Raw genomic sequence first — 1,096,441 nt, forward strand, 5'->3', positions numbered from 1 at the left:
TCCACATTACTGGACTAAGTTTTAATTTATATATTTTTTTAAAATGTTGCTATATCTGTATTGTCCCTGTTAAAACTAATTGCAAACTCAAATGTATCCCTTTCATGTTTTATGACTTCCTTGACTTCCCAGATTGAGATTGAATCCTGACAAGACAGAAGTACTGTTTTTGGGGGACAGGAGGTGGGCAGGTGTGGAGGATTCCCTGGTCCTGAATGGGGTAACTGTGCCCCTGAAGGACCAGGTGCTCAGCCTGAGAGTCATTTTGGACTCACAGCTGTCCATGGAGGCACAGGTCAAATCCGTGTCCAGGGCAGCTGTTTATCAGCTCCATCTGGTACGCAGGCTAAGACCCTATCTGCCTGCGGACTGTCTCGCCAGAGTGGTGCATGCTCTGGTTATCTCCCGCTTGGACTACTGCAATGCGCTCTATGTGGGGCTACCTTTGAAGGTGACCCGGAAACTACAACTAATCCAGAACGCGGCAGCCAAACTGGTGACTGGGAGCAGCCACCGAGACCATATAGCACCGGTCTTGAAAGACCTACATTGGCTCCCAGTATGTTTCCGAGCACAATTCAAAGTGTTGGTGCTGACCTTTAAAGCCCTGAACGGCCTCGGTCCAGTATATCTGAAGGAGCATCTCCACCCCCATCGTTCTGCCCAGACTCTGAGGTCCAGCGCCGAGGGCCTTCTGGCGGTTCCCTCACTGCGAGAAGCCAAGTTACAGGGAACCAGGCAGAGGGCCTTCTCAGTAGTGGCGCCCTCTCTGTGGAACGCCCTCCCACCAGATGTCAAAGAGAACAACAACTACCAGACTTTTAGAAGACATCTGAAGGCAGCCTTGTTTAGGGAAGCTTTTAGTGTTTGATGTATTACAGTATTTCAATTTTTTTTTTTTTTTGAAGCCGCCCAGAGTGGCTGGGGAAGCCCAGCCAGATGGGTGGGGTATAAATAATAAATTATTATTATTATTATATTGATATTGTATGTGGGCTGGAACTGGTCTATGACTGAAATAATAAAATTCACTAATCCACATTACTGGGAAGTAACCTGGGGCTTTCTCAATGCGATGAATGCAAGCTGCTGGTGAGTAATGGCATTTCACCTCTTTTCACATACCTGAGTGGAGGAACCGATCAACAGTCTTCAGATAGGATGATGACAACACGAAAGTGCTGAACAATATTGTGTGCTGGAAATACAGGTACCGGGAGGACATGCAGACAAATCCTTGTGCACCTCAAGTCCAAGAGGGGTGAGAAATTGTCTTGTTTTTATAGCTCACTGCAAGATGTAGAAGTGCCTGTCCACCTTTCATCGAAGCTTTAGTTGCCAGCTTCTTATCACAAGAAGAAAATGTTATTTTTTGGTCATCAAGATAATTTTCTGTGAACTTAAGAGGAGGAAACTATTCTTGTGTAAGACTCCATATTCTAAGATATAATATTCAGATGAGCAGCTACGCATTGGGTGAGAAAAAGGAAGTCAACTGGACCAATCATTTTGTGATTAGATACACAGATAGGCTTCTCTTTCTCAAAACAGTTACAAATATCTATAAAAGATTATTTGAAGCATCACACACACACACACACACACACACACACACACACACACTCCTCTCGGCTCTATTTCCTCTCAGCTCTATTTCTTAACCATTTCTTGAATAAAAGAGAGCCTCTCCTTTTATTTTATGGCTGCTGATCAAACACTGAGATACTTTGTCTCTTCTTCTCTCCAACTCCTTGACAGCCCCAGGTTGTTCTGGGAAGCCCAACCTGGTTCCTCCCAATTTAACCAGGTACACTTCAGGATTTCGGCTTCAGCCAAATCCAGTGCACAGCCCTAATGAATGTGCATTGAAAGGTGAAAACAAAATCCTGTGCTTCAGAGCTCAGATTTCAAGACGTACATTATTGCAAGACAATAGCTTGGAGGCTATTGCATTTATGAAGGGCAAAATTTCTCCTGATAATGCATGAGAGGAAAGTTCTTCTGCACTTAAGGGGATACTGAAGCACCTTTCTAGAATACCAAGAAACCTACCCATGGCTAATGGGGTGCCACTTATAGAATGATAAATTTCATCCTGAGGTCGTGTTTGTGCCCCACCCTTGATGTCTGAAACATGTCTGAAACATTCTCTTTCCAGATTGGGGAGCTCAGAGCTGGATAACGTCTTTTTCATCCAGATAAGAGATTGCAGCCATGATCCAGTTGCAAATGTCTGGATTGGAAGAAGGAAGGGCATACTCTGTCACAATATTTTAAAAGTGTAATTCTCCTGATTTGTGATGCTCTCTTTCCTCCTGCTTAGGCAATCTTTTGTTTCCAAGACATAACGTTTCCATAAAGGCAACATGTTTCCTGCTTAGACATCGTAGCTCCAGTGAAGCTGATAGTTGTATGCTCGTTATTCAAATATATTAGAACAACCAGCTTTTGCTTTAGGGTCTACAGGGTTACTCCATAGCTAGGAGGGTGCAGGGGTGATGACTCAATCGTCTTGAACAGGTCCACCCCACCCATGAGGTGAGGTGTGGTAAGGTAGTAGCCTCACAGGGAGGCAGGCTTTGGTCAGCCAGGAGAGGCGGCAGATCTGGCTTCCACGGAGAATGCCACTTTCTGCCTCCTGCACTCTTCAACGAACTCCTCCTCCTAAACTCCATGCCCACCATCCACCTGTCTATTGACACATCTTTGTTGCCACACCCACTCATTGCTGCCAGGCTTGCAGAGGAGGAGGAGGGAGACAGGGGGTGGTGGTTCTGTAGCTTTAAGATGTGTTGTGCTGTTTTTCACCACAGATGCTTCAATAATCCATATTTAAATGAGAAAAAGAAGAGAGTCCAAGCGTCCTGTTTAGCAGAGGGTTGAATATAATTGTTTAATTCACACTGAAAAGAAGAATGCCTGTGTGTATTGCTGAAGGCTTTAACATGGGGATTTTCCATGGGGATATATTAAGTTCTCTGAGCTTCTAGATGGGTTGATAATTAGCTCTTTTACTTTTTTGTGATACACATTTTTCAATATACAAGATTTGAAGAAAATAGCATTTTTTTGTTGTTTTTTAAAAAGTGTGTTATGCCCAACCAGAAGAGTGCCTCACCCATGGAAGAAGAAGGTGGTGGAAATCATGACCAAACACATGGGGGGGGGGAACTCACTACAGCCATTCAAAGACAATCGGCCACACCCTAGGCCACCCCAACCTCTCTCACCACCAGTGGTGGAGCAAGCCGATCGGGTGCCTCGGGCGGTATGCGTGCCCTGTGCCCAGTGGCAGGATACTTCGCTTGGCCTCCGGGGAGTCTACCTGCCTCCTCTCACTCAGCCGCCCTATAGCTGAGGGGGAGGCAGCAGGTGGACCATTTGAGGGAGCATGGAGCCTGTGGGTGCCCAAGCCACCATGTCACTCCCAGGAGAGACACATGGCTCAGGTGTGCTGCAGGCCCCACGGTGAGTAATGCCCACCATTTTGTCACTCCCCTCAGTAGTGACACCTGGGGCGGTCCGTCCCTGCTCGCCACCAAGGAAATATAACAATCGAATGGAAAGAGAACCCACACAAGTGATGCTGACACAAAACTCCACACACACATACACTAAGTAGAAAAATAGAAGCATTGCCACACCACCCTTCTTTTCCCCCCAACCTAATACTGCATGCAACACTAATGTCTCGAAACAAATGTAACTGATCTGTAGAAAACACCAGTTGAAAAAAGAGACAATGCACACATTTTTGTAAACTAAGAAATCTTTAATAAACATTATTAAAAACAACAACAACACCTACCCACACTATGGACTTCAGTGCATCAGCTGGGTAGCATGCACTGGAAAAAATCAGAATTAAATTGAAGCAAGGGTAGTCTGCCACTTGGGTGGGGATAACATCATGTGGACAATGCAAATAATATGAACAACTGTACTGTACTGTACTGTGTACTGTACTGTATTGTATACACATCCATCCATAGTCTAGCAACAGCTAGTATTCTCCCAGGACACACTTCATAGGGGCTAGACTTTTCATTCAGTTCTTTTCCTTTATTTTTTAAATTTTCTTAATACCCTTCATACAACATCAATCATACACATAACTCTACCAGCTGGAACAGCAGACCTAACAAGAAATTTGGTAGATAAGGAACTTTTTGAACATTTCAGCCTCCTGTAGATGGAGGCAGAAAATGGGAGGGAAGAAGATTTTTGATTTTGTTTTTCCCCATGATTGGTTATTTTGGCAAGGACCTACTATTTTCTTTGAGATTTTTCTTCTGCAGCTTTATATGGTTAATATTTTAAATTTGCAATAAACTGTCCTCATTATTCCTCAAATCCATTAAATCCATCTCAATATTAGGAGAAAATAAACATTATACATATCATGCATTCTCTTTAAAATCTTATGTAACTTTTCCTCTGTTGTTTAACATACTGCATAGATGACTTTACAATGTAGTAAAGCAGTCTTCATGCTTTTGATCAGAAGATACATGTACGAACTGCAGAGAAGGTATTAGAAAGACAGTTGCTTTCTTCTATGTCAGGTTTCATCTATGATTTTTTTTTGTTGATTTATTGAAGCAATAGATGCAAATGGTCTTACGTTTCTTTCTTCAGCCTTCCTAGTAGCTCTGTTGTAAATGCTCATCTATTATACTGCAATCCTTTTCATGCCATTTACTATTTTGTATCATACTTTTGAATACTTACATTTTTTCAGTTCTTTTTACTAAACTTTTGCTTAACTTTGTGAGGTGGATCTGGATTTTTGGTCAATATCTATACGCTCACAGTATCAAACAGACTGAGAACTCTCACTAACTTTCTTAAGAAATGCCTTTATTATTGTTTCTAAGTCATGCCCACTGTAGTCTTGGATGGCAATTATAACAAAGTCCCATATGCACACGACTTTGTATTTGTGGTCAAACTCAGGGAGAAGACGTCACTCATTATCTCTTAGCCTGCCAGGAGCTTTCCATACTTATGGAAGCATCACAACTGTTCTTGAACTGGAAGTTCCAGTTCCTCTCTACAGACCTCTTCTTCCTTAAAAACATTTTGGAGAATGACCTTTATGCTCTCTCTACATAGATCTACCTTCTGTTTCCCAACCTGGAAATAAATCAGTGGCTTAACACTGCCGTAGATGGAGGCAGAAAATAAACGCAACTCCATATGATGGGCATGTGGAACAGGGAAATAAGTGACGTATAAGGCATTCAGTGGCAAATCAAAGAAGAGAGAGAAAAGGAGGATAAATAAGATGGCTGTCAAAAGTTTCCGTGGCTCTTGCTGCTGTGATTTCAGGTAGACTTTGTTGAAGAGGCTGAGAGCAGAGATAATCGTGACCGGGGTGCAAACCAAGACACTCACAATAAACTGGTAGTACATTTGGGGATAAAATTCAGTATGGAGAGTAAAGACAATTCCACAAATCAGGAAGGAGAAGATCCATATTACACCACACACACCAGTGGACCACTGTAGGGGGCGGTGACAATGATGCCAAGTTGGGTAATAGACTGACACACACCCGTCAATGCTGACGGCCATCATTAGAAGCTGACTGACACTGTACATCAACAGGAAAAGCTCTAGAGCTATTGGGAAAATAACTGAAAGAACGAAGGTGCCTTCATTAAAAAATCCTACAGCAAGAAATGTGATAAGGCATACCAGGACCCCAAAGTCAGCAGCAGCCACGTTCAGGATGTAGGTGCTGAAAGGATTCTTTGCAATGCGGAAGCTAAGAAACCAAAAGACAGTTCCATTGCCCAGAAGTCCAAAAATGCAGACTAAAAAGATGAAGACAGAAAAAACAATCCTTCCTAAATTGTCATAGATGATCCCCTCTGTCCTATTATCAGAGGGGTTCTTGGCAGGAATTGCAGTGGTATATATTCCATAATAACCCAGTTCCACATCCATTGGGAACATGAGCACATGGCTGATATTGGTTACCATGTTCAATATCTGCTTCAATTGTTTCCCCCACTTCTGAGACAAGTACTGGTTCTAAGGTAAAAGAAGAGAGAGAAGAATTAATTTCCTGGCATGGTGCTTAATCAGCAATGATGTGGCTAAAATGTCCAGCCTGGTATAAGTGACCTGATGCACTGAGACCATTCGAAAAATGCATTATTAAAATGCATTATTAATGCATTTTACTTAAGATGAAATGTTTGATTGGAGGGTGTGTGTTTTTTTAACCCTATATGCTCACCTCATTTCCTTCCCCCTCCAACCATGCTGCAGAGAGCAGGAGTTGTTCAATGTTGCTTTGCCAGCACATACCCTATGAAGGACAAGCTAGAAAGTGTTACCCTATACCCAACAGTGCCACACTGCTTGCAAGAGGGCTTTCAAACAGCCCTATACTGCCCTTTGGCTGTGTGTGCCTGTTTGCAGCAAGAGAACCCATGTGCATAGTCAAACTGAGGAACATTGAACATTCTGTTCACCACTTGCAATCTCAGTATTTTTGTTTGTTCCTTAGAATCTCTGAGCAGCACTGGGTGCCTTTGGGGGTCATCAGTTCAGTGCGTATTTTAGAGGTGGAGTGTGCAGATTTTTCATTTCTCTTCTAGGGCTTGCCAATTGGAAGGTCAGCGGTTTGAATCCCCGTAATGGGGTGAGCTCCCATTGTTCGGTCCCAGCTCCTGCCCACCTAGCAATTCAAAAGCACGTCGAGTGGAAGTAGATAAATAGGTGCCGCTCTGGTGGGAAGGTAAACGGCGTTTCCATGTGCTGCTCTGGTTCACCAGAAGAGGCTTAATCACGATGGCCACATGACCTGGAAGCTGTTTGCGGACAAACACCGGCTCCCTAGCCTATAGAGCGAGATGAGTGTGCAACCCCAGAGTCGCCCGCAACTGGACCTAACGGTCAGGAGTACCTTTACCTTTACTCCTGAAAAATGCTACTTGCCACTCCTGATGGCTGTTTGCCTGTGCAATGTCGCAACCAGCTCTTTATTTCCCTTTCCAAACTGTCTATAATTTAAAACCCCAGAGTTTGTCTGCCTGTGCAGGTGACTCTTGCTATATATCCCCTCCCAATGCCTCTGGATAGTGCTAGCATAGTGATGGGCATCACAGTACATCATGGGTGGGGAACTGGTGGCCCTACAGATGTTGTTGGTCAGCAGTCAGCGATGATGGGCGTTCTCCAACTGAAGCACCACAGGTTACCCACCTCTCCTGCCTATGGAGCTTTTTAGAGTAGGATAAGAAAAAGAGATCATTTCCTGTCCCAAGGAAGACACAGTGTAACTATTAAAAGTGGGTAGTAGAAGAAAAGGAATGGAAGAGGAGAGACTAGAGTAACAAACAACAAAACAGTAAGCAATAACATCAAACATATAACTTTGGAAATAGCTGAGCTTCATTACGGTTAAGATGATTTCAAGCTAAAGGCCCCTCAGGATTTACGCCAGGAGTAGTCAACAATATACCCTCAAGTTGCTGCTTGACTACAACTCCCATAATCCCTGACAATTGGTGATGCTGGCTGGAGCTGCTATGAATTGAGGTCCATAACATCTGGAGGGCAGCACATTGGTTAGCCTATACTGAAGGAGCAGTGGGAGGAGGAGGAGGAAGAGAGATATGGCACCACAGCAGTGAAGACATCCCAATAAAATATTTAATTTCCTACCTTCTACTTATACAAACTTTTCAAAACAGGGAGAAAACAGGTCTGAGACGCACTCCACAATTTCATTGTCCCAGTATCCAAGATGTCTCTGGCTTCAAAATGCTTTCTCCTCAATCAGCATTGAGCACCTCTCTGAAGAAAATCAGCATGGCATCTGGTTCAGCCAGGGTGGAGCACAGAACACACATCATAGTGCAATTACCAAGCAAAGCATTAGTGGATGCTCCATTAGCAATGGGCAGAGTTCTTTCACTCTTCCTGGATGATTTGGCAACCTTCTAAGCGTGGGGCAAATTGTCTCCTGAAATGTAGGTCTCAAGAGAAATTTGCACTTTGGACCTGAGAAAATTGCGCGTGCTTCCAAGGCATGATAAAACACTTACGCGAAGCTTTAAGTGGGAGCTCTGATGACTTCTAGGTTGTTCCTCATACTCCGAGAAGAACATTTCCCTGAATATTTCTTTAGCAAATATGCTAACTAGCAATGTGTGAAAGGACAATGTGTTTTGGTAAAAATAAATAAATAAATAAATAAATAAATAAATAAATATGCAGCAGTTTAAAGCCTCTCTCTACTTTTCAATGATTTTGGCAAGCTTTCTACAAACACAACTCAAATTGTTGTTGTTTTTTTAGCGAAAGTTTGTATCCAGCTTAGTTCAGGTGTAATAGAAGGAAGGTGAAGGAAAAGGGAAATTCTAAGCAGATCAAGAGATTCCTCTTTGGTGAAGGAATCTGAGGCATTTCGAGAGAAAACAGAATATGGTGAGGGTGGAATGTCAGGAAATGTTTTGCATATTTGCAAGTGCATCAAAGAGAAGAGTAATGAGTAGGGAATTGATGAATCTAGAGGTACACTCTCATCACCTATCAGCTGATTGGCAGAAGGAGCGCAACTTGCTCTGGGAGAGAGAAGCGGTTTCAGTTGAATGGAACCTGCTTCCCATTCCCAGAGCTGCTCCTTGTACCTCTGAAAATTTGAGGTTCAAAGTGCAGGACAGGGATGTTTTCATCCGCCCAACTGCCAAATGTGACCTGGCATTGGTGGTAGAGAAGCATCTGACCTGCCAGCCAGAAAAGGTTTCCTCCCTTGATGTTGAGACAATCTTGCTATAAGAAACAAGGCAGATGTGGCTTCAGTTCCTGCAAGGAGATCCTTTAGACACAATGTTCAACCTCTAGTACAAGGGTGTCTAACTTTTGACCCTTCAGTTATCAGATTCCAGCTCCCATCATCCCTGATTGTTACCTACAACCACTGGGGGAGGAAGGTGGGAGCAGGAGAGTGGGTTGCTCTGGGTACCATCCCAGGTGGGGTGCCATCATGGCCGCCACCCCTGACATGCACCGTGTGCCACCTTGACGTGCACCGCTCAGCCCCCGCAACGGGTGCCACGTGGGCGGCTCACCACACCCCTGGGATGCACACCAGACATGCCCCCACCTGTTCTCTACGGTGCTCCTGCACTGCCTATAACCTACCCTGAGGGTGTCAAGTGCCTTCAGAATTCTGATCTGTTTCTTCTCTATCAGAAAGAACTGATAAGCCTCTTATGGTATTGAGTTCATACTTTGGTAACATATCTAAATGCTCCATCTAATATCAAGGTTTCAGCCATACAGTTTCTTTCTAAGATCCAGGGGCCGCCTGTCCCAACATGTGCCTCTGTCTCTTTGACCCAACACTCAGAAAATGGCCCTATATAGCTCCCCTTTGCCCTTAACCTCCTAGGCAGAACTTGCCAGCAGTTATTTCCCCAAACTCCCTAGTAGATCGCAGTTTCTATTCTGCAACCCCTCAACCATTTCCCTGAGCAGCATGTACAGAAACCACATTTTGACCATTGGACCTACTGTTGGTTTTGTACACTCAATCTGCTAGAGCCTGGCTTTGCAGGGCAAAGGAAGTCCCAATTCACCGAGGGTTTGAAACCCATTGGCTATCCTCACCTGGTTTAGCCAGACAGTTGAAGCCATTTCCCAGGGTGTGGCTGTTTTCACATGCTGGCAGCTTCTAGGTGCCACAGGTGAGAGCTGACTGCAGGGTGAGGACCAAAGGTGGCCAAACTACCACAAAAGGAGCATGACTTGTCCCCCAACAGAGATACTACCCCACCCCCAACATCCTATATCACATCCCATACAATTTGCCACTGTAAAATCACACATTCTTCAAGCTGTAACATTTGGAGTTTCTTACACACTTGTATGCAAGTTCTACTCAGCAGTATAGACCAGCAATCTTCCCAAAAAACAAATAAAAGTGAATTTCGAATACAGTGGTACCTCTAGTTATGAACTTAATATTTTCCGGAGGTCCGTTCTTAACCTGAAATTGTTCTTAACTAGAGGCGTGCTTTCACTAATGGGGCATATTGCTGCCACTGCACCGCCGGCACATGATTTTTGTTCTCATCCTAGGGCAAAGTTCTCAACTCGAAGTAACTCTTCCAGGTTAGCGGAGTTAACATTTGTAACCTGAGTCATTTGTAACTCGAGGTACCACTGTATCCCTAGTTGGAATGGCAGATGATGGCAAGATTTATAGAGAAGCATTTGCACTTATTACTCCTGATATCTCATGAAAGGAGCTGAAAGATATACGTTATGCTTTATGTCTTGGCTTAATCAGTTGGCCAACAACATGTGACAAGAAGACATCCTTTTACTGGCTGTCAAGATAACCATCAATGAGTTTAGGAGGAGATTCTAGCCATGAAAGTCTTTGTGTTCTCTAACATTTAATTTCCACAACCTAGCACCCTTACTAGCTGGAATAGAATCTAATAATTCAGTGCTATACTTCTCTTGGAACAAACACTTCATATAGCAGAGTTCAGCTGCTGGAATTATGTTTAGTGCTACATAAAATGCAGTATTTAAAATCACATTATGTTTGAGTTGTAAAAATAATGATATATTTTTCTGTGATGTATTTCCACACAAGGGTGGGGCAAGCTAGGTCTTGTGACTTAGATCACGTGTTAGGGCTGTAACGAGTTTTATACCAAAGTTTGCATATGCTAATAGGGTTTGTCTCAGAGGAAAGATGAGCAGAAACAGCACACAGGCAATGTCTTTCCCTGGGCATCGGCTGAAGCACAGAGGTGAACAAGAGGGAGAGAATACTTTGGTTTCTAGCTGGATAGCTTTATTTTCTTCTGTAAATATGTTTAGAATAATCACACTAGGACCAGTGTAGATAGAGTTTGTAAGACTGGAACAATTACAAAAGATTTATTTACAGATAGGTAGCCGTGTTGGTCTGCCATAGTCAAGACAAAATAAAAAAATTCCTTCCAGCAGCACCTTAAAGACCAACTAAGTTATTTCTAGGTATGAGCTTTCGTGTGCATGCACACTTCTTCAGATACCTATCAAAAGATTTATTGTTTTTGTAACATTGGAACCAAGTTTCAGCAAGGAAAACTTGAAAACTTATTTTTCTTGTGTTGAAGAATTTATTCTGCACAAGAGTCAGATTAGAGAGAAATATTCTGCTCACAATATATTTCTGGCAACAACCAAAAAGTTAAAAATTCATAATAGTCATGCAAATCTTTGGCAGAGCAACCAATGTGACTTTGCAGAGGAGCCTACATTTCATCCATGGAAAAGTCAATGATTTCTGCATACACCTCTTTTCATGCCATATTGAGATAAGCAAGCTATATCATCGCAGCATAAAGAAATATTACAGTCAGACAACAGCATTATTATGTAAGGATCATAAGTGGATTTGAAATGGGACGGTCCATTTCCTGTCCGTTGTCTTCCTCCACATTCAAAGCCCTCTGGAGAATGACCTGCAGGCTCTCCTTGGATCGACCTCGATTCTTCCTCCCAACCAGAAAATAGATCAAGGGGTTAGCACTGCTGTTTAGGGTGGCACACAGAAAGGCATAATGGTGTAGATCAGGAATGTCAAAAGCTAGAAAATGATTAAGGGCAATAAGGGCATCAAGTGGAAAAGCAAGTACGAGGAAGAAGAGAAGAGTAAGTAAAATAACCATTAAAAGCCTTCCCCGCTTTCGCTGGCGTGATTTAAAGCAGACTTTGATGAATAAGATCACCGTTGAAATTGTCATCAGTGCAAGGCAAAGCAGGGCAGACAAGAGTAATTGGAGGCTTGCTGTGAAGTAATAGCTAAATATGCTAAATAACTGGAGAATGTAGAGAATTATGGTGAACAGAAAGCAGAGGACCCATATGAGGGAACACACAGTGGTGGACAGATGTGTCGGCCGGTGGCACCGATGCCAAATAGGGAAGAGCACAGACAAACATCTGTCAATGCTGATGGCTGTTAGGAGAAGTAGATCAGTGTTGTACGTGAACATTAAGAGATGGAGAGTTATTAAAGAAGCATCTTTGCCTAGACGAGTCAAAGCAATACAATGATATATCTCTACAGTCATGAGGAAGGCAAAGTCAGCAACAGCCAAGTTCAGGATGTAGGTGGTGAACTGGTTCTTCTTAGTGCAGAAGCTAAGAAGCCAGATGGTGGTTCCATTTCCCAAAAATCCAGCACAACAGATAACCAAACTGAACATAAAGAAAATAGCTTCTTTCAATGGATTATACCAGTCATTTTCTTGGCCAGTATATGAGCTATTATCATGCTCATAACCTGTCCAAGCCTCCATATCGGAACTGGAGGTCCAGCTGCTATTTACCATCATGCTCACTTGCTCCTTGTGGGATCCTTATCTCTTCTTCTGGAGTATGAGTGTCCACTAAGAGAAATAAAATGTTACAGAGAACATTTCAAGTGGAACAGTTCAAGTGGAATTCCATACATGACCCAGAATGATGTGTTCTTCTCAGTTTGGCTTTGCTCAGAGACTTGAGGGTGGTGCTATTGCAAAGGAATCAGAAAAGGTCATTGTAGTCCATGCTGTCTTACTTCGATCAAAATCCACTCCCACCAGTAGACACTCTAGCAGATCCCTTTCAATATCCTTCCAGAATAGATGCTGTATAGGGGCATTTCCCTCCAATAACCTATAAGAATAAGATTGGTGGAACATTTTGATTGCCAATGGACACAATGACCCATCATCAATCCTCTGGGAGACAAATGTCAAAGTAGGTGCGGCTGAACCCAACCAGTTCATTTCCATTTGCCTCATTAAATACATCATCATCTCTTTACAAGGTATTCATTATTTATTCCCCTTTTATTCATGTCCACCCCTTTTGAGATACCATATTGATTTCCACCCCATCCACCTACATCTGCTTTCCCTCTTTTTCTTCCACCCATATGAGAAGGTCTAAAGTTCATGGAGAACATGTCTGCTTTGTATTCAAACGGTACAAAAACTGACCCCTAGCATTTCCAGGTAGATATGGGAATGTCCTACCTGAATCACTGAGATCCATTACCAGTCAGGGAAGATAATAATAGTTATTCAGTATCATGCTCCCACCTAGAGCATGAGACTAGTCAGGCATGAGACTCTTAATCTCAGGGTTGTGAGTTTGAGCCTCACTTTGGTTGAAAGATTCCTGCATTGCAGGGACTTGGAGCAGATGATGCTCGTATTCCTTTCCAACTCTACAAATTTTGTGATTTTATGATGTATTCTACAATACCTGCAAAAACACACAATGTGCTTATTGACTCTGGATCCCATGTTCTCTCTCTCCCCTAAGAATCTGCCTTATTAGTGCTTATTGTCTCTGATCCCAGATGGAGACTAAAATGGAGACATTCCATATGCAAAGCACTGAGCTACTTGGCTATTTCTTCCTACGTCTTTTCCCATGCATGCTTCTAATTTGCTCTGTCACTAAGCTTCACCCAACCACCCAGAGGGTAGTTATTTTACAACTTGCTGACAAAGTATGGATTGGGAGACTTCAGATATGGTGATCAGAAGACAACAGGGACAAAGAATCGTGCAACAAAATGGTAGGTACTAAGGTCTTAGCAAGGAAATGGGAAAGAAAAATGGAAATTCTTACCAATCTCATGCCGATCCTACCCATTCTTTGTCTTGGCTTAATCTGTTTGCCTGCCTCATGTAGCAAGATCATGTTCTTTAAGTGGTAGTGAGGCTAAATGCCATCTGGCCTAGGAGGAGGAGACTCTAGTCATTTAAAGATCTATGTCCCCAATTGCCAGTTTGTAATGAGTACTGAAGGGGAAACTGAACACACGTCTCATGTGCTTCTTTATCTGTAATGGTCAAATAAAACATCTCAGGACCTGTTATGATAACAGATACAACCATCCTTGCCCTTTAACGGCAAAAAACATTTGCCCAATATGCACATTTTGTAGGGCGGGGGTGAGCCCAAAAGGGAAAATAAGATTTTCCGAAATGTTTTGCTGTTTCTTCCCTGTGTAAAACCATAGGTGAGAAGTGGAGTGGGATGCAAGAGCAGTTGGTTCTTAAGGATGTTAAAATGAGTTTTTTAAATTGTAAAACAGAAAATTTAATAAAAATTATAAAAAGACACCTGTAGACTGGTGACTGGGAGCGGCCGCCGAGACCATATAGCACCGGTCTTGAAAGACCTACACTGGCTCCCAGGACATTTCTGAGCACAATTCAAAGTGTTGGTGCTGACCTTTAAAGCCCTATATGGCCTCGGTCCTGTATACCCGAAGGGGCGTCTCCACCTCCATCGTTCTGCCCGGACACTAAGGTCCAGCGCTGAGGGCCTTCTGGTGGTTCCCTTGCTGCGAGAAGCCAAGTTACAGGGAACCAGGCAGAGGGCCTTCTCGGTAGTGGCACCTGCCCTGTGGAACGCCCTCCCACCAGATGTCAAAGAGGAAAAACAACTACCAAATTTTAGAAGACATCTGAAGGCAGGCCTGTTTAGGGAAGATTTTAATGTTTAATAGGTTATTGTATTTTAGTGTTCTGTTGAAAGCCCACCACCGTGGCAGGGGAAACCCAGCCAGATGGGCGGGGTATAAATAATAATTTATTATGATGATGATGATGATGATTATTTCTTTCTACAGATGAATGGGCAATGAGAGTGCCAGTTCTTTTCTAGCTACATGTCACTGCAGCCCACCTTAACTCAAGCCGGCTGTCCTCCTTAACAGCGGATTGGGTAAGGCAGACACCCAAGATATATGCCAATACCATGTGTTCTTTTTAAAACTGAAATTTTATTAAGAAATTTTGTAATACAATGAAAAACAAACTGCATACAATAGGTGGGTGGGGCACAGAAGAAAAATTGAGATAACAAAAGAAATGACTCCTCCCTTTGTAAAGTATTTCAGCTATACAAACCTTAAAATTTTGGACAAAACTTAACCCTTTTGCTGGTGAGCAATAGTCATCAATTCAGTCCAAGGACACATTACAGCCAGACCAAAGAATTCTTATGAAAGGTTCCTAAGTGGGTTTGAACAAGGAGGGTCCATTTCCTTTTTTTTTTAATATTTATTAAGAGTTTTTATAAAAGAAAAGCATAAATAACAAACAACATTGCTTATATCATACACAAAATTTCATAACTTGTTTGGACTTCCTCACGTCTCCTGCTCCCACTTACATTGTTAAAAAGTTTTTTTCAAGCAAATTATCATCTTGTTTGCAATCTTATATCCACTCGTTTAAATATAATCTGATAGTTCTCCCAAAGGATTTGTCTTTTCCTTAATCTCACTTATCATCTAATTTCAATCTAGTTTAGTGGTGGCCAATTATTTATGATCAAGCATCCTTCTTAACATTCAATCAAATTACAATATTTTTGTAAATAAGTTTTAAATTTCTTCCAGTCTTCTTCCATCCTTTCTTCTCCCAGGTCTCGGATTCTGCCGGTCATCTCTGCCAGTTGCATATAGTCTATCAGCTGCATCTGCCATTCTTCCAGTGTGGGTAGATCTTGAGTCTTCCAATTCTTGGCAATGAGTATCCTTGCTGCTGTTGTTGCATACATAAAAAATGTTCGGTCCTTCTTTAACACCCTCTGGCCGACAATACCCAAGAGGAAGGCCTCTGGTTTCTTGGTGAAGGTATACTTAAATACCTTTTTCAGCTCATTATATATCATTTCCCAGAAGGCCTTCACTTTAGGGCAGGTCCACCAGAGGTGAAAGAATGTTCCTTCATTTTCCTTACATTTCCAACATTTATTATCAGACGAATGGTATATTTTGGCAAGTTTAACTGGGGTCATGTACCATCTATATATCATTTTCATTACATTTTCCTTCAAAGCATTACATGCAGTGAAGTTCAGCCCAGTGGTCCACAACCTTTCCCAGTCCTCAAACATGATGTTATGCCCAATATCCTGTGCCCATTTTATAATAGCAGATTTAACCAGTTCGTCTTGTGTATTCCATTTTAACAGCAAGTTATACATTCTTGATAGTACCTTAGTCTTTGGTTCTAACAGTTCTCTCTCCAACTTCAATTTCTCCACCTGGAACCCTAGTTTTTTGTCATTTTTAAAAACTTCTTTAATCTGGGCGTAATGTAACCAGTCTCGCACTTTACCCTCCATTTTCTCCAAACTCTGCAATTTCCAATTGTCACCGTCTTTTTCTAATATTTCCCAATATTTTGGCCATTTGGCCTCCATATTGGGTCTTTTTCGGGCCTTGGCTTCCAGAGGGGACAGAAGGAGGGTCCATTTCTTGTCTGTCATTCTCCTCCTCATTCAAAATCCGCTGGAGGATGGCCAGTAGGCTCTCCCTAGACTGACCTGCCTTCCTCCTCCCAACCAGAAAATAGAGGAAGGGGTTCACGCAGCTGTTGAGGGAGGCACACAAATAGGCATAATGGAATAGATCATGAATATTCCAGCCCACGATGGATAAAGCAAGAAGAAGGGCATTGAGTGGGAAAGCAAGCACAAGGAAGAAGAGGAGTGTAAGTAAAATAACCGTGAAAAGCCTTCCCCGCTTTCGTGGGTGTGATTTAAAACAGACTTTGATGAAAAGGATCACAGTTGAAATTGTCATAAGTGGGAGGCAAAGCAGTCCAGTCAAGACATATTGGCCAGTTTCTGATAACCAATATGGAAAGGTGTAATAGTTTTCAAGAATGTAGAGGATTATGCAGAGCAGACAGGAGAGGACCCATATGAGGGCACACACAGTGGTGGACAAATGGGTCGGCCGGACACACCAATGCCAAATAGGGAAGAGGACAGACACACATCTGTCAATGCTGATGGCTGTCAGAAGAAGATGGCCAGTGTTGTATGTGAAGGATAAGAGACAAAAAGCAATACTATGAAGAACATAATCAGGAAACCTAGTAAAAACATAGATCTCTAAGCTCAGGAGGAATGCAAAGTCAACAATAGCCAAATTAAGGATGTAGGTGGTGAATGGTTTCCTCCTAATGTGGAAAACAAGAAGCCAGATGACAGTTCCATTCCCCAAAAATCCCACACAGCAGATAACTAAAATAAAGCCATGTATTATAGATTCTTCATATTCCTCATATTGGAAATTTCCTTGGTCATTATATGAGCTATTATAAGTGCCACTGTACTCCTTATATATCACAGCATCCACAGCAGATTGCAAAGTCCCATTGGTATTTATTTCCATGTTGAATGACGGCGTGTGGAATCCTTGTCACCTCTTCTGGAGCACACGTTTCCTCTAGGAAAATATCACAAAGATGTTGGACTCAGCTGGAATTCTGTGCAAAACTCAGAATTGTGAGAGCGAGGAGCCCATTGAACAACATATAGACCCACAACATCTGTCTATTAAGCCAAATGTCATATATGTGCAATTCTCTGCAATATAACTGAATCCCCCACATGGGCCACACCCCTCTGGATTTTTTCTCATTGAGGTTTTTTGGACTTTAGTGAGTTAGTTTACCTGGAAACTTGGTTTGATTGGTAACAAGAGAAGAAGTCAGCACAGCATTCTCTGATCTTCTGGCATTACTGTCGGATACGTAATGTCTCTCCAAAACTGAGGTACAGTCATATTTCTTTTGCTATGGCCAAGCTCATCATTCCTGCTTAGGAAGAGATATCAGTAAGGATGATGGAGATGGACTGAGACAGAATGAGAAAGATGCCACCTTGTTTTAGGGAAAGATTGATATAAAGTTTTATAGCAGTGAATTTCACTTACCTACTGAACATTCATCCAGGTGGGTGGGACTATCTTCCAATGCAATAAGAGCAGGCTAGGAATGAATGAGGGTGTGGAGGAGGTTCTGAAAGAGAGGTCAGGCAGTAGTGTCACATTGTTTCTTATTACATATAACTCAGTTTTCTTTTTGTTATTCAGTTCCTAGGCTTCTCCCTAAAATAGAGCAAGCAAAGAAGGAAAATTGAGAGAAGAAAAGATGTGAGTCCTGCACATTGTATCTCTTCGTTGTCCTCTTGTGTTTTTCACCCAACGTTACAACCCTTGACCTGACCCAGTTTATTCTGCTACATCTGCTAACACTCAAAGGACTCAATGATTCTGGATCTAATGTTCTCTCCCGCCCTCTGTCCCTATGAACAAAACAATTGCCCTATACTTATGAGAGCAGAGTTTTTTTTGGCCCAAACGTTTCTCCAATTATTATTATTATTATTATTATTATTATTATTATTATTATTAGTATTAGTATTATTATTAGTATTATTATTAAAGTCCTGATTGGTTCTCCAATTGGCCAATCACGTGTGGGCAAGGGAATGGCCCTTCAGGACATAGCACTCCTCCTTTTCACAACATGTGTTATCATCACACAACCTCAGGGCTGCTCTGCAAGGTCTGGGGCCTTGCATCCCAGCGCCAAGAGGAGCGGTGCCACTTGATGCTGCCGCTTCCTCCTCCTTCGCCCATGTTGCTGCCAGGTGGTGGTTTCACTTGGCACTGTATCACAGATGAAACTGCTGCTGCTCTGGAGTCCCTTTCCCACCTGCCCCTGTTAAACTGCATTACTTCCAGCACTGAGAGATATACTTGCAGCCAGATCAGAAACTTTTTGCGTAGACAGGTGGAGTCCCCAGATCCTGAGTGGTCCCCCCCCCTCCGCCATGTGGAATAACGACTCAAGACAACATGCTATGGGATTAAATTGGCCAAAACTTTATTAAATTTCAAATGTGTGTAGACCTTGGCTCAGGCATTGGGCGTTCTCCCTCCCCAGTCCCCAGCCGGGGACCTAGGGAGCATCAGGGTTATCCAATGTGGGGGGGGGGGCTGGGCCGGCTCTGGAGAACATATGTTCAAGCAGAGATAGCCGCCCCTGTTATGCCGCTGCCGCAGGGGAGAGCAATGACGACCTTCAGAAACCCCTTTAATGGGGAACCCTGGTATCGCCACTGCAAAGAGGAAGATGGACTAAAGGATTCCGCCCAAGGCCTGATACCGCCAAAGTTGTGACGTTTTGCTACAAGAAAGGCAAAATCTGCTAATGCAAGGAAATTCCTTTCCGGCCCTTTAACAGCGACCTTAATGTAGCAGCACCCACATACCTGTGAAGAAAAGTTAACCTGCAAAACCTGTGAAGAAAAGTTAACCTGCAAAATAAGGCATTAACTGAGGGTGGGTAGGGTGGGAGAAGCTCTGGAGCCAAGTGAGGATTCCCAGGTAAGTTCCACCCTCTATTGTGTGGGCAGGTAATCCCTCCCCTACCTGGCCTGGTCTCCTTGGCAATGCTTCCCCCACATGGGACTGGACAACTGACTGGGGTAGGCGGAGACCTCCAGGTATCCCACCTGAGGGAAGGCAAAGCCAAGCCTATGCTGATGGAGCCGTTCCAGATCCAGGGGCTGCGTGCGTCCACGCAAAGGGTGCCCCCCGTTTTATGTGGGGAGCGGTCATTATCCAAAAAGAGCCTTGCAGAAGAAACAAAAGGAAAGCCAAACCCAGCAGGGTATTTGAGGACAGGGAAAACCCTCTCTCTATCCTACTTTCCAGAGATATGACGACACTCTCTTGAAAAAACGATACCAACTGCCAAGAATGTTGTTTTTGTTTCAGACATTACAAATTATTGATAAAATGGACTGTTTCGAGAAGTGGCAAAAAGAAATTTCTAGATTTGTCTGGCAGGGCAAAAAGCCCAGAATAAAATATAAAATTCTTACTGATGCAAAGAAAAGAGGGGGGTTTGCCCTGCCGGACCTTAAGTTATACTATGAAGCAGCAGCTTTCTGCTGGTTGAAGGATTGGCTACTTCTTGAAAACACGGACATTCTAGATTTGGAAGGATATGATAATGTTTTTGGGTGGCATGCATACCTGTGGTACGGTAAGGCTAAAGTATATAAAGCATTTAAAAACCATATTGTCAGGAAAGCATTGTTTAATGTCTGGATGAAGTATAAAGATTTTTTGGAAAACAAAACCCCAAGGTGGCTTTCACCTATGGAAGCAAAGGCCTTGAAAAAACTTAAGATGGAATCTAATTGGCCTAAATATTGGGAAATTTTGGAGCAGGAGGGAGACAAATTGAAATTGCAGAGCTATGAGAAACTTAAAGATAAGGTGCGAGACTAGTTACACTATTTTCAAGTAAGAGAGGCCTATAATTTGGATAGGAAAAATGGTTTCCAGGTGGAAAAATCAAAGTTGGAAACAGAACTGCTAGAACCCAATACTAAGGTATTGTCGAGAATGTATAATCTGCTGTTGAAATGGAACATTGAGGATGAAACGGTAAAATCTGTTATGATAAAATGGGCACAAGATGTTGGTCATAATATTATGTTTGCTGACTGGGAACAGTTGTGGACCACCATGTAATGCCTTAAGAGAGAATATTATGAAAATGATATATAGGTGGTACATGACCCCAGTCAAGCTTGCAAAAATCTATCATTTGCCCGATAATAAATGTTAGAAATGTAAAGAAACTGAAGGAACATTCTTTCACCTTTGGTGGACGTGCCCAAGGATTAAGGCGTACTGGGAAATGTTTTATAATGAACTGAAAAAGGTATTTAAGTATACCTTCTTGAAGAAACCAGAGGCCTTTCTCCTGGGTATGGTCGGCCAATTGGTGTCAAAGAAGGACAGAACTTTTTTTATGTATGCTACAGCAGCAGCTAGAATACTCATCACAAAGCACTGGAAGACGCAAGATTTACCCACCCTGGAAGATTGGCAGATGCAAGTAATAGACTATATGGAATTGGCAGAAATGACCGGCAGAATCCGAGATCAAGGAGAAGAGCAGGTGGAAGAGGACTGGAAGAAGTTTAAAGTCTACCTACAAAAACATTGTAAAATATATGAATGCTGAGGACATTGAAAATGAAACGAAGGGGTTCTAGTGATTAAGATAAATAAGAGTACAAAGGGAGGGATAAAGGATGGAAATGAATAACGAATGATCTTGCTGAATTAATTTTTAAGTGGAATACAAGAAAGGGAGGCGGGTGGAAGTAAGGAAAATAAGGTTTTGAAGGTTATAAATCTGAAAGAGAGTTTTTTATGCTAAATTTGCTTTTTTATGTGTTTTTCTTTTTTTTTGTTTTTCTTTGTGATATCTGGATTTTTATGTTGGTTTGTCAACTTTTTTTCTTTGTAAAACTTAATAAAATATTATATATATATAAAAACGATGCCAACTGAGTTAGGAAATGAAAGACGGGGACAAATGTAATAGTTCAAACTCCAGAAATTCCACGGTAACCGGTAACAGCAGCAACCGAGACAGAGCGATGTGACCCCATTGCTCTCAGAGTGAGGCTAATTTTGGAAGGCAAATGGGAAGGGAAGTGAGGTGAGGAGGCGCTTTCTTTGGGAAGGGTCTGCAGCGGGAATGAAGGGTGTGCATGAAAGGATCTAGAGTGGTAGCTGGAAGGGACCTTGTGGGTAAGGAAGAAAGCCTGAAGAGAAGAGGGCACTTGGAGGGACCTCGGGGATTGTCGCAAATTCTAGACAACCCTAAACACCCTTTCTAAGAAGAGAGTGAGTCTATTGAGTGCAGACTTCCTTTGCAATGAAAAAGAGATTTGCACAGAGAGAGATCCCAGGACAGGTAGAATATCAGAAAGGAGAGTGGTGAGGATTTGTCACTGGAAATGGAATGGGGAAGGAACAAGCAGGTGAGGAAGAAAGAGAAAGGGAGAGAGTTTTTTATTTCATTTCATTTTAATTTTTTTTTTAAGTTGAGGTAATTTAATTTATAAATTTATTTTATTAATTTTTCTTTTCTCTCATTACAAATATACTTATAACATACAAGTTACATAAAACTCTCTCCCTCCCCCCTTTTGGACTTCCCTCGGCTTCTATTTCTGATTTATTTACCTCTTTATATATTCTGCTATCTTCTACAAATACCATACATTTTCCTTTTATTACATTACCTATTCCCTATCCATAACATTGTGAATGCTTATTTAAATCCTACCATCAGATCAATGTTCTTCCTTTGTTTCTGCAAATATAATATAAAAGGTACCCACTCTTTTTCAAAATCCCTATTGTCCTTTTCCCAAAGTCTGTGTGTCAGCTTCACCATCTTCACATAACTCATCAGTTTTTCTTGCCATTGTTCTTTTGTTGAAATTTTTCTAGTCTTCCAGTTCTGTGCCAGCAGTATTCTCGCCACTGCCATTGCATACATAAATAGTGTCCTTTTCTCTTTTGGCAGGTCTTGCCCTAAAATACCCAACAGGATGGCTTCTGGTTGTTTTACAAATGCCATTTTAAGCATTTTTTCAATTCATTGTAAATCATTTCCCAGTATACCTTAACCTTTTTACAAACGCATCACATATTATAAAAAGTCCCCTCAACCTCTTTACACCTCCAACATTTACTCTGTTCATTTTATATATTTTGGGTAGTTTCACAGGTGAGATATACATCATCTTCATATAATTTTCCTTTAACAATATGCAGTCTGTGAATTCCTAATTTACTTTCCAAAGTTTTGTCCAACCTTCAAATTGTATGTTGTGCCCTATGTCTTGTGCGCACTTAATCGTTACTGATTTCACTTCCTCATCTTTCATTTCCCATTCCAAAAGGATGTTATACATTTTCTTTAATAAGTTTGTGTTCTCTTCTATTACTTACTTTTGGAATGTTTAAACCATATATGAAAAGCCTTTCTTATTATCCTCTTTGAAAATATCTTTTAACTGCCTATGATGTAACCAACTTTGTAGATGTTCCTTCCTAAGTTCATTCCTAAGATGTTTCTTCCTAAGTATTTTCCCATGCATGCTTCTAATTTGCTCTGTCACTAAGCTTCACCCAACCCTCCAGAGGGTACTTATTTTACAACTTGCTGACAAAGCATGGATTGGGAGTCTTCAGATATGGTGATCAGAAGACAACAGGGACAAAGTATCTTGAAACAGAATGGTAGGTACTGAGGTCTTAGCAAGGCAATGGGGCACCAATCATTCCTCAAAGAAAAAATGGAAAATCTTACCAATCTCATGCCAATCCCACCCGTTCTTTGTCTTGCCTTAATCCGTTTCCCTTCCTCATGTAGCAAGATCATGTTCTTTTAGTAGTTGTGAGGATAAATGCCATCTGGCCTAGGAGGAGGAGAATCCTGTCATTTAAAGAACTATGTCCCCCAATGCCAGTTTGCAATGAGTACTGAAGGGGAAACTGAACACACGTCTCATGTGCTTCTTTATCTGTAACGGCCAAATAAAACATCTCAGGACCTGTCATGATAACAGATCCTTGCCCTTTAACGGCAAAAAACATTTGCCCAATATGCACATTTTGTAGGGAGGGGCTGAGCACAGAAGGGAAAATAAGATCTTCCGAAATGTTTTGCTGTTTCTTCCCTGTGTAAATCCATAGGTGAGAAGTGGAGTGGGATGCAAGAGCAGTTGGTTCTTAAGGTTGTTAAAATGACGCGGCAGCTAAAAAAGCCAATGCAATTCTGGGCTGCATCAATAGGAGTATAGCATCTAGATCAAGGGAAGTAATAGTGCCACTGTATTCTGCTCTGGTCAGACCTCACCTGGAGTACTGTGTCCAGTTCTGGGCACCACAGTTCAAGAAGGACACTGACAAACTGGAACGTGTCCAGAGGAGGGCAACCAAAATGGTCAAAGGCCTGGAAACGATGCCTTATGAGGAACGGCTAAGGGAGCTGGGCATGTTTAGCCTGGAGAAGAGGAGGTTAAGGGGTGATATGATAGCCATGTTCAACTATATAAAAGGATGTCATATAGAGGAGGGAGAAAGGTTGTTTTCTGCTGCTCCAGAGAAGCGGACACGGAGCAATGGATCCAAACTACAAGAAAGAAGATTCCACCTAAACATGAGGAAGAACTTCCTGACAGTAAGAGCTGTTTGACAGTGGAATTTGCTGCCAAGGAGTGTGGTGGAGTCTCCTTCTTTGGAGGTCTTTAAGCAGAGGCTTGACAACCATGTGTCAGGAGTGCTCTGATGGTGTTTCCTGCTTGGCAGGAGGTTGGACTTGATGGCCCTTGTGGTCTCTTCCAACTCTATGATTCTATGATTCTATGAGTTGTTTTTTTAAAATTGTAAAACATAAAATTTAATAAAAATTATAAAAAGACTCCTTTATTTTTTTCTACAGGTGAACGGCCAATGAGAGTGACAGTTCTTTGCTAGCTACATGTCACTGAAGCCCACCTTAATTTAAGACAGTGTGGTGTAGTGGTTAAGAGCGGTAAACTCGTAATCTGGTGAACCGGGTTCGCTTCCCCGCTCCTCCACATGCACCTGCTGGGTGACATTGGGCTAGTCACACTATTCTGAAGTCTCTCACCCCACTCACCTCACAGAGTGTTTGTTGTGGGGGAGGAAGGGAAAGGAGAATGTTAGCCGCTTTGAGACTCCTTCAGGTAGTGATAAAGCGGGGTATCAAATCCAAACTCTTCATCTTCTTCTTCCTCCTCCTTAAAAGGAGATTGGGTAAGGCAGACACCCAGGATATATGCCAATACCATGTGTTCTTTCTAAAATGAAATTTTACTAAGAAATTTCATAATACAATAAAAAACAAACTATAATAATGAAAAAGAGAAGAAACAAAGAAAGAGAAAGGGATAGTACCATGCAAAGCCCTGTCTCACAAATATATCTTAACTTTTATACCAGACAGAAAAAGGTGTGCTCCCGCCCCCGCCCGCAGCTTTTACATAGGGAGTTTCTCTAACCCTGGGAGATCTCCCCTTCCTTGCTTTTCACCCAGGGTCCTTCACTAGCTGTCCATCACCCTCATCTGCATGCAATTATTTCCTTAACCCAGGACTCAGACATGCAGTTACAAATAAAACGTTTTAAGTGAGTTTTAAGTGCAAAATACAAAGTGACAATAGATGGTGATGGAGAGGCTTATGGAAAATTCGATGTATTTTTAAAAACACATTTAAAAAAGCATTTTCAGAGTGGTTTTTATTTATGTGTAGAGTACAGGACAACAACAAGAGAAAGCAGATCTAAACAGACACAAATGCAGGGAAAAAAAGAAAATACCATGCATCATAATGCATATGTCAGCAGTTAATACAAGTCCTTGCCTCAATATGGTATCATTCTTTGCTTGTTTATTGAACACAAATATAGACTGATTTACACGACGCCAACTCTTCAGATAGCATTGTACAAGTACAAAATGACAACCATCAAAAATACAAAACAGGTGGGTTTTTTATATTAAAAAATAGGCATCCAAAATTCCTACTAGTCATTAAATATATATATATCTAAAAAGTGATAGATGAGGCTGAACACACTATGAAGTGTGTGTGTGTGTGTGTGTGTGTGTGTGTGTGGTCTTCAGGAAAGGCTTAAATCTCTAAAAGAATGGAACTTGCCTGTTATTGCAGAGAATGGAATTCAGGAACTCCTGGAATCATACACTCAAAGAAATGTGGAGTTGGAAGGGGTATCCAGGGGCATCTCGTCCAACCACGAGGTTGTTTAATCATACATGGAATTAAATTCTGCAAATGTGGCCTATTTGTATAATAATAATAATAATAATAATAATAATAATAATAATAATAATAATAATAATTTATTTATATCCCGCCCATCTGGCTGGGCTTCCCCAGCCACTCTGGGTGGCATCCCAAAAAATATTAAAATACTGCAATGCACCAAACATTAAAAGCTTCCCTAAACAGGGCTGCCTTCAGATGTCTTCTAAAAGTCTGGTAGTTGTTGTTCTCTTTGACATCTGGTTTGAGTGCATTCCACAGGGAGGGAGCCACTACCTAGAAGGCCCTCTGCCTGGTTCTGCCTATGATTGCTGACAGGCACCTAAGTAGAGTCTGTGAAGTAAATCATACGGTGCGGGTAGTCTCACAGGAGTGACGGCAGTCCTTGAAATACACAAGTTTCAAATTGGCAAGGTTTAAAGGTCACCATCAGAACTTCCAAGAAGACTTTGTTTTCCTATAGAAAGTGGTGCAGCTGGTACAGTACAACTAAATTGAGTGAAGCCTCTTTCAGCCAAAGGGCTTCATATCTTCGTAGTCAACATTTCAGGGGCTGTATACAATAGGTGAGTGGGACACAGAAGAAAGATTGAGATAACAAAAGACATGACTCCTCCCTTTGTAAAGCAGGATACATTTCAGCTATACAAACCTCAATATTTTCAACAAAACCCCAGCCTCTTTTTCTGGTGAGCAATAGTCATCAATGCAGTCCAAGGACATATTAAAGCCAGACCAAAGAACTCTTATGAAAGGTTCCTAAGTGGGTTTGAACAAGGAGGGTCCATTTCCTGTCTGTCATTCTGCTCCTCATTCAAAACCCGCTGGAGGATGGCCAGTAGACTCCCCCTAGACTGACCTCCCTTCCTCCTCCACCCAACCAGAAAATAGAGGAAGGGGTTCACGCAGCTGTTGAGGGAGGCACAGAAAATGGCATAATGGAATAGACCAGGAATATTCAAGCTCACGATGGATACAGCAAGAAGAAGGGCATTGAGTGGGAAAGCAAGCACGAGGAAGAAGAGGAGTGTAAGTAAAATAACCGTTAAAAGCCTTCCCCGCTTTCGTGGGTGTGATTTAAAACAGACTTTGATGAAAAGGATCACAGTTGAAATTGTCATAAGAGGGAGGCAAAGCAGTCCAGTCAAGACATATTGGCCTGTTTCTGATAACCAATATGGAAAGGTGTAATATTTTTCAAGAATGTACAGCATTACCCAGAGCAGACAGGAGAGGACCCATATGAGGGCACACACAGTGGTGGACAAATGGGTCGGCCGGACACACCGATGCCAAATAGGGAAGAGGACAGACACACATCTGTCAATGCTGATGGCTGTCAGAAGAAGTTGGCCAGTGTTGTATGTGAAGGATAAGAGAAATACACTGATAATATAAACAACAAAATCAGGTAACATAGCATAAGCGTAGATCTCTAAGCTCAGGAGGAATGCAAAGTCAGCAACAGCCAAATTAAGGATGTAGGTGGTGAATGGTTGCCTCCTAATGTGGAAAACTAGAAGCCAGATGACAGTTCCATTCCCCAAAAATCCCACACAGCAGATAACTAAAATGAAGGCATTTAGTATAAATACTACAAATGGGTTGTAATGGGAATCTCCTTGGCCATTAGTTGAGCTATTGTAAGTGTCATTATACTCTTTATATGTCACAGTAGCTGCAGCAGATTGCAAAGTCCCATTGGTATTTCTTTCCATGTTGAATGACGCCGTGTGGAATCCTTGTTACCTCTTCTGGAGCACAAGTTTCCTCTAGGAAAATATCACAAAGATGTTTGACTCAGCTGGAATTCTGTGTAAAACTCAGAATTGTGAGAGCGAGGAACCCATTGAACAACATATAGACCCACAACATCTGTCTATCAAGCCAAATGTCATATATGTGCAATTCTCTGCAATATAACTGAATCCCCCACATGGGCCACACCCCTCTGGATTTTTTCTCATTGAGGTTTTTTGGACTTTATTGAGTTAGTTTACCTGGAAACTTGGTTTGATTGGTAACAAGAGAAGAAGTCAGCACAGCATTCTCTGATCTTCTGGCACTACTGTCTGATACGTAATGTCTCCCCAAAACTGAGCTTCAGACATATTTCTTTTGCTATGGCCAAGCTCATCATTCCTGCTTAGGAAGAGATATCAGTAAGGATGATGGAGATGGACTGAGACAGAATGAGAAAGATGCCACCTTGTTTTAGGGAAAGATTGATATAAAGTTTTATAGCAGTGAATTTCACTTACCTACTGCACATTCATCCAGGTGGGTGGGACTATCTTCTAGTGCAGTAAGAGCAGGCTAGGAATGAATGAGGGTGTGGAGGAGGTTCTGAAAGAGAGGTCAGGCAGTAGTGTCACATTGTTTCTTATTACATATAACTCAGTTTTCTTTTTGTTGTTCAGTTCCTAGGCTTCTCCCTAAAATAGAGCAAGCATAGAGGAAAAATTGGGATTAGAAAAGATGTGAGTCCTGCACATTGTATCTCTTCTTTGTCCTCTTGTGTTTTTCACCCAACGTTACAACCCTTGACCTGACCCAGTTTATTCTGCTACATCTACTAACACTCAAAGGACTTGATGATTCTGGATCTAATGTTCGCCCCCCTCCCTCTGTCCCTCTGAACAAAACAATTGCCCTATACTTGCAAGAGCAGAGTTTTTTTGGCCCGAACGTTTCTCCAATTATTATTATTATTATTATTAAAACAAAAAATTCCTTCCAGTAGCACCTTAGAGACCAACTAAGTTAGTTCTAGGTATGAGCTTTCGTGTGCATGCACACTTCTTCAGATACACAGTGTATCTGTGTGTATCTGAAGAAGTGTGCATGCACACGAAAGCTCATACCTAGAACTAACTTAGTTGGTCTCTAAGGTGCTACTGGAAGGAATTTTTTGTTTTGACTATGGCAGACCAACACGGCTACCTATCTGTAACTGGAACTATTATTATTAAAGTCCTGATTGGTTCTCCAATTGGCCAATCACGTGTAGGCAAGGGAATGGCCCTTCAGGGATGGGCATTCCTCCTTTTCACAACGTGTGTCATCATCACACAACCTCAGGGTTGCTCTGCAAGGTCTGGGGCCTTGCATCCCAGCGCCAAGAGGAGCGGTGACACTTGATGCTGCCGCTTCCTTCTCCTTCGCCCATGTTGCTGCCAGGTGGTGGTTTCACTTGGCACTGTATCACAGATGAAACTGCTGCTGCTCTGGAGTCCCTTTGCCACCTGCCCCTGTTAAACTGCATTACTTCCAGCACTGAGAGATATACTTGCAGCCAGATCAGAAACTTGTTGCGTAGACAGGTGGAGTCCCCAGATCCCGAGTGGTCCCCCCCGTCATGTGGAATAACGATTCAAGACAACATGCTATGGGATTAAATTGGCCAAAACTTTTTTAAATTTCAAATGTGTGTAGACCTTGGCTCAGGCGTTGGGCGTTCTCCCTCCCTAGTCACCAGCCGGGGACCTAGGGAGCATCAGGGTTATCCAGTGTTGGGGGGGGGGGGCTGGGCCGGCTCTGCAGAACATATGTTCAAGCAGAGATAGCCGCCCCCATTATGCCGTTGCCGCAGGGGAGAGCAATGACGACCATCAGAAACCCCTTTAACGGGGAACCCTGGTATCGCCACTGCAAAGAGGAAGATGGACTAAAGGATTCCGCCCAAGGCCTGATACCACCAAAGTTGTGACATTTTGCTACGGGAAAGGTGAAATCTGCTAATGCAGGGAAATTCCTTTCTGGCCCTTTAACAGCGACCTTAATGTAGCAGCACCCGCATACCTGTGAAGAAAAGTTAACCTGCAAAATAAGACATTAACTGAGGGTGGGTAGGGTGGGAGAAGCTCTGGAGCCAAGTGAGGATTCCCAGGTAAGATCCTCCCTCTATTGTGTGGGCAGGTAATCCCTCCCCTACTTGGCCTGGTCTTCTTGGCAACGCTTCCCCCACATGGGATTGGACAACTGACTGGGGTAGGCGGAGACCTCCAGGTATCCCACCTGAGGGAAGGCAATGCCAAGCCTATGCTGATGGAGCCGCTCCAGATCTAGGGGCTGCATGCGTCCACGCAAAGGGCGCCCCCCGTTTTAGGTGGGGAGCGGTCATTCCTCCTCTCTCCCACCTTTCCTGCAATTTCATGACTGGGCATTTGGGGGTTCAGATCAGGGCTGGACTAGGGACACTCCAAAATGCAGGACCAGAGACACAATTGAACAGTTATACTTCCTGTTAAAACAAAGATAAAGCCTATTTGGTATTAATTTCCAAGATATAGCCTTCTGCAGAATCATGCATTCAAGACACCCATTAACTTTCCAAGTATAAGCCAACCCTTGGAAAAATCTTTGGAAATAAATTTCCTTAAAACTTAATGATGTTGCTGAAGCAGTCAGGAAAAAAGCAGAAGAAACAAAAGGAAAGCCAAACCCAGCAGGGTATTTGAGTACGAGGAAAACCCTCTCTCTATCCTACTTTCCAGAGATATGAAGACGCTCTCTTGAAAAAACGATACCAACTGAGTTAGGAAATGAAAGACGGGGACAAATGTAATAGTTCAAACTCCAGAAATTCCACGGTAACTGGTGACAGCAGCGATGCGATCCCATTGCTCTCAGAGTGAGGCTAATTTTAGAAGGCAAATGGGAAGGGAAGTGAGGTGAGGAGGCGCTTGCTTTGGGAAGGGTCTGCAGCGGGAATGAAGGGTGTGCATGAAAGGATCTAGAGTGGAAGCTGGAAGGGACCTTGTGGGTAAGGAAGAAAGCCTGAAGAGAAGAGGGCGCTTGGAGGGACCTCGGGGACTGTTGCAAATTCTAGACAACCCTAAACGCCCTTTCTAAGAAGTGAGTGAGTCTATTGAGTGCAGACTTCCTTTGCAATGAAGAAGTCATAGGGTTGCACAGAGAGAGATCCCAGGACAGGTAGAATATCAGAAAGGAGAGTGGTGAGGATTTGTCACTGGAAATGGAATGGGGAAGGAACAAGCAGGTGAGGAAGAAAGAGAAAGGGAGAGAGTTTTTTATTTCATTTTATTTCAAAAAAAATTTAAAGTTGAGGTAATCTAATTTTTAAATTTATTTTATTAATTTTTTGATGGGACGTTTTGCTTCTGCACATGACTCTGGCATAAACCATTTTAGGCTGAGACATTCCTTCATCACCCTAGAATGTTCAGTTCACATTGAGTTCATGAAAACATTACATCTTGACCTGTTCTTAGTGCTTGGTTGACCACATCTACGGATGAATGCTATATATTAATCACTAGTAAATAGTTTAAGTCTTGCATTATCAATCACTAGTAATTCTTTAAGTCTTGTTATATTAATCACTAGTTATAATTTAATAAGGAGGCTTTCACACCAGTCCAATTCTGTATTCCCTTTCCCAACCTTTAATCTATTGGTGATTAATTTGTTGTTGTTGTTTAGTCGTTTAGTCGTGTCCGACTCTTCGTGACCCCATGGACCAGAGAACGCCAGGCACCTCTGTCCTCCACTGCCTCCCGCAGTTTGCTCAAACTCATGCTGGTAACCTCGAAAACACTATCCAACCATCTCGTCCTCTGCCGTCCCCTTCTCCTTGTGCCCTCCATCTTTCCCAACATCAGGGTCTTCTCCAGGGAGTCTTCTCTTCTCATGAGGTGGCCAAAGTACTGGAGCCTCAGCTTCACAATCTGTCCTTCCAGTGAGCACTCAGGGTTGATTTCCTTCAGTATGGAGAGGTTTGATCTTCTTGCAGTCCATGGGACTCTCAAGAGTCTCCTCCAGCACCATAATTCAAAAGCATCAATTCTTCGGCGATCAGCCTTCTTTATGGTCCAGCTCTCACTTCCATACATCACTACTGGGAAAACCATAGCTTTAACTATACGAACCTTTGTTGGCAAGGTGATGTCTCTACTTCTCAAGATGCTGTCTAGGCCTGTCATTGCCCTTCTCCCAAGAAGCAGGCGTCTTTTAATTTCGTGGCTGCTGTCACCATCTGCAGTGATCATTGAGCCCAAGAAAGTAAAATCTCTCACTACCTCCATTTCTTCCCCTTCTATTTGCCAGGAGGTGATGGGACCAGTGGCCATGATCTTCGTTTTTTTGATGTTGAGCTTCAGGCCATATTTTGCGCTCTCCTCTTTCACCCTCATTAAAAGGTTCTTTAATTCCTCCTCACTTTCTGCCATCAAGGTTGTGTCATCTGCATATCTGAGGTTGTTGAAATTTCTTCCGGCAATCTTAATTCCGGCTAGGGATTCATCCAGCCCAGCCTTTCGCATGATGAATTCTGCATATAAGTTAAATAAGCAGGGAGACAAAATACAGCCTTGTCGTACTCCTTTCCCAATTTTGAACCAATCAGTTGTTCCATATCCAGTTCTAACTGTAGCTTCTTGTCCCACATAGAGATTTCTCAGGAGACAGATGAGGTGATCTGGCACTCCCATTTCTTTAAGAACTTGCCATAGTTTGCCGTGGTCGACACAGTCAAAAGCTTTTGCATAGTCAATGAAGCAGAAGTAGATGTCTTTCTGGAACTCTCTAGCTTTCTCCATAATCCAGCGCATGTTTGCAATTTGGTCTCTGGTTCCTCTGCCTCTTCTAAATCCAGCTTGCACTTCTGGGAGTTCTCGGTCCACATACTGCTTGAGCCTTCCTTGTAGAATTTTAAGCATAACCTTGCTAGCGTGTGAAATGAGTGCAATTGTGCGGTAGTTGGAGCATTCTTTGGCACTGCCCTTCTTTGGGATTGGGATGTAGACTGATCTTCTCCAATCCTCTGGCCACTGCTGAGTTTTCCAATTGGTGATTAATGCTTATATGCAAACTTTGCTATGTACTTGTGTTAACCAATCAGCAACAAGCACATATGTGGCAATGCTGTAATATATAAGGGACTCCCCGAGACATGCTCGGGAGATGCCTCCCATATGACACTTGCCATTCGTCTGTCGTTTATTTCAACCCAACATTTTTTTTATTTTTTCTCATTACAAATATACTTATAACATACAAGTTACATAAACCTCTCTTTCTCCTCCCTTTTGGACTTCCCTCAGCTTCCGTTTCTGATTTATTTACCTCTTTATATATTCTGCTATCTTCTACAAATACCATACATTTTCCTTTTATTACATTACCTATTCCCTATCCATAAAATTGTGAATGCTTATTTAAATCCTACCATCAGAGCAGTGTTCTTCCTTTGCTTCTGCAAATATAATATAAAAGGTTCCCACTCTTTTTCAAAATTCCTATTGTCTTTTTCCCAAAGTCTGTGTGTCAGCTTCGCCATCTCCACATAACCCATCAGTTTTTCTTGCCATTGTTCTTTTGCTGGAATTTCTCCAGTCTTGCAATTCTGTGCTAGCAGTATTCTCGCCACTGCCATTGCATACATAAATAGTGTCCTTTTCTCTTTTGGCAGGTCTTGCACTAAAATACCCAACAGGATAGCTTCTGGTTGTTTAACAAATGCTATTTTAAACATTTTTTTTTTAAATTCATTGTAAATCATTTCCCAGTATACCTTAACCTTTTTACAATCCCACCACATATGATAAAAAGTCCCTTCAACCTCTTTACACCTCCAACATTTCCTCTGTTCATTTTTATATATTTTGGCTAGTTTCACGGGTGAGATATACCATCTATACATCATCTTCATATAATTTTCCTTTAACAATATGCAGTCTGTGAATTTCAAATTTACTTTCCAAAGTTTTGTCCAATCTTCAAATTGGATGTTGTGGCCTATGTCTTGTGCCCATTTAATCATTACTGATTTCACTTCCTCATCTTTGATTTCCCATTCCAAAAGGATGTTATACATTTTCTTTAATAAGTTTGTGCTCTCTTCTATTACTTACTTTTGGAATGTTTAAACCGTGTATGAAAAGCCTTTCTTATTATCCTCTTTGAAAATATCTTTTAACTGCCTATGATGTAACCAACTTTGTAGATGTTCCTTGCTAACATTTCTTCCTAAGTATTTTCCCATGCATACTTCTAATTTGCTCTGTCACTAAGCTTCACCCAACCACCCAGAGGGTACTTATTTTACAACTTGCTGACAAAGCATGGATTGGGAGTCTTCAGATATGGTGATCAGAAGACAACAGGGACAAAGTATCTTGCAACAGAATGGTAGGTACTGAGGTCTTAGCAAGGCAATGGGGCACCAATCATTCCTCAAAGAAAAAATGGAAAATCTTACCAATCTCATGCCAATCCCACCCATTCTTTGTCTTGGCTTAATCCGTTTTCCTGCCTCATGTAGCAAGATCATGTTCTTTTAGTGGTTGTGAGGATAAATGCCATCTGGCCTAGGAGGAGGAGACTCTTGTCATTTAAAGATCTATGTCCCCAAATGCCAGTTTGCAATGAGTACTGAAGGGGAAACTGAACACATGTCTCATGTGCTTTTTTATCTGTAACGGCCAAATAAAACATCTCAGGACCTGTCATGATAACAGATAAAAGCATCCTTGCCCTTTAACGGCAAAAAACATTTGCCCAATATGCACGTTTTGTACGGAGGGGGTGAACACAGAAGGGAAAATAAGATTTTCCGAAATGTTTTGCTGTTTCTTTCCTGTGTAAATCCATAGGTGAGAAGTGTGGCGGGATGCAAGAGCAGTTGGTTCCTAAGGATGTTAAAATGAGTTTATTATTATTATTTTTTAATAAAATTTTTATTATATTTTCAGTTTACAGAAAAGAAAGAAAAGGATAGAAAAGAAAAAAGAAAAATAATCCAACTTTCAGAATACATTTTTAAGTTGTTAACTGAACTTCCCCACATCTCCCTCACCCTGCGTTCTTTACAATAAAACATATCAGCAAATTATTACCTTGTTTCATGTCTTATTTATATCTTTCAAAATATTTTACTTCTAAATTTAATGTACCTTTTGTCAAATATTTATACCTTAAAATAATACATATAATAGCTTTAAATTTCAACTTTTTCTTACTTATAACTTAATTTTCTGTTTTCTCAATCTAGTTGCAGGAGCTAAATTTTCCAAGTCATGCAGATTCTTAACATTCATACAACTTATAATGTTTTTGTAAATAGTCCTTAAATTTTTCCAGTCTTCTTCCATTGTCTCTTCTCCCAAATCTCGGATTCTGCCAGCCATTTCAGCCAGTTCCATATAGTCCATCAACTGCGTCTGCCACTCTTCCAGTGTGGGAAGATCTTGTGTCTTCCAATATTTTGCAATAAGTATTCTTGCTGCTGTAGTTGCATACATAAAAAGTGTTCTATCCTTCTTTAACACCCTTTAGTCCACAATGCCCAGGAAGAAGGCCTCTGGTTTCTTGGGAAAGGTGTACCTAAACACCTTTTTTAACTCATTGTAGATCATTTCCCAGAAGGTCTTCACTTTTGGACAAGTCCACCAAAGGTGAAAGAATGTCCCTTCAGCCTCCTTACATTTCCAACATTTATTATCAGACCGATGGTAAATTTTTGCAAGTTTGACTGGGGTCATGTACCACCTATATATCATTTTCATAATATTCTCTTTCAGGGCATTACATGCCGTAAATTTCATTCCGGTGGTCCATAACCTTTCCCAGTCTTCGAACATAATGTTGTACCCAATGTCCTGAGCCCATTTTATCATGGCTGATTTAACTATCTCATCCTGGGTATTCCATTTAAGCAGCAAGTTATACATTCTCGAGAGTACATTGGTCTTAGGTTCTAACAATTCTGTCTCTAATTTCGATTTTTCCACCTGGAATCCTATTTTTTTGTCCAACTTAAAAACCTCTTGAATTTGAGCATAATGAAGCCAGTCTTGCACCCTATTCTTTAATTTTTCAAAGCTCTGCAGCCTCCAATTATCTCCAGTTTTTTCTATTATTTCCCAATATTTTGGCCATCCGACCTCCATATTGAGTCTTTTTCTGGCCTTGGCCTCCACTGGTGATAACCACCTCGGAGTCTTACCTTCTAATAAGTCTTTGTATTTTGTCCAGACCATAAATATAGCTTTTTTGAACATTTTATGAACCTTTACCTTGTCATACCACAAATATGCATGCCATCCAAAAGCATTATCGTACCCTTCCAGATCTAGGACATCAGTGTTCTCAAGAAGTAACCAATCTTTCATCCAGCAGAAAGCCGCAGCTTCATAATATAACCTTAAATCTGGCAGGGCAAACCCCCCTCTCTCTTTGGCATCAGTTAATATTTTAAATTTTATTTGGGGCTTTTTGCCCTGCCAGACAAACCTAGAGATATCTTTCTGCCACTTCCCAAAACACTCCACTCTGTCTACGATCTGTAGGGTCTGAAACAAAAATAACATCTTCGGCAATACATTCATCTTTATAGCTGCAATTCGGCCCATCAAGGAAAGTTTCAATCTTGACCAAATCTCTAAATCTTTCTTAATTTCTGACCAGTATTTTTCATAATTGTCTTTAAATAGATTCAAATTTTTGGCAGACAAGTTTACCCCTAGGTATTTTACCTTTTTAACAACATTTAATTCTGTCTCTTTCTGAAACCCATCTATTTCCAAAGGTGTCAAGTTTTTCTCCAGGACCTTGGTTTTTTGCTTGTTCAATTTAAACCCCGCTACCCGACCAAATTCATAAATTAGTTCTAACACTCTCTTCGTATTAGATTCTGGCTCCTGTAATGTTAAAACCAAATCATCTGCAAAAGCTTTCAATTTAAATTGTTTCACTCCGACCTGTATTCCTTGTACCAACCGGTCTTCCCTAATCATGTTCAAAAGCACCTCCAGAACAGAGATAAATAACAGAGGGGATAGGGGGCATCCTTGTCGTGTCAAAATGAGTTTTTTAAATTGTAAAACAGAAAATTTAATAAAAATTATAAAAAGAATCCTTTATTTTTTTCTACAAGTGAATGTGCAATGAGAGTGACAGTTCTTTGCTAGCTACTTGTCACTGAAGACCACCTTAACATAAGCCAGTTTGGTGTAGAGGTTAAGAGCGGTAAACTCGTAATCTGGTGAACCGAGTTCGCTTCCCCGCTCCTCCACCTGCAGCTGATGGGTGACCTTGGGCTACTCACACTACTCTGAAGTCTCTCACCCCACTCACCTCACAGAGTGTTTGTTGTGGGGGAGGAAGGGAAAGGAGAATGTTAGCCGCTTTGAGACTCCTTCAGGTAGTGATAAAGTGGGATATCAAATCCAAACTCTTCTTCTTTCTCCTCCTCCATAAAAGGAGATTGGGTAAGGCAGACACCCATGATATATGCGAATACCATGTGTTCTTTTTTTAAAATGAAATTTTATTGAGAAATTTCATAATACAATAAAAAGCAAACTATTCTAATCAAAAAGAAAAGAAACAAGGAGAGAGAAAGGGATAATACCATGCAAAGCCCTGTCTCACAAATATATCTTAACTTTTACACCAGACAGAAATAGGTGTGCCCCCCCCCCCAGCTTTTACATAGGGAGTTTCTCTAACCCTGGGAGATCTCCCCTTCCCTGCTTTTCACCCAGGGTCCTTCACTAGCTGTCCATCACCCTCATCTGCATGCAATTATTTCCTTAAGCCAGGACTCAGCCATGCAGTTACAAATAAAACGTTTTAAGTGAGTTTTAAGAGTGCAAAATACAAAGCGACAATAGATGGCGATGGAGAGGCTCATGGAAAATTCAATGTATTTTTAAAAACACTTTTAAAAAAACATTTTCAGAATGGTTTTGATTTATGTGTAAAGTACAGGACAACAACAAGAGAAAGCAAATCTAAACAGACACAATAATGTAATGTAATGTAATGTATATGTCAGCAGTTAATACAAGTCCTTGCCTCAATATGGTATCATTCTTTGCTTGTTTATTAAACACAAATATAGACTGATTTACAGGAAGCCAACTCTTCAGATAGCATTGTACAAGTACAAAATGACAACCATCAAAAATAAAAAACAGGTGGGGTTTTTATATTAAAAGATAGGCATCCGAAATTCCTACTAGTCATTAAAAATATATATCTAAAGAGGGATAGATGAAGCTGAACACACTATGAAGTGTGTGTGTGTGTGTGTGTGTGTGTGTGTGTGTGGTCTTCAGAACATGCTTAAATTTCCAAAAGAATGGAACTTTCCTGTTCTTGCAGAGAACTGAATTCAGGAACTCCTGGAATAATACACTCAAAGAATTGTGGAGTTGGAAGGGGCATCCTTCCAAGAGCTGTTTGACAGTGGAATTTGCTGCCAAGGAGTGTGGTGGAGTCTCCTTCTTTGGAGGTCTTTAAGCAGAGGCTTGACAACCATATGTCAGGAGTGCTCTGATGGTGTTTCCTGCTTGGCAGGGGGTTGGACTCGATGGCCCTTGTGGTCTCTTCCAACTCTACGATTCTACGATTCTACGATTCTACGATTCTACGATTCTACGATTCTATGATTCTATGATCCAGGGGCATCTCATCCAACCACGAGGTTGTTTAATCATACATGGAATTAAATTCTGCAAATGTGGCCTATTTGTATAGTAGTAGTAGTAGTAGTAGTAGTAATAATAATAATAATAATAATAATTTTTTATTCATACCCCACCCATCTGGCTTGGCTTCCCCAGCCACTCTGGGCGGCTTCCAAAAAAATATTAAAATACTGTAATACATCAAACATTAAAAGCTTCTCTAAACAGGGCTGCCTTCAGATGTCTTCTAATGGTCTGGTAGTTGTTGTTCTCTTTGACATCTGGTGGGAGTGCATTCCACAGGGAGGGAGCCACTACCAAGAAGGCCCTCTGCCTGGTTCTGCCTATGTTTGCTGACAGGCACCTAAGTAGAGTCTCTGAATTAAATCATACGGTGCGGGTAGTCTCACAGGAGTGATGGCAGTCCTTGAAATACCCAAGTTCCAAATCGGCAAGGTTTAAAGGTCACCATCAGAACTTCCAAGTAGACTTTGGTTTGCTGGAGAAAGTGGTGCAGCTTATACAGTACAACTAAATTGAGTGAAGCCTCTTTCAGCCAAAGGGCTTCATATCTTCATAGTCAACATTTCAGGGGATGTATGCAATAGGTGAGTGGGGCACAGAAGAAAGATTGAGATAACAAAAGACATGACTCCTCATTTGTAAAGCAGGATACATTTCAGCTATACAAACCTCAAAATTTTCAACAAAACCCCAGCCTCTTTTTCTGGTGAACAATAGTCATCAATGCAGTCCAAGGACATATTAAAGCCAGACCAAAGAACTCTTATGAAAGGTTCCTAAGTGGGTTTGAATAAGGAGGGTCCACTTCCTGTTTGTCATTCTCCTCGTCATTCAAAACTCGCTGGAGGATGGCCAGTAGACTCCCCCTATACTGACCTCCCTTCCTCCTCCCAACCAGAAAATAGAGGAAGGGGTTCACGCAGCTGTTGAGGGAGGCACACAAATAGGCATAATGGAATAGATCATGAATATTCCAGCCCATGATGGATAAAGCAAGAAGAAGGGCATTGAGTGGGAAAGCAAGCACGAGGAAGAAGAGGAGTGTAAGTAAAATAACCGTGAAAAGCCTTCCCCGCTTTCGTGGGTGTGATTTAAAACAGACTTTGATGAAAAGGATCACAGTTGAAATTGTCATAAGTGGGAGGCAAAGCAGTCCAGTCAAGAGAAATTGAAAACATATTGTGAGGAAACAAAGATTGGGGTTATCTGATATAAGGGGAGATATTTCTGTGATAATGTAGAGGACTATGGAGAACAGACAGGAGAGGACCCATATGAGGGCACACACAGTGGTGGACAAATGGGTCGGCCGGACACACCGATGCCAAATAGGGAAGAGGACAGACACACATCTGTCAATGCTGATGGCTGTCAGAAGAAGTTGGCCAGTGTTGTATGTGAAGGATAAGAGACATTCATCAATACTATCAAGAACTTCATCAGGAAACCTAATAAAATTATGGAACTGTAGGCTCAGGAGGAATGCAAAGTCAGCAACAGCCAAATTAAGGATGTAGGTGGTGAACGGTTTCCTCCTAATGCGGAAACCAAGAAGCCAGATGACAGTTCCATTCCCCAAAAATCCCACACAGCAGGTAACTAAAATGAAGACATTTAGTATAAATACTTTAAATTGTTTAGATTGGAAATGTCCTTGGTCGTTAGATGAGCTATTGTAAGTGTCATGATACTCTTTATATGTCACAGCAACCACAGCAGATTGCAAAGTCCCATTGGTATTTATTTCCATGTTGAATGATGGCATGTGGAAATCTTGCCTCCTCTTCTGGAGCAGAAGTTTCCTCTAGGAAATGGAAAATATCACAAAGATGTTTGACTCAGCTGGAATTCCGTGCAGAACCCAGAACTGTGAGATCCAGGAACCCATTGAACAACACATAAACCCACAACATCTGTCTATCAAGCCAAAGGTCATATATGTGCACTTCTCTGCAATATAAATGGATCCCCCGCATGGGCCACACCCCTCTGGCTTTTTTCTATTTGAGTTTTGATTGTTGCCAAGAGAAGAAGTCAGTACAGCATTCCCTGGTCTTCTGGCATTATTGTCTGATATGTAATTCAACCAAAACTGAGGTTCAGTCATACTTCTTTTGCTATGGCCAGGCTCATCATTCCTGCTTAGTAAGAGATATCAGTAAGGATGAAGGAGATGAACTGAGACAGAATGAGAAAGACACCACCTTGTTTATGGAAAGATTTATATAAAGTTTAATAGCAATGAATTTCACTTACCTACTGAACATTCATCCAGGTGGGTGGGGCTGTCTTTCAATGAAATGAGAGCAGGCTAGGAATGAATGAGGGTGTGCCGGAGGTTCTGAAAGAGAGGTCAAGGAGAAATGTTACATGTTTTCTTATTACGTGTAACTCAGTGTTCTGTTCAGTTCCTAGGATTCTCCCCAAAATAGAGCAAGCTTTCTGATATGACTGTATTGTCTACCCCCTAAGTAAGGAGGCTGTTTTTGATGGATGAGAAGCAAACAGGTAGGGTGGGGGCAAGTGTTTACCCAAGTAGTAGTGGCACCTTTAAGAAGCAATCGTACTTGTCTGATAAAGAAATGAACAGATTCCCTTGGTGGTGGTGGAGATGGAAAATTTCCCCTCCAAATGTGTCTGCCATTTTCTTACTGCAAGGCAACTGAGCATTAGCACTTGTGGCTGTTGCTTTAGCTGCAATTGAGAGCTGGTGGCATCACACCTTCCTGGCTTCCAGCCTGGGCCTAATCCAGGCAGCTGTTTACATCTACATCCCCTTCCTCCACAGTAGCCTCATACACAACATGCTGGAAAGACTTAGCAGTCCTCCTTGCCTACCAGATTCTCCTCTCCTGTAGTTCTGGGGTGATGGGGAAATTTCCAAGAACTAGCAAGAATCGAAAGTAACTAGTTGACTCAATGAGTGACTTATAGAAAGGGGAGAAATGAACTCTTCAGTGGGATAACTATTGTTCTGCAACTTCACCCTAAGGGTTTAGTCACTCACAGAACATAGAAAGGAATTCAAGAAATAAAGACAATGTATATGTTTATATATTAAGCGGAATCCCATCATTGTTTTTGCTACTTGGAACATAGATAGCTGCTCCCTTCGTATTGTCTTAATAAGATCAACTTTCCCAAGACTTCACGGATCAATCACAAGTGAAGTCCCTGCACTGGACTTGGATCACTTGAAATGACCCAGTCTATTCTGCGTACCTGTTAAAATACATTAATCTCATTGTGTCTGGATACAATGTTTGTTCTCTTCTTTGGCAAAACCTCAGGAAATCACCTTATACTGAGTTTGACTATTGTTCTGTCAAGATTAAGACTTGTCAAACAGACTCCCAGTGCCACTCTGTAGCATTTTAAGAAGTCCTCTTTTCAACCCTACCTGGAGGTGCCGGGAATCAACCTTCTGCAAGCATCACAGCTCTGGCCTGTCCTGTAAATGTCTCACCCAACCTTGTGACTAACTGCAGATCAGCAGTCTTCAGAGATGGTGAGTGCAAGAGAACAAGGATGCAACATCTTGCACTGGAATGGCAGGTCCTAAGGACATAAGAGAAAGAAAATATGGCCCCACTCTTGCCCCAGGGGAAAATGATAAATCTTACCAGTCTCACTCAAAGATGCAAAACGGTCCCTCCTGTTCTTCGTCTGGGTTTAATTTGATTCTCTGCCTCATAGGACAAGAGGATACTCTTTAATTGGATATGAAGGTAATTATCAGTTCACCAAGGAGGAAGAGACTATTGTCATTTATGTCCCAGAAGGCTACAGTCATGAAGACTAGGATTGTAATTGGTTCTGGAGGAAGCAGCTCATGTCTCACATACTTTTTTATCTGTACCAGACAAATGGAATAAATCAAGACCTCATCCCCAGATTTCTAATCAAGGCCGTCTAAGCAAGATAGCAACTTCCTGGCCTTTTAACGGCCAAAAGCATTTGTCCCTGTGTGCCTTTTATTGGGTGGGGGAGTTGACTATTGGTGGGGAGACATGACTACCTAGGGTGGGAGGGAAGGTTGCTCTGGAGTAGGCCAGCTAGGTGGAGGGGGGCAAGTAAGTCAGAGCCATTTGCTGTGACCCATGGAAGGGACCTGATCCACCAGGTCATCCGTCATGCCCACCTTCATTAGCAGGCAATTTCATGGTAACCAATGTAATGTTTATTTCTTTTCACTTATTTCTTAAAATTTATACACTGCTTGCTTGGGAAAAAAAAAAATCCCAAAGCAGCTTACAAAAGAATGAACAGAAAAATCACTAGAAATCACAACCATACTTTAAAACATGCAAAAGTTAAAATACTGAAGCAGATTGAATAGATGCTAAGCTTTGCTATGATATATTGTGCTTACGGTAATATTATTTGAACTCCAATTAACATTAATATCTACGGTAGTACCTCGGGTTAAGAACATAATTTGTTCCGGAGGCCCTTTTTAACCTGAAACTGTTCTTAACCTGAGGTACCACTTTAGCTAATGGGGCCTCCTGCTGCCACCGCCATGCGATTTCTGTTCCTATTCTGAAGCAAAGTTCTTAACCTGAGGTACTATTTCTGGATTACTGGAGTCTGAAGTGTCTGAAGTGTCTGTAACCTGAAGTTTCTTTAACCCGAAGTACCACTGCATTTAACATATATATGAAGCCATTGGATGTGGTCATTATGAGTTTTGGAGCAAGGTGTCAGCACTATGATGATGTTGATACATAGCTCTACTTTCCCATAACATATGAATTGGGAAAGACTCTGAAAAATTTGAACCAGTGTCTTGATGCAGTAGTGGTCTGGATGAGGGCTGATCAACTGTGTTTGAATTCAAGGACAATGAGGGCTCTTTGGGTGGGGAGGGGTTCCCCATGTTTTGGAAATTGGCAAGTTCCCTGTTCCGAGTGGGATTGCTATCCCCTTTGAAGGAGCCAGTGTGAAGTTTGGGGGTAGTTCTGGATTCATCTGTGTGACTAGATGCGCAGGTGTCCCCTGTCTCCTCCATTCAGAATGCTGGGTTGTATTTTAGTTGACACTTGCACCAGGACATTTGCAAGTGATGAGACGTGAAAGCAAAGTTTGGATTTAAAATGTGTCAGGCTTATTTAACACAGTTAAAGTTCTACAAATGGGTAAAGTTACTATATAAAGGAATTCCCAACAGCATGAGCTCCTATACATCTGAGCAAGCTCCAGAGTACTTTATTCCCTGCTCATAGTCATTTCTTGGAGGTACATTTACAGTACAATCCTAACCCAAAAACTGCCGGGATTAATGAGTTTAAAATTTCTTTCCATTCATTTTGTCCCCCCCCCCCCATTTTCACACACAAAAACCCATGCCCAAAATGTTTTACAAAAAAAGAAAGAAACAGGGATACAGTAAAACACACACACACAGAGACTACAAAAAAGCATTTGTCCCGCATGTGTCTTCTATTGGGTGGGGAAAGTGACTATTGGTGGGGAGACATGATTGCCTGCGGTCAAGTGGGGGGTTGCTCTTGAGTACCCCAGTATGTGGAGGGGGACAAGGAGTCAGGGCCATTTGCTGTGACATGTGGATGCGAGCTGATCCACCTGGTCACCCATCTCTCCACTTTAATGATTAATAATAATAATAATAATAATAATAATAATAATAATAATAATGTCAGGGGCTCAGGAGCAGAGGCACAGGAGGGGGAGGAAATGGAGAGCAAGGGGGAGGAATCCGAGGGGAGCGTAGGAGGTGACAGTGGCCCAAGGGATTCCATGAGCCTCTCCAGCGAATCGGAAGATTCACAGTAGGGGGCGCCAGTGGCCAGGGGTAGGGGGTTCCCAAGGGGAACGCCTCAGGAGCAAGGGGGCAGCAGGGACTCCCAGAGCAGTAGTTGGAAATCAGGACCAGCTTCCCCACCAGTGCAGAGTGGGGGGGAAGAGTCCCAAGTATCAGGGCCAGTGCATTCCCCACCAGGGAGAGAAGACGAGGCAGAGCTGACCACGCCTCCATCGGAGAGTCGGACAACGGAGGGGAGGTCAGATCCGGCCAGTATTCCGGAAGAGGGAAGCAGTGACAGAAATAGTGTAACGGTTAGGAGAAAGGTCACTGGGTTGGCGTGAGAGGCAAGTTCAAATGTACAGGAGCGCGGGACAGCAGAGAATGAGGATTGGGAACCGGGTCCCAAAGCCCACCGGAGGCAGGGGGAGGAGCTAAGCGACTCAGCGTCGGAAGAGTCCAGAAAGGGCAATGCCCCAGTGGGCAGGAGGACCCAGAGGAGGAGAGAGCAGCGGAAAAGGTGGAGCAGGGCTAGGATCTTAAACTGGTGTCAGAGGGGAGGAGACTCAGACGGGACTTCGCCGATCTAGGGTTTAAGACGTAGGGCTGCACGCTGCGGCTTTGAAATGGAAACTGAACTTCAATAAAGACTTTTGTACATTACAACAGCCTAGCGTTGGTCCTCTGTGAGCTGGGACCTAGAGGCAGCTCTGACAGTAAGTCCCGTCTCCATAAAACCTCGCAACGTGAGTGGGCGCAGCGAGGGGCGAAGATTGGTGCTTCGCGAGCTCACGAAAGCAGGACAGGATGACTACCGAAGAACAAATGGCAGCCCTGCAAGACGCAGTGACAAGGCTTAACATGGAAATATTGGCATCAAGAAAGAGGGAAGACGAAGCAGCCGCTGCCTGCCGGGATCTGCAAACCAGGTTGGAAATGTTGACTAAACAGGGGCTACCGGGTGCCAGACCAGAGGGGATTGGTCTTGGAAAGAGGGGAGGCAGCCTCGTGTCTCATTTCGATGGGAGCCTGCAGCAGTATCCTAACTTCAGAGCAGACGTGGTTTTTGCACTTAAGTTGCTGGAGAAGGACTTTAGAGATGATGAGGAGAAAGTAGGCTTCATACTAACTCATCTCCATGGAGAAGCTAAAGCTTGGCTGCGCAATTTGTGGCGAGATAATGACCCAGCCCTCCGAAATGCGGATGCCTTCATTAAGGCGATGGACGCTTGTTTTTTATCAGCGGTAGATGTAGATGTCACCAGAAAGGAGATACATGGATTGAAACAAGGCAGAGCCACTGTAAGGCAATATCACTCCCGCTTTTTTGCATTGGTCAACGCGCTGGGATGGGAAAAAGACTCAGCTGCCGTCCGGGACCTGTTCTGGGAGGGGTTGAACGGGGCTGTGAAAGACGAAATTGCAAGGGGGAGAGACCCCAGAGCACTAAAGAAGTGGTCCAGAAAGCGCTGGCGATTGGAGTGAGGCTGGAAGAACCTCCTTGGAGCAAAGACGAAGGGCCTTGGGGACGCACGCCAGCTAGAGCACCTCCTTTCTTTCCCAGGGACACAGCGCGCGCTCAATCCACGCCTCCACTGGGAGGGGGAGAGGAGCCGATGGAGATAGGTGGTGCCAGGGCTCAGTCAGCAGCCAGAGCCCTGACACCGGGAGCAGTCAAAACGAAGGCTCCTAGAGGGAACAGGAAGTGTTACGTCTGTGACAGTGCTCAGCACATGGCGAAAGAGTGTCCCCAGAGGCTCCACAAGCACACTGCAGCCTCAGCAACAGTAAAGGGAACAGTTCAGCAGGAGGAACCACTGCAGGGAAACGACGGAGTCTGGCTGGAGGCAGAGGCACTGGGGCCCAGCCAGACGAGTCAGTGAAGCAGTCCCCAGGAATCTTACAGCCCACAGACCCCCTCCCACCCAAACCAGTGGTGCAGCTCACTGCCTCCCTCCAACTTCCCAATGGGCTCTCCATGGAAGTCCCTATTACCATTGACTCTGGCAGCAATGCAGACTTTATAGGAGTGGATTTCATCCAGCAGCATGGCATAGCGCTCCTGCCGGCCACGATGCCCCTAAAAGTAGTCACAGTCGATGGAAGGGAATTGCTGGGGGGACAGGTGGTACAGCAAACGCCGCCAATGGTGATGCAAATTGGAAATCACCGGGAAGTCATCAGCTTCAATGTTACCCACCTGTCAGACATGCCCATAGTGTTGGGCATGAGTTGGCTGGACAGGCACAGTCTGACACTAGCATGGTACCAGCGCCAATTGACCTTCAGCTCCTCCTACTGCGCAGCAAACTGCATACTGCCTACCCAGGAAGATGAGGGGCAGGAAGATGGACAGCAGTTACACTTGGGCATGCTGCAAGCGGTACCCGACAAGTACAGAGGGTTTTTGGAGGTCTTCTGCGAGAAGGAGGCGGACAAACTACCCCCCCACAGACCATACGACTGCAAGATTGACCTCCTGCCAGGGGCGACGCTGCTGACTGGAAAACTGTATTCCATGTCCGAAGACGAACTGCAAGAGCTCAGGGAGTTCATAGATCACAACTTGAAGCGAGGATTCATCCGGGAGTCCAAAGCAGTGGGCGGCAGTCCTGTGTTCTTCGTGAAGAAAAAGGACACGCCCCAAAAGAGGCTGGTAGTTGATTTCAGAATTTTAAATTCGAAAACCAAGCCCACGGCGTTCCCGATGCCCAAAATCGACGACTTGCTCGCGACGGTGAGGAAGGGACGCATCTTCACCAAGTTGGATCTACGCGGGGCATACAATCTTATACGCATGCGGGAGGGCGACGAGTGGAAGACGGCCATGTTTACGCCCTTGGGCACCTATGAATATAGGGTTATGCCGTTTGGTTTGCAAAATGGCTCCCACTGCTTCCAAGCCTTCATGCATCACGTGTTAGCGGGGCTCCTCTACAAGAAGTGCGTCTGCTTCCTGGACGACATTCTGATCTTCTCGGAATCGCAGGAGGCTCACGAGAGAGATGTCAAGGAAGTCCTGCAGAGACTACGGGAGCACAGACTTTACGCCAAACTGGAGAAGTGCCAGTTCGACGTGACGGAGGTGGATTTCCTGGGCTACAAGCTGTCCGACAAGGGACTCGCCATGGACAGCGCCAAGGTCCGCTCGGTACTGGACTGGAAGAGCCCGCGCAATCGGAAGGAGGTCCAGAAGTTTGTCGGCTTTGCCAACTTTTATCGCAAGTTTATCAAGGGTTTTGCTATGCAAACGGCGGCCATCACGGACACCCTCAGCTCCAAGAAGAAGAAGTTCATCTGGACGGAGCAGGCGGAGCAGTCCTTTCAGAAACTCAAGCGTCTCTTCGCATCCGAAGACCAACTGCTGCATGTGAACCCCAACAAACCCATGAGGGTTGAAACGGATGCCTCCGACAGAGCCGTGGGGGCAGTCCTGTTGTAGCAAGATCCGCAAGGGGACTGGAGGCCGTGCGCTTTCTACTCCAGGAAACTCAGCAAGTCGGAGCAGAACTACACCATCTGGGACAGAGAGTTGCTGGCCATTCATGCAGCCTTCAAGGCGTGGAGGCACTTCCTCATCGGAGCCAAACACACAGTGCAAGTTCGCACGGACCATAAGAACCTGGAGTACTGGCGCACGGCGAGGTTCCTGAACCAGAGACACATCCGCTGGGCGGAGTTCTTTGCGGATTTCGACTTCAGGATAGAATATATCCCAGGAGACAACAACATCATGGCTGATGCGCTATCCAGGAAACTGCAGTATCTCGAGGAAGCGGCACCGGTGGCGGCCAAACACATTTTCGCACCTAAAGCGTGGGCATGCGCTTCGGCCACCGTGGACCTGGAAGCAATACGTCGCGTGCTGCGAACGGATTCCTTCGCACGATCCAAGATGGAGGAAGTGCGCAGTGGCACAGTGAAGGACGACGAGTTCCAGATACGTGACGGACTGCTCATCCGCAAAGGGGCCATCTACATGCCGGGAGACGACCTCCGCGCGAGAGTACTGCAACAGTTACACGACGCGCCCAGCGCCGGACATTTCGGCAAGGACAAGATGGTGGAATTAGTAGCCAGAGACTTTTGGTGGCCCAAGATGAGGGGAGAAGTCGCGGATTACGTCACTAGGTGCGACACATGCCAGAGGGCCAAGCCGGTACACAGACCGCCAGCGGGACTGTTGGAACCGCTACAGACCCCGCTCGAACCGTGGGAGAGGGTGGCCCTGGACTTTGTCACTGATCTGCCCAGCTCGAGGGGCAAAACAGCAGTACTTGTGGTAGTAGACTTGTTCACCAAGATGGCCCACTTCATTCCTTGCGCGAAGGTGGCCACAGTGGAACAGACAGCCAAGCTGTTCATAGACCACGTGTTCAAGGTGCACGGCCTACCACGATCTATCCTGTCCGACCGGGGGCGCCAGTTCATCTCGAGTTTCTGGCAAAAGCTGATGGGCATCCTGAACGTCAAGGTCAACCTAGCGTTGGCAAGACACCCGCAGACCAACGGACAAGCGGAGAGGGTCAACGCCATCATGCAGCAGTACCTGAGATGCTACGCGAACCAACAGCCCTCGACCTGGGTGGACTACCTACCACTGGCCGAGTTTGCCTACAAAAACACGAAACACGTGTCAACAGGGGTGACACCGTTTTTCGCCAACAATGGGCAGCATCCCAGAACCTCCCCGGGTTTAGAGAAAGTGGGGGAGGGGGAGCCGCAGGGAGCAGAGGCCTTAGCAGCGGAGTTACAGGAAGTCCACGAGCAACTCCGGAGGCAGTTAGAACTAGCAAAACACGCATACAAAATGCAGGCAGACAGACACAGGAGGAGAGTTGGGGAAGACATACAGGTGGGAGACTGGGTCTGGTTAGCGGCCCAGGCAGTACCGGCCAGATCGTTAGCAAAGAAAAAGCTCAGACACAAGCAGCTAGGGCCTTACCAAGTCGAGGCACAGATCAATCCAGTGGCCTTCCGGTTGACACTCCCGGAGGGATCCAGAATGCACCCGGTCTTTCATAGATCAGTGCTCACACCCTACAAGGCACCTCACAGGTTTCAGGTGCCAGAGACAGCACCAGACCCGCTCAGGGAAGCGCCCACGAAGGGGGGGTCGCCGAGGGTGGAGCCACTCAACGAGGCCACAGCGATTTTGGACTCGAGATGGGGGGAGGAAGGGATTGAATATCTACTTGCCAGGGAGGACACCCCGGCCAGCACCAACAGGTGGGTACCGTACTATGCGGTGGAGGAGCACTACCTCAAAGACGAGTTCCACGCACTTTTCCCACACAGGCCCATGCTGGCAGATTATTTCAACGAATATCTTTTCACACCCACACTCTCAGCCAGCATGTTCCAGGGTTTCTCTTCAGCTGAGGAGACGACGCCGGAGACTAGCTCCCCAGAGGGATCCCTCTCAGGGTTTGGCACAGGCGGCTCTTATTGGTCTGAAGATCAACCTGAGGTGGGGTGGCGCAGAGAACTGCCGAGCGGGCCCTCGCACGCAGCGTCACCCCAGGCGACAGGGGGAGAGGGGGTCATGGTCGCGTTGGGGGAGGATCCAGGGTTCGAACACACCTCCAGAGAGATGGGAGCTGAGGAGATCGACGTCGACGAGCCCATTGAGGACTGTCCGGATCTAACCAGCTGGCTGCACACCACGGGGGAAGAACTGTATCCTGCACTCACCCCCACAACACTGGAGCACCCAGAACCCACACCAGAAGAGGGGGAGGGGGGAAGGGGGGGCTTCGAGGGGGGGATGGATGTCAGGGGCTCAGGAGCAGAGGCACAGGAGGGGGAGGAAATGGAGAGCGAGGGGGAGGAATCCGAGGGGAGCGTAGGAGGTGACAGTGGCCCGAGGGATTCCATGAGCCTCTCCAGCGAATCGGAAGATTCACAGAAGGGGGCGCCAGTGGCCAGGGGTAGGGGGTTCCCAAGGGGAACGCCTCAGGAGCAAGGGGGCAGCAGGGACTCCCAGAGCAGTAGTTGGAAATCAGGACCAACTTCCCCACCAGAGCAGAGTGGGGGGGAAGAGTCCCAAGTATCAGGGCCAGTGCATTCCCCATCAGGGAGAGAAGACGAGGCAGAGCTTACCACGCCTCCATCGGAGAGTCGGACAACGGAGGGGAGGTCAGATCCAGCCAGTATTCCGGAAGAGGGAAGCAGTGACAGAAGTATTGTAACGGTTAGGAGAAAGGTCACTGGGTTGGCGCGAGAGGCAAGTTCAAATGTACAGGAGCGCGGGACAGCAGAGAATGAGGATTGGGAACCGGGTCCCAAAGCCCGCCGGAGGCAGGGGGAGGAGCTAAGCGACTCAGCGTCGGAAGAGTCCAGAAAGGGCAATGCCCCAGTGGGCAGGAGGACCCAGAGGAGGAGAGAGCAGCGGAAAAGGTGGAGCAGGGCTAGGATCTTAAACTGGTGTCAGAGGGGAGGAGACTCAGACGGGACTTCACCGATCTAGGGTTTAAGATGTAGGGCTGCACGCTGCAGCTTTGAAATGGAAACTGAACTTCAATAAATACTTTTGTACATTACGACAGCCTAGCGTTGGTCCTCTGTGAGCTGGGACCTAGAGGCAGCTCTGACAAACAATAATAATACCGCAGCCACTCTGGGTGGCACCCAATAGAATACTACTACTAATAAAAATAATTATAATAAAATGTCAAGCTATCAAACATTAAAAACTTCCCTGAACAGGGCTGCCTTCAGTTGTCTTCTAACAGTCAGGTACTCGTATATTTACTTGACACATGATCGGAGGGCATTCCACAGGGCAGGCGCCACTACACAGAAGGCCCTCTGCCTGGTTCCCTGTAACCTCACTTCTGGCAGTGAGGGAATTGCCAGAAGGCCCTCGGAGTAGGGCCTCATTGTCTGGGCTGAACAATGGGGATGGAGATGATCTTTCAGGTAATTAGCAGTGGTTAAAATACTGAAGCAGATCAAATATATGCTAAGCTTCTTTACATAATATGTTGTGCTTACGATCATATTATTTGAACTCCAGTTTAAATTAATATCTATATGAAGCCATTGGATGAGGTCATTAGGAGTTTTGGAGCAAGGTATCCACAGTGTGATATGATGTTAACACACAACTCTCCTTTTCCATAACATATGAATCGGAAGAGACTGTGAAAGCTTTGAACCAGTGTATAGATGCAGTAGTGGTCTAGATGAGGGTTGATCGTGTTTGAATTCTAGGAAGATGGAGCTCTTTGGGTGGGTGGTCCCCATGTTTTGGAAATTGGCACGTTCCCTTTTCTGAGTGTTGTTGCACTCCCTTTGAAGGAGCGAGTGTAAAGTTTGGTAGTACTTTGGGTACATCTCTGTCACTAGATGACTTTTCAGATGTCCTCTGTGTCCACTATTCACAACTCTGGATCATATTTTGGTTGACGCTTGTGCCAGGACATTTGCAAGTGATGAAACTTGAAAACAATGCTCGTACTTAAAATGAGAAGTGTTTATTTAACACAGCTACTGTAAAGGTCTGCAAATGGGTAACAGTTACTATATAAAGAAATTTCCAATGGCATGAGTGCCATCCATCTGAGGCATAATGTTCTTGTACCTATCACTTCAAAGTGTTGGGCAAGCTCCATTGACTCAGGGACGCAGATTAGTTAATTCCCTGCCTGTAGTCATTTCTTGCAGGTACATTAACAATGCAATCCAAACCCAAGATTTGCCGAGATTACAGAGTCTAAAATTTCATTTCATTCATTTTATTCCCCCCCCCCCCATATTCCCATATGAATACCCATGCCCAAAGTGGCTTACAACAACAAAACAGGGATGAATTTCAAACAAACCATACAAAAGCAATTTCATAATAACAAAACAACAACAACATAGTGATAATATCATGATAACATGGGAAAACAAATATATAATAACATAAAATAAAGCACATGTCAATACTATAACAAGGTCACCTAAACAGCATGTAGCCTCCAACATCAAAAATAACAAGGGACCTTCCCAATAACTCTCTCATTCAAGGGTATTTGTTTTACTACCTTGAGACTAAGAGTGGATAAGCAATCTTCAGATTTCTTGATCACAAGACAAGAGCAGCCTGCTGGGATGGCAGGTGCTAAGGACTTGTGGGGGGGGGGGGATGTGATACCAGTTGTGTTCAAAGGAGAATGTCTAATTTTTTCTATTCTCATTCCAAGTGTTACAGATGATTCCACCCGATCTTTGTCTTGTCTATTTCAACTTGTGTCATATAGGTGTACAGTGTGGAGCATTTTGAGCTATAGGGCATTATATCTCCATAGCCAACATTTCAGGGGCCGTATACCATGGTTGGGGGGGGGGGTCGGACACAGAAGAAAAATTGGGAGAAGAAGAAACATGACTCCTGCCTTTGTAGAGTGGGATACATTTCAACTGCACAAGCCTCAAAATTGTCAACAAAACCCAATCCTCTTTTTCTGGTGTGAAAGAGTCATCAGTGCAGTCCAAGGACATAATACAGCCAAAGAACTCTTATGAAAGGTTCCTAAGTGGGATGGAACAAGGAGGGTCCATTTCCTGTCTGTCATTCTCCTCCTCATTCAAAACCCGCTGGAGGATGACCAGTAGACCCTCCCTCGATTGACCTCCCTTCTTCCTCCCAACCAGAAAATAAAGCAAGGGGTTCACACTGCTGTTGAGGGAGGCACACAAAATGGCATAAAGGTATGGAATGGGAATATTCAGGCGTGCAATAAATATATCGAGATAAATGGCATTGAGTGGAAAAGCAAGCATGAGGAAGAAGAGGAGTGTAAGTAAAATAACAATTAAAAGCTTTCCCCGCTTCCGTGGGTGTGATTTAAAACAGACTTTGATGAAAAGAATTACAGTTGAAATTGTCATAAGTGGGAGGCAAAGCAGTCCAGTCAAGAGAAATTGAAAATATATTGTTAGGAAATAATGATAGATGTTATCTGATATAAGGGGAGATGTTTCTGTGATAATGTAGAGGACTATGGAGAGCAGACAGGAGAGGACCCATATGAGGGCACACACAGTGGTGGACAGATGGGTCGGCCGAACACACCGATGCCAAATAGGGAAGAGGACAGACACACATCTGTCAATGCTAATGGCTGTCAGAAGAAGTTGGCCAGTGTTGTATGTGATGGTTAAGAGACGATTAGCAATAATATAAAGAACATGATAAAAGTGAGTAAACCTAATAAAAGCATGGAACTCTAGGCTCAGGAGCAATGCAAAGTCAGCAACAGCCAAATTAAGGATGTAGGTGGTGAACGGTTTCCTCCTAATGCGGAAACCAAGAAGCCAGATGACAGTTCCATTCCCCAAAAATCCCACACAGCAGATAACTAAAATAAAGCCATATATTATAGATTCTTCATATTCCTTATATTTGAAATTTCCTTGGTCATTATATGAGCTATTATAAGTGCCATTGTACTCCTTATATGTTACAGCATCCACAGCAGATTGCAAAGTCCCATTAATTTGTCTTTCCATGCTGAATGACTGCATGTGGAAATGTTGTCTCCTCTTCTGGGGCAGAGGTTTCCTCTAGGAAATGAAAAATTTCACAATGATGTATGACTCAGCTGGAATTCTGTGCAAAACCCAGAACTGTGAGAACCAGAAGCCCATTGAACAACATATAAACCTACATCTGTCTATCAAGCAAAAAGTCATATATGTGCAATTCTCTGCAATATAACTGAATCTCCCACATGGGACACCCCTCTGGATTTTTTCTCATTGAGTTTTGATTGATGCCAAGAGACGAAGTCACTACAGCATTCCCTGGCATTATTGTCTGGTATGTAATGTCTCTCCAAAATTGGGGTCCAGTCATATTTCTTTTGCTATGGCCAAGCTCATCATGCCTGCTTAGGAAGAGATATCAGTAAGGATGAAGGAGATGGACTGAGACAGAGTGAGAAAGACACCACCTTGTTTAGGGAAAGATTGATATCAAGTTTTATAGCAGTGAATTTCACTTACCTACTGCACATTTATCCAGGTGGGTGAGGCTGTCTTTCAATGCAATGAGAGCAGGCTAGGAATGAATGAGGGTGTGCCGGAGGTTCTGAAAGAGAGGTCAAGGAGAAATGTTACATGTTTTCTTATTACGTGTAACTCAGTGTTCTGTTCAGTTCCTAGGATTCTCCCCAAAATAGAGCAAGCTTTCTGATATGACTGTATTGTCTACCCCCTAAGTAAGGAGGCTGTTTTTGATGGATGAGAAGCAAACAGGTAGGGTGGGGGCAAGTGTTTACCCAAGTAGTAGTGGCACCTTTAAAAGGAAAGATTGATATCAAGTTTTAGGAAGTGCTTAGGAAGAGATATCAGTAAGGATGAAGGAGATGGACTGAGACAGAGTGAGAAAGACACCACCTTGTGTAGGGAAAGATTGATATCAAGTTTTATAGCAGTGAATTTCACTTACCTACTGCACATTTATCCAGGTGGGTGAGGCTATCTTCCAATGGAATAAGAGCAGGCTAGGAATGAATGAGGGTGTGGAGGAGGTTCTGAAAGAGAGGTCAGGCAGTAATGTCACATTTTTTCTTATTACGTATAACTCTTTTTGTTTTCTTTTTGTTGTTCAGTTCCTAGGATTCTACCCAAAATAGCTTTCTGATATGTCTATATTGGCTCCCCTCTAACCAAGGAGGCTGGTTTTGATGGATGGGAACTAAACACAGATACCCCTGGTGGTGGTGATTCAGAAGATTTATAATACTCTCCCCTCCAAATGCCCCAGCCATTTTCCTAGTGCAAGGCAACTGAGCATTAGCATTTGGGCTGTTGCGTTAGCTGCAATTGACAGATGGTGGCATCATACCTTCCTGGCTTTGAGCCTGGCCTTAATCCAGGCAGCTGTTTACATCTACATCCCCTTCCTCCACAGTAGCCTCATACACAACATGCTGGGAAGACTTAGCAGTCCTCCTTGCCTACCAGGTTCTCTTCTTCTGTAGTCCTGAGGCTGATGGGGAAATTTCCAAGAGTTGGCAAAACACAAGTGGCTAATGTGCAGACCTCTGGTGATGGGGTAGGGATGTAACTTACCTTCACTTGTAAGGACCAAGAGTAAGGAAAGTGCTCTACTGGGATTCTGAGTGTTGACTCAAAGAGTGTCTTATAGAAAGGGGAGGAATGAACTCTTCAGTGCGATAATTATTGTTTTGTAGCTTCACGCTAAGGGTTTAGTCACTCACAGAACAGAGAAAGGAATTCAAGAATTCAAGAGAGTGTATATGTTTATATATTAAGTAGAATCCCATCATTGTGTTTGCTTCTAGGAACATGGATATCTGCTCCCTTCATATTGCTTTAATAAGACCAACTTTCCCAAGAATTCACTGATCAATCAGAGGTGAATTGACTGCGCTGGACTTGGATCACTTGAAATGACCCAGTCTATTCTGTGTACTTGTTAAAATACATTACAGTACAGATTAAGTACTTAATTTGTTCCCGAGGTCCGTTCTTAAACTGAAACTGTTCTTAACCTGAAACACCACTTTAGCTAATGGGGCCCCCTGCTGCTGCCGCCCCACCGGAGCACGATTTCTGTTCTCATCCTGAAGCAAAGTTCTTAAGCCAAGGTACTATTTCTGGGTTAGCAGAGTCTGTAACCTAAAGAATATGTAACCTGAAGCGTATGTAACCCGAGGTACCACTGTAATCTCATTGTGTCTGGATATCATGTTTGTTCTCTCCCTTGGCAAAACCTCAGGAAGTCACCTTATACTGAGTCAGACTATTGGTCTATCAAGATCAGGACTTGTTAAACAGACTCTCAGTGCCACTCTGTAGCATTTTTAAAAGTGGTCTTTTCAACCCTACCTGGAGTTGCCGGGAATCAACCTTCTGCAAGCACCGCAGCTATGGCCTTTCCTGTGAATGTTTCACCCAACCTTCTGACTAACCGCAGATCAGCAGTCTTCAGAGATGGTGAGTGCAAGAGAACAAGGACGCAACATCTTGCACTGGAATGGCAGGTCCTAAGGACATAAGAGAAAGAAAATATGGTCCCACTCATGCCCCAGGGGTAAATGATAAATCTTACCAGTTTCACTCAAAGGTGCAAAACGGTCCCTCCTGTTCTTCGACTGGGTTTAATTTGATTCTCTGCCTCATAGGGAAAGAAGATGCTCTTTAATTGGATATGAGATCATTATCAGTTCACCAAGGAGGAGGAGACTATTGTCATATATGTCCCAAAAGGCTAGAGTCATGAAGACTAGGTTTGTAATTGGTTCTGGACGAAGCAGCTCATGTCTCACGTACTTCTTTATCTGTACCAGACAAATGGAACAAATCAAGACCTCATCCCCAGATTTCTAATCAAGGCAAGATAACAACTTCCTGGCTTTTTAAAGGCCAAAAGCATTTGTCCCTATGTGCCTTTTATTGGGTGGGGGAGGTGTCTATTGGTGGGGAGACATGATTACCTAGGGTGGGAGGGAAGGTTGCTCTGGAGTAGGCCAACTAGGTGGAGCCAGAGCCATTTGCCCATGGAAGGGAGCTGATCCACCAGGTCATCTGTCATGCCCACCTTCATTAGCAGGCAATTCCATAGTAACCAATGTAATGTTTATTTCTTTTCACTTATTTCATAAAATTTCAATTAAAAAAAAACAACACACACCAAAGCAGCTTACAAAAGAATGAACAGAAAAATCAAGAAAAATAACAACCATACTTTAAAACATACAAAAGTTAAAATACTGAAGCAGATTGAATAGATGCTAAGCTTTGCTATGATATATTGTGCTTACGGTAATATTATTTGAACTCCAATTAACATTAATATCTACAGTAGAACCTCGGGTTAAGCACTTAATTCGTTCCAGAGGGCCATTCTTAACCTGAAATTGTTCTTAACCTGAGGTACCACTTTAGCTAATGGGGCCTCCTGCTGCCGCCGCCATGTGATTTCTGTTCTCATCCTGAAGCAAAGTTCTTAATTGAGGTTCTATTTCTGGGTTACTGGAGTCAGTAACCTGAAGTGTCTGTAACCTGAAGCTTCTTTAACCGGAGGTACCACTGCATTTAACATATATATGAAGCCATTGGATGTGGTCATTATGAGTTTTGGAGCAAGGTGTCAGCACTATGATGATGTTGACACACAGCTCTCCTTTCCCATAACCTATGAATTGGGAAAGACTGTGAAAACTTTGAACCAGTGTCTTGATGCAGTAGTGGTCTGGATGAGGGCTGATCAACTGTGTTTGAATTGGAGGACAATGGGGGCTCTTTGGGTGGGGAGGGGTTCCCCATGTTTTGGAAACTGGCACGTTCCATGTTCCGAGTGGGATTGCTATCCCCTTTGAAGGAGCCAGTGTGAAGTTTGGGGGTAGTTCTGGATTCATCTGTGTCACTAGATGCTCAAGTGTCCTCTGTGTCCCCCATTCACAACCCCGGGTCATATTTTGCTTGACACTTGCACCAGGACATTTGCAAATGATGAGATGTGAAAGCAATGTTTGGATTTAAAATGTACCATGCTTATTTAACACAGTTAAAGTTCTGCAAATGGGTAACAGTTACTATATAAAGGAATTCCCAACAGCATGAGCTCCTATACATCTGAGGAATAATGTTGTTGTACCTGTCACTTCAAAGTGTTGGGCAAGCTCCAGAGTAGTTTATTCCCTGCTCATAGTCATTCCTTGGAGGTATATTAACAGTGCAATCCAAACCCAAGATCTGCCAGGATTAATGAGTTTATAATTTCTTTCCATTCATTTTGTTCTTTCCCATTTTCACACACAAAAACCCATGCCCAAAATGTCTTACAAAAAAAGAAAGAAGCAGGGATACAGTAAAACACACACACACACACACACACACACACACACACACACACACACTACAAGAAAGCATTTTTCCCGCATGTGTCTTTTATTGGGTGGGGAAAGTGACTATTGGTGGGGAGACATGATTGCCTGCGGTAGAGTGGGGGGTTGCTCTTGAGTACCCCAGTATGTGGAGGGGGACAAGGAGTCAGAGCTATTTGCTGTGAATGGTGGAAGGGAGCTGATCCACCAGGTCACCCATCTCTCCTCTTTAATGATGTTGTTGTTGATGATGAAGTTAAAATCTTCCCTGAACAGGGCTGCCTTCAGATGTCTTCTAAAAGTCAGATACTCGTATATTTCCTTGACACATGATCGGAGGGCATTCCACGGGGAGGGTGCCACTACACAGAAGGCCCTCTGCCTGGTTCCCTGTAACCTCACTTCTTGCAGTGAGGGAATTCCCAGATGGCCCTTGGAGTTGGACCTCAATGTCTGGGCTGAATGATGGGGATGGAGACGCTTATTCAGGTAATTAGCAACGGTTAAAATACTGAAGCAGATCAAATATATGCTAAGCTTCTTTACATGATATATTGTCCTTATGATAATATGATTTGAACTCCAGTTAACATTATTTTCTATTTAATATCTATATGAAGCCATTGGATGCGGTCATTAGGAGTTTTGGAGCAAGGTATCCACAGTGTGATATGATGTTAACACACAATTCTCCTTTTCCATGACATATGAATTGGGAGAAGCTGGGAAAGCTTTGAACCAGTGTATAGATGCAGCAGTGGTCTGGATGAGGGTTGATCAACTATGTTTGAATTCTAGGAAAATGGGGCTCTTTGGGTGGGTGGTCCCCATGTTTTAGAAATTGGCAAGTTCCCTTTTCTGAGTGGGGTTACACTCCCTTTGAAGAGGCGAGTGTAAAGTTTGGGGGTACTTTGGGTACATCTCTGTCACTAGATGTTCAGCCTCCGAATAGACCCAGTCTATTCAGCATAACTATTAAAATACATTAATCTCATTGTGTCTGGATACAATGTTTGTTCTCTCCCTTGGCAACACCTCAGGAAGCCACCTTATACTGAGTCAGACTATTGGTCTATCAAGATCTGGACTTGTCAAACAGACTCTCAGTGCCACTCTGTAGCATTTTAAGAAGTCCTCTTTTCAACCCTACCTGGAGGTAATGGGAATCAACCTTCTGCAAGCACTGCAGCTACGACCTTTCCTGTAAATGTTTTACCCAACCTTATGACCAACTGCAGATCAGCAGTCTTCAGAGATGGTGAGTACAAGAGAATAAGGACACAGTGTCTTGCACTGGAATGGCAAGTCCTAAGGACTTAAGAGAAAAAAAATGTGGCCCCACTCATACCCCATGGAGAAAATGATAAATCTTACCAGTCTCACTCAAAGATGCAAAACGGTCCCTCCTGTTCTTCGTCTGGGTTTAATTTAATTCTCTGCCTCATAGGGCAAGAGGATGCTCTTTAATTGGATATGAAGATTATTATCAGTTCACCAAGGAGGAGGAGACTGTTGTCATATATGTCCCAAAAGGCTACAGTCCTGAAGACTAGGTTTGTAATTGGTTCTGGATGAAGCAGCTCATGTCTCACATACTTCTTTATCTGAACCAGACAAATGGAATAAATCAAGAACTCATCCACACATTTCTAATCAAGACTGTCTAAGCAAGATAGCAATTTCCTGGCCTTTTAACGGCCAAAAGCATTTGTCCCTATGTGCCTTTTATTGGGTGGGAGAAGTGTCTATTGATTGGGAGACATGATTACCAAGGGCGGTAGGTTACACAAACTAGGTAGAGGGGGCAAGCATTCAGAGTGACATTTGCTGTGACTTGTGGAAGGGACCTGATGCACAAGGTCATCCGCCATGCCCCCCCTTCATTAGCAGGCAATTCCATGTAACCAATGTAATGTTTATTTCTTTTCACTTATTTCATAAAATTTATACACTGCTTGATTGGAAAAAAGGGGGAGAAAACACCCCAAAGCATCTTACAAAAGAACAGAAAAATCAAGAAAAATCACAACCATACTTTAAAACATGCAAAAGTTAAAATACTGAAGCAGATTGAATAGAAGCTAAGCTTTGCTATGATATATTGTGCTTACGGTAATATTTATTTGTACTCCAAGTAATATTAATAAAATATATTTGAACTCCAAGTAATATTAATATCTACAGGAGGGATGCATTTCAAACAAACCATACAAAAACAATTTCATAATAACAAAAAGCAACAATGTAGTTATAATATCATGATAAAATGGGAAAACAAAGATATAATAACATAAAATAAACCACATGTCAATACTATAACAAGGTCACCTAAACAACATAAAAAATAACAAGGGAGATTCCCAGTAACACTCTCAACCAAGGGTATATTTTTTTTACAAACTTGAGACTATCGTTGGATGAGCAATTTTCAGATTTCTTGAGCCCAAGACGAGAGCAGCCTGCTGCGATGGTAGGTGCTAAAGACTTGTGTAAAGAAATGTGGCACCAGTTGTGTCCCAAAGAAGAATGCACAATTTTTTCTCTTTTCAGTCCAAGTGTTACAGATGATTCCAGCTGATCTTTTTCTTGTCTATTTCAGCTTGTGCAATATAGGTGCACAGTGTGGAGCATTTTGAGCTGTAGGGCTTTATATCTCCATGACCAACATTTCAGGTGCTGTATACCATGTGTGGGGAGGACACAGAAGAAAAATTGGGAGAAGAAAAAGCATGACTCCTGCCTTTGTAGAGTAGGATACATTTCAACTATACAAACCTCAAAATTGTCTGCAAAACCCAATCCTCTTTTTCTGGTGAGCAGGAGTCATCAATGCAGTCCAAGGATATAAAACAGCCAAAGAACTCTTATGAAAGGTTCCTAAGTGGGATTGAACAAGGGGGGTCCATTTCCTGTCTGCTATTCTCCTCCTCATTCAAAACCCGCTGGAGGATGGCCAGTAGACTCTCCCTAGGTTGACCTCCTGTCTTCCTCCCAACCAGAAAATAAAACAAAGGGTTCACACTGCTGTTGAGGGAGGCACACAAAAAGCCATAAAGGAGTTGAATGGGAATTATCAGGTGTAAAATTAATGTACAGTAAAGAATGGCATTGAGTGGAAAAGCAAGCATGAGGAAGAAAATGAGTATAAGTAAAATAACCATTAAAAGCCTTCCCTGCTTTCGTGGGTGCGATTTAAAACAGACTTTGATGAAAAGGATCGCAGTTGAAATTGTCATGAGTGGGAGGCAAGGCAGTCCAGTCAAGAGAAATTGAAAATATATTGGGAGGAAATAAAGATAGATGTTATCTGATATAAGGGGAGATGCTACTGTGATAATGTAGAGGACTATGGAGAGCAGACAGGAGAGGACCCATATGAGGGCACACACAGTGGTGGACAAATGGGTCGGCCGGACACACCGATGCCAAATTGGGAAGAGGACAGACACACATCTGTCAATGCTGATGGCTGTCAGAAGAAGTTGGCCAGTGTTGTATGTGAAGGAGAAGAGACAAAAAGCAATACTATCAAGAACTTCATCAGGAAAGCTAATAAAAGTACAGAACTGTAGGCTCAGGAGGAATGCAAAGTCAGCAACTGCCAAATTAAGGATGTAGGTGGTGAACGGTTTCCTCCTAATGTGGAAACCAAGAAGCCAGATGACAGTTCCATTCCCCAAAAATCCCACACAGCAGATAACTAAAATAAAGCCATATATTATAGATGCTTCATATTCCTTATATTGGAAATTTCCTTGGTCATTATATGAGCTATTATAAGTGCCATTGTACTCTTTATATGTCACAGCATCCGCAGTAGATTGCAAAGTCCCATTAATTTGTCTTTCCATGCTGAATGACTGCATGTGGAAATGTTGTCTCCTCTTCTGGAGCAGAAGTTTCCTCTAGGAAATGGAAAGTACCACAAATAAGATTGACTCAGGTGGAATTCTGTGCAAACCCCAGAAATGTGAGACCCAGGAACCCATTGAACAACATATAAACCCACAACATTTGTCTATCAAGTCAAAAGTCATATATGTGCAATTCTCTGCAATATAACTGAATCCCCCACATGGGCCACACCCCTCTGGATTTTTTCTCATTGAGGTTTTTTTTTTTTGGACTTTAGTGAGTTAGTTTACCTGGAAACGTGGTTTGATTGGTGAGAAGAAGTCAGCACAGCATTTCCTGGTCTTCTGGCATTATTGTCTGATATGTAAAGTCTCTCCAAAATTGGGGTTCAGTCATATTTCTTTTGCTATGGCCAAGCTCATCATTCCTGCTTAGAAAGAGATATCAGTAAGGATGAAGGAGATGGACTGAGACAGAATGAGAAAGACGCCACCATATTTAGGGGAAGATTGATATAAAGTTTTATAGCAGTGAATTTCACTTACCTACTGAACATTCATCCAGCTGGGTGGGACTATCTTCCAATGCAATAAGACCAGGCTAGGAATGAATGAGTGTGTGCAGGAGGTTCTCAAAGAGAAGTCAGGCAGTAATGTCACATTTTTTCTTATTACGTATAACTCAATTTTCTTTTTGTTGTTCAGTTCCTAAGATTCTCCCAAAAAGAGAGCAAGCTTTCTGATATGTCTATATTGGCTCCCCCCTAACCAAGGAGGCTGGTTTTGATGGATGGGAACCAAACACAGATACCCCTGGTGGTGGTGATTCAGAAGATTTATAATACTCTCCCCTCCAAATGCCCCAGCCATTTTCCTAGTGCAAGGCAACTGAGCATTAGCATTTGGGCTGTTGCGTTAGCTGCAATTGACAGATGGTGGCATCATACCTTCCTGGCTTTGAGCCTGGCCCTAATCCAGGCAGCTGTTTACATCTACATCCCCTTCCTCCACAGTAGCCTCATACACAACATGCTGGGAAGACTTAGCAGGTTCTCTTCTTCTGTAGTCCTGAGGCTGATGGGGAAATTTCCAAGAACTGGTAAGAAACCCAAATACAAATAGAGCCCCGAATACAAATAGAGCCGAATTTTTTGAGAAATTAGAACAAATTTTGTTAGAGCTGGAAGATCACAAACTAATCCTGCTCGGAGATATGAATGGTCTTCCTGCACCTGGTTTGGATAGAAGTGTAAAGAAGGGGAAATTAAGTCAGGGGAAGCTTCCGAAATCATTTAACAATCTTGAGGAGAATTTAGATTTAATTGATATATGGAGGCATAAAAACCCTCTAACAAAGCAGTTCACTTACTTCTCGGAACCCCACCAGAGTTGGGGCAGAACTGACCAGATTTGGGTGTCAAGGGTATTATCGTCAAGAGTAACGAGATGTGAAATTCAACCCAGGACCCTCTCTGACCACTGCCCTCTAGTTTTGGAAATAAAAAAATGAAACAATGGGTCAGTACAGGTGGAGGAAGAATGAACACCTACTCGAAATTGAAGAGGTGATAGAAAAAGCCAAAAGTACCCTGAAAAATTATTTTGATTTAAATTTGAATAGAGATACCCCCATAGATATAGTCTGGGACGCCGGGAAGGCGGTCCTAAGGGGTTTCTTAATACAACAAAATAACTATAGAAGGAAATTAAGGGAACAAAAGAAAGAGGATATTCTTACTCAGTTAAAGGATTGTGAGAGAAAATTGACTATAAACCCTGGAGACGAAAGGATCAAACAAACCTCTAAAGTGCTGCAGGCACAATACTCAGCTTTATTAAACCAAGACGTAGAATGGAGAATTAAATTCATGAAGCAGAAATATTTTGAGTCGGCGAATAAAACGGGGAGGCTACTGGCGTGGCAGTTAAGAAAAACAAAAAAACAAAATGTGATTAACAAATTAATAATGGAGGATAAGACAATAGAAGATCCAGATGAAATAGAAAAAAGGTTTATTCAATTATTTGAAAAGCTGTATGAAAAAGGAGAAGACAGTGTAGAAATAGGAAAGTACTTGGATAAATGTGGAGGGCAATATTTAACAGAAGAGGATAGAGCACAATTAAACAAGAACATTACCGTGGACGAGATCAAGGAGGCTATTAAGAAGATGAAGCCCGGAAAGGTCCCTGGGCCGGATGGACTGTCCTCTAAATATTATAAAACGTTAGGGGAATACCTAGCTCCGGTGCTTGCGGACGTTATTAATAATATTTTCCAAGGAGGGAGGATCCCCGACTCCTGGAAAGAGGCACATATTACTTTAATACCAAAAACGGAAATCGAAAAAACAGACATAAGAAACTATAGGCCAATTTCTTTGCTTAATAGTGATTATAAAATCTTCGCAGACATTTTGGCAAATAGACTTAAGAAGTATTTAAAGCGATCTATTCATAAAGACCAAGCGGGATTCCTCCCTAACAGGCAACAGAAAGACAACGTCCGGCACATATTAAATATTATTGAGTATTTAGACATGAGGATAGACATTCCGGCAGCCCTGATCTTCATTGACGCCGAAAAGGCCTTCGATAATGTTTCTTGGAATTTTTTATTATAATGCATGAAAACTGCAGGAATGGAAGGTCCTTATATGGAGGGTATAAAGGCAATATACTCAGGGCAAAGGGCCAAGCTGATTATTAATAATAATCTCTCCAAGTCTTTCACGATTACGAAAGGTACAAGACAGGGTTGCCCACTGTCCCCCCCTTTTATTTATCATGGTTCTGGAAGTAATTGCAAATAAAATAAGGGAGACATCAAATGTACGGTGGGTTAAGAATTGGAGAAAAAGAATATAAATTAAAGGCTTACGCCGATGATCTGGTATTATCTTTAGAAGATCCAGTGGATAGTGCCTGTAACGTAATAGAACTTTTAGAGGAATTTGGTAAACTGTCGGGATTTAAATTAAACAAGAAAAAAACTAAAATCTTAATAAAGAATCTGGATGATCATGTAAAAAATCAGCTGGAGCAAAAAATAGGTATTAAGGTGGTGAAAAGGGTAAAATACCTGGGAATTTGGATATCCCTGAAAAACATAAATTTAGTAGAAGATAATTATGACAAGGCTTGGAAAGAAATTAAGAAAGACTTAGATACTTGGCATAGGCTGAAATTATCCTGGACAGGAAGGATGGCAGCGATTAAGATGTGTATTCTCCCAAGATTGCTATTTTTATTTCAGAATATTCCAGTAATTAGAGGTACAACATGTTTTAAGAATTGGCAAAAAGCCTTAGCTAAATTTATATGGCAGGGGAAAAGGGCTAGAATTAAGTTCAAACTTCTCACGGATCTAAGAGAGAGGGGGGGCTTTGCAGTCCCGAACATAAGGCTTTATTATGAGGCAGCTTGCCTTTGTTGGATAAAGGACTGGGCCACTCTAAAGAATACAGACTTATTAGACCTAGAGGGCTTCAATATCAGGTTTGGTTGGCATGCCTACTTATGGCAGGAGAAAGGCAAGGTCCACAGAGGCTTCTCTAACCATATTATTAGAGGCTCGTTACTCGAAGTCTGGAACAGGAACAAAAATTTGATTGAAAAAGGCACGCCCTGGTGGCTCTCCCCAATTGATATTATAAAAATAAAAAAACTAAATATGACAGGTGAAAGATGGACATATGAAGATCTCCTAGTTAAAACAGAAGAGGGGTGGAAAGTCAGGCCATATGGGGAGGTGAAGGATAAGCTAAAGGGATGGTTTCAATTCCACCAAATTAATGCACTGTGGTGTGAACATAAAAAATCAGGGATGAGCGAAAAAAAGTCGAAATATCAGGTGGAAATTCTAGAAAGTAATACTAAACTTCTCTCCAAAATGTATAAACAATTACTGGACTGGGACACTAGAGATGAAGAAGTGAAAGGAGTGATGGTTAAATGGGGTAGAGATCTTGGTTATAATTTGGAATATGACAGATGGTTAACACTCTGGAAGAAGGGTATGAAGTTCACAGCATGTGCTGTTCTCCGAGAAAATCTAGAAAAAATGATGTACCGTTGGTACCTCACCCCGGCAAGGCTGGGGAAGATGTACAAAACCGGAGACAACACACCTGCTGGAGGTGTAAAACCAAGGTAGGAAACTTCTTTCACATCTGGTGGACCTGTGACGTGGTGAAAAAATTTTGGGGACAGATATACGAGGAATTGAAGAAAATATTGAAATATAATTTCCTCAAAACACCTGAGGCGTTCCTCTTAGGCATGATCGGGGAGGAGATCAGGAGTGAAGACCAAACATTTTTCCAGTATGCCACGGTGGCGGCTAGGATCTTAATAGCGCAAAACTGGAAAACTCCCGACATGCCTACGATCAGAGATTGGCAAGTGAGACTGTTTCAATACATAGAGCTAGCGAGATTGACACAAAGAATTAAGCATCATAATAATGCAAAATTAAAAAACGAATGGAATAAATTTATATGTTACATTGAAGTTAATCTGGGAATTATTAACATAACAGCAGACGGTACGTAACACCTGCGATGTACAGAATTATTATAATGATAACTGCAGAAAGATTATAGGATTACTTAATCCTAAACCGAGTTGGACGGAGGTCCTTTGTTTGTAAACTTGTTAGATTCTGATGTTGATTTTTTCCGCTTTCTTCATTTTTTTATCTTTTTTTTTCTTTTATCTTTTTTTCTCTTTTGTCTCTTTTTTCTCTTTTACTCCTGTATGTAGCTGTTTTTTTTCTTGTTCTCATTTTTTATTTGATATTTATCTGTCAAAGTGTGTGTTGTCCATGATATATTTTAAAATTGTTCAATAAAGATATTTTTTTAAAAAAGAAAAGAAACCCAAGCAGCTAATGTGAAGACCTCTGGTGATGGGGTGGGGATGTGATTAGCCTTCACTTGTAAGGACCAAGAGTAAGGAAAGTGCTCTACTGGCATTCTGAGTGTTGACTCAAAGAGTGACTTATGGAAAGGGGAGAAACAAACTCTTCAGTGGGATAATTATTGTTTTGTAGCTTCACGCTAAGGGTTTAGTCACTCACAGAACAGAGAAAGAAATTCAAGAGAGTGTATATGTTTATATATTAAGCGGAATCCCATCATTGTGTTTGCTTCTAGGAACATTGATATCTGCTCCCTTCGTATTGCCTTAATAAGACCAACTTTCCCAAGACTTCACTGATCAATCAGATGTAAATTTCCTGCACTGGACTTGGATCACTTGAAATGACCCAGCCTATTCTACGTACCCGTTAAAATACATTATTCTTCTTGTGTCTGGATACAATGTTTGTTCTCTCCCTTGGCAAAACCTCAGGTAGTGACCTTATACTGAGTCAGACTATTGGTCTATCAAGATCAGGACTTGTCAAACAGACTCTCAGTGCCACTCTGTAGCATTTTAAAAAGTGGTCTTTCCACCCCTACCTTGAGGTTCTTTGAATCAACCTTCTGCAAGCACTGCAGCTACGGCCTTTCCTGTGAATGTTTCACCCAACCTTGCGATTAACTGCAGATCAGCAGTCTTCAGAGATGGTGAGTGCAAGAGAACAAGACACAGCAACTTGCTCTGGAATGGTAGGTCCTAAGGACTTAAGAGACAGAAAATGTGGCCACACTCATGCTCCAGGAGAAAATGTAAAATCTTACCAATCTCACACAAAGATGAAAAACGGTCCCTTCTGTTCTGCCTCTGGGTTTAATTTGATTCTCTGCCTCATAAGACAAGAGGATGCTCTTTAATAGGATATGAAGATAATTATCACTTCTCCATGGAGGAGGAGACTATTGTCATTTATGTCCCAGAAGGCTACAGTCATGAAGACTAGGTTCGTAATTGGTTCTGGAGGAAGCAGCTCATATCTCACGTACTTCTTTATCTGTACCAGACAAATGGAATAAATCAAGACCGCATCCCCAGATTTCTAATCAAGGCTGTCTAAGCAAGATAACAACTTCCTGGCCTTTTAACGGCCAAAAGCATTTGTCCCTGTTTGCCTTTTATTGGGGGGGGGGAGGTGTCTATTGGTGGGGAGACATGATTACCAAGGGCGGTAGGTTACGCAAACTAGGTGGAGGGGGCAAGCATTCAGAATCATTTCCTGTGACTCGTGGAAAGGTGCAGATCCACCAGTGTCATCCTCCTCCTCCCCACCTTCATTAGCAGGCAATTCCATGGTAACCCCCTGACTCTCACTCTAACTGTCACAACCACCGTGTTCGACTTTTTCTGCCTCTCTCTGACCCTCACTTCCTCTATGGTAAACCCCTGGGCTGAGCCTCAAAACCAGGTAGGTTCTGCCTCTGAGCTTTCTCATTGGTCAATCGACATTAACCATTTCCATCCCCCTATACAAACATAACCACAAGGAATGGTCAAATGCCACATCAGCGTCCCATTTATTCTTTTCATTTATTTCATAAAATTTATACACTGCTTGATTGCAAAAAAGAAAGAAAATACACTCCAAAGCAGCTTACAAATGAATAAACAGAAAAATCAAGAACAATCACAACCATACTTTAAAACATGCAAAAGTTAAAATACAGTACTGAAGCAGATTGAATAGAAGCTAAGCTTCTTTCCATGTTATATTGTACTTGCAGTATTATCATTTGAACTCCAATTAACTTTAATATCTATTTAATATCAATATGAAGCCATTGGATGTGGCCTTTAGGAGTTTTGGAACAAGGTATCAGCAGTGTGATGATGTTGACACGCAGCTTTCCCTTTCCATAACATAGGAATTGGGAGAGGCTGTGAAAGCTTTGAACCTGTGTCTGGATGCAGTAGGTCTGGATGAGGGCTGAATTCTATGAAGATGGGGGCTCTTTGTGTGGGTGGTTCCCATGTTTTGGAAATTGGCAAGTTCCCTGTTCTGAGTGGGGTTGCACTCTCTTTGAAGGAGCAAGTGTGAAGTTTGGTGGTACTTCTGGATACATCTTTGTCACTAGATGCTCAGGTGTCCTCTGTGACTAGGAGCGCCTTTTCCAGCTATGGCAATTCCTGGACAGGGATAGCCTGACCACTGCAAGAGCATATATTGGTAACCTCATGGCTAGATTACTGTGATGTGCTTGATGTGGGGCTGCTCTTGGGTCTGGTTTGGAAGTTCCAGCAGATGCAGTATGCTGCTGCCAGATTGCTGATGGGAGCTTCTCATTGAGAACATGTGAAGCCATTATTAAAACAGCTGTTCTGGCTGCTCCTGAGCTGGGTTCAAGATTCTTGTATTGATTTACACAGCCCTGAACAACTTGGCTCTAGGATACCTCAGGGATCACCTGAATGCTTATATTCCAGCTTGAGGAATTAGACAATTTGCATGAGCATCTTTGGTCTTTCTCTCTGCTGTTGAGGTTCATTTGACAACAAAAAGAATTTAAGCCTGGTCTTGTGGAACACACTGCTGATAGAAATTTGGTAGCCACTTTCTCTGTCAACTTTTAAGTTCTTGCTGATAACTTTTCTGTTCCACCAGGCCTATACGAGCAATTAAAGTACTTCCTCCACAATGGTCTATTGATATTTGTTGTTGTTGTTTAAAAATGCTTTTTAATATCCATACGGTCAGGAGGTCCTACACATGAGTAGGAGTCTGGCAGAGACACATGCCTGACTGGCATGTTCTCTCCCTCCTGGCTGTTCCTTTGGGAGATTCAAAAGCTTTCTCCAGTCTGAACACCACAGCAACTGATACCAAGATGCATCAGCAGCATAAAGGCCATCAGTGTTCAGACTCAGTAGTGCAGCCATTTGGCTAAACTACTTTTATTTACATATATATACTCGGAGCATTGTAACTCAGCTCCTTCCTCTTCAGCATCAGACTGCAAAGAAAGAGAACAAGGGACAAAAATCCTACATCATGGAAACACATTAATAAAAACACCCTGTCTCCGTCACTTCCCACAATGTGGAATGAAACATACACCGCCATGTGATAAAAACAATCCCATGACTACAACACAGGGAGTGAATCCTAACAAATACTGCTATTGGCATGTTCTATTACCTCTTTATTATTATTTTTAATATTGTTACAGTGGTACCTCAGGTTAATTCATTCTGGAGGTCGTTCTTAACCTGAAACTGTTCTTAACTTGAGGTACCACTTTACTTAAAGGGGCCTCATGCTGCCGCCGCACCACCACCGCCACCACTGTATTTTTTAGTTATTTTATTTTTAGTAGTTATATTTTTATTATTTTTATAATGTTGGAGTATTTTCAAAGCAGTTATCTGATGTATTTTCAAAAGTTTGGGACCTATATGTGTGTGTGTGTGAATATATATATATTGTTTGTTGTTGTTGTTTAGTCGTTTAGTCGTGTCCGACTCTTCGTGACCCCATGGACCAGAGAACGCCAGGCACCTCTGTCCTCCACTGCCTCCCGCAGTTTGGTCAAACTCATGCTGGTAACCTCAAAAACACTATCCAACCATCTTGTCTTCTGTCGTCCCCTTCTCCTTGTGCCCTCCATCTTTCCCAACATCAGGGTCTTTTCCAGGGAGTCTTCTCTTCTCATGAGGTGGCCAAAGTACTGGAGTCTCAGCTTCACAATCTGTCCTTCCAGTGAGCACTCCGGGTTGATTTCGTTCAATATGGAGAGGTTTGATCTTCTTGCAGTCCATGGGACTCTCAAGAGTCTCCTCCAGCACCATAATTCAAAAGCATCAATTCTTCAGCGATCAGCCTTCTTTATGGTCCAGCTCTCACTTCCATACATCACCACTGGGAAAACCATAGCTTTAACTATACGAACCTTTGTTGGCAAGGTGATGTCTCTACTTCTCAAGATGCTGTCTAGGCTTGTTATTGCCCTTCTCCCAAGAAGCAGGCGTCTTTTAATTTCGTGGCTGCTGTCACCATCTGCAGTGATCATTGAGCCCAAGAAAGTAAAATCTCTCACTACCTCCATTTCTTCCCCTTCTATTTGCCAGGAGGTGATGGGACCAGTGGCCATGATCTTCGTTTTTTTGATGTTGAGCTTCAGACCATATTTTGCGCTCTCCTCTTTCACCCTCATTAAAAGGTTCTTTAATTCCTCCTCACTTTCTGCCATCAAGGTTGTGTCATCTGCATATCTGAGGTTGTTGATATTTCTTCCGGCAATCTTAATTCCGGCTAGGGATCCAGCCCAGCCTTTCGCATGATGAATTCTGCATATAAGTTAAATAAGCAGGGAGACAAAATACAGTCTTGTCGTACTCCTTTCCCAATTTTGAACCATTCAGTTGTTCCATATCCAGTTCTAACTGTAGCTTCTTGTCCCACATAGAGATTTCTCAGGAGACAGATGAGGTGATCTGGCACTCCCATTTCTTTAAGAACTTGCCATAGTTTGCCGTGGTTTACACAGTCAAAGGCTTTTGCATAGTCAATGAAGCAGAAGTAGATGTCTTTCTGGAACTCTCTAGCTTTCTCCATAATCCAGCGCATGTTTGCAATTTGGTCTCTGGTTCCTCTGCCTCTTCTAAATCCAGCTTGCACTTCTGGGAGTTCTCGGTCCACATACTGCTTGAGCCTTCCTTGTAGAATTTTAAGCATAACCTTGCTAGCGTGTGAAATGAGTGCAATTGTGCGGTAGTTGGAGCATTCTTTGGCACTGCCCTTCTTTGGGATTGGGATGTAGACTGATCTTCTCCAATCTTCTGGCCACTGCTGAGTTTTCCAAACTTGCTGGCATATTGAGTGTAGCACCTTAACAGCATCATCTTTTAAAATTTTAAATAATTCAGCTGGAATACCATCACTTCCACTGGCCTTGTTATTTGCAGTGCTTTCTAAGGCCCATTTGACTTCACTTTCCAGGATGTCTGGCTCAAGGTCAGCCACCACGCTACCTGGGGTATACGAGACATCCATTTCTTTCTGGTATAATTCCTCTGTGTATTCTTGCCACCTCTTCTTGATGTCTTCTGCTTCTGTTAGGTCCTTTCCACTTTTGTCCTTTATTGTGGAAATCTTTGTACGAAATGTTCCTTTCATATCTCCAATTTTCTTGAACAGATCTCTGGTTCTTCCCATTCTGTTGCTTTCCTCTATTTCTTTGCATTGCTCGTTTAAGAAGGTCTTCTTGTCTCTCCTTGCTATTCTTTGGAAATCTGCATTCAATTTCCTGTATCTTTCACCATCTCCCTCGCATTTTGCTTGCCTTCTCTCCCCCGCTATTTGTAAGGCCTCATTGGACAGCCACTTTGCTTTCTTGCATTTCCTTTTCATTGGGATGGTTTTCGTTGCTGCCTCCTGTATAATGTTACGAGCCTCCATCCATAGTTCTTCAGGCATTCTGTCCACCAAATCTAAATCCTTAAACCTGTTCCTCACTTCCACTGTGTATTCATAAGGGATTTGACTTAGATTGTATCTTACCGGCCCAGTGGTTTTTCCTACTTTCTTCAGTTTAAGCTTGAATTTTGCTATAAGAAGCTGATGATCTGAGCCACAGTCAGCTCCAGGTCTTGTTTTTGCTGACTGTATAGAGCTTCTCCATCTTTGGCTGCAGAGAATATAATCAATCTGATTTCGATGCTGCCCATCTGGTGATGTCCATGTGTAGAGTCGTCTCTTGTGTTGTTGGAAAAGCGTGTTTGTGATGACCAGCTTGTTCTCTTGACAGAACTCTATTAGCCTTTGCCCTGCTTCGTTTTGATCTCCAAGGCCAAACTTGCCAGTTGTTCCTTTTATCTCTTGACTCCCTACTTTAGCATTCCAATCCCCTATAATGAGAAGAACATCCTTCTTTGGTGTCACTTCTATAAGGTCTTGTAAGTCTTCATAGAATTGGTCAATTTCAGTTTCTTCAGCACAAGTAGTTGGTGCATAAACTTGGATTACTGTGATGTTAAAAGGTCTGCCTTGGATTCGTATCGAGATCATTCTATCATTTTTGAGATTGCATCCCAGTACAGCTTTTGCCACTCTTTTGTTGACTATGAGGGCCACTCCATTTCTTTTACGGGTTTCTTGCCCACAGTAGTAGATATGATGGTCATCCGAACTGAATTCACCTATTCCCGTCCATTTTAGTTCACTGATGCCCAGGATGTCAATATTTATTCTTGCCATCTCATTTTTGACCACCTCCAACTTACCCAGGTTCATGGTTCTTACATTCCAGGTTCCTATGCAATATTTTTCTTTACAGCATTGGACTTTCCTTTCGCTTCCAGGCATATCCGCAACTGAGCGTCCTTTTGGCTTTGGCCCAGCCGCTTCATCAGCTCTGGATCTACTTGTACTTGCCCTCTGCTCTTCCCCAGTAGCATGTTGGACGCCTTCCGACCTGAGGGGCTCATCTTCCAGCGTCATATCTTTTATATGCCTGTTGTCTTTGTCCATGGAGTTTTCTTGGCAGGGATACTGGAGTGGCTTGCCGGTTCCTCCTCCAGGTGGATCACGTTTGGTCAAAACTCTCCACTATGACCTGTTCATCTTGGGTGCCCTGCTCGGCATAGTTCATAGCTTCTCTGAGTTCTTCAAGTCCCTTCGCCACGGCAAGGCAGTGATCCATGAAGGGGAATATATATATATACATACATATTGTGTGTGTGTGTGTGTGTGTGTGTGTGTGTGTATATATATATACACACGTCCACTATGCAAAGAACCTATTTTCTACATATTTTAGAATCTCCTTACAGACGATTGAAGTGGCATGATTTTCTCCCCTATTACATCTCTTACGGAAATATTTTAAGTTGATTTCTTTTTTTTAATGCCCTTCAGTCCAGTAGACTTTTACTATACCCCTGAAATGACACCAAAAAAAATAGCCACAGGAAATCACTTCAAAATAAGCAAAGAGCAATCAGAAAGTGAAGCAAACACCAAGTACTAAAAGCATCACATATCAGCAGTTGAAGAAATGAGATGAGGGTTCATCTCTGTTCCTCCCCAGGCATATACCATCAACAGTGAAAAGCAGCAGGTTTACCAAAAAAAAAAGAGGGCTAAAGGGAACATAGATTGTCATAGCCAGAGGTGTAATTGTGGAGCTCTCTGATTATTTTGAACGTATCACACCTGGGTCTGGATTGGGACATTATTGGCCTCCTCTCTGCAGCCTTCCTCCTCCTTGAAAAGCCTCTGGAGTATGACTTTCATGCTCTCCCTAGATTGACCGCTCTTTCTCTTCCCAACCAGGAAATAAATTAGTGGCTTAATGCTACTGTTTAGGCAGCAGCATAAGGCCCCAATGTGTAGGGCATTACGAAATGTAAGATGGGGGAAAGAAAATATTAAATAAAGGAAAGTAAATGGAAAAGCAAACAAGAGGGAAAAGAGGAGCACCATCAGGATGGCTATTAAAACATTTCCTTGCTGCCTCTGCTGTGATCTCAAGCAAAGTTTGATGAAGAGGATCAGAGTGGAGACAGTGATCAGCGGGAGGCAAAACACAGCACTCACCAGCAACTCGTACCAACGTAAAGCTACTCCAAGGTCTACAATGTCATCAAGGATGTTCACGAGAGTGAGCAGGAAAGCAAGGCTCCATATGATGGCGCACACAATGATGGACAGGTTGGGTTGCCGGCGACATCGATGCCAAATGGGGAAGATGACAGAAACACAGCTGTCGATGCTGATGGCTGTCAGCAGAAATTGACCGATGAGGTTCATGGAGAAAAAGCAATGGGCACTTATGATCACTAAATAGTAAACATTGAAATTGACAAGATGCGAATGAGAATTATCGAGGAAGACAATTATCCTCCAAGGAACTGAACCTAGGAGGACCCCAAGGTCAGCAACAGCCAAATTCAGGATATAGGTTGCGAAAGCAGTCCTTTTCATGCAAAATCCTAGAATCCAGATGACAGTCCCATTCCCTAAAAGTCCAAGGACGCTAATGAGGAAAATGCAGACAAGGATAATAATAACCGTTACATCATATGATGGTATTCCGTCAAAATAATCAGTATAGTCTGGGAGCTCGGTTGCATTGTGTACTCTATTATATTCCTCTTCAGCACCCAAAGGGATTGGAGAGTGCAGGCCATTATTGGCCATGATGTTCAATCTCTTCTCTTTCAGCTACTTCTTGCAGAGTCACCCACTGGGAAAAATAGAGAAAAAAGGGAAGTTTGTTTATGTTATAAAGCTGAGAAATATTGCACTGCTTCCTGCAGTTGGTTATAAATCTCTCTTTTTTGTTCTCATTGTCAATTGAAAGGGGAGAGATCACTGTGGAGTGCTGAGATCTCGCTTCAGTGACGTTACTTTCTTAGGGAGCAACTCTTTGGACTAGAAGCAGTCATAAATCAAGCAGGTTTAAATTCAGCTGGCATAAAGTTACGTCAGATTCAAACCCTGTTCATCAGCTGTGCTGCTTCTACCCTCTCTAAGCCTGGCAGAAGGAAAACAAGCCTTTAAGAACATATTCTATGCTGAGTTACCCAGTTACATGACTGAGCTGAATGGGCTTGAGATCCAGCCTAAATCCCCACTCTTTGGCCCCATCCTGAGAACAACCCCAGAGCATGCCTTTTCTAGGACTTCCATAGGATTCAGTCCAAGAAGCCTCAGCTGGCTGAGTGCCACATGAGCGAGAGAGATCATACAGCGAGATAAAACATTGTATCTCTTCTTTGTCCTCTTTTGGTTCTCACCCAATGTTACAAACCTTGACGTGACCCAGTTTATTCTGCAACATCTGCTAACACTCAAAGGACTCAATGATTCTGGATCTAATATTCTCTCCCTCCATCTGTCCCTCTGAACAAAACAATGGCCCTATACTGCGCCGGAGCAGAGCTTTTTCGGGCCAGAACTTTTCTCCAATTATTATTATTATTATTATTATTATTATTATTATTATTATTATTATTAAAAATACAGTGGTACCTCAGGTTAAGTACTTAATTCATTCTGGAGGTCCGTACTGAACCTGAAACGGTTCTTAACCTGAAGCAGCACTTTAGCTAATGGGGCCTCCTGCTGCTGCACCGCCACCGGACCCCGATTTCTGTTCTCATCCTGAAGCAAAGTTCTTAACCTGAAGCACTATTTCTGGGTTAGCGGAGTCTGTAACCTGAAGTGTATGTAACCTGAAGCGTATGTAACCTGAGGTACCACTGTACTGAGTGTTTCTCCGCTTGGCCAATCATGAGTGGGCAAGGGAGCGGCCCATCAGGACCCAGCACTCCTCCTTTTCGCCACGTGCTTCATCGTCACCCAAGCTCAGGGCTCCTCTGCAAAGTCTGGGGGCTTGCATCGCAGCGCCAACGGAGTGGGGCCATTTGATGCTGCCGCTCCCTCCTCCTTCGTCCATGTTGCTCCCAGGTGGCAGTTTCACTTGGAGGTGTACCACAGGTGAAACTGCTGCCACTCCTGAGTCCCTCTGCCACCTGGAAGCTGCCCTGTTTGTCCTTGCCAGCTGGAGAGGCAGGGCAGCTCCGTGGACTGGCAGAACTGACGGGGGGACTCTTTGGGCTCTGGGGTGGGTCATTTCAGGGTGCTCCCCATTATACGTGATTTTGCGCATGTGCAGGGGCTTGTAATGGTACTCCCGTGTAAATGGGGAGCCATCTGTACTACAATGGGGCTCACTCCAGATTAAATTGTGTTAGGATTACATCCTTAGACAAGGAGGCAGGCTTTATGTTTGGAGGTGCCAGAACAAAGTTATCTGGAATACAATTAGTCATGTAGGGTTTTTTTTAAGTAATTACTTGATGGGGGGGGGGGAAGCTGCTCCCTACACCTCCCTGGCGACACCCATGCATAGACATGAATAGAAACTTCCTTCTAGCATCTCAAAACTTGTGGTTCTAATGTTTTAGTTTTCAAAGTACTGTACCATCAAGTCCCACATTCGGTACTTCCTTCACGTCCACGAAGGATAGTGATCGTGTCTTATTTCTTCCCCCTGAGGAGTCAAAAGATAGAAGGAGACTCCATCAAGCACGTATCAGTTGTCTTCTGGTGGTTCCAGAAAGTTTCACTTCCGTAGAGAAGAAGAAGAGTTTGGATGTGATATCCCGCCTTTCACTCCCTTTAAGGAGTCTCAAAGCGGCTAACAATCTCCTTTCCCTTCCTCCCCCACAACAAACACTCTGTGAGGTGAGTGGGGCTGAGAGACTTCAGAGAAGTGTGACTAGCCCAAGGTCACCCAGCAGCTGCATGTGGAGGAGCGGAGACGTGAACCCAGTTCCCCAGATTACGAGACTAACGCTCTTAAGCACTGCACCACACTGCACCACCACGTAACGACAATCATTCGTCTTACCTGTAGGAGAAAAAGCAGCGAAGATCCTTCAGTCCCGGTTGAACTACGTTACTTCCAGCACTGAGCGACACACTTGCAGCCAGATCAGAAACTTGTTATCCAAAAGGAGCCTTGGGGAGCAAGCAAAATGAAAGCCAAACCCAGCAGGCTATTTGAGGATATGAAGACGCTCTCTTGAAAACCTGATACCGACTGAGTTAGGAAATGAAAGACGGGGCAAATGAAATAGTTCAAACTCCGCAAATTTCACAGTAGTAACAGCAGCAACCGGGACAGAGCGATGCGACCCCATTGCTCTCAGAGTGAGGCTAATTTTGGAAGGAAGATACTAAGTTTGGCAGGCAAATGGGAAGGGAAGTGAGGAGGCGGTGCCTCTGGGAAGGGTCTGCAGCGTGAATGAAGGGTGTGTGTGAAACGATTTAGAGTGGAAGCTGGAAGGGACCTTGTGGGTAAGGAAGAAAGCCTAAAGAGAAGAGGGCACTTGGAGGGACCTCAGGGATTGTCGCAAATTCTAGACAACCCTAAATGCCCTTTCTAAGAACTGAATCTATTGAGCGCAGACTTCCTTTGCAGTGAACAAGTCATAGGGTTGCTCAGAGAGAGATCCCAGGACAGGTCGAATATCCCAAAGGAGAGTGGTGAGGATTTGTCACTGGAAATGGAACAGGGAAGGAACTAGCAGGTGAGGAAGAAAGAGAAAAGGAGAGAGTTTTTTAATAAAATAAAATAAATATAAATTCTGATTTATTGTGGGAATAGTCAATTTCTATGCAGTCCGCAGCAAAGCAGTTCAGGGACATTGTCTGTAACCTTTTCACTGCAAAGAGTCTAGCTTCTAAACGTGAAGGATTTAGCTTTGCTACCTTTGCTCTGAGCACATTCTTGGCTGTAGGAAGCAAAGGAGGAACCAGATCTCCGTTTGCATGGAGAAGGTCCCAGGTGTCATTCTTGGCATCTGCAGGTAGGGCTAGGAAAATCCCTGCCTGAAATGGTGGACAGGGGCTGCCAGCCATTGCCGACCAGCATCTCCCACCTGGCATTCTCCAGATGATTTGGACTACAATTCTCATCATCCCTGACCATTAGTCATGCTGCCTGTGGATAGTGGGAGTTGGAGTTTGCAGGGTATCAGGTGGGTGAAAAGGTGTGCTAGGCATGGGGAGCCTCCAGCCAGCAGGCCAAACAACGAGACCTAATTTTGCTGGTAAGGCTGTTTCTCCCAAACCTCACCTGCCTGTCACACACATGATATCATATGTGATATCAACTCTGGGGCATGTCAAGAATACATGACTAGAAAGGAACTATCAGGAGGTAGGTTTGGCATGTGGAGCTCACTGTCAGCTGTTTGGTACAGACAGCGAGCCCCTTTAAAGCTGTCTCTTTGCTGGAAGGATTTGGCTGCAAACTCTGCCTTCAAATGTATGGGTTCCCACCCCCTTTTGCACACTTGCCAACCTCTCTGCAAATAAGAAGAAGGGTTTGGATTTGATATCCCGCTTTATCACTACCCTAAGGAGTCTCAAAGAGGCTAACATTCTCCTTTCCCTTCCTTTCCCACAACAAACACTCTGTGAGGTGAGTGGGGCTGAGAGACTTCAGGGATGTGTGACTGGCCCAAGGTCACCCAGCAGCTGCATGTGGAGGAACGGAGACGCGAACCCGGTTCACCAGATTACAGGCCTACTGCTCTTAACCACTACACCACACTGGCTCTCATAGAATCATAGAATTGTAGAGTTGGAAAGCTCCATCTAGTGCAACCCTCTGCAATGCAAGAATCTTTTGCCCAGCGTGGGGCTCAAACCCACGACCCTGAGATCAAGTTCCGTGCTCTGCTCGGTCTAAAAGGAAGGGGGAAGAAATCCTGTTTGCAGTGCAGTTCGGATCCAAATCAGTATACAGTGGTGCCCCGCAAGACGAATGCCTCGCAAGATGGAAAACCCGCTAGATGAAAGGGTTTTCCGTTTTGGAGGCGCTTCACAAAACAAATTTCCCTATGGGCATGCTTCGCAAGATGAAAATGTCTTGTGAGTTCCTGTGGGGTTTTTTTCCTCCCCCCCCCTTTTCCTAAGCCCTAAGCCGCTTATCAGCTGATCCACTAAAAGCTGCTAAACCGCTAATAGCGCTAATCCGCTAAGCTGTCAATGGTCTTGCTTCTCAAGACGAAAAGACCGCTATACGAAGAGCCTCACGGAACGGATTAATTTCGTCTTGCAAGGCACCACTGTAATTGTATATGATATAAAGGAGATTCCTGTATCCTAATTTATTAGCTACTTGCAGGAAACAAAATTACTGCTTCAGAAGCTGTAAGTGGCTGCCCCAGAGAAAGTGGAGGCTGTTCTGTTAGGACAAATGAGGCAATAACCCACCAACCTCTTTCTGTCTGCCTTTCAACTTCTTTCTCCTTAGTTGACCCTTGTAGAACTCAACAGGGAGGAGGATGGAACAGAAACCCAAAAATTGTTGACTCGGGCTGTCATTGGTTCTGGCTCCACGAATTATTGGGCTCGATACCATCCACCTCAATGGTTCTGATGCATGTCAGCCACTCCTGCCCAGAGGTATCCTCTTCTCACTGCATGGATAACAGAACCTAGTAACAGAGATGATATTGTGGATCTTCTTGCCCTATCTGAATATTGGTTGGCTGGTTGTATTTATATCCCATCCTTTTGTTCTTTCTTTTTATACTGCCCTCTCAATGTAAAACACACACACACAAACACACCCAAAATCCCCAATTACAGTCCCTAGCAAAAACCAAGTGTAAACACTGTAAATTCAGATATAGAAAATGTAAATACAAATAAAGTGACAAGGGATCACTTTTAAGTAAGTTCCATTTTTTCACCAAGTGTGTGTAATATTTGAAGGGAGGGGGATAACCTTGTATAGTAAGTGTTCAATGGATTGAAACTGGCTGTTAAAACATTTCCCATTTATTCCTAAGTATTATTTGAAAGAAATTAGAAAGAGGAGGAGGAAGAGACCAGCAGGCGGATGAAAAGAGAAGGGAAGATGAAGGAATAAAAGGCACAAGTTTCTCTATTAGAGGAGGTGAAGGAGAAAAACCGAGACTGAGAGCTCCCAGGTCAATTTTAGCCCCACTTGGCCAAGTACGCTTGTCTTTTTATAGCTGCTTCTGAAATAACATACTGTGCAGGGGAGAGGGAGGGGTGTTGAATGGAGAGAAAGAAGACCCTAGATTGCGTGTGCTGCCCACGAGGTCCAAGTGGAATGCAATGCTATATTATGGGGGGTCCAGTAGATGGCAGCATTTGCCTGTTGAAATGGTCCTTGTCACCCACTCCCCTCCCCCCCCATTTTGGCCAGCTCCTAAGCAGATGCAGGTCACTGAACTTCCAAGATTTAAGTTTATACGGAACATGATTTTTGAACTTTGAGACAATGCCTTTCCCATAGAACTATTGGTTCTCTACCCATCCTTTGTGATTGTGTTGCATTTTTTCCTATGACATACTTTTTGCACTTAATTGGCACCTTCTACACAAATTAAGCTGCAATCCATTACCCATTTAGGCTGGAGTAAGCCCCATTGAACTTAGTGAGACTTATACCTGAGCGGACATTTGCAAGGCTGCACTGCAATGCCCATTCTATTAGGAAACCTAATTGTGCCAATCAGCTCTGCAGTTCATCAGTTGACATTTTGCTAGATCAATCAATCAGGTTTATTGCAAGCCTGAAGGCATAGTAAAAACAACAACAACAGATAATAAATGCATCAGCAAATCAGTATCAATGTTCATCATAACAGTTACGGTAAGTACATTGTTGGCAGAATATAATCCTATCTTGCCATAGCAATTTACTTTTAATAAAATTTATCCTCAAAGACATTCCTAGCAACTCTTTCTATAGCTGTGGGGAACTTCCTTCTCTTAGACACTAACCAATTCCAATACAGGCCATCTTCTGGTACGGCCACAAGGTTTTCCAAACAATGTTATTGCTGGCTAGTTTTGAATTGTTGTTGTTGTTGTTGTTTTCCCACCTTTCTCCCAAGTTGGGATTCAAGACAGCTAGCAACTTTTAGAAACACATTATAAAATACAAAGCAGTAAAAACAAACTAGTTAAAAACAATAGTTGAAATACATTAAAAGATTTAAAACCAGCAATTTAGATTCAAGGATGCTTACACACCTTAGGATGTTGAAGACCAAACCATAGGCAGTTGCTTGAAATCAGCCATATAACATTAAAAACCAGGAAAGGGATTAGGAGAAAGCACCATAGATCAGTGAGAGAACAACTGCCTTGCATGCAGAAGGCTCCAGGTTCAATCCTTGGCCTCTGCCTCCATTAGCCATTGACGGATTGCAAGGCCAGCCCTACCATTTGACAGGGTGAGGTGACAGCTGCAGGTGGTGGGTGCTAGGGAGTGGGGTAGGATGTTTGAAGACATGTCATATGACATGCCTGTCATATGACATGCCTGTGCCCCTTCTGAGATCAACTGCAGTGGGAGACAACATCCCACCACCAAATTTCTAACACATGGAATGAAAAGTGGATGTTATCTTGTCCTTTTCCTCTGGCAGCAACATGTCTTTGCCCTGCTCTGCCAGGTTCTGCTGGTTTTTTTTTCCTGGCTGCTTCAGCAACATCATTACGTTTTAAGGAAATTTATTTCCAAATATTTTTCCAAGGGATGGTATATACTTGGAAAGTTAATGGGAGTCCTGAATGCATGATTCTACAGAAGGCTATATCTTGGAAATTAATACCAAGTAGGTTTTATCTTTGTTTTAACAGGGAGTATAACTGTTCAATTGTGTCTCTGATCCTGCATTTTGGAGTGGCCCTAGTCCAACCCAGATCTGAACCCCCAAATGCCCAGTCATGAAATTGCAGGAAGGGTGGGAGTGAGGAGGAATATCTCCTCTCTCCCACACATATGCTTACTTTGAACTAACACACCTGTTGCAAGAACTTTGGAGCTCCTCGTCATTCCTCCAGCCCCATTCTTTGCTTCCAAGCTGCTATAACATATTTCAGAAAGGGTACTCTTTAAATTGGGGAGAAAAGGGATAATCAAAGGACTAAGACAAGCATCATGTTGCTGTAGTCTTGCTGCTACCATCCATCTGTCCCAGGAACCAATGGAAGATTTCACTTTTGTAGGTGAAGTCAAACTGTTGGAGAGTCACAGCGCCTGCTGTGGCTGTAGAGACCAATACAGGAGAGACATGTTTTGTTGCAGTTGGGGCAGATGAAGGTATCCAGTTATGCTGCTGCAGATGTGATTCTTCTCTTTGTGTTCCTCCAAGTGGTCATTCTTCCTCTGGTCACTGCTGTGGATGCACAACCTGGCTATTTGTCTCCAAGCACTGAGGTCATCTGCAGAGATTCCCACATGGCGGGTTTGACATTGCCAGCCTTTGCGTTCTGTTTGCAGACATCTTTGTAATGAAGAGTTGGTCTGTCAATGGGCCAGGTGTCTGAAGCCAGTTCCCAATAGAACACATCATTGTGGATCATGCAATACATTGGGGGGGGGTGTTGTCAAGTGAATGCCTAATAGCTAAAGTTGGGATTCCCCTAATGCTTTTGAGTAAGGAAGGTGCTATGGAAAAGTCCTTTCTATCTTCACAAGGAAACCAGCAGCCCAGAGCAAAGGATGAGAGTGAAAGGAAAAGTAACTGAATTAAAACTTGGCGATGGGGAGGGGGAAAGTGAGGCAAATCACTGGATTCTCCAGCAGACCCCACAAGGCCAATCACATTGTCACTCACCTTGTCATGGACATGGGGGGGGCATGTGGGTGGGGCTGTGGTCTAAACCACTGAGCCTCTTGGGTTTGCTGATTGGAAGGTCAGCGGTTCGAATCCCCGTGACAGGGTGAGCTCCCGTTGCTTTGTCCCAGCTCCTGCCAACCTAGCAGCTCGAAAGCACACCAGTGCAAGTAGATAAATAGGTAGCGCTGCAGCAGGAAGGTAAACAGTGTTTCCATGCACTCTGGCTTCCATCACAGTGTTCCGTTGCACCAGAAGCGATTTAGTCAAGCTGGCCACATGACCTGCAGACAAACGCCGGCTTCCTTGGCCTGAAAGTGAGATGAGCACTACAACCCCATAGTTGCCTTTGACTGGACTTAACTGCCCAAAGGTCCTTTACCTAATTTTTTAAGCTTTAGTCATTGGGAATCACCAGTAGGTCTGCCATCCTCCCTCTGTACCCCACCAAATCTTACACCTAGGGTTCTTCTTAGGTTGTGGCCTTAGGTTGCGGTTGATGGTACCCTATATGGTCGCCACCTCTGGCCTCTTGTTGAGGGGCATTGGGGGGATGGGTTTACCAGCAGCATGGAACTGCCTCCTCCCTTGTTAGGGATGGGGGTGCCCAGTCTCCACACCACACCCGACAGAGGGCCAGATCCACATTCAGGGTAAGGGGGCTGCATAAAGCTTGTCACCATTTAATCATGTATATGTCAATTGGTCAGCATTATATTTGATCAGTACCTCACCCAGCCTTGACTGGATGATCCAGGTGATCATTTTTATGCACCAGTGTTTTCTCTGATTATGTTTCTTACTTGTTTATTAATTCTCAGATAATTATAAACTGGAGTTATCACTGGGAAACATTTTTTTTTCCCATTTTCTGTTGCATGAGAGTTTTCAACTGTTGTTATATGTTCTTTCAATGCTGAATTCAAATCTGGAATTGATTTTCGTGTACATGCTATAGTTATCTTTCAATTTCTGACTTTTGCCGATTTATCATATTTACACTGGGGATAAGTGGACACTGAAACGTTGATCTATCCTAACCACATGGTAATTATTGTTCTGCAAACTTAGTTTTTTTTTATTTTTATAGTTTTGTAACCTAAATATTTGTATTTTTCAGATTGGACCATGGCTTCTTCAAGTAGACAAAAATGTGTAATGTGTATACTGTGTATTCCAAGGGAATGCATTTTTTTGCATACTTTCAACTGTACATAGATATACACGTCATTTTCAATGCTATACATGTCATGTTCAATGCTATATAAGTCACTTACATTTATACTCATATTGTACTACTTTGGCTATGTGTTTAATAAAATATTGGATTCTTGCATTGTGAATAACAAAGATTAGGTTGAAAAGTGAAAAACATGAACTACAAAAAAAAAATAGAGCTTACAGAACAAAACCAACTTCAGATATGAAATCAGCACATCGAAATTAGGTTAGAACAACTGCAGGTGTCAATGCAACAAAATTTTTGTTCCCCAGTGAAAGCATTCACACCATGGGGATTTTCCTGATTGAAGCTTCCTCTGATTTCTGAGTTCTCCACCACATGCTTTGTTAAATCCATATATTTAAGGAGATTATGCTCCCTTCAGATCTTGAACCTACCACCTTTTCTTCTCTCTGTATCATTTAATACTGATCATAGGCTGCATGCACACCACACATTTAAAGCACACAATTTCTCTCAAAGAATCCTCCCAACTGTAGTTGTTGGAGGGTGCTGGGAACTGTGGCTCTGGGAGGGATAACTTACAGTTTCCTGAATTGTTTGGGAGAAGGCATGTGCTTGAATTGTGCATCAAATGTATGGTGGGTAGGCATCCCTAGTGGTGAGCCCTTTGGACTTAAAAGCCTTTTGCAAAGATGCACATAATTTATAAATATTACATATACAGTGGTAGCTCTGGTTGTGAAAGGGATCCGTTCTAGAGGCCCGTTCGCAACATGAAAAGAACACAACCTATAGCGTCATGTCTGCACACGCGTGGGTTGTGATTTGCCACTTCTGCACATGCGTGTGATGTCATTTTGTGCGTCTGTGCATGGGCATGCACAAGCAGCGAAACCCGGAAGTAACCCTTTCTGGTCACCACGGGACGTAACCTGAAAGAACGTAACATGAAGCAGACGTAACATGAGGTATGACTGTATACAGTGTGGAGAGAGAGAGAGAGAGAAAGCATGGCCAATGGCCAGGGATGATGGGAATTGTAGTTCAGCACCGTATCTTAAGGACTGTCACATGGAAGACAGAGCAAGCTTGCCTGCTCCTGCTACAGAGCATAGGACTCGAACCAATGGCTTTAAGTTACAAGAAAGAAAAAGAAAGTCTCAAGAAAATAGATCAACCCTGAATTATAAAATAACACAACAAGAGATTGAAGATGCCATTCAGAATATGCAATTGGGCAAATCTCCAGGGCCAGATGGGCTTACCTCCAAATATTATAAGACATTGAAAGACTATTTGATACATCCATTAATGGAGGTTTGCAATGAGATTATGGAGGGGAAGAAAGCACCGGAATCGTGGAAAGAAGCTTTCATCACATTGATACCTAAATCAGAAACTGAAAAGACACAACTTAAGAACTACCGTCCCATCTCCCTTCTAAATGTGGATTACAAAATTTTTGCAGACATTTTAGCCAGTAGATTTAAAAAAGTTCTAAATGAAGTGATTCATAAAGATCAGGCAGGCTTTCTCCCAGGTAGACATTTGTTTGCCAACACAAGGGACATTATTGATATTTTGGAACTTTTGCAAACAAACATTAATACAAGAGCAGTGTTAATATTTATAGATGCGGAGAAGGCCTTTGACAACATTTCATGGAAGTTCATGAAGAAAAACCTGGAAGGGATGGGAGTGGGACGGGGATTTGAAAATGGGATAGATGCAATCTATTCAGAACAAAAGGCTAAATTGATAGTTAACAATGTGGTGACGGAAGAGTTTAAAATTGAAAAAGGAACACGACAAGGTTGCCCTATTTCCCCTTTGCTATTCATTTCGGTCCTGGAGGTGCTCTTGAATATGATTAGAGGGGACCGGTTGGTTGAAGGAATCCAGGTCGGAGCGAAACAGTATAAACTCAAGGCTTTTGCAGATGACCTAGTTTTGACCTTACAGGAGCCAGAATCTAGTACGAAAAGGGTATTACAATTGATTCATGAGTTTGGTCGGGTGGCGGGATTTAAGCTAAACAAACAAAAAACTAAGGTATTGGAAAAAAACTTGACATCTTCAGAGTCAGAAAGGTTTCAGAAAGAGACAGAGTTAAATGTGGTTAAAAAAGTAAAATACCTAGGGGTAAACATAACAGCAAAGAATCTGAGTTTATTTAAGGATAATTATGAAAAGTGTTGGTCAGAAATTAAAAGGGACTTTGAAAGTTGGTCAAGATTGAAACTTTCCTTGCTGGGCCGAATTGCTTCTATAAAGATGAATGTATTGCCAAAGATGCTGTTTCTCTTTCAGACTTTACAGATTGTGGATAAAATGGAGTGTTTCGGGAGGTGGCAAAGAGATATCTCCAAATTTGTTTGGCAGGGCAAAAAGCCCAGAATTAAGTTTAAAATATTAACTGATGCTAAAGAAAGAGGGGGGTTTGCCCTGCCAGACTTAAGGTTGTACTATGAATCAGCAGCTTTTTGCTGGCTGAAAGATTGGCTGCTTCTTGAAAACACTAATGTTTTAGATTAGGAAGGCTTTAACAATGCTTTCGGATGGCATGCATATCTGTGGTATGACAAGGTCAAAATTCATAAGACTTTTAAGAACCATATTGTTAGGAAAGCAGTGTTTAATGTCTGGACAAAATACAAAGACTTATTAGAAAATAAGACCCCAAGGTGGCTGTCACCTATGGAAGCTAAGGCTCTGAAAAGAACCAATATGGAGGTCAAATGGCCGAAGTATTGGGAAATACTAGAAAAAGATGGAGATAATTGGAGGCTGCAGAGTTTGGAGAAACTAAAAGATAAAGTGCGAGATTGGCTACATTATGCTCAGATTAAAGAGGTTTTTAAATTGGATAAAAAGTTAGGTTTCCAGGTGGAAAAATCGAAGTTGGAAACAGAACTGTTAGAACCTAAGACTAAGGTACTCTCAAGAATGTACAACTTGCTGTTAAAATGGAACACACAGGATGAAACGGTTAAATCAGCTATGATAAAATGGGCACAGGATATTGGGTATAATATCATGTTTGCTGATTGGGAAAGGTTATGGACCAGCGGTATGAAGTTTACGGCATGTAATGCCTTGAAAGAAAATATTATGAAAATGATATATAGGTGGTACATGACCCCAGTCAAGCTTGCAAAAATATATCACCTGTCTGATAATAAGTGTTGGAAATGTAAGGAAACTGAAGGAACGTTCTTTCACCTCTGGTGGACTTGCCCTAGGGTTAAGGCTTTCTGGGAAATGATATATAATGAGCTGAAAAAGGTATTTAAGTATACCTTCCCTAAGAAACCAGAGGCCTTCCTTTTGGGCATTGTTGGCCAGAGGGTGTTAAAGAAGGACCGAACATTTTTCATGTATGCTACAACAGCAGCAAGGATACTTGTCGCCAAATACTGGAAAACTCAAGATTTGCCCACGCTGGAAGAATGGCAGATGCAACTGATGGACTACATGGAACTAGCAGAAATGACCGGCAGATTCCGAGACCTGGGAGAGGAAGCAGTGGAAGAGGATTGGAAGAAATTTAAGGACTATTTACAAAAACATTGTAAATTATATGAGTGCTAAGAAGGATGCGAGATTGAAAATAACACGGCAGCATTAAGCTAGTTGAAAAGAATATGAGAATGAGCGAATTTTAAGAGAAAAATAAATTTTGAATAATTATTATGTTTAAATTAGGTATTTAAGATTTAGATAAAAGTATTCAAAGTTAGGGACACAATATTGGAAATTTATAGAATAAGAATGGAAACAAGGTGATAAATTGCTGGTTTAAAGTTGTATAATTTTGGAACGCAGGAGCCAGAGATGTGAGAAAGTCCAAAAAGCAAAGAAAATATGGCTATTATAAGATGTTAATTGTATTTCTGTGTCTTTTTCTGTTTTGTTTTCTGTTTATTCTGGTTTCTTTTTTATTGTACTAATAAAATCTCTAATATTTTTTTTTTTTAAGTTACAAGAAAGAAAATTCCAACTAAGCATCAGGAATAACTTTCTGACATTAAGAACTGTTTGACAGTGGGACGGACTCCCTTGGGAGGTTCTGGACTCTCCATCACTAGGAGTTTTAAAGGAGAGGTGTGTGGGGGTGGTCTCTCTCATGGATGCTTTAAGCTGAGATGCCTTCTTTGCAGGGGGTTGGACAAGATTAAGGTTACCAGATTTTTTTCAGTGAATCCAGAGACACTTTTCAACTTCCTATTAAATAGATGGATTTTGTCAGGGGACTGATTTGTAAATCCGGGGACTGTCCCTGGGAAACAGGGACGTTTGGTAACCTTAGACTAGATGACTTTAAAAAGGTAAAGGTAAAGGACCCCTGACAGTTAAGTCCAGTCGTGAACGACTCTGAGGTTGCAGTGCTCATCTCACTTTACTGGCCAAGGGAGCCAACGTTTGTCCGCAGACAGTTTTTCCGGGTTATGTTGCCAGCATGACTAAGCCGCTTCTGGTGAAACCAGAGCAGCCGACAGAAATGCCTTTTACCTTTCCCGCTGGAGTGGTACCTATTTATCCACTTGCACTTTGACTTGTTTTCAAACTGCTAGGTTGGCAGGAGCTGGAATGAGGAACGGGAGCTCACCCCATCACGGAGGTTCGAACGCCAACCTTCTGATCGGTAAATCCTAGGCTCATGGTTTACACCACAGCACCACCCATGTCCCTTAGATGACTTGGGGGGGGGGTCTATTAGTCTATGATTCTATGGAGGGTCAAAGGTTCCTCACTCACTAAATTTCAATCAGAGTAGATCGACTGAAATTAATAGATCCAAGTCAGTTGTGACCATTAATTTCAATAGGTCTACTCTGGGTAAAGGTTAATAGACTACTGCTCCAAGTAACCACACACACCAATCTGGATGGCAAAATCTTGATTGAAAGAAGCATGTTGAGTGAGCATGAATGATTTTGTATCAATTTAAAATGCTTTTTTGTGTGTGCTATAAACAGGGAAGCCAAACTTGCATCAGGGAAAAAACTATTCAGAATCTTCTGGAAGGCAAAGGATATTATATAGGACCATAAAGTATCGTTAATCCTTGCTTTCTGCTTGCAGAAACATATGAGACAAAACTAGGGGGCACCAGCTGATATCTCTCTGCACCTCACAACAGATGCCTCTGATCAAAGCTGCCCCCAAAATAAGAACCTGGGAATTTTCTACAAGGGTGGAGTGGCGGCTCCAGCCATCAAGCCACGGCTGAGCCACCTCCCAAAATATTCCTGCCATGGGCCTTTTAATTTAGACCACAAGCTAGAAAGCAATTTGGTAAGAATCTTCTCATCTCAAAATAACATTCCCCCCTCCCTCTCCAAATCTGATAAGATGCATAGCCTGCCTCCCCATTGTTTTTCCTCTCTTCAGCTTAAACCTCAGCTCAAAATACCTGAATCTGTATTTTCAAAGGGGGAGGAGGATTTTTTTACAGAGCTAGAGTCATATTTCTATCCATCCAACACCCCTCCTTCTCCCCTGCACAGTAAGTTATTTCAGAAGCAGCTATAAAAAGACCAAAATACTTGGCCAAGTGGGGCTAAAATTGGCATGGGAGCTCTCAGTCTCGGTTTTTCTCCTTCACCTCCTCTAATAGAGAAACTTGTGCCTTTTATTCCTTCATCTTCCCTTCTCTTTTCATCCGCCTGCTGGTCTCTTCCTCCTCCTCTTTCTAATTTCTTTTGATTCAAACTGACACCAATGAATTCTATCTCTCTCAGTTCCTTCTCACCTGGTTGATAGGTGAGACATCTGCTGGGAAAGGTGGTATCAAAGGCGGTGATCAACTCTGGATTGAGTTATGCTCCTCTTTAAGATCAAGGTTGGACTCAGGGTTGTTGATGAACTCTTGGGGTCCTCCTAGATAGTTGATTGAGGATTAGGTGATTGCAGTGGCTTGGTGGGTCTTCCACCTGTTCAGCTGGGATTCCAGGTATGGACCGCTCTTGGGCACAAGTAGCCTAGCCATTATGATTTATGCTGTAGTTAGACTACTGCTATGCCAGGCCTCGCCAAACTTGGCCCTCCACCTGTTTTGGGACTACAATTCCCATCATCCCTGACCACTGGTCCTGTTAGCTAGGGATGATGGGAGTTGTAGTCCCAAAACAGATGGAGGGCCAAGTTTGAGGATGCCTGTGTTATGCATTTAATATAGAAGACTGGCCAGCTTAAAATACAGCTACTAGCCACTGCTTTGTGGGCAGTGGCGAAGCTGCATGCTCCACTACTGGGGGCGGAGAGCAGGAGGGGGTGTGGCTGGCACTCCCAGGGGCGTGGCATGCCCCCACGAGGGCGTGTCAGGCATTCTGGGGGCGTGGCGTGCCACCTGTGGGGGCATGGCACCCGGGCTACGGGGGTGTGTGCAGCGCGTGTCCAGGGTGGTGGCGCTGTGATGGCACCCTACCGGAATAGTGGTGCCAGGGGTGGTCCGCTCCCTCTGCACTCCCGTTCTTCTGCCTGTGTTTGTGGGACCAGTCATTGTGAACCTATCTCACCATGGTATAAACAGATTCACTGGTCCTTGAGCCATTTCATATCACAATCCAAAGTGTTGATGCTGACCTTTTGAAGCCGGATATAGGCTTGGTGATTAAATAAGCACAAATACTTCCATGTCATCCACCTGTGCACTCAGGTCTACACCAGAGACCTGGGTGTCCTACCATTAATGGTGATACCTGGGCGAAGGAAGGATCTTCTTTGTGGTGGCACCCAATGTATTGAAAGTGCTCCCCAGAGACGTTCAGAAAGTGGCTCATCTCAGAACCGCGCAAAGACAATTTTAATTTTTTTCACTTTGAAAAATTGTAGATGTGATTATTTTACCCCTCTGTGCTCATTGTATTTAAGTTTTGCAATCTGGTTGCTTTTATTGTTGTAACAATGGAAGCAACATAACAACAACAACAACCTTGTACCCAGCCCATCTGGCTGGTTTCCCTAGCCACTCAGGGTGGATTCCTACAGAGACTAAAAATACATTAAAACGTCAGTCATTAAAAACTTCCCTATACATGGGACATCTTTTATTTTGGGACATTTGCTTTTATTCTGCTGTTTCTCTTTTATTTAATGTGGTACTCAGATCAAACTTTAAAATAATACTTATGACTAATTTGGGAGTGTTCTTACAACTTTAAAGGGGCTTGCTGTCTGTAAGTGAGCTCCACATGCCAAACCTTCCTGATAGTTCCTTTCTAGTCATGTATTCTTTACATGCCCCACAGTTGATATGATATCATGTGTGTGACAGGTGCATGAGGTTTGGGAGAAACAGGTATACCATCAGAATTACCAGTAGATCTCATTTGGCCAGCTGGCTGGAGGCTCCCCATTCCTAGCACACCTTTTTCCCTACCTGAAACCCTGCAAACTCCAACTCCCACTATCCAAAGCCAGCATGACTAATGGTTAGGGGTGATGAGAATTGTAGTCCAAATCATCTGGAGAATGCCAGGTGGGAGATGCTGGTTGGCACTGGCTGGCAGCACCTGTCCACAGTCGCAGGCAGGGATTTTCCCAGTCCTACCTGCATATACCAAGAATGACATCTGGGACCTTCTCCATGCAAACCGAGATCTGCTTCCTGCTTTTCTTCCTCCAACTAAGAAGGCACCCAGTACAAAATGCAAGAAAACTAAATCCTCTACCTCTTGGACTCTTGGCAGCCAAAATGTTACAGTCCAGTGTCTTGTCCCAGAACTGCTTGACTTGGGACCCTGCGTAGAAGATAATGATTCCCACCCGAATTCAAACTCTCTCCTTTTACAGTGGTACCTCGGGTTAAGTACTTAATTCGTTCAGGAGGTCCGTTCTTAACCTGAAACTGTTCTTAACCTGAAGCACCACTTTAGCTAATGGGGCCTCCTGCTGCTGCCGCACCGCCAGAGCACGATTTCTGTTCTCATGCTGAAGCAAAGTTCTTAACCTGAGGTACTATTTCTGGGTTAGCGGAGTCTGTAACCTGAAGCGTATGTAACCCGAGGTGCCACTGTATCTTTCTTCCTCAGCTACTAGTTCCCTTCCCGCTCCATTCCCAGAGACAAATCCTCACCGCTTCCCTTTCTGTTCCGCATACCTGTCCTGCGATCTCTTTCAGGGCATACCTAGTCAAAACAAAATAAAAAAATTCCTTCCAGTAGCACCTTAAAGACCAACTAAGTTAATAGGGCATACCTAGGACTTGCAAAATGCAAGTGAAGTCTGCATCCATTAGGCTCACTCCCTAGAAAAGGGCGTTTAGGGTTGCCTAGGATTTGAGACAATCCCCGATGTCCCTCCAAGTTCCCTCTTCTCTTAAGGCTTCCTTCCTCGCTTGCAAGGTCCCTTCCAGCTTCCACTCTGCATCGGTTCGCACACACCCTTCATTCCCGCTACAGACCCCTCCCAAAAACACCACCTCCTCACTTCCCTGGCCCCCTCGCCTTCCCATCCTTCCAAACTTAGCCTCACTCTGAGCAACAAGGGCGCAGCGCTCCGTCCCGGGTGCCGCTGCTGCTACTGTGGAAATTCTGGAGTTTTAACTACTTCATTTGTTCCCGTCTTTCGTTTCTCTCCCTCTCCCTCTCTCTCTTAACTCAGTATCCGTTTTGCAAGAGAGCGTCTTCAAGTCTCTGGAAAGTAGGATGGAGAGAGATTTGCCCCCTCCTCCCTTTTCATGTTAAAGTTCCCCCACAACACCCTGCTGGGTTTGGCTTGCCTTGCGTTTATTCCCCAAGCCTCCTTTAGGAGAGCAAGTTTCTGACCAGGCTGCAAGTGCATCATCGCTCGGTCCTGGAAGTAACTCAGTTCAACGGGGGCTGGAGGATCTCCGCAGCCTTTTCTCCTGCAGGTAAGAGGAACGATTGTAATTACAGAAGTGAAACTCTCTGGAACAACCAGAAGACAACTGATAGCTGGTGCTATCCTTTGTCTTGGGACAAGGTGGTGGTGGTGGAATAAAACAGAACCTCTACCCTTCGTGGATGTGAATGTGTGTCTTGATGATAAAAATAGGAACCACAAATTTTTAGATACTGGAAGGAAGGTTTTTGGTTTTTGGTTTTAAAGTCTAAGGATGTAATCCAAACCCAATTTGCACAGGAGTGCGCCCCGTTGAAATCAATATCCCATGAATTCTGAGGAGACATGAGTGGAACCCTAATCCCACTTACTCGGGAGTAAGTTCCATTGAATTAAATAGCACTAACTTCAGAGTAGATGTGGATGTATACCTGCTAGTCTATGTCTAGCCCTGCTTACTCAGAAGCCCCATTGAATTCAATAGGACTAACTTCAGAGTAGATGTGGTAAGGGTAGCAGCCTAGGAGTGGAAACAGAAGGTAGCCAAGCTAATGTTAATCTGGAAAAGTCTAGTGACTTTTATTGAACCAATGAGGAGAAATATCCTAGTTTATTTTTTCCCCCAACAAAAATGTTTCTGGTATAAGAACACGCAGGAGATGTCTAAGAATAGTGTTTTTCAGTGGATGCTTTTTGCATAATACAGATTTCCCTCCCATCCAAACAACTGCTGCTAAGTCACTAACTGATATGTGACCATTATAACCAATGGAATAAAAACATAAGACTATATTAAGCTATGCATGGGTTACAATTTCCGCCTTGGGTAATGCCACCGCTTCAGCAAAGTTCCACAGTAAAGCAGGCAAAATATAGATTATTAAAGGTTCAAAAGTGGTTTTCACTTGCACTTATAACTAATTACAGTGGTACCTCGGGTTACAGACGCTTCAGGTTACAGACTCCACTAACCCAGAAATACAGTGGTGCACCGCAAGACGAATGCCTCGCTAAACGAAAAACCCGCAAGACGAAAGGGTTTTCCGATTTTTTAGCGGCTTCGCAAGACGAATTTCCCTATGGGCTTGCTTCGCAAGACGAAAGCCCATAGGGAAATCTCCGGGGACAGTGGGGAAGCGCAGCGCGCCTTCTCCTCTGTTCCCGGACCTGTCCTAAGGCTTGCGGTGGGAGGTCCGGGAACAGATGGGAAGGCGCGCAGCGCTTCTCCTCTGTTCCCGGGGCTTGCGGTGGGAGGAGGGTTTTTCCTCCCCACCGCCAACATTCAGAACAGCATTCTGAATGTTGGCGGTGGGGAGGAAAGCCCTCCTCCCACTGCAAGCCTTCAGGACAGGTCCGGGAACAGAGGGGAAGGTGCGCAGTGCTTCTCCTCTGTTCCCGGGGCTTGCGGTGGGAGGAGGGTTTTTCCTCCCCACCGCCACATTCAGAACAGCATTCTGAATGTTGGCGGTGGGGTGGAAAGCCCTCCTCCCACCGCAAGCCTTCAGGACAGGTCCAGGAACAGAGGGGAAGGTGCGCAGCCTGCTGCCCCGCGCGAGGGGCGCTCTTAAGCAGAGCGCCCCTCGCGCGGGCCGACATTCGCCGCTTGGAGAGCCCTGCGGGGAAGTCCTGCAGGGTTCCCCAAGCGGCGAATGTCTGCGCCGCGCGAGGGGCGCTCTTCTTAAGAGCGCCCCTCGCGCGGGGCAGCAGGCTGCTATCCGCAGCTTGGAGAGCCCTGCGGGGAAGTCCTGCAGGGTTCCCCAAGCTGCGAATGTCTGCGCCGCGCGAGGGGCGCTCTTCTTAAGAGCGCCCCTCGCGCGGGGCAGCAGGCTGCTATCCGCAGCTTGGAGAGCCCTGCGGGGAAGTCCTGCAGGGTTCCCCAAGCTGCGAATGTCTGCGCCGCGCGAGGGGCGCTCTGCTGAAGAGCGCCCCTCGCGCGGGGCAGCAGGCTGCTATCCGCAGCTTGGAGAGCCCTGCGGGGAAGTCCTGCAGGGCTCCCCAAGCTGCGAATGTCTGCCCCTCGCGCGGGGCAGCAGGCTGCTATCCGCAGCTTGGAGAGCCCTCTGGACCTCTTCTGAAGGCGGGTGGGGGGCAAAAGTCTTTGTCCCCCCTGCCTGCCTTCCCGGGGGATTTTAAAATGCTGGCGGGCGGCAGCGCTGCCGCCCGCCAGCATTTTAAGATCGCCCCGACAGCGGAGAAGTCTCCGCTGTCCCGGGAAGGGGGGGGGGAAGCAAAGACTTTCCCCCCATCGGCCTTCAGAAGAGGTCGGGGGACAGACTGTCCCCAAACCTGGTCTGAAGGCGGTTTCCATAGGAACGCATTGATTGATTTTCAATGCATTCCTATGGGAAACCGTGCTTCGCAAGACGAAAAACTCGCAAGACGAAAAGACTTGCGGAACGAATTAATTTCGTCTTGCGAGGCACCACTGTAGTACCTCGGGCTAAGAACTTTGCTTCAGGATGAGAACAGTAATTGCATGGCAGCAGCAGGAGGCCCCATTAGCTAAAGCGGTACCTCAGGTTAAGAACAGTTTCAGGTTAAGAACAGACCTCCAGAATGAATTAAGTTCTTAACCCGAGGTACCACTGTATATGAAGCCTTCTTTCGTTTCAACGTGAATGTAAGAACAGTCTGCCAAATAGGAAAAACTCAGCTCTCTTTTAGAGACAGCAAATGTGAGTGCTGTTCCCACTGTCATTGGTGAAAGGGTAGCCAACATTGTGGACTATAACTCCCATCATCCCTGACCATTGGCCTTGCTAATCGAGGCTGATAGGAATTGTAGTCCGGCAATACCTGGCAAGGGTCACATTGTTCTAGGGATATCTTGCATGGGGTGAGTTCCCGTTGCTCAGTCGCAGCTCCTGCCAACCTAGCAGTTCAAAAGCACATCAAAGTGCAAGTAGATAAATAGGTACTGCTCCAGCCAGAAGGTAAACAATGTTTCCGTGTGCTGCTCTGGTTTCGCCAGAAGCAGCTTAGTCATGTTCGCCACATGACCCAGAAAAACTGTCTGTGGATAAATGTCGGCTCCCTTGGCCAGTAAAGTGAGATGAGCACCGCAACCCCAGAGTCGTTCGCAACTGGACTCAACTGTCAGGGGTCCTTTATCTTTACCTTTAGAGTTGGACATCTTTACTTTTAGAGTTGGACATCTTTACCTTTAGAGAGGCCATCAAATCAAATCCTTCTTAACTTTTCATCCCCAGAACACGACACGGTACCCAGTTGGGGTCTGACCAAGACAGACTAGAGTGGGACTATGACTTCCCTTGAACTGGACACTATACTTCTGTTGACACAGCCTAGAATAGCACTAGCCTCCCCCCCCCCCCGACACATCACACTGTTGACTCATGTTAAGCTTGTGGTCTACCAAGACCCCTAGATCCTTTTCACATATACTGCTAGTAAGCCAGGTGTCTCCCATCCTATATGGTTCTTCCTGCATAAGTACAGAACCTATTGGGTTATGTCAACAATGACAGTGGGCACCACAATGACATGCATGGCAGCATGCATGAGAAAAGGTGTCTGATCTGCATGATGATTGTCCATTGTCAGAGGTGGTATGCCTTTGTATACTAGTTGATGGGAATTGCAAGAGGAAAGAGCACTGTGTTGCACTCGGTTTCTGATTGCAGGATTCTGGTTGGCCTCTGCAAGAATAGAGAACATGAGTCTTTAGCCTTATCCCACAGCGCATCTATGTATGTTCTGAACTGGTAATTTTTGAACTATGTATGTGTGTTTTTGTGTATGTGTGGGTTAATAATACTTTATAAGCAAATTCCTTTGTGACTCCTGTTGCTAATACTGATAGTTTCAGGGCAAACATTTCTGTGCTGCATGTCAGAGCAACATTTGATGCGTGAAAGATGTAGATATTTTGAAGATAACTTGTGGCTTTATGCTGGGAACTCCTCCATAGCTATTTATTGTGGAATGTTTTGTAGGCAAGTCCCCCTGGGTGTGTGTGTATGTTTTTTAAAAGTCTCATAGTCATATTTTGCCTTGAGGCATATGTTTTAATCACGTTTTAAATCACTCTCAGATCTTCCCTCACATACTTCCCTGCTAAGGAAAACATGCCTGAAAGTACCTTTTTTCAGGATGGGAAAACCCCTTCTTCCATCTCAGAGCTGACAGGGTAAATCAATGTTGTAATTTCCTGCCACTCTTGTTATCTGCAATATGTCCTCTATCACTCTTTTTAAGCCTCCAAACACAGTGCCCAGAAGGGTCTGTCAAAAGGTTCTGCTCAACATATCAGCCAAATTTGGCATTTGCCTTCAATCCTGACTCTGACTTCACAGCCTACCGTTGCCTTTTGTCTGTCTATTAAGATTGTATCCTACCTTTCCTTTAAAAACAAAAACAAAAAACAGGACAATATGCACAGGAACTATTCCACTTTTTAAATTGGCAACAGCCCTGTGGGGTAGGCTGATAGGAGTCTAGGGTAACTCGGTGATCATTGTGGCTAGTCAGACTCAGGTCTCTGAATCATAATCTCCCTGTTTCAAGGTGGATAATCTTACCAAACCATCTCTCCCCACATTGCCCACCAGATGCTGGCCCACCATAATGAGATTTATAGTTCAAAACTTCTGCAAAGCACCAGGGTGGTTAAGGCTGTTCTGACCACTAGACTAGATTGGGTATCACGTTGGGTATGCTCAGGCATCTGAGAGGCCTATTCTTGTGATGCTACCCTCTGCGCCTCCCTCAGCGAGAGCGTAAGAAGAAGGACCTCAGAAAAGGCCAGCTTGTCTATGAGGTGGACTGAGGCATGTGGGAATGTTAAGGGTGGCAGGAGAGGATATATTGTTTATTAATATCCTTCTTAACTTGCACTAGCAAGCTCCTTTATTAGCAGAGTTTACATTCCCCTTTTTACATCCACAGCAGGTATCTGGTTGCAGGCTTGTGGAAGCCTCTCACTATTATACAATTCAGTTTGTTTCAGACTGAATTGTACATTCATGGTAAGTTCCTTTGGATCCCTCTTAAAAGAATAAAGACGCCACAATCTTATTCAAAGTCAATTAAAAGAAGTTTACTTACATCAGACAGAGCACAGTGTGATCCCTGAAGGCAGACTTAGTTACAAATCTGTAACATGTGGATCTACCCCATATGGAGGAATGATCCCAGCTTCTGCTGGCTAGCAGAACAGCCCTACCTAGAAGCTGATCAAATGTAGAAGGAAGTGAAAAAGAGAGAGGTGTGCTTCATGACTCGTCCTTTTGTTACTTGGATAGGTTAGGTCACACCCACCTTCTATCACATGCAAAAGGAAGGATGCTCCAGCCAGGAGGAACAAGGAAGTTTCGACTGGCTGGACCAAACATCTCCTTGTATGTCCACTCTAGGAAAACAAGGAATGTTGTATTTGACTGCTCCCTGTGGATTACATCCCACAAGCCAGTCACCTTGGGCAGTGGAATCCCAGGGACAGTGCCCTGCCTGGCCCACGCCTGCTGCCCAAGAAAGGAGAAGAAGCAGTTGCAGCGTTCGAGGATATCTCAGCGGCCTCACATGAGACATCACTGGAACCCAGAAGCCACCCCATTAATTAATTCTCTTTTTTAAAATTTTTTTTATTAAGAGTTTTTTTAATACAATAGGGAGAAAAAACAGCATAAGCAAAAAACAAACAAAAAAGAAAAACAAACATAAAATTTGGCATCGTGTAATAACCAATTTTTCTTCATTTTTGGACTTCCTCACGTCTCTCACTCCTACTTTCCAAATTTATAAAACTTTAACCAGCAATTTATCACCTTATTTCCATTCTTATTGTACACATTTCCAATATTTTGTCCCTAACTTTGAATATTTTTATCTAGGTCTTAAATATCTAATTTTACCATAGTATTTATTCAAAATTTATTTTTCTCATAAAATTCACTCATTCTCATAATCTTTTCACCAAGCTTTATGGTGCCCTGTTATTTTCAAATCCCTCATCCTTCTTAGCACTCGTATAATTTACAGTGTTTTTGTAGGTAGTCCTTGAATTTCTTCCAATCCTCTTCCACTGCTTCCTCTCCCAGGTCTCGGATTCTGCCAGTCATTTCTGCTAGCTCCATGTAGTCCATCAGTTGCATCTGCCATTCTTCCAGCGTGGGCAAATCTTGAGTTTTCCAATATTTAGCGACAAGTATTCTTGCTGCTGTTGTTGCATACATAAAAAACCCATTAATTAATTCTCAAGGATAGCTGCTCTCTCTCTCTCTCTCTCTCTCTCTCTCTCTCTCTCTCTCTCTCTCTCAGAACTTCAGATACAGCTCATTCTACTCTAGCTCAAAGTGTGGGATGCTCCCAGGAGTGTATCAGAGGAGAGCTGACGCAGAAGAACTTGGATAATTTTCCGTATAACCAAACAGACATGCAAAAAGTGACATTCTTGGCTTCGTCTTCTTTGAGGTGAAGAAAATAAATTGTCACCATAAACCAAGTTAATGAAGAAATTCTAGGATGTGTATCTCCATCTGGACAGCCCTTCATTCAGATGGAATGAGGACACTTGTTACAGTTGGCTCTCATGTTTCATAACTTGCCTAATGCTTCGCTTAGTAATTTTCCTCCTGGGCCTGCTTTAATTACACGGTCCCCTGCAGTGTAATTTGGAGAGCTGTTTTTTATGTCTTTTTCTGCAGACTTTTCCCAGTTTGTATGGGTAAGCACTTTTTGTGTCCAGTTCCTGAAATTAAAAACTGCATCATTTGGGCTTGAAATTCATTCCCCTTCAACCCGGGCAGGCTGCAATCTTAAACATGTCTACTCCCATTGAAGTCAATGGGGCTTGCTGCATATCAAGACCCCATGACCACCTTCTTCACTGAGGTGCAAATAACTAGACAACACACAGCATATTGATTTTGGGGATCAAATAAGGCCACAAATTTATTGGTTACAGACGTGAGGTTTGGCCATAGGCATTGTGGTAAGCAATGGCACATGTCACTCCCACTTGTATGCTGGGAGTGATTCTAAGTGTTAGGATGGCAAGGGGGGTGCCCTATGTCCTATGTCAAATCGGGGAGTGCCCCAAGAGGTCCCCGTTGGAGGGGTGGCTTGGCCCTAGCCCCCATCTGGGCATTGGACAGGAGCCACTCCTCCTGGATGCTTTTAACAGAATACCCTAACCCATGGAAGGGCAGGCAGAGGCCACAATCTTCCCTCCAACCAAGGCTAGGCTTACTTAATGCCTATCCGCCTTACAAAGTTGTGATGATTGCTATGAGGTAGGCGGAAACCCAGGGACCCAGGTGGAGCTGTGGGTTAAACCACAGAGCCTAGGACTTGCCAATCAGAAGGTCAGCGGTTCGAATGCCCGTGATGGGGTGAGCTCCCATTGCTCAGTCCCTGCTCCTGCCAACCTAGCAGTTCGAAAGCACGTCAAAGTGCATGTAGATAAATAGGTACTGCTCAGGCGGGAAGGTAAACAGCGTTTCCATGTGCTGCTCTAGTTTGCCAGAAGCAGCTTAGTCATGCTGGCCACATGACCCGGAAGCTGTACGCCGGCTCCCTTGGCCAATAAAGCGAGATGAGCACCGCAACCCCAGAGTCAGTCACGACTGGACCTAATGGTCAGGGGTCCCTTTACCTAGGCGGAAACCCAAATGGTTGTGCCAATTAGTTGGAAAATTCCAGCCCTGCCCCTGAAATGTAAGTGACTGACATTGTCCATTACAAGGTCGTACCATCCAGGAAGAAACCCTAATCTGAGGGACGGTGGGTGGTGGAACAGGTGCGGCAAGAGAGTGATTAAAAGGCCCCACAGGCCAGGCATTTAAACTTCCCCTGGGCATGGTGCCAAGGACCGCAATTGGTCGTTTGGTCCCACACCCCATAGAATGCCCCCTAACTCCTGCCGCTATTGGTCCATTTGGTGGCAGGAAGACAATCTGGCCTGTGATAGGCTGATTTACTAGGGAGGTCTGGGGCCTGCCTGCAAAGCTGTTCGTCTGATAAGGGGGCGAACAGTCTTCCCAGAGCAGGGTTGGCCTGTAAGCTTGTACAAGGGAAGAAGGCCCATTTTTAATCACTCATTGTGTTTGATTTTTCTCTAGCCCGCTTTCTGTTCTATTTTCATTTTTAATCACCTTGATGCCCCTTGGTTTTCTATTACCTTATTTTTCATTAGCAAGATTTTCATGTGATTTCCAAATCTACAGAAGGCTTTCAGGCTTCCTTATTTTAAGATGAAATCATAGCCCATGTCCTATGAGCTGCCCAAAGGAGGAGGCTGGCAGTGGTGGCTACAATGAGGCCATGGAGAAACAACAGGATTATCCATCGCAGCCACAGCTGCCACTCAGGTCAAGCGCCAGCTCATCCTCTTCCATGAGCATGGTGGCAGCAGCACAGATAGAGGAAATAGTGATGTTCCAGGATCAAATCGGTAGCTGAGATGGCTTTTGTAATTCCAGGGCTGTCCCCGGAAAACTGGGACACTTAAAGGGTATGGCCTCCCCCTTACCACTATTTTGCAAGGCTAAACTTGGGTGGAGGGGATTCTGGGTAAAATCACACTTTCACCTTGGTTGTTTTTTTTTGAGATCCTTCTTGCAAAAGGCTCTGAAAGGCTTCTCTGCAAAAGCTCCATAACATTCATTCCAAAGAAGCCAAGGAGAACTCTACCACAACCAAGAAAGAGCCAGCCTGACCCACTATGTAATTCCAAGATCTGCTGTGCTCCCTCAGTTTGCACTATGTTTTTGCTCTGCCTGCTAGTCATCCCCTCTTCTTCCAGTATTACATCTTGGGGAGACTGGATTTTGTCAGTATTCAGTCTGGTGGTAACAATAGCAGTGTACGTGATTCTTCCTTATGGATCATTTTCATGGCTTTCCAAAGATGATGGTTGATTGTCGTTTTGGCCCAGAATTCTATTTCTGAAAGTGGGCAGCACCTGAAGCTCTTAAGCAAGTGTACATCCAGCACAATATAATGACAGAGTTTTGAACTTCCTGCTTTCCCCTCCCAGCTTTGGGCAAACTTAGCAACTGCATTACAGACCACATAATCACAGAGAACAGGCCGCTTAATGGCAGATGTTAGAGAAAAGAACACTATACCAAAATAGACTTATGTGAATTGAATTATTTCTAGGTGAAATGAAATATCTGGGGGTAGCCTCCAAGCTCTGGAGAAAGATCTTCATAGTGTGAGATATTATAGTTGTACCTCTACTTACGTATCCCTCCGGATACGTAAATTTCGGGTTGTGAACACAGCAAACCCGGAAGTGTATATGGACTTTTCAGATTGTGGACAGACCCCTGGAAAGAATTAAGTTCGTATCTGGAGGGTCTATTGTACAGTCATATGTCAGGTTACAGACACTTTGGGTTGTGCAATTTTGGGTTGCAAACAGTGCTGAACCTGGAAGTACCGGAATGGGTTACTTCTGGGTTTCGGCGCTTGCACATGCACAGAAGTGCTAAATCACGCTTTGTGCATGCACAGAGGTGCTGAATCGCAACCCGCGCGTGCACAGACGCGGCAGTGTGGGTTGCGGATGCTGCGGGTTGCAAACGTGTTTCCCGCACTGATCATGTTCACAACCGGAGCGTCCACAGTATTGACCAAATGGCCTGCAGATTTCATGTGTCCCATGAATGCCCTGTTTAGAATCTTTTGCCATGCAGGATGGGCAAATCCATTGATGCTAATTGCTCTGTTTCTCATTTTCCCATTCTTTGTTTATCCAACCTTAAGTTTAGTCCTCCACATTCTGTGACAGTTCATGAAGTGGTTTTTTTTTTATAAGTCCTTGCGAAAATCCATCAGAATTGTTTGGCAGCTTACATACCGTATTTTTCCTTCTATAACACACAGATTTTTTCTTCTAAAAAGGAAGGGGAAATGTCTGTGCGTGTTATAGAGCGAATGTGTGGTCCCTGGAGCCGAAAAATCATGCAAAAATCAAATCGCGGCGCTGCACGCTGCACAGAGAAGCGAAACCTGAAAAGAGGAAGCGGCTGCTTTCCTGCATTCTGCCTCAGGGTCTTACTGCCCACCCTCCTCTGTTTCGTTGCTGTGTTTGCTGAAACGGAACAAAGAGCAGGGAAAGCCCCTCCCCTCCAGGCAAGCTCCGGTGCTGCTGGGGGAGAGGGAGAGAGAGGGGGGAAGGGAGAGAGAGAGGGGGGAGGGGGAGGGAGAGAGAGAGGAGAGAGAGAGAGAGAGAGAGAGAGAGAGAGAGAGAGAGAGAGAGATGGCTGGCTGGCTTGGGTGGGGGGAAACTTTTGCCTTTCTTTCCTCCCTCCCGTTAAATCCCTCTCCTGCATTCTTAGCCAGCTGCTTCTCTGCACACCCCTCTAATGTCCCTTCTTTGTTTTTCCTTCGCTCCCCACTTAAAATGTGGTTACAAAGCATGGATCCTCAGGATTTTGGCATTGGGTCACCCCAAATTCACCATCAGATCACATAGCATGTCCATGGCTACAGCCCGCCCCCCCCCCCATCACATACCCACTGTTGCCTGGGGCTGCAATGGTGCAAAAACGTGGTTACAAACCATGGATCCACATGGATCCTCAGGATCTTTGCATTGGGTCAGCCCAAATTCACCATCAGAGCACATAGCATGTCCATGGCTACAGCCTGCCCCCCCAAAATCACGCACCCACTGTTGCCTGGGGCTGCAATGGTGCAAAAATGTGGTTAAAAAGCATGGATCCACAGGAATTATCAGGATTTTGGCATTGGGTCACCCCAAATTCACCATCAGATCACATAGCATGTCCATGGCTACAGCCTGCCCCCCCCAAATCACATACCCACTGTTGCCTGGGGCTGCAATGGTGCAAAAACGTGGTTACAAACCATGGATGCACAGGGATTCTCAGGATTTTTGCATTGGGTCAGCCCAAATTCACCATCAGATCACATGTCTGTGGCCACAGCATGAAGCACAAAAATGATACATCCACTGTTTCATTCAGAATGTTTTTTCCCTTGTTTTCCTCCTCTAAAAACGATGTGCGTGTTATGGTCAGGTGCGTGTTATAGAGCGAAAAATACGGTACATTTTTGCAAGCACTTTCCCCAAATATAATCACAGAATCATAGAACTGTAGAATTGGAAGGGATCCTAAGGATCATCCAGTCTGACCCTCTGGAATGCAGCAATATGCAGCTGTCCCATATGGGGATCACACCTGCAACCTCAGTGTTATTAGCACCACACTCTAACTAACTGAGCCATCCTGCACTGTGCATGTTATTGTCTCTAGTTTGTGAGTACTTTTGCACACTTCCCATTAACATGCACATTTTATTTGCAAATACTATGGCTAAAGAACTGCATTGCAAAATTCAGAGAATTGCAAATTTCAAAGGAAAATTGTCTTTCAGTTCAAATTTTGCTTTGAGATGTATAAATTAGGGAGGTCTGCATTAAACTGCAAGTCAATCTGAATGTTTCCCCCTGTGTCCCTCACATTCATTTCTCACCCCTCCTATTCTCTTGCAGTGCAAGAGCTAAACTTGGGACAGTTCCAATTGCAAGTTTGAATTGACACCTCTACATAGTTTTGGGGAAACCACACGCAGGTGTGAGGCAGGGCTGCGTAGGATGAAAACTGAGGACTGGTGGTTTGGGGCATGTGGTGGAAATGGCACAACATGTGTTTGAGGAGAAATGCATGGGTGTATACAATATATATTTAAAACCCTGTTTTAAACAGGGTGTGGTTTACATTTTAATTACACACGGCCACACCACTGTTACTGAACATTTCCTGCATCCAAATTGGCCCTTCTGCAATTTCATCCTGGATTGCACTGTGCTGAGCAACGTGGCTAAAACTGGCAGGATTGCATCTTTCCCTATTAGAAGAAATCATTACTGTACAGAGAGCAACCGTGAGGCAACTATAACAAAGAGTCTCTGAAAACCAACAAATTTATCTCGCTGTTTACAGTATTACTGTCTTCAGCCTTCTGTCTGAACTCAGTGTGAAAAGGGAGGTCTAAATATTCTGGGAAAAGATCTCTCAAAGCACCTATTGTAGAAGTTTGAGAACTGATTGAGAGTTTTGGTTTCAAATCTGGTGCTTTTTTTCCCCCAGGGTGGGTGGGGGAAAAGGAGGCAAGATTCCAGGCAGGAATTTTGGGCGTTGCCCCAGTAACCCGACTGCAGCACACGCCAGGAAGAAATGTGTCACCATCAGTTGAATGGGGACGTCAAGCGTATCCCCAGAAGCGGGGATAAATGCCTTTACAAAGATTGTTTGTAGAGATCCTTAAACAAAGCAGGCAGGGTTAAGTTGCTGTGGTGATCAGTGGAGTGTGGTGAGAGACCATTTGCTTACTTCAAAGAAGCACACTTTGCATTAGTTAATAAGTTAGCAGCTTTTCTCAACTGGAGAGCCCTCATTACTTTGTGACTGGAGGCTGTTGAGACAGTATGAGCAAAATGACAGCAGTGTTCAAAGTCTCCTGGTGGGTGGGATAGCATGAGAGGATACACAAATCCCCCCCCCCCCATTTTCTCTGATATCTCTGTTTTGCTTGAAAACTGACTTTAGTTGTTTTGGATCATTTGCTTACATAGGAGAACAACTCAGGTTTGCAAGGACAATGTTTTCAGTTATAGATGCAGTTCTATTAGAGTTGAATAAGTTTTGCTATGCTTCCAGGTTTGGCCTCAACAGCAGCTGTGTTAGACGCAAACTGCCCTACTTTGATACTATCACGAGATTAAGAAAATAAACCATAAGACTCCATTTACACAGTGGACTTCCAGAGATATTGACGATAAAATAATAACTGGTGTTCAGCTGAAAGTCTTGTTGGTGGCAAGGAAAGAATAAAATCGAGAAAGGCGAATTCCTGGATGCCAAGTATTCTTGGGGCAAGTATGGGGTTTGGGGCAAGTACTCTTTGGTGAACCATCAGAGATTTAAAGTCATGAAATATGCAGCAGAGTAAAACCTGCTCCCTAATCCATGGATTCAGAGTTCACATGCTTGGAGATGTACGTGAAGACAACTTCTATCCCCAAAATTTGCTTTTGCTGCATAATGGCAAATGGGGAGAATCAATTTCCTCTCTCGTGGGCTTGCTGTGAAGCTGTCAGAGTTATGAATGGTAAAGCTCAGCCATTATATAAAAATTATCTCTTTTAATTTGTGAAGCTGCAGTAGCAAATTCTGCAGTAAACTCTGAACGTGGGGTGGTTTTGGTGCTTGGAAACTGGTGCTGTTCATCTTCAGTCTTCAGGCATGGGTAGGCAAACTAAAGGCTGGATCTGGCCCAATCGCCTTCTAAATCTGTCCCATGGATGGTCTGAAAATCAGTGTTTTTACATGAGTAGAATGTGTGTTTTTATTTAAAATGCATCTCTGGGTTATTTGGGGGGCATAGGAATTTGTTCATTTTTTCCCTTCAAAATATAGTCTGACAAAGTCTGAGGGACAGTGGATCAGCCCCCTGCTGAAAAAGTTTGCTGACCCCTGCTCTAAGGTGATACAGACTCCAGAATTTCCTGGCTGGTTACAATGCCTTGTAATTTTCCTGCAAGGGAAGTATATCCTAAAAATCCACATTAAGCTTATCCGCCTCCTCCCGTTGTTTTAATTGACCCTTCTGTTCATCACAAACAGGAACTGTTTAACCATGCCCTGTGTTGCTGAGATGTTCAAAGCCTATAAAAGTGATGCTGTTTCTTCTGAGCTTCGCTTAAAAAACCCTGAAAGCCCATTTCAGATTGCTTGGTTGTTTTAATGTGCTGCCTTCTGCACTGATAAATCAAAAATTCAACATGATCCCAGTTAATGATCATATGTATGTGTTTGTGTGGAGCTAGAGAAACAGAGTCTGTTGATCATATTCTATGGAATTGTAACTTGTATTCTAAGAATTATCCCAGGAAAAGCTCTTCTGTAGATTTGGAATTGTTTTACTCAAGGGATGTCTCTTCCCATATCACTGAGAGGACTGAAAAAAAGCAAAAGAAAACTGACTTCAAGGAAGATTAGGAGGAATGTTTAATAATAAGAAGTTTATTTGTTTTTAATTGTTTTAACCAGTTGTACAATTTTAATTGTGTGTTTTGTTGTATTGGCCTGTGACCGTAATAAATCATTCAATCAGAAGTAAAAGAGTGGACAAGAGGAGAGAGGGAGGGAAATAGAAAATGGAACCATATAGCAAGATGGTTAGAATTCCTTCCAGCGAATGTCAGGACTATTGACCGGTCTTTGCGTCAACACCTGCCAGAGACAGGGGGTGGGGGCAAGACATGGCCAAGAGCCTGTTCAGAGAATGAGTTGTGGTGACCCTCCTTTCGGCTCCTGTGCCAGAGGGGTCAGGCCTCTGCAAAGCTACCAGCATGACAGACTCTTCCATGAATGCTGTTTGTGCAGCAACAAGGGCCCTGAAATCTCAGTGTGGGCTCTTAGAAGAACTTTGTTTTCAGGGAGTCCTTTCCCTGTTCGTAACACACTTTGCCATAGAAGCTTTCCTTCCTGCTTCCTTCATCTCATTCTCCCCTCTATCTCCTCTCTAAATTCCAGACTATGAGAGAAACCCAACCGTCTCCTGTTTAATCAAGTGAGGTAACCAGAGGAATTCATGGAGATAAACATGGAAGGTTTTTTCTTCTTCTTCCCCAGATTGGTGCCCCATTCAAAAGTATTGTTTCCCCTCTCTTTCTCTTTGCTGCCTGTTCCCAGACTTTTAAAAAGACTCTTTTGTCTGACTATTCCCCTTTAGAGCTTCTGAGAGCCACGGCACAAGAAACAGTCCGACATATTTGCAATGTACAGAATTATAGAACTCCGTAATTCCACAAAGCCATTGTTATGAAGTATGTGTTAATTTAACTGGAAACTTTTTGGGTGTTTGGGTGGGAGTTCTTTTGTTTTTGCAGATGTTTTCTCTGATCAGGACCATCAAAATAGCTTCAGTATTTGCTTTGCTTTAGGTGAGATTTGGCAGCCATGCTACCTCTCTCCCTGTCTCCATGATATTTATAGTTGCCAGGCCAGAGACATTTTGGTGGCTGGAAGCTTGAACAGTTATGGGAGCTCCTTTGGTGCTGACCTTTAAAGCCCTAAATGGCCTCAGCCCAGTATACCTGAAGGAGCGTCACCACCCCCATCTCTCTGCCCGCACACTGAGGTCCAGCTCTGAGGGCCTTCTGGCGATTCCCTTACTGTGAGAAGCGAGGTTACAGGGAATCATGGAAAGAGGGCCTTCTTGGTGGTGGTGCCTGCCCTGTGGAACGCCCTCCCATCAGTTGTCAAGGAAATCAACAACTATCTGACTTTTAGAAAACATCTGAAGGCAGCCCTGTTTAAGGGAAGTTTTTAATGTCTAATGTCCATCATGATTGTGTTGAATTTTTTTCTGTGACATTACTTTTTGCACTTAATTGACACCTACACGAGTTAAGCTGCAATCCATTATCCATTTAGGCTGGAGTAAGCCCCATTGAACTTAGTGAAACTATCTGTCTTTCTATCTGATTATCTGACAACTATCTGACTTTTAGAACACATCTGAAGGCAGCCCTGTTTAGAGAAGTTTTTAATGTTTTATTTTTATCGGTTTTTTCAATATTCTGTTGGGAGCCACCCAGAGTGGCTGGGAAAACCCAGCCAGATGGGTGGGGTATAAATAATAAATTGTTGTTGTTGTACTTACTATTATTATTTTATTATTATTATAGAAGTCAGGTCTGGGTAATGATTGTTATCTTCCTCAATGGGCTTGGTTACAAAACTTTTACAACATCTATGCTACTAACTCTCAAACTTTGAAATATAGACAACAACAACAAAGAATCAATTTGAATTGTGTGACACAAATCGGGTATGCTAGACTCTTAAAAAAAAAAAAGTGATGTGGCCCAAAGTTGTGTCTGGGACCCCTCCAGGGTTAGGGCCCCTGAAGCTTAAGCTTTAGTTTTATAATAGGTTTGTCCCTGATAGCGCAGTGATAATTATCACCACCACTAAGAGCTGCTGCAGCTGTATTATCCAAAGAGCTTGCTGAGCTGAGAAGCAGGTCACATGCGATAGAGTCAGATTAGTATATATCTGGTCTGTGTCAATCTCACACGTGTTTATTCATAAATCCATTCTGTCCTGATTCCATATTAATCTGCATTTAGAAACAAAGCAAACACACCCACAACTGCATGTAGCTCACAATTCAAGAGCTGTGACCCAATTTCATCAGGGTGTAACTCTCAGCTTGTGTGACTCTCAGAGGCATTTGCTGGGCACTAGGTGAAGAGTGATTATCCAGAATTTGCTGTCGTGGTATAGTGTGAGACAACAGTTGATGGGGATGCAATTGTTGTTGTTGTTTGCAGGCTGACAGCCACTGAGCCACAAATGTAGCACCTAGGTCAGCAGCCAAGAAGCCAATGTTGCATCAAGTGATGATTTGAATGAAATATTTTTTATTTATTTTTAAATCTCCATGTCAGGCTTATTTTCACAAGTCCCCCACATTCCCATCTTGGTCTTGATCTTGACAAAAAGCAAGTATTTCCCCTCCCTATTTCTGCTAAAAATACAAACAATTGTTGTATATCATATGATGATGATGATGATGATGATGATTAGTATCATTATTAGTATTAGTATTATACACTCCCGGTTTCCTAAAGCAACCAGCACATAAGCACATAAATACGGCAATATGCTTAACTGTGAAGACAGAAGTGCCTGGCATGCTCTGGTCCATGGGGTCACGAAGAGTCAGACATGACTAAACGACTAAACAACAACAAATTCTTAACTGTATAAATATGCTTCATACTTATAAAATTATATGGTAGAAATATAGTATAGCATGAAGCTTGTGCGTTTGTATGCATTATACATATAATATGTGCATTGTATGTATTATATTTGCACATATCACATGTGACTTTAATCAGTTTAAGACCATTTTTAATATGGAATTTTAAATTGTTGCAACATTCCCTGGGGCCTGATGTTGAAGGGTGCCTGATAGCTTGAAATAATAAAGCTAATGATAATTTTGTCTATAATTTCAAGCACACTTTATTTATTTATCACATGCATATCACACCTTTTTCCGGGGGGGGGGGGTGTACATGGTTGTCTCCCATCCTCATTTAATTCCCACTACAGCCTTGTGAGGTAGGTTAGGCTGAGAGAGGGTGACTGGCCCAAGGTCAAAATCTTCATGGCTGAGCGGGCAATTTGAACCCTGTTGTCCCAGGTCCCAGTGGGGCACTCTCTATATATAATTTTTTTATATTAGTTTTTCTTAACATATCATTTTCAACAATAATTAAACATACTTTTACATCTTATTCAAATTTTTGACTTCCATCAATCCTGTCTGAAAATTTTCCAATCTAATCTCTCAGTATGCATTTCTTACCTTCCCTATTACATTTCAAACTCATAACCAATATCTCTATCTTTCTCTACGTTGTAACACTTTGTATATTTCTCCTTGTAGTCCTGCTAGTGTAATTTGTTGGTTACAGTTGCTCTTCAAATAATTCATATACTTCTTCCAATGTTCTGTAAATCTCTGGTCCCACAGGTTTTGAATCCTTCCTGTCATTTTGTCCAATTCTGCATAGTCCATTAATTTCGTCTGCCATTCTTCTTTCGTCGGAATTTCTTCTTGTTTCCATTTCTGGGCTAACAATACTCTTGCCACAGTTGTTGCATATAAAAACAATTTAACATCTTGCCTATTAATGTCCTGACCTATAATACCAAGTAAAAATGCTTCTGGTTTTTTTTTAAAAATGTATATTTCAACATCTTTTTCATCTCATTATCTATCATTTCCCAGAAGTTCTTTACTTTTTTACATTCCCACCCAGTGGGGCACTCGAACCACAACACTACACTGGCTTTTATAGAAGAAGAAGAAGAAGAAGAAGAAGAAGAGGAGGAGGAGGAGGAGGAGTAGTAGTAGTAGTAGTAGTTTGGATTTGATATCCCACCTTTCACTCCCCTTCAGGAGTCTCAAAGCGGCTAACATTCTCCTTTCCCTTCCTCCCCCACAACAAACACTCTGTGAGGTGAGTGGGGCTGAGAGTGTGACTGGCCCAAGGTCACCCAGCAGCTGCATGTGGAGGAGCGGAGATGCGAACCCAGTTCACCAGATTACGAGTCTACCGCTCTTAACCACTACACCACACTGGCTCACAAATCAAAAACCTTTGGCAATGCATGGGTGGCTCTGACCAGAGCCGGCTCAAGTTATTTTGCTGCCTGAGGCAAAGAACAAGATGGCCAGATTTAGGTCTGATAAGGCCCTAATCTACTGAAGGTAATGGGGCCTTTTATATGTCCAGCTGTCCTTTGTCAACAACAAATTGTTACTGCTTTTTGTGTTGAATATATGCTATATGGTTATCTAAGGACCTAATAGGTATCTCAAGCCATCTGCCCATGTTGCTATGCAACCAGTCCATGCAGAATGTAGGCACCCTATATACAGAAATGAGCAAACCAGTGATATTTTAGGGAGCAGGCTAACAGGTGGGGCCCATTACTTACATCATAGGAGCCTACACAACATAAAACACTGTTGCTGTATGTAGGTTTTATTTTTATTTTTTATCTTATATTTTGGAAATGTATATCCAGGTCTTTTTTTTCCTTTTAATTTTTTTGGGGGCCCCCAAGAGAGTGGGGCCCTAAGCTATAGCTTGTTTAGCTTATACATAAATTCGGCACTGCCTGAGGTAAAGGACAAGATGGCGCCCTTCCCCAAAGCATATGCAGAGAGACCACTTGTCCCTACAGTATCTGCTGCCTGAGGCAACTGCTTCACTCTGCCTCTTCATAGGGCTGTCCCTGGTCATAACAGTCCACTGTTGGAAAGTTTGTTCAGGTCAGAACAACCACATTCCCAATAGATAGATAGATAGATAGATAGATAGATAGATAGATAGATGATAGATAGATAGATGATAGATAGAGAGATAGATAGATAGATAGATAGATAGATAGATAGATGATAGATAGATAGATAGATAGATAGATAGATAGATAGATGATAGATAGATAACAGATGATATATAGATAGATGATAGATAGATGATAGATAGATAGATAGATAGATAGATAGATAGATAGATAGATAGATAGATGATATAGATAGATAGATGATAGATAGATAGATAGATAGATGGATAGATAGATAGATAGATATAGATAGATAGATGATAGATAGATATAGATAGATAGATAGATAGATAGATGATAGATAGATAGATAGATAGATAGATAGATAGATAGATAGATGATAGATAGATAGATGATAGATATAGATAGATAGATAGATAGATAGATGATAGATAGATAGATAGATAGATAGATAGATAGATGATAGATAGATAGATGATGATAGATAGATGATAGATAGATGATAGATAGATAGATGATAGATAGATAGATAGATAGATAGATAGATAGATAGATGATAGATATTAGTGTATTGCCCATAGGTGAGGTGCCCCCAAGCATCTCCTCATATTTTGCCTTTTATAGGGGAAACAAGTATTCCACCCCCCAACCAGATTTAGGCCTGTTGCTCCATCACTCTTCAATTCCTATAAAAAGGCATGACACACTGGCTCTTTCATTAACACAATCCTGTGCTGCGCTAAAAAAGAAAAGGTTAGATTTCATCCATGGAGCCAGAATAACTTCCACGCAGATATAAAAAGCATGAAGCGATTGGCTTGTGTGAAATCTGTTTCTTTTTAAAAGCCCCTGGCTTGGAGTTTCAGGATCTACTGCGAGACAGGAACAAAGGGTGGGGAAGCCCCCCCCCCCGAAGAATTTAGTTTGTTCTTTTGAAAGTTTTTTTTTTTGCATCCCTTAACATTCCTGAGATATGTAATATTATATAATATAAAGAAATCAGCTCAAAATTGCCTCTGAATTTCACCTAAAAAGAACTATGAGATTGCTTGCAATAATAATAATAATAATAATAATAATAATTATTATTATTATTATTATTATTATTTACTGCCCACCCATCTGGTTGGGTTTCCCCAGCCACTCTGGGTGGCTCCCAGTAGAACACTAAAAACAGAATAAAACTTCAAACATTAAAAACTTCCCTAAACAGGGCTGCCTTCAGATGTCTTATAAAAGTCAGATAGGTGTTTATTTCCTTGGCATCTGAAGGGAGGGCATTCCACACGACGGGCACCACTACCAGGATGGCCCTTTGCCTGGTTCCCTGCAACCTCACTTCTCACAGTGAGGGAACAGCCAGAAGGCCCTTGGAGCTGGACCTCAGTGTCCGGGCAGAATGATGGGGTTGGAGACGCTCCTTCAGGTATACTGAAGTTAAGAAAAATGTGTTCTAAAATCCTGGTGAATTTTCAAGAGGGTTTTTTATTCAAAATGTAAATGTGGCAAATATTGGAGATTGGAGAATTTCAGGTTGAATTTGAGACTGGAGAAAATGAGAAATGGCGAGAAACTGATTTTGGGACCTTTCCCACATAAATCAAAATATCACCTATCTACCTTGTCAATAAATACTATAGACAGTGAACAGAACACTGGAGAGTTTCCCGTATTAAATGGTTTGGAACAACATTTTTTTTTTTTTAATGGACAGGTGAATGGTAATAGTTACATTCAGGTGTGAACATATTTGAACACTGGTAGTGGTTTGGGAACTGGTTTTGGTTGCAAGTTGGGGATATACTAGTGCTTTTCTAGCTCCCCAGTTAACTACTTGTGATCACGGAGATGTTAATATATATGGAGAATGAAAAGGTTGAGCTATTTCCTTTCCCTGGGGACACAAAAGCTGGGCTGAGCGCACTCCAGGGCATTTAATGTTTAGCCTTCAGACTCCATGAGTCTGTCTGCTGCAGGCAAAAATATACCTCCAAAGTCTCAGCTGGTCCTTGCTCTGGAATTTCAGGGCTGCTACTCTGTCAGGGGAGCATTTATAGCTTCTCTGAAAGCCACCACATCTACGCAGGAGATCAATGTGTGTGAATTGCAACCTGAGCATAGTGCAGGGAGCAAGAAATTGATATAGGTTTTCTGGAAGGGCCAGGCTGTGGGATGTGGTCCACGGGTAGCAGTCAAGTACAACATTCCTTGTAATGCTGGGGTGGACATGCAAGGTAATGTTTGGTCCAGCCAGTCGAAACTTCCTGTTCCTCCTGGCGGCACTTGGAATGTCCCCAATCATATGGGGTAAATCCACATGTTGCTATTTGTAATTTTAAGTCTTTAAGCCTGCCTTCAGGTTTGATACGGTGTACTGTGTGAACATGAGTCAACTTACTTTTTGTTGACTGTGAATAGGATTGGGTTGTCTTTATTCTTTTAAGAGAGATTTAAGGGAAATTACCAGGAATGTGGGGACACGGGTGGCGCTGTGGGTTAAATCACAGAGCCTAGGACTTGCCGATCCGAAGGTCGGCGGTTTGAATCCCCGTGACGGGGTGGGCTCCCGTTGCTCGGTCCCTGCTCCTGCGGACCTAGCAGTTCGAAAGCACGTCAATGTGCAAGTAGATAAATAGGTACCGCTCTGGCGGGAAGGTAATCGGCATTTCCGTGCGCTGCTCTGGTTCGCCATAAGCGGCTTAGTCATGCTGGCCACATGACCCGGAAGCTGTCTGTGGACAAACGCCGGCTCCCTCAGCAAGTAAAGCGAGATGAGCGTCGCAACCCCACAATTGGTCATGACTGGACCTAATGGTCAGGGGTCCATTTACCTTTACTTTACCAGGAACATACAATTCAGTTTGAGACAGATTGAATGGCACAACACCTCCCATGGCCCCTTTGCATCAGGAGGTGGGGAATCTGTCAAGAGCTGCATTTCCTTGGCAAGATGGTGGGATCTTTTGAGGACTGCATGCTGACAGTGGGTGGGGGTGCAAATTGAAAGTGGGAAGAGTTTGCAACATTGCGGAACTGCATAGCTCTCTCTCCTCCTTTCTCTGTGCCACCTCAGTGTACGTTCCATCTCTCTCTCTCTCAATTCAGGGGCGTCTTACTCATAGGGGCTAGTGGTGCGGGGTGCCAGGGCGCCAAGTTCTGGAGGGCGCCAGGGAAGAAGCGGAGGGTGGACGCAGCACCTCCCAGCATCAGCTCACCACCCTCGCCCACCTCCGACATGCCGCGCCAAAGCAGCGCTGTGCCCGGAGCCTCCATCTGTCATGGCCACTGCAACATGAAGCGCCCAGCTGAGCTGGAAGGTACCGCGTCCAGTCTCCACCTCTTCCCCACTGGAGAAGCCCCCCTCCAGCCACTGCCCGCCTCCTCCAGCCCCACCGGCAGCGCCGTCCTCCCTCAAAAACTCTGGGAAATGGGGGGGGCGGAGGGAGCTTTGCACCACGGTGCCAGAAATGCTTAAGACGCCCCCCCCTCTCTTGCTCTTCTTCTACAGTGGTACCTCGGGTTAAGAACTTCATTTGTTCTGGAGGTCCGTTCTTAACCTGAAACTGTTATTAACCTGAGGTACCACTTCAGCTAATGGGGCTGCTGCGCCACGCCACACAATTTCTGTTCTCACTCTGAAGCAAAGTTCTTAACCCGAGGTACTATTTCTGGGTTAGCTGAGTGTGTAACCTGAAGCATCTGTAACCCCTCTCCCACTATTTTAATCAGGTGCATTATCATTATTTTACTCCCAAGAGCATCGGAACAAGCTTGACACTGCCCCATCTTACAAAGCCGTCTGAGTTTATACTCTCATTCTGGTTTCCATCAGACTTTTCCTGTATCCAGTAGCAGAGGAAATATCCTGTCTGCTATGACGGGTAGTAGATCTTCTCAGTGGCTTTGCTATGAAAACGAGCATGACATAGAAGCCAACCTTGTGATGTTTTTATTTGAGCCAGGATTAGGGTTTTCCAGAATATTAAACACCAGGAATTGTTCTCATGGATTATGGTGCTGCAACTCTGTTTCAGTGAGTTAGGCAGCTTGCGACTAGAAAAAAGAGTTTCAGATCTCATGATGCTGTTTGGACACCTTGTGGTGAATTGCTGGACTACACCCAGTTTGAGTTCCTATCTGCTAACATCCATTTAGAATGCAACTATACCATGACTAAGGACTGGGAACAAAATTGACTCCATTTGCATTTAGAGGTGAACTTATCTAATTTTCACTTTCTGAAACAAAGCCATCTTTCTGAATTGACACTTCTTTGAATTTTGCAGTTCTCAAGTAATATGTATAAAATCAATATACTAGGGGAAATGTGCATAAAATGAATATATTAGGGGAGCCAGTCACCTTGATCATTTTGGTTTCCATTTTCTGAACCTTTTCAGACTCTACAATATCTTTTTAGATGTGAGGTGATCAGTGAATCTTTCATTCCACTGCCTCTTTTACCACCTCTGTTTTTCTCTGCTACATCCTGGGCCTTTCCAGACTCTCAGACCTCAGATTATGGCTACACAGTGCACTTATTACAAGGTCTCTGGGCTCTGGTGTCGGGTTTATACACTGAGTGAAATGGAGTAACAGCTTCTAGAAGTACTGGGATGGGTTGCTCAAGTTCAGATGGGGAAATTACATTAAAACAAACAAGCAAACAGAAAACAGATTCAGATAGGAGGGGTACAGGGCACGTGGAGAAGCAATCAGCCATGTGCTCTACTTGTAGCTGGGCTATGTACAGTCTAATTACATGCCCTCCAACATCCTGGGAACAAAATTTGGGATGCTCCTTTTTACAGTCGTACCTTGGTTTATGAAAGCCTTTCCTCCTCCCAGGAGGGGAGGGGTTGTGATCGGGAGATGATTCCAGCGTCATGCAGGGGGCGCTTCGCCCCCTGCTTCAACTCCAGGGCTAGCGCCACGCCCCTCCCCAGTTGGGCACCCAATAGGGAAGCTCGACGGGGCTGTGGCTTGCTGCTCAAACGCAGCCGCGCCAGTGATCCCCACCATTGCACACACATTTTCTTTGAGTCACCCACCCTCCACTTTAGATTAGCTGTTCCTGAGACTTTGCTATGGACCTCTGGTTTGTCGCCCTGTTTAACCAGGGGGCCTGGTAGGAGTTTTTTCCAATTGGCTAAATTGGCCCGGCCTCTTGGTTTTTTTCGCCTACCTCGTAGCAACCGTCACAACTTTCGTGGTATTTGGCGGTTAGGCATTGGAATGTGTTGTTGGTGTTTCGGGTGGCAAGGTGTGGCCATCGCCTTCCCTGACAATTTTGGGTATTCCGCTAAAGGAATCCGGCTGTCGTGGATCCTGTCCGATGCCCGTGTGGTGGGGGGCCATGGCACGACCCTCGGTGACATCAGGAAGAGAGCCTATAGTTGGATTAGCATCAACAGGCTTCTTCTACTGGTGGATAACCCCTCCTCAGACTCACCCCTCTACGAGTTGGTGGAGTCTAATGTTCTGTGGTCCAATGCCTAAGCCAATACCTTCTCACATGCTGTAATCAATAAAGTTGTGGCCTTTACCTTACCCATTAACCTTACATTCTGTGTCCACATGTCTTTATTCCCCAAGCGGGGATCGGGTCCTCGAATCACAACAGCCTAGTTCTCGAAAATTTTGCCTCCCAAACGGTTGAAACCTGGAAGTGACTGTTCCGCTTTTCAAACATTCTTTTGGAAACTGAAGAGCCGACAGGGTTCTGTGGCTTATTGGCTACAGGAGCTTCCTGCAGCTAATCAGCTTTGGTTTTCGAACACTTTGGAAGTCGAACAGACTTCCGGAATAAGAATAAAATCCACTATTTGACTATTGATTTAAAACCTCAAAATCTATTTTATACAATTGACTTTTTATTTCTATTCTTTGTATATTGTATTGTTGTTTCATTGCTATGGCCGATGGCTGGTGCAAATAACGATTCATTCATTCATTCTGGAACAGATTCCGTTTGACTTCTAAGGTACAACTGTATATCCTGAGTTTTTGCACTTGCATGGGAGTGTGAGACCAAAAACACTCATTTTTTGGGTCTTGCAAGACCAAAGAGTGAGAGGCTTTCATTCCGACATGACCCAGTTGACTCATGCCAGAATGATCATCTGGTACAAGCTCTGGACCAAAAAATGGGACATTCTGGGATCCATCCAGAAGCTTGTTGGCTTCTGTAATTCCAGGACGTCCTGCTTAAAAATGGGGTGGTTGAGCGGTATGTATTTGTCCACCATGTTCTGCTACACATGTAGACCCAGCATGAGCCTTCAAGCCTGACTTTCATATGTCTCCGACTACCAGTCACTGAGAATCACAAGTTGGACTTACTGTAGCTCCTGCTTGCGTCTTGTTGGCCACTGGAAGAACAGGATGCTGAATTATATAGGTCTTTGGCCTAAGTCCTTGTTATGTTCTTCATCAGCTCCTATTCTGCCTCTTCCACTTCCCTACATCACCTCCTATTTACAGCCATGTTTCTTAGAAGAAACTGTTTTTATTTTGCAGGAGGCACAAAGATTTACACAGGGAGGTTAAACATATACAGCAGCAGCCAGGAATACTGCTGTGGGTATAATCTAACAATGTTCAATCAGCTCTGTTCAGAGGTAAATAAACATCCCAGGGAGGCACAAGTCTAACATGGAGGGGCCCAGCCCTGGGGATAATTTCCGGTCTGTTGCCCTGAGTGTACTGTCAAAGATGGACTCGCGTCAACCTAAATAATGTGCTAATCTTCTCCCTTCAGATAACTGGGCTTGTGTGCTTGTAACAAAGACATTTTAAGCTGCTTTTTTGCACACTGGTGAACTCTGCACTGTTGCTTTTGTCTGTGTACAGTTTGCAGCGTCTCGAGGAAAACCAGGAGAGGAAGCAGCTTCCCAATGAAAAGATGTACAGTTGGAAAACCATTTCTTATTTTCTCCTCCTCTAATATTTTCCCTTTCTCCTCCTGCCCTTGCGGGTTGGTGATTCCTTCACATAATAATTACATTTTGCTCTAATTTTTCTTGTGACTTTTTCTCTCCCCGCTCCTAGATATGGATATGTAGAATAACTACCATTGTGGAAGGAAAAAAGAGAATACTATACTGGAGAAGAAGAAGGGAGTCATGTCCTTTGCAGGAAGATACTCGATACCTTCCACCTTGATACTGCTTTTGCTCCTTTGGGGTGGAGAGAACGTTCAGGCACAGAGAGCAGGTAAGCAGGGGCACTCTTTGTAATTGAATTATAGATAAAGGGATTATTTTGGATTTTGTTTTTTTCACATGTTGTCGCGGATAAACCTATAGAGCAGAATGACAGCAGATCAAAAGTCTGAAATAGATGATACATGGTTTTTTTAAAAAAGTATTTCATATATAAAGCCTCAGTAATCCAGACAACAATCCTACAAGGTAGATCAACATTATTTATTACCTCTGTATTCTGGTGACTGGGGCAGAGTCCTAGTGGCTTACCCACGATCACTTGGCTAGTTCTTGGCCAAGGTGACTGGTGAACCAAGGATTTCTCAATTGGTAGGTCAGGTTGCAATCCCATGTACATTTACTTAGAAGTGAGTTCTGTTGAACCCAATGGGAATTGCCTTTAAAGAAAAATGCATAGCCACTACTCCATTGTAGTTCTTGTAGGCCGAATGTAGGACTCTTCTAAACTTCTGGAAGAAAGAGGGGAATGCACTGTTTTGAAAGGGATATGTGTTTTTCATTAGATCAATTGTCAAATGATCTGATAAATGCTTGTGATCTTAGTCATAGATATAACTGCCGAAGATTGAGACAACCTGGCAGTAGGAATGAAATGTATGACAAAAAATGATTTGTGGTTAGGAATGCCTGTGTTTGTTGCAGAGGTCCCTTGATTCTGGTATGGAATCCCTGCAAGTTGCAACAGATTCTGGGGCCTATTCCATACTGCACTGTCAGTTCACACAGAAGACTGTCCTGGCCTCCTAAATCTTCCTGTTGCCCTCATGACTACTGAGATCGTATCCTAGAACATGCTTCTTTGGAGCTATGCATTGCAAAAGTGTGTTTATTTATTTGTTGATTTATTTAATCATTTATAGCTTAAGATCAGTTAACCATAAAATTAGAAAAGCTTCCTTAAAATACCCAGCTGGAATAATAAAAAGGAAGTCTTCACTGATGATCAACAGGGAGGGAATCTGTCTGATCAAAGCTGGGAGGAAGTTCCATAGAATTGGACCCGTAGTGATGAGATCCTGGTGGATATAAGATATGCAGAAGACCTCAGAGATTGGGTCGGGATTAAAAAAATCAGATGAGCCTTAAGGTATCAAGTTGCTAAGGGCCTTGAAAATTCACAAAACTTGAACTTGGCCTAGTAGCATATCAGCAGCCAGTGCAAGTTTAATTTAGTCCAGCGAGTCCTTCAAGGACATTATGTTCACTGAGCCTTTCTGAAGAATCTCTGATAAACCTCCGAAGAAGCTCTTTGGAACATAGTTTGAAAGTCATTGGTCTAAAACTGCATTCATTCAGTGCATGAAAGCACTGACTTGGTCAAAGTTAAAAGCTTTATTCAGGGATAATCATGTATGCTTTGAAATATGAGGTCAAGATGCCCTATTGCTCTCTCAAAATGGTGTCCTGGGTTTGATCCTTGACTCACTCTTCACTGGCATGTAGCAACACTTCCTTAGCAATTGAATTCTTCGGTTGTCAAAAAACTCAATCTCCAGTCCAGTGATTCACCCCCTTGTCAACACTTAGGTTTTGTTATTTGTATATATATAACAAATCTTGTAAAACTTCTCACCACTGTAAAAGAAAGCATTTCTCCAGGCTGACAATAAATAAAATATAATGGTGCTTTTAAATGAGAACATGGAATGCCAACTGTTTGCTATTACTGTCTGTAAAGGCAGGTTTGAAGGCAGGCAACACTTGATCTGCCAAAAAGTTCTTAAGCATGTTGAGTTAAAGGGGAATGGAAGGAGGGGGAACAGAGAGCAGTCTGTTAAGATTTCAAAAGAAAATAGTTGCCTCATAGACATGCAGACAGAGTAGGCGAAAGCACAGCAGCCACAACAGAGAGAGAAAAGAGAGAAAGTTTGCATAACAAAGCAAAATCTGTTTTCAGATCTGCTTTGGGCCTTACTAAACTCTAAGGACAGACTCGGTAATGGTTCTCCAAGGTGGAACATGTTCTGTGGAAGGCTGACCACACATTCCCCCAAGCAGAAATTGCTATGATGAGCAGAAATGTCCCCAGATGTTCTGATGTTGGTGGCTGGCTTCCTCTACCATGTCTCAGGAGATACTCAATTTTCCCTTGCAGGTTGCAAGAATGTCCACTATGACCTCGTCTTCATCTTGGACACCTCCTCCAGTGTGGGGAAAGAAGACTTTGAGAAGGTCCGCCAGTGGGTGGCTAATCTGGTAGACACGTTTGAGATCGGACCAGACAAAACCCGGGTTGGTGTTGTCCGCTATAGCGACAGACCAACTACTGAATTTGAGCTTGGGAAATATCGGACTCGGGAGGAGATCAAAGAAGCTGCAAGGAATATCAAATACTACGGGGGCAATACAAATACTGGTGATGCCCTACGGTACATCAACACATACAGCTTTTCCATGGAGGCTGGTGGAAGGCCAAGCGACCGCACCATCAAAAAAGTGGCTATTCTTCTGACAGATGGCCGGAGCCAGGATTATGTCTTGGATCCGGCCACTGCAGCTCATAAAGCAGGCATAAGGATCTTTGCTGTAGGGGTTGGTGAGGCCCTCAAAGAAGAGCTGGATGAAATTGCTTCAGAGCCCAAGTCTGCCCATGTGTTCCATGTCTCAGATTACAATGCTATTGACAAGATACGTGGGAAACTGAGGAGAAGGCTTTGTGAAAGTAAGTAAGAAAGTCATTTCTTTGGCACAAAGGTTTTCACAGCCAATCTTCTATGGGCTTGGAGAGCTATGGCTTCATTAGATGTGGTAAAATGAAGGTACTCTGAAGTCCCATCACATGTCAGGTTTAGATTAAGAATGAATAATTTTATGTAGAATGTTTTAACGTGTACTCTTTCTGTCTTAGCATTCTACTTGAATTTAAGTCAATGGATGTGGCCTTGGACCCATGCTCTCATGGGTACCTGATGGAATTATAATTAGCAATGTACATAGCATGTGACTCTTTCATATATGACGATGCCATCACACATCAGCTTTTCTTCACTCAATGGTTATGTGACTTGTAAGGTTGAAAGAGAGACAATTTGTTCACTTAAAGGCACCTAGGGGAGTTAGGGGATAGTAGCCTGATATCTAGAGATCTCTGTTGGGCAGAAGGCCTACAGCATGGGTAGGCAAACTAAGGCCCGGGGGCCAGATCCAGCCCAATCGCTTTCTAAATCTGGCCTGCAGACGGTCTGGGAATCAGTGTGTTTTTACATGAGTAGAATGTGTCCTTTTATATAAAATGCATCTCTGGGTTATTTGTGGGGCATAGGAATTCATTCATTTCCCCCCCAAAATATAGTCCAGCTCCCCACAAGATCTGAGGCACAGTGGACTGGCCCCTTCTGAAAAAGTTTGCCGACCCCTGGCCTACAGTTTAGTGGTTGAACATCTGCACTGCATGCAGAAGGTCTCGGGTTCAATCTGTGGTATCCCTGTCCCTGGTAGGACAGGGAAAAACTTTTGTTAGAAGCTCTGGAAAGCTTCTGCCAGTCAGTATTGGTAATACTGAGCTAAATGGATGAATGATCTGACTTGATAAAAAGCAGACTGCACATCATGAAAAGGCCATTATGGAGACAGCCTCCAATATATCATAGAAAGCATAGAAACATAGAATCATAGAATCATAAAGTTGGAAGAGACCACAAGGGCCATCGAGTACAACCCCCTGCCAAGCAGGAAACACCATCAGAGCACTCCTGACATATGGTTGTCAAGCCTCTGCTTAAAGACCTCCAAAGAAGGAGACTCCACCACACTCCTTGGCAGCAAATTCCACTGTCAAACAGCTCTTACTGTCAGGAAGTTCTTCCTAATGTTTGGGTGGAATCTTTTTTCTTGTAGTTTGGAACCATTGCTCCGTGTCCGCTTCTCTGGAGCAGCAGAAAACAACCTTTCTCCCTCCTCTATGTGACATCCTTTGATATATTTGAACATGGCTATCATATCACCCCTTAACCTCCTCTTCTCCAGGGTAAACATGCCCAGCTCCCTTAGCCGTTCCTCATAAGGCATCGTTTCCAGGCCTTTGACCATTTTGGTTGCCCTCCTCTGGACACGTTCCAGTTTGTCAGTGTCCTTCTTGAACTGTGGTGCCCAGAACTGGACACAGTACTCCAGGTGAGGTCTGACCAGAGCAGAATACAGTGGCACTATTACTTCCCTTGATCTAGATGCTATGCTCCTATTGATGCAGCCCAGAATTGCATTGGCTTTTTTAGCTGCCGCATCACACTGTTGGCTCATGTCAAGTTTGTGGTCAACCAAGACTTCTAGATCCTTTTCACATGTACACACCCACACCCACACCCACACACCCACACACCATTAAATAGACTACAGGAAGCTCCCAAATGCTTTGGGTTTTGCATCTGAGGGCTTGTCCCCAGAGCAGTCTTTGGCCTTGCACATATTGTTAGAGTCCAATTCCCATCAGCCCCAGCCAGCATGGCCAATGGTCAGGGATGATGGGAGCTGCAGTCCAGCAATGTCTGGAGGGCTAAATATTTCCATTCCTGATGTACAGCTGTCTTCTATTGAGTTAGAACATTGGTCCATCAAGTTGAGTATTGTCTACCCTAACTGGCAGTGGTTTTCCAGAGTTTGAGATCTCCAGTCCTTCCTTCAGATGTCAGGGATTGAACCTAGGACGATCTGCATGCCAACCAGATGCTCTATCACTGAACTACTCCCCTTCTCTGTGTGTGAGGTGTCCCTGCCGATTTAGACCTTTTCGTGTGCTCTTTTAGAAGTTTCAGAAATATGCTCCTTGGAGGTCTTCATACAGACTAATCAGACAAGGTCTTGTCGTAGGATTCAGCAGACTTGCGGTCTTGGGCAGTTGTCAGTTCTCAGAGAGCTGAGAGGCTAGAAGATGTTTAAGACAGACATAGGAAACAAACGTGGCTGAGGTTCAATTTACACATTGGGCAAAATCTTACCATTCTTTCCTCTGCATTCCTGTATTCTGAGCTGCCTGGGCAGGCTGAGAATCTGACTAGAGGAAGTGTGACAGAGAGAAGTTGTTAATAGCTCTTCCCCTTTTAAACCTTCCCAGCAAAATCCCCCTCACTAAGCTGATGGGGAGAAGATACAGGGACTCCATCTCAACAATGCAGAAATCTGGCTAAGCCTTTGGAATGCCATGCAGCAATGCATTCTAAAATAGCTGGATATCGAAACCTCGTTTTGATTTACATGTGCTTAACACAGAGACGTTGTCATTAAAGTAGCTCAGATTATGCTGGCTGGCTAAGAATATTCCTTTCTCCTCTTGGTGGTGCAGCACACTGCTTGTTTTGGAACCAGCCGGTTATTTATTCTAGCTGAAATTGCAGGGTTAGTGTCCCAAACTCCACTGACATCATGAAGTTACACTCAAAAGGACGGATTTCCTGCTTTCAGCCTACAGTATGATCTCCTCCAGGTTTTAATGTTGAAATGTCCTCTGGTGCAGTCGGGTTGATGCGTCCAATCAGGGGCATACAAAGGGAGGGCACCGCTCGCATGGTGTCTGTACGGGCTGTCGCATGTGCACAGTCTGTACGGGATGCCATGCATGTGCCACCGGGCAGTTTGCCCCGCCCCTCCAGCGTCCCGCCCCAGGTGCCAGAGAGTGTTCCTCCACCACTGCATCCAATTGATGGTGGGTTCATCACAGTTCCATGGGCACCACAAGTTACTTTTCTTTGATAAACATTCATTTTGTCACTCCCGGTCTGTGCTTGGGAATTCATACCTTGGAAGGAACAGCTGAGATTTGACTTCTTGAGAAACCCTGCCCTGTACGTCAAGAGAAGACCATTTCCTTCCTTTGCACGGTCACTTGCAAACAAGTTGTTTATTGAGCATTCATCCTGAATTGTTTGCTGGGAGGTTGTATGCCATTGCATCAAGCAAGAATTATCCCACACTTTCCAGGGCAGGTTTCTTTCCCTTTCCTTCTTGCAAAGTCCACTTTTTCTGTGTGAGAATATCTGTAACTAGAATATGTTTCTGTGTGAGAGCTGCAAGTCAACTTTAATTGTGAAACCTCAGTGTACCTGTTTGTGACTGAATCCCACTGAAAACAGTGGCAGTTTAGAAGCACACTGTGAACTATAGTGAAAACTATGGCTTTGCGCAAAGAATCCTGGGAACTGTAGTTCATTGAGAGGGCTGAGGGTTGTTGACAACTACAATTCCCAGCACCTTGAACCAACTACAGTTTCAATGTTTCTATGGGGGAAGTCATGAATTTTAAAGTGGTATAAGGGTGCTTTAGATGATATAATGTGGATATGAACAAGGAATGATAGTTTATGGGTTAGTGAAACCTTCTGCGCCATTTATTCATGACACCCTTCCAGAGAATGATGTCTCTTTTGGGCTGACTGGCTTCCTTCTCTTTCCATAGCTCCGCTCCCAGTTTTAGAGTTCTTGCAATGTCACAAATTGTGATTCCCCACCCCACCCCCAGCTCTGCATACTTTTCAGCCCCCTCAGTGTCACTCATGAAGCCATAAAATCCCACACAAAACCAGAATGGTCCAAAATCTTTGTCTGTCTCGTGGGTCCCAAAATGGCTTTTCCTTGACCGTATCTCGTTTCAACCCTCCAGGAACTTTGCAGTTTTATGAATGCTTTCTCATTTTAGCTGAATTCCTGAGGGCTCAACAGGAATCTGGAGAGTGAATTGAGGCTCTACAGTTTCACTCTCCCAGATGTGTTCATGTACCACAGGCGATGTGGCAGAGTGAAACATGTTCTTTAGTTTGTCCTGTTCAGCTGGAATGGGACTCAGTTCAGCTGACCATGCGGCCCAATTCTCATGTTCATTTCTGGTCATCAAGCCAATGCAGTCTCTGTGATTGTTGGGAACCGATTGACATGCTGTTCACTGCTTTCAATGGTCTGTTGGCCAAAAGGCAATATATAAATAAGCCATAGCATAATATGCAATGCCAGGATCATAGTGGCAGCGATAGCTAGAAGCAAGCTTAGTGGTGCTCCTACCAGTGGGCCAACAAAATGACAACATTTTATTCTGAGCATGGGGTTGTTCCTAGAATTGTTCCTCTGATGCTAACTTGAAGAAGGAACTAAAATCGCTGATTCTCCCGATTTTGGCTTTACGTGGCATTCTTAAAGTGTGTGCTTACTTGAAAGTACCAAACCAACAACTGATCCCAGGATACACCAGGTTCTTGTGAGTTTTGTTTGCTCATTGCCAGAGGGCTAGTTTGCTTCCCTTTTTATAGCTCCAATGAGAGGAGGATTTATTTTTGTGTGTGTGCAAAATGGGATTTGTCCTTCCACAAAATGCAAACATAACCTAGGAACTGGGGTCACGTTGGTTACCAACCCTGCTATTCATGATGGGTGGGTCAGTGAGCTACTGAGTCAAGAATTTGTCCCCATCTCAGGATGTATTACTGCAGATGTTCAGCATTTTTCTGTTAGGGAAGGGAAACAGAAGACAGCATTTGTTCTTCCCATCTCATGGGAGTGGTGCCATCATCTAAGTATGTAGCTTCCAATGGAATTTTGTAAAAGCTGTACTCCAAAATGTAGCTTCCTATTAATGGGCAGAACTGGTCAACTCGTATTTGGGATGCCCTGAGCCTGTAGGCTTTTTGGGAAGAGGAAACCTAATGTCACCTTGTATATTGCCATCAGCTCCTTAGGGAGATAAAAACCAAATGAAACCATTATTTTCTGGTTGTAAAGCTTTTTGTGTCTTTCTATAGGATCATGCAAATGCAGCTCCCCCCCCCCCAAAAAAAAAAACACCAGCTAACACAGCAATTGAAATAGTACAATACTCACTACCTCTGCATCCCCATTTCATTCTGCTGCATCCATAAATACACCCCAACACAGGAGCCAACTCCTAGGGGGTCAAGGTCTCTTTGGTCCCCCCAATAAATTATTTGAGGAGGTTAGCCCCCCTCCAAGGTTTATGGGCATAGCCATTCAATTTTGTGAATGTGCTGCATCATGTGATTGATTGTGTGGGGCTGGGCTGGCTTAGCCCCCAATATTTTAGTCAAGTTGGCACCACTGCACTCCAATACCAATTGAGCATCCTCCCAGATCCAAAATGGCAGTATGTGGCTACTGGATTGCATCAAGCTGGATGAGTCACAAAGTGCAGGAGATATGCAGAAGAATATGATCCAGGTCACATTTAAATGAAAACTTACTTAGTTTGCACTTTCCAAAACAAAATGTGAACTGAAACATCACTATCCTTCAGAATTTTCACTTCTGAGAATTTTGCAATGCAGTTTCCCAGCCAAATCATGTGTCCAAAAAGCATGTACTAGGGTAAAGGGTCTAGGGGTGCGGGTGGCGCTGTGGGTTAAACCACTGAGCCTAGGATTTGCCAACCTGAAGGTTGGTGGTTCGAAACCCCGCGAAGGGGTGAGCTCCCATTGCTCGGTCCCTGCTCCTGCCCACCTACCAGTTCGAAAGCATGTCAAAGTGCAAGTAGATAAATAGGTACCACTCTGGTGGGAAGGTAAACGGCGTTTCTGTACTCTGCTCTGGTTCGCCAGAAGCGGTTTAGTCATGCAGGCCACATGACCCGGAAGCTGTATGCCGGCTCTCTTGGCCAATAAAGTGAGATGAGCGCTGCAACCCCAGAGTCGGTCACGACTGGACCTAATGGTCATGGGTCCCTTTACCTTTACCTTTACCTAGGGTAAAGGGTCTGCATGAAGGAACATAGCAATGTCAATAACATGCAAAAGTGCATTGTATTAGGTAAAATCATTGTGCACAAATGTGTATATTAGGGGAAATTGCATGCAAAAATGTGTATATTAGGATTCGCCTTAGAAAGCTGATGAATCCTCAGAAGGATTTCAAAAAAAATAGTATTTTTTTTTTTTTTTTTTGAATTTATATACCGCCCAGTACTCCCTGGTCTCAGGGTGTTTCACATGATAAAAGGAAAAAGAATTTTGCAAACTGATGTAAAGAACCAAACTTAAGATTTGGGGATGAAAAGTTAAACTGAGAGAAATCCAAATTGACAGATTTGTCTATCCCTAGTCACAAAGCAGAACTTGGCTGGCATCTGTCTGTCTCAGGAGCCAATGGAAGACTGCCCCTTTGGAGGTGAAAAAAACATTAGCTGATGTCATTCTGCTTTTGATGAAGCCCAGCTTCCCTTTGGACTGCAGCTTTCTAATGGAACTTTCCAATTCTACATTCTTTTAACCAAACATCTAACGGATGTCACTTCCCCTGAAATTTTGATTCTCACAGCTGACTTCCCTTCCCACCTTCCAGACTCTTGGTGAGGGGAGGAAGAGTACTGCTCAAGTCTAGACATGTAACTCTGTCTCTGATTACTTAAGCAGCTGTAGCGAATCGATGCCTCCCAGGAACAAAGGTTATAGTGGAGTTGGTGGAAGAGTGGGAACCCTAAACTTCCACTGCTGATTAGAAGGCAAGGCATGGAGCCATGGAGATGACTGGCAACAAGCTGAAAACTTTGCTTGCGCATAAGGCTGCAGAGGGGCAATGTGGTTTGAGAATCTGCCAAGTTGTGTTTTGTAGCAATATGTGCAGGGGAATATGTGCTGAGACAGAGCAAGGGTTTTGCATATCACTCCTGGCTTCTCCAAGGGCTGAATTCAAAGATGCTTCACTAATGTAAATCCCCTGTTTCATTATTACTATTATTACTATTATTATTATTATTATTATTTAAGATCCTGCCTTTGGAAAGCTCCTTGGGATTTTCAAAGCGTAGTGCAGTCTGTTAATGAAAAGAATGCCAGCAATAGCAGGAACAATCCTGAGCAGACAAAACCAAGAGGTGATATGATAGGTAAAGGTAAAGGGACCCCTGACCGTTAGGTCCAGTCGTGGCTGACTCTGGGGTTGTGGTGCTCATCTCACATGGAAACGCCGTTTACCTTTCCACCGGAGTGGTACCTATTTATCTACTTGCACTTTGACGTGCTTTCGAACTGCTAGGTTGGCAGGAGCAGGGACCGAGCAACGGGAGCTCACCCCGTCATGGGGATTCGAACTGCCAAACTTCTGATCAGCAAGCCCTAGGCTCTGTGGTTTAACCCATAGTGCCACCCACGTCCCTTACAAGTGATATAATTGCCTTTAAATATCTAAAGGACTGTCACATGGGAGGTGTGTAAACTTCTTTTCTGCTGCTCCAGAGGGTAGGATCCAAACCAATGGATTCAAATTGCAAGAAAGGAGATTCTGACTAAGAATTAGGAAGGACTTTCTGACAGCAAGGGCTGCTTAGCTGTGGAATGGACTCCCTTGGAAGGTTGTGGACTCTTAGGACCCAGGGAAGCTGGCTATGGAGGAAGAAGAAGAACATCTTCTGCAGAAGGTGCCCAGTTTAATCCTTGGGATCTCCAGATAGGACTGGAAGACACCTCTGTCTGAAACCCTGGAGAACCACTGCCAGTCACTGTATACAGTACTGATTGGACAAATGATTTGACACAGTATGAGGCAGCATCCGGTTTTCCTCTTGAAGAGAATCCTAGAGTTGGAGACAGCCTCTAGTTGGAGTCAAGCCCTCTGATGTAAGCAGAGTTAGAGGTTCCCAAAACAGATGGTTGTCCCCCTGGGGTCCCGAGTAGGGATAACCCCCTGTAGGTGAGCATACCCCCCAACATTTCTCCAATGTAAATAGGGATGTCCCATTCCATAATGATAATTTTACTATTTATACCTCACACATCTTACCTGGTTGCCCCACCCAGTCTGGGCAGCTTCCAACATACCGTATATAAAAACATAATAAAATATTAAACATAAAAAACACACCACTTCCCTATACAGGATTGCCTTCAGACGGCTTAGGGGTTGGATAACTCCATACCCTCCAACATTTGTTCATTGAAAATAGGGACGTCCCACCATACCCTCCAACATTTCTCCTATGAAAATAGGGACATCCTAAGGAAAAGTAGATCACTACAGATGGTGACAGCAGTCTTGAAATTAAAAGACGCCTGCTTCTTGGAGGAAAAGCAATGATAAACCTAGACAGCATCTTAAAAAGCAGAGACATCACCTTGCCAACAAAGGTCCGTATAGTTAAAGCTATGGTTTTCCCAGTGGCGTAGCGTGGGGGGTGTGCAGGGGGGGCCGGCCGCACCAGGCCCAACATCTGGGGGTTAGGGTTAGGGGGTGCAAATCCACGGGTTAGGGGGCGCAAATTACTTGCCTTGCCCCGGGTGCTGACAACCCACGCTACGCCACTGGGTTTTCCAGGTAGTGATGTATAGCAGTGAGAGCTGGACCATAAAGAAGGCTGATCGCCACAGAATTGATGCTTTTGAATTATGGTGCTGGAGGAGACTCTTGAGAGTCCCATAGACTGCAAGAAGATCAAACCTATCCATTCTTAAGGAAATCAGCCCTGAGTGCTCACTGGAAGGACAGATCCTGAAGCTGAGGCTCCAATACTTCGGCCACCTCAGGAGAAGAGAAGACTCCCTGGAAAAGACCCTGATGTTGGGAAAGATTAAGGGCACAAGGAGAAGGGGACGGCAGAGGACAAGATAACCAGTGTTCTTGAAGCTACCAGCATGAGTTTGACCAAACTGCGGGAGGCAGTAGAAGACAGGAGTGCCTGGAGTGCTCTGATCCATGGGGTCACAAAGAAATTGGACACGACTAAATGACTAAACAACAACAAAGGAAAAGTGGGACATTCCAAGATCAAATCAGAAACCAGAACGGCTTCTCTAAATCAGGGGTGTCCCTGGAAAATAAGGGCACTTGGAGGGTCTGGGTGAGTAGCTTAGACATCTGATGGGAACTGTTCTGAGACTAGACGGAAACTAGGTGTGCTGGGATCGTGGGAATGGACAAATGTGCCTCCTCCCCACCTAATAAGCAGTTTGTTGGCACCTATCCTAGTTGTTGTTTTTGCTTTACATGACCGCAATAACTCAAGGACTGCCTCTTTCCATATGAACCAACCTGGACCTTGTGATCATCTCCTGAAGCCCTTCTTTGTGTGCCTCCTCCGCTAGAGATCCAGAGGGTGGCAACACAAGGATGAGCCTTATCTGTGGTGGCTCCCTTCTCTGGGAGCGCTCTCCCCAGGGAGGCTTGCCTGGCGCCTTCATTGCATATAATTTGTGTCAGGCAAAAACGTTAATCTTCAATCTGGCCTTGGACTGATTAAACCTTCTATGAACTTTGAAATGTGATTGCGGGAGGGGGCGGTTATTGGCTTGTATTTGTATATGTTTATTATGTATTTTGTGTCCTCATTTTCTTTTTTTATGTTGTGAACTGACCAATGATCTTCAGGTGAAGGGTGATATGCAAGTTTATTTAATAATATTAATAATAATAATTAATGGGGTATCTCCTTCCTGTAAAATGTTACCAAACTGACAAGTAGCTGGGTACCCTATTACAGGTCACTAGGGCAGACTGACAGTCTCAACAACCTGGAATACAAATGTGCATGGTTTTTTTTGATGTGGTTGGTTGTAGGGAATCAGAGATACAGCGGTACCTTGGTTCTCGAGCTAAATCCATTCAAGGAGTCCGTTTGACTTCTGAAATGGTTCGAAAACCAAGGCACAGCTTCTGATTGGCTGCAGGAGCTTACTGCAGCCAATTGGAAGCTGCAGAATCGGTGTCGGACGTTCAGCTTCTGAAAAACTTTCACAAACCGGAACACTCACTTCCAGGGTTGCGCTGTTCGGGAGCCGATTGTTCAGGAGCCAAGATGTTCGGGAACCAAGGTACTATTGTCATGAATTTGGTATGCTGTGCCACATGGGTGCATTTTCAAAAGGGTGTCCCATATATTGAGGCTGGATGGGTTGGAGAGAAATCAAGCAAATAATTCCCATATAACTGAACAGCTGATGTTATGATGGGAAACACACAGTTCATCAAATGGGTGCTAGTCCCCTCACACCCTAGAAAATATGTTTAACGTATAAGTAGCATGGTTGAAAAGGGACGCGGGTGGCACTGTGAGTTAAACCACAGAGCCTAGGACTTGCCAATCAGAAGGTCAGCGGTTTGAATCCCCGCGATGGGGTGAGCTCCCGTTGCTCAGACCCAGCTCCTGCCCACCTAGCAGTTCAAAAGCACGTCAAAGTGCAAGTAGCTAAATAGGTACTGCTCCGGCGGGAAGGTAAACGCCGTTTCTGTGCGCTGCTCTGGTTCGCCAGAAGCGGCTTAGTCATGCTGGCCACATGACCTGGAAGCTGTACGCTGGCTCCCTCGGCCAATAAAGTGAGATGAGCGCCGCAACCCCAGAGTCAACCACGACTGGACCTAATGGTCAGGGGTCCCTTTACCTTTACCTTTAGCATGGTTGAAAAGACACTACTTACCCCTCTTATATTTATTCGTTTCTCTCTCTCTCTCTCTCTCTCTCTCTCTCTCTCTCTCTCTCTCTCTGTCTCAATGTGAAACAACCCTAAGCAAGGATCTGATACAAATATGGAATCTGAGAAATTGCATTAGTGAGCTGCAGTGACATCTGCTGGATGTTTTTTTAAAAAATTAAAAAATAAATCAGGATTCTTCCTGAGCAAATTCCAGTAAACAACCATGCAATGCTGCACGACAAATCAGAAGGCATTTTCAATAAATCATTTTGATTACTTTTAATCAAGGAAGTGTATGTGCAGCCCAACTGACTGTAAAAGTCTCTCTTCTATACCAGAACAGCTGTGCAATACTGGGCTTTGAGGCACTCAGCCTTTTAAGACGGTAACAGGGTTTGACTGAATTTTTAAAAATGAGTTGAAAACAATTATGTGACAAATTTGCATGGCTTTCAGCACCCTTTGAGCAAGACATACATTTGGATGCGAAGGACCCAAGTAAATCAGGCATCCTATTTGAAACTAGAACCAGTGAATCAACTACCCTTTGAAAAAGGTCATCGTTCCTATCTATTCTCACCACACTAAAAGCCAAATGGCCAATTTCAGAAAGTGGACTAAAAAATAACAATTTCTACCCAGCTCAAGTGTCTGGCATGCAGTTCATCTCTTACCATTTGCCAGAACAAAGATCAATGGGTTTAAAGTACCCCAGGGCTCTGCCTGTCCCTTCACAGACTCGCCAGGCTTTCAAGGCTGGCCCAATGCCCCATCGCTTCCACCCTGGACTGGGTGCAAAGCCAATTCTAACCCCCAGCCCATCAGCACACAGCACAGATCAGGCCAAGGGATAGTGCAGTCCCCATCTATCCTGCAGATAATCAGCTGACCACCATTCTCTGCATGATTTTCCAGGCTTGTTTGCAGAAGTGCTTTTATATAGTGGCTGGTTTGGGCCATGATACAGCCTTGCCCCTTAAATTTGTTATTTGCCCTTCCTTTTGCTGCAGCCAGCCACTGTGCCAGCCAGATCAGGGCTAAATATCCACATTTTCTTAAGTGCTTTCCAAGGGTATTTATTTCCTTCAAAATATTTACTCAAATCCTTCTGGTGGCATTTGCTTTTTATGTGGGTAGGGATAAAAACACCCTTCCTTAAAAACCATCTGTCTATGTAGCCTTAACAAAGAGAGAAGAACAATTGCCCTTTCATGGGATTTTTGAGCAGAGACCAAGGAAGAGGAGGAGGAGGAGGAGGAGGAGGAGGAAAGAGAGTTTCTACCTAGACAAATGTTGGCATCTGGCAAATGTGACAGAGTTCAGCTTGTTGCCTGGCTGTGATTTACAACCTGAGGCCATAATCGTCCCACGCAGGCGGGAGGCCATTAGGTTTAATCCTGCCATCCTTGTCCGGAGAGAGGCACAATAAAGAAGGTGATGTCTTTTATTGGACAGTTCTCGCTATGCCCACTTTGTCTTTTTCATCCTTCGGGGCCAACGGGTGACTTCAAAGCAGCCCTCTTGCTAAACAGTTCTTAACTTTGACAAAGTACGGTGAAGCGTGGCAGGTGTCTGAAACCCTCGTGGCCTTTATATGCGGTACCCAGGATTACTTCTTTAAATGTGGCGTTGGGATAGTAGAAAATTGTGCTCCTGCTATCCTGCATTAGCCTGTTCCAGATCCCAGAACCTAAATTCTGAACTTTAGAATCCAGATCCTGAGGACCAGGAAATTAACTTTCCCCAATCACTACATTTCCAGGGCAGGAAAGGTTTGTCCTGCAGATATTGATATGAGAAGGAGCGCAGCTTGGAACATCCTAGTGACATGTATGAAGATTCAGGTGTAACCAGGGATGCTTGAGCTCCATTTTTTTTCCAGCTTTTGATATGAACTAACCAGAACTGCACTTCTCAAATGAATGTACAGATTGGAATATTCATTTTGATTTTGCACTGTTCTCAGCTTAACAAAGGGTCCAAAATGTATATTTGGGGGAGGGGAATACATTTCCAAATGCATTTTGGGAGAGACATCGTCTCTTTGATCCTTACCAACAGTCACAGGTTCTTCTTCTTCTTTGGCAATCACTCATCACTGAGTAAGATTGTCTTCCATGAACACAGTTTCAACAGTGAGCCCATAAGTGACAGTGGAGGCCAATTCTGGATCCACATGTCCTTCCACAGTGGGGACATAGGTTTCCAGGTGGGAGTTGATTACAGTGAGGGTTTGCCAAATGTGCCTTCCTCTTAGCATGCTTCTCCTTTCCGTCCTGAGTTCAAATGTCTTCCAACCCTTTGGTAAAGGCTGTTCTCCAATTGGAGTGCTCACAGGCCAGTGTTTCCCAGTTGTCGGTGTTTATACTACATTTCTTTTAGATTTGCCTTGAGAGAGTTTTTTTTGTTGGCCACCAATATTACGCTTTCCATTTTTAAGTTCGGAATAGAGTAGTTGCTTTGGAAGACAATAATAATCAAGAATCCGCAAAACATGGCCAGTCCAACGAAGCTGATGTTGAAGAATCATTGCTTTGACACTGGTGATCTTTGCTTCTTCCAGTACACTGGCATTAGTTTGCCTGTCTTCCCAAGTGATGTGTACAAATTTTCGGAGACAACGTTGATGAAATCTTTCAAAAGATTCCAACAGGTTCTGCACAGGGTTTCTGGCATCCATCTGTTTCAAGAGACAATGGATTGTGCTTCTGGGGGGTGAAGTGAAACTGCTGCGTTTGCAACAAATGACCTCCCCGGGGCACAAGCCTGGGTAGTGTGAATGGAAGTTCTGCGCTCCCCGATGAGAAGACCCTCCTCTCAGTCTTTGCTTGCTGGTCCAAAGAAAAGCAGAGCAGAACAAGAATTAGAACAATATGATAACATAGTATTACATACAAACAGCAGAATTTATCATTTGATGTAGTAAACCAGAAATGGAAGCTGAGGGAAGTCAACAGTGAGGGGGGAAATTGGAAAAGGAATGTTTTGTAATGGTACTGGATATTTGTTATGAGAAAAGAAAAGTCAATAAAAACTATTTTAAAAAGAAAAAAAGAAAAGAGAGCAATGTGTTTGGCATCAACTCGGCTACAGGAGTTGCCAGAAGGAAGCATGCAAGGCACCATCCAACTCTCTTAAGGACTCCATTCTGAATTTGTGAAGAGTTGACTCCTTAGTCACATCTTCTCCTGAAGATATCCTGCAAGGCAGCAGAGGTTTAGGGTATGAGTTTTCATTCTCCTGGAGAGACTACCTTTCCAGGTTGATGAGCAGTTGATGAGCAGTATCTGACCCTCACTTCCCTTTACAGAGCTTGCAGAAACTGCCTTCTTGACCACTGGACCTATTATTGATCTCATCTGCTCAATCCAATGGTGACTGTTGTCACTTGCGGGGGAAACACTTCTGCCTGTATTACAAGAGTTTCTGTCTGTGAAGAAATCCTCCTAGAATGGACCCTGTGCAATATTGTAAAGTGATGACTACATTTGTGTGGAATCATCTGGGATGAGTGCCTTCAATCTTCACCCTCTGATTTTGCTCCTACAACATTTTCCCCATTTCCATAGAAAGAAAATAAAGGCTGGGTATCAGAAGAAAAGGGCTCCTGAAATAGATGAAATTTTCCCCAAACCTCAAATTGTCCCACAAACAACAACAACAAAGACAACTTCTTGTAGCCTACCTCTGGTAAAAACCCCAGTTTCAAAGTTAATTCACAGAGGGCATTGGGGAACTCAACAATCTCTACCTAGGATGTAATTGTGCAAGGAAGCCCAAATATGCTGATTGATTTTTTTTAATGTATGTTTTTTGGGACCACAAAGGGTGCAGCAGCAACCACAACACTTGGGATACTCATTGAATTTGCTTCTGCCAGACTCTTCTCCTTGATTTTGAGGAGCTGCTTTTTCCAGATACATTTTCTGGAATGGGATTTAAAATGTCAGGATCAGCTACACTTCAGGATGCAGAGTTCTAGAATTTTGCAAGTGAGATGAAGGAGCTTGGGGAGTTTCTTGACACAGCCCAGATAACAGCTTTGTCCCTTGATTCTGTTGAGCATGTGGCATAGGTCCTGGGCTTTCAGAGGAGTCAGTGGTGACAGGCTTTCCTTGGCTGATTGCAAAAAGCACAGCACTTGTGAGTAGGCCTCCTTCCTTCCAGCATAGAGCCGAAGTGTTAATGTGCCGGGCATGCTGGCTCCAGAATCCTCCTCTGAGGGCCTTCCCTTGAACATACACTTCCCCCCTCTGTGGACACATCATCGTCAACTTCTCCTCACACCATTGACCTGTCAAGATTCTTGCTGGGTGAACAACACAGGGTTTCAATCTGGCCGTGACCCCCAGGAACTGGCAGCTGCAGAAGTCTGACCTGCTCATACATCCCTCCGGGGTTGGCGTGCTACTGGGCTTCAGAAAGGCGATTTGTCTTTGTTTCATTTAGGGATCTGACAGAGCTTCACCGACTGCAAGGTTTCGTTGCCAAGCCAGACGAGGTCAAGCTGTGCAGAAGCAGAAGCAGCCTTGGGACTCTATACTAGGGACAGCTGTGTTCAGGGCCCATATTGGACAGAAAGAGCTCTGCTGTGTGAGGTGCTGATTTAGTGCAGTGTGTTCTGTGACCATCTGACAATTAAACTGCTTAATGTGTGGTTGACTAATATTATGTCCTTGTTGTTGTTTTTTAAAAAAATGACATACTTTTGGGGGGGGGGTTTCTACTCTGAAAATTCAGCTAAATTCAAGATGTTAGCTTGTTTTTGTATACCACAACCGCAGCTAGAATTTTGTTAGCTAAGAATTGGAAAACACAAAAAGTCCCAACAGTGGAGGAATGGCAGATGAAGATGATGGATTTTTTGGAGCTAGCCGACCTGACTGGAAGAGTCCGTGACCAGAAGGAGGAGGATTACCAGAAGGAATGGATGAAATTGAAAGACTATTTAGTTAAATATGTTAAGATAACTTAATTGGAAAAATTTGCAAATACCAGATAGGCTTAGGATTTAAATATGTAATGTTAGAGAATAAAATGTTTAAAGTTAAAATAAAAAGAAAGAACGATGTTGAATGATTAAGTTAATTTTATGAGAAATCTGGTTTTGGAAAACTGTTACAAAGATATATACTGAAACACAGCCAGAGGGATTAGCAGAAGTCACCTAACAATGTTATGAAGATTGGATTAAGTACAGTTAAGATTTATGTTTGTTTTTTTGTTTAATTATTTTTGGGAAATCAATAAAAAAATTGGAAGAAAAAGAAAAGAAAAATCAGCTAAATTCAGGATATCAGAAAGCAAAGCCAGAGTTTTATTTAGTTCATTGCAGGGGCCAGATGTGAATGTGAAGCTTCTTGGCTATGGTTATCAGTCTTTGTCATTAAGACACTCTTTGAATTGTAGTTCTGTGTGGGGAAAAGGGGTCTCATCACAGCTCTCAGAAACCTTTACAAACTACAGCTCCCAAGATTCTTCGGGGGAAATCATTACTGTTAAATGTGGCATAATACTATACCCTCCAACATTTCTCTGATGAAAATAGGGATGCCCTATTCTATACTACTACTACTACTACTAATAATAATAATATTAATTATTATTAATATTATTAAAACCCATCTGACTGGGTTGCCCAGCCACTGTGGGTGGCTTCCCCATGTTATATAAAAACATAAATATTGAAAAAACTTCCCTATGCAGGGCTGCCTTAAGATGCTTTCTAAAGGTCATATAGTTACTGATCTCCTTGATTCAGGTTGCATAACTCCATACCCTCCAACATTTCTCTGATGAAAATAGGGACACTTTGGAGTATCTGTGATATTGCATTAAATGTACAGTGCGGTCAGAAGCAGGGTCACACCACACAACCAAATAAGAATGAAAGAAATGCAATGCTAACAGAAACCTGCTAAACTCAGAGAGAGGTGTTGCTTTATTATTTGACAATATAATACGCTTCCCTATGATCCACAGCTGTATAGCTATTGAACAAGTTTGTTTAGTGTGGAGGAAGGAGGAGCAATGGGACTGAACTGGAATATGATATTCCTAATTTCCCTGGCCAGTATTTTTCCCCAAAGGACAACTCTGTGTGTATGAAAAGTGTCAGGACGTCTGGAAAACCTGCTTGGCACTTCCTGGTCCCACTTGTTTGGTTATTTCCCAATAACGGAGCTGACAGCTGTGCTGCTAAATTTTGCCATCATCAGGGGAAATGTGGGGAGCCTGGGCCAAGGAAGTGAATATAATTTCCATAAGATTACCAACTTTGCTCTCTAAATTGCTGCCTTATTCATCATGGGCAAAAGGGTGGTTATTTATATCTCTGTAGCTGTGGTGTAATGGATGGAGCATCAAACAAGGACTAGTGGGATGGAGATACAAATCAGCCCTTTGCCCTGATGCTCACTAGATGATATTAGACCAGTCATTCTTTTTTACTTCCCTTACTTTGCATGGTGGTTGTGAGGATACAATGAGAAGAGGTTAACCACATACATCTTAGTGGGGAGGTGGAACCTTACCTCCCTACCATCATAGGCCAACTTTGGCAGGTGGGTGGGGCTGTCCACCTGTCAATCACCTGACACCAGTTGATTGGCAGTGCCTGAAGACCCAGCATGAGCTGTGCCTTTACCTGCCCTACATCTGATGTCATATATAATGTTAGTCGTTCTGCTGGTGGGAGTGCCTTGCCTGAAATGGCCTGTTGGGCCAAATGGGCCTGATTAGAAGGAAGGAAGGAAGGAAGGAAGGAAGGAAGGAAGGAATACTTTGGGCTTCCATAGTGGATTTATAATGGTGCTATTGAAATAATAATAATAATAATAATAATAATAATAATAATAATAATAATATTTTATTATACCCTGCCCATCTGGCTGGGTTTTCCCAGCCACTCTGGGCGGCTTCCAACAGAATATTAAAATACAATAACCTGTTAAACATTAAAAGCTTCCCTAAACTTGTCAAGTTTAATAGACTTTTAATATTTAATAGAAGTAGACAGTAGAGGCATGTGGGACTCAAACCACCTCCTGTTTTTTTCTCATAGATGGCAAAAGTTTTGTTCTTTCTTTTGTTCTGCAGAACAGATTTCTGCAAGGCACATTGGTTGCTAAGGAAAATCAAAGTTAACGTACAATATTATGCTGCTCATAAATGACAGTTTCCTTGTTGAGAATAAACAGCCTTGCTTGACAAACCTTTGTGGCTCTAATATCCAGCCTAACAAAGTTAACACAGCAGCCCTTCATTTCTTATTGACAGAAGCATTAAAGGAATCTTACTTTTTGAAAAGTGAGTTTCTGAATCTGGAGTTTGGAACTAAACAGGAAGGAGACAGTTCTTGAGTGGGTGGACAACGCCTCCCCCATTAGAAGTATGTTTTAAGTCTATAGCTGCTACCAAATTTTAGACATTCTTCCTTAAGTAAAACATCTGAGGAATTTTGAGTGAAGCCAAGAGTTCCAATAAGAGCCTAACTCCAAAGCAGCTTAACTCATTAAGGATGTGTCAGGAGTGTTACGGAACTGCTATTAGCACCATCCTTGCATTGAGTCCTGATTTGTAATATGTTATCCTATGTCCTCACATCATTATATCATCTCAAGTCCCCACCCTTGCTAGTTACAGCCAATTAATGTGCCACACACACACATATAGTGTGGTGACATCAAGACCCAGGATGAGCTTAATTACTTTTTTCAGAAGACGAGAACTCACCCCAAGTTTGCTTATTTTTAGGGTGGATCAGCGTGTTCTCTGTAAGTTCTGCTGTAAGACTTCTCCCATAGACATCTGGTTGTCCCTTGTGAGAACACAATGCTAGTGCAGGTGGACCTCTGGCCTGATCCATCACTGCTGTCCTTCGGTTCTCTTAATGTAAGGTTTCTCATTTGAGTTCTTTAACAGCTATCCTGTCTATCTATGTTAGCTAGACTTCCACAACAAATTGATCACTGTAGACTGAATTTGACCATGTTCACATGGGGATTTTTTCCAGCCTTTCATTTGTTTCACTTCTCCTGATCAGATAAGCTCCTTACCAATAGTTGGATCCTATTCATATCCAGTAACATCTGTTGGGAAAAGTGCAAGGTTCCATCCCCTACCAAGGTTTGGGGCTGCACATTCCTTCTAGTAAGGAATTTGCTAACATTAGAATAGATTTTAAAAATATTACTGGCTAGAAGTGGGGGAAGTGTCTGTATTCTGGAAATAAGGTCGTTCTGAGTGGGGATGATACTGTAATTAACCGATGAATAATTTGTGGTCCTCTAGTTGTTGCTGCAATTCAGTTCCCATCAGCCTCAGCTAGAGAAGAGAAGCTATTTTTTGTTCACATCCTAATGCATAGGAACTGAAACACAGTTATCTTGTTAAAATTGTACTTTTGTCAAGTGGTTCTTCAACCAAATGATGTGTACAAAAATGAGCATATATTGGTGAAGATAAAATACAGAAATACATTGTGTTGGAGGTGCTGGTTTTCTGTGCTGGTTTTCCGTGAACTCTTAAAAAAAGAAAGAAAGAAAAGGAACTGAACTAAAGACTAGACAGTGGACAAACTCCGTGAAACTGAAATTGATAGATTTCCCCATCCCTAGCCCAAACCAGTGCAGCCAATGGTCAGGATGGTGGGAATCGTATTGCGTGGACAGGGGTGGGAATCGTATTGCATGGACAGAGTCCCCAGATCCCGCGCGGTCCCCCCCGTCATGTGGAATAACGATTCAAGACAACGTGCTATGGGATTAAATTGGCCACAACTTTATTAAATTTCAAATGTGGGTAGACCTTGGCTCAGGCATGGGGCGTTCTCCCTCCCCAGTACCCAGCCGGGGACCTAGGGAGCATCAGGGTTATCCAGTGTGTGTGGGGGGGGGGTTGGGCCGGCTCTGGAGAACATATGTTCAAGCAGAGATAGCTGCCCCCGTTACGCCGCCGCCGCAGGGGAGAGCAATGACGACCTTTTGGCGTACAGTCAAAGCCTCCCTTCAGAAACCCCTTTAACGGAGAACCCTGGTATCGCCGCAAAGAGGAAGATGGACTAAAGGATTCCCGCCCAAGGCCTGATACCGCCAAAGTTGTGACATTTTGCTACGGGAAAGGCGAAACCTGCCAATGCAGGGAAATTCCTTTCCGGCCCTTTAACAGCGACCTTAACGTAGCAGCGCCCGCATACCTGTGAAGAAAAGTTAACCTGCAAAACCTGTGAAGAAAAGTTAACCTGCAAAATAAGACATTAACTGAGGGTGGGTAGGGTGGGAGAAGCTCTGGAGCCAAGTGAGGATTCCCAGGTAAGATCCTCCCTCTATTGTGTGGGCAGGTAATCCCTACCCCAACCTGGCCTGGTCTCCTTGGCAACGCTTCACCCAGGTGGGATTGGACAACTGACTGAGGTAGGCGGAGACCTCCAGGTATCCCACCTGAGGGAAGACAAAGCCAAGCCTATGCTGTTGGAGCCGCTCCAGATCTAGGGGCTGCACGCGTCCACGCAAAGGGCGCCCCCCGTTTTAGGCGGGGAACGGTCACTCCAGAAACTTCAGGAGAACTATAGAGTCTCCTCCCCTTCTATGGTTTCCAGCTAAAATTATAGCTCTGATTGTTACTGCAAGTTTGCTTTTTGAGCTGATGCATTATGAATTCCCTTGAAGAGTATGTGTTTGCAGAAGAACGGGGGGGGGGGGAGGCAAATGCCCATTAGCAATATATCCATTACCCCAAGCTTCTTATATTTCTCTTGTAATCTCCTTTGGTTTATTCTGGTAAAACCTGACAGCTACACATGTCTGACATTCATTGCAGTCCAGTTCCCGAAGGAGGTTTTCTCTCCCCCCCCCCTTTTTTTTGACAGATGAAGGCTTACTGTTGAAAGGAAACAAAAAACAAAGCAAATCTGCAAAGAAAGTCCTAGTTAATACAGGAGAAGGGCACTGGGTTTTGTTTGTTATAGTAAAGATTATAGGTTTAGAGATAAAAACATTTCATACTGCAACAGGAGGAGGGAAAATATTCAGACTTTTACAGATGAAAATAGGGACCTTTGTGTACTTCTAACGCCCTAGTTTTTCACATAACTGATTCCTCTATGGGATCATCCATTTCACACTGTGGAATAATATTCTTAGTCTTCTCTATTCATCAGCTGAATAGTAATAATTTAGAGGTAGACAATGCATTGCCCCCTAACCATCGTTTCTGACCATTGACCGTGATGACTGACACTGATGGCTGAGTCTAACTGATGGGATTTGGCATTCTTTCACAATTTTGATGGTTTTAGAATAGGATTATACAAATTTATAGAGAATAAGGCTTTCAAGGGCTACATAGTAAAATTACTATTACAGTGGTACCTCGGGTTACATACGCTTCAGGTTACAGACTCCGCTAACCCAGAAATATTACCTCGGGTTAAGAACTTTGCTTCAGGATGAGAACAGAAATTGTGCTCCGGTGGCACGGCGGTAGCAGGAGGCCCCATTAGCCAAAGTGGTGCTTCAGGTTAAGAACAGTTTCAGGTTAAGAACTGACCTCTGAACGAATTAAGTACTTAATCTGAGGTACCACTGTATTATTTTGGAATAGGATGTGCCTATTTTCTTTGGAGGAATGTTGGAAGGTATGCATCAGTGTTTCAGGGGGAAATGGCCTCTATATTATGGGAGGGGGCAAGTTTTGTGTGGAAAAACAATGATGTGGTTTGGAAGATACGAAGAGAGAGATGATGTGTTATTAGAATCATAGAATTGCAGAATTGTAGACCCCAAGGTTCATCTAGAAGGAAACTCAATTAAAGCATCCATGACAGATGGATCCATGTTGATTAAGGGCAACTGAATGGGACAAGGCTTTTCTTTTTGGGGGCTCTGATGTGGTAGGGGTAGTGGATTTGCTTATTTGTAGGAATGCCTGGTGTTTCTTATGATATCCTCACAATATTGACCTTATTGACAAACATATAGTTAGAGCATAAGCAGAAGAAAGCAGCAGATAATAACAATAATGCAGTAAGAGAATTTTGGGGAGCGAAGAAAGGTCATATTAATTTCACTCAAGCCTGCAAAACCCATTTGATTCCAGCTGCCAAGTCTGACTGGAGGGACCAGAAAAGGCCTTTAGATGCTCATAATCAGTGGAGCATTCTACTGATCTGGTCTTCTGCTGAACCACTGCAACATTCTGGGCCTTTTTGTTTTGCTGCTCAATTTTTGCCTGTGTTCTGTGCTGAAGGCAGAAGCCAAATGAGAATAGCAGATGCTGGCCTGCCTCGCCTTTAATTTTGCCTCTGGAAATAGCACTTAGACTGGAGCTCCAGCTGGCACTGATTGATGTGCTGCCCGATTGGCACTCGTTCCGTACAGGCACAAGTGGCTGAGCTGTGAAACTTACAGGCTTAGATTTTATAGGAAGGCACTCAGTCACTGTAATTGTTTGTCTGTTCCCTATAATTTACAGCAGACGAAGCGGTGATAAAACACTAGCTGGTTTTAGGTGAGCATGAGTGGTTTCATACCATCTTCTGATTTCTGTTAACGTGACCTTAGCTATTCAGCTAAAACTTACTGAAAGTTGCTTTTCTTTTCTTCCTGCTTTTGTGAGTGCAAGTGATGTTTTTCTGCAGTAAATAATCAGGTGTATAATTTACACTCTTGGTGCCATGCAAGACATGCAACAATGTTTGGAAGAACAGGAACATTGCTGCCTGAGGACAGCACACTTAAGATCTTGGAACAAGAGGTTTTATCAATATTAGCACAGAGTCACCACTTAAATTGGCAAACCAAATTCATAGTTCCTTCTGACTGTGGATGCTGCATTTTTACCTTGTATGTTCTAATAATACATATACAAAATGGCATGAAAGTTGAAGGTTGTATCCAACACAGTCAGCACAAGGATTCACAATTGTGCAATGAACCATTCTCTGCTTATTCTCCAAATCTGTTCTAGGGGTTCCCTCAACCCTCCAGAACAAATTTGGGGAGGGTATGAGGGGGAATGAGAAGTCCTGTTAAACAAAGAGAAATCCTTGTGCTGATGGGACAAGGTAGTTGAATACCACCCTAAATACACAATAAGAATAATAAAATGTACTGTATCTAAGAACCCCATCATGGTGACAACAACCTGTATAGGTGTAAAATATCAATGCACAGCTGTTTTCAAGGTATTGGACTGTGAGCTTCCAGGGGGCTGCAGTATGGGGAAGAAAGTGGAGGAATCAGACAATGGCAGTGCCAATTCCCTCTTAAACATTTTGTCAAGGAGCCAAAGGTAATTCAACCATAATGTCACAAAATAGCAAACAAGCTTTCAAGTCCTGAGAAATCTTCATTAGGCTGGATGTTACTCCTGTAGTGTGTTTTTAGCCTGTAGACTACAGTGATACCTCGGGTTAAGTATGTAATTTGTTCCGGAGGTCTGTTCTTAACCTGAAACTGTTCTTAACCTGAAGCACCACTTCAGCTAATGGGGCCTCCCCCTGCTGCCATGCCACCTGAGCACGATATCTGTTCTCATCCTGAAGCAAAGTTCTTAACCCAAGGTACTATTTCTGGGTTAGCGGAGTCCGTAACCTGAAGCATCTGTAACCTGAAGCGTATGTAACCCGAGGTACCACTGCAATGAAGAATTCTGGGAAATTCAAAGCTTGCATACTATTTTGTGGCATCTTGCTTGATCAGGTATTGCCCTAATGCATATTTTATACAGTCGTACCTTGGTTCTGGAATGCCTTGTGACCTGAATGTTTTGGCTCCTGAACACCGCAAACCCAGAAGAGGGTGTTCCGGTTTGCAAACGTTTTTTGGAAGCCGAATGTCCTACATGGCTTCCACGGCTTCTGATTGAGTGCAGGAAGCTCCTGCAGCCAATTGGAAGCCACACCTTGGTTTTCAAACGTTTTCTGAAGTCAGACCGACTTCTGGAACAGATTCATTCGAGAACCAACATATGACCATACTTATACTAATGTCATAACCTTCCAATATTTCTCCCAAGAAAATAGGGATGTCCTATTCCACAAGGATACTTTTACTATTTATATTGCACACATCTTACTGGGTTGTCCCAGCCACCCTGGTCAGCTTCCAACATATATAAAAACATAATAAAATATGAAACATTAAAAAACAGCTTCCCTATACAGGATTGCCTTCAAACAGCTTGGGGGTTGGATAACTCCATACCCGCCAACATTTTTCCAATGAAAATAGGGACACCCTAAGGAAAAGTGGGACGTTCTGGGATCAAATCAAAAACTGCAATGGCTTCTCTAAATCAGGGACGTCCCTGGAAAATAGGGACACTTGGAGGATCTGTAATGTTGTCAAAAAGGGCCCCAGGGCATGATTTAGGTTTGATGAGGCCCTAAGCTACTGAAGGTAATGGGGCCCTTTATATGTGATATTTTAGGTTGCAGACTAGCAGGTGATGCCCATTACTTACATAATAGAACACAACATAAAACACTGTTGCTGTATGTAGGTTTTATTTTATTTGTTTTTTATCTTATATTTTGGAAATGTACATCCAGGTTTTTTTTCCTTTAATTTTTTTTTGGGGGCCCCAAGAGAGTGGGCCCATAAGCTATAGCTTTTTATCTTATATGTAAATCCGGCAATGGCAGGGCCCCCTTGTTGTGTGTGTGTGTGTGTGTTTGTGTGTGTGTGTGTGAGTGAGAGAGAGACAGAGAGAGAGAGAGAGAGCCTTGGTTTGGAGGAGAATCATAGCATTATGTAGAAGAGAATAAAGGTAAAGGGACCCCTGACCATTAGGTCCAGTCGTGACCGACTCTGGGGTTGCGGCGCTCATCTCGCTTTATTGGCCGAGAGAGCCGGTGTACAGCTTCCGGGTCATGTGGCCAGCATGACTAAGCCGCTTCTGGCGAACCAGAGCAGCGCATGGAAATGCCGTTTACCTTCCCGCTGGAGTGGTACCTATTTATCTACTTGCACTTTGACGTGCTTTCGAACTGCTAGGTTGGCAGGAGCAGGGACCAAGCGACGGGAGCTCACCCCGTTGCGGGGATTCAAACCGCCAACCTTCTGATCAGCAAGTCCTAGGCTCTGTGGTTTAACCCACAGCGCCACATTGTCTCAAATTTAGCTTGTAAGTCATTTAGGGAAACACATTGCTAGCTTTAAATGGCCGAGTTTCCTGAAGCTGCATTTTTGCTTCACTCTACAAAAGCATTTTTATTAGAATAAGTCACCAGTGAGAAACAAAGAGGAAACTGTCACTTTGCGTTGTCACATTCTCTATAGAAATGGATTGTATGAAGTCAGTAAATTCAGACACCTGCTAAGAGGTATGCAGTGACCTGTCAGAGCACAGAGTTGAAATGGCTAGTGCATTGGAAAAGGTATGAATGGATGTAGCTGCCTAATCCTCTGTCAGACCAGTGGGCTGCCTAGATCAATACTGAGTATTCTGACTGGTAGTTGCTCTTCAGGGTTCCAGGGAGAAATAGTTCCTAATACACGATGTCTGAGATTTTTCTTTAAACTGAGATGCTGAAGAATGTGGATGTAGTCTACCACTGATCTACAGCCTCTCCCTCCAAGTAGCACCCCTTGCACCCCAGATGCATGACCAAAGCTGGGATCTGGAAGGAAACAATGGGCTCATTATTCCTGCCCCTGATCTATGGTGAATACCAGACAACCCAAAGCACAAAATTCCCCAGTATCGATTGGTCTCACCTAATAACCCAACCGAGCTCGCTGTCAATCCTTCTAGTTAATTAAAGGCCACAAGACCTTGAGCTGAATCTTGTAAGCTTCAGTGCGTGCTGCCTCAGAGGCCCATACGTCTCCATAGCAATGACCTCACCTCTGCCTCTATCGGTGTCTGGCCTCCTGTTTCTCGTCACCCTTCATTTCCTCACATCAATTCCAGTTCCCGCTCCTTCGATGGCCACCTGGTAGGGACAAAGAACTTGTGCGCCTTAGATCAGTGCTTGTTAGTGAGGGAGGAGGCTTGCTTCTCTTGGCGCTGGCTACTTGAGCTTGCGTTGGAGGGGAGGAAACTGTCTCACGTTGAGGTGGAATGTTTGAGAGACTGAATTTTTGTCCCCCATGTCTCAGGTGATAATGGGGAACGGGTCTGTTTTGGTTTCCTGTTCAGTTTGATCCTTTCTGGTCTGAACGTTCCACCCCAAAATATAGAGTGGTTACAGATGCTTCAGGTAAACAGACTCCGCTAATGCAGAAATAGTACCTCGGGTTAAGAATTTTGCTTCAGGATGAGAACAGAAATCGCATGGTGGCAGCGCCGCGGCAGCAGGAGGCCCCATTAGCTAAAGTGGTACCTCAGGTTAAGAACAGTTTCAGGTTAAGAATGGACCTCCAGAACGAATGAAGTTCTTAACCTGAGGTACCACTGTACAAACTGAAACATATCTGTTCTTTGAAACTCACAGTTCTCCAAATTTTATGGTGTGGTTCTCTAACCAGAAACTATGTCCAAAGATGAGTAGATTAGGGGAAAGTATATATATATATATATATATGCAGGTTTTGGTGTCCTCGGGTGTCTTCCCGTGTAAAAGTTGGGGTGTCTAGGCGACGTTTCGACGAGGTCTCACTCGTCATCTTCAGGCTGGTGCTTTCGGCTTCTTGTTCCAGTAACAAGAAGCCGAAAGCACCAGCCTGAAGATGACGAGTGAGACCTCGTCGAAACGTCGCCTAGACACCCCAACTTTTACACGGGAAGACACCCGAGGACACCAAAACCTGCATTCCTGTACCCGTGAAAATCTACGAAAGCAAATATATATATATATATATATATATATATATATATATATATATATATATATGCAGGTTTTGGTGTCCTCGGGTGTCTTCCCGTGTAAAAGTTGGGGTGTCTAGGCGACGTTTCGACGAGGTCTCACTCGTCATCTTCAGGCTGGTGCTTTCGGCTTCTTGTTACTGGAACAGAGCGGGATCTCAATGTTTGAGTTCCTATAAATACTGTAGAGGGGGTGTGGTGTCTAGCCTCCAATGTTCTGGGCAGAGAGGAAGTTCCCAGGCTAGTGTGCCTTTTCTTCTTTTGTTCCTTAATTACTTGAGAGATACCTTGAGTGAAGAAAAGGCACACTAGCCTGGGAACTTCCTCTCTGCCCAGAACATTGGAGGCTAGACACCACACCCCCTCTACAGTATTTATAGGAACTCAAACATTGAGATCCCGCTCTGTTCCAGTAACAAGAAGCCGAAAGCACCAGCCTGAAGATGACGAGTGAGACCTCGTCGAAACGTCGCCTAGACACCCCAACTTTTACACGGGAAGACACCCGAGGACACCAAAACCTGCATTCCTGTACCCGTGAAAATCTACGAAAGCAAATATATATATATATATATATATCAGTATATATCAGTGGAAGTATATATATTAGTGAAATGAACCTTCCAACATCACACTGAGGTCCAGCGCCGAGGGCCTTCTGGCGGTTCCCTCACTGTGAGATGTGAAAACAAAAAAAAAAATTCCTTCCAGTAGCACCTTAAAGACCAACTAAGTCAGTTCTTGGTATGAGCTTTCGTGTGCATGCACACTTCTTCAGATACACAGATGTGAGGTTACAGGGAACCAGGCAGAGGGCCTTCTCGGTAGTGGCACCCACCCTGTGGAACTCCCTCCCATCAGATGTCAGGGAAATAAACAACTATCTGAATTTTAGAAGGCATCTGAAGGCAGCCCTGTTTAAGGAAGTTTTTAATGTTTGATAAACTGATGCAGAAATGCCGAGGACTCAGTTTAACATTGGCAAAATAGAAACTGAACTAGGTTTATCCACCCCGAGTCTCAGGGGGACTGTATATAGGCATGTCACTGGATGACACATCTGCACACCCATTAAAATGTGGCACAGGAAACTGGAGTTGTCATATGGTCCGTGCTTGTAAGGCAGAATGATGGCATCTGCAGAAAGAGCTATTCTTGAACACTTACATGTGGTAAGGGCAGGGAAAGAAGGGTCAGGCTGGGGAGCCAGTCTCCACCATTCCTCCTCTGACAGCATCAATCTTGGGGGGAAGGTTGTGTAAATGAAGCAAGCATTCCACCTTCCATCGAATACCCATTGGACTTGTAAGGCTGAAACTTAACCCCAGCTTTGTATGGTACATGGGAACACTAATTGCTCAGTGCACCTCTAATAAAGAAAACTCTTTTTTCCCCAATCACTCTCTTTTTAAAGTTTTTTTTAATCAAAATTGTAAAAAGACATATTATCCAAAAACATATCATCCTCGTTCCCCCCCCCCATTTTTCCTCCCTCCCCCCCCCCCACATAACCCACCCCCCGACTTCCCTCAGTTCCAGTCTTTGGTTTCTCTGAGACTGCTGTTTTCTGCATGTTACAAAGTTGTATAGATCCTCAAACTATTTAGCTGATTATTATCAATAAAAAGTTTGTGAATGTTTATTCAAAACATGCCAAGGTGTCCAGTTCACTTTGTTGTGTCTTCAGATACTTTGTAAAGGGTTCCCATTCATCTTTAAAGTCACAGTTATCCTTGTCGCATAGCTTATATGTCAGCTTTGCCAGTTCTGCGTAGTCCATCAATTTTTCTTGCCATGATTCTTTAGTTGGGGTTTCTTCAGTCTTCCATCCTTGTGCTACCAGAACTCTCGCGGCCATTGTCGCATACATGAAGATGTTTTCCAGCTTTTTTGGCAGGTCTTTCCCTACAATCCCCAGCAAAAATGCCTCGGGTTTTTTAACAAATGTTAAATGGAACTTTTTTTCAATTCATTGCATATAATTCCCCCCCCCCCAAAAAAAAATTAATTACATTACAATCCCACTACATATGATAAAATGTCCCTTCCTTTTCCTTACAACATATATTTTAACTAGTTTTGTACATTTTTCCTAACTGCACTGGTGTTGTGTACCATCTAAGAAAACTCTTTTTTCAATGAGGAAAAGACTGGAAGGAAAAACTATGCTGGAAATAAGTGTGTTTGTGTGTGGAAAGCCTGTGCTCAGCTGGTGTTCCATTTGGGGTGTTTTATGATGCTTTCTGGCTATTTGCAATTGATATGTCGCCGCCTGTTGCTGTGCCTTCTTCCTGCCCGGGTGAGTCATCAGCCAAGCATGTTGTCTGCTTTGGTGATTGATCCCATTCTTAAGGATTGCCTTGCAGCCAAAGGAGGTCAGTGGACAGGGCTGTAAACAGTCCTATAAAATACATGGAAATTCTGAGAGTGACCTCATCTAGACGTCCAAAAGGCACTTGGAAATAAGTGAAGAAGTGACCTGCCACCCTATAGAGGCAGGTCTTTCTCGTCTTCTTCCACCAGCTTCCTGACTGCTAATGCATATTGATAATAATAATAATAATAATAAATTTTATTTATATCCCGCCCTCCCCAGCCGAAGCTGGGCTCAGGGCGGCTAACAACAATCAAAATAATCCAACGATTCTAAAAACATTTCATTATAAAAAAATAATTAAAATCAAATTTATGGCAACCAATAAGCAAAATTCTGTGCAGATTGCCAGAGGAGGGGGGTCAGGGTGCGCCCTGACCAAAGGCCTGGTGGAACAGCTCTGTCTTGCAGGCCCTGCGGAAAGATGTCAAGTCCCGCAGGGCCCTGGTCTCTTGTGACAGAGCGTTCCACCAGATTGGAGCCGCGGCCGAAAAGGCCCTGGCTCTAGTTGAGGCCAGCCTAACCTCTCTGTGGCCTGGGATCTTCAAGATGTTTTTATTTGCAGACCGTAAGTTCCTCTGTGGGACATACCAGGAGAGGCGGTCCCATAGGTACGAGGGTCCTAGGCCGTATAGGACTTTAAAGGTTAAAACCAGCACCTTAAACCTGATCCTGTACTCCACCGGGAGCCAGTGCAGCTGGTATAGTACCGGATGAATGTGATCTCGCAGCGAAGACCCCATAAGGAGTCTCGCTGCGGCATTCTGCACCCACTGGAGTTTCTGGGTCAGTCTCAAGGGTAGCCCCACGTCGAGCGAGTTACAATAATCCAGTCTGGAGGTGACCGTCGCGTGGATCACAGTGGCGACTGATAAAGGACTCTTCTCCCTTGGAGGTTTTTAAGCAGAGGTTAGATGGATGCTTTAGCTGAGATAACTGCATTTCAGGATTAGATGACCCTCGGGTTCCTTCCCAACTCTGATTCCATGTTTCTATGACTTCATGAGTTCAGGCATAGAATCATAGAATTGTAGAGTTGGAAGGGACCCTGTGAATCTTCGTCCAACTCCCTGCAATGCAGGAATATGCAGCTGTTGCATACAGGGATGGTTATCAGCACCATGCTCTAACCGACTGAGCTATCCAGGTCATGTGCAAGACATCACTACTATAGTGGTACCTTCATTTACAACTTAATCTGTTCCGGAAGTCCATTCTTAAACCAAAGCATTCTTAAACCAAGGTGTGCTTTCCCATAGCAGCGGGGGACTCAATTTACAAACGGAACACACTCAACAGGAAGCGAAACATGTTCTGCTTCCAAGGCAAAATTCACAAACCAAAACACCTACTTCCAGGTTTGCAGCGTTCTTAATCAAAGTTGTGTATAAACTAAGTTGTTCTTAAACCAAGGTCCCACTGTACTCATGCTTCAAGGCAGAACTCAACTCGGAGACAGGCATAGCTGCCAGATACTCAGGTTGGCAGTAACAGGGTTGTGATGGCCTGAGCTTGCCTTCCATCCCCTAGCATTTTCCATACATGCTGAGCAGGTGCAGGCCATTTATTTGTTTGTTTAAAACATCGTCTTCTTTTTTTTAACTTTGCTCTCAGCCAGAGCAGGCTGTGAAACCTCCTTCGTGCTTGTGCTTATGCAAAGAGAAAATGAGTCAGACTGAACCGTGACCAAAGGCCTGGTGGAACAGCTCTGTCTTGCAGGCCCTGCGGAAGGATGTCAAATCTCACAGGGCCCTGGTCTCTTGTGAGAGAGTGTTCCACCAGGCTGGGGCCATGGTTGAAAAGGCCCTGGCTCTGGTTGGAAGCAGTTGGTCCTGGCGAGTATTAACCGCTTTCAATTTTAACCTGAGGGTTGTCATTTGTCCAGTTTTAACTTTAACTTATTTGAATTAATTTTGGGATGCATTTTAATCGATTGATTGCTTGTTTTATGCATATTGCATTATTTATATGATGTTAGCTGCTCTGAGCCCGGCTCCGGCCAGGGAGGGTGGGGTACAAATAAAAAAATATTATTATTATTGCCTTCTCTGTGTCAACTTTTTGATCATAAGTTCCTGAGGGTAGGGGCCTTCCTTCCTTCCTGTCTTAACTCTGTAAAGAGCAACCCACATTCAGGGTATTCCTGAATTATCCTGAAATTTGAAGAGCTATTTGACGGTGTCCTCTATATGACGGTGTCCTCTATTTCAGGAGTGGGGAGCCCTTGTTGTTGCACTGTAAGTCCCATCATCTCTCACCATAGGAGCCAACTACCTAGGGGCCGTGGGGGGTTTGCCCCCTCCCACAATAAAATATTTGAGGGGGCCAGAGACCCCCCTCCCAAAGTTGATGGGCATTCTCAATCAAATTGTGTGTGCATGCTGCATCATATGATTATTATGTGGGGTAGGGCTTACCTGGGCCCCCACTATATTTTATTCAAGTTGGCACCCCTGCCCCGGACCATTAGCCGTACTGGTTAGGGTTGATGAAAACTGGAGTCTCTCCACCCTAAGGTGTTTGAAGGCCAATCCAGTCTATGTTCTGTTGAAAGTACCAGAAGACTGGAGAAGAGAGACCTTGAGTTTGTCTATCAACAGCAGCTGGACAGCAGATTGATCCAGTGCACGTCACAGTTGCCCCCCCCCATAATGAGATGTATTATATTCCTATCATATTCCTTATTTCTAAATTTTCATCTATACATATAAATCAGCATATTCCATGCAGATTTTGTCATCATTTCGGGGGGATGAATTTCCTCTTTTCTCTCAATGTGTAATTGGCCAGTCTACTAATAATCAACATCATCAATGATAGCCTTCACCCCATCGGGAAAAGCAGGTGAATGGGTGAATGTCAGATCCCACTAAGCAGACGTTCTAATAAATATAGCTCTATGTTCTGGACATTTCTTGACAATGTGGCAAAAGTGCCATTTCACCGCTCACATTTGCGGAAATGCGGTTAAGATCAGCCTGCTGTGCAGCCTCGAGCTGGATTCATCCACCCACGGTAACTTGGTGCAGTTGGTTGATGTTTCCCATATGCTAACAAAATGCCTACAGCTGTTGGGATAATAGAAGTGATTTATCAGCAGCAGCTTCCAAAGCATCCGGCTGGCCCATTTAATAATGACTTTCCTGGTCTAAGAGATACCTGTAGCCAGCAAATCTGTCTTGGTGCCAGGGTTATTTAAAAAAAAAATTAAAAAATATTGGGATAACTTTTGTGTTGAGCAAAGGCTCTTTGCAAAGACAGAGAAAAAGGAGAGGAAGAAAGATGGACCCTATTGACAAAGAGCACATAGGGATTATGGGAAAATGATAGTGTCACAATGGCAAGATAGGGATAGTCAATTCATAGAATCATCTAACCTGTTTCTTACATGGCTACTCATTAAAACCTCAGGAAATAAATTGGGATCCCTGGAAATAGATGGTGTTGTTGGTTCACAACTTCCACTGTGGAGGCTGATTTTTTTAGGGAAACCGGGGGAATGCCACACCGATCACTGTGGTCCACTTTCCTTCCTTCCTTCCTTCTTCTTTGAAACCTGTTCAGGAGGTAGCACTGCCTGTCAGCTTTCTGCTTCTTAGTCTCCGTGATTTTCATTGGTTTTCCATTGTTCATTAAATAACTCTGCTTGGTCCATTTTCACCGTTATTCAGAAATTAGCCTTTGCTCTAGGGAAAAACAGCTTAATGTTTTCATACGTGCTTAGCTGGGAGGAAGCAGAAAGAGCAATCAGGAGACACAATTCCAAAACGTAAAAAAAGTTGCAGCTGTTGAAAGGATATAACAGTATTAAAATCAGATCAGAGTCTCTGTCGCACGTTCTCTAGCAATTAGCAACCAGGCAGAATGCACCTAAATTCTCTGACATCCATAGTAGAGGTACTCTTATTTCAAATGTAGATGGTTCCTGGCCACTACAAACAAGCTTGCTATGTGTAGGGTAACATATACAGTATGCTAGTAGTGGCAATGTTATGGACAATGGTATAGATTACTTTTTGGAACCCCATACAGTTCTGACTGCCAGGACTCAGCTATACAGCTGCAAATAAAATGTCTTAAGTATGTTTTAAGGGCAATAGCAGTTCGAAAGCACCCCCAGGTGCAAGTAGATAAATAGGGACCGCTTACCAGCGGGAAGGTAAACGGCGTTTCCGTGTGCGGCTCTGGCTCGCCAGAGCAGCGATGTCACGCTGGCCACGTGACCCGGAAGTGTCTCCGGACAGCGCTGGCCCCTGGCCTCTTAAGTGAGATGGGCGCACAACCCCAGAGTCTGTCAAGACTGGCCCGTACGGGCAGGGGTACCTTTACCTTTAAGGGCAATATACAATGTGAAACTAGATGGTGATAGTGAGCCTTTTGGAAAATTCAATGTATTTTTTTAAAACACTTCTTTAAAAAGTTCGTTTTCAAAGCAGTTTTATGTTTCTAGCTTGCACCCCAATGAGATTTCATTTTTAAAATGATTTGGGAAAATTTTTCAGTTTTAAATTCTGAAAAATTGTGGTTCTAGAGATTGTTATGTTTTTAATTATTCTTGGGTTGTCTTGGGGTTTTTTTTGCAGTTTGTATTTTAATATGCCTTTGTTGCAAAGTTTAAAATTCTGACTGCAAGAAGGCAAATGAGTGTTAACATACAACAATTCAGCTCCCGCAGATAGTATGCTCTGAAAACCTCCAGAATGAACCTTTGTCTCCAGAATGGGCCCCAATAGATGATTACCACTAATCTGCTGCTAATATTAGAGGCAACAGGTTTATGAATTTTGATTGCTGGGAATCACAAGCAGTGGAGAGCACTTTTTGGACTCCCAGCCTTGTGAGCTTCCTAAAGGCATCTGATTGGCCACTGTGAGAATACGATACTTGACTAGTTTCCATTTAGAGGCCTGAGTAATTACTTTATTTTTAATGTAAATCTGTTGTTCCCCTTTTTCTTCTCAGATGTGCTGTGTCCCAGTGTCCACGTAGAAGGAGACAGGTTCAAGCACACCAATGGAGAGACTGATGATATTCCAGGTAATGGGATGCTATCTGCAATTTGTTTGGGGTTGGGAATCTTAGTTTCCATCTTCAGTTGGCCATTGAGAAGTAACCAAATACACTATAGAGCCAGTTAAGGGAGACCAGATCCTCAGGTGGAACATTTGAAGAATTTCAAGAGAAGCTAAAAGCGTTTCAACAGGAGAAGTAACATAGTGGAAGAAGTTAGTCTGTGAATAACAAGTACACAGAAAATAGAGTCTTCTGGGCCACATTACACTTGGGGCATAGGTGGCGCTGTGGTCTAACTTCTTGGGCTTGCCAATCAGAAGGTCGGGAGTTTGAATCCCTGTGATGGAGTGAGCTCCCATTGCTCTGTCCCAGCTCCTGCCAACCTAGCAGTTTGAAAGCATGCCAGTGCAAGTAGATAAATAGGTACCACTGCAGTGGGAAGGTAAATGGCGTTTCCATGAGCTCTGGTTTCTGTCATGGTGTTCGGTTGCACCAGAAGCGGTTTAGTCATGCTGGTCACATGACCTGGAAAGCTGTCTGTGGATAAATGCTGACGCCTTCAGCCTGAAAGTGAGATGAGCGCTGCAACCCCATAGTCATCTTTGACGGGATTTAACCATTCAGGGGTCCTTTACCTTTTTACACTTGGCCATGACTGCATGGTTCTGTCCTTGAGGACAGGGTCTCCCAACCCAAATTACTAACATGGGACCCTATTTTGGAGCTTTATCCCTTTGTCTCTCAATCTAGATTGGGGACCATGAATTTACATCTGCATTGCGATTTATTTATTTTTTTAATAAATCCACTTGATACCCCTAGGTCCTTTTTTCAAATGCAAATTTCAGATGTGGGCTTCCTATTCCAGAACATAACCATGGTTGGAACTAATATTTAAAGACCCCTCTCCCCATGCAGTTTGTCAGATGTATGAATCCTTAGTTGTCAGATGATTCAATGCACATAGTTATGCATCAGTTATGGGGAACCCGTGTGTCTCCAGACTATATTTCCCATCATCCTTGGCAATTGGCCATGAGGCTGATGAGAGTTTGAGTTCAACAACATATGGAAGTCCATAGGTTCCCTATCTCTGCTGTACAGGGGGAAAATACATTTAAAGGTCACAAAACAAAACAAAAAACACAAACTTATTCAAAAGGATGCCAAGTGAGGGGGGTTGAACTGTAGGGCTGTGCATTTGACCCCACACCTGATAGCATGTGGCTCCCATTGGCCTTATTCTTACTATCAAATAATTAGCAAGGATACATCAAAGACAAGGAACATGATGCACACAGATATCCTTGGAACATGGAACTCCTCATCTCTTAAGAGTTCCAGGTTCAATGGGCACCTAAACATGTAGCCTTTCTTGCCTCACACACCCATGTGTGGATAATGAAGAAGACATTTATAATCCAGATCAGGCTCAGAGGAATGGTCCTGTGCCCTTTTACTCATCTGCATGCAGAAGGTGTGCAGGGGCTATTTTCTGCCAAGAAATGTTCACAAGGACCATAAGGACCATAACTCAGTGATGGAGCAACTACTTTGCATGAGAAGGTCCAAAGTTCAATTCTCTATCTCTAACACCCTGTGAGCCAGTGTGGACAACCCTGAGCTAGGTGGAACAATGCCCTGCTTGGTATAAAATGTCTTTGTATACTCCTGTCCTGTGTGTAGGGATTATTTGTGCTAGCTATTCACACAACCATGCTAGTTTTGCTATGTTAGTGTAGCATCCGTAGTCGGTTTTCTCAGAGGGTTTTCTTTTCTGACATATAGTGTTACCTTGGGTTACAGACACTTCAGGTTACAGACTCCGCTAACCCAGAAATAGTAACTCGGGTTAAAAACTTTGCTTCAGGATGAGAACAGAACTACCCCCAAACTTCACACTGGCTCCTTCAAAGGGGATCACAATCCCACTCAGAACAGGGAACTTGCCCATTTCCAAAACATGGGGAACCCCTCCTCACCCAAAGAGCCCCCATTGTCCTCCAATTCTAACACAGTTGATCAGCCCTCATCCAGACCACTACTGCATCAAGACACTGGTTCAAAGTTTTCACAGTCTTTCCCAATTCATATCTTATGGGAAAGGAGAGTTGTGTCAACATCATCACAGTGCTGACAACTTGCTTCAAAACTCCTAATGACCACATCCAATGGCTTCATATAGATATTAAATACAGTGGTACCATGGGTTACAGGCGCTTCAGGTTACCGACTCCACTAACTCAAAAATAGTACCTCATGTTAAGAACTTTGCTTCAGGATGAGAACAGAAATTGCGCAGCAGCGAGGCAGCGGCAGCGGGAGGCCCCATTAGCTAAAGTGGTGCTTCAGGTTAAGAACAGTTTCAGGTTAAGAATGGATCTCTGGAACAAATTAAGTTCTTAACCTGAGTTCCCACTGTATTTGGTAAAAGCATTGATAGATTTTAGCCTACAATTAAAACTGAGGATTCATTTTGCTCTGGAGAAATTAGAGGGATTTCTCAAGAGAGGTTGCACTTCTGTGCTTCAAAGTATTTTTAAAAAGAAGAAATGGTGTATGTGTGTGTTTCACCAAGAGTCTAGTGGGCAGACAATGATTGGTTTACCAATATTTGGCTTTGGCTTAGTCTCAAAGGGCAGTCCTGTAGAGAGCAGTTGCAATTTTGGGGATGGTGGTTGCGCAGCAAAGTAAATAAGTTTGTGATTTTTACTGGAGCAGGAGGTTCTGACCTCTCCTCTCACCGCCTGCTTTTTCTGCAAAGCAGAGGAAGAATAATGAAGTTAAAGTGGAGGCAAATGGAGACACATTGTTCTCTGAAGTTTCTTTTATTAGTATTTTTTATTGCAGCCACATAACTACAGGAGCCCAGAGAGAGAGAGAGAGAGAGAGAGAGAGAGAGAGAGAGAGAGAGACCGGAACAAGGAGTCTGAGTCAGTGTTAATGACAAAGCATTATGCAGCAACCCCCAGGCAAATTTAACACACTCCTCATGTCTCTGATCCGATGCACAGAAACACCACTAGGGATTTAACAAGCATAGTAATAGCGAGTCGTGACTCAGGCTGAAATCCTGGCTGCAGGTCAATGCCGGGACTGGGGGAAATGGGATGGAAAATAGCTCCCGTGCATTGGTGGGTTTTGCTGCTTCGTCTTGTTATTTTCCATGCAGCATTTATTACTGATGCTCATTTTAAGCAGAAACTCCCATAGAATGGCAGAGGCTACAGAGAGAGGAGTGCTTGGGGGGTGGGATTGCATAGGGATTGTCTTTTACCCAAGTTCTGGTGTGACTCACTCAATAGGGTTAGAATTTTTGTTTTATTTTATTTCTTAAATGAAACTTGTTTTGGAAAATCTGTGGGGGGTTCCCCCCTCTTTCTCTGATATATCAGAAGCAGGCATGTGCAGAAGCCCTCTGGGAAATCTTACTCTACTCAACAGCTATAATTTTGCCTCCCTTGAAATTTGTAAGATAGGACCAAGGCTGTCTTAAGCATATGCGGTGCTGGGATGCAAAGATCTGCCTGGTGTCCCACCCCGGTTGCCCAGTCCCAGGCGCAGAGGAGGGCACAGCTGGCCAGCTGCCTCAGCATCTCACTGGCTTGGTCACTCCCAAACTCGCGGCACAGAGCTGCCCACAGCAGAAGAGCCCACCATAGCACTCCAACCAACAGGCAGGCTCTTCCCAGGACTTAACTCTATGGCCCCGGGCTCTCAACTTGGCGCCCATGAGAGACCGGCGCCCAGGTGCCCCGCACCCCTAGCACCTATGGGTAAGATGGCCCTGGATAGGGCATCTCAGGAGGAACACCCCAATATTTCACTGGTAAGCTACATACACCCCACTCATTCACACAGGGATTGCCTGAGGAATGGAGCCTATGAGTGGAATCTAAGAGTTAGTCCACTGATTTCAGTATGGCGTATTCAGGTACCAGCCTATGTTTATAATCAAAACTGCTTAATCCATCTGGAATTTGCTCTCTTAGGTCTCTGTAGGAGAAGCCATTCCTCCATACATAGAATGCTGGGGCCAGTAGAGTAGCTGTTAGACATCTATGGGAGGGCCAATGGACCTAACAACTGTTGTTTAAACTGGCTTTAAGGTTTGGCATACCCTCCAACATTTCTCCAATGAAAATAGGATGCCTTATTATTATTATTATTATTGTTATTATTATTATTATTATTATTCCCCTGCCACTCTAGGCAGCTGGCAATATATATAAAAACATAATAAAACATCAAATATTAAAAATGTCCCTATACAGGGCTGCCTTTAGATGTCTTCTAAAGTTTGGATCATTACTTAGCTTCTTGCCTTGGGGGCCGCATAACTCCATATATTCTCTGATGAAAACAGGGGTGTCCTAAGGAAAAGCAGGGCATTACAGGATCAAATCAGAAACTGGGACAGGTTCTACAAATCTAGGACTCTCCCTGGAAAATAGGGACACTTGGTGGGTCTGGCACTATAGGACTATACAGTGCAGGGCTGGAGATGAATATGGTTTGGGGAGAGAACCAGGCTAGGAAGAATTCCATGGGGCATACAGAAAGGTCCAGAGGGCTGCATTTGTCTCACATTTGTCTCCCACCCCTGAGATATGCTGTCCCCAGATCTTCAGCTTAAAGTAGTGTAGGTCTGCTTTGAAGACTGAGGGCTTTCTTTCCCACCCGACAGATGAACAAGAAAACAATCCATCTGCCTGGGCCTCTGTGCTTATTTATAGCTTGTTGTGGGATGGCCAGGGGCCTTGCACCCAATGCTGCAGGGCCAGTGTGTAAAACCTAATAGCCTACAATTATAGCCAGGGATGGCTGCGATTGCTTGTTGGTGCCTCTTTCTGCTGGCCTGTGGTCAGCAGAGGAGCAGATTGGATTCCTAAGATGCCAGTGACTCACCAGCTAATTATAACATTCTCCAAGGGGCTGTATGTGTTTTACGCTGGCAGAGAGGAGCCAGTGGCCCGCTGATTCTCAAAGGAGAGAGGCACATTAAACCAGCACCGTGCTGCAGCAGACATCAGCTGCCCTGATGGTTGTTCACCCGCCTCGGAACAACACTAATTCTGCCCTTCCTTTGCACTCTCTGCACTGGGAAGCCCTCAATATTGAAGTCTCCTTAGCTAATCTCCCTTGCAAGGCTGATAATCTGCTCATGCATAGCTGCAGGCCTTTGGAATGGATCCTTGGCTGCAAAGAACACATGTTCAGGAAGAGATATTTCCTGTGAAGCTGAACACATGAAAAAAAGGATGACATCCCCGGCCGGTTAACCTGTGTGCAAGGCCCTTTGTTAATCGATAGTTTGAGATCCCCTCCAGCCAGCCCAATTATACATTGTTTGATGCGTACTCTCTCTCTCTCTCTCTCTCTCTCTCTCTCTCTCTCTCTCTCTCTCTCTCTCTGTGTGTGTGTTTTGTTAGAGAGAGGGTCTTAGGGATGCTTGAATAGCTTCCTGACTCAGAACTCAAAATGGCTAGGGTACTTCTCCAGCAGCTTAAATTTGGTACACATAAATACTACACCCACTGTTTGTTGCATTGCATTTTGGATTGCCTTTATTGCATTTATATCCTCCCCCCACCCCCAGGGAGCTAAAGGTGCCCTGCATGGTTCTCCTCCATCTCATTTTAGCACTATAATGACCCTGTGAAGTAGTTTATAGGCCAAGAGACAGTGATTGGCCAAAGCTTACTCTGTGAGTTTCATGGCTGAGTGGGGATTTGAAGCATGGTTTTGCAGGCCAGGGCATATCGTGGTGGGGCAATGGTCCCAGGCACATTTTTCTGGGCGGTGCTCCTTTGCAAGGCTGGGATGATCCCAGCTCCGCAAAGGTGGCTTGAAGCTGGTTGTGCTGGGCCCGGGGGTTAACCTGAGCCACGTGGTCCAGGTCCGGTCCCGAATCCAAGGATTCCACGAGGAGTCAGTCCAACAGGGCCAAGGCAGGAAACCAGGCTAGGTCAGGCACAGGGTCTCAGGCAGGTTCCAGCAAGCAACAATGTTGCTCCCACAAACTGGGGTGGGGTCCGACAGCCTTTTATCTCTGATGAGGTAATGGCTGGTCCTGATCCCCCAGTGACTTATCTCCCTGTCTCACCCAAAGGACAGCACTCCTCCTGCGAGTACTCAGGTCTCTTCTTCTCTCAGACCAGCAGCTCAGGAGATGTTGGTGGGTTACTAGACCCAGAGGTCACCTGAGCTTCTCCTGACCCAACTGGTAGTAGAGCAGCTGCACGTGATTGCCCAGCAGAGGGCAACAAGGTTATCCCCACATCTGGAGCCAGGGCAGGCTCAGGCCCCTGACTCGGCTCAGCTGGTGCTTGTTGCAGGGGAACCTGTGCAGACTGGGGCTCTTCAGAATCAGGCCCCAGACTCGGTTCAGATGCCGCCTGTGGCAGAAGATCCGGTGCGAACTGAGACACCTCCGGTTCTGAGTCTGAGCCCAAGTCCCAGGCCATCACACTGGCGTCACATAAGCAGCAAGAGCTGGGCTGATGCAACAGGCTTCCATTCTTCCACTCACTCTTGTCTCTGGCCTGGCCAACTTTTGCCTCTGGCCCTGCATACCTTTGGCATGTAGCTGCTGGATGGTTGCCCATACTAGGATGTGGTCCTCAGGATGAAAATGACACACACACACACACACACACACACACACACACTTTACCCAATCAGTACTACTTCTTTTTTTGCAAGCTGAGAAACTTTTAATCCAATCACCCTTTATCATTTTCTCATGAAATCCTCCATCTTTCCTTCTACAACTGGAGGAGCGAGAACGCGTAAATACAACCTGTTGATATACGCTCTCATAGAGTTTCTACAGCGAAGCCAAGCTATTATTTTATATTAGGGCCAGTTGGGAGCTCTTAGAGTCAGGGTAAGTAATATATTGGCTGCACTTTATTAGAGCAGTTGGGGGCCAGTAGCAATATGTCAGAGAATTCTCCCATTAAAGTTGTTCCCTGGGTCTTTCAAGGGGTGAGGCTGTAGGGCAAGGGATGGTAATAAATGCCTTATTTCATCTGCTGATTGAAAATGGAGCAAAGCACCAAGAAGAAGAAGAAAAAAAGCTGCCAGAAACAAAGAAAATACCTGCAGGGCAATTACCGTAACCTGTAATATAAATGCAATTACAAGCTTGGCGAACGGCCAGAACGCACCTTCCCACTGTGGCAAACACGGTATTGATTTTGGTTCTCTACGAAGTAGTGGCCTTAGAAGGGAGCTTAAAGTTTAGTATCGGGTGCAGCATCTGTGTCAGATATAGACCTGTTTACATGCGCAGTTATCCTAGGATAACAACCTCAGAACTCACTTTGATGGACTCCAACAGTTCAAGGAGAGAAGCAATAGATAAGAAAACAACCCCTGGTGAGATCAGGGGTACTTTGCTCACCTCCATTTTATGCTGCTGTAAGTTATTATGTAAGGCTGTTGGCTCTGGTGCGGTAAGTTCACTGTTCCTCTGTAGTTCAGTACTGTCAGGACTGCCGCTAGGTCCCAGCTCACAGAGGACCAACGCCCAGTGGATGTTATATACAAAAGTCTTTATTAAAGTTTAGTTTCCATTTCCAAGCTCTGGGCGCGCAGACCCACGTCTCGACGCTAGACCGGCTAAGTCCCCTCTGACTCACTGCTCCACCCACACCAGTTTAAGATTCTAGCCCGGCTCCACCTCCTACGCTGCTCTTTCCTTCACTGGGTCTTTCTGCCCTCTGGGGTTCCCTCCTTCCTGGACTCCTCTGACGCTGAGCCTCCTGAGTCTTGCCCCTCCCTGCAGCGGGCTTTAGGACCTGGCTCCCTTTCTGGGCTCCCTGCTGTGCCGCGCTCCTGTACATTTGAACTTGGCGCGCGCGCCCAGCCGGTGACTTTCCTTCTGACCGTTTCCCTGCTTCCTGATGTGGGCGTTGCCAAACCTGACTCCTCTCCTCCCTCTGGTGGTGAGGACACTGGTCCCGACTCCTGGGACTCCCCCTCCCCACTGCGCTCTGGTGGAGAAGCTGGTCCTGATTTCCAGCTGCTGCTCAGGGACTCCCCGCTAGCCCCTTCCTCCTGGGGCTTCCCCCCTGGAGCCCCCTTCGCTCTGGCCACCGGCGCTCCCTTCTGTGAGTCCTCCGATTCGCTAGAGAGGCTTGTGGAATAACTCTGGCCACTGTCACTGCCTGCGCCTCCCTCGTACTCCTCCTCCTCACTCTCCATTTGCTCCCCCTCCTGTGTCTCTCCTTCTGAACCCCTGACAAGTACCATTGAAAGCGAGTGTTCCCTCACCTACAGATAATTTTTTTATCTGCATCAATAGCATCATTACCATTATTCTGTGTTTGTGTGTGCACTTAAAAAACAAACAACAAAACGACTGAATCAGGAAATAAATGGAAATGCTCACAATTATAAAGTTCTTATTGTTGTTCTCACACAGCCCTCTTATAGAAACAGGGCTTAAGGTTTTGTGAGGCTCTCCTTCCACAAAGACACACGATGAAATTCAGAATAGTGTCCCCTGTGTATCACCTTTAGGAAGTGGAGAAAAACTATCTGACTTGCTTGTCTTCACCTCAGCTTGTCCCCACCTGTTTCCCATCTTTGTATCTTTCCTTTTTGACAGGTTTTGACCTGATGGGATTATTCAGTGTGAGGGAGATATTTGGAATGAAGGACAACGGAATCCACAGCTCTTATGTTCGGCTCGGCAGCTTCCCCATTGTCCAGAAAACAGAGTAAGATCTTTTCCTCAGTAAATAGAAGTCTAGACCAAAAGTTGTGGACAAACCAGAGCACAAACCTGAACACCCACATAATCCAAGGAGACAATAAGGAATCTTTAAAGCATTTGCTACAAACAGCTGGGCCAACAGTAAATCTATAAGCAAAATCATAAATTAATATATTTGTAGGAAAGGGGGAATCTTGTTTGAAATTTGGATTGAGTACGAGTCCTTTGATTTTGGAAGCCAACAGAAACAGTGGCTCGTTCCTTACAGCTGTGAACAGACTCTCCTTGCCAGAGGTTCTTTGCAGCCACTTTCATTTCCTATTTGCACAAGGCACATCCATTTAAGCTTCACCCTTTCCAGGCCAGGCTGCCAACCACCATTATAAAAGTAAGATGCCAAAGCAGGGTATTTCTGAACACCCGGTCATTGATCTGTGCCCAGCACCAGAGGAGGTCCCAAGGTTTGGCATCCAGTGTGGCAGTCTGCAAGCATCCAAGATTTGCAGGGTTTCTATCAAGTCCTTCCACAATGTGTAAATTGAGAAGGTGCCTTCATAGACAGGAGTATTGGGAACTGTGCAGTTCTGATGGGTCATATAACCTGGTGTTCCTGGCTGCCAAATAGAATGCTCTTAAATGAGCCAAAGATTCTCAGATCAACTTTTGGCTCATTTTTGGTGTGGGTGTGGGTCTAGATTTACTTCAAAGTGGGAGAAGGCTCAGGAAAACCCCAAGCCATTTTATAGATGAAATTGTTTGTGTGCTTATTTGTGTGGATTTAAAAAATAATAATATTGAATTGTTGTTATTGTTTATGTTTTTTATTATTAAAACTGTCAGAGCCACCCGAGGTCCCAGCTCACAAGAGACCAAAATCCAGTCCAAGTTATATACAAAAGGTTTTATTGAAGAACATTGTTGTCGTTACATCCAAGCTCCGTGGCTCAGCATCTGTTACCCTTAGATGTTAGAAGTCCCCTCTGAGTCAGTCCCGCCCCTGCACCAGCTTAAGAGGCTTGTACTGCTCCACCTTTTCCTCTCCTTCCTTTTCCTCAGGGTCTTCCTGCCCCCCTGTGCTCCCTCCCTCCGGGACTCCCCCGAGGCTGAGTCTTCTGACGCCTGCTCCCCCCTCCTTCGTGCTTTGGGACCAGGCTCCTCCTCAGGGCTCTCCTCATTTCCGCGCGCCTCCACATTTGAACTTGGCGCGCGTACGTTGCCTCTGACCTTCCTTTCGACCGTTACGCTACTCTCGGTACTACACTCCTCCCCTTCCGGCAGGACGTTTTGCTCCGAACTCCTTCCCCTCTCTGCTTCCTGTTCTGCTCTTTCTGACACACTGGCAACTCCACCCCCTTCACTCCGTTCCGACGGAGAGGCCGGTCCCGATCTCCAACCCCCACTGGGGATTCCCTCTTCGTTCCCCTGCTTCTGACTGCTTCCCTCTCTACTGCCCCTTGGCCTGACCAGGGGGGCTCCCTTTTGGGAATCCTCGGATTCACTTGACGGACTCACTGACAACCTCGGGTCGTCGTCGTCCTCTTCCTCGTCGCCCTGGGACCCCTCCCCCTCGCTCTCTGTCCCTGAAACCCTGACAAAAACTCTTCGAGATTTTTTTATGGGAAGCAATGTATAAATGGAATAGACTCGAATAAATAAAACAAGCAAGCAAGCAAGCAAAAAAACCAATCCAGTGTGTAAGTTCAGTTGGCTATGGATGTAGATTGATTCCTTGGAATAAAAAAGGGAAGTCCTGGATGGAAGGCATGTGTGTAATCGAATATCCTTGAAGGGGTAAGGCCAACTGGCTGGCACCTTTGGGCAGAGGAAATTAGTCATCTTTCCTATCTGGTAAGGAGTGACTGGGAAAAACTCTGAAAAGGCACCATTCACACTGATGAATCTTCAACTAATCCAAATTTTGCAATCTGCCAGTTGGTTGGCAAATTGGATAGGATGAGGGAAATCAATACCAGCTACTGCATTCTGCAGCTCTTGTTAAACTTATTGAAGGCTGTGTATGGGATATTTTTTTTTCCAGAGGTATAAAGGTGTGATAGAGCTGCTGTTTTCCATTATACGTGCATCCCTTATTAACTGATGTGATCAATTAACTAGTTATTTACTGACTTGCAGTTCTACCATGACATTTTGTGGTCAGATTGGTAGAGTTCCAAGGCAATCAGAATCAGAGACCATAAAGGAAAAAGAACGAGTGGAATAAGGAAAAATATTATGATTATATCAGAAACAATGGATTTATTGTGCCACCACAGATCTTTGAACACCTTCTTGCCCAGATGTACACAGCTCAAATGCTTCTGGAGTATAGCATCTAGATCAAGGGAAGTAATAGTGCCACTGTATTCTGCTCTGGTCAGACCTCACCTGTTCGAATATATAAAAGGATGTCGCATAGAGGAGGGAGAAAGGTTGTTTTCTGCTGCTCCAGAGAAGCGGACACGGAGCAATGGTTCCAAACTACAAGAAAGAAGATTCCACCTAAACATTAGGAAGAACTTCCTGACAGTAAGAGCTGTTTGACAGTGGAATTTGCTGCCAAGGAGTGTGGTGGACTCTCCTTCTTTGGAGGTCTTTAAGCAGAGGCTTGACAACCATATGTCAGGAGTGCTCTGATGGTGTTTCCTGCTTGGCAGGGGGTTGGACTCGATGGCCCTTCTGTTCTCTTCCAACTCTATGATTCTATGATTCTATGATTCTCATTTCTTTCTCTTGCCCTCCCCCAGAGATGTCTTCCCACAAGGCCTTCCTGATGAATATGCCTTTGTCACCACTTTCAAGTTCCGCAAGGCTTCCAGGCGAGAAGACTGGTATATCTGGCAAATTATTGACAAATACGGCATACCTCAGGTAGGAGGTGTAACTCTTTCCGGTTTGTGGAACATGTTTTCTCCATTCACCTCCTGCTGCCCTTTTCATTTTGTTGTTGTTGTTGCTGCTGCTTTTATATTATTACTATTACTACTGCAGTCATACCTCATGTTACGTCCGTTTCATGTTATGCTCTTTCAGGTTACGTCCTGCAGCGACCTGGAAGTACCGGAAAGGGTTACTTCCTGGTTTCGCTGCTCACGCATGTGCAGAAGTGCAAAATGATGTGGCACGCATGCGCAGAAGTGGCAAATTGCAACCCGCGCATGCGCAGATGCGCCACTGTTGCGCTCTTTTCAGGTTGCGAACGGGCCTCTGGAAAAGATCCCGTTCGCAACCAGAGGTACCACTGTACTACTAATAATAGCAATAATATTTGAAACAAGGGTGACCTGTCAGGAAGGCAGATCATGACTCACTCTTCCATGAGGCAGTGTGGACAGGTGCTTGGGGAGGGGGCAAACAATGTGCTTGGCATTCCACCTTTAGAGACAGGAGGATGAAGTAGGTGGTGCTCAGGGCAGTCTTTACCTCGGGTGTACAAGGGGTGTGGGGCACGCGAGCGTTGAATTCGGGGAGGGGGGCAGATGCCCGCCACTGAAGCTGCCTGAGTGTATTGTATTGAGCTGCTTTGTGGCAGTGGGGTCAGTGGTACCTTTGACACAACTGATCACTCGTCATCCACCTGCTAATGCTGCTGCAGGGAGAGCTCTCTGGAAAGTCTCGCTCACCAAAGCTGGGAGGTGGGGGAGTGACAGGAAAGAGGGAGAGACAGACAGAAAGAGAACGCGCCTATTTAGTGATGGGAGCGCGCACAGGCTCGGGGAGAAGCTCTCGTATATGTGCGCTTGCAAGGGCCCTCCCAGCTCCTCTAGAAATAAGGTTGCTCCTACAATGAAAGGCTGCACAAGATGGTTCTCCCACGCATGCACACAATGCCCGCCCGTCTCATCTTTCAGACACCTCCCTATGACTGTAAGCGCAAGCATGGAGTCTCTACACTTACTCCCAATGTGTTCTTTGTCTTCTTTAGAAGAGCTAGTTTTAAACAAAACACACACACACACAAAAAAAAACTCCTTTGGGAGCTGTGCAGGCATGAGCGCTATTTATCAAATGATAATAGTGACATAAAAAGGTAAAGGGACCCCTGACCATTAGGTCCAGTCATGGCCGACTCTGGGGTTGTGGCACTCATCTCACTTCATTGCCTGAGGGAGCCGGCGTAGAGCTTCTGGGTCATGTGGCCAGCATGACTAAGCCGCTTCTGGAGAACCAGAGCAGTGCACGGAAATGCCATTTACCTTCCTGCCGGAAGGTATTTATCTACTTGCACTTTGATGTGCTTTCGAACTGCTATGTTGGCAGGAGCAGGGACCGAGCAACGAGAGCTCACCCCGTCATGCGGGTTCGAGCCGCCGACCTTCTGATCGGCAAGTCCTAGGTTCTGTGGTTTAACCCACAGTGCCACCTGTGACATAAGGCATAATAAAAGTTAATTTGGGAGCTAAACTATATTTGGGGGCTCTGGACGGATCTTTGCACCCCAGCGGTGCATATGCTAAAGATGGCCCTGTGGTACTTTTGATCTGATCAAAATCATAGCTCTTTTTATGTTCTTACAATGACCCACATCTGCCAGCCTGACATCCGTCCTCCAGACAATCTTACATTTTTACCATCCGTTTGTGTCTTGCTGTCCCCCCCCCCCCCCAGGTGTCTATCAGACTGGATGGTGAAAACAAAGCCTTGGAGTACAATGCTATTGGACTCACCAAGGACGCTGTGAGAGTGGTCTTTCGACATGGCCGCGTCAGTGACCTCTTTGATCGCAACTGGCATAAGATAGCCCTGAGCATCCAGTCCGACAGCGTTTCCTTGTACATCGACTGCAGGCTGGTCCAGACGCTGCCTATTGAAGACAGGGAAAATATTGACATCCAAGGGAAGACCGTGATTGGCAAGCGCCTCTACGACAGCGTGCCCATTGACGTAGGTTACAAATATGCAGGTTTTTCAGTTAGGAAAAGGGATTGAGAGGGATCCAAAAGATCTGCCTGGTGGGCCATTCTACTGTGATGTTGTGATGGCAAAATCTGTTTCTTCTTTGACATCGCTGATTTCTAGAGATGTCAGTCCATTAAATATATTTGTAGGGATCTGCCATTTGGGCTCCTTCCCCCCTGGTCACATTAAATTGATCATTCAGTTGCATGTAAGCAGAGGTACATTTTGCAGAAAACCAGTGATCGCTCTTTCTAAAGATGCTGCTTTTAACTGTCAGATACCTTGCCATTCGGTAAACAAACCAATTGCTCTTTAAAAGGAAAGGCAGTCCTTTTTATCTTTTCTGTCTGAGAATGTGAAATTTCAAATTTAGAAAGACGATATTCCAGAAAAAGTCAACGCACCAAAAGCATAGTGGTTAAAATAATAATAGTCAAGGGGAAGCTTATCAGTATGTTGAAGTTTATTTGTTCTAAATATTTTGGCATGGATTTCAAAGGATTCCTGTCACAGAGGGCAGGGACGGCCATTTTGAGATTCTGAACACTGGATAATGAGAATGCCGGCCCTGCTATTTTCTCCAAATTACTTTTGCACAATATACATGCCCATTCCCAGCTTCCACATCCAGTGCATTGCCAACATCCTTCACACTGATTCCAATTATCCACATACTTTCTACAGTCCCCCTACATGTGTTGGACTTCCCAGCATATCTGGACAGCATAGACATTTGTACTTCTGTTCCCACTTTCTTTGTTTTTGTGGGGATGTTGTATATGTCCTATATGAAGTTGTTCTCTGTTGCACATCACTCAGGTGATTGTGTGCCACAAACACAAATCAAAAGGGAGCAAAGGCTGCTAGCCTGCTTCCTCGAGTGCTGACTTTTGTGATTTCCTTTTTCCATAGTTTGACCTTCAGCGGATGGTTATTTACTGTGATTCACGTCATGCTGAACTGGAAACTTGCTGTGACATTCCCTCTGGGCCTGTAAGTTTAGATCTATTACATGTGTCTTGGTGTGTGTGTGTGTGTTTAAAATAGTGTGCACATTCATTGAAATCTGCTATCTAAAATGGAGCTATATTCTGGAACCGTACATTAAGAAAAATAATGAGGAGTAGTTTTTATAGCAGGCATAGGCAAACTCAACCCTCCAGATGTTTTGGGACTACAACTCCCATCATCCTTAGCTAACAGGACCAGTGGTCAGGGATGATGGGAGTTGTAGTCCCAAAACATCTGGAGGGCCGAGTTTGCCTATGCCTGTGTGAAAAAAGGGAGATAGCAAATAGGTAGAATATTATGTTGGGGTTATGTCATTCAGTATGCTTCATTATGGTCAATGGGTTTTCAGAAGAGTTTAGAAGACTGCTGACAAGTCTTCATTTTTTGATTTGCAGGTAAAAGAGTAAGTTCTGCAGGTTGAACCTTTTCTGCAGATTGTGTGAACCTTTTTCTTTAAAAACTAGCACTATCCTGTTGGGTGCTATTGATTCCTCTGATTTGATTCCTCTGATTTTCTCTGCTTTGGTACCATTTCCCCCCCATTCTTTATCCATGTGTATTCATTGGTCATATGGGTGATTCCAGCCAATAAGAGAACATGCCATAAGCATGAGGATGCCCAATGACACATGATCGACCAGATTTAGCTAATGGTGATGTCATTGGGAAAATTGAAAACCATTTAAATGGAAGGACAATATAAACGAACAAGTGAACATCTCTGTAATGCATCCTGTGAGAGGGGACAGCAGAAGGGAAGTGTTTATTTTGCAGGGTGGAGATCAAGAAAATGTGGGTAGGTTTCAGCTCAGCTGCAGTTAAACTGCAAATAATTTAACAAGAAACATGTTCCTGATATGTGCTATTCCTGACCTGTTCTGGCTACAGTGCCAAGTGACGGTTGTTACAGATGCTCCTCCTCTTGAAATAGCAACCACTGTTGGAAGCGAACAGGTTGGTCATATCAAGACAGTCAACTGCTCCTGTCCACCTGGAGAAAAGGTATGTATTTGAATTGGAAGTTTCCCCCTCCAAGTAAGACTTTTATTGTAGTAATCGAGATAAATATAATATTATGGCTTTAATCAACACTATTAACTCTGTGCATGAGATTCTTTGCATGTGGATTCTTCTATCAAAGGCCACCTTCCCATACTCTGGAGACAGTTTTTAGATGTGAGTTGTATATTAACATTGTGTTTTGTGAGGTCGATACCTTATGACTACTGCCCTAAATATTCTCTCCTGGAAGGAAGTTGGGCATAACAAGGACAGCAAATTTTCTGAGAATTCAAACAGAAAGAAAGAGAGAGAGAGAGAGAGAGAGAGAGAGAGAGAGAGAGAAAGAAAGAAAGAAAGAAAGAAAGAAAGAAAGAAAGAAAGAAAGAAAGAAAGAATTAGTAGAATTAATAGTCTTTATTTTGCAAACTCATCCTGGTCATCCTATATTAATTTATTCTCATGGTGCTCATGTTGGCTAGGCAGGTGGTCATATTAGGGGATCCCAGGTTGAGGTCTAGTATATTATCTAAGATAATAAAGGGGTAGTCAACTTTTTTATACCTAACGCCCACTAATGCATCTTTCTTGATGGTAAAATTTCCTTACCGCCCACCAGTGCTCGATGGAAGGAGGAATCAGCTTGTGCCGTAGAACCCCCTACCGCCCACCTAGAATCCTGAAACACCCATAGTGTGTGGTAGGAACCAGGTTGACAACCCCTGATCTAAGGCAATGTACTTATGCATTGCATGATTGCTAACATGAGCAATTAAGGCTATATTAATGTGATGGAAGCAATGAGAAATTATGTTGATAAATAATATTTCTCTCTCATTTCAGGGTGAAAGAGGTCTACCTGGGTTTGAAGGTCTCAGAGGCCAGAAGGTTAGTTTTGCCTGAGGGACCAACAAGACTTTTATTTTATTTTATTTTATTTTATTTTTTAAAAAAAACTTGATCAATTCAAGTTAAGTAGCTTCTGAATCCAAAACGGAATATGGGCTCTAATTGGGCTGCAATTTTATTGTGGGAAGGAAGCAGACATGTAGCTGCCTTGCTGCCATGAGTTCCTGTTTTCACAACAGTTTCCTCTTAGCTTATAAAATGCTAGGGCCCTGGAAATTCTCATGCATACACACTTCCATCACACTCACACTGCATGATGGGTTCCATGGGCCATTAGATTTTAAGCATATTGTGCTACCCGTTGCCTGATTAATTGGCTTCCATCATACAACAAACCTCAGTAGCAGAATTCCACAATATACTCAAGATAATTTTTGGGCATGTATAATATCCAGGCCCTGGAAGCTTTCATGCATATTGTTCTTGGCATCCATTGTCTTGAGAGACAATGGAGTGTGCCCCTGGTGATGAGATAAAACAGCTGCAATCCTGGGCAGTGTGTATGGAAATCCAAGACTGCCCATACAAGAACACCCTGCTCTCTCAGCCTCGGAGTCCTGTAGTGATTTCATGTTCTTTATTGCAGCTTGTAAAACAGTGATTGAATTGCCCCCCAAGCTCAGGCTTTTATATACATTAATTACACAATGAGTTCCGTCTGATTGGCTGATTCTGCTTCCCTCCTGGAGCCTGATTGGTCTTTTCCTGCAAGCCAATCACTTGCTGCATTCTACGATCCTACCAGCCTAATAGGCTGATTAACTTCCTCCTGGAACCTGACTGGTCTTCTCCTGCCAGCCAATCAGTTGTTGCATTCTAGGATCCTACTTGCCTATTGTTCTAGGATCCAAGCTTAGTACATAACACTGATGTAGTCCAAAGGAAAGCAGAGCAATATGTTTGGCACCAGCTTGGCTGTAGGAATTGCCAGAAGGAGATGTACAAGGCATCATCCAAACCTCTTAGGGACTCCACTCCAGATTTGTGTAGGGTTTACCTTTTAGCCTTTTCTTCTCCTGGAGATATACTGCAATGCAGTGGAGGTTTAGGATCCAAGTTTTCCTTCTCCTAGATGGGCTACCTTCCCAGGTTGTCAAGCCCCATCTGTCCTCCACTTCCTTCTATAGCATGTGCAGAAACAGATTTCTTGGCCGTTGGACTAAGTATTGGTGCTGTCCGCTCAGTCCGCCAGAGACTGTCTTTGCATGCAGTGGAAGTCCCTAAGTCACCAAGAACTTGAGATCCATTGGCTTCCCTCACCTTGTTTGCTGGCCAGTCGGAGAGAGAGCTGAGTACAAGGTGGGGACCAATGGTGGATGAAATACCCCAGGAGGAGCATGATGCGTCCCCCACCAGAGGTATTAGAGCCAGTGTGGTATAGTGGATTAAGAGCGGTAGACTCGTAATCTGGGGACCCGGGTTCGCTTCCCCGCTCCTCCACATGCAGCTGCTGGGTGACCTTGGGCTAGTCACACTTCTCTGAAGTCTCTCAGCCCCACTCACCTCACAGAGTGTTTGTTGTGGGGGAGGAAGGGAAAGGAGAATTTTAGCTGCTTTGAGACTCCTTCGGGTAGTGATAAAGCGGGATATCAAATCCAAACTCTTCTCCTCCTCCTCCTCCTCCTCCTCCTCCTCCTCCTCCTCCTCCTCCTCCTCCTCCTCCTCCTCCTCCTCTTCTTCTTCTTCTTCTTCTTCTTCTTCTTCTTCTTCTTCTTCTTCTTCTTCTTCTTCTTCTTCTTCTTCTTCTCTAACACCCCATACATCTCACTGTATGTCACAGAATGATAGAGAGAAAATGAAGGCTTGCTTTTCTTATAACATGAAATGCTTCTCCAGCTAAAGAGTTAAGCATCCTCTTTTTGCTGGTTGGCAAAAGAAGAGGGAGAATGCACTTTTTAGAAGCAAGGTTATCCATTGGTTTAAAGCGATATAGAGCTGTAGCTTTGTTTCCACCATCCCCATTTCCATTTAAAGCAAAAAAAAATTCCTTCCAGTAGCACCTTAAAGACCAACTAAGTCAGTTCTTGGTATGAGCTTTCGTGTGCATGCACACTTCTTCAGATACACTCAAAGTACACTTCTTCAGATACACTTCTTCAGATACACTCAAAGATGCACACGAAAGCTCATACCAAAAACTGACTTAGTTGGTCTTTAAGGTGCTACTGGAAGGATTTTTTTGTTTGTTTTGACTATGGCAGACCAACACGGCTACCTATCTGTAACTGATCCATTTAAAGCAGCCACTGGACTGGGCCTTGCATTTCTCCAGCTCTATAAATAGAAGCTTCCCATTTTAATCAGTGACAGTTTAACCGATGAGAATCCCTTTGCACAATGACATGAGAAATTACAGTAAGAGCCGAACCAGGGGCTGGCAGCAATAGAGCAGGGTGCATTTTAAATGGCTGCCATTTCCCCAAGGTTATGGATCTAGCGATGGCCTCTAGAAATGCTAATGTATCAGTTTAATATAAGTGAAATGGAATTCTTTATCGGGGAGCCTGGGATGGAAGCGAGCCTTTTAGAAGCTGATTATATTTAGGATGCCCCATCTCTCCTCTAAAATGGTCCAAGAGATGAATGCTGATTCCTGCTTAGCACACAGAGTGGATTATCCGCCTACATCTCTGTTTAGCAGCATTGAGTGGTTCCTCTTGACACTGATGTAAAAAGCCTTCTTTTAAAAATTGGGGGAAAAAGAGACCTTCTGACATTACTTTTTCTTTTCTATGAGCAGCCTGGAAAAAATAATAATAATAGAGAGACTTGCTGTGGGTGATCGGCTTTTTTGCAAACAGTTTTGCAGGTTGCAAATAGAACAGGAAGCAGAGAAATGCACTTTTATTTTCCTATTGCATCACATGCTTTCTTTGTTACATTGTTAAAGGGCCCACTTCAGAACCAATAATTTTATGCACGCATGCCCACACTTTTGAGTATTGCACACAACATGTTGAGGAACTGCAGCTCAGTGGTAGAGCACATGTTTTCATGCATAAAATCCAGGTTCTCTTCCTGACATCTGCAGTTTCAAAGACTGGATAGTAGCTCTGTGAAATATCACCATTTGAGACTCTAGAAAGCTTCTGCTAGTCAGAGTAGACAGGATTGGGTTGATATACAGACTGATACTGCTCTAAGGCAGCTTCTGTCTGACATCATAAGAACATAAGAAGATGCAAAAAAGCCCAGCCAAAGGCCCACTTGTTCCAGCATCATGTTCTCACAGTGGGGAGGATGAATGTACAAATGATATACTGACAAAAATAATGGCAGCAAATTGCAGACTGAAAAAGGATGGCAGGCAATACAGACCATATTTACCTATCCGATTTCCATTCCTGTTTGCAGATGGAGACACAAGCTGACACAATTTCTGAGACTTTTCCCCATTCTGATGAAATACTCAGATGTCCCTACTAATCGGTCTAATAAAAGTCAGGGGTGGGGATCCTTGCATCTTGTACTCATGGGCTAACACTTGTTCTTTTTTTTGTCAAGGGAGAAATTGGACCAACTGGACTTCCTGGCCCAAAGGGAGAAAGAGGAGAACCAGTAAGAACATTTATCAGAGCTCGGACATTCTGGGTTGTTTCCTTCCCACTTCTAAGATTACCATGTGCTAATAACAATAGGCATGTAATACTAAACTAAAGATCACAAATAACACCTGGTTGACTTACTAGATTCTGGATCCAGGACTCAAAGTTTTATCTGTGAATTATAGATGCAGGACTCTGAAGAGCTAACCAACAATAAAAAGGGGGGGGGGAACAAAGTACACAAGGTTTGAAAATGATTGCATGTACTTGAAATAATTGTTCTGCAGTTCAACCACTGCTATGCAGCAGTAACTTTGCTTTCAATTCCCATCTACTGGATTCTTAATTTATACCTCCAGTAAAAGAAATTCCATGCAGTGACTTCTAGAATCACTTAGCTACTGAATCCCATCATGTTCCATGAAGGACTACCTCTTCTGTACCTTCCTTTTCTATTGGGCTACTCGTGTTTGAGATCAACTGACATTATCACTGGTTTTCTCTTAGCTGTCTCAGAATGTCTTAGAATATCCATTGGTAGTGATAGCTCACTGTGAGATTTGTGAGAATTCTTGTGCTTTAGTTATTGTGTTAAATGTAGATTTATTCTCTCCATTTAGGGTGGAGGAGGAGCTGGCTGGGCACAGAAAGGAGAAAAGGTATGGTCATACTCAAAGCTGGGTAAACTCTAAAAATATTAACTATGCAATTATTATTATTATTATTATTATTATTATTATTATTATTAATCATCCTCTTTCACCAAGGAGCATCCATGGTGCTCCTAGTCTCATTTTCTCTCCACAACAATCTTATGAGCACCAGAATTTTTGACAGTAAATATGATTTTATGTTAGATTTCTCCCATGTGTATATGAAGTTTTACCTAATTCACACATTTTTGCAAATGATTTCCCCTAATGCAATGCATTGTTATTTGTCATTTTCATGAATAGGCATTTGTATGTCCACATTCCCTTAATATATATATACTTTTGTCCTTCTCTCTCTCTCTCTCTCTCTCTCTCTCTCTCTCTCTGTGTGTGTGTGTGTGTGTGTGTGTGTGTGTGGTTGGAGAACTGTGTCACAAAATTCAGAGAAGCATGAATTTTGACTGATAGCTGGCATTCAAGCTTGTGTCTTGCTTACTGGGTAACTTCATTTCAAAAGCAAACAAAACAGAATTTCTACCCCATCCCTAATTGGGTCCCTTCATATTGCAATTAACCAGGATCGAACTCTTGAGGATTGCCTACCATGGATCTAGGTGTTTTAGAGGAAGTCTGGGTAGCAGAACCAGAGTTTATTGGGCATCTGTTGGGGTCAGCTGGAAGGTTTGAAAGTTCTGTGCATGGGCGGAGTTCCATTCGTTATCCCAATAGTTTAAACACACACAGTATTTTAAAACCTGACTAAGTATGAGGTTTTGTCTGCTGCATCTGTACAAAATATCATTGAATGGGCACCAAAGAGGGTGAAGGCAACAATTGATCTGAATTACGAGCATCCAGATGTGTCATTTTAGTCCTTTTGTGTCTAGAAAGTTCCTGGGAGAGCTCTCCAGCACCCAAGGAGGCACTTCAGAAGATACGCAGCTGCTGGTCACATCTTGCCAACATCTGTCTGACAGGTTTGGCAGCATCACACATGTGTGCTTGTGCCAAGCACAGCTACTGTTTTCTTTTTGCTTAGATAAAAAACTGAGCGCCTCTTCAAAATGCAAAAGGGATTTTGGATCTGTGGAGCGTTCAGCTGCAGCTGTATTACAGACTTGCTCTCACGCTCTCTCTGGCTGAATTGCCACCTAATGCTATTGACCTGTTCTTTGGTTCTCACATCAGGTGTGGGTGTGTTTTTTTATTTATTGCTTTGGGGAAAAAAGGCTTTCTTTGACATTCTAGAGATACACAAAAGGCCCCAAGAAAAGTTGCTGGTGTTGAAGGAACACTCTGTTCTTCCCTTGAAATTCCTTTGAAGTTTTTTTGAAGTAGCAGCTAAGGTTGCTGAGAAAATGAACCAGCCCACCAAAACCCTAGCTAGCAGTTGCAGCAAAAGATGTTTCCTGAACTTTGGACTTCAGTGATCTGCTGTTTGTTCCCTTCTAAGTACAGAGGACAGATAGCTTCTTCCTCTCAATAGCACCCCTTCTTTGTCAGCTCTGACAACTGTGGGGAATAAGGTTCTGGATTATAGGACTTCTTTCTGAACCTAGACCCAAAAGGAGCTGCACCATCCATGCTTCTTCTTAGCCTGACGGCAGCATGAGGATGCGCAGAACATTTCAACCTTTGAAAATAAACTATAATGCATCTATCAGAATTTGCAGCATAATTTAAAACATAGTTCTTGGCTCTTTTTTTTTTTTAAAAAAAAGAAATGTATCTAAAATGGTGTCTTTGGAGAAAAAAATGGAAAGATATATTTTAAGAGACAATACATTCAACACTGTGCATTGAAGTATATATTTAAATGGATAGTAGTTGTTGTTGTTTAGTCATTTAGTCGTGACACCATGAACCAGAGCACGCCAGGCACTCCTGTCTTCCACTGCCTCCCACAGTTTGGTCAAACTCATGCTGGTAGCTTTGAGAACACTGTCCAACCATCTCATCCTCTGTCGTTCCCTTCTCCTTGTGCCCTCCATCTTTCCCAACATCAGGGTCTTTTCCAGGGAGTCTTCTCTTCTCATGAGGTGGCCAAAGTATTGGAGCCTCAGCTTCAGGATCTGTCCTTCCAGTGTACACTCAGGGTTGATTTCCTTAAGAATGGATAGGTTTGATCTTTTTGCAGTCCATGGGACTCTCAAGAGTCTCCCCCAGCACCATAATTCAAAATAAATGTATATTCCATGTATATATTTACAGAGTCATGTGAACATGCAATGGGGTAGGTTTATGATTAATGTCAGGAAGTTTTGGGGCATCACGTGGCAGGACAGAGTCTCAAACAAAGCTCTGCTCTCCCAAGCCCACATTCCCAGCATATTCAAACTCCTGTCTCAGTGACAAGTATGCTGGTTGGTCATGTCCACAGAATGGAAGATGGCAGGATCCCCAAGGATGTGCTCTATGGGGGGGGGGGCTGGCTTCAGGCTCAGGCCCATTGGCAGACCGACTCTGGGGTTGCGGCGCTCATATCGCTTTATTGGCTGAGGGAGCCGGCATACAGCTTCCGAGTCATGTTGCCAGCATAACTAAGCCACTTCTGGCGAACCAGAGCAGCGCACGGAAACACTGTTTACCTTCCCACTGCACTGTTTACCTTCTTGCACTTGATGTCCTTTCGAACTGCTAGGTTGGCAGGAGCAGGGACTGAGCAACGGGAGCTCACCCTGTTGCGGGGATTTGAACCGCTGACCTTCTGATCGGCAAGTCCTAGGCTCTGTGGTTTAACCCACAGCGCCACCCGCGTCATGTCCTCAAATGTGACATAGAGGCTGGCAACATCAACCTCCCCCCATGTGGGAATTGCTTGCAGATGACCGCAGTGCTTGGAGACAGGCAGTCAAGTTGTGCAGCCACAGCAGTGACCAGAGAAGGAATGGCTGTGGTGAAGAGCACAGAGTGAAACAATACCATGGTGCATTTTCAGCAGCACAACCAGATGCCTCCATCTGCCCCAGCTGCAACAAAACATGTCTCTCTATAGCCACAGCGGATGTTGCAGTCTTCCAAGAGTTTGACTTCACTCCCGAAAGGCACACTCCTCTATTGTCTCTTGAGACAGGTGGATGCCTGCAAAGATCTGTTCATTGCTTGGTGTGGTAGCACTTGTAGCATAACAACAGAGAAGGTTCTCACCTTGGAAATAGTTCTGAAAGTAGCATTGCCCTCTGAAACCTTCTTCCACCTTTGGCATTTGGGTAGCTACTACCATCAGCCTGGTAGCAAAGGGGACCCAGGAAGCTGTGATGGCTGATGTTTGAAAAGGAAACACTTTGCTTCTCTGCCATCACTGTTTACACTAGGAGTGGACAACCTGGAACCCTCCAGATGTTGATGGATCCCTGACCAATAACATCTGGAGGAGAACCACCTTGGCTAACCCTGGCTTAAAATGACAGCAGCAATAACTTTATTGTTTGAGAAGAGGGGAAGCGAGGTCCCATCTCTCTGTGCCGTCTTTATGAATGATTATCATAGGCTTCCCCATGAATATATGACAGCGAATTTCTGGAATTTGTTGAATATTGACTTGTTAGAGACAAATGTGTGGGTGTCCGGTTATATCCCCTTCTGCTGGTCCCCTATCCCCTCATCCAGCAAATTAAAACAGTGGGGGCACACATATTTCAGTTCTGTTGCATTTTATCTGTTTTAGCCATAGGCCATAACAAAGTTCGAGATACAAATTAGGGCCATCAATTTCAAGCATGGCAAGAATTAACATGTCAGAAATCACGGAGCTACAACAATAGTAAAACATCAGAAATCCAATTTGCAGTCTACGACGTGCACGTCATAAAATATCTTGGGCTGCCGTAGAAAAATTAGCTACATTATCCGTTATTACTATTGGCAAGTAAGTTGTCATTTCATCTTTGCAATACGCTTTTGCCTAGCATCTTCAGAAATGGGGCAGTGAGATGTATAATGAGGATTTTCTTCTATTGTTTCTATTGTATCCTCTTTTTATATATACCGTAGTACCTCAGGTTACATACGCTTCAGGTTACAGACTCCGCTAACCCAGAAATAGTGCTTCAGGTTAAGAACTTTGCTTCAGGATGAGAACAGAAATCGTGCTCCGGCGGCACAGCAGCAGCAGAAGGCCCCATTAGCTAAAGTGGTGCTTCAGGTTAAGAACAGTTTCAGGTTAAGTACAGACCTCCAGAATGAATTAAGTACTTAACCTGAGGTACCACTGTATACAGATAGAGCATATTGTGATAGCATATATTAAGGTAATGAATCTGTGGTATTCTAAACCAGGTGGGGGCTTTCACTGGAGGAAAAATGTGGAAATAATGGATAAATATGTTTTGAACCCGGGATTAAATTAGGACCAGTCTCCTTTCATTATATTTCAGGGACCTGCCCAAATTTGGAGGGCTTTTTGAGGCAATCGTTCTCCTCAACACATCATCAAGGGAAGCAACAGACTTTAGGGCCCTTCAGATCAGAATGGCTCATGAGAACATGGGAAGAACTCTGTTTGGCCAGGCCCAAGGTCCATTTCATCCAATATTCATATACCATCACAGAGCTGCAGGCCCCAGAATTCCCTCTTAAGAGGGACTGTTTGGTATATTACTCTGGGAATGATAGATCTGCGAGTGGAATTGGGAAGTCTTCTAACAACCCTCAGTGCCCTTAACAAACTACAGCTCCCAGCATTCTTTGAGGGAAGCCATGACAATTTAAAGTGGTGTTGTAGTACTAACGGATGGTGCGAATGTGGCCCAAGGCATGTGTCACAATGGCCAGGTTGGATGTATTTGACAGTATCTGCATTTCATCTTTTTCTGAGCCAATCATTGATCTCTATCTCCCACAGCTTCCATCTTTAGACCAGGGAGTTGTGTACAGGTGAATTCCTGTGTCACGACATTGCAATAAGAAAACTCTGCCCTCTCTAGCAAGTCTTCAAGTTTTCAGAAGAACTCCACATACTCAGAAGTCACAGTTTCATACTTAGATAAAAGAAATGAGCTTTAGTTGATTTAAAAAATAAAATAAAAAATTGCTGTAATTACAGGGTTTTAGTTTTAGTTTTATTCACTGGCTTCTGTGACCCAGAATAATGAGCACATAATTGTTTCAAGACCGCATAATTGTGCATCTCAGCAGCCGAACTCTCAGCACCGCAGGAATCGCAGGGCTTGCTTGCCTGCAGTTTTATTTTGCTTTGCATCACTTTGGAGAACGGCACAGCTGTCTCTATTTCTGCTTTACTGCTTCGCCAGTAAGGATGAAAATCCTTTCTGGGACTGCACTGACACCTGCTGGCTGCTTTGGCTCTGTGAAAATCCTTTGTGTATGGACCTTTCAAGCGATTATCTGGGTGGTTTGAAATTTTGCCTAAAGTTCAGGTACATGAATCAATTTGGGGAGACCTTTCTTTTCTTTTAAGGAACTGAACCTAATCTGGAGCGAGGATCTGGCCATGAATCTCCAATATTACTAAAGAGGGGGGAAAGTGAGGGTAATAAATTTATATTCAGCATTGTTCCTCCCCTATCGAGCAGCTGGACAGGGAAGGATGATTTCTAACTCAGAAGTGAGCTTTTTTCTTTTTTCTCTTTTCTGGTCTTCTTCCTTCTATCCTCCAGGGTTTGGTGTGAGGATTTGGAAAGGGAGATAGTAAATATCATCAAGTGAAAAGGGATTCTAAATGTAAATTTGCAGCAGTTCACAGCTCCTGTTGATGCTCAGGGTCCATTGGAAGTCCTAGTTTTTTGGACACAGAATTCATAGCACAGAGAAAAAGAGTGTGCTCTGGGAAGCACATAGAAAGAGAAACATATATTCCATGAGGACCTTTTCTTTAAAAAATCACAAACCGAAGTGGAAACGTGGAGAACTGGACTGAAGACTGGGGAAATGAGAAACTGAGAGAAACAAAAAAGGACAGATGCTTCTTTATCCCCCCCCCCCATCACAGTTCCTCAGAGTCCTTGTTGTTCATCAGGACTCATTCCAGAATATCCCCAGGCTTCCAAAGGACAATCTTGGGCAGCAAAGGGAGTGATCTGGGATGGATGACAACCCAGGAATATCTAAAAAGCAATGGAAAAGGAATGCAGATAAAAGCTGCCTGAACTGTGAGAAGCTGGAAAATAATTTTGATGGCAACAAGCATACGACTCTTGTTGAGCGAGGAGCACTTTGAGAAGCAATGAGGCAGGCGACAAAGACAGGAGGGTTTATCAGATCCTCAGAAGGCCCCTATTGAAATTGGAGGAATTGGAGAGAGAGGTTTTCTTCCCGTCTTTTCATACTAGAACCCAGAACCCAAAAAAGTCAAAGGATGAGAGATTCAGGAGAGACAAAAATAAAGCTATGGAATTACAGTGGTACCTCGGGTTACATACGCTTCAGGTTACAGACTCTGCTAACCCAGAAACAGTGCTTCAGGTTAAGAACTTTGCTTCAGGATTAGAACAGAAATTGTGCTCCCGCGGCGCGGCAGCAGCAGGAGTCCCCATTAGCTAAAGTAGTGCTTCAGGTTAAGAACAGTTTCAGGTTAAGTACGGACCTCGGGAATGAATTAAGTACTTAACCCGAGGTACCACTGTATTTCCTTCAAGATGGCCAGTGCCTTGGGGATATAAATGGAGGATAAAGCTATTGATTACTGCTAGCAATGAATGCCATGTACTGTATTTTAATATTTTGTTGGAAGCCACCCAGAGTGGCTGGGGAAGCCCAGCCAGATGGGCGGGGTATAAATAATAAATTACTGTATTGTTGTTGTTGTTGTTGTTATTATTATTATTATTATTATTATTATTATTATTATTATTGTGTCAGATCAATGGTCCATCTGACTGACAGTGGCTGTCCTGAGTAGGGCTTTCCCCTGCCCTACTCAGAGAGGCCCAGAATTAAATTTGGGACCTTTTGCAAACAAAGCAGATGTTTCACTACAGAGCTACAGCTCTTCAGCTACAGCTCAGAGGGCTGCCTTCTAGTTCTCTTTTAAAATGTTAAAAAGGTGAGCCCCTGCCAGCTGCAGGTGACTCAGTTGCTTAGGTTTTTGAAAACATAACTGAGAATGCTCTTGGGAGAAGGACGGTGGCTCTTCTCATGGGCAGCCATTTCAGTGCTTCGTGCACTGGACCACAGAGGGAGAAAATACATGGAAGCACTGGCAGAAGAGAACAAGAAAATGGTAGCTGTGCTATGCATTGGGACCCTGACTGCATAACGATCTGAAAAAAGCACATGCCATCCTAATAGATAACACTTTATTTTTTAGTTGTTGTTGTTTAGTCGTGTCCGACTCTTCATGACCCCATGGACCAGAGCATGCCAGGCACTCCTGTCTTCCAATGCCTCCCACAGTTTAGTCAAACTCATGTTTGTAGATTTGAGAACACTGTCCAACCATCTCGTCCTCTGCCGTCCCCTTCTCCTTGTGCCCTCCATCTTCCCCAACGTCAGGGTCTTTTCCAGGGAGTCTTCTCTTCTCCTGAGGTGGCCAAAGTCTTGGAGCCTCAGCTTCAGGGCTGATTTCCTTAAGAATGGATACATTTGATCTTCTTGCAGTCCATGGGACTCTCAAACTTGTTTATTAGTAATGAGCATTAATAGTTTCATTTTGCATTTTTTTGTAACATATATTTTCATTTTCTGTATTTCCCTTGAGTTTCCTGTATACCGCCTGCTATCTTCCATTCTATGGACATAACTAACCAGCATATTTATATTCAGCGGTGTAGAAATAGCCTAAATAAAAATAAATAGTTACATTCCCAGTTGCAACAATTTTTAAATGCAACATTGAAAACAGTTTGAAACTTGCAATAAAAAAATGGACCATTGCAAAATCGTTGTTGAGACAGTGGTACACATTATCTAACCAAATCCAATACTCTCCCCTTCTCCAGGTATTAAACTCAAACTCAACATTCATAATCAGTATTTTGAGAATCTGTGTTTCAGCATTCCATAAGTGGGAAAATAGAATTTCAAATCAATTTGATATAATGTTCAGTTACTGCAAGCAAATGTATGTTAGAAAAAATGATTAAGAATACATATACACACTACAAGTATTAATACTCTGTAAACTTATGTATCAGCATGAATCCCAGGGTCATAAGAATTGTTCTTCTCCTTAATAATCTCTGTTTTCTATTTATCTCATTTTCTTCTACTGATTGGCCTTGCATGGAAACTTGTATGGCATCAGTATTGCCTAATTGTTTAAATTAGAATGAAGTGCAGTTGGTAAGCTGGACTCTCCTCCTCCCATATTTTTTACAAATGTTCCAAGGCCAACAATTTGTTGTGAAGAATCACTTCACCCCTGGTAGAAAGTCAACTCCCTCTTTGGCGCTGCCTTTGCCAAGATACTAATAGCATTTTAATCGAATTAACCTAATAGGTTTCTGCACCTGGGTTTTCAAGAGGGCAATGATTTGTGCAGCTCCCGTGTAGCAGCTTTGAACATTCATCATAACTGTTTATTGCAGCGGTATCAACAAATTGTTGTTGAGTGCATAGTGCTATTGCAAACAGGAATGCAATTAATATAGGAGAGAGAGATGAATTGGCTCTTTCATGAACTTGAAATCTGCAGGAAACTTTGGGATCAGTTATAAGTTAAAATGACTCTAATGGGTGCCAATGTTTTACTATGAAATATTTGGCCTAATCCATAAATAGTAACCAATGGACCTGATCTGTATTTACTAGGAGAAGGTGAATAACTTTATGCATACCTTCCAATAATTCTCAGATAAAAATAAAGAGTCGTGTCATGTTAATGAAATTAATGCTATGTCCGACTCTTTGTATCCCCATGGACCAGAGCACGCCAGGCACTCCTGTCTTCCACTGCCTCCCGCAGTTTAGTCAAACTCATGCTGGTAGCTTCGAGAACACTATCCAAGCATCTCGTCCTCTGTCATCCCCTTCTCCTTGTGCCCTCCATCTTTACCAACATCAGGGTCTTTTCCAGGAATTCTTCTCTTCTCATGAGGTGGCCAAAGTATTGGAGTCTGAGCTTCAGGATCTGTCCTTCCAGTGAGCACCCAGGGCTGATTTCCTTAAGAATGGAAAGGTTTGATCTTCTTGCAGCCCATGGGACTCTCAAGAGTCTCCTCCAGCACCATAATTCAGCCTTCTTTATGGTTCAGCTCTCAATTCCATACATCACTACTGGGAAAACCATAGCTTTAACTATACGGAACTTTGTTGGCAAGGTGATGTCTCTGCTGAAGTACCTTGCTGAAGTAGATGCCTTTGAATATTGGTTGCTGTAAATCACGTGGGGAGAGTGATCAGATTCAGCTTGTGGGCTTCCCACTGGCATCTCTTTGGCCACATTGAGAATCGGATGCTGCAGTAGCTGGGCCCCTGATCTGATCAAGCAGAGTTCTACCTATGATTTCAGGATGGCTGGTGTATTGCCACACAGTAGAGACCTATGGAGTGAACTTTTCCTCCTCGTGTGAACAGGAGGGTAGCTTAGGTCATCAGGTGATGCTGTGCAGAGGGAAGAATGCGAATGATTCAGGTTAGAGTGCAACATATTCTGTCCTCCTAGGTCAAACAGATAATTTAGTAGAATGCCTCTTCAAATGCTCTGCCATCTCTGCCAATGAAAATGGGGTAGGCTACAATTTTCTTCTCAGCCAGGGGACAAAGTGAAGAGCAGCTACTCCAGAAGTGAATGGTTTCAAGCAACAGTTGATGTGGGAGAAAGCTACTGATGTTTTGCAAAAGGATAGGTCTTGCACCTTGATTTCAAGTGGAGAGACAGTATTGAAGGGAGAAGATTAACAGGTGCAATGACTCCTTCTATCATGCTGCTCGGAGCCCCTGCCAAAACTCTCACTTTGGCTCAGCTCTGAAAGGCCCAAGAGACTTTCCCTGATGCTGAAGCTGGCAACCATAAGCGAGAGCAATTACCTTCCTGTAGCCTTTAATGGCCTCAATAACAAAGCTGTGTTATCTGAGACTCCAGGGAGGTCTCCTTTGCCAGAGTGCTCTGTCACTCAGTAACTGACTCTTCCTTCATTCCCAAGACATCCTGTGCTTTTCATGCTTCTCTTAAAGGATGAAATCATATATGTGGCCCAAATAATGGGTTTGTTACAGAGTGGTAGACTTGACACTATTTATGTAATTAGCAGTTGTGAGAATGAGTTTCTTTTTAAAGTAAATAGTGTGAAGGTCTTTGTGCAAATTGGGATCTTGGTGGTCAGGATAGGTTCATCAGAAAGGGATGTAAGAGAAATGTTCTTGGTCTGAATGCTCTTGGTTCCCTGTTTCCTCTTTGGTTCATAAGTGCAAAATTCGGTATACAGCATAAAATTCACCAGCCTGAGGTTTGCAGCTTTCCTTCCACAATGCTATCCCGATTTGTAGATTCCAAGCTTTAGAACAGTCCACTCCAAACACTGCTTGTGGGTTTCAACTAGCTCATCCCTTCAGTGAATTTTAGGATAGTGTTTTATTTCGTATGAAACCTTTTTAACGCATTGTGTTTTATCATTCTAGGGTGAAAGAGGAGCCCAAGGATTACCTGGGCTGATGGGCGAAAGAGGAGAAAAGGTAACAATCTATTCAAAACAGGGAGAGAATGAAATATCTGCCAGGAATTTCCAGCTACACAAGTGGTGGACTGATACATGTGAACTAATAAAAGTTGGACTTTGTAAAGGACTTTTCCTAAAGATCTTCTGCTGTTCAGCTTAAGGGTCAGCCACACAGATTTTAGCAGCACAACAATTCCTAAAACACCACAAATAACACAGCACAAAGCACAAAGCAAAACAACAACAGTGAAACCTAGTACACATCATCAACCTGGCATCTATCGCTTGAACCTCCAGGAGACCTTTCTAGACTTTCTGCACCTGGGCAATGAATCTGGCCCCTACAAATGTAATGGAACTTAAGCCCTGAATCTTATCATTCTTATTGACTCCCCTGACCTAAGTTAAACAGCTTTCCAAGCAGTTTCTTCCTTGGCAAATTACAGATGGTACAATGCAATGCACAGTGACAAAAGAACTTAAGTTCCAGCCATGCCCCCATAAATAGGTTTTGCAGTAATTATCCCCTTTTGCATTGCCCTTCTGCAAATTCAGAGGAGGTAGTTTGAAGCTTCTAGCACTGAGCATGTCATAAAGAAAAATGAACTTTCCACTCCACTCAAACATATCATCCCCAGCCTCATCCAATATTGCAATAACTGGTGGAAGATGATTGTTATTTTTTTGTAATGTGAATTATATGCTATGGATACAGCATTTCTAAATATGCTTTCAAACGTAAGCAGCTAATATAACCACATAGTCCAAATTGAAAGTTCTTAATGAGGCATCACATGGACACAGCCAATTATGGTGCATATCACCACTGCCCATGCATCTTATTTTTTCCAAATAGCTATTTAATAGAACAGCTTTGTTGCCAGAAGTTTCTCTTCTGAGGCTGTAGGCAGAAGGGCTTTAGCTCAGCTTCCTTCCAACATGTCCTAAATATCGTAGTTGTTTGTAGAATTTATTGCTGGTTTATTTCAGCTTGCTCATCAGGCAAACCTGCAGTAAACTAGCAATATAGTTTATTGCAAAGCCAGTTAGATGAGAATAATTTGGAGAGGAGAAATAGCGGTTTGTGGGTCTCATGTCCTCTTGTTCAGGAATGAAGAGTGGCGTTCTCATACCCCTCTGCAATTCAATTTGCCACCTGGAATCTAGAGTGCAACAGTCCAGTATGCTGTGGTTTTGTCTAGACTTGGCTGTGGATGAGACAGAAAGGGGAGGGTGTCTCTTGTCTATCCAGGCCACTGGGACAGCACCCCCTTGTCACTTTGGCAGACACTTAGCTGTTAATAAATACAGTGCTTAATACCAGAAATTTGGTTTGGGGGTTGGGGTTGGGCAACGAGTCCCCTCTGAGACCTCACATTCATTTCACTTGTGGTGAAAATGATTAGACCTGCCAATGTACATTATTCATGTGCTTCTGCTTTCAGCTGGTGCTAATTTGATGCTGATGATGCTTGCCCATTAATGCATTTATGTTAATTCTTATTATTTCAGGGCTCCCTCGGCGCACCTGGCATCCCAGGGAGAGATGGTGCCAAAGGAGAGTCTGTAAGCTTTTCTCTCCCTCTCTTGTAATCTCCTTTTCTTTATATCATAAGCCAGATGCTACAAATCAATGTGCATTGAGTGGAGCATGTCTTGGGGATTAGTGTTGCCATTTTGAATGCATCCGAAACAAATGACAGCAGGTTAATAACCTCAGCAGGCCTCTCTTTGAGCCAAGGCAGCAGACGTCATATGGATTAACTGCTCTTGGATGCTCCAAGGAAGAATGTGTGTTGATGTTCATTAGAGGGTTGTTGGAAATACTGGAGACTTAACAAAGTGTATTGTGGGAGGTGGAGGAATCAACTATGGAAAGCTCAGGTGTTTATTTCACTCCAGGCACAAGTTTGGCAACCAACAATTTGAGGAACTTAAGCTCAGATGGCATCTACGTATGTTGTAACTGGAGCAACAAATGTGATTTTTACTTTTGAATGGTAGGCTAGTCTCTCTCTCTCTCTTTCTCTACACACACACACACACAGAGAGAGAGAGAGAGAGAGAGAGAGAGAGAGAGAGAGAGAGAGACTTTATCATCATCCAGGCAAGCAAGCAATAGATCAGTGCTTCCCAAACTTGGACCTCCAGCTGTTTTTGGACTACAATTCCCAACACCCAGGACCACTGGTCCTGCTCACTAGGAATGATGGAAGTTGTAGTCCAAAAACAGCTAGAGACCCAAGTTTGAGAAACAGAGCAATAGATCAAGGTCACATCTAAGCTAGGCAAAAAGATTAAAGGAGGGGGCAATGGGAGGGCAGTGGGGGGAATGTAGTCTGGCCATATGAAGAGGCTCAGAGGGGTGCGTTTGGCTCTATGCTTGAGGTTCCTTATCACTCAGTCAAAGGATCTTGTCACATCAAGGATTGGAAACATAGCTCAGATCATTGGAGAGCTTGCAAGTCAGAGGCAGGAGACCTAAGTAGATGAACCATAATCCAGTTTCAGTAAATATTAGATTCTCATGCTTCATAGATGCAGTAGGCTTTGCTTTCAGCATTCAACAATTTATAAAATGTGTAGTTTTTGCAACAAACATGCTATGCTTTCTCTTTTGAGGGAGAACCTGGACTTCCTGGAGCAGTTGGCCTCCCCGGACCACCAGGATTGAAGGTGAGCAGAGGGATCAAGGAGGATCATGAATGAAATTAAGGGCACCTTTACGAATGGTTGATTGAATGATTCAATATGAGAGCCCACCCTTATACTTAGGGTGCCTTCCAACTTCTGCAAAAGAACAAGTACCACACTTACCGTTGGGCTTCTCTCACCCACGCTCACTATTGTCTCTTCCTTTCCTAATTTCCATTATGTATACAGACTTTTAATTAGGGGTGTGTGGGGGGGAGAGATCTTACCTGCATACAAAACTCAAATGCAATTCCTTATATCATCCCTTTCCTTAACCTAACTTTCTAACCCTCCCCAAGCTCACCCCTTACCCAGCACTCTATGTGTGGGTACATAAAGCATTTTTCTTGTCCCATCAGATGTCAAGGAGATGAGTAACTATATAACCTTTAGAAGACATCTGAAGGCAGCCCTGTATAGGAAAGCTCTTTAAGATGTACTGTTTTATGTTTTTATGTATGTTGGAAGCCACCCAGAGTGTCTGGGGCAACCCGGTCAGATGGTTGGGGTACAAAGAAAGTTGCTGTTGTGGTTATTGTTGTTGTTGCTACTGTTGTTACTGTTTGCTCTTCCTGTTCAGTTCCTGTTTGCACTAGCTTGGTCTCACCTTAAGCATGTCCACATTTCATTGGATGCCAGGAACACCCACCCTCCTGAACAGAGGAAATGTGCAAAGGGTTTCTCTCCACGAATGAGTGTGGCTGTTGTTTAGTCGTTTAGTCGTGTCCGACTCTTCGTGACCCCATGGACCAGAGCACGCCAGGCACTTCTGTCTTCCACTGCCTCCCGCAGTTTGGTCAGACTCATGTTTGTAGCTTCGAAGACACTATCCAACCATCTCGTCCTCTGTCGTCCCCTTCTCCTTGTGCCCTCCATCTTTCCCAACATCAGGGTCTTTTCCAGGGAGTCTTCTTTTCTCATGAGGTGGCCAAAGTATTGGAGCCTCAGCTTCACGATCTTTCCTTCCAGTGAGCACTCAGGGCCGATTTCCTTAAGAATGGATTGGTTTGTCTCCTCCAGCACCATAATTCAAAAGCATCAATTCTTCGGCGATCTGCCTTCTTTATGGTCCAGCTCTCACTTCCATACATCACTACTGGGAAAACCATAGCTTTTACTATATGGACCTTTGTTGGCAAGGTGATGTCCCTACTTTTTAAGACGCTGTCTAGGTTTGTCATTGCTTTCCTCCCAAGAAGCAGGCGTCTCTTAATTTCGTGGCTGCTGTCATCATCTGCAGTGATCATGGAGCCCAAGAAAGTAAAATCTCTCACTGCCTCCATTTCTTCCCCTTCTATTTGCCAGGAGGTGATGGGACCAGTGGCCATGATCTTCGTTTTTTTGATGTTGAGCTTCAGACCATATTTTGCGCTCTCCTCTTTCACCCTCAATAAAAGGTTCTTTAATTCCTCCTCACTTTCTGCCATCAAGGTTGTGTCATCTGCATATCTGAGGTTGTTGATATTTCTTCCGGCAATCTTAATTCCGGCTTCGGATTCATCCAGCCCAGCCTTTCGCATGATGAATTCTGCATATAAGTTAAATAAGCAGGGAGACAATATACAGCCTTGTCGTACTCCTTTCCCAATTTTGAACCAATCAGTTGTTCCATATCCAGTTCTAACTGTAGCTTCTTGTCCCACATAGAAATTTCTCAGGAGACAGATGAGGTGATCAGGCACTCCCATTTCTTTAAGAGCTTGCCATAGTTTGCTGTGGTCGACACAGTCAAAGGCTTTTGCATAGTCAATGAAGCAGAAGTAGATGTCTTTCTGGAACTCTCTAGCTTTCTCCATAATCCAGCGCATGTTTGCAATTTGGTCTCTGGTTCCTCTGCCTCTTCTAAATCCAGCTTGCACTTCTGGAAGTTCTCGGTCCACATACTGCTTAAGCCTTCCTTGTAGAATTTTAAGCATAACCTTGCTAGCGTGTGAAATGAGTGAAATTGTGCAGTAGTTGGAGCATTCTTTGGCACTGCCCTTCTTTGGGATTGGGATGTAGACTGATCTTCTCCAATCCTCTGGCCACTGCTGAGTTTTCCAAAATTGCTGGCATATTGAGTGTAGCACCTTAACAGCACCATCTTTTAAAATTTTAAATAGTTCAGCTGGAATACCATCACTTCCACTGGCCTTGTTATTTGCAGTGCTTTCTAAGGCCCATTTGACTTCACTCTCCAGGATGTCTGGCTCAAGGTCAGCAACCCCACTACCTGGGGTTTGCGAGACATCCATATCTTTCTGGTATAATTCCTCTGTGTATTCTTGCCACCTCTTCTTGATGTCTTCTGTTCTGTTAGGTCCTTACCACTTTTGTCCTTTATTATGGTAATCTTTGAATGAAATGTTCCTTTCATATCTCCAATTTTCTTGAACAGATCTCTGGTTCTTCCCATTCTGTTGTTTTCCTCTATTTCTTTGCATTGCTCGTTTAAGAAGGTCTTCTTATCTCTCCTTGCTATTTTTTGGAAATCTGCATTCAATTTCCTGTATCTTTCTCTATCTCCCTCACATTTTGCTTGCCTTCTCTCCCCCGCTATTTGTAAGGCCTCATTGGACAGCCACTTTGCTTTCTTGCATTTCCTTTTCATTGGGATGGTTTTCGTTGCTGCCTCCTGTATAACGTTGTGAGCCTCCATCCATAGTTCTTCAGGCACTCTGTCCAGCAAATCTAAATCCTTAAACCTGTTCCTCACTTCCACTGTGTATTCATAAGGGGTTTGATTTAGATTGTATCTTACCGGCCCAGTGGTTTTTCCTACTTTCTTCAGTTTAAGCTTGAATTCTGCTATAAGAAGCTGATGATCTGAGCCACAGTCAGCTCCAGGTCTTGTTTTTGCTGACTGTATCGAGCTTCTCCATCTTTGGCTGCAGAGAATATAATCAATCTGATTTTGATGCTGCGCATCTGGTGATGTCCACGTGTAGAGTCGTCTCTTGTGTTGTTGGAAAAGAGTGTTTGTGATGACCAGCTTGTTCTCTTGACAGAACTCTATTAGCCTTTGCCCTGCTTCATGTTGCTCTCCAAGGCCAAACTTGCCAGTTGTTCCTTTTATCTCTTGGTTCCCTACTTTAGCATTCCAATCCCCTATAATGAGAAGAACATCCTTCTTTTGTGTCACTTCTATAAGGTGTTGTAAGTCTTCATAGAATTGGTCAATTTCAGTTTCTTCCGCACCAGTAGTTGGTGCATAAACTTGGATTACTGTTGTGTTAAAAGGTCTGCCTTGGATTTGTATCGAGATCATTCTATCATTTTTGAGATTGCATCCCAGTACTGCTTTCGCAACTCTTTTGTTGACTATGAGGGCCACTCCATTTCTTTTGCGGGTTTCTTGCCCACAGTAGTAGATATGATGGTCATCCAAACTGAATTCGCCCATTCCCGTCCATTTTAGTTCACTGATGCCCAGGATGTCAATATTTATTCTTGCCATCTCATTTTTGACCACCTCCAACTTACCCAGGTTCATGGTTCTTACATTCCAGGTTCCTATGCAATATTTTTCTTTAAGGCATTGGACTTTCCTTTCGCTTCCAGGCATATCTGCAACTGAACGTCCTTTCGGCTTTAGCCCAGCTGCTTCATCAGCTCTGGATCTACTTGTACTTGTCCTCTGCTCTTCCCCAGTAGCATGTTGGACGCCTTCCGACCTGAGGGGCTCATCTTCCAGCGTCATAACTTTTATATGCCTGCTGTCTTTGCCCATGGAGTTTTCTTGGCAGGGATACTGGAGTGGCTTGCTGGTTCCTCCTCCAGGTGGATCACATTTGGTCAAAACTCTCCACTATGACCTGTTCATCTTGGGTACCCTGCTCGGCATAGTTCATAGCTTCTCTGAGTTCTTCAAGCCCCTTCGCCACGCCAAGGCAGTGATCCATGAAGGGGATGAGTGTGGTAGTGATTGATGTTTGTGCCTTCTCCTCACCTCATTAATGACAGACATACCCATCCCATTTTGTGTTTTTGTCTCTTTTTCTACTCACTGCCCCCCAATGACAACCATTCTGTGCTATGTCTGTTGATGGGCCTCAACCATAACTCTTGCTACCAGCTGCCAAATCATTGAATTCCAGGACAACGAACAGGAACAGAACTTGCTGACGAGTAACTTGATTTTTAGTTAGTTAGTTTTATTATATACATCAGAGTAAAGCACAGTTTTGTACAAGTTACTATATACACAGACGAGATTCAAACCCCTATTCCAAACTCAACACTCCAACAACAAACTGCTGTGTCATACTGCTTATAAGGAAGAACTTAGCCAATCACCACCTGTTGCTAGGCTTCCCTGTCTCCAAGCAGACTTACTCACATACTCTGTTTAACTTGGCTTGTTGCCAACCCACTAATTGTCTACTCCAAAAGCTGCACGAACTCAAAGTCTCAACAATGTCAGGTCCCCATGGCAGGTTATGCCATGCCCCCACAAAATGCATTTTGCGATATACCCCACAGCAGCCATTTTTTGACTGGTGCCCATGACACATTCTCAGTATGTCTGCTGGCCCAGAAGGCTGGCGTACCCTGCTCAGTGTGTGGTTTTACCTGTGTAAATGGCTATTTCAAGCTTAAAATTTGGACATGTGTGACAGTCCTGATCTTTGTTTTTTTCTATATATTTCTTGTCAGGGGTCAGATGGTCAGCCTGGACCCCCAGGACGCCAAGGATATGTCGGAGCACCAGTAAGTTGTGATTTTATTATTTTTATTATTTAATACTTAACCTGCCCAATGTTCCATATGTAAGCCAACATCCTATGAGTGTTCTGTGTGATTTGTAAAATCCATTCATGTGGTAAATGGTTGCCTGATACTCAAATGTGGCCTTGCCAGCACATAAGGACAGTTGTCAACATTTTTGAACATAGATAGTTCTTCTTCAGCAAGGCTTAGTTATACACTTGGTTATTTTATCTTTAACAATACTTTCCACCAGTTAAAAGTTCACCATTCACTTGTTGAATGCTTCTCTTGCTTTCCTTCAGTTACAGATGCACATTTCACTGGAGAAGGTCATTCAGTTTTCCCCGTCCTCATTATCTTGGTTATAAAGACTTCGCAATCATTCCTTTTAGGTCTCGGAACAGCTCAACAATCCCAATGGATGGCTGATCAGCTCATTGAGTACTCCAAGTCCAAGGCCAATTAGCATATGCAAAGGCGGTTTGTGGGATAACATTATTGGTATATTATAGACAACTGCTTAGTAGGCAGAGCACTAAATCAGCATTTCCCTGGCACAGGAGCTGCAGCCCATAATGAGTCACTGGGTACAAATTGCTAGCACATTGGTGACTCATCCAAGTTTCACTCTGGGTAATGGAGGGAACGATGCAAAATCTTTTTTCTTCCCCACTTTTTCAGGGCCTGCAGGGAGAAAGAGGCGAGAAGGGACCCCGGGGAGACAAGGTATGGATCGTGTGCGTCAGATAACTTGTCAACAATAGTGGCGGTGCTGAACATTTTTTCCTCAAAACATGAATGCAAGAAGGAACTGGGAAATTGAGGGTAAATGTATGCATACTTTAGGGCCTCAGATTATAAGGGGCCTCTAAATGCAAAAAAAGGTTACTCGTTAGATTGCTAGATCTGAGGGAGCAATCCAGACCTTCCTAGTGTCCCTATCATCTAGGGATGTCCCTGATTTAGAGAAGCCATCTCAGTTTCCGATTTGATCCCGGAACGCCCCACTTTTCCTTAGGGTGTCCCTATTTTCACTGGAGAAATGTTGGAGGGCATGGAGTTATCCGAACCCCAAGCTGTCTGGAGGCAATCCAGTATAGGGAAGGTTTTTATATATTAAATGTGTAATATTTTATAATGTTTTTGTATATGTTAGAAGTTGCCCAGAGTGGCTGGGGCAACCCAGTAAAATATGTGGGGTGTAAATGGTAAAATTACCATTATGGAATGGAACGTCCCTATTTTCATTGGATAAATGTTGAAGGGTATGTCAATCCTGTGCACAAAAAGAGGGCATAAAGCAAGCCAGTGTAAATTGAGCCACCGTAAAGTTATACCAGATCAAAATGTAATTCAGCAGTGGAAGAAATATTGCTACTCTGTTTAATCTTGAAAAAGGGAAACCAAGCCTTTCAACTAGTGTTCTACACTGGTTTGCTAGGCCATGTGACCAAGCTGAATTGGCTTGGGTTCCCACCCCTACCATTCCCTCAGAAAAGTGATGGTGAGTCCCCTTTTGCCACCTCCTGCACTGCCCACCCTGTTGCTACCGCTGGAGAAGCACTGCTGGCATTGGTGTTGATTATTGGTGAGATCTCGCTGATCTCCAGCTAGATCTCTCATGCTGTGTGAGAGATCTTGCCAGAAATCAGCACCACATCTCTGCCAGTGGTGAGGTATTGGGCATCTGGAGGGAGACCACCTCAAGATCTTCACCCCACCTCATGGTTGGGCCAACCCAAGTTATATCTTTGGCTGAGTATGGGTAGGGGACTTATCACAGACTGGTCCAAGCTGGTCCAGGCATCAGTCAGCAGAGTTGGAGATCTGCTGCATCCAAAGCTCTCATCATGACCAGGTTGTTGGCTCCGAGGGCCTTCTGGTGGTTCCCTCACTGCGAGAAATGAGGTTACAGGGAACCAGACAGAGTGCCTTCTTGGTAGTGGTGCCCACCCTGTGGAATGCCCTCCCATCAGATGTCAAAGAAATAAACAACTATCTGACCTTTAGAAGATATCTGAAGGCAGCCCTGTTTAGGGAAGTTTTTAATGTTTGATGTTTTATCGCTTTATTGTTATTATTATTAATATTATGTTGGGAGCTGCCCAAAGTGGCTGGTGAGACCCAGCCAGATGGGCAGGGTATAAATAACAACAACAACAACCAGGATGGATAGATGAGAACCAAAGAGGGAGGGATATAGTCAAAGACAGGCCAGAGTTCAGGTGAGGCTGCAGGAATCTGCTGTCACTATTCATAAAGGCATGTTGTACAGACTGAGAAATGCAATTTATATGGAACCAAGCAGGTTAGTATTGGTTTCTCAAGCCACATAAACCTGACTGGGCTAAAGATTTGTGGTTCTAGCTCTGACGCTGCAGCACAGCCAAGATCCAGGGTGGAAATGCTCTCAGGTTCAGAGCTGATGTGATGGCCCAGAATGTATGTCCAACGTTCGAATCTTCATTCCTATTTCTTTGCTTAGGGAGAACCAGGTCTCGATGGTTTCCCCGGAAAGCCTGGTGTGGATGGGAAGCAGGTATGTGGACAATTCAAAGTGGTACGAAACCATTTTCTAGAATTAGTTGTGAATTTAGGGAAGAACTTGCATCTTGAAATCATCTGCTCACCCCCCAAAATATAGCCCCCCTACTCTATTTTCTGTGTGCATCACAGTGCAATCCTGTAAGTGTTAACTCAGGGGAACTTATCCCATCTAAATAAATAACAGACCAGATATCTGTTTCTAGATATGTATTTGAAAACCCTCCACCCTTTTTTTCTATTTTGTGCACCTATTTTTTCACATCTCCATAGATATCCTCCCCCCACCTCAATTTAAGTTTGTTTCATGTATCTCTATTTGTTAGGTCTTCTTCATTGCAGGTTAGCCTCAATTATACGATGGAGTAGTCCCTTATTTTTACAAAATATTTGAAAGTATATGCCACCATAATTATATGCTGTATCCTTCTGTGTAACCTCTTCGTCACCTTTTGGACTCGGCTATACAGCTGCAAATATAACGTTTTAAATGTGTTTTATGTACAGTATGCAAATGTGATACTAGATGGCGATGGTGAGCTTATGGCAAATTCAATATGTATTTTTTTCCAAAACTTTTTTTTATAAACAAACAAAAAACAACAACACATTTTTACAGCGTTTTTCTATATGCACCTAGAGTCTATGTTTGTGTCAGAACTGGATCCTGTCCATTTCTAACCATAACTAATAATTCTCTCCAGGAGCAGCTGGCATGGGGGGTTGGTGGCAAAAAGTACCCTCCCAACAGTGGCTTGTTGCTGATTACCTGGATTGTGTGGGGATAGCTGTCAGCAAGGTCAGAGCATACTGTTACCATAAAGCACCAATGCAGCAGCAAGCAAAGGCTCTAGCAGCTAAGTCAGCTGCAGGTGGCTGCAAAGCCAAACAGGATGTTTGTGACTGTTGCCATGGGAACATAGGGGCAGTCCATTCTGTACTGAGCACCGGATGTTAGCTCAGTGTGTGTGTCATATGACCCGTACTGGAAGTACATGAGTGGAGTTTGATTCTTACTGCTGTTGAGTGCAGACATGTTTCTCTGTACTGATGTAAGAGACAGAAATAAAGGATGTAAATAGTTTTCTGTCTGCTTCTTTCCCCTCCCTGGGGATACCAAAGGGGAGAGAGAAGGAACGGTGTGTTCTTCTCACACATCTGGGAAGAATCGCCGAGACCTCGCCTGCTTATCTGCCGGGAGTAGCAGTGGGGAGGTCGACAAGGAATATCTGCCGGTGCCTACGTTGTGGCACATTCCTCTGACCCAGGCAGAATTCCAACACATACTTGGCTGTGTCTATCTGACACCTGGCATTGCTGCACCATCACACTTTCCAGGCAAATGGCAGTGATTGAAATTGAATTGAAATACTTTATTGTCACTTGTACAACTTGTATACAGTGAGATTACACGGGCACCCCCCATTCAACTCTCTTAGTCTTAATTCCCCTTGTTTACTGACGCACACCCACCAAACCCAAAAGTCAGTTGCCCTGTTGTTATCTTTTCATTCAGCAGCCTAACAGCCCACGGATAGAAGCTGTTCCTTACCCTGTTGGTGAGGCTAATCGTGCTTCTGTATCTTCTGCCTGAGGGCAGGAGATCAAGAAAGTGCCGGCCAGGGTGTGAATCATCCCTGAGAATTTTCCTCACACTTCTTTGATACTGCCTTTGGAAGGATGGCTCTCCGACCCCTGCTCAACATTCCAGCTCAGGGGTCAGCAAACTTTTTCAGCAGGGGACCGGTCCACTGTCCCTCAAACCTTGTAGGGGGCCGGACTATGTATTTTTTTGGGGGGGGCGGAGAACGAATTCTTATGCCCCACAAAGAACCCCGAGATGCATTTTAAGTAAAAGCTCACATTCTACTCATGTAAAAACATGCTGATTTCTGGACTGTCCATGGGCCAGATTTAGAAGGCTATTGGGCCAGATCCGGCCCCCGGGCTTTAGTTTGCCTACCCATGTGCCAGCTGCTCCATGATTTCTGTTTATTTTCCTTCTCCTTCAACTCCCTTGATGCATCTTTCTCCAGCACTGTATTTCAAGTCCTTTCCTCCTTCTTTTTTTCATATCCCTCATACGTTGCATCCATACAGAGCTATGCTTGCCGTCTGTGTGTGTGTGTGTGTGTGTGTGTGTGTGTGTGTGTTGTAAATTAGGTTCATTTTCCAATGGTAAACTGTCAACTTGTGTTTCATACCCTTTCCCCTCTTTATATCTGCCCTAGGTCTTTCATGACACATCATATTGCTCTCCAAATATTTAAAATGTGTATACTTACTCCCTTTGATCAATACTTTTATATTACAGTAGAGCTGCTGCCCTCTAAATAGTTACCTGGGACGAAGTCCCATTATATTTGCTGGGACTTACTTCTGCATGGACATGTGTATTATTGGGTCTGTGGGTTAGCTTAAAGTGATTCATGGTTCAGTGGATCCCAAATTCAATCCCTGGAATCACAAGTTCACTAAAAACTTTGGCTTGGAACACATGCCAGTGTGGTGTAGTGGTTAAGAGCCGTAGACTCGTAATCTGGTGAACCGGGTTCGCTTCCCCGCTCCTCCACATGCAGCTGCTGGGTGACCTTGGGCTAGTCACATTTCTCTGAAGTCTCTCAGCCCCACTCACCTCACAGAGTGTTTGTTGTGGGGGAGGAAGGGAAAGGAGAATGTTAGCCGCTTTGAGACTCCTTCGGGTAGTGATAAAGCGGGATATCAAATCCAAACTCTTCTTCTTCATGCATCCGAATACCTTTTGAGTGTTGTTTCATTCAATTTCAGGGCATCCAAGGGAGTCCAGGCCAGCCTGGTCTCATGGGACCCAGAGGAGAGAAGGTGAGGTGTTGTCTGTGTAAATCTTTCCTCTGAGATGTGCTTGCTTGCTTACATACCACATATATCACATCACATTCCTGTGACACAATGTAGGGAAAACTCAGAACCCCTGTCCCAAGATGGATTTCACTATATTCCCAATGTTATAATCCTGATGCAGCCTTGGCCATACCCAATTCCTACTCACTTTCCCTGCCCCATGTAAATCAGTTGGCCAGGTCGTACGAGGCTCTTCTGAATACATGCCAACTTACGTTATGCCCTAGAAATGTCAGGAACTGGCGTGGCAGCCTCACAGGCTGCAGAATGTCACATCAGAATTTTGATGATATCTCAGATGCTTCCCCTCCCCATTTGCATATCCATCAGAAAGAAAAAAGAAAGGAAAAGGTAACAATAATAGTAATAATAAGAATAATATTATTTATTTATTTATCGAATTTATATACCCGGGGGGGGGGGGTCCTCAGGGCAGTTCACAGAATAAAATCAAGATATAAAACCACAAAATAGGGGACGTCTTATACATATGGTAATATGAAAAATACGGTAATTAATGCATAATAGGAGGATGTATAAACCGTCCTACAATCAAATCAGAGCAAATGCTCAATAAAGATCAAACAAAGCTTTGCCAGCGTCTTAACTTTGTAAACTTAACAGGATTGTTTTTTCCCCTCTCATTTGTTTTCTCATCTAGGGTGAAATAGGACCTCCAGGGAAGCCTGGCTCAGTGGTAAGAGCTGCTAACATTTGGTCTGTGTTTTGTAGTGGTTGACAAAACAAGTTTTCTTGAATGGGTGCTCAGGATCTCAAAAAATGCTAATACATGTTGGGTGTTAATGCCTGAGCAGATCTTTGAAATGCTTTCTCATAGAATAGTTGGTGAACGATTTTCTTGAAGTTGAAATGTGAAGGACATGCCATTCTGAATTTTGTGGAAAGAGGCATGAAATCCTTGCCTGCTGTGAAATTTTCAGATTGGAAGGTGGAAGGAAATACAGAGAGCCCTTGGGGAGTGAGGTAATTTTTGCAGTACTCTGTTGACTTACATTCCAGTGATCTTACTGCAGCAGAGTTTTTACACTTTTTGTTGCCTGCTTGGCTGCATAACTCCAACCAGCTGGATCTCAGGGGGAATGCAGAGCTCAGCTAAGTTTCCCCCTCTATGGGATAGAGAGCAGGGCAGAAACCCAGACTCATCTCCCTTGTGCTACATATTTATCTTCTTCTGTTTCAGGTGCAGATGGAAGGTCTGAAAGGAGAGCAGGTAAGGTCTTTCTAAATATTTTTGCACTGTCAATAAAATAATAATAACCAGAAATCCCAATTTTCAAGAATGATCGTTCTGACTAAGTCAGTATGATAAAATCAACCCAAACCGCAGAACTAATAAATCTGGGCTGCGTGGTTCAGAACCCTTTCCACTCTGAATAAACTTTCTTTTGAATCAAAGGCGATACCGGCAAGTTGTTTATCTTCCCTCTAATAGCTTTTATCCAAGGGTTGCAGTCATCCAGCCCACACAGTTGTTGCAAGTTCATGAGAACTCCGAAATGAAATTGCTTTGTCTGTTTTCATTACCTGAGGAGAGCAGAGAGTGGAGGAGGAGACACTCTTCAGTGATGTTTGCTGTCGCTGCACTATCTGGAGCCGGTTTCAATTGTTGCTCCAAAGTTTATATTCTTCCATCCCCTCTTTTAAACCTACAGCAGTTCAGAACTAGCAAAGCAAATAAAGGTGTACTCTGAAAAATAGTATAGTGGGTGAAATCTTTGGCAGGTTTACCTGGAAGTAAGACCCTTCTAAGGGAGGCGGGTGGCACTGTGGTCTAAACCACAGAGCATCTTGGGCTTGCCAATCAGAAGGTCGGCAGTTCGAATCCCCATGACGGGGTGAGCTCCCGTTGCTCGGTCCCTGCTCCTGCCAACCTAGCAGTTCGAAAGCACGTCAATGTGCAAGTAGATAAATAGGTACTGCTCCGGCGGGAAGGTAAACAGTGCACTGCTCTGGTTTCATGAGAAGCGGCTTAGTCATGCTGGCCACATGACGTCGGCTCCCTCGGCCAGTAAAGCAAGATGAGCACTGCAACCCGAGTCATTTGCAACTGGACTTAACTGTCAGGGGTCCTTTACCTTTACCTTTAAGACCCTTCTAGGATCAGATTGTATGTTATGATAATAAATAACAACAACAACAACAATAATTTATTTATACCCCACCCATCTCTGGGCAGCTTTAAACAAAATATTAAAATACAGTAACACATCATACATTAAAAGCTTCCCTAAACACCTTCAGATGTGAGAGAAACAAATGCTGGTCCACCATTCCTTAGCAGTTTTTCAGAAACGTGACCAATTTAAATTATAGAGAGTCACCCCTTTGTTTAAACAAACAACTACTTTCCAGCATACAAATCTCTTAGTACGGCTTTAGCACAGGGATGAGGAAACTGTGGTCCTCCACTTGTGGTCAGGCTCCAATTCTCATCAGCCCCAGTCACCACAGCCAATGGTCAGGGATGATGGAGCTGCCATTCAGAGGTAGGGTTGAGCCACTATGCTAGCTTCCTGTGGCAAGTGGGTCACTGCTGCTTTCCAGGAGGGAGAGGGAAAGGATGAGGTGTCTGGAAGGTTGGCACAGGGTAAATGCACCACCAGCAGTGCCATATTGGCTCTGTCAGTGTGTTTGCACCACAACAACCTCCCCACCGCTTAGTCCCTCCCCTTCTCCTTCATGGTAAGCAACTGCCACCTACCTGTCAGGAAGGCAGCACAACAGCTCTGCCCCATCTGGTGAACCAGTTATTCCATGCACCATCACAAGCAGCTGAGATGGAAGGAACAGAAAGTCTTCATGTTTGCTCAGCCTCGGGTTTTGGCGAATCTCCAAAGGCAGATAATCTGTTCCTATGGAACAGCCTCCAAAACACTGAAATGCATGTTTGCATCAAGTAGACTTCACATGTAGATTTAAACTCATAAATTGATAAGAGGATTGATAAAGGAAAAGGAGTACAGGAGAGGATGCAAAGGGGGGCGGGGAGATACATCTTGTACATATCTATCTGTATCCAGAGTGGTGTAGTGGATAAGAGCGGTAGAATAGTAATCTGGTGAACCAGGTTTGATTCCCTGCTCCTCCACATGCAGCTGCTGGGTGACTTTGGGCTTGTCACATTTTTTTGAAGTCTCTCAGCCCATTCACCTCACAGAGTGTTTGTTGTGGGGGAGGAAGGGAAAGGAGACTGTTAGCTGCTTCGAGGCTCCTTCGGGTATTGATAAAGCGGGATATCAAATCCAAACTCCTCCTCCTCCTCCTCCTCCTCCTCCTCCTCCTCCTCCTCCTCTTCTTCTTCAGGTAGGTATCCGTGTTGGTCTGACGCAGTTGAAATATATATAAAAATTTAAAAATAATGTCCAGTAGCACCTTAGAGACAAACTAAGTATGTTCTTCTTCTTCTTCTTCTTCTTCTTGTTGTTGTTGTTATTATTATTATTATTATTATTATTATTATTATTATTATTATTATTATTATTTTATAGCTATCTGTAGTTTGGCATCTTTATAACTTTTTGCAATAAGTTTTTAAATGTAGGCAGCTGTCCACAGTTGAGCTTCCTCAATTCCCTTGCTCAGATCAATACGATACACTGCTGAAGGAATTCATTTTAGATGCAACATAAAGTAATTTTTTAACCGTCTAATTTTGATTTGTTTACAGGGAGCTCCTGGCCCACGAGGTTCAATAGGCCCTCCTGGAACTCCAGGTATCCCAGTAAGTAATTTGCAACCTTCCCACTCTGAGTTGCTCATTTGTTCGTATTTTTAAATGTCTTGTGCAGTGATGGATTATGCAGAGTCCTGAATATGCTCAGGTCTGGCTTGTTGGTTTGATTCTCAACCTAGGGTGTGAGAGCTCTTTGGTCCAAACCATGGGCAAGCCCTGGATAAGATGGCGATATCGTTAATGTGAGATGTTTGTTGACACTGAAGCATGGTTCTTGCTTCAAATGCAAAGATCTGAAGTTCCAGACAAGCCCATGCAACTGAGACAAAAGACTCCAGTAGCATGGAAATTGTACTTAAATTTCAAAGGAAGATATGCTCCTTTGACTTTCAGCCAACTTGGAGTACATGCTTCAGAAGTCTAACCTGAGATTCAGCGCAGGGAAAATCTCTGCATCTGCACAGAGGCAGTTTCCCTTGCCTTCAGAGACAGAGGACAACAGACAAAGCTAAATATATGATCTAGAAGAACCAAGCCGTGTTCCAAAATTATGACACCAGTTCCTGAGATATCTTGCAGATCACTAACATAGCAGTAAACACTAACACCAGTAAAAGGAGGTGGAAGAGAAGCACAATGAACTGTTGAGCACACGTTGAATGTGGAAACTGGTCATTTGCTGATGCATTTTTTCCCCCTCTTCAATTTGATCACTTTGTTTAAATATCTTGTTTTGTTGTTTGTAGGGCCCTCCAGGACCAGAAGGCAAACCAGGACCTGCTGGCTTACAAGGTCAAAGGGTGGGCAATGTTTCTACTTATGCATGTCCCAACTTATTAGCAGGGGGGAAATGCCTAAATTGTTTGATAGTGTTTAATAGACTACTGTCAATAATTCTCACTGCCCTCCCTATTTGCCCAAAAGGGAAAAAGGGGGGGGGGTAATCAGTTATACACATGTTGTTATGTAGACTGTTGTAATCAAAAGTCCAATCTTGACGGAGAGCAAAGTCTCATTTTGAACATTAAAGCCTTTGTTTCTATCTGTGCAGAGAAGGTGACCAGGATGAACAAGCGTTCCTTATAAGGAATAGTTGAGGGAGTTGAGCCTATATGAAGGGCTCCCTGTGTTATTAAATTAATGATTCCTGTTACTTAGGTTTTTCTCCACCTCAACACACACACACACACACACACACACACACACACACACACACACAGTTAGTTTGCCGTTGATTCAATTTAAAGCAGGCCATCACTGAAAACCCAATTTATAAATGTCTTTATTAGGGAAATGTAAAATTTTGGGAATGTCTCAGTGGACTTGGATGCAATTGACAGGAGCCACCCTAATGAAACGGAACATGGGGGAACAGCCTGAAATGAGTGGAGGGAAGGATCTTGCAAAAGAGAAAGCTTTGCTGATCTAAGATGTGGGCTTGAAAAGGAAATGTCTGCATCCATAAAGGGAATGGGTTTTCCCTTGATTCTCTTCTTTTATTGCCAGCTCTTAGGAAGCAGATCTTACCGCATTCAACAAATGAGCACACAGCCCTGTGATTTAGATGTCATTCCTATTAATGGCAGCTCCTCTCACAAGATTTGCAGTCTTGAGTCATTAAAAGGCAGCATTCCATCAATGGGCCTCTGACATAACAGAATTCACTTGTCTTAAGAGCCCCCTATGACTGATTTTGCCATTAAGTGTAATGTCTTCTGATCTGTGTATTATCCAACACACTGTCAGAAGAGGAGTTTCCATTGAAAGATGAGACATGGGTGAGCCAGCTTCTGTTTTAAATGTCATCAACTGTGAACAATGCTCAGCAATGCTCAGCATTTTTGTAACCAGGTACATCAGTGGTACCTGCATCTAGACCTAGTTGCTTGAGCACACTGGGCTTGCTGCTGGGGACTCATCACAGCCCATCACTGATGCCTATCCTGGGCCCTTACAAAACCAAATGTTTCCCAAACCTCATTCCTATTGGGAAGCTGGGTTTGAGAGGCACCCTTTACCATCCCCAGAATGCCCCTGATATAATGCTGCCCCTGGGCATTGTGGGGAATATAAATGGTGTTCCACCCAAATGGTCCTTTCACTAAGTCCTATCACTTTCATTTCCAACTGGGAACCTCACTGAAGCTGCCACTTTAATTGCCCACAGTTCTCAAGGGTGATGCTGTGTCAGGGCATTGTGGGAAGTTTCAATAGTGGATTGTTGCTGCCCACTACTGTTTAGTAATCCCATTAGGAAGGCAGAGTTACCACCACAGAGCTCTTTCCTGATGGCCCCCTCAAACCTACAGCTGGCCTTCCTTGAGTGAGAAGCTGGAAGAGGTGAAAGCTACAATCTGGAGTGCAGCGGAGATAAAATCATTGCTATATTTACCACCCAAATAGAGAAGACACCTTCTCTAGGTGAGCCACCTGCAATTATGGAAGTCTCCTTTGTATTGGAAAATCTGAGCTTCTACATGGCAGAGACTGTCATGGTTGGAGGCAGCAATGGGTGGCCACTTTGAGAACCAGGATGCTGCACTGATCCAACAGGCTCTTCTTGCATTCTTATGAATAGAATCATTATCCCCACTTCACACAATTGTCCTCTGACGCATGGAGAGCAAGAATTTCAACAAGGGTAGCAGAGCTGGCAGGCTAATTCCCATCTCCCCAGCGTAATTATTCCAATGCACATCAGAACACCTAATTGGGGCTCTGGAGAATATAGCACTTGCACTGATTTTTTTTTACATGGAAATTTTCATTTCTTGTAGCAATTATCAGGGCCTGGTATAATGTTGGTTCTTTCCAAAAATTCATTCCTAGTATAATGGAAGTTTGTCAGCACTCTCATCTGTCAGATATTAGGGGGAGTCATCTACCTGTTGCATCAACCCTGAGCTTTGCACTTTGGGAATAAAACTTGGCAGAGCAGTCCATCTGGTCCTGGCTGTCAATCTTCAGTATTTTCTTCATGAGGCATTCACTCTCAGAGACCTGGACATTCAAGGATGGCAATTTTCCCATTTAAATGGGAGGAATTGACCTGTTTACAGAATGGCCCTTTGTTAGGGATTATCAGATTCAGAACCCAGCTCTCCTTGCTCCTTACTCAACCACAATAGCAAAATAGGAAGCTTATCCATTTAGCATAATATTGTCAACAGCGACCAGCAGCTCTCCAGTTCTTGAGACGGGTCTCTTCCAGTCCTAAATGGAGATGCTGAGGATCAAACCTGAGAACTTTTGCAGGCAAAGCATATGCTGTGGATCTGAAACACAGCCTTCCCCATTATAGTTTGCTAACTTACAGTATTCTGCGGTCAATGGACTAGGCTAGACCCACAAATGTTCCCCTGGGACCTTCCCAAAGCCCGGGAAGCTTCTGCCTGGCTAAAGGAGGGAGGCACAATGCTCACACATGACATCAGGACATCAGAAATCATATGCATGATGTCGGCCCCACACACCAATCACCCTCGCAGGCTGGTGCTTCTGGCCCTAACTGTTCCCCTACAGAAAATTTCACCATGCGTCACTGCTAACCTTCTGCATCTAAAGTAGATGGATTTAGACACACATGCAGACATGGCCTTAGGGCCTAGACATGTGTCCAAAATCAGCCACATACAGTCTTACCCAGAAGTCACTTTTCTCTGTTTTTACAGTGAGGGCACAAGTGAGCACATATCAAGATGGTGACCCTGATAATGGATGACTTTAGGGGACTTACTCCAGATTCTTAGAACTGTCAAAACACTATCCGATTCAGTCCACGTTTCTGCCATCTGGTTAAGAGTTTTCCCATGTAGAATTCATCTTTGGGAGAATGCAACAGTTTGGGCCTCTCCTATATTCATAGCGTCACATAATTTATACATACCAAGCTGGACCAATTTTTTAAATTAGTGTTCCTAACTCTCTGGGATCTAAATGTAAATTCACTTTTCTCCTGGCACGATTCCATCCTGCTTTAATAATGGGAATTGTACCAGGTTACCAAGAAGGAAATAATTTAATGAACCCCAAGATGAGATGAGACCATCCCTCATAGATTTTAAATCTATACCTGAATGATAAAGTGATTTATTTATTTTATCCCCTTTGCTGCTTCACTCTTCCAAAGAAAAAGGATAGCAGGTAAAATGGCTTGCCAAGAGAGCGGTGCAAAATTCCTTTTCGGAAGGAATATATAATTATTTCCCAAGTTGACGCTGCTCATTTGGAAAGGTAAGCTGTACAAAATTGCCTCAGACACAAATCCAGCAAAAGAGCACAGATGGGGACGCTCCATGGGCTTGCCAGAAAGTTATTTTCTGATCATCTAATTCCCCCAAACTGGCAATTAGATTTTGCGATGGCTGAAACATAAATCTTGAGGAATGAGCCGCTGTGAATGCACTCCCTCAGTGAGCTTTCATTAGCTGCCTTGTTCCATTAGCCGCAAGAGAACACAGAAGAACATCTCTTGGACCCAGGGCTGGATTAACTGCTAAAGGCAGAAAATTCTGAGGTGCACTGCTGGTTTAGTGTATCCAAGGCTCCATGCATGTTGTTTTGCTATCGCAGCAGGACTTCTGTTTCCTCTTCTTCACCCACATGCTTCCCAAATAATGGTAGTAGTAGTAGGAATAATAATAATAATAATAATTTATTTATACCCCACCCATCTGGCTGGGTTTCCCCAGCCACTCTGGGCTGTTTCCAACAGAAATACAACAGTCTATTAAACATTAAAAGCTTCCCTAAACAGGGCTGCCTTCAGATGTCTTCTAAAAGTCTGGTAGTTGTTTTGACATCTGGTGGGAGGACATTCCACAGGGCGGGTGCCACTACCGAGAAGGCCCTCTGTCTGGTTCCCTGTAACCTCACTTCTCGCAATGAGGGAACCGCCAGAAGGCCCTTGGCACTGGACTTCAGTGTCTGGGCAGAACGATGGGGGTGGAGACGCTCCTTCAGGTATACTGGACCAAGGCTGTTTAGGGCTTTAAAGGTCAGCACCAACACTTTGAATTGTGCTTGGAAATGTGCTCTGGAGGGTTCCCCATCTTGAGGATGCATGGGGGGGGCTGGATAAGGCAGGGACAGGAAAAGAAGCTTCCTTGTGCGCACAGAAGTCAGTTGTATCAGTCGCACTGCAGCATTCTTCTCTTTCCATCCCCACGTATCCTCATCCCCTTCATCCTTCCCATGATGTCTACTGACTTTTGGCAGGGAGCAGGTTGCGTGGCAAGTTCCCTCCTCCATAGAAATGAAGACACAAGACACGTTATTTAAGGTTAATGGGCGTAAATGGCCACAACTTTATTGATTACAGAATTGAAGGTATTGGCCTTAGGCATTGGCTCCTATCAACTACCCGGCATGGTGACCGGGAAGGGTTGAACACTAACCATGGGGGTCCTGTTGAAGTACGCCAACTAGGACCCCACGGGTGTTACTAGGTCTCGGACAAGGCAACGCCCCCGGAGTCCTCTACCGGACTACCCTTTTCTTGGGGGAAGGTGATGGCATTTCCTCCCCCCCCCCGTCCATTTGCATAACAATTGACCCCTGCCAATGCCCATCCCCACGTATCCTCATCCCCTTCATCCTTCTCATGATGTCTACTGACTTTTGGCAGGGAGCAGGTACTTAAAATTTTTCCTAACCTGCCAAGGGTAGAAAATTCATTAAACAATTCAACAGTCTAATGAGAGAGAGAGAAACAAAAACCCCGGAACCACTAAAACAGAGTAAGCAACAGCAAAATCGGCAACTAATCGACTTTTGGATGAACTGTCTTAATACCCCCATATGAAAGTAAACATAGGTAATTATGGGATGTCTTTGAAAACTTTGTGGCAACAGTCGTAAAGGGCCTGCTGATGTTTTTGTGTTATGAATGAGGAAATTTTGTTAGATTCACATTTTGATGTGAGAATTTTGTGAAAGTAGTCTCAGTTGTGATTCTTGAACTGGTCTTTGACCGTAATAATAAATTTGTTGTTGTTGTTTAGTTGTTTAGTCATGTCTGGCTCTTCGTGACCCCATGGACCAGAGCACGCCAGGCACTCCTGTCTTCCACTGCCTCCCGAAGTTTGGTCAAACTCATGTTGGTAGCTGCTAGAACACTGTCCAACCACCTCGTCCTCTGTCGTCCCCTTCTCCTTGTGCCCTACATCTTTCCCAGCAGCAGGGTCTTTTCCAGGGAGTCTTCTCTTCTCAGGAGGTGGCCAAAGTCTTGGAGCCTCAGCTTTAGGAACTGTCCTTCCAGTGAGCACTCAGGGCTCATTTCCTTAAGAATGGAGAGGTTTAATCTTCTTGCAGTCCATGGGACTCTCAAGAGTCTCCTCCAGCACCAGAATTCAAAAGCATCAATTCTTCAGCAATCAGCCTTCTTTATGGTCCAGCTCTCACTTCCATACATATTATTGATGTTAGCATACCTGATTCAAACTTCCTGAACTGAATGTACGGAAACAGCTATCCTTCATAATTCAGACGTGTCCAAATTTTGCAATGTAGTTCGGTATGTGGTTGGCCGGTGTGAGAACAGGATGTTGGTCTAGATGGGACATCAGCTCAATTTCGGTAGGCTCCTTTTGCGTTCTGTAAATGTCTGGTTGATGGTCTGAGTTTAACAAAGAGTAAAACTATAATTGCCAGGAATGGTAAATTGTATTTGTTTCAAAAACAACATATATTTCTGACTGTCAGGTTGGCTCCGGTTTATTCAAAGGGTACATTCACAAGCTCTGAGTAGCACGACATAATTGCCAGCTTTGTCTATCTTGCTCTCAGGCAGGATATCGTTTTGTACTGTGTTACATCTACAGGTATAATTTTTCCTGGGGAGTCTCTTCAGTTGCATTCTAGAAAGAGATCGTTTATATAATCTGGCAGATCTATGTATCTTTATTATTATTTGTTAAGCTCTCCCCAGGATTGGGATTTGTGATAGAGAGCTATTGTTGCTGCCTGCTTTTCGAGGGTAATCAGATGTTCTGTGCAGGGCATTCTCTTGTTCTTCCCAAAAATGCACAGAAGGTTAAGAAATTTAAAACATAAAAAGAGCCTCCTGAATCAGGCCAATTGGCCCATCTAGCTCAGCATAGAATCATAGAGTTGGAAGGGACCCTGAGGAACATTGAGTTCAACCCCCTGTAATGCAAGAATATGCAGCTGTCCCAAACAGGGAATTGAACTTGCAACTTTGGCATTATCAGCACCATGCCCAAAACCCAGTGGTTCTCAACGTGTGGGTCCCCAGATGTTGTTGGACTACAACTCCCATCATCCCTGAGCCCTGGCCTTGCTAGCTAGGGGTGATGGGAGTTGTAGTTGAACAACATCTGGGGACCCACAGGTTGAGAAAGGCTGCCCTAATCAAATGAGCTAGCATCATCCTGTTCTCACATCGGCCAACCACATTCCTTTAGGAAGCCCGCAAGCAGGAAATGAGCTCAACAGCCATCTTGCCCGCTGTGATTCCCAGCAACTGGAAGTCCCAGAATACCGGCTCTGACTGTGGAAGTAGAACATAGCTATAGTAGCTGCTGATAGCCTTGTCCTCCATGAAAAGAGAAAGGTTCAGCAAGAAGAAGGTGTAGACTGGTGACAATCAAAGTCTGCTCCAGAGGGTCCTCTTAGTCTTCTGTTTTGCTTATGGGACAGAAATTCACTACCCTTTCCCCCCTTGTGGCCCACAACATGGAAATTCAAAATAATGCTCCGGTGCAGATTTTGAGAGTCCATGAGAAAAGGAACGGGAAGTCCCATAGCGTTAGGAGGACTGCCTGTTAAAAATGCTTGCAGTTTAAAACACAAGTATTTTGTGCGTGGACCTTTGGTGCATTTTTTCACAAGTCCTGCAAAACCTGGACAGAAATGGCCTTTGACTGAGCACCAACGAGGCTGAAACAGGATGGAAATAGCTGCTTGGCCTGTCTCTGTCTTATTGATGATGTGTGTGTTCAGTGCCCGATTTTGTAGTCGTTTTAACATTGCCATTTTTGAAGTTGGTGTAATTTTTGTGTGAATCACCTCGGGGACCATCATGGGGGAAAATGGGCTCTGTCAGAGTGGCATACTATCTATGGTATCTGTCTGTCTGTCTGTCTGTCTCATGAACTTCAGGAACACAAGATGTCTTAGTACCATAGAAACTGAAGACGGAACAAGTTCATGCTTCCCCCGCCCCCGAGACAGAGTAATCAAACCAAGAACTGGGCTTGTGTGTCATCTTTTGATGTTGTTAGTAACTTTTTAAAAATTCTGTTTCATTTTCAGGGCAAGAAGGGTGATGTTGGTGTTCCAGGAGTTGATGGATTGCCTGGACCTCCGGTAACTAAATGGCATAAATTATACACTTATTTTCAAAAGACCTGACTTTTCATTTAGTGTTCAAGGAGAGCCAGCAAACCCATGCTCTCAGGAGTTACATTTATAATATATATCTTATAGCTAGCCTTGCTATACTAGTTATTGGGGCAGAAAATGCTGATAAAGCATTCAATTTAGCATTCACCCATTCTAGCTTGCAATTTGCTGTTAATTCAGAGTGCACAGAACTCAAAGCCAAGGTATGGTAACTGGAAAGCTCCTTTGTTTTCCTCCTTCCAGGCCAGCATTGGAGTATAAAAGGAATATTGACCTTTTCCTACCCCATACTTACCCTAATTTATGCACATCTCCCTTTCCCCAAAACATTCAAAGAAATTTCAATGGAAGCCAAACCATGTAGTAATAATAATAATAATAATAATAATAATAATAATAATAATAATAATTTTATCATTTATACCCCGCCCATCTGGCTGGGTCCCCCCAGACACTCTGGGCGGCCTCCAACAACACACTAAAATACAATAACCTATTAAACATTAAAAGCTTCCCTAAACAGGGCTGCCTTTAGATGTATTCTAAAAGTTTGGTAGTTATTTTTCTCTTTGACATCTGGTGGGAGGGCATTCCACAGGGCGGGTGCCACTACTGAGAAGGCCCTCTGCCTGGTTCCCTGTAACTTGGCTTCTTGCAGCGAGGGAACCGCCAGAAGGCCCTCGGCGCTGGACCTCAGGGCTGAACGACAGGGGTGGAGATGCTCCTTCAGATATACTGGACTGAGGCCGTTTAGGGTTTTCAAGGTCAGCACCAACACTTTGAATTGTGCTCGGAAACATACTGAGAGCCAGTGTAGGTCTTTCAAGACCGGTGTTATATGGTCTCGGCGGCTGCTCCCAGTCACCAGTCTAGCTGCCACATTCTGGATTAAACGTGAAAATGAAATAAATTTGTGGTTGGAAAGACAAGCATCACCGAGGTCCATTAATAAGCAATTTGACCTGGTGCTGCCTCTCAAATGTACTTTCCTCTTCAAGCTTGCTCGTACCTGCCATGTAATATTATGTAGAAGCACCATAAAGACAAGTTCCCACTTAGTGGTGATGTTAGTATTTTGCCATAGCAACAACTAAGTATCCTCTGGCAGCTTAAAGATGAAGGCTGGACTCATAAGAGTACTTAACTGGAAGGAAGGCCCATGAACTGTGATTCCTGCAGGAGGTTGGACCAGAGGAAAATTTGGGTCTCTCTACAATTCTATGCTTCTACAATGTTTTGAACTCAGTGGGTCTTACTTCTGAGTAGCCACCCAGAAGATTGTACTTCAGCAAGTAGATGGTGCCAAAAGGTTTCATAAGCCAGAGAATGTGATGAAGTGAACTTTCTGGACCATAAGAGTTTATACCGCCATAAAAGCATAATCTTCAAGGTTCTACAAGACTCTTTACTGTTTCTTCCTAAAAGGAGATTTCATCAAAATAAGAACAAAAAAACAAAAGGAGTGGGGAAAGCTTACAATTCATGATGTAGAAAAATGCTTGAACATTGTGCATGTTGTTTGTGTTTAAATATGTATATATGATGATGATTTGATTCAGGTCACAGCACTGGAAAGCAAAATGAAAATAAAAGCTTTTCAGCATGAGGTGAAGAAATCACAAACTTCTACCCTTCCATTAAGTTACAAATTTAAACAAATGGCTCCTTGCCTTTTTGCCGAAAACTTGCTCAGCTCTCCAGAGGGAACTGCTATGTAGAAATACAGTCATGTTCCACATACTGATAGCCTCTGGGCACTTCTGGGTACTCTTGTTTTGTTTTTTGTTTAGTAGAGAAAGCTATTTATTTTCTGAAATAATGTTGGCCCACGGCTCATGAGGCCACCTCGCTTAATAATCTGGGACTTGGCTCAGTTGTGGTATTATGAAGCAAACACTTAAGATGATTAAAAAGGCAAAGGAGTCAGCTGCACTGGGCTGTTGCTGTGTAATGGCCGAGTATTTAGCATTTTGCTGTAATTTTCCAGCTATTATATTAGTGTCCAAGGCCAGTTTTGAGCAGACAATAGCTATTGTGCTTGTCGTGGTTTCCCATTAGCATAAACATCCAAGGACCTCACGAACTTAGCACTGTTGCTGCAGTTCAAATTCCCTTTTGAGTGTCTGTGTGTGTGTGTGTGTGTGTGTGTAAAGGAAGATTTGCATTTTAGGCCAACATGCTTTATGGGGCTTAAAGGGACCTTTAAAAAAAAGAAGTTTGCTGCTGATTTACCTTCTGGTCCTATGTATGTTTACTTAGAAGTAAGCTTCTGAAGTCTTCAGTTCTTTTTCTTCCTCTCCTTCTCCTCTTCCTATTATTAATATTAGCCTACCAAGCTGAGGTCCCACGGCAAGTTGCAACAACTAAAATACAATATTTAAAAGAGTTTTAAACAACTTCCAATCCCAGAAATGAGGTGTGTCCTAAAAATACACATCTCAAGTGTCAAAAGCGAGAGTCAAGAGGTTAATGGGGGGAAAGCCCCATCTGAGTGAGTAAGACTTTCTTCTGGGTGTGTATGGTTGCGCTGTAAGATTATTTTGGGACCTAATGGGACTTCCTGTCCTGTTTCCTTTTCCTTTCCCTCTATTATTCCTAGTCAAAGGTTTTGTGTAAATGGGTGACTCCTCCATAAGTGTAGCACAAATGCCTTTTGACATTTACAGCGTGCCAACGTTCTGCAGGTGCAATTTAACATATTTGCTTGAGCCTCCATGGAATTGTGTGCCATCTGTCCTATTATTTATTATAATTTTCCATCAAGTCGTTCTCTTTGTCCTTTGCCTACTCTTTTCCAATGTATAACCCCATATTCCATCTAGAGTTTCTTTACTGTTTAATACAACAGTCAGCAGACTGTTTAATACAATATGTGTTCATTTTATCAACCCTACCTATTTTGGAAACCATTCCTTTCTTCGCCTGTGTTGACAATTCTTAAAATCCAACTTCTTTCCTTAATCTGTTTCCAGTTAGCATGCTTCCTATGCAGACCCACAGCTGAAACTATCTTATATGACCGATTTTCTTAACCAACTCCTGTTATGAACAAATACAATCACTTTAGAACCAGGGTTATATCCAGCAGAGTTCTACTCAGACGAGATGTACTGAAATGAATTGTATATTAATCCCCATTGGCTTTCCTGGCAAAACACAATAGCTAGGGAGGAATTCAATACCACCCTAATTTAGAGTTGTTCAGTGGTGCACTAGTTTTGCACTGGTGGGATGGTTTGCACAAGGCAAGGCAGCAAAAAGCTAGCATGGTTCTTGTGGCTGGTTGCACACAACATATTTTTGCAGTCCTATTACTTCCTGCTGTACAAGCTGTTTCTCAAGAAATTTCCACTAGCACCTCTGTTGCACGGGATCTCATAATTCCATCCTTACACTAGCACAACAGCTGGGACCCAGGGAACATAGGATCTGGGACTTTACATCCTAAGAGGACAGGAATTTCCCCTGTTCGGTGCATATTTGTTTCAATAAGGTTTGCTCAGAAAATTCAAATATAATGGCTTATTCCAGATTCCAATTATTGCTTATTGTTCTGTGAAAATAATTGCAAATGTTATGGTCTTTCCAACAGTTGGCTTAACAAATGCATAATTGCTGCTCTGGTTAAGAGGAGTGGACTCGTAATCTGGTGAACTGAGTTCGATTCTCCGCTCCTCCACATGCAGCTGCTGGGTGACCTTGGGCTAATCACACTTCTCTGGAGTCTCTCAGCCTCACTCACCTCACAGAGTGTTTGTTGTGGGGGAGGAAGGGAAAGGAGATTGTTAGCCGCTTTGAGACTCCTTTGGGTAAAGATAAAGTGGAATATCAAATCCAAACTCTTCTTCTTCGAGAGGATCCTGTCTGAAACCTTGGATCCTCAGGGGAAATAATGAACTAGCCTGGACCAATGGTCTGGCTCAGGTTAAGGACCTTCCCCCCTATGTTCTAACAAATTGATTAAATCAGCACAAATTTAATTTACATAAGACTACTAGCCCCTCCTGCATGAAAGTGAATGTTCCTGCGTCTCATATTACTGGCATGCCATCAGCAGTTTTTAAAAATAACTATAAGATGAAAAAATATTGTTAAAGTATTGCCTGATTAACTGGAAATGCTAAAGTTTTTAGCTGATTAAAAAAAGATTTACATTTATCACTGCAGCAATGTATTAATCATGCATTGCAGCCCTAATTGAAGCTCTTTTGGCTTCCCTTGAAATTCATTGAATGTTTCTCCTTACACAGGAGCCTCCCAGTTTCGTTGGGTTTTTCTTTTTCTTTCAGTGGGAAGTGTAGTTCTAAGACGCATCAAGTCTTCGCCACCCTCAGATCCCAAACAGGGCATTCGGCTCTAGGGGGAAACAGGTGACACCATCAGTACAGTCAATGAGCAAATAGAATCCGTGCTTCCTACAGCTGCCATGGAAGTCTCTAAACCCCAACTTCCAGAAACCTTATTAGATAACTAAGTTCTCATTGCCTCCATGCAAGGATCCTCAAAATGCAATTTCAGATTTTAAATTCATCACATTTCACGGCAGTTCTAATGCTGACATCCTATTCCTAGCAAGTGCTTCGGTCTTAAGAAAGTGTATTCTTTCTTTGGCAATCACTCGTAGCCGATTAAAATTGTCTTCCATCAACACGGTTTTAATAATGAGTCTGTAAGTGACTGTGGAGGCCAATTCTGAATCCACACAGCCTTCCACAGTGGGGACATTGGTTTCCGGGTGGCAGTTGATCACGGTGTGGATTTGCCAAGCGTGCCTTCCTCTTAGCATGTTTCTCCCTTGTGTCCTGAGTTTGAGTGTCTTCAAAGCCCATGATACCTTTGGTAAAGGCTATTCTCCAATTGGAGCGCTCACAGGCAAGTTTTTCCCAGTTCTTGGTGTTTATACTACATTTAAAAAAAAAAAATGCCTTGAGACAGTCTTTAAAACTCTTTTGTTGACCACCAGAATTATGCTTTCTATTTTTAAGTTCGGAATAGAGCAGTTGCTTTGGAAGACGATAATCAGGCATCCACACAACATGACTAGTCCAATGAAGTTGATGCTAAAGAATCATTGCTTCAACACTGGGGATCTATACTTCTTCCAGTACACTGACATTAGTTCGCCTGTCTTCCCAAGTGATGTGTAAAAATGTATTACACTGAGTCAGACAATTGGTCCAATCGAGTTCATTATTATCTACATCAGTGTTTCCCAAACTTGGGTTTCCAGCTGTATTTGGACTACAGTTCTCATCATCCCTGACCAGTCGTCCTGCTAGATAGGGATGATGGGAGTTGTAGTCCACAAACAGCTGGCGACCCACGTTTGGGGAACCCTGGTCTACATTGACTGGCAGTGCCTTTCCATGGCTTCAGGCAGAAATTTCTACCATCTAGCTCAGTATTGTATACAATGACTAGTAGTTACTCTCTGGAATGTCATCAAAAGACTTTCCCAACTCTACTTGGAGAAGCCAGGAACTGAACCTGGGATCTTCTGCATGCTCTGCCGCTGAGCTACAGCCCTCTTAGGCATATCACATATTTTCAGCACTCAAAACTATCACACTATTTTCATCACTGGATAACTTTCCCTCCTCCATTGTGTGTCTCTCTGTGTGCGCTTGTTTCAGTTTTGTTTCCATTCCTGGTCCCTTTGCCCCCTCTAGTGACAAGATGCTCTAAAGCAACATTTGCAATTTTCAAGTCTGTGTGAATGATACTTTCCCAAAATAGTTTGCACATCTTCTCAGTCTTCGGAGTCAGCTCCTAGTATTCCACCCTTCCTTGTCCTGTCCCCATTTTATTTTATTCTGTCTAATTCAGACCCTGGAGGGCCAAATTTGGCAGGTGGTCAAGACCCTCGACACACACATTCACAAACCCAACAGGCAATGCTGTACTTTGAAGTTCCAACTATTGGGACTTCAAATCACAGTGCAGCGCTCTTCAAAAGTCCTTTTACTGGTGAGTGGAGGTTACATCCTGATGTTTGGGCTGTGCACACCATTTCCCTCTCAGCTGATATCAACCCCCTCCATCATCTGTCTGGTAGGTGGCCATGGTTTCTTCTTCCTCTTTTTAATGACCTCATAAGCAAGATTTGACAAACACCCCCAGTGCAAAAATTGTCCTCTGGGGTGGAGAACCTGGGATTTGAGGCACATTCAAACCTTCTTTTTCACTTAGACCAAGGGTGCAGAACCTCCACCCTTGGTGTAATTTCAAAAGGGGAAGGTTTGAATGTGCCCCAAACCTTGAGCCACTCACTGCTCCATCACCTGTTAGTTTTACGGAAATTATTCAGCATGAACAGACTAGGTTGCTAGCACGCTACCGCAATCAAGTTAGAAAACACAAGGTGAAAATGGAATGCAATATTTTTTAAGGTGTAGGCATATAAAACCAACTGAACAAATATTTATGCCTGTATATTTCAAAGTATTATGTTGTGTTTGACTCTTTTGTAATCTAAGATACCTTGATAGAGTTTGCTCTACTAGATGGCTATAAGTCCTTTAAACAGGAACCATTCAAGGGAGAAATTAAAGAGGTGGGACTTTTTCTACCAAAGAGCTGTAGTGATGTTGAAAACAGTATTCCTTGAATTTCCCTCCGGATATATGGCTGCTTAAGGATTTTGATGTATATATTTTTTTCCTCACAGGGTCCTCCAGGATCACCTGGAGTCGCTGGTCCTCCGGGGATTGCCGGCCCCCCAGTAAGAAATTTTCGTTCATAAAAATTAGATCTCATAAGGACATCCTTCTGCTGCTTTAGATTCAAAAGCATCCCTCATATGAAGCTGTCTTGAGTGGCAGATATTGGGTGTGATTATGGGTGTCATGGTAAAGAGCGAGAGATCAGCCTTTTTCAATCTTCATTATATGTCCATTCCTACAGAGGTGTTTTTTTCCCAAAGTCCCAAAACTTTGCATTTAAATTGCATGCTTTCCCCCTAAATATATGCATTTTTACCTGCACTTTCACATAAAGCACAATTTTTAATGCACTTCTGCCCTAAAATATGTGTTACCCCCATAAGATACACATGTTAAAATGCACATGTTGGGGGTAGACAGACTTCAGTCCATAGCTGTCAACTTTTCACTTTTCTTGCAAGGAATCCTATTTAGAATAAGGGAATTTCCCTTTAAAAAAGGGAAACGTTGACAGCTATGCTTCAGTCTTGTAGGGCCTGCTTAGTTACCCCCTCCCACAAAAAAAAAAAAAACACAAAACCTTGAGATCCACTAATTAGAACCTGGTGCAAAAGATTTATGGTTGGAATTCAATAATTCTGGATTCAGAAATAATTTGTGATTACCATATATGGACAATCCTTCTTTGCAAAAATCCACCCCTGGTTACCCCCAAGCTTCCTTCATTGCCATAATTTTGGTGGCAGAGGGAATCGTTTTGTTACCACTATTGTTACAGAGTTGCGAGCCAGAAACTTTTGCCAACCTTTTGCCAGCGCATGCAAAATTCTTTCCACCCAGCACAACTTACGCTAGCTATTTCTGCATGGGTGGTTGGTACTGGGTGGCAAAAAAAGATGGCACTACAACTAATTCTTATCTTTCTTTTTGCTGTGACTGTCCTAGGGGCTGCCAGGAGAAATGGGGAGAAATGGACTGCCTGGACCATCTGTAAGTACTTGTGGGTTGTTGTTTTTCTACAGGATACGTTCTAGAAAACATGCATGCATTCAGAGTTAGATATATTGTAATTCTGGTTCTGGATGCTGTATCTTTTGAGTTTAGGGAAAGAAATGTGTGTGTTTCTGTGTGTGTGTTCAGGGAGGGGTAAAATAACCCCCCCCCACTCACTTTCCCCCCTTTGCTAATAGCCTTAGAACTCACTTCTGCCTGCAAATTTCATCCAGTTCTGTCAAGAGATTTAGAAGCTTATTGGCATTGCCTTCAAATTTATTTCCAATAACCAAATAAATAAATAAAACTCAAAACTATTAAAGCACCTAAGAAAGAGAGGGGAAACCCTGTAACTATTTGTTGTTTTGGCAGGCTTTGTATACCTAAAAAGGTGTAGCATACCATCAAATTTCATGGGATTCTCTTGCAAGTTTAAAAACCACAAGCAATTGGTTTGTTTCCCCTTCAAATCACCAGAGAAAACCTTGGATTTTTTTAAATGTGAGGTTCCAAATCAGACCCTAGATGGAGTAGATAATGCCATTGAATAAACTAGCTTTTTGAACTGCCAGAGTGAGGTTCAAAAAGAATATTTTCTTAGGTGTACTTTCCTACACCAACTTAATATAATGCAAACCTTCATGAAAGTTTTGCTTTGTATATGTGTGTGTGTGTGTGCGCGCGCACACACACACACTTTGTTTTACTTGTACCTTTGGCATGGCTGACATCTAGTGGTCTTTCCTGAGATTACTCTGTTAAAGCTACATCACTGATGCAATATGTGACCCTCCTAAACATGTTCAATTGTAGCTCTTTGAAAGGAGTAGGGAGTGCTTTATAATGTATGGCATGAATGTGTGACCTTAGTCTAGTCTATGGTGGTGTTTCCATGTCTTACAAGAAACACCTGCATTTCTCCATTTCTTTTATTTTGGATTTGTGGATTTACTCCTGTTTCTCCTGGCTATGCTGCATTTATCTAAGTTTTGTTCCCTCCCTCTTTTTAGGGTTTACCTGGGAAGCCTGGCCTGGATGGCTTACCTGGGCTGCCTGGCTCAAAAGTAAGTGAAGCTGGTGTAAAGTTGCTTTGCCTAACCCTGGCAGAGGGAAAACAAGCCTCTGGTGTGATGGTTAGAGTGTTAGACTATGACCTTGGGAGACCAGAGTTCAAATTCCCACTCCACCATGAAGTTCACTGGGGCACGCCACCATCTCTTAGCCTAACCTACCTCAGAGGGTTGATGTGAGGATTAAATGAGGAGAACCATGTAGACCACCTTGAGCTCCTTGGTAGATAGAGGTGGAATATAAATATAATTAAATAAATAAAGAGATAAAATAGCATTCTTTGCTAGATTTCCAGGCCGCATGACTAAGATGAATGGGCTTAGGATTCAGTTTAAATGTAAATCATTAGGGTCCAGTCGTGGCCGACTCTGGGGTTGTAGCGCTCATCTTGTTTTACTGGCCGAGGGAGCCGGTGTACAGCTTCCGGGTCATGTGGCCAGCATGACTGAGCTGCTTCTGGCAAACCAGAGCAGAGCACAGAAACGCCACTTACCTTCCTGCCTATTTATCTACTTGCACTTTGATGTGCTTTCGAACTGCTAGGTTGGCAGGAGCAGGGACTGAGCAACGGGAGCTCACCCCATCGCGCGGATTCGAACCGCCGACCTTCTGATCGGCAAGTCCTAGGCTCAGTGGTTTAACCCGCAGCACTACCCATGTCCCAGGATTCAGTTTAGGGGCCTACATTTTGCTTGCACCTCCAGAACACCCATTTTGGGGACTTATAGTAGCCATAACTGAACCAACTGCCCTATCTCGGAGCCAGGATAAGCAAATTGCTCTGGTGTGTCCTTGGCTTAACATCACTGAGAATCAGCTGTGAATAAGCCAGCTGAACCGTAGATCTAAAAGGTAAACGTAAAGGACCCCTAGAAGGTTAAGTCCAGTCAAAGGTGACTATAGGGTTGCAGTGTTCATCTCACTTTTTAGGCCGAGGGAGCCAGCGTTAGTCCACAGACAGTTTTCCGGGTCATGTGGCCAGCAGGACTAAACCGCTTCTGGTGCAACGGGACTCTGTGATGGAAACCAGAGCGCACGGAAATGCTGTTTGCCTTTCTGCCGCAGTGGTACCTATTTATCTACTTGAACTGGCATGCTTTCAAACTGCTAGGTTGGCAGGAGCTGGGACAGAGTTACGGGAGCTCACTCTGTCACAGGGATTCGAACCGCCAACCTTCTGATCAGCAAGCCCAAGAGGCTCAGTGGTTTAGGCCACAGTGCCAACCACATCCCTCATGGTTGCCTTTGACTGGATTTAAACATCCAGGGGTCCTTTACCTTTACTTTTACATTTTTACCATAGTTCTGCTGCATCCTGACCTTCATATTCTTTTGGATCCTGCCATAGGATTACCTCTTTATTACACCACTCGTTATTTTTTTGTTGGAATGGGTGATGGATGACTCCTCCTACCCACCCACTCCAATAAACCTTCCCCACTCCCACAAGAAACACTGGGGGCACAGAACTCCCAGTTCTTTCATCAGTCAATAATTTTTATTCCATAGCAATGTTGGTGAGCTCTTACGATGGATGTTTATTCAAACACATCCGTTTACTTTGCTGACTTTTGCTTGCATTGTCTACAGGGAGAACGTGGAGAAAGGGGAGAAGAAGGATTTCCTGGGAAAATTGGTTTGAAGGTAAACAACAACAAAACACACCATTTCTTGCAGCTGATATCAGCTGCATTTATCATCATCTGCTCTGCTCTCATGATCCAGATAGAAGTAACTAACTCCAGGGTTGGGTTGAATGAAACACCCCCCTGTTCACTGGTCCCACCCCCAAAGGCATTTTTTTTTTGGGGGGGGGGACTTACATTTGCCTTGGCTCAGCAAGTTGACCTGGGATGAGCAACTTATGTTGGCATATAGTTGGCTGAGACATCCCAAATTATTATTATTATTATTATTATTATTATTATTATTATTATTATTATTATGCAGCCTTAAAATTACTGCAGTGTCTCTCTTGTTGTTGTGGTCTCTTCTGAGACAAAGAATGGAACCAAGAACAACTCATCGTTCTTATCATTCTGCAAGCTTTTGTTTAAAAGTGAAATGGAATTTTAAGAAATGGGAGAAATTGGCTTCCCTGGGTAGTCCACAGTAAACCTGTTTATTTGATTTCACTTTTCCCCCTAGGGTGAAACAGGAGAGCCTGGACGTCCTGGACTAGTGGGAGAGAGGGTAAGTAGAAAAAAATCCCTCCAAGCCATGGGAACAACAAAGCCAGATTAGAGCAACTTTGTTCTAGAGCTGCAACCATTGGAGACAGTGCCCTCTGGAAATTTGTTTCTGTTACTGAAGCAAAGGCCCCTTCAAACCGTTTTACACAATCCATAGTGATTTCAACAACATTTTTAACTGGAGTCCCCATAGAATTTGTCCAGAAGCTCAGCATGTGGATGTCTGAAAATAGAGTGATGTCAGATCCTGCAAGGTGGGGTTTAGCAGAAGCAATCTCTCGTGAGCTGGGTTCCAACACTCTTTTTTCATCCATCATAGGGTGAAGCTGGTCTCCCAGGCTCACCTGGTTTACCAGGACAGAGAGGAGAGAAAGGAGATCAGGTATGTCGTGTGTGTGTGTGTGATTTTTATTACATTTTCTCTTTTACAATTTAGAATATTCATTTAAACAACCATAAAATATCAATGACTTCCCTTCTTCTCTTTCCATGGTTCATTTTGCATAACATAAACCCCTTTATATTTTTCATAAACTCAACCATTCAGTATTCCATTATCACATCCATAAAAACTTATTTACACTGTTGAATATATCTTAATGCTGCCAACATTTTCAAGTGAACAAAATCCCCCCCCCCCAGATATTCAATAAATATTTTTCCAATCTTCTTTAAACGTATGCTCTTCTTATTCTCTTATTCTATATGTTAGGTCCACAAGCTGTGCATATTCCATCAGTTTAAGTTGCCATTCTTCTTTAGCTGGGACCTCGCTCTTTTTCCATTTGGGGCCTAATGAAACACAAGCTGCAGTAGTGGCACAGGAATAGCCTTTCTAGACACCTGGGAATTTTCATCTGAATTATCCCCAACAAAAAGCACTCTGGGATTATTATTTTTTGGAAAAGTGCTTTTCAACATTTTTTTCAATTCATTATGAATTGTTTCCCAATACTCTTTTACCCTTTTGCAGGTCCACCACATACGAAAGAACACTCTTTCATAGCTATGCCATTTTGAGGTGTTTAGTCTGGCTTGGACCTTGCAGAAAAGGAGATCTCCATATTAAATTTATTTGGGCTATCCTTACTCTCTTTTTTTTAAATAATATTTTAATAAATTTTCCAAAAAAGTTTAACATAACGACAAAAATCAAAATAATCACAATAAACAACAAACATCAAAATACAAAACAGAAAAACAAAGAAAAAACATAAAAAGGAAATTTAACATAAAAAAGAACTCTCTCTCAAGTTAATATCCTTCAAAAACCTTATTTTCCTTACTTCCACCCGCCTTCCTTTCTTGTATTCTACTTTAAAAATTAGTTTAGCAAGATCATTCATTATTCAATTTTATCCTTATCTCTCCCTTCATATTCTTATTTGTCTTAATCACTAGAACCCCTTCATTTCATTTTCAATGTCCTCAGCATTCAAAAATTTTACAATGTTTTTGTTGGTAAATTTTAAACTTCTTCCAATCCTCTTCCACCTACTCTTCTCCTTGATCTCGAATTCTGCCAGTCATTTCTGCCATTACTCTTACTCTCTCCCATAACCTAGAATGCTGCTTCTCAGCAGTAGAAGCCAAGAAGATGGTGGCTTTTTAATGTTTGCTCTCTTCCTCTCGATTGACTGCCGGTGCTGCATTGAAGTCTGAATGTTCGATTTACTGCCACCAGTTGGCCATTTATATTGTGGTAGCAAATATATAGCGACTTTTGTTTTTGTTTACTCTGACAGAAAAGGTCTTTGCTACTCAACACAATAAAAAATAGCGATAAAAACAACAACAACAGCAACAACTGCACTTTCTTCTGTTCCTTTGCAGGGCGAAAAGGGAAGATCTGGACTCCCTGGTTTCAAAGGTGAAAGAGGTGACAAGGTGAGTTTCAACATTCGAGGGATTTTATGTGTATGAAATATTTGTAATGTGACGCTGGCCAACAATAAGGAGAAGGGTAAGATCTTGGATGAAGGAACTTGCTAGAGTATAACTGAGTAAGCTCAGTAGAGGGATAAGGAGGATCTGGTCTTCAAACCATTGTTTGCATTCTTTGTGTTAATTCTTGTACTATTTAGTTATTTATTTATAAATGTACTTATGTAACACCCCCCAAAACAACAACAACAACACATCAGTGTGGTGTCCAATGCAATAAAAACACTTTAAAGCAAAAACATTTTAAAATGTCTGGCTACTCAGGGGACATTTTGAACAATTTCATAGAGTTGCTGGGGTGGAACAGAATGGGAAACACCCCAGCCCCCTTCCATCCATCAGTTTTATCCAAAACACATACCCCAAAGATTGGTCCAGTCTTCCATACCCTCCAACATTTCTTGAATTAATAGAAAAAGTGGGACATTCCGGGATCAAATCAGAAACCGGGACAGCTTCTCTAAATCAGGGATGTCCCTGGAAAATAGGGACACTAGGATGGTCTGGTCTGTTGGGAATCTGAATACATGCAGCAACTCACACAGAGTCATTTAGGGTTTGGCAGACAGCCAAGGCAATGTGGAGGAGTAAGTCTGCCTGGTGATACAGAGGCATGGAGACAGCTCCATGATTGGTCAAGCTCTCTCATGGGAATAATGATTAATGGCCTACTAACTGGAATGTGTGTCAGTACGAGTTTGATTGTAGGAGTTGTGAGTCGTGTATCAAAGAGCTAGCTAAAGATCCATGTTCTGTTCTGTTCCTGTAAACAGTCCACTGTATATAATAAACACCTAACTACAAGTTCCTGGTTCCTGCTTCGTCCATCCTGTCTGCAGCCAAGTTGCCAATTGCTATCTGCTAGGTCTGGCTAAGGTCCTGCAACTAGTCATAAAGTTGTGAAACACCAATAGGTTTTGCCAATATGGTCTTCAAAGGACATTAACCCAACACCCTCACACAAAAAAAGACTTAAAAGCATTGGGTAAAATTATAAGATATTAGCCCAGCATTACAAAAACAAAGCTGAGCTCAGGAATAATATAATAAAGGGGCAGAAATAAACATTTACTCCGCCTTCTTAAAGATATTCCATGTTTGGGCCCTGAGATCCTCCTTGGAGCTGGAGAATTCTTTAAGATGAAGGTACATGAGCTTTCAGTCTTGGCCCCAGTGTGGTCCTAATCCAAACTGGAGGAGGCACATGCTCTTTGCTCCAGGGGGAAAAAAACTTCAATTTTCACTACCTATTGTTTTTCAAAATCATGCAATGATTTGATTAACACCATGTCTAGTTTGGCCCTAAACTGAACAAATGTCCTCTCTGATGAGCTGGACTGGAGTGGTTGTATCCCACAGAAATGGATTTTGAGTTGTGCGTCAGTGTGACTGTTCTCTTTTGAAAGAAAACTATATGAAAAGGATGTATAGATGGTATATAACACCAGTACAGATAGCAAAAATGTACAAAACTGGGTCAAACATATGTTGGAAATGTAAAGAAATGGAAGGGACCTTTTATCATATGTGGTGGGAATGTAGAGAAGTTTAAAACAATTGGGAAATGATATATAATGAATTGAAGAAAATGTTTAAAATGACATTTGTAAAAAACAACAAAAAACAACAACGAAGCATTTCTGTTAGGGATTGTAGGACAAGACCTGCCAAGGAAAACAAAGAATTTATTTATGTATGCTACAACAGCGGCAAGAGTCTTGTTTTGCAGAATTGGCTCAATTGGCATACAAACTGCGAGATAAGGACAACTGAGTCTTTAAAGAAGAATGGGAACTTTTCACAAATTGCTTAAAAAGACAACAAAATGAATTGGACCCCTTGGCAGGCTTTGAATAAACATACACACATTTATCCACAGGAATGGATTTTGAGCTGTGTGTCAGTTTCCTACTTTTACACCCCAAACCTCTGCTTACTTTTCTAGGGAGATGTCGGTCCTGTTGGTCCCCCAGGCTTACCAGGGACAGTAAGTAGCATTTATTTATTTTTTAAAAGCCCAGCAATGGCAATGAAGTGGGCTGTAAAAGGAATTAGTCTAATGCCACTTTTGGCAGTTTGGAGAGGGACTGCTACCTTGTAAGAGACATACAGTGTTTTTTTGTGCTCCAATCTCCGGAAGCTGAGGGACTGCCTAAGCGCTTATTATCTCAACTCGATCACTGAGATAACTGCAGGAGTTGTCGATGGTTGTCCTCCGAGTTGGCGAGGCACATTTGACATCAAAAAGGAACAAAGCTTCTGATGTAGAATATTCTGCCAGCAGACACCTTCCGGTTTCAACCTTTAAATGCTTGCTGATTTTTTTTCTATTCCACCAGGTATATGCAGGCAATTTAGAATATATATTTCCATGGTGATTAGTTGGTAATCTGCGATTTTAAAAATGTATGTGTTTTTGTTATACAGTGGTACCTCGGTTTACGAACTTAATCCGTTCCGGAAGTCCGTTCTTAAACCGAAACCGTTCTTAAGCCGAGGTGAGCTTTCCCTAATGAGGCCTCCTGCCGCCAGTGCCCTTCCACCATTCAGATTCTGTTCTTAGACCGAGGTAAAGTTCGCAAACCGGGACACTACTTCTGGTTTTGCAGAGTTTGTAAACTGAATCGTTCTTAAACAGGGCTGTTCTTAAACCAAGGTACCAAGGTATATAGGAATTGTTGTAATCCACTTTGATGGTTTTAATGATTACGGAATTTTAAATAATAGTACAGTGGTACCTTGGGTTAAGAACTTAATTTGTTCTGGAGGCCCATTCTTAACCTGAAACTGTTCTTAGCCTGAAGCACCACTTTAGCTAATGGGGCCTCCCACTGCCGCTGCGCCGCCGGAGCACAAATTCCGTTCTCATCCTGAAGCAAAGTTCTTAACCCGAGGTATTATTTCTGGTTTAGCGGAGTCTCTAACCTGAAGCGTCTGTAACCTGAAGTGTATGTAACCCGAAGTACCACTGTAATATCAAAGGTGCATGCTGATGCACAAAAACCTTACTTTGTGCTGTTTTCTTGAACCATAGAATGATTTCCAAAGTTAGCAGAGATCACGAATCATTATCCATTTGTTACCATCAAAATGTAAGCATTGTTACACACACATATATATTTTCTTTTTATTGAAATCTCATTTTGTTTTCTTTGTTCTCTTTCTAGACTTCCCTGTTTACTCCGCATCCCAGTCGCCCTGTAAGTGTCACGCCTGATTCTTCTGCCTTGTCACTCTGATAAATTAAAGCCGTTGTGCTGTTAAGGACAGGCTGCTACCCAAAACATCAAACATGTGGTTTAATACCACTTGCAAATAGCATCTGCTGAAGGGTGGATGGGTAGTTGGGACCAGGACTGCAGCAGGAAAGGAGGGGGATTTAACTCTTTCCATCCCTGCCACAGTACTGGCAGAAATTGCACAGACACAGCTCACATTTCCCCTGAAAAGAACCTGCAGTTGGTGTCAGTCGGAGCTTTCTTTTTCAGTGCAGTTAGCAGCTGAAGATCTTTGTTGAGATTGCAAAAGGGATGGCGGGTGAAAAATCTCAGGCCAGAGTGTGCAAATATGGCTCTATAGAATTCTTTGCCCACCCTCCGGACTCAATCCAGGCCATGATCCAGGACGCGGGTGGCTCTGTGGTCTAAACCATGGGGCCTTTTGGGCCTGCCAATCGGAAGGTGAGCAGTTCGAATCCCCACAACAGAGTGAGCTTTCGTTGCTCTGTCCCAGCTCCTGCCAATCTAGCAGTTTGAAAGCATGCCAGTGCAAGTAGATAAATAGGTACCAATGTGGCGGGAAGGTAAATGGTGTTTCCGTGCACTACGGTTTCCGTCACGGTGTTCTGTTGTACTAGAGGTGCTTTAGTCATGCTAGCCACATGACCCAGAAAGCTGTCTGTGGACAAATGGTGGCTCTCTCGGCCACTACATTGTCGCCTTTGATTGGACTTAACCGTCCAGGAGTCCTTTACCTTTACCTTACCAGGCCAAGACTTCCACACAGGCCAGATCCCTCACTACCCGCCCCTTGATGACCCTTGGTCATCTGGTCGCCCTCCTCTGCACACATTCCAGCTTGTCAACATCCTTCTTAAATTGTGGTGCCCAAAATTCTATGTGTGGTCTGACCATTGCAGAATAAAGGTAAAGGGGCCCCTGCCCATTGGGTCCAGTCATGGCTGACTCTGGGGTTGCGGTGCTCATCTCGCTTTATTGGCCGAGGGAGCCAGCATACAGTCATGTGGCCAGCATGACTAAGCCGCTTCTGGCGAACCAGAGCAGCGCATGGAAATGCCGTTTACCGTTCCACCAGAGTGGTACCTATTTATCTACTTGACTTTGATGTGCTATCAAACTGCTAGGTTGGCAGGAGCAGGGACCGAGCAATGGGAGCTCACCCCGTCACGGGGATTCGAACTGCCGACCTTCTGATCGGCAAGTCCTAGGCTCTATGGTTTAATCCACAGTGCCACCCGCATCCCCCCTCTACCTTCATTTTAAAGAATTTTTCTATTACTTTCATTGATCTGGACGCTATACTTCTGTTGTTGCACTCAAACAGCCAGAGGGAACCAGGTTCGCAAAGGTTTCTATGCAGTGTATGGCAGGAAGGTTTGGCCTCGTACTGCGCCTGGCAAGCCTGCTTATTTCCGGTGTTTGGTTCTTTGTTTCTTTTTTAGCAAACTGAAGCTGTGTCTTTTCCGCAGCTCTTTTCAACCCACCTGAAAACACAGATCAAACTGTGCAATCAAACAACTAAAAGGAGAGAATATCAAACAAGCTTCCGGAGATTAATTGGCAGCCTGCGTTTCTATGGCGACAGTGGCTTGCATTTGCAGTTATTAAATAATACCCTTCCCTTTAATTTAATTAACCCTCAGCGTTGCACTTGGAGCAATTTGGTTGTTTAAGATGGGGTTGCAAGCTTGAAATGACTTTATTAATATTTTCCCAAATGAGCAATTTGAATCAGTAAACTGAGGAGAGAAGTTCATTATCATAGTCGCTTGTACTGCACTGTCATCTTTCTTTCATCCACTAGGAGGCAGCAGAGAGTTTTCATGCAGAACTGATGCTCTTCAAATCTAATGCTCATATCTGCCTTAAGCTTCAGTCCTATTAATCAGCATAGGAATATAGAAAACTGCCCTGTTCTGAGTCAGACCATTGGTCCTCCAGATCTTCAGACCACAGACATTCCCTTCCTGCCTATAGATAACAGGGTTGGAACTGGGAACCTTCTGAATGCGAAGCAGAGATGTGATTACAACTGAACTATGGCTAGCGATGGGAGAAAGATTCAATTCATTTGACATTTAAATACAAACTTGCTTCAGTTGCAGCTCTGAAACAATACGAGAACCAAAACAAAGCAATTGCTCAGAATTTGAACTTATCTGAATTTTGCAATTTAGACCTCCAACCAAGTACCATGTCCAAGAATACACATATTATGTTAAAGGTTGCATGGGACAGAAGCAGAAATAAATAAAAAACATAAAATTATACTGCATTACAGTGCAATTGGACTCTGTCTAAACCACAGAGCCTAGGGCTTGCTGATCAGAAGGTTGGCGGTTCGAATCCCCACGATGGGGTGAGCTCCCGTTGCTCAGTCCCTGCTCCTGCCCACCTAGCAGTTCGAAAGCATGTCAGAGTGCAAGTAGATAAATAGGTAATGCTGCAGCGGGAAGGTAAACGGCGTTTCCATGCACTGTTCTGGTTTCACCAGAAGTGGCTTAGTCATGCTGGCCACATGTCCCGGAAGCTGTCTGCGGACAAACGCCGGCTCCCTCAGCCTGAAAGTGAGATGAGCGTGCAACGCTAGAGTCATCTGCGACTGGACTTAATGGTCAGGGGTCCCTTTACCTGTACAGTGAAGTTGCTTTGCAAAAAGAAAAGATGCATATTGGGAGAAAATAAAAGCACTAAGATGAATTTTCATGAGCACTTGCCACACAAAAGTTGCATCGCTGTGCTGAACATGGAAGGTGGATCACTGCGCACAAAGGGAATGGCACCCACCGCTCTCTATATGTGGGCCTCACAAACTTGTTCATACTTTTTGTTCCCAGGGAGAACAAGGGCTACCAGGTGAAAAAGGTGACCGTGGAGAAAGAGGTGAACCCGTAAGCACATTGTAATCTTCTCGCTTTGCTTGCTATAAGTACATCGAAAGGGTGAAGAGACCTATTTCTGTTGTGGGGCATGCTACAAATGTTTGTTCAGTGGAGGGAAAACCCAGATGTCACCTGAACAGAAGAACTGATAGGATATGACTTTTGTAGGCATCTCCCTCCCTCCTTCTGACTCATTATGCAAGATGTCTATTTGAAATTATTCCTGTGATTATGGGAGGTGTGTATCTGTATGTCTACTAAAAGTTGCAAAATGTGTGCAGGTGCATATTGCTTATCGCATCAACTTTAAATTTGTATATGAAGTTTCTAGACTTCATGAGGTCTGTATACAACATCAGGTAGTTGGGAGAAAGAGACAGCTTCACAGGCAGGTTTTCCATCTCCCATTTATTATTATTATTATTTATTTCCTGCCCCTCATTGTTCCTTGATAACTAGCCTCTATTATCTCCTCTTTTTTTTCTATGTTCTTCTTCCCAGTCTGAGCTAAGAAATGACTGATTAATTCACGCTATGGATGGAGGAGGCATTGGTTTGCTTTCCTTTTTTCGAAACAAACCTCCAAAACACTCCTGAAGGTGCACACAGACAGGAACACGTCCCAGACATATTATGCACTTTTCTGGATTATGTAATCAAGTTTCTCTGTGCACAAAAATATGTATCTTACTTAAAATCTGTGTTCATGGTGCATATTTTGCAGTTGAATGCACTGAAAAACCTTGTGCATATTTTACAAAAAAATGGGCTTCTGTGCTTACAAAAATGCATGCAAACTGTTTGCAATTTCAGGGACTTTTTGGGCAGACCTACAGCCGAGCGCCAGGACAAAATTAGGCTGCTCAGTCCATCCCTGTGTGCAACTCGATATGTTAGAATCCTAATGAATTACTGAGTTTTTATAGGCAATTGGGAAGAATGAAGCCTTTACGTTTTATCTAACTTGATTTGTGGCATTTAAAAAAGAGGAGGCTACTGCTTGATCTCTGTCTGGTTTCCATGGGCCTAACATGATACTTAATTTCCCTTGAGAAAAATCACATATATAACGAGGAACATTTATGGTTTTTTACCTTTCTCCTTTCCTTCCAACAGGGAGAACGTGGCGTTCCTGGTAAAGCAGGGCTTCAGGGACCCGCAGGGCCACCGGTAAGCCAGAAACACTGGATCTGATTAATAAGTAGCAAAGCAGCTCATGTGTGAAGGTCGTCATTCTGCTTCTTTCGATTTTTTTGGTTAGAGCAGTGCCGGTTTCAGGCTATTTTGCATTTTCGGCAAGGCTAACCGGTTGTGCCCACCCCCATTTTATTTTTATTTATTTTTTTGCTAATTTCAGTTTTCAAAAACAGGTGTCTTCTATATTAAAAAGAAAGAAAGCACAACACTTGAAACTGCAAGAAAATGCAGGGATAAGTAACACGGCTATTTTTGATAACCTTTCTCAACTGCAGCAGAAAACGTTTTAGCACACAAATCATTTTGAATAACCTTGTGAATTTTGATGTTAAAACTTAAACCTCTTGAAAGTTTTCATTTCAGGCACATCAAAATCTCACTTTGCATGCCATTTCCTTCGCAATTGCCCCCAATTCCTTCAGGTCAAGTGCTGGTGCTTGGGCATAATCAGTTGATACAGTTGCCAAGCCAACAAAGTCTCTTTTGCAGGGTGGTTGAGTGTATGTAAGTTTTTATAAGTTTGAGCTTTGACAAACTGTGTTCATCTGTTGCCACTGACACTGAAAGTGTGGGGAACATCCTTAGAGCAATAAAAAACATTAGCTACATTATCCGGGGGGTTTTGTTCTAGTATGAAGAGAAGTAATCCTTGTGGCAGGGACACGGGTGGCACTGTGGGTTAAACCACAGAGCCTAGGGCTTGCCGATCAGAAGGTCGGCGGTTCGAATCCCCATGACGGGGTGAACTCCTGTTGCTCAATCTCAGCTTCTGCCAACCTAGCAGTTCAAAAGCACCTCAAAGTGCAAGTAGATAAATAGGTACCGCTCTGGCGGGAAGGTAAACGGCGTTTCCGTGCACTGCTCTGGTTCGCCAGAAGCTGCTTAGTCATGCTGGCCACATGACTCGGAAGCTGTACGCCGGCTCCCTCTGCCAATAAAGCGAGATGAGCGCCGCAACCCCAGAGTCGGCCACAACTGAACCTAACAGTCAGGGGTCCCTTTACCTTTACTACTTGTGGCAACACACATTTTGTAAGTCTTTATGCCTTTGCTGTATGTTCACAGCCCAGATCTTCAGCATCAATATCTTTGCTTCCATTGTGCGCCAATGATTTTTTTGAATTCTTGCAGCCTTAAGCATGTCTTCTGTAGATTTTTGGGTTGATACCATATATATTACACAGAAAGCCAAATGGGGAATTGCAGTATCTTGTTGTAGCTGCTGGAATCTCTCTCTAGCAGATTGTAGGACTATGTCTAAGACAGTACAGTACTTTGATTTTCTGCTTTGAATCTTGTGGTGCTTCTTCTTGGGCCTGAAAAATTCCATTCCTTTCTCAAAGTTTGGTAGCGTTTCCAGCTCATTTACGCTCTCAGTAGCACATATCGAAACTTGTTTTCAACTCTCACCACACCTGCAGCCCACAAGGTAGTTATTGGTCACTTGCAATTGGCTTGCGGCTGAATTTAAATCAGCTATCTTGTTTTGATATGGTGAGCTTCCCCATTCATGGAGAAAGGAAGAAGGGAGACACGGTTGACACAGAATTGGGTGAGCCAATTCTGTTATTGACAGTCAGTAAAAGCTCCTTGTTGAATATGGCACCCATAGAGGGGGAACTTATTTCTCGGGCTCCGATGATGAGACCTTAATCAGCTGCCTTGTGCAGCTCAGTTAGATGATCAGGGTTTATTATCTTTTCCGTGAATGGATATGGAAAGTATGTCCTTTGTTAGGGGAGCAGGTTTAGCAGCTGTCTTAGCGCCTGCTTTCTGAGCTGGCTGCTTTTGTTTTGCCTGGCTCTCCGAACATCCAGCAATTTGGTCCCTTCTCCCATCAGACTAAACCCTTGTTTTCTTTATCTGTAGGGTATGAAGGGGCAGGAAGGGGCACCAGGGGGCCCTGGAGCACCAGGAGAGACTGTAAGTATTTGCTCTGCTTTAGAAACTCTTTTTCCTAGATAGTCGGATGAGCGTTAGAAATTCATCTGTTACATATGAGCAACTTCCCTTGAGACACTCTGCTGGGGGAGAGGAGGTGTTGAGTCATCCAAACAGTAGGAGTCCCCTTGCTCCAAATTCAAAACATGCATCCCCACTCAAATGAAATTCGGTTCTCAGGCAGTTCAAGTAAGTGTTTCCATGCAGAAAGGTTGATGGGCCCATTCTAATGGGGACGTCCTGCCCAAATCCCCACTGAAATAAGCAGGATCTGGGTCCAGCTCCCATTCATTTCAGGAGGGCTTATCAGAGGGAAGTGTATGCTGGATTACCAGGGGTCAGCAACCTTTTTCAGCAGGGGGCCGGTTTACTGTCCCTCAGACCTTGTTGGGGGCTGGATTATATTTTGAAGAAGAAAAATGAACAAATTTCTATGCCCCACAAATAACCCAGAGATGCATTTTAAATAAAAGGACACATTCTACTCATGTAAAAATACGCTGATTCCCAGACCCTCCACGGGCCGGATTTAGAAGGTGATTGGGCCAGATTCAGCCCCCGGGCCTTAGTTTGCCTACCCATGGATTAGATGATGGGCCAATTCGTATCATTTTGACATGGTGAAATCTCATCAAGTCGACTTTCTCTCAGGCTGAAGCAGTGTGCTATTGCACATGATATCTAAATGGCTTGGAATCTGGGTACCTTAAGGACTTCTTTCTTCCATATATTCCTTCTTTCATGCTCCATTCAATGTATAAAGCCTTCCTCGGCCTTAATGAAGTATGCCGGGATACTGCTTGAAGCAGGGTCTTCTATGTGGTGGCCCCTATCCCATGGAATGCTTTGCGTGGTGAGATGCAGCATGGCCTGACACTATGGTTTTTGTTTTTATTAAAGCATGCCTGTTTTAGAAAGTCATTTGGTTGAATGTTTCTCTGGCCATTGTTTTAACACTGTTCTCTTTGCAGTTGTGTTTTAAGGTACATTGTTTGGCATTTGCTGGGGTGGGGGGCTAAATAGAAATGTGATTATTTTTAGTTTATAGCAGACACTTTGGAAGTGTCTGGTGGCTATAATGTTTTGAACTTGTATGCCATTGTTTCTTTGAATTGTTTCTTTCTATACAGTCGTACCTTGGTTGTGGAACATAATCCATTCCGTTCAACTCCCAAAAAAGTTCAAAAACCAAGGCACAGATTGTGATTGGCTACAGGAGCTTCCTGCACTCAATTGGAAGCTGCAGAAACCATGTCAGACGTTCAGCTTCCAGAAAACATTCACAAACCGGAACGCTAACTTCTGGGTTTGTGGCGTTCTTGAGGCAAAATGTCTGAGTACCAACATGTTCAACAACAAAGCAACGACTGTAATGGCAAATGCTTTCCCTCTATGTCCCCCCCCCCCCAGACTAGAGCTGATCCGAAAGGCTCTCCCTCATTTAAGATGAACAATTTTTATCCCAGTCTACATTTTCAGTGTGTTTTCAATGCATTCTCTATCTGTAGAAAATTCATTTCAAATAGCAAGTGCACTTTATATTAAACCTGGCAATAGGACTCATTTTATACCAAATTTGGATTATAAACATTTCTTTTTCTTATTTCTAAAGGGTGCTCCAGGACCTGCAGGCCCCCCAGGGCCACGAGGCTTGCCTGGAAATGTGGTATGTATTAGGCATAACCATCAGCTCTGGGTATATCCTGAATAGCAAGGTGATTTGGATCGTGATTAGGGAAGAGGGGAAGATTCAGTTCATAGAATCATAGAATTGTGGAGTTGGAAGGGAACCCAGGGGTCATGTAGTCCAACCCCCTGCAATAGAGGAAACAATGTGTGAACCGAAACACAGCCATCCTTCAAAATCTGCATTTCTTCAGATTTTGCAATACTCCAGCCAAGTAATGTGTATAAGAATGTGCATACTCAGTCAAAATGTTGAAAATATAAAAGTAAAATAAAATAAAATATATTTATATGCTGCCCATCTGACTTGGTTACCCCAGCCACTCTGGGCGGCTTTCAACAAATTTAAACACAGTAAGACATCAAACATTAAAAACTTCCCTATATATTACTGAAGATAGCATATAATATGTGGTCTATTAGGGGTAATTGCTTTGCAAAAAGATGTGTATTAGGAGAAATTCATATTAAATTGGTAAGGAATTTTATGAGGACTTTAAAAAAAAATCTAACTTAGGTAGAACCAAATTTAAAATGATAAAAATGCAAGAAATGAGAGAAAGCAAGATCGCATTCACACCATATAGTTAAAACAATATCATACTACATGAATTCTCTCAGTGATTTCCCATATATCTTCCTACCACAGAAGGTTAACTGATTCATTTTATTTTTCTCTACAGGGTGTACCTGGAGATCCTGGCCGACCTGGAAATGATGGCCCCAAAGGAGAAAAGGTACAAAACTGCTTTCTTGAAAATATGCCTGTCTAAAGCATCTCTCTTTCTCTTGTATAGAAAAAGACCAAATGTTTGGTTTACTCACAAATTCTTCAAATGCCAGATTCATGTGTTATTCCATACAGCATTTAGAAAATGCTGCACAGACAGTAAAACTTAGTTTCATTCCAAAGCGGTGAAAGTTCCTATATTATTGGTAAAGGAACTCAAGAAAGGCTAGTGAAAGCCATGCGGTCTGAGCTTGGAGCAACCAGCTGAGATTTCTTTACATGCTGAGCTTCTCAGGTAGACTGAAAGCAGAACAAAGGCTTGATTGCCTAGTCCCTTCCCAAGGTGAGCTAAGCCTGGCAGGACAGCTTACTCTGTGATTTTAACCCCTTTGTGCATTAATTATACTTAAGCATGTTGGTTATATGAGGCTGGTTATCCCACAGTCAAATATTTTGCAGGGAGATCCTGGAAAAGAAGGGAAGCCAGGAGCACCGGGGCCTACAGGTGAGCCAGGAGGTGTTGGAGAACCTGGATTACCCGGCAAGGGTCGAGATGGCGATAGAGTAAGTCTCACTTGTAAACTACATGCGCAACCAAGTAGTTAACAATTTAGGACTGAGTGAATGCCTCTTGCTCCATTTCTTTTTGTTCTGTCAATCATCATCCTGTTCTTCTGCTTAGTATTCTATGCCTTGCCTTTAGGATGAACTGGGAAAGTTTCAAAAATCAATTTGGAAATAGATACACGTATAGTTTTCTGCAATTTTCAGTCCGCATCTCTCTCTCTTCGAAAGGACGTTATGAAACAGTACAAAAAAATAAACATTGTTGATAAGTATTGTGCAATGGCATCAACATTCCTGTTTCCACAGTGACTTAATCAGTGCACATATATGCTTGTGCACACTGCTAACCTCTGAGGTAGGGGGCTGGGAAGCCTGTGGGTGTGCAGATGTTGTTGGACAGCAATTCCCCTCAGCCCCATTCCGGTTGTTCAGGAATGGTAGGAGCTGTAGTCTAACATTTTCTTTTTCTTTGGTGTGTGTGATCCCATAAGGAAAGCAGAAATGAGCTGCATGAACTGCAGTCTAGAAGAAGTCCAAACTTAAATATGGGAAAATGGCAGATTGCCAACTAAGTACTTTATGCAAAATAAGGTAATTCATGATGGAATCATATGGATGCTGACTCAGCAGTGAGATCAACTGCATTCAATGGGGCAAGGTATGTGTGCATAGGATTGCAGCCTTTAAAAACCAGTCTAAAATTTGGAAGGAGAGGATTTATTGTCTCTAACCTCAGAACTGTGGACCTTTATAGTAGGATAATCAAAGGAAGCAGAGAAAGGCTACATGTTCACAATTGCTAAAAGGAGCCTTGAGCAGTTGAGGGACCAGAAACCTTGGATGTGCAACTCAACAAACTTTCTGCCTCCTTTCCCAAAGAGGTCAGGCAATTCCTTCCTTGGTGCAGTAATGCGCACTTGAATAATTCATGGCTTTTACAGGCCATTGCCTGTTGTGTCCTCAAAATAACAAATAAAGTCAAGTGGCAGGAAAAAGAGTTCATTAGCAAGTCCTGCTTGGTTTCGAACAGTGATTGAGCAAAATGTCCCCTTTTATTGCAACCTTCTCCAACTTGGGGCCCCTTGATCTCCCATCATCCCTGACCATTGGTCATCCTGTCTGGGTCTGATGGGAATCACAATTGGAAACATCTGGAGCACCAGGTTGGAAAGTCCAGTATATAGTCTCTGTCAAGCAATTTTGCGTCTTAATTTGCAGCTACCTGCAAGTGACAGAGCTAAAACAGTGCCCTGGGTGAAGACCTCCACACCTGAAAATTCTGTTTCTTTAATAATATACAGCACATCTGATATTCTGAATTGCTTCCCCTAAGCAATATCAGGCTTTTTTTAAATACTAATTCTCCATCTTTCTCACCCGCTAGTCCTTTCAAATTTTTGCTCATATATGAATCTTGTGATCCTCACGCACTTGAGTAATAACATTTTAGGGCAATCGTAGTCTGCTGTTGGAATGTACTTCTGCATCCAGTTTAAATAGTCCCCCCCCCATACACTTTGGGTTCTGGGTACAGAATAATTATTATATAATCACCAGGGAACATAACTGAGTTTTGCTATCTCTACGAAGAACAATGTGATAGTTGTAGGCGCCATTTTCCTTTTCTGAAGACTGGTTTCTTAGACATTTCCATCTTTCTCAGTTGGTGACATTTACTTTATAGCTCCATCTATTTCTAGGGAGAAAGAGGACCACCGGGTTTGCCTGGACCCTTTGGGCAGAAGGTGGGTGCTTTATCTTGTCGTTCTGTTGCATTTGATCATTACAATAGTGTTAGATCTTCTCAAATGGACATTCTTGAGGCCTAAGTCTTATATTTTCACTCTCATAGGGAGATCGAGGGGCTCCTGGAGTTCCAGGTCAGCCAGGAGACAGGGGGATACCAGGCATCGGACTTTCTGGACCACCAGTAAGTACCAAGCACGCTGCTCTCTGGCCTATGATACAACACGAGCATTTGTCAATGGCTCCTTGGGCTTGTATGATCTGAGCCACCTGCCAGATGTGGTTTTAAGGTGTTGCAGCCAGTGTGGCGGGACTGGGCACTGCACTGCAGATGGTGTGGGAATTTTCAGGGAGGCAGGAGAGGATATATTGTTTGATGATATCCTTCCTAACTTGTGTTAGCAAGTTCTAGATCTTAGCAGAGTTTAAACATTCCCCTTTAAACGCACAGCGTTTTGATTGTTGCAGGCTCGTCGGAGCCTCTCCATATAAGATTCCTGGTAAGATCCCTTCTTGTCCCTCTTAAAAAGAATAGACACAGCAATCTTATTAAAGTCTATATAAAAGTAATTTACTCACATTTATTCAGTTCACAGTTGGATCCCTGAAGGCAGACTTAGGTTACAAAAGTATATCTATACATGTGGAACTATCCCATAAGGGAGTTAGTCCCAAGTGACTGCCGACAGTCACTTCTGCTAAGACGTAGAAAAACAAAGTGGAGAAGAGAGAGCAAAAGAAGGAGGTGTGCTCCTCTACCCAGATTAGGCCACACCCACATCTAGTCACATGCAGAGAAAGTTTGTCCCAGCTCAGGAGGAAACAGGAAGTTTTCTCCTGGCTGGTACAAAGCACCCCCTAGTACAGGCATAGGCAAACTTGGCCTTCCAGATGTTTGGGGGCTACAATTTCCATCATCCCTGACCACTGGCCCTGTTAGCTAGGGATCATGGGAGTTAGAGTCCCAAACATCTGGAGGGCCGAGTTTGCCTATACCTGCCCTAGCATGTCCATTCCAGGGACGTTGTCCTTGACTGCTATGTGTTTCACATCCCACAGAGGGCACCACAACAGTGCTGCAGAATGGAGCAGGGGAGCTGAGGGCACCGAATTTGACTGTCACACTGCTGACATAAGAGAGCCTAAAGTCTGCCTCTGCACCGGCAGCTGGCAGCAGCACCTAGCGTTGCTGGACAGCTGTTGGCATCCCAAAAGCTTGGTTCTCCCCATCTCTATTTTGCCACTACAGTGGTACCTCGGGTTACATATGCTTCAGGTTACAGACGCTTCAGGTTACAGACTCCGCTAACCCAGAAATATTACCTCGGGTTAAGAACTTTGCTTCAGGATGAGAACAGAAATCGTGTGGCGGCAGCGGGAGGCCCCATTAGCTAAAGTGGTGCTTCAGGTTAAGAACAGTTTCAGGTTAAGAACAGACCTCCGGAACGAATTAAGTACTTAACTTGAGGTACCACTGTACAACATCCCTGCACAGTGCATTAGGCTGAGAGTTTGTGACTGGTCGAAAGGTCACTCAATCAGTTTCATGACTGAGTGGAGATTTGAACTCTGGCGATCGAGGCCTTAACCCAACACTGCTACATTGCACTGTCTCCACTGGGAGGGATTAAGGAAAACGGGTTTTCTTAACATAAGGATATGACAAAAATAAAAGGAAATGATAGTGGCAGCTTTTGTTTCTAAACCTCAATTTGTTCTTTTAAAAGACTCGAGGAACTATATCAGGAGGTAATCTGGTCATGTGTTTGCAGGTGTGGTCTTAAAAGGGAACACCATCTGCTAAATAATAGTGTAGGAAAATCTGGATGGTTAATATTATGTTCAAGTTAACCAAATTAATTCTTACTATTTTTTTTTAAAAAAATAATAATAATGTTATGCTCATTTTTATCCTATACCTTCAGTGCATTCAGAACCTCAGGATGATTTGCAAAAAAACAAGCAAACATAAACAAGTGCAAGATTAAAGATTAACAGAATAAAATACACTTTTACAGAATAAAAGAGTCGGAATTCACATAAGTTGAGTAGGCTGAGATTGGTTAAGATCAGTCCTCCTGTGACTAATTTTCTGAGTGACTGGGAGTGTGTGTGTGTGGGAAATAGCTCCCATTTTTGAATGACAACTAATGTGATCAAAACTCATAGTGCCTTCCTTCCTTCCTTCCTTCCTTCCTTCCTTCCTTCCTTCCTTCCTTCCTTCCTTTCTTTCTTTCTTTCTTTCTTTCTTTCTTTCTTTCTTTCTTTCTTTCTTGTGTGTTTTTCAGGGCCCCTCAGGACCACCTGGAGATAAAGGCCCATCGGTACAGTATGTCTTTCTAAGTATGCACAGGTTGTGGTGTTGATAGGAAGGAAAGAAGTTGGTGTCATAGAACCACAGAACTGTAGAGTTGGAAGGGACCATGAGGGTCATCTAGTCCAACCCCCTGCAATGCAGGAATCTCAGCTAAAGCATCCATGACAGATGGCCATCCAACCTCTGCTTGAAAACCTCCAAGGAAGGAGAGTCCGCAATCTCCCTGCATTGAGCAGGCCATTCGATGAGATAACATCCAGGATCCCTTCCAACTCTGAACTTCTATTGGTGGAATTCATCGTCATGCTTTCTGCAACCATTGTCTGTGTGCAAGCATTACAGTTTGGTGGATATAATGGTGCCCTCTCTCCCCTCCCTGTAGTCTGGGGGCTTTCCAGGGCCAGTTTCAGGGGGTGGGGTGGGGATAAAGGTAAAGGTAAAGGTACCCCTGCCCGTACGGGCCAGTTTTGACAGACTCTGGGGTTGTGCGCCCATCTCACTCAAGAGGCCAGGGGCCAGCGCTGTCTGGAGACACTTCCGGGTCACGTGGCCAGCGTGACATCGCTGCTCTGGCGAGCCAGAGCCGCACACGGAAATGCCGTTTACCTTCCCGCTGGTAAGCGGTCCCTATTTATCTACTTGCACCCGGAGGTGCTTTCGAACTGCTAGGTTGGCAGGCGCTGGGACCGAGCAGCGGGAGCGCACCCCGCCGCAGGGATTCGAACCGCCGACCTTTCGATTGGCAAGTCCTAGGCGCTGAGGCTTTAACCCACAGCGCCACCTGCGTCCTGGGGGTGGAGATAATAATAATAATAATAATAATAATTATACCCCACCCATCTGGCTGGGCTTCCCCAGCCACTCTGGGTGGCTTTCAATGAATATTAAAATACAATAGTCTATTAAACATTAAAAGCTTCCCTAAACAGGGCTGCCTTCAGATGTCTTCTAAAAGTCTGGTAGTTGTTTTCCTCTTTGACATCTGGTGGGAGGGTGTTCCACAGGGCAGGTGCCACTACTGAGAAGGCCCTCTGCTTGGTTCCCTGTAACTTGGCTTCTCGCAGAGAGGGAACCACCAGTAGGCCCTAGGGGGTGGACCTCAGTGTCCGGGCAGAACAATGGGGATGGAGATGCTCTTTCAGGGATACAGGACCGATGCCGTTTAGGTCTTTAAAGGTCAGCACCAACACTTTGAATTGTGCTTGGAAATGTACTGAGAAAAAATGGCATCTGTGCAGGTAGAAGTCCTCTTTTTAGGCAAACCTCCCAATTCCATGGTATCAGCAGAAGAGAGAAAATGAATTATATCATGTCAAGCACACACTGAAGATGAAGAGCTAATGTCACTTGAGGACATGGTGCAGATTATAATCAGGAAATTAGCTTGCAGCTGCCAGCTTGATCAAATTGCAATAACAAGTCCGAGTCGTCCTGCAGCAACAAAGCAATGACAACCTCACTCATTCTGAGCCCAGTTATATGATTTGTACAGCTTCACAGTGAAGGAATAACTTTTGGCTCAGATTTGGGAAGGAGATAATCTCAAGGCACCCAAGGTGGAGGCGACTTTATGTTCCAGGAATACTTCACACACAAAAAATTGTCATTTGACATGACATGGTGAGGTAGTCATTCCCTCTTTTTAAGAAAGAGACGCGGGTGGCGCTGTGGTCTAAACCACTGAACCTCTTGGGCTTTCCAATCAGAAGGTCGGCGGTTCGAATCCCCACGACGGGGTGAGCTCCCATTGCTCTGCCCCAGCTCCTGCAGTTCAAAAGCACGCCAGTGCAGGTAGATAAATAGGTACCACTGTGGTGGGAACATAAATGGCATTTCTGTGTGTTCTGGTTTCCTTCATGGTGTTCCGTTGTACCAGGAGCGGTTTAGTCATGCCGGCCACATGACCTGGAAAGCTGTCTGTGGATAAACGCTGGCTCCATCAGCCTTAAAAGTGAGATGAGTGCTGCACCCCATAGTCACCTTTGACTGGACTTAACAATCCAAGGGTCCTTTACCTTTTCTTTTTTTTAAAAAAAATCCTCTTTTCAAATAAGTATTTTTGTGTCCCAACCAGCATATTTCTGGAAATCCTGAAGACAGAACTAATGTCACCCTACAAAAAAATGGTGCCTGCTAGGGGCAGCCACCATCTCCCCAAACTCACACCTTAGAATGCCCTGAAATATTGCTATATCCAGGTCATCCATAGGCGGGATGTTTGTCATCAGCCATAAGCAACCAATAGCAGTTTCAGATCCTAAAATAATAGGGCAGGACTGGGGGGAAAGAATCACTGCACAATTGCAGCCACAAATCCACGTATAGTATGTGCTGTCATGCAAGCAGTTCCCCAGCAGTGGGGAATCTGTATCCAGGGCAGCTGTGTACCAGCTCCATCTGGTACGTAGGCTGAGACCCTATCTGCCTGCAGACTGTCTCGCCAGAGTGGTACATGCTCTGGTTATCTCCCGCTTGGACTACTGCAATGCGCTCTACGTGGGGCTACCTTTGAAGGTGACCCGGAAACTACAACTAATCCAGAATGCGGCAGCTAGACTGGTGACTGGGAGCAGCCGCCGAGACCATATAACACCAGTCTTGAAAGACCTACATTGGCTCCCAGTACGTTTCCGAGCACAATTCAAAGTGTTGGTGCTGACCTTTAAAGCCCTAAACGCCTCGGTCCAGTATATCTGAAGGAGCGTCTCCTCCCCCATCGTTCTGCCCGGACACTGAGGTCCAGCTCCGAGGGCCTTCTGGCGGTTCCCTCACTGCGAGAGGCCAAGTTACAGGGAACCAGGCAGAGGGCCTTCTCGGTAGTGGCGCCCGCCCTGTGGAACACCCTCCCATCAGATGTCAAAGCGATAAACATCTACCTGACATTCAGAAGACATCTGAAGGCAGCCCTGTTCAGGGAAGTTTTTAATATGTGACATTTCAGTGTATCTTTTATCTTTGTTGGAAGCCGCCCAGAGTGGCTGGGAAAACCCAACCAGATGGGCGGGGTACAAATAATAAATTATTATTATTATTATAACTAGGCTACGGGCAGGTTAGTCTGTTATTTATGGGCAAATTGACCATCGGTTATCTTGTGATAACTGTTCCTGAAATTAAATTTGTGACTCACTCTATAAATGTATGTAGGAAATAAACAATTGGGTGGCAGTGTCTCTGTGTGTGTGTGTTTGTGTAGGATATTGTATTTTATATTTTCTTTAAAAAGTTTGTTGGTGTGTTTGCATTATTTTGATGTTCTCTTTTGTAAAGCTATTAAAAACTCTTACTCTTTTGGGGAAAAGAATAAAATAGAATATTTGGAATTATTAATTTTATCCCCCTTTTTTCTAGGGTCCCCGAGGTTTGCCAGGCATCCAAGGTCAACCAGGCCCATCTGGTCAGGATGTAAGTAAACATATCAGTGTTTGGTATGCCTATGAGAAGGGCAGTAGCTCAGTGATAGATCACGTTTGCACGCAGAAGGGCCCCGATCCAATCTCTGGCATCTCCAGATATGGCTGAAAGAGACTGCCCCTGCCCTGCTTGAAACCTTGGATCGTTGCTGCCAAATCAGTGTGTGGGAATATTCAGGGATGCAGGAGAGGATATTTTGTCTGATTATATCCTTATCCAACTTGTGTTAACAAGTTCCACAATTTCAGCAGAGTAACATTCCCCTTAATTTTAAGTTTTGCAACGGATGCGTTTGCTCAGGCTCGCTAAAGCCTCTATAATAACTGTTCTGGTATGTTCCCCTTATTCCCTCATAAAATATAAGAGGCGACACAGTCTTTTACAAAAGTATAAAAAGAGTTTACTCACATTCTGTTCACAATCAGATCCCAGAAGGCAGACTTAGCTTAATGAAGTAACATACACTTAGAATCTATCTCATAAGAAGACAGTCCTTTTATCCTCTCTTGGCTGGAAGCCAAGAGGACATCTTTGGCTTAGTAGATGTGTCTTCGATGCATGTGGTGAAAAAGAGAGAGAGATGGCTGCCCTGCCCTGTGCTTTTGTCATTACCTGCACAGGTGAGGCCACACCCACCTCCAGTCACATGCAGAGGAAGTCTGTCCCAGCCCAGAAGGAAACAGGAAGTTTACCTGCTGGCTGGATAAACATTCCTCCCCATGTACAAACATGTTCACTCTAGGAATGTTGTACTTGACTGCTCTTTCCAGTAGCACCTTAAAGACCAACTAAGTCAGTTCTTGGTATGAGCTTTCGTGTGCATGCACACTTCTTCAGATGCATCTGAAGAAGTGTGCATGCACACGAAAGCTCATACCAAGAACTGACTTAGTTGGTCTTTAAGGTGCTACTGGAAGGAATTTTTTTTTTGTTTGTTTTGACTATGGCAGAGCAACACGGCTACCTATCTGTAACTTGACTGCTCTTGTGTTTCACATCCCACACAGTGCACACGGCACTGAGCTGGGTGAAGCAATGGTCTGATTCAGTATAAGGCAGCTTCTTGCGTTCATATGCTCCCTCGAAACATCCGCAGGGCAATTTGGAGTAGAGAAATGGTGAGCAGGAAAGGATTAAGCATTGCCTCCCCTTGCTGCTGTTTTACTTATTCCATAGGTTGTTTCATTTTGTGTTCTGTACTCCCATCCTACACACACACACACACACACACACACACACACACAGGTATTTGTGAAGGTGAAGGTCAGGTTATAAATGGTTAAGATTTTTAAAACAATACTCAAGATTTTCCCCTCCCCTGTGGATGACAAGCTGTTTTTCTTTTTAAAAAGTGGAAGAACAGGGCAAGCTTGTCTGTTTCTGATCTCCATCTCTTCCAAATGCTCACCTGTAAATCTGTCTTGCCCCCTTTCTGTAGTAATCTTTGCAGAATAATTTTTATTAATTTTTAGTAAACATACATACATTCATATATTACATATATAAGTTACATATTTAAACTAGGCTCTGACGAGCCTCAGACTTCCCTCCATTCCTTTGGTAAGTATCAAATAAATTCTAGAATCTCGTATTTTACATATCATATTTATCTACTGAAAGATAAATAACGCTGAAAGAGTTATTCCAACCCTACCAGTGTCTTCAAAGATTTACGATTGTTTCTTATATACATCAAATATTTCTGTAGTAATCTTTGAGCCAAAAGAAACCTGCATACCAGATGTTATGTACTGAGTTGAATAGGGTCCAGAATGCAGCAGTCTGATTGGTCCACAGGAGCCACCCAATCCAGCTCCAGGTAGAAGTGAATCCACAACCTGATTGGCCCACAGGTGAATCCCAGAATTAGCCAATCACATGTGGCCCATTGTGTAAATAATGTATATAAAGCAGACATTCTGGGGGAACTTCCATTCCTCCTCACCACTATGAGCTGAATAAAGAGCATGAAATCCACTCTCAACTCCGAGTATATTTCACCAGAAAAAAGTGGGGGGCAAGAGGAAACCACAGCTTCCCCCCTTCCTGAAATGGTATTTCTATCAAACCATTAATTTCATACACATTTTGGTTGAACGGAAAACTTTGTAGGAAAGTTCAAGAAGTGTGGAAAAGCTAGTGGACAGATCAGTTCCCATGTGCGCACGAATCCAGGAGATTTGGATCAGGACAATTTGTATCCGAATATGCAGATATTGAATTCATCAAGCATGTTTGCGCGGTGTGTTGTTAGCCCCCCATGATAAATGACCCTCTTCTTTCTCCCCTCTCAAATTGTTTCTGACGAGGCTCTGGCTGCTTTGTGCTGCCTGGGAATTGCTCCTTCTTGTTTCAAGAAAGTGTCAAGGACATTTTCAAGGGACATATCTCATCCATACCTCATTTCCTCAGTGCTCTCAATCAGCAGAGTCGCAGCTTTCTGGAAACTCATATGTATTCCCTGGTGAGGCTTCATTATCTGAGTTTTCTGTTGAGAAAGGAGAGGGGACACTAGGTGGGCACACAGCCCATAGCAGGGAAGAATCAATGGTCTTGCCTCTTGCCCCCCACCCAGATCCTCCACTGCGATGGTACTCGGCTATCTTCCAAGGAGGTGTGGCTAGAGTAGTCAGCTAGTATCGTGGTGTGTATTGTGCAGAATAAGAATGCAAGAACCTCATACTCCTTTTGTTCCTCACCTGTAGGGCATGCCAGGAAATCCAGGTGAACGAGGTCCTCCAGGAAAACCGGTATGTCCCCAACCTCTCTAGCCCTCCCTCTTAATATTGGCACATTTTCATATCTATTTCGGGCCCAGAATCCTTTTTCTTCCCTGATAATAATAATAATAATAATGATAATGATAATAATAATAATAATAATAATAATAATAATAATAATAATAATAATAATTTATTTATTTATACCCCACCAATCTGGGCGGCTTTCAACAAAATATTAAAATACAGTAATACATCAAACATTAAAAGCTTCCTTAAACAGGGCTGCCTTCAAATGTCTTCTAAAAGTCTGGTAGTTGTTCTTCTCTTTGACATCTGGTGAGAGGGCGTTCCACAGGGCGGGTGCCACTACTGAGAAGGCCCTCTGCCTGGTTCCCTGTAACTTGGCTTCTTGCAGTAGGGAACTTCCAGAAGGCCCTCGGCACTGGACCTCAGTGTCCAGGCTGGATGATGGGGGTGGAGACGCTCCTTCAGGTACACTGGGCCAAGGCCGTTTAAGGCTTTAAAGGTCAAAACCAACACTTTGAATTGTGCTCGAAAACGTACTGGGAGCCGTATTGGAAGACACAAGATTTGCCCACCTTGGAAGAATGGCAGATGCAAGTGATGGACTATATGGAGTTGGCAGAAATGACTGGCAGAAACCGAGACCTGGGAGAAGAATCAGTGGAAGAGGACTGGAAGAAGTTTAAAGACTATCTGCAGATACACTGCAAAGTTTATGAATGTTAAAATAATGTTGGACTTGGAAATAATAAGGCATTAGTGACATAGCTAAAAAGTATGCAAAATGTAATAGAAAAGGAGGAAAGATTAAAGTGATATTATGTCGAAAGTAAATAATATTATAAAGGTGATTAAGTATGAGGAGAAAAGATTGGTGACATAATAGAATGAACTTAATAATTAGAAATGAGATCTGAAAGAGGGTAAGGATTTGCTGTATCTGATTGGGTAAAGAGGAACACAAAAAAGGGAGGCGTGAGGAAGTCAAGAAAGGAAGTTAATTAAGTATGATCGAAAAAGTTGGAGTTTTTATGTTTTTGTACTTGGTTGGGTGGATTTTTTTCTTTACTGTATTTTATATTTTTGTGTTTTGATCTGTTCTATGTGTTACTTTTGATTATGCTTTATTTCTTTTTACATTTTTTCTACTTCTGTGGTGGTTATGTACTTTTATTTTTTGTAAAAACCTAATAAATATTTTTTTTTTTTTTTTTTAAAGAAAACGTACTGGGAGCCAATGTAGGTCTTTCAAGACCATTGTTATGTGGTCTCAGCAGTAGTTAATATACTAATTGATCAAAGAAATACATCAACGGCACTGAGCAGACACTTGGACTTAGTCTTCTATACAGTCCTTTCTTAGGTTGCATCAGTGCTATTGAAACGACTTTCCCTGCGTGAGAGGTGATTCAGCAATGTTGTCCCTCAAATGATGCGTATAATCAATTGAACTCTTGGCCCTGTGAGGCTAATCCTTTTCATCCGCCAAGGGATACTTTGATTTCAGCTTCTCTGAAATGGCTCTTCAAGGATAGCATGAAATGACAGGCGTTCTTTTTCTCTTCCCTTCAGGGTGCCTCTCCTCTCCTATCTCCTGGTGACATCAGTCTCTTAGTTAAGGTAAGGCTCCCCCCCCACCCCGGGATGCTCCAGGATCTTGTGTTCAAAGAAAATCTCATCAAACCATTCAAAAAAAATTGCAGTGTGTGTGTGTGATTCTTAAAAGTGGATACACGAACATCTTCATTTTGGATTTTCATTTTCCCCTAGTCATCATTGCCGTCATCACCATCATTAAATTGGTTGGTCAACTTTTTAAAAAATATACGTGATTAAGAAAGCAGTGGTTTTATTTATGTGGCAAAACATCTCAGCTTCTATCTTCATCAGTTGCTCTGATTTGCATACTTGTGCACATCAGGGCACAACTCCAGCATGAAATTCTGGCGAGCTGATGCCAGTCAACCTACTGAGCAACATGGACCAATGTTCTTTCTTTGTATAAGAGGCAGATTCCAGTGCTGTTAGATACCAGCCAGAAAGAGGCCATCTGCCACAACTGTGAAGTGTTAATTCTCCTTTTTCCTCCCCCTTATTTAAGGATGTTTGCAGTGACTGCCCTCCCGGACCACCTGGACTTCCAGGAATGCCAGGATTCAAGGGCGATAGAGGCCTTCCAGGTCCACTTGGCCATGAAGGCCCAGTTGGGAAAACGGTATGAAAGATAATAATAATAATAATAATAATAATAATAATAATAATAATAATAATTTATTATTTATACCCCACCCATCTGGTTGGACCTTCCCAGCCACTCTGGGTGGCTTCCAAAAAAACATTAAAATACTGCAATACATCAAACATTAAAAGCTTCCCTAAACAGGGCTGCCTTCAAATGTCTTCTAAAAGTCTGGTAGTTGTTGTTCTCTTTGACATCTGGTGGGAGGGAATTTGTAGGGTGGGCGCCACTACCGAGAAGACCCTCTGCCTGGTTCCCTGTAACTTTGCTTCTCACAGTGAGGGAACTGCCAGAAGGCCCTCGGTGCTGGACCTCAGTGTCCGGGTAGAACGATGGGGGTGGAGACGCTCCTTTAGATATACAGGACGGAGGCCATTTAGGGCTTTAAAGGTCAGCACTAACACTTTGAATTGTGCTCGGAAACGTACTGGGTAGCTGAACACTAGACACTGTTACATGTCAATGCACTGATCAACAGTGTGGGGAAAAGATTAGACCAGGAGTAGCTAAGCTGTGGTCTTCTAGTTGCTGTTGGACTCCCATCCGCCCCAGAATGGCCAATGGTCATGGTGATGGGGGTTGCGGTCCAGTTACATCTGGAGGGCTAAAGGTTAGTCAGCCCAGGATAATCTCCCCTGATCCCAACTGGGGAGTGGGGGTGATGGCTATCTTAAAAAAACCAAAAACGTAATGAGTGAATTGCAACCATGCACTTCATGCTAACTTTCACACCAACATTCCAAGATAGATATGGTACAGGGAAAAAGCAGCTGCTGAAACTGTGCCACTGATTGATTTTTTAAAAAATGGAAGGAAAATTTGGCATTCTGGATCATATATATGTGATTTCCCCATCCACTGTATATGTGGGGTCTTCCACTAGGGGAGAATGGTTATGTAAGCTTTCAGAATATTTAGAATTAGCCAAATTGGCAGATATAATAAGACAAAAACCCAAAAGTGAAGTGAAAAAGGAATGGGAGTTTCTAAATGAATACCTTAAAAGTCAAGGTTCAAGGACAGAAATCTGGCTGAGTCTGGAATAACCTTGTGAAGTGAAATGGTACGAAAGAGGTTTTATATCTAGATGCTGGGATAGAGATGATAAGGGAAACAGGGAAACAGGAAGATACAATGAGAGGTAAAGGAGGTGTTGTGCGATTGGCGGAAGTCAATGTTTGTTTTTCTTTTTAGTGTTTATATTATTGACTTGTAAGATATGGATTTGTGGGGGTTTTGGTATGTTGGGTTTTGTGTATTGTTATTTTTTGATATTTTTTGTGTTGTTGTTGTTGTGTGGAAAATACTAATAAAATTTAAAATAAAAAAAGAATATGTGGGGTCTTCTGCTACCTTCCAAAGAGAGGAAGTCCATCTGATCTTTCTTTGTTTTTCAGGGGGAGGCGGGACCCAGAGGTCACCCCGGACCACCAGGTGTAGAAGGTCCCAAGGTCAGTTTTGTCTCCTCTTTTGAGATGTCAGGGGTTTTGTTGGAAAGAAACAGGATAGCAGGATGAAATCTCTGCCATTCTTGGGAAAGAGGGTTTCTTTGGGGTAGGGGGTACAATTAAAAATATAGAGAGAGATAGAGAAAACAAACCAGACTACCAGAATTGCTGAAGTTCTAACCTAAATAATGTCCTCCCATTTATTAAAATATCTGGCAGACTTTTGAAATGGCTTTTAGTCCACTTCTGAGAATATGGACCACGTGTCATAAAAAGGCAAGTCCTCAAATCTTGAGCCCATTGACCTTTGCTTGGAGAAACTCAAGGAAATGCCAACGAGGCAAAGAAAAATGAGATTGTGGCTGATTTTCCCCTCCGGACATTTCTATAACTCCTTCGCTGGGACTGAGTGAAAATGTTTTGATCTTATGCCCACTGTTGACTTACTGGTCCTAAGGTTGTGTGGGGTCTATTTAGTTGTCAGTATTTATTAATTTATTAAAATCATATCCTGCCCTTCATCTCAAGGGCAGCAAACATATATGTGATAAAACAATACAATTAAAAAATAGCATTAAACCAGTTACAAGCATTTAAAAAGACTCTAGAAGCTATTACATGTAAATATGTCTTACTTGACTTACTTCAAAATGGGGTAAGCTGTCCCCAATGCATTTGGGGCTAATTCTGCTCATACTGGCATCCCCACCTGTTGCTGTTGCCACCTGTCTATCTCAAGAGACAATGGAGTCTGCCTCTGGGGGTGAGGTCAAACCACTGGAGAATCACAGTGCCTGATGTGGTTGCAGAGACCGGTAACTTGTAACTGCTGCCTCCCGTGTTGCTTTTGCTGTGTTGGCACCAAAGTGACCTCTTTGGGGTGCAAGCCTGCGCAGTGTGTATTGAGGCCCTTGGCTGCCCAGATGAGAAGACCCCCGCCTCTTTGCCTCACTAATGTGTGGTCCAAAGGAAAGTAGAGCAATACATTTGATACCAGCTTGGTTACAGGAGTTGCTGGAAGGAGGCATACAAGTAGCCTTAGGGACTCCACTCCAGATTTGTGTAGGATTTAAAGGTAAAGGTACCCCTAACCATTAAGTCCAATTGCAGACGACTCTGGCAATCATCTTGCTCTATAGGCCAAGGGAGCCGGTATCTGTCTACAGACAGCTTCCAGGTCATGTGGTCAGCATGACTAAGCTGCTTCTGGCGAAACCAGAACAGCACACGGAAACGCCGTTTACCATCCCACCGGTGCGGTACCTATTTATCTACTTACACTTTGATGTGCTTTCAAACTGCTAGGTGGGCAGGAGCTGGGACCAAGCAATGGAAGGTCACCCCATCGTGGGGATTTGAACCGCTGACCTTCTGATCGGCAAGCCCTAGGCTCAGTGGTTTAGACCACAGCGCCACCCGTTTACTCTTTCGCTTTTTCTTCTCCCGAAGATATCCTTCAACACACTGGAGATGGGTTTTTCCTCAGGGTTTACTCCCAAGGCCTTTCTCATGAATGAGTGTGGCCACAAAGCAACAGAGGTTTAGAATCAGAGCTTTCCTTCTCCTAGATGGGATACGTTCCCATGTTGATGAGCCCCATCTGCCACTCATTTTCACCTTCTTGACTGTTGGACCCACTATTGGTCTTGTCTGCTCAATCTACTGGAGACTTGTCTTTTATACAGGGGAAAGTCTCTAACTCACTGAGCTTCTGAGACCCATCAGCTACCCTCCCCTGGACTAGTACCCCAAAGAATTGCTAAGTGGCTGAATCAAGCCACTGTTTAAATTTTCCACAATGCCTTGGAGCAATGCTGCATTCTTGATTGTGAAAAATCAAAATGGTTGCTAGACCTAGCTGCCTGCAGTTAATAATCCCACTAGGGATTACCCCAGCCACTCTGGGCGGCTTCCAACAAAGTATTAAAACACAGTAGTCTGTTAAACATTAAAAGCTTCCCTAAACAGTGAGAGGAGGTTAAGTTCCTGCTATTTGAGAAAACTTTTCACTGACAACTGAAACACTGAAATGTGTGTGCCTCCATGTTTCTTTGTTGGGAAAGCAGTGCACTATGCTTAAAATGTAATTGAGGTTTGTGATTTGAATTCCTCTGTCTTTTGTTAGGGTGCCAAAGGAGACCGTGGGACGCCTGGAGAGGCTGGACTGAAGGGTGAACAGGTAAAATAAAAAGAGGCAGAAAGATGCTTCTTGGAACAGTACAGTAAGCAACATGTCTAGATCACCAAACAGGACCTTTGACCTGCTCTTTAGCCACCACATCAGAACACCGCTGATCAATATATCACACACGGACCAGTCTGACTTGAGGGAAGACTGTCAGTGGCAGTGGCGTAGCATGGGGGTGCAGGGGGGGCCGGGCGCACCAGGCGCAACATCAGGGGTTTAGGGTTAGGGGGCGCAAATCCACGGGTTAGGGGGCGCAAATTACTTGCCTTGCCCCGGGTGCTGACAACCCACGCTTCGCCACTGGTCAGTGGTCACCCTAAACTGCAAAGTGCATAAGGCACGGGTTGCCCAAGAGAGAACAGGCCCATACATAGAATCATGGAATTTGCAACCTAGTCGGATGGGCAGGGCATAAATAACAAAATTATTGCTATTAGTGTGGAATCATGGAATTGCATGATTGGAAGGGACTCCAAGGGCCCACTGGTCCCAACCTGCTGTAATGCAGGAATCTTTTGCCTAACATGGATCTTGAACCCACAACCCTGAGATTAAGAACCTCGTATTCTGCCAACTGAACTACAGTCATACCTTGGGTTACAGATGCTTTGGGGTGCGCAATTTCGGGTTGTGCACCGTGCCGAACCCGGAAGTACCGGAACGGGTTGCTTCCGGGTTTCGGTGCTTGCGCATGCACAGAAGTGCTAAATCAAGCTTTGCGCATGCGCAGAAGTGCCGAATCGCGACCCGCATGTGTGCAGACGCACGGGTCACGGGTTGTGAATGCTGCGGGTTGCGAACGTGCCTCCTGCATGGATCACATTCACAATCCGAGAGTCCACTGTACAGTGAAATATCAAATTTGTACAATTAGTAGAACTTACAGGAGGGAAATTTAGAATTAAAGAGGAAAGAGTTTTCCTTCCAAGGCACTGTGTTACCCAGCAGGCTCTGTGGATGATTATTCCTTAACACATCCTTTACTAATGGGGTCCATTGGATGCTTCCTGTTTGTGTTTGCTCAAGGGAAGGGTTAAATACCCCTTCCGCCTTCCTGCTCAAACTTCCCCTCCACCAGCTGTCTTATTTTTAAAAAAATCACCAACCACACTGATATTCACTACTGTGTTACATGTGCTTGACACAAACATGTGCTTAACCACTGAACCAGACATTCAACATGCAAGGGGAATGTTTGTTTATTCAATGTTTGCAGTGATCTGAGGAAATGGCATGCTGAATTATGTTAAATTGATTCTGTTCCCATAGCAAAGACCTGGCACAGCTGTGGATGGGGGTGGTTGGGGTGCGCAGTTTCTTGCTGCACGCACGACAAGTTGTTAGCCTCTTGCACCCAGCCAACCCTGTAATGTTTCCTGACAACTTCTCCGTTCCCAGAAGCTTATGTGTATTAAAAGCAGTTTGTTGAAACATGCAAGTTCACGCTCTGGAAACCTATGCATGGAATTGTGATGCCAAGTTAGCTTATGTTTTGGGCGTCTCGCTCTCCTGGTCGCTTGGTTGCTAGCAAGCTTTTGATGAGATTCCAGAGGTTCTTTGGGGACGTGGTTTGCAAATGAAGATGCTAAGTGAATGTGAAATGCTGTTGTTGTCTTCTGCAGGGACATCCTGGGATACCTGGCTTCATGGGCCCTCCTGGAAATCCAGGTCCACCTGTAAGATGCTATCTATCTATCATCTATCTATCATCTATCTATCATCTATCTATCATCTATCTATCTATCTATCTATCATCTATCTATCTATTATCTATCTATCATCTATCTAATCTATCTATCTATCTATCTATCTATCTATCTATCTATCTATCATCTATCTATCTAATCTATATCTATCATCTATATCTATCATCTATCTATCATCTATCTATCTATATCTATCTATCTATCTATCTATCTATCATCTATCTATCATCTATCATCTATCTATCATCTATCTATCTATCTATATCTATCTATCTATCTATCTATCTATCTATCTATCTATCTATCTCTCTCTCTCTCTCTCTATCTATCTATCTATCTATCTATCTATCATCTATCTATCTATATCTATCTATCTATCTATCTATCATCTATCTATCTATCTATCTATATCTATCTATATCTATCTATCTATCTATATCTATCTATCTATCATCTATCTATCTATCTATCTATCTATCTATCTATCTATCTATCTATCTATCTATCTATCTATCATCTATCTATCTATATCTATCTATCTATCTATCTATCTATCTATCTATCTATCTATCTATCTATCTATCTATATCTATCTATCTATCTATCTATCTATCTATATCTATCTATCTATCTATCTATCTATATCTATCTATCTATCAATCATCTATCCATCTATCTATCTATCATCTATCTATCTATCTATCATCTATCTATCTATCTATCTATCTATCTATCTATCTATATCTATCTATCTATCTATCTATCTATCTATCATCTATCTATCTATCTATATCTATCTATCATCTATCTATCTATCTATCTATCTATCTATCTATCTATCTATCTATCTATATCTATCTATCTATCATCTATCTATCTATATCTATATCTATCATCTATCTATCTATCTATCATCTATCTATCTATCTATCTATCTATCTATCTATCTATCTATCTATATCTATCTATCTATCTATCTATCATCTATCTATCTATCTATCTATCTATCATCTATCTATCTATCTATCTATCTATCTATCTATCATCTATCTATCTATCATCATCTATCTATCTATCTATCTATCTATCTATCTATCTATCTAATCTATCTATCATCTATCTATCATCTATCTATATCTATCTATCTCCATCCCTTTTTCTTTTGCACTGCACCCATCCATCTGGTTATAGACCCAGAAGAAGCCCACAGCAATTCACTGGTCCTCTCTTGTATGTGTGGAAATGTTAAGGATAATAGATGATATATTAATTAAATATTATTCTTCCTTCACTCACGCTAGTGAGTCATGTAGCAGAGCAGAATCCCCTCAATACAGCAGGAAGCTAGTTTGCAGATTTGTTTGAATCTCTTTAGTTAAGCAATCCAATCCGGCTTGCCCAGATGGATTATTCTTGGTGTCCCCTTTTATCCCTCTTAAAAGAAAAAAAGACACAAGAGTCTTTCCTTCAAACTTACAAGAAGTTTACTCACATTCAGTTCACAGTGTGATCCCTGAAGGCAGGCTCTAGCTAGTAGTTACATAACAAAGTGTGAGTTTATCCCATATGGGGATTGAGCTCATGTGCTGCTGGCTGAGAGCCAGCAGACAGCAAAATGCATTAAGAAAACAGTATCAAGAGAACAAAATGGCCGCAGGAGAGCAGCATGGCATCAAGAGGGAGATGGCTGTGTGACTCGGCTCTTTTATAGAGTCAGCGAGGGTCACATCCATCTGCCTGGTCACATGCAGGGGGAGGATGCTTCGGACCAGTGGGCCAGGAAGTTATACTGGCTGGAGTAACATCCCCTTGCCTGTGTCCACGCTAGGGAAACAAGGAATGTTGTATTTGACTGCTTCAATGGATTACATCCCACAGTATGTTGGATTTTGGGGGGCATTATGCTGATCTTGAATGCATAGCAAAGTTTATGTCCCACCATTTTGGGCTGGTTGTCTTCATTTAAAGAAAGTCCAAAGGCTTGTAAGAGTTGCCTCCATGTTGTTTGAGGAGACTATTTCTGATTCAGAAGCAAGCTGCCATTTTTAATGGCCAGAAATGTTATTTTTTCATTTTATTTAGGGGTCTGAGGGCCCCCCAGGACCTGCAGGACCACTGGGAAACCCTGGAGAAATAGTAAGTCACTATTCAATCTGTCATATCCCTGCCTCCCCCCAATGGAAGCCAACATTTGCCTAAGTGGTCCCATAGTGGATTCTTGGAAAAATAAGTAGATGTGGAAAGCATTCCGTGAATCTGTAAGGTTTGAAAGCCACTGAGATACTCAGATGAAGGCTAGTGGATTATAAACTCTCAGCCAAATTCTCCATTAATTTAGAAAGATGAATAAATTCAAAATGTGTCATTAGTGTGGTGGAACAGGAGGAGTGCAGTCGCAACGCCAGAAAATAAATAAATTGTGGTGGGACACACAGAGGGGTCAAAGTATATTTCTAGGTGGCCGAGTGGTGTCCCACATGTTAAGATCTCTAAAAGACAAATAACAATGTATGTTAATGACAAGAGTCCCGCAAGTGGGAGGTGAGTGCCATATTGGGGTGTGTATATGTGCTTGACCCACTTCCTGCTCTGGCATCAACTATGGGCACTTATCTGACCTCCTGGTAGCAGAGTCATTGCTGCTAATCCGGAGGGAGAGTGGGAGGGGCAAAGTGGAAGAGAGGACAAGAGCCCAATTGGCACTCTTCCAGGTTTATCCGTGCAGTGCTGACCTCCCCTCCTCCTTGCCCCTTCCAGTCTCCCTCCCAGTAAGCTGCAGTGATTTCATTGCCAGGAGGTCATTTAAGTTCTGCTCTCTTCTACACCCACTCTCTTCCCCCCATCCCAAAGGTCTAAGCAATATTGAGCATAAATTCAGAAGGCCTTGCTAACAGATTGTTCTTCTGGGGATGTCTCTGCCTGGAAAGCTTATGTGAACATCTCCACGTCTGTGTCTCTTTGGCAGGGTAAAGAAGGCCCATCAGGACCTCAAGGGCCACCAGGATTGCCTGGACTTCTGGTGAGTTATCCCTGCATTTGTAAACATTGACGCATCTCATATGCCGGGGATTGTAGTGTTCTTGAATCCCTGGCATATCTCAACAGTAAAAAGATTGTGTGGCATACTTGCATATGTTCCTGGCGATTGTGACATCACGAATGTCAGGCCCCACCCTATGGAGCACCCTCCCAGCAGATGTCAAACAGATAAACAGCTGTGGGACATCTGAAGGGAAGTTTTTAATGTGCAATGTTGTATTTTTTTTAAAAAATGTTTTTGTTAAGAGCCACCCAGAGTGGCTGGAGCAACCCAGTCAGAGGGGCAGCATATAAATAATACATCATCATCATCATCATCATCATGCACGTCTTTTGAGGCATTGCCCGCCCACCCCCCATAAGCGGCAATACTGAGATGTTGTGTGTGCATTCTATGCTTGACTTCTCGAGAGATCTTTTGATCTGAATTGGCATGCATTAAAAAAAAAAAAACAATGAAATTTCTCCCAGCTAAAACTTTGTGGCACAATTTGTAATGAGAGAAAGGGAATATAGGGGAGAAAACATCAGAGGAGGGGAGGCAGGGAATAAGCCACAAGACAGAGAAAAACCCATTTTGGAAACAAGGTACAGCTGGCGGTTAGTGGTAGAACCCATGCTTTGCAGGAAGAATTGTTGTTGTTGTTGTTGTTTAGTCGTGTCCAACTCTTTGTGATCCCATGGACCAGAGCACGCCAGGCACTCCTGTCTTCCACTGCCTCCCGCAGTTTGGTCAAACTCATGCTGGTAGCTTCGAGAACACTGTCCAACCATCTCGTCCTCTGCTGTCCCCTTCTCCTTGTGCCCTCCATCTTTCCCAACATTAGAGTCTTTTCCAGGGAGTCTTCTCTTCCCCTCAGGTGGCCAAATTATTAGAGCCTCAGCTTCAGGATCTGTCCTTCCAGTGAGCACTCAGGGCTGATTTCCTTCAGAATGGATAGGTTTGATCTTCTTGCAGTCCATGGGACTCTCAAGAGTCTCATCTAGCACCATAAGTCAAAAGCATCAATTCTTTGGCGATCAGCCTTCTTTATGGTCCAGCTCTCACTTCCATACATCACTACTGGGAAAATCATAGCTTTAACTATATGGACCTTTGTCAGCAAGGTGATGTCTCTGCTTTTTAAGATGCTGTCTAGGTTTGTCATTGCTTTTCTCCCAAGAAGCAGGTGTCTTTTAATTTCGTGACTGCTGTCACCATCTGCAGTGATCATGGAGCCCAAAAAAGTAAAATCTCTCACTGCCTCCATTTCTTCCCCTTCTATTTGCCAGAGGTGATGGGACCAGGGGCCATGATCTTCGGTTTTTTTGATGTTGAGCTTCAGACCATATTTTGCGCTCTCCTCTTTCACCCTCATTAAAAGGTTATTTAATTCCTCCTCACTTTGTGCCATCAAGGTTGTGTCATCTGCATATCTGAGGTTGTTGACATTTCTTCCAGCGATCTTAATTCCGGCTTGGAATTCATCCAGTCCAGCCTTTCGCATGATGAATTCTGCATATAAGTTAAATAAGCAGGGAGACAATATACAGCCTTGTCGTACTCCTTTCCCAATTTTGAACCAATGAGTTGCTCCATATCCAGATCTAACTGTAGCTTCTTGTCCCACATAGAGATTTCTCAGGAGACAGATGAGGTGATCAGGCACTCTCATTTCTTTAAGAACTTGCCATAGTTTGCTGTGGTCAACACAGTCAAATGCTTTTGCGTAGTCAATGAAGCAGGAGTAGATGTTTTTCTGGAACTCTCTAGCCAGGGCTAATCCCCAGTAGAGGCGGTTGCCATTGTGGCACCTCCAGGTGTGCACAGAATTCTTCACTGGGGCCACGTTGGTCGCTTTCCCTCCCAACCTGCTGAAATTAGGCTTGAATGAAGCATTCTGTTGCAGCCTATATGCTAGGTTGCTGTGTTGACTTGCTTGCAGAGTGTTTATGTCTGTGTGTTGTGCCCATGACAGGTTCTCTGGTTTGCTTAGGTCCCCGTGGACCTATTTACGACCCCTGGCTTGAGACGTTCTGCAATGTGACTTTGCTTGTTGTTTCACATTGAAGCTAATGAAACATTGGCTGTCTGACTTGTTCTTTTCCTGGGTATCGTTCCGTGGAGTTTCCAGCTCAGCCAGCTGACAAGCTTGCATATTGTACCTCGTGCTGATGTGCTATTTTTAATGGTGCTGTTTTTAATGGTGCACGTTATTTTTCTACTGCTTGCATATGTTGCTTTACAGTGCCCTGATATTTATTGAGATGATGGTCTATAAATTCCATTTATCAACGTGTTAGGAAACTGACTTGCAGTATTTGGGGTGCTTATCCACAATTATGAATCTACTGTACAATATTTGCTCCTAAGGAAACAAACATTGTATACATTCCTTGCATCTGTAATCTTGACTACTTACTGTTGCTTCCTTCTTAGGGTATTTCTGGAAAGGATGGCAAAGATGGAAAGCCAGGACCTCCTGGAGAACCAGTAAGGAGATGAACTTTACATATTTTCCAATTTGGTATTATCTTTGCAAGACAGCAAGTGTGCTGTAGTGGTCAGAGTGTTGGGTTAGGACCTGGGAGCCATGAGGCCACTATTGGCTGAGATGCTGTGATGTCATAGAATGTGTTGCATACTTCTGAGTGAAGAAAGATTCTTATATAAAATGAAGTCAAACTGCATTTTAGAAAATATATGGGTGGGGGTTGATATTAAAGACCCTTTGCTCCCCCCACCCAGGGTCTAACTCTGGATCAGACCCATATATATGTTATTTAAATAGCATTTACTTTTAAATGACAATTCACATAGATTTGTGAATGTTATCACATCGAGCTTGATCCTGAGGCACCCACACGTTAGAGATCATTCTCTCTTGTCAGGCTATAAATGTGCTTTGTTTCTTGTAGGGCAAACAAGGGGAGCCCGGGCTGCCAGGACCAGAGGGAGCAAGAGGATTGCCAGTAAGTCCAGCTGAAGGCGACCATGGTCCATTAAATATGTCCTTTTCCACCAGGAATCTTTGGAGGAGGGGGCAGGTGCATATTTCTCCATTAGCTAGCATGGAATACACTACCTGAGAAGCTTGGTCTTCCTGCAGCAAGAATGATGCAAATGTTCATTGAAGGCTAAATTCTATTTATGGAGAAAATGAAGGTATGTTCTTGTAGAGGAGGGGTCTGTGCACATGAGCATACTAGGAAACATAGGTATGCGTGAGATAATCATGCCTCAAAAGTAATTTATTAAGAACATCGTGTTTCATATAGTGCACAGGTAGAAGAGTCTAAAAAGCCCTGGGCCACAAATTTTCACGGCACTCTAGTGGCTATGGTGGTTCATTTCCCAGCAGTAATGTGCCGTATTTAGCATTAACTCTGGAGGCGTATACAGTCATACTTCTGAAGTCGCACGCCTTGCGAGTTGAACATTTTGGCTCCCGAATGCCACAAACCCAGAAGTGAGTGTTCCGGTTTGCGAATGTTCTTTGGAACCCGAATGTCCATGACTTCCATGGCTTCCAATTGGCCGCAGGAGCTTCCTGCAGCCAATCAGAAGCCACGCCTTGGTTCCTGAACGTTTTGGAAGTCGAACATCCGCCGTGACTTCCATGGCTTCCAATTGGCTGCAGGAGTTTCCTGCAGCCAATCAGAGGACAAGCCCTGGTTCCTGAACGTTTTGGAAGTCGAACGGCCTTCTGGAATGGATTCCGTTCAACTTCCAAGGTACGACTATACTTGATTCTGACCCAACTAAGCTTCCTGATCTATATCGTGCTCTAGGAGGCTTAGTTTGGTCAGAATTGAGTAGACACATCCAGAGTTAATGCTGGGGGGGCGTTAAAATTTGTGGTCCAGGCTTTTTAAGACTCTGTCTGAAAACAAAGAGGCGTATTGGTTGCCAGATGTGAAATATTATCTTCAGCTCTCCTCCCCCTTTGCCTTGAGTTCCATTGTGGAAGAAAGCTGTAACTTAGAAGGTCCTTTAAAATGCATATAAATAATAACTTTTTACGTATCTCTCCATTTCACCTTTCAGGGTTTTAAGGGACCGAGAGGAGATGCAGGACCACCTGGCTCAAGGGTGAGCAATGCACTGGACCTTCAGTTTGACTCAAACAGTGGTTGGGATGGGCAGAGTTGCCCACAAGAAGACCTCTCCTATCACCAGTGTTGAATAGGTCAGGCTTCATAGTTAACATTGATGGCTGAACCTGCATTGTTACCAGGATTGGAGTCAAGTCCTGTCAATGACCCTATCAATGCCTGCTCATAGATTGAGTCCAGTTTTGGGACAGCCATCTGTGGAAGTTCAAATCACATATCTGGGTCTTTAGGAATTTTTATGGAACTTCCATATTGTTCTAACCTCTAATTTTCTCCCTCCCGCCCTTGTCTGTTGCAGGGAGAACCAGGTCCATCAGGACCACCCGGCCGCGAGGGACAACCTGGAAAAGATGTAAGTGTGTCACCTTGGCTTCAATAAGAGCTCTTACGATTCTGCAAATGGTGGAGTGAGTGTTATCAGGGTCGGGGCTGAAAGGAAACACTGGCACAGCTCTGAAACACCTGACTTCAATAATTTCAAAACCTGAAATTTCAAGAAGTACATGGAAGTGGTAAATGAGAATGGGTTGGGCCCACACTTGGAACCATTTTAAAGGGGCGTTCACAGAAGGTATGTGTGCCCTCTGTTAGGGAGCGCTGAACATTTTATTCTTTGGCATCTCCGGCACAAAACATAGCCGACAATGCTGCCATGAGAACTTGCTTGATATAATAGGGATGAATTTCCTCTGAGAATGAGGCCATCCCTGTTTTGTGTTTGTTTTGTTTTGGTTCTATTACCATCTTGCTCCTTGATTTTAATAAGATTCTAGCTTTTTTGTTATTATCTTGGTCGCCTTTCAGGGAAAAATGAGTCAGTCCTCGCTCACAAGTTGGACAGTATATCCAGCTTGCAACTGACTTCCTTTCTCATCTGTAAATATGTTAAAGTACACCTCATCTAGACAGGCGAGCCACTCATTGACTGTTCTGATTATAGGGACACTGTTGGTGCTGTGGTCCAAACCACTTATCCTCTTGGGCTTGCTGATCGGAAGGTCGGCAGTTCGAATCCCCGTGACAGGGTGAGCTCCCGTTGCTCTGTCCCAGCTTCTGCCAACCTAACAGTTTGAAAGCACACCAGTGCAAGTAGATAAATAGGTACCGCTATGGCAGGAAGGTAAATGGTGTTTCTGTGCGCTCTGGTTTCCATCAGTGTTCCATTGCACCAGAAGCTGTATAGTCATGCTGGCCACATGACCTGGAAAGCTGTCTGTGGACAAACACCGGGTCCCTTGGCCTGAAAGCTAGATGAGTGCTACACCCCATAGTCACCTTTGACTGGACTTAACCGTCCAGGGGTCCTTTACCTTTATTCTGATTATAGTGTTTTGATGATCGTAATGAAGCAGTGTTTTCTTTCCTTTTATTGGTGTTTTTTTTTACTTGCACATCGCTTTGATATTCCATGTGATTAGCAATTTAGAAATGACTCTTTCTCACCCCAGCCTCTTTTACTCTTGTGTTGCAGGGGGATCCAGGCCCTGCAGGACCCCAGGGCCCACGTGGGCTCAGAGGAATCGCAGTGAGTTGTTTCTCCCTATGGCTTTTGGGTAACATGTGTGACACATCCCACTGGGTCCCAAGTGGTACAAGGGACTCTGGAGGGATGAGGGGACGGGGAAGAAATGGATCTGGCATTTCTGAACATAAAAAATGAAATTTACTGTTTGCGCCTCTTAAGGAAAACAATCCAATGTGTGCACGACTTTGTGCACAAACCAGAATTGCACTCATTGTGCAAATGTATGCATAATCCAGTGTGGAAATGTTTCCAATTGTAGGTCTTTTGTCTCTTCTTCCCAAGTTTCATTTTCTTTTCTTTTCTTCCATTTCACTTTTAATTTGTATACCGCCTTCCTATGCTACTATACCCAAGGAAGTTTCCAGCAACAAAATATACAAGAACACACTTCTTAGAGCAATCCGGCCCAGTACAGCAAGTCGTAATAAAACATAACTTAAAAATGGAACAACTTATATCAAATAAAGTAACATTCAATAATCTAGTAGAATATAATAGCACACAATAAAATCCACTCTCAAAACATCAGCAAATAATAATTAAACAGATTCACTCGAAACAATTACAATGAATAATTACTAAACTACGATCAATAAAAATAACTGCAAGTTACAATGCATAAAATACCACAATGCTTACAAGAGTCGGTGGAGGAAGATTGGAATAAATTTAAAGACTATTTACAGAGACACTGTAAAATTAAGGAATGTTAGAAGGATGCTGGAATGAAGTTATGTGGTTTTAGCAGTAATGTTACAAAGGGGTATGTAAAAATGGATTGTTAACAGGTCAGAATGTAAAGTTACAATATATTAAGATAAATTAGTAAGATAAAAACAAGGATGGAAAGGATTTGCTGAAATAACCAATTGAACTAGAATACAAAAAAGGGAGGTGTGAGGAGGTCAAGGAAACAGGTAAATGAGAGATAAGACATGGAAAGATGGATTTGTTTTTAATTAATTTTTTTTTCTGTATTTTGTATTTTTTGTTTCTCTCTTACTTTTCTTCACTTTTGTAATTTTTTGAAAATTTAATAAACATTATTTTTTAAAAAAATACCACAATGCTTACAAAACCATGTAATTGAGAAACAATCTGAGAAACAAAGACACAAAACTTGTAAAATTATTTTTTAAAGTTCTTTTTTTAAAAAAAATATTTTTATTAATTTTAAGAAATACAGAAAAAAGAATAAAGGATAATTATAAGAAAATAGAATAGAAGAATAACAAATTTCCATGTTCTTTTTCCATCCAATCTAAAGGACTTCCCCACATCCTCCAAACCCTGCGTTCTCTGTCATATAAAACATCAGCAATTTGTTAACTTATTTCAAAACTTATTGTATCTTCCATTTTATCATGTTCCCTGATTTCAATTTTACTATAACCCAATTCTTGTATGCTTTGTATTAAACACAATAAAGTTATTTCATTATTTTACCTCTAAATTCTTGTGTCTTAATTTTCATTTCATTAACTTACATTTGCTGAAGCTAGAGTTTCCTGAAAGGTGCATTTTTTTAACATTCATACAGCTTATAGTGTTTTTTCAAATAGTCCTTAAACTTTTTCCAGTCCTCCTCAATTGTTTCTTCTCCCAAGTCTCGGATTCTGCCAGTCATTTCAGCCAATTCCATATAGTCCATCAACTGTGATTGCCATTCCTCCAGCATGGGTAAATCTTGTGTCTTCCAATATTTTGCAATCAGGATCCTTGCTGCTGTGGTAGCGTACATGAAAAAGGTTCTGTCCTTCTTAAGCACTCTCTGGTCTACCATGCCCAGAAGGAAGGCCTCTGGTTTCTTAGGTAAGGTAAATCTCAGTACCTTTTTTAGTTCATTATGGATCATTTCCCAGAAGGCCTTCACTTTCGGGCAGGTCCACCAGAGATGAAAGAATGTCCCTTCCGCCTCTCCACATTTCCAACATTTATTGTCAGACAGATGGTATATCTTAGCTACCTTGACTGGGGTCATGTACCACCGGTATACCATTTTCATAATATTTTCCTTCAAGGCAGTGCATGCCGTAAATTTCAAACTGGTGTTCCATAACCTTTCCCAGTCTACAAACATAATGTTGTGCCCCACGTCCTGCGCCCATTTTATCATAGCGGATTTGACTGTCTCATCCTGTGTATTCCACTTAAGCAGCAAATTATACATTCTCGAAAGTAGTTTACTTTTTGGCTCTAACAATTCAGTCTCTAGTTTCGATTTTTCCACCTGGAATCCAACCTTTTTATCTATTTTAAAGACCTCCTGAATTTGCGCATAGTGCAGCCAGTCTCGCACCTTAGTTTTCAGTTTTTCCAAGCTCAGCAACCTCCAATTGTCTCCAATTTTTTCAATTATTTCCTATTTTTTAAAGTTCTTAAAAAGACTACTTGCTGGTTTTTTTCCCCTTCCGCCAGGGCAAGAGTGGACCACCAGGCCCCCCAGGAGAAGCAGGCTCTCCAGGTAACCCTGTAAGTACTACATTTGTTGTCCCTGCCTCATTACAAGCAGTGTGGTGTAGTGGTTAGAGTATTGGACTAGGAGCTGGGAGACCAAGGTTCACTTGGCCATCTTACTCCCTCTCAGTGCAACTTACATCATGGGGTTGTCATGGGGATTATATGAGGAGGGGGAGAACTATGTATGCCATCTTAGAGAAAAAAGGTGAGATACAAATGAAATGAATGAATGAATGAAGCAGGATGAGCGGTTGTTACATGCTGTGATTTATTGCCAAATGGAGAAGAAAGAATGGTATGCTTTATCCATGGGATATATTGAAATCAGACCAAGCTGGCAGCCTCTTAGAGGAGAAATGTGCAAGTGGCTGAGAGCACCAAATGCTTGGAATGGAGTCCAGTATGGATGTGGCAGACTTCCATTTCAGGAAGTTGGAGGGCAAGCATTAGCACAACTGAAATGTGGGGTTCTGGGAAATGACAAGTCATATCCAGGTGACTGAATCTGACAAGCCCCTTTTGGAATCAAGTAGTCCTTTGGCAAGGTTTCAAGAAAGGTGAACCGTATGAAGGTGTGCAGAGAAACCTGTTTGTCATTCTCTCATCACTTTATTTGAGCCATCTGCAAACCCATCAGTTTCTTATCAGTAGAAGGGGCTGCATCTGAATGACCAATAAACAAGATCTTCTTCTTTGGCGATCACCCATAGCCGAGTAAGATTGTCTTCCATCAACACGGTTTTAACAATGAGTCCGTAAGTGACTGTGGAGGCCAATTCTATATCCACACATTCTTCCACAGTGGGGACATTGGTTTCTGGGTGTGAGTTGATCACAGTGTGGATTTGCCAAGCATGTATTCGTCTTAGCACGATTCTCCCTTGCGTCCTGAGTTCGAATGTCTTCAAAGCTCATGACACCTTTGGTAAAGGCTGTTCTCCAATTGGAGCGCTCACAGGCAAGTGTTGGTGTTTATACTACTCTTTTTTTTTTAGATTTGCCTTGAGACAGCCTATAAACCTCTTTTGTTGACCACCAGTATTACACTTTCCATTTTTAAGTTGGGAATAGAGTAGGTGCTTTGGAAGACGATCATCAGGCATCCGCACAACACGACCAGTCCAACGAAGTTGATGTTGAAGAATCATTGCTTCAACACTGGGGATCTTTGCTTCTTCCATTACAGTAGTATTAGTTCGCCTGTCTTCCCAAGTGATAGAGTGGAATAGTCATCCCTTGATTGTGACTAGCCATCATGCAATCTGTGATTTGTCTGTAGTGTTACGATAATGAAGCAATGCAGCTGCAAAGTCCTAGCTTGAAGTGTAAACATGATTGGAATGTTGGGACTGCTGTGGGAACAGAGGGGCAGTCATTTCACAGTGCGCAGCACCGGAATTACCTCAGAGTGTAATGTGAGCTGTACAGAATGTACAGGCAGTTTTAGTTTCAACACTGCTGGAATTTGGAGAGAGCAGTCATGTTTTCTGTAACGCTGCAAAGACAAAAATAAAAGCATGTAAATACGTTTCTGTCTATCTCTTTCCCCTCCCTGGGTGGGGGAGCAGGAAAGAGGGGTGTGTTCTTCTCACGTTTGAGAAGAATCGCCGATCAAGACCTTGCCTGCGTCTGCTGGGGAATGCAGCCAGGGAGGTCAACAGGAAATCAAGCCAGGTGCCTGGACTGCTGCCAGCTTCTCGTGAGAAGGGCTAGAACTTCCAACATGTAGGTCCTCCCACATCTTTAATGACACTGATCAGAATATCAACCAGCATTCTTTATTCTTTTTTCTTCTTCTTCGTATCCCCAGGGTCCCAAAGGAAGCAAAGGAGAAACCGGCAGTGCAGGACTCCCAGGATTCATCGGGCCGCGAGGACCTCCTGTAAGCAGCAAACCAATTTTGGTCACACACTGCAGACAGAACTAATAATAGGATCTCATTTGTCTGTAATTGCTCAGTGTCACCTGCTAGAACTCTGTGAAGGAGGCTTCAGGAGCCCAAAGCCCAAAGGGAATTTCACCAAGTGTAGCTGGGTTATCAGAAGTAGCTTCTGACTGTGTGGCTCTTAACCTTTTTGTGCTTTCTATTTCACAGGGAGAACCAGGTGAAAAGGGCATCCCAGGGAAAGAGGTGTGTTTTGACGTCTTTGTTAAATGACATGAAACAAGAGCACAACTCCCTTTTGTTGTTCTTCCTTAATTCTCAATGTGCATTTTACCCAGGTGCAAAACTTCTTTAAATCTCTCCAAATTGCTTTTCCTTGTGCTTCTGGATTCTTCTGCTCTTGGTTTTGGATGGGTGGGAGGTTCTATTACAACAGGGGAAGGGTCCTGGGGTTCAAATTTGGCCCTGTGGGCCTCTCTATGTGGCCTTGTGACTCTCCCCTTCCCCAACCACACCCTTACAAACCCTACTTCTCCCCATAAAAATGCTAGTCCATATGACACGCACACTCTCCAATTTAATCTGAATTTGTTTTTGGAGGGTGGGAAGAAATTTGATAAGTTAAAAATAAATAAATACCAGTGATCTGTTTGCAGTATCGCAATGATCCACTTGCAAATTAAGTCCCTTCTGGAAGCACCAAAAGTAGCAACATTATATTTTATTCTTTTTTTTTTTTAATTGGCATTTCTTATTTCAGACCTCTTTATTTCCTTGCAGGGCACTCCAGGGAAGCCAGGTGGTGTTGGAGACAAAGGTGACAGGGTAAGTTGGAGAGCTTCACGAATGTTGATGTTGAACAACATTGGGGAAGTGCCCAGGGCAGTCTGGGTGATGCTGCCAGAAATCATTTCCTTAATCCATGAGAGATGGGCAAGACACCTGTGGCTTACATCAGGCTTGCTCAGAAATAAGTGGAGCTATATCCCCTATAATTGAAGGTTAAAATTTGGCATATCTCTGAGCCAACTCAGATTCAACCAGCTTGACAGCTTGCAAATATCTCAGGTCCCTGGCCACCCAAATGTCAACTTCTTTCTTGGTCCTGGGAAGCATTTGAGGTATGCTAGCTGCCTGGACAAAAAAACACTTATGGATAAAAGCCTACTGGGACAAGATGGTCCTCTGAAGGATAGTCTTCCCTCCCATGAACATTTCTTTTTTTCAGGATAGCCTGTTTCAATCTCTCCATTTCAGTCTAATGGAGCAATATCACAACCTTGTCCACAGCCCATCCATCTGGCATGCTATGCAAAGCTCTTTGCTGAAGGCTCCATTCTTTTCTTCCAACTCTACAGTTCTCTGATTCTATTCTAGTTGAGATTCTTGCATTTCCAGGGGTTGGACGATCCTGTCGATCCCTTCCAACTCTACCATTCTTTGATTCTATGCTGTTTTTATCCGACAGGGGGATCCTGGCACTAAAGGTGAAAAAGGCACAGCTGGAGAGAAAGGCCCACCTGGTGATCCTGGGATTCCTGGGCGCAAGGGACACACTGGATTAATGGGTCAACCAGGACCACCAGGGGACACAGGGCAGTCTGGACCCCCTGGTCCTCCAGGACAACCTGGATTTCCTGGGCCTAGGGTGAGTCGTGTGAAAACTGGATTTTAGGAGAAGGTTTAAGACAACATTTTAGTTTTCTGTCAATTATGTCAATCGTGTTTTATAAAAAAGAGAAAGAGGCATTTACACACACATATTCAAAGAAGAACAAGAGGGGCCACAGATTTGCATATGTTAATGCATATGGATGCAACTTTAGAAATGCATACTATAATATAAATTGGAAGTATACTGCAACAGTGGGGGGACTACCTTTGAAGGTGAATCGGAAGCTACAACTAATCCATATTGTGTCGGCTAGACTGGTGACTGGAAGAGGCTGCTGGGACCATATAACACCAGTCCTGAAAGACCTGCATTGGATCCCAGTACGCTTCCAAGCACAATTCAAAGTGTTGGTGCTGACCTTTAAAGTCCTAAATGGCATTGGCCTGATATACCCAAAGGAGCGTCTCCACCTCCATTGCTCAGCCATTGCTCTGAAGTCCAGCTCCAAGGGCCTTCTGGCAGTTCCCTCACTGCAGGAAGTGTGGTTACAGGGAACCAGGCAGAGGGCCTTCTCAGCAGTGGCACCCCTCCCATGGAATCCCCTCCCACTATATGTCAAGGAGATAAGTAACTATGCAACCTGTAATGGTTCTAGGGGTTGCTCGTGCGTAAATTGGCACCACACCTGGCTGGGTTGCCTGAGTGAACCCTTTCTGTCCGGACAGCCACTCGCCCGTGGCTGTCTCAATCGCTGGCAGAATCCGTCAGTGGGCGTTTCTTGAACTTCTTCCAGCAAAGAAGCTCTTTGACGCCTAGTCTCCGCCTACTCTCCCTGTGCGGAAGCCTTCTGCACAGGGAGGGTGTGGGCAGCGGAGGACCCGTGCTCTCCCCGCTGGTCCCCAGCGAGGAGTCATGGAGCCACCTCACCGATTCCCCCATGTGCCCTCCTTCTCCACTGGTGCTACGCTGATTTCCTTCCCCAGAAGATGGGCTGCTTCTCTCCCTCCTGGGACACTCTCCGGAATCCCTCTGGAGCCCTTCCTCTCCCTCTGGCTCCGATGGCAGTTCCCTGACACAACCTTTCATAGAAATCTGAAGACAGCACTGTATATGCAAGTTTTCAATGTTTGATGTTTTATTATACTTTTATATTTGTTGGAAGCCACCCACAGTGGCTAGGACAACCCAGTCAGATGGGTGGGGTACAAATAATAAAATTGTTGCTGTTATTATAAGTACAGTGCATCTTAACATAGTGGGAAAGACTGGGGCCAGGGAACCAATGTGCTTGTCTAGCCTATTCCCATGGTGTTTCTAATTGTTCACCGGCAACTTTGAGACCCCTACTGCTCTCTTGCAACTGGATTGAAACTGGGCAGCCCTTAAGCTAGAGGAATGTCCTCTATAAAGAAGGACACATGAGCATCCTAAAAGGGAGTTGCATCCATGTATTGTCAAGAGTCCCTCTGCCCTTAACAGATTGCTGGTAACAGTGATGGTGACCTTAATAATAAGAAAAGAACATTTTCTGTTGACATTGACTCATGACTACTGGCATGACTACAAAAAACAACCAAAACAAAAAACAAAAAACCCTTCTAGAATTAATTTTTCAGGAGCATACATGGGGAAAAATATTAAGTTGCACCAGTGATTGTGAGGTTGTTTTTTATTTTAAAAAAAGTAACAGAGAGAGTATTTTTGGAGATCCGTGCGATTGCCGTTTTTCTGCTAATTGGAAAATAAGGACATCTATTACCTTGAAAAGTTCCCGAGGCTTTCTTCAAGTTGAAAATGCAATATATGGAGATAATTTCCACACATGTTCAGTCCTAGTCCTAATATAACAGGACTTGCATTAAGCACTGAACAGCTGGGAAGGGGAGTAGAAGAATGAAAAACTCATCTATCCAAATCTGCACAGAAAAGATTACAGGCAGTTAGCATGTTATTACTTGAGATGCAATTTCAAGAGGAAAATGGAGGTGTGTTCCAGGTCAGCTTCACACTGGAATTTGCAGAAAACAAATTCCTCAAGTCTCCCTATCACATAAGCCACAAATATTGTTGAACATTGAACCCTTCCTTCCTTCCTTCCTTCCTTCCTTCCTTCCCTAGGGGGACACTCCATCAGTGGAAACTCTGCGAAGGCTCATCCAAGAAGAGCTAGGAAAACAACTTGATGGTGAGAATGATTACAAAGTGACTGAGATACCCCCTACATGTATAATATGGTTGCAAGAGACCTAGATGTGGATCAGACAGTTAAGGAGAAACTAAAATTGTGTGTGTGTGTGTGTATGGGTAGCAACTAGACCTGGACTGAGGTGGTTCAGCCAAGATTGGGGTCAAGTTTTCAGCGTGTGGGTTTGTGAAATGGACCAAAAACTTCTTGCTTAAAAAAGTATTCATCTTACTACCACTTGTGCTCCAAGACCCCCCCCCCTTCCCTGTCCTCCACCATACCCCATTCACCCTCAAAATCTTCTCAAGGGAATTGGGGCAGCCTCCAGGGAAGGCTATAAGGCAGGAAGAGAGAAAGTCAAATTCCTGTTCCCTGAAGCTGCATGTTCACTTTGATTCCATACAGAGTTCAACATCCTGAGAATTATATAAAAAAAATGTTGTTAAAAGACTAAACAACAACAACAACTAAGTTTGGACAGGTTTTCCAGTAGTTTTAGGTGAGGCTTTAGTACCTTTCATATTACTAACCTCTTGACATGGCCATCAAAATCAAACTAAATACAGTGGTACCTCAGGTTACATACATTTCAGGTTACATACACTTTAGGTTACAGACTCTGTTAACCCAGTAATAGTACCTCGGGTTAAGAACGTTGCTTCAGGATGAGAACAGAAATTGTGCTCCAGTGGCGCGGCAGCAGCGGGAGGCCCCATTAACTAAAGTGGTGCTTCAGGTTAAGAACAGTTTCAGGTTAAGAACAGACCTCCGGAACGAATTAAGTACTTAACCCGAGGTACCACTGTAATGAATAACAGGGGAACTATTGCAAATATCCACAGGTCACTGAATCAAGCTTTCCTGGTGCACAATTTTGAAAATAAAACACAATATTAAACTGAGTAGCAAGAGCCCAATTTATAGTGCATCCTAAAAGGACTAAGGACAATAATGGAGAATGAGGTTTTGACCAGGAGCCCCAAGGATTTCTAAGCTAAGCATTCGGGGAACAGCTGATAGGGGTAAGGAAGGCTTGTGGGAAGTTATTTCTCTGGTCATTGGCTCCAACATTTCCCCTCCTTTTTCCAGACCCCCACACATAATAACCTTCTCTATGTTTTCCTGCAGCCAGACTGCCCTACCTCATAAGCCAGATGCAGCCAGCCCACGTCAAAGCACCTCAGGGTAGACCAGGCCCTCCAGGAGAACCTGGTAAGGAAGGCCCTCCAGGCAGAGGAGGTCCTCCAGGAGAACCTGGCAGGCCTGGACAGCCTGGTTCAGAAGGACCAGCAGGACCGATGGGCCCCAAAGGTGAGTGAGCCTTAAGTACGGTGAGCAGTGACTGGGCTGAGATGGAGAACTCAGAATTAATATTTGCAAACAGTTGGAACAACAAGAGAGTTTCTGCAACAGGAAATGATGCACAATGACATTCTAAAGCTAGGTCAATCTTGGAAAAACAAGGTGTTGTTGGCACCTGAGAGACTCCAGGAGTGAAGTCAAACCACTGGAGAATCAGAGCGCCTGCTGTGGCTGCAGGGACCAGTAATTTGTAACTGCTGCTTCCTGCATTCTTAGCAGCACCAAAGTGACCTTCCTGGGGCACAAGCCTGGGCAGCGTGTATGGAGGTCCTGGGCTGCCCACACTCCAAAACCCCCTCTCAGCCTTGCTGATGTGGTCAAGAGGAAAGCAGAGCAATATTGAAATATACTTGGAGTCGAGCGTGGATTTCATGCTCTTTATTCAGCTCATAGTGGTGAGGAGGAATGGAAGTCCCCCCAGAATGTCTGCTTTATATACCGTATTTTTCGCCCTATATGACGCACTTTTCCCCCTCCACAAATGAAGGAGAAATGTGTGAGCGTCCTATGGGGTGAATGCAGGCTTTCGCTGAAGCCTGGAGAGCGAGAGGGGTCAGTGCCCACCGACCCCTCTCGCTCTCCAGGCTTCAGGAAGCTATCCGCAAGCCTTGCGAGCCCGGCGGGAGTTGTCGCCGGGCTTGCAAGGCTTGCGGATAGCAGCCTGTTCTAGGGGCTGGCGTCGGGGGAAGCTCAGGCTTCCCCCGCCCCAGCCCCTTGGCTGGGGGGGAAAATTTTTTTTTTTATTCATTTCCTCCCAAAAAAACGAGGTGCATCCTATGGGCCAGTGCACCCTATAGGGCGAAAAATACAGTACATTATTTACACAATGGGCCCCACGTGATTGCCTAATTCTGGGATTCATCTGTAGGCCAATCAGGTTGCAGATTCACTTCCACCTGGAGCTGGATTGGGTGGCTCCTGTGGACCAATCAGACTGCTGCATTCTGAATCCTATTGTTGTAGGACCAATCAGACTGCTGCCTTTTGGATCCTATTCAACTCAGTACATAACAAATATGTTTGGCACCCGCTTGGCTGCAGTTGTTGCCATCATCATCATCATAATCATAATTTTATTTGTATACTGCCTTTCCACACTTAAAACAGTGCTAAAGGCAGCTTACAATATGAAAAGATTTATAGTTACAAACATAGCAAAGTATTCCTAAAAATAAATAAAACACCATCAAAAACTACACAACCAAACTGATCAATTTCCACATAAGTATAAAGATACAAAAAAAAGAAAGCAATAATAGCAAAAACTCCTGACAAAACTTTCCCCAAAATACCCCAGTCCTTGCTGGGCAGCAGCAGTTCTTATGAAGGCCTGGGCCAGGTGGAGAGAGGCAGGAACAGTGCCCTCTGGTTCCCAGCAGGTCAGACTTCCAGAAGGAGGCATGGAAGATGCCATCCAACTGTCTTAGGGACCTCAGTCCAGATTTGTGTAGAGTTTACTCCTTAGCCTTTTCTCCTGAAGATGCCCAGTCGGGCATTATTTCCTTGCTAGGTAAAGGTAAAGGGACCTCTGACCATTAGGTCCAGTCGTGGCCAACTCTGGGGTTGCGGCGCTCATCTTGCTTTATCGGCCAAGGCGTACAGCTTCCGGGTCATGTGGCCAGCATGACTAAGCTGCTTCTGGCGAACCAGAGCAGCGCACAGAAATGCCGTTTACCTTCCCGCCAGAGCAGTACCTATTTATATACTTGCACTTTGATGTGCTTTCGAACTGCTAGGTTGGCAGGAGCAGGGACTGAGCAACGGGAGCTCACCCCGTTGCGGGGATTCGAACCACCGACCTTCTGATTGGCAAGTCCTAGGCTCTGTGGTTTAACCCACAGCGCCACCCACGTCCCTATTTCCTTGCTATGCCATGGCATTTTCACACCCTAAAATGTATGCAGTACATGGACGTAAGTGCAATCAAGCTCAGTGGGGCTTACTGTATAGGATTACTCTCTTATTGCCCATTTTTAACAACAGGAAAGTATAAACCTCATAAAGACAAGTATTTGTTTCTTTTTAAGTCCAAAAGTTTTAGCTCATTATAGAACAGAGTGGTGAATGTTAACATGCTGGAGAGTGGAATAAGAATAAAATGGGTCCTAGTCAGGTTCCTCTTCCATTATATCTTCTGAACTCTACTGCTCAAATTTTGTTTTGTTCTCCCCACCAGGGGAGAGAGGAGACAAAGGAGAGAAAGGAGATGCTGGTGTTGGCCAGAGGGGAGAAATTGGTCCTCCAGGAATTCCAGGTGAGTGAAGGGATGAGCAGATTTGACTTGGCATGATAGAATGCAGCATTGTCAGGGACTGGCAGGACTCCAAAGAGTGTGGGGCAGAGGCAGGCAACCAGGAGAGGGGACTAGTAATTTATACCTGAAGGAGCGTCTCCACCCCCATCATTCTGCCCAGACACTGAGGTCCAGTGCCGAGGGCCTTCTGGCAGTTCTCTTGCTGAGAGAAGCCAAGTTACAGGGAACCAGGAAGAGGGCCTTCTCAGTAGTGGCACCCATCCTGTGGAACGCCCTCCCACCAGATGTCAAAGAGAACAGCAACTACCAGACTTTTAGAAGACAGCTGAAGGCAGCCCTGTTTAGGGAAGCTTTTAATGTTTAATAGATTATTGTATTTTAATATTCTGTTGGAAGCCGCCCAGAGTGGCTGGGGTAACCCAGCCAGATGGGCAGAGTATAAATAATAAATGATTATTCTTATTATGGAGCTTGACGCTGCCTGCAACGCAAGAGCCAGGGCAAGGGAACAGGGTTAGGGCAGTCTGAGACAGAGGAAGGCACAGTCAACAGATGGGTCAGTAGACTCCACATCTTCCCCTGCCCCCACTGTCTCCTATAACCAGGAGGGACTTGAAGTAGGAAGAGCAGCAGTGACTGCTAAGCAGGAGAAGTCTCAGGTTGCAGGAGCACAACCTGTCAAGGGAGGGTATATAAGCCAGCAGAGGGGTTGAGCCTGTTGCTGCAGTTGCTCTGCAAGGCCAAGACTTGTGGACAGCTGCCTAGAGGCTAGAGGTGTGTCTCTGTGTTTGTCCAGAGCACTGTAGAAGCTGTTAGAATTCCTGCTCCATGATTGCAGTCATGGGATTTTTGTCTATAACATGATGGTGTGTGTTTTGACTCCACAAAGTGGGAAGTGACAGAGACAGAATGTTATCCTTTGTTCTTTCTCTTTGCTGTCTGATGCTAGAGAGAGAGAGGGAGCCATGTTGCAGTGTGTGTTTATATGTAAATAAAGTAGATTAGCCAAAATGCTGAGTTGCTGAGGTCTGTTACGCAAGCTGCACTAACTCCACGGATCCCTAAGTGCGCCAATGTCTGTTGGCATCGGTCGCTGGGATGTTCGGGCTGAAGAAAGCTTTTGAAGCTCCCGAACGATCGACCAGGAGGGGGGAGGGCATGCCAGTTGGGCATGTGTCTCTGCCAGGGTCCTACTCGAGTGTAGGACGAGCTCCTGACAGAAGCTGCAGTGGGTGTTTCTCTTGTTGGTGAAAAAATTTACTATCACACATGTGCCCTCCTTATCTGGGACGGGCCATGAGATGAACATGCCAATCTTCACTGTGAAGATGCTACCATGTCTGGCTTTGGTCCAGCTTTGTTTTCAAGCACCTTTAGACAACAGCTCATTTTGCAGGTGAAGCTGCCTTTTTTTCTGAGCCTGGCCATCCAAACACCAGCGCTATTTGGTCAGACTGGCAGCAACGTGGCAGTGATGCTTACCCACAATGCATTGTTCCCTAGGTGTCCCGGGTGAACCTGGCTATGGCAAAGATGGGATGCCAGGATCGCCAGGCCCCCAGGGTGAAGCGGGCATTCCTGGACTGATGGGTCCCCAGGGGCCACCAGGAGCCAATGGACAATGTGACCCCTCTCAGTGTGCTTACTATGCAAGCCTGGCTGCTAGGCCCAGCAACGTCAAGGGGCCTTAGAAGGCAAGGCCCCAAAGCCCACGGACCTCCTATGGACCTACGTCTGAAACTTGAAGGAAGCAAGGAAGTTGCGAGGTCTCGCCTGTTTTCCCTGCTTCTCTTTTCAAGAGGCCTTGTAGACTATTAAAACCATCCAATGCTGCCGGTCGGTCAAGTTTATCATAAATAAGAAGTTATAAATTGCTATTCTTTTATGAGGTGAAAAGTGTTCTTTGTTTTGCTTTTGTTTTCTCTAATATCAGGGCAAATTCAAAGTTGTTTTTAAAAGAAGGTTTTTTAAATATATATATAAATATTGTCAATGAAGTATAGAAAGAATCCCTGTTAGAGCTGAAAAGGAAGACATTTTGGCTGTTGATTTTTTTAAAAAAAATCTTATTATTATCATCTCTGAAGGCCAAGTTAGGAGTGCAGTAGAGACCTGGAACTGAACAATGTGACAGAAAGAGGTCGCATTCTGGCTGGATAAGTCATAAGTGGCAGCGGGAGATTAGGAGCAACGATGTAAATTTGTACACCCATTACAATCAGTTTCTGGAACAGGATATTTACTTAGCTGGAGGTACCTCCTGTCTGTCTAAAGATCATAGATGTAATTATTCAGGGCTTTGTTTAGCCCAAGTTGTAAGGCGGAAGGACTTGCTAATATTAAATGGTATGATAGAGATCAGCCCAGGGAATATACCCACTTTACAAAGCATGGAGGCAGTGTGATAGATTATATTGCGATCTTACAATTTGCATATGAGTTTGTCATTAGGAGCCTCAGATTCTCCTTAGTCCATCTAGACAGCATTTCTTGCTCTGTCAGGGAGCAGCTCTCCAGCATTTCCATCAAGCATCTGTCCCAGCACAATCTGGGACTGAACCTGCTTCCTGCAATGCAAAACAGTTGCTCTGTCACCGAGCCCTTCCTCTAAAAATAAAATAAGACTCTAATCTTCATGGATTTGAATATGGGATTTAATTAAATGTGGATATAGGAATCTGCCTTCTGTCAAGTCTCGCCATTGGTCCATCTTGCTTAGAATTGTCTACGGTGGCTGGTAGCAGGTCACCATTTCAGACAGGGAGCCTGTCCCAGGAGATGTCATCACCTCAGACCTTCAACATGCAGTGCAAATGTTCTACCATCTGATCTACAGCCCTCCCCTTACAGACCTTTGGCTTGTCACCTGCCCATTCACCTTCCCATACATTCCTCCCTGGCCACCTGCTTTTCTCAGCCACGTCTGAAGGTTTCAGCTGGGGGCGGGGGATGTCTAGGGTGAAGGGAAAGTGGCTGGCAGGAGAAGGGGGAGTAAAGTACCACTTTTCCCTGTGCGCTTCTTCTGTACCTCTTCCATTTTCCAATGATTAAGCAATGGCCCATGAATCAAAGAATCAGGTCTGTAACTGAAAATCTGTCCTTGTCCTCATCATCTCCTAAATATTTCTTGCTTTATTTTCACCCGTGTGTCCCCAATATACCTGCATCCAGTCATTATTAAACAAAATGACAAAAAGTCTTTTTTTTAACTGCCCTGAGACCTCTGGGTATATAAATTCAATAAATAACAAAATAAATAATACATAAAAGTGAGGGAATATATGTAACAAATATTTGCTTCTTCAGCAAAATGTATCAGTCCAAACCCAATTTTTTGACTTCTAGTTCCTTGATTTGGCTCAATTCTCCAAAGCTCAGGGTGACTGGGTAACACTGTAAATTGGTTATTTTGTGAGTTGAAAAGCAAACAAACATTTTAATAGTGCAATCCTTGACCTGTTTGCTCAGAAGTCAGCCCCCCTGCAGTCCTACCTGTGATCCTCGAAGAATGAACTTGGATGTTAGGACTGTGTCTTTAATATCACATACCACAGTATACTGGAACATTTTCCAGAAGCAGTGAAGTTGTTGGCACCCATTTGTCTTGGGAGACAATGGAGGAGTCAAGCTGTTGGAAGGTTGCAGAGCCTGCTGTGGCTGTTGAGATCGATACAGGAGAGACATGCTTTGTTGCAGCTGGGGAAGATGAAGGTGTTGGGTTGTGCTGCTGTAGATACACCATGGCTTCTTCTCTCTGCACCCCTCCCAGTGGTCATTCCTCCTCTGGTCACTTCTATGGATGTCTTCTGTGAGGGATTCCCACATGGTGGGGTTGAAATTGCCAGCCTTCATGTTATGTTTGCAGACATCTTTTTAATGCAGAGTTGGTCTGCCAAAGGGCCTGGTGTCTGAATCCAGGTCCTTATGGAGCAGGCATAGGCAAACTCAGCCCTCCAGATGTTTTGGAACTGCAACTCCCATCATCCCTAGCTAACAGGACCAGTGGTCAGGGATGATGGGAACTGTAGTCTCAAAACATCTGGAGGGCCGAGTTTGCCTATGCCTGTTATACAGCATGTAAAACATTGAAGTAGCTGGCATTAATTTTGCTGGTGGGTGATTGTGGTTGGTAGAGGGAACCATTCCCAGGGACAAAGTTGAATTCCAATGCTGGAATCAACCTAAGAACTGCCTGGGTGGGATTAGAGCATCCCTATGCTGGGGCACTGCAATCAGGATTGCATCCCGGATTGTGAGAGAAGCTATAGTCAATGGGAAATCTGCCAGGTCAATTCCACAGCTCTAGGAAGATGCAATGCTACTTGATTCTGAGACGGGCCCTTGATCCATTAAATTCTGACTGTCAGCTTACCAGAGCCCCACTGCAGGCAGATAATCATTCCCAGTTTGGGTACCTGAGATCCTTTCTGAAAAAATAAATAAACTGGAAATACTGAATCTGAAACCTCATGCATGCAAAACAGTTGTTCTATGATGGAACTTTGAGCTCACATGGCTATGCCATGGCACAAATCTCACAAATACCATTTGGCACCCATTGCCTACTTGTTTACAAATTTTTCTTTGCCAATATTAGCCAAGGGGCAGCCATGTGGTTGGGCTTTTGTTTTCCCCTTTGTTAAGTGAGCTGGATTTTTTAACCTGAAGCAGCCAAGTACAATAGATACAATAGTAGTCGTGGAGGAGCAGGCAACAAACCCATGCAATAAGTTCATCATTTCAACGGAAGAAGCTCTTAGACTGTGCTGTTGATTTAGTGTTAAAGACAAATGTTATTTATATATATTTTAAAGGTGCTATTTTTATGTGGGTTTTATGGCATCAGTGCTTTCATTTTTTTTGAAAAAATGAAACAGTATAATCTGTGGAGTGTCTAAATTATTGTGATTGTAGCAAGCAGGCTCTATTCCAGATAATTATGATGCCTGTGTTGTCTCTGAAGGAGAAATCTCAGAAGTATTTTGCTGGCAAATAAATATCTTAGCCAAAATGTTTTAAGGGAGTTTGATTTGCAGCTTTGTCTCTTTCTTGTTGGACTAAATATTGGGGATGGGGGTCATTTTGCTGGTGATGAGTTTTAGTTTCCTGTCCTTTGTAAGTGGTCCCTTTTGCAACACTGCCTCATGGCCCTATTTGACTAAGGCAGTGGCTGCTGTTTTCAGTGGGATTATTAAACCCTTCCCCACCCACGTGCCCACTGCACTTGTGTGCTGTGCTCAATTTCTGGCACAAAAGATTGCAGGCATCTGAAACCCTTTCCTCTCAGAATAATTTCAGGCTATAATGTATATACATGTTATTTTGCATTATTTAATAAAATTAAATATTCAAAAAGCACCATTTATCTTTATGGGTAGGTTACCAGAGGCATGCATACAAAAATGCTTATTTATTTTCATGCATACTTTTTTAAAGAAAAAAAATTCACAAATGGATATGTCACTGGGCCCAATGGAACATAAGGTTTGAAAAATCAGAAGCCGATATGGATTATTTGTCCATCCTTGCTAATAAAAGACCAGCCTTCGTAACTTGCTAAGTGAAATATTTCATATATTGTTAAATACACATTTGGTGACACAGACATCTCTCCACCTAAGTCCCAAGTTTTAATTGCTATGTTTTCAAGGAATGACTTTTATTGCATTTTTAAATTATTATTATGAATGTTTCTGTTTTAATGTATTGAGAGGATTATATTGTAGAGGTTTATATTCTAATGGTTGTGTAACTGTCCTTTGTCCTTGTAAACTTCTTAGAAGCCTATTTTGACATTCAGCATTATATAGTAAGCATATTATTGCATTGCTCTCAGCATGGGGCTTCCCTTGAAGATGACTCGAAAACCTCAATTGTTTCAAAATCCAGTGGCCAGATTATGTTCCACTCTCACATAAACTCTGTTTCAAAACAGCTGTATTGGTTACCAGTTCATTTCTGGGCCTATTTGAAGGAGCTCACACCTCCTTCACTACAGACCCCCCTTTGGTGTTAAAATAGGCAGAGGGAAGTCCTCTTAGTTGTTCCACCACCTTCAGAAGCTCTGGTGGTGGCAACCTAGGAAAGGGCATCTTTATCATGCAGCTTTTGGCAAATGCTGAAAACACACCTATTTTCCAGTGTGGTGTAGTGGTTAAGAGCGGTGGACCCGTAATCTGGTGAACCGGGTTCGCTTCCCCGCTCCTCCACATGCAGCTGCTGGGTGACCTTGGGCTAGTCACACTTCTCTGAAGTCTCTCAGCCCCACTCACCTCACAGAGTGTTTGTTGTGGGAAAGGAGAATGTTAGCCGCTTTGAGACTCCTTAGGGTAGTGATAAAGTGGGATATCAAATCCAAACTCTTCATCTTCTTCTTCCTTGGCATTTGCAGCTGAGATGTATACTTTTAAGTCCCACCTTAAAAATATGTGCTTCTATGATTCAAAGTCATTTCAAACTGTTTTTAACATTTTGATTATCACAATCCACCGTAGGAACTTAGGGTTAATGGAACATAGGGTTAAATAACAACAACAGCAACAAAAAAGGATGATGTCATATCCGCCAACATTTCTCTGATGAAAATAGGGAAGTCCTAAGGAAAAGCGGGACATTTCAGATTCAAATAAAAAACTGGGACCGCTTCTGCAGATCCAGGACTGTCCCTGGAAAATAGGAGTACATGGTGGGTCTGTGATGTAGAGACCAATGGAGGAAAAAGACAGCCATCTTGCATCACCGGCATTCCCAATGATATCAATGCCTTTTGAATTGGGTGAAAGCAACTGCAAAGTGTCAGACTGCAAAAGAAAAGAAAAACAGGTTGTAACAGGTGAGGACTGACAGATGGTGAAGGTAATCAATAGTAGTTTTAGTTTACATTGAAATGGAAGTTGGCTTTGCTTAAGTAAAGAAAACAGTGTGGGCTGGGCTGTGTACTTTCTGTCAGGAGCCGCACAAAAGATGAGGAAGTTTTTGCTCTCCAGAGACACAAGTGTTTACCTACCAGATGTAGCTGAGCAACCTGAAAGCTCTCTGTATGTTTACAACGAGGAGGAATTCAGGTGGACTGAGAGCCAGGCTGAGGGAAGTCTCAAAAGCAGCTGACAGTGGACCATGACCCCTTTCCTCCTGTTTCACCAAGAAGGAGGATGAAACTAGCCGGCAATCTCCCTCTGCCCCTACTCTACAGCAATGGAAATGGCAACAGAACATGATCCTCAGTACAAAGGTGGGAAAAAGCTCAAACTGGAAGGCAAAGAGTTGATGTCAGTGCCTCGCCAGATCTTTGCATTGCAAGGATTGCGAGTTCTGGAGATGACTCCGGAACGAGAGAGCTGCCTGAGGTACAGGATGGATCTTGTCCCTCGTGAGATCGGCCATTTGCAAAACCTGGCCTTGCTCTACCTGGACTCCAACAACCTGAAAGAGGTCCCTGCTGAGATAGGCTCCTTAGGCAAGCTGGAGAGACTGACCCTCAGCAACAACAGCATAGCCTCTCTGCCTGAGGAAATAGGAGGCCTCCAGAAGCTTCATAGTCTCCATTTGGCAAACAACAGCCTGGCAGAGCTCCCTGCACCTGTTTGTCAGCTGAGGAACCTGGTCTTCTTAGATGCTACTGATAACCACATCAGCACCATCCCTGATGCCATTCAGCAGCTGCAGAAACTGGAAACATTGCTGCTGCTTTTCAATTCTCTCAGGCATCTGCCAAGGGGAGTCTGTTCCTTAAAGGCCTTGAAGACTCTCTGGCTAGGACAGAACAACCTCAAGGCTCTCCCATCCAACTTTGGTCAGCTGGTAAACTTGGACTGGGGTTCAAATTACTGTTCCTGCAGCTTTGAAGGGAATCCATTGGTGCAACCACCTCCTGAAGTGTGCAGTGGAGGACCTGTTGTGATCAGAGAGTATTTTGCCTCTTTAAGGGGATAGAAATCTATGTGTAGGGTAAGTAGAGCTGAGAGAGAAGCTAACATTTACAGGGAAGCATATCTAATTTGCACTTCCTGTAACAACACTTGGCAGCCATCATTTGGAATTCACACTTCTCCAAATAATGCATATGAAATATAAATATATTATGGATTTGAGTATGCATAGAAATGCACGCATTCATGAAAATGACATTCAAAAATGCATTATTTGAGAAAATGCATTATGCTGGGCGAAATTGCTTTGCAAAAAAATGTGCATATTGGGGAAAATTGCATACAAATGTGTACTTTAGAAGAAATGAGTATTAAAATGCTGATGAGTTTTCATGTTGAAGTTCCTAAATCCACCTTTTGATGATCTCATATCATCCAGATTGTGGAGGGTAGGATCTATGCTCGGCAATCAGGCTATGATGCCACCAGGATCCTGTCTCCGCTGGATAGATGTTTCTCATTTTCATGTGGTTCATTGCAATGTGTCCTATGCATTGTCTCTGAATTTGCATTGCATATGTTCTAATTATGGACGTATTTTTTAAAATTTTAATTAGATTGTTTTATTGTGTGTTTTAATTATGGATGTTTATATCTTGAGGCTTGTATAACTGGTTTTTATTGTTGCAAATGACCTAAGGAGCAACCCCCTAGCAAGATCCACCAGGAGGACAGGTTAGGATCCAGATGATCTCTTGCTGAGCTGAGAGGTCCATGGTGCAGCTGGGCTATGCTGGCTTAAATCCTGCATCCTTGCACCCATACAGCATGCAGCTGGCTGAGCCAAATCTGGCTGATCTGAAACTGGTGTAAGCCCTGAGAAGAGGGTATTCTGTTTGGGTTGCCATGTGCCCTCTTTTTCCAGGACACATCCTCTTTTCCAGGGGTAAAATTTCTGTTTGGGTGGATTTTTTAAATTTGACAAAATGTCTCTGGCTATACTTTCTGTATGAAAACATAGACATAACTGCTGGCTGAAGATTTGCTTTCCTCTGACCTTACCTTCTCCTGCCTCCCCCCCCCCCCCAGCAACATATCACAGCCTCTACAGCCTACATATAGTATAGGGGGATTTAAAATGAGAAGTCGTCATAGCGTCCTCTTTTTTGCTCTTCAAAATATGGCAACCCAATTCTGCCGACATAAGACTCAGGTTGGGGGGCAGGACTTAGGCTGAGCATGTGACCTGGCACCCCAGTGTATACTAGGCCAGCAAAATGGATGGTGTAACTCTAATACTATTTTAAAGGGTTGTTTTCCTTTTGCCAGGCTTCCCTTTGCCTCCGTCAGCAGTAGCGCCACTTCTCTGGTGCAACTTTACACCAGATTGATTTACACTAGCTTCTTGTAAAAAGGGTTGCTCTCTTAGTAGTAAGCCATGCATTTTTATTTTTCTGTAGATTATAATTCTGTATATCTATATCCCAATGCTTCTTGTAGTTGGTTTTATACTTACAATTCTGTTTCGGCATTAAGTGGTATTTAAATTGTGGTAATTAAATTGTTGCTGATGATGATGATGATGAAGAGGAAGATGTAATTGTTTATTACGCATTGTAAGTATAAATGTTTATAATTTAATGCTTGTTTAATTGATTTTTATTCTTGCAAATCACATAGAAATAAATTTTGCCATGAAGCGGTAAATATATATAATATTAAACAACAACAACAACAACTGTGCAATACAGCCATGTTTGGGCCAAAAAGCTCTGCAGAGGGTGATAGAGACTTTCTAATCGCAACATGCTTAACCCTTACTATTAGGAAGTAGGAGGCAAGTAGCCTGTGTCTGAATCTGTGGGGCAGAACGAGGTTGCAGCATCTCTATTTAGGTCACCCACGTAGGCAATGTCAGCAACTGTCCTCTGTCCCAGCAGGTTACGGCTCATGAATTTTAAAACCAAGTTTTGATCCAGCATGCTGAGCAGTGCCCAGGCAGTTAGGTCTACCTGCTATTTTAATTCCCCACCATGATCGAGACGGATGCTATACGGGGCACATTGTAAGCAGTTTAAATGTTGGCTGGGCACAGCTATTCCATTCTCTTTTTTATTTTTTTTTATTAGTTTTCCAAGTTTATAACAAACATATCCACAAACATAAAAGGAAAACATCAAAAAACAAACAAACAGACAGACAGACAGACAGACAGACATATATCCTAACTATCTTATTTCCACTTTTGTTATCATTGTTGGGTGACTTCCTCAAATCCCCCTGGCTGAGTTTCCATATAAATCATTATAGCAGTTTTCCAAAACTATTTTCACATAATATTTACTTGGTCCATTAACATCTTTCTTTCTTTTCATTTTGACTTTTATCCATAGTATTCTACAACATCACATATTTAAATCCTAGCCCAATCTGATATTCGCACGTAATTCTATTTAAGTTATCTTAACATATTTAACTAAATAGTCTTTGAATTTCTTCCATTCCTCTTGGTACTCCTCCTCTTTCTCGCCGTGGACTCCTGGTCAGGTTGGCTAGCTCCAAAAAAATCCATCATCTTCATCTGCCATTCCTCCACTGTTAGACAGCTATTCCATTCTCTTTGCACCGCTGGTGTTGCCTGCTGCCATGTAAGTTCAGAGGGGACCACCAGTGGAGAATAGGGAGAGGGCAGAATGAGACCTTTTTGTCTACAGTCAGGAATTAACGTTGCTTTGTACTGAAGTAGAACTCTCTGGGCAGTCAAGGACACTGATAAAGTTGGCTTCCCAGTCGCCTAAAGTGTCCTACTTGCACTCAAGGAAGTTGTCAATAGAAGCCCCCTGTAGGCCTTCCCTGTAGAGCATTGGGAAGAGTAGCGGGTAGGGGGCACAGGATGGAGCATGTGACAAATGTCTGGGATGGGAATTGCTTGCACAATCCTGCCCCTCTCCACAGAAACAGCATTTGAGTGTTCAGGCAGAAACCTAAATGTGCCCAATATCTAGATCAGTGCTTCCCAATTGGGGGCTCTGTGGACCACACCCAAGGGATCCATGACACGTACCTGCCAGCTGTCTGTGACACTCCACTTTGGGGGCCCGTACCTTTGCAGGGGATGGTGGCATCATTCACATAATAAAGACTACCACGGAGATACCAACATTTTCAAAAGTAGGGGGTCAGCAGCTTGGAATTTGATAAACAGGGGTCCAGAGTATTGAGCTAATTGGGAGCCACTGACATAGATAGATACACATATAAACAGATATGGATTTGGGCTGCCATCCCTGCTTGCATTGCTCCCCTCATAGCTCCTTTGACTTCCCCATCCCAGACTACCAGCCAAACCCTGCACCTTGTGGCCAATCCACCCTTCTCACTGTTCACCCCAAAGTCCCCTCTTCTCCACAGTTCATCCCCAACTCCCTCCTCCAACCACAGCTCACCCTAATCCTAAGAGCTGCCTGTTGCTGCTGCCACTGGTGATGGGGAGGGGAATGAAGTCTCCTCCCCCCACTTCACACTCATCCCCACACCACCGCTGCCAGAAGGAAGCATAAGGTACAGGTCTAGCACAAACAATGAAACATTTGGCTGTCCTTCCCAGGCTGACCATTAAGCATGCTTCTTTCCACTGTTCTCCCTCCCTCCTTCCATCCTGAATGTTTGCAGAGTCCTTTTGCCTCAGGCCTACAAGCCCTGGATGCTGAAAGATGAGAACATAACCATGCCTTATATATCTTAATGGCACCATTACGCAGAGCGAACATTAACTTGAGGTGCTGCCACAACATTAAAATCTAATCTTCTCTCAGTTATCTTGTGCTTGAACTGTAGTGTTTGTTCCCTCTTGTTTATTTCAACTTTTGGTCCACACTGGTGAAAAGTCTCAACCTGCAGCCCACTGACAATTTGAGTGAGTTGCACAGAGCTTCCTGTAACTACTCTGGAGCGATTTACGCTGCGGGTTGCCACTTAAAGTGTCAGGCTCCCAAATCACGGAGCAGGGGTTTTAGCTCACTCCTTCGTTTATTTATTCACTCGTTCTTTCTGGCAGGGCTAATGGGCCTTTTAATGGTTATATGACAGCAAAATATCAAGGAACACACAGACCTTCCGTTATTGAGCCACTGCCTATTTCAGAAAGTGGCGGACTTTGGGCTTTAAAATTTCAGTGGCGTCCTATACAATGCCAAAATTTGGCACCACCACCTCCTGTGGCTTGGCAAACTGAGTTGTGCTCCCGAACCGGTTGTGCTCCCCTAAATCCATCTCTGTTACTGGACTCTTAAAGGCATGGGGACATGAAGAGGAATGGGGGACCTGCTGAAAGGATTCTTCTTGATAAAGCTTTGGACAATATGTTTGTGTATCCAAAACAAGAAGTTGTGTGATGAGAGTACATTGATTATTTGGCATTCATCTCACATCCAGTGAGGTTTGCTTTGATGCCTCAGCCAACATATGGGAAGATGGCCAGGAAAAACCCTTTTTTCTTTGCCCTCCGATGTCCCGAATTTCACTGGCAGTGATTGTTTCTGAGTCCAGCTGTGCTGATTGGCTTAGAAACCCACAAAAGCTACTTCCTGTGTCTAAATGGCTTCATCATTCATGTTGTGATGGTAGACCAATGTATTTTGATACAAGATATCAAACCAAACAGCTATAGAAGTAAGGAAGGAAAGAAACGTCAGGCTTAGTGTTTCGCTAAAGGTGCTTTCCTAGCTGACTCCCTGCAATACTTTCAGACTGTTGCTATTTTGGAGGGTGGGATTCAGTCGCATGCTGACAAATAAGGTCGCACACCTATAGTGGATCAGAAGGTCTTGCACAGCAAGCCCACTTTCCCCAAGGATCATATGATTTGTAGTAATGAAGCTGGTGAGAAAACACACTGGAACGTGTGCAACAGCACTCGCTTGATGCAATCTCATAAAACGTCCCTGCAATATATATTGGTGAATGCTCAATTAGCAGGACATCTGGAAATAGGGTTGCCAGACCCTACAGGGCTGACCTGAAGTCTCCAGGTGGCTGGGGGGGAAGGGGAGGGAGGAGGGACTTGAATCTCCAGGTGAGTGAGAACACACAAAAAACAAGCTTGCAAGCTTCAGTCCAGCAGGAGCCAGCTGCAAATTATTATTGCATTGACTCTCTGGGATGTGTATGACCGCCTCCCCTTCCTCTCCCTCCCAATTAACCTTTGTCTGTGCAAATTATTGCACAACCTCTTTGGGGCCCGTGACATCATCAGGGACTGACCCTAGGTCTTAGGTTTGGGCCCAACATCTCAGAGTCTGGCATGTTACTGACCTTGCAACCCTATCTGGAAATGACCTCAGTAGTAATGCATGGATTCCTTACACCTCTCATCATTGGCCAAACTTCTTGACTGGCCTCTACTTGATAGGACTGCAACTGACCTGGTTTTTGTTGAGTTATTCCCCCTACCCCATCCCAGTGTCCCAGATTTACTCTCTTTTCTCTCAGGTCCCTTCCAAACTTAGCCTCAAAGAGCCATCATGCCATTTCCGCTGTTCCTTTTCACACAAGAATTATAGATATAAAAAATCTCATCAGCATTTCATTCTTTTCCTTTCCTTTTCAGGTTCAACATACATTGCATTCCAGAAGTCCCCCCCCCCCACTGCCACTCAGCTCCTTCCATCATCTCTTTGACACCCTTTTCTTCCTCCCTTGCTATTTTAAAGCGTCAATGGCTCCCTTTCCTCCCCTTGAAGTGAGCCAGGAGCAAAACGATGAGATGCTCAGAAACTATCAGCGTGATGAAACGAGAGTGCCTTCTGCACAAAGAGCACTTAAGAGTAGGAGCTCTTCAGCTCATCCTGTTCCACAGTGGGGGGATGCTTTGAATACCATCAGGAAAGATGAATAACCTAATAGCGTCACATTCACAGAGATGCACGCTATATTACCATCATTTGCAGGCCAAAGGAAGAGAAATGTTCATTAGGATCTCATCCCAAAGACCAGTCTTTCTCAACCTATGGGTCCCCAGATGTTGTTGGACTACAACTCCCATCACCCCTAGCTAGCAAAGCCAGAGCTCAGGGATGATGGGAGTTGTAGTCCAACAACATATGGGGACCCACAGGTTGAGAACCACTGCCATAGACCAACAGCACACTCATTTTCCAAGTATGGCCCAAAATGGCACCATCCCACACAAAAGGAGAGAGATCAAGCCAATCACCTCCTCCAATGATTGACTCATTGCAGAGGAAAGATAGGAAGCAAAGGGATAAAAAGATACTTTCACTCCTGTCTTCCCTCTGCAGTTCCGTGTGCAGATTGGATTGCTTTTTAACACTGCCCCAGATATTAAATTTACATAGCTCACCTAGTACAAAGTCAGGGTATCACACAGCCAACTGCTGTTATGGGTCATGGACCTATCAAATGTGCACCATGTTCCCCACAGTGGCCAATGAGAGTTCAGTCTGGGATTTCAATTTCCAGGGCATTGAGCTCCAAGAAGCTGGTATTCAGAGGAATACTGTCTTTTGTAACAGGAGAGTCATTATAGTCATTGTGATGAACAGGTCTTCATAGGCTTGTCCACTTAGGAGACCATAAGCTTGACATGAGTCAACAGTGTGATGCAGTAGCAAAAAAAGCTAATGCATCTAGGTATGAACTCTGCTGAACTCATAAAAGTCAGGACGTTAGAGTAATCTCTAATGAATATATCCTCTCCTAGCATCTATGCACATCCCTACACCTTTAATGATGGAGAGATTTGGGAACACATTTCAGCATTTCATTTGTGCCCTGTTCAGAGTTCAGCTTTCCTTATTTTTCTATTATCCTTGTATCTCCAGTGGATACTTATTTGCTGAAGGAGGATGCTCCACTGTTTCCTTAATTAAGAACTTTTCAGCTTTCATAAAAGTTCACATTATGAATAAGGCTTGTTTAATCCCAGCACGGCTTGTTTACTCTGGAGGTTATTTCCCTCTGCCATGCTTCCTTAATCAATTCTCTGCAGCTTTACATTGTCTGCGGTTCCTCTCTGCTCCACTTGGTTGTTGTTCCCATCCTCACTTACAGTAAATGAAATCAACATTGGTTTGCATCTCAGTGCAGCCCCCATTGTGTCAGGGATAGCCTGCAATGTTTTTCTCCGATAATAGTGGCATTTGCGTCGGGACTGCACTGCTACAAAAGTCCTCACGTGAGCTGTTTTTCAACATCACTTTGCCAGCACACCAGGGAAAAAGACTCAGAAAGCAGAGTCATGGTGGAAAGGCCTTATTTAATTAAATATAATATTAGAAGACCTCCCAAGCAATCATCAAGTTATGTAAACACAGGAAGGTGGGCTTGCACTGACATACATGGCTGTCTAGCATTCACCAAGCAATACATCCTACCAGATGTCAAAGAGAACAACAACTACCAGACTTTTAGAAAACATCTGAAGGCAGCCCTGTTTAGGGAAGTTTTTAATGTTTTATGCATTACTGTATTTTAATATTTGGTTGGAAGCTGCCTGCCCAGAGTGGCTGGGAAGCCTAGCCAGATAGGCGGGGTATAAATTATTATTATTATTATTGTTGTTGTTATTATTATTATTATTATTATTATTATTATTATTATTATTATCCCCAAGTACCGTCCCAAGCCAAAAGGCTCTGTAAGCTGACTCAAGAATGCCCTTAAACCCTCACAATGTCTCAAGGTTCCTGTCAATTAAGTTATTACCTTTCTGAACTGAGTGCCAAACAAATACTAGTATCAAGAGAAAATCAAATAACCTTTCAGTATGGAGTAGGGAAAAAAGAGGAAGAGGAAGAGGAAGAGGAAGAAGGAAGTCCCAAGAGCCAATCAAGGGCTTCCCCCAAAATTCCCAATCAGCCCCCAGAAAGGGTGACTAGCAAAAAAGAGGGTGGGGATGTTCATCCAATTTGCAGATGGCACCAAACTGGGAGGGGTGGCCAATTCTGCAGAAACCAGAATCAGAATTGAAGATGGCCTTAATAGATTGGAGAACTGGGCCAAAACTAAGAAAATGAATTTCAGTAAGGTTAAATGTAATGTTTTGCACTTACAGTAGGCAGGGATGATCAGCTCCACTAATATAAGATGGGGGCCATATCTCACATGGTTGTTGGAGCAAGCTTGTTTTCTTTCCTGCTCTGGAGGGTAGGACCCAAACCAATGGATTCAAGTTACAAGAAATGAGATTCCAATTAAACCTCAGGAGGAACTTTCTGAAGGTAAGAGCTGTTTGACAGTGGAACAGACTCCCATGGGAGGTGGTGGACTCTCCTTCCTTGGGGCTTTTAAAGCAGAGGTTGGGTGATCATCTGTCAAGGGTGCTTTAGCTGAGATTCATGCATTGCAGGGGGTTGGACTAGATGACCCTTGAGCAGAGACTTACATAGGTTCACTTGCATCAGTGACCCTGCAAGGGGAGAGGAGGAGCAGCCCAGGGGACATGTGGACAGGCATACGGTCTCCTAGCCACTTCAAGCCAGAGTGGAGAGGCACTGTTTTTCTGCCCCCCTCTGGGCTTGCTCCCTTGCATCCCTTCCAACATTTCTCTGATGAAAATAGGGATGTCCTATTCCATACTCTCCAACATCTCTCCAATGAAAATAGGGACATTTTATGGAAAAGTGGGAAATTGCAGGATCAAATCAAATCTGCATTAAAAAAATAATGCATATTAAGATAATGCAAAGACACAAATAATGCCATGTCTAGTTTGGTCCTCAGTTATTCGACAGCAGCAAGAGAAACAACAGTTAAGAAGTGTTCAACACCACGCTGAGACATTAGGGGGGTGCTAAAGTATTCTAGTCCTTCCTAAGGCAGAGGATGGTCACGTTCTATTTTAATTACATGGTTGCAACTTCTCCCTTTCCCAAGGGGAAAGGAATTTGTATGACGTTTGAGATTTGGTCCATGGGATAAATGTGTTGGTAAAGGTAAAGGTAAAGGTACCCCTGCCCATACGGGCCAGTCTTGACAGACTCTGGGGTTGTGCGCCCATCTCACTTAAGAGGCCGGGGGCCAGCGCTGTCCGGAGACACTTCCGGGTCACGTGGCCAGCGTGACATCGCTGCTCTGGCGAGCCAGAGCCGCACACGGAAACGCCGTTTACCTTCCCGCTGGTAAGCGGTCCCTATTTATCTACTTGCACCCGAGAGTGCTTTCGAACTGCTAGGTTGGCAGGCGCTGGGACCGAGCAGTGGGAGCGCACCCCGCCGCAGGGATTCAAACCGCCGACCTTTCGATCGGCAAGTCCTAGGCGCTGATGCTTTAACCCACAGCGCCACCTGCGTCCCTCAAATGTGTTGGAGGGACTCCTAAATGACACCTTTAATCCAACCCATGCAATGATGCAATGAGCCACTTCCCCCATAGCACCTCAGTTGACTTCTTCTCAGGGGACTCCTTGACAAGAGGGCAGGAAGGGCAAGGGACCTGGTATGCATGTGCATATTTAGCCCCGAGTTGTTTTATTTTTTTTAAAAAAGTGGTTGGGTGATTAGGAACATAGGAAGCTACCCCTCACTTCCTTCTATAGCATGTGCAGAAATCACCTTCTTGGCTGTTGGACCCACTATTGATCTCTTCTGCTCAATCCACCAGAGCCTGTCTTCACTTGCAAAGGAAGTCCCAACTCACTGAGGGCTTGAGACCCATCTAGTTCAGCCAGCCAGTCAAAGGTGTTCCCAGAAATAATAGGGGGTAGGTGCAGTGTGGAGCAGGAAGATGCCATTTGTCCGTTACCTCAGAAGTCATTGGTGGTGGAAGGGCTTTTCTGCCCACCCCCACATTAACCAAGGTACAGCCTTTTGTCCCTAGGGGAGAGAACTGTCTTGAATAAGGGACGGGGTGGTGGAAATATAGCATAAATCTCTAGAAAAGACTGGGGTGAGGAAAATGCCACCCAACAGCATGGACTGTGTTACCCCAACGAATGTGTGCTTGTTTATCCTATGATGATGTACATCAATAAATTCCATGGTGGAGCTATAAAACACCTAAAACTCTTGTAGTTAGGCATTTATTTATTTAAGAAATTTTATATACCACTTGATTGTAATAAAAGCTCTAATCAGTTGTTACTTGTGGTCCTGTAAAGAGTAGCAATTTTTTTTTAATCCTTTAGGTTATTCCCTCTCCTCATCCTTGTTCTAGAACAAAAACTAGTTTCCAACAACCAGTCATCCCAATGTCCATTTCCGTGTTTATGTGACTCATTTCTGAACATGTTTTAGTATCCCTTATTTTCCACAATATCCTTCAGTGTTCAAATGGAAGCCCCTCTTTTTACCGCTAACCAATCCCACTCTGCAGAAGAGCATCTTCTCCCAGTTGCTCTCCAAGGTGCTGAAAGCTCTTTGACCATCTCTGCACAAGTCCCTTTGAAGCTCCTTTGTGTGGCCACAAATTCCTTTTTGCTGATAATTGCATCCCATGGAATATGTGATGTGGGGAAACTGGATAGGGGAATTAGATGGAAAGGAACTTTTTCGCCCTCTCACAAAATACCAGATACTAGAAATATTAGACCCTTTAAATAAGCTGAGTGATACTGAATAGTTTTATTTGTTATAAAATGCCCAATAGATTTTAATGGCAACACTAAGTTGCCAAAGTAAAGTCAACTCCCCCGAATCACAGCAACCAGAGTGTCTTCTCTTAGTTCGCTCCCTCCTGATGCCACGACTTAATCCCTTCCCACTTCTCCCCTACTACCATGAAGAAATAAGCCTTTTATCCTCCTCCTCCCTCCTCTTCCCCTTCACTGCCTTAGACGAGAACACAAAGGAGTCTGATAAGTTTCTATTGTTGTTTGGAAAAGATCCTTCTCCATTCAGTCCCTCAAAATTTGCCCTAAATTCTAGCTGATGTAAGGATGACTCAATCTCATCCCCTGCTAAAGCTGTTTACTGCACAGGACACTTGCTCTCAGTTATGTATTCCAGCCTCCCCCAACCTAGTGACTTGTTTTGAGTTCCAGTTTCCATCAGCCCCACCCAGGATAGCCAGTGGTCAAGGGTGATGGGAACTGTAGTGCAGGAAAATCTGGAAAGTGGCAGGTTTGTGGGTAGATGGGGCTCACTTAAAACTTGGGGCTGATGTAGAAGGTGGTTCATCTTTCCATCACCATCACTGGCAGCTTAAGCTAGGCTGCCATTTTTATAAGATATAGACTACATCTACTGACCTGTTTAATGTTATTAGGATGATATTAGATATATTGTTCTAAAATGTCACAGGGCATAGTTGCAAATTAACCTGGGTTTTTTTTGTGTTTTTACCTTGGTTTCTTTCTGCCTCCCTGCTTCCGGTTGCTGGTTCTTCTCCAACGCCCTCTGATGTCATATTTTAATAATGCATTAAGAACATTGAAAGAAGGACCAATCCATAAGCCTTCTTTAATGTTATAACTATGGGTGTAGATCTGCCCATAGTTGGGAATTCATTCCGTTGAAATCCATGGCAGGACTGTGGATGGTTTCTGCTACCTAAGCTGGGCCTGTTCAGTCTTACCTTCACTCAGACTGGCCCAGGAGACACCTGGACAGGATCTAACCCTGAATCAATTTGAGGATGGGTGAGACTAGTGTCTAATAAGGGTTTTTAAAACATGTGGCTCAACCATAATGGTTGAGAGGGAGTGGAGGCATGAGTTGTTGTGTCTCTCGCCTCCTTCTGACTGCACTGTGAGCAGGGGGGGGGGGTTCAATCCTGCTGGGTGCTGCTTCACAAGGGGCTGCCTATCTCTCTTCTCCACTAGACACCCTTGACAGCCTGCGGTTACTCCATAAGCCCAAGATCCTGAGATGTCGACTTGGGCAAACTATGGATCCAACCTGAATCAGCCTGATTTGGCTCGGGATTCAGTTGGATCTGGTCCACAGCCCTCCTCAGCAGCATTTACTCCTTAGAAAACATACAATGGATTGTGCTGTCAATCAGTGTTTGGTACAATATAATGGCCTCCTAATTTAGGTCTGGTGAGATAACAGTCAGTTTGTGTCATGTCTTTTAATACATATACGCCTATAGGCTGGGAGTATCTTGTCAATTCTATTTGCAAGCTGCTCCTGCAGCCTTTTTCAGGTGGGCTGATGAGTGGAATACAAATTCTTGAAATACACATAATAAATAAATGGCATTTACAGCCCAGCTGTGTCCAGCCCAAATGGACCATCTACATGCTCCTTAAAGCCCAAGGTCCTGGCTTGGTGCAAGGTCCTGTTCTTGACACAACATCTCTTTCTCCTGATGTTCTATCATCTCCAAGATAGCCTGCTTTCCTTCCTTCCTTTTTCATTCTTTAAAGCAGAGCTGCAATTCTCCCTGCAGACAAGCACGGTAGGAGTGGGGGATGGGGGGAGTGCTAGTTTTGTGAGCAGATTTGGTCCTTGTTGCCATCTGCCTCTGGGTTGTTGGCTGGGAAACGTGGGGCTGGCACAGTGTGACTCCTTGTATAATGCGGTGCAGCCTGCTGAGTTGAAGATGGGCATCAAAGCTGCCAGTGTCAGCAGTTCCTTTGCCATCCTGCATATTGGAGATGCGGGAACAAAAGCACAACAAAGCCAAGAGAGAAAGTAGGGGGAAGGGACATTAGCAGATGCTCCGCTTGAGTTTCAGCATTTCTGCACTGAGTTCATCTTTACCTCCTCCACCTTTGCCCTTTCCAAAATGTAATTGCCCCTTCTCCCCCATTATTGCATTATCGGGCGAGGCATTCATAATGAACTCATTTGGGAATCCTTAATGTGTCGATTAGAATCTCTGTCCATTTAGATTCAACTTAATTGCATTTTCAATCTCGGCACTTTATTGCAAAGTGCTTTCCTAGTTAGCTTTCCTCGTAGGGCATGTTCAGTGTCTGTTTAAGAATGACAAGAATCCCCGGGGCAATATTTTCCCCCACAGATCCTTTTAGGACCAATTCTGGGGGGCAATGTCCAGAATGCCAGGAGGTGGCCTAACACTGCAAGGCTGGAGGCAGTGGGCCCAATAACTGGGCACCCATGACTTGACATCCCATTGCCTTGTGCCATTTTTAGCCCCGGTCACCTCCCAAATCTCTCTTTGCTGCATACAGCACAGTATCATCTTTGTGTCCTTTTCTTACATGCATGGGCAAAACCACCAACCTAGAAAGCAGGAAAAGGTGGTGTTCTTTGCATTCTTCTCAATCGTCAGTTCCCAGTGTGGTTTAACAGTAAAATCCTCTTCCCATGGAACTCTGGGAAGTGTAGCTCACTGAAGGGAATAGGGGTCTCCTCACAACACTCAAGACATGGGTGGCACTGTGGTGTAAACCACTGAGCCTTGGGCTTGCCAATCAGAAGGTTGGCGGTTCGAATCCCCATGACAGGGTGAGCTCCCAATGCTCGATCCCAGCTCCTGCCAACTTACCAGTTCAAAAGCATGCCAAAAATGCAAGTAGATAAATAGGTACCACTGCAGCAGGAAAGTAAACAGCATTTCCATGTGCTGCTCTGGTTCGCCAGAAGCAGCTTGGTCATGCTGGCCACATGACCCGGAAGCTGTATGCCGGCTCCCGTGGCCAGTAAAGCGAGATGAGCACCACAACCCCAGAGTCATTAACTGTCAGGTGTCCTTTACCTTTACCTTTTAAACAACTCTTAGCACCCTTAACAAACTACATCTCCCAGAATTCTTTGGTGGAAGCTATGACTGTTTAAAGAGGTATCATAGTGCTTTATATGAATGTGTGAATGTGGTCCGTGTGATAGTTTACTGGGCTACTGCAAATTGTGTGAGCAAGCGTGGATCTCCAGGCCACAAAAGGGGCAAGTGATACAATTCAGGTTTCTTAAATACTGGTGGGGAGTGCCCAGAGCTGCCCAGGAATTTTTAGAAACTGGAAAACATTGTGATGTGACCTTTCAGTCCACCATCTTGATTCAAAATGACAGCCAGCATCCAAATGGCAATGAAGTCTGCCATTCCCCATCTCAGGAACCTTCCAGCCGAGTCTGGCGACCAATATCTCAAGAGGCAGCCAAACCTTTAGAGAACAAGGGGCAGATGTACAGACAGGCAAAGCACTTTCCATGCAGCAGTTCAAAACAAATGCTCACAAAGCTACCAATGCAAAACGATCGTGCATATTAGTAAACAAATATATATTAATTACCTGCATTGTTAGCTTTCTGTACCTGATGAACAACCATTCAAGAAATGAAGCATAATAAAATAATAAGACATCATGCTCAATTTTAATATATCAAAGAGAAACAGTAGTTTCCTCAAAGCACCTGACAAACCTAGAAGGTGCACAGGGATAATAATAATAATAATAATAATAATAATAATAATAATAATATACCACCCTATACTCACAGGTCTCAGGGGTAGAGTTTTACAGGCCTAATGAAGCACAGAGAGGCACTGTGATATAGTGGTTAGACTTCTGGGCTAGGACTCATGAGAGCTGGGTTCAAATTCTCACTCGGTCATAAAACGCATTGGGTGACTTTGGGCCATTCACTGCCTCTCAACCCAACCTACCTCACAGGGTTGTTTTGAGGACAAAGCTTGAGAAGGGGGGAAGCAATGCATGCCGCTTTGAGTTCTTTGGAGGAAAAACTGGGATAAAAACAGAATAGTAGAATTTAAAAATAAAATAAATAAATAAATAAAACCCAGTACACGCTTACTCAGAAATAAGTTCCACATTCTGCAGTGGGGCTTGCACCCAGGTATGTCTGCACAGGATTTTAGCCTCAGGCCAAGCAGTGGCCAGAGGCCATGTCTGGCTCCCAAATTTAGTTTATCAGATTTTTTAGTGAAAACTTTTTTAGAGCAGAGCACCATCATTCTCCTTTCCCTCCTTGCTTGGATGGTTTTCAATAGTACTGAAAACAAACACCACCATATTTTACTTACCTGGTCTGTTTGGGTATGAAACTGATGGATTTTACCATCAGTGATGCCACAGACACAAATTAGAACAGGCCAGAGGCACAACTAGAGTTCTTGGTCTCAGCACGACGATGGCTGCAGCGAGAGCTGTGATTTATGAGCCCAGAGAACAATACAGCCTGTGGGCTACGCTTGTGCTGCCTTCTGGATTCTTAATCACAGCAGCAGCCATGCATAGCTGTCTCTACTAACACAGATTTCTCATCCCCTCTCCTTGACCTTGGAATGGAACAGCAACAAAATAACCAGCAAAAGGAAGGATTCATATACCGTAAATGGACCGGTTACAGTAACCAAAATTACCAGAGTTATTTTTTTGTTTGTTAAGTCGTTTAGTCATGTCCGACTCTTCATGACCCCATGGACCAGAGCACGCCAGGCACTCCTGTCTTCCACTGCCTCCCACAGTTTGGTCAGACTCATGTTGGTACCTTTGAGAGCACTGTCCAACCATCTCATCCAGCGTCATAACTTTTATATGCCTGTTGTCTTTGTCAATGGAGTTTTCTTGGCAGGGATACTGGAGTGGCTTGCCGGTTCCTGCTCCAGGTGGATCACGTTTGGTCAAAACTCTCCACCCATCTTGGGTGGCCCTGCACGGCATAGCTTCTCTGAGTTATTCAAGCCCCTTCACCACAACAAGGCAGTGATCCATGAAGGAGACCAGAGTTATATATAGAAAATAGCTAGTGTTGCACTTGGGCTGGATGCAGATAGGTAGCCGTGTTGGTCTGCCATAGTCAAAACAAAAAAAATTCCTTCCAGTAGCACCTTAAAGACCAACTAAGTTAGTTCTTGGTATGAGCTTTTGTGTGCATGCACACTTCTTCAGATACACTGAAACAGAAGTCACCAGACCCTTCTATATAGTGAGAAGGTGGGGAGGGGTATTACTCAGAAGGGTGGTGGGAATGGGTGATTGGCAGATAGCTGTGATGAGCCTGTTGACGACTCTTAACGACTGCAATAGGTCTTACAGGAAAAAGCAAGGGGTGAGAAGGTGAAAAGTGGCTTTGTCATGTATAATGAGATAAGAATCCAATGTCTTTGTTCAGACCAGGTCTCTCCATGGTTTTAAGTTTGGTGATAAGTTGCAATTCAGCAGCTTCTCTTTCCAGTCTATTTCTGAAATTCCTTTGTAGTAAAACAGCTACTTTGAGATCTTGTATAGAATGTCCTGGGAGATTGAAGTGTTCTCCTACTGGTTTCTCTGTCTTGTGATTCCTGATGTCCGATTTATGTCCGTTTATTCTTTGGCGTAAGGTCTGGCCTGTTTGTCCAATATAGAGAGCTGAAGGACACTGTTGGCATTTGATGGCATACACAATGTTAGACGATGAGCAATTAAATAGTCCCGAGATGGTATGTGTGATGTTGTTGGGGCCAGTAATGGTGTTGTCCGGGTGTATGTGGCAGCAAAGTTGGCATCTGGGTTTATTGCAGGCTCTGGTGCCAGTGTCCGTGTTAGGTCTGGTTGTAGTATTATTGTGGGTTAGGAGTTGTTTAAGACTGGGTGGCTGTCTGTAGGCAATGAAAGGTCTTCCTCCCAGAGCTTGAGAAAGAGAACTGTCATTGTCCAGGAGAGATTGTAGATCTCTGATGATGCGTTGTACTGTTTTAACTTGGGAGTTGTATGTGATGACTAGAGGTGTTCTGTTATTTTCTTTTTTGGGTCTGTCTTGCAGCAAGTTCTCTCTGGGTATCAGTCTGGCTCTGTTGATCTGTTGTCTAACTTCATCTGCTGGGTATTTTAGTTCTAAAAAGGTTTGCTGTAGATCTGTTAGGTGAGAGTCTCTGTCTGTAGAATCGGAACAGATGTGGCTGTAACGTAGTGCCTGGCTATATACAATGGACTGTTTGGTATGTTTGGGATGGTAGCTAGAGGCATGTAGATATGTTTGTCGGTCAGTTGGTTTACGGTATAAGGTGGTGTCTATGCGCCCATCCTGTATTTTTATAGTAGTGTCCAAAAAATGTATTTCTTGCATAGATTGATTCATTGTTAGGTTGATTGTGGGGTGAAAATCATTGAATTGAATCATTGAAAATCAATTGGGCTGGATGTTCATCAGTATGCAGATGACACCCAGATCGACCTCTCCTTTAAATCAGAACCAGTGAAGGCGATGAAGGTACTGTGTGAGTGCCTGGAGGCGGTTGGAGGATGGATGGCGGCTAACAGATTGAGGTTGAATCCTGACAAGACAGAAGTACTGTTTTGGGGGGACGGGGGGTGGGCGGGGGCAGGGGATTCTCTGGTCCTGAATGGAGTAACTGTGCCCCTGAAGGACCAAGTGCGCAGCCTGGGAGTCATTTTGGACTCACAGTTGTCCATGGAGGCGCAGGTTAATTCTGTGTCCAGGGCAGCTGTCTACCAGCTCCACCTGGTATGCAGGCTGAGACCTTACCTGCCACTGGACTACTGTAACGCACTCTACGTGGGGCTACCTTTGAAGGTGAGCCGGAAACTGCAATTAATCCAGAATGCAGCAGCTAGACTGGTGACTGGGAGTGGCCGCTGGGACCACATAATACTGGTTCTAAGAGATCTGCATTGGCTCCCGTACATTTCCAAGCACAATTCAAAGTGTTGGTGCTGACCTTTAAAGCCCTAAACGGCCTCGGTCCTGTATACCTGAAGGAGCGTCTCCACCCCCATCGTTCAGCCCGGACACTGAGATCCAGCGCTGAGGGCCTTCTGGTGGTTCCCTCATTGTGAGAAGTGAGGTTACAGGGAACCAGACAGAGGGCCTTCTCAGTAGTGGCGCCCACCCTGTGGAACACCCTCCCTTCAGATGTGAAGGAAATAAGCAGCTATCCTATCTTTAAAAGACATCTGAATGCAGCCCTATTCAGGGAAGTTTTTAATATTTAATGCTGTACTGTTTTTAACACTTGATTGGGATCTGCCCAGAGTGGCTGGGGAAACTCAGCCAGATGGGCGGGGTATTATTATTATTAGCCCAAGGGTGGCCATTGTGTTCCTTTCAGATGTCAATGGACAGCAATTCCCACCATAACTGGTCTTTCACCATTCTAGCGGGGGCTGATGAAAATTGTTCTCCAAAAGCAGCTGGAGGAAACTATGTTGTCCACCCTTGTGTTCACCTCTCCCTCTCTTAACCCATTGTTCTTGTCTTTATTATGCATTTTGTCGGGGTTTTTTTATTGTATTTTTATGCTGTGAACCAGCCTGATATCTACAGATGAAGAAATTTCTTAAATGTCACATACTGGCTGGACTCAAAGGCATAGCTGGAGGAACCTGCTGGGGAACCACCAAGGGAAGAAGTCTCAGAGCCCAGGGAGTGATGGTGGGACAGCAATGCGTGGTCACAGGGAGAAGAGGGAGAAGCCTGGGAAGAGGAGGTGTTGGAAGCTGAAGGGGTTAAAGGGCTTAGTGAGTTGGGAGAGTCTATGGCAAAGAGGAGTCCAAAATCAGAGGCAGAATCTGAAACAGATGAGTGGGATGAGGAAAGCCAAGAGGCAGAGATGAGTCAGGCTGGTGAAGAGTTATGAGTGTCTCCCCTCCTGCTGCAATAGGCTCCTCTCCCTCCTTGTCCCCCAGAACCAGGAGAGGTATGAAACAGGAGGAGCAAAGGCAGGTGGCATGCAGACACAGTCTCTGATTGCTTGGAAGAAGACCAGGAGAAGAAAAGATATAGGCAGCTGTAGGGAGGTGGGGATTTTAGTCTGGTTCATAGAGTAAGACCTGTAGGGCTTGAGCAGCTGTGCTCACTAGGCCTGAAACTCAGCCAAGCTTGTGAAGATCATATGTTGGCTCCAGCTTTGAACTGTGTGATTGACTGGCTTACTCTGTGACTAATAATAATAATAATAATAATAATAATAATAATAATAATAATAGGTAAAGGTAAAGGACCCCTGGATGGTTAAGTCCAGTTAAGGGTGACTATGGGGTTGTGGCACTCGTCTCACTTTCAGGCCGAAGGAGCCGACGTTTGTCCACAGACAGCTTTCTGGGTCATGTGGCCAGCAGGAGTCAACCACTTCTGGCGCAACGGAATACCATGACGAAAGCCAGAGCGCACAGAAACACCATTTACCTTCCTGCCACAGCAGTACCTATTTGTCTACTTGCACTGGCATGCTTTTGAACAGCTAGGTTGGCAGGAGCTGGGACAGAGCAATGGGAGCTCAGCCCCTCACATGGATTCGAACCGCCGACCTTCTGATTGGCAAGCCCCAAAGGCTCAGTGGTCTAGACCACAGTGCCACCTGCATCTCAGATAATAAAAATAAAAATAACCCATGCACACATCCTGAAAAAAGCCCCATTGATTGCAATTTGTTGAACAGATACCTTTCATTCATTCTGCATGAGCCCACAAGTACCCAGGGAAGTGCCTTCTTTTCCTTTATGATGCCAGCTAAGTATGTAAACAGAGATCTGTTGCATCATACCCAGGGCTCATTTTGGCCTGTCTTGAAAAGCAGATGCTTCCGTAAATCACAGAAGCAGGAAATGAAGACAAACATACGTTTGAAAGCCTCAGGAGTCAATGCCATTTCATACAACAGCCAACATATATCATGATGTTCTCACCTTTGTGTCTAATTTATAACCAGACTCGCAGTCCTAAGAGACTTCCGGGAGCTGGCATTCCTCAAATGAAGCATCACTCCAAAAGTCAAGTCAGGTATCCCATACTTGTGCATCTGATTATTCCTGCCTAAGTGTAGAAAACCTTATATTTGAGAGTACCCAAATTCATCTTGTTGACATGGCCCACTTTTCCAATCTGTAACAGTCATTTTGAATCCTGATTCTATATCCTGAGATATTACATACCCCTCCCAGTTTGGTGTCATCGGAAAATTATTATTATTATTTATTTCATTTCTATACTTCTTTACATTTTTCAGGGGGACACACACCTCAAAACGGTTTACAACCTACCTTAAAACATCAAATAAAAGAATCCAGAATAAAACATTACTAAAGAATGTATATATACTATAATGTGATATATAATGTATACATTTAAAGCAACATAGTTAACAGGAAACTAAAATATTAACTAAAATATTTCAAAATAAAGCATTACTAAAGGAGGTCAAATATAAAACAGCATAATTAGCAAGAGAATATACCCTCCAACATTTCTCTGATGAAAATAAGGTCATCCCATTCCATAATGAAAATTTATGCCCCATACATCTTATGGGGTTGCCCCAGCCACTCTGAGCAGCTTCCAACATATATAAAAACACAATAAAACATTAAACATTAAAAAAACACACTTGCCTTCAGACAGCTCAGGGGTCAGATAACTCCATACCCTCCAAAACTTTTCCATTGGAAATAGGGACATCCTAAGGAAAAGTCAGACATTATGGAATCAAATCAGAAACTGGGACAGCTTCTCTAAATCAGGGACACTTGGAGGTTCTGAGAGAATAATATATTATCATAAGCATAGAAAAGATGCTGAACAACACTGGGCCCAGGACGTAACCCTACAGCATCCCACTTTCCACTTTTTCCCCAGGAGGGCAAAGGAACCCTTGGCGAGCATTCTGGTTTGTTTAGTAAAAGCGCTACAAATCCACATAACAGTAGCATTCTCTAGCCTACATTTGGCCAGCTTCTCTGCCAAAATATCATGGGGGACTTTGTCAAAAGCTTCACTGAATTCAAGTTACAGCCACAGTTCCTGCTTTCCGCTCAAATACAGCGTCTTTTCCTAGCCCTAAGGCAAAGAGCAATTCGCACGGGTCCCCAAGATGTTTCCACCAGCACTGATGCATGTTAACCCAGTGCCCTGAAGCAACAGCTCACGGTGGGTGCCTCCGAAATGCCATCTGAGTTACATACCATGCAAAGCGACAACGCTTGGACCCTTGTTACACTGTAGAGATCTTTCGCTTTATTAGTCCAGCTGTTATCCTCCCTACCTCCCCTTTTGGCACCGAGTGTGTTGCTGTGGTTATTTCTCGACCCCTGACACCGTAACATTTGACTGGGTCAAGTGTGCCAGTTCTGCAGCTCGCTCCGACTGCAGTGCTCGTCTGTTGACAGCTAGCAAAATGCTAGCAAGTCTTTGGAGCTTTTAAAAAGGAAATGGAAATGTTTGATTCTGCTGATGAAGCAGAACAACAACGCTCCTGGCTTTGCGAGAGGGAAGGCTGTTTTTCTTTTTCTTTTTTAAGTCAGTCCTTGAAACATGTGAGGCTCAGAGAACTTTAGGCTGTAGTAATAGAACCTCAGGCATCTTCAGATTGTTGCTATTTGCAGGTGGAATTCTTTTTTGTTGTTTAAATTAACAATAACAATTTTATTTAACAAGGAGGTTTGAGACACGAGTGGATAAAACTTAGGATACTCATTTCACTTCAAGGTTTTCTCAGTTGTTTCACACTTAATACTTTGCTTCTTAACTTAATGCTTTGGTTCTTAACAAGGTGGTACTTTCTGTCAGTGACACACCCCTTAGACAATCCTACTCTTGCGGTACTCCAAGTAATGTACCCAAGGTTTCACTGCTTCTCTTATTAGAAGAATTTCTTGTGGGAATGTTCAGGGATGCAGGAGAGGATATATTGTCTGATTATATCCTTATCCAACTTGTGTTAACAAGTTCCACAATTTCAGCAGAGTAACATTCCCCTTATTTTAAACTTTGCAACGGATGCGTTTGCTCAGGCTCGCTAAAGCCTCTATAATAACTGTTCTGGTATTTCCCCCTTATTCCCTCATAAAATATATGAGACGACACAGTCTTTTAAAAAAGTATAAAAAGAGTTTACTCACATTCTGTTCACAGTCAGATCCCAGAAGGCAGACTTAGCTTAATGAAGTAACATACACTTGGAATCTATCTCATAAGAAGACAGTCCCTTTGTCCTCTCTTGGCTGGAAGCCAGGAGGGCATCTTTGGCTTAGTAGATGTTTCTTCAATGCATGTGGTGAAAGAGAGAGAGATGGCTGCCCTGCCCTGTGCTTTTGTCATTACCTGCACAGGTGAGGCCACGCCCACCTCCAGTCACATGCAGAGGAAGTCTGTCCCAACCCAGAAGGAAACAGGAAGTTTACCTGCTGGCTGGACAAACATTCCTCCCCATGTGCAAACATGTTCACTCTAGCAATGTTGTACTTGACTGCTCTTGTGTTTCACATCCTACATCTCTCCCCTCCTGACTGGAATGAGACCTAAGTAGACTATCTCTTTACAGCTTCTACTTCTCCTGTCTCAGCCTCAGCCTCCCAGTTAATTCCTGGCCTAATTACTCTTACACACTGTCCTTCACACCAAGCTCAGAGACTCCTTGTGATATTTGTTGGAATTCTAGCCCTAGCAGAGGTATGTGCCTATCTGTTCAGGCACCGGCTGAATTCCTTTGACCTCCCTCCGGCGACTCCCGGCAGGAACAACACGAGGTCCGTTCCGGTGATTTTCCTCAGGCTGTGAGAAAAACACACCAACTGCTTCTCCTCCTCCCTGCTCCCTGCATATCCCCAGGGAGGGGAATCAGACACAGACAGAAATGTAACTACATGCTTTTATTCCTGTCTTTAGCAGCCATACAGTAAAAGATGTCTGCTCTCTTCAACAAACAGAGAGAAACTCCAAAATCCACCCACGTACATCCTGTACAGGTCATATGACACACACTGAGCTCACATCCTGTGCTCAATAAGGAGAATGGACTGCCCCTTTGTTTCCATGGCAACAGTCACATACTTCCTGTTTGGCTTTCCAGCCACAAGCAGCAGACTGAGCTGCTAGAGCCTTTGCTTGCTGCAGCATTGCTGCTTTAGAATAACAGAGTGGATGTTTCTACTCAGAACCAACTCTCACTCCCTATCTTCTTACCTATCCTCCCAACATCAACCCCAACCCACTCCAAAACCTTCTCCCAACACTCCCTCCAAAACTCCAAATTTGCAGGTGGAATTCAATCACATACTGGCAAATCCATGTTGCACTTTTATAGTTGATTGCGCAACAAGCCCTCTTCCTCTAATTCAGGCTTTTTGTGATCAGGTAAATAATGGGGAAATGCAGGATGACACTTGCTTGGATGCTACATCATCCAACCTGCTTGCCAACAAGTCAAAACAAATGCTAACTAAATAGCCAACGTTGTCTACTCTCCCTGAAAACAAATCAGGATGAATCCTCAACAAACAGGTTGTATGGAAGTGCAGATAGATTCCAAATCACCAGAAGTAATAACTGCACAAGATTCTGCACTGGGCGGCCCTCATTCAGAGTCCTGTTGTGAATGCCATGTATCAACAAACCACAGTTTTATTCTAAGATAACTAGTATGGGTCTAAGCTAACTAGTGAGGGACGTGGGTGGCGCTGTGGGTTAAACCACAGAGCCTAGGGCTTGCCGATCAGAAGGTTGGGCAGTTCGAATCCCCGCGACGGGGTGAGCTCCCGTTGCTCGGTCCCTGCTCCTGCCAACCTAGCAGTTCGAAAGCACGTCAAAGTGCAAGTAGATAAATAGGTACCGCTCTGGCGGGAAGGTAAACAGCGTTTCCGTGCGCTGCTCTGGTTCGCCAGAAGCGGATTAGTCATGCTGGCCACATGACTCAGAAGCTGTACACCAGCTCCCTCAGCCAATAAAGCAAGATGAGCGCACAACCCCAGAGTCAGCCACGACTGGACCTAATGGTCAGAGGTCCCTTTACCTTTACTTTAACTAGTGTGGAGTGGTTGAGGGAAGGGGCAAAAAACTTCAGCAATCACACAGAAGTTTTTTTTCTGTCCAGTTTTGCCCACTGGTGCAGACGGCAACTGTGGAACAGAAATAAATATGGCGGCTGGAAAAAATGGGTGTGTGCAGACTCTTATGTGCTAATCACCTACACAGGCAATTCAGATCTGAACAACCCATTTGTGACATACTGTCCCAGTCTGAATGCAGGCAAAGAGGAAGATTGGCCCTGGATTACCAGGTGAGCTTTATGGTTGTGAGTTGGAATTTGAACCCTGGTCTCCCTGTTCCTGGTTTGATGGTTTGCATGTGACTACAGGTATATGTATGGTTTGGTGGTTAATAAAGAAATGTGCAGACTTACTCTATTATTATCAATTTCAAACAGCAGTGATTAAAGTTTCATTTTTAAATTTTTGTTTAGTCTCTTTCCCCCGCTCCCTTTTCCACTTCAAAACTTATTTGTGTTCATTAAGGCTTCTGTCACTTTGCAAAAGTCCCCTGTGGCATAATTTCTATTTTGATGTTCCAATTCTCACCTTTCAGGGTATATATATATATATATATATATATATATATATATATGCTGGTGTCAAAGCCTCAAGCAGAGACATTTGTTTCCGTTAATTATCTTTCCCCGTTGGGCTTTTGCCTTGCCGCATGATGAAAATATATTTCCTCTTTTCTTGGTTCATTCCAAAGGCAATTTCAAATTCCCTTTTCCCCTCCTGCCCCTCACACTTTTAACCACATAGACAAAGTCTGAGTGATGGTTGTCCTGGCTAACTATACAGACCCATTGGCAGAGTGAACATATGTCCCCATACGTTGTTGAACAACAACAGGTGTGGAGAACTGGATCTAGTCAGCAGGCCATATCTTTATCTCCCTTACCTCTGATAGGCCAAATGTGACAGGTGGGTGGAACAGCCGACTTGTCAATCATCTCAATTCACAATGGCAAAACACCTACACACCCACCTACCCAGTGAATAAAACATTGATCTGAAATTTAAGATTATTCAAGATTATTCAAGATCTGAAAATTCCTAGATGTGCGAAGTTTGATTCCAAGTGCAAATTACAAAATTGTACAGTGGGAAGGGACCCAAAGGGTCATTCAGTCTAATGCCCCTCCAATGCAGGAAGAACTTACAATATTAAACCAGAGACTTTCCACGATCAAAATGTGCTACATTTGAAGGTCTTTGATAATAGACTTCATTTCTGTTTCCTGCTGGTCTTCAGAACCATGATTTTTGTTCTTAGGGTGGCCTAATATATTACCCAGTGGCACATCTTTCTTTCAGAAGAGTCCAGGATTTATGGTTGCTATTTTGAGTAGAACATTCACTCACTTCATGCTAGACATTTAGGATTAATGTTTTGCACACTCTGAATTACAAAATGAAAGTAACCCTACTCTAACTAAATGTGAAATGCAAAAATAATTCTGTAACATTAAAGTAAAGGAATTTTCCATAACTTCTACTGGTTTGAAATCATGTATTTTCTTTTGTTGTCCATGAGGAGTATTAAGATGATATTCAAAGCACTAAATTTCACACTAATCCCTGAAATTCTGCTCAGACCGCCTTCCTGAAGTCTCTCCAGACACTCCCTGCATGCAGTCAAATTTCCTTGTGCATTCATGAGGCTAAAGGCCTGTCTGACTTAAAAACAAATGAAATATGAAACACTCAGGATGCCAAATTCTTTGCAAGATCTCCTGTTCAACACTTTTGTGCTGCAATCATGGGCGGGCATAATAGATATCTGCATGTATATCTTTTAATCGCCAACTCAGTCAAGGTTTTACATTCCTCCAAATTGCCTGTGTCTGCATGTATGAATTGCCCAGCTCTCATTATGACTGCTTGCCTCTATAATTAATATTTCCATCAGTTATATTTCTCATGAAGTGCAACATCAAGTTTATAATTGTGAAGCAAAGCAGAGCTTGACTGACCTCCAGGCATATGGCTGCATCAAAGCGTGGCTTTTAATTGAGTTCCATGCAGACGTATGGCCAGGGATAAGACTTGATCTTAAAGGCTTGTTAATGTCATCCTTACCTCTTGTTGGTTTTGCCTGGAAGTTAAGTGCATTCTCATTGATCCTGCTCATTATTGACTGCCTGTACATAAATGCTTCTGAATGAAAGTTCAAATCAACATAGAAAACACAGTTCACTTAACAAGCCCTATTGGCAATTGGGGGTGAACTTTCAGCGGGAAGCATATGCATCCTTTCTGGTTAGAACTGAAAGGCAGAATGCCACCCACTGTTGTATAATTAAAGGTCTTTTACCTCTGGTTCCCCCTCCTTTAGATGGGGATCCTGTGGCCAGCAATTTGTATTTTTCTGCTTTTGTATAGCACCTAATGCATTATACGGAAGTGATGCTCATGGTGATGAAGGCTTAGTAAAAGATAGAAGAAGAAGAAGAGGAGGAGAAGGAGGAGTTTGGATTTGATAACCCGCTTTATCACTACCCTAAGGAGTCTCAAAGCAGCTAACATTCTCCTTTCCCTTCCTCCCCCACAACAAACACTCTGTGAGGTGAGTGGGGCTGAGAGACTTCAAAGAAGTGTGACTAGCCCAAGGTCACCCAGCAGTTGCATGTGGAGAAGTGGGGAAGCGAACCCGGTTCACCAGATTACGAGTCTACCACTCTTAACCACTACACCACACTGGCTCATATAGTGAAGTCTTCCTCAACCTGATGCCCTCCAGGTGTTAAGAACGTAAGAAGAACCTGCTGGTTCAGGTCAATGGTTCACCTAATCCAGCATTCTCTTCTCACAGTGGCCAAACTGATATGTGAGGGAAACTTGCAAGCAGGACTTTCTGACAGTAAGCATAGAACAGTAGAACAGACTCCCTTGGAAGGTTGTGGACTCTCCTTCCTTAGACGTTTTTAAGCAGAGTGTGGTGATTACACAGGGTCCCCGGACATTTAACGGTCTATTGATCCCTGTGCCACCACTGTGCTTGCTTCTCCGCTGCCACCAACCCTTTACTCTCAGGTAAAACTCTGAGTCCAGATAGTTGTTAAAAGTGAACCAAATAAACAAACTTATTTTACAAACATTAACAAGTTTATGGTTTGACAGATAATATTCCTGACAGTATCTTAACTTTAGTTTCTTTACTGGCTTATACCTTCCTAATACCTTCTGACTGATTATCTCAACTGTTTGACTCCTCTTAACAAATTTTCTCACTCTCTCACATCAGACTAGCCCAAACCACAGACTTATCTCCTCCCTCTCTCTCTCTCTCTCTCTCTCTCTCTCTCTCTCTCTCTCTTCTAACTCCAGACTGTCTTTTCAACAACTCTAACTCTAACTCCAAACTCCTCCCCTTGGGTTCCCATTGGTGAGTCATTTTACAATTAGTTAACCCTTTCCTTATGAACCCAGTATGATGTCACACACCTAGGAGGGCAAACTCCACACAGAGGTAGGGTGGCCATTTGTCATGGATGCCTTAGTTGAGATTCCTGCATTGCAGTGGGTTGGATGACCTTTGGGGATGACTTTTTCCTCCGTCTGTAGTTTCAGCAAAACCTTGGTTTAACTTTAAAATGTCAGCCTTTTGGGCTCTAATTCAAAATCTCAGGTTAGTGTTACATGGCCCGAACCAGCAGCCAGCCTATTCTTATGTTCTTGATGTGAATAATTTGTGAAGCGGTTGAATTCTTTCAGTTAATCATGTGTTCTTTGAAGTACTTTCTCTTGTCTCTGCTGAATCTACCACTAATTAATTCCATTGAGTGACTCTATCCTAGTATTAGGCAAGTGGAAGAAAAAGTCATTGTCGTCCACATTCTCCATATTCTTTGTATTTTAACAAGCCTCTTATCATGTCTCTTCTTAATCATTTCTCTTCCGAATTACAAAGCCCTGTACTGCACATTCTGCAAAGTTATCATGTGCAGACATGTTTCTAACGCTCTCCACAACACTTGAGTTTCCCTTAGAGGTTTCTCTCCCATTTCACTCATTTTCAGGTCAGTTCACAGCACAGTGAAGATTGTTGTCCTTGTATTCCTGCAAGCCCTTCACTTGTGTTCTATGTTGTTCACTTAATTTTTAATACCAAACATGAATGTCCATGGTAGACTGTCAGTTTCCATTGCCTTCTTTATTATTTTACAGCCACTACATTAAATAAACTTGTGTTTCAGTGCAAACCTGACGGGGAATGTGCATTGTCATATATCCTTCTTGCTTTCGTTATTTAGTTAAAGAAGGAGTAGCCAACACGGTGACCTCCAGATATTTTTGGACCACAGCTCCCAACATCCTTGAGCAATGGTCATCCTGAATGATGCTAATGAGAAGTGTAATTCATAACATTTGCAGGACATCATATCAGATGGTTGTTGTTGTTGTTGTTTAGTCGTTTAGTCGTGTCCGACTCTTCGTGACCCCATGGACCAGAGCAAGCCAGGCATTCCTGTCTTCCACTGACTCCCGCAGTTTGGTCAGACTCATGTTTGTGGCTTCGAGAACACTGTCCAACCAAAGCGTCCTTTGTCGTCCCCTTCTCCTTGTGCCCTCAATCTTTCCCAACATCAGGGTCTTTTCCAGGGAGTCTTCTCTTCTCATGAGGTGGCCAAAGTATTGGAGCCTCAGCTTCAGGATCTGTCCTTCCAGTGAGCACTCAGGGCTGATTTCCTTAAGAATGGATGCGTTTGATCTTCTTGCAGTCCATGGGACTCTCAAGAGTCTCCTCCAGCACCATAATTCAAAAGCATCAATTCTTTGACGATCAGCCTTCTTTATGGTCCAGCTCTCACTTCCATACATCACTACTGGTGATGGTACATCACTATCTAGTTTCAGATGGTACATGGGTAAAAAAAAAAAAAGGTAAAGGACTCCTGACAGTTAAGTCTAGTTGTGGACAACTCTGGGGTTGCGGCGCTCATCTGCTTTACAGGCCGAGGGAGCCAACGTTTGTCCACAGACAGTTTTTCCAGGTCATGTGGCCAGCATGACTTAAGCCGCTTCTGGTGCAATGAACACCAAAACCAGAGCAGTGCATGGAAATGCCATTTACCTTCCCGATGAAGTGGTACCTATTTATCTACTTGTACTTTTTTTTGGGGGGGGGTGATTTCGAACTGCTAGGTTGGAAGGAACTGGGACTGAGCAATGGGAGCTCACCCCGTCACGGGGATTCAAATCGCCAACCTTCTGATCAGACCACAGTGCCACCCGTGTCCCAGTACATGGGTAGACAAGTCTAAAAAGCCCAGGGCACAATTTTTCACAGCCCTCTAGCAGCTATAGTGGCTCATTTACAAGGAGTAATGTGTTAAGTGTAAACTCGCAATTCTGACCAAAGTTAAGTCTCAATTCTGACCAAACTAAGCCCCCTAGAGCACAATAAACAACAGGTGCTGGGGACCAATGAGAGGGATGTCACCCTCATGCCCTGCTCATGTGATTCTCAGAAGCATCTGGTTTGCCATAGCTGGAAAAAAATACTTGACCAAGACAGTAGGAGAAGCCTTCCTTTCCTATCATGAGTTCTTATTCAGATGAGGCCAAGTATCTGCAATGACCCCACAAAGACTGCTCTAAAACACAGCTGCCAATGCTGGCAGGACAAAATCCTCATTGAGATTGAAAATATTGCTCTTGATGTAAACATAGCCCCATATTGCTAGCCAAGGGAGTAACTCAATTGAAATCGACCTTGAGTGTCTGCCAAGGCAATGCACAAGTCAGTTCACTGGGGCTGTCCACAAAGGCCGATGCTGACTAATGATTTATCCACCCCCCTCAAAAAAAAAAACCAAAAAAAAACCCACCACAGTGACTGAAAGAGTCTCCTCTCTGTCTGGCACAAATTTGGCTTTCGCAAGACCATATTTTGTACCTGTGATGCATTGGGTTCTTTAACAATGAGATCACATATTTCTTCAGAGCATTATCATATTGCAAATTGCAAATGGTTCAGACAATGCTCTCCCTCCCTTAATTTTTAACCTGTGCACAATGCAGGTGGTAGTGGTGGTGAGATTAACTCTACCGAGAGTAACTGTTGCACTTCTAATGCCCTTGGACATCCATAGATGAACATCATGTTTGAGCAACAACAACAACAATATATGCCATGCATCTGATTGGGTTGCCCCTGCCACTCTGGGTGGCTTCCAACAAATTAAACACAGTAAAACATCAAACATTAAAAACTTCCCTATACAGGACTCCTTTCAGGTGCCTTCTAAAAGTCAGATAGTTGTTTCTTTCCTTGACCGAGAAAGCTCTCTGCCTGGTTTCCTGTAGCTTCACATCTTACACTGAGAGAACCACCAGTAGACCCTCAGAGCTGGATCTCAGTGTCTACACTGAATGATGCAGGTGGAGACTCTCCTTCAGGTATTTAGGGCTTTAAAGGTCAACACCACCCCATTGAATTGTGCTTGGAAACATACTGGGAGCCAAAGCAGCCAAAGCAGGTCTTTCAAGACCAGTGCTCTATGGTCCTGGCAGCCACTCCCAGTCACTAGTCTAGCTGCCGCATTTTGGATTAGTTGTAGTCTCCAAGTCACTTTCAAAAATAGGCCCACATAGGGTGCATTGTCACTTAGACAGCATTGAAATCAATGGGGTGCAAGTCAGGGGGTTACCCAACTGTTTGCATTGAATTCCATGGGGATTCAGGTGCAACTAACTCAGGCTGAAATCGTATATACACTCACCTGGAAGGAAGTCCCACTGAACTTCACGGGATATGACTTTTGAATGACTGGAATGTAGCCCAATGTACAGAGGTCTAAGTCACATCTATGTCATCACCCATCTTAGTCTCTGGGAATTTTCACCAATTGGCATGTGGCTCCCAGAAGATTGCCCACAAGGAAATGCATCCATTGGATTGAGAAAGGTTCCCAACTCTTGGTATACCCAGACCACCGGTTCTGACACAGCCTGCATTAATCCTGACCTCAAGGTCCCCACAATTTAAAATAATATCTACAGAGCGGTGGAAATGCCAGCTCCTAAGTATTTGCATTAAAAAGCATTAAGCAAAAGAAAAAGGCAAAAGCCAGCATAAATGAAAACAGTGGAGCCAGCATAAGAAGTGCATAACTCAGTTAAAATCAAATACCATTAAATGTCTAGGCAAAGCAACGGTGACACATTTTACCTGGCTCCTAATAAATATCAATAAAGCTGGGCCTTCTTGCTCTTAATAGGAGCTGAAGTCACATGACCTTGAATGGCCAAGTGCAAATTGATCAGAACTCCTGCACCCTTGGAGCGTCTCCACCCCCATCGTTCAGCCCGGACACTGAGATCCAGCGCCGAGGGCCTTCTGGCGGTTCCCTCATTGCGAGAAGTGAGGCTACAGGGAACCAGACAGAGGGCCTTCTTGGTAGTGGCGCCCGCCCTGTGGAACGCCCTCCCATCAGATGTCAAAGAGATAAAGAATTACCTGACGTTCAGAAGACATCTTAAGGCAGCCCTGTTCAGGGAAGTTTTTAATATGTAATGCTGTACTGTTTTTAACACTGATTGGGAGCCGCCCAGAGTGGCTGGGGAAACTCAGCCAGATGGGCGGGGTATAAATAATAAATTATTATTATTATTATTATTATTATTATTATTATTATTATTAAGCAGGGGAGCTGACTTGGGCCCCAGGTTATGGGTGCCCAGTGTATATGATGTCATAACGTCACATGCACGTCCCCCCAGGCCTCAGAACCTGACTTCCAGTGGCACCTTGGAGATCTCGCGAGACCTTGGACGTGACTTCCAGTGCTTCTCGAGGCACCAGAAGTTGAGTTGGGGGCCCTGTGGTGTGGGTGCTGGGCACCCACAACATTTTTTGTGGGTTCTCAGGCACCCAGAGCCCCCTACCGTTAGCACCCTAGAAGTGAGAATTAGCTTAATGGTAGAGCATCAGCCTCGTATGCAGAAGATCCAAAGTTCAATACCCAGAATCTCCAGGAAGGACTGAGAAAATCCCATGTCTGAAGAGAGTCACTCCCAGTCCGCATAAATAATACTGAGCTAGATGAACCAATGGGTCTCATTCAGCATAAGGCAGCTTTCTATGTCCTCACCTTCAGTTGCTATAGCCTGCCACCCCTTGTATCAAGGGATGTAACCATCCCCGTTTCAAACTTCAAAAGATGGGTGCATTTCAGTTTGCACATTCTTTCTGAAAGTGCAAATTAGGAAGGTTTGCCTTTCACAAGAATTTGAGAAGAGTCTATTGCAGTGTTTTCCAAACTTGGGTCTCCAGCTGTTTTTGGACTACAGTTCCCATCATCCCTGACCACTGGTCCTGCTAGCTAGGGTTGATGGGATCTGTAGTTCAAAAAACAGCTGGAGACTCAAGCTTGGGAAACACTGCTCTACTGCCTCTAGCCAATGGCCCACCTAGTCCAGCATCCCGTTCTCACAGTGACCAATCATTATGGTAATATGACCTGAATCAAATTGATCCCCTATTCATATCCTAGACCAGGGAGGAAGCCAAACATTCCATACAACTAACTAACCAACCAGCCAGCCAGCCAGCCACCCATCCCTAAAAGAGCAGAATTTCACAAATAAATAAATAAATAAATAAATAAATAAATAAATAAATATTTTTTTTTTAAAAAAAATGTGGTCAGCAGATTGTGATGGGCACAGTTATCAAAACAGTTAAAGGTAAAGGTAAAGGTACCCCTGACCATTAGGTCCAGTCGTGACTGACTCTGGGGTTGTGGCACTGATCTCGCTTTATTGGCCAAGGTAGCCGGCGTACAGCTTCCAGGTCATGTGGCCAGCATGACCAAACCACTTTTGGCGAATCAGAGCAGCGCACGGAAACGGCGTTTACCTTCCCACTGGAAGTGTCTACTTGCACTTTGACATGCTTTTGAACTGTTAGGTTGGCAGGAGCAGGGACCGAGCAACGGGAACTCACCCCGTCACGGGGATTTGAACCGCCGACCTTCTGATCGGCAAGTCCTAGGCTCAGTGGTTTAACCCACAGCGCCACCCGTGTCTTCCAAAGTTACCACTTAATTTCCTTTGTATCCCCCCACAGGCCAACAAAGTGGAAGAGAGCAGTTCACCCAGATGGACATGTCCCTTGTATTCCATTTCAGGCTTTGCACAGTGGCTTGTCTTTCTGGGTGGGTGTATTTGTTTAAGTGATTGGTGGCTAAATTAAATTCTGTTTGCAGGGCGAAGTTATCCCTTTCATCAGCTCGACCTACACATGCTGTGCTGATGAGCTAGATAAGGTTGCCACTGTCTTCACTTCATTTATTAGAGAGATAGCACCAACAGGGTGTAAGGGGGGACAAGGAGAGAGAAAGAGGTCTACTTATGTTTTCTTCCAAGCTGTTTAGCCTATCTTACGCCGAAAGCTGTTGGGTCAACAATCGCAGGCCTTTCAAAATGTGAAACATTGCAAAATCCACACAGGGTTCTTTGTGCGGGGCTTTTGGGTGGGTAGTAGACAGGCAAATTACACATATCAAAGCAATTCCTTTGGAGAATTGAGACTGCCATAGCTTTTACACCTTCAGTCTACATGGAGGGCATCCAGATTAAGTTTACAGCATGGTCATCTGAAGAGAGACTTGTCTCCCACAGCAGTGCAGTCAACCTTCAGCCATCCTGCTCAAGATGGATCCCAGTCTTCCTTCTCCCTTCTTCCCACAACACCCTGCTAAAAACTCTCTTTTCCTGTCGTCTCACACCCACTTACCCTGGCAACCTTCCAGATCCCCAATCTCTGCACCTTTCTTCACGTCCTAAATAATCAGAATCCTACCATTTATTAATTTATAAGGTTTAGCCCACCACCCCAAAATCTATAACAATATTATCTAACAGACTTGGGAGGGTGCTTATCGGTTATCAGGATTATAGCACATAGGATGCAAAGGCTTAAACCTTCCGTTCACATGTGCAATCTCTGTCAAATCTGATGCCCTCCATTAGCAGAAGTTCTGGTCTTGACCTTCCAATTCCTTGTGTTGTTGTTGTTTAGTCGTTTAGTCGTGTCCGACTCTTTGTGACCCCATGGACCAGAGCATGCCAGGCACTCCTGTCTTCCACTGCCTCCTGCAGTTTGGTCAAACGCATGCTGGTAGCTTTGAGAACACTGTCCAACCATCTCATCCTCTGTCGTCCCCTTCTCCTTGTGCCCTCCATCTTTCCCAACATCAGGGTCTTTTCCAGGGAGTCTTCTCTTCTCATGAGGTGGCCAAAGTATTGGAGTCTCAGCTTCAGGATCTGTCCTTCCAGTGAGCACTCAGGGCTGATTTCCTTCAGAATGGATAGGTTTGATCTTCTTGCAGTCCATGGGACTCTCAAGAGTCTCCTCCAGCATCATAACTCAAAAGCATCAATTCTTCGGCGATCAGCCTTCTTTATGGTCTAGCTCTCACTTCCATACATCGCTTTGTTGCGTCTTCAGATACTTTGTTAAAGGTTCCCATTCATCCTTAATGTCACAGTTATCCTTGTCCCATAACTTATATGTCAATTTTGCCAGTTCTGCATAGTCCATCAATTTTTCTTGCCATGATTCTTTAGTTGGGGTTTCTTCAGTCTTCCATCCTTGTGTTTGTCATCTTGACATGTTTCTTTGCATGCCACCTCAGAGGCAGGTCCAGAGCGTGGCTACAAGAGAACAGGCTTACTCTGCCCAAAACAGACAGTGAAAGCATTTTTGGTTTTCCCAGGGATTTAGGCAGTTCAATGATACTGTATTATATTGTTAGATCTGTCTTAAAAGTATCTTTATTATTGTGTTCTTTACAGTCATACCTCAGGTTACAGACACTTCGGGTTTGTGCAATTTTGGGTTGCACACAGCGCCGAACCCGGAAGTACCGGAATGGGTTACTTCTGGGTTTCGGTGCTTGCACATGCAAGAAGAGTTAAATCGTGCTTTGCACCTGCGCAGAAGCACCGAATTGCGACCCGCACATGCGCAGACGTGGTGCTGCGGGTAGTGAATGTGCTTTATGCACGGATCACATTCGCAACCCGAGTGTCCACTATACTTGTAAATCGCTTTAGGACTTTGTTTTACCAATTTAATAAACTTAAACCTAACGCAAAGCATTCTGCATTCTGTTGAACTGATACAGACAGATATAAAATTATGCATTGTTTAGAACTTAACCAGGCAACACTATCAGCTGAATTTCAGTAAGGATGAAGAGAATCAAACACAGATAACTCCAAGCCACAGTTAATTATGCGCCTGTTAAAAAAATATTAATTGTTCAATTATATATGTATGAAAAGGTTGAGGAGTACAGACTGGCAATTACGGTGGATGGATGGATAGATGAATGGATATAAAGCTATCTATTGTTTAGTTTTTCAGCAAGTAATAACGTCAACGAGCAAACACAAATAACACAAGCTGTTAATTGCTTGGCACAGTTAGTTACTGTTGCTAGACCAGTTACACTTGCTTCCATAGCTCCTAGAGTCTGCGATTGCTGGCTTCTGTTGCTGACGTTCAGTCTTCCCCAGTGGAAGGGGATCGTTCTCCCCGCCTCTTCCTCCCTCCCTCTCTCTCCACACTCGACTCTGATTCTCCATTGCACCCACTCACCTTTCTGCTTAGCTGCTTGCCTCCATGCCTTGTCCTTGTCCATCGCTCCTGTCTCCTCTGCCTACTGTCCCCAGCTAAATCCCATCCCCACCCTCACATAATGGAACATCTCTCCCCTTTTGTAGGAAAAGGCTTTTACGTCAGGACAGAGAAAAACACAGCAGGGACCTCAGAAAAGGTAAGGCAAAAGAAAAGTTTATCCCCTTTGACTCTCCTCCCTTGAAAAAGTTGCAGCAATTTTTTTTGGCTCGATCAGAATTGAGTGGTACCTCGGGTTACATACACTTCAGGTTACATACACTTCAGGTTACAGACTCCACCAACCCAGAAATAGTACCTCGTGTTAAGAACTTTGCTTCAGGATGAGAACAGAAGTCGTGCTCCGGTGGCGCGGTGGCACCAGGAGGCCCCATTAGTTAAAGTGGTGCTTCAGGTTAAGAACAGTTTCAGGTTAACAACGGACCTCTGGAACGAATTAAGTACTTAACCCGAGGTACCACTGTAATTACTTTGCAGTGCCTCTGTGTTAAAGAAGCTTGGGGTTGTTGCTATTTTCCTCATCTGTCAAGGAAACAGTGGTGTGCTGGTTAAGAGTGTTGGACTAGGACCTGGGAGACCAGGGTTCAAATCCTCATGAGGATGACCTGGGGCCAACCTCTCAGCCTAACCTACCTCACAGGGTTGTTGTGAGTAAAAGGTATTGGGGAAAGGAACCATGCCCACCACCTAGAACTCCTTGGAAGAAAGATTGAATATAAATGATATAATAATAACCACAACAAATGTTGATGATACCTCATGATTACACCTTTTTAACTCAGAGAGTCCAAACAAGCTAGAATCCAGTATACAATTTAAAGCATGGGTAGGCAAACTAAGCGCCAGGGGCTGGATCCGGCCCAATCGCCTTCTAAATCCGGACCGCGGACGGTCCGGGAATCAGCGTGTTTTTACATGAGTAGAATGTGTCCTTTATTTAAAATGCATCTCTGGGTTATTTGTTGGGCATAGGAATTCATTCATTTTTATTTTTATTTTCAAAATATAGTCCGGCCCCCCACAAAGTCTGAGGGACAGTGGACTGGCCCCCTGCTGAAAAAGTTTGCTGGTTCCTGATTAAAGGCTAATGACCAAGGCTGCCAATAGGCTTTTCAGAGCCCAATCCATTGTATGTTTACCATTCCCTCTGCCCTACTCACAAATGAGGATATACATTTGCATAAATTTGTGTAATATGCAAATTCCCAACCTCTTTTTACAGCACTGGGGTGAGAAGAGAATCTGCAGCAGAAATTAACTATTCCCAGCTCTTGGAGAATCAAAGGAAACCTCTACTCATCCTTCCAGAGGAGCAATTATTATATAATTGCTAAATGGTACCATAATTTAGCAGCTAGGGAGAACTGTGGTCTCTGGAGACACCATTCCAACAACGTTTTTCTGTTGGCATTACATCCAGATCACATGTTTCATTCAAACAGGTTTCTCCTTTGCAGTATCTCTATCTCTCTGTCTTGTTTTCAGTTTATGCTACTTTTGAAAGAGATAAATTGTGATGGTGGTTTTTCAATCCCATGTCTGAACAATGATGCCAAGTTGTCTTGTATTATGCATATTCATTCTTTACCATTTCCTGAGGAAGAAATAAAAATACTATGCCTATACTCCCAGTTTGGGAGAAACTACATCCCTCATGCGGAAAGACCAGAAACTATGCCCCCCCCTTTGCCAGTTGGTGTTTGACACCTGCACATCTCTTAAGGATTATGTTTAAAGGATGTGCTATGAGGCTAGGTAGATAGATGACTATTATATGTGTGAAAATGAAAGATAACCTCCATATTCAGAGATGTTAGCTGCATTCGAACACTTTAACACTTTCCTGATATTTGCTTATTGGATAAATTTGGCATTTTATGTATATTTCATATGATGTAAAGGCCACTTCTAGAAACCTAGCAGAATCTAGTGAAAGTTTAGTGCTCATTTCTGCGTTTTTTTGCTTTGAGAAAAAATCCATTCACTACTCCATTAACCCAGAAAGTTATTGGATGCAGTATGCTGGCATACAGAGCTCTTGTGGTGTAGTGGTTAGAGTGCTGGACTAGAACCTGGGAGACCAGGGTTCAATGCATAGCTGTCAACTTTTCTCTTTTCTTGTGAGAAATCCTATTCGGAATAAGGGAATTTCCCTTAAAAAAAGGGAAATGTTGACAGCTATGGTTCAATGCCACACTCAGCCATGAAGCTCAATGTGTGATTTTGGGTCCTGAGCATATTCAATCTGCAGTGGGCTGCTTTTTTTTTTTTAATTAAGAGTTGTTTCTTTGCACTTTCACTCATTACAAAAATGATTTTGTGTGGCCAGGCGGCGACAGCCCCAGCCCCCAGGGATCATAAGGAAGGAATAAAGACTCTGACAACGTTATATGGAATTAAAATTAGGTCACAACTTTATTAAACTTCTGAATGTAGGAAGACCTTGGCTTAGGCCTTCGGTGTGTATCCCCCCCCAGCCCCCCAGCCGGGGGGGAACTGGGGCTCATCAGGGTAAATGGGATATGGGGGTGCTCTGCGAGACGTAAGTGTAGCAGGCAGCCCAGCCCATATGCCCACACGCAGGGTAGTTCACTGACAACCTTTCAGTGTATATATAATCCCTTTAAGAGGGGACCCTGGAATTGCCGCCGCAAGGGGGTGAGTCACCACTTCTCTCTCTCTCTCTCTCTCTCTCTCTCTCTCTCTCTCTCACACACACACACACACACACACACACACACAGAGGAAAGAAAAGACTAAAGGATTCCACCCAAGGCCATAACCATCAAAGTTGTGACAAATTCCTACGGGGAAGACAAAACTTGTCAAGGCAGGAAAATCTCTTCCCGGCCCTTCAACAGCAACCAGCCAAAGACCGCAGCAGCAAAACAGGAAGAAAAAGTTAACCTGTAAACAAGAAACATTAAACAAAGGGAGGGTGAATCTCCAGAGCTGACTGCCTGGCTATTATCAGCTCCACCCCCTATATATAAATGGGGCTGGCCCCACCTCCCAGCAAGAAACTTGATTACTGAGGCTGGGCATGGACCTCCAAAAATTAACACTGAGAGGCAAGCCAGCCCGTTTGCCAGTAAGTTCCCTGGGAACTGTAGCACCACGCGTGAACCCACAAAGGGCACCCACAATGTAATGTGTGAGTGCTCATTTTTGTACTTCTACAAACCTCAGGGTCCTTTTCATTTTATCAATACCCCCCATGCCACCATCATTTCTCAATAGTGCCCTGATAGGACCCTGAAATATACTTGGAGTCAAGAGTGGATTTCATGATCTTTATTCAGCTCATAGTGGTCAGGAGGAATGGAAGTTCCCCCAGAATGTCTGCTTTATATACATTATTTACACAATGGGCCCCACGTGATTGGCTAATTCTGGGATTCACCTGTAGGCCAATCGGGTTGCGGATTCACTTCCACCTGGAGCTGGATTGGGTGGCTCCTGTGGACCAATCAGACTGCATTCTGGACCCTATTGTTCTAGGACCAATCAGACTGCTGCATTCTGAATCCTATTGTTCTAGGACCAATCAGACTGCTGCATTTTGGATCCTATTCAACTCAGTACATACCAAATCACAACCTGTTGAACTGCAGTTATTGTTCCTTACTATGTGATGGGTATGTAGAACCAGGGGGGTGGGAAATTAGGGATGCAAATTGCTTTGCTTTGACTGCAAACTTCCATGGGTGGGAAGAACAATATAATTATACAGCACCAACTGGTACTTTTGCATTGTCAACTCTAAAAGCAGTTAAAAACCACCAGGGAAAACAAACCCTTAAACAAACAGCCCCATCTGTCTGCTGAGCCAATTTATATGTATATTTCCTACTGCTTGGCAAATAAATAATAATTTAGAAAAGGCAGAAGAGCATGTTTCCCTGTAGGACTATAAGTCAGAAGGCTAAAGAATGCTTTTAAGTGCCCACTGTAGTTACATAAAAGAATCAGCAATACAAACACACATACACCTCCCCCAACTAGGCTGCTGGTTCAGACCAAAGGCCTGTCTTGTGCAGCCTATGATCCAACCCTTAGCAGCCAAACAATTTATTCTGCAAAGCTCAGAAGATGGGTGATTCCATCAGTTTCGTTTTCTCATTTCCACTCCATCCGCTGCCCCCAGGCTTAAGCTCATCTTTAAAAAAGATGCTCACAAATATGCACAAGTTTTGAAATAATATTTCCGTAATATAATGCATTTTTATACGTTATTTTTATTAATGTGGGTTTTTTTTTGTACATGGCTGGTGAACTGCACTGCAAAATTAGGAGAAATGCAAACTTCTTTTTTAAATGTATTTTGTATTAAAGATCCCTCGGTTTACAAAGGTGTGTGCAATGTCTCTTTTCTTTCAAGTGACATTTTCTACAGGTCAGTTTCATTTGTTGAGACATTAGTGTTTAATTAGGAAGAGGGGGAGGGGGAATGGTGAGTGCGGGTGGGGTCGGGTGGTGAAGTTTCTACTTTCCCAGTAGTGATGTATGGAAGTGAGAGCTGGACCATAAAGAAGGCTGATCGCCAAAGAATTGATGCTTTTGAATTATGGTGCTGGAGGAGACTCTTGAGAGTCCCATGGACTGCAAGAACATCAAACACATCCGTTCTTAAGGAAATCAGCCCTGAGTGCTCACTGGAAGGACAGATCCTGAAGCTGAGGCTCCAATACTTTGTCCACCTCATGAGAAGGGAAGACTCCCTGGAAAAGACTCTGATGTTGGGAAAGATGGAGGGCACAAGGAGAAGAGGACGACAGGGGACAAGATGGTTGGATAGTGTTCTCGAAGCTACCAGCATGAGTTTGACCAAACTTCGGGAGGCAGTGGAAGACAGGAGTGCCTGGCGTGCTCTGGTCCATGGGTTCTCTTTGCTATTCGCTTGTGTTCCTTTGGTGGTGAGAGAAGTTGGGGTTGGCCTAGGGTGTGGATGCTTGTTTGTGGTTGGCTGTGGTGAACTTTGTTTTCATGTGTCAGTGGGGTGGGTGTTTGTGAATCAGGATAGCCATATTGATTTGTATGTTGTTGGTGGATTCTTGTCGTTGTTTTGTTGGGCTGTGTATGTGATAAAGGGGAACGATACCAGGGTGAAGGCATCAAGAAATGCAATCTTCAAAGGATGGACATGCTTAGGTTCGTGTTTTAGAGTGCAGTTTAGGAAAGCTCACTTTTAAATGCAAACTTTCTTTCGCATCCATATTTCCAAGTGACCAGTTTTTAGGAGGACACTAACTCTGTCTCTGGGATTCGGGTGGTGCTGTGGGTTAAACCACAGACCCTAGGGCTTGCCGATCAGAAGGTTGGTGGTTTGAATCCCCACGACTGGGTGAGCTCCTGTTGCTCAGTCCCTGCTCCTGCCAACCTAGCAGTTTGAAAGCACATCAAAATGCAAGTAGATAAATAGGTACCGCTCCAGCGGGAAGGTAAATGGTGTATCCGTGCGCTGCTCTGGTTCGTCAGAAGTGGCTTAGTCATGCTGGCCACATGACCCGGAAGCTGTATGCCAGCTCCCTCAGCCAACAAAGTGAGATGAGCGCTGCAACCCCAGAGTTGTCCACGACTGGACCTAATGGTCAGGGGTCCCTTTACCTAACTGTGTCTCTGCAGGAAGAATTCAGCCATCATAAGTAGCAGTTATTCCACCAATCCCTTTCTGGATTTAGCTCTGCAAAATTAAATCTGAGTCCACTGAACCCTTGCTTTCCTGTCTAAACATGAATTTGTAGCTTCATGTACAAGTAGTACTGTGATATTCCATGCAAATCCAAAATCTTCCCCATTTTCAAAATTTCAGCAGAAAGCCTGTGTTGAAAAAAAGAAATAGTTTCATTGTAGCCTAATCATCCCAGTTATTTTCCCTGTGTAGCTATTAGATTCCAATGTGCTTTTTGAATGGCACATTTTTTAAAGGTACATTTCTATAGGCAAAGATTTGCGGAATGGGACAGAATTTACCCAGCTGAATCCTTGGGAAAGCTATCAAGTTCTTATTTTCTGAGACCAGCTCAGCAACAACTGTCTATACCAAACTTCTTTTTTTCCACTATGGTCATCACAATGTTCTATGAAATCCAGCCAAACTACTTTCCTGCTGAGATAAATGGTTAGAAAAGTAATAAAGGAGTAAAGCTTTTGCACTTTGTGAATAATAATATCCCACAATTATGGGCTTTTTGGCAGATCTTCAGGTTCATATTTGGCCTGTTGAGACCTACAGTTCTTCCACTCTTATCTCCTTAATTAGTTTCCAGAATGAATTATCAGGAGAACCTGTGGACACTCCATCATAGGAGAATATAAGAAACTGTCTGCCATGACACCATATCAAATTAAGTGGGTTTTTGTTTTGTCCAAACAGCTCGTGCCTACTGTAACTGGCAGCAGCTAATCAGTCTCACGCAGAAACATTTCCCAGCTTATTTCATTATTTTTAATTGAAAAGCTCAGGTGCCAAACCCAGAGGCTTCATACAGACAAAACAATGGTTGTCCACTGAGCCATGACTGTTTCAAACTAGAAGGAAAAAACAAACAATTCAAGAGATAGGTTACAGAGTTTTCTTAGGTGGCGGACCAGTTTTCACATGCATTTGCATTGTCATTACTGGAACACTGTCTACAGCAAGGAATTGCACGTGATAACTGTCATGGACTGGCTAGAGGCAGAGGAGTGGTGGATGGCACCAACTGGGAAACCCCCCAAGGAATGAAGGCCCAGAACCCAGAGATTGGTGGTAGGGTGACAATCAGTGGTTAGAGAGAGAAGCAGGAGAAGATTGGGAGGAGGAGATGTTGGAAGCTGAAGAGGTAACAGGTTTTAGTGAGCAGGGGGAGTCTGTGACAGAGAGAAATCCAGAACCAGAAGTGGAAGCTGAAGCAGGAGAGGATAGAGGCCAAGAGGCATAGATGAGTCAGGTTGGTGCAGAAGCCAGGGTTTCTCCCACCCCTACTGTGACCAGCTCCCTCTCCCACTCCTCCTGTCTCCCAGAACCAGAAAAGAAGAGGAAGGAACAGAGACAGGCTTGCCAGCAGAGTCTCAGATTGCTTAGGAAGGACCCAGGAGAGGAAGAGGCTTAGGCAGCTGTGGGAAGGTGGGGACTGATTCAGAAATGTAGAGAATGGATCTTAAGATTGGAGAAAGGAGAGAAACCTAAATTGACAGATCTATCCATCCCTAGAAAACATATCTGGAACATTTGTATTGCACAGTGTTTGAGTGGAGCTGGTTCACACATTCAGCTGCCAATCAAGGGTACAATAATAAAGTGTAGATAAACTGAGTGACGTGCATGCATGCGTTAAATGGCCCAGTCGGCATCCTCTAAAATCTGGAAGTACAGCACCAGTGCTGTGTGAAGAAGACTCAAGGGCTGCTATTACTGATACCACTTCTGACACCATGAAGGTGAAAACAGCACAGCAGTAGTCTTGCCTGTGGCACTGCATGGTTAGTTGCAAAGACAGATGTTAAAATGGTCCTCCGATTTTGCATGACCTTAGATTTAAGTGATGTGTTTTGCTCATAACAAAATAGAGGCATATCCGTAAGACAAAAAGGTGGATGTGCTTTTTTTTAAGTCTTGAAGTCCATAGCTAAGTGGTAGAGTATCTGCTTTGCATGGGGAAGGTCTCAGATTCAATCCCAAGTATCTGCAGGTAGGCCAGGAACAGTCCTTTGTCTGAAACCCTACAGAGTCACTCCCAGTCAGTTCAAACAATACTGAACTGGTTAACTGGTCTGATTTAGTATATCGGAAGCCTTTTTATATGTTCAGTCGAATACAGAAGGTCTCAGATTCAGTCCCCAGAATCTCCAGGCACAGCTGAGAGAGACCCTTGTCTGAAACCCTGGAGAGCTGCAGCCACTGAATGTAGACAACACTGAGATAGATGGACCAATGGTCTGATTCAGTGTATTGGAAGCTGCCTTGGAGTCATTCCTGTGCATCTGTATTTTTGCATGGCTTATTAAGGCGGCCCATGCTGGCAGAAGCAGAAAAGTCATGGGGAGAAAACAGTGGGGAGGTCATGTCTAATGACAAAGGGGTGAGCTCAAGGTTTGCTGGCCTGATTGAAAGTGTGAGGCTGAAGCAGTGGGAAATCTGCAGCAAGCTGTCCTGACTGCTTTTCTTTTCCTTTAAGGTAACCACCGGGGGAGGATTTATTTTGACCGTGGTGCCAGATGAGATTTAGATGTAGGGTCCTACTTGATTAACAATGTGTGCATATGCTCTGGGGCTGAGCTATGACCTCCCCCCACCCAGCACTCAAATACTGGATGTCAGGGAACTGCCATCGGCTCAGAGGTGAGATAGAGGGGCAGGTGTGTTACAGGGAGCCTCCGAAAATCTTGCAAAGCAGTTCCTCTTCCGGCGAGGAGGGAAGCCCCACCTCCAGTGAGGAAGAGGTGCAAGGACCAGAGGATGCTAGTAAGCGCCTTAACACCGCACCTGAGCCAGAGAGGAGGGAGGCACGCCCTTGCCATTGCCCATCATGCACAGTAGTTTGAGGCAGAAAAGGCTGGGGGTGATGAAACTTTTCTGTTGGGGGAGGTACAAAACAGACCACTCCCGGATTCTGCTAGCGATTGAGCCAGACATGAACATGTGACGCTCTTCACTTTAAATAGTTTGCACCAAAATAAAGCCTATAAAAGACAGGTCAGAATCCTGCCTGGTTACTCTCGAGCAACCGCAACATCATCTGACACCACCCACTCACCTGGGCCCCATAGCTCTTTATTTAGTTAAACAATAAGGTTGAGTTACTAATTCTTCACTTCTTATGATCACCAGCTCCATGTCTCCACCTACTTCACCCCGTCTCTGTTGCCACTACCACAGCCCTCCTGTCTGGGGCTGAATGCCTGCAACAGGAAGTCTGCTGTATTCATCCTCCCTGCACCATTTATAGCAGGGATGTGGAACATATGCCCCTCCAGATGTTGATCGCCACAACTCTCATCATCCCTGAGCATTGGCCATGCTGGCTGACAATGCCTTGGTCAGGCTACACCTAGAATACTGTGGTCAGCTTTAGGCATCACAATCTAGGAAACATATTGACAAGCTGGAGTGTGTGCAGAGGAGGGCAACCAATATAACAACAACGACAACAACAACAACAACAACATATTATTTATACCCCACCCATCTGGCTAGGTTTCCCCAGCCACTCTGGGCGGCTTCCAAACAAAATATTAAAATACAGTAATGCATCAAACATTAAAAGCTTCCCTAAAAAGGGCTGCCTTCAGATGTCTTCTAAAAGTCTGCTAGTTGTTGTTCTCTTTGACATCTGGTGGGAGGGTGTTCTACAGGGCGGGCACCACTACTGAGAATGCCCTTTGCCTGGTTCCCTGTAACTTGGCTTCTCACAGTGAGGGAACTGCCAGAAGGCCCTCGGTGCTGGACCTCAGTGTCCGGGTAGAAAGATGGGGGTGGTGATGATGATGTAAGACCTAGAAACCAAGCCTTGTGAGGAATGGTTGAAGGATTTAGGTATGTTTAGTGTGGAGAAGAGAAGACTGGGAGGTGTTATGACAGGAATCTTCACACGGAAGATGGAACAAACTTGTTTTCTGCTGTTCCAGAGGACAGGACTTGAACCAATGGATTCAACAAGAAAGGAGATTCTAACAAAACACTAGGAAGACCTGCATGACAGTAAGAGGTGTCTGAGAATGGAACAGACTCATTCCAAAGGTGGTAGGTGCTCCTTCACTGGATGCTTTTAAGCAGAGGTTGGGTGGTCATCTGCCAGAGCTGCTTTAGTTGTGATTGTTCATTGCAGGGGGCTGGAACAGAAGACCTTAAGGCCCCTTCCAACTCTACAATGCTATGATTATATGATGGGAGTTGGACTCCGAAGATCATCTGGACGTCCACAGGTTCTCCATCCCTGACTGATAACATTTGAAGACAAACTTTTCTTCAGTTAAAAGCAGCCATGAGGTGGTGTTTAGGTCCCATGGTAGCATGAGAAACATTCTGAGCTCTTCACTCTGTGCCATGCCTAGACTTACATCTCCTGCATCACCCAACTGCTCTTAGCTAGAACTGAAGGTGATGGGGGAAGAAACAAGCACTATATAGGTTATTGATGTTCTCTCCTCATGTGTCCTCTCCTCCTCTTTCTAATACACTCCCTTTCCTCCAAGGAGCTCAAGGTTCTCCTCCCACTTTAACCTCACAACAACCCTGTGAGGTGGGTTAGGGTGAGAGCCAAGAGCTTCATGGCTGAGTAGGGATCTGAACCATGGTTTCCCAGGTCCTAGCCCAACACCTTACCCCATATTGGCTCTTCTCTTCACCATTACTTTCTGTTGGTTTTTGGCCTCAGTTGAGCATGACCCATATAAAATACTCTGCAGAATGATCTCTGCTCTTGTCCTGGGTGTTCTTCTCAAGGGACAAGAGTGAGCTCTAACTTGGGTTTGTTCCTTCAAGACCTTTTCCCCTGAGGCTCTTTCTGTTCCAAACTGTAATGTTCTTGCTGCTGCCATGTTTTTTTTACCCTTTTTGTTTTGTTTCCAGCATCTTGCTGAGATATAAGATCCTAACAGCAGCTCAGACACTGGCCAATAACAGCTACATGTCATCAAGTTGTGGATGAGTGTTTGTCAAAATGAAGAATATGCCTTCTCATTACCTTGCAGCTTGTGCTACAAGCCAGTCTTGGGTCCTGCCTGTGAAAGAACCAGGAGTTCTAGCAGCTGTTGCACTGTGTAGTGCTGCTGAGTTCCATCGCCATAGCAACAGCATCAGTACCATCTGCGGCATCCTCCTCCCCCTCTCCACTCATACTCCTCCTCCTCCGTAACATCATCAGTACCAGGAACAGCAGCAGCAGCCTGGGCAGAAGCCAGTGCCTGGTAGCACACTGACTGCAATTTCAACCAGCTGGCTTGGGAGACCTGCTCAGGCACCAGGACCAGTGATGAGCTGCAGCAACCGCTACTCTGTCATTTTCTGGAAGATGGACAGATAGAAAAGAAGGGAGGGAAAGGAGTTGAGGACAGTACACTGCAGAGGAGCTGGAGAAGACCTAGGTAAGGGACATTTCCCCCAACTCCCTGTTTCTGCCAACTCTCTGCCCTTGATTGTCTCAATTGCATTTCCACGTCTTTCTGATTTACTAACCATTTTGAACGTATCCAAATTATACCTCTCCCCACCCCCCACAAACCAATGCCTGCTTTAAAAAAGAGATTCCCCCCTCCTCCTCTTACCGTCATCACTTTAATCTTAAAAACAACAAATATATTCAGAGTGGGGGAGGGGGAGAGAAAGACTGGATTTGATTGTTGTTGCTGGGGGAACATAATTAAGAGACGCAATGTGTTGGATCCAAAGGGAAAAAAGGTTCTTGCTGAGCGCTTCAGAATAAAAAGTGGACAGCAGCTTGGCTGGCATAGCAATCGTTCATTCTTTTTCAGAAAAAAAAGAAAGAAAACCCACACAGGTCTGTGTCCAATCTGTTTATTGCTCTGAAAAATATTCTGCTGAGATTTTTTAAGACAGCGAGGTGTGTGTGTGTGATTAGTAAAGTCTTTCTCAAAAGCTTGAATTATATAGTGGAAAAAGTGTGTGTGTGTGAGAGAGAGTGAGTGTAATTAGGGATGATGAGTTCATAAGCTCCCTGTTATTTACAGCTTGGGTTTACACTGTTTGATATGAAACACATTCTGTACACTGGGTTGGAATATTGGATACTCTTGGCACAACAGGCAGATTAAGAGCATTTCCCCAATGTCTGATGTCCAGGTATTTTCCAGCCTTCCTACCTGGGGTTCTTTGACAAGAGATAACAAAGACTGAACTTGCGATGTTCTGCATGCAAAACATGCACTCTGCCACTGAGCACTGGGCACACCGAGTCTGATGTGATGGGCGGAGAGTTCTGCACTGAGCAATGTTTTTGGCTAAGGCACTGAGTCGTCTTCTTAGATACTTCTTAGGGACCTTTTGACTCCTTCTTTGAACCCTATAATTCTAAGGTTGTAGTCCTGTACCCATTGACCTGGAAGTCAGTCCCACACAACACGTGCATAGGATCGTGTTCCAGAAATACCGTGTCTTGCTATGAAGACTCATGGTGATGTTGTTATCTGGTGCAAATGGCAGTAACTCCTCTGTAAGCAAACATTAAATTGTCTCAATGTTGTGGATGTCCTTAAGCCATCCATAGGAGATTGTGTCATATCAATAAATTTACTGTGTGCATCTTTTCCCACCTTGAAACTGTTTTGTGCCTCTGTTGCTATGACTCACCAACCAGTTGAGCTACAGTTCCTGTGTTTACTTTGATTTGTTTCCTGGGTTGAAATCAGTTTCGTTGCATGACTGAGAATGTTATTCAGTTACAGCAATCATTCCAACAGCAGTTTTCATTTGACAGTGTGCTTGATCATTTGTGTTTCGCCTGTCTTGAACAAACCTCTGAGTTAAGTCACCATGAATCCTCATTTGCACATGGGGAAGCAAGGCTAAGTAACTGTGATTTACTCAAGGCCATTGAAGAAATTTGGATTGGATTCCTATATCCAGAGACGCATACTAAAGACCACAATGCAGATTTTTTTATTTGATTTGATTTCCCCTTCAACTCGCCATCAGTTGCTTTTAACAGTTGTTATTAATTTCACTGGTAATTCTATTGCTTTATTCATTGTGTAAACTGCTTGAAGGTTGTTGCAGTGCTTTTTATAACCAAGCAATATATACAGTAATCTGTATGAAATAAAATAGATAATAATATTTAACCAAAATCAAGTTCTGAGGCAAAATTGATAGAGCAAATCATCACTCAGCATCTGAAGGCAAAAAGAATTCTAGCAAGATTAGCAAAAAGGAAAATACTCAAACAGTGAAGTTTTGTACTTCTCTTGACTCCTTCCTCTCCTCTCCAGAAACCTGAATTTGAAGTGAATTCTAATGGGTCTGCTCAGGCCAAAAAACTATTGGAATCCGGAGAAAAGCTAGAGAACAGAGAGATGTGTGTATTTTTGAGCAAAACACTGCAATGTTCTATAGAGCGTCCCAGGTGAAAGATGGGGTTGCCTGGTTGATGTTCCTTAGCACTGGTGAACATCTTTAGTGTAGGTTTTGCAATTGATGTGGGTGGTGCTGTGGTCTAAACCTCTTGGACTTGCTGATCAGAAGGTTGGCAGTTCGAATCTGCACAATGGGTTGAGCTCCTGTTGCTCTGTCCTTGATCCTGCCAACCTAGCAGTTCGAAAGCACACCAGTGCAAGTAGATAAATAGGTACCGCTGTGGCGGGAAGGTAAGCGGCATTTCCGTGCGCTCTGGTTTCCATCACAGTGTTCTGTTGTGCCAGAAGCAGTTTAGTCATGCAGGCCACATGATCCGGAAAGTTGTCTGTGGACAAACGCCAGCTCCCTTGGCCTGAAAGCAAGATGAGTGCCGCAACCACACAGTCGCCTTTGACTGGACTTAACCGTCCAGGGGGACTCCATTACCTTTTTCCCCCTTGAGTGCACTGAAAATGTGAACATGGCATCTGTTCCTCTTATGTTAGAGATGAATGCACCTACCTTTTCTGCTCCCTTGTTGTAGGGAGATATAGGAGCACAGGAAGCTGTCTTGCACTGAGTGAGACTATTGGTCCATCTACCCCAGTATTGTCTACACTGACTGGCATGAGCTTTCTGGGATTTCAGACCAGGATCTATCCCAGCCTTACCTAGAGATGCTGGGATTGAACCTGAGACCTTCTGCATGCAAAGCAAATGCTCCAGCACTGAGCTATGGCTCTTTCTCCAATGCTTTGAGAAGTAGCATCACCAGAGATACCTGCTGAAATTCCCTCTTTACAATTATTAGAGGTGCAGAGGTCCAGTTCTCACTTACACCTGGCCATTGCAGATCGTCTTTGAATTTATTTTAAAATTTATTGTTAAAAAAACCCCTTAAATCACTTTAAATAGTAACATTTCGATACTGATATATTTTCTGCTGCTGTTGCTGCTAATCTTAGTAATTTGACTTGGTTTGTGAAAGGTTCATTAACTAAATGTAGATATTTTTGTGTAACTGGTCATTTATGCGAGGAATGCTTTTCATACATTATAATATTGCAATGTCTGTTAGCATGCTAATACCTGATAACTGCTATATTGTGTGTTCAGTAAATTTAGGATTGTTTCTGGTATACACACATATTTATGATTTGTTTACTGTTCTTGTGAGCTGCTTTAACTATGATTTGGGAAAGTAATGCATTTGTTTTCTCTGGCTTATAGAAACAACAAATGTAAAACCTGAGTTACTACTGCAGTCTTTATCTTTTTTTACTTTGGGATTTTCCAATATTTTGGTATGTTGGCCCTTTATATATACTGTACATAGTTGTATAGGTGCCTGAAGTCCAACATTAAGAGCACAATTCAGTAAAAGGCAGTTTTGAGTATTTCTCATTGAAAACAATGGAGTGGGAATCACGAGTCAACCTGAATTTGTTGGACTTATTTATTTGGAAATTGCCCCTCAGGGGCAGTGTTGTGGCTTAGTGGTTAGAGCACACACTTTTTTTGTAAAAGCTCCTGGGTTTGATCCCATGTGTCTCTGGAGAAGGCCAGGAGAGCCTGAAATCTTGGAGATCCACTGGCCGACAATATTGACAGTATTGAGGACCAATGGTTTGACTTGGTACAAGGCAGCTTATTAAAAGGTAAAGGGACCCCTGACCATTAGGTCCAGTTGTGGCCGACTCTGGGGTTGCGGCACTCATCTCTCTTTATTGGCTGAGGGAGCTGGCGTACAGCTTCTGGGTCATGTGAACCAGAGCAGCGCACGGAAACACTGTTTACCTTCCCGCTGGAGCGGTTCCTATTTATTTACTTGGACTTTGACGTGCTTTCAAACTGCTAGGTTGGCAGGAGCAGGGACCAAGCAACAGGAGCTCACCCCGTCGCTGGGATTCAAACCGCCAACCTTCTGATCAGCAAGTCCTAGGCTCTGTGGTTTAACCCACAGTGCCACCCGCATCCCAGGCAGCTTATTATGTTCCTATAAATATGTTTTCTTGCACATGGCCTGCTAAAATGAAATGAATGACATATGTACAAGGCTGCAACAGTGCCCATGTTCAAGTAACCGTTCATTATAACTGGGGATGTTCAGGAGAACAGCAGATTGTGAACAGTCACAAGCAGACGGTGTCCTTTAAGAATAACTTTAAAGTTTCACATGTAAATGTTAAGCTTCCCGCTTAATCTTCATTTTAACATTATTGATACTTCTGAATGCCAGTTGTCGAGCAGCAGAGATGCTCATGAAGTCCTTCTGAGCCAGGCATGGATATGAACTTAGAGGGTTTATAAAAGCCAGGCCTAGAGGAAAAGCAAGCTTCTCAAAGTCCCCTCCAAATTCTCTGTCTCAGAGGAAAATCTAAGCTGGAGAAGAATTCATGGTTTCTCCGTGCCTGCCCTTTTCTCTCTCTCTCTCTCTCTCTCTCTCTCTCTCTCTCTCTCTCTTTTTTTTCTGTGTGTGTGCTTGTGGTGGAACATCAGTGCAAATTTCATCAAGACTTACAGTGGGTGATAGAGTTAATTACCAGTATTTGGCTTTTTAATTTAATTTAATTTAATTATTTTATTACTATCATATCTTCTGGATGTTGAAGCTTTTAAACTGTCTTCTGGCTACTTGCTGAGATAGATGTATCTTGGTCCAGTCTAGCAAAATGTTCATATTTGTCCATAAAGGCTGTCTTCACTATGACACATTACATATTACATTACAATGAACTTAAGAAAATCCCTGCTTCATCTAGTTCACCAACTAGATGCTTATGAGACATCCACAAGCAGGGCATTAAGGCGATAAGGTTCCAGACAGCCTGTTTGTTGGCAGGAAGCATTTAGAGAGGGCCCTGGGAAGCTTTCAAGCAAGTCTGAAGGTCCTCACCCCTGTGTTTCATGGCCAGCGGTTCGAATCCCTGTGACAGGGTGAGTTCCCGTTGCTTGGTCCCTGCTCCTGCCAACCTAGCAGTTCGAAAGCATGTCAAAGTGCAAGTAGATAAATAGGTACCACTCCAGCAGGAAGGTAAACAGTGTTTCCATGCACTGCTCTGGTTCACCAGAAGTGGCTTAGTCATGCTGGCCACATGACCCGGAAGCTGTTCGCCAGCTCCCTCGGCCAGTAAAGCGAGATGAGCGCCGCAACCCAAGAGTCGGCCACAACTGGACCTAATGATCAGGGGTCCCTTTACCTTTACCTTAACCCGCCCAGGGACCTTGGGGTAAAGTAGGGTAATCAACAACAACAACAACAATGGTTCAACAGCATGGCTATCCTACCCCCCAAAACATTGAGGCAGTTTCCCCTATTCCCTCCTGTATTAGGGTCATAGGAGATACTGCATTATTGCCCCTTTGGAAACATCTCGCAATGGCTGCAATGAGCTTGTGCAATCCACTTTCAGCCTGTGGTGAGTTACTTCCCCCCGCCAACTTGAAGACTAAAAGACATTTATTTTTATTATTGTTTTGGTAAGCCTCCCTTCTCTTTCCCCAATGAAATATATCCAAAGCGATGGAGAAATGCCATGAGAACAGCTCATTCCTGACCACCATAAATCAAAGGCAGTATTTTTTTTAATCCACTTTCTTTCTGCACATTGCCAAGAGAACCGTACCACGTAATAAAGAGGGTGCATGTGGCTGTGCGATGATGGATGGAGGCCTGCGAGCATTTCATCAGCCTAAACTAACAATGAAAGGCCACCAGCGGCCTACAGATTACTTTGGGCTCCCTAAATATTATTCCAAATCATCACTTTGCTGTTGACTAAAAGCATGCAGCAGCACCGTGGAGATAGACTCTCTTGATCACGAAGGGGCTGCGAAAACTCCCTTTAAAATGATGTCAAAACCCCAGGGATATATAAATCTTTATGTCTAGAATGTTTGCGTGCTTATATATTTATAGCCAGACCAGGTTCATGCCATCAGTGAAATATGCCATTTTAAAGCAGGTTGTTGATGTTGTGCTTTTGCATCTCTGTATAAATAGAACTGGCAAGGCTATGCTGCACTCAAGGAACAAAACCAGCTAGCTTGGGTTCTTCGTTATTAGACTACAGCTGATTCCTCCATTAGTTTTACCACCTTTTCTCCATCTGCCATTTATCAGACAGCTTGTTGTCTGAGCAAATATTGTAATTTTATGTATTTAATGTATTAGTGTCATTTCATGCTTGACAGTCGCTACTATAGCTGTGTTTCTGATGTCGCTGAAGTTGCCCTCCTATGTCACTGTTAGGGAACAAAGTAATTTTATAGTTGGAGTCTCCATTTAATTAGCAGCTTTTTTGAGGAGCTGATGCCACAGTCCTATTTACGCTGTGTTGGCAAACAGCAGAAATGAGCAATCCTTAGCCCCAAATGATGTATCCGTTATTGGGTTGTGCCGTTTTCTGACCATATAGACAGGGAAACATAATCGAAAGCTCTCCATTCACGGACAAAAGTAGGACATGAAGGAGAAAGATAGGAGAAAGATGCTCCTGCCATGCTTATGTTATGTGAACATTATGTATCTCCTTTTTTAAAAAAAGTGTGGTGGAGACTCCGACATTCGAACCCATAATTCTCAGCCCCTCTACAAACTTCCAAGTGTTGCATGTGACCCTGTTGATCAAGCAGCATGGCTCTGAATGTGTAGGATTAGACCAGGCGTCAGCAAACGTTTTCAGCAGGGGGCCGGTTCACTGTCCCTCAGACCTTGTGGGGGGCTGGACTATATTTTTTCGGGGGGGGGGGATGAATTCCTATGCCCCACAAATAACCCAGAGATGCATTTTAAATAAAAGGACACATTCTACTCATGTAAAAACATGCTGATTCCTGGACCGTCCGTGGGCTAGATTGAGAAGGTGATTGGGCCGGATCCGGCCCCCGGGCCTTAGCATGCCTACCCATGAATTAGACCATGTGCCAATTGCATCACTGGAGACATAAATGATGAGCCATGTTGTGCCACAGTACATAATAAGTGTTTTGCAGCTGGATCTGGTCAAATGCCCATCTTGTCCAACATCTTGATCTCACAATGGCCAGCCAGATACCTTTATCCACAGTCAGGACCTGAGCAGAACACCAGTCTCCTCACTTGCAATTCTCAGCAGCTCATATTCAGAGGAGACACCGCTGATGGAATATTTCGAGGAGTTGGAGTTGTGGAAGGACGTGTGGATCTAGAATTGGCCTCCATAGTGACTTACGGGCTCATTGTTAAAACCGTGTTTACGGAAGACAATCTTACTCAGCTACAAGTTATCACCAAAGAAGAAGAAGATTCAGAGGCACATTGCCTCCAGCACTTGAGGTTCAGCATAGTCATCATGGCAAGTAGCCATTGATTTTGTCTACTCTTTTTTTAAAGCCACCCAATTCAGTGGCCATCACTAGAGAAATCCATAGTTTAACAATGTGTTTAGTGAAGAAGTATCTCCTTTTATCTCTCCTGAATTTCCCACTATTAAGCTTAACTGGATAACCCTTAAGCTCTAGAATAATGAAAGAGGGATGAAAGCTCCCTCTCCACTTCTCCACACCATGGATGAAGCAAAGGACAAGAGGATGCTTTCCACAGGTCATGCACAGAAGTGGATCAGGCATTCAGCCAAATCTCACTTCAACCTGGGAGCTTTTGTATGAGCTGCTTAGCCGAAACGCATTGTCTTTGCCCTGTGTGGCTTGGTTTATAAGGGCAGGGGTAGCCACTGTGGTTCCTACCAGATGTTATGGGCTACAACCCCCATCATCGCAGACAATTGGCAATGCTGGCCGGGGCTGATGGGAACTGGGGTATGGGATGAGGGAGAAATTTGGTTTGCCTCCATCACTTGTGCTTCCTGAAACAATGCACAGCTAGCCTTCCAAACTTCTCTGAATTTTGCAATGCAGTTCTCCAAGCTGCCCCCAACCCCTGTGCATAAAAATGCATTTATTAGAGGGAAAGTAAATTAGAATTGCACATTTTGGGAGAATAAAATGCATGATAAAATGCTTGCAGAAATGTTTGAGTGAGAATAAATGCACACTAAAATGGCAAATTTCCGTGAGGATTTTCAAAGTAATGCAGAAATGTAGCAGACTGACCTTAAGACTTATGAAACTGAGAGAAACCAAAATAGACAGATTTGCCCATTCTTAATTTGAGAATGGGAGGCAGGTGGCGCTGTGGGTTAAAGCCTCAGCGCCTAGAACTTGCCGATCGAAAGGTCGGCGGTTCGAATCCCTGTGGCGGGGTGCGCTCCCGTTGCTCGGTCCCAGCGCCTGCCAACCTAGCAGTTTGAAAGCACCTCCGGGTGCAAGTAGATAAATAGGGACTGCTTACCAGCGGGAAGGTAAACGGCGTTTCCGTGTGCAGCTCTGGCTCACCAGATGCAGCTTTGTCACGCTGGCCACGTGACCCGGAAGTGTCTCCGGACAGCGCTGGCCCCTGGCCTCTTAAGTGAGATGGGCGCACAACCCCAGAGTCTGTCAAGACTGGCCCGTACGGGCAGGGGTACCTTTACCTTTACCTAATTTGAGAATGCAATAATTGGAGGGAGCCATTACGGCTACCCCTTGTTGAAATTGATGGTGCATCATACTGAAGCTCATTTAGCCACCACTGAACCTCATGCTTAATCACTGCAACACTCATTGCTTGCATGAACCAATAGTTCAGTTCAGTTTCAAGACAGTGGCAGTTATTTCTAGGTAAGTAGTATTGGTTTACCCCCTAAAAAAATAATCTGATCCAGGTTTATAAAATTATTTATTTGTTTCATTTGTTTAATGTGGGGAAAGTGCAGTGAAAGGGTGCCCCCACCCTCTAGTAGCACTAGAAATTTGACTCATCCAATGAATTTGAATGGAAGTGAATTTAGGATAGTGGAAATAAAATCTCTCTCCCCCCCCCCCGCAAAATTTGTGGAATTTGTTGTCACCGTATGGACTCTAAAGAGGGATTGTGTACAGTCATGGTGGGTAAAGCCAAGTTCCAAGCCATTTCTGATATATTCAGAGGGCCTTGAATGAGTTGGGAACATGCAGCCATGGATCACTGCGAGTTGGGTTGGGTTGGCCCAGAGTGGTCCGCAGCTGTCAGGAGGCAGGACATAAGGCTGGAAGGAGAGACAGGCAGGATGCAAAGAAGGCCAAGATCTACCTGACTGGCGATTGTGTCTACCTTGAACCAGGTAGGCCCAGTGCCTTCTTCCTGCCTGATGTCTATAGGACCAACAACTGTTGAGTGGAAGCATCAGTCCTGTGGGTTGCAGGTGCTACTTCTCAAGCAGCTTTCCTGCTTCTGAAGCAACATACACAGGATTGAATCCTCCTACTAAAACAGCTGTCTGATCCTCTGTGGGGCTGGCCACTACTTATCTTACCCTGCATGGTGCTAGTGGCTAATCCCTGCATACAAAGTAAGTTGCTGGGAAGGACTAGCAGTGGCACTGCAAAGCAGGAGAATGTGATACTGTGGGTGCCATTTACCGCCTGATCTTCTCAACAGGTTTTTAAATAGTTTTGTTGTTGTTTAGTCGTTTAGTCGTGTCTGACTCTTCATGACCCTATGGACCAGAGCATGCCAGGCACTCCTGTCTTCCACTGCCTCCCACAGTTTGGTCAAACTCATGTTGGTAGCTTTGAGAACACTGTCCAACCATCTCGTCCTCTCTCATCACCTACTCCTTGTGCCCTCCATCTTTCCCAACATCAGGGTCTTTTCCAGGGAGTCTTCTCTTCTCATGAGGTGGCCAAGGTATTAGAACCTCAGCTTCAGGATCTGTCCTACCAGTGAGCACTCAGGGTTGATTTCCTTAAGAATGGATCGGTTTGATCTTCTTGCAGTCCATGGGACTCTCAACCCTTAGTAGTAATAAAAAGGCCCTCTCTCTGAATTGTTTCAGAGACGCATGCAGAACGAGGTGGTTGTGTTCCTTCCACCCAGGGTGGCATAGGGTAAATTGCCCTGCACAGTCCTAAAATATGCTACTTCCAGGATCAGAGGTACAATATCACATAGTATCATTATGTGGGTGGACCAGGAGGGACAAAGCTATTACTTATGGGTTTCTGGGGAGGCATAAGTTTCTTCACTGCACTAGGCAAGCTGCCTGGCTGGGTGGGCTGTTTAGTTTGACTCAGCAGAGTTCCTCTTGCATTCTTATGAACCAATTACTACATGATTAGCCACTTGGTAGTTACTTCGCCCTGGGCACCTATCCCATCTTATTTCATCCACGGCTGATCAAAAGGCGATGGCTTTTCTGATGGGCACAGGCTATGCGTTGTTTATTTTTTTATTGCCGTCTGCAATGCTCAAGAGCAAACAATTGGCAATAAGTTACCAGGGAGGACCCATCTGAAACACTGGGCTGTCTCCTGATCCAAGCAGCAGAAAAGCAGGCAGAGCTTGAACAGTGTGTAGCATAACTATTAACCAGCAGTCATTCATTGGTATGTAAATAAGGACTACCTGCAATTACATTAAAGGCCTGAATGGAAATGGTTGGGGTTTTTTAGGTGCAGATGATTACACACACACACACAGAGAGAGAGAGAGAGAGAGAGAGAGAGAGAGAGAGAGAGAGAGAGCTCTCCATTCATGGACAAAAGTAGGACATGAAGGAGAAAGATAGGAGAAAGATGCTCCTGCCATGCTTATGTTATGTGAACATTATTGTCAGGGGCTCAGGAGCAGAGGCACAGGAGAGGGAGGAAATGGAGAGCGAGGGGGAGGAATCCGAAGGGAGCGTAGGCGGTGACAGTGATCAGAGGGATTCCATGAGCCTCTCCAGCGAATCGGAAGATTCACAGAAGGGAGCGCCAATGGCCAGGGCAAGGGGGGTGCCAAGGGGGAAACCCCAGAAGGAAGGGGCCAGCGGGGACTCCCAGAGCAGCAGTTGGAAATCAGGACCAGCTTCCCCACCAGAGCACAGTGGGGGGGAGGAGTCCCAGGCATCGGGACCAGTGTTTTCACCACCAGCGAGAGGAGATGAGTCAGGATTGGCCATGCCTCCATCGGAGAGCGGAGAAACGGTCAAGAGGAAAGTTACCGGCTGGGCGCGCGCGCCAAGTTCAAATGTACAGGCGAGCGGCACAGCAGGTAGCCCGGATAGGGAGCCAGGTCCTAAAGCCCGCCGGAAGGAGGGGCAAGACTCAGGGGGGTCAGCGTCAGAAGAGTCCAGAAAGGAGGAAACCCCAGGGGGCAGAAGGACCCAGAGGAGGAAAGAACAACGGAAGAGGTGGAGTAAGGCTAGAGTCTTAAACTGGTGTCTAGGAGGCGGAGACTCAGATGGAGCTTCGCCGGTCTAGGTTCTAAGACGTAGAGTTGCACGCTGCGGTTTGGAAATGGAAACTAATCTTCAATAAAGACTTTTATACGTTATTACTGACTAGCGTTGGTCCTCTGTGAGCTGGGACCTGGAGGCAACTCTGACAATTATGTATCTCCTTTTTTAAAAAAAGTGTGGTGGAGACACCGACATTCGAACCCATAATTCTCAGCCCCTCTACAAACTTCCAAGTGTTGCATGTGACCCTGTTGATCAAGCAGCATGGCTCTGAATGTGTAGGATTAGACCAGGCGTCAGCAAACGTTTTCAGCAGGGGGCCGGTTCACTGTCCCTCAGACCTTGTGGGGGGCTGGACTATATTTTTTCGGGGGGGGGGTGAATTCCTATGCCCCACAAATAACCCAGAGATGCATTTTAAATAAAAGGACACATTCTACTCATGTAAAAACATGCTGATTCCTGGACCGTCCGTGGGCTAGATTATTTCATCCACGGCTGATCAAAAGGCGATGGCTTTTCTGATGGGCACAGGCTATGCGTTGTTTATTTTTTTATTGCCGTCTGCAATGCTCAAGAGCAAACAATTGGCAATAAGTTACCAGGGAGGACCCATCTGAAACGCTGGGCTGTCTCCTGATCCAAGCAGCAGAAAAGCAGGCAGAGCTTGAACAGTGTGTATCATAACTATTAACCAGCAGTCATTCATTGGTATGTAAATAAGGACTACCTGCAATTACATTAAAGGCCTGAATGGAAATGGTTGGGGTTTTTTAGGTGCAGATGATTACACACACACACACACACACACACACAGAGAGAGAGAGAGAGAGAGAGAGAGAGAGAGAGAGAGAGAGAGATGAAGCTGCCTTATATAAGTCAGACTATTTGCCCATCCAGTTCAGTATTATTTGCACTCAAAGGGAGTCACTCTCCAGAATTTCAGACTGGGGTCTCTTCTTGCTCTACCTAAGATGCTGGTGATTGAAGCTGGAACCTGGAATGTCTCCACCCCCATTGTTCAGCCCAGACACTGAAGTCAAGCTCCAAGGACCTTCTGGCAATTCCCTCCCTGTGAGAAGTGAGGCTACAGAGAACCAGGCAGAGGGCCTTCTCGGTAGTGGTGCCCGCCCTGTGGAACGCCCTCCCATCTGATGTTTTATCACTTTATTATTATTATTATTTCATTAATTCTATTGGGAGCTGCCCAGAGTGGTGGGGTATAAATTATTATTATTATTATTATTATTATTATTATTATTATTATTATTATTATTATTATTCTGCATACCAAGCAAATGTTCTACCACTGAGCTATGACCCTTCCCAAGTGGATTTTAGGTCATGGGTGGTGAGAAGAAATGTGTTTATCCATCCATCTCATTTTGTGTTGTTTTCAAAGCATTGACTTGTTTAGAATTCTCATCCATTACATCCTGGTTCCAATCCTTACAGCTCTATAGAAGTTTGCATGTTGTTGGTTTTTCCCCCTCTATAGTATATCGACAACAGAGTAGATCAACTTAACCTAAAGTGGAGTGTAATTGTGTTATGAGATGTGTGAGTCTTGCAATGTGGTGGCAATTCTGGTGATAATTGCACTTTTAAAGAGTGTTACATTGGTGAGCTCTCTATTGATTTTTGACTTAGGCAGGGTTGGAATACTTTACTCTTCGTAAAGCAGGCCAATATTGTGAGATTTAGGAAAGGGGGGAAGATCTGCTCCAAGGACTGTTTGTCTTTTTGTTTTCATGTGAAATGCAGACAAACCTGGGGGCCTTATTCCTCTGTTGATACGAGTGATATGTAAGAGGGCTCGGTTTTCTCTTAATGTCTTTATATCTCTATTACAATTCTGAAAACAAATCTAAAAATCATGGCGATAACATATTTATTAATTAACAATATGTATAAGCAGGTATAATGCGGGTGGCGCTGTGGGTTAAACCACAGAACCTAGGGCTTGCCAATCAGAAGGTCGGCAGTTCGAATCCCCTAGACAGGGTGAGCTCCTGTTGCTCGGTCCCAGCTCCTGCCAACCTAGCAGTTCAAAAGCACATCGAAGTTCAAGTAGATAAATAGGTACTGCTCCAGCAGCAAGGTAAATGGCGTTTCCGTGCACTGCTCTGGTTCTCCAGAAGTGGCTTAGTCATGCTGGCCACATGACCCGGAAGCTGTACGTCGGCTCCCTCGGCCAGTAAAGCAAGATGAGTGCCGCAACCCCAGAGTCGGTCATGACTGGACCTAATGGTCAGGGGTCCCTTTACCTTTATCTATAAGCAGCTTAAATCAAACAGTATAAAATATTGAAATGCTGAAACCATTAACAAACTTCTTTAAAAATGGTCAGTTCAATAAAATGGTCAAAGTATAGTAAAATCAACAATGCAAAAACAAATATGCATAAGAAAATTACATGCCTGGGTTGGCTTACCTAAAACTAAAATGTTTTTTGCAGGGACAGTGCAGTGAAGGGGACTGTCCAGGATTAATACCATGGTGCTTCAGAGCATGGGTGCTGCCATCAGCTCTTCATATGCAGTGGTGTAGCATGGAGGGGCATGGGGTGGTTGCCCTGAGTGCAAAATTGTTAGGGATGCAAAATTTCAACACCTGGTGCTACCTCAATACAGCTGTGTGCTTCTGTCGCTGGGCTCTGTTGAAAACGGCTTCTCCATGTGAACCAGGAAGTGACCTCTACTCAAAGTAGAACGTATCTTCTTTTCTTATCTCTGCGGCTGCAATCTGCTGGGTGACGTGGATGCCATTAGGCAGTTGAATGTGCATGTGTGCTCCATTTGTTTCCCTCGCCATGGCTCCAGGCACTGGTAACCCCTGCTACACTACTGCTGCTATGTAATATATTCAGTAGTAATGGCCACAGTGTATAAAGTAATATGCAGTTTGCCATAATGATGGGAATGTAAAAGGCCTTGGGGCCATTTCAGAAGTTTGGGCAGCTGGGGAGGCTGAAGAATGCTGGGGGAGATGGGGAGAGGTACAGATGCTATCCTGGGCTGCCTCATAACCAAAAGGTATTCTCAAATCCTTGAGACTGAGGCCGATGAATGGAAGCCTCTTTTATTTATTTATCATTTCTATTTGAACATTTACAATCTGCTCTTTCATAAAATATAACACATAGGCTTTCCACAAATAAAATGCAATAACATCAATCTATGAAAACCTAGAAAACTTAAGTAAAAACATCCTGGAGCCAGCTTTGCTTCTGGAAATTTAACAGCGTAGATTGAGAGAGAAGGAAAAGCAGGGCTTTTTTTTTGTAATATCAGCTTAAATAAATTTCAGTGTTCGATTTGGTAGCTATGTTATTAATGTGAGCAACCAACAGCACTCCATTTTCCCTTAAACTAAGAGCTGCATTATTTAGCACTTGCTACGACAAATAATGTGCAAGACAGGAAGGGGTTGGCATTTATAGCAATGGGTATACAAGTGGGATGTCTTGTAGGTTATGTAGCACAATTTAGTCAAATAAGCTAAACAATTTAAGGTGTGAGTCATGACCTTTAAAGCCATTAAAGGCTTGGAAATAGGTTTCGTGAAGCACGGAATACATCTGCGCCCATGCAAACCTTCCACAGATTTGAAATCAGTGACAGAGGCTGCACTCCAGGGAGAGCAAGCATGGCTGTTTCCAGGCGTAGTTGAACAACTCCCAGGAGCATGGCCAATGGTTTGGGAATATGGGAAATGTAGTCTCAAGAGTATCTGGACAGCTCCACATTAGCAACTCCTGTTGCCTTCATATGTCCTCTAAGGAGAAAGGTTAGTCTGGTGGGTGTGAACAGGGTCTTTTTAGTAGAGGTCCCATGGTGTGGAGATATGAGCAGCTTCCTCCTTGCTATCATTTAGGTGGGCTCCAAAATTGTTTCAGCAAAGTGCAGAGGTAGTGCATCTGTTTCACATGCGGCTGTTTCCTCAACATCTAAGACCTTCTCGCAATGGTGTTGCACCAGAGAGAAAAGAGCCACTTTTCCAAGGTAAGAACAGGTGCCTGACTTTGGCATGCTGCCAGAAGTGAATTCATGGGCCAAATCACATGGCTTCATGGGCCATGGGCTCACCACCTTTCATCTAACTTTTCCACCAGCTTCTGCCTGTATGTGAGACTCTCTCCGCATCAGACCTGTATGCAATTGCAATCTGTTTGTGGAGTGGTGGGCTCCAGATTTTATGGGTGAACTTGTTGGCGCCAACCAAGTCTATGAGGGCATGGTTTTCAAAACGCGGTAACCCCTAGAGAGAATTTAGAAAGAAATTGGTTAAATGAGCCTACTAGGTTCCTTTTGAAGTGATTAAGGACTGGCTACTGCATATGTAAACCATTTGGAGATACGGAGGGAGAGAGGATTTTTCATAAATACAACATTGCCATTTAATAATTAATTATTAGCTTTGTAAGCTTTACAGAAAATCTAGAGGAACCATCTTCTTCAATTTTCCAAGTGGTATTTCCAAGGGAGTAATTAAATGTTGCATTCATTTATGTAGCTGTTGAGAAAAAACAATGTTTGCTCAAGGAACAGCTATGCCAAATGCAGCATATTTGTGATGGCCTGGGACTCGGGCTCCGACTCGGAACCAGAGGAGTCTCAGTTTGCACTGGATCCTTTGCCTCAGGCATCATCTGAACCAAGTCTGGGGTCTGATCCTAAAGAGTCCCAGTCTGCACAGGTTCCCCTGCAACAAACAGCTGGGCCGAATCAGAGGCCTAAGCCTGCCCTGGCTCCAGATGCGGGGATTACCTTGTTGCCTTCAGCTGGGCCATCACTTACAGCTGCTCCACTACTGGTTTGGTCAGGGGAGGCTGAGGCGACCTCTGGGTCTAGTAACCCACCAACCTCTCCCGAGCTGCAGAGACTAAGGTCTGAGAGAAGGAGAGACCTGAGTACTTGCAGGAGGAGTGCTTGCCTTCAGGAGAAACAGGGAGGTGAGTCGCTGGGGGATCAGGATTGGCTGCTACCCCGACAAAGATAAAAGGCTGTTGGACCCCACCCCAGGTTGCGGGAGCAACATTGCTGTATGCTAGATCCTGCTTGAGATCTTGTACCTATCCTTGCCTGGTATCCTGCCTTGGCCCTGTTGGACTGACTCCTAGCGGAACCTTCAGATTCTGGACTGGTCCTGGACCACGTTTCACAGGTTACCCCCGGACCCAGCACAATATTTCAAGGTCATTTCTTCCTGTCTAATACGGCATTTGGGATGAACAAAGCTAAGGTCACTAGACATGATGAACTAAGTCAGGTGTCAGGGACTGTCAGGGTCTGAAAGGTCACTGATGAGGGAGTGTGCGTCTGGGGAATGGGGGGCTGTAGTCTGGTTCAGGACTGGGGGGCAGGGATTTGTGGCGACTGGCATCAGTCAGGAGGCATGAGTCAGAGGCAGGAGAAGCTTCAGAGCTGGAGGGTGGAGTGCAGGATGGGTCAGAAAGAGAGGGGGGGTGGTAGGTCAGGCAACTGATTGGCCAAGTACTTCCCTGTCCTCTCCTGCCCCACTGTCTCCCAGTATCAGGAGGGGACTGAAGAGGAAGGAGCAGGGGAAGTTTCCATGCAGGTGTAGTCTCTGTCTGCATGCATGCAGCCCATCAGGGGAAGGTACATAATATGATGGAGCGGGAGTGGCCCCCATTTGCAGCAACAAATCCTGGGACTAGCTGCCTAAATGCTAGACTGGTGTGTGTGGTTATTTGGAGCTGTAGAATAACTGTGTTAGCTTTGCCAATAAAGAGTTAACAATCTCCTTTGCGCCTTCCTTGACTGGAGACTGCCCTTGACAGCAGGGGTGGAGGACCTCAGGGCCAAGGACCTCTCTGTCTCAGAACTCTCCGCAGGGCCTTTGTCCTCCCTAGACATACCATTTCTCCACAGGTCACAGACCCCATTGGACTTGTTTTGCATCTTCCTTGAGGGTTATTGCATGGCTAGAATGTGTCTTTCAACTCTGATACAGTGGTACCTCAGATTAAGAACTTAATTCGTTCTGGAGGTCCGTTCTTAACCTGAAACTGTTCTTAACCTGAGGTACCACTTTAGCTAATGGGGCCTCCCGCTGCCACCATGCCACCGCCAGACGATTTCTGTTCTCATCCTGAGGTAAAGTTCTTAACCCGAGGTACTATTTCTGGGTTAGAGGAGTCTGTAACCTGAAGCGTCTGTAACCCGAGGTACCACTGTAATGACTTTTGCTTCCCTGGATGTAGGACACAGTGCTGTGTGTCTGTGTATGTAAACTGGTTTATTGGACAAAGGTAAATTTTACATTCCTTGTGCTGCTCATTTTCATCTTGGACTCAGCCCACCATTGCCATGTGGCCTACAGAAGTTTGCATAGAAAGGAATGTGTTGCTTGGGCTTGTGTGGGGGGGGGGGGAGTTTCTCACTGTCTGAACCAGAGAATTAGAAAGCTTCTTCAATGGAAATTGGAGGTGATCATTTGCAGCACCATGGACCTCAACCAATGCACCAACCATCTCTGATTGAGGCTGTAGCAGTGGAAGAGTTTAGCGTTCCTCCTTGGAATGTTTCCAGAATTAAAATCCTTCATCCCCTGCAACTATTTGCACTGTATATAGTTGGTTGTTTTGTGTGTGTGTGCTTGGGTGGTGTTGGTATATAAATTAAAGTTTAATCTGGAGAAAGTGGTACAGAGGAAAAGGGTAAAAATCTCCTCCTTTGGTGGCACAAAGCCTTACTCCAAACTGGGCCTTCCCTGTCACTGCAGGTAGTTTTTAAAAATCTCAGCATGCTGTGTTGAGTCTGATTTGGCCCCACAAGTCTCTTTAAGTGAGGGGCAAGCTGTTTGAAAGCTCCCTGCAAGTACAGCTGTGAAAGTAAAAACTGTAGAACAGATTTCAAAGCACTTCTTTTACGCATAATTTTCAGAATAATCACCAGTAGCGCTAGCAGGAGCGATGTACGTCCCTTAAGAGGGAGAGATCTTCCGCTGATTATCTCCGGCCATTCCCAGCAGGTGTTCTCTGCATAGAAAGTAGCAGAGCTGAAAAGTCCTTTGTTTTCTGAAATTTGCAAGCAGGGCTTTACAGCAGATGGACTGAAAAAGTCCCAGCCTACCATCTGCCCCCTCCTTGTCCTTTTAATTCTTCAATTATGGTGAATTGTGTTCATGGTGCTATTGGGGCACTTAGACACAATCCCACTTTTAATACTATTTGTGCTTGCACGAGTTTCAGGGCGGTCATACTGCTTCGTTTCTGACAAGCACACGTCCCGTAACTTCCTGCTGAAATCCTGTAGCTCAGAGGTAGCCAACATGGTGCCCTCCATATTATGTTGGACTACACCTCCCATTATCCCTGAAAATTGACCTTGCTGGCTAGGACTGACAGAAGTTGTACAGTGGTACCTCGGGTTACATACTCTTCAGGTTACATACGCTTCAGGTTACAGACTCCGCCAAGCCAGAAATAGTACCTCGGGTTAAGAACTTTGCTTCAGGATGAGAACAGAAATCTTGCCCCATTACCTACAGTGGGGCTTCAGGTTAAGAACAGTTTCAGGTTAAGAATGGACCTCCGGAACGAATCAAGTTCTTAACCTGAGGTACCACTGTAGTTCAGCAATATCTGGAGGGTACCACATTGTCTGTCCTTGATGTAACTTTTTCATACCACAAATGTTCCAGGGGTGTTGGGTTTTTTGTCCCACTTTTGTTGTGCTGTAGAGCAAGAGTGCTCTTCCAGATGGCAGTAATGGAGTAACACCAGGGATGCACCACAAAACAACTAAGAAAGCTCTCTCCAGGCATTATACTTTGCGTTAAGGAGAGGGAGCAGGAATATGCAAAGTTAGCACCCTCACTCTGCCATCAGCTGACACTGAACAAATGACTGGAAGATGGTCATGTAAGGATTTCCATGGATTTCTGGAATCTAGAAAGTGTGATCCGGAACCTGGAAACTGTGGCTGGGAACCTAGAACATGTGCATGTCAGGACCCCCCTACTTCAGACGTCTGTGGTGCACATGCGGAAGACAGGATGAGAGGTTTCTTGCTGCAGCCCCACTCACACACTCTCCTTTAAGTATAATGCCTGAAGAGGACTAAAATTAGATCAGAAGAATGAAAGAAGTAGCAGTCAGGCAACTGTAGGAGAGGCTGTGTAGGCAGCCGATGATGCTTGAATATAATGCGTAAAGCCATTTATAAGGCATGATCTATCCAAAGTGTTAAACCCTCTCTATTGATTTCAGTAGGAAAGCATTTAACATGTTCTGTAGTCATCCGTATAAAAAATACGGGACTTAAATGTGCTTCTTTGAATGGAAGCCATCAAGGGGAGGGGAGGGCTGTAACTCAATGGTATGAAGAAGGTCCCAGGTTAAATCCTGACAGCATCTCCAGGCAGGGCTAAGAATCATTGCCAATCGCTGTAGACAGTACCGAGCTAGAAGAACCAACGGTTTGACTCAGTAAAAAGCAGGTTCCTCCATTCCCATGAGAACGATGCTACGATAAGCTCTGTACAATCGCCTAGCACACTGCAGGAATTATACAAATATCACTAGATTGGATGGTCTTGAATTGGACAAATTCAGGGAGCAGTGGAGGTTTTTAGGCATGGCAGATAAATGGTGTCTCCATGCTCAGGGGTCATGTACAGTGGTACCTCGGGTTACAGATGCTTCAGGTTACAGACGCTTCAGGTTACAGACTCCGCTAACCCAGAAATAGTACCTCGGGTTAAGAACTTTTCTTCAGGATGAGAACAGAAATCGTGCTCCGGCAGGAGCAGCAGGAGGCCCCATTAGCTAAAGTGGTACCTCAGGTTAAGAACAGTTTCAGGTTAAGAATGGACCTCTGGAATGAATTAAGTTCTTAACCAGAGGTACCACTGTATACTAATAGACACCAGCTGCTGGAGAACAATACCGGGAAAGGACTATTGTTTGCAAGCCCTGCTTGTGGACTTCATGGAGGCATCTGATGGTCCTCTGTGGAGTCTTCTTCTGCCTAACCTTCCTCACAGGGTTGTTGTGGAGGGAGGGGAACCATGCATGCTGTCCTGAGTTTCCTGGAATAAGGATGTAAAATATCAGTAATGACATCTGATTTCTGGGAGAGTAGCAGCCACATATGAATAACTTATTTAAGAATCTAGAAGACAAATACAATCTGCTAGGTTTCCTTCCTTCCTTCCTTCCTTCCTTCCTTCCTTCCTTCCTTCCTTCCTTCCTTCCTTCCTCTGTGTCTTATATGAGGCATTCCCCTTAAAATATCCCTATCTCTTTTCCCCCATTGTTTATTCGCTTTAAAGGTTTAGGCATGTGCAGATAAAAACAGCCAAAAGGATTTACCAGATTAATATTTCTAGATGACGCCATTGAGAGAGAGAGAGAGAACATCGGGGTGTTAAGAACACAGGATGCACTTTGTGTGACTTTGAGCTACCTTTTGACCCCTCTCAGAGGCTCCAGATTAAGGATAATGCACTTACAACACTGTATGCTGGTTATTTGCTCCCCCTGCGCAGCTCATACAATGTGTGCATGCATTGCACTTTGTGTCTGGGAGCATAAGTGGTGCAAGATCTGTAATAGGGTCAGCACTACAACACTAGTACCAGAACACAGTTTCGTGTCACACTTCCTGCTCAAAAGAAGTCCCAGGCAGCTAATAATTGCAAGAAGCTATTACAACCTGCAAGACAGTATGCATAAAATCCCTGGGAAACATGGGATGCAGTTTACGCAAAGTTAAGCACCTTAAGAGTACAATCCTGTGGTTGGTTGGCATCCATTTATCTCGGGAGACAATGGAAGAGGGGAAGAACCTTCAGGGAGAAGTCAAATCATTAGAGAATTACAGCACTGACTGTGGCTGTAGAGAGACAAACCTATATGTGTCTTTGTAGAAGAAGGTCCCATTGGGGCTTACACTTAGGGAAGTGTGTATGATGGTGTTATGCACAACCCAAGAGATTTTGGAGGTGAGATATTTCAGGGGTGCCAGCAGATCCCTTGAATTTGTTTGCCTTGAGATGAAGGTTTCTGGGGTCTGTGGTGTCTTTGTGATGCGTAGATTCAGTCACACACGTTTAGCATAAGATGGAAGCAGGAATGAAATATACTCAGAGTCGCAAAGTGATTTCATGCTTTTTATTCAGCTCATAGTGGTGAGGAGGAATGAATGAATGTCCCCTCAAAGTATCTGCTTTATATACATTATTTACACAATGGGCTGCACATGATTGGCTAATTCTGGAATTCTACTGTAAGCCAATCAGGTTGTGGATTCACTTCTATCTGGAGCATGATTGGGTGGTTCCTGCCAACCAATCATATTGCTGCATTGTTCTAGGACCAATCAGACTGCTGCATTCTGAATCCTATTGTTCTAGGACCAATCAGACTGCTGCAATTTGGATCCTATTGTTCTAGGACCAATCAGACTGCTGCAGTTTGGATCCTATTCAACTCAGTACATAACAAGGAACATCCCAGGAAATCTTGCTCCCTGTTGGGTTTCTAGGCAGGTCGCCAAAGTCATGGTCTTTGTTTCAGAACAGACAAGGCTAGTTCTGGCCTGTTGTTCTTAGTGGGGGCTGGTCCCCTGTGACTAGTAGGGTAGAAGATGGGGCTCTCAAATAGTAGTTGGAGCCAGAGTCAATAATAGGCAGAGCCAAGTAATTCTAGTTTTGCCCCCATCATTTTCCCTCTTGAGTTCTACAAAGTGCAACACTGAGACTGAAGAGGAGGAGGAATCTCACAAGTAGTTTTTGAGCCCTGGAGTGGTTGTGAGTGGGGATGGGAATTGATTTCTTCTAGTTTCTCATTTTCCCCACCTTTTACATTCAGTTCTCCACATCAGGTTGCATTTTTTAAAAGTGCTCATCAAAATTTGCCTGCCTTTTAGTGCAAATTTCTCCTGATATTCACATTTTAATGCATACATGTATTATGGGCACATTATTGCAAATCAGTTTCCCCTAATATAATGTATTTTATATGCTATTTTCACTAATACACCCATCATTATGCAAACTTTGCCTTAGTATTTGCATTTTTTGCCCTTTTCGTGGCTGGAAAACTGCGGTGCAAAATTCAGAGAAATGTGAATTTTGCAGGATGGCTGCATTTTGGTTTCAGTATTGTTCTGGAATGTTTAACGTAGGTAGATTTGCCTTTAAATGTCAGCTGAATCAGATTCCTTGCCCATCCCTACCTGTTATTGAAGTCCATTTAATATAATCCTATCCTCTGTGGCACCAGAAAGCAAGACTTTACCCTCTTGTATGAGACAGCCCTTACGGTATTATGTAACTGAAGGATAATGATAATGAATGCTTTGATTAGGGGGGGAGCCTATATGTGGAGAGTGTTCTTTTAGTAGACAGCCAGATACCTTAGTTTTTTTTTTATTATCAAGAATGAAGAATGAGCTCTGTGATTAATGTTCAGAAAGGCAATTCCTCCTTCCTGCTTTAATTACAAGCAAAGATTATTATTATTATTATCATTTTATTTATTTATTTATTTATTTATTTATTTATTTATACCCCACCCATCTGGCTGGGTTTCCCCAGTCACTCTGGGCAGCTTCCAACAAAGTATTAAAATACAATGGTCTGTTAAACATTAAAAGCTTCCCTAAACTGCCTTCAGATGTCTTCTAAAAGTCTGGTAGTTGTTAATCTCTTTGACATCTGATGGGAGGGCATTCCACAGGGCGGGCGCCACTACCGAGAAGGCCCTCTGCCTGGTTCCCTGTAGCTTTGCTTCTCTCAGTGAGGGAACCACCAGAAGGCCCTCGGCGCTGGACCTCAGTGTCCGGGCAGAACGATGGGGGTGGAGATGCTCCTTCATGTATACTGGATTTAAATAAACAATGCAATATAGTAATAGTTATGAAAACTATGTGAACAAGGAAATGTTTTCTTCTCAGGTTTGTACTATTAAGCCTGTTTTCAAGATGGTAGGTGAAAAGCCAATTATAATCTTGCTGAGAAGTTTAGCAAAACCAGCACACTGAACAAGCCAACAACCCTTTGAGGTAGGCTCAGCTGAGAGATAATGATTGGTTCATGTTTACTCTGTAAGCTTTATGTCTAAGGTAAGATTTGAACCCTGGCCTCCTTTGCCTAATGGTCTGAACATGATGCTGGCATTTATAACCCGCCAAGGATGATACAATTATGAGACAGTTGCTGCTAGTCATGAGACAATTGCTGCTAACACCCCTAAAGAGGGTGTGTGTGCGCGCATTTCTGTGTTTTTCTCTATAGCACCAAACTGGATGGACCAGCTGTTCCTTTGGTAGGAAGCTTCACGACCATCACTATAGGGAATCCAATGTGGAACTGGAAATCGAGCCTACTTAGATTAATAAAGCTGTTTCCAAAGTAATGCATGGGGGACATTAAAGCTTCTAACACATTCCCTATCAACAGAGTGATCATTTTGAGCTAAAATTAGACCCAAGATTGTGCACTTTGTATCTTAATTAATACAAAGCCCTCTTTATCAATTAGCTCTGACAAGTATGTGCAGACGTCTGCTTGCCAACATAATCCCTTACTCCCATTTTGATTAGTAAATGGAATTACATTAAAATTGATTCTTCTCCCGTGGTCCATTTGTACTCTCTGCCTCTCTTCAATTAGATTGCTGGCCCACAGCCATTCCCTGGCTCCCCTGTTAGGATGGCAAAATCACTTCTGCAATGATGCTCTTTCTGTGACTTACGACATATCAGTGATTTATCACAGAGGCTCAACCCAGAGATGAAATGCTATCTAAAGATGCACAGCTTTCACCCACCATTCCTCATGGATTCTTTGCTTTACCTTGACATCCAAAGTCAAATGCAGAAATAAGCTTTCCTTGTGTGGAGCTAAAGATGCTTCCTTTGTTCAAAGATGGGTGGTTGGACTCAGATACAGTCCTGTATCCTCCAGGTCATGGTCCATGGAGGTCACTTGGTGGAGATGGTGTTCTGCTGATTGAGGTAATAGTGTTTGATTGTACAATGACCTCAACTCATATGAACCCAAGAAAAATTCTGCAGGATCAGGCCAAAGGCCCAGTCCAGCATCTAGACTTCACAGTGACCAAGCAGATATGCATGGGAACCCATGAACCATCTGAACGCATCAACTCTCTCCCAACTTGTGATTCTCAGCAACTCATATTCAAGGAAATACTGTATCTGACAATGGCTCAAATTGCTGTAAGAATGAAACTCATGAATGAACACATATGAATACAGGGGAAATGGATTCCAGCTATTTCCATTCCAGATCAGATTCACACATGTTCATCCATAATTTTAATTCTGACCTATTTTTGCATCAATCTGCAGACTTCCCTTAAAAAAGAAAAATGCATTGAAATTTGCTTTATTTTTTGAAAAACACACAAAACGCAGTGGGTTTTGCATGAATTTTATCACAAAGCACATTTTGGTACATATTTTTTGATCCACTATGTTGGCTACCTTTGGGGTTAGGCTGAGAGGGAAGGGCCCAAGTTCACTCTGTAAGCTATATAGGTTTGATCCTAGGTCTGCCCAGGTCTATTTTGACATTCCCACGACACTTTGTTGATGTTCACAGTTTTAGCTGAACATGTAGTTGAGGGTGGGTACCAATGATTGCGGAGTGGCAGGTGAAGATGATAGACTTTGCAGAATTGGCCAGACTGACCTGCAGGATTTGAGACCAGGGCGATCAAAAATTTCAAAGGAACTGCGAGTAAATTCATTGTATATTTTAATAACAATTGCAAAAACTTGAAGGCACTAGCAGGAATGAAATAAATCCTACAATGTGGACAATAGAAGTTAAAGAGCTAAATTGCAAGACAGGACTTGAAAGCGGAAAACCGGCTGAAGGGAAGGAGGGAAGTCATATGCTCAGCAGAGCAGAAAGCTTTTGTGCTTGTTATTGTATTGTTGAAAATATTGTTTAAGGAGGAAAATAATAAAAATATATCTTTAAAAACAAACAAACATGTAGTTGAGGCTGCCAGGGTAAACACATGCCAACCTGCTCTCCTTATCCACATGTCTGAATGGGTCTATAATGAAAGGTTAATAAGCCTGTTCTAATTAGGTGCTGGTTTTAACCTTTAAAGCCCTATACGGCCTAGGACCCTCGTACCTACGGGACCGCCTCTCCTGGTATGTCCCACAGAGGAACTTACAAGAGACTAGGGCCCTGTGGGACTTTACATCTTTCTGCAGGGCCTGCAAGACAGATCTGTTCCACCAGGCCTTTGGTCAGGGCACAGCCTGACTCCCTCCTTTGGCAATCTTCACAAAACTCTAGCCCAATGGTTGTCATCAATTTGATTTGAATTAATTTTATAATGAATGATTTTAGAATGTTGTACTATTTTATTGTTGTTAGCCGCCCTGAGCCCGGTTTCGGCTGGGGTGGGCGGGATATAAATAAAATTTATTATTATTATTAATTAGGGCTGCAGAATGGAAAATATTCTTTCTATTCTTCATTTTTTGTTTTGTTTTAAAGGCACGTTACTTTTGGTTTGCCTTCATTTTGATTGGCTTCATTTTCTCTCCACTCCCTCACTGATTTCAGCTGTGATTCACACTCTGTTACTAGCTTCTTCTAAACCCAGCGTCATCATGAAAATACCATTTTGAGCTGGAAAATCTCATTTTTAAAGTGACACCCATCCACATTTGTGTATTAGCTGTCCCAAAGAGGAGACTTATTGAGAATTAACAACCAGATGTGGTGCTATGTCTTTAGTGGGAAATGGCACTTGCCCCATTTAATAATGCAACCAATTATCTGGGGCAGCAGTGTGTGTGTGTGTGTGTGTGTGTGTGTGTGTGTGTGTGTGTGTTGAAGAAGAATTACCTCAAGACCCTCTGATGGGCACCAAATTGTTCTATTCTGACTAGAAGCAGATATCTTGGGTTTCAAGCAAAAGTTGTTACGGGCTCTACCTGGAGATACCAGGGATTGAACCCAGGAGCTTCTTGTTACAAGGCATGAATGCTCTACCACTGAGCTATTATCCTTCCCTGAAGAAAAGGAGGACCAGGTGGAGGAAGAAAACTATATTTATGCTCTAATGAGGCTTCCTCCCCCACTCCACATCCGTTGTTTTTGTGCCAGCCTAAAAGAGGGGAAGAAATGTCACTTTTCCTGTTTAAAGTCTGGCATTCAACGTGTGAAATTTACAGCTTCAAATAGAAAAATGTGTTAATTGCAATACTATATAGCTCAAGCTATGAATGCTGCTGCCATAAGACAACAGAGGCCAGCATCCACCATCAGTTTGATAAATCTGCAATGTGGAAGCCAGATTTTGTCTGAAATTTGTTGCATTGCTGAAATAGGTGTCTGCTGCAGGCTGCGAAGGCAGCTCCAGGCTTGGCTGGAAACGTTGGCAGCCATTGCACCCCGTTGCCTATAAAGCGTGAATAATTGTTTGGTGCCTGTGTTTTTGTTCAGAGGAGAAAGACAGAGAGACAAGGAAGGAAGACAAAGGAGAGTGTTCACAATGTGGTTTTATAAATACTGTGTGGCATTGTTCTTTATTTCTCTCTCTCTCTCTCTCTCTCTCTCTCTCTCTCTCTCTCACACACACACACACACACACACACACCAACACCAACTTAGGGCATTTAGTTTGCCATTCTTGTGGGAATGTTCAGGGTGGCAGGAGAGGATATATTGTTTATTAATATCCTTCCTAACTTGCGCCAGCATGTTCCTTTACTTAGCAGAGTTTACATTCCCCTTTTTACATGCATAGCTAGTTGCAGGTTTGTGTAAGCCTCTCACTATTATACAATTCAGTCTGTCTCAGGTTGAATTGTATACTTCCTGGAAAAAGGTAAAGGGACCCCTGACCATTAGGTCCAGTTGTGACCGACTCTGGGGTTGTGGCACTCATCTCGCTTTATTGGCCGAGGGAGCTGACATACAGCTTCCGGGTCAGGTGGCCAGCATGACTATGCCGCTTCTGGCGAACCAGAGCAGCACATGGAAACTCTGTTTACCTTCCTGCTGGAGCGGTACCTATTTATCTACTTGCACTTTGACGTGCTTTCGAACTGCTAGGTTGGCAGGAGCAGGGACCGAGCAACGGGAGCTCACCCTGTTGCGGGGATTCGAACCGCTGACCTTCTGATTGGCAAGTCCTAGGCTCTGTAGTTTAACCCACAGCGCCACCCCCTTTAATCCCTCTTTAAAGAATAAAGACACAACAATCTTATTTAAAGTCAATAAAAGAGGTTTACTCACATCAGTTCACAGTTGGATCCCAGCAGGTAGACTTAGTTACAAATATGTACATGTGGATCTACCCCATATGGGGGAATAATCCACTGCTTATGCTAGCTGGAAGCTAGCATAGCAGTCCCTGGCCAAAAAAAAAAAAAAAAAAAAAAAAAAAAAAAAAAAAAAAAAAAGCTGGTCCAACGAAGAAGGAAGTCAAAAAGAGAGAGTGCTGCGTGACTTGTCCTTTTTGTTACCTGGACAGGCAAGGTCACACCCACCTCTAGTCACATGTAATGAAGGATGCTCCAGCCGAGGAGGAAACAGGAAGTTTCGACTGGCTGGACAAACATCCCCTTGCATGTCCACTCTAGGAAAACAAGGAATGTTGTATTTGACTGCTCCCTGTGGATTACATCCCTCAGTTCTAACCTTGGGCCCCTTAAAATATCACTTCAGCAGTATATAGCTCTCAGTGCCATAAGCACATGAGAACATAAGGAGAGCCCCAATGGCCCTCTTAGTACAGAATTTTGTTTTTATGGTGGTCAACTAGATGTCCATGGGAACCCTGCAAGCAGGACATAAGAGTAACACTTGCCCACTTGCTCCCTTGCCCACTTGGGATTTTCAGCAATTGGTATTCAGAGGCATATTATTTATGATAGTGGAGGGAGAATCATAGCCATTTTTGCTAGTAGCCATAGATGTCGTCGTCTTCTTCTTCTTCTTCTTCTTCTTCTTCTTCTTCTTCTTCTTCTTCTTCTTCTTCTTCTTCCTCCTCCTCCTCCTCCTCCTCCTCCTCCTCCTCCTCCTCCTCAATATTAATACTTTATTGAAAATGACACAGAGAAGAAAAAGGGGGGAGTGAGGGGAGGAAAGAACAAAGTGTGGGTGGGGGAAGAGGTAGGTAATGCCTCAGCTGTCAGAATTCAAAATGACCTTAACGGATTGGAGAACTGGGCACAAGCTAACAAAATGAATTTCAATAGCGACAAATGTAAGGTTCTGCACTTAGACAGGAGGAAGCAGATGCACAAATATAGGATGGGGGACACTTGGCTTACTAACAACACATGAGAAACGGATCTTGGCATCTTGGTGGACAACAACAACAACAATTTCCCCAGCCACTCTGGGTGGCTTCCAACAAAGATTAAAAATATATTAAAATGTCACACATTAAAAACTTCCCTAAACAGCGCTGCCTTCAGATGTCTTCTAAATGTCAGGTAGTTGTTTATCTCTTTGACATCTGGTGGGAGGGTGTTCCACAGGACGGGTCCCACTACTGAGAAGGCCCTCTGCCTGGCTCTATGGGACAGTTACCCCATTCAGGACCAGGGGGTCCCCCAAGAACAGTGCAGTGTGATGCAGCTGCAAAACAAGTTAATAGTGTTCTAGGCTGCATCAACCGAAGTATAGTATCCAGATCAAGGGAAGTAATACCATCACTCTCTTCTGCCTTAGTCAGACCACACGTGGAATACTGTGTCCAATTCTGGGCACCACAATTTAAGAAGGATATTGACAAGATGGAACACATGCAGAGAAGGGCAACCAAGATGATCAAGGGTCTGGAAACCAAGGAATGGTTGAGGGAGCTGGGTATGTTCAGCCTGGAAAAGAGGAGACTGAGAAGAGATATGATAACCATCTTCAAATATCTTAAGGGCTGTCACATGGAGGAGAGAGCACGCTTGTTTTCTCCTTCTCTGGAGGGTAGGACTCAAAAGGCTTCAAGTTACAAGAAAGGAGATTCTGACTAAACATTCAGGGGAAAACATTCTGACAGTAAGAGCTGTTCAGCAGTGACTCCCTTGAGAGGTTGTGGACTCTCCTTCCTTGGAGGTTTTTAAACAGATTGTTAGAAATAAATCAGAGGTTGGATGGCCCTCTGTCTGTAGCTGAGATTCCTGCATTGCAGGGGGTTGGACTAGATGATCTTTGAGGTACCTTCCAACTCTAAGATTCTATGAGTCTATGTAATGTAATATACTGCCATTCTTTCTTATATAAATTGATATAGTGTTGTTATCCTAATACATAAGTAGATATTACTATTCTACATTCTGTATAAACTCATTCCAAATGTTGTCATATTTATTCAAACAAATTCTACATCTCTAAGTTGTCCATTCCCAAGTTGCGAGAGTGTTGTCCTATGGATGGTCTTTATCCTCCCTGAATTGCCTAATCCACTTTTAAAGCCTTCCAAGTCGGCAGTCGTTAGTACAGTGGTACCTCAGGTTACATACGCTTCAGGTTACAGACTCCGCTAACCCAGAAATATTACCTCCGGTTAAGAACTTTGCTTCAGGATGAGAACAGAAATTGTGCTTCGGCGGCGCGGCGGCAGCAGGAGGCCCCATTAGCTAAAGTGGTGCTTCAGGTTAAGAACAATTTCAGGTTAAGAAAGGACCTCCAGAACGAATTAAGTTCTTAACCTGAGGTACCACCGTACATCTTCTGGAAGCAAATTCTGCAGTTCAATTGTGTGCTCTTTGTTTTGTCCGCCTTGACATTTCCATCATTCAACTTCATTGAATGGTCCCAAGTTTGAGTGTTACCCCCTGGTATTGTGTTGAGTATTTGCACGCTGGAAAGCCCATACAACTGATCCCATTCACATGCACCTAGTTTCCAAATTTTACCCTGGCAGTGTGTGAAGAAAGTCACAGAGAAGATGTGATTGCAATATCTGATGATGGCTCTCCTTATGTAGCTATTGTCATAGAATTATAGAATCGTAGATTTGTAAGGGACCACAAGGGTCATCAGTCCAGCCCCCTGCAATGCAGGAATCTTTCACCCAACATGGGTCTCAAAACCACAACTCTGAGTCCAAGAGTCTCATGCTCTACTGACTGAGCTATCACCTTTCATTGTTTGTATCATTATGCATGGGGAGAGACCTCCTGAAAAAGTTCTGAGTCTTAACCTCCCACCCCAGTTTTCTTCTTCTTCTTTGTTGCACATTTACTGGCTGCTTCTCTCTGCTGGGACCCAATAAAAAATTGAAACTTTGCTTTAGGCAGTGATTCTGCACTTAGCCACATTTGCTGCTCTTGGGATGCATAAGTTCTTGGTGTCAGAGTCTAGCAGTGCAGGCATAAATTATAATCATGCGTCTCCAACTAAGACACCAGCTGCTAAATTCTCCTGCTCTGGAGAATGCTGGTGGGTGAGAAAATCTTAACAAGATCCCTTTGTCCTGCAGTCAACATGGGCTGGCTATTGAGCTAAGATCTCATTTGCCAGCTAAGGCTAAAGCTGGGTCACAAGTGATAGAAAGCTCAAAGCCATTGAAGGACCAAACTACAAACTATGCAGGGGGTCCGAGATTGAACTGATTTTAAACTCAAATGCACAGTGGGGGGAGAAGGCCTGTCAGTTTGACTGAACTGGAGGATAGGGTATTTAACCTTTTCCTCTGGTGCCATTTCCCCAATTAAAATCACCTCCACAAGGTGATGCTTGCATAAACAGGAGCCAGTGTGGTGTAGTGGTTAAGAGCGGTGGTCTCATAATCTGGTGAACCGGGTTCGTGTCTCCGCTCCTCCTTCTGCAGCTGCTGGGTGACCTTGGGCCAGTCACACTTCTCTGAAGTCTCTCAGCCCCACTCACCTCACAGAGTGTTTGTTGTGGGGGAGGAAGGGAAAGGAGAATGTTAGCCACTTTGAGACTCCTTCGGGTAGTGATAAAGCGGGATATCAAATCCAAAATCTTCTTCTTCTCTTCTAATAGGTATCTGCAGCTCCCTCTACACAGCTGTGGTGGCTGCTGCCCATTTGTACTGATAGGGTGGAGTGCAGGGAGGCTAACAGTGGGTGGCGCCAGAGCACATGATAGGCAGAGCCAACTAACTCAACTTTTGTCACCACCCTCTACTTTTATCACCATCCTCATGCTTGCTGAGTTCTAAGGCAGGGAAGGAGTGCAGGAGAGTGGCCACCAACAGAGTAGGTGGTGTTGTGGCTCCATCTCCAATACTTCATCAGTTGCTGCACCTATATAATAATAGAGTAATGATGTTGGCAGAGGCCTTGTAGACCATGTAGACGAGCTCCCTGCTTGATGCAGGACACTCAGAGCTCAAGTATTCCCAACGGATGGCTGCCCAGCCTCTGCTTAAAGACTGGCAAAGAGAGAGAGCTCACCACCCCTAACTGGGAATTTCTCTTAATGTTCCATCAAAATCTATCCACCTGTATTGTATTCCTAGAACTAGCCCTGGGTCTCTGGGGAAGTTTTTCACCAATTTCTGGCACTCCCCCCCCCCAATAAATACTGATTGGAGGCTGTTTTTTTTACAGTGGGTGAAAATGCATGTGAAAAGCAAGCCCACCTGGACTTAGACCGACTGATTTATTCTTATAAAGTGGTCTCATACCAACAGCACAACTATTTTGTGTCTCTGTTTCTGCTCTCTTCAGAAATGGCCCGTAGCCTTCAGTGACATTCTGCATAACAGGATCTCATTGGCGCATGTTTCATATATTTTTTTAGAAAAACACACATTCGCTCCCGGTTCGGAATAAAATGAAATACTGTGCCAAAATTGATTATGCTGAGAAAATGGTTCTTGCATGAGTCATTCTTAAATGAAGGAAAAAATGCGGCATCTCAGGCAATTAAAGCTTTGGATGCAAATTTATATTCCCTTTCCAGTGGGATTGGTAGGATCTTGAAGCCTGCCTGCTAAATTCTAGCAATGGTCAGACCAGCTTTACCCTGATTTAAACTGGAAGCATCTTTTATTCTGACACTGCTCAAAGTGCGCTTTAGATTGTGTAAAAGTCAGATCTAAGCACCTTCAAAGGAACCCACTCCAGTGCTTGAATGGAGGGCTGCCCGTGTCTTTGAGGTTGCCCCCTTAGCTGCTCTTTTAGAAGGTTACAAGATTTTCACTCCCCCTTCAATATTCCACCATGCTTCTTCCCTCCAACTCAAAAATAAAATTTTGTCTGTCTGTGTTAGGGCTGTACACACTTTCCCTATGCCACCAACTGGAGGCCCAGATTGTCCCCAACCCTGGCTGACCCAAAGAACATCAGACTTGTGTCTCTCTGAATCAGTTGGGGTGGTAGTTAAAACCCTGATTAAACATACAGTGGAGTGGGGGAAGGAGCTGCTGAGTCTGAGAGCAGGAGGGTTCAATCCTGCTGGGTGCTGCTTCAGAAGTGCCTTCCCTGATTGTCTGTACATTCATTGTCCAACACACCCACTTGGATGTGATAAACCAGCTTTGAAACCCTGGAACAGATAATCATTAGTATCTGGAGCGGACTTCTCTCCGTGTGTTTCACTGCCCCCTTTGATGGAGTAGATATGGAGATCTGTTGTGCTGGTATGGAAAAGGAAATTAAGAAGTCTCCAGCAACAAGAAGTGTCTTCCCTGCAGCCTTGCTGCACTGACACCTACCAATTCCAGATTACTCTGGGCAGCCCACACTGACCTGAGGCAACCTGGGTCTGTCTTGAACCATCACAGCCCAAGCCCAGATCCCACTGACTCTGTTTGGAAGGGGGGTTCAGCCAAATCCAGTGCACAGCCCTAGGATGGATGGATGGATGTGTCCCCCTGCTCTGAATGTCTCTTGGAACAGGGCATACGGAGGAGCTATCAGCTGATTGGAAGTGTAAGGAAATTCCAATATCCCTGATAGGTGGCCCTCCAAATTTGCTTAAAAACTTCCAATGTTAATTTCAGGGATATGGAATCTGTGGCCCTGCAGTTGTTGGATTCCAGTTGCCTTCATCCTTGACTATTGGCCTTGCTGGCTGGGGCTGATGAGAATTGGAGTCTGGGAAGCCACAGATTCCCCATCTCTGGTTTAGTTCAGCCTTAGTATAGAGTGATCTGGACAGCCTGGTCATACCAGCAAGTCCTACCATGTTCTCTGGGGCCTCCTCTCTGGTAATTGCACTTTAAGCTTCAAGCCATAGCAAGTTTTTCCATTTGTAGCCATATTCCAGTTTCTACATCATGCCAACAACACGAGCATTTAAAATTGTAAATGTTGATGCTGTTTAAACACATTTGACAGGTTTCTCATTCTTCCCCCAGATAGTTTATCTTCTTTTTTTAGGCATGTGTTTTAGCACTGCTGAGAATTTCTGTAACAGTTAGAATGTCTGAGAATTTCCCTCACGGTGAGCCACATTTGAGGCCAGCACCACCACCAATTCGGGCACTGGGGAGTTACTACACCCTGAAAGTTTATAAATCTCCAGCTTGGTGGTTTACAATGGCTCAAAGCTTTACAGATCCAAGGCCTTTGTAATAACCAACCCTCATCGATGAGTCACTACAGCTTCAAGCTTTATAGCTCTGAAGTCATTTCCATAACCAATCCTGACTGGGGGGCTACTAGAGCTCAAAGCTTTGTAAATCTGAGGTCATTGCCATAACCATTCCAGGTGGGGGAATTACCACAGCTTGGATCTTTATCAGTGCTATTTTTCTAGAAAAGAGGTGCCAGAGTTCACCAGGAATGTCTCGCTTGTTCTCTTAGGATGGCAATGACCCTGGTCTTTATCAATCTAAGACTATTGCCATAATCAATCCAGGTCAGGGGTGTAGGTGGGTGTTACAGCAGCCTGAAGTTTTGCAGGCATCTGCCCACTTCCCCTTATCCTTCACTCAACAGCCTCCCCCCTGGTGTTCACTATAACGGGGAGTCTAAAAACGGTTATAACTTTCCCCCTTTTGGCCAAAGTGGGTGAAACTTAACTGGCACAGGAGCCCCTTCAGAGTTGATTAAGCCTGCCAAATTGCAGGTAAATTAGCTACTATGTCTTTTGCAGGAGGTAAGGAGCACTCAGATGAGCTTTATATGATGGAAATTCCCATATGCATAGCATAGATCAAGGGTGAGGAACATTTAGCAGCCTGAAGGCCACATTCTGATCTAGGCAGCTTTCCAGGGGCCAAAGGTGGGCAAGGCTGGAAGCAAAAATGGGCATGCAAATATTATCTCTGCAGAGTTTCTACACACTCACACAGCCCTTTTCTTTCATCTAGACTAGCAAGAGGCCTTGACAGAATTCAATGACACATTCCAATCAGATGAAAACAATCCAGGAGGGTGCAGAGCAGGGTCAGCAAAGGGTGTATGACCTGGTACAAGTCATGAGAGCCAGATGGAAAGCTTGGAGGGTTGAAATTTGGCCCACAGGCCCGAGGTTCCCGACTTGTGGCTTAAATATTTACTCCCCCCCCCCCCATAATTGGGCTCCAGAGGGAAGCCAAAAACAGCTCAAACACTGAACCTATGGCAGCTTTCCCCACCCACCCACAATCCCTTTTTTATATATACATACACGTCAGAGGAGAACTGTTGACTGCAAGGATAAGAACATCCTCTTTGTATAAGCCTTCTGCTGGGCTTTGTTCCAGCCCTTTGCTGCTTCGTGTGTTTTGTATTTCTGCAGCAGACATTAATTCTGTTAATTACCATGGGCTAGAGGTCATCCGAGGTACCGGGAGACAAGTGTGCGCACGTGTGTTTTGCATAATGTGTGCTTCATTCTATCTGCCCTTTTATCTCACGTGCCGTTTGCACAGATCGAGGTAGGCAGGATGAAACGTTTGGAGAGAAAGCGATGCACCCTGAAATGTTAAGATGCTTCGCAATGTGAAGCTGACCTTGGGAGTTTGGTTGGAAGAATAAAATGATCAGAATAAAATAAAATAAAGTCCTGGGGGAGGGGGTGGTGAGAGGACTGAGTCACAAGGAAGACATTATACTAGGATTATACTACAGAATGGCAGCAGCTTTCAGAGCACTGGTGTTAACAAGCTCAGAGTGGATTGGGGCCAGCATGTATTTATTTGTTTGCTTGTAAGTTGTTGTTGGCTTCTTCTTTTTTACTGGCTCTTTGCCATAAGGTCCAAGGGCTGGGATACAGCAACAGAATATAATATTATATTAAAAAAAAAATACAACAATTGTCACAGTCCTGTGTCCAGTTCTGGGTGCCACAATTTCAGAAAGATATTGGCAAGCTGGAGTGTGTGCAAAGGACTAAGGTGATCAAAGGTCTGAAAACCAAGCCTTATGAGGAACAGTGTAACCTGGAGAAGAGACTGCGAGGAGATATGATAGCCATCTTCAGATATCACAAGGGCTATCACGTGGAAGATGGGGCAAGCTTGTTTTCTCCAGTTCTGGAGGGTAGGACTCAAGCTAATAGCTACAAGTTACGAGAGGGGGGAGGGAGGGAGGGAGGGAGGGAGATTCTGACTAAACATCAGGAAGAACTTTGTGACATTAAGTGATGTTCTACAGGGAATGGACTTCCTTGGGAGGTTGTGGGCTCTCTTTCATTGGAGGTTGTAAACAGGTTGGATCACCACCTGTCATGGATGCTTCAAATGAGATTCCTGCATTCTAGGCGTTTGGACTAGATGACCCTTAGGATCCCCTCCAACTCTACCGTTCTATGATTCTATGAATTATGCAGTTGCAGAACTCGTAAAACCACTCCACGTGGAATAGAACAGTATAAAGTCAGTTACAGAGGTGGGGTCCCACAAAATGAAATACCAGTTAAGATATGCATACTGGGAAAATTGTTCAATGAAGATGTTAGGCACAACCCTGTGGGGAGGGAGCACCACATTTTAGATGTTGCAACATTGAAAGGCAGCAAAAGCTGTCTGGAAGGACATGTGGCACTGGCCAGCCACTGACCAACACTTTTACTGCTGTCCTTCAGAAACTCTCAACATAGAGTGTCTTAGTTCATAGGATTAACAGACGTATGGAGAGCCATGAGTTCCCTCTGGCAGAACTCTTGCTCATTGGCTGGGCTAACTTAGTTCCAGTGTATGATCTGTAGGAAGCACCTGAGGCCACCATCTTGCTGAAGCTAAGAAATCTGGGTCTGGTTAGTTTCTGGAGGGGAGACTGCTTGGGAATCCCATGTAAACAACATTGGGTTCCACAACAGAAGAAATAACAGCTTGCCTTCAACCATTCTCTGCACTTCTGAGGGTGAAGGAACTACCAAGAGGCACTCATCTGCAGATCTTTAAACTCAAGAAGGGCAATAGGGTTCAAGATGGTCTTTCTCTCTTGAGATATTCTGCGGGCACATCCATGCCATCCACTTAAAACAGCACCCATTGAAAGCACACAACACGAGGGTGCTGTGAACTGTAGTCCTGTGAGAGGGGTGAACTACAATTCCCAGGGGACACACCATGCGCTTGAAATTGTGCTCAAAATGTACATTGCAGATGTGACCAACACATAACTCCATTTCAGCAATCTGAGGTTCTGCTCCAGAAAGGAAGCCTGCTCCATCCTGGCTGAGGAAATGCCACAAAAGAGGTACCCTTGGTGCTTGTTTTGAGCACTGTGTGGTATTGAAAGAATGCATATGCAAACATGCCAAAGCAGCTGTCAGATCTGAAAGGCAGAATCTGTCAAAACGGCTCCCATTATCCAGCTTCAAAGAGCCTACAGGATTACAGCCATACGAATTTGATGTGTAGGTCTAAGACTATATGCTATTCAATGGCTCCCTCTATTAATTTATTTCTTGCATTCATCCATGCTACATCCTCGCCCCTAGTTTTTCCCATCCTCCTTTTCATAAATAGCAAGTGCTTTTTTTTCCTTTAAAGAAAGCTAAGGATGCACCAAGTTTCCATTCCTTCCTCCTCTGCAAGCTCTTATAGTAAATGATGTTAGGATAAGTGAGAAAGATCCATTCGTTTCCAGAAACCATGAGAAGATTCTTGAAGCATCTAAGTGCAAGATTGTTTAGTCTACATCAGCAATAAATAGCTGAGGAGCACATATCTGTGGACTTGTGCGATTCCTGCAGGGGAGAGACCATTGAGTTGAGTGCAGGCAGCATGTAGAATGGAAGTGTGCCTTACTATTCGTGTGGTAGTAAAGTTATAAAAGTTGTAAAAGGGGATGTGGGTGGTGCTGTGGTTTAAACCACTGTGCTGCTTAGACTTGCTGATCGGAAGGTTGGCGGTTTGAATCTCCGTGACGGGGTGAGCTCCTGCTGTTCGGTCCCAGCTCCTGCCAACCTAGAAGTTCAAAAGCACGCAATGCAAGTAGATAAATAGATACAGCTCCGGCGGGAAGGTAAACAGTGTTTCTGTGCGCTGCTCTGGCTTCGCCAGAAGCGGCTTAGTCATGATGGCCACATGACCCGGAAAAACTGTCTGCGGAAGTGGACAAACGCTGGCTTCCTCAGCCTGTAAGGCGAGGTGAGCGCCGCAACCCCAGAGTCGTTCGTGACCGGACTTAACTGTGAGGAGTCCCTTTACCTTTACCTTAAAGTTGTAAAAAGTCTTCTAACATGAAGAATGATATTGCCTTTCAAGTAAACAATGCTTGTTTGAGCTTTACTGCTTCCATGAGTGTTTTATTGCCATCGGCCGTGTGCAACTTGATCCTTTCAATGCTTAGGCTGTGCGATCGTCCCTCTGCTATGCAAGGGAGCTAGCATACACACGAGGAAGTGTTGCTGGACCACCCTCGATATTCACAGTTGGAGATCGTAAAATCTTCTTCAAATGTTGCCGGGTATGCTTGCTTGCAGCTCTCTCCTATAAATATTCATTTGTTATTTGGGTCCCACCTCTCCTCCAAACATCTCGAGGCTGCATACATGTTTGAACACTGCAAATTGCTTCATAAATGCTAAGCTGTAAGCATCTACAGAGCTTCGCGTAGAGCTTTCCCCAGTGACTCAGAGCAAACGGCAGTGATCCAAATCTATCGCTGCCGCTTTTCTTCCGAGAAGGTACTGGAAACTGAAGGTAAGGTAAAGGCAAATGATCCCTGGACAGTTAAGTCCAGTCAAAGGCGGCTATGGGGTGGCGGTGCTCATCTCGCTTCAGGCTGAGGTAGCCGGCATTTGTCTACAGACAGCTTTCTGGGTCATGTAGCCAGCATGAATAAACTGCTTCTGGCACAATGGCACACTGTGATGGAAACCAGAGCGCATGGAAATGCCGTTTACCTTCCCACCGCAGTGGTCCCTATTTATCTACTTGCATTGGCATGCTTTTGAACTGCTAGGTTTTCAGGAGCTTGGACAGAGCAACGGCAGCTCACCCTGTTGCACGGATTCGAACTGCCGACCTTCCGATCAGCAAGCCCAAGAGGGTCAGTGGTTTAGACCACAGTGCCACCCAAATCAGCCCACTGGTCTGCCTAGCCCAATGCTGAGTTCTCTGCTCCAGCGGCCACTGTGGTGTGGCAAAGCCACCTGCCCAAGACCAGTGCTGATATAGCCTGACTTTGCTGTTCCCCGCTTCATCACCATAGGCACTGTGCCCCCCCCCCAGCTTCATTCAGGTAAGATGCAGTAACTCTGGTATGTGGAAAGTGACTTTGCCCTAGGACACTAGCTGCTATTGGCAAGCAATAACTTTGTCCATGCTCAGACCTGTTCCTTGAGATCCTATTACAACAGAGATGTTGTGGGTTGACCCTATGCATGCAAGCACACATTCTGCTGCTTATCTGGACCCGCCCTGTGGTGTATTGGGAAAATGTATCTATCTGTTGCATTCATTGTTGTTGTTGCTTATTAAATTTGTAGACCACCCTTCTTCTGAAGACCACAGGGCAGTTCACAACTGGCAGACCCTCCAGACAGACTCCCAGTATTCCAGATTATTGGTTATACTGGCTGGAACTGATGGGAAATAGCTGAAGGGCCACAGGTTCCCCATGCCTATTCTACAAGATGACAACAACAAACAAACCTATGGTCACATAAAGCATCCTCAATAAGTCCAAACAATCCACATGAAATCCTTGTCTAGACTCTGTGAAAGGATTTTGTGGAACTGTTACAACTTTTCATGTGGATTGTTTGGACTTTATGAACAGACAGGTGGAATAGACACCATTACATGGATTGACCTTGTGCATGAACTGACTAGAGAATGATCTGATCAACTGGGTCTTCAGCTTTGTCCGTTTGATGAACTTTATGAGTTACTTCTGTTGAAATTTACAATTGGATACAATGAATAGTATACCTTATTTATCTAAGAACACAGCCGGTTACGTCTCGTGTGTTTATTGTGAATATTCTATAAGATGGTCAGACATGAGGCATGAGAGGCTGAAAGCAGTTTTCTTCCTTGATGTGTCCTCCACACTCTTGTATCTTCCTCTGAATTATGATGTCCTGTGTGAGGATGGCTGAACCTGTCAATATCTGTTTCTCTCAATCTCTCATTTGTCCAGTCCAAAGTTATATTCTCCACATTTACGCACCCATTTGTGATTTTTTTTTTATTTTGCGATTTTCTAAAAGAAAATTCACCAGCATTCTAGTGTGGATTTCTCCTAACGTCTTATTCAATTTGCCTAATATGCCCAAAATCTTTTGCAAAGTGATTTCTTCTAATATGCTATTTTCAGTAACATACACATTTTTAATCTCTGGGATATGCATTTTTGTATACAATATTCGGCATTGCAACATATGGAGAAGTGGGAATTCTGAAAGATGGTTGCATTTCAATTTATGCATTACCTCTGATAGTGCAAGCCTAAGGCTGTGGTCCTATATTGCCTGGGGAGTTGTTCCAGGGACCACAGGATTCTCCAGATCTCTCACATTACAGAGGGGGGGGAGGCACATTCAGAGAAAGAGATCTGACCAAATGTGCCCCTTCTCTCAGGTTCCTGAATGTTCTGCAGGCAGTGCCCCACTGAAATCGGAGCTCAGATGTTCAGCAAAATGAGCAGCTACTAGCCATGATATCTCTGTTTTACTGCCGGAGGCAACAGGCTTCTATATTTAGGTGCTGAAAATCCTACTTTGATGCAACTATATGCTATTCACTAGGAATCCCAGAGGCATCTGACTGAGCACTCTGAGAACAGTATTTTGGACTAATTGGGACGTCTCCTAGATCCAGAAGGGTTCTTCTTATGTCCATAGAGAGACAGGGTGTGCAGATCATGTTCCTGCTCTTTCTCCTTACTCCTCTGCCTGGCCGCTCACCTGCAGAGGATGGTTGCACAGGTAGAGGTCACAAGGAAGAGAAGAAGAGTTTGGATTTGATACCCTGCTTTATCACTACCCAAAGGTGTCTCAAAGCAGCTAACATTCTCCTTTCCCTTCCTCCCCCACAACAAACACTCTGCAAGGTGAGTGGGGCTGAGAGACTTCAGAGAAGTGTGACTAGGCCAAGGTCACCCAGCAGCTGCATGTGGAGGAGCGGGGAAGCGAACCCCATTCACCAGATTACGAATCTACCACTCTTAACCATTACACCACACTGGCTCTCAGAGGAGAGGATCAGGAGAGTAAGGAGGCTCCACAGATATTAGTCCTGGGCCCTCCAGTGGGATGCAGTCCTCAGCAGGTGCTTAATGTTGCCAACCCTTGATGCTGGCACTTCTTTCAAAAAGTGCATTAGAAACAAATTCTAATGCCATTCTTTATATTTTCATAGAATCATAGAAGGGACCCAAGGTTCATCTAGTCCAATGCAGGGGGCATCTGACTTGCCCATGTATAAGAAAATGCTGTTATCTCAGGAAGCTCAAGTCACTTCTGGCACCACAAGAGAGATGCTGTTCCTTGTGATGGGTTTTGTGCTTTGCTGCAAATAGATATTCTTGTGGAAATTCCTCCCTCCCAGGGTTGCTGGTGTCTGTGTTTGTTTCAGTCTACCGATGTGGCGCACGAAGCACATTGATTGCTTACATGGGAAACATTTCATTTGTGCTTACAGCTGGGAGGTTGGAATGTGCTGCTGTTTGTAGCGGTCAATTCACTTTCAAGTTTGGAGCCTCCTCTGCTTTGCTAAATGACTTGGGTTCACTTCCCCTTCCCTTCCTGTCCCTTTGTTATGTCACGGAGAGTTTCTGTCTATTTGTGAGTCCACACTTCTGGTTAGAGCTCCAAAACATCTAGCATTCAAGGAGAAGTTTAGTCTGTTTTCTTTATATATTTTTTATTTGATTTTACAATTTAATCTTCAACATATTTATCATTTTTTTAAAAAAAACAACAACTCCCCACCACCACCCTGTGACTTCCCTCAACTTCCCCTTCAGGTTCTTTAACAATTTGCTAGATAAAGGTAAAGGGACCCCTGACCATTAGGTCCAGTCGTGACCGACTCTGGGGTTGCGGCACTCATCTCACTTTATTGGCCGAGGGAGCCAGCATACAGCTTCCGGGTCATGTGGCCAGCATGACTAAGCCGCTTCTGGCGAACCAGAGCAGCACACGGAAACGCTGTTTACCTTCCCACCAGAGCGGTATCTATTTATCTACTTGCACTTTGACATGCTTTCGAACTGCTAGGTTGGCAGGAGCAGCAACTGAGCAACGGGAGCTCACCCTGTCGCGGGGATTCAAACTGCCAACCTTCTGATCAGCAAGTCCTAGGCTCTGTGGTTTAACCCACAGCGGCACCAGCATCGCTAACAATTTGCTACTTCTGCTTAATTTTTCTATCTTACTTTTTGTCTTTTAATTAAATGCTCTTATATTCGTATCATTCTTCAACCAGATTTTCTTCAAATTACATCTTACATTTCATTAATTTCCATATTGTTATCTCTTAACCTTTACACTTGTCTTCTTAGTTGTATGTGTTTACTCGAACCCAGCTAGTAAGTCCATTTCTTTCCAGTATTTCTGTAAATACAGCATGTACGGTTCCCAGTCTTTTTTAAAGTCTTTATTGTCATTGTCTCTGAGTCTTCCCATGAGTTTTGCCATTTCTGTGTATTCCCTAAGTTTGACTTTTGTTTACTCTGTTTTCATGACTTTCCCCCAACTATTAAATTCCATATTATATTTGAGCTTTCGTGTGATGTCAAAGCAACTTCTGGAACTTCATTGGAGAATTTTAAACAAAGGTTTAAAATCCATATGCCAGAGATTCTTTAGCTGTGGTCGCTGCATTGCAGGAGGTTCAACTAGATTACTATGGGGTGCCTTCCAGCTCTATAGCACAGGTGGCCCTGTGGTCTAAACCACTGAGGCTCTTGGGCTTGCTGATGAGAAGGTTGGTGGTTTGAATCCCTGTGATGGATTGAGCTCCCATTGCTCTGTCCCAGCTCCTGCCAACCTGGCAATTAGAAAGCACACCAGTGCAAGTAGATAAATATGTACCACTGTCGCGGGAAGGTAAACACCATTTCCGTGTGTTCTGATTTCCGTCATGGTGTTCTATTGTGCCAAAAGTGGTCTAGTCCTAATGGCCACATGACCCGGAAAGCTGTTTCGGACAAACGTCAGCTCCCTTGGTCTGAAGCGAGATGTGCGCCACAACCCCATAGTCGCCTTTGATTGGCCTTAACTGTCTTCTACCTTTTACCTTTATAGCACAAGTTTAGTACTCATTTCCATGTTATTTGCTTCCAGAAAACGGCTCTTTGCAAATAATACAGAAATGAGTGCTTAATATGCATTATGTTCCACTATAGTTTCGGAAGTGGTGTTTACGTTGTGTGAGAGCTCAAATATAATGTGAAAATTTACATTTAGGGAGATGCCAGTGAAATTGAGTAAATGCCATGAGAATACAGCCTTAGAGAACACATGAGAACTCACCTGCCCTATTCCTCCTAATCATTGCACTATGGAAATGAAAAGAGACCCTGGTGCATTTAACCACAGCACATCCCAGCTCTAGAGCCTGGGACCTGTTCCAGCTAACACAATTTCATTTTCGCCATAACCAAGTCCCCAGTGTGTTTTTACCTGAAACTATTCCTAACTCCTTCTCCCCACAAACAGATGGCACAGCAGATAAAATGAAACATGCCGAAATAATGTTTTGCTACCTGTCTTGGTGAAGCAGGGGAAACTGCAAAATTTAACGAAGGGGAAAGGGAGGTTGACTGCTGTTGGGAGTGCAGCTATTATTACCAGCTCCAGAGATGGGGGAGAAGTCGATTTCATTTTGCCCATAAAAGTGCACCTACCTGGTTTGCAATTTCCAAAATGGTATGAGAACAGGAACGCAGCCATCCTTTGAAATGAATTTTGCGATACAGTTCTGCAGACGAATAATGCATACCAAGAAATGCATATATTAGAATAAAGTGTATATAGGAATGCATATATGTTGGGGATAAGCAGTGTCCAGTGCACAGCGGAATGATGAAAAGTACGTGCCAACATGCTCTATATTACTTTATTTACACTTCAAAGCTGGTAATTTACAGAAAAACGTCTTCCCTCTGCCGGAGCAGAGAAAGGCATCCTCTCTCCTCTAAAGCACGGAGAGAATCACACTGAACTGCAAAGAACAGTGAAAAACAGGAAACCAGTGTACGTCACATCCAGTCTCCTTTCCCGTGAGAAAACCCAACAGCACTTGACTGTGGAATGTAAACATTGTCTTGTGACAAGCACTTCGCTGCTCAGTGAAGGAAGCAGAAACCAACATCCTCCCCCTTTCTGTGAACATCACTGGGCAGCGTGTTCGTACAATATCAGTACAAACCCAACTTCTGCACATAGGTACAGTGTTGATCCCTTGATACAATCTTGGACAATACATCAGCAGGAATTTCATTACCTGGCATATAGGACACCGTTACGAGTCCCTTTTGAATACGTTCCCTAGCATGTTGCAACTTTAATTGCAAGTGCTTCGTGCTTTGCTTACAACCTTCAGAATTCAGCAAAGCCAAACATGCTTTGTTGTCCTGGTAAACCTGGATTGGACATTTGACAGGAATTTTCATGTCTTTGCACAATTGTAACAACCATTCACAATCCTTAAGTGAATAAGACAGTGCATTCAGTTCAGCTTCACAAGTACTTAAGCTAACTGTTGTTTGCTTCTTGCATGACCAATCAAATAGACCCTGATTGTACTTATAGCAAACTCCAGACGTACTTTTCCTGTCTGTAGTGTCACTTCCAAAACTTGCATCTGCAAATATCTCAAGACCACCAGACTTCTGATTGTTAAATCTCAGTCTGTAATGCATAGTGCCTTTCAAATACCGCGCTATGCGTTTCAGAGCTTTCCAATCCTTAACAGTAGGATTGTTGACTTGTCTGCTTAGCAAATTACAGCTAACAGCAATGTCTGGTCTTGAACATCTGGCAATGAAGTTTAGCTTGCCTAGCACACTTCTGTACAGTGTAGTATCAGAAAATGCTTCTCCAGTGTCATCTACCTGATAACCTGTTGTCATCGGTGTGTCTACAGGGTTAGCATCCATCAGGTTTAGTTTGCTTAACACATCAGCAATTTTACGTGACTGGTGTACTAGAATGTTACCATCTTGATCTCTCTCTATTTCCAGAGATAGGTAGTTGTTTACCTCACCAAGATCTTTCATGTCAAAGTGCTCTTTCAATTGAGCTAGGGCATTATTGTACATTGTGACATCCTTCCAAAAGAATAAAAGATCATCAACATAAAACAAACAATACAGTTTCTTTTGCCCCTCCTCTTTGACAAATACACATGGATCAGCTTTCCCTTGCTTAAAACCTAGAGAAAACAATACTTCAGTGAGTTTTGTGTGCCAACACCGTGCACTTTGTTTGAGACCATAAAGGGACTTCTTCAGAGCATAAACAAATCCCTGTTTTACCTGTACGCCATCAGGTGGAAGCATATAAAGTGATTCATCTAGAGATCCGTACAGAAAAGCTGTATTCACATCATGGTGACTAATGTGTAGATTCTCCTCTGCAGCTAGCTTGAGCATAAGCCTAATGCTCTCATACCTCACGGTGGGTGAGTAGGTCTCGTGATAGTCTTCACCTGGTACCTGTGCAAAACCTCTGGCTACCAATCTGGCTTTGTGTCTGACTATCTTGCCATTTTGATCTGTCTTCGCTTTGAAGACCCATTTGCTTCCAAGCAGTTTCATTCCTGGAACTACTGGAACAAGGTCCCATGTTTTGTTCCTTTCCAAGGAATCAAGCTCAGCCTTCATGGCATTTAACCATGGCTCAGCTTCCTTTGAATCCAAATCCTGGATTTCTTGGAAACTTGAAGGTTCAAACACCTTCTTGGAGCTTTTAACAGCTGTTACTGCTATCTTAGCAAACTCATCAGCAAATCTCTTTGGAGGTCTGCCTTTTGTTGCTCTCTGTGACCTGCGAATTAGCCTTAAGTCTTCAACACTCTCCTCTTCCTTCTTAGGAGAAAAGTGACCTATTGTGAACAATGGTTCCTCCAATTCTTGATCAGAGCTTTCAGAGGGTCGCATAGAGGCTTTCGCACTCTTGAAATCCTCTGAATCACCCGATTCAGTTTCAGACTCAGACTCAGAACCTTCATCAGTGGGTGTGGGTTGTTGCGGTTGCTTTTGACTATCCTCAGTTTCATCACTGTCATCAGGATAACATTGGAAAATTCCCACATTCTCCCCCCACTTGGCATTGTACTCAACACTTCTTGTGAGCTTAATTTCCTTAGAGTCAGTCATCATTATTCTGTAAGACCCTTTCTGATAACCTAGAAAGATACCATGCAATCCACGCTTGTCTAACTTGGAGTTTTGTGGTGAGTGAACCCACATGTCAGAACCAAAAATTTTCATGTGTTTGATGTATGGCTTCTTGCCAAACACCTTCTCATAGGGGGTACAACCAATCGCTGAAGATAACCTACGATTATAACTGTAAGTGAAACATGAGAGAGCTTCGGCCCAATAACTCTCTGGAAGATTGGCATCATGCAGCAAGGTTTTTAACCCTTGAAGCAATGTCTGATTTGCTCGTTCCGCAAGTCCATTCTGCCATGGCGAGCGAGGACTAGACAAATCGTGTTGAATTCCTTTCTCAGTCAGAAAAGCTTCAAACTGCTGAGAAGTGAATTCTCCCCCGCGATCAGTGAAAAGAGTCTTTACCTTCTTACCATGCACATTTCCCAACCAAGCACAGAATTCCTTGAACCTTGGAAAAGCCTCTGATTTCTGCTTGAGATTGTACACATAAATATACCTGGAAAATGCATCAATGAGAACCATGAAGTACCTGTTTCCACCCAAAGAGGGCGCTAGTGGTCCAACCAAATCAGCATGAACAACCTGGTATGGTTCTGTAGCTTGCCTACTAGACACCTTACCTTTCGCAGCCATTTTTACCTTGTTTGCTGCGCATGCCTTGCACTTCATGTGGTACCTGCAGGGTTTAATAGTCATACCTTCAACCAAGGCAGGCATTTTAGATACTGCCTCAAAATGCAAATGACCAAATTTTCGATGAAAATCGTGAATACATTCTGCATGCAAACTTTTGTTAGAACCTGCAATGCAACAAGTGTCATCCTGCACAACATCATCAAAATACAAAACATACAAACGATCAACATATTCAGCATGCAATACATAATCATTTTTCTTTGTGATGATGCACCTTTTGTTCTTAAAGGAAACGTCAATTTTCCGCTCATTCAGCTGTCCAACGCTGAGCAGATTATGCTTGGCATCTGGCACATAAAGCACATCCTGTATCGATAAGTCCAAACTGTGAAGAACAACAGTTCCGTAGCCTTTACTGGGGATTGTGTGGTCATCCGCCTGGTGAATCGCACCTTCCTGCGGTGTAAAAGACACGAACAGTCGCTTATCATTGCACATGTGATGCGTTGCAGCCGAATCAACAACGAAGAAAGATCTAGACGTCTTCTGGACCTCTGCAACCTTTGGAGTGAAGCGTGAGACCATTGCCTTGTGCTGCGTTGTCCTGGACACCGGACCTTTGCCTTTGCCTCGGCCTTTTCCACGCGATGAGCTTTCGCTACGCTGCTCTGTCTTGGCCCTGGGATATCTGCATTCCCTCTTCATATGGCCTAGACGTCCACACGTGTAGCATTTCACTGCCTTCAAAGCTTTGGCGCCATCTGGTGGTTCCACTGCACTATGGGATGACGTCTGTGAAGTCTCCCCCTTGTTGATGCAGCTAGCACCCTGGCGGTCTGCTTCATTCTGAATCATGGCAGTATCACAGGCTACTGTGAGTTGAGCATTTGGCTGATTGGCATCAAATTCCCCACTTGCCTCATCCAGCCTTCTGCAGCTAGCCATCATGACTTTGGCATTAGCCTTCTGCGTCATCTCTGCTGCTTTAAATCAGGCTACTTTATACATGCTGCGTCTGTGTACAGCTGCTTCAATCCAAAAGCAAATTCAAAAGTACTTTCGATTTCCAGCCTCTGCCTGTGAGCCTGTGCCACTCTGCTTAACTGCTTTGCTTATCTGCAGCTGCTTCAAACCGCATTCCAAAAGCAAGGTCAAAAGTGAAAGTTCTCTCTGCTGTCTTAAATTCATGCTGCGACACTGCTGCAGCTGCTTTACTTTCGATTTCCCCCAGCATAGGAAAAATTTATCCTTCTAGCCTTTTGCCTGTGCCACGGCAAAACCGGCTATAAAAGTTCAAAGTCCAGCCATAAAGCCATTAATTAGAAGCTGGCAGGCTGCCCGGAGCTGTAGCACATACCTCATCAATCATCTTGACGCACAGAGCAGATTCCGTTCCGATCTGTCCCTCTGCATTCCGATCCTTTGCCGGCACTCCGATTCGACTTCTGGAGTCCATTCTCAAAACACTGCGTTTTTCTGGGCCCGGAACCAAATGTTGGGGATAAGCAGTGTCCAGTGCACAGCGGAATGATGAAAAGTACGTGCCAACATGCTCTATATTACTTTATTTACACTTCAAAGCTGGTAATTTACAGAAAAACGTCTTCCCTCTGCCGGAGCAGAGAAAGGCATCCTCTCTCCTCTAAAGCACGGAGAGAATCACACTGAACTGCAAAGAACAGTGAAAAACAGGAAACCAGTGTACGTCACATCCAGTCTCCTTTCCCGTGAGAAAACCCAACAGCACTTGACTGTGGAATGTAAACATTGTCTTGTGACAAGCACTTCGCTGCTCAGTGAAGGAAGCAGAAACCAACAATATACTCATGAAAATAACATGGACTATATTAGGGGAAACAGGATAGGATATAGAAAGAAACAGCTACCCACAATTAATGTCAGTGGGTGAAAATTTGTCTGTCTCTGCTTCCTATGCCACCTGTAAAAGGCCTCTGTAAATATCCCCCCGGAAATTTACAATGTGCAATTGATTCTTTGCTCTTCCTGCTCTGTTCTTGTTTGGTTGTTTGTAATTTAGAGCATTTGTACCTCAATCTTCAGCCATAAAGGCTACCAGAGCAACTTGCAGATAATCAAGACAAGACAGTTCCTACCCACACATGGCGTAATGGTTGGAGCATTGGACCATCATGACCTTGGAGACCAGGGTTCAAATCCCCACTCAGCCTTGAAGCTCATTGGGTGACCATGCGCCAGTTGCCATCTGTCAGCCTAGCCTACCTCACAGGTTTGCTGTGAGGCTGAAATGGGGAGGGGTAGAACCATGTACACACCACCTTGAAATAAAAGGTGGTACAGTGGTGCCTCAGGTTACATACGCTTCAGGTTACAGACTCTGCTAACCCAGAAATAGTGCTTCAGGTTAAGAACTTTGCTTCAGGATGAGAACAGAAATCATGCTCCGGCGGCGCAGCGGCAGCAGGAGGCCCCATTAGCTAAAGTGGTGCTTCAGGTTAAGAACAGTTTCAGGTTAAGAACAGACCTCCAGAACGAATTAAGTACTTAACCCGAGGTACCACTGTATATAAATGTACTAAAAACTACATAAGAGTGTGGGCTGCATCCTCTTTAGTATTACTAAAGTGTTACTGTACTGAATAGATCACCTTCAGCAATATCAGAGAAGGATCTTACAAGGAGTTCCCTCTTGTGTTGATATAGAATCTTAGAGCCATTGGTTCCAGTTCTACCCTCCAGAGCAGGAGAAAACAAGTATATTCCCTCTTCCATGTGACAGCCCTTAAGATAGCTAATATATCTCCTCTCGGTCTCCTCTTTTCCAGGCTAAACAAACCCAGTTCCTTCAACTGTTCCTCAAAAGGCTTAGTTTCCAGTCCCTTGATTATCTTGGTTGACCTCCTCTGCACACATTCCAGCTTGTCAATATCCTTCTTAAACTGAGGTTCCCAAAACTGGACACAGTATTCCAGATGTAATCTCACCAAGGCAGAATAGAGTGGTATCATTGCTTCCTTTGATCTGGACACTATACTTCAGTTGATGCAGCATTAGCTTGTTTTGCCGCTTCATCACACTGTTGACTCATGTAAAGCTTGTGGTCCACCAAGATCCCTAGATCCTTTTCACATGTACTACTAGTAAGCCAGGTGCCCCCCATCCTATATTTGTGCATCTGGTTCTTCCTGCTTAAGTATAAATCCTTACCTTTGTCCCTGTTGAAATTCATTTTGTTAGGTTAAGGTAATTTTGAATTCTGATTTTGTCTTCTGTGGCATTAGCTACCCCTCCCAGCTCGGTGTCATGACAGAAGCACAGTATGGTTTTGTCTGGTCAGGAACTCTGCCACTATCCACAAGAACCTAAGATCTCTTTGGTGTCAATTCACCATCCATACCCCCAACAGTGCCCAAACGGGGGAAAAAGGAATTGTCTAAAGCCCTTAGCATTTCTGATCTCCCTATTCAAGATCTCTCAGCTGTGGCAAGCCTTGCAGTATTCTGGAACCTGGGGAAACATTAATCATAGCTGGGAGTTAAAGAAATTACTCATGTCATGCAGGCCTTGCCTTCTTCCGATGGAGAACAGAAAATGAGCAGCTCAACAATAGGGTGAAATAAATGTTTGCTAACCCCGGTGATTGCTTGGGCTAAAAATAAGCCACTGGCACAGGGATCAGCCAGGTTCCACAGCATCTTATGAGCAATGAAAGTGGTAAATTGCTTACATCCAGCTGTGGCTTTGCGTTTCTTTCAATGAAAATTGGATTCTGCTATTGGCAGGGTGAGACCCAAATCAGCAGCCAGTTAGCTTGCAAAAGGCAACATGTAAAGGTTGGTTATTGGATTTGTTGTATACTTTCATGCTCCACCTTTCCTCTGCCATGGAGGTGCAGGTCTGGACCAGCTTGGCCATTATGCAGAATACAGTGACTTCATTGGATGCAGATATCAGACCCTCCAGGTGTCCCCATTTCCCAGTGACAGGCCCGGATTTATAGAAGCTGTCCCAGTTTCTGAATTGATCCTGGAATGTCTTGCTTTTCCTTAAGTCCAGTCGGCGCTCATCTTGCTTTACAGGCCAAGGGAGCCAGTGTTTGTCCGCTCCGTGGACAGTTTTCTGGGTCATGTGGCCAGCATGACTAAGCCACTTCTGGCACAATGGAACACCAACACCAGAGCAGCACACGGAATGACCGCTCCCCGCTTAAAACGGGGGGCGCCCTTTGCGTGGACGCGTGCAGCCCTAGATCTGGAGTGGCTCCAACAGCATAGGCTTGGCTTTGCCTTCCCTCAGGTGGGATACCTGGAGGTCTCCGCCTACCTCAGTCAGTTGTCCAATCCCACCTGGGGGAAGCGTTGCCAAGGAGACCAGGCCAGGTAGGGGAGGGATTACCTGCCCACACAATAGAGGGAGGCTCTTACCTGGGAATCCTCTCCTGGCTCCAGAGCTTCTCCCACCCTACCCACCCTCAGTTAACGTCTCATTCTGCAGGTTAACTTTTCTTCACAGGTTTTGCAGGTTACCTTTTCTTCACAGCTATGTGGGCGCTGCTACGTTAAGGTCGCTGTTAAAGGGCCAGAAAGGAATTTCCCTGCATTGGCAGGTTTCGTCTTTCCCGTAGCAAAACGTCACAACTTTGGCGGTATCAGGCCTTGGGCGGAATCCTTTTGTCCATCTTCCTCTTTGCGGCGGCGATACCAGGGTTCCCCGTTAAAGGTGTTTTCTGAAGGGAGGCTTTGACCGTACGCCGAAAGGTCGTCATTGCTCTCCCCTGCGGCGGCGGCGTTACGGGGGCAGCTATCTCTGCTTGAACATATGTTCTCCAGAGCCGGCCCATCCCCCACACACATACTGGATAACCCTGATGCTCCCTAGGTCCCCGACTGGGGACTGGGGAGGGAGAACGCCCAATGCCTGAGCCAAGGTCTACCCACATTTGAAATTTAATAAAGTTGTGGCCAATTTAATCCCATAGCACGTTGTCTTGACTTGTTATTCCACATGACGGGGGGACCGCGCGGGATCTGGGGACTCCGCCTGTCCACGCAAACACAATTTACCTTCCCACCAGAGCATTACCTATTTATCTACTTGCACTTTTAGGCGTGCTTTCAAACTGCTAGGTTGGCAGGAGCTGGGACCCAGCAACAGGAGCGTACCTCGTTGTGGGGATTCAAACTGCCGACCTTTTGATCAGCAAGCCCAAGGCTCAGCAGTTTAGACCACAGCGTCACCCGCACCCCTTAGGGTGTCCCTATTTTCATCAGAGAAATGTTGGAGGGTACGGAGTCATGTGACCCCCCGAGCCAAGGAGGTAACTAATTAGGCAACCTTTAGAAGACATCTGAAGGAAGCCCTGCATAGGGAAGCTTTTTTAATGTTTAATGTTTTATTATGTTTTTATATATGCCGGAAGCTGCCCAGAGTGACCGGAGCAACCCAGTCAGATTTGTGGGGTATTATTATTATTATTATTATTATTAAATATGACATCCCTGTTTTCATTGGAGAAATGCTGGAGCAGTGCAAAAAAGCAGCAGCCCATTCCCTCCAATATTTAGCATCTGATGGTATATTGCCATTGACCGTGGATATTCTACTTTGGATTTATCAGCAGCTATGAGCCACAAGGGACGTGGGTGGTGCTGTGAGTTAAACCACTGTGCCGCTTGGGTGGGCTTGCCGATCAAAAGGTTGGCGGTTCGAATCCCTGTGACAGGGTGAGCTCCCATTGCTCTGTCCCAGATCCTGCCAACCTAGCAGTTCAAAAGCATGCAGTGCAAGTAGATAAATAGGTACCGCTCTGGTGGAAAGGTAAACAGCATTTCCGTGTGCTGCTCTGGTTTCTCCCGAAGCGGCTTAGTAATGCTGGCCACATGACCCGGGAAAATTGTCTGCGGAAGCAGACAAACTCCGGCTCCCTCGGCTTTCAAAGCAAGATGAGCGCCGCAACCCCAGAGTCATTTGTGACTGGACTTAATTGTCAGGGGTCCCTTTACCTATGAGCCACAAATAACTTCCAGAAAGGGGAGAGCCCAAGCTGCTGGGCTGTGGAAGTCCATGCTTGAGAACTGTGTGTGTGTGTACGAAATAAATAAATAACATGCCTTATCTCTCTGCTCTGCTCACTTTTTCAAACACTTTATTGTAAGCGAGCATGTCTTTGCTCATGACTCACAGTTGCCCTTTATTTCTGAAGCAGCATATCATTATTTTGGTCCTCTCTGAATCTGACTTCATTGATTTTTGTGCTAGCGGGAGAGCGAGGGAGAAAGAGTGAGAAATATTCCGTTCTGTGGGACAATATTTCATAAGCAGAACGGAGAGGGGGATGGCTTTTCTTCTTTCTTTCTAAAGGTTCTATTATTATTTTTCCACCGGCACACAAATCCCAGCTTCATAGCTGGAAACCTAATGCAACACAGTGCCTGACAAATATATTATGAAGCCTTGCATATTTTCTAAGCAAGACAGCAAATTCTTTCTCTCGCTCTCCTGTTTTTGAGCCATGGTCTCGTTCCATGGGGTGTTTTGTTTTGCTGCAGCATTGCCCCTGATGATTATTATTTGGGAAAGGATTTGGTAACAGAAGCAGGCAAGTGTAACCAAAATAGTGAGGTTGAGTTATATTTTTTTGCTGAAGAATAACACTGGGAAGATTGATCAGCAGTCAGGTCAGTAAACAGGCTTGCTCTTTGTCGCTTGTAATGTATGGTGGTGTTCTTAATGCAAACGATACTGTGTGTTTCTCATTTCGTTCTCTGGTTCTTGTCATGTGCTGGTGGGATTTGCAAGGCTTGCACATATCATCTCACTAATGCTTGGTAACTGGGCCAAACCACACACACGGGGCATTTACCATGTATCTATCCCTTTTAGTGTGGTTTTTAGGAGTTTAATACTTATCATTAGGTAAAGGTAAAAGGACCCCTGACCATTAGGTCCAGTCGTGGCCGACTCTGGGGTTGCGGCACTCATCTCGCTTTATTGGCCGAGGGAGCCGGCGTACAGCTTCCTGGTCATGTGGCCAGCATGACTAAGCCGCCTCTGGCAAACCAGAGCAGCACACGGAAACGCCTTTTACCTTCCCGCCGGAGCGGTACCTATTTATCTACTTGCACTTTGACGTGCTTTCAAACTGCTAGATTGGCAGGAGCTGGGACTGAGCAACGGGAGCTCACCCCATTGAGGGGAATCGAACTGCCGACCTTCTGATCGGCAAGCCCTAGGCTCTGTGGTTTAACCCACAGCATCACCCGCGTCCCCAGTACTTATCATTAGAGTCTTTCAAACAAAGGTCAGGGATTCTTGAGCTGTGGTTCTTGCATGGCAGAGGGTTGGACTAGATACTCTTGGGGTCCCTTCCAGCTCTACAATTCTATTGACGTTTTAAAGCATGGGTCTTCAGGCATAGGTCGGACCCACTGGGGGCCACAAGGCCACACCAGGTGAGTCGCAGATTCGCCATGTTTGATTACAGCTTGGGTTGATCAGATTACCACCCAGCTGAACCTCTGCACAAAGCTGGTGATTTTTCCATTTGCTCACCCCATGCTCACCTGTAAATACATGAAATGCAAAGCTGCACAATGTGTGAAGGGGACACATTCAATATTGCTTGTACAGGTGATCTGATCCATCTTCAGCAGGTGTTTCCTTACTGTAAGGCCCATTTTTAAGGTGCTGGTTTTAACCTTTAAAGTCCTATACGGCCTACGACCCTCGTACCTATGGGACCGCCTCTCCTGGTATGTCCCATGGAGGACCTTACGGTCTTCAAACAAAAACATCTTGGAGGTCCCGGGCCACAGAGAGGTTAGGCTGGCCTCAACCAGAGCCAGGGCTTTTTCGGCTGTAGCTCCGATCTGGTGGAATGCTCTGTCACAAGAGACTAGGGCTCTGCGGGACTTGACATCTTTCCGCAGGGCCTGCAAGACAGAGCTGTTCCACCAGGCCTTTGGCCAGGGCACAGCCTGACTCCCTCCTTTGGCAATCTTTACAGAACTCTAGCCCAATGGTTGCCATTAATTTGAATTGAATTAATTTTATAATGAAATGATTTTAGAATGTTGTATTATTTTATTGTTGTTAGCTGCCCTGAGCCCGGCTTCGGCTGGGGAGGGCGGGATATAAATAAAATTTTATTATTATTATTATTATTATTATTATTATTATTATTATTGGCTTTTGATAAACTTCTGCTGTGCATCTCCATCTTTTCCCATCTGCTCAACCAACTTCTCCCTTTCTCACCTGCTCTTTAGGTGATGACCTGAAAACATCATGTCGGAGGTCCAGGGAACTGTCGACTTTTCTGTGGAGCTGCACAAATTCCATAATGTGGATCTCTTCCAGAGAGGGTGAGTCAATAGATTTCTGTAAATGTATCCGTGCATAAGAAAGTCCCAGGTGCTTTGAAGTGAATCAGATGTCCAAGTTATGAGGGAAAGTCCCTCTTCTTACCAGTTGCTTCAGAGAAACAAGCCATGGGCATCATGCTCATGCCTGAATTAGAATCATAGAATCATAGAGTTGGAAGAGACCACAAGGGCCTTCAAGTCCAACCCCCTGCCAAGCAGGAAACACCATCAGAGCTCTCCTGACATATGGTTGTCAAGCCTCTGCTTAAAGACCTCCAAAGAAGGAGACTCCACCACACTCCTTGGCAGCAAATTCCACTGTCGAACAGCTCTTACTGTCAGGAAGTTCTTCCTAATGTTTAGGTGGAATCTTCTTTCTTGTAGTTTGGATCCATTGCTCCGTGTCCGCTTCTCTGGAGCAGCAGAAAACAACCTTTCTCCCTCCTCTATGTGACATCCTTTTATATATTTGAACATGGCTATCATATCACCCCTTAACCTCCTCTTCTCCAGGCTAAACATGCCCAGCTCCCTTAGCCGTTCCTCATAAGGCATCGTTTCCAGGCCTTTGACCATTTTGGTTGCCCTCCTCTGGACACGTTGCAGTTTGTCAGTGTCCTTCTTGAACTGTGGTGCCCAGAACTGGACACAGTATCCAGGTGAGGTCTGACCAGAGCAAAATACAGTGGCACTATTACTTCCAAACTTGAGTTGTGGACTTCTGGCTGACCATGGGAAAAGTTGAATTAGATCATCCTTTGCCAGCCTGTTGTCCTCCAGATATTTTGGACTACAACGCCCATCATCTCTGACCATTGAACACCCTGGCTGATGATGGGAATTGTAGTCTAGAACATCTGGAAGGCACCAGATGGTGGCACATCACCTGTGGAATCCTCTTCCTAGGAGACTTGTCTGAATTTTGTGGTGCTAAAGTAACTGTATACAGTACAAATGTATATACTGGGGTAAAGCATGCGTTTAAATGCATATAATAGTGAAACTAACACACAAAAGGCATTATATAAGAGGAAATTGTTTAGCAAAAATGTGCTTATCATAAAGAATTGCATGCAAATAGATATGTATATATTAGGGAAATGCTTCTTCATGAGGATTTGTTAAATGAAATATAACTGAGGTGGAAATGTGGAGAACTGACTTTAAGGCTTGAAAAAATGAGAAACTGAAAAAACTAAAATTGACAGATTTAAGCTCATCCCTAGTGTATATATAGCATTGCAGCCTTATGCAATTACTGCAATACCATATTTCAAAGGCTGAAATAGGAATCACCCCTTGTTTATGACCCTGTCCTGTTTGGAGATCATTCAGGGGGAGGGATGCATGAAATAATTTGCATACTCAATCAGTGTTTACAACAGTCAAAAGCAGGCAATGGAAAATTTGGAGTGGCATGTTCAAAATATATTGTCTTTTAGAAAGTAAGTAAGTATTTGTGTGTGTGTGTGTGTGTGTGTGTGTGTGTGTGTGGAGATATACTGAGACCTAAAGGTCAAGCATATATAATGCAATTTTTGAAAGAAATGCACATTTGAAGGTTTCTTCTCCTCATTGAAATTCACCCCCATCACCTATGATTTAATCAGCGGAGACAGCTGAGTCTCTACCAAAATTAGTTTAAAGTTTCTGACATTCTTTAATAAACTTGGAAACTGAATTATCCAGATTCAGCAGAGATCAATTAATTGATTTGCCTGCTTATGCCAAGTCTTCATTCCCTCCAACTTATTCTTATGCCACTCAAAATAATTGACAAATTTGGTGTGTATATTTGTAAACATAAAAAGAGGTAGCAGAGTATGGAGGGGAGAAAAATGTAAAGCAGAGGCAACTGAGAGAAAGAGTGGGAGGTTCCAGCAATCATAGAATCATAGAACTGATTTAAATTTGTTTTGAATATTGTAATTCAGAGCATAATAATATACGTAAAATGAGCTGGCTGGGTCAGGAAAATAGCCCATCTCATAGTGGCTGATAAGATGCCCATTAGAAGACCACAAGCAGGACCAGAACTGGGTCCTCCAGAGCCCTAGGAGAGGGACCAAATAAACTATCTATAGAATGCAAAAAACACAAAGACCTGAGAGAATTGCCATTGCATTTACGAACCAAGAAAGCTGTGTTATATCATGTTAGATCATTGGTCTGTCAAGCCCAGGCCTGGGGGAACTTTTCCAGTTTGAGGGACACCTTCCTTTCAGTGGCAGGTGGAACAACTAATCCAAATTGTACCTTTGCATGGTAGGATAGTTTCTACACAGATTCACACCTTCTCTATCCTTCATCCAGGCTAGTGAGAGTCATTATCAGAGTTCAGGGATTGATTCTAACCAAGCAAAAATACTCAAAGAGGTTCTGAAGAAGGACCGGTGAGGGGCACTGCGTGGGGAGAGAGAGGTTGTGGCATAAGAAGAGTCCAGCAGGCCAGATAAAGAGGTTTAAATTTGGCCCACAAGCCTGAGGCTCTCTGTCCTTGATCTAAGCCAACCCATGCTCTCCAGATCTTTCAGACTACATCTGCCATCAGCCAGAGAGAGAGCCATGGACAATAGGAATTGTAGTCCAAAACAACTAGAAAGCAACAGATTGAGAAAGGTTGTTTTGGTTGTCTACAGAGGCATTCTGGTGTCCCAGTCCAGGATCTCCTGAACCCTAAAGAGGATCTTGTAAATTTAAAGCAAAGCAGGATTGGGTCTTGGACATTCTGAATGCAAGGCAAGATGGTTATGGCTTTCCCCCATATATCACTTAAAGTGCATTTGAAGGTTTCTGTTTGGCTCAAATATGGAAGAAATGCTGAAGTAAGGAAGAAAAGGATCCTACTAGTAAAAAAATTCAAAAAGATCCTTGACACTGAAGGGTGTTTTTTTTTGGGGGGGGGGAGATGTCTTTTTTAATGCCTTTTTGTTCTGGAGTTGAAATGTGTAACACTTTAGAGGGGGAAACAGAGCACTTTAATTACTAAAAGAGCTCGCTGCTAAGGCACTAGGTGATTAAATGCAAGTCAATCCTTTCATCAGTCTACATCCAATTTTGGTGTTCAATACATAGCCATTAATCTGCAGGCAAGATGTATGTCTTTATTCCTTGGCAGCGCAATTGCATCCCCCCCCCCCCTCACCTCTGATAGCAAAAGCTTGCAAAAATGAATCGTGTGTTATACTGTAGCATAATCATCTCTCTGTGCATAATGTATTTTATGATGATGTCCACAAACAAGCAGCATGTTGGCTTCTAATACAATTGGAAATGTAACCATAGCGGGAGATAGTTGCTGTCAGGCAACAAGAACAATAGTAATAACGTTGGGGACAGGAAATGTATACTCTTGAGATTCTCATGCTCTGAGCATTTTACCAGTCACCAAAAAATATCTGCATGATACGATGCATGGTTTCTTTACCCCAAAAGAAGATGCTATGAAATGGTGTACAACTCATGGTGAGCCACCAAGCCAAGCATAGTGCCACCCCCTCCCCAGCCCAGAATAGCAACTGAGCAGGATTAAGAAAAACACACACAATTTGAGATAGCAGAGATCATGCATCTAGCACTAATAATGTCAACATTGCATAAGAAAGCTTACAGTACACTGCAGAGGATGGATAGGGAAGCTGTTTGTTGACCAGATACTCTTGGTCAACTCCTGCCATCATCCCTCACCATTGAAGAAGAAGAAGAAGAAGAAGAAGAAGAAGAAGAAGAAGAAGAAGAAGAGTTTGGATTTGATATCCAGCTTTTCACACCCTTTAAGGAGTCTCAAAGCGGCTAACATTCTCCTTTCCCTTCCTCTCCCACAACAAACACTCTGTGAGGTGAGTGGGGCTGAGAGACTTCAAAGAAGTGTGACTGGCCCAAGGTCACCCAACAGCTGCATGTGGAGGAGCGGAGACGCGAACCCGGTTCCCCAGATTACGAGACTACCACTCTTAACCACTACACCACACTGGCCACCCCAGTGTGTCTACACTCCACTGGCCACCATTGGTCATGGTGGCTGGGACTAGGAATGCCAGAGAAATAAAATGGGAGCAAAAAAGATGTCTGGAACGGCAATCAATGGAGCAGTTATGAATAATAATTACTGTTGATACTTTCAGTCTGAAAAATATATGTAATTGACAATCTCCCCCCCCCCCAATTTGTGGTGTTTCATTTGCCTGTAAATCAATGGGGTGGGATAACATAATGATAGTGTAATTTGTGTAATTTAATTTCACCGCAGCAGACAGGGAGATAAAAAACTTACTTTTGGGGTGGAATTGCAGTGGAACGGAAGCGGTGCTCCATGTAATGACTACAGGGTGGAATGGGGAATGATGTCTTCTTAACATCTGCACTTAGGGATGATGGGGGTTAGATTCCAACAACATCTGGAGGGGGACAGATTCCCGTTTGCTGCTTTACAGTGCTGGGATGATACGAGAAATCTGCAGCAGAATCCCGCTGTTACCAGCTCTCAGTGAATGCAAGGAATCCTCTGCTCTTCCCTCCAGAGGAACAATTATATAATAATTGCTAAATGGTACCATAATCTGGCAACTTGGGAGAACTGGAGTCCCTGGAGACACAGTCTCAACAACATTGCTTGCCACATTATATGATACTCACCTGTTTTATTCAATCAGATTTCTCCTTTATAGCATCTCTCCTCGTCTTGTTTTCAGTTTATGCTGCTTTTGAAAAAGATATATTGATTTTTGGAAGTGCATTTCCCACATCTGAGCATTGATATAAAGAAGGGTGTTGGAATCCATTGCAATAGGAAGCTGCTGTGTTTAGATTCAGTTTGGTTTCTCTCATTTCCTCATTTTTCCAATCTTAAGCTGAGTTCTCCACATTAGTTGGCTATTAATAAAGAAAGTTCTCATGAGAATTTGTCAGCATTTTTGTCCGCAAATTTCTCCTAGCATGCACATTCTTATACACAATTTTGTCTATCGTACACATTTTTTTGCAAAACAATTTCCCTAATAAAATCATTTTCTGTCATATTTTCACTGATACATGCAAATTGTACCTTAGAATATGCATTTTTGGGGGGGGACGCAGGTGGCGCTGTGGGTTAAAGCCTCAGCGCCTAGGACTTGCCGATCGAAAGGTCGGCGGTTCGAATCCCTGCGGCGGGGTGCGCTCCCGCTGCTCAGTCCCAGCGCCTGCCAACCTAGCAGTTCGAAAGCACCTCCGGGTGCAAGTAGATAAATAGGGACCGCTTACCAGCGGGAAGGTAAACGGCGTTTCCGTGTGCAGCTCTGGCTCGCCAGAGCAGCGATGTCACGCTGGCCATGTGACCCGGAAGTGTCTCCGGACAGCGCTGGCCCCTGGCCTCTTAAGTGAGATGGGCGCACAACCCCAGAGTCTGTCAAGACTGGCCCGTACGGGCAGGGGTACCTTTACCTTTACCTTTATATGCATTTTTAGCTGGGGAACTGCATTGCAAAATCCAGACACATGCCAATTTTGAAGGATGCCTTGTTTTTTTCAATTTGCTTGTTGTTTCGGGAATTGTGAATTAGGTAAGCTCATGTTTAAAAGCAAAATGAATCAAATTCTCCGCCACATCCCTATTCTGTGCATCACAAGGACTAATTTAGAACCCCTCTTTGGGCACCCTAGTGCAAGGAGCATCCACTGAAGTTTGCTGTGCAGTTTGGAATAGGAGCAGAGTTCTTGAAGCAAACCTCACAGAGGGACAACTCCCTTCATCCGTCACAGAAAGGATTTCTGTAAATCACAACTGAGTCATGTTGGCAAAGGAATGTTGGAACGCCTCTCTCAGAGAGGCATCTATCACATGGTGCAACAGACGTCGTCAGTCTCCTCGGCTGTCAGTCTGGCATTTCTTGTCGGCACTAAATGTACTTTTGAAGTGTTTACTCTGCTTGCGTGGAAGGGAGAAAAATAGCCTTGGCTTGCACAATTGCCAGCATTCTGGTCAGAACAACAGGTAAACTTGGGTGAATTCCAACAATCGCCTTAAGGAGATTTCAAACAGCAATTGGGCTTTTAATAAGAAATATAAAGGCTGATTTCCAAAGAATTGATGCTTTTGAATTATGGTGCTTGAGGAGACTCTTGAGAGTCCCATGGACTGCAAGAAGATCAAATTCAACCATTCTTAAGGAAATTAGCCCTGAGTGCTCACTGGAAGGACAGATTGTGAAGCTGAGGCTCCAATACTTTGGCCATCTCATGAGAAGAGAAGACTCCCTGGAAAAGACCCTGATGTTGGGAAAGATGGAGGGCACAAGGAGAAGGGGATGACAGAGGACAAGATGGTTGGACAGTGTTCTCGAAGCTACCAGCATGAGTTTGACCAAACTGCGGGAGGCAGTGGAAGACAGGAGTGCCTGGCATGCTCTGGTCCATGGGGTCACAAAGAGTCGGACATGACTAAACGACTAAACAACAACAACAACAACAACAGCAGCATAACTGAGCTCTAGATCTCACCAATATTGCTGAATTCTTATGTTGAGACCAGAATTTCCTATATTCCCCAAAACTAACTTAGTCTTTTGCTCAGAGCTTCTAACTCCTTTGAGAGTTATTTATTGTTATTTATTAAATTTATATACAGTGGTACCTCGGGTTAAGTACTTAATTCGTTCCGGAGGTCCATTCTTAACCTGAAACTGTTCTTAACCTGAAGCACCACTTTAGGTAATGGGGCCTCCTGCTGCCGCCGCGCTGCCAGAGCACAATTTCTGTTCTCATCCTGAAGCAAAGTTCTTAACCTGAAGCACTATTTCTGGGTTAGCGGAGTCTGTAACCTGAAGCGTATGTAACCTGAAGCATATGTAACCTGAGGTACCACTGTACTGCTCTTCATCCAAAGATCACAGGATGGTCCACAACATAAAAACACAAACTGAGAAGACAAAATATACGCTCAAACAAAAATGAACCAATAACCCCCCCCTTCTGCAAACACATTTTAAAGGCCGTAGACTATTTAATCAGTTCAAGGCCTGGTTATAGAGAAGGTTTTTTGCCTGGCGCCAAAAGAAAAGGCCCTTCCTCACGTTGCTGCCATCTGGGCCTCTCGTGGAAAGAGCACACGTAGAAGGGCATCAGATGATGATCTCAGGGTCCAGGTCAGTTCATACAGTTCCACATCATGAGAATGTAACGAGAGCGCTACTGGATCAGGCCAAAGACCCATTTAGTCCAGCATCCTGTTGTGATTCAAGGACCTGCCACCCGCTTGGGGATAAGAAAGACACAGTATATTAGGTTAATGGGCTAAAAAAAAGGCCACAACTTTATTGATTACAGCATCTGAGAAGTATTGGCTTAGGTATTGGATAAAACAACAGAGCGTGACTCCACCCCCTCAGGGAGGGGTGAGTCTAACAAGGGTTAAGCACCAGTGGGAGGAGCCTGTTGATGCAAATACAACTGAAAGCTCCCCCTGATGTCACCGGGGGTTGTGCCATGGCCCTAGCCACCAGCAAGGGCGTCGGACAGGATCCATGACTGCCGGATTCCTTTACCGGAATACCCATAAAGTGGAGGGGTAGGCGATGGCCACACCCTGCCCTCCAACACACAACCATATTCCAATGCCTAACCACCAATACCCAAAAGTTGTGAAGATTTGCTACGAGGTAGGCGAAAAACCAAGTGGCCGGTGCCAATTTGCCAGTTGGATAAAAATTCCTACCAGGCCCCTTGGACAACCAAGGCGGCCAACCACAAGTCCATAGCAATGTCAAGAACCAAGCAATGAACTAAAGGGAGGGTGGGTGAGTGAGTGATCCAATGAAAGCCAGCAGCGGAATGTAAGGGAAGTGCTGCCGCAGCCACGTTTGAGCAGCAAAACCCCGTGCCCAAGCTTCCACCTGATTGGTTGGCTACCTGGGGGTGTGACACAGCAGCCAGGTCAGCTGGGCAAGGGCTGGAACGCCCCCTGCCAAAGCAGGAAACGGCTCCTGCTCACAACTCCTCCTCTCTGTAAGGAGGAGAGGCTTTCTCACAGTGACCAACCAGATTTATTAAATTCCTACCCAGCCCTTCTTCTCAAAGGAGCCCAGAGACCAACGAGACCTCAATGCTATGGCCCTCTCCTTTTGGGATTTCCACCCCTCTGCATCTGCCGCCTGAGGCAGCCACCTCCGTTTGCCTATTATTAGGGCTGGCCCTGGAGATATTTGGGAACACAGGGAAGCTTTGTTTGGAGAAAACAAAGCTCAACCCATCCCCTGTGACCAAGGCATTCATGTCTGGCTCTTGTCCGTTCCCTGGTGACAATGCCCTTTCTTCTTTGTTTTACATCCCTGCTGGGCTGGAATTGAATATTGCTTGCTCCCTTTCCTATTACGTTTCCATTCAGTCTCCGAATATATTTAATTTATTTATTTAAAAAACACACAAATCCGCCTCTCCTCTCTTTGTCCAGCATCCCAAAGGGGGAGCAAAGGGCAGGTTACTGTAAAAATGCCAACGCAGGAGCACATAAAAGGCAAGTTTCGCTACTGTGTTGTGCCAGGAAGGGCAGCGGCTCCTGAGGTGAGCATGAAAGGCACTTTCAAGAGGGCCTGTTCATGTGGCTGTCAGAAAACTGCGGGGTATAAAAGGGTTCGGGCTTTCATTTTTCTTCTTCTTCTCCCCTGATGCCTGTGAGTGCACGCTCCTAAAAGCAAACTACCATTTGATCTCGAAGCTAAAAATAACCATATACAGTGTAGGAGAAGATCCAATCTGTGGTTTACCCACATCCAATTTTTAGAAGCTTAGCCTCCTATTTTAAAGCTTATTTGGACCAGGCAGGGGCTTAGAGGTTAAGCTGGTGGATTGTGCATTTTATTCCCCAAAGCATTTTCCAGAAGGCTCAGGCTGTTGCTGCAGGATGGAGCCCTGTGCAAGGAGCCTAAGGCCTAGAGCAGCTTCTGAAGCACACACGACCTATCTTTGGTGGAGTAAAAATGGGTATTTGGCCAAAGATTGTGCCACAAACTGAAGATTTTGCAAAGAAAATAAAATTCAGTGTGCTGAGAGTCGCAAGATTCCATTCATTTATTCAATGAGTACCAAACTCTTTGGCATTCTCTAAACATCATCATCATCATCGTCGTCGTCATCGTCATCATCATTAATTTATTTATACCCTGCCCATCTGGCTGGGCTTCCCCAGCTACTCGGGGTGGCTTCCAAAAAAATATTAAAATACTGTAATACATCAAACATTAAAAGCTTCCCTAAACAGGGCTGCCTTCAGATGTCTTCTAAAAGTCTGGTAGTTGTTGTTCTCTTTGACATCTGGTGGGAGGGTGTTCCACAGGGCAGGCGCCACTACTGAGAAGGCCCTCTGCCTGGTTCCCTGTAACTTGGCTTCTCACAGTGAGGAAACCGCCAGAAGGCCCTCGGTGCTGGACCTCAGTGTCCGGGTAGAACGATGGGGGTGGAGACGCTCCTTCAGGTATACTGAACCGAGGCCATTTAGGGCTTTAAAGGTCAGCACCAACACTTTGAAATGTGCTCAGAAATGTATTGAGAGCCAATGTAGGTCTTTCAGGACCAGTGTTATGTGGTCTTGTCGGCCACCAGTCTAGCTGCTGCATTCTGGATTAGTTGTAGTTTCCAGGTCACCTTCAAAGGTAGCCCCACGTAGAGTGCATTGCAGTAGTCCAAGCGGGAGTGGTGCATGGCCTCCGACTGCCACTGGCCAGCTCTCACCTTCCTGCTTTCTTGCTTCTCCAGTTCAGGGGATGGCACTGTCTGACAGCTTCTTCCACCTCTTCAACCCCAAGAGTTGCCTTTTTAGAACTCAGCAGGAGAGAGGAGGGGCAAAACTAGAATTAGCTTATCTGTCATTGACTCTGGCGCCACCTACTGTTGGCCTCCCACCCTACCAATCCCAATGGGCAACAGCCCAACACTGACCAGAGCAAGCTAGAGGGAGCGCTTAGGAGTGTCATTTGGCCTAGGTCTTAAGTTTAAATGTGACCTCATTACATTCAAACACATGGCAGAGGAGAGGTGGGATTCACACCGACACAGTCTCAGATTACTGGGGGGAAAACACTGGACATGAGGGAATCCATGGGGAGGCAGGGACTTACAGTCTCGGCATCTAAGCCATTGGGCAAGACCTATCGGGGATGAGCTGCTATGCTCACCAGGCCTGAAACTCCACCAAGTCTGTGCAAATCATATTCTTGCTAATAAAGGGTTAAAAATTACATTTGTTGTCCTGCTCATATTTATCTCTGCCAGCCCCCATCAGTGGCACATGGCCCTCAAAAGGTTGCCCAGAATGGAATGTGGCCCTTAGTCCAAAAAAACATCCCCCACACCTATTTTCAATTAACACTATCTGATCGCCATACGCACTTGTCTGTATTTTTTGTGTGTGTGTGTTTTGTTTGTTTTGGGAATTGTTGTATTTTGTTTGTTTTGGGAATCGTTTCTTTTAATCGCTGTTAGTTGACTTGAGTAATACCTATGCCAGTGGTTCTCAACCTGTGGGTCCCCAGATGTTTTTAGACTACAACTCCCATCATCCCTTAGCTCTGGCCTTGCTAGCTAGGGGTGATGGGAGTTGTAGTTCAACAACATCTGGGGACCCACAGGTTGAGAAAGGCTGACCTATGCATTATAAGAAAGGAGGTATGCATTGTGATACAAATGAATGCACAAAAATAATGCATATATCCTCATCTCCAAACAGGGTACCCCATCACCTCAACACTTGGCCCCTCTCTGAGCAAGCTGCTCTCCTACACGCTTGGGAATCAGGGATCTGCGCTGGAGTAATCTGTCACTGGCAAGTGGCAACGCTTGCTGTCACAGTAGTAGAGTAGCAATCTGTCCGGGTGATGACACACTGTGATCACAACTGTGTTTCTCAAGGCGTCCCGCTGGATGATAAATTCTTCTGTGTCAAGGCAAAGTGCTGCTTTTGCTTTGCTGTTTCTAATGCCAGACTATTTAACACTGGGAGCCACAGATATGACAGCATCGCGAAGTGTCCTAGCTCTTCATTCAGTAAATACTATGTGGGCCAGCTGCTTCGATGTCTGCCAGCTGCTTGGTTTCCATTTGCCTATTGGCTGTCTGATCTTAACATGGAACAGATCTCCGGGTGTGAGGTCCTCAAAGGTTGCTGAGTTCCTGAAGCGTGTGAAGTATGAGGTTGCTGAGTTCCTGAAGCGCTCTAGAGAGCCAGTGTGGTGTAGTGGTTAAGAGTGGTAGACTCATAATCTGAGGAACCGGGTTCACGTCTCCGCTCCTCCACATGCAGCTGCTGGGTGACCTTGGGCCAGTCACACTTCTCTGAAGTCTCTCAGCCCCACTCACCTCACAGTGTTTGTTGTGGGGGAGGAAGGGAAAGGAGAATGTTAGCCACTTTGAGACTCCTTCGGGTAGTGATAAAGTGGGATATGAAATCCAAACTCCTCCTCCTCCTCCTCCTAGGAACTTGGCATATATAGTATTTATTTTATCATTTCAACAACCCTGTAGGATGGGATGAGAACATTCTTTAGAACTATATTCCCATTGTCTGGAAGTTAACAGCAGGACGATGAAAATGGATTCCACATGTTCTAATGGTAGCCTAGAGACTCATATTGAGGAACTGGAAGAATCAAGATAAGATCCCCTTTGATAAGTGGATCGACAATATGTCAACACTCCTAACCTATGAAAAGACTGCTTACAAACGTAGACCTTGTTTGGATAAATATGACAATATTTGGAATGAGTTTATGCAAAATGGAATAGGCTCTTAATATTTACATATGCATTTGAATAATAATATCAAAAGAATGTATAAGTTAGGATATTTTTCGTATATATTCATATTTTTTTCTCTACACATTTTTGTGCCTTTTTATTTTTATTTTCTTCTTTTGTTTTTCTTTGTACCACTTTATTTCGTTATAATTGAAATTTCTCAATGAAATATTAACACACACAAAAAAAGAAAAAAAACCTCCTGTAACTTAGGCTTGTATTACCATTCCTGAGATCTGCTTTGACTCAGATATGCCTTTAACCACTTTGCTACAACATATTTCTGTGACGGGTGTTTTTTCCCCATGTTTATTTGGTGTTCCTCTCAAGTTAACCCCCTCCCCACAAAGGTGTCCCGGTTCTAGTGCTTTTTTTTCTGTGAGGGGGGTGACACAGGGGTACACATACTTCTAAACATTTTGTGAATCTAAGTTTGGCCTTGTTGATGGGCAGTATTTCAATATGAGTAGGAAAATGAGAGTACCCCAAACTTTTTTTTTTAAGAAGAAAAGCACTGTCCAGTTCTATCCTTTCTTGATGTAAGGAAGGGATGTGGAACCTATGGTCCTCATGAAGTCAAACTCCACCTCCTGTCATTCCCAGCATGGCCAATAACGATGGAAAGGCATGAACGTCCTCATCACTGCGGTAGACCATTAGGGACTGATGTCACAGGATACAGAATGAGATGCTAGATGAACAACAATTGCATCTTAAGTACATTTTCTCTTGAGGAAATAGGGCGGGTGGCTTTTACATCATACTCTGGGACTAGCCAATCACTGTTGCAAATAGAAATCTTGTTGGTTATCATAAACGTTTCTGCAATTAAAATTGTTGGCCATCCTGGGAGTTTCATCTGCAGAGCTTTGAGTTCTAGCTGGTTTCAGCCAATGAGCCAAACCGCAGCCTACAGTGTTTAACAGATCTTCACAACTGGTGTTAGAAACTGAAATCTGATTGGCTGGCAATCCTGGAGCTTGTGATTGGCTCACTTGTGGGAGTGAAACTAGAACACAAAGTCTCACAGTCTGTTCTTACAAAATGCAATCTTGTTCCCTCTTGCTTTGTTCAAGGTTGGAAATGATGACTCTTAGGACGACAGCAGCAAAGTGATGCCCTGACCCTGTAGATAAGTCTATAATTGGGAGGCTGTCTGCTTCTGAATTCCAGTTGATAGAAATGACAAGTAGGGAGAAAGAAGGTTGTTGTGCTAATGTCCTCTTTGTGAACTTCACATAGGCATGTAGTTGGCCTCTGTTAGAACAGGATACTGAACTAGAATGAGTCTTTGGCTTGATCCACCTGGACTCTTACGGTCTTATTTATCTTATTTTTAAATTTAAAATAAGCTGCTGGATGCAAATTGTACCTTTAAACATTGGGCATAAATGGGAATGTTGGCACTGTGGCTTCTAACCCAACAGAATGGAAAGAATGATGCATCAAAGGTAGCCAATGTGGTTCCTGTGTCAGGTATGCTGGAGTACATTTCCCATCATGCTCCACCACTGGCCCTATTGACACCATTGGCCCTATGGGCTGGACCTGATGGGAGTCCAGCAATATAAGTCATCCCAGTTCTCCACAGTCATCAAAAACATGAGAGAACTTTGCTGTTTGCATCTTGTAACATGAATCCCTTGTTTGTACTGGAGAAATCTGTTAGGGCTGTGAATATACCCAGTGACACTGGTATTGATATTCTCTGTGTACATTTCTACCATATAAAGGGAAGACTTCTGACCTCCTGGAATGAAAAAAAAAAAAGATTGAAAATCATTGGGAGTGGAATAGTTGCACCATCCTCTCTGACCTTTAAATTCTTGGATAAAACGCGTATAGTTGACTTGACAATGTGAGCAGGCAATGCAGTCTATTCTATTTCACAGAAATGTTCTCTTTCATATTATTACGGTCTTAGCCTTGCTGCTTAGAAGAAGAAGCATCAGTATTACCAAGAAATATGATGGCTCTGTAAAAGCACTCCAGAGAAATTTTGTTAATCCTATCCAAACTCTTCCCTTGGATATTATGGAAGGGTCCCAACTCAGTAGGAGAACACTTTCTTTGCATGCAGAAGTTCCAGGTTCAAAGAGCAGCATCTCTAGGTAGGGCTGGGGAGGTCTGCAGCTTGGAGAGCCAGTGCCAGCCAGTGTAGGTGACATTGCACTAGATGGGCCAGTGTTCTTACTCTTGGGCTTGCCGATCAAATCCCAATGATGGGTTGAGCTCCCATTGCTCTGTCCCAGCTCCTGCCAACCTAGCAGTTTGAAAGCACATAAGTGCAAGTAGATAAATAGGTACCACTGTGGCGGGGAGGTAAACGGCTTTTCTGTGTGCTCTGGTTTCCGTCACAGTGTTCCGTTGCACCAGAAGTGGTTTAGTCAGTGCTGGCCACATGACCTGGAAAGCTCTCTGTGGACAAACATCAGCATCCCTCAGCAAGATGAGCGCCGTAACCCCATAGTCACCTTTGACTGGACTTAACCATCCAGGGGTCCTTTACCTTTTACCAATGTCCATTCCCTACGAGCTGTGCTTTGTAACATCACTTTATGCTTTTCGACAACTAGTCCAGATGCACCTGTTTCCCCTGGCCTTTGGTTGAGTGGACATTATCTGTCTACCTGGATTCCATGCATGCACAGCTATCCTATGTTGCTATTTTGTGATTCTGGAAAGGTTTCTTGTGGTTTTGTTTTATGGTTTTAATTGCACGGTGTACTTATTCTGTGATATTTTTGCAACCCACCCTGAAACCATTTGGTGATGAGTGGGCCACATTAAAACAAGTCCAATCTACAATAACAAACAAATAAAGCATTATAGATTTTAGCTATTGTTCTGCTTTATGGTTTTCACCTTTGTTGTAAAATTTGGTTATTGAGCAGTATAGCAGTAAGTAAATACATAAATAAGCAAGCAAAATATTTGCTTTTTCGAAGGAAGGCTGCAGTTCCTTCTATAATAGTTTTCTTTTCCCCCCTCCAAAAACCCTCTCTCTCTAGGTATTACTTGGTGCACGCAAGTCTGAAGGTCCCACCCAGGTTCCCACATCGATTGCTGGCGACCATTGTTGAACAATCAGGTGAGAAAAGAAAGGAGAAATGGCTTTGAATGAGGTGAGTTCAACCTGGCTTGAGGGATGGAGCCAGAAACTCAGGAGGGTGAACTGAAAGAGCCACACTGTAATGGACAAATCTGAAGTTGAGTCTAGAATAGTTCTGCAAAACCTCAAAGTGTATAGAGTCTACACAGCTGGGATGGCAGTGTGCTTACCTATTCGTTTCCATGCCCGGTTAAAAATTTTGGTAATGACTTTTAAAGACCTAAATGGTTTAGGACAAGCTCACACCTACAGAAACCGTTTGCCTGAATCTTGAGATCAAAATCAAAGGATGATGTGCCTATCAGCCTACCATCGAGACCTATTAGATCACATCTTCACCATATTTTTAAAGCACTATTATACCTCCTTTAAATAGTCATGGCCATGGGTAGGCAAACTAAGGCCCGGGGGCCAGATCCGGCCCAATCGCCTTCTCAATCCGGCCCGCAGACGGTCCGGAAATCAGCATGTTTTTACAAGAGTAGAATGTGTCTTTTTATTTAAAATGCATCTCTGGGTTACAGTGGTACCTCAGGTTAAGAACTTAATTTGTTCTGGAGGTCTGTTCTTAACCTGAAACTGTTCTTAACCTGAGGTACCACTTTAGCTAAAGGGGCCTCCTACTGCCGCTGTACCAGCACCGCACGATTTCTGTTCTCATCTTGAAGCAAAGCTCTTAACCCGAGGTACTATTTCTGGGTTAGCGGAGTCTGTAACCTGAAGCGTTTGTAGCCTGAAGCATCTGTAACCCGAGGTGCCACTGTATTTGTGGGGCCTGCCTGGTGTTTTGACATGAGTAGAATGTATGCTTTTATTTAAAATGCATCTCTGGGTTATTTGTGGGGCATAGGAATTCATTCATTCCCCCCGCCCAAATATAGTCTGGCCCCCCACAAGGTCTGAACCGGCCCCCTGCTGAAAAGGTTTGCTGACCCCTCTCATGGCTTTCCCCAAAGAATCCCAAGAACTGCAGTTTGTTAAGGGTGCTAGGAGCTGTTAGGAGATCCCATTCCCCTCACAGAGCTACAATTCCCAGAGTCAGAGTGGCTTAACAGCCCCACTTCCCAGGGAACTCTTTTTAAAAATAATAATAATAAACAATTCAACAACATTTCAAATTTAGCAATCAGTCATTCCACCTATGATTTCCCCCTCCCTCCATGGTTCCCTCAAAATTTCAATTTATGCTGCATATCATAGTTACTCTACACCTTCACCTTACCTCACAAGAAAAACAGAAAGTTCACCCCCCACTGCTGTTCTTACTCAAATCCTATTTGCGTTTTAACATTTTTACACTGAGTTTTTAAGTATTCTGAAAATATTTTCCAATTCTGTTTCAAACCAGTCTCTTCCTGATCTCTGATTTTACACTCCAAACTTGCCATTTCTACATATTCTGTCAATTTCAGCTGCCATTCTTCTTTGTTGTCATGCCATTTTTGTGTCCCTCTGATTTCAATGGCATTTACTTGCAAAAAGTGAAATTATTGTGGCAGTCTTATGCATACTGTCATGGAAATTTGTCTGGATTGCTCCCACCCACAAAAGAAAAATACCATTTGAGCCGGATTCGCTGCTGTTTTAAATATGACTTACTGAAGGAGCGCCATTTTTCTTCATTCTGTGAAAGATGTGTTTGATGAGCCTTTTGATGCTGTTCCAACAAGTTTGCGCTGCTCATTGCTCAGTGGAGCAGGAAAGAATCAAGACTCGGGATTGTATCAAATTGCTGTCATTAGTTCCAATAACGCTCAAGGAAGCAATTTCTGCCTCCATCAACTGGAAGCAAATTTACTGCCTTTTGGAGTACAAGAGAGAGGACAAACCTTTTTATTTTCCATTGAATGCCATATGATTATTATTTTTTAATGCTGTAATGAACCTGCGTGAATAATATCCAGGATTTTACAGGTTAATGTTTTATAAGGCACAAATACCAATGTATTACGTGAATCTGGCAGGTCCCATTTTGGAAATGGATTGCTGTAGTTCTGCTGGCACCAACAGTTATCCCAAACAGACCTTCTACCTGATTCGGGCTCTCCAATTCGCTTTCTGTCAAGAAAAGAATGATTAGCTGCGGGGTGTACAAACTCTTTAATGCAACCTAGCTAGGGGCTTAAGAATGAGGAAATGTACAGTGGTACCTCAGGTTACATATGCTTCAGGTTACATACGCTTCAGGTTACAGACTCCGCTAACCCAGAAATAGTGTTTCAGGTTAAGAACTTTGCTTCAGGATAAGAACAGAAATCGTGCTCCGGCGGCGCGGCGGCAGCAGGAGGCCCCATTAGCTAAAATGGTGCTTCAGTTAAGAACAGTTTCGGGTTAAGAACGGACCTCTGGAATGCATTAAGTACTTAACCCGAGGTACCACTGTATCTACAGGCACATCCCTTTGGGATGCAAATGATAGCATATCCACTTGAGTGTGGAATAGGGGTCAGCAAATTCTTCAGCAGTCCACTGTCCCTTGGACCTTGTAGGGGGCCGGACTATATTTGGGAAAAAAAGAAAAGAATGAATTCCTATGCCCCACAAATTTGCCTTCTTAATCCGGCCTGCAGACGTTCCGGGAATCAGCATGTTTTTACATGAGTATAATGTGTGCTTTTATTTAAGATGCATCTCTGGGTTATTTGTGGGGCATAGGAATTCGTTCATTTTTTTCCCCAAAATATAGTCTGGCCTCCCACAAGGTCTGAGGGACTGGCCCACAGCTGAAAAAGGTTGCTGACCCCTGGAATAGAGTGTTGCTATTACTTCCCTTGATCTGGATGGTACACTTCTGTTAATACAGCCTAGAAGAGCATAACGTTTCTGTTTCTTTTTCTTTTTTTGCTGCTGCATGACACTGTTGATTCATGTTAAACTTGTGGTTCACCAAGACCCCAAGATCCTTTTCACATGTACTGCTAAACAGCTGGAACTTGAAGAACACAGACATACCCTTAGCTCACAGGAAGGGAGAATTCCAATTATACACGACAGCATTATTATTATTATTATTATTATTATTATTATTATTATTATTAATTATTTTGACCACTTTAGAGGAGTAGCCTCCATAGCTTGCTATTCTGGTGCCGGATAGAGTTGCAGATTGGGCTTCCTCGCCATTTATATCTGACTGCATCCCATTCCAGTAACCTTGAAAAATGAACTTGGGTTTATGAAAATAACAGCGATAAGTGGCTACATTTATATTACTGACTTCCATGTGAGGAAATTAATAGGGATATCTTACTTTCCCATCGTCCGTAATGGAATAGTGTTAGAGAGGCAGTTAGCTATCGCTCTTTCCAATGGGCTAATTGGAAATGTCAAAAGGCGAGGCTGAGTTGAAGGATTGATTATAGAGCCATGCAACTTTTCGGCAGGAGTTATACTTTGAGAAGAAAGGGATGAAGAGCAGAGTCTCTAATCACAATGACAGGAAGCGGCAGACATGCCTTAACATGCCAATCTTAAAGCTCAGAGTAAGTTTAGAGTAAAATACAGCCTAGGAAACTGAGTGAAGTCCATCGGCATAAATATTAGGAGCCAACTCCAAGGGGTGGAAGTCCCTTCGCCTCCTCCAATAAAATATTGAAGTGGGCTGGGGGTCCCCAAAACTGATGGGCATTGCCATTCAAATAGTGTGTGTTGCACGTCTTGTGATCAATTATACAGGGCTGGACTTACCCCCCCACACAAATATTTTATTTAAGTTGGCACCCCTGACATGACCAGAGGCAAAAAGGGGTGTTGGAATAGAAGTGACTTTTACCTCTGTACAGTAGGCCACGTCCCAGCCCTGCAACAACTGGAGGTTACTGCAGACATTGCTCTCCACCAACCATTCAGGCAAGCAAACAAGAGGTATTCCAAGGCACTTAGGGAGGGTGCAGAACAGGGGCAGTGGGGGTGTGGCCTCAAGAAAGAGGGCGTGGTCTGGGAAGGAGGTGTAGGGGAAGTCCCATGGGCCATATAAGTCAGCCTGGAGGGTCATATTTGGCCTGGGGTTCTCCACTCCTGGTGCACATGGTAGTTCACTAGGAGTGTGTGTGTGTGTGTGTGTGTGTGTGTCTGAATAACCCTCCTGGATTTTATGACTGCAGAAACCTTCAGCAGCTATCTGGCAGTGCACACTACTGATATGCATTCTGTTTTATAGGTCAATTCACACAGGTGCTCTTACAAGTGATACTTCCTCAGCTTTCATGGGTGGGTGGGGGGGCTCTGTTGTGTGTTGAGACCTTTAAACTTCCCCCCTGAAATAAATTCAGACAAGACTCAAATTTTTGGTTTGGTTTTTGGCAGAATCTATGCCACAACTTTATCGATTACAGAAAGTGACTGGTTGCATAGACTCTGGTTCGACTAGCTCCCTGCACCATTGCAGGTAGTGCTGACCCAGGGCACCAGCATAGGTCAGCCTAGGGTGAACACCTGAAGAAGCAGAAAGCCAGGAGTAGGCTATCTCCTCCACCCAAATGCCCCCCTGGACTCAGGCACGGGCACAACCCCCTCTCAGGGGTTGACCAAACCATCGAGTCCCTGGATTCCTTTAACAAAATACCCTTCACATAGGGATGGCAAGCGCATTCTCCCATCCCTATCACCTGAACCAGAGCCTATTCGCAACCTTACAAGTTGTGACGAATTGCTACGCAGCAGGCAAAACCCAAATGGCAGCAGCCAGTCAGCCAAGTGGGGAAAATTCCTGCCGTGCCCCTGTCCCAACGACAGACAACACATGATGGCATAGCAAGGTCAAGCGAAAAGCCCCAAAAGTAGGGAGAGGTGGGTGGGTGTTCTGATGCATGCACCGAAAGAGGGAGCTCTGAGTCACATGCATTGGTATAAATAGGTCCCTTGAACCATTTGGACTGTGTCCCATTGGCCAGATTGCACCCAGCTATGAGGGACCTACCAATCGGGTGTTGTGGCTAACCAACAGCACCCACCCACAACACAGTGTGTTGGTTTTCCAGGTCTCACCACAATATGTGCCCTCTTTAAGGGAGGACCTGATTTGTCATTGTTGTTTGAAGTTTGTGTGCCTAGGCAAAGTAACAGTGGAACTGCATTCTTTAAAATAGTAGCATCCTGTGGGTGAATGCCCGTTGGGAGAAAAGGATGGTTTCAATTCATGCCGGCCCTGGTAGCATGGAATGTTTGTTTTTAGCTCAAACAGATTAGACTTTGTTAAAGGTCAGGAACTGACAGGGCTCATGAATTACAAGACAAGCTATGATCCTTCGTTATATGGTCCATTTGCTACATCCTTGCAGAGCTTCAAATAAGCAGAGCGGCGTGACTTAGGCCACCTTCACATCACACAGTTAAAGAACCCTTTAAACAATCATAGCTTCCCCCAAAGAATTCTGGGAGCTATAGCTTTTTATGGGTGCTGAGAGTTGTTAGGAGTGAGACTGCAAGCTTCCCCAGAGAGCTGTGGGGCTGTGGGAAGCCAGAGGCACTGGACATGAGCTGTCTGCCAAGCGGTGAGTAACAGCGGGAACTGAAAATGCATGAGGTTCCCTGTCTGCCAAAGCTATGAACGAAATCCTCAACACAAATCTCCCTGGAGTCAGAGCTGGATTTAGGGGAGTGTGACCAGTTTGATGGGTCATGGGATCACCGCCTTGTTGTGGCGAAGGGGCTTGAATAAGAAGCTATGAGCTATGCTGTGCAGGGACGGACAGGTCATAGCCGAGAGTTTAGACTAAATGTGATCCACCTGGAGAAGGAACTGGCAAACCACTCCAGTATTTTGCCAAGAAAACTCCATGGACATAAAAAAGGAGAAGCTTTGAGAAGAAAGTGAGAGTTTTCAAGGCATGCTCTGGTTCATGGGATCACGGAGAGTCGAACACGACTAAACAACAACAGTGGCCATTTTGATTCCACTGGCTTCAGAGCCTTAGGAGTGCCGCAACTATGTCATGGTTGCCATATTTCTGGAAGTAAAATTCTGGACAGTTGTTTAGCTTTTTTCTTTTAGGAAAAACAAAGTTGTTAAAGCAATCAGCCACAAAATCCTGGACATTTTCTGAAATCCCCCCTGGCCGCTATTTTCACTATTTTTGCTGGTTAAATTCTGTATGGCAACCCTAAACTATGTTGTAGAATGGAAGGCAAGTGGCGGGAGCAGTGGCGTAGCATGGGGGTGCAGGGGGGGGCCGTCCGCACCGGGCGCAACATCTGGGGGGCGCTCTCGTAGCTCTCTGCCCCTACCTGGCTCACTCACTCTCTCTCACTGCAGTGCTGGCTGTGCGAATCCGATCCAAGTCGCCGGGTCGCCGCCCACTGTGGAGGAGGTGGGTGCCAGGCGTGCGGTGCGGAGAGAGAGCGAGGGACTATCTGGGGGAGAGACAGTGCAGCGGCCACCCAGCGCAGCGCTAAGCGCCGGAGAGAACCACACCAGACCAGCCCAGGCAGCAGCCAGAAGAAGCTGGCAGCGGCGGCAGGTTGGGGTTAGGGGGCGCAAATTACTTGCCTTGCCCCGGGTGCTGACAACCCACGCTATGCCACTGGGCGGGAGGCACCAAATTTTGGTGTCACACAGGACCCCCCCAAGCTCTGCTACTGTGGATGATATTGTCAAGTTATCTGAATGCACATTCATGTTTGTTTTCCTTCTTTGCAAGATATCAAACCCTGCTTTAGCCCAGATGTGCATAGCAAATCATGTACTTCGCTAGGTTATGATATGAAATAATTATGTGCACTGATAGCGTGTGAGCATTAATAGCCTTAGCGTGAACCTTTAGTGTTAACACTTGCCATTGGGTGAGTGTGTAGTCACGCTTTTAAAGTTGCCACAGAATGCAATGTGATAAAGCTCCCCATTTTCGAATGTGGAAAGGCTTTCTCCATCACATGGGTTAAATGCCACATAGGCAGATTTTACTAGCTAGCTTTCTGAGTAAGTATTTTCATGAAGGTTAAAGACTGCCTGCATTTATATTCTCAATCCCATGGGGAAGGCACCAGGGCTATACTGAAATGTAATTAGAAGTAACTGAAAAAGAACAATGGCTGTGTGTGTGTGTGTGTGTGTGTGTACAGTAGCATATGTTCTTACCTGTTCCTGCTATAAAGAGGAGCTTAGGTGGGAAAGTTGTCATTTCATCACTTGCCTTTAATTAGGTTCTATTTAAGGACAGCATATTGGCCCGAAATACGTACAGAAGCTAGGTAAACATCACCATCTGCTTGTGACCTCCTGTCTCCCTCAGCAACACACACACACACACACACACACACACACAAAAAAACACTTTGCAGGTAGTTACTGGTGCCATTGCAGTGCAAGCTCACGCTTTCAGCTCAGAAGCAGATCACTTTCTTTGCATGCATAACAGGCCGTGGCAGAGTCCTAGCATGACTAGGTAAGGGCTTTTAGCCAGGGCTGAGCTGAACATTGAGCATTCTTTTTGTGCATCCGTCAGTATGTGCAAATCTGACCCATCTCGCACTACCCTGGAAGCAGAGGATGGAGCAACAGTTCAATTACCTATCGTGCTGAGCTTAAGATTCAAATGTTAGAACTTCTGGGTATCCCCCCCCCCCTTAAAAAAGGCTGTCAAGAGATAACAGGGCCTTCTTGGTAGTGGCGCCCTCCCTGTACAACCCCTTCCCTTCAGATGTCAGGAGATAAAGAAATACACAACTTTTAGAAGACATCTGAAGGCAAGCCTGTATAGGGAAGTTTTTAATGTTTGATGTTTTATTATGTTTTTATATATGCAGTAAGCCACCCAGACTGGCTGGGGAAACCTGGCCAGATGGGTGGGGTATAAATAAGATGATGATGGTGATGATGAAGATGATGATCAGTGATCTTAGGGAAGAGCCACTGCTTGTTCTCCTCCAAAAACGACTTGTAATCACAGTTGCCACCCAGATGCCTGTGGGAAACCCACAAACGGAACCTGAGCGCAGGAACACTCTCCCCTTTTGTGGTTTCCAGAAACTCATATTTGAAAGCAGTAGAGAACCTGTCCAAGTGACACTGACACCAAAACCCCACACATACACTAAAGCAAAATAATGCAAATTTTACCACCCCACCCCCTTTCCCCTCCTTCTTCCACAAACTTATACTGTAGGCAACAGCAGTGGGTTGTTTTTTTTTTCCTGGGGGTACGCATACCCCTAAACATTTTTTGAATCTAAGTTTGGCGTTATTGAAGGGCAGTATTTCAATATGAGTAGGAAAATGAGAGTACCCCTAAACATTTTTTTTAGGGAAAAAACCCCCCACTGGGCAACACTAATGTCTCACATCGAATGTAACTGAGCTATAGTAAAGACTGCAACCTGAAAAAGAGATAATGCATGTACTTATGTAACCAAAGAAAAACTTTAATATTTTTTTTAAAAAAAAAATCAACAACACATTACTGCCCTTGACTGTGGAGGCAGAGCATAGTCAACAAGGCTAGTAGCTGTTGAACTTGTCCCATCATCATTTAAAACCATCTGATCAATGTAATAAAAAGCAACAGCAATATTATTTAATAATAACTGGAGGTTCACAAAAGCCCAGCCTTTTGCGTGTTGAGACCCAGAAACCTCCCCCCTAAATAAATTCACACAACTCAAATTTTCACTTTTGGTTTTTGGCAGAATTTAGGCCACAACTTTATTGATTACAGCAAGTGAGTGGTTGCATAGGTCAGCCAAGGGTGAACACCTGGATAAGCAGAAAGCCAGGGACGGGCTAACTCCGCCACCCAAATGTCCCCCTGGACTCAGGCACGGGTATAACCCCCTCTCAGGGGTTGACCAAACCATCGAGTCCTGAATTCCTTTATCAGAATACCCTTCACATAGGGATAGTGAGAGCGTTCTCCCATCCCTATCACCTGAACCAGAGCCTATCCACAATCTTACAAGTTGTGACGATTTGCTACGTGGCAGGCGAAACCCAAATGGCAACAGCCAGACAGCCAAGTGTGGAAAATTCCTGCTGTGCCCTTGTCTCAACAACAGACGACACACGACGGCATAGCAAGGTCAATCGCAAAGCCCTAAAAGTAGAGAGAGGTGGGTGGGTGTTCAGAATGCACAAGCCAAAAGAGGAAGCTCTTGGTCACATGCATGGGCATAAATAGGTCCCTCAAACTGTTTGGACTGCAACCCATTGGCCAGATTGCACCCAGCTTCGAGGGAGCTACCAATCAGGTGTTGTGGCTGACCAGTAGTACCCACCCACAACACAGGGTGTCGGTTTTCCAGGTCTCACCGCAATAAGTCCCCTCTTTAAGGTAGGATCTGATTTAGGGGCATGTGTGTCAACCTCTGGAGTGCTATTCCATGGCAATGCCTAACTGCATCATTTCTGATCCCACCAGGTCACATTTGAGCAAAAGCCACTGCCAGACCCCCTCTCTCTTCTAGTAACATTTTGTACAGCAGGATTAGAAAGAGAAAAGCACACATCTGCCAAAAGTGAAGGCAACGCTCACAGGGGCCCCATTGCAATGCTAGCCACGTCTATCAATCTGAGCATTGCTTTCTTCCTGTCTTCTCAGGCAGGAGGTTTTTAATTAAGGGAAAGCTCTGCAGGGTCTAGTATCTCAATCTGCTTGCATACAACCGGCATTGTCTTGCGGTTGTTTTTAATCGTTGGGGGGTGTGGAGGTTCAGGAAGGCCCCCATGTTTTCAAGTTATCATCGCTGCTGTGAAAAAAAGGAAGAGCCAGGGGGCAGAAGTGTGTGATGGTGTGTGTGTGTGTGTGTGTGTGCTGTTTTGCTTCCATTACTGTGTTTTCCCATTACATTGGTACCTCGGGTTACAGAGGCTTCAGGTTACAGACACTTCAGGCTACAGACTCTGCTAACCTAGAAATAGTACCTCAGGTTAAGAACTTTGCTTCAGGATGAGAACAGAAATTACACGGGGGCCACACGGCGGCCGCGGAGTGCCCCATTAGCTAAAGTGGTGTCTCAGGTTAAGAACAGTTTCAGGTTAAGACCTCCATAACAAATTGGACCTCCATAACAAATTAAGTTCTTAACCCGAGGTACCACTGTAGTGGTAAATGGCTTGCCACTTTCTTCATTCACAGACCATCTGAAGCTTGGGAGGGAAGGGGGGGTGTTGCTGCTGCTTATGGGTGCAGCAAAAGCAAGTGGGGAGGGTAAAGAGAGAGAACCCCACTCTTCCTGCATGGTTTCTGGAAAGATGGGTTATGATGAAATGTCAGAGGGCTGCTCATTCCTGTTTCTTGAACTGAAACCATGTGGCATCAGTGAAGGTTCAGGAGGAATCTGGAAGGGTCTAGTGCAGTGGTGGTGAACCTATGGCACATGTGCCAGAGTGGTCACTCAGAGCCCTCCCCCCCCCCATGCCAATGCAGGCATGAAATGCTCCCTAGATTGTGCTCCAACCGCAGTGGCGTTGGAGGGGGAGTTGCGTGCCCCCTCATGCCACTGTGAGCATGAAACGTTTCATAGAGCGTGCGTTGGGGGAAGATGCTACTGGTGAGCTGGAGACGCATGTTTGCTGTGCTGACGTGAGTGAGTGTAGCTGTTTTTTAGTTGAGTTAGTTATTTTCTGCATTCCCCCTGAAGAAGCTCCAGATCTGCGCAATCTTATCCTAAAAAGCTCAACAACTTTGTGCAATCCTTCCCCCCAACAAACTCAACAACACGAATAAAAACGGTAAATCGCCATGTTTGCACTTTGTAATAAATAAGTGGGTTTTGGGTTGCAGTTTGGGCACTCAGTCTCTAAAAGTTTTGCCACCACTGGTCTGGTGGATGGGGGTCTGAGCAGGCCCAGGAGCAGAGCTAAAGCAGGTTTCGATTGGCCTGAGGGCCTAGACTAGCCCTAGACATGTTTTGGTGTACCTTAATGAACCATACTTATACTGTTACCTCACCAGGAAGCTAGCCTGGCTATTCCAGGAATTTGAAAGCTTGCTTGGATTTTTACACTTATTGAATCCAGAAATTAGAAGGATCCAGCAATTAGAAGCCTTCCTCCTCACCAAAAAAACCCCTCATAGCAGTATTTACTCATTGATGAGATCAAGGAATATTCCATGGGGAAGCTGTGCTCAAGCCTCGAGACACACAAGAGTGTACCAAAATGAGCATTTAAGCCTTGTATGTGTATTTATCGACTTTCCTCACTTAGGTTGCAGGAGGAAAAAGAGGAAGGCTCTTAAAAAGTGCATGCAAGTTTTTGCATCTGATCAGCTCAGGTTTAGCAAAGTTTGTCTAAATTAACTAGTGTACACCCATTGACTTGCAAGATCAGTGAAATACATGGGTACATAGAAAGTCATATTTAGGAGTTTGCTATGTCTGCCATTTGATGAAAAGAATGAAAGGCATCTGAACTTTTTAATGCATCAATCAAATCAAATGTTTAATGGGGTTTTTTATTAAAAAAACAGAGAAACATAATCTTGAACCATTACAATGCTGTTCCGCCTTAGAGGAGGTGGTCCTTACTGTACAACAGAGAAGATGAGATGTCTGTTCTAAAATAGCAGCAGTCTGTTATTTTTATTACAGGGTGGGTATTATTATTATTATTATTTTGCAGGGCAGGGAGATTATTTCTAATTATTTTAACTAAACAAAGAATGCTGCCCAAATTTAGGGGGGTAGAGTTTTAATCAATCAAAAGTTTTAAAATTAATTAAGCTGATTTATCAACGCAAAGTTGCAGGCCTAGAATTAATGTAGCAATTAACTTACATGCAGAGAGCTCTGCAAGGCATTCGGTCTGACCTCTGTGGAAGTCCAGGCTTGAGAATTAATTCTGCAATTAATTAATTGGCAACAAGCATCACTTTGATCTTGCAGCCCACGTTTTTGGAAGGTTCATCGGAATTAGCATGCAGAGAAAGCATCCCACACAATGCCAGTATTCTCACCGAGCAAGCTGGGGTCAAGGTCAGCTTACTTCAATGACGTATATTGCTTTAAAAGCCTTGATGAAAGGGACAGGCAAAGAAGTAAAAGCACCTTAGCAGGGATCCCTACCATTAAACATGGCTGGAAGCATCTCTCTGACAGCTGTATGCTGGCTCTGTTCTGGTTTGCAATAGTCTCTCCTACACTGATTTAAAGCATATAGACCCTTTGTTATCAAGTTATACCAGAAGCTTTAACTAAGAAAAAGAGTTTTGCGGCAGTATAAGGGTGGAGCTGTGGGTTAAACCACAGAGCCTAGGACTTGCCAATCAGAAGGTCAGTGGTTTGAATCCCTGCGATGGGGTGAGCTCCCGTTGCTCAGTCCCTGCTCCTGCCAACCTAGCAGCATGAAAGCACGTCAAAGTGCAAGTAGATAAATAGGTACCGCTCCGGCAGGAAGGTAAACGGTGTTTCCGTGTGCTGCTCTGGTTCGCCAGAAGCGGCTTAGTCATGCTGGCCACATGACTTGGAAGCTGTACACTGGCTCCCTCGGCCAGTAAAGCAAGATGAACACTGCAACCCCAGAGTCGGTCACGACTGGACCTAATGGCCAGGGGTACTTTGCCTTTACCTTTAAGGAACAACAGAGTTATGGTGACATATTTTGTGGGCTAGAGTCCACCTCATCAAGTGCACTGGGGGCTGATGACACACTTTAGTCCATGAGCACATACACCTTCGTAAGAGTCCTGTTGGATCAGGTCAACGGCCAATCTAGTCCAGCATCTTCTCACAGTGACCAACCAAAGCCCACAGGAAGCTGTAGACAGCAATTGACTGCAAACAGGCTTCTCCCCTCCTGAACTTTCTAGCAGCTGGTATTCAGAGACAGTCGAGGAAGAAGATAGACTTCATGACTAGTAGCCATTGATGTCCTTGTCTGCCATACATTTAATTAACCTTATTCCAAAGTCATCCAAGTTGGTGGCTGTCTTCTGAGTGCAAAGTGTCATAAACGTTTCCACCAACTATAAATGCGTTGGAATGTGCCACAAGACTCTTTTGTGCTGCAAAATAGTACCAAAGATACGGAAATGAAGTGGTGCTGAAACAGCACATCCTGCTCCTACAATATTGGTATCTGTCCACCTCTGTCTGGAGATGTTGAAGACTGAAGCTGTGATGTTTGAACTATGGCCTTCTGGAAAATAAAGACCCTTGGAGGACATGCATTATATTGGCTGGCCCCCGTATAAATAATGTCTCTAATATGCTACCAATTATGCACCACTGGGGATCCTAGCAAAGGTATGTTTGGAAGAGAAAATTACATTAGGTTCTGCGTCTCTGAAGGGAGTTAGTGTATCAAATATACACAAACACACTTATACATATATAATAATAATACAATCAAATTGCTTTTCTTTCTTTTTTGTCCCATTCGATTAAGAGAAGAATAGATTTGTCCAGTAATGCAGTTTTACCAATGGCTCTAGAATGATGAGTTTTCAATGAAAATAAATCAGGCGGTATTGCCTGCCTTTCGAAGAGCTTATCTGCTTCATGCTTTTTATTGTCGTCACTGCGGTAGAGCAAATAAATGAGTTTTCTTTTTCTACTGTCCACGCTTCCATTATGATGCTTGGCTGAAGTGCTGGGGCTGAACGAGGCAGGGGCTCAGTGTCTCGTGGAACGTTCTCAAAGGAAAACATGTTTTAGTTTTCCAGACCCACCACAAACTGGAAGCCAAAGATAGATGAGAGGAAGCACCATGTGATGTGTCTGTCAATGGGATGTGCCACAGTGTTTAGATGGGGGAAATGGAGGTTCTGATGCCCCCACATACAGTGGTACCTCTGGTTGCGAACGGGATCTGTTCCGGAGTCCCGTTTGCAACATGAAAAGGACACAAACCACAGTGCCGCGTCTACGCACATGCAGGTTGCGATTTGACACTTCTGCTCATGCACATGCCATCATTTTGCGCGTCTGCGCATGCGCGAGCGGCGAAACCCGGAAGTATACCATTTCTGGTACTTCCAGGTCGCCACGGGATGTAACCTGAAAGAAAATAACACGAAGTGGATGTAACATGAGGTATGACTGTATACAGTTTCCTGTACTTATATACAGTGGTACCTCGGGTTACATACGCTTCAGGTTACAGACTCCGCTAACCCAGAAATATTACCTCGGGTTAAGAACTTTGCTTCAGGATGAGAAAAGAAATCATGCAGCGGTGGCGCAGCTGTAGCAGGAGGCCCCATTATCTAAAGTTGTGCTTTAGGTTAAGAACAGTTTCAGATTAAGAACAGACCTCCAGAATGAATTAAGTTCTTAATCTGAGGTACCACTGTATATATAAAGTTTATAGAATTTACACCAGGAAAAAAACAGGGAGGTCAATTCAAAATCTATTTTAAAGTCTTGTTTTCACTCCGCCATCTTGCTCCCGAAGAGGTTTTGGATCTGGCATAACTTTACGCCAGTTTATCTCAAGGTGGCTTGAATTACACTGGCTCCCATAGTTCGGATTGCTGCCCCCCAAGTGTTCGATGCATTCCAAACGCATAGAAGTGCGGAGCCTGATTAATTCTGGAAGCCCAGGGTGGAAATCTATTTCATAGTTATTCTGTTTTTGGATTCTGTTTTCCAGGCGATTCAATTCTTTGTGCAGCCTGTGTCCACGAGAACACCGTCTACAGCAGAGTGTTTCAGATTTTGTACAGGAATGAAGAGATTGTCATCAATGAATCCATGAACTTCAGGGCCCACCTTCTTGTGGATGGTGAAAAGGTTTGTTTCTCTCAGTTTGGACTCTCCCTCTTTTACACACATGCATATACACACAAAGAGTGAATCTGGTTCCACTGGCAAGGTATATTGCAGTTATTAATATTGCAGAATCTGAAGCAACTGGAAGCATGAAAATGGCAACTGCAGCCCCCTCCCACACTAGGCCAGTGCTGGGTCTCTTGACAACTTTTCTGTGCCTCTCTGAGACCTCTGTCTCTCTATGCCAGGGATAGGCAACCTAAGGCCCAGGGGCCGGATGCAGCCCATTCGCCTTCTCAACCCCATCCCCGGACAGTCCAGGAATCAGCCTGTTTTTACATGAGTAGAATGTATGCTTTTGTTTAAAATGGATCTCTGGGTTATTTGTGGGGCATAGGAATTTGTTCATATTTTCCCCCAAAATATAGTCTGGCCCACCATATGGTCTAAGGGAGCGGCCCATGGTTTAAAAAGGTTGCTGACCTCTATGCCATTCTTTAAGTTGTCAGACAGTTGGCTCTCTGGTACAGTCAAACCTTGGTTCTCAAACGCCTCCATTTTGGAATGTTTCATCTCCCGAATGCCGAAAACCCAAAAGTAAATGTTCTGGTTTTTGAACATTTTTCGGAAGCTGAAAGTCCGACGCGACTTCTGCTTGAGTGCAGGAAGCTCCTGCAGCCAATCAGAAGCCACACCTCAGTTGTCAAACATTTTGGAAGCCAAATGGGCTGCTGAAATGGATTATCTTCAACAACCAAGATTTGACTGTACTTGTGTTTCCTGAGTCGCACTTCAGCAGGAATGCTGATAGATACTTGCTGATGGGAGCTTAGCATCTTACACGTCTGAGGTAAATTCATGTTGATTTAGCAGGGCCCCTTGATAGAACTGTCACACTCACGCTGCATTGCATCACATTGGTTCTCAGAACACACACACACACAATTTCCTATGTGTTATGAGGCCTTGCTTGTAATGACAGTTCTCTTTTTCAATAACTTCTACAGGTGGAAGAGGCACTAAGAGAAGCAGACTTTCAACTCAAGCTGGACTTGCATTTTACGGACAGTGAGCAACAGTGAGCACTTTTTGCTTTCCTAAGGCAAATTGATCATTGTGGATTCTGATGCAAACTGGCCCAAATCAGGACTAACCCGCAGATAGAAATGTAGCTGTTCTTTGAATTCCCTCCTAATGTTGCCGCTCTGTCATTAGCTAAAAAGAAACCAATAAACAAAAAAACATGCATACGGTGGCCCTTGGTGGCCATGACATCCACGCTGTGTGATCTGCCTTGTGGCTGCAGTCAGTGATTTCAGCTCAGCTGTGGCGACAGTTGCCCAGCAGTGATTTCAGCTTGTGGAGGCTAGCCAGGGCTACATACCTAGCCTAGCATCCCACCTTCATCACTAGTGAAGGGTAGGTGAGTTCCCACGAGGCAAGACACAGTGATAGCAGCAAGAACCTTTATTGAACCAACAGAACTGGGCAACAAGGGCAAAACAACTGCATATATATATTTCTGAAGGCCTAGGCCACTCCCATTCCCAACGTGATTGGCTATCTAAACTTCCAAGCTGTGAATCATGACTCAGAGTTCAAGGGCCAATGACAAAGGCCCAAATCCTGAAATGTTCTGTGATTGGATATCACGTATCGAATCAGAACACATGAACTCAGAATCCTTAGTCCAGACTCAAGCTCAGGCAAACACAGACCACTGAATACATAACAAGAAGATATGTTTTTAAAAGTGTTTTGAGATAAAATACATTTAGACATTGATGTTTTGCGATAAAAGATATTCAGAATAGTATTTAAAAGTGAGTTTTCATGATTTTATTCATTTTTTATAAAATATTCATGTGAAAACGTCAAAGAAATAGACTACTAAGTCAATTGCTAGTGCCGTCTAGTATTTGGGGTCATCAACGTGGCTTCCTTAACCCTACTGTCCTCTAAAATTAGGCTTGGAAGAAGCAAATAGAATAAGTAAGACTGTTGTGGCATTTCTGATATGCTCTTGGCAGCTTCTATGGTTTGCAAATGTACCCTCAGTTCCAAAACTTTGGCAGCCTCTGATATCAATAGCCATTTCCCACACCAATCATCTAAACCTCCCTCTTTCACGGAGCAAGCCTAAGTTTCTTCCTTGAGAAGTTCCCTAGAATTCATCACTATTAAGTGTGTTTAGGGTTGCATTCCTAGACTTTCAAAAGTTAATCTTCCCTACAGAGGGTCTGCCTCTTTTAGTGCTGCTATGTCCATTGCCCAGATAGATTGTAGGACATGGAATCACATGAGGAAAAACATTTCCACTTCCCTGAATTCCCCCTCCCCACTGGAAACTGTGGGTCCCAGCAGGCTAGATTTGAAAGTGGATGGTATTCTACCCCACTCCTATTCCTGGGCTCCCCGGTTATTGATGGTTTTACTATTATTTCTTAATTATTGTGTTTTCTGGTTTAAAATGTATTCTGTTTACACATTGCTCTTATATAGTCTTTTATTGTGCTGGTTTCCTATTTGAGGTTTTATGTACTGGCTTTTTCTAACACCTTTTGTGGCTTTATTGTCATATTTTTATTTTGTTTTTGCCTGATGCCTGGAGAATTTATTTCACGAAGAATCTCATAAATACAATAAAGAGATAATATTGCTTGAAGCTGCCTTAGAAGGCAGAGTTGTTTTTTTATTTTTATTTTATTTCTCTTTTTAAGTCACTGTGTGTTGCTCTGGGTTAAGATAAAGAAACTAACTCATAATGATGATGATGGTTTAATCTAAGCAATCATGTAGGATTACTGAACGTATCAACTATTCCATAATGGGCTATCTTGGGAAAATAGAATTTACTAAGGCTCCCTGCACCATGCATGCTATGGCAGTCATTGCTTCTAACATTATGTTCTACGTATGTTCCACCCATGTTCTACCGTCACTGTCAGAAGCATTCTGTCTCCGAATACAACTTGCTGGTAATCTCAGATTGGCAGAGAGTTGTTCCATTTTTGTTAAGCTTGCAGGCTCCCACAGGCATTTTTTGGCCACTGTGAAGACAGGATGCTGGACTAGACAGGTCTTGGCTGGATCCAGCAAACTCATCTCATGTTAAGTCCCGTATGGCGGCAAATCTGGGCTACCCAACACTGACTGGCCTCAAAGGTTTCCATGGTGCCATAATTCGAATGTTTGTCAATGGACCACAGAGATTTTTAAAAAGTCCCTCAGTGAAATATCTGTACCTGATGTTCCACAAAATCCCAATTTAGAAGCTTCAGCAGCCTTTTCAGAAGTCATGTCTTGAACTTTGAACTTCACACCCCCCAATTTAACATTTCTATTCAGTTATGAATAAGAGGGAATATTCCAATAGTGAGAACAGGATCATAAATCTTCTTCTTCTTCTTCTTCTTCTTCTTCTTCTTCTTCTTCTTCTTCAGATGAGGAAATGTGAGCTTCTGTGACATCATTCGTACCAAATGAATGGGTGACTGGGGTATACATTTTATTGCACTGGGCACTCAGATGTTTAGACACACATTCTCTTTAACAGCATGGACATGGGAATAAAATGGATTATCCTTTTTTGTCCTAGCTCTTCCTTCACCTCTTACACAGGCTTCTCAAAAGTCTTAATGGCTTGTGTCAGCAGCTTCTCCTAAAATGACAAAAGCAGGTTTAAGCCCAATTGCTGAGTCTTTTTTTTTTTAAGGATCTGTGAATGGTGCAGTGCAAGTCACTTTGGGTTTTTCGCAGCAATGTCATAATATTGACACTGCTGCTACAAGTACAATTAAGAGCTAAGCACCAGCCTTGTAAATGCTCCTCGTTGCCAAGTGAATTGCTGCCAAGTGATAAAAATTCCACTCACACCATTGTCTCTGGGGCTGCATCCATGCAGCAGATTGAGCCAGCAGAAGGCTCTTCTCAATTAGCTACCAGGCTAAGTTGAAGGTGGTAGTATGAAGCCCTGTACAGTTTGCATCGGGATACCTTGAAGACCAGCTTATTCCTTATTGTTGTTGTTGTTGTTGTTTAGTCATGTCCGACTCTTCGTGACCTCATGGATCAGAGCACGCCAGGCACTCCTGTCTTCCACTGCCTCCCGCAGCTTGGTCAAACTCATATTCATAGCTTCGAGAACACTGTCCAACCATCTCGTCCTCTGTCGTCCCCTTCTCCTTGTGCCCTCCATCTTTCCCAACATCAGGGTCTTTTCCAGGGATTCTTCTATTCTCATGAGGTGGCCAAAGTACTGGAGCCCCAGCTTCAGGATCTGTCCTTCCAGTGAGCATTCAGGGCTGATTTCCTTCAGAGTGAATTGGTTTGATCTTCTTGCAGTCCATGGGACTCTCAAGAGTCTCCTCCAGCACCAGAATTCAAAAGCATCGATTCTTCGGCGATCAGCCTTCTTTATGGTCCAGCTCTCACTTCCCTACATCACTACTGGGAAAACCATAGCTTTAACTATATGGACATTTGTTGGCAATTTGATGTCTCTCTTATTCCTCATAGGCCCAACCAATCGCTGTGCTCCGTAGGAGAGAGCCTCCTTCAGAAAGTCCATTCCACCCAATGTGAGAACAGGGCTTTTATTGTGGTGGCACCTATGCTTTGGAACAACCACCCTCTCCAGTAAACGTCAAGAAGCTGTCGTCTCTGTTGATTTGTATTGCATTTTTTTAAAAAAGAGTTTTGTTTTATTGCTTGTGCATTTACTGCCTGGGGCTCCATTGGGAGGAAGCGGGTTATTAAATAAACAAACAAACAAATGCAATTATTTTAACTGTTTTTTTCTATATGTATTTGTTTCAAAGGTGTTTTATATGCAATTGTTTTAACTTTTTTGTAGATAGACAGACAGGGACGCAGGTGGCACTGTGGGTTAAACCACAGAGCCTAGGACTTGCTGATCAGAAGGTTGGCGGTTCAAATCCCCGCAACGGGGTGAGCTCCCGTCATATCCTGCTCCTGCCAACCTAGCAGTTTGAAAGTACGTCAAAGTGCAAGTAGATAAATAGGTACCGCTCCCGCGGGAAGGTAAATGGCATTTCCATGTGCTGCTCTGGTTCGCCAGAAGTGGCTTAGTCATGCTGGCCGCTTGACCCGGAAGCTATACACCGGCTTCCTCGGCCAATAAAGCGAGATGAGCGCCACAACCCCAGAGTCTGTCACGACTGGACCTAATGGTCAGGGGTCCCTTTACCCTTTACCTTAGATAGACAGACAGATAGATATGCAAGAGTGTTTTGTACGCTTTTATTCCCTTGAGAAGGCAATTTGAGATCCTTCATACAAAGCCGTCCATTAATGAAATTGTAATTAACAACAACGACCATTGCTTCTCCTTCCAGGTTGAGAGATGTCACGTCAATCCCCGTGATCAGCAGCCGCACTTTGGGGCTCCACTTCCACCCGGGGCGAGGGCTGCATCATCATGTGCCCGTCATGTTTGATTACTTCCACCTGTCGGCCATCTCTGTTACTCTGCACGCCTCTCTGGTGGCTCTGCACCAGCCCCTGATCAGGTGAGAGAAACAGAGTTCTTGTTGTTTTCATTTTCTGTATGTGTATTTCATGATCTTTGCTATGAAAGGTCAATTGTTCATATCTCATGTTATGTACTGAGCTTGGATCCTAGAACAATAGGCAGGTAGGAACCTAGAAGGCAGCAAACCTGATTGGTCTGCAGGAGCCACCCAATCCGGCTCCAGGAGGAAGTGAATCAGCAACCTGATTGGCCTGCAGGAACAGTCCAATCAGGCTCCAGGAACGGAACTGAATCAGCCAATCACATGGGACACATTGTGTAAATAATGTATATATATAGCCAGAGGTTTTGGGGGAAAGCACTCACTCACTGTTTACCATGAGCTGAAATAAAGAGCATGAAATCTATACTCAACTCTGAGTATATTTCATCTCATTTGCTTTTTTTTTTTAAAAAAAAGCTTACATAAAATAAAAACAATGCCAGCAACAGAACAACTAAAAACACAGAGACTTGGCAGAGTTATTATTATTATTTATTAAATTTGTATACCCTGCGTGTAGGCATCCCTATGTATAATGTGTTGTGGTAATCTAAACACAGTTGCTGACCAAGGTTTGCCTTTTATAATCAGCTCTGTGGTGATGGCACTATCCAAACTGTGAAGTGGACAGCACTCTGTCCTCTTTTAGGGTTGCCATATTTCTAGAAGTAAAATTCAAAAGTAGTTGAGCTTTTTTTTTTAAGCAATCAACCTCAAAATGAACTTCCGGAGGCGGCGCGAATGGCAATGGTGGTCCTCTTCCTTTCGTGAAGGGGAAGCTCCGCGGAAAACGGGTCGTCCGCTACGGCGAAGCGGAGACCCGCACTGAAAACCCACAGGCAGCAAGAGCCTGTGGTCCTGGGACTCGGCGGGCGCCAGAAGCGGCTCCCGAAACGCAGAAGGAACCCCGTAAGGGGCTCCGGAACGTGGAGGGGGTATCGCGGCGCTGTGAGTCGATCGCTATTCCTGTGGAGTGAAGCTGCACAGCCGCTGTCGGTGAGCGCTGACCTTTTTTCCTGGAAAGATTTGATTCAAAAGAAACAACCCGTGAGTAAGAGGGGACTATAAAATTTGAGCTTAAATTATTGCTAAATTTGGCTGAAAGCGGAGAGATGCAAACAGGAAGTCCGTCTTCCGCTGCTGCTTAAACATCAAAGCAAAAGACTCTGACGTTTGGAGCCTCTGAAGAGGCGTTAAAAGAAAGATTGATCTGTGCATCCATTGAAACTGCTTTTGTGTAAAGTGAAGACCTAACCTAATTTTGTGATTTATCTCCCATATGGACTGTGCTAAACTTCTTCTTTTGGAATTATATCTTTCACTGAGAAACCCAGGTATTGGGACTGCCTGAAAACAGAGCTGTCAGACTGCAGACTTTATTACTTTGTAACTGGGACTTGCTACAATCTGAGTGTTTATGGACTGGATATTTTGAAACAACATTTTGGCACTTGTTAGAGACAAAGTAATGCTTCCTAAACCAACTCTGCTAAATACAATTTAACTGAAGGTTCTTGGAAACTTAATTGGATTTTATTGACTTTTACTGACTTGGCTTCTTCCCTCAAGACATTATGAGCTCCCTCTAGAGGATTTTGAACTTATAGATGTGACTTAACTTTACTTTCTCTTTCCTTTCCTCCTATTTGACTGTTTACTCTCTGGGCTGCTGTATTCCCATGGGAACATCTTAGCTTGACCTTGACTGCTAGACAAAATTGGTATGAGTGGCGCAAGAAAAAAAGAGGCCAGAATAAGAACCAGACAAACAACTTTAGCCTTAGCCTCACAGGCACACAGATCTTCTGTTCCTACTTTGCCGGTGGCAGGAGAAGAAGAAACTGAGCAACCACAGCTGGAAGATATGGCTGCAGGAGCATTTGGTTCAACTCTAGAGAAAATCCTGGAAAAATTGGAACCCTTGGACAAGAAAGTAGATGAACAAACGGCCAAGATTGACCAAAATGCAGCCTGTCTAAACAAAATAACTGAACAAGTGGCACTGAATGTACAAACAATTGGACAGTTATCTGAAGCCACTGCAGAAAATCGTAAATTGGCTGAGGCAACTAGCCAAAAAGTTGAAAACCTAGAACAAGAGGTAAAGCCACTGCACAAACAAGTTGGTGAGCAACAGATGTATTTGTCTATGATAGAACTGCGGAACCGGGAAAATAACTTAAGATTGAGGTCGATATCAGAACTTGAACAAGGAAATTTAATTGAGTTCCTGACCAAAGAATTTTCTAAATTTTGGCCTTTAGAAGAGGAAAAGGATTTTAAAATTGTGTTGGCCTTCAGACTTGGAAAGTTTGCGAGGAAAGACAAGCCCAGAGATTGCCTGATAACCCTGAGATCGAAGGAGGAAAGAGATAAAATACTAGGCCTACACTACGAAAAGTCACTGGACATCTTGGATAGAAGAGCTGAAATTTACAAGGATATTCTGAAATAACTTCTGGACCTTAGATCCACCTATCTTGAATTGGTCAAATTGTTGAGGAGCAACTCAATCATCTTTAGGTGGGAATTTCCTCAGGGCCTATCCTTTACTTTCAGAGGGAAGAAGGTCAAGATCAAAACAGCTGAAGATAGAGACAAATTTTTGATTGCCTATGGAGAGGACCTTCAGAAAGGGATTGAAATACCCTCGGGGCCTGGACCATTAGTCATACCCCCACCTTTGGAGCCTGAAGATCCAGAGGAAAAGATACCACCACCAGACCAATAACAGATTTATTCAGGATGTCTCTGCAACTTTTGAGTTGGAATATTAATGGATGCAACTCCCCGGAAAAAAGGAGGAAGATATTTTACATATTGAAAAAAGAACAATTGGATATTATTTGTTTGCAAGAAACACACGTGACTAGGCTCCATAAAAAAGTTTTAATAAATAAAAGATTAGGCCAAGAATTTATTTCTTCGGACAGAGTGAAGAAAAGAGGAGTGGTGATCTATGCAAGGGAGAGCCTGTCACCAAAATTTATATTTAAAGATGAGCAAGGAAGAATTTTGGCAATTGAGATACAACATCAAGGAGAGAAGTTTTTAATACTAGGAATCTACGCACCAAATGAGGGGAAATCGGAATTTTACAAGAAGTTGCATGAGATCGTGCTGGATTATCTGGACTATGACAACATCATTATGATGGGGGATATGAATGGGGTGGTATCAACCAACATGGACAAGTCACTAAGCCAAAATGTAACAAAAGACGGCAGACTACCTGAGACTTTCTTCGAACTGACTGACAATATGGACTTGATTGACATATGGAGGACAAAGAACCCCTTGGGAAGAGAGGGAACATTCTTTTCTGAAGCCCAACTGACATGGACAAGAATTGACCAAATATGGATATCTAGAGGTCTGGCACCAAAGATCAGAAAGGTGGAAATCTGCCCAAAGACCTGCTCCGACCATAATGCAGTAAAGATGGATATGAGACTACTACCAACTGGCTCCTTCAGATGGAAGACGAATGACAATTTGTTTCGAGATCAGGAGATTATTACGAAGGCCCAAAAAGCTTTGAAAGATTTCTTCGAGATAAATTTGAACACGACAGTGGAAAAAAGAATTATCTGGGACGCAAGCAAGGCTGTGATGAGGGGGTTCTTGATACAACAGAATGCTGTTAAGAAAAGGACACAAAATGAGAAAAAAGATATGATCTTGAAGAAAATTAAAGAATGTGAGAAGAAATTAAGATTAAAACCGAAGTCACAGCCGATTCTGAGAGAAATTAAACTTTATCAAGCACAATATTCCAAATTGATAAACCAGGAAATAGAGTGAAAAGTTAAACTAATGAAACAAAGAACATTCGAATCGGCGAATAAATGTGGGAAACTGCTAGCATGGCAGTTGAAGAAGAGACAAAAAATGAACACAGTTACAAATTTAGAGATTGAAGGAAGAAATATAGAGAACCCTATGGAGATTAGAAAGTGCTTTCAGAGATATTTCAAACAATTGTATACTCAAGGGCCGCAAGATGAGGCCGAGATAGAACAATTTTTGATAAAGAATGGACTACCAAAATTGTCACAAGAAAACAGATCAATCCTGAACTCTAAAATAACACGACAAGAGATTGAACAAGCCATTCAGAACATGCAATTGGGCAAATCTCCAGGGCCAGATGGGCTTACCTCCAAGTATTATAAGACATTGAAAGACTATTTGATACAACCACTGATGGAGGTAGGCAACGAAATTTTGGAGGGGAAGAAGGCACCGGAATCGTGGAAAGAGGCCTTCATCACATTGATACCTAAACTGGAAACGGAAAAGACACAACTTAAGAACTACCGCCCCATCTCCCTCCTAAATGTGGATTACAAAATATTTGCAGACATTCTAGCAAGTAGATTTAAAAAAGTTTTAAATGAAGTAATTCATAAGGACCAGGCAGGCTTTCTCCCAGGCAGGCATTTGTTTGCTAATACAAGGAACATTATTGACATTTTGGAACTCTTGCAAACAAACATTAATACAAGAGCTGTGTTAATTTTTATAGATGCGGAGAAGGCCTTTGACAATATTTCCTGGAAATTTATGAAGAAAAACTTGGAAGGGATGGGAGTGGGTCGGGTATTCGAAAATGGGATAGATGCAATCTACCCAGAACAAAAGGCCAAATTGATAGTCAACAATGTGGTTACAGAAGAGTTTAAAATTGAGAAAGGGACACGACAAGGCTGCCCTATTTCCCCATTGTTATTTATTTCAGTCCTGGAGGTGCTCTTGAATATGATTAGAGGAGACCAGTTGGTTAAAGGAATTCAGGTCGGAGCGAAACAATACAAACTTAAAGCTTTTGCAGATGACTTGGTTTTGACTTTACAGGAGCCAGAATCCAGTACGAAAAGAGTATTACTATTGATTCAAGAGTTTGGTCGGGTGGCGGGATTTAAATTGAATAAGCAAAAAACTAAGGTATTGGAAAAAAAATTGACAGTTACAGAGTCAGAAAGGTTTCAGAAAGAGACAGACTTAAACGTGGTTAAAAAAGTAAAATACCTAGGGGTAAACATAACAGCAAAAAAATTGAGTCTATTTAAGGACAACTATGAGAAATGCTGGTTAGAAATTAAGAGAGACCTAGAAAGTTGGACAAGATTGAAACTCCAAGGTGGCTTTCACCATTGGAAGCTAAGGCCCGGAAAAGACTCAATATGGAGGCCAAATGGCCGAAGTATTGGGAAATATTAGAAAAAGATGGAGATAACTGGAAATTGCAGAGTCAGGAGAAAATGAAAGATAAAGTGCGAGATTGGTTGCACTACGCTCAGATTAAAGAAGTTTTTAAACTTGACAAAAAGCTAGGATTCCAGGTGGAAAAATCGAAGTTAGAAACAGAATTATTAGAGCCTAAGACTAAGGTACTTTCAAGAATGTATAACTTGCTGCTAAAATGGAATACACAAGATGAAACGGTCAAATCGGCTATGATAAAGTGGGCACAGGACATTGGATATAACATCATGTTTGAGGACTGGGAGAGGTTGTGGGTTACTGGGCTGAATTTTACTGCATGTAATGCTCTGAAAGAAAATGTTATGAAAATGATATATAGATGGTATATGACCCCAGTCAAACTTGCAAAAATATACCACTTGTCTGATAACAAATGCTGGAAATGTAAAGAAAATGAAGGAAAATTCTTTCACCTCTGGTGGACCTGCCCTAGAGTGAAGGCTTTCTGGGAAATGATATATAATGAGCTGAAAAAGGTATTTAAGTATACCTTCCCTAAGAAACCAGAGGCCTTTCTTCTGGGTATTGTCGGCCAGAAGGTGCTAAAGAAGGACCGAACATTTTTTATGTATGCAACAGCAGCAGCAAGGATACTTGTCGCTAAGCATTGGAAAACCCAAGATTTACCCACACTGGAAGAATGGCAGATGCAACTGATAGACTATATGGAATTGGCTGAGATGACTGGCAGAATCCGAGACCTGGGAGAAGAGACGGTGGAAGAAGACTGGAAGAAATTCAAGATTTATCTACAAAAATATTGTAAATTATATGAATGTTAAGAAGAATGCTAGAATATAAACAACCGGGCACCATTAAGCTAGATGAAGTGAAATATAAAGATAAGTTAAATTTAAGAAAAGACAGACTTTTGGAGAATTTTTAGGTTATATTTAAATCTTAAGATTTGAATAAAGGATATCTAAAATAAGAGATATAATATTGGAAAATTAGATAATAAGAATAGAAATAAGGGGATAAATTTGCTGGATAAAACTTTTTTAGTTAGGAACGTAGGAGCGGGAGATGTGAGGGAGTCCAAAGAAGTTAAGAAAACTATGTTAAGAGATGTGTCATATTATATTGTTTATTGGTATTGTAATTAAAATAAAAACTGCTAATAAATATTATACAAAAAAAAAAAAAAATCAACCTCAAAATCCTGGACACTATTTTCCCTGGTTATATCCTGGGCATGTCCAGGAAATTCCAGACATATAGCAACCCCATCTTATTTAAGTCTAGTTGTTGGATGTGGCTTTACCAAGCATTTTGCCACCCTATGGACCTCTCATGGAGGAGACCCACAAAGAAGGACCTTAGATGATGACTGCAGGGTCCAGGTCAGTGCACATGGGAGGTTCTTCTGAGGTCCAGCTCAAGACATTTTGTAGACTAAGGCGAAGGTGAACATGGTGTCCCCTCCCTTCCATGCACAGAACCTTGACAGGGCTAACTCCTACTTCCACACTAATCATGTAAGAATCATCCTCCACAAAGAGGAGCAGGCTAGCTTAGGGACCATGTAACACACTCCTGGATGCTGGTCCCTATCCTCAGCACACACTGCCTGAGGCAGCAGCCTCACCCTGTCTATTGGTAGGGCTGGTAAAAAATAAATAAAATTAAAGCGGATCCTGCAAGCCTCAAATCTGCCTGCCTGTGATCTAACGTTTCCTTGTTGTCTCTTGCCTGCTCACACACAGACTTGTTGTTCTTAATATTTAATCTAAATCTAGCCTCCTCCCCCCCTAATTTGTAACCACTGTCTGTTGTCTTACCCTGAGCAAAGAGGGAGAACAGTAATCTCTTTGCTTCTTTCTGAACTCCTTTAAAATGCTTAACAATTGCCATATGCTGTTGATGACAAAGAGAGAAGAAAAGCTTACCTATTCCTGGAAAACTTGTTTGCTGCTACTGATCCGGTTAGCGGAGAATTTTTAACAAGCTTTGAAAAAGCCTGAAGGCTTTCCAGAGCACCACAGACCGAGATGAACCTTTGCTATGTCTCCCAACTCTCCAAGAACTGTCGTTTTAAAATAGCAACACAGGGATAGTTTTTAAAATGTATTTTTAGTGCAGAGAGGAAAGGATAGGTGAGAAAACTTTGAAATGTGTAATATTGTTGTTCCATATAGACACAGGTATTCCATTTTTGCTTCTTTGTTTAGCTTTGCCCGTCCAGGGAAGGGCTCGTGGCTTGGTAAAAACAGCCTGGAAACAGGACCAGATCTGACGGGGATGTCACTGGAAAACCTGGTGTTTGGAGCCGGTTACTGCAAACCTGTTGCTTCTGAGGTAGGGCATGGTTATTGTTTGTGGTGATATTAGATGCACAGTTTTAAGGGATGGAGATGGGCCTTAGGCAGGATCACCAGGCTGATAAGAGAGAGGTGAGTTTATTTTATCCCTACTCCCACCGATAAAATCTGTCGTGACTTTTGCCCACTGGGAATGGAAGTGCAGAAAGCAAGGAGAATATCTGCAGGTAGAGGCAGAGCCAACTGCTTCTAGACTTGCCCACAACCCTCTCTTCTCTGCTGAATTCTATACGGGCAACATTGACGTTACGGAAGAGGAAACTGGCCTTCTAAGGCAGAAAACTGTTTACAAAATCCTTCCCTTGTAACCATTTTGTCAAAAAAGGACCGGTGATGCCAAATGTTATTTGGGGAAACAACAGGGGTATTAATATATTCACAGTCATGCTTCTTAAACTTCTACTCTGTTGGGATGGTGTTGTCGATCCCGTCTGTTATACAAAGTGCTCACACCTTAACCAAGAAGAAGAAGAAGAAGAAGAAGAGGAGGAGGAGGAGGAGGAGGAGGAGGAGGAGTAGTTTGGATTTGATATCCCGCTTTATCACCACCCAAAGAGTCTCAAAGCAGCTAACATTTTCCTTTCCCTTCCTCCTCCACTACAAACACTCTGTGAGGTGAGTGAGGCTGAGAGACTTCAGAGAAGTGTGACTAGCCCAAGGTCACCCAGAAGCTGCATGTGGAGGAGCGGGGAAGCAAACCCAGTTCACCAGATTACGAGTCCACCGCTCTTAACCACTATACCACACTGGCTGCACTGAAACCGTCTACAGAGAAGCAGATCTGAGATGCTGGTTGCTCAAATCCCAAAAGGCTAGTAGAAGAAACAGAGCATGCATTTGTTTTACTTACCTTGCCTTTAGTACTGACTAGCAAGGGAAAAGGCAGTGTTTTGTGAAGCAAAATACTCTTCCCGTATCATCAGAACAGTGGTGCTATTTTGAACAGTGACAGCATTACTGGGTGGAAAATTTCCTTCAAATATGAATGTGGAATACCAGAATTGTAGAATTGGAGGGGATCCAGAGGTTCAACTCCCAGTTAGGTGTTCCCTTATGGCCTCTTTTTGTGTCTTGGCTGCAGCTCCCTCCTTGCATCCTTTAGTCAAGCGGTCTGCAACCTAAGGCCCATGGACCACAAGCGGCCCATGGGGGTTGTTTAACCGGCCCATGGACCCTCGGTGCCTGCTTGGGGACCCCCGCCACCTCCTTGGTCGGCTCCCATGTGCCACGTTAAACTGGTGCAGAGCAGAGCAGGGACCACCTTCCGTGACACTGGCCGGCTTCCCATTGGCTGCAGGAAGCTCCACACCAGAAGGAGACCAGAAATAGTGTTTGCGCATGCATGCGCGCACACGCCGGCCCATTGCGGTGTCTGCGGGACCATGAACTGGGCCAAGTAAGTCACAGAAACTTTGGCAGCCCCTGCTGTAGTCTGTTATCACCAGATTGGGCACTGCTTTCCTTGTGTGTGAAAACAGAGGCAAAGTAGGTGTTGCGTGGTTCCATCTTGTCTTCGTCGTAGCATTTCTGTGCCTTCTTCACGCAGAGGTCCTGCAACTTGCTTGGTCTTCCTGTTGCTTCAAACATAGCTGACGAACAGGTCGGCTACGCCAGATCAATTTTGATTTCCCCTAGTTTCCATTGCTTATTCGTTTGATTTCCTTTCAAGTGCACGGCGCTCCAGCGATGATCTGTTTTGCTTTTCAGCTTGCTGAGACAGTGTCGATTACAGAGATAATTGAGATAATGAGCTTGTTTATCAACAGTAGATAGCTTGCTTGGTTAATGTTTATTGCTGCTTTTCTTCCCCCATTTTATGAGCTTAGGAAAAAGTGGTGCTAAATGCAGTTTGCTGACTTTGGAGATAACAATGCAGAGAGAGTCAAGGTGGAAGAGAAGTCCATGCCACCCATGATTTAAAGCGAGCTGTCCAAATTCTCAGTTCCCTGCCTTATATGTGGGTTGGAAATCAATGAACACTTGGGGTCGTCGCCAACTAAGTTCTACTCAAAATAGACCCAACGAAATTAATTGACCGAATTTAATCATATTCATTAATTCCATTGGGTCTGCGCTGAGTAGGGCGAGCACTGGACACCACCCTCAGATTGCACACTTCTCCGTATGATGCATACAAAATTTTATACGTATTTTTAAAACAACAAACAAACAAACAAACATGGGCTTGCAAAGCCATACAACCAAGCTGAATGGGATCAGGATCCAGCCTAAGTTCCCCCTCTCTGCTCCCTCCCTTTCCACTTCCCCAGAACACTCCTTTTGGGGGAGTTACAGCCATATTCAACTGAGCCCAACTGAGCTGGGATGAGAAATTTACCCTGGCATATTCAGCTGCATTGGCGTTGAGGACTTAACGCCAGCTGAGCATGTCTGAGCTGGGAATCAGTTGGTTGAGCCAGAGAACCTGCAGCATCCATTATATTGTAAGTTTATATATTGTAAGTCACCCGGTGATCCTCGGATGAAGGTCGGTATAGATATTTAATAAACAATCAAACAAATAATCCTAAACTGCTCGTCTTGCCATACGATTGCCTGCAACATATTTTCCATTATTACCACCTAAAATTCTGAAGTGCATTCCCATCCTCTCTTTTTTAAAAAAGAAAGAATAATGGGAAATGTAGCTTATTCCTCACAGAGCCCCCCTAACAAACTACAGGTCCTTTGGAGGGGTGTACTTTAACTGTGCTTTAAATCTATGGTGTGTGGGAAGCCTCAGATGCATTACTCATTCTGCATCACAAAGCTGTTTATTTTAACACCCTCTGTTGTGTTTTGGGTCAGTTGAGGGTAATGTGCTTGAAGAAGCTTCAATTTATCTGTAGAACATTCTGCGGGCACTTTGTCTTAGACGTGTGCTTTGGCTGATGCTTAGATTCATATTTAGGCCATCTATTTCCGATCAGAGCATCTTTTTGACATTATTATTGGGCAGCATGGATGATCTGCCTCATACTGTGTAGGAAGAGCCTAAGGCTTACCACGATGAAGAACATCCCCTGGCCAGGTAAGGAACAATGACACAGTTGGAACATTTCAGACATTCTCCTTCTCCAAATTCCCCTGTAGAATTTTGAGCGCCAAATTGTTCTCATTGTGGGAATGCTCAGGGAGGCAGGAGAGGATATATTGTTTAATTATATCCTTCCCAACTTGTGTTAACAAAAGGTAATTCCCCTTTTATTCCCACCTAAAAAGATAGACACAACACAGTCTTGTATAAAAGTGTAGCCTTATTGGAATTCACCGATTGGGTCAGCGTTGCTCCGGGACAGGAGGGAGGAAGTCAAAATGACACCGAGGTTGGTTCAAAGAAAGAGTTTATTCTGCTCTCCGGATAGCAGAAGGCACTTGCGTGGTGAGTCCACAGCAAGTACAAAGAAATGACAGGTTTCATGCAGTTTATATATCCTCCAGGCACCCTCTCACTCCTCCCCTAGGAGCCCAACCACGTCGGCCTACGTACACAGGTTGACATCACATATGTTCCTGCTCTGGTACTCTCAACCATAAAAGGATCTTCCTTCCTGTACTTCTGACCATAAAAGGATCTTCCTCTTCTTACTCTTATCTGGGACGCAGGAGGTCACTACTTCCGAGAACATGCTCTGGCGTTAGTCCCAGACTTGGGTCTCTGCGTCATTTGTGGTCAGGACATAGGATATGTCTGTGTCTGTTCTACTGGTAAAGTCAAGGCCAGTCTTGCCATCAAACTGATAAGGGAGAGAGCTGTGTTCTTGTTTTGCATTTGCTCAACGGCTAAAGTATGCATTTTAGCTAAGGAGAAATGGGGATTTTGGTGCAGTTTAAAAACTGCCTGCACAGTCAGTTTTGGGTTTTGGAAACCCATTCCTTCAAAAGTATAAAATAGTTTACTCACAGTTTCATTCAGTTCACAAAAAGGATCCCTGAAGGCAGACTTAAGTTACAAAATATATACACCTAGAATCTATCCCATAAAGAGATAGTTACTTTGTCCTTTCTTGGCTGGAAGCCAAGAGAGCATCTCAGGCTGATGCTTCTTCAACAAAAGCGAAATGGAGAAGAGAGAGATGTGATGGCCACTCCTGTGCTTTTGTTACCTGCACAGGTAAAGTCACGCCAACCTCTGGTCCCATGTAGAAAAAGTTTGTCCCAGCATAGGAGGAAACAGGAAGTTTATCTACTGGCTGGACAAATGTCCCTCTTCATGTCTAAACATGTCCACTCTGGGAATGTTGTATTTGACTGCTCTGTGTTTCACACCCCACACTCATCTCATCCATCTCTACATTTAAAGCCTACTTATACCACTTTTAAAGTCATGGCTTCCCCTAAATAATCCTGGGAAATGAAGTTTTGGATTTTTTTAAGGGTACCTACAAGTTCCAGAATCCTTAACAAACTACATAAGGATTTTGTTTAAGTTGGTACCCCTAGCTCCAAATTTGCTGGTAGGGGTCCGGACTGCCCCAACACACACACACACACACACACACACACACACCAGCCCCTTCTGACAACAACCAGCCACCAGTTTCTGGAACGCCCACGGCTGGAATTTCAGCCGCAGCTGGGCTGCAGAAGCTGATGGGAATGGGAGGTTGGGTTAAAAATGTAACAGCAGAACCAAGCAATGGCGCCCAGGTAGGATACCAGACAGCATAGGAGCCAAGGGTCCGAGGTCCCATCTCCCCCTCCCCATAAAATATTTGAGAGGGAGCGCCCACCCAAGTTGCCATTCAAATAGTGTGTGTGGACCATGTCATGTGATTGATTATGTAGGGCAGGGCTTACCCCTCCCCCTCAATATTTTATTCAAGTTTCCATACCTGCCAGAGAGGGAAATACAGAGATCTCAGAAGAACCCGATGTTGATGGTTAAAAACATGCGCATGCACGCAAAATAATAATAATAAAAACCAAACTACATAAGGGGGGGGCATTAAAAAACATTCCATACAAACAACACAGAAAGTAAGTAAGTATGGGACATGGGCTGAGAGACCAAGGAAATGCCCTGTGTAAATCATAGAAACATCAACTTCCACATAGCGTTGGAAAGGATCCTGAGTCATTTAGCTCAGCTTCATGCAATGCAGGAGTAAGTGTGTAGCCCCAAAGACTTGTCTCAAGTGGAACTTGCTTCTCTTCGCTGCACAATCTCTTCCACATTTGAGAGGAAGTGCCCTTTCACACTGCACAAAACAGATGGCACTCTTTCGCCACTGATAAATGTTCTCTGAAGTTTTCTCTCCCAGCCGTCCAGCTGATTCCCGGATGCTGGTACAAATGTCTCTAGTGATTTGACCAGCTTGATATCTGAGAAGGAGAAAGTCCTCGCTGCTGTCTTCATTTGCGAATGGAGACAGGTTTCAATCAACCCTCCTCCTTCTTGCTTCCCCTGCTTTGATTCTGCACAAGGGAGCTTGGCACGCTGCTGTTTTTGACAAGGCGTCAAAGGTTCTTTGTTCAGCGCTCCTGACTTCTCGCTGTGCAGAATAATTAAATGTCAGGAGCAGAAGGCTGTACCAGTCCAATTTCCCTAGCTCTTGCAAAGTGACATGCCGGACACAGGTTTTATTATTTCATTTTAATTTTGAGTGTGTGCTTTCTGCTTTTCTGGCTTACTGCCCATCAGGATACTTCTAATTCATGCAGAGGCTTAAAAAAAAAAAAAAAAAGAGGAAATGGCTTTATGTGGTCCTTCCTTCCCCTTTTCAAATGACAAAGGGGAATCTTAGGAGGGGCATTTGAGCATTTTTATCCCCACAAAGTATAGGCTAGGCACTTGCACTTCAAGAGAGATGAAGCTGACTTGGCCATTTATCTTAGCAGGATTGCAATTTCAGTCAAATAGGCCCACAGAGTTTGCATTTGTGAGTTTGATTTATCCCCGCAGCTTCTGAAGGTGGCAAAGTGAGTCAGACTGTTTTGCATACCATTCTGAATGGTTAACAGAAAAGGAAAGGTTACATTGGCAAGTCACTTTCCACAGGTGGAAGATGATGATGGCAGTGATTTACCAATAAATAAATATTATTTGGGGGGACAGGCCTATGACTAGATTTCTAAGGAAGAACAATTTAGGATGCAGCATATCTCTGGCTCAGATGGCTGGTGCCCAGCTCAGCAGACATTAAACCCTCAACTGCAGTTTAGCCAAATATATGCTGGCATAATTTGAACATTCTGGCTTTGAGGCTAAAAAAAGGTAAAGGTAAAGGACCCCTGACAGTTAAGTCCAGTTGCAGACGACTCTGGGGTTGCAGCGCTCATCTTGCTTTATAGGCCGAGGGAGCTGACGTTTGTCCACAGACAGTTTTCTGGGTCATGTGGCCAGCACGACTAAGCTGCTTCTGGTGCAATGGAACACCAAAACCAGAGCAGCGCATGGAAACGTCATTTACCTTCCCACCGGAGTGGTACCTATTTATCTACTTGCACTTTTTGGTGTGTTTTCGAACTGCTAGGTTGGCAGGAGCTGGGACCGAGGAACGACAGCTCACCCTGTCACAGGGATTCGAACCGCCAACCTTCTGATCAGCAAGCCCAAGAGGCTCAGTGGTTTAGACCACAGCGCCACCCGTGTGCCAACTGAGACTAGACTGGCGTAAATCCCCAAAAAGAGTCATTCTGGGGACATGGCATCAGAGATGGAGGACTTAGGCTGGATTCTAATCCCATTTAGCTCAGTCTCATGACCTGGAAACCTGACAGAGAAGACTGTTTCAAAGGCTTGTTTTCCTTCTGCTAGGCTTAGGCCGAACAGCAGCTGACTGCTGAACGGTATTTGACCCTGGTGTAAATTTACGCCATCTTAACATACACAGGCCTGCTTTACTTCAGCTTCTTCAGCATACTGATTTATCATTTGCACCCCTTTCAGGAAAAGAGGGACCAGAATACTGCAATGCCCCTAATCTCATAACGCTTAATCTGGGCTTCTAAAATGTCCTATACATTGGGCCTGCCCTTGGAAACTTTGGGGGAATTGTCACTGTAGGAGAATGGAAGTAAGGCTGAACTTTAAAATGATTGCAAAAGGAAGTACTATTGTTATTGTTTGAGACAGGCATCAAACTAGCACAAAAAATCCCAGCAAACTGAAAGGGGCTAATGTCTAGTTTGATGTCTAGCTTTCATTCCTAATTATTACTGCAAATGGCTGAGAAGGAAGAGTCATCTGACATTGTGATATCTCTATTTCCACAATATATATATTTAAGCCTCTAATACTAACCCTATGAATTCCCTTTCCTGTATCAGCATTAACACAAGCTGATCATAGAATCATAGAATTGTCATCTAGTCCTACCTCGTGCAGTGCAGGAACCACAGCTAGATGCTAAAAGCCACCATCCTATGTCCCAAGTCTAAGTTTGGGTGCAAGACATGATAAAGAATTGTTTGTTTTAGTTACTTTATTATATAGCTTTCATGGGGGATGAAAGGGCCCCATCCTTTCTGTAAGAATTATATACGCTTTAAATTATATACCCCCCCCCCTGAAAGCAATGCAATAATGTCACAAAAACAAACAGTGAGGTAGAATTTAAAATAATGTGTCTAACAAGGTTATTAACTGCCATCAACTCTACTGAGTTAAGAGCTTAGACACATGCATTATATGTGCAATTATACATAGACCACATTCTGAATTAGAATGATTTGAATTCCAGGGATGTGTGTGTGTAGATATGAAAGGCTTTTAACTCTTTCTTTGATCAGAACCAAAAAGTTCAGCTTTAAAAACTTTTAGGTTTGGTAGGAATTGATCAATTTTGTTCCTCCAAAACTCCAGAGTAGATTGTGGGTTCCTTAGTCCTCCTCAGGTACGCCCAGGGAGGTGAGGTCCATCAGCCAAGAAGAGATGAAGATTTCTGGCTCAGAAACTAATAGCCCAATATTCTCCCTGGTGCCACTAAATGCAAAGCCTTCTCATGCCTGCTCAGAAGTAAAATCTCATTAGAGAGACTTCATTACATAACGGCATGAAACAATGAAAAATATTGGTCACAGGGTGGGCGGCTGTTGCAGCCTGTCATGCCAGGCTTCCCTGCCCCCTGCGCGCCCGCCCTGGAGCAATGCCAGGCCTAGCTGGCCTGTTGTCAGTGCCATCTTAAGCATATCCGGAGTCATGGTGCAAAGATTCCCTCCGATGCCCCGCCCCCACCCCCCGTTTCCCAGAGTTGTTGACCTTTTCCCAAACCTCTGTCTGGATCATTATCTTCCAGCGGGGGCTTGGAACGGAAGCCAGCCATATAGTTGGCGGGGCGCAGCTTCCATCCTAAGCTCCTATGGGGATAGTTCTCCTCCTGCGGAGGCTTAGGAGGCAAGCTGCACGCCCGCCAGCCATATGGTTGACGGGGCACAGGTGGCGGATGTGCAGGAGGGAAAGGGGAGCCCACCAGCAAAGCCACACAGCTCCCCCACTCGCTGGGGCGCCCCTGAGAGGCTGGTGCCCTGGCACAACAGGCCAGTAAGCCCAGTAGGAAAGACGGCTCTGCCTACTGTGGGGTTCATTTGAATCCTGGCCAATACAGCTGGGCCAGGAGGGAGGGGCTTGAGGAGGTACTAAAGGCTGGCTGCAGCCGACCCCAGGGGCCACTGTCGGCCGGAGAACAACCCTACCTACACCAGCTCCCATTCAATTACACTGTGGCTTTATGTATGCTAACTTTCCCCCGCCCCCCTTCTTGTTATTCTAAAGCAGCAATGCAGCAGCAAGCAAAGGCTCTAGCAGCTCAGTCTGCTGCTTGTGGCTGGAAAGCCAAACAGGAAGTATGTGTCTGTTTGTTGAAGAGAGCAGACATCTTTTACTGTATGGCTGCTAAAGACAGGAATAAAAGCATGTAGTTACATTTCTGTCTGTGTCTGATTCCCCTCCCTGGGGATATGCAGGGAGCAGGGAGGAGGAGAAGCAGTTGGTGTGTTTTTCTCACAGCCTGAGGAAAATCGCCGGAACGGACCTCGTATGTTTTTCCTGCCGGGAGTCGCCGGAGGGAGGTCAAAGGAATTCAGCCAGTGCCTGAACAGATAGGCACATACCTCTGAACGGGCTAAAATTCCAACAGTGGTAGCAGACGCCGGTTGCTGTTTTCATCGACCTCTGCATCAAGAAGTGGCCTCCATGGAAGCCTGAGGTGAGAGGCTAATCCCTCTGCAGCCAGAAGCTGACCAGACGGGAAGACGAAGCTGAGCCAAGCCACGGAGCCCAGGTATGCGATTTTCGGGCTTAGAAGTGTGAAAGCAGATTGATTCATTCTCTGCTTCGAGGGAGCAACGTTTGGGAAAAACAGCTCCGAGACAAGAGCTCTGCATTCCAAACATTCCTGTGGTTAATCCTGTCCAAGGAAAAGGAATGCTGTTGCTTAGCAACGAAGGCCAGTTTCACGAGAGGGCTGGAAGTCAGGCTTTGCCTCGGAGAGGCAAAAACAAGGTTTTGTTTTGACTTAGGCCCAAAGGAACTGTTGGAAAGGGACTTTCCAAAGTGGCCAGTGTTATAGCTGCCAGGTGCACAGAGTGTAAACAAGCCAGCTATTGGATTTTAGAGGCTTGTGTTTGAGAGTCAATGCAAGGACTCAAAATGGATGCCAAGAAGGGGGGAGGCCTGCCTTCTCCAAGCCTCCTGACCAGTGACAATTATGCATCTTGGTCTATTAAGATGAAGGCCTTGCTGCAGAATCAGAGACTGTTTGGGGTGATTGAGAACCCCATCCCTGCAGCACCAACACGTGCTTGGGAGTCACAGGATGTGAAGGCCAGAACAGCTATAATTCTGTGCGTGTCAGACTCTTAGCTTATTCACATACAGCATTTACAGCACGCGAAAGATGTTTGGGACACGCTGAGAAGGACACATCAGAGAGATGCAGGTTCTTCAGCGTTGCTGTATTTTGAGAAGCTGACCAACCTGAGGCTTGCGCCTGATGGAGATGTTCAAGCGCACCTGACGGAAATGAAATTTCTGCGTCAGCAGATGGTGGAACGCAATTTCCGTCTGGATGAGGAAGTGTTTTGCTTCATGGTGATCAACAGCCTGAATCGGACTTACAAAACAGTTGCCAGTCAGCTGGGGTCTCTCCCAGCAGCTGATCTAACGTCGGACAGGGTCTTTGCCGTCGTTCTGAATGAACATGACAGACTTGCCGCCCTGGAAGTCAAGGACAGGGGGAGACAAGAACGGAGTTCTGACACCCCCACTGCTAAAGCTACTGGAGAAAACGCTGTAGCTTTGAATGTTGTCCGATGCTACAATTGTGGACAGACTGGGCATCTTCAGCGGTACTGCAAGAAGCCACGTCAGAACAAAGGAGCCAAGGGAAGCTCCACAAAGTCTGGGGCGTCAGACAAAGGTCACACCAAGCCAAAGGCAAAGACTGCAAAGGCTTTGATCTCCCTAAAAGCCACACCAGAAGTGGGAAATTTCTTTGTCCTAGACACCGGATGTACGCAGCATATGTGTCGACACAGAGGACTATTTTTGAAGTTTAAGAAGCAAAGCTTCGCTGTACAACAGGCCAACGGTCAAGAGCTGGAAGCCACCGGAATTGGGACTGTGTATCTTGAAAGTCTGAACTTGACTATAAACAATGTATATTTGGTTCCAGAGTTGAAGTACAATCTGCTCAGCGTTTCGCAGATTGCTAAGAAGGGACTAAAACTGTCCTATGATGATCAACACTGCGAGATCTACAAAGATGGAGAGTTGTATCTTTCTGCCAAAGAGAAAGATGGACTGTATTTGTTGACATTTGATCAAAGTGATTACATGGAATGTAATTCTTGTGATTCTAACATGATTTCTTTTGCAGGTGTAGCCAAGGAGAACACCAAGAAGGTGACCTCGAGGGTCAACAGGGCATTTCAGCGGTTGTATGCTGATGTGATTGGTCCTTTAGCACCATCTAGAGGCAATGCAAAGTATTACCTAATATGTGTTGATTCTTTTACAGGTTTTGTCTGGATTTATCTTTTGGAGAGACCGCAAGAAGCCTTAGAAAGGTTTAAAGAGTTTTGTGATAAGGTTAAAAATATGCATGATGCTGACATAGATTGTCTTTGCACAGATGAGAAGCCAATTTTTCTTTTACAGGAGTTCCAGAGGTTCCTGAAGAAGAAAGGGATAAGACACAAACTTGCTAGTTCCGAAGAAGCTTGGAACAGATGTGTTTGTGTTAGAGTGAACAAAGAATTGCAAAAGGGAATGGAAGCGCAATTGCTTAGTTCACATTTGCCACATGAGTACTGGGCTGAGTCGCTAATGTCATTTTGTTATACGTGGTTGAGAAAGTTTTCAAAAGAGTTGTGAAGTTTTCCTTTTGAGAAACTGTTCCACAGAAAACCTTCTGTTGCCCATTTCAAGGTTTTTGGGTCTCATGTGAGAACAGAAGCTCCAGGTGGAGTAAAGAATGCCAGAGGCATTTTTGTGGGTTATGAAAAGGGTCTCTACAGAGTAATTTTGTCTGAATCTGGAAAGGTGATTCTCACAAAATTTCTAGAGAGTGCTCCTGAACAGGAGAGAGTGATTGTTCACACATTTCCCACAGGAGATGATGATAATTCTGATGATGATGATGATGTTGATTTTATTGAGTTCAGTAGTACTGATGATGACAGCGATAGCTCAGACAGCTCAGTTGTCACAGTCACTGAGAGGAAATCTCACATAATGACTAGACCCTCAGAAGAGGAGGATGAACCACTGTTTACAATTGGTACTGGTTCTCCAAAGAGTCCAAAGGTTGAACCAGAAAGCAAAGAAGAGCAGCACCTCTTACGTAGGTCTGAGAGAGCAACGAAGGGTGTACCACCCAAGAGGTATTCACAAGAGTTTGCTAACTTAGCTGTTGCTGTTGTAAACGACCAAGGTCAAATTGAAGCTGTGTCTGAGTCAGAGACAAAGACACAACAGAGAGTTGCTAACCAAGGTAATGCAGAAGCACTCATTCCTTGGAAGTCACACAACCAGAGAGGTACATTGGTAAAACCAGTGGCGGGTAGTTCCAAGGGTGGAACTGAAACAACAGGGGAGTGTTATAAGTATAACAACTGTTTGTTTTCTTCTCTGGATGACGCTTTGCTCGCAGCACGCATTGATACTTTAAGGGGAGTTTGTTATTCTAAAGCAGCAATGCAGCAGCAAGCAAAGGCTCTAGCAGCTCAGTCTGCTGCTTGTGGCTGGAAAGCCAAACAGGAAGTATGTGTCTGTTTGTTGAAGAGAGCAGACATCTTTTACTGTATGACTGCTAAAGACAGGAATAAAAGCATGTAGTTACATTTCTGTCTGTGTCTGATTCCCCTCCCTGGGGATATGCAGGGAGCAGGGAGGAGGAGAAGCAGTTGGTGTGTTTTTCTCACAGCCTGAGGAAAATCGCCGGAACGGACCTCGTATGTTTTTCCTCCCGGGAGTCGCCGGAGGGAGGTCAAAGGAATCCAGCCGGTGCCTGAACAGATAGGCACATACCTCTGAACGGGCTAAAATTCCAACACTTCTAGCACTCTGTGCTCGTTGGCTTTTAAGTGGTTCAATGATGGTTGCCGTTTTCAGAGCCAGGAAGGAATTTCTCCTCCAAACAGATTGGCCCCGTTTGGAGGTTTTGTTTCCCCATAGCAATAGGCACAACTTTGGCAGATAAGGCATTGGGTGGAATCCTTCTTGTCTAACAACATGTGGTGGTTGAAGTGGAGCATCGCCTCCATCTTAGAATTGTGCAATAACAGGATACCCTGTTAGAGGGGTCTAGTAGGACCATAAAGAAGGCTGATTGCCAAAGAATTGGTGCTTTGAATTATGGTGCTGGAGGAGACTCTTGAGAGTCCCATGGACTGCAAGAAGATCAAACCTATCCATTCTTAAGGAAATCAGCCTTGAGTGCTCACTGGAAGGACAGATCCTGAAGCTGAGGCTCCAAGACTTTGGCCACCTCATGAGAAGAGAAGACTCCCTGGAAAAGACCCTGATGTTGGGAAAGATTGAGGGCACAAGGAGAAGGGGACAACAGAGAAGTAGGAGGTTTCTATCTCAAAGCCAAGGTGTGTGGCAGATGGGCCATAGAGCTTCCTTCAGCAACTTGGGAGAGTAGACCTGCAGCTTGCGGGTGAACCGCTAATCCTGGGCTTGACTCTGTCATGCGACAGCCCTCCACCAGGGGAGTGCTGTGAGGGATATACACCCAATGCCTAAACCATATCCAACCTACATCTGGAATCAATAAAGTTGTAGCCAATTTTTTTAAATCCCAGAATGTCATCTTGCCCAGTTTGTTCCCCTTCTTGACTCGGGCCTTGCTCCCTAGGGGGGAGGTGGGTCATTGCGAGTGGGTCCACAGTGTTAGTGGGGAAGAGGAAAAAAATAAGAGCCAAATACTGAAAGAAATCAGGTGTTTCCAAATATAATTGTTGAAGGGGTTGCATAAACAGTATATTTTCCATTCCCACATGCCCTACCAGATGTTGACTGCAACATCAAACCACCCTGGAAATATGGTCTAGAGAGAGAGAAAACACAGGGAGAAAAGAGTCCTGCTCGGTTAGACCAAAGGTCCATCTCATTCAGCATCCTATGCCCAAGCCTATAAAGGTAAAGGGACCCCTGCTGATCATTAGGTCCAGTCATGGCCGACTCTGGGGTTGCGGCGCTCATCTCGCTTTATTGGCCGAGGGAGCCGGCGTACAGCTTCTGGGTCATGTGGCCAGCATGACTAAGCCACTTCTGGTGAATCAGAGCAGTGCACGGAAATGCCGTTTACCTTCCCGCCGGAGCGGTACCTATTTATCTACTTGCACTTTGACGTGCTTTCGAGCTGCTAGGTTGGCAGGAGCAGGGACTGAGCAATGGGAGCTCACCCCGTCACAGGGATTTGACCTTCTGATCAGCAAGTCCTGGGCTCTGTGGTTTAACCCACAGTGCCACCCGCCTATAGGAAGCCCACAAACAGGACCTGAGTGCATCAGTGCTCTTCCCATTTGCGAATCCCAGGATCCAGAGGCATAGTGTCTCTGGCACAGCATAATGACCTACCAAATAATGGCAAACTGCTCCACGATTCATAAAATTTCATTGTCCTTGCCTGTAAATTGCTTCAAGGCTGGAGGGTGAACTATGAATAATACAGGAGGTGCCTGCAGCAGCAAGGGAGCAAAAATCAGGGAGAGAATGGGATATTTATGCTAATCTCCCCCAGTTATCCAGACGTTCTTTGATGCACAGCAGTGAATTGCAGCAAATGAGAGCTGTTTGCTTTTTAAAGCAACTTGCCGAACAAAAGTTTGGAATACTTGTGATTGCTGGTTCAAAAGGCAGAAGGAGGGAGAAGAGCTTGAAGAAACATTTCCCTCTACTTGTGTTCCCCAAGCAGCATAGTGTAGATTGCAGCCACTATCCAAATCCAGACCATGTGTACAACCCACCTAGGATTGCCAGATGTCAGGGACTGGCTGAGGAGGAGAGATGGAAGTTGCTATACCAAGAACATCTCAGAGAAAGCATAGAAGAAGATTTTGATTCTGGATTCTGGTGGTAGGAAGCTGGTCACAGAGAGAGAGAGAGAGGAGGGAAAGAGCTGGGAAGTACTGGAGGCTGGGAGCTTGAAGGATGATGAAGAGGAGGAAAGAGGCAGCTGCCCCAGCAGAGACAGGAATCACACTTGTCCTTTCTACCACAGAGCAACTCTGACAGCTTCTCTGCTGATAGCTTGCAAGACACCCTCCCAGAACAAGCTGTAAGTTGCATATTTTTGAACAGAGAGCCAGGTAGAAACAGAGAGGGTCCTTGAGGCTCACCGTAGACAGAGGTGTGATGACCTGTGACTCGGGCTCGGGCTCGGAACCAGAGGAGTCTCGGTTCACACCGGATTCTCTGCCTCAGGCGGCATCTGAACCGAGTCTGGGGCCTGATTCCGAAGAGCCCCAGTCTGCACAGGTTCCCCTGCAACAAGCACCAGCTGAGCTGAGTCAGGGGCCTGAGACTACCCTGGCTCCAGATGCGGAGATTACCTCTTTGCCCGCTGCTGGGCAATCGTGTACAGCTGCTCCACTACCAGTTGGGTCAGGAGAGGTTGAGGTGGTGCCTGGGTCTAGTAACCCACCGACATCTCCCGAGCTGCAGAGACTCAGGTCTGAGAGAATGAGAGACCTGAGTACTCGCAGGAGGAGTGCTCACCTTTGGGTGAGACACGGAGGTGAGTCACCGGGGGATCAGGACCAGCTGCTACCCCGTCAGAGATAAAAGGCTGCCGGACCCCGCCCCAGGTTGCAGGAACAACATTGCTGCTTGCTGGAACTTGCCTCAGACCCTGTGCCAGACCTAGCCTGGTTTCCTGCCTTGGCCCTGTTGGACTGACTCCTCACAGAATCCTTGGATTCGGGACTGGACCTGGACCGCGTAGCTCAGGTTAACCTCCGGGCCCAGCACAAGAAGGATGTCTTAATACTAGGATAGGGAGTGAAGGAGGAGCTACAAGCCAGTCTGGGCAACTGCTTCTTTTAGACAGGAAGAACCTTTGAAGTTTCCATGTGTTCTGCTTCCTTAACCTAGAAACTAAATGTAAGTTAACCGGTATTTCTCTGTCTTTCTCTGATCTGCGAATGACTTGCTTGGCTTGTCAGCTCCCTGACACCAGGTTATTTGTATCAAAGGTTTAAAAAGGAGCAGGGTGAAGTAACTGTGACTGCTGCATAGGCAAAGGACCATAGCTCAGTGGTAGAGCATCTGTTTCACATGTTTAAAAATGAGCAGAGGAAACCTCTAGTGTCAAGGAGTTCCACAGGACAGGGGCTACCACACTAAAGGCTTGGCCCCTGGTAAAGGCCAGCCTCAGTGCCATTCGTGGGACCACCACCAGTGCCCCACCAGAAGACCTCAGGTGGGGTATAAGGAAGCAGGAAGTCCTTAAGGTACTTTGAGCCAAAGTTGTTCCAAGCTTTGTGAATTTGCACAAGAACCTTGACCCTGTCGTGATCAGAAGTTGATCACCAGTGCAGTAATCCCATTCAGGGCATTTTAAGGGATGGTGCATCTGACAGCAGACCAGGAGATTGGCGGAGACAATCCCTTCCCACACAATTGCTTGTGATTCATTGGAGTTGAGGCTGGAAGCCACGGCCGTCTTCTAGATTGAAAGAAACCAATAAAGGCGTCCGTGAGGAAATGTCAGATTGACTGTAAGGCAAATAAAGCTGGAAAGGTTGGAGTCATTGATCACTATCAGGTGACAGGGTGGTATTTCCTCTCTGGTGATTGCTTGACACTATGTATAAGTTTACTCTTCTCATCCTCTGCACATTTACTCATCTTCTGCAGCCATCCTTTTCGTTTCCCCTCCTTTTCCATGGAAAAACAGTGTGACTTGAAATGTTGCGCAGCTGGCTTGATTGCATAGCGCTGCTCTCCTCCAGATGTCAAGAGGGTCTCTGGAGTGGATACAGTGGGTGGACGTTGTTCCGTAGCCTGACAGAATGCTCTGTCCCTCGCGGATCTTTTGCAGGAAGATATGTGAAAATGTCTTCCGAGAGTTGCAGCTCTTTGCAAGAATTGACACCTGAGCTGAATCTATGGGTCTAGGGAGGTAGCTTCAACCTCACTGTCTCCAACAATAGATGCTGCAGAGTGCGAATTCACAGCACAGGTTATGTGACCGAACAGCATCAGGATGCTCTCATTGGGATGAGCAAATCTGCCTCCATTTCTGTTTGTTGTTTTGCCTTCTTGAATGCTGGCATTTAAGGGAGGCACAAATATCCCGGTTCTTGTTCCTAATACAGTGGTACCTTGGTTCTCAAACTTAATCCGTTCAGGAAGTCCGTTCCAAAACCAAAGCATTCCAAAACCAAGTGCGCTTTCCCATAGAAAGTAATGCAAAATGGATGAATCCGTTCCAGACTTTTAAAAACAACCCCTAAAACAGCAACTTAGCATGAATTTTACTCTCTAACGAGACCATTGATCCATAAAAAGAAGGCAGTAAACAATGTACTGCAGTCACACAATCGATCAGTAGCTGAACTGGGTTCCACACAGTCACAAAAACAAAACAAAAAGAGCCGCAAAAACAAAAATGCAAAACAAATAGCAAAAACAGACAGACCTTAGCGTGACACTCAAAATGGAAGTGTGGCACTCAAAACGGAGCATGTTTGGCTCCCGGAAAAAGTTTGCAAACCAGAATACTTACCTTTGAAGTGTTTGGGTTCTAAGTTATTTGAATACCAAGGCTTTTGAGAACCAAGGTACCGCTGTAGGGCTTTTTTCTTTGCAAGTACTCTAAGTGAGTGTGAACAAACGATAAGTATTGTGTGTACACTCCATGACAGCATGTGCAAAATACTTGTGGGTATTCGGTGAACCTGCTGTGACCTTTGCCAGCATCAACCTTGCCCTGCCTCCCCATTGGCTCAACTGGGGCAAATGGGAAAAGCAGTGGCTCACATGATCTAGCTCTTCATTAGCACATCCTTTCTTGCAGTTCTTCCTGAGACTATGAGTTCCAGAATTATCTTCAGGAATGTGTCCATCTTCTTGACAATCTCCATTTGGGCCGTGACCTTTTCCCACCAGCCATGCCTCTAGGACAAGGTTTCCCAAACTTGGGTCTCCAGCTGTTCTTAGACTACAACTCTCATCATCCCTAGCTAGCAGGACCCATGGTCAGGGATGATGGGAGCTGTAGTCTAAAAACAGCTGGAGGCCCATGTTTGGGAAACTCTGCTTTGGAACAATGCTACACCCTGACGTAACACCATTGTGGTTGCGGCACTGTGGGAGGACTTGGAGTTGGAAAGACATCCCATCCAGTTTGCACCTAAAGGCAAACCGACCAAATTGGTGCACTCTGAAATGATACTTGAACCAAAATACAACTATCCTTTCAAAACTCACACTTCTCTGAATTTTGCAGGGCAGTTCTCCAGCCAGGTAATGTGTACAAAATTGTGTATACTGGGGTAAAGCGTGTCTAGAAATGCATATGTTAGTGAAAACAGATTACAGAGATGCATTGTATTATTTTCCCTAGCCTACGCACATTTTAGGCTGCCCAGAGTGGGTTTAAATAATAAAATTGTTGTTGTTGTTGTTGTTACCTTACTCTAGTACAGTAGTACCTCGTTTTACGACCAGGATCCATTCCGGAGCCCCGGTCGATGGCCGAAAAGTACGCTGGACAAAGTGCCATGTCTGTGCATGCAATTCTGTGCATGTGCAAGTGGCGAAGCTGGAAGTAACTCATTCTGGTACTTCCAGGTTTGCCGCAGACGTTCAATGGAACAGGCGCTTGATAAAGCGGACACTAGACGAGGTATATGCATTTTGGCTGGAGAATTGCATTATAAAATGCCGAGAAATGTGAATGCCAAAGCATGGCTGTATTTCAGTTCCCCTATAGCAGGGGTAGGCAACCTAAGGCCGGGGGGCTGGATCCGGCCCAATCGCCTTCTAAATCCGACCTGTGGACGGTCCGGGAATCAGAGTGTTTTTACATGAGTAGAATGTGTCCTTTTATTTAAAATGCATCTCTGGGTTATTTGTGGAGCATAGGAATTCGTTCATATTTCCCCCCTCAAAATATAGTCCGGCCCACCACATGGTCTGAGGGACAGTGGACCAGCCCACGGCTGAAAAAGTTTGCTGACACCTGCCCTATAGTATCAGGAGGTGTACATTGTTGCTTCATTTTTAAATGCAAACTGAATTTCCTTCCCCACCCCTATCCAGAACTTTGGCTTCAGCACCATTGAAAACTCATTATTTTGCCTCCTTTTGCAAAGCAATACAGTGCTGGGAGCTCTGCCGAGAACCAATTATTACAGTCCTGCTTCCCTCCTTCCTTTTAATCTGCTGCTTCAGAAGCTGTCAAATAATGAAGCTGTGCCCTGATGCGATGATCCTCACTTACATAGAGAAGAGACCAATTTTGTTTACTCGCTGGGGAAAATGTTCCGAACTCCTAATTAAGCGGAAAGCACTGACGCTGCTTTGGAGATGTCCCTGCCACAATCATAATGTTCCGGGGAAACAAGTGGGAAAATTACGTGGGGTGTATGTGATGCAGTGTTACATGAAAGTACCATATTTTTTCGTGTATAACACGCCCCCATGTATAAGATGCCCCCTATTTTTGGGGACCCCAGATTAAGAAAATGGGGGGAGATTGCCCAGAGTTGCTGAGCTTTTGGGAGAGGATTGCCCATAGATGTTGAGCTTTTGGGGGGGCAGAGTTGCTGAGTTTTTTTTAGGGGGTATTGCCAAAATTTGGTCATCCACCTGCCCTATGCTGCCAATCACGCACATCGTTTGTCCCCTCGCAGGCAGAGACCACCAATCCCATGCCCAATTGCAGCAGCGGCAGCCAATCAACACCAGCCCTTCCCACAACCACCAATCCCACGCCCAATAGCCTCAGACAATCTTAGCTCGCGGCAGCAACCAATCCCACATCCCCACTATGCACTATCCGTGTATAAGATGCCCCCCCCATTTTTAACATTAATATTTAATTTTAAAAACCCTCGTCTTATACACAGAAAAGTATGGTAACTCGTTGACTCGTTGCACTGGTGAAATGTTTTGCACTAGTGGAATGTTGGTGCACAAGAGGATGCATAAACAGGATGCCGGTAACTGCGAGTGCAACAGTTGCATTGGATTATGTTGTTGTGCAACATTAAAACTCACCCATCTGCTACTGCGAAAGCCACTTATTTATTTATTTATTTATTTTTACAGGCACCTTTGTGTTAGCGGATGGAGAATGTTGGATAGAGCTCTGTGTTATTGATCATATGTGGAGCTGTGGGAAATTTTCTTTGAAGGTCAAGTTGATTAAGGTCCTTTAAAAAAGCTCCCAAAATGAGCAGCCAAGTCATGGGCTGCATATTCAAGCCAGCATGGAAATTCAGACCATTTCCTCCCTGCCACTAGCATCTATGTCATAGTTCTTACTGAATTATTGAGGGCTGGTTATATAGGGTTGCCATATTTTTAAGAGCAAAATTTGCCGACTTCTACTTTTCACTATGGATCGCTGTGACGACTCTCACTTTAAATATCCCTACTATATGTAGGCTATAGGAGCTGTGATATAAGTGGGTGGCACTGTGGTCTAAACCACTGAGTTTCTTGGGCTTGCTGATTGGAAGGTCGGCAGTTTGAATCCCCACAACGGGGTGAGCTCCTGTTGATCTTTCCCAGCTCCTGCCAACCTAGCAGTTCAAAAGCACAAGTAGATAAATAGGTACCACTCCGGTGGGAAGGTAAACGGAGTTTCTGTGCGCTGCTCTGGTTTCGGTGTTCATTGCGCCAGAAGCGGCTTAGTCATGCTGGCCACATGACCCAGAAAAACTGTCTGTGCACAAACGTCAGCTCCCTCGGCCTATAAAGCGAGATGAGCGCTGCAACCCCAGAGTCGTCTGCGACTGGACTTAACTGTCAGGGGTCCTTTACCTTTTTACTATATGTAGGCTATAGAAGCTGTGATATATTGCTGGTAGCCTTGTTCTTAACCTTCAGCAACAAAATAATAGTAACAATAATACACAGGACTCAACTTCATTGGATGCCCACGAGATCTAGAATTAGGAGAGAGGGAATAAAACTCTCTATCCACTTTCTTCCACACAAAGCATATTTTTGCCACCTTTCCAAACCATCTGTCTTAAGAGGCATTGTGAACCTCAGGGTGTGTTCCTGCAGAGGAGGAGGTCAACAGCATTGACGAGAGACCTTCCTCAGGAAATTACACCGAAGGAAAGCAAGAGTACACTCTGAAATATGGCATTGTGAATAGACACTTCTTCCTAATTATTTCTTTTAATAGCTCTTTCAAAATTGCTTCTGTTGGGAGTAAGTAATTTGCCTCATTTGAACATAGCACCGCCACTTTATTCCTCTGTTACTAGTCATTTTACAGCATTCTGGTAATGACCTGTCACATTATAGAAAAGTAGTAGATCAATAAACGCAGGACAGGTTGGTAATTAAAATGATGCAATGCACATCTTGAAAGTTCATTTGTGATTCTATAATGGTGCTGTTCCAAGGTGCTTTGTGCATGTTTTATGATAAACAATTGGGAAAGGTATTAATTGTCTGTGTGTTCCTTGTAGATGGCCTGTACATTTCTTAATTTGTAAGTAAGGGAGGGGGAGAGGTCTGGATATAACTCTGCTCTGAATGGCTCAGTAAAAAGGAGATTGGACAAATTCAAGGAGGAGAAAGCTATCAGCAGCTAATAGCCATTATGGCTAAGCTCTGCCTCCACAGTTATGCTCTAAATACCAGTTGCTGGAAGAGAGAAAGAGAGCTTTTGTGCTTGAATCCTGCTTCCAGGTTTCACACAGGTATCTGGATGACTGCTGTGAGACTAGATGGATCATTGGCCTGATCCAGAAGCCTGTTCGTATGTTACAGATAGGTAGCCGTGTTGGTATGCCATAGTCAAAACAAAAAATTTCCTTCCAGTAGCACCTTAAAGACCAACTAAATTAGTTCTTGGTATGAGCTTTCGTGTGCATGCACACTTCTTCAGATACACTGAAACAGAAGTCACCAGACCCTTCTATATAGTGAGAAGGTGGGGAGGGGTATTACTCAGAAGGGTGGTGGGAATGGGTGATTGGCAGATAGCTGTGATGAGCCTGTTGACGACTCTTAACGACTGCAGTAGGTCTTACAGGAAAAAGCAAGGGGTGAGAAGGTGAAAAATGGCTTTGTCATGTATAATGAGATAAGTTCGTATGTACTTATGATAACTCATGCAAATGTTACTGCTCCTTTCCTGGCAGATCTCTCCTTTTGTGGTTGAACCGATTCCTGAAATTCCAATCCAGACTGTGACTCACACTATGTCAGGTTGAAATAATTTATGTCACACTGACATTTTCTTGCTAATATTCACAGAGGTTTATGTATACAGTGTAGCGATAGCACGTAAATTCAGTGCCGTTCGCATTCTAATGTGAGCCTGTCCATTTCATGCTTCCCAAAACGAAAGGTGAACCAAAGGGCAACTGTCCTTCAAAATTCACGCTTCTCTGAATTTTGTGATGTAGCTCTCCATCCCAAGCATATGTAGAAGAAATAATAATAATAATAATAATAATAATAATAATAATAGGAGCAAATATGCAGAGAAATGCATACATGAGTGAAAATACCACAAAAGTGTATTGTATTACTGGGAGCTGCTTTCCAAACTTTGTGTGTTAAGAGAAATGCGCCCTAACACACTGGGAAATTTTGTTGGCCCAGAGTGAAACAGAATGTCCGGATGTCTGAAGATTAAAAGTCCTTTGAATTTAAAGTGTTTGATGGCACTTTAATTCAAAATTCAAATTTGAAAGTTTGGCTAACGATTAAAAGGTTTTCAACTAGTGCTATGCTGAAATCACATCCAAACATTCTCAAAGGGGAGAGGAATCTCAGTGAAAATCTCACAAAGGGGATATGTATTTTTTATTTTTATTATTATTATTATTATTATTATTATTATTATTATTATTGCTGGACTCGGCTTACTTCTGAGGTGACTGATGCTACAAATCATTCAGATCATTGGTCCAGTGCCCTGCAGCCTTCCTGGCTTCACATACTTCAGTGAAATCCCGGAGGGTGGGGGGAGAGAGACGCCTTTCATAATACTTTTTCAGGTAAGAAAGTGCAGGCAGGCAGGGAATCTCACCATTGCTGGATAAATATTGGGAGAGATTCAGTGTTGCACTGTTACAAATGTTCCATTAGTGCAAGAATTTCTACTTGCCCAATGGAATCATCTCCCTCTTTTCCCACTCCCTATACCCCCCAAAGCCCATTTTGGTGGGTGAGGGGGCACACCATGGGGGGAGGAGAAGGCGCTAGTAAAAGTCCTTGTGTGTGTGTCTGCTAGCAGGACCAGTTGTTGTTGTTGTCGTTTAGTCATGTCCAACTCTTTGTGACCCCATGGACCAGAGCACGCCAGGCACTCCTGTCTTCCACTGCCTCTCGCAGCTTGTTCAAACTCATGGTGGTAGCTTCGAGAACACTGTCCAACCATCTTGTCCTCAGCCGTCCCCTTCTCCTTGTGCCCTCAATCTTTCCCAACATCAGGGTCTTTTCCACCGGGACCCTAATATTATATTCCAAGGCACTTCTTCATCTTCCTCTTCCACAAGAGGGCATTAACATGAAAACAGGCATTTTCTGCTCCCAGTTTGTGGAATGCTCTCTGTCCAACCATCTTGTCCTCTGTCGTCCCCTTCTCCTTGTGCCCTCAATCTTTCCCAATATCAGGGTCTTTTCCAGGGAGTCTTCTCTTCTCATGAAGTGGCCAAAGTATTGGAGCCTCAGCTTCAGGATCTGTCCTTCCAGTGAGCACTCAGGGCTGATTTCCCTAAGAATGTATCTAAATTCAGCCCATTCACTGGAAAAAAACCCAGACACTGTGCTTGACCACCTTGCAGTGATAACGCAAGGCCAAAGCCCCAAACCCATAATTATTATTTTTTTACAAAATTCTAAAAGGGTCCTGAGAATGAGTCAGAACAATGAAAATGCCTTTCACAGGTGCAGAAAGCATTCAAAAAACTGGAGGATGGATTTCAGAAAAGCACAAGTTTTCACTGCTGTAAAATAACGCATCCCCTATTCCGTTCCTCCGTTGTTTATTATCTTGTTTCACAGCATTTTGAACTGAGACAAGCTGCAAACATGTCCTTTAAAACGTTGCCTTGTTTTGCAACCACACTGCATTAAGTTTGAAAATTAGGTGGTGTTGTGAATTGATGACTTTCGAAACAAAATGAAACATTTGGTTGCTGTCGTGGCTTTTCTAAACAATCCGAGGGTGGAATACGACCTCTTTGCAGCGTGATAAATACAGCGAGAAGGAAGAAAAAAAAATGACATGTGGGAATTGTGTCTTTGCTGTAATTCTCTCTCTCTTTACGCATTGCTACACAAGATACACTGACACATGCATGTACACACAAGTGCACACAGTTCTGGGCTGTAGGGGAACATCTTAGTTTAGAAGGGAAGATAGCATAGTAGTGTTTTATTAAATCACAAATGATTGAGATATAAAGAGAGGGAGGGATTGTTTTGCTCCTATTGCAAGATAATAATAATAATAATAATAATAATAATAATAATAATAATAATAATAATAATAATAATAAATAAAATTTATTTATACCCTGCCCTCCCCAGCCAGAGCCAGGCTCAGGGCGGCTAACACCAGTAAAATTACAATAAAAGCATAATAGGACAAAAAAATCAATTTAAAATACAGGTTAAAATACTATTTAAAATGCAGCCTCATTTTAAAAGTAGCTGATAGAGCAAGACCATAAGGAGAGGAAAACATAAGGGTCAGACTGAGTCCAAACCAAAGGTCAGGCGGATCAGCTCTGTCTTGCAGGCTCTGCGGAAAGATGTCAAGTCCTGCAGGGCCCTAGTCTCTTGTGACAGAGCGTTCCACCAAGTCGGGGCCAGTACTGAAAAGGCCCTGGCCCTAGTTGAGACCAATCTAACCACCTTGCGACTTGGGACCTCCATGGGACCTGTCATTTGTGGACCTTAAGGTCCTTCGTGGTGTATAGCAGGAGAGGCGGTCCCATAGGTAGATCACCATAAGATCACCAAAATGACTGTGATTAGCAGCTGATTCAGAACGGATGAGGGACACAATGCTCCAGAAGCTATCAGAAGCGGCTCTCTGGGTGAAGTAGATCCCCTGTACTAGTATGCCAGCAGGAGGGTTATTGGGTTATTGTTTCTTACAGGGTAGGGGAGACAGTAGGGAGGTCATCACAATCACCCTTAGTCTTGGAAGCACCTGGCATGCAAAATATTGGTTTAGCTAAACCTTGGTGTTGTTCTCCAAGGGAAGTCTTTTTAAGCCAACTCAGCCTGGAACTATTGTAAATCGAGCGTTGCAATACTGGTGGAATTAATTGGTGAATTAATTGTATAACCCCAGGGGAAGGTGAGCCTTTTTTATTCTCTTTCAATATACAGTGGACGCTCGGGTTGTGAACGTGATCTGTACGGGAGGCACGTTCGCAACCTGCAGATCCGGGTCTGCACACACACGGGTTGCGATTCGGCACTTCTGCGTATGCGCAAAGTGTGATTTAGCGCTTCTGCACATGCGTGACCACCAAAACCCGTTCCGGTACTTCCAGGTTTCGGTGCGTCCATAACCCGAAAACACACAACCTGAAGCTTCTGTAACCTGAGGTATGACTGTATATGTACTTGCAGTTTTACCTGGTATACCTCCCCCAAAAGGCAACTGTTTGAAATACGCAAGCAAGCTTGAAAGAACACTCTGCTGCCATTGTGGTTCAATTATAATACTGATTGGGTGAGGATTCTGGCAGCTACCCTTAGTGGAAGGATAGAAAGAATTCTGGACTGGAGTTATTTTGTTCTTGTGGAGGTACCAGCATGTTGGGAGATGGAGCGAGACTACAGAGGGGAATTCTGGATGGCTGCCCAGAGCTAATGGTGTCTTTTTGTTTGGCATGTGGCGTATTATGGCTCCTGTGAGCAGAAATCAAAAATGGAATTGCTGGAATGTGGATAACAACAGGGGAAAATATTTCACACAGAACTATGAAGGCAAAAGTTGAACAGACCAGTGGTTGCAAACATAAATGAAAAGCAAGCGAAGGATCAACATCAGAATGGTTTATTGACTAATTAAGAAATGCAATGTGATACTAGATGATCAGCACTCTGCAAAATTCAGAGCATGGGAAGTCACCCAAAGATATATAATTTGGCATTTATATTTGGCTTTATTTGATTGCTTTGTAATTTGGAATGTTTTGATGTGGTTTTTATTGGATCATTAAAATGGAAAACTTAATAAATATTTCTTTTAAAATGAGCGTTGCGATAATCTGCTCCTCTTGTCCCTTTCTCTCTTCCTTTCTCATGCAGGGTAGCTTTTATGTGCCCTCTGAAAACTGCATGCAGCATGCGCACAAGTGGCACAAAGACCTTTGCCTCCTGCTCCTCAAGGCGTATCGCGGACTCCACATGTATTATGCCTTCATCACGAAGGAGATTCCCAATTTGCCGCAGCTGAAGTTAGGTAAGAGGACAGCCGTGGCCTGAGATCTGAGCACGTGGACCGGTTCTCATGTTCAGGTGACCTGAAGCCGAACAAAATGACTGATTCTGCCATACCAATCTCCCCTCTTTGCTGCCACAAGGAAACTGCTTACACACATCAGTCCAGTTACCTTGGCAATGGGCTCACAGCTTCCTCTCCCTTTTGTGCTGTTTGGAGCACCTTCAAACAACCATTAAAAGGGAAACTTTTTGCAGGGGACACCAAACCCCCATATTTCAGTTTATCCCTAGCTTAAAGCAGGTCACACTTCTTGCTGCCACAACCCTTTCACCACCCACAATATAATGACAATAATGCCAGCCTCCCTGACTGGCTTATATTGTTCTATAAGTTCACAGAACAATATATTGTTCTATATTGTTCTATAAGTTATATTGTTCTATAAGTTCACAGAACAATAAACCTTGGGAATTGTTGTTGTTTAGTCGTTTAGACATGTCCGACTCTTCGTGACCCCATGGACCAGAGCACGCCAGGCACTCCTGTCTTCCACTGCCTCCCACAGTTTGGTCAAACTCATGCTGGTAGCTTCAAGAACACTGTCCAACCATCTCGTCCTCTGCCATCCCCTTCTGCTTGTGCCCTCCATCTTTCCCAACATCAGGGTCTTTTCCAGGGAGTCTTCCCTTCTCATGAGGTGGCCAAAGTCTTGGAGCCTCAGCTTCAGGATCTGTCCTTTCAGTGAGCACTCAGGGCTGATTTCCTTCAAAATGGATAGGTTTGATCTTCTTGCAGTCCATGGGACTCTCAAGAGTCTCCTCCAGCACCAGAATTCAAAAGCATCAATTCTTTGGCAATCAACCTTCTTTATGGTCCAGCTCTCACTTGGGATTACAATCTATAAATAACTTATTCTGCATGCCATTATTCTGATTCAGTGCTGTCTTATCTGATTCAGTGCCATCTTTAAAGAGCTTTCTGTTGTTGTTTTTTTAAATAATATTTATTGCTTTTAATGATTACAAAAGAAAAGAAAGGAAGACAAAAGAGAAAAAAAGACAATACAATACAATATATAGACAATACAAAACACAACCTAAACCCATTAAACTAAACCCATTAAACTAAACTAAACAAAACCCAATCCCTAACCCTAACCCTAAATGAAAAAAACAAAAACAATTTAAAAACATACATCACATCTTTTCCATACTCTATCTTTCATTCCCTTGTTTCCTCGACCTCCTCTCACCTCCCTTTTTGTATTCCACTTCTGTTAATTGTTTCAGCAAATCCTTTCCATCTTTCTCTATTTTTATCATATTATAAATAACATATTTTTTAACCTTATTTTCCATTAAAACTAAAATACTTATATATGCTTAACTCCTTATAACATTTCTGCTAAGGCCATAAAATATCATTCCACCATTTTTCTATCACTCATTAATTTTACAATATTTCTATATATAAACTTTAAATTTTCCAATCTTCTTCCACCATCTCCTCTCCCTGGATTCGGATTCTGCCAGTCCTTTCCGTCAATTCCATATAGTCCATCAACCTGGAGATCTTATGTCCGAGGCTCTTAACTTTTTTCCAGGTCCCTTCTGCAGGTCTTCTTCATATTGTTTAATGCTAAAGAGCAAATCTCGGGAAAACTCCAACCTAACAATACTTTTATTCCTTCTGGACAGGTCAGCCAAATTTCCATAGTTGAAGCTAAGATCCATAGAGGGACATGTTTCAAGATTCCTCCAAATCCAAGGGCCCCCAAAACGCCAATCTCCTCCAGACCCAAGTCCATGTCCCAGAAGTCAGTTAATCCCTGCATAGAGGGATCTTTCCAACTTTCCTTCTTCAATCCGAGCCGGGATCCAATCCTCAAAATCTGACTTTTTCTAGATTCAATCATAAAAGGCCTCAACTTGTAGTCCTCAATTTGCTTCTGTAAGACTAAGGATCCCGCTTGTATTACTTTAGGTAGTTTCTCCTTCTCCTCCACAATTTGTCCTGCCAAAATAGTTTCTTGTACCAAGTCCTGAATTATTTCTGTGTTGGCACTCACTTTTTGTCTCATATTAATCACTTTCTGTTCCAAGTTATCAATTTTAAAAGTCATGTCATCGGTCTTCTTATGAAGCTGTTCCAGCGAATAGCTTATCTTACATAATACAGTCACTATTGCTTCTCCTGTCAACATTTTTAAATGGTCCAAGGTCAATCTCTGGTTCTCACAATTCCTTATCTTGCAGCTGGTGATTCCTCAGTTACACTCCTGTAACAGTTTCAAAAGCTCCCTCTAGAGGGAAACAGTTTCCACTTGTATCAATCCTTTCAAACACAACTCAAACCATAAAAATAGTTTCAAATTTCAGTTACTTTTCCTCCTTTTTAAATGCAGAAGAGGACAATGGAAACAGTATCTTTCTCTTATTTAGCTAGCTGTCAAATATGTTCTGTTCGCAATTAATTAACTCTTTCTGGCAGCCCGTTTCCAGGTTCAGAGCAGTGGTAATTTGATTTTTCACTCTCTCCTGCAGGCTCTCTAGGTCCAAAATTCCCCCCCTCTTCTCCTGCTTCCAAGGGGTTTTTTGTAATTTTAACCGACGGAGATTTAATCCTTTGCCAAAAAGACTTTAGCTTGTAACGTCTTTTCTTCAATCTATTTACAAAAGCGGAAGGCGGACTTCCTGTTTAAGACCTTCCCGCTTCGGTGCCAAATTAAGGTATTTAAAGATCCAATTTTCCGTTCTACTCACGGGTAGTTGTTTAAAGTCCAATTGTCCACAGGAAAAAGTCAGCGCTCTCCGGCAACAGCAATGCGGCTTCACTCCGTGAAAGAAGCAGTCAATTCGAAGCACCGCGCCAGAGCTTTCTGGAGTTAGCATATAGAGTTCAATTTGTGTTCCCCACCTCTCTCTCAGATTCTACCCATTGTCCATAGGATATGAATCTTTAAATAGGTCAATTTTTTAAATTCCCTGATTAAATGGGGTGCATAGAAGACTAGCAGGCCTCTGAAATTTTAATTTAGGATGAATGATGTCACAATTTTATTCCAATTGGCAAGAATAACTCCTGTAATGAATTAAAGGGGGGGGGGGGCTGTATGAATTATCCAACTTACCTTTGATTTGCTTTTTGCCAAAGGGCAGATTGTGGTCTTTATTTATGCTATATTGAGTTGGTGGTGAATTTTATTTTAATTCTTTTTGGCACCTTGTTGTATCTGGCAAGATATGTGAGAAAAGATGGAGCAACCAAGTGTATTCCATCATTTCAATTGAGACATTTGGCTGAGGTCTTCTGATGTTCCTGTTATCATGCAAATCAACCCTGGGCGCAGATGCTTATGAAATAATTGATTGTACCTTTTTCTTCTTTTTTTCTAGAGGATCTTTCTGTAGAAGACACCCTGTTGCAGCTGTCTGCAGAGCTACAGGTAGCTACCACAATAGCATACACCCATGTGTGCATTTCCCAAACAACTGCAAGAGCAATATTTCGTTTTTCCTCTTCAAAGATGCATGTCCATTGTCAAGTAAATGCATTTGTCTATGGGGAAGGCAGTGTTGTTAGAATGCAAAAAAATTACGTGAGTTTTGCATTCCAGCACAATGACTTCTGCATGAGGTTGGAGCACTTTCTGTCAGTGATTTGCAAATCCATTTCATTCCAGCCCATTCCCCTTTTGCATGCTATTTCCCATAATTCAGTTCTGTTCAGTTTCCTTATTCACACATCATTCTTTTTTCTAAAAGAAAACACACAAACCTTCTCAAACATCTTTTTTTTTTTAAAAAAAGTTTATTTTCTGTCAAAATCTGTATATAATGCTTATATTCTGTTAAAAATGTATCCAAATATTTTGATATGTTTAAATTGCTGAGAGGTAGAATCATAGACTCATAGAATCATAGAGTTGGAAAAGACCACAAGGGCCATCGAGTCCAACCCCCTGCCAAGCAGGAAACACCATCAGAGCACTCCTGACATATGGTTGTCAAGCCTCTGCTTAAAGACCTCCAAAGAAGGAGACTCCACCACACTCCTTGGCAGCAAATTCCACTGTCGAACAGCTCTTACTGTCAGGAAGTTCTTCCTAATGTTTAGGTGGAATCTTCTTTCTTGTAGTTTGGATCCATTGCTCCGTGTCCGCTTCTCTGGAGCAGCAGAAAACAACCTTTCTCCCTCCTCTATGTGACATCCTTTGATATATTTGAACATGGCTATCATATCACCCCTTAACCTCCTCTTCTCCAGGCTAAACATGCCCAGCTCCCTTAGCCGTTCCTCATAAGGCATCGTTTCCAGGCCTTTGACCATTTTGGTTGCCCTCCTCTGGACACGTTCCAGTTTGTCAGTGTCCTTCTTGAACTGTGGTGCCCAGAACTGGACACAGTACTCCAGGTGAGGTCTGACCAGGTGACACGTGATTGTGCCTTGTAAGTGACATGGAGCAGGGCCTTCTTGGTGGCAATGCCACATTTTCAGAACGTCCTACCTAGTTGCATCTGGTTGGCTTCTACAGTGGATATATTTAAACAAAGACTGAATACATATCTTTTCTTTTGCCCAGGGTTTTGTATCTTAGTGGCAATTCCTATTTCTTGGGGTAGTCTAATCATCTGTCACTGCTTCTGATTTGATTGTGATCCTGTTCTTCTAACTCTGACTTTTATCATGCTACACCTTACTTTACTTAGCTGGTGCTCTTATCCTCACTTGGTGAAGATTGTGGGATGTAAAAACTGTTGGAATTCTGCCTCGGTCAGAGGGATGTGCCAGTCTTCCAGGCACCGGCTGAATTCCTTTCTGACCTCCCTCCTGCGACTCCCGGCAGGAAAACACACGAGGTCCGTTTCGGCGATTTTTCTCAGGCTGTGAGAAAAACACACCACTGCTTCTCCTCCTCCCTGCTCCCCAGGGAGGGGAATCAGACTCAGACAGAAACGTATTTACATGTCTTTATTTCTGTCTCTCGCAGCCATACAGATAAAGATGTCTGCACTCTTCGAACAACAGAGAGAATCTCACTCCACCCATGTACATCCTGTACAGGTCATATGACTCACACTGAGCTCACATCCGGTGCTCAGTAAGGAGAATGGACTGCCCCTTTGTTCCCATGGCAACAGTCACACACATCCTGTTTGGCTTTGCAGCCACAAGCAGCTGACTTGGCTGCTATAGCCTTTGCTTGCTGCAGCATTGCTGCTTTATGGTAACAAAAACAACTAAGAAACTAATAATAATAATAATAATAATAATAATAATAATAATTTATTTATGCCCCGCCCTGATCCATATGCAGACCAAGTGATTTTGTATAGGAATCTGCAAAGATCAAATCTCTCAAGCTTCCTTACCCCCTATGAAGGAAAGCAAAAGCTATTGAGGCTTTTTTAAAAAAAGAAAGAAAGAAAGAAAAACCTCTGAAAGGTTTAGAAAGAGGTTTATTTTTCTCTTCAAATTCCATGATGCAAAATCACGGAATGAAGTTGATTGGCAGTAGGCACACAACACAACATATTTTCACCCAACACAGAGTGGTTCATCTTATAAATCTTACGGCCATGTGATAGCTACAATGATGGCTAAAAAGGTAAAGAAAGGTAAAGTACCCCTGACAGTTAAGTCCAGTCGTGAACAACTCTGGGGTTGCGGTGCTCATCTTGCTTTACTGGGTGAGGGAGCCAACATTTGTCTGCAGACAGTTTTTCCGGGTCATGTGGCCAGCATGACTAAGTCACTTCTGGCAAAACTAGAGCAGCACATGGAAACACCGGAGTACCTATTTATCTACTTGCACTTTGATGTGCTTTCGAACTGCTAGGTTGGCAGGAGCAGGGACCGAGCAACGGGAGCTCACCCCATCACAGGGATTCAAACCGCCAACCTTCCAATCGGCAAGGCTCAGTGGTTTACACCCACAGCACCACCTGCGTCCCTACAATGATGGCTACAGCCACTCAAAAGAGATATCCAGCCAAGTTGTTCTTAGGCATGGGATTTTCTGTGGGTGGACGCAATTGGCCTAATATCTGCTGAATATGGGATCTGATTGTGAGACAATCACTGGTGATGTTTCTCATGGCTGGCATTATGCTGCCCTGTGGTGTTCTAAGAATGGCTGGCTAGTATTATGCTCGGTTCCAAAGTGAAGAACTTGATTAAGGCTGGGGTATTATTATTATTATTAATTCATGTACGTGCCACTTAATTGCCAAGGTGTCTTCTAAACGGTTTTAGAAGTATAAAAGCAATTACAAAACGAAAATATTAACACACCTAATTGAAATACACAAGAAAACAACCCCCTTGAAAGATTACAATAAACCACCCACACTTAGAATATTCAATACAACAGCCCATTAAAACAGCACAACTGTTAAAAGAGTTAAAGCGGCCATTGAAACAGGAAGTTTGGTTCAGGAGATCGGGAAAATGCTTGCTTAAACAGGTGTACCTTCAGAAGATGGTGCAATGGCGATACCAAATGGACATCCCATATTTCAGCAGAGAGAGTATTCCAGAATACTTGGACTGCCAACGTTATGGACAAAAAGTCCAAAGCTGGGGTGATGGTCGAAAGCATTCACACCAGTGGTGGAAAAAGGGGATTTATTCAGAGTGCAGTAAGAAGATTCAGGGGAACCCAGTTCCAAATCCTATACATTCAGAGATTTATACATTTCAAATACATTGGTTGGACTTTACCATGATCCTATTGGCTATCAGTGTTCCCTATGACAATGTGCTATTTCCTCCTTTTTCTTATCTCATCTTGCAGAGCCAGGAGTTAGCGCTTGGTAACCAGGGTAAAAGGTAAAGGTAAAGGACCCCTGGATGGTGAAGTCCAATCAAAGGTGACTGTGAGGTTGTGGCGCTCATCTTACTTTTCATGTCGAAAAGACAGTTTTCCGGGTCATGTGGCCAGCAGGACTAAACCGCTTCTGGCGCAACGGGAGACCATGATGGAAACCAGAGCACACAGAAAAGCTGTTTAGCTTCCCACCACAGCAGTACCTATTTATCTACTTGCACTAGCATGCTTTCAAACTGCTAGGTTGGCAGGAGCTGGGAAAGAGCAACGAGAACTCACCCTGTTGTGGGGATTCGAACTGCCAACCTCCTGATCGGCAAGCCCAAGAGGCTCTGTGGTTTAGACCACAGTGCCCTCTGCCCCTTTGACTGTACTTATCCATCCGGGAGTCCTTTACCTTTACCTAACCAGGGTAAGGGGGTGATGTCTGGGGTTTTTCTAGCTTACTTTGCTGCCCAGTAAAAAAATTAGTCCAGGACAAGGTCACAAGATATGGGAGTTGGGTGCTGGCAGTCTCATGGTAGCATTTGCTGGCCATTGCAGTGCAGTGTTTATAGGTGGTTAGTCCGGAAGGTTGAAAAATAGAAGAAAGGTTGAATGTTTATGCTCGTCCCCAATTCATGCTGGGTTAAAAGGTTACTGGAGAGACCAAAACTATGCTTTACTTTGCTTCGAGGGGTAACTGTGCCCCTGAAGGACCAGGTGCGCAGCCTGGGAGTCATTTTGGACTCACAGCTGTCCATGGAGGCACAGGTCAAATCTGTGTCCAGGGCAGCTGTTTACCAGCTCTATCTGGTACGTAGGCTGAGACCCTATCTGCCTGCGGACTGTCTCGCCAGAGTGGTGCATGCTCTGGTTAGCCGCCCAGAGTGGCTGGGGAGGCCCAGCCAGATGGGCGGGGTATAAATAATAAATTATTATTATTATTATTATTATTATTATTATTATTATTATTATCATTATTATCATTATTATTATTATTCTAGCTAATTTCTGAGGCCAAATCTAAAGTCCGCTGCATGTAAAAGGATGAAATCTCTTGCTAATGCCTGGTGTTCGAAGCAAGGTGGAGTTTATCATTCTAGTAAGGAAGCCAGTGAGGTTCCTTTCAGATTCTTTTAGACCATCATCCTTGCTCTCAGCTGTCTGGGGATGACAGGAGTCCTACAATGTACAGACAGCACCATGTTGGCAAACCCTGAACTAAGACATACATTTTATTATCTGATACTCAGAGGTATGTTGCATCTGAATATGGAATCCCCATTTCGCTGCCATAGCTAAGAGCATTTGACAGATCTGTCCTCTGTGTAATTGATCAGATCTGGGGAATTTGCCACTTTCACAGTTTATGGCTGCAGAAGAGAACCCCCAAAGAACAGACCACACTGAATTATCCCCACCATCCCCAGCAAAATGATAATAAGCAACTGTTGGCCGCAGAACAAATCGAGAGATTTATTCTGCCAGTATCTCTCTTTGAAATCTCTGATTTTTATTGTGCGGCATTTCCTAATTCTAAACTAAAAACTAGGCTGACCACCCTGCTGGGAAGTGCTTGGAGGAACAAACAAGGGAAATATTGCAGATGCATCAGAAAAAGTTTGGCATGTTTGCCGGGTTTTTAAAAAACATTATAGATGGAGCAGCACCATCTAGTGGACAATGTATAATTGACAACAAGAGATGTCTGTTGTTTCTATTTTTGCAGTCCATAGGAAAGAGTAATTAGTTGTCCACAGGCAGCTACAGCAGAATGGTAGTATTAGGTACATCCCTGAGTTCCAGCAAGGGAACCTGCTGGTGCAACATTCCTAGTAATGCTAGAGAAGACATACGAGGGAATGTTTGGTCCAGCCAGTTGAAACTTCCTGTTCCTCCTGGCTGGAACATCCTTCCTTTGGCATGTGATAGAAGGTGGGCGTGACCTAACCTGTCCAGGTAACAAAAGGACGAGTCACGCAACACACCTTTCTCTTTTTTACTTCCTTCTTTGTTTGACCAGCTTCTGGCCGGGACTGCTCTGCTAGCTCTCAAGCAGAAGCACTGGGATTATTCCCCCATATAGGGTAGATCCACATGTACATATTTGTAACTAAATATGCCTTCAGGAATCCAACTGTGAACTGATGTGAGCAAATTTCCTTTATTGACTTTGAATAAGATTGTTGTGTCTTTATTCTTTTAAGAGGGATTCAAGGGAACTTACCAGAAACGTACAATTCAACCTGAGACATATTGAATTGTATAATAGTGAGAGGCTCACATGAGCCTTCAACCAGCTATCTGCTGTGCATATGAAAAGGGGGAATGTAACTCTGCTACATAAAGGAACTTGCTAGCGCAAGATAGGAAGGATATTAATAAACAACATATCCTCTCCTGCCACCCTGAACATTCCCACATGTATTGCATCTCATGTTGCTTTGAAGGGGTTCCCAACCCCCACCAAGCAGAATTTGGGGGAGCATAAAGATCTGGAGGGAGAATGGGAAATGGTTGTAAATTGACCCATACCCACCTTCATCTGGTGGGAGCATCTCATCCTGGCAACACTGCACAGAATAGCCTCTCGCCAGCAGGAGAAACTCTGGATCTCAGCCTCTGTAAAAGATACTTGCCATAAATTGCCCCATCTTTCACTGTCAGCTGAAATCCGTTCCCTGAACTAGACTCACAAAACAGTTTGAATATTTTACTACTCCCATTATCCTTGTCAGAAGCTCAATCTAGATTGATGCTCATGAGTAATGTTCATTTGAAGAAGCTGGAAAGAGGGAAGGAGAGGGACAGGACACAGATGCCATCAAATCCAGAGCAAGATTGAGTTGAACTCTGCGAGAAGCAAAATTTTCAGAGAATTTGAAGCCCCTTCCAGGAGGAAACGATTGAGGAACTCTGAGGAAGGAAAAAGTGCTTAGCAACGTTTCCAGTATAGGCTTCTGTCCCTCGCGTTGCCAGCACTGAGTTTCACACTGAGTTACATTTCAAGATACATGAAATAATCAGGAAAATTACCAGATCAATTAGAGGGTTGGAATCAATGACCCTTTGTGTCCCATCCAACTCTACAATTTTATGATCAGTTCTACAAGGGTGAGAAAAGAGCCTTGATAAAAGTTGCAAAATTTCAACATAGCTTTCTTAATATGCGCAATGCACTCAAACTGTCTTAATGTCTTCTGTTGAGCTGGGGATGAGTACTTGATCCTGGCTAAGCCTACATGAGCTGGGAATACTGAACTCCTTATCTTGGTGCATATTGGCAAAAGATTGCCCCCTAATTCAAAGGTGTTAGGGGCCATAATGTCTCTGAACACCAGCTCCTAGGAGTCACAAGAGGACAGGGTACTATTGCACATTGTTAAGATGATGATGATGATGATGATGGTGATGATTTACTTGTACCCCACCCATCTGACTGGGTTGCCCCAGCCACTCTAGGTGGCTTCCAGTGGAAAAAACATCAGGCATTAAAAGTCTCCTGATACAAGAGTGCCTTCAGATGTTTATGGAAAGTTGTTTATCTCCTTGACATGTGATGGGAGGGCGTTCCAGAGGGCGGTGCCACTACCGAGAAGGCCCTCTGCCTGGTTCCCTGTAACTTCACTTCTCACAATGAGGGAACTTCCAGAAGGCCTTCTGAGATGAATGTCAGTGTCTGGGTTGCACAGTAAGATGGAGACATTCCTTCAGGTAAACAGGGCCAATGCCATTTAGGGCTTTAAGGGTCAGCACCAACACTTTGATTGTGTTTGGAAATGCACTGGGAGCCAATGTAGATCTTTTAGAACCCATTTGCTCCATAGGCAAATGGTTGATCACTGAGAAAAACTTAGATGGGTTTGTGGCCTAATATAATAATAATAATAATAATATTTATACCCCGCCCATCTGGCTGAGTTTCCCCAGCCACTCTGGGTGGCTCCCAATCAAGTGTTAAAAACAGTACAGCATTAAATATTAAAAACTTCCCTGAACAGGGCTGCCTTCAGTGCCTTCAGATGTCTTTTAAAGATAGCTGCTTATTTCCTTCACATCTGAAAGGAGGGTGTTCCACAGGGTGGGCGCCACTACCGAGAAGGCCCTCTGTCTGGTTCCCTGTAACCTTACTTCTCTCAATGAGGGAACCGCCAGAAGGCCCTCGGTGCTGGACCTCAGTGTCTGGGCTGAACGATTGTGTTGTTTTGCCTAAGTTCATTTCCCATAGTTGGAACCCAATTAGGCTATACAGTGGTACCTCTAGTTATGGACTTGATCTGTTCCAGGGTGCCATTTGCACCCCAAAAGTCTGCAACTAGAGCACTGCTTCTGCATGGACTTGTGGAATGATAGAGTGCTTCTGCACATGCGCAGGCGGCGAAACCCGGAAGTATACACTTCCAGGTTTGCCGAGTTCAATATCCTGAAAAAACGCAACTGGAGACTCATGTAACGAGGTACGACTGTGCTGTTCTGTTCTGAATCATTTTGGGTCTCCCCCGGGCTTATTCAGATGTTTGACTTTTTGCAAAATAAAATAAAAACCAATTCAAAGGTCATTGTCCCTAGTTTGCCTTGACAATATCTACTTTGTACCCTTCCAGATGCTGAACAATCCAGAAAAGATAGCAGAGCAGATCAGCAAAGACCTCACTTGGCTCTGCTCCCACCTTTTGGCTCTCTGGACCCAGTTTCTGGAGTTCGTAACCCTGCACCCAGATGTCACAGCCTATCTCGTCCAGGAACATCACACTCTGAGGGTAACCTTCCAAGATGGTTCTGAACCCTACTTGGAGGAACAACCTGATACAATCGAAGGCTATTGGCAATCCCACTCATTTTTAAGGGCATTGCAGAATTGTATTGTGCATCTTTAGGGGTTCCCAAATTTCATGAATTTCCTTAAATTTAGCATAGCCAAGATTGCATTGAGTTGTTTTGGACGATGTGACCAGTAATGATGACAGTAAACAGAAGTGCTACCATGTTTACAATAAAATGCTGGTTTCAATCTTATTAGTTCGTTTAGGTGCAAACCTGCCCTTAAACCCCCTTTTTGTCATTAGCTGTCAGAAGGGTCAGAAAGAAAAGCTCCCCAAAAAATTATGGAAGGGAGAGTAGAATTTTGGTGACATCCATGTGGGTGTCTTTGAATCTTATGCAGTGGGTGTGAATGTCTGTGTTCTTTCATTTTACAATTCCACTATCCCAAGTTTCCTGAAAAGGAGATGGTTTTGCATTCTGGCATCTTCTCCAAGGATACTTCAAGAAACTGTGGAAAGCCGGGACATCTGATTGTGGAGCACCCAAGAGTGGCATACTAAATTTGTTTATGTTTAGCTCCATCCCAGGAATGAGTTATACCCAGTTTATGTCACCTGCACATAGGTTCACCCATAAATCTGTACTGCTCTGTGCCATTTCCACATTTATTTACATCCACCGCCCCCCCGCAAAAAATGTGCATTTAAATACATATTTTAAAGCACGAATTCTTCAAAATGCATACTTCTGGACATTTTCTTCCTCCCTCCTGCCAAAATGTGTTTAACTGGGTTGATCCCTACATTGTGGAGTTCCTAATATCTATTTTCTTGTAGTCAGCACAACTTCTGGACTCACTTGTCCGAACAAGCCAAGATATATTTTCTTTGTGCCCCAAACTTCTGAGGCCTTTTCAAATGCACTGCTGACTCTGATTCCAGGAATGTCAGATGCCGTGGCATGTTATGTAGACAATATACAAATAGACATAGATTATAGACTATGTTTTGAAGATGATACACCTTCTAACCTGTTTTTCTTCACCAGGTAAGAAGATTCTCTGAGGCTTTCTTTCATGCTGAGCATCAAAAGCCTGCTGTTGTGACTTTCCAGGAAAGCCTGTATGTAATTTTTGATGCATTTCTACCTTTTGACTGTGGTGTTATATATTTTAATGACATTTATTTTCTCACTTATTAAAAGAAAAATATGACACACTTATGTGGCCATGCAATTCTGGGCATAGCTACCTAGTAGTAGGCTCTGTGGCACTAAATGGGGCTTATTCCCTGGAAGGTAGGTACAGCATCACATCCTAATATACTGCAAATGCTGATTTTGGGAGGTCAAGCCCTCACATGGTGTCTTCCAACTCATAGAAAGCACAATATATGCACTTTCCTCCAGGGTCCCAGTTTTCCAGGGAGAGTCCCAGATTTACAGAAGCACTTCCCAGCAGGGTGGTCAGCCTAGTTTTTAGTTCAGAATTAGAAAATGTTGCACAATAAAAACCAGAGATTTCAAAGAGAGATACTGGCAGAATCAATCTCTCTTTGTTCTGTGGCCAACAGATGCTTATTGTCATTTTGCCAGGGGGTGCTTCTGTGATCAAATCAATTACATGGGGGATGGATCGGTCTAACGCTCTTAGCTCTGGCAGCTAAGCTAAATGGGGCTTCCATATTCCATATTCAGATGCAACCTCCCTTTGAGTATCAGATAATAAATGCATGTCTTTGTTCAGGGTTTGCCAACATGGTGCTGTCTACACATTGTAGGACTCAAACTCCTATCATCCCCAGAAAGCTGACAGCAAGGATACTGGAAGTTGCAGACCCTGCAAGTGTCCTAGTTTTCTAGGGACAGTCACGGATTTCCAGAAGCCGTCTCGGTTTCTGATACGATCCCAGAATGTCCCACTTCCGCTTAGGATGTCCCTATTTACACTGGAGAAAAGTTGGGGGTATGGAGTTATCTGACCCCCGAGCCATCTGAAGGCAGCCCTGTATAGTGAATGTTTTATAGTGCTTTTATATATGTCTGAAGCTGCCCAGAGCAGCTGCAGCAACCCAGTCAGATGGGCAAGGTGTAAATAGTAAAATTATTGTTATTATGGAATAGGACATCCCTATTTTGATCAGAGAAATGTTGGAGGTGTAGTGGGCACCTCCAGTGTAGTGGGTACCTTCCAGTATAATTGGGGGGCAACCATGAAGAAGGCTCTGTCTCAAGTCATCATATAACATATCCCACCCTGAGAGGCGAGATATTCTCCTTCTCTACCCCCAGTTCTAAAGACATGGGCTGGCACACATCTGTGTCTCAAGTAGGGCATAGAATGAGTGTTTGGTGTAAGGAGAGGATCTGTCACAGAAGTAAAGCCATAGGAAGAACAAATGCTGTGGAATAAGCAGCGGGTGGCATTGTGGGTTAAACCACAGAGCCTAGGACTTGCTGATCAGAAGGTCAGCAGTTCGAATACCCGCAACGGGGTGAGCTCCCATTGCTCGGTCCCTGCTCTTGCCCACCTAGCAGTTCAAAGTGCAAGTAGATAAATAGGTACCGCTCCGGCGGGAAGGTAAACGGCGTTTCCGTGCGCTGCTCTGGTTTGCCAGAAGTAGCTTAGTCATGCTGGCCACATGACCTGGAAGCTGTACGCAGGCTCCCTTGGCCAGTAAAGCAAGATGAGTGCCGCAACCCCAGAGTCAGCCACGACTGGACCTAATGGTCAGGGGTCCCTTTACCTTTATATTATTACATGAGCACTGTTCCACAGCATTTGATATTTTCATTTACATGCATTCATTCAAAATAAGATTATGAAGCAATTCTATATCCTCCCACCACGCTGACGAAGAATTCTACGAAACAGTAGTCAATATCTAGAATCACTGTTCAGTGTTGGACATCATATTTGCTGAATTCACAAAGCTTCACCGCTTGTCTTTCATCGTACAAAGTTTGGTACCTCGCTTCATTTAAAGATTTTCAGAGACTTTGAGACTAAAGATTTCATTTTGTACTTCTTATGGTTTGAGGGAATTTTATAAAGATTGTCTATTACGTATGTATATGGTCATCTTGTTGCCTAGACATTGCTGACGTTCTCTTTGCAACACAGGGGTTGTTTTGTTTTGATACAGAAATAAAGCCAGGAGGGGTAGGGAACCTCAAGCCTAGGGGCCAAGACAAGCCTCCGTTCCCCTCTAGACTAGCCCTTAGGCCATACCCCTCACTGACTGCTTCACACCCAGAATGTTTTACCCTGCTGTAATGTGTCCTTCCTTCCTTCCTTCCTTCCTTCCTTCCTTCCTTCCTTCCTTCCTTCCTTCCTTCCTCTCTTTTGCTTGGGTGGAGCACAGGGGTATGGAAACTAGCCTACCATTCAGATGTAAAGTTTCCATTCGTTGCTCCACCCACTTTTTCATCTGGTCCTGTCCACGTGGCCCTCAGGAGGTTGCCTGGAATGGAATGCACCCCCCAGACTGAAAAATGCCCACCCACCCCATGATTTAGACGGCGTTTCATGTTTGGTTCAAGTGGGTTGTTGCTGGCAATCGTGGCAAACTCTCTAGGGGGTGGGAACTCAGTCCACTGGAACTGGAAGTGGGGAAACTCTACCGTAGTGAAAAGTTACCCTTGCGTTTCTTCCAAACAGCATCCAGCATCACAACCAAATCTCATCAGAAGTCCGGAACTCCGAGTACCTCACCAGCATGCCGCCCCTGCCAGTAGAGTGCCTAGACATCGATGGAGACTGGGGCACGCTGCCGATTATTTTTGAAGACAGATATGTCGATTTCCCCTACAAAGGTGGGTAATAAACTGAGCTTTGGAGCTCCTCCTTGGGAACTTTGCTTTCTTTTTTCTTTTTGAAATAATTTTTATTTGGTTTTACAAGTACAGTGGTACCCCAGTTTCCGAACAGCTTAGTTCACACACAACTGGGAACCTGAACGCTGCAAAACCAGAAGTAGGTGTTAAGGTTTTCGAACTATTTTTCAGAAGCCGAATGTGCTCCGTTTGTAAATTGAGTCCCCCACTGCTAATGAGAGACTTCCTCTTCCATTCTGAGGTTGTCCCAGGCACCCATGCAACACAAAGGTGATATTTGGAGATTATATTTGGTGCTTTTGTTTTTTATTTTATTTTTGCCATTTTTGTTTGTGCAGTTTTTTTGTTTTTGTGACTTGTTTCTGTGATTGTGTGGAACCCAGTTCAGCTACTGATTGATTGATTGACACTGGCCACTGCACTGCAGGGGATGCCACAAGAATGCTGTAGAATCCCAACTCTTCCCCTTTTTGTATTATTCTTTTTTGTAATTGTTATATAAAGGGAGGTAAAGGACTCCTGGATGGTGAAGTCCAGTCAAAGGTGTTTATGGGGCTGCAGCACTCATCTCGCTTTCAGTCCGAGGGAGCCGGCGATTGTCCACAGACAGCTTTCCAGGTCATGTGGCCAGCATGACTAAACCGCTTCTGGCACAATGGAACACTGTGTAAACCAGAGTGCACGGAAACGCCGTTTACATTCCCACTACAGCAGTTCCTATTTATCTACTTGCACTGGCATGCTTTCAAACTGCTAGGATGGCAGGAGCTGGGACAGAGCGACGAGAGCTCACTCCGTTGTGAGGATTCGAACTGCCGACCCAAGAGGCTCCATGGTTTAGACCACAGTGCCACCTGCGTCCCAATTGTTATATATTGTAACTCAATAAAACTGTTTTTTGAATCAAGCTGACAATGTTACTGAAACAATTATTTTCTAGTGCTGCTATAATAATCAGGGGGTATTTCCCCCCCCCCTCTCTCTCTTTCAGTTCAGAGCTTGGACAGTTTGCCGGACTATGTTGCCTCTGCTGCTGGCAAATCACAAGTGGACTTAATAGGAAAAAACGAGGATCCTTCTTCAAATGATGACTCTGCTTTAGCAAAGGGAGACTTCAGGAACAATGCCCCTTTCATCATCCATACAGATAGGATAAATGGAAAATCGGTGTATGGTCACAGCTATCCAAAAGGAGATTCCTGTATGGTTGAGAGTTTCAAGGATCACCCCACAACTCAGGTACACACAATGAACGGAGACACCCAGCCCCATGGGGATGAGTCAGATCTGGCTAGCAATATGATTTCTGGTTTGCAATCAGAACTCCTGAAAGATAATACAGAAAGCCTTAAGACACCAATGGAGCTTTCAGAAAATAATAGTGATAGACTTTCACCGGAGGCCGCCTATTTGGACATAAGCCCAGTGTGTAATAATGACCACCAAGGAGAACCAAGGCTAGTCATGACTGCCCGGTATGATGGTGGCACATGTGGACAACATAAACTTTTGAATGAGATTGAATTGAGCCAAGCAGCTTCAGGGGATGGTTGTGAGTCTACTCTCACTTCAGACAAACTTCTAAATGCCCAAGAGAAACCAGCGGATCAGAGTTGTGAGTCAACACTGCCATCCTTGAGGACATTTGATGTAAGTGATGATTTGGGTTCACTGAACCAGATAAAAGACGCTGAGGGGATTAAGGAGCAAAGAGTGCAGGAGTGTGAGGAGCTCAGCTTGACATCAGGGGTCATTAAGAGATCTTCGTCACTAATCTCAGACTCAGGGATCGAAAGCGAGCCAAGTTCAGTAGCTTGGTCTGATGCAAGGAGTAAGGCTTTGGAGTTACCCAGTGACCGGGAGATTCTTCACCAGCTCGTCAGAAGGCAAGCGATTCACCGTAACTCTCTGGAGGGCGGACACACAGAAAGCAATACCAGCTTGCCCAGTGGTATCCAAGCCTCCCTCACCTCAATCAGCTCCTTGCCCTATGAGGAGGAAGAGCGGGAGGTGGAGCCCAATAAGCTGACAAAATCTATCTCAGCTCCTCAGATCAGTAGCCCTGAGGAGCCTGTTGATGACATGGATATATCAAAACATGTAAAAACTATATTGGACACCGCAGAGGGGCAATACGTGGACATAGGGTGCACCAGTATGGCCCTAGCAGAAAACGTTTCCATGTGCCGGAATGCCAGAGAAAATGGTGGGTTGCCACTTCTATTTGCTACCATGGAACACCCCAAATCTGCCTTTGAAGAAAATGTTGGCAGTCCTCATTTACCAGAAGCTGCCGAGGACTTATCAGAGGTGGACTGTGGCTTGGAAGCCACAGGAGAAGCTGTGTTTCTAATGCAAAATGGAAATCTAGATGACACCGTTGAAAGCCAGCTGCCAAAGAGAACAGAGGAGATCTGCTTGGGAAGGGTTGGTGACTATTTGGACACCAACACCACTCCTCTTGATGTGTATGAGGAGGAGGTAAATTTTCACACAGTCCATGGTTCGTATTCCACAAACGTTGAGGTTTTTTCACACCAAGAGGGCCACACACCAGACTATACTAGCACAGTCTCGTCAGAGGTGGTGCCTGAACCTGTGTCTGCAAAGGGTCCCCATGGCAGTTCTCTTGCCAATGGCAAATTAGTGCTATGTGGTGGAGAAATACCCAACTTACAAGAAATTGATCTGGATAACAGACCCGGCTGTGGATCTTACTGTGCAGAACCAGAAAACCGAGAGTTCAAAATGGTGGCAAACAGCACAAGCTTCCATTCAGTGGCTCCAGGGGCACTGGCGCTCGAGAGCAAAAAGGCTATTGAGGTGGTCAACTTATCTGTTTCTTGCACAGCTACCTGCCTTCCTTTTTCTTCAGTCCTCAAAGAGAACCCACCAGTGGCTGGCTTCTCCTCCAAGCAGGTCACTTCTCCAATTACTCACCAACCAGTGGGCTCCTTTGGGGTCATTTCCTGTGAGTCCAGTGATGTGGATGGGGAGGCCAATGAAAGGATGCTTAGGTAAGTAGGTCCAAGGGCTTTTCATTCCCCACATGTTCTATTGGCTGCAATTTCCTGGATTTGGTGGGTTGATTTGGTTCTTCTGGTTACACCAGCAGCTGAGGTTCAGGAAACCCAGAAGCTCAGCTAGGTCATTCTTTTTGCAATTTGGATTGAAGGTGGTTTTGGGGAAAACACATAAAAATGCAACATTTTACGAGATACATATAGGATAGCTATGGATTGTGGCTAATGCCATATTTACACTGCTTGCCAAACCAGTGGTGGGAGCACACTGGATGTCAACATGATGTCATATGATTGACAGGTGGGTGGTTCCAATCACCTCTCAAAATTGTCCTACTGGGGTGTGGGAGATACAGATCTGTCCCAGTGGGCCAAAAAGGTCCCCCAGCCCAGGCCTACATCATTGGAGACTGTATGGCTGGCATTTGGGTGGAGATTTTTAAAATCTGAATTTGGTTATCCTTCCACAACTGGTCTACCAGCTGCAGTGGCAAAATCCAACTCTCACCCCCAGCCCTTTGAATACAATGGTTGAAAAGTCACATGTTGTTGAATGCCCATCTCAATCAGTGATTAATTAGTGTATTCTCCAGTTTTCATCAGGCCAAAGAAAAATTTAAAAAAGAGCTGAAGATTGAAGGATTTCTGTACAGTGACTTAACTGCACTCGCTTCTGATATCCCATATTTCCCACCAGAGGAAGAGGAAGAAAATTTTGAAGATGGGATTCACCTAGTGGTCTGTGTCCATGGACTGGATGGTAAGGCCAAAGAGGCTATGTGGGGATAACTGGGCATTCTGAATATACAGTGTTCACACAATACGTAATTGTGTGTGATGTGAAAGCAGACAGTTGCGGTTACGCTAGTCATAGAGACCATGGTTAGGAGGTCTTCAAATTTGGGTTGGATTATAAATCCCAGCCTCCTCTGGGAAGTAACTCAGTGCTTCAGAACTTTCACAAAGTCATGGGTGTTCTGAACCATAGGCCCCAAGGAGGGCATGTATGAGTGGTTTGATGCAGGGATACCAAAGAAGGATTTCAGAAAGACCAGACATCCAGTTCTAGTGCTTTATAAGCTTACAACACAGTGTGCAGAGCCTCACTGCTTTTAAAGACATAGGATGTACAGTGAGAGGTCATCATCATCATTTTATCTGCATGCCGCCTTTCCACAGTTAAAACCAATGCTCAAGGCAGCTTACAACATGACAAGTTTTACATAATTACAAAAGTCATAAACAATAAATAAACCACAGCAAAAAATACACAACCAAATGGAAAACAATTTCCACATAAATCAAGATCTAAAGCTAAGAATACAGCATTAATATCACGGTTTAAAATGACATAGGTAAAAAATAACAGCAATTAAAACAACAACAACAGAGCCTTCTCTGCATCATGACATGGCCACACCTGAGCAAACATTCATACAACCTTTATGCACAAAGCAGCATGCATCACTTTACCCAGAACCTCTTATCACACTTGGCTGCTGAGGCCATAGGTAGCAGCTACTCAAAGCTTCTCCACTCTGGGCCTAGAACTCAGTATCCCAAGGTCCACAGATTAGCACAGCATCAAAGTAAACCAAGTAGCATATACCAAAGCAAATAAATATACACATTATGGGCTCATTCGTGCAACAACTTCCAGTTAGTTTGGTGTTATCTTGGCCACCAATATGGTGCTTGAATGCCTTCTAGAACATTTCACCTGGGGTTCAACACAATGGGTCAAAGTTTGATAGGATGAAAATTGTCCTGAAAATGAATCGCCATTTTAGACGAGGCACTGCATTCACACTGGGGGCATCATATCACTGGAACACAAGTCATTTCCCACCTTCTCAGGATATGCCCGCAGTGAGAGCGGGAATGCAAAGTCATGCAAACTGGCCAGCCTAGATAAATGGACTCATCATCAGAAGAATCCACTCATGTTTGCTCTGGAAAGAGACAAACCAGACCGTCATTGTCAACCCCCCTCCCCAATAAGCAGGATGAGAGATGATGTCCTTCAGCATGGAACCCGTGTCTTAGAAAAGCAATTTCTCCCCCCTCAAGGTAACAGTGCAGATCTACGGCTGGTAAAAACTTTCATCGAATTGGGTCTCCCTGGTGGAAAGCTTGACTTCTTGATGTCAGAAAGGAACCAGGTATTTTGCTCATTTCTTGCTTCTTCAATGTTTGTACCTCAAGTTTCCATCTCATAATGATGCATTCAACACAGTTAATGATACCACAATTTAAAAAACGGAACACAAAGCCTCAGAAAATAATTACAAATACATTGGAGCTCAATGGGCCACTCCTTCTTATCAAGGAAGACCCATGTGGTGTTTTTTTTTGTATGTCCTCTGTGATTAAGCACATCCTCCCACGTCTAAATAAAATGGAAGATAGTAAGTTTCAAAGAAAACCATTAATTATCAGTGCAGGCAAAACAAACAGGCCAGAGTCTATATTTAACTTTACGAGCATGTTTAGTGGAAGGCAATATTGCAAATTGGATGTGCTCGTGTTTTTCTTTGGAACGAGTGGCAATTAGCAAGATGGATTTTCTCTCTCACACAAAAAGAAGCATTAATTACTGGATATGTTTCCCTTGAATCTTTGTCCCAGCATTTGATGATTATTTCCCTGGCATCTCATTAGTTTTGAATCTGATGCAGAGCTGATGGGATTACAAAACAGCACAGCTCCAGAGAAACAGAGCCATTTGCCATCCTCATCCCTCTGAGTTCTGTTCCTCCATCATTCCCTTTCTGTTTATTACAAGCAACAAGAGAATGCATGGCTTAGCATTTGCATAACTACACATTACTGGCCCTCAATGGATACTAATTATAATGGTTCAACCACAAAATATCAGAACTATGTTGCAACAATGCAACTTTGTGGTAGCTTTGTGGTCAACATTAGCCATCTGATGGTTTCATAGAGGAGAAGAAGAGTTTGGATTTGATATCCCGCCTTTCACTCCCTTTAAGGAGTCTCAAAGCAGCTAACATTCTCCTTTCCCTTCCTCCCCCACAACAAACACTTTGTGAGGTGAGTGGGGCTGAGAGACTTCAAAGAAGTGTGACTGGCCCAAGGTCACCCAGCAGCTGCATGTGGAGGAGCAGAGACGCGAACCAAATGCAGCTGGACTTTAAGTGGTAGTAAAAGTGGCAGTAGGAAGCTTACAGAGCATTGGAAGGGCTTCATCACCAACCCTTCAGCTCTGAGGCATGCCAGTGAATGCCAAAAATTAAGGATGAGACTGGAATATTGACTGAGGCTGTGATCCTCTAACCCTTTTTCACCTTGAGGTCCACATTCCCTTCTGACCTACCTTCCAGAGGTTCCATGCGAGTGGTGGGTTAGGTGAGAGGCAAAAGTGGACAGAAAAAATAACGCAAATTTTAATTTTGTGCAGTAGGCCAAGCTTTGCACAGCTTTCTTTATCCTCCATCCAGACTAGTAAGAGGAATTGTCAGAATGCAAGTACAATTCCCCGCTGGGCAAACACATTCATGGAAGATGCAAAGCCAAGCCAGTGGGAGACATGGCCTTGGGAAAGTGAGTGTGTTTGGGGAAATTTCCAAGGGACAAACTGAGATGCCTAGAGAGCCACATTTGACCTGCGTACTTGAAGTTCACCATCCTTGCTATTACAGTTGCATGTGAATAACTCCCATGGAACACAGGGGTGCTTACATTTGAATAGACATGGGTAAGATTATGCCAATGCAGGCAATACATACAATTTTGTATGCGTGGTTTCGTTGGAGAGCTGCACTGGAACATTCAGAGAGGTTGTGTTTAGATTTGCATACTGGTTTGGGAGCTGTGAATTAGGTAGTTTCTCATTAATATGAAAGCCAGATCGAATTTCTTTAGCATCCCTACCACACACCCAACACCAGTTGCAGAGCCAACAGAAATGAGCCTCTGAAATGCATGGCATGCCTTGGGCAGGTGTACTCTTCTTTTAAATATTCTCGAACTTCTTTTGTTAATCATTTCAAATATATGGTTTACACACACACACCACATACTCTGTGTGTGTGTGTGTGTGTGTGTGTGTGTGTGTGTGTATGAATGATAGATAGATAGTCTCTTTCTTCTTCTTTGCCTATGAAAACTCGGAAGGGTACTACCAACTGTTCTTCTCTTGATTTAACAGACGGACACATTTGCAGATTTCGATACAATGACCGACCGTTTGCTGGATGAAATAATTCAGCACATTCAGCTGTACAACTTGTCGATATCGCGAATAAGGTAAATAGCAGTGGCAACTGTGGAGCAGGGCGACGTCATTTTCATAGGCTACTGTTTGGTTGTTAATATATTGAATGCCCTTTCTGCTCTTGTGCATCACTTTTGAGGTTCCTTTGAATGCAGAGCAGTGAAGGCGTTCTCCAAATAAATGGATACAAATTGTGTCCCCACAGTTTCATCGGCCACTCCCTTGGCAACGTCATCATCCGATCCGTGTTAACCCGGCCCAGATTTCGCTATTACCTCAATAAGCTGCATACTTTCCTTTCCCTCTCTGGCCCTCACCTGGGAACACTTTACAACAACAGTACTTTGGTTAGTACAGGTAAGAGCTACTGACTGACTGAAAGGAAACACTGAAAGTAGGAGAGTGGTTATAACATCCTGTCTAATGTTTCTTTCCCCATGCTGTTAAATTTCATAGATATGGGTAGGCAAACTAAGGCCTGAGGGCCGGATGTGGCCCAATCGCCTTCTCAATCAGGCCTGCAGACAGTCTGGGAATGAGCGTGTTTTTACATGAGTAGAATGTGTCCTTTTATTTCAAATGCATCTCTGTTATTTGTGGGGCATAGGAATTCGTTCATATTTCCCCCCCCCCCCCAAAAAAAAATATAGTCCAACCCACCACATGGTCTGAGTGGACCAGCCCACAGCTGGAAAAGGTTGCTGACCCCTTGTCATAGGCGTGTCTCCAACCAGGAATAGAATAAAACCACGAAAACCAATTAACTGAAGACCATTGGTTTCTGTGGGCATGCTCCTGATTCAATGGGTATACTCTGAGTTTTATTGGAGATCACACACACACACATACACAGAGAGAGAGAGAGAGAGAGAGAGAGAGAGAGAGAGAGAGAGAGAGAACCAACCTCACCAAATGCACAAAATGAACCAAGAACATATTGGGCGTGGCGTAGCTAATTGGTTTACGACCCCAATTAGCCGTAGCTTGATCGACCTGGAGCCTGGCACGTTTTCCTCTAGCTGCACCTCCTGCTGCTCTGATTCACCGTTCGCCACGAATGCAGAGTAAACACAGCGTGCTGTTGCTCCTCGTTGTTTAGAAGATCACACACACCCAGTCATTAGTGTGTTTATTTGTCAGTCTTTATTACAGCAGTAAAACAATAAAACAGAACTCTTCAGACTCTCCCTGGACTGCTAGCGTTCATGGCTGCTTCCGTCTCTCTCGAAAGACAGAGACAAACAGGCAGTGGAATCAGGCCACTCCCTCAGTCACGCCTCAGGAATGTGAGACGTCACTCAGAACTTCTTAACCCTATAAGTTCTGATTCTCTCCACAGAACATCCTTTATAAACATGTGGACTTTGCTTGTCCATTGCTAATAAACCAAGGCTAGGAGGTTGTGGCCCTCCAGATGTTGTTGGATTCCCATTAGGTCAACTCCCATTAGTCCGTGGCAGCATGGCTAGTTGGTTGAGGGTGATGGAAACTGTAGTCTAAGACACCTGAAGATAGGCCTAACCTACTTTTAGAGATCTTGTCTCCCATCATGTTACAATTCCCAGTACACAAGCCCTGAAAAACCCCTTTGCCTGCCAGCCAACCAGCAGCTATCAAGGCCCCTTGCCATCACATTACTTTCAGATGACCATTTTGGTTTTGAATAAATAAATTAAAACTTAAAAATTGCCCAGTAGCACCTTAGAGACCAACTAAGTTTGTTCTGGGTATAGGTTTTCGTGTGCATGCACACTTCTTCAGTTTTGAATCACCCAGACCACTTAGCTTCCCCCAGTAGTTCTCAGACTTGGAAATAGGTGCTTTGGGGTTTAATGCAGAATTGATCTCCCCCAATCGGTTTGCTGAGCTTTACCCCACACAAGTGCTTTTGGAAACCCACAAATCACCATTGCTTTTTCTAGGCTTGTGGCTCATGCAGAAGCTGAAAAAATCCGGGTCACTTTTGCAGCTGACCTTCAGGGACAACGCAGATCTGCGGAAATGTTTCCTCTATCAGCTCAGCCAAAAAACAGGTGGGTGAGTTAAAATCAAAGCCTCTATTCTAGCAAGTGGTGGTGTCTTCATCTGCTTGTTTGAAATCCAGTTGACTTGGAGAAATGGCCATTTCACAGAGAGTAGTTTCCTGTTTGGCTGCTATCATAGGAGCCAACTGCTAGGGGTCGAGGTCCCTTCCTTCCCCCTCCCAAATAAAATATTTGAGGGAGCCGGGGGCCCCCCAAAGTTGCTTGGCATTGCCATTCAAATGGTGTATGCACGCTGTGGCTTGTGATAAATTATATGGGCTGGAGCTTACCTGCTCCTCCATGTTTTATTCTAGTTGGCATCCGTGGCTGCTACTATGCTGTAAAAAAGAGGTAAAGGACCCCTGGACAGTTAAGTCCAGTCAAAGGTGACTATGGAGTTGCGGCACTCATCTTACTTTCAGGCCAAGGGAGCCAACGTTTGTCCACAGACAGCTTTCTGGGTCATGTGGCCAGCATAACTGAACCACTTCTGGTGCAACAGGACACCGTGATGGAAACCAGAGCACACCGAAATGCCATTTACCTTCCCACCACAGGGGTACCTATTTATCTACTTGCATTGGCGTGCTTTCGAACTGCTAGGTTGGCAGGAGGTGGGACAGAGCAACAGGAGCTCACCCCATTATGCAGATTCGAACTGCCAACCTTCTGATCGGCAAGCCTAAGAGGCTCAGTGGTTTAGACCAAAGGCAGACCCTTTAGACCTCTCTATCTGGCCCTTCAGATTCTACACAATCTCCTCAACCATATCACTGCTACTCAGTGTTATTATAAAAAAAAGAAGGAAAGAAAAAATAATAAAAAGAGGGGGGTGCCAGAACTTACCATGAAACTTACTTTTTTTTTCTTTGTATGGTATGGTGGATAGAATTTGCTCCACCACCCAGGATGTATTTCATCTAAGGAAGGCTGTTCTAATGCACACACTTGTTTCCTTTTTACTTTCTTCTTTTTACAGGTCTCCAGTATTTCAAAAATGTTGTCCTGGTGGCCTCTCCCCAAGATCGCTACGTACCATTTCATTCTGCAAGAATAGAAATGTGCAAATCGGCCCTGAAAGACAGACAGACAGGTGAGCTTCTTTGTCGACTTAAGAGAGTGGTTGTATTTAAAACAACAACAAACTGTGCATGGATTTATTTCTAGATAGGCATATCCTAATAGGACACATAGCAGATTTATACAGTGTGAAAACAGATACTTCCCTGTTTCCAGATGCCCTTAATCTCTATTAATCAATGGACATCAGGAGACGAAAGAAAAGAAGGAATCTCCAGTTAGATCTAAGACTCCTATCTGAAACCTGGGTCATACATGGTACAGGGAAACTTCAGGAGGAGTCAGTGCCATCTGCCACACAGGTGATCACTTGAAGGTGATTGCTACTCATCCCAGTTGAGTCAAACAATCGCGTATTGCAACACCATGTGAATTAGACCAGGGCTAGAGGCCCTCAAGGTGTGGTTGAGCTGCAAATCCTACCATACCTGACCATTCCCTGGTGCTGATGGGATTTTGAGTTCAATGCTCAGAAGTGCCCCATTTGTACGCAAGTTTGCTATTCTTGCATGTATCCTGGCTTCTGTGTTTAGAGCTCCTTTTATCATTGAAACTACACCATGTTCAGAAACAGGCACTTGTGGATTTATGTAGGCAAATAATACTCCTGAGAAGTGGTATTAGGGGTAAAAAGAGAGCAGATTGGAATGGGATAAGAAGAGTCTGTTAATCTTCCAATTCAACAAGGAGAGGGGCACAGGAAGCTATGGATTAAGTTGGGAAACAGGAGACATTTACCCAATGGGAAAGGACTGTGTCTCCTCTAGACTTGTGCGTTTTCCATTTTGTTTTGTTTTGTTTTTTTGCAGATATATTCTGCAACATGCCATTGATACAACAATAGTTTATTAGTGGTGGATTTATGCTGGACTACCTACACATAAATTCACTTTATTAGTTGTTCTGCTATACTTCCTGAATGATATTACATTATTGCCATCTGGTGCTCCTGCAGTGCAGCACAACAAAAGCAGAACAAAAAAAATTGGAATATTTGTGATGTGGAAAGTTACAGGATTTCAGCAGGGAGCTACAGGACATGCACTGGTTGGAAACAAAGTGGTGTATCTGCCTTGAGACCTTTCCACTAGCATGTGTGTAGCCAGGATTTATGTTGGAGGGGGCAGCACCTGCGTTTGGATCTCGTATAACCACTCAGATACCACACTGAGTGCAAAACATCATGAATGCGCAATAGAAAGGCCATATTGTTGGGCAACATGCGTCACACTTCGAAGTGCTTAATTTCACCACTTGAAGCATCTGTCGTGTTGAGCTATTTCAATTGCTTTTGTTTGATTTGCTCATTTCAAACAGCTGAAAGTCTGTAAATTTCGATAATAAGCCTGATTTGCAATGGGGGGTTGAATAATTTTGATTGCAACTGTAGATGATAATGATGATGATGATGATGATGATGATGATGATAAATAAATAAATAAATCTTTATATCCTGCCCATCTGGCTGAGTTTCCCCAGCCACTCTGGGCAGCTCCCAATAGAATATTAAAAACACGATAAAAGATTGAACATTAAAAACCTCCCTGAACAGGGCTGGCTTCAGTTGTCTTCTAAAAGTCAGATAGTTGTTTATCTCCTTGACATCTGATGGGAGGACGTTCCACAGGGAGGGCGCCACTGCCAAGAAGGCCCTCTGCCTGGTTCCCTAGAATAATAGAATCATAGAATTGGAAGAGACCACAAGGGCCATCGAGTCCAACCCCCTGCCAAGCCTCACTTCTCGCAGAAGGTCCTCAGAGGTGGACCTCAATGTCCGGCCTGAATGATGGGGATGGAGAGTCTCCTTCAGGTATAGATAGACAGACAGATAGATGATAGATAGATAGATAGATAGATAGAGCGAGTGAGCTATAGATAGTAACACCAACAGCATCTGAAGGGCCACAGACTCTCCATCTTTGAGTTACACAAATACAGCCAACTACCTATATTGATGGGAAACACCTCTCAGAGCCCGGGAACAGATAGCAATGGGGATCACCTTCACCTCTGCAATGCTAGCAAAAGCTCAGCTGGACTTAGGCAAAGATGGTTGAACCACTGTCAAGTATCCCCCCCCACACACTTATTTTAATTTATGTATTCATTAGTCTTCCTCCTTAAGTATAATGACTTAAAATATGGCACAATCATTATTAGTGAAATATTGAGATAGCTACTCTTATTACCAGTTGTGATGATTTGCAAAATTGTCCATAATTACAGTTTTCCTTTTGATAAACAGTTAACTTGGCTAATCATGCTATATCCCAACTCTATATGCTTTTTCAGGTCTCCTATTAAATTTTCCTTGCCTGCAGCTATTAAATACATAATTGGCCTTCGAAGCTTAGGAGGATTAGCCTATTTTTCATACTTCAACAAACATCATTTCGGATCTAATGCTAATTTAAATTTGTGCATTTCATTCTTACTACTTATAGCTTTATCCCAGTACTTCCTTTTTATTTCACAACCGCACCGCATATGGATAAAATTCCCTATATCTGTTGTGCAATACCCACCTTTCCCTTCCACCCTTCCCTTCTACTCATTTTCCGTGGTGAAAGTTAATAAAAATAATATAAAAAGAGAACAGGATGCTGTATGAGATGGGCCACTGGCTTGGTCCTGCCATGAATATTGAAGACAATGAAGAAATAGTAATAATAATAATAATAATAATAATAATAATAATAATAATAATGATGTTTTTCAACTTTCCAAGGTCCCGTTTATGCCGAGATGATCAACAACCTCCTCCGGCCGGTCGTGGGGACAAAGGATTGCACTTTAATCCGCCACGATGTGTTCCATGCCTTGCCAAACACAGCCAACACTCTGATTGGGCGAGCAGCTCACATCGCGGTGCTGGATTCTGAACTGTTCCTGGAGAAATTTTTCCTGGTTGCAGGACTCAACTACTTCAAATAAGACTGTGAGCCTCAGGGCAGCAAAGGGAGCCTTGCATATTGAATTGCAAAGACTTTCTGGGCCAAGAGAGTGCTTCGTTTCTGGAAACAAACAGAATATGCTTACGGCACACCCTAGTGGTTTGGGGAGAGGAATCAAAGTGCTTTGGTTATAAGGTATTCAAAGGGCCAAAAATTGGTGCTTTTTGGAAGATGTAAACATATACATGTTATTCCGTCTTTTTTCTTTTTGTTCATCTAACCCCCAACCTCCAAAAAAAAAAAAAAAAGCTTTTAAAATCCTGAGGATGTGATTATAGATCTGCCCCCTTTATAATGGTCACTGGACTGACATCTTTCTCTCCCTTCCACCATTAAGAAATCCTCTTAGGCATAAACTGCCTTAGCTGAGTCAATAATTATTATTTAAGAAGAAACCTGTCTGGTTTTGTAGATTTTCCATGTTTCGTGTGGTCAACAAAAGAAGAAAGAAGTAAACTCAGGTTAAATTCTCCTTTGTGGTGAATCAGAAAATAGGAATGGGAATCTGTGGATTACAGCACTTTATTTATTTGTTTGGCAGGGGGAGTTAAGAAGAAAACTCGTAAATGCGTGGAAAACTCCAGTTCTGAAGGCCACAAAGTGTAATAAAATTATCTCTGCAATGTATAGTTGCTGACTTTGAACTAATCTGTTGTGGTGTCCCAAATTTTGGTGGGCAGGGGCTTTCCTTGTGGCAAGCAATCTGATTTAAGGGACTCTGGAGAAGCTTTGAAGGCACTAGAACACAGGCTGGCAATAGTGGATGTATTGTGAAGTGAGCAAGGACTGAAGGATGTCGCCCCCAAAACGACTCCTTCCACGGATCAAGACCCAGGCCTCTCCTCCAGCTTGTAGAGTCTACAGTTCATCCACTCACTTCAAGACCCAGGCAAGGGACCCTTGAACTCCTTCCAGTATGAATAGCAACAGAGTTATTCCCTTGTTCATCGCAGGTTGCCCTAAGTTGCTAAAAGATGCTAACAGTGGTCAAAGATGCAGGGACAGTGGTTGAAAAAAACCATCTGCCTATAACTTGGCATGGGAAAATGTGGTTAATGGGCCTACTTAACAGGGTGACCTTGGGTACCAGACTTCTTTTTTGGTGGGAAAATAAGTTATCTAGAATTTTCTCCTGTGCCTCCTATAGTAGGAGGATTGAAAACAACAGAAGAGCCTTGTTGGAGGAGGCCAGCAGTCTATCCTGGCCAATCAGATGCCTAAGGGGAATATGCAAGAAGAGGATGAGTGCAATAGCTTCATCCCCCCTTGTGATTTCCAGAAACTGGCTTTCAAAGACATGCTGACTCCAGCAGTGGACATCATGGCTGGTTAGTAGTCATTGGTAGAGAAGAAAGCGCAGGGATTAGGTGACTGGCAGGAGACCCTGAGTTTGGGAGAAAAGGTTATAGGAAATGTGCATATTTATTGGTTTGACCTGGAGGCAAGAGAGGTGTGCCTATTGCAGTCTCCACCCCCAGTTGAAGTGTTATGTGTAATGGTGACACTATGGGCCACTTCTTCTCTCCTCCCAGGATATCTCTAGCCCAGCCAGTCAGTCGAAATCGGTCTCCCAGGTGTGTTACCTCTAAGCAGGAAAGGAGCCTCCTGTGGGACAATCCACAGGCCTATTTGACATCATAAGCAATGGTAGCTCAGTGGTAGAGAACTTGATTTACAGGCAGGAGATGCCAGATTTAGTCTCTGGCATCATCATCAGATGATGGCCTGCACCTCATGCCTGAGAGTCTTCAGAGCTGTAGTGATTCAAAGTATACAATACCTGAATTAGATGGATAAGTAACCCAGTCTGGTATGGCAGCGCCCGGTGTAAGAGCTTTTGCAAATATTTCTCTGAGATTTTGGGGCACGTAGAACTAAAAGTTCTGTGGGAAAAGGCTGAACTGGATGGAGTGTCTTGGAATGGTATGACTGCATGTTAGTTTAGAACAGGCTTCCTCAACCTTGGCCCTCCAGATGTTTTTGGCCTACAACTCCCATGATCCCTCGCTAGCAGGACCAGTGGTCAGGGATGATGGGAATTGTAGTCTCAAAACATTTGGAGGGCCGAGGTTGAGGAAGCCTGTTTTAGATTCACATTGGAATTCTTTTTAAATTTCTGGAATGTAAACTTCCAGGATCTGTGCTTGTCAGTTTTTGCAATGTGCACATAAATAATCTGTAGTTCGTCAGAGTACAGATTTTGATATATTTTCCTTTTGAGAGAAGATTTGGGTTATTTCATGAAGAAAAAACAAAGCTTGCTCATCCCGTCTCAATCAGGACTCAGCCAGCTGAATCGAAGTTGTCTGGAGTGTAAATCCCCAAAAAGTGGTGTTCTGGGGGCATGCAGGTGGGCATAGGTGCCAACTCTATGTGTGTGTGGACAGGGCTGAGCCCCCACCCCACCCCAGTCTTGGAGAGGCTGGGCCACAGCAGCAGTGGGCCTCACCAGGTGGAGGGCACCCTGCAGACCTAGTGACTTCCGACATCAATCACATGCAATGAGCCCTTCCAATGTCAGGCAGAACTCAGCAACTCGGGGGGGAGGGATGACTGGGTAGTGCAGACTTGATCCTGATCCAAACTCTGTTCAGCTCAATCATGTGGCCAGGCAAAAAAGGTTGTGTTTTAAAGGCTTGTTTCCCCAGCTAGCACCGCTTGGACTACTGCAATGCACTCTACGTGGGGCTACCTTTGAAGGTGACTCAGAAACTACAACTAATCCAGAATGTGGCAGCTAGACTGGTGACTGGTGGCGGCCGCCGAGACCATATAACACCGGTCTTGAAAGACCTACATTGGCTCCCAGTACGTTTCCGAGCACAATTCAAAGTGTTGGTGCTGACCTTTAAAGCCCTAAATGGCCTCGGTCCAGTATAACTGAAGGAGCGTCTCCACCCCCATCATTCTGCCTGGACGCTGAGGTCCAGCGCCGAGGGCCTTCTGGTGGTTCCCTCATTGCGAGAAGCAAAGCTACAGGGAACCAGGCAGAAGGCCTTCTCGGTAGTGGCGCCCGCCCTGTGGAACACCCTCCCATCAGATGTCAAAGCGATAAACAACTACCTGACATTTAGAAGACATCTTAAGGCAGCCCTGTTCAGGGAAGTTTTTAACATGTGATATTTTACTGTATTTTTGGTTTCTATGGAAGCTGCCCAGAGTGGCTGGGGAAACCCAACCAGATGGGCGGGGTACAAATAATAAATTATTATTATTATTATTATTATTATTATTATTATTATTAGACTTTCCCCAGACCAGGGGTTTGGATGTGCTGTGGCTTTATGCCAGCTTAATCTATGCCAGCATGCTTGATGCCAGCTTCTGGTGTACAGGATTACTCCCTAAATCACTTTCTTAACATCTCATAGTATCTTTGGAGTGCTCTCAGCTTCAGGTAATGCATCTTAAGCATGTGGCAAAATCAGAAACAGTGAAACAAAGATCTCTGTGACTTGGGGAGCAATCTAGAAGCTGATGTAAAACAGACCAGCATAAACCAAAATGGCATAAAGTTTGACCAAATCTTAAACCCATTCGGCAGTAGGGTTGCTGATGTTGCTCTGCCTCAGCCTGGCAGAGGGGAGACAAGCCTTTAAAATAGAGTTCTGTGCCAGGTTTTCATGTTGCACAACTGCATTGAACTGTCTTAGAATCCAGTCTGAGATCTCCGCCATCAAGTCCCAGCCCACCATGCCCCCAGAATGTCCCACCTTGCCCCCCCAAAAGTCCTGGCTGAGCCAGGGTCAGCAAGTTACACCAGCATAACCTTGGCTAAGATGAGGTTGGGGACTTAATACCAGCTGAGCCCGGAATCAGCCATCTCAGCTAGAGATCCCGATCTTCCTAAACTCATCATTTCAATGGATTTTGCTATAGGATCGCCCCCTTTAACTGTTGGAGAAACATTGATTTACATATTTAATTATTAAGATATATTTTTAATTGGACAAAATTTGTAGAATTTTTCTTTAAAAACCTCTGCAAGCAATTTATGTAAAATAGACTATAATACTGACGAAATAAACAGACCTTAAAAACAAGCTGAAATATTAAAGGTATCAACGTGTAGATAAAATCAGCAGAGTTTGTTAAGAAGCATGCATAATCAAATTACATGACTGGGTAGGCAGCCTAAACAAAAAGAAAAAAAGTTTTTAACTGGCATAAAAGAACCCGTATAATGAAGGCACTTTCGCCTGACATTGATAGGCAGCTCATGTCCCAGTAATTAATTCTGTGCATGTAACACACCCAGAATTTTCTGAAACACTGAAGAGAATGGGAGAGACCTTGCTCACCCAGGACTCCAAGGGTGAAAAAGAGCCCCATAAATTTAGCATCTTAGCCATTGTAACTTGATCCTATTCCTTGCTAGTGTTGTTTACCAAATCCCAATATTAATCTCCCCCCCAATGTGGAATGGCAGAATGTATGTTTTATGTGTGAACATTATTTGGTAATAACCCAACCTGAAATCTTTAATAATGATGATGATGATGATGATGATGATGATGATGATGATGATGAAGGGACTTCTAGAGACACAAAACGGGCTTGAGACCAACTTGTGTGAGCCTCACCCAACTTCTGCAGATGCTAGCAGGCACTGCTTAGCTCTATGTTCACTTTTTGATGTGTCTTACTGGAGATTTCAGGTGGCCGTCTCAGACCCATGCAGAATTGGTTGGAATCCTCCTCCTTCCACCCAGAATCCTGTGGATCATAGATGAACCGTCTGAGATGTGGGTCTAGTACCATCATCCTGATCTAGTACTTGTGAAAATATTTCTGTTGATCAAATGTGGATGTTCCTTTTCTCCAACCAAGAAAATCCATGAAACACAGGCTCCTGTGGATCAATTGCTGAACTTGTAATAGGGTTGTTGTTTTTTATACAAACTGGTGTAGGTTCCATCTTCATAAATGCTGCCACAATTGTATCGGAATTATGGGCAATAATAATCTGATCTGCTGAAGATCTGCAGCTATCAGATATATCTTTTTTTTTTTTTAATTGGGACACTATCTTTGTAAAGGCCTTGAATATTATATAATCCTGTCTTACATAAATATATATATATATATATATATAATGTTTATGCTATTATACTTGTACTACAAACAAACCTTAGAAGATAATTGTGTTGTGTAGAGCAACATCTAAAATGTTGGAACATCGCTAAGGTATGATTCAATTTGGCCTCCTTTGAAAAGGCTTTTAAGATGTCTCTTTCTATGGGAATATATAAATATAGATATACAGATATATTTGAAAAGACCTTGTTATTGGCTGTTCAAATCATTCACAAACACACACACACATTGCTGGGTGTCTAGCGTCATTGTCAGAGTCTGAGTCTCCTGAACTGGGTTTTTTGTTTTTGTTTTTACAGACTTTCACTATTACTAGTTAGTAAGGTGAATAACTATTGCCAACTCCAAACCAATATTACCACTGGCAACTGGTTCAAGCTTTCCAAAATGGCCTGATTAGATGTGATGAATGTGAAACTTGAGAACAGTCATACCAGAGAACCCCCTTTTGTGGATGCTAATAAGTAACTGATCGTTCTTCATGACCCATTTGCTACGAGTTTCACTGTCTGCAGCTGTGCCCCACTTGCAAATTGCATATGTCCATTTGTGCAAATTTGACCTGCAGCCCAATGAGATGGTGGGATTATTGCTTGCAAAGGTCTTCCCATTTCCTGGGACAATAATAGCACGTCCCCTTTTCTCTGTCTGCTTTCTTATTAATTTCATGTTTGACAAGCGATCTCACTGACAAATGCAGAACTCTGTATGAGATCAAGGCAATGGGACATAGTGGGATAATTGGAGTTGGCTGAGAGAAAGGGCTTTTAATTTTCAAAGGGGTCTGCTTTCGAATTTTGAGCATATTTAAGGGGTGGGAGGTATGGGACGCGGGTAAAACCTCAGCGCCTAGGACTTGCCGATCGCATGGTTGGCGGTTCGAATCCCCACAGCAGGGTGCACTCCCGTTGTTCGGTCCCAGCGCCTGCCAACCTAGCAGTTCGAAAGCACCCTTGGGTGCAAGTAGATAAATAGGGACCACTTACCAGCGGGAAGGTAAACGGCGTTCCGTGTGCTGCGCTGGCTTGCCAGATGCAGCTTGTCATGCTGGCCACGTGACCCGGAAGTGTCTGCGGACAGCGCTGGCTCCCGGCCTATAGAGTGAGATGAGCGCACAACCCTAGAGTCTGTCAAGACTGGCCCGTACGGGCAGGGGTACCTTTACCTTTACCTTTAAGGGGTGGGAGTAATCGGTCTCCTATTTAACGAAGATCATGAATGTAAAGCTTAGAATGCCACTGTGAAATTTTAATGCTCCTTATTTATTACAGTGATGATCAACTTTGTATAATGAGAGGATGATGCTAATGATGAATGGTAATGTTAATAACGAACAGTCATCAGTGCCAATATGATTCTACTATTTTTCTACATATGCTATATGGTGATGGTTTGTGTGGCTTGTTGTAAGGTGTAAAAGAAATGTTAATAAAACTGTTTGCTTCCTTTCGTTTGTCTTTGCATGGTTACTTTGGAGGAAGACACCTCCTTATAATGCATTGACTAGGTTAAGAAACTAATCCAAGATGAATAACCCAAAAGGTTAGCTTTAGTCTGCCAGGGATACTGCATAGGCTGCTGATTTGCCATACAAGAAACAGCCCACATCTTATACAATATGGTGGCACTGTCTCTGTCTCTGTGTGCATGTTTGTGGAGAGAGGGAGAGGGAGAGAGAGAGAGAGAGAGAGAGAGAGAGAGAGAGAGAGAGATATGCACTTGTAACTCCAGTCATAAGTTATAAGTAACATGCTTTAAGTCATGCATAGGCAAACTCAGCCTATGTTTTGGGACTACAACTCCCATCATCCCTAGCTAACAGGACCAGTGGTCAGGGATGATGGGAGCTGTACTCCCAAAACATCTGGAGGGTCAAGTTTTCCTATGCCTGCTTTAAGTTTTTATCAGAGATAAATAAAAAGGAACACACAAAGCTACTTTCAGTTGCCACAAGATGTCACTGTTTCCTCAAATAAGAATACAATTGTACGTTCACCTAGTTGTCAGTGTTGAAAATGTTACCCACATGAAGCCCATAGTATTAGGAGAACTGGTAGCACACATGGTTCACATGCAGAAGGACACAGGAACAATCCCCCATCATCTCCAGGATAAAAGGGACCTAGCAGTATGTGAGGGAAAGAAACCATAATTCAGTGACAAAACGCATGGTTTGCATGCTCAAGGTTCAATCCCTGGAGCCTCCATTCCAAAGGTTCAGTGAGTGGACTTGTGCTTCAAATCCACGAGAGCCAATGCCAGTAAGATTAGAGTAGCTTTTCTCCAAGTGTCTCTGGTTGTCTTAGCATTTGTGACTGGGCCAGTGATTTGGAACCTCTGCTCCTTCAGAAGATGTCGGACCAGTGGCGTAGCGTTGGGGGTGCAGGGGGGGGCCGGCCGCACCGGGTGCAACATCTGGGGGTTAGGGTTAGGGGGCACAAATCCACGGGTTAGGGGGTGCAAATTACTTGCCTTGCTCCGGGTGCTGACAACCCACGCTACGCCACTGTGTTGGACCATCCCTAGTCAGTGGAGACTAGTCACTCACTGATTTCATCACCTTGTCATGGTGAGTGGACTTGCACGTTCCTATGACCCTTGTGAGCTAAGCCGTCAGGAGTCTTGTACTCCCAGCACGGTCACCCAAGGCTGTAAGGTCAAAGGGGAGGAGCTAGAAAAAGAATGATCCAAGAAGTCTTCAGCGACAGAACAGGCAGAAGATAACAAGTCACATGTTACAGCAGCTGTGAAGGCGGATGAAGGCTGTAGCAGATAAGAATCTACGTCATGATGCTCATGTCATTGGAATAGGGCTTTACTGCAAAGACTGTGCGTTGGTCAGTGGGCACTGATCTACACACATAAAACAAATTCGTGCACAGGCGTCTTCCAAAAACCCATCCCAAACCCAAAAGCAAAAAAGTTCCATGGTGATCCGCAAATGGTAACGGAGGCAGGATCGTGAAATCTGTGCAGCACAGTTGAATGTAGGTCAAGCTGTTGTACCTGTTATCTAATATTAAAGAGTGCTTGTAGACTGATGATCAGGCAGCATAGACTAAGGGTATGAGTCTTATGCCTACTGATTGATTTCATGTAATACATAATTTATTTATATTGACCCCATTATAAAATTACTTTTTTCTTCATCTTTATTATTTAGTAAGGTAAAAGGTAAAGGGATCCCTGACTATTAGGTCCAGTTGTGGCCGACTCTGGGGTTGCAGCGCTCATCTCGCTTAATTGGCCGAGGGAGCCGGCGTACAGCTTCCGGGTCATGTGGCCAGCATGACTAAGCCGCTTCTGGCAAAACAGAGCAGCACACGGAAACACCGTTTACCTTCCCACCGGAGCGGTACCTAATTATCTACTTGCACTTTGACATGCTTTCGAACTGCTAGGTTGGCAGGAGCAGGGACCGAGCAATGGGAGCTCACCCCATCACAGGGATTCGAACTGCCAACCTTCTGATCAGCAAGTCCTAGGCTCTGTGGTTTAATGCACAGCGCCACCCGCGTACCTATTATTTAGCAGGCCTATATTATTATTTACTAATACAGTTCCCTATTACCCCCACTTGCTACTATAATACTATATATAAATATATGCTATATAAAGGGCCCCATTACCTTCAGTAGCTTAGAGCCTCATCAAACCTAAATCCGGCCCTGGCTATCACATGGAAGGTAGAGAAAGCTTGCTTTCTGCTGCTCCAGAGGAAAGGACCAGACCCCACAGATTCAAATGAACAGGAAATTCTGAATATACATTAGGAAGAACTTTCTGATGGTAAGAACTGTTCAACAGTGGCATGCAATACCTCAGAAGGTTGTGAACTCTCCTTCATTGGGGGTTTTTGAACAGAGGTTGAATATTCATTGGACAGGAATGCTTAAGCTGTATTCCTGCATTTCTGACATCACTTGGGAAGACAGGTGAACTAATACCAGTGTACTGGAAGAAGCAAAGATCACCAGTATTGAAGCAATGATTCTTTAACATCAACTTCGTTGGACTAGTCATGTTGTGCGGATGCCTGATGATTGTCTTCCAAAGCAACTACTCTATTCCGAACTTAAAAATGGAAAGCATAATGCTGGTGGTCAACAAAAGAGATTTAAAGACTGTCTCAAGGCAAATCTTAAAAAATGTAGTATAAACACTGACAACTGGGAAACACTGGCCTGTGAGTGCTCAAGCTGGAGAACAGCCTTTATCAAAGGAGTCATGGGCTTTGTAGACACTGGAACTCTGGACGTAAGGGAGAAACATGCTAAGAGGAAGGCACGCTTGGCAAATCCACACCGTGATCAACTCCCGCCCAGAAACTAATGTCCCCACTGTGGAAGGACGTGTGGAACCAGAATTGGCCTCCATAGTCACTTACGAAATCATTGTTAAAACCGTGTTTATGGAAGACAATCTTACTTGGCTACGAGTGATCATCAAAGAGAAGAGACTGTTTGGGTCCCTTCTATGACATACAAAGGGATCTTCTGTTTCTTTTTAGAATTGAAAAGAAGGTGTAGCAAGGAGAGATGGCTTTTGAGAGATTGAGAGAGCAATGCCCCATTTGCTGTGATGGACCAGCCTCTGCTGACCCTAGTCCCTTATAGCAGTCAGTGGCATGGAGATTTATTTTAGGAGCCTTGTTATGTACAGATATAGAACAGAAGGGTGATATTGTGCAAAGTGCTCCTCGCTGATTATGAAGTGAGATTGCAGACCGACTGAACAGACCAGAGTGTGCTCTAGGTTTACACATATATATGTGGCTTAGAATCTGCAATTCTGGTTGTGAACAGCCCTGGAGCCAAAGCATAAATAGCTTGTTCCCAAGGTCCTGTAGAGCAAGCTGATAATAACTAAAAAGTGCAATTGCAGTAATTTTCCTCGGAGTGCCGCTGGGTAAAATCTCTCCCTCGTCACCCTGCACAGGCTTTTAAGCAATTTTCAATCTGTGCTTCATTAGAGAGAGAGAAAAAGAGCGAGAGAGAGAATAAGAACTGCCTAGCTCTATCTGCACCCAGTCACTTGAAAATACTAGCAAGCGGCGAAGGTCGTGTGTTTCAGTGATGTTTTGTTATGGCAGTGTTTCCCCCCCAAAAAAAAAGATTAACCCACAGGAGATGAACTGTAGGGGGTCACACACAAAGGGGGGGGGGGAGTGGCCCAGAAGGATCTGAGCAATGAAGGCAAAAGACTCAAGCTCACAGGGAAGGAGAGACAGGAGAGCCTGACTTCCAAAATATTCAAAGACCAAATCATGGCTTCTGATTGGTCCCAGGAGCTTCCCCATCGGAAATTTGGGTTCCATAGAATGTTCACAAACCAGAACAGTCACTTCCGGGGTTTGCAGTGTCCGGGAGCCAAAACGCATGAGTTCCAGGGCATTTGACAAACGTATGAGTTCCAGGGCGTATGACTGTAATTATTAGGGACGTGCACTACATTCTGCCAAGCCCCGAGCCAAATCAGGTATCAGTTAAGTCAGACTGAGATAGAGCACTGGGGGTGGGGGTGGATGACGGGGGGTGGGGGACAGACAAAAAGGTTGAGACCTACCTGATTGGCAACAGGTTAGAAAAATTCTCAACACTCCCTGGAGTTTGCCAGGATTTGAACCCAGGACCTTCTGCATGTAAAACAGATGCTCTACCTCTGAGCTACAGCTGTTCCCTTGGGGGATATTATAAGTATCCCCATGTTCATTTGTGAACTGTCAGAAAGCATCTGTGGTGAATGCAGGCTGCCTCTCGTTCCAGGCCATCCCGTGAAAGGATTCATCACGGTGCCACAAACTTGTGATGGGAAAAGCAGAGATTACCTGCAGTGCTTCCAAACTGCTCTTTTCTGAAGCATATGGCAACATTGACCAGCATGCCAAAAACACCCTCTCTTTATGTTCGGTGGGAGTGAGCTTTTGCGATATGGACCTAGCCCCAAAAAACAGGTGAGAAGGTAAATAGGGAGGAATGCAATCATGGTCTCTTCAGCAGAAGTCACAGGGCGAAAGAGCCATCAGCCAAAAGAACAGCCATGGACCATAAAGAATCACATCCCTCCTCTGCCGGAGGCAGCATCCTGTATAATCCACACCTTTTGCAGGCCCAGCCATGCTCCCCTTTCTCATAAAATGGCGTTTGCGAAGATTCGTAACCGTATCACTGAGACGCTGTGTGTCTTTTTGTTAAGCCCGCCAGGTAGCAGAGACGTGAGGAGGCAGCGATGTTTAGCTCCCCATCTGCGGTGATGCATTCTAGGATGTAATAGCCAGGAATGTTAAAATAACTGTCCATTATATGATCACCTTGGTTCTAATGCTGAGAGGGGGTCATCGGTGAGATTGATCTTCCACAGGCATGAAAAGATTAAACGCCACTTTCAGGAAACCAGCAGTTCCGGATTGATGGCGCAGAATAACAAAGGCTGGATGAACAGGACAAGGCTTGTTCCGAAACACAAAAGAAGGTTTATCAAAAATGTCTGGGATCGGCAGAATTTCTCAACATTCGTGTGGCTCAGAGGAAGAGCAAAACCCACCCGAGGATAGAAAAAGGGAGTTCTCATGAAGTGAGAATAAGTTGGGATTAGGGTACTTAGTATTTGATGACATTTATTTGTTCAAATTAAATCTTGGTCTTCTTTCTGAAGGATCCCAGGTGGCACATCAATACACATGAGTAATAAAACGTGTTGTTGTTGTTGTTGTTGTTGTTATTATTATTATTATTTTACAACATAGTCCACAACAACCCATACATAGAAACAAATCCACCACCGTTGACAATTCAATTATCAAAATTAAACTCCTATCCCCTTACATAGAGAAAACATAACATAAAAATAAAGGACTTCCAGGTATATATTTTGGGGCACTGTTTGGTAAAGTATTCTCTGCATTTTCCCCATTCTTTTTGAAATTCTTGTCTGGGTTGTCCCCTAATTGTCTCTTTTAATCTGGCCAGTTATGTTTAAGCATTATGAAAACTGCTTAAATATTATAAAAAATCAGTTGATATAGTCTCTCAGTTATCTTAGAGCATACCCACCAACATTTCTCTGCTGAAAATAGGGATGTCCCATTCCACAATGATAATTTTACCATTTGTACCTCTCCCATTTTACTGGGCTGCCCCAGCCACTCCTACATATATAAAAACATAATTGAACATTAAACATTGAAAAAACTTCCCTGTACAGGATTGCCTTAAGAAAGCTCAGGAGTTGAATAACTCTATACCCTCCAACATTTCTCAATTGAAAATATGGACATCCTAACAAAAAGGGGGTCAAATCAGAAACTTGGATGGCTCTTCTAAATCTGGGACTGTCCCTGGAAAATAGGGAGACTTGGAGAGTCTGTTAGAGTTGCCAGGAACAATGTATTGTTGTACGTTTCCGGGCACAATTCAAAGTGTTGATGTTGACCTTTAAAGCCCTAAATGGCCTTGGACCTGCATACCTGAAAGAGCGTCTCCACCCCCATCACTCAACCCAAACACTGAGGTCCAGCTCCGAGGGCCTTCTGGTGGTTCCCTCACTGCAACAGCTGTGACCAAAACATTTTGAGTCCAGGAAGAGCTGCCTTCAACTCTTCCAAGTCCTCCTGCATGCAGGTTCACAGGCTCAAGCTGGGAGCTTCTGGCAGATCGTTCTCGCCCAGATGCACCACCATGTCCACAGGCATGCCTTCCGCAGACACCTTCACCCGCACCATCAGGAGAAGCTCCTCCCAACGCATTCCTCATCTGGACACCCAGGAGACACACACGTGGTCAGGGAGTCCGAGTCTGCATCCGAATCCAGACTCCGCCACCCTCCTGCCGGCCCAGTGGACAATGCTGTGCCTGACTATTCAAACATGCAGGGTAGGTGGACTTAGGAATGAACAAAACAAAATTAACAACTGCACCTCATCCAAACATAACCCCTGTATGCATCAGATATTCAGTGGACCAGATCCTTAATCCTGTCAAAGGACAGACCCCAGTGCACAGCGGTAGTAGCTGCCCCAATGCAGAAAGAATGAGGTGCAAACTCACTGGCCAGCAGGCCACATGCTGCAAGCGCCTTCGCATTACTGCAGCAAATTGATGCTTCTTTAACAGGAACCTTTAAAGCCCTAAATGGCATTTGTTCACCATGAACACCTCCCTTGTTTTCTTAGAATGGCAATGGCACCCACCTGAAAGGTGTTGGAATTGAGTTCCAGCTGAAAAAAAAGTCTTGTGAAGGGAAGACCTATTCAGAGAAGTTTTTAATGGTTGATGTTTTATTGTGTTTTTAATATTTTGTTGTGAACCACCCCTTATTTATACCCCGCCCATCTGACTGGGTTGCCCCAGCCACTCTGAGTGGCTTCCAACATATAAAAAGCATAATAAAACATTAAACATAATAAACTTCCCTATAGAGGGTTACCTACAAATGTCTTCTAAAGGTTGTATATTTACTTATCTTCTTGGCTTAGGGGTTGCATAACTCCATAGCCTCCTACATTTCTTCGATGGAAATAGGGACATCCTACCATACTCTCTATGGGACGTGGGTGGCGCTGTGGGTTAAATCACAGAGCCTACGACTTGCTGATCAGAAGGTCGGCGGTTCAAATCCCCGCAATGGGGTGAGCTCCCATTGCTCGGTCCCGGCTCCTACCAAACTTGCAGTTCGAAAGCACATCAAAGCGCAAGAAGATAAATAGGTACCGCTCTGGCGGGAAGGTAAACAGCGTTTCCGTGCACTGCTCTGGTTTGCTAGAAGTGGCTTAGTCATGCTGGCCACATGACTCGGAAGGTGTATGCCGGCTCCCTCAGCCAGTAAAGCAAGATGAGCGCCGCAACCCCAGAGTCGGCCACGACTGGACCTAATGGTCAGGGGTCCCTTTACCTTTACCTTTACCTTTACCATACTCTTGAACATTTATCCAATGAAGATAGAGACATCCTAAGGAAAAGTGGGACATTCTGGGCTCAAATCAGAAACTGGCATAACTTCTATAAATCCGGCACTGTCCCTAGAAAATAGGAACACTTGGAGGCTCTGAAATATATCCAAATACATTCAAATCAGAACCAGTGAAGGTGGTAAACATCCTGTGTGAGTGTTTGGAGGCGGTTGGAGGATGGATGGTGGCTAACAGATTGAGGTTGAATCCTGACAAGACAGAAGTACTGTTTTGGGGGGACAGGAGGCAGGCAGGTGTGGAGGACTCCCTGGTCCTGAATGGGGTAACTGTGCCTCTGAAGGACCAGGTGTGCAGCCTGGGAGTCATTTTGGACTCACAGCTGTCCATGGAGGTGCAGGTCAATTCTGTGTCCAGAGCAGCTGTTTACCAACTCAATATGGTAGGCAGGCTGAGACCCTATCTGCCCATGGACTGTTTCGCCAGAGTGGTGCATGCTCTAGTTATCTCTCACTTGGACTACTGCAATGCCCTCTATGTGGGGCTACCTTTGAAGGTGAACCGGAAACTACAGCTAATCCAGAATGTGGCAGCTAGATTGGGAGAGGCCGCTGAGACTACATAACACTGGTCTTGAAAGACCTACAATGGCTCCCAGTACATTTCTGGGCACAATTTAAAGTGTTGGTGCTGACCTTTAAGGCCTTGGTCCAGTAGAAGAAGAAGAAGAAGAGTTTGGATTTGATATCCCGCCTTTCACTCCCTTTAAGGAGTCTCAAAGCGGCTAACATTCTCCTTTCCTTTCCCTTCCTCCCCCACAACAAACACTCTGTGAGGTGAGTGGGGCTGAGAGACTTCAAAGAAGTGTGACTGGCCCAAGGTCACCCAGCAGCTGCATGTGGAGGAGCGGAGACACGAACCCGGTTCCCCCGATTACGAGACTACCGCTCTTAACCACTACACCATACTGGCTCTCACCATACAGTATACCTGAAGGAGTCTCTCCATCCTCATCATCCTGCCTGGACACTGAGGTCCAGGGCCGAGGGACTTCTGGCGGTTCCCTCACTGCGAGAAGCCAAGCTACAGGGAACCAGGCAGAGGGCCTTCTCTGTAGTGGCACCCGCCCTCTGGAACGCCCTCCCACCAGTTGCGTGGCTATTCCCTCCCCCCCCCCCACAGGTGTAAAGAATAAAGACACAGGACACAAGAATTTAAGTTAATGGGCGAAAATGGCCACAACTTTATTGATTACAGGTAAGAGAGGTATTGGCTTTAGGCATTGGCCCCTAACCGACTATCCGGTCTAACCGGGAAGGGTTAAACACCAACAGGGGGAGCTACCTGAGATGCGTATCCCTAGGCGCTCCCCGAGGGGTTACCGCTCGGGGGCGCGCTTTAGGCCCTAGCCTCCGTAGGTTTCGGACGAGGCGTCGCCCCTCGGAGTCCTTTAACGAACTACCCTTCAATCATTGGGGGAGGTGATGGCGCTCCTCCCCCCCGACCTCATTTGCATGACAATACCCCGGCCAATGCCTACCGCTAAAACCGGGAAAGTTGTGACGAATTTGCTACAAGGTAGGCGAAAAACCAAGTGGCTCACGAACCAGCCAATTAGCCAAATGGGAAAAAAATTCCTACCTGGCCCCAGACGGCAACCGGCCGAAGCCCATAGCAAGGTCGATGGCGGAACCTAAAGGGTGGGTGGGTGGGAATTCGCGCTCGCTGCCAGGGAGAAAAGGGGCGAGCCGGTGGCTGCCCCGACCTTATGTGGCCTCTAGGAGGCCCGCCCCTGCCGCCAGCCGGTTGGCTGGCGCGCGGGGGTGTGACTGGGGAATCCCTGAATCGCGCGAGGCTGACCTCAGCCTCGCCGGAACGTGGGGGGTGACTGGGGAAACCCTGTAATCCCGCGAGGCTGACCTCAGCCCCGCGGGAGTGTGGGAGGGGTCGTGAGCCCGCAACTCCACCCCCTCCTGAGGATCGGTAGTGGCAATGTCAAAGAGAACAACAACTACCAGACTTTTAGAAGACATCTGAAGGCAGCCCTGTTTAGGGAAGCTTTTAATGTTTGATGTATTACAGTATTTTAATATTTTTTTAGAAGCCACCCAGAGTGGCTGGGAAAGCCCAGCCAGATGGGCAGGGTATAAATAAATTAATGATGATGATGATGACGATTAGAGAATGATTAGAGAATGCCAAAGAGTTTGGTACTCTTTGAATAAATGAATGGAATCTTGCGACTCTCAGCACACTGAATTTTATTCCCCCAGTGGCTGGGGAAACTCAGCCAGATGGGCGGGGTATAAAAAATAAATAATTATTACTACTACTACTATTACTATTATCCGCTGCCACCCTGAAACCTTAATTTAGGTCCGTAGGCAGCCTCTGCCAGGAAATAAGAGTTGTATTGCCCTCTTCATTTTGGGACTTTCATATGTTTCCCTTCCTCACAGGCCAGCTCTTTCATGTCTGCTCACGACTGAAGGCGAAACAATTTTTTTGCATGAATTTAAAATTTGGCTGAATTTCAAAGTTGGGGAGCTGACTGTTGGCAAGACTCTTGATGATAACAGCATTGGTTGGACAGCTTCAACAGGGCAACTGGTGCCCAGTATGAACAAGCACTTAGAAACGAGAAAAACAGGCCATCCTGATGGAGATGAATCAGTTGCTTAAAAAAACATGTAAGATATGTGTGTTTGGGGGCTCTTGCCACTGGCTCCCTGCTTTTAGTGTTTTGGCGTTGTGCTATATTTCATGCACTTTGTGAAGTGTAAGCACCACTGTAGCCTCTGAAATGCTTTCCTTAATGTGGTCTGGGGAGGGTTTGGCGCCCCAGTGGAGAGCTCTCTGGCTAAACCACTGGAATGATGATGTATATCTGAAATGTTCTGCTGCTCACTTACGCTTAAACTTATTTTCTTGTTAACTTTCTATATCCTGGGAGATTCACTGCCGTTTGGAAGGTCAACACTAGGGATGGATGAATCTGTCAATTTCCATTTCTCTCAGTTTTTCATCTTCTTCTTTTTTCCCAATGTTAAGCTTAGTTCTATACATTCCCAGATCAGTTTGCAACTGTAAAAAACAAAAAAAACAAAACACTATTAAAATTTCCCAACAATTTATTGTATATTTCTCCTCCCTGATATACGCATCCTTGATTGCAATTTTGCTTTAAATACTTTTTTGCATGCAATTTTTACTAATACAATGCATATTTTTTTGCTTTAGTTGAGAATCCTTAATTGCAGGGGGTTGGACTCCACAATTTTTTGATTTCCACTAATATATATTATTATTCACAAGTTCAATTAATGTATGCCTTTAAAGGTAAAGGGTAAAGGGACCCCTGACCAACAGGTCCAGTTGTGGATGACTCTGGGGTTGCGGCGCTCATCTTGCTTTACTGGGCGAGGGAGCCAGTGTACAGCTTCCAGGTCATGTGGTCAGCATGACTAAGCTGCTTCTGGCGAAACCAGAGCAGCGCATGGAAATGTCATTTACCTTCCTGCCGGTGCAGTACCTATTTATCTACTTGCACTTTGAAGTGCTTTTGAACTGCTAGCTTGGCAGGAGCAGGGACCGAGCAACGGGAGCTCACCCTGTCGCGGGGACTTGAACCGCCGACCTTCTGATCAGCAAGCCCTAGGCTCTGTGGTTTAACCCACAGCACCACCTGCATCCCTAATGTGTGCCTTTAGTATACATTATTTGGTTGGAAAGCTGTATTGCAGAGATGTGCAAACTTGGAAGCATGGCTGCCTCTTTGTTTGTGTATTGTTTCAGGAACTGTGGATTAGGCAGATTTGCATTAAAATGCTAACCAAACTACATTTCTCTCTCATTCATCCCTAGTCAAAACAGTGTATCCTCTAGTAACCCTGACCTCATGGAGCCTTTTAAGGAAGTTGTTTTGAGCCACAAAATTGCAGTGTGAATCATCTCAATAGGCTGACATTTCAGCACCTAAGACAATGTAAAAAATGTTTCTTATCATCCTCAATACTGTTGTTGTTGTTGTTGTTGTTGTTGTTGTTGTTGTTGTTGTTGTTGTTCTTCTTCTTCTTCTTCTTCTTCTTCTTCTTCTTCTTCTTCTTCTTCTTCTTCTTCTTCTTCTTCTTCTCCTCCTCCCCCTCCTCCTCCTCCTCCTCCTCCTATCTAGGGACAGCTGAGAACACCAGAGCTTGCTAGATGTGACACAGCTGGGTGTAGATATGAGCAGGCTAGAAATGAAATGGTGTAGCTGCTGACGTGGATGCCAGCTAAGTCCCGCTCATGCTACAACCCTTTTTGTGGGTTTTGGGTTAGCTGGCTGAAACCCCACAGAGCTGGACAAGCAAGTTGTGTTAGCTTATCTTTGGCTGAGCCAGAGATCCACTCTCTCCAAAACCTAAACAGCTTTTAAGAGGCTTTTAAAAACAGCAGATAAAACCTTTTTGGGAGGAACAACGCCCGAGCCTTTTTATGCAACTCCCTGCCGAGCCACCATCTTCCTCTTCCTCCATTTAACACCTGTTCATTACATAAAATGCCTCTCTCCTAAGTTTCTCATTTCTGGCGGACTAGGAATGTCTCCCTAAGTCACTCAGGGCTTTATACACAAGAATGTGAGCACCTAGACTTGAGCCTAAGATACATACAGTAGATAGATGGCAGATATTCATATCTCATTTCATTTGTAATTTGGGAGCTCCACAAGTCTCTCTTTTATTTAGTTCACATTGGGAGTCTAGGGAGTCTGTTTTCTATATTTCAGTGTTTGGCACATTTGGAAGGAACATCAAAAAAGAAAGAATTGCCACAGAAGCACCAGCCTTTCAATTTCCTGGAGTTGTTTCTTGTAATTTCCCTCTGCTCCTTTCTCCTCCTCCATTTTTACCTTACTGTCCTTATGATCAAAAGTTCTCTGTAAGCCTGGGAAGCAAACAGCACACTCAGGTTTCTGGAAGCCTGGTGGGGAGTCCTATGATGTACAATGTTTGCAAGAGGACAAACAATAGCTCTTCCACTGTCTCCGTCTCAGCACACCTGCCCTGCTGCTAAGGTATTTCTCTTTGTTGCATCTTGTCCTCTGGTTCAAAGGAACGTCCCTCCTGCAAATTAGGTTCATTGCATCCAAACATTCATTCCATTCTGCTTGGGCTTAATTGGAATCAGTGTATAGTGAACAGTTTTTTGGTGTGTGTGGTTTTATACCGTACACTATCTGAGGCCCTTGTCAATGGATAAGTATTCAACCTGGGACTTCAACCTAGGACTTTCTGAATTTCTGGAGAAAAAAAAACTTTTCTTCACCTCCTTTCTTCACACTGTGCATAATATTAGACACCTGCATCATGACACCTTGCCAACAAAGATCCGTATAGTTAAAGCCATGGTTTTCCCAGCAGTGATATATGGAAGTGAGAGCTGGACCATAAAGAAGGTTGATCACCTTAGAATTGATGCTTTTGCATTATGGTGCTGGAGGAGACTCTTGAGAGTCCCATGGACTGCAAGAAGATCAAACCTATCCATTCTGAAGGAAATCAGCCCTGAGTGCTCACTGGAAGGACAGATCCTGAAGATGAGGCTCCAATACTTTGGCCACCTCATGAGAAGAGAAGACTCCCTGGAAAAGACCCTGACGTTGGGAAAGATCGAGGGCACAAGGAGAAGGGGACAACAGAGGATGAGATGGTTGGACAGTGTTCTCGAAGCTACCAGCATGAGTTTGACCAAACTGTGGGAGGCAGTGGAAGACAGTGGGGTGCCTGGCATGCTCTGGTCCATGGCATCACGAAGAGTCAGACACGACTAAACAACAACAAAGTCTTCATAAAGCAATGTTTTTTTGTTGTCTTCTTCATCTCCAGCTTCCATTCTGTTGGATGAAGATAACTACCGTATTCTTCCATGTATAAAACGCCCCCTATTTTGAGGGAATCCAATGGGGGGAGATGGCCCAGAGTTGTTGAGCTTTTTTGGGGAAGAGTTTTAATGTTTAATAGACTATTATAGACTATTGTATTTTTATATTTTGTTGGAAGCCTCTCAGAGTGGCTGGGGAAGCCCAGCAAGATGGGCGGGGTATTATAATTATTATAAGGGTTGCCCAAAGTGTTGAGCTTTTTGGGGGAGTTATGAGAATGACAAAAATCACTCACCATATTGACAAATGCTGCCTGTTGTCAAAACTGTCTGCCCGATCGCCAACAGCAGCCGGCAAGCACAAACACAATTGGCGCGGCGGAAGACAATCATAGCAGCCCTTATCACATCCAACAATCTCCAACCCAATCGCCACCGCTACAGCCAATCCAAAGCAGTGATTGCCGCAGCCACCAATCACCCACCCAATCGCCACAGGGAACCTCCTGTTCACGGCTGCAACCAATCGCCCATCCTCCCACTCCACTATCCATGTGTAAGACGAGCCCCAATTTTGAACACTATTTTAGAGTAAAAAAAGAGGTAGTCTTAAACATGGAAAAATACATTAAATGATTTTGGCTGGAATCGACCCCTCCTAGCCCTTATGCTAGGCTGACAATGGGGTGGGATTAAGCAGAGGTGTCCCTCCACGCACTTCTACTGACTCAGATGACCTCTCAGAAGTCACTGAATGAGCAGGACATCTTACCAGTGGCTTACCAACCAATGGAACCTGTCAGAAAGTCCCTCAGTGGGACATTGCAAGGGTGCAGTTGAGGCAGCCTAGGATTCACTGGATTCTGACTTGGATCCACAGGCAGTGCCAGCCTATATCCAGCACAGGGATCAGGTCCAATCTGGCTTGCCCGTTGCCACCATGGGTGAAGCGGTGGCCTCATTGCTCCGTACAGCCCTGTCTGTGACAGCGGGTGTGGCGTTTGTACGGAGCCCCTGATTGTCTCATGGACTATTGACCCGTATACCACTAATCCACTGCCACCAACCAGGTTCTCCCCAGTAAATCACTTAGCCTCAGTCAGGTTCTCAAGTTAATGATGAAGATTGTAGTTTATTGCAAACACACATAAACTTTAAAGGCATTCGAAATGCTGTTACTCTTTACCCTCTTAGTCTTATTTTATCCTGTCTCTAACTCATCCACCTCCCCTCACACAAGAACCAACTGCACTAACTGTCTCTCTCTATTTCCATCTGTCTGCCAACTGCTTTCCCAAGTGCTTCTTCCCAACCAACCAATGAACTAACTATCTAAACCTCGGGCTAACCCCTTTTTATAAACGGGTAGGCCCCGCCTCCAGCTTTTCTATTGGTCTACCTATTAACTCTCTCCCCCGTACAGACATTTCCAAAAGAATGGGCAAATGCCACAGCGGGGTATTAAGATTGTTCTGTCCATGTCTCTAGCAAGAGTCTTTGGAAGCATGCAAACAACCCTTCTTGATAAATTATTTGAGAGAAAGGATTTGAGAGAGGGAGGGAAGGAGGGAGGGAGGGATTGAGAAGGCCTTATCAGGTCAGGTGGAGGCAGTGAGAGGCATTCATGGACTTGAAACAGTGAGGATAATATCTTGGATAAGGAAGAAAGATCTCCTGCCACTGAACAAAGTGAAGAAATTAATCCTCAGTATTAGAGATGGTGCTTATGTCAAAGATTCTTCTTGCTTTGATGCCATATATATATATATATATATATATATATATATATATATATATATGGAAACTCTCCTTAATCTCACCTCTTACGATTGAATGATAAAGCTAAATCCACTCCAGTTTAAGGAGCTCAGCTGACTTGCTTGGAAAGGAAGTATTTCCTGAAAAAAAATAAGGGTTTACTGTCTCCATCATGTTAATCCTTAGTCTGGGTTCATGGACGCATGCCTGAATCAGGAAGAGTGCACCAGAAGAGGGCATTGTCATTCACCATTGGTCTCTACCCCTCCCCTCAGTTTACCCCTCATCCTAAAGCAAGGGTGGAAGATTGGGCCCTCCAAACGTCTCTATTCAGGCCTCTTGACGCTCTCCAGGCTACATTCTTCTCCCCAGGTTGCCCCCCCCCCCTCACTGTTCTGAGCCTTCATGATAGCAAGAGGAGATAAAGAGTATTATTTGCATGTTTGGTAAAATCAGGAGAAATTCAATGAGAATGTATGGAATTTCATGAAAACCTTCTAAAAAAATGCAAAATGGGATGGAAATATGGTAATTGAATTCAGGGGGGGGGGGTGAGAAACTGAGAAAAAGTGAAATGGACAAATCCATCCATCACTTTCAATGTTTTAAGGGAGGTGTAAAAATAGCCTGAGACTAGACTCCTAAGTGTGTGTGTGTGTGTGTGTGAGAGAGAGAGAGAGAGGAAGGAAGGAAGGATAGCAGTACTGTACAGTAAGTTTACTTATTGTTTCTGTCCTTCTCTTTCTGCCTGTAACTCTTATTTTAAAGAATGAGAAAGATTGCTACTGCCTGGGTAGGCAGACAACTTCCTTCTGGAGCTCCACTCACCAGTGTCGAAGCAATGATTCTTCAACACCAACTGTGTTGGACTTGTCATGTTGTTCGGATGCCTGATTATCATCTTCCAAAGCAACAACTCTATTCCCAACTTAAGAATGGAAAGCAAAATACTGGTGGACAACAAAAGAGGTTTTAAGCCTCTCTCAAGCAAAATCTAAAAAAATGTAGTATAAACACTGACAATTGGGAAACACTGTCCTGCAAGTGCTCCAATCAGAGAACAGCCTTTAGCAAAGGTGTCATGGGCTTTCAAGACGCTCAAACTTAGGACGCAAGGAAGAAACGTGCTAAGAGGAAGGCACGCTTGGCAAACCCTCACCATGATCAATTCCCATCCAGAAACCTATGTCCCCACTGTGGAAGGACATGTGGATCCAGAATTGGCCTCCAAAGTCACTTATGGACTCATTGTTAAAACTGTGTTTATGGAAGACAATCTTACTCGGCTATGAGTGATCACCGAAGAAGAAGAAGATTCCAATGAGGGTTTGCAAGTTTCTAAAGCCTTACACACACACACCCTCCAGCAACGTAATGCCTTGCAGACTTTTGTGTTTTTTGTGTTGTTGTTTTTTGCCAGGGCTGATGAGGATTGTTGTCTAGAACACCAGCAAGACATTAAGTTGGCCAAAGCTGCCTTGTTATATTCCAAAGTTATTCCCAATAATGCATCAAAGGACAAGCACGTTTTGTTTCACTGACTGGAAGGAAGCATTTGAATTCATCGCTCCCATTGACAGAATCTGGATCCCTCTCTCCCCAAATAATTTCTTTCATTTAAGTTCCACATGGAGTTACTTCAAGTGATGCTCAGCCTGAGTTTCCACTCTGCAGAACATAAGAGAAAAGTGTGTTTAATTAAGACAGCACATCCTTCTTTGTAGGAAAGCATGGCAGAACTGTGCTTACTGTATGGTACTTGCGTCAGAGATAAAGCACTTTATAAACAGCACAGAAGATCAGAACCACAAGCATTTTATAAGACCACAGGACACAGATTACTCTGGTTTCACATGAGTGGAGAGAGCCATAAAATATTGGAGTGTGGTACGTTAGTGAACAACAATGGCTCGTTGAATCCAGAGGTGATTTCTTGGGGTGGGAAGAGAGATGAAATAATCGATAGAGGACAACACAATTCTTGGAGGTCTCTTGTTGATGGCAGCTCATTCATTTTCAATGAGAAACTTTTTTCCCCCCACAGTAAAAGCTCAAGGGTGGAAGAAAGTTTATCAAATATGTCAATCAAACTAACAAGTTCCTACCTGGCGAATGGTGAATATTTGCAGTGCTAAGTGCATCGTTTTAAAACTAAGAAATGTGAATGCCTGCATGATGGTGAGGGTGAACTGGAGTCATTTGAGAAATCCAATTAATTCCTAGTTCCTTGTTGGAGAATTCATTAATTCAGAGCTGATAACCCAAGAGCATGTGCTGCCAAGCTAACCTCAGCTTGAATCGAGACAGAATTTCAGGACAGACTCTAGAGAGTCAGCTCAGGCAATAACAGACGCCCAGGCAGTTGGAATACACCAGGGTATATCAATGTAAAACTTCAAGTACCTTACCTAATAAAGTCGATGGCTTGGTGTTAAGAGTTGTCTGGATTAGGCACTTCCTAGAAGCCTGCAGAAATATGGGGTAGGGGTGCCCCCACAAATTCAATCTTTGCAAACTCCAGCATGGAATTAGCTGAATTTCACCTCCTATCCTAACAAGCAGATAATAATGTATAATGCAATTCAAACCCAAGTTTGACTCAGTTTGGAATAAGTGGATAATGGGCTGTCCTAGCTGAGACAGGGCTATGCTGCCTTAACACCTGCATCAGATACACGGGCTTAACTCCCTCTGTCTGACTGAGCTTACATTGGCTTAGCCAATGACCTTAGGGGTCAGGTGGCAGGACTTCAGCCAGCAGAAATTGTATTGACATAAACACCTCAAAAAGGGGTGTTTTAGGGGCAGGACAAGGGAAGACTTAGTCCTACCCCAAATCTGTTCCGCTCATGGTTTAGAAACCCAGCAGTTTTACAGGGGCAAAAAGAGTACTATGAGTGAAACTTTGTTTTAAAGCCTTGTTTCCTGTCACAAGGTTGAGGTGGCTCAACCAACAGCAGTCCTTCTCCTGAATGGAGTTTAGAATAGGACCATCCAAGTCTACTTTGCTTCTCTGCCTCTATTCCCAGGAAACTAGGAAATGGCTGTAACTTTTTTTTTTCTTTTGGCAGAAGTGGTTGAAATTTGCAGGCATGCTTCAAATATCTGAAGCGCTGTCACATGGAAGATGGAAGAAGAAAATTACAAGAAAGCGGATTCCGACTACACATTAGGAAGAACATTCTTAAAGTAAGAGCTGTTTGACAGTGGAATCGACTCCCTTGGAATGTGGTGGACTCTCCTTCAGTAGAGTTTTCTAAACAGAATTTGAATGGTTATCAATCAAGGGATCCTTCAGCACTGATTCCTGCTTGCAGGGGGTTGGACTAGATGGCCCTTGGGGTCCCTTCCAACCGTATAATTCTACAGTACTATGGAATTCTCAGAAGCCTAATTGTGCTTCTCACCAGGCTGTCTTTCCCACCAGCTTCTCTATCATTCCCTTTGAGAAAGCTTGAAGAAATATTTGCTGTTTTCCTAGACAGCTGGGTTCTTTTTAGTATTAAGCATTCCATTTCAGAAGGCGCATCATGCTCACTTGCCACAACCAGCATCTAATTGATGTTTTTCTCCGTCATTTGGTTTCTGTGATTGACAGTGAAAGAAATGCCAATTAAAGAACCATTTTCCTGCTGCTATAGTTAAAAGATGTGTAAATGAAAGGGGGGCGGGGACAGAGTGACGTGGCATTTGGCAGAATTATAATATCTAAACCAGAGTAGTTTTGTTTTTTGTTTTTTTCTGAAGAACAATTTCTGTCACAGTAAGGTTTTTGAGGAAGTCTGTGAGTCCCTTCTAATTAGCACGTTGATAACAGTTATAGCTGGATTTGGAATAACAGCTTTTTACTATATTATTATTATTATTATTATTATTATTATTATTATTATTATTAACCATCATCACGCTATGCCAGTTGTCAAAAGGCAATGTAAAGTATAAAGCAGCACATATCAAATACAAAGCACATTCAATTCAAATTTTAAAACACAATAAAACAGCCCATTCCTGTGAAAACATCAGTAAAACATTCTACAATTCACACACAAAAGAAACCCTCCTCTTACAATCAGTGACATTATCAGTGGAGGTCAAATGAGGAACTGCATGTGGAGGTAGAGGCAGGCATATTTAAATACTCAAGAAGTGACATAGCCTACAGCACCCCGTATTCCCAGGCGGTCTCCCATCCAAATACTAACCAGGCCTGACTCTGCTTAGCTTCTGAGATCAGACAAGATTGGGCGTCTCCAGGGTAGTATGACCATAGACAATATTGCAGATCTCCTGACAGGTTTAGATTTAATCTTGAATATTAAGAATGCTAGAAACTTAAAAATTTATTGGTGATATGCAATAGGTATAACAGGAAGTGCATATAGGCTAAGAATGTGTAGAAAGCACAATAAGGTGAATCGGAAGTCAAAAGTGTGTGTGAAGTTAGAATATTTGTTGTTAGTGTATGTGTAGTTGTTATTGACGTACCATTCTTTCTTTTTTGTTTGTGCTGTTTTATGTAAACTGTTTTGCAATAAAAATAAAGAAAAATATAGAAAATAAATAAATACAGTGGTACCTCAGGTTACAGATGCTTCAGGTTACAGACGCTTCAGATTACAGATTCCGCTAACCCAGAAATAGTACCTCTACCTCGGGTTAAGAACTTTGCTTCAGGATGAGAACAGAAATTGTGTGGCGGCAGTGGGAGGCCCCATTAGCTAAAGTGGTACCTCAGGTTAAGGACAGTTTCAGGTTAAGAATGGACCTCCGGAATGAATTAAGTTCTTAACCAGAGGTACCACTGTACTCAAGAAGTGGACCCATATGAAGCCTACTGACTCAGTTGGGCCAGCCCCCTGACAAGTGCCTGTTCCTAAGCCCGCTTGCCATTGGCCAGTCTGGCAGGCAGGCAGAATTCAAACTTCCCAGTCAGTGAGGAGGCCTGCTTAGGCTCCCCGCTGGCCGAGAATCCTCCACAACAGACAACTCCAAGTCAGATATTGTAGGGTGAGGCAGTTCCGGCCCTCCACACTGCCACATTCTGCAGTGGGTAAGTGCGCTTGCATCAGAAAACACACATATGTGCACTTTTTATTTCTCTTGAACATCCTCAAATATTTCACTTGGGCAGGAACCTCACAATTTTGCTTTAGGTGACATTTAGGGGCAATGTTACTCCAAAGCATACCTGTCAACTTTTCCCTTTTGTTGCGAGGAATCCTATTCGGAATAAGGGGATTTCCCTTTAAAAAAGGGAAATGTTGACAGCTATGCTCCAAAGCAGATCTCATTTGCTTTCTTAACCACAATGAGAAATCACCCACCAGCCTTGGACCCCAGCACTAAGTGGAAGGAGATGGTGCCCACAGCTGCGCTTTGCTAACTTTCTCATAGCCTCCAACATTTCTCCGATGAAAGTAAGGATGTCCCATTCCATAATGATAATTTTACTATTTATAACCCCCACATCTTACTGGGTTGCCCCAGTCACTCTGGGCAGCTTCCAACATATATAATAAATCTTTTTAAAAAAACCTTCCCGATACATGATTGCCTTAAGATGGCTCAGGGGTTGGATAACTCCATAACCTCCCACATTTCTCCAATGAAAATAGGGACATCCTAAGGAAAATGGGATGTGGGTGGCGCTGTGGTCTAAACCACAGAGCCTAGGGCTTGCTGATCAGAAGGTCAGCGGTTCAAATCCCCTTGAGGGGGTAAGCTCCCGTTGCTCGGTCCCTGCTCCTGCCAACCTAGCAGTTCAACAGCACGTCAAAGTGCAAGTAGATAAATAGGTACCGCTCCAGTGGGAAGGTAGATGGCATTTCCATGTGCTGCTCTGGTCTGCCAGAAGCGGCTTAGTCATGCTGGCCACATGACCTGGAAGCTGTACGCCGGCTCCCTCGGCCAGTAAAGCAAGATGAGTGCCACAACCCCAGAGTCGTCCGCGACTGGACCTAACGGTCAGGGATCCCTTTACCTTTACCTTTAAGGAAAAGGGGGGCATTCCGGGAGCAAAGCAGAAACTGGGACAGCTTCTCTAAATCAGGGGTGTCCTTAGAAAATAGGGACACTTGGAGGGTCTGCTTTCTTAGCTGACAAAAATGTTCAGCACTGTTCAGTAGGTGCACAGAACACCTTAGGCTGAGAAAGTCTGTTTCTTAAAGACCACCAGGGTCTGAACTAAAGCCTTTTCCTTCCACTCAATTCTGAAAGCCTAGGATTTACAAAGATTTTTTTCACACTGCGCACAGCATATGCCCAGCTATGAGCTACACCCAGTGCCAGATTCCTGCTGAGTAGAGCTTAATAATACACACAGAGAGATGTGTCTTTGTCACACCGACACTGTATATTTTAGGAATAAAATTTAACCTATATTTAAGGGGCAATGAGCTCACAGACATATACTGGGCTGTGTTTGCTGTGCAATCCAATGCCTAAACTGGTTTGAATCCCAGCCTCACACATGAGAGGTCCAAGGCTGTGTATTATGCCACATTCTCAAACCAGGCTTTGATTTTCCAAGAAATGAATACAAGACTCAGGAATGGTTGTTGCTCTCATTTAGTGTTATGCCACATTCCCCATCACAGGCATTTTCTGTTATGCCACTCCAACTAGCTATTTTGTGCCCCTGTAAAGGTAAGGTAAAGGGACCCCGGATCATTAGGACCAATCATGGCCGACTCTGGGGTTGTGGCGCTCATCTCGCTTTATTCGCTGAGGGAGCTGGCGTACAGCTTCCGGGTCATGTGGCCAGCATGACTAAGCCGCTTCTGGTGAACCAGAGCAGCACACGGAAACATCGTTTACCTTCCCACCAGAGCAGTACCTGTTTATCTACTTGCACTTTGACGTGCTTTCGAACTGCTAGGTTGACAGGATTTGTGCCCCTGGCACTCTCTCAAAATTCAAAATTTTGGCCCCGCTGGTCCAAGAAGTTTAGCAACCTTAGGTGCAAACATGACTGAGAGGAATGGCCCACTGGTCTGATTCTGTATAAGGCAGTTCTCTCTGTTCCTCCAAAACGGGAGAAACCAAAACTAGGAGATTCATCCATCCCTAATCCATACACTTATTCTGCTCACCATAATACAAATGCATACCTGTAACTTGAATTATTTGCCTTTTACTTGATGACTGGCAGCTGAATCTCTGAAAGGCTCGATTGTCATGCAATGCATTTTACCCTCACATTGCATCAGATGGCAAGGAAGATCTCTTTGTCTGTGGGGTTGTATCTGTAACGCACATCCCTGCATCTGAAGCTGCAGTCACCCAGGATGGGCATGCATGTATGAAACAGCCCCTAGAGATGGCAGCTGTTGATAGTATCAACTACTGATTTATTCGGCAGGTTGAGGAGAGGTTCCTGGACCACCTTTTTCACACTGCCTGAGCCAATAAATAGCTCAAGCATTTCAAATCCAGCAGGCTGGAAAAATATCAGCCAGGTGCCATCAGTGTTTACAGAACGCTTTTAATTTGCAGAATGCATTCACCTTCCCTCTAAGTCTGCAGAGGCACAGGTGCGCCTCACATCTGCCATAGCAAAAACTGTAATACCCACACATAAAAAATAAAAATAAAAATCAGAGTTTCATCTTGGCATCTGCAACACTGATATCCACTTTTGTGGTACAGCTGGGCCAAAGCTCCTTAGCTGGCTTTGTTTTATGTTAAATAAATAACAGCAGTCAAAAGACACCTTCTTGTTTCATACCAAACACCTGCATTAAACCAACCATCCTTCTACAGTGTAGACAAAGAGACACAATTTAGGGACTGTGCTTTTGAATGGGTTTTGTCTTGCTCATAACATGCATTTTTAAAAGACATTCTGTTCAGAAAAGGGCAACCAAGAATGACCAAGAGGGTGGAGTAATTCTCCCTTTAAACATTTTCAGCCCTGTAGAGGCTGAAGGAATATCTCCACCCCCATCGTTCAGCCCAGACACTGAGGTCCAGCTCCGAGGGCCTTCTGGCAGTTCCCTCACTGTGAGAAGTGAAGTTGCAGAGAACTTGGCAGAGGGCCTTTTTGGCAGTGGCACCCTCCCTGTAGAACGCCCTCCCATCAGATGTCAAGGAGATAAAGAACTACACAACTTTTAGAAGGCGTCTGAAGGCAGTCTTGTATAGGAAAAATTTGATGTTTGACATTTTATTATGATCTTATATGTGTTTGGAAGCTTCCTAGTGGGGCTGGGACAACCCAGCCAGATGGGCAGAGTATAAATATAATAATAATAATAATAATAATAATAATAATAATAATGGACTTCGCTGCTTACAGACAAGGCAACTAAGATGTGTCATGATCGTTGTTGTTTAGTCATTTAGTCGTGTCCGACTCTTCATGACCCCATAGACCAGAGCACGCCAGGCACTCCTGTCTTCCACTGCCTCCCGAAGTTTGGTCAAACTCATGCTGGTAGCTTCCAGAACACTGTCCAACCATCTCGTGCTCTGTCATCCCCTTCTCCTTGTGCGCTCAATCTTTCCCAACATCAGGGTCATTTCCAGGGAGTCTTCTCTTCTCATAAAGTGGCCAAAGTATTGGAGCCTCAGCTTCAGGATCTGTCCTTCCAGTGAACACTCAGGGCTGATTTCCTTCAGAATGGATAGGTTTGATCTTCTTGCAGTCCATGGGACTCTCAAGAGTCTCCTCCAGCACCATAATTCAAAAGCATCAATTCTTCGGCGATAAGCCTTCTTTATGGTCCAGCTCTCACTTCCATACATCACTACTGGGAAAACTATGGCTTTAACTATATGGACCTTTGTCGGCAAGGTATCATGATACAGGTGTCTAATATTATGCACAGTGTGAAGAAAGGGGGTGAAGAAAAGTTTTCCTTCCGGTCTCATATTAGAATGCAGGAACATCCTACTTCACAAAGTATATAGTTAAAATATAGAATTTGCTCCCATATCAGGTAGGGATGGTGGTCAATTTGGATAGCTTTAAAAGAGGATAGGCAAATTCATGGAGAATAAGGTTATCTATCAATTATTACTGGCCGCAATGGCTGTGTTGTACCTCCTTTAATTCTCTAAATACCAGTTGCTGAGAATTACACGTAGGAAGAGCACATGTTCTCAAGTTCTGCTTGCAAGCTTCCCATGGGCATTGTGAGAAGAAAGTTCTGGAATAGATGGCCCTTTTCCCTGATCCAGCAAGCTCTACTTATGCTCGTAATTATTTTGCTATTCTAATTAGTTATGGAATGCTCTCCCCAGAGAAGTTTGCCTAGCACCAGCTTTTTGTATTCTGGCACCAGACAAACATTTTTCTGTACCACCAGACATTTGAGTGATGGTTTATTTCTTCTTGAGGTGGGGTCAGCTTTGAATACTAACCAACGATAAGCATGCCAGTTGGGAGGTCTTTATACATTGCAATATGTTTTTGTGATATGTTCACCAGAATGGGGTGGGTTTTTTGCATTTTTTAACTGTTGAATTGTACACATTTTTGTGCTTGGAGATACTTGTAAATCACATAGTAACCTCATGCATTTACAGTGGTACCTCTGGTTACGTACTTAATTCATTCCGAAGGTCTGTTCTTAACCTGAAACTGTTCTTAACCTGAAGCACCACTTTAGCTAATGGGGCCTCCCGCTGCTGCTGTGCCACCACGCTGCGATTTCTGTTCTCATCCTGAAGCAAGGTTCTTAACCTGAGGTAATATTTCTGGGTTAGCGGAGTCTGTAACCTGAAGCATATGTAACCTGAAGCATATGTAACCTGAGGTACCACTGTAAGTCTATGAATAAACGGAGGGTAGAATTCAACGCCACGCTGATTGTATCATTCCAACCTGCCAGATGGAATAGGATCATCTGGTAGAGCATGAGACTCTTAATCCCAGGGTAATGGATTCGAGCCCCACATTGGGCAAAAGATTTCAGCATTGCAGGGGGTTGGACTAGATGACCCTCTTGGTCCCTTCCAACTCTACTCTTCTATGATTCTATATCTCTTCTAGAGGTTTTCCTGAACTCCCTCCCCCCGAGTAAATTGGGGGGCATGGGGGGCACAGGGAGAGGAGAGGGGAAGCCCCATTGTCCCAGAGGGACTCATTGTAGCACAACTGTTTAGTTGACTCTGGCCCTGATAAATAATAATTAATAGTAAGATTTGCATGTAGAAAATGCTTTGCAGATGCTGGTGCCGGCATCGACTAATTAGAATTCAACGATTTCATTTTTTCAAATGCATTTACCTCCAGCTGTAATGACTTTCTCTTTCTAGGCTGAGTGGCATCACATGTTTGGTGAATTTCCCTCTCAAAGAGAGGCTTAGTAGAACAAATGAGCTGCCTTATCGATGTGGGGAATAGACAAAAGGCTGCATTTATTTTCCTCTTGAATTTGAGATTCGTGTGCCTTCCAAGTTCTTACAAAAAATGAAGATGAAGCCTTTGAAATATAGCGGATGCTTGGGTTGCGAATGTGATCCGTATGGGAGACACGTTCACAACCCGCAGTGCCGCGTCTGCGCACGCGTGGGTTGCGATTCGGCGCTTCTGCACATGCGCAAAGCACGATTTAGTGTTCCTGCGCATGCACGAGCGCCAAAACCCAGAAGTAACCTGTTCCGGTACTTCTGGGTTTTGGCACATCCGTAACCCGAGGTATGACTGTAGTCCTGGTGTGTGTACACATATGTGAGCTTGAGCTTGTGTTTGTGTGTTGTGGATGTTTTTTCCCCTCCTCCAAACAGTCAATACTATCACAGGTATCATAACTGTAATGGCCCATACATTCTTAATGAGATGCAATGAAAGCTCTCGCATTTGGGGAGCTATTGTCTCTGGAATGAGGCAGAAATGTGACAAACATATTGCTAATTAGACAAGCAACATCCATCTGAAAGACTTGCAGAGATGCTCCTTTTAAAAATTATGTTGCCGTGAAACAAAACAGCCTGCATTATTAATGGTGACGTGTTAAGAATCAAGGGGATATATGTGTGCAGACTGCGCTTGGTTTCCTTGTGTTATTAAAAGTCAGGGTGGGGGAAAAACTTCCTCCAATCCAATGGAAAGCAGTTAGCAGCAATCTAAATAGCTGAGCCCCAGTGCCTGGTTTCATCCTTTGCACCTTATTCCTCCAGAGGGAAGTCTGGCTGTTTCAGCTGCCAGTTAAGGGATCCATATGGAGAACCAAGACCCGTTTGCCACAATCCTGGAAACCAGCCCAGAAATGCTGCCGTGATCCCAGGGAGTGAAAAATAAAATAAAATAACAACAGCTGATTGCTTCCTCTCATAATTCAGCAAATGTCCTCAGGGTCCATCTCAACAAACCTGTAAATTGGGATGACTTAGATTTAAGGAGCATTATGCAGCCTGCTCTTTCTCTCTCTTTCTCTCTCTCTTTTTTGCAGAGAAAGGTTGTCCCGGGGGCTGCATCAGCACCCATTCCCCCACCACAAGCAAAGTTATGTACGCCCCGTTTCTCTGACAAATGCCTAGGGCACGGCTGGAAAACACATCAGGCTGCTGATGGTTTGGGCCTGCTCAGCGCCGGGATGGGTGATTATCTGGGAACTGAGAAGAAACTGATAATAAAGGAGAGATCTAAATGTATTAAAATAAATAAATGTCAGGTTTTTTTCCTATATTTTTGGAAATTACTTAGAGGTTTTAAAGCAATGTATTGGCTTTAACGGGACGTGGGTGGCACTGTGGGTTAAACCACAGAGCCTAGGACTTGTCAATTAGAAGGTCGGCGGTTCGAATCCCCGTGACAGGGTGAGCTCCCGTTGCTCGATCCCTGCTCCTGCCAACCTAGCACGTCAAAGTGCAAGTAGATAAATAGGTACCGCTCTGGCGGGAAGGTAAATGACGTTTCCATGTGCTGCTCTGGTTTGCCAGAAGCGGCTTAGTCATGCTGGCCACATGACCCAGAAGCTGTACGCCGGCTCCCTTGGCCAATAAAGTGAGATGAGCGCCGCAACCCCAGAGTTGGCCACGACTGGACCTAATGGTCAGGGGTCCCTTTACCTTTACCTATTGGTTTTAAAGCATCTAAGAGGAGAGGGTCTGCAGGATCAAGCCAATGGCCCATCTAGTCCAACGTCCCTTTCTCACAGTGGCCAGTAGATGCTTATGGGAAAGCCGTAAGCAGGATCCTAGCACAAGATCCCTCTCCCCTCCTGGGGTTTCTGGCAGCTGGTCTTTGGAAGCTTTGCTGCCTCCAGCTGTGGGTTAGAGGATTAGACAGATTCATGGAGGTGGGTGCTGGAATGATTGTTATGTATTCAGTGGTCTGTGTTTGCCTGAGCTTGAGTCTGGACTAAGGATTCTGAGCCCCTGTGTTCTGATTCAATACGTGATATCCAATCACAGAACATGTCAGGATTTGGGCCTCTGCCATTGGCTCTTAAACTCTGAGTCATGATTCGCAGCTTGGAAGTTTAGACAGCCAATCACGTTGGGAGTGGGAATGGCCCAGGCCTTCAGAAATGTATATAAGCAGTTGCTTTGCCCCTGTTGTCTAGTCCTTGCTGCGGGATCACATTCATCCAGTGCTTTGCGTGGCAAATCCCCTCCCCCCATGTGAAATGAAGACACCGGACACATTATTTAAGGTTAACGGGCATAAAAGGCCACAACTTTATTGATTACAGGAATTGAAAGGTATTTGCCTTAGGTATTGGCTCCTATCGACTACCCGGCATGGAGACCGGGAAGGGTTATCCACAAGCCATGGGAGTCCTGTTGAAGTACGCCAACTAGGAATCCACGGGTGTCACCGCTTGGGGGCGTGCCGGAGGCCCTTACATCCCTAGGTTTCGGACAAGGCAACGCCCCCTGAAGTCCTCTACTGGACGACCCTTTTCCTTGGGGGAAGGTGATGGCACTTCCTCCCCCCTTCATTTGCATAACAATTACCCTTGCCAATGCCTAACTGCCAATACCGAGGAAGTTGTGACGTTTGCTACAAGGTAGGCAAAAAAACCAAAAGGCTGGAAGAGCGCCAAGTTGGAAAAATTCCTCCCAGGTCCCTTGCGGCAACCAACCGGAGTCCATAGCAAGGTCATAGCTAGCTAAGCCTAAAGGGTGGGTGGGATGGGAAAACTGGGCAGCTGAACGGGGCAAAGAGGCCGGTCCCCGGGCACACCTGGCCTTAAATGGGTGAGGCCACGGCTCCCCCACCCGCCAATTGGTGGGCAGGGTCGCAGGCACGCCCGGGGATTCCCTTGTTCTCGCAGGGGCAGAAAGCCAGCCCCCGCGTGTGTGGCCCGCAACCCCCTCTCCTCTCAAGTTCGGAAATGGCTTTACCAACTGCACTGGCTCCCGGTGGAGTACAGGGTCAGGTTGTCAGGTTTAAGGTGCTGGTTTTGACCTTTAAAGCCCTATGCGGCTTAGGACCCACGTACCTACGGGACCACCTCTCCTGGTATGCCCCATGGAGGACCTTAAGGTCCACAAATGACAACATTTTGAGGTCCCAGGTCACAAGGTGGTCAGATTGGTCTCAACTAGGGCCAGGGCCTTTTCAGTACTGGCCCCGACTTGGTGGAAGGCTCTGTCACAAGAGACTAGGGCCCTGCAGGACTTGACATCTTTCCGCAGGGCCTGCAAGACAGAGCTGCTCCACCTGGCCTTTCATTTCGACTCAGTCTGACCCTTACGCTGCCCTCCCCTTATGGTCTTGATCTATTGGCTACTTTTAAAATGAGGCTGCATTTTAACCTGTATTTTAAATTGGTTTCCTATCCCCCCATTATGTTTTTACTGTGATTTTATTGGTGTTAGCTGCCCTGAGCCCGGCTCTGGCCAGGGAGGGCGGGGTATAAATAAATTATTATTATTATTATTATTATTATTATTATTATTATTATTATTATTATTATTATTTTAGTTCAATAAAGGTTCTTGCTGTTATCACTGTGTCACGTGGGAACCCAGCTCTCTTCAGTCCTGCTCTCAGGTTTCCCACTGGCATCTTGTTGGTATCTGTGAGAAGATTATGCCAGACAAGATGGGCCATTGAACTGATCCAGCAGATTCCTCTTATGTTCTTACGCTTATGCGTTGACTCCAATGTGTCTGGCCCCTAAAATAAGTTTTGCCCAGGGTGGTGGTATAAACTGGTGGTGTGTTTTTCCAGGAGCAGATCCACAGGTCATGAGAATACCGAATTTGATTTCCTTTATTTGCCAAGGCCCTGGTGGGCTACTATTAATAGGCCTTGTTTAGTTGGATGGGTTAAAACTTCTGTAAGCCTATATTTTTGCCTTCACACACATCAATTGTCTCCAGGCTAGAGAAATGGACACGTATATTCCCCTGGCTTCCCATGCATTATTTACAATGCAGTCTGACTGATTCCATTGACCAGGGATGAGAAATGGTTCATCCATTTCATTGCTAAGTGGGTGATTTCGTTGGACCAGCCTGGAAGCAATTGCCATGACATTTTCAAAATGTTCTACACCTGACTGAGTATCATTTGCCTGCAGGTAAAGAATGCTACCATCTTCAATTAGACCCAATTATCAACTGGCTGATCTCCCTTGTCGCTCAGATGCCAGGCAGAATTTGCTTAGAGAAACTGAGACGATGGAACCGTGTCTGAATACGAACCGGGAAAGTCATCTCCAAGAAAGAGAGAAAAAGAAGTTGGAACAGGAGAAAGCAAACAAATAAGCAAACAAAAAACGAATTCTTTTTTGAGTTTTACAGGAAGTGGGTTTCTCTTTTCCTTTACTTCTGGTCTCTCGTAACCTTTTTAAAAATCTTGCATTTCTTCCATCAGGGCACTGAGCAGATCCAGACCTGCTTAGCATCAACACCGAAATTGTGGACATATGGAAAGCCTACTCGTGTGTCATCAGAACATATCCTCGGGGGACCTATAGAGTGCCAAAAATGGGACCCGCCAAGTACCCCATTTTTTTTCCAGCTACATACATTCCAGAAATTACAACAGCCATCCCAGCTTCTGATTTGATTTTGGAATGTCCCTATTCCCCTCACCAGTGCTTCTGCTGCCAAGCTTAGGCAGGAAGATGAGTTTGGTGTAGTGGTTAAGAGTGGTAGACTCGTAATCTGGGGAACCGGGTTCGCGTCTCCGCTCCTCCACATGCAGCTGCTGGGTGACCTTGGGCCAGTCACACTTCTCTGAAGTCTCTCAGCCTCACTCACCTCAGAGGTGTGTTGTGGGGGAGGAAGGGAAAGGAGATTGTTAGCCGCTTTGAGACTCCTTAGGGTAGTGATAAAGAGGGATATCAAATCCAAACTCTCTAGGTGCTTGTCCTCAGAGGTGGCAGTAGCTGCAGCTGCGAGGAAGAATTCTGTTGCCTCTCCAAGGCATCTCCACAGTAGAGGTTATAATTTTTGAGAATCCTCTGGAAAAACAATCTCTCAAAGGACCTGTTGATGGCATTTTACCATTGTACTGTTGAGAGTGTATTAACTTATGGCCTGTGTGTGTGGTTTGGGAGCTGCACGGTCAGTGGAAAAACAATGCTGTCCAGGGTTGTAAAGACTGTGGAGAGAATAATTGGGTGCACTCTTCCCACCTTAGAGCAAATCTATGCTTCCAGGTGCCATAAGAAAGCTGCAGAGATTGCACAGGATAGTGCACACCCCGGAAATGATCTCTTTCGGCTTCTGTCTTCTGGAAGAAGGTACAGGGTTATAAAGACTGAGAAACTGTTTCTATTCAAATGCCATTTTGGTTTTAAACACAGTGTAAGGTACTCTTTATGTGGGTATATTGTATTCAATTATGGGGTATCAGAGTTTTTAGGGGCTGACCAGGCTGCAATAGCTGGGATAGCAGGCTTGTGGGTTTTTGAATATCTGATGTAGATTCCCCCCCCCCCCATTTTGTTGTTCTGTATGGGACAATGACAATAAAGATTATCGTATCCATGGCTGATGCTGCTGGCCTCCTATCTTGTAATAAATTATTATAAGCATAATAAATTGCTGTCAGGAATTTGAAATTTGAAATTGAAATTCATGGAGTGCATATTGTTAAAAGAGAATTATATGAACATGATGCATAGGTGGTATACCATGCCAGTAAAATTGGCAAAAATGTATAAAACAGAACAAAAGAACTGTTGGAGATGTAAAGAAGGGGGAGGTACATTTTACCATATGTGGTAGGACTGCAAGATTATTATTTTTTAAAATGTTGTTTAGTCGTTGAGTCATTGAGTCGTTTCCAGCTCTTCATGACCCCATGGATCAGAGTACGCCAGGCACTCCTGTCTTCCACTGCCTCCTCCAGTTTGGTCAAACTCATGCTGTTAGCTTCGAGAACATTGTCCAACCATCTCATGCTCTGTCGTCCCCTTCTCCTTGTGCCCTCCATCTTTCCCAACATCAGGGTCTTTTCCAGGGAGTCTTCTCTTCTCATGAGGTGGCCAAAGTATTGGAGTCTCAGCTTCAGGATCTGTCCTTCCAGTGAGCACTCAGGGCTGATTTTCTTAAGAATGGATAGGTTTGATCTTCTTGCAGTCCATGGGACTCTCAAGAGTCTCCTCCAGCACCATAATTCAAAAGCATCAATTCTTTAGCGATCAACCTTCTTTATGGTCCAGCTCTCACTTCCATACATCACTACTGGGAAAACCATAGCTTTAACTATATAGACCTTTGTTGGCAAGGTGTCATGATACAGGTGTCTAATATTATGCACAGTGTGAAGAAAGGAGGTGAAGAAAAGTTTTCTTCCCTGTCTCAAAATATTAGAACGCAGGGACGTCCTACTTCACAAAGGCTCTGTGGTTTTCTTCTTCTTTGGCAATCACTCGTAGCCAAGTAGGATTGTCTTCCATCAACACGGTTTTAACAATGAGTCCGTAAGTGACTGTGGAGGCCAATTCTGGATCCACACGTCCTTCCACAATGGGGACATGGTATGGATTTGCCAAGCGTTCCTTCCTCTTAGCACGTTTCTCCCTTGCACGTCTGTGGTTTAGACCACAGCCAGCCCAGAGCTATATGATACCCAATTGTTATTTGTTCTAACTGAGCACTAAATATCATGTTTTGCCTGGGGAAAGTGGTGGGGCAAACAGAGGCTTAGGTAAGCCCTTAGTCTCATAGTTGCCCTTGTAAAACACAGCAGAGAGGAGGACAGCATTGAAACACAAATTAGCTGGCCCCATCTTTCATTGGCTCTGGCTCCACCTACTGGCGGCCTCCTTCCCTGTCAGGGAACTGCCATCAGAGAGTCAGGTGGTGGAAGGGCTCAAGGAGGCTAGGAGACCCTCGGATGCTGAGGAAGGAACAAGCAGGGGGAGAGGGAGAGTTCCTGCAGAAACTCAGTCGGAGGGAAGGCTCCAAGATACTTCCAGTGAGAACAGCGGGGAGGTCTCAGGACCTCCGCTGGGGACACCTACTCCGCGCAGGAAACTGTCACGCAGATAATCCAGAAGGAGAGTTTCCGTCAAGGAACTCTTATGTTGGCGTAAATTCCGGAAGCGCCCTGACGGATTCTGCCAGCGATTGAGGTAGCCATGCACCCATGGCTCCGCGGACTGGGAGAGTTTAGAAACTGATTGCAAAGCCTTGAGGGCTTAAACCCTTACGCACGAGTAGCCCCTTATCCCATTACATTCCCTTACACCCTATCAGTCCCCAACGAGCTGTTTATGTTCCCCACAATGCAACTTAGTGGATGTGAAAGCAACAATCCCTCTTTCAAACCCTTTCAGCTTTCTGGGAACAAACATGTGCAGATTCAAATGCACTGAATTTTATTTAAATTAAATGAAACAGAAACAAAATCTTTTCGTGGCCAGGATCACTTAATGACCAGTAGGTGGAGCTGTTCATTCACAAAATCTACTCTTTCTTCCAAACAGGAAGAATTGCAAATACCCAATGCCTTTTCAAATGGGGTTGGAAAAAGCAGAATTTCTCAATTCTCCTTGCACCCGCTGCCCACCCACTGCCCTGCTCCAACATGAGCAAGTAGGTAGGACTTTTCTGCAAGGCAAGTGGAGAGGAGCTGATTAGCACAATGTCCAAAACCACCATTGACACATTTAGTTTTTCCTTGATGCTTGATTGGTTGAAAAGAATGCAAAGTGCATCATCAACCGAAGAGGAGCGGGAGAGGAGAAACCCACTCACAACAACTAATTTGGATGTTGCTCACAGGAATGGCTAATCCAGTCTTGGGAGTCCTTGGTGGAATGAATTGATTCTCGAGTAGTGTCCAAAAGCCAACTGATCATTTGTGCCAGCAGCAAAAGGATAAACAGAGCATAAGTGGTCTTGTTAAATCATTATTGCCCTTAATGCATTGCAGCCCAGAGGGATATCTGCCGGCAAGCTTCTTTCTCTAAAGCAGAAACAAAATCACACCTAATCACATCACAGTTGCAAGTGGGTTGACCTGCCGATCTCTCCTCTGGTTGTGTTATGTGCCTGCCTGCTTTTAAACAGCAGAATACTTCCAAACTCCATTCCTCCTAGTTATTCTTCCTAATGGTTACAGCTATCATATGTCTGGATTTTCCCCAATTCCTGGCTGTAACTTCCCAAAGGCAGAGCTTTGTCCTGGATCTTAGGCAAGTCAATTGTGCGTTGGGGGGGGGGGGCAAAAAGCTCAACAATTCTCAGGTTTTTGGGGAGTCCTGGTTTTTACATTTTGAAATACGGCACCACTACTAATTGTACTTTCAAAGTATCCTAATTTTCAACATTTTCTCCTTCTTTGACCATTTCTTGATAGGGTGGAAGTAAGACAAAACCCTCCAAGAACAATAAATTTCTCCAGTGTTTTCAGGGGAGAATTGCTATTAAATTGCATAATGTGTGCTTGGGTTTTCCATTTTCTTACCTCCCCCCCCCCCTATTAACGGTCAGAGTCCATCCAGTCACACCATACATTTAAAACTCTGCGATACCACTTCAAACAGTCATGGCTTCCCCCAAATAATTCTGGGAGTTGTAGTTTATTAAAGGTGCTGTGATTTGCTAGGAGACTCCATTTTCCCCTCCATGAGCTACAATTCCCAGAGGGATTTAATAATCAATTCCTCTTCACAGGGAACTATGGGAAATGTGGTTCTGTGAGGTGACGGGGGGGTGTCTCTCTGCACCCTAACAACTACAGCTCCCAGAATTCTTGGGGGGGGGGAGCCATGACGGTTTGAAGTAGTATCACTGTGCAACAACAACAACAACAACAACAATAATAATAATAATAATAATAATAATAATGATAATAATAATAATAATACAATGCTGTTCATCATCCAAGGATTGGTTTACAGTATAAAGACACAAGAACAAAACAATACCCCTCCTCCCCAGTTTAAAAGGCCACAGATTGTTTAATTAGCCAAAGGCCTGAGAGAAGAGGAATGTTTTTGCTTAGTACCTAAAGATATGTAATATCTGCTTCTGCATAAGCAGAAGGAAAGCACCCTCTCCACAGCATGGCTTGTCCTCCAGCTAATGGCAATGAGAAGTCTCTGGCCATGAATGTTCAAAGCTGTTAACCAGACACATTTTAAAGGCAACAGGTAGAGGGGTTTTTGTGTCTGCTCTTACACACACACACACACACACACACACACACACACACACACACCTGCTGTCTTCTTATACCAAGGCAGAGGTTCATCTCCCATCTAAGTACATACCCCACAAGTGTCCCAGATAAACTGGGGCATCTCATTTTTTATTGCACAAAAATGGCAGCCATTTTGGTTGCTGTGATCTCGTGACCCCCCCCCCCCAAAAAAAAGCACGGGTGGGGCATGATTTCATGTGGCACCCCAACATGAGCGTTTTGGGGCACTGAGCCCAAAAAAATCACTGTTGGGGAGGAAAGAGTGGCACGAAATCACGCAAGAGCATGGCAACCAAAGTGGACGCCATGTTCTCACAATAAAAAAATGGGAATATGGCACCCCAGATTTGAGCTTCAAGGTGTGGGAGAGTACGCCAGAGCTGGGGTGCCACAGCACTAGGACCAAAGTTCCCCTATCACACACAAAAGATCTCTGAATCCGACATCATATGACATCAGGTGACTGACAATTGGGCATGGTTTGTCCAAAGTGGTCTGTCAGGCCAAAATCAGAGGCCTAAAAGGGCTAATGAGGCCTGTAGGCCACAGGTTTCCCTCTGCTGATTTGGGTTATTTTATAAATTTGTTAGGCTTCAGGAAGCGCAAGGCTCTTGGTCACATATGTTTAAGCTTAGGCCACAAGCCTGTGGTTCTTGGAAGGCTGCACTACATCTTACACTTCCTATGCACATTTTTTGCACAGTATCTTTCATTGCCCTGGTGACAGCCGCAACACACCTTGGCAGCTGCTGACTGTTGCCTGATCCCCACAGCAACAGGTAGAATAATGACAGGTGCTGGAACTGATTTCAGAACCATGCTACATTGGCGACATGAGGGGGGGAAATATATATTTTGTTTTCTGTTTCCTCTGGTGGAAAATGAAGTAAATCCATCATAATGAAAGTTTGGGATAATTATCTGCATCAACAGAACAACAATAAAGACATCCGAAATGAAACCTGGTGGATTCCTGCAGCCTCCCTAGATAGCACAGGAACTCGCAGAGAGGAACTTCTGTGCTCTCAAAAGAAAAAGAAAAAAGCAAACAGCAGCAATGAACAGCTAATGAATCCTGAAATCTTACTGTGAGAAGGGATATTTGGGGAGGGTGAAATATGCCTTTTGCTTATGAATAAATGATTTTAAACATGTTTCAAGCAGCGGGAGGGAAGTTACTTCATCAAGGAGTTCTCTCACTGCAGCGAAACCTATGTACACAAAGAGATGTCTAGGCTTTTCAGTTTTCCGTGCACATCTGTAGGGCTGGGTGAATCTGCCAGTTAAAAGTTCTCATTTTCCCAAACCAAAGTTCTCAAAATTCCTGCATCCATTTGTGCATTTAGCTGCATTTTAGTCAAGATTCTCCTAACGTGCACACATTTGTTTGCAATTTTGCCTAATAATACACATTTCTGCAAGCATTTCCACCCGTCAGTGTAATGCATTTTGTATGTTGTTTTCCCTAAATGCACGCATGCCTGTCTGTGCTTTACTCATCGCTAGCCCTATTGAGGCCTCTGATTTTGGTCTGCATCTTATAATGGCAACGGCACCCGCCTGAGAGGTGCCGGAGCCGAGTTCCAGTTCTCCTCGAAATCAGGGCTTGTCCAATAAATTCTACTCCCTGAAGCCATCAGCAGATGATGTGACAGGGTTGTGATGCTCACCTGATCTCCCTGTGGCTGCATCACTGTTGCACACAAAGACAGAAACGAGGCCAGGAGGAGGGAAGGTTGTTGTGGGGAAAACATGACAAATTGGATCCATGTTATGTACTGAAGTTCTCACCCTGGGCCAGCAGGTGGATACTGTAGTTAGTTTTCACTTAGGTCCACATATACAAATAAGGGATTGAAAGTGACATTCAGTGATTGGATAGTTGCAGAAAGTTGTTACAGTAGCGTTGTACTCTATATAAGCAGGCTGGCTGAACTCTTCAGTTCTGTTCTGGCCTGTGAATAAACAAGAGCTGTTTGAAGAATTGCTATGTCGTCTGATATGTTCACCCACAACTTAACAATCCACCATTACAGTTTGTGGTGAAGATGGTGCCTCCCCTGTTCTAGATAAACAAAACTACTGGGCTAGTCATTTAAGTCTCTGCTCAATGCTGGTCACAGGACAGCATAACCACGTGACCTGAGGGCAGTAGACAAGCTGAAAGAGCATTGAGCAATTTGCCCCACTGCCACTCCCAGCATCCACCACCTAAGGCAGCTGCCTCACTTTGTCCAGTGTTTGGGCCAGTCTTGCTCAAGATGCATCTGAGACCTGCAAGCTGGGAAGATATATATATGTGTGTGGCTAGCAATTTTTGAGCATTTCTGGCATTCCTACGACCTCTGCTGGCTGATGGTTTTCTCCTGCTCTATCTAGAATCTAAATGGCTCCCCTGAAGGTAACTAATTCATCCAAGTGGGAATACACGGCAATAATCTACCGGGAGAAACAACATTGTGGGGTTTTTCCCCCCACAGCTGTATCCTCCAAAACAAAAACAAAACTCTCGTAACTGTCTGCTTCATCAGACATAAAACACCACTTACCCCTCAGCAGATGGGGAAATGTGTAGCTCTGCATAGCGCAAAGCAAAGCATTGCATTGCTCTTTAATTGGCACTTAGCAAAAAGATACCCCACAGCAAGAGTTTCTATGGCTAATGAAAGGAAGTGCCAAGCAGCTCTGTTCCATGGCTCCAATTAGCCCCTCAGAGTAAACGAGGGTCCATTTCCAGCTGCTGACTTGCCATATGGCGAAGAAAAGAAGACGCCAAAGCGATAATGAAACTTTGAATGCAGATCAGTAAAAGAAGGGGGGAGAAAACCAAGTGTTCATTTTCACAACACCTAGCAATGTTTTTGCATTTTGGGGAGAAGGGGAAAAAATGGCACTTTATAGAAAAGCCAGGAATTATAGAAGAAGTCTTATGAGTCCAGGGCTGGGTCCAAAACCAATGGAGTGGAGTTTATTGTCTTGAGGATTTGAAGGTAATCTGACTCTTTGGTATACAGACTCACAAATGGAATGAAGAAAAGGAGAAGGAGGATAGCCGTATTTCGGTTCTCAGAATGTTTCAGGAAATGTGGATTTGGTAAGTATGGCTTTAAATGCAATGGATCAAATTTCTTCCCCATGTGTAACTGCAACAACATGGGGGGGGGCATATCAGCACCCATTAATCTACAATAATACAGGACTGGGAACAAACTTGGTCAATATTCTTCAAGAGTGACTAGCATGCAAAAAAGGGTCATAATGGACTAGCAAGATGGACCAAAGGTGTGAGGTTGCTTCATCTGTTCATAAGTACTTCATACTTTTCTAGAGCACATCTTGAACTCCTCAATTAAGAAATGAAGACAACTAATGGGGTGACATGATCAATCTGTACAAAACATTGGGAAAGGAAAAATTGTATCTCTTCCTCATATTATTCTATTTGGAAATGAGAGCTCCAAGTCAATGGTTTTAAGGATGCATAAATGGAGGCAGTACTTTCAAACACAACTCAATTAACCTAGGGTTACCGTACGTCCGGAATTTCCTGGACATAGATGGAATACTGCATTCGGAAGCAGTGCCAGGGCAGAAATCGCTAAAATGTCTGGGGAAAACCGGCAGTGCCACTTTTGGAGATTTTCCTCAAAAAAAAAAAAAAAAAAAAAAGCTCAAACAACTGTTGTGTCTGGGTTTTCAATTTTTGAAATATGGCAACCCTAGTTAACCTATGGAAAACAATATAATTAATTTTGAGAAAGGAATTAAACAAATTCATGGAGAAGAACTATCAGCCATGAGAATACAATGGACCCTTTAGATACAGAGGTGCCATGACACTGGAAATCAAATGTGAGGGTCAAGCTGCTGTGGAAAGCCATCATCTTTATGCTGTCTTGCTGAGCTCCTAGGATCATCTTGCTGGGCAATGTAACAAACAGAATTTTGGATCCATGGTCTGATCCAGCAAAGCTGTTCTGTTCTTTATTCATCTGTTTGGCTTGGTTTGGACACGGGACAATAATCTGCTCATTCTAAAGCTGGGAAGACCTTAATTCTCCCTCAGAGACCAAATGAAGCAAACTGAATGGGATGCCTCGGTATTCCACAGGAATGTTGATAGTTCTGAAGGGTTTTGCAGCCAGCAGAATATCTGATGTGAGATTAAAGGATTATGACTTCAGCAAGGAGATGGAGGGTTTTGTTCTCGTGCCAGGAACAATGCAAAAAGAATATATTGTAGCAAGAAAACCTAAACCCAGCCTGGAAAATTCCTGGCCCTGAAGGAAATTTCCTTCTAAATGTAGGCTGGCATGAAAGGTCACCTGCCAAACTGGGGGAGCTTTCATTTCAGAGGCTATGCATATGGTCTGTGTCGTTTATTGACGCTGCAATTCAAATCCTGGCTGGGGAGCAACAGGGTTTAATAGGAATTACAGGGCTACTACTGCTGCCACAGCCCTGCAGCTCATGCTATCCAGGCCAAAACTGTGTTGGTTGGTGGGTGGGTGGTGGAGGGGGGCAAATTGCTCCTGAAGTGGGGCTGAACCAACCCCACTACTGTCACATGGCAACATAATGGTGATAACAAAACTTTGAACTTTAGCAAATCTGAAGTGGGAAATAACCCATTTTAGGGGAAGAATTACCAATTTGTTTATTTACCTTCAGAAGGAAGGACGCCAATGGCACTGTGGGTTAAACCACAGAGCCTAGGACATGCCAATCAGAAAGTCGGTGGTTCGAATCCTCGCGACGGGGTGAGCTCCCGTTGTTCGATCCCTGCTCCTGCCAACCTAGCAGTTCAAAAGCACTTCAAGTAGATAAATAGGTACTGCTCCGGTGGGAAGGGAAACGGTGTTTCTGTGTGCTGCTCTGGTTCGCCAGAAGCGGCTTAGTCATGCCGGCCACATGACCCGGAATCTGTACACTGGCTCCCTCGGCCAGTAAAGTGAGATGAGCGCCGCAACTCCAGAGTTGGCCACAACTGGACCTAATGGTCAGGGGTCCCTTTACCTTTACCTTGAGAAGGCAGAAATCAAACTGCTGATGCCCCCACCACACCCCAAAATGCTCCATCTATAATAGCAGAAGCATCACCTGCTGAATCTTTTCACCTGTCCTGCTGTCCCCCCCAAAAAACCCACATAAGTCCTGGCAAGAAAATAAAAATAAGTTGCAATGTTATTTATACCCCTGTGCAAGACATAGCAAGTTTTAGAACTGGGTGTTAGTTTTAAAAATATATTTGCTATTTGTTAGGATTTATCACATATTAATTATCAGTAGGAATCACACAGTAAGGCTGTGCAGTCAGCAGATGGAGCTGTTTACCTCAGCTATTGGCATGCAGACACTCTTGCTTAATTTTTACAGGGAACTGGGTCAAGGCAGCAAAAACTGGCTCTGAAGCTGCGTCTGCACAAACACCACTCCTTATGTTCCTTCTTGTATAGGAGCCACAAAAGCTTTTAGCCTTCTCCCCTCTCTCCTGAACGGATGGGCTCCCGCCTCTCACAATTGCAGGATCGTCTTGCCATTTTGGTTGCAGGTTTTGGTTTTGGTTTGTTTTTTAAAAAGCACTGTATTAAATTAGGTCAGACAAGCTCACATTTACAGTTTCAGGTGGTTTTCACTAGTGATGAGCAAACTCTTTCAAGCTCTCCTGGAACTGGGGGTGAAGAGCCTGTTGCCTCCTGGGTAATAATGGACTCCAGCTCCCATCAGCCATGAGCAGCATGGCCCAAGGGTTAGGGATGTTGCTCCACCTACCTTAGTACTGCCTGAGCTTAAGATTTCATAGTTACTGTTTATGCCCTCACTCCACTTAACCTGAGTAGTACATTTGTAGAAAATGAGCTCACTGAGACCTGGGCCCATGCAAAGTTTAAGAAGAACTGTTATCCAAATTTGGTTTCAATCTTTTTGCATGCTTCCCTTTCCCCAAGAACTCTGTGTAGCACTTGTTCTTAAAATCTCTATAGGCCATGCACCTGCTGTCTGCAAAGGAGGCTTCTACATGCATAGCGCAACAGCTCCTAGTACGTACTGAATACCAAATCTTGGTTAAATTGCTCATAGTTGTTTTCAAGAGATTGAATTTGCAGATATTGCTGCACATAATCAACACCAACTGGACGTATTTGCAAAAAAATAACTTGCTGTGTTCAGGTCGCTTAGGATGAGGATAGAGAATGCTAAGCTGCAAACATTTGAAATCAATGTCAACTGCATGTAAAAAAGCAAAACAAAAAACAAACCAGTAATAATTGGATCTGTCTAGCCCATGGGTAGGCAAACTAAGGGGCCAGATCCGGCCCAATCACCTTCTCAATCCGGCCCACAAACAGTCCATGAATCAGCGTATTTTTACACGAGTAGAATGTGTCCTTTTATTTCAAATGCATCTCCGGGTTATTTGTGGGGCATAGGAATTTGTTCATCCCCCCAATATATATATATATATATATATATATATATATATATATATTGCAGGTTTTGGTGTCCTCGGGTGTCTTCCCGTGTAAAAGTTGGGGTGTCTAGGCGACGTTTCGACGAGGTCTCACTCGTCATCTTCAGGCTGGTGCTTTCGGCTTCTTGTTACTGGAACAGAGCGGGATCTCAATGTTTGAGTTCCTATAAATACTGTAGAGGGGGTGTGGTGTCTAGCCTCCAATGTTCTGGGCAGAGAGGAAGTTCCCAGGCTAGTGTGCCTTTTCTTCTTTTGTTCCTTAATTACTTGAGAGATACCTTGAGTGATTTCTTGAGTGATATCCTGAGTACCACTTAGGTGGGTCATTAGGTGTGGATTAGTTGCTAAAGTCTTTGTGTCTTGACCTCTTGAACTTTGTGAAGAGTTTTCCTGAGAAGATGGCTGTATTGCACTTAGTTGTGCTTTGGCTTGGCTTCGTGTATAGGGGCGAGCTGTGGTTTTGTGGCTTGTGTCAGCCAGATCTGTGTAGGGATTGCAGGGGGGTGCAGCATCCGGAGGTGCCACCATGGATTGGCTACTGGATGGTGTCAGTAGTTCATCTGTGGAGAGGGTCTGGGTTTGGGTCTGGTGTGGTTGATTGGTGTTGGCGTTCTGTGTGCCTCTGGATCTGGTGTCAGTTTTTGTGGGGAGGGCTAATTTCCAGATGTCTGGCAAGCGGGATGTGTCGTCACGCTTGTTCATGTTGTGAGGGTGTTTCTCTATCTCGATGGCTTCCATGATTATTCTCTTGTGGTGATGTTCCGTGTTAAAGAGCAATTTGGAATCTGCAAAATTAATTTCGTGTCCTGTTTCTTTCATGTGTTGGAAAAGAGAGGAAGTTTTTTCTTCTTTTTTGACGGCAAAACTTCCTCTCTTTTCCAACACATGAAAGAAACAGGACACGAAATTAATTTTGCAGATTCCAAATTGCTCTTTAACACGGAACATCACCACAAGAGAATAATCATGGAAGCCATCGAGATAGAGAAACACCCTCACAACATGAACAAGCGTGACGACACATCCCGCTTGCCAGACATCTGGAAATTAGCCCTCCCCACAAAAACTGACACCAGATCCAGAGGCACACAGAACGCCAACACCAATCAACCACACCAGACCCAAACCCAGACCCTCTCCACAGATGAACTACTGACACCATCCAGTAGCCAATCCATGGTGGCACCTCCGGATGCTGCACCCCCCTGCAATCCCTACACAGATCTGGCTGACACAAGCCACAAAACCACAGCTCGCCCCTATACACGAAGGGTACAGGAATGCAGGTTTTGGTGTCCTCGGGTGTCTTCCCGTGTAAAAGTTGGGGTGTCTAGGCGACGTTTCGACGAGGTCTCACTCGTCATCTTCAGGCTGGTGCTTTCGGCTTCTTGTTACTGGAACAGAGCGGGATCTCAATGTTTGAGTTCCTATAAATACTGTAGAGGGGGTGTGGTGTCTAGCCTCCAATGTTCTGGGCAGAGAGGAAGTTCCCAGGCTAGTGTGCCTTTTCTTCTTTTGTTCCTTAATTACTTGAGAGATACCTTGAGTGATTTCTTGAGTGATATCCTGAGTACCACTTAGGTGGGTCATTAGGTGTGGATTAGTTGCTAAAGTCTTTGTGTCTTGACCTCTTGAACTTTGTGAAGAGTTTTCCTGAGAAGATGGCTGTATTGCACTTAGTTGTGCTTTGGCTTGGCTTCGTGTATAGGGGCGAGCTGTGGTTTTGTGGCTTGTGTCAGCCAGATCTGTGTAGGGATTGCAGGGGGGTGCAGCATCCAGAGGTGCCACCATGATTGAGAATAATCATGGAAGCCATCGAGATAGAGAAACACCCTCACAACATGAACAAGCGTGACGACACATCCCGCTTGCCAGACATCTGGAAATTAGCCCTCCCCACAAAAACTGACACCAGATCCAGAGGCACACAGAACGCCAACACCAATCAACCACACCAGACCCAAACCCAGACCCTCTCCACAGATGAATTACTGACACCATCCAGTAGCCAATCCATGGTGGCACCTCTGGATGCTGCACCCCCCTGCAATCCCTACACAGATCTGGCTGACACAAGCCACAAAACCACAGCTCGCCCCTATACACGAAGCCAAGCCAAAGCACAACTAAGTGCAATACAGCCATCTTCTCAGGAAAACTCTTCACAAAGTTCAAGAGGTCAAGACACAAAGACTTTAGCAACTAATCCACACCTAATGACCCACCTAAGTGGTACTCAGGATATCACTCAAGAAATCACTCAAGGTATCTCTCAAGTAATTAAGGAACAAAAGAAGAAAAGGCACACTAGCCTGGGAACTTCCTCTCTGCCCAGAACATTGGAGGCTAGACACCACACCCCCTCTACAGTATTTATAGGAACTCAAACATTGAGATCCCGCTCTGTTCCAGTAACAAGAAGCCGAAAGCACCAGCCTGAAGATGACGAGTGAGACCTCGTCGAAACGTCGCCTAGACACCCCAACTTTTACACGGGAAGACACCCGAGGACACCAAAACCTGCATATATATATATATATATATATATATAGTCCAACCCCCCACAAGGTCTGAGGGACAGTGGACCGGCCCCCTGCTGAAAAAGTTTGCTGACCCCTGGTCTAGTCCATCAAAGGCCAGCTTTTTCCAGCCTACATCTTACTCTCCCTTTTTCTGCCATGCACCAAGCAGGCTTCCAGGGGAAAGACAGAACTCTGAACTGATAGTTTGCAGAGGACTTTTGAGACTATTCATTCATTCATTCATTCATTCCCCACTTTCCCCCCAACTAGTCTGAAGGCCACTGGCTCCCCACTCTTGGAATCCATTCAGGCATAGGGAAGATTGTGTTAGTTTTCCTGATTCTAATGCTAGTTGGTCTGTCTTGTTTTTAATGTTCCTTTCACACAGCATAGAATCATAGGATCATATGCAGATTTTCAGAGTTGGAAAGGACACCAAGAGTCATCTAGTCATCGTCCCCCCCCTCCCTGCAATGCATACCTCTTCTGTTATGGAACTGTGGCTTTTGGACCGATATACTGCCATGTCATGCTACATGTCATTCCTACCTGTTTAAGCAGCATATAGTTGGAAGAGGAAATAGCTTCTTCTCACTAACAAATGATCTTAACTTAAAGTTCATGTTGCCTTCCAATGAAGACTGTCATACAGCCTTTCCCAACTTGACATTCTCTGGATGATGGACAAAAACTCTCACCATCCCTATTGGTTATTCTGGCCGATGTTGATTGAAGCTGGAGTCCAGGGGTTGGAGGGGGGTGGCGGCTGCAGCAAGCAGTTGGTTTTGAAATCCATTAAATAGTTGACCTTGCAAGTTGCTAATGACTTTTCCACAAGGGGCTGAGCAAGGCAACCTCTCTGGACTTCAGTCAATGGAACTAAGTGAAGTCTGGAAGTTTTAAGCCTGTGCTTGTCTCCTCCTTGACTGGGCAAGGAATACTCAGCTGCCCTGCCGAATGGAACCCTACATTCATTATCTCCCTTAGCCTTGCTGTAATTTAAAATTATCTCTAGCAAGTCAGACAGTTACATCTGCATATTATTAATCAATTAGTGTATCTCGCTCGTTGCAAGGACTATGATCAGAATAGTTAAACACTTGTGATAAGTTGAACGCTATCTTCCACAGAGACTTGCACTGATGCAATGAATTAGAAATTGGGCACAGCGTAACTTCAGTGGGACTGGAAGTCAGACAAAACATGCAAGCAAAAAACCCCAACGTATAAGAAATTTCATGCCTTCCTTACACTATTTGCAGCAAGACGATTGCTTTTTCTTTGACATTGGGTCACCAGTTGAACCGGTAAACCAGAAAAAATAAAACAGTTGAGAAAATGTTCCAGCCTTAACTGCCTCCAAGGACAGTGTGTGGATTCAAACAGTTGGAGTGTGAAAGTTTGCCCAATTTAGAAGAAAATTAAGGAAATCTGTACCATTTGGCAAGCCAATAGTTCCATAAAGCTGCCACTTTGATGTTGAAGCATATGCATTTATATATTACATTTAATAGACCCTTGCTTTACTCCCAGAAACACAAGGTTGTATACTTGAACTTCCTCTTAATGGAACCTCTGTAAACAGATCTGATGTGTTTCCAATGAGCAGATACTAGGAATAGACTGTCAGGCTTCAGGGAATCGCTTCCTCCCTCTGTGGCAGTAGATAAGCAGAACAAAGCAAAGGGAGTATTCATACCAGCTAGAAACTTTAATAATCACAGCGAGAGAATAATGAACCCATCTTCTAGAAATGGTGGTGCTCCCAATTAAGAATCCCACCCCTTTATGACCCTATTAATCCACATCACTTCTACGTCTTGTAATTTGAGCCTGTCCCCTCTGTGCTTTGTGTGTTTTCTGTTTTGCCACTTTCTCAGCTCTCCTTGACCTTGGTGAGAGCGAGTAAAGCTTCCCAGAGATAGGGAATCTGTTAACCCTCTCCCTCCCAGTGTTTCTTCTCCTTGTTGTTCCCCATCGAGTATTTCCCAGCTTCTGCCTTCTGAAGTATGTCCCTCTGCAAACCACTGTTCCAAATCTATACCGTCCTCCTGCTCCTGGGAAGATAAAGGATCCAGATCAGGAGCAGTAGGAAGGGGAGGCTCCCACCATTCCTCCTCCGTGCAGCCCTCCTCAGCGCGGTCCCTGACATCGACTTAAGTTGGGACACTTGCATTCATGTTCTTGCAGACTGCTCTTGAAAACAAAATGTGGGATGTTTGTTGTTGTTGTTTAGTCGTTTAGTCGTGTCAGACTCTTCGTGACCCCATGGACCAGAGCACGCCAGGTACTCCTGTCTTCCACTGCCTCCCACAGTTTGGTCAAACTCATGTTCGTAGCTTCGACAACACTGCCCCACCATCTCGTCCTCTGTCGTCCCCTTCTCCTTGTGCCCTCAATCTTTCCCAACATCAGGGTCTTTTCCAAGGAGTCTTCTCTTCTCATGAGGTGGCCAAAGTATTAGAGCCTCAGCTTCAGGATCTGTCCTTCCAGTGAGCACTCAGGGCTGATTTCCTTAAGAATGGATAGGTTTGATCTTCTTGCAGTCCATGGGACTCCCAAGAGTCTCCTCCAGCACCAGAATTCAAAAGCATCAATTCTTTGGCGATCAGCCTTCTTTACTGACGTTACATCTGCTCTAGTACTCATATCTTTATGTTGGGTGTGTGCTAGGGCTGCCATACGTCCAGAGTTTCCCAGACACATCCTGGAATCGTGCTCCAGATTTTTGCTGAATCGGCAAAATGTCCTGGAAAATCCAGATGTATGGCAAGTAGGGAATTTTTTTTTAAAAAAAAAAATGCTTTAAAAAATCTTTTAAAAGCCCTCAACCTGTTTTTGGGAGGGGGATGTTCCCCAACAACCTTGACAGGAAAAAAAAAACACAAACCTCCGGATTTTCACTTTTGGGAATATGGCAACCCTATCTGTGCTCCTTACCCCACTGCCCTCAATGACCTTGGGGTCATAGTAAATAGGATGAAGATATCAACCCAGTGTGCAGTGGCTGTGAAAAAGGCACTTTTCATGTTAGGGATCATTAGGAAAAGAACTGAAAATAAAACTGTGGATATCACAATGCCATTATACATTTCTATGGTGTGACCACACTTGGAATACCTCGCCCTCTCCTCCATGAATTTGCCTAATCGTCTTTTAAAGATTGATTAAATTAATTGATTAAATCCAGGTTGGTGGATATCATTGACTCCTGGATGAGCAAATTGCATAGTTTAAATACGCACTGCACAAAGAAGTACTTTCCTTTATGTTTCCTGAATCTTCCAGCCTTCAGCATCATTGGATGTCCATGAGATCTTGTGTTTTGAGAGAGGGGAAAACATTTCTCTATCCCCTTTTCATGCCATGCATAATTTTTTAAACTTCTATCATGTCACTTCATATGCACCTTTTATCTAAGCTAAAAAAGACCAAAACACTGCAACCTTTCTTGAAAGGGGAGTTTGGATTTGGATTTGATATCCTGCTTTATCACTACCCGAAGAAGCCTCAAAGCAGCTAACATTCTCCTTTCCCTTCCTCCCCCACAACAAACACTCTGTGAGGTGAGTTAGGCTGAGAGACTTCAAAGAAGTGTGACTAGCTCAGGCTCACCCAGCAGCTGCATGTGGAGGAGCGGAGACGCGAACCCGGTTCACCAGATTACGAGACTACCGCTCTTAACCACTACACCACACTGGCTCGCTAAGTGTCTTAGAATCATAGAATCTTAGAGTTGGAAGGGTTATCTAGTCCAACCGCCTGCAGTGCAGGAACCTTGGCTAAAGCATCCATGGCAGATGGCCATCCAACCGCTGCTTAAAAACCTCCAAGGAATGTTATGTTTGTTTGTATTTTGATTTTGTAAACCAATAAAAATTATGCACAAAAAAAAAAAAAAACCTCCAAGGAAGGGGAGTCCATAGTCTCCCGGGGGAGACTGTTCCACTATATTGTCATATAGTGAGTGCCATTTATCATGCTCTTTGGTGCAAAGGACAACCATTGTGGATAAGGGTTATCAATTGAACCAAATGGCATTTGGGAACATGCATCATCTCTCCAGCCTGGCAAAGATACTCCAATCATGACAGCTGAAGTAGACCCAAGTAAGCAGAAATGGAAATATGAATAGCTACTTTTGTTCAGGTAGGCAGGGGCAAGCTCAAAGAGAAATTTGCAGGCTTTGGTTGCCCTCTTCTGAACCTTCTACAACTGGGCAATATCCTACTTGCCCTTACTGGGAAGCAAACCAGCAACATGACTTGAAGACAGATTGAAGAGATCTGCCAAGGAGGCAGGGAGTGCAGAACATAGGAGACGCCATTTCAACCAAGTTCTATAATATCAATTAGGGAAGCCACTCAAAATCATCTCACTGCAATGGATCAAGAAGCAATGCAATTTGCAATGAAAACGAGCATTGTTTTCTGGCATTGTTTATCATTTTTGCTGGCATAACAGATACTTTAGTTCCCATTCAACTTTCTGTTTACCACAACAGTAATGTTAATGTGTGGGGAGCTTTCTCCCCCTTCCCTACCTTCCTGGCACCTGTACTGTTAAAAAAAAAAAATCAATGCAGTACTTAGGGAAATTGTTCAGCAGATATTAATTCCTCTACACAGGGCTCTATAAATGCTTTCAATTGCAAATTGAAATCCAGTATCAAAGTGTTATGCTGTAATCACAGCTAAGACTACTAAATTCATAAGACACAACAACAAAACAGCTGAATTAGAATAACACAAGCAAGAATACATAGGAAATGTTGAATGTCAATTTTTTTTTTTTTTAAAGATCTCAGGCTAGCATTGCAAGAAAGCACTTGCTTTCTTAGGTTGGCTTTGTGCTGTTTAAATCTTGCTACAGTAAAAGGCCAAACAAAGCATTTTTGGTTTATGTATTGTAACACTATGTAAAATGGTCTCCGTTAAACACCACAACAGTAATGGAGGAAGCAACCACTGGTGAACCAGGAGAAAATTTTCGGTGAGTTTAAAAGTTCTTGTCGCTCAGGAGAAAAGTCCAAGAGCAGCTAAAGAATTTGGATTAGATTAGCAACATTTCTCCGAGGTTTCTACATCACCCCAGTAAGGAGCCCACAAAAAACCTACACACTCAGGATGTTTGGCCTTGTCCTCCCTGAGGACATAGATGTGTGTGTGTCTGTGTGTTCCTACTTCTACAATTTGAGAGATGAGGAGTTCACAGGGTTGAATAGGAACCTACGAGCCTGCTTTATATCAAGTCAGTCCATTGGTCCATCTGCCTCAGGATTGTCCCCACTGACAGCATCTCTCCAAGGTTTCCAGAAAGGGACCTTCCTCACCTTACCTGCAGTTGCTGGAGACATTCTGCTTGCCCAGCAGATGTGCTGCCATTGAGCTACAGCCACTATTAACTTCCTAAATTTATTCCACAGAGAAAATTAGGATATCCACAGCAGAGTTTGACAAAAGGCCCAGTTGTTACAGGACTGCCTGAGAGCCAGTGCGGTATAGTGGTTAAGAGCTGTAGACTTGTAATCTGGGGAACCGGGTTCGCGTCTCCGCTCCTCCACATGCAGCTGCTGGGTGACCTTGGGCTAGTCATACTTCTTTGAAGTCTTTCAGCCCCACTCACCTCACAGAGTGTTTGTTGTGGGGGGAGGAAGGGAAAGGAGAATGTTAGCCACTTTGAGATTCCTGAAGGGGAGTGAAAGGCGGGATATCAAATCCAAACTACTTCTTCTTCTTCTTCTTCTTCTTCTTCTTCTTCTTCTTCTTCTTCTTCTTCTTCTTCACCACCACTTTAGACTATCTCAGAGAGCAGGGGTGTCATCTCACTTTCTTCATGACATGCCAGCGTTCTGCCTGCAAGAAAATGAGCTTCAGGAACTGGCTGTAGCCCAACAGCCTACTTTGCATGCCAAAGGTCCCGGATTTGATCTCCAGAATTCCTAAGTGGCATCTGGGAACAAGCCTTGTCTGAAACAACCACTCCATGGAGCTAGGTGGACCCACTGTCTGATTTGATATAAGACAGTTCCCAACAATGATCACATTTCAGCCATTGGATCTCCCACCTACAGTATAAAGTGTCCTAGCTCAGGCACTCCTGTGACAATTGGGCCTTTTGTCAAGCTCTGCTGTGGATATCCTAGCCCCACCCCTACCAGCTGAAGCCCTCTTGGAATAAGCAACAGCACGTAACCAATACCCTCTTTATGGAGGGAAAATAAGCCACTACAGTAAGCTAAAGTAGCTTTCCTGAGATGTCTTGTTTAGTTTCTCTTTCTTGCCTGCTTCAGTTGAATCCAGAAATACCTGACACCATTGAGTAAAAAAAGACCAGTTTAAAGCTTACAGGCGTGTCTGTCTTGAAGCCTACTCTGCCACAGAAGACCCCTTGGGAATGCAGGGCTGGTGAATACAGTCTCCAAGCTGTGAGCAAATAGCTACAATTTGGACCTAGTGTTCTTATTTTAAAAAGGAAGAGTTACTCACTTTTGATGGCACAGAGCAAGAGGTTCCTTTATCCCTGGTTGGACTAGATGATCCTTTGGGTTTCTTCTGAAATATACTCGGAGTCAGGTGTGAATTTCATGCTCTTTATTTAGCTCATAGTAGCAATGAATGAATCTTTCCCCAAAACGTCTAGCTATATATACATTATTTACACAATGGGCCCCCCGTGATTGGATAATTCTGGGCTGCTCCTGTGGGCCAATCAGGTCACTGATTCACTTGCACCTGGAGCTGGATTGGGTGGCTCCTGCGGACCAATCAGACTGCAGCATTCTGGATCCTATTGTTCTAGGATTCAGCTCAGTACATAACACTTCCAACTCTATGACTATTTATTTATATATGAAATTTTATTGTATGTACATCTCACCTTCTACAAGGAGTTCAAGGTGGCATACATGGTTCTCTGCTGCCTCATTTAATCCCCACACCAACCTTGTGTGGCAGGTTAGGCTATCAGGCAGTGATTGGCCCAAGATTATAAAAAAAAAAAAAAAAAAATGGGGGGGGGGAAACCACAGCTAAACCTTAGAAATTAATAAATGGTAGGATTTTGATTCTTTGATATGGGAAGGGAGGAATACAAGCTACAGAGGAATTCCTGAGCTTGTCTATGCAAAATGACCTGGCCAGCTAAGACCATTAAGAAACAATAGAGGGCCATTATCAGTGCAAGAGAGCTGTTCTCCTCCCTTGCCCTGAGGTGTCAGCAGAGATTGGAGGGTTTGGAAGGTTGCCGGGGTAACTCAGTGTGAGGTGACAGGAAACAAGTGTTTTCAGCAAGGTGTGTTGGGCAGAAGAAGGGAGATCAAAGGCGGAGGTCCATCTTGGGCAGGTTGGCTGAAGGCTGGCTGCCCTGCTGTGGGGGACAAGTCTCTCTTGAGATGATCATGCTAGACTCCCTCCATTCAGACTGAATGTGTAAATAGGTGAAAGCGGTGTGATTATATTCCAACCCAACTTTGCCCACTCAGCGTAGTGACCAGGGAACACCACAACATTGCTTTTGCCCTGCCCCCTCCCCCCAGCCGATTGTCAGCTTTGAACTTGAAAAACAAAACAATGATTTTTCAAAAGGTTATTCCATTCTATTGCTTCCCGAGAGCTTCCTCACATGTGTCAGGACAGCATCGGGATAAATCATTATGTGTGAGGTTTGTGTGCTTCTTCCATCTCAGGAGAAAAGGGAACTCTCTGTTGCATCATAGATGAAGCTGCCGCCAGGACATAGACAAGCAAATTTATTTTATTTTTAATTTATTTTTAAAGGGGTCCTTTTTCTGTTAATGACACAATGTGGATGCCTCTGAAGGAAAGAGGGGCTTTCTTTCTATCCATCACATTGATGTAACATCTTTGACAGACAGTGACATCTTTCAGTGCTTGCCATTGCCTCCCCCCAAAAGTCAACCACTCATTAAAGTAAAGCTCTTAAAAAACAAATAACTGCCCAGCCTTATTCAGAATGTTCTTTACATTCCCCCCACCTTCTTTTTTTTTTTCCTTTTCATGTGCAACAGAAAACATTGAAGCAAAACAATGGAACAGAGTCTGACAGGGCATACGTGTTGTGTCGCTGCTTCACAATCAGAGCATGTTCTCCAAGCTGACAGGGGTGGGCATTGGTGTGCATGCTCAGTCATCCATCCCAGCCAAAGGAGCCGGCGTCTGACTCCTCGAGAAGGCCGCCTGACAGCCCTCACTCCCCACTGATCTCCGGGGTGAGCACACCTAAAAAGAGTCCTCTCTTGCCTCCTGGAATAATTTCAAGAAGCCTGATTTCACTTAAAATGGTTCTGCTCTCCAGAGTCATCCAAAACATTATCCAAGAGAAAGATAAACTATAATACTGGAGGCAGGTGGTAGGCAGCCTTGCAGCTCAGGTGCCTGAACGTTGCTTTCTGTGTAGAGTTGGAAGGGATTCAAAGCATCATCGAGTCCAAACCCCCAGGAATCAGGAATCACAGCTAAATGAGGGCTAGAGAATAAGTTGTCTGGTCTCTTTTCCTTTTCTTTCAATGGGCTCAAGGCAGCAGGCTGTGCTGGGCTCAGGGGTTAACCCGAGCCACGTGGTCCAGGTCTGGTCCCGAATCCAAGGATTCCACGAGGAGTCAGTCCAACAGGGCCAAGACAGGAAACCAGGCTAAGTCAGGCACAGGGTCACAAGCAGCAATATTGCTCCCACAACCTGGAGCAGGGTCCTATAGCCTTTTATCTCTGATGGGGTAACGGCCAGTCCTGATCCCCCGGAGACTCACCTCCCTGTCTTGCCCGAAGGTGAGCACTCCTCCTGCAAGTACTCAGGTCTCTCCTTTTCTCAGACCTCAGTCTCTGCAGCTCGGGAGATGTCAGTGGGTTACTAGAACCAGAGGCCGCCTCAGCCTCTCCTGACCCAACTGGTAGTGGAACAGCTGTACGTGATTGCCCAGCTGAAGGCAACAAGGTCATCCCCGCATCTGTAGCCAGGGCAGGCTCAGGCCCCTGACTTGGCCCAGCTGGTGCTTGTTGCAGGGGAACCTGTGCAGACTGGGGCTCTTCAGGATCAGGCTCCAGACTCGGTTCAGATGCCACCTGAGGCAGAGGATCCAGTGTGGACTGAGACTCCGCTGGCTCCGGCTCTGGCTCCGAGTCCCAGGCCATCACACAGGTGTGTGTGTGTGCGCGCTCACACAAACACACACATATTTATTCTCACAACAACCCAGAAAGGTAAGTTAGGCTAAGATTCAGTGACTGGCACAGTTACTACTACAGCACTCTAACCACTACACCACACTGCGTCTCCTGGTGATGATCCTTTAGTATTAGAGTTCCTGTTCCTTGGATTAATGTGCACCAACATCGTTCTAAAGAAGGTGAGGAGGGGGGAGGATCTCAACCTGCACTTTCCTTGTGCAGCCATCACAAAATCATATGCCATTGGGTTGTATTTATAGGCTGACAAGCCCCTGAGGTTCTTGAAAGGTTTTGTATTGTGCTGCCGATTGCAGCAGACTGTGATTTCTGCAAGCATGTGACTATTTCTGCTTCCGTGTAGCTGTCACTCTGCAGCGCTGGGCCTTCCCATCAGTTTTGGAATCAGAGGCATGCAGAGAAAACGCAAACGCTTTTGACGAAACAACCCCTTCGTCCTCACATTCCTGTTTCCCGTTTCGGCGTCCAAGACAAATGGAAACATTTGTTGATGAACATGCAAGCGCATTAGCCTGAATAACACATTTAGCCATTTCTGTGAGGATGCTGACAACTATATTACAGGCTGAAGAGCACCCACCTGTCTCACGTGTGTGTGTGTGTGTTTCACCAACACAAAAACAGTGATCAGAGGGAGGATCAGATTAGGAGGCATCTCATTGCTTAACATTCTATTTTTTATACACACTTACATTGCTCTGTTACAACCAAGAGCCCATTAAATGCCTTGAGATTACCATATTTGCATGGCAAACAGGTTACCTGGAGATTAAAGATCTTAAAAAGAACTCACTCCAATTTTTAAAACTCTCTGGTGGTGGTGGGGAGGGGGGGAGACATGATTCTCTCTCTCTCTCTCTCTCTCTCTCTCTCTCTCTCTCTCTCCTGACCCCAAAGGTTAATGTTTCAGAGAAAGCCTTGTTTATTTGAAAGGATCGCTAAGCGGTTTGTTTTCTTATGCTCAGCACCTTAATTCTCACCAGCCATAAAACTGTCCAGATGTTTAAAACAAAAAGGCCACCAGCGGATTAACAGAGATTACTGAGATAAAGATAGACTTCTACGATGTGTAGCTATGCCGTATAAATTGCTGGGGCAAATACTGCTCAATAAGCTCTCCAGCTACAATCCTGCAGCGCTGAGAAGCTTCTCACAAGGCTACAGCTTAATCCTTCTTTTTCCTCTTGGCAGTCGAGGGCACATATGCAGGCTACTCACTTGAAGACAGCCCTGTGTAGTATAATTGGGACTACATTACATACTCCATTTGCTCTCTTCTTGGCATCCTCAGATCACTTCTGTGTGAGAACATCTGGCCATCTCAGTCCCATCAGAAAGAGGGAAGGATGCCTGGTCCCTAATACTGGCATTGTTGTTCTTCCTGGGTTTCAGAGCTGCATGGTGGAACTTCAGAAAGGGCGCCGCAGATCAGAGATAGAGCATCTGCATTTCATGCAAAAAATCCCTGGTTCTATCCCTGGCACCTGCCAGAAGGGCTGGGAGAGACCTGGTGGAATTCCCAGAGAGATTGCTGAGCTAGATGAACCATTGGTGTAAGGCTGTTTCCTGTATTTCCTTGCAGAACAGGCTAAGAAGAAGAAGAAGAAGAAGAGTTGGATTTGATATCCCGCCTTTCACTCCCCTTCAGGAGTCTCAAAGCGGCTAACATTTTCCTTTCCCTTCCTCCCCCACAACAAACACTCTGTGAGGTGAGTGGGGCTGAGAGACTTCAAAGAAGTGTGACTGGCCCAAGGTCACCCAGCATTCGCATGTGGAGGAGCGGAGACTCGAACCCGGTCCCCCAGATTAAGAGACTACCGCTCTTAACCACTACACCACACTGGCTAAGCCAAATACTAACATTGTGTTGTGATTCGGTCATCACCATCACTTCAAAAGGTGGTCCAGAATGGAGCATGGTGCAAGCACATGCCAGAGAGGCTTTGAATGCAGGATCCTAATTCCCTTAATTTCCTAAACATACACACCACCAGACCTGGAGTCACAACTAGTCAGCAGAGCTTAAATGTGGTGGTTGTTCCACGATCTAATACCACTGCCACCTTGCCCTCAGATTGCTCTGTTAACCTACCAACTGTGTGAAGTTTGCATGTTTACTCGGAGGATTCTTGTTCAATTACAATGGTACCTTGCTTTCGAACATCTCCGTTGAGGAATATTTCGGTTTTCGAATGCCATAAACTCAGAAGTAAATGCTTCAGTTTTCGAACACACCTTGGAAATTGAACATGCCACACGGCTTCCACTGAGTGCTACATCCTGGTGCCTAAAAGTAAAGGCAAAGTGACCCCTGACAATTAAGTCCAGTCATGAATGATTCTGGGGTTGCGGCGCTCATCTTGCTTTACAGGCTGAGGGAACCAGCATTTGTCCGCTTCCGCAGACAGTTTTCCTGCGTCATGTAGCCAGCATGACTAAGCCGCTTCTGGCAAAACCAGAGCAGTGCACGGAAATGCTGTTTAGCTTCCTGCTGGAGCAGTACCTATTTATCTACTTGCACTGCATGCTTTCAAACTGCTAAGTTGCTGGTGCCTAGCTGTTGGCTATTGAACTTTCGGTTTTTGAACGTTTCATATCTTGAATGGTTTTCCGGAACGGATTACGTTCAAAAACCGAGGCACCACAGTATTTGAAAGGAAGGCTTAACTGTTAGGCAGCCAGACAGAAATACAAATAGTATCCCAGAAAAGAAAAGGGAAAAGAAAAGAAAAGAAAGAATAACAATATTAATACGCCCATGTGACTTCCCTCCTTCAGTACTCATCGTCCCTTAAACTTTTAAGTTCTTATTTACATTGCATCTTATACATCTCATCTTTAATGTTCTAAATATATTAATTTTTCCTAGGTCTACTTTACAAATTTAATCTATACATACCAACATGTTCTCCTTAGAACGGTGTTTACTCAGGAATTCTTCTCGTTGTGAGACTTTTGTGGGTAAACTGAAAGTTTGTTTGTACCCTGCTGAGAACCCAGAGCTGAGAGGAAGGGTGTGACAGAAAGAAAATGATTTGAGGTGTGTGTGTGTGTGTGTGTGTGTGTGTGTGTGTACCTTTTTATTAATACAATATTTGTTATATGTAATTGTGTATTTTTCTAATATTTTGTTTGTCTGGTGTTGCTTCAGTTTTCTGTACACTACTTAGATATATTTTTAATATATCAAGTGGTATAGAAATTAAACGGTCCAATCAAATTTATCTAATCAATTGGTGTTGGGGCTGGTAGGAGTTGTATCTCAAAACATCTGAAGGATACCAATTTGCGGAAGTCTGCCCTAGTACTTTTCAGAAAGACATGTTGAAATTGCAAATTGGACTCATATCCTAATTGTAATAGGTGGGTTGATTTTTAGAGCTTTTAACATCTTCACAATCATTTTCCATCATCCAGCATTTCCCTTATTTTCTGATCTTCCCATCCACCTATGTTCTGAGTTGCCTAAAACACTCTGAGCCACTGTTACTTATCGTTCTGTTTCAGCTCAGCTGGTCCAGTCGCTGTGTTTCATTTGCAGTGGCTCAGCCACAAATTACAGCATTTGTTGCGGACTACCTTCAGTCTTGAAGCATCTGTTTGAGCTCGCTGAACTGGAGAATGCAGCAATGGATCAATGTGCATTCACAATAATCCATCAGCAGTTGATAAAGGGACGCGGCGCAGTTACAGCTCACTGGCCCCTTCCTTTCATTTTAATTTGCTTATGCTGCTTTGGGGAAATTGTTTGTGATCTCTGGCTCTGTTTTCAAGGCAGGGTTCCCTTTCCCTTCGTGACCTTGCATATATCTAAACTTTATTTTCAAGAGACGTTCCAGAGGAAGCAATGTTTGTCCATGCACCTGGGATGAAGGCTCGAGAGACAGGACTTTTGGTTTATCGTTGTGTTTATTCAGCATCACATGAGAATCTGAAGCTAAACAAAGCAAACTCTTCCATGGCAAGCAGATGGAACATATCTAGGCAGAAAGAGGAGGTCATGCCTACCAGCTTGGGCAAAACCATCCCAGCAAAGCTCATTCACTGTACGTGGGTGATGATGAGAGGCATATCTTTGTACCTCTCTGTATAGGGGAACAGAAGCTGTGTAGGATCTGAGCTAGGCACTCTACTCCAAAGCCCATCATTCTGCAGGGAGCACACATCAGGCACCAATAATACGAAACCAAGGAGCCCCCTAGGTCCCTTGGCAATGGAAGATGGAGAAACGTCTTTCACTCAAGAGCATCTCAGGGTGCTTATCACTGGCATTAATCCTAACCTGCTTACCTGCCCACATTAAATGTCAACTGGAAGCAAAATCAAACAGCCAAACAAGCAAGCAGAAACCTACTGCAACCTAATCATGGAAGGGACAGTGTGGAGTAGGTGAAAACAAAGTTCTATGGAAAGCCAGTTGAGGAATACCCAAAAAATTACAATGCAGATTCCAAAGGGTGTCTAGAAAACCCCACACTGCCCATGGGTGGGTGAACTGAATGATGCAGAAATCAAAGAGGGAACCATATTAACTTATGGCCTGTGTATGTGGTTTCGGAGCTGCACAGTATGGGGAAAAACAATGCTGTCCAGGGTTGTAAAGACTGTGGAGAGAATAATTGGGTGCCCTCTTCCCACCTTGGATCAAATTGATGGTTCCAGGTGCCATAAGAAAAATGCAGAGATAGCGCAGGATAGTGCACACCCTGGAAATGATCTCTTTCAGCTTCTGCCTTCTGGAAGAAGGTACAGGGTTCTAAAGACTAGAACTAGCTGCCTGAGAAACAGTTTCTATCCAAATGTGATTTTGGTTTTAAACGCAGTGTAAGGAGTCTCTATGGGAGTATATTGTATTTTTAAAATGGGGTATCAGAGTTTTTAGGGGGCTAACTAGGTTGGGATAGCTGGGATAGCAGGCTTGTGGGTTTTCCAATTTCGTTGTTCTGTATGGGAAAATGACAATAAAGATTATCATATCGTATCAAGAGCAGAGGAGGAGCCTTATAGACTGTGTCAGACCACTGGTTTATCTAGCTCAGTATTGTCCACACTGGGTGGCAGCAGCTGTCCATTCAAGGAAAATTCATTCCCCTAGAAAGGAGAGGCTGAGCATTCCTTAAACTCCCAGTCCATTCTCTATCAATCAATGAGAAGAATGATGCATTTGAAAATGATCAAACGAGAGTGAAAATTGCAAATACTCGTGGGTGGTGTGCAGGTTTGAGTCATGCTTATTCTGCTTTGGATTTGGCCAATGGCTGTTTGTGAGTGTCCTTACTTTCGCTCCACAAATCAACTCACCAGTGGTCTGCACTTTGCTGCCTTCCCAGGTGTCTGGACTTCAAACATAGGCCAGAGGATTATGTATTGAAGTAGATTCATTAGATCAGGAAATGCAGACAGCTGGTGAGGCCGCAGAGTGCTGGAGAAACATTTATGGGAAGGAGAGAGAAAAAATACACATGCCGCCCTTGACAACACTGTAACACTAAGGCAAGCTCAGAATAATGCACTCACTGAAATCCTAAAGACTAGAAGAAACAGAAACATTAACAGTTTGGGTCCAGGATACCTGAAAGAGTACCTGTTTCCTTGTACTCCTGCCCATTCAGTGAGAATTTCAGGAGAGTTAGTGACCACCCTATGTCTCAGATGTATGACTTGTATCCACAACAAGCTGTGCATTTAATATTGTGTGCCCAACCCTCTGAAACTGCCTCCCAGCTGTGATTTGACAGACCGGCTGAACTTCAGGTGCTTGGCAAAGACCTTCCTCCTTTAGCTGACTTTAGAAGTTATATTATGCTATTTTTTTGTACTTATATCTTTACCCATGGTTGGTTGGTTGGTTGGTTTTCATTCCTAAGCACTTTATTATTTGATTGCTTGCTTTACTGACTGTTATGTAAACAGCTTTGGGATTATCTATGGTGAAAAGTGATCAATAAATACTGGAAATAAATAATAAAAACAAGGAAGTTTTTTTGAGGAATTGGAGGATAGCTTCTGACGAAGCACCACCAAAAACGTAAGAAAATGAGTCTGGTGGGTTTTGTTTTTGTTTTATATATGCACTTTAAAAAAGAAGAATTTATATGAGCAGTTTTGGCCCACTCCTAATCTAGACAGCACCTGCTACTTCAAGCTCTAAGTGCTTGTAGTACAACATAGCTCAGGGTGATGCAGAAGGTGTGCCTCCCTATATTCTCAAAGGACTCTCTTGATGGTAGAATGATCCTCAAAGTGGTAAAGAGTAGCTCTAAGTGGGGCAGCTGAATGAATGGAGGCTATGCCTGCCTATAACAAGTGTAAATTGGGACTGACAGATGAAGTTGAGCTTTCCTTGACATTCTTGTTAGAAATGCAGGTTGGGATCCAAGAGAGATGGTGGGGCAGGTTATGGAAAAGAAGGAGAGGAAGAGGAATAGAAGGCTGGATGTGTGCCTGTGTGTCAAGCAGGGGGCAGGGGGTGATCTAACAAGGTTTTGCTCCGTGTTGATATGCGCCGGGCAGCTCTTGACCACTGCCAGGGTGTTTATCCTTGTGGAAAATTGGCCGGCGCAGAGTGGATGGCTCTCGACACAGTGCACAAAGGAAGTGACAGTGATTCTGCGCTAATGGAAAGATACGAATTGCATGAGAAAGCGTCAGGCGAGCTCAGGCCTTTGAAAAGCAAAAGAGTTCTACTTGTTTGAACTTTAGTTTATCTGATGGAAACACTAGCTGTCAGCTCAATTCAGCTTCTCTTTCTTCTTTTCAGAGGCTGCCAGACAGCCCTCATTGAGATAAGCTTCAGGAGGAGGGGAGGAAAAGGCGAGGGCAGAGAGGGAGTCAGGAAATGCAGCTGTAACTGGGTAGCGTGATGGAAATGAAGGCACTCGAGAGGGCTTGGATGGAAATGAGTGGGTAAATATTTTAAACCAGGCATAGGCAAACTCGGCCCTCCAGATGTTTTGGGACTACAACTCCCATAATCCCTAGCTAACAGGAGCAGTGGTCTGGGATGATGGGAATTGTAGTCTCAAAGCATCTGGAGGGCCGAGTTTGCCTATGCCTGTTTTAACAGTTTTCCTCTTATGCACTGGCCTAGGGAATAATAATAATAGTAATAATAATAATAATAATAATAATAATAATAATAATAATAATATATTATTTATACCCCACCCATCTGGCTGGGCTTCCCCAGCCACTCTGCGTGGCTCCCAACAGAATATTTAAAACAAGATAAATCATTAAACATTAAAAACTTCCCAATACAGGGCTGCCTTCAGATGTCTTCTAAAAGTCAGATAGTTTTTTATTTCCTTGACATCTGATGGGAGGGAGTTCCACAGGGTGGGCGCCACTACCAAGAAGGCCCTCTGCCTCGTTCCCTGCAACCTCACTTCTTGCAGCAAAGAAACCATCAGAAGGCCCTCAGAGGTGGACCTCAGTGTCCGGGCTCAACAATGGGAGTGGAGAGGCTCCTTCAGGTATACTGGGCTGAGGGAACCACACTTTAAATCTACTCGCCTAGTCTACTGCACATTCCAGTGCAAAGGATTGCCATTGCTGTGTCTACACCATTGACTCTTCAACACTTTACATCCAGTATTTGATTTCAGACAGGCTGTGTTCTGTAGTGGTTAGAATGGCCATCACTGCCTCCCGTGGGAGTGACTGCCACAGTTTAACTGTGTGTTGCATGAAGAAATATTTTCTTCTATTCATCCTGAATCTTCCAACACTAGCTGTCCAGAATTTCTAGTGTTAGGAGAGATGGGGATATTCCCTGCTTTCTCCATGCAAAACACCATTTTATAAACTTCTATCGTAGAATTGTAAAGTTGGATCATGTAGTCCAGGGGCGTCCAACTTCCAAGAGAATGTGATCTACTCACACAATTAAAAACTGGCAGTGATCTACTCCTTTTGGGGGAGGGATTCAGGGCAAAGTTGTTGAGCAAAGTTGTTGAGCCAGATGGAAGAGCCAGTGATTGCCCGCAATCTACCAAAACATCCTGGGAATTGACCAGGATGTCAATTCGCAATTGACATGTTTGACCTCCCTGATCTAGTCCACCCTCTGCAATCCAGGGATGTGCAGCTGCTCCATACAGGGATCGAACCTGCAACCTTGGCATTATGAGCACCATGCCCTAACCAGCTGAGCTATCTTGTTATCTTCTCTCTAAAAAGACCAAATGCTACAACCCTTCTTCATAGGAGAGTCACTTTGGTTGCCCTTTTCTGAATCCTTTCCGTTTCTACAATAGCCTTTTTGTGTTGCATTATCATTGTAACATAATCATAAATTATGAAACAAGAGAGGGCTTCCATAGTAAATGAACCCAAGTGGCAAGGATGCCCGCAAATTACAGTTCTATAGAGTGCTTCGCATTCCATAATCCAGTGTTGGGAGGACTCCCAAAGCTACTCCATTGTGTTTTTCCCCGAGATAATCTCTCTCATTCACTGCGCCACATGCTAAAAGAACATTGTTGTTGTTTGCCTTTTGGCAGCCCGTGGAACATTGTTTACTGCACAACTGAGCTGTAGTGGAATGTAGGGAATTAGCTATTAACGATGTGAGATGAGAAGTTGATATTGCAAGACAAAATATCAGGATTGTTATATAGGATTAAAAACTCCACTGAGGATGCCTGAATGACAGACCGACCCAGGCACATCCAATTTCCTGTGGCTGGCAGACTTTTTTTATGTGCGCCAAAATATTTATCCACTAATCACGCCATTATCTGTGGAATCTTTGCATCAGCAGGCAAAGCTTCAGGGAGGGCAGCAAACACAGGGACAAATAAACAATACATTTTTACATAGTTCCAGTATTTCTGGTAGGGAAGCCCAGTGCTTTGTTTCAATAATGCTTGTTGTCAGGGAACTGCCATCGGAACGAGAGGAGGAGGCGAGGCTCCATGACGATGCTGGAGAGGGGACAAGTAGGGAGAGAGACAGGTCTCCTGTTGGGGAAGAAAACACCAGGGATGGAGTGGGGCCAATGGGGGAAGCAGAGAGCAGGCTCGGAGACTCTTCACTGGACACCAGCGGGGAGAGCACAGGTCCTCCGCTACCCACACCCTCCCTGCGCAGAAGACTTCCGCGCAGGGAGAGGAGGAGGAGACTGGGCGCCAAACAGCTTTTATGTTGGAAAAGGTTTAAGAAACGCCCACTGTCGGATTCTGCCAGCGACTGAACAGCCACGAAGTGAGGGGCTGTCCAGCCAGGAAAGGTTTAACCAGGCCACCTAGCCAGGAGTGGCGACAACTTACGCACGAGCAACCCCATATAACCATTACACTTGTGGAACTAACAGGGATGGGGAGAAATTTGATTCAATTTGCACTTTCTGAAATGACACACAAACTGAAATGAAGCCATCCTTTGAAATTTGCACTTCCCTACATTTCTACAGCCACAAAATGTGTACAAAAATAAGAATGCCTGGGCTAGAAATGCACGTATCAGTGAAAACAGGAACAAAAAATGCATTATGTTGGGGGATATTGCTTTGCAAAAATGTGCATATTAGTCCAAAGTGTGCACATTCGGTAAATGTACTGAAGAATTTACATAAGGACTTCTCCTTTTAAATCAGAATCTGATGTGGAAATGTGAAGATATGGAATTAAGATTTTTTTTTGGGGGGGGGGGGGTAAGAAACAGAGAGAAACCAGAATTTACAGATTCACTTATCCCTAGAATCTACTCTTAGGTTTTGTTTTAGATGGGGCATGGGTAGCACAGGTTAACGCTGGACTGGAGAACCTTTGGCCCTCTGGACATTGCTAGACTCCAACTGCCTCCATTCCAGACCTCTGCACATGCTGGCTAAAGCTGAAAGGAGTTGAAGTCTAGCAGCAACTAGAGGGCCAACAGTTCCTTATCTCAGCCTTTAAGGGATGCATTTGTCTGAGAATCTATCTGAATGCCTTGTGTCTCTACACTCCAGTTTCATCAGCCTTCATTATGTATCTGCAAAAGGTTTGTGATTTCATGCTCCCACTTGTATCACCATTTTTATTTTATTTTTGAAGTTTTGCTAATCAAGACTTTCCCATGTTGAAAATGCACAATTTGACATAGAAACTGGACTTCCAGCAGAGATTTGGGCACCAAACTGAAAAGAGAGGAGCCTGTGGGATCAAAAGAGTTGATAGCACAGCCCCAGGGGTTTTGGATTTGGACCCTCACACCACTGAGCCTGAATCTAGGAACTAGTCTAACTTATAGCATCTAGATCAAGGGAAGTAATAGTGCTACTGTATTCTGCTCTGGTCAGACCTCACCTGGAGTACTCTGTCCAGTTCTGGGCACCACAGTTCAAGAAGGACACTGACAAACTGGAACGTGTCCAGAGGAGGGCAATCAAAATGGTCAAAGGCCTGGAAACGATGCCTTATGAGGAACGTCGAAGGGAGTTGGGCATGTTTAGCCTGGAGAAGAGGAGGTTAAGGGGTGATATGATAGCCATGTTCAAATATATAAAAGGATGTCACATAGAGGAGGGAGAAAGGTTGTTTTCTGCTGCTCCAGAGAAGCGGACACGGAGCAATGGATCCAAACTACAAGAAAGAAGATTCCACCTAAACATTAGGAAGAACTTCCTGACAGTAAGAGCTGTTTGACAGTGGAATTTGCTGCCAAGGAGTGTGGTGGAGTCTCCTTCTTTGGAGGTCTTTAAGCAGAGGCTTGACAACCATATGTCAGGAGTGCTCTGATGGTGTTTCCTGCTTGGCAGGGGGTTGGACTCGATGGCCCTTGTGGTCTCTTCCAACTCTATGATTCTATGATTCTATTCTATGATTCTGCCATCTATCCTTTGTTCACCTTCCAACATTCCTCAGATGAAAATATGGACATTCTATTCTACATCAGCATCATTGCTTTTGCCCCGACTTTCCTCTCACTCCTCCAGTGTCCTCCCCACCCCCAGTGCTCTGTGAGCAGGGAGCAGAAGGTATGTGGTTACCCCTGGTACTTCCATCTGCACTTCAATCTGCATGCCAAAGGGAGAGACAGAGTTTTTGCTCCCCATGCTGCTACAGGCAGCACTCAAGTGATAGGCAGGGAGGTGAAGCATTCTGCCTTGTTGGTGCTGCAGTTCACCCCAGAGCATCACAAAATTCCACACGTTTTATTTTGTTGCAATAAATCTGTGGGAGATGTATGCAGGATTGTGCTTTCAGTTGCAATGTACTTTTTGTTAGGATTCCTGCTCCGTGTTTGCAGTCTTGAGATTGTTGTCTATCGCATGATGGTGTTTGTTTTCATTCCAAAATGTGGGAAGTAAAGGAGACAGGATGTTTTGGTATTACAGTGGTACCTCTGGTTACGTACTTAATTCGTTCTGGAGGTCCGTTTTTAACCTGAAATTGTTCTTAACCTGAAGCACCACTTTAGCTAATAGGGCCTCCTGCTGCTGCCGTGCCGCCACTGCACGATTTCTGTTCTCATCCTGAAGCAAAGTTCTTAACCCGAGGTACTATTTCTGGGTTAGCGGAGTCTGTAACCTGAAGCGTATGTAACCAGAAGTGTATGTAACCTGGGGTACCACTGTACTGTGTTCTGTGAAGTGGGGTTATTGTCCTTTGTTCTTTCTCTCTTTGCTGTCTGATGAGAAAGAGGAAGGAGCTAAAGCAGAATGCTCCGAGTATATTATATGTAAATAAACGTAGATTAGCCAAAATGCTGTGCTACTGAGTTCTGTTACGCAAATTGTGAATACTCTGGATACTGTGGATCCCTAAGTGTGCTGATGCTTCTTGGTATCAGTTGCTGTGATGTTCGCGCAGAAGAAAGCTTTTGAAGCTCCCAAACGATCAACCAGGAGGAAGAGAACATGCCAGTCGGGCTTGTGTCTCTTTCAGGATCCTACACGAGAGTAGGACGATCCTAACACTTTTAACGTGTGGTGTGTATGGTAGATTGTAAGTTCCTGCAGACAGGGACCTGAATATTCCAGTGCCACTTTGTGTGTTTGTGTGTGTGTGTGTGCGCGCGCAATAACAAAATAATTATAGCAACAATCCATTTTCAGTGAGGTAGTGTCATGTATCCAAGAGGGTAACCTGCTAGTAAGAACCAATTAAGGGAGAAGCTAATGGCTGGATGTTAGAGTAGAGAAAAATATATATCTCAATATAATGTACAAGAAGGGTTTTTAGCATGTACAGTGAAGAATGGAATAAGTAAGTTGCATTTCAAGGACTGTGGTTGGATGAGAGATGGTGAGGTGTTGGGTGGCAGAAGGTGATTGAGTAAACGATGAAAAGCTAAGGTGATGAATATATCATTGCAGATATCAATATTCTGCAGTTTGAAGTGACTGGATGCATAAAAACTAACTCCTTTTGGAATAAAGCATTGTCCAGACCCATTAGATATTATTCAAAACTTTACCTGCAGAACTTTCTTCAAAAACAGAACAGAAACATCAAAGATATATCCAAATAATGTCCAGCACAGGCTAATAAATAACTTTACACAGGATACAATTACAGCCTCTATTGCACCCTGAGGCTGTGTGCTCCTGGAGTGAGTCATTTACATATTACTTCCATTAAAGACTAAGAACAAAGACCAAAGGCAACTCCCTTGCAAAATGGAGATTTGCAACCAAATACCTGATCTAAGGTTAAACACTCAGATGTTAGCTGCTAGAGAACAACAGCAGTTACTTATCAACCCATCAAGGAGCTCAGAGACCACTTTTTGCCGTTGTTTAGCTTTAATGGAATCTCTCAATTTGGCAGCTCCATTACAGTGTCAATTAAACAATTATACTTAACATATATGTTGTATATAGTGTGTGTCCTATTGGAAATGTTCTCTCATATTCTTTGAACTTTGTCCTGTAATGCGTTATGGAATAAAGGCTGAGTGACTGGGAACTTGGGGTCAGCCTCTGTACTTGAACCCTCCAAGAGGAACTTCCCCCACTGTGAATAATACTTCCTAGTGCAAAAACCTGGAGTGCCACAGGTTGAGGAAGTTTGCTTTAAATGACTTTTTTCAAAAGAAACTTTGACTGCAGCTGCAGAGTCATTTTCAGAAGTGCCTGGGACAACAAAGGACTTCAATGAAGCTAAAAGGGCAGGAGGAGGGGTGGAATCTAAGGACTGCAAAGAAAGGCAGGAGTTGAGGACAGGAGAGATGAAGGGCAACCCTAGATATCCACAACAAAGCCCCATTGTTCCCCTTAACTGCACAGGCATCAGCTTTGAGAAGATCTGGGGGGGGAGGGGAGGTGACGTGGAAGGAGCATGCTCAGCACTTTTCCGTTATGTCTCTCTGCTCTTCCCAGATATTGTGCCACTACTGTTAAGGAGGAAATTAAGCAGCCGCTGCACATCTTTTCAGCCCCCTCTTAATGGCCTCTCTTGCAATTACATTTCTCACAGAATGCAAAAGATAAGCTGACACAGCTTCTGAGATGCCCCCCCTGAGTTTTCACTCTGCCCTTCTCCTGACAAGTCCCAGCTGTTGGTCCTGGAGACTTGAAAGGAGAGACAAGATGATATGCAAATTGACACAGCATATTGAACATCGAGCCACGGAGCTTTTCATTTACATTTCCAAACGCGCCGCATTTAAGACATAGATTATTTACACACAGCGTGGCTTCTCTTCACCACTGCTGATCATTGCTTGAATCTCACTAGTGAGTTTAAAAATAAATAAACGCAGCTCCTGATTTCATTCCTGCATGCCTCCAAAGGTCTAAAGTAATTAATAATTGACTTTCTCCTCCTGGAATAAATGTATACCTTTCAAGTTCCAAACTTTTGCATTCAGAGATTTACAATTGTAATCACAAAGCTCACTCGAAACGCCCAGAGAAAGATATATCCAGTGTGAAATTGTTGTTTTAAACTAGATTGGATAGACTTTATGAAGGGTGCTCCTCAGAGCTCTGAAATGTCAAGGGCTTTAAACCATATTATTTTCTTGAAAGTTGCGTTCTGAAAAAACAAACAAAAACCGCACAAATAGAAAGACCCCTCTTTCGGAGAATAATCTTTTGGTTTTACAGATACACTTCCAACTCAAAAAGGAAGGGAATCAACCAAATCACATAATATTTATTTTAACTATACTGGAAAATGTAGTTCTGTGCTGCTATAACTGTTGCAGGCATTTCAGAGTATTTTGTATGAATTTGTTTGCTTGCTTTTAGAATTTATATCCCACTTACTTTTTGAAAATATATATCAAGGCACCTCGTAATAAGAAAAAAAAAAGAAAATAAGAAAGAATGAAAACCAAAAACGTTGCAACACTCATACTTCTTCTTTTTTATATAAAAACACACAGAATGTATTGCAGATGCAGCACAAATTGGAATAAAATCCATTTGTTGCATTGGATAGCAATAAAAATGTTATCGATTGAGGCTCCTTTCCAAAGTGTGGGAAAGTGATGTGGTGACTGATGCTCATTGGGCAGGAGGCGGGGAGACCAAAAGTAGGTGAAAACAGATTCAATGAAAGGCAGACCCAACCAACTCCAGTTTCGTCCTCATCCTCTTCCTTGCTAAGTTCTACCAGGGCAATCCTGAAATGGAAGAGGGGGAACTTCACCATTCACTTTAATAGACCAACCTCCACTGGGTAAGTGATAGTTTGCAATACGGAGAAGAAGCTCATTGCTCTTTCTAAAGGTGGGACATTTCGGAAAACAACACAGTCTTCTTAAGCAGGATGCCTGTTGCGGGATGTTCTGAGCACTGTTCCGCTTGGAAGTTCAGCAAGATGCCTATTCGTAGTAGCACAACTACTTATTGATGTCCATTGGACTAAATGGGCTGATTTGTGCATAATGTTTTGCCCTGGGACAGCAGGAATGGGGATGCTGACATTCCTGCATCCTTTGAGACAATGAATCGTGAGTGTTGATATCACAGGTTTGAGACCTTCCAGAACTGCTTCTGGTCCTTTCCTGCTGTCTGGGGGATTGAGTATTTGGCAAAGGATACCCTCTATTGAGGACGCGGGTGGCGCTGTGGGTTAAACCACGGAGCCTAGGACTTGCCGATCAGAAGGTTGGTGGTTCGAATCCCCACGACGGGGTGAGCTCCTGTTGCACCGTCCCTGCTCATCAAAGTGCAAGTAGATAAATAGGTACCGCTCAGGCGGGAAGGTAAACGGTGTTTCCGTGCGCTGCTCTGGTTTCGCCAGAAGCAGCTTAGTCATGCTGGCCACATGACCCGGAAGCTGTACGCCGGCTCCCTCGGTCAATAAAGTGAGATGAGCACCGCAACCCAAGAGTTGGCCATGACTGGACCTAATGGTCAGGGGTCTCTTTACCTTTTTACTCTCTATTGAAGTGAGATTAATAGGAACACCCAACAGGCCTGCATAATATGCCATGCAGAAAGGGACAGGTGAAGCAAAAACCTGCTCCTGCCCCAGATGAGCCTTGTTGTTTATTTTGTTACAATTGCAATGTCCATTGTGGTTTATTAATCTTCTAATCCACTTTGAAGACTTCAACTGAAAGATGGGATATAAATCTAATAGATAGCATTCTCCAGAATCCTTCGGGATATGCAGGGATTCTACAGAAGATATACATGAATTTGGCATCAGGGAAGTCCATAGGAAAAGGGTGAAAGGTTAAAGTCTGAAATATTTCGCTGTACTGAGTTGCGTATTTCAATTGCTTCTGAAGATCACGATCAGTCAACAGACCATACGTGATTGGGAGGAGGAATCCATCTCATTTGAAAAGTTCGCTGTTGTTGATTACTTTGTTAGAAAAAGCAGCACATCACATTAAAAAAGGAGAAAGCCAGAGAAATGTGCCTTCTTTTAAAATCCTAGTTTTGCTGTGCAGCTGTTCAAAACCTGAAGCTTAAAGGGAAGAATGATGCACACGACTCCTACCAGATGGTGCAGACATTTAAGCTGGGAAATGGCATTGGTTCGCTGCCACTGTGAGGCTTGCCTGAGACAAAGGAACAGCAGCCTCAATAAAACTTGGTTGCAAAAAGGAGAAGGAAAAGAACAAAAGGCTATGGGATATAAGGGAAAGATCAGTCTGTTTCCAGTCCATGACACTTTTGCATCGTCCATTTGTGTGTGTGTGTTACTGTGCAATTTTTCTGCAACTTGAAATTTTAAAGTTGCATTGATAATGAAAACGAATCATAAAAAGTGTGATTGAAAGTTTGGTGGGGTGTTCAAACTCTTTTGTGCAACTGAAATTTTGGGGGATTCACGGGGTAGAAATTTGCTTCAGTTGTCATTTGAATATAAATCACATTTAAATGCAAACTTACCCAATTTTACCTTCTTGAAACAACACATGGACTGAAACATCCCCCCCCCATGAGTGAGGAATTCATTTGAAACACCTATGACCGAACATCATCAGGATATAGATTGACACATGCCAAGAAAGAGTCATTGTTGAGGGAGGGAGCACATGCTTTGAACTGATGTATCTTTAATGTCCTGGAGATTCTCCTTTGGCCTTGGTATTGTCACAACTGTCGTAGAATCAAAGAATTACAGAGTTTGAAGGGACCTCGAGGGTCATCTGGTTCAGCCCCCTGAGATGCGGGAATCTTTTGCCCAACTTGGAGCTCAAACCCATGACTCTGAGATTAAGAGTCTCCTGCTCTGTTGACTGAGCTATCCTAGTTGTCAACCTCTTGGGGTGCAACAGAAAGGCACTTAGAAGCAATTAGCTGTACAAAGAGAGCCAGGGAACTGGACTCATAGCACAACATTAGAAGCAGTGGAACTACAGGTAAGCACTGTTACATTCCAAGTCTGGTGCAGGATTAACTGCTGCCTGCCTTTGGAAAGAATTTACTTGCTTGCTTGCAAATGATCTCCCCTACCCCAATATAAGTAGGGAATATGTTTGCCATCCTCCCCTCTCTCTGGGCATGAAGACGCATGAAAGGACAAATGTTAGGGGCAATGTATGTTTTTATAACACAATGGTACCTCTACTCCCAATTCAACCTCTTCATCTCCAATGCACCAAATTAACAAAAATTTGTTGTTGTTGTTGTTTAGTCGTTTAGTCGTGTCCGACTCTTCGTGACCCCATGGACCAGAGAACGCCAGGCACCTCTGTCCTCCACTGCCTCCCGCAGTTTGGTCAAACTCATGCTGGTAACCTCGAAAACACTATTCAACCATCTCCTCCTCTGCCGTCCCCTTCTCCTTGTGCCCTCCATCTTTCCCAACATCAGGGTCTTCTCCATGGAGTCTTCTCTTCTCATGAGGTGGCCAAAGTACTGGAGCCTCAGCTTCACAATCTGTCCTTCCAGTGAGCACTCAGGGTTGATTTCCTTCAGTATGGAGAGGTTTGATCTTCTTGCAGTCCATGAGACTCTCAAGAGTCTCCTCCAGCACCATAATTCAAAAGCATCAATTCTTCGGCGATCAGCCTTCTTTATGGTCCAGCTCTCACTTCCATACATCACTACTGGGAAAACCATAGCTTTAACTATACGAACCTTTGTTGGCAAGGTGATGTCTCTATTTCTCAAGATGCTGTCTAGGCCTGTCATTGCCCTTCTCCCAAGAAGCAGGCGTCTTTTAATTTCGTGGCTGCTGTCACCATCTGCAGTGATCATTGAGCCCAAGAAAGTAAAATCTCTCACTACCTCCATTTCTTCCCCTTCTATTTGCCAGGAGGTGATGGGACCAGTGGCCATGATCTTCGTTTTTTTGATGTTGAGCTTCAGACCATATTTTGCGCAACAAAAATAATAAATAATAATTCATTATTTATACCCCACCCATCTGGCTAGGTTTCCCCAACGACTCTAGGCAGCTCCCAACAGAATATTAACCATGATAAAACAGGGCTGCCTTCAAATGTCTTCTAAATGTCAGAAAGTTGTTTATTTCCTTGACATCTGATGGGAAGGTGTTCCACAGGGCAGGTGCCACCACCGAGACGACCTTCTGCCTGGTTCCCTGTAACCTCACTTTTCACAGTGAGGGAACCGTCAGAAGGCCCTCAGAGGTGGACCTCAGTGTCCAGGCTGAGCGATGTGGGTGGAGATGCTCCTTCAGGCATACTGGACCGATGCTTTTTAGGGCTTTAAAGGTCAGCACCAACACTTTGCATTGTGCTCTGAAATGTACTGGGAGCCAATGTAGGTCTTTCAGAACCAGTGTTATATGGTCTCAGTGGCCACTCCCAGTCACCAAACTAGCTGCCACATTCTGGATTCCTTCCGGGTCACCATCAAAGGTAGCCCTACATAGAGCGCATTGCAGTAGTCCAAACGGGAGATAACTAGAGCATGCACCACTCTGGTGAAACAGTCTGCGGGCAGATAGGATCTCAGCCTGTGTACCAGAGGGAGCTGGTAGACAGCTGCCCTGGACACAGAGTTGACCTGCGCCTCCATGGACAGCTGTGAGTCCAAAATGACCTCCAAGCTGTCCATCCAGGCTGCTCATCCAAGGAACTCAAGGTGGCCGGCTTGGTTGCCGCCCTCCTGCATCCCATCACAATAACCCTGTGAGGTAGGTCTCGTATTGCCCAGCTTGAAGCAACTCTTGCAGCCCAGCTCATTCTTTTGGGATGCGGATTATCCAGTTCACAACCATGGTATAGACCAAGGGGCTGGGTTTGCAAGCTTGCTCTGATACCTTCTACTGGCCCCAAACTAGATTAGTTTGCTGAGTCGCCAGAGCTTTCTTTTCTGGAAGAAACAAAACCCCACAACACTGCCTCTAGGATCATCGCTGCAGCATGTAGGCGGAGAGTGCAAAATAAATATTTGTTGCCCCGGCTGAATTTGCTCACACCTGAATTACTGATGTCGGGGATCTGAGCTTTAGTGAGAAGAACCAACATTTCTCCTGTGGGAGGGAAATACAGAGTCAAAAGAGTGAAAGGGAAAATGTTGTGGTTTGTGGGTATCTGCCAAGTTTGTCAGTTAGCAGCTAGGCTGAGGCTGGTAGACATTTGGCCTGGGACCTCATCAACCCAAATCAGAGAATATTAAGGCTTACGGATGTCCTGTTGCTTCACAGAGCACCCAGATACAGCTAATTTATCACAGCACGTAATGTTTTTTTAATGTGGCACATCATCAGGCCGGTGTTCATTATAGCACAGGTGATTTTTTAAAATGTATTTTTGGCCCAGTCTCCCTCTTGCTTCAAGTTATAAAAACTCAACCTAGGTGGGTTTTTTTAAAAAATAAAAAATAAATCTCCCCTCTGGCTGCTGCTGCCATTGCTTGGAGAAAGTAGGTCAGTTATAAACATGTTTGTTCTGTCTGACACTTTTACTGATACAGAGCAGTTAAATAAAACACACACGGAGAGAGCCACACACCCCGTTCCCTAGGCCCATCCTTTCCGCAGCTCTCCTCCTACTCTTGTCGGAGAGAGCTTTTGTCAGCATCATGTCATTGTTCCCTATTAAAATGCATTCAAACAGTCTTATCACAGAGCTGCAGAGTGGAATGTAATAAAACTGAAGCAGTGTTCAAAAGCCTGAGAGCAACACAAGGAGCGAGACAAGGCCATATAATTAGTGTTGTTTTTTGGGGGGAAGGGGGGGGAGCGGGAGATTTACTGTCTTACTTTGTCTACCCACGTGGAGTCACTTGAAACACACTCCACCTGCTACGATTCTGATATATAACAGATCACATGTGCATCACATAAGAGAAGGGGCCGGTTCATTCAAGGATAGGGAGCTGCCTTCTTCTGAGTCAACGACATTACCCAACTAGTTCAGCATTGCCTGCATTGACTGGCAGTGGCTCTCCTTTGAGGACAAAGGTCTGGAAACCAAGCCTGATGAGGAATGGTTGAAGAAGCTGGATATGTTTAGCTTAGAAAAAGAGGAGAATGAGAGGAGACAGGATAGCCATCTTTAAGTATCTGAAGGGCTGTCACATGGAAGGGGGAGCAAGCTTGTTTTCTCCTGCTCTGGAGGGTATAATAATAATAATAATAATAATTTATTATTTGTACCCCGCCCATCTGGCTGGGTTTCCCCAGCCACTCTGGGCGGCTTCCAACAGAGATAAAAAATACACTAAAATGTCACATATTAAAAACTTCCCTGAACAGGGCTGCCTTCAGATGTCTTCTGAATGTCAGGTAGTTGTCCATCGCCTTGACATCCGATGGGAGGGCATTCCACAGGGCGGGCGCCACCACCGAGAAGGCCCTCTGCCTGGTTCCCTGCAACTTGGCCTCTCGCAGTGAGGGAACCGCCAGAAGGCCCTCGGAGCTGGACCTCAGTGTCCGGGCAGAACGATGGGGGAGGCGACGCTCCTTCAGATATACTGGACCGAGGCCATTTAGGGCTTTAAAGGTCAGCACCAACACTTTGAATTGTGCTCGGAAACGTACTGGGAGCCAATGTAGGTCTTTCAAAACCGGTGTTATATGGTCTCGGCGGCCGCTCCCAGTCACCAGTCTAGCTGCCGCATTCTGGATTAGTTGTAGTTTCCGGGTCACCTTCAAAGGTAGCCCCACGTAGAGCGCATTGCAGTAGTCCAAGCGGGAGATAACCAGAGCATGTACCACTCTGGCGAGACAGTCCGCAGGCAGATAGGGTCTCAGCCTACGTACCAGATGGAGCTGGTAAACAGCTGCCCTGGATACAGATTTGACCTGTGCCTCCATGGACAGCTGTGAGTCCAAAATGACTCCCAGGCTGCGCACCTGGTCCTTCAGGGGCACAGTTACCCCATTCAGGACCAGGGAATCCTCCACACCTGCCCGCCTCCTGTCCCCCAAAAACAGTACTTCTGTCTTGTCAGGATTCAACCTCAATCTGTTAGCCGCCATCCATCCCCCAACCGCTTCCAGACACTCACACAGGACCTTTACCGCCTTCACTGGTTCTGATTTAAAAGAGAGGTAGAGCTGGGTATCATCTGCATACTGATGAACACCCAGCCCAAACCTCCTGATGATCCCTCCCAGTGGCTGCATGTAGATGTTGAAAAGCATGGGGGAGAGGACAGAACCCTGAGGCACCCCACAAGTGAGCGGCCAGGGGTCTGAACACTCATCCCCCACCACCACTTTCTGAACACGGCCCAGGAGGAAGGAGCGGAACCACTGTATGACAGTGCCCCCAGCTCCCAGCCCCTCAAGACGGTCCAGAAGGATGTCATGGTCGATGGTATCAAACGCCGCTGAGAGATCCAGCAGAACTAGGAAACAGCTCTCACCTTTGTCCCTAGCCCGCCGGAGATCATCAACCAGTGCGACCAAGGCAGTTTCAGTCCCATGATGAGGCCTGAATCCCGACTGGAAGGGATCCAAATGGTCCGCTTCTTCCAGGCATGCCTGGAGTTGTTCAGCAACCACTCGCTCAATCACCTTGCCCAAGAATGGAAGGTTTGAGACTGGGCGATAATTGGCCATCGTGGCCGCATCTAAAGATGGTTTTTTAAGAAGCGGTTTAATAACCGCCTCTTTCAGCGGGTCTGGGAAGGCTCCCTCACGGAGGGAAGCATTCACCACCCCACGAAGCCCATCGCCCAGTCCTTCCCGGCTAGCTTTTATAAGCCAGGATGGGCAAGGATCCAGGAGACAGGTGGTTGGCTTCACTCGTCCAAGCAGCCTGTCCACATCCTCGGAGGTAACAGATTGAAATTGATCCCACACAACGTGACCAGACAGGACTCTAGCACTCTCCCGCCCCGGCCCTGCTCCCACGGTGGAGTCTACTTCTTCCCGAATCTGAGCGATTTTATCTGCAAAAAAGTTTGCAAAATCATTGCAGGAGAACATGTGGCCCGTACTGGGCCCCGATGTTACAGGTGGTTCCGCTAAATTGCGAACCACCTGAAAGAGTCTCCTGCTGCTGTTTTCTGCAGATGCAATAGAGGCGGTGAAGAAAGTCTTTGCCGTCGCTATCGCCACTTGGTAGGCTCGACGTTGAGCTCTAACCCGTGTCCGGTCAGATTCAGAATGAGTTATCCGCCACCGGCGCTCTAGCCGTCTCAACGATTGTTTCATTGCCCTCAGATCCGTGGAAAACTACGGAGCTCTCCGGGCTTCATGCAATCGGAGAGGGCACTTCGGAGCCAAACAGTCAATAGCCCTGGTTAACTCCACATTCCAGCGGGCCACCAGGGAATCGGCTGAAAGGCCATCAACATGGGATAAAGCATCCCCAACCACTCTCTGGAAACCATTTGGATCCATTAAGTGGCGGGGGCGGACCATCCGAATTGGTCCCACCTCCCTGCAGAGGGGATGGGTCGCAGAGGAGTCCAGTTGCACCAGGAAGTGGTCTGACCATGGCACTTCTTTCATTTCGCTTTTACTTAGTGTCAGATCACCAACATCCGTAGAGGTAAACACCAGGTCCAAGGCATGTCCGCGGCTATGGGTTGGGCCAGACTTATTCAGGGACAGCCCCATGGAGGCCATGCTTTCCACGAAGTCCCGAGCGGCCCCTTGTAAGGTCGTGTCGGCATGGATGTTAAAATCCCCTAGGACGACCAAGCTAGGTGTCTCCAGGAGAACATCCGCCACGACCTGAAGCAGCTCGGGCAGGGAATCCTTGGTGCAGCGGGGAGGTCGGTACACCAAAAGGAATCCTGTACTGCCCCTATTGCCCAACTTCCAGAACATGCACTCAGAAAACTGGGTCTTCCCAATAGGACGCCTGGTGCAAACTAATGACTTCCTAAAAATCACTGCAACCCCCCCTCCCCGCCCACATGACCTGGGTTGCTGTGCGTAAGAGAAACCTGGTGGACAAGCAGCGGCAAGGACAGGCCCATCTGCTTCATCCAACCAAGTCTCTGTTACACATGCCAGGTCAAGTCCTCCATCCATGATCAAGTCATGGATGGCAGTGGTCTTATGAATCATTGACCTGGCATTGCACAGCAACACTTTCAGGTCATGTGGGTATCCCTTGCTGATTCTAGTATTCATCCGGTCAGGACCAGACCCAGAGGCAGGGATAGTCCTCAGACAACGACTAAACCTGCCTCCTCTGTAATGACATGGTCTGGTCTTAGCGTAACTCCTCCTCCTACCCGTGATCACTGAGATCGGTTGTCCCAGTGCATTCCCCCCTGTGAAGCATATCCCAGCCATTTTGTGGGCTGGGGCCCATTCCCCGGCAGCCCTGACCCCTCCCCTTAAGAACAAAATAACCCCTTTAAAAAACAAACAAAAAAACACACAAATAAAACAATATAAACAAAACACAATAAAAATTACAAAAATTACAAAAACATAAAATCAAACAAATTCCCAGGCCCAATAAACATCCACCGTACCCCCCCCCCCACATACAAAAAATTCAAAATAAAAATTTTAAAACATTTTAAAAGCACTCTGCACCCCTCCAGCAGTAACAGCAACTGTTCTAGTGAGGCCCATCAGGCCCTGCTCCAGGCCAGATGGTGAGTGGCAGGAAGGAGAAGGACCCCATACACTCACACAGGAGAGTCCTCCCGGGCAGCAGAGTCCAGCAGACCTTTATGAGGCTTCAGGCCCCGCCCCAGGCCAGATGGTGAGTGGCAGGAAGGAGCAGGGCCCTCAGACACTCACACAGGAGAGTCCTCCCGGGCAGCAGAGTCCAGCAGACCTTTATGAGGCTTCAGGCCCCACCCCAGGCCAGATGGTGAGTGGCAGGAAGGAGCAGGGCCCTCAGACACTCACACAGGAGAGTCACACAGGTAAGACTAGAACCAATGGCTTCAGGTTACAAGAAAGGAGATTCCACCTAAACATCAGGAAGAATGAAATGTCTCAAGCTCTTTGACAGTGGAATGGACTCCCTTGGGAGGTGGTAAACGTAAAGGTAAAGGTACCCCTGCCCGTACGGGCCAGTCTTGACAGACTCTGGGGTTGTGCGCCCATCTCACTCAAGAGGCCAGGGGCCAGCGCTGTCCGGAGACACTTCCGGGTCACGTGGCCAGCGTGACATAGCTGCTCTGGCGAGCCAGAGCCGCACACGGAAACGCCGTTTACCTTCCCGCTGGTAAGCGGTCCCTATTTATCTACTTGCACCCGGAGGTGCTTTCGAACTGCTAGGTTGGCAGGCGCTGGGACCGAGCAGCGGGAGCGCACCCCGCCGCAGGGATTCGAACCGCCGACCTTTCGATCGGCAAGTCCTAGGCGCTGAGGCTTTTACCCACAGCGCCACCTGCGTCCCTGTGGGAGGTGGTGGACTCTCCTTATTTGGATATTTTTAAGCAGAGGTTGGATGGCCATCTGTCACAGATGCTCTACCTGAGATTCCTGCATTTTAGGAGGTTGGGCTAGATGACCCTCAGGGTCCCGTCCAACTCTAAGATTCTATGATTCCTGGGGTTCAGACTGTTGAGATTTCCATTCCACCTTAAGGAGCAGACGTGTGGAACTGTTACATGTCACATGTCTGTTTACATTCCAGCACAGCTTGCTGGGAACTTCCGTTGTGTATATAGCTTTTGCTTTTCCCGTTCTGTCTGAGAAGGTGTGTGTGAGAGAGAGGCGACATGTTTCTTTGTCCTGATTTATGATTAATAAATCTGTAGTTGTAGTATGCTTCCACAAGCCTTGTGCCTATTCTGTGTGCGCAGTTTGCTCTGCTGATAGTGTGCCCTGGCTCTGATTTACATCGGAGCAGAGGCCAATGGTCTTCGCAGTGGGACGGCTGGAAGGAGATGGCCCAGCTGGGACTAGCCAGCTGGTCTCCCAGCCCTCTGCATGTCGACACAGACAGCAGTATCTCCCTGGGGATGCTGGGGGTCAAGCCTGGGACCTTCCATATTCAAAGGAGAAGCTCCAGCTCTGAGCTGTGGCCTTTCCCCTATGGATGATCTTATTTGGTTGCTGACATCCTCAGAATTGCATTGCAACTTTGTGTTGTAAGCCACCCTTTGTGTTGTGAACTGCTCTGGGATGTACGGATTAAGAGTGGTATACACATTTAATAAATAATAACAATACAGGGCTGCCTTCAGATGCCTTCTGAAGGTTGTACATTGGAATCTTGATTTCCAAGTGTCTTGGAAGCCAAACATTTCAGTTTTTGAATGATGAAAACCCAGAAGTAATTGCTTCCGTTTTTGAACGCGCCTTGGAAGTTGAACATCTTCCACTGCATGTTTTTCATTTTTTTCAATTGAACTTGCAGCCAGCCCTTTGCGCCTCAGTTTCTGAACATTTCAGAAGTCGAACGGTCTCCCGGAATGGATTATGTTCGAGAACCAAGGTACCAGTATATAGTTACTTATCCCTTTGACTCAGGGGTTGCATAGCTCCATACCCTAGCTCCATACCCTCCAACATTTCTCTGTTGAAAATAGGGACATCCTAAGGAGAAGCAGGACATTCTGGGATGAAATCAGAAACTGGGATGGCTTCTGTAAATCCAGGACTCTCCCTGGAAAATAGGAAGACTTGGAGGGTCTGAAATGCTTTAAATTGAGGGTCTGAAGGCTTTAAATGACCTGCTTTGAAGGCCCTGCTCAAAAAATTGCATATAAATCGAAACATGTAGAAAGTGCTTTCAATAGTGTGTGTATATATATATATATATATATGCAGGTTTTGGTGTCCTCGGGTGTCTTCCCGTGTAAAAGTTGGGGTGTCTAGGCGACGTTTCGACGAGGTCTCACTCGTCATCTTCAGGCTGGTGCTTTCGGCTTCTTGTTACTGGAACAGAGCGGGATCTCAATGTTTGAGTTCCTATAAATACTGTAGAGGGGGTGTGGTGTCTAGCCTCCAATGTTCTGGGCAGAGAGGAAGTTCCCAGGCTAGTGTGCCTTTTCTTCTTTTGTTCCTTAATTACTTGAGAGATACCTTGAGTGATTTCTTGAGTGATATCCTGAGTACCACTTAGGTGGGTCATTAGGTGTGGATTAGTTGCTAAAGTCTTTGTGTCTTGACCTCTTGAACTTTGTGAAGAGTTTTCCTGAGAAGATGGCTGTATTGCACTTAGTTGTGCTTTGGCTTGGCTTCGTGTATAGGGGCGAGCTGTGGTTTTGTGGCTTGTGTCAGCCAGATCTGTGTAGGGATTGCAGGGGGGTGCAGCATCCGGAGGTGCCACCATGGATTGGCTACTGGATGGTGTCAGTAATTCATCTGTGGAGAGGGTCTGGGTTTGGGTCTGGTGTGGTTGATTGGTGTTGGCGTTCTGTGTGCCTCTGGATCTGGTGTCAGTTTTTGTGGGGAGGGCTAATTTCCAGATGTCTGGCAAGCGGGATGTGTCGTCACGCTTGTTCATGTTGTGAGGGTGTTTCTCTATCTCGATGGCTTCCATGATTATTCTCTTGTGGTGATGTTCCGTGTTAAAGAGCAATTTGGAATCTGCAAAATTAATTTCGTGTCCTGTTTCTTTCATGTGTTGGAAAAGAGAGGAAGTTTTTTCTTCTTTTTTGACGGCATTCTTGTGTTCTGCGATACATGCATTTATTCGTCTGTTTGTTTGTCCAATGTACGTGGCTGGGCAGACTTTGCAGGGTATTTCATAGATCCCTTGGTTTTCCAACTGGATTTTATCCTTGGGGTTTCTGAGGATATTGGCTATTTTTTGGTTGGTGCAAAAGGCTGTTTTGATATTGTGTTTATGGAGGATTTTGCTAATTTTATCTGTAGTGCCCTTGATATAAGGAAGGAGGGCCATGCCATTGTTTTCTTCTGTGTCTTGGTTTTTGGGGGGTGTTTCCTTTTGGATTAGCTTCGTAATCCTGTTTTGCTGGTATCCATTGGCAATTAACACATTTGAGAGATTCTGTAACTCAGTTGTCAAGTGGTCTTTGTCAGCCAGGCGTTTGGTTCTGGAGATGAGAGTCTTGGCTACGGAGTTTATTTGTGCAGGGTGGTGGTGTGATTGTGCATGTAAGTAGCGGTTGGTGTGTGTTTTTTTCCGGTAGATAGTGTGTCCTAGGGAGCCATCAGGTTTTTTGTAGATTAGGACGTCAAGGAAGGGAAGTTGGTTGTTGGCTTCTATTTCCATAGTGAATTGTATTTTGGGGTGTAAGTTGTTGAGATGTGTGAGGAAGCTATCCAGTTTTTCCTTCCCGTGTGGCCAAATTACAAAGGTGTCGTCAACATATCTGAGCCAAAGTTTGGGTTTGTGTTCTGACTTGTCTAAAGCATTGGTTTCAAAGTGTTCCATGTACAGGTTTGCGATGACCGGTGAGAGGGGTGATCCCATAGGTGCTCCTTCTATCTGTTTGTATCTTTGTCCATTGTGGATGAAGTACGTGTTGGTTAGGCAGTGGTTGGTCAGGTCCAAGATGTATTCGGGGGGATTGTATTTGTTTTGAATAGCTGTCAAGGCTTCATTAATGGGCACTTGTGTGAAGAGAGATACAACATCGAAGCTCACAAGTAGGTCATTAGGATGTAGGTTTTGCTTCTTTATTGTTTCTATGAACTGGAAGGAGTTTGGTATGTGTGAAGAGATGGATTCTGCATAGGGCTGAAGTTGCTTGGCGAGAAATTTAGCGAGATTTTGTAGAGGTGAGCCTATGGAGCTGACTATTGGTCTGAGTGGTGTTCCTTCTTTGTGTATCTTGGGGAGGCCGTAGAGTTTGGGGCATCTGGATGATTTTTCTCTGGGGATGATTCTTAGCTGGATTTCTTCACTGATAGGAGAGGCTTTTATTTTGGATTTGGTGGTTTTTTCCAGATAGGTGGTGGGATCTGTTTTTATAGGTTTGTAGGCAGGATCTTGGAGTAGCTTTGATAGTTTTGCTTGGTAGTCCGATGTGTTCATCACCACTGTGGCATTACCTTTGTCTGCTGGGAGAATGATTATGTTGTTGTCTTTCCTCAGGTTGGTGAGTGCTTTCTGTTCTTCTTTGTGTAAATTGCTTCTGGGTGGTTTGCTGGAGCAGAGGATGTTGGTGACTTCAAGTCTGATTTTATTGGCTTCATCTGGGTTGAATTTGGTTAGGCTAGCTTCGACTCCGCATATGATGTTTTCCGTGGGGATGCGTCTCGGGGCGACTGCAAAGTTGAAACCTTTGGAGAGTACTTTGGTTTCAGTTGTGGTGAGGATCCTGTCTGATATGTTATGTACTGTTTGTTTCATGGGTTGCTGTGGAGGGTGGCCGGGCTTCTGGCGTTTCTCTCGCCAAGCAACTTCAGCCCTATGCAGAATCCATCTCTTCACACATACCAAACTCCTTCCAGTTCATAGAAACAATAAAGAAGCAAAACCTACATCCTAATGACCTACTTGTGAGCTTCGATGTTGTATCTCTCTTCACACAAGTGCCCATTAATGAAGCCTTGACAGCTATTCAAAACAAATACAATCCCCCCGAATACATCTTGGACCTGACCAACCACTGCCTAACCAACACGTACTTCATCCACAATGGACAAAGATACAAACAGATAGAAGGAGCACCTATGGGATCACCCCTCTCACCGGTCATCGCAAACCTGTACATGGAACACTTTGAAACCAATGCTTTAGACAAGTCAGAACACAAACCCAAACTTTGGCTCAGATATGTTGACGACACCTTTGTAATTTGGCCACACGGGAAGGAAAAACTGGATAGCTTCCTCACACATCTCAACAACTTACACCCCAAAATACAATTCACTATGGAAATAGAAGCCAACAACCAACTTCCCTTCCTTGACGTCCTAATCTACAAAAAACCTGATGGCTCCCTAGGACACACTATCTACCGGAAAAAAACACACACCAACCGCTACTTACATGCACAATCACACCACCACCCTGCACAAATAAACTCCGTAGCCAAGACTCTCATCTCCAGAACCAAACGCCTGGCTGACAAAGACCACTTGACAACTGAGTTACAGAATCTCTCAAATGTGTTAATTGCCAATGGATACCAGCAAAACAGGATTACGAAGCTAATCCAAAAGGAAACACCCCCCAAAAACCAAGACACAGAAGAAAACAATGGCATGGCCCTCCTTCCTTATATCAAGGGCACTACAGATAAAATTAGCAAAATCCTCCATAAACACAATATCAAAACAGCCTTTTGCACCAACCAAAAAATAGCCAATATCCTCAGAAACCCCAAGGATAAAATCCAGTTGGAAAACCAAGGGATCTATGAAATACCCTGCAAAGTCTGCCCAGCCACGTACATTGGACAAACAAACAGACGAATAAATGCACGTATCGCAGAACACAAGAATGCCGTCAAAAAAGAAGAAAAAACTTCCTCTCTTTTCCAACACATGAAAGAAACAGGACACGAAATTAATTTTGCAGATTCCAAATTGCTCTTTAACACGGAACATCACCACAAGAGAATAATCATGGAAGCCATCGAGATAGAGAAACACCCTCACAACATGAACAAGCGTGACGACACATCCCGCTTGCCAGACATCTGGAAATTAGCCCTCCCCACAAAAACTGACACCAGATCCAGAGGCACACAGAACGCCAACACCAATCAACCACACCAGACCCAAACCCAGACCCTCTCCACAGATGAATTACTGACACCATCCAGTAGCCAATCCATGGTGGCACCTCCGGATGCTGCACCCCCCTGCAATCCCTACACATATCTGGCTGACACAAGCCACAAAACCACAGCTCGCCCCTATACACGAAGCCAAGCCAAAGCACAACTAAGTGCAATACAGCCATCTTCTCAGGAAAACTCTTCACAAAGTTCAAGAGGTCAAGACACAAAGACTTTAGCAACTAATCCACACCTAATGACCCACCTAAGTGGTACTCAGGATATCACTCAAGAAATCACTCAAGGTATCTCTCAAGTAATTAAGGAACAAAAGAAGAAAAGGCACACTAGCCTGGGAACTTCCTCTCTGCCCAGAACATTGGAGGCTAGACACCACACCCCCTCTACAGTATTTATAGGAACTCAAACATTGAGATCCCGCTCTGTTCCAGTAACAAGAAGCCGAAAGCACCAGCCTGAAGATGACGAGTGAGACCTCGTCGAAACGTCGCCTAGACACCCCAACTTTTACACGGGAAGACACCCGAGGACACCAAAACCTGCATTCCTGTACCCGTGAAAATCTACGAAAGCAAATATATATATATATATATATATATATATATCCCCCTTCCTGTGCGTATGTGTGTGTAAAGTTAAATTTGGCACTTTCTTTCAGCTTCCTGATCCGTAATTTGCCTTTGCTCACCAGATGGCCCATCTAAGAAGGCAGCACTGATGCTCCTCTAATTCCTTTTCAGAGGACGCAGATGAAATCTGCTCCAAAGCCCTCTAATTACCTCCATTGTTGCCACGGTGAGTGCATGAAGCACTTTCCCCCATCGTCACCTGCTCGCATGTAAATGATGAGCCCAGTTCCAGACACTGTTTCTGCAGACAGCCAGCTGTGATGCCCTGTTGTGATTCATAATATCAAAGTGTTTATGGAGATTGTTGAATTTACATGTTTATGAAGTCTGCAGGAAAAAGAAAGTAATTTAATTGATGGTGTTTGCTTTGCTGCAGCCGGGCTTATGCGGTGCTCCACATGGCAAATAAATTGACTGGTGTACAGGCAGGAATGGAGTCTTATCAGGACAAAGATCAACCACACAAGACACAGCCCGAAGAGGAAAAGGTCTAGGGGGTACAACTGATAAATATCACAACAGATTTTTTAAAAAATTGACAGAATAAAGAAGAAGAGGACGAAGAAGAAAAAGAGGAGGAGGAGGAGTTTGGATTTGATATCCCTCTTTATCGCTACCCAAAGGAGTCTCAAAGCGGCTAACATTCTCCTTTCCCTTCCTCCCCCACAACAAACACTCTGTGAGGTGAGTGGGACTGAGAGACTTCAGAGAAGTGTGACTAGCCCAAGGTCACCCAGCAGCTGCATGTGGAGGAGCGGAGATGCAAACCCGATTCACCAGATTATGAGACTACCGCTCTTAACCACTACGCCACACTGGCTCTCTTAAAATGATGAATAACCATAGTTTAGAGGTCTCAGGCCCTAAGGAAGTCAGACTATCCTCCACCAGGGCCAGGGCCTTTTCAGTGATGGCTCCGACCTGGTGGAATGCTCTGTCCCATGAGACCAGGGCCCTTCAGGATTTAACCTCCTTCCACCAGGCCTGTATGACAGAGCTATTCCGTCTGGCCTTTAATTTGAATTCAACCTGATCTTTTATTTCCCTTCTCTTCCCTCCCCCTCCCCTTTTATGAAGATCACCCACTTTGAGACCCCACATGTAATTCTCCCCTGGCCTCCTCACTGGCCCAAGTAGGACCATTTCAGCCAGCTAGCCCTGGGGATTATCTAATTTTTTTTTATTGTTATTCATAATTTTATACTGTATTTTATGCTGCTTTTACAATTGTTTTAAAGTGTTTTAAATTTGTTGTTAGCCACCCTGAGCCCGGTTTTTGAACCAGGACGGGGTATAAATAAATTATTAAATTATTATTATTATTATTATTATTATTATTATTATTATTATTATGGAGTGCCTCCCCGATGATGGTTGTCGCAAAAGAAAATCCCCCCCCCCTTATCCCTCCAGGTTAGGGCTGCCAGAATTTCCTGGAAATAGACAGGAGTTGCCTGTCAAAAATGGTGTCTGGGCTAAGGTTTTCAACTTCAATGGATTCTGTATGGTGACTGATTTGCAAATCCGGGGACTGTAACCAGGAAACAGGGTTGTATGGTAACCTTAGTCTGGAAAGTATTTTCAGAAAGCTCTTAAAATGTCCGGGAAAATCCATATGACTACACATATTGGAAGGTTTTTTGTTTTTTGTATGGTAAAAAAACCCACGTTTTTGTCCAGATTTTCACTTACTGGATGCTGGACTCTATGGGCCATTGGCCTGAGCCAGCAATCTCTTCTTACATTATTAAAGCGGCTAATATAAATACTTGCAACAGTCTCTTTATCAGAGCAATCTTTCACAAAGCTATCATTCAAGTCACCGGTATGAAGGAGAGACGTCAGAAAATTCTGACGAAAAGAGAATGGAAGCAAAAATTACCAATTTTCACTTATATGTCCCATGAGCAGAACAGAAACCAAACGCAATAATTCAGCCGGTATTCACTGTTGTTGTTTTCAGTCCACAAACAGTACACAATTGATTGTGGGGGTTTTCACCCTATCTGCATTAAGTTTCTATTGCATTGAAATCACTGGGGTAGAATGACATAACGGCAATGTAATTTACATGAATAATTATGTCAATTACATAAGTTGCATAAAATTAGCCACATTCGGTGGAGAGATGAGTAACATAGCTTTTTGTGGGAGATGAACTGTAGCGGTATGGAAACAGTCCTGCATGGGACAAATCCTCAAGGATGCAATGAAAAGTAATGTCTTCTTGCATCCCGAGTCTGAAGGCAAATGATTCTGTATTATTGTGGAAGTTAAGCAGATCTAGATCTAATCAGCCCCTGAATTGGAGAACGCTTAGCAATAAATGCTTAGAAGATATGCTGGATATTATTATACAGCACATTTAAAAAAGTAGCCAGGCAGTTTGCAGCATAAATTAAAACATCTTAAGAAAAAAAGGAAGAAAACCCAGAAAATTTCCACAGTTTATAAAACACAAATGACAACTAAACAAAGCATCATCTTTAGCATTAAAAAATTATATGGAAAAATCTGCTACCAAATTACAAGGAAAATTCAGATGACACATGGCCATGCAACCTCTGTTTAAAAACTTCAAATGAAGGAAAGTCCACCACTTTTCAAGGAAGTCCATTGCACAGTCAAACAAATCTCAGGCCCGATCCACCCTTACTTTTCCTTCATTTGTTCCAGGCATGTTTCACGATTTAAAACTCTGTTTCCAAGTGCCTGTCTCCCCCCCCCAAGCTTTCCCTGTGGAAACTGCTCTTTGAAGCTCAATTTGGAAAACCCAAATTGATTGTTTGCTTTGATTCAGGCACAGAACATTAAAGCACCAACCTCTTCCTGGAAAATGTAAGTGTGGATAAGCCTTTACTGTCAGGACATTCTTCCTATTGTTGAGTTGGAATTGTTAGGGAAATTCCCTGCTTTCAGTGGTGGCTTGTAGCTTCGGCTGGCAGGGTTGCGCTGCCGCCGTGAGCCCCCTCGACGACTCTCCCCTTCCCACTCGTCTTTTGGCAGTGTTTTTCAGGGAGGGAGGGAGATCGGCACTTCTGCTGGACCCCTTGATGTTCCACAGACCCAGGATGAGAACAGAAATCGTGCAGCGGCAGCACAGTGGCAGCAGGAGGCCCCATTAGCTAAAGTGGTGCTTCAGGTTAAGAACATTTTCAGGTTAAGAACAGACCTCCAGAACAAATTAAGTCCTTAACCCAAGGTACCACTGTAATTCTAATCCATTGGTTTGGGTCCTACGCTCTGGGACAGCAGAAGACAAACTTGCTCCATCTTCCCTTCAGATACTTGAAGATGGCTGTCTGATAACCTCTCAATCGTCTCTTCTCTTTGTGTGTCCATGTGCTCCACTGAAAATCCTGGTCAAATTTTGAGGATGGGAAGGACTGACAGGGTCCAGCAGGCATTATTTTTAAAGTCCCAAACATGATATGAACTATGTGTTTGTTTGTTTGTTTGTTTGTTTGTTTGTTTAGCTCATGTCCTTTCCAGATTAAGGTACACTTTGTAGAGCTCACTCATCTCTAATTATCACAGAGATTTCTCAGGTAAAAAGAACGGAGGAGAACACCCTAAACACCCCACAGTTTCAACATATGGTTATTGATTCTAGGAAACTTCCCTGTCTTTGTGACTGCATGATCTAAGCTATTAAAATGACTTTGAATTACTGACAGGGAAACATGTTCCTTGGATGCAATGGAGTCGACAGATTGTTCAACCATTTTGATGTCTGACGAAGGGTTAAAGCTCTTTGTTGATTTCAGCTAAGCACATCAAAATGGAAACTGATTAGAAGCAAATTTCAATGTTCTATATTTAATAAGCTCAATTCAAAAATTAAATGAAGCAACCGTGCTTCATTAAAAAAAATACGCAAAGGAAATGTTCTCATTTCCTAACTGACATAATTCTCTAAGTAAAGGAAGGGGGATTTGAGTCCCTTCTGAAATTGTTGTTGGACTCCAGTTCCCATCATCCTTTACCACCAACAGCCAGGCTAATGGAGCTGAGAATGACCTTAACAGATTGGAGAACTGGGCACGAGCTAACAAAATGAATTTCAGTAGGGACAAATGTAATGTTCTGCAGATGCACAAATATAAGATGGGGGACACCTGGCTTACTAGCAGTACATGTGAAAAGGATCTAAGGGTCTTGGTGGATCACAACCTTAACATGAGTCAACGGTGTGATGCAGCAGCAAAAAAAGCTAATGCTATTCCAGGCTGCATCAACAGAAGTATAGTGTCCAGATCAAGAGAAGGAATAGTACTACTCTATTCTGCCTCAGTCAGACCACACTTGGAATACTGTGTCCAATTTTGAGCACCACAATTTAAGAAGGATGTTGACAAGCTGGAACGTGTGCAGAGGAGGGAGACCAAGATGATTAAGGATCTGGAAACTAAGCCTTATGAGGAACAGTTGAAGGAGCTGGCTATGTTCAGCCTGGAAAAGAGGAGACTGAGAGGAGATATGAGAACCATCTTCAAATATTTTAGGGGCTGTCACATGGAGGAGGGAGCATGCTTGTTTTCTCCTGCTCTGGAGGGTGGGACTTGAACCAATGGCTTCAAGCTGCAAGAAAGGAGATTCCAACTAAACATTCAGAAAAAACTTTCTGACAGCTAGAGCTGTTCAGCAGTAGAACAGACTCCCATGAGAGGTGGTGGACTCTCCTTCCTTGGAGGTTTTTAAGCAGATGTTGGATGGCCATCTGTCACATATGCTTTAGCTGAGATTCCTGCATTGTAGGGGGTTGGACTAGATGACCCCAGGGTCCCTTCCAACTCTAAGATTCTATGATTCTGGAGAGCCGCAGGTTCTCCACCCCTGCTCTAAACCTTGCATATTTTCTAAGTCACATATGCTGAGCTCTATTGATCCACAACCTCAGCCTTTAAGATGAAGATCTTACTAAGCTGGTTGCCTTGGTCATCTCCTAACCTTTACGTAGGGATGGGTTTATATGTTCATTTTTGTTTCTCTCAGTTTCCTATTTTTTATCAACTTAAGTTTGTTTTTTCCCAACTCCACATTGGTTTGCAAATGCCTTTTAAAAAAAATCCTCCTCAAAATTATTTAGCATTTCCATATAACTCTCTTCTAATTATTGTAAACAATTTTGTCTAATAGACTTTTTTGCAAATTCCCCAAATATAATGCACGTATGTATGATATTTCCACTACTATCCCATTGTCTATGCATTTTTGTATAAGATGTCTGGATAGAAAACTGCATTGCAAAATTCAGAGAAGCACCACATTTCAAAGGATGGCTGTGTATTGCTTCAGAAAGTGTGGATTATGTTAAGTTCAGCTTTAAATGTGAGCTCAGGTTAATTTAACTCCCATCCTCACCTTCATGTACTGCAATTTGTATATGTTCTAAATGGCTTTAGAGTGATAGAATGGAGACACATAGGAGAAACATAGGCACAAATTCTTAAACAAATATAAACCAGGTTTTGTTCTTAATCTCTGTATGATTTCTCTTCCACAAAACCTTCAGTTCCCTTGTTTTGCTTGCTCTTTACTGTAATGCATCAAATCTATATTCAGCAGATCAAGTGCCCAAATAAATAATCACCTCAATCACTGCAACAGTCATATAAAATAAGGACAGAATTGTAGTCCTCATGTCGCAGATTGGAGAGGAGGAGGTTCTAAGAATGAGAGACTACCTAGTGGGTTTGCAAGTATGGTAAGACAGCTCACATGCACAAGTGTTCACGGTGAGTTTTAATTTCATGGAATGTTGCAAGATCACGAACATGCTATTAAGGGAGTCTAGAGTACCAATGTTTACTTTCAAACTCTCTGGTTGGTAAAGTTATTATTATGGCTGCATTGCTTAATTTATGAGTTGCCTTTTACATATGCCTCAGGGTGAGTTACAGACAAACCATTAAAACAGCTTAAAACAGTTTTAAAAACAGTATGAAATCTAGTTGTGATCTAAGCCTCTGTATATTATCCTGGAATTAACCACCGATCTCTGTTGAGCCTTACTTCCAAATAAAAACACCTAGGATCAGGCTGCATGCATATCTGTTTAGGAAAGAATCAATGATGGTAGGTTTTGTCTTGCTTGAAGGGCAGATGAGATATATTCACATATCCACCATTACTTTTTTTATTTTGCTTCAGGTTGAATATATTATAGATATAATGTAGCTCCTTAGGGAAATGTCAACTCAGTTCACAACACAGTGAGAACAAACTGAAGTAAATATCATCTTGTGCACATACCATTCCCTTAATGATTACCTCTAATTCCTGAGTTGCTCCCACACAAGTCCAGTGAAGAATTCTGCATATGCATTTCAGTGTCCTCAAGCGGTGAAAAACCATACCTGGAACTGACCACATGAGTAGTAGTGGATCAAGAAAGGTACTACCAAGCCCCAAAGGAAGCCAGTAATGAACAAAGGCAAGGAAACTATTAGAGACAAGAAGGCTTCCTTCAGAAAACAGAAGACATGCCCAATTGGGGATAAAGAAAAGGAGCCCAAACTTCAGGAGGGGAAAGAAGCACAAGGGAACAATAGTGGCGCTGTGGGTAAAAGCCTCAGCGCCTAGGGCTTGCCGATCGAAAGGTCGGCGGTTCGAATCCCCGCGGTGGGGTGTGCTCCCGTTGCTCGGTCCCAGCGCCTGCCAACCTAGCAGTTCGAAAGCACCCCCGGGTGCAAGTAGATAAATAGGGACCGCTTACCGGCAGGAAGGTAAACGGCGTTTCCGTGTGCGGCTCTGGCTCGCCAGAGCAGCGATGTCACGCTGGCCACGTGACCCAGAAGTGTCTCCAGACAGCGCTGGCCCCTGGCCTCTTGAGTGAGATGGGCGCACAACCCCAGAGTCTGTCAAGACTGGTCCGTACGGGCAGGGGTACCTTTACCTTTTACCTTAAAAAAATAATTTGAGGAGCATATTGCTAAAAAAAAATCATGTCAAAATTAAATTATTTAAATACATCAGAAAGAAAAATTAGGAAGACAGGTGGTTCTTTGGTGAGGAAGGAAAGGAGTGCTAGTGAAAGTAGATTTATAAAAAGCTGAATTAATAAATTGCAGATGTCTTCATTGTGGAGGATGTAGAGCAGGCACCTGGTGCTTGAATGGATTATTTTCCAGCAAAGGGGTTTGAAGAACCAAGGCAGATAGTGGTTAAAAGAATTAAAATTCTAAGACCTGTTGACAAATTAAAAATTAAAGGTGGCATTCAACAAAGGTTTGCTCCAAGACCCACTGAAACTAATAAACATGACTAAGTTAGGATCTGGGCTCCCCCCCCCCAGCCAGAACTCATCAGAACTCTATTCCGGTACCTCTCAAGTGGGCATCATTGCCATTCTATGAGAACAAGGGGAGCATTCCTGGTGAGTCCTGGCACCTCTTTTTCTAGAAAAATAGCACTGGCGACTAGTTGGCTAGGACCATTCATTTTGCTGGGTCTACGCTGCATAAAACTTAGGTGAATGCTATCAGGTTTCTGTGGTTGCACTACATATGGCAACACTAGATAGTGAGCAGTTAAATGTTGGTTTCTGAAATAAACCCTTTTAGACTGGATCTCTTGAGTTCAACAGCTCTCCTTCCCCCTACAGTTTCCAATATCTGGAATTCAGAAGCATACTGTCTACAACAGCGGGGGCTGAACATAGTCATCAGGGTTTGTTGTTCAGTTGTTTAGCCATGTCCGACTCTTCGTGACCCCATGGACCAGAGCACGCCAGGCACTCCTGTCTTCCACTGCCTCCCGCAGTTTGGTCAAACTCATGTTTGTAGCTTCAAGAACACTGTCCAACCATCTCGTCTTCTGTCGTCCCCTTCTCCTTGTGCCCTCCATCTTTCCCAACATCAGGGTCTTTTCCAGGGAGTCTTCTCTTCTCATGAGGTGGCCAAAATATTGGAGCCTCAGCTTCAGGATCTGTCCTTCCAGTGAGCACTCAGGGCTGATTTCCTTAAGAATGGATAGGTTTGATCTTCTTGCAGTCCATCTGACTCTCAAGAGTCTCCTCCAGCACCATAATTCAAAAGCATCAATTATTTGGCGATCAGCCTTTTTTATGGTCCAGCTCTCACTTCCATACATCACTACTGGGAAAACCATAGCTTTAACTATATGGACCTTTGTAGGCAAGGTGATGTCTCTGCTTTTTAAGATGTTGTCTAGGTTTGTCATTGCTTTTCTTCCAAGAAGCAGGTATCTTTTAATTTCATGACTGCTGTCACCATCTGCAGCGATCATGGAGCCCAAGAAAGTAAAATCTCTCACTGCCTCCATTTCTTCCCCTTCTATTTGCCAGGAGGTGATGGGACCAGTGGGCATGATCTTAGTTTTTTTGATGTTGAGCTTCAACATCAAAAAACATTTTGTGGTCTCCTCTTTCACCCTTATTAAAAGGTTTTTTAATTCCTCCTCACTCTCTGCCATTAAGGTTGTGTCATCTGCATATTTGAGGTTTTTGATATTTTTTCCGGCAATCTTAATTCCGGTTTGGGATTAATCCAGTCCAGCCTTTCACATGGTCATCAGGGTTAGTGACCATTGAAACTCCATGAATTTGCCTTTTCCTCAGTTAAAGCCATTCATGCTGGTACCCTCTGGGATACCTCTGAATGACCCACTTGTCAAGTTATCGTGGGAAGGGGAGAATAAATGAGTGGAGGAAATATGATTCCAGGTTAAAGAAAGCCACACATTTATGTAGATGCAACTAAAATTCAAGTCTTTTATCATCCCTATGCTGTGGTTTGGGCTTGCGTTTCCTTTCTATTCATAAGACTTTGGACCCCGAGCAAAAATGAATGAGAAATGATTGATTTCTCTGCATATTTTCTTTCTCTCTCTTCTTCAAGCAAGACAAAACATATCATGGTCTTAATGGATAGTCTCTCGTTCTTTCTGTGTGTGTCTGGGCTCCTGAATAAAACATAGGCGGCTCGGGCGAATGTTAATAGGTTATTTAATCCATGGAGTTTGGACACGCAACTGCTAACATGTTGGCTTTCATTTACAACATTATTTGGCATTTCAGGTATCCTAAGAAATGAACACCTGGCATTAATAACTTCTCGGTATTAGAAAACACACACACACAATGGAACTACAGCTCATTGTAGGTGGCAGCTGTGTCGCTAAATAGGAGAGAAAGGAAGAGACTTCTCCACAATGATACCAGCTAGATTAATTCCCAGCAATGCTGGACCTGCTTTCATTCAACCTACATAATGCATTGCCTTGTAACAATAAGTTGCTTTTGTGCAACTTTTGTGCACAGTCTTCTAATATTTAGCTGCATTTGGTAAATGAATAGTCATATGAACAGGCTCGCATCTTCTTTCTTTGCTGTTTGTTTCAAGTTAATCACAGAATTATGGCTGACTGGGGCAACAGCTCTCATTTCGGGACCAGATATTATGCTGAATGTCTCAATGACAGGAGGCAGGAGCGACAACCAAGAACTCTTGTGCTCAAATCCTGCTTGCTGCTTTTCCACAGGCATCTGGTTGGCTCCTGTGAGAACAGAATGCTTGACTCGATGGGCCATTGGCCTGATCCAGGAGGGACTTATGGTCTTATAAAAATGTTGGAAGCTTCCTTAATAATCAGACCATCTCGCATGGTGGTTTACACTGATTGGCAGTAGTTTTAAGGACCATTAATGTACCATGGGTTGAGTTTGGGCCTTTGGGCAAATGTCGTGATTTTAGTTTTCTGATAGTTAAGTTCTAATTTGCCCTCCATACAATATATTGGTAATGCTTTCATAGCTCTTCTAAGACCTATGGGTGTTCTTGAAAGAATTGCTGCATCATCTGCATGCTGTACAGACCCTACAAGTTCTAGTTATAGGTAGGTAGCCATGTTAGTCTGCCGTAGTCGAAACAAAATAAAAAATTCCTTCCAGTAGCACCTTAGAGACCAACTAAGTTTGTCATTGGTATGAGCTTTCATGTTCATGCACACTTCTTCTGATACCTTCAGGTATCTGAAGAAGTGTGCATGCACACGAAAGCTCATACCAATGACAAACTTAGTTGGTCTCTAAGGTACTACTGGAAAGACCCTACAAGTGTCCCTATTTTCCAGGGACAGTCGCGGATTTGCATAAGCCATCCCAGTTTCTGATTTGATCCTGGAATGTCCCACTTTTCCTTAGGATGTCCCTATTTCCATTGGAGAAATGTTGGAAGGCATGGAGTTATCTGACCCCTGAGCCATCTGAAGGCAGCCCTGTACAGGGAAGTTTTTAAATGTTTGATACTTTATTATGTTTTTTATATATGTTGGAAGCCACCCAAAGTGGGGTGGTGTATAAATAGTAAAATTATTATTATGGAATAGGACATCCCTGTTTTCATTGGAAAAAATGTTGGAGGGTATGTATACAGCGTCTGCATCCAGACAAAGTTAGATTCCAATACCCATCAGTCACAGCCAAAGATAATGGGAGTTGTAGTCCAGAAACATCTCTGGTACAGGACAAAGATCAGATTTCAAGATACAAAGATACAAGATACAAAGATACAAGATACAAAGATCAGATTTCAAGATGGGTTTAGTGGCCATTCTGGCTGTCCTAGAAGAAGAAGAAGAAGAGTTTGGATTTGATATCCCACTGTATCACTACCCGAAGGAGTCTCAAAGCGGTTAACATTCTCCTTTCCCTTCCTCCCCCACAACAAACACTCTGTGAGGTGAGTGGGGCTGAGAGACTTCAGAGAAGTGTGACTGGCCCAAGGTCACCAGCAGCTGCATGTGGAGGACGCGAACCCGGTTCCCCAGATTACGAGTCTATCGCTCTTACCACTACACCACACTGGCTCTCAAAAGAGCAAAAGAGTTGAAAAGGGGATTAGAAAGTAGTTGTAAAATTGTGAGAGAAACATTACCAGCACCATGCAGCTGCTCAGAAATCTGGATAAGCAGGTGTGTTTTTTCTCCTGGACTTGCCACATGGCCACAGATGGCCACTTCATGGAGTAAAGGTTACCATGTAATAAATCTCCATCCTGTAGTGATCTCTTTGGAGAAGGAATTGACTTCAGAGGCATCTTCTTCCATTTTGAAGCCATCTATGTATATCTATCATACTTAAAAGGCACTAGTGAGAAGGCCCAGGCTATGATTACCTAATTAACATATGCAAATGCATGTAACTTGCATAAACAGGGCTCCTGGGGGAATTTCTATTAGGAGGATGAACTGCATAGAGGGTGACAGTCTTTTTAGTGTCATTAGGGTAAATGAGGTGGTAATGGGCTGTGCAGATGATGGTAAAGTCAATAATTTATTTCGCACTTCTCACTGGGGTGGCTTTTACAAACAGCCAGGATCCTTAATTGAAATGTAAATGCATGATAAATTAGGAAGAATGCCTTGTGAAAAGTGAAATAAGGGGAAATGTAGGAGCTGAGGAACTTCCAATAAGGATTTTAAGAGGACAAAGGACTTTAGAGGGAAACACAGGCTCTCGTGTGGTCAAAGGGATACCTTGGTTCACTTTTAAATAGTCCCTGAGATCCATGATGAAAACCCTAGAAGAAAAGGCTAGGCTGCATCCCACTCTTTCTGGATTCTGCTTTAACTATACTAGGAGAAAGTCTAAAATTACTTATGGATTTGGAGCATTTGTAGTTTGCCATGATTTTCAGTTCCTTTGAATCCCTGCCACATGCTACCTTGGTAATGAGCATGTGGAATGATGATAACACTTTCTCTAATGACAGTAATATCAATGGAAAACAATCAAGTAATATATCAAGAAATATATACAAGGCTTTTAATTTTTTTTTTAAAAAAACCCATTCAGTTAGGATCCATAACGTTTTCAGTGCGCTTTGTCATTGCGAAACCTAACATAATCTCACCAGCCTTCAGGGTAAAGGAATGTTAATAAAGGAATGCACAAATCAGCTGTAATTTAGAAAAGGGTATGTTGCCGTAACTGATGCTGAAAGACAACACCATGCCCAACAACAGCTGTGCTCATCCTGGTGCATCTCTGGATTGAAAATATGCTTATGCCAGCCTCAAGGGACCTGGGCTGAGATGCATGTGGAAGGTACAACAAGGATGATTCCCCAGTGACAATAATTGGAGATGACAATTAACTCAGGACTATTTCTCCAACAAGGCTCTAGACTGTGTCTGATCCCAGCTGCTTCAAACTGCAGGTGAGGCTCATATGAATGTTTCTTCTTGTCTATCATGGGCAAAGGGCTCATCCATTCTACCTTTTGTGCCACATTTATGGGCTTTAAAGCTCCATATCTAAGTGTTTTGTTGTGTTTTGGGTTTTCTCTTTTTATCCCGACATTTCACCCATGTTTTACCACAGTAATCATGGCGGTTCACAGCATAAAATTACAATATAAAAACCACAACACACATAATAAATATAAGAACAAAAGCAAACCAATACCACCACCACCCCGACAAAAGGAAGTTTGGTTGAGTTCATAGAAGAGTAGATGTTGTGGATAAGCTTTCTCCCCAACATCTAGTTGTCCACATACAATGGATTTCTATTTTCTTCTGTTTGAAGGAATCTTCACTAATGGGTAAATGGTCCAATGTTCATTCATATATTTGGCTCAGATCCGGCTCAATTCCATGGGCTCAGACCAGCTTAAAGCAGGTGGGGGTTTTTTTTGTCAGTTTTCTAAATGTTAATACTCCTATACCCTAGGGGGCATCAATCTAAGGGAACTGAATGGTTTAGGAAATAAAGGATGTCAAATGAAATGGAAATGGCCCTGGGAACATAAAATCTATTCTTTAAACAATAACAACAAACCACCCATACCATAACCAGTCCAAAAAGCCAACCACACAAATGATAATGCTTTTTGTGGGAATGCAATGTGTATTGATAAAGATGTACTGCAGAGTTAAGTGGGATGGGTGATGGCTTCTCTGGAATGTAGCCCAGAAAGTAGGGTTGGTCAGATCAGTCTGTTTCTGGCCCATATGCTGCCACATGTACTCATTCATCATTTTGTTCTGACTCATTTTGCATTGTATTGCCCACTGCCAAGGACAAATGATGGCCTAAGAGAGGTGCAAGCTAATATGGGATTCAAGAGCAGTCTGGAAGCTGAGGCAGGCTAGTTCAGAAAAATGTACAAAGCCTAGGGAGCTGGTTCAGGACCACGGTTAGCAGTGAAGACAAACTGTCTTAGCAACCAACAGAGTTTTATAGCCTGGACTAGGTATTCAAGATGAAAGCCTTATCCCATGAACCAGTTAAAGGATTGGTACATTTTGCCCGTAGCTGTTGGCTTCTTCTAGGACAAATTGTTTAAACTATCAGGGACTTCTATGGGGAAAGTGTCACAGGGTTCCTACAAGGAGTCATGGTTCATTCACAGAGACTCTGGTGATAGAGGATTCTGTTCATGGGGCAAGATTTGGGCTCTGGTGTCAGCAGAGGCACATGGGAAGAAGTGGATGCAAAACCTTCTGCTCTGCTATATTTGAGGATTACTGATCTGAAAGCATGATACATTTATGGCTAACCTTCAGCAGAGGCAAAACTAGACTTTAGTTCACCCTAGTCAAAAACCCAGTTTGGCACATTCTTTTTGCATTTGCATACACACACACAGAATCTGGGAGCCTCAATGGCTCCCCTCTGGAGGCTTCACCCAGGGCAAAAAAAAACCTGGCTAGCCCCCACCGCACCCCATAGCTACAGCTCTGCATTCAGGCAGATGAGTTGGTCATTACACTAAACACAGACACAAGCTGTCTCTACACATGTGCAAGTGTTTATGTGATAGATTGTACCATGTGCACATAACATGTGAAGACCTCTGCAGTCAGAAATGAACCTGCAAAGGCATAGGACCACTGAGGCATCCAATAAAAAAACTTGTCATTGGAGATTAATAGAGGAACCTTATTGGGAAAGGGTGTACAATGGACTATATGGGAACACATACACTTATAGGGATAGGAAGAGAAGTATGCAGTGCCTCTTCTGTTCACAGAGGGAATAGAATAGAATGTCTGGAAAGGGAAAAGTGTAGAATGTGGGGAAAGATCAAAGGGAGAGAAGCAGTTGGTGGCAGTTGGAGCAGCAGCAGCTGCTTGGGAAAGGACCAAGGAAGCATAAGAAGGAAGAAGAAGACTTCACAGAGAAAAGTCAAAAGGGAGCCAGAAGATCAAAACTGGTAGATTGGATGGAAAAGACTGTGAATTAGACTTCTCCAGCTTTCAGAAGGAAACTGAAACCATTCTAAGTGGTTTGTGGTTAGGTAGGTTACTTTGTGTTCTTTTATATTCACTGTATAATGAACTCATTGGGTTTCTTATTCATATATACGCTCCCTTTCTACACCCTTCTTGGAATGGAAGGAGCCTGATGGAGTTGGTCTTTCAGCAGAGTGGATTATTACTAATGCAATATAGAGAAATCTTTTGGGGAAGCACTTACACACAGAGGGAAGAACCCCTTATGCCAAAGGTGCCTTCCTTATTCTGGAGAAGTGGTTTTCAGGATATGTTCTGGAGAACTGTAGGATCCCTTTAAAGGTTTTTGGAGGTTCTTTCATGCGGAGCCAATTATGATGGGTCAGCTGCTCTGAAATGCAGCTCATCTACCACATCAAACATACATCTAAATGCACATCTCCATTTGTGAATGTTACATCACAGTGCTAGTTCGAGCTGCTGACCATTATGTGAAGCCCACCATGCTGGTTTTCCATGACTCCAGACGGCATGCCAAAGCTCTGTGGCAAATGAGCTGGACAGTTCCTTGACAAGCATACAAAATGGGGGGGGGGGGAGTTTGGCAACCAGAGGACATCTGTATCGCATAGTCAAGGGAGCCATAAACCAAATATGGGAGCCAGTGTGGTGTAGTGCCTAGAGCACTGGAGTAAAGCCCACAAGACCTGAGTTCTAATCCCTACTCTGCCAAGGGGCTCCCTGGGTGACCTCGGACACATTTTCTTCTCCCAGCCCACCCTACCTGATGGGGTTATTGACAATTGTGATGATAGCACAGGGAGGGGGGGAACTGTGAGCATCTTCTCAGGTTCCTTGCAGGGAAGGCTAGATTTAAATAAATGAATAGTAAACTAATACACGGATAGATATAATAGAACAAAACAGATGTGCATCATGCCAGTTCCCACTGACTGTTTCTCTTTCCTCACTAGGAAGAAAAGAGGGAGAGATGTTGTTCCTCCCCTGGCTTATGCTCTGGGGCCTCATCCATCTTACCAAAGCTGGCCCAGTTTCAGCAAGAAATGTGAGTAGAGAGTGGTTTCTGCCTGATTTAGTGGCATGGTTCAGGCAGAGGCATTTCAATTTTAAAACAAACAAACAGAAAATTCATTTCTAAGATATTTCAGCCTCTTCCCAAAGAGTGATGCTTCCCTTACCCAGATTTGGGAAGCTGATTTGGGATTGTGTGTGTATGTGTGTGTGTGTGTGTGTCAATTTTTGGCCTTGCACAGGGCAGCACTTTACCAAGGTCTTACACCTCCCTGCACCTGGTGCCTGAATCCCCTTTGTCTCTGCCAAGGAAGGAAAGGGAATCACCTTGTATTGGAAGTTTGAATGTTGGTGAGATCACAAATGTGGCAGTACTCAGGGCGTTGCCTATATTTTGATGCCCAATGTTTCTGAAACTTGTGGTGGTTGTGGTGATGATTGAACTAAGTCCCCATTAGGGGTGCTCTGGGGGAGTGTCAGGGGCAGGACTTTGGGGTGGGGGACTCAGACTTGGTCCTAAGCCCATTCAGCTCAGCCACATTACCTGACCACCTGGCATAGAACCTTATTTTAAAGACTTTATTTCCCTTTGCCAGGTTTAAGCAGAGCAGCAGCTCTACTACTAAACCGGGCTTGTATCTATTCTAACTTAACACCAGTTTAACTTACTCCAGGCTTGCTTTATGCCAGCTTCTTGTGCATGGGATTGCTCTATTAATTGTAAAAAACCTCTAATGGGTTTCCATAAGATATAAAACTCACATTAAATTTATTGACAAAAGTCAGAAGTTAAAAGCAAGTTGGCTTGAAATCAACAGTAACCTTTGCATATCTGGTCTGGCTTGTTGAAAACAGAGAAGGGAAGACGCCTGCCTAATATCACTGGGTAGGGAGTTCCAGTAGGTACTGCCACATTGAAAGTTCAGTTCCTTACACCTGTTGTGACTTCTATCCATAGGAAGAATCCCTTCTTCCTTCAGCTAACAAGACTGTGCTTGGAAGAGGTATGCATCTCAAAGAAGGCGATCTCAACATCACAGCCATCCTCTCCACTACATTTTTGAATGTTCCGCATCAGATCCAGTCTAACTATATCATGGACTTCCTAATGTGTGTGCTGGGAGACCGTATATTTGCACGTTTCATGGTCTCCATCTTTGTGTTTGGGCTTTTGGGAAATGTTGCCATTTTCTCATATCTCCTTTTCTATATCAAGAGGAATTCCTGGAATGCCTACATCTGGAACTTCGCCATCGCCAACTGTGGCATCTTTCTATTTTTGTGCAGTTCCTTTCTGCTGGCTTTCATTAATTATATTTTTCATTCCTGTGACGCCTTTGAGAAATTGTTCCTGTCTCTGGCCTACTTGCTTTTATACACCCAGTGTAGCTGCATGCATTTCATTGCGGGCATTGGTGTTGACTGGGTCCTCCTCCTCCTCTCTCCAAGCTGGCACAGAAGCCACCAACCAAACCTGCCTTCTCTTATATCGGCTGTCATCTCTATCATCCTGTGGCCCTTGCTGTGCCAACTGCTGTTCTTCTTCAGCCTGGGGTTCGACACGCAAACTGTTGTCATCCTCTCCTTGATCCTTTTCCTCCCACTGGTGTCCATCTCTTTTCAGACCTTGATCGTCAACACGTGGTACAACTTGGGCCAGCAAAAGAAAATGCGTACGGAGAGAATGCTCGAGATGCTTGGATCCATCGTCACCCTGGTGCCTCTCCATCTCTTCTTCACCCAGAACTCTGACTGCGCAATCATCTCATTGTTCTTCATGCTGTATGTTTTGTTTTTGTGTTTTGCAAGGATGAGCTAAGAAGGGTTGGAGTTGGCTTGTAGTACCAAACCTACATCAAGATGAATAAAACTTGCACACTTCTGTTTTTAAAATATGGCTGTTTGTCCCATACCTTTTTATTTAGAATATTTTCTTTCCAAAAGACAAAAAAAGGAGACTCCTAAATCTTTAAATGGATAAGCACCCTATATTCATCATTAAGGCAGAGTTATTCTGAAGCTGTAGTTGCACGCATTTCATGGTGGGCATTGGTGTTGACTGGGTCCTTCTTCTCCTCTCTCCAAGATGGTACCCTATTGGCAATGGAGATTCAGAAGCAATAGAGCGATATGCTTGGCAAACATAGGTTGCAAGGCCTTTCCCTGGATTCAGACAAAGGGTCTGATAGGGACTGTGACAAGGTAAACCCAAGAAGTGCAAACCCAAGATGGGTCTGACATGTGGGAGGAGATGTCACAAGGCAAGAAGCGTAGAATCTTCCTGGGGTATGGAGGCTTGTACAAAGTACTGAGGCCTCATACCAAGCTGATTTTACTCACTAGGGATGTTGAGTGCAGTGCAAAATGGGGAGGAAATGTGTGTGTGTTCCAAAGCTACTCCATTGCTGAAGGCTCAGATACTGAGCCTGACGGTGTGAGTTCTACAGATACAGGGGGCTACGAACGCACACCAACATCGCTCACCAGGTTTGCTCAGGAGTTTGCTAACACAGCTCTTGCAGATTTAGCTGTGGCTAGTAGCTCAACACAGGTCTCAGAACCCAAAGTCCTGAAAGGGTTACAGGATTTGTCCTCAAAGGACGGAAAACCGTCATCGTCCTCTCCTCGATCCTTTTCCTCCCACTGGTTTAAAATATGTCTGTTTGTCACATACCTTTTTGTTTATATTCATCACTAAGGCAGAGTAATTCTAAAGCTTCAGGCCTGAGAACCAAAGGTGGCTTTTCAAGGCTCTCCCATTGGCCCCGAACTCTCTGCAGGGGATCCTCAGACCCAGAGGCCAAATGTGGCCCTCCAAGCCTCTCTCTCTGCCCCTTGGGAATCCCCTCAATCCATACATCCTCCTGAGTCTCTCGTCTTACTGTCCCTCTTTTGCAACCCTCTTGAGTTTTTACTTGGCTGAAATGTGTCCTTGTCCTAGAATCATAGAATTATAGAGTTGCAAGGTACCAAAAGGGTCTTCCAGTACAATACCTTGTAATGCAGGAATAGTGATGAGGTCTCTTGCTTGCCACGATAAGAGGATGGTGGTGTGTGTGTATGTACACATCATTGATCTTAGTCAAAAGGCTGAGAAGTATAAGCTGCCATTTCCTGTTCAGAGGCATTATTGCTTCTGGCCATGGAGGCAGAACAAAACAGGGGTGGCAGTCACTGAACAAAAGTTGAAGACAGCTCATTTCAAGTGTCATTGCCCACTGCATGCTGAGTTTATCTGCAGACATCCAGCAGTGGAGTGACCATTGTGGACACCATGCATAGCACTGGTTGATCAGATGTGCTGTGCTGGATTTTGTCTTCTAATTTCTTGACAGTCATTTCCCTGCCACCCTGTGAAATGAACTTCAAGTTTCTTGCCTCATTCTCTGGGCACTTGAGAATTTCTTTGGTGAGTGTGGGTTTCTGAGATTACTTTAGCAGTTACAAGGTGGCCAAGGGTAGCATATGTGTTCTCGTTTCCAGAAAACATTTCTGCAGCACTTTGCAGCCTCCCTAGCTGCCCAGCACTGCCTCAACTGAAAAGCTCCATGGGAAGAACAAACCTATTGATGGTTTCCTTTAGGCTTTAACTGAAGTGTGGGCACCTAGGAAGGCCACAGTGATGGGACAATATGGAGAAAGAAAGAAAGTCCTCAGAATTAAAGGTGACTGCAACAATAACCCTGCAACAATAACTACAATAACCCCACCGTTGAGGATTTCACAAAACATTTTCTTTCTACTTGTATAATTTTCAAATGTCATTTCTTTTCTTATGAATTAATGGAGGCTTTTTTAAAAAAATGTGGGAATTGTTTTTGGCATAAAGCCAGTGATCAGAATGTAGGAGCACTTTTTTTGTTGGTAGGTCCCAGTAGGGAAACAAAAGGATTGAGTGATGATTCCAATTAAACACTCAAAGTGGCTTAGCTCAGCACAATGTGCTCACAACAGCTGTCATTGATTGGTTGGGAACAGAGGAATGGTGGGAGGAGCTATCTGAGGAAACACAAAGATAGAGAGAAGTCTACAATCAGAGGCAGGAGCTGATGTAGATGAGTGGGAGGAGGGAGGCCAAGAGGCAGAGATGAGTCATGCTTGTGATGAGTCACAGGTGCCCCCCCTTCGCTGTGACAAGCTCCCCTCCCCACTTGTCTCCCAGAACCAGAAGAGGCATGAAAAGAGCAGAGAAGCGGCAGGCAGCACCCAGGTCAAGTCTCAGATTGCTTGAGGAAAGCCCTGGAGAAGAGGGGACTTAGGGGGTGGGGACTTTCTTGGCAACTGATTCATGGAGTAACAACTACCAGGGGTCGACTGCTGTGCTCATTAGACCTGACGCTCAGCCGATTTTGTGAAGACTGTGGTTTTACTAATAAAGAATTAACACCAACTTTGAACAGTGAGGTTTGCTGCGGGCTTGTACTTTGACACCTGCAATCACTTCTGTTGGAATTCTCACAACTCTCCTAGAATTTGCAGAACCCTCCATGAGATTTCCACACATACACACACACCAGTTCCTTCAGATGTTTTGGCTAAGCTTGGACCTTCAAATTAACTTTGACGTTTTGCTTTAAATATATCAGAAAAGAAGAAGCTGAGAGACATGGCCTACTTTAAATACTTTGAATTCAAAACAAGAACTCTGTTCCTGTTCTTTCCCTTCATATCTCTCCCCCCCCCCCAAATAATAAAAAATAAAGAGACCATTTCTTGAAGGAAAAACAGAAAGGGAATGCAAAAAAGAAATAAAAAATGCAACCTTACACTCCCCCCCCCCCCCAGCATCAAGTGGGCCAATATCAAAAATATCAAAAGCTAGCATGAGGTAATGAAGTCATCTCTATTCATAGATCAGCTCACAAAGCACCTTTGGAAGCTTTTCTTTTTAAAAAGTTCTCATTATTCCGGAGCCTTTACTAAATTCTCTAACCCCTCACTCTTCTACTCATCCATCCTTCCTTCCTCCCGCATACTTTCTCATTACTTCTCAATGCCCTCCCACCATCTTCAGGGGAAAGACCTCTGCGGTAAACACATAACACCAGTCAGTTTTTCAGAAAATCTCCACTTTTACTGTAGGGGCGAGAGAGGAAGTTGTTCGGTCCATTTTGACTTATTTCACTTGCAATCCGACACACTCAGACTTGCTTCTGAATCAGAAGGCAATGCCCAGTCATATTGCAAAAAGAGGAGGATTTAGGGGAGCTCAACCGGTTTGGTCAAACACAGAGCAGTCTCGAGGGCACTGCAGGGGGGGGGTCCTTCAGTGATTTATTTGCCTTCCTGTCCCCCCTGAAAAGAATCCAGTGGAAGCCCATTGTGTCATCTCCTCCCATTTGGTTGCGGGTTTCCCATCTTATCCTGCTGGGGAGGGAAAGAGCAGAGCTATGGTGGCTACACCACCAGCGCATTCCAGGAAACCACCGCCTGCAGAGCTTAGTCATCTTTTTCACTGAATCAGCTGCTTTAATAGGTTTCCAGAGCACTGTGTCCTCCGCTCGCCCTGATCCATTCCCCCCTACTCCTTTTCCATTAGCAGAAGGATTTGTCATATTTTAAGGAAGAGTCAAGGGGAGAAAAATTACCCCGAAGACACTTCACAATTGATTAGGCTTCCAAATTGACTCCCCTGTGCTTGTTCCTAAATTTAGTTTGAGACAGTGATTTGCCATAAATTGTCGTGTTGGTGAGAAAGCCTTGCAAGAGGCAGGTGCTGGCCGTGCCAGATTTTGGCATCAAGTGAGGGAGCGATGCTCAGCAACCTTGCACATTGCTTTGTGTGCCAGCTCAAGGGATAATTTATGGCCATGGCAGTCTCCACACCTGCAAAATGAAGGAGCAGCTGTGTCCATTCCATTCCAAATCATTTGCTTTTTTGGGGGGAAGTAATAAGGTGTGCCTACAGGATCAGGAAGGGACGCAGGTGGCGCTGTGGGTTAAAGCCTCAGCGCCTAGGACTTGCTGATCGAAAGGTCAGCGGTTCGAATCCCTGCGGCGGGGTGCGCTCCCGTCGTTCGGTCCCAGCGCCTGCCAACATAGCAGTTCGAAAGCACCTCCAGGTGCAAGTAGATAAATAGGGACCGCTTACCAGCGGGAAGGTAAACGGCGTTTCCGTGTGCAGCTCTGGCTCGCCAGATGCAGCTTTGTCACACTGGCCACATGACCCGGAAGTGTCTCCGGACAGCGCTGGCCCCTGGCCTCTTGAGTGAGATGGGCGCACAACCCCAGAGTCTGGCAAGACTGGCCCGTACGGGCAGGGGTACCTTTACCTTTACCTTTACAGGATCAGGATATAAGCTTTCACCAGAACAGCACATTTCCAGAAAGCTTTCTCTACCTCTCCTACAGGAGGCAGATGGCTGTTTTTAGAGGTGATAATGGTGGGCGGAACACATTAGATGTCATTTATTATAAAATTGCTATCTCACCTTTTCCCCAAGATACCATCCATGGCTCTTCCTGGCACCTTTCAAGTTATCTTGGAAGTATGTTTCTGAGCACAATTCAAAGTGTTGGTGCTGACCTTTAAAGCCCTAAATGGCCTCAGCCCAGTATACCTGAAGGAGCGTCTCCACCCCCATCGTCCAGCCTGGACACTGAGGTCCAGCTCCAAGGGCCTTCTGGTGGTTCCCTCACTGTCAGAAGCAAGGTTACAGGGAACCAGGCAGAAGAGGGCCTTTTCGGTGGAGGTGCCCACCCTGTGGAATGCCCTCCCACCAGATGTCAAGGAAATTAGCAACTATCTGACTTTTAGAAGACACCTGAAGGCAGCCATGTTTAGGGAAGTTTTTAATGTTTGATGTTTTATCGCATTATTATTATTATTATTATTATTATTATTATTATTATTATTATTATTCTGTTGGGAGCCATGAATGAATGAATATTATTATTATCATTATCATAATCTTCAAAACAACCCACAGAGGTATAGATTATTGATTATTAAGGTATTATTAAGGTATAGATTATTAAGCGCAAGGTTGCCCAATGAGCTTCATGATTGAGCGGGGATGTGGACCCTAGTCTATATGGTCCTAGTCGGACACGCTAACCACTACACCATGATGGATACGATACGATACGATACGATATCTTTATTGTCATTGTCCCTTGCAGAACAATGAAATTGAAAAACCACATAAAACTACTACAAAACTACATAAAACATTCAAAAAACCCTAAAAACTCTAAAACCCCATTTTAAAATACACTATACTACAGAGACCCCTTATGCTGTGTTTAGAACCAGAATTGCATTTGCGTAGGAACTGTTTCTCAGGTGGCTAGTCCTGGCCTTTATAACCCTATACCTTCTTTCAGAAGGCAGAAGCTGAAAGAGATCATTTCCGGGGTGCGTACTATCCTGTGCTATCTCTGCCGCTTTCTTATGGCACCTAGCAGCATAGATTTCGTTTGTACTGAGCCCCCGGTCATCTCATGGACTATTGACCCGTACACCACTAATCCGCTGCCACCAACCAGGTCCTCCCTGGTAAAATCACTTCAGTCTCAGTCAGCTTTTCAATTAATAAAGAAGAGTGTATTTTATTTCAGACATAAAACACAACTATTACAGCATTCCAAACAGTATTCCTCTTTACTTTCTTAGTCTTATGTTCCTCTATCTCTGCTACCACCCCACATTCAAGGAACAACTGCCCTGATTGCCTCTCTATTACTAACTGCCTTTCCCAACCAGCCAACCCACTCAAACCAACCAACCACCCACCCACAGCTCCCAGCGAACTAACTCCCCCAAACTCCTCCCAGAACTCCTTTATAGACCTGCTGACTCCACCCCCCTGGGTCCTGTCTGTGCAATCTATTTAACTATTTCCCCTCCAGCACTCTCTCATATGTGGTAATGTCACAGGCTAGTCCCGGCCTTTATAACCCTATACCTTCTTCCAGAAGGCAGAAGCTGAAAGAGATCATTTCCAGGGTGCATACTATCCTGTGCTTTCTCTGCCGCTTTCTTATGGCACCTAGCAGCATAGATTTGATCTAAGGTGGGAAGAGTGCACCCAACTATTCTCTCCGCAGACTTTACAACCCTGGATAGCATTGTTTTTCCCCTGGCCGTGCAGCTCCCAAACCACACACAGAGACCATAATTTAGTACGCTCTCCACAGTGCAATGGTAAAATGCCATCAACAGGTCCTTTGAGAGATTGTTTTTCTGGAGGATTCTCAGAAAATATAACCTCTGCTGTGCTTCTCTTCACCAGGCCTTTGCTGTTCTCTCTGTGATCACACTGCTTGGTGATGTTCCCATAAAAGATCATTCCCATGTAGAGTTCACCACCTCTCGCTTACCACAGTACTGCACATTTCTCTGGCCTCTGCATTGCAAAATGTCTCTTCCTTTGAAGACCATGAAAATGTGGGTCCCACGTTGGCTGTTTTTCTGAGGGGAAATTTGGGGGTGTGAAAACTATTGATGCAACTTTCCCCACAAAATGTGACAGAATAAAGCACTGAGTGGCATCCAGGTTTGGAATAAGCAACATTTTTTCATTAAAGCCCAGTGTACCAAGAGGAAAACTTTGCACCAGCTTAATTTCACCAACTTAGCTTCTTGTGTATAAGTTTGCTGCTTAGTTGGCCTTAGGGAAGACAATTGTTCTCCCTCCCAGCTCATATGCCATGGATGGGGATAATGCTGTCACTCACAGACAGCATGGTATAGTGGTTAGAGAGCTGGCCTAGGACTGTGCAGAACATGGTTCAAATCCTCAAGTAGCCATGAAGTTTCATGTGAAGAGCCTAGCCTAATTCAACCTAATTTTCCTCACCAGGTCGTTGCAAGAAAAAATGGAGGGATGAATTCACAGGGAGAAGGACAGAACTAAAATATCAAAGATGAATAACATTGCCCCACGTTACAGGGCCATTAAAAGTTATACTGAATTCATTCAATTGGGTTGCATACTCACAACCTACTATAAATGCTAATTATATTTACTAATCTCAAGAAATATCTGACAAGTGTTTTAAGGTTAAGAATAAAAGGAGTTGGGGGGGGGGGAAATACCCTGTTTTGTTACCAAAAGAAGGTGTTATTTTGCCTGTTTCATTTATGTGTAAGGAAAAGTCAATACTCTTTTTGTTTTGTTTTTGTTTTCAAGGTGTGGCAGGATATAATTTAGCAGAGGAAAAAACAGAATCTTTTTCTGCTTCTTTATGTTTTTTTTCTGAAGCTCTTCCTGTGGTGGTAGACACAGAATCTGCAGGGGGTTCTAAGATTTCCATTTCAGAAAGACCTTTGATTACAGTTTTGTTCCCAGAAATATTGGCTGGGGCATGGAGGATGCTACGGGCAATGAAGGCACTTCCTAAGGAGCACACTGAATCCTGTCCAGTGACAGAGATTAAAACAAGAATAGTTTTATTATATACTGAAATGAGAATTACCGGATCTCAAGGTATGGCTGCAGAGCGATAAGCGCCCTTCTCATAGTTTTGCCTTCTTGCCCTGAGATTTCACTTCCCAGGGGGAAGTGAAATCTCAGGGCAAGAAGGCAAAACTATGTGGTAAAATATAGCCTGACTTTAGCAGATGGCAGTGTTTCTCTTGATTGCATGAACAGGTTCACCAGCTCTTCTTAAAAGCACAGGAACAGGATAGGTGCTTTTGTGTTGGCAATTTGGCAATCTTACCTATATGGCATGTATTCACAGTAAGGATTCTGTTTAGCACTGCAGACCCTCCAAGTTTCCCTATTTACCAGGGACAGTCCCAGATTTACAGAAGCTGTTTGATCCTGCAATGTCCCCTATTTCCATCAGAGAAATGTTGGAGGATATGATGTTATTCAACTCCCAAGCCATCTGAAGGCAGCCTTGTACAGGGAAGATTTTTAATGTTTAATGCATTGGTTGGCAAATTAAGGCCTGGGGGCCAGATCCGGCCCAATTGCCTTCTCAATCCGGCCCACAGACCGTCTGGGAATCAGTGTGTTTTTACATGAGTAGAATGTTTCCTTTTATTTCAAATGCATCTCTGAGTTATTTGTGGGGCCTGCCTGGTGTTTTACATGAGCAGAATGTGTGCTTTTATTTAAAATGCATCTCTGGGTTATTTGTGGGGCATAGGAATTCATTCATTCATTTATTTTTCCAAATATAGTCCGGCCCCTCACAAGGTCTGATGGACCATTAGGTCCAGTCGTGACCGACTCTGGGGTTGCAGCGCTCATCTCACTTTACTGGCCGAGGGAGCTGGTGTACAGCTTCCGGGTCATGTGGCCAGCATGACTAAGCCACTTCTGGCGAACCAGAGCAGCGCACAGAAACACTGTTTACCTTCCCCCTGGAGCGGTACCTATTTATCTACTTGCACTCTGACGTGCTTTCAAACTGCTAGGTTGGCAGGAGCAGGGACCGAGCAACAGGAGCTCACCGTGTTGCAGGGATTTGAACCACCAACCTTCTGATCAGCAAGTCCTAGGCTCTGTGGTTTGACCCACAGCGCCTTGTCCTTATATGTGTTGGAGCTCCCCAATGGCATCTCCAGGTAGGGCTGGGAAAGACCCCCCCACACACTAAAATCCCATAGAGCCATTTCAAGTAAAATATCTCGGAATCTGGTTAACCATGAAGAACATAAATCTGATTGAAAATAACTACAAGAACACATGGAAAGAAATAACAAAGGACTTGGATACTTGGAACAGAATACACCTCTCTTGGTTGGGGAGAATGGCTGCGATCAAAATGAATCTATTACCAAAATTACTCTTTTTATTCCAAAATTTACCGATATTTAGGGGAATTTCACTATTTAAAGATTGGCAGAGACTACTTTCTAAATTTATTTGGCAAGGAAAAAGACCAAGGATTAAATTCAAATTGCTCACGGATCAAAAAGACAGGGGGGGGGATTTGCGGTCCCAAATTTACAGTTATATTATGAAGCAGCATGCCTTTGTTGGGTAAAAGAATGGATTGTCATTAAAAATAAAGATTTGTTAGATCTAGAGGGTTTTAACTTAAGATTTGGATGGCATGACTATCTGTGGCGAGATAAAGGAAAGAAACATAAAGATTTTTCTAACCATATTATTAGAGGGCCACTGTTAGAAGTGTGGGAAAGGAATAAAAAATTATTGGAACAGAAAACCCCCTGGTGGTTATCACCAATCGATATCCTGACAAAAAAGAAAATAAACACTGAAGGGGAAAGATGGACATATGAAGATCTATTAGTTAGAAATGAATCCGGGTGGAGAATCAGACCATATGAAGAAATAAAAAATAAGTTGACTGGCTGGATTCAATATCACCAAATTAACTCCATGTGGACGGAAGATAAAAAGATTGGGATAAATGAGAAGAAATCTAGATTTCAGATTGAAATAATAGAAGGAAGAACAAAATTACTATCAAAAATGTATAACCAGTTACTTGAGTGGGACACCAAAGATGAGGAAGTGAAGGAGGTGATGGTGAAGTGGGCAGTGGACTTGGGTTATAATATAGAGTTTGACAAATGGAAGGCTTTATGGTGTAAAGGTATGAACTTCATGACATGTACAACACTCAAGGAGAACATGTATAAGATGATGTACAGATGGTACATGACGCCGGTAAAATTGGATAAAATTTATAAAACAGGTGATAAAATGTGTTGGAAATGCAAGAGTAAGGAGGGCGACTTTATACATATGTGGTGGTCATGTGAGACACTTAAAAAATTTTGGGAATCTATCTATAATGAATTTTAAAAAGTCCTCAAATACACCTTTAGCAAAAAACCTGAAGCTTTCCTCCTGGGGATAATTGGCGAAGAAATCAAAAAGGAAGATAAAACATTTTTTCAATACGCAACAGTGGCTGCCAGAACCCTCATAGCACAGTATTGGAAAACGTCTAAAATCCCAACGATAATAGAGTGGCAATCTAAACTATTTGACTATTTAGAACTGGCAAAATTGACACAGAAAATAAGAAATCAAAAAAGTACAAAATTTAATAATGAATGGGATAAATTTAAGTTATATATGGAAACAGAAATAAAAGGAAAATAAAAATGTTGATAAAAAACAAATATATATTTGAAAAATTCACAGTAGGTATGAGATAACGCTTACTACGTAAAAATTGCTTGAAAAATGAGACACTGCGGATAAAAAATATGATAACTTTATTCCGAAATCGAGATAAAGGGAAGTCGATGAGTGTTTGTCAATGTAAGTTGAGTTGTCTATGTTTTTATGTATTACATGTTTCGTTTTTTTTTCTTTTTTCCTTTTTTCTTGGCTGTGTAAGTATGTTTGTGATATGTATGATATGTATGTTAAAAAGCAATAATTTTTTTTTAAAAAATAAATAAATCCCATAGAGCCATTTCCAGGCAGCATAGACAATACTGAGCTAGATTGGTCGATATGGACTGATTCAGTACCAGGTATCTTTCTGTGCCAATGGCCTCTGTATCAGAGTGGTCGCTTCTATATTAGAAAATTCAAGAAGAGCCCTGCTGGATCAGGTCAAGGGCTCTTCTCGTCCAGCATTCTGTTCTCACAGTGACCAGCCAGATGTCTGTGGAAAACCCACAAGCAGAGCACAAGAGCATTCTCCACTGCTGTGGTTTCCAGCAATTGGTATTCAGAGGCATTGCTACCCCCAATTGTGGAAGCAGCAACAATTCTCCTGCTATCTCTGTTATGGACCCTGGTCCTGCATTGGTACAGATACCTCCAGAACATGCCTGTCCCTCATCCCACCAGAAACTATACTAGTGTGACTCTTTTGTCGCCCTTTTTCCAATCTGTTTCATCTGACGCCCTGTCTAAGCGATCTTCACCTGGCAGTCACACCTCTAGTCAAGTCTAATATAAACTCCAAGCACTTTAGCTTCAGATGCTGTAGAAACCAGAAGGTCTCCTGCAGAGCGCCTCTTGTTTTCCTCCTCCATCTGCAGCTGCTGCTCACAGCATCATCTCAGGTGACTCCCCATCTGCTTTGATTAATGCACTACCTCTTTGTAATGCAGTCCCTATCTCCGCCGGGACCCCAATTTGCTCTCCGGCAAAGTCCTTTTCCAAAATGTGTACAGCTGAGTTTTCTGTATTTGGGGAAATTGCCGCCAACATCTGGCTTTCAGATTGTGTCCCAGTTTATCCCATAGGTGTAACCTGTTGCAGCAAATTCAACAAAGAGCCAACTGAGGATCACAATGAATGCTGCTGATGAATTTGATTCTTGTCCACAAAAGGATATGCTATAATTAAGTTGTTGGTCTTTAAGAAGGCACAACTCTCTTGCTTGGCTTTTGTTGTTGCTCCATTCGTTAAGTGTTAATAATAATAATAATAATAATAATAATAATAATAATTTATACCCTGCCCATCTGGCTGGGTTTCCCTAGCCACTCTGGGTGGCTTCTAACAAAATATTAAAATACAGTAGTAGTCCGTCAAACATTAAAAGCTTCCCTAAACAGGGCTGCCTTCAGATGTCTTCTAAAAGTCTGGTAGTTGTTGTTCGCTTTGACGTATGGTGGGAGGGCGTTCCACAGGGTGGGTGCCACTACCGAGAAGGCCCTCTGCCTGGTTCCCTGTAACTTGGCTTCTCACAGTGAGGGAACTGCCAGAAGGCCCTCGGCACTGGACCTCAGGGTCCGGGCAGAATGATGGGGGTGGAGATGCTCCTTCAGGTATACTGGACCGAGGCCATTTATGGCTTTAAAGGACAACACCAACACTTTGAATTGTGCTCAGAAACGTACTGGGAGCCAATGTAGGTCTTTCAAGACCAGTGTTATGTGGTCTCGGTGGCCGCTCCCAGTCACCAGTCTAGCTGCCGCATTCTGGATTAGTTGTAGTTTCCAGGTGTCCTTCAAAGGTAGCCCCACATTGAGAGCATTGCAGTAGTCCAAGCGAGAGTAACCAGAGCATGCACCACTCTGGTGAGACAGTCCGCGGGCAGGGAGGGTCTCAGCCTGAGTACCAGATGGAGCTGGTAAACAGCTGCCCTGGACACTGAATTGACCTGCGCCTCCATGGACAGCTGCGAGTCCAAAATGACTCCCAGGCTGTGCACATGGTCCTTCAGGGGCACAATTACCCCATTCAGGACCAGGGAGTTCTCCACACCTGCCCGCCTCCTGTTCCCCAAAAACAGTACTTCTGTCAGGATTCAAACTCAATCTGTTAGCCGCCATCCATCCTCCTTATTGATTTCCATTGCAATAATGCCCTATTTCTGCTCATTCATGCAGTATGTTTTCCAGCACATTCACCAGTAAAATAAGCATTTGGTGCACATCTTTTACTTAAGATTCACATTTTCATGTGCACTGTTTGCACACACACAGACACAGACACTGGAAAATTCATAGAATTGCATAATTTGACTAGGAGTTGCATTCCAATCCACAATCAGGTTTGGGAGTTTCAGACTGTGTCCCTAGGACTTGCCGATCTGAAGGTTGGCGGTTCGAATCCCCGCAACGGGCTGAGCTCCCGTTGCTCGGTCCCAGCTCCTGCCAACCTAGCAGTTCAAAAGCACATCAAAGTGCAAGTAGATAAATAGGTACTGCTTCTGCGTGAAGGTAAACAGCGTTTCCGTGCGCTGCTCTGGTTCACCAGAAGCGGCTTAGTCATGCTGGCCACATGACCTGGAAGCTCTACGCCGGCTCCCTCGGCCAGTAAAGCAAGATGAGCACCGCAACCCCAGAGTCACCCACGACTGGACCTAATGGTCAGGGGTCCCTTTACCTTTATATTGAAAGCACATTTCACACACACACACGCAAATAAAACTCCTGGGAGCTATAGTTTACCCTTCACCGAGCTACAGTTCCTAAGACCCTTAACAAACTACAGTTCTCTAGGTTCTTTGTGCTTTAACTGAGTGTTGTGTATGCAACAAACAGATTTGTTGAAAAGCAGACCACACCAATTCCTCCCCCTCACTAATCACATCTCCCTGTGACCAACGACATCCAAATGGCATGTGTGTAATTGCTAATATGTATTATGGATATATTGCAGCTGAAAGAAAAGGTGCAGGAAAGGGCAAGCAAAATGATTGATGGGTTGGAACAGCTTCCCCAAAGGGAAAGCTTACACCTTTTGTGTGCTCTTTTTTTTTCAGTTTAGGGAAAATGTTGAGTAAGTGGGGCATGGCAGAAGTGCATAAAATTACACAAGTTGTGGTAAATGGGGATAGAAAGGTGTTTTTTCACCCTGACCCCCTCCCTCCCTTCCTTCCTTCCTTCCTTCCTTCCTTCCTTCCTTCCTTCCTTCCTTCCTTCCTTCCTTCCTTCCTTCCTTCCTTCCTTCCTGTTGGCTAGCTAACTAGCTAATTCAGGGGCATACGGAGGGGGAATGTGGAGGGAGTGGTTTGCCCCAGGCACCACTCTGTTGGGGGTGACAAGATGGCCCGCTGCCCCCACCAGCTGTAGAGTGGCCGAGGGCATCCATCTGTCGTGGGAGGAGTGCTGTAGAGAAACCACTGCCTCCTGAATTGTTTTCACTGCCTCTGAGGAACAAGTCTGGGTAATGTGTATGGAGGTCCTGGGGTCCGAGACAACAAGACCCTCTCTTCACCTCACTGATGTGGTCCAGAGGAAAGCAAAGCAGTACTTTTGACATCAGGATGCTGGAGTTGCCAGAAGGAAGTGTACAATATGCCATCCCACCACTCCCAGATTTGTGTAAGTTTTACTCCTTATTGGAGTAATATGGAGGTATCCTTTCCCCTCAGGAGTGAAAGTGCAATTCTGGCAAACGATAGTTTATTGTGATACACAAACTAGAAAATGATGGCTTGCTTTCAGGCAGACCCAGCATACCAAGAACAAACCGAGATATTGGCATCAGATTTTGTTTTGTGCTCTTGGGGATGTTTTGTCAAATGCTTTTGTTCTCTTTAATTCAGCTAACAATATTTATTACCAAAGCAGTCTTCTTTTTGAAGCTGTGAATTGCCAATTAAAGTTGATCCCTTGAAGTAATCTTCACTTTCCTTCTTCCTTATGACTGATTCATATTTCAAATACAGCATTAAGAGGAAAATGAATGGCGTAGTTGTTTTTTCCCCACCCAAGAAAATAAAGGATGCTCTTTATTTATTCTGCAACTGCTTTCTAAATCACACAGATGAAGGAACAATTAGACAGCCTGCCTTTCAATTATAATCTGAATTTCATGTAAGCAAACATATTACATCGACGTAGGCTAATCCTGTCTGTGCTGGAATGAGCAAATAACAGCAGGGGGTGAAAGAAATGGATAAGAAATTGGGCCAGCAGGTTTTATCAGTTACAGGCCAGCACTGGATAAATAACCTTTACTATTTTTGATGTCACTGAAATTAATCATTACCCAAGTCAGAATTTTGGTTTGCCCTGATCATAGAACCCAACTGCATTCAATCCTGGGTCAGCTCCAGTACCCAAGAGATTCTTCACTAGGTCAGAATGCACTCTTATCCAGAGAAGAATTCCTGCCTTCCATTCCCACCCATTTCTCTTGCTGCTACTATGATCTTTTTCAGGGTCTCCAGGATGCTATGGCAGACTCCAAGTTACTAGCCTTATTTTCACTTCCAAACACCTGTTCCTTAGCATGCGGTTCAGGATTCAGACAGCTCATCCACCTCTGAGCCAAAGGCTGAGCTCTTAGCAGCAGCCAGCTAAGTACCTTAGAGAGATCAGTCAGGTTCTTGAAAAAGATTTGGATCTCACCACTTCCCAAATAATATCACTAGGAGTGCAATGAGGTCCAAGCTAGGTATGGAATAAGCTGGATAATTTTATTTGCTGCATGTTGGGAGGCGGAAGGAAAGGAGCCAACCAGAAGGAGGGACTTGACCATCCAAAGTTGCTGCTGTTGCTAGAACTAGTGTAGTCTATTGAACTTTGAGCCTGGATGTCCCTAGTTAAATATCACCTTTGCAATGATGTCACCACATACAACCCACTGCCCTTCAAGCTTAGTTCCCAGTGTTGGAACTAAACCACTTCAGGCTGAATGTGGGGGTTCACATGGAATCATGGAACTGCAGAGTTGGAAGAGACCCAAAGGGTCCTCTAGTCCAACTCCTTGAAATCCAGGAATCACAGCTTAAGAATCCCTGACAAATGGCTGATAGATGTCTATCCAACCTCCAATTAAGAACCTCCAATGTCTGAATGGTTCTCCATTAAAAGATAAGAAATCCCTCTACATAAAACTAGCACGTCAGAGAGCAGGCTCTTATGTTAGCTTTTCCCTTGACACCCAGAATTCTATGTGCAGCAGGATGATGATGATTTTCATTTGCTGTTGTGAGCCTCCCCCTGAAGTCATGTGACGGAGATGAATGGATTTAGGTTCCAGCCTCTGTCCCCTCCTCTGGTCCCACCACTGGCACGCCCCTGAGACATCTCTGTTTCAGGGCTTAAGCCAATTTAAGATCTGCCAGACTGAACTCAACCATCTGGGTCTCAGCTGAGCCAGAATGAGGGAGATACAGTGGTACTTTGGATTAAGAACTTAATTCGTTCTGGAGGTCCGTTCTTAAGCTGAAACTGTTCTTAACCCGAGGTATCACTTTGGCTAATGGGGCCTCCCGCTGTCACCACACTGCCGCTGTGCGATTTCTCTTCTCATCCTGAAGCAAAGTTCTTAACCCGAGGTACTATTTCTGGGTTAGCAGAGTCTGTAACCTGGAGTGTCTGTAACCTGAAGTGTATGTAACCCGAGGTACCACTGTACATCAGTTTATCTCTGTCTGAGCCAAGGGTGAGAGAATTAAGCCACCATTGTCTGCCTGAGCTGGGAAGCTCCTGACTCAGCAGAAGATCTTCCAGATCCTAACCCGTTCATCCTGGTGGAACTTGCTATAGGATTGCTTTCCGACTTCTAGGACATATAGTACTCTCATCCTTGCCCCCATTTGAGGAGCATAGTTGCCAGGCAGGGTTGCATGGGGTGAGGTGGTCCCATCAGTAACCTGTCCCCAAGTTGTTCATGGTTTTCAATGCAAAAAGCAAAACCTTAAGCCGTTCCCAGTTGCATACTGGCAACCACTGCAGTTTTCACAGAGGACATGTTACATAATGTTGAGAGAAGGTTTGAGAATAATAAAGCACTATGCAAATTATACGTGTTATTATTACCAAAGGATGCGGAGAACGTTTTCCCGTTTTCATTTGAAAATTGCAATTTCAGTCTAATAAAAATATAAAAATTCAATAGGATAAAAGTAAAAATAAAACACACATGGATTGTGTAGGCATTCATCGTTATTCAGCCCTGCTAAGGGACACTCTTTTCCCTGCAAGTGTCGGCTCCTTTCTCCTACTTGATTGGTTCAGCCAGCAAGCCGGATTTGTGTAGTTTGTAGTCAATGACCAGTTGCAGTATAAAGAAGAAAAACAAACAATTAAGGCAATCCAGGAGTAAGTGGAAACAACTCAGTTTTTAGGACTTCTAACCATCATTAGTGCTTCTTTCTGGGGGATGCATCTAATCGAAGAAACAAAAATATTAAAATTGTTAGTTTCTTCTCTAGCATGGTGAATCGTCAGTTCCGTTGCTACTCCCAATGGCAGCCTCATTTCCTGCCACACTGTTTCCTGTGTCTCAGACAGAAGCGAGCATTTAATGTGTGAAGTTGGAGTTGGAATCTAGCACAGCGATTGGTCATTTTCTTTGTTACCACCTCCAATGGTGGCTTCATTTCATTTCCCAGTGATTTTCTTGAGTCAAAATGAGAGTATCCCTAAACTACAAGTTCTTCTTCTTCTTCTTCTTCTTCTTCTTCTTCTTCTTCTTCTTCTTCTTCTTCTTCTTCTTTTAAAAAACCACTGACCATCAACATGTAAAATTATAGAGATGCATCCAACATTGCCATTCTGTTTGTGCATCAGGTTTCTGCTTCTGCTGTGGAACTTCCCTCTCCTCATAAAGAACAGAGAGTGGATTCGTTTCCACCCTGATGCTATTGGAGGTACTCTTCCTTGGGACAGTGTCACAGGTTCACAAGCTGTCGAGAGACTTCTTGGCAGGGTTAGTGGCTGAAGGGGAATGGGATGACCATATGAAGGATGATCTGGAGGAGAGGCTTAATAGCAGAGGAGGTTTAGGATCAGAGTTTTCCATCTTGTAGATGGGCTACCTTCCCAGGTTGATGAGCCCCATCTGCCCCTCACTTCTATCTCCATTTTGGGCAGAATCTGTCTTCTTGGCCATTGTTTTTGCTGTTCATCATTCCTGCTCAATCATCCAGAGCCTGTCTTTGCCTGCAGGATAGGTAGGTTCCTAATTCACTGAAGGTTTGAGACCTATCAGCTACCCTCACCTGGTTCAGCTGGCCAGATGGAGCCATTTCTGTTAGAATTCTTGATCTATGATTGCAGTCATCGAATTTTTGACTATCACATGATATTGTATGTGTTACTGTGTTCCGTGAAGTGGGACTATTATCTTTTGTTATTTTTCTCTTTGCTGTCTGATGCTAGAGAGAGAGGGAGCCATGTTGCGGTGCTCCATTTGTGTTTATATGTAAATAAAGTAGATTAGCCAAAATGCTGGGTTGCTGAGGTCCGTCACGCGCATGAAACGCAAACTCTGTGGATCCCTAAGTGTGCAGGTATCGGTTGGCATCGGTCATTGTGATGCTCAGGCTGAAGAAAGTTTATGAAGCTCCCGAACAGTCGACCAGGAGGGAGGGAACATGCCAGTTGGGCATTTGTCTCTGCGAGAGTCCTACACGAGTGTGGGCTGAACTCCTGACAATTTCCAGGGTGTGACTGCTGTTGTATACTGATAGCTTCTAGGAGTCCCAGGTGAGAGCTGAGTGCAGGGTGGGGACCAAAGGTGGACAAACTACCCCAGAAGGAGCACGACATGTCCCCCACATCCCCTATGCCACCCCTAACACCAACAGCACATGCAGTCTGCACTCCTCATTATCAAGTTCAGTCTATGTGCTGGCTATAATATTCACCACTTAAAGACATTCACGTCAAATCATTTGCACCCATTAAAAAGGGCTGTAGCTCAGTGGTTGAGCATCTGCTTTGTATGCAAAAAGTCCCAGGTTCTATCCCTGGCTTCTCCAGGTAGACACCTCAGCCTGAAACCACAAAGAGCTTCTGCCAGCCAGTGCAGGCAATACTGAGATATATGGACCAATGGTCTGGCTTGCTATAAGGCAGCTTTCTGTGCAGACCTGACATATAGAATTCTTATATACTTGCACACAAGAGCTCAAAAGGTCTTGCACCTTGCCTTTGAATTTTGCACAGGTACATGAATTTTTGCATGTCTAGCAAGCGTTGTCAAGAGAAATTCAGACTGTCTTTCTCCAGCTGTTTTCAATCTTGCATGCTGTTGTCTTACTTGGTCTGTCCCCAGACCGTATTTTCGTTATTTTTTATTTGTACATCTCTTTTGTATTTGACAGTATTTTTTATACACAAAAAAACCGTTCTAAGAATTCAATGCACAGACGGTGTCAGTTTATTGAAAGGCTTTTATATATTCATATTTTGGAGTCTGTAATTACCCCTCATGAGCAAAGCGGAGAAGTCACATCTCACGCCGGCTGCCTTCCTTTCCCTTTCAAGCTAAATGCAATTGCAGATGGCTCTAATTTTTTTTGGCAATGCTTTTATTAATAGAACAGGTTGCTACAAAGCAACACTGTTTGCATGATACAAAATTAATTAGAAAAAGTCTGTTTTAATTTATAAATATGCAATTACAGTTATACAAATAAGAAGTTGGGACTTTTGCTTCGTTCCCAGTGGGGTTGGAGCTGCTTGCTTGGGGTGCTTCAGTAAGAAGCTTTGCCTTGCTGGCACAACTATAAAAAGAGACAATTTGAGCCTCTCTGAAGGGAATTGCAAATCTATTAAAACATATTTCATGAGTTTGTTCAAATTAAGGATTGTGGGAGCAAGCAGACTGATTTGCAAGAGAGCTTGCTTAGTTTGATAAAATGCACAGAGAGAGTGAGAGTGAGGGAGGGAAGCTTCACTCAGATCTCCTTTGGTGCCAAGATTTCGAAAGGCTACTTTGCACACACCACATGCATCATTTGGTAATGACAACATTAAGTGTGGGCCTATAGCACATTCATAGAATTATCTGGTGTTATTCGACGCATTTGCTTCATCAACATAAGGAATACTACTGTGCAGTGTTGCATATTCTGATTTTATTAACTGCTTTTAAAAATGTGTTTTGTTACTTGCACAGCACTTGGAGACAATTGTAATTAAGTGGTATATAAATGGCTGAAATGAATTGTAACTAAAAATAAATGAATATTCTTCCTCTCCTCCTCCATCCCTGCATCTTGCATGCCCTAAACCTATCTTGGGCTTTCCCCAAAACCCTCTAGAACAGATTTGGGGAGAGCATGGGGCATATGCAAAGAACAGAGAGGGAAAGATGTTCATTTGGACCAGGGGCCCCCAGACTAAGGCCTAAGGGACTCGATTATCTGGCCCGCAGCAACCCTGCCGCCCACTGCCGCCACCTGCTCTTACTGGCGCTGCGCTGTATGGCTGCCCACTTCTGGGTCAGAGGAGCACCGGAACTAGCTTGTGTGCATGCGCAAGCATTTTGTGCATGCGCAAGCATTATTTCTGGTGCACATCCAGGTCGGAGGAGGCCCATGCACATGTGCACAAGCTATTTTCGGTGCTCCTCCAACCCAGAAGTGCGCTGGAAATAGTGTGTGCGCACGTGTGTGGGCATGCGCTCCCCCACCCTCCAGCCCATTGCACGATCAGTGCTGGAGACGTGGTAAGTTTGCTGACCCCTGATTTGGACACACAAAGAACAATGGTTGTACTGACGGAGCATGTGCATTGGATGCCATCCATATAATTTCTGGTCCAAACCACTGCCCAGTGCAGGATTTTGCAGCTGTAGTATACCTGAAAGATGATTATATGGCCACTATTTACGTCAGATCCCACCAACTTCCATTGCTGAACTTCTTTTACTATTTGGCAGTTTCTCCTAACATTGAGCTGAAAGCTGCTTCCTTACAATTTCTACCTATTAACTTACATCATGACCAGCACATGCAGATAGAGGCTCTTACATGTAAGAAAGAAATTGATAGTACCAGCACTTGATATTACAGGCTTGGCAGCAGAAGCAGTGATCAGGGGTTCAGGAATCAGGCAAGGCATTCAGAACTTGAACAAAAGCAATGAAGATGTCCCAATGGTTTCCATACCCCACCCACCAAGCTTTGAAATACAAGGTGGGATGTTCTTACTCAATGAAATTCACTTGCTTTGCAGGAATGCCGTGATTGCAAACACATGCTGCTCCAAGACAGGTGAGTCTTCTCCACTCTATGGAGGTGGTGCCTGGCTTTGAGTGACAATGCCACACCCTCCTGTTAAATCTCTCTTGCTGTGACCCACAGCTCTTCCCAGCCTCTACTGAGGCTCTCCACTCTGCTGAGACATCGGGGGGCGGGGGGAACCATAATCTCTGCTTCCCCTTCTGAAGCAGCTGAAGATGAGGCATCATGGGGAAAGTTCTCCTCCCCTAACTTCATTTCCCAACAATCAGAACCCCCATTTCTTCCTCCTCCTTGTCAGGTGTGTGTGCAGGAGCCAGGCCCCGTGACCAATAGGACTCTGCAGGATTGGGGCCTTCCTAAGTTCTAAAGAGGCAAGGCACGGCCACACAGATGAGGCTGATTGGTAATTCACTGCACCTGGTGGCCGGGAAGGGATATAAGGTCAGCATTTTCCCTTTGGCTCTTTGCCACAGCAACATGTTCCCTGCCTTGCTGCTTTTGACTCCTTGCTTCTTGATCCTCAGACCCCTGACTTCGTGACCCCTTGCTTCTTGATCCTTGGACCCTTGACTTTGTGATTCCTTGCTTTCTGACCCTCGGTCTCTTGGCTTCGTGATTCCTTGCTTTCTGACCCTCGGTCTCTTGGCTTTCTGACTCCTGGCTTCTGGACTCCTGTTCCTGCTCCCACCCTGCCATTTTGCCCCTGATCCTGATGTCCCCAGCCAGGACTTCAATCGCCCATGAACCAGACTGTGAAACTCCTGTGATGGGGACTGGCCAACCCAGCCCCAACAGCATCACAGAAGTAGTTGTGGGTGTCACAACGCCCACTAGTTTTTGCCGTACCATAAAGAATAACAAAGAAGAAGTCTTCTCCATCTACATGACAGCCTTCAAATATTTGAAGCCAGCTATGGTGTCAATCCTATCATCTATGTAAAATAACATTAAAAATGTTATAAAAATATTAGGAACAAATGCTTTGATAAAATGTCTATGTGAGGCAATATCTCACACAAAGAGACACCTCATTCTTTGGTTCCAACTATATATTTTGCATGTGGCTCTGGTTAGTGGTGGGTAAACCAAAGTAGATTTAACAACCTAAAGTCTGGGCACTTCTGGTCTGCTCCCACTGGTAGTGCCATCTCAAGTGTCTCCGGCAACTGTCTTTTCCGCTGGCTTCCTGAACTTTTCTAAAACAAAACAAATCACGAAATCATCTAGATATTGAACCTGGGTCCTTCTGCATGCAAATATGACATGATGTCCAACAGTTCCAGAGTTCCCTGCTCCAGGTCCCAATAGTCACCTTCTAAATTCTGGATCTGCCCAAGCCTACAAAGAAATATTTATAATCTGCATATTAGCTTCTTTCCCCATTCACTTTCTAATTCAGCCTATCAGTCAGAACCCATGTCATGTTAAAACATTCATGATCTTTGCGGTCACTGAATAAAAAATATGGAAGCAGTTATTACATATCTGCAGGCTCATTGCTATAGTTTGCAAATTGCTTCGGGTTTCTTAGGTGGAATTGCCCTCTGGAAATCCATCTCTTTTGAGATGGAGTAAAAAAAAAAAAGTGGAATTATCATCATTTGTTATGGACCTACATAAATCCGTTAGGCTTTCTGCCCTGGAATAAACAGGCAAATTAATTCCCCTGCATTAATGTATTAATAGGCCACAAAGGTGCAGCTTCGGGCTACCATTTATCATAATCCATCATGGCCGAGAGCATATACAGTCAGATTTGCTGAATTCCAGGAGTTTATTACCAGAGCATTCTAAGAGTCTATAACACCCAGATGCACAAATGTTACTAGCATTGGCTGGATTGATTCTGCTCTCTAGGAAGGCAAAGGGTTTTTTTATCCACATTTAATTTTACCACTAAATAGCTCAGAAGCTGAATGTTTTTGTTTTTTTTTTCTATTGCTGGCAAATTTTAACCTGAAAATTCAAGAGGTACCATATTTTTCGCCCTACAGGATGCACTTTTTCCCCTCCAGAAATGAAGGGCAAATGTGGGTGCGTCCTATAGGGTGAATACAGGCTTCAGGAAGCTCTGCGCAACCCTCCAGAGCCCGGCGCCAAGCCAAGCCGGGCTCCGGAGGGTTGCGCAGAGCTGCCTGCATTCTGAAGCCTCGGGCTCTCCGCAAGCCTGGGGAGACCAGCGCGGCTCCCTAGGCTTGCAGATAGCAGGCTGTTCTGGGGGCTGGGGTCAGGGGAAGCTCGGGCTTCCCCCGCGTCAGCCCCGTGCTTGGGGGAAAATAATTTTTTTTCTTTATTCCCCCCCCCCAAAAAAGCTAGATGCGTCCTATAGGGCGAAAAATACGGTATATTCCAAAGCCTGTCCTTTTAGGGAAGAACTCTGGTTTAGTGGTAGAGCACGTCCTTTGTATGAAAATATCTTCCAAGGATGGGCAGGTGGGGTGCAGTAGAAGATATGTTGATGTAACTTGCTCATCCTGGCTCGGCTGGTGCTCAGCTGAAGCTGGTGTAAGCCTCCCAAAAGAGTGGATCCTAATTTTGTATTATTATTATTGTTATTGTTATTGTTATTGTTATTATTAGGATAATAGAATAATAGACTCATAGAATCGTACAATTGGAAGGGACACCACAGGTCATCTAATCCAACTTCTCAAAATGCAGGAATGCAGCAATAATAATTTTTATTTATTGAATTTGTTAGTTACTTTCTCTTGCCCAGGCTAAACCCAAAGCAATTTACAACCAAACAGACAATCCCACTGCACACATAAATACATTAAAACCATGAGAGAGAAAAGACATACATTGAAAACTATCCAATTCTAAAAGGCCACAGAGAGATGATAAAGGTCTAGGTAAAGAGGAATTTATTTATTTATTTTGCCTATAATGACGGCACCAGGCGAGCGTCCCTGGGGAGAGCATGCCACAAACAGGGAGCCACTGCAGAAAAGGCCCCGTTCTCATCATGCCACGCTCCAGACCTCTTCTAAGCTCATTCATCTTACCTAGCAATCCAACGCTGAACACAATTTTAAAGGCTTTGTTCCCCACTACCAGACTTAAGTATAACTTGTGGTGTAACTTTAGGTCAGCATAGCACCCCTTTGCTTTATGCAAACTCCTTTTGCACAGATTGTTCCTTTAAACAACATTTATGGATGTGCGAAATTGTGCCCAGTTTGCTGTAATTTCTGATCAATTTTTCTTGGTCTCACTCTGAATTTGGCAGGTGTTTCACCTGGGAAAGGATTTGTAAATTAGCATTGGATTTTTATTTCATTTTTAAATGTAAACCCAGTGCCTTCCTTTGATACTGGGCAACATTTCACCAAATCTACTCTAGCACTCTTAACATTTTCTCGAACGTCTAACACAAAAGTTTAAAATTCAAAATTCCCTTGCTGAGATTTCACATCCAAATTTACTTCCAAACATTATTTTCGTGGTTCAGTTTGCTTCCAGCATACACACTGTTTAAATGTTTTACAACAGCCTCGCTGCGAAGTTTTGCTTAAAACTTTATCTTTCCATTTCCGTGCCACCAATTAAGAGGGGAAGGAAACACCCCCAGCTTTGTCAGTGTCCACCATGTTGTATGTTTAATCACTGCCTTTGAAAAAAAACAAAAAACATCCCCCATTCCTGCTGAGGATCATTCATTCAGAACATTCAAAACACTCTACCTATCCCCTAGGTCATTTGAGTCATGGGCTGTAATTTGGCGCCATTGATTATTTGACCAATTAAGAGTGGGGGAGAAACCGCAGCTCTTTCATGCCGTCAGCCTTGCTAATCACCAGCTTTTCAAAGACTTCTTTTTCCCGCTGGCAGTCATCAAAACAAAACAAAACAAAACTGGAAAAAGTTACTCTTCCCAGTCTTTGCCATACCTTAACATTTGTTGAGTTAAAAATTAGATGACATTTTATTTTTTTCTTTACACCAGGTTGCTCTTCTGTTGAATGCCAGAGACAGTTCGGAATACAGATCTGTCTAGCTCACAATGCTTTGCTCTATTGGAAATCAAGTCGTTATGAGTGACATTTCTTTCCAATATTTCTTCTGGGAAGATCTTCGTACGCACGGCCTACATTTCCCCCCTGACCGAGTTGTCATGCAAAATGATGGCCACTTACTTTGATGAACCAACTCTCATTGATTATTGTGGACTCCACGATTAGACCATTCAACCAAGCAACTGTTTAGAGCAAATGTGGTGTAGAGTCTGAAGTACTTGATTAAGACTTGGGAGAGCAGGGTTCAAATTCTATTCAGTCATCGGGGTGGACTTCTGCTGGCAGATGTAGTTCAGAGCTCCTGGAGGGCACCCACTTGGCAAATGCATTCCATGCTGGCCCCACTTTACGGAAAGGCCTCTGGGCCATGATATGTTGCTAGTAGGTCCTAGAGAAGTTTGTTGATGCAAAGTTGATGGATTTAAGTAAGAACACATCCATCCTTTGTCTAGAAGAATAACCACACCCTTCCTTGAATGTCTGTACAAATCTCCTCTGGAATTCACATAGGGAATGGAGAGTATTATACCACAGAAATTTTCTGGTGGAATGTAGGGATGGATTTAGACACTAGAAGACGATATATTATTTAGTTATTATCCTTCTTTGCTCATGTGAGTGAGATGAGCAGAGTACCAGCTTTAAAACTGGAAGCTAAGACAAGGTTGATTTAACCTCCTGGAAACAATAGTCCAGGATTCTTTGAGGCAGACTGGATTTTCTGTGGTATTACCCCCTTTCTCCCTTTAAAACAATTATCACACACAAACATCGTTTTGTGAAGAAAATTAGTATTCACTTGCTTAACTACTATCTAAGTTACAAAAGTACAAAATCTAAGTTCAGAATGATGTATGAGCTACAGAGCTCAGACATGCACATGCGATCAGCTTGGAGGCATGATGAAGAAAAGGAGGAGGTCTGGCCAGGTAGGAAGGAAGTATGCAATGTGATGGCGTCCTGCCAAGGCAGACAAAGCAAATTTCACAGAGTTCTCTCTAGTAAATTTTACAGGAAAGCTCTGTGAGCCTCAGTTCCTCCATGTGCCTATCTGGCAAAACATGAATTGTTGGTTTTTACTGCAATAATGCCCCACAAGGAAGACACAGTTTCCCCAACATCTCTAGTGTGGTGTAGTGGTTAAGAGCGATAGACTCGTAATCTGGGGAGCCGGGTTCGTTCCTCCGCTCCTCCACATGCAGCTGCTGGGTGACCTTGGGCCAGTCACACTTCTTTGAAGTCTCTCAGCCCCACTAACCTCACAGAGTGTTTGTTGTGGGGGAGGAAGGGAAAGGAGAATGTTAGCCTCTTTGAGACTCCTTAGGGTAGTGATAAAGCGGGATATCAAATCTAAACTCTTCTTCTTCTCTATTCCACTTCCTTACTCCAAAGTATTTGCCATGCAAAACTACTTCCCTATTAAGGTAATAACAAGATAAAGACACTCTTTGATTAAGAAGTCTTAGCAGAAACACTTCTATAACCCCAGATCCCCAGTGCTTAAAAAAAAGGCAGGTTTAATCATCCTTAAGGAATTGGACGTTGGTGAGGGCGGAAAGTGATAGCAAAGGAACCTACTACCAATGATTCACATATCAACAGTTGTTCAGTTGGATGTCTTCAGTATGTTTCTGCCTTGTCACATTCTCCCCTTTGAAAACATTCAAAAGCTTTATAGGGCCTTAGAATATGCCCTTTATCAGAGTGCATTTACATGCTAACTTATTATCTGTTTTATTAAGCCTCTTTTTCCCCCAGAGAGAAGGAGCGAGCACAGATTCCTCCGTGTCATTTTGCTCAGACAGACCATGCCAGGCATGTGGGAAGAAAGGATGCTGATCCATTGTTTCCATAGCAACAGGCAGGGCATGAAACAATTTGGATCCTCCTCTACCTCTGTGAGATAACACACTTCTTTTTTGGTGATCACTCATAGCAGAGTAAACACGGTTTAAACAATGAATCTGTAATTGATTGTGGAGCCCAATTCTGGATCCACACGTCTTTCCACAGTGCGGACATTGGTTTCCAGGTGGGAGTTGATCACGGTGTGGATTTGCCAAGCGTGCCTTCCTCTTAGCACATTTCTCCCTTGTGTCCTGAGTTTGGTGTCTTCAAATCCCATGACACCTTTGGTAAAGGCTGTTCTCCAGTTGGAGCCCTCACAGGCAAGTGTTTCCCAATTGTTGGTGTTTATACTACATTTTTGTAAAAAATAATAATGCCTTGAGACAGTTTTTAAACCTCTTTTGTTGACCACCAGCATTCTGCTTTCCATTTTTGAGTTTGGAACACACACACGCACAGAGAGAGAGAAAGAGAGAGAGAGAGAGAGAGAGAGAGAGAGAGAGAGAGAGAGTTTTAGGAAGTCTGACTTGAAGGTGAAACCTAAATAGTCATTGAAGTACCTGATGAAGAAGTAGGCTGTTCAGTGGTATCTAAACCAACTCAGTATAAATGATGGTTCTTAAATAAACAAAAACAACAAGGGCACATTATCAGCTAAATATCTGGCTTGTATCCCCTTTAGGAGAAACAGCTATGACCCAGGAGGCCAGCTCCTGGTGAGCTGACTCAAATACATGGCATTGATGTCAGTAGGTCTACTTTGAGTATGGCTAACTTTGGATATTGCTTAAGAACTTGTTTGTTTAGAGCAGTGCTAGTCTAGCAGCATTTATATTTCAGTATTAGTGGACATCCCGGAAGCTCAGAATTATTATTGCCATATTGTAGATGGGAACCTGATTCCAGGGGAAGCCTATTCACTTCAGGGTACCTACTGAGTTCATAAGAGAACCAAGGGTACAGACAGAAACTTCCTGATTCTTAGCGCAAAGCTACTTCCGAGCTGGGGAGGAGGTGGGGTTGTGGGATTCATGCCACCCCCCACATGCACAGGGTCTGGCTCACAGCCCCTGCATGATGGAGGGAATCCTCGGCCGCGTCATCCCTTTGCCAGCCAATCAGCTGGCTGGGGAGGCATGGCCCGCTCTATTTAGGGCCGGCACGGCCAAGGATTTTCCTCTTTCGGCTGCCCCCGCTGCTCTGGTCCCCCCCCCGCCCTTTAGGTCTTGCTCTCTGACATTGCTATGGACCTCGGTTGGTCGCCGTTAAGGGGCCTGGTAGGAATTTTTTTCCACTTGGCAAATTGGCTCCAGCCACTTGGTTTTTTGCCTACCTCGTAGCAAAACATCACAACTTCCTCGGTATTGGCGGTTAGGCATTGGTAAGGGTATTGTTAGGTAGATGGGGGGGGGGGAGGAAGTGCCATCACCTCCCTCCATATCGAAGGGTAGTCTGGTAAAGGATTCCGGGGGACGTGAACCTGTCCTAAGCCTATGGAGGTGTGGGCCTAAGGCACGCCCCCTAGCGGTGACACCAGGGGAGCTCCTATTTGATGTGCATCAGCAGGACTCTCCCTACTGGTGGTTAACCCTTCCCGGACTTCAAGCAATCTGGCTGAAGCCGGATAATTGGTAGGACCAATGCCTAAGCCAATACAGCTCATTACCTGTAACCAATAAAGTTGTGGCCATTTTTTGCCCATTAACCTTAAATACTGGTGTCATGTGTCTTTATTTCTGACTTGGGGAGGCGGGAACTCACCATGCAAGCCCGTTCTCCACAGCTTCCAACCAAGATAGCTTTGGAATGAGATTATCACAATAAGCAGTAGAAAAATGAGCTGCATAAACATTCATCCAGTGAACGGCGTAAATATTCATCCTCCCTCATGCATGATTCACTCACAATAATGAAGATGATTTGGCACAAAAAGTTCAAAACATCACGAGAATAGCAGGTTTGCATGAGAAGGCTGTCATCTCATGAGAAACTAAAAGTAACTATAACAAGGTTTTGCTTTGTGTGCGCAATTATAAGTAACAAAACATTTGGGCAGAGCTTTTTCTGTATGAAAAGGTCTGTCTATTGTGAGGTTTCCCTATCCAGGATATCCTCTCTTGTCTTGAGCACAGACAAAAACATGATTCTAAGCTGAAATCTTTGGAGCTCCCAACATCCCCTTTCTAATTCCCGTGTGAGAGTGGTCCAAAATAGTCCATAGACTCTTCCAGACTGCCACTATTTCTGGGTGGGATTCAATCAGGTTGCACAAATACATTTGACCAGCAGCCTTGTAGCTGGCATTGCTTGGGAATTCTAAGAAACTAGAAGATCAGTGCGGTTTTGAAAGGTCCAGCCCTCCATCTTGATTCAAAATGGCACCCAGTTGTATCCAAACATAAAGAAGAAACCTGCTCCTTGATCCCAGGAACCAAATTTGGTTAAGATATCGTAAGAGATGTCCAAACGCATAGCGAACAGACAACTTACTCGTATATATAGTAGATTGGGAGGTCTTGCACAACAAGCCCACTTCTCCAAAATATCGGACTTTTTGCAATAAGGAAGGGGAGTGGAAAGTGTGGAAAACACCCCAGCAAACAAATCAGGATGGATATTCAACAAATAGCTCACCGGGAAGTGACCTGTGTTAATTTGGAATTCTCTGGATCATTCCAAACCATTTTGTGAAATTATCCGGGGGGGGGGGGGAGGTGGGGCAAAGCTAGAACCTTTGATGGGAATTCCCAGTCTTTTCACCTGCCAGATTCTCTCTTCCTCCCCTATTATTCCCGAAATATGTACATTTGGAGACTAGAGGGGAAATGGCAGATGAGAAGACTTGCAATAGCTGAAGTCTCTCTTTAAGTTTCCAGCTCTCTTTAAAGAAAACATCAGAATGTGCTCAAAACCAGTGAATTATAATAATTATTATTTATTTTTGTGTGTAAAGAATCAGGAAGAACAATACAAAGAAAAAGAACACTTCTCAGGGTCAGCGATTGCTAGATCCCAGCATGTTTCAAAATCTTCATTACAGAGTAAGGAAATGCTTAAAAACAGTCATTGGTTGATCTCACCTTAGCTCTAGGGATAATATTTTGCTTTCCTTCAAGTCAGTGAGTGAGGAGCAGGAGCAGTAATGTATTATTATTATTATTATTATTATTATTAATAATAATAATAATAATAACAATGACTTACCAGCTTTTACATCAACTTAGGCTGCAGGAACAGCTTTGCAGCAGCCCTGCATTTTATCATAACTTCCACCTACATAACTTATAATATAATTATAATAATAATTTATTATTTATACCCGCCAATCTGGCTAGGTTTCCCCAGCCACTCAGGGCGACTTCCAACAAAATATTAAAATACAATACTCTGTCAAACATTAAAAGCTTTCCTAAACAGGACTGCCTTCAGATGTCTTCTAAAAGTCTGGTAGTTGTTTTTCTCTTTGACATCTAGTGGGAGGGCATTCCACAGGGTGGGTGCCACTACCGAGAAGGCCCTCTGCCTGGTTCCCTGTAACTTGGCTTCTCCCAGTGAGGGAACAGCCAGAAGCCCTTGGCGCTGGACCTCAGTGTCCAGGTAGAACAATGGGGGTGGAGATGCTCCTTCAGGTATACTGGACCGAGGGCATTTAGCACTTTAAAGGTCAGCACCAACACTTTGAATTGTGCCTGGAAACGTACTGGGAGCCAATGTATGTCTTTCAAGACTGGTGTTATGTGGTCTTGGAGGCTGCTCCCAGTCACCAGTCTTGTTGCCGCATTCTGGATTAGTTGTAGTGAGGTTGCTGAGGTTGCAAAGATATTGGAGGAGAGGACAGGAAATGGTAGATAAGAAGGTTGGCATTCTACCATTTCATAGGAGCTAACTCCTAGTGACTCAGGTCCCTTTGCCCCCTCTCCCCCAATAAAATACTCAAGGGGGCTGGGGACACCTCCCTCCAATGTTGATGGACATTGCCATTCAAATGATGTGTTTGTGCCATGTCATGTGTTTGATTATGTGGGGTGGGTCTCAAGCTGGCACCCCTACACCATTTTGAGAATGAAAAGTGGGTGGGTGGGCTCATAAAATTCTGAAATTGAGCTCAGCTAGCAATGGCTAAGGTATTCCATAAAGGTAAAGGGACCCCTGACCATTAGGTCCAGTCGTGACCGACTCTGGGGTTATGGCACTCATCTCGCTTTATTTTTATATATATATATATATAATTTTTTATTGGTTTTTTCAACACAGATTTAAAAACAAAACAACACACAATACATAAACAAACAAAACATATAAACATGTATAATTTCAAACCTCCTTTTCATAAACCTTACTTCTCAGACTTCCCCTTACCTCCCCTTTTCTGCATCCCTGTTTTGAAATTTTTTCAACAACTCCTCACACCAATTGTCTAATTACTTATTTTCTTTTTTAGCTTCTTCTCATACTTAATCAATTACAGCTATAATTCAATATTTTCTCTTCCCTTGACATTTTAGCACTCTTCAATTTTACAACAATTCTTAAGATATACTTTTAATTTCTTCCAATCTTCTTCCACCGTCTCTTTTTCTTGGTCACGGATTCTGCCGGTCATCTCCGCAAGTCCCATATAGTCAATCACTTTCGTCTGCCATTCTTCCAATGTGGGTAGTTCTTGTGTCTTCCAATACTTTGCTAAAAGAATCCTTGCTGCTGTGGTGGAATACATAAAAAACGTCCTGTCCTTCTTAGACACCAGTTGGCCGACTATGCCCAGGAGAAATGCCTCTGGTTTCTTATGAAAAGTACATTTAAGCACCTTCTTAATTTCGTTATAAATCATTTCCCAGAAGGCCTTAATCCTTGGGCAAGTCCACCAGAGGTGGTAGAAGGTACCTTCAGTCTCATTACATTTCCAACATTTATTATTGGGCAGATGATAAATTTTTGCAAGCTTGACTAGGGTCATGTACCACCTGTAAATCATTTTCATACTGTTTTCTCTTAAGGCATTACATGCCGTAAATTTTATACCGGTGGTCCATAACTGTTCCCAGTCAGCAAACATAATATCATGACCAATGTCTTGTGCCCACTTAATCATAGCTGATTTAACTGTCTCATCTAGTGTATTCCATTTCAACAGCAGGTTATACATTCTTGACAAATTCTTAGTATTGGGTTCTAACAGTTCTGTTTCTAATTTTGATCTCTCCACCTGGAAGCCAATTTTCCTGTCTTGTTTGAACACTTCCATTATTTGATAGTAATGAAGCCAATCTCGTACCTTAGACTTCATTTTCTCAAAATTCTGTAATTTGATTTTTTCCACTCTCTTGCTCCAATATTTCACAATATTTTGGCCATTTCAATTCCATATTAAGTTTTTTCACCTCCTTAGCTTCCATTGGTGACAACTACCTAGGGGTTTTATTTTCCAACAAATCTTTATATCGAATCCAAACATTATATAGTGCTTTCCTGACAATATGGTTTTTAAATCCTTTATGGGTTTTTACCTTGTCATACCATATATATGCATGCCAACCGAATCTGTTATCAAACCCTTCCAAGTCCAAAATGTCTGTATTCTCAAGAAGTAGCCAGTCGTTCAACCAGCAGAAAGCTGCCGATTCATAGTACAGTTTTAAGTCCGGCAGGGCAAACCCCCCTCTATCTTTTGCATCAGTTAATATCTTAAGTTTTATTCTGGGCTTTTTGCCCTGCCAGACAAATTTAGATATATCTTTCTGCCACTTCTTGAAACAGTCCATTCTATCAACAATCTGTAATGTTTGGAACAAGAATAACATTCTAGGCAATACATTCATCTTAATTACAGCAATTCGGCCTAACAAGGAAAGTCTCAAACTTGACCATATTTCTAGATCTTTCTTTATCTCTGTCCAACATTTATCATAGTTATCTTTAAATAGGTTCACATTCTTAGATGTCATGTTAATCCCCAAATATTTCACTTTCTTTGCCACTATTAATCCAGTTTCACTTTGAAATCTCTCTTTTTCAGCATTTGTTAAGTTTTTCTCCAAAACTTTAGTTTTTTGCTTATTCAACTTAAATCCTGCTACATAACCAAAAGCTTGAATTAGTTCTAAAACTCTTTTCGTACTGGTGTCTGGCTGTTGTAAAGTTAAAACTAAGTCATCTGCAAAGGCCCTCAATTTGCATTGTTTAGCTCCGACCTGAATTGCTTTAACCAGCTGGTCCCCCTAATCATATTTAACAAAACCTCCAGGACAGATATAAAAAGTAGTGGGAATATTGGGCACCCCTGTCGTGTCCCTTTTTCTATTGGAAGTTCTTCAGAAACCACATTGTTCACAATTAATTTCGCTTTTTGTTCAGAATATATTGCACCTATACCATTTTCAAATCTTTGGCCTACCCCCATCCCATGGAGATTCTTCTTCATAAAATTCCAGGAAATGTTATCAAAAGCTTTCTCCGCATCCACAAATATCAGTACCGCCTTCGTGTTAATGTTGACTTCTAGCAATTCCATAATATCAATTATATTTCTCACATTATCTGACAAATGTCTCCCTGGGAGAAAGCCAGCCTGGTCCTTGTGAATCTCTTCCACCAACACCTTCTTCAATCTTTTTGCCAAAATGTCAGCAAATATTTTGTAATCCACATTAAGTAATTTTGTCAGCAAATATGTCAGCAAATATTTTGTCAGCAAATATGTCAGCAAATATTTTGTAATCCACATGATATAGGGCGGTAGTTCTTTATCTGGTTCTTTTCAGTCTCAGTTTTTGGTATAAGTGTAATAAATGCTTCTTTCCACGATTCCGGTGCCTTTTTCCCCTCTAAAATTTCATTGCAGACCTCCTTCAGCAGTTGTACTAACCATTCCTTCAAAGCCTTGTAATATCTGGAGGTCAACCCATCTGGTCCTGGAGATTTCCCCAATTGCATATTTTGAATGACTCCCTCTATTTCTTGTTCTGTTATTTTCTCATTCAAAACCATTGTACTTTGTTGTGAGATCTTTTGTAAACCATATTTCTTAAGAAAATCGTTTATTTCTCCTTCATTCTCCGGCCCTCTTGCATATAATCTTCTAAAGTAACTCTGAAAACAGTTACTAATCTCATTTGGTTTATAAATGTTCTTTCCTTCCACCTCCAAACTTGTAACTGTGTTCAGTTTTTGTCTCTTCTTCAATTGCCATGCTAGAAGTTTCCCACATTTGTCTGCTGATTCAAATGTCCTTTGTCTCATTTGCTTAATTTTCCATTCTATCTCTTGATTCATCAGTTCCATATACTGCATCTGGTAAAACTTAATTTCTCTTAAAATCTCATGAGACTTTGGTTTTGACCTCAATTTCTTTTCTCCTTCTTTCATCTTTTCCAAGATCTTATTTTTCTTCTCATTTTGTTTCTTCCTCTTTAAAGAATTCTGTTGTATTAGGAAACCTCGCATCACGGCTTTACTTGCGTCCCAGATTATTCTTTTCTCGACATCTGTCCTCAGATTTATCTCAAAATAGTCTTTCAAAGTTTTTTGGGCCTTCTTGTAAATCTCTTCATCTCTAAATAGGGTGTCATTCATTCTCCATCTGAAGGAGCCAGCTGTTGTTAATTTCATCTCCATCTTTATGGCGTTATGGTCGGAGCAAGTCTTTGGGCAGATTTCTACTTTTTTTATCTTTTGGAGCCATCCCACTAGTAACCCATATTTGGTCGATTCTTGTCCATGTCATGTTTGCTTCAGAGAAAAACGTTCCCTCTCTTTCCAGAGGGTTTCTTGTTCTCCAAATGTCAATCAAATCCATATTTTCAGTCATTTCAAAGAAAGTCTTTGGTAATCTCCCATCCTTGGAGACCACCTGTCTTTGTGCTTTGTCCATGTTTGTGGAGACCACAGCATTCATATCTCCCATCATAATTACATTATAATCCAAATGGTCCATTAAAGTCTCATGCAACTTCTTGAAGAATTCTGCCTTCCCTTCGTTTGGTGCATAAATTCCAACTGTCAAAAATTTTTCTCCTTGGACTTGTCTTTCAATTGCCAAAAATCTTCCTTGTTCATCTTTAAAAATCAGCTTTGGGGCCAACTTTTCCTTTGCGTAGATCACCACTCCTCTTTTCTTAACTTTGTCTGATGAAATAAATTCTTGTCCTAATCTTTTGTTTATAAGCAGTTTTCTGTGTGCCCTGGTCACGTGGGTTTCTTGTAAGCAAATCAAGTCCAATTGTTCTCTTTTCAAAATGTGAAAAACCTCACGCCTTTTTCTGGGAAGGTTCAAGCCATTGCAGTTACAACTTAGAAATTGCAGAGACATCTTGTTGTTTAGTTAGTCCCTCCTCCAGCTGCTCCCTGCTTCTGTTCTAGCCCGTCTCAGAGGTATGTGCCTATCTATTCAGGCACCGGCTGAATTCCTTAGACCTCCCTCCGGCGACTCCCGGCAGAATAAAACATACACGAGGTCCGTTCCGGCGATTTTCCTCAGGCTGTGAGGAAAACACACCAACTGCTTCTCCTGCTCCCTGCTCCCTGCATATCCCCAGGGAGGGGAATCAGACACAGACAGAAATGTAACTACATGCTTTTATTCCTGTCTTTAGCAGTCATACAGTAAAATATGTCTGCTCTCTTCAACAAACAGAGAGAAACTACAAAACTCCACCCATGTACATCCTGTACAGGTCATATAACTCACACACTGAGCTAACATCCGGTGCTCAATAAGGAGAATGGACTGCCCCTTCGTTTTCATGGCAACAGTCACATACTTCCTGTTTGGCTTTCCGGCCACAAGCAGCAGACTGAGCTGCTAGAGCCTTTGCTTGCTGCAGCATTGCTGCTTTAGAATAACATTCCTCTGTCTGTGGTTTCAGTCCAAATGTTAAATTTAGAATATCTGCTTCTGAAGTCCATTCCACCACTCCCTTCTGAAGATCCTCCTCATTTCTTTGCAGGAATTGTTCTTTGTCTTGCACTGTTCTTATTTTTACTTTCTTTCCTTTGTAGTTGAAGGACAAACCTTGTGGAAATTCCCACCTGAAAGGTAGATTGTTACTTTTCAGCAGGTCAACCAGGTCTTTGTAATGAGTTCTCGCCTCCAAAATGTATTTAGGGATGTCCTTGTAGATCTGCACATAAGCGTCTTCGATCTCTAAAGTTTTCTGGTAATGTAGATTTAATATTTTGTCTCTTTCCTCTTTGGATCTTAAAGTTATCAGACAATCCCTTGGGGTCTTTCTGTTTTGTCTCTTGCCCAGTCTGAAGGCCGCTGTTATCTTAAATTCTTCTTCCTTCAGGTTTACCTGCCAAAATTCCGAAAACTCTTTTGTGAGAAAGTCCACCAAATTATCTTTTTCACTTTCAGGGACTAATCTTAATCTCAGATTTCTCTCTTTCCTCTGTAGGTCCCACAAAGACAAGGTCGCATCATGTTCATCCAACTTTTTACAGACTGGTGCCAATTTCTCATGTGTAGTTCCAGCAGTAGTTTTAGCTTCTTCAGCAATTTTCCGAGTTATAGCATTCTCTTCAATCAATTATTTATAGTTTCTGTATTAGATGTAATACTTTTAGTATTCAGATCTAATTTTGTTGAAAGTTCTGTCAACTGTTTGGTATTTTCCGTACTCTGCTTTGTCAAAACTTCTAAAGATTCATTTATTTTAAGTAATGCTTGTGTCACGGGATCCATGGGTATATTTGTCACTTTTTCCTGCCCGGCTGCACCTGCTGGGAGTAAGCTTGATATTGAGCCCCTTTTCTTTTGTGCGATTTTACTTTTAGCTCTTGTTGTTATCTCTTCTGGTGGGCCATTCATGTCCCAAGGTCGTTCCCACAGGCGCAGCTTTTAGATGGAAAAATCCACTGACTTGTTTTTTTTTACAGTCTGTTTTGCAACTGTTAACCCTCAGCCCTCTAGAGGGGGTAATTCAAAGTATCCAATAAACACGAGAACAAAGAAATGGAAAGTCTCCAAAGAAAAAGTTTTTAGCAACAATCCTCCAATGTATCAAGACTGTCAATTAATAGTTTCAAGTGAAAGTCTCAAACTTGTAACAAATAAAGTCCCAACTTTGTAGCAAATCTCAGATGACAGTTCACTGTCTCGGTGCCCTACTCAGGCAGTCCGTTCCAAGAGTCTAAAACGGCATAAAACTCTTTTTCCCTTTACTTCTTCCATGCAGGTTAAACAAAGTCCACTTATCTTCCCCCTTGCTCCTGCTTGCTAGGGGGAGGTTCAAGTTCAATGTCCAGGTTACAATTTTCAAATCAATTTTTCACCCAATTGCAGCTTTGTAGTTTCGTTGCTTTAGCTGTCATGCAGTCCGGGAAAGGCAGACTTCCTTAATTATTACCTTTCCCGTTTTCGGCCAAATTTTTAAATGAAGTTTAAAGTCCCGGTAAGCCTTTCAATCCTACTTACGAGCATTCAAATTCAGTTTCCAATTTCAGGAAGGAATCGGCGCTCTCCGCTCATGGCGACGTGGCTTCACTCCACGGGCTGGGTAGTGACTCTCAACACCGCGCGCACACCCGATGCCGCTCCGGAGCCTTTAAAAAGGCTCTTTTGCAGTAAAGGGGGGCGCAAATGGTGCCCACCGAGTCTCCTTGCTCACAGGCTTCTGTGCCTGTGATTTTTGGGGGTACCCGCTTCACCGTAGCGGTCAGACCCGAACTCGTGAAGCAGTCCTCCTCCGGAGCTCGAAGAGAGGACCGCCATTAAGCGCTGGCGCCGACCGGAAGTCCCTCATCTCGCTTTATTGGCCGAGGGAGATGGCGTACAGCTTCCAGGTCATGTGTCCAGCATCACTAAGCCACTTCTGGCGAAACCAGAGTAGCGCACGGAAACGCCGTTTACCTTCCCGCCGGAGTGGTACCTATTTATCTACTTGCACTTTGCTGTGCTTTCAAACTGCTAGGTTGGCAGGAGCAGGGACCGAGCAACAGGTATTCCATATGTGAGGTTAAATTATCTCACACACAAACACTCTCACACACAAACACTTGCAATATTGCTCTCCATTGCTATTTCTGCAGAATGCGTTACATCAGGAAGGTAGTGGTTTGTTTTAAGACCTAGAAAAATGAAGACAGCATCCTCAGTCGCAGACTTTTGAAATCAGGCCACTTTCCAGATATTTCAGCCAACAGATCCCCCCCCCCTTTGTTGCTAGCAGGAAAGATGATCTCCAAAGTGGTTCCATGCAGGATTTGCTAAATGTGTTTCTAATTGTCATACTTTAATAACTGATAATATAGACTTGCTTGCAAATCTTTCTTTTACATAAAGGATAATTGTGCCTGAGTCAAGTACGGTCTGAAATTAAATGTGCTAAGTGCTCCAGGGGCTGCTTTGTACGTGACATGAAATTGCATTATTCCTGATAAATGTATTAATCTGTGTGTCAGAAATCTATAAAAGGGATGCTCTGTTAGTCTTCCAAGGGCCCCAAGATGAAGTAGTAGTGATCTTGGAGCATTAGTAATAAGAAGCAGGACTAGATTAACTGTAATGAACTAGCGATGTCAAAATTTGTAATTATCTGATTCGAGATACAAATTTGTTCAGCTCATGATGCTTGGGATGGTGGGGGTAATTTTCCTAGAGTCAGAGGAAGTAGTGTGTCTAGCTGAAGCCAGCAGTGGACAGGACCAGAGCTAAAGGAGGATGAGGCCATACAAAAAATGGGGACAGTACAGTACCTTCTGAAATGATTCATTCTGGTGCCCAGGTCCCAGCAATGCACTGAATGTCCTTGCCATGCATTATACATACCCTCCAAAATTTTGCTGATGAAAATAGGGATGTCCCATTCCATAATGATAATTTTACTATTTATACCCCACATATCCTACTGGTTTGCCCCAGCCAATAAAACATTAAACTTTTTTTTAAACCCTTCCCTATACAGGGTTGCCGTCAGACGGCTCGGAGGTCAGATAACTCCATACCCTCCAGCATTTCTCCAATGAAAATAGGGACATCCTAAGGAAAAGTGGGACATTCCAGGATCAAATCAGAAACTGGGACGGCTTCTCTAAATCAGGTACATCCCTGGAAAATAGAAACACTTGGAGGGTTTGCATTATATAAGAAAAGTCTCAGCTGCATTTTTAACAATAACATTTGATATGCTTACCCAACTGTTGTCAAGTATAACCAACACTTATTTAATAAGAATGTGTTACCATTTCCCCCCCAGCATCAAGTGCTTTTTCAGTTAGCTCCCGCATGATGTGGGAGTGCTGTTATAATCTGTAGACATTCTCTTCCTCTTTCATCTATTTATCTTGGGTTTTTGTTCATTCACTGGATGCTACTCACATTGGAGAGTTTCAGTCCAATACAATTAGCCAGCTCAATTTAGTCTGCTCAATGCAAATCACAGAGCTTTTGCTCGGACCTAATGAGACACAAATCAATAGAAGTCAATTCAAAATAATTAGCCTCTGTATAAATCAGTAGGGCTCAATTAAAATCAATGAGGACCTTATTTTATCTAAAAACTGGCCTCTTCATCCCTTCAGATATTATGAACGAAGATTTGATGTAGTAGACTTCTATGGTTTTGGTTCAGCATGTGTCTACATTAGAAAGGGTTGGGGGTTTGTAAAACCTGCCTCCTTTCTTCCCTAGAGCTTTCTGGCATTTATGCCCCACATTCCTAAATACCCACTGTATCTCAGGTACACGTGTTTTTCTTAACAGCTTCTGCAGAAGTGGGTTTCTCATCTACCTTCTCAAGTAATGCAAACTGATGTGCATTTATAATGCTGGACTGTTGCATGTGCATTGACATTTACCTATGCAAATGTAGCAGCAATATTGCTAGTTTCCATTCCATTTGGCCGCCTTGCATTAATGCACAAGGACATATGGAGAAAGAGAGAACAACAAGGCTGGATTTCCAAGCAGAATGTACATAAAGAAACCTTGGAAGTGCTAAGTTCAGGCTTAAGAAATGCTCTTTTCATCTCTGTGCTGAAAGCTAGGCTTTGCCCATAGACTTTCTTTCCACCTCTAGTAATATGTAACGGCACAGAATCCAGCCTTCTTGATGGTCCAGCTCTCACTTCCATACATCACTACTGGGAAAACCATAGCTTTAACTATACGGACCTTTGTCAGCAAGGTGATGTCTCTGCTTTTTAAGATGCTGTCTAGGTTTGTCATTAACAAAGGTTCCTTAACTATGTAATAGAGCTTTGGATTCCCTGCTGTCTTTTGCTTTTCAATCTTCCTCATTCTCAGTCTTGGGGATATTTAACTTTTAGTCCTCCTATCCAAGCAACAAGAAAGCCAGTCAAATTATAGATCAGAATCTTCACAGGTGTCTCCAGTACCTTCTCTAAAGCGTTCTGTCATGTTTGGCTTCAGTTATTTCTGATCTGCCTCCTCCTCTCCTCTAATTCCCGCTGGAGTTCAAAGATTATTGTAAGAGTGACTCATTCACAGTTCAGAGGACAACTAGATGGGTATGAAATAAGCAGGTGGTCCAAAGAAAGCAGTTGGCTAATTGGAGATGAAGGCTGAACTCTAAACAACATCAGAGGATGTAGAAGTGGGAAGAGGAAAATGCTCAGAAAAACAAGGTCATCATTAAGGCTTTGAAAAGGTGGATGCAGAAAAAGGAAAATGACAAGTAGATAATGTCAAGAAACAGTTGAGCCAGGGACTTCAGTTTGGCCAGATGCCAATGAGAACAGGACTCTAGTGCTTTAAACGGTTTGGTAGAACAGATAATTTTGGCAGGTAGAGGTAATCTTTCAGGGCTGAGAAAAACCACACTGCTGAAATTCCTTCTCTACCCATCTAATGAGAGTAGGGGACTCCTGGTGTCCTTTGCATCTGATCACCCCAGGGACTTAATTGGCTTTTTGGAGTTGGAAGAGAGCTTGGAGATAATCTGGTTCAGCCAGCTGATGAATTCAGGAATCTGCAACTGCATGGCAAGGTTTTGATGGAGCACTGCATTTCGCTTTACAGAATACAGATTGTTTCAAAAAGTGCAAATTAAGTAGGATTGCCTTCCAGTGCGAATGGGAATCCAGTTTCCCCCCACGTGTCTAGTTCTGCCTCTTTGTAACATTGCCTTAAGGAGGCCGGAAGGAGGATTTCAAATTTGCACCCAAATGAGAGGCAGCCATCATTTAAAATCCACACATCCCCAGATTTTGCAGTGCACTTCTCCACACACACCACACACATACTAGGGTAAAGTGTGCACAAAAATGCAAATATTAGAGACAATGACATACTGAAAAAAACCATTCTGTTAGGAAAATGGTTTTGCAAAAATGCATATAGCAGATGAAAATGCAAAGAAAATAATGGGTACTGTCAGGGTTTCAGGGACAGAGAGCGAGGGGGAGGGGTCCCAGGGTGACGAGGAAGAGGACGACGATGACCCGAGGTTGTCAGTGAGTCCGTCAAGTGAATCCGAGGATTCCCAAAAGGGAGCCCCCCTGGTCAGGCCAAGGGGCAGTAGAGAGGGAGGCAGTCAGAAGCAGGGGAACGAAGAGGGAATCCCCAGTGGGGGTTGGAGATCGGGACCGGCCTCTCCGTCGGAACGGAGTGAAGGGGGTGGAGTTACCAGTGTGTCAGAAGGAGCAGAACAGGGAGCAGAGAGGGGAAGGAGTTCGGAGCAGAACGTCCTGCAGGAAGGGGAGGAGTGTAGTACCGAGAGTAGCGTAACGGTCGAAAGGAAGGTCAGAAGCAACGTACGCGCGCCAAGTTCAAATGTGGAGGCGCGCGGAAATGAGGAGAGCCATGAGGAGGAGCCTGGTCCCAAAGCACGAAGGAGGGGGGAGCAGGCGTCAGAAGACTCAGCCTCGGGGGAGTCCCGAAGGGAGGGAGCACAGGGGGGCAGGAAGACCCTGCGGAAAAGGAAGGAGAGGAAAAGGTGGAGCAGTACAAGCCTCTTAAGCTGGTGCAGGGGCGGGACTGACTCAGAGGGGACTTCAAACATCTAAGGGTAACAGATGCTGAGCCACGGAGCTTGGATGTAACGACAACAATGTTCTTCAATAAAACCTTTTGTATATAACTTGGACTGGATTTTGGTCTCTTGTGAGCTGGGACCTCGGGTGGCTCTGACAGTAAGTCCCCTCCCAAAGAACGCAAAAATTTTTTTTGCAAAGCTCACAAACGGTGACAGCCATGAGTGCGGAGGATCAGCTGACAGCACTGCGAACTACAGTTTCCGAACTCACCGCTGCAGTCCTTGCGTCTCAGAAGAAGCATGACGAAATGGAGAAGCGCTGCCAGGACCTGCAAACAAGGTGGGAGCGTGCAAACAGGGAAGGGTTCCCAGGGTCCAGATCAGAGGGCATTGGACTTGGAAGGCGGGGGGGCAGCCTAGTCACCCACTTCGATGGGAACCTGAAGCACTACCCCAGTTTCAGAGCAGACGTTTTGTATGCATTACACTTGCTTCGTCATGACTTTAAAGATGAGGAGGAGAAAGTGGGGTTTATTGTTTCTCACTTGCATGGGCCGGCCAGAGACTGGTTGCGCAATTTGTGGCGTGAAGATGGTCCTGCCCGCCGCGATTCTGATGAATTCATTAAAGCGATGGATGCCTGCTTCCAGTCAACCGTAGATTTGGATCTTGCAAGCAGGGAGATATTTGGACTGCGGCAAGGCAAAGCCACTGTGCGTCAGTACCATTCCAGATTTCTTGCTTTACTGACTGCGTTACGCTGGGAGAAAGACTGCACACCTGTGAGGGATTTGTTCTGGGAGGGTCTCAGCGGTCCCATAAAGGACGAACTTGCCAGGGGAGACAGACCTCAGACCCTGGAGCAGGTGGTGCAGAGGGCTCTGGCGATTGGCATACGTCACGAGGGACGTCCTTGGCACAATGAGGAAGAACGTCAGGTGCGTCCACCAGCGAGGACGTCTTCTTTCATCCCCAGAGAGTTCAGTCAGTCACATCCCTCGCCGCTCGGGAGGCAGGGGGAGGAGCCGATGGAACTTGGTGGTGCTAAGGCTCAAGCAACAGCCAGAGCCCCAGTTTCCGGTGCAGTAAAGGCGAAGCCTCCTAGAGGGACCAGGAAGTGTTACACCTGCGACAGTGCACTGCACATGGCGAAAGAGTGCCCCCAGAGGCTCCAGAAACACACTGCAGCTTTAGCGACGGTAGCTGCAGAAGTGATCCAGGAAGAGGAACCTCAGGGAAACGACAATGCCTGGCTGCAAGCAGAATTGCTGGGGCTCAGCCAGGCGAATCTGTAGAACAGTCCCCAGCGTCTTTGCAACCCACAGACCCTTTACCACCCAAGCCAGCGGTGCAGCTCACTGCAACACTTCAGTTGCCAAATGGGACCACCCTAGAAGTGCCCCTCACGATCGATTCGGGGAGCAATGCCGATTTCGTGGGGATGCAATTCGTCAAGCAGCATCGCATAGCGCTTCTGCCCGCCACAACGCCTCTGAACGTAGTCACAGTGGATGGCAGGAAATTGCTAGGAGGGCAAGTTGTGCAACAGACACCTCCCATGGTGATGCGGATAGGAGATCACCGAGAAGTCATTAGCTTCAATGTCACCCAACTGTCTGACACGCCTATAGTATTAGGCATGAGTTGGCTGGAGAAACACAGTCCTGCTGTAGCGTGGTACCAACGCCAGATCACCTTTTGCTCATCGTACTGTGCTCAAAATTGCATCCAGTCCTGCCAGGAGGAGGGGGCTGAGCACCAGCTGCGACTTGGCATGGTGCAGGCAGTACCTAGCAAGTACGAAGGGTTCCTGGAGGTTTTCTGCGAGAAGGAAGCTGACCAGTTGCCGCCCCACAGACCTTATGATTGTGCCATCGACCTGGTGCCGGGGGCGCAGTTGCCGACTGCAAAACTGTATTCCATGTCTGAGGACGAGATGCAAGAGCTCAGGGAGTTCATAGAGCACAATTTGAAGCGTGGATTCATCCGGGAATCGAAAGCAGTGGGGGGCAGTCCTGTGTTCTTTGTAAAGAAGAGAGACACGCCCCCAAAAAGACTCATTGTGGATTACAGGTTCATAAACAGTATGACCAAGCCCAAGGCCTTCCCCATGCCCAAGATAGATGATCTCCTAGCAACCGTGAGGAAGGGGAAGATCTTCACCAAATTGGACCTGCGTGGAGCGTATAACATCATACGCATCCGGGAGGGCGATGAGTGGAAAACGACCATGTTCACGCCTCTGGGCACGTATGAATACAGAGTTATGCCGTTTGGTCTCCAAAATGGATCTCACGTATTCCAAGCCTTTATGCATCACGTGCTAGCGGGACTCCTCTACAAGAAATGTGTGTGTTTCCTCGACGACATCCTGATCTTTTCGGAGACGGAAGAGGCCCACGAGAGGGACGTAAAGGAAGTCCTGCAAAGACTACGGGAGAACAGGCTCTACGCCAAGTTAGAGAAGTGCCAGTTTGATGTGACGGAGGTGGATTTCCTGGGCTACAAGCTGTCCGACAAGGGGCTGGCCATGGACAGCGTCAAGGTCCGCGCGGTGTTGGACTGGAAGAGCCCACGCAATCGGAAGGAAGTCCAGAGATTCGTCGGCTTCGCCAACTTCTACCGCAAATTCATCAGAGGTTTTGCAAAGGAGACAGCAGCGATCACGGACACTCTGAGTTCCAAGAAGAAGAGGTTTGTGTGGACGGAACAGGCGGAGCGCTCTTTTCGGAAGCTTAAAAGCCTTTTCGCCTCCGAGGAGCAACTGCTGCACGTGAATCCAGGCAGGCCCATGCGAGTGGAGACCGACGCGTCAGACAGGGCGGTTGGAGCTGTACTCCTGCAAGAAGATCCACATGGAAACTGGAGACCCGGTGCCTTTTACTCCCGAAAGCTCAGCAAGGCGGAGCAAAACTACACCATATGGGACAGGGAGCTGTTAGCCATTCACGCAGCTTTCAAAGCGTGGCGACACTTCCTCATAGGAGCCAAGCACACAGTACAGGTCCGCACGGATCACAAGAACCTAGAGTATTGGTGCACGGCGAAGCTCCAAAGCCAGAGACACATGCGCTGGGCGGAATTCTTCGCGGATTTCGACTTTCGGATAGAGTACATCCCAGGAGATTCCAACGTTATAGCCGATGCGCTATCCAGGAAACCGCAATATCTCGATGAAGCGGCACCAGTAGCAGCCAAGCACATTTTCGCACCGCAGGCGTGGTCGTGCGCTGCCATCGCAGTAGATCTGGACGCGGTGCGACGCGCGTTGCAAGTGGATCAGTTCGCACAGTCCAAAATGGAGGAGTTGCGCAGAGGTGTGCAGAGTGGAGAAGAGTTCCAACTGCGCGACGGACTGCTAACTCGCAAAGGTGCCCTCTACGTGCCAAGCGACGAGCTTCGCGCAAAGGTTCTGCAGCAGTTGCACGACGCCCCCAGTGCTGGCCACTTCGGTAAGGAGAAGACAATAGAAATGGTGGCAAGGGACTTTTGGTGGCCCCGGATGCGCGGAGAGGTAGCGGATTACGTTGCCAGGTGTGACACTTGTCAGAGGTTCAAGCCAGTACACCAGAAGCCAGCGGGGCTGTTGGAACCGCTGGAAACGCCACAGCAACCGTGGGAGAGGGTAGCCCTGGACTTCGTTACTGACCTGCCCAGCTCCAGAGGGAAGACAGCGGTACTGGTGGTTGTGGACCTGTTCACCAAGATGGCGCACTTCATTCCGTGCGCAAAGGTGGCGACGGCGGAGCAGACTGCCAAACTCTTCATTGATCACGTGTTCAAGGTGCATGGGCTGCCGCAGTCCATCCTGTCCGACAGGGGGCGCCAGTTTGTTTCCAATTTTTGGCAGAAGCTTTTAGGTATCCTGAACGTCAAGATCAACCTTATGTCGGCGAGACACCCACAGACCAACGGCCAAGCTGAGAGGCTCAACGCGATCATGCAGCAGTACCTGAGATGTTACGCCAATCAGCGACCCGCAGCTTGGGTGGACTACCTGCCGATGGCAGAGTTTGCCTATAACAACACGAAGCACGCGTCCACGGGGGTGACGCCGTTCTTTGCGAACAACGGTCGGCATCCCAGAACCTTCCCGGGGTTCGGGGCACCGAGAGAGGGGGTGCCGCAAGAAGCCGACCAGTTTGCAGCGGAGCTGCAGGAGGTGCACGAAGAGTTGCGGAGACATTTGGAGCTGGCCAAGCAAGCATATAAGGTGCAGGCAGACAAAAACAGGAGAGCGGGGGAGGAGATCCAGGTGGGGGACTGGGTGTGGTTAGCCGCCCAAGCCATGCCAGCCAAGTCGTTGGCCAAGAAGAAGCTAGGGCACAGGCAGTTAGGGCCGTACCAAGTGGAGGCTAAGATCAACCCTGTAGCCTTTCGACTAGCCCTCCCCGAAGGTTCCAGAGTGCATCCGGTATTTCATAGGTCGGTGCTCACCCCCTACAAGGCACCGCACAGGTTTCAGGAGTCTGAAACAGTCCCGCAACTACACACTAAGTCACAGGAGAGGGAGAGGGCGCCTAGGGCCGAACCACTCAACGAGGTCACAGAAATCCTGGACTCGAGATGGGGGGAAGAGGGGGTAGAATACTTTCTAGCCACAGAGGGCACTCCAGCCAGTGCCAACGGTTGGGTGCCGGGCTACGCTTTAGACGAACCTCTTCTAAAAGACGAGTTCCATGCCCTTTTCCCGCATAGACCCATGCCAGCCGAGTACTTTGATGACTGGCTCTTTACGCCCACACTCTCAGGCAGTACTTTCCGGGGTTTTTCTTCAGCCGAGGAGAGAACGCCAGAATCTAGCCCGCCCAGGGGATCGTGCTCAGGGGTGGACACAGAAACCTCCTATTGGTGGGACGAGCAACCAGAGGAGGACTGGCGCAGGAAATGGCTGACGGGACCTTGGCCGGCAGCACCAGACGAGGTACCAATGGAAGAGGGAGAAGAGAACACTTTGGGTCAAGAACCCGAATTCGAACACTCATACACCGAACTGCAAGCAGAGGATATGGAGGTACACAACCTGTATCCTGCATCCACCTCTGAAGAGCTGCAGCTCCTACAACCTGCACCAAATGGGCGGGAGGGGGGAAGGGGGGGGCTTCGAGGGGGGGATGGATGTCAGGGTTTCAGGGACAGAGAGCGAGGGGGAGGGGTCCCAGGGTGACGAGGAAGAGGACGACGATGACCCGAGGTTGTCAGTGAGTCCGTCAAGTGAATCCGAGGATTCCCAAAAGGGAGCCCCCCTGGTCAGGCCAAGGGGCAGTAGAGAGGGAAGCAGTCAGAAGCAGGGGAACGAAGAGGGAATCCCCAGTGGGGGTTGGAGATCGGGACCGGCCTCTCCGTCGGAACGGAGTGAAGGGGGTGGAGTTACCAGTGTGTCAGAAGGAGCAGAACAGGGAGCAGAGAGGGGAAGGAGTTCGGAGCAGAACGTCCTGCAGGAAGGGGAGGAGTGTAGTACCGAGAGTAGCGTAACGGTCGAAAGGAAGGTCAGAAGCAACGTATGCGCGCCAAGTTCAAATGTGGAGGCGCGCGGAAATGAGGAGAGCCCTGAGGAGGAGCCTGGTCCCAAAGCACGAAGGAGGGGGGAGCAGGCGTCAGAAGACTCAGCCTCGGGGGAGTCCCGAAGGGAGGGAGCACAGGGGGGCAGGAAGACCCTGCGGAAAAGGAAGGAGAGGAAAAGGTGGAGCAGTACAAGCCTCTTAAGCTGGTGCAGGGGCGGGACTGACTCAGAGGGGACTTCAAACATCTAAGGGTAACAGATGCTGAGCCACGGAGCTTGGATGTAACGACAACAATGTTCTTCAATAAAACCTTTTGTATATAACTTGGACTGGATTTTGGTCTCTTGTGAGCTGGGACCTCGGGTGGCTCTGACAGGTACACTAGGAGAAATTTGGTACCATATTTTCAGGAGGACTCTTTAAAAATGTAAAGTATTTTTTTAAAAAAGAAAAAGGGTAAATAAGAAAGCAAGAGCAAAAGAAATGGACAGATTGCCCATCCCTAAGCAGAACCACAAGCAAGGCTATAAATCCCTAACAGCAACATCAGCCTCAGCCAAGACTGAGTGACAGCAGTGCCCGCCCTCATCTTCTAGCGTCACACTGTGTTGGAAGGTCCCATTTCTAGAGCCGTTCAAAGCAAATTGGACTGTATGCTGTCATTAATTGTTCCTGTAGCTAGCACAAACAGATATTTTCCACATCCCAAGGTGAAACAAAGCTTAATTAAAACCTCATGCTGCCCTATTATCCCCCTATGGGATTTTTTGTTTGGCTTTGTTTAGTCTTCTTCCTGCTGAGTTTTGGCTTAATTTTTAAAAAATGATTCTGTTTCCAAATAGAAATCGCTCTCAGCCGAGGCGGACCCACTGAGACTAGAAGGTCAAGAGACACGTGCTTGCCCACAATCTAGAGCCTGTATGTTTCTCTGAGGTGAACCTGGCATGGGAAAATCAAGACACATCTACTGGCTTTTCCTCCCTGGAAATACTGAAGAATGATCCCGAGCCCAAGAGAGTGTCTCAAGAGTAGGGCTGAGCTTTTCAAAGGGGAGTTCACCCCAGATATCTTTGGAATCCCAAGAGCTGTATGCACTATGTATACTTTGTGACATGTCAAAAGACAAGGACATCTGCCTTTAGAGGACAAGAGTAGGAATAACACCAGAGGCCATAGCTGCCATTCTCTGTCCTCCAGCGCAAGGGCTCTTGCAATAGTGGCTAGCTTAGCTTTAACGTTGTGCGACAGAGGAATCCTGTGCAAAAGCTGTGCTAGCAAAAACTTGTGTAGCATATCTCTTGCACAACAAAGTTAGCAGCAACCTACTTATGCATTCTCTTTCACACAAGGCGTTACACCAGCAAAACAAGTAACTAACTTAGTGTTGCGTTGGATATATCCATGGATCACCAAATTATACCCTTTCCTTTATGAATAGATGTCTTGATCTGTGGATAAGATTGGCCAGATTTTGATCTTGGGAGGTGATCCTCCCCCAGATAGTTCAGATAATGCATTATGTGATCTATCTGGGGGAGGAAGCCCTTCGGTTTTGAGTAAATACAAGGTTTTGGGAAAATACAAGTTTTTGAGGAATTAGTACCAAGCTCCAACCTTTTTTCTGGTTCAGAACTTGCTGGTTCTATAATATGTCCCCATCAATATTATGGGTCACCACCTCTCTAATACCCGTATTTCCAATTGGTTTCCTTCCAGGGCTCAGAGAAGTTACTTCTGTTGTTATGTTTGTTTCAGAGCTCAGAGTTTCCTTCTCAGATGTTGACTGGGCCTTTGCCTTGTTTGCTCCTACTTTGCCTTTCTCTTTACTGCCCTGTGAGGTGGATTTATTTAAGCCAGATGTAGAGGACGATGGAATTAGGTTGTAAAGTTTCTTTTTTATATATAATAATATTTATTAAAGTTTCAAAAAAGTTACAAAAATGAGAAAGAAAAAATGAAGAAAAAAGAGAAGAAAAAAAATACAAAATACAGAAAAGTAAAAGCAATTAAAAACATTTCCCTCTTTCCGTGTCTTATCTTTCATTTACTTATTTCCCTGACCTCCTCACACCTCCCTTTTTTGTATTCTAGTTCAATTAAATATTCCAGCAAATCCTTTCCAGCTTGGTTTTTATCCTAATAGTTTATCCTAATGTAATATAATTTTACATTCTCATCTTTCAACAATTGAAAAAAACAATTTTTACCTAGTCTTTTATATCATTTCTGCTAATACCACATTACTTCATTCCAACATCCTTCTAACATTCCTGAATTTTACAATGTTTCTGTAGATAAACTTTGAATTTTCTCCAATCTTCTTCCACCAACTCTTCACCTTGGTCTCGGATTCTGCCAGTCATCTCCGCCAGTTCCATATAGTCCATCACTTTCATCTGCCATTCTTCCCGGGTGGGTAAATCTTGTGTCTTCCAATACTTTGCAATGAGTATTCTTGCTGCTGTTGTTGCATACATAAAGAAAGTTCTATCCTTCTTTGACACCAATTGGCCGACCATGCCCAGGAGAAAGGCCTCTGGTTTCTTCTGAAAGGTATATTTTAATACCATTTTCATTTCATTGTAAATCATCTCCCAGAAAGTCTTAATCCTTGGGCATGTCCACCAAAGGTGAAAGAAAGTATCTTCAGTCTCTTTACATTTCCAACATAGGTTGTAAAGTTTCTGCCATTGTGTTGTTGTTTTTTGTGAGCTCGATGGGTTATCTTCAATTTCCTTAGTGTTTTGATATTTTTGCTTTTCTTCTTTGCTTCAGGTTTTTGCCTTTGTGATTTCTGGCTGGTTACTGGGCAATTTATATCAGCTGTTTCAGGGAGGTTGTTCATTTGATCAATATTGTTTGGCTCAAATTATATCCACATTAAAGGAAATCCAGTGGTTTTCAACCAGTGTGCCGTGACACCCTGGGTGCCTTAAGTAATGATCATAGGTGCCACAGGCAACACTGGCCTCTGTTCCCTCTTTCCTTCCCTCCTTCCTCTGATGCCCTCTTATGTCTCTATCCCCCAAAGACTTGCACAGCTGTTTGTTGCAGCAGCTGTGGCTACAAGCTCCCCAGGCAAATGGTGCCTCTGGGGCTGGCCAGTGGGTGCTGGTTGCCAGGAGCTGATGCAGCCTAGTAGTAAGCAAGTAAGTGGGTGAGGTAGCCCAGCCTGCCAATCCACTAGCCCTTGCTGTTGGGAATGGACAGACAAGTCTCATGCCCCCGTGGGGCAGTGTGAGGAAGCGCCTCTGTTTTTTGGGGGGCAGATCAGAGACCAGGGCTGGAAGCAGTGGCTGCCCAAAGGACTTCCAAGGAGAGGGGCGAAGAGGCTGAGGGAACACTCCACAAGGGAGAGTGTTTGAAAAAGGTGAGAGGCTGCCAGCTCTGTGGGCAAGGGGTGGCATAACAGGGCCCCTGAACCCCACAGGGGTGCTGCACAATAAATGTAGTCGGTCAAGGGAGCCGCGGACTCAAAAAGGTTGAAAACATCTGCCTTAAACCACAGTATGGTATAAGGGCATGTGATGCTGGAACCCTGCATTGCTGTCACATAATCCACACAGGGCTGCTTTAAGAAATTGCAATTGGTACAAAACCGACTTGAGTGCAATGGGCCACATTTTTGGAGCGTGTTACTCACTCTTGGTTCCAGTTCATTCCAAGACATTGTTCAAAGTGTGTGTTATTATGTATGAAACCCTAAACGGTTGGAGACCAGGATACTCAGAGGACCATTTCACCAAAGTTCATCTACCCAACCATTGTGGTTTTGGAGCCCTTGTTCTACATTCTCTTGCTTTGAAGCAGCACTTTTGACTGGAAAAAGAGGGCTCCTTTTTCAGCTACAGTACCTCCCAGGCTTGGTGCTGGAGGAGACTCTTGAGAGTCCCATGGACTGCAAGAAGATCAAATCTCTCCGTTCTTAAGGAAATCAGCCCTAAGTACTCACTGGAAGGACAGATCCTGAAGCTGAGGCTCCAATACTTTGGCCAATTCATGAGAAGAGAAGATTCCCTGGGAAAGATCCTGATGTTGGGAAAGATGGAGGGCACAAGGAGAAGGGGACGACAGAGGACGAGATGGTTGGACAGTGTTCTCGAAGCTACCAGCATGAGTTTGACCAAACTGCGGGAGGCAGTGGAAGACAGGAGTGCCTGGCGTGCTCTGGTCCATGGGGTCGCGAAGAGTCGGACACGACTAAACGGCTAAACAACCACACCTCCTAGGCTGTGGAAACTCTCTCACTAAAGAAGCCTGGTTGGCTCTCACTCATGCAGCTTTTAGAGTTAAAGAAAACCCATTTTTATTTTGCCAAGTGTTTTCTTAAATATCTCTCTCTGCTGCTGGAATGATTTATTGCTCTGCATTAAAGCTGTTTATTATTTATTGTTAAAATTCTGAGTGTGTGTGCAATGGTAGATAGAGAGATAGATGCAAAGCTTTTTTTGGTTAAAAAAAAGGAGAGAGGTGCCAATTCTGTGATGGGGCACTTCTGGGGGTTCCCCAGAACTCCTTACAAGTAGAGTTTTAGCAGAAACCATCTCTACCTGCTTTCAGATGTCGTCTGAAAATAACACATTTGACATGCTTCCACAATAGGAGTTTTTCTTTAAACCATCTACTGAAGTTTAATTGATGTTTTGAATTATATTTTATAGATATTTATGGACTGATTTTATTGTTGTTTTCTATGTTGTAAACTGCCTTGTTATATTTTATGAATGAGTGGATGATAGCTTTTTGAATAATAATAATAAATGATGTCTTGATAAAAGTGTCTGCAGGAACAAAATGGCTGCCATCGGCAGAAAAAAGCGATGGTACTCATATCAGTCAGTATAATATTATTATTATTATTAATAATAATAATAATAATAATAATAATAATAATAATTTATTTATAGCCCACCCTTCCCAGCCGAAGCCAGGCTCAGAGCGGCTAACAACAGTAAAATGATACAACAATCACATAAAATCACTGGCTAGAAAGAAAGAGAGAGAGAGAGATAGATAATTTCATGTACAGTGGTACCTCGGGTTAAGTTCTTAATTCATTCCGGAGGTCCGTTCTTAACTTGAAACTGTTCTCAACCCGAAGCACCACTTTAGCTAATGGGGCCTCCTGCTGCCACCATGCCGCTGGAGCCCGATTTCTGTTCTCACCCTGAAGCAAAGTACTTAACCTGAAGCACTATTTCTGGGTTAGTTTAGTGAGTAACCTGAAGCGTATGTAACCTGAAGCGTATGTAACCCGAGGTACCACTGTAAGCCAAAAAGTGGGCTAATAAACTGCTGTTAATGAGCCACCAATGGATGGATTGGTGATCCTCTTGAGATTCCTAAATGAACAGGGAACAGAATTGACCTGTGCAGATGACTGTGTTTCCAATGTGTGTCGGTTTCACATGCATTCACTCATTAATCTATTCTGTCTCGTTTCTGCATTTTAAAAATGTACAAATATTCCCATTTAAATATCCATTTTGAATGTGTGTTCTCTTAAAATGTGCAGCTCTAACTTTATCTTTCTAAACACACTTTGTCACATTTTTTAAAAAATGCATTTAAGTGCGGTTTTTGAGTTAAAAACTGTGTTACAACATTTGGAGAAGAACAAAAAACCAATAACAGCTCCATTCCCACACCAACGTTAGTTCAGGATATGTAGATCAGGTGAGTTGCAATTCACTGTGATTGAATTCCTCAAGCACCCCAAATATCAATGTTGAATGAAGAATCCCAAACGCATCCATGTCACGTAAAATCTCGATCCTTCTGAAAAGGGATTTAGAGACGGCTGGGATTCAGCAGCATTGCCCACCTTCGATTTTTCATTTTCCCAGAAGTCACTTTTGCACACATGAAAACACCTGCATGCCAGGAGAAATGAGTGCTCCTGTGTCTCATTCCCTCAATTTCAATTTCCTTCAGCCCCTGACTGACCCCTTTATCATATATCAGAGATTGGGATTGCTTTAATGGGTTGTTGTCATTGGATAACGGATTCCGTAAACAAGTCCTGATTAAGCAATAGACTCTTAATTGAATTGCTGATGCTAATAGGTTCAGAGCATGGTGTAGCATTGAGTGATTAGATGTGAAAATATCATAAATGTAATGGTTTGGGCTCCATCCATGGACTTGCCTGCCTCTGCACGTTGCGGTTCATTCAGGGGTCAATTTAAAAACAGGGGCTGCATTGATTCAAGGAGGAAGACCTGGAGTGGAATGCTACAAGGCAGCCATGAACGTTTGATTTCCTGCCTGCTCAAAGGTAGACAGTCCCATTGGGCATAATCATCATTTTTTATCCACCCTGAGATGACTGAAAACATAAAAGTCAAACAGCGAAGAACAGCTGGACTGGAATGAGTCCAACTGAACTGAAAAGAAGGCCTGAGATGGTTGGAGGCAGGATGATGATGATGATGATGAAGAGGAGGAGTTTGAATTTGATATCCCTCTTTATCACTACCCTAAGGAGTCTCAAAGTGGCTAACATTCTCCTTTCCCTTCCTCCCCCACAACAAACACTCTGTGAGGTGAGTGGGGCTGAGAGACTTCAGAGAAGTGTGACTAACCCAAGGTCTCCCAGCAGCTGCGTGTGGAGGAGCGGAGACGCGAACCAGGTTCACCAGATTACGAGTCTACCACCCTTAACCACTACACTACAGGATGTCTCTGAATTCCAATTCCTGAGGATCACAAGCAGGGAGATGTTCCTGCACTCAGATCCTGTGGTGGGCTTCTCATGGGGCATTTTCTGATTGTCCACTTTGAGAACAAAATGCTGGACTAGATGGGCCTTTGGCCTGATCCAGCAGAGCTCTTCTTATGCATCTTCTTACACTTACACTTATACTTCTTACATAAATAGTGAGGTAGTCTTCTCCTCCTCCTGTTAAAGACCTCCCTAGTAACGCTGAGCTGAACTCTGCCATCCAGTTTTTTTTGAAACTCTTCACTTCCATGAATGAGACGGCAAATTGTCTGCCTCATTTAGGGGAAGAAGGGGGGGGGGTGTTGAATTTTTGGTTGTAGGCCCAGGTGCTGCTTACGTTAGTAATTAATGTTATGCAGTGGCCAGGGGGATGTTTGTTCTTTAAACCCCATAACATATCCCTGAAAATCTGGGTGAAACTCCCTACCCCTCTGTTTTGGTTTTTTTTTGTCCTGTAAATGCCCTCCCCCAAATGGCTAAAACTATTCAAACAGCTCTGCTTCCTATCTTCACTGGGCCATAGAGAATAAATCAAGGGTGATTTCAGCAGTTGAAGATCCCTGAAGGACAAGGCATGTAGTCCCAACTGTTCTGCAAGATAAGATACTAGTTCAGCACTCTGCTACCAAAAACAGCATTGGAAAATAGGAATTTGTCTTATCCTGAGTCAGACCATTGGCCGATTTATCTTAGTATAATCTCCACTAATGGATAGCATCCCTCCAGGATCTAAGACCAGTGGTCTTTCTTATCCCTACCTGGAGATGCTGGGGCTTGAACCCAGGACCTTCTGCATGCAAAGCAGATGCTCTACCACTGAGCTATGACCTTTCAGATGCCAGTGTGGTGTAGTGGTTAAGAGCGGTAGACTCGTAATCTGGTGAACTGGGTTCGTGTTTCTGCTCCTCCACATGCAGCTGCTGGGTGACCTTGGGCTAGTCACACTTCTCTGAAGTCTCTCAGCCCCACTCACCTCACAGAGTGTTTGTTGTGGGGAGGAAGGGAAAGGAGAATGTTAGCCACCTTGAGACTCCTTAAAGGTAAAGGTAAAGGGACCCCTGACCATTAGGTCCAGTCGTGACCGACTCTGGGGTTGTGGCGCTCATCTCGCTTTATTGGCCAAGGGAGCTGGCGTTTGTCTGCAGACATCTTCTGGGTCATGTGGCCAGCATGACTAAGCCACTTCTGGTGAACCAGAGCAGCACACGGAAACACCGGTTTTTACCTTCCCGCTGGAGTGGTACCTATTTATCTACTTGCACTTTGTGCTTTCGAACTGCTAGGTTGGCAGGAGCAGGGACCGAACAACGGGAGCTCATCCCGTCACGGGGATTTGAACCGCCAACCTTCTGATCGGCAAGCCCTAGGCTCTGTGGTTTGACCCACAGCACCACCCTGACTCCTTAGGGTAGTGATAAAGCAGGATATCAAATCCAAACTCCTCCTCCTCTCCTCCTCTCCTCCTCCTCCTCCTCCTCCTCCTCCTCCTCCTCCTCCTTCTTCTTCTTCTTCTTCTGCGTCCCAAACTGGACCTAATGAAGATTACCTTCTTCTGCTGCATGCCCCAGTGCCAGATGCACATAGAGAATCGATGCACCTAGCCTAGTGTTCTCTGCTCTCACTGGCAGAAGTTCTCTGGAGTCTTAGGAGATCTTTTCCATCACCTGCAAGTGATTCTAGGGACTGCACCATCTCCATGTGAGGTACTTGCACCTCTGTAGAGTGGTGGCCCCTCTCAGATTCTAGTTAGTGACCATGGCTAATAGCCCTTTCATGGTTTTATCTAATCCTGTAAAATGAGAATCTCATACAAATTCAATCTGAGCTACATATATTATGCAAATTTCATGTCTGAAATGTAAGTTGCATTTACTTTGCCCTCCTTGATGAATCTGTAAGCAGTGTGATCCTACTCACGTGTGTGTGTGTGTGAAGCTGTGATGGACCAAAGAACATTTTATTCATGTAGGAAAACCTTCCGCCTTCATCAGCTGCTCTGGCAAAAATGAAATGATGCTGTTTCTAAAGTGGCAGATACAGAACTTTGAGGATGGAATGTGTAAAATGGCTTCATTCGCTGACGCTAAGTGATGCTGGCATTTATGATGCTGTTGGATGGAAGCAGAGGCCAATCCTCTCCCAACCTAGTCCAAGGGTTGAGCTGAAGTGATCTCTCCAAATTCTCCATGCTTATTTGTGTTTGTGGCAAAATGGGAGTGAGGAGCATTTTGCAGGATATTTCAGAAGACCAGGTACGGGTGGAATTTTCAAGTCTCTTTTGCTGCGAAAAATTCCCCTCTGAGAAATTATGACACACAAGGTTGAATTAAATTCTCCTACTATTGGTGGGTGAAGAAAACATTGGGCTAACAGTATGGCTGGGGAAATTGAAAAATTACGCCGGCGGCAGCAGCTACTACTACAGATCCCAGGTTGGGTTAAAACAATTGAAAATTCTTAACTAAAAACAGTTAAAACTTTTTATTGATTGATTGATTGTATTTATATATTTATATTATACATTTATTACAGTCATGGGAATTGGGTGAGTCCTGAAAACACTAATCTCAGGTGATGAACGCCAGGGTAAAGAGGGGCGTTTGGCATATTATTTTCTCTGATATTAATATTTTATGCATACTTTATCAATTTTGCACCTATTACTTCACTGTAGAAATGCATTACAAAATTCAGAGAGGTGCAAACTTTGAAGGATGGTTGTGTTTTGCTTCATGCATTGTTTCGTGAAGCATGAATTAGGTAAGTCGCCTTGAAAAATGAAATGAATTTAATTTCTCCCTACATAAGGGAGTAAGACTGGAAGGAAGCGGAGCCAAACCTGTTCCTTGCTTCAAAAGTCTTCAACTATTTTCTCATCAAGAGGTTCACAACTGTGCCCATGCTTCACAGAATAGCAATGCAGGGATGCAATTTTGTGAAATATTCTGCAGAGGAGAACTGAATCACTCCAAGAAGCTGGGGGAAAAAATATTTTCAAAAACATGTCAGAAAAGTATTTCTTGAGAAATTTTGGTTCATCCCTCCCTGATCGTAGTAGTAGTAGTTGTTGTTATCATCATTATCAAGGAGCTGAAGGTGGCTTACATAGTTCACACACCCCATTTTATTCCCCCACAACAATCCTGTGAGGTACTGAGAGTAAGTGACTGGCTCAAGTTCACCCAGTGAGCTTCATGGGGGAGTGAGGATTTGAACCCTGGTCTCCAAGCTCCTAATCTTTCACACTTAGCAGATTCTATAAACTTCTGGTGTTCTCCCAGCAGTCTTCAGGGCCAGCCCATCCATTAGACAAGGTGAGGCAACTGCCTCAGGCAGCAGGATTCACCAAGGCATCAGATCCCAATCTCCATCTTTCTTCACTCTTTCCTCCTGATGTAGATCTTCCCTCACCCCTTCTTCCCTGGCTGGGATGAGGGTGCCATTTTGGGGTCTGCCTCAGGTGTCGAAATGTCTGGGGTCAACCCTGGCAGTCTGAGTAATTTGTCTTTCAGTTAGCGACTGAGCTGTTCAGGGATGGGCTGCCTGCCTGCCTGCCTGCCTTCCCTTGAGCAATTGCAATGTGATATAACTGTTAAAAAGTTTGGAAAACATCTGAACCTTCGAAGTGCTTTCCCCTGTTGCACAGCTTAGCAGAGGATTGTTGAGCATTGCCCAGCTGTACGATGAGCAGGAACAAAAACTGCTGACTAGTAACTTGATACATGTTGTTTTCTTATTTACAGTAGCAAATGTATAAGCTATTCACAAGTTACTGCAGTCATACTTTGGGTTACAGGCTTGCATTTTTTCAGGTTACGGATGCGCCGAAACCCGGAAGTACCGGAACGGGTTACTTCCGGGGTTGGGCAGTTGCACATGCGCAGAGGTGCTAAATCGCACTTTGTGCATGCGCAGAAGCGCTGAATTGCAACCCACGCGTGTGCAGATGCGGCACTGCGGATTGCGAACATGTTTCCCGCATGGATCACGTTCGCAACCTGAGCGTCCACTGTATTTAAAACATGATTTCTCACTCTCAGCTACTTTTCAGAACTAACCACACCACACTAACACTCTCCAACACACACCAGTGTTATAGGTCATGCCTATATAAGGAACTCAGCCAATCACTTGGTTGTTGCTGGCTCTCCTTATTTCTGGGCAGATTCCGTTCATGTTCTGTATTCCCACGCTGTGGAGATTCTAACTGCAAACTTGCTAAGCTGCCTGCAAATCATGGATTCCAAAAACAACAACAACAACACCTAAGCAGCTACAGGTTGCTTTGTGAGGTTGTACAGTGGTACCTCGGGTTACATACGCTTCAGGTTACATACACTTCAGGTTACAGACTCCGCTAACCCAGAAATAGTACCTCGGGTTAAGAACTTTGCTTCAGGATGAGGACAGAAATTTCGTGGTGGCAGTGGGAGGCCCCATTAGCTAAAGTGGTGCTTCAGGTTAAGAACAGTTTCAGGTTAAGAACGAACCTCCAGAATGAATTAAGTACTTAACCTGAGGTACCACTGTACATGGCTGACACAATGGGATTTCAAGCCCTAATAACTCTTTTCTTCATCCATCCCATGCTTACTTACCTTCAGCTTGCCTGACTGAACTCTCAACCAAGCACACGGCCACATTATGAAGTTATGAAAAGCTATGGGGGGGAGGAGAGGGGGAGAAAGAGACGAAGTTATAATTAGTTTAGAGCAGCAGATGAAAAATGTAATTTTGATCATGCACACACTCTGTCTCTTGTAAAAGCTATATGCAGAACTAGCTTGAATTATATCATTATCGAGGATTTGCAGTCATGTAATTATACTTTACCGACAAAAGTCAATTTTAGACATCAATTTGTGCTATTTGAATAAGTTTTATCAAAATAAACAGTTCTCTCTCTCTCTCTCTCTATATATATATTTAATAAAAAAAACCTGCCATTATCAGTAAGTCAAGACTAGTGAGGGAAAACACTGAAATAATATTTTAGCTTCCTTTGTCATTAATTGACTCTTCTGTGGATATCCCATAAGGCACCTTCCCCAACCCACCAATCAGATAATCCAGTTATTTCAACAATTTATTTCCTTCTATCTACATACTAGTCTCAGATACCTATTCATCGGTTTAAATCTCAAATCATAATTTGCATAGTTCTATAAAGCTGATAGACGTAGAAGTATTTTCTTTTTTCCCTATTTTCTTTATATTCTAGTTTTTGTGTTTAAAAATGATTAGTCTTTGTGTTTTAAAAAATGATTGGTATTTGATGTTAACTTTTGTATACTGTGTTGTTGTTGTTTTTTTGCATACTGTTTAGGGAAGTTTTTAATGTTTAATGAATTGTGGTATTTTAATATTTTGTTGGAAGCCACCCAGAGTGGCTGGGAAGGCCCAGTCAGATGGGTGGGGTATAAATAATAAATTATTATTATTATTATTATTATTATTATTATTATTTCTTTGTCATTGGGATATTGTGGAATTTTCTGCCACCGCAAATTCAGAAGATGCCTTCTTTTCCAACTTTTAAATGCCTCCTGAATTAGAGGAGTTAGAATTGGGGTGAAAGAATTTAAACTGAAAGCATATGCTGATGACTTGGTAATATTAGTGGAGGACTCAAAACAGAGTATTGACAAAGTCCTGGCATTTCTAGAGGAATTTGGGAAAGTAGCGGGCTTTAAGTTAAATAAAACTAAAACTAAAATGATGGTTAAGAACATGGGAGAAGATCTAAGGAGGCAGTTAGAATTTCAATTGGGAATCAAAGAAGCAAAAAAGGTAAAATACTTAGGAGTGTGGCTAACGATGAAAAATATCAATTTAATGGCTGATAACTACATAAATACCTGGAAGGAAATCCAAAAGGAACTAGATATTTGGAATAGGATAAAACTCTCCTGGTCAGGTAGAATGGCAGCAATTAAGATGTGCATACTGCCGAAACTATTATTCTTATTTCAAAATGTCCCGGTGATTAGAGGAAGTGTAATATTCAAAAACTGGCAAAAAATTCTCTCTAAATTCATATGACAAGGCAAAAGACCAAGAATTAAACTTAAATTGTTAACGGATAGAAAAGACAGAGGAGGATTCTCAGTCCCAAATCTGAGATTGTATTATGAAGCCTCGTGCCTTTGCTGGCTTAGAGAATGGATTACCTTAAAAAATACAGATCTGCTAGATTTAGAAGGCTTCGATTTAAGATTCGGTTGGCATGCTTATCTCTGGCAGAAAAGGAAAAGGTGCATAAAGGCTTCTCAAACCACATTATCAGAGAAACACTGTTAGAAGCATGGGAAAAGAATAGAAAATTATTGGGGGGAAATACCCCCTGGTGGCTATCGCCTATTGATATATTAACTATTAAAAAAACAAACATGGAAGGTGAGAGATTGACCTATGAAGATCTCCTGGAAAGATCGGAAAGAGGATGGAAAATTAGACCATACGAAGAGTTAAAAAGCAAATTAACAGGTTGGTTGCAGTATCATCAAATTAACACCTTATGGAAGGAAGACTAAAAGATTGGAATGAATGAGAAAAAATCTAAGTTCAGGTAGAGATAATAGAAAGTAAATTAAACCGCTATCTAAAATGTATAATCAGCTATTAGATTGGGACACCAAGGACGAAGAGGTCAAGGAGGTTATGGTAAAATGGGCAATAGACATCGGATATAATTTGGATTTTGACAAATGGACGAGGTTGTGGACCAAAGGAATGAAATTTTACAGCCTGTACTACCCTTAGAGAAAATATGGAAAAGATGATGTACCATTGGTACATCACCCCTGTGAAATTGCAAAAAATGTATAAGACTGGTGATAAAAGGTGTTGGAAGTGTAAATCTAAAGAGGGAAGTTTCTACCACATGTGGTGGAAATGTGAAGAAGTTAAAAAAAATTGGGAATCCATATACAACGAACTGAAAAAAAATACTTAAATACACTTTCGTTAAAAAGCCCGAAGCCTTCCTTCTGGGAATGATCGGAGATGAGATTAAGAAAGAAGATCATATAATGTTTCAATACACAACTGTAGCTGCCAGGATTCTGTTAGCACAAAATTGGAAAACCCCAAATATCCCGACCGTTAAAGAATGGCAAATTAAATTATTTGAATATATGGATTTGGCAAAAATTACGCAGAACACCAGACAGCAAAAAAGGTACAAAGTTTATTGACGATCGGACCAAATTCATAACATATATGGAAACAAATTCTAGAGATATAAAAATCACAGTAGGTTTAATATAACCCTTGCGATGTGTAGATGATATAAAATGAAAAACTGCAGAATGGATTTAATATTTACATAACCCAAAACCGAGATGGAGGGAAGTCAACCGTTATTTGTTGTTAATTAATGTTTGTCTTCTGGTTTGTTCATGTGTTTTGTTTTGGTTGATGTTTTCTTTTTTCTTTGGTGTGTTGTTTGTTTTTGTTTTTCTTTTTTTTGTGGTTTGGTTATAGAAAATGAATAAAAAGAAGTTTTTAAAAAAGTGCCCCCTGAAACAATAATTCTGCATGTGCAAAACCAGAAATACTCTTGAAGCATTAGCAGCTAAGTATGAGCTCCCATTGCTCAGTCCCTGCTCCTGCCAACCTAGCAGTTCGAAAGCACGTCAAAGTGCAAGTAGATAAATAGGTATCGCTCTGGAGGGAAGGTAAACAGCGTTTCCATGCACTGCTCTGGTTCACCAGAAGTGGGTTAGTCATGCTGGCCACATGACCCGGAAGCTGTACGCCGGCTCCCTCGGCCAATAAAGCAAGATGAGCACTGCAACCCCAGAGTTGGCCACAACTGGACCTAATGATCAGGGGTCCCTTTACCTTTACCTTAAGAGCTACCTAGCTCTGGAGCATTGGCTGTTGCTGTCATTGTTTCTAAAAGCCCGGCACCACCTTGGTCACTTTGGGGAAAGTGACATGGCTCAGTCGTAGAAAATCTGTCCTGCATGGTGATCATGTGGGTGACTTTTCATGCATTTTTTTTTTGGGGGGGGGGACTGCACAAAATTGGACAGGCTTTATCTAAGATTGAATGCCAGTGAGATTGAAACAGAATGGAATTAGCTGGTCAGCCCATCCTTGCTTCTGTTTCATCTAATTTAGTATTTTAAATTTTTTTGGGAAATAAATTAACTGTTGTTAATTTAAAAAACAACAACAACAAAACAGATAGGCTTGGACATATGTGGGCAAATCTTAAAGGGGGGAAATGAATGGAACCAAACGTTCAGGTCACAAGGGTTTATTAAATTACAGATCTCATTTCCTGTTTCTAGGACTAGCAGGAAAAAATATGTGACAAATATGTATTATTTATATAACTGGCAGAATTACCTTTGCTTGTTGAATAATTCTCATTTTTTTTTTCCTGTAGCACAGACTCCTCACCTCTTCTACTGCTGAGGAGCTCAGAGTAGCTCAAGGGAGTGAGGTTATCCTGTGCTAAATGAGTTTGCAACCCTACTCACCCAAAGTTTGGAGTGATCTATGATGCTTCATTCATCTTTTTTGGTAGTGGCAAAGAGCGCACTTTTAACAATTCTGGTTGCAATCCTTACTCTGCCTACCTGGGAGGAAGCCACATTTAATTCAGCAGAACTTGCTTCTGAGTTAGAAGGCTGGATTTAGAAATAGAGACCCCCCCACACAAAAAAGGAAACACATGAAATAAGGCGCCACAGAATACTTTTTGTGTTATCTTGGAAGTCAAATTTCTTATGGCCTAAGCTTTTCTCTTTTTTTGGACTGTTTCTCCAGTTTTGTCAGCTACACTAGTGCAGGCAGTCCCAACTGTTTGTCAGGATTTTGACTGTGCAGGACTCCAAGACTCCAAGACTCCAAGCTGGTCCTTGGTGATTTCCGAGAATCCTCCACTGACCTTTGAAGTCCTGACAATCAGATGGTAGAGCTTCAAAGCACCTTGCAAACCCCATTTTTCTTCCATCTTCACCTGTCCAACATGTTACATCCTATATGATGTCGTGTGACGGACAGGTGGCTAAATGGGGAGGACCTGGTGGTCATAATTACGCCTGTGGACTGGAGGTTCTTGTTGGGTGTTTTTCTGAGTCATGCAGAGTGACACAGTGGTTTCACCCTCAAAGCCCTAGTGATGAAGTAGACCCCAAACACAAGACTTTGAAGATGATGCTTTACTTGCAAGATGACTACTCTTACAAGCAGTATCATGCATATATACTAAGTCCAATGCAATGTGCTTCACTCTCTTGAGCCCAAGAGAGGGTCTTCTTGCTTCCAAAACTCCTTTGAAACAGTCCATAAATGATAGCTTGTCTGTCCTCACTAACTCCTCTGGATACAGCACCTTCTTGAATTTTCCACATTCAGCAAAACAACGGCGATGGGAGAAATGAAGGAATAATGGTGTGTGGTTCGCATCAGAGTTCAAAAATGCAATTAATTTCTCCTTCCCACTCAAGAGAACAAACTAATTGACAAGCTCACCAAGTGGTTGCATGTGCCCTGTGTTGAGGTGCCAACCAAACAGTGGCTGTTTGAAGGCACCCTCTCATTCTCTTTAGTCATTGGAACAGTTTGGCTCAAAATGGCAAGAACTGTGTCCAATCCACTCATTCTATTAAGCAACAAAACTTTCCCCTCTCTCCTTCTTATATATGTGCACCACACTCTTCTTGAATCTGTTCCAGAGGCCTGGGAGAACCTCTGGAATGGGATGCACAGGGGGAGGAGAAGAAGAGAACATTATGTTGTGCAATTGTCACGGTCTGGTCTACGGGCGATTGAAGTCTCAGCTGGGGATGTCGGGATCGGGGGCAAGATGGCAGGGTGGGAGCAGGAACGAGAGTCCAGAAGCCAGGGGTCCGAGGGTCAGGAAGCAAGGAGTCAGGAAGCCAACGTCCAAGGATCAAGAAGCAGGAAGTCAGGAAGCCGAGGTCCGAGGATCTCAGGAAGCCAGAAGCTAAACACAGCAAGGCGAGAAATGTGTTGCTGTGGCAAAGAGCCAAAGGGAAATGCTGACCTTATATCCCTTCCCAGCTCTTGCCACCAGGTGCAGTGGGTTACCAAGCAGCCTCACCTGTGCGGCTGCACCTTGCCTCTCCAGAACAAACTTAGGCAGCCCCAGTCCTGTAAAGCCCTACTGGTCACAGAGCCTGGCTCCTGCATGCACTCCTGACAGCAATAAGAAATCCTTGTTCTGATGGAAGGTTTACATAGAGCTATTTTGGATACAACCCTTAGACATTTTAGGATGGACTTTCTCGTACTCAGGAGGAAAAGATCACAAAACCTCCCCCCAAAAAATTCCACCCTCCCCAGCTTTGCTAAAGAGTGCACTACCAATTCTTACCCACAAAAATAAAGGTTTTGTGCACATGGATGTGTAATTTATTGGCCTGTGACAATTTGGCTGAGATGGAGCATCTGGTTGTTCAATGAAGTCTTAGATTTTTACCCAATTTTCCAGCTGGCTTGACGTGAAAATATAAATCTAAACTTGATAAATACCAACCACTGCTCCTATGCAGGAGAAATTAATTTCCAGACTCTATTGTAAGTCCATGTAGCAATCACAGTTGCAGACAAGGAGCAAGCATCTTTTCATTTGTCGGGCTGCTAGCAATAAACAGCAATCGCCCCCTCCTCTCCAGCACAGAATTTCATTTGGGGATATGCAAATGTGTGGGGCTGTTAAAGTAACTGATTGCAGAAATATGTAATGGGGGGGGGGAGAGAGAGAGATGTTAACTCTTGTGCCCTGGATAAGTTTCAGTTCAGGTAAACTGTGGTTTTATTGTGTTTGACATCACTTGTTTTATTGCCTTATATGACATGACAATGCATTGCCAAACATTGCTCAGAATAAATGCCTCGAAACCCCTGAACATCCCTAGAATTTTTGCATTACTTTCTGAGCATACCTGAGGAGAATTATTAGTATTATTATTATTATTTAGTTGAAAAAATAATTCCAGGTCTTGAAGAAGTTGGAGTAGCTTGCTGTGTCCCACCAATGGCGGAAGGCTGTTTGATCCAGCTGAGGCTTCCATATGTGGATATGGAGAATGGGAGGCAAATTTTGCTGATTACTTCTTTCCTCTGGGCTTGAGAAGATCTTTGGAAAAGCCTGGGAGATGGTGCAGAGGTCTTCAGAGGGAAGAAGAAATCAGTGGAAATAACATTTTCCATTTTCTGCTCACACATGCTTCTGTTGAATCAAAGAGCATCAGTGGACAGACACAATCCCGCGTGATTTAACTGAACTGAATTTAAGATTAGAAGAAGAAAAATGTGGCTAGAGGATGAGCTGGTATTCTAAGTGGTGTTGAAGGCTCCATGGGAGCATTCCATGGCTTCTCTGTGACCTCCACTGCCAGCCTCCTCCCTTAGGCAGCTTGTAGTAGCTGCTGGAGATCAGGCGAGGAGAAGGAGAGACAGGTCCACCTTAGGTGGGAAGAAAGGGGTGCACAAGCATCTGTATATGCTTTGTGCATCCACGTCTAATCTTGCCCCTTTCTAAAATTTATTTATTGGGGTGTGGTTTTTCGCCCCTTTTTGTAAATTTACCAAAGGATAAAATAACATGAAATCAGGGTTGAGGGGTTTTCTCAGGATGGTGGAGATTGTGTGTGCTGTGTCCCATTGGTGAGGTGGTGGAGGCAGTTGCCTTTCTTCTGATAGGAAATGTGGGCAAAAATGAAGGAATCAAGGAGGGTCATTTGGGGTGGAAGTGAGAAATGTCCCTGTTTTCATCTGAGGAATGTTGGTGGGGATGCTGCTGTAGTCTATATTTATTCACACTACGATGGACTCTGGGTTGTTGTTTTTTTTTAAAAAAAACAAAGGCATACCAGATATACAACCCTAAATATATACAGTGGTACCTAGGTTTTCAAACGTCTCGGTTGATGAACATTTTGGTTTACAAACGCCGTAAACCCGGAAGTAAATGCTTCAGTTTTCGATCATGCCTTCAAAGTTGAACATGCCGCATGGCTCCCACGAGCAATCAATCTGTGTTCAGCTGATTTCAGGAGCTCTCTTGCAACCAGTTTGTTTTTGTGAATGTCTGCGCCTCAGTTTTTGAACATTTCAGAACTTGAACGGTCTTCTGGAATGCATTACAGTGGTACCTCTGGATGCGAACAGGATCCGTTCTGGAGCCCCGTTTGCATCCTGAGTAGAACGGAAGATGCAACTGCGCCTCTGCACTTGCGTGGGTTGCATTTTAACACTTCTGCTCATGTAAAGGTAAAGGTAAAGGTACCCCTGCCCGTACGGGCCAGTCTTGACAGACTCTGGGGTTGTGCGCCCATCTCACTTAAGAGGCCAGGGGCCAGCGCTGTCCGGAGACACTTCCGGGTCACGTGGCCAGTGTGACATTGCTGCTCTGGCGAGCCAGAGCCGCACACGGAAACGCCATTTACCTTCCCGCTGGTAAGCGGTCCCTATTTATCTACTTGCACCCGGAGGTGCTTTCGAACTGCTAGGTTGGCAGGCGCTGGGACCGAGCAGCGGGAGCGCACCCCGCCGCAGGGATTCGAACCGCCAACCTTTCGATCGGCAAGTCCTAGGCGCTGAGGTTTTAACCCACAGCGCCACCTGCGTCCCCTTCTGCTCATGTGCAGGATGTCATTTTGAGCGTCTTCACAAGTGCAAGTGTCAAAACCGAAAAATAACACACTCCATTACTTCTGGGTCACCGTGGAGCATAACTTGAAAACACTCAACCTGAAGCTCATTTAACCCATCGTATGACTGTACGTTCGAAAACCAAGATTCCGCTGTAATAGAAAAGAATATTTGGAATGTGATCAATTCAAAGCATTTAGAACATAGGGAGTTGCCTTGTTGTTGTTGTTTAGTCATTTAGTCGTGTCCGCCTCTTTGTGACCCCATGGACCAGAGCAGCCAGGCACTCCTGTCTTCCACTACCTCCCGCAGTTTGGTCAAACTCATGCTGGTAGCTTCAAGAACACTATCCAACCATCTCGTCCTCTGTCGTCCCCTTCTCCTTGTGCCCTCAATCTTTCCCAACATCAGGGTCTTTTCCAGGGAGTCTTCTCATCTCATGAGGTGACCAAAGTATTGGAGCCTCAGCTTCATGATCTGTCCTTCCAGTGAGCACTCAGGGCTTATTTCCTTCAGAATGGATAAGTTTGATCTTGCAGTCCATGGGACTCTCAAGAGTCTCCTCCAGCACCATAACTCAAAAGCATCAATTATTTGGCGATCAGCCTTCTTTATGGTCCAGCTTTCACTTCCATACATCACTACTGGGAAAACCATAGCTTTTACTTTACCGACCTTTGTCGGCAAGGTGATGTCTCTACTTTTTAAGATGCTGTCTAGGTTTGTCATTGCTTTTCTTCCAAGAAGGGAGTTGCCTTACACAGAGTCAAACCATAAATCCATCTAGCTTACACTGACCTGCAGCAGTTTTCCAGGGTTTCAGGTGGGATACTTTCCCAGCCCTACTAGGAGATGCCAGGAATTGAACCTGGGCCTTTTGCATTCAGAGTATGCACTCTGCCAATGAGCTAAAGTATTAAATTTAAATGTGCAGCTCTTTATGTGCCCCATAAATGGAGTAGTGACACCTCTCATTACAGGCATTTAGCAATGTCTCATGTTTCTACGCAGCACCAGAAGACTCTTTGCACAGCTTCCCCTTGTTTTCACCTCGGTAACGGAATCAGACCCAATAAAACCTGCCTTTATGGGTTTGGGGGCTGAGCAAGGTTGCCGTGAAAACTATCTTCTGTGACCTCGTTTTTTAATTACCAAAGCAATCAGCTTCTTTTCGCCCTGGGTAGATATTTTACAGTTGACATACTTAACCTCTAGACCTCCTCATTCCCACAAAATCAACTTCTCACATTAGAATATGGAATTGCAATAAATATAGGAACTAATTGGCTTGAAAGAATGCATTAGGAACATTGCGTTGGGTCATTAATTGGTGCCTGAGTTTTTAGAAATGCCAAATGTACTTGGCTGGTTCTTATTACTGCATATGAATAATAAATAGAAGAGACTCTGGGTCTAGAGGGTGGGGTGGGAAGGGTACCTCTCATGTAATCCAACTTTTAATGAATAAGTCCACAATTCAAAAGCATCTTCTAAACAATGAAAGCTTTATTGCTTCAAGATAACATCCAAGATGTTGACACAGTGCTGATTAAGTTGGAATTATGCAGACTGGGACCATATTTTTTATTATTTTAGTATTCTTCATGCAAAAATAAACTTGGGCCTCCTGTTCAGGCAGTATTTAACTCGTACAGCAGATTTCCAATAACTATTGGGGGAATTGTGGTCCACTGGGCCCATCACCTCCTGGTAAATAGAAGGGGAAGAAATGGAGCCAGTGAGAGATTTTACTTTCTTGGGCTCCATGATCACTGCAGATGGTGACAGCAGCTATGAAATTAAAATACACTTGCTTCTTGGGAGAAAAGCAATGACAAACCTAGACAGCATCTTAAAAAGCAGAAACATCACCTTGCCGACAAAGGTCCGTAAAGACCATAAAGAAGGCTGATTGCCGAAGAATTGAGGCTTTTGAATTATGGTGCTGGAGGAGACTCTTGAAAGTCCCATGGACTGCAAGAAGATCAAATCTCTCCATTCTGAAGGAAATCAGCCCTGAGTACTCACTGGAAGGACAGATCCTAAAGCTGAGGCTCCAATACTTTGGCCACCTCATGAGAAGAGAAGACTCCCTGGAAAAGACCCTGATGTTGGGAAAGATGTATAAAGTGAGTAATAAATGTTGGAAATGTCAGGAGAAAGAAGTAACATTCTATCACATGTGGTGGGAATGTAAAAAAATGAAAGGTTTCTGGGAAATGATTTATAATGAATTGAAAAAAATGTTGAAATACACCTTTGTTAAAAAACCAGAAACTTTTCTGCTAGGAATACTAAGAAATGACATAAAAAAGAAGGATGAGAAGTTGTTTTTATATGCAGTAATAGTGGCAAGAATTTTGGTGACTCAAAAATGGAAACAGGAAGAAATCCCGACGAAAGAAGAATGGAGAATGAAGTTGATGGAATACGCAGAACTAGACAAGCTTACGGGGAAAATTTGGAACCGGCGAGACCAGAGATTTACCGAGGACTGGAATAAATTTACAGAGTATATTAAGAATATATGCGAAGCTCAATTAACATTTGTAGGTTTTCAAGAAGCTCTGTGATAATAATGGAAAGAAATATTGTTTTATAATAATTGTTAAGATTAATTTGGTTAAAAAACAACAACAATACAGATGCAAGAAATGTGAACAATTGTGAAAGCATGAAAATTTCCAGAAAGGCTGAAGGAAGTCTGAAAGTGGAAAGATTAGAATTGGATGTATAATTCAAATGGGATGTTTTTCTTTTATTGTTAAATTTGAAAATTTTATAAATAATTTTTTTTTTTTAAGAAAGGAAAAGACCCTGATGCTGGGAAAGATAGAGGGTACAAGGAGAAGGGAACGGCAGAGGACGAGATGGTTGGACAGTGTTCTCAAAGCTACTAACATGAGTTTGACCAAAGTGCGGGAGGCAGTGGAGGACAGGAGTGCCTGGTGTGCTCTGGTCCATGGGGTCACAAAGAGTCGGACACGACTAAACGATTAAACAACAGCAACAACAACATGGTGAATGGGAAATTGCCCTACCAACCACATTCTGCCTTCATCCTGGCCCCACCAGCTTTTTCTCTTACAACCAATCCAAGGGATGGAGATGTCTCTAACCTTCCTCCTTAAATCTCAGCATTTGCTTTATTTGCTGTATTTCTTTATAAAAATCATTTATAATATATGTCACTATTTCATTTTGTAAAAAATCTACACGGTCCACAACAATCATACTTAAAGCCGTACAATAAAAGCTATTTAAAAGAGTTAATCAGGCATCAATTAACGATTTTGGAAATATCTATTCTTAATGGCCTGCAAAGGCTTGGCAGAATACAAAAGTTTTCAGCAGGCATTTAAAAGTTGGAAAAGAAGGCATCTTTTGAATCTGTGCTGGCAGAAAATTCCACAATATCCCAATGACACTAAATGCTCTATTTCTTGTTGTTGCCAAATGACCAGTGGCGTAGCGTGGGTTGTCAGCACCCGGGGCAAGGCAAGTAATTTGCACCCCCTAACCCGTGGATTTGTGCCCCCTAACCCTAACCCCCAGATGTTGCACCCGGTGCGGCCGGCCCCCCTGCACCCCCCACGCTACGCCACTGCAAACGACCAGTTCTTCTAACAATTTTAACTGTTTACAGTGGTCTTTAAGATAAGTTATAATTTCCCCCCATTCCTTATTAAAATTTTGGTCTTCCTGATTTCTGATTCTTCCGGTCATTTTAGCCATTTCGGCATAGCCCATTAACTTCATTTGCCGTTCTTCTCTGGTAGGAACTTTATCTTCTTTCCATCTCTGGGCCAGTAACTGTTAGAATTCCTGCTCCATGATTGCAGTCATGGGATTTTTGTCTATCACATGATGGTGCATGTTTTGACTCCACAGAGTGGGAAGTGACGGAGACAGGTTGTTTGTGTTACTGTGTTCCATGAAGTGGGACTATTGTCCTTTGTTCTTTTTCTCTTTGCTGTCTGATGGTAGAGAGAGAGGGAGCCATGTTGCAGTGCTCTATGTGTGTTTATATGTAAATAAAGTAGATTAGTCAAAATGCTGAGTTGCTGAGATGTGTTATGCAAGCTGCGAAGACTCTGTGGATCCCTAAGTGTGCCGATGTCTGTTGGCATTGGTTGCTGTGATGTTCAGGCTGAAGAAAGCTTTTGAAGCCCCCTAACGATCGACCAGGTGGAAGAGAACATGCCAGTCGGGCATGTGCCTCTGCCAGGGTCCTACTCGAGTCTAGGACGAGCTCCTGACAGTAACATCTGTGCAGCTGTGGTTGCATACATAAATAGTCTTTTCTGCTTGTTTGTGATTTCAGCACCTAGAATTCCTAAAAGGAAAACTTCAGGCTTTTAAACAAAAGTTATTTTAAACACATTTTAACTGGGAATAAGGCTAATGCAATTAGTGAGGCTTGCTTCTGAGTAAACATGCATAAGATCGGGTTGGTGGTGGCTAAATATTCATGCTGGACTCATGAATAAAGGTGTCAACCTACTTTGAGCCCGTGGGCAGAATATCCTGTTCTTTCACCTTCTTTGAACACTATTTCCCATATGAACTAATGAGATCATCAAAGCCTTTTACATACCCATAAATACTATATAAAATGAATAAATAGCAGCATTACAAGTGCTGCCTTATGACTAAAAATGAAAAGTCAACAGATTGATAGGTTGCCTTCAAAAAGAAGTATGTTCTTATTACCTGTACATGTACCGAGCAGAACGTTGACACCTGGTGATGCATAACAATTATTAATAAGCCACATTAACATCACTCTGCTGGCTTATTTTAAAATTCAGTCATTTGAAGTTTAAGACTTTCTCTTCCACACTTTCTACAGGGCCATGAATAACCAGTGACACTTGGTAAGTAACACAGGCGCCAGTCATCCCTAATTCATACTTTAGTGACTTGTGTGGGAAATGTACAGTAATATAGCCATATAGAGACAATGGCTGTGTGTGGATGATTATATCTCAGCTTAATAGCAGAGATAGGAATAAGCCTTGAGCCTGTGTATGCAGCCCTTCTCCATGTTTGATATGCTGCAATTAAATCCCAAAGTCTCAAGAAAAATACAGCTTCCTGTTTCATCCAAGCAAGTAGCTTGGGCTACTGCAATGAGTTCTATGTGGGGCTACCTTTGAAGGTGAATCAGAGGCTGTAACTAATCCAGAATATGGCAGCTACTCTGGTGACTGGGAAGGCCACTGGGACCATATAACATTGTTCCTAGAAGATCTACACTGGCTTCTGGTACATTTCCAAGCACAATTCAAAGTGTTGGTGGCGACCTATAAAGAAGAAGAAGAAGAAGAGTTTGGATTTGATATCCCGCCTTTCACTCCCCTTCAGGAGTCTCAAAGCGGCTAACATTCTCCTTTCCCTTCCTCCCCCACAACAAACACTCTGTGAGGTGAGTGGGGCTGAGAGACTTCAAAGAAGTGTGACTGGCCCAAGGTCACCCAGCAGCTGCATGTGGAGGAGCGGAGACTTGAACCCGGTTCCCCAGATTACAAGACTACCGCTCTTAACCAATGCACCACACTGGCTCTCCCTAAATGGCCTCAGCCCAGTATACCTGAAGAAGCATCTCCACCCCCATCATTCAGCCTGGACACTGAGGTCCAGCTCTGAGGGTCTTTTGGCAGTTCCCTCACTATGAGAAGTGAAGCTACAGGGAACCAGGCAAAGGGCCTTCTTGGCAGTGGCACCCTCCCTGAGGAACACTATCCCATCGGATGCCAAGGAGATAAAGAACTATACAACTTTTAGAAGACATTTGAAGGCAGCCTTGTATTGGGAGGCTTTTAATGTTTGATGTTTTATTATGTTTTTTAAACATGTTTGAAGACACCCAGGATGAGCGGAGTATAGAAGAAGAAGAAGAGATTAGTAAACTATGGTGACCTGGTTTGGAACAAGCCAGGACCTTCAATCAAATTCTGAGAATTTACCAGCTTCCTTTGATGAAGGAACATCTTAAGGACCCATTTTTGGGTGCAGTGAGATATAACAGAGAACATCTTGAGGCAAATGAATGATACATCCTGTCTTCCAATACTGCAATTCAAGAGGTAATATTTCCCTTTGTGGAAAGATGAGTAACCTTGCTTGACTGTCTCAGCAATGTAAGGAATGTACTCCCCACACTGTGGGGACAATATTTTTTCTCTCTATTGCTTGTCCCCTGAAAGGAGGGGTTCCAGAAAAAGGGTCTAAATGCTTACATCTCCTTCCTGCCTAATGGCTTTGATATAGTCAGTGTAGTCAGAACTTTTCTCAGGAAAAAAATAATCATTGAATTCTTCCCAGTTATTCTTCTACAAATTTCCTCATTTCTACTAACCTATAAACAAATATAAAGTCACGTTTTGTATCCTGTTAAATGGAAATTAGCAGCAGTGAGCTCCCCCCTCCCACTTTCCAATTATTTTAGTAAAAGGATGTTTAGCTTCCGGATTTTGATCTTTACAAATAAATGGCATATCAGCTCTTTGTCTTCACTTGGGGGCTTTGTGTGTTGATGACTGGAATGCTAATGCAATAATTTACACTTGTGTTATCTTTATGGCTGTATATTATAATAACTTAATGGAGTGGAAAGGAATCACAGATGGACAGATGAGGACTGCCTCTGAAAATCAGAAGGGAATAGAAAGGGAGGGGGAATCTCATAGTAGGGGGGAATGTGCAACATGGGATGTGGGTCAGAAGATTATCAGAACACTGAAATTGGTACTCACTCCATCCGTTCTACAGTGGTACCTCGGGTTACAGACGCTTCAGGTTACAGACTCTGCTAACCCAGAAATAGTACCCTGGGTTTAAGAACTTTGATTCAGGATAAGAACAGAAATTGTGCGGTGGCGGTGCGGCGGCAGCGGGAGGCCCCATTAGCTAAAGTGGTACCTCAGGTTAAGAACAGTTTCAGGTTAAGAACAGACCTCCAGAATGAATTAAGTTCTTAACCTGAGGTACCACTGTAGTTGGAGAGTTGGCTTATGCTGGGGGCTGTGCCCTCGATCCAGCCATATCCCAAACCAAATTGGGGATTTGCTTTGACGGAAACTGGGCTTGGACTGAATCAGACCAAGACAGCCCTGACTTCCCCTGGTCAGATTTGGCCACTCATAACAATCTGGTACTGTCAGGGAGCAGGGCGTCAGGCGGTCAGGCTGCAGGGATCTGGGTTCACCAGCATGGTGCACACAGGGAGCACAATGGGGATGCAGACCCCAGAAGGATGGAATCCTCCATTCAGCAGCTGGTGAGCGGAGGATTCAGTTCTGTGGGGTGCAGGGTGCTCCTGCTCTTGGTCTGGTGGGAGGGAAGAAGATACCATGTTGTCTTCTTCTACCATACATGAGAAGGTACGTACCTGCTAGCAATGATACCTATATCACTCCTCAGAATCTGGTATGTGACTGTGGTCAAAGGGTGAAGCCACATTGCACTTCTGCCATTGCCTTCCACCCAACCATGTGATCTTTGCCTACCTCCTTCCCTTGGCTCAAAAGAAGCTATGTGAGCACTTGCAGAACTCAAGCTTGTGCCATATGCTTTTGTCTTTCTAAAACATCCCAACCAATCAGGGAGTAGGTAGAGAAAGCAATGCCACCGCAGGCCTAGCCAATTAGTTTTGGCTTTGTACAGAGAGAGCTCATTGTATGGGCATGGGGTGATGGTGTGCACTCACACTATACAACAGGCTAGCTCAGAGATCAGTGTCAGAACCCAATCAGATGGGTTATAAATAATGAAATTATTAAAATTATTATTATTATCTAATTCAGCCCAGAAATATTATTCATCCAAAGAAAGCCATGTATACCATCTGCTTTGAAGTTCACATAAGTATTAGAAATCTATTTCTGTTTCTTCCAGATCATGTTAATAGGGCTTTCCGCAGATGTTTGGGAGACTAAGGCAACATAGTTCCTTAAGAATCCAGAAATAAATAGGATTGTTTAGTCTCTGTTAAGAGGGTGGGTAGCGAATCATACTTTATATGCATTGCAAAGGGTTTTTATCTTACAATTAGTGGTCACATTGGGCTTTATAGTCCACTGAAGTAGCATTTAGAGGGTGTATTAATTATTTGTAGTTGGATGCAAAGAGGCAAAGACGACTATGCAGGGGGCTAATTTGGAAAGCAGAGTGAATAAATATTGGGCTTAAGAAAACAGCTGGGTTAGTCAGCTGCAAAGCAGAGCTCATATTTAATTTATTTCTTCCACACTTATGAACACCTGGGGATTGGAGGCCTCCACACATTGGATGCTATTTCAGAAATAGGCAGAAAGAGTTGGGGCAATATTATCATTATGGGTTTGCAGGGAGCAAGGATTCCCTGAAAATCCTGTGTGCCAGCTTCTCCCCTTAATTTCAGAAATTAGTAAATGTGAGGTTTGAAGTCAAGCCAGCTTCCTCAGCAACTGGGCTTAGAGAGGTGCCATCCAAGTTAGCAGAGTCATCACCCCAAACAAAAGGTGAGACATTCAGCCTCAGACAAGAAAGGGAGAAGCCGCCTTTTGAAATTGAGGTTGCCAGGGTGATGGGGGGGGGGATGCTGGATGCGGAAGGGGAGGAGCTGTTTTCTGCAATGGCTGCTGGGAAGGAGGAGGACAGAGTGGGCAGAACTCCATGAGGGCAACAGACATTCTGGCTGGCTGGAGCAGGTGGCTACAGTGAGACACAGGGATGGTGCCTAGGATACTTCTGAATCCAGTGTTGTGCTGCTGGGAAGGACAAGCCCATCTTGAGATATAAATGCTGTGAATCCATCAAAGACTTCAGGTGTAAACAGTGCTATTTTTCTAGGAAAAGAGGTGCTGGAATTCACCATGAATGCATCCCTTGTTCTATTATAGAGTGGTACCTCAGGTTAAGTACTTAATTCATTCTGGAGGTCCGTTCTTAACCTTAAGCACCACTTTAGCTAATGGGGCCTGCCGTGCTGCCGGAGCACGATTTCTGTTCTTATCCTGAAGCAAAGTTCTTAACCTGAAGCACTATTTCTGGGTTAACGGAGTCTGTATCCTGAAGCATATGTAACCTGAAGTGTATGTAACCTGAGGTACCATTGTAATGGCAATGGTGCCCACCTGAGAGGTGCTGGAACTGAGTTCTGGTGGAAAAATTGCCCTGGGTGTAAAGACATGTGAATAAACCACATTTCTAAGACACTGCAGACTCTGCTGTGCCTTGAATGGAAACAAGCCTGGGTGAACCCCTGGAATCTCCTGCAGCTGCTCCATGAAGTTTGGGGTGGCATGTAGCTGAGGATTCCCTTCCAAAGATGGCTTAGCTAGAAAGGAGGGGAAATGGACAATGAAGTCCTATTCCTACTACTTCTTTCCTATGGTACCACTGATGGCATGCATTTACTTAGAGATCAGTGTTGTCTTCTGCTGGAGACATTTTTTTTTTTCCCTGACTGGCTTTCCTAGCTTCAGCCAGTGCCTGGATGGAGCCAGCTCAGCTCCCTTAGCACATGATTCACCATCCATCTGTGGCGGCAAAAGGGCACTGCCAAAGGGTATCACAATATGCTTGCAGTCCTTTCAACCACTGCTGAAAGACACAGCATCATCCCACTTCTCCCCATATTTTAGAAAGCAGTGTGTTATCTCTAAGGAACATGTCGTCGTCCCCCCAGTCACTCACAGTTAACCACTTCCCAACTCTCCCATGGGTGGTGAGGACTGGGCTGGGGTGGTGGGTTCTGTTGACCCTCTGTGTCCAGCTCCTGCTGAAGGAACACGCCCTGGGTGCCAGAAAAGGACACAATGTGGCTGTGTTCAAGTGACCTCTGCTCTCCATAACATTGACATCAACCAATCTATTGTGCTTGCAAGTGACCTTGAGAGCTGCTCTTTATTTGTTGTTTAGCCTTCCGAGCTCTTCATATGTGCTGTTCTTGAGCTGGTGATAGAGACCTCTTTTGCCAAGCATTTTCATCACTGTGCCACTTCAGAAGGCGACAGCTTTTGGAGGGAATAAATCTAGTGCATCCGTTTGCACTCCTGTTATTCAGGATCGTGTTGCTGAGCACCTATATTAAATAACCACACACCACAGGATGCAGGCCGGTGAACGACAAAACCCATGCAAACAACTCTTCAGCCGATGTTGAAAATCCACGACGGCGAGAGGAAGCCATTGCAAGCAGTGATAATTACACGCTGCCACATCCCCTTGCCTTCTATCTTATTTCCTCATCCCCTCAAGTGAATTTCTAATCCCTCATCTGGCAAAAAGTGACTGCTGAGCAGTTTTGTGGGCCCTCCTTCGGTACAGCTGATACCAAACCTTTGCATGAGGATGGGGGGAGCTTTTTAAGAAACAAGCCACATTAGCATATGTGCAAGAGTTCACCATCTCTCTCTCTCCCTCCTCCCCACTCGCTTTTATTCTGCCACAGCTTGCATTCAGGGGAGGGAAACAGGAGGTCTGCTGCTTTAAAAGCCATAACCTTTGGAATTAAGATGTGGCTTCCCAGCGCAAGCCGAGTAATAAAAAAAGCAATCATATTGCCAAGCTGGTGGACCTTATTATTTTAACATCAGCATGATGGTCTTTTAAAAGCCTCCCTGCCTGCTGAGAAAGTTAAATAAACATGTTCTATTTAAAAATATAAAAATATAAAAAACTGACCTGCATTTAAATTACAGAGGCACCTGTCGCCACCAAGCATCAAGGGGGCTGCTCTCTTTCTTTCCCCACCCCCTTCCGCCCGCCACAATGGCACAAAATAGCTTTCTAGAATGGCATGACATCTGGGTAAGTATTTTAGTTCCATTGTTAGTCATGTACTTAATGTAAGGGATTTGGCAAATGAGATCCAGATGGTTGGTTGCCAGCTCTGCTGCCCCCGCGGCACCACCTGTGTTGAACGGAGAGGCTTAAATTGTTGAACAAAGCGATCCCTTTGTCTTACAAAAGAAAGGGGAAAGAGAAATAGACAGAGGTGCCTCCTAACAATAATTACTAGGGGTGTGCGTCAGGTTTGTGTGAATCTTGGAGCCAGAACCAATATTGGCCACTTCTATAGAGCCAGTGTGTTGTAGTGGTTTAGAGCGGTAGAGTCGTAATCTGGTGAACCGGGTTCGCGTCTCCACTCCTCCACATGCAGCTGCTGGGTGACCTTGGGCTAGTCACACTTCTCTGAAGTCTCTCAGCCCCACTCACCTCACAGAGTGTTTGTTGTGGGGGAGGAAGGGAAAGGAGAATGTTAGCCGCTTTGAGACTCCTTCGAGTAGTGATAAAACGGATATCAAATCCAAACTCTTCGTCTATTGTTGTTGTTGTTTAGTCGTTTAGTCATGTCCGACTCTTCATGACCCCATGGACCAGAGCACGCCAGGCACTCCTGTCTTCCACTGCCTCCCGCAGTTTGGTCAAACTCATGCTGGTAGCTTCGAGAACACTGTCCAACCATCTCGTCTTCTGTTGTCCCCTTCTCCTTGTGCCCGCCATCATTGCCAACATCAGCGTATTTTCCAGGGAGTCTTCTCTTCTCATGAGGTGGCCAAAGTATCGGAGCCTCAGCTTCACGATCTGTCCTTCCAGTGAGCACTCAGGGCTGATTTCCTTAAGAATCTTCTTGCAGTCCATGGAAATCCCATGGAGATCTTCTTGCAGTCCATGGAAATCTCAAGAGTCTCCTTCAGCACCATAATTCATAAGCATCAATTCTTCTTCTATAGGACTATAGAATTGCAAAGTTGGAAGACACATTTGAAAAGTCATCTTATCCACCCCCTTGCAATGCAGGAATCACAGCAAAAGAAGCCCTGACAAATAACTATCTGTTCTCTGTTTAAAAAACTCTAAGGAAGGAGAGTCTACCACCTTCTAAGGTAGTCTGTTCCACTGTCAAAGAGCTGTTACTATCATCACTATCATAGTGGTTAGTTGCTCAGTGCCCGTCCGAGCCAAAGAAAGATCTGCCCAAAGTGCCCCACTCCAAAGCAGGGATCTCCGAAGCACTTTGAGGTGCTTCAGAGTTTCAGAGTAGCAAAGCGTGATCTCCATCACGGAGAGCACGTGTTGCGGTTGGGGATTTCAAGACACCTTGCTGTTTCTGGGCAGATGGTTTGGCCAACTGCTAAGCAGGGGCGGGCTGTTACTGGGGAAAATTACATGTTGCCATTTAGTGATTGACAGCCCTATTTGTTAAATACAAGGTATGCAGCAACGGAGTCCTCTTTCGCTGCGTGCTTCGGATCACCCACCCTCCCTTCCCTAATGTTAGGCTGTTTGCTTGACCTTGCTATTACCTGTCATGGGGTCGTCTGCTTTGGAGCAGGGGCCCGGTAGGAATTTTGCCATTTGGCTGATTAGTGTGTGCCACTTGGTTTTCGCCTACCGTGTAGCAAATCGTCACAACTTGTATGGTTTGTGGTTAGGCATTGGTCTGGAATTGGTTGCTGGGGGGGTATGGATTCGGCTGTGCCTGCCCCTCCAAAATGCTGCTGCTGCTGTTGCTGAAGGGTTTTACTGGTAAAGGAACCCAGGGGCTCCCCCATGCTTTTGTCCGAAACCCCCTGGCAAGGGGCTAGGGCCACGCAAGCCCCTGGGAGCATTCTGGGGAGAGGTGAGGCATGATTCCCAGTCCCGTCTCTCTCCCCAGGTGACTTGCCCTTCCTGACTTCGCGGGGGGTGCGAATGTCAGAGCTGTCCCCATGCGGGGGCAGCTAGTGCTACCAATGCCTAAGCAATCACTCACATTGCTGTATTTGAATAAAGTTGTGGCCAAAATTATGCCAAAAAAATAAACAAAAATTAAGTGTCAATTGTGTTTTCCTTTGGGGTGTATTGGGGACCTCGACACGCAAAAGAAAGAACAACACTCCAGACATCATGTCTGCAACACCGTACAATATTCTCCCCAAGCTTACCATATAAGGAAAATGCTATGGTGAGGCAGGATTGGGGAGGAAGATCTGTTTTGTGACTGTCACGTCCTGCTCCTAATCAGAGGGAATGAGAAAGCTGTCCAATCACAGGGCTTGAAGGGAGGGATGCTGGAAGTAACACATCACCTCATTCTTGTCTGTTCTGTGTTTGTTCCTAGCTCTGCTAGTGGCACTTCCTTGGGAAATATTGATCATTCAGGTCCTTCTGCCTCTATGCCACATGCCCACACATAGACTGCAGTCAAATCTACTTTGCAATGAGTTTCTGAGAGTTTTGGTGCCAGTTGAGCAAATCACAAGTCTGAAGCTGTTTATTCTTCTTCTTTCATCATAACTTTCATCATAACCCACTCTTCTGAAATTCTTCAGGTAATTTAGCTCTACATTAACTTGCATAGTGGAACAATAGCATAAATCTCCAGGGAAAACTGGGGTAGGTGTCAGGGAACTGCCACCGGAGCCCAGGGTGGTGGCAAGGCTCCCAGACGCTGGAGAGGGAACCAGCAGGGAGAGAGGGAGAGCTTCCGCTGAGGAAGTAGAGGGGGAGGAGGTGTCGGAGGGAAGGCTCAGAGACGCTTCCAGCGAGACCAGCGGAGAGAGCTCAGGACCTCCCATTGGGACACCCACTCTGCGCAGAAAGCTGTCGCACAGGGAAGCTAGGTGGAGACTCTCGGTCAAGGAGCTTTTATGTTGGAAGAAATTCAGGAAACGCCCACTGACGGATTCTGCCAGCGATTAAGACAGCCACGAAGTAAGGGCTGTCCGGTCAGGGAAAGTTTTAGCCAACTACTCAGCTTGGAGCGGTGTGGTGCTTACGCACAAGCAACCCCCTTATCCCATTACAGTAGGTGAAGTGTGAGCCTGCAGCAAGAACTCTGTTGTTTCAAGGTTCATTGCTGGACAGATGGGCTCCAGACCACCACTGGAATGCAATGGAACTCTATCCATTGACTGGGAGAAATGATATATTCACCCAAAAAGCAACAACACAGTTTTAAATTCAGGGCCACCAAAATGAAATGCTCCACACCCATCTTCCCTCATGAGCTCTGAGCATTTCCCAAGTCAGCTTTGTTTAATTTCTTTGGGGAAATTTCTCAAGCTGTTCTTGTTTTATTTTGTTTTCTGGGGCCACAGGGCTACTCAGATGCTTAGATCAGCCCTGCTCCACCTCAAGCCATTTTGCAAGCAGCAGCGTCCAAATGAGAAAGCTGAAAACCTTCCCCTAATCACCAGAATTCACCATGTAATTTGGGAGTATACACTGTGCCAATGCACACTCCTAGTACCTGCACTTAGTAAGCTTATTCTGCTCTGATCTATGAGCCCACAGCTGAAATGGCTATGGACCTTTTCCATTTTTTCCCCCTGGCTTGGGTAGCAGCCTGCAGCCCTTTAGCCAAAATCACAGGGTTTTCTTTCCATACCTAGCTACACACATGCACCTGACTGTGGAAGAGTTCAGGGGGTGTGGGTGAGTTCAAAGGACGGAGGGTGTCAGAGGAAGGTGCCAATTACTTTCTGCTCTTATCAGTGCACCTCCCCCCTGTTTTAAACTGAATGAAACCACAATCAAAAGAGTTCCAGGTGCAACAGCTAAAATGCTCTCCTTTCATCAGCTGCCTCTGTATCTTTTGTGCTCTTCAAGCACAGCTGTGCTGGCTGCTTCTCAATGCCTCTTCTCCATTCACAAGGTTAGGGACTGTGCCCAGCACCCAACAAAGGCAATGAAAGGGTTTTCTCCCCCTCTACATAATTTGTTTCATCAAAGCCAGAATCCCTTCTTTCTCCTCCCCCAAGTTTTCATCTCTCAACTATCTTCTTTTATGTTCAGTGGTTCTGTCAGGGCAGGATTTGGGGGCCAAAATTCCAGAATGATAAGCCAGGAGGGCCCCAGACACACCAGGGCTGCATTGCAGGAGTTTAGACTACATGATGTTTGTGGTCCCTTCCAACTCTACAATTCTGTGATTCTATGTATGGCTTTTTTTTTCAATGGGAACTCACTGGAACTCAGTTTTGGCACCTCTCAGGTGGGCCCCATTGCCATTCTAAGAGAACAAGGGAGGCGTTTGTGGTGAGTCCTGGTGCCTCTTTTTCTAGAAAAATAGCATGGATTCTATTATTCAAAGAGTGCCATCCCACCCAAAAAAATGGCTGTTAAAAATTTCCTGATGGGACCACCATTGGGCACATTGCTTTCTTTCAGGGAGGTCAGGAATTGTATGCAGCAACTTCTCGCTAAATCATTTTTTGGACTATCCAACAGAGCAGCTATTGGGAACTTTTATCAATACAAAGGATGCATCCTTTTAGGGTAATCATCTGAAGGCCACATGACAGTGGGGGGTGGGGCAAGAGGCAAAAATGGGCAGGAGCAGCCAATGTAAAATTTACTTTTAGTTTCTAAGCACGCATGCACACCCCTCTCCATGCCACATTCAGACAAGCAAGAGGCATTCCTGAAGGAGAAAAGCACTTGTGAGGTATGTATGTGTGAAGCAGGGCTTGGGAGATATGTGGTTTGGGGAGAGATTTGTGTGCCTGATAGAGAGACCTAGGCACAGTGGCGGAACGACATCCTCCAGCACCCAGAGCGGCAAAAAGGCAGGGACGTGGCAGGCACGTGTCTGTTGCGATGTGTCTAAGGGAATGGGGGCAATTGGCAGGGCCCCCAGCTGGCTCCAGCCCACCAGCCGGCAGCTGGTCAAACTCCATTCCTTGGTTCTGCATCAAAACTGCAACTCAGAGTTTTAGAAGCCTTTCAGAAGCTGAGCACGCAAGCCAGCAGAGATAACAAACTCTTCGTGACGGAAGGGCGGACAGAGGCGTATATAAAGCATATTTACAAGCAGTTTATTCAGCATAGATCAGGACAAAGAAAAACATGTCTGCTCTCCTTCATGTCCAAGAGCAGGAAGCATAAAGCAAACGGAAGTTCCCAGCAAGCTATGCTGGAATGTAAACAGACATGTGACATACAACAGCTCCACGCATCTGTTTAGGTGGAATGGAACATCAATATCCTAACAGTGTCGTGGAAGACATTGCACACATCCCGGGGGTGCGCATTGCACGGGGCGCACAGCACGGGGTGCACATCCTGGGTGTGTGCGGTGAGCGTTGCACATCCCTGGGGGTGGCCATGATGACACCCTCCCCTGGATGGCACCCAGGGCAGACTGCGCCCCACCTTCATCCGCCAGTGCCTAGGCATGGGGTTGCCCACAGCTGCTCTGTTGGGCAATCCAAAAAGAATTCAGAGGATTCCAAAAGCTCCTTTCTGCTGAGTTCCAGATGGACAGACTGACTATGACTAAGAAGGCACACAGGTGCTGGCTAACTAAGGGCAGGGTTGATGGGGGCAGTGCCCCATTTCAGACCCTCCAAGTGCCCCTATTCCCCAGGGACATTCCTGGATTTTCAGAAGCCGTCCCAGTTTCTGATTTGATCCTGGAATGTCCCACTTTTTCTTAAAGATGTTCCTATTTTCATTGGAGAAATGTTGGCGCATATGGAGTTATGTGATCCCCGAGCTAAGGAGATAAGACATTTGATGACAGCCCTGTATAGGGAAGCTTTCAATGTTATAACCACAGTGTTCTTGAAAGATGGAGATCTGTAAAATCTGTGCAGTAAAATGAAGAGCTTACTTAATCTCTCATTTTTTCAAATGATGTCAAGTTTCCACTGCATAATAATAATAATAATAATAATAATAATAATAATAAAGCATTGACATGTGCGCTGCACCTTTCATGAACTTCTCATGATGTGTCAGGCGGGAAGAACAATACTAATTTCTCGAATTCCTCCCCCTGCCTGCACTAATGCAGTTAATTCTTTGGAGACCAAAATCCACGCTGCACTCAGATGCCTAGGAAATAAAAACACATAACAAACAACCTTTAGAGAGAGGTTCCTCCTCCCCCTCACAACGTCGGTGTTTTACTTTCTTTTCTGTTTTAATGACAGTGATTTCTGTTAAATGGAGCTGAACATCTGCCCACATAGATGGCTCTTTCTCTCCATATACCTTCTCTCATTTGAGATTAAACTGCCAATACGTTCTGGAATGATAAAAAGAAACACTCTTACGTATAATTATGGGCATTGCTACTGCAAGCAAACACGATTATGCACATTCGTGGAGCACCGGTCTATCAAAAATGCTTCATCGGTAGGAGCTGCAAAAAACGTTGCAGCCTGGAGTGTTATGGGTCAGGATTCCAGCTTCTCCATTCCCCACACCCTAAGGCTTTCTTCCTAACATTTTGTGATCAGTCAGAATTCCAAGACTACAGAGCATGCTTTTTCCTCATTGGGCTATTTTTATTCAGAAACAGAGGGAATGACAGGTAACTAGAACTTTCACATCTATGGTGGGTAGGTCTATCAGAGCCTATCATTTCTGTGATTTATGCTAGATTGCAAAGAGATTCTGACTTCCCATTGTCTAATTTTAGCAATAACTCAAGACCTTTCCCCCTTTAATTATCTTTTTGAAGCAGTGCTTGAGGCAGAAACTAGCAGTCATGGGCAGGTATGTCTATTCATGGCTAATAACATCTATGGCTCGGTGGAATCTCAAACTTTACCCTTTACCCTGGACTTTGACCCCTGAGATGTACTGTATACTTCCAAGATCCACCCTATTTTGGGGAGAGGAGTTGCATTTTTTCCCCAACAGTTAGATTTTAAATGGTTCGAACCTGCCCTCAGACCTTAGAGCAGGCATGGCCAAACTTGGCCCTCCAGATGTTTTGGGACTACAATTCCCATCTTCCCTGACCACTGGTCCTTTTAGCTAGGGATGATGGGAGTTGTAGTCCCAAAACAGCTGGAGGGCCAAATTTGGCCATGCCTGGCTTAGGGTGAAGGTCAAGTGAATAATAATGATAGCAACAAAGACTATTGCTGCTCTGCATAGAAATATGATTCATTTGGATTTGTATCATACTACCTTTCTTCATCATATGATCCAAGGAGGTGTATATATGGAAGGGATGCTCAGTAGAGCATCTGCTTTGCATGCAGAAAGCCCCAGGCTCACTTGTCCAACAGGGCTGGGAGAGACCTCAGTCTGAAATCCTGAAGAGGCTCTACCAGTGGACCCTGTCTGAAATCCTCAGCCAATAAGTGCAGTGTAGACAATATTGAACTAGATGGACCAATGGTCTATGTCAGTATAAGGCCACTTCATGGGCTTAGTGTGAACATGCCTGTGAGCTTGGTTCTGGTGCTGATCACAATCCCTGGGCTTACTCAGAGACACTCCAAGGCCCTTAACTCTTAAAAGAGTGTCTTCCCAGGTGAGCCACTTCTTTCTGATGGAGCAAAAACCAAAACAGACCTGGAAAGCCTGAAGTCTTCTGAATCCTGCTGTAATGCATCAAATGCTTCTCAACTCTCACTGCACCTAGGATGCTGCAATATTGAAGAGTGGAAGCCTTCCGTAAAGTGCTTCGCAGACTGGTGGGAAATCGCCTTCAAAATGTTTGTTTGTTTCAAAGGAAAGAGAGATATTGAGTCGGCGCTGGTGTATTCACCTCCTTCATGAAGCATGATTTCCTCCCTCTCCTCTGCCTTTTCTTTTAACCTTGAAAGGAACTTTGCCTAAATGCAATGAGTCACACCTGTATGAGCCGTGAGTGTATGGAGTCTGTGGCGCCGACATAGTTCATAAATGCATATTCACTCTTCGATGGGGGGAGATGTTGGGCTGCCTTTTGAATCCAGCACATATTCCTTCTTCTCATCCTCAGTGAAAGGAAGATGGTTGAATGTACGAGAGTCAGTAAGAGGGAAAGATAATTGCCTTGGATGCAAAAAGTAGGCAGAAGAAAGAGCTTGCTCCTCTATTTTTTTTCCATCCTGAATGGGTCTAAGCACCCTGTCGCCAGGCATTTAGACCATGCAGGGGCAGAGGAAGGGGGGGCAGTCCACCCCTGGTGTCACCACTGAGGGGGTTGACAAAATGCCAGGCGGCACTCACCGCAGGGCCTGCAGCGTGCCTGAGCCACACATCTCTCCAGGGTGCTTGGGCACCCGCAGGCTCCGCGCTGCCCCAAACAGTCTGCCTGCTGTCTACCCCTCAGCTGTAGGGTGGCTGAGTGGAGGAGGCAAGCCCCATGGAGCATCCTGTACCATCTTGTCCTACACTCTGCAGGCGACTGGCCCCACCCCTGGGCGCAGAACACACGCGTTGCCCTGGTGCCCGATCAGCTTGCTCCGCCGCTGAGACCATGCACAGTTTTTGCACATGTGATGGGACTGTACAATGACAGTTGAACATTGGATATAAATACAGTGGTACCTCGGCTTACATATGCTTCAGGTTACATACGCTTCAGGTTACAGACTCTGCTAACCCAGAAATAGTACCTTGGGTTAAGATCTTTGCTTCTGGATGAGAACAGAAAACGTGCTCCGGCGGCGTGGCGGCAGCAGGAGGTCCCATTAGCTAAAGTGGTGCTTCAGGATAAGAACAGTTTCAGGTTAAGTATGGACCTCCAGAACAAATTAAGTACTTAACCTGAGGTACCACTGTATTAGGTATATGTTGGATATTACTTGGATTATACTGACGGGATTATACTGGTCAACACTCCCATGCCGATTCTGTTTATTGCGATTGAGGAGCAGATAACCACAATTCTGAAATTATTAGGAAGGATTCTGTTAATAGCAGCAAATATAGTGTGGGCAAGAAAGTGGAATTGCTAACAAGCCCTGTCTGATAAGGAGCTGCCTAGTAAAATGTCTAGAGCTGGTGGAAATGGATTTATTAACATAATTGATTAAAAGGAGAAAGGGCAGATTGGGGAATGTGAAATTTCCACAATGGGCTTGCTATGTCAGTTACTGGAATATAAAGTATGGGAATGTGTAGCATGAAATGAATCTAATTTGGTAAATAACGCTATTTTAAAAAATGGATGCACTTCAAAACACACATAACACATACTTGGGGTCATAGGATCAGACTTTTGAGGGTGGGACTTTGAAGATATAGAAGACCCACCCTAACTTGTCTTTCCAAATTAATGATGGATTGCATGGAGCACAGGTCCAAAAACTAAAAACATCAGATTTGATATTAAGTAAGAAACTTCACAATTTTCCTTCTGGAATACATTTTTAAATATAAAATAAAAATACTTATCTCTAATCTAGCTGCTCATGGGGAATAATGTAAATTGAATTTTTTGATATGATTGGAGCTGTTCAATGAATTACTTAAACCTTAAAACAAATCTTCTTTGCAATCAGACGGTTGGAGGATTACTTTAGCAAAGCAGTTAGGAAATGAGCAAAAAAAGAATATAGATCTATATATTTGGCAATGTGAATTATTTATCCCAAAGTGCAATTTCTAAATGTACAGTTATGTTCCCAAAGCAATACCACTTATGTAAGTGGCATATTCAGGGACAGTGGGGTTTTTTATTTTTATTTCCAAATTATGCAGCCTAAATTATGCATTCATTCAAATGCTGCACTTCAAAAGACAGATTGTCACTGCAGACAATAAAACTTTGCAAGAAACACAAAACAAAAAAAAAGTAGCCTTTTTGTTGATTGTATATTTAAATATAGGTTTTATATTCATGCACACATTTTTGCATACTTAGATGCACAGAGCAGAAGCACAAGATGAGGTTAACTTTTAGTGGAGCTAAATCATGTCTGGGTCGGATTGATCCAAAGTGCAACGCAACAAACAGATATCCCCTGGTGGTGCTACTTATTTACTTAAAGGTAAAGGTAAAGGGACCCCTGACCATTAGGTCCAGTTGTGGCCGACTTGGGTTGCGGCGCTCATCTCGCTTTATTGGCTTCCGGGTCATGTGGCCAGCATGACTAAGCTACTTCTGGCGAACCAGAGCAGCACAGGGAAATGCCGTTTACCTTCCCGCCAGAGCGGTACCTATTTATCTACTTGCACTTTGATGTGCTTTTGAAGTGCTAGGTTGGCAGGAGCAGGGACCGAGCAACAGGAGCTCACCCCGTTGTGGGGATTCGAACCACCGACCTTCTGATCGGCAAGTCCTAGGCTATGTGGTTTAACCCACAGTGCCACCTGCGTCCCTCACTTATTTACTTGGGGATGTGCAAAATCCTTAAGAGAGTGAACCAAAGATGGGTTTGGCAAAAGCCAGGTAGGGTAGGGAATGGACCCTGTCTGAAATCCTTGGCCAATAAATGCAGACTATGCTCAGTTGGATGGACCAATGGTTGGATTCAATAGAAGACAGCTTTCTTGTCTATAAATGTTGCCATTTTGGCTTTCGAAGAGTAGTGCTTAGCCAATCCTGAAAGGAGCAACAGGTGCCTCGGGGTTCTTGGCTTGGAAGGCTGCACAACGACTATGAAGACGACATGTTATTCTCGACAGCTCTATTAATCTCTCATTTTGGTGAGTGCTTTATTAAATTTGATGTCACACTTAAGAAAGCATGGTTGGTGGAGGGGGGAGAAGCTAGACAAATTACACTGCTGTAAAGGAAAGAAGGCTGATCGCCAAAGAATGGATGCTTTTGAATTATGGTGCTGGAGGAGACTCTTGAGAGTCCCATGGACTGAAAGAAGATCAAACCTATCCATTCGGAAGGAAATCAGCCCTGAGTGCTCACTGGAAGAACAGATTGTGAAGCTGAGGCTCCAATACTTTGGCCACGTCTTGAGAAGAGAAGACTCCCTGGAAAAGACCCTGATGTTGGGAAAGATTGAGGGCACAAGGAGAAAGGGATGACAGAGGACGAGATGGTTGGATAGTGTTCTCAAAGCTACGAATGTGAGTTTGACCAAATTGCGGCAGGCAGTGGAAGACAGGAGTGCCTGGCGTGCTCTGGTCCATGGGGTCACGAAGAATCAGACACGACTAAATGACTAAACAGCAGCAACAAAGGAAAGAATCACAGCTCCCAAATAAGTACAACACACAGTCTGATCTCATGCATGTTTGCTCTAACGCAAACTCTTGTATCTGCGGCAGGGCTTCTGCCAATACAAGGTTCAAGGAGAACTGTTGTGGTCTGGTCCTTATTGCAGGCCTCCCAAAGGCTTGGCCACTGTGAAGGCAGGATAATGGAATAATTGGTCCAGTGGCCTGATCCAAAAGGGTTTATTTTATGTTCTTGTATTAATCTGCAAGGCTGTTAAGAACTTGTGCCCAGGGTAATTTCAGTTTTTATTCATCTCACTGGTCATTCTAGCATTTTGTGGGTAGTTTGCTCACCCAGTCCTCATCGAATAGTTTCTTGGGCCCCTACTCCTTTTTATTGTGTGTGTGTGTTTACACATCTGCAAACTTCAGTGTTCCCCAAGTCTGCTGATAACTCCCTCTTGGGTGCAGACGGCACAATACCGACTACTTAAGTGATGGAACATAGAGAATAGTAGTATAACTGGAATACTGTATAGAATAATTCTGCCTTTGTTGTGGACTGTTTGGATGCAGAGGAGTAGTGGAACACACCAACTGGGCTACCCTCAAGGGAACACCCATGGGAAGAAGGCTCATAGCCAGGGGAATGGTGGTGGGGTGAAATGAGTGATCAGAGGAAGAAGAAGGGGCAGACTGGGAGGAGGAAGTGTCAGAAGCTAAAGAGGCAACAGGGTTTAGTGAGCAGGGAGAGTCTGTGGCAAAAAGAAATCCAGAATTGGAAGATGAAGCAGAGGCTGGAGAGGAGGTTGGCCAAGAGGCAGCGTTGAGGCAGGCTGCTAAAATATCCAGGGAGTCTCCACCTCCTCCTGCAACCAGCTCCCTTTCCCCCTGGTCTCCTAGAACAGTGTTTCCCAACCTTGGGCCTCCAGCTGTTTTTGGACTACAATTCCCATCATCCCTTGCCACTGGTCTTGCTAGTCAGGGATGATGGGAGTTGTAGTTCAAAAACAGCTGGAGGCCCAAGGTTGGGAAAACACTGTCCTAGAACATCCAGAGAAATGAAAAGAGCAGGGCAGAGATTGGTTGTGTGCAGACATAGCTTGTGACTGCTTGGGAAAGACCCTGGAGAGGAGGGGACTTAGGCAGTTGTGGGAAGGTGGGGAACTTCAGTCCTTGCAGCTGGGATGAGACAAGACCTACTGGGATGAGTTGCTAGGATCAGTAGGCCGACTCTGTTTGGGTTTCTTCGAACAAAGAACCAACTTCACTGACACTAGGGATTTTTTTAATTGCTGACTTACTGACAGCCTCATTAGTGGAGTCTATCCTCCCCTGTTGCTATTCTCAGAATGCCTACTGCCTAGAAGGATGAAATCCCAGAACAGTGATTCATGAGAGACTCAACAGGCAGCGCCATGTGTTCCTCAGTATTTGGTGTGCTTGACTCACTCTATCACAGGGAAACAACAGAGCAGGGGGATAGCAGAACTACTCACCACCAAAGGAGGTGCTCTCAGAAGAGTGATTCACTCACAAACAAGTGGATGACTGTTCTGTGGGTGGGCACTTTGGGTCTCACAAGTACCTTTAGTCACTGCATTAATTTGTTGATTATGGCATGCTGGCAACTCATTCAAAACTATTGGGGAATTATTTTTCTCTCCTCCCTTCTGCAGCTGTGATACCTGACAATAGGATCGGGCCATTAACTACAAGGAAGTCATCAACTTCCAAGGATGAAGTTTATGTAGGCTGCAGTCATGTGGCTTGGGTTTTTATCATCACCTGGTAGCTATTCAGCAATGAATTTTCAACCGAGAGTTTATAGTGGGAGGGAGGGGCATGTCAGATAACCAGATCTGGTTAAATTTAGCTCTATCCCTTCCCCAGCCCAACACACACACACACACACACACGGGCCCTTCCATTGATGTGCTTGTGCGCTGGCATAATTCCTCTGATACCAAGAAGTGTTAGTGAGAAACTCATGTGCCGTGCTTTCATCTTCCACATTAAAATAAGATCACCTTGTTAATACTTCATTAATGGAGTGGAGCTGAGGCACCAGAGATTTCCCCCCTATTAACTTGGGGTCTGAATAAGTTTTAAATGAACACTTTCAAGACAGCATCTCTTCCTTGCAGGAGGGTTATTCAATAATGTATCCAAGGCTGCACTGGATGCTCTGTTTTTTTAATGTTTTCCCCTGTTTCACCATAAAAAAATAGAATATCAGCAATCAAGGAGATAGGCTTTATTCAAAAAAATCAAAAACCTTATCATACCAACCTTCCTTTAAATAATTGGTATTAAGGTAAAGGGACCCCTGACCGTTAGGTCCAGTTGTGGCCAACTCTGGGCTTGCGGCGCTCATCTCGCTCTATAGGCTGAAGGAGCCAGCGTACAGCTTCCGGGTCATGTGGCCAGCATGACTAAGCTGCTTCTGGCTGTTGGGGTGGGCAGTTAAGGATGCAGCGGATCTCTGGTTCAGTCAGCTGATTCCTGGCTCAGCAGGGTGCAGGCAACATTAAGTCCCCAACTTCAGCTCAGCTAAAGATATGGTGGCATTATTTGCCCCTCTCATCTCATTCAGGACTTGGTTGGCTCAGTTGAAACTGTCTCAGTTGTGTCCAGTGTAAGTCCTCCAAAAGGGGCATTCCAGGGGTGTGGAGGGTTCAAGGAAATTCAGTTCAAGAAATGGTCATTCAGATGACAAACTGGCAGCAGAAAAGGCATGGAAGGACTCCAAGGGTAGAGGCTGCTCCTCCAAATATATTTCCCACTCTCCCTTTTGCTCCTCCACCCAAACTAACCAGAAAACAGGTGTAGCTTCACGAATCACTAAGAATTAATTGCCAGGCACTCACAATGAATTAATGTCTGAGTTTGAATTAAAAATTGCAAAAGCCTGCAGGTAGTTTTCAATAATTAAAATGTGCCTCGTTCATTCTCTTCCCTTCCCTCCAACCCAGCAATGAGGATCCAGTTAAAATTTCTGGGAGAGATGTAAATGACCACCCAGCAGAGTCCTGCCAATTATTTGCAGTTTTGACCAGGGATGGAAAGACATTAGGTCAGGATCTACTGGTAGAACTCTATGTGAATTGCAATAGATCACCATGGATTTCTCATCCCCAGTTGTTTTAACCATAGGAACAACTCTCCCTCCCACTCCCACTCCAAAAGGTTGCCGAAATGAATAACTAAAGCTCCACTCACACCTGGAGATTATTGGGTTAGTTTTCCTAGTTATGATTCTAGTCCTTCGGTCTCATGTTGAAACATTCATTGTAAACTGCATTATAGAACTGTGGGTTTTTTAATCAATATTACGCCATCTAAATTTTAAATGTCTGTGCAGCACTCAAGGTGCTCATCGTGCATGATGCTCAGGGTGTGAGTGGTGTGAGTGGAGCTCCAGTCGCTCACACCACCACCAAGAAGCACTGCCCTTTCTCTAATATCAATTCAGGATTCTCTATCCTAAACTCAATCAATCAGATAGCTTTCTATCTTTGCTCTATGGATTTTGGGGTGGAGTGATGGTGGCTCCTCTGCATCACTGGGACTCCAGGAAGAACTGTCACTACTGTTGCCTAGATGCTGATCTGCTGACTGGGACCGGTTACAGGGAGCATGTTACCCATCTGCTAATACAACTAAAAAGTAGAGACATCACCTTGCCAACAAAGGTCCGTATAGTAAAAGCTATGGTTTTCCCAGTAGTGATGTATGGAAGTGAGAGCTGGACCATAAAGAAGGTTGATCGCCAAAGAATGGATGCTTTTGAATTATGGTGCTGGAGGAGACTCTTGAGAGTCCCATGGACTGCAAGAAGATCAAACCTATCCATTCTGAAGGAAATCAGCCCTGAGTGCACCCTGGAAGGACAGATCGTGAAGCTGAGGCTCCAATACTTTGGCCACCTCATGAGAAGAGAAGACTCCCTGGAAAAGACCCTGATGTTGGGAAAGATGGAGGGCACAAGGAGAAGGGGACGACAGAGGACGAGATGGTTGGATAGTGTCTTCGAAGCTACCAACATGAGTCTGACCAAACTGCGGGAGGCAGTGGAAGACAGAAGTGCCTGGCGTGCTCTGGTCCATGGGGTCACGAAGAGTCGGACATGACTAAACGACTAAACAACAACAATACAACTTTACTTGCTACTAGTCTGTTTCCAAGCACAATTTAAAGTGCTGGTTTATAACACCAGTACAGATAGCAAAAATGTACAAAACCGGGTCAAATACATGTTGGAAATGTAAATAAGTTTAAAAATTTTGGGAAATGATATATAATGAATCGAAGAAAATGTTTAAAATGACATTCGTTAAAAAACCAGAAGCATTTTTGTTAGGGATTGTAGAACAAGATCTGCCAAGGAAAATAAAGAATTTATTTATGTTTGCAACAACAGTGGCAAGAGTCTTGATAGCACAAAGATGGAAGAATGAAGAAATCCCAACAAAAGAACAGTGGCAAGAGGAACTGATGAATTATGCAGAACTGGCTAAATTGACATATAAATTGCGAGATAAGGACAACTGTGACTTTAAAGAAGAATGGGAACTTTTCACAAATTACTTAAAAAGACAACCAAATGAATTGGACTCCTTGGCAGGTTTTGAATAAACATACACAAATTTATTGATTGATAATATGGTAGATAGATAATGTAAGGATCTGCCTAATTTTATAACATGCAGAGAATAATATGTGTTGAGAAATCAGAGAGAGGAGCTGAGGGAAGTCTCTGGGGGAGGGGAGGGAGAGTTTGAGGGGGTGGGGGAAAAGGGGGAAAATAATGAATATGATATGTTTTGATAAGTTGTTATGTTGAAATTGCGATTTTATTATTATTATTATTAAAACAGTTTAACGTGCTGGTTACAACTTGTAAAGTCCCATACGGCTTGGGCCTAGGCTGCTTGAAATATCATATCTCCCTATGCAAACCTTCCCGGGTGCTAAGATTATCAGGTGAGCACCTGCTCTCAGTCCCAGCAGCATCAGCACAGTTGGTGGTGACATGAGAGGGAGAGACTTTTCTGTGGATGTGGGAGGGTCCCAAGGTTCAGATACCTGCCAGGCTGCATTAGGCTGCCGGGCCTGAGGTTCCCCATCCCTGGGCTATGGGATCCAGGTAAGTTGTGAGCAGGAGGTCTTACGATTGCCAGGATTGGCTGGACAAGATGTACTTCAGCATGCTCACCAAAGCAAGCAAAATGCCTGGCTCGAAGCTTCATGGAGAGGAAAGAAGAGGGCTAACGTTGCACTCTACACAGTGTGTGTGTGTGTGTGTGTGTGTGTGCACCCATACACACACAAAACCCCACACTCTCTTTTTGCAGAAGGGAGCTGGATCGCTGCCAAATCCAAGCGTGTTTTACTCTTCTGGAGGTAAACAGGCCTCCCATCAGCCACCTCCAATTTGTTCCAGCGGCAGACACAGACTTGATTATATGCTAAAATATGGTGGCAATTTGTCTCTGTTGATATTCTTTGCCAGGTAGTTAAATATTATTTAGATGAAGTCACTTTCCCTTAAAATGACTCTCCGCAGGGGCCTGGAAGTGGCAAAGCAGGAGTAGGTGCAGAATTTGGAAGCTGTGCAGCATTTCAGGCTTGTGAATAGCTGAAAGCAGTTGGTTATGGAATTTTAATAGTTAGATTATAACCTCTATTTCCAGAAAGAAGCATAGTTATTATAGTCTGGAGTATGCTGCACTTATTTCTTTATTTTCCTTCTTTATTTCCTTTTCCTTTTCCTTCTTTTTTTTTTTTTTGGCCCTCTTTGGTAATTGCATCTGAGTTTGCCTAAAACAATAATATGTCTCAGGCTGATTTCCTGTGCATTATATATAAACGGGGAGGGCAAGGAGTCTAAGCCTTCAAAGGAAGCTTTTGGAATCTGAAGGAAGAAAATGATGTCTGCTGGGCAATGAGTTTGTAATCCGTAAATAGTGATTGCCTTCTTCCCCTCTCTTCTCCGCTGCATATCAGATTAGGAGTGGGCAGAAGCAAAAACAAACAAAAAAAAACCCACACAAAGGTCACAAAACTATGCTTTCACACTGCTAAAATTAGTCCCTGGATCTGTCCAGCATTTGGGGAACTTTGTATGTGTGTGCTGTTTATTGTGCTGTGCTATAAACGGTCCTCCAACTTCATAAAATATAAGAGTGAACAAGGGTTCATGCTCCTGTTCATGGAGCAGAGGTGTGTTTGCCCCTAAGGTAAAGGTAAAGGGACCCCTGACCATTAGCAGGGACCAAGCAACGGGAGCTCACCCCGTTGCAGGGATTCGAACCACCGACCTTCTGATTGGCAAGTCCTAAGCTCTGTGCTTTAACCCACAGTGCCACCCGCATCCTGTGTTTGCACCTACCTCCTCTCTTATTGCATGGAAGACTTAGGAGCATATTAACTGCCAAAGGGAGTGGAGTTGAGGGAGGAGCCACACTGGCCTTCAATGAGAGAGGGGCTAGTGGGTGGCTTTATGAGTCTAACCTGGCCCCAGCTCAACCTTCTTCTCTTTCTGCTGCACACTCCCTCCCTCCTCCCGTTTTGTCACCTGAGGCAAAATAGAAATGTGCTGCCCTACCACTGCCCCCAACGTTTACTAGGGTTGTATGACTTCAGCAGCAGCTTCCTGGTTCTGGTGAGAACTTGTGAGAGCCCAACAAGATCTCACCAGAACCTGGAAACCATATCCACTTCTCACTTCTCTACAGGGGTCAGGCTGAGGTGGGTGGGTGCCTATGGTGAAGTGAAGACAAGAAGCAGCTTATGGTGAGATCTTTTGAGAACCCCACAAAAGCTCCATGAGATCTCACCAGATTTCACAGGGCTCTCATGAGATCTCACCAGAAGCCATTTCTCTGTCATCAGAAGTGTGGGACGAGTGCTGTGGTGGCACCTTCCCATTGGATTCTACCACCCAAGGCAACTACCTCAGTCTATCTCGTGGGCAGGCCAGCCCCTAATTCAGTATGGGCTTTGCTAGTCACCTGCAACTGTGACTGAGTAGGATTTTATTTTTTTAGGTGGTGGGACTCCTTCCTTAATGTTTAGGATCCCAATTTTTTGCCTACTCTCCATGGCTGTGAAATTTTCATTGAGTTTCCACACGGATTGTGTGTTTGGCTTGGAAGGTGAGGAAGTCAAGAACATCAACATGAGGTTCATTGAGGCATTGTTGGGTTAAGTACACACTGACTTTGCACTATGCATGGTGGATCCTTGGGCCTGCCATGAAGGTGAACTCTGGACTGCAGGGCCTGAGTGGGCGTGTTGACTTCACATACCCAAGGCTCACCTAGCAAGGACAGCAGAATTTTCTCCCAGTCGTTGGATGGGGAGTTGCAATTTGCAGCTGTTAACAGGCTCAGGGCATTGGAGGGGTGCATCACCAACGGGTTTAGACACAACCACACCGCCCAAACTTTCTGAACTTGATTAATTTGGTTTGTAGATCTTCTATGTTTTATGTTAATAAATACAACCATTTTGCCAACATTTTGTCTCAAGAGTCCTCTTTGTGGGTGCGGGGGCAGGAGAGGAGTTATCTCCTTGTGTTTTCCTCCTGGGGGAAACGACAGCTGAGAATTCAAGACTGGTGCACCTGCTGGTTTTGTTTTTGAGGGAAGTCATTCCACTTAACTTGGACATGGTGAGTTACAGATAGGTAGCCGTGTTGGTCTGCCATAGTCAAAACAAAAAAAATTCCTTCCAGTAGCACCTTAAAGACCAACTAAGTTAGTTCTTGGTATGAGCTTTCGTGTGCATGCACACTTCTTCAGATACACACGAAAACTCATACCAAGAACTAACTTAGTTGGTCTTTAAGGTGCTACTGGAAGGAATTTTTTTTTTTTTGTTTGGACATGGTGACCACAGGAAATGAGGAAGATGCGCCTTCCCTCCCCCCCCCCCCAATGACATTTGATTTCAAACCACACAGACAAAGGGAAACAGTTCCCCTGATGTCATTGTGATGGCAAGCCATGGGTTTGCACACCTGTCAAAATGGCCAATGGGGTTTTGGGTGACCTAGGCATCTAGCCCACTGGCTGCAAATGGTTCCTCGTCCCTGAGTTAGGTCACCTTCATGCTTCTTCCCCTTGTGTGTTTCTATGATCTTGAGTGAGAGATGAACTGACACTGTTTGCTCCCCTCTCTCATTCATTCATTTTCCCAGAGCTTGGCTGGTATTTGAAATCTTGGGATCAATAAAAGAGAGAGAAAATCTCTGTCCTGGGATGTACATAAGTGATTCATCACATACAAGAAGATATTAAAGCATTCTTCTGGTATAACTAACAGACAACCTGTGTGAGAGAGAGTGTGTGTTGATGTGTAACAGCAAGCTGCAGAAAGACCTTTTATGAATGCATGGGTGCACAGGCTTAACTTTGTTGATCTCCCTTGCTTTTCAGCTGCTAGAATAATTGACGGATAAAAGTGCAGTGCTTATTGCAGAGGTGAAAGAAGAGAGATGTATTGAATGAAGGGGATGGATGCAATTGACATACATTAATAAAATACTTATGGTTTAAAATCATTCTGTTTCGGAGGTGACTCATCAAACTCTGGCAACAAGCTCTCCCGGAAACGATTTAATAGTAAGATATCCAATGAAGGGGTGATTCTTCTGTAAAAGAATTGATAGTCAATATAGATCTAAAGGACATCTTTTTATTATGGCATCCTGGTTCAGGTTTTTGTATTTTTTAAAAACTGATTTTTAAGGGAAGTAGAAAGAATATTAAAAAGGCAAACAGGATTTGCACGTGTGTCATACTAGTTGCCTTAGGAGAAGGGACTGACAGAATCTTTGAAAGTGTCGTAATGTAACTGCAGCGTCACAAGCCTACTGAAAGCAATATCCCTGTTCACTGATATCTGATAGTAAATACTGATACACTATGTAAGAATATATTAAGAACATCCTTACGCAGTGTCTTATCTGTGTGGAGGAGCAGTTGTGTGCAGTGGAAACACATGATGCACAAGAGCATGGGTAGGCAAACTATAATCAGGCGATAATCAGGCATCCACACAACATGACCAGTCTAATGAAGTTGATAAGGAGGAAGGAAGCATTGCCTGTGATCTCCTGCCAACCCACCTGCTTTTGGCTGGCATGAACCATCAAGCTGTGCATCTACTTTCATAAGGAGCTTGTTGCTTTCCCTTGAAACCTCTAGAACATGGGTAGGCAAACTAAGGCCTGGGGACCAGATCCGGCCCAATCACCTTCTAAATCTGGCCCACAGACAGTCCGGGAATCAGCGTGTTTTTACATGAGTAGTATGTGTCTTTTTATTTAAAATGCATCTCTGGGTTATTTGTGGGGCACAGGAATTCACTCATTTTCCCCCCTTCAAAATATAGTCCGGCCCCCCACAAGGTCTGAGGGACAGTGGAGCAGCCCCCTGCTGAAAAAGTTTGCTGACCCCTGCACAAGAGCATAAGAGGAACTTTGTTGGATCAGGCTAATGACCCATTTGTTCCAGGATCTCATCCTCATAGCACAGGACCTTGGTGCTAGAGCCCTCTCCCCTCCTGTGGTTTCCAGCAACTGGTATTCAGAAGCATTACTGACCATGGAAGAAGAGCATAGCCACCATGACTAGTAGCCATTGGTAGCTACTATAAAACTGTATCTATATTTTCTTGAGAAAGAACATTTCTGCACATGGGTTGGTTGTTAAAACATGACAAGCTACATTTTCTTCTTCCAGGTCAGCCTGTGCTGGGCCCGGAGGTTTATCCGAGCCACACAGTCCAGGTCCGGTCCCGAATCCAAGGGTTCCATGAGGAGTCAGTTTGACAGGGCCAAGGCAGGACATGAGGCAGGAAACCAGGCAAGGACAGATACAGGATCTCAGGCAGGTTCTGGCAAACAGCAATGTTACTCCCGCAACCTGGGGTGGGGTCCAACAGCCTTTTATCTTTGTCAGGGTAGCGGCTGGTCCTGATCCCCCAGTGACTCACCTCCCTGTTTCGCCCGAAGGCGAACACTCCTCTTGCGAGTACTCAGGTCTTTCCTTCTCTCAGACCTCAGTCTCTGCAGCTCGGGAGATGTTGGTGGGTTACTAGACCCAGAGGCCGCCCCAGCCTTTCCTGACCCAACTGGTAGTGAAGCAGCTGTACGTGATTGCGCAGCAGAGGGCAATGAGGTAATCCCCGCATCTGGAGCCAGGGCAGGCTCAGGTCCCTGACTTGGCCCAGCTGGTGCTTGTTGCAAGGGAACCTGTGCAGACTGGGGCTTTTCAGAATCAGCCCCCAGAGGTTCAGACACCACCTGAGGCAAAGGATCTGGTGTGGACTGAGATTCCTCTGGTTCCGAGTCCAAGCCCGAGTCTCAGGTCATCACACAGCCCTTGCAGAGAGGCTACCTCAGAAACTGCTTTTTGACTTTGAGCAATTAAGAGACCAACTCACCCACCCTTCTTCCCTTTGGATTCCAGAAGTGCCTTCCTTGTCCCCCCGGCTTCTTTGCATTGTGGACACCCAGCTCATGGCAATTTCTAACCGTGTCCCACAAAATTCGTCAGCGGAATGGGATGGGTGTGCAGCATCCTTAATCTGTCAATCTGTATATGAAAGGTGTCATCTTCATTGGGGATGATTGCCCCATGTAGGAAGATCTGAGTGAAGAAAGTGGAGAGCATTTATTACCATTTTCTGCTATTATATTTCCCCTTGACATTTGAAATATACAGCATACATAAGTGATATGTGATGAAATAGATGTGTGTGGGAGCCCAAATATATACAGAAAAACATTAACTTTCTTTCTAATCCCTTAAAGTACCATTTGAGCCCTACTTTTACCTGCAGAGTGAGCCACTTTTTCATGTTTCTGCATCTTAAAAGGTAAAGGTAAAGGGACCCCTGACCATTAGGTCCAGTCGTGGACAACTCTGGGGTTGCGGCGCTCATCTTGCTTTATTGCCTGAGGGAGCTGGTGTACAGCTTCCTGGTCATGTGGGCTGCATGACGAAGCCGCTTCTGGTGAACCAGAGCAGCGCACGGAAAAGCCATTTACCTTCCCACTGGAGCAGCACTGTACCTAATTATCTACTTGTACTTCGTGTTTTCGAACTGCTAGGTTGGCAGGAGAAGGGACCAAACAATGGGAACTCACCCTGTCACGGAGATTCAAACCACTGACCGTCTAATCGGCAAGTCCTAGGCTCTGTGGTTTAACCCACAGCGCCATCCCTGCATCTTAGTCCCACTCAAATCAATGGAGCATATAAATGTGACTGTCCTCTGAGGCCTTTCTTGATAGGTCCAAGGGGTGCCAACAAAGGAACGGGCCTTTTCTGTGGTGGCTCCTCATTTATGGGATGGAGCCTCACTTGGTGCCTTCATAAACTATCATTAGACACCAGGAAAAAACTTTTCTTTTTGATCAGGCCTTGGTCTGATTAACATTCTATGGTCTTTTAAATTTGTCTCTGGGAGGAGATCTATTGTTTTCTTTCACTTTTGCTTTATTATGAATTTTGTGTTTTCATTTTGTATTCTTATGTTATGAACTGCGCTGTGATCTTTGGATGAAGGACGGTATGCAAATTTAATTCATAAGAATAATTTATTTTATTTTGGATGTTTCACATTCACTCTGAAGGATTAGCTCTACTCATTGTAGCAAGAGAAAGGGGAAAGTATGTCTCTCTGTGTGTTTTGCTGTCTGTCTGCCATCCTTTGTAAGATTTACCTATGAAACTCCTCCAGGTAAGATAGCTAATCTTCTCAGGAATACAAAGAACATAAAAAGGACATAAAAAGAAATTTGACAGATTTTTGTTTTAAAGAAAAATATTAACCCAGAGTCTTCGGGCGGAGACAGAGCAGGGTCATGTTTTGTAACCCTGTCTTGCTTAACTATTATGTCTACACACTACAAATAGTTCCCGTTGCTAACTTCTGCACATTCACTTACCTGTGGTTTATTTATTTTGATTTTATTTTACGTCTGTCTTTGTTCAACAGCGATCTATGTGGACTATGTATATAGTCATCAGGACACAGGTGGTGCTGTGGGTTAAACCACAGAGCCTAGGGCTTGCCGATCAGAAGGTTGGCGGTTCGAATCCCCATGACAGGGTGAGCTCCCGTTGCTCAGTCCCAGCTCCTGCCAACCTAGCAGTTCAAAAGCATGTCCAAGTGCAAGTAGATAAATAGGTACCGCTCCAGCGGGAAGGTAAACGGTGTTTCCGTGTGCTGCTCTCGTTCGCCAGAAGCGGCTTAGTCATGCTGGCCACATGACACAGAAGATGTAAGCCTGCTCCCTCGGCCAATAAAGCGACTGGACCTAATGGTCAGGGGTCCCTTTACCTTTATATTGTCATCAGATTGTGGCATGCAGTCTTGGCTTAGCTATATGTAGTTGGCGGGCGGACTTGAGTGAAGACTGCTGCAGATTACCTCATTTAAATTGCCTGGTTTGGCAGGAACCTGAGAGTCTCCATGGAGGCCAAGGGGGAAGGGAAACGATCCAAAATGGTGTGGAGCAGCAGGGCGAGCCTAAAGAGGCTCCACTCACCCAGAAAATACGGTAAGCAGCCATTGTGTTTCATAACACAGCATTTTACAAAATTCTGGATAACCTTTTTCGAAAGTTAATAAAAAATATTTAAAAGGGGGGGGGGACAAGAGTGAGATGGGAGGGGAATGGTTGCAGCCAGGTTAATGCAATAGGAAAGCATAGATGGAGCCAATGTAATTCTGCCATTGTGTTTGCACAGTGTCTCCCCTCCTCTCTCCTCCGGAGTCAGATTGCTACTGCTCCATCCATTGCCCAGTATTGGAATTTGGCTGACCAGAATGGTGCAAGAAGCATGGATAAATTGATTTAAAATTAAGTTAAATGGAAGCATGGGAAACCAGAGGAAAGGTGACAGTTTGGGCTCATTCTAGGGTTGCCATAGAAACCTCAAAGCCACCCAGAAAAAACACCAAACTATTTTTTGATTGACACGCCTAAGATCCAGGACGACGTGCCACATTTTGGAAATCCCCCCCCCCCCCAGACATCAATTCTGCCTTTGAAATCCTGGTAATGTCTGTGAAAATCTGGGTGTATGGTAACCCTAGCTCATTCAGACTTCTCTTTGTGCCAAGTCAAAGCATGTTATTTTATTTTAGTCTTGCGCAAACCTGCTGTTTTCTGATCTAAATCAGAACAAATGTCAATCAGGGTTTTTTGCAGTTTGACGTTTGTTCTGATCCATCAGTAAACAGTGAGTTTTCCTGGAGAAAGAGGTAGGATGGAAAAATAACCACCTGTGCTGGAAAGGATGCACACCTGTACCTACATATCATGGCAACAATGGAAGTCTGGATGATGAGCCCTTAGAATAAGATCTCCCTTCCCTTGACCACTTCATCACTTTTTAGTTGGGTAAACTTCCACCTCTGGAATATTTCATTAATTTTACATTCTCCTGTTCCAGTTTTGAGACAATTTATATTTTTCCCTCCCAACTCACACATGGTCAAAAATAACTGGGCAGAACTGATTAGCATAGAACTAGTTGATGCATTTTTGGACTTGAATCAATGATAAATATTCTTAAGCTTGTTGTATGTCCAAGATTGCTTCTTTACAGCAGCAAATACAGTATGTGAGTTTTGTGCTGGATGTTGAAGATCATGGGTACTGGCAGCATCAAAAACTAGAAAGCACTCATTTCTGAAATAATCTGGGGAATTTTCTGTGTGAACAGATATGCCTAGATTCGATTTACATAAAGGGGATTAAAGTTTGATCACACATGAGCGACTTTCTTCCATCCCACTTCTGTGTAAAGCCAACAAACAAAACAAAAATCACTCTTAAAAGCTTATGAAAATTAGTTCCTTTTATGTCATTTTCTTGTAAAAAAAAAGAAAAAGAAAGAAGAGAAACCTGTTTGTTTTGAAGGAAATAATACTGAGAGGGAATCAAATTAGCAGACATTTTCTTTCATGTCAGATCATTTCCTTGCAAGCTACTGTTGATGACTCAATTTATATCCCTGCCCATTTTAATTCCTAATTATTCCCTTTAAAAGCTTTATTCCTAATAGCCCATTTCAGGACTAAACTCATCTTTCCTTGTCCTGCATTTCCAAGCTATCATGAAAATAATCCATAAAAATGTTAATTATGAAACAAAAATGGGCTGATTCCACCCCACTGGCTACCACACGTCTGGAGAAGGTTTGAAGGGATTCAGGGGGCTGCACAGATTTAGGGGGCTCATCCACAAAATCAAAGCCCCATCTGCACAGAGTCCATAATTGCATAGGAGTACAACTGGATTTTCCTTTAGTAATTTGCTCAATGCACCGAGGCCTGAGGGGTGGAGCTGAGTGGATGCAGGAACATTATGGATGGGGCCTCCAAGGTGTGATCTTGCTTCTACCACAAACAGAGGACTAATACTTGATAGAAATGAGCAATTTCATTTTGTCTTGATTTCTCTTTTTTAAAAAATCAAGCAAACAAACAAAACCTTAGAATCATAGAATTGTAGAGTTGGAAGGGACCAAACAGTCATCTAGTTTGGAGTGGCAGATGAAGGTGATGGACTATATGGAATTAGCGGAGATGACTGGCAGAATCCGAGACCAGGGAGAAGAGTTGGTGGAAGAAGATTGGAAGAAATTTAAAGACTATTTACAGAAACATTGCAAAATTAATGAATGTTAGAATGATGTTGGAATGAATTTATGTGATTTTAGCAGAAATGTTACAAAGATTTAGGAAAAAACAGACTGTTAATTGGGGAAAGGAGGGAAAGTAAAGTTATGTTAATATCAAGATAAATTACAGGACAAAAATTTGAAAAGAGGGAAAGGATTTGATGAAATGGATAATTGACCTAGAATACAAGAAAGGGAGGTGTGAGGAAGTCAGGGAAATAAGCTAATGAAAGATAAGTAATGGGAAGATTTGTTTACAGATAGGTAGCCGTGTTGGTCTGCCATAGTCAAAACAAAAAAAAATCCTTCCAGTAGCACCTTAAAGACCAACTAAGTCAGTTCTTGGTATGAGCTTTTGTGTGCATGCACACTTCTTCAGATACACTGAAACAGAAGTTTCCAGACCCTTCTATATAGTGAGAAGGTGGGGAGGGGTATTACTCAGAAGGGTGGTGGGAATGGGTGATTGGCAGATAGCTGTGATGAGCCTGTTGACGACTCTTAACGACTGCAATAGGTCTTACAGGAAAAAGCAAGGGGTGAAAAGGTGAAAAATGGCTTTGTCATGTATAATGAGATAAGAATCCAAGGTCTTTGTTCAGACCAGGTTTCTCCATGGTTTTAAGTTTGGTGATAAGTTGTAATTCAGCAGCTTCTCTTTCCAGTCTATTTCTGAAATTCCTTTGTAGTAAAACAGCTACTTTGAGATCTTATATAGAATGTCCTGGGAGATTGAAGTGTTCTCCTACTGGTTTCTCTGTCTTGTGATTCCTGAAGATTTGTTGTATTTTTTCTTGCTTTTTCTTTTTTTAAATGCATTTTAATTCTCTGTTTTTTCGTTTTTTCTTTTCTTTTTTGGTATTTTATCTTATTTTTGTTTAAAATGATGCTTTTTCTTTTTTTTCTTTTTGCACTTCTAAAATTTTTAATAAATATCTTATAAAAAAAAGTCATCTAGTTTGACCCCTGCAATGCAGGAATCACAACTACAGTGGTACTTTGGTTCCTGAACTCAATCCGTTCTGGAAATCTGTTTGACTTCCAAAATGTTCACAAACCAAGGAACTGTCACGGCAAAAAATTGGCCGCTGTTTCTTTAATGCTAAAAGAACTAAGTCAGCATGTGTCAGCAGTCTACAATGACTCATGCAACCTTTCACCAAATTGTACCTGTATATATAGAGTGGTCAATGTTAGTGTTGGGTGTGGGTTGGTTGAATGATAAAAGCTGGTTGCATTTGGTGTGTGTAAAAAGCTGTCAGTCGTGGTTGGAGAATAAGACTTTTTAAGAATAAAAGCAGCAATACTCTGCAAGAATACTCTTTCTCAAAGACTCTTTTGTGCCAACTAAGGTCTGAGGACTAGGCAAAGGAGTAAAAAGGAGGTCAGAACCTTTTCTTTTTCAAACACTGACAGGAACAGCTTCTGATTGGCTGATTGGCCCCAGAAACAATGCCGACAGCCGAAACGGATGTTAGGCTTCCAAAAAAAAAACCCATTCACAAAACCGGAACACTTACTTCTGGGTTTGCGGCATTTGGGAGACGATTTGTTTGGGAGCCAACCAGTTCGGGCACCAAGGTACCACTGTGTAGCATTCAGCCATCCAACCTCTGCTTTAAAACTTCCAACGAAGGCAAGTCCACAGCCTCGCGAAGGAGTCTGTTCCACTGCTGAACAGCTCTGAATGTCAAATTCAGTTCTTCACGTTCCCTCACCAGTTTCTGATTTTGTTAAAAAGAAAAGAAAAGAGGAGAAGTTGTCATGAAAATTCATCAGAATCTTGGAGATTTGGCTGCCTGTCAGTGCAGACTGAACTAGATTGACTCAGTACCAAAGGCAGCATCCTGACTGCCTTCCTGCCTTTGGCATTCAAAGTAAACAAGATCTACCCACCTTGGAAGAATGGCAGATAAAAGTGATAGACTATATGGAACTGGCGGAAATGTCTGGCAGAATCCGAGACCAGGGAGAAGAGTTGGTGGAAGAAGATTGGAAGAAATTTAAAGACTATTTGCAGAAACATTGTAAAATTAATGAATGTTAAAATGATGTAGGATTGATTGAATTGAGACGGTTTTTGCAACAAAGTTAAAAGAATATGTAAAAATGGATTGATAACTAGATGACAATATGAAGTTAAACATATTAAGATATAAAACTAAGATAAAAACAAAGAGGGTAAGGATTTGCTGAATTAACCATGTGAACAGGAATACAAAAAAGGGAGGCGTGAGGAGGTCAGGAAAATAAGTAAATGAAATACATGAAAAGACTGATTTGTTTTTAATGTTTTTTTATTTCTCATTTATTCTTTTTATGTATTTTGCATTTGTTAACTTGTATTTTGTACCTTTGTTTTGTTTATTTTTATCTTTTTTCCTTTTTATTCTGTAATCTTTTTTTGCTTATAAAATCTTAATAAATATATATTTTTTTAAAAAAAACAAAGTAATTGACAGACGTGTATCTGGGAAAAATATGGCACTCGTCCCTTAGGAAGCAATTCACAGATCTGTGTACAAGGAGTAAAAGCAGCTAAATGCAAAAGCTGCTGGGTGCTTTTAACCACTTTTTTGGATATAAACTGGGACTTTTGCTTGAAAGGGGCAGTTAGGTGTCGCCGTTTGAAACAGACATAATAATACATTAAAACCGGCGATATGACCAAATAAGCAACAAAACTATTAGGGGAGGGTGGAAATGGCACTATTTAAACACACATGTTGACTAAAATGATAGCTGAGGCAGCCGAACACCCTAGCAATTTATCACAGAGTGGCCAGGAAATGTTCCAGCTGTCCTTGAAAGAGCTGTGCTATCTGGGAAACAAACAGGCTTTCTGATGGAATGCGCTGCTGGGGTGACTGATATTTTATTTATCCTGTATAAAGATGGAGAGAGCGATTTTCTCCAGGCTCTGGTTTACAGGTGGGAATGGGCTCTCACCCTCCTGTTTGTCTTGAAAGGTGCTTGAGTATTGTTCATAGCATCATTAGTATTATTAAACTGACTTGCACATACATCTCGGTGCAGTTTGCAAATGCAACGTACAAACAGCTAAAACAAGTTATATAAGCAGTGCAATAAACCCAGCTAGGCTACATAAACACCATACATTTAAAGCACATTTCTTCAATGGCGTAGCGTGGGTTGCCAGTGCCCGGGGCCGCAAAGAGGCGTATGTGGGAGGAAGGGAAATGGATGGAGGATGCATTCACATTCAACTGCCTAAAGGTGTCCGTGTCACCCAGGACACTGCAGCCACAGAGATAAGAAAAGAAGAAGTTACTTCCTGGTTTCTACGAAGAAGCTGTTTTCAATGAAGCCCAGCGACGGAAGTACACAGCTGTATTGAGGCAGCACCTGGTGTTGAAATTTTGTCCCTCCCCCCCATACAATTTTGCGCCAGTGGTAACTGCCCCTGTGCCTCCCCACGCTGCAACACTGCAATTCAGTTCACCCAAACCACAACCCCCTCACCTTACAGCGAAGCCAAACACTGTGGACCACCCCCCACCTTTGCCTTGCAGCTCACTCAAACCAAATCCCAGGCAAGATGCTTAGGAACAGGCAAGCCAAACCAAGGAAGCTCCCAGCAGCAGTGCTGCTCTGTTACCGCTGCACATTTCTGCCGCCGTTTCAGCCTCAGCAGTGGCAGAAGCTATGGAGGAGGGAAGCTATAGCAGATCAGGGTGGTTTCTGTTAGTTTCTGTTTGCCACTGTGCAATGCTTTGGAGTCACAAGACTCTGTTTACATTCCAGAGACATTCCAGGCTGTTGGAAGTCTCACGGGAGACGGATGTGACGTTACTGGTTTCCTGTTCCTTTGTGTTTCAGTTGCTCTGTGCTCTCACAGAGAGAGGATGATTTCTTTTCTGTCTGCGTAGCTTAGAAAATAAAGCATAGCAATGTAGCCATAAATCTCATCACTTCCATGTGCTGTTTTGATTCTCTGCATAATGGGAACGTGCGTGGAGGCCTCATCAAAGGCTCAGGTCATTAATCATGCTGGAGGGCAATTCCGGAAGATGAGCTTTATCAGCTCGGTTGAACGGAGATTCCGACAATTTCTGGGGTGCTAACCTGACCTGACCTATCCAAAGAAGGGCGAGTGCCACCATCACTATACTAACAGGACACAGAACACACGCCCTCCACTGTGCTGAGAAAACCCCGCAATCCCTAATTTGTTTTATTTTATTCTTTGCTAAGTTTACCAAAAGATAAACACACACCAAATGAATTTTAGAAAGGGGCATGATTCGATGGGGACACTGCAGGAGGAAGTGGAGTGCGAGGGGAGCGCACCGCCCCTGGCAGCGCAATCTCAGTGGGGTGCCATTGCGGCTGCTTCCCCCACCCGTGCTGGTTGCCACGCCCACGTAGGCAGCATGCCACGGCCCCAGGACATGCACCACGCCCCTGCAGGCGGCACACCATGCCCCCAGAGCATGCACCAGCCCCGCCCCCGCCTGCTCTCCACCCCCCAGTGCCGGAGCATGAAGCTCTGCCACTGGATGCAGACCCAAACCATTAAAAATAATAATAAATTAATAATAATAATAATAATAATAATTTATTCCCCACCCATCTGCCTGGGTCTCCCCATCCACCCTGGGCAGCTTCCAACAAAGGATTAAAATACAGTGGTCTAAAATACAGTGATATATGAAAAAATAAGACTTTGAAATAAGCAAAATTAATGGTGAGAATGAATAATTTGCTGAGTTAATAATTGGAACTGGAATATAAGAAAGGGAGGTATGAGGAGATCTGGAAAACAAGTTAAAAGAAAATAAGTAAATGGAAATTTTATGTGTTTTTATTTTTTTCTGTTTTTGTATTTTTTGCGTATTTTGGTTGTTTTTTTCTTTTTGTTTTTTAATGTATTTCTTTTGAAAAAGTTTAATAAATATTTATAAAAAAATAAAAAATAAAATACAGTGGTCTGTTAAACATTAAAAGCTTCCCTAAACAGGGCTGCCTTCAGATGTCTTCCAAAAGTCTGGCAGTTGTCCTTCTCTTTGACATCTGGTGGGAGGGCATTCCACAGGGAGGGTGCCAGTACTGAGAAGGCCCTCTGCCTGGTTCCCTGTAACTTGGCTTCTTGCAGTGAGGGAACCGCCAGAAGGCCCTTGGCGCTGGACCTCAGTGTCCGGGCAGAATGATGGGGGTGGAGATGCTCTTTCAGGTATATTGGACCAAGACTGTTTAGGGCTTTAAAGGTCAGCACCAACAAATCAAGACTCCTTGCACTCTATTCCCCCTCTCTTCCTGCCCAGGGTGGCCTGCCCTCTGCTGGCACATTACGCGGAGCTTGCCCACGGCATTGGCAGCCTCTCCTCCTCCTTGCTTGCTCTCCAGCAGCCACTGTGAGCTGCCCAAAGGAGGAGGGCAAAATGGAGGGGCAATGGGGTGCTCTCTTGCAGCCGCCCCTACCTTCATTGTCATTGCTCGGGCAAGCGCTGACTTGTCCCCCCTTCCTGAGCTTGGCAGTGACAGCGCTGGTGGGGAAAATCGGGACATTCTAAGATCAAATCAGAAGCCAAGATGGCTTTTGTAATTCTTGTTAAATCGGGAAACTTGGAGGCTATACACCTGGGCCAACCATTTGCTCATTTACCTGTGGTTGCATGGCCACCTATTGGCTGCCTATTGGCCGTAAGCATGATGACGTCCTTACATTTCTATGTATATAGGAAGAAATTCAAGCTGGATCCACACTTACTCCCCAAATCCTTCCTCCTTTGGAGGTGTTTAAGCAGAGGTTGGATGGCCCTCTGTCATGGATGCTTTAGCTGAGATTCCTGCATTGCAGAAGGTTGGACTAGATGATCCTTGAGGTCCCTTCCAACTCTACAGTTCTATGATGGGAAATACTTGTTGTGGAGTATTCTCAGAGAAGGAGCTGCTGATGTATCTCTATTCACTCGGGGGGTCCAAAAATGCATCCGAAAATAGTCTGTCCTATTTCTATGGTCGTAATCCTCTGCAAATGGGTTGTGAGTGTTATTATATTTTGTGGAGGGAGGGAGACAACCTGCATTGTGGGCACATTAACTGCAATCTTCCTCAACATCCCAGATTCTCAATGTTATTGCTAGACTGGGAGGTTTGCCGCAAATATGGGCAGGAGGCAATTTGCAAGTTTGGCGCCACTGGGGTGTGTGTGTGTGTTTTGTGTGTGTTTTTTTAGGAAAAAAAAACCTTTGAGGCATGAAACATTTATAAGGCTTTTGACAGTATCCAGGGAAATATTACTTGCGAGTCATTTCTTTCTTCCCTCCGCCCACCATCACGGTCTTGCCCTTCAGAAGTGTCCGGTTTGTTTTTGATTTATTACCGTGCGCCTGTTAATCAGACTCTGCACAACAATCAGGAGCAGCAATATTGATGTTTGTCTGTTTCTTTGCTTTCTATATGTTTTTCCCCTTCCCCCTGGCGACTGCCATTTCAGATTCCATAAATCTGACAATTAGAGATGCTGACTTCTCCCATCAATGCCAGCTCTAATGACAAATGAGGCAGCACGTTTTGAACAACTATCATTTTAGCGCCCTCATTAAATTCAAGAGCGGCAACAGGAAGAAAACAACCACCACAACAACCACCACACAACAGCAGCCACCCTCTCTTCAAAATCAACTTTGAACTGTTTGAAATTTCCCAAATCCAGACACAATATATTATCTGCAGTTCATACAAATGCTTCTTTATACAGACACAGAGGGGGGTCTTCTATGCCGTTTGTAAATCTTGTATTTTTGAGATCTATTGGTGAAGAGTGCTATACAAATGTAAAGAAGAAGAAGAAGAAGAAGAAGAAGAAGAAGAAGAAGAAGAAGAAGACAGAGGAGGATGGGACAGAGAAACAGTTTCGTGTTCTCTTATCTTGCTTAAGTCCCCTGTTTGTGGTATAGAATTGGAAGAGAAATTCCAGGGTGTTTTCTCAAAGCACAGCTGATGGTGTCATCTGCCAGAGCACCAGGGTAATTGATAGATCTCCCTTGTTATGGCAAATGAATGAGGTAATAACAAGGATTTCAAGTTTTATGGTGCTGGAGTTCTGGCAGGTTACCATGGAGCATAGATGTCATGTTCTGGCTGAGGTAATGATTCCTCATTTCTCCCCTCCCCACTCACTGACCCCATGAATTTTGGCAGTCTGTTATGGCTCATGACAAACAAATTCTTGCTGCTGGAATGACATATTAAATTTAAAATGTTGATATTGGAATAGTAGAAAATATTTATGATGGTGTTTTAAAATCAGAATTAATAATAGAACAGAACTTCATTGCATTAATAATGATGGTGTATTATGATGAGTGTCCATGATTGATAGAGCAAGGGATTTTTTTGAGGATCATATTTATGTACTTATAAATAATATGCAGTAGGGATGCAGGTGGCGCTGCGGTCTAAACCACTGAGCCTCTTGGGCTTGCCAGTCGGAATGTCGGCGGTTCGATTCCCCATAACGAAGTGAACTCCCGCTGCTCTGTCCCAGCTCCTGCCAACCTAGCAGTTCGAAAGTACACCAGTGTAAGTAGATAAACAGGTACTACTCTGGCAGGAAGGTAAACGGCGTTTCCGTGCACTCTGGTTTCCGTCGCAGTGTTCCGTTGTGCCATAAGTGGTTTAGTCATGCTGGCCACATGATCCGGAAAGCTGTTTGTGGACAAATGCCGGCTCCCTCGGCCTGAAAGTGAGATGAGCGTCACAACCCCATACTCGCCTTTGACTGGACTTAACCATCCAGGGGTCTTTTACCTTTACCTAAATAATCAACATGGGGTTGTCACGCCTGCTCGCATTGATCACCAACCCCTCCTGCTCATCACCTTGCAGGTGTGGCTATTGGGAGGGCCCTGATGACTTCCTGCAGTTCAAAATTTACCACCACACCACCATCCCTTTTTGTCTAGTGCTGGTAGGCATTAGGTAAGCCTAGGCTGGGCACCCCAAACTCCGCCCTCAAGAAGTTTAGGGACTACAATTCCCATCATCCCTGACCACTGGTTCTGTTAGCTAGGGGTGATGGGAGTTGTAGTCCCAAAACATCTGGAGGGCCGAGTTTGGGGATGCCTGGCCCAGATCTTTGGTGGAGAGGAGGTTGTCGCCTCTGCCACCCCCTCCTTGGGAAAGGGTATCCTATTAAAAGGATCCAGGAATAGCAGCTTCTGTCTGATGCCCAGGCTAGGGCCATACCACTCCTCCAGCGGAGACCCCATGGGGTACTATTTGATATAAGTCATAGATCACCCCCCCATGGTTGTGGTTTACCTTAAATGCATGCCCAGCTGATGCCCTGGAGTGGAATAGCAATGGCTTTTCCCAGTGGTGGCCAAACTTGGCCCTCCAGCTGTTTTGTGACTGCAGTTACCATCATCCCTGACCTGTTAGCTAGGGATGATGAGAGCTGTAGTACAAAAACAGCTGGAGGGTCAAAAGTTTGGCCATGACTGGCTTTACCCAATGCCTATGCCAAGCCATTCTCTACTGTAACCAATAAAGTTGTACCCATATTCAAGCCCCAAACCCAAAATGCTGTTGACCTGTGTGGTTATTCATTCCCCCTAGGAATTGTGGTGTCACAGGGTCTTGGCATGCAAGCATGAGTCTCCGGGCCCATGCAATATCTCAACACACCACATTGTGTGAGAGAGACACATTGTGAATATGAGTATCATATGAGTTCACCACACCTGCTTGCGGCCATTGAAGATCTTAATAAAATAGATCCTAAAGCAAGCAGCCATGGAAGCAGGTGCAACTAGGCTGAGTTTCACATAAATCCATTGGCTTAAATGGGTTAATAGATAGCTGAGCAGGAGCTTTCCGGGCCAACTGACACCTGACTTTTCTGGATGGCTTTAATAATAATATACTCGACTGAGGAATAACCCCGAGCAAAGATTACCTGGAGAGATCGTCTAGCCATCTGCAAACGCAAAGCAATTACCACCTAGCACATAAGCCTCATATTTTATTAAAAAATATAAACTTGTGATTTTTATTCAATCATTTGCTAATCTTATTTGTAATTCCCACTCATGTACACCTTCCCAATGTTTCTCCCCATCCCCCTCCTCTCTCTTTTTTTTTACCGACTAAACACTCAGGCAGATTCAATTACAGAAGCCTTAATAATTTAAGACGTACCGAAGAATGAGATAAAAATTTGATAAGCAGCAACTAAACATAGCTATGTGAGATGCTGGGACTTTTCTTGAAATCCAGCGACTGCCTGCCCCCGAGCAGTTTTGTTAGATTAAAAATAATGTTTATGCATTTCCCAAAATTGAATTTTCCCTACTTCTTTGATTTTGGTTATGCTCCAATTTGCTTCTGTAATGAACTGTGTTCTATGGAAGTATTTCCCTGGCTGCCCTTTCACCCCCAGCACTTTTAAGCTTGTAATGGAAGAGCCTGCGTCAGCAAAAACAATTTTGTCAGTCGGAAAAAGAGTTATAATCAACCTGAGCCATGGTGTTTCAGACAGGGTGCTGCTTTAATGCAAGCAGTGACTTTGGATAAGGTTTGCTGCTTGTTTGGGCTTCAGACTAGTGAAGTTTGGGTCACAGTTGCACAATACAGTCCAGTGGCATAGCGTGGGTTGTCAGCACCCGGAGCAAGGCAAGTAATTTGTGCCCCCTAACCCGTGGATTTGCGCCCCCTAACCCGTGGATTTGTGCCCCCTAACCCGTGGATTTGCGCCCCCTAACACTAACCCCCAGATGTTGCGCCGGTGCACCTGCCCCCCCCTGCACGCTACGCCACTGATACAGTCATATCTTGGGTTACAGCCGCATCAGGTTGCTTTTTTCGGGTTACGCACCCGCTGAAACCCAGAAGCACCGGAACAGGTTGCTTCTGGGTTTCGGCGGTAGCACATGCACAGAAGCGCTGAGTCGCAACCCACACGTGCGCAGACACGCCGCTGCAGGTTGCAAACGCTGTGGGTTTGCGAACATGCATCCCACACAAATCACATTCGCATCCCGAGCATCCACTGTACACTTTTTACTTATTTTTTTATTTTTTAGAAATATTTAACGTAATTCTACAAAATATAAGCAAAATATTGCAAATAGGTAAAGTAAAGGGACCCCTGACCATTAAGTCCAGTCGTGGTTGATTCTGGGGTTGCGGCTCTCATCTCGCTTTATTGGCTGAGGGAGGCGGCTTCCGGGTCCATGTGGCCAGCATGACTAAGCCGCTTCTGGCGAACCAGAGCAGTGCACAGAATGCTGTTTACCTTCCCACCAGAGCTGTACCTATTTATCTACTTGCACTTTGATGTGCTTTCGAACTGCTAGGTTGGCAGGAGCAAGGACTAAACAACGGGAGCTCACCCCGTCGCGGGGATTCGAACTGCCGACCTTCTGATCAGCAAGTCCTAGGCTCTGTGGTTTAACCCACAGCTCCACCTAAATATTGCAAATACATACATACATACATACATTTCAAATAAGCACATATATATGAAAAAAGAACAAAAGAGAAAAAAAGAAAAAGGAAGAACAAAAAAGAAGAAAAAAGAAGAAGAAGATAAGTTGGAAGAATTTCTTCCAAGTTTATTCTACAAATATCTCAGCTTCTGATTTGATCCCAAAAGGTTCCTATTTTTCCTGCCAGTGCAGCCAATGAGAAGAAGGATGAGCCAGCACTTGCCCTTAGAGTAGCTGGCTGCAAAGGAGCATCTCATTGCCTCTCCATGGTCTCTCCATGGCTGCTGTTGCCAGCCTCCTCCATTGGTACCCAAACAAACCTGTGTTGCAAAGCGTACGTCAGCAATGTCTAACTAAGCAACATGATGACCATGTACATATGCAATAGACAATCTTTTATAGAATTCTTTCAAACTATAACAAGTCCAAAATGAAATCTTTAGTCTCAAAGTCTCTGAAAATCTTTAAAGGAATTGAGGTACCAGACTTTGTACGATGACAGACAAGCTGTGAAGCTTTGTGTATTCAGCAAATATGATGTCCAACACTGAACAGTGATTCCGGATATTGACTACTGTTTCGTAGAATTCTTTGTCAGCATGGTGGGAGGATATAGAATTGCTTCATAAAGTGAAAATAAAATTTTCCAGACGATGACCTACATACACATATCACTTTACAAAAATTATAAACTATAGTACAAACAGTAATGAAAAAGAGTACATACCCCATCTTATTTCAAATGAATGTATGTAAATGAAAATATCAAATGATGTGGTACAGTGCTCATGTAATAATGTAGTCACTGCTACTAACAATATTTTTTGAAACACATATAAAGCCAACTCCAGGTGGTACTAGTAACAAGGAGGTTGAGTTTAAAGGTACAGTGCAAAGTAACAATACAACTACAAAGAGATTAGGATTAAAGGAGCAGTACAAAGGAACAGACAAACTGCAATTAATCAAATGAAACAATTAAGGTCTAACTCAGAGTTGAGACCCCCTGGATAAATGGCTTTAAACATGAAAATAAACCGTGTTTCTTGCTGCCGTAATTGTCGCTCATAATCTTTTCTGATGCTATTTGACTTCTGATTCACCCATAAAGCCTCCTCCATTGGGCAGCTCATAGCGGCTGTTGGAGAGCAGGCGAGGAGAAGGCAAGGCTGCTGTCACCAAGAGCCAACCACGCATGATGCACCAGTTCTGAGGGGCAGGCAGCAGGCAGGGCAGCCCTGGGCAGGAAGAAATGGGGAGCAGAGCACAAGGAGTCTTGCTGTGTGTCTGTGTCTAATCTTGCCCCATTCTAAAATTTATCTATTGGTGTGTGTGTGTGTTTTCTTTTTGTAGGTCTACCAAAGAATAAAATAAAATCAGGATTCAGGGGTTTTCTCAAGACAGTGGAGGGTGTATGTACTGTGTCCCTTTGGGATAGTGGGGGCAGAAATGCTCTATGAGGGAATGTGGGGTTGAAGAGGGTCAGTTGGAGGGGAGTGGGAAATTCCCCTATTTTTCATCTGAGGAACGTTGGAGGGTGTGATCCAGGGCAACATGTCCCATTTCACCACCTGAGGCAGATGGGAAGGTGCTTTTCCTGCTCCACCCCCAAAGTCTCATTTACTGGGGTAGTATAGGAGTGGCAGGAGTGTCACAAATTCTTTGCGGCGCTTTAGCAAAAATGCTCAGAGTTCCAGGTTCTTCAGTGCAGTATATTTATTGTGAGCTATTTATACAAATATCTGCAGGTTCATACAGTCAAACAGAGTACCTGGCTGCACCTTAAGGCAAATAGGAAGACCACACTCCTCTACACCACCACCTTACTGCTGGACAAGTTTCCCTTTTAAACCAATGACAGCCAATCAACTGACAGCACATTACTGCTGAGCCATTCTGACCCAGCACTTCCATAGAAAGTATTGCAGGCTGATTGCACCAGTCAGTTGCATCACCTCGTTACTATCTCACACAGCATTCTGTGAATCCTGACAAGGAGCAGGTGGGGCGCCACCCCATGGGATTTTGCCACCCAAGGAGGGCCACTCCACTCTGCCTCATGGGTGGGCCAGCCCTGACCACTAAAAACAGTCCTGGCTTCCCTCAAACAATTCTTGGGTTATTAGGGCCTCATAACAACCCTCAGCACCCTCAACAAAGTACAACTCCCAGAATCCTTGGGGGGGGGGGTGTTTAAAGTGGTATCATAGTGCTTTGAATCCTTGGTATGAATGTGGCCTTGATTAGCAAAATGTCCACCATATGATAGAAGGGTGTGAATGTGTGTGTCTGCGTCTCTCTCTCTCTCTCTCTCTCTCTCTCTCTCTCTCTCTCTGTGTGTGTGTGTGTGTTCTCCCAACCAGAAGGTATGGCCCACAGGGTCTGACGGGGTGTCTATTAAGGCAGCCCAGAATCTCAGAGTTCTCTGTGTGGTGACAAGGAAAGAATGGGGCTCCTTCACTTTTACATTTCATCGACTTTTTAGATTCCCCATTATAGCGTGGGGTGGGGTGAAACAGAGCTCTGGATTTAGCAGATCAGGTTGGCCCTCAAATTATGAATCAAATTGCAATAGCACAGAAAGGATCTGGAACAAACTAGGATGTTTCCCAATATTATAGATTCAAGGAAAGCATTGTGTCCATAGCACACCCTGATATTGGCTTAATTTTAATGGATTTTTATTGTAAATGTTGTATTTCGTTGTTTTGTTAGATTTCTCACCCATCCTTCACCAAAAGTTCCCAGCTCAGGTTATGACAACAGAAGATGCAATTATAAAACAGTGAAAAGTGCAAAACAAGAAAAGTGTAAAAGCAATTAAAAAGAATTCTAGGTATTAAAAGCAAGGCAATCTTTTTAAAACAATCTGACCTGCAGAGACAAGTTAAAAGTCGTTCCAGTAGAGATGTAGACTAGGCAAAAGATTGCTCTGAGACTCCTTCTGGCAATGTGAAGTGCTACATAAACCAACCATAAACTTGCTCCAATGAAAGCTAGAGTTTGACTAGAGTTCTGAAACTACCTCCATCCAAATGATTTATTATTATTCATTCATTAGAATAATTTATAACTTGCCTTTCCACTTGCTAGAATAGCTCTTAAGGCAGCTAACAACTTTTTAAATAAATCAATCATCAATATTTAAGCATGTGTGGTGGGGGACACCCACCCACAGACAACATCGAAAATAATTACAATGTCAGAGTTGACCTAAAAGAAAGAAGTTTGTTTTCTAAAGCTCACCTGAGAAGGAAAATGAACTCACCTGGTATAAGATGCTTTTTGTAAAAAAAATAGTCTGGTTAAGCAACCACTCCATGGGGCAGAGTTCTACAACTGGAATGTGATCACAGAAAAGGGCTATCTCGCATATCCCAACTAACTCAGCATCTTCTCATGGGGATGCCAAGAAAGACTTATCACCTGGTGCTAGGGATGTTGGAGAATTCCTGCAAAACCAGAAATAGGAGCAGAAACTGCCCATATTTATTTCTTCATCCCATTTCTGGAATGGAAATCAAATGATTGTTCTTTATTGTTGTTGCTTTCAGCCCACAAATGATATGTAATTTATTGCATTCTCTTTCTCGCACTCCTTTGCATTAAAATGAATGGGGTGGAATAATGCAATGTCAATGCAGTTTATGTAGCTTCAGCACAGTGGACAGCGATGTGGAGGAAGATGAACTTCAGGAGAACAGAAACAAGCAGCTTGCAACAAATGCAGAGTGGATTAAAAAAAAAATGCCTTCTTCGTAGAATCACAGAATTGTAGAGCTGGAAGGGAGCCCAAGAGCCAGTGTGGTGTAGTGGTTAAGAGCAGTAGACTCGTAATCTGGTGAACCAGGTTTGCGTCCCCGCTCCTCCGCATGCAGCTGCTGGGTGACCTTGGGCCAGTCACACTTCTTTGAAGTCTCTCAGCCCCACTCACTTCACAGAGTGTTGGTTCTGGGGGAGGAAGGGAAAGGAGAATGTTAGCCGCTTTGAGACTCCTTAGGGTAGTGATAAAGCAGGATATCAAATCCAAACTCTTCTTCTTCATCATCTAGTCCAACCCCATCACAATGAAGAAATCTCAACTAAAGCATCCATAACAGATGACCATCCATCTTACATCCCTAAGTGGTGGTACTCCCTTAAGTTCCTTAAGAATGTAAGAACAGCCTGCCATCTAGCTCAGCATTCTGTCCCCACAGTGACCACAGAACATGGAAGTTGCTGGCCACCCACCTCTTTCTCAAAGCTCTACGCTGACATCTGTTCCTTGTTACGGATAGGTAGCCGTGTTGGTCTGCCATAGTCAAAACAAAAAAAAATCCTTCCAGTAGCACCTTAAAGACCAACTAAGTTAGTACTTGGTATGAGCTTTCGTGTGCATGCACACTTCTTCAGATCTGTTCCTTGGTCACACAGATATGTGACTGAAGCTTGTGAACTGTTTACAGGGAAGTGTTATGTTCACCTGTTGTGTTAGACTCTGCAATGAATGTATTTTCTTCCCAAAGAGATTCTCTCTTTTTGGGGAAAAAAAATTGTATGCATTTCCTGCATTTTCCCTTCCCCTCCCCTCCCCTCCCCTGCTGGTGGTTAAGATTCATAGCCAGAATGGGAAGCACATTTGTATAACATTCCTCTACTGGGGTGATAAGAAATATGCTCAGGGAAACAAGAAATTTGCTGAGGGAAACAATGGGAAGTCAGGTGGTTTTGGTTCGAGGATTGAAGTGACCCAGGAATTCAACAGCTCCCTTATCTGAGAGTTATGAGAGGTCAAGCCTCTCCTTCGGCACTCAGAAATCATTAGAGGGTGAGAAGTAATCAGGAGTGAGATAGCCTTTGGCAAGAGCCAATTGACTTCTTACAGGTACTAGATTTTGAGGGGAGTGGGGGAAGAAACAGCTTTGGGAAATGGTTGTTGTACTCTGCTGCGATATACCCCATATGTTTTGAGAAAGGATTTTCTACAGATCAGAGATCTGATGCTAGAGCAAGATGCTTTGCCGCATTTTGCAGCATTGGCAACAAGGGTGTCGGGAATCTTCCTGATGCATTATTCACGTATTTTTGGAAAGAACATATTATTGCTGTTATGCACCTGAGGAATTTGAGCTTAGCCGTGCAATGGGGTCGCTCGTTGCCCAGTGCTTGACGGCAGGATAAATGAGGAGAGCATCTGGCAACAGTGCAGCAGAGAAATGAGGAAATTGAGGACTCCTTTTGAATCAGGGTCAAAGGCATGCACATCCCATTGCCCCAATATCTCTAGACATTTGGGGCTTTAAATCCTGCTGTGTAAACTCCTGAGAGTCCATTCAGCCACTCTGCTTACTGTCAGGTACAACTTCAAGGAACATCACATAAGGAAGGGGTGTGCATTGATGCAACTGTTGTACTGCAGAGCCTCGGCGCCTAATCCAGTCCAGACAAGCCAGAGTGCAGATCAAATTTGTGGACAACCAGTGGCTTTATTGGACGTTCATCTGTTTAGCTGAGATCAGTCCTAAAGCAGGCCTGGAAGGGGTCTTTTTTATTCATTACCTTTCATTTTCTGAACAATATTTTCATGAATTATTAAATGAGATCCTGCAGCCAAGTCTTCCTTGGCTCGAAATCTTGCAAATGATGTAGAAGTTAAAACTTCAAATGCTTCAACTGGAAGGATGGAGAAAAAGCTTTGGGTTGCATCCCATCAAAATAAAACCCACCAAACGTTCTACAGGACCTTTTACAGAGAATAAGAGGTAAAGGGACCCCTGACCATTAGGTCCACTCGTGGCGGACTCTGGGGTTGCAGCGTTCATCTCGCTTTATTGGCCAAGGGAGCTGGCGTACAGCTTCCGGGTCATGTGGCCAGCATGACTAAGCCGCTTCTGGCGAACCAGAGCAGCGCATGGAAATGGCGTTTACCTTCCCACCAGAGCAGTGCCTATTTATCTACTTGCAGTTTGACGTGCTTTCAAACCACTAGGTGGGCAGGAGCAGGGACCGAGCAACCGGAGCTCACCCCGTCGCGGGGATTCAAACCACCAACCATCTGATCAGCAAGTCCTAGGCTCTGTGGTTTAACCCACAGCACCACCCATGTCCCTTTACAGAGAATGCATAGCCTTAAATCAGTGAGGTTACTCAGAGAGACAGGGATGTTTTCATGATGAGACAACAAGAACTTATGGGTCATAGGGGCTGGTTTAAAGATGTAAGTAGGTATCGTTTTCTGTGCAGCCCCTTATCCATCACATGCAGCATGTTTCCATTCGGCTGCAGTTTGTCTTCTGCCAAAAGCTATGCTATGTTTCTCAGTGTCTGTACACCATGTAAATTACTTAAACATTTATGTAACTTACATAACTGAGTACATGTTATGTCTTCAGCAAGTTATTCCACCCCATTCATTTCTATTCAAAGGAAGCAAAAGGAGAATAGCCATTGACATATCATTTGCAGACTGAAAGCAGCAGCAACAGCGGCTACCAATTCTTTTCCCTGGATTTATTTCCATTCCAGGAACAGGTTGAGTAAGCAAAGATCAGGCTTTTTTTTACTCCTGTTTCTGTTATTGCTGGAATTCTCTGACATCTCCAGTTGCAGCTGTCATCCATTAATGATTTGCCTGAGTACATGCAAACCTGTTCTCAAGGCTTTTGGCTAAGCGTTCAAGCAAATTGTCTAACATGGCAAAATAAGCCTTTCTATGTTCCTATGTGCAATGTGGCTTGGACCAGGAGCCTTATAGATCAGGAATTGGCTCCTTTCTTTTTCTTTTCTTTTTTTGGAAAATAATATTTATTACTTTTCCAGCAATTTAAACACTACAAAAAAATGAACAATACAATACAATACAAAAACACTACATAACACTAACACATTAAACTAACAAAACAAAACAAAAACAGTTTAAAACACATCAAACAATTTCAATATCTTATCTTTCATTCACTTATTTCAACGACCTCCTCACACCTCACTTTTTGTATTCCACTTCTGTTAATAGTTTCAGCAATTCCTTTCCATCTTCCTCTGTTTTCTATCCTATAATTATCTTAACATATTCTAACCTTATTTTTTCCTTTAATACTCTAATAATCTATTTATACTTAATTCCTTTTAACCTTTCTACTAAAGCCATATAACTTCATTCCAACATTTTCTAACATTCATTAATTTTACAGTATTTCTGTAAATAGTCTTTAAACTTTTTCCAGTCTTCTTCCACCGACTCTTCTCCCCGGTCTCGGATTCTGCCAGTCATTTCCGCCAGTTCCATATAGTCCATCAACTTCATCTGCCACTCTTCCAGAGTGGGTAAATCTTGTGTCTTCCAATACTTTGCGATTAGTATTCTTGCTGCTGTTGTTGCATACATAAAAAAAGTTCTATCCTTCTTTGGCACCAATTGGCCGACCATGCCCAGGAAAAAGGCCTCTGGTTTCTTCAGGAAGGTATATTTGAATACCTTTTTCATTTCATGCCAATGCAGATGCTGGTTGGTGGTGGAACTAGAGCCTTATTATTATTATTATTATTATTATTATTATTATTATTAATGCTGGGTAGATTTCACAGCAGCATATGGTCCCCCTGGCCTAAGAAATCAACTAATGTTTGAAGGTCAACTGAGGGATGTGAAGACCTGCTGGCTTCCTTCAGTCTTGGGGACCCATGGACCCTTCGAAAAGGGAGCAAAAATAGACGTGATCATATCATAATGCTGTTATACAAATCTGGGGTGTGATCACATTATAATACTATGTGCAGTCCTAGTCACCTCACCTCAAAAAAATCATACAATCATGGAATCATGGACTTTGAATAGTCTCTAAGGGTCATCTAGTCCAACCCCCTGCAATACAGGAATCTCAGCTAAAGCATCCATGACAGATGGCCATCCAACCTCTGCTTAAAGACCTCCAAGGAAGGAGAGTCAACAACCTCCAGAGAGAGACCGTTCCACTGTCAAACAGCTCTTACTGTTGGACAGTTCTTCCTGATGTTTAATCAGAATCTCCTTTCTTGTAACTTGAAGCCATTGGTTTGGGTCCTGCCCTGTGGAGCAGGAGAAAACAAGCTTGACCTCTTTCTTTCATGTGACAACCCTTGATATATTTGAAGGTGACTATCCTAACTCCTCTCAGTCTCCTCTTTTCCAGGCTAAAAAAGATACCGCAGAGCTGAAAAAAGTTTCAGAAAGGGGTAACAAAAATTGCCAAGGGGATGGAACGATTTCTGTGAGAGTATTCAAGGATGCAGGAGAGGATATATTGTTTGATTATATCCTTTCCAACAAGTTCCACAATTTAGCAGAGTAACATTCCCCTTTTTAAAGTTACACAGCGGATGTGTTTGCTCCGGCTTGCTAAAGCCTCTAAAACATGTTTTAAAGGTAATTCCCCATTTAGTCCCTCATAAAAAGATAAGACAAGTCACAGTCTTATAGACTGTATAGTATAAAAAGAGTTGACTCACACATTCTGTTCACAGTTGGATCCCAGAAGGCAGACTTAGCTTAGAAAAGTAATATACCTGGAAACTATCCCATAAGGAGACAGTTCCTTTGTCCTCTCTTGGCTGGAAACCAAGAGAGCATCTTAGGCTCAGCAGATGTTGCTTCTTCGACGAATGTGGTCAGAGAGATAGAGACAGAGATAGAGATAGAGGTAGAGATAGAGATGATAGAGATAGAGATAGAGATAGAGATAGAGATAGAGATAGAGATAGAGAGAGAGAGAGAGAGAGATAGATAGAGATAGAGATAGAGATAGAAATAGAGATAGAGATAGAGATAGAGAGATAGATAGATAGATAGAGAGAGAGAGAGAGAGAGAGAGAGAGAGAGAGAGATGGCTGACCAGTCCTGCTCTTTTGTTACCTGGGCAGGTGAGGTCACACCCACCTCTAGTCACATGCAGAGGAAGTCTGTCCCTGCTTAGGAGAAACAGGAAGTTCTGATTGGCTGGTCCAGACATCCCCTTTTATGTCCACTCTAGGGATGTTGTACTTGACTGCTCTTGTGTTTCACATCCCACAATTTCCTTACGATGAAAGATTACAACATTGGGAGGTTTCTCATTTAGAGGGAAAAAAACAAGTGAAATGGACATAATAAACATGTGTAAAGTCATGCGTAATGTGGAGAAAGTGGATAGAGAAAAGGGTTTCTCCTTCTCTCAGAGGGATACAGGAGAACATTGATTCAGTTCTCTGAATTTTGCAATGCAGTTCTCCTGTCCATCTGCCTATGACCCCACTCTCTCATGCAGTGCATCAGTTATCTTATCTGAACAATCCCTGCAGTCTGGATGGTTCAGACTGGATAATTTTTGTACATAGATAAGACAGGATAAGAGCCAGTGTGGTGGTCATGTTGTGTGGATGCCTGATTACCGTCTTCCAAAGCAACTACTCTATTCCAAACTTAAAAATGGAAAGCATAATGCTGGTGGTCAACAAAAGAGGTTTAAAGACTGTCTCAAGGCAAATCTTTAAAAATGTAGTATAAACACTGACAACTGGGAAACACTTGCCTGCGAGCGCTCCAATTAGAGAACAGACTTTACCAAAGGCGTCATGGGCTTTGAAGACACTCAAAGGCAAGGGAGAAACATGCTAAGAGGAAGGCACGCTTGGCAAATCCACACCGTGATCAACTCCCGCCCGGAAACCTATGTCCCTTTTGTGGAAGGAGGTGTGGATCCAAAATTGGCCTCCACAGTCACTTATGGACTCATTGTTAAAACCGTGTTTATGGAAGACAATCTTACTCAACTTACTCACTCATGAGTGATCGCCAAAAAGGAAGAAGACTGGTTAGAGTATTGGACCAGGATCTGGGACATCCACAACTGGCCTTGAAGCTCACTGGGTGGCCAGTCATAGTCTCTCAGCTTAACCTATCACACAGGGTTGTTGTGAAGGTAACCTGTGGAGTACAAGAACCATGCACAACCCCTTCAGTTCCTTGGCAAAAAGTTTGATATACTGTAAGTAAATTTAATTTTGTTGTGAACCCCAAACTTTGAAAAGAAATGGTGGTATAACACTACTAGGACTTTCTGTCTTTGGCCACCAAGAACCCATGAGACAGGGTAAGAGTCCAATTAAATAAATAGGATAAATATTGTAGCACCCACCATCCTAGCTACAAAGCCGTCATCATTACCATCATAGCCATCATTGCTACTTTGAATTCCTCCTTTCCATAAGAAATCATGCTCAAGGAATCACACAACAATAAAAGTGTTTATATTATCCACTCACAGCTACGAGGCATAAAACTGAAATAGTCACAGAAATAAACTAATGACAGCAATTCATAGTAGTAAATACGTATGCAATCAAACAATCCACTGATCCTAATGTTTAGACAACAACAACAAAAATGATGACATAAATCAGATAGCAATGGATGCATCTCCAAAATGGAATGCTGACCCCCACAAAGAGGCCCCCCAAAATACCCAACCCTGTTCCCTGTTTCCCATTCCATGCAAGGACCGGCAGTGTGGGAAATCTTCTTCCATTCCACACAACCAAATGGATCTGGTAATAATAATAATAATAATAATAATAATAATAATAATAATAATAATAATAATAATTTATTATTTGTACCCCGCCCATCTGGTTGGGTTTCCCCAGCCACTCTGGGCGGCTTCCAACAAAGATAAAAGATACACTGAAATGTCACATATTAAAAACTTCCCTTCTGAATGTCAGGTAGATGTTTATCGCTTTGACATCTGATGGGAGGCGTTCCACAGGGCGGGCGCCACTACCGAGAAGGCCCTCTGCCTGGTTCCCTGTAACCTGGCCTCTCGCAGTGAGGGAACCGCCAGAAGGCCCTTGGCGCTGGACCTCAGTGTCCGGGCAGAACGATGGGGGAGGAGACGCTCCTTCAGATATACTGGACCGAGGCCGTTTAGGGCTTTAAAGGTCAGCACCAATACTTTGAATTGTGCTCGGAAACGTACTGGGAGCCAATGTAGGTCTTTCAAGACCAGTGTTATATGGTCTCGGCGGCCGCTCCCAGTCACCAGTCTAGCTGCCGCATTCTGGATTAGTTGTAGTTTCCGGGTCACCTTCAAAGGTAGCCCCACGTAGAGCGCATTGCAGTAGTCCAAGCGGGAGATAACCAGAGCATGTACCACTCTGGTGAGACAGTCTGCAGGCAGATAGGGTCTCAGCCTACGTACCAGATGGAGCTGGTACACAGCTGCCCTGGATACAGATTTGACCTGTGCCTCCATGGACAGCTGTGAGTCCAAAATGACTCCCAGGCTGCGCACCTGGTCCTTCAGGGGTACAGTTACCCCATTCAGGACCAGGGACTCCTCCACACCTGCCCACCTCCTGTCCCCCAAAAACAGTACTTCTGTCTTGTCAGGATTCAACCTCAATCTGTTAGCTGCCATCCATCCTCCAACCGCTTCCAGGCACTCACACAGGACCTTCACCGCCTTCACTGGTTCTGATTTAAAAGAGAGGTAGAGCTGGGTATCATCTGCATACTGATGAACACCCAGCCCATACCTCCTGATGATCTCTCCCAGTGGCTGCATGTAAATGTTGAAAAGCATGGGGGAGAGGACAGAACCCTGAGGCACCCCACAAGTGAGCGGCCAGGGGTCTGAACACTCATCCCCCACCACCACTTTCTGAACACGGCCCAGGAGGAAGGAGCAGAACCACTGTATGACAGTGCCCCCAGCTCCCAGCCCCTCAAGACGGTCCAGAAGGATGTTATGGTCGATGGTATCAAACGCCGCTGAGAGATCCAGCAGAACTAGGAAACAGCTCTCACCTCTTGCGTGCTCACTGTGGCAGTATAGGGTGTCCAGAAATTAAACATTTGCCCCTATTCCCTTTTCTTTTTCCCTTTTTGTGTTTGTGTTTGTCATGTGAATTCCATTTGGACTGGTAAACAATCAGCCTTTGGGACCAAGAAGCAAAGAGAGAGAGAGAGAGAGAGAGAGAGACAGAATTCATCTATTTGGGGGCTAAATTTTTTCCAGTGCAGCAATTTATCAGGGGGGCGGGGGTGGCAACAAATCCTGCTGGCTACAAGACTTTAAAATGGGAAGAAAGTATCTCCGTGCCTGTGTGAGTGTGGAAGGTGGGGGACTGGGCTGGCTGCATTCATCACATTCAACGAGCTTGGCTTGGCTGAAAGGGGCTTTTCATAAATCTCAGCCTATTTATTTCCTGTGTTCATCAAGCCTCTCCTCTTTGCACCTCCTGTTCCCTTCCCCCACTGCCTCACCCACCTGCCAAAAAACCAGACTTAATTTGCCACATGAAGATATTTTGTCAAAGTATGGATAGCCCGGGAACTGCCGTCATCACATCTAGCCATGCTTAATATCTCTCTGTCCCACACACACATCTTACAGTACACTTGCTTTTGGTTTGGGGAGAGTAAACAGCTTTAACAAGCCATATATTTGCAATCTGTTTTCACTGAAGAAGGAATAGCCACTCCTAAGTGATGGATGGACCACGGCATGTCCTTATGGATGGGGTATGGCTATGGAGAAAATCAATTCAGTGAATCTCTTTGATTTCACACTTCCTCAAGCCATAAGAGAACCAATATGCCTTTGAAATTTGCATTGCTTTGAATTTTGCACTGCTTTTATCCAGCCAAGGAACAGGGGTGCCAACTATAGGGGGTTCTGGGTACCTGAGCATTGACAAAAAATATGTTGTGGGTGCTCAGCACCCACACCACAGAGCCCACACACAACTTCTGAGGTCTTGGAAGCCCTCAGACAGCATCATTCCGAGACCTTCTGAGAACTCAGAAAGCCTTTCCGAGGCCTTGGGTGGGCTTAGAACCTGATTTCCAGTGCCACAGGAAGTCAGGTTCCAAGGTTGGGGGCGTGCATGACATCACGTCGTAATGTGATGTCACACACACTAGGCACCCATAACCTGGGGGCCAATTTGGCTCCCCTGCCAATAAATGTGTACAAAGATTTGTGGTAATGGGTGCATTAAAATGCATATGTCAGACAAAATAACATAATGGACAACCCCCCCCCCCCCAATTGTATAATATTAAGAAAAATTGCTTTGTCTATATGTGCATACGAGGAGAAGTTGCATCCAATCCTGTGTACACTGCGAGAAATTCACAAGAAAATTCAGGCAAATATTCACGAGGAATTCTAATAATAATTATAATCACAAACTGATGCGGAAATTTGGAGAACTCAGGAGTGGAAAAATGAGAAACGGAGAGAAACCAAAATGCAAAGATTTGCCCATTCCAAGCTAGGGTTGTGTGAGAGGACACACCTGTTGCCTTACAAAGGTCCAGGATTTTAGATTCTGCTCTTCTGTTTTCTCAGAACAAGGCATATCTCTGTCACAGTCCATTCTTGAAATGAAAATTGTATATTCGCAGCTCCAAGTGAGTGTCACAAACAAAGAGATTTCAGATAATTGACACTGATCAGTGAAAACAAATGAACAGACCAGAAAGGACAGTGTTGATGTGACGCAACAGACAGTTTTGTAAAATGGGAGGAAGGGGGGAATTATGCAGTACCTTGCTTTCTTGGCAACAGCCTTGCCTTTACACAAGAGCAATCTAATCAGTCTGTTAATAATGAACCATTATGAAAAATAGCAAAGCAGATAGTGTGTCTACATTACAGAACAACTTATACAGTGGTATCTCGGGTTACATATGCTTCAGGTTACATACGCTTCAGGTTACATATGCTTCAGGTTACAGACTCGGCTAACCCAGAAATAGTACCTCGGGTTAAGAACTTTGTTTCAGGATGAGAACAGAAATTGTGCTCCGGCGGCGCGGCAGCAGCAGGAGGCCCCATTAGTTAAAGTGGTGCTTCAGGTTAAGAACAGCTTCAGGTTAAGAACAGTTTAAGAATGGACCTCCGGAACGAATTAAGTACTTAACCTGAGGTACCACTGTACTTATGCCAGAATGGGAACTTAGTGTTTGCAGAAATATTAGGTAATATTAAAGGTAAAGGGACCCCTGACCATTAGGTCCAGTTGTAACCGACTCTGGGGTTGCGGTGCTCATCTCACTTTATTGGCCGAGGAGCCGGCCTACAGCTTCTGGGTCATGTGGCTCACTCCATTGCAGGGATTCGAACTACCGACCTTAGCTTTATAAAAATGAAATACTTGCTTTTGACAGATCAATATGGTGGGATGATTTTATATTGTTACCCAGCCTGGGACCATGAAGAGGTGGAAATAAAGTCAACAAATAAATTAGACAACTAACTAAATGAAATAGACTGAACATGTAATGCCATTTTTGACAAGGGGAAAGTTTACCCCTACTATTTTCAATTGAAGGGTGTCAAGTCAAACTGCAAGATCAGGGCTCAGCAGTCCACTGAAATGAATTTGAACTAGGCACAGGGAGTGAATTTGCATGTTCTGCTTTTCAGAGAGGACAAAACTGATCCAACATTCTCAATATTTTTTTGTGTGTGTATCACAGTGCAGTTCCCAGTCAGATTATTCACTTCTCTGGATTTTGCAATGCAATTTCTGTGCAAATAAAGTACACAAAATATGTATTTTACATAAAAGATGCATGCAAAATCCATACAGTATTTTACAGATAAATGAACTGGAAAGAGTGTATTTTATTTTTTTTTAATAAATTTTTATTAGGGGTTTTTACAAAATAAAGTACAAAGATAAACAACCTTTCTTTTATCTCAACAGAGTTTCATAACTTCTTTGGACTTCCTCACATCTCCCGCTGCCATTTTCATCATCATAAATTTTTCCCAGCAATTTATCATCTAATTTGCAAATTTTATAACCACTTATTTAAATATAATCCTCTGTAAATTAATTTCTCTTAATCTCACTTTACATCCCATTTCAATCCGATTTTGTGGTGGCCAATTATTTATGATCAAACATCCTACTTAACTTTCCACCAAGTCACAATATTTTTGTAAATAAGTCTTAAATTTCCTCCAATCTTCTTCAACCCTCTCTTCTCCCAGGTCTCGAATTCTGCCAGTCATCTCAGCCAGTTGCATATAGTCCATCAGCTGCATCTGCCATTCTTCCAGAGTGGGTAGATCTTGAGTTTTCCACTTCTTGGCGATAAGTATCCTTGCTGCTGCTGTTGCGTACAAAAAGAATGTTCGGTCCTTCTTTGGCACCATCTGGCCGACAATGCCCAGGAGGAAGGCCTCTGGTTTCTTAAGGAAGGTATACTTAAATACCTTTTTCAGCTCATTATATATCATTTCCCAGAAGACCTTCACCCTGGGACAAGTCCACCAGAGGTGAAAGAATGTTCCTTCATTTTCCTTACATTTCCAACATTTGTTGTCTGGCACATGGCATATTTTGGCTAGTTTAACTGGGGTCATGTACCACCTATATATCATTTTCATTACATTTTCCTTCAGAGCATTACATGCCGTGAAGTTCATCCCCGTGGTCCACAACCTTTCCCAATCCTCAAACATAATATTATGCCCAATATCCTGTGCCCACTTTATCATAGCCGACTTAACCATTTCATCTTGTGTATTCCATTTCAACAGCAAGTTATACATTCTTGAGAGTACTTTAGTCTTGGGTTCTAACAATTCTGTTTCCAACTTCGATTTCTCCACCTGGAATCCTAACTTTTTATCCTTTTTAAAAATTTCTTGAATCTGAGCGTAATGTAACCAGTCTCGCACTTTGTCTTTCATTTTTTCCAAACTCTGCAATTTCCAATTGTTACCCTCTTTCTCTATTATTTCCCAATATTTCGGCCATTTGGCCTCCATATTGGGTCTTTTTCGGGCCTTAGCCTCCAGAGGTGATAGCCATCTTGGAGTTTTATTTTCCAATAGGTCTTTGTATTTTGGGAAAGAGTGTATTTTATACCACTGTGCATCAGATATGGATGAATCCCAAACTGATTTGGGCTGAAATGTGCCTGTCTGGATAGAGTTGAGACAGCTACTAAGCACTACAGACCAGGTTGGTTTGTCACAATTTGTACCAATCTGTAGCTCTCAGAAAGCCAGGCAGATCACTCCAGACTGTTACAATTATACAATTGCAACACCATATAAGGAGAATACCATACTGGACCTTTCTTGAGACTTGTTTTTTATCCTACCCAGCACACTCTGATCATATTTGGGATTGATGCTGATGTCTTAAAATGCAGAACTCTTTTGTAATAGTCCTTAGAGTTTGGTGGCATTTGTTCAGCTTGTGTTTTGTTTACATCACAGTATGAACCTGTTTGTTTTCCATCCTTTCCTAACCAATGCCAGGCCCACCCTGTTTTGTTTTGTTGTCTTAAGTTTGCTGTCTTTCTCTGGGCATTCTACCTCCCACTCCCATTTTAGCTTTTAGGTGATTAGGATTTTTACAACACTTTCTCTATCAGTATTTTGTCTTGTGTGCAAGTCTTGTGAGTGCATTGTACACAGTCAGTGTACAAGTAGCACACAAAAAGTGTAATATGTGCTGTGCAGTTTTTTCAAACAACAACACACATATTTTTTTTTTAAAAAAACTGTAAAATAGGCTAGTACTAAATTTCTGGAGCGACATGCCTGTAATTTAATAGGCTTAATCCTCTCCTGAGGGGGTGCTGTGTCTCTAAATCTCATGGACTTATGTGAAACAACAAAAACATATGAGCATTTGAATTCAAAGTATTAAAAATTTAAAGGCGAACAGCATGGAAATTGCTGGAGATACCTGGCTGTAAATTGGCATGATTACTCATCCCTGAAGGGGATAGCATGTGCGCCAATTTCATAGCCATAGATTTTAAGGAAGCAATAATATTGTGGCCATTTTGGTTTCCATATCCAAGGGTTCTGAATATTCGTATGTTCTGGGTCACAGTCCAGGTCTGGGGTGGGATGGACTAGGTCTGAATTGGTCCGTACTGCATTGCATTCGATTCATACTTGGAAATCAGGTCCATGAATCAGATTAGGGGCTCCGTGTTTAGCCATAGTCTTTTACAATAAAATATGTAAACCTACCAGGCAACTGGGACACGTGCAAGGTTTTGTTATTATGCCCTGTTATATTTGGGAACAGGTTGTTTTCCCAGACTCCCAGTATAAACTTTTAAGATCACTGAGAACATCTGGGGAAATTTTATTTGTGGCACTACAGACTATCACAGAATGCTGATCAAAAAATGGATATTTTCTGCCATTGCCAATGCACCAAGGAATGCCTTTCCATCTGACCAATAAGACAGTAAGAGCTGTTTGACAGTGGAACGGTCTCCCTTGGAGTTAGTAGGCTCTCTTTCCTTGGAGGTTTTTAAACAGAGGTTGGATGGGATAAACCTGTTAGTATACGTTTGTAACTTTAAGCCTTAAGCCTGCTTTCAGGGATCACAGTGTGCTCTGTCTGATTGTGAGTAAACTTTCTTTTTATTGCTTATGAATAAGACTGTGGTGTCTCTATTCTTTTAGGAGGGATTCAAGGGGTCCTACCAGGAAAATATTAGAACACATTTCAATCTGGACAAGCCAGATTGAATTGCGTATTGCCTTAAGAAACTCACACGAGTTTGCAACTAGTTTTCTGCTGTGTAAAGGGGAATGCACTCTGCTAAGTAAAGGAACTTGCTAGTGCAAGTTAGGAAGGATATTAATAAACAATATATCCTCTCTTGCCACCCTGAACATTCCCACACATACCCCCTCGAGAGGTGGTGGGCTCTCCTTCATTGGAGGATGTTCAGAAGGGGTTGGACGGCCATCTGTCAAGGATGCTTTAGTTGAGCTTTCTGCATTGTAGGGAGTTAGACTGGATGATCCCTAAGGTCTCTTTCAATTCTACAATTATCTGATTCTATGCACATGTGAAAAGAAGCTCAGTTATCCTCCACACTTCTCTGAATCATCTGATGCAGTTCTCCAACAAAATAAATTGAACAAAAATACATATGTTAGGGGAAACAGCATGAAAATGCATATCTTTGCAAAAATAACAAAATAAAAATATACATTTTATAGTGCACTAACTGTGCACTAAAATACTGATAAATTTTCACATAAACATTTATTTTTAATTTATTTCTTTTTTAAAATCACAAACTGCTACTGAATGTGGCAAAGGGACTGGAAAAATGAGAAACTGAGTGACACCAACATTGACAGATTCACGCATTCCCACAACAAACTTTACGGAACTATCTTCAATTAAGGATTGCAGCTACTTTTATTGCAACAACTGCCTAGAATGCATGAAGAATATGATGGCAATAGAATATGGCTGCTGGAAACAATAGAAGCATCTTGGTCGCTATTGTGTAGCTGCATCTTTTAAATTCTATGAACATTCCTTGAAAATGCAGAAGAGACATAGCATACCATTAAAAATTTAGCATCCTCAAATGGTATTTTTATAGCTTATTAATTATACTGAAGAAGCACTACTAATTAGTTTAATGGGCAGTATTGTGTATGCAAGTAACATTAAATAGATAACTAAAGTAAATCATCGTGCAACATTGCTGCCTTTCTATGGCCAACAGAAGTGATATATGGCGAGGGAAGAAATATCGTTGCTGCAGCTGACAATAAAAAAGAAAAGTTTTCGCCACTCTTTTCAGCTTTTACTTCTTCCCTTAATGATTCTTTCAGTGGTTTTAAATTTGTTTCTCTTTTATTCTCTTTTATTCATTTTGAAAACAACAAAAAAGATTTCTTCTTTGTGTGATCTGTCAGTGCAGTGCTGTTTTGGAGAACAAGATGCGGGAATAGCAACATGCAGTGATGGCCATTGAGCTGGCTAGCTTTAAAAAGAAGTTTCAACAAATTACTGGAGGATACGGCTATCAGTGGCCAACAACCAGGTTCAAGCTTCATGTATTAACTAATTTGCAAGGTCATTAACAACTTGGGTCCAGGATAACTCAAGGACCACCTTATCCCTTACCTCCCTGTCAAATGACTGACATATTTGGGGGAGTCTCTGTTAGTAGTCCCCCATGGTTCATATGAGTGGTTCATAACTACTAGAAGCCATGCATTCAGGAATGTGGGACTGTGAGACTCCCTCCCTACTGAAATTAGACAGTCACCCTCCTTTCTGAAGTTCAGGTGCACGACAAATACTTCCTTTCCCCAGCAGGTCTTTTAAGGTAATGTTTGGCTTTCTGACACCTTTCTATAGTTTTATTCTCTGTATGGTTTATTTTGATGCACACAACTTAGAAATGCTAATGATTAGTTGTTTGTTGTTTAATCATTTAGTCATGTCCGACTCTTCGTGACCCCATGGAACAGAGCACGCCAGGCACTCCTGTCTTCCACTGCCTCCCGCAGTTTGGTCAGACTCATGTTGGTAGTTTCAAGAACACTGTCCAACCATCTTGTCCTCTGTCGTCCCCTTCTCCTTGTGCCCTCCATCTTTCCCAACATCAGGGTCTTTTCCAGGGAGTCTTCTCTTCTCATGAGGTGGCCAAAGTATTGGAGCCTCAGCTTCAGGATCTGTCCTTCCAGTGAACACTCAGGGCTGATTTCCTGAAGAATGGAGAGGTTTGATCTTCTTGCAGTCCATGGGACTCTCAAGAGTCTCCTCCAGCACCATAATTCAAAAGCATCCATTCTTCGGCGATCAGCCTTCTTTATGGTCCAGCTCTCACTTCCATACATCACTACTGGGAATACCATAGCTTTAACTATACAGACCTTTGTCGGCAAGGTGATGTCTCTGCTTTTTAAGATTCTGTTTAGGTTTGTCATTGCTCCCCCCCCCCCCAAGAAGCAGGCATCTTTTAATTTCGTGGCTGCTGTCACCATCTGCAGTGATCATGGAACCCATGAAAGTAAAATCTCTCACTGCCTCCATTTCTTCCCGTTCTATTTGCTAGTGATTAAGAGGTGCATAATTGCCTTAAAGAAAATAAATAACCATGATGCCTATACCAGTTGCTAGGTATCACAAGCAGGAAGTGTGGTCTTGTGCTCAAATCCTACAAACAGCCTTCCCAGAGGCTTCTGGTTGGCAGCTGTGAGAACAGCTATGATCCAGCATAGCTCTTCATATGTTCTTATTTTCATTTACAACTTGGAATGAACCAAAACTTTTTTGGGGGGAGGGGGGACAAACCTCGAGGACATCGTTCTTTGGAAACCCTACTGAACTGACTGGGAAGTTGTGGACTGGAAGTCTGCTAATGCTGCAATAAAGCAGATCAACAAAAAGCGCCAAGAGTTATTAACCTCACCTACATGCTTAGGATACTTCAGTGGTGTAGCATGTAGGGGCCCACAGGGGCAGTTTGCCCTAGGGCGCAAAATTGCTTGTGGTGCAAAATTTCAACACCCGGTGCTGCCTCAATGCATCTGTATACTTCAGTTGCTGAGTTCCATTGAAAATGGCTTCTCCATTTGAACCAGGAAATCACCTCTGCACACATCGGAATTACTCTTCTTATCTCTGTGGCTGTGATAGCCTGGGAGAAGAGGATGCTGTTGAAGAAGAAGAAGAAGAAGAAGAGGAAGAAGAAGAAGAAGAAGAAGAGGAAGAAGAAGAAGAAGAAGAGGAGGAGGAGGAGGAGGAGGAGGAGGAGTAGGAGGAGGAGTAGGAGTTTGGATTTGATATCCCGCTTTATCACTACCCGAAGGAGTCTCAAAGCGGCTAACATTCTCCTTTCCCTTCCTCCCCCACAAGAAAGCCTCTGTGAGGTGAGTGGGGCTGAGAGACTTCAAGAAGTGTGACTAGCCCAAGGTCACCCAGCACTGCATGTGGAGGAGCGGAGATGTGAACCCAGTTCACCAGATTACGAGTCTACCACTCTTAACCACTACACCACACTGGCTCTCAGTTAGGCCATTGAATGTGCATGTGTACTCCATCCATTTCTCTATCTCCCTCCCGCCCCTTCGTGTGGCCCTGGGTTCTTGCAACCCATTTCACGCCACTGGGGTACACCCACCCACCTAATTAACTATATCTATAATATTCACTTTAAATGTTTAAGTTTGATATTTGCCTTCCTTCTCCTCTTGTGGAGGGCAGGTCGACATCAACCACGAGGGCATTGGGGGGGTGGAGTTCCATTGTTAATACATTCTGAACCTGCCAGGTCTTCCTATAGATATGGGGATGGTAATGGTTTACACTAGATCTATTGAAAGGCGTTTGGTCCTGGCATCTAGTTCATATCATTAGCGTGAGCCAGCATCTAGAATTCACCAACGCAAGCTGGTCCATTAGAACAAATGGACCATCAACCTCAATCCAGTCTCAACTAGCCCCCATCTTCCTGTCTCCTTATTAGAAACTGTCCAGGGGGTGGCACTGCCTGTAATTTGCTCTGGCTCCACCTACTGTTAGTCTCCCTGATTTCTGCCCAATAGGCAACAGCTACCACTGAACATCTCCATATCCACTGTGACCTGCCCAACATAGCCCAGACCCTCCTAGTACCTGAGAGTGCAAATCTAGTAGTGCCTCCTAGTACATAAATATTTTCAACTGAATGTATTACCGTACTTATTATTAGATGGCCACTCCTTAAGCTGCCAAGGTGGTTTCAGTACAGACTCATTTTGCTGTAACATCCAAACATAGTGTTCTATCCAACACTAGTCTTATTCAGAGTAGACCCATTGAGATTAACAACCAGGACTAACTTGGATCCATTAATTTCAATGGCTCTGCTCTGAGTAGAATTTTGTTGGTTAGAAACCAAAATGATTAGCATTAAATGAATGAATATGGCATTAAAGGAATAAGTATTCTTGTATTTAACTGTGCATCTGTGGAGTTCAGGAATGGGGCACATGATTCTGTCAAACTCCGCTGTACAATATTATGTATATTGTTAGAGTAAACAATCCTGTCATATTCACAGCTCTGTTCCAGCCTCTTCTAATGGAGACAGTTCTGTTTCTCTTGTTAATAATTTAGAGCACACATTTGATGTCTCAATAGCATGTTGCCAGCATTGTACAAATCAACACAAGAAAGCAATTTGCTATTTAATTTGATCAGAGGCTCATAGCATATAGCATAGTGCCTATACTCAGTATGCAGCTCAAATGCCTCACTCTGAGACAGAATTTTCTCAAACCTATAATGGAATAATTTTATTTTGAGGGAAATCAACAAACTGTTTTGATCAGGTGAGAAATAATTGCATACCTTTCTTCTGGTAGAATGGGCAGAATGGAAACCATATTCTCAGTTCCTGGACTGAGAGATGACATATCTCTGAGTACATCATTTTCATGCTTAAGGTCCCATGCTCCATCTCAAGCATCTCCTGTTAAATAGCTCTCAGGAAGCAGAACTGAGACGGAAGATCTTCCTTACAGAGCCATTGCTCACAAAGTCAACATTATTGGGGTGAATTGACCAATGATCTGACCATCTTTTGTGGACAGCTAAAATATTTGTTGTTGAAATGTGGGTCGCCAGCTTAAGGAACTAGTCACAACTTTTATAACAGTGCTTTGAATTGGTTCCCACTGCTGTGGCAAGTGTGGCAAGATGGTCTGGAGTTTTGATTTTGGAACCTGCTATCCCAATATCTCATGCTGCTAATAGGGGTTACTTTCAGTATCAGGCATCAGCTGTTGCGAACGCCAAGGACCCAACAGTCTTCTTAAGCGTTCTGGCAAATCCACCATCTCTCAGCTGCACATATTTCATGGCTGATTTAATTTCAGAAATAACAAGCTTGACACAAATGGTGCAAAATAAAAATTAGCCAGCGGGATAGAAATATAACGACCCCAAAGTCTGGATTTCCTCCAAGAAGTTTACTAATGACAGCCCACAGTAGTACATTGCACAACCTAGTGCAAACATTAAAGGTCCACCCGAAAGCATGAAACTAACTTCTATTCAGATGCACAGTTGCAGGCTTCCATGACCCATTGATGACTCAAATTCAATAATGAGTACATGTTGACTTAGATGATGACTGGGTTCCAGGAACACCGAGAGCTGGATCCCACACTGGCAACAAGTCAGACAGCTTAAATTCTCTGAAAACTTGCATTGTCTTTGACTGCTTTGATATCCAGATGTTGCAGTAATATCAGGAAATAGGTTTTTATAACCAAATCCTATGCAAGTATTTTTCAAAAATGAGTGGCACTAAAGTCAGTGGGGCAATGCACAGACTAATCACCATTGCAACAATGCTTTGCTCCTATACTACAAAGAGGTATGACTAGGATTCCAGCCCTGAGGCACCCTTTTACACATGCTTAAAGGGTAAAGGGGACCCCTGACCATTAGGTCCAGTCGCGGACGACTCTGGGGTTGTGGCGCTCATCTAGCTTTATTGGCCGAGGGAGCCGGTGTACGGTGTGGCCAGCATGACTAAGCCGCTTCTGGCGAACCAGAGCAGCGCACAGAAACACCGTTTACCTTCCCGCCAGAGCGGTACCTATTTATCTACTTGCACTTTGTTGTGCTTTCAAACTGCTAGGTTGGCAGGAGCAGGGACCGAGCAATGGGAGCTCACCCCGTTGCGGGGATTCGAACTGCTGACCTTCTGATCGGCAAGTCCTAGGCTCTGTGGTTTAACCCACAGCCCCACCAGCGTCCCTATGCATGCTTACTCTGAAGTAATTTTCAGAATTGTGCATAAGCTTGTAGGAGGGGTGGAGAACATGATAGTAGACTTCTGCCCTGATCTAGCAGGGTCCTTATTATGTTCTTCAACGAAATCGTCATGAAGAAAGCTTCCAGACTGTCCTCTCCACATGTTGTTGAATACGAGGAGGGGTCGATTGAGGACAGACCATTCTTGCAGACTCCATTTCTCAGATCTCTGTGCATTCTATATCTAAAGCAGGGATGGGGAACTTTGGGCCCTCCAGATGAAGTTGAGCTACATTTCCCATCATCCCTGCTAATAATAATAATTTTTATTTTTTATACCCTGCCCATCTGGCTGGGTTGCCCCAGCCAATGACAGCTACATGCTCTTGGTTCTCCACCCCTGATCTAAAAGGAGGACCTATACAGTTACCTTCAGACTTTTCATCTGGTCCATCAAGGTCTGGGGGTGGAGATGGCAAAGGACACCCCAATGGATAGAGGTAGGACTGCCATACGTCTGGGTTTTCAGGGACTAGTTTGGGAATCGCTCAGCAAAATGGTGTCTGGGTTCATTTTGCTGAATTGGCAACATGTCAGGGAAAACCTGGACGTATGTCACGTAGGCCCCCCCCCTTTAAAAAAAATCAAAGGAAAGGCTTAACAACGTTCTCCAGATTTTCAGTACTGGGAATATGGCAGCCCTAATAGAGGAGAAGTTAATAGGGATAATGTTGTGGCTACATTTGGCCTGTCATAGCAGGTTCTTGGAACAGAATGGGCATAGGACATTTGGTTGGCCTACTGGGCATTGAGTGTTTGTGTACATTTAGAAAACAGTGAAGGTTAAATCATTGCCCTTGAAGACCTAGAGTTCTCTCAGTGGCATCAGGGGAAGCAATTTCTGTCAGGGAGTCCCATTAGCACTCCTCTCACTTTTTCCTAGCTGTAATCTCGTAGGGATATCTGCTTTGGAAATGCCCACTGCTCTGGTGCGGATGCCAGACTCATCAAAGGCACGTCCTGTCTATATTTTTGAGAGAAACACTACCAAATAAAAATGGATTCCTTGGCTCAGCTATCGCGCACTGGGGAGGATGCTGTGAATTCATTAGAAAAGAAAAAGATTAAACTCCAGTAGCTGGAAAGAATTAAATGTTCCATAGAAAGAAAATTAAAATGGAACAGGGATTCTAGTTGCTACAATCATGAAGGTTTTGACATGGAAGGAAGCCATAGGCTGATCTTTCTATTTCCTACTGATGCCTTTATAATTTGCCTTCACCTTGAATGCCCTGACAAGGCAAAGACTCATCAACCACATTCTTCCCTGTTCCAGGGTGGGTGAGTGCATAGCTTGCCTGAAAAACTCAGAGCTGGATAAATAACATTAATAAATGGGTGTTTCCAGATATCCCAACAGCTGCCTGAATGGCAGGAGTGCCGGTTCCAACAGGGCAAGCACTTTTGGGGGCCCTTATATTTTGGGGGTAGGGGCTAGCCTCCTGCCAATGTCCACAAATTGTGGAGATGAAGTGGGGAGCCGACCGTGGTGCAACTCGAGTGGCTGGTTCTGTTAGGATATAGTTTCCGTTCCTCCTTAAAAGAGCCAGGCATGATTGTTGTGTGTCACATGCCTGTTTACTCCCAGCATTGTTCTCGCTGGGAACTTCTGTTTTGTATATAGCTTTTGTTCCGGCTGTTTCCTCGACAGGGATGCAAGCAGTCATGTTTTTCCTTTGTTCTGACCTACATTGAATAAAGCTGTAAATATGCTCTTCTGTCTGAATCTTCCGCTGCGGAGACTGCTGGAAAGGGCATGCATGAGTCTTGGAATGTGTCTGAGGCTCGTGTCACTAATTGACTGATGCTGTTCCAACGGGAGACCGGAGATCGTCCGGAGACGACGTGGAGGCCTGATGCCTCCATCTCCCTGGCAGTATCCCAACAGTTTCCTTCCCCTCCTCCTGCTGTGGAAGGGAAGGAGGGGTGAAGCAGCCTCCTGTCGGGGGCGGTGCCAAGTCGAGGAGGAGAAGTTGCCAACCATTGAAGCTGCATTGCTGTCATGTTTGGCTCCGCCCCCAGCTCCTCCTTACTTCCTGATGTCATGTCACATATGCAACATTCCCCCCCCATCACACTTGCAAGCTGGTGCCTCTGCTGATCAGTGATTACAAAATGACAGTGGTTACTGAAACTTTGAAAACATCAAAGGCTTGATGGCTTGCATTCTCATTAAGCATTCTTGTATATCGGGTTCTCCCTTAAAGAGGGCACGTATTGCGGTGAGACCTGGAAAACCGACACCCTGTGTTGTAGGTGGGTACGATTGGTCAGCCACAACACCCGATTGGTAGGACCCTTGAAGCTGGGTGCAATCTGGCCAATGGGAAGCAGTCCAAATGGTTCAAGGGACCTATTTATTCCCATGCACATGACCCAGAGCTTCCTCTTTCGGCATGTGCATTCGGAACACCCGCCCACCTCTCCTTACTTTTAGGGCTTTGCACTTGACCTTGCTATGCCATCATGTGTCGTCTGTCATTGGGACAGGGGCACGGCAGGAATTTTCCACATGGCGGATTTGCTGTTGCCATTTGGGTTTCGCCTGCCACATAGCAAATCGTCACGACTTGTAAGGTTGCGTATAGGCTCTGGTTCAGGTGATAGGGATGGGAAAACACTTTCACCATCCCTATGTGAAGGGTATTCCATTAAAGGAATCCAGAGACTCGATGGTTTGGTCAACCCCTGAGAGGGGGTTATGCCCGTGCTTGAGTCCAGGTGGACATTTGGGTGGCGGAGTTGTTCCCAACTTTCCGCTTATCCAGGTCTTGGCTGACCTATGCTGGAACCCTGGGTCAGCACTACCTGCATGGCAGAGAGCTAGTCGAACCAGAGCCTATGCAACCAGTCACTTTCTGTAATCAATAAAGTTGTGGCCTAAATTCTGCCAAAAACCAAAACTAAAATTTGACTCAAGTGTGAATTTATTTAGGGGGGAGGTTTCTGGGTCTGAACACGCAAATTTCAGAGATTTGAAGAAAGACGATATCTTGCTTTACGACAAAATCATAGAGTTTGAAGGGACCCTGATAATCATCTAGTCCAAGCTGCCACATGGGACAATGGTTAGAAGTTCCTGACACTGCTCCGATCCTGCATGACTTGAATTTTATTTGCAGCAGTATTTTAAACATAAAAACACCAAAAGCCTAGTTTTTAGAAGGTTGTATGTAATGTGTTTGCTTATGTGCATTATCACAACGTCACCAGAGGAAGAGATGGATGACTCATCACCCACCAAGTTAGTTCACAGACCAAGAGAAGTTGTATTCTGCCATGATGGGTTTTCTGCCATTTCTACTCTTTCCTCCTTAGATGCAAACAGGGCCTCAGCCTGATAAGTGATATAGTCTTCCTAGCAAGGGGAGTATTTTTGAAAGATGCAGGAGAAGCATTCAACGTGAAGACCAAGAAAATCATAACTATATTGGTTGGGTGGCTGGTTTTTATGAGAAAGATCAGTTTGTTTCCACTCTCAAATGGATGGAAGTATTATTTCCCCCATAACTGGATGTAAATGATTTGCTTTTTAAAGGTTACATTTGCAAGATGCCTGCCCTGCCCATTCTACATACCCCTTCTGCCACTGTTGAGTAACTTCATTGTACTGATTACAGATAGGTAGCTGAAGAAGTGTGCATGCACACGAAAGCTCATACCAAGAACTAACTTAGTTGGTCTTTAAGGTGCTACTGGAAGGAATTTTTTTGTTTTTTCATTGTACTGATAAAGAGAACTGGGCAGATGAAAAATAGGTCCGTGAACATGCAATGCTCTCTGTTTAAATTGCGGGCTGAACATTGCCTGCAGGGGGCAGTGCAACACACCTTGAAATACACTTCACATATTGCTTTGCAGATTTTTTGCTATGCAGATTTTTGTTTGCTAAATATCATTTGCTCTGCTGCCCATATAATATTCTGATAATACCAAACTTTGACAACATTTCTAATGTTTATAGCATTTCCCAATGGCATCCACACTAAAAAAGGAAGGAAGGAAAGGATGCAACCCTAAGCTTTTAAGCTTGTGGGACACTAACAAGTAGTTCATGAAGTCATTTTAAATCTATGCTGTAAAACTCTGATTTGCATTCTGGCAACCTTAGCCCTGATATGTCTTATTTAGGGGATGGGGGAGGCAAAATACAAGAGAACTCTTGAACCCTCACTACCTCTGAAGGAAAAGACCTGCATTGGGTCGTGGGAGAAAGGGGTATGTGTGGAAACTATCAAGTGTAGCCAGCTAAATTTTACTCAGAGTAGACCCGGTAAAATTAATGAACCTGAGTTAGCCGTGGTCATTTTTAATGGATTTACTCTGATAAGAACTGTCATGGGCTACAACACTACCTGTATGTTGGCAGGAGAATGGTGATCACCTGTACTCTGATTTGATGGGGGGGGGAACATGGCAGCCAGTTGGGTTGTCAAAGGACTGGTTGAATAAGCTCTTGACAGCTCATGCTATCTTCAAAGAAGGCTACACCATTCTGGATCATCTTCAAGGGTAGAGCATGGATGTTTTAGTCCATCCTTGCCTGCTGTAATCTTTGAACAGTGGGTATGCATTCTCCACTTCTGAATGATCACTGAAGTACAATTGTTGTAGTCACCTCACAACTGGCACAGTTATTCCAAGAACTTACCTAGCCTTATGAGGAATGGTTGAAGGAGATGGGTATGTTCAGCCAGGAAAAGAGGAGACTGAGCGGAGATATGATAGCCATCTTCAAATAGCTCAAGCGCTGTCACGTGGAAATAAGAAGCTTATTTTCTCCTGCTCTGAAGGGTAGGACTCCAACCAATGTCTTCAAGTTACAAGAAAGGAAATTCCAACTAAACATCAGAAAAAACTTTGACAGTAAGAGCTGTTCAGCAGTGGAATGGTATCCCTTTTGGAGGTTGCGAATTCTCCTGCCTTGGAGGTTTTTAATCAGAGGTTGGTTGGATGCATGGATCTGTCATGGGTTCTCTAGCTGAGATTCTTGCATTGCAAGGGGTTGGACTAGATGAATCTTGGGTCCCTTCCAACTCTACAATTCTAAGATTCTATGAGCTGTCAAGTTGGTTTTATCCCCCATTAGTCATTTCATATAGCTATCAACCAGGCCAATGGCATCCCACTGAGGCTACTTAATATTAGGGAACATTACACGAGAGCTTATCCACAGCCACCAATTTGATCACCCTCGGGGAAGCTGAGAATATCCTCCAGCTTGATTTATGCAAGGATGACACAGCCACAGTTGAATACAGTATAAAAAGGCAGAACTGGTGCTAAATTTAAAAATGGAGTTGAGACATTTACACATCCTTAATTTTAGCCACCTGTTGCAATCAAGTACCCTGAGCCTACTGAGTGCCAACATGATTTTTGTCTGCAGTGTGAAAATTTATGTCAGGTGGTATGTTGGGGGCCCTTTGATTGAGACATTTAGTGACAGATATGCTCAACAAATGCATCGTGATAGCACATCGTTTTGTCCACGCTAGATGCATCGGTATTTTGATTTCAAACATCACATTGTCCAAAGAGTTCAGGGCAGGCAATACTGTCATGAATTTCAGCTTGATAACATTAAATGCTTAGTGGATCGGCAGTGTTCAAATATGCTGCCTGAGGCCATTTTCAATGGAGATACCAGAGGTTCAATCTAGGTGCTTCTACATGGAATGCATGAAACCCCCCTTCCCAAAAAACTATACCCCCCCATATATGGCAACTGTTGGGTGCACCCAACTTTGCTTGAAATTATTAGCATCATCTAACTGACTCTTTCCCTTCCACCTTGCTGCTGATAACAAAAGAAACGTTCCAATGTATATAATGCAATTCTAAATTTGCTTCCTGAATAGGAAGCTCCTTGTTGAGATCTTTGTTCTCAGAACTATTACTATGATCAGCAACACTCAGAACACCCTTGGGGAACAACAGGTGTAGGGAACCTTTGGCCCTCCGAATGTTCCAGAACTCCAACTCCCATCAGGCCTAGCAAGCACGTCCAGAACCCAGGAATGATGGGAGCTGTAGTGCAGCAACATCTGACCATGCCCCATACCCTACTATCCTTGATACAGAGTAACATACTCAGAAAGGTAAGTCCCATCTAAATATCAGCTGAGGGAGGAGGAAACACTTGGAGGAAGTAGGAATTCTACAACTAGTTGTGCTTTATGCTCTTTACATGCTCAGTCAGTAGAGCATGAGACTCTTAACCTCAAAGATGTGGGTTTGAGCCCCACAGGGGGAGAAAGATTCCTGCGTTGCAGTGGGATGACCCTTGTGGTCCCTTCCAACTGTACAATTATATGATTCTATTACAGTGGTACCTCGGGTTAAGAACTTAATTCGTTCAGGAGGTCCGTTCTTAACCTGAAACTGTTCTTAACCTGAAGCACCACTTTAGCTAATGGGGCCTCCCGCTACTGCCACGCTGCCACCACACAATTTCTGTTCTCATCCTGAAGCAAAGTTCTTAACCTGAGGTACTATTTCTGGGTTAGCAGAATCTGTAACCTGAAGCGTCTGTAACCTGAGGTACCACTGTATTCTATGATTTCGCGTCCAGAGGTGTCGGCTTGCAAAGTTGATGGTTGGGGCTGACCTAGCACGTGTGATGTCAGGAAGTTGGGAGGAGATGGGGAGGAGCCAAACATGATGATTGTGCTGCTCAATGGCCAGTGACTCCTCCTCCTCTTCCTCCTCCTGGCACCACCACCAGCAGGGGGCTACTTCAACCCACCACCCCATGTGCTGCACAAGGAGGAGGAGAAGGAACTGGCTGCTGGAGACAGGCTGCACTTCCCTCTGCTCTTCGACTCTGCACTTTTGGGGCATGGGGGGGGGGGCTCAGCCCCTATCCCCAAAATATAGGAGGGAGCAAAAAACCTTGGTCCCTAGAAGCCAATACCCCTGTTCATATCCCTAGATGACTTGAGAGGAAACCACTTTTATTATCATTTCCCTCCACCCAGTGGATCAAAGTAAATTGTAACAGAACATTAGGATGACACACAAATGTGTTAAGCATGTTGTTTTGTTAGCCTCCTAAAATCTCTGATTATGCCAGATCACTTATCCCATAATTTGATCCTTAAAGCTCCTTACTGTGCTTTTGTTGGCAAGGCTAAGTTTTCTAAAGTGAAATTACCATATTCAAAGAGTCTGTCATTACAGCACAATCCTCCCATTAAAAGATTGGTTGACTAACTGTATGGCGAAGCTAGTTTTACTGGCTCCAGAATGATATTATTAAGGACAATGATATGCCTTTAGTTGACAGGACGTTAACCTTCTCAGAGCGGCAATTTAATAGGGCTTATCCAATAATCACTGTTTTAAACACCGGCCAAACTTTCTCGGCTGAGCCCGTCAGTCATGCTGCTTAATCACAGGGGAGTTGAGAAGCTAAGATGCGCTACGAGTCCTATTTGCACAGTGTTTTGCAAAAGTCGGGATTGATTCCTGCAGAATTAATCATGCAAACAGATCTTCAGCATGGGGTGATCTCCAGGGAATACAAGCCTCTGCAAGCCTCAGAGGTGGCTTTTGTGACTCTGTGGCTTCCCCCCGGCTCATACAGATCTTGGCACTAAGCACCAGCAATGGGAGTTGTGGGAGAACACAAGGCTGTTGTGGACACGTCTCCACCAGACAAAGCAAAGGGCCATCATTCTAAACTTGACTCTGTCCCTTATTTCCTCAGACATGGTTATTCCTGGTTCTGAATTACTAAGGGAGCCTAAATGAATGGAGAATATTCCTTGCTATGGATGTTCACCATGGAAATGTGGAGAGCTGTCTTGTTTTGCAGTGTGGCAAGGCGAAACTGGGAGGTAGGGCAGACCGTGGCCTGGAAGCAAGGCTCAGGTAGTGTTCTGGGGGCACAAATTCCTAATGTTAGTCCAGTGAGAAAGAAGCTGAAATTGAGCCCAGGGGCTCAGTCTTCTCTACCAATACAATACGATACGATATGATAATCTTTATTGTCATTGTTCCATACAGAACAATGAAATTGGAAAAAAATATTACATCAGACATTCAAAAACCAACAAGCCTGCTATCCCAGTTATCCCAGCCTGGTTAGCCTCCGAAAAACTCTGATACCCCATAATTAAATACAATATACTCCCATAGAGACTACCTTATGCTGCGTTTAAAACCAAAATTGCATTTGGATAGAAACTGTTTCTCAGGCAGCTAGCCCTAGTCTTTATAACCCTGTACCTTCTTCCAGAAGGCAGAAGCCAAAAGAGATCATTTCCGGGGTGCACACTATCCTGCACTATCTCTGCAGCTTTCTTAAGACACCTGGAAGGGTAGATTTGATCCAAGGTGGAAAGAGTGCACCCAGTTATTCTCTCCACAATCTTTACAACCCTGGACAGCATTGTTTTTCCCCTGACTGTGCAGCTCCCAAACCACACACAGAGACCATAAGTTAATACACTCTCAACAGTACAATGGTTAAATGTCATCAACAGGTAATTTGAGAGACTATTCTACTACCATGGCATGGCTGTGCCTCAGGTTCTCTGAGTCAGAGGATAGTACTGACACAACCTCAGGCCAGGGGGAGGCCCCATCGATTCATTTGATAGTAGCACTTCTGGGACTCCCCCTTGAGGATAGGAGTCCTTATTTCCATCATCTATAGATGAATCTGACTCCTGATTGGAATGTAGAAACTGAGGTATATAACCTATTCAAAAAGAATAGACCTTGTGGGCTGCGACAGTACTTCAACATGGAACCTGTGGGCCACACACTGTCTTGGTGTGGGGGGGGGGGCATGCCAATGTTTGATGCCCACCCCCCAGCTCTTGTGCTGCCATCCCCAAACCAGCTAAGCAGGACCCAACTTTGGGAAGAAGGCATCTATCCATCTTGCTAAGGAAGAGATAATACAGTTCAAGCTAGAACAAACACTCACAGAGACACACAAGATTGTGTGAAACAAGACTAGTGTGAGGCATAGGCTGGGGACCCAACAGAGAGGTCTGGAGGCTGCATTTGGCCTTCAGGCCTGAGGTTTCCAACCCCCACACTAGATTACACCCCTGGCCCTGTCAGATATTAAAATGTTTTACATCAAGTTGCCAGCCAGGAAAAACAAACACCAGGAGTGAAGTTGAGATCACCCATCAAATTAAAATCCAAGATATGAAAATCCATTAATAAAAATTGCATCTTGGCTTGTTAGTGGCTTAGCAGCACCTCCATCCTACCCCATAAATACATCCCATAACTGTCTCCAGTCCCTTGCAATTGCTCTGCCCTCTTGCCCTGTTGTCACTTGTTTTAAATGCATCACCTTGAAGAATTGCCTGGCATTGTTTTAGATCCAAATCAGTGCTTCTTTTTGGCCTGCCAATGATAACATCTCGACAGCAGCTCCCTTTCTTTGGGAGGAGGGGGAAAAAGACAAAGTCCCTAATAATCTCTTAGAATAAATACTCTCCAAGGCAGCTGGATAAATTTGCATCAGGTAAGTGGGAGATAAACCCAGGAGACAAACAAAGAAGGTGACAAACAAAGAAATGGCATGTGGCAGTTAACCTCATGCAGTTTTTACCATCAGCGCCAGGCCATGGAGTGATTAACAATAAGCTACAGGATAGCTTCTTTTTAAAACCAATAAAAAGTTGCGGTCTTGATCTCCACAAACAGAGCCTTACATTATGCAAATATGCGCTGCGGGTTTGTTACCTTCCTTGTCCTGTCTCACTCTCTCTCCCTGTTGTTTGTTTGTTTATAGAGAGGCTAAATTAAAGATTTTTTTGGCAGGACCAGTGTTTCTTCCAGCAGTCATATGCTCTTGATTAATCACACATAATTGGCAGACAGCATGTGGGGTAGAGTAATTTCATACCAATCACTACCTATTATTTAAGATCGCTTTGACACATCGCCTTGCCTGTCTCATCAGGGACCCCAGGGCGAGACGGAATGATCATTCTGTGAGTGTCTGGAAAATTGTTAGCAAAAAGCCAGAATGGGGCAACCTCTGCAAGCAGAAGTTTAAAGTTCATAGACTTTCTAGGCAGCTGGAAACAAGGAAAAACTACAAGACTCAGTCAGACGCTCTGGCTGCTTGTTGCTGACTCTTAGATAATGAATGTTTGTGTTGCCCGCAGGCATTAACAGGGTGGATGTGGGCTAATAAAATGAGGCTAATTCCCAACAAGGTGAAGTTCCTGTGGGTCAGAGTTTCTCAAGTCCAGGAACTAGTTAGATGACCTGGCCTGCATTCAGTTGACTTCCTCTTGAAAAAGCAGATGGAGCATGCAGGGACTGATGATTTATGGATGTCCTGGAGCTCCACAACACCAAGAGGATGCCCGGAGAGGTTTTGTCTCATCCCAGGGGCTGTCTGTGCCCCAGGGCATATCCTGACACATGGATCCTGCCAGCACACTTCCAACCTTCTTGCACATTTGGTGAACCATCATGGGATCAGCTTGGCCAGGCCAGTTTAGCAGACAGACACCTCCACTTGTTCTACCACCACCCACCTGGTGCCATATGTCTCTCTCTCTCAGTGAGTGCTGGATTTCTCTGTACAAGTCAGAGTCGAGGAAAGCCTGTCTAACCAAGTATGTTATTAGGAGGCTAGTAAAGATCCTCACCAACTACCTAGGAGAGAGCATCCCAGAGGATGGGTACTACTGCTGAGAAAAGTTTTTTAGAAGTTGACTTCTTTCCCTTGTCACCCTCTTCCCTAACCTCACGCTGGTCTATTTTTGACCTTACAGCTTAGGAGAAGGAGAGACAGGGTGCCATAAATTCCAACTTCCTGGCAGAAGATCATTTACAATCTTCATCAGATGAGAAGCACAGCTAAGGGGAGCTGGAGTGGAAGTAGCAGTGGTGTGGCTGACACTTCGTGATGCAGCCAGGGGCTAAATGATTTCTGACAATGCATCAGAAGTGTAGTCAGATTGATTAAAAAAGCTGGAAATGTTTTTAAAAGAAGGAAAAAGAAGAAGCATGGATTCGCAGAGTGAAGACATTGAGTTGAAGAGGACAAGCAAAGGGCACATGACTAACAAGGCAGGGGAAGTCTTGTACATAAATGTAACAAGCGGTCAGGGACTTGAGCACTTCAAAGCAGAGTTCTGTAACCTCAGGTCGTCAACGACCAGAAATGATGGAAGTTACCAACAGGGCCAGCCCAACCATGAGGTTGACTGAAGCTGCAGCCTCAGGAAGTGAAATCCCATGGGGGAGGTGTCTCCATGGGTACCCCAATCCCCCCGGCTGCTGCTGGGGTTGCGTGGCAGCAGTGGCTTCTTCTGAGATCAAAAAACTCTCATGAGTTCCACCACCATTGCAGTTACACAATCCTGGTTACAAGGGCTTCATTGAGCGGCATGAGGGGCAGAAGTTGCAGCACTGTCCCAAAATGGGACAGTCCACCCTTGGTTACAGTCCAGCTACATATTGGGACCCAAGGCTAAAGGAAGCTGCCTTGAGGTAGAGAACTTGAACTGGCCAGGGATACAGAGCCTTATTTTTACTAACCCCCATTCACCAAATTCAACAAGGGAACAGTCAATCACTTGATGCCAAGTGATGATTGTTGGGACTTCAAAGGGTAGACTGTTTCCCCACCCTCAGGGAGTGGAGAATTTCAGAAGTGGCACTAATACAGATTTCTGCTTTGTTCTAAGTTTAGTAGTTGTTGCCATTACAACTGTGATGGCAACCTGGCCACCACATTTCATTCTCCAGAGCAGCCACACCTTGTGTCCTATAAGGTGCTGTGGGTGGAAAAGACATCCATGACAGTAGATTGGTGAAGAATATTCAGAGAAAAATTTACATGGTGACCTTTTTTTCTGAGGGAGTGAGCAGAAGACAACTCTCATGTTTTTGTGTGTGTGTGGTTTTGTTGTTGTTGTTTTTTTGCAGAAGTACATGTTCTCAGAGCTTTTGACTCAACTCAGTTAAGAAAACCAGGAAGAGATTTGTACAGGAAGATATTAGTAACATACTATTGCTATGGGAATGTGGAAGAATCCAATAAACTGGCTCAGTGGTAGGGCACATATTTTGCACACAGAAAGTTCCCAGGTTCAGTCCCTGGAAGATCCAGGTAGGGCTGAAAAGGACTCCTTTTTCGAAGCCTGGAAAGCTTCTGCCAGCCAATGTATACAATACTGAATTAGATGAGCCACTGGTTTGATTACTCAGTTTAAGACAGCTATTTATGGATCATGATTGAAGAGAAAGCAAATATGGGATGTGACTTATGTTCAGGGAAACAGGCAATTTTATTTTGGGAAAACAACAACACTAATAGGATCTGGATATGCACTCAGTCAGCCTGGGATGGTGAACTGGTTGTCTCAGTGTCTGGAATATTATTTCCGCAGAGCCAACAACAGATTGTCTGACGAGCACCTGAAGCCGGATTCTCACTCATTAAAACCTACTTATTATTTGTGGCCAAGCAGATTTTGGAAGAGCTGTGTACATGAGCATTTTGGCAAGTCTCTGATGAGGAGGGCAGATGTTAGCCTCCCACCTACATTCATTGGAATCATCTCCTGCGTGATCGAGCCAGGTTGGCTGTCCATTCCTTCTCATTTGGCCTGCTCCGAGAAATCAGTCGAGTACTAATGACATGCTGCAAAAGTCAGACATGCCATTTTCTTCAAATCGGCTAAAATATACAGAGGTGCTGCTTCTCCAAGTGGAAAATCCTAGAGCGAATGTGCATGTAGATGAATAAAACCTGCCCAATGAGCCAGAAAAAGGTTGGAGACACATTAGGCTGTATCCAACTAAGTCTGACTCAGAGTAGACCCATTGAAATGAATGTACTCAAGTTCAGTCTCATCCATCAATTTAAATGGGGAGAAGCATTGGATGCCATCTATAAAATATAGGGTCTAAAATTGGCTGGCTGCATTGATTATACCGAAGAACACAAGAAGAACCTCCTGGACCAGGCCAATATCTCATCTAGTCCAACATCCTGTTCTCACAGTGGCCAACCAGATGCCTTGGGGAAGCCAACAACACAAACCAAACACAAGAGCAACTCTCCACTCCTGTTTTACTCTGGTATTCAGAAGCATTGCTGCCTCCTACTGCCTCCTACAGGACATGGGTGGTGCTGTGGTCTAAAACACAGAGCCTAGGGCTTGCCCATCAGAAGGTCAGTGGTTCGAATCCCCACGATGGGGTGAGCTTCCATTGCTCCACCCTAGCTCCTGCCCGCCTAGCTGTTTGAAAGCATGTCAAAGTGTAAGTAGATAAATAGGTACCACTCTGGCAGGAAGGTAAACGGCATTTCCATGTGCTGCTCTTGTTCACCAGAAGCAGCTAATCATGCTGGCCACATGACCTGGAAGCTGTCTGCAGACAAACGCCGGCTCCCTCGGCCTATATAGCGAGATGAGCACTGCAACCCCAGTTGTCCGCTACTGGACCTAATGGTCAGGGGTACCTTTACCTTTACTGTGGAGGTGGAGCAGAGCCATCACAGCCAGTAGCCATCACAAGCTTTCACCTCCATGAATTTGTCCAACTCTCTTTTAAAGGCATCTAGGTTAGTGGCCTCCTGTGAGAGTGAGCTCCATAGCGAAACTATGAGCTGCATTAGGAAGAACTTTCTTTTATCTGTGCTTGTAGGAGCAGTCACGCAGCTTGAGGGCACTCCTTGATCCAGCATTGTCACTTGAGGCCCTGGTGGCTAGCAGTGCCTCTTTCTAGCTATGGCTGGTTTGTCACTTACAGTCCCTTTTGGATAGAGATGGCATGTGCATGGTACTCCATGCTCTGGTAACTTCCAGACTGGATTGTTGCAACGTGCTCTGTGCCCTCAAAGATGACTCGGAAACTTCATCTGTTCCAAATTGCAGCAGCCGGGTTACTGTCTGGGGCTGGCTTTATAACTCATATAAAACCTAGTTCTAAAACAGCTGCTGTGGTTGCAAGCCGTCTTCTGCATTACTTTGGAAAGTACTCACACAAGTATGTAAAGTCCTAAATGACTTAGACTCTAAATAACTTCCCTGCAGAACCTCTCTGGTCTTAAGATCAGCTCATAGTTATTCTACCACCCTCAGAAAAACAGGAGAGGGCAGCTACCGGTCAACAATAGAAAGTGTCCTTTCATACTGCATCACGGTGTGGTACGCTGGTTTGACATCATCTGATAGGAAGTGCCTACAGAGGGTGGTGAATACAGCACAAGATATTATGGGCTGTTCCGTGAATCCACTGGATGACATTGCGGAAGAACGTTGCCTCAGGAGAGTGAGGAAAATTCTCAGGGATGATTCACACCCTGGTCAGCACTTTCTTGATCTCCTGCCCTCAGGCAGAAGATACAGAAGCATGATTAGTTGCACCAACAGGGTAAAGAACAGCTTCTATCCGTGGGCTGTTAGGCTGCTGAATGAAAAGATAACAACAGGGCAACTGACTTTCAGGTTTGGTGGGTGTGCATCAGTAAACGAGGGGAATTAAGACTAAGAGAGCTGAGTGGGGGGGTGCTCGTGTAATCTCACTGTATACAAGTTGTACAAGTGACAATAAAGTATTTCAATAAGCTCTTAAGTTGTGGAATTCACCGCCCACAGAGGTGTGTCAGACACCTTAACTATACAGTTTAGAGCAGGCGTAGGCAAACTCGCCCCTTCAGATGTTTTGGGAGTACAACTCCCATGATCCCTAGCTAACAGGACCAGTGGTCAGGGATGATGGGAACTGTAGTCCCAAAACATCTGGAGGGCTGAGTTTGCCTATGCCTAGTTTAGAGTGAGTGCTGGATACACCCCACTCTTAACCCTGGCTTTTGACACCTGTTTTCGGGACTCACCCTCTTCCTGTTACCATAATTAAATGTTTTTAATTTTGAGTTTTAGTTGCAGACAACTCTGGGACCTGCTCATGACGAGCAGGTGATAAACTTAGGAATAATTATAATGCCAGGCCAAGAGTGGTCTGTGATGGCCTCCTCTTCACAATAAGCATTGGCAGTCCAGAGCTCTTCAAGACAGCAAAGCACTACATTGCTGACAGGGTCTTGTGCATTCAATATTTACTTTGGGAAAGGTGGGAGAGCCATCTCTATACCTGGCCTCTGCTAAAGGTTGCCAACTCCCTGACGAAATGTGTGGAGCTCCAGGCAGCTTCCCATCCAGCTTGTGTGTGAAGTTTCTGGATATATCCATATTTTCACACTCTCTTGTTGACTACCAGTCTGCCTCAAACTGTCACGGTATGTGACTAATGTGGATAGCGAATGCTTGACCTAATTTTAATAGCAATTATCTGGTTGAGTAACCCATCAGAAATGGGGGTGAGAATATTGGAGGCTTTCACTATTGCTTTTTTGTGTTGCCTTTGTTAGGGAGAGGGAAACAATCTTTTGGCTCTTATATTCGTTTCAGCAAAGCCTAGGCTTCCCCCACGTTAAAGTAAAGTTCATCATTTAACTCAGTGTCAAATTCATTCCCCACCCCCCAAGCTCCCCAAAGCTCCACCTCCTCCATGCCAAATAACCTCTCCAATATATATCTGGTATGAAGATGTCTTCCAGTTCTTCAGTCCAATGACTAGGGACATTAGTTTTCTGGGGGGGTTTATAAAGCGTTTTAAATGTGTTATAACACTGTGACACCAGATGGCTCTGTAGAGTTCCATCTTTCGGCAATGTGATTTCTCATATGAAGGTTACAATGTGTTTTCCTGATTTTTTTCTTTTAATGTGTCTAGATCAGTAGTGGCCAAACTCAGCCCTTCAGATGTTTTGGGACTGGAACTCCCATAATCCATAGCTAACAGAACCAGTGGTCAAGAATGATTGGAATTGTAGTCCCCAAACATATGGAGGGCCAGGTTTGGCCACCACTGGTCTAGATCCAGTCTAAGTTCTTCCCTCGGCATATTTGGTTCCTCAATGTCCATATACAGTGGTACCTTGGGTTACATACGCTTCAGGTTACAGACTCCGCTAATCCAGAAATAGTACCTTGGGTTAAGAACTTTGCTTCAGGATGAGAACAGAAATTGTGCTCTGGCGGTACGGTGGCAGCAGGAGGCCCCATTAGCTAAAGTGGTGCTTCAGGTTAAGCACAGTTTCAGGTTAAGAACAGACCTCCGGAATGAATTAAGTACTTAACCCGAGGTACCACTGTAGTCTGGGCAAACTTCTTTCTCATCTCTCTGGGTCTCTGACTTTCTGCCTGCTCAATACTTCTGCCTCTAATATCTCTGTTATATGGTACATTATTCCTTCCAGGTCCTAATGTGGACTTAATTTTTTCTCTCATTCAAACTGACCTTTCACTTTCCTCACAGAGGCTGCACTGTTTATCAATATTCTTTGGGAGGCAAGATATTAATCCTGAGCAGGTCAACCAATACATGCTAAAGGTTTATGGACAGCATACAGCAAAATGCAATATTGTTGTAGGAAGGCTGGTAGACGTAACTTTCTCATTGTATTAACTGTTACTGCTTTGCTGTGATTTTATATTGTTCAGCACCTTGAGATTAAGAGGTACAAGAGAAATAGCTTAAATATTGAAATATGTATGGGTAAATAAATAAATATGGATGGATACCCACTTGAGAAAGTGACCTCTGGTAGTGGAAGCCCTGAAAAATGAGCATGGCAAGGGAGGGACTAGCATGGAGGAAGTTATGCTGGATCCTAATTCCATTCAGTTCAGTCACATGATGACCCAGCAACCCAGCAGAACTTACAATGGTGAAATGGGTGGCGTAAGTAAAACCATATTATGAAGGCTTGATCTCATTCTGTTGGCAGTAGTCTTGCTCCTGAATGGAGATTGGAACAGAGGGAATTTATGCTGTCATGATCTAAGTGGGTGCAGGTTCCTCTAGCTTCCAATCTTTAGGATTGCTTTCTAAGATATTAAGTTTAAGAAGAGAAAGAAGAGCATTGGGGACCAATATGCTTGATTCAAAATTTCTTGATATGATATAGAGTGGTACTTCTGGTTACATACGCTTCAGGTATGTGCTAACCCAGAAATAGTATCTCATGTTAAGAACTTTGCTTCAGGATGAGAAGAGAAATCGTGTGGCAGTGGGAGCGGGAGGCCCCATTAGCTAAAGTTAAGAACAGTTTCAGGTTAAGAACGGACCTCCAGAATGGATTAATCACATAACCAGAGGTAGCACTGTAATAACAGTTTACATACACAACTCTCAACTGTTCTGGAGAGTGAGAGAAAAGACTTCTTACTTGAGAAACCTATACAGGATAGGATTTTGTAGCATTGATTAATACAGTCATACCTCATGTTATGGATGCTTCATGTTACGTGTTTTTGGGTTGCGGACTGCGGGAAACCCAGAAGTACTGGAATGGGTTACTTCCGGGTTTTGCTGCTCGCGCATGCTCAGAAGTGCCAAATCGCGCCGGTGCTGGCGCAGACGCAGCGCTTCAGGATGTGAAAGTTGTGAGTTGCGGATGTGCCTCTGTCACGTATTATGTCTGCAACCCAAGGTTCCACTGTACAGTATATTATACAGTAGGTAGAGAGGACCCTTCAGCAATGTATACTATTGCTTCTATAGAGGTGGGGGGCATCAGTGTTTTTGTGTTGGAATAAGGGCACAAGACTTCATCTGTGTCTGTGTGTGTGTGTGTGTGTGTTTGTGAGTGTGCCATGGCCCTCCCTAAAATGCTTTGTTCTCCAGTTTCCATTCTTCTCTTTTAGAGGCAAGGGGCCTTTCTCTGATGACGTTTATGAAAAGCAAGTTAAACTAAATATGTAGCACTAAAATTATAATGAATGGAGATAAGCAATTACATGAAGCAAATTATGAAAACGGAGAACAGTAGCGCAATGGCAACAGTAATTATTTTGGTAAAAGAATAGCGCTGCAGAGCATCTCAGCAGTCAAAATTAACAATTGAGGCACATAAATGAGAGATAAACCCATAATAAAACTGCACAAGTGTTGATAGTCTCGACTCAGATAAATGGGAAAGGAGGGGAGTCAGTCTGTGCAAATAGCAGATAAAGCTTGTTCCTGGATTTTCCCACTGGTGGCAGGTCCATGTATGATTGACTTTCCGCTGAAAGAAAATGTAGTCTTCACACAGAAAAGGAATGTGTTGGTGGGTTATATCAGACATTTGTTCTGCATGTAGTTAGCAAGGGGGCAGGTGACATATTATTTGGTACTGCCTGTGGCTACAATAATTCTGAAATCCTAAACTTTCAAATGTTTATACAGTAGGTGCATTGAAGGGAAAGTTCTCCTTTACCAGGTACTGCTGATGGCATTTCTGTGTCATCCAAGCACGTGTGCATATTTATTCCTCCGAACGAATTACAACTTCCAAGTGACTGGTGCAGAAGCAAATTTATTGAGCAGCAGGTCTGAAGCCGTGTATCTGCTTTGAAAAACAGCACACATAACAGGAACAATATGATGTGTTCATCTCCTCTGGCACTGTAAGTGAGATGCTTAGCTTAAGAAGAGATCATTTCTAGTCAATGCAGTGACATAGAAATGCTTTGAAACTCACATAAAGGCTAGGAGTGAAGTTTTATTATTATTATTACTAGCAAGGAGAGCAGCTTCCCTAGCAATAGTTTATAACCAAAGGCAGGGGTTGAAGAAGAAGAAGAAGAAGAAGAAGAAGAAGAAGAAGAAGAAGAGGAGGAGGAGGAGGAGGAGTTTGGATTTGATATCCCGCCTTTCACTCCCTTTAAGGAGTCTCAAAGCGGCTAACATTCTCCTTTCCCTTCCTCCCCCACAACAAACACCCTGTGTGGTGAGTGGGGCTGAGAGACTTCAAAGAAGTGTGACTAGCCCAAGGTCACCCAGCAGCTGCATGTGGAGGAGCGGAGACGCGAACCCAGTTCCCCAGATTACGAGACTCCCGCTCTTAACCACTACACCACACTGGTTGAAATATTTTGGGGGGGATGTTTCAATCCCTAGCATCTGTGAGTGTAAGCCCCAACTCCTAGGGGCAGAGGCAGTTTAGGGCCCCCCGTTATTATTATTATTATTATTGGGCTAGTCCCCCTCAATGTTCAGAGGACATTCAGCTCTGCCCCCTGGTTCCTCGTGACATCAACTTGCAAAGATGGCGCCTCTGCCTGCCAGTAAGGGTGGGGAAGATCTCACATATGAAACATTGGAGTGTTGCTTCCCAACTGCATAAACACTGCTAATCTATAGGGTGATGCCAACAGTTGGAATTGGATCCAGGAATAGATTAAAAGCTAGAACAGATGCAGAAAATCTGCAATGATATCCTCATAGCTACCAGTGTCCATTACCACTGTGCTACCCTATTCTGGCCTGGGTGGGATTTCTGGAACATTTACAAAGGTGGTCCCACAAATAACACATTGCAGTAAACCAACTGAGATGGATAACTGAGAAACAGCTTTTTCTGTCCAGATAGGGTCATAATTGGTATACTATCCAAAGTTGAATGAAGGCATGTGGATAGTGGATTTCAGATTCTAGCAGGCAAATGCAATAAAACATTTAAATCACTAGGGAGAGAAGGAATTTCAGAGTGCGAAGTTAAATCATTCTAAAACATGTGTTCTTCCACCTTTCCAAATCATTATTGAAATTACCCTTTTAATTCAGCTGCTGGTTATGGGGATAAGGGTGTGAATAGGGGAGCAAATGAGGGTTAAAGCAGTCATAACTGTGAAAACCATTTTCTTCTTCTTTTACTTCCCTGGGTTATCTAAACCGAATAATGGAAATCAAATAGCAGAGACTATTAGTCCAACAAACGGGACAAAAAAGCTTTACATATGATAAAAGGCAGGGAATGCGTAGGTGGCTTGGGAAAAGGAGTGAAATAGTACTTCTGATTTTCAAAGAAGTCAGGAGACTTTAACCAGTTTCATCCCATTCAATCTGATTGGAGAAAGTCAACTTAATTTACAAGCACTGCCTACTGGAGATTTGTTGCAGGTGTGTCTGTTGGAAATTCAAGCCCTTCTCATGAGAAGCTGGCAGCAGTCCAGGCACCCGGCTTGATTCCCTGTTGACCTCCCTGGCTGCATTCCCCAGCAGACGCAGGCAAGGTCTCGATCGGCGATTCTTCTCAAACGTGAGAAGAACACACTCCTCTTTCCTGCCTCCCCCAGGCAGGGGAAAGAGATAGACAAGAAACGTATTTACATGCTTTTATTTCTGTCTTTGCAGCGTTACAAAAAACATGACTGCTCTCTTCAAATTCCAGCAGTGTTGTAACTAAAACTTCCTGTACATCCTGTACAGCTCATATTACACTCTGAGGTAATTCTGGTGCTGCGCACTGTGAAATGACTGCTTCCCCTTTCCCACAGCAGTCCCAACATTCCCATCATGTTTACACTTCAAGCTAGGACTTTGCAGCTGCATTGCTTCATTATCGTAACAGTGTCATGTTCTGTCCCATATTGGGGGTGCCCAGCACACATGTACAGTGTGATACAGCACAGCCTGGCATGTGCATGTCACCACATGGTGCTATGGGGCCTCTAAGACCCTCCCGTGACAGTGACGTTGCATAGTCCAGATGGTCACCTACAGTGAAAATTTTGTGAGTGCCTTGGCCCCCAGGGCCTCCAAGAGATGGTGCCTATATGTTGGCAACAGTGATTAAGAGACTACTTTCAGGACTCCAAGAAATGTTGGAGGATATGGAGTTATGCAACCCCCGAGCTAAAGAGGTAAATAACTATACAACCATTAGAAGACATCTGAAGGCAGCCCTGTACAGTGGTACCTTGGGTTAAGTACTTAATTCGTTCCAGAGGTCCGTTCTTAACCTGAAACTGTTCTTAACCTGAAGCATCACTTTAGCTAATGGGGCCTCCCGCTGCCACTGCCACCACGCCACCGGAGCATGATTTCTATTCTCATCCTGAAGCAAAATTCTTAACCCGAGGTACTTATTTCTAGGTTGGCAGAGTCTGTAACCTGAAGTGTATGTAACCTGAAGCGTATGTAACCCAAGGTACTACTGTATAGGGAAGTTTTTAATGTTCAATGTTTCATTACATTTCTGTATATGTTGGAAGGCACCCAGAGTGGCTAGGGCAACCCAGTGAGATGGGCTGGGATTAAAGTAAAGTAAAGTAAAGTAAAGTAAAGTAAAGTAAAGTAAAGTAAAGTAAATGTTGCTGTTTAGTCATCTTAGTCGTTCGACTCTCCGTGACCCCATGAACCAGAGCATGCCTTGGAAACTCTCACTTTCTTCTCAAAGCTTCTCCTTTTTTATGTCCATGGAGTTTTCTTGGCAAAATACTGGAGTCGTTTGCCAGTTCCTTCTCCAGGTGGATCACATTTAGTCTAAACTCTCGGCTATGACCTGTCCATCTTGGGTGACCCTGCATGGCATAGCTCACAGCTTCTTGGAGTTATTCAAGCCCCTTCGGCACAACAAGGCAGTGATCCATGAAGGGGAAATAGTTAAATAGGACGTCCCTAATTTCATAAGAGAAACGTTGGAGGGTATGCATTCTGAGCTTGTATTTTTCCCACTAGAGACACAGAGAGAGGCTGAAATCCTGATGTTTCAGGTAAACACATTTGCTGCCTGTTCTCCACTGACTTCCAGTCTTCCTCTGCAAAGCCATTCATGAATAAGTACTCAGAGTCCCAGACCTGTTGGGCCTGGCGCCATTACTAACTACATCACTGAGTTTAGATGGGCCATGCAGGCCTTGCCTTCTGCCCTTTGGAATGTCCACAGGCGCTTTCTCCACCAGACCAGCATCTCTTTAAATATGATAAAGCTGCTTCTGGGATGCCTGGAACATCACCTACATCTGTGAAAGACCATTTAGGCCAATTAAGTTAAGTGGCCTCTGAAGGAAGCTCAACTTGATTATACCATCAGACTGGTTGTGGAGGGTTATATAAAAAAGGGGGGGGGGGAAGGAAGCAAGGAAGAGAAGGAGCCAGGATTAACGAAGGAAGCTAAATGTTCCGTATGGAGGTGAAACAAGATAAACAGGATGTGGCTGACAGTACTTGGCATTTGCAGATCTTCTGGAGTCTTGATTTCAAGTCCTTCAGCTCTCAGGCGCTGATGAGGAAAGTTACAATAATTTCAGTAATGAAGCAAAGCAGACAGGTTAGATTCACAGCAGGGAGCTCCTTTCCCCCAACCCAAAATCAAGACTTCGCATACCGTTGTGTGTTTGGTCCTCATTTCCACATTATTAGCTGGCATCCATGCATGGCATTATATTAATTATTCATTTTGTCTGCGCTGCCTAAGAAGCTTATTTCTCTGGTAGTGGGGAGTCAGATTTGGGTCACATTAAATGAGTATATTCTGCAAGGGAAATAGGCCTTCTTCTTCTTCAGCGATCACTTATAGCCAAGTAAGATTGTCTTCCATAAACACGGTTTTAACAATGAGTCCATAAGTGACTGTGGAGGCCAATTCTGGATCCACACTTCCTTCCACAGTGGGACACAGGTTTCTGGGCAGGAGTTGATCACTGTGTGGATTTGTCAAGCGTGCCTTCCTCTTAGGACATTTCTCCTTTGCGTCCTGAGTTTGAGTGTCTTCAAAGCCCATGACACTTTTGGTAAAGGCTGTTCTCCAACTGGAGCACTTTCAGGCAAGTGTTTCCCAGTTGTCAGTATTTATACTACATTTTTTTTTTTTAGATTTGCCTTGAGACAGTCTTTAAACCTCTTTTGTTGACCACCAGCATTATGCTTTCCATTTTTAAGTTCAGAATAGAGTAGTTGCTTTAGAAGACGGTAATCAGGCATCCACACAACATGACCAGTCCAATGACGTTGATGTTGAAGAATCATTGCTTCAACACTGGTGATCTTTGCTTCTGCCAGTACACTGGTATTACTGTATTTTTTACTCTATAAGGCGCACCAGACCACAAGACGCACCTAGTTTTTGGAGGAGGAAAACAAGAAAAAAATTACTCTGAATCTCAGAAGCCAGAACAGCAAGAGGGATCGCTGCACAGTGAAAGCAGCAATCCCTCTTGCTGTTCTGGCTTCTGTGATAGCTGTGCAGCCTGCATTCGCTCCATAAGATGCACACACATTTCCCCTTACTTTTTAGGAGGGGAAAAGTGAGTCTTATAGAGCAAAAAATACGGTAATTTGCCTGTCTTCCCAAGTGATGTGTAACATTTTTCGGAGAAACTGTTGATGACTTTTACCACCCACAGGTAATGCATACATATTGTGGCCAAGCTGAAGCTGATCAGTTTTCTCAACCAACTTTTCTCAGAGTGTTAAGTGCCTTAATTCTTTCACCATTTTTTGGGAGGTGAGGTTGGGGGCAGTCATGGCCAAAATGTCTATTTGCCTCATGCTCTTGCTCCCTCCTTCAGTTCATTCATCTTGTCCTCAGTGGCATCATTTAATTATAAAATCTGATTGGCTATGCCAACATCTGGTTTGCTATGTGATCCCTGATTGAGTAGGATAATCTCAGGTGATGGGAGGGCTTACGTTGCTGGCCCCAGCATTTCTAAATGATGGCAGCATCCCTTCCTCAATCACCATTCTTGGACAATGTGTTTGTGTGTAATTACCACTGCCACAAAAAGCATGGCAGCAGTCATTATTTTGTTATGCTGACACTTCCCCTCAGCCACAATGATTCAGAAGCGGCTCATCTTCCAAGGTGAATGTCATGGTCCGGTCTATGGGCAATCCAAGTCCCGGCTGAGGATGTCAGGACCAGGGGCAAGATGGCAGGGTGGGAGCAGGAACGAGTCCAGAAACAGGGGTCCGAGGGTCAGGAAGCAAGGAGTCATGAAGTCAAGGGTCCAAGGGGTGAGAAGCAAGGAGTCACAAAGTCTAGGGTCTGAGGATCAAGAAGCAGGGAGTCAGGAAGCAGAAGTCTGAGGATCAGGAAGCAAGAAGCCATACACAGCAAGGCAAGATACGTGTTGCTATTGGCAAAGAGCCAAAGGGAAAAGCTGACCTTATATCCCTTCCCGGCTCTCGCCACCAGGTGCAGCGAGTTACCAAGCAGCCTCACCTGTGTGGCCGTGCCTTGCCTCTCCAGAATAAACTTAGGAAGGCCCCAGTCCTGCGAAGCCCTACTGGTTGCAGGGCCTGGCTCCTGCATGCACTCCTGACAGTGTTGTAGAAGGAGAAATCACCCCAGCCACAGAAAAACAGGACGGTCAAAACTATCTCCTCCCAATAACTCACAATACTTTGCAAACTCATAACTGCCATACAAAGAAAGCAATACTGTATATAGGTGCTGGCTTAGCCTACTGGGTACTGAACAGGTTTCCTACCTGAAAAAAGGTTTTGAGTTTTGTTCATGTTTTGACAGCAAGTAGCAGCCAAAATTATGGCCCCCTTCCCTGTCACACACACACACATGCAACAGTTGCTAGGAGCAGCATTCAGAAAGGTGATTCCATGGTAGCATCTCATTCCACCCAGTTGTGTGAATCCACCAAACCTTGCTGATTACAGAGATTTTGGTAAATATCTCCAGAATTCGGCATGGATATGGGCTTCAGAAGCTCCTCACCATCCGTCAGCTTCTATTTTTGTCTCTGCATGTAGATACATTAGATACAATTCACAAGGACGTGCAAAAATAATAGCAGGTCTCATATTCCCATGACAAAAGGCACACACACACATTCTTAAATATATGTTTTGTTGTTGCTACAGTTATTCAGAAAAAGCTAAAGGAAGCAATCTGGCAACTGATTAATGGTTTCTCTAGCATATACTTCACTAAAATGCAGTAACTGGTAATTTTCATTTTCAGTTTTTTATTTTTTATTTTAAAAAACAGACTATCACAGCCATCAACAACAGGGCTTTCAAAATGCTATTTTCCAAGCAAATGTCTCATTAAATATCCTTCTGCAAAATTAATTGAAACCTTACAAAAAGCATTGTTCACTCAGGCAGTCTGAAGCTTCGCTCTGTTTTGCTGAAGTCTTTCTATAAAATATTTAACAAGGATATTAGAGGCTTATGACGTTCTTGCAGTTCTGGGAAAAAGAAAAAGAGAGGGGGGGAGCTAAATTAAACCAAGAGGGAAAAGTGGGGGATGGGAAGGAAGCTTTTAGTGATTTGTTGGTCTTTATCTGTCATTCTTCATTGCACCTCTTAACACTATCTTGTAATATGTCTTTAAGTGTGTAATACCCATTTCTTAAGGGAATGTGGAATGTTTGCCTGGACCAATAGGAGGGAGGAATGCAAATGAAGGAAGAAATAGAGTATTAAATATATGGAGAAATTCACAATTGGCCTCCACACTGAGAGCCAGTGTGGTGTAGTGGTTAAGAGCGGTAGTCTCGTAATATGGGGAACCGGGTTCGCGTCTCCGCTCCTCCACATGCAGCTGCTGGGTGACCTTGGGCCAGTCACATTTCTTAGAAGTCTCTCAGCCCCACTCACCTCACAGAGTGCTTGTTGTGGGGGAGGAAGGGAAAGGAGAATGCTTTTACTCCTGAAGGGGAGTGAAAGGCGGGATATCAAATCCAAACTCTTCTTCTTCTTCACAAAGCTAGACATTTTATTGCACCTTCATGATGATTTGTGCTCCCAATGCTATCATGGTAGTCACTTTCAATCCTTCATGGGCCTGCAAAAATCTTGGTGTGGTCACCCTGCTTCATTTCCAACCAGTGCATATTCTGTAACATCCTGCTGAAAGCCTGTAGCTTTTTATACCACAACTGTTCTGCTTTATTTTTGCACTGTAGACCATCCAGATACCAATTATGTGGCAGCATCAGAGAAGCATTGCAGAACAAACCAAAGCAGAATAAATCCACCACTAATGACTGCTACAGAATACAGCCACAATAAAGGACTAGTCCGTAGAGAGCCTAAATGGATCTTCTGTGTTCAATGTTAGTATATCTCTGAATCTCATACTGTGGGACAAACAGCTGGCTGGAGTTCTGCTTTTAATTGTTTTCTTCTGAGAAGAGACATAGCCAAGGAGAGTAGGCAACACTACAACATTAAAAAGAGAATATCTTTTCCTTGTTCCTTTTCTCCCTGGAGTTGTAAACCTCTAGTGTGACTACCCATAGTAATTATTTTGTAAGTTATTTATTTCTTGCACCCATAGAAGACCGGGAAGAGGATGCACAACTGAAGTGAGGCAAATCAACATCACCATCTTCTTCTTCTTTGGCGATCACTCGTAGCCGAGTAAGATTGTCTTCCATAAACACAGTCTTAACAATGAGTCCATAAGTGACTGTTGAGACCAATTCTGGATCCACACATCCTTCCACAGTGGGGACATTGGTTTCTGGGCAGGAGTTGATCACGGTGTGAATTTTCCAAGTGTTCCTTCCTCTTAGCACGTTTCTCCCTTGTGTCCTGAGTTCGAGTGTCTTCAAAGCCCATGACACCTTTGGTAAAGGCTGTTCTCCAATTGGAGCGCTCACAGGCCAGTGTATCCCAGTTGTCAGTGTTTATACTACTTTTTTTAGATTTGCCTTGAGGCAGTCTTTAAACCTCTTTTGTTGACCACCAGCATTCCGCTTTCCATTTTTAAATACAGAATAGAGTAGTTGCTTTGGAAGACCATCATCAGGCATCCGCACAAACGTGACCAGTCCAACAAAGTTGACGTTGAAGAATCATTGCTTCAACACTGGTGATCTTTGCTTCGGCTAGTAGACTGATATTAGTTTGCCTGTCTTCCCAAGTGATGCGTAATTTTTTTTGGAGACACCGTTGATGGAATCTTTTATGGAGTTGGAGTTACCGTTATTACCATCACCATCACCACCACCACAGACCCTCCAAGTGTCTCTATTTTCCAGGCACAGTCCCAGATTTACAGAAGCCATCTCAGTTTCTGATTTTAATCCCAGAATGTCCTGCTTTTCCTTAGGAAGTCCCAATTTTCCTCAGAGAAATATTGGAGGGTATGGTAGGATGTCCCTAGAGGGTATGGTGTTATGTGACCCCTGAGCCAAGGAGATACAAGCTTTAGAAAGTATCTGAAAGCAGCCCTTTATAGGGAGGTATTTTAATGTTTTATTATGTTTTTATATACAGTTACAGATAGGTAGCCGTGTTGGTCTGCCATAGTCAAAACAAAAAAATTCCTTCCAGTAGCACCTTAAAGACCAACTAAGTTAGTTCTTGGTATGAGCTTTCGTGTGCATGCACACTTCTTCAGAAGAAGTGCATGCAAACGGAAGCTCATACCAAGAACTAACTTAGTTGGTCTTTAAGGTGCTACTGGAAGGAATTTTTTTGTTTTGACTATGTTTTTATATATGTTAGAAGCAGCCTAGGTGGATGGGGGTATACATTTAATCGGATAAATGTTGGAGGGTTTTTCATCATCACCATCATCACCAGCACCATCTCCTTTCGGCCAAGCTGAAGAAAAGCAGGGAAGAAACAGGAAGCACCAGTTAATTGTATTTCCTGTCTCTCCTGCAGCCAATTGCCACATCTCAAAGGAGCACTTTGCTTAAAAGCACAAAGGCCCCATTTGGTTCACATCTTTCTTCATAAGGAAAGATGTCAAGGTCACGACGCAAATATACCTTTGATGCATAAAGATAATACCTGAACGGCTCTCTAATTGTGAGTGCATAGCCTGAGCAAAAGGGCATCATAGGCATCTATTTCTGAAATGCATTTGCTTTCCACTCCATTGGCATTTTATATTATAACTCCTACAAAGCCAAAGTAATAGGCAATCGAGACGCAGTCACGATGTGGCTTGTAAAATTTGATCGGCTGAACATAAGATTAATAATTCTGCTTTAACCTTCATTACATCTATCCATTCATTCTTTTTTTCCCCTCTTTTTTTTAAAGCAACAAACCACCCTCTAGCCAAGTACGAAGTTCTTGTTACAGCATCCCACAGAAGTCACAGGGAATTGCCACCCTCCAAAAAATATAGCATATCGCTTAAGAATAAATCGTACAGTGCAGCCTCATTCAGGGATATGTTTCAAAGACATTTGTAAAATCAGACATGCGGGATCAGCAGAATGACAAATTTCACAGTACTGTGGGCAGTGAATCCAGATTAATTAATCCAGAAAAAACAACAGGAAAACGGTGGTGATAAAATTGTTTCGTTTCTGTGCCTAAAGCAACTGCTTCCATTTCTGCTGGATGTCTCAAAACTTTTCCAGTGATGGCAATGGAACATATGAAACTGCCTTATAATAGGTTGAGATCATTTGACTAGTTGTTCCGGTATTGTCTACACTAGCATGACATCTTGGGGGTTTTGGGGATTGCGTGCTGAGGTCCCCAAGACACCCCAAACCCAATAACTCAAACTTCACACATTATTTTTGTTTAAGGTTTTTGGCATAATTTTGGCCACAACTTTATTATCAATACAAATTGTGAGTGGTTGCTTAGGCATTGGTTAGACTATCTGTCCTCCCCGCCTTGGGGACAGCCCTGACTCCGTAGTCAGTGCGGAAGAGCAAGATCAGGGTCAACTGGAGCTGCGAAACAGACCCTCAGCTAATCCCCGCATGCTCCTTGGAACTTACACGGCCCGCACCCTGCACCAAGGGTTTGGACGAAGGGGATGGTAAGTTCCAGAATTCCTTTAACGGAATACCCGTGCAGCATTGGAGGGGCAGGCCCAGCCTATCCATACCCCTCCACCAACCAATTTTAACCAATGCCTAACCGCCAACCTTACAAGTTGTGACGATTTGCTACGCAGTAGGCAAAACCCAATTGGCACACACTAATCAGCCAAGAGGTAAATTCCTACTGGGCCCCCGCACCAAGGCGAACGACCCCATGACAGGCATAGCAAGGTCAAGCGAAGCCCAACAAGGGAGGGCGGGCGGGAGATCCGATGTCCACAGCAAAAGAGAAGGAGAAAGCTGTGGACCTTGCTTAAATAGCCACTGACCCCACCCCTAAGTTTGCAACATCAACTTTCCCCAGATAACCAGATCCTCCCATCTAAACAAGCCCTGGCTTTAACTTGCCTAGCAATCATGGGGTGCCTTGTATAGCCCCATCCGCAACCCGTGCTCTCCTTTTAGTGAGAACACGCTTTTTCATCCCCAGCAAAACAACAACAACCTGACATCAGATATCTTCAAAAAACAATACTTTCTAGATACAAAACATAACATGAAACAATCTGGAGGATGAGTGGATTTTTCAATTCTGGAGAAAGCGGAAGTTACATACAGTGGTACCTCAGTTTAAGAACAGCCCTGTTTACGAACTATTCGGCTTACGAACTCCGCAAAACTGGAAGTAGTGTCCTGGTTTGTGAACTTTATCTCGGTCTGAGAATGGAATCCGAATGGTGGAAGGGCACTGGTGGCAGGAGGCCTCATTAGGGAAAGCGCACCTTGGTTTAGGAACAGTTTTGGTATAAGAACGGACTTCCGGAACAGATTAAGTTTGTAAACCGAGGTACCACTGTAATAGAATCTGTAAAGCAAGAATGTTTTTCCATAAAAATCATTCTGTTCCCAGTGATTTATAAACAAGTTCCTTAGTTGTATGACCAAGCATTGTAGAATGTTTACGTTCTGAACAGATTTTTTTCAACTGGAGGTGTCATGTATTAAGTTTCATACCTTTGGGACATGATATATGAAGAGTTGGGGTAAAATGTTGAAATACACATTTCCCCCCCAAAACCCCCAGAATTATTCTAATTAGGTATCTTTACAGTAAACATCCTAAAGGTTAATAAGACAGTCTTTTTTTATGCAACAACAGCAGCCAGGATTCTGACTGCAAAGTATTGGAAAAGCAATTTAATACCAACAAAATAAGAAAGGCACTTAAAACTATGCGAATAGCTTGAATTGGCAAAATTAACAGAATCAATAAGAAATCATTCTGGAGATAAGATCAGAAAAGAATGGGATGCGTTTAAAATATATATGATGAAATATGGTTCCAACGACTATACCTGGTTGAGCATAGACTGAATTCCGCAGAGATAATAGGATGGTTCTCCACAGATTTAAAAATTATACAGATAAATTAAGATATAGAGATTAGGAACCACACCGGGTTAGAGAGAAGTCATCAAATTACTCAGGGTATCAAACCAGAAATCAGGTACAGAAAAGAAAGTGAGAGATGTGAGATAAAAAAGACAAGAAGGCAAAGCGAGTTCTTACTGGAAATAAGTGTTTATAATATTATCAATACAGTGGTACCTCGGGTTACATACGCTTCAGGTTACAGACTCCGCTAACCCAGAAATAGTGCTTCAGGTTAAGAACTTTGCTTCAGGATGAGAACAGAAATCGTGCTCCGGTGGCGCGGCAGCAGCAGGAGGCCCCATTAGCTAAAGTGGTGCTTCAGGTTAAGAACAGTTTCAGGTTAAGTACAGACCGCCAGAACGAATTAAGTACTTAACCCGAGGTACCACTGTAGTGGTTTGTATTCCTTAAATAGCTGTGTGTACTGGACAAATTTTTTTGCAAGTTTTTCTTTGTTTCCATTTTCTCTTCTCTCTTCGTTTAGCTTTTCTTTTTTCTTTTTTATCTTTCCCCCTTCTTTCTTCTTTCTTTTTTCTGTATTAAGAAGAATGTTTTCTTATTGTATTGATCCAATTGCAAATAAAGTTCACATATAAAAAATAAAAACAGAAAAACAGAAAAAGTTTCATACATTCTGCATGCAAACCCTTGATGCCTTATAGCTGCAGCCAAGATGGTGGCAATTGTATTGCTCTGCTTTCCCTTGGACCACATCAGCGAGGATGAGAAAGGGGTCTTGTCATACAACACTGCCCAGGCTTGCCCCCCTGGAGAGATCACAGTACTTGCTGTGGTGTGTACTGGGCAGGAAGTAAATTTTGTAAACAGCCATACACATCACTCACGGCAGTGTTAACACATGTTTTACAGGCACTGCAATAAATTGTTAATCGATGGTTATAGAGTCCAGTGAGTCAATGTATTGTTTGTTATCCGTGGCTTACCCCAGTCTATCATGCTGTCAGCTGATTTGCTCATTACTCTTTATAGGACATTCTCCCTGTGCTTTTCACATACGCTGATCATTGATTTCATTTTAGCAGTGTATCATTTTATTTACCTTAAGAACCATTTATAAATTGGACTTTCATTGGCATCTAAGCCAGCTAGGCATTCCAGCGGTTGCTTGATTGCTGGGCAATCGAGTCTACCAGACTTTCCGGTGGAATGCCACACATTCAGGGCGGGAGCTTGTGATAAATGATAGTAATTTGAGTTGATTAAGTGGGCACTTCACTGATGGAAATCTCTTCTCTATCTGATTGGTGCTCCGGTCATAGAGATTGCATGGGGTTCCAAGCCTGTCAAAGGTAAAGCAGCCTTTATACAACTTGCAGTATCTTTGCATGTTTGTTAGCTATTTATTTATTTATTTATGGCTCATGCAATTTGCATTTTTACAGTCATCTTCAGTGTGCACAGTCTATCTGAGCAGGAAAAGCTAGGCATTTCAGATACTGTTTATCTACTTGCACTTTGATGTGCTTTTGAACTGCTAGGTTGGCAGGAGCAGGGACCGAGCAACGGCAGCTCACCCCATCATGGGGATTCGAACCGCTGACCTTCTGATCGGCAAGTCCTAGGCTCTGTGGTTTAACCCACAGCACCACCCGCATCCCTTAGAGCAGGGCAAATCCCCCTTCCTTCATCAGAGCATTCAGCTTAAGGGGGTGGGGGTTCAACCTGAGGGCCAAATTGATTCCTGGACAACCTTCCAGGGGCCACAGACCAGTGATGGGTTAGAACAGAGACAAAAGTGAGCATAACAGCATACCCTCCGAGTATCCCTATTTTCCAAGGGCAGTCTTAAAATTATGAAAGCCATCACAGCTTCTGTTTTGATTCCAGGATGTCACTATTTCCCCCTCCTATGCTGCCACTGTGGAGCTCAGGACCGTGGAAGGTGTGTTTGCTGTGTCCTCTTGGTGAAGCAATGGTGACACCTCTCCCTTCTTCTGACAGGAGATACTCTGTGGTGCGGTGGGGGGTAGACAAAAAATGCAGAGTCAAGGAAGGCCAGCTGGTGGGGAGCGGGAAATGTCTCTGTTTTAATCTGAGGAATGTTGGAGAGCCCATTTTAATTTTGCATAGTAAGCTAGGGTCCACACCAGCCTTTTTCAGGCTTAGGTACCTACAGTTGATGTTGGACTACAACTCCCATGAACCATGACCACTGGCGATGCTAGGTAACGATGATGGGAGTTGTAGTCCAACAACATCTGGGGACCTCAGGTTGATAAAGGCTGGTCTACACATATTTACACCCTCGATCCTCCATATAGGGAAACAAAAGGAATGATCAGAGTGCAAGGACATAGCCTAACCAGGCAAAAACACTGGGTTGGAGGGGGGGGAGAGATCTGAAGCCAATAAGGGGTGTGGCTGGGGAGACTTCCAAGGCCTGGAGCAGGCATCCCCAAACTCAGCCCTGCAGCTGTTTTGGGACTACAACTCCCATCATCCCTAGCTAACAGGACCAGTGATCAGGGATGATGGGAATTGTAGTCCCAAACATCTGGAGGGCCGAAGGTTGCCTATGCCTGTCTAAATGCATCTGCATGTTGCACCAGCTTCATTGTCTCCTACTGCAAAGTTAGAAAAGCATCCTACACTTTTAAATATATCAGTTAAAGTAAACAGAACAATTTACTAGTCCTTCATGGCCAGTAAGTGGATATTCTCTTGGCACACGTTGTTTTCAAATTCTTTTTTCATTGTTTTGTGTCCGCTCCTCTCTCTTAAAATGAAATGTTTTATCAAAAGCCCTCTGCTAGAATTCTTCCTCGGCATGGTCTGAATGGCGCTTTCCCGGAACTGTTATGGTCCATCAGGTCAGTTACACACAAAATATTCCCTAAGCACTTCCCAGCACAATAGCTTGTAATGGCTCCAAAAGAGCTGTCATAGTCGATCATGTCAGTAAACAGCTTTGATTTGGCTGTTTTCCCTTGGTTTCTTCAGTTTATATTGCAGGAAGAATCACTCCCAAACATGTGTTTGAAAGAACACAGTCTTTCATTCTCTTGCTTTCCCAAGTGTTTGAGGATAGGACATTCCTGCATTGAGATTCCTGCATTGCAGGGGTATGGACTTTAACAACAACAACAACAATAGTTATTATTTATACCCTGTCCATCTGGCTGGGTTGCCCCTGGGGTCTCTTCCAACTCTACAATTCTAAGATTCTAAGATTTATTTATTAGATGAAACACTGCTGCAGTTATACTACATAGTTTTGAAGGCTTGATAATGAGCCTCTCCTTCCATCATGAGTTTGGCTTACTAGAATGCTTCTTAATGTAGGGGCAATCTATCCGGAAGATAATTGTATTTTGAGGAGTTTCGTGATCTGATATGGTCATCTCTTCCTGCCTCTGTTTACTTCCCCTTAACTATCTCTTATTCTGCTCTTTGATGGCTGAGAACAGCCTTTTAATAATGTGTGGAAGGAAGTAACATTTCTGGGTACCATCCTTCTTTGAAGTGAGACATTGGGAGAGGTGGCTAGCTAAGGAATGATCTGTATGTAGCTAGTAGCATGTAGACAGTCAGGCAAACCACACAGGATAGCTATCTATAAATCAGATGGTTTGGGGGCATAGTTCTAAGAAGCTCTTGCATGGACTGATTGAAGGGCCATGCAAACAAAGGCTACCTAGGGGTCACTTCACCATTTCTTGAGGGCTTCCCAGTTGCAGATCAAAGTGCTTGCTTGGTAATGTATATAACGCTTGCTGTTTAGTGTAAAATATTTAATCTTCTCACTCACTTGTGTTTGTATTGCTTCTGAATCTCATTAAAAGGACCACCTTACATTTGACAAGACACTTAATTTGATCATCCCCCTCCTTGTCCGAAGCAGCAAACCATGGTTTGAAAGGGCCCTGCAATTTGGGACTGAAAAGCATAGCTTCTTTTGCAACCCCCCCCCCCAGTTGGTTGCTTGAGACATAATGCCAAATGGTGGTTTGCTCAAAGTTCTGTTAAAGTTTAGACTAAATATGCAGGGAGAAATTACACACATAGACACTCCATTCCTGATCCTTCAAAATGTGGAAAACATGTGTCTTTGGATTCAGCCATATATTTACATATACACAAGTTGAGCAGTCGTGGATTTGGGGTACAGAAACAAGCACAGAAGCAAGCAGTGGAAATCCTAAAGCAGCCTCAGCTCCTCATAAACCTGTCAGAATCGCTTCAGCCTTTTCTGCTGCAGCCACTTGCCCCCATTGATAAACCAGCCACATGAAAGAGATAGCTAATCTGAATGCTAGGAGAGCATGAATGGCAGAACTACATGAACAAAGGAGGTGAGCTCCCGCCCCTTTGTCCCATTGATCCCACACATGCTCTCAGTTTGATTTTTAGAACACCTGCATAATATTCCCAATGGAGAGCTTTGTTACAGTGCGATTTTATGCATGCCTTCTTGGAAGTGGTAAGATATATAGAAAATCACACCGAGACAAAATAAAAGAAAATAGAACATATCCTTCATTTCCTTTTTTTTACAAACAGAGATCAACAGAACTTTTAAACGTATATTTCACAACACCATGGGATGAATTTGGGAACAATGTAATAGGCTGTGCTGAAAATCAGGTCAAAGTATCCTGTTCTCATAGTGGCCAACTAGATGCTTATGGGAAGCCCATAAACAAGTCCCCAGTGCAAAAGCATTCTGATAATATGGGGTTCCCAACACCTGATATTCAGACATCTGCCATCACCAACACTTGAGGTAGAACATAAGCATCATCGATCATAGCCAATGAAAGCTCTATCTTCCATGAATTTGTTGGATCCTATCTTTCTCCCCAGTAGTGAAGTATGGAAGTGAGAGCTGGACCATAGAGAAGGCTGATCACTGAAGAATTGATCCTTTTGAATTATGGTGCTGGAGGAGACTCTTGAGAGTCCCATGGACTGCAAGAAGATCAAACCTCTCCATTCTTAAGGAAATCAGCCCTGAGTGCTCACTGGAAGGGCAGATCCTGAAGCTGAGGCTCCAATATTTTGGCCACCTCATGAGAAGAGTCCCTGGAAAGACCCTGATGTTGGGAATGATGGAGGGCACAAGGAGAAGGGGATGACAGAGGGCGAGGTGATTGGACAGTGTTCTCGAAGCTACTAACATGAGTGTGACCAAACTGTGGGAGGCAGTGGAAGACAGAAGTGCCTGGTGTGCTCTGGTCCATGGGGTCACAAAGAGTCGGACACAACTATATGACTAAACAACAACATCTTGAAGCCATGCAAGCTGCTAGCCATCACTGCCTCTTGTGGTGCACATTCCATGATTTATGCTTTTGATTGTCTGTCCTGAAACTTCCAGCTCCATTGGAAAACACTAAGTCCCAGAATTAAGAGAAGAATAAAAATGCCGTTTCCCCCACAGGTGTCAACATTTACATTCACTGTAACCAGATTAAAATTCTCTATGGCCACTGCAGAAGTCAGAATCCTGCCCACAGGTTGTTAGGTGGCCATCTCTTATTTAAGCTGTTCCTCTGTGTCTTTATGGAGACAGTCATTTGAGAGTCCTTGAAACAAGCCTTGGCACCTATTTGCTTTCAGTCACTCTGCTGCCACCCCCATCCTTCAAATCTCGCTTCCTTGAGAACACCAAGCAAACTTGTCCTTGTCATTCTAGTTCTGTCATTTGCCTTAATGTCTTTGGAAGGAGTACAATGCTTTGAAAAAATCATTTTTATAGTGCGGGATGAGCTAAAATGAATATTGGGGGAGGATTCTATTATGCTGAGAGAGAGAGAGAGAGAGAGTAGGCAGAGGACCTTGAAAATGGGCTCTTGAGGTTCTCCTTCTCTTTCTCTTTTAATGCTACTTCCCAATCTTGCAGAGGTCAAAAGACAGAGGCATCTTAAGAGTAGAGATTCAGGCCGATATGCAGAGTGAGCCACACTCTTACGATGCTGGAAGATGAGTTTTTGAAAGGCAAATGTCTCTCAGCTGGATTGAACGCCAGTCTAAATAAGCTGACGTGTGGGGGTATTTTATCATCATTATTATTTCTTAAATGTCAGCAGAATTCCTGAAGGGCAGTATTATCATTTCTCAGCAAATGGTATTAACAAGAGAGATTGTGCACCTCCCGATTTCACAAGGAGACACCCATCAGTGATAACCGGATGGGATGATAAGCTTGACTACTGGCTGGCAGTATCACTTCCAGGACCATCCCTAGCATTGGGCAGAGGGAGGAACTGGCAGCAAGGAGTTAGAAGATGGATTGTGTGTGTTGCTCAGCCTGCCCTAGGCCCTCTAAGCCAACCTGGTGCCCTCAAGTGTGGTGGAAGAACTATCCCATCACCAGTGCAATAAAATTTGTGGAGGAGCAGGGAAGCGAACCCAGTTCACCAGATTATGAGTCCACTGCTCTTAACCACTACACCACACTGGCTTTCTAGGCAGGACAACCTACCATGGGCTAATCTGGGAACCAAACACTCCAACCTGGATCTAGTCCCAGAATTCATTGTTGGTGGGGCTTATGTTTAAGTGGGGAACTTCATCGCTGAGTGGGGATCTGAACCTTGGTCTCCCAGAGTCCAAGACCAATAATATAACAACTGCACCACACTATCTCTCTAGCTCCCCATTCATGGAATACTGCCTCCTTTTACTGAGCTGATTCTCCATGGCACTGCCTTTCCATTGGGTAGAGTATGACCCTAGAAGACATTTGTCCCTATGGGACAAAAGCTTCATTGGATGTGAGCAAGACGTCTATCAGCTGTAATGGATTACTGGACTCATACAAATTGAACTGGGAGCTTGAGGCTCTGCCTCGGGAGAAGCAACTGAGAAGAAAAAGCACATCTGCTTAAAACTATGCACTTCCATAAAACGAATGCAATAGTCAAAGGGTCCTGTTGCTATCAAAGGGTTAAAGGGTAGCAGAAACGCTCTAATCACTGAGCAGCTGGAGGTCATTAGGCTTCCAGGAACATGAGTTTGTATAAATAGTCTCCTGTGTGTTTGTTCTTCCCCTTCTCTCCTTTTTGGGCGTGTTTGCTGAGATGTGTGGTTCTTCGCCAGGGTTGTTTTTTGTTTTGTAAATAAACCTTATCTTTGAGTTACAAACCGCATGCTCCAAGACTACTCTTTGAAAAGATACTGCCTCTCCTGCTCTTCAACTGCTGTGCGAAATACTCTGCTGTAGTGGGACTTGTGACGATGGAAGCGCACTGGGCATTTACATTAAACTAATTAAAGTTTAATGGGACAGGTTATGGATGTTTGTACGTCAAGAAGGAGCTAAGGAGTGCAGTTCAGAGTGATTTATGCAAGGACTGGAGCGAAGTCAGAAGCGGTTGCCGACAACGAAAGCTTTCAAAGCAGCTTGAGTCCTGCAATGTGCCTAGAAAAGTTTTAAACAGGCACTGAGCAGTTTGTACTCGCTGGAAGACGTCTTGTTCTTCAAGGAGCCACCTCAACAGCTGGGAGACGGTCTACAGGTGTGTGAGTATCGTTCCTAAGCCCCAGGGAGGATGGCAGAGTCCCAGGAAAGTTTTTCTGTCCCGTTTACGCGACTCAATGGGAAAAATTGGCAAGATTGGAAGGCTAGAGTAAGGGTTTGGTTGCAAGCAAAAGAGTTGTGGAGTTGTACTGAAGCACCGCCTTTACAGGCAGCTGCAGACGCGTCTGCAGAAGACAAAGCAACAGCAGCAGCTTCACAGAAACGTGACAGGAAAGCCCAAGGTCTACTAGTTTTGGCAGTGGGACCAGAGCAAATGCCTTACGTTTCTGAGTTAAAGAACACGCATGAGGTCTGGACGGTTCTGCAGCGGCTAAATTCCAGAAACACTGCGGGGGCCAAGATCCATGCTACAAGATGTTTGTTTGATTTACGTCTCCAACCGGGAGCGTGTGTGAAAGAACATATTGCCAAAATGGTGTCTGCCTTTAATCAACTAAGACAGCTGGGCATTCCTTTCTCTATGGAGCAGCAGTCATACATATTGTTGTCTTCTCTTGATAAAAGCTATGAGACTCTAGCTCTAACTTTGGAAGCTATGCCTTCAAGTGAATTAACCCTTGAATACATTTCATCTCGGCTTGCAGATGAACAGGATAAAAGGCAAAGAGAAAGAGGTTTGTCTTTAAAGGGGAGTTATGCTGTGCCTAAGAGTGTTGATGCTGAGTTTGAGCACACAGTAAATGCTTTTGCAGCTAGACACTGTTTTCGCTGTGGTTCCCCTTCCCATTTAATTAGGAATTGCACACGTGAACCTGGTCAAGACAGCACCAAGGCCGTTACCCCTAGTTACCAGACAAGGAGTTCCAGGGGACGTCGAAGAAGAGGAGGAGGTCGTGGCTACTCCCACAGCACACAGCACATGGCTTCAGCAATGGCGTTGATGCAAGGGCGTGGCCAAGGCAGCAATCTACGCTGGTTGATCGACAGTGGTGCATCTCACCACCTGGTGGCGCCATCTAGTGTCCGTTTCCAGAATTGCAGACATTTGCAAACCCTTCAAGTTGTGACAATGGCAGATTCAACTAAACGTTCCTTAGAGACCGTAGGCACAGTGTTCTTGAAATGTTTGCAAACAGAAATTGATGCCTACGTGCTAAAGGGATTGAAGGGGTGTATTTTGTCTGTGTCAGAACTTGATAGAAATGGGTTTAAAACTGTGTTTGAAAATGGGGTTTGCACTATTTCAAAGAATAACGTATCTCTTTTGCAGGTGGAATGCAGAGATGGGTTATATTATTTTGAGACAAGTCCAGATGAAGTTGAACAGGTTCATGCTGGTTGTGTGAACTCACCTACCCATAATTCTTGTGTCCATTTATGGCACCGCCGTTTGGGACATATTAATTTTCAGTATGTTAAAAGGCAACCTGAATTATCAGAAGGGTGCAAAATGAACAAATGTACTAAGTATTTGGATTGTACTGCATGCAAAAGGGCGAAGGTTCATAGATGCAGCTATCCCAGTTCAGATAGGAAATCTGACAAAGTATTCCAACTTGTGCATATGGACCTATGTGGCCCAATGCCTGTTGCTAGCATGGGAGGTTCGAGGTATGCACTGTGTCTCTTGGATGACAAAACAAAGGTTACATGGTTTTTTCCTCTCAAAACAAAAGCAGATACTGCAGAAACAGTTAAAAATTGGGTTCATGCAGTAGAACTTGAATTCGGTACTAGAGTACTTGCTTTTCAGACAGACAGAGGGTCAGAATTTACCGGGTCTGTGTTGCAGAATTTCTTTAAGAAAAAGGGAATTAAGCATCGTCTGTCTACACCTTATTCCCCCCAAGAAGGAGGCGTGGCCGAACGTAAAAACAGGGTTCTGCAAGAGTTGGCAAACTCTATGTTGTTTGATGCTAAACTCCCTCAAAGTTACTGGGCGGAAGCCTGGCAGGCGGCTACTCATATTCTGAACCGAGTATATAATTCGGTAATTGGCACTACCCCTTATTTTGCTTTATATGGGAAGAAGCCCAAAATTAATTACTTTCGGGTGTTTGGATGTCCAGCCTATGTACTTATCCCAAAAGCGTTAAGGAAAAAGGGAGGTCCAAGGGCTAGGAAACTCATCTTTTGTGGGTACGAACCACACGCCAAATCTTGGAGGTTCGTGAACCCAAATGGGGATACTACAAGAGTGGTCCTCAGTAGGAGCGCTGAATTTTGTGAGCAGTCCGGATGGACTCACTTACACGGTAACCCTGACATTTTGAGAGATGATTTAGGCATTTATGCTGAGAATGAAAGTCCAGAGAGTAGTGAGCCAGAAGAGGATGGTGCACATGGTTCAGATGCAGATTCTGACCAGGCACAAGGTCCTTCTCCTAAGGTAGAAAAGCCAAAATCTAGAGGTGTTCCAACATCGCCAGTCAGTAGGCCTAGCAGACAGCAAAAGCGAAGCAGGTCACCTGCAACACCAAGCCCAAGGGAGGTATCTAAACGGAGGTCTTTATCCCTAGAGGCACGTCCAGGTATAAAGTCTGAGACAGATTCTGACAGCCAACGGTCAGAGGGGGCACAAGAGGAACAATTGCGCAGATCAAATCGTGCCACAAAGGGCAAGCCACCAGAGCGGTTTAAGGTGACAAGTGTATACGTAAATATGGCACAGTGTGAGCCAGATAGCTATATGGATGTACAACAGCTTCCAAGCTCAGAAGCCGTTAAGTGGCAGGAAGCAATGGAAAAAGAGATGGCTTCAATGAAGTCTCTCGGTGTGTTTACAAGTACAGTGCTTCCGAAAGGGCAACAAGCTGTAGGTTGTCGATGGGTATATCGTTTAAAGCCCACAACTACTGAAGAGTTGCAATATAAAGCCCGACTAGTTGCAAAAGGGTTTTCGCAGCGCAAAGGTGTTCACTATTCTCAAATCTATGCCCCTACTTCAAGATCAGAGTCACTAAGAATGCTTTTAGCCTCTTCAGCTAAGAAGGGAAATAAGCTGTTTCATTTTGATGTCAATGTGGCTTATTTAAACGCAGACTTACAGGAGGAAGTCTATATGACACCACCACCGGGTTTTGAAGGAGACAAGCCAAACCAGGTCTGGCGCCTACACAAATCCATTTATGGGTTGAAACAGTCCGCCCGTAATTGGAATTCCTGCTTAAACGATGCTCTAGAGAGCATGGGGTTCAGAAAGAGCGCAGCAGATGCGTGTCTTTATCTAAAAGGCTCGGGATGTGAACAAGAAGCAGTCTTGATATTCGTTGACGATTTATTATACAGTGGAAAGGATGATAAACTTGCACAACAATTTGCCACAAAGCTTGGAGAAAGGTTTCAGATAAAATCACTAGGCAATGTGTCTGTTTATCTAGGAGTTAAAATTCAGCAAGATGAAAATGGGAACTATTGGCTCAGCCAAGAAGCTAAGATCCAGCAGTTGCTGGAAAGGTTTAAAATGGACAACTGTGCTGGTGTTAAAACCCCAATGGAGCTAAGTTACATAAAGGATGCTCAAGCCGAGCAACAGACAGAGTTCAGTAATCCCGGGGTTTACCAGTCAGCGATAGGCAGTCTACTCCACATTGCACAGTGGACTCGGCCCGATATAACATATGCTGTCGACATGCTGTGTAGACAAGCTGAAAAACCATCAATGCATGCTTGGCAAGGAGTAAAAAGAGTTTTAAGGTATCTCCAAACTACCAAAAGGTTTCGCTTAAAACTATCAGCAGAGGGCAGCACACAACTTGAATGTTGGGCCGACAGTAGTTGGGCAGATGCTGGACCAGATAGAAAATCAGTGTCAGGAATGGCGATAAAATTTGGAAATGCACTAATTGGTTGGAGATCAAGAAAGCAATCACTTATAGCTTTAAGTTCAACTGAATCTGAGTTTAATGCATTATCAGATATATGTAGAGAACTGGAATTTTATAAGCAACTGGTACAAGAATTGTTTGGAGAATGTTCCCTACCTATCAGAGTGTGGGAAGACAATCAACCTTGTATTAAACTAGCTAAATCAGGTCAATTCAAGGCACACACAAAACACTTGGATATCCGTTATCAAAATGTATGCCAAAGTGTAAAACAAGGTTTAATTGAACTAAAGTATTGTCCAAGCCAAGAAAATCTCGCAGACGGTTTTACAAAAGCTTTGGGTCCGCAATCTCATAAATGTTTCTGTTCAGGTTTAAATTTGAATTAAGGTTGGTACAGCTCAGTGTTACGAGCGAGAGGGGGTGTTGCTATCAAAGGGTTAAAGGGTAGCAGAAACGCTCTAATCACTGAGCAGCTGGAGGTCATTAGGCTTCCAGGAACATGAGTTTGTATAAATAGTCTCCTGTGTGTTTGTTCTTCCCCTTCTCTCCTTTTTGGGCGTGTTTGCTGAGATGTGTGGTTCTTCGCCAGGGTTGTTTTTTGTTTTGTAAATAAACCTTATCTTTGAGTTACAAACCGCATGCTCCAAGACTACTCTTTGAAAAGATACTGCCTCTCCTGCTCTTCAACTGCTGTGCGAAATACTCTGCTGTAGTGGGACTTGTGACGATGGAAGCGCACTGGGCATTTACATTAAACTAATTAAAGTTTAATGGGACAGGTCCCCCCCCCCCTGAGCTGGAACTCACCAGAACTCAGTTCAGGCACCATTGCCATGCTAAGAGAATGAGGGAGCTGTTCACGGTGAGTTCCAGTACCTCTTTTCTAGAAAAATACAGTGGTGCCTTGGGTTACATACGCTTCAGGTTACATACACTTCAGGTTACAGACTCCGCTAACCCAGAAATAGTGCTTCAGGTTAAGAACTTTGCTTCAGGATGAGAACAGAAATCGTGCTCCTGCAGCGTGGCAGCAGGAGGCCCCATTAGCTAAAGTGGTGCTTCAGGTTAAGAACAGTTTTAGGTTAAATACAGACCTCCTTAACGAATTAAGTACTTAACCCGAGGTACCACTGTAAGTGGAAGACAGGAGTGCCTGGAGTGCTCTGGTCCATGGGGTCACAAAGAGTCGGACATGACTAAACAGCTAAACAACAAGAGCGAAACTGCATGTTCAGCAAAAGTGCATGACACAGCTCTCATGGCATGGAATATTTGACTTCAGAATGCAGGAGTGTGTGGCGAGACTGTTGTATACATGAACAGCAAACCTGATAAAGGTAAAGGTAAAGGTACCCCTGCCCGTACGGGCCAGTCTTGACAGACTCTGGGGTTGTGCGCCCATCTCACTCAAGAGGCCAGGGGCCAGCGCTGTCCGGAGACACTTCCGGGTCACGTGGCCAGCGTGACAAAGCTGCATCTGGCGAGCCAGAACCGCACACGGAAACGCCGTTTACCTTCCTGCTGGTAAGCGGTCCCTATTTATCTACTTGCACCCGGAGGTGCTTTCAAACTGCTAGGTTGGCAGGCGCTGGGACCGAGCAGCGGGAGCGCACCCCGCCGCAGGGATTCGAACCGCCGACCTTTCGATCGACAAGTCCTAGGCGCTGAGGCTTTAACCCACAGTGCCACCTGCGTCCCCCAGCAAACCTGATAGAGCAGGCCTAATAGGAAAAATGCTAATTTACTGTTCCTTGATGTGCCAGCTTCAAATGCAGAGGACTTTCTTGACATGGAAGAAGCATTGTCATGTAATTCTTCACCTGCATTCTGAAACCTAATAAACAAACAATTAAAATAAACTCTCTTTTCTTTTAACAAATCTGTCCATAGGCATCTATTATACCTCGTCTGATGGAACTGTTTTCTGCTGTGCTGCCAGGGAATAATTGGGATAGAAGGAGTTGCTGATTCCTGATTAAAAGGGCAAAAAGGCTTAGCTAAGTTTGAATAATTGGCACTTATAAAGTTCCTAACAGCTGCCCTCTAATGCAAGTGATTCACAAGCACTCAACTTCCCAGCCCCATTAAGACTCCCTTAAAAATCTCCATGATGGATGATTCTACTAAATACTTTATAGGCAATGGGTTTACAGTCAGAATTTCATACAAAGCTTCCTTTCCCCATAAATCAAACTCTGAATATGGATAGCTGCACCTTCCACTTATCTAAAAGTTTCATGTGTTATACATTATATACAATCAACCAGATTTTTCTGCCTTTTGGGGGGGTCTTTTCTGTTGAAAACATACCTGCAGAGTAGCTCTAATATATGCCAGTATATAGCATTTATATACCAAGGAATGATTCCATCACAAAAAGCTGCCAGTCTAAGCCAATTTATTATATGCTATACAAGTGTTAAACTGCCTTAAATCAATAGTTAAGAAGACAGGGGAATATTCGGGGCGCAGTAAGTCATCATTTTAATGAAATATAGATTATTCCAAGACTATTAAAGAAGTGGTTGGGTGTCAGGGAAATGGCCCACATTTTCCCCAGCGTTAAACAAAACCCATCTATTTTAGTGGAACAAAATCAATACGGAGCTGCGACCTGCCATGTAACCTGAATGTGTAAGTAAATTTATAGGCAGAGTTACCCATTGCTAAATAGACAGGCTATGCTTGCAGGCCTAGGCCAGTTCATCTGACCCAATTAAAGGCATGGTTAGAGGCAATCGAAGGGATGAAGTGAGAAAACTCTGGGAGCACGGGCTTTTCTTGAATGACACTTCACCACAGAGCAGACGGCCATTTACACGGCAACTTGTTCAAATACCAGCCATGATAATCTCAGAGATGGGAGCAACATTCCTGTGGTGCTGTCACACATTGCTGATCCAATGTGGTGAAGTGGTTAGGGTGTTGGAGTAGGACCTAGAAGATCAGGGTTCAAATCCCAACTCAACCATGAAGTTCGCTGGCTGACCTTGAACAAGTCTCTCTCTCTCTTTTTTTAAAAAATATTTTTTATTAATTTTTCAAACATGATAATTATCATACATTCCACAAAATTCCACCTCTTATACAATCTTTTTGGACTTCCATCAGCACCTCTGGTGATCTTCCATTTTTATAATTTCTTCTGCATTTCTTAAATTCATATTGCCTTTAATTATCATAACTAACGTCATCCTTTTCATTCAATAATGCAATAGTTCCAATTATTCCCCTTACAAAACTTCCTGAAAACCTACAAATGTAATCTGGTCATCACAACTACTTTTCAAATAGTCCTTGAACGAGTCTCTCAGCTGTAACTCCCAGGGTTATTATGAGGGTTACTGTACTTTTCCTTCTACTGTACTTCTCCCCATGTATAGGGGGACTCAAATTTAAGAAAAGTGGGGAGACAGCACAGAATTGTTGAGCTTTTTCTGCGGAGGATTGCCCAGGGTTGTTGAGGTTTTTTTAAGGGGGGGTTGCCAAAAATTGCCCACCTGCACCGCCTCCTGTCTGTCCCAACACCTGCAGAAGCTGCCAATCGCCCGCCCAACTGCTGGAGCATCAGCCAATCAATACCACCCATTGACGCAGGAACCAATAACATGCACAATAGCCGCTGACAGCTGTGGCAGCAACCAATCAAACGTCCACCCTATGCACTATCCATGTATAAGATGACCCCGACTTTTTAGCATGGTTTTTAAAGAAAAAAACATAGTCTTATACACAGAAAAGTACAATAAATGGAGCTGGGAGTTAATTAGAGAAAAAGGTGGGATATAAATGGTCCATGGGGAAAAGGGGCATGCAAATTATTATTGCTAATATATGCACTTAACAATATCTATGCAAATACAGTCGTACCTTGATTTTCAAACAGCTGAGTTCTTGAATGTTTTGGCTCCCGAACTTTGCAAACATGGAAGTGACTGTTCTGGTTTGCGAACTATTTTTGGAAGCTGAATGTCCGACAGGGCTTCCATGGCTTCTGATTGGCTTCAGGAGCTTCGTGCAGCCAATCGGAAGCCGCACTTTGGTTTCCAAACCTTTTGGAAGTTGAACGGACTTCCGGAATGGATTCCGTTTGACTTCCAAGGTACCACTGTACTGGAAAAATTTGCACAAATACAAAGGTACATTTTAAAATCAAATCCTGGTAATATATACAAAATAAAAAAATTCCTTCCAGTAGCACCTTAAAGACCAACTAAGTTAGTTCTAGGTATGAGCTTTCGTGTGCATGCACACTTCTTCAGATGCACACGAAAGCTCATACCAAGAACTAACTTAGTTGGTCTTTAAGGTGCTACTGGAAGGAATTTTTTTATTTTGTTTTGACTATGGCAGACCAACACGGCTACCTATCTGTACCTGGTAGTATATGTTCAAATTTCAGGCGCATATATAAGAATGCTGTGAAACTGTGCACATTGACTTCTGTATGAGAAATGGGGAGAAATTTGTTTGTCTCTGTTTTTATTTCAAATCTATCTAATCTATAGAGAGACATAAAATAAAAGGTGACACTGTTCCCCAACTCAAAAATTGTTCAGAAAAATGCAGATATTAGTGAAAGTGTGATAGAAAACTGCATTATACTACAGGAAATTCATTGCAAAAAACACAAGTTTTCTTAGAGAGAAAAAAATGCAGATTGCTGTAGAAATCGGGTTAAATGAACTGAAAGTTAGGTAAATAAGAAATTGAGTGCAATCTATCCCTCCCTCCCTTTTACTCAGCCACCCAGGGTAATACACACAACCGCACACATTTAAAAATTGCATTTAGATAATATGCATTTCTGAAGACACTATTTCTCAAAGGTCTTCTATAACACACATCTCTCTCTCTCTCTCTCTCTATATATATATATATATATATCTATCTATCTATCTAGAGTTGATACTTGAATTAGGAATATTCTGGAAGTGAAAAACTAACAAAATTGTGATTTGCACATTAGTGTGAGTGGTGCAGATGTGTTCAATGCTTCCTGGAATTTGCAAATATCACATTCCACAAGCATTTCTACTCCTTCACTTAGGCTGGCAATAGCAGATTAGTTGCCAAGCAGTTCATGGGATAGACTGATTTGTCATTGGCATAGGAACATGGAAATCTGCCTCATACTGGGTCCGTCTAGTTCAGTATCAGTGGCTATGCGGGGTTGCAAATATGGGTCTCTCCCAGCCCTAGAGATGCCCAGAACTAAACCTGGGGTCTTCTGAATGTAAAGCACTTCCAGGAAATATGAAGATATGCACAACCTTCTAATGGTTTGTTTTCCCCCCTTCCAAACTGAAGATGGAAGTGTAATGTACTGAATAAATGTGAGAATATATTTGTTCCTAATGGCAGCAGTGAATTTGGAAATTAAGCTCAGCAGGTAAGAAGAGCCTGTTCAGTTTCCAAATGAGATCATTTGTCCTTGTACTAAAGTGTGTTGATTGTGTGATTGTTTTGTGCTGCTCCTTCCCTCCCACCCAGTCCACCCCCCCCTTCACCCACCTCCTGGTTCCCTGCTGGTTTCAGTAAAACGAGTCAAAAGTTATGTGGAGTAAATTGTAATAAAAGCAAATAATTTCCCACACGGATATGTCTAGACAGGTTTCTTTCAGCCAAGCAGGCTAGAATCAAAATAATTTGCCCTAATTAGACAACAGATTGGGTTATTTTGCTACTAGTCCCAATTGCTTGGTTCACTGTACCTTGGGTCGAGGGAGGAACATGGGTGGCTGTGGTTCTGAAGTGAACACAACTGATCCAATATGCCCAGGCCAGTGAAGGGATCGGGTCCACTCCAACTCATGATATTTGGAGCCAGTGAGCACACCTGGAATCTTGAGAAAGTATCATGGGCCCCAGTCTCAAAATGCTGGGTACTGGATAGGTGGCATAGCACAAAATATTGGCTGTGGGGGCATAGCACACAGTAGCTGCCACATCTGAAGCAGGAAGAGATAGGGTGCATCATAGCTCTCTCATCAATCACACAAATGCACCATGAATGGGGAAAACTTACTCAAAACAAAAACAGGAAGGTCGGTGTCCAATCCTGGCATCTAGAGAAATATGGGCAGAGCCTTTTTCTGGGGGTACACATACCCTAAATATTTTGTGAATCTAATGGAAGAAGAAACTTTAAAAAATATTTTTTTAGTTTCTTCTCTAGCACAATTAATCATCAGTTCCATTGCTACCTCCGATGGCGGCCTCATTTCCTGTCATGGTGTTTCTTGAGTCTCAGACGGAAGTGAGCGTTTAATGTGTGAAGTAGGAGTTGGAATCTAGCACGGTGATTGGTCAGTTTTGTTGTTACCACCTCCGATGGCAGCTTCCTTTCCTTTCCTGATGTAATGCATGTTCTTTGTACTTTTATCCATTTACTGTATTTATTTCCTCTGATTTGAACTATAAAATCTTGAGTCAAAATGAGAGCACCCCTAAACATTTTTTTTAAGAAGAAAAAAAAGCACTGAATATGGGCATGCTTTAAGGGGTTATGGCCAATGTAATGAAGGATGAGCCAGTGAAAACAGGGAGAGGAGAACAATCAGTCTCTTTTGTTTTGCAGATTTTTGAGGAGATATTTCTGGAGACTTCGTTGGGTTCCATAGTAGGTACTGGTGGGAACATGGGGGGTTCACTTAACATATATAGGTTAGCTCACTGTGTTAATCTCTGTTTTTGCCAGCATTTGGAAATTATTTGTTTAAAAAAGCTTTTGATTATGTTGCAGTTAAATTTTACTCATGGCTAACCCTGGCATTCCAGGCCTCATCTTTTAATAATGCTTTTAGTCAGGGATTGTTTTGGCATTTATCTAATCATTTTAATTACAGTTTTTGTGTGTTAATTTTATGTTTGCCCTTAAATTTTATGTTTGTCCTTCCCAAGGTGGAAAAGTGGGGTTCAATTTTTTTGCCCAAATATCATGTGAAATCATGTGATTCCTGCTGTATAATTCTAGGATGTTAGGATGCTGGGCTAGATGGGCTACTGGTCTGATCCAGCAGTATCTTCTCATGTTTTTTTTTATTGGAAAACTCCTGGAAAATCTTGCAATCAGCAACAAAAGCAAGTTATGGTTACTTTTTGACAGGATCCATTGACATGTGTAGGGAAAGGGGTATGTGGTTCTTTGGAGAATCTGATTGAAAGCTCCTTTGTTGAAAGTTTCTGGAACAATATTAAAGAATATAAAACTGCAGAAAAAACAACGGCAGTATAAACAGTACAATGAGAATGATTGCAAGACTCGTTTTGTCAGAAGTCTTTTTTATTTAAGTGTTTAATTAAGTATTAATTAGGAAGATTAAGGTTTTTATGTACGTATATTTGCCCTTTCTTCTTTCTTTTTTCTGTATTTTCTTATTTTCTTTTTTCTTAATTGTTTTTTCTTTAATTTTCTTTTTGTAAAAAAGTAAAAGAAAGCTCCCTTGTAGCATCCTCTGGTGGGTGGTATTTTTGTTTTTTTACTTTCCCATGTATCACTGGTTCTCAGGAAACATAGCCTTGTTCCTGATGTCTAGGTTTCCATGTGGAAGAAAGTTTTTGCATGGATGAAGCCTGAAGTCATCTAGACCAGATACTGGTTTAAGACTTCAGGGAGAATTACGTCTAGGATATATTGTAAAGCAATGCAATGTTGAACCAGTGCGAGAGGAGGAGGAGGAGGAAGTTGGGGGAGGAGAAATGAAGAAGCTCAGAAAAGAACACGCCAAGGTAGCTGAAGTAATTATATCTGTTAAATATGCTCACTCATGCCTTGCGGTGTGAGCAGGCAGCTCCTCGGGCAATATTAGGCTAAATTTCCCTTATGCTCTTAAACAATAGCTGTTCACTGTAAGCTTACTTACCAGGGGATATTTCCCCAGAGCTCACACTGCCGGCTTCATTTAAGATGACATTAATTAAACAACCAAGGACAAAGATTGCTTCTCTCTGGCACTGGTGATATTAATGCCATGAGCCAGAGGTCTTGGCTCCCAGCTCTTGGGATCTGTAGGTGGGTGGGTGGATGAATTTGTGGGTGTGCTTCCATGGTGGCTAACACATTTAAAATTCAAATATATATCACAGCAATAAATAAAGCAAAACAGGAGAGAACGTGGACAAAAACTAAGGGAGGAAATCCAAAACTGCTCTCGTGAGCCAAGGCTCCATCTCTCCTCATCAGGGGAAGAAGCTGTAGACTCAAAGGGCATCTCAGACCAGGAGAAGAATGTGCCCCCTGAACCAGTCTTTGATATCCCTGCCTCCTCAGAAGTTCAGGAACTAGAGGAGTCCATGATGCCAGCACCTATCCAGCCTGAAGAGATTGCATTCTTCAGAATCCAAGGTTTTCAGCTGGAAAGTTATATTAATACCCTAGTTTTCTTATTTGGTGATCACTCGTAGTCGAGTAAGATTGTCTTCCATAAACACGGTTTTAACAATGAGTCCATAAGTGACTGTGGAGTCCAGTTCTGGATCCACACGTCCTTCCACAATGGGGACATTGGTTTCCGGGCAGGAGTTGATCATGGTGTGGATTTGCCAAGCGTGCCTTCCTCTTAGCACATTTCTCCCTTGAGTCCTGAGTTTGAGTGTCTTCAAAGCCCATGATGCTTTAGGTAAAGGCTGTTCTCCAATTGGAGTGCTCGCAGGCAAGTGTTTCCCAATTGTGGTGTTCATACTACATTTTTTTTAGATTTGCCTTGAGACAGTCTTTAAACCTCTTTTGTTGACCACCAGCATTACGCTTTCCATTTCTAAGTTCAGAATAGACCAGTTGTTTTGGAAGACGATAATCAGGCATCCACACAACATGACCAGTCCAATGAAGTGGATGTTGAAGAACTATTGCATCAACACTGGTGATCTTTGCTTCTTCCAATACACTGGGATTAGTTCACCTGTCTTCCCAAGTGATATGTAAAAAATTTCAGAGACACCATTAATGGAATCTAGTGTCACTGTGCTATAGTTCCTAAGCAGACTGGACACCTTTGAAAACAGAGGCTCTACTCAACGGAGTAGAGTGTGGGCTAGCTAACCAGAAGAAGCTGCATTCCTATTTAACACACATGCTGTCTTTGTTGGTTCCTGGAACAATAGTTAAGTCTGCATTGTCTGGCTTTCAGCCAAAAATGCCACTTGGTGCTATCCAGGGTGCTAGTCACCTTGCAGGCCTTCCTTTGGGGCTTAGTCCTCTGTTTTATTGTTTCTAAAGTCCTCCTTATTTTTGAACAGATGGCACTTGGCAATGTGGCAATTTACCTGTCATTACCTGCTGCTGGGACGCAGGTGGCGCTGTGGGTTAAAGCCTCAGCGCCTAGGACTTGCCGATCAAAAGGTCGGCGGTTCGAATCCCTGTGGCGGGGTGCGCTCCCGCTGCTCGGTCCCAGCGCCTGCCAACCTAGCAGTTCGAAAGCACCTCCGGGTGCAAGTAGATAAATAGGGACCGCTTACCAGCTGGAAGGTAAACGGCGTTTCCGTGTGCGGCTCTGGCTCGCCAGAGCAACGATGTCACGCTGGCCACGTGACTCGGAAGTGTCTCCGGACAGCGCTGGCCCCTGGCCTTTTAAGTGAGATGGGCGCACAACCCCAGAGTCTGTCAAGACTGGCCCGTACGGGCAGGGGTACCTTTACCTTTACCTTTTTACCTGCTGCTGCCTGCTGCTTGAATCTGGTTGCTGAAATATATTGTTTTATATTATTTTGCTGCGCTCCCCCATGTTTTCATTTTTCATTTTTCCACCTTTGTTAATTTTTGAGTTTATGCGATGTTAATTGCTCCTCTCGATCTTTGGTATCCTAAGGTACCAAAATTGGAGATAGCGTGTTTTCAGATAAATAAATAAATATTTAAATATTTAAATAATTTAATTATTTTTAAAGGGGGGAGTGAGAGTCAAGAAGTGGGGAAATTAGAAAGAAGAAAGGCAAGTTTTAGTGAAGCGCTATTGTAGAAACCTGAAAGCAAACACGCAATGCTGATTTGCCCTTTTCAGAAGGAGAAAGGGGAACCTCAAACTAAAGCATTATAGTGCCACGGAATTGTAGAGTTTGAAGAGACTCAAAAGGGTAATCTAGTCTAACATTCTACAATGGAAGAATGCATCAGAGAGAGATAAAATTTTATTCACATTAGCCAATGGCCATAGCAACAGTAAAACATTACAGTATACGCAGAAAAGGAAGTTTGATATAAAAGCACAATTTAGAGTCCTGAATCAGCAGTCAGTTAGTGGCCCTTGTTCTGATTGCCCCTGCTACAAACCTAGCAACCTTTGCTGTTATCTGCTCATTTTGATCTGACAGAAGAAAGGACATTGTGGCAGTGCTTGAGCGCCCTGGGATGGTTAGTATGAGTGGGGTGATGATCTCGTTCCTCAGGTCTTTGTAGAGAGTACAGGACAGGAGGACATGTGCCGCTGTTTCGGTGCTACCATCTCCACAGGGCAAAGACGTTTCTCAGGTGGGATCATGAAGAATGCATCAGAGCTCAACAGTGCAGAAATGAGACAGGAAGTTACAATAGTGCAAAACAATATGGGAGTGCACCTAGAATGGAGTCTGTTCTTTCCTAGCCACTGAGTTTGCACCATTCGACTATAAAATAATAATAATAATAATAATAATAATAATAATAATAATAATAATACTTCTTTACTCCTAAGCAAACACCACTGTGGTTTAATCTTGGGCAGAAGCCAAGCCAGAGGAATGCCTTTCTGCCTACAACAAAGGCATGGCTGAAAATAACTCAGCAATGCTCCTCCACTCCCGCCAGCTTTGTTGATTGTGCTGGAAAGGCACACAAACTTGGCACAGGGGAAAACCATCAGGCCCGATTGATTTGTGTTTGTCTGCAGAAGCTGCTGGTGTGGCTTTGTTTGGAATCACACACTGGACACATTTGAAAAAGTCAGCGGTTTTTTTACCAGTCTTGCAAAGGCTAGTCACTTCAGTGTTCAGATGATGTATGAGAATAACAGAAGAGTCCCATTAGATCAGAGCAAGGGTTTGGATTTCAGCCTTTAGATCACTTACAATGGAACTCAATTGGTTGTTCCTGCTGGTGGATGGAGGAAGCAAGGAGTGAAGAGATGAAGACTCAAAGAGAGAGGAAGCATCAAGGGATAAGGACCAAGTCCATTGTTTCCTTCTACCATATTCAGTTAACATTAAACAATATTAGAACTGGATGCACAGTTCCAACAAAACTTCAAGTAGGAGAGCCCATTTTGCTGAGTATTGTCTAGGGGAGGTCTGAAATTGTGCAACAGCTACAGGGCCCTGATGAACCACCAGAACTGTCCTATCAGAATATCTCAGCGATTGAAGTTGCTGCAATGGCCCCTCCTACTTGCTTAGGGTAATTACCAGGGACTCCAATTATCGCTAAGTGACTTTCTTTTCTTTTCTTTTCTTTTCTTATTGCTATTATCAAGAATGTAATCTGCTGCTATTGTTGAAAGCTGTACTTGCAACAACAAATCTTTAATTTATTTATTCATATTTATTTATTTATTTATTTATTTAAAAAAAAGGGAGGAAAAGAACATTTCAATGGGTCCTCTCTGAATATTACTTTGCTGGATATCACTCTCAGGCTCCTGGTAGCAGATGAATGGGGAACTGGAAAGTGCATACATATAAAGGGGGAAATAGGTGCATCTAATTTATTTATTTATTTATTTAACTATTGTCAATTTCACATGCGTTCATTCCTAAGTCCATTGTGTCCCCCTTTCCACATTCAATGCAAAAATGTTTGTAGTAAAATATGCATTTTATCACAAAACCCATTATCTTCAGTATGTATTCAGTTTTGGTATGTCTGAGAACTGTGTTCCAACATTCAAAGAAAGTAGAAAAAAGGATAATTAATTACTTTTGAATCTGTATGTTAATCTGGAGCATAAGAAAAAACTGGCTGCTTAATAATAATAATAATAATAATAATAATAATAATAATAAATATTTCCACCCATATGACTGGGTTGCCCCAGCCATTCTGGGCAGATCCCAACAAAAAATAGTAAAAGCAAAATACAACATAATACACTGGAATCTTCTCCGAACAGGGCTGCCCTCAGAATCAGGCCAAGAGACCACCCAATCCAGTCTTCTGTTCTCACCATGGCCAACCAGCTCCCAGTGGGAAGCAGAACCTCAGTGCAATAGCGTTCGCCCCACCCACGATTCCCAGAAAAGTTGTATTCAAAGTCATACTGCCTTCAACAGCCGATGTAGACCATAGCCATAATGCTAAGTAGCCAGGTAGGTGAAAACTAGGCCAAGTCACTTGAAGGTATGGGCTGAACAAACTTACTCACCACCCCTTGGTGTTTGTGAGTCTTTCTCCACTGTTCACATTTTACACCTGCCATTCTGCTCCTGAATCTCTTTGCCACGGCAGGTCTTCAAGGAAATAACCCCAGACCAGGAATCTCTGCCAAATACTTTGAATTGTTCTCAGGTTATTCCCAGTGTAACATCATACTGTCAAAGAGAAAGGGGAAAAAATAAATCAAAGTCAGATCATTTAAGAACAGAGGACTAACCCACTAGAGATTCCACGTTGTGGCCGTATGTTGCCATTGGAAATGAATGTCAAAGTCCGAGGCCTTCCTCCGTCTAATGAGATTCAAGAAGTACTTCTTGACATCTTATCAAAAGGACATTTATCACCTTGGTTATAGGTGAGGTGTGAGGAGACTAGAAGGTTGTATATTAAGCCGAGCTTTCTGTACACTTCATTGTAATCACCCCTTGCTTCCCTTATAGTTCGCATAACTCTCCTTCCAGATTTTCTGTCGGAATGGAATAAAAACCAATCCATTTAATTCCCCAATGACTATGTGCAGACAGTGATTCCTGTGGAGTTATTCACTGTGTCCTCTACGAAACCTCTAAATCCTGTCTAAAAGTTGATGCCACTTCTTTCTGGATTAAATCTATATAGCTTTGTCACCTACTGGTGACTCAAATTCCCAGCGCAGTCGTCATTCACTTAGGGACTGTGAGAACCACTAAGGTAATTATCAAGGGGTTTTAAAGCACACACAAAACAAAGCCAGCTTCCAAAGAATATCCCATCCTGCTTTCCCACCACTGTTGTGACATCGTGCAGGCTTAAAATACAGGCAACAAAAACTAAAGATAGAATTTCACTTTGTGGGTGAAGAAAGGGGGGCAGAAAGGAGGCAAGCGGCTACAAAGCCATATATCACCAGCTTTGCATAAAGGAATCTGATCTATTAACTTTAAAAGGTGACATTCTTTCAGCTGTCTCTTTAGAGAAATGCCAGTACAAAGAGGGCAGGGATTCAAATTAAAAGGGTTGGGTTTTTAAGAGGTGGCACAACCACACAGATGATATGTCAGAATACGAGGGATCCTTCCTCTCTCCTCCTGCCCCTCCCCCAGTTATGCTGAGATTACACATATTCTGAAAAAGATCTGTTATGCACAAGAGCAAATAGGAACCTCCATGAATAATAATAATAATAATAATAAATTTTATTTATATACCACCCTCCCCAGCCGAAGCCGGGCTCAGGGCGGCTAACAACACTAAAACAGTACAACATTATAAAACATTATAAAAATGAATTAAAATCAAAATTAATGGCAACCATAAACTAAAGTCTTGTAAAGATTGCCAAAGGAGGGAGTCAGGCTGCGCCCTGACCAAAGGCCAGGTGGAACAGCTCTGTCTTGCAGGCCCTGCGGAAAGATGTCAAGTCCTGCAGGGCCCTTGTCTCTTGTGACAGAGCGTTCCACCAGGTTGGAGCCGCAGCCGAAAAAGCCCTAGCTCTAATGCAAGACAGTGGGAACAAGTACAGTCAGACCTTGGTTGTCGACTTCCAAAATGTTCAGAAACCAAGGCTCCTGCAGCCAATAGGAAGCCATGTAGGACATTCGACTTCCAAAAATAGTTCAGAAATCGGAACATTCATTTCTGAGTTTGTGATGTTCAGGAGCCAAAACGTTCAAGAACTAAGCTGTTCGAAAACCAAGGTATGACTGTAATGGGTTCAGGCTTCATCATCTGCTTCTGGGCTTCTTAGAGAAGCAGTGGGGAATTTCTATGGTTCTAATTAGGCCCCTTGGGCCTCCCCATTGGGCCCCTGAGATCACGTTGTGCAAGCCCCAAACCCCACATATGTTACACCAGGTGCAAGGCAGGCAAAGGCAGAACTGAGCCAAAAAAGGAGTTGCAGATGCAAGTGATCAGCTCATTGACATCACCTGCAAAGCTTTCGATAATCAGGCAGTCATCAGGGCTGACAAAGCCCATCACACCATGTCTGCAGGTCCTGATGAACAGCTGATGGTTGGGACATGCAAAACACCATGCATAGGAGCTAAAGCCATCTGACTAGTCATAACTGGGGGGAAATGATACAAGACTGGACAGATTCTTTGCCTGACTTAGCTGGGCTCTTATATTATTAATATTACACTCCCTTAAAATATACAGAAGGGTTCCAGACAACCAGTTCCCCCATTTTCTGGCTACACATTGCCATGTGTCGAGAATGGAAAGTCCTGGCTGCATGATGCTCCAGTATTGCATCACCAGCTGCAAGCAGAGAGGGCACATCAATGCTTAACAAGCTGTTGGTGTACTAAACGTTAATATATAGTGCATGACTGGCAAGGGAAACATTTGCTCATAGTGGTGACAGAGCTATCCATAATGGTTAGCACTGATTTATACCAGACCTGGAGCATTTGAAAGAGCATTTCCTAGTGCAGGGGCCAATGCAACCTTGTACTTATCTTAAAGTGGTCTCCCCACCCATCCCTGCAGTCAGTTGTTGCTTGACAATTACAAATAGAGCTAAGCCAAGACTGAGTTAGTGTGTGTGTATGTTCCTCCAAACAAAACATATGCACTTTCTTCTTTTCTCTCTGTGTGTGTTTTTTTAAGGGGGATGGAGGAACTATATTGACACGCTAACATTGTACATTAAAGTTGGCAGATGGCTTAAGAACTAAACTTGGTCCTAGGCCAGTGGTTCTGAACCTGTGGGTCCCCAGATGTTGTTGGACTACAACTCCCATCATCCCTGAGCTAGCTAGGGATGATGGGACTTGTAGTCCAACAACATCTGGGGACCCACAGGTTCAGAACCACTGGCCTAGGCCATAATAACATAAGAAACTGAGTCAGACCATTGGTCCCTCCAGTTCAGTATTGCCAACACTGACTGGCAACAATTCACCAGGGTCTGTCCCAGGTCTTCCTGTAGTTGCTGGAGACTGAGCCAGTTACCTTCTTCATGCAAATCAGACCATTGGTTCATCTAACTCAGTATTGTCCATGAGCCTCTCTTCAGGGTTTCAGACAGATGCTATTCCCTGACATATGTCAGGACGAGCCCAAGACATTTTAGCACCTGAGGCAAACCACAAAATGATGTCCCTGCTCCCCACCAGGGAAGAAGAGTGAGTGAAGATCTACATCAGGAACAAGACAGGAATAAAGATATACATTGGGATCTGCTGGGCCTGTGGATTCTGCCGCCTGAGGCAGTCACCTTACCTTGCCTCATAGGTGGGCCAGCCCTGCCAGTTCTCCCTGGAAAGACTGGGGATTGAACCAGGGACCTTTTGCATGCAAAGCCTATGGTTAATCACTGAGCTATGGAACTCTGCATGACTAAGTACTATTCAAATGCCCCATCCCTGGTGGCATAGCTCAAGGAGAAATAACATACAAATTGTTCATGGATTACAGCTTCTCCATTTCTCCCCCTCCACAAACACCACCATTTAAAAAATAGCATCTCTTCCTCATATTAGTTTTGCATTACCAAGTGATATCAAATCAACCCTCAGTAATACGATGGAAATAATTCTCCCAGTTCTTGTGATTCTGAGCAATATTCATGAGGAAATGTGGTAGGCTGATCTTCTTTAGAAAACTGATCTCCAAATCCCATGGAATGATGGAAATGGAAGACACGTCTTAGAGTTGGCAGAGTTTAATGTTCTGCAGCAATTTTAAAGTGTGCCGAGCCGAATGGCTGTCATATTCCCCACAACTTCTCCTCATCTTCTCTTTTCAAATTGCTTTGCTAATCAATCCCAAAGCCGTTACAATGAAGAGAGTGGCCGGCAAAAGGGGGGGAATAGAGTTCCATGCAATCCTGTATGTGTATCTCTTTCCTTCTTTGAAGATGCCTGCAGCATGACAGAACTTAATGAAAACACTGCCAGTGCTTTGGAAAGTGGAGAGACATCTGGGCAGCAAAAGAGGGAGGTTTCCAGAAGCATTCATAAAAAGGAAAAGCTTTGGAGGGAGGGGAATGCAATCTCCTGAGATCTGGGAATGCAAAAGAAAGGACAGTAGAAGGGAACGTGAACAACCAGCCGCTGGGGACCCATTCAGTATGCAGAAGTCTTTGGAGCTGTTCACGTGAAGCTGACAGAGGGACTTGGCCAGCCTTGCATGAAGAGATTTCAAGAGGTCAGTCAAAAACAGTTGCAACAAAGGGCTAAAAAAGAATCTCACATGCATACCAGGGCATGGCAATGTTCTGGCTGACACTACTCAAGGAAAAAGTTGATGTGTATATCACAGGTGGAGCATTGCAGGGAACCAAACAGGTGAATTTAAGCAGCACCTAGCCAACAAGGAAGCAATCTGCATGGACATCTGTTGGAGAGAATATCTATACAGAGATTTATTTCTGTATACAGTGGTACCTCTGGTTGCGAAAGGGGTTCCAGAGGCCCTTTCACAACCTGAAAAGAACGCAACCCGCGTCTACGCACTCGCGGGTCACGATTCGCTGCTTCTGCACATGCATGTGATGTCATTTTGTGTGTCTGCACATGCACGAGCAGCGAAAGTTGCTGTGGGACACAACCTGAAAATGCGCAACCTGAAGCAAACGTAACATGAGGTATGACTGTAGTTATATTCCTGCACTGCAGGGGCTTGGATTAGATGACCATCATCCAACTCTACAGTTCTATGATTAGCAGCAACTGCCCCTGCTCACTTCATTCACCAACCCAGCCTACCACTTTGCCCTTTCCCCATACCTGATAAACTACTGTGTGAAGGTCCTGCCCTGCTTTTTTTCCAACTTCACTGGAAATGTGTTTCACAGTGCCCTTACCCCATTAAACAGCTCACCTGGGCCTGCCAGCCACTCGTTATCCTGCAGTGGCATAGCTACCTATTGGTGGCCATGCAAATTGCAGAGCTTGATGCTGCCTTACATTTTTATGTATATAGGAAGATATCTATCTATCATCTATCATCTATCTATCATCTATCTATCATCTATCTATTATCTATCTATCTATCTATCTATCTATCTATCTATCTATCTATCTATCTAATCTATCTATCATCTATCTATCTATCTATCTATCTATCTATCTATCTATCTATCTATCATCTATCTATCTATCTATCTATCTATCTATCTAATCTATCTATCTATCTATCTATCTATCTATATCTATCTATCTATCTATCTATCTATCTATCTATCATCTATCTATCTATCTATCATCTATCTATCTAATCTATCTATCTATCTATCTATCTATCTATCTATCTATCTATCTATCATCTATCTATCTATCTATCTATCTATCTATCTATATCTAATCTATCATCTATCCATAGATTCAAAACCAGGGTGGAGATATCCCAAGGTATCTTGACATCCCCCCCACCCAAGGATTCCTCCTAGTCTTCACCCCTGTTCAGGTAGATGGATTTCTGTCAAAGAAAAATGCATGTTGTCATTGCTGTCATGAACAATTGGTCATTCGAGCCTGATATGGAGATGCAATGAAAATCTATGAGTTTTGTTTCTGGAGGAGGTGGGTAGAAATTTCGTATTTGTACTTGTGGCTTTCCCAAATTTAGCAACGTTTTTGACCAATTATTACCAATCCATGAAGAAACAGGAGGAGGAGGAGGAAGAGGAGGAGGAGGAAGAAGAAGAATCTATTTTAACAAATGGGGAAGCAGTGCAATGAGCACTCACACTTTACATTGTGGGTGCCCTTTGTGGGATTGCGCACTGTGCTACAGTTCCCAGGGAACTCAATGGCAAACAGGGGCAGACCTGCCTCTCAGTGTTATCATTGGAACGCCCAGCCTCAGTAATCAAGTTTCTTGCTGGGAGGTGGGGCCAGTCCCATTTATATATAGGGGGTGGAGCTGACAGCAGCCAGGCAGTCAACTCAGGAGATTCACCCTCCCTTAGTTTAATGCTTTCTTGTTTGCAGGTTAACTTTTTCTTCTTGTTTAGCGGGTGCTGCTATGGCCTTTGACTGGTTGCTGTTGAAGGACCTGGAAAAAAATTCCCTGAATTGGCAGGTTTTGTCTTCCCCATAGCAATTCGTCACAACTTTGACAGTTTATGTCCTTGGGTGGAATCCTTTGGTCTTTTCTTCCCTATATTGGGGACGGGGCATGAAGTCGTGATTCAACCCCCTGTGACAGCGATTCCAGAGTCCCCTCTTAAAGGGGTTGTAATATGGGTGTCACTGGCCAAACACTGAAAAGTTGTCAGTGAACTACCCTGCGTGCGGGGATATGGACTGGGCTGCCTGCATACACATGCATCTCGCAGGGCACCCCCATATCCCATTTACCCTGATGTGCCTCTGTTCCCCCCAGCTAGGGGGCTGGGAGGGAAACACGCCCAAGGCCTAAGCAAAGGTCTTCCTACATTCAGAAGTTTAATAAAGTTGTAGCCTAATTTTAATTCCATACCACGTTGTCAGAGTCTTTATTCCTTTCTCATGATCCCTGGGGGCTAGGGCTGTCGCGGCTTGGTCACGCAATACTTTCATTTGTTCTGTGTAGCAAGCTGGTCAGCCCATGGAGTCTTCTTTGTTTTATATGGGGGGGGGACAAACATGCTCCTGTTCTATAAGCAGGAGTGGCATTGAGACAAATCTTCCTGCAGTGCAACCAAAGATTAAGCTTGTTTGATGAACAGTTGGCATTTATATCATCTGATGAACCACAAAGAAAATATTATAGGTTCCAACAGGTGGGAAGCAAAGGTGATGCTGAACGCAGAGGAACGACATCAAGCCCAAAGGGAAATGGAAGAATGTTCTGTAATGTGAAGGTTATTGCTGTCAAGGTTTCAGAATAACGTAACAGCTTAGTTATGGTAGGTATCCACAGCAGAGGGGCCATCACAGCATTTAGTCTTCTTTTTATTTTTATTTATTAAATTTATATACCACCCTTCGTCTGAAGATCACAGGGCAATTTACAGTGTAAAGAACACAAACTGTATAACAACAATAATCCCCAAATATATTTAAAAAGCCATAGATTGTTTAACATAGATAATCAATAGATCAATAGATAGACCATTTGAGTTTGTTATGAGTACAACTAGGTGGCGCTTTAACATACAGATAATTGTATTAGTGAATCTCCTTCCTTCCTTCCTTCCTTCCTTCCTTCCCTCCTTCCCTCCTTCCCTCCTTCCCTCCTTCCTTCTCTTAATCTATACCCTTTTCGCTTTTGTCCCCCACTGAAAAAAAAGGAAGAAAGAGGAGCATAGCTGAATTGCTGCTGAATTAAATTGTTTCCTTTATTTTGTATTTATCTTAATGTCTGAGTTTTAAATATGCTCTTGCTCAACAGTGCATATGAGGAACAATTTGTTTTTATGGTGTCTTCTTTTTCTTTTTTTATCAGAAGGAACTGGGAATCTTTCCTTGTTGCAATAAATAATCATTTGGTTCAGGGAAGGCAAGAAGGACACCAGCTTCCTGATCGCTGTGCTGTTTTCCTTTTCCTTTTCTTCCTCTCTTCTCTGTTTTACTCATGCATATGCAAACCATCTTGATTCAGACAGAAGTGTTTCAAATGCCTGAAAATGAATCAACCCAAAGAAAGAAGGAAATGCACTTATGAAATAATCTGATATTTCCTGCCCAGCTAGACTAGTGTATATCAGGTGACATATCCAGGTTCACTTTTAGAACAGGTGGGCAACAAATGTAGGGATAAGGGAGAAATTCATTTCAGTTCACATTTAAAGGTCAACTTACATAATTCACACTTTACAAAACATTATGCGAACCACAGCAGTCATTCTTTGGAATTCATGCTCTTCCAGATTTTTGCAGTGCAGTTTTTCAGACAAACAATGTATTAAAAAATACATATGCTAGGGCAAAGTGTACATAAAAGGTGTCATTTATTTATTTATTAAATGTACAAAAATGTGTTCCATTAGACAAAAATGAAAATTAAAAAATTGTATATGAAGAAAGATTCACACACAGACACACACACACACAAAATCCAGTTGTGTGTTCAAACCCAGAGACCTCTGTCCTTAAAAAAAGACACATTTGACTCAAATTTTAGTTTTGGTTTTTGGCAGAATTTAGGCCTCAACTTTATTGATTACAGAAAAGTGAGTGGTTACATAGGCTCTGGTTCGACTAGCTCCCTACACCCTTGCAGGTAGAGCTGACCCAGAGCTCTATCATAGGTCAGCCAAGGGTGAACACCTGAGGCAGGTGAAAAGCCTGGGAACAGACTCTGTTCACTCCCCAGATGCTCCCCTGGACTCAGGCATGGGCACAAACCCTTTTAAGGGGTTGGCCAAACCAAGTTGAGTCCCTGGATTCCTTTAACATAATACCCTTCACTTAGGGATGGTGGGAGCGTTCTCCCATCCCTATCACATGAACCAGTGCCTATCCGCAACCTTACAAGTTGTGACAAATTGCTACACAGCAGGCGAAACCAAAATGGCAACAGCCAATCAGCCAAGTGGGAAAATTCCTGCCATACCCCTGTCCCAAAGACAGATGACACACAACGGCATAGCAAGGTCAATCACAAAAGGCCCTAAAATTAGGGAGAGGTGGGCGGGTGTTCCAATGCACAAGCTGAAGGAGGAAGCTCTGGGTCACATGCATGGGTTTATATACAGTATGTTCCTTGATCCATTTAGACTGAAACCCCATTGGCCAGATTGAAACCCAGCATTGAGGGACCTACCAATCAGGTGTTGCTGCTATCCAATGGACCCACCTACAAGCAAGAGGTCAGTCTCCAGATCTCACCACAACACGTGCCCTCTTTTAGGGAGGACACAATTAAATTTTCATGAGGCCATTCCAACAACAACCTTCTTGTGAAATCTGGAGAACTGAATTTAGGATCAGGGAAATGAGAAATGTTGAGAAACCAACATTGACAGATTCACATATCCCGAGTTAGAAGCTAAACGTTTCTAAGAGTATATGGAGGCAGCTCTGTATTCCCAAGGACCACATTTCCTCAGGGGAAAGTTGGCAGAGTTTACAGCCTGCCTGTGGGAAGGGCAAATATTTGCACCAGGAAGAATTTCATCTGATTCTATGTTCACCTGGCTTCCGAACCAGTCCAGCCACATACTTTCTTTTCCAGTTTGTCTCTTTTCAAAGTACAATTCAATAATAGCTCAGGAGCGATTAGTCGTGACAGCTCTCACATCAGGAAACTCAAGATGAACCCATCTCCACAGAGATGCACGATGCTTCAGAGGATCAGTAGTTCTGTGGCTGCCAGATAGATCAGGAAGGGGTGGGATCTGCGGAAACAGAGCTGAACAACAAGGGGCAGGTTAGTTACCATCCATAGCCAGAGATATTTTACGAAACCTGTTCATCAGGTGTGCCCACCCTCCCATTAGGGAAGTAAACACATGACATTTTTATGTAACCATCTTGTAAATCAGAGATAGGGAACATTTTTTCCTAGACAGAAGACAACGTTTATCTGTGGGGAACATTGCTGTGGATCACTTGCCAGTTGAGAGGAAGGTCAGAGGCAACAGAGAGCAGAGCTATACATGTAGATTTTACGTTTCTTCACATTCACACATTCCTCTCTACCTTCCACCCAGCATTATCACAGTTCGAGGACACATTCCAGCATGCTTTGGAGCAGGATCAGTAAGAACCCCAAAAGCCCTAGAGAACCAGAGAGCTTCATTTGGACCCCAGGCCTGAGAGTACCCCATATGGTATCCTCCAGAGGTTGTGGACATCAGTCAGCACCAGCAAACATGGTCCATGATGGAAGTGGGAAGCCACAATATCTTGAAGGAACCACATTAGCTGTCTCTAGGGATGTTGGAGAGTTCAGAAGGAGATGGAAATGGGAGAAGAAGAAGAAGAAGAAGAAGAAGAAGAAGAAGAAGAAGAAGAAGAAGAAGGAGAAGAAGAAGAAGAATAGTAGTTTGAATTTGATATCCCGCTTTATCACTACCCTAAGGAGTCTCTAGGGATGCGGGTGGCGCTGTGGGTTAAACCACAAAGCCTAGGGCTTGCTGATCAGAAGGTCGGCGGTTCGAATCCCCATGATGGGGTGAGCTCCCATTGCTCGGTCCCTGCTCCTGCCAACCTAGCAGTTCGAAAGCACGTAAAGTGCAAGTAGATAAATTGGTACCACTCCAGCGGGAAGGTAAATTGCATTTCTGTGCACTGCTCTGGTTTGCCAGAAGCAGCTTAGTCCTGCTGGCCACATGATCCGGAAGCTGTACGCCGGCTTCCTCGGCCCATAAAGCGAGATGAGAGCCACAACCCCAGAGTCGGTCACAACTGGACCTAATGGTCAGGGGTCCCTTTACCTTTACCTTTTAAGGAGTCTCAAAGCGGTTAACATTCTCCTTTCCCTTCCTCCCCCACAACAAACACTCTGTGAGGTGAGTGGGGCTGAGAGACTTCAGAGAAGTGTGACTAGCCCAAGGTCACCCAGCAGCTGCATGTGGAGGAACAGAGATGCGAACCCGGTTCCCCAGGTTATGAGTCTACTGCTCTTTTTTTTAAAAAAAACATTTTTTATTGCTTTTTAGAAATACAGAAAAAAGAATAAAGAGTGGTTATAGGAAGATAGGGTATAAGTAACAAGTTTCCATATTCTTTTTCCATCTATTCTATAGGACTTCCCCACATCCTCCGAACCCTGCGTTCTCTGTCTTATAAAGCATCAGCAATTTGTTAACTTATTTCAAAACTTATTGTAACTTCCATTTTATCATGTTCCCTGTTTTCAATTTTACTGTAGCTCAATTCTTATATGTTTTATATTAAACACAATAAAGTTATTTCATTATTTTACCTCTGAATTCTTGTGTCTTAATTTTCATTTCATTAACTTACATTTGCTGAAGCTAGAATTTCCTGAAAGGTGCATTTTTTAACATTCATACAGCTTATAATGTTTTTTCAAATAGTCCTTAAACTTTTCCCAGTCCTCCTCAGTTGTTTCTTCTCCCACGTCTCGGATTCTGCCAGTCATTTCAGCCAGCTCCATATAGTCCATCAACTGCGACTGCCATTCCTCCAGCGTGGGCAAATCTTGTGTCTTCCAATATTTTGCAATCAGGATCCTTGCTGCTGTGGTAGCATACATAAAAAAGGTTCTGTCCTTCTTAAGCACTCTCTGATCCACCATGCCCAGAAGGAAGGCCTCTGGTTTTTTAGGTAAGGTGAATCTCAGTACCTTTTTTAGTTCATTATGGATCATTTCCCAGAAGGCCTTCACTTTCGGGCAGGTCCACCAGAGATGAAAGAATGTCCCTTCCGCCTCTCCACATTTCCAACATTTGTTGTCAGACAGATGATATATCTTAGCTAACTTGACTGGGGTCATGTACCACCGGTATACCATTTTCATAATATTTTCCTTCAAGGCAGTGCAAGCCGTGAATTTCAAACCGGTGTTCCATAACCTTTCCCAGTCTGCAAACATAATGTTATGCCCCACATCCTGAGCCCATTTTATCATGGCGGATTTGACTGTCTCATCCTGTGTATTCCACTTAAGCAGCAAGTTATACATTCTCGAAAGTAGCTTACTTTTTGGCTCTAACAATTCAATCTCCAGTTTCGATTTTTCCACCTGGAATCCAACTTTTTTATCTATTTTAAATACCTCTTGAATTTGCGCATAGTGCAGCCAGTCTCGTACCTTAGTTTTCAATTTCTCCAAACTTAGCAGCCTCCAATTGTCTCCAGTTTTTTCAATTATTTCCCAATATTTAGGCCAATGGGCCTCCATGTTGGGTCTCTTACGTGCCTTGGCCTCCACCGGTGAGAGCCACCTCGGAGTTTTACTCTCCAATAAGTCTTTGTATTTTATCCAGACCCTCCAAATTGCTCTTCTAACAATATGGTTTTTAAACAATTTATGCACTTTAGCCTTGTCATACCACAAATATGCATGCCACCCAAACGCATTGTCAAACCCTTCCAGATCCAGGACGTCAGTGTTCTCCAATAAAATCCAATCTTTCAACCAGCAGAAGGCTGCAGATTCATAATATAGCCTCAAGTCTGGCAGGGCAAATCCCCCTCTTTCTTTCGCATCAGTTAATATCTTAAACTTTATTCGGGGCTTTTTGCCCTGCCAAACGAACTTAGAAATATCCTTCTGCCACTTTCCAAAACATTCCACCTTGTCCACGATCTGTAGGGCCTGAAACAAAAATAACATTTTCGGCAATACATTCATCTTTACAGCAGCTATTCGGCCTAACAAGGAGAGTTTCAATCTTGACCATATTTCCAAATCTCTTTTAATTTCTGACCAACATTTCTCATAGTTATCTTTAAACAAATTCAAATTTTTGGAGGTCAAGTACACCCCTAGGTATTTTACCTTTTTAACCACATTCAGCTCCATTTCTTTGGAGAACTCATCTGTTTCTGTAACTGTCAAATTTTTTGCTAAAACCTTAGTTTTTTGCTTATTTAACTTGAACCCCGCCACCCGACCAAAATCAGAAATTAATTCTAACACTCTTTTAGTGCTGGAGACTGGTTCCTGAAGTGTTAATACCAAGTCATCTGCAAATGCTTTCAATTTATATTGTTTCACTCCGACCTCGATTCCCTGAACCAACCGGTCCTTTCTAATCATATTTAGCAACACCTCCAGAACTGAAATAAACAATAGGGGGGATAGAGGGCACCCCTGTCGTGTCCCTTTTTCAATATTAAACTCCTCTGTCACCACATTGTTTACTATCAATTTAGCTTTTTGTTCTGTATAGATTGCTTCTATACCATTTTCGAACCCCCGCCCCACTCCCATCCCTTCCAAATTTTTCTTCATAAACATCCAAGAAATATTATCAAAGGCCTTCTCTGCATCAACAAAGATCAAAACCGCTCTCGTGTTCAGATTTGTTTGTAGAAGTTCTAAAATGTCAATGATGTTTCTTGTGTTATCAAACAAATGCCTACCAGGGAGAAAGCCAGCCTGGTCCTTGTGAATCACTTCATTTAGTACTTTTTTAAGTCTATTTGCCAAGATATCAGCAAAAATTTTGTAATCCACATTTAGGAGTGAAATGGGGCGGTAGTTCTTAAGTTGGGTCTTTTCAGTCTCTGATTTAGGTATCAATGTGATGAAAGCTTCTTTCCACGTTTCCGGTGCCCTCCTTCCCTCCATTATCTGGTTACAAACCTCCATCAAAGGTTGTATCAAATCGTCCTTTAAAACTTTATAATATTTGGAGGTTAGGCCATCCGGGCCTGGAGACTTGCCAAGTTGAAGATTTTGAATGGCACTTTCAATTTCTTGCTGTGTAATGTTACAGTTCAGGTTTGTTCTCATTTCCAGGGGTATTTTTTGTAATCCATTAGTTTTAAGAAATTGATCCACCTCTGGGGCTTTTTGCGGCCCTTGTGTATAAAGTTCTTTGAAGTACCTCTGGAAGCACTTTCTGATTTCCTCGGGTTTCTGAACCATTCTCCCTTCGATCTCTAGATTTGTAACCGTATTAAGCTTTTGTCTCTTTTTCAACTGCCAGGCTAGCAGTTTTCCACACTTATTCGCCGATTCGAAGGATCTTTGTTTCATTTGTTTAATTTTCCATTCCACCTCTTGGTTTATCAATTTTGAATATTGCGCCTGGAAAAATTTCACTTCTCTTAACACATCCTTCGACTTAGGCCTAGATCTTAATTTTTTCTCTCCTTCTCTTATTTTCTCCAATATCTTCTCCTTCTTTTCATTCCAGAGCCTTTTCTTAATTGTGTTTTGTTGTATTAGAAACCCTCTCATAACTGCCTTACTTGCGTCCCAGATTGTTCTTTTTTCCACGGTGGTATTCAAATTTATCTCAAAATAGTCCTTTAAGGTTTTTTGGGCCTTCTTCACAATCTCCTGATCTCTTAATAAGGTGTCATTCATTTTCCATCTGAAGGTACCGGTTGTGTTAAGTCTCAATTCCACTTTCAAAGCACTATGGTCGGAGCAGGTTTTTGGGCAGATTTCCACTTTTCTAGTCTTAGGTGCCAGTCCTCTAGTTGTCCAGATTTGGTCGATTCGTGTCCATGTCAGATGAGCTTCAGAAAAGAAAGTCCCTTCTTTCCCTAGAGGGTTCTTAACCCTCCAAATGTCCACTAAGTCCATATTGTCTGTCATTTCAAAAAAAGTTTTGGGTAGTCTGCCGTCTTTCGATATGTTAGCACTTTGTGACTTATCCATATGTACAGACACAACCCCATTCATATCACCCAGCATAATGATGTTGCTATAGTCCAAATAATCCAGCATGGTCTCATGCAGCTTCCTGAAGAATTCCGACTTTCCCTCATTTGGAGCATATATTCCTAATATCAAAATTTTTTCTCCTTGTGTCTGTATTTCAATCGCCAAAATTCGGCCATATTCATCTTTGAATAAAAATTTCGGTGACAGGCTCTCCTTTGCATAAATCACCACTCCTCTCTTCTTAACTTTGTCCGAAGAAATAAATTCTTGGCCTAGTCTTTTGTTAATTAACACTTTTCTATGGAGCCTTGTCACATGTGTTTCCTGTAGGCAGATAACGTCCAATTGTTCCTTTTTCAAAATGTGAAAGACTTTCCTTCTTTTTTCCGGGGAGTTTCCGCCATTTATATTCCAACTAAGAAGCTGCAGAGACATCCTGAATCAATTGACGGGTTCTACAATGGGGTATCTAAGCTTCCTCCCGATCCCGGGGGAGGTAATGCTGGTCCTGGTCCTGGTGGTATAACTCTTGGAGATGGTCCCGGTGGTGGTGGAGGCCAAGAAGCTGCGGCTCCTTTTTGCAGGTCCTCCTCGTGGTCGTGTAGGAACTTCTGCTGGTCTTCAGGTGATTTAATCTTTATTTTCCTTCCTTTGTAAGTAAATGAAAGTCCTTGTGGAAACTCCCACCTGTAAGGAATTCCGTTGTGTCTCAACAATTTGGTCAAATCTATATAGGTAGTCCTAAGTTCCAAGAGATATTTGGGTATATCTCTGTAAATTTCGGCCCTTTTACCTTCTACCTCCAAAGATTTCTTAAAATGTAGGCCTAGTATCTTATCCCTTTCTTCTCTTGATCTCAGAGCAACCAAACAGTCTCTGGGCTTATCTTTCTTTACTGATTTTCCCAGTCTAAAGGCTGTCACAATTTTAAAGTCCTTTTCTTCCTCAATTCCCCAGAATTTGGTGAACAAAAGTGTCAAAAATCCCTCTAGATTATTTTGTTCCAATTCCGGGATAGCCCTTATCCTGAGATTACTATCTTTACTCTTCAATTCAACCAATGCCAGGTAGGCTTGTTGTTCCCCTACCTGCCTTCTCAAAGGTCTTACCTCTCCTTTAATTTCATCCACCTTTAAGTTCGCCTGTTCTGCTTTTTGGTTGGCTTCCACAGCTAATTTAAAGTTTTCAGCCGTAGCTCCTTGCAATTTCTCAATTGCCTGAGTGTGCTGCGAAACCTGTTCAGTTAATTTGCCAATAGAGGATGTAGCTTGGTCAATCTTTGATGTTTGATTATCCACTTTTTGATTTAAGACTGCCAATTGTTCCAAAATTTGTTTTAAAACTGTTTCAGATCCTCCAGTTGCCATGTCTTCTGCAGCAGGCTGCACTAGTTCCACCTCCTGTGCTGTCAGCACAGTTGGGACAGATGATCTGCGATGATGAGTTAAAGTTGTTTGCAAAAGTTGCCCAGATTTTTTCTCTTTTTCTTTATCTTTAGCTTTAGCTGCTCTTGTTCTCCCTGTGCCGCTCATTCCACACCTGCCTCTGTTCAAGGTCAAATGGTCTTTTGTCCCATGAGAAAAACAAGTCCCAAATATAAATAAAAAAACCACAAAAGGTTTCAATAAAACTCAGTTCCCATGCAACTATGTTTCCACAGTCCTATAGGGGGAGTATTCCAGAGCTTCGAAAAAGAAAGGAACTATTTTCCGCCATTGAAGTTCCTCAATTCCCCATATTGAGTTTAGTAATTCCCAAACACAAAAGGAAGGTTTCCAGGACTTCTAGTCTTTTAAAATCCAGCTATAAAGTATCAATACAAGTCCATGTAACAATGTTTAATATTAGTATCTCAGTCTATGCAACAATTTCGATCTCTGCAACAATGTCGTCAGTTTGACAGCAGTTTGACAGTTCTTTTTCTATGCACTGGCAGCCCGGTGACGGGGTTATCTCTTTCAGCCCCGTTTAGCCCAGAAATTGGAGGATAGTTCTAAAGAATAAAAGTCTATACAACCCACAGTTCTTTTCCTTTTTGGCTTCAAAATACAGAGTCTCTCAATGCACCCTTTCTTCCACTTTAACAATCCCTTTTTAAATACTTCAGCTCGTTTCCGAGCCCTTGCTTTGATCTGATTAGCAGAGTCGGGAGGCGGACTTCCTGTTACTCGCCTCCCGCTTTCGGCCGAATTTCTTCAATTTAGTTAGAAAATTTAGGACCCTTACTCACGGGTATGTTGCTCCAATTCCGATAATTTCAAGAAGAAAGGTCAGCGCTCATCAGCAGCAGCAGCGCGGCTTTGCTTCCACGAAAAGAGCGATGAACTCACAGCGCCGCTCCCCCTTTCACGTTCCGGAGCCTCTTACGAGGCTCCTTCCCCGCTTCTGGGGGGGCTCCAGGCGCCCGCCGAGTCCCACGGCCGCAGGCTCACTCTGCCTGCGGTTTTTCTTGATGGGTCTCCGCTTTGCCGCAGCGGACGACCCTTTTTCGCGGAGCCCCTCTTCACAGCGCAAAGAGGACCGCCATTGCTGTTTCGCGCCGCCTCCGGAAGTCCCTATGAGTCTACTGCTCTTAACCACTACACCACACTGGCTCTCTAAGTTGCTGGTTTTGGTTTATTTGTTCCATGTCTGAAATGGAAATCAATCCAGTGAGTATGATAGGCGTTCAGTGTTGTTTCCAGGCAAGTGAAAACATGGTGGCAAAGAAGACTGTTGAAGGTGTGTAACCTGGGAGGGAGTGTGGCCTGGGAAAGTCTCAAGGCCCAGATAGAGAGATGCTGAAAGCCACATTTGGCCTCTGGGTTGAGACTCTCTATGCCTGTGGCAAATTTTTCCCTTGTGTAGATTATCCTCATCCTCAGCTTCCCTCTCGGATGGCATGGGCTGACATCTGTATCCACAAGGCAATAAAATATGCCTAGGCCCAAGTCATTGGGATATTGGCCATGCTGTTCAGGTCTACAGGCAATGATGATCTCTGCATCAAACATGGGTGTGGGTGTGTGGTGGTCAGTGCAGAGAAGTGAGATCTTGTTCCTCTACAGCTGTGGTGGCCAAACTTGGCCCTCCAGCTGTTTTGGGACTACAACTCTCATCATCCTTGACCACTGGTCCTGTTAACTAGGGATGATGGGAGCTGTAGTCCCAAAACAGCTGGAGGACCAAGTTTGGACATGCCTGCTCTACAGGGAGAAGACCACTCAAAATGGCCATATATATTTCATTCTATCAGCATTTAGCATTCCTATCAAGGAACAGTTAATCGCGTCCCCTGCAATAAATAGCATTATTCATGTCACTATGACATGGATGTAAAGTCTGTCATTATGGGATCATTACAAGCTATTACTTTATCTTGAGCCTACAAGCTAAAAGACCCGATAATTGTTATTGCTAATAAAAGTAACTGCTACAGCTCTGGATTTTCAAATATAATTACATAGAGAGGATATTCTGCTGCCATTTACTTACCCAACCCTTCGAATAAGCATATAACTGAATTAGAAACAGAGGAGGTGTGGGTAACAGAGATTAAATCCAAAAGCTTGCCCCCCACTGTTTGTAAGGCAGAGGGCTTGTGCATGCCTTCCTTTCTGTCTCTCTTCCAACAAAAAGCAAAGGCTGGAAGTAGGCAGAAACCAGGTAAATGGGAAGGAAGTGCTTCAGATATGGATGCAAATGGTCAGCTTCCCCAGACATGTGCCTTGACATTGAAGGCAATTACAGCTCCACTCACCACTTAGGAACTCTGGTTTCCCCTTCCTCATGCCAGCTTGATACCAGCTTGTCATAACAGGTCAGCAGGAAAGGGTGGGTGGTGGGACAAGGGAGAGAATGAGCAGAGGAGGGGGGGATATTAATGGCGATATGAGCTTATCGAATAGTTGATGCTTTTGAATTATGGTGCTGGAGGAGACTCTTGAGAGTCCCATGGACTGCAAGAAGATCAAACCTATCCACTCTGAAGGAAATCAGCCCTGAGTGCTCACTGGAAAGACAGATCCAGAAGCTGAGGTCACCTCATGAGAAGAGAAGACTCCCTGGGAAAGACCCTGATGTTGGGAAAGATGGAGGGCAGAAGGAGAAGGGGACGACAGAGGAGGAGATGGTCGGAGAGTGTTCTCGAAGCTACCAGTATGAGTTTGACCAAACTGTGGAAGCAGTGGAAGACAGGAGTGCCTGGTGTGCTCTCGTCCATGGGGTCACGAAGAGTCAGACACCACTAAACGACTAAACAACAACATGGTGAGATATGGATGCAAATGGACAGCTTCTCCAGACATGTGCCTTGACATTGAAGGCAATTACAGCTCTACTCACCACTTAGGAACTCTGGTATCCCCTTCCTCATGCCAGCTTGATACCAGCTTGTCATAGCAGGTCAGCAGGAAAGGGGGGGTGGTGGGACAAGGGAGAGAATGAGCAGATTGGGGGTATTAATGGAGAATGAGCTTATGAGTGGCTCCAGAAATGATGGCTTTGCTCTTCCTCCATTGCTTCTGAAGGCTAGCTGGAGGGGAGAATGGTATTGCATTTAATAATAATAATAATAATAATAATAATAATAATAATAATAATAATTTGATATTTACACCCTCCCATCTGGCTGGGTTTCCCCAGCCACTCTGGGCAGCTCCCAACAGAATATTAAAAACACAATGAAACATCAATCACTAAAAACTTTCCTAAACAGGGCTGCCTTCAGATGTCTTCTAAAAGTGAGATAGTTGTTTATTTCCTTGACATCTGATGGGAGGGCATTCCACAGGGAGGGCGCCACTACCTGGTTCCCTGTAACCTCGCTTCCCACAGTGAGGGAACTGCCAGAAGGCCCTCAGAGCTGGACCTCAGTGTCCTGGCTGAATGATGGGGGTGGAGATGCTCCTTCAGGTATACTCCTTCACATCCTACTTGAGGGTTTACCGCAGGGATCTGGGTGGCCACCATGAGAACAGGGTGCTGAACTAAACAGACTATTGACCTGATTCAGCAGGGTAGCCTCTCTCCTACTGCACCAGGGAATGTATAGAAGAGATGCTGGTGGCATTTGCCCAACCCTGCCTAGGAAATTAACTTCCCAGCAGTGCAAACTCATTTTCAGCTGAGCCAGGTTTTTACTTTCCCCACACCTGATGTCATATATAACACCAGGTTTAGGGCAAGTGAGTGTAGCTTGGCATCCCCCAGGCCTGTTTTAAAAGCTCCTAATATGCTTGCTGGGATGCGGGTGGCACTGTGGGTTAAACCACAGAGCCTAGGACTTGCCAATCAGAAGGTCAGCTGTTCAAATCCCTGCGACAGGGTGAGCTCCCGTTGCTTGGTCCCTGCTCCTGCCAACCTAGCAGTTCGAAAGCACATCAAAATGCAAGTAGATAAATAGGTACTGCTCTGACGGGAAGGTAAATGGCGATTTCATGCGCTGCTCTGGTTCGCCAGAAGCGGCTTAGTCATGCTGGCCACATGACCTGGAAGCTGTACGCCGGCTCCCTCAGCCAATAAAGCGAGATGAGCGCCACAACCCCAGAGTCGGTCATGACTGGACCTAATGGTCAGGGTTCCCTTTATCTTTTAATATGCTTGCTGGTAGAACTTCATAGCTCCATTCAGAATGTATTTCAAGTCCCACCAGCAAGCATTTTTTTCTGGCTTGAGTCAATACCTGGGCTGGACAGAAACAGGTTCTTGGCTTCGCTTCCATCATGTCTATCAGCTCACCCCACACCCCAAATCCCTGCCAGACACCTTCGCTATCAGGCCTTTATGTGGGGCAGTAAATTTCTCTGTGCTTTGTTTTTCCATGGGAAATTTTCCACTTCATTACTAACAATGAATGGAGGCCAGCAGAAGGCAAGCTTGGCAGTTTCAGAGTTTCCAGCTTTGTTTGCTAAATGCAAGTGCAAGAAAGTTGCTAAATTGGATCACTGTCTAACTAAAGCATCATAATTTCTTTTTCTAATGCAAACTGAGACATTTCCATTGCAAATTACGCTGTACAAATTACCATAATTTGTATATGCGGAAAACTCATCACTGTGTGCAAGCAAAGACAATAAGAGTGAGCAGGGAGAATAGCTCACCTTTCCTTAAGGTTAAGTGCTCTGGCATTAGTGAACTCAGCCTCCCCATTTTAAGTGGAATTCACTGATGTCAGAGGTTCTAAGTCAAGAAGGTCTTTTTAAATATATATCTTCCTCTTCCTGTTCCCACGTGTGTCCCCAAGGTATTATTACTTTTTGCCTATAATGTCTTCTCCCTTTCTCCTTTAACTGTCAACTCATACCTTATCCCCTCTTACCTAAATTGCCAGCATTCATTCATCCATCCATCCTTTCTGGTCCTTTTTACATTCATTTCTTCCTCCTAAAACAGCTTTCCCTTCCATAATAACTTTCCCTCCTATTCAGTCCAGAGTTTGTTATGGAAATAGAAAGTCACTTGGCCATTCTGTGGCACGGATGTGGCACATGAAAGTTACCCAAGGCTCACTGTTGGGTCCTAGCCCACTACTCGAGAAACAGAGGTCCACCTTGCAGTGCCTCTCCAGATTTCACACCAGGCTTTCTCCTAGCCCAACCTGGAACAGAATCATTGAAATGTAGAGTTGTAGAGTTGGAAGTGAATGTGGGGGTCATCTAGTCCAGCCCCCTGCAATGCAGGAATATTTTGCCCAAGATGGGGACTCGAACTCACAACCCTGAGATTAAGAGTCTCCTATTCCAGTGTTTCCCAACCTTGGGTCTCCAGCTGTTTTTGGACTACAACTCCCATCATCCCTAGCTAGCAAGACCAGTGGTCAGGGATGATGGGAACTGTAGTCCAAAAACAGCTGGAGACCCAAGGTTGGGAAACACTGTCCCATTCTACCATCTAGGGATGCGGGGGCAGTGTGGGTTAAACCACAGAGCCTAGATCTTGCTGATCAGAAGGTTGGCAGTTCGAATCTCCGTGACGGGGTGAGCTCCTGCTGCTCAGTCCCTGCTCCTGCCAACCTAGCAGTTCGAAAGCACGTCAAAATGCAAGTAGATAAATAGGTATCGCTCCGGCGGGAAGGTAAACGGCGTTTCCGTGTGCTGCTCTGGTTCGCCAGAAGCGGCTTAGTCATGCTGGCCACATGACCCTCGGCCAATAAAGCGAGATGAGCGCCGCAACCCCAGAGTCGGCCACAACTGGACCTAATGGTCAGGGGCCCCTTTATTCTACCATCTAAGCAATCTCAGTTTGTCAACTAATCAACCTTCTGCATGAGGAAAAGTTGAATCCAATAATGCGAAATTGTGCATTACTGCTGAAGATGTAACACACATGAGACAAGCATGAATTTCCTATAACATCCAGAAGAGGAAACAAGATGCAATTATATTGAAAGACATGTGGTCTGTTGCTATGGAGAGATGTTTTCACTCTATATGGCTTTATTGATGTCTTAATTCCATTGTTCTTGCCACTTTTGCCGTGTGTCAACATTGTTGTTGCCAAAACAAACATTGCAAATATTTCAGGGGGAAATTCTGCATTGGCACTGAGAATCTCAAATCACAGAGATCAAATGATGGTTTGAGCTCTTTGTTTTTCCTTTTTCCTTTTCTTGAGAAAATGGACCTTCCTAGGCATAAGGGGAAATGTTTCCTTTCCAAGAATTGAATCTGGCTTTGAACTGGTAACTCTTAAACTACCTAGGTAAGTTGGGGCTGTAGAATGACCATTCAGTTTAATCTCTTTAAAAATATGGAGATGGTGATTTACCCACCCACCATCTCCATGATGATTTTAGTAACTGAACACTAGCGGTCAATCCTATGCACAAAAAGCTGGCACGAAGCAGTGTAAATCAAGCTGGCATAAAGTTAGGTAAAGGTAAAGGTACCCCTGCCCGTACGGGCCAGTCTTGACAGACTCTGGGGTTGTGCGCCCATCTCACTTAAGAGGCCAGGGGCCAGCGCTGTCCGGAGACACTTCCGGGTCACGTGGCCAGCATGACATCGCTGCTCTGGCGAGCCAGAGCCGCACACGGAAACGCCGTTTACCTTCCCGCTGGTAAGCGGTCCCTATTTATCTACTTGCACCTGGAGGTGCTTTCGAACTGCTAGGTTGGCAGGCGCTGGGACCGAGCAGCGGGAGCGCACCCCGCCGCAGGGATTCGAACCGCCGACCTTTCGATCGGCAAGTCCTAGGCGCTGAGGCTTTAACCCACAGCGCCACCTGGCATAAAGTTACACCAGATCAAAACCCCATTCAGAAGCAGGACTGCTGCTGTTGCTGTCTAAGCCTGGCAGAGGGAAAACAAGCCTTTAAAATAGCGTTCTGCACTGAGCTTCCAGGTCACACAACAATGCTGACTGAGTTAGGGTCCAGCCTAAGTCTCCCTCTCTGGTTCAGCCCAGGGCCGGATTTAGCTTTGATGAGGCCTAAGCTACTGAAGGTAATGGAGCCCTTTATAGGTCAAGCTGTCCTTTGTCAACAACAAATTGTCGCTGTTTTTTGTGTTGAATATATGCAGGGACACGGGTGGCGCTGTGGGTAAAAGCCTCAGCGCCTAGGACTTGCCGATCAAAAGGTCGGCGGTTCGAATCCCTGCGGCGGGGTGTGCTCCCCTCGCTCGGTCCCAGCGCCTGCCAACCTAGCAGTTCGAAAGCACCCCTGGGTGTAAGTAGATAAATAGGGACCGCTTACTGGCGGGAAGGTAAACGGCGTTCCCGTGTGCTGCTCTGGTGCCGATTCGCCAGAGCAGCTTCGCCACGCTGGCCACGTGACCCGGAAGTGTCTGCGGACAGCACTGGCTCCCGGCCTCTAGAGTGAGATGAGCGCACAACCCTAGAGTCTGTCAAGACTGGCCCATACGGGCAGGGGTACCTTTACCTTTAATAGGTATCTAAAGCCATTTGCACATCTTGCCATGCAACCAGTCCCTCCAGAATGTAGGCACCCTATATATATAAATGAGCAAAACAGTGATATTTTAGTTCTTGGTATGAGCTTTCGTGTGCATGCACACTTCTTCAGATATCTGAAGAAGTGTGCATGCACACGAAAGCTCATACCAAGAACTGAGTTGGTCTTTAAGGTGCTACTGGAAGGAATTTTTTTTTTGTTTGTTTTGACTATGGCAGACCAACACGGCTACCTATCTGTAAGTGATATTTTAGGGAGCAGATTAGCAGGCGGGGCCCATTACTTACATCATAGGAGCTTACAAAACACAAAACACTGTTGCTGTATGTAGGTTTTATTTTATTTGTTTTTTATCTTATATTTTGGAAATGTACATCCAGGTTTTTATCCCTTTTAATTTTTGGGGGGCCCCCCAAGAGAGTGGGGCCTTAAGCTTGTTTAGATTATAAGTAAATCCGGCACTGGTTCTGCCACGCTACACTCCTGGAACGCCCCCTTCTTCTTCTTTTTTGACAACTGTCACTGCAGAACCTCCACTGCAGAACACTCCACTGCCAATGTGGTGTAGTGGTTAAGAGCGGTAGTCTCATAATCTGGTGAACCAGGTTCGCTTCCCTGCTCCTCCACATGGAGCTGCTGGGTGACCTTGGATTAGCTACACTTCTCTGAAGTTTCTCAGCCTCGCTCACCTCACAGAGTGTTTGTTGTGGGGGAGGAAGGGAAAGGAGATTGTTAGCCGCTTTGAGACTCCTTAGGGTAGTGATAAAGCGGGATATCAAATCCAAACTCTTCTTCTTCCACCACCATTATAGTCATACCTTCTCCAGGTATTTTAAATTAATACTGTACGTTCTCTTAAATGTGTTTGTTGGAAGGGGAAGTTCTTGCTTTGTTTTTGTTCTGCTTATTTGTGCTTACTTATCCTGTAATTTTATCTCGTGAACAACCCTGAGATTTTCGGATGAAGGGCTGTACAATGGTACCTCAGGTTAAGTGCTTAATTCATTTCGGAGGTTCTTAACCTGAAGCGCTGCTTTAGCTAATGGGGCCTCCTGCTGCTGCACCACCACCACTGCATGATTTCTGTTCTCATCCTGAAGCAAAGTTCTTAACCCGAGGTACTATTTCTGGGTTAGCGGAGTCTGTAACCTGAAGTGTATGTAACCTAAAGTGTATGTAACCTGAGGTACCACTGTATATAAATCAAGCAAACAAACAAACAAACAAATAAATAAATAAAATGGAAAGAAGAACCTCAGGACTGGGGGCAAAATGTGGTCCTCCTGGACTCACTGTCTGGCCCTTGATCCTCTCATCGTAGCACAAGCTTCCCAGTCACACCCTCTTATCTCTGGTTACAGTCCTCATCAGCCTTGCTTCCTTGAGTGTTCTCAACAGGAACATGCCCTTTAGCTCTTGCCTGGCTGTAATGTGTCCTTTTTAATTAATCCTGCTTGCCTAGATAGGAGGATGGATATATGTGTAGAGAAACTACGTTGCTGCAGAAACGTAAAATCTGCATTCATTGTTCTACCCATTTTTGCCTTTGGCCCCTCCCACTACTGGTTCATGGCCCCCGGGAATTCACCCTGTAGTAAACCTGGTCCTCAGGCAGTTCCCCAACCCTATCCTGATTGCTCTTACAAGCTTTCCCTTCATCAGGGATCTTGATCCCAGAGGGATCCCATTTTCGGAGAGGTTTATAAGCATGCTCAACGGAAATCACTTACAGCTGCTTTGTAGATCTTCCTGCTGAATTCTAGAAGTTCAGGGATGAAGGAGACAATTTGTTAGACATTTATAATACCTGAAGGGGGCTTCACTGTTTTGTATATCCAGACTGAGCTTTCTGCCAGTGGTGGCCACCTGGTTGTCCTCCAGTTGTGGTTGTACTCCAAATCTCCCCATTCAGCTCTGGTCAAGGAGGTTGGCAGTTGTAATCCATCAACACCTGGAGGGTTTTGCATTAGACACCCCTTGTGAAAGCAAAGGCATCTATTCCTCCTTCATCACTTGATCTCCTTTCCCAAGGGTAAGAGAAGGGGAGTCGGATGCTTTTGAGGGTTTTTTGAAATGAAATCCCTATTGCTGTGAACATAGCCAGGCAGAGTACATGCTGATCACATTCCACAAAGCAGCCATGCTCCAGCTCCGTGGGAATCCAGAGTACACAACTCACAACGCTATAGAACTTCGCGGAGACACACCATGCCTCCCAGAACAAAAAGCCAGCCTACCGCTTCATAAGGCAGGAGCCATGCAGCGTCACAATGACTCCTGGATCAATTTTTAATAGGACAACCATGCTCTCTCTGCATGGCATCTCTCGGTGTGTTGTTTAGTCATCTGTGAAAATCCACATAAAGGATTTGATCATGCAGTTCAGTTTCTCATGCCTTAGACAGTAGATTGCATACCCTGGTATAGGTATGCAAAAAAATGAAGATCATGGCCACTGGTCCCATCACCTCCTGGCAAATAGAAGGGGAAGAAATGGAGGCAGTGAGAGATTTTACTTTCTGGGGCTCCATGATCACTGCAGATGGTGACAGCACCCATGAAATTAAAAGACGCCTGCTTCTTGGGAGAAAAGCAATGACAAACCTAGACAGCATCTTAAAAAGCAGAGACATCACCTTGCCAACAAAGGTCCGTATAGTTAAAGCTATGGTTTTCCCAGTAGTGATGTATGGAAGTGAGAGCTGGACCATAAAGAAGGCTGATCACTGAAGAATTGATGCTTTTGAATTCTGGTGCTGGAGGAGACTCTTGAGAGTCCCATGGACTGCAAGAAGATCAAACCTATCCATTCTGAAGGAAATCAGCCCTGAGTGCTCACTGGAAGGACAGATCCTGAAGCTGAGGCTCCAATACTTTGGCCACCTCATGAGAAGAGAAGATTCTCTAGAAAAGACCCTGATGTTGGGAAAGATGGAGGGCACAAGTAGAAGGGGACGACAGAGGACGAGATGGTTGGATAGTGTTCTCAAAGCTACCAACATGAGTTTGACCAAACTGCGGGAGGCAGTGGAAGACAGGAGTGCCTGGCATGCTCTGGTCCATGGGGTCATGAAGAGTCAGACACGACTAAACAACTAAACAACAAAACAACCTGGTATAGCTTAGCCCCCAGACCCCCCAAGTATCTCTATTTTCCAGTGATAGTCCCAGATTTACAGAAGCTCTCCTGGTTTCTGATTTGATGCCGAAATGACCTATTTTTCCTTAGGACGTCCCTATTTTCATCAGAGAAATGTTGGAGGGTATGGAGTTATGTGACCCCCAAGCCAAGGAGATAAGTAACTGTACAACGTTTAGAAGACATCTGAAGGCAGCCTATGTTTTATTATGTGTTTTATATATGCTGGAAGCCACCCAGAGTTGTTGTTGTTGCTATATAGGACGTCCCTATTTTCATCAGAGAAATGTTGGAGGGCATATACACCCTTTGTGCAAATTAATTGAAACAAACAATGAATTTAGTAGTTTATTGTACAAAACTCACATATACATGTACAAAACTCACATATATGTACATTAGTAATGGATATGTCCTCCACTATTTTTAAGCAGCATTTGAACACGGTTTGGCATGGAGTCTACTAGTTTCGAACAGTCACTGTTGATTTTTGGATCCCTGGACCACACTTGAATCAGTGCCTGAATGAGCTTCTCCATAGTTATACAGTCTACAGGATTGAGGAGACTCTTGCATATAGCCCACAAATTCTCAGTGGAATTTATGTCCGGGGAATTCCCTGGCCAATCAAGTACCTGCATTTGCTGCTCTGTTATGAATTTCTTCACCACTTTTGATGTGTGACAGGGGGCTAGGTCCTTCGCAATATCCCAATACTGTCAAGATATCTCTTTTCCAGCTCTGGAATAACTCTCTTTCATAGAACCTCAATATATTGTGGTGAGCGCATCATTCCTTCTATTGGCTGCAGGCTTCTGACACCATAATGATCAACTGACTTTTCGTGTTTGTTTTGAGTACAGGATTACGAGTAAGATAGAAAACATGTTTTGTTTCAATTAATTTGCACAAGGGTGTAGATCCTGCACCTCTAACGCAGCTAACAAGATGTATTTAAATGGGGAACAAAGAGGAGCTGCTTTATAGCATTGTGCCAGCTGTGACCATTAGGGTGGGTTGCCCTTGTACCTGGTTCCAGTGGCGTAGCGTGGGGGGTGCAGGGGGGGCCGGCCACACCGGGTGCAACATCTGGGGGTTAGGGTTAGGGGGCACAAATCCACGAGTTAGGGGGCGCAAATCCATGGGTTAGGGGGCACAAATTACTTGCCTTGCCCCGGGTGCTGACAACCCACACTACGCCACTGCCTGGTCCAGAAGCTGCAGTTTGTGCAGGTGGCCACACTGATCACAGGAGCAGGTTACTGGCAACGTGTTACTCCTTTGCTGAGAGAGCTTCAGAGGCTGCCAACTTGCTACTGGGCCAGATTCGGGGTATTGTGTTAATTCACAAAACCCTAAACAACTTGAGCCCAAACTACCTTGATTCCTTATGCCCCATTTCAATTATTGAGAACTTATGAGGTGGCAATTCTGGTAGCCCTCCCCACACCCCTAAGGTTTGGCAGACATTTACTTTAGACTGAGCTGTTAGTATGCCCTGTGGAACTCCTTGCCACTAGAGGTTTGGCAGGAGTTATCCCTACTTTCTTTCCACCATCTTCTTTAAGAAGTGTATTGTTCAGGCGGGCCTTTCAAATGTCATTTTTTGTTATTATTAAGCAATTCATATGCCATTGATATTTTTATTATTGCTAGTGTAGTGCTTTCATGTTGTACTCTGCCTTGCTATATTTTCTTTGAAAGTGTAGTTTATAAATATTTGAATAAAAATAAAATAGAATGTAGTAACAAACTATGTGCAACCCCGAAAGTTCATCTGCTTTGGCCTTTTCATGTTTGCCTAACCATTTATCTTCAGTCTAGGCAAACTCATTACATCTAAAGAAAGACTCACACAAAAACACATACAAAACACATACTGAATACATATTTTCCCTTCCTTGCCCAGCACAGCAGGCTGCCTGTGATGTTATTGTGATGCGGTTGCTAACCGAATGACAGTTGCTACATTTCCAATGTTTTAGGGAAACTTGCTCATTAGTTATACTCGGTTCAATTTCTATCTTTGAGAACTTCATCTGGGTGCATTTAATATTCAACCTTTCGATTTTCTTTTTTCAGTTCATTAATTTGAACAGTAATCTCATCCGTTTCAGCACAGAGCCACTATTGTGCACTGTCTGGGTAAAACAGTCTCCAATAAAGTCATTTCCCTCACTCCAGCTATTTCCCTTACGAAGCACACATTACCTTAAACTTCAATGCACTAAAGATGGACCTGCTGTGAGCAAGGCCAGAACCTGCACTATGCTATTAAGTTTTTCCCAGGATATTTCAATTTTTTTTACAAGAAGTTGAGGCTCAACCCTGCCCTAGCTGGACATCAAGTGGAATCCAAGATAGAACTCCAGAACTGTGGGGCAGAAAGACTTCCATACAGACCCTGGACCTCCCATGCTGAGCCTCTTTATGCATACTTTGGATGGACAGAAGAATCCACTCCAGAATTCATGCAGAAGAGAACGTGAGCCCAATGCCTTCAGCATCACGAAGCTTTGTCCATTGCATTCAATGTGGACAATGTGTGGCAGGATCTAGCCCAAGTTTGGTCACTCCCCGATTCCAACAGGAGAAGTTTCAGCATGTAACACTGAAAGAAATGGGATGGGGGGGGGGAATATCCGTTAGCTGGATTTTATCCTTGCTTGACACAGTGAAGCTTGGGGTGAAGCTCATAGAATTATAGGATTGGAAGGGACCCTGAGGATCATCTAGTCTAACCTTTGCTGAAGAATACTTCCGCCTTCCGCAGAATATCCTGAACCTCCTACTCTTATGTTTCTGGGGTTGTCCTCTGTTTTGGACTTTTTCCACTTGTCTAGTTCTGGGACTGACGGGGTCAACTACCTCCTCTTCCGCTGAGGAATCTCTCTTCCTCCCCTGTGCCATGAGTGATTGTGATTCCTCAGAAAGTTGGCTCCCATCCAGTCCGCCTTTCCTGTGTTGATAAGTCACATTCCTTACAGCTACAAAGGGAGCCAGTGGCAGCCCATTGGTTCCAGCTGTCTGAGAAATCTGCAAGTCTCCCTCTTCTCCTTCTGCCTGACTGCCTTCTAGCTCAGGCTGCCCTTCTCGGTTTTGGACTGTCGTGTCCATGACAACAATGCTCTAACCAACTGAGTTAAGTCGGTGCTTCCATCCTGTCACAATTCTTGGTTTGCATTCAATTATATACTGGCACATTCACGTTGCACAACAAAAGATGATTTGCACAACCAGGACTTTAAGGACCGCTTGCATCTCTTATGTTTCCCCCTTGGTCATTGAGATCCACCAATCGGGCACTTCTTCTGGCTCCCTACACCCTTAAGGTTCAGTCGACCTTCAATAGGGACTGAGCCTTCAGTGTGGCGGGCCCTGCCCTATGGAAATCCATGCCAGTAGAGGTTGGGCAGGGATCACCTTTGCTTTCTTTTAAAAGTGTGTCATTCAGACAGCTAACAAAAGGAACTTAAAAAACAAACATCAGGAAAGGAGAGGTGGGAAGTTAGGAAGAAACTTTGTGTATTATTATTATTATTATTATTGTTTGTATATGACAATAAATATTTTGGAATATTTTTGGAGATTTAATAAAAAAATGTATATGTATATAGTGTCATTCAGGCCTTTGCAATGTGGATTTCTTTTTACCGATAAATATTTACTGCTGCTTTTTTCGATGCTTTCATTGATCTTATTGTATGATGTACACCACCTTCCTGTATTTTATTTCCGTGAAACTATGGTTTATAAGAATTTTAATAAATAGAGAAACAAAATAAGCAAACCTACTTTCCTCCCCTGCAAAAAAACCCCCAGACCTCTTGCAATAATGAAAGCGTTGGGAAAATGCACTGAGAAGTTTAGGGTAACATTTGTGTGATGCCATCCGATCTGATCTCCTTGCAAAGAAGTCAGAATCAATGCTCACTATTTAGCTGACATTGTCTAACCTTCCTGCAAACTTTCTGCAAACAAATTAGGGGGGATGCTCAATGAGCAAGTTGCCTGGAAGGCTCTTTATATTATGCAATTTGCACAACCCAAATGCAGTGATGCTGAACCCCAGACCCTCCCATCCCTATGATCAAGATACTCTTCTGAAGAATGGGTGCAGCTGGTACATTAGCTTGAATTGGCAAAGAGGTGCTATACACTTCTCTTTGCCATCTGGGGCTCCAGGAAGCATCAGAAGCACTTCCCACAATTGCTCCTTCTGTGGAAGAGTTTAATCCCATGCAAAACAGGGGGACTCTCCATTGATCAGGCCCAGTAATAACATTATCTCGCCTGGACAGAGCAAGGAATATTTCCAGCCGATCTATATTTGCGATAGTTTTGATTTGCCAAAGCAGAAGATAGTAATTCTGAACTTGGCAAATGAATTCAATTTCATCGCACAGGACTATTAAGATCGCGAAAGAGAAAACAGCGCGTTGTCGCCAAAGTTCGTGCCCTCTGTTACTTTAATAGATTTCACTCAGGGAACAAATATTGACAGATAATTTTCGGATGTTTAGAAAATAAAATGCACAGGAGAAGCGAGTATTTTATAAACCATCTGCTCAACAATACATCTGAAGGGTGCATTTTAGCCTATTAAGGAGAGACAAATGTATTTTCCTTTGTAAACACTGAGAAGGGAAAGAAAGCCATTAGCAACCCATTACTTATTTGTTCAAGATATTAAAACTGATCCTTAAATATGATATTTCTGCAGATGCATTTAAATAGCCAGCTGATCTGGAAGCTAACCACTTACACAGTCAATGATGAAAATCTTCCACCATGGATATTAAGACTCACAAAATATTGAAGGCATGGTTACAACTGCTTTGGACCACTAACACAGCAGAATTAAGAAGGTATAACTGCCTCAGATAACAGCTAGGTCAGGGGTAGGCAAACTGAGGCCCAGGGGCCAGATGCGGCCCAATCGCCTTCTAAATCCAGCCCACGGACAGTCCGGGAATCAGTGTGTTTTTACATGAGTGTGTCCTTTTATTTAAAATGCATCTCTGGGTTATTTGTGGGGCATAGGAATTCATTCCTTTTTTTCTTTTCAAAATATAGTCTGGCCCCCCCACAAGGTCTGAGGGACAGTGGACTGGCCCCCTGCTGAAAAAGTTTGCTGACCCCTGAGCTAGGCCTTAACCTGGCCCTTAAACTGAGCTAAAGTTGGTGCCAAACAGACCTCAGAAGGGAGAGAGGCAGCTCTTAAATACGGGTGTTATGTGTCTCCAGCAAGCTGTTCCACTCAGCATTCTAACAGCCACATTCTGGGTTAGCTGCAGCTTCAGGGTCACCTTCAAGGGCAGCCCCATGCAAAGTGCATTACAGCAATCTAATCAGGAAGTTTCCAGAGGAAGAGCTACTCTGGTAAGCTATCTCAGTCCAGGAATGGTCATAGCTGGTCAATCAACCACACTTGGCCATAGGGATTCTGAGCCACTGAAGCCACTTTAGCCAAGATGTAACTAGGAATACCTCAAAATAGACACGAGGGATAAATTATATTCACTTTGCATTTAAAGGTGGATCTGCCAAATGCACACTTTCTGAAACAACGTGTTAAACAAAACACAGCAATCCTTCAAAATTCACATTTCTCTTCATTTTGTAATTTTGCAGTTCTCCATCCAATGAACATGTACAAATTTATATATTAAACGTGCAAATGAAAATGCATGTACTATTGAAAATAACATGCAAAATGTATTATATCAGGGAACTGTGTTTCGTAAAAATAAAAAAGTATGTTAGACAAAACTACATAGAAAATTGTGTTCATTAGGAGAAATATGAACTAAAATATAGACAAATTGCCTGTTGCTGCAGAACTACAGGGAACTAAATTTAAGAATGGGAAAAGAGAAACTTGGAGAAGTTAAACTGACAGATTCACAAATCCTTACTTCCCACTTTATTTATGTATTTATCATCATCATCATCATCATCATCATCATCATCATCATCATCATCCCATCCATCTGGCTGGGTTTCCCCAGCCACTCTGAGCAGCTTCCAATAAAAGAGATTAAAAATACATTAAAACATCAGTCATTAAAAACTTCCCTAAACAGGGCTGCCTTCAGATGTCTTCTAAATGTCAGATAGTTGTTTATTTCTTTGACATCTGATAGGAGGGTGTTCCACAGGGTGGGTGCCACTACCGAGAAGGCCCTCTGCCTGGGTCCCTGTAACTTCACTTCTAGCAGCGAGGGAACCACCAGAAGGCCCTCAGAACTGGACCTCAGTGTCTGGGCTGAACAATGGGGGTGGAGACGCTCCTTCAGATATACTGGGCTTGTAACTTGTAACATCATCTAAAGTAAGTTGCTTGTCTAAGTCCAACAGCTGAGAACTATCAACCCACAAGACCTCCATCTTGGTGGGATTCAGACTCAGTTTAGGGATTCATTCTCAGGCACTGCACAGCCTAAACTGAGTCATATTTGAGCCCCGGACCTGAAGTACTGCATTCCTATTCTTGGATATATTTTCACAGAACTATGGGAAGGTTGAAATTCTGCCAGCTAGTTAGAAAGGGGGTCACTGAAGCACAGTTGTTGGCCTGGCACCACCATTCTCTGACCATGTCTACAGGAAATAGCATCACCTGCGTAATCGGTCAAGAAGGAGATTGTGGGGAGCCGCACACAGTCTGCAAACAGTTGGCTGCCCATCCCGGCATGATGGGATGGGCTACTTGCTTGACTGCGGCAGACAATTTTCCATCTGCACAAATGGAGAAATATTGACACAAGTTAAACAGCCAACCTTGCAGAAACACACATTAAGGAGGTTAGATGGATGGGAGGGACCATAAAAGAAGACAGTCTAAATTTAAGTCTAACTAATTGAAGCATCTTTAATTCAACAGCACAACTATTTCATCGGAGCAGCGTGAATATTCCACTGTTGCAGTGTTTGAGCTCTCATGCCAAACATTGATTAGGTGAGTTCTTACCTCTAAATTATTATGCGGGGAATATGAAGAATTTAAGTTCACCTGCTTGGTTTTTCTTGCTGTTATTGTACAGATGTGTTGTTGTTGTTTTCTAATGGTGTGTTACACACAGATAGAGAATGATAGATCAGGGTGGACGAACACACAGGCTGTTGCAACAATTAGGGTTCTGACCCAGGAATCACAGGAATCCTTCTTCAAGGAAGGGAACAGTTAAAGGGCTGAGGGTGTGTGTATGATGGGAAGGGGTAAGGTATGGAGGAGAAAAGATCAAATGAAAAAGAGTTACTATTGAGCTGATATTAACAGAGATAGGATTTCATCAAAGGAGTGGTAATAACACAGGCAAAGGAGCTTTTCTTGGGTCTGTGACATATTGTGCATCTAAAGGTCAGCTGAAAGTTGCGAGGAAGAGTCGAGAAATCAATTTGTCACATGCTGCTCTGCATAAAAAAAGCCATGCTGTCAATGGATTTGGAAGGGGAGCGCGCAGCAAACAGAGCCCCTGACAACATGACAATAGCAAACACTCACCTTGGGCACTTCCCGGTTTGAAGGAATGGCTTCTTACATCACCTTGCCGAGGTTGTCATTGTCATCCTGCTTAAAGATCTTATCAGGGTGAGCAGGATTTGTTCTGAAAAGCATATTGGTGCATCACCTTCTACAGTGCTTATGCAAATCGGCTTGTTGGATCAGATAACTTCATCCAGCATTTTCATACCCTCCAAGTGTCCAGATTCTCCAGGGACAGTCCCAGAATTACAAAAGCCACCCCGGCTTCTGATTTGATCCCAGAATGTGTCCCTATTTCCCCTGCCAGCGCTGCTGCCACCAAACTCAGGAAGGAGCTTGTTCCAAGTGGTTGCTGCGAGGGACCATCCCTGTCAGGAGTGCATGCAGGAGCCAGGCCCTGGGACCAGTAGGGCTTCACAGGACTAGGGCCTTCCTAAGTTTATTCTGGAGAGGCAAGGTGCAGCCGCACAGGTGAGGCCGCTTGGTAACTTGCTGCACCTGGTGGCAAGAGCCGGGAAGGGATATAAGGTCAGTATTTCCCTTCGGCTCTTTGCCACAGCAACACGTTTCCTGCCTTGCTGCAGTTGGCTTCTTGCTTCCTGATCCTCGAACCTTGGCTTCTTGACCATCAGACCCTTGACTTCATGACTCCCTGCTTCCTGACCCTTGGACCGCTGGCTTCTGGACTCTCGTTCCTGCTCCCACCCCACCATCTTGCCCCTGGTCCCGACATCCTCATCTGGGACTTCAATCGCCCGTAGACCGGACCGTGACAATCCCATTGCCTCTTAATAGCTGCCACTGCCAGTCTCCTCCCTTGGGCATCAAAGGGTTTTCTCAGGACGATGGAGTGTGTGTATTCTGTGTCCCGTTGGTACAGTGGTGGCGACACTCACCCTTCTTCTGATAAAAGGGGGGAGGTTGAGGGTTGAGGAGGGTCAGTTGTGGGGAGTGAGAACTCCTGGGGGGGGGGGAGGCAGAAACTCAGATGCCGAAGGGGCCGCATAACCTTAGTGGTGATGTGCCATCAATTTTTTAATTGGACTATTCTTTGCCATGTGATGAAATGCCACTTGTTTAAGACTCAATTCACATGTCACTTTAATATTTGAGTCCAGCCAAACTCTGTTATAAAAATAACATGAATAAGGATAAACCGGGGGGGGGGGGGGTTGAGAAGGAGATCTCTGCATTAGGGAATTGGGGGGGGGGGAGCCAGGGAATTGGGGGGGGGAGCAATTATCAAAAAGCTTGTGCGCTGTTCCGCTGCAAGAGTGCATGGCTGTCTCCTAACAAGTCAGTCCTTGGCTCACGTCAGCGGGATTCATTTGATGCCCAATAATGAGATGAGCTGTGGCAATGTCTTGCTCCTAGGAAATGAAAGCAGGTCAGGAGCATTTACAAAGGATCATGCTAATGAGTTAAAAGGGAAGGCAGGATGGAACCAATAAAAAATTTAAGTGCTTTTCAAGCCCAGCTGCCAAACGACAGGCTTCAGTCTCTAGTCACTTCCCAAAAGAAAGGAGAGGAAAGACCAGAACTGCAAATGTTTTCCCTTTTTTTTGTAATAAGCATGGTTATGCAATTCTCCAGCGAACCCTTCTATTTCCATAGATTGATGTGAGAGCCCCAGGCACTTAATGTGAGGTTGTGAGAATGAAGTCTGAGAATTGGGGACAAGGACACATGGATTAGGTCTTCCTTTGGCTATTTTGGACTCCAACCCCCATCTAAGAATAGACAAGTCTGTCAATGATTTCAGTTTTCCTCCGTTTCTAATTATCCCATTCCTAAATTCAGTTCAATTAATATTTTACTAAACCCTTTGTATCTTCATTCATTTTATCCCTTTAAATCGGGGTAGCAAACTTTTTCAGCAGGGGGCCGGTCCACTGTCCTTCAGACCTTGTTGGAGGCTGGACTATATTATTTTTTGGGGGAGGAATGAACAAATTCCTGTGCCCCACAAATAACCTAGAGATGGATTTTAAATAAAAGGACACATTCTATTCATGTAAAAACATGGTGATTCCCAGACTGTCCACAAGCCAGATTGAGAAGGTGATTGGGCCGCATCCGGCCCCCGGGCCTTAATTTCCCTACTCATGCTTTAAATGAAGTTCATTTTCAAACAAAGAGAATTGTTTTCTTTCTACCTCTCCCTATATGTATATTGTTAACTAGAAACAAAAACTACTATTTAATATAATAGTAAAGGGGGAAAGATAATGCATGTTATTAACTAACTCATGCAATTTGACCTGTCATGTTTTTGGACATAGTCACATTTATTTAAGATCAATGTATACAGATGTCGGGGATTGGGCACAGGTGGAATGGTGGAGACTGCCTCCTCATCCTGACCCTTCCAGGGGGGAGGAAGAGGAAGACAGTATAGATTCACAACAGGGGTTCAAGGGAGGTCGCAGCTCAGAGGCAGATGAGTGGGAAAGTTGGGAAATTGTGGGAGAGCCTGAGCAATACCTGGCTGACATGTCATTAGAAACCAGACCAGACCCACCATCTCCCAGAACCCAGCGAGCCTTAAAAGTAGGAGAGCAAAGAGCTGAAAGACAGAGGGTGTAGCAGCATCCATAAAGGAGATGATAAGAATGACAAATGAAGTGAGAGAGAAGGGGGTGGAGATTCACTCGGGACAATGCCATTATTCAAGAGGCTGGGTTCTATAGCTTCTCTCTGTAAAGAATGAAATAAAAAAATGATGGTAAGAGCCAGTGTGGTATAGTGGTTAAGAGCGGTAGACTCGTAATCTGGTGAACTGGGTTCACGTCTCTGCTCCTCCACATGCAGCTGCTGGGTGACCTTCGGCTAGTCCACTTCTTTGAAGTCTCTCAGCCCCACTCACCTCACAGAGTGTTTGTTGTGGGGGAGGAAGGAAAAGGAGAATGTTAGCCGCTTTGAGACTCCTTCGGGTAGTGATAAAGAGGGATATCAAATCCAGACTCTTCTTCTTCTTCTTCTTTTCCTTGTCTTTATACTTTCCAGGGCAACCAGCTGAGAGCCACTGACAGGATCCTGACAACCCCCTCCACATACACACACACACACACACACACAGAGAGAGAGAGAGAGAGAGAGAGAGAGAGAGAGACTGTGCCCAGGGCCCTGCAGACCATAAATCTACCACTATGTTTTTACCTATAGTTTCACCCAGCTCCTTTCCATTTCCCTAGTAACATATGAACTGTGGTTGTTTTAAAAATTAAAAAAAATAAACACACATTTTATCCCAAGATGCATATTTAAACCAGCTTTTTCCTATGTCTAAGCTGTCAAGTACTGTGTCACAACATTTGGAGATATAGGAAATAAGATGGATAGCTAACTGAAGTGGAACAGTAGAAGATTCGGGACAGACGAAAAGAAGAATAGCTTCATATAACACATAGAAAGACTATAGAATTTGCTTCCATAACAAGTGGTGATTGCCATTGACCCAAACATTAATAAAAGGGGATTGGACATAAGAAGAGCCTGCTGGATGAAGCCCAGGTCCATCTAGGGCATCATCCTGTTCTCACAGTGGCCGAAAAGATACTTATGGGAAGCCCACAGCAGGACACAAGGACAGCAACACCCAGTACAATGGTTTGTAGCCACTTTATCCTCCAAGAATTTGCTTAATCCTCTTTTTAATGTCGTCAGATTTGGTGACCGTCACATTCCCACTTGCGGGAGTAAATTCCATAATTTAACTACAGTATGTGCTGTTTGAAGAAGGACTATGTCTTGTCTGTCCTGAATCTTCCAAAATCCAGCTTCATTAGATAACTCAGCATTCTAGAGTTATGAGAGATGGAGGGAAACCTTTCTCTGTCTCTCCAAACCATGCATTCACAGAGGACAAGGTGAATCAATGGAGGTAAAGATTTTCTCTATATGTATCCCTGCACACAGAATGCTATATGTCTGGAATTTAAAAGATGTATTCCTAAAATAATATAATATATATTGACACCTCCCTCCCATTTGGAGCTCACAACACATGGCATCTGAAATGGGTCATACGTAGCCTGCATTTTTGAAGGATGTTGTTATGATGAGAAACGATGCAGTATTTGTTCTTCTTCACTTACTTATGGGATCCAAGATCTCTCAAAGTTTAAAAGTGTTTGGAAAGTGACCTGCCAAATGCAGTTGGATGGGATCCCTCTTCCCAGTAGAACAGGTATCTTCAACCTTTTCAGATCCAGGACCCACTTTTAATCTAACCATGCATTTGGGATCTGTTTTTAAAAAATCTTTCACCATGTATTTGCATGATGGCAGTGCTCCTGTTGCAATTCACCTTGGTTCAGTCTGTGATCACTCATGGATCCATACCCACCAGTTGAAGACCAGTGCTCTAAAGTACATGCTTTTCTCCATCCTCTGTGCCCACAGGTAGGATTGGTAAAATTAATTGTCCACTGAGCTGGATGGGCCTATGTTCTGACTCAGCTGTATCCTATGTTCTGTTTATTTGCAAGGATGCATGAACTGTGCATGTCCTGGCTTTGTATAAGGAGTGGAAGAAACCAAGAGTAGTAGTTGATCACAGGAGAATAGAACTGAGGAAACAGTCCATCCTCCATCCTCTCCAATATTCCAGTCCCTAATAAAAATTCATATTCTGAAGATAACCACCTCTCTAGAGAAAGCTTTTCTTGGCAACACCTTGCCACTTGTTATGTTGGAACATAATCACCTTATGATTGCCGCGGCACAGTCTTGATTGCTTAATAATACGTTTCCTGTATTGGACAGAGGAAAGGAATAAAGAGGATAAATAAAGATCTTTCTTGGTTGATTGTTTCCCATCTAATGGGAAATGAAGCTGTAGTAGAGCAAATAAAGGGGGGAGACGACCCTATTTTTGGTTTCATTGCCTATCTCTGCAAGGAACAGACCAATGTATATCAGTGAAGGTGTTGATGCTGCTCAAATATCCAAAGGCTCTTTCAAGCCATGGGGAATCAAAAGGGGAGAAATGTGCATTTTCTAATTTGGATCATGACAACTTACTACACCATGTGGTTGACCCTGAAAAAGCTTCGTTTCTGTTCTGTGAACTGCCCTGAGACCTCCGGGTATAGGGTGGTGTATAAATTCAATAAATAATAATAATAATAATAATTTCTTTTTGCTAGCACAATCTCAGAATGTGCTGGTCAGCAAAGACTGCTTTGCCTCCCATGCAAGATTTGGTGTTCCGCAAAGGTCTGTTTTGCCACTCGTGTTGTTAACCATTTGAGTTTTATAAGTATGCGAATGATGTTCAGCTCTACTTACCATATTTTTTCCCGTGGAAGCAGTGGTCTCAGTTAGTTTCCAGCCACTTTAAACATGTGCAGCTTGCTACAGTTTGTCAAGTGTGGTAACAGTTGTTGTTGTTTAGTCATTTAGTCATGTCTGAAAAGCCCAGAATCAAGTTTAAGATACTAACTGATGCTAAAGAAAGAGGGGGCTTTGCCCTGCCAGACTTAAAGCTGTACTATGAATCAGCAGCTTTCTGCTGGTTGAAAGATTGGCTGCTTCTTGAAAACACTGATGTTTTAGATTTGGAAGGATTTAACAACGTTTTTGGATGGCATGCATATGTGTGGTATGACAAGGTTAAAATTCATAAGGCTTCCAAGAACCATATTGTCAGGAAAGCAGTGTTCAATGTCTGGATAAAATATAAAGACTTATTGGAGAATAAGACCCCAAGGTGGTTGTCACCAATGGAGGCTAAGGCCCGGAAAAGACTCAATATGGAGGCCAAATGGCCGAAATATTGGGAAATAATAGAAAAAGATGGAGATAATTGGAGGTTGCAGAGTTTGGAGAAACTAAAAGATAAAGTGCGAGATTGGTTACATTATGCTCAGATCAAAGAGGTTTTTAAGATGGATAAAAAGATAGGATTCCAGGTGGAAAATTCAAAGTTGGAAACGGAATTGTTAGAACCTAAGACTAAGGTACTTTCAAGAATGTATAATTTGCTGCTAAAATGGAATACACAAGATGAAACGGTTAAATCGGCTATGATAAAATGGGCACAGGACATTGGGTACAATATCATGTTTGCTGACTGGGAAAGGTTATGGACCACCGGGTTGAAATTCACGGCATGTAATGCCTTGAAAGAAAATATTATGAAAATGATATATAGGTGGTACATGACCCCAGTCAAGCTTGCAAAAATATACCATTTGTCTGATAATAAATGTTGGAAATGTAAAGAAACTGAAGGAACGTTCTTTCACCTCTGGTGGACCTGCCCTAGAGTTAAGGCTTTCTGGGAAATGATATATAATGAGTTGAAAAAGGTATTTAAGTATACCTTCCCTAAGAAACCAGAGGCCTTCCTTTTGGGCATTGTCGGCCAGAGGGTGTTAAAGAAGGATCAGACATTTTTTATGTATGCAACAACAGCAGCAAGGATACTTATCGCCAAGCACTGGAAAACCCAAGATTTGCCCACACTGGAAGAATGGCAGATGCAACTGATAGACTATATGGAATTAGCAGAAATGACTGGCAGAATCCGAGACCTGGGAGAAGAGGCTGTGGAGGAGGACTGGAAGAAATTTAAGGACTATTTACAAAAATACTGTAAATTGTATGAGTGTTAAGAAAGATGTAAGATTATTAATAATATGGCACCATTAAGATAGTTAAAAGGAGTATGAAGATAAATGAAAATATAAGACAAATTTTGGATAAATATTATGCTAAAATTAAGCTTTTAAGGTTTAGGTAAAACTATCTAAAATTAGGGACACAATATTGGAAATTATAATATAAGAATTGAAACAAGGTGATAAATTGCTGGGTAAAGTTCGAAAACTTAGAACGCAGGAACGAGAGATGTGAGGAAGTCCAAAGAAGTGAAGAAAATGTGGATATTGAAAAAAATATATGTTATTTTGTTTGCTTTTTTTGTTGTATTGAGAAAACCTTTAATAAAAAATAATAAAAAATTCATTTAGTCATGTCTGACTCTTCGTGACCCCATGGACCAGAGCACGCCAGGCACTTCTGTCTTCCACTGCCTCCCGCAGTTTGGTCAAACTCATGCTGGTAGCTTCAATAACACTATCCAACCATCTCATCCTCTGTTGTTCCCTTCTCCTTGTGCCCTCCATCTTTCCAAACATCAGGGTCTTTTCCAGGGAGTCTTCTCTTCTCATGAGGTGGCCAAAGGATTGGAGCCTCAGCTTCACAATCTGTCCTTCCAGTGAGCACTCTGGGCTGATTTCCTTCAGAATGGATAGGTTTGATCTTCTTGCAGTCCATGGGACTCTCAAGAGTCTCCTCCAGCACCATAATTCAAAAGCATCAATTCTTCAGCGATCAGCCTTCTTTATGGTCCAGCTTTTGCTTCCATACATCACTACTGGGAAAAGTTGTTAGAAGGTCTCTATTTCCCTCACAATTCCCAGGGTTCTATGGGAACAGGGATTAGCAAAGCACTCTGAGAACTGTAACTGTGGGAACAGTAGCCATCTCCTAACAACTCTCAGCAGCTTTAGTAAACTAGAGCTTCCGAAATTCTTACGGGGAAGCCATGACTGTTTAAAGTGGTATCATAGTGCATTAAATGTATACCGTGCATTTGAGCTCTGTAAGCTGATCATGAACCAAGATCATGAACCAAGATAAGATGGAAAGAGGCAGACAGGAGTTTGAGTTGCATGTTCAAAGCAAGCCTACAGCCCAAGATTCAGCACTATTGGCGGGGGAACAACAGCATAAGAGATTGAGTGTATGTCCAAATTCTCAAGCTATATCAAATTCAAAATGGGAAGGTGGGTAATTTGATCAAATTTATCAGATGGTGCTATAAGATATTCAGAGCAGAGGGAGAGGTGACATGACTGAGGCAAGACGACATTTTGACTTGCTATGCCTTCCTTCTTCAGAGGTAAAAATAGCTTAAGAGTTAAAGGGACCCCTGACCATTAGGTCCAGTCATGGACGACTCTGGGGTTGCGCCGCTCATCTCGCTTCATTGGCCGGGGAAGCCGGCGTATAGCTTCCGGGTCATGTGGCCAGCATGACTAAGCTGCTTCTGGTGAACCAGAGCAGTGCACAGAAATGCCGTTTACCTTCCCGCCAGAGCAGTACCTATTTATCTACTTGCACTTTGACGTGCTTTCGAACTGCTAGGTTGGCAGGAGCAAGGACCGAGCAATGGGAGCTCACCCCATCACGGGGATTTGAACCGCTGACCTTCTGATCGGCAAATCCTAGGCTCTGTGGTTTAACCCACAGTGCCCCCCCCCCAATAGCTTAGTTTGCCCCAAAACGAAGTCTTGCTCAAACTTTTAACAGCCTCAAGTGGGCTAAGAGCTGCAGATTCAGAGGATCATGAATTACCACTCTGGGGGATTGGTTTTCACCTCTGTCTCACATCCTTAGAGAATCACACATTAGAGAATACTTCCTGGTGCCATTATACAAGCAGGCCATACTGGGAGCACTCCGTCCAAAACAACAACAAAAATTGTGAGCCCCAGAAAGACATCATTGTTTGCTTTAGCTTCTTCATAATTAAAAAAAAATACTTTTTTCAAGAGTTCAGAACATCAGAAAAAAATCATAATAGAAAATTCAACAATAAACACGTACCAATAGCTCTATGCAGCAACACCACAAGAAAGGTGGGAACTTAAAATTTATACCACAGCACTCCATGCATAAGGTACCATTGGGGATACCCATTCAAACTTCTAAAAACTTATGAAGGAGCAACTAAAGTTGCCTCCACACAACTGGAATCTATTTTTTTAAAAAAAAAAAAAAAATCACCTGGCAGTGCAACCAAATGAAGACAAACAACTGAGAGAAGTAGGCAATGGAGAGGAAGACACAGAATTTGAAGGAGACTGGTACCATTTCTGAGTGCATTGTCAATATAGCCTGAATAAACAATGCAACCTGCATCTTTCTTGCAGGGGGAAAACAGCAGCATTGAAGGTGAATATCCTTCGCAAATCTTATTTGAATTTAATAATGTATCTATTGTGAAGGCCTGGCAGAAAATATTACTTATCATTTTCTGACAAAAACAACGAAGACTTTCACAAGTGACATTGCAGAAACCCTATAATTAGCGGAAGGCTGAATTTCCTCAGTGTTTTGACTGATTATTATGCCACCTGCTAGAAATCTTTTATTCTTCTTCTTCTTATAGATAATGGTTCATTGCAGTAAACTATGGGTTTGAATACTGTAGCAAAAATCCTTCCCAGTTCCTCCTGTTTCCATATAGAAGATTATTTAAATCTTGTTCAAACCTACATATAATCTGTTCTTACTTGCAACATTATCTGCCTGGGATAAATTTTTTAAAAAATGATTGAGTCCTGAAATGTCATTGTTAACTTCCTTTATATTTAATGAAGGCTTTGCTCTGTTGGGAAATGAATACAGCTGGATTATCCATGGGTTAGTGAGATCCATGCATGTAACTCTTAGAAAAAAGCTGTGTGGACTAGAGATGGCGTATCGGTGGCCCTTGCTGAACTCCAGCTCCCATCATCCCTTGCCAGCATTGCCAAGGGCCAATCGTAGTCTGACAACATCCAGAGAGCCACTGGTTAGTCGTCCCTCCTATAGAATTCTTGTTTGGCTTTCCACATATGCTCACAGCATATAGAACTAAGATAGATAGATATTGATAGTTTTATCCAGCTATGGGAGCAATCCTATACACAAGAAGCTGGCGTGAAGCAAGCTGCTATAGGTTTAGCTAGTGTAAGGTTATTGCCACATCCAAATTCTATTCAGGAGCAAGGCTGAACCATTCTGTAGACCTGAAGTAGTGTCTCTACCCCAATCATTCAATGAGGTCCAGTTTTGAGGGCCTCCTGGTTGTTCCCTCACTGTGAGAAATGAGGTGATAGGGAACCAGGCAGAGGACCTTCTTGGTAGTGGCACCGACCCTGTGGAATGCCCTCCTGTCAGATGTCAAGGAAATAAATTACCTGACTTTTAGAAGACACCTTAAGGCAGCCCTGTGTAGGGAAGTTTTTAATGTTTGAAGTTTTACTGTGCTTAATGTTTTTAATTTGTTGGAAGCCGCCCAGAGTCACTGGCAGAGGAAGGGGAGGGGGGAGCGCATTGCCCCCAGACCACGATCCCGGTGGGGTGCCATCATGGCCACTCCCCCCCCCCCCCGTGCTGGGAGCCACACCTCTGCAGGTGGCGCGCCATGTTCCATTGAGCGTCCATTTTGGCTCCGAACAGCAGGACTGTTGTGTGTCCAGTCCGCTTCCACTGTGAGAACCTGCTCCTCCTGGCTACAGCAGAGAAACTTGCACAGCGTGTGCCTGTGTGGAAGAATCTCAGCCATTCAGTAAAACTCATTTGCAGCAGCTTCCTATTCTATGAAGCTTTTATTGTACAGCAGCAAAACAAATAAACATCAGCCAGGAGAGAGCTATGGCATGATGCTTCTCCTATCGCGCCAAAACAGAAAGTAAACCACTCACATAACAAAGATGTGAACACACCCCCAGTGACAGGTCATCATTTCCTGAGCTGTTAACCCTGTAAGCTCTGCGTATCCTCACACGCCACACCCACGGGACGCGTGCCAGCCACAGTCCCGCTTGCTCTCCGCCCCCGGTGCTGGAGCATGAAACTCTGCCGCTGCCCAGAGTGGCTAGGGCAATCCAGTAAGATGGGCAACACGTCACTTGGGAAGACAGGAAAACTAATACCAGTGTACTAGAAGAAGCAAAGATCACCACTGTCAAAGCAATGATTCTTCAACATCAGCTTCGTTGAACTGGTCATGTTGTGTGGATGCCTGATTATCGTCTTCCAAAGCGACTACGCTACTCCAAACTTAAAAATGGAAAGAGTAATGCTGGTGGTCAGCAAAAGAGTTTCAAAGGCTCTCTCAAGGCAAATATTAAAACACTGACAACTGGGGAACACTGGCCTGTGAGCACTCCAATTGGAGAACAGCCTTTGCCAAAGGTGTCATGGGTTTTGAAGACGCTCGAACTTCACTACGAAAGGGAGAAATGCACTAAGAGGAAGGCACACTTGGTAAACCCTCACCATGATCAACTCCCACCCAGAAACCTATGTCCCCACTGTGGAAGGATGTGTGGATCCAAAATTGGCCTCCACAGTCACTTACGTTCTCCATTTAAAACCGTGTTCAGGGAAGACAATCTTACTCGGCTATGAGTGATCGCCAAAGAAGATGATGATGAAGAAGAAGACATAAATAAACAAATAAATGGTGATGGTGATGATTGCAAGCATGTCAGGGGGAAAGCAAGCCTCTAAAACTGATTCTGGCTTACAGTACCCATTTTTCCCAGGTCACATGACTGAGTTGAACAGAGATAGGATTCAGTTTAAGGACCCCTTTGTGACGTTAACATATGAGAGAATGCTGGAGGTGAAATAGTTAAACAGGTTGCCCAGTCACGACCCAGGGGGTGGAGTCAGTGGGACTATAAAACCAGCTCTGGGAGGAGCAAAGGGGGGAGTTTGTTGAGGAGTTCATTGGGAGTTGGGTGTTTGGTTGGAGTGGGTGTGAATTGGGATAGAGTCTGTGGGGAGGTTGAGTTAGTGTAGCGAAATAAGCTGAGTCAGGAACAATTAGGAGCTAGGCAGACAAGAACATATCTGAGAGGTGGTTTAGTGAGTGAGAGCTGGTAGCGGAAGTTACAGGTCTGGATAGGCACCCCATGATTGTAATTGACCGATACCGTTTATGAAACCACACGCTTGTTAAACTGCAATAAATAAACAAAAGTGTATGTTTCAATTTAACCCTGACTGGACTCAGTATTGCCCAGGTAGGACCTGGATGGTGGCAGCGAGAAATAAAGTGGTGGCACAGGGATCAATAGATGGTGAAACGTCCGGGGACCCTGTGTGATCGCCACACCCTCTACCAAGAGAAGGATTTAGGGGAGTGTGACTCAACCAGTCACACTGGGCGCAGAGCCTTGGGGGTTCTACCACAACTATGATTTACAATGGAACACAAGAGGCATAGGGGGGCTGGATTTTGGTGTCGCACACAGCGCTGCTGAAATTTGAGACCCTACCCAGTCCCACCCCTGCTGTGCCTTTTGGGGGACATGTACTGGCTTACTTCACCCAGCTTTGGCTGAGCAAGTCATGCAGGTAAATCTTGGGCTGAGGCTGGGATCTGCTCATCCCAAGATCTGCTGCCCGTGAGGGAATATGGCGTCTGGCACGTTTCTGCTGCGCCACTGGATGTCCGTGCCGATAGAAAACTTGGGCTCTCATTAGCTCTCTTAGCATAGTCCTAGCAGAGTTCAGCAGCGGGAGAAACTGTTGCCGTGTGTGAGTAATAAATCAGACTGAATGCAGGCTTCTTGCTTATCTCCAACAGTCTTTAATGCGTAGAAAAACATCGTAAATCAGCCCGGCGAAAGAGCAGGCATCCTTCGCCTCTCAGTCAAAACCGAAAGAGAACTCACACACAGAGAAAGATTCCCATATGTGAACATAACCACGCCTCAGAATGTGAGACGTCACACAGAACTGTTTAACCCTGTAAGTTCTGATTCTCCTCACACTGCCTCCTAACCTTCTCATGCTAGCAGATCTTGTCATACAATTGCTCCCGGCATCGTATTCAGTGCAGACCCATTGAAAACAATGGACATTATTTGTGAGAGAGGAAGATACGTACAGGGAGCTGCCAGAGAGAAGAGGCAGGAGCATGTATGAGAGGTAGGTCATAGTGACTTTTCTCAGGGTGGGAGTCCAAGGAAGGGGAAGCTCCCAGGTAGAGAGGTGGGAGGATTCAACTCTCTGTATGTGTGAAGATTAAGATAAAATGGTGGCTGAGGGCTACACTGATATATTTATAATTTTGTGTTTTATGAGGATTATCATATATATATATATATATATATATATATATGCAGGTTTTGGTGTCCTCGGGTGTCTTCCCGTGTAAAAGTTGGGGTGTCTAGGCGACGTTTCGACGAGGTCTCACTCGTCATCTTCAGGCTGGTGCTTTCGGCTTCTTGTTACTGGAACAGAGCGGGATCTCAATGTTTGAGTTCCTATAAATACTGTAGAGGGGGTGTGGTGTCTAGCCTCCAATGTTCTGGGCAGAGAGGAAGTTCCCAGGCTAGTGTGCCTTTTCTTCTTTTGTTCCTTAATTACTTGAGAGATACCTTGAGTGATTTCTTGAGTGATATCCTGAGTACCACTAATCATTCTCCCAGCAGACAAAGGTAATGCCACAGTGGTGATGAACACATCGGACTACCAAGCAAAACTATCAAAGCTACTCCAAGATCCTGCCTACAAACCTATAAAAACAGATCCCACCACCTATCTGGAAAAAACCACCAAATCCAAAATAAAAGCCTCTCCTATCAGTGAAGAAATCCAGCTAAGAATCATCCCCAGAGAAAAATCATCCAGATGCCCCAAACTCTACGGCCTCCCCAAGATACACAAAGAAGGAACACCACTCAGACCAATAGTCAGCTCCATAGGCTCACCTCTACAAAATCTCGCTAAATTTCTCGCCAAGCAACTTCAGCCCTATGCAGAATCCATCTCTTCACACGTACCAAACTCCTTCCAGTTCATAGAAACAATAAAGAAGCAAAACCTACATCCTAATGACCTACTTGTGAGCTTCGATGTTGTATCTCTCTTCACACAAGTGCCCATTAATGAAGCCTTGACAGCTATTCAAAACAAATACAATCCCCCCGAATACATCTTGGACCTGACCAACCACTGCCTAACCAACACGTACTTCATCCACAATGGACAAAGATACAAACAGATAGAAGGAGCACCTATGGGATCACCCCTCTCACCGGTCATCGCAAACCTGTACATGGAACACTTTGAAACCAATGCTTTAGACAAGTCAGAACACAAACCCAAACTTTGGCTCAGATATGTTGACGACACCTTTGTAATTTGGCCACACGGGAAGGAAAAACTGGATAGCTTCCTCACACATCTCAACAACTTACACCCCAAAATACAATTCACTATGGAAATAGAAGCCAACAACCAACTTCCCTTCCTTGACGTCCTAATCTACAAAAAACCTGATGGCTCCCTAGGACACACTATCTACCAGAAAAAAACACACACCAACCGCTACTTACATGCACAATCACACCACCACCCTGCACAAATAAACTCCGTAGCCAAGACTCTCATCTCCAGAACCAAACGCCTGGCTGACAAAGACCACTTGACAACTGAGTTACAGAATCTCTCAAATGTGTTAATTGCCAATGGATACCAGCAAAACAGGATTACGAAGCTAATCCAAAAGGAAACACCCCCCAAAAACCAAGACACAGAAGAAAACAATGGCATGGCCCTCCTTCCTTATATCAAGGGCACTACAGATAAAATTAGCAAAATCCTCCATAAACACAATATCAAAACAGCCTTTTGCACCAACCAAAAAATAGCCAATATCCTCAGAAACCCCAAGGATAAAATCCAGTTGGAAAACCAAGGGATCTATGAAATACCCTGCAAAGTCTGCCCAGCCACGTACATTGGACAAACAAACAGACGAATAAATGCACGTATCGCAGAACACAAGAATGCCGTCAAAAAAGAAGAAAAAACTTCCTCTCTTTTCCAACACATGAAAGAAACAGGACACGAAATTAATTTTGCAGATTCCAAATTGCTCTTTAACACGGAACATCACCACAAGAGAATAATCATGGAAGCCATCGAGATAGAGAAACACCCTCACAACATGAATAAGCGTGACGACACATCCCGCTTGCCAGACATCTGGAAATTAGCCCTCCCCACAAAAACTGACACCAGATCCAGAGGCACACAGAACGCCAACACCAATCAACCACACCAGACCCAAACCCAGACCCTCTCCACAGATGAATTACTGACACCATCCAGTAGCCAATCCATGGTGGCACCTCCGGATGCTGCACCCCCCTGCAATCCCTACACAGATCTGGCTGACACAAGCCACAAAACCACAGCTCGCCCCTATACACGAAGCCAAGCCAAAGCACAACTAAGTGCAATACAGCCATCTTCTCAGGAAAACTCTTCACAAAGTTCAAGAGGTCAAGACACAAAGACTTTAGCAACTAATCCACACCTAATGACCCACCTAAGTGGTACTCAGGATATCACTCAAGAAATCACTCAAGGTATCTCTCAAGTAATTAAGGAACAAAAGAAGAAAAGGCACACTAGCCTGGGAACTTCCTCTCTGCCCAGAACATTGGAGGCTAGACACCACACCCCCTCTACAGTATTTATAGGAACTCAAACATTGAGATCCCGCTCTGTTCCAGTAACAAGAAGCCGAAAGCACCAGCCTGAAGATGACGAGTGAGACCTCGTCGAAACGTCGCCTAGACACCCCAACTTTTACACGGGAAGACACCCGAGGACACCAAAACCTGCATTCCTGTACCCGTGAAAATCTACGAAAGCAAATATATATATATATATATATATATATATATATATATATATATATACACACACACACACATATATATACACACACACAGTGGTACCTCGGTTTAAGTACTTAATTTGTTCCGGAGGCCTGTTCTTAACCTGAAACTATTCTTAACCTGAAGCACCACTTTAGCTAATGGGGCCTCCTCCTGCTGCTGCGCCACCGGAGCATGATTTCTGTTCTCATCCTGAAGCAAAGTTCTTAACCTGAAGCACTATTTCTGGCTTACTGTAGTGTGTAACCTGAAGCGTATGTGTGATGGCCTGGGAGTCTGATTCAGAGGCTGAGCCGGCCTGCACAGGAGCCCCTGCCTCCAGGGCCGGCTGAACTGGGGCAGGGCCTTGATTCTGAAGCACCTACACCTGTGCCGGATCCTCAGGAGCAGGCACCAGGTGAATCCACTCTGGCTCCAGAGGTGGTTGAGGACTCAGTGCCTACAGGTGAGTCTCCCCCTGGGCCCAGTAACCCTTCGGCCTCTCCTGAACTGTAGACTCAGGGCAGAGAGGTGAAGGGAACTGGTTTCTCCCAGGAGGAGTGCTCACCTTAAGGCCAGGAGAGGCAGGTCTCCTGGGGGCCGGGACCGCCCCTGGCCTCAGAGAAGATAAAGGCCAGTCAGCCCGGTCCCAGGTTGCGGGAGCAACGTCGTTGTTGAGTATCTGTTCCTGCCTGGACCCAGACCTGACCCTCTAGTGTTCCTGTCCCCGCCCGGCTTCTGGCTTCGGACCTCGCCCCGCTCCTTGTGAACTGTTTCCAGGCTAGTGACCCAGGACCGGACTTTGACTACGCCAACGGTAACCTTCCCCCCGGGGCCAGCACAGTATGTAACCCGAGGTACCACTGTAGTTTGAATTTTATGGTATTTCAGGTTGAAATTTGATTTGAAAAGAAAGAAACCAATGGACACGACTAATTCAAATCCATTGATTTCAGTGGGTCTTCTCTGAGTACCCCTTAGCTGGGCATATCCCAAATATATCTAACAAATGGATAAGTAAGAAAGAAAATGTGTTCTTAATTCCATATATATCAGCTGTATAAGCTTTCAGAGAAGGATGCACATGCCTGAGAGAACTCATTACATGAGGACTGAACGTTAAAAAAATAAGTCTTTAAGATGCTTGTTTTGATAGGCATCATATTGGCCCAAGACGTGGATTTGCCTCTGTTTCTTTAAAGACACTCATTTGTATGTAAATTGCAGGTACAGACATCTCTCAGCCTTCCTCTTTCATTTGTTTGTAATGGCACCAAGTAGCTATCTGCATCCAGCTATCAGTGAAAATGTTCAAAAGGTCAAGGGCATTAGTAGCGAGCTGAATATACCCAGTAATTTCACAGGAACAATGTCAACAATATCCTTTCAAATACATCTGTTTGGTGCGAAGACCTCATTACAAAATGTGCTGCGCTGAGCAGAATGCATAATGGGGGAGAGAGGCAAGGAATTTGTGGCTGAGCTCTCTTGTCAGACCTCAAATCCACTCAAACTAGTGTTGAGACAAACGCTAACCAGCAGGGCATAATAAACGTGCTGATAGCCTTGTGGCGCTGCCGTCTTCTATTGAATAACAATCATCACCACAAATCTAAATCTGCCCTGCCTAACATCATCGCCACGTCCACGCACTGAGGCCCTGACAGTCTGCTTGCGCATGAAAACAGTGCTATTTCTGAGCATGTGCTTAGAGGCTTTCCTCTCCCACTTTAGTTCCAGATCAAGCCAGCAAAACAGAGTTGGGGGGCTTCATAAGGATGCTGGATCAGGTGCACCAGGTGTCTATGGGATGTCCGCAAGTCTGACCTGAGTGAAACAGCATTCTTCCCACTTGCGATTTCCAGCAACTGGTATCCAGAAGCTGGCAGTGGACGTAGAACATGGGCACCATGTCTAGTAGCCATTGATAGCCTTATGGTAGCCATTAATGTCTCTAATTCTGCAAGGCCATCCAACCACCCCAGGTCTTTAGATCTGACCTGTGAGACCTTTCTGGGTCAACCATGCCCATCCTGACATTAGGTAATGTCATCCATAGGATATTGAAAACCATTCCTAGCCACCTGACACCATCTTATATCAACAGTGGGATGTCTAAAGGCATGTTCATTCTTTTGTTATCTTACAGCAACCATAGGGTGTTTAGAATTATTCCTATGCAAACCCACAAGTTGAACAGGTTTACATTGCTCCTTCTTTCAAAGCTGGCTGAACTGAGGCTGGTGTAAGTTTCAAAAAAGGAGTGGATCCTAAGCACATTCAGATCAGTCATTTGACCAGGGGCAGATCTACTGTGAAACAACTTCTTCTTCTTCTTCTTCTTCTTCTTCTTCTTCTTCTTCTTCTTCTTCTTCTTCTTCTTCTTCTTCTTCTTCTTCTCCTCCTCCTCCTCCTCCTCCTCCTCCACCTCAATGAATTTATATACTGTCCTATACCCGGAGGTCGCTGGCCAGTTCACAGAATAAAGTCAAGATATAAAACCACAAAATACATAATAAAAATAAAAACAACAACCTACCTAATAGCCCCCCGCAAAAGTTTTTTTTTTAAAAGGATGTTTTTGCCTGATGCCTAAAAGTATATAATGAAGGTGCCAGCCAAACTTCCCTGGGGAGAGCATTCCATAGATGGGGGGCCACTGCAGAGAAGGCCCTGCTCTTGTGTTGCCACCCTCCGGACCTCTCAAGGAGGAGGCACACAAAGGAGGATCTCAGAATATGATCTCAGGGTCCGGGTAGGTTCATACAGAAAGAGGCAGTCCTGGAGCTATTTCAGTCCTGAGCTGTTTAAGGCTTTATAGGTCAAAACCAGCACTTTGAATTGGGCCCAGAAACTAATTGGTAGCCAGTGCTGTTGGACCAGGATCGGTGTACTACTACTACTACTATTACTAATATACTGCCCTATACCCACAGGTCTCAGGGCAGTTTCACAAAGAAGCTTAAATTTCTGGGCCCCAAATCCCAAAAGAGCCCCAGAAGCGACTCTAGTCCACATTGCTTTCAAAAAATGATTTAAAAAGTGTATCCTGCATGTATATAACATATCCCTAATTTCCCCAAATTTTTACACACACACACAAATGCACCTACTCAGAAACACAGATTAGTTAGAAGGGACCACAAGGATCATTTAGTCCAGCCTTCCTGCAACACATGAATATTTTGCCCCATGTGGGGCTCAAACCCATGATCCGGAGATTAAGAGTCTCATGCTCTACCAAGTGGGCTATAACTCAAAAACTAGAAGGCATTGGAGATTTTTATTTACACCAGTGACATGTGAGATAATCTAGTACAGCAATTTAAATCAAAATCAGACATCTATTTTAAAAAAATAAAAAATTGTGGTGATCTTCGTGGAATACCTCTTGTGAATACCTCTTTGGTGGTACACCCTTCGTTGCTCTCTCAGACCTACGTAAGAGGTGCTGCTCTTCTTTGCTATCTGGTTCAGCTTCTGAACTCTCTGGAGAACCAGTACTAAGCGTAATCAGTGGTTCATCCTCCTCTTCTGAGGGTCTAGTCATTATGTGAGATTTCCTCTCAATGACTGTTACAACTGAGCTGTCTGAGCTATCGCTGTCATCATCAGTACTAGTGGAACTCAATAAGATCAACATCATCATCATCTGAATCATCAGAATCATCTCCAGTGGGAAATGTGTGAACAATCACTCTCTCCTGTTCAGGAGCACTCTCTAGAAATTTTGTGAGAATCACCTGACCAGATTCAGACAAAATTACTCTGTAGAGACCCTTTTCATAACCCACAAAAATGCCTCTGGCATTCTTTACCCCACCTGGAGTTTCTGTTCTCACATGAGACCCAAAAACCTTGAAATGGGCAACTGAAGGTTTTCTGTGGAATGGTTTCTCAAAAGGAGAACTTCCCACATCTTTTGAAAACTTTCTCAACCACGTATAAGTGTATGACAATAGCGACTCCACCCAGAATTCATTTGGCAGATGCGAACTAAGCAATTGCGCATGCATTCCCTTTTGCAATTCTTTGTTCACCCTAACACAGACACATCTCTTCCATGCTTCTTCAGAAGCAGCAATCTTGTGTCTTATCCCTTTCTTCTGCAGGAACCTCTGGAAATCCTGTGAAAGAAATATTGGCTTCTCATCTGTGAAAAGACAAGCAATGTTAGCATCATGCATATTTTTAACCTTGTCACAAAACTCTTTAAACCTGTCTAAGGCTTCTTTTGGTTTCTCCAAAACATAAATCCAGACATAATTCGTGAAAGAATCCACACATACAAGGTAATATTTTGCATTGCCTCTAGATGGTGCTAGAGGACCAATCATATCAGCATACACACGCTGAAATGCTCTGTCGACCCTCGAGGTCACTTGCTTGGTGTTCTTCTTGGTCAGACCTGCAAAAGAATCACAAGAATTACATTCCATTCCATGTATGTTAGAATCACAAGAATTACATTCCATGTAATCACTTTGATCAAAAGTCAACAAATACAGTCCATCTTTCTCTTTGGCAGAAAGATACAACTCTCCATCTTTGTAGATCTCGCAGCTTTCAGCATCATAGGACAGTTTTAGTCCCTTCTTAGCAATCTGCGAAACGCTGAGCAGATTGAACTTCAACTCTGGAACCAAGTAAACATTGTTTATAGTCAAGTTCAGACTTTCAAGATACACAGTTCCAATCCCGGTCGCTTCCAACTTCTGACCGTTGGCTTGTTGCACAGCGAAGCTTTGCTTCTTAAACGTCGAAAATAGCTGTCTGTGTCGACACATGTGCTGTGTACACCCCGTGTCTAGGACAAAAAAGTTCCCCACTTCTGGTGTGGCTTTTAGCGACATCAAAGCCTTTGCAGTCTTCGCCTGTGACTTGGTATCACTTTTGCCTGATGCCTCAGACTTTGTAGAGCTCGCCTTGGCTCCTTTGTGCTGACGCGGCTTCTTACAGTTCCTCTGAAGATGCCCAGTCTGGCCACAATTGTTACATCGGACAAGGTTTAAGGCTACAGCATTTTCTCCAGTAGCAACAGCAGTGGGGGTGTTGGAACTCCGTTCTTCCCTCCCCCTATCTTTCACTTCCAGTGCAGCAAGTCTTTGTCATGTTCATTCAGAACCACGGCATAGACCCTCTCCGCGGTCAAATCATGTGCCGGAAGGGACCCAAGCTGACTGGCAACGGTTTTGTAAGTCCGATTCAGGCTGTTTATCACCATGAAGCAAAACACTTCCTCCTGCAAACGGAAATTACGTTCCACCATCTGTTGACGCAGATATTTCATTTCCGTCAGGTGTGCTTGAACATCTCCATCAGGCGCAAGCCTCAGATTGGTCAGCTTCTCAAAATACAGCAACGCTGAAGAACCTGCATCTCTTTGATGTGTCCTCCGCAACGTGCCCCAAACCTCTCGTGCGTATTGTAAATCCTGAATATGCACAAGCTGAGAGTCTGAAACACACAGAATTATAGCCATCCTCGCTCTCACATTCTGTGACTCCCAAGCACGCGTTGGTGCTGCAGGAATGGGGTTGTCAATCACCTCAAACAGTCTCTGATTCTGCAACAGGGCCTTCATCTTAATAGACCAAGATGAATAATTGTCATTAGTTAAAAGGGGTGGGCTAGGCAGGGCTCCCCCTTTCTTGGCATCCATTTTGAGTCCTTGCATTAAAGCTCACTCTCAAACCTGCTAAATCCAATAGCTGGTTGTTTACGCTCTTGCCACCTGGCAGCTCTTAACGCTGGCTGCGTTGGAAAGTTCCAAGAGCTCTTTAGACTCTGTAGCCAAAACAAAAGTTGTTTTTCGCCTCTCTCAGGCACAGCCTTACTGTCCAGTCCTTACTGTAACTTTCCACTTCACCGAAGAGCGTTGCTTAGCAACTGTGCATTCCTTTCTTGTACAGGAAACCACAAGAATCTCTGGAATGCAAGCCTTCCACTCTCGGAGCTGTTTTTCCCAAACACTGCTCCCGTGAACCAGAGAATAACTCAATCTGCGTTCACTCTTTTAAGCCTGAAATTTTCATACCTTGGGCTCCGTGGCTTGGCTCTCACTTCGTCTGGTCAGCTTCTGTCTGTAGGCAGACGTTATCTTCTTTCTGTAGGTGCAGAGGATCAACCTCTCATTGCAGACTTCCATGGAGCGATGAAAACAGCAGCTCTGCTACTATTGTTGCAGACCTCCATGGATCGAGGAGACCATCCTCTGCTACCACTGTTGGAATTCTGCCTGGGTCAGAGGAATGTGCCACAACGTAGGCACCGGCAGATATTCCTTGTCGACCTCCCCGCTGCTACTCCCGGCAGATAAGCAGGTGAGGTCTCGGCGATTCTTCCCAGATGTGAGAAGAACACACCGTTTCTTCTCTCTCCCCTTTGGTATCCCCAGGGAGGGGAAAGAAGCAGACAGTAATCTATTTACATCCTTTATTTCTGTCTCTTACATCAGTACAGAGAAACATGTCTGCACTCAACAGCAGTAAGAATAAACTCCACCCATGTACTTCCAGTACGGGTCATATGACACACACACTGAGCTAACATCCAGTGCTCAGTACAGAATGGACTGCCCCTATGTTCCCATGGCAACAGTCACAAACATCCTGTCTGGCTTTCCAGCCACCAGCAGCTGACTTGGCTGCTATAGCCTTTGCTTGCTGCTGTATTGGTGCTTTATGGTAACACTAACGTCCTGAAGGAGGTAACAGTTGTTCCCCAGACCTCATGAATGCATAACAGTTCAAGCTTCAGGGCTACCCATAATGCAGGTCCGCATATGACCGAACGACCTGGCATTTAACCCTCTTTTAAAGTCTTGTTTTCTTACTGCCAGGATTAGGAAGGGCTGCCACTGCTGAACCAGGTTTGGATCTGGTGTAACTTTATAGCTGATTAGTTTGCAACAGCTTGCTTTACACTAGCTTCTTGTACATAGAATTGCTCCACAATACCTTTGGTCCCAAGGACGCGGGTGGTGCTGTGGGTTAAACCACAGAGCCTTGGACTTGCCAATCAGAAGGTCAGCGGTTCAAATCCCCGCGACGGGGTGAGCTCCTGTTGCTCGGTCCCTGCTCCTGCCAACCTAGCAGTTCAAATGCACATCAAAGTGCAAGTAGATAAATAGGTACCACTCTGGTGTGAAGGTAAACAGCGTTTCCGTGGGCTGCTCTGGTTTGCCAGAAGCGGCTTAGTCATGCTGGCCACATGACCCGGAAGCTGTACGCCGGCTCCCTTGGCCAGTAAAGCGAGATGAGCGACCCCAGAGTCAGCCACGACTGGACCTAATGGTCAGGGGTCCCTTTACCTTTGGTCCCATCCCCCCCAGATGCACTAAGGTGGAATTTACACACACACACACACACACACACACACACACACAGTGAGACTGCATTTTTTTAAAAAAACCGTTTTGAAAAATATATTGAATTTGCCTTAGCTCAACATCGCCATCTAGTGTCCCTTTTGTATAATGCACTTTACAACACACTTAAAACCTTTTATCTGCAGCTGTATGGCTGAGTCCTAAGACAGTGAGACATGTTGTTGATTTCTCCCCAAGCATGCCATATCACTTATGGAGAAACCAGGGATATTGGTAAGATCAAGGGTCCCCATTCCTCGCATCAGCATCTTCACCTCTGTGCAGTGCATCCCTGTTGCAGCTTGCTTGTTCACTAGAGCTTATTTAAACCACACAGTGGATTTGCTACAGGACAAGCAACATTCGTTGCTGTAGGGGTTTCCTTTGTCACAGATACCTAATGAGATCAGTTGCTTCAAATGTGAAGCTACTGTATATCTGGAGCATACTGCCATGAAGTAGTGTGGGGAAGAATGAATTCTTGAATGTCACCAAGGGAGGAGACAAAGGGTCACCTCATTGCCAACTGTTTCTGCTTTTGAGACAGTTCACTGAAGCTGCCATTGCTGGAAGGGACAGAAAGTTCATAAGGAGGACAGATAACTTGAACATGCAACCTAGCTCAGTGGGACTGAAACGGTTGCATGTGGAATTTAATCTGTGCGGATTCCAAAGATGAATGAAACCGTTCTGCACCTCTAAAATAAGCAAATGGGTTGCAACTTAGTTATTAGGCAGCTTTTGTGCTTCCAAAACATTTAACGCATCTTGCATCTCTATACCACCACAATGCTAAAATGTAGTATCAATGAAGATACAGATACATTAAGGTGACTGGCTATCAAAAATTTAAAAAGCTACAAAGGCCTGTCAGCATAATATAGATAGTTTTTAGTTGAAAACAATGCATCCATGAAAATGAAAATTTTGAAGGAAAAACATTTTTAGAAATGTGCATTTTGATGCAGAACACGTTTTGGATTTAATGTGAATTTTTGCATGTTTTAAAAGAATTGCATGTTAATATAATAACATATTATATTATTAGTGAGAGCTGGACCATAAAGAAGGCTGATCGCCAAAGAATTGATGCTTTTGAATTATGGTGCTGGAGGAGACTCTTGAGAGTCCCATGGACTGCAAGAAGATCAAACCTCTCCATTCTTAAGGAAATCAGCCCTGAGTGATCACTGGAAGGACAGATCGTGAAGCTGAGGCTCTAATACTTTGGCCACCTCATGAGAAGAGAAGACTCCCTGGAAAAGACCCTGATGTTGGGAAAGATGGAGGGCACAAGGAGAAGGGGACGGCAGAGGACGAGATGGTTGGACAGTGTTCTCGAAGCTACCAGCATGAGTTTGACCAAACTGCAGGAGGCAGTGGAAGACAGGAGCGCCTGGCGTGCTCTGGTCTATGGGGTCATGAAGAGTCGGACACGACTAAACGGCTAAATGACTAAACAACAACATATATATATGCATATGCATATGCATATGCATATGCATCTACATCTACATCATCTACATCTACATCTACATCTACTGAACCATTAGTCCATCTCACTCAGTACTGTTGACACTGCCAAGTAGACTCTCTTTGGGGTTTCAGGCAGGATTCACTCCTGGGGACCTGAAGATGCCAGGGATCAAATCTGGAACCTTTTGCATGCAGACCAGACACATGCTTTGCCACCAAACTATAACCCTTCTCCATGCTAACAGGAAATAACATAGAAACAGATGTGAAAGTGACATGGACTGGGAACAGATGGCGCGAGATATACCAGGCTGGGCTGAGTATGGGGAGTTACAGTAGGGAAGCCTGGCTGCACGATGAACCTCCCAGCATAGCCGGGAATTTGTTGCATCCTAACCTTCCCATGGGCACGCAGGTGGCGCTGTGGGTTAAACCACAGAGCCTAGGACCTGCCGATCAAAAGGTCGGCGGTTCGAATCCCTGCAGCGGGGTGAGCTGCTGTCGTTCGGTCCCAGCTTCTGCCTACCTAGCAGTTCGAAAGCACCCCTAAGTGCAAGTAGATAAATAGGGACCGCTTTCTAGTGGGAAGGTAAACGGCGTTTCTGTGTGCGGCGCTGGTGCTGGCTCGCCAGATGCAGCTTAGTCACGCTAGCCACGTGACCCGGAAGTGTCTTCGGACAGCGCCAGCTCCCAGCCTCTTGAGCGAGATGAACGTGCAACCCTAGAGTCGGTCACGACTGGCCCTGATGGGCAGGGGGTACCTACCTACCTAACCTTCCCATCCTGGTGGATCTTGCTATAGGCTTAGGCTGGTTCACATGGAAATCTGCTGCACTCCACAGCCCTCCTCCACCCAGAGCTGCAATGTTCTGTGGCTTGCAACCTAGTGACAGCATAGGCTGAGATTTGAGCCAGTTTTTGAATGCTGAGACACCAAATCTTTGAAGTGTCCTAACAAATGAATCTTGCAATTATTCTGAATGGTCCTGATAATCATATCTCTCTCTCTCTCTCTCTCTCTCTCTCTCTCTCTCTCTCTCTCACACACACACACACACACACACACACACACAATTTTATAAGACTTTGTGCCAGCACAAATACTTGCCTGGTTTACTCCTTGCCCATCCACAATGCCGGCATTGTAAAGTCATTTGGGTAGGTTATTAACTGTGCTGCCCCATGGCATGGCCTCCAAATTACTGTATGCAATTGCAAAAGGAGACACTTTTATTTCTGCAACATAAATAGGCGAACAGGCCTAATAAAAACAGATGAATTGCAGGGCAGAGCAAATTGGACTGCTGTAGTGGATTTCTGCACTGAGCACCATGAAATAGCGGCACATGTGATTAGGTTTACTACTTTGGAGATAGTTGCTTTTAATCGGGTCATTCGTACCAAACTACCAATCGGTCTTTCTTAAGCAGTGCTTTTCATCTACATTTTTCTCCTTGAACATGGCAAATAGTTTTGCTGACACCTGGGTGTTCTCTCTCTCTCCCCCCCCCCCCCCCGCCCGCAACCAGGGCATTTGAGCTCTTAATTTAGGGCTGCACTAAATGTTGATCAATTGAATTTTTTCAGGGGGAGGGGATGCAAGTAGAACCACCCAAACAGGATCCAACCACCCCTCAAGCCCATATGCTTGCATGAGATGTCCCAGAATCACATAATTGTAGAGTTGGAAGGAACCACAAGAATTATCTAGTCCACACACACACACACACCCCCCCCGTAGTGCAAGAACCTCTTTGTGCAACGTGGGACTCCAACCCACAACCCTGAGATTAAAAGTCTCATGCTGTACCTACTGAGCCATCCCTCTGTTCTGCTCCTTTGGTGCTTAGAATCATAGAATTATAGAGTTGCAAGGGACCCTGAGGGTCATCTAGTTCAACTCCCTGCAATTCAGGAATCACAGCTGAAGTATACCTGACAGATTTATTGTCACTGTCCCATACAGAACAACAAAATTGAAAAAATCTACATCAGACATTCAGAAACCAACACGCCTGCTATCCCAGCTATCCCAGCCTGGTTAGCCCCCTAAAAACTCTGATACCCCATTATTAAATACAATATACTCCCATAGAGACTACTTTACACTGCGTTTAAAACCAAAATTGCATTTGGACAGAAACTGTTTCTCAGGCGGCTAGTCCTGGTCTTTATAACCCTGTACCTTCTTCCAGAAGGCAGAAGCTGAAAGAGATCATTTCCAGGGTGCGCACTATCCTGCGCTATCTCTGCAGCTTTCTTATGGGCACCTGGAAGCGTAGATTTGATCCAAGGTGGGAAGAGTGCACCCAATTATTATCTCTGCAGTCTTTACAACCCTGGACAGCATTGTTTTTCACCTGACTGTGCACCTCCCAAACCACATACACAGACCATAAGTTAATACACTCTCAACAGTACAACGGTGAAATGCCATCAACAGGTCCTTTGAGAGATTACTTTTCTGCAGGATTCTCAGAAAATATAACCTCTGCTGTGCTCTCCACACCAGGTCTTTACTGTTTTCTCCCCAGGTTAGGTCATCTCTCAACTTCATTCCCAGAAATTGAAACACCCAGATGTACCTGTTCTACACACAGATGACCATCCAGCCTCTTTAAAAACCTCCAAGGAAGGAGGGTCCACCACCTTCTGAAGTAGTGCAATCCACTGTCAAACAGGCCCATGCCCAACACTTTATAACTGCACACAGGGAGAAATCCTATGCACAGGAATCTGGTTTCAAGCATGCTGGGGTAATTCAACATTGAATGTAATGTTTTACCAGAACCAAATCTTGTTCAGCTTCAGGGCTGCTGCTGCTGCTCTGTTAAAGTCTGGAAGAGGGGAAACAAACTTTTACAAGAGTGTTCTGTGCTGGGTTGCCTGGTCACACAACTGAACCTCAAAAACTTGGGATCCAGCCTAAGTCTCCCTCTCTCTGGTCCCACCTCTTCCATGCCCCATGAACACTACTTCCTGATAACTTACACAAGCCTTGACTCAAACAGCTTCTCCCCAGCTGGCTGAGCACCAGCTGGGATGAGCAATTTACACTAGAGTATTTTCAACTTTGCAGGATTTGGGGGCCAGGAATCAGCCCCCTCAACCAGAGATCTGCTGCATCCAAAGATGTTCATTTTGGCTGATCTGGCCATAAGATTGCCTCCATTGAAGGTGACCCAGAAACTACAACTAATCCAGAATGCGGCAGCTAGACTGGTGACTGGGGGCGGCCGCCGAGACGACATAACACCGGTCTTGTAAGACCTACATTGGTTCCCAGTACATTTCTGAGCACAATTCAAAGTGTTGGTGTTGACCTTTAAAGCCCTAAATGGCCTCGGCCCAGTATACCTGGAGCATCTCCACCCCCATCGTTTTGCCCAGATGCTGAGGTCCAGCACCGAGGGCCTTCTGGCGGTTCCCTCATTGCGAGAAGCAACACTACAGGAAACCAGGCAGAGGGCCTTATCGATAGTGGCCCCTGCCCTGTGGAACATCCTCCCATCAGATGTCAAAGAGATAAACAACTACCAGACATTCAGAATACATCTTAAGGCAGCCCTGTTCAGGGAAGTTTTTAATATGTGACATTGTAGTGCATTTTTGGTCTCTGTGGAAGCTGCCCAGAGTGGCTGGGGAGGCCCAGCCAGATGGGTGGGGTACAAATAATAAATTATTATTATTATTATCCATGTTCCTTGAACACACAAATATGGATTTTTGATTCACAATTGATACTGCTTTCAGCTTTTCAGAAAGAACTTCGGTTTACAAAACAAATTAATGAAAAGGTGAAAGCGGGGCAGAAACTTCTCCTTGTATAGCTCCGATTTCCAGGAAAACCATTTGACTTTGAAAATGGCTTGTTCCAAAAGACTGAAGTGAACTTCTGTGCTACAAAAAGCCAAATCTCTCTCTCTCACTCACTCACTATTTTTTTTTTATTTTAAAAAAGCCTTTTAAGAACATGCTGTGTGCTTTTTATGGTTACCGCTCTTAGCAATTCTAGAAATATTTCTATAGCTTAGGTGATGGGAAGAAAAGTCTTTCCAGTGGATTTCACCTTCAGGAGCAAGAGACAATGGAAAGTCAGAGCAGAGGATTCTGGGTAGAGCAGCAAGTTGCTGACAAAGGCCAAGGTTTAAATAAAACATGTTCCGCAGAGTTAAATCAATACTTTATTTGTTAAGGAGAAGTAAAAGTACAAAAAAGCTTGTACGACTAGGCATAAAAAGTGAGAAATCGATTCTAGTTAATTCAGAATGCTTGAGGAGTCACCTATGCTGTTATGTATGAATAATTCACGAACAGATATTTATTGCCGACATACGTTGTTTGCTTGGGATGGTGCTATGCCCCTCGTTTGACCTGAATCCTGTAAAGAATGATATTCAACTAATTGAAATAACATTTTGCAAGTCAGACAATGCCTTGGGGATATTTCCAGACTAATCTCGGAATGGAATGGGGGAAGAGATGAAATGTCTGATAAGTTTTATATAAATAGTGCTATTTTACAGTGTGTTAACAATGGGATGGAAGGGGGCTTTCCCAGCCGAGCAGTGTTGCCTCTTGGGAACAAATCTCGCTTTGTTTTGCTGCCTGTAATAATGAGCGTCAATTAGGCAGAGCAAACGTTTGCAGGAACTCACAGCTCCCTTTCACCACCGCCCTTTGAGTCTTTTGAGTTCGTTTCCCTTCCTTTAACACAAAGATATTTAGCAAGAACTTATTGCACCTGCCTCTGCTCCTAACCTCTGTACTTTGGCTCCTTGCTTTCATATTGACTCCCTAGCTGAATTCTCTGGTTTAAAGGTAAAGGTAAAGGAATCCCTGACAGGTCCAGTCAAGGAGAATTGGGGGTTCCGCCCTCATCTCGCTCTATGGGCCGAGGGAGCCACCGTTTGTCCACAGACAGCTTCCAGGACATGTGGCCAGCATGACTTAAATATATATATATATATATATTAACCAGCCAATCAAATCAAATCAAATCAAATCACATAAATTACAAATTACAAAGCCGAATTTTAAATTTTGTTGAGGGGACCCATATTTCAAGATCTGAAGGGGGATTCTGATCATCTTCTTGCTACTGCGTTAGTGTCCAAATCAGTCCAAACAAAGTTCATAATTCTATCCAGTCTTATCTTGCTGTTTCCACATCTCATCTTGTTCATATATTTTCTCATTTTTCTTTATGATCTCTTCTGATAATCTCCTTAAGCCGATAAACACCAATAATAATCCTGTGTGAATTTTTCCGTTCGTCCAATCCTCAAATCGAGATGGTTTCCATATATCATCGCATTCATAGATAACATCACTCTTTCCATCATTAATCACATAACTGTCGCTCTTAAGTCCCTCTGAGGAGTTTCACCCACAATATAAAAACAGCTCTATTTCTCTATTTCTCCTCCCAGACTTAAGTCCTCCGACAGAACTTCCCAATATGGCGACGGTATTTTTAACTGTGTCATTCCAAAGCCCTTATACATTCCACGCTCATCTTAAAACATGCTTTGGTTAGAAAGTTTATCTCCACACAGACGTAAATCCACAGCTTAAGTCCTTCAAATGACATTTCTGACTTTCTTGTTTAATCACATAGAGCAGGGGTCTGCAACCTTTAAGACAAAAAGAGCCACTTGGACCCGTTTCCAAAAAAACAACAACAACTGGGAGCCGCAAAAACATTGCAACATTTAAAACAAATATAACACTGTATATATTGTTTCTTGCCTTAATGCTGTATATACAGGATCGTGCAGTCAGCTGTCAATCTCAAGAAAAAAGGACAAATAGCTAATTAAAATATTTAATTTACAACCAGGTAACCAGGTTAATGGGACTTTTGCTCCTGAACCTCAGTGCTCAGTGTCTGCACATCAGGGCTGTAAGACGTCACCTTCATTTTCACACAGGCTTGCAAGCTGTCATCTGTGAGGCGTGATCGGTGTTTGTTTTTAATATAGTTCATGTTGGAGAAGACCTGCTCACATACATATGTGGAACCGAAGATCGACAGGACTCCATCGAGTCCAACCCCCTGCCAAGCAGGAAACACCATCAGAGCACTCCTGAGATATGGTTGTCAAGCCTCTGCTTAAAGACCTCCAAAGAAGGAGACTCCACCACACTCCTTGGCAGCAATTCACCAAACTTTCACCAAACTTTCCCCTGCTTAAGTTTAAAAAGGGGCTTCAAGCAACTAAAAAGGGGCTTCAGGCAACTAACTCCACGTGGAATTCCACGCGACCGCGACTTGCTATGCCCAATAATCAATGCCACAAAATGCCACAGAAAATTAACCAGGGCCCCAGTAAACCATAAATCATAATCAGTGCCTGATGCAAATAATAATTAATAATGAGGGCCCAATGTCATCCTCGTCATTATAAAAATAATCCCTCTCTTCGCGCCGCCCAGCCTCCCAAGAAAAAACCCCCACCTCAAACAGTCACAAAGCACAAATTCCACGCGACCGCAACTTGCTATGCCCAATAATCAATGCCCCAAAATGCCATAGAAAATTAATCAGGGCCCCAGTGTACCATAAATCATAATCAGTGTCTGATGTAAATAATAATTAATAATGAGGCATTCGTCATTATAAAAATACCTTTTTATTATTCATTTGTTTGACCCCTCAGAATTACTCCTCCTCATAGAAATAAAATTAACAAGTTACCTTTTTTTGAGTGTGTGTTCTTCACTCCCCTTCAAAACAGTGACCAGTGTATACGGCCCCTTTCAATGCAGCCTGCTTTCCCCAAGGAAAGAACAATTCACCAAACTTCCCCCTGCTTAAGTTTAAAAAGGGGCTTCAGGCAACTAACTCCTCCGCCTCCTCCCCTCGCCTCCTCCCCTCGCCTCGCCTCCTCCCCTCGCCTCCACTCCTCGCCTCCTCCCCTCGCCTCCTCCCCTCCCCTCGCCTCCACCCCTCGCCTCCGCCCCTCGCCTCCTCCCCTCGCCTCCGCCCCTCGCCTCCTCCCCTCGCCTCCACTCCTCGCCTCCTCCCCTCGCCTCCTCCCCTCGCCTCCACTCCTCGCCTCCTCCCCTCGCCTCCTCCCCTCCCCTCGCCTCCACTCCTCGCCTCCACTCCTCGCCTCCTCCCCTCGCCTCCTCCCCTCGCCTCCACTCCTCGCCTCCTCCCCTCGCCTCCTCCCCTCGCCTCCACTCCTCGCCTCCTCCCCTCGCCTCCACTCCTCGCCTCCTCCCCTCGCCTCCTCCCCTCGCCTCCGCCCCTCGCTTCCTCCCCTCGCCTCCTCCCCTCGCCTCCTCCCCTCGCCTCCGCTCCTCGCCTCCTCCCCTCGCCTCCGCTCCTCGCCTCCTCCCATCGCCTCCTCCCCAGAGCCGCAGCAAAGGCTTTAAAGAGCCACATGCGGCTCTGGAGCCGCAGGTTGCCGACCCCCGACATAGAGGAAAGAAAGGAAAGTTTCCCCCCTCCCCCATCCAGTCCCTTTGCCATACCGAGTCTTGGTGTATCTTCATCTGATTGATTCATGTTCCTCTGACTCGTCTTGTTTATCAGAAATCTCTTCTGTTAGCAATCTTTACTTCCCCTCCTTCCTTGAAATATGTGCATTTGCTTCATCCTAATCATTTCTTTTGAAGTTCTTGCAGCTAGAGGCGTGGATCAGAGGCAGCGTCCAGGAGCGCCGAAATCCACAGGATGGCATTCTGCCTAGTGCTCCCATCCCCACAAATTTGGGGGTGGTATAGGGCACAGCAGGCAAGGGCAGCCCCCCCCCCACAATCCTGGGGGGTAGGGAGGCTATTTACTCCCATCACAGCCTCCAAATTACCTCGTGTGTGGGTCGGAGAGATGTTATTGTCAGCCATCTTCTGATGCACCCCTAGTGGCCCTCTGTGGCCAGCATGACTAAGCCACTTCTGGCGAACCAGAGCAGTGCATGGAAACACCATTTACCTTCCTGACGTGCTTTCAAGCTGCTAGGTGGGCAGGAGCAGGAACCGAGCAACCGGAGCTCACCCTGTTGTGGGGATTCGAACCGCTCCTTTTTGGAAGGAGGATAAGAACCTAAGAGCCCTGCTGAATCTTTCTTCGCACAGTGGATGGCCAGATGCTTCTCGTAAGCACACAGCAGGGCCTGGAGTCCAATTCAACAGCTGGTATTCCATGACATAGAACTGAATTGTAGACATGAAAGGGACCTTGAGGGTCATCTAGTCCAAACCCCCTGCAATGCAGGAATCTCAACACGCGGTCTCCCATCCAATTGGAAACCATACTGGACCCTGCTTAGCTTTGCAAATGTACTAGAAGTTCTATTCCTCTGAACGTGGCAACTGCACACCGTTGCATAGTTGTAGCTGCAACCAGGGGCACCATCTTCCCCTCAGGATTGTTGGTGCCCACCACGATGTCACACAAACTTGTCTGCATGTAGTGTGTGATGTCACACAGCCAGCAGCCAGTGAGGCACCCTTTTCTGTGCTATGGGACTTGGACTTGAACTCAGAGAGCCAGTGTGGTGTAGTGGTTTAAAGCAGTAGACTCGTAATCTGGTGAACCGGGTTCGCATCCCCGCTCCTCCACATGCAGCTGCTGGGTGACCTTGGGCTAGTCACACTTCTCTGAAGTTTCTCAGTCCCACTCACCTCACAGAGTGTTTGTTGTGGGGGAGGAAGAGAAAGGAGAATGTTAGCCTCTTTGAGACTCCTTCGGGTAGTGATAAAGCAGAATATCAAATCCAAACTACTACTACTACTACTACTCTTCTTCTTCTTCTTCTTCTTCTTCTTCTTCTTCTTCTTCTTCTTCTTCTTCTTCTTCTTCTCAGAGGCAGAGAGAATCTGCCTCTGTGCCCCAGCCCCAGCCCTCGGAAAAGGATGCCTCGCTGGCTGGCTGTGGAGGATGGAGCTGAACTGATTTTCTCCCTGCCATCTTTTTTCATTGACTTTGTGGGTTCCCAGCCCCCAAAATTATATTATTGTGGCTGCCCAAGCACCCACAGCCCCTTGCAATTGGCTCCTATGGCTGCAACTCACCTGGAAGTGGTATGTGGAATGCTTGAGTTTCCAGGTGGGGAAGAAGGAGGAGGAGGAGGAGGAGGAGGAAGAAGAGGAGGAGGAGGAAGAGGAAGAGGAGGAGGAGGAGGACTGTGTAATCTCAGTTGGGGAAGAGATAGTTGCAGCATGTATGCAATGCCCTGTGCCCACGACAGTTTATCTGATTAGCAAATGTGCCTAGAGGCCATGAAAGGTTGGCAACACCTGATCAGTTCAACCCATTAGCCCCATCCAGGCACTAGGGTTTTTTCAATATGAAAAATTGGCAGCCTTGCTCCAACCTTGACACAGCAATTGTGTGTTTTGCCATAAGCGTTACTAGTTATACAACCAGTCTCCATTCTTAGGTGACTTCCATTGAAGTTCCTTGGCAATGAAGATCTTTCTCACCTGAAGTTAGGTAGTTATCAGAGTTAAACCCTGATTTTGTGACTCATTAGTCACTGAGATCTGCCTGATTTAGGAATGCTTGAGGGAGTGGATTGTATGAATCAGCCAGATCCATTAACTTAACTTTACACCAGAATCTTGTGTAGAGGGCTGCCCTGTGCACATCACAAAGAATCACAGAACCCAAACAGGGTTCCGCTTTGGTCTTCCACAGCAGTCTCTGTATTGTGTACATTTAAAAAAAACTCCAAAACCAACCAAGTTGACATAAAAGCCAGTGTGCTGTTGCAAACAATAAAACAAATTATATGTATATAAATCCAAAGTATCACTGGGGCTACAAATAATAATACTTATCTGGCCATTGAGTGGCACTGCTTAAATATATGTTCAATCAAGTGGGCTCCCAGAAAATACAAGTTGCCTTTTCAAATAGAGCAAGTATCTAAGTTTTAGCCCGCCTACAATGTCCAACAATCCAAACTAATTAAAGGCTTGATAAATGCCCAGCCTTATAGCAGTTGAACCTGAAAGATTAAGTGTGTATTTGTGTGTGTGAGAGAAAGTATGTATACTGTATCCAGGGACACGAGTGGCGCTGTGGTCTAAAACACTGAGCCTCTTGGGCTTGATGATCAGAAGGTCAGCGGTTCAAATCCCCGCAACAGAGTGAGCTCCCATTGCTCTGTTCCAGCTCCTGCCAGCCTAGCAGTTTGAAAGCATACCAGTGCAAGTAGATAAATAGGTACCACTGTGGCGGGAAGGTGAACAGAGTTTCTGTGTGCTCTGGCTTCCATCACGGTGTCCCGTTGCACCAGAAGCAGTTTAGTCATGCTGGCCACATGACCTGGAAAGCTGTCTGTGGCCAAAGCCGGCTCCCTTGGCCTAAAAGCAAGACCTGAAAACAACCCCATAGTCACCTTTGACTGGACTAAACCATCCTGGTGTCCTTTACCTTTACCTTACCTATACTGTATCTACCAGTCCAAGGAAGAATCCAATACATGAGTCCAATACAAGAATCCAATACATGGGTGAGGTTTACATGGTAATATTCACCAATGTAATATCCTCTGAACATAAGCCCCTTTGATTATTATCAGATTTTCTATTGACGTATTACTGGAAAAAAACAAAACCTGATGTGTGACTTTAGAGGTTCATTCTGAGGTGAGAGGAATGAGAAATTTCAGGCAGGACCTCTCAATAAATTGAGAGGAAAATTTATGGGGCTTCTGCACATCCAAGGCTGCAAATATAAAATCAAAATTAAACTAAATTTTGAGTTTCCTCATCGATGTAAACAACTAAGATAAACAACAATGCACTTTAGAGAAACTATTGCAATTGGAAAAAAAGTTGGCATCCTATTTCTTTTCTCCCTTTTCTTTTTTAAAAACGAAAGAAGCAATGAACATGAGCCCAGTGACCTGTAGCTAAAATTGTAATTACACCAAACAATTTTTATTGAGGCATGCATCATTATCTTCTCGGTTAAATAATTCAGCAGGCCATCTTCCCGACATAATGCATGTAATTTCTCACAATGCAGTGATTCTCCTCGTTCTCTCCACTTTTGGTTTAATGGGAGGCCTGGGCTTAACAGACATACCTCTTTTTGGGAATATTGGTTTTATTTTGCTTTTTTCCACCTCCAAATTTAATATGGTAAAATGTGGCATTGTAAAGGCATCAGAATCATTTGCACATTCTTTTCTTGCAACCGCACGTTGTTTTGCATGACATTTTATTTCATATGGACCGTGGTGCATTTTTAACAGCAAAAAGTTAGATGGTTTTTGACATGTTTCTTTATCTGATAGATAGATCAGTTGCTGCAAGCCATGATAGCTATGCAATACCTGCATTGTCAGAGGTGATATGCTTCTGAATGCCAGTTGTTGGAAATCACAACTGGGAAGACTTCTTGTTGCTGATATGAATATAGTGCAGTTTGAAGCGACTGGAAGCATAAGAAGTAACTCCTTTTGGAATAAATCATTGTCCAGGCCAGTGTAAGTCCCCCAAAAGGGCTGTTTGGGAGGGTGAATCAAGGGTGATACTGCCCAGGAGAGACTTACGGTGGATACTAACTCAGTCACATGCCCTAGCAAAATGGGTTGTGTTAGTCAAACTATTTTAAAGGCTCTGTGGACAGTAGCCTTGCTCCTGAATGAGGTCTGGATCGGGTATATTCATATACCGCCTTCATTTACACTGGCTTGTTTTATTCCAGCTTCTTTTGGATAGGATTGCTCCCTAAACCACCTATAAGATGAGCCCCACATATGCAAACTGCTCCCAGCCATCTTTGGGAAGCATCCAAAGATTTGTCTACCACATGTGGTGGGAATGTGATAAGATGAAAAAAAATTGGGACCTAATATATAATGAACTCAAGAAACTTTTTAGGTACACATTCCCCCCAAAAACCGGAGGCTTTCTTACTAGGGATAATAGGGGAGGAAGTTAAAAAGGAGGATCATCAATTATTCCAATATGCCATGGTAGCAGCTAGGATCCTTGTAGCCGAAAAATGGAAGTCACTGGAGATCCCAACAGTTATGGAATGGCAGGCTAAATTTTTTGAATACACAGAATTAGCGAAAATGATGTATAAAATCCGACACCAAAAAGGGGCAAAGTTTGTAGAAGAATGGGGTAAATTTGTAACATATATAGGAATACCCCTCCCATATTGGGTCGGGGAATGTTGATCATTAACAGTCTGCAACAGGATAGGGCATATTTGCTCATCCGCAGCTTTGCTGTCTAGCCTTTTTAACTGTAGAAGTTTAAAAACTACAGCAGGGTTAATATAATTCTTGTCACGTGTATAGAAATGTAGAAGAAACTGTAAGAGAAGATGTATATTAAGAAAACCGCAACTGGGAAGGAAGGAAGTCGAGGCGTGATTCTACGCAGTGTAAATAAGATGATACTAAGAATGACTGTAAAGATTGTTTTATTTTGTTTGTGGAAAAATTCAATAAAAAGCATTTTAAAAAAACAAAGATTGGTCTCATGCTTGTTGTGTGTTACTGTTCGGAAAGATGCATTCATATTTCAGGTTATCTGTTTCATTTATTTAACAGTTCTATGTGTTTTCAAGAATCTTCTTCGCAGACCCCCCGGGAGCAGTGGGACTGAACACTGAGATGGATTGATCTATCTAATTAAATCAAGATGAGGTGTGGGGGTTGGTTCAAAGCTGTGCTGGGCAGAGCTGAAAGCCAAGTGGGGTTGAGGGAATTCCTTGAAGAGCTGTCCTCAAAGCTCTGGGTGGAAGACATACTCTTTATCCACTATTAAAGCTCTATTAGAGCCTTCTTCCAAACATTTGGTACCATTTAACGTAGTGGCTGTCCAGCGCTAGCACAAAGAGTTATCTTCAAAGTCAAGGGTAAAGAACAGAGCAATCAATAAGTCACTTTGCAAGGTGTCCCACTGTTGTTTTATCAACAAGGAAGTGAATCAGGAGTAACTATCTATTCCTGACAGGCCTCCCCCGCATTTAGGCCATGTGATGTTCGGCATCGAGCTCCTGTGCGTAAACAAAGTCAATGTTAATTAACATCCGACTGTTTCTGTTTATCTGCTGCCTCGGCTGCAAGCACCCAGGCCTCTGCAGTCTCAATGTGAGACTAGGTCTCCGAAAACGGTGGTTTGCAAACTTTCCACCTTCAGATTGTTCTGCATTGGCTCACAAGTCAGAGCACACTTGAACGCAGTGGTGGTTTTCTTTCTGGGCTGGGAAGCAGGTTTACCTAATCCACACTTCCTGAAACAATAAATGAACTGGAACATAGTTGTCTACACCAGCGACCTCATGCTCCAGAGGGCTGCTCACCTGCGTAAGAAATGCAGTAGCCAAGAGTTAAGAGAGAGGCAGAGGAGTCAAAGATTCTAAGTGAGAAGGTTACAAATCTTCAACTAACCAAAGGGCTATCACGTGAAAGAATGGAGGAAGCTTATTTTCAGCTTCTCTCTTTTTTTTTTCCTGTACAATCAGCTCTTTTAATCTGTATTTTTTTTTATAATATTTTTATTAAGTTTATGAAATACAGAAAAAAAGAATAGAAGACAGATATAAGAAATAAAATTAAAAAGTTACAAATTTCCATGTTCTTTTTTTCCAGCAAGTCTAGTGGACTTCCCCGCATCCTCCAAACCCTGCATTCTCTGTGATACAGAACATCAGCAATTTGTTAACTTGTTTCAATACTTATTGTATCCTTCATTTTATCATGTTACCTAATTTCAAAGATGTTATAACCCAAATCTTATACATTTTCATTTAAACACAATAAAGTTATTTCATTATTCTACCTCTGACTTCTTGTACCATTAATTTCCATTTCATTAATTTACAATTGCTGAAGCTAGAGTTTCCTAAAGGGTGCATTTTTTAACATTCGTACAGCTTATAATGTTTTTTCAAATAGTCCTTAAATTTTTTCCAGTCCTCCTCGATTGTTTCTTCTCCCAAGTCTCGGATTCTGCCAGTCATTTCGGCCAGTTCCATGTAGTCCATCAACTGCGTGTGCCATTCCTCCAGCGTGGGTGGTTCTTGTGTCTTCCAATGCTTTGCAATCAGGATCCTTGCTGCTGTGGTGGCATACATTAAAAAAGTTCTATCTTTCTTAAACACTCTCTGGTCCACCATGCCCAGAAGAAAGGCCTCCGGTTTCTTAGGTAAGGTCTAAGTACCTTTTTTAGTTCATTATGAATCATCTCCCAAAAGGCCTTCACTTTCGGGCAAGTCCACCAGAGGTGAAAGAATGTCCCTTCCGCCTCTTTACATTTCCAACATTTATTGTCAGACAGGTGATATATCTTAGCAAGCTTGACTGGGGTCATGTACCACCGGTATACCATTTTCATAATGTTTTCCTTCAAGGCACTACATGCCGTAAATTTCATTCCGGTGTTCCATAACCTTTCCCAGTCTTCAAACATAATGTTATGCCCCAAATCCTGCTCCCATTTTATCATGGCGGATTTGACTGTCTCATCCTGAGTATTCCATTTAAGCAGCAAGATATACATTCTTGAAAGTAGTTTATTTTTTGGCTCTAACAGTTCTGTCTCTAGTTTCGATTTTTCCACCTGGAATCCAACCTTCTTGTCCACTTTAAAAACCTCCTGAATTTGTGCATAGTGCAACCAATCTCGCACCTTGTTTTTTAGTTTTTCCAAGCTCTGCAACCTCCAATTGTCTCCAATTTTTTCAATTATTTCCCAATATTTAGGCCAGTAGGCCTCCATGTTAAGTCTCTTACGTGCCTTGGCCTCCACCGGTGAGAGCCACCTCGGAGTCTTACTCTCCAATAAGTCTTTATATTTTGTCCAGACCATCAAAATTGCTCTTCTGACAATGTGGTTTTTAAACAATTTGTGCACTTTAACCTTGTCATACCACAAATATGCATGCCACCCAAAAGCATTGTCAAACCCTTCCAGATCTAGGACATCAGTGTTCTCCAATAAGATCCAATCTTTCAACCAGCAGAAGGCTGCAGATTCATAATATAACCTCAAGTCTGGCAGGGCAAATCCCCCTCTTTCTTTCACATCAGTTAATATTTTAAACTTTATTCGGGGCTTTTTGCCCTGCCAAACAAACTTGGAAATATCCTTCTGCCACTTTCCAAAACATTCCACCTTGTCCACGATCTGTAGGGCCTGAAACAAAAATAACATTTTCGGCAATACATTCATCTTTATAGCTGCTATTCGGCCCAACAAGGAAAGTTTCAATCTTGACCATGTTTCCAAATCTCTTTTGATTTCTGACCAACATTTCTCGTAATTATCTTTAAACAAATTCAAATTTTTGGAGGTCAGATACACCCCTAGGTATTTTACTTTTTTAACCACATTTAGTTCTGTTTCTTTCAGGAACTCATCTGTTTCTGTAGTTGTCAAATTTTTTGCTAGAACCTTAGTTTTTTGCTTGTTCAGCTTAAATCCCGCCACCCGACCAAAGTCAGAAATTAATTCTAACACTCTTTTAGTACTAGAGACTGGCTCCTGTAATGTTAATACCAAGTCGTCTGCAAATGCTTTCAATTTATATTGTTTCTTTTTTTTTTTAATATAAATTTTTATTGAATTTTCAACTTTTTTAACACACAAACACACATAAAACAAAAACAAAACAAAACATCTCAAATTTCATACCCTTACTTTCGTTGCCTTCTTTCATTGACTTCCCCACATACCCCTTCCCACCTTCCAATTTCATTAATTATCTCAGCAAGTTATTTCCTCTCATCTCTTAAATACTATTCTTCTCTTTTCTTAAAATTTATCATTTTTACTTGGTCCAGTTTTACTTATCCAATTTTACACATTTAATCCTTTTTCTAAGGTCGGCCCAAATTCTCTCCCACGAATTCCTCCCTTCTTGTGTTAAACCAAAGATCATAATATTTCAATTCAAAATCTCAGATTCTTACTACTCTACTCTCCCCTCCCCCCCCTGGCCCGGTTCCTGTCCCTTCCCAAACCAATGTCCTCAAAAGAGAAAAAAAAAAACAGTTTAGCCCGGATTTCTCACATCAGAGGCCCTTAAGCCCCAGTTAGTCTCTCTCCACCAGTTTTGTTGATATTCCTTTTTGTTGGCCCTCTCTTCTCGAGGAAGTTCTGTCACAAGCCCCTCATATTTTCCTCCTTCCAAATCAGTCAGAAACAGTTTCTGCCCAGGATCCACCAATCTCCCATGCTCCAGCCTGAAGAAGAAGTCCCCAATATACTTATTTGTTCTTTTATAGTCCAATATTCCAGTTATTCCAGGGGTTTCTTCTTTTAACTTTCTCTCCTTTTGCAGATTTGTAATCCACTGGTCATCTTCTTTGTTTCCTTTGTTCCCAAAGGTTACAGGCTCTGGATTGATATTCTCCACCTGGACTTCCTCTTCTCCTTCTTCTTCTTTTTCCCCCAGTTCCAAAGTTATCTCTTCTTCTGCAGCTGCAGAGTTTTTTTCCATTCGCTTAATGCCATCCACAGAGTTGTTTAATTTAAGATTGAAGGTCACCAGCTGTTTACTCATGGCCATACTCTGCTCTTGTAGAATTCCCACAAAAGAAAACATTTTCTCTATCTCTGCCAGTAATTTTCCTTCAGCAGCCATTGCAATGTCTTTAGTTTCCTCCAGGGGGATTACCATCATAATTCTTTTCCAACAGTCTGTTACTTTGTTATTCAGAATTACTTTGTTTCCAGTCAATTCAGTTTTATTGTAGCACTTTTAATCCAAAAAGATATTTGTAACACAGTTCCAGGCCTTGGCCAGCCGTTTGACAGCTCTTTTGACAGCTGTCAAACTCTTTATTCTTTCCTCGGGCTCACACGCAGGGCGCTCCCGGGTTCCCAAAAAAGGGGGGGGGTTAACCAGAAAAGAAAAACTTCTGAAATTTCTCTCTCCTCCTCTCCAGCACAGTGACTTCTTAGTCCAATTCGTAAAAGTTATCTGTTTAAACACCAAAGTCTTTCCGCCTTAATGCTCCTCTCCTTGCTTTAAAACTTTTTTTTGGGGGGGAGTGTGGACTTCCTTTTTAACACGTCCCCCGATCGTACTCGAATTCAAGGATAAAAACTTTAGTGCCGAAATTTCATTTTACTCACGGGTTGCTTGTTTCAGTCCAAATTTCAGGAAGAAAGACAGCGCTCTTCGGTCATGGCTCGCGGCTTCGCTCCGCCGAGGTAGCGATGAACTCTCAGCACCGCGCCGCTCTCCAGTCCACTCCGTAGCCTTTAAGAAGGCTCTTCGCGGGTCGGGGAGGGCGCTTAAGGTGCCCACCGAGTTACCAGGTCCGCAGGCTTCCGCGCCTGCAGTTTTTAAGGGTCCCCGTGTCGCCGGCACGGCAAGACCCGTCCTCGACGGAGCCGATTCCCTCCGGGGCTCGGAGGGAATCCGCCATTACCCGTTCGCGCTATCCCGGAAGTCTCAATCAATTTATATTGTTTCACTCCGACCTCAATTCCTTGTACCGACCGGTCCTTTCTAATCATGTTCAATAGCACCTCCAGAACTGAAATAAACAGTAGGGGGGATAGGGGGCACCCCTGCCGTGTCCCTTTTTCAATTTTAAACTCCTCTGTCACCACATTGTTTACTATCAGTTTAGCTTTTTGTTCTGAATATATTGCTTCTATTCCATTTTCAAACCCCCGCCCCACTCCCATCCCTTCCAAATTTTTCTTCATAAACATCCAAGAGATATTGTCAAAGGCTTTCTCCGCATCAATAAAAATTAAAACCGCTCTAGTGTTAAGATTTGTTTGTAGAAGTTTCAAAATGTCAATAATGTTTCTTGTGTTGTCAAACAAATGCCTACCGGGGAGAAAGCCGGCCTGGTCCTTATGTATCACTTCATTAAGTACTTTTTTAAACCTACTTGCCAAAATGTCCGCAAAAATTTTATAATCCACATTTAGGAGTGAGATGGGGCGGTAGTTCTTAAGCTGGGTCTTTTCAGTTTCTAGTTTAGGTATCAATGTGATGAAAGCTTCTTTCCACGTTTCCGGTGCCTTCCTCCCCTCCATAATCTGGTTGCAGACCTCCAACAGAGGTTGTATCAAATAGTCTTTCAAAACCTTATAATATTTGGAGGTAAGTCCATCGAGGCCTGGAGATTTGCCTAATTGAAGGTTCTGAATGGCACTTTCAATTTCTTGCTGTGTGATATTACTATTCAGGGTTGTTCTCATTTCCTGAGGTATTTTTTGTAATCCATTAGTTTTGAGGAATTGATCCACCTCCGAATCTTTCTGCGGCCCTTGTAAATAAAGTTCTTTGAAATATCTCTGGAAGCACTTTCTAATTTCCTCGGGTTTCTGAACCATTCTCCCTTCAATCTCTAGATTTGTAACTGTATTAAGTTTTTGTCTCTTTTTCAACTGCCATGCTAGCAGTTTCCCACACTTGTTTGCTGATTCAAAAGATCTTTGTTTCATTTGTTTAATTTTCCATTCCACCTCTTGATTTATCAATTTCAAATATTGTGCTTGGAAAAATTTCACTTCTCTCAGCACTTCCTTCGACTTGGGCCTAGATCTTAATTTTTTCTCTCCATCTCTTATTTTTTCCAATATCTTCTCCTTCTTTTCATTCCAGAACTTTTTCTTAATCGTGTTTTGTTGTATTAGAAACCCTCTCATAACTGCTTTGCTTGCGTCCCAGATTGTTCTTTTTTCCACAGTGGTATTTAAGTTTATCTCAAAATAGTCCTTTAAAGTTTTTTGGGCCTTCTTAACAATCTTCTCATCCCTTAGTAAGGTGTCATTCATTTTCCATCTAAAGGATCCGGTTGTGTTTAGTCTCAGTTCCACTTTCAGGGCATTATGGTCGGAGCAGGTTTTTGGGCAGATTTCCACCTTTCTAGTCTTGGATGCCAGTCCTCTAGTTACCCACATTTGGTCGATTCGTGTCCATGTCAGATGAGCTTCAGAAAAGAAAGTTCCTTCTTTTCCTAGGGGGTTCTTAACCCTCCATATGTCAATTAAGTCCATATTGTCAGTCATTTCAAAAAAAGTTTTAGGTAGTCTGCCATCTTTCGTTATGTTAGCACTTTGCGACTTATCCATATTTACAGACACAACCCCATTCATATCGCCCAACATAATGATGTTGTTGTAGTCTAAATATTCCAGCATAATCTCGTGCAGCTTCCTGAAGAATTCCGATTTTCCTTCATTTGGGGCATATATTCCTAATATCAAAAATTTTTCTCCTTGTGTCTGGATTTCAATCGCCAAAATTCTGCCATGTTCATCTTTAAATAAAAATTTCGGTGACAGGCTCTCCTTTGCATATATCACCACTCCTCTTTTCTTGACTTTATCCAAAGAAATAAATTCTTGGCCTAATCTTTTGTTAATTAGCACTTTTCTGTGGAGCCTTGTCACATGAGTTTCTTGCAAGCAAATAATGTCCAATTGTTCTTTTTTCAAAATATGAAATACTTTTCTTCTTTTTTCCGGAGAATTTCCGCCATTTATATTCCAGCTAAGAAGCTGCAGAGACATCCTGGTTTAATTAGTGGGTCCTACAGTGGGGTGTCTAGGTTTCCCTCCGATCCCGGAGGTGGTAGTGCTGGTCCAGGTCCAGGCGGTGTAGGTTTTGGTGATGGTCCCGGTGGTGGAGGTGGCCAAGAAGCTGCAGCTCCTTTCTGGAGGTCCTCCTCGTGGTCGTGTAGGAACTTCTGCTGGTCCTCAGGTGTTTTAATTCTTACTTTCCTTCCTTTGTAAGTAAATGATAGTCCTTGCGGAAACTCCCACCTATAAGGGATTGCGTTGTGTCTCAGCAATTTGGTCAGGTCTATATAGGTGGTCCTAAGATCCAAAAGATGTTTGGGTATATCTCTATAAATTTCAGCCTTTTTACCTTCTATCTCCAAAGATTTTTTAAAATGTAGACCTAGTATCTTGTCTCTTTCCTCTCTTGATCTCAAAATAACCAAACAGTCTCTGGACTTATCTTTCTTTATCGATCTTCCCAGTCTAAAAGCCGTCACAATTTTAAAATCCTTGTCTTCCTCAATTCCCCAGAATTTGGAGAACAAAAGTGTCAAAAATCCCTCTAGATTTCCTGCCTCCAATTCTGGGATGGCCCTTAACCTGAGGTTATTTTCCTTACTTTTCAGTTCAACCAATGACAGGTAGGCTTGTTGTTCCCCTACCTGTCTTTTCAGAGGCCTTACTTCCCCCTTGATCTCATCAACCTTTTTGTTCGCCTGTTCTGCTTTTTGACTGGCTTCCACAGCTAGTTTATAATTTTCAGCCGTAGCTCCTTGCAGTTTCTCAATTGCCTGGGTATGCTGGGAAACCTGATCAGATAATTTACTAATAGAGGATGTAGCTTGATCAATTTTTGATGATTGATTGTCCACTTTTTGATTTAAAATTGCCAGTTGTTCCAAAATTTGTTTCAGGACTGTTCAGATCCTCCAGTTGCCATGTCTTCTGCAGCAGGCTGTTCAACTTCCACCTCCTGTGCTGTCAGCGCAGTTGGGACAGATGATCTACGTTGATGAGTTAAGGTTGTTTGAACAAGTTGCACCGATTTCTTTTCTTTTTCTTTAGCTTTGGCTGCTCTTGTTCTCCCTGAGCCGCTCATTCCACACCTGCCTCTGTTCAAGGTCAAATTGTCTTTTATTCCATGAGAAAGACAAATCCAGAGTGTAAACAATTAAAGCACAGAAAGTCTCAATAAAATACAGTTCCCAGGCCTCTGTCTCCACAATCCTCTAGGGGGGGTGTTTCAAAGTTTCAAGGAGGGAGAGAACTCTTTTCCGCCATTGAAGTTCCTATATTCCCCATATTAAGTCTTTGTAATTCCAGAGCACAAAAGGAAGGTTCCCCAGGCTTTCTATTTCTTGAAAAAGGGCCACAAGGTGTCAAGAAGGGTCCCAGCAACAATGTTTAAGCGTTAGTATCTCAGTCTATGTAACAGTTTAAACTCCAGCAACAGTATTAGCAGTTTGACAGTTCTCTTTTACGCGCTGACAGTCCGACAACTGGGTTGTCCCTTTTAACTCCGCATAGCTCAAAAATAGGAAGAAAGTTCCAAGAATAGAGTCCACAAGTTTTACTAAGATTTCCCTCTTGTCTTTTCAATACAAAGTCTATCAATGCACCTTTGTTCTGCTTTTACGATCCCTTTTGAACGCTTCAGCACACTTCTAAGCCGTTGCTTTGATCTAGTTAGCAAGATCGGGAGACGGACTTCCTGTTACTTGCCTCCCGTTTTCAGCCAAATTCCACAAATTTAGTCCAATATTTAGTACCCCTTACTCACGGGTATGTTACAGCCAATTCCGGTGTTTTCAAGAAGAAAGGTCAGCGCTCATCAGCAGCAGCAGCGCGGCTTTGCTTCCACGAAAAGAGCGATGAACTCACAGCGCCGCTCCCCCTTTCACGTTCCGGAGCCCCTTCCGAGGTTCCTTCTTCGTTTCTGGGGGGGCTTTTGGCGCCCGCCGAGTCCCACGGCCACAGGCTCGCTCTGCCTGTGGTTTTTCTTAGTGGGTCTCCGCTTTGCCGCAGCGGACGACCCTTTTTCGCGGAGCCCCTCTTCACAAAGTAAAGAGGACCGCCATTGCCGTTTTGCGCCGCCTCCGGAAGTCCTATTTTCAGCTTCTCTAGGGCGTAAGATTTTGAATGATGGTGCTGGAGGAGACTCTTGAGAGTCCCATGGACTGCAAGAAGATCAAACCTATTCATTCTGAAGGAAATCAGCCCTGAGTGCTCACTGGAAGGACAGATCCTGAAGCTGAGGCTCCAAGACTTTGGCCATCTCATGAGGAGAGAAGACTCCCTGGAAAAGACCCTGATGTTGGGAAAGATGAAGGGCACAAGGAGAAGGGGACGACAGAGGATGAGATGGTTGGACAGTGTTCTCGAAGCTACCAGCATGAGTTTGACCAAACTGCGGGAGGCAGTGGAAGACAGGAGTGCCTGGCGTGCTCTGGTCCATGGGGTCATGAAGAGTCGGACATGACTAAACGACTAAACAACAACAACAAAGGCATAAGACTTGAACCAATGGATTCAAATTACAAGAATGTTGATTCCAACTAAACATGAGCAAGAACTTTCTGACAGTAAAAGCTGTTTGCAGTGGAAAAGGCTCCCACAAGAGATGGTGGACTCCATTCTTCATGAAGGGGATAAAACCATAGTATATGGATTTAAGACTTCAGTTGAGCTGCTGGATCAGAAGTCTCCATAGACCTTTAGCTATTTCCTGTTATTTGGCTGCTACTACCACGAAGAGCCACCTGATAGATATAGACTTGCCACCCAAATTCTCTCTCTGCCCCACCCTCTCTCTCACACACACAAATTTTGGATCAACACAACATCACCTTCACTTCCAAATATCTGTCTCTGGTAACCTATGCGCAGCGAGAGAGGGAGAGAGAGAGAGAGAGAGAGAGAGATTTTCCCGTGTTGCTGAGCAATATTGGACCATTATTGCTCCTTGCACAATTTCATCATTGTTCATATAAGTGCAGTGCTACTGCTCATATGCATCACAATAATGAGGAGTAAAAAGAAAGATGCATATTAACAGAAAGAGCTAAAAGCTATGCCAAACTGTATGAAGTCTGCAAATCCAACACAAAAGAATAGTGCACAACTAATACACGAACATAGCTCCACATTCAAGAATAGGTAATTCTGAACCCTAAACCCTGGGAAGAAATTTGTGAATAATTTCTTAAACATGCCTTCTAAATCTTAATTCAAAAATTCTGAAATCTGCAGTGCTTGCTTTCAATATCTTCCTTGGATTAGATTTCCATTTCTGTGCAGTACTTTGAATATCATAACCTTTCCTGTAACTTCTTTCTTTCTTTCTTAGAATCATGCATGAAAGCTGCAGGTTCTTCAGCCTCAAGACTACAAAACCCATCATGCAGATGACTGTGAAGGAAACCCCCATGATCACAGTGGCGTAGCGTGGGGGGTGCAGGGGGGGCCGGCCGCACCGGGAGCAACATCTGGGGGTTAGGGTTAGGGATAGGGTTAGGGGGCGCAAATCCAGGGTTAGGGGGCGCAAATTACTTGCCTTGCCCCGGGTGCTGATAACCCACGCTATGCCACTGCATGATCAGCAATGTACTTAAGTGATAGTATTGAACAAAATGGTGGAGAATTAGGGGAGGAAAAACCTGCTGCATGACTGTGCTGAACATGTATATTAGCCCCAAGTCTCTGGGACAAAACCTATTGCTAAACTTACGTTCTGAGCTATGCAACTTTGCATGAGATGACAGAACTAAGGGGATTTGATGACAGGCTTTAGTAGTACTTGACACTTTAAGTACCCAGAGAAATTAAAGGTAGATACAGTGCACTGTTTGCATAAAGGAAGTTCTCACCTCCTGCTGCACACTTCTGAATGTACAGATGTCTTCAGTCCAGTGTGTAGGAGGCACTGCCTGCTCCTTGGCATGTGAAATGAGCACAGCACAATGTGTTCACAATTGAGGCTGATAGGCATTTGGTTGCTTTGTCGCATTGTCCCCCAGGATGCCAGCAATCTTATTCCCAAGCAAACAACAATAAAGCCCAGACTGTCAAATCTTCCCCACCCACCCTCAGAACTTGCCTCTGGGGTCTTCCTAGGAAGCTTTTGTTGCTGGCTATTCTAATTTCATGACTAGCTGAAGACGTGGAACACCTGTGATTATGGAAGCCGCAGGAAAGATGGCTGGGAATTGAGTTGACATTGTGCAAGAGAGGAAGGAGGGAAGGAGGCAGGAATGGCCAGGACTGAAATTCAGATGCCCTGGGAGGAAACTCAGCAAAGGAAGGTTTGCTTTTCAAATAGCTTCTTAGAAAGTCTGCCAAGCTTTCTGATGTACAGTTAACAAGCTGGGCTGCTAATAAATTAACCAAACTAGTGCACTCTCCGCCACGTATTTGTGTTTATTGATGCCTAGCAAAAGCATTGCCAAGTTCCTTGGAACTACTTCTACACACCCATAACCCACTACAGAGACGCCAGCCTCTGATTCCAATGAAATGAGTGTTTAGTTCCCAACTTCGTAAGGAATGCAAGCCACATCCTCTGTTGTGGTCCCTGGCCATATGGTATTCTCCCATCACCTCGATTTGAGCTGTGCAAGTGGACTGAATTGGCCATAGGGACAGTGATCTGAACAAGTTGCATGGTGTAGTTTTAGGCAAGCTACAGTTTGTCCTGTAGAAATGCTATATGGGCACTAGGGTTGGGGGGAAACTTTGGTTCAGTTCCCATTTTAATGGAAAATGAACTGATTTGTACTTCCGGGGGCGGGGCGGGGATGCAAGGCAAAGCACAGCTCTCCTTTGAAATTTACACGGAATGTCGTGATGCAGTTCTCCAATCAAATAATGGGCATCAAGAAAATGATTGTAAAATCATACAGATGGAAAGTTGGAAGGCCAACCCCCTGCAATGCAGGAATCTCAGCTAAAGCATCCATAACAGATGGCCACCCAACCTCTGCTTAAAAACCTCCATGGAAGGAGAGCCCACAACCTCCTGAGGGAGACTGTTCCACTGTAAAACAGCTGTTACTGTCAGAAAGGTCTTCCAGATATTTAGTCAAAATTTTCTTTATTGCAATTTAAAGTCATTGGTTCGAGTCCTACCCTCCAGAACAGGAGAAAACAAGCTTGCTCCATCTTCCATGTGACGGCCCTTGAGATATTTGAAGAACATATCTGCTCACGGTCTCCTCTTTTCCAAGCTAAACATACACAGCTCCTTCATCCCTTCATTTAAATGGGGAAAGTGTATATAAAATGCATACACCAGTGAAAAGCAATATGGCAGGGGAAATTGCTTACAAAAATGGGTTCATTGTGCAGAATTACATACCAAAATATGTGTTTTAGGAAAAATACTCTCTAAAATTCCGGCAAACTATCACAGATACATAAAATTTGCGGGGGGGGGGGGGGAATAGAATTCAAAAACAGTTGTGGAAATGTAGAGAACAAAAGACGGGGAAAATCCGAAACTAAGACAAACCAAAACTGACAGATTCGTCCAACAATACTCAAGTAACTTGTAAAAGGCTGGGCTGCATGCAATTCATTCTTCTCTGTATGGTCTCTCGGTGCAAGAGTGCATGCCCAAGCATGGTGAGGGGACAACCATAGAAGCAAAACATAGGACACTTGAATTGCCATGAGAAGCAGTCACAATCTTATCACTTACAGATATTAGTAGGTTTTGGCCAAGGCACTAGGTATGTATCCATCAACAAGCAGGCTCCACCCCCATCGTTCTGCCCAGACACTGAGGTCCAGCGCCGAGGGCCTTCTGGCGGTTCCCTCACTACAAGAAGCCAAGTTACAAGGAACCAGGAAGAGGGCCTCTCGGTAGTAGCACCCACCCTGTGGAACACCCTCCCACCAGATGTCAAAGAGAAGAACAACTACCAGACCTTTAAAAGACATCTGAAGGCAGCCCTGTTTAGAGATGCTTTTAATGTTTAATAGACCACTGTATTTTAATACTTTGTTGGAAGCCACCCAGAGTGGCTGGGGAAGCCCAGCCAGATGGGCAGGGTATAAATTATTATTATTATTATTATTATTATTATTATTATTATTGGTGGGGTCTACCATGGGTTTGAGGATCACTCCCTGACATGCACCAGTATCCCACCCAGGCCACCTTTTGGAAGGGTGCTATTGCTCATTTGCCCCTGTGTGGGCTCCCAGACAGAGACACTCCTCCTGGATCCCTTTAGCAGGATAGTTGGTCAGTTAAGGATCCAACTCAATGCCTTACCTGCCACAGTTGTGACATTTGCTATGAGGCAGGTGAAAACCCACAGACTGGCCAATTTGTCCGTGGGGAAAATTCCTCCTTGGTCCAGAAGACCAAATAAACCATAGTAAGGTCCTCACACTGACCTGCCTGCTCACCTTTGGGCAGGCACAACAGAATAGGCGGGTGGTAAATCCCATCAAGATCTCTGGCGCTTAATCATGGCAATTTTCAGGACCAGGACCTGTAAATCACAAACTCCATCAGAGGCAGGAGCTGATACCCAAGTGTGAAATCTCCCTACCATTCCTAATCCAATTTGAGCACAGTTAATCTCTAATCCTTAGAAACCAGTGAGTTGTGGCATTTCAAGCAAGCATAAACACTAATAAAAAGGTTCTAGAAATTCTGAATTCACGGCCAAATAGCTGCAATAATACGGCATGTTCCCTCATTAATTTTTTCCCCTCATTGCCGAAGCCAATTTAATTTTCACTTCGCCTTTAATGCCAATGAAAATGTAATTTGGATTTTCTCTTTATTATTTTATTTTAAAACTCATCTAGTCTGCTGCTCTCCCCTAATGGCGCTACGATGGAAACAATTTAAAACATTTAGAGGCAAATGCTAAGGTTAACCTTTCGGTCGAGCCTCTAGAAAAAAAATAATTATTCGGCCATTACCAATAGCAAAATGTTAATATAACTGCCAGGAATTGTTAAAAGAACAACGCATGAGCTGTCTTTTTTTAAAAAAAAGGAACAGCAACATAAATGTATTGACCTAATTTTCTAAAGATTGATGGAGGTGGATTGAAGGAGACCTGTGGGTGTAAATTATGTATTTCCCAAATTACCAAGGAAGTAGGGAGTGAGGATTCCAATGACCCTTTGCAGAATTAATACACAGAAGTACGCAACACTATCCAGTGACCTTTTAGTGAACTGGAATAAGTTTAAGAAGGACATACTGTAAACTAAGAAATACCTATGGTCCCAACAAACCACGTGCTTTGAGTGAATCAACTGAAAACCAAAGGGGAAGGGAGATAGATAACAAATTGAAAATGATATCGGATCTGATTTTACCAGCCGTACAAATCTGACCTGATCTTTAGGCTCATGTGAGGCTGAGATGAAAGGGCGTAGGGTTTCCACATCCCCCTCCCTGAGCGGCCTTGCAAGGCTCAGATTCGGGGAGGGTAGTGCAAGAAGGATGCAACAACCATGAAGAATTCCTATAAGGTGGTTGCCTGACCTCTGCTTCAAGACCCTCAACAAGGGAAAGAGAGCCACCCGCCCATGGTAGGAAATTGGTTCCACTTTCTAACTTCTCTTACTCTAAGATGTTCCGCTGAAGCTAGCCTCCCTGAAACTTATATCCATGAGATCAAGAGAAAGAAGAGTCTAAAGAAGAGCAAGTCTAAACATAAACAGAATCATATGATTCAGCAGGTTCCCCAACACCTAGAACAAAGCCGCAACAAGACAGAACTGGCTAAAAAGGTTTTATTTCTTTAAATTTCACAATGAAGAACTTGTTCCAAGTGTGAGTGGGTAAAACACCCACAGGCTGATAGAAAATTTCTTGCCTGTTGCTAAAGGCCAAAGCATCCGAGATCAACGCCATCACCCATGATGGCGTGAAGTCAATAGCGTCTTCCCATAAACAAAAGTCATGGATGTCCAACCTGAGAGGCGCCTGCCATCCTCAACACCGACTGCTCAGGGTTCAACAGGTGGCCCATGCCAGGGTCTGAGAGCACCAAACCAAGCAGCCCCTCCAAGCCAGTTGACAATATGAAGTTATTAGTGAAGAGAGCTCCACCCAACTTGCACCAGGGTGCTGAGCATGTTTACCCTGCACTAAATGCCAAATAAGCCAACCAGACAAAATGAACACCAAGCCCCCCATAAGAAAATCAAATGGCAAGCAGTGTGAAGTAGTTGGTTGTGACAAACTTTAGGAAGAACTTTCTGAGAGTCTTCTTCCATAAACATGGTTTTAACAATGAGTCCGTAAGTGACTGTGGAGGCCAATTCTGGATCCACACATCCCTCCACAGTGGGGACATTGGTTTCTGGGTGGGAGCTGATCATGGTGTGGATTTGCCAAGCGTGCTTTCCTCCTAGCATGTTTCTCCCTTGCGTCCTGAGTTCGAGTGTCTTCAAAGCCCATGACACCTTTGGTAAAGGTAGTTCTCCAATTGGAGCGCTCACAGGCCAGTGTTCCCAGTTGTCAGTGTTTATACTAAAAAAAAAAATTAGATTTGCCTTGAGACAGTCTTTAAACCTCTTTTGTTGACCACCAGCATTATGCTTTCCATTTTTAAGTTCGGAATAGAGTGATGCCTTTCTTAGCATTTCTTAAACAGAGCTTGGATGGCCATTTGTCATGTATTGGGGTGCAAAGTCCTGGGGGTCCATTCCTTTGGCCCCCAATATTTTGGGGGGCATCCCGCAATCTCCAGGGCCAAGCATGCAGGGGTGAACTAAGACATTGTGACACCCGGTGCAGCGTGTCGCTACATAGCGTGCATGTGTGGCATCGCTACGTACGATGTATGCACCGTACGTAGTGCCGCCGCACATGTGCTGTACATAGCAGTTTACCACTGGCGCCACTTCAGTGCCATACGGACGGTGCTGGGATCCTCTGCTCATGGCTGCAGCCACGAATGGAGGATCCTCCACCTGTGGCTGTGGCTGTGCGATGGCTACTCGTGCCACGGCAGCGGGGCGCCTTCTTGTCTCCCCTGCAGACATGGAACCGGGAGCGCACCGCCCTCCCCGCCCCTGTTGCAACGCCACTGCAAGCATGGAGCCGAGTGTGGTCTCAGTGGCTGGCCTCTCCTTTTGCCATGATGGGAAAGGAGGGGAGGAAGCAGAAGCAGAAGGAGGAGCCACCGGCAATTGAATCCATGCTGTGACCACATTCCTGGCTCCTCCAATGTCCTGAGACAATGTTGGGATGTCACACGATGTCCTGATGCAACGTCGAGACGTCACATGCATGACTTCAGTGTTGTAATCTTCGAGCCTAGTCAGAGGAATGTGCCATACTCCAGGCACCCGGCTCCGATTACTTCTTGACCTCCCTGTCAGCAACTCCCGGCAGGAGACAGGCGGGGTCTCTATCGGCGATCCTTCTCAAACGTGAGAAGAACACACCACTCTCCCTCCTCCCTGTTTTCCCCAGGAGGGGGGAAGAGACAGACAGAAATGTATTTACATGCCTTTATTTCTGTCTATGCAGCAGTACAGAGAAACATGTCTGCACTCTTCAAACACCAACAGCAGAGAGAATAAACTCCACCCCTGTACTTCCAGTACATGTCAGGTGACACACTGAGCTAACATCCGATGCTCAGTACAGAGAATAGACTGTACTTTTGCTCCCACGGTACAGTCACAAACATCAACATCCTGTTTGGCTTTTCCAGCCAGCTGCAGCTCGCTGCTGCATTGCTCCTTTTCGTAACATTCAGCCCCCCAATTTCTCTCACAATTTGGTGCCTCTGACAGATCTGATCTAGTTGAGATTCCTGAATTGCAGGGGATTCCTCCCAGCTCTTCAGTTCTATGCACTGAAAACTTCCTACTCAACCCCAAGTGTCCACTGGCAAAACTGACACTGCTTGAAGGGTGTGAGGGCAGGATGGTGTTCAGAAGAAGGAGGAAGTGTTTGGGGAAAGGGCACCATTCATAGGTAACCACTTCCTCAGTGATCGGGTGGTGAGAGAACTCTGTTGTGATCAAATCCCTTTGTCTTGCAAAATGGAATTACTTTACCTAAATTCCCCAATCCCATTGCTTTGAGGGAAAGATGTTGCAATATATAAAAAAGCTTATTGCTCTTTTGCAAGATCTGTCTCTGAGGAACAGTAACATCATTGAAAGAGTTTTTGTGAAACAGTTAGAGAAAGCGTTTCCTGTGCTTAAATCTAACCCAGTCCAACCCTGTACCTATCCTCTTCTTTCAAATACTACAGTACTTTATCATTTATTACTTGGGATACAATCTTTATGCTATTTTAAGTCTGTTGTTGCTTGTTTGTTCTTCTTAGAGTCAGGATAGTTAGGATAGTTTTGACTTCAGCACTTTTCTTTAAATTCAGTACAGTCTGTTTTATTTACTCTGTCTCACATGATTTTATTCAGTTCTTAGATGAAAGAGCACTATGAATCTGTGTGGTTCCCTAGCCATGCCTTCTCCCTCCCAGTATACCTGGGACCCTTACTTTTTATTGCACATTCATGATTATTTGTTCTCATGATCATATCAGGGTAGTTATACATGAACCTTCTTTTTCAAATCTGTTTGTGCCTGGAAAAGATTTGAGGTGGACATACTACTTCATTACCAGTTGGTGCGTGCCCTATAGTTTCCTGGTGGAATCCTGTAGCTTTCCATGCTACGAATGTCTGTTGGGGTAAGGGTTGTTCCACTTTTGCTGGGATGTAGCACAAGAGTGCACCTCCAGTTGAGGAAGCATTGCAGAACATTAAGTAGAATGGGTCCAGTATAAATCCACCACTAATCCACTATTATTGCATCAATAATGTGCTGCAGAATATACCAGCAAAATCTCACCAGTCTGGATGAACCTTCTGACTAGAGGAAAGAATATGCCTTTATAATTTGTTCCCTACTGGGATAAACCAAGTTAATGCAGACCCCAATTGGAGTCTCATATGCCTTCAGTTTCTACACCGCTTCCCTGAACCAGAAAAATGGAAGAGGCCAAGATGCATAATTTGGGACGTAGAATGTAAAGCCTTCCATAGACTCAACCTATCATATATCCCTGAAATACAGAGCTTGATGATGGGTTGGTGCTGTCAAAGGAATCCACACCTCCCTTCTCTGGTTCTGGATTGCTTGCACTGAGTGGGGATTGGACTGGATGCTCTGCAAGCGCACAGACACATACCCCATTCTGTGAGGAGTCTATGGTCCATTCTCAATGCAGTGTTAGATATGTGCTTTGCTTATTATTTCATTATTTGGCATGCTGATATCCTAACTTAAAAGGGAAATGAGTGGTGCTGTGGTCTAAACCACTGAGCCTCTTGGGCTTGCCGATCGGAAGGTCGGCGATGAGTTCCCGTTGCTTCTGCCAACCTAGCAGTTCGAAAGCATGCTAGTGCAAGTAGATAAATAGGTACCACTGGGGCGAGAAGGTAAACAACGTTTCCATGCGCTCTGGTTTCCATCACAGTGTTCCATTGTGCCAGAAGCGTTTTAGTCATGCTGGCCACATGACCCAGAAAGCTGTCTGTGGAAAAACGCCCCCTCTCTTGGCCTGAAGTGAGATGAGCTCTGCAACCCCATAGTCGCTTTTAACTTTTACCCCACCTTACAGCCCCAAGAGACATTCGAAGTGGTTTACAAAATATTCTCATAATAGCAATCACATTCACAAGTGTTATCAGGAACAGAAATAACATTGTGGTGTCAGGATCATTCAGGTGTCGTTCCCTGCTTTCATTCTTGTTCTTCCCTAGAGTTTCTCTTTAGTTTCTCTTTAGTCTCCATCTACCAGGCAGAAGAGCCCATTGACACCCTCTGAGCCAAGGAAATGGGGTTAGGCAGCCCATGATGGAGATTAATCTTCCATTGCTTGTTGTTGCCAAGCAATAATTCTCACTGAAATATTATCAGGTAAGGGAGTGGGACTGTCAAAGGTGGATCTGGCTCAGATCTTTGGAACATTGAAACCACTACGCTAGCTTCTTAGAAGGTGGTTCACGATTGTTTACAGGGAGGGAGAGGTGTAAAGTTCCCGGGTTATCGACACATTGCATATGCACTGGTGAAGTTAATCTACCATTCCTGCTAATTCGTTTGCACCATGCTGACCTCTCCATCTCCCTCCAACTAAGCAACAGCGACCCACCAACCTGGAAGCTAGGATAGTGGCTGCACCGCATCCAGCAAGCCTCTTCTGTTTTGAGGACCTATGGGGCAAGGAAACAGCGCTGAACAGCTGGAACTTGCTCAGCCTGTGATGACTACTCAGACTGCACTGTATGAAGCAATGGCCCAATGAACTCTACTTTCCACTTCACCCTGCCATGTTCTTCTTTATGACTTTCAAGAGTTTAAACGACAAGAAAGGGTAGAGCACCAAGGCTGGTGAGCTAATATGTGCTCGTGAACTACCTGAAAAGGGAGCCAAAAGGCAATGTTAATTCCTCCAGGAGCCACAAAGTAGATAAACGTTCCATATTTGGATTCCAATTATGTTCTTGCCTAGAGGTGCTCAATAGGGGTGGGATGTAATGAACCTAAATTCCTTCCGTATCATGAAATATCCCCCAAATATCCTGTCCTGCTCCAGCAAGCAAGACGGCAGCAGCAACACATAGATTTTAAGCAGTTTAACCCCTCACGGCACTTGTTAAGCTCCCCATGTGCCACTGAGTATTAACCTATTATTTTTACCCCAGGAGATAATTTTAAGGGGTTTTTTTTTGGGGGGGGGGGAGGATTGAAATCTGATGAGCACCACATGGCAGTACAGGATTGTGAAGAGAGAGCAAACCTCACCTCTCACCAGAGGAATTATGTTGTTAGGATGAGGCCTGATGGAAGCGCTCAAATGCAAGTTCTTCCTTATCAAGAATATAGCATCTTCATTGCATGGTGTAAGAACTGCTCTGGAAGCTCCTCTCACATCATCTTGGCACTCAAGATAACCTTACAATTAATTGGTAGTTGCTATAGCCATGAGCCCATATATGTTCAGGGTTGGCATATTTCAAAAAGTAATAACCAGAACACCTTGGACATCAATTCTGCCTTTGAAATCCTTTACAGATAGGTGGACTATCTGCAATGTTTGGGTGTGTCATCTACACCCTTTTGGTGAGGTGGCTGATGTGGACTGCCTGATGTCAACAGTGTGCACTTTTGCTTGGGTGCAAACAAGCCATCTTGTTGCATAATTCATCCTCCGAATTATTATTATTATTATTATTATTATTATTATTATTATTATTATTATTACAGTATTATTATTATTATTGCAAAGGCTAGGAGAACTGGCAAGTTGCTTTGCTGTAAGCCTACCCCTACATGGAGGCAGTGAGAGATTTTACTTTCTTGGGCCTGCTTCTTGGGAGAAAAGCAATGACAAACCTAGACAGCATCTTAAAAAGCAGAGACATCACCTTGCCAACAAAGGTCCGTATAGTTAAAGCTACGGTTTTCCAAGTAGTGATGTATGGAAGTGAGAGCTGGACCATAAAGAAGGCTGATCGCCAAAGAACTGATGCTTTTGAATTGCTGGAGGAGACTCTGGAGAGTCCCATGGACTGCAAGAAGATCAGAGCTATCCATTCTTAAGGAAATCAGCCCTGAGTGCTCACTGGAAGGACAGATCCTGAAGCTGAGGCTCCAATACTTTGGCCACCTCATGAGAAGAGAAGACTCCCTGGAAAAGACCCTGGTGTTGGGAAAGATGGAGGGCACAAGGAGAAGGGGACGGCAGAGGACGAGATGGTTGAACAGTGTTCTCCAAGCTACCAGCATGAGTTTGATGAAACTGCGGGAGGCAGTGGAAGACAGAGGTGCCTGGCATGCTCTGGTCCATGGGGTCATGAAGAGTCGGACACGACTAAATGACTAAACAACAAGAACAACAAAGCCTACACCTTTCTAAAATAAAGCATTAGAACGGGCCATTCAGGTGTCTCTGGAATCCGTCCTTCGCACTCCTGTGTCTTACGAACCCCCACAACCTCTCCTCCAGCTCCGGGGCTGTGGTTTGCAATGAGATCCTTCCCACCCACTTTTCAGCAGAGATGCAATGGATGGAAATGAAACCCTTCTGCATGAAAAGCAAGTGCTCTTCCACTGAGCTCTGGCCTCCCCATCTGCCACAGTGGACAGCGAGAAAAGCTAGGTGGAGCTGGTGCCAGTATTGATTGATCCCAGCTCCTGTGATAACAGCCAGCCCCCATAAAAACATACATAATAATTCCATGTGTTTCCTGATCATCACTACAGCAGCAGCTAGTTCTTTTAATGTGTGTCTTCAGGGGACATCTTGACGGCTGTTTGCTTGTTCTTCACACCCCAACACAACAGCCAAGCATATATTTGCTGCAAATTAAACATGGATGAATTTATTCAGGTCTGGAGGAAGCTGGGTGGGGAGAGAGCTCATTCAAGCACACATTGAGGTGTCTGTTGAATGTTCAAGCCATGTAGGAGCTCCTTATCCATGTGGCTGGGGGCAGTGCATGAATATCCCTAACATTTAAAGGTAAAAGGGTAAAGGGACCCCTGACCATTAGGTCCAGTTGCAGACAACTCTGGGGTTGCAGCACTCATCTCGCTTTATTGGCTGAGGGAGCCAGCGTACAGCTTCCGGGTCATGTGGCCAGCATAACTAAGCTGCTTCTGGCGAGCCAGAGCAGTGCACGGAAATGCCGTTTACCTTCCCACCGGAGCAGTACCTATTTATCTACTTGCAGTTTGACATGTTTTCGAACTGCTAGGTTGGCAGGTGCAAGGACCGAGCAATGGGAGCTCACCCCGTCACGGGGATTCAAACCACCGACCTTCTGATTGGCAAGTCCTAGGCTCTGTGGTTTAACCCACAGCACCACCCGCACCCCTCACTTTTCCTTAGGATGTCCCTATTTTCATTGGAGAAATGTTGGAGCATATAGAGTTATCCGACCTGTCTGAAGGCAATCCTGTATGGGGAAGTGTTTTTTTATTTAAATGTTTAATGTTTTATTATGTTTTTATATATGTTGGAAGCTTCCCAGAGTGGCTGGGGCAACCCAGTAAGATGTGTGGGATATAAATAGTAAAATTATCATGATGGAATGGGATGCCCCTTTTCTCATCGGAGAAATGTTGGAGGGGATGTGACATCATGATGTCGTGGTGCGGGGCACGTGCTCCAGCGCTGTGGCAACTGGGCCAGGGGCTGCACCTCCACTGCTCAGAGACCCTATGGCAGTGACTGGGCTAGTGCCTGTGAGCTCCACCAGAGTGGCAAAGGGAAGGTGGCAGTAGTCAGTGGCACACAGAAGTGGCAGGGGTGGCAGCGGGTACCCAAAGCAAAAAAATAAAATAAAATGTGGGTGCCTGGGTTCCCAGGGCCCCCTGGATTTGAACCGTTGCGGGGATTTGAACTGCTGACCTTCTGATCGGCAAGTCCTAGGCTCTGTGGTTTAACCCACAGCGCCACCCGCGTCCCTTAACCCTAACATTTACCAGGTCCTAATATGAGGAGGAGCCTTCGTCTTCAACCACACTCACATGGTTATTTAAATAAGGAATAGGAAACATCTGGTCTATGGTACAATGTGGCCCCCAGACCTCTCAGCCTGGCCCCAGGACATACTCAGTGTGCACACACCCTTCAGTGTGCCCTCATCCAGCGCTTTTGCCTAGCTGGAATATGCCCTTAAACTGTGAAATTGCCTCCTTCTTCCCTAGATGTTTCTGGGGTTTTGGAGGCAGGATTTATGGCTTCTGCAGTGGTGCCAAATCCAGGGGGCCCTGGGAAAATAGGGACATCCTAAGGAAAAGTGGGACATCCCAGGATCAAAGCAGAAACTGGGACTGCTTCTCTAAATCAGGGATCTCCCTGGAAAAGAGAGATACTTGGAAGGTCTGACGTTGTGGTGCAGGATATGTGCGCTGGGCAACATAGGGACCAAGTCAGTGCCACTGGGCTTCTATATGCCTAGCATGCAAACTCCTGTACTGAGATAAGAGAGGTAAGTGTTGCTTTCACTACTTTTACTTCTGGTCCCCACCCACTTCGGACACAAGGCCTCTGGAAAGTTGCTTGTGATGGAATGTGGCCCCTGCCTGAAGTTAAACAAAAATGTTTCCTACCCCTGGTTTAAGTGTCCTCCCCAACTGTACATAATCTGCTCCCAAGCAGCTCTCGCATGGTCGGGAAGCAATTGAAAAGCCATTTGGATTTTTTCTTGCTTCTTTAAAGCTTGTTTATAAAGGCAGGGAACATTGCCGTGTGTTAATCATAGTCTACATGCGCTAATGTGGATTGTAAAATCACTCTTTGCCAAGGGTGAAGTGACTTGAGAGAAAAGATGTGACAAGGAAGCAATTTATTCACTCATTGAAATTGCTTACTTTAAGCCGGGGATTGTTGGTGTCAGGCCTGGAATCTGTTTCACAAAATAATGGCAGACCCTGGAGCCCGAGTCTCCTCAATCTGGCGTTTGTTCCATAATCATACATATATTATTTATTTTCACACAGAGACGAGGGGAAGAAGATAGGGATTCTGGGCAGAGCACTCTTTCAAGACTACTGAATAGAGCTGTGCCACTTTTTCTCAGACTTAAATATGAATTTCTTCAGAGCAATGGCCCATCTCAAACCCACCAACATTTCTCTGATGAAAACAGGGACGTCCTATTCCATAACAATAATAATAAAACAATATTTTATCCCCTATCCATCTGACTGGGTTGCCTCAGCCGCTCTGGGTGGCCGCCAACATATATAAAAATATAAGAAAAAGTCAAACTTTGAAACACACACACACACAAAAAAAGCACTTCCCTATACAGGGCTGCATCCAGATGGCTCAGGGGTTGGAAAACTCCATATCCTCCAACATTTCTCTGATTACAATACAGACATCTTACCATACCGGGCAGCATTTCCCCAATAAAAAAGGGATCTCCTAAGGAAAAGCCTGGATATTCTGGGATCAAATCATAAACCAGGTTGGCTTCTGTGAATCAAGGACTGTTCCTGGAAAATAGGGACACTTGGGGCAAATGCCATCTAGTCCAAATTCCTGTTCTCACAGTGGTAGACACCTGTGGGAAACCCACAAGCAAAACTCGAGCACAAGCGCCGTCTCTCCAGCGGTGGAGCATGTCATCATCACCTTTCCCGCCCCGACCTGGCCACAGTGATCCATGCGACGGTCATCTCCAGGCTTGACTACTGTAATTCGCTCTACGCGGGGCTGCCCTTGAAGCTGTCCCAGAAACTCCAGCGGGTGCAGAATGCTGCAGTGAGGCTCCTCACGGGGTCTCTGCCATGGGAGCATATTCACCCAGTGCTTTTCAAGCTGCACTGGCTCCCGGTGGAGTACAGGATCAGATTTAAGGTGCTGCTTTTGACCTTTAAAGCCCTTCACGGCCTAGGACCCTCGTACCTACTGGACCGCCTCTCCTGGTATGCCCCACGGAGAGCCTCAAGGTCCATAAATAGCAACACCCTTGTGGTCCCGGGCCCTAAGGAAATTAGATTGGCTTCAACCAGAGCCAGGGCCTTTTCAACTCTGGCTCCGGTCTGGTGGAATGCTCTGCCTCAGGAGACCAGGGCCCTGCAGGATCTGATTTCTTTCCGCAGGGCCTGTAAGACAGAGTTGTTCTGCCTGGCCTTTGGCTTGGAGCCAATTAGATTCCCTCCCTCTCTTTTTTCTTTTCCTTCTCCTTCTGCGATGAGGCTACATTTTAATATTTTAATGTTTCAATATTTTAATGTTGCATTTTTTAATTTTGTTTTAAGTTGTAATCATTTAACCTGTTTTTATTATTGCTTGTAAGCCGCTCTGAGCCCGGCCTTGGCTGGGGAGGGTGGGTTATAAATAAAGATTATTATTATTATTATCATCATCATCATCATTTTTTATTTGTATGCCGCCTTTCCACAGTTAAAAAAGAATGCTCAAGGCAGCTTACAGCATAACAAGATTTACATAATTACAAAAGTCATAAGCAATAAATAAACCACCGCAAAAAATAAACAACCAAATTGGAAACAATTTCTGTTAAGTTGTGGGTGAACATATCAGACGAGTTACAGATAGGTAGCCGTGTTGGTCTGCCATAGTCAAAACAAAAAAAATTCCTTCCAGTAGCACCTTAAAGACCAACTAAGTTAGTTCTTGGTATGAGCTTTCGTGTGCATGGTATCTGAAGAAGTGTGCATGCACACGAAAGCTCATACCAAGAACTAACTTAGTTGGTCTTTAACATATCAGACGACACAGCGATTCTTCAAACAGCTCTTGTTTATTCACAGACCAGACCAGAACTGAACTGAAGGGTTCAGCCAGCCTGCTTATATAGAGCTCCACTACAACGCAATAGTAACAACTTTCTGTAACTATCCAATCACTGAACGTCACTTTCAATTCCTTATTTGCATATGTGGACCTGAGTTAAAACGATTTACAGTATCCCCCTGCTGGCCCAGGGTGAGAACTTCGGTACATAACAATTTCCACATAAATCAAAATCTAAAACTAAGAATACAGCATTAATGTCACAGTTTAAAATCACATAGGTAAAAAAAAACAGCAATTTAAACAAAAAATAAACAAAAAAAATGGAGCCCTCATCCCAGCAACAGCAGCGGCAGCAGTCCTTTATAGAGCCCATCAGGCCCCACCCTAGGCCAGGTGATGAGTGGCAGGACTGGGGCCCTCAGGTGCTGAACAGGGGAGTCCTGCCCGTGCTACCCTGGGCGGGTGTACTCCTGAGGGGGGCAGAGTGCAGAGGGTGCAGGATAGTCACTTGGGTGCACAGAGCGGTCCACAAGCCCTGCAGCCAGGGCTGGAGCGAACTGCCCATGGTGGACATTCAGTGTGCCATCCGCCCGCAACTCCCAAGCCTCCCCCTGCTGTCAAAACGAAAGGGGAACAGGGGGAATGCTGCCAGCAAAGTGGTGCAGCTCTTCCCCTTACCCCGACGGCTTGGGATAGGCTTGGGAGTTGCGGTTGGGCTGCTTGCCAAATGTCACCGCCCCTTAGCGAAGGCACCCCACCCCCCTTTCCTCTGCCCCTGCCTCTTCCCTCTGGTGGTTTCCAGCAGCTAGTGTTCAGAAGCATTACTGCTTGACTGTAGCGGCAGAGCAAAGGCATGATAGTAACCATTGATAGCCCTCTCCTCCATGAATTTGTCTAATCAATGGAGACGAAGGTTAATTCTGTGTCCAGGGCAGCTGTCTGCCAGCTCCATCTGGTACGCAGGCTGAGACCCTACTTGCCTGCAGACTGTCTTGCCAGAGTGGTGCATGTTCTGGTTATTTCCTGCTTGGACTACTGCAATGCGCTCTACGTGGGGCTACCTTTGGAGGTGACCTGGAAACTACAATTAATCCAGAATGCAGCAGCTAAACTGGTGACTGGGGGAGGCTGCTGAGACCATATAACACTGGTCTTGAAAGACCAACATTGGCTCCCAGTACGTTTCTGAACACAATTCAAAGTGTTGGTACTGACCTTGAAAGCCCTAAACGGCCTCAGTCCTGTATACCTGAAGGAGCGTCTCCACCCCCATCATCCAGCCCGGACACTGAGGTCCAGCGCCGAGGGCCTTCTGGCAGTTCCCTCGCTGCGAGAAGTGAGGTACAGGGAACCAGGCAGAGGGCCTTCTCAGTAATGGCGCCTGCCCTGTGGAACGCCCTCCCAGCAGGCAATAAACAACTATTTTACTTTTAAAAGACAACAGAAGGCGGCCCTGTTTAGGGAAGTTTTTAATGTCTGATGCTGTATTGTTTTTAATATTCGGTTGGAAGCCGCCCAGAGTGGCAGGGGAAACCCAGCCAGATGGGCGGGGTATAAATAATAAATTATTATTATTATATATTATATAATCGCCTTTTAGATCCAAGTTGGCAGCAATCTCTACCTCCTGTGGGAGTGAGTTCATAATTTACCCAAGTCTGTGTTGGTTGGGTTGAAAACATTTTTTGGGTTGTGGTAGAAATTCTCCCCCAAAAGCACTTTATTTGTTTGAATATTTACATTTTAAAAAAATAAAAATAACCCTGCTTATTCAATCTCATAAGTCATTCTCCCCTTTCTTCAGGATCTGCTGATGCTCTTGAACAGCATATAACCCTGATAAATTATTCTTCCCCCTTCTTGGATTAATCATGTGAGTGGTAGCAACCAATCAGGGATCATGTTGTCATAGGATGATGTCACAGTGCTATGTGGCCGATTGGATTGGATTGTTCGACTATATCATCAAGGGCAAATGAGGTCAGATGAGGGTGGGGGGCAATTGTATAGCCAGGTACATTTCACAGCCTATTTTATTTGTGATTCCTATAGACAGATTTGAGGCATACCATCAAAATACTATATGGCATGTTGGATGCTTGATAACTAGGGATCTGCACTAACCCCAATTAAGTGTTTCAGAAAAGAGAATCTCATTCAGCTTGGGAATTGAACCCAAATCCTAAATTTGGAAAAGCAAAACTTTGACCCAGTCCCATTCACTATAATGGAGAATCAAACAAACAAATTTCTTTTGACAGAATTTCTTTTCACAGAATTGGATGTAGTTTGCAGGTGTGACATCTATTCTGGAGTGGATGATACAGTGGTGCCCCGCAAGACGAATGCCTCGCAAGACGAAAAACCCGCAAGACGAAAGGGTTTTTCGGTTTTTGCGTCGCTTCGCTAGACGATTTTCCCTATGGGCTTGCTTCGCAAGAAGAAAGCCCATAGGGAAATCTCTGGGGACCTCTTTTAAATGCTGGCGGTGGGGAGCAAAGCCTTCCCCCCCCCTCCGGCCTTCAGAAGAGGTCCAGGAAGGCTGGCGGGGGCCGAAAGGCTTTGCTCCCCACCGCCAGCATTTTAAAAGCTGTCCGGGATAGCAGGGAAGCGCTTCCCGCTATCCCGGACAGCTTTTGAAGGCAGACAGGGGGGGAGCAAAAACTTTTGCCCCCCGCCGGCCTTCAGAAGAGGTCCTGGACCTCTTCTGAAGGCCGGCGGGGGGGCGAAAGTCTTTGCTCCCCCCTGCCTGCCTTCCCGGGAGAGTGGAGAAACGCGCTGCGATTCTCCGCTCTCCCGGACGGCTTTTGAAGGCCGGCGGGGGGCGAAAGTCTTTGCTCCCCCCCGCCTGCCTTCCCGGGGGCTTTAAAATCACCCCGGAGAAGTCCTCCGCTGTCCCGGGGCAATTTTAAAACGCCAGCATTTTAAGATCGCCCGGGACAGCGGAGAAGTCTCCGCTGTCCCGGGAAGGCAGGCGGGGTGGAAGCAAAGACTTTCGCCCCCCGCTGGCCTTCAGAAGAGGTCGGGGGACAGACTGTCCCCGGACCTGGTCTGAACGCGGTTTCCATAGGAACGCATTGATTGATTTTCAGTGCATTCCTATGGGAAACCGTGCTTCGCAAGACGAAAAACTCGCAAGACGAAAAGACTTGCGGAACGAATTAATTTCGTCTTGCGAGGCACCACTGTACTTGCCAGATTGCAGGCAGATAAGTCTAGAGGTTTTTGTGATGGTCACCATTGGAAACTATTCCCACTCCCCACAAGGAAACAATATATATAATTTTTTTGGGGGGGAGAAGTGGATGAAAATTTGCAGGCATGGTAGCTTTCTCAGCAGATGAACCCTGATAAATTTTGAAAAAATAGTTATTGTTTTGTTTTCTAGAACAGTGAAATATTCAGTGGTACCTCAGGTTACATACGCTTCAGGTTACAGACTCCGCTAACCCAGAAATAGTACCTCGGGTTAAGAACTTTGCTTCAGGATGAGAACAGAAATCATGCTCCGGTGGCACAGCCGCAGCAGGAGGCCCATTAGCTAAAGTGGTGCTTCAGGTTAAGAACAGTTTCAGGTTAAGCACGGACCTCCGGAACGAATTAAGTACTTAACCCGAGGTACCACTGTACTCGGAGTCAAGAGTGAATTTCATGCTCTTTATTCAGCTCATAGAGGTGAGGAGGAATGGAAGTTCCCCCAGAATGTTTGCTTTATATACATTATTTACACAATGGGCCCCACGTGATTGGCTAATTCTGGGATTCTCCTGTAGGCCAATCAGGTTGTGGATTCACTTACACCTGGAGCTGGATTGGGTGACTCCTGTGGACCAATCAGACTGCTGCATTCTGGGTCCTATTGTTCTAGGACCAATCAGACTGCTGCATTTTGGATCCTATTCAACTCAGTACATAACAAACAACAACCTTAAAAATTATGGGGTTGCTTAAGGGGGGGGGGGTTCCTTTAATCTCCCCTATTGGTTTGTTGGCAAGCTGCATGAAAACAACAAACAAAGGAGAAGAATCAGCCCCTAATAGGAGTTTGCTCCTTTACATTGTTAAACCTGTTCCCTGACCACCAGCCTCATTATTTATCCCTCCTATCTGCAACAGATCGGGCTGCTGATGTATTTGCCCACATTCAAAGCCCTATCTTACTGTTATTATAGCTGGCTTTGTTTGTGTTCTTTTTAAAGCAGAAAAAAACCCACACACAAATATTTCGTATTCTCGGCACAACTTTAATTAAAACTGCAGTCAAGGCTACCAAATTTTATTCACCGATAAAGAGGGTGAAGATAACTCTTCCCATCAACTTGCACAGAAGCAACCTCATATTTGGGCATTTTGCTACCTGGTACCTGCCAGGTATGTAGTTGTTAAAGGTAGACGCCTTCCTTTGTTCATTCTAGAATACAAACTTTGCAAATGCAGAGAAACAGAAGGCATCTGCTCAGATAATGCACTGGAGATATCCGCATAAATGAGGATAAATTATGTTTATTAGGGCAAAGCACTGCATCTTCAAAAGTATTTTTTCCCCTTCAGGGTAAATGAGGGTGGGGGTTCCGAAACATTTCCTCAATATTGTGATTATCTCCCCCCTCACAAAAATATATCCTCCCACTCTAGTTGTGATTATAATTTACTTTAAACTGTTTTGAAAGTTGTATTTTACATGGTTGTGACCCGCCCTGGGACTTTGTGTGAAGGGCAAGTAATAAACATAAAATTACTCAAAAATATATAATTGTATAGTAAAGATGGAATTTGTGATGGGAAAGAATTTTGAGATTAAACATAACAGATCAATGTACCGTTTATGGTAAAATCTAATTGTGGCTGCTTTTACAGTTAATCCCTGTGACAGGAAGTCTGTGCTAATGTTGACAAGCTAAATCCAGATATCTGAATTAGTTCTATTTTCTGCCTGTTTATTATGACATTTATATCCTACTTTCCCTGCAAGCACTTATAGGTGACTTCTCATTTTATCCTCTTCACTTACACTTCTCAGGTAGGTTAATCTAAATGGTCATTACTGACCCAAGTGAAGCTTCATGGCTGAGTGGGAATTTGAACCCAAGCCTCTCAACCCCTATTCTGACACTTTAACCAGTGCCTCATACTTCACAGGCAAACCATGTGTTGCTAAGACTGCCTTGTTCAGTTCCTTTTGCTCTGATCTTGGACATGTCATCTCCTGTTTAAACAAACTTACAGGTAACTACAGCTGAAGAAGCGGATGACCTCGTGTTAATGAAATTGCACATGTTGTTTGAGTGCGACCTGTGTTGGCCAAGTCCCAACCAAAAGCAACCGAGTGACAGTGTTATCAATTTACCATCATTACCCAACGGGAAAACAATTACAGTACATCTTTGCAAGGTTCTGAGAAATGGCGAGGCACCAGATATCTGTATGTTTTGCTTCAATTTGCCCTCTTTCTTGTTCTCTGTCAAGTTCAAGATGTGTTGAGAGGCTAGCCAGAAGGTGAAAAGATATGGCAGCTATTATTTTATTTTATTTTTGTTTGTTTGTTTATAAAAAAGTAGCTACAGATAGACTAATAACTTCTTCATGTAGATAGCACTTAAGGTCTGCTGTGAACCTGTGAACCTTATCTTTGGCCTCTCAGATACAATGACTCAAGAGTCAAGCTTAATTTCAGTAATAGTAGACCCACTGAAATTAATGGGCCTAAATTCAGGTAGGTAGCCGTGTTGGTCTGATGTAGTCGAAATATATATAAAAAAATAAAAAAAATTGTCCAGTAGTACCTTAGAGACCAACTAAGTTTGTTCTTGGTATAAGCTTTCGTGTGCATGCACACTTCTTCAGATACCAGCCCACTGTGATTTTATCTGAAATGATGTTCCTGATAGCTTGTAATCCATCATTGTGTGGGATGTTGGTGTACAGGGATTCCACATCCATAGTGGCTAGTATAGTATTGTTAGGTAGATTGTTCAAAGATTGTATTTTCCTCAGAAAGTCTGTGGTGTCACGTACGTAGCTAGGAGCACTGATGGAATATGGTTTCAGAACAGAGTCTATATATCCAGAAACACCTACTGTGATAGTGCCAATACCTGAAATGATGGGTTGTCCTGGATTTCCTGGTTTGTGTATTTTGGATAGAAGATAGAAGGTTCCTGGTCGAGGTTCTGTTGGTGTGTTTGAGAGGCTCTGTTACTGTTAACTTAGGTCCTTAATGGGCCTAAGTTAGTCATGCCCATTAATTTCAATGGGTCTACTCTGAGTAGTGTTATCACTAGAGACAATCCATAGGCCCATTGTCCCCAGATTGTTGCTCACTAGTGAATCTGCCTCCAGGGCTGAAAATAGTTTTTTTTTTTCCCCCAACCCTCTTTTAGTGCTTTCCACTGTGTGATTATTTCAGCACTGAGTGGCCTGTAATCCTATATACATTCCAATAAAAATCAGGAAGAAAAAAATGGGAAATATTTCGTATGCTGTTTTCCATGTTGCTGAAGGAATATAAGCAAATTCTGTGTGAACCAACTGCTCCACGTGATGGAAAGACAAACAAGGAGGTGTTTGTGGAAACATCTAAATGAAAGAGCTCTGTGGCAAAAAGAAGTTGCTTAGTTTTTCATGGGATACTCCAAGGGCTTCTAAATGTTTTTCAGCCTGTCTCCTTGAATTGGCTTCTAAGGTTTCTCTGTCTTTAATTTATGTTAACAGCTGCAGAGGTGAAGCCCTGAAGGTGTCCACAGAGATGAAAGTTTTAGCAAGAGCATGAAAGTAGTCATTATTTGCTCTGGAGAAAGCCAGTGTACAGGCTTTGCCCTGTTTATTAAGTTTTTCACCAATGTTCAAGGGGGGGGGGGAATCAAACACGCTCCATTTGAAGCTCATGTTTTAACAATATCCTGTTTGCATTATCTTAACCTCTAAAAGCGCTACGTTCCCTAAACAAAGTTTCATCATTGGATCGCCATTCTAGAGACACTTAGCCAATCGTGGTAGGTAGGAGAAATGGCCAATCAGAAGAGTAAGGATGGTAAAAATAGAATTTGATAGTTTAATGGGCAGGTAGACCTGGCTACAGAGGTAGCCAGAGGCGCTTAAGGAAGTGTCAGGATAAACCTGTTTAATTTCCTCAGGTAGAGGACAAGGATGTAGAAAGGGTCTAGATCTGCCTTCTCAGGAAGGATGCAGTTTTAACAGAAACAGTACCATTTAAACAAGAAACAGCATTTGTTGCAGAAAAAAATCAGCTTCTTTAATAGAAAAAACATAAAGTCTCTTGTTGAGTATTGGTTAATAATAGAAAATGTTGTTTTTTGTTTTCATCATGCCTCAGCTTTAATTTATACCTAGTTCAGGGAATAGGTCATTGCTGTAACCCCCAATTTCAAGAATCCTTGCTGTGGGTTTAAGCAATCCCCACATGTTGGGAATCTCCAAATTCTCAGTTGTTTTAGACAGGGAGTCACCAGGGTTAAATCACAGGCACAGTTTGTGTATGATTTTGACCAGTGTGAATTAAAATTAAAATGCAAATCGAAGTAATTTCTCCCCCTTTCCTAGAACCAAGGCAGGCCTAAGCATTGGGACAAAGCAGCTGCCTAAGGATGCTACATACTGGTTAAAGATTAGTTGCTGCTGTTGTTGTTTAGTCGTTTAGTCATGTCCGACTCTTTGTGACCCCATGGACCAGAGCATGCCAGGCACTCCTGTCTTCCATTGCCTCCTGCAGTTTAGTCAAACTCATGCTGGTAGCTTCGAGAACACTGTCCAACCATCTTGTCCTCTGTCGTCCCCTTCTCCTTGTGCCTGCCATCTTTCCCAACATCAGGGTCTTTTCCAGGGAGTCTTCTCTTCTCATGAGGTGGCCAAAGTATTGGAGCCTCAGCTTCAGGATCTGTCCTTCCAGTGATCACTCAGGGCTGATTTCCTTCAGAATGGATAGGTTTGATCTTCTTGCAGTCCATGGGACTCTTAAGAGTCTCCTCCCACACCATAATTCAAAAGCATCCATTCTTCAGCAATCAGCCTTCTTTATGGTCCAGCTCTCACTTCCATACATCACTACTGGGAAAACCATAGCTTTAACTACCGTATACGGACCTTTGTTGGCAAGGTGATGTCTCTGCTTTTTAAGATGCTGTCTAGGTTTGTCACTGATTTTCTCCCAAGGTTAAAGATTTAACAGCCCCTCTATATTTTGCCTTTGTAAGACAATGTTCGGGGGGTCGAATCAGAACATGGCGTAAAGGGAAGGATTAACCCCACCCTTTCCCAGCACCATGGTCCAAACTCAAAGTAGGGAAAGATGTGATTGCTATTAATATTCTTAAAAAGCTACTCAAGATCCTGTTCAAAGATCTCCTATTCCATCCTTGTGCTGCAACTCATGCATCCAGCTTCTGGTCCAGCAATGAATCTGGGAAGTGCATCTCAGGGATGGAGAAATTCAGGCCCTGGACCAGCCCTTTGGGCTCTGTCTGACCCTCAGGACTCTTACAGCCACACTTCCTCTCCTCAAGCCTCGCTGACTTTCTCTTTGAATGTTTTTGCCAGACTGGAAAGCATCCTTGAAGGCTCGCGATGCAATAACCTCCAACGTTTCTCTGATAAAAATAGAAATATCCCCTCCAACACTTCTCCAATGAAAATAGGGACATCCTACCACAGCATTCAACATTTCTCTGGTGAAAGTAGGGACGTCCAAAGGAAAAGCAGAATGGCTGGGTTGCTGGGGTAAATTCTATGTTACAATTTGGTGGGAAGGATTGAACGTTTTAAATTCTGTGCACGCAGCTCTGAGCTTTCTCTTTCGCTGAGTGCACCAGATCACCTGCCCACCCTCCCTAATTTTAGGGGTTTCGCGCCTGTCGTGGGGTCGCCTGCCGTTGGGGCAGGGGCCTGGTAGGAATTTTGTCCATCTGGCTGATTGGCTGGGCCATTTGGTTTTTGCCTACTGCGTAGCAAATCGTCACAACTTATAAGGTTGCGGTTAGGCATTGGTTATCAATTGGTTGGAGGAAGGGTAAGGATTGGCTGTGCCTATCCCTCCATTGCTGCTGCAGAAAGGGAATTCCGTTAAAGGAATCCAGGGGCTTGCCATGATTTCGTCCGAATCCCTGGAATGGGGCTAGGGCCGGCAAGCCCCGGGGAGCATGCGGGGAGAGGTGAAGGCCTGTGGCTCAGCTCCATTTCTCCCCAACATTGTTTTCCCTTACTGGCTTTTGCGGGAGTTCGGAAGTCAGTTCTGTCCCCAGGCAGGGGGACAGATAGTCTTAACCAATGCCTAAGCAACCACTCACATTTATGTATTTTAATAAAGCTGTGGCCAAAATCATGCCATAAACCTTAAACAAAAAATATGTGTGAGTTGTGAGTTATTTGAGGAGTGGCCTGGGGACCTCAACATGCAAACCAGGATGGCTTCTGTAAATCTAGGGCTGTCCTTGGAAAATAGGGACACTTGGAAGGTCTGTAGTGCCTCTTGATTGCCAGGGTGAGGGGCAGAGAAGAGTGCAGGAGTGTACACTATGCAGAACCTAACCCACTTCACAAAGGTAAATTTCACATTTGTTGCTCCACCCACTTATCCTTCTGGTCCCGCCCACTGCTGGAATGTGGCCTCTGGAGGGTTGCTCTTCTGTCATGTGATCCTCAGGCTGTTAACGCCCCCCATCCCTAAGTTACAGGTTCCTATGAGCTTCTTTGCAGCCCAAACACTTCTGAATGTGCAGCACTCCATATTGCAAAGACCCCCGTGTGCTTTCCACATCGCCACATTTCAAATGAGAAAATTGCTTCCCCCTGGAAGGTGTTTCCTTCCTCTCCTCTCCTCCATGCATTGCTTCCTGACAGCATGTTTCTCTTATACCCAATTAGACCTTCTCTTGGGAAGGCTTGTCTATATTTACTCGATAATAAATGTCGTTTAACCCAGGCACACTTACGGTGTGACCTCCACACTAAGTGATTTACTAAACAAAACACTGGAGGCCTCTTTGGTGGTTAAGAATTATTCAGTCCAAAGATGTAGCTTGTGCACAGATAAATATTCAGTCAGGTCAGAGTCTGTTTACATCATGGCTCAGCCTTAAAACCCAACAGAGACGAGATGACCAAAAATCAATCTCTTCTAAAGGTTGTAAAAACCAGAAGCCTAGTAATTGTACACACCATTATTCAAGAAGTATTCCAAAGTATGTTTCTGCATAAATCTCCTATAAATCAGCATAAGATTAGGTGCCATCGCTATCTCCTGGGAGAAAGAAAAGGACATATTTTATGAAACGACAACACCTTCGCTTAGATTACAGAAACGTGGGGCTCTTTTGGAAGAGAAGGAAATTCTACAAGGTATTTATTTGGTTTATATATTTATAAAATTCGCTCCCTACTTTTCATTATAAAGTAATCCCAAAGCGGGATTACAGCATTAATAGATCGTAATCAAATCATGCAATAAGTCAATAAAGAGTGAAGCAGGCAAGAGCACATAGACAATTTAAATAGTTATTTACAAAGGGCAGCAATTCAGTCAAAAGCCTGGGTGAATAAGGAGGTCTTCAGGCGGTGCTGAAGACTAGTAAGACTTGATGTCAACTGTATTTGAGGGTGTTGTTGTTGTTTAGTCATGTCCGACTCTTCGTGACCCCATGGACCAGAGCACGCCAGGCACTCCTGTCTTCTACTGCCTTCCGCAGTTTGGTCAAACTCATGCTGGTAGCTTGGAGAACACTGTCCAACCATCTCGTCCTCTGTCATGCCCTCCTCCTTGTGCCCTCCATCTTTCCCAACATCAGGGTCTTTTCCAGGGAGTCTTCTCTTCTCATGAGGTGGCCAAAGTATTGGAGCCTCAGCTTCACGATCTGTCCTTCCAGTGAGCACTCAGGGCTGATTTCCTTCAGAATGGAGAGGTTTGATCTTCTTGCAGTCCATGGGGCTCTCAAGAGTCTCCTCCAGACCATAATTCAAAAGCATCAATTCTTTGGCGATCAGCCTTCTTTATGGTCTAGCTCTCACTTCCATACATCACTACTGGGAAAACCATAGCTTTTACTGTACGGACCTTTGTTGGCAAGGTGATGTCTCTACCTTTTAAGATGCTGTCTAGGTTTGTCATTGCTTTTGCACATTCTCTCTCTCTCTGTCCCTCCCTTTTGCTCAACACATTCCAGGAGCAAAAAAGGAAAATATCATGTGGTTTTCTATCTGCAGGAACTTCCTCATCTACAGGGGAGGCCTGGCTGTATACTCTCTTGTTTCACCCAATGATGTGTGAAAATTGACTATCAGCAGCAGGGCCTTTAGGGTGGTGTCACCATCGATTTGTAACACTCTTCCTGGAGAACACCGCCTGTATCTTGGGTTCTGTTGCAGGTTATTTGTGTGAGCCTTTATTTTATGGGTCACTTGTCATCTAGAAAGGAGGTCACCATGACTGAAAAAGCTAGAACTGTATTTTTTTATGTTGTGAACCACCCTGAGATCTACGGATGAAGGGTGGCATGCAAATTTTATAAATAAATATAAATAGATAGATAGATAAATTTCGGCAATCTGTGCAGAACAATGGGCCAGAGCAACAGAGCAGTGCACTAGGTCCTGTTTTTCAAACAAGACCAGATACGGTAATTCTGGATTCTAAACTCTGGAGAGAAATGGGGACGAGGAGAATTTATGACGCACCACTAGCATCCTTTGATCTCAGGCATTTTCCCTTTCCCTTTTGTTTTTCTTTTATTTATTTTACAACTTGGGGTAGCAGCAAAAGAAATGTTGCTTAAGTATATGCATATTTTTTTGTGTGTGCATTAAAGAAAGAATAAAATAATAAAAAAGAAGTGGAGAAACAGATGTTTATAAACCATCAAAATTAAAAAAAAAATCAAAGACATCTGTTAGGAAAACTATTCCTTAAGGTGTTTCCAGTGAAATAAACAGTCAGACATCCTTTTGCATTTTATTACACTAATGCATTTTTTTTTTCATTTTTCAATGACCTTGGCCTTTCTTCCTTCTCTTCATATTTGTTAACTTGTGGCTATGTTCCATCTCTCTACTATCAGATGCAGCACATTTCTGAATATCAGTTCCTGAAAATTACAGGACGGATGAGTTCTCATGTGCTCAGGTCCTGCTTGCAAACTTCTCATGGGCATTTAGTTGGCCACTGTAGGAACAAGGTGCTGGATTAGATGGGACACTGGCCTTATGCAATGGGTTTTCACCCCTTATGTTCTTAACCACATGGGTTGGCCCCAACACCCTTAATATGCAATCATCTAATGCAGTTGCACATAGCCACCACCTCCGCATTATAACAGACTGCTATTTGGGTGTTCAGTTTTGTAAAAAAAACCACTATCTGCAGCTCAAGTGAATCTCTCTGTGTGTGGCTTCCATCATGTGGAGAATTGATCTGGCATCTCTAGATTACAGTCCTCACTACAGAAAGAGACGTACAATCCCCTTTCAAGCCTGTCACCTTTAATGATAATCATTCAAAGGCAAATACATTCCGTTTTATCCATGCTCAACTGCGGACTAAGAAAGCTGTGATTATCTTCAGAGAGAGAAAGAGAGAGAATCTCCATGTCTCCCTGTTGCTTCATAGCAGGGGTAGCCAATGTGGTACCCACCAGATGCTTTGGACTACAATTCCAATCAGCATGGCCAATGGTAAGAGTTGTAGTCCACACTTTATGAAGGTACCACATAGGCTACTTTGCTTTATAGAAAAGTGGCTAATTGTCCCGACAACTGACTTTATACAGAATGTGGCAGCCAGATTATTGAGCAGGGCTACATGGCCTGAACATATATAACTCTTGTTCTGGCATGAGCTGCCAATTGGTTCTGATCCCCATTCAAATGGACCTATAAACCACTGTATGGCTCAGGACCCAGGATGCCTTTCCCCGAATTAACGTGCCCAGACATTGAAATCAACATCTAAACCCTTCTTTTCGTGCCCCTGCCAAAATAAGTTTTGAAGGTGGCAATGAGAGAATGAGCCTTTTTTGTGGTAGCTCCCCAGTTGTGGAATATTGTCCCCAATAAAGCTCACCCTGCATTGGCATTGTCGTATTACTAGCATCAGGGACGTGGGTGGTGATGTGGTCTGAACCACTGAGCCTCTTGGGCTTGCCGATCGGAAGGTTGGCGGTTTGAATCCCCGCAATGGGGTGAGCTCCCATTGCTCTGTCCCAGCTCCTGCCAACCCATCAGTTCAAAAGCACACCAGTGCAAGCAGATAAATAGGTGCTGCTGTGGTGGGAAGGTAAACCATGTTTCTGTGCGCTCTGGCTTCCATTACGGTGTTCCATTGCACCAGAGGCAGTTTAGTCCTGCTGGCCACATGATCCGGAAAGCTGTCTGTGGACAAAAGCCGGCTCCCTCGGCCTGAAAGCGAGATGAGTGCTGCAACCACAGAGTTGCTTTTGACTGGACTTAACCATCCAGGGGTTTTTTACCTTTTTAACCTTCAGCTATTTCTAGCATCAAGCAAATACAACTTTGTTTTGCTGGACATTTGGACAGTGTTAGTGGCCTGGCTTTTGGGTAGATTTCCCTAATAGTCAATCTTTCTTGGATAGGGCTAGATATTTTATGTTCTTAGATTTATTTTAAAAATGTAGCACTGGTTTATTTGTACTGTATTTAATTTTTTTCAATGGTTACCAGGTTATATATTTATTTCCCTGTATCTTACTTCTTATTCTGTAAAACTCTCTGGGACATTCACTGATTGTGGGAAGCAATTAACACATTTAATGAACTAACTAATCTAACTAGTTCAGGAACATCAGGAAGGATGCAGGTCAGCCACCCCTGCTGTAATAGACTCTTTCACCATAAGAAGTCAATAGGCTTCATAGACTTGAGCTTGCTCAGAGTTAAGCTCATAATCTTTCTCTTCTTAGAGAATCTTCTCTGCAGATGGATCAAGGCACGAAGAGTCTCCTGCTATTAGGATGGAACAGGAATATTCTCTGCAAAGGTCACAGACAATCTGAGCAGCCCAAACTAGGATAGAGAAGTGACCTTTCATTACACAAGCTTTATCAGCCAAGCCCTCTTGAGCTATGCCAAGAGAGATGGATAAATTGGGGAAATGATCCAGTTAAATGGCCAGGCATATACTGGTCCATATAACTTGGTGGTACTGGACGATTGGGTCATACTTATTGTTGTTGCTGCTTACCAGGAAGGCTCTTCAAAATCTTGTGAGTGTTTCAATGCCAAATCATGTTTTGTCTCTTTTATTGCTGTTTCCATCAATATTTCAAAGTTTTTTAGTTCTACAAAATTAAGTAGAGAAAGAAAAAAATAAGAAGAAAACTCAGTATATGGTATATCTGTGTACTTGCGTGCACACTAATACATATATGATAATCAATATGCTATTATATTCTGTATAAACACATTCCAAATATCAATATATTTTTCCACACAAAGTCTGTGTCCATAAACAATCCATTCATATTTTGCAGGTACTGTCATGTCTTCAATCCAGGGAACCATCTACAATCCAGGGAACCATCATTTTATTCTTCCAGTTCATTGATACCAGTCTGGGCAGCGCAGGACCTCCATACACACTGCCTAAGACCGCATCCCAAGGAGATCACATCAGTGCTACTAACACAGTGGCTTGCCTTTGCCCCTGGAGGTGCACTCCATTGTTTACTGAGACAGGATGCCAAGTCAGCTCCATCCCTTATTTAGAGACCCAACAGATCGCTTTCTGAAACCTTTGTTCGCACAAGCAAGGAGGTACAGAAATGGCCCAGTTTCTTTTGAGTGACAGTAACAGCATCATGACACACAGAGTTGGCCCTCAGTGTGCTGACTGTTTAAAAAAAAGGTCAGGAAAAAGAAGTTAGACTATCCGAATCACATCTGAGTTTGTTCGCTGGTGGTTCCTGAAATATGGAGAGGAATTAGGAGTATTTATAGATCAATCAGGTGACCAGACTATTGCAGGGGACAAATGGTAGATTCACCAAAGGATACAGAAAGCCGGGGGGGGGGGGGACAGAACAAGAATATAAAAAGCAAACCCACAAGTATAATGGTTCAGGAGCAAGGCTTGAGGCCAACGACAGATTGCAAAGAATGAACCATCGCCCCAGCCTTGGTGTGCTGCCAGAGTTGACATATTGGCTGACAACATAATACATTTAGCCCTAATCTAATATATAACCCTGTTGCAATTAAAACCCAGCACATTTTAAACAAGGTCACATTTAGTTTTATTGACCACTGTGATGCGGGAGAGAAGATTTATGAAGATGGCTTGAAATGTTTCAAGTGCCGAAGCAAATAGACGTAAAATATTTCCTGTTCGACAAACTGGCTGGGTAATTGTCCTTTTTCTGTAACGATGGTTTCTCTCCCTCTCTCTGACACACACACATACACTTCTTTGTCAGTTGAGAGAGGCAGCATAGATCACCCTGGAAATTCATGGAGTCATTGTTTTTCTGCGAAATCTTAGAATGGGTGCTTTCATGCGGCTGTGTAAATTTCCCAAATGCATGTTGTCTTCATGGGGAGGCGTCCTTCATTTGGATCCTTTTGCTGGAGAGCCCGACTGAATTATGAATGAAACACTCCCTCTCTTCACCCAGCCAGTGTGGTCTAGTGGTTAAGAGCGATAGACTCGTAATCTGGTGAACCGGGTTCGCGTCTCCGCTCCTCCACATGCAGCTGCTGAGTGACCTTGGGCTAGTCACACTTCTCTGAAGTCTCTCAGCCCCACTCACCTCACAGAGTATTTGTTGTGGGAAAGGAGAATGTTAGCTGCTTTGAGACTCCTTAGGGTAGTGATAAAGTGGGATATCAAATCCAAACTCCTCTTCTTCTCTTTCTTGATGTTTCTTTGGAATCACTCTGTGCCACATTCTTTCCCCTTATCCTGATCTTTAGTTTAATTAGGATAATTCCTGAAATTCTGAGATCGGAGCATGTACAGATCATCGCTGCTTTCAGTTCAATCAGGTTATTTTCTTTTTTCTATTTTAGCACAGCTTCCTGCCCACACATTTTTTTTTTTTTGGGGGGGGAGGTTGAGAAAATTGTATCTGCCCTCTCAGCAGAGCACCATCGCTAGTAAGCAGCAGTCCTAACATATTTTTTTTAAAAAAGAAACACTAAAAAAGAATTGCATTACTACCACTGAATATGGAAAACTCTCTCAGGGATTTTTTTTTTTTTTTTTGAATTCTCCCCTGAAAAACAACTCTCCCCAAATTGTTGCATTTGAAAAGGATGTTGATTTTTTTTAGTGGGTGGGCGTGCTTTTGATCACCCTCGCTTTGTCAATATTGCATGCAAGGTGGGAGAGAGCATGCAAATGAAATAAAGGGGCTGAATCCATGGGCAAACTGCGCACACTCCAATTTTACTGTGTCAATGAAGCAAAGTTTCCGCCTCATTTGGAACATGCATGTTCTGCAATGCACTGCACACCTTTATCTGTAGCTGTGTAGAGAATTAGAAAAACAGGCAGGAGGAACAACTGGCAGAGCAATCCTAACTCCTAGATGCGGGAGGTTAGAATTGCACAAACACAAAGGTGTTTGCTTTTGTGCCAGGGAAAAAAGGCCTGCGCTGGGGGTGGGAGGCCCCCACTACACCTGTGAAAAGCTCCAGAGGCTGAGCTATACTGCAGAAGCCATTCCACCATCAATAGGTTTCCACTGCCACTGCCATCTTAGCTGGTCTTTTTTGGAAGCAAACAGCTCAAAATACTTCAATTCTAATCACCAGTTAGGTAGTCAGTGGCTACCCATTATTATTATTATTATTATTATTATTATTATTATTATTATTATTATTATTATACTTCCCATCATCCGAAGATGGCTTGGAGGGCTCGAAGATGCTACTGAGAGCCCAAGCACCTCACCCAGCTCGGCTGGCCAGGAAAAAGGCACGCTGTTTCCATCGCCCAGCTTGCACAGAGGGGTGAAACGTAAGGAGGGGAGGCGGAGATTTGGGGTGTCTAAGTGTTAGGATATTTCCGTTTCACCTTAAAAGGGAGCAGGATGTTTGTGTCACAGCCTGCGTATTTCCTGTTCACAGGATGTTTCTGTTGTGTCTATGCTTTCGTTCTCTCTCTGTGCCTGAACACGCAAGCGGGCAGTCATGTTTTTTTCTTTGTTCTGACCAACGCTGAATAAACTTCTAAATAATGCTCTCCTGCGTGCATCTTTCGCTGTGTGAATTCTGCTGATAGAGCGTGCATCAGCTCTGGAATGTGGCAAGCTATTTCTGGAGCTCGTGTCGCTAATTGCTGATACTGTATCTACGGGAGATCGATGGATCATCCTGAGGCGACGTGGGGCCATGATTGGCTTTATCTCCCTGGCAGTATCCCAACACTAAGTTCTTATGTTGGGGGAGAAACCGGAAGGGGCCACTCCCGGAATCTTCAAGTGACTAAGACGGACATGAACTTTATGTTTCTGCACTGTAAATAGTTTTGCACCAAATAAAACCTGTAAAAGACAGGTCAGAGTCTTGCCTGGTTACTCATGAGCATCCAACACCAGCACCTGACATAGAGAGATATGACCACTGGGCATATTGGCACAAGCCCTTCCTTGTTAAATTTTAACATGGTTAAATAGATGTTACTTCTTTAACCAATTCTTCTCTTCTCCAGTCTTCCTCTGGGTGTGGGACAAGTACATATTATGGAGGAATTGCACCAGAATTGTGATGAATATTCTTGAAGAGACCAAGAGGAGATATGTTAGCCTTTTTCAAATATCTAAAGGAATGTCGCATGGAAGATGGAGCAAGCTTGTTTTCTCCTGCTCTGGAGAGTAAAACCTGAACCAATGGATTGAAGTTTCAATAAATGAGATTCTGAACATCAGGAAGACCTTTTTCTGACAGTAAGAGCTGTTTGACAATGTAATGGACTCCCTCAGGAGGTTGTGGACTCTCCTTCCTTGGAGGTTCTTAAGCAGAGGTTGGGTGGCCATCTGTCATGGATGCTTTAGTCAAGATTTATAAATTGCAGGGGGTTGGACCTCAAAGAGCGTCTCCACCCCCATCGTTTTGTCTGGACACTGAAGTCTAGCGCCGAGGGCCTTCTGGCGGTTCCCTCACTGCAAAAGCAAAGCTATGCTATAGGGAACCAGGCAGAGGGCCTTCTCGGTAGTGGTGCCCGCCCTGTGGAACGCCCTCCCACCAGATGTCAAAGAGAAGAACAACTACCTGACATTCAGAAGACATCTTAAGGCAGCCCTGTTCAGGGAAGTTTTTAATGTGTGACATTTTTGTGCATTTTTGGTCTCTGTGGAAGCTGCCCAGAGTGGCTGGGGAGACCCAGCCAGATGGGCGGGATACAAGTAATAAATATTATTATTATTATTATTATTATTATTATTATTATTATTATTATTATTAGACTAGAAGGCCCTTGAGTCCCGTCCAACTCTACGATTCTATGAGGACTCGAAAAGAAATCCACAAACTGATGTGAAAATGTGGAGAACAAAACTTAAGATTGGGAAAATGAGAAACTGAGAAATTGAAATGGACTGATTCACTCTCTCAGAAGAACAACGACAACCCTCTGAGGTAGGTTAGGCTGAAGTTAAGAGACAGGTGGCTGGCAAGGAAACTAATCCAAAGTCACCCAGTGAGTTTCATGAATGAGGAATCTTTTGAAACCAACTTTCCTCTGACATGGTCCAACTCTTTTTTGCCTGTTAAGGCTGATGCGAAGTGGCCTTCTCAGTCTCATGGTCTTTTTTGTTGCAAGCAATTGAACTGTGTGTGTGTGTGTGTGTGTGTGTGTGTGTGTGCATTCAGTGGATTTCAGGGAGAATTAAAGGGGAAGGGATCTGGAAGTTTTCAGCACTGGTAACAGAAGAAGAAGAAAGTTTGTAGGAGAGAACTTTAGCTCAGCCTTAAAAACTACACCAGCCTATGCGTTTGAAGAATGTATGAAGCACATTCTCTTTATCTCTCCCTCTGCACACACCCACCCCAGCACCCTCTTTAAATATGAGTTTGGGGAAATTACTTAATGGAGTTATTTTGTCCCACAAATTTGTTTCATCTCTGCCGAGATAACCCATTTACCACATGCATAATGTAGTCGAGGGCAGAAATAAAGGGCATCTGACTGTGAGCAGAATGACCACATGAACTGGCTCTGATTCACAATGCTTTTTAGCCATTCAAACCTCAATCCCTTTAGAAGGAAAATTTGGCAAATGAAAATGCATAACCTTTATTGTGCACAAAGGGAAATGGGTTAAATGGGGACCTCGAGTCCCCGGGTCACAGCAGCCTGGAAATCCCTGCTGGCCCCTTTCTTTACCGTTGAAATGCCAAAAGGTTTGCGAGTAGGTCATTTTCTGGAGTTGCTCAAACATTTGTAAACAACCTCAGGAACATTGGAAGCTGCCTTGTACCAAGCCAGACCTCTGACTCCTCTAGCTCAGCGTTGTCTCTTCCAAGCAGCAGCAGCTCTGCTAAGGCACAGTCAGAGTCCTTTGCTAGCACCGCTTTCCAAAATCCTTTCAACTGGGGAAGCCTGCAACAGCAATAATATATTGAAATAAACCTTGGGCTTTGTGAATGCAGAGTGTGTGCTCCACCATTGCTCTCTAGGTGCTTGAGATTTAACCTTGCTTTTTATTCTGCTGTGTGGGATAAGATTTGTTGGAGTTGAAAAGAATGTGGGAGGATTTGTGGGAGGATATTATTGTCCCAGAAGGGATGTGGGTGGTGCAGTGGGTTAAACCACAGAGCCTAGGGTTTGCTGATCAGAAGTCGGCGGCTTGAATCCCCGTGACGGGGTGAGCTCCCATTGCTCGGTCCCTGCTCCTGCCAACCTAGCAATTTGAAAGCACATCAAAGTGGAAGTAGATAAATAGGTACCACTCCGGTGGGAAGGTAAACGGCGTTTCTGTGCACTGCTCTGGTTTGCCAGAAGCGACTTAGTCATGCTGGCCACATGACTCGGAAGCTGTACGCCAGCTCCCTCGGCCAATAAAGCGAGATAAGCGGCACAACTCCAGAGTCGGCCACAACTGGAACTAATGGTCAGGGGTCCCTTTACCTTTACTTTATTCCTGTCCCAGAAGGTGAAAAGAAAAAGGGAACACTTCAACGTTCAGAACTTAGAACAGGAGTAGTCAAGTCGTGGTGCTTTCCAGACAGTGGCAGACTTGGCGTTCTCAAATTTCAACAGTGCCCAGTATGGCAATAAAATCTGGTGTCCTCCCCACCTTTCACAATCCGTTCTACAACATTGTTTTGGTGCCCCCTGCAGTGCGGCACTTGGTGCGGCCCAACCGGTCATGCTAAACTAAAAATGTCTCTGTTCTAGGGATGGCTGTGGGCAGGATTTCTGCATTGCAAGGGGTTGGGCTAGATGACCTTTGGGGTACCTTCCCACTCTATGATTCCATGCTAAATGACAACTTCCATCATCCATGAGCATTGGCCATTTTGGCGGAGGCTGATGCGAGTTAAGAACGTAAGAAGAGCCTACAGGATCAGGCCAGTGATGTCAGTTTGCATTTCTTAATGCAGAAAGTATTGCTCTGATGTGTAGAGATCTTTCCCATACTGATTAATTCAATAATAATAATAATAATAATAATAATAATAATAATACCCCACCCTCCCCAGCCAGAGCTGGGCTCAGGACGGCTAACACCAATAAAATCAGAGTAAAAACATAATGGGGGGGGGGGCAATTTAAAATACAGGTTAAAATGCAATTTAAAATGCAGCCTTATTTTAAAAGTAGCCCATAGATCAAAACCATAAGGGGAGGGAAACATAAGGGTCAGACTGAGTCCAAACCAAAGGCCAGGTGGAACAGCTCTGTCTTGCAGGCCCTGCAGAAAGATGTCAAGTCCCACAGGGCCCTAGTCTCTTGTGACAGAGTGTTCCACCAAGTCGGGGCCAGTACTGAAAAGGCCCTGGCCCTAGTTGAGACCAATCTAACCACTTTGCGACCTGGGACTTTCAAAATGTTGTCATTTGTGGACCTTAAGGTCCTCTGTGGGGTTCTGGTGTGGTGTTCTGTAGATAGTATGCTTAGTGTTAACATTTAGACTTATTGTAAGTTATTGTAAGTTTTAGTTAAGTCTGCTGCAACTGGATTTCTTTCTTTCTTTCTTTTTAAACTTTATTATTATTATTATTACTACTTAAGAAAATTATACAGAGAGCAAAACAAGCCTAAATTAACATTGTCTTCTACCGATAAGAAATAATAATAACTATTACAATAATGAAAATACTAAAAATACATTTACTCCCCCTTTTGAACTTCTATTTTGGTTACAATATATTACTATTCTATAAGAATCTATTATATCCTTTGCTGTCCCATATATTATTTTATTTCCCAAATTCAACCTAACCCTCCCCTCCTCTCCATTGCTTCCCTTCACCTGTGTGAGATCTTCCCATAATATTTTTTTCCCTAGTTGCATTAATAAAATAGAATAACATGAAAACTGTTAAATTATAATAACTTCTTAACATGCTTAACAACTGGATTTCTTATGGACAGTGCCAATCCTGGATGCAATAGATTTGTGACCATTATGCTCATTTACCTTCAGTAGCAGTAAAGCTCTGCTGGATGAAATATAATTGCCGCTGGTCTATTATTTGGGAATCGTGCAACGTGTTGAAATTGTTACTCTGCTAACTATACATTGGAATCTACTCTGGATCAATACTGAGTAGAATTTCAATGGCAAATGGTCCATCCATTCCAGAATCCTCTTCTCACAGTGGCCAACCAGATGTCTCTAGGAAAAGCACAAGTAGAACCAGAGTACAAGAGTATTCATCCTCCATATGGTTTCCACCAACTAGTGTCTAAAAGCACTACTGCCTTTGGCACTTGTTTAAATCCAGCAGTATCTGGAGGGTGCTACATCGGGTATCACTGCTATGGAATTTCAACTGAACTGAAGTTTCATAAAAAACAACCCATCTTTGAGTGGAAAGGAAGAAGCTAAGCTGTTGCCTCTGCTGGTGGACAGCACTGCCCAATATAAAATATCGGAGAGAATCCTCTGCAAAGAAAATTCACCAGAATGTTACTGTTACCTCTCCTGCCTACAAATAGAACATTTTCTAAGGTCAAATTTCCAGTCGTAGAAATCTCAAAACACACATGGAAATCTCCCCTTGGACAAACACATCAGAGGGGAGGAAAATATGTTTTCAATATTCTCCAGCTTTGGTTTTTGCATAAAAACAAATGAACAGCCATGTTAATTGGGTTGAGATATTTCCTGAAAATGCTTTGATTGTATGCCCCACCCTCAGTCTTGTTACTTTTGGCCATTTCTTCTTTCTTCTTCTCAGATTAGTTGCATCATTATTCCACACAACCAGGGATCACAGACTTAATGGGCTGATGTCATACAGATTTGGCTACATGAGACTCACTGAGGGCAAGGAAAGCCAGTTGAGAGGGCGAATAATGTGAGGGGGGGGCAAGTTGGAAGTTTCCATGCACAATTCTGAAAAATCATAATAAAAATAAGGTGTCTTTGACATGGTCAAACAGTTTTTGTTTTTGTTTTTAGTTTTTTAATTCAGTATGTTTTTGTTCTATCTTAGTTTTGGTGAGACTAGTAAAATCTCTCAGTGGGACTTGAACCATCCATACTGCATTTATAGCTTGCAGAAGTTTTTGCAGTAAAATATATTTCTCTTCCTCCTGGTCTGAGGAAGTCTGAAAAGTAGCTGTAATGAGATATTTCCAATTTACCATCTCAGTGCAAATTCTGCAAAGCAGGTGGGTTCTCTCGGAAACAAAGCAAAGCAAAAATTTGAGAAACATCATATGATTCCAAATAAGGATCCATTTTATTTTATTTTATTTTTGCAAGGAAGAGTCTTGTGGACCACCCACTAAGCAGGAACTGCCACCCCTGCTGTACAACATACTCTTTTTCTTTGTGTGGATAGCAGCAGGAAGCAAAGGATACAGTCTTCAAAACCTCTGCTTGCCCAAGAAAGCCACACTCCTGGGAGAAAACTCGTTGATTTAGGTTGGCTTTCTTTTTTTTTTTTTTTTTTTTTTTAAATAATATTTATTAAAGTTTTCCAATTAATTACAAATTAATAAAACATCCAATTTCAAATCTTTTTCCAATTACATCCTTTCAGGACTTCCCCTTCCCTCCCCCCCTTGTATTCCAAATCTCTCAAATAAACAGATAATCTCAACAAGTTCTTCTCCTCACTTCAAACTTGTTATCCTTAACCCAAAATTTTTTTTTTTTTTTATAAAAAAAATTATTTTCCATTCCCCTAAAATCGGCTTAGTCCCTCCACGAGTTCCCCACTTTAGAATACCATGTAGATGTATATAGCCTAAATAAAACGTAGTTTACGCCCTTTGGGTTCCACATTTCCCACCCCCCCTTTTCCCGGTTGCGTTCCCAATATTCCTCAATGTCCGATATTTCCACGTCTCTCTAAGTCATAGTCCTTTGCCAGTCCTCTTTAGTTTCGCATGTCCAATCATGAAAGGATTCTGTCTCAAAGAAAGGCCCATTTTTTCCATCCAGATTTTTATATCCAGGAGTGAAAAACTCCAAATTATAATCCTTAAGCTTGTCAAATCTGGATGTCCCAAATGTCCCCACTTTCGACTTAGTCCAATTCTTGTTGTTTTGTTGTTCTTATTGGCCACACTCCTCTTTCTATTTCTTTCTGTCCCTGTTTTCCTGCACAAATGTCCTAATTCCAAAAGTTAGTTCCTTTGCAGAGGCTTGTTGCTCAGAAACAAAACATTACGTCAAGTTCCTTTCATTCCACAACGGATGATTCCATTGTCTTCTTCGGTATACTGGCCTCTGTAGTCATAATAGTGTTCCATTTCTGCAGTTTCCCAGGAGATAAAAAATTCTGTTCAAATTTCCAACTAAAACCACTTGTGATATCCCTCGGCTCCTCTAGGTGGATTGCAAAAACTGAGTTCTCTTCCAGATCACATCCATTAGCCCTAGTAACTTTGTAATCCTTATTTAAAGCAATTTGTGTCCAATTTATAACAAATATAACCTGCAAAGTCCTTGTGACATAGTCTCTATCTTGTTTTTCTGCTTTGACAGCTCTTTGACAGCTGTCAAAACTTGCCTTTCTCCTCTCCAAACACCGTCATCGATCGCTCCCGGGGTTCCAGGGGGGGGGGTGTTTTTAAGTCCAAATTCTACTTTCCTCCTCCAGCTCAATCTCATATTCTTCACTCGTGAGGTTCCAAACTTGCCAAAATGATGTTATTCCGATCTTAGTTATCAAATCCTTTGTTTTGACCCTTCTACAATGGAGGGGGTGGCTGACTTCCTTTTTTGCGCCTCCCCCGCTCGCTCCGAAATTTTTAAAATTTTGTCCCTCTTTTTAGTCCAGATTCCAATTACTTACGGGTTGTTCTTTTAGGTCCAAATTTTCAAAGGAAAAAGCCAGCGCTCTCCGCCGGATGGCATGCGGCTTCGCACGGCAGGGATGGCAGAGGACTCAAAACACCACGCTTCTCCCCGGCACCCGATCCTTAGCCTTTAAAAAGGCTCCTTCACGAGTCGGGAGGGCGCTAACGGTGCCAGCCGAGTCTCCATGTCCACGGCCCCCGTGGCCGTGGTTTTTAAGGGTCCCCGCATCGCCGGTGCGGTAGGACCCAGCCCCTGCCGTGCAGGCTCCCTCCGGAGCTCGGAGGGAGTCCGCCATTCGGCGATGGCGCCGACCCGGAAGTCCTGATTTAGGTTGGCTTTCTGCTGTTCTTGGGTGAGATGCAAGAGGAGGAGAGCTGGCAAGACTCTCCTCCTCTTGCATGTGATCACACTCTCCTTTGAAGGTAATCTCTGCATGGAAATAAATTGCCCAACCTACAATCCACCCCTACTGGGTCCTTGCCAGTGTTTATGGATCATTTAGAAAGCATTCATGAGTACCTAGCTAGCAAGAGGCAGTTTGAAATGCCCAAATGGATGTTATTTGTGTAATGAGGTTTCACGTATCGTAACGCTGTTCACGCGCAATGAACTGCAGGCTTGCCTGATAGGTATCTATTAAAGGAAGCAGGGCGCAGCCATTATTTCAGAAGGCGGTGGAGAGAATCGGCGTGATGGATGGACGTAGCATCAGACAGAGTGAAGGTTGAGAGAAAATAACCTCTCAAAGGCTCCTGCTTGGGTGAGAACATCTGAGGAACGCCAAGGGGATTAAAGAGAAGCTCCGTCAAGGTAGCTGTCATCAGTATGTGTCCACTGAGCCTGTTATGAAATGCCTTCCCCAATTTGCACCCCATCGGGAAGGGAGAACTTTGGGAGGGAGATTTCATTGCAAGCAATAGCCCTGTTTGGGTGTGGGAAGGAGGTTGTTTATTTATTTTGCCCCCATAAGACTCAGTACAACTTATTAAGTTGTATTTAATAGAAATCATAGAATTTTTGATTTCGAAGGGATCATCTAGCTCAGCCCCCTGTGATGCAGGAATATGCAACTGTCCCATACGGGGATCAAACCTGTGACTTTAGTGTTATCAGCACCGCACTCTAACCAACTGAGCTATCCTATAAAATATAACTGATTGGAAGATTTATGTGTCGAGGTCCCCCAAGCCACCCCTAAATAATTCACAATTCAGACATAATTATTGTTTAAGGTTTTTGGCATAATTTTGGCCACAACTTTATTAAAATAGATAAATGTGGGTGGTTGCTTAGGCATTGGTTATGACTATCTGTCCCCATGCCCGGGGACAGAACTGACTTCCAGATTCCAGCGAAAGCCAGTAAGAGAAAATAATATTGGGAAGAGCATGGAGCCGGGCACCAGACCCTCATCCCTCCCCCGCATGCTCCCGGGGCTTGGCAGCCCTAAGCCCTATTCAGGGGTACGGATGAAAGAATGGTAAACCCCTGGATTCCTTTAACGGAATTCCCTTGCAGCAGCAGCATTGGAGGGGCAGGCACCGCCAATCCTTATCCCTCCACCCACCAATTTTTAAACCGATGCCTAACAGCAACCTTACAAATTGCGACGATTTGCTATGCAGTAGGCAAAAACCAAATGGCACCAGCCAATCAGCCAAATGGACACAATTCCTACCAGGCCTCTGCCCCAAAAGCAGACAACCCCATGACAGGCATAGCAAGGTCAACGCAATAGCCCTAGATCCGATGCACGCAGCAAAAGAGCCCAGTCAGTGCTGTGTGACTTGATTTTATAACCTTTGGTCCGTCCCCCTAAATGGCAACACCAAAATTTGCCCAGTAACCCAACCGCCCAATCACTGCCGATGGTCATCCATACTAACCCGCCCAGCAACAGAGGGGTGGCCTGTCAGACCCCACCGCAACACGTGCTCTCTATGAAGGAGAACACGGTTTGCCAGTTAGCCAAATACCGTATTTTTCGCTCTATAAGACACACCAGACCATAAGACGCACCTAGTTTTTGGAGGAGGAAAACAAGAAAAAAAATATTCTGAATCCCAGAAGCCAGAACAGCAAGATGGATCGCTGTGCAGCGAAAGCAGCAAACCCTCTTGCTGTTCTGGCTTCTGGGATAGCTGCACAGCCTGCATTTGCCCCATAAGACGCACACACATTTCCCCTTACTTTTTAGGAGGGAAAAAGTGAGTCTTATAGAGCAAAAAATACGGTAACTAAGCATAGGCAGGGGAATTCAGTTCTAACATAAGAGGGCAGAATCCACCAGCCCCATCAGCATGTGAGGTTATTCAGTCCCAAACCAGGAGCTGGGAGAAGCATCACCCTCCTTGCTATGTGAGCTTTAGGTTATAGAAGCCCAACTTGCACATCTGGGCTCCACTTCCCAGCATTCACCATGGTGCACAGGCCAGGCTGCCCCTACATATCCCCAAGCCTCAGGCTTGGGGATGAGTGGTGGGTGAACATTTCTGTAGTGGTGCACACCTGTCCAAAGAGGTCCACCAAGAGAAATCTCTGATGCCTTTCTGACAACAGGTGCAAAATCTTTCCTTTCCTTGCAAATATTCAAAATTCCTGGTTAAAATAAGCACAAGCTTCCCATGTGGGGGGAAAGCAGATGGTGATGACAACAAATAAATAAGTATGACACTTCTTAAAATTTGACCCCAGTTGCTACATGTGAATCTTAAAAACACCTCCTTCCTATCTTACAGAGCTGCAGGAAAGAAAGAAGAATGGGGTGCTGAAGATTTTGCTTAAACCCAGCATAAGCCAGATTTCTTTCTAATTTAAGAGTCTTTTCTGGGGATGAGCTGTCATTTCAGTGTCTATTTAACTAAATATGGAAGAGTTTAAAGTCCTTAGAAGAGGAGGTATTACCGTGAAGACATTTTCTATCCACAAATAATCATCGCTTCTGTCTGCCATACTGCTAAATCTAAGCTATCATTAACGTATGAGGCAAGTAACTTGCATAAGCTTGCACATGGTCTGGGAGAGCTGTGATCTCAACATATCAGCAGCGGAAACAAAGGATCCACAGAGGAATGTCTCTCTCTATGTGTGTCCAGAATAGAAATAGACCAACTTAAATGCAAATTCTAGGATCATGTTTCCTGTGTTCTAAGAACAAACTCATCCAGTATTATGCACTGTGTATTACCAATTATTTATTCTCATTCTGCAATATGAGTAGCAAACTGCTATTTTTTTGCTGATGTCCCGATCCTGCCATAACTTAAGTCACCAGCTCAGCAATTTTCCAAAGCATCTTTTATTTCTGACTGTGACTTGCTAGGACAATGACAGCTTTTGTGTGCTATGAACGAGGGAGGCATGGCAAGCAAAACTGCAAGCATGGGAGGTTCATATTTTGCAGTGTGGCTGGACTACACCTGATGAGCAGCTATGGGGCAGCAAACATCCCTGGGGTTCACCTTTCAGAGACAAAGAGCCACGTTCATCTCCAAGAAATTGCGAAGTGACAGCAGCAGTGGTCAAAACACACAACACTATATTTAGGAGAGAGCAGGGTAGTTCCTTGGTCTGTGCCCATTCAATTGTTAGAATCGAATTGTGGGTCTATTGACCTTCCTGTCAATTTCACAGAAAGAATCCCATATAATTTTAGTAAATAAACACTTTATATGCAGGATAAGCCTATATTAGAGAGAGAGAGAGAGAGAGAGAGAGAGAGAGAGAGAGAGAGAGAGAGATTTCTTCCAACAACTTCTAAGCCAAAGCTATTAAGAAGCAGTCCTATTAAAGGTGGCCTTTCCAATATCCATTTGGATACAGAATAAATATTTGAATAGTAATTATTTGAATAGTAATGGTTGCATCAGCTTATATCTCAGCTAATGACATTGCTGCATGCTGATCTAGAAGTATTTATTCATCCACCGCCCCGAGCTCTTTCAATTCAGTCAGGATCATCTATATCTGCAATCCTATGCACACTTACTAGGGGAGTAAGAATCACTTCGATAATGGGATTTACAAGTAAAAATGCATAGCATCCTGACAATTGTTCAAGGTGTGTCAGGCTGAGGTTGAAAGCAAGTCATTTTTCAGCATCATAAGTAAGGATGTGTGAATTTTTGTTTCTCCCAATTTCTCAGTTTTCCCAGTCTGCATTTCAGTTCTGCATATTTCCGCAGCAATTTTTTAAAAAATATCATCAAAATTAATCCATTAGTTTCAGTGCACACTTCTTCTAATAAGCAACAATTTGTGTGCAGTTTCTATTCATATACACATTTTTGCTAGTCTCACGAGTCCTGAGGCATTGCTGGGTACAGGTGTGGAATGGTAGGGGGAAATGGATGAGACAGGAGGATGGAACATGGGGCTGCAACTGAGGAACAGAGACTTGAGGATCCTGGTACTTCTCTCTTCCAGGATATAGCTAGGATATAACTGTTCTGGATGGGGAAGCAAAACTCCTACTTCCCCTCTTCTCTCCAGGGAAGGAAACAACATCAGTGGAAACCAGGGAGGGCATCAACCAACCACTTGGGGCAGAGAAACCAAAGCCAAAAGATAACGGCACAGCATGGTTGCCCAGGACCCAGCAGTGATACCATCACCGGGAACACACACACACACACACACACACACACGGAGAGAGAGAGAGAGATGGAGTGCACTCAACATTTTCACAAGGCACAGGAGAAACATAAGTTCACCTTGCCACACCTTTAAAAGGCAGGTGGGTATGCCAGCCTGTTGGGACGACTCAGTTGTTTCCATTGAGTTCTGAACTCCTTGCACTGTTCTTGCCCTTTTTAAACCAAGACCACTGCTTTCATCCAATCTAGTTTCACCTTTCCTGCCACCCAGCCTGAGCTTTGAGGCTGCTGGGACTGTGTGTCTGCTGTCGAGCCTTTACTCTGGCACAACAAAGATCTCTTCCTTACTCTCAAGTAAGAACCTCCATTGTGGTGGTCTGAACAGGAGCCAGAACAACTACCAGTTTCTCCTAATATATTTGTGCATTTTCACTAATATATTCATTTTTATGCACACTTTCCTCCAGAATATGAATCTTTGTACATGTACTTTCATTGTATATTTGCATTGTGAAATTATGAAAATTTTGAAGGATATCTCTGTGTTTTTGTTCATGTATAGGTTTGAAAAGTGAATATTAGGTCCTTTGCCAACACACCCTAAAATGAAGATTCAAGAAAAAGGAATGACAGGAAAGTCACAGTTATTAAAATATGAACAAAAGAAGATCTGCAAAATAATGAGCAAATTATGTAACCATGGGCAGGTGGGTTTGAATCAATGTCCCAGCATCAGGAAAATGGTGGGACTGAGTGGGGAGAAAAGTGCAGCAGAGAAAGAAATAATGTTTTGGGATCAGTGGAAGGACTGGACTCTGCTATGTTCCTAATTGCATTATTGCCTCAGCAGGGGTTTAGACTGAATGATTTTTGAAGTTCTTTGGAGGTGGTTTAGAACTAACAGAATTATTTCCCAAGTTTTGGGGAAAACAGAACATTTCCCAGATGCAAAGTTCACCCTATCACTATTTTGTATCTACCAATTTATCAAAGTTGCGGGATAATTGGAAGAACTCTAGTCACGTATGACCCATCTCTAATACGTTGTGTCCTTTCCACTGTCCACACTGCTTATCTCACTGACCACCCCATACTTTTGATTCTTGTGTCCCCACGTAGTTGCGAATTATTTGACTCAAGATCTGATTATTTAGAGATGGGAGTTCCTGAATGTCAGCAAAGTACATCTGGATATAATAAGCACTGAGAGCTGCTCAAAGAAAGATGTCAAAGCAATGGAAAGAAGAGCACTGAGGGAAATGTGAACCATTGGAAAAGAAATTACTTTACGCCTGAGGGTTATTTCTCCACCTAGCTGCAAGAGTGGCGGGACCAGGGAAATGTCAATGGGGGAGAACAAGAAAGTGCCAGAAATGAACAAGAGATAAGAAAAAGCAGAGGTGAAAAGTGCATTGCTAGAAATGTTGTCCAGGATGGAGGTAGATGTGATGTGACATTAGCGGAGCAGACACAAGGCAGTGATAAGGACAAATTTCCGGACAAGGAAGTGGAAATTAAGATGCAATTAGAAATAATGTTATGGGTTTGTTTGTTTGTTTGTTGCAACTTCTCAGAAAGCTCAGCGAAAGAAAGATAGGTGGGCAGACAGAGAGAAAGAAGGAAAGGAGACCTTCTAAGTTATAAGGGACTACAGTGGCGTAGTATAAAACTGACTTTCAACATTACATTGTAGAGCTAATCCATGTTGCTACTTTTATATCTGATGTTGTGGATTATGACTTTTGAACATTTCATTGTCTATTTTCTGTGACCTGGTTTGAGTGCAACATATTTGTATGAAATACAACATAGCTATGGCTTTGTAACATGGACAGTTCAACAAAACTTGGAACACATTCTAGGGCATGGTATCCACCAAATGTTATTGGACTACAACTTCCATTAGCCCCAGCCAGCATGGCTAATGGCCCCAAAACTAATGGAAGCTATCACATGGCTGTCTTTATTCTAGGATATGTACTCAGTTCACTGAGAGAGTGTCCCATTCTCTCACCCGGCCTAGGGTGGAAAACCTTGAACTCTATCCATTGCCATTCCCTTTATCTTTTGGAAGCAAGTGGTCTTATGTTCTCTCTCATTAATCACATGAATCAAAAATGGCTGTCAAAAAGCGACACAGTCTTTGTCAACAAAACAATGGCAAGTCAGGAAGCCTTGTCAGCTTATTAACTTTTGACGAATTGCCCTGGAACTATGATCGACCTCCACTGACAGTTTGGTCTTGTGTGAGGAAATGATTGCTATTAGTACCAAAACAGTGTGCGTGTGTTTGTGTGTGCAATTTTTAATGCTCTGCCTTTCCACTCTATACCTGAAGAAGCGTCTCCACCGTCATCGTTCAGCCTGGACACTGAGATCCAGCTCCAAAGCCTTTTGGTGGTTTCCTTACTGTGAGAAGCGAAGCTACAGGGAACCAGGCAGAGGGGCTTCTCAGTAGTGGCACCCACCCTGTGGAATGCCCTTCCATCAGATGTCAAGGAAATAAACAACTATCTGACTTTTAGAAGACATGTGAAGGTTGCCCTGTATAGAAAATGTGAATTAGATAGGTTCACCTTTATATGTATACAGAATCAAATTTATACTCCATCCCTACCTGGGAGTAAACCCCATAGAACTCAGTGGGACTAATTGCTGACTACAAATGAATACAATAGCACTACTGATGTGACTATCAACTTCCTCAGAGTAATGCTTCCTCTAAAATGAAAAACGGGTATGACATGTAGCATTCCCAGATATAGATACCTGCTGAAGCAAAATTCAGAGAGAAAGTGATGAGGGTGGGATATTTTTCTCAAGTGAAGCAGATGAGGAAGCCCAAACAAAATCTCTCTCTCTCTCTCTCTCTCTCTCTCTCTCTATATATATATATATATATATTTGTTATTGTTTAGACGTTTAGTCGCCCCAAGGACCAGAGCACGCCAGACACTTCTGTCTTCCACTACCTCCCGCAGTTTGGTCAAACTCATGCTGGTAGCTTCGAGAACACTGTCCAACCATCTTGTCCTCTGTCGTCCCCTTCTCCTTGTGCCCTCAATCTTTCCCAACATCAGGGTCTTTTCCAGGGATTCTTCTCTTCTCATGAGGTGGCCAAAGTATTGGAGTCTCAGCTTCAAGATCTGTCCTTCCAATGAACACTCAGGGCTGATTTCCTTAAGAATGGATAGGTTTGATCTTCTTGCAGGCCATGGGACTCTCAAGAGTCTCCTCCAGCACCATAATTCAAAAGCATCCATTCTTTGGTGATCAGCCTTCTTTATGGTCCAGCTCTCACTTCCATACATCACTACTGGGAAAACCATAGCTTTAACTATATGGACCTTTGTTGGCAAGGCAATGTCTCTGCTTTTTAAGATGCTGTCTAGGTTTGTCATTGCTTTTCTCCCAAGAAGCAGGCGTCTTTTAATTTCTCTCTCTCTCTCTCTCTCTCTCTCTATATATATATATATATATATTCTGGGATAGGGGTGCTACCCTGGTTGAAGTGCTAAGAGATGGCCCGCCCTGTTACCACCCCAAAAAATGAGATCAAAGTAGAGGGTAGGGAGAAGAGAGTAAGGGAAAGGCCCACAAAATGCATTACCATCCTGTTCAGCATGCTTCAGAAGCAGGGCAGTTCTTCCAAGAGGAAAGCATTCTCTCACTCGATCAAGCATTGCTCAAATGAACCTTGAAAGGGTATATATTTTCTTTCATTTTCCAGGTGATGCTCACGAGACAGAAGGCGTGCAATAATGAAGAAGCTTTAATGAATTTGCCAACCCCAGACAGTGGAGTAAACCGTGCTTGATTAAGACAACAAAATGTGTTGATCCTAATTAGAACTGACAAACTGTGGGTTTGTTTGTTTTTTCCCTCCCTCTTTCCCTTCCTCTCCATTCTGGACCCTGTTTTCAGGCTTATGATAGCACAGTTCACTAAAGGTGGTGATTATCTGGGGATCTCTTGGTCACATGACACTGGTACACAATCGAAAGTGGACTCCTTGCATGGAACCAAAAGGTCTGCCAGAAACACAGAGGCCACTGGCTTCAAATGATGACATGGTAATTGCCTCAGAAAGAGAGAGGGAGAGATGTTGGCAGACCTTTCCAGGATTCCTGCAGGTCTGGACTTCCAAAATGGCAGCCCAGTGTGGGAACTCCTACTTGATGTAGGTCATAGGATTCTCTTGCTTCTGGATTTATCCCAAAATAAAGTCCTTCCAACAGGCAGGCTGGAAGCCATCGATTTTACCCAGTGTCTATGCCAAACCTCTTACATTTGCTGTCAATAAAGTTGTGGCCTGATTTGATCCAATATGTATCTTGTCACGTTTGATTATTTAATCCTGATTCAAGATGGGTGTTAGGGCACTTGTGTACACAAGTCATACCAGTGTATCATCAGCTGAGCTGGGGTTGGGGACTTAATTCCAGCTGAGCCAGAATTCAGCAGGCTGAGCTGGAGAACGGTGGCACGCAATCGTGCTCATTGTGGCCTATCTTGCCAAAGGATTGCCCTCTGAATCTCTGCCATTGGTGACATCTCTAGGATTTCAGATAATGCTGAGAGAAGTCAATGCCCAAACCTTTATTATTTTATAAATAACTATGCATACAGTGGTACCTCGGGTTAAGAACTTAATTCGTTCCGGAGGTCCGTTCTTAACCTGAAACTATTCTTAACCTGAAGCACCACCTTAGCTAATGGGGCCTCCCGCTGCTGCCACGCCACCACTGCGCAATTTCTGTTCTCATCCTGAAGCAAAGTTCTTAACCTGAGGTACTATTTCTGGGTTAGCAGAGTCTGTAACCTGAAGCGTATGTAACCCGAGGTACCACTGTACTTCTTTGTTCCAAAGTAAATGTGTATAGAATAACAACAACAATATTAATAATAACAATAACAACTCCTTAGTCACATGGGAGATCCCAGTCAATCAGGGATCACACTGTGAATGGAATGGTGTGACTGATCATCATCATCATCATCATCACCATCATCATTATAATAATAATTTATTATTTATAGCCTGCCCATCTGGCTGAGTTTCCCCAGCCTCTCTAGGCAGCTCCCAATTGAGTGTTAAAAACAATACAGCATTCAATATTAAAAACTTCCCTAAACAGGGCTGCCTTCAGATGTCTTTTAAAAATAGGATAGCTGCTTATTTCCTTCACATCAGAAGGGAGGGTGTTCCACAGAGTAGGCACCATTACCAAGAAGGCCATCTGTCTGGTTCCCTGTAACCTCACTTTGACAATGAGGGAACCGCGAGAAGGCCCCCAGCGCTGGATCTCAGTGTGCGGGCTGAATGATGGGGGTGGAGACGCTCCTTCAGGTATACAGGACCGAGGCCGTTTAGGGCTTTAAAGATCAGCACCAACACTTTGAATTGTGCTCGGAAACATACTGGGAGCCAATGTAGATCTCTCAGGACTGGTGTTATATTGTCCCAGTGGTCACGCCCAGTCACCAGTCTAGCTGCTTAGCTGCTTCATTCTGGATTAATTTCAATTTCCAGGTCACCTCCAAAGGTAGCCCCACATAGAGCGCATTGCAGTAGTTCAAGCGGGAGATAGCTAGAGCATGCACCACTCTGGCGATACAGTCCGTGGGCAGGTAGGGTCTCAGCCTGCATACCAGATGGAGCTGGTAGACAGCCGACCTGGACAAAGAATTAACCTGTGCCTCCATGGACAGCTGTGAGTCCAAAATGACTCCCAGGCTGCGCACCTGGTCCTTCAGGGGCACAGTTACCCCATTCAGGACAAGGGAGTCCTCCACACCATACTTATTCAGGGACAGCCTCATGGAGGCCATGCTTTCCACGAAGTCCCAAGAGGCCCCTTGTAAGTTTGTGTTGGCATGGATGTTAAAATCTCCCAGGACAACCAAACTAGGTGTCTCCAGGAGCACATCTGCCACAACCTGAAGCAGCTCGGGCAGGGAATCCTTGGTGCAGTGGGGAGGTCGGTACACCAAAAGGAATCCTGTATTGCCCAACTTCCAGAACATGCACTCATAAAACTGGGTCTTCCCAATAGGACAGCTGGTGCAAACTAATGACTTCCTAAAAATCACTGCACCCCCCCTCCCACATGACCTGGGTTGCTGTGCGTAAGAGAAACCTGGTGGACAAGCAGCAGCAAGGACAGGCCCATCTGCTTCACCCAACCAAGTCTCTGTCACATATGCCATGTCAAGTCCTCCATCCACAATCAGGTTGTGGATGGCAGTGGTTTTATTCATCATTGACCTGGCATTGCACAGCAACACTTTCAGGTCATGTGGGTTTCCCTTGCTGATTCCAGTATCCTTCCGGTCAGAACCAGACCTGGACGCAGGGATAGTCCTCAAACAATGACTAAACCTGCCTCCTCGGTAATGACATGCTCTGGTCTTAGCGTAACTCCTCCTCCTGCCCGTGATCACTGAGACCAGGTGTCCCAATACCTCCCCCATGTGGAACCTGCCCCAGCCATTCTGTTGGCTGAGGCTATTAATTGGCTATGTGATAACTTCACGAAGGGGAAGTGAAGCAAGTTGAGAATGAGAGCAAGAGAGGGCAATGAAAAGGAACCTCACAATATTTTTGTGCATGCCAGAAATTGATTTAAAAAGGAGAGATTTTAGCAGGCTGCTGAAAACGTTCAGAAGGAACTGTGAACAGCATTGGTTCATCTCTGATGAAGAAGTGTAAGATTTAATATCTCAAAGCCAGAATTTGACAGTACTGTACACTGAGATCAAGAGATAACACATGTTTTCATATATATCGATTTTTGCAGTGAATGTTTTAGAAGCTGTTATTACAGCGAAGCTTAATGTTCTCTGAAGCTAACTGAGAAAGCTCAAGCACCATGTCACCAAGAGGGCAAGCTCTGCTTCCGTATTAAGTATCCTCCATACAACTTTCTCCAAGCTCTCTGTTTTGCCTGGAAAGGGTCTTGTTTTGTGCCACCCCAATCTCCGAGTGGCACAAGATTCTAGAGATTCCAGGGTTCCGTTTCCTTGGACTGAGGGACAGCAGAAACTGTGGTGTCATTAGCATATATGGTTTATTTACACGCATATACAATCTGAGCCTAAGATGGAGAGGCTCACAACATTAACATCCCAGAAGTTCTTGCTTCTCCCATAATCACAACCCTGGATTCAAGTAGAATTCAAGCATGGATCTCACTCTCTGGCTTCTGCCTACAGCCTGCTTCCAGCTCTCTAGCTCTCTCTCATACAATTCTTGCCTTGGCTTTTGTCCTTCTCACTGCCAGCCAGGTATGTGAGGGGGCCCACTCATTTGCCCAATGGCACAAAGCAACTTCCTTTCTTATACTAAAGACTTGTGCTTAGAGCCATTGACTCACTGAGAAACTTGTCTGGCTCCTTCAACAGTGGAGTCCCACAAACTCAAAAGTATACTAAGTAGAGGCTTGGAGAGCAATCCTATGCACGAGAGGCTAACAGAAAACAAACCATTGTAAATTAAGCCAGCATAAAGTTACACCCAATACAAACTCTGCTGAGCAGTAGGGCTGCTGCTCTGCCACAGGGGTGTTGCTGTCAGCAGCTCACCCTACTCTTGAGTAGGACCATGGCAGAGACACATTCCCGACTGGCATGTTCCCTCCCTCCCAGTCGATCATTCAGGAGCTTCAATAGCTTTATTCTGCCCAAACATCACAGTGCCCAATGCCAACAGAAATTGGCACACTTAGGGATCCGCAGAGTCTTCGCAGGTTGTGTAACAGACCTCAGCAACTCAGCATTTTGGCTAATCTACTTTATTTACATATAAACACACACGGAGCACTGCAACATGGCTCCCTCTCTCTCTCTCTCTAGCATCAGACAGCAAAGAGAAAAAGAACAAAGGACAATAGTCCCACTTCACGGAACACAGTAACACAAACATCCTGTCTCCGTCACTTCCCACTCTGTGGAGTCAAAACATACACCGTCATGTGATAGACAAAAATCCCATGACTGCAATCATGGAGCAGGAATTCTAACAGTAGCAAGGGGTGTGTGGTAGGTGCGGCCTGCCCCAGGTGTCCCCACTGAGGGGGGTGACAAAATGGCTGGTGGCACTCACCACAGAGCCTGCAGTGCGCCCAGTGGCGTAGCGTGGGGGTGCAGGGGGGGCCGTCCGCACTGGGCGCAACATGGGGGAGGGCGCGCTCACACTCGCAGCTCTCTGCCCCTACCTGGCTCACTCAGGGTTAGGGGGAGCAAATTACTTGCCTTGCCCCGGGTGCTGACAACCCACGCTACGCCACTAGGTGCGCCTGAGCCACCGTTGCTCTACCAGAGCCTGGCTGATGGAAAACAAGCCTTTAAGGTAGTGACTTATGCAGAGTTTACAGTCATTTTATATAACTGAGCTGAATGGGCTTATGATCCAGCTGAAATCCTGCCTCTTTGGTCCCACCCCTGCCACACTCCCAGAACAGCCATTTTTTTGAGACTTACACTGGCCTTGACTCAGCCAGTTAACCCCCAACTGAACTAATATGTTCATGTTATGCCAGCATGTCTTCAGAGTTGGTTTTAGGATAGCATCCCCAGCCCCGGCACCCAGTTTGGAAACTGAGATCCAGCTCTGAGGGTTTTCTGATGGTTCCCTCATTGCGATAAGTGAGGTTACAGGGAATCAAACAGAGGGCTTTCTCAGTAGTCTCACTTGCCCTGTGGAATGCCCTCTCATCAGATGTCAAACACAGCTATGTGATTTTTAAAGGACATCTGAAGGCAGCCCTGTTCAGGGAAATTTTTAATGTGTGATGTTGTATTGTGTTTCTACTTTGCTTTGTTGGGAGCCCCCCAGAGTGGCTGGGGCAACCCAGTCAGATATAATAATAATAATAATAATAATAATAATAATAATAATAATAATAATTACTATTATCATAGCATGACTGGTGTAGTTGTTCTGGGCTCCGTGCTACAGGGGGCAACACAAAGCTGAAGACTTTTAGTGTCAAACAGGGCACCACTGAAATTTGAGAGCCCAAAGTCCACCACTGACGTCTTCAGCTGAACTGGGGTTGGGGACTTACTGGAGATCTGCTGCATCCTAACTTGCTCATCCAGGCAAATCTTGCCATAGGATCACCCCCGTACATATAAACATATGCAATTTGTAGGAACTGCAATAACAGTGGCAGAAGCTTTGGCAACATAACCAACACCCAGGAAAAGTTTGGCAGGGGCAGAAGGAGGCTATTTTTTTACTTGGCACGCACTAAAAGTATGTCAGGAACACGGGTGGCGCTGTGGTCTAAACCACTGAGCTTATGGCTTGCCGATCAGAAGGTCGGTGGTTCGAATCCCCGCAACGGGGTGAACTCCCATTGTTTGGTACCTGCTCCTGCCAACCTAGCAGTTCAAAAGCACGTCAAAGAGCAAGTAGATAAACAGTACCGCTCCAGCGTGGCAGATGGCGTTTCTGTGGTGTTTCCGTGTGCTGCTCTGGTTCGCCAGAAGCAGCTTAGTCATGCTCGCCACATGACCCGGAAGCCGGCTCCCTCGGCCAATAAAGTGAGAGGAGCGCCGCAACCCCAGAGTCGGTCACGACGGGACCTAATGGTCAGGGGTCCCTTTACCTTTTAAAAGTACGTCAGCACATGCACCGGGCAAACTTCATTATGGAAAGCGTTCCACAGATGTTATTATGCTAATAATAACCACAACAACGATAGCAATAACAGTAAGCAGAGTGCTCCGGATGTGCTCCTTTCATTTTCTTTTTAAACTGGAGCAGACATGGCACTCTTCCACAACATCCGACTGTAGAAGCAGCGCTTGACAGTGTTTTCCGGCTGTGAAAGATATCAGTGGTGAAATGTGTTGAAAACTTCACTTACTACCTAATAAAAAGTCCAGAACTGAATGAGAGAATGTCAAATATTTTGCCAACATAAAACATCGCACATTGAGCAGGAAAAGAGAGAGAGAAATGACACCTAGAGTTAATGTTTTGAAATACTTCAGAGTACACATTTTTTGTCTGCAGGCTGTTTTGGAAGCAACTATGCAGAAAACAACAAACTGGAAATGGTGTGTATTTATTTATTTATTTATTTATTTATTTATTTATTTATTTATTTACTGTAGGAGATATTTTTTAAAACAACAACAACAACCAAGCCAGAAACAAAATTTGTTAAATATAAATATAAAAATATATTCAATTAATAATAATAATAATAATAATAATAATAATTATTATTATTATTATTATTATTATTATTATTATTATTATTATTATTTATACCCTGGGCTTCCCCAGCCACTCTGGGAGGCTTCCCAAAAAATATTAAAATACTGTAATACATCAAACATTAAAAGCTTCCCTAAACAGGGCTGCCTTCAGATGTCTTTTAAAAGTCTGGTAGTTGTTGTTCTCTTTGACATCTGGTGGGAGGGCGTTCCACAGGGAGGGCGCCACTACCGAGAAGGCCTTCTGCCTGGTTCCCTGTAACTTGGCTTCTCGCAGTGAGGGAACCGCCAGAAGGCCCTTGGTGCTGGTCCTCAGTGTCCTGGTAGAATGATGGGGGTGGAGACACTCCTTCAGAATTTACTGCTAGTCAATATCAAAGGAGTTTTCCTACAGTGTTCATTGTTGAAATGCCTTTGCCAAAGTGGATAGCTCAGACATGTGTAACGAAGGGGAGCAAACCTATACACAAGAAGGTGGCCTAAGTTAAAATTATTCTTGATCCAAACACCATTCAGGAACAAGGTTACTGCCAGCTGATCAGGCCTAAGCCTTTAAGAAGGAAAGCAAGCCTTTGAAATGGACTTTTGGTGCCGGATCACTTGACTGAGCTGAACAGGTTTAGGATCCAGCTTAACTCCTCTCTACTTGGTCCTGCAACACCACACCATCGCACTGAAATGCTCCCATTTTGAGATTTACCTTGGTTCAGGAAGCTTCAGCTCAGCCAGATGAGGCCTTGTTGTGGACAAATGAGGATCTAGGGGAGGACAACTGGTTCGGTTGCACTGGGTGAACAGCTTTTGGGGTGCCAAAGCAAGCCCCACAACTATGAAGTCCAACAGAAGGCAAAAGGTGGGAGGGGACCAGATTTTGGCATCCCACAGAGCCCCACTGAAATTTGAGAGGCCAAGGTCCACCACTGTTGGAGACATAACACTGGCTGAGCCAAGAACCTTTCCAGCTCAACTGGCGATCCACTGCATCCTAGGCTGCTCACCCCACTGGATGGTGTCGCAGATATTAATATTGTGCAATCTGAAGCGACTGGAAGCATATGAACTGACTCCTTTTGAATGAATACATTGTCCAGACCCATAAAAAAACATTATAAAAAAAATTACTTGAGGGAGTTGCCTGTAAATAAATAAAAAAATGTATAAAATTTTCTGCAGCACTTGCAACTTATAGGAAGCCCACTCTTAGAAGATGGAAGAAGAGAAATGTCTCTCCTCTCTCTTTTTGTGTGGGTTAACTCCAAGACAACTGGACTGTTCCAGGGACCCCAGTCCAAACGGTCCCTTATTCCATGGAGTGCTAAGCACCAGGCTAAGTTGACCCTTGGTGATTGGAGAAAACAATAGACTGTGTGGTTGAAAATACTTGGAAACTGTATACCATCACTGATTATGTTACACTGTCTTTGGTGGTTTGCACTTCAAAGGAGATGGAAATACTCCAATTCCACTTGTCTCCCAAATTACAGTCTAATTAACATATAGATCAGCCGGCTAACATTTCTGCCGGAATATGCACTCCACTTGCTATGAAAATACAAGGACTCTTCTGGAACCTCATCACCCACTTGAAGATTGTTAAGCTTTTCATTCTGCCTTTTGTTTGCAATCATATATATATATATATGCACGCACACATATATATTCAACAGCCAAGGCACCTACATCTGAGCAATCATTTGAGCACTATTAATGTTCCAGTTCTGCCTCTATTTGCTTAGCTGCATATATTATGCATAAGGAATCTCAGTCCAAGGATTTATCTAAATTGAATGTGCTATAGCAGATGACAGTAAGGGGATTTCATTCAAAATTAGATTATGTCTTTTTAAGCAGAGAGAATTATTCCCAAGTCCCATGAAATAATGTACAGTAGCTTCCAGTTATACCCAGCACCCAAAATGTCCACTGCTCGTCCCGTGATGGCTTGTCAGCAAGTGAAATTCCCTTCCTCTTTGTGGAAGAATTTTGTCTCCAGACTAAATATAACCAGCTCCTTCAACCGCTCCTCATATGGTTGGGTACCCTGACCCTTGATCATCTTGGTCGCCCACCTCTGCACGTGTTCCAGCTTGTCATCATCCTTCTTAAACTCTGGTGCCCAGAACTGGACACACTATTCCAGGTGGGGTCTTACCAAGGCAGAATACAGCTTTATTATTACTTCCTTTAATCTGGATGCTTACTTCTGTTGGAAGGAAATATGGGGGTTATCAACTCCAACCTCCCTGCAATGCAGGATTTTTTTGCCCAATGTGTGACTTGAACCCACAACTCTAAGATTAAGAGCCTCATGCTCTACTGACTGTGCTGATGTCAATAACCCCTCAGTCTGTTAGCCCCCATCCCCAAAGCCTTGTGTTGCTTCTGTGCTTTTCCATATAGCTCAATATTTCTCTAGGTCTATGGGTCTTTCAAGAAGTGATACTGTCTAAAAAGTTCTCCCTGTACCACTGTACCTTGTTGTGTTTTAACAGGAGGACCAGTAGCAGAACCCCCAGAGCTCTGCAGTGACTGGAGAGGAGGGAGGAGGGAATAGTAGGGTTCTTTTGAATCACAGTGTCATAGAATCACAGAATTGTAGAGTTGGAAGGGACTCCAAGGGTCATCTAATCCAACCCCCTGTGATGCAGGAATCTTTTGCCCAATGTGGGGCTCAAACCAACAACCCTGGGATTAGGAATCTCATGCTCTACTGACTGAACTATCAAGGATTATCTGTATTCACTATTGAAAATGCATAAATAAAGACACTTTAAAAAAGAAAAGAAGACTGCAGGTGTTGTGAATGAGCCATGTGTGGTGTAGTGGTTAAGAGCGGTAGTCTCGTAATCCTGGGGAACCGGGTTCGCGTCTCCGCTCCTCCACATGCAGCTGCTGGGTGACCTTGGGCCAGTCACACTTCTGTGAAGTCTCTCAGCCCCACTCACCTCACAGAGTGTTTGTTGTGGGGGAGGAAGGGAAAGGAGAATGTTAGCCGCTTTGAGACTCCTTAAAGGGAGTGAAAGGTGGGATATCAAATCCAAACTCTTCTTCTTCATCATCCCCCAGGGAAGGTTTGCAGCTAGAGCTGAAGGAAGCAGCCAGGAACAGAGAGGGTTAACTGCCAGGCAGGATGAGAAGTGGCTAGTGCCAACTCCCCCGCCCCTTGGAATGCAGGTTGATAAGGGGATGGGCGGAGAGCGAGCCAGAAACCTGCCAACACTCTTGAGAAGTTCAAGATGCCACGAACAGAGAAGGAAGCAGTTTATCATGTGGGAAAGAGCTAAGAGCCTCTCAGAGAATGGGGAAGAGGTGGGAGCTGACCCACTCAGTCCTAGACCTCGAGGAATGGGAGGGCTCAAAGACAGGAAGAAAAACAAGAGACATCAGAAGCAAAAGTTCGTCTGCTTCTGGTCTCGCAGGAAGCAGTCTTCAGAAGGGTCATCATGATTGATGAGACTGGAGGCTTGTTAGAGCCGTCTGGAAAACTGTTTGTTTTTGCAATAAATCTTCCTTTTAAATTAACCACGCTTGCTGTTTTTGTCAAGTCGGAAACCAGGACTCCTGACAGCAGGCAGCATTCTAGATAACCTTATGTTGTGGGACCCCCATCCTGGTTTGTATTGTAACCCTTTGGTGAAGCCAGACAATTGCTTGCATTGTATCCCTGCAAGACTGAGAGAGAAAGAAAGACCTATTGGGAAGCCTATACAGTCTACCGTAACAACAGAAAGATAGCAAATTCTGGTGCATGTTCTACATCTAGTAGGAAGAGAGCATTTTCTAAACAATACAGTGGTACCTTGGTTCTCAAACTTAATCCGTTCCAGAAGTCCGTTCTGAAACCAAAGCGTTCCAAAACCAAGGTGCACTTTCTCATAGAAAGTAATGCAAAATGGATTAATCCATCCCAGACTTTTAAAAACAACCCCTAAAACAGCAATTTAACATGAATTTTACTATCTAACAAGACCATTGATCCATAAAAGGAAAGCAATAATCATTGTACTGTGCTATAAAATAAATAAGACAGTATTGTAGATGATGAAAATTATTTTTTTTTCTTACTTGCTCTGATGATAGTCATTGTTTGGAGGGGGGGACTTTTATCCATTTCTGCAGTCACACAATCAATCAATCAGCTGAACAAACACAGTCACAAAAACAAATTAACCGCAAAAGTGTTTTCGGTGTTTGAGAACCAAGGCATTTGAGAACCAAGGTACCACTGTACGGAGATAATCTTAGCCTTTCATTAGGTTTTTGGATTCAGTTTGGTTACTTTGGAACAGTTTTCCATATGCTTCCCTTGCAGAAGGACGGAGCTTTGTGTCCACACCACTCAAAACTCTTAGCTAAGGGTTAATAATTTGATCCCGTCAGATGCGGTATTTCAGATTGTGTTCTGCATTTTTTGAAAGAGTAAAGTGGGGAAACTGATTCCTACTCAGCACTGCCTTGCATTATCCAATAATTTATCCTTACGAAGGGGTCCATAAATCATTCTGGGAGAGGACAGCCTTCATGAGGTAATTGGGGCAAAAATGTACAGCTTATAACGTCCTGATATGAAAGAATGTGCAATACATTTTCAGTTGAAGCCACTTATAGTAGTAGCAAAAGAAAAAAGTAATTTATGTCTTGCAAATCTGGCACTGGTCTCCTTCTCCCCTCCCTGCAACATTTCTTTAGGTGCATTAATAATAGATGCTAGATAATAAAATCTAGAAATTTAACATGAAATTGAAAGAAGAAAAAGCCAAGACCTATTTATGTAGTTAGACCCCTTGAAAGAGACATATTTCCCTCAGTCATCGTTTAGCAGCTGCTGATGCTATGCATAATATTTTCTCCAGCACAGACTATCTCAAAAGCTCAGATGATCTGCAACGTTGTCTAACTTTTTCCATCAAGGCACGGCTGAACCATGAAGTTCAGACCACAGTGTTCAAGTGTCCCATGGCAGTCTCACCAAGAATACATATATACAACCATACGCTGGGTTACAGCTGCTTCAAATTGTGTTTTTTGGGGTTGTGGACCGCCGAAACCCAGAAGTACCAGAACGGGTTACTTCCAGGTTTCGGCGGTCATGCATGTGCAGAAGCGCCGAACTGCAACCTGTGCATGCGCAGCCGCAGGTTGAGAACGCTGCAGGTTGTGACCATGCATCCCGCACATATCACGTTCGCAACCCGAGTGTCCACTGTATATATTTCCAGCAAAGATGAGCTTTTAAAGTGGCAATTGGCATGTTTTACAGATGGAAAGACACACCACTATAGGCATAACCTTGTTTTGAGCCAGGGCTGGCTCAACCATTAGACAGAATGAAGCAGATGCTGGGGGCAGCAGCAGTCCCTAGCTATTCCTCTTGCAGAACCCAACCATTCTGCTCTGTTACCGCATGAAGTGCCCTGGGCAGTCTAACTTAGCCTTCTGCCTCAGGTGCTATCCCACCACAGTGAAACATGATTCATTCACTAGTGCTGTTGGAAAAAGAGGGAGACATTGTTTAGGGCTGACCCTGGTTTTGGCTGGCTATTGGCATCACCCCTTTGACATCCAACACAAATGTGCCCAACCTTTAAAGCTAATTCTCTGATTTCCACATCAGCTTGCAATTTTGTTAAAAATAATAATAAAAATCGTTATGAAAATTGAACAGCCGGTGGTGATGAGAGTTCTAGTTCAGCAGTATCTGTGTTTCCATGTGATAGCTCTGTGTTCTATATTTTAAGAAGTCTGCAGCCCATGGATGGCTATCAGCTTAGAATTAAATAAACATAATTAACACCTGGGCAGTTGAAGCTCTGACTTCCTCTATGGGTTTAATTAAGTGGTCTGATGCAGATTCGAATGAGCTTGATAGATGAACCCTCATGACAAAGAGCTACTCCAGGACATTTTGATTTCCCAACTGTCAGGCAGGGCTGATCAAAGCTTCTCTCTCTTTAAACCTCAGTGATGAATTGTTCCAGCCATTTTCAATATCAATAGAACAACAAATCCAAGGTTGGAAATACCCCAAAAAGTCTTAACAGGGAATTTGCAAGTGTAACTGAAAGTAGGTCAATAAAGCAGAATATGGTTTTATAAACTGCTTGTCTAGCCCACAGTCACTGATATGGTGCTTGTGAGTACCAATGTATCTGCCAGTATCTCCCACTGCACCTACAAAAGGTCTCAGATATATCCCCCCCCTTCATGAAAATCACAATACTTTACATGAGACTCTTTGCTCTTCCTGCTCAGTTCCTTTTTGCATTGGCTCAGCCTATTCTATACTGAAACCATTATGCCATACCTGCACACCAGCCATTTTGTGACTGGCATCCACTATCCTTTCTTAATATTCCAAATGTGCCCACTGGCCCCCAAAGGCTAGTGACTTGTAGTCTTGACCATGAGCTTATTGCCATCAAAATACTTTTTAAAAGAAAGCGTGTTCTCATAAAAGAGAGAGCACGTGTTGCGGATGGGGCCTAACAAAACCCCAGTTAGTGACCAGCCCATTGATGGCAATGGGTTGGAGCAGATTGGTTGTAGTTGTTACTGGGGCAAAATTGATGTTGCCAATTTAGGGGTGGGACTAGTCCCCTTATATAAGCAGGGTCCACAGCTTTCTCTTTCTCTTTTGCTGTGGACATCGGATCTCCCGCCCGCCCTCCCTTGCTTTGGGCTTGCGCTTTGACCTTGCTCTGCCTGTCATGGGGTCGTTCGCATTGCTGCGGGGGCCCAGTAGGAATTTGTCCAATTGGCTGATTAGTGCGTGCCTTTTGGGTTTTGCCTACTGCTTAGCAAATCGTCACAACTTGTAAGGTTGGCGGTTAGGCATTGGTTAAAATTGGTTGGTGGAGGGGTATGGATTGGCTGTGCCTGCCCCTCCAATGCTGCTGCTGACGGGTATTCCGTTAAAGGAATTCTGAAGCTTACCATCCCCTTCGTCCAAACCCTGACGGCAGGGTGCGGGCCGCGTAAGCTTCAAGGAACAAGCGCGGAGCAGTTGAGGGCCTGTGACGCAGCTCCATCTGACTCTGACCTTGATTCCTCCGGGACTGGCTAAGGAGTCAGTGCTGTCCCCCAAGGCGGGGGGGGGGGGGACAGGTAGTCATAACCAATGCCTAAGCAACCACTCTCAATTTGTATAAAATAAAGTTGTGGCCAAAATTATGCCAAAAACCTAAACAAAAATTATGTGTGATGTATGAGTTATTGGGGTAGGGGTTTTGGGGGGACCTCAGCACGCAAGAAGAAAGAAAGAAAGAAAGAAAGAAAGAAAGAAAGAAAGAAAGATCAATAGAGATATTTGTAGACAATTCTAAGAGATGACAAAACATGGCATAAACATGTAGTATCTTCCCAAGTGCAGCTCAGGTGCAAAAAAAACCCCTAGATTTTGTCCAATGTCACTGGTACTCAGAGCATACCCATTAAAATTGATGGACACAACCATTGCTTTTTTCTGGGGGGATGCAGGGGTACGCGTACTCCTAAACATTTTGTGAATCTAACAGAAGAAGAAATATTATATATATATATATAGTTTCTTCTCTAGCACGGTGAATGGTGTTTCCTGAGTCTCAGACGGAAGCAAGTGTTTAATGTGTGAAGTAGGAGTTGGAATCTAGCATGGTGATTGGTCAGTTTTGTTGTTACCACATTCAATGGCGGCTTCCTTTCCTTTTCTGGTGTTTCCTGAGTCTCAGGTAGAAGCGAGCATTTAATGTGTGAAGCAGTGTGGAATGTGGATATGTGGTGTTTTACTCCTGAAAGTTTGGCCTCATTGAAGGACACCAACAGCAAGCAGAGAAATCGGGAAGATGTTAGTGCCCACAACCTTATGCCAATGTGGAAGTTACTGTGAGCTGTGAGCTGTGTAATATGAAGTAATACATGTTCTTTGTACTTCTGTCCATTTACTGTATTTATTCTTCCCAATTTGAACTATAAAATGCTGATTTTCTTGAGTCAAAATGAAAGTACCCCTAAACTTTTTTTGGGGGGTGGGAGCACTGGACACAACTAACATAGCTCCATTAATTTCCCTGAGTAAAGGTTTGTTGAGCACAACCCACTGAAGGGATGATGAGAACTGTTGTGGAATATGCAGGTCTTCTGCTTTGACTAACAATTTGAAGTGAGTCCAAAGATGCTCTCCCTGTTGGGAAGGTCACCGGAAGGTTGGGCTAAGGCACTCTTGGAAAAAAGAGTGTGCAAATCTGTGGGGAATGACTCAGAACTGCCCGAGGTACCTGTCATCGAGTTCCAGCAAAGGAGCTCCTAATTACAGATGTCAGTTCATCTCCAAGATGACTTGTGAATAGTCCATGGTGTGGGTGGGTGGGTGTGGGTGTGGGTGTTTGGAAGGGGGAAGAGAGACCAGGATTTCCAGACCAAAGTGCCCTAGATTTATCTCTATTTTACACTCATATGGTGGGACCCGGCAGCAATGCTGAAACCAAGGCACCGTTGGCATCTCCATCATCTACCCCACTTGCTGAGGTTCATTACTCACACCAGTCCATTCTTATTTTGCATGCAGAAAACGATTGGCATCACCCAGAGGTGATGTTTTTGATTTCAGATAAATTGCTTTGACAGCTCAATACATGGGAGTTATCATGGCCTCGTGCAAATCAGCCGAGGTGCAGCTGCTTCTTCTCTGAACTCGGCGTGTCTTTCCTTCGTTGCATTGAAAAAGTCAGACTACGTGGATCTCGAAAATATTTCACCAGCAACTCCCAAATGAATAATATTGCTTATTATAGACTGTGTATGTGTGTTGTTTTCCTTTCTGTAAATAAAATAAAATAATCAGCCTTCTCTCATCACCCCCCAGCTATTGACCATGAAGGCTGGTGCTGATGGAAGCTGTAGTTCTTGATATCTGGATGGTGCCATATCAGGTTAGGCTGCTGTAAATCAAACACAAATCAAAAAGCAAGGATGCGGGTGGCACTGTGGTCTAAACCACACAGCCTCTTGGGCTGGCCGATCAGAAGGTTGGAGGTTCGAATCTGCACAATGGGGTCAGCTCCATTATTCGGTTCCAGCTCCTGCCAACCTAGCAGTTCGAAAGCACGCCAGTGCAAGTAGATAAATAGGTACCACTCCGGTGGGAAGGTCAACGGTGTTTCCGTGCGCTGCTCTGGTCCGCCAGAAGCGGCTTAGTCATGCTGGCCACATGACCCAGAAAAACTGTCTGCGGACAAACAGCTCCCTCGGCCAGTAAAGAGAGATGAGCGCCGCAACCCCAAAGTCGTCTATGACTGGACCTAATGATCAGGGGTCCCTTTACCTTTTAATGTATAATTATGGAATACAGTTGTCCCGAGTAAAATAACATGGGCTCTAAGAATGAAGCAGGGACGACATAGCAATATTATTATTATTTTTGGTGTTGAAATTCAAGACAAGACACTCTAGTAGGAAATCCATTCATCATCATAATCATCATTGTTTTATCATTTGTACCCTGTACACCTGACTGGGTTGCTCTAGCCATATAGAGATTGAAATTTCTTTTTGTTCTACCTTGTTTTCTTATTCTGCATTTACATTCATTTCTGCTATTAGGGGGGATTCTGCTATTAGGAGGATTCTGTCAATTTTTAGTTCACTCAGTTTCTCATATTTGAAATATTAAATTTGGTCCTCCAAACTTCTACAGCAATTTATGATTTTGTTTGTTATAAAAAAGGAAACGTTGAAAATTCCTCAACAGTTTAGTGCAAATTTCTCCGAATAAACACATTTTTAATGCAGTTTTGTCAACAGTACAGATTTTTGTGAGAAATTTCCCTTAATATAATGCATTTTTGCATGTTATTAGCACTTTATTCCTAATTTATACCTGTTTGTACACCTTACTTGGCTGGAAAATGGCACGGTAAAAGAGTAAAAATGTCAAAGAATGTCTTTACATCGATTTCTATGTTGTTTTGGAAAGCATGGATTTGATAAGTTCAGCTTGAAATATGAACTGAGTTGGATTTCATCCCCCTTTCCCTATCTATTATGCTTTTATATTATGTGAGCTTTAACAAGGGAACTCTCAGAGAGAAGCGGTCACAATAGAAATCAAGGGAGCCTCCTTACAGATATTCTTATCTCCCACTGAACAATGTACGGTAGAAGCCCAAATCATTAAGAATGAAACCTGGTGTCATTTTTCAAATCAGAAACATCTCCAACAGCTGCACCCATCAATCTTTGTCCCACCCTCTGAAATTTAGTGGGTCTATCTCCCCAAGCACAATCATGTTGAAAAGTGATGCCTTCAGGTACTGTTTTATTTTGGGGGGGGGTGAATCATTAGATTTACTGCCTTGCCAATTACAGCTTCTGGGCAATTTGTGGCATGCTTAACTTTGCTGTAGTTTTCTTCGTCATCTGCTGCCGCTAAACGTTGAATTGTTAGACAAATTAAGGGCTGCTTCCTGTGACAATAGCCATCATAGAAACCCTTCATGTGGAATTCCATCAATACTTTACAGCTGGCCAGCAAATGATTCATGTCGCATTAAATTACTTTCCTGTTCCCTTTGCACAGCCACCTCCCATTTTCCTGACACTTCAATTCATTAAGCAGGCCACGACTGAGACACGTGACTTGGAAATATCGTGTTCGGTAGCATGGGAGTCAGTTGCCTGCAAATCCCATAATCCACCTTCCTTAGCAAAATGTTGTTTTACGCCAGATACTTTCCTAATAATGGATGGAAGCCTCCCTTATGAAAAACCCATTTCTGAAGATTTGCGCATCATTAATGACACCTTGCTCTCGGGTGTCCTTCCTCTGCAGCGAAGGCAGAGAGGCTTAAGGAGAACCAGTGTTGATTAAGCTGATATTCGATAATTAATTATGCTTCCTAACTACCCCTCACTTAGTGACCACTTTCTCTTTTGTTGAAATCAGGAAGAAGAAGAAGAAAGGTGGGGGAGAATTTCAGTTAATTACATTTTCCTGTATTCCAATCTATTTATGGGCAGAGATGAGATGGGGGGGGGGGATGAAGTAAGACCCGGTTAAAGAGGGGGAGGCAGAAAGAATAAAGAAAGCATATGTGTGAAATGTGATAATAATTTTAGCAGGAAATAAAGGAGCATTTCCCCCCCCCCCCCAACAGCTCTCTCAGGGTCAGAATTTTTGCCATTAGTATAGTGTAGTATTCAATATACAGGCATACCTCGGGTTACAGACACTTTGGGTTGTGCTTTGCGCATGTGCAGAAGCTCCGAATCACAACCCGCGCGTGCACAGACATGGCGCTGCGGGTTATGAACGTGCCTCCCGCACGGATCACGTTCACAACCCGAGCGTCCACTGTAGAGAGAAAAAGTCATAATCACTTCACATATTAAGGGAGTTGTGTGTTTACATTTGGACATCTCGGGGCATAATTAGGGGATGGGCTGAAGTTCAGTAGTCAAAAATCTCCTTTTCAGGAAGAAGTTTCTGGGTTCAGTTCCTAGAATCTCCAGAAAGGGCAGGGAATGGCCCCTGTCTGAAATCTTGGGTAGCAAACTCTACTGTCAGTGCTCTTCAACCTTGAGTCCCCAGCTGCTGGTAAACTACAACTCCCTCCATCCCTGACCATTGGCTAAGCTGGCTGAGGATAATGGGAGTTGTAGTAGAATGACATATGCAGATCTAGGACAAAGAAGGAAGTATACTGGTACTGAGCTAGAATGAATAGAATAGCTTAATTTTGCAGAAAAACAGAAAGGGGGCCAGAACAATCTACAGTATCTATCCAGTAGTGGAGGAAGGGGTGTGTGGGGGGGGGTGCAGGTTACCCCAGGTGTCATCACTGAGGGGGGCAGATCTATCTATCTATCTATCATCTATCTATCATCTATCTAATCTATCATCTATCTATCATCTATCTATCTATCTATCTATCTATCATCTATCATCTATATCTATCTATCATCTATCTATCTATCTATCTATCTATCATCTATCTATCTATCTATCATCTATATCTATCTATCTATCTATCTATCTATCTATCTATCTATCTATCTATCTATCTATCTATCATCTATCTATCTATCATCTATCTATCTATCTATCTATCTATCTATCTATCATCTATCATCTATCTAATCTATCTATCTATCTATCTATCTATCATCTATCTATCTATCATCTATCTATATCTATCTATCATCTATCTATCTATCATCTATCTATCTATCTATCTATCTATCATCTATCTATCTATCTATCTATCTATCTATCTATCTATCTATCTATCTATATCATCTATCATCTATCTATCATCTATCTATCTATCTATCATCTATCTATCTATCTATCTATCTATCTATCTATCTATCTATATCTATCTATCATCTATCTATCTATCTATCTATATCTATCTATCATCTATCTATCTATCTATCTATCTATCTATCTATCTATCTATCTATCTATCTATCTATATCATCTATCTATCTATCTATCTATCTATCTATCTATCTATCTATCTATCTATATCTATCTATCATCTATCTATCTATCATCTATCTATCATCTATCATCTATGTATCTATATCTATCATCTCTGTGGGTTAAACCACAGAGCCTAGGACTTGCTTATCAGGTCAGCAGCTTGAATCCCTGCGACAGGGTGAGCTCCCGTTGCTCGGTCCCAGCTCCTGCCAACCTAGCAGTTCGAAAGCACGTCAAAGTGCAAGTAGACAAATAGGTACTGCTCCGGCAGGAAGGTAAACGGCGTTTCCGTGCGCTGCTCTGGTTTGCCAGATGCGGATTAGTCATGCTGGCCACATGACCCGGAAGCTGTATGCCAGCTGAATTTGGTTACAAAGTACTCCTGGCCACCATTGTCCCCTGGTTTGATTTTTATTACACTTTTATATTTGCTGGAAGCTGCCCAGAGTAGCTGGGGCAAACCAATCAGATAGGCAGGGTATTATTATTATTATTATTATTATTATTATTATTCCCAGTTTGGACATCAATCATTTAGAATCTCTCCATATCCCTTTCTGTATTAATCAATATGATGAAATTGGTTTCATCAGAAAATTTGGACACCATCTTGTTTGTCTCTGCATTCAGGTTATTTATGAACAAAGGCAGAAGGAGATGCTGAGTGTCGTTCTAATTCTCAAGTCACATCATTTTGATGGTGAAAGTTATATACATCCAGGTGAACTCTAGGGGAGGGGAAAATGTTTTGACACTATTGTTATCTTCTTATAAATGTTGGATTTTCACATCACTGATGTGCAGTGAATATTTGTGACTTGCTTCTTCGCAGCATATGGGAAACAAATAATTTCTTTGTTTTTTTTTAAAAAAATACAAATATCCACAAATCCCTGAACGACCCTACTTCTTCAACCACTCCATTGTGAGAACATTATACTACTCTATTCTTCCTTGGTCAGACCATGGATATTGACCAGCTGGAAGGTGTCCAGAGGTTGGCAACCAAGATGATCAAGGGTCTGGAATCCAAGCCTTATGAGGAACTGTTGAAGGAGCTGGGTATGTTTAGAGGAGATATGATAGCCATCTTCAAAGATATCAAGGGCTGTCACATGGAAGATATAGGAAGTTTGTTTTCTCCTGCACTGGAACCAGTGGCTTCAATTTACAAGAAAGGAGATTCCAGATAAACCTCAGGAAGAACTTTCTAACAGTAAGAGATATTTGACAGTGGAATGGTCTCCCTCAGGAAGTTGTGGCCTCTCCTTCCTTGGAAGGTTTTAAGCAGAGGTTGGGTGGCCATATGTCATGGATGCTTTAGCTAAGATTCCTGCATTGCAAGGGGTTGGACTAGATAACTCTTAGAGTCCATTCCAAGTCTACAGTTCTATGATTCTATAATTCCATGTATTCCTATTTTCTGTTTCCTATTCAAGCAGTGAACAACTCTGATCCATAAAAAGACCCATCCTCTTATTCCATGACTACTATGTTTGATCCAGACGTTTCAATGAAGGATTTTGGGCAAGCTTGTTACAAATTCAAGTGCATGATGTCTATGGGATCACCCCTTCCCCACATCTGTTGACATGGAAGAGCATCCAGTCATAGGAGTCCACATCTGGAATGGTACGGTCCACCACAGAATGGCCAACTCTGAAAACTAGGCCATTGAAGACCACAGAAGCTGTTGAGGTACAGTATGCCCCCCCCCCGCTCTTATTTATATAGCCTTTGATCAAATCATAAAGTACAAAGGCTCATCATATGAATGAACAGCATGTTTGTGACCAAGTATGAATGATGCTAATGAGCACCTTTTCTCATTTGTCTTACTTTGACTGAACTTTCCATCACCTTTTCTGTTTGGAGAGCCTCAGCCTTCATTTCAGTTAAGTCCTCACTGCAGAACCTGTTTAATTTCTTTTACACGACCGACCTTTCTCACACATCGCTGGCTTGCATGAGCAGAGCAGAGCCGTAAGTTCAGATTTCCCAGTCTGATGCCATTTTAATTGCAGAGAAGGGCATTTTGCTGGTGTATAGGAAAGAAGGCCCAATTACTCAACTCATTAAGCATTTGAATATGATCCTGGTGGGTTATACACAGGGAATGAATAGATTTTCTTTTTCTTCATTTTCTTTTCATCAGAATGAATGGATGCTTGAATGCTCACTAAAACCACAAGTTGTAATTATGTAGCTTTAAAAAAAACGAATCTCTATATTATTTTTAAAAATTACATGGCCAAAACTTTAGTTGGGGGAAATTGAAAATGGAGAAGTTTGTGGTACATGAAGGATCACATCACCCATCACCTTCCATCAGTAGAACACCCTTTGCCAAACCATGCCAAGGCCATTACCACAAGGATGCCTTACTTGAAATATTCCAAGATCTGGGCTGGAGACCTGTTTCCTGACCTTCTTGTTCCTTGAAAATCCTGGATCTCATGAGATGTGAGGAGGAGACAAGGATGTAACTATTTCAATCCCTCTCCCTTGTGATCAATCAGTTTCTTTTCCTGCATGATACCCTCTCCCCAGGTTCAGGCCCGATTCATATGATAATCAAATGTTCTGGGAGCTGCTTCAGCATTTGAAGGCAAGCAAAGTGTATGAGAGGCCCTGAGGCGTTGCTATGGAAAGTTGCATCTGACATGGCACTTATGCAGTTCCTTCCAGCTCTCTAGCCTGGGGTCTGGCAGTTCAGATCACCATGAAACTATTGCCAGAAGCATTGCAGAAGCTGGACCTCTTCATATTTTTATTTTTAAATGCTTTTTGAGAAGCCACAACTTACCGAGAGCGTGCAAGCTTAGCATGCAGAAGCTCCCATGTTCCATCAGTAGAATCTTCAGTTAAAAGGGTCATGGACCAGGTGATTTTCTGCCGGAGACCACAAAGAGCTGCTGTCAATCAGATTAACCAATACAGTGGTACCTCAGGTTACATACACTTCAGGTTACAGACTCCGCTAACCCAGAAATAGTGCTTCAGTTTAAGAACTTTGCTTCAGGATGAGAACAGAAATTGTGCTCCGGTGGCACAGCAGCAACAGGAGGCCCCATTAGCTAAAGTGGTGCTTCAGGTTAAGAACAGTTTCAGGTTAAGAACAGACCTTCCGAATGAATTAAGTACTTAACCCGAGGTACCACTGTACTACAATCAACAGGGAAATGGTGTAACTTGACATTTGGTGGGATGGATGAATCTGACAATTTTTGTTTCTCTCAGTTTCTCATTTTTCCAGACTTGGGATCACTTCTTCACATTTCTTCATCTGTTTGTGGGGTTGGTTCTTTTTTTAAAGCCCTCATAAGAATTCATTGGTGTTAGAGTGAATATTTCTTCTACCATATGCAATTTTGCATAATATACACATTTTTGTAAGCAATTTCCCCTAATGTAGTGTGTCTGCATATTGTTTCTTCTAAAATGTGCAAAAAAATATATTAATGCACACTTTCCTCTAATACATCCTAACTTGCTCACAGAGATCATCCAGACCGGTGCTGTTAGTTTTCCCCATGTCATAGAAGACTGACTAACCTCAACTAGAAGTGGGGCATTGAGTGTGAAATGTTATCTCAGCAAACATCAAGCAGATAACCTGCAGACATCTCTTGGAAACTTTTTTTTTAGAATGCTGACAGAGCTATTCAGTTTTTCCTCCCCCCCTTTTTTTTTAATATGAGCCAATCATTTTTGTGATTATTTTGCATTCTTTTTACTGTGTTTTGTGTTTTACTGCATTTGCACCACCTTGATATTTTATATGAGTGGCCAGTATATAAAAAAGTACTTTTATAAATAAATGCATAAACTAACACCCTCATTTTTGTACATATTATTTGGTTTGCATATTGTTTCAGGAAGTGCAAATTAGGTTTTGCATCACAAATGTGAACCTAATCATATTTCTTCCACATGCCTAGACATAAAAAAGTATCCTTTGTTCCTAAATTAACCACAACCATTACAGATTCAGGTAGGCAGCTGTGTTAGTTTGACACAGTTGAAATAAATAAAAAATTGTCCAGTAGCACCTTAGACACGAAAGCTTATACCTAGAACAAACTTAGTTGGTCTCTAAGGTGCTACAGGACAATTTTTTATTTATTTCCATAACCATTAAATTCAAATTTAACTGGAGTGGCATAGAAAGTTGCCTGCCACAGAGGCTTCTGGAAACACCAGCCCAAGACATTTTGCTACCTGAGGCAAAGGATAAGGTGATGAATGCTCCCTGTTCCATGTACTAAGCTACAACACTTATCCACCCACCCACCAAAGGTTACCTGCAAAACATTCTTCTGAAAATGTCCACAGATAAATATTCCCCAGATCCATGCTTAGAATTTTGTAAACTGCCTTGAGGGTTGTTGTTTTTTTACAATCAAACTATCAGTTATTTGTAATAATAATAATAATAATAATAATAATAACGATGATGATGCTAACTGTACTAATAAACCACTCTTACAATCAGGAGGAAAGTTGACAAGAGAAGCAGGTTGACATGAGATCAAACGTTCACTCCATCATGAAGTTCATCTCAAGCTGAGCCTCTGTCCCACACGGTAGGTGTATGGGGTCTTTTGGGCCACATGACTTTATGGACTACCTTTCAGGGCCAAATGCCAGTGCTTGGCATGTCTGAAGCAGATGTGGATGGAACAATGAATGTGACTCTTCCATTTGTACAGGAGGCTATTGCCCAGTGCTACCGTAGATTCCGGCATATAAGATGACTTTTTAACCCCAGAAAATCCTCTTAAAAGTCTGGGGTCGTCTTATGAGCCAGGTATGGGTTCGCTGGGCAGCGACAGTGGGCGGCAGGCTCCAGGCCAGGAGGAAGCTGCCTGGCGAAACTGCCCAGCGATGCCAAGCTGGCTTCGCTGGGCGGCTTCCTCCTGGTGTGGAGCCGAGCCCGCTGCCCACTGCTGTGGCGGTGGCAGCTTTGGCAGCTTTGCATATAAGACTGGGTGTATAAGTCGACCCTTATGGACTACCATAAGTAGTTGGCAGCTGCCAATTTGGGGGGTCATCTTATACTCCCAGTTGCCTAATACGCCAGAATCTACGGTATTTTTCTAGAGAAAGGGGTGCCAGAACTCACCCCTTGTTCTCTTAGAATGGCAATGGCGCCCACCTGAGAGGAGCCGGAATTGAGTTCTGGTGAGTTCCGGCTGGAAAAAAAAGCCCTGATAGTGTTTATTTACACACAACTTCCTATCTCCCATCAAGGCAAGAAAGAATAATTGTCAGAGTTCAAGGAAATATTCCAGCCAGGCAAAAACACTTATAGAATCAGAGAATTGTAGCGTTGCAATGGACCCCAAAGGTAATCCAGTCCAACCCCCTGGAATACAGGAATTTGAGTAAAGTGTCCATGACGGGTGGCCATTCCAACCTCTACTTGAGGAAAATGTGAAGCCAGGACAATCCCAAGAGCTGGATAGGAAGTCATGGAGGACTACATTTGTGTCCCTCACCCCAGCCTGAGGATTCCCACCCAGGCCATATACAGTGGTACCTCTGGTTATGTACTTAATTCATTCTGGAGGCCTGTTTTTAACCGGAAACTGTTCTTAACCTGAAGCACCACTTTAGCTAATGGGGCCTCCTGCTGCTGCCGCGCCGCCTGAGCACAATTTCTGTTCTCATCCTGAAGCAAAGTTCTTAAGCTGAAGCACTATTTCTGGGTTAGCGGAGTCTGTAACTGAAGTGTATGTAACCTGAAGCATCTGTAACCCGAGGTACCAGTGTATAAATTCATGCAGAGTAATTGGGAAGAGATATGTGGGAACAGTTTTAGCCCGTTACAAGACAACTGGGCATATTATTATTATTATTATTATTATTATTACAGTGGTACCTCGGGTTACAGACGCTTCAGGTTACAGACACTTCAGGTTACAGACTCCACTAACCCAAAAATAGTACCTCGAGTTAAAAACTTTGCTTCAGGATGAGAACAGAAATTGTGTGCCAGTGGCATGGCAGCAGCGGGAGGCCCCATTAGCTACAGTGATGCTTCTGGTTAAGAACAGTTTCAGGTTAAGAACAAACCTCCAGAACAAATTAAGTTATTAACCCGAGGTACCACTGTATTATTATTATTATTATTATTATTATTATTATTATTATTATTATTATTGCCAATTTCAAGGTACTCTGTTTCTTGATGATCCAGTTGTGCATGCATAAAGCACTTTAGATTCAACTTTTTGGCAAAGCCAAAGGAACAAAGGAGTGCAGCTTTCAAAATAATGACTGGGAGCCCTGTGTTGATGCAAAGAATGACAAAAGTCTCATGCAAACACTCAGAGGAAGGAAAAATTGTTTACTGAGAGTGACCATAATTCTTCTCCTTAGGAAAATAGCCAGCTACAAAGGCCAACGCTTTCAACCCACCCCCCTTGCTGATATTATTAAGCATAATCAGAAGTGGGGGGAACCGGGCACGATCCATGAGATGATATTTCTGTATTGCCACCTCTGTGTGATGCTGCACATAATAATTCAATGGTTTTTTCCCCCCTTCTTCACAGCTTACCCAAGAGGCAGCAGGAAGAGGAAAATAACTGAGATCCAGCAGGATGACTTAAGTCAACTAATTATCAAGAATATCTCAACCAGAAGAGTGTCACTTGGACAATAGCCAAGAAAGCTAATTCCCATTTATGCCATTATTTCACCCCCACTGGCAATCTAAATGAACACATGTAGTGCATTAAGGAGATCAAACACATTCAAACATTAGGCTTGATTCATCTCCCAGCTAATGGATCTTCTGCTACTTTCCTTCCAACTGCCAAAGTTTAAGCCTCACACCTTCCGTGATGCTGTTATGCTAGATCGCAAGCAGTGTATGGGAACATCTGCAGTTGATTTGGTTGACCTGGAGAGACATAATCAGCCATAAAGCAGGTTCCTAATGGAAAATCATAGTGGAGGGGACAAGGGACCCACATCTTGAGCGTTTGGAAGATCAGCAGCATAGAAATGCAGTGAAATAGTGCCCTACTTCTCTTTTAAATCAGAACCAGTGAAGGCGGTGAAGGTCCTGTGTGAGTGTCTGGAGGCAGTTGGAGGATGGATGGCGGCTAACAGATTGAGGTTGAATCCTGACAAGACAGAAGTACTGTTCTGGGGGGACAGGGGGTGGGCAGGTGTGGGGGACTCCTTGGTCCTGAAAGGGGTAACTGTGCCCCTGAAGGACCAGGTGTGTAGCCTGGGAGTTATTTTGGACTCACAGCTGTCCATGGAGGCGCAGGTTAGTTCTATGTCCAGGGCAGCTGTCTCCCACCTCCATCTGGTATGCAGGCTGAGACCCTACCTGCTCGTAGACTGTCTCGCCAGAGTGGTGCATGCTCTAGTTATCTCCCGCTCGGACTGCTGCAATGCACTCTACGTGGGGCTACCTTTGAAGATGACCTGGAAACTGCGATTAATCCAGAATGTGGCAGCTAGACTAGTGACTGGGAGTGGCCACCAGGATCACATAACACCAGTCCTGAGAGATCTGCATTGGCTCCCAGTACAACACCAAAGTGTTGGTGCTGACCTTTAAAGCCCTAAACGGCCTCAGTCCTGTATACCTGAAGGAGCGTCTCCACCCCCATTGTTCAGCCTGGACACTGAGATCCAGCACTGAGGGCCTTCTGGCAGTTCCTTCATTGCGAGAAATGAGGTTACAGGGAACCAGACAGAGGGCCTTCTCGGTAGTGGAACCCACCCTGTGGAATGCCTTCCCTTCTGATGTGAAGGAAATAAGCAGTTGTCTTATCTTTAAAAGACATCTGAAGGCATCCCTGTTTAGGGAAATTTTTAATATTTAATGCTGTATTGTTTTAACACTTGATTGGGAGCCGCCCAGATTGGCTGGGGAAACTCAGCCAGATGGGCGGGGGTATAAATAATAAATCTATTATTTACAGATAGGTAGCCGTGTTGGTCTGCCATAGTCAAAACAAAAAAAATTCCTTCCAGTAGCACCTTAAAGACCAACTGAGTTAGTTCTTGGTATGAGCTTTCGTGTGTATCTGAAGAAGTGTGCATGCACACGAAAGCTCATACCAAGAACTAACTTAGTTGGTCTTTAAGGTGCTACTGGAAGGAAATCTATTATTATTATTATTATTATTATTATTATTATTATTATTATTATTATTATTATTATTGGATGGCCAGCTTAATAAAGGTAGTGCTTACAACCCGGGATGGGTGGATATAACCAGTTTTGTTCCTTGCTTTTTCCAGTCTTAAATCCAGTTTTCCACATCAGTTTGCAATTGTACATGCTTGTAACATCTTCTTTGCACTAGTACATATGTATGTAAATGCAAGTACCCGTGAGTACTGAGGCTGTGCATGGTGCACTGTCTGCTGTTACACATGCTAGGTTTCTTTTTGAACCCTGGAGCAATTATGTCCCCACACCCCCTTAATGCATTGCTACTTAAAGACCTTCTTTGCTTCGAAAACAATCCATCACAGGCTCTTTCAAGGCAGATGAATACTGCGCAGAGAGCATGTGAGGAGGAGCATCCAGCAATGTGCAACAGCACATGGAGGTTCAGGTTGTGGTCCCTTGGTGTGGAAACCGTGTTAAAATATATAGGAATTTGTCCCTGTTTCGGTCCATGGAAAATTGGAGAGTTTGCTAATTTGAGCAGTGCATCACGCTGCCTGTTAAATAATGTAATATGCAAATATTTATACCCCATAATGAATTTGCTCAGAGAGATTGTTATCTCTCCAAAACCACCTTAAAAGAGAAGGTCTGTTTCTTTTCTCTCACGCACAAAGTGAATTATGCTTCCGCTAATGGATTTTGCCATATTGTCTCAAGCTAGGGTAAATTAAAACAAGAGTGTAAACCCGAGAGAAAAGATGATTTGTGGTTTATTTTATTAGTGCGCCAAGATGATCCCGTTCAGAGGCGACTGTTTCTGGTGGAAAATTGATCCTCTTAATTTATATTTTCTCACAAAACATTAGAGGTGGCATTTAGATCATAGTTTAATTCACACAACAATAATCATATGCGAGAGCCAGCTGCCCACATTTTGCTTTTGTGGAATTTTCAATTTCTTAAGTCTTCCTGCCATACAGTTTGCTTTTTATGGAAGGTGACAAAGAACCTGCATTTATAAATGAGATTTCTGGAACAGGCGGGGGGGGGTGAGGAGGGAGGATATAGGTTGTATTTTGACGGAGGGTCCCTATGGCTTCCGAAAGCATCTTGGGAATCCTGCTGTCAATCTCTATTTTCTAGACAGCATATCAAATTCAGCTTAATAACGGTGCGCCCACAGTGTGTATTGGATTTCAAGGAGATCTTCTCAAAAGACGGGTGGTTGAGTATTGTATATTTAAGACAAACTTCGCTTAGGCTTGTCAATTATTTTGCTGCTCTGAAATCAGAGACGGGGGGAGAAATTTGGTTTCATCCACATTTTAAATTTGAACCTACCTAATAAATGATTCCTCATACAGGATTGAAACAGAAATACCTTTTGAAATTTTGCAATGCAGTTCTCCAGTCACATAATGTTCCAGAAATGAGCATGTCACGGAGGGGGGAGGGACTTTGCATAAAAATGCATATTTTGGTGAAAGTAACAGACAAAAATGTTAAGGAAATTTGCATGCAAAAAAGCATATTTTGGGGCAAAATGGTGCACAAAATATGTAGAGTATATTAAGAGAAATATGTACTGAAATGCTGGTGAATTTTGGGGGGTGAGAATTTAAAAAAAAATATATTAATGTGGGATACTGAAGTTTGAAAAAGAAACTGAGAGGAACCAAAATCACCCATCCCTAATGTGATAGGTCTAGCTGTGTTTAGTCACCTAACCACTACTTGGGTTCCAAAAAGAAAAGAAAAGAAAAGAAAAGAAAAGAAAAGAAAAGAAAAGAAAAGAAAAGAAAAGAAAAGAAAAGAAAAGAGTCAAGTCAAGTCAAGTCAAGTCAAGTCAAGTCAAGTCAAGTCAAGTCAAGTCAAGTCAAGATTCTTTCAAGACCCATGCATGTCCCATCAGTTTCAGCACAGTGCAGTACATGCTACAAAAGTACATGGCAATTCTAACTCAAGTCCTGGAAGGAAAGAGATCCTGAAAACTGGACAAAATGTTGAAGAAAATTTGCTGCGTCTGTATGGCAGAGTCCAGGTGGTATCCACCTGAGAGTTTTCAAAGAACTCACATGAGAAATTGCTGATCTTCTAACACAAAATATGCAATTGCCCCTCAGATCAGCCTCCATGACTGAGTACAGTGGTACCTTGGGTTACAAACACCTCAGCTTACAAACACTTCAGGTTACAGACTCCACTAACCCGGAAGTAGTACCTCGGGTTAAGAACTTTGCCCCAGGATGAGAACAGAAATCGTGTGGCGGCAGTGGGAGGCCCCATTAGCTGAAGTGGTACCTCATGTTAAGAACGGTTTCAGGTTAAAAACGGACCTCCAGAACAAAGTAAGTTCGTAACCAGAGGTACCACAGTACTGGAAAATAGCCAATGTAGCACCATGTTTTACAAAAGGGAATGCTGAAAACTACAAACCAGTTTGTTTAAAGACTTTCCTGTGAAAATGGGTGGAAATTATTGATAAACATGAAATAACAAAGGATACAGAAGAACAGGACTTGGAGAAGCAGAGATAGTGTGACTTCTTCCAAGGCTAGCCCTGTCTCACAAACCTATTAAGGGTTCTTTGAGAGTGACAGCAAGCATATTGACAGAGGTTGACATGGTATACCTGGACTTTAAAAAACAAAACAAAACAAAACTTTGGGCAAAGTACCTCATCAGGTAAGCTTAGTCATCATGGAACAAGAGGAGAGATCAGGTCTTATTTGGGCCACAGAGACTGCATGACAGGCCACAGAGAGGAGTAGAGGCTCTTTTTAGGCCAGTTGGGGTATATAAATTATTGGGTTGCCAACTGATGAAATAATTAGTCATCTACCTGTTAGTCAACCAGTTTATTAGTCAATGTCAACGACATTACAATAGACTAGTAAATAACAGCTCCAAGGGCCAATTGTGGCCCTTCCAACCTCTCTGTCAGGCCCTCGACATTCTTTCTCGGCCACGCCCTCTCTCACCAGGTCATATCTCTCAGAACCTGCATTGGACCTCAATAACTTTTGCCTGGCTAGAAAGCATCATTGAACTCTCACAGTTGTGTGGGTGTGGGTGGCTGTAGAAACAAGGCTACTGAGCAATGCTTAATTTCATATATTTGTTTTATATACATCCTTCTGAGGGCAGTATTCCAGCATATCCATTACTGGAATATTGCCCTCAAAAGGTTGCTTCAGAAGGTAATACGGCCGCCGAGCCCTCGGCACTCCTTTTTATTGCCAAAAGCTACCCAGAGTTGAAGGGGACACGGGTGGTGTTGAGAATTAAACCACTGAGCCTAGGACTTGCCAGTCAGAAGGTCGGCAGTTTGAATCCCCGCAATGGGATGAGCTCCCGTTGCTCGGTCCCAGCTCCTGCCAACCTAGCAGTTTGAAAGCACGTCAAAATGCAAGTAGATAAATAGGTACCACTCCGGCGGGAAGGTAAATGGTGTTTCCGTGCGCTGCTCTGGTTCGCCAGAAGTGGCTTAGTCATGCTGGCCACATGGCCCGGAGGCTGTACACCGGCTTCCTCGGCCAATAAAGCAAGATGAGTGCCGCAACCCCAGAGTCGGCCACGACTGGACCTAATGGTCAGGGGTCCCTTTACCTTTACCTTGCCCAGAGTTGAAGTTCCATGAAGAAGGACACTCAGAGCTCTGCGAAATTCTGAGAAGATGGCAGAAGCGTCTTGTGCCCAAGTACGGAATGTCTGGAAATAAAATAAAACAAATTAATAGCCATATATACGTGCAGGTAATATAAGTTTTAACTACAAGCCGCAGTTCCTATCCCAAGGGGAGGAGAAAGGAATAAATCCAATTTCCACTCCGGCAACTTATTTTGAATGTTCTGAGTCATTACTTATAAAGCCCTGCACTGTCCATTTGTGCACAAATGCACTTGAGCTGGTTTTAATTAAAAACAACCTTAATAGCTGGCTTATGCTGTTGAAAAATAATTGGTTTTGCAGCATGATATTTATGTAGGAAATGTCCTCCTTTTATGAAAATATTCGGCTCGCCTCTTCAAGCTACTGAGTCGACTCCATTCTGTGAGCAGTTATCATTTTTTAAAAAGGCATGAACCTCCAAAATAATGATATGGAAGTAGCAAATTTTTTTATTTATTTTTTAAATAGAATTTTAAATCACACTAACTTTAAGGCACCAAGGGATGTAGAAGGATACCCTGAATACACAGCTTGCTATTTGGACTTCTCCAAAACCTTCCCCTGTTAACAGAGCAATTCTTACCTACTCGACAAGCGACACCACATTTATATGTGAATATGCAATTTTCATGAGTGCAGGACTTGCTGATATGTTAGTTCGGCTATTAGCATCTTGGGGCATTGCTCTCCTTTCATTTATAAAAAAATAATTTTTCTGGAAATGTCTGTACTTACATCCGTATGAGGAACGGGCTCTAGCTCAAGAGGGGAGCACAAAAGAAGACTTTGAGTGCAATCAAATAAAAATGTCTTCGCCCAGCACACATGGATAATAATAATAATAAAAATGACATAATGACAACTCACTGGTTACAGGGTATATGTTTTTTTAAAGAAAAATGAGTTTGGTGCTATGTCTGAAATGGCCCTGTCAAATATCTGATAAGGGGTTGATAAGGTCTGGGATAGAAAGGGCCAGCCCTACTACGAAGCAAAGGGAAATGGCTGCCTTAGGTCGTACCATATTTTTTGCTCCATAAGACGCACTTTTTTCCTCCTAAAAAATAAGGGGAAATGTCTGTGCATCTTATGGAGTGAATGTGTGGTCCCTAGAGCCAAATTGCCCAGGGGCAAAAAGCAGATCATGCTTCTTCTTCTTTTTTTAGAAAGAGGGAAGTGGGTGTTGAAAGAAAGCTGCTGATCAACAAGTGTTTGGGAGGGAGATAAGGCTGCTGGTAAAGGAGGCTGCCTGGGAGGGGGGAGGTAAAGACAGCGAACTTGCAAGGAGAGGAGACAGGAAGACTAAAGCAACGAGGAGAGAAATTAGTAGAAAAGGAGGAGCAAAAAACTGCTCCAGCTAAGGAAAATACACTAAGGCAAACAAGAGGGAAGGGGGTGTTGAAAGGAAGCAGCTGATCGGCAAGCAATCGAGAGGGAGATAATGGAGGCTAGTGATAAAGGAGGCTGCCTGGGAGAGGGGAGGTAAAAGCCCATGGATCCTCAGGATTTTTGCATTGGGTCACCCCAAATTCACCATCATATCAGATAGCATGTTCATGGCTACAGCCTGCACCCAAAAAAGCACTCATCCGCTGTTTCGTGGGGCCGCAATGGTGAAAAAACTTGGTTACAAAGCACGGATCCACATGGCTCCTCAGGATTTTTGCATTGGGCTACCCCAAATTCACCATCAACTCACATATCATGTCTGTGGCCACAGCATGAACCACAAAAATCATACATCTACTGTTTCATTCAGAATTTTTTTCCTCTTGTTTTCCTCCTCTAAAAACTAGGTGCGTCTTATTATCAGGTGCGTCTTTTGGAGCGAAAAATACAGTAGTTACTGGGGAGTGGCAGCAAGGTGTTGTAGATGTGTGTGATATTGTTTTTGCTGGATTAACAGCAAAAAAGTGACCTTTTCAGGGCGCAAGCCTGGGCAGTGTGTATGGACGTCTTGGGCTGCCCAGATGATATGACCCCTCCTCTTGGTTTCGCTGATGCGGTCCAAGGGAAAGAAAAGCCATACATTTGACACCAGAGGGACTGCAGGAGTTGCTAGAAGGAGGCATACAAGACACCACCCAACCACATTAGGGACTCCACTCCAGATTTGTATAGGGTTTACTTTTCTCCTCCTGAAGATGTCTCACAAGGTATGGATTGTTCCTCAGGGTTTCCATCAAAAACCTTTCTCAAGGCAGTAGAGGTTTAGGATCAGAGTTTCCCTTCTCATTGCTGGGCTACCTTTCCAGGCTGATGAGCCCTGCTGCCCTCAGGTGTGTTGGATGACACTGTCCTCTCACTAGAGTTGAAGTAAAGTTCAACTATCATTACATTTGGCATTTGTTGCCTTCTCCTCAGGCAAAAAAAGGTCTTGCGTCAAGTTTCCAGGTTCAATACCTGGCATCTCCAGGCTAGGCTTGGAAATTCTGGATGACCTCTGACAGTTAATATGGATGATATTTATCTAAATTGGTGTTTCCCAAACTTGGATCTGTTTTTGGACTACAGTTCCCATCATCCCTGGTCTGGCTAGCTAGGGATGATGGGACTTGTAGTCCAAAAGCAACTGGAGACCAAAGTTTGGGAAACCCTGGGCTAGATGAACCAATGGTCTGATTTGTGTTCCTGTATGTGCACATATCTGTCTCTTCTATGTGATTGGAAGGGATAGCCAGTGAACCTACCAGAGTTTAGACTGGGACATATAAAGAAACAGGCCTCTGTGCCCACACAGGAGTTGTGTTAGATAATGACTAATGGAGTGTTGGGTTCTTCAGACAGCACAGATATTTTATTTCATAGCTCCAATCCCACACACATTACACCGTGAGATGTTGATTGTGCCTCCTATAGGCTTCTACAGGTCCCATGTCACTCCAAATAAATGTTCTCTCTGAAGGTCATGACAGTCCCAGTGAACTGGCCAACACTTGCAACAGAGTCTACATGAAGGCCTTCAGCTTTGGAAGCTATGATTCATCAGTTGTCTAAAAGGCCTTTCATCAAGTCTGTTTTTCTATTATTATTTAAAAAATCCAAGCCTAGTATTAGGTTAGTAACAAATCAGACCAAAGTTTAGACCTGTTGTTCCAAAAAACATCTCACCTTATTCACAGAAGACGTTTCTGTGAACCTTCTTAATAGCACTTGTCCAGATTCTCCGGACCACAGCAGGTTTTCAACGGGTCATGCAGAGCAGCATTTTATCCCCTTGTCAAGAGGTGTGATCATGACACTATGATTAAATTTCCTTACTCTTTCAATTGAACAGCACAGATTCAGAATAAACTGTTGTGGGCACAGGAAGTGCAGCAATGGAGCAACAGGTCTTCTACAGTTTGTGAACGGCAAATTACTGACACAAGCAATAAATAAATGTTTCACAGAGGTAACCCAGATTCTATGTGCAAGGAATTTTTATTGCACGTCTTACAGTGGTACCTTGGGATGCGAACGGGATCCGTTCCGGAGCTCCGTTCGCATCCTGAATAGAATGTAAGCCGCAACGGCACATCTGCACATGCGTGGGTCGTGTTTTGCTGCTTCTGCGCATGCGTGAGACGTCATTTTGAGCGTCTGTGCATGCGTGAGTGGCAAAATCCGGAAGTAATGTGCTCCTGAAGCACATTCAACCTGAGGTATGACTGTATTTCTTTATTATTCCATGAGGATTGTCATTGTTCCATTCAGCCAAAAAAGCCTCCCAGAGCCAGATTTAGGACAGTGAACCGGGACATTGGCTGCCAAGCCTAGTGGGCGATGCAGGATGTCTCAGGTACAGAGTGGTGAATTGAGCAGAATGGAAGGCAAAAGGCAGGGGGAGCCACTGAACTTTGAAAGACCAGAGCACCTTACAAAATGTCATTTGTAAGATATCCCCTGTCCTCCAGCCTAAAATGGCGTGCCACAAAATGAAAAGGGAGGGAAGAGGGGGAAAAGCAAATTCAGGCACAAATTCTTAAGTTGCAGAGCTCTTGTAGTGGTGAGCTGGAATGGAACTATTTCAAATAGTGCTAAAGCTCTTGTCAAGTATGAAAGACGATCCCTTCGGGGATTTTTAAAGGAGGAGGGGTCTGTGAAGACAGGTAAAGCATTTTGCAATTTGCAAGGAGGGGGAGGAAGCATCACCCACACTTTTAACTCGCTTAGTTGGCACCCAAACATGATTGACTACAGGGCATTGTGATGGCGATATGACATCATTTTGCTTACTAGAATCATGTGGTCATAAGAAGCATCCACTTGGGCTTTGTTTAAAATGTTCCTAAAGCTGCTACCAATTTAATAATAATAATAATAATAATAATAATAATAATAATAATAATAATTACCCACCCTCACTGGCCAGAGCAGGGCTCAGGGCAGCTAACACCAGTAAAATCATAATAAAAACGTAATAGCGGAGAGGGGGGGAAACAATTTAAAATACGGGTTAGAAGACAATTTAAAATGCAGCCTCATTTTAATAGTAGCCCATAGTTCAAAACCATAAGGGGAGGGAAACATAAGGCTCCGACTGAGTCCAAACAAAAGGCCAGGTGGAACAGCTCTGTCTTGCAGGCCCTGCGGAAAGATGTCAAGTCCCGCAGGACTCTAGTCTCTTGTGACAGAGCGTTCCACCAAGTCGGGGCCAGTACTGAAAAGGCCCTGTCCCTAGTTGAGACCAATCTAATCACCTTGCGACTTGAGACCTCCTAAATCTTGTCATTTGTGGACCTTAAGGTCCTCCGCAGGGCATACCATGAGAGGCGGTTCCATAGGTAAGTGGGTCCTAGGCCACATGAGGAACGATCTTACAAAAAATAATGAACAAAGCAAGGGGAACTGGTGAGTGTCCCCCACCACAAGCAAATATTTTGCGCAGACCTTCTCAAAACTGAAACAGAAAAAACTGGGATGTTCCTTAACAGCTTGAAGGTGAAGAGAAGCTGTGGATATTTCTGTAGCTTGCTGTGAAGTTCTAAACAGGATGTGTTGTGGCTCCCACACTCTGTGAGACCTCTGTGCCTTGGACTGATTGGCAAACAGCCTATGTACCTCTGAGCCTCCCACAGGCTGAGAAACAGTTGAAACTATCTGTAGGAAGAGGGCAGAGCAATGACCGCTACTATCCTTACATCCGGCAAATAACAGCATTCGGGAGTGAGAGGTAAGCCATCTGACAGACCTGCCAGCACAGCATCTGAACTGGGGTTTTTTTTCCAGCTCAAAAGTAGCAACAGAGAGTGGGAGAGGACAGGTCTCCAGCACATCTGTCAGATGTCATGGCTCTTCACCAAGGCTTCTTTTATCACCTTGCTGTATTTACATTGTGATGGGATATATCTACCGGTATATTGTTGGGTTTTATTTTCTATCCCATGGCTAGCTAGAAAGAAATCTCTTTCATTTCCTAGCTGACTGCTTATATATGACACTGTGCATAGGATTAGCAAAACTGGCAAACTACTGTTGGGGGCACTTTCAGAAGGTAAGTTGTTCCACAGTTATCACACAGCCGTTTATTATTATCATTATAATTTATTAAATTTCTATACCACCCTTCATCTGAGGACCACGGAGCAGTTTACAATATCAAAACACAAAAATAATGTGAAGGATATTTTGTTGTTGTTGTTGTTGTTGTTGTTGTTGTTGTTCTTTGTATACCACTTATTTTAAAGAAAAAAAATCTCAAAGTGGTTTACAACACATTAACAACTTCATTTAGACAATCAAGAAAAAAACAAATTCAAGCTTCTAGGAAAATATTTCAGATCCTTCTCTAAGTGACATTTGGCTTTCTCCTTAAAGTGGTACCTCAGAAGTCGAACGGAATCTGTTCCAGAAGTCTGTTCGACTTCCAAAACGTTTGGAAACCAAGGTGCAGCTTCCGATTGGAAGCTCTTGCAGCCAATCGGATGGCCATGGAAGCTGCACCAGACATTCAGGTTCCAAAAAAACCCCACAAACCAGAACACTCACTTCCGGGTTTGCGGCTTTTGGGAGCCGAAACTTTTGACTCACAAGGCGTTTGGGATCCAAGGTACAATTGTATTTATTAACCTCTGTTATTTATATAGCTGCCTCTGAGCAGAAGTACTCTAGGAAGCCAGTTGGACTAGGACCTGGGAGATCAGGGTTCATATTCCCACTCAGTCATAAACTTCACTGGGTGACCTTGGGCCAGTCACAGCCTCTTAACCTACCTTACAGGGTCATTGTAGGGATTAACTGAGGGAGAGGTGAACCATGTACTCCTTGGAGAAAAAGGTGGGGTATAAATACAACAAATAAGCTTTTCTGCTTACTTGTTTAAGAAAGCTGGAGGGGCCAGACAGATGGAGATGTCAGTCACCAACCCAGCATTCAGAGATGACCACACATTGTGGCATTCCAGTTTCTTGTATTTTTCCTGTGAATTTTATATGTCTACCCTGCTGTGTGGGAGGCCAGGAGTTCCATGGTTCCTCTTTATCAATTTACAAACCTCCCTGGCACTTACATGCAGCCATTTTGAGCACCCATTTGTAGCACGGGAGTCAATATAGCTGACAAAGCAAGCCATGCATTTTTTTCATTCAAGAAAGATACATATTTCTTTTTCCCCTTCAGCAAACAAATTCCTTGCAATAAATGATTTATCCATTTCATTATGAACTGTAACATATCCCCAATGGGCAATGTTTATTTCGAGGTGCAACGTTTGCATTTTGCCACAATTGTGGTTTGCAATACTTAATGAGCTGAAAACTTTCCCAAGTGGTATACCTGCATCCTCTGTAAACCTTAAAAACTCATGTGGCGCTGTGGTCTAAACCACAGAGCCTCTTGGGCTTGCTGATCATAAGGACGGAAGTTTGAATCTGTGCGATGGGGTGAGCTCCTGTTGCTTTGTCCCAACTCCTGCCAACCTAGCAGTTTAAAAGCATGCCAGTGCAAGTAGATAAATAAGTACCGCTGCAGCGGGAAGGTAAATGGTGTTTCCGTGCGCTCTGGCACTTCTCAAGGTGTTCTGTTGCACCAGAAGCGGTTTAGTCATGTTGGCCACATGACTCGGAAAGCTGTCTGCGGACAAACACCACCTCCCTCAGCCTGAAAGGAGAGATGAGAGCTACACCCCATAGCTGAAGTTACAGGTAGGTAGCTATGTTGGTCAGCCGTAGTTGAAACAAAATAAAAAAAAATCTTCCATTCTTCCAGTAGCATCTTGGAGACCAACTACGTTAGTTATTGGTATGAGCTTTCGTGTGCATGCACACTTATCTGAAGATGAAGTGCTACTGGAAGGATTTTTTAAAATTTTGTTTCGACCCCATAGTTGAGTTCGACTGAACTTGACTGTCCAGGGGTCCTTTGCCTTTTTTACCTTTACCTTTTCCTCCCTGTATCTTATGGTGAAATCCTTGGTCAGTAAGCATTTGCAGCAAGAGGGCCAAGTGCAAGAGCACACTGACCTCTCTTAGGTTTCAGTATCTGCTCCATTCTACACAAATGTAGGCACTGCTTCACAAAATATCTCTATGCATTTGGCTGCTGCCACCTTCACACTTACTCTCAAACCCTTATGAGCAGACATGCTGGTGAAATTCTCCCCCAGTTCTTCTCTAGCTCACCTTCAAAACTAACCCGGAGAAGAATTCTCAGCTTTCCCCATGCATACATTTTTTTCCTCCTCCCACATCCCTCCCCCCTTGAAGAAAACTTTTGGGGGAGGGGAATTTTCTCAGCCTCTGGTCCACATCCCCTTCTGTGTGGGGGCCAGGGGGCACATAGCTGTCATGGTGAAGGTCAGTGACAAAAATTAGGAGACCATATCCCTGATGGGAATCTTTAAAGCTGAATCCGCTATTTCTTTTCTGTAACTGAGTTCTTAAAGAATGCTTAAAGGGAATATTTAAGTCCTGAACTCTATGGTTATAACAGCAGTCCACTTTTTATTTTTATTTTAAGTGCCTTGCTTCCATCTCACAAACTGTGGGATACACATTTAAATATAAACTGGATGCAGGAGGAGAGCTGTCGCTGCTCAAGACTGTTGGGGGCACTTTCAGAAAATGGGCTTCGGAAGTAATGTCAAACTTTTTTTTTTCAAAAAAGCCATCATTTGTCTCGAGATAAAAATCATAAGATTACATTAATCAGGTGGTTCCTCCCAGAGGCACCTTTTCCTTTTAACGTGTAGAAGTCTTTCAGTCTCTCCCCATGCCATTTTCCTCGATGCCTGGAATCCCTAAGGTGGGAGAAAATTGCATATTATTTGCCTTCTTCGTTTCCACTTGATCTTCCAATACGCCAAAGGGACGTAAATAAAAGTGCATCACTTAGAGAGGGGCAGCGATTTGTCCTCTCCTCATTGTTGTGTGTGCAATTTGTGGCTTCTTTCCTCTTCATGGGTATGGGGGACAGGAGTGCCAGTTGTGTCTCCTGGAGTGTGGTAATGGAGAAAAAGCAGCCATGCAATATCATAAAATCTGCACTGTCTAATCCATAAATGCCAGCCCACAGTATCAACACTGACAAAGTGTGTTCTCCCTAACAGAGAGCACGTGTTGCGGTTGGGGGAACAAGCCACCTTGCCATGACTAGGCAGATTTGGAGAAACCCAAGCCTCTTAAAGGGTTAAGATTGGGTTGCTGGGGAGTTTTGATTGTAGCCAATTTGGAGGAGGGGTCAGAGTATATAAATACAGAGGCCAGACGTTGGCCTTCCTCTTGGCCGTTTTGCATCGGATCACATGGAGCACCTGGACAATCTTCTCATTGTCTGGTTACATTTCTTTATTTCTTTATTTCTCCTTTCTTTTTAATCCTCTCTAGTCCCCTAAATAATTTAATTCCCCCCCCTTTTTCCTGTTCAATTTCCCACCCCACCCCTTACCCTGCCCTGTGGGAAGATTCTCCCTATAGCCGTGGCTTGCCTTTCCCAATAGGGAAAGAGCCCCCATTAGGGGCTTTCTTTCGCAAAAGGTTTCCCCCATTTTGCCTGTTTAATTGTGGGGGCTAGTCAGGGCTGTTCCCAGCTTAGCTGGAATCACTTTCGTTTATAGTATCCCCGAAGGTTGGCTTTAATTTGAGTGTGTGCAGCGCTGTTGGCCAAATTTTAAGCTAGCCTTGGGTGGGAGCACTGATTTGGCTTCCTTTAATATTGCTATGAGACTAAGATTCTCAAGAGCAGAAACAGGGAGGCCTATTCGGCCTGCACATTAACTTCCAAGCCTAAGTCTGCTACAGGTAGAAGTTACTTGTTAAGTCTCTGACACGTGACTCATTCTCGCTATAGGAATGTATCTGCTTGCAGGCCCAGTTGCTCCTAATGTATATCTGAGGCAGACAGAGGGCCCCAGAGGCTCTCTGTGCCTCCAAGGACTATGAGCACTCTGTATATGCTCTTGAACTATGCCATTTCTGAACAAGTTTATTTTCTTTAAGTTTGTTTTGCCCTGATAGTGAGGCATCTAATCATAAGCCTGCATTTTTATCAGAGCTTATATATTTTGATCAGGGCCTGTATCTTAAAATGAGCTTAAAGATTTTCAAATGTTTCATGCCAGGCAGAAGACTAAAAAACCTTGGCAAAATGTTTTTCCTCCTAAGACAAGGGGGCCCCCTGATTTATAGCAGAAAACAATTCTCAAAGTCGTAAAAAGGGAATTACAGGCTGAGAGCCAAGGTTACACTGACCCTACAAATTAAGGGTTGGTAAATAGTAAAATGAGCCATATCTTCTTCCTAAGGTTAAAAAGGCCAAGAGCAGTGAAAAAGGCAACTGGCTTGGCTGGAGAAGAAGAAGCTTCTTTCTATTTTTATTTTGAGGCTGGAAACTGTTCCTTCCTTTTCACTTTGAGAAGGTTTAATTCTTTTAAAAGGCTACCTATGATAATGTATGAAATATATTAGCTTAAATGTAATTATGCAAAGGATTTAAGAAATGCTAGATTCTTATTTCATAGAGTCATATTGCAATAGGAGACCAGAAGGGCAAATGAGCCCAGCCTCCTGCCAGACAGGAGACGCCATCGAGCACTCCTGATATATAGTTGTCAGGCCTTTTTGTTTAGAAACCTTCAAATGAAGGAGATCTTTCAATGTTGATGTGAACTAAAGATCCTTGAAGATAAAAATTTAAGATTAACCATCTGTTTTGGAAGGCAATAGGGCAAGGAGGGCAAGAGGTGAGCTGGTAATTAAGATTCCTTGTTGAGACACATGTAAGATATATTACTACTTATTTGTCATTTATAGATATAAGAATATATAGCTCTTTGTGTTCCATAAAAGGACAGAAGGAAATGGGTGTATCTTTTGTGATTGGTTCTAGCAAACAGCCAATAGGAATTTCAACCAGGCTGATTGGACAGAGGCAGCCAAAGGAGGAGCAAGGGGGGCTGGATTAAGGAAATATAAGTGCTGGCCAGAATGGCAGGAGGCCAGGCCAGAGCTTGGTAACCATATACCACTGTGCCTCTCATTTATTTGTCTGACAAATAAATTACTATTTTAATTTCTCTATTGCTGCGTTGAATATTTCATTCCAGCTAAGCGTTAACCACAAGCAGGGTGCTACAATAGTGGTGACTGCCATTTTAGAGACGAGCCATTGTGGCCTACTGGCTAAAGTGTAAGACTAGGACCTGGGAGACAGGGTTCATATCCCCCTCTTAGCCATTGTTATAACAAAACAAAACTAACTGCTCCTTTTAGGCTATTCTGTTGCTGGGTAGTTCTGCCCATTTGTGATAAAAGAACTTTGGGTTTTCTTGAAGGGGTGCTTCCCTCTAAAAGGGCAAGCAGGGGTACCTGGACAAGCTGTGGGCTACCTCAACTCTCCTATTTCACTGGAAACATTTATGCCTGGCCTAGCAGGTGATCCTAGGGCTTTGCCCTAGAATTTGATGGCCTGGAAGCGTTTCCGGGCTGAATAGTGTCCCCATGTGGTCTATAAGCATTGGTTTCACTGGGTCAGCGCATAGTGCCAGTAATGCCTAGGTTGCAGGATTGGTCCCTGTATGGGACAGCTGCATGCTCCCCCATTGCTCTACCTGGACACTTAGGTCCTTTTGGTGGTTACCTCACTGCGAGGGATGTAATGGGCGCCACATTTGCAATATGCAAGTGGGAGAAAGCACCTTTGCGTGCCCGCATTGCAGTTTGCTCTGTGCGTTGCAGGGCACGGTGCTGCACAGGCTGCAATTGCATTGCATTGCACGGAGGGTGTGTTTGCATTTCACGGAGGGTGTTGTTGCATCGTACAGAAGGTGTGGTTGCATTGCACAGAGTGTGTGTGTGTGTGCATTGCACAGAGTGTGTAGTTGCATTGCACGGAAGGTGTGTGCATTGCATGGAGGGTGTAGTTGCATTGCACAGAGTCTGTTTTTGCATTGCAAGGAGTGTGTGTGCATTGCACGGAGTGTGTAGTTGCATTGAATGGAGGGTGTGTGCAGTGCACGGAGTGTGTAGTTGCATTGCATGGAGTGTAGTTCCATTGAACGGAGTGCGTAGTTGCATTGCACGGAGGGTTTGTGTGTGCATTGCACGGAATGTGTATTTGCATGGCACAGAGCGTGTTTTTTGTTATTGTTTTTTGCATTGCAGGGAGTGTGTAGTTGCATTGCACGGAATGTGTGTGCATTGCATGGAGGGTGTAGTTGCATTGCACAGAGTTTGTTTTTGCATTGCAAGGAGTGTGTGTGCATTGCACGGAGTGTGTAGTTGCATTGAACGGAGGGTGTGTGCAGTGCACGGAGTGTGTAGTTGCATTGCATGGAGTGTAGTTCCATTGAACGGAGTGCGTAGTTGCATTGCACAGAGGGTTTGTGTGTGCATTGCACGGAATGTGTATTTGCATGGCACAGAGCGTGTTTTTGCATTGCAGGGAGTGCGTAGTTGCATTGCACAGAGCGTGTTTTTTGCATTGCACGGAGTGTGTGTCGGAAAAGGAAGCTGGCTCGGCGGCAGCTTTGTCAGGACTTCTTTAGGGGTTCTTGCCAGCGTCGGCCCTGTAAATTTACATATCATGATGGCAGCACAAGATGCCCCCTGCTCAAGCGCTGGAAGCTGGCAAGCAATAGCTCAATACCTTTTGCACATATTCCCATTTTATTTAGGGATCCAGTGGATATCGTTGCTAAAACAAACCACTTGCCTATGGAGAAGCTGTCTGCCTTGAAGGAAGTTATTTTGTAATACTTCCTCTGTAGCAAGTGATGCTTCATCAGATCCGATCTTGCTGGGTCACTTAATTAATCTTCCCACTAGGCCAGGCTGCCTGCGGCTTGAGGTCCCCTTACCTTTGTGTATGCCTACCAAGGGTGGTGAAGGCAGATATCAGGCGATGGTAGCAATTCCTGAATGTATGCAATAGTAGTTCGCCATGGCAGGATACCTTGAACCCGCACAGGGATTTTCAGGTTCATGCTGGTGCTGCTGGATCTTTGCCCTTTGGTTTTATTTCAAGGGCCGCTGGTGTGCAAAGCTATGGCCTCAAGCCCGGTGTGGTGAGGCAGTCATGTGACATAACTTTTTTTGAATTTTTTCCCCATTGTAGTAGCAGTTCACATGTGGCCCGAGGAGTTCAGTGACCATCGGATCTGCTTTTGGTCTGATAACCAGGTAGTGGTGAGCGTCTTGGCAAAACAGTCCTCACGCTCTGGCAGATTCTCTGCCCCTCCGCTCACGCTTTCGAGCTGCGTCGCTTAAGGTTTAATATTGTGCTTTCTACTCTCCAAATTACGGGATCCTCTAATGATGTTGCTGACACTCTATCCCATTTTCAGATGAAGAACTTCAGATCCTGGGCTCCAGACTCAGCTGTTGCCAGACTTTTCCAGACCACCTGTGGCATTTTGACAACAATTAGTATTTACAGAGAGCAGCAGCTTCCATTTCCCCTTCTGCTTTAGCTCTTATGGGATGGCCTGGATGGATTTCTTAGCCTTAAGCTGGCAGTCCTCGGCCATTCAGATGAATTGGCCCCCATCCTCTGAGCAGATCATGCAGTATTTGGTCCACCTGCTGCAGATTGGGCGTGCTGTTATAACTATCAGAATTCAGTCCGCTGCAATGTCTGTTACGCTGAAGCTTTAATTTTCAGAGACCCTTGTATAAAGTTTGTACTGCGCAGGGCCTTGGAAGGTTGGAATAGGCTCCAACCTCATAGGACAGTGGGCAGGAAGTTGGTCAATTTTACCTATAAAGTATCTGCAACAAGTTAAAACTTGTCTGCTGGTTAAAGATCAAGGCGAGATTCCTTTCAGTAGTCCATTGCATTTTCGCACTGAGGATTAGGAAAATGGTTGTTGGTGCCAGCATGGGGCTGAGAGTCTGGAGGCTTATTGCTTCAGGACTTTTCCTTATCCTTTGGAGCTTGTCTTTAGAATCGGGAACTCAAAAACAGACTTAGTGGGCAGGAGTGCCACAATCAGGGTTCCCGCCACAGGTGAGGAGGGCCCTTGCCCGGTTATGGATAACAGAATATTTGGCTTTTCATTCCCTGGGGGCTGGCCCGCTCCTAGTGCATGAAAATGGGCTCCCGTTAGCCAGGCATCAATGTGCTTACGTCGTGCACCAGTTATTACGGCCTGCGGCTTGCTTACCGCTGAACATGCCTCATTCCTTCCCAATAGGACTGCTGCAAAGGCTGCAGACTGGGGGCCTGTCAGTAGACAGGATTGTGAATACGGGTCATTTGGAAGTCTTACGCTGACAAGGGTTATATCAAGAAGTGTCAAATGATGTCTGTGCTGATGCTTGTCTGTTATTTCCTTTTTCCATAGGAGCAGCTGTGCACATTTGGGTCACAGCATCATACACTAGGCTGGCAAGCATGTTGATGAGTTTGGACTGGGGCGCCATCTCAGTCTTCCTGCCCATGTGAACATTTACTGGATGTCCTGATGGGGAATGCTTTGGGAGGAGATCCTTCCTTTGGTGTGGTCGAGTGTGACCTGTGCAGGTCCTCCCGCAGTGCTGGTGGTACAGCTGGGCGAGAATGTTTGCTGTCTTCCTCCAGCATAAGTTTGCATTCCTGCATGCAAGAGGGCTTGGATTGAGTTGATGGCAGCTCTCCCTGGACTCATAATAATTTAAGGCATTGGTTCAAGGTGGTCTGGAGGGGGGGTTGGAGCACCTGTCCCCTCCAATGCGCAAAGATATTCCATTAAGAGAATCCAAGGATTCGCTATGCTTTTGTCAACCCCTTTCGAGGGGTAGGGCCACACAAGAGTCCCTGGGAGCATTTGGGGGTGAGTTTGAGTCTGATCCTATTTCATTGCTCCCCCACGCTGTTTATTTGTACTGACGATATGGTGGGGCCCAGTCGTCAGTGTTGCCCTGCTAAGGTCAGGTGCAGCTAGTCTGGAACCAATGCCTAAACAAACTACCACTGAGCAGGCCAGAAAGCATGTTAAATGCGCAGGAAGTTGCGGGTGGCGTGTTGGTCGGGGTATGAGGCTCGCCTTTTTTCGGCTGCCTTTTCTATTGCATTTTTTTTTGGAGCATTAAGAGTGGGTGAGCTCGTGGTGGAAATCACAGAGATGGTAGTTCCAGGGGCCTTTTCATACAGGATGTGCAGTTATCCCCGGTTGAATTGCGAATCACAATCAGGCATTCAAAGACGGATCAGAGGGGTAAGGGGGCCCATATTCGTCTCCCTGCTACGGGGGAAGCAGGCCCCTGCCCGGTAAAAGATGTTAATAAGTACCTGGCGGTACGTCCCCAAGGGGATGGGCCCCTGCTAAGGCATGAGAATGGGTTGCCCCTGTCAAGACACCAGTTTGCAAAGGTGATGCGTAAGGCGATTCTGGCTTGTGGCGGCACAGCCCAAGTTTTGCCCCCTATTCATTTAGGATAGGGGCTGCCACGACAGCAGCCCATTGGGGCTTGTCAGCCGCCAGAATAAAGGATTTGGGTCGCTGGAAATCAAATGCGTTCAAAGGATATGTTCGCTGACAATTGGTATCTTACACTGCTTTTGTTCATCTTATCAGGTCTAGCGGTGGTCCGCATTTGGATGGTGGGGCACAGTATCGTCCATTGGGCTGGCGTCGCAGCACGGCAATCTGGAATGGGTCCAGATCTCGGCCTTCCTCCACACATTCGGTTGTCTTGGCTGTCCAGACGGGGAATGCGCTGGTCAAAGTTCCTGCCAAGTATCCGGAGGCAGTTGCTCCTGGAGGGGCCGCCAGCTGCTATTGTGGTGCAGCTGGGTGAGAACGACCTGGTGGCCATGGACTGTTTGTCACTACGTGCTGCAATTTTGGGTGACCTGGAGACACTGCGGGCAATGGTGCCAACAGCGAGAATTTTCTGGTCAAAGCTTTTGCAACGCCGCCTTTGGAGGGGCAGTCGTTGCCCAGCCGCCACTGAAAGGGCCAGAAAGCGCATCAATTCTGCAGTCTCCAAAAAAAGGTTTTGGAGCTGGGTGGAGATGTGATTTCCCACCCCGAGATTCTTTTTCAGGCGCCATCCTTTTTCAGAGCTGATGGCGTGCACCTTTCTGCTTCAGGGAATGAGGCTTGGATAGGTGCGGTGGTGACCAAGCTGAGGTCTTGGTTGGGTCTGTGAGTGGTTTGGCGGTGAGCTGAGGGCTCCATGGCGGTTAGGCATTGGTTAAAGTGGTGCTTGGAGGGGTAAGTGCCTACCCCTCCAAATGATGCGGAGGGAATTCCGTTAAAGGAATCCAGGGGCTTGCCATTCTTTTCGTCCTTGTTCATGGCGTTGGACTTGGGCCGTGCAAGCCCCACAGGAACATGAGGGTGAGAAGTGTTAGACTGTTGCCCAGCTTCATTTTCTCACCCAATACTTGTTTCCCCACACTGGCTTCCGTTGGTGTCCGGTATGCCAGCTCTGTCCCTGAGGGCATGGACAGATAGTCATAACCAATGCCTAAGCAACCACTCACATTTTTGTACTTGAATAAAGTTGTGGCCAAAATTATGCCAAAAACCCAAACAAAAATTGATATGTGAAGTGTGAATTTTTTGGGGGGTGGCAATTGTGGGACTCAACACGCAACTGGGAAACACTGGCTTGCGAGCACTCCAGTTGGAGAACAGCCTTTACCAAAGGTGTCATGGGCTTTGAAGACACTTGAACTCAGGACGCAAGGGAGAAACGTGCTAAGAGGAAGGCACGCTTGGCAAATCCACACGGTGATCAACTCCCACTTGGAAACCAATGTCCCAACTGTGGAAGGAAGTGTGGGTGCAGAATTAGCCTCCACAGTCACTTACGGACTCATTGTTAAAACTGTGTCTATGAAAGACAATCTTACTCAGCTACAAGTGATCGTCAAAGAAGAAGTGTTGGGATTTCAGATCTCACCAGCTGCAGAACTGCAGCTACTGTGCTGGCATCATGTGATATCTCTGAGCGTGAGACAGGAAGTCTCTGCCAGTTCTCATGTAACTGGAGAGTTACTTTCACTTCTGAGTCGAAGTGTGAGTCGAGTTGTAGACTCTTCTGTTTGCTGCTCAGGAGAGCAGACATGCTTGTAAGAGCTGCTTGTGCAGTTTTAATAAAGTAGTAAGAAGACTGCAGACTGTCTCTTTCTTCTGTGAAAGATTGCCAGAAGATCAGTGTGCTCCTCTCAGGAGGGAGGGGTCACTTATTACCAGTCTCTCTGGACTGAGGGAGGATTCCAGCCAGAGAGTGACCACCGGAGAGAAGCCCCGGTGTCTTGGGAAGTTGGCACCCTTCCCGGGGGCGTTTTTCCAACAAGAAGAAGAAAGAAGAAGATGGCTACAAAGATAGATACTAGCTAAGTCAGTAGAGCATGAGACTCTTAATCTCAGGGTTCATGCCCCACGTTGGACAAAAGATCCCTGCATTGCAGGGGGTTGGACTTGATGATCCTTCCAACTCTACAATTCCTTCCAATTCTACAATTCTATGATTCTATGACTCTATCATTTTTGAGGGAGAAGGTGTAGGAGGTGGAGCTGCAATCTGGTTCACTGGAGGGCAGGGACCTGTCCCTGAGCTCACAACACATTAGCTTAATGAGAGGGAACGTTCAGTCTGACTCCACTAGTGTCCCTGGAGCAATTGTGCAGTGGGGAGAAAGTAATTGTAGGTGCTACCTGAGAGGCTCAAATCCAATCCACTCTTTATTTTGTTCCTCAGGTAGAGGCTTCACTTGCATTTCTGCTTGCAGTAAAGGAAGACTGCAATCCTAGCCCCATGGACCTGGGGAGCAAACCCCATTGAATCCAACCAGACTGACTTGTGATAAGACACGGTTAGGACTGTACTGTAAGATGCTATAGCTTCACTACACAGAGAACACAAACTTCCCTCTCTCCTTCTGCAGCACTATGTCTACAGTATTTCTCAAGGCTGTGGACTGAAGTAACATCTAAGCCAAGGGTTTCACAGTTCAGGCTCCTAGAACTGCACATTTCCAAACCTAGAAAAGAAAAGAGATGGCAATAGCCTTAATTAATGTGAGTGGAAGCCCTGGATTTTTAGCTATATAAGATAACAAGACGCAGTCACAGTTGTACAGCATCCTGAGGTTTCCTGAAAAGGATTAATCCACAAAGAATCCTACTTTGTACTGGGGAGAATGATGGGGGCAAATGACTCCGAGGTCACTTTCAACCCTGTTATTTTATGATTACACTAGAGCTTTTCTCTCAAACCCTTTAGCCCATGTACATGATCAAAAGCCCATTGGAAATGCTACAAGGTCTCCCCAAAGTGACTTGAGTGGCCTTTGGCACAGGCACACCAGCCTGAAATGGACGACTTTAAGCCTATAATAATGGTCATCCTCACGTCTCCTTTGCTACTCCCTTACTTTTGTTGGCTCATCATAATGAGATACGAGAAGACTAATTTGCTTTATACCCAAATCAAACACACTGCCCTGGCAGAATAAAATAGGTTCACAACCAACAAATTTACACTGGTGTATGGTTTACTTGGGAAACATTTGCATGTCATTAATACATTAGCATAATGTGACTTTCAAAGTCCACCTTGCCCGGATGCCCATATTCCAGCTGGGGCTACAACTAAAACTAACAGGAGAAAAATGATAAGAAGGTTATTCTTAATCAGGACTAAGTATCCAGTATTTGGTGGGAGGGAAGGTATATGCCTCCTTTTTTTTTTACCCTATCCTGATGAATTTCTGCAATGAGGTTGCAGCAGATGTAGTCATAACCAACCGAAGGAGAGCCCTGCCTGCTGTCTTAAACCAATGGCCAATCTAGTCCAGCATCCTTTTCCCGTGCCTAAGAGAAGCCCATTCATGCAGGTAGTCATATCACACTGCAATCATCACATGGCAAGCATGTGTCTGTGTGAATGTATTGTGTTCAACCCAGTGGAATGAATCACAGCAATAGTTTTAGTTGTGAAGGAAATGTAGCAGTAGAGATAAAGAAAGAATATTGATGACTTTGATGCAGACGTTCCAGCTAAAAATTCATTTAGGATCTTTCTGATGGATAGTGATGATGATGACGATAACAACAACAACAACAACAACAACAACAACAACAACAACAACAACAACAACAACAACTTTATTACTTGTACCCCACCCCTCTGTCTGGGTTGCCCCAGTCACTCTGGGCAGCTTCCAACTAATACAGAAGCATAAAGAAACATTATAAACTTCCCAACGGTGATACAGTGAAGATGGCCCTCTCGCAATGTAGCTGCTACTACAGTATTTGCCCACGAAGACACAAACTTCTGAGTTGCTTTTATTCCACTACATGAAACGAAGCAGAATTAAAGTTTCCAGAGATCAGCGTTCTCTGTAACCCAATTACTTTCCATTAGTTTTCTTGTTTTATTCCTAGACTTGCTAATCAAAAAGGTGCAGAATAATTCTGCCAGCATCTATCTTCCCTATTCAAATTTTCCCCAAAATAAGCTTTGATATGCTTTTTTCTAAAAAAAAAAGGAACAGCGACGTTTGATCCACACTGTCATCATGTTTGTTTTTAATTAAAATGCTCAGTGTTTAAGAATAACCTTGCTTGTTATCTATAAAAGATCCTTGCAGTTCACACTAGACCTATCAAGAGATGCAAAGATGCGTGTTGGTTTTGCACATTATAAATAATAATAAAAATCATGCCTAGTAAACCAGGATAAGATATAATGGGAGAACAAAGTGGTTTGCCTAGTCACGGTAGAGCATCTTGTTTAGGCAGAAGGTCCCAGGTTCAAACATTGGCAATCTTCAGCTGGGGGTGGGAATGTCCCTTGCTGATTTCCTGGAGAGCTGCTGCCAGCCAGTGTAGTCAACATTGCATTAGATGGATCAATGTTCTGACCTAGTATAAGTTGGCTTTCTGTGTTCCAAATGTTTTCTCCATTAACAGAGAACAGACTAGATTACTTTTTTTTTCTTATGTGAACCTCTTTGAGCGTAATTGACATAAATAAACAAAGGATGCAAGGTTTTGGAAGGAAGGTTAACCATTCATGTCTTTTATTTCTCATGTGGAGCCATAAAAGAAATTGTGACTCAGTTTCATTCACACCAAAAAATCAAGTCACCGTTGATACAGGATGGACTTGAATCAGTTAAGTGCTGGAGGTGCAATGAAGCTGAGGGTATGTTCTGTCATATGTGCTGGACAAAAGAGTAAAAGAGTATTGGGAAATAATTGGGAAATAATTTATAATTTGTAATGGATTGAAAGAAATGTTTAAAAAGTACTTCCCTCCCAAAAAAACCAGAGTCCTTTTTGTTGGGGATAATTCAGATGGAAATTCCCAGGTGTCAAAAAAGGCTACAGTAGTACCTCGGGTTACAGATGCTTCAGGTTACATACGCTTCAGGTTACAGACTCCGCTAACCCAGAAATAGTACCTCGGGTTAAGAACTTTGCTTCAGGATGAGAACAGAAATCATGTGGCGGCAGCGCAGTGACAGCAGGAGGCCCCATTAGCTAAAGTGGTCCTTCAGGTTAAGAACAGTTTCAGGTTAAGAATGGACCTCCAGAACTAATTAAGTACTTAACCCGAGGTACCACTGTATTTATGTATGCAACTACTGAGCCCTGTGTTTTGTTAGCCCAAAAATGGAAAAGAGTGAGATCCCAACTAAAGAAGAATGGCAACTTAAACTATAGAATGCACATAGCTGGCAGATTTAACTTATAGAATAAGAGAACAAGAAGAATATACATTAAAAGAAGATTGGAAAATGTTTAATGAATATATGGGTGAAAATTGTGTACATTTGAAAACATTGGCAGCATTAAGATAAATTCAACAGTGTAAATAAGTTTTGATGGATGTAAAAATGGAATATTGAATGGCTTAGTTTATGTAAAATATGCAGGTATCTATGGCATGTAAACTGAACCATGGAAAGAGAAGAAGGGAAGTCATTGGTATTTTAAAGTTTGTTCAAATGAACTAAAATTTAAAATAGAAAAACTTAATAAAAATTATACAAAAGAAAGAAAGAAAGAAAGAAAGAAAGAAAGAAAGAAAGAAAGAGGAATAACAAAGAGGAGGACCTTTTCACATATCACATAACTATGGAATCCACTGCCAGAAGATATGATGTTGACCAGAAGATTCAATTGCTTTAAAAGGACATTAAACACTAAAGATGCATCTAGCATCTTTTCACCAATCATGCTAGATCATGTTTCTCTGAAGTGGTATACTTGTAAAGAACACTTCATGGTACAAATAACTAGGGAGGTTCTATTCATCTTCCACTTATGAACTTTCCACCATATACCGGTAATGGCTTGCCATGCAATGAGTAAGAGAGAAAGAGAGCAGGGCTTTTTTCCTATGGTGGCGCTCTATTAAACACAATGCCCAGGAAATGCCTTGTTATGAAACAGCTCTGTTCTCCTTCCAGCTGATAAAAATTGAGGTTCCCCGGAAGGTGTCTGCTGCTTGCTGCTGCTTGTTAATCTGTTGTGATGTTTCAAAATATTATGTTTACCTTTCTGTACTTAGTCAACCATTTGTTAAGGCAAGATGCATTTTTTTTTCTCTGTAGAATTCAGTCATAATCATTGTGGCCATCATAAGCCAAACCTATTTGGTGTCAGATTTCCTCAGATGTTTTGTCTGAGGAGGAATCTCAGAATTCACCTCCAATTTCTCTTGAGGCCAGTTTCCAATGTCATCTCTACTGTAGTTCTACCTCTTGTTACTTTTTAAACTTCTGCTTCAATGTATTTCCCTCCTGCACCACACCAAGTCATCACAGCCTGTTAAATTTATTTTTGCATGAACTCTCCCTGAGCCCGCTCCCCACAGTAATTCTCTGCATCTTTCCAGGTAAACAAAAGAAAAGATGGAAAACCAAGGCAAAATAGCCCCCATAAACCGAAAAAACACTATTATTATTTTATATATATATTATTTTATATAACAACAACAACAAGAAGAAGAAGTCCTCTTGTGTTTTCCCAGTAATGATGTATGGAAGTGAGAGCTGGACCATCAAGAAGGCTGATCGCTGAAGAATTTATGCTTTTGAATTATGATGCTGGAGGAGACTCTTGAGAGTCCCATGGACTGCAAGAAGATCAAACCTATCCATTCTGAAGGAAATCAGCCCTGAGTGCTCACTGGAAGGACAGATTGTGAAGCTGAGGCTCCAATACTTTGGCCACCTCATGAGAAGAGAAGACTCCCTGGAAAAGACCCTGATGTTGGGAAAGATGGAGGGCACCAGGAGAAGGGGACGACAGAGGACGAGATGGTTGGATAGTGTCTTCGAAGCTACAAACATGAGTCTGACCAAACTGCGGGAGGCAGTGGAAGACAGGAGTGCCTGGCGTGCTCTGGTCCATGGAGTCACGAAGAGTTGGACACGATGAAATGACTAAACAACAACAAGTCCTATTGTACTTGAAATAAGCACACATAACTAGCTGTCACCTGTTGATAGTGAACAGAGATCTGAGCCCTAATTTTTAAAAAACAAAAACTTGCCAAGGCACCAAAGGCTGTGAGAGAGGCAAATCTCCCAAGGGGCACTGTGTCTCCAACAGGCTGCCATCCATTTCATCCCATGAGTGGCACCAGTTAGGGTGTGTGGAAAATACAGACCTTCCTCTCTCTGTGTGTCACTATTTCTGACAGTCCCAGCTGCTAAGTCTTTAAGGAGAAAGAATATGGTATTAAGGGGACAAGATTCTGTGGACTGAGAAACTGTTGAGGGCTTGTGGGGAAGGCTGGCTGATCTTCCAAACAGATCTGAAATAATAATAATAATAATAATAATAATAATAAACAATTTAATAGAAAAATAGGCTTCTAAGCAATTTACAAAGCATGAAAACCCTTTACACAATGGTTAAAATATAAACATCTATAATTAAAATGTGCAATAAAACAATCCCATTAAAATAAACATCCATAATTGAAGTAAGCTATAAAACAACCCCACTAAAACATTAAAATAAACATCCATAATTAAAATACACAATAAAACAATCCCTAAAACTGCCACAATAGGTAGGGCTGACCACCAACTTGGATGAATTTAAAAGAGGTTTAGGCACATTCATGGAGCATAAAGCTATCAATGGCTATGCACAGAAAAGCTCAAGATACACGTTGAGCTACCCACACTTAGTTGTTATCTCTGAGAAACGTAGAAAATAACAGGATATATTTATATGAATTCTTCAAACTTACACAACCCCTTAAAAATTAGCTGATGAAGGTGAATACATCGAAACAGGGCCCTGTCCTGGATTCTGATCCATAATTGACTTCTGACTTCTGCTCAGTGATTGAAACTAGGATCTTCACTTCAAATCTGACTATGGACTAACATGATTCTATGGAGGTCTTCAAGCAGAGGCTTGACAACCATACGTCAAGAGTGCTCTGATGGTGTTTCCTGCTTGGCAGGGGGTTGGACTCGATGGCCCTTGTGGTCTCTTCCAACACTATGATTCTATGATTCTATGAACTTATACTCATAAACTCTTATCTTTAATACTGTAACAAATTATTGTGTTATGCATATCCTTATGAGTTTGAGTTTGTAATCCTTGTCAGAATACATACTTTTGAATGGATTAGTTTTTGTTACAATTGATTATTGATTTGCGATTAGGGACCACTCCCATTATTGAAACTTATATTGGCCAGAGTTCTTGGTGTGCTTTTTTCTTGGTATATTTAACAACAAGAACTCCAACTTACTTAATTTGAGAAGACGATGCTGGAAGATGGACTTTTTGTCTGATCCAGCAGGAATGCTCTTATAATTCAAGCCAATGTGAGCAGGTGTTGCAGGAATTTATGTATAGGTTGGGGGGGGGGGTTGCCCCTCCAGCAGATATCATGCACATGCAGCCCACTACCAAAATCAGCACAATCACTTCTGTGACTTTTGTGATTTCTCCCCACAAAACACTTCATCACAGTTTCTTCCTGTCTATTCAAAGGGCCTCTGCTGCACAATACCAAATGCAACACTTCACTGATCAATGTATCTATGTACTGGCTCACTGGAAAAACTTCAGAAATTCATATAGACATGTGAGCTCAGCTACTCAGCAGCCCCTCTGTCTGAGTGATAATCCCTGGCATCCTGACACCTGAGTGCCAGACAGATAGCCATTCCAGAAATACCAAACCCAGATGAAGACAAAAGGGTGTGATTAACTTGGCTGGGCAACAGGGAAATGTAAATATCTCTTTTGTTTCACTTGATGGGTGTTTAGTGGAGGGCAAGGAGAACCATGGGGCAGGGTCCAGGATGCTCAGATTACTGCCACCAGACCTCCCCTTTCATGATGTAACCATGATGTATGAGTGATGTAGTTTGGGGGGGGGTGTAACATGGGGATTAGCAGCTAATAAAAGTTTGGGGGCTCTTTTGTTCGGGGCTTCCATCTTGTTCCACCTGGTGGCAGGTGAGAGTCCTATCGTGACAGTCTTCAATAAAGACCAAGCCTACTGGCTGCTGTTTTGCTCTGGTATTCCTGGCTGGTGTCCTTGTTTTTTGTCCAAGGGAGCCCTCGGATTTCTTCGTTAACACAGGGTCAAACTTTCCCATTCACACCCACTTTATTGTTCAATCTGTGTTCCTTTCTCTCCCTCCCTCTCTCTCCTTCTCTCTGTCTGTACAGATGGTTTCAAGATGAAAGAAAACCACCACTTAGCACTTCCTTCGTTTGCCTCTTCTAACTGGATATGCCAGGAATGATGAATCCTTAAAATGAACGCATTACAAAAGGAAAGGAAGCACATATTTCCTATATAAATTATTGTCATGCAAATGAACCTCTTGTTTCCTAAATAGTGCCCTAATTGTCAAAAAGGAGAAAAACCACAGCAGACTCAAGGGGAATACACTGAAACCAACATGTAAACAAGGATATAAAAGATAGATCAAAACCCTTTATAAGTTACACAGGATCTAATAACTGGAGGGACTGGGCTCATTACAGACAGAAGAGGAAATAACAAAAGGATAATGCGAACAGCAGGGAGGGAAACATCCCCCATCCCTTTGAATAACACAAGGCACTAAACAAATAAAATGATTGCATGCTATAGATGGCAAACAATGATGTGATAAAAAGGGGATTCTCTGAAGGTTTATCAGAAGAATGGGATACAATGGGGGAAAGGAACAGAACTGAAATATTAAATAATTGCTCATCATCTGTCAACGGAAATGGGAAAGGAAGAAGGATATATTTTGCAGGTGTCCAAAAATGGCTCCTTCAGGAAGTTTAGGAACGTGGAAGTGATGAAAGCCTGGTTCTAAGGAACATTGTGGTGACAGGTTCTGAAAAGAATACTTAGGTGCCAGTTGCATGAAATATACAATGTCTGTGAGACCTGGGGGAGCATGTTGAGCAAGGATATGAGAAGAGCAAATGTGCCGAATTTTATACAGGCATGTAAAATCACTGCATATGAGGGTCAGCAACAGAGGTAGGCATTGTAGGGTTCCTGTCAGGGCCCTCACTCCTTCTAGGGAGCCACTGCTTCTCTAGAATCTCCTTGTCCTGCAGTTCTACCTCCTTGCTGTCCCGGCCTGTTCACCTTCCCTCTCCAAGTCTGAGCGATGAAGAAGCCATCACTACTTCTCTCTGGGAAGCCACTGAAGCAATTGGTTCCTCATGTTTTTGGCTTTCTCCCTGCCTTTGTTAATTTTTTCAAATTTGGCTGTAAATTCTTAGCCTAGCCCTTCTGAGAGCCTTTTTGGCGGAGGAGCCGCAATTGCATTATCTAAATGAGATGAAATATTGATCAAGAGATGGGATATTGGAGTGCAGGAAATTCCCCTCGGAGAGTAGTTAAGATGTTCCTTTGAGTGAAATGGCATGAACAAAACTAATGTTTATACTGCGAAAGGTATGGAGGGTGTGGAGAATGTAGGTAAACAGAGTGGTGTTTTCTGCGCCCCCTCTTTTGCTCCTGTAAGACTACAACTTGGGGGTGGGGGGTCATCCAATTAAATTGGCTAGCCATGGACAGAGCAGACCAAATAAAGTGCTTTTTCACACCACACATCACTGCTATGTGGTGTTGTTATGGCTACAAGCTTTGATGGTTTTAAAGGTGGGGTTAGACATGGAGACTTACAGAAGCTTAAAGATTCCTGAATGCTCAGAGGAATTTTCCAGTTTTACATCAGAGTGGTTTAACAATCAATTTCTCTTCCTGGGGGACTCTGGGAATTGCAGCTCTGTGAGGGAAAAGTGGTCTCCTAACAACCTTAGTGCCCTTAACAAACTATACTTCCTAGGATTCTTTGGGAGGGGGACCATGATTCTTAAAGAGGTATCATAGTGCTTTAGATGTAAAGTGCAGATATGACAAGAGAAAGTTCAGATAGCAAAGGAAGGTGCAAGTCAGACCTTTGTCCACCTAACTCAATATTGTCAACACTGCTTGTCAGCAGCAATTCCCCAGGATTTCAGAGAGGGTGTCTTCCCCAGCGCCACCCAGAGATGCCAGGAATTGAACCCAAGACCTTCTGCATGTGTAAAGCAGATGCTGTACCACTGCCACAGCTTGGAAATATATTTGCTTGACATACTGGAAAGTCACTGCCTACTCCAGTGTCAGGCTGTCAGGCAAGACTTGCCTTCCCCCTCTCTGTAGATAACAACACAAAACGAAAGCAGTCTTTCAGAGAGGTTTATTGAACACAGCACAAACATTCAGCATCCATTCTCATCGTGCAGGTTCTTGCAATTGAGTTCCTACCACTTCCCTCTAGTTCAGCGGTTCTCAACCTGTGGGTCCCCAGATGTTGTTGGACTACAACTCCCATCATCCCTGAGCTCTGGCCTTGCTAGCTAGGGATGATGGGAGTTGTAGTCCGACAACATCTGGGGACCCACAGGTTGAGAACCGCTGCTCTAGTTACTTCCATCTTCCCGTCTCCTCACCACATGATCCCTCCACCACTGAGCCTTCTGAGAGGCTACCCTATCCAGATGCCTGGCTCTCGGGCTCATAGGATGCATACTTTTTAGTGAGGGAGATTCAACCAGTTCTCTCCCCCTCTTCCTGCTGGGATACTGCCAGGGAGACAAAGGCCATCACTGCCTCCACATCGACTCCGGACGTCCATCGATCTCCCGTAAATACAGTATCAGCAATTAGCGACACGAGCTCCAGAAAATAGCTTTCCACATTCCAGAACTGATGCACGCTCTATCGCAGAGTTTGCACAGCGAAAGATGCACTCAGGAGAGTATTATTTAGAAGTTTATTCAGCGTTGGTCAGAACAAAGAAAAAACATGACTGCCTGCTTCGGTCTGCTCAGGCAGAGAGAGAGACAACAGCTCTATCAAAACAGAAACATCCTGTGAACAGGAAATGCACAGACTCTGTGACTCACAAAGCCTGCTCCCTTTTAAGGTGGAACGGAAATATCCTAACACTTCTCCCCTTGCTTGCTCTTCTCCCAGCTCAGCCCAACTGTCAGTTCCGGAACTGTGTCCTTCCGCAAACCATTGCTCTAGGTCGATACTATCCTCCTGCTCCAGAGGAGCTTCAGGATTAGGCCCTTGAGCAGAGGGAGAGGGGTGCTCCCACCATTCTTCCTCAGAGCAATACCCTCTGGTCTGGTTCCTGACATCCAGGCATTTCTGGAGTAGATGGACCAGCGGCCTCACCCAGCTGAGCACAGAGGGTAGGATTCACATCACCAGCTCCATCAGCAAAAGTGCTAAGCAAGGGCTTCTACTTGCGCAACAGGGGTTTCCCCACTCTCCTCCACCCTGCAGCCCGGAAATTGGCTCAAGAACATCAGGGGAACCCGCAGAACAGCAGATGGGGAAAAGAGAGAGGAAATAGTTCCATCTGGCAAGCTGTAATGGTTGCACAGATGGAACAATTGAAAGAAAGAGAGCAATTTTGAATTCCACCCAGTATATCTTCATGTTCAAGGTCTTTTTCCTTGGCAATTTTTGTAATGTATGTAAGTATTTATTTGCCTGTGCATTTGCCAAGGCATGCAATACAACCATGGCAGGTGCAGTGGAAGCACATAATTAAGATATTGCTACACACCACCCCAATCTCCAAGAAGTGTGAGGTTGCAGGAGTCCAGGCTGTTACCTGGGGTTTGTTATTAGCTTGGAAATTAGGCACTGAGGAGACTGCAGTGTCTTTATAGCATATAGTTTATTTACACATATGTGCAACCTGAGTCTATTCTAGAGGGATTTTCAGGATTTACATCTCAAGGTGACTCTTTGTTTCTCTCTTAGGAGCAGCAGGATTAGGTCTACAAACAGAAGAACTAGCCATGCTACTTGTCCCTTTGTTATATCCTGCTCCAGCCAGCCTGCCAAGAATCCTGCTTACTTCCTCTTCTCCCCTGCTTTTTAAACGTCTTGCAAAATGCCACCATTTTCCTTCAGCCTACGTCACCCAGACTTGAAATCCTAAAACCTGTCCTTGTCTCTGTTTCACATCCCCTTGTGGGTGGAGGGGCTCAAACTCCTCTGCTGTCAGGCCCAGGGTAGCTGTTTTCTTAATCACATATCACCTTATTTTATACTAAAGGATGGCTTTTCTCAGCAGTCAGTTCCTTTCCAGGAAACAGTCTGCATTTTAACACTGTTGATTCTAAAATGTGCCAGCTCATCTTTGTTCTCACAGTGCTGATCAAACCCTAGCACCCAGGAATCTAGAGGGGGCCAGGGCACCCATAAAGCCGTAGCAATATTTCGCCAGAGGGAAAGCAAAGAGAACTGAATTGAACAGAGATTTGTGTGTGTAGAGTATTATCCACAAAAAGTAAGGAAATGAGAATCACAAATAAGAACATAAGAAGAGCCTGCTGGATCAGACCACTGGCCTGTTTAGTTCAGAACAGATGCCACTTTGCTAAAAGCACATGCTCAGGTCCCCAGCTGCTTTACTACAGAGATATGTGCACCAACAGGTCTTCATGCCCAGATCTGAGTATGTGCTGGGCCCAGGGGTTAACCCGAGCAATACGGTTCAGGTCCAGTCCTGACAGGGCCAAAGCAGGTCACAAAGGCAGGAAACCAGGCACAGGGTCTCAGGCAGGTTATAGCAAATAGCAGTGTTGCTCCCGCAACCTGGGGCAGGGTCTGACAGCCCTTTGTCAGGGTAACGGCCAGTCCTGATCCCCCGGTGACTCACCTCCCTGTCTTGCCCAAAGGCGAGCACTCCTCCTTCTCTCAGACCTCAGTCTCTGCAGCTTGGGAGATGTTGGTGGGTTACTACATCCAGAGGCCGCCTCAGCCTCCCCTGACCCAACTGGTAGTGGAGCAGCTGTAAGTGATGGCTCAGTTGAAGGCAACGAGGTCATCCCCGCATCTGGAGCCAGGGCAGGCTCAGGCCCCTGACTCGGCCCAGCTGGTGCTTGTTGCAGGGGAACCTGTGCAGACTGGGGCTCTTCAGAATCAGGCCCCAGACTCGGTTCAGATGCCGCCTGAGGCAAAGGATATGGTGCAGGCTGAGACTCCTCTGGTTCTGAGTCTGAGCCCAAGTCCCAGGCCATCACAGAGTAGCTAGAGTGTGATATAGCAAGAGAGGAGGCTTCCCGGGTACCCTGGTTCATAAGTGTTTAGGGCTTCATACACTATTAGTAAATCAAGCTTCAGAGTTTAAGATAATCTGCAGTTGTTGATGTTGTTATATTTATACCCCCAATTTCCTCCAGGGAGCTTGAGGTGACATGCTTGGTCACCCCCCTCTCCACTTCATCCTCTAAGCAACCTGTGAGGTAGGTGTGGTTGAGAGACAGGGACTGATTCAAGGCCACTTGGTGAACTTCATGGCTTTGTCAGGATTTGAACCCTGGTCTCTCAGGTTCTAGTCTAACACTCTAACCTGGTTGCATACAAGGAAGGCAGGAGTGGGACAAATTCAGAGCCGATCTCAGTATCTAACCTAGTTTTGAGCCCATATCCTCAGGACAGACTGCTCATGGGCAGAGGCCTCTGTTGCACGATGGCTGAACTGATTATTTCACTGGCTCGGTGGCATATTGGTCACCTTTGTGTTTGCCTGATGAAGCAGAAGATTCTTTCTGCAATTCCCACTGGGTTTCCTGCTTCCCTCAAGGTTCTGTTCTGCTGCTCATGCCATCCAGTGTATGCATGCAGTCTACTGAGGATATCATGAAACGCTGAAATGAGTAATCTCAGTCATTTGCTGGCTGATAACACAGAGATATATATCCGTTTGCCTCGTGGCTCCTGGCAGCTCTTGGCTGTGTTCCTAGCGGAATGCCTAAATGATACAGCCAATGGAATGTGTCAAAGCTGCTACATACTAGGGATGGACAAATTAGTTTATTTCCATTCTGTGTCAGTTTCATATGAATTTAATAAGTCTGCCTCATCCTGTTTACTGTGGCCTTTTCATGTTCAAATTATACACATTTTTTAAGTGTGCATTCCCCTAAAATGCATACTGTGTACATTAATGTGCAGTCTATTGGTTAACTGTGTTCCAATTCATGCATAAATCCAGATAATGTGAATTAGGCTGTTTCACTTTTAAATATGAAGCACTGGAAATTCTTCTGTTTCCTTGCATTATACTCAGTCTGGAGAAAAGACAAAAGAGATGCCAGTAGAATGATATGATGATACTGGATGAGTATTGTTATCTTATTTCTTCTGTCCTGCTTGGCAGACAGGTAGGAAGTCAGGTATAGAGAGTATTGGCTTTGTCCTTCAAAATAACATTTCAGTGACTGCTTAGGAATATTGGAGGCATTTCCAAAGATCCATATGCTGATGAACAGCACATGAAACAGATGTTTGTGTTAGTTCCAGGTTGACCTGGCCACAGTAAGCAGGAGAGAAGCTTTCTTTCTGTCTTTTGAACTTGTGGTGGGTTCTCCTCTATATTTCAGGTCACTCGGAATGGAGGCAGCTAACTAAGCAACCGCTTGTTGATTTCAAAAGAGTGCTATTGGTTGGAAGTGATGGGAGACTGAGCCCAGTTGATCCTTCCAGGTTTCCACTGTGTATGTAAGAATGCGGGGGCTGTGACATGCTGGAGTCATCTAGTTATGGAGTCCCCAGTGTGCATCCCATGGGCACCATGGAGAATCTTCTAGTCCAACCCCAGTGCATTGCAGGAATCTCAACAAAGATTGAGATGGTGCCCTCAGCCATAGCCTTTCACACATTCCAAAGATTTTAATTTAAAAATCTTTCTCGATTTTTAAATTATTTTAGGGGACTTTCTTTACTTGGTTTCTTTGAGGGGATACCTTTGTGTGGGAGGGTTGCCTCCTTTTTGGGCTGTTTTTTTTTTTTTGCGGGGGGGGGGGTATTGCAGATACTCTGTGCAAAAGATTCTTACTTAGCTCCACACAGTAACTTACCTATCCCATGCTGTCATTCAATGGCAGGTTGGGTGGATACCATGTCATACGTGTGGAGGAAAACCTTAAACATGTAGCGGAGTTCCCAAAAATAGACCATTGGCATTATTTCATCCAGGAGAACTTTACTTGTGCTGAAGGCAAATAGGCATAATGTTCACAAATCCAGTACGTTCAGGATTGGCACAGTCCATAAGAAATCCAGTTGCATCACTTACAAACCTTATAAGCTTATAACAAGTTACCTTAGCACTAAGCATACTGTGTACAGAACACCACACCAGAAGGAAAAGAGATCGAAAGAGAAAGTGAAACCGAGGCTCCTTCTGGCCTTTATTTACAGTCAGGATGACCTTAATTGGAAGAGGTAAGAGAACCAATTCAAGCCAGCTTCCCAGAAGGTATAACCCAAACAATCATGAAGCTGCCTTCATACAGAGAAGCTTCCAGTAGCTTCCAGTACCCTCTTGAATTAGGCAGAATAGGAAAGATCTCCACACATCAGATCAATACTTTCTGCACTAAGAAATGCAAACTGACACACCACTCCAAGAAAAACCAAGTCATGGGTGTTTGAGATGAGATTATTGCACCGCAATCCCTTGGATTAAATGACTCTTGAGGTCACTTCCAACTCTATGGTTCTCTATGAGGCAGGGGCTAGCCTTAGCTGGAGCTTTATGAAGCTGGCTCCCATGGGCTAGAACTCCCATGGGCTAGAAGAAGCAGAGGTACCCCATGCAACTTCTTCTTTCCCCCATATGGGGAGGGGAGACATAACTCATCCCCCATCAGCACATGACCAGCGGCTGCCACTCATTAACCAAACACTACTTAGGAAGAAAAGCTTCCAGTATAAAGGTGATGGCTCACAAGGGTGTTGCTCTCCTTCTATAAACTGGGCTCTGTGGACTCCCTCTCTTGATCGATCACAGCTCCTGCATGGCTTGAGCATACTGTTTAATAGCCACCAATGTTCTTACATTCCAGTCATCTCTGAAACTCTGTTGCATGGAGATGTGAAATGGCTTTGGTGGGAGAACAGCAGCAGCAGCAGCAGCATGGGATGTCGGTTTGTAAAGACGACCGACAAGAGAAAAATGGAAACAAGATGGAGAAAATGTCTTTAAACCTACAGTCAAATATATGGCTCCAGTGGAGAAAATAAACATGGCACAGGCTTTGAGTGCTGCTGGAGTATAATATAAATCTTAGGGGGAGGTATTACTGCTAGCTAAGGCTCTAGTTATACCTCAGCCAGGCCATTTTCGACAGCATTTGTCACAATACCTCAGCAAGAACATAATTGCCCTTGAGCCTGCAAAGAGCAGAACAGCAAGACTAATATCCTTTGAGATGTGTCATAGAGGAAGGTTAAAGGAGTGCTCTTTAATGGGCCCAAAAAGAGAGACTTTCCAATATACCCAGTGAAGCCACTCCGTCTTGGCTAGAGTGAAGAATGTGAAAGCGAAGCTTTGTGCGGTGGGTGGAAAAGGAGACCTGGTGGTATGTTTTTAAAGGCTGCTCCTTTGTATTTCTTTTTCCTTAAGAAAGGAGGAAAAGAACCACTCGGTATATTTTAAAACTTGAAATGCTTCTAAGGAGAGACACTGTTTGAAATGCAAAGCAACAGAAGCTGCGCAAGTTGCGGGAAATGGATGTGGCTCTGTGGTGGACCAGAAGGGAGCTGGTCCTGGAGGAAGAACTGTAAGGCAAGAGACTTCTTCAAGCAAGGCCTCCTTCCACCTGCCTTGCCCCACCCTCTAGTCTCTGCTTCTCAATTTGTATTGTATTATTTTATGTACTGTGGCTTGCCGTTGTTTTATTGATTATAGTTTAGAAAATATTTATTGTAACTGTTGAGTGGATTTCTGTTTAACTTTTATATGTTGATATTATTATTTTATACTATTCTAATGGTTGTTGAATGTTACTTTTTTGATGTGAAGGTAAAGGGACCACTGACCATTAGGTCCAGTCATGACCGACTCTGGGGTTGCGGCGCTCATGTTGCTCATCTGGCCAAGGGGGCCGGTGTACAGCTTCCGGGTCATGTGGCCAGCATGACTAAGCCGCTTCTGGTGAACCAGAGCAGCGCACGAAAATGCCGTTTAACTTCCCACCGGAGCGGTACCTATTTATCTACTTGCACTTTGACGTGCTTTTGAACTGCTAGGTTGGCAGGAGCAGGGACCAAGCAAAGGGAGCTCACCCCATTGCAGGGATTCAAACCGCTGACCTTCTGATTGGCAAGTCCTAGGCTCTGTGATTTAACCCGCAGTGCCACCCACGTCCCACTTTTTGATGTAGGTTGCTTATTTTAAATTTTTGTTTGATTATCACATTTTTGCACTGCATTAGATTGTTGTAGCTGCAAGAAGATCAAACATATCCATTCTGAAGGAGAGACAAGCCATTGCTGTAGCTGCCTTGCCAATACGCTTGAACAGCTCAGAGTTGATGGAGAGGTTGTTTTAAATCACAGCTGCCAAAACTCCACCCAGGGCCAACCGGGATTTTCTTTCTGAGTAGCCCTTTATTCACAAGCAGTCCTCCTCTGCCACCAAGCACTTCTGGCTGAGAGGGTCTCACTCTGCATCTTGAGGAACCATCTCTCCCCAGGGTTCAGGGCTTGTTCTGCCTCTGTTTCAAAGAGTTCACTTTCTTTGGGCAGAGACCCTTGCAAGTCTTCCTGGAAAGTTTGCCAGGTCCTCCTTGTCCATTGTTCTTTGCTGTCCCTGACTAAGGCCACCTTCTGGGAGCCCCAGACCCTTTTCAGAAAAGGAGTTCTCTAATGTGAGTTCGAATCCTCGCAACGGGGTGAGCTCCCGTTGCTCGGTCACTGCTCCTGCCACCTAGCAGTTCAAAAGCACGTCAAAGTGCAAGTAGATAAATAGGTACCGCTCCGGCGGGAAGGTAAACACCGTTTCCATGCACTGCTCTGGTTTGCCGGAAGCGGCTTAGTCATGCTGGCCACATGACCTGGAAGCTGTACGCCGGCTCCCTCGGCCAATAAAGCGAGATGAGCACCGCAACCCCAGAGTCGGTCATGACTGGACCTAATGGTCAAGGGTCCCTTAATGTGAGCATGACACACTGTTTCCAATGCTATCTGATGCACCACAGAGAAACAAGTAAGGATACTCAAAATTGCCACAGTTTCAAAATACACTGGGTTGTGGCGGGCCACAGCAGATACCTGAGGTACTGCTCTAAGATCTTTAAAATACTGCTTGTAGCCAACATGCCAGTCACCTAGAGGAGCAGAGTTTATAGTAAGGGGGTTCCTGAACCTGACATTTACTTCTCTCCACACCCAACCCTCTACCCGAAATCAATGAATTCACACGAGATGCCGTGCCAAAAATATATCTTTAACAGCAGCATTCGGCCAATCAATTCTCTTCTTTCTTGCGTGCTGCCTTGAGAATGCTTATTAAACTATTCTGAGAGATCTAGGGGCTATTGATCCAAGGTGGACATATAAACAAAACCACAGGAATGCTGGTAGATTTGACTATTCCCCTCAGTGTTGTTGGGTGGTTGTTGTTTTAAAAAAATCTAACCAAGCGAAAGACTGAAAAAGAAAGTCTCCTGCGCTTGGCCAGCATACTATCTTTGCCCTGCTCATCTTTCAAAGCACTGGGATAAATTGAACGAAAGAAAGCAGATCTATAAGTTGAGTAATGCTCATTTGGAAATCTAACACATGCAGGCACGCAATGGATAACACTTTGGCTGCAACAACGATACAGAACTACATTTCCAGTTATGTTCGTTATTCTTTTTTTTTCTGTAGAAATCCAATTTTTGCAGTGTACATTTTTTAAAAAAAATCAATGGGTCACAATTTGCTCAAGACAACAAACCTGCCAACTCTGCTTATTTGGCCGTGTATGAAGTTCGCTCCCCAACCCTGGCCTGTAGCACGGGGCTTGGGGTCATTCTGTCCCCGTCAGTTCCAGCAACTCAGTAGCTTCCATAAAACAAAGAGGAAGAAGTGGTAAGAATCTGGTTCAGAGTTCATTTGTGGAACACCTAACTTTGGCTTGAGAGACAACTCCCTCCCTCTCATATACCACAGCAATCTGTCTTAGAACTGTGCAAAAATTGCTTCTTGAAATCCTCCACCCTGTTCATGGACAGAGAAATCAAAAGGACAACTTCTCCATTTCCCCCAGGACAGGGGAGAATCTCTTCACCAGTTTCTCAGGCGCGAGACTTGCCTTCAGCAGTGCTGGTGGCACCATTTCTTTCTTTTGAATCCTCCGCAGTGCCCCAAACCTAGTGCCATTCTCAGTTAGTGGGTACAGTGCCTTTGAGGGGAGGGGTGCACAGGGGCGGTTTCCCTTGGTGCAAAAATATTAGGGGTACAAAACACCCGGTGCTGTCTCAATACAGCTGCATATTTTCATTGCTGGGCTCCGCTGAAAACAGCTTCTCCATACGAACCAGGATGTGGCCTCTGCAGACAATGGAATGACCCTTCTCTTACTATCTTTGTGACTATGATCTCCTGGGTGATGTGGCTGGCACTAGGCAGTTGAATGTGCATATGTACTCTGTCCATTTACATTTCTCCCACCCCTGCATGTGGCCTCAGGCACTGGCAACCTATGCTACACCACTGAGTGTGTGTGTGGGGGCTGGCAGGGAATGAAAAATTATGTAACATGGCCTCTAACCTGGCCGCAGCTATTCATATGAGACTCTTTTTTTTGGGGGGGGGGGTAAATGCTAGCTTAATCAGCAGTAGGTGGGGGCACTTAGCTCCCTCTCTGAAGAATCCCCTGTGCTTGCCAACAATGGAGGAAGCAACTTCAACACTGGGGAAGAGAAGGGGAAGAAAAAGCCCAGAGTCCCTTTGATAAGAATGACTTAGCAATGGGGGTGAACCAGCTGTCTGACACCTCAAAGCTCCTCACATCAGCTAATGCCTTCCCTGAAGCCTTTGCTGGGTTTGCTTGATAAGGGCACTTGAAATGCTGAAAGCTGTGATCTTGTTTAAAGGGGTCAAATAGAGCCATCTTTAGTAACATTTTCAATGCTTGGATTATTGCCTCTGAAGAGAGAGGTAAATGCCACTTACCAGTATGTTTTTCACTTCTTTCTAAGGTGTGGGTAACAGTTATTCGCTCCCTCCCACCCCACTTTGACGCCCTTCCACTTTTTCAGAGTAATCTGTTGAATGCAGAAGCAATTTTGTATTTAAAGGTGCTACTGGTGTGTGTGTGTGTGTGTGTGTGTGTGTGTGTGTGTGGTTCAGTGTGTCAAAGAGAGAAAAGGTGAGGAAGTAAATATTATGTCACTGTTCATTTGGGCCACCCTCACTGAATGAAAGAGAACTGAAATGAAAACAGGGCTTTTTTTCCAGCCAGAACTCTCCAGAACTCAGTTCCAGCACCTCTCAGGTGGGCATCATTGCCATGGAGAACAGCCTTTACCAAAGGTGTCATGGGCTTTAAAGGTAAAGGGACTCCTGACCATTAGGTCCAGTCATGGGCGATTCTGGGGTTGTGGCTCTCATCTCGCTTTACTGGCCAAGGGAAAAGGCGTACAGCTTCCGGGTCATGTGGCCAGCATGACTAAGCCACTTCTGGCAAATCAGAGCAGCGCACAGAAACGCCGTGTATTCTTCCCGCCAGAGTGGTACTTATCTATCTACTTGCACTTTGATGTGCTTTCGAACTGCTAGGTGGGCAGGAGCAGGAACTGAGCAACGGGAGCTCACCCCATCACGGGGATTCAAACCACCGACCTTCTGATCAGCAAGTCCTAGGCTCTGTGGTTTAACCCACAGCGCCACCCGCGTCCCTGTCATGGGCTTTGAAGGCACTCAAACTCAGGACGCAAGGGAGAAAGGTGCTACCAGGAAGGCACATTTGGCAAATCCACACCGTGATAAACTCCCGCCCGGAAACCTATGTCCCTCACTGTGGAAGGACGTGTGGATTCAGAATTGGCCTCCACAGTCACTTACAGGCTCCTTGTTAAAACCATGTTTATGGAAGACAATCTTACTCCGCTACGAGTGATCGCCAAAGAAGAAGAATTGCCATGGTGGGTTCTGGCACCTCTTTTTCTAGTAAAACAGCACTGACCAAAGAGAGCCAGAAGAGCACATTGCTCAGAATCACCAGCTAAAGCCTAGGACACGAGGGTTCAAATCCCCACTTGGCTATGAACTGTGCTGAGTGGTCTGATCACAAACTCTCAGCCTAACCTCCCTCTCAGAGTTATTGGGACAATGAAATGGAGGGAGGAAGAACCATGTACGTCAACTTGGAAGAAAGGCAACATGCAAATTCTATAACAAATAAAACAAAATAAAAATGTCACAATGAGTGATGTAGGAGCTCTGAATAGTATAGCTCTTCCTTCTCTCTGCCTCAGCCTCTCCTGCCGACTGATGAAGCACCAGCAATAGCTAATTAGATAGAGAGGGATGTAAAGCAGAGGAAGTTGAATGATCTGTAAGTGGGTTGGAAGGTGTGAGAGGTGGGGGTTAGAGTGGGATAGGACAGGGATAGGACAGATCTGCTCAATCTCTAGTGTGACTTTTTTTCTGGGTAGGCACATTTTGCAAGCAGATGTCCCTGATATAATGTACGTCCGTAATTTTCGCTGATATAATGTATGTTGTGCATTATTTCCACAAGTATGCACATTTTTATGTGCACTTGACCCTAATATATAATACATAATTTGTACACATTATTTGGTTGTGCACGTCTCATGGTTCAGAAATGTGAGGATTTTGCGCGGATATGTGTTTTCCGGTTTGCATAGAGTTCTAGAAAGAATCATGGAATCATAGAACTGTAGAATTGAAAGGGGCATTGAGAGCTATCTAGTCCAACCTCCCTGCAATGCAGGGATCTTTTTAATTTGGGAGTTTCACATTAAAACCAAATCCCCTGCACCAATCCCAATCTTTTGTCAGCATCTTCATTGGATTACAATTGCTGTGATCACATAGAGGTGACTGGAGAGTATTCTCCTTTCATGATAGGAAGGGGGGTCTCCCAGGATATTCAGTGTATGAGTTGATCAGGCCATTCTTTGGAGGAGACAATGTCATGGCTAGCAGGTGTCTAGCCCAGGGGTCAGCAACCTAAGGCCCATGAGCCGGAAGCGGCCCGTGAAGGTCATTTGACCGGCCCCCAAGCTGCCCCCGAACTGAGCCGCCAGCTCGTGTGCAGCGCTAAACCGGCGCAGTGCAGTGCAGCACGGGGATTCGCTTCCGTGGCGCTGCAAATCGTGTCTGCGCAGATGCCAGAAATCACAACTGCACATGCACATATGCCATAAATCATGGGCACGCACATGTCCACCTGCAATCTGGCCCATGGAGTGATCTCCAAGGACCAGATCCAGCCCAGGCAAGATAAACCTTGCCGATCCCTGGCTAGCCTATTAGCATAAGGTTGCCAGATTTTTTTCAATGAATCCGGGGACACTTTCGAACTTCAATTGATTTTGCATGGGGACCGATTTGTAAATCTGGGGACTGTCCCCGGGAAACGGGGACATCTGGTAAGCTTATATTAGCAGCTTGGCTAGTGAGAATGTTCCCTCCAGTCTGAAAACACTGACTATAGCAGGGTTAGCTGAAGCATTTGAAAAATCAAATGATGACTCTGCACTCATTTCCACCGAAGGACAACTAATGCATTCCAAGAGGTTAATGTAATATTTCTCAGACTTTTTGCTCATTTGGTAAGTCTTGTAATGAAACCAACATTTATTTTTTAAAATATATATCAGTTCAATCGTGTATTTTTTGCAAATTGGAGCTCCCAGACTGTTATCTTGTACACCTCATTTAACCACAATTAAACTTCGTGCCTTTGTGTTCAATAATATATTAATGGACAGTTTAATAGATGCTCTGCCGTTACAATCTGCAATGCAAATTTCTCATACAATTCATGAGGATGATACCCTTTGGGGGGAAATAGAAATTGCCAGCTTAACAAAGTGGTTGGCTTCAAAACTGCTCCAGAAAAGGTAGTGTAATTTTGATGGCAAACAGTGGCTACACTTTGTATCACAGCTTATGGTTGCATTGATGATAAATATTACTAACTGTTCATGGAATCTATCCTACGGCCTTTGCCTGCTTAATGAACACACACACACACACACACAATTTAGACATTTTTTTTTCAGTGTGGAGCGAGGCCACAGCTGATTGAGGGGACAAGACCAATAGTGGGTCAAATGGTCAAGAAGGCAGTTTCTGCACGTGCTGTAGAGGGAAGTGAGAGGCAAATGGGGCTCATCCACCTAGGAAGAAGTAAAACTTTGATCTTACACCTGTGCTGCATTGCAGGGACATCTTTAGGAGAAGAAAAGGCTAAGGGCTAAACTCTAAACAACTATGGAGTGGAATCCCTAAGATGGCTGGATGGCACCTGGTACGCTTCCTTGCAGCAACTCCTGCAAAGCCATTTCTGACCTGGGAGGAGATGGGGTTGCGGGCTAATCCCTCCCACACACGCGGGGGCTGGCCCTTTGCCCCCACGTGAACAGGGAATCCCCGGGTGTGTCTTCGACCCTGCCCGCCAATCGGCGGGCCGGGGAGGCGGGGCCTAGCCTATTTAAGGCCAGGCACGCCCGGGGACCGACCTCTTTCCCCTTTCCAGCCGAGCGGTTTTCCCATCCCACCCACCCTTTAGGCTTAGCTAGCTATGAGCTTGCTATGGACTTCGGTTGGTCACCGCAAGGGACCTGGTAGGAATTTTTCCAATTTGGAGCACTTCGAGCCTTTTGGTTTTTTCGCCTACCTCGTAGCAAACGTCACAACTTCTGCGGTATTGGCGGTTAGGCATTGGCAGGGGTTAATTGTTATGCAAATGAATGGGGGGAAGGAAGCGCCATCACCTTCCCCCAATGGAAAGGGTAGTCCGGTAGAGGACTCCGGGGGCATTGCCTTGTCCGAAACCTAGGGAGGTAAGGGGATCACCCGTCGGATCCTAGTTGGCGTACTTCAACAGGACTCCCACGGCTTGTGGATAACCCTTCCCAGTCTCCATGCCAGGTAGTTGATAGGAGCCAATGCCTAAGGCCAATACCTTTCAATTCTGTAATCAATAAAGTTGTGGCCTTTTTATGCCCATTAACCTTAAATAATGTGTCCAGTGTCTTCATTTCACATGGGGGGAGGGGATTTGCCACGCAACCAAGCTGGTGCCAAATCATTATCATCATTCATCATCATTTTTTATTTGTATGCCGCCTTTCCACAGTTAAAAAACAATGCTCAAGGTGGCTTACAGCATAACAAGATTTACATAATTACAAAAGTCATAAACAATAAATAAACCACCTCAAAAAATACACAACCAAATGGGAAACAATTTCCGCATAAATCAAAATCTAAAACGAAGAATACAGCATTAATGTCACAGTTTAAAATGACATAGGTAAAAAATAACAGCAATCTAAACAAAAAACAAAACAAAACGGAGCCCTCTCTGCCCAGCAGCAGCAGTGACAGCATTCCTTTATAGAGCCCATCAGGCCCCACCCTAGGCCAGGTGGTGAGTGGTAGGACTGGGGCCCTCAGGCTCTGAACAGGAGAGTATTGTTCTGCTTTCCGTTGGATCACACCAGTGAAGTCAAGAGAGGGGATTTTGTTGTCTGGACAGCCCAGGACTTCTAGACACACTGCCCAGGCTTGCGCCCTAGGGAGGTCACTTTGGTGCTGCTTACACAGTGTTTTGACTTTGCCCCCAGAGGCAAACTCCACTGTCTCTTGAGACAAACAGGTGCCCACTACATTTTTAGACTCTTCACTCTATGGAATGAGGGATAAATCAGCTTCCTATCCCTAGTGACTCTGATTTTTTAATTTATTTTTTTTAAAAGAAGCCTGCACAACCATACATGTCTCTTTTTCTTACACTAAAATGTATGTGGGGGAGCTAACTTTCACTTAAATGCCCTAATAACAAGTCTATGAAATTCCATGGATGGGAGAAGATGTGAGGGTGAATAAAAGCGTCCCATCTATTTCCCCTTTATGTTTCCCTTCTTGCCTTCATTCCTCCTCTCCCTGCTTACAGTATATATTGTTTTGTTTTGCACCTTCATTAAGTGTCTTTCCCTGGCTGGGATATGCCCTCGAAATCCAGTAATGCTTCCTGCTTGCCTGTAAGGAGTGTGCATAGAAACTAGCCTGCTGCAGAAAAGTGAAATTCACATCCATTGCTCCACCCACTTTTGTCACTGGCTGGTAGGTGGCCCCCAAGAATGTTGCCTTGAAGCAAATGTGGCCCCAGATCTGAGAGCTGTTCTTCACCCCTGCCATACAGGTATCCCTGGGCTGATTCTGGACTTAAACAATTCAAGTAAAATCACGTCTGTGCCTCTGATCACTTGAGAGACACTGTTGATAGACCCTTAGGTCAATTTCCACTTCTCACCCAGGTGCTAGGCTTTGGAATCCACCATGCTGTGCAGCAGGCAGATCACAGAGTCTCGGAAAATTAAGCCACAGTCCTGTCTTTATTGAAAAAGACAACTGTGCAGAACATGCCACGACTGATTCTTCCTCTTCCCAGCCAGCTACAGCTTACCTGAGAACCCCCAGGCAGGATTTGCCCTGGTTTTGTCAAGCAAAAGAATATGTGTTCCTAGTCACCTGCAATCTGGAAATAGACATCACTTCAAAGTCCCCCCCCCCCTTACCACCTGGAAGAGCAAAATAAGCCGAGCTGAAAGCCATATTGATTGGGCACGAACAACAGGATATAAGTACACAAGAAGAGCCCATCCGGATCATATCAAAAGCCGCTCTAGTTTGGAATCTTGTTTCCCTCTGTGTGGATAGTCACACACCTCTGGGAAGCCCAAGGTAAGTCCTAGGGAAGCCTAAGAGTGGCCAGTCACATGTGGGTGTAGGTGTGGGTGTAGATGCTAGGAGAGGATATAGTTATAAGGTATTATCCTTCCTTCCTCACGTTTGCGAGTTCAGCAGAGTGCCTTTGCGGCTTAAAAGGGACACTTTGATAGGCTAGTTTTAGCCTTTTTTAAGTAATCCAGGATGCTTTAAGGCAGACTGGATTCTCCTGGTATTTCCTCCATAAAACAATAAACACACAAACAGTACTGCAAAAGGTAAAAATGACATTTACCCACTCAGAATACTTGTTAAAGAGTAATAGATACAGCAGCTTTGTTCAGGCAGGCTTAAAATGGTACCGTACTTTTCCGTGTATAGGACGCCCCCATGTTTAAGACACCCCCTATTTTGGGGGACTCAAATTTAAGAAAATAGGGGGAGATGGCACAGAGTTGTTGAGTTTTTGGGGGGGACATTACCAAGGGTTGTTGAACTTTTCTTTTCTTTTTAAGGGCGGATTGCTGAAAACCGTTCACCCGCACGCATTGCTAAATCCACCTCCCATCTGTCCCATCGCCAGCAGAAGTTGCCTATCACCCGCCCAACTGCCGGAGTATCAGCCAATCAACACAACCCATTGGCGTAGCAACCAATAACACGCACAGTAGCCGCTGACAGCCTTGGCAGCAACCAATCAAACGTCCACACTATGCACTACCCATGTATAAGATGACCCCCACTTTTTAGCATGATTTTTAAATAAATAAAACATAGTCTTATACATGGTCCAGTTTAAAATATTTTCTCACATTAGTCCAGTTTAAAATAATTTCTCATATTGCTGGAACGAGGGGCAAAGAGGAAGTGCCCAGCCAGGTGAGGAGATTATTTATGTCTATGCCCTCCCCCGCCAGGGCACAGGGGGTGTCTCCCCCAGAGTTCTCTGTAGTAAACTTACAGGAAAACTCTGTGAGCTTCAGATCCTATCAGTTGCCTATCTAGCAAACATGCATTGTTGGCTTGACTGCATTGTAAATATTCCACAATGGTACCTTAAGATCCACCAGCTTCAAGTTGCCTGGATGAGTCCTGGCTGAGCCAGGATGGAGCATACAACAGTACATCTCTGGCTGAGCCAAGAATGGGGAGCTATGTCTTCATAACCTGGTTGTGTTGGGATCTCAGCTCTACTTATCCTGGGAGATCTTGCTTTAGCATTGCTCCCTAAATGTAAGTTTAAAAAAATACCAAGACTTCAAAATAGGTTGGACAGTACCTCTATGCACACCCACTTGAGAGCAATGCCTATGGAAGACCTAATTAGGTCAGGGACAAGGAAGCTGTGGCCCTCAAGTAGCTGCCGGGCTCCAACTCTCATCAAGCCACATTGGACAAAAGATTTCTGCATTTCAGGGGGGCTGGACTGGATGACCCTCGTGGTTCCTTCCAACTCTACAATTGTATGGTTCTAAGGGAAGAAATGGAGGCAGTGAAAGATTTTACTTTCTTGGGCTCCATGTTCACTGCAGATGGTGACAGCAGCCACGAAATTAAAAGACGCCTGCTTCTTGGGAGAAAAGCAATGACAAACCTAGACAGCATCTTAAAAAGCAGAGACATCACCTTGTCAACAAAGGTACGTTTAGTTAAAGCTATGGTTTTCCCAGTAGTGATGTATGGAAGTGAGAGCTTGACCATAAAGAAGGCTGATCGCTGAAGAATTGATGCTTTTGAATTCTGGTGCTGGAGGAGACTCTTGAGAGTCCCATGGACTGCAAGAAGATCAAACCTATCCATTCTGAAGGAAATCAGCCCTGAGTGCTCCCTGGAAGGACAGATCGTGAAGCTGAGGCTCCAATACTTTGGCCACCTCATGAGAAGAGAAGACTCCTTGGAAAAGACCCTGATGTTGGGAAAGATGGAGGGCACAAGGAGAAGGAAACAACAGAGGACAATATGGTTGGACAGTGTTCTCAAAGCTACTAATATGAGTTTGACCAAAATGTGGGAGGCAGTGGAAGACAGGAGTGCCTGGAGTACTCTGGTCCATGGGGTCATGAAGAGTCGGACATGACTAAATGACTAAACAACAACAAAGAGTGGCCAAAGGTCGTGGAAGATTGGAGTTGTAGTCTAACACTATATGAAGAGTCATAGGTTCCCCATTCCTGACACAAGCCTTACTCCTCAGGGAACACGTACAGTACCTGCCTTTGAAGCTGCTGATGTCCTACGCAGCAGGGTGATTTATGCAAAAAGTTGTTCCTTGATAAAACTGTTCCAGTTTGCAACCTGGTACTTTATTCACTCGTGCATATACCAAAGAGTTTTCTTTGTCTTGTTTTTCTCATCAAAGTGATCAAGGTGAGTTAGAAGCTGAGAAAAAACAACAGCCAGCCTTACTTTGTATAAATTTAAACATTATTCAATGCAGAGCAACATTCTTTTTTAAAACCAAAAACCAAAAACAACAAAAAGGATGTTGTTTTAGGGTATGCATGAAAAGATATTGAGTGTGTAATATTTCCAAAATGTGACCTGCATCTCCCATATGGCTCCTTTGAACAAATCATTGATTTTTGCCAATTGACTAATTGATTTCAGGCAATTACTCAGTGATGGTAACATATAATTACTTAATTAGCTAACTAACCGATATTACCTTGCAGGCATTCCCTGGTGTACTATTAAGCCTTTGATGTGAATCTCTAGACAAAATTTGCTCAAAAAAAGTTTACATAATCTGATGTGATTTTTCATTTAAAAAACAAATAGCAAGAGAAAAGGGGGAAAAGATAAAACAGGCAATCACCGTGAAACAATTTACTTTTATTGATTGTTTATTGTCTGGAGGGTTTCCATTTTACAATCCCTTGAGCTAATTATCTATTATTTATCTGCATCCTCCTCTTCGACCCAGAAGCTCAAGTCACAGTTTGTGTGCCTTGCAAGAGGCCCGAGTTGTGATTAATGATTCAGTCAGATGCAACCAGCCACAAATGGTGACCCTGAAGAAAGTTTTCATAGAAGGGAGACGTTGACCCAACAGAGTCCAGAGCTTAAGAAAGTCCTATTACCCTAAGCAGGGATTTGCTTCAGCCCTCATATAAAACTGCTGAGAATTTAAAGGGCAAATGCCCTAAGTCAGAGCATGGCTAACCCCCAATTTGAGGCCCTTACACACCCACCACAGCAATATTTTCTCTGCTCCATTGGAAGGAATGCTCAGCTGATGTTGTCTAATCTCCTCAAAAACAAATAATCCTGATTCAGATAAGGAGAAAGAGAGCTGCATGTCTCCATCATACCGATGGTACCTTGCTCCAAAACTCCTAACGGCCACTCCCAGTGGCTTCAAATAGAAATGAAATAGCAGTGGAGATACAACAGTGCCCTGTGGCAACCCACAATGTAACAGAACTCTTCCTATGCTGCTCTCTGGACTCGGTCCTGGATGTAGAACCGGAACGACTGTAACAGAGTGCTCCCGAACCTCATTCCCCAGAGCTGCTCCAGGAGGTCAATATCACCAAAGCTGGTGACAGATCAAGAAGCCCAAGGAGACCAGCTGTCTATATTTGGCCATTGAGAGAGTTAATACTGGCTAGGAACAGAAGAGAGATTGGTTAATATACTATTTTGTCTGCACCCGCTAAAGTTTTCCTACATTCTCTCAGGGCAACTATAATTGTAGCACTGAAAATAATTGGTACATTACTCACAGTGCCCCGTTGGGATTGGCTTCTCTTAATGCAGTTCTGTGCCATGCATACTTTTAATAGCAAACACGCACACAAACACACACTGGCATATACTGTATTTTTTAAAAGGCAAACCAAAATAGACATCTACTGAGAGAGAAGTGAATGCACTAAGTGGAACAGGGCTGGTAAAAATAAATGCTGGAAGCTGAAAATAATTCTTGGTTGGAAGATTATGCCCTCATTTAAGATAGTAGATAAAGAGAACCAGTCTTCTTTAGGTATATCTTTTTTTAAAAAAAAAAATACATTTTTATATAAAAGAATTGTTTTTAAAAGTTAACAGACATTCTGGAAGCATTACCATGCATTTCCAATTTGAATTCAATGATTGTAGCAAAGAATTTGAATTTCAGCTTGAATTCAATTTGGAATTACATCACCAAACTCTAAAAATCTGCAAATCTCTTCATTTTTTGTGTATACTTGTGCCCAGTATACATGCTATATGTAAGGGGGAAATTAAAAAGCTAGGAGCAAATTATTATTATTTTTCCAATTTATCCAGTTTTGATGGCTGTGGCTTTTTGTCTTTATAGTGTTTCAAAATACAATACATTCAAACACAGCATTTGTTTCAATGCATTCTACTTTGAACATCTTTAACAATGTTGTGCTCCAAAGAGAAAATGAAATACATAAATAAATAATAAAATATCATAATTATCATTCCATTGGTATTCCAGAACACTGCAGTCATCAAACCAATTTTTCCTTTATAGCAAAATTATCCAATGCCTTTGAAAGATACTGAATACAGTGGTACCTCTGTTTACGAACTTAATTCATTCCGGAGGTCCATTCTTAAGCTGAAACCGTTCTTATCCTGAGGTGTGCTTTCACTAAAGGGGCATCCAATTGTGTGTGCGCCCCCAATACATGATTTCCGTTTGCATCCTGGGGCAAAGTTCGCAACCAGGAGCAGCTACTTCCAGGTTAGCGGAGCTTGTAACCTGAAGCGTTCATAACCAGAGGTACCACTGTATGGCTCTGCCATATTTTCATTGTGTGGAAGCTGATCTGTGCAATTTCCTCCATGTTGTGTTGTGTTCAGGATGTGTGATTTGAGCAACCTCTGTCTCACAACTTTTCACCTTCATCAGCCTTTTTTCCCCCACATCAGGTTCACCAAAAGACTGAATCTGAGAAGTTCATCCTGTTTAATCTCATAATCTCAGGTATGTGGTTGTTGTTGTTGTTTTAAAAAAATCCCAACCCTGTAAGGAATGACTAGAGCATCCTGTCCACATCCTGTGCACAGTACAACATTTACTGGTTTGAAGACAATGGAAGGGTATGACCAGTGGGGAAGAAAGCTGCTCGGGTGCTTGGGGCGACGCACCCGGGGTGGGGGTGAGCCACTCACAGGGGCAGGGCAAGGGCGGGGCGAACCGGATACACCACAGTGCCTCGGGAATCTGCCTACCAACTCCCACTCAACCACCCTACAACTGGGGGGGAGGCAGTGGGTGGACCGTTTGGGCAGCGCGGAGCCTGTGCACACCCAAGCCAGCCACCATGTCTCTCTCAGGAAAGATGCGTAGCTTGGGCGCACTGCAGACCCCATGGTGAGTGCTGCCCGGCAATTTGTCACCCCCCTCAGTGGTGACACCCGGGGTGGACCACACCCACCGAACCCCCCTTCCTCCACCCCTGGGTATGACTACAGCCACAAAAAATCTCACTCGAAATACAGCTCATCCTTGGATGTGGGGAAATCCCACAGGTCTTCAATAAGCAGTGAAATATGATCAGTGGTGTGGACTATTCAGCACAGTTTTACCATCACCACCACCACCAAAAAAACATTGAAGCAAACTATAGTGCTTTAGATGTTACCTATGGAAGGATTATATGTGATGGCAGCCACAAGGAAAGAAACTCATGCATTCCATTATGCATTAAGTGTAACCTAGGCTCCTCAAATACTAAGCACCAAGGGAACCTCTTGGGCATTTTTCAATCTCAAGGTAAATTCCAGTGCAATTTGGGATGGTAAAATGTCCCAAAACAAAGCCACGTGTATTGTGTTAGAAAAACGGCATTCCCTAGTTCAGTATCTGTCTGGAAAAAGGCATTTTAAAAAATAAAATCTTAAAAACATTCATACTTTCTTGAGCTACAGTACATCCTTGGAAGGCATGGAAGCAAAAGATTTCTTGGGCTATGTTTCCACCCCAGGCTCCTTTTGGTTTTCAAAAAGAAAACATTGCCTAGGCAAAATTTTCCCAAATAAAACATATTTGTATATGTTACTGTCGCGAACATATACAATGTTATCGACACATTGTCCTAGTATGTTCATTTTCGTACATATTACTTGGCAAGTGAACTGCATTGCAAAATTCGGAGAAGTGTGAATTTCAAAGAATGCCTGCTTTTTGGTTCACACATTGCTTCATTAAGTGCAAACTGGGTATATTTGCCTTTAAATGGGAATTGAATCATTTCTCTCCCCCGTTCCTACTCTCCATGTGCTCTGCAAAGAAAGAAAAACACGACTAGCCACAATGCACTTTGCAGAGTTCATGGTTCAAAAGGGATTGCAAGCTGAAAGTTGAAAATAAGTTCTCACACTTTTGACCCTCTTGTCAAAAAAATGTCAGGCAGCTCTTTAGGAAAATAAAAAAGAAGCCATCATCATGCTTTGTATTATAGGCAAGAGAGGATAACTTCATATTGCAAAGCCACAGGGAGTTCAAGAGGAATTATGAAAGGGAATGAGTGAGGGTCAGAGCTCTTCAAGAGCATATCAGCATAGCGCAAATAAGGATTTAACACATTACAGATTGAAGGGCGAACTACTGTCCTGCAGATGTCATTTGTCTGTGGTTACCAAGATAGCGCAATTTGTAGGGAAGTCACAAAGGGAGAGGTGAAAAGTGCAAGGCACAGCTATGGGGGCAAGGCCTCGGATAGATCGCCAAGTCTTCCTTGAGTTTCCCTCTCCCTTCTCAGCCTCTCTATTAGAAGCAGTCGTCCATGGTGAGCCGCAATACAATTTTAAGAGCCAGCCTCTATTATGAGCAAAAAAAGTAGCCATGAATCAACGTGACAGGAAAACAAGTGCTTAGCATGATGGAGTTAACAGGGAAATAGAAACTCTGTTATTGCATGACCCTCCAAGCTCAAGATAACTTCTGAACTGGACGATTCTTCTTTCAGAACTCCCCAGGGATTAGCAGATAGCAGATCTCTATCCATCTTCTCATGTGGCTTGGAGCCATTGCACTCCTTCAATTTTGTCACAGGGAGGCCAGCAGAAGGAGCAAGGCTTGCACACAAAATATTAATGCCAAAGATCCACTCCAGAGTTATCTAGAAACAGCCAGTGTGTTTGAAGCCCAGCAAAGCTTTCCTTTATGGAACGGTATGCAAGATCTACTTCAGGAATTTGATTTCTGTGGATTCTGGTGTGGACTGATGCTCTCTGCATCTCTCAGACTTAGTTTCTCATATATTTTTGTGTTCGCTTTTGCCTAATGTACAACTTTCTGCAAAGCAGTTTTCACTAAGACAGTGCCTTTCCCCATGATATTTTTGCCACGACATGCATTTTATTTAATTTGTAGGAATTGGGAGAGATGAAATGTATAAATATTGCAAAATATTAATCTCTTAGACCAGCGGTTCCCAATGTTTGTGGTACAACCCCCTGGGGGCAGCGGGAACACCTAGTGGGACACTAAGAAGTAAGGGGGTGGTGAGGGGTTGCTGAAGGTATAAATGGCTATAAGACTTTGAAAAGGTGATGGCACAAGCTCAAATACACTATTCTGAATAATGCAATTTAAAGCGTAAGGGTCACTGGGGATGAGTTTATGGAACCAATTGGGCAGTGGCCTCAAAAGGTTTGAGAACCACCAACTTAGACCTTTCATTAAATCATTGGTGTATATTTTATGGTTTGCAGTCTGGAAAATTGTAATGATATTGTCATGGCCTTTGGCTAGTACAATAAACATATTGATTGGTTGAACTTCCATTGTTAAAATGTTCGCATAAGAACTGTATTGTGAAATCAGAAACCTATCTCCCCCTGCTGAAAATCTTTTTGTTTGCCTCTCAGTTTCTATCAGTTTGAAATTTGCTGTATACTGTTTATAGTTTTTTTTCTCTCCAGTAATCATTTCCAGCTGTTCAAAGCTGTCTAACATCTCCAGGTGTGCCAACCCGATGCATTGCCAAAGGCGTTCAGCCACTATCCCCACAACAAATTCCTTTACTACTGATTAACGGTTTCATTGAAAAAGTAAGATGAGAGGGAACAACATCGTTCCAGAGATGCTTCCACAGAACCCTGTTTGAGTTCCCATTTAGCTGATCCTGTTTCTGTGCTGCCTCTCCTGGTATGCCCCGCAGAGGACCTTATGGTACACAAATGATAATATCTTGGAGGTCCCAGGTCTCAAGGAGGTTAAACTGGCCTCAACTAGGGCCAAGGCCTTTTTGGCTTTGGCCGCAGCCTGGTGGAACACTCTATCACAGGAGACCAGGGCCCTTCGGGACTTGACATCCTGCCACAGTGCCTGCAAGATGGAGCTGTTCCACCTGACCTTTGGTCCAGGCCCAGTTTGATCCCCCTCTATGGGACCCTGTAAGTTACCTCTTTAGGGACGCGGGTGGCACTGTGGGTTAAACCACAGAGCGTAGGACTTGCTGATCAGAAGGTTGGCGGTTCAAATCCCCATGACGGGGTGAGCTCCCATTGCTCGGTCCCTGCTCCTGCCAACCTAGCAGTTTGAAAGCACATCAAAGGGCAAGTAGATAAATATGTACCGCTCTGGCGGGAAGGTAAACGGTGTTTCTGTGTGCTGCTCTGGTTCGCCAGAAGCGGCTTAGTCATGCTGACCACATGACCTGGAAGCTGTACACCAGCTCCCGTGGCCAATAAAGCAAGATGAGCGCCGCAACCCCAGAGTCGGCCACGACTGGACCTAATGGTCAGGGGTCCCTTTACCTTTATCTATCATCCATCAATCTATTGATCTATATCTATCTATCTCTGGAAATATTTGCATATACACACAATGACAGAGGTGGTAGTCCAAAGTATGTTTCCTTCAAGCAGTGGGGCTTAGTCATGCTGGCCACATGACCCGGAAGCTGTACGCCGGCTCCCTTGGCCAATAAAGCGAGATGAGCACTGCCACCTCAGCCCTTTACCTTTACAAGTTACCTTTTTGGCCCTTTTATTGGCATGTGGGAAAAACATGAATAGCTGGCCCCGATGAATACTTGAGGTTCCTGACTCCTATGGTTGTAATTTGTGGGCAGTCATTTAATGTTATCCTGATTCTAATTTTTAAGCTGTATTTTAATCAGTTGTTTGATTGTGTTTTTAATGTATTTGATATTTGCATGTTCAGACCCAGAAACCTCCCTCTAAATAAATTCACACTTGATTCAAATTTTTGTTTTGTTTTTGGCAGAACTTAGGCAACATCTTTATTGATTACAGAAAGTGAATGGTTGCATAGGCTCTGGTTCAACTAGCTGCCTGCCATGCAGGTAGTTCTGACCCAGGGTTCCAGTATAGGTCAGCCAAGGGTGAACAGCTGGATAAGCGGAAAGCTGGGAACAGGCTATCTCTGCCACCCAAATGTCCCCCTGGACTCGGGCACAGGCAGAACCCCCCCCCCTTCAGGGGTTGACCAAACCATTGAGTCCCTGGATTCATTTAATGGAATACACTTCACATAGGGATGGCAAGAGCATTCTCCCATCCCTATCACCTGAACCAGAGCCTATCCACAACTTTACAAGTTGTGACAATTTGCTACGCGGCAAATGGCAACAGCAAATCTGCCAAGTGGGAAAATTCCTGATGTGCCCCTGTCCCAACAACAGATGACACACGACCGCATAGCAAGGTCAAGCACAAAGCCCTAAAAATAGGGAGAGGTGGGCGGGTGTTCTGAATGCACACACTGAAAGAGGAAGCTATGGGTCATGTGCATGGGTATAAAGAGGTCCCTTGAACCATTTGGGCTCTGCCCCATTGGAACCCAGCATTGAGGGACCTCCAATCGGGTGTTGTGGCTGACCAGTCGAATCCACCCACAACACAGGGTGTCAGTTTTCCAGGTCTCAATGCAATACGTACCCTCTTTAAGGGAGGACCCTATGCAGGACCAGACTAGATCTGACATGAGAGCACAGCAACAGCAACTTTTTTTATTCTCAAACAAGAAGATGAGGTATTGGCTTGATCCAGCAGAGCTCTTCTTATGTTCTTATGATGAGTAAAATTTAGTAGGCCTCAAGATAAATTTCCTGTATACCAAGGGGCTACAATTGTGGTGCACTTCAGAAGTTGCTGGACAACAGCTCCCATCATCCATGATGGTTAACCATGCTGGCTAGGACTGATGGGAGTCCAACTACATCTGGAGAGAAGCCCATTGGCTACCCATACCTTAGGGTGTGGCAAGAGCAGTTCTGCCTGGTCTCTGAGCCATTGGGTTAAAAAGCCCAAACAGAGCCCAGAGTTGTCTCTTCTGAGAACTCTTTGAAAGTGTCCTTATTTGGCTCTTGCTTTTATCAAGCAGGCCGGTCCTTTCCAGCCATTTCACCCCATCACCACCCCATTAATCATGAATTTAAGTCTCCGGCTCTTCCTTTCATGCAACATGTTGCATATGTGTGCGTCTTTTAAGCAGGCATGATTAATAGCTAAAGCGAAGGGATAAGAAGGATAAACGCTGATATATATTGTTCGTTTTATTATCTGTCAGGGACAGAACTAATAGCTTGAAGTTGCATTGGAAATGATGGCTACATGGTACAATGCAGACTTTAATGGAAGCCGGTTTCCATCTAATGAGCAAGAAGGAAGAAATCATTTACATGCAATGAAGAGGGAGACTGAGGGAGACCGCAGGTGTCCAGAAAAAAAAGAAAGAAAAGAAAATGTGAGAGGGAGGGAGAGATGACAGACATTCTGGGTAATATTTGAGAATAGGAGTTGTACAGTATGCCAAGAATTGCATGACATTTAGGGAGGGCATGAAAAATCAGCTGCAACATTCAAACATGCCTGGAGCAAAAATGTTTATATATACATATATATCCCATATTCATGAGGCATGAGGTGCATCCATCCATTCACACAGAAATACGTGTGGAGGCTCAGAGGTGGATTGATTCTGACCATCTTATTCCCCGAAGCCATATTTGGAGTGGGAAGAGAAAGAAATAGCTAACTTTAAACAGGTCACAGCTTCCATGAAGGCACATGGCATCCAGGGTATGCTCTTATGGAGTGTGGAGGGTTAGTTATAAATAGGGATGGATGAATCAGTTTTATTTCTTGCTCTGTATCTGTTTCACTACTATTCCTTGCATAAGTCACGGATGGGAAAACAGTGATCCTCTGGGTATTGGGTGAACAAAAAACTTCCAGCAGCACCAGTCAGCATGGTCAGCTGTCCAGGATGATGGTAAGTGTACTTCAGCAACTTCTGGAGAGCCAAAGATCTCCAAATTTTTGCCGAAGGTCCCTTTACCCCATTGCCACGATTTGCAATATTTATTTTAAAAACGGCAATCCACACAAAACTGCACAACTGTAGTCCAACACACTTAGTCCACAGCTACAGACTCCCTGAGAAATGGCCACTCAGCCTACGTTTCAAAATGTCTAGTAATGGGCAGGTTAGTCTCTTTCACTGTTCAACAGATTGTACCATCAGGATGTTTCCCTAAATATTTGGATAAAAGCCTCTTTCTTGTAATTTGGAACCGTTTCCTCTCAAAATAGACTTTTTCAGACTAGCTGCAATTTCCAAACCATTCGGAAAGGTAGCCTCCTGTAGAGAGCACTGTGGAAGTCCAATCTGGAGGTTGCAAAAGCCTGCACCAGTGTCCAAGCTATCCTTTTCCAGGAATAGTAATAGTTGGCATAGAAGTCATACCAGGGGGAAAAGCACTCTCAGCCACTGAGGACACCTGAATCTCTAGTGACAGTAATGGATCTAAGAGTACAGTGGTACCTCATGTTAAGAACTTACGTTAATTTGTTCTGGAGGTCTGTTCTTAACCTGAAACTGTTCTTAACCTGAAGCACCACTTTAGCTAATGGGGCCTCCTGCTGCCACCACGCCACCGGAGCACAATTCCTGTTCTCATCCTGAAGCAAAGTTCTTAACCCGAGGTAAAATTTCTGGGTTAGCAGAGTCTGTAACCTGAAGCGTATGTAACCCGAGGTACCACTGTACTCCCAAACTACATATCTGCTTCATCAGAGAGTGCACAATCCCATCTAGAACAAGCAACCTATTATTTTCCTGCGCTTAGGAACCGCTCACCCACAGGGCTTCCACCTTACCAAGATTCACTGGCCATCATCAAGCTCATCACTGACTCCAGACTTGGCGTTGCTTTATTCAAATGTAGACTTTGCACCAAATCTCCAAATAACTGCTGCCAACAGCTTAACATATATATTTAAAGGCACTGGGGAAAAAGAAGGTATCCTGAGGGACCCCACAGCACAAATGCCAAGGGGCCAAGAGAGAGTCACCCCATACCACTTTTGATAAGTTGTCCTGCAAGTAGGAGCAGAGTCGCTGATGTACAGTGCGCCCAATTTCCATCTCTCAGAGCCAGTGTAGGACCTTGTTGGTCCACTCTAGGCAACAGCTGGAAATTAAACAATTCAATGTATAAAATTATTTTCCTCCCATCAAAGAAGACATTAATGGGTAGTAAAAAAAAATAAACTGTACATAACAACAACAATATCATTTTTGAACTATTCTGATGACATTTTAGATATTTAATGTAACTTAACGTGCTATTCTGTTTCTTCTGGTTTTGAATTCAACACTGAAGCTGTTGTTGATAAAATGCTTACAACTAAAGTGAATTTCCAAAACGCTGGAGAAATTTGAAGAAATGCTGAAAGATTTTCAATAAGAGGTGAGAAATATATTGGGGGTTATTCTTGTTAGGATATTTCCGTTCCACCTTAAGAGAGAGCAGGCTTGTGAGTCACAGAGTCACAGAGTCTGCGTATTTCCTGTTTCTCAGGATGCTTATGTTTGCTATTGCTTTCGTTTTCTCTTCTCTCTGCGCCAGAACACGCTAGCAGTCGGTCATGCTTTTCTTTGTTCTGACCAACGCTGAATAAACATTCTAAATGATACTCTCCTGAGTGCAACTTTTGCTGTGTGAATTCTGTTGATAGAGTGTGCATCAGCCCAGGAATGTGGCAATCTGTTTCTGAGGCTTGGTGCCGCTAATTGCTGATACTGCGTGACTACGGGACATCAACAGATCGTCCGGAGACGACGTGGAGGCAGTGATGGCCTTTGTCTCCCTGGCAGTATCCCAACAACAGGTTTCGGGCCCAGATTCACGGCACTTAAAGGAGAGTAAGAATGAAAATGCAACAGACTGCTGAGGTATGTGAAAAGCGAAAGCGGAGGTTTTTCTGCTGGGCCGTGGCAAAAGGCCTTTGATCTCGGGCAAGGCTTAATTGGCCTGGGAGCCAAGCCAAAAAGGCTTCGTGATTAATGAGCTGCCAAGATAAAGAGTCTTTGAGGTAAAGAGAGAGGCTCGGGCTGAAATGGAGTTTTTCCAAGCCTCTGCTGAATGCCCAAAGTTAAATGGGAATAATTATCAGACCAGGGCAAAATGGTGTGAGAGTTTGCTGCGTCAGTACGGAGTGTGGCAAACCGTGTCTCAAGCCCCCCCAGTTCCTCTGACAGATAGATGGAGGGCCCAGAATTCGAAGGCCATTGACATAATCGTCTTGTCCGTCTCTCTGGAGGAAATAAAAACGCTTGCTGGCAACGTGACGGCACGTAAGATGTGGAATGCTTTGAAGAGAGCTCATCTGAAAGTCGTCCCAGCTCAGAGTCTGAATGCCCAGGGTGTGAATGCATCGGAGGTCCTGGCTGTTTCCCAGAATGCGAGTGAATGCAGGGATGCTGAGGGCACCGGTTGCAAGCTGCAGGGGGAGCAGACTGTGATGTCAGCCCAGGCAGCATTCCAGCCTCCAGGGGGAGCCAAGGAGTCAGCAGCTGAGAGCTCTGTTTCTCGTGGGAGCCAAGGTCATTGTCTTTGCAGAGGCTGGAAGGCCAGAGGTAAACAAAGACAGATGCCTGCAGATGGCCCGAAGCAGAGGGGGGGGTGAAGAGCCAGTGGAAAACAAAGCGTTGTTAGCTGGCACAGCTTCACCAAAGGCTAAAGGCAAGTCTCATGGCCAGGAGCAGGGGGGCAAGCTGCAACAGCCCACGCTGGTGGAAAACAAGGTTTTGCTTGCTGCAAAGACTGCTCCAAAGGCTAAAGCCAGGTTTATTGTTGACTCAGGCGCCAGGCGCCATTTATCGAAGGATAGACACCTGTTTATCTCCTTTACACCTCAAGAAGGAGAGATCCACCTGGCTGATGGAAGGACGTTGCAAATTGCAGGAGAAGGGACTGTTAAACTTGCAAGTTTGCATACAACCATCAGTAATGTACTTTATGTTCCAGGAGCAGCGGACAATTTGCTGAGTGTCCCACAGCTGATTCTGCGTGGTTTTGAGGTTTCCTTCATGAGGAATGTCTGTGTCATCAGGAAAGGCAAAGAGGACATTTTGCATGCAAAGTTTATGGATGGTTTATTCTGTATAACTTATGATGACAATGCTGTTGTGTCTAATGCTGATTCTTGTTGTGTTGCACAAACTAACAAGGTTCTTCATGCAGGATGTATTCACGATGCACATCGAAAATTTTGTCACATGTCTTGGCAAGCGCTAGCCAAGATGCCAGGGTTGGTTGAAGGTTTGAGCATCAAACCTTGTAAGTATCACATGAAATGTATATCTTGTGCAGAGAACAAGGTGAAGGTTGCTCCAAAAGGCAAGGAGTCTAGCAGGCAGACTTCCAAACCCTACCAGCTAGTGCATGCAGACCTGGTTGGTCCACTTGCGCCCTCTTTGGGTGGAGCAAGGTACTTCATGGTTCTAATTGATTCTTTTTCTAGGTACATTCATGTGTTTATGCTTGAGCAGAAGTCGCAAGCATTCCCTAAGTTCAAGGCATTCTGTGCCTGGTTGGAGAATGTTCGTGGTGAACGTATTGGCTGTCTTTTTACCGATCGGGGCGGGGAGTTCACTTCTCAGCAGTTTGAAGCTTTCCTGACTGAGAAGGGAATCCAGCATGATTTGTCAACGCCTAGATCGCCATGGATGAATGGACTTGCGGAGCGAGCAAATCAGACCTTGCTTCAAGGCCTGAAAACCTTGTTGCATGATGCCAACCTCCCTGAGAAGTTTTTGGGGGAAGCTCTGTCAACGGTGGTTTATACCGTTAATCGCAGACTGTCATCACCCATAGGTTGCACTCCGTACGAGAAGATGTTTGGTAAGAAACTGAACATCAAGCACATGAGAATCTTTGGTTCTGACATGTGGGTACACTCCCCACAAAACAACAAGCTTGGGAAGCGTGGGGCACATGGTTTGTTCATGGGGTACGAGAAAGGTGCATACAGGGTGTGGATGACTAACTCTAAGTCCATTAAGTTCACCAAGAGTGTTGAGTACAATCCTAAGTGGGGGGAAAATGTGGGAATTTTCCAGAGTTACCCAGAGGAGGATGAAGGTGATGGAAAAAAAGCTGAGGATGATGATGATGGTGATGATGATCAGAGTTTGGATTCCAGTTCAGTTGGTGGCGCTGCTGCTGCTGTCAGTGACAGTGATGACACAGCAGACTACAAGAGCGCAAAGGCCTCAGTCAGACCATCTGATGCGTCTGACAATGAACTGGAAGAACCACTGTTCACCATTGGTCACTTTTCTCCTAAGAAGGAGGAGATGAGTCCAGAAGACTTACGTCTGGTTCGCAGGTCTGAAAGGGCGACCAAAGGCAGACCTCCGAAGAGATTTGCTGATGAGTTTGCTAAGACGGCAACTGCTGTTCTTAGTAGCTCAGAGAAGGTGTGGGAACCTTCAAGCTTCAAAGAGGTTCAGGAGTTAACCTCTAAAGATGCTGAGCCTTGGCTAAATGTCATGAAGGCTGAAGTTGATTCCTTGAATAGGAACCAAACTTGGGAATTGGTACCGGTAGTCCCAGGAATGAGACTGGTTGGCAGCAAATGGGTCTTCAAGGCCAAGACAGACCAGAATGGCAAGGTTGTCAGACACAAAGCCAGATTGGTTGCCAGAGGTTTTTCACAGGTACCAGGACAGGATTACCACGAGACCTACTCGCCCACCGTCAAATATGAGAGCATTCGGCTGATGCTCAAGATAGCTGCAGAGGAGAAACTGCATGTTTCTCATCATGACATTAATACAGCTTTTTTGTACGGGATTTTGGACGGGCAGCTGTATATGCTTCCACCTGATGGAATGCAGATACAGAAGGGAATGGTCTGTAAACTGCGGAAATCCTTATATGGTCTCAAGCAGAGTGCCAGGTGTTGGAACACAAAACTCACTGAGACATTGCTTTCTCTAAGTTTTCACCAGGGCAAAGCTGATCCATGTGTGTTTGTCAAGGAGGAGGGGCAAAACAAACTGTATTGTTTATGTTTTGTTGATGATCTTCTGATGTTTTGGAAGAATCAGGCTTTTTACCAAAGCACCCTAGCTCAACTGAAGGAGCACTTTGACATGAAGGATCTTGGTGAGGTATCCAACTATCTTTCTCTGCAGCTGGAGAGGGACCAAGCAGGTAATTTTCTGGTACACCAAACGCAGAAAATTGCTGATGTATTAACCAGGTTGAATTTGGTTGATGCAAACCCAGCAGACACACTGATGGTGACAGGTTACCAGGTAGATAGTACTGCTGAAGCGTTTTCTGACACTACGCTGTACAGATGCATTCTAGGCAAGTTGAATTTCATTGCTAGATGCTCAAGACCTGACATCGCTGTAAGCACTAACCTGCTTAGCAGACATGCTAACAATCCTACTGTTCAGGATTGGAAAGCTCTGAAGCGCATAGCCCGCTATTTGAAAGGGACTATGCACTACAGGCTGAGGTTCACCAGTCAGAAGACTGGAGGTCTTGAAATCTTTGCAGATGCAAGTTTTGGAAGTGACACCACGGATGGTACAAGCACTTCTGGAGTATGCTACATGTACAACCACTGTCTGTTTGACTGGTTGTGCAAAAAGCAGACAACAGTGAGCCTAAGTTCCTGTGAAGCAGAACTCAATGCTCTGTCATTTTCACTCTTGGATTGTGAATGGTTGATGCAACTGTTTAAGGACATTGGGGTTTCTGTGAAATGTCCTATACAAGTGTATCAAGACAATAGATCCTGTTTGGCTTTGCTGAACTCAGAGAGTTGCAAGCAGAGAACCAAGTACTTGCAGATTAAGCTACATCGTGCAAGAGAGTGTATTCAAAAAGGACTGATTCAGGTGTCCTACATGGCAGGAAATGAAATTCCTGCTGATCTGTTGTTTAAGGTTGTTAACAGAGAACAACTTAAGGTTTACGTACAGAAGTTGCAATTGGGTTGAACCACAGGTACTACAGGTTACACGGAAAGGGGGAGGATGTTAGGATATTTCCGTTCCACCTTAAGAGAGAGCAGGCTTGTGAGTCACAGAGTCACAGAGTCTGCGTATTTCCTGTTTCTCAGGATGCTTATGTTTGCTATTGCTTTCGTTTTCTCTTCTCTCTGCGCCAGAACACGCTAGCAGTCGGTCATACTTTTCTTTGTTCTGACCAACGCTGAATAAACATTCTAAATGATACTCTCCTGAGTGCAACTTTTGCTGTGTGAAATCTGTTGATAGAGTGTGCATCAGCCCAGGAATGTGGCAATCTGTTTCTGAGGCTTGGTGCCACTAATTGCTGATACTGCGTGACTACAGGACATCAACAGATCGTCCGGAGACGACGTGGAGGCAGTGATGGCCTTTGTCTCCCTGGCAGTATCCCAACAATTCTCACCTACTCTTCTGCTGCTGACTTGGGAGCAGTTCCAGAAACAGAACAAGTCCCAATTGAGATTAGCTGGGGAGATGCAAGACCACCAAATTCAACAACCTCTGGGAGCAGCGATGCAAAGTAAGCATCAAGGTAATTTTAAGATCACTAGACTATATGGGGAGCATCGCTTCAAAAATACCGCAACAGCATGAGATCCAGACTAAAAGCTAAAATTTCTTCATCCATCTGTCACTAATTAAAACGAATGTCAAAGAACATATGGCCACAGAAAGATCAGGAGCTGAAAAAGAATGTTAAGAAATGCGACAATGCATGTACCAAAATTGCACACATTTTTGTAAGTGCCAGACGGAAGCTTTGGAAATGAGAAAGGGAAATTGCATTGAGCAAAACACCAAACAGACCTTTAGAGACATGGTAACTGTTAGCTGCCTTCTTATTATGACAACAAAAAGTATAAACCTGATTAACTCATAGGACCCTGAGTGGTGCTGTGTAAATAAAAGGACTGTTAAACAGAAAGATGAATCCCTCTTTAAAGACTTGTACAGTGGACCCACTTATCATTTTTGCTGCCCTCCTCTTCACACATTCCGTCTTGTGGTTATCAGTCACAAGTACAACAGTTTGGATTTGATATCCCACTTTGTCACAACCCTAAGGAGTCTCAAAGCGGCTAACAATCTCCTTTGCCTTCCTCCCGCACAACAAACACTCTGTGAGGTGAGTGAGGCTGGGAGACTTCAGAGAAGTGTGATTAGCCCAAGGTCACCCAGCAGCTGCATGTGGAGGAGCGGGGAAGCGAACGCGGTTCACCAGATTACGAGTCTACCACTCTTAACCACTACACTGGCTCTCCCAATATTTGGTAGTTCCTATTACTCTCTCATTCCCTTACTACATGCACAATTATTATTGGCCAAAGATTTGAGCCTACTAAAAAATAAGATTCAGGCTTTAGCGATGTTTTAAGACCATCCAGTTTTCCCTTACACCTTCTGTAATGAAAAACTTATGAAACATTTTCTTTCTTGAAGTACAGTTTTTGCCCTCATGGGCAATCTATAATACTTCCACTAGAGAGCATTTTCTATCAATATAATAATATCTTATATCATTTATTATTTTAATATCCCAGTTGTCCTAGGTTTAGGCAGAAATATCTGAGGGCAGGATTGTAACATGGCAAATGTGGTCTTTTCTGCTAGAACATCAATATACATTTTCATTTCTATTATGAGAGGTACACTATAAAGTGTTAAGCCTCCATCATTATCTTCAGGTATATAATTTAGCAATAAGAGATCCCAGAACATAAATTAAGTGGCAACCGTGAAACAATTTCCCAGGAGGCTTTCCAGTTACTACAGCTACTATTGATTGCATTTGGGGTCTTCTGGTGTGCTAAAAGATAATTTTAAACATTTTTTTTTGAAAGCTAGATAGAGCCTAATGCCACTTGGCAAGTAGAGTGTGGGAAAGTACCTTTGATTTCATTGCAAGGGGAATTATGTCTAAGAGAGCAAAAATAAAAATGAAACAATGCTCCTATCCTAAAGGCTTCAAGTTCCTGTAGAGCTCGGGTTGCATCCAATGCTAGTCCTACGTAGAGTAGACCCATTAAATTAGTAGATATGAATAATACAGAACCATTAATTTCAGAAGGTCCAGTCTGAGTAGGACTGATGTAGATAAAACCCACATTTGTAGCCTTCTGAAGATCTCAGAACAAGCTTGTGAGGCAAGTTTGGTCTAACAGTGGTGAAACATAGAATTGTAGAGTTGAAAGAGACCCCGGCGGTCATCTAGTCCAACCTCCTTCAATGCAGGAATCTTCGCTATTATAGATGGCTACCCAACTTCTACTTTAAAACCTCCAGTGAAGTAGAGTCCAAAACCTATAGATGGAGACTGTTCCACTGTCAAACAGTTCTTACTGTCAGAAAGATCTTTCTGATGTGTGGTCAGAATCTTCTTTCTTGTAACTTAAATCTGTTGGTTTGGGTCCTCTCCTCCAGAGTAGGAGAAAACAAGATTGTTCCACCTTCCATGTTAGATATTGTAAAATGGCTTTCATTTCTCCTACTTGTCTCTTCTTTATCAGGCTAAGCATACCCAACTCCCTCAACCGTTTCTCAAAAGGCTGGGTTTCCAGACCCTTTATCATCTTATTCACCCTCCTCTGCACATGTTCCACCTTGTCAATCTCCTTCTTAAATTGTGTTGCTTAGAACTAGACGAAGTACTCCAGGTATGGTCCAACCAGATCAGAATAGAGGGGCACTATTACTTCCCTTGGTCAAGATGCTATACTTCTGTTGATGCAGCATGGAATAGCATTAGCTATTTTTGAAGTTATATCACAACGTTGTCTCATGTTAAACTTGTGGTCTACCAAGCTCCCTAGATCTTTCCACATGTACAGTGGTACCTCGGGTTAAGAACTTAATTCGTTCTGGAGGTCCATTCTTAACCTGAAACTGTTCTTAACCTGAGGAAACCAGTTTAGCTAATGGGGCCTCCTGCTGTCGCTGCGCCACTGGAGCACAATTTCTGTTCTCATCCTGAGGCAAAGTTCTTAACCTGAGGTACTATTTCTGGGTTAGCGGAGTCTGTAACCTGAAGCGTCTGTAACCTGAAGAGTCTGTAACCCGAGGTACCACTGTACTCCTAGCTGTTCCGATGCCTCCCATTGGTGTATCTTCTTGCTGTCTAAGTGTGCAACCTTATATTTGTCCCTATTGAGATTCATTTTGTTAGTTTGGGCCTTGATGGTCCTCTTGGATCCTGATTCTTTTTAATCTTAATGAAGATTTAAATGAATGCTGTTTTGCTTAAAGAGCAGGATCTATCTTTCTTCAGTATCTACACAAACACACACAAAAAACATTCTAAGTTACACATTCAGTCTAATTATAAACATTGATTTATCCCAAGGAATTTAAAATTGGATGTCTAAAACATTCCCTAACATTTTCAAGGATATTTTTGCCTCGTTGAAAAGTAATATCAAATGTTAGCAGCAAAGCAGAGCTTTCATAAAAGTGAGATTTTCCAAGCGGTTAGTTTGCATATTGATTGACTCACATGTTCGTTTGCCTCCTAGCATAAGCACATATCGTTCCCCATTTGAAGTGCTCAATGGCTTTAAAAAAAAAATGTTAAGTATTTGTCCCTCACCTCAAACCCTAATCAGCTTGCTGTTGCACATGATGCTTGGCTGTTGCTAAATAAACAGGTAAAGCAAATCCAAAAGCAGATTTTTGTTTTTCCTCCAGAGTCTATTCAACTGCAATATCTTGTGCAACAAACCACTATTTTATGTACTGTATTTACAGGGGAAGCAATAATGCATGTGCTTTGTCCTTTGCAAAAGGTCCTAGATTTGATCTGTGCCATGTCCAGGGAAGGCTAGCAGATTTGATACATGTCAGTGTGTAAAGTGAGCATAGGCGCCGACTCCATGGGGCCTGAGGGGGCCCGAGCCCCCTCAAAAATTCGTTTGGGGGGGCTCCGCCCCCCCAATAATTTAAGAAAATTATTAGTTATATTAAAGGTAAAGGTACCCCTGCCCGTACGGGCCAGTCTTGACAGACTCTGGGGTTGTGCGCCCATCTCACTCAAGAGGCCAGGGGCCAGCGCTGTCCGGAGACACTTCCGGGTCACGTGGCCAGCGTGACATCGCTGCTCTGGCGAGCCAGAGCTGCACACGGAAACGCCGTTTAACTTCCTGCTGGTAAGCGGTCCCTATTTATCTACTTGCACCCGGAGGTGCTTTCGAACTGTTAGGTTGGCAGGCGATGGGACCGAGCAGCGGGAGCGCACCCCGCCGTAGGGATTCGAACCGCCGACCTTTCGATCGGCAAGTCCTAGGCGCTGAGGCTTTAACCCACAGTGCCACCTGCGTCCCATTAGTTATATTATGCTTTGTAAAATCACAAAATTATGTTGGTATTTTTTATTTTCCTTGTTTGACGATAGTTACCTTTTAAAATACATTCAGTAATGAGTTAAAACAAATAATTATTACGGTAGTAAAAGAGGCGGCGCGAGTAGTTTTGCTCGGTGCATGCGACTGGCCCAGCCCCTCTTTCCTTTTCCTCTCTTCTGCTCTCCCGCCGGGCGCCTGAGGGAGAGTTACTTAGTGGTTCTGAGGAGCCGCTGTTGTTTCGGCAGGGGAAAAACCGCCGCCCGCGAACCGCCGAGCTCCCTCTCTCTTTCCAGCCCCTCCCTCTCTCTCTCTCTCTCTCTCTCTCTCTCTCTCTCTCTCTCTCTCGCTATGGCCAAGGAGGAGAAGAAGCCCTTCAGCCAGTCTATGGCCGAGTGGCGGAGGTTCATCTACAACCGCCAACAGTGGCGAGTTCCTGGGGCGAACGGCCAAGAGCTGGGATGAGGACGGCGAGCGAGCGCGCGCGCGGGGGGAGGAAGGGAGGGGAGGGGGCGGCCGGCACGAGGGGCGGTGGGAGGCGAGGCAAGGCGGGCACTTGCCTTGCCCACCATGCATCGCTCTCCTTCTCGGTCTCTCTCCCTCCCTCAGCTGGTGAGGGGGCCACGAGGCGGGCGGCAGCAGCAGCAACGGGCTGGGAGCGGCTCTTAGAAAACTTCCCGGGGCAGGACCCCGGTATGGGCCCCCCCAATATTTTTTATAAGTCGGCGCCCCTGAAAGTGAGCCAAATGGGGAAATACTCTGACTTGGTATAAGACAGCATTCTCTATTTCTTTTCATTTTCTTTTTTTTTTTAGTGGATCTGCAATAAATATCCATGAACAGGTTACATTTCAGTACACTGTGAGAAAATCAAGTATTAAAAAGCTAGTGTTTGGATCCCTAATTGGCCATATTAGATGATATTGCGAGTCCAGTCTAATAGGCTTCTGTGCACTGCGTACAACACTCAGTGACCTTGCAGTACATTTCGGTCTCAACAGTAGCGAAAAGAGGAGCTTTCTTGAGAGAAGGTATATGGATCATAGGGGAAAAAATCAAAACAGCCCACATTTGTTTCGCAGAACTGGTAATTTGGAATGGCTTTCAGCTGCTGATTAAGATGACTGATATATAATATTAGGGTCCTCATTCTGCTTTCCTCCCATTTCCTATTCTGGCAGATTTTAGCATGGCATTAGTGGCAGAGAAGGTTCAGTTTACCTATGGCTGTACCTTTACCTATGGCTGTACCTTTAAATTGACCTACTATGGCTCGCAAATGAAGGGGAGAGTACAAATTCTCCTGTGCAAATTATGGAATGGCAGTTACTTGGTATATACAGTTCACCTCTTCTGCAAAAGCCCATTCTACCTGAAAACAACACCAGTGGCCTGCTGTCCTCAAATTCCATGCCTGCAATAAACCAAAGAAGAGATTTGATGCTACCTGTCTTTGAGGACATACCTCCAAGGAATTAGCTCATAAGGAATAAAAATAAGTCATCCATGCACAGCAGAGGCATTTATAGGATCACGTTTTTGTCGGTGGTATTCTGAGTTATGCTTAATTTCATCACACACAATGTGATATGGATGGGTTGTAGCTCAGTGCTAGGGCATCTGTTTTGCATTCAGAAGGTCTGTCTTCAGTTCAATCCAGGCAGGACTATGAAGGATTCCATTTCTGAAACCCTGGAGAGCTGCAAGTATTCATTGTTGCATATATTAATATTGCACAGTCTGCAGCGACTGGGAGCATACAAACTGACTCCTTTTGGAAGAAATCATTGTCCATGCCCGTAAAAATATTATTCAAAGTTTTAGTGTCAGAACTCTTCAAAAACAGGACACAAGCATCAAAGAGGCAACTAAAATATCCATACAGTGTCTTCCGCTGTCCAGCACTGGCTCAGCATCTTCATAGAAATAAAAGCTCCCAAACTCCAAACTGTTTCTCTCCCCCATTCCAGCCTGCAACCCAGACTTCATTAGCCATAAGCTAGACAGCTATTGGAGAACTATTTACAGGCCTTGTTCTCCTGGTAGTGTTTAGAGAGACTAACAGCCACCTCCTTTCCAAGTTGGCGAATTTGCAACTCAATACCTTTGTCACGTGGGTGGTGCTGTTGTCTAAACCACTGAGCCTAGGCCTTGCTGATTGGAAGGTTGGCGGTTCAAATCCCTGCGATGGGATGAGCTCCCATTGCTCAGTCCCAGCTCCTGCCAACCTAGCAGTCCGAAAGCACATCAAAGTGCAAGTAGATAAATAGGTACCACTCTGGAGGGAAGGTAAATGGCGTTTCCATGTGCTGCTCTTTCTGTGAACAAACGTTGGCTCCCTCATCCAGTAAAGCAAGATGAGTGCCACAACCCCAGAGTCGTTCACACCTGGACTTAACTGACAGGGGTCCTTTACCTTTACCTTACTTTTGTCACCTTATCCAAGGTTCACTTTCAGCACAGAGTAGGAAAACAATCAACAGGTAATAATTAACTAATTCATTCAAAATCCACACTCCTTCCAATGTTGTTTTTTCCCCATGTTGTTAACTAATAATGGAAAGTTATCTAATCCATGAAAGTATGTAGAACACATTTGATGAATCTCTGCATATCTGCAAATGTGAATATGTGTGAGAGAAATTGCACAGAAGGTAATTCTGCATTTTAAAACCAGCTGCCAACCTTCTGGGCAGCTGCCTTGTGGCATGCAAAGGGAGCTCAAGATGCTGTTCTGGGCTCTCAGCTATTGCTCAAGAAAACCGGGGGAGACATCAGGAATGGATTTGGGTTATTGCAATCATATGATGTGGCCATTTCTCCGAATTTGCTGCTAATGTTGCTGATACCATGGTGACATGTCTTATCTCCTAAACTGCCAACATGTATTTGGAGAGAAGAGAGCAAGACAGGGAGTGGGAGAGATCCATCGTGGCTGTGCACAACTCTCAGCTGAAGAGCTGTGCAGACTTTACTTACAGTCTTCTGCTCTGAGCCTCTGCACTGGAAAATAATGACACACCAACATGAAAAAATTCCGCCCCCCCCAAAAAAAAAACTTTATGCCTTTGGAATTTGAGAAGGCTAGGATGTGTTAGAAAACAGAGGAGGGGAAATGATAGCTCAGTCAGAAGAGAATGAGACTCTTAATCTCAGGATCATGGCTTCAAGTGTTATGTTGGGCAAAAGATTCTAGATGACCCTGAGGGACCCTTCCAATTCTAGGATTCTATGATTCTACATTACTAAGGTTCCTGGTCCTTTGTGAGCAATGATAGTGAAGAGTTTCCTGGAGAAGAGTGACTAGTGGGGTGCCACAGGGTTCTGTCTTGGGATTCTATGAATTCAGAAAGCTGTGGTAAAATAATAGGCCCACAAGTTTTGGGTAGCTCATTATAAAGCAATACAAATTGTATGACCCCCACTAGGATAACCACCCCAAAAAGGGGGGGGGAGAAGGGGGAAAGATTAAAATAAAATAAAATAAAATAAAAAATAGGAAAACAATGAATGTTTTAGAATAATGTGTATGGGAAAGGGGTTGACTGGGAATGAATGAATGAATGAATGAATGAAACAAACAAAGACAACCTGAACAAATGTCACCAGACTCCACCAAACACTTTCTAAGAGGCAGAACGTGGAGAACACTGTACTGATAGCATTGTACTACTCTCCAAATGTTTTGGAATACAATTCCCATCATCCCTGACCATTGGTCCTCTCTGAGCAGCACCATTTGGAGGGCTAGTCTTTCAATTCCTGTGTTCCATGCTGCCATTTCATGTGCCGCAGCTTGAAAATTCAGGTAGATGTTAATCTGGGGTGGGGAAGAAGTGCACAGGCATATTGATCAAAGTTCCCTCAGGGAATGTTTGGCATTGTTACTCTACTGGAAGGAGCCAGATGTTGTTTAACCAACTGTATGAACAGCAGCAGACAAGCTTAGAATTTCATCTCGCAGGAATTCTAGACAGTTGTGAAACGACTTTGTACTCCAGCTCTAAATGCAACATATAAACAGAAGTACAAACGAGCCATAAAACAGCCCTTTTTACAATCTTTTTGTTGTTGTTGATAGAGAGCAGCCAGCAGCCGTATGAATTTTTAAAAACATAATTGCAGTAAAAAAGAAAAACCCACCACTACCAACCAACAGCTATATACTAATAAGGAATTCCTCATTTGCAGACATGCTGTTGGCACATGTACGAGTGCCTTGAGCCTAGAGCTGAACTGATTCTTCTCTAATTTTGATGTCCTCTTTGAAAGTTTCACTTTGGAAGCCAACCCTTCCAAACCCCTCCCATTGCTGAACAGTTCTGTTCTTTCAGTGTCCTTCTCATCCTTCTGTTTATTTTTAGGCCACATTTCCACAAGATTGTACCTATAGTGGCTCATAACATGAACAATAAACATCATTAACTTTTTTTAAAAAAGTGTCTCTCTGTGTGTGTGTTAAGAGCCATTAAAAATAATTGCAGTTTATGGATTTTAGTTTGAGGGTTAGCGCAGCAGCAGGAGGAGTTTTTTTCTTGTATCTGTTTTTATATATGCTGCAAACCACTTTGGTACTTCTGTTGAAGGACGGGTAAGAAATATGAAGGAAAAGGAAAATGAGACGGAGCAGTCCATACTGATGTTTCTGTTGAAGGATACAAAAAGAAGAGGAAAACAAAGAGGAATAAATCAATAAATCTTCTTCTTCTTCTTCTTCTTCTTCTTCTTCTTCTTTGGCAATAACTCGTAGGCAAGGAAGATTTTCTTCCATGAATATGGAATATGTGTCCGTAGGTGATTGTGGAGGTCAATTCTGGATCCGCACATCCTTCCACAGTGGAGACATAGGTTTCTGGGTGGGAGTTGATTACGGTGAGGATTTGCCATATGTGCCTTCCTCTTAGCTCATTTCTTCCTTTTATCCTGAGTTTGTGCTTCTTCAAAGTCCATCACACCTTTGGTAGAGGTTATTCTCCAGTTGGAGCACCTGCAGTCTGGTGTTTCCTAGTTATTGGTGTTTATACTCCATTTTCTTAGATTTGCCTTGAGAGCATCTTTAAACCTCTTTTGCTGTCCATTGGCAATGTCCTTTCCATTCTTATGTTGGGAATGGAGTAATTGCTTTGGAAGATGATAATCAGGCATCCCAACCATATGACCAATCCAACGAAGCTGATGTTAAAGAATCATTGCTTTGACACTGTTGATCTTCGCTTCTTCCTGTACACTGTCATTAGTTCGCCTGTCTTCCCAAGTGATATGTAAGAATTTTTCAGAGACACCGTTGATGGAATCTTTTGAGGAGTTGGAGATGGCATTTATACATCATTAATAAACCCCAAACGATTCAAGTTGACCTAAAACAATACAAATGAGCTAACTTTATTATCAAACTAGAAGTAATCCAGAGAAATAAACAGACATATACAAAGCCAAAAAGACGAGCATTCCACAAAGATTCACCACAGTGAGCTTACACACACTGAATGGCCACTGCACTTCTCACCTGAAACAGGTTTCATTCCGGGTGTTGCAATGCCCACAATGCCGGCTGCATTCATTCTTTGATATTAAGGATGGCTGTGCATTGCTGGCAGAGGGCAACTGGGCACCCTAGCCGTTCATTCTATTTGGGGTAGGCTAGGGAAATTCAGTCATAATACTTTTTGCAACCAGGGGACTAATCACAATTTAGTTTATGCATTGCCAGGTATCAAATGACAGAAATACACTGGATTGAATCCAATGCTGGTCTGACTCAGAGCAGACCTATCAAAGTTAATAAACAGGACTAACTTAGGTTCATGAATTTCAATGGGTCTACTCTAAGTAGGACTTCATTGAGTGCAACCCAGTAGATGAAAGGGATGAGTGAGGGAATTTGATTCTGTTTTTTATCCATTGCATTTCTTTCTTCAGTGCTTTTCTCTCATTCTTTTCTTTTTGTATCCCAGAAGCTACTTTTTTCTCCTCTTCATTTGCTTATGTTTCAGGTGTGATCACTCAACCTGGGAAGAGGCAGGGAAAATATGAAAAGAAAACAAGCGAACCTTGTCTCGGTATTTTTATTGACTCCCCTTTTGAGAAGGGGAGAAGTGTATAGATCTACTCAACTAAAATAATACAACTTCTTGGGACTTGGATACATATTGTCATAACAACAAGGTACAGCTCCTGTAATCCCTTAAAGCTGGGAGGAATAAGAAGCACTTGTTCTTGACAATGCAGCTAGAGCTCTGTCAAAGGAGGATAAATTTGTCCTTTAATTAGGGACAATAGGTTTAATTCAGTTCTCAGTGACACTTGTGCATATCTGGGAGGAACTCCACCACACTCAACAAGTTAATTCAGAATCTATACGGATTTAAGGAAACACATCGTTTTGACAGAGTGGAAACGGCGGGTAATGAAAGCAACTGAAAAGCTCATCTTGAGATTGGAGAAGTCACCTTGGGCAGGATTTAATTATATGAACAAATAGACAGTAGTTGAGGTCTCCATGAAAACACAATATAAGAGAGGCAGACAAGATTCAAATGCCCAGTCAGCTATGAAGCTCATTGAGTAACACTAGGGCGCACACAATCTCTCAAGCTTCCCTATCTTGCAAGGATACTCTTAGGAGAAAGCAGGATATAGAATTATAGAATTAGAGTGTTGGAAGAGACCCTGAGGAACATCTTGTCCAATCCCCTGCAATGCAGGAACCTGCTTTAGAAAACTTTGGCAACTTCTGTGTCACATCATGAATCTCTGGCACCTGGGAGACAGCACACCTCCCAGAACATCTTGTTACCTCCACACACTGCTGCCTGTGTCCCATGCTGTAGGTAGTCAGAACACATGTCTCTTCCTCTTCTGGGTGTGTGTGTGGAATGAATTGTTTTGTGCACTGTACCTTCCACATCCACCCTGGTGTGTTCTGAGGTCTGCAACTGCTGTCCTTGCCCCTCTGGACTAGAACTGGTGTCCAAAATGAGAGCACCAAATCAATTTTGAAGATCCAGTGACACAGCATGGCTGCTTACAGCCCTGCTTCTGTGTGTCATGTTCTTCCAGGGGTTCATCTGCAGTGGGCAATCTTCTTCCTCCCTAGGCTTCCCACCTGCATCACTATTCCATGACAGACCACTCTGCTCTATTGAGAAATTCCTCATCTTATCCAGTAGCTCAAAGTGTGGATAGGTGTTTCTGTACCTTCAAGTTTCTGTACCTTCTCTTCCAGGAAAGCAACCAGCTCACACTCGTTGCAGGTGTAGTTTTGCGCATTGTTGGGCATGAAGGCAAACATGGCACAGGTGCTACAGATATCATGGACTGGCTGGCTGCACAGGAATGGTGGGTGTCCAACGGAAGATGGAGAAAGGTTGTTTTCTTCTTCATCTGGAGGCAAGGACCCAAACCAATGGATTTGACTTACAAGAAGGGGGATTCTGTAAACATTGGGAATAACTTTCGGACATTAAGAGCTGTTGAATGCATTCCCTCAGGAGGTGGTGGACTCTCCTTCCTGGGAGATTTTTAAGCAGAGGTGGGATGGTCATCTGTCATGGATTCTTTAGTTGAGATTCCTGCATTGCAGGAGGTTGAACTACATGACCCATAAGGTCCTTTCCAATTCTATGATTGTATGAATTGGGAATGGACAATACTGAGAATGTGGGAAGCCCGCAAATCCCCCAAACTACCTCTTGCTCAAAAATAAATAAATATGTAGTGAGTCCTTAGTCAGATTTCAGGTACCCCCTCTCCTTCCAAGAACACTCCACGGCATATATTGCAATGAAAAATGCATGAATACATTATATTCCTCCAGGGTTCCTCAATACCCTTTACTGTCCACCAACCTTCAGTCTTGCTGTTCCTCTGTGCTTTGTCAGATTACTTATCTGAACGTTCAGATGTTGTATTCATAATTTGACATTGGATTAAACACCAGACCACTCAAAGAGTAAATGTGAGTGTTGGCAAGGTAGGAACTGCAATGAATTTTGGATTTAACTGCTACAGCGTTTAGACACTAAGCAATCAGTTTTGCCCTGCTATGGGCAGGGAATGTTTCTCTAGGGACTGCTAAAGAGAGAGAGCGAGAGAAGAGCTTGTGTATCATCTAATATGCATACGGTTACCACCAATTTACTACTAATTATGGGGTGAAAAGACCAATTAATTATTCAAGACACTTTATTGGAAGTTAATCAACTGCTTCCTGTGTTGCTGTGTAGTTGCCATAACTCATACATGTTCTTGATAATTAAGCATTATGTGCAGAACCTGCTATAATATTATAGAAACCAAATGAAAATCCTCCTGAACCTGAAGAATCTTATAATGTCCCATACTCGACTCTGCTCACAACGTTTGTTCTCTTGAATCACTTTGACATGATGGACATGTTGAGCCTCATTTGCCCTTCATTTCTCTCTATATCATGTGTAGAAACCGCCTTCTTGACCATTGGACCCGCTATTGATCTCATCCCAAATGTCCTGGATTCTGATAGGACTTCTTTCCAAAGAATCATAGAATTGAAGAGTTGGAAGGAATCCTGAAGTTTGTTTTGTCCAACCTCCGCAACACAGGAATCACAACTAAAGAATCCGTGACAGATGTCCATCCAACCGTTGCTTTTCATTGAATGAAAATCTCCCATCTTCCGAGGGAGTCCACTGTCTAACTTTCTTCCTGATATCTGGTATCTGAAGAAGTGTGCATGCATACGAAAGCTCATACCAAGAACTAACTTAGTTGGTCTTTAAGGTGCTACTGGAAGGAATTTTTTTTTTTCTTCCTGATGTTTAGTTGGAATCTCCTTTCTTGTATCCTGAACCCACTGGTTTGGGTCCTACTCTCCAGAGAAGGAGAAAACAAGCTTGCTTCATCTTTTCTTTAGATATTTGAAAGTGGGTATCATAACTACCCCTAAGTCTTCTCTTATCCAGGCTAAATATACCCAGCTCCTCAACTGTTCTTTGGTTGACTGACATTCAATGCCCTTTTAAAATGTGTTGGGGAAGGTTATTGGGTTGTTCTTGTTTTTATTTTGATTATGTATTTTGTGTTTTTATATTGGGATTTTATCCTGTGGACTGCCCTGTGACCTGCATTTAAGGGTTGTATACTCCTACTCCTTCTACGACTCCTCCTCCTACTAATAATAGCAAGCTTACACTAAAATGCTGGCAAATTTTCATGAGGACTTTACTAAAAATCAAACTGATATGGAGTGCTGAACTTGAGACTGGAGAATAAGAAAGTGAGAGAAACCAAAATCGGCAGATTCAGCCATTCATAGCACAGGGCAAGGGTCCCTAAATCAGGAAGCATGCCTACCTGCCGATTCATCATTCAGTTCACCTTGTAGTGCCCCATCATGGCAGGAACAAACACAAAACAGCTGAACAGTTGCGTTATTTCACATGCAAACATTCCAAACCCAGAAAATGCATTTATTACCTATTTTATTTATAGCGTTTATATCCTACCCTCCATTCCCAGAAGGTCACAAGATGGAGGACAACATAATGCAAAGCCTTCAGTCAATAATATCAAAATGCATAGCTTAATAAAACTTGTTAAAATCAGCACATCATCAATTTAAAAATAGCTTGAATATCTGAAGTGGGAGATCCAGACCTCAAAGGTAGGGCATCTGTTTTACATGCAGGAAAGTCCCCGTTCCAAACCCCAGCATCTCTAGATAAGGCTGGGAGAGGCCCCAATCTGAAATTCTGGACAGCTGCTGCCACTCAGTGAAGACAATACTGAACTATAAGCTTCAGTGTTCTGACTCAGTAAAAGACAGTTCCATGTATTCCTAAAGAAATACATTTACCATATCCAATGACCTATGCCAAGATACAATTCAACCACGCTCATGTGTTGAGCACACTGTTTCATAGAAGTGAGTAATGGGCTACTTACAAACACCAGGAGCAATGACTTAATGCCTTCCACATGCACTGAAGCAGGAAGATTGTGGGCTTTACATGGCAGGACAGAGTCTTAAACAAAGTTTTGCTCTCCCAAGCCCACATTTCCAGCATCTCTGCACACCTGTCTCAACAACTTCTCCATCAACACTGAGCTGTTCAAACACATTGGCAAGGCAGCTACGGCAATGGCTCGCCTCACCAAAAAGATATGGAAGAGTGTGGTGCTAATGTCCAATACCAAGAGGAAGGTCTTCCTTGTGTGTTGAGCAGACTGCTTTTTGGAAGTGAGTTGTGGGCAACTTAGAACTGTCAGGAGTGATGCTTTGATGCTTTCCACGTGCACTGCATCAGGAGGATTTTGGGCCTCACATGGCAGGACAGGGTCTCAAACTAAGATGTGCTCTCCCAAGCCCACATTTCCAGCATCTCTGCATACCTGTCTCAACAACGTCTTCGCTGGTTTGGCAATGTCCACAGAATGGAAGAAGGTAGGATAACCAAGGATGTGCTGTATGGGGAGCTGGCTTCAAACACCTGGCCCATTGGCGGACCAACTCTGTGTTACAAAAATGTCTGCAAACATGACATGGAGGCTGGCAACATCAAACCTGCTGTGTGGGAAGCCCTTGCAGATGACCACAGTGCCTGGAGAAAGACAGTCAGGTTGTATATCCATAGCAGAGACCAGAGGAGGAATGACCACTGGGAAGAGCACAGAAAGAAGAAATGCAATGCTACATCTGCAGCAGAACTTGATGCCCTCATCTGCCCCATATGTATTTCCCATATTGGTCTCTACAGCCACAGCAGGTGCTGTAACTCTGCAATGGTGTGACTTCACTGCCAAAGGTGCACTTCTCCATTGTCTCCCGAGACAGACAGGTGCCAACAACATCACCAAAGACCTGGGGGGGGAAGGAGTTTTCACCTACCACCAGAATCCACTCAGAGTAGGAGCTTGCCGTATCTCTATCGGGCAAGAGCTCCAAAGCAAGGGTGCCAGTGCTAAGAAGACCCTGTACTGAGTCCCTGATAACCAAACTTCTATTTTTGATGGTACTAATAGCAGACCATTCCTGGCAGATCTAAGGTCACATGTGGAATGATCCTGGGAGATGTTCTCTTTTAGGTCTGTGGGGCCTAAGCTGTTTGAGATTTCTGTTTTGATAAATGTGTGTCTCAAATTCTCAACTTCAAATGTCACCACACCGGAGTTTTCTCTGTGATTTGTAAAGCTCGATGTGGCTCCAAGAAGCATGATTTCAAGTCATGACAGGATGTAGCCAAATGTGATCAGTTATGTAGCTTCTTTGTGTCATTCTGGATAAAGCGTTGTCCCTGGTTAGGTGACTCGCCTAGGCATGTGATGAACCTAGTTGGAGAAACATCTCCCTCCTACCAAGAAAACCCAAGTTTTACTTTCAAATATCTACATTTTTAAAAAAATCATAACTGGAGAAAATCTGATCCTGCTCATTAGTCAGTCTAACATTCCTTCTTTGTCCTTTCAGACGAAGGAGGGTTTAGTGTTTAGTTTGGGTTTCTTTTCTTTAAGAGGGTCAGTGGGTGATGCCAGGGACAAATTTGGCCCATTAATTTTTACCAGGTAGATCTGTGTTTGAACAGTTCCCATTACTTTTGTGCTGTGAGGCAGAATTATGCTTTGCTCTGTCTTATTATAAGGTGGCGATACTGGATGATAAAGCTCCCAGCAGGACTCAGTATATTTAATACTCTCCAGGATTTGACAGAGCTTTTTATTCCTGCTGAAGAGAATCTCCTCTCTTCCTCCGAGCTCCTGCTATTTATCCTTCGAGCCAGAACATTTAATTCAAATGATAAATTGACCAGTTTAATGTTATTGAATGTAACAGGGGTAAGATATAAAGTTGCTAATCAATCAATAGGAAACATTTTATGAACTACTGAAACAAAAAAGAAAGAAAGAAAAATAAATAAATGTCATTGGTAGTTCTCTTTGCCCATTTGTTCATTGCGGGTACAACTTTCGTCCTTCACAATTGCCAGAGGAAGGTGAAGATGCACTGCTTAGTTCTTTCAGTATTTTGCATACTTTTCCCTGTTATAATTTTATGGCACCAGTTACATCCATTTTTGTATCATTTGCTTTTGGGCTTCATTGCAGAGCGAAAGTAGCAAGTGATGCATTTGCATTATGCTTAATACCTGGAAACAATCAAGCACAGATCACACCATCATTTTGGGGTGAGCAATAAATATCGGCACAGTTTATTTTTAAGTGTCAGAATAAATCCCTCTGGCTAATATTTTCCTAAGGCATAGAGAGAGATTTGGGCGCCATAAAGTGATCACCTCCATTGAAATTGCTCTTTATTGGATGAACAGGCAATCGGAAGCAATATGCAAATGTGACCTTCAAACAAGTTGAAGCGAGAGACACAGAGAAAAGGCAGCATCTGTTGAAAATATCTTGCAAATGCTTTTTTTCCCCTACATAAAGAAATTACTTTAATGCATTAAAAATTCAAAATTTAATCAGCAAAATAACCTTTGAGCTGTATACACCTTGACCAGTATTCTGTATTGGTCTATAATATAAGACTTATTCACACTTTACAGAGGTAAAAACTATCTCCACACATGTACAAATGTTTGTGTGAAAATAATAATAATAATAATAATAATAATAATAATAATAATAATAATAATAATAATATATTTATACCCCACCTATCTGGCTGAGTTTCCCCAGCCTCTCTGGGCGGCTTCCAATCAAGTGTTAAAAACAATACAGCATTAAATATTAAAAACTTCCCTAAATAGGGCTGCCCACTGCCAAGAAGGCCCTCTGTCTGGTTCCCTGTAACTTCACTTCTCATAATGAGGGAACCACCAAAAGGCCCTTGGTGCTGGACCTCAGTGTCCGGGCTGAACGGTGGGGGTGGAGATGCTCCTTCAGGTACACTGGGCCAAGGTCGTTTAGGGCCTCAAAGGTCAGCACCAACACTTTGAATTTTGTGCTTGGAAATGTACTGTACACTTGTTGATTGGTATACCTTAGCTACCCTGTACTAAGGTCCACAGACTGTATGCTTTACTGTTATGGGGTAATTGCTGAACAAGTGTAGACTATTTGTATAAAGTTGCACAGATTGCATACTTGTTGAGTGCAACGTGCAAGCACCTCAATCACACTGAATGCTTGGCTTCTACCACAATGTTGGGAGCTTTTGAAAACCATGTGTCGTTAGAGCAAGCCAAGAATGGGGAGAGCTGTTATGGATTGGAGGCAAAAGGTGAGGTTCAGTCGGGATCAGGAAAGTGACAGCCAACAGGCAAGGAACTAGGAAACAGTCCTGGTAGGATTCAGAGTATGTCAAGGCAGAGGAAGCAGCAGAAAGCCCAAAACGGCTCAAAGAACAGGCCTGGGGCTCAAATGAGAACAGTGGTGTCTGATGCTCATTGCGACTGTTAGGGCAGAAGGCAGGGAGCACAACTGTAAGTGAAGCTAGAGCCAAGGACAGGCAGAGCAAGCTAATTCTAGTTTGTCCACATCCTTCTCCATGCTCAGTTCTGCAAGGACAAACACTGAAACTAGGGAGGAGGAAGATGATAGGCATCTTCTGGAGCACTTGTTGGGTATGGAATAGGAGTAGGGTTGTTGTTTTCTAACCTCCTTGTAGTTCATAAAGAGAAGGGGCATTTGGGGGAAAGTCTTATCTCCCCTGAAAAAGATGCCAAGTTCCAGGGATGGCCAATGGTGCATCCAGATGTTTTTGGACTTCAGTTTCCATCATCCTTGACCAATGACCATGTTGACAGGGGCTGATGGGAGCTGGATTCCAAAAATATCCCAAGGGTCATAGGTTAGCAACCCCCACTATAAAGCCTTTAACTCTGTCCTGGTTCCCCACTCTTGGCAGTTAACCAGTGGAGAGAAGACTAACCGACACTCCGACTGATACCTGCTCTTCTTTCATCTCTGACACCAAGAAGATATGCAGCCATTTAGGATTACCTTACTAGATTGTGGAGTTCAGATAACTTTTTAAGAGGAAAGATTGGTTATATCTTGCAAGGGTTCACTGAAAGCCAAATTTTAATTCTTTGTCTTTAATTTTTTTAAAAAGTAAGGGCAATTTTGACAAACACCTTGAACATTCACTTCTGTAAAAGACTCAGAAAATCCCCATTCTGTTGTCACATACCACCACACCCCCAGAGCAAATGAATTCAGTGTGATTAACATCCGTACAGTGATTTGCAAAGGAAGCGATTGCAACGTGTCACTTATCGTAAAGTGTTACTGGAAAACGCATGAATCTGTAGCATCCATATTCAATGTATGCACTGAAGCTGCTGATGGCCCCAAAAAATGAACAATGGGAGAATCAGTTGCTACAGAGCTTTTGAATAAATCTCCATAGCTGAGATGCCATTCTTGCGATGCACGTTAAGATCAAGAGGATTCCAATGACATATATCTGTCTCAGCTGCATAAAAAGCTTTGATAGAATAAATGTCTTAAAGGAGGCATTGGTTGGTGAGAAGCTGGAATGGTCTCAGAAGAGATGAGAAGCAGAATGCTCAATTAGGTGGTTCCAGCAAATCCCTCCAGATATGGAAAGAAAATGTGTGGGCTAGATTCTCTAAGGTCCATGTTCAGGGTATGTGTACTATAAGGAGTTCTGTGTTTGGAGTGATGGGCTTTTATAGTGTTCCTTCACATGAACAATGAATGTGCAGGAAAGGGTGGTGGCAGCTGTTGAAACAGTGGTGACAGGGATGGATTCAGCCCATATGGTCCATGGCACGTATGGAGCAAGCAGGAGGACCAAAATTCAGCCCTGGCAGCTCCCTTTAAAAAGTCAAGAGATTCAGTTAGTTAAGGATGAGAAAAGCCTTTTGTCTGGAAAGAATCTGCCAGTTGGTTAACAATACCCACTGCCGGATTAACGTATAAGCTAAACAAGCTGTAGCTTAAGTCCCCACTCTCTTGGAACACCCAAAAAAATTTAAAGAAAAAAACCCTGGATGTACATTTCCAAAATATAAGATAAAAAAACGGATAAAATAAAACCTACATGCATCAACAGTGTTTTGTGTTGTGTAGGCTCCTATCTGTTATGTGCAAATGGCTTTAGATACCTACTAGGTCCACAAATTACCATGCAACATATATTCAACACAAAAAACAGTGACAATTTGTTGTTGACAAAGGGCAGCTGGACATATAAAGGGCCCCATTACCTTCAGTAGCCAAGGGCCTCATCAAACCTAAATTTGGCCCTGATGATACTTGACCAGATGGTTTGGACTGCTGAGATGTTCTAGTAGGCCAGCTGTTCTCAAACTTTTTGCAAGCAAACTTGTTGATTTCTATGACAACTGGGGCAACATGGCACCCATTAAGTTCAGCCTGGAACTAACTAAGTGATTGCCTACAGGCTGATTGTCACCTTTGGCTTTGTAGCATTGGGCTCACAGCATAAGTGAACATTTTAGCCAGTCCCTGAGAAGACGTGATTGGTTTGGTTGGCCATGAGTTGGACCTTCAGCCGAGTGGTGAGATGCAAAGGCAGAAATGGGCTCCTCTCCATATCATTTCTGTGCAGAAGGGGGAGTTTTCAGAGGTGTAGTTAGACTCACCCTGGCTTCACAAGTTATGCTCACCTGACTGTCAGTTTCAAGTCTGATTGTTTACTTATTTATTTGGAGCATTTGCTGCCCACCTGACTGATAAAGTTCACCCCTGGACAGTTCACGTGGAGTTTAAACAATTAAATAAACAAATAAAAGCATTGCCACCCATTCAATTACCTTCATAAAAGACAGCAAAGCAGCACAAAACTATGTTAGAACCTTTTAAAATCCAGCAAGATCATTTTTTCCAGGGGTTAAAAGATAATTGTAAAAGCCCTGGGAGATAAAAAGCCCTAAACGGCCTTGGCCCAGTTTACCTGAAGGAACGTCTCCACCCCCATCATTCAGCCCGGACACTAAGGTCCAGCTCAGAGGGCCTTCTGGCGGTTCCCTCCCTGCAAGAAATGAGGCTACAGGGAACCAGGCAGAGGGCCTTCTCGGTAGTGGTGCCCACTCTGTGTAACACCTTCCCACCAGATGTCAAGGAAATAAACAATGACAGTGGTACCTCAGGCTAAGAACTTAATTCATTCTGGAGGTCTGTTCTTAACTTGAAACTGTTCTCAACCTGAGGTACCAATTTAGCTAATGGAGCCTCTCGCTGCCACCGCGCCGCTGCCGCGCAATTTCTGTTCTCATCCTAAAGCTAAGTTCTTAACCCGAGGTACTATTTCTGGGTTAGCGGTATCTGTAACCTGAAGTGTCTGTAACCTGAAGCATATGTAACCCGAGGTACCACTGTATCTGACTTTTAGAAAACATCTGAAGGCAGCCCTGATTAGGGAAGTTTTTAATGTTTGAAGTTTGATTCTGTTTTTAATGTTCTGTTGAAAGCTGCCCAGAGTGGCTAGGCAGGTGGGGTAGACATAATAAATTATTATTGTTGTTTTTGTTGATTTTTTTACAAGGATATCCACCGAACGGGCACAAGGAGAAGCACCTGAATAGAGGTGCCAGGCAATCCTCGCTTAATAATTAGAATTTCAGTTCTAATTTCAGCTCAGCCAGTTACATCACAACATTTATGCAATATTACAACCACAGATGAAGCACTTCCTAATCCAAACATAGGCACACTAAGATGACCAGGTGAACAAAGCCATTTTAGCTGATGCAGCAAAGACTGGAATGTGGAGAGCTGGGGAGTTTATGTGGGGAGATCATTCAATAGTCAGGTTTCTGCTGGGACTAGCGTAGCCAGGGGACACACTGGGCAGCCACTTACCATGGGGACGGCACTTACCATGGTGCCTGCAGCGCACCTGAGCCACGCGGCTCTCCTGGAAGTGATGCGGTGGCTTGGGTACCTGTGCCACCCGAAAACGAGGGCAGCTGAGGGGGAGGCAGCAAGCAGAGCAGACTCCATTCAGGCTCCGGCTCCATGCAGTGCACCCTGTCCCAAATCGCCCCGCCCCATGGATGGCTCGCCCTGCCCCCTGGGTGTGGGGCTCATGCACAGGGCACTATGCTGCTTTCTGCTGCTAGCATTGTAGCAGGCATTTTGGTAAAGGGGAGATCAAGTAGGGTGAGAGCCTGCTAAAACTATTGTTGATAGCAACCATGCAGCAAAATTCTAGGTAGTGACAGGGGATAATGGACTTTCCATTTTCATGCAAACCTACCTAATTCATGCTTCCCAAACTAATAAGCAAACCAAAGCACAGAGATCCTTTGAAATTCACACTTCACAGCCTTTTTTTAAAAAAATAATAATTTTCATTAAGGTTTTTTTTTTTTTGAGTTACGATACAAGCAGATAAAGAGGGAAAAGTCCATCTATTGTTTCCACTTTCAATTTGTGATCTTTTTCACAGTTCGTTTACATTTAGCGAGACACTTTTGCCGTAGACATCTTGCATTTGGGGGGAAAGGGAGGAGAAATGGAGGTATTGTTCTTTCATTCTATTGCCTATTATTAGTGTAGGGGGGTTGTGTCAGCATTGCATGGGTAAATCCTTTGTTTATGCATTTATTTATTTTTATTGATAGTGCAAGAGGTTAGGGGGTTCCACACTCGGTTGGCTGTGTTTAACTGATTGCAGTGTGGCATAGCTGTTGAGTGTTCCTTATTTGAAGGGACAGTCCCTTATTCCAGCGCCATGTCCCGCTGCTGTCCCTTATTGATGGATGTCCCTTAAATGTCCCTTAAATGATGTCCCTCAAATTTCAAAGGAAGCAGCTCCTCTCCCTCCCTCCCTGCCAGCCAGGGAGGAGGGAGGCTCCAACTGTGTTGCTTGGCTGTGTTGCTCACCCCATAAGACGTCTAAGAATGACTGGGGGGGTGGAGCTTGCATGCCTTGTGTATGGCTAGTTAATGCAAGCTGAGGGGTTTTTTGAATGCTGGACACCATTTTTTTGCACGTGCTGCTGCAAACTTTGCAGTGCAAAGCCAGGCCAGGGAGCCATCTTAAGTTGAGGCTGCATAGGCCTTGTGGTGCATGTGATTCAGATTCTATTCAGTTGAACCTCTGGTTACAAAGTTGGTTGGACAGTCTTCTCGAAGCTACCAGCATGAGTTTCACCAGACTGCAGGAGGACAGGAAGACAGGAAGACTGGAGTGCCTGGAACAGGTGAGGCTGCAGGTCCCTTATTTTGGCTGCTGGTCCCTTATTTTCAAGGCTGCTGGTCCCTTATTTTCAAATCTGTAAGTTGACAGCTATGCAGTGTGGCTTGTTTGTGTGAGTTGGTGGGAGGTTGGTTGGTTGTTGGGTCAGGTTTGCTATATTGATTTGTGTGCTGTTGTGGGGCATAGGTCGTTGACCTGTTGTGCAGCGAATATGCTGAAGGGGAGCCGTACCGGGGTTGAGATGTGGTTCTCACACCAAAAAAGTGTGCATAGATCGCTGCAACCATGTGCAAAACGACATTGCTATGTGAAATTGCTTTCCGCGGTGCATTTATTAGGAGAAATACATGCAAATGTGCATACAGTATCTGATGCTGATCTTTTTAAAGAGAGAGAAAAAGTCACAGAATGATGCAGAAATGTTGGGCCTTTGGAAAGTGAGAAATCGAGAGAGACCAAAATTGGCAGATCTGTCCATTGCTGCCCCAAGGTGACGCTGGTGTCACCCTGTCAACCGATGAGCCATTCAGCTGGTTACAGACCTCCCCTCTTCTCCATTGGCAGGCACTCTGCTTACCGGTGCCTTTTCACAAAGGCACTATTTACTATTGTTCAGCTGAACAAATAATGACAGGTACATGAAATAGAGTCTGTGAGTCTCTTGCTCCCCTGTCTTGCCTCGCCGGCTGCTGGCGCTTCCTTGCAAAGTCCCCCGAGACGAGCACACTTGGCACATCACTCTGTCACACACATCCATGCTTCAAAGTGCTCTGCTCTGTTACTCACTGCAGAAGTGAAAAGCAGGACACAGTGCGCGTTGTCCATTCTTTTATTTCCGTCCCATGTGGCCAGTAAGTTAGAACCTGGAACCATGCAGCTGGAGTTTTGGTTTCTTTGATTGACTGATTTAATAAAGGTCCCAGGGTTAGCTTTACAAGAATGAAGAACAGAATTATAAAAACAGGTAATGCCATAACAACTGTAAAAAAACAGGTGAAACAGTTCCAAATGGAAAAGAAGAGGATAAATTCAGGAAAAGAGGAGTGAGCTTTTTTCCCCCTCAAGAAAAATAGGAGCTCAACTTGAAGTTGTTACAGTAAGTTGATGGGCAACTCAGGCACACACCAATAAACCACAGAACCTAGGGCTTGCCGATCAGAAGGTTGGCGGTTTGAATCCCCGCGATGGGGTGAGCTCCCGTTGTTTGGTCCCAGCTCCTGCCCACCTAGAAGTTTGAAAGCACGTCAAAGTACAAGTAGATAAATAGATACCACTCCGGTGGGAAGGTAAACGGCATTTCCGTGCGCTGCTCTGGTTCACCAGAAGCAGCTTAGTCATGCTGGCCACATGACCTGGAAGCTGTCTGTGGACAAACGCTAGCTCCCTCGGCCTATAGAGTGAGATAAGCGCGCAACCCCAGAGTCATCTGTGACTGGTCAGGGGTACCTTTACCTTTAAGACATGGATGCACAAAGCATTAAAAATAAATAAATGGGACTCCTTGCATTCCACAATACTCCTCTTTTCTTCCCTCCTGACCCTCAGAGGCAACAAATCACATGAAGCTGGGCCTCTGCAGCAGAAGCCCCTCCTCCTCTTTGCCTGCTCTTCAGCAGCCTCTAGGAGATGTCCATGGAGATGCCAAGGAGAGGCAACAGAATGCTCCCTTTCGCCACCACAGGTATCTCTCAGGCAGCGACGGGGCATATGCCCATGCTGCCCGGGGGGGGGGGCACTCCTGAGGGGAGTGTGGCACGGAGAGTGCACTCCCAGGTGTGGAATAGCCAGTTGGGTGCCTGGAGTGGTGTGAGTGCCCTGCCGCCAGGGGCAGAGCGAGCTGCTTATGAGAGCGGAGCGAGCTGCCTATGGTGGACATTGGGCGGTCTACCCGCCCGTGACTCCCAAGCCTCCCCAAGCTGTCAAAACAAAGAGGGAAGGGGGGTGCCGCCAGCAAAGAAGCACAGCTCCCCCCCCTTACCCTGACAGCTTGGGGTAGGCTTGGGAGTTGCGGGCAGGTGGCATGCCAAATGTCACCCCCTCAGTGAGGGCACCCAGGGTCATCCACCCCCACCGCCCCCCCTTCCTACTGTTAGAATTCCTGATCTATGGTTGCAGTCATGGGGTTTTTTGTCTTGCACATGATGGTATATGTTTTGACTCCACAGAGTGGGAAGTGATGGAGACAGGATGTTTGTGTTACTGTGTTCTTTGAAGTGGGACTATTGTCCTTTGTTCTTTTGCTCTTTGCTATCTGATGGTAGAGAGAGAGAGGGAGCCATGTTGCAGTGCTCCATGTGTTTATATGTAAATAAAGTAGATTAGCCCAAATGCTGAGTTGCTAAGGTCTGTTATGCATGATGCGCAAACTCTGCAGATCCCTAAGTGTGCCGGTGTTGGTTGGCATCGGTCTCTGTGATGTTCGGGCTGAAGAAAGCTTATGAAGCTCCCGAACGATCAACCAGGAGAGAGAGAACATGCCAGTCGGGCATGTGTCTCTGCCAGAGTCCTACTCGAGTGTAGGCTGAACTCCTGACACCTACACTCCTGTGCTCAAGACAAGGGCCAACTCATCCTCCTCCCTGAGCTCGGCAGCCACAGCTCTGGAAGGGAAAATAGGGACATCCTGAGATCAAATCAGAAACCAGAATGGCTTTCGTAATTCCAGGACTGTCCCTGGAAAAATCAGGACACATTCATAGGGTATGCGTTTGTCTCTGAGATCACATTGCAAGTTGCTTGGTAAAATGAAATTTCCTGAGATCCCCTACTAAGAATCTAGGCCTTATATGTGAGAGTTTCTTTTCTTTTCCCTCCACCCACGGTTGACTCCATTCTCAAGAACCTCTTTGCTGTGTCATTCTCTGGGTTCACCTCCTCCTCCTCCTCCGCTGCCCTTTCTGCATCTCTCGGTACATGGTGTTAGCACAAGTTGTCACCTCAGATACTGCAGCTAAAAAGCCAAGGAGAAGAGAACAGGAGGAGAGACTGAGCAGTGTCTGAGGAAAAGGTCAACAAACACTGTCAATTTCTGTTTTGGCCTGGAGCCTTACTAAAAAACACAGCATGTAGGACAAGACTCGACATCATGTAAGTTGAATTAACTACAGGGGCACTGCATTAAAGTATGCTTGGGAAAACCTCTGGAGACAGAAAAGGAAGAGGGGGAAATAGGTCGAAGTAGATAAATATAGACCATCAGAAGGAGCCAAGGAGAAAATTAAGACAATTGTTTCAGGGCAGGGATGGATGAAGTTGTTATGTATACTGCAGAGCCGATTTCAGCATTGGACTACAGCTCTCTCACTGTCTGGGGCTGATGGGAATTATAGTTCAAAAAGTTTGGAGAACGCCAGGGTGCTGAAGGCTGCTGTAGAGCAAACTGCCTCCATACTGTTCCACACTAACTGGTAGCGGGAATTTTGGGGTCCATGTCACTTTTGTTACCCTTAAGCCTATTTTGTCGCATTTCTGTATTTTTATAAATTCAGTTCAATACAATCTGGAGCCCATAATATTTTGGAAGTACGACATCCAGTAGATAAGTCAGTTCTGCTGTGCACATTGGCTCAGGAAATGTGGATGGCGGTAGTTATTTTTTTACAATTATTTATTACATTCATATCCCACCTTTCTTCCAAGGAGCTCAAGGTGGCCTACAGACTGCTCCTTCTCCCCATGTTCTTAAGTCAGCCGGGATAGCTCAGTTGGTTAGGACGTGGTGCTGATGATGCCAAGGTTGCAGGTTTGATCCCCATAAGCGGATGTGTGTTCCAGCATTGCAAGGGGTTGGACTAAGGCAACATACAAAGGGAATGAAAAATTAACTATATCACCATTACCTAAAAAATACTTCTTAAACAGTTGCAAGAAAACAGCAGCACCACACAGGAGATAATCAAACCACATAGGAAAAGAAAGACAAAGGGGAAAAAAATCATCCTTAGTTCTAATAGCAGTCGATTTATTTCTAGCTGACCACTGTCAGAGACAGGATGCTAGATAAGAAGAATCCTGTGGATTGGAACCTTATGTGCATAACAAAATATATTTGTTTTATAAAATGTGATTAATTTAAATGGTCATCTACCCATCAGCGGAGCCAGTAGAAAGCATGCTTTAAACAAACTAATATTCAGGCTTTCTCCTGACTGTGGAGATACAACACACAGGAACATTTATCCCGATATGAAACACTCCGTGTATATACATCCTTATTCCCACTTTATTATAAAATTAACCCACAATGCAAAGTGTTAATTATTGAAAATAAGCACCTCTACATATTTTATGGCGCCCATAACGAACACGTTATTGCACACCAGAGATTCACTATATTAAAAAAGCCCCCCCCCCAAATTACTCCTATCAGTTAACAATATTATTATACTTAAAGTCTTGATAAATTATTGAGAAAGCTTACTACTGTGGGAGAAGTGTAAATCGAAGAGGAAAATGGAACTGTGCTTCGCTGGCAATGATTACAGCTCAGGTTCTCTCTAGGGTAAGTCATATCTTTATGAAGACTGACTTCTCTTTTTAACAGCTGTTAAGAATTCTGGTTGATATTCAGGAAGGCTCTGTCCGGAATTCTAAACCCTTGCGGGTTTTCAATTATAATTAGTGACTATGTACATAATATAGTATTTCAATTTTCTAATATTAATGCAATATTATGCATTATGGGAGCTATTTGCATGAGAGGAATTACACACAATAAATGTACTGCCCTGCGAGGAAAGCCTGCAGTGTTTGTGGTGTTTCAGTTTAAAGCAAAGTCAAGTCAGAAGTGACAAGATAGAAGTTTATTTTAAAAATAATAATTATACATGCCATGTAGAAAGCGGACAGAAAAATGGTTTTCTCCCTCCCTCATCATGCTAGAACTCATCCAATGAAGCTGAATGTTGGGAGATTCAGAACAGACAAAAGAAAAATGACTTTTTGCATGTATGGAACTCACTCCACAGGAGGCAACGGTGCCACCAATTTGGATAAAGCCACTTCCGAGCTTGGGAGGAGGAGGGGTTGCGGGCCCACCCCCTCCCACACCCGCGGGGGCTGGCCTTTAGCCCCCGCGAGAATGAGGGAATCCCCGGGTGTGCCTGCGACCCTGCCCGCTGTTTAAGGCCAGGCGCGCCTGGGGACCAACCTCTTTGCCCCGTTCAGCTGCCCGGTTTTCCCATCCCACCCACCCTTTAGGCTTAGCTAGCTTTGACCTTGCTATGGACTCCGGTTGGTCGCCGCAAGGGGCCTGGTAGGAATTTTTCTACTTGGCGCACTTCCAGCCATTTGGTTTTTTCACCTACCTCGTAGCAAACGTCACAACTTCCTCGGTATTGGCGGTTAGGCATTGGCAGAGGTAATTGTTATGCAAATGAAGGGGAAAGGAATGCCATCACCTTCCCCCAATGAAAAAGGGTAGTCCGGTAAAGGACTCCGGGGGGCGTTGCCTTGTCCGAAACCTAGGGAGGTGAGGGCCTCCGGCACGCCCCCGAGCGGTGACACCTGTGGGATCCTGGTTGGCATACTTCAACAGGACTCCCACGGCTGGTGGATAACCCTTCCCGGTCTCCATGCCGGGTAGTTGATAAGAGCCAATACCTTCCAATTCCTGTAATCAATAAAGTTGTGGCCTTTTACGCCCATTAACCTTAAATAATGTGTCTAGTGTTTTTATTTCACATGGGGGGAGGGGACTTGCCACGCAACTTTCAATGAGGATTGGGCAAATACCAGTTGCTGGAAACCACAGGTGCGAAGATTGCTCTTGTGCTTGAATCCTGCTTGTGAGTTTTCTGGGGTCGTGTGGCAGGAGCATCTTGCTGGAAGCTGCCACCGTGGCAACCCCAACAAGTGAGGCTTTCTCAAAGGCTTTCAGGAAAAAACAGGATGGACTGTCCATGCTCTCTCTCTCTCTGTCTCTTTTAGCATGGAGGAAAGTTCAGCTACTTTTCTTGCTTTTTTCTTCTTCTTCGTTTTAGATAAGACTGGAAGAGGTGTTTCACGTGACTTCTGTGGGCATTCTTGCATTAACAAATCAGCTCTCTCCAGTCCTACCTGTCCTCCTGCCAATGTTCCTCACAGCTAATGTACTCACACCTTTTAATGTTCACTTTGTGTTTTTGGCCTTAGTGGGATTCCCCCCCCCCCATCCTTTCATCTCCTTCTCCTTCCAGTACAGTTGGCCTTCAAGTCAGGGAAGACAGATGCTAAGGTAACCTTCTGATCTCATTCATTTATCTTGAGAGATCTCTCAATGTGATTGCATTCAGGATGATTTCAGGGGGCTATCGCTCCTTGTCATCTTTTTTTTTTCTTTTTCTTTCTGCTTCCTTGCTTGAAAGAATCAGTGCAAGTTAGATTCACTGCTGTGATACCTTCTGTGTCTGGAAAAGCAATCTCCCAGCACTCTGTCCCACTCTCACACTACTGGAAATAAAACACAGAGAGTCAGTCACCTGAAACGGAATCAGACTATTGTTCCGTCTACCACCTACTCTGTATTTCTTACTTTGTTGCTCCCTGCCTCTCTGCTCCCTGCACCTTGTACTCCATGAAGTTATAACTAGGGTCTGTTTTGAGTTCATTATCCCAGCCACACTGACTGTTACTTCTTTCACAGAAGCTGACAGCTTTGTTTTCTGAGAGGTCAGAACATTTGTAAACACCCCATGCCATGACAGCCTAGCCCATCAGTGTTGGTCACATGGTGACCACAAACAGAATGCAGCATACACCTTATACTGATCCAGATCACTGTCCCATTTACCTATTCTTATTTTCTGCTCCATGAGAACATAAGAAGAGCCGTGCCAGATCTAGAAGTGGTGTCCACTTCTGATAGTGGTCAACCAGACCACTTCAATGACTACTAGCCATGAGAGCTATGCTCTGCCCACACAGTCAGAGGCCATAACACTTCTTAAATCCAGTTGTTGGAAACTGCAGGATGGGAGAGTTCTTCTGTTCTCAGCTCCTGCTGGAGGGTTCCCCATAGGCATCTTGATGGACGCAGTTAGAGTAGGATGCTGGACTTGGTGGGCCATTGGCCTGATCCAGCAGTCTCTTCTTTTGCTCTTATGTTCATTAGCATCTGTTGTTCAGAAGCATCCCTGACCATGCTGGCTGATGGGAGTTGTAGTCCAAAAATAACTGGAAGAAGCGAGGTCAGAAGGCTGGTGTTCTCATACTACCAGGAACTTCTGATGAAGTTCTCACAGGTCTATCCCAGCTCTCTTGCCTGAGGCATCTTCACTGAAGGCTGTCAAGGGATGGACCTTGACATTGTCTGTGTGCATTGTCTATGTGCTCTGCCACTGAACTCTGGTCCACAGTCATGTACCACCCAAGTTTTGCACGAAAAGCTTTGAAAAGCCCAAGCTGCAGGATTCTCTGCTCCTTTCAGATGTTCGGATAATGAAAAACTAAGAAAACCAGGTTTGACTTTAGTGGGTATTTAAAAACACCACCCCAAGTTGTGACAAGCAGATTTGCTTCCAATTAATTCTTTAATTAAATGTCAGCACCCAAAGCTCGTGTTCCTTCCTGCGCAATGGCAGTTTATCACTGTGTTCTCACTGGCTAAAGCAAATTAGAAGTGAAGAGGAACTACAAAGCACTCTAAGGCTTTATTAAAAGAGGGGGGAAAGTCTGAGGGGCAGCAGTTCTGCAATTATTATTACCAAGGACTATATGTCAGCCAGTGGACATTGATCTGTCATGACACAGTCCTGGCTGAGCAACATTCCTCATTATGCCCCGGCATGAAAATACACTGCGTATGCAAAGTGACTATGGAAGTGTGTTTCTCTCTCTGTATGTGTATATGGATTTCATAATTCACTTTGACTTTTGCATTTATTGGCTCTCACAAGTTTTCCAAGCGTATTAGCTTGAGGCCAGAGCATGACAAGAGACTGTGGCATTGTTACAGGTCATTGGGTTGGGTCCTCAGATACGTTAGCTTGAGGAACTTCATGGAAGGAAAGTTTCCCATCTGCCCCTCCTCTCTGGAGCCTGGTGTGCCCCTGAAAAGCTTATCTGGTAAGGGGGAGTGCCCCCTGGAACAATATGGAATGTTCAACAAATGGCTTCTGGGGAAGGGGGAATTGGCCCAAATAGGAGTAGGCCTCTGTAAATATTTTGGATAAGTCATTTCTTTCTTGAGAGCTTAGGGAAAGCATGGTAGAAAATTTGATGGTGATGCCTCTGAGACTATTGTGAGATGGGTGGGTGAAAGTGGAGTGACATAATAATGATGCCAGGGCAGAGACTTCAGGACAAAGGGGGAGATGATTATTTATTTATTTATTTATTTATTTATTTATTTATTTATTTATACCCCACCCATCTGACTGGGTCTCCCCAACCATTCTGGGCAGCTTCCAACCAAATGTCAAAAACAATACAGCGTCAGACATTAAAAACATCCCTAAACAGGGCCGCCTTCAGGTGTCTTTTAAAAGTAAAATAGTTGGTTATTGCCTTGACATCTGCTGGGAGGGCGTTCCACAGGGCAGGCACCACTACCAAGAAGGCCCTCTGCCTGGTTTCCTGTACCCTCACTTCTTGCAGCGAGGGAACTGCCAGAAGGCCCTCAGTGCTGGATCTCAGTGTCCGGGCTGGATGATGGGGAATGTCAAAGGCAAGTTCCGAATGAAGTGAGTGGAAGCCAGGGTGGTGATGGTGGTGAGGGAAAGGATACTGCAAACAGAAAAAAAAAATGCACTGGGAAAAGAGATGGAAAAGGTAAACAGAGAACATTACAGGGATGAAATAGAATCTGTCTTACCCCAGAGGAGGTGAAGACTGGGAAATAGATTGAGGACAAAGAAAGTATGCAACATGCTGACTCAGGCCAATGGCCCATCTAGTCCAGCATCCTGTTCTCACAGTGGCCAAAAAGATGCCCATGGGAAACCCACAAGCAAAACCTGAGCGCAAGAGCTTTGGCCCTTCCTGTGGTTTCCTCTAATGGGTATTCAGAAGGATACTGCCTCCAACCATAGAGACACAACACTGTCTTCATGGCTAGTAGCCATGAGAAGGCCCTGGGGCTATTAACTCCAGTGGCGAGCCAGAAAAGATGGGGGAAGGCTAATTGGATTTAGTAGGCACCAGTACACTTCAGAAAAGAATGCAGGCAATCCTGTGATGAAGGGGATGCCTCTCAGAGTAAGGACATACAGTCGTACCTTGTATTGCGGGCGGGATCTGTTCCGGAGCCTCGGCCGCTAGCCGAAAAGGATGCAGGGCAAAGTCAGTCTGTGTGTGCAGCAAACCCGGAAGTAACCTGTTCCGGTACTTCTGGGTTTGCCACGGATGTTTGCCGGAATGGACGCTAGACAAGGCGGATGTACATGGAGGTATTGCTGTACAAGGCGGTTTCTAGAGTTAAGAAACACAATAGCGTTCTAGGGATCCCAGGGTTCTCTAGAAGAGATATTCTTACAGACATTAGTAGTAGCAGTGGTACATTTTCTGCTATGCCTTTCCAAAGCTCTTAATGAAGAGATTGCTGTTGTGGTGACCTTTGATTAATTGATATATCTTCTGAGTGATCAAAAAGTTCTCAGGTAGCAGTGCTGGGAAAGATCCTGAACTAAGACCCTGGAGAGTGAACACACCTGCCTGAGTAAGCAGAACTGGACGAGGGGGAAGGCACTTCTTAGATCTCAGTGGTTATACTTATTCACTGATTGTTGAGACTTCTGAAGGACACATGACTTCAGTGCTGGGAAGAGTTGGCTCAGGCATGAATCAAACAAGGAAGCAGAGGAGCCACAAAATATGATTGCGAATTTACGGCTGGCAGCAGGGCTCATATCCACCCCCCATGTTCTTCCTTCTTCTCTGACTCCCCATGCTTCTGTCTTCTGTGGTGATGGATGAGAGTTCAAGCCGTGAAACACACTGTCAGACTAAAACCATTTGTCACAGAGGATGATGGCACTTGTCTGCACAGCGATCCCAGGTCTGAGTCATGTCTTGTCCTTCTGACTAAGATGTCACTGCTATTTGTCACAGTCTTGTTTACCTGACAAATCAGTATGCCACTTTGCTTCCAGGGGTCAATGGGCAGGGGAAGGATACTGACCTTCAGGAAGACAGTCCAGTTACTCTCAGCATCATGGAAGGATTCTTTTGCCACCTGAAACTCTTGGGTCGAACAGCAAGAAGGTCTCAGATTTGCCAGTTTCTGCCTAGCCGGGCAATTCTTAAAAACAGGGGTGAGGAGCCCCTTTCAGTCCAAAGGCTGCATTCCCTTCTTGGCATTCCCTTCCAAGAGCTACAGGCCAGAGGTGGAGCAACGGATGCAAATTTTAACCTTTGTACACCAGGCAAGTTTCCACCCATGCTCACACGCCCCTCTCTACCCTCCATCCAGGGGCACCATTAGAGTTCAGGCCAAGCAAAAACACCTGACATACAAAGCAAGGGCTTGGGGAAATTTCTGAGAACCAGATAAAGTCTTGGGTGGGGGGCTGCATTCATAGGACATACAGTAAGAAGATGTTGGCTGCTGGATCAGATAAGAGGCCAATCGAATTCTGGTCTCCCAGTGACCAACCAAATGCCAAATAGAAGCTTGAAAGCAGGATCTGAGTCCAAAAGCAATGTCTTGCGATTCCCAACGAACTGGTACATTGCGTCATAAGGACAGCCATGCTCTGCTCATATACTATGTAAAGAATAAAATTTTACTGTCTCCCTGCCCTCCATTCCCTTCCAATTCCTCTCCCCACCTATCTCCCCCCCCCTCAACCCCATATTGCCTATGAGGCATGTCCAACTCCCAAGATACTGCGATCTACTCACAGTATAAAGCATCTGGCAGTGATCTACCCATTGTCATTGGAGGATGGACCAGAGTTGTTGGGCTTTTGGGAGGGCGCCAGAGTTGTCCAGCTTTTTAGGGAGCCAGAGTTAATGAACTTTCTTTAGGGTGCTAGAGTTGTTCAGTTTTTTTTTTAGGGAGACAGAGTTGTTGAGCTTTTTGGGGGGGTATAGGGATAGCTCAGGGTCCTAAGGTCGACCAAGATCGACCAGGAACACCCCACGATCGACCAGTAGATCACTATCGACAGGTTGGACATGCCTGGCCTATAACATTAATGTCTCAAACTGACTGTGCAAAGGACTCTACGATTTGAAAACAGAGGTGCTGAATGTACTTTTGTTACTCAAGGGAAATATTTTAATGAAAACCTATTTAAAAAGGGAAATTAAAAGAAATAAAAGGAAATAGAATAAGGACAGCCCTGCTGAATCATACCAAATGTCCATCTAGTCTAGCACCTTGTTCTTCAGATGCCTATGGGAAGTGTTAACAGAGAAATCCGAGGGCTCCCTTGGACAACAAAACAAGGACACCAGCCAGGAATACCAGAGCAAAACCGCAGCCAGTAGGCATGGTCTTTATTGAAGACTGTCACCACAAGGTGGAAGAAGATGGAAGCCCCAAACAAAAGAGCCCCCAAACTTTTATTAGCTGCTAATCCCCATGTTATACCTCCCCCCAAACTACATCACTAATACATCATGGTTACATCATGAAAGGGGAGGTCTGGTGGCAGTAATCTGAGCATCCTGGACCCTGCCCCATGGTTCTCCTTACCCTCCACCAGGACCTTGTGCAACAGCCCTCTCCCCACTTGTGCACTCCAGGAATTGTTATTCAGAGTCATACTGACTCCGCCAGCGGAGGTGGAAGGCAGCCGTCATGGCTAGTAACCATTGATAGCCTTGCCCTCCAGTTCTGATGCTGAACCTGGATCCCCTCCTTCCAAACCCATGAGCCTCTGTGCTCATGAAACAGCTGCTATATCTCTCTTTCAAAGAAACAAAGATTGCAAAGAGCCATTCTGATCTTCTTTGTAATGCTTGCAGTTCAGGCAGATTCTGTGATCAAAGAATGCATTGGCCACTGAGAACATATTCAGTCTGACACAGCCTCCCTGGGCTCCAAATTAATCCCCTTTTTTTAATCTTCATGTTAGCCAAGAACAGAAGTGTAAAATGTAGCCATAAACAGTTGGACCTTGTCCCATTATTGGGCTTATGCAAACATTAATGTGGTTCCCCCCCTCCTCCAGTTTTTATTCGAAAGATTGGAGGATTTAGCAAAGGATTTGTGTAGTTCCCTTGTTCTCGGGAGGCTTTTGTTGCATTTCAAACATGAATTACACAGAAATTGAAAGAGTTTGGGGTTGCTGCTGTTGCTTTTTTTTTTTAAAAAAAGAATTTAGTACAACCAAAAAAGAAAAGGAAAAAGACAACATTTGCATCCAGAAAGGCAGATTAATATGCTAATACACAAATAGTAGATAAAACTAAATATTTCAGATCCATCAGATGCTTATTGTCATTTGCTACCCTCACAACAGATTAGTTTTATGGGTAAATCTATTGTAGCTGCATTTCAGATGTGCAGATTTTGTTTTCATTTTATTTTTTAAAAGGCTGTTCAAGATTTATTAGTTTCCATTAGAGTTGTACAAAGCAAGATCTTGTGAATGCTTTTGCATCTTTGGATTTTAAGGAGGTTTGGCTGACACTGCGGTGAGTCAACAGTCTCTTCCATAGACATAGCCTATTTCTAGGAATGTGTGAAAAGCTGTTTATTTTATTTTTATTTTTTGCAGATAATCAAATCTTCATACATCCCATCCTGACATTCTACATGCAGTGGAGTTTCAAACTCTGGTCTCCCAGGTCATAGTCCAACACTCTAGCCATTCTGCCACTCTGGTTTCATGAGCCTGCAGTCTGAATCATTTAAGCACCTAGCCACACACACGGGTGAAGCTCTTTAGCATGTTCCCTATGGGTCAGGGAACTGCCATCGGCACAGAGGCGAGAGATAGAGGGGGAATTGTGTTACAAGGGGCCTCCGAATATCTTGCGAAGCAGTTCCTCTTCCAGCAAGAAGGAAACCCCCACCTCCAGTAGAGAAGAGGTGCAAGAGCCAGAGTGTGATGGCCTGGGATTTGGACTCAGAGGCTGAACCTGAGGGATCCCAGCCCCACCTCCAGAACCAGCTGAGCCAGAGCTGGGGCCTGAGCCTGAAGGGTCCTCACCTGTGCTGGATCCTCAGGTGCAGGCACCAGCTGAGTCTGCTCTGGCCTCTGAAGTGATGGAGGACCTATTGACTGCAAGTACTCCACTCTCAGCCCCATCAGGGGAAGCTGAGGTTGCCTCTGGGTCTGGTAACCCTCCAGCCTCTCCTGAGCTGCAGAGGCTCAGGGCAGAAAGGCGGAGGGAACTAAGTTCCTGCAGGAGGAGTGCTCACCTCCAGGTCAGGAGAGGCGAGTGACCTGTGGAACGGGGCCGCCCTATGCCTCGGGGCAGATAAAAGCCAGTCAGCCCCAGTCCCAGGTTGCGAGAGCAATGTTGTCGCTAGCCTGTTCCTGCCTGCACCCTGTCCTGCTCTTCTGCCAGAGTTCCTGACCTCACCTGACTCCCCACCTTGGATCCAGCTACAGCTTTGACGCATAGCCTCCATACCGCACCATCAACCTCGGACTGGACTCGGACCTCGCCTCTTTGTTAGCCCCCAGGACCAGCACAAAGAGGATGCTAGAAAGAGCCTTAACACCATGCCTGAGCAAGCTGGAGAGGAGGGAAGCACACCCCTGCCTTCGCCCATCATGTGCAGTAATCTGAGGCCCTGGGAGGGGAGGAAAAGGCTGGGGGTGATGAAACTTTTATGCTGGGGGAGGTACAAGAACAGACCACTCCCGGATTCTGCTAGCGATTGAGCCAGAAATGAACTTATGACGCTCTGCACTGTAAATAATTTTCACCAAAATAAAGCCTGTAAAAGACAGGTTGGAGTCCTGCCTGGTTACTCTCGAGCAACCACAACAGCATCTGAGACTATGGGTAGGAATTTATTTACTCCACATATCATGGGATCAACAATGGGGCTTCTTCCAAATGTGCTCCAAAAAGAGCTATGAGAGAATGTCACCAAGCTTGGGAAAAGACAGCCAGGCCATTGAATGAAAACTGTGCCACAGTGACACTGTACTGTAACATAACTAATAATGTATAAAAACCTACTACTCATTTTATAAGGAAAAATTCTTTCCAGTAATTAAATCAGCGGAGCAGAGCAAGTCAATTATGAGGCTCTGTGGCCCATACACTACGGAAGCCAGTCAGCCGGCCAGCTAGGATACACCAATTCCTCTTGGAACAGGGGCCATGATATTGTGCAGGCACAGCCTTCTGCCTGAGGATGCAAGAGATGTGCATGGTTTTCTGGTCCTCAAGGGAAAGCCACATATTCACAGCTACAGATAAAATGACCACATATAAAGCAACAGGATTCTGGAAAGTTAATCCGAATCTGCATTTGAAGTGATTTATAGTGCACCACATGATGGTAATCTGATTACAGAGGACCACAGGGGTTGACATAGTTTTGATGTTTTGAACAACTGCCTGGAACCAAGGGCAAAATGGACTATTGAATGTGAACAGCTGTCATTGATAGAAAGCCAATCAACAGAGAACAATACTAAGTAATGCTCTACTTGAAATAATTGCACAATCTTTCCTTCCTACTCATGCCTCTATCCTACCACCAACATCTTCTGTTGCTTCCCTGTGTCTATAATAGATTGTAAGTGCCTTGGGGTAGGGACTAGCCTCATTGACAATCTTCTGCCTCCATTGTCAGAGCAGGATGCCTCTGAATATCACTTTCTGTGAATCGTGTGTGGGAAGAGACTGTAGTGGCACTCATGTTCTGCCTGTAGGTTTCCCAGTGACTTCTGGTTGTCCATTGCAAAAACTGGATGCTACACCAAGTGGACCTTTCACCTGAACAGACAGAGCTTTCCTTCTGAGCCATCACACCTGGGTTCTCCCCTCCCCAAAGCATCATGTATGTAGACTTTTGTATATACTTAACAACAACTGCTAAGACCATTGCAATGACAGGCTGATCAGCAAGTTGAACTAGGAATGAGATGAACTTTGGCCAGGATGCAATGTAATGCAATGTAATACTTTGTTGTTGTTGTTGCTGTTGTTGTTTTAAAAAAGAATGCATATATTCTTTTGTGGCAATATATCCTGAACATGCAGGCAGAAACATTCACAGAAAGAACAGCGAAGGTTTTGTGCAAGAGGTGGGCAGGGAGCACTGTGCTTGTCCTTCAAGCATGCAAGTCTAACAGTCTCCAAGCTCTCCAGACATTGGGTCCATATGAACATTTCTTGGCCCGTGTAGTCCAGCATCCTCACAGTGGCAAGTGAGATGCCTAAGGGCAGGATCTGAGTGTAGCAGCACCCTCCCAACAACTGGTATTCAGCTGGCCTGAAATTATGGATTGAACATAAAGCAGACTTGTTGAATGCATGCTATTTATTTATTTATTTATTTTGTATGGCCAGAAAAAATATTTGAATCAAGATTTGGAACTGAAGGAGGCACAGTAGTTAGTTATCCTGGTTTCTTGGTATTATAAGGGCCATGCTATGAGATACATGAAACATCCTTTCTAATAGTATGCTTTTTCAGGAAAAGCAGGTGTGTGGGTCCTTGATCCATAATCGAAACGTTCTGTGTGCGGGAAGAAAGCTTTCACCCTTTCCTCCCCATACTAATTTGAAGGTGAAAATCATCTCCACTCTCAACAGCAGATGTACATTTATGGTGAATTACACCTCCACAGCACACAGCTTTCAGTGTATTTGTTTGTTAGTCTTTTATGGATACCACAGGACTCGTCATTGTTTTTGTTGCACGAGGCTAGCACAGCCACATACAGGACTTTAGTTTTTAATATCCCATTCTTCAGCATGTTCCTAGGATGAGTTACAAAAAGGTAAAACAAATGGGAGGGGACGAAGGGGGGAAATGCAAGAACATTAGCCTCCACAATATAAAATATAAAAGAGAAGCAAAGCCATTGACTCAGCCATATCCCACCTTTCTTCCCCATTATTATCCTCTGTACTTCCTTCTGACGTAGGTTAGGGGAAGAGATAGAAATGAGCCTAAGGTCACCCAGTGATCTTTGTGGGGATTTGAATCCTGGTCTCCCAGGTCCTAGTCCAACACTCTAACCACTATGCCACACTGGTTCTCCTTAGTTGCTTTGCTGTCTGGGTGAATGCTAAAATCTGATTTCATTGTACTTCATGGAATGAAAGCAGTTGTATTCCAGAGTTATTTCCCCACTCTCTATTTCCATCTCTAAAGTTGTAAATCTAAGGAAAGGACTTTTACAAACTGTTTCGAGTCAGTGTTGGGATCCACTCTCTGGATATTACAGTTATTATTTCTTTCCCCTACTGTTCTGCAGGATTGGAAATGCTTTTAGACAACAGAGGTGGGAAGCATAAAGTGCTTGCATTGTGTGCAGCTGGGAATAAAATAGGTTTAAATGATTATTTACTCAGCAGGATGGACAAGTTTTAAACCTTACCACTGCACTGGCGTGCTTCAGGCAAAAGGAAAAGTTAACACTGCTTTAAATATTGTCACAACATACACTGCTGCCAAGTGACCCCCTCAACACACATACAAAACAGTAACTGCACATGGAATATGAATATTAGTTGGGAGATCTTTTGTCAACTATGGCTTAGTTCCTGTCATATTGAGATGGCATGATAGTCTCCCAAAGTACTCTAAAGAAAAATTAAAAATGGCTCTAGTCGTGCATTTAAGTAAATAAGTCTGGGCATAATGTTGTAGGGGAGTGGGACTGTGTACACTGCCTCACATCTAATGTCTCCTTCCCTATCCCTTCCACCGCTGACATTCCTGTATTGAGCAGGAACTCATGAAGGGGGATTATTTGCTTAAATCAACTTACAATCCTCCCTGAGATCAGGGATCCCAGTTACAAAGAGGTTTAGCAGTCCTCTGAATGTGATTATAACCCCCCATCCCACCTCTCAGATCCAAAATGTAATGGGACTGTGTATGTTGGGATGTTGGGGATGCCCTGTTTTCTGGTTTCAGTCCCCTCTCTGGCTCAGACTTGCAAGGAGGACTCTGTCTGTCTCCCCCTACTTTCTGTCCAATGGACACCCCCTGATACAGCAGAGACAGCTCTTCAGAACAGGTGGAGGTCCAGAGTAGCCAACCTTCAGTAGGTCTCTGTACTTTGCTGAGACAACAACCCTCCTTGGCTGAGTTGCTGCCAGTGTCTGACACAGTGATCTGTCCAGGGTCCTGATGTTTTCCCTAATCTGATCCCACACAGCCCATTTTGACTCAGCTGTATCAGGCATGGCTTTTTGGACATGACCCTGACGATATAGCATTGCTGCTGCCTCAATTAGCAAATGGCCCAAATGGCCAGAGCTTCGCCTGTTGTGGAAGTGATGCTGAACCAAAACAATGGCAAAGCCTTTTGTTTTGTTGGTTATTATGCTGCTTCAGAAATGGATAATAATAATAATATATAATAATTTATTAATTATACCCTGCCCATCTGGCTGAGTTTCCCCAGCCACTCTGGGCGGCTCCCAATCGAGTGTTAAAACAGCATTAAATATTTAAAAACTTCCCTAAACAGACCTGCCTTCAGATGTCTTTTAAAGATAGGATAGCTGCTTATTTCCTTGACATCTGATGGGAGGGCGTTCCACAGGGAGGGTGCCACTACCAAGAAGGCCCTCTGTCTGGTTCTCTGTAACCTCACTTCTCACAATGAAGGAACCGCCAGAAGGCCCTAGGCTCTGGATCTCAGTGTCCGGGCTGAACAATGGGGGTGGAGATGAATCAAGACTAAGGGTGTATACAGATGAATAGGTAAAATGGTTACTCCACTTTGTGAAACCCGTGTGAATATATTCTGGCATGCAGATTTTGACATAAACGGCTTAGGACCAGCCTGTGTGTGCTGCCAGGTTGCTGTCTATTGTAGGATTTGTGTTACTCGAACAAGTTACTTTCTTGCAGAGGATGCATGGCATCAGCAGCATCAAAATGCTAGCTGTATTTCCCTTCATTTAATCTGGATTTACACTTTTTTGAGGGTTGGGGATCTGATAGATTTTAAAGGGGGGAGCTGTTGCCAATGACCCATTTGTAATGTCTCAGCAACCTATTTAAAAATTAAGTCCTTGTGTAGAACCACCCCAGATTACTTGAAGGATCACCTCTTCCCACCTGTGCCTACCCAGAGACAAAGATCATCCTCTGAAGTCCTTCTCTGACTTATTCCCCATTATGTGAGATGCTGGGGTGGGGAGATACAAGTTTGGGAATGGTCTCCCCAAGGAAGCATGTACAACCCTCCGCCCCCCCAAAAAACCTTACCTCTTATCAATTTAATTTTTGTAGTCCTTTTTTGCAGCCATTGGTTTGTTTATCTGTTGGTACTGATGGAATAAAGGAGGAAGGAACTTTTCTCATTTGCTGAGACAACTGGGAGAGTCCACCCATGAATTTAAAAAGATGTAGTGTGAAAGAACATCTACCTTTCCCTTTCCCTGGATGTAGAGCCGGACACAGATCCCTATCCATGAAAGCCTCAATCTGGTCATGTGGGTACATGTTAGAACAGCTCCATGTCATTTTGCCAACGAGTGTGCCAAATTGGCAAGGCAAAAAAGGGTGACTCATTTTGAGATGGGAATACAGCTCCCTCAAGGCACCCACCTCCGTTTCAGCTGAGCAATAACACTGACATTTCACAAAGCTTTGACCTTGTTTCGTCGTCAGAACTTTGTCACGGAAACCTTTCGTAGCACAAGCATCATTCTCAGTGTTGACCTCTGCTTGGCTAAAGGTCATTCACATTCTAGGTTTCCGTGTAGGTCTAACATTCAGGGATCTGTACCAGAGATGACAGGGAAACATTTCATGAGAGCCTGCATGGCAAAGCGGCTGGCAAGCATATCTTATCCTTGTGCTTCTTTTAAATGAATCCAGTAATTAGCTTAAAGACCAATTTGTTTCTGTGTGTTTACTTTGCATTATCCATGCTCTATGCAGTTACAGTTTCCAGGCTATATGAGTCAATGCACTACATAATTCAATAAAGCTAAATGTAGTCTTTGTCCAGAACTGTTTCAATCATTGTTGTATGCCCCATGGTTGCTGTCAGGCTCCAGTGGTAGCTGAAGCTGCTAATCCAGATGGCTCAAACTCATGCTGTGTCAAAAAATTTCTCCCCCCCCCCCATCATTCTCCCCATCAGTTAATGAGAAAACATATTGCATTTGATAATTTTCAAAGAGTGCGAAAAATCCGATAAAGTTCTAAAGAGCGAGATTCAGGGCCCTTACTGTGCTTCCCTTACTTTTGAGGTGGCCATGGAGCATTCATTCCATTCTACAAATCCAATATAGCTCAGTGGTAGAGCATCCGCTTTGGATACAAAAGGTCCCATGTTCAATCCCCAGTATCTCCAGGTAAAACTGGGATAAAATCCTGGTGTAAAATCCTGAAAAATTACTGCCAATTAATATTGAGAATATTGGGCTATATGAACCCATGATCTGGTTCAATGTAAAGGAGCTTCGAATATTCCTATCTCATCAGCAGTGGGCAGCATGCAGGCTTCCCAGCTTCCCACCCTTCTGTTAAAACCAGTGCTTTCCCCCCAAGAAAAATAAGTGTCAGTAGTCCGGATAGAGTTGTTACAGTAAGTGTCACATTAAAGGAGAGGGACGTGGGTGGGACTGTGGGTTAAACCACAGAGCCTAGGACTTGCCGATCAGAAGGTCGACAGTTCGAATCCCCACAATGGGGTGAGCTCCCGTTGCTCGGTCCCTGCTCCTGCCAACCTAACAGTTCGAAAGCACGTCAAAGTGCAAGTAGATAAATAGGTACCGCTCCGGCGGGAAGGTAAACAGCATTTCCATGCACTGTTCTGGTTTGCCAGAAGCGGCTTAGTCATGCTGCATTGCTCGTTCTCATGTCTCTCATCTGTCTCTTGGCAATGCCCCATTGATTCTCTACGGGGTTCAGGTCAGGCGAGTTTGCTGGCCAATCAAGCACAGCAATCCCATGGCCATTGAACCAGGTTTTGGTACTTTTGGCAGTGTGGGCAGGTGCTGAAGTCCTGCTGGAAAATGAAGTCAGCATCCTCATAAAGCTCGTTTGTGGAAGGAAGCATGAAGTGCTCCAAAATCTCCTGGTAGATGGCTGCATTGACCCTGGACTTAATGAAGCACAGTGGACCAACACCAGCTGATGACATGGCTCCCCAAATCAACACAGACTGTGAAAACTTCACACTGAACTTCAAGTATCTGGCATTGTGTGCCTCCCCATTCTTCCTCCAGACTCTGGGTCCTTGGTTTCCAAATGAGATGCAAAAGCTGCTCTCATCAGAAAAGAAAAAAATATGCATGTTTCTACTTCTCAGAGGTCCAATATTGCTCTATTTGCAGTCCTTGTTTTGCTGATTTCATTTAATATTCTAATTTTCTGTGAATGTTAATTTGGGGTTTTCATCAGCTGTACGCCATGACCATCACAATTATAACAAATATAGGCTTGACATATCTTGCTTTGCATGTCATGAGTCTATCTCATATATTAGTTTCACCTTTTAAGTTGAATTACTGAAATAAATGATCTTTTCCACAATATTCCACAATATTCAAATTTTCCAAGTTTCTCCTGTATGTATGGTGGTTACACATCCCCCATTTTCGACCACCTTGCAACCGTAACGTAAGCTACAAATCTCACGCCCACCCAAATTCTAAAGCAATTTTAAAGTATCCTAAGAATGAGGGAGGAAAAAATGAAGCATCTTTCTCAGAGGAAGGAAACTTGAGAAATATGGAAGTCGTTAGCACAGCAAGAGATCAAACCGCAGAATCAAATTAGCGATGGGGGTGAAATTAATAATTACCTCAATTGGGATATAAATTTTCTCAGTTCCTAATGCTTGGCTGCATTACAATTGGAGGACCATTTCCCTCTGAAGATTTCTTCTCCTTGTCTGGTTCAGAATGGTAAGGAAACAAATAAATCATTGTATGAACTGCCAGCTAAAGGGCTGAAAGACAGCTCCTTCATAGGTCTACACACATAAGTTATTTCACACAAACTCCTTACCCTCAATGAAAATGTCATTCATTACTGTGAAACTACATGGCCCCCAAATTAAGATGCATTGCAGCTGTGTATGGAGTGGTGGTTATAATGTTGGCAAAGACTAGGAAACCCATGTCCAAGCCCCCGCTTACCCGTTAAACTTGCCATATTGTCTTGAATTAGTGACCATCTCTTGAGCTCCTTTGAGGAAAGGCAGGATACAAACATAATAAATAATGTAATGTACAACAGTTATTTAATGTTCACTCCTTACACTTTGAGGGCCAGTGTGGTGTAGTGGTTAAGAGCAGTGGACTCATAATCTGGTGAATCGGGTTCACTTCCCCGCTCCTCCACATGCAGCTGCTGGGTGATCTTGGGCTAGTTACACTTCTCTGAAGTCTCTCAGCCCCACTCACTTCACAGAGTGTTTCTTGTGGGGGAGGAAGGGATAGGAGATTGTTAGCCGCTTTGAGACTCCTTAGGGTAGTGATAAAGCGGGATATCAAATCCAAACTCTTCTTCTTCTGAATGGGAACCCTTTACAAAGTATCTGAAGATGCAACAAAGCGAACTGGACTCCTTGGCAGGTTTTGAATAAACATTCACAAACTTTTTATTGATAACAATGAGCTAAATAGTTTGAGGATCTACACAACTTTGTAACATGCAGAAAACAGCATTCTTAGAGAAACCAAAGACTGGAACCGAGGGATGTCGGGGGGTGGGGTGGGGGTGCGTGGGTTTTGTGGGGGGGGGGAAGGAAAAATGGGGGGGGGAAAGGATGATATGTTTTTGGATGATATGTCTTGTTATAATTTTGAATTACAAAACCCCTCTTCTTCTTCTTCTACTTGACAAAACTCCCATTGATTGTGATAGACAAGAGGGCAGGGAACCTCAGACCCTGGAGGTGAATATGACCTTCCAGGACACTCCACAGCCAACACCCCTCGCCAGTCCTGCTTTGTACCTTGCTTGCATGTTTTTGCCTGGCTGGGACTAGCCCTCAAACTCTGATAAGTTTCTTGCATATCTGGCTGGAAGTCTGCAGAAACTAGCCTACTGCCTTTACCCTCAACTGGAATTTGGCCTCTGGAAAATTTCCCAGAAGTGAATAGTCCTCGGGGTAGACAAGGTTCTGCAGCCCTGCAGTAGACAATTAGACCTGACTGCTTGACAAACAGAGCCTTACTCAGTTAGTATCTTCCTTAATTTGATCCACATTTCTTTACAAGTATTTCATCCGGTTGTTGACTCTCATAAAGAACTTTTAAAATCGTCATATTTCTGAGTGTGTTTGGGAGATTACTGAGGTAAGTGCAGGGCAGACAAAAAAAAGTCAAAGTATCATTAAGGTAAAGGTAAAGGGACCCCTGACCATTAGGTCCAGTCGTGACCGACTCTGGGGTTGCAGAGCTCATCTTGCTTTATTGGCTGAGGGAGCCGGTGTACAGCTTCCGGGTCATGTGGCCAGCATGACTAAGCCGTTTCTGGCGAACCAGAGCAGCGCAAGGAAACGCCATTTACCTTCCCTATTTATCTACTTGCACTTGATGTGCTTTCGAACTGCTAGGTTGGCAGGAGCAGGGACTGAGCAATGGGAGCTCACCCCGCCGCAGGGATTCAAACCGCCGACCTTCAGATCGGCAAGTCCTAGGCTCTGTGGTTTAACCCACAGAGCCACCCGCGTCCATTATTAGGCAGAAATACAATAACACACACTCTCCTCTTAAATAGTTTGCCTCCATTCCACCTTTCAAAGGGCGAGCCAGCAGTAAATCACACAACTCTAAGTGAGACTTAGCTCTTTATTAGCCAAACCATGAACTTCACAGACTTGTTTGTGAGTTTGTCTGAGATCTGGGACAGGAGTCTTGTCAGAATAAATTTATAAGCTCAAACAAAAGAGAAGCCAGTCCCTGGAGGGGGGCCCTGGTCAGCTTAGCCCAAGGCCTCAGGCAGTTGTACACTGATGCCCCCCATGCCTCTGAATGGGCCTGCCAGGACCTCCATAGACACTGCCCAGGCTTGTGCCCCGGAGAGGTCACTTCAGTGCTGCTAAAGTGGCAAGAACAATGCAGGAAGAAGCAGCTGCAAGTTATCAGTCTTTGCAGCCACAGCAGGTGCTGTGATTCTCCAGTGGTTTGGCTCCCCCACCCCCCCACCCCCTGAGGCACATTCCATTTTTCTTGAGACGAACAGATGCTGATAAAATAAACAGAAAATAGAAAATATACATAAATTACAGAATCCATCAAATCCAATAAATAGCAAACAAATAAACTACTCAAAAGTAAAACAAATTAAACAGCAGCGAAAACAACAATTGAAATCCCCATCTTGTATTGTTCAAAATCTGCAAATAATCTCGTTGCATTGCCCCTTGAGCGGATTTACCAGTTACTAGTACAGTGGTACCTCTGGTCACGTACTTAATTCGTTCTGGAGGTCTGTTCTTAACCTGAAACTGTTCTTAACCTGAAGCACCACTTTAGCTAATGGGGCCTCCCACTGCTGCTGCGCAACCACCACGTGATTTCTGTTCTCATCCTGAAGCAAAGTTCTTAACCCGAGGTAATATTTTTGGGTTAGCAGAGTTAGTATGTAACCTGAAGCGTATGTAACCCGAGGTACCACTGTACAGGAATCCCTAATTGCTAATGGTTGGTTTCTGGACTTGAAAAGTGACTAATGGATGCTATTCCACAGAATCTAAGAAAATAGCTATTGCTTTTTGTAAAACAAAACAAAAAAAGCAGACTTGAAATAAATTTAATATCATTTTTCCAACTGCATTTGTCTCTGTGCGGCCATTACAGCTTTATTCAGTTATTTCTAGTGTCACGATGGGATGCTCCTCCTTGAGAGCCATAAACAAAGCAAGACAGATGTCATGGTAGCACATGTGCCTACGAGGAAGGCAGTCTCCATAGCAACAATAACCATGCCAAAGCTCACTTGGAAGAGAACATCTTTGCCGACTGACATGCATGTCTGCTTAGCAATTCAGATCATATTCATGTCCAAAGCTGGGCTGGAGGACTTGATTGGGATTTATTGCAATGGGCAGAAGCAGAGCAGATGTTGGGGCTTCTGCATTATGCAGGAAGTATCTCCTTTTGTCCATCTTGACAACCACTTCAGTAGCGTTCACAGAGCTAGAATCGTCTCTGGATAAGGGCTCCACAGACGAAGGCAGTTCATATTTCAAATGCTGCTTGAGATGTGCCGTGCTATTGAATATCCAAGACCTAACTTTAGAGCGCGCGTGTGTGTGTAGGAAGCAAAGGATGTTCGCTTGGTTTCTAATTGAAATGTTTTTGAGCCTGCAAACAGACCGGATATTTTTAAAAATAGTCTAAAAGTGCAATCCTACAGTCTCTGGGAGGGTATTTCAGGGGCTGTGGGATTCTTCCATCACAAACCCCCGTCCACTCACCTTGCAAAACACAGTTGCCATTGTCCCTCCAACACTGATGTCATTATGGTAAGCTAAAGGTAAAGGGACCCCTGACCATTAGGTCCAGCCATGACCGACTCTGGGGTTGCAGCGCTCATCTTGCTTTATTGGCTGAGGGAGCCGGTGTACAGCTTCCGGGTCATGTGGCCAGCATGACTAAGCCGTTTCTGGCGAACCAGAGCAGCGCAAGGAAACGCCATTTACCTTCCCTATTTATCTACTTGCACTTGATGTGCTTTCGAACTGCTAGGTTGGCAGGAGCAGGGACCGAGCAACGGGAGCTCACCCCGTCACGGGGATTCGAACCACTGACCTTCTGATCGGCAAGTCCTAGGTTCTGTGGTTTAACCCACAGTGCCACCCACGTCCCTTGTCATTATGGTAGAGAGGGCAAAAGCTGGTTGTTCCCAGGGACATGTTGGGGCAAAATCCAGGGGCAAAGAAAAGTTAAGTGGTGCTACCTGAAAGCATTAGCTTAGTTTGTATATTAGGCATCCTCCTTCACTGTTTCATGAAGGGCACCACAATTCGTGACCTCTTACTGTCCTTCTGTGCTCCCCTGTGGGTCTGGAGATTTTACTGGGCATTGTAACTGCACTTTTTAGGTATCTGCCTTACCTCCAGCCTCCCCAGTGTCCAGCCCAACCCAAAATGGAAACATAATTTGCCACACCCCCTCCCCACTGTCCCTAGAGTTAATGCAGCATATTGGATTACACCAAAAGGGCCCCTTACAGTATGAGCTCTTTTATATGAATCCCCATGCTCTTGCAACACAGCGGTGAGCTACTATAACAGTTCTGGAAGTTGTTAAGATGCAGATTCGCATAGACCTACAGTGGTACCTCGGGTTAAGTACTTAATTCGTTCCGGAGGTCCGTTCTGAAACTCTTCTTAACCTGAAGCACCACTTTAGCTAATGGGGCCTCCTGCTGGTGCCGCACCGCTGGAGCATTATTTCTGTTCTCGTCCTGAAGCAAAGTTCTTAACCTGAAGCACTATTTCTGGGTTAGCAGAGTCTGTAACCTGAAGTGTATGTAGCCTGGAGCATATGTAACCTGAGGTACCACTGTATTTGGAGAATTTGCAGTCATTAAGAATCTCTATTTCATCATTCAGGTGTGATGAACAGGGCTCAGGTCTGCTCTTGCTAGGCAACGCAGCCTGTTCTATTATATAGTGACTTCAACACATGAAAGCAATCTCTTGTCTACACCACAAATTTAAATTAGTTTAGAATCTGTTTCATGATTCTGATTCCTAGATTATTATTATTTCAATGTACTTTAATAGAAGGAGTAGGGGGTTCTTTAACAAGAAGTTATAGTACATTCTGAACATTATAGTTTAAATATTTGCTTCTGGAGGGGCAGGAACTAAGATGGTTGCAACATCATCAACTGTGACAAGTATGCAGTGTAGGTGTCAGCTGAGTCTGAAGATTTTGGGTCACCTTCACTTTTAATTCATTGTGAAACCTGAAAACTACAGTCACAAGCTATGAGTAAGGAAGCCTGCCTCCTTTTAATTGAATTCTTGAAAGCCACAGAAGTATGCTTAAGAAATGGTTTGTTATAACTTATCAGGGTTGTATATAATGTATTTTTAATGTCTCACTGAATATTAATAAAAGTGAATCATATGCATTTTCTGCCGCCAAAGCCACAATAGTCTATCATTATGTGTCATTAAAGACCTCTAAGGTGCAGGAGCAATTTTCAGTAATAGAAATATATTGACAAGAAGCCCAAATAAGTTTTTACTCCTGAATTCCCCACCCCTAACCTGGCCATTGTCCTCCACTGATAAGGTGGGGGGATTGCTTTGGAAAATATGAAAGGGGAGAGAAGGGCCATGGCCCCCGTTCTCTCACAGGTAGTTTTCTGGGGGCCACACTTCAATGGTGGGTGTGAAAAACATTAGTGTGGCTGGACACACACTACTCTTCTTCCTCCACCCAGGCAAAAAAGAGGTATTATCATAGATCAAGGGCGTATTCCAGCCACATAAAATCACTAGAGACTCTCCCCCTAGGTATAAAGCAAGCAGCAATGATAAATGATACAACTAAGAATTTGCTGCCCTCTCCCAACATCCGAAACTAGTGACCTGAGGCAGCCACTTCACTCTTCCTGTTGGTGGTGATGCTTCATTTCTCAGGGCCAGTGGCTGGTCCAGTGAAGATCCATTGATCCAAGCTGTGAGGAGGACCATAAAAGGTAAAGGGACCCCTGACCATTAGGTCCAGTCGTGCCCGACTCTGGGGTTGTGGCACTCATCTCCCTTTATTGGCCAAGGGAACTGCCGTACAGCTTCCGGGTCATGTAGCCAGCATGATTAAGCCACTCCTGGTGAACCAGAACAGCGTACGGAAATGCCATTTACCTTCCTGCCGGAGCGGTACCTATTAATCTACTTGCACTTTGATGTGCTTTCGAACTGCTAGGTTGGCAGGAGCAGGGACCGAGCAACGGGAGCCCACCCCGTCATGGGGATTCAAACCACCGACCTTCTTATCGGGAAGTCCTAGGCTCTGTGTTTTAACCCACAGCGCCACCCGCGTCCCGGGGAGGACCATAGTTCAGTGGTAAAGCCCATGATTTACCTAGCTTCCTAGGTTCAATGGCTGATATTGCGTCCCCAAAAACAATATGCTTGGGTGTAGGGAACTTCAGACCCTCCAGACTTCTCCACCTGGCCCAGGACACACCACGCACTGACCCATGCAAAGAACCCAGCTGAACTGGGCCAACCAGCATCCTGTTCTCACAGAGGTCAACCAGTTGCCTATGGGATGTATAGAAGCAGGACCTGGGGGCAACAGCATTCTCCCAAGTTGTGGTTTCCAGCAGCTGCTATCTAGAGGCACACTGAGAAAGAACATAGCCATTGTGGCTAGCAGACCCTCCAACATTTCTCTGATGAAAATAGGGATGTCCTTACTTACTTACTTACTTACTTACTTAATATACCCCACCCATCTGACTGGGTTGCCCCACCCAGCATCCAACACATATACAGTCATACCTCTTGTTACGTTTGCTTCAGTTTAAATCTTTTCAGGTTGCATCCCGCGGCGACCCGGAAGTACCGGAAAGGGTTACTTCTGTGTTTCGACACTTGCGCATGCGCAGATGCTCAAAATGACGTCGCGTGCATGCGCAGAAGCAGCAAATCACGACCCGTGCACACGCGGCCTCGGCCCAGTATACCTGAAGGAGCGTCTCCACCCCCATCGTTCTGCCCAGACGCTGAGGTCCAGCGCCGAGGGCCTTCTGGGGGTTCCCTCATTGCGAGAAGCAAAGCTACAGGGAACCAGGCAGAGGGCCTTCTCGGTAGTGGTGCCTGCCCTGTGGAACACCCTCCCATCAGATGTCAAAGCGATAAACAACTACCTGACATTCAGAAGACATCTCAAGGCAGCCCTGTTCAGGGAAGTTTTTAATCTGTGATATTTTAGTGTATTTTTGGTTTTTATGGAAGCCGCCCAGAGTGGCTGGGGAAACCCAGCCAGATGGGCGGGGTACAAATAATAAATTATAATTTATTATTATTATTGCGTTCTGCTCATGTTGCGAATGGGGCTCCAGAACAGATCCCGTTTGCAACCAGAGATACCACTGTAGTAACGTAAGAAAACTTTAAACTTTTTTTTTTAAAAAAACTTCCTTATCCTTCCCTAAAGGTTGTATCTTTATTTATCTCCTTGGCCCGGGGGTGACTTAACTCCACACCCTCCAACATTCCTCCAATGTGTTATGTACTGAGTTGAAAAGGATCCAAAATGCAGCAGTCTGATTGGTCCTAGAACAATAGGATCCAAAATGCAGCAGTCTGATTGGTCCTAGAACAATGCAGCAGTATGATTGGTTCGCAGGAGCCACCCAATCCATCTCCAGACGGAAGTGAATCCACAACCTGATTGGCCTACAGGAGAATTCCGGAATTAGCCAATCACATGCAGCCCATTGTGTAAATAATGTATATAAAGCAGATACTTTGGGGGAACATTCATTCCTCCTCACCCCTATGAGCTGAATAAAGAGCATGAAATCCACTCTCAACTCCGAGTATATTTCAAATGGAAATAGAAAGTCTCACATACCCTCCGACATTTCTCTAATGAAAATAGGGACGTCTTAAGGAGAAGCAGAACATTCCAGGTTCAAATCAGAAACTGGAACAGCTTCTGTAAATGCGGGACAGTCTCTGGGAAATAGGGAAACTTAGAGGGTCTGGGTTAGTAGCCATTGGCAGTCTCTGTTGTCCATGAATTTGCCTAGCCCTCTTTTAAAGTCACCCAGGTTATGGCTATACCTTCGTCTTGTTGGGTTGCATTCCATAGTTTAAATGAGTGAAGAAGAGGAGCATGCTTATTAATAGCTTCTGGAAAATGATGTATAATGAATTGAAGAAAATGTTTAAACTAACCTTTGCAAAGAAACCAGAAGCTTTTCTACTAGGTGTAATAGGAAAAGTAACTCCCAAAGAAAAGAAGAAATTATTTATGTACGCCACAACAGCAGCCTGTTAGCCCAAAGATGGAAAGAAGAACAGTTGCCAACAATAGAAGAATGGCAAGTAAAACTTACGGACTATGCAGAAATGGCAAAGCTGATGGCAAAACTCAGAAACTCTGACAATGAGAAGATTAAAACAGAATGGGGAAAATTGATTGTGTATGTGCAGAAATACTGTAAACAAGTTGGTACATTGGCAGGTTTAGATTAAGCACTTGTAAGTAGTACAGAATTAGAGAATGTAAAGGTGTAACAAGTGGATAAAAATGATAAGAGAATACAGAGAATGATGTAAGATGTAAAGAACCAGTAAAGAGGGTGGAAGGAAGTCTTGAGCTTTAAAGAACCTCGAAAGAAGGTTTGGAAAATAGTAGGATTTTTTATTAGAAGTATAAATGTTAGATGGTGGGTTGATTTCTGTATCCTTATTTTATTATTATTTTTTGGGGAAAAATATATTTTTTTTTTACAAAAAAGAGAGAGGAGATTGGTATAACACTGTGCCATAGAGTCTCTCTCTCTCTCTCTCTCTCTCTCTCTCTCTCTCTCTCTCTCTCTCGCTGCCAGCCTTGCTCTCTGCAATATTCACTCTGTTCTCCTTCTGTCCATTCCCAGGTATTTATTGAGCAGAATCATTATCTCCCTTCATCCTCCTTTTATCTTGGCTAAACAGGCCTAGCATTTTCAGCCTTCACGTTGGTAATCTTGCCTTCATAATCTTGCCTTATCTCTTCTCTGAGAGCAGCCAATTAAAGATAGGGGAGTTCTGGAGGGATAGTTGGTGGAGATGAACTCCTGTTTTATTGCTCCTTCTCTCACTTTTTTCTTCTGCCTTTTCAGTGAGGTCCATGGAAACAAGGACTTTGCTTTCTGAAAATTGGGAGTGGGTGGGTTACTAACTTGATATTTCATTCTGTAGAATCGTCAATAGATTTAAAATCAGCATTCAGTGGACTTTTGTTTTGTTTTGTTTTAAAAATCTTTATTGGTTTAAAATCAACATTTACACATACAACAAAAGCTTGAAAAAACAAAACAAAAGAAGCACAATACCTTTCTTACAAACAAAAAACCAATAGAACAATACATCACAAATTCACAAAAATGTTCCATCAACTTCCAACTTCCTTAATATGGCTTCTTTGTTTTCTTAATTACTTTCATTGGACATTTGGTTCTGCACTGAAATGAAAAGTTGTGCCAATAAAATAGGAACACCTTGAATTATGGTAGCAGTTTCTGCAAATCAAATCTAGTGTTTGTTTCATAAAATTTATATACCACTTAATGGCAAAAGAGAAAAGAAACCTCAAAGTTGTATTCCAAAAAGATAAAACAATAAAATTACTATTAAGGAAAATTAACAACAGTGATTTACTACATTTGAAAGGTTACATTAACAGCAGGCTAAAAACAGGTTAAAACTCTCATTAACTTTCTAAACATCAGGGTAGGCATGTCTAAACAAAAATGGTTTTTTAGAAAGTGGCAAAAAGGTGAAAGTGCTTGCTTGGCATCAATAGATAGGGAGTTCCAAAGTGCAGATGCTGTCATGCTAAAAGATCTGAGTTCTTACTATTGCAGGAATGTTATCATGTTTAGGTCTCTTCATCAGAAATGACAAATTAGTAAAGCTTAATACATGCATATAAGTAGTTTCTCCTGATTAAGATATATCTTACTCACTTAATATCAAAGAACCCAGAGTACTCCCAAGTCAATGTGTACAAAAGGGGGGTCACCTGTGGCTCTCTGAAGGTTGTTGAACCCCTCCATCACCTTCAGCTAGTATGGCCTCTGGTCAGGGTTGATGGGAGTTGTAGTCCAACAACTGAGGGGGTAATTCCCCCCCACTCCTGAGGTAGAGGAGAGCAGCCTTAGTCTGCAGGCAACCTCTCAAACTCAAGACTCTTTTTCTATTATTTTGTCCTTTTCCCAAGGCAACCCCCTCTCCAATTTATCCACACAACAGCCCCATACCCATCAACTGCCCTGGAAAAAAATGGGACATCCCATTTTTCCTTGCAAGAGGACAGCGGCCAAAATGGCTGCCGTGGCCTCACGTGATTTCCAGCTGCTCTTTTTCCACGCATGGTACGCAAAAGGAAGTGATTTGAGGTGCTGCTCAAGATTGCTGTCCCCCAAAAAGCACTTTGGGGGGCATGATCTCATGCAGGTCGTGTGACTCACGTGGGAGGGAGGACCTGCAAGATGGTGTCCTGGATTTGGGCCACATTATGTTGGAAGGTTTGCAGGTTAGATTGGGCGTTAGGTTAGATTGAGAGGCAGTGACTGATCGTACCATGAGCACCTGGCTCGGAGAGGCAGCACCATAGACTTTCACTTCCCAGATATCACCATCACCCTTTCCTATTTAGGTAAACATAAACGACCCTAGTATTGAGAGGCCAGCTCCATCCCTTCCCATTTGCTGTTAATGCTAATAAGTTCTTGTGGGTAGGGTTGCAGCCCTAGTCTACAACCCTATATACCATTGGGAGGAAGATCCGTTAGAATCAGTGGGACTTTTCGCTGAGTAAATATGGATCAGATTCGACTGCAAGGCTCTTGGGGTTGACATATTCATACACTTGCAAGCTTTCAGCAAATAACTCCCCAGACAGGCTAGTTATCTGGGGAGAAAGGGCCACTCAGAGCTCCTTGAAGACAAGGGGGAAGGAGAAATCAGCTCCTAGATGGCTGTGAAGTTATGAGGGCCATTACAGCTCGCTGACGAAATTGTCAAATGGGAGCAAAGGGACCTTAATGGATTTGAGAACCAAGCCCACAGAGATTAGGCGAAGAGTCTGCTTTTTGAATTGACAGAAATTGCTCCCTTTTCCGTTGTGGTTACTGTCTGGTTGCGTGAGACAGTTGGGAAGAGAGATACAGCTCATGCCTCAGTAAGCCACAACTGAAATCATGCACTCATGAAAGGTTATAAACTCATCCTCCTCCACCCCCAATGAAATCAAAACACCGCTACTCTGTTCAAACTTCTCCTCCCATTTTTCCTCTCAAGTGAACAGCTTAATCTCCACTGGAGAAGAGCAACAGGGGGACAAGTGACCTACACTAAGGTTGGCAAATGTTTCTTTTCATTCCAGCTACAGGTGTGGGGCACTAGCACACATATTTCACACAATTAGCATTCGATTTTATTTGTAAAACTGCAAATACTTGTTTGACTGTGGAGGAGAGCACCCAGGGTTGTTCCAGATAACCTATTTCTTGGGCATTCGTCCTTATGTGTGGGCAAGGAAGCTGGACAACACTGGTTATTTAGTGAGCATTCCCCCTCACTTTGTTTGTGGGGAGGTTAGATGATGCTGTGTCAATCCAGAGCTATCCCACACTTTCCAGTGCATTTACCCCATCACTTTCCATATTGTAAAAATGTCCAGTCTTTGGGGGAAGCAGGTTTGTTGTGCAAGACAAATTCATGAAGAAGAAGGCTATCAGTGGTTACTAGGCATGATGGTTAGGTTCTACCTCCTCACCCCAAATTTACTATTGCGTGACCAGGCGTGGCAGCTCCAGCCCCCAGGGATCATGGGAAAGGAAATAAAGACTCTGACAATGTGTGATGGAATTAAAATTAGGCCAGAACTTTATTAAACTTCTGAATGTAGGAAGACCTTGGCTTAGACATTGGGCGTGTATTCCTTTCAGCCCCCCAGCCAGGCGGAACTGGGGCTCTGCAGGGTAAATGGGATATGGGGGGAGCCCATATCCCTGCACGCAGGGTAGTTCACTGACAACCTTTCAGTATATGGCCAATGACACCCGTATATATAACCCCTTTAAGAGAGGACCCTGAAATCGCCGCCACAGGGAAGTGAATCACCACTTCTCTCTCTCTCTCTCTCTCTCTCTCTCTCTCTCTCTCTCTCTCTCTCTCTCACACACACACACACACACACACACACACATTATAGGGAAGAAAGGACTAAAGGATTCAACCCAAGGCCATAACCGCCAAAGTTGTGACAAATTGCTGCAGGGAAGACAAAACCTGCCAATGCAGGAAAATTTCTTCCTGGTCCTTCAACAGCAACCAGTCATAGGCTGTAGCAGTGCCTACTAAACAGGAAGCAAAAGTTAACCAGCAAACAAGAAAACATTAAATAAGGGAGGGTAGGGAGGGTGAGTCTCCAGAGCCGTCTGCCTGGCTAATACCGGCTCCTCCCCCTATTTATAATGGGGCTGGCCCCACCTCCCATCAATGAAACTTAATACTGAGGCTGGGCGTGAACCTCTGAATAATACACTGAGAAGCAGGCCAACCCTGGGAAATGCAGCACTGCACAAGATCCCGCAAAGGGCACCCACAATATATGATATATGCTCATTATGCAGTTGAATCCTGAAAATGGCAACAATCTGGCTCCATAGTTCAGCGATTGAGCACCAGGTTCAATGCCATACAACTTCTGTTAAAAGGCTCAGGTGATGAGAAAGGTCTTCAGCTGAGACCTTGGAGAGCCACAACCAGTCAAAGTAGACAATGCTGTGCTAGATGGACAAATAACAAACTATGCTATAACTTTCTCCCTGCTTCAGTCTGTCACATGGAAGATGGAAGCTTGTTTTCTCCTGCTTTGGAGGCTAGAACCCAAACCAAAGGATTCAAGTTACAAGAAAGGAGATTCTGACTAAATACCATTTTGTGATGGTAAGAACTGTTTGACCATAGATTGGACTTCTTTGGAAAGTCATGGACTCTCCATCCTTGAAGGTTTTTAAGCAGAGGTTGGATGGTCATTTGTCATGGATGCTTAAGTTAAGATGTCTGCATTGCAAGGGGTTGAAATAGATGACTGCCAGGGTATTTTCCAACTCTACAATTCTATGATTCCATGCTTCAATGGCATGCATGTCCAGGATCCCAACCTACCTTTCCTCTTTGAAAACTAGATTAACCCCATCATTTATTTCCAAGAGGGCCAGGAAATGCATACACCAAGATATCACAATGAAATGTGGTTTGCATATCAGTTTAGTCTGCCACATGCCATTCCAATATCACTTTCAACATTCGCAATCTTGAACATTGCGCTTTGCTCCTGTATTTATCTAGTGCAATTGCCTTTCCCTACTAACTGGTGCATGAACGCTTTACACAATTCAATGTGTCAAGTGAGAGAAATGTGCATGTGTGAAAAGTCTACATTGTGTGATTCTTGGATGGCTAAGCAAATTTGGTTCTGTGATGTGAGAAAGTGTTGCGAAGATGGGATAATGACAAAATAATACATTATATACCCTGAGTTACAAACACATTGGGAATGGAATTTGCTACTGAAATCTGAAGTATTTGTCCCTAGAACTTCTTCTCTGTTAATACAGTCAAAAAAGTTATTGTTGAATGAGACCAACTTCACAGGAAACAGCAAGTGAGATAGCAAAACAAAACAAAAAATCCCAACCTGGTCCAGCTTTTTGCTCTGTATTCCAATTCACACCGAACATGCTGAATCATATGAAATTTCAGTGCTCTATCTTAATGTGTGGCTTTTAAAAATATAAGTAGTCATGCATAAAGAAAAGTAGATGTATAGTTTCACCCAACAATTCTATAGTACTATTCCTTCAATTGTACAATGAACATGCCTAGCAGGGAGTGGGATCACAGGGGGAAGTACCACCCAATGTCATATTTGTGTAGATTTGCATGTACACAAAGTGCTTACCCATATAGAAAGTCTGCACAAACTTAGGCAAGTTCACACAGACAGCAACCCTTTAAAAACACAGTTCCTGACCATACACTCGAGCCTGCACATATATATTTTGTTCACCAGCAGGTACATTGCAGACATGCAATTGTGTGTACAATGAGTTTTGCAACCACAGTCTATGGAAGAACGAACCCAAGCCTACATTCATTCATGCTCAACTGTTAAGTTCATAGTGTTCTGTTTCTGCATTAATCTGTGATTGTTAATAAATCCACATGAAATTTCACCCAGAATTGCACCTGAACATTCAGGCAGTAGAAAAGCCAGCAAATAATTGTGCTCTAATCCACTCAGTGCACTAATCTAATCTGTGCACTGCTCTGGTTCACCAGAAACAACTTAGTCATGCTGGCCACATGACCCGGAAAAAACTGTCTGTGGACAAATGTCAGCTCCCTCAGCCAGTAAAGCAAGATGAGCGCCGCAACCCCAGAGTCGTTCGCGACTGGACTTAACTGTCAGTGGTCCTTTACCTTTTTAATCCACTCAGGAGGTGCAGACTGGATCCATTCATGTTAAAATTCACAAAGATAAATTTCTGTAAGTGTTCCTGATGCCATTTGGGTACAGACATTGTATGTGTACAGGTGTCAGATGATCCAACCCCCACGGTAGGTTGCCAGGAACGGATAAGGTAATTAAAGTTATTACCAACTGTGTTTTATTCAATATTTGCAGAGAGAGGCTTAGAAATGCAGCCTCTTGGGATAATGGCGTTGTCCCGAGTAAATCTTCCATCCCCTTCTCTCCCACTTCCTCATTCATCATCCCTTCCATGGCTGGCGCTGAGGGCCCTTTGGTTCTGAGCCCTTTGCTCTCCTACTTTTAAGGCTCGCCAGGTTCTGGGAGATGGAGGGTCTGGAATGCTTTCTAGTGATAACGTGTCAGCCAGCTGCTCCAGCTCTGCCTCCTCCTCCTCTCCCAATTTCCCAACTTCTCCCCTCACCTTACTCTGAGCTGTGATCTCCCTCAAAGCCCTGTTGTAATTCTGAGCTGTCTTCTTCTCTGGAAGGGTCAGGCTGGAGAGGCAGCCTCCACCATTCCTCCTTTGCCCAGTCTCTGACAACAGGTCATGTAAAGAGTTCCACTGTACATTCCAATCCTTTGCTAAACTGAGTGCTTGTTCATTGAAATTTCACTGCCGGAGTTGTCTATCTTGCTTGCAGAAACCCACCAGGAAGTGAGCTGTGGCTTCCTGTTTTAGGCAAAGATGCTGAACTGCCTTCAAGGGCAGCCCCATGTGGATCATTCAGTTTGTTCAAGCTCCCTCTCTTTCTGTTGTCTCTATTCATCTGTGACTTGTGTGTTTTGCATGTCTGAAAGGACAACCCAGATGCATCTCTTCTGCTGGACATTTGCAGAGGCAAAGTCTGCCCCCTGCTGCTTATTACCAGCACGGTATCGGATTCCCTTTCCCTCCCCTAACAAAACAATAGTAAACTTGGCATTTCCTATACGTGTCATTCTGCTAACAGGGAGCTGAGCCTTCAGCAACAGCCCACTGTCGAGAAGATGGATATTGTAGCTCGGAAGGATCATATATAATAGGCGGTAATTATAAATGATTACAAAACGCCAACATGTATGACCTATTTATTAGCTGTTTGGCACATGCAGTTCCTGTCTCTGGATACAATTGTGTGCTGTTCAGAATAGATTTATTTACATCTCCTCTGGAGCCAACCCCTTGCAACGAAAGAGAGAGAATGAATTATACCAGAGACTGATAAAGTGCTGCTGAGGGTGTCCATCGGGCCCTGCAAGAGCCTCAATAAATAAAGGATCTGAGCATCGCTGGTTATTGTTCACTGTAATGATTGTTGTGCCCTCGGTGATCTTTGTTGCCCAAGACGCCAGCAATGAGATTTACCGCCGTATTAAATAGGCCAGATCGACAGATGATCAAGAGAAACCAATAGTGACAAAGAGGGGCAGAGTAAATGGTTGCCTCGACCGAATACAAACCCAGTCTACGGAATGACAAAGGATGATGAATAGGGAGTGGCTGTATTTGAAGGCAAATGTTGAGATGCCTATTCCAGTGGGGGGGGGTAGTTGTGCTGTTCTTCAAATCTGCAACAGTTCTGTATCAAAAGTCACTGAAGACCATTGTCTGCAAGTAATGCAATGATTTGTGAGCTAGAGAAGGAACAGGTAAATATGTGTTTCTTTCTTTTTTATATAGAAAAAAAATGCAACTACCTTGACACAAGCTGGGATTTATTATTATTATTATTATTATTATTATTATTATTATTATTATTATTATTATTATTTTCTATACCGCACTTCATTTGACGATCACAGGGCAGTTTACAATATAAAAACACAAACATACATAGCATAGTAACAAACAAAAACAAATACCCCCCTGCCCAGTTTAAAAGACCATAGATTATTTAATTTGCCATAGGCCTGCGAGAAGAGAAATGTTTTTGCCTGGCGCTTGAAGATATGTAATGAAGTTGCCAAGTGAGCATCCCTGGGGAGAGGATTCTACAAACGGGGGGCCACCACAAAAATGGCCCATTCTTACTTTGCCACTCTGCGGGCCTCTAGTGGAGGGGGCACATGAAGAAGGGCCTCAGATAACTCAGTTCATATGGGGAGAGGCGGCTCTTGAGGCATTGCAGTCCATGAGGTATTGTGGTCCTAAGCTATTTAAGGCTTTATAGGTCAAAACCAGCACTTTGAGTTGGGCTTCGAAACTAGCTGGCAGCCAGCACAGTCAAGCCAGGATTGGCATTATACTCTTGAAGGGTCTTGTTCCCGTGAGCAACCTGGCTGCTGAATTCTGCACCAGTCTTTCTGAAATTTCTGAACAGTCTTCAGAGACAGCACCATGTATAACATTTAGCAGGAATCTAACCCAGAAGTTTTCAAAGCATAGACGGAAGAGGTCAGGCTATCCCTGTCCCTGATAGGGGTGCAGATGGGCCATGAGCTGAAACTGATGGAAGACACATGGCACCACCAAGGCCACTTGAACCTCAAGGGAAGCACCCACTAATAGCATGCCAGTTTCATTTGGACTGAGCTTCAGATTATTGGCTGTCATCTGGTTCATTACCGATGCAAGACAATGGTCCAGCACATCCGCTGCCTCACCTGCAGATGTGAAGGAGAAGTAGAGCTAGGCATCATCTGCATGCTGCTGACAACATACTCCAAACCTCCAGGTGACCCAATCAGCGATGTTACATGTTAAGCAGCATGGAGGATGAAATTGAACCCTGAGGAACCCCACATTGAGGGCTCCATGGGCCAAAAACATCTCCCCCAAAAGGATCACCTTCTGAAAAAGCATGAGTTAACAATATATGGACAATGTATTTTTTCTTCCATCCCTTTGAAATTCACATAGCCTTCCTCTCTGTCTGCAGTCAGGATGATGGACAGATATTCTCCAGGTGGAAACTGGAGGCCTATTTTTGGTGAGAGGAATAGCAGACCCTCCAACTGTTCCTATTTTCCAGGGACATTCCCAGATTTACAGTTTCTGATTTGATCCTGGAATGTCCCACTTTTCTTTAGGATGTCCCTATTTTCATTGGAGAAATGTTGGAGGGCATGGAGCTATCCGACCCCCAAGACATCTGAAGGCAGCCCTGTACAGGGAAGGTGTTTTTTTAAAAAATGTTTAATGTTTTATTATGTTTTTATATATGTTGGAAGCTGCCCAGAGTGGTTGGGGCAACCCAGTCAGACGGGCAGGGTATAAATAGTAAAATTATTATTATGGAATAGAACGTCCCTATTTTCATTGGAGAAATGTTGGAGGGTATGGGATAGGGCATGTGTTTCCTACCTGACGTAGGTCCTGTTTTGTGGTTTCAGATGGGCATCTGCTTGGCTACTGTGAGAGCAGAATGCTGGACTGTATGGACCTTTAGACTGACCCAGAAGCAATCATGTTCTGTTTTTAACATCTATAGAAATTTGGAGGGAAGCTTCAGTGGGAATGGAGAAACTAATCAGTTGTGCCGCACATCCTTAACACCAAGGGAATGTTCAGACACTAAGTTTGAAATGATCTTATTTTGCTCTGAACCAGCCAGATAATGGAGGTAGAATTCAGTGCAGGCTCAGAAATGTCCTGGGAACCCATAAAGAAAGATGCCTTGAGATCCATCATTTCTAGGTTTTTCAGATTGGGCTCCACTAGTTAAGACTGCCCTGTCCTGATTTTAATTCTTTACAATGGGCTACTGTGATCAGGCCTTTACAAGGAGTTTGACGAACAGGCATTACCCAGCGATAATATTTATGCCATGGAAATTGCATTCCCCACCAGGCCTAGGCAGAAGCAATGAATATTTTGCAAATGTATTTTAGCACTTCTCAGAGATTCCTGATGATAGAACATTCACTGTGATTATTTTAATGCTATCACTTCGGCATTTCTCAAGAGGACTTTTTCAAATGTCACAGCTATTCTGAGTCTTTGAAATGCTCATTCTTATCTTGAAAGCGAGCAATTCTCCCCTCCCCCAAATCTTGTACAGACAGGTTAATTTAATTGTCAGGGCTATTTAAAACAAGCACCAGAAGCCCTTGCTCACTCACCTCATAAAAATAATATGAGATTTGAAGTAAATATAGAAGTAGTTTTCCTTATTTTTTTAAAGCCACAAGTGTTAATCAGTTCAATCAGTAGATGAGCCAATTAAGCTGTAGTTGATTAATCATTGGGGACATTTTCAAACAGAGAGGGAGGCTGCTGATTTTAAGGCGTAAGTTGGATCCTAAATTACCTCAATGAATGGGCTAGAATGCATAGCAAACAATGGGTTTTTTCCCATCTTCTTCCACCTCTGTGACCTCCTGTGTCAGCAAATCTGTCAATTTCAAATTCTCCCCATTTCTCATTTTCTTGCCCATCAATCTTTTTCTCAGCCATTAACCAGAGATGTAGTGGTTTGTGGTTGCAGGGGTTCGAAGACCGATTATCATTTCTGCAGCAGGGTTCCCACATCCAGTGACTTAGACCCACCAAACCACAAAACCAGCCACTGAAAAGATATCTTCTTGTCCTTTGTGCTCCCATCAAGGCAAGTCTGGACTATGCAAAATTAGACAAACTAACAGGAAGGATTCGAAACCTGCAGGACCAGAGATTCTTAGAAGACTGGAGTAAATATTTGAACTATTTGAAAAGCAATTGTAAGAAACAGATTACGCTAGTAGGACTGCAAGAAGTTTTGTAAGGAGGATGAGGTAAAATATTGCAAGGAAGACTATGAAGAGAATTAGTTAAGGACAATTAAAAGTAACAGAGAAATGAAGAAATGCAGATTAAGTGATAAAGAATGGAAAATCTTCAGAGGTAGTTGACGGAAGTCTAAAATATTGTCTAAGATAAGAATGAATGTTAAATGACTGTTGGAAATGATATGTTAAAAATTAATAAAAATGTTTTTTTGTTTTTTTTAAAGGTGGCAAGTCAGCTACTGAGGATTGGCTTCTAGGGTCACTCTGGAGAGGTCTGTGGAAATAATGTGAATTTTTCTAATTCCCTATTAACACCAAATTCATGGACATCTTTACATCTTGTGGCAGCAAGTTCCATTGATTAACTACATTCTGTGTGAAGAAATACTTCCCTTTGTGTAAATGGAATTTCAAACTGTGCGTCTTTCAGAAGATGCCCCTGAGTCTTAGCAGAAAATACTGACCTGGGACGAGGTAGCTTTTTTCCTTCAACAAACTGACTTTTGCAAAGTTTGGAACAGAGAAATCCTCTCCTCTGTTGTACAGTGTCCTTGGCTGGTGGCTGGGAGGGATAAGCAGAGATATTACTTTTTGTGGATGATTTTTTGTGCCCTGTTTTATTTGAACTAGTTTCCAGATATTTTTTTTAAGCATAGCAATGCTGAGAATGCTTGAGTGTTCCTGCTCATCCTGGAATTATCGCGCTATTCAACACTGGGGGTGGGGTTATAATTAAGAAGAATATTAGATTCCAGGGGTTGTTCTAGGTAGGGGGTTGTTTTGAAGTCAGCCTTGTTTTCCTTCTGGAGGGCAAGCAGTGTAGAGGTGATGAGCTTGTCGGGTCTAATTATCACCAGCGGAATGTATGATGAGGTTGCGTCCTGTGGTGTGAATGGAACCAGTTACCCCATGCGGAATGGGAAGGATAGCAATCCCTAGATCACTGTTCCTCCTTCTGTCACCTTCGCCTTGGGACAACTTTGCACTCCGCAGCATCTGTCAGCGCCCCCCCCCCAAGCCAGTTATGTCACTGAGAAGCTGCTGACAGGCATGTTTGTGGCAAGCGGTCGGCTTTGAAGTCTTAGCGGCTTTCCATGCGAGCGGCTGCATATTTTCCCTTTAAGAAAAAAAATATGGGTCGGTGGTACCTTGAGCATTAGCACAAAATGACTGCTGTGGGCAGCTGAGGAGAAAAAAAATAGTGATGGTACTAAGGGAGCCAGTTAGGGTGTTGGATGACGATGATGATGATGATAATGATGATAATAATAATAATAATAATAATAATAATAATAATAATAATAATTATACCCCACCCATCTGACTGGGCTTCCCCAACCACTCTGGGCAGCTTCCAACAAAATATTAAAATACAGTAATTCATCAAACAATAAATGCTTCCCTAAACAGGGTTGCCTTCAGATGTCTTCTAAAAGTTGTTCTCTTTGACATCTGGTGGGAGGGTTTGTTGGAAAAATGCCCCCGGGAAGGGTGCCAACTTCCCAAGACACTGAGGCTTCTCTCCGGTGGTCACTCTCTGGCTGGAATCTGCCCTCAGTCCAGAGAGACCGGTAATAAGCGACCCCTCCATCCTGAGAGGAGCACACTCGTCTTCTGGTATCCCATCACAGAAGAAAGAGACAGTCAGTAGTCTACTCACTACTTTTATTTACAGACTGTACACTGAGCTCTCATCCGACATGTCTGCTCTCCTGAGCAGCAAGCACAGAAGTACGACTCGACACACACACACTTCACGCAGAAGCGAAAGTAACTCTCCAGTTACATGAGAACAAGCAGAGACTTCCTGTCTCACGCTCACAGACATCACATGATGTAAACAACCATTGTGCTGCTCCTCACAGCTGGTGAGAAATAAAAATCCCAACAGTTCCACAGGGCGGGTGCCACTACCGAGAAGGCCCTCAGAGAGGCCGGGGTTCAAATCCTCACTCGCCCATGAAGCTCTCTGGGTGAGAAATAAAAATCCCAACAGTTCCACAGGGCAGGTGCCACTACCGAGAAGGCCCTCAGAGAGGCCGGGGTTCAAATCCTCACTCACCCATGAAGCTCTCTGGGTCACTCTGGGCTAGTCACTGCATCTCAGCCTAATGTAACTCACAGAATTGTTGTGGGGATTAAATGAGGAGCCGGGGAACCATGTATACCACCTCCAGCTCCTTGGAGAATAAAAGTGGGATATAAATGTAATAAATACTGATGTGTACCATCACAAAAAAAAAACCTCTGGGAAAAGGACAGTGATGCAGGCAGACACACGGACACACAAACAAATGAGTCTTCTCCAAAGGTTACTCTTGCAGTTGCTGCCTCACAATAATAACAATAATAACAATTTATTATTTATACCCCACCCATCTGGCTGGGTTCCCCCAGCCATTCTGGGCAGCTCCGAACAGAATATTAAAAACACGCTAAAACATCAGACATTAAAAACTTCCCTAAACAGGTGTTATGGCTTGGTCTCTCCCACACACGCGAGACGACTCTGGCTGTCAATTATTTCAGATTTATTGCTAAAACAACAAACTAGGATGGAGCTCCTCTACTCATCGTCCTCCCCAAAAGATGGAGTTGCCCGAACTGCACTCCTCCCTCTTCCCCAGCATGGAAGACCCACCTTCTTTTCTGGTATCTTTCTTCTCAGCCACTTTTGAGATCCTGCAAGATTTGGGAGAGAATGCTTCCCGCATTCCAACATCTGACTCACTATTGGAGCTCTCACACAGCCACCTGTTACTCTGGCCCTATATTTCATCTCCCCTTTGTTCAGAGCTCAGATTACAGCTGCTCTCCCCCTCCTCTCTGCTTAATTGTTAATTGTTCTCTCTCTATGCCTGCTTCTTCTTCTTCTGTCATCATCTGAGCTTCGCTGACAACAGGGCTGCCTTCAAATGTCTTTAAAAAGTCAGATAGCTGTTTATTTCCTTGACCTCTGATGGAAGGGCGTTCCACAGGGCAGGCGCCACTGCTGAGAAGGCCCTTTGCCTGGTTCTACCATGTCTACAGGACAAGCTGTAAACTCATTACTATGGCAGGCAAATTGAGGCTAAATTATAGCTCCTGCTTGAGGATACCTGTGCACATCAATTCATTATTTCCATATGAGGCATCTTGATCTAGTAAGTACTTGTCAGATTTGTTGGAGTGAGTCAGAAGCTGCATTGTAACACATCAAGCAGATGGCTCAGACCCTCTTTCTGTAGACAAAAAGAGAGTCGCTTGTTCCATCTGCAGACTGTGCAATTGGAATTCTGAGAATCAGTAAAGTATTCTTCCTTACGTGACATACACTCTCAAGAACCACAAGCCCCAGAGTTCTTTCGTTCCTGCTGACACTTCAAATGCACAAACAGGGAGAGCCAACAGGCATTGCAACAGGAGGGACTATCAAAAGGGGAAAGTGACAGCCACAATCATAATTAGGAATGCTGAGATCTCAGGACCAGCTGGAGCCAGTGCACTGGTGACAGGAATTGCAAGTCCCAGAAGATGTGTGAAAAATTAGTTAGGCCTCTGGTCTCCATAGAATATAGAAGAATTGGCACAAGATCCCAAGGACAGGGTACAATGTCTAAGGCTGCAGTCCTAAACACAACGTGAAGTTGCTCCTGTTGTGTATAATTTGTGTCTGATTAATATGCAAGCACAACACACTGCTGGGTCTTCCCATAAATACACAGCTGGCAACCAGGAGTGTAAAGAACTTGAACAAAAAGCCTAAACAGGCTAAGGAGGTCTTCTCTGCAGCAACCCCTTGTTTATGGGATGTTGTCGCCAGGGAGACCCACCACCTGGCACCAACCTTGCCATCTGTCAGGGACTGGGCAGAGGAGGTATGGTGGAGACTACCTCCCCAGCCTGACCATTCCAGAGAAGAAGAAGAAGACAGTTCAGAATTACAACAGGGGTTTGAGGGAGGTCACAGCTCAGAGGCAGATGAGAGGGAAAGCTGGGAAATAATGGGAGAGGTGGAAGAAGAAGCACCAGGGAGGCAACAGCTGATGGACACAGTGTCTTTAGAAATAATTCCAGACCCTCACCCTCCCTGAACTTGGTGAGCCTTGAAAGTAGGAGAGTAAAGAGCTCAGAGGCAGAGGGCACATTGCAGCACCCGTAGTGATGACACATGAAGGGAGAGAGGGAGGGAGGGGGCGGAGACTCACTTGGGGTAACACTGTTATTCCAAGAGGCTGCATTTCCAAGCTTCTCTCTGTGAATACTGAATAAAAAGCAGTTGGTAAGAACTTTTCCTTGTCTTATCCATTCCTGGCAGCCTGCCGCAGGGGTTGGTTCCCTTGCTGCCTGACAACATCCTTTCAGCACCAGGCAAAGACATTACAGTGATACCTCAGGTTACATACACTTCAGGTTACAGACGCTTCAGGTTACAAACTCCACTAACCCAGAAATAGTGCTTCAGGTTAAGAACTTTGCTTCAGGATAAGAACAGAAATCGTGCTCCGGCGGCGCGGCAGCAGCAGGAGGCCCCATTAGCTAAAGTGATCTTCAGGTTAAGATCAGTTGCAGGTTAAGAACAGACCTCCGGAACGAATTAAGTACTTAACCCAAGGTACCATTATATTCTTTTCTCAAGCATGTGGGCAGCACCAGTGATACAATATTGCATGGTTAAATCTGTTTTTGATATGTTTCTGTGATCTTATCATTGCATTTTACAGTGGTACCTCAGGTTACAGATGCTTCAGTTTACAGACTCCACTAACCCAGAAATAGTACCTCGGGTTAAGAACTTTGCTTCAGGATGAGAACAGAAATCGTGCAGCGGTGGCACAGTGGTGGTGGGAGGCCCCATTAGCTAAAGTGGTACCTCAGGTTAAGACAGTTTCAGGTTAAGAACGGACCTCTGGAACAAATTAAGTTCTTAACCCGAGGTACCACTGTATTATTATTATTTTTTTAAAAAAGCTTGGTTGCAAACTTATTTATTTATACTGTAAACTATATTTTTTTTTAAATAATATTTATTACTTTTTCCAACAATTTAAACACTACAAAAAAGAAAAACAATACAATACGACACCAACACACTAAACCAACAAAACAAAACAAACACAACTCAAAACACATCAAATAATTTCAATGTCTTATCTTTCATTCCCTTATTTCCGCGACCTCCTCACACCTCCCTTTTTGTATTCCACTTCTGCTAATTTTTTCAGCAATTCCTTTCCATCTTCCTCTGTTTTCAATCCTATAATTATCTTAACAAATTCTATCCTTATTTTTCCTTTAATACTCTATTAATCTATTTATCCTTAATTCCTTATAACATTTCTACTAAAGCCATATAACTTCATTCCAACATTTTTCTAGCATTCATTAATTTTACAATATTTTCGTAAATAATCTTTAAACTTTTTCCAGTCTTCTTCCACCGACTCTTCTCCCTGGTCTCGGATTCTGCCAGTCATTTCCGCCAGTTCCATATAGTCCATCAACTTCATCTGCCATTCTTCCCGGGTGGGTAAATCTTGTGTCTTCCAATATATACTGCAAACTATTTAATAGACATAAAACCCTGTATTGATAATGTGCAGCAGGATATAAAAGCACAATAAAACAAAAATACCATAAAATAAATGTTTAGGATACAAAACAGTCAAACAAATGACAAGCTCCTCTTGGAGATGTTTAAACAACTGAATAAGCCTGTTGGCCTTAAATGGTATTCAAGAAATGTCTGGAAATTAGCAGTGAGGATGCTCATTTGGGCCTTTGGGGAAGAGTAGGAAGTATTATTTTAGTGGGAACTGATAGCCACTATTTTGGGAGAAAACGAAATTAGTCCTTTTCCGTGTTTGTATTGAGTTCAAAGAATTGATGCTTGCTTTGCAACCTTCATAAAGCTGAATACCCCCTCCTTTCCTGGATAAAATAAGAGCAGATTATAGCTACAATCATTTAAAATTGGTGTCAAAATGATCCTGGTATTAAAGATCACTGGAGCTCTTCAAATATTATTTTATAGAAGACACATCCCCATTGATTTCATGAACGCTTCATCCCTGTTTATGTTTATTTGGAAATATTTACCCGCTGCCTATCATCAGATCATTTATCTGGAAGCATTGCTTAAAAGTCGACTGATTGTCATTATATCAGAGTTGGGGAATGAAAAGTGATCTGCCTGTCATGGCAGCACAAAACTAAGGGGAAGTTAATAGGAAATAAAAGTCGATGATATTTTGTCATTTGCAAACCAGAATGAATGCCTCCCTTCCTTTTGCTACCATAACAGAACTCTTAAATACAAATCAGTAGCTGAAAAGGAAGAGATGTCAATTCATACACATATATAGAGAAAGACTAATTTCAAATTGAATCCTCTGGCAGCAAAGTAAGATACATTTTCAATTCTCTATTTTTTTTTGGGGGGGGGGTAGCCAACATTGTGCCAGCCACATGCTATTGAACTACAACTCCTGTCACTCCAGCCAGCATGGTCAATGGTCAGGTGTGTACGGAGTTGTAGTCACATCTTAGGAATAGGTCAGTTTCTGTGTCTCACAGGTTCTCATTTTTCCAATCTTAGGTTTTCCCCCATTCCCACATCAATTTGCAAACTCTTTTTTTGCTTCATGAAAATCTTTCCTCAGTGAATTTCCTTTAATGCACGTACTTTTAAAAGTAATTTTCACCAACAATTTCCCCAAATACATTGCATTTTTTGTATGTTATATATGAATTTTTATTGGGGCCAGCTCAAGACATTTTGGCACCTGAGTTGGACCTCAAAATGTTGTCCTCTACACCAGGGAAGTAGATGGTTAGGGAAGATCTACATCACAAACAAGGGTGGAGGGGAGATCAAATTGGATGGCGGACCGTTTGTTGAGATTCATGCATTGCATGTGGTTGGACTCAATGACTCTTGTAGTCTCTTTGAACTCTACAATTCTCTGATTCTATGACTCTGCCATCTGAGATGGTTGCCTCAATGTGGTGTAGTGGTTAAGAGTGGTAGACTCGTAATCTGGTGAACCGGGTTCGCGTCTCCGCTCCTCCACATGCAGCTACTGGGTGACCTTGAACTAGTCACACTTCTCTGATGTTTCTCAGCCCCACTCACCTCACAGAGTGTTTGTTGTGGGGGAGGAAGGGAAAGGAGAATGTTAGCTGCTTTGAGACTCCTTTGGGTAGTGATAAAACGGGATAGCAAATCCAAACTCTTCTTCTTCTCTTCTTCACTTTGCTTCATGGGCAGATTGGCCCTGATTCCCCCCCCCACCCCCCAGTATATGGGAAATATGTGTTGCAAAATCTAGAAAAGCATGAATTGAAAAGAGAGACTTTCCGTTCATGTATTGTTTTGGAAAAAGTCAATTTAGTAGGGCCACCTTTAAATGTGAACAAAACTGAATTTTTCCTCCATCCCTAAGGATGCCATTTGCATCACCCCTGTTCTAGAGAAAACACCTGTTTGAAGAGCTCTGCCTATTTGGATGTGATATTTGCACAGTCTTTTCCATGCAGTCTGAAACTCTACAGTCCAGGACTATGGGGTCTGCTGTTTGTGGAGCAAAAGACTCACATATGAACTAGGCCATCAAAAGAGGACATCCATAGAATCAAGATTGGGCAGGCCAAATTTCCTTCCTAATTCAAAAGTCTTGCAGCACATCTTCCAGGAATTATCTCCAAAGCTACTTAAGTACAACATTCAAAAGCTACAGATAGGTAGCCGTGTTGGTCTGCCATAGTCAAAACAAAAAAAATTACTTCCAGTAGCACCTTAAAGACCAACTAAGTCAGTTCTTGGTATGAGCTTTCGTACCAAGAACTGACTTAGTTGGTCTTTAAGGTGCTACTGGAAGGAATTTTTTTTGTTTATTCAAAAGCTAGTTTAAAATAGAAAATGTAGCAATCTGACAAAGGCTGGTTGGTAATAATTCATGGGGACTGATGGTGTAGTCATTTCCCAGTATTATTGGTCTTCAAAATTTATTGGGGTGGGGGTTATTTTGTTTTTAAATATGTAGGCATCAAAATGTCCCTAAAGTCTCACCTGTAAGTTGGTGCAATAGCTAAGAGATTGCTGTGTGATGCAGTGAGCCACTAGTTCAAATCTTGTCTTTGCTACAAACTCTCTAGGTGGCCTTAGGCAAGTCTCTATTCACATTCTGAAATTTCCTTCGTCTCTGAGGATCAGAAGATTCACCAACCCTATAGGGTTGATTTATAGGTTACTGAGTTCATATATGCAATTCATTTTGAACACTGGAATATTATACAGAGTCTACAAACCAACTCCCCCTCTATCTGGTGGTACAGTCCCACCAGACTACCGTACCATATGCCCATGTGAACATTTGAATCAGCTCCAAGTCTGTTCCTTACACTTGTCTGGGGCTTGGCCAGTTAAGGATGGCACAGGTCATGTGTTCAGGGCCATCACCCAAATTGAGCTATGCCAGCCATCAAATAGGAACATTGTTCCTTCGTGGCAGGTATTTATGGACCTAAACTGACTTAATGTATTTAATGTTTCCCTGTGCAGAGAGAAGTACACAGACTTTGTAGGCCTTCTTAATTAATGTATCCTTTTGGATTAATTTCCCATCCCCTCCTCTGGGCTTTTGATGATGAGCTGGTGTGCTCCTCTATTGAAGGCATGTATTTATTGCTGAAACTCTTAGAGGTGGCTTACAAAGGATTTTCTGTCAAACATCTGGAGCCTTGCTAGTTCCATCAGCCACAACCAGGAACAGAAAGCAAACACTTTTCGTCTCGTGGCGCTTTACCTGCCTTCCTTTATGTGTGCATTAACAATGGCTGCACTGATCTGTAAACGATTTTCTCCCATTATGCATTTTGTCCCTCAGTGTGTCAATATGCTGAAAATGAGACACCCTTTTTCCTGTAAATAAAATGCAATGCATACTTTAGGGAAATGGTATGGCATTGCTGTTGAGAGTCTAACAGCCTTCCCTAACTTGGTGTCCTCTGGACATACAGTGGTACCTCGCAAGACGAATGCCTCGTAAGACGAAAAACTCGCAAGACGAAAGAGTTTTTCGTTTTTTGAGTTGCTTCACAAGACGAATTTCCCTATGGGGTTGCTTTGCAAGACGAAAACGTCTTGCAAGTTTGTTTCCTTTTTTGAGCCTTTTTTGAGTTTCCTCTTGAATAGCTTCCAGCTCAAATCACGGCCATTGCCTTTCAGGGGCTAAATGGACTGGGGCCAGGGTACTGTATCTGAAAGAGTGACATTCTCCAGGCTTGCTGACTACTAGTTCTTATTTGCTTCCTTGCTTTTCTTAAGGTAATTGATAGCATGCTAATTTACAGTTACACTTCGGGTTGCGAATGTGATCCGTGTAGAAGGCATGTTCGCAACTCACAGCGTTGCATCTGTGCATGCGCGTGGTGCAATTTGGCACTTATGCACATGATGTCATTTGCGCTTCTGCACATGCATGAGCGCCAAAACCCGGAAATAACCCATTCTGGCACAGTCGTCAACCCAAAACCATGCAACCTGCAGCGTTCACAAGCTGAGGTATGACTGCAATTGCTTGCAAGTTATTTTACATTTTGCAAACAGGTTCAGAGGGCTTCATGAGCTGAAGAGCAGTATGTAATATTTTAATAATAAAAAAAACAGAATTGTATCCAATTCTGTGTGAGCAGAATTCTGCTCCCACTGTTGCATTTCCATTTCATCTCCTCATCTTGCACATCCCCAACCTGCCCAAAGCTCCCCCCCAATCTAGAGCTGTATTTGAGGGGTGCATTGGGGTGCAAGGGGACAGGAGAGGAAACTCCCTTGCACAAGCAGAGCTGGACCATTGGATGGAGCTCAAATAAAGTATCCTTCTGCTAGACAGCTGAATGGCACTCCCTCCTTGCCATCTTGAGCATTATCATCTAAACCAGAGGTTCCCAAACTTATTTGGCCTACTGCCTGCTTTTCAGAGAGAGAGAAATTACTCAACTCCCCCCCCCCCCGGAAATCTACCTGCTGGTTCAGTCCAATCTGCCCCAGGGGCAGGGCCAGTCATGCAGCCCTTTTGTGCTGGGCCTGGGGGTAACCCATGAAATGTGGTCCAGGACCAGTCCAAAGGTTCCACTAGGAGTCAGTCCGACAGGGCCAAGACAGGACATGAGGCAGGAAACCAGGCAAGGACAGGTATAGGATCTCAGGCAGGATCTAGCATACAGCAATGTTGCTCCTGCAACCTGGGGCAGGGCTCAACAGCCTTTTATCTTTGTCAGGGTAGAGGCCAGTCCTGACCCCCTGGCGACTCACCTCCCTGTTTCGCCCAAAGGCAAGCACTCCTCCTGTGAGTACTCAGCTCTCTCCTTCTCTCAGACCTTAGTCTCGGGAGCAGCTCGGGAGACGTCGGTGGGTTACTAGACCCAGGGCGGCCTCACCCTCCCCTGACCAAACCGGTAGTGGAGCAGCTGTAAGTGATTGCCCAGCTGAAGGCAACAAGGTAATCCCTGCATCTGGAGCCAGGGCAGGCTCAGGCCCCTGACTTGGCCCAGCTGGTGTTTGCTGCAGGTGAACTTGTGCAAACTGGGACTCTTCAGGATCAGGCCCCAGACTTGGTTCAGGTGATGCCTGCGGCAAAGGATCCGGTGCAGACTGAGTCTCCTCTGGTTCCGAGTCCTCTGGAGCCTGAGTCCCAGGCCATCACACCTTTTGCCATTGACCAAATAGGCAAACAAGCTGCGATCCACTTCCTGGACCTGAATGAAGCTGGAAAGGGTCCACTCAAGCCCAGGAAAACCCATTGCCTCCAACATGACCACCAGATCCAGGGAAGGCATTGTCATTGTCCCACAATGGTGCCTGACCTAGCGGTTAGCATCATTACACAACAGAGGAAACATATACAAATTGTTTTCTCACTTTCCCCTTCTCTTCTCTTTTTTCTTGATACTTCTGTCACACTCCTTATTTTTATTCAATGCCCCCCCAATTGCACCTGTGGCTACCACCCCCGATTGTTCCTGTGCCCCCAGGGGGTGGTATCGCCCACTTTGTTTCACACACACACACCCCATGAGGGCACAGGAACGATATATATATGGTTTTTCAAATTAAAGTTTTACAATCACATATCCAACATACATCATAAAAACAAGACTCCTGGACGTCCCTCCTCCCTTTTGTGGGTCTTATTGTTAGTCATTTCCCTCCTGCATCTTTTATAATAATCAAAATCTTTTGCATCTCCATTATATCCAAAGTTCACCATTAAACTACAAGTGTTATTCCAATCCTACTAATGATTTTAACTGTTTACAATGATTTTTAGGATAAATTATAAATTTCCCCCATTCCTTATTACAATTTTGATTTCTGATTCTTCCAGCCATTTTGACCATTTCAGCAAAGTCCATCAACTTGATCCGCCATTCTTCTCTGGTTGGGACTTTACCGTCTTTCCATCTCTGGGCCAATAACATCCGTGCAGCCATGGTCACATATATAAATAATCTTTGGGAAACACTGATCTAAACTCAGTTCTATGACGAAACCACCAAGGACAGAGGCAAGGGTAGCAGCTGGCCTCACAAGAGTTTATTGGATGCCTCACCACACCCAGAGGTGCTCATTCCTGAGGACAAGGAGGACAGGTGTCCACAACTGGGGAAAGTAAGGCAGTAGACCAGGACACTGAGTGGCCACTGAAACAGATGGGGGGTGGAGTCCAGCCACTTCTGGACACCCCCAGATTCCCAAGCCTTTGCTGTAGGACCTCAATTGGAAGCAGCAGTGTTTTTTCAACACCCCCTTCATCCTGAAGATGTATAACAGAGAAATAGAAGCAAAGCTTAATTATTGCTTTCAGACACTTTAACACACTTCTATTTTGATTCAAAAGCACTTTCAGGGGGTGGGGAAAAGAGGGGGATGTTTGAAAGGTTTGAGCCATATCCGGTATGGTAGAAGTGCTTCTGGGATCTCTGAGGATCTCCTTAGGGTACTGTAGGATGGTTTATTATCCATTATCTCTAACACAAAGATAATGAAAGTGGTTCTATTGTACTAAATCTGAAACCCAAAGGAATACTGGGATTTGGCAGCCAAGATATATCTCACTTAGTTTCCACTGTGTAAACCCATCACAAATCGTACAGCAGACAGTCTGTTGGTTAAATAAGTCTACAAAGAGAGATGATGGAGGTCTTCATTTATCTTCATTGAAACACCTCTAGCTGCTGTGGAGTTGATAAAATGAATGTAATCTATTCAATATCTTTTTCTCAAGCTCTTCCTTCTTTCCTCCTTCCCTCCCTCCCTCCCCCCCCCCATTCTCTCCCATTTGATTAGATCTTCCATGATTAGATTTCCATGTGGAGTCTGTTGCGAAATTAACAGGAAACTAAGAAAACAGAATACTTGACAGCAAAAGAAAGTAAAGGAGAGGGGAAATATTAAATTATACTAAAGGAAATGTGAAATTGGATGGAAAATGTTAATCCCAAGTTAAGCCTTAGCAGTTAATCATCGGTAGCATGGAATTTTGTTTGGTAGGGCTGAGAATTAAAGGGAACATACACATTCTGTTGCTTTACTGTAATATAGGGATGCAGGTGGCGCTGTGGTCTAAACCACTGAGCCTCTTGGGCTTAACAATCAGAAGGTCAGAGGTTCAAATCCCCATGACGGTGTGAGCTCCCATTGCTCGGTCTCAACTTCTGTCCACCTAGCAGTTCGAAAGCACATCAGTGCAAGTAGATAAATAGGTACCGCTGTGGCGGGAAGGTATACGGTGATTCCGTGCACTCTGGCTTCCATCACAGTGTCCCGTTGCACCAGAAGCCGTTTAGTCATGCTGCCCACATGACCTGGAAAGCTGTCTGTGGACAAATGCTGGCTCCCTCGGCCTGAAAATGAGATGAGTGCTGCAAACCCATAGTCGCTTTTGACTGGACTTAACCATCCAGGGGTCCTTTACATTTAACAGTTAATCATCTCATACTCTCGTTTATTAATTGGTGGGAGGTAATTGTAATCCATAGCATGGAATTTTGTTTGGTAGGGATGGGAATTATGGGAAGCGTACTCCTTCTTTTGCTTTACTGTAATATACAAAGAAAACAGAGAAAAAAGAACAGAGAAAACACCACAAGATGGAAGAAGTAAAATATTGAGATCACACATGGGTGAAAGGGAGTGGGGGGTATATGGGAACCTATAATATCATTTATAATATATTTGTTAATTGTGTTGTATTTACATATAGCAAAGGGAATCCTAGAGCAATTAGATATATTTTAATTTAGGTAATCTATGTAATAGGCTTATGCTAGAAAATGAATATGGATTTTGAATTTGATGTTTGTAATTTTTGGGGGTTTTGAAATAAAAATTTAAAAGAAAAGAAAACAGAGAAAGTATTGCTGAATGGGATCATATCGGGAGAGAGTCCTTAAAGTATGAGGGTCCCTGACTGTGCAAGGATTTAAAGGTTTTTTAAAGCATAGCAACTTCAGCTAGGCCCAGAAAAAAGACTGATAACTAATGTAACCAGGTACTTTCTAATGCCTATCAGAAGAAATGTAGCAACGTTTCTCGTTGTCTTCCAGCATTTGGTGCCTTGTATGGGAAGCTGCCTGACACTGAGTCAGACAATGGCCCCTCTATGTCTGTCTTCACTGGTAGTGGCTCTCCTGGGGCCTCTCCTAGCCCTACCTGGAGATGCCAAAGATTAGACCTTTCTGCATGGAAAGCAGATGTGCTGCTACTGGGCCACATCCCTTCCTCTATGGTGCCATCTTCAGGAGCACTCTGCACCAGTTAAACCTTCTCAGTTACCCAGGAGCAGCCTCAGATAGAGCACTCTGCAATAATAATAATAATAATAATAATAATAATAATAATAATAATATTTATACCTCACCCATCTGGCTGGGTTTCCCCAGCCACTCTGGGCGGCTTCCAACAAATATTAAAAACAATACAGCACCAGGCATTAAAAACTTCCCTAAACAGGGCTGCCTTCAGATGTCTTCTAAAAGTCTGGTAGTTGTTTTCCTCTTTGACATCTGGTGGGAGGGCGTTCCACAGGGAAGGCTGCCACTACCGAGAAGGCCCTCTGCCTGCTTCCCTGTAACTTGGCTTCTCGCAGCAAGGGAACCACCAGAAGGCCCTCGGCGCTGGACCTCAGTGACCGGGCTGAATGATGGGGGTGGAGAAGCTCCTTCAGGTATACAGGTCCAAGGATCTTTAGGGCTTTAAAGGTCAGCACCAAACATTTGAATTGTGCCCAGAAACATACTGGGAGCCAATGAAGATCTTTCAGGACCAGTGTTATATGGTCTTCAAGCCTGAAAGTTACAGAAACATGGGCTAGTTCAGGAAGGTTAAATAAACTTGGGAGCAGGGCTGTCCTCCTTAGTAGTCAAAGACAGGAAAAAGCACTTCAAGAAACTCCCCTAATCGTTTCTCATGTGTGGAATCCCAACTTCCCCAAATACAAGAATCATTACAGGCAATTACATCCACAAGCTCCTTTAGTACCCTTGGAGCTGTTCATCAGGCCCTGGAGATCTGAATTCATTTAAAGTAGCTAGGTGTTCCTTTACTACCTGGTTTCTTATCTTGGGCTGCAGCTCCCTCCTTACACCATTTATTCTGTTATCACCAGACCGGGCATCGCTTATTCTTTTGGGTGAAGTCAGAGGCAATGTAGGTGTTGAGTAGTTCTATCTTCACTTTGTCCCCTGATATCATTTCTCCATCTTCTCCATGCAGAGGACCTACTACTTGCCTGTTCTTTCTCTTGCTTTGGATATAGAACCCTTTCTAAAATTGTTTAACACTCTTGCAAGCCTGAGCTCAAAATGGAATCATTTCTAAGCCAGCAATTCTCCATGTCTCCAAACATTACTTTTAATTGGAGCTGCCACAAGTATTTCTGTGCTGTAACTAGGTCTACCTATACCAAATGAGTTTAAATGGACAGATGCAAGGATGCATGAGATAGGCCAGGAGAAGTCTTGGTAGATGTTAGACCTAAAGAAACAAAAACAAGTGTGTGTTTTTGCCTGCCTCCTGAGCTGCCCTCTGATGCCCCCAAAATTCTGCTGACTAGGCCCCACATTTAATTATTTAGATTCCTTTAAACTGCCTCTCTAGATTTAGTAGGTACCGTGCTCAGGATTCCTGAATTTATTCTCTGTTTTCTCTTAGGCGATTCTCGTCCTGTGTTCCTTCATTTCCCTTTCAAAATAGCATCTTCCCGAGTTGTACCCAGCCAGAAGCCTCCAGGGTGTCCTTCATCCCCATCAAATTACATTTATTTAAACTCTGAATGTTAGGGAGACTCAGAGACAAACTCATAAACCAGGGCAGAGGTGTCAGCCGGACTCATCCTGCTGTGGTTGAATTTACCTTGTGAATTCAACTAAGTGGTGGTTGGATTGTGCTTAGGCTAAACAGTTCCTTTCTTTCAAAACAAGTTAAAGAGTTTCCGTACTCCCCAAAGAAAGCATCACATGTTCTGTCAAGTGGTGCATGCACAAGGGGATTTTGCAGGTTATCTCCGACCCCTTACAGGCACGGTCCTGTCTAGCAGTGGCGTAGCGTGGGGTGTGCAGGGGGGGGGCGGCCGCACCGGGCGCAACATCTGGGGGTTAGGTTTAGGGGGCGCAAATCCACGGGTTAGGGGGCGCAAATTCATGGGTTAGGGGGTGCAAATTACTTTCCTTGCTCCGGGTGCTGACAACCCACACTACGCCACTGCTGTCTAGGGCTGCAGTTTACATGAAACAAGGGTAATGTCTTGCTCTTTAAGGTCATTATTATATATCTATGAGGTTATATAATAATACTGCAAAAACTGCAAGGCTTTTAGTGGGGGCAGTTAGAATAAATCTGTTATTTGATTATTGAAGTAAACCTCCAAAATGTATTTTGTATAGTTAAGTTTCTACCTCTATCTTCCGTATATTTAATTGTATTTTATTGCTATGGTTAGTGGCTGATGCAAATAAAATTCTTCTGATCTATCTATGAGGTTTGCCAGTGTGGTGGGGAGGTTTCAGAAAAGGGGTGAAATTGGGGGTAGAAAATAAACCTTTTGTTGACTTTCTCACCCCCCTGGAAACTTTGCCTCATGCTGCTTTCCAGCCCCAAATGAAAGCAAGGGCCACATTCACCATTGGAAAGCCTTCTGGGAGCCATATGCCAGCAGCAAGTGTGATCAACGGTGTGTGTGGCCAGCCCATCCCAGTCATATTTATACCACTGAAATTAATGGGCATGATTAGTTTAGGTCCATTAATTTCCATGGGTCTACTCTGAGTACAGTTGAGTTGGGTGCAGCCCAATATCCCTTTAACATCTCTGTATACTGCAGAGAGGTGAGATTGATTGTTTCGAACCTAGGAAGCTGCCTAGGTCTATTTAGTTCAGTCTTAGCTGAATTGAGGAGTGGGGAAAATGTGACTCTAGAGATGTCATTTAACACCAGCTCTCATCAGCACCAGCCAGCAAGGCCAATAGTCAGAGATGATGGGCCACAGGTTCCCCACTGCATACCCTACACTGACTGGCAGCAGCTCACAAGGGGACTTCCCCAGTCCTACCTAGACATGATTGCAATGGAGGGTGGTCCATGCAGGCTAACAGAATACTGTCCCACCAGCCTCAGTTAGATACCACCTGCCTGCCTTTTTGCTTACAACCAGTCCAAGGGGTGGCACAGCCTGTTGGCTTCCTCCTCCTAAGGCTCCATGTCACCCCTTGTAGAACCCAGAAGGGAAGAGGGTGGGGATCAAAGCCAGAATTAGCTGGCTTTGCCTCTCATTGGTACAGGCTCTACTTACTGTTGGCCTCTCTGCCTTCTGACCCACCAGTTCTGAAGGGCACTAACTACCACTGGATCCTTGAGATTGAACCTGAGACCTTCTGCAGAGCCAGTGTGGTGTAGTGGTTAAGAGAGGTAGACTCATAATCTGGTGAACTGGGTTCACGTCTCCGCTCCTCCACATGCAGCTGCTGGGTGACCTTGGGTCAGTCACACTTCTCTGAAGCATCTCAGCCTCACTCATTTCACAGAGTGTTTGTTGTGGGAGAGGAAGGGAAAGGGGAATGTGAGCCGCTTTGAGACTCCTTTGGGTAGTGATAAAGTGGGGTGTCAAATCCAAACTCTTCTTCTCTTCTTCTGCATGCCAATGAGCTGTGGCCAATATTTAATTGCAAGCATCCATAGTGTGTGTGTGTGTGTGTGTGTGTGTGTGTGTGTGTGAGAGAGAGAGAGAGAGAGAGAGAGAGAGAGAGAGAGATCTCCTGCAGCTAGAGGGAGCATGAGAGGTCAAAGCAAAGTCAAGGAAGTTCAGCGCAAAACTAAATCCCCATGTGAAACCTCCTTCTAGGGATATAGAAGAAATGACTATATACTTGTCTGTTTTGTAGTGCCAGAAAATATGGCAGACTGTATGGAAGAGGATAAAATGCTTCCCTTTGTGTACAGGCAATCCGACATCCATTAGCAGATGGAACCAGACAAGCTTGTTTATTCTCTTCTCCTCTAGAAAAGATGAAACAAGGCCACGTTAGGTTTTGTTCCTGTTCTTTAAGAGGCTTAGTCAGAATTTGCATGGAATTGTAGTTCTGTGCAGTGGTTGACACTGCACACTTTCGCTTTTCCTCAGATGGCAAGAGGAGGGTTTTCTTCCCCCTTCCCTTTTAATTAAAAATTGCAATGAGGCAGGATGCTGAACTGTGTTTCATCACGCTGCTTCTCATCCAGCTGATAAATGAAAGAACAGCTCATTACTAGGTGGAAGAATTAGTTTCTTATGATATCATGTTGCACCTCTGCTCTGCCGCCTGCTTTGAAAAGCAATGTCGATTTTGATCCATAAAACTATCTTGCTTAGTAAATGAGCGGTTAATGCAGCTGAGTGATGGGTCGATGGACGGACACCTGTCCTGTTGCTCTTGTGGTTAGCTAGATCTTCAATATTACACGCAGGTAGGAGAATGAGGTGGAGAAGGTCAACTAATCCCTGGAAGGAAGTTAATAATAAGTCATGCACTAATTCTCCAGCTCATCTCTGTGGCCTTTGCCGTGTTTACTTAGTAGTGCCTCATAAATAGCAATAAATATTCTAAGAGGTTGGGCTTCATTGCAAGTCCCCCCCCCCCTTGGAGGTTTTTTTAAAAAAATCATTTACTAGCTCTCATAAAATGCAGAATGAAATGCACATTAAAAAGCATTTTTTAAACAACAACAAAATGAAACACCACAAAAAATCAGCGAATGAATAATTTTTAGCATCATTGTAGCAAAGGAGGTGTCTGAATCATACATTTATAGGGACATCTTTAAGTTGAGCGAGAGAAGCAGGAAATAAGCATTTCAGAATTCATCAGAAAAGCTCTATTAAATGTGGGGGGAGGAGAGATAACTTTATTTGGAACAAACATCTTTTGGATGTCTACAGAATAAATGTTGACATGTATATATGGATTTGTAAGTAGCTTTCTTATTGTTTTCTCCTGGTCTAAACGTGCTTTGGTTGGGGATATGACATGGGTGTGCTGGATGGACAGCCAGCCTATTCCATGGTAAACAAATTCACTTTTCATAACACTTGACACAGTTTAAATTGAATCCTTGCAATGTTATTGTTACCCTGATATTGCTTTACATATAGTTGCTTTTACTGACTATTATAGCTTGTGAATTACTTTTCCTTGTGTTGTGCATTTTCAACATGCCTGTCATGGACCACTAGTTTTATCTCCTGCATATAATATTTATGGGTGATGTTTCAAGGCATGTTCGGCAACCAACAGCCTGTAGGCCAAAGCTGACCACCCTTGGTCTCATTAGGCCTCCTGTGGTTTAACTTTCATCTTCCATAGTACCTCAGCGGCAGGACATATTAGGGGACCCTGAACAGGCCACAGAAGAACTGGAGGAAGAGATTCAGTGGGAAGCTGGAGACTGATTCCACTGCCCTCTCTCAGGATTTGCCACCTGAGGCAGTTGTCTCATCCAACTTATGGTTGGGCTAGCCCTGTCCTGTTTTAGTTGCCTTAAGTGGCCTTCTAGACTTCATAGGTCCAAAGGTGTAGGAAATGTCTGTCCAAGACCTCCCAAAGAAATCTGACAAAGGGTGCAATATCTTGTCCAGCCATAAAGAGAGCATCCCCACCAACCCTTCCCCTTGCTCTTTTGAGCATTTTACACCAATCCTGGTCTGACTGTGTTGGGTACCAATTAGTTTCCAGACTCAATTCAAAGTGTTGGTTTTGACCTATAAAGCCTTAAACGGCTCAGGACAACTACACCTCAAGGACCGCCTCTTTCTATGTGAACCTACCTGGACCCTGAGATCATCTTCTGAGGCCCTTCTTCATGTGCCTCCTCCTCAAGAGGTTCGGAGGGTGGCAAAACAAGAACGGGCCTTCTCTGCAGTGGCTCCCTGTCTGTGGAATGCTCTCCCCACGGTAGTTCACCTGGGACTTCATTATACACCTTTAGGCGCCAGGCAAAAACATTCCTTTTTAACCAGGCCTTTGGTTTTTTGTGGGGGTTTTTTTGCGGGGGGCTATTGGTTTGTTGTTTTCATTTTTATTATTTTTGTGGTTTTATCTTGATTTTATTCTGTGAACCGCCCTGACACCTCAGGGTATAGTGGCACTTCGGGTTACAGACGCTTCAGGTTACAGACTCTGCTAACCCAGAAATAGTACCTCAGATTAAGAACTTTGCTTCAGGATAAGAACAGAAATCGCACGGCAGCAGCAGGAGGCCCCATTAACTAATTTGGTACCTCAGATTAAGAACAGTTTCAGGTTAAGAATGGACCTCCAGAATGAATTAAGCTCTTAACCAGAGGTACCACTGTATAGGGCGGTAGAATAAATAAATAAATGAGCCAACACTGATTCAATGACAAGGCCTTCTAGAGAATGAGAATGCCCTCAGTTATCCTCATTACACAAAGTCTGAACTATCCATATGTTTCTTAATGCCTTCCTTTTCCTCAACAAAGTCTGCCTTTCAGCATTAGGTGCCTGAAATACACTGGCAGGAAGTAGATTAGAAGAGCAACTATCCCTTTTAGCTATGCCTCATATTGGTCAAGAGGCTCATCCTACTGGCAATCACTGTACTAAAGCTATATTAAAAAGTTTTGTTTTTTGTTTTTTGTTTTTTAAAAAGGGTAAGGTAAAGGACCCCTGGATGGTTAAGTACAGTCAATGGTGACTGAGGGGTGTGGCTCCCATCTCGCTTCAGGCCAAGGGAGACGGTGTTTGTCTGCAGACAGCTTTCTAGATCATGTGGCCAGCATGACTAAACCTCTTCTGGTACAATGGGACACTGTGATGAGCACCAGAGCACATGGAAACACTGTTTACCTTCCCGCCGCAGCGGTACCTATTTATCTACTCACACTGGTATGCTTTCAAACTGCTAGGTTGACAGAAGCTGGGACAGAGCAACGGGAGCTCACCCCGTTGGGTAGATTCGAACTACCGACCTTCCAATCAGCAGGCCCAAGGGACTCAGTGGTTTAGACCACAGCGCCACCTGCTCCTAAAACCATATTATCTGATGATCAATCTGACAAACCCATTATGGTTACCACATTAGGGCAAGTATACATCCAAACCACCCAGCTTTGATTAGGTTCAGTCATGATGTGAAGGAGTGGGTCTGGATACAACCAAGATGGAGGTGGCTCAGGAAGTTAGATGCTTTGCATTTCCTGTTTCTGAACACCTCTCTTCCACTATGTGAAAAACATATAAATTACCTCAGCACAGGAGGTTTTGTATGTCAATGATGTTCATAAAGGAAAAAGGAAGTATGACTTGGCCCCAGTTTCCAGCTGATAGAAAATAATGTCATATATCCTGGAATAAACCTGTCCTCCACAAGGGCCATCTCTAAAAAGTGAGGTGTGCAGTTCAGCAGGTTGTCAAAACTGATCATTCAACATATTTCCAATGGCCACAGCAAAAAAAGGAAAGAAAATAAAATAGAAGAAGCAGCTTGGAAGATGTAATAAATCATTTGCATGCTCAGCTTGCCCAGGCTCTTTGGTGAGCCTGATTCTTTTATGCATTATACATTTTGCAGGTCTTAAAATATTTGCATATTTCATCTCACCCAGCCTACCTGATAAGTTATTTCCAAAATGTTCTCGTCATTTTCAATTTGTCATTAAGGTGGTGTCCAGACTGAGGGGTACTTTCTCCCTCCACACTCAACACCTCCTTTGGTATCTTAAGGAGGTGAACTGCACATTTTAAAATAAATATATATATTTTTAACAGCCAAAGCCGTCAAGGTTGGTAAAATACCTCCCTAATGAAATTTCATAAACCTCTCACAGAACTGCATAATTATGCGCCTCTCGAGTTCTGTAGTACTTCGTTAATGGATACAAGGTGGAGAAATGACCTTTCTTGTCCAAATTATGCTGGGATCACATTCTAATAAATTAAACCATAAAAAGTCAAGTGAACTCTCCCTGAGCTCTATTTACCCAGAAATGTCTCATATGCACAAGCTCTTGGGGATAAAGAAGGATGAAGAACAGCACAGATGAACACATGTGTCAGTGTGTTTAGTTGCTGAATTAGGGCAACTTGGCACTCAGGCACCAGTTATTTAATAAATAACACTTGCATAAATTACATTTAGGTGGAGGCAACCACAAAATAAATAAATTCCACAAGCATGGGTATACCATTTCCATTTTCTCATTGGGATCTTCTGTTTCATCCCCAAGAAGTGGAGAGTTTCTACCAGAGCTATGCCAAAAATTTCTCCTTTGTTTTTGTTTCTCCCTTCTTACCATTCCCCATCAATTAATTCTTAAATTGCATTTAAGGATTATCAAAGGGAAAGGGAATTCTCATGGGTAAGATGGAGGGGCTTTGTCAAACATACTTTGTTGTTGACAGGGGAGTTTGTGAGGGCCCTTTATTTCAATCTATAAGCTAATTCACTGGTGTTCTGCACTCTGCAGCCTTCCTGGGTGTCTCCCAAAGTCCCAAAGAAAGACATCATGCGGCAACTCCTCCTATGGAGTTTTCATGGATCAGGAAGTTTGTGCAGCCAGAGAGGCTGCAAAGTCCTGGAGGAATATTTACTAGAATGCAAAATACACACACCAGCCCTAGCCAACTCACAATGACAAGATAAGTCCAAAAACCCACACTCACTAGAATTCTAAGTAATCTCTAAAATGCCTTGAGAATGAGGCAGAAGAAATAGAAGACTCTTTCTCAGGGTAAGAGAACTTGAAAGATTGGAGGACAGGTTTTGGCACAGCTTAAGGACTCTACACCAGTATCAGCCCAGAACTTGAGATGATAGTGCTGTGATTTCCATGAAATTGGGCTGAATCTCCTACACATCTCCTACACTAATATACAGACCAACACATACTTATCCTTCAGAAGACTGGCTGGCCAATGGCAGGCTAGGTTTAGGTGGGGCCAACAGACAATGATTGGTAGAGTCAATGAATTCTGCTTTGCTATCCACCCTCCTCCCTGGTGAGTTCTACAAGGGTTACACTGAAACTATGGAGGTGGCAGGCATGACCATTCCTTTAACTGGTTGTAGGCAGTTGGGCTGGCTGGCTGAGGGGAAACTGATGCTGGAGGTGCAGTACTCCCCCCCCCCCCCGCCATGGAGCTGCCTCCAGGAGTGTAGGGTTTTATTGGCTTCCATTTAGGGAATACAATGTTTGAGTTGTCCCTTAATGATCTAATCTTGTTGTTTAGTCATTTAGTCGTGTCCGACTTTTCGTGACCCCGATGATCCAATCTAATAGATGCATATTTAGGCTTTAAAGCGTATCCTCCAACATTTCTGCGATGAAAATAGGGACGCCCCATTCCATAATGATAATTTTACTATTTATATCCCACACATCTTACTGGGCTGCCCCAAGTACTTTGGGCAGCTTCCAACATATGTAAAAAACATAATAAAACATTAAACCTTTTAAAAAAAACATCCCTGTACAGGATTGCCTTCAAACGGCCTTGGGGGTCAGATAACTGCATACCTTCCAACATTTGTCCAATGAAAATAGAGACATCCTAAGGAAAAGTGGGACATTTCAGGATCAAATCAGAAACCAGGATGGCTTCTCTAAATCAGGGACATCCCTGGAAAATAGGGACACTTTGGAAGGTCTGCTTAAAGTAGGGGGGAGGGCAAAATGGAAAGAAAGAAAGAAAGAAAGAAAGAAAGAAAGAAAGAAAGAAAGAAAGAAAGAAAGAAAGAAAGATTGTATTCCCAGAATGACCTATAGGAAATTTTAAACAGGCAATGGGAATTTTAAGACAGAAGACAAAATACTAACAACACATGGGTCCTGGTGTGTGTGTGTGTGTGTGTATGTGTACTCATTACAAACATATTATTTAATGCAAAGTGTGGAAGCCTATGAATGAATGAATACATAAAAGGACTAAAGAAAGAGCAGACGCAAACAGACCAAATGCTAGAGGCCATGGTTTAATAAATGGTTTCACTGAACACAAGCATATTCTTCTGTTTAAAAATATTCATTCCTGCCTCTGGTTCTTTTTCTTCTCCTTTGTATTTCATTGCCGTCTACAGACAACTTACCTTACATAAACAACAATGACAAGAAAAAGACCATTGCATTTCTCAGGATGCATAGAAAAGAAACTTCTGCTGCTTTGGAGAATTTTCAGAAAGTAGCTGTGTTCATCATGTGACAGCTTAAGGGCATATATGTTTGTTGGGCTAGAGCCCATTTTATTAGATGCATTGAGCTTGTTCAAGTGTGCCTACATGGGTGTAAAGTGGAGGAGTGGAAATCTGCTGTTTGGGGTGATAAATAACACCTGGGAAATGGTGTTTTGAAACTAATTTACAGCATGGCATCCTGCCTACCTAGCAGTTTGAAAACACATCAAAGTGCAAGTAGATAAATAGGTACCACTCCAGCGGGAAGGTAAACGGCATTTCCGTGTGCTGCTCTGGTTTGCCAGAAGCAGTTTAATCATGCTGGCCACATGACCCAGAAGCTGTACACTGCCTCCCTTTGCCAGTAAAGCAAGATGAGTGCAGCAACCCTAGAGTTGTCCGCGGCGGGACCTAACAGTCAGGGGTCCCTTTACCTTTATCAAGGAGTTAGGTCAGGCTTCCTCAACCTCGGCCCTCCATGATACCTAGCTAGCAGGACCAGTGGTCAGGGATGGTGGGAATTGTAATCTCAAATCATCTGGAGGGCCGAGGTTGAGGAAACCTGAGTTAGGTCATGTTTTAGATAGCCTTAGAATTAGAAGCACAGTGAAGATTGATGCCTTCTGTTGCTCATGGATGTAGCAAGGCAGTGGATGGTGTCAGTGTACACTGGAAATGATTGTGGGAATAGGTCTTCTGAGTTTGAGGCAGAGTGGGGCAGGGCTGCTCCTCGGACAGAAAATACGGGTGAATTCCGGGTCTCTGGAGTATTTATTTAAAAGATTATAAACTAATAGGGCATTCCCACTGCAAGGTTTGGCATATATGTGTAGTTGTGTCATTGGTTGAGTCTTTGTTAACTATGGGGCCTATGGAGCCAGGACAGCATCTCCCTCAAAAATGGATACGATACCTTTCTTAAATTAAAAGTCTTCTAACATAAAGCGTTTTTGAAGACAACCTTTCCCTTAAACTAATTAGCCGAAATGGGAGCCATAGCCAGTCACCTCTTCTCCCTTTCTGAAAGTGACAAAAAGCAGTCTCTCAAGCATTCTCTTTGGCTTAGAGTGCCAAATGTTCTCATGCTCCGAGGGCTTAAGGAGATTAGACCCGTAATTAAATTAATGCCAGTAAGGCTGAAATCAAAGGAGCCTTTGCATGCCTGGTGCCACTGTGCTTACCCAGAGCATTGATCAGAGCAATGTGGAAAGGAGATATTCTGCACACTCAAAAATAGCTCTGTTATAATGTGCTAAGAGCCACCTCTGCTCCGAGTGTCAAGGAACAAGTATTTTGTCCTTGAAACTGTGGTTGTGGTTCGAGGACCTGACCCCCGCAAAGTGAAATGAAGACACAAGGACATGTGATATAAGGTTATTGATTACAGCAGTGAAAAGGTATTGGCTTAGGCATTGGATCACAAAACAGGTGGGTTTATTCACCAGTAGGTGGAGCCTGTTGATGCTAATCCAACTATAGGCTCACCCCTGCTGTCACCGAGGGTCATGCCATGGCCTCCCGATAAAAAGGGATAGGACAGAATACACGACCGCCAGATTCCTTTAACGGAATACCCCTAAAAATTGAAGGCATAGGCGATGGCCACACCTAGCACTTCGACACACCACAACACATTATTCCAATGCCTAACCGCCACCTGAGCCAACAAGGCTCGCACAAATGAGGCCAGGGAGAGGCTGGCACTGCAGCAAAAGCCTGCTGAACAGGCCCCCTCCGTGGCACCTGGTTGGATGGCCACCGGGGGCGGGGGCGTGAGCGCCAGCCAGGTGAGCTGGAGGCAGGGGGCAAACGCCCCCTGCTAGGGCGGTGCTCGGGCTCCCACCCACAACCACTCCCCTCTCTTTCAGGGAGGAGAGTCTTTGTGGCAAGGAGCAATTTGCCTTAATTCCACATGATCCTTTTCGATTCAGACTTCGTAAGCTCTGTTCACGAAACATGCCACAAACAGGGAGTTTATGTGGGAGAACTGTTTGGGAAATGAATCTGGCCAGTGGGCCACACACACACCACAGGCCAAGTCTGAGAAGTGGGCAGGGCTCCCAACCTGCCAGTCACCTGATGTCAGGAGATGTATGCAACAGGACTTGCTGCCGACATCAATCGGGTGACCTTCACTTTGAATGAGGTCTTTTGATGGCTGCCAGCACTTATCAGCTGACAAGCAATGAATCTTCAGGTGGGCTCACTCTCAGGGCCTGTCAGCTAATTGCATGGTGAGTCCCCCCCCCCCAGTGGAAATAAAGACACATGACACAAGTATTGAGGTTAATGGGCCAAATAAGGCCACAACTTTATTGGTTACAGGTGATGAGTGATATTGGCTTAGGCATTGGTCCTAACCGACTATATCTGGCTTCAGCCCATGCACTTGAAGTCCAGGAAGGGTTAACCACCGTAGGGGGAGTCCTGCTAATGCACATCAATTAGGAACGCCTCCAGGTCACCGTTCGGGGTCATGCCTTAGGCCTTCAGCTCCATGGGCTTTGGACAGAGCCACACCCCCTGGAATCCTTTATCGGACTACCCTTCAATATGTGGGGCAGGTGATGGCACTTCCTCCCCTCTTCCATCTACATAACAATACCAATACCAATGCCCAACTGCCAATACCAAGAAAGTCGTGACGATTTGCTACGAGGTAGGCGGAAACCAAGTGGCTCGTGCCAATTTGCCAAGTGGAAAAATTCCTACCAGGCCCCTCAACGGCGACCAACCAAGGTCCATGGCAAGGTCAAGGAACGAAACCCTTAAAAGGCGGGACGGTGGGAAACAGGAACAGCTGGACCCGGCCGCGTCTGCTTTAAATAGGGCAGGTCATGCTCCCAGAGCCAGCTGATTGGCTGGCCAGGGTGACGCAGCCGGGGATTCCCCCAATCACACGGGCACTGGGTTCCAGCTGCTGTGCGCATGGTGGGGGCGTGAACCCTTTGCAGGGCGGAAGTGGCTTTAGCACTGAGAGAGAGAGAGAGAGAGTCCCATCAGCTGAACTAGGGAATTCCCAATGGGGAACACCTTAGTGCAACTGGTACCAGCTGTGTCCTTCCCTGCCCTACACCTGGCACCATGCAGGGGTGAAAGGGAACACATGAGGTTTGCTCACTTCACTTCCAAAAGGATATTTTGCAGTTGCAAAAGGTTTAGAAAAGAACAATAAAAAATGATCAGGGTGATGGAGAAAATTCTGTATGGAGAAAGGTTGGACACCCTCTGTGTACCAAAGACTCTGCAACTGTGAGTCAAGAGACTTGGGGGACATTCAACACTATTTGTTACGATGCCCTTTTTATATACATCCTCTAGACAAAAATTCCCCAATTACATCCTTTGCTCTCTTTCCAACCGAACTCCCCTTGAGCAAATCTCTATTTTGCTGGCTGGCAATAATGTATTTATTACTGCACGGGTTGCAAAATTTGCCTTGGCTGCAAGTAAGTTGAGAGCTAGGCACCAAGACAAGTATTATAAGGGGGAGTGCTTAACTTATGCAAGAGTGATTTTTTGCATTTTTGTATGGTTCTTGTTGTTCAGTTTTAAATCAATTATTTGTATCCTACTCATTGTGACCAATTGTAATGGCTTATTTGTTGTTGTTGTTTAGTCATTTAGTCGTGTCCGGCTCTTCGTGACCCCATAGACCAGAGCACGCCAGGCACTCCTGTCTTCCACTGCCTCCCACACTTTGGTCAAACTCATGCTGGTAGCTTCGAGAACACTATCCAATCATCTCGTCCTCTGTCGTCCCCTTCTCCTTCTGCCCTCTTTCCCAAGATCAGGGTCTTTTCCAGGGAGTCTTCTCTTCTCATGAGGTGGCCAATGTATCGGAGCCTCAGCTTCAGGATCTGTCCTTCCAGTGAGCACTCAGGGCTGATTTCCTTAAGAATGCATGTGTTTGATCTTCTTGCAGTCCATGGGACTCTCAAGAGTCTCCTCCGGCACCATAATTCAAAAGCATCAATTCTTTGGTGATCAGCCTTCTTTATGGTCCAGCTCTCACTTCCATACATCACTACTGGGAAAACCATAGCTTTTACAATATGGACTTTTGTTGGCAAGGTGATGTCTCTGCTTTTTAAGATGCTGTGATGGCTTATAGCTTTTAGCAATAAAGATCCATCCATCCATTCATTCATTCATTCAAGAAAGGTTGGAATGCATTCATCTGGGACTTTTTAGTTTAGAAAAAAAAGCCAAGTAAGAGACAACATGACAGAAATGTATACAATTGTGTATGGGATGGAGAAAGTGGATAGATAATTTTTTCTCTGTCACAACACAAGAACTTGGGGACATCCCATGTTGGAGCACTCAGAACACACAAAAGAAAGCACTTCTTCATGTAGTGAAAGTTAAACTATGAAATTCATTCCCACAGGAAGCAGTGATTGCCACCAACAAGAGTGGCCTTAAAAGAGGATTAGAAAATTTCATTGTGTAAAATCTATCAGTGGCTGTTTGCCATGATGGTTATGCTTTGCCTCTATGGAGGAAGAAATGCTTCTGAATACCACTTGCGAAAACACAGTGGGGAGACTACTGTTGAGCTTGGATAGTGCTTATGGGCTTCCTATAGGCATTTGGATGGCCACTGTGAGAAAAGGATGCTGAATTAAATGGACCGTTGGCCTGATCCAGCAATCTCTTGTTATAAAATAAATGCATGTTTAGGCTCCCTTACAGCATAGCTGTCAACCGTCCCTTATTTGGCGGGAAAGTCCCTTATCTCAACGCTGTGTCCCGCTGCTGTCCCTTATTGATGATGTCCTTAAAATTTCCTGGGTTTCAAAGGAAGCAGCTCCTCTCCCTTCCTCCCTGCCAGCCAGGGAGGAGGGAGGCTCCAACTGTGTTGCTTGTCTGCGTTGCTCACCCAATAAGGAGTCTAAGAACGTCTGGGGGGTGGAGCTTGCATGCCTTGTGCCGATCAAATCGGCCATGTTGCCTGGGGACTCACCTTTGCTCAGTGCTTCCCAGCGGAGAGGTGACAGTGGTTTTCCTTGCTACATCCCCTTTGCCGGGTTGCTACTCTGTGGGAACCGCCGCTTGAGGCTTCATTTGGCTGCTGGCTGGGCTTTCTGCCTTTGGCTTGGAGGGACTCAGAAGTTGAACATACCTGTGTCCAGAAAATCCCTTATTTTGCCTGCTGATCCCTTATTTTCGAGGCTGCTGGACCTTTATTTTCAAATATTTAAGTTGACAGCTATGCCTTACAGCTGAGACTGAGAACTAAGATATCAAGCCAAAGGCTTCCTGAAAAGTCAATACTCTGAGGAAGGACTTGAAGGAAGGAAGGATATTGGGGTGGGGACTACATAGGTGTGCAGGGAGAGAATTCCTAGCATCAGGGCCATCGAGATAGAGCAAGAAAACTCATTACAGCAGATGGCTCAGAGCTAGTGCATTCTTTAAGACCACAGTGTTGTGTCAGCCTAGATGGCTCAGTTGGTTAGAGCATGGTGCTGATAACGTCAAGGTTTCAGGTTTGACTCCCCATACGGGATAGCTGCATATTCCTGCACTGCGGGGAATTGGAATAGAATAGGGTCCCTTCCAACTAATCCAGAATGTGGCAGCTAGACTGGTGACTGGGAGCAGCCGCCGAGACCATATAACACCGGTCTTGAAAGACCTACACTGGCTCCCAGTACATTTCCGAGCACAATTCAAAGTGTTGGTGTTGACCTTTAAAGCCCTAAATGGCCCCGGTCCAGTATACCTGAAGGAGCGTCTCCACCCCCATCGTTTTGCCCAGACACTGAGGTCCAGCTCCGAGGGCCTTCTGGCGGTTTCCTTGCTGTGAGAAGCCAAGTTACAGGGAACCAGGCAGAGGGCCTTCTCAGTAGTGGCGCCTGCCATGTGGAACGCCCTCCCACTAGATGTCAAAGAGAAAAACAAGTACCAGACTTTTAGAAGACATCTGAAGGCAGCCTTGTTTAGGGAAGCTTTTAATGTTTAATGGGTTATTGTATTTTAATATTATGTTGGAAGCAGCCCAGATGGGCGGGGTATAAATAAATAAATAAATAAATAAATAAATAAATAAATAATTCCAACTCTACAATTCTGATTCTGATTCTATGTTGTTCTCTTTGAGTCTCGGCTATCTGTACTTGTCCTTGGACAGAGCCATGCCCTGCAACTGACTTGCACCCTGCTTTGTAGGGCCAGTGCTGATTTGTGCTGTTGAAATCATGGCTCCTTGGCCTGGAGAGTGACCGCTGGGCTGCGCCGGCATCTTTCATGCTGCTGAAAATAAAACGGCCAAATTCGATAATTTGAAGGATTGTTGTTTATCCGCTGACCCGAACAATAAAGGTGGGCACAGCTCCCCGTACACATTCACCATTTGCTCTCTGCAATAAGTATCTAAGCTTTGGTTGTGTGTGCCTTTTGGAATGCTGTGTGATTGCGAGCCTGCCCACTAAAGGAAGCAAGGCTGCCCATTAAAAGCCAGGCGTGCTCTATAAATAGAACACTCGATTCCATCCTTTGTACTTTCCCACAGGGCTACCTCTAAACAGGACGCTGCTGAAAACGGCGCAACGCCGAGCTTGCTTTGAACACAGTGGGATGCAAATATCAGAAGTTCAAGCAGTGGCTAAGAGACGCTTTATTCAATCTGATTGAAGCGGCAGGGAAATGCCAGACTTAATGGGGACGTGGTCCTAAGCAAGCGAGGCTGAATGCCTGGAAGCCAGGCAAGCACAAATACCTGGCGAGGAAGGTAGTGCAATGCAGTGAAGTTGCGAAGAAGCAAAAATCCAGCTCTGCTTTCTTAAGGGGAAAACATGAGAACTCTAGAAAACCTGTCTCCTAAGGAGGCCTTTTTGAATGTCAACATTTCTGCCTTCCCATATGCTGCCATCCTATGTTAAGGACACTTAAATCCTTTGGGGGCATTCTGTGTTTACCTGTGGTGACAATCACACCAAGAAGAGTAGGGGTGCAATGCCAGGACGTGTCCCCTCTGCCTCAACCTCTTCTCCCTTCTTCAGCCCATCCATGAGTTGGAGGGTGAAGTTCTGAAGCCTCAACTTTGTAGCTGGAGGGTTTTGGGTTTTTTTTTTTTAAATAGCAATCAAATGGAATATAAATGCTATTAAACAAACTTGTGAATTCTCCCCAAACAATGTAGAACCACTATCATCCATGAGTGGAGAAATCCCCTTGCATTAGAACTTAGCTGACCGATTTGTGGAGGTCTTAGAAAAGGGAAAGTGGGGATTGCCAGAAGGGACAGAGCTTGCTCTCTCAGGAAATTGTGAGAATAGACATCGTGCTGCTCCAGTAATAATAGCAGCAAGTCCACTCTTCTAGTGAATTCTTCCTCTCCTCAAAGTCCCGCTTAGCCATAAATTTGTCAAACAACTTTGACAAGTCTGCAAAAAACATCTTTGAGAAATACCTTTCAGCTCTTGGCACAACATTTTAATTTTTTTAAAAAATAGTAATTCTGAAGCCCATGACAGCCTTCAATTTATTTTCCCTCCCCTCTCAATTCCTGAAACTTTGTTGCTACTTTAAAATAAAATGGACAAAATAGCTCATGGTTGATGATGTGTTAGGTAACACATTATGTATGTGTGTCAAGCTACATGTTTGCATAACAGGAGAGTGTAAAAGAGGGTGGGTGGGAACGTGGTGTTATTACATAACTCACCTCGCCTCCCAAAACAGAAGCAGAACCTGCTAAAGGTCTTCCTCCATGTTGGCGTCTCTCAAAATGAGATGGGAACGAAGAGGAACTATGCTATTTTGTTTGGCATGGTGTGGCTTTGACTAGGAAGGAAAGGGGCCAGGACTGAGCTCCTGCTGCATTATTCCTCCTTGTCTACTCCACAATTCCAGTACAAATAAAACTTAAAAGGGCTATTGTTAGTTTCTGTTCCCCAAGGGTGGCCTGCCCAGTTTTGCCACCTGAGGCAAAATGGGAATTGCCATCTCCTGGCCCTACTTGCCGTGTCCCATTGCCACCATGTCCCAGTTCTCACTAAACTCGGTGGGAGCTGGGGCACTCTTCCATGCATTGCCGCTCACTTTGCTTCTCCATCTGGGGCAAGGAAGATGTACGGTAACACTATGCGCTTCCTCTTGGTGGCGGAAGCAGTGGGGTGGGCAGGCGGAGTGCTGCCTTTATTACTTGTGCCACCTGAGCCCATTGTTTCACCCTCCTTCATGGGGGACCAGCTCTGCTCTTCCCCCAATCACAATGGATTTCTTCCAAGTTGTAAGGCAACGTATGTCTCTGCTATGATTTGGCCCAGTACAGTGGTTGTTGTTCTTTAGTCATTTAGTCGTGTCCGACTCTTCGTGACCCCATAGACCAGAGCACGCCAGGCACTCCTGTCTTCCACTGCCTCCCGCAGTTGGGTCAAACTCATGCTGGTAGCTGAGAGAACACTGTCCAACCATCTCGTCCTCTGTCGTCCCCTTCTCCTTGTGCCCTCCATCTTTCCCAATGTCAGGGTCTTTTCCAGGGAGTCTTCTCTTCTCATGAGGTGGCCAAAGTATTGGAGCCTCAGCTTCAATACAGTGCCACCTCTGGTTAAGAACTTAATTTGTTCCGGAGATCTGTTCTTAACCTGAAACTGTTCTTAACCTGAGGTACCACTTTAGCTAATGGGGTCTCCCACTGCCACCATGCTACCAGAGCATGATTTCTGTTCTTAAAATGCCCCAGCCAACTAGAAATAATAATTTCCTTGTTACAGCCAATGATATACTGTATTTGGCCCAGCTGGTTGTTTATGATTCAACTCCACTGTCCCACAGTCGAAGTAAAGGCACACAAATGCACTGAGGGATGTTTACAGCATTTTTCTTCATCATTATTGTGCATTGCTTGATTTTGTGTTATATTTAAATATCTTTGTAGGGCTATAAGAAGAGCCTGCTGGATCAGGAGAATGGCCCACCGAGTGCAGTATCCTATCCTCTCAGTGGCCAACCAGATTCCTGTGGGAAGCCTGAAAGCAGGACTAAGCACAACAGCAACACTCTCCCCACTTGTGATTCCTAGAAACTGGCATTCACGAGCATACTTCAAATCTTGTGTATAAACCGATAATAAGGGCAACCCAAAATATACTTAGTGTCAGGATTTACGATGTCTCTCTCACACTAAGACATGGCAAGCTGGCAGGTTTATCACTCTTCAATATATTTAGTTATTACAAAGTAGTTTCAGTCCGAGCCCTCCCAGCTCAATCCTCTCTGGATGAGACAGTTGGACCCAATGGATGATGCTGTTGATGCCAGCAGGATATCATCCACTGGTTGCCCCACCTCCCGCTAGGCTGGTGTTGTGCTTGTACTCTACTCTTCTGCCTACTCCAAGGAGACTCGGGAGCAGCCTGTCCCTCCTCCTCCTCTTGAGCCGAATCTAACAGTGGCAGTTCCTCTGCAGCAGGCTCTGTCTGCCCTGTTCTGTCTTGGGAATTTATAGCCTGTATTCCAGAATGGGAGGGGCTTACATCACACTCAATTTGGGAAGGAATCAAGCCTCTACCCCCCTCAGCCTGCCCTCCTTCCTCTCCGGAGTCTTCGCTGTCGTTTTGGGAAGGGACGTCCCTAACTCTTAGCAAGAAACACACTCAACTACAAAGCATAATACAACATGAGTAAAGAGAGGCATAGCAAAACACACACCACTTTAAATAACCTCTATGAATGACATTAATGTGATCTTTCAAAGAACAATTGTCTGGCTCCACCTCAGCACATAACCAAGTCTAATCAACCACAAAGTCTTCTGACATCATCACATTCATTGAATGATTCTGGATTGACTAGGATCACATAGTGAAGGAAGAAGAAGCTGTAATTGAAGGGGGGAAATGGGGGGCAGCAGCAAACAAGGGGGACACAGCTGCAGATGTGTGCTGGGAAAGGTTATTTATGCAAGATTCCCCCCCCACACACACACAAAGCAATGTCGACTCTGACAACACAATTCACACTCACCCACACCCAACCCGCCTTGCCACAGAACAAATGAACATTCAGTCCACTCCTACTATTGAAACCAGTCTTTCTCAACCATTGGTCCCCAGATGTTGTTGGTGTGGGAATGTTCATGGAGGCAGGAGAGGGTATATTGTTTATTAATATCCTTCCTAACTTGTGTTAGCAAGTTCCTTTACTTAGCAGAGTTTACATTCCCCTTTTACATGCACAACAGTTAGCTGGTTGCAGACTTGTGTAAGCTTCTCACTATGATATACATTTCAGTATTGTATATTCCTTGTAAGTTCCCTTTTATCCCTCTTAAAAGAATAAACACATGACAATCTTGTGTAAAGTATATAAAATACGTTTACTCACACATTCAGTTCACAGTTGGATCCCTGAAGGCAGACTTAGTTACAAAGTATATACATGTGGATCTATCCCATATAGGCATAATCCCAGTGTCCTCTGTTGGCTAAAGAGCTGCTCCAACAACGAAGGAAGTCAAAAGGAGAGAGTGTGCAGTGCGCCTTGTCCTTTTGTGTTACCAGGACAGGTAAGGTCACACCCATCTCTAGTCACATGCAAAGGAAGTATGTCCCAGTCAGGAGGAAACAGGAAGTTTGCGACTGGCTGGACTGAACATTCCCCTGCATATCCACTCTAGGAAAACAAGGAATGTTGTACTTGACTACTACTTATGTATCACATCCCACAGCTGGACTACATCCCACCATCCCTAGTTAGGAGAACCAGTGGTCAGGGATGATGGGAGTTGTAGTTCAACAACATCTGGGGACTCAAGGTTGAGAAAGGTTGATGTAAACAGGAAGCAGGAACAGTGGGGCAGAAGCAGAAGAGTGCCGGGGAGGTCATGGAGCCCTGTGGTCATGGTGGAGGAAAGGAAATGGAAATGAGGCAAGGAAAAAGAAGAAGGTGAGGAGAAGCTACTGAGAAGCTGTAGTAACAGCAGGAACAATGGAAGGATCTGTCTTCCCCTTCCAAGTGAAGTGGGATCAATTTTCTCCACTCTGTCAACAAGGAGAACCAGGAGTGGGCTGCAGCCCTCACAAAGCTTCAGAGGGCAGAGGATGGAGAGGAGAGCCCACATCTCTCAAGGCATCACTTTGAGCTCCCACATAGCAGTTGTCTGGGCCATTCCCAGGCACATCCTCTGGACTAGGTTGCCGCCTTAATTAGGTGAAAAGAAGATGAGTTTTTTCCAAGGCTTAACCTGCTGGAGGTCAACATGGCACTGAGGTAAGGGAGCTCTACCTGCATCTTCAAGGCAACCATAAAAGATTAAAAGAGACACCAGAGTAGGGTTGCATTCTATGCAAGTCCCACTAAAATAGACCCACTAAAACTAAGGAAACTAAGTTAGTCATGGCCATGTGTGTCTATTAGTGTGCAATACAACACATAGCTCATAACCTGTTCCCCTCTGAGGTTACAAAGGTATTGCAAATGAGGCAATTTTGTCTCATCCCATCCCAGCTCTCAAATAAAAATTGTAAAACAAAAATTGGATGGGTTCATTAAGTATGCAGCGCAAACATGTGTAGCTTCTTCTATCCCTGGAGTGCTGCCACAATGAAGTCATTCAAACTCTCCCTGTTTGGCTGGCAGAGTACTTGCTTGGGAGAAGCGGGGGGTGGGGGAGAACGACAAAGAACAAACTGTCCCAAAGGAAGCCACCCACAAGGACAGACGTTAGAAGAAACAACCCAGAGACATTTTTGCAAAGAAAAAACCCACACACAACCCCCCTGTGTTGCATAAGGATTCTAATATGAAGGGTGTTAACAGTAACTGATTTCAACACTTCCTTGAGGCCTGATCTTTCCTCTGTTAGCTCTCCTGAAGTGGTGGTTTGTCTCTAGGGAACAGTTTCAAGCACTCTGAACTATACCCACAAATGGGCACTCTTTTTTGAAAGGGACAGTGAGGGTCCTATGATAGAGGATGCAGGGTGGCTGTTTTAGGGCTCTGAGGTGACATTTGACCAAAAGAGCATCATAAGACAAGAGCCAAGTCAAATGTGTACACAACACACCATACATTTCAGAAGTAGAATGCTGGTCCTTAGAATTTCCAGCCATAACCCCCACTACTTGTGTACATGTAGCAAACTGCCTTGTATCAGGTCTGACAATTTTGTCCATGTTCCCATGTTCCCTGGCAGCAGCAACAGCTCTTCAGGGTCTCCGTCAAAGGACTTTCTCATCACCACCTACTCAGTCCTTTTATAACTGGAGTTGCTTGGGATCAAATCCAGGACTTTGGCATGTAAGGCACATTCTCTCCCACTGAGCGAAGGTCCACCTCACAAACAACAGAGGCAGCGAATGGTGTTTTCCCCACGGAACCAAGGAACCAAGGAGAGTTCCCATTCAGATTCAATTCAGACTACCACAGAGTTCAATCCAGAATGAATCTGCAGGGGGGCAAACTCCCCATAACTGAAAATAAGAATGGTTTGGAGGTTCTCCCACATTTATACCCCTAGACATGTTGGATCTGGAAGCAGAGATCCTGTGTGTCCCCCAACTCCATTTGCTTTTACTTCCAGCTATGGTCAGAAGCTACTGGGTGAAACGACATTTAAACCTCAGTCTCCCAGTGTCCATCCAACATGCTGTGCTTGGAATTGCACTGGCTCTTCTGGTATCCTGCCCAGGATTTCCAAGTTACAGAGTCAACAGAACCTGGGTCACCCAAGTCCTAGTCCAGTGTAATGTTCTTACCCCAAAATTGTCAGTTTTCATTTCTTAGTGCAGAAAGTATTGATCTGGTGTGTGGAGATCTTTCTTATTCTGATTAATACAAGAGGATTCTAGAAGCTAACAGCAGCTTCTCTGTGTGAGAGCAGCAGGCAGAAGGGTCATGATTGTTTGGGTTATACCTTCTGGGAAGCTGATTTGAAGGAGTTCTCTTATCTCTTCCAATTAAGGTCATGCTGACTATAAACAAGGCCGTCTTTACCCGTGGTGAAAGGTGTGCGGGGCACCCGGGTGCCAAATTCTGGGGGGTGCCAGGCGCCCGCCGTTGAAACTGCCTAACCTCTTAACTATCTACCTGTTATGAAATATAAATAATTTTGATCAAGCTAGAAAAAGAAAATTCATATATACCTAGGTATTACAGGAGCCCAAAATAATGTGGAGAAGTCAGACCTGAATATGTAACTGCTGTTTGCACCAAGTGTCATCAAAACAGCCCTTTCAGAATCAATTGAACATTAATAGGCTTTAAGTTCTCCATTTGGAGGAGTGGGGGAATGGGTGAAATAGATTTTTGAAAACCAGAATCAAAGAGAAAGATGCTATGTGTGATTTTGAAACAGGTTGCAACCTGGAGGAAGATAAATATCAGCTTTTTGATATATTTCTGCATCCTGAATCGGCTTGATATTTTTTGCTGGATAGCCTCTCACTCTTCTCACTACAACTTCGCCTGAATGCAAGGACAATGTAGGAGATATAGGTAGACATTTCGGACGCAAATGTGCAAATCTATGGGGAAGCGGCAAGTGTTTACATTTCTCCATCTGCTCGGGATTGGAACGAGGACATCGCAGATCTCATCTGCAGACGGATGTTGGTATTTAATGTGATTTCCAACAAATCATTCCCAGCATTCAGAACAGCACCTGACACTCATTAGTGCGTTCCTCCTGGCAAAAATTCTTGGAAAGAGGCACAGTTCTTGCAAATATGGGGAGAGGTTTTCTGCCTGATCAAGGGTTCTTCTGAAATGTTACATTTTCTAGTGCTTAATTTCTTCCCTGGAATGGAATGGGAACTCTCACTCTCCATCTCTGAAGAAGAAACAGCGGTTTCTGTTTCAATGCAAGAGTAAAGGGCAGGCTTTTCAGCAATGACAGCAGGCAGGACTGTCTCAAAATATTTTGCCGCCAGAGGTGAAACAACAATTGCTTCTAACTGCTCTTCAGAGCTCTGAAGCAGGATGAAAGCTTTGAAATCAGGCTGATTTGCTTCAGAATGCTTAGGAAGAGAGCGGCTTCACTTTAGAAGCAGTCTGAATATGTCCAGCCTGAGTTAAGCCAAGACTGGGGAGCCTTCTTGGACCCCAACTCCCATCACACACGACCATTGACCTTGCTGTCTTGGGATGGTGGACCTTCAGTCTAATAACATCTAGAAGGTTGCTTGTT

The 1,096,441-nt window shown here is 44.0% G+C and overlaps 9 protein-coding genes and 5 long non-coding RNA genes across 21 annotated transcripts; 6 read left to right on the plus strand and 8 right to left on the minus strand.

The window, feature by feature from the left end:
• Positions 1-11,118: 11,118 nt before the first annotated feature.
• LOC310849395 (uncharacterized protein) lies at positions 11,119-39,779 on the minus strand. The gene is made up of 2 exons (XM_083749556.1): positions 39,091-39,779; positions 11,119-12,374 (listed from the first exon to the last, which is right to left on the minus strand). Exons 1-2 carry the CDS (start codon positions 39,751-39,753, stop codon positions 11,397-11,399), a joined length of 1,641 nt encoding a protein of 546 aa, XP_083605682.1. The 5' UTR covers positions 39,754-39,779; the 3' UTR covers positions 11,119-11,396.
• On the minus strand, positions 25,668-34,020 carry LOC310848101 (mas-related G-protein coupled receptor member H-like). 4 transcript variants are annotated; one of them, XM_083746700.1, is made up of 4 exons: positions 33,752-34,020; positions 27,792-27,876; positions 27,531-27,672; positions 25,668-27,302 (listed from the first exon to the last, which is right to left on the minus strand). In XM_083746700.1, the coding sequence occupies exon 4, from the start codon at positions 27,246-27,248 to the stop codon at positions 26,277-26,279; it is 972 nt and encodes a 323-aa protein (XP_083602826.1). In that variant the 5' UTR covers positions 27,249-27,302; positions 27,531-27,672; positions 27,792-27,876; positions 33,752-34,020; the 3' UTR covers positions 25,668-26,276. The 4 variants fall into 4 exon arrangements, with proteins under 4 accessions (XP_083602826.1, XP_083602824.1, XP_083602825.1 ...); XM_083746698.1 differs by lacking the exon at positions 27,792-27,876; XM_083746699.1 differs by lacking the exon at positions 27,792-27,876 and having other exon boundaries at positions 25,668-27,342.
• Positions 39,780-52,258: 12,479 nt separating the features above from the next.
• LOC310848100 (mas-related G-protein coupled receptor member H-like) lies at positions 52,259-54,267 on the minus strand. Its single transcript, XM_083746697.1, has 2 exons — positions 54,194-54,267; positions 52,259-53,307 (listed from the first exon to the last, which is right to left on the minus strand). Exon 2 carries the CDS (start codon positions 53,266-53,268, stop codon positions 52,261-52,263), a length of 1,008 nt encoding a protein of 335 aa, XP_083602823.1. The 5' UTR covers positions 53,269-53,307; positions 54,194-54,267; the 3' UTR covers positions 52,259-52,260.
• Positions 54,268-60,463: 6,196 nt separating this feature from the next.
• On the minus strand, positions 60,464-61,465 carry LOC310849063 (mas-related G-protein coupled receptor member H-like; the record flags this gene model as incomplete). Its single annotated transcript, XM_083748805.1, has 1 exon — positions 60,464-61,465. The coding sequence occupies one exon, from the start codon at positions 61,463-61,465 to the stop codon at positions 60,464-60,466; it is 1,002 nt and encodes a 333-aa protein (XP_083604931.1).
• A 6,422-nt stretch (positions 61,466-67,887) lies between these two features.
• Positions 67,888-91,773, minus strand: LOC310849228 (proto-oncogene Mas-like). The gene is made up of 8 exons (XM_083749364.1): positions 91,759-91,773; positions 90,267-90,382; positions 89,434-89,561; positions 81,874-82,097; positions 80,313-80,437; positions 76,729-76,838; positions 73,038-74,556; positions 67,888-69,762 (listed from the first exon to the last, which is right to left on the minus strand). Exon 7 carries the CDS (start codon positions 74,508-74,510, stop codon positions 73,518-73,520), a length of 993 nt encoding a protein of 330 aa, XP_083605490.1. The 5' UTR covers positions 74,511-74,556; positions 76,729-76,838; positions 80,313-80,437; positions 81,874-82,097; positions 89,434-89,561; positions 90,267-90,382; positions 91,759-91,773; the 3' UTR covers positions 67,888-69,762; positions 73,038-73,517.
• Positions 91,774-91,967: 194 nt separating this feature from the next.
• Positions 91,968-279,977, plus strand: COL22A1 (collagen type XXII alpha 1 chain). Its single transcript, XM_083748974.1, has 65 exons — positions 91,968-92,535; positions 118,433-118,597; positions 120,704-121,270; positions 155,086-155,160; positions 163,754-163,865; positions 166,606-166,729; positions 168,467-168,742; positions 169,670-169,750; positions 170,657-170,770; positions 171,611-171,655; positions 175,181-175,234; positions 175,842-175,880; positions 186,393-186,446; positions 187,943-187,996; positions 189,053-189,106; positions 193,760-193,813; positions 194,495-194,539; positions 196,299-196,352; positions 199,145-199,198; positions 199,899-199,934; positions 200,439-200,468; positions 202,926-202,979; positions 203,678-203,731; positions 211,206-211,259; positions 217,963-218,016; positions 218,903-218,947; positions 219,961-220,014; positions 221,612-221,665; positions 222,170-222,214; positions 222,533-222,595; positions 224,047-224,100; positions 226,103-226,144; positions 227,325-227,357; positions 230,234-230,287; positions 231,395-231,448; positions 233,345-233,398; positions 235,029-235,082; positions 235,786-235,839; positions 236,292-236,396; positions 238,100-238,144; positions 238,252-238,329; positions 240,434-240,469; positions 243,814-243,867; positions 246,582-246,626; positions 248,196-248,243; positions 248,725-248,838; positions 250,260-250,313; positions 252,436-252,489; positions 254,121-254,174; positions 256,287-256,340; positions 257,170-257,223; positions 259,663-259,716; positions 260,142-260,195; positions 261,271-261,315; positions 261,637-261,690; positions 262,810-262,863; positions 265,282-265,335; positions 267,134-267,205; positions 267,419-267,454; positions 267,989-268,033; positions 268,677-268,856; positions 270,942-271,008; positions 272,137-272,319; positions 274,547-274,624; positions 276,128-279,977. The coding sequence occupies exons 2-65, from the start codon at positions 118,507-118,509 to the stop codon at positions 276,313-276,315; spliced, it is 4,848 nt and encodes a 1,615-aa protein (XP_083605100.1). The 5' UTR covers positions 91,968-92,535; positions 118,433-118,506; the 3' UTR covers positions 276,316-279,977.
• On the minus strand, positions 251,430-596,248 carry LOC310849327. Its single transcript, XR_014566859.1, has 3 exons — positions 596,199-596,248; positions 543,053-543,103; positions 251,430-251,470 (listed from the first exon to the last, which is right to left on the minus strand). It is a non-coding gene; the product is annotated as an uncharacterized lncRNA (long non-coding RNA).
• Positions 317,628-481,832, plus strand: FAM135B (family with sequence similarity 135 member B). Of its 3 annotated transcripts, XM_083748984.1 has the most exons (21): positions 317,628-317,916; positions 328,452-328,844; positions 383,671-383,766; positions 398,541-398,620; positions 413,166-413,305; positions 414,292-414,362; positions 418,642-418,815; positions 426,261-426,387; positions 452,338-452,491; positions 455,869-455,918; positions 463,889-464,044; positions 465,096-465,169; positions 467,707-467,861; positions 468,874-470,899; positions 471,499-471,665; positions 472,976-473,067; positions 475,080-475,177; positions 475,351-475,502; positions 477,068-477,178; positions 478,149-478,262; positions 480,978-481,832. In XM_083748984.1, the coding sequence occupies exons 3-21, from the start codon at positions 383,690-383,692 to the stop codon at positions 481,181-481,183; spliced, it is 4,224 nt and encodes a 1,407-aa protein (XP_083605110.1). In that variant the 5' UTR covers positions 317,628-317,916; positions 328,452-328,844; positions 383,671-383,689; the 3' UTR covers positions 481,184-481,832. The 3 variants fall into 3 exon arrangements, with proteins under 3 accessions (XP_083605110.1, XP_083605111.1, XP_083605112.1); XM_083748985.1 differs by lacking the exons at positions 317,628-317,916; positions 328,452-328,844 and adding an exon at positions 344,008-344,113; XM_083748986.1 differs by lacking the exons at positions 317,628-317,916; positions 328,452-328,844 and adding an exon at positions 367,012-367,137.
• LOC310849309 lies at positions 368,698-383,782 on the minus strand. The gene is made up of 3 exons (XR_014566831.1): positions 383,660-383,782; positions 372,293-372,366; positions 368,698-370,261 (listed from the first exon to the last, which is right to left on the minus strand). It is a non-coding gene; the product is annotated as an uncharacterized lncRNA (long non-coding RNA).
• Positions 387,770-390,202, minus strand: LOC310849313. The gene is made up of 4 exons (XR_014566841.1): positions 389,182-390,202; positions 388,402-388,810; positions 388,040-388,163; positions 387,770-387,793 (listed from the first exon to the last, which is right to left on the minus strand). It is a non-coding gene; the product is annotated as an uncharacterized lncRNA (long non-coding RNA).
• Positions 485,709-487,749, plus strand: LOC310849323. The gene is made up of 2 exons (XR_014566855.1): positions 485,709-487,121; positions 487,488-487,749. It is a non-coding gene; the product is annotated as an uncharacterized lncRNA (long non-coding RNA).
• Positions 584,665-587,743, plus strand: LOC310849245 (uncharacterized protein). 3 transcript variants are annotated; one of them, XM_083749395.1, is made up of 3 exons: positions 584,665-584,799; positions 585,793-585,884; positions 586,809-587,743. In XM_083749395.1, the coding sequence occupies exons 2-3, from the start codon at positions 585,810-585,812 to the stop codon at positions 587,667-587,669; spliced, it is 936 nt and encodes a 311-aa protein (XP_083605521.1). In that variant the 5' UTR covers positions 584,665-584,799; positions 585,793-585,809; the 3' UTR covers positions 587,670-587,743. The 3 variants fall into 3 exon arrangements, with proteins under 3 accessions (XP_083605521.1, XP_083605520.1, XP_083605522.1); XM_083749394.1 differs by having other exon boundaries at positions 584,678-584,883; XM_083749396.1 differs by having other exon boundaries at positions 584,678-584,883; positions 585,797-585,884.
• Positions 596,249-824,609: 228,361 nt separating the features above from the next.
• On the plus strand, positions 824,610-829,061 carry LOC310849376 (uncharacterized protein; the record flags this gene model as incomplete). Its single annotated transcript, XM_083749542.1, has 3 exons — positions 824,610-824,700; positions 824,924-826,246; positions 829,009-829,061. Exons 2-3 carry the CDS (start codon positions 824,929-824,931, stop codon positions 829,059-829,061), a joined length of 1,371 nt encoding a protein of 456 aa, XP_083605668.1. The 5' UTR covers positions 824,610-824,700; positions 824,924-824,928.
• Positions 829,062-968,704: 139,643 nt separating this feature from the next.
• Positions 968,705-969,867, plus strand: LOC310848103. The gene is made up of 2 exons (XR_014566163.1): positions 968,705-968,794; positions 969,054-969,867. It is a non-coding gene; the product is annotated as an uncharacterized lncRNA (long non-coding RNA).
• Positions 969,868-1,096,441: the final 126,574 nt, after the last annotated feature.

This window comes from Podarcis gaigeae, assembly GCF_964106915.1.
Source record: "Podarcis gaigeae genome assembly, chromosome: 7".
NCBI classification, from domain to species: domain Eukaryota; kingdom Metazoa; phylum Chordata; class Lepidosauria; order Squamata; family Lacertidae; genus Podarcis; species Podarcis gaigeae.

Excerpts from the sequence above, each read along its gene's own strand:
- LOC310848100 (XM_083746697.1), bottom strand. The coding sequence starts at position 53,268 with ATGCAGTCATTCAGCATGGAAAGACAAATTAATGGGACTTTGCAATCT.
- LOC310849395 (XM_083749556.1), bottom strand. The coding sequence starts at position 39,753 with ATGCCATCATTCAACATGGAAATAAATACCAATGGGACTTTGCAATCT. Across the intron at positions 12,375-39,090 it reads CTGTGATCCTTTTCATCAAA|GAGCAAGTGAGCATGATGGT; the intron begins GTCTGTTTTAAA and ends GGATCCCACAAG.
- LOC310848101 (XM_083746698.1), bottom strand. The coding sequence starts at position 27,248 with ATGGAAAGAAATACCAATGGGACTTTGCAATCTGCTGCAGCTACTGTG.
- LOC310849228 (XM_083749364.1), bottom strand. The coding sequence starts at position 74,510 with ATGGCCAATAATGGCCTGCACTCTCCAATCCCTTTGGGTGCTGAAGAG.
- LOC310849245 (XM_083749395.1), top strand. The coding sequence starts at position 585,810 with ATGTTGTTCCTCCCCTGGCTTATGCTCTGGGGCCTCATCCATCTTACC. Across the intron at positions 585,885-586,808 it reads GCCCAGTTTCAGCAAGAAAT|GAAGAATCCCTTCTTCCTTC; the intron begins GTGAGTAGAGAG and ends TTCTATCCATAG.
- FAM135B (XM_083748984.1), top strand. The coding sequence starts at position 383,690 with ATGTCGGAGGTCCAGGGAACTGTCGACTTTTCTGTGGAGCTGCACAAA. Across the intron at positions 426,388-452,337 it reads GCAAACCTGTTGCTTCTGAG|GGTAGCTTTTATGTGCCCTC; the intron begins GTAGGGCATGGT and ends TTTCTCATGCAG. Across the intron at positions 471,666-472,975 it reads CTGTGTCCATGGACTGGATG|GTAACAGTGCAGATCTACGG; the intron begins GTAAGGCCAAAG and ends TCCCCCCTCAAG.
- COL22A1 (XM_083748974.1), top strand. The coding sequence starts at position 118,507 with ATGTCCTTTGCAGGAAGATACTCGATACCTTCCACCTTGATACTGCTT. Across the intron at positions 218,948-219,960 it reads ATGGACTGCCTGGACCATCT|GGTTTACCTGGGAAGCCTGG; the intron begins GTAAGTACTTGT and ends CCCTCTTTTTAG. Across the intron at positions 222,215-222,532 it reads CTGGACTAGTGGGAGAGAGG|GGTGAAGCTGGTCTCCCAGG; the intron begins GTAAGTAGAAAA and ends CATCCATCATAG.